Source organism: Globicephala melas, chromosome 13 (assembly GCF_963455315.2).
Source record: "Globicephala melas chromosome 13, mGloMel1.2, whole genome shotgun sequence".
NCBI classification, from domain to species: Eukaryota; Metazoa; Chordata; class Mammalia; order Artiodactyla; family Delphinidae; genus Globicephala; species Globicephala melas.
The window spans coordinates 37,775,893-38,920,049 of NC_083326.1; the positions used below are offsets into that span (position 1 = coordinate 37,775,893).

At 41.1% G+C, this 1,144,157-nt stretch overlaps 6 protein-coding genes, 2 long non-coding RNA genes, 1 other non-coding gene and 1 pseudogene across 19 annotated transcripts; 5 read left to right on the top strand and 5 right to left on the bottom strand.

The window, feature by feature from the left end:
* Positions 1-5,392: 5,392 nt before the first annotated feature.
* KIAA1328 (KIAA1328 ortholog) lies at positions 5,393-391,428 on the bottom strand. 4 transcript variants are annotated; one of them, XM_060310184.2, is made up of 11 exons: positions 391,144-391,428; positions 385,041-385,076; positions 384,172-384,314; positions 376,456-376,550; positions 336,318-336,433; positions 257,505-257,632; positions 162,756-163,429; positions 156,421-156,525; positions 82,558-82,742; positions 63,082-63,190; positions 5,393-8,772 (listed from the first exon to the last, which is right to left on the bottom strand). In XM_060310184.2, the coding sequence occupies exons 1-11, from the start codon at positions 391,199-391,201 to the stop codon at positions 8,562-8,564; spliced, it is 1,860 nt and encodes a 619-aa protein (XP_060166167.1). In that variant the 5' UTR covers positions 391,202-391,428; the 3' UTR covers positions 5,393-8,561. The 4 variants fall into 4 exon arrangements, with proteins under 4 accessions (XP_060166167.1, XP_030732440.2, XP_060166164.1 ...); XM_030876580.3 differs by lacking the exon at positions 156,421-156,525 and having other exon boundaries at positions 82,558-82,739; positions 391,144-391,278; XM_060310181.1 differs by lacking the exons at positions 156,421-156,525; positions 385,041-385,076; positions 391,144-391,428 and adding an exon at positions 390,897-391,011 and having other exon boundaries at positions 82,558-82,739.
* LOC115863614 (large ribosomal subunit protein uL4 pseudogene) lies at positions 191,819-199,644 on the top strand (annotated as a pseudogene).
* Positions 391,325-448,725, top strand: TPGS2 (tubulin polyglutamylase complex subunit 2). Of its 2 annotated transcripts, XM_030876586.3 has the most exons (7): positions 391,341-391,688; positions 408,012-408,091; positions 431,093-431,180; positions 433,286-433,414; positions 439,858-439,971; positions 441,760-441,920; positions 443,230-448,725. In XM_030876586.3, exons 1-7 carry the CDS (start codon positions 391,598-391,600, stop codon positions 443,458-443,460), a joined length of 894 nt encoding a protein of 297 aa, XP_030732446.2. In that variant the 5' UTR covers positions 391,341-391,597; the 3' UTR covers positions 443,461-448,725. The 2 variants fall into 2 exon arrangements, with proteins under 2 accessions (XP_060166168.1, XP_030732446.2); XM_060310185.1 differs by lacking the exon at positions 433,286-433,414 and having other exon boundaries at positions 391,325-391,688.
* A 3,492-nt stretch (positions 448,726-452,217) lies between these two features.
* Positions 452,218-953,525, bottom strand: FHOD3 (formin homology 2 domain containing 3). 5 transcript variants are annotated; one of them, XM_060283167.1, is made up of 27 exons: positions 953,224-953,511; positions 892,787-892,893; positions 879,031-879,095; positions 746,599-746,666; positions 739,722-739,827; positions 671,840-671,934; positions 655,573-655,684; positions 648,028-648,122; positions 640,979-641,122; positions 629,540-629,778; positions 603,199-603,552; positions 602,711-602,785; positions 598,771-598,884; positions 577,565-577,663; positions 573,468-573,518; positions 567,528-567,742; positions 540,731-541,027; positions 531,927-532,807; positions 514,266-514,424; positions 504,524-504,706; positions 502,742-502,861; positions 501,849-502,010; positions 496,267-496,457; positions 490,329-490,521; positions 478,565-478,739; positions 471,711-471,872; positions 452,218-460,033 (listed from the first exon to the last, which is right to left on the bottom strand). In XM_060283167.1, exons 1-27 carry the CDS (start codon positions 953,386-953,388, stop codon positions 459,951-459,953), a joined length of 4,710 nt encoding a protein of 1,569 aa, XP_060139150.1. In that variant the 5' UTR covers positions 953,389-953,511; the 3' UTR covers positions 452,218-459,950. The 5 variants fall into 5 exon arrangements, with proteins under 5 accessions (XP_060139150.1, XP_060139149.1, XP_060139148.1 ...); XM_060283166.1 differs by having other exon boundaries at positions 577,565-577,699; XM_060283165.2 differs by lacking the exon at positions 603,199-603,552 and having other exon boundaries at positions 577,565-577,699; positions 953,224-953,525.
* Positions 535,705-539,073, top strand: LOC138842304 (uncharacterized). Its single transcript, XR_011376682.1, has 3 exons — positions 535,705-535,724; positions 537,317-537,439; positions 539,039-539,073. It is a non-coding gene; the product is annotated as an uncharacterized lncRNA (long non-coding RNA).
* On the top strand, positions 602,778-608,874 carry LOC132593324 (uncharacterized). Of its 2 annotated transcripts, none has more exons than XR_009558618.1 (3): positions 602,778-603,312; positions 605,247-605,453; positions 605,640-608,874. It is a non-coding gene; the product is annotated as an uncharacterized lncRNA (long non-coding RNA). The 2 variants fall into 2 exon arrangements; XR_009558619.1 differs by having other exon boundaries at positions 605,275-605,453.
* Positions 953,526-976,287: 22,762 nt separating the features above from the next.
* Positions 976,288-1,033,500, bottom strand: MOCOS (molybdenum cofactor sulfurase). 2 transcript variants are annotated; one of them, XR_009566380.1, is made up of 16 exons: positions 1,033,351-1,033,500; positions 1,027,050-1,027,139; positions 1,025,607-1,025,673; positions 1,024,085-1,024,729; positions 1,021,042-1,021,118; positions 1,018,125-1,018,324; positions 1,012,101-1,012,217; positions 1,009,692-1,010,138; positions 1,005,123-1,005,285; positions 995,670-995,748; positions 992,965-993,089; positions 988,292-988,397; positions 984,740-984,878; positions 983,269-983,414; positions 979,731-979,835; positions 976,309-976,446 (listed from the first exon to the last, which is right to left on the bottom strand). XR_009566380.1 is itself a non-coding variant. In XM_030876564.2 (15 exons), the coding sequence occupies exons 1-15, from the start codon at positions 1,033,490-1,033,492 to the stop codon at positions 976,294-976,296; spliced, it is 2,655 nt and encodes an 884-aa protein (XP_030732424.2). In that variant the 5' UTR covers positions 1,033,493-1,033,500; the 3' UTR covers positions 976,288-976,293. The 2 variants fall into 2 exon arrangements, 1 of the variants encoding a protein (XP_030732424.2); XM_030876564.2 differs by lacking the exon at positions 983,269-983,414 and having other exon boundaries at positions 976,288-976,446.
* LOC115863638 (small nucleolar RNA SNORA20) lies at positions 1,019,327-1,019,456 on the bottom strand. The gene has a single exon (XR_004043611.1). It is a non-coding gene; the product is annotated as a small nucleolar RNA SNORA20 (small nucleolar RNA).
* Positions 1,033,501-1,048,083: 14,583 nt separating the features above from the next.
* Positions 1,048,084-1,092,493, bottom strand: ELP2 (elongator acetyltransferase complex subunit 2). The gene is made up of 22 exons (XM_030876548.2): positions 1,091,815-1,092,493; positions 1,088,696-1,088,774; positions 1,085,665-1,085,735; positions 1,081,827-1,081,983; positions 1,081,356-1,081,433; positions 1,079,875-1,079,939; positions 1,079,070-1,079,136; positions 1,078,269-1,078,409; positions 1,076,610-1,076,705; positions 1,075,454-1,075,554; positions 1,075,135-1,075,266; positions 1,071,564-1,071,713; positions 1,068,570-1,068,758; positions 1,066,167-1,066,236; positions 1,065,543-1,065,638; positions 1,065,330-1,065,387; positions 1,064,645-1,064,717; positions 1,055,555-1,055,747; positions 1,054,056-1,054,177; positions 1,052,391-1,052,524; positions 1,051,523-1,051,636; positions 1,048,084-1,048,646 (listed from the first exon to the last, which is right to left on the bottom strand). The coding sequence occupies exons 1-22, from the start codon at positions 1,091,950-1,091,952 to the stop codon at positions 1,048,490-1,048,492; spliced, it is 2,481 nt and encodes an 826-aa protein (XP_030732408.1). The 5' UTR covers positions 1,091,953-1,092,493; the 3' UTR covers positions 1,048,084-1,048,489.
* On the top strand, positions 1,092,473-1,117,109 carry SLC39A6 (solute carrier family 39 member 6). The gene is made up of 10 exons (XM_030876552.3): positions 1,092,473-1,092,817; positions 1,094,452-1,095,183; positions 1,096,672-1,096,855; positions 1,097,692-1,097,861; positions 1,098,592-1,098,810; positions 1,109,183-1,109,288; positions 1,111,717-1,112,094; positions 1,113,191-1,113,271; positions 1,114,890-1,115,080; positions 1,115,853-1,117,109. Exons 2-10 carry the CDS (start codon positions 1,094,461-1,094,463, stop codon positions 1,116,003-1,116,005), a joined length of 2,205 nt encoding a protein of 734 aa, XP_030732412.1. The 5' UTR covers positions 1,092,473-1,092,817; positions 1,094,452-1,094,460; the 3' UTR covers positions 1,116,006-1,117,109.
* The last annotated feature ends 27,048 nt before the right edge of the window (positions 1,117,110-1,144,157 follow it).

Genomic DNA, 1,144,157 nt, shown 5'->3' on the forward strand with positions numbered 1-1,144,157 from the left:
GTCTTTCATTATTGGTGCCAAAGATATCACCCTCAGATTTTAGGTGTGCATCGATGTAGCCTAGCCTCATTCCATAAAGGATTTGAGGTGGCTCACAAGAAAAACCCCATATAATGAAATTATTTTTTTTTTAAGTATGAAAGGAGGCCCCGTCTCATAAGGATTGAATAAGACACACAGGGCCAGCCCAGGGTCTGGTGCCCAGTAAGTGCTTTGTGAGTTTCTGATGTTTTCCTGGCACCCATTGGCCTCTACTCACATGCCTGATGTTCTGTATTTATTCCCCCTTTCTGGGGCAGGGTCTGGGTTTCCATCCGTCTTTCCTGGCTCATTCTGTCCCTCCCACGTCATCACCCTACAGTGACGTTATTTTTGTTCCCCATCTCTATTTCTTCCTATCCATGGCTTTGTTCTCCCCTTTGTTTGTTGGAAGTAGTCCCTGATTTTTGCATCTCCAAGGAGCCCCTTTGATGATACCCCCATGTACCCCACGTTGGGAAACGATCTGTTTCCTGAAACGCATATATAGATTTATCTGCCCGTTTTTATTAAGCACAGATTAACGTGTTGTGCATATAGATATGCCAACAAATCAGAGGTGACCCCCTGCCCCAATAACTGAGGTCATCACAACTTGATAGAGTGATTTCCAGTTGAACATAAAGAAGTAATGTTACAGTTGGCCTGTGCAGCTTTTCTCCACAGACATGCAAGGTTTCCATCAGTCTTTCTAAAATCATGAAAACTGCTCACGGATTACTGGTAACCCCTGTGGCGACCAGGCTGGGAATCAAGGGGAGGCCCCCACCAAGTTGGAAGAGTGCCCTGTAGCCAGCCCGAACTTTCACTTCCATCAACCATTCTGGTCTCGCCTTCCTTTCACAGGCTGATTTCTAAGATAAGCGGTCCTGGACTCACTCTCCCCTAACACCTTGCAAAATGGCTTCACTCAAGCTCAGTTCAGAGCCATAGTGATCAGGTGTTTACTCTTGACTTTCCAGCACTCCTTGGCTGGCCAGCAACCAATGCCCATAGACACTTCTTTTGTGATAGCTTTATGAGATCTAATTCACATACCATACAATGTACCAATTTGAAGGGTACAGTTCAGTGGTCTTTAGTATATTCACAGTTATGCAACCATCACCACAATCAATTTTTAGAACATTGTCATCACCCCAAAGAGAAACCCCATACTCTTTAGCAGTCACTCTCCATTACCCCTATGTACCCCTGCCCTAGGCAACCATTAATAGACTCTCTGTCCCTGTAGATGTGCCTATCTGGACATTTCATATAAATGAAATCATACCATGTGTGGTCTTTTGCGACTGGCTTCTTTCACTTAGCATGATTCATGTTGTAGGACATACTTCATTCCTTTTTATTGCCAAATATTCCACTGTGTCTATATGCTACATTTTGTTTATCCATTAATCAGCTAATAGACATTTGGGTTGTTTCCACCTTTTGGTTATTATGAGTAATGCTGCTATGAATATCCATGCAAAAGTTTTTGTGTGGACATATACTTTTATTTCTCTTGGGTATTCACCTGCGAGTGAAATTGCTGGTCATATGGTAACTTTTTTTTTTTTTTGCGGTACGCGGGCCTCTCACTGTTGTGGCCTCTCCCGTTGCGGAGCACAGGCTCCGGACGCGCAGGCTCAGCGGCCATGGCTCACGGGCCCAGCCGCTCCGCGGCACGTGGGATCTTCCCGGACCGGGGCATGAACCTGTGTCCCCTGGATCGGCAGGCGGACTCTCAACCACTGCGCCACCAGGGAAGCCCCCATGTGGTAACTTTATGTTTAACTTTTTGAGGAAATTACAGACTGTTTTCCAAGGCAGCTGTACCATTTCACATTCCCACCAGCAGGGTATGAGGGTTCATGGACATTTCTTACTCTCCTTTAAGATCTTCCCCTTTGACACTACTGGGGTTTAGCACCTTATCAACCCTCCTGTCTACTGCTTCCGTGAAGGGAGCTCCACTGGAGCAATTTCTGACTTCTTTCCGTATCTCCTGCTCATAGCTCCCTCCTCGATGCTCTATTATTTATCTTTTCAGCCAGTGGCAATCTGACTTTTGGTGCACATTCTCAACTGACGCAAGGCTGATCTAAGCGCTGCATTCGAGGTCTTTCTTTCCAACTCAGTCCCGGGCATGTGACGTGGATCCTAGGTTGTCTGATCTGCAGCCCCTACCTCTCCTTTGGGTGGGTCGTCACAAGGTCCACACTTGGGAGGAGGTATTAGCAAGCCTGATGGTAGCGGTGTATCAACTCTACACCCTTCTATCCAGTCCTGCGGACGAGGGGTGGCAATCTCTCAACACCTCACCTGACCTATGGCAACAGCTTTGTAACAATTGGTGTCTCTGCCTAAAGTGCCACCCGCTTAGGCTAGAGGAAGGCTTGTACAGTAGAAAGAGCACAGCTGTGGAACTGGACAGCTCCAGTCTCCAGGCCACTTACTAGCTCTGCCATTTAGCAGCTGAGGCCCAACGCCTAGCCTCTCCAAGATCAGTTTCCTTACCTCTAACAGGGGTATACTGCCACCTATGTTTTGGGATTGCTGTGTGGATTAAATGAAATAAGGTATCTATGGACCTTGCTCAACATTTAGTAGGCACACAGTAGATGTTTCCTTCCCAACCTTATCCCATCCCCTCTGATAGAGCCTGACACTACTGCAAGGTAGATATTTCTAAACAAGTAATTCCAAAATAGTTTACGGATTTTGTTGCTTGAAGGATGGAACTCCACTGCCTGACATTTAACATTCTTCACAATTTGGGCCCAGCATATTTCTCTCGGTGTAGGTCGATGCCTCCTCTTCTGGAACCTCACCTACTAGCTGTGATCTCTTCATCATTCTTTCAAAACACATCTTGAGCTTTCTTGCCAATGAACACTCAACTTCTGCACTTTCCCACCCCCCAAGTCCTTCCCCACTCTCCATCCATCTTAGATACTCTAAGATACTCCAAAGCCTAGGTCAAATCTCCCTCCTTTTACTCCTTCTCCCACAAATCCTAAGTAAACTCAGCCCAGCAATTTGCTCTCTGAAACCATAGTGTTTACAGCTTCCTACCTGTTGCTGGAAGACATACTGTAATGGCTTCTGTTTTATTATTGTTAAAAATTTGAAGTACAAAGCTTTGTCTTCTATCTAGTCTGTAAGTTAACTGAGACATAAATGATAATAATGATAGCTACCATTAGTGGAACACTTTGTATGTGCCAGGTACTATTCCTAGGCCCTTCACATACATTATTTCACTGAATTTCACCCTTACAACCATCCTATGATGTATGCATTATCATCCCAATTTTATAGATTAAGAAATTTAGGTTTACTGTGGTTCATATATTGCCTAAGATTATTCAGCTAGGAAGCAGTGTAACTGAGATTTGTATAAGGTCTACTGAGTTCCACAGTTTGTGCTGTTAACCTCTTCCTTAGTGGGATCAACAACATCTAACACAATGCTGGGCCCAGGGGAGCCACTCAACTGGCCAACAGCACTGATGAAGACAAGCCTTGGGTTCTGGCAAGTCATGGTCAACGCGGTAGCCCCACTGGCAACATATGATATAGGTCATTCCTACTGGTTTTACTAGCCACCTCCCCTACCAGTTGAAGGTGTGCCTCACCCTAATTTTGGCCACTGTCTTAAGAAGTCTTAACTAGGGCTGTAACAGCCTGTATTATTTAGAGAAGACAGTGATGTCCATCATGCCACCTGGAGAGATTTACCTTTTTCCCAGGGATGTTTCTTGAGACAGCCTTCCCATGGCCTCCACCTCCACAAACGGAAAGCAGCTCCAGACGGTGGCACTTGAGGGTTACTGACCTAAACCCCCCGAGGAATGGACACGCTGCATTTTTGCCCCCTTGGCCCAAGTGGTTTGTGAGAGCTCACTTCTAACAGATGGTGGTAGAATGTTCAGTCCTAGTTGAGATTCTTAAAAATGTTCATCTTGGAACACCAGATCAAGGTAGTGATGCCCTGCAGTGGGGAGGGTAACATCTTGGCAGCCAGACTGGCCACTGACAGGATGAGAGCTCACCTTTCTCTGAACTTTCTTCATCTGTAAAATGAAAGTGATGGATTCCATGGGCTCTAAGGTCCAATCCAGCCACAGAATTCTGTGACTCTGGAAGGTGATGGGATTATGGGGGGGGGGCAGTAAGGAGTGGAGGTAGAAAAGGCCCTGAGCATTTTCTAGGTGCTCACTCAATTCTGAGTGTGAATGTGGTGGAGGTGGATGGGAGGGAGAACAGCCATGGAGCTGAAGCCTGAGAGGGTAGAAAGTCCCAGTCCTAAATGGAACAATGGAGCCCAAGGGGCTCAGGAACAACCCACTTTGAATAGCAACTCTGAGGAACTCTGAGGAACGGTGTAGCTGGCTACTCATTTATGAACCTGGCTCTCTGGCTGCCAGGTTACTCTTCCTCTGAGGACCAGGGTGTCACCCTCACCCTACTCATCTCTAGCTTTGTTCCTAGACTCAAGGGTTATCTTATTACAATCGGGGCAACGATTACTTAGCTCATTTTCAGCTTGGGAGCCAGGTGAGTGATTTTGTCCTTGCCACCTCTGTCTCTGAGGGGAGCTGCAAAGCCTCCTGGCTCAGGGGAAGGTGTCAGGCTGACTGGGGGAGCAGGGGCAGGACAGGGTCTCTGGCTGTCTTGGTTGAATCCACAGAACTGGATGTCTCGGTGATCTCAGAACTGGGCATTTCAGGTACCCAAGCCCTCGCCTATGTTCTCCCAGCACTGAAAGCCAACTAGGCAGCACTATTTTTCCGGTGTCAAAGTGCCGAGACATTTCGTTGCTAAGCAGTTTTGGGGAAAAGCACAAAGAAGGGACTCAGAGGTGTGCAAAGATGGAACCTCCCATTCTAGTGACCACACAACCTAGAGGAGGCTTGGTGTTCGTGTGATGGGAGTGAACCGGACTCAGCCATGTAGGACGTGGCAAACTACTTCCTTTCTTTCAACTGACCATAGGTTCCTGTTGTTTTAATAAATACTGAGAGAAGTAACATTTTGATAACCTGAGGCTCTTCTCTTGCTTTCAAGCTATACTCCACTTATCCGATGGGGGATGTTCAAGGAACAATTCAATATCCAAACCACATGGGGAGGGCTTCCCTGGTGGCGCAGTGGTTGAGAGTCCGCCTGCCGATGCAGAGGACACGGGTTTGTGCCCTGGTCTGGGAAGATCCCACGTGCCACAGAGCGGCTGGGCCCGTGAGCTGTGGCCGCTGAGCCTGCGCGTCCAGAGGCTGTGCTCCGCAACGGGAGAGGCCACAACAGTGAGAGGCCTGTGTACCGCAAAAAAAAAAAAACAAAAAAAAAACAAAAAAAAAACACATGGGGAAAACAGCCACTGAAACATTGGCTATGACGTCAGACTTCGTCCAGCCCTGCTCCTTTAGGCCTGTTCCCTCCCCAGAGTTTCTGACCAGCAAATCTCTCATGTGAACAATGGTGCTGAAAACAGCGCCAAGTGGAAGGAACGGCTCTGGGGGAGGAGAGAGTCCCTCCATCCCCATGACATTTGGGGAGCTCTGGACAATTCCCCTCACGGAGGTCAGGTTTGTAAACACAAATGTGCCTCCTGGAAGGGCGGCTGTCAGAGAAAGCTTCTCCTTGACTGACTTTGGTCTTCTAAATCAAGCACTTTGGGCCCTGCGTAAGGAGCTTCCATGGGCGTTTGTCCTGCCCCGTTTTGTAAACACTGATTGGTCTTTCTCTCCCAGAACAGTGGGAAGCAGGGTAGGCAATGTGGTAACACTACCTGCAGCATCGCCAACACGTGTCCCGTCTTGCTTTGGGGAAATGGCTGGAGGCTGGGCAAGCGCATTACAGCCACTCACTGTTGGGAGCGCTTAACAGGGAGGAAAGGCAGATTCCTGTGTGCCAGGCCCTCTCCCTTGGTAGGTTAGTCTTCAATTAGGTCAAGCCTCTAGGCTCCACAAAAGCCTCGAGGCTCTAAAACAACCTTTAATACATATATATAGATCTCAAAGTGAGACACAGATTAAAATGTTAACATATATTGTTCAATTCATAATGAAGATGTTAGACTAGACACAAATTCACATCCTATTGCCCTGACGACCAGAAAATGCCTACAGGATAGAGAAAGGCAACTGGCGGGGGCAGGGAATGTGGCATATGAAAAATAGGTTGATTGATGCTCTGCTGAAAATCCATCTTTGCTCTTCCAAATTGCTCATTCAGGAGAGGCAAAGAAGCAATTAAACTCCATCTTGTGGCTTGTGACCCCCCAAAGCCTTTACTTTAGGTCCTGTTTGATTGTTCTAAGGCAAACAAGCTTCTTGAAGAAATCACAATCTTTTTCTTGGTCTTTCTGGCATCCTCTTACTCCAGAGAGCAGTAAGGGCACTGGTGTCCAGAATAGGAAAGTGTGATTATGGATGATCCGAGGGAGCTGGGGGTACTTAAGATGGTCATGACACGTGGGGCAAGGAAAAGGTAGCTCTGGAAACCTAACTTTAACTGAGAAAATGGTCAAGGGCTCTCCGTCTGTTTTCACCCAGTTTTTGGCCACACCAAAGAAAGCTCTATTTTCCAAAGGCTTCTGGAATGGGATGAAACTGATTCAGTTGCTTTCTTAGGGGTGAACTGTAAGAGGAAACTGTAATCTGCAATAATTTTCAACCTTTCAACTGAATGACTACAACTGGTTTGTCCTGACCTGATATCTACCTCAGATTAAGAATATAGCATGGACATATATACACTAACAAACGTAAGGTAGATAGCTAGTGGGAAGCAGCCACATAGCACAGGGATATCGGCTCGGTGCTTTGTGACCACCTGGAGGGGTGGGATAGGGAGGGTGGGAGGGAGGGAGACGCAAGAGGGAAGAGATATGGGAACATATGTATATGTATAACTGATTCATTTTGTTATAAAGCAGAAACTAACACACCATTGTAAAGCAATTATACCCCAATAAAGATTAAAAAAAAAAAAGAATATGGTATTGGTAGGCTATATTCTTCTCTCCTCCAAAGAACAAAAGGACCCAAGTGAAGGAAGGTTGGGCAGAGGTGACAGGGCCTCAGTCTGAAGAGACAATGAGATGTGGATTTACCCAGACAAGGAAGTTGCTCCAGAAAGCTCTTGTAGGCTGAAGTAATCTAGCTTTGATAAAGACTTCAGGGAAGCCGTGCAGTCTCACTAAGTGCCGGCTGCCCTGCATGGTCTGACGTTAGCTACCAATAATGACTGACAGGCCAGGGGCTGGCGAAAGGGAGAGAGAAAAAAGCAACACGCTCCACACCAAATAAAGTCATCAAGTGATGCATATCTTCCCCTGGCTTCCAATGACTGGCAAGTGTTAAACTCACTGGCTTTACCAGGCTCATCATACTGCCCATAAGCTTGAGACGCCTCTAGAGTCCACTGTAAGCTGAGGGACCCATCTCAAGAGCCCTGCCGAACGGGAGAGCAGAGAGAGTACGTTTCGAGTGCACTTCTTCCACAGGCTTTCTCTGTGAGGCCTAGTGGGAGAAAGGGGGAGACTCTGCGTGGGGTGGTGGAACATTATCTGGCAAGTGGAGGTGGTTCTTTGGGGCCACGAGACAGTGGTCTTGAGCAGAGCACACAAGGCCTGGTCAATCAGGGCCTTGACTCCACATGGGGAGAGAAGGGAGGCCAGGGGAAGTCTGTCAGCCTGTAGCAGCTGATGGGAAGTTCACCAGGGTGAGTAAAACAGAAACTTGGGGCAAGAAAAAATACTGAGAGAGTGCTCTTATTTACCCTGGGAAATGGCCGACCATAGGACAAGCATTTCAGGCCAGTGCCTCCCCTAGGGCAGTACTCGCTTGTGCAATCTCATGCTGATTTCTAAGGGTTGGGAGGGCCTCCCTCTAGCTCATTAAGCCCTTTTGGTTATAGGGTGGGCAGCGGCCAGGCTGATGACTGCTGAGACTGACTCACAATTGGCCCTCAGTGTTGCTTGTGATGGGAGAGGCACCACCAACTCTAACCTCTGAATTAACTGACTGACTTAGAAAGAGGTAGGTGGTAAGAGAACAGGGTGGAGAGGTAAAAGGGTCTATCTTTCTGAAATTGCTTATGTTACAAAGGGGCTACGTTTAAACTAGAGGGATCTCTCAATGGAAAGGTTTTCCTTGTGTACAAAAGAGAGCCAACCTTTTCCAGCAAAATATTGAGAAGGAAACACTCTTGAATGAGGCTGAGTATGCAAAGGCCTCTGCCATGCAGAAAGTGTCCCATGTTAATGTTCTAATCTCTGCTTGGCATAGAAAAGCTACTGTCCTCCACCCCCATCCATCCTTAATGTGTTGTCTACTGATTGGTCTGATCAGAAACACCCTGGGTTGTTAGAATGATTTCTATATTCGACACGTAACAGGATGCTAGTGAGATAGGTCCCTCCCTGTGAAAGGAGAGACACAATTACGTTGCAGTCAAATAATTAAAAATCCTGGATCAGTATATAAAAACACCCACTCATTTCTGACGGAAATTTTGCAGCATGTGCTTCAGTGTCAAATGAAAAAGATATCTTCCAGAATTTGATCCTCCTCCAGGTCTTCAGGGGTCCTGTGTGCCCCGGTCTTGTTCCAGGTTGATTTCAGAGGACTGAGTAGGCAAGTACTGTGATGCCATGACCCAGCTTCTCTGGAGCGATGGGGCCGCGGTTTGGAAGCAGTCTTGGGACTCAGAGATTGAACCAAATCCAGTAGAGATGTCTCATACCTGTTAACACATACAACCCAGACAGAAAATGATCAGATCAGTAAAACATTAAAATCCAAAAAGCCCACAGAGATGGGCTTCCCAGGGCAAGAATCAGACCACAGATCACATCATACGCAGGAGGGCCTTCTAGGGGAACTTTAGGGAAGTTCAGAGGGGCTCTGCTGTCTGTCTGTCTCTAAGCTCTTCTTTTCTGCTGACTACTAACATTCTTTTCTAACCTGTGAAGACAGACCGTGGGGTGGACAAAGTAATCATGATAACAATAACAGTATTAGTAGCAACATTTATCGCAGGCTTACTAAAGCATCAGGCACTGTTCTCAATGCTTTACATGTATTTCACTTTCATTTAACCGTCTACATAATCCTATGAGGTAGGTCCTATAGTACTCTGATCCCCATTATATACACGAAGAAAGCAAGGTTCAGAGAAGTAACGCGCCTAGCAAGAAGAAGACACTACACGGCAGGGTCAGGATTTGAACCCAGGTCATTTGCTTCCAGCCCTTGTACACAGGACACTATGCTGCCTCTCAACTTCTTTGCAGCCAGACAGACTTGGCTGAAATCTCTGCTCTACCATGTGCAAGCTCTGTGACTTAGGGAAAGTTATTCAGTCTCTCAGTTTAGTTTGTCATGTGTAAGGGACCAACAGAAATCCTGTTAGGATTAAATTAATGAGTTGGTATAATTAACCTGTGATAAGTACTCAAATGAAATGAACCACCACCAACCACAACAAAGACCGGTTTTCACCCAAAGAAGGTGATGTTGTGTATATGGTGGGACTGGAAGGAGTCCTCTATTATGAGCTCCTTCAGGAAATCCAAACAATTGATTCCAACAAGTACTGCTCCCACTTAGACCAACTGAAAGCAGCACTCGACAAAAAGTGTCCAGAATTAGTCAACAGAAGATGCATAATCTTCCATCAGGATAACGCAAGACTGCATGTTTCTTTGAAGACCAGGCAAAAACTGCTACAGCTTGGCTGGGAAGTTCTGATTCATTCTTCGTAATGGAAAATATTTCAATTCCCTGGAAGACTGTAAGAGGCACCTGGAACAGTTCTATGCTCAAAAAGATAAAAAGTTTTGGGAAGATGGAATTATGAAGTTGCCTGAAAAATGGCAGAAGGTAATGGAACAGAAGGGTAAATACGTTGTTCAATAAAGTTCTTGGTGAAAATGAAAAATGTGTCTTTTATCTTTACTTAAAAACCAAAGGCAGAGGAGAGGGGGAAGACGGCGGAAGAGTAAGATGCAGAGATCACCTTCCTCCCCACAGATACATCAGAAATACATCTACACGTGGAACAACTCCTACAGAACACCTACTGAATGCTGGCAGAAGACCTCAGACCTCCCAAAAGGCAAGAAACTCCCCACATACCTGGGGAGGGCAAAAGGAAATAGAATAAACAGAGACAAAACAATAGGGATGGGTTCTGCACCAGTGGGAGGGAGCTGTGAAGGAGGAAAGGTTTCCACACGTTAGGAAGCCCCTTAGTGGGAAGAGACTGCGGGTGACAGAGGGAGGAACTTAGGGGCCGCGGAGGAGAGCACAGCAACAGGGGTGCGGAGGGCAAAGCGGGGAGATTCCCGCACAAAGGATCGGTGCCGACCGGCACTCACCAGCCCGAAAGGCTTGTCTGCTCACCCACCAGGGCGGGCGGGGCTGGAAGCTGAAGCTCGAGCTTTGGTCGGAGCGCAGGGAGAGGACTGGGGCTGGCAGCGTGAAGGGGTTAGTGCGCCACGGCTGGCCGGGAGGGAGTCTGGGGAGAAGTCTGGACCTGCCGAAGAGGCAAGAGACTTTTTCTTCCCTCTTTGTTTCCTGGTTAACAGCTGATCTTTCAGCAGAAACTCTGCAAGCCAGAAGGGACTGGCAGGACATATTTAAAGGGATGAAGGAGAAAAACCTACAACCAAGATAACTCTACCCAGCAAGGATCTCATTCAGATTTGATGGAGAAATTAAAACCTTTACAGACAAGCAAAAGCTGAGAGAGTTCAGCACCACCAAACCAGCTTTACAACAAATGCTAAAGGATCTTCTCTAGGCAAGAAACACAAGAGAAGGAAAAGACCTACAATAACAAACCCAAAACAATTAAGAAAATGGGAATAGGAACATACATATTGATAATTACCTTAAATGTAAATGGATTAAATGCTCTCACCAAAAGACACAGACTGGCTGAATGGATACAAAAACAAGACCCATATATATGTTGTCTACAAGAGACCCACTTCAGACCTAGAGACACATACAGACTGAAAGTGAGGGGATGGAAAAAGATATTCCATGCAAATGGAAACCAAAAGAAAGCTGGAGTAGGAATTCTCATATCAGACAAAATAGACTTTAAAATAAAGACTATTAAAAGAGACAAAGAAGGACACTACATAATGATCAAGGGATTGATCCAAGAAGAAGATATAACAATTGTAAATATTTATGCAACCAACATAGGAGCACCTCAATACATAAGGCAAATACTAACAGCCATAAAAGGGGAAAGCGACAGTAACACATTCATAGTAGGGGACTTTAACACCCCACTTTCACCCATGGACAGATCATCCAAAATGAAAATAAATAAGGAAACACAAGCTTTAAATGATACATTAAACAAGTTGGACTTAATTGATATTTATAGGACATTCCATCCAAAAACAACAGAATACACATTTTTCTCAAGTGCTTATGGAACATTCTCCAGGATAGATCATATCTTGGGTCACAAATCAAGCCTTGGTAAATTTAAGAAAATTGAAATTGTATCAAGTATCTTTTCCAACCACAACGCTATGAGACTAGATATCAATTACAGGAAAAGATTTGTAAAAAATACAAACACATGGAGGCTAAATACTACACTACTTAATAACGAAGTGATCACTGAAGAAATCGAAGAGGAAATCAAAAAATACCTAGAAACAAATGACAATGGAGACACGATGACCCAAAACCTATGGGATGCAGCAAAAGCAGTTCTAAGAGGGAAGTTTATAGCAATACAATCCTACCTTAAGAAACAGGAAACATCTTGAGTAAACAACCTAACCTTGCACCTAAAGCAATTAGAGGAAGAAGAACAAAAAAACCCCAAAGTTAGCAGAAGGAAGGAAATCATAAAAATCAGATCAGAAATAAATGAAAAAGAAATGAAGGAAATGATAGCAAAGATCAATAAAACTAAAAGCTGGTTCTTTGAGAAGATAAACAAAATTGATAAACCATTAGCCAGACTCATCAAGAAAAAAAGGGAGAGGACTCAAATCAATAGAATTAGAAATGAAAAAGGAGAAGTAACAACTGACCCTGCAGAAATACCAAAGATCATGAGAGATTACTACAAGCAACTCTATGCCAATAAAATGGACAACCTGGAAGAAATGGACAAATTCTTAGAAATGCACAACCTGCCAAGACTGAATCAGGAAGAAATAGAAAATATGAAGAGACCAATCACAAGCACTGCAATTGAAACTGTTTTTAGAAATCTTCCAACAAACAAAAGCCCAGGATCAGATGGCTTCACAGAAGAGCTAACACCCATCCTCAAACTCTTCCAAAATACGGCAGAGGGAGGAACACTCCCAAACTCATTCTACGAGGCCACCATCACCCTGATACCAAGACCAGACAAGGATGTCACAAAGAAAGAAAACTACAGGCCAATATCACTGATGAACATAGATGCAAAAATCCTCAACAAAATACTAGCTAACAGAATCCAACAGCACATTAAAAGGATCATGCACCATGATCAAGTGGGGTTTATTCCAGGAATGCAAGGATTCTTCAATATATGCAAATCAATCAATGTGATATACCATATTAACAAATTGAAGGAGAAAAACCATATGGTCATCTCAATAGATGCAGAGAAAGCTTTCGACAAAATTCAACACCCATTTATGATAAAAACCCTGCAGAAAGTAGGCATAGAGGGAACTTTACTCAACATAATAAAGGCCATATATGACAAACCCACAGCCAACATCGTCCTCAATGGTGAAAAACTGAAAGCATTTCCACTAAGATCAGGAACAAGACAAGGTTGCCCACTCTCACCACTCTTATTCAACATAGTTTTGGAAGTTTTAGCCACAGCAATCAGAGAAGAAAAGGAAATAATAGCAATCCAAATTGGAAAAGAAGAAGTAAAGCTGTCACTGTTTGCAGATGACATGATACTACACATAGAGAATCCTAAAGATGCTACCAGAAAACTACTAGAGCTAATCAATGAATTTGGTAAAGTAGCAGGATACAGAATTAATGCACAGAAATCTCTGGCATTCCTATACACTAAGGATGAAAAATCTGAAAGTGAAATCAAGAAAACACTCCCATTTACCATTGCAACAAAAAGAAAAAAATATCTAGGAATAAACCTACCTAAGGAGACAAAAGACCTGTATGCAGAAAATTATAAGACACTGATGAAATAAATTAAAGATGATACAAATAGATGGAGAGATATACCATGTTCTTGGATTGGAAGAATCAACATTGTGAAAACGACTCTACTACCCAAAGCAAGCTACAGATTCAATGCAATCCCTATCAAACTACCACTGGCATTTTTCACAGAAGTAGAACAAAACATTTCACAATTTGTATGGAAACACAAAAGACTCCAAATAGCCAAAGCAAGCTTGAGAATGAAAAATGGAGCTGGAGGAATCAGGCTCCCTGACTTCAGACTATACTACAAAGCTACAATAATCAAGACAGTATGGTACTGGCACAAAAACAGAAAGATAGATCAATGGAACAGGATAGAAAGCCCAGAGATAAACCCATGCACATATGGTCACCTTATCTTTGATAAAGGAGGCAGGAACGTACAGTGGAGAAAGGACAGCCTCTTCAATGAGTGGTGCTGGGAACACTGGAACACATACTTTTACAGGTACATGTAAAAGTATGAGATTAGATCGCTCCCTAACACCATACACAAAAATAAGCTCAAAATGGATTAAAGACCTAAATGTAAGTCCAGAAACTATCAAACTGTTAGAGGAAAACATAGGCAGGACACTCTATGACATAAATCACAGCAAGGTCCTTTTTGACCCACCTCCTAGAGAAATGGAAATAAAAACAAAAATAAACAAATGGGACCTAATGAAACTTCAATGCTTTTGCACAGCAAAGGAAACCATAAACAAGACCAGAAGACAACACTTAGAATGGGAGAAAATATTTGCAAATGAAGCAACGGACAAAGGATTAATCTCCAAAATTTAGAAGCAGCTCATGCAGCTCAATAACAAAAAAAAAACAAACAACCCAATCGAAAAATGGGCAGAAGACCGAAATAGACATTTCTCCAAAGAAGATATACAGACTGCCAACAAACACATGAAAGAATGCTCAACATCATTAATCATTAGAGAAATGCAAATCAAAACTACAATGAGATATCATCTCACACCAGTCAGAATGGCCATCATCAAAAAATCTAGAAACAATAAATGCTGGAGAGGGTGTGGAGAAAAGGGAACACTCTTGCACTGCTGGTGGGAATGTGAATTGGTACAGCCACTATGGAGAACAGTATGGAGGTTCCTTAAAAAACTAAAAATAGAATTACCATACGACCCAGCAATCCCACTACTGGGCATATACCCTGAGAAAACCAGAATTCAAAGAGTCATGTACCAAAATGTTCATTGCAGCCCTATTTACAATAGCCAGGAAATGGAAACAACCTAAGTGTCCATCAACAGATGAATGGATAAAGAAGATGTGGCACATATATACAACGGAATATTACTCAGCCATAAAAAGAAACAAAATTGAGCTATTTGTAATGAGGTGGATGGACCTAGAGTCTGTCATACAGAGTGAAGTAAGTCAGAAAGAGAAAGACAAATACCATATGCTAACACATATATATGGAATTTAAGAAAAAACAATGTCATGAAGAACCTAGGGGTAAGACAGGAATAAAGACACAGACCTACTAGAGAACGGACCTGAGGATATGGGGAGGGGGAAGGGTAAGCTGTGACAAAGTGAGAGAGTGGCATGGACATATATACACTACCAAACGTAAAATAGATACCTAGTGGGAAGCAGCCGCATAGCACAGGGAGATCAGCTGGGTGCTTTGTTACCACCTAGAGGGGTGGGATAGGGAGGGTGGGAGGGACGGAGACACAAGAGGGAAGAGATATGGGAACATATGTATATGTATAACTGATTCACTTTGTTATAAAGCAGAAACTAACACACCATTGTAAAGCAATTATACTCCAATAAAGATGTTAAAAAAAAAACAAACAAAATAAACAAAGGCAGTTTTTGGCCAACCCAATAAAATCTGATGGGACAAGGGAGCATGTGCATGAACAGAGGAGATATGCCAGGCATGTATATGTGGGTTCTGGCCCACAGCACAGTGTGTATGCCGAACAGTTGGCTGCTTGCTTGGTATGCACATTCCTGCCAGAAGCAGTCTGGGGTGGTGCAGGGCCCCAGATTAGTGATGGTGATGGTGGCAGAAGCAGCAGTGGTGGTGGCAGTCGTGGGAGGCTGGCTTGCCTATCTTCCCAGAGCTCATCCCCAAGGCAAAAATATTAGCTCTCTGGCCTGAGCACTGGGATAAGAACTGCTAGTGTTTAGGCAATAAACGTGAATAAATTATTACAAAATAAAAGCATACGCATGGACATTGTAATACAGCATATCAAAGAGATATCAGAAATCTTCAAAGAGTTTAGAATCTCTGGTTTTAAAAACTGCTGCAACATTGCAAAGCAAATATCCACAGGCTGAGAAACAGAAATTAAATATAAAGGTTGTTGCATTTGATGGAAAAGAACATTGTTTTTATATACAGCTTCAAATGAACCAATTAATGAGGAATACAGTTTTAAAATGATTTTTTTCTTTGTAATTTAAGATACAGTAATAGAAAGCATAATAGGCATTTTGAATTACCTACAAACCATTAGGTGACTTTCGGTTTCTCATATGACCTCTACAAGTTACAGAAAATGCCAGAGAAAACATTAAAATGTCATTGTACAAATTTAAATTTATACACATACATGAAACTATGTGTATGAATAGTTAAATCTTTTAAAAAAATTGTTCCATAAGAACCATCAGTTCTAGATATACCAAAATATACTATTTATATTTGTATAATATACAAAATATACTATTATATTTTGAAATAATTTATCAGAAATCTCTCCGAATGTCACAGCTTATAAAATATCCTTAACAGTTCCAGTGTCAGTTGCCTCAGCAGAAAGATCTTTCTCAAAATTAAAAATTACCAAAATTTATGTGTGATCTTTCATTTGCCAAGAGCAACTAATCTGCTTTTAAGTATATCACTTAAAATAAAGTTGCTAAAAGTATAAACTTTGATGATCTAATAAATGAATTTGAAAAAACAGGAACCAGAAAAATCTTATGATCAACCAAGTTATCACATTAATAAAGTATTACTATTTATTATATTATATAAAATTATAACATCAAAAATATTTTTTTTGCTGTCTGCAGGTTTATATTACTCATGTATCACCTGTTATTTTATAAATTTCTTCTTAAAGGAAAATGCTTTGTAGTTTAGTCCCTTTAACTGCATTTTTCATCCTACCTTTTGAACAAGGGATTTTCATTTTGCACTGGTCTTGTAAGTTATGTAGCTGACCCTGCCCTTAAGTCCCAGGCAAGACCCTGAAATGAAACAATTTCAAGGTCCAGTGCATAAGCTGCACTGGATGAAAAGCTAAACATGATGCAGGAGCTTTCCCTTCCCACTCTCTTTTTTCACCTTTGGTGATTTCAGTAGACCTCTCCCGATTACCCTCCTCTTCTCTTACCTTTTAAATGATGGAATGTCCCAGGGCTTAATCTTTAGTTCTCACGTCTTAGGTAATTCCATTCATTCTCATGACTTTTAATAACAGCAATATGTCAATGACTCCTAAATGTCCAGCTCTACCATCAGCCTCGCTCTCGAGCTCCAGACTCATACACCCAACTGTTGCCTGATACCTCCACTTGGATGTGCGATAGGTATCTCAAACTATCTAAAACAGAACTATTATTGTTTTTTCTCTAAATCCCACTCCTCTCCATCAACGCAGCTGCTCAGGGTTGCCAAAAACCAAAAACCTGCTGGTATGCTTGATTCCTACCTCTGGGCCTGTGCGTGTGTTGAATCCTCTGCTTAGGATGCTCTTCTCTCAGATCTTATTTGCTTTTATCTTTCAACAGTTACAAGAGTAGGGTCATTATTTTGTTTATGTTATTATCTCCAGTGCCAAGAATGGTATCTGACCCAAGGTAGGAGCTAAATATTTGTTGAAAAAATGAATGGTTCTATGGTTCAAGTTTTAGCACCTTCCTCCATAGGCAGCTTTTTAGATCTTTGGACAGCTAGTCTTTTAAAAAATTACAATATATTTCAAACAGTATGGAAGTATTACTCATCCAATTATTCTTCTTGTTCTTTTATAAAAAAGGGTAATATACATATGGATGGTATAAACTACTTTTTCACTTAATATATTGGGAATATTTTTTCCATATCAATTTTTTGTAACATTATTTTTAATGATTTCAGATTACTTTGTCTCCTGGAAGCACTCTTAATTTAGTTAACCAATCCACTATTGAAAAGCACTTAGGTTAGGTCCAAGGTCTTTTGAGACTAAATCAGCTATGTCTCTCATTCCTTTTTTCAATCAGTCAATGCCCAAAGGGTATTCTCTACCCCAATTCATCATAAATTAGCAAAGTACTGCTATCCCTATTACGTTCTATAGTTTTACTCTCTTTTTTTCCCAACACTTCCCATCTCCTATTTTAACTGAAACTTGATTCTTTCCTGAGGTCAATGTTTCCCTTACACCCTTCTCAGTGAGAACTGTTAACACTCAATATACCTTATATATTTCAGGGCCAAGAGGTAGTATTTGGATCATCACTGCTTCCATTTTTGCTTTTTGATCATTATTTTCCCTGTCTCTCATTAAACTCCCAGTGCTCTGAGGATTCTGTCATCTGCTCTACCACCTTCAACCTCTCTTCATCTGTAGCATCTATTTACCCATTCACTCTCAATCACTGATGATAACACTTGATTCAGTCTTCTCCTTCAACTGTTACCATCATCCCTGCTAATGTCAACATTACATGAATGACACTCAACCAACACTCTGACTTAGTTCTTTGACCTCTCAGGTCAAATACTTTCTCAGTAAGGCTTTCTTTTTATATCCAGGAACTTGTGACCAATTAAACAGCATCTCTTCTGGATTCAGTAATTCAAACATCCTACTACTTCCTGATGCCCACATCTTACCCTCAAGCTTGGTTTTTCAACTATTCCCACTATCTCTGCCCATTGGTCTCAACGAACCATTAATTCAAACAATCATTGCTCTAAGAACTGGGAGTGAAGTGGTGAACAAGATAGCTCAAATCTCTGTCCTGTGGGACCATTAATAGCTTACCTTCTTCCCAACCCTTTACTTCTTATTGAACTTGAATTTCATGGTCCAGCATTCCAAACACTCATTTAACAAAGCTCTTAAAAACATGTCCCCTGTATATTTGTCCCCTCCCCTAAATCTGGCAAAATCATAATACTGCATGAATCCAAATGTCTGCCTTTTCTGTGAATTGTAGTTGGGAAACTTAGTGTAAATAAAACAAAATCCAAGAAACAAGAAAGAAACATAGAGCAGATCCAATATAGATTCCTAGTCACTAACCTTAAACGGGTGCTAAACATTTACTTTTTTTTTTTGCGGTACGCGGGGCTCTCACTGTTGTGCCCTCTCCTGTTGCGGAGCACAGGCTCCGGACGCGCAGGCTCAACTACCATGGCTCACGGGTCCAGCCGCTCTGCGGCATGTGGGATCTTCCCGTACCGGGGCATGAACCCGTGTCCCCTGCATCGGCAGGCAGACTCTCAACCACTGCGCACCAGGGAAGCCTGCTAAACGTTTTCTGACAGAGCTACTGTATTTCTCTAATCAGCTGTTCTGCTCTCTTCATTTTCCCTTCTCGCAATTTATGCTAAACAGATGGCCTTGCTTCCCACATCAGAGAAAGGAGGTCATTAACGAGAAACTGTCGTCACTTTGTCACAAGTCTTTCAGCACCTATCATTTCCTCCTTTTACACTGAAGGAAGTGATCCTTCTCTTAGACAAGGCTAATCACTCCATTTGTGCTTCTTAGGAATCTTTTAGTATTGACTATCCACTCTAGAACCTTCAATCTTTCCTGTTTACTAGATAACTAAGAGCACTTAAGACATTCTTTCATTTCCATAACCACACCATTTCTCAATTTTTTCCAACCTGGCTTTCATCTTCTGTACTAAAATTGAACTCACCAAATTTCACCAGTGACTTCCATGCTGCTAAATCCAATGGACATTTTGTAGTCCTTGTTTTACATAATGTCTCGCCAGCATTCAATGTGGCTCATTGCTTCTTATAAACTTTAAACTGTTTTATTGGGGTAAAATATGCATACATAAAAGTACACCTATTTAAAGCATTCAGCTCAGTGATTTTTAGTTTAACAGAGTTGAGCAACTACCATAATTTAATTTGAGAACATTTCATTCCCCGCCTTCCTCCCCCCCCGAGAAACTACCCATTAGCAGTCACTCCCTATTACATTCCTTTTTTTGACAAATAATATGCCACAGTATGAATATACCACATTTTATTTATCTTTCATCACATGATAGACACTGGATTGTTTCTATCTTTTGGCTATTGTGAACAGTGCTGCTATGAACAGTCATGTATGTTTTTAGTAAACATATGTTTTCATTTCTCTTGGGTCGATACCTAAGGGTGGGATTGCAAATTCTATGTTTAACCTTTTAAGGAACTGCCAGACTGTTCTCTAAAGTGGATGTGTCACTTCATGTCGGTATTTGGAGGTCTTTTTTCTGGGACTATTCAGCTTCTTCAGAGAAGAATCTTTCAGTATTCTGGGAGGGAGATGTGGTCTACTTCTGGGACAGGGAAGGAGGTCGACTTTTTCCATTTTTATACTTTGAATTCATCCCATTTTCAGTGCTTATCTAATCTTCCAAAGTACATGACATTCCTGTGTCTTCTCTTCTCTGTTGAATTTCTCCAGAGAATTCATCTCCAGTCTTTTGTCTGGGACTAATATTCCATATATGGCACTGTGGCAGGAGTACTGGGTTTTTTGATTCTTGCTTCAAATGTCCACCTCATTTCTAGTTCTACCTCATACCACCACTCTTTACTGTTCATGTTGCTTCCAATTCCCAAACTTTTACAAAGTTCTGTGACATCAATCTCTTTTCATTTGAATACCCTTCTCAGTGCTTTCTATGTGGTAGCTTCCTCTGTCCTGTCTAGTAAGTTACTAACCCTAAATTCATTTTCCATTTTCCAAAAATGTATATAGATGTCAGGTATATTGATGACTCTTCTCCCATTTATTCTTGTGGATTTACACCTTTAAAAACATTAATTTACTCTCATCTTACTGGTGTCTCAGGAAATAGAAGAGATAAATACAAGTTCTCAATCATCTTAGCTAGGAAATACATTTGCAGAAAGGTTCCATAAATTTCTAGGTTTATTATTAGAAATTTCTGAGTTTTTTCATCGCTATTATAAATGAGTTTCCCCCTCCCCACTTTATCTTTCAAATAGCTAATGTTGGTATCAAGATTTATAGTAATTGAGTTTTTTGGTTTTTGTTTTTTTGGCCACACCACACGGCATGTGGGATTTTAGCTCCCACGTCCTCTGCACTGGAAAAGTGGAGTCTTAACCACTGGACCACCAAGGAAGTCCCTACAGTGATTGAGTTTTGTACATTATTGAACTCTCAATTCTTTATTTTTTCAGTTGATTTTTATGGGTGAACAATTACAAACCTTATAATCATAAGGTTTATGTGTTCTCCCATATTTGTATTATTTTTTCTTATATTATTGTATTGGCTAGAACTTCCAGGGCAATACAAGTTTTATAGCCACCTTTGTATAATTCTGATCTAAACAGAAATTATTCTATTTTATCACTATTAAGTATTTCTCATCTAGATACTCTTTATTATATTAAGAAGTATTTTCTCTTTTGGCTTACTAAAAGCAGGAATGAAAAATTAATTTTACCAAGTAACTTTTAAGTATATACTGAGACGATAATACACTTTTTCTTTTTTGGCATATTGTTAAGAAATATTCTATTTTTGGCTTCCAAAATAGTAGGCATATTTTAATTATTAGAATACATTCTTCCTGGTTATATAGTATTATTCTTTATATTTACTCAGATTTTTATGATTATTTTAGGGTTTAAAACATCTATATTTATAGGAAATATTTGTTCATAATCCTTCTTATGGTTCTTTATATCCCTATATATTAGTCTTACCTCAGTGGGAGAAAAGGAATAGTACCAATTTAAGAAAGAATGAATTTATAAAGAAGGTAGAAGGATAACCAATTACCACACTGGACTAGGAGACCTAAAATAGGTCATCTCAGGAATCCTAAAACAGTTCCTCTCAGAAGTTTCCTACTTTTTAATTGCTAAAGCAAACCTAGACTGGCATTCAGGTTTCTGAAAAATAGAAGATATTGCATATTTTATAAGTGCTTCCCAATCATCTGTCAAACATCAGCCAAAAGGTTAGTTAAGAAAAAAGGGTGGTCTTGAACCTGCCTATGAGGCTGCAGATCTCATAGAAGAACTACTCACATAGTTGGAGAGAAAGTCAGATATGTGCAGACACAGAATTGAGGGTAATACTCAGAAAGTTACCTTTCTATTTCTTGTTCTCCATTCAACAGAGGCGCTGTCACAAAAGGACGCTGCTAATCCTAATTTAATATATTTCTTCTTGAAGTGCATATAAGCCACAGAGTGAATACTATGCAAAGTCAGTGCACCTTGGAGGGAGGCTAAAGAATTTACCAGAAAGTCGACGGGTATACGGGAGATCCTCTAATCAAGAACAATTTTAATATAACATATTAAAAGGCACAAATAACAGAGTAAAATCTTTTAGTCATGTTATTATATTTATATTTTGTATAATATTTACATTTTATCTAAGACTCCATTTCTTACAGGGAAGAAGAAGGAACTAAAGTAGCCACAATAATTTTGAAGAAAAGAACAAAGCTGGAGGGCTCATATAACATGATTTTAAGACTTACTGTAAAGCTACATTAATCAAGACAATGTGGTATTAGTGAAGAATGGATAGACAGATCAATAGAAAAACAGGCAGAGTCCAGAAATATACCAACACAAATATGATCAACTGAGGTTTTTACAGATGTACAAGGTAAATTCAGTGGAGAAAGGATAACCTTTTCAACAAATAGTGTTAGTGTCTAGTTTCAACAACTAGACATCATGTGCAAAAACAACCTTTAGCATAAACCTCATAACTTATACAAAAATTAACTGTACATTCACCAAGACAGAACACATTCTGGGTCATAAAACACATCTTAACAAACAGAAAAAAATAGAAATCATATAAATCATACAATGTCTGCTATTAGACCACAATGGAATTAAATTAGAAATCAATAACAGTTATCTTTATAACTGGAAAATCCAAAAATACATGGAGAATAAACAGCACACTTCTAAATAACAAATGGGTCAAAGAAGAAACCTTAAGATAAACTTAAATATATTTTGAATTAAATAGAAATGAAAACATAACTTATCACAGTTTATGGGATGCAGTGAAAGCAGTGCTTAGAGGGAAATTTATAGCATTGAATGCATATATTAGAAAAAAAGAAAACTAAAATCAATCGGAAATTTATAGCATTGAATGCATACATTAGAAAAAAAGAAAACTAAAATCAATCATCTAAGTGTCCACTTTAGGAAACCAGAAAAAGAAGAACAAATTAAATCCAAAAAGAGAGGATGTATGTATATGTACATCTGATTCACTTTGCTGTACAGCAGAAACTAACACAACATTGTAAAGCAACTATACTCCAATAAAAATTAACAAAAAAACCTAAAGCAAGCAGAAGAGAAGAAATAATAGGAAGTAGAGCAGAAATCAGTGGGACTGAAAACAGGAAATCAACAGAGAAAAATCAATGAAACCAAAAGCTAGTGTTTTGAAAAGATCAATAAAATCGATGTCTTCAGCCAGGCTAATTAAAAGCAAAACAAAGCAAAACAGATGGCACAAATAACTAACATTAGAAATGAAAGTATATCACTACAGATCCTATGGACATTAAAAGGATAATCGAAGAGTTCTATGAATAACTCTATGCTCATAAATGTAATAACCTAGATGAAAAGGAACAATTCCTTAAGACACAATTTGCCAAATCTCACACAAGAAGAAATAGACAATCTGAATAGGGCTTTATCTATTAAATAAATTGAATCAATAACTAATAACCTTCCAAAATAGAAAGCAGAGGCCCACATTGGTTCACTGGTGAACTCTAGCAAACATTTAAGGAAGAAATTATAAGAATTCTCTACAAACTTTTTCAGAGGACAAAAGAGAGGGAATTCTTCCTAACACATTCTATGAGGCCAGATTACTGTAATACCAAAACCAGACAAAGAGATTACAAGAAAAGAAAACTACAGACCAATATCTTTTATGAGCACAGATGGAAAAATTCTCAACCAAGTGGGATTTATCTCAGTAATGCAAGGCTGATTCAACATTTTAAAAATCCATTAATGTAATCCATCACATCAACAGGTTAAAAAAACCCACATTATCATATCAATAAATGTAGAAAAAGTATTTGACAAATCCAACACCCATTCATGGTAAAAACTCTCAGTAAACTAGGAATACAGGGAACTTCCTCAACTTGATATGAACATCTACAAAAAACCTACAGGTAACATCATACTTAATGTTGAGAAACTTGTAGCTTTCCCACTAAGTTCAGATACAAGGCAAGAATATCCTTTCACCACTCCTTTCCAACATCATACTGGAAATGCTAGCTAATGATTAAGATCAGAAAAGGAAATAAAAGGTATACAGATTGGAAAGGAAGAAATAAAACTGTCTTTGTTCACAGATGACATGATTTTCTATGTAGAGATCCAAAAGGATCAAACAAAACCCTCCTGGAACTAATAAGCAATTATAACCAATGTTGCAGTATACAAGGTTGACATACAAAAGTCAACTGCTTTGCTATATAGTAGAAATGAACAGATAGAATTTGAAATAAAATTAGCACCCCCCAATGAAATGCTTAGGTATAAATCTAACAAAATGTATAAGATTTATATGAGGAAAACTACAAAACTCTGATGAACAAAACCAAAGAAGAACTAAATAAATGAAGAGGTATTCCACATTCATGGACAGGAAGACAATATTGTTAAGAAATCAGTTCTCCACTAGTTGACCTACAGACTCAACATAATCAATCCCAATCAAAGTCCCAGAATGTTATTTTGTGGATACTGACAAGCTGATTCTAAAGTTAATGTGGAGAGGCAAAAGATCCAGAACAGACAACACAAAAATGAAGGAGGAGAAAAAAGTTGAGGAGTGACTTTACCTGACTTCAAAACTTACTATAAAGCTACAGTAATCAAGACAGTGTGGTACTGGCAAAAAAAAAATAGACAAATAGATCAACAAAACAGAATAGAGAGCCCACATAAGTATTGATATAATCAATTGATCTCTGAAAAAGGAGCAAAGGCAATGGAGCAAAGATAACCTTTTCAACAAATGCTCAAAGATGGCCTGGAACAACTAGATATCCATATGCAAAAAGATGAATCTGGACACAGACCCTACACCTTCCACAACAATTAACTCAAAATGTAAAATGCAAGACTATAAAACTCCTAGAAGATAAATAGGAGGAAACCTAGAAGACCTTGGGTATAATTATTACTTCATAAATACCACGTCAAAGGCACTATCCATGAAAGAAATAATTGATAAAATGGACTTCATTAAAATTAAAAACTTCTGCTCTGCAAAAGACAATCTCAAGACAATGAGAAGACAAACCACGGACAAGGAGAAAATATTTGCAAAACCCACATCTGATAAAATACTACTAACCAAAACATACAAAGAACACTTACAACTCAACAATCAGAAAACAAATGACCTGATTAAAAAATGGACCAAAGATCTTAACAGACACCTTTCTGAAGAAGATACACAGATGGCAAATAAGCATATGAAAAGATGCCCACATCTATGTCATCAGGGAAATGCAAATTAAAACAACAATGAGATACTACTACACACTTATTAGAATGGCCTAAATCTGTAACACTGACAACACTAAATACTGGGGAGGATGTGGAGCAGCAGAAACTCTCATTCATTGCTGGTGGAAATGCAAAATGGCACAGCCACTTTAGAACACAAGTTGGCAGTTTCTTACCAGACTAAACATATTCTTACCCTATGATCCAGTAATCATGCTCCTTGACATTTACCCCGAAAAGCTGAAAACTTATGTCCACACAAAAACCCGCACGTAGATGTTTATAGCAGCTTTACTCATAATAGCCAAAACTTGGAAGCAGCCAAGATGTCCTTTAGAAGGTGAATGGACAAATAATGATGTGAATGAATGTGGGACATAAAGACAATGGAATATTATTCAGCACTAAAAATAAATGAGCTATCAAGTCATGAAAAAACATGGAGGGGCTTTACATGCATATTACTAAGTAGCCAATCTGGAAAGGCTACATACCAAATGATTCCATCTATATGACATTCTGGAAGAGGCAAAACTACAGAGACAGTAAAAAGATCATTGGTTGCCAGGGGCTGGGGAAGTGGGATGAATAGGCAGAGCACAGAGGGGTTTTACGGCAGTGAGAACACTCTGTATGATACTATAATCATGGATACATGTCATTATAAATTTGCCATAACTCATAGAATGTACAACACCCAGAGTGTACCATAAGGTAAACTATGGACTTTAACTGATTATGATAGGTCAATGTAGGTTCATGCATCAGTTGTAACAAATGTACCTCTCAGGTAGGGCTTGTTGATAATGAGGGAAGTTATGCAGGTGTGGGGGCAGGAGATATATGAGAAATTCCTTTATCTTCCTCTTAGTTTTTCTGTGAACCCAAAACTGCTCTAAAAAAATAGTCTTTTTAAAAAGTTAATCTAAATGGATCACAGGTTTAAGTGTGAAACATAAATTGTAAAACTTTTAAAAGAAAATATAGGAAAAAACATCTGTGACCTGAAGTTAGCCAAAGAAATTTTAAATACGACATCAAGAGCACAATGTATAAAATAAAAAATTAGATTTTATCAAAATTAAAAACATTTTATCTGTGAAAGATACATTAAGAGAATCAAAAGACAAGTTCTATATTGGAAGAAAATACTTGGAAATCACATATCAAACAAAAGACTTCTATCCAGAATATATAAAGAAGTCTCAAAATGATACTGGATAGAAATTTGGACGGACACAAAGTGGTGTATACATATGTATAAATTAAATGTATAATAAAAATAGCACAAAAGCTGGGAGGGGGGAAAGTGAGAGTATACTGTTGTATGCGTCTTATACCATACATGAAATGCATGATGTTACTTAAAGGTAGACTGTTGCAATTATTTGGAACTATCGTGAATGGCATTGTTGCATTAATTTCAGTTTCCAATTGCTCTTTGTTAGTAAATAGAAGTACTATTGAATTTTGTGTGTTGGCCTTTTATCCTGCAACCCTTAATAAACTCATTTAGTTCTAGGAACCTCTCTGTAGAGTACATGGGATTTTCTATGTAGACATCATTTCATCTTTGAACAGGGACAGTTTTATTTATCTTTTCCCAATACTTCATCTGAAGTACTTTTAGCATTTCTTTTAGAGCAGGTCTGCTGTTGATGAATTCTGTTCCCTTCATCTGAGAGCTTCTTCATCTCACCTTTATTCGTCAAAGATATTTTCAATGGAGATAGAATTCTGAGTTGAGAGGTCTTTTCCCTCAGCGTTTTATAACTTCTACTGTCCTTGATTTCTGATGAGAAATATATAGTCATTCGAATTGTTGTTCCCCCGTATGATATATGTCCATTTTCTCTGGCAGTTTCCAGTATTCTTTCTATATAGTTTTCACAAGTCTAATTACGATGGGTCTAGGAGAGATTTCTTTGAATTGATCTTGCTTGGGTTTGCTGAGCTTTGTGAATCTTGTGTCTTTTACTGAATACATTTTCTTCTAATATTTTTGTACTTTATGTTTTTTCTCTTTCTAGTATTCTCACACAATTTGATGAGGCTCTGTTTCTATATCTTTTTCCATCTTTTTTTTTCCTGTCTGTTGTCCAGACTAGATAATCTCCAGTGATTTATCCACAAGCTTACTGATTCTCTCCTCTGTCATTTCTATTCTGCTATTAAGCTCATCCAGTGGATTATAAATTTTCAGTTACTTTACTCTTTATTTATTTTTTTTCCAGTACGCAGGCCTCTCACTGTTTTGGCCTCTCCCGTTGCAGAGCACAGACTCCGGACGCGCAGGCTCAGCGGCCATGGCTCATGGGTAAAGCCACTCCGTGGCATGTGGGATCTTCCTGGACCGGGGCATGAACCCGCATCCCCTACATCGGCAGGTGGACTCTCAACCACTGCGCCACCAGGGAAGCGCCCAGTTACTTTACTCTTTTAGTTCTAAAATATGCATTTGGCTCTTTATATTTTCTATTTCTATGCTGATATTTTCTGTCTTTCCATACGTTTGAAGTCTGTTGACCCTTACTTCATGAAGCATGGTTATAATAGTTGCTTTAAAGTTGTCTGATAAATGCTACATCTGTGTTATCCCAGGTTTGGCATCTATTGATTAAAAGACAATCAAACTCTTGGGAGAGGAGATTTTCAAGGTTCTTCATATGCTGAGTAATTTTAGTCGGTATCCTGGACATTTTGAATATTTATGTCACCTAGGTATTGTTTAAATCCTAAGGAGATTGCTGATTTTGTTTTGTTTTGTTCTATTGTAGCAGGCATTAAACTAGGATTGGTTCAGGACACAGTTCCAAATGGTTTTCTTAGTGTTGCTATAATGTCAGTTAAGTTTTCAAAGTATTTGCAGTGTTATTTGGATAAGTCCTATCTGCATCCTACCCAGCAGACAGTGTGGGATCTGGGCAGTGGTCAGTCCTCTAGTTCAATGCCTGTGATTGGCTGTCCATGGGAGGGGTCAGACATGTTTTTCTGTAAAGGACCAATGTAAAGTAAATATTTTAGGCTTTGCTGCCAAGAAGCAAAATCCATGAGAAGGTTTTCTTACATAACAAGGGAGAAAACAAATTCCACAAAGTTTATATTGGCAAAATTAAAAATAGAATAATTGAGTATACTTTTAAAATTTTTCATTCAGGTCCACTAATGAGAAGACTAGAATTCTTCTTTTTTGGAGGGGGAGGGGAAATAATTTCACTTAATTAGGGTTCAAAGTTAATGTTCCCTATCATCCAAATTGAAAATGTTCATCTGTTAATGCTGATCTGTAATGAGATTTTTAACATTTTAATATACATATAAATATATATGAAATATATGTAGTATATTTTATTAAATATGTTATATAATAAATATATAAAACATCAAATAATATTAATATTATATTTAATTATATAAGTATAATATAATTATAACATAATTATACTATAGTTATATATATTTATAATATATAATACATATAAAATGCATAATATATAAAATATAATACATATAATATATATTATAAAATACAATTATTATAATTATATATAATCATAACATAATTTATAATTATAATAAAATTTATTATTAAATTATATATAGTTATAATTTATAATTGTATATAAAGTATAAAATATAAAACATAAAATATATAAAATATAATACATAACATATAATAATATTATATATAATACTATATAACATATTATATATTATGTACTATATATATATTATAACATTCAAATTTACATATAATATATTATATATTATATACTGCAATACATATATTATTAATGATGCATATAATGTATTATATACATTATATTTACTATATTATAATATATAATATATATTATGTTATAAATACATTATATATAATATATTACAGTATATATTAATATAATGTGTATATATATAGCATTAATATTATTATCAATATATGTTATATAGTATTATATATAAATAATATATTTATATGAAATAACATAATTATTATATATTTAAAGTAATATATTTATATATAATATATAAAAATATATTTATAATATTAATGTTATATATGATATATATTATTATATTATATTAATATATATTAAAATGTATAATATATATTAGTATATTAATATTATACATTGTGTTATATTATATAATATATAAACTTGAAAATATATAATATATTATTAATAATATATAATATAATACACCATATATTAATAATTATTATATTATTAATTATACAATAATTAATAATTATCAGCAATATATTAATATATTATACAATTTAAATACTAATATTTAATATAATATATAAAATTATATTTATATGTTATATTTAATATATAATATATATTTAAAATATATGAAATATATTTTAAATGTATTTCATATGTGAAAATGCAGACTGGTATTGTCAAATAGTGATATTAATCCACAAGCATATGATTTTAATTTAATATATATAGAATTCTATTAGATTCTTCTCTTAATATTTGCCTTTTAGCATGTCATTACATTGAAGACTAATCACTCCAATTGATGGTTAGGCAGAATGGCACAGTTAAACGAATTTTGCAATGTAGAAATATCCTTTCCCTGCATTTGCATCCAAGTCACAAAAACGTTCCTAGAAGTGTAGGTTGAGCTCAGAAATCATATCCATGACAGATTTTTATGAGAATGAACGTCTCACTTCTTTTAGGTTTTGACAGCATGAGAAGCCATAATTCAAAAAGAGTCATGTACCACAATGTTCATGGCAGCTCTATTTACAATAGCCAGGACATGGAAGCAACCTAAGTGTCCATCAACATATGAATGGATAAAGAAGATGTGGCACATATATACAATGGTATATTACTCAGCCATAAAAAAAAACGAAATTGAGTTATTTGTAGTGAGGTGGATAGACCTACAGTCTGTCATACAGAGTGAAGTAAGTCAGAAAGAGAAAAACAAATACCATATGCTAACACATATATATGGAATCTAAAACAAAAACAAAAAAAAGGTTCTGAAGAACCTAGGTGCAGGACAGGAATAAAGATGCAGACGTAGAGAATCGACTTGAGGACACTGGGAGGGGGGAGGGTAAGCTGGGACTAAGTGAGAGAGTGGCATGGACATATATACACTACCAAATGTAAAATAGATAGCTAGTGGGAAGCAGCCACATGGCACAGAGAGATCAGCTCGGTGCTTTGTGACCACCTAGGGATGGGATAGGGAGGGTGGGAGAGAGATGCAAGAGGGAGGGGATATGGGAATATATGTATACATATAGCTGATTCACTTTGTTATACAGCAGAAACCAACACAACATTGTAAAGCAATTATACTTTAATAAAGATGTTAAAAAAAACTGTGTAAAAACAACAACAAAACAACTTGATATTACTTGTGATTCACAAAAGGTTAGTTCACTGAAATGACTATCACAGTACAAATTTGTATATAAGCATCTGTTTTGCCTTTTAAGTTTAGGTTGAATTCATTAAGAAACATTGTCAAACCTGCAGCAAAAGCTAATTTTCAAAGTGAATCTCAGTAATAGAAGTCAAAGGGGATTTTTCTCGTTCAGAAAAATTTCAATTTCAGTCCTCAAAAAAATCACAAAACTGGGCTTCCCTGGTGGCGCAGTGTTTGAGAGTCCGCCTGCTGATTCAGGGGACACGGGTTCGTGCCCTGGTCTGGGAAGATCCCACATGCCGCGGAGCGGCTGGGCCCGTGAGCCACGGCCGCTGAGCCTGCGCGTCCGGAGCCTGTGCTCCGCAACGGGAGAGGACACAACAGTGAGAGGCCCGCGTACCGCAAAAAAACAAAAACAAAAACAAAAAAAACTCATGGAACTGATGATGGTTAAGACCATGAGGACAAATGAAGTTTGCCATTGACACTACTGATTTAATAACCTGTAATAAATTAAAATATGTTCCTCAAAGTAGCTGCTGATGAATAAGGTGATGAATAACAATAAGCTTTAAATACCTTACATTTTTCACAAGCTTTATAAATTGGGTTAATTAAACCTTTTTCTGCTCCATACATAATTTTGCCACCATCAGTTGTAATACTAGAGGATTCCACTTAAGGTTGTACTGAAAGTATATTTTCTCAACTTCCTTGAAAATATTCTTGCCTGTAATTTTTCCACATAGACTATTCACAGAAGGTAATTCTTCAGTCACTGGTACAAACTTGGCACTTGTCACTGACTCCAACAGAACCCAATCTGTAATATGAGTCAACTCATTAAGAGTCAAGGAAAACCACCTGAAATCATTTGCCTTGTTTTTAAATTGACTATTGATGCTCCTCCTAATGTTAGCTTTTTAAGCAATTTTAGACACTACAGATATCTAGAGCTCTCTCTTTTTGTAGCTCTCTCCTGTTCACTCCTCTGCCCTGCAAACACTAGCCATCTTGGTATCCTCAGACTCCCAGCTCTGCCTCCTCAAGTCAGTGAACTTGCTGGGCTCCACAGAGGTTCCTGATTTGTGGCCTAGAAATGTGACTGTAGAGCTACCTCATTTATTTCTCCTCTTTCATGGATAACTGTCCTTGACGTACAATATTTGAAAACAGTTGTTTCATGTATTTTGTCTGTTTGTTTTCTTGTTCAGGTGGGGGAATAAATCCAATCCCTGTTGCTCTATCTTGGCTGGAAAAGGAAGCACCTTGATAGGACCTAGACTTGAATTTTAAGAGCAAGCTTTAAGAATATGCTCTAAGTCACATCACAGACAAAAGTAAACTCAAAATGGATTAAAGCCTTAATGTTAACACCTGAAACGATAAAACTCCTAGAAGAAAACATAAGCAGTACACTTTTTGACATCATGCTTAGAAATTTTTTTTTTTAGGCAAGGGAAATAAAAACAGTTAAACATTTTTTTGATATTTTGATTGATTAATATAAATCAATGAATTAAAATTGCTTGTATATTAATTTAAAAAATAAAATCAATCGCAAGATTAAAAAAAGCAAATATAAACAAATGGCACTACATCGAAATAAGAAGCTTTTGTGCAACGAAGGAAACCACCAACAAAAGGAAAAGGCAGTCTCCTTAGTGGGAGAAGATATTGCAAACAATATATCCAATAAGGATTTAATATCCAAAATACACAAAGAGCTCATGTAACTCACCTAATTTATGACAAAGGAGGCAAGAACATACAGTGGAGAAAAGACAGCCTCTTCAATAAGTGGTGCTGGGAAAACCGGACAGCTACATGTAGAAGACTGGAATTAGAATACTCCCTAACACCATACACAAAAATAAACTCAAAATGGATTACAGACCTAAATGTAAGACCAGACACTATAAAACTCTTACAGTAAAACATAGGAAAAACACTCTTTGACATAAACCACAGCAAGATCTTTTTTGACCCACCTCCTAGAGTAATGAAAATAAAAACAAAAATAAACAAATGGGACCTAATTAAACTTAAAAGCTTTTGCACAGCAAAGGAAACCATAAACCAGACAAAAAGACGACCCTCAGAATGGGAGAAAATATTTGCAAATGAAGCAACGGACAAAGGATTAATCTCCAAAATATACAAGCAGCTCATGCAGCTCAATATTAAAAACAACGAACAACACAATCCAAAAATGGGCAGAAGATCTAAAGAGACATTTCTCCAAAGAAGATACACAGATTGCCAACAAACACATGAAAGGATGCTCAACATCACTAATCATTAGAAAAATGCAAATCAAAACTACAATGAGGTATCACCTCATGCCGGTCAGAATGACCATCATCAAAAAATCTACAAACAATAAATGCTGGAGAGGGTGTGGAGAAAAGGGAACACTCTTGCACTGTTGGTGGGAATGTAAATTGGTACAGCCACTATGGAGAACAGTATGGAGGTTCCTTAAAAAACTAAAAATAGAACTACCATACGACCCAGCAATCCTACTACTGGGCATATACCCAGTAAAGCCATAATTCAAAAGGACACATGTACCCCAATGTTCACTGCAGCACTATTTACAATAGCCAGGGCATGGAAACAACCTACATGTCCAACAACAGATGAATGGATAAAGACAATGTGGTACATATATACAATGGACTATTACTCAGCCATAAAAAGGAACAAAATTGGGTCATTTGTAGAGATGTGGATGGACCTAGAGTCTGTCATACACAGTGAAGTAAGCCAGAAAGAGAAAAATGAATATCATATATTAACGCATATATGTGGAATCTAGAAAAATGGTACAGATGAACTGGTTTGCAGGGCAGGAATAGAGACACAGGCATAGAGAATGGACATGTGGACACAGGGGGGAAGGAGAGGGTGGGATGAATTGGGAGATTAGGATTGACATATATACACTACCATGTGTAAAACAGACAGCTAGCGGGAACATGCTATACAGCACAGGAAGCTCAGCTTGGTGCTGTGATGACCTAGATGGGTGGGAGGGAGGTCCAAGAGGGAGGGGATATAGGTATACATATAGCTGATTCACTTCATTGTACAGCAGAAACTAACACAACATTGTAAAGCAATTATACTCCAATAAAAAAAAATAAAGGAAAAGGCAGCCTCCTTAATGGGAGAAGATATCTGCAAACAATATATGCAATAAGGATTTAATATCCAAAATATACAAAGAACTCATATAACTCAACATTAAAAAAAACAAACAACCCAATTAAAAATGGGCAGAGGATATGAATAGACATTTTTCCAAAGAAGACAAGCAGATGGCCAACAGACACGTGAAACTATGCTCAACATCACTAATCATCAGAGAAATGCAAATCAAAACCTCACTGAGATACCACCTCACACCTGTCAGAACGACTATTACCAAAAAGACAACAAATAATAACTGTTGGCAAGGATGTGTAGAATGCTGTTGATGGGACTGTAAATTGGTGCGGCCACTATGGAAAACAGTATGAAGGCCCCTCAAATCATATGATCCAACAATTCCACTCCTGGGTTTTTACCCAAAGAAAACAAAAATACTAATTTGAAAAGACATATGCACCTTAGTGTTCACTGCAGCATTATTTACAATAGCCAAGATGTGGCAGTGACCTAAGTGTCCACTAATAGATAAATGCATAAAGAAGATGTGGTATACATATACAATGGGATGTTACTTAGCCATTAAAAAAAATAATAAATTTGCCTCTAGTGACAATATGGATGATTCTAGAGGGTATCATGCTAAGTGAAATAAGTCAGACAGAGAAAGACAAATACTGTATGATCTCACTTATATTTGGAAACCAAAACCAAAACAAAGAAAACAAAATGAAAACAGACTCAGAGATACAGAGCACAAATGGGTGGGTGCCTGATGGGAGGAAGGTGGGAGGATGGATGAGATAGGTAAAGGGGATTAAGACGTACAAACCTTCAGTTATAAAATAAGCCACAGGGATGTAACATACAGCATAAGGGATATGGTCAATAATATTGCAATAACTTTGTATGGGGACAAATGGTTATTAGACTCACCGTGGTGATCATTTCATAATGCCAAATCACTATGTCCTACACCTGAAACTAACATGATATTATACATCAACTATATTTCAATTAAAAAAAATAATATGCTTTAAGAGGGTATCCTGCTTCCTTATGGTATTTAGGTTTTGCCACTGGAGGTATTTAACCGTGCCTGCGAATGTTAATTATTTTGCTTAAAATAATTACTATTTTACTATTTACTATGATTTTACTATTTCCAAAAGTAACACTTTTGGAAATATACTTAGCATTTGCATTCTAGAGGGCCAGAACATAATGCATTTATTTCCCAAAATACCCAGATTAAAGTTACAAGAAAAAAGCTGCATGAATTCATGTAATGGCAATCCACACTTCCAGTTTCTCAGGGACCAAAAGGATAAGTAAGACATTCACAGGGTGAAACAGATCTCAGAGGCAAACAATCACATTTTCAAAAATGTATATCAATGTGATCCAAATCAACATCAAGAATTAACTAACAAGAAGAATCAGGCTAAGGTCTCAGGAAGGAATAGAGAAAACACAGACAGAACTGTATATTGGAACAAATTCTTGATTTCTTCTTCCATCAAAGAGATTAGACAGCTTTCAGGAATCCCTTTGAAAGGTAAGATTTCTAAGAAAAAGTAATTTTAGTTTGAGGGCTCCAATAAAGCCATTGGCATTACAGGAATTTTCACAGTTATTTTTTTTAAAAGTTGTCACTAAACATAAAAGCAAAATTAAAACTTTTGCTCCCCTACTTCCTTCCCCCAATTTCTCCACCTTCTAGTCAATGACTTTGCTGTGTACTTCATTGAAAAAATATAACCACAGGGAACTAAGGAAACTAAATTACTCTTCTGATCACCCAATTACCAACTTCCTTGCATCTGCATCTGTCTTGTTTCTTCCCTCCCTTACAATGGAAGAAGTGGACCATCTCCTAACAAAAGCTGACCCTTCCTTAACTGCTCTGAATCCCATCCCCTGTCACCTTCTTGGGGATCATCATCATTTGATCATCTCTTCTCTCTTCTTCAGTATCAGTTTTTCTCTCTCTACTAAATCATTGCCATCAGCATCACCTGGTACCTTCCAAAATTAAAAAACATCCTTAAAGTCCTTCCTGTGTTAGAAAAATCGTGGCTTATAAATGAAGAGGGAATAACAATAGAAAAACTGTCATTTTGCAGCCCCTAATCTAGTTAGCAGTCATCAATGGCTGCTAAATTCCTAAGTGAAAGGTCAATAGTGACCTTTATAATAGATGGATCAGGATGACATCATCTAAGCACACTGATACATATTAACATCATGAAAATAGGACAACCAGTAATTATTTTCTTCCTAATATACTACAACAGGAAGTACACAGCATCACCTATGAAGTATTCTTACTATAGAACAATTAGACTTTAACCAAACCTCTCCATCTACTTTGTCAATTTGCATGAAATGCAAAGTACAGAGGAAGAGGCTAAATGATATAAGGATGTCATTATCTAAGTCCCAGAATATGTGAAATTCCACAAAACAAATGACTCAGCTACTTCAACAAATAAATGTCATTACAAAAGAAGGGAAACCTGTTATAGATTAAAAGGGATTTAAGAGATCCATCAGCCAAAAGCAGTATGTAGACTTTAATTGAATAGTGATTAAAAAAATCAATGATAGATATGTATGTTTGAAACAAATGGGGAAAAACTGAATATGGAGAGAGTACTAGATGATATTAAAGAACTTTTATTTTGTTGGGGGCGTGTTAGTGGTATTGTGGTTATGTTTTAAAAAATAATTATCTGTTAGAAATACATATTGAAGTATTTATTGGTAAAATGATATGATGCCTCGGATTAAGAGGGAATAGTGAACACTGAAGGTTGCTGAAACTCAGTAAAGCATATGGGTCCATTATATTCGCTCTATTTTTGTGTGCATTTGAAAACTTCCATAGTACAAAATTAAAAAGAAATCCTCCCTTAACTCATATTCCCTTCTGCTTCTTTCTATAACAAGCTTTTTGAAACAGTAGCGCGCACTGTCACTTCTTCCTCACCTCTCATTTGGTCAGCAATCACTTCAACTTGGCTTTCTCCTGACCACTTTCTTGAAACCATTCTTCCCAGGGTCACTGAAAAACCTCCATTTTGTCAAATCCAGTGGACATTTCAGTTATAATATTTTGACCTCTTAGACTCATTCTACAGAATTGATCATATCCTCCTCCTTGAAATACTTTTCTCTCTGTTCTTGGTTTCCATGACATTACAAACTCCTGAATTTCTTCTGGCCTTTTGGGCCGCTTCTCAAAATAATTTGCTAGCTCTTTTTCTTCCATCCAACTTAAAAATACTGACATTCCTCAGGGCTTAGGTCAGAGGTCTCTTTTCTGCTTTTCTCCTTTTACTCTTCCTTTTGAGCCAACCTCAGTATTATATAACATCTCCGTGCCAATTCTTGAATTTATTATCTTTAGTCCAAGATCCAAAATCCAATCATTTACATGATTTCTCCACTGGACATCTCAAAGCATCTCGAACTTAACTTTCCCTAAACCAAAGTCTTCATCTTTGCCTCATACCTACCTTCTCCTCATGGCTAAATTTGCTTCCTCCTCTCCCAGTTTTCTCATTTCAACAAAAGCTCTTTCATCCACTCCATTACTAAAGCCAAAACCTAAGAATCATCCTCGACACCTCCCTCTCTTTACTGCCCTCTCCCCTGTAAGGTCCTGTTGGTTCTGCTTCCTAAATATATTATGGCTTGATTGTTCTTATTCCATTTCAACCTTTGGGTCCCAGTTCCTATCATCTCCCATCTGTATTACTGCAACAGCCTCAATGGTTTCCCATTTTACTCCTGTTCTCTTCCACAGAGAAACCAGAGTGAACTTTTACAAAGTCAAAATGGATCCTGTCAATCCCATTCAGGGACAGCCCCTTGCACTTAAGTATAAAATAGCTAACAAGTGATGCAGTGTGATGGGTAAGTTATGTGTCAACTTGGCTAGGATGTGGTACTCAGTTGTTTGGTCAAACAGCAGTGCAGAACATATTTTTAGATGTAATTAACATTTACCAGTTGACTTTAAAGCAAATTATCTTCTATAATGTGTGTGTGTTCTTAAGGGCGGCCTTAAGAGCAAGGACTGAGGTTTCCTAATGGAGAAGGAATTCTGTTTTCAGACTGCAGCATAGATATTCTGCAGGAGAAGGAATTGTCTTAAGACTGCAACATAGATATTCTGCCTGAATTTCCAGCCTGCTGACCTGCCTTACGGATTTCAGTGTTAAGACTGCAAACACCAACTCTTACTGAATTTCCTCACAACTCATGAATTCCTTACAATAACACCCTCTATATCTCTCCTAATTGGTTCCATTTCTTGGGAACAAGACCCCGAATGTCCTGTCTCCTGCCTGCTTCTCCTTTCTCATTTCACATATGACTTTCTGCTTCACTCATTACAATCCAGCTACAATGGCCTTCTTTCTGTTTCTGGAATGGACAAGTTATTTCCTGCTTTAAGACCTGCATATTTGCTCTTTCATCTGTTAGGAATGTTTTCCCTCTCTCATTCTCTTTCCTTTCTCTCCCTTTTTTTACTTTTTAATACAGAAGAGTGCATATAGTATTTTATGTATAGTTAAGAATAATAACAAGATAAACACTTGTATATCAACTATCTACCTATTTTTCTCCTGTAAAACTGTAATTCATCCTACTAGATATCAACTGAAATATCACTGCTTCAGAAAAGCCTTCCTTAACTCCACTATCTAAATTAGATTGCCCTAGTTATTTTTTTCTCATAATAATCTGTTTTTTTTCTTCCTAGTATTTATCACAATTTGTAATTATTTATTTGTATGGGTTTATTTGTTTAATGTCTGTCTCCCTCATTACACTGAAAATGAGGGCAAGAAACATTGTATTCTTGGGCTTCCCTGGTGGCACAGTGGTTGAGAGTCCGCCTGCCGATGCAGGGGACACGGGTTCGTGCCCCGGTCTGGGAAGATCCCACATGCCGCGGAGCGGCTGGGCCCGTGAGCCATGGCCGCTGAGCCTGCATGTCCGGAGCCTGTGCTCTGCAACGGGAGAGGCCACAATAGTGAGAGGCCCGCGTACCACACAAAAAAAAAAAAGAAACATTGTATTCTTAATGTAAAGTATACAATAAATCAAATGAAACTACCTTGTCACAATTGTTTTCTTAATTATAATTGCTCAAGTAATATGAGTATGTTTTCATTATAAAAATTCAAATATATAGAATTATACAGAGAAAAATAAAATTCCCTTCAACATGTTATCTCCTACCAAAATACAAATCCCATTCTGTTTCCCAGAAATCAGTGTAAATAGTTTAGTATATATCCTTCCAAATCTTTTTTATACAATTACATGCTTATATGTGCATACACAAATAAACATACATTGACACAAATGTATTGATATTTAAAAACTTAAATTGAGCCATGCTTATGTGTTATGATCTATGATCTGCTTTTTCACTTAACAGAATGTTTTGGAGATCATTCCACAATAATGCATATAGATCTACCTAATTCTTGTAAACTACAGCAGTATTATATTTTATGGAGATGCCATCGCTCTAATTTTATTAAAGAATCCCCATAGCTTTTATTATCTTACTCTAGCTATATTTTGTATTTATTCTGTTATCTGAAGAAAAAAAATCAGTATTTGGTCATTAGTGTTGATTTAAGGACAGTTTGCTTGAAAATATTTCCTTTAAAGTATGCTTTTCTTAAACTTCCTTTCTACTACCTTCATACAAGATAATGTCAACATAACTTGCTTTAATGAGCAGAAATAAGATGAAAAGACACAATGAAGGGTTCAGGAAATCTCAGCTAAGATAGCTCAAATTAGGTTTGTTTTACCATGCCATAATCTAGCCAGGTTCATAAAGATCTAGCTAGCATCTATCTTCCTTTCTGAGATAGTGAATTCAGACAGGCATCAGTGATCCGCATGAGATAGGTACTTTTTTCTCACATTCATGCCAACCAGTCCCCACAGTCTGTAAGCAAGGTGTGGGGAGCCCAGGCATCATTCTGGTACAGGCACTGGAGAAATTAAGAGTTCCTACAGGTTCTCTTCTGCCTTCTTAATGCTGTTAGTTCTGTAGTATCAGTTAAACTGAAATTATGTTGGCTGAAAAGTTCAACTCCTATTTCGTGATCTCAACCTCTAGATCTACAAAGTCAATATTATCTGTTGTGTTAGGGCTTTTAAAAGTGAATCCAGTTGATGAAACTGTTATTCTGATAAGTCATTACCACTTAAATAAAGTTGTAGCTAGAGACTTTCAGCAAAGTAGAAAAATTCAATGGGCTAAATTCATGAGTATATATACTTCTAATAGATGACAATTCTACTTTATCTATTTTAAATGGCATGGCTTTTCAGAAACCAGTGGGAAACAGGCAATAACAAAGTGAATAAATATGGAAGAATTTGGAAATCTTCATGCCCAAGACTTTTCTATTCAAGGAGAATAATATCTTAGTCCTCCTTATAGGGCTGAGCATAATCCTACTATAGCATTTCTGGTAATATCTCCAAATTTATATTCTTTATTAAAACACTTCATTCAAGGTAGTGGTAAGAGCTCAGGCTCCAAAGTAAAGATGCTGTATTTGAATCCTGGTTCTACCAATTTCTAACTAAGTGATTTGGAGCAAGTTGCTTAGTTTTTCCAAGCTTCAGTTGCCTCACCTTTAAATTGGGGATAAAGACAATGTTTATCTTTGGAATTATGATAATGTATGTAAAGTGTTTAGCTCTATGCCTGGCATATAATAAGTGCTCAATTAATGAAAGCTATTACTATTTTTTTTGAAGTATTGTTAGGAAGCAGGATATAGGCAGAGAAAGGGAGACTAGCTAGAAAGATTAGAAAAGAACTCTGGATAAATATGCCATTAAAGCTATCATAACAAACTATTACATGAATGAATGCAGAGTGAAACGACTGAAGACAAATTAAAGGTAGAATCAGCTGAAAGGGCCGTGAAAAGTAATTTGTATGGGAGAGTTTTCTGCATGGGAAAAAATGCCATAGAACCCAAGTTAAAAGATGAAAGAGAAGCTGGGAAAAATGTTTGTAACATGTTACAAAAAGAACTACTTTTTTTCACATATAAAGAAAATGACTAACATATTAGTGGAAAAATAGATAAAAAATAGAACAATAGTTTGTAGAAAATACAAATGACTCAAATATAAAACTTCACTCATAACAAGAAAAATGTAAATTATAACTAAAAGATACCATTTTCATCTCTCAGATTGGCAAAGAACTAAACTTTTTGATTATACTCTTTAAAGTATAATAAAACAGGCACTTTCAAATATTGCAAGTGGGAACATAAGTTGTACAACCTCTATTAAAGCAATTTAGCAGTATCTATCAAAATTTATAATGAATTTATCTTTGACCCACAATTACATTTCTAGGAATTTATCTTACAGATATCCTCACACATTTATAAATGGCATGTATAGGAATATTCATTGCAGCATTATAGTCTGCAATCATGAAAGACTGAAAATAACTCAAATATTCATTCACTAGTGGGCTGGCTAAATGCACTGTGGTACATTCATACAATGGGACATTGTATGGATTTTAAAAAATGGGGTAGTTTTACAGTGCACAGATTCATATACATAGTCAATATTGTATATGTATAACTATCCCTGAAAAGACACGCAGGAAACTGAGAGAGGTTACATCCAAGGAGGGCGCTTTGGCTGGCTGGGAAACTGGGGTGTGAGAAAGCCTATTTTCACTAAATATCCCTATGAATTTTTATTTCTTGAATACGACAATAATTATAAAAGCAATTTAGTTCAGTTCTCTGTCTCTGAAGGTGAATATTTAACCCAACTGGATTTGAAATTCCTTAATGGGTTCCTCCTGAAATCTGTATAGCCTTTATCTCGGAGAACAATATGAAGATATAATTTAGAGAAAAGCAGAGACAATGCCTTTTATGGAGATTCCTGAAGTAGGAATAGATAAAATAAAATGGTGATGTGGGCCCAGAATCCTTATCTGTAATTGTGAAATCTTTTTTTTTTTTTTTAAATTTATTTGGTTGCACCAGGTCTTAGTTGTGGCATGTGGGATCTTCACTGTGGCATGCGGGATCTTTAGTTGCAGCATTCAGGATCTTTAGTTGCAGCATGCTTGATCTTTAGTTGTGGCATGCAGGCTCTTAGTTACAGCATGTGGGATCTAGGATCTAGTTCCCTGAGCAGGCATTGAACACAGGCCCCCTGCATTGGGAGCACAGTGTCTTAACCATAGGGAAGTTCCGTGAAATCTTAAGAGTAATGAAAAGTGAAAGTTTTTTTCATAACCTTTTTGGTAGCAATATCTGACCTAACCCAAATCTATTTGGTTGTAAAATCTGACCTGAACTGATATGAGGCTATTTATACTTACTGTTTATTACATTTAATGTGAATAATCGTACATCATATTGTATCCCATATGGTATGTAAACCATGTTAGCTTAAAACTTTGTTAATTCTGAAATACGTTTGGCTCTAAGAATTTTGGATGAAGGACTGTGGACCTGTACGATTTTCTCTCCTGGCTGTCAGTCCTGAGTTAAATCTTCACACAAAAATATTATCATTACCAGAAAGAGCCTTCTGACAGTTAGTTATCCAATCCTCTTCTTCAACAATACCCAACACTCAAGGTTTATGAGATGCCTACTTTTGGCTTTTTGTTCTTACTCTTTGGGAGTTTTGGTTAAAGACTATCACTATGCAAGCAACGTACCTGATCTCAGAGATTCTGATATGGAAAGAAAATTTGGGCAAATCTGATAATTTATGCAACTATAAAAATGAAATTCTTTAAGAAGAATTTATTTTCTTTCTGTCATTGTAGCAAGAGCTACACACAGGTTAAAAAGAAAATTACCACCCCGCTCTCCATGCCTGTACTTTTCAGTATTGGGAAACTTAAGATATCTTAATTATTTTCTAGTGTCTTAATCATTTTGTGAAATCATGAAGTTGGATAATTGTCATTTAATATAAAATGTTCTCTTTTCTGTGGAATTGTAGCTTCTTACTAATTATGAATTAAAGCCTTATATAATATGGCTGGAAGCCAGAATGACAAGTGAAATTTAGAGACCTCAACCTTGGTTATCTTGAGAGAAAAGCACTGTTAGATAGTTTGGAGTCAAAGAATGTTATCTTCTAGGCTCCAGTTGCAAAAGCAGTAAGCTGACTTCCGGAAAACACGATGCAGAAACCAAAACCGAGAGGAGAAATACCTGCTTGTGAACTCTACCAGGCCGAAGTGATGCAGGTTACCCTGTTTATTAGCCTGCAGTTTAGAAAATTCAGGGCACGTATGGATATGCATTTATTCCATTGTATGCTACACATTATTGAAAACACATTCTACAATATAACATAATTCATCCACGCATTGTTTGAAATTTAAGATTACAAAACTAAATGGTAGTGTTTTGTTTTGTTTTGTTTTTTTTTGCCTCTCCCGTTGCGGAGCACAGGCTCCGGACGCGCAGGCTCAGCGGCCATGGCTCACGCCCCCAGCCGCTCCGCGGCACGCAGGATCCCCCCAGACCAGGGCACGAACCCGTGTCCCCCGCATCGGCAGGCAGACTCTCAACCACTGCGCCACCAGGGAAGCCCCGGTAGTGTTTTGTTTTATGACTGCCTGTACTTTCAAAAAGAAAGACGATATGGCTAGATTGACTTTATAACTTTTATATGCACCTATTAGGGAGAACAACACAACAGAAAAGAAACAACCCCCAGCCCCTACACACACACAGTTTCCCTATGTGTGTGCCACAGGCTGTTACCTTTAGTTTAGGTAAAACCAGGTGTTCAGGGCTGTGTTAGTGGGGAGAGCATGAGCTGGAGATTAAGGTGTTCTGCGTGTTCTCTGTGCCACAGCTGAAGCTGGGAGACTTGAACTGATTGGAAGCAAGTTGGAATGGAAGTTCTTTGGAAGGAAGGGACCTCAGATTCTTCCAGTTTAATATAGCAGATTATACCCTTTCATCCTCTGGTCACAAAGAAGGTGATACAGGTTGGCAGAGGGCAAAGTCATGAAACAACAGAAACTGGAGGACATACAGTTAAAGAGCTCATGCACTTTGTTGATAAGTATAGGTAGCTCCCAGAAGAGTCACTACTTAAATGGTTTTTCAGGATTGTGGACTCAGACTATTTCCCTAATTCTGGACACAGCTGCATAAAGAGGCATGTATTGGTTAACATATGACCCCCAACTAGTCACAGTCTGTGACGGCTTGGATGAAAATTAGAGATGGGGGAACATCTAGCGTTTTGGGGTGACTAAGGGCAACAACAGAACACAGTATGTATCCTGGAAAAGGCAATTGCCCAACTCCCCTACTAAATGGAACACCACTGGTACAGCAGCTGATATGCTGTGAATGCAAGTCGTGTTGGACTGGCGTTACTGTAACCAGGATGTTCTCCTAATGAAGATGCCTGTGACCCAGACCACCATAAGAGATGTGATTAGAGTACACCTAATGTTCTTCCCATATTGCTTTGTTGCTGGGGGGTGGTGGTGGGGAGGCAGGTATGGATAAGAAATAATGCAAGAAACTATGTCTGATTTACTGTTCTAACTTCTTTCAATGGGCTTTACTGATGCTAGGAAAATTAGAATGATTCAGTAGAAAGAGAGGAAAGGAAGGGGAGTCAACAGAGGAAAAAACAAAATAGGATGAAAATATTTCAGTTGCTGTAAACACATGGAATGGAAAAAGCAGAAACTGATGGGGAAGAAACCAGAGTGTTGACAGAGCATTACCAAGACTGGGGAAGCCACTGGCTCCGGCAGTAACAAGACCCAGACAGATCAACTATCTATCCCAGTTTGGAAGAATTTAGAAAATTGGATGACAAGGAAAAGCACAGTAAATTTGATATTGAAATACAAGAGGTGTCAGTAAGAAAGGCTGAAACTGATGAAGACTGATGGGAAGGCCAGGATCTCCTGGCTCATTAGAGCTGGCATGGAGCCAGTATAGTAACTGAACCTGACGTCCATTGTTTGGGTCAAAGTTAATGATAAAATGTAAGGAAGGAAGGAAGAGAATAAATAAATGGCGTATGCTACGGTGAAATCCAACCTTACTTTGGTGTCTTAAGAGAGGCTAAGAGCAAGACAATAATATTCTTTCTTAGCTCAAACTCCAGATGCCTGGAAGGTAAAGCAACATGGCTTACCAAAGCTTCCTCTGCTTCTGAAAACTTGCAAAACAGCATGGCGACTGGCAAATAGGAATGGTATCCTCCAGCAAACACCTTTGTCTCGCATTACTCCTAACCAGGAAGATTACATTTAATCACTCTTTTTTCCTCTACAAAGAAATTCATTCTCACAGTGTGATTTAACTTTAATACGTATTTTTCTCATCTAAAAGGTAGACATGGGAGTCATGTTTAGAATATACCATACGTTTATAGCAGTGATTTATACTTCTGATTAAATTTGTGTATAGATCCAATAAAGAAGAAAAAAGGAGGGAAGTTTATTGGAAACACAATCACATTGTAGCACCCCTAAGGTAACTTATGAGAGAAACATGTACATTCTCATTCCAACAATCAACCTTGCTAACAGGTCTATCTATGCACTTTTATTTAGCACTGCTAATTCTCGCCTACCTCTTTCTTATTTATTCATGGAATGGTTAACACAAAGAAGAGTTTTTGCTTTTTAAACTTCCAGATATTTCGCAATTTAGAAAGAGTTAGTCTAAAAAAAGGAGAAGTATATAAGAAGTGAAAGAAAAAAAAAAGGATTAGAAGGAAATATACCAAATACTAAACTATTAACAGTGGGTAGAAGGATTATAGGTGGTTTAAAATATCACTTTTAAAGATATATATTCCACCACAATTGTCCCAAGTAAGCACAGGTGCTTAAGCAATTATTGCCAATTCACTGGTGTCAGTTTCTTTAAAAACAAATTAGCAGAGAGCAACAGCCAGCACTACCCACCACCAGTCCCTCCCATCAGGAAACTTGCAGAGGCCTCTTAGATAGCCTCAAACACCAGAGGGCAGACAGCAGAAGCAAGAAGAACTACAATCCTGCAGCCTGTGGAAAAAAAACCACATTCACGAAAGAGAGACAAGATGAAAAGGCAGAGGGCTATGTACCAGATGAAGGAACAAGATAAAACCCCAGAAAAACAATTCAGAATAATGATAGTGAAGATGATCCAGGACCTAGGAAAAAGAATGGAGGCAAAGATCGAAAAGATGCAAGAAATGTTTAACAAAGACCCAGCAGAATTAAAGAACAAACAAGTAGAGATGAACAATAAAATAACTGAAATGAAAACTACACTAGAAGGAATCAAAAGCAGAATAACTGAGGCAGAGGAATGGATAAGTGACCTGGAAGACAGAGTGGTGGAATTCACTGCTGTGGAAGAGAATAAAGAAAAAAGAATGAAAAGAAATGAAGACAGACTAAGAGACCTCTGGGACAACATTAAATGCAACAACATTCGCATCATAGGGGTCCCAGAAGGAGAAGAGAGAGAGAAAGGACCCAAGAAAATATCTGAAGATATTCTAGTCAAAAACCTCCCTAACATGGGAAAGGAAATAACCACCCAAGTCTAGGAAGTGCAGAGAGTCCCATACAGGATAAACCCAAGGAGAAACATGCCGAGACACACAGTAATCAAATAGGCAAAAGTTAAAGACAAAGAAAAATTACTGAAAGCAGCAAGGGAAAAAAGACAAAAAACATACAAGTGGGGCTTCCCTGGTGGCGCAGTGGTTGAGAGTCCGCCTGCCGATGCAGGGGACATGGGTTCGTGCCCCGGCCCGGGAAGATCCCACATACCGCGGAGCAGCTGGTCCCATGAACCATGGCTGCTGAGCCTACAGCATGTTCGGAGCCTGTGCGCCACAACGGGAAAGCCCACAACAGTGAGAGGCCCGCGTACTGCAAAAAAAGGAAAAAAAAGAAAAAAAAAATACATACAAGGGAACTCCCATAAGGTTAACAGCTGATTTCTAAGCAGAAACTCTACAAGCCAGAAGGCAGTGGCATGATATACTTAAAGTAATGAAAGGGAAGAACCTACAGCCAAGATTACTCCACCTGGAAAGGATCTCATTCAGATTTGATGGAGGAATCAAAAGCTTTACAGACAAGCAAAAGCTAAGAGAATTCAGCACCACCAAACCAGCTCTACAACAAATGCTAAAGGAACATCACTAAGTGGGAAACACAAGAGAAGAAAAGAACCTACAAATACAAACCCAAAACAATTAAGAAAATGGTCACAGGAACATACATATCAATAATTACCATAAACGTGAATGGATTAAATGCTCCAACCAAAAGACACAGGCTGCCTGAATGGATACAAAAACAAGACTCACATATATGCTGTCTACAAGAGACCCATTTCAGACCTAGGGACACATACAGACTGAAAGTGCGGGGATGGAAAAAGATATTCCATGCAAATGGAAATCAAAACAAAGCTGGAGTAGCAATACTCATATCAGAAAAAAATAGATGTTAAAATAAAGAATGTTACAAGAGACAAGGAAGGACACTACATAATGATCAAGGGATCAATCCAAGGAGAAGATATAACAATTATAAATATAAATACACCCAACATAGGAGCACCTCAGTACATAAGGCAACTGCTAACAGCTAGAAAAGAGGAAATCGACAGAAACACAATAATAATGGGGGACTTTAACACCTCACTCAATGGACAGATCATCCAGACAGAAAATTAATAAGGAAGCACAAGCTTTAAATGACACAATAGATCAAAGAGATTTAATTGATATTTATAGGACATTCCATCCAAAAACCGCAGATTACACTTTCTTCTCAAGTGTGCACAAAACGTTCTCCAGGATAGATTACATCTTGGGTCACAGATCAAGCCTCAGTAAATATAAGAAAATTAAAATCATATCAAGCATCTTTTCTGACTATAACGCTATGAGATTAGAAGTTAATTACAGGGAAAAAAACATAAATAAAACAAACACATGGAAGCTAAACAATACACTACTAAATAACCAAGAGATCACTGAAGAAATCAAAGAAGAAAACAAAAAATACCTAGAGACAAATGACAATGAAAACATGAAATCCAAAACCTATGGGATGCAGCAAAAGCAGTTCTAAGAGGGAAGTTTATAGCAATACAAACCTACCTCAAGAAACAAGAAAATCTCAAATAAACAACCTAACCTTACACCTAAAGGAACTAGAGAAAGAAGAACTAACAAAACCCAAAGTTAGCAGAAGGAAAGAAATCATAAAGATCAGAGCAGAAATAAATGAAACAGAAACAAAGAAAAAAATAGCAAAGATCAATAAAACTAAAAGCTGGTTCTTTGAGAAGATAAACAAAATTGATAACCATTAGCCAGACTCATCAAGAAAAAGAAGGAGAGGATTCAAATCAATAAAATTAGAAATGAAAAAGGAGAAGCTACAACAGACACTGCAGAAATACAAAGCATCCTAAGAGACTACTACAAGCAACTCTATGCCAATAAAATGGACAACCTGGAAGATATGGACAAATTCTTACAAAGGTATAACCTTCCAAGGCTGAACCAGGAAGAAATAGAAAATATGAACAGACCAATCACAAGTAATGAAATTGAAACTGTGATTAAAAATCTTCCAAACAAACAAAAGTCCAGGACCAGATGGCTTCACAGGTGAATTCTATCAAACATTTAGAGAAGAGCTAACACCTATCCTTCTGAAACTCTTCCAAAAAATTGCAGAGGAAGGAACACTTCCAAACTCATTCTATGCGGCCACCATCACCCTGATACCAAAACCAGACAAAGATACTACAAAAAAAGAAAATTACAAACCAATATCACTGATGAATATAGATGCAAAAATCCTCAACAAAATACTAGCAAACGGAATCCAACAACACATTAAAAGGATCATACACCATGATCAAGTGGGATTTATCCCAAGGATACAAGGATTCCTCAATATATGCAAATCAATCAATGTGATACACCATTGAAGAATAAAAACCATATGATCATCTCAATAGATGCAGAAAAAGCTTTTGACAAAATTCAACACCCATTTATGATAAAAACTTTCCAAAAAGTGGGCAGAGAGGGAACCTACCTCAGCATAATTAGGCCATATATGACAAACCCACAGCAAGCATCATTCTCAATGGTGAAAAACTGAAAGCATTTCCTCTAAGATCAGGAACAAGATAAGGATGTCCACTCTCTCCACTATTATTCAACATAGCTTTGGAAGTCCTAGCCACAACAATCAGAGAAGAAAGAGAAATAAAATGAATACAAATTGGAAACAAAGAAGTAAAACTGTCACTGTTGGCAGATGACATGATACTATAGAGAACCCTAAAGATGCTACCAGAAAACTACTAAAGCTAATCAATGAATTTGGTAAAGCTGCAGGATACAAAATTAATGCACAGAAAATCTTGCATTCCGATACACTAATGATGTAAAATTTGAAAGAGAAATTAAGGAAGCACTCCCATTTACCACTGCAACAAAAAGAATAAAATACCTAGGAATAAAACTACCTAGGGAGACAAAAGACCTGTATGCAGAAAACTATAAGACACTGATGAAAGAAATTGAAGATGATACCAACAGATGGAGAGATATACCATGTTCTTGGATTGGAAGAATCAATATTGTGAAAATGACTATACTACCCAAAGCAAGCTACAGATTCAATCCAATCCCTATCAAACTACCACTGGCATTTTTTACGGAACTAGAACAAAAAATCTTAAAATTTGTATGGAGACACAAAAGATCCCAAATAGCCAAAGCAGTCTTGAGGGAGAAAAATGGAGCAGAAGGAATCAGACTCCCTGACTTCAGACTATACTACAAAGCTACAGTAATCAAGACAATGTGGTACTGGCACAAAAACAGAAACATAGATCAATGGAACAAGATAGAAAGCCCAGAGATAAACCCACGCACCTATGGTCAACTAATCTATGACAAAGGAGGCAAGGGTATACAATGGAGAAAAGACAGTCTCTTCAATAAGTTGTGCTGGGAAAACTGGATAGCTACATGTAAAAGGATGAAATTAGAACACTCCCTAACACCATACACAAAAATAAACTCAAAATGGATTAGAGACCTAAATGTAAGACCAGACACTATAAAACTCTTAGAGGAAGAACACTCCTTGACATAAATCACAGCAAGATCTTTTTTGATCCACCTCGTAGAGTAATGGAAATAAAAGCAAAAATTAACAAATGGGACCTAATGAAACTTCAAAATTTTTGCACAGCAAAGGAAACCATAATCAAGACGAAAAGACAACCCTCAGAATGGGAGAAAATATTTGCAAACAAATCAACGCACAAAGGATTAATTTCTTAAATATATAAACAGCACATGCTGCTCAATATTAAAATAACAAACAACCCAATCCAAAACTGGGCAGAAGACCGAAATAGACATTTCTCCAAAGAAGACATACAGATGGCCAAGAAGCACATGAAAAGCTGCTCAACATCACTAATTATTAGAGAAATGCGAATCAAAACTACAATGAGGTATCACCTCACACCAGTTAGAATGGACATCCTCAGAAAATCTACAAACAACAAGTGCTGGAGAGGGTGTGGGGAAAAGGAAATGCTCTTGCACTGTTGGTGGCAATGTAAATTGATACAGCCACTATGAAGAACAGTATGGAGGTTCCTTAAAAAAACTAAAAATAGAATTACCATATGATCGAGCAATCCCACTACTGGGCATATACCCAGAGAAAACCATTATTCAAAAAGACACATGTACCCCAATGTTCATTGCAGCACTATTTACAATAGCCAGGTCTTGGAAGCAACCTAAATGCCCATCGACAGATGAATGGATAAAGAAGATGTGGTACATATATACAATGGAATATTACTCAGCCATAAAAAGGAACGAAATTGGGTCATTTGTTGAGACGTGGATGGATCTAGAGACTGTCATACAGAGTGAAGTAAGTCAGAAAGGGAAAAACAAATATTGTATATTAACGCATATATGCGGAACCTAGAAAAATGGTACAGATGAACCAGTTTGCAGGGCAGAAATTGAGACAGAGATGTAGAGAACAAACGTATGGACACCAAGGGAGGAAAGCAGCAGGGTGGTGGTGGTGGTGGTGGGATGAATTGGGTGATTGGGATTGACATGTATACACTGATGTGGATAAAACTGATGACTAATAAGAACCTGCTGTATAAAAAAATAAAATAAAATTCAAAAATTCAAAAAAAAACATTCTGGAGTAAATTTTATCATCTGTGAATTATATCTCAATAAAGCTGCTATTAAAAATCGAAACAAGGGCTTCCCTGGTAGCGCAGTGGTTAAGAATCTGCCTGCCAATGCAGGGGACGCGAGTTTGAGCCCTGGTCTGGGAAGATCCCTCATGCTGCAGAGCAACTAAGCCTGTGCACCACAACTACTAAGCCTGCATGCCTAGATCCCGTGCTCTGCAACAAGAGAAGCCACTGCAATGAGAAGCCTGTTGCACTGCTCCCGCTCGCCACAACTAGAGAAAGCCTGCAGGCAGCAACAAAGACCCAATGCAGCCCAAAGTAAATAAATTAAATAAATAAATTTTTTAAAAAATTAAAAAAAAAACCTGAAACAAAACAAAAAAAAACAAATTAGCAAACATATCCTTGAATGGCTCTCCCCTCGCCCCTACCCAACAGCTCTCTAAAAGGTTACATAAATAAATAAATAAATAAATAAATAAATAAAAAGGATTAGAGTTGGCATGATGAGGGAGTGAGAGTTGGGTGCCTGTGTCATAGCCAATTGATCTCATTCAGTAGTTAAACCTGACTGGACTATAGGCTGCAGGTGGTGGCAAGAAGGTAAATTTGAAAGAGTTCATTGTAGGCCACACAGTATTTCATAATTTTTGTAAAGGCTAAATGAATACATCTCTTAGAAGTTAATGTTAAATAATCTATGATAGTAAGCTACAATTCTAATTCTGTGATATCTTTGATCTTCAACCTCTGATATGGAAAACTTCAGGAGGTAAGCTTTTTATTTCATCTAAAAAATTCGTTTTAATCAAATATCCAATTTAAATAATAAGTTCCGATTTGTTTCCACCTGGTTTGCTATTAACTTATTCTAGACATTTCCTTATACTGACAGCTTCCTCTACTACAATGTTTCCTTTTCTCTTTCAAATAAATAGTTGTGTGAAGGAGAAATTTTGATTTCTTTGCCAGCAATGACTAGCTAAAAAAAGATCTTGGGGACTTCCCTGGTGGCGCAGTGGTTGAGAGTCCATCTGCCGATGCAGGGGATACGGCTTCGTGCCCCGGTCTGGGAAGATCCCACATGCCGCGGAGCGGCTGGGCCTGTAAGCCACGGCCATTGAGCCTGTGTGTCCGGAGCCTGTGCTCCGCAACAGGAGAGGCCACAACAGTGAGAGGCCCGCGTACCGCAAAAAAAAAAATGTATAAAGGATGAATTCTCTATGTATGCTAAGAAACACAACTGCCCGCAAGGCTTTTACAAGACATGCAATTGTATACAAGGTTGGTCTGCTTTCTAAATAACTTGCCATCCTGGTATTAGGCTGGAGCCTTCTCAGGTCTAATGACTGGCTCTGGTTTTCAAGTAGCCCATGTCCTGTGACAGGGAAATCCTGAAGCAGCGTCCCTATTCTAATACAAGTCACAATCCACCTCAGAATTTTCCAGCTTTCCCAAAGGAAGAAACAGCCTCTCATGTATAATAGTAATTACTCTCTCCTTGCTGGCCAAGAGGCTTACATTTCAGACAAGTTGATCATTTTATAACATTTAAGGACAAGTACAAAGCAACGAGATGATGCGCTTTCAATCTCAGTAATAGTCTTACTTTAGTATGCACCCACGACAGAAAGAAAATCAATGAAATGCTTGGTAAGTAAACAGGTAATGCAAGGGCCAATTACTCTTGAGCTTCAAGACCAACTTGGACTCTTTCTTTCATGGGTAATGTTAGGATTTGTACAGCAAGTGGCTCATTCATATTCCCTATAAAGATATAGAAGACATATCCCAGAAGTCTTAAGGCTAATGAAAATAATTAGCCTTAATTACACATAAACACATAAATTAATTACACATAAATTATTAGCCTTAATTACACATAAATAAACACATAAATAAAATATTTAACACATAAATAAACACATAAATAATTAGCCTTAATTACACATAAATAAACACATAAATAAAATATTTATGTGTTTCCCTTTATTATTTACAAATAACTTTCATATGTACCTGTCTCTTAAGTTTTGTGGTTAAACTCACAAAAGTTTACAGGTAATACAAAATGTTAAAATGAATTTCTCCACAAGAAATAAAGAGAAGGTAGATTGAAAGAAAATAAAGGACTGTCATATCTTTTTTGGGGGGGAGCTTATTAATATCAAAAGCAAATAATTTATGGGGAAAATATGAAAAGTGTTAAATATGTTAAAAGTGGTATATATACACATATCAATACATATATTTGAATATATAAACAGTGTACAAAAGTGTCCAACTGAGCTGAAAATGCATTAGTCAATGACCATTAACTACTACCTTATTCTGTTCTCTTCACTGTAAGTATTCTCATTGATAATGTCTTTGATTTACTCAGTGGCATACTTGGCACTATCATGCACAATCCTGGCCATTCTTTTCCTAAGGCAAAGCATGTAGCCTACACTAATATACAGTAACCTTTTTCAATATGACTAATGACCTCAATTTGGACTTCAAGGGGGACTAACTTCTTTCTGTTTTTCTCCTAGTGTCCTTCCTAAAGTAAAATCTAATGTTTTCCAGACACAGTTTCGTTTAAACCTAAAAATGAAAAAACCTTCAGTAAACACATGTTCACAGAGCATAATCTCAGGAAATGTAAATTATACCTGGCCCCCTGTCAACTGGGAAGGCCAAAGATATCCAAGGAATGGCTCTTCCCTGTGCTATGAATGACATGGTGCCAAGTTTGCTTATCTACTTAGCATTTCTAAACTACCGGCCAGCGGAAACCCCAAAGATTTCGAAGAGAAGTTTAAACCATGTTATTCTGAAATCAATTACTTAATTTTTAAAAATTAATTAATTATTATTATTATTTTGGCTGTGTTGGGCCTTTGTTGCTGCGCGTGGGCTTCCTCTAGTTGCAGCGAGCAGGGGCTACTCTTCGTTGTGGTGTGTGGGCTTCTTATTGCAGTGGCTTCTCTTGTTGCGGAGCACGGGCTCTAACCCGTGTCCCCTGCATTGACAGGTGACTCTTAACCACTGTGCCACTAGGGAAGTCCATATTTAATTATTTTTGAAAATACTCATCTCTTTATTATTTTCTCCTCAAAATGTGTAAATTACTCTGAAATCGAGAGATAGATGTACATGTTTTCATTTTGATTTCATCTCTAAACAAAGGGTATGGTTCAGACATAGGATGGACAGCTGGAAAACTGAGGTTCCATGTGGTCAAGGGACTTTGCCAAGGCTTTGCTATTGCTAAGCTGTGAGGCAGGATGAATACAGGTCTTTGGACTTTAATTCTCAAGGCCTTTCCTGTAAGCCATGTTGCCTGTCTACATGCAAGGATTTTTAATTTGAGAAAACCAAAACAAAGAACTGGCCACAGGCCTAAGTAGCAGAAGCTCTATGATACGGCTGAACACAAGATAATGGAGTGGTATATATTCTATACTAAGTGAAAACAATTGTGAGATGTTATCTAAGCAATCAAATCCCAATGCAGGGACTTCCCTGGTGGCGCAGTGGTTGAGAATCCGCCTGGTTCAATTAATCGGGTTCAATGAATCCAGGTGAGGGCTAGAAACAGGTACTTTGTCAAAGGTTCCTAAGTGATTTCAATGTGCAGATAGATTTCAGAACCACTGCTCTGAAGGGAATTAAGCCCTTTCAGAATTTTTACAAAGAGCTAATTATGAGAAGAAATCCATTATCAATAACTTTGAATGCAGGGTTATTCAGTTTGCTTCTAAGCCACATTTCTGCACAACACTGTCACTCAGTGCATTTGGCAAGGGGGAGCCTGTGTCATTCACATGTACTGTGCTCCAGGTGCCCCCCAAAATCTTGTTGCCCAGAGCATAGAGAAAGAAGCTAACACTGAGGGCACACTGTGGCCCAGAACCAAGTTAAGGCTTTGGATACCTAGTCACGTTTAATCCTCTGACCAATTTGCAAGGCAGTTATTAATACTCTTATTTTCACATGAGGAATCAGGTTCAGGCATGTCTGCAAGCATGTTTCCATGGTGAATATTAAAAAATACAACCCTATCGCCCACCTCTGAGATGAGTCTAACCCTATTCCTAACCTTTTGTCAGGGAACGCACATAGAGTTTAGAATTAAAATAGCAAGGTCCAAATCTGAGCTCTGTTTCTTATTGCTTGTACGGTCCTAGGAAGTTCTACAATGACAACTACTATTAGCCAGGTACCAAGACTCTGCTAAGTACTTTATATAAACTATGTTGCTTAACCATCATGACCAGACTATGAGGGAGATATTGTTACCCCCATTTTATAGATTAAACTAAGTGATTTGTTCAAAACCACATAGGCTAGCACTCAAACCTAGGCCTATAAACCTAGGTGTTATAATTATTACCCCTGGGCTCTTAAATGTTCTATTGCCTCTCTGAGCTTTGTTTTCTCATGATTGTGAGGATCACATTAGGTAACATACATAAAAGAATTTTTTTTTTTTGCGGTACGTGGGCCTCTCACTGTTGTGGCCTCTCCCGTTGCGGAGCACAGGCTCCGGACGCGCAGGCTCAGCGGCCATGGCTCACGGGCCCAGCCACTCCGCAGCATGTGGGATCTTCCCGGACCGGGGCACGAACTCGTGTCCCCTGCATTGGCAGGTGGACTCCCAACCACTGCACCACCAGGGAAGCCCCCATAAAAGAATTTTTATAAAAGCATTTAAGTGCCTAGGACAGCAAGTGGCACTCAACAAATGTTTCTTAACATTGAAGTGAAGGGAATTTGATAATCTTGGACCAAAGGCACAAGTCTAAAACAGCAGTTGACGAGGCCAAAAACTGAAATGATAGCAGGAACTGGCAATACTGAACAGATGTCACTAACTGCAGCATTTTCCAGAATTCAGTGCCCTGGAGAAGACCCACCAGGAAGCATAATCCTCACCTCCTGCTGGCTCAACAAAGAAATAACATAATTATGTCTTATGTTCCAAGGGTAACCTTAGATTTTTTGCAACTACTTGGAACTACAGAGCATAAAATTTTGAAATGGGTTTACCTCCTATAAATGTGTGCCCTTTGTTTCTTTTTAAATATTGTTTTTAAAACTACGTAATACATTGTTGTTATAGAATATCTGGAAGATATAGAAAAGTGTGAGCAATAAAATAGCTCTTATAATCCCTTCCCCTAGAATTTAGAGAGATTTCCTGAAGCCAAGGACTAGAACTCTAAGTGGCTAGTAAGCATAAACTGTTGTAATGTACACTTTCCCTACTGTAAGTTCATCCTATGTCAAGAGTGTCTTGACAAGATTCCTCAAACTGAATTCATTTCTTGGAATTATACTGTGTCTTTCTTATTTCTACTTAGCCTATTTGTTTCTGTTTTCTTAATTTACACACTCTATAAGCAGTGTTTGCAAGAGGAATGGATGATTATATTAACGGCTTTTAACAGTGGGAATTATTACAGTAACACCCCCAAATCATGGCTTAATTAAAAGGAACATCTTTTCATCAAACACCTAAAAATTTCCATGCATTCAGCTGTTCTTGGTAGTAATGTACCTGCCAGCAGGGAATTTCAATTTATCAACCTAGCTTCAATAAAAATCCTTTTGAATGGCTGGACTTTTCATCCTCCTGATAAGGAAGACAGGTGTATTTATAACTTCATATTTTCTTTTACATATTCAACCAATTATTTTCTGAAGTTTTTGGATTATCCCTTTTTATTGTCATCATTTATGTGCAATATATCATTCAATTTTGTTTTTATTTTGTTATTTGCAATATACACAAAATGGAAAAGTTATAGTAGATAGCATTTTGATTGTGTGTAGTGTGTAAACTATTATTCGGAGGGCATATAAAGCTAAAATGATAGTTCTTGGCCTAGAAGCCCACACTTTTGGAAATCATTTTGAAAAAAATCTAAGAAGAAAATCTATCTAATACTTTGAAAATGAATTTTAATAGTCATTAAAAAGAGCTTTAAAATGATACGTAATTTGTATGAACATATATTGTGAAAGGACATAGCCGAACTTGCCCAACACAAGATCTGATACATGATAGGCATTCAGTGAATAGTAGCCAGTATTGCCACATATGGTCACCACTCATGTGCTCTATTGTATAGCAGCAATGAGTTCTGCTATTCAAACCTACCACATAAACCCAAGTAGTGCCTGTAAGGCTCTAGTTTGAGGTTTGGGATTTTAATTTAGTTCCTCTTTCTCTACCTTGGAAGGATAACACATTATGTGCTAGGCACATGAGGGGATCTGGTTAAGTTCTAAAAATATTTGTGTGAATGTACAGGTGAGAAAAAAGTCTGATTATTAAAAAAAAGGATTTTGTTACAGTTAGGATTCTGGGCACAAGTGCAAGAAAGCGTTGCAATTTGGCTGTTGTGTGTAATAGAAACACAGCACTTCCCCTTCTGTGTAAGACTAAGTTTCTTCCTATCAAGTTATAAAAACAAATTCTAGGGCTTCCCTGGTGGCGCAGTGGTTGAGAGTCCACCTGCCGATGCAGGGGACGCGGGTTCGTGCCCCGGTCCGGGAAGATCCCACATGCCGCGGAGCGGCTGGGCCCGTGAGCCATGGCTGCTGAGCCTGCGCGTCCGGAGCCTGTACTTCGCAACGGGAGAGGCCACAGCAGTGAGAGGCCCGCCTACCGCAAAAAACAAAAACAAATTCTAACTCTTAAAGTAAGTTTGTCGGATTCCTACTCTAAATCAGAATTTTATAGGCTTAGTGCCTACACCTAAGAATAAAATTCAAGTTTCACACAGTGTGAGAAAATGAAAAAACAATGAAATTTGGGATCAGAAGAAAGAAAGAAGTAAAAGACATCCAAATAGTTAAGAAGTAAAATTATCTCTTTGAATGACATGGTTTTATATGTAGGAAACCCTAAAGACTCCACACACAAAAAAAACCTGTTAGAACTAATAAATGAATTTGGTGAAGCTGCAGGATACAAAATCAAGATACAAAAATTAGTTGTGTCTCTTTACACCAACAATGATCTATCAGAAAAGGAAATCAAGAAAAAAATCTCATTTATGATAGCATAAGAAAGAATAAAATACTTGGGAATAAATTTAATCAAGGAGGTGAAAGATTTGTACACTGAAAACTATAAAACATTGAAGAAAAGAATTGAAAAAGACACAAGTAAATGGAAAGATATCCTGTGTTCATGGATTAAAATAATTAAAATTGTTAAAATAGCCATACTACCCAAAGTGATATACAGATTCAATGTAATCTCTAACAAAATTCCAATGAAATTTTTTGTAGAAATAGGAAAAACAACCTTAAAATTCATATGGAACCACAAAAGACTCCGAATAGCCAAAGCAATCTTGAGAAAGAAGAGCAAAGTTGGAGGAATCCCGCTTCTTGATTTCAAATTATATTACAAACAGTATGGTACTGGCATAAAAAAAGACACATAGACTCACTGGAGAGAGTCAAGTGCCCAGAAATAAACCCAAGCATAAATGGTCAATTGATTTTCAACAAGGGTGTCAAGATATGCAACGGGGAAAGGATAACCTCTTCAATAAATAGGACAGCATGTGGGAAAACTGAATATCCAAATGCAAAAGAATGAAACTGGACCCTCATCTTACACTATACACAAAAATCAACTCAAGGTGGATTAAAGACTGAAATGTAAGATCAGTGACTATAAAACTCCCAGAAGAAGACACAGGGAGAAAGCTCCTGACATTAGCCTTCAAAATGATTTTTTGCGTGTGACACCAAAAGCTCAAGCAACAAAAGCAAAAATAAACCAGTGGGACTACATCAAATAAAAAAGCTTCCGCACCGCAAAGGAAACATTCAACAAAGTGAAAAGGCAACCTACAGATGGGGATTAAAATATCTGCAAGCTATGCATCTGATAAGGGGTTAATATCCAAAATATATAAGGAACTCTTACAACTCAACAGCAAAAAGCAAAGAGTCTGATGAAAAAATGGGCAAAGGACCTGAATAGACATTTTCCCAAAGAAGACAGAGAAAAACACTGTCTTCAAGACAGAAGTTTAAGTTTTAGATTGCAGGGTACTTGGATCCTTCCAGCCTGGGTTGGCAGAGTGTGGTCTCAGGTTCCCAATATTCTGAGCCTGGGTCCCTCAATCTCAAACTCAGTGGGCAAGGAGTCTCCACAAGCCACCTTCAAGTCAGCCCTGTGTGAACAGTTGCCTGTGAGCATGACTGTGCACTGGGAATTGCTCTATAGAAAGCTCGGCAAGGTGGAAACTTACAGCAAAAATTTCAGAACACATAAAGCGTATGGTCTGACAGCAAAGGAACAAGGTCTTAAAAAAAAAAGAACAAATTAAGCTATTATTTTTTAAAAGTTCCCCAAATAAGCTATTAAGTCCTTCAAAGCACATACACAAATATTTTCCAACCTCCCTCAACAAAAAAAACAAGCTCTACAAAATCATCCCTCTTGACATAGCTCAAAAAACAAACCAAACAAGTAAAACAAAAAACATCAACTTGGTGTTGTGATAAAAACGAATCTTTCTGAAAAAACCTAGAGTAGTGAGGTGAACAGTGCTTCCTAGAAATAGGCTAACTACAGTTCCAGTTCCAAAAATTCACTAATTGGGCATGATTTGGTGAGATCAGTCTTTCTCTCTTCACATCTCACAGGGAAAAATAAAAAAAGAGGTCAAGAGTACCAGTCTTAACTCTTACGAGTCAGGAAAGAACAGAGAGAAGGAGCCTTAGTAACCTTTTACTTCAGGGGCTGAGCGTGTAAGCCTGCTGCTGCAGGCCTGGTATTTACCTCTGTCTATCAGTTTGGAAGGAATCATTATTGCGCTGTCATATGACTGAGAGATAGAAACTCCACCGGTATTTTAAAAAGTGACAAGATATCTGTTTCACTGAACAATTCCAGAAGATAGTCTTCATTTTAATATAAAATGTTCCAGATTTACATACCTGAATAGAAAAAAGACACCAAAATAGAAAAAATATACTGCATGCAACAGACTTTTCTCCTTGGTCAAATTTGAAATAAAAGATTTGAAGATCCAAAGCTACCTTAATGCAAATATCTGCCTGTTGCAAGTATACTGTTTGATGAAATTGGCATACATCAAGTACAATTAGAAAGCTTATTTATAATGAAGAAATACACAATTCTGCATCTTAATGGGGATGACAGTTACAGCTGATGGTTGTTAATTAACGTTAACTTCTTTTGCTCTGGGTCTCAGAGATTTCTTATAAGGTCTGTATGCTGGCAATGGACACAGCTAATTCTGCAAGGTACAAAAGGGGTAATTATCAGCAACATTTGTGCTCCTAACAAATTCATTGGTAACTTGCCCAGCTCTGGCTCCACATTGGAGACCTGAGGATCAAGTAGAATTGGTAAACTCTGACTCAGTGTCATGGCAGGAAAGGTATTTGTTCAACTTTCTGAGCAAAGGCTCACCTACCCACCAGGTGTTCGGAATGACAGAGAAAAGCCCCTCCAGTTCTCTCTCCTGGTGGAATGGTCTGTGGGTGTTGCCTGTTCCAGGCAAGCAGAAATGCAAGGCATTGTTTAGTTCAGTGGTGCCACCCTCCTGTACCGAGATGCCCACTGTGCTGACTTTCTTGGACAGCTCAGGGGTGTGTGATCAGTATTGGAGGCCGGAAGTAAGATGGAAAGGGAGAAGCACTGCAGGTCTCAGCACAGAAAACTATTATAAAGCCCTCTTTGCTTGTGCTGTAAATTACATATTTATTTTGTTAGCATGAGATAGATGAATATTTCCACATACAAAGGTGCCCTGCTAAAATCAGGATAAGTGATATTAATGTCCTCTGGTCAGTATTATTGAACCTCGAAAGCAATAAACTTTATGCGTCAATAAATATTACATTTGCAACATAATTAACATTCCTTTACTGTCTCTAGCACTTATTACACATTGTAACCACAAGTCTACAATACATTATTCACATTTGGGGTGTCACCAAGTGATGGATTGCTGTAGGAGAGGCTGTACTTTAAATAAATCAACAAATAAAAATGCAAATGTTAACATTTTCAGCCACAACTTCTCCCATCTTGAATGCAGAATGAAAATTTCACATTACATTGACACGCAGCAGAGAGAACAATTAACAACGTACACTGTGAATGAGAAAGATGACTTTGCCAAGCTAGGTTTTATCACCTGCACATGGACCCACATGGGACGCTTATAGATGCCAGCACTTTTCAGAGAACAAAGGAAACCTGTCGCCCACTGGCATCTGTCCCATCCCCATCCTTTTCTGCAGGTCTTGAAAATTCTTGGAATTTAGGGTGGACAGGGAAAGGACTTTTATTCTTGTTCTCCTCAGTACTTTCAAAGGTTTCTTGGAATGAAGAACAACAGGCTTTCCTCTTGCGTTAAGAGTTTATATGTAAAAGCAGTCTATAAAAAATGCCTTTTCTACACTTTGAAATAAAAATAAATCAAATAATCTTGATTCTGAAGTCTGGAAAGCAACCACTGTGCCTTCCTGGTAACTGATTTTCATAGTACTGAATCTTATTCTTTCAACTCTGCACTTTGTATAATAGACCTATAATAGGCCATCAAGCACTTCTAAGGATAAAATCTGGTGTGCTGCACATTGTTTTGTTTAGCCAAATGCTCATTATTTAAGAAGCTTCTGAGAATCTGTATTTAGCTGAACTGCAGCATTAAGAACTAATAGATAAAGAATCCTTTTTTTAAGGTTTGTAGATATGAGTCTTCACAGCAATTTTAACCTGGGCTTGTAAAACTCTACAAAGTTGATATGGCCATTTCAGAAAATGTGTACTGAGGATGTACTATAAAACCCTTACTGGGGAAACATTTTATTCTTCTTTTTCATGCTTTTCTCTAAACTGAAGTGCAATCATCAAAAACACATTAGAGTAGTGTTAAAGATCTCATTGAAGATCTTAGTGTCAAAGATAGGAAAATTCATTAAGTTTGAAAATCCAGATTGTCTTTCCTCTTTACCTATAACTCCTCCAAAGAAATCCCTCAAGATGAGCTAGGATGGATCCTCTCTGAGCACAAGCGTTCATCCACAATGTTAAGTGGTCCAAGGTGGAAGCCCCATCAACCTTTCAGAGCCACAACTCACTGTAGGTCTTTGGCAAAATGCCATGCATGGTAGCATTAAAAATAAAAGAAAGGAGTAATGGACAAAGAATGTGGTAAACTAGTTAAATTTTCTTTTGACTGTGGGTGGCTTCCAAAATAGGGACGTTGTCATTGTCAACTATTATAATATTTAAGATCATGGGCTTTGGAGTCTGAAATGCTGGCTCTACCTCTTACTAGCTATGAGACCTTAGGCAAGTCACTCAATCTCTCTGAACCTTAGTTTCCCGATTTTTAAAATGAGTATGATAGTAGTACCACCTCATAGGCTGTGATGAAGATTAAATCAGATAATGCGTACAAAGGGCTGGCCACATAGTAGATGCTTAATAGATGATAGCCATTATTATTATCCTCTGTGTTAAGAGTCATTTCCCAAAAGTTCTTAATTAAGTCTTAAAATCTGTATTTATCTGATAAGATGCTAGGAATTTAAGTGCTCAATCATATCCCCAAGGAAACATAAACCAAGCCCCTTTGGTGTTGATGTTTATATATTCAGCCTTAAATGTATAATATGGGAGTTGGCTTATTAGATATGAGAGATTTTAATAACATAGTTCTTTTCCTGACTCCAGAAAAGGCTGATCAAAGTATTAACTCCTCAAATGTCTCTGGTATAAGTAAATGTTGACAGTCACTTAACTGTAGTACAAAACCCACTACAGTTTTTAATATCAATGAATTCAGTTAGTTAAGCTTACAGTCCAAGTGTATAACCATTCCATGATAAGTTGGGAAGGACCTGCTGCTAAACAGATTTTTTGATGAAAGGCAGGATTAGCTTTGTGCTTCTGTGGAAATCCTTGTCAATTGCCATTATCAATTAAGGAAAAGCATGCATAAAGGAAAGGGCTCCATGAGTTCAACCTGGTCATATCTAGATGCTTCCAAATAAGGGCCTCTCTTTTGAGTAGGAGGCATTAACAATTGTCAAGATTTTTCAATACTTATTAAATAACTCAAAAAAAGTTCTCATCTGCAGAATATTAAAACAAAGAATCCCTGAAACTTACCGGGGAGTGTCATGTTGCAATGATGCTGTGGTTGTGATTACAAGCTCCTTTTGGCTTCCTGTTGTCATAGGAGATGTGGACGCATCTGTCCTAACTTCTGCCATTGTCCCTGCATGAACAATAAAGGAAATAATTTGGGCACTTAATAAAAGGAAAAGTCTATTCTGAGTAATATATTCGTATAGGAATCCCCAAGCTTTAGAAGCAAGCCATTTTCCCCCATGAAATGAAACAATGGCAGATGGAAAACTCGGTGAGTTGTTTTGGTTTTGTAAACATCAGTGATCCATAATATCTTGTTTTTAAAAAAGTGCCTTTGTGCAATAACAGACTAACTAGAGATTTTGTTTTTAAACCTGATGGCCTATCAAAGTCCTGCTGATTTGGGTTTATTGTAAAAATGCCCAAGGAGGTAGACTGGTTTATTTTGTTCCTTTTAACTATCAATATCATAAGAAAAGTTCTTTCCTCTCTTTGACAAAATTGATAATTCCAGCACTTTGTACTTCTACACCCTCCAAATTAAATTGATCCTAACCCCAGAACTTTCAAGGTAGACATAAATCTTGAATATTTCTTTTAAAGAACTCAACATATAAGATGCTAAACAAGTAAGATGCAAAAACAAGTAAGATGTTAAAACAAGTTAAGATGCTCAACTAACCATTCTAGGGCTGATTTGGCCTTTGTTCCTTTCTAGCAAGAAATGTTTAGTTGATAATTACTTTCTTCTTCTGGAGTGCTCAAGACTAAGATGGCATGGACAGAAAGACCTTTTGTTTGTTTTATAATTATTATTATTTCTAATAATAAGAAATTTATCCTCCTTTTTAAAAAAAATTAACAAAATTGCCAACTTTTTATTTATTAAAAATACAATAAGCCTTTTTCACATATCAAATTCTCATGTTATAGCTGGAAGAGACCTTGGACATCATCTCATCCTGCTTCTTATTTGATAGATGCTTTTTGTAGGATGAGCTTCAGTAATGTTTTATTTTTTAAAAAAATTTTATTGGAGTATAGTTGATTTACAATGTTGTGTTAGTTTCTGCTGTACAGCAAAGTGAATCGGTTATACATATACATATATCGACTCTTTTTTAGATTCTTTTCCCATATAGGTCATTACAGAGTATTGAGAAGAGTTCCCTGTGTTATACAGTAGGTCCTTGTTAGTTATCTATTTTATATATAGTAGTGTATATGTCAATCCCAATCTCTCAATTTATCTCTCTTCCCTGCCTCCCCACTTTCCCCCTTGTAACCATAAGTTTGTTTTCTACATCTGTGACTCTGTTTCTGTTTTGTAAGTTCATTTGTACCATTTTTTTAGATTCCACATATAAGTGATATCATATGATATTTGTCTTTATCTTTCCGACTTGCTTCACTCAGTATGACAATCTCTGGGTCCATCCATGTTGCTGCAAATGGCATTGTTTTGTTCTTTTTCATGGCTGAGTAATATTCCATTGTATATATGTACCACTTCTTCTTTATCCATTCCTCTGTCAATGGACATTTAGGTTGCTTCCATGTCCTGGCTCTTGTAAACAGTGCTGCAATGAACACTGGGGTGCATGTATCCTTTTGAATTATGGTTTTCTCAAGGTATAAGCCCAGTAGTGGGATTGCTGGGTCGTATGGTAGTTCTATTTTTAGGTTTTTAAGGAACCTCCATAGTGTTCTCCACAGTGGCTGTATCAAGTTACATTCCCACCAATAGCGCAAGAGGGTTCCCTTTTCTCCACATCCTCTCCAGCATTGGTTATTTGCAGACTTTTTGATGATGGCCATTCTGATTGGTGTGAGGTGAGGTATCATTGTAGTTTTGATTTGCATTTCTCTAATAATTAGCAGTGGTGAGCAGATTTTCATGCGCTTTTTGGCCATCTATATGTCTTCTTTGGAGAAATGTCTATTTAGGTCTTCTGCCCATTTTATGATTGGCTTATTTGTATTTTGATAACGAGGTGCATGAGCAGCTTGTGTATTCTGGAGATTAATCCCTGGTCAGTTGCTTCATTTGCAAATGTTTTCTAACATGTTTTGGGTTGTCCTTTCTTTCTGTTGATGGTTTCTTTTGCTGTGCAAAAGTTTTAAGTTTAATCAGGTCCCATTCATTTATTTTTGTTTTTATTTTCATTACTCTAGGAGGTGGATCAAAAAAGATATTGCTGCGATTTATGTCAGAGAGTGTTCTGCCTATGTTTTCCTCTAAGAGTTTTATAGTATCTGGCCTTACATTTAGGTCTTTAATCCATTTTGAGTTTATTTTTGTGTATGGTGTTAGGGAGTGTTCTAATTTCATTCTTTTACATGTAGCTGTCCAGTTTTCCCAGCACCACTTACTGAAGAGACTATCTTTTCTCCATTGTATGTTCTTGCCTCCTTTGTCATAGACTAGGTGACTGAAGGTGCATGGGTTTACCTCTGGACTTTCTACCCTGTTCCATTGATCTGTATTTCTGCTTTTGTGCCAGTACCATACTGTTTTGATTACTGTAGCTTTGTAGTATAGTCTGAATTCAGGGAGCCTGATTCCTCCACCTCTGTTTTTCTTTCTCAAGATTGCTTTAACTATTCAGGGTCTTTTGTGTTTCCACACAAATGTAAAATTTTTTATTCTAATTCTGTGAAAAATGCCATTGGTAATTTGATAGGGATTACATTGAATCTGGAGATTGCTTTGGGTAGTCTAGTCATTTTCACAATATTGATTCTTCCAATCCAAGAACATGGTATATCTCTCCATCTGTTAGTGTCACCTTTAAGTTTTTTTCCATCAGTATCTTATAATTTTCTGAGTACAGGTCTTTTGCCTCTTTAGGTAGGTTTATTCCTAGGTATTTTATTCTTTTGGATGCAATGGTAAATGGGATTGTTTTCTTAATTTCTCTTTCTGATCTTTCATTGTTAGTGTATAGGAATGCAAGAGATTTCTGTGTATTAATTTTGTATCCTGCAATTTTACCAAATTCATTGATGAGTTCTAGTAGTTTTCTGGTGCCATCTTTAGGATTTTCTATGTAAAGTATCATGTCCTCTGCAAACAGTGACAGTTTCACTTCTTCTTTTCCAGTTTGTAGCCCTTTTATTTCTTTTTCTTCTCTGATTGCTGTGGCTAGGACATCCAGAACTATATATCTTCTTCATGGATTGATCCCTTGATCATTATGTAGTGTCCTTCACTGTCATTTCTAATTTAAAATTCTATTTTGTCAGATATGAGTATTGCTACTCCAGCTTTCTTTTCATTTCCATTTGCATGGAATATCTTTGTCTAACCCTTCACTTTCAGTCTATATGTGCCTCTAGGTCTGAAGTGGATCTCTTGTAGACAGCATATATATGGGTCTTGTTTTTGTATCCACTCAGCCAGTTTATGTCTTTTGGTTGGAGCATTTAATCCATTTACATTTAAGGTAATTATTGATATGTATGTTCCTATTGCCATTTTCTTAATTGCTTTGGGTTTGTTTTTGTAGGTCTTTTTTCTTCCCTTCCTCTTTTGTTCTCTTGTGGCTTGATGACCATCTTTAGTATTGTGTTTGGGTTGCTTTTTCTTTTGTGTGTGTGTTATCTACTGTAGTTTTCTGGTTTGCATTCCCCATGAGCTTTTGAAATAGCAGTCTATATATATATACAAGGTTGTTTTAAGTTGCTGGTCTCTTCATTTCAAATGCAATTCCCATTTCCTGCATTTGTACTCTCCTCTGCTCATGGCTGCTGATTCAGATATCATATTTGTGTGTGGATGATTTCCTCCTTTTACTGTATTTTTGCCTCTACCAGTGAGCTTTCCCATTTGTGATTTTCTTATTTCTAGATGTGGCCTCTTTATTTTCCTCCCTGCCTAGAGAAGTTCCTTTAGCATTTGTTGTAAAGCTGGTTTGGTGGTGCTGAATTCTCTTAGCTTTTGCTTCCCTGTAAAGCTTTTGATTTCTCTGTTGAATCTGAATGAGAGCCTTGCTGGGTAGAGTATTCTTGGTTGCAGGTTTTTCCCTTTCATCACTTTAAATATACTGTGCCACTCCCTTCTGGCCTGCAGAGTTCCTGCTGAAAAGTTAGCTGATAACCTTATGGGGATTCCCTTGTATGTTATTTGTTGCTTTTTCCTTGTTGCTTTTAATATTTTTCCTTTGTATTTAATTTTTGACAGTTTGATTAATATAATACAATATAATATTATAATTAATATATAATCTCAGGCCCTTTCTCTTTCTCTTCTTCTTCTGGGACCCCTATAATGTGAATATTGGTGAGTTTAATGTTGTCCCAGAGGTCTTCATTTCTTTTCATTTGCTTTTCTTTATTCTGTTCTGCAGAAGTGATTTCCACCACTCTGTCTTCCAGCTCACTTATTCGTTCTTCTGCCTCAGTTATTCTGCTATTGATTCCTTCTAGTATATTTTTCATTTCAGTTGTTCATCTCTGTTTGTTTGTTCTTTAGATCTTCTATCTCTTTGTTAAACATTTCTTGTATCTTCTCAGTCTGTCTCCATCCTTTTTCCGAGATTTTGGATCATCTTCACTATCATTACTCTGAATTCTTTTTCAGGTAGATTGCCTATCTCCTCTTCATTTAGTTGTTGTTGTAGGTTCTTTATCTTGCTTCTTCGTCTGCAATATATTTCTTTGTCATCTCATTTTGTCTAACTTACTGTGTTTGTAGTCTCCTTTCTGCAGGCTGCAGGACTGTAGTTCCTCTTGCTTCTAGTGTCTGCCCCCTGGTGGGTGAGGTTGGTCCAGGGTCTTGTGCAGGCTTCCTGGTGGGAGGGAATGGTGCTTGCCCTTTTGTGGGTGGAGTTGTGTCTTGTCCCTCTGGTGGGCAAGGCCATGTCGGGAGGTGTGTTTTGGGATGGCTGCAAGCTTAGTACGATTTAGTACGACTTGGACAGGCAGCCTGTCTGCTGATGGGTGGGCTGTATTCCTGTCTTGCTGGTTGTTTGGCCTGAGGCATTCCAGCACTGGAACCTGCAGGCTGTTGGGTGGGGCTGGGCCTTGGTGCTGAAATGGGGACCTCTGGGAGAGCTCATGCCAATTAATATTCCCTGGGGCCTCTGCTACTAGCGTCCTCACCCCCACGGTGAGCTATATCCAACCCCTGCCTCCCCACAAGACCCTCCAAGACCCCTAGGTAGGTTTAGCCAGGCTCCTGTGGAGGTACTGCTTTGTGCTGGGTCCCAGTGCATTTGAGACCTTGTGTGTGCCCTCCAAGAGTAGAGTCTCCATTTCTCCCAGCCCCGTGGAGCTCCTACACTCAAGCCCCACTGGCCTTCAAGGCTAAATGCTCTGGGGGTTCTTCCTCCCGATCCCAGACCCTTAGACTCTCTTGAAGGGCTATTTTTATATGGGAACGTCCCTGTGTAGCCTGCATGGGTTTGATATATATATATATATATATATATATATATATATATATATATATATATATATATATATATACATTTATTTATTTATTTATTTTCGGTGCAAGGGCTATGTTTAGTATGGATGTCTGCTCCCTCTTTCCTCAGTGTATGCTGGACGTTATCCCCTTGATAGGGGTTTGACTGGTGTTGTGGTGACTAGAGCCTGCCCTGGGTATTGTGTGGGGCCTCCCCTTTGCTCTGTGGTTGTCGGGGTGGGGTCTGCTCCCTAGTTGGAGTAGAGACCCCAGATCTGTTTCTTAGCTGTGTTTCTGATCTGTGATGCGAGGTAGGTGGGATTGGAGCAGTCCCACTGGAAGAGAAGCCACTGAGTATTCCTCCTCTGGAGCTGTTCACCTGTGAGCATGCTATATTGTGTCACCTTCCACCTGTTGTGTGAGCTCACAAGTTACTCTGTTACTGGCACTATTCTCAGCCCCATCTTAACTGTGGGTATGCTGTCAGTTGGCCCTGGAGTCTCTCAGGCGTTGTTTTTACCAGGCCACCAACATAGATACACTGAAGTCACGTCCCAAGATTGCGGTAATCCTGGATCTGGACCCACTGTGGCGCTATGGGCGCTATGGGGGCAGCTCTAACTCTGACCTGGACCAACCCCTGCATGTACGTGCCCACAAAGTTCACACCTGCTAAAGCCAGACCCACCTCAGTTGCAGGAGCACTTGTTATCTGTTCAGATGTTCTGCAGGCACTGAGTTTACCAAGCCAGTTGCAGGGTTTTAATCTGTGGTTTGTGCAGGTAAAAGGAGAGATTTCAGCTCTTCTTCCTTAGTCACACAGCCCCTGGGGCTCAGCTTTGGTTTCAGCCCCACCTCTGCATGTGGGCCATCCATAGGCATCTGCGCCCTGCCCAGTCGAGAGTGGGTGGAGGCGGTGACGGGGGTGCACTGGCATGCTTTGGTGGGAGGGGGCAGAGGTGGCGACTGATGGGGACGTGCGAACCCGCTCCAGCAGGAACCCCTCCTACTGCCTCTGGGGGCGGGGGCCGGAGGGCGGGGAGAGAGACTGTCATGGTGACCCTGCCCTTCACATGTCACTTAACAATGGCGCTTCACTTCCATGGTGGTCTGGGCTTCCTCCAGGAGCATTCCCAGTTGTGGAGTTCCTCACTCCCAACCCTTCAGGCTGTCTCCACACAGCCCACAGCAATTCTCTCCCCAGTTCTGCTCTCCAAACCCCACATTCCAGCATCTAGCCCCTGTCCACACCAGCAGACACACAACTCAGGCTGGGGCATGCAGGGCTGTGTCATGGACCATCTGTGTAGGTCTCACTCTGTCCTGCCTGCCACAGACTGGCTGCTGTGCTCTCCTTCAGGCCCCTGACGCTCCCCTTCTGTCTCAGCTGATCTCCCCACTGGCAATGGGGGTTCCCTGGGTGCAGGGACCTCTCCTCTCCTTCAGCTCCTCCCAAAGCCCCCACAGGGTGCAGGTCCCGTCCTGCCTCCTCTTTTCTTTTTTTCCTTTTCTCTTTTCCGTCCCCCCGGTTATGCGGGGATCTTTTCTTATCCTTTTAGGTGTCCGAGGTCTTCTGCTAGTGTTCAGCAGGTGCTCTGTAAGAACTGTTCCATTTGTAGATGTATTCTTGATGCCCCTGTGGGAAGAGGTGAACTCCATGTCCTCCTACTCTGCCATCTTCTCCTTCTCCCCACTGCTTCTTAATATTATTTTCCACATAACACAAAACATTCCTGTCTTTTTCTTGGAAGACTATAAAAATCTCATTCACAATTTTCTTCTGGTTCCTAGGAAACTGTTGCCCAGGCTACTGAAAGAAGTTATTTGGGAAGAGTCACTATTTCTTTGAGAAAAGGGTGAATATTCAAATGACCTGAAATCAGCTTTGGCTCTGGAATACCAGACCAAGAATACCACGTGCTAACTCTGGGAGTGGCACAGTTTAAGTGTGACCAGAGAAAATCAGGTCTGGAGAAGGCAAGAGTCTTATATCTGCAGAGATTAGCATCAAAACAATCACCAAGATCCTTGGTATTCAAAAGTCACACTCAATATTGACTGTTCTCTATCATGTAGAGATATAAAAGACCAGTCATCCAAATGTACAATTCAGACTTATATACAAACCTGTGGGACCTTCAACCTAAACCAGTACTTCCTCATACTGGACACAAACTCCATTAGTTCATACAATGCATTCAGTCAGTAAATGTTTACCAAGTACCTAATGATTCACAGGGGCTGGTGCTAGGATTAATCTCAGGCTTAGTTTATGGAGAGGGGAAGGAAGATGTGAGAGTAAGAAATGAGATACTGTGAACAATCTGGTAAAGAATCATAAATAACTCAAGGCAGTACAAGGTAATAATAACCGCTAACAGATATAGTATGCTTAGTATGTGCCGGGTACTATTCTAAGCCTTTTCCATATACAATGTATTCTCTTAAAAAAAGTAGCTTTATTGAACTATAATTTGAATACCATAAAATTTACGCCTCTTAAGTGTACAGTTTGATAAATAGTAGTAAATTTATACAGCTATGAAAGCATGGCCACAACCCAGTCTTTAATATTTTTGTCATGAATTTACTTATTCACTTTTGTAATTCAGTTTTAGAATATTTCATCACTTCAAAAAGTTCCCTCATGCCCATTTGTAGTCAATCTCTTCTCCCTGTTTGGCCTGCTCCCATTACCCTCCAGCTCTATCTTTATAGTTTTGCCATTTCCAGAAATAGATACTATTTCTTAATATATAATTTACAGATAAGGAAAATAAGCTGTAGGGGACTTAAATGACCTGCCCAAGATCACAAAGCTAGTAAGTGACCAGCAGTCATATCCAGCCAATCTGATCCCAGGGTTTTTACCATTATGCTATACTGCTGTAAAAAATAATAGGAAAAGTCTGAGGAATTAAGAAGTGGGAGAGATCACATCTGGCTGTAGGATTAGGGAAGATCTGATGCAGGAGGTGAACTTTTGAAAGAAAGGAATAAGGAGCATGGAATTAGCAAAAGCATTAAATTAGAAAACCTTAAGGCTAAATAATGTATTCAGGAAATATTTATTGAGCATCACTATGTCCTTTTAGCTTGCTAATCACTTTAAATCACTTTACCTGCATTATCTCATTAATCTTTATAGCAGTCCATAAATTATATTATTGTCCTCAATTTACAGATAAGGAAGTGGAAACTGTGAAAAGGTCAAGCAGCGTGCCCAATATCACATAGGGGCTGGTCGGAACAAGGCTGGGCTTTGAATGCAGTCAAGGTCTATTTGCCTCTGAACTGCAAACTCTTAAACATTGTGTTAGTTGAGCTCTAAAATAAAACAAAGCAGCAACAACAATTAAAAAACCCAAACTGGGACTTCCCTGGCGGTCCAGTGGTTAAGACTCTGTGCTCCCAATGCAGGGGGCATGGGTTCGATCCCTGGTCAGGGAACTAAGATCCTGCGTGCCACATGGTGTGGCCTAAAAAATAAATAAATAAAAATTAAATTAAAAAACAAATAAATGAATAAATTAAAAAAACCCAAACTGATCTTTGGGGAGATTATTCTTGTGGCAGAACTTAGAATAGAGTGGAACAGAGAGAATGGAGGCAGGCAAAGCAGTTCACTACGACTACAACTGCTGGGTGGAATCTTGGGTGACAGAAGGGGAAATTAAAATAGGTAATAGGAGGAGAAACAACTGGAAGGGATTTGTGGCTGAGGAGAGAGGGGAGAAGAAATGCCTGGTAGCGAGAAGAAGAGAAATATCTTTTTAGTCACTATCATGGAAAACCTGAACATCAGTCTTTTTTTTTTTTTTTTTCTGTTTTGATACTTCTGTCAAAAACTTGGTTGAGACAATTGATATTTGATGGGGAAAATTTTAAAAAGAAATTTTAACAGAGCGTGCAGGGACTTCTATGTACTTCAGGAGTACGTAGAATTATGAGGAATCCCTCATAATTGCAGGCACAATAATGTATGTATACATGCTAATTCATTTTTCTGGGTAAAGAGACCATAGTTTTCATTATATTCTGAAAGGAACCCCAAAAAGTTAAGAATGATTGCTCTAAGGCATAGGGCAAGTTTATTCCTTTTTCTTAATTCTATAAGCTCTATTCCTTATTAAGTTTCCAGAAAGCTATATATCAGCTTTTAATTATATTTGTTCCTTCTATAAAATTTGATTTAATATTAAGTATACCAACAATTACGTAGTTAATGCATATTCATAGAATGACATATCTCTCTATATTTATACACACACACACACACACACACACAACCACACACACACAAACACAATGTACACATTTTAAAAATAAAAGTGCTGGTAAGACTATCATCCACTAAGCAGATAAATCTCATGTATAAATGCATATGTTTATATATATGTAAATATATGTGAATATATTTATGTAAATAAACACACATATATTTTTGCATACACAGATGGAATTGAACATAATGGATCATGTCCCATTTATATAGAGCTGGTGGTATGTCTGCTCATCCATCAATCGACATCTCATGATAAGAGAACTTCTTAGAGTTAACATTGAAGAAAACTCTGTTTCTTGACCCTTTGTTTCATTTTGCATTTTTTAAATAGCTGAGCTATATTATAGCATTCAGTTTAGTTTAAAGAATAAATGATAAAGAAAATACCAGGGTGAGCCCTTTCTAGATCAAGAAATAAAATACTGGCAGCATACAACCTGGAAGCATCACCAATACCCATTCCTGATTACAATCTCTTCTCACATCCAAGAGCCAGCCACTATTCTCCTAAGTACTCCCTTTCTATTCTCTATAGTTTTACCACTTATGTGTGCATCCCAAAATGTGATTTAGTTTTGACACTTTTGAACTTTATACAAATAGAAATATACTGTATATATTCTTTTTGAGACTTTTTTTGCTCAGTATTATGTCTGTGAAATTGACCTGTGTTGATGATCTACGTAGCTGCAGTTTGTGTTCTTTGCTATACAGTATTCCACTGTATGCATTTATGACTTTTTATCCACCCTGTGATTGATGGACATTTGGAATATTTCTGGTTTGGGGCTAATGTGAATAATGCTGCTGTGACAGAGGCCGCTAGTTATCCACCAAAACACACTCTTCCCTTCTTCCGGGCTACACAGCTAGATTATATTCCTCAGTCTTCCCTGTAATTATGTATGGTCAGGTGGAAAACTAGTGGGCACTGCGTGGGCCATTTCAGGCCTGTCCTATAAAAACCTTGAAGCCTTTCACGTGCACTCTTCCATACCCTTCCTACTCTTTGTTGACCTGCTATGGCAGGGCCAACAGTTTCTTACACAAACTCTTTTAGAAAACAAAGGAGGAAAAAAAGACTTCCTGACTCATTACAAAAGAAAACTGGTGAAATACACATTTACCATTTTAATCATTTTAATGTGTACAATTCACTGGCAATAGGTGCATTATAATGAATGTTGTAAAACCATTGCCACGCTCTAGTTCCATAACTTTTTCATCACTCTAAATGGAAACCCTGTACCAATTAAGCAGTCATTCTCCTTTTTCCCCTCCTCCTGAGCCCCTGTGAACCACTAATTTTTTTTGTCTATTCTGGATATTTCATGTAAGTAAAATCATACAACATGATTCCATCAACATGGCCTTTTGTATCTGGCTACTTTCACTTCGCAAAATGTTTTCAAGGTTCATCCACATTGTAGCATATATCAGAAGTTTATTCCTTCTTGTGGTTAAATTATATTCCACTGTATGTATATATTGCATTTTGTTTATACATTCATCTGTTCATGGACATTTCTGTTGTTCCCACCTTTTGGATATTATGAATAGAGTTGTTATGATCATTTCTGTACAAGATTTGCTTGAAAGCATTTTGTCAATTACTTTGGGTATAAACTTATGAGTGGAATTGATGAGTTATATGGTAATACTGTTTAATGTATTGAGGAATCACCAAAGTGTTTTCCACAATAGCTCCATAATTTTAAAGTTCTAGCAGCAATGTATGAGGGTTCTGCTTTCTCTGCATCCTCTCTAACTTATTTTAAATTTTAAAAATTATAACAATCGTAGTGGGTGTTAAAGTGGGTATCTTATTTGATTGGATTTCCCTAACAATTAGGGATGTTGAACATCATTTCATGCTTGTTGGCCATTTGTACATCTTCTTCAGAGAAATGTCTTTTAATGTACTTTGCCCAGTTTTTAAATGGGTTGTCTTTTTGTTTTTGAGTTGTAATAGTTCTTTATATATTCTGGATACCAGACCCATGTAAGATACATGATTTTCAAATTTTTAACCCACTCCGTGGACTATCTTTTCATTCTCTTGATAGTGTTCTTTGGCACAAAAATTTTTAATTTTCATGAAATCAAATTAATCTATTTTTTCTTTTGGTTGCTTGTGTTTTTGGTGTCAAATCTAAGAAACCACTGCCTAATCCAAGGTCCCGAAGATCTGTACCTATGTGTTCTCTGAAGAGCTTTATAGTTTTAGCTCTTATACTTAGGTCTTTGATTCACTTTGAGTTAATTTTTATATATGGTATGAGGTATACAAATGAAGGATCCAGCTTCATTTTTTTCACATGTGGATAGCCAGTTGTCCCAGCATCACTTGTTGAAAAGACTATTCCTTCCCTATTGAATTGTCACAGCACTCCTGTCAAAAATCAATTGTATCAACTATCTATCTATCTATCTATCTACCTACCTACCTACCTATCTATCCATCTCTAGCTATCTCCTTATATCAGTACCACACTGTTTTGATTACTGTACCTTTGTAGTGAGTTTTGAAGTGACGAAGTTTGAATCCTCCAACTTTGTTCTTCTTTTTGTTTTTGCGATACATGGGCCTCTCACTGTTGTGGCCTCTCCCGTTGCAGAGCACAGACTCCGGATGCGCAGGCTCAGCGGCCATGGCTCACAGGCCCAGCTGCTCCGCGGCATGTGGGATCTTCCTGGACCGGGCACGAACCCGTGTCCCCTGCATCGGCAGGTGGACTCCCAACCACTGCGCCACCAGGGAAGCCCTGTTCTTCTTTTTCAAGACTGTGTTAGCTATTGGGAACCCTTGCAATTCTTTATGAGTTTTAGGATCAGCTTTTCCATTTCTGCAAAAAAGTGTTGTTGGGATTTTGATAGGAATTGCACTGAATCTGTAGGCCAACTTGCGGAGTACTGCCATCTTAAGAATAGTAAGTCTTCAAATCCATGACCGTGGGATGTCTTTCCATTTACGTCTTCTTTAATTTGTTGCAGCAATGTTTTGTACTGTTCAGTGTACAAGTCTTGCACTCAGTTAAATTTACTGCTAGGTATTTTATTGTTTTGATGCTGTTATAAATGGAATTGTTTCCCTGTTCTTTTTCATTAGTTCATTACTAGTGTATAGAAATACAATGGATTTTTGTGTTAAATTCTTTGCTGAAACTTTGCTAAATTCATTTATTAGCTCTAAGAGTTTTTGTGCAATTAGCTGTAGTAGTTTTTGGTTTTCTTCTGCATTCTCTAGGATTTTCTATATATAAAATCATGTCATCTGCTAATGCAGTTTAACTTCTTCCTTTCCAACTTGAATATGTTTTATTTCTTTTTCTTGCCTAATTTTTCTGTCTAGAACTTCCAGTAAAATGTTGAATAGAATTGGCAAACGTGGGAATACTTAGCTTGTTCCTGATCTTAGAGGAAAAACTTGCAGTCTTTCACAATTGAAAATGACTTTAGCTATGGGTTTTTCATAGATGCCCTTCATCTAGTTGAAGAAGTCCCCGCTACTCCTATTTTATTATTGTTTCTATCATGGAGTGTTGAATTTTGTCAAATGTTTTTTCTGTGTTAAGATGATCATATTTTTTCTTTTTATTAATATGGTATATTGTATCGATTGATTTTCATATGTTGAAGTAGCTTTGAATTCCTGGGCTAAATCCTATTTGGTCATGATATATAATCCTTTTAATATGTTGCTGCATTCAGTTTGTTATCATTTTGTTGAGGATATTTTCATCTATATTCACAAGGGATTTTGGTCTGTAGTTTTCTTGTGATGTCTTTGGCTCTGGTATCAGACTAATGCTGGCCTCATTTTAATGATTGAGTAAGTGTTCCTTCCTCTTCTATTTTTTGGGAACAGTTTGAAAACAATTTGTGTTAATTCTTCTTTAATATTTGGTAGAATTCACCAGTGAAGCCATCTGGTCCTGGGCTTGCCTTGTTGGGAGTTTTTTGATTACTGATTTAATCTCTTTACTTGTTATAGGTCTATTCAGATGTTCTACTTTTCTTGAGTCAGTTTTGGTAGTTTGTGTATTTTTAGGAATATTTCCATTTCATCTAGGTTTGTTGCCTTTTGGTTGTCTACTGTTTGTCTCAACTGTTATTTTTTACCCCAGGCGGCAGTGCTCATTTGGCTTTCAGTGTTTTCAAAGAATGTCCTACGTGTAACTGCTTCTCTGTCCTGAAAAAGTCCAGAGGTAGGAAAAACAAAGGCAGTCTCCTTGTATCAGTCTTTTGGGAAATCCACAGACAGGTTGAAACAGACAAACACAACTCCTTGAGAACAAGGTCTGCTTCCTCTGGGACCAGGTACTCACACCTGGAACTTGGCTGCCATCTACAAGACTGCTGCCATGCTGTGGAAGGGGGCAGGGCAAGGATAAATTAAAACTTTATTAAGTTCTCCTATCATGTTTCAGTGGCCTTTTTTTCCGGTTAAGAATTTGCTTGGTTTCCATAAATCCTTCACCATCTTTCAGAGCTCTGATAATGTTGGTTCTGACAGTATGTGCCAGGTTTTTCAGTGTTTCTGGCAAGGGACAAGCCCCTGGAAGTCCCTACTCTGCCATTTTTGCTGACACGCTCCTGACTCATTTATGACACTAGTATAACTCTGATACCAAACCTGACAAGGTCATTACAAAAAAGGATATTACACACCAATATCTCCCAATCAGTGTAATTCATCAAATTAACAGAATAAGGAAGAAAACACATGATCATCTCAATAGGTGCAGAAAGAAAAGATCTGATGAAATTTAACACTCATTACGACAAAGGCTCTCAGCAAATGAGGATGGAACTTTCTTAACCTGATAAAAGGCATTTACAAAAAGCCTACAGCTAAAATCATACTTAATGGTGAAAGACTGTCTGCCTTCCCTATGACAGTGGGAACAAGGCATGAAGTCCACTTTTACCATTTTATTCTACATTGTAACAGAAGTCCTAGAGAGTACAGTGAAATAAGAAGAAATAAAAGGCATAAAAAGATTGGAAAGAGAGTAACTGTTATGGACTGAATTGTGGTGTCACCCTCCACCCCCCCAGCAATTCATATGCAGAAGTCCTAACCCCCAGTACAGCTCAGAATGGGACTGTATTTGGAGACAGGGCCTTTAAAGAGGTAATTAAGGTCAAATTAAGTCATATGGGTGGCCCCTAATCCAACATGACTCTTTGTCCTTATAAGAAAAGGGAGACACACCAAGAATGCACATTCACAGCAAAAAGGGCAAATGAGGACACACTGAGAAGGCAGCCATCTGCAAACCAAGGAGAGAGGCCTCACGGGGAATGACTGGAAAGGAACATGAGGAAGTTTTCATGAATAATGGAAATGTACTATTTCTTAATTATGTAGGTATATCCAATTGTCAAGGCTTATTAAACTGTACTATTAAGTCCTGTGCAATTTTATTGTATATAAATTAAACCTCAATTAGAATAAAAGAAAATGAAAAAAACCCCACAGTTTTCTTGCCTCTCAAGCAGTGCTGTTTTTAAGACCCCACTCTACTCACTTTGACATTACCAATCAATCAGCATTAGGACTTTGAAGGGACCAGCACATACACTTCTTAAGCCACTAGATCATTGCAGGGACTGAGGTCAAAAGGTCTAATTGATTAGATCCTTGTTGTGGGAAAATGGGGCAAGGACACACAAAAAAAAATTAATATTTATACAGTCAACCCTTGAACAACGTGAGGGTTAATGCGAGTGTAACTTAGAGTAGGCCCTCCGTATAGGCGGTTCCTCCACATCCGTGGATTCAATCAATCATGGACTGTTTAGAACTGCAGTATTTACTACTGAAAAAGCTCCGCATATCAGTGGACTCGGTAGTTCAACCCTGAGTTGTTCAAGGGTCAACTGTAATATATTAATTCATTAAACAAATACATTACAAAACAAAAACATTAATACCACATGTTAAGCAACATTCAAGGAAATGGGGAAACAAAAGTGAACATAAGGAGTTCTTATATTCTCATGGGAGAAGACACAAAACATACATAATAAGCAGGTAAATTATATAGTATTTTGAGATACTTGTATTGCAGAGGATAGGAAATGTAGAGCCTCTGGTTCAAGTTACTATTCGATATATAGCAACTTCAACTCTGAATTTTAGTCTCTTGCGTTTGAAGTTTTTTTTTGAGTGGGCTGGGCAGGACGATTTAATCTACATGTTTAGGTTTATTCATAGCTCTGTACTATGCTTGTCTGCTGTGTTTTAATGATAAAGGTATCAATTTTTAACAAATCTTTTAGCTCAGACTACTGGGAACCAGAAGTAATATATTGTGGTATCCTTTCTAATGATTAAACATATAATGATAATGCTAATGCTAATAATAAAAGAAACATAAATAAATGTTCCTTAGAGGCAAGATGGAAATGGTTTCTGTACTTTAGATACTCCTACTTGCTTATTTCTTTAATCAGGACTGCAATATTAATCCAACATGGGCTACAAATAACGCTCACATCATTGCAAGCACAGGCTCACGTAGAGGAACAACTAGGAGCTTCAGAGATTATTTCTCACTTCAGATCATTCCTTCATTTCCAGTAAAAGAAAAATGTGTTTGGGAGTCTCTCAGGGAGTCTCAACCAGTGACAGCTGCTGTATGTTATATAACCTATAAAACCCCGAAAGACAAAATGAAGGGCATGGTCAATACCATCCGGTAAATCCAACTTACTCTAGGTTCAGCCTCTCTCATACCCTCTCAAAGTGTTAAGGGGAGTCAGAGATCGATGTCAGAGAAATAAACAGGAGGTAGCTCTAAATGTAGTATTGGGCTTTTAGTATTGGGTTAGTATTTTCCTAATTAATTCTGGAACATGCGTGCTCAGTGGCCTCACAACCTCTGCCAGCCCATCAGCATAACAGGAAAAAATATTCTCCCAGCTTTGAGGGCTCTTATAAAAGAGAGTCAGTGATTGTTCAGGAAGGGGAGGTTCTAGGCAAGCTAGGAGAGAATAAAAATACTGCTGTGTAGGGAGGAAAAAAGAAGAATGAAGATTGGGTATTTTTAGATTTATGCCTTTGGCTTAAAAGTTCTTGACGCAAGTTTGGATTTTCCTAAGTAATGTCTCCTTGTTCCACAGAGCTCAATAAAAGCAACTAAGACAGAACATTCCAAGCATCTATGACTGGAAAACAATTTATATTTTAAGCATAATTCTGACAATACTGTACTGTACTGATATTTTTGCAATCACAAGGTTATTTCTTGAGACAAGAATCAGGTCTGTTTTTTTTTTTTTTACATGTTTAGTATTAATAAAGTCGACAGAATGGTGAGGAGGATAGGAGAGGTAAAGGAGAAAGAGACTGATAATAAAGATTAATGGTCCTTCAGTAAATGTCCTATGTAGTACTTAATGATTAAAGGACAACAAAAGTAACAAAGGATATAAAACAGAATAATAACATATTTTAAAACTTAGACATACTAAAGAGAGGAAAGCAATTAAGGAGATGCTAAACCAAGCAGTGTAACTTAGGTAATTGGTGTCAGGTCATTGACTCATGCTAAACAGGGGGTCCAATCCTGCTACAGCACACCTTGGAAAGTTGGTCTCCCACAAAAAATGCCAATGCAATAACTTTGCCCTGTACTGTGATCTGTGTATACCACCAGCTCTGCAATGGGCAGAATGGCTCAAAGGGGCAGTTTTAGCTCCTCAATGATCAGGTATACCATAATTTTGCTAATGGCTCCATATTAGAATAAAAGAAGAGAAAAATACAAGATAGCATTTCTTATTAGTAGAAGAAAAAGTTAATAGTTGCTGTGAATACCTTGAAACAAAACCCTTTTAAAAAGATGAAAAATTTTCCATTTTTCTCACTATAATGCTACAACCCTCCCCACCCCCCAAAAAAAGAGAAGGAAAAAAAAAAAACTAATGAAAAAAAATAAAACCATGAGTGAAAACTGTTCTTGAAAACTGCAGAATTATAACAGCTTTCTGTTGGTTAAATTGATTGGTATAGTAACATTATAAAATGACTATTAGGACTCATTGTGCACAACAGAAAGTGCTGAAATGTCAGCAGACTACACAGCAAAAAGTAATGGGTTCTGAACCCCTGTTAGTCAAAAATGATATTGTTTCAAATTAGAAATTGACTTTTTTTTTTTGGACAAAAGCCCTTTCTAGACTTCTGGCTTCTGTAGCTGGGCCTGGGAGAGATTAACCTCCACCATGGCCAGGGCTGGCCTGATGATACCTTTCTCAAAGTGCCTTTTCAATTGCAGTTTTCTAATGTTGCTGCGGTCTCAACCAATAACACAAGTTATTTGTCCCTTTGCTATCACACTGTATTTTTCTCATTTTGCTATTTTATTTTACTGCTGACACACAATACAAATTTATTGTCAAGTTAATAGAAGACTATGTTGAGCCTTGCAGTATAACTACCACACCAATTCTGACTGGTTCTCCACTCTCCAAAGTGCAATGACTAAGAATAGAGGGAGCCAAAAGTAAGAGTTTCCCATCTCTGAAGGACTATTAATAGAGAAAGTAGAGAAGATGCCATCTCAGATACCAAGTCTCCTCAATTTCAGTTTTGTTTCTGTTAGCAAAGTCTAAAAAGACAGAAGTTGTTCTAAGTTGTCCTAAAACAACAGAGGTCTGCAGAACTTTTGCCCTATGTCAAACAAAAATGTACCTTTGCTTTTGTTTCAAATTGTGGATAGTCTCCCTTCTGAAGCTTGGACTAATTATCATCTCTCAGTTATCTGGGAGAGGACTAAGCGATTTCTAGATTAATCATAATTAAAACCAAAAAACATGACAAAGTTGGCAGCTCATGAGGAAAGGTAGAGAGTAGTATACCTGTAAGATCTCATAAAGCACTGCTCAATTCTCAAATAAATAAATGTGAACGTGGTTAGAGAGATTATGAAAAGTTGGTTGATTACCACTAGCAGTGGGCAGTGCTAGCTAGCCCAGTAAAATAAGAGGTAAACAAGGAGGAAATCAGGGTAAATGGTTGTGAGCAGGAACAAAAGATGTCTGGGAAAGAGGCGTGAGCAGAAGGGGGCTCTGAGACCTTTTGTGCCCTTTGTTTTCTGTACATCATTTCTGACTGATGAAGCTCAGACTTGTTCCATTCTGTCCCAGAGTCCCTCCTTTAACGATTCCAGGAGAGATTTAAGCCAAAAGTCACTCCAGAAACAACTGAGAAATGCAATTAAATTTGACTGCCTCACTCAACCTTTCACATAGTTATTTATAATTGATTTCTTTTAAAATATCTACGATATATAAAATAGGAAGGATTATTGGCACTTCAAAGACTGCTAGGCAATATAGGCTTAAGACGTATGAGATTCTGTTTTAGACGCAATGACCTCTCCTCCACCCTCCTTTTATTTCCAGTTAATCGAGGATTAACTGTAGTTATTAGAGTTTACTTTCCCAGCAAAGATTTATGTTCAGTTTCTTGTCCTCTTTATTTGCTTTAAGCATTATTTTATGTCTATGACCACATTTACTGCTTAATAATTCTTGCAGTTTGCTGTTTGCAAAAAGAGGGACACATTAGACAGTTTCTCATATGAGTGTTCTAAGAGAAATGTTGATGCAATTCACTGATCTAGGTGACGTGCTACCTTTGGCCTTGCAGGCCCATGTCAGTCTGTAACACATTTAACTCTTGTTCAGGGTTATAGGAAATCATCTGGAGCTCATGGCTAGCAGCCATCAGCAACCAACTGCCCCCAAGAGCTTCCTGTTTTGCTACTACAGATGCTGAGCTTACCTCTTTGGGGCTGATATGCATCTTTCTTTTGACCTGTCCACAGGGCATCACCTTCCATATGTGACTGAAACCCAACTGTCTTCTTCTCCCTTCTATTCTCTCCATTATTAGTGAAGTCTTGGTACTTTTTGCTGGATGATGATGTTCCAAGCGTCCAGACATCACATTTTGACTTCAATAAACTGAAAAGAATAAACATTTATGAGCTGTAGGCAGCACAGCAGGGGGTATAGATCACACAAAGGCATATACATTCAGTATGAATTGAAATGCAATTCATGGCAATAGAAACTTTCTTTTTCTTATCTTTTATTGATGTATAATTTAAATAATTTACTGAAGGTCTATTTTGTGTTCTGCCAAAACAATTTTGGAGAAGAAATGGTTTTTATCCTCAAAAAGTTTATATTTGGGGTTGGGGAAATGAGACTCAGACCCTAAAACTGCTAATAAAGCCATAGAGTATGACTAAGAACCAGAGTATCTGTAAAAATAAAAAGTATGCTAAAAGAAGACTTGCATAACTAAAATGTTTCCGAGTACTAAAAATGAATGAGGGATGAAAATATCACCAATTTGCTTCAAAATGTATTTGTGTTTCTCATTTTCAATTGTTATAGTATTTATTATGTACTCAGGGTATGTGAGGAATAGTACTATAGTGCTTGTGGGAGAATTGGTCTCTGTCCTCACATAATTTCATTATAAAGTCAACAAGGCAAATATGGAGTAAAAGAAATTTTAATGAAAATAAACACATGTGCATATGTTTTTCTCTCCAATGAACTATGTTCCCACCATTAGCACAATTCCTCTTATAACATTTTATTTTTTAGAGAGAAATGTTATGATGATGTGTGTCCCTTACTATTCTACCAGCCCCTTCCTTCTAATTTAAGTTCACCATAGACTCATGATACTTCAGTTTTGTCTTCCCCATGACCATAAACAAGGTGAAAATTAAAATGAAGAAAAATAATTTATTCAAAAAGTAACATTCTAAAAACTAGGATATTTAAACTCCCCAGCAGCAGAGGCAATCTCTAGACAAGAATAGGTTGATGGAATATTACTGGATCCATTATGAATGCTAGGTGGCCCTTGACCAGGATTGAAATCACATAAACCCATCAAAGTCACTGGGCTCCTTTTGTGTGGATCAGAATTTTTAGTAATGTTTGCTCACATCATAATTTATTAATAAAAACCAATACATTAAATGGTTTTATGTTCAGAGTGGTGAAAAGAAACAAACTATTAGCAGTATGGCTTTACAGGGGAATAAAGCAGTGTATTAAATTTATACACTTAAAATTTTTTTTACCAGAACCCAAGGATCACTTTCCCTTGTGGACCTACCAGTGGAGGCATATCTTAGCTAATGTAACTTCTACTCATGGGACAGGAAAATACAGAGAATAAAACTGTATTACTGCTAATGAAAGATAAGTTTACCTCAACCCAGAAGTCCCAAACCCTGGCAAATCCAACAACGACATCTCTACTTGTTCTTACAGAAAAGTTAATGTGACCAAGACTACTGGGTTTCCCAAAATCATACATTCTCAGGTCAGCCAAGCTCCCAATACTAGCCAATGTTGATCACTCCCAATACTGAATAGTTCCTTCCATTTTACACAGAAGCTTGTCTGTACCTTTATTCCAAATCCCATCCTGGGAACCTGGGTTCTAATTTCCCTGAAATAAAGATGACTATATAAAAAAATTTCTTCTTTCATTTGCATTTATTTCCAACTTTACCCATCTACTATTCTTCTATTAACATCTCAGAAGGAAATCACACCTTTTACTCATACTCTTGATACCATTTTGGCCCCTTCCCTCTGTGACTATGGCCTGCCAATCATCTCCTTTTCTTATAACTTAAAAACTCCTCCTCTCAAATGAATTCTCTCCTAGGATTACAAATAAGACCAGACTTTCCATTAAAAATCAAAACCTAAATCTAAATCCCAAAACTATCCCTTAAGTGGAAAAGTATAATAATACTCAGTGTCAGTGAGAGTGTTGGGACAGGAGGATTTTAGTATAGTACTAGGGAAACTGCAAATTGGGATAACTCTTCTGTGAGTGATTTGTCACTACAAAATAAAAGTGCACCTAACCTCCTACAATTTCACTTTTAAGAAGTTACCCTATAGAATTACATAAACAACAGTGGAATTAGAAAATTTTCTCACACTACATACAAAAATAAACGCAAAATGGATTGAAGACCTAAATGTAAGACTGGAAGCCATAAAACTCCTAGAAGAAAACATAGGCAGAACACTCTTTTGACATAAATCATAGCAATATTTGTTTTGGATCTGTTTCTAAAGGCAAAGGAAATAAAAGCAAGAATAAATGAATGGGACCTAATTAAACTTAAAAGCTTTTGCACAACAAAGGAAACCACTGAAAAAATGAAAAGACAACCCACTGAATGGGAGGAAATATTTGCAAATGACATGACTGATAAGGGGTTAACAATCAAAATATATAAACAGCTCATACAACTTAACATCAAAAAACCCAAACAACCCAATTTAAAAAATGGGCAGAAGATCTGAATAGACATTTTTCCAAAGAAGATATACAGATGGTCAACAGGCACATGAAAAGACATCGCTAATCATCAGAGGAATGCAAGTCAAAACTACGATGAGATATCACCTCATACCTGTCAGAATGGCTATCACCAAAAAGACAACAAACAACAAATGTCGGCAAGGATGTGAAGAAAAGGGAACCCTTGTATACTGCTGGTGGGAATGTAAATTGGTGCAGCCTCTATGAAAAACAATATAGAGACTCCTCAAAAAGCTAAAAATAGAACCAACATATGATCTAGCAATTTCACTCTTGGGTATACATCTGAAGAAAACGAAAACACTAATTTGAAAAGATGCATGCACCCCATTGGTCATAGCAGCATTATTTACAGTAGCCAAGCTATAGAAGCAACCTAAGTGTCCATCAACAGATGAATGGATAAAGAAGATGTGGTATATATATACAACGGAACACTACTCAGTCATAAAAAAAGAATGAAATTTTGCTATTTACAACAACATGGATGTACCTGGAGGGTATTATGCTCAGTGAAATAAGTCAGACAGGGAAAGACAAATGCTATATGCTATCACTTATATGTGGAACCTAAAAATTAAAACAAATGAATGACTATAACAAAATAGAAACAGATTCACAGATAGAGAGAACAACTAGTGGTTACCAGTGAGGAGAGGGAAGAGGAGAGGGGCAGGATAGGGGTACGGGATTAAGAGGTACAAATTACTATGTATAAAATAAGTAAGCTACAAGTATATATTGTACAACACAGGGAATATAGTCTGTTTTATAATAACTATAAATGGAACATAATCTATAAAACTTCTGAATCACTGTCTCATACACCTGAAACTAATACAGTATTGTAAATAAACTATACCTTAATTTAAAAAAATAAATAGGGACTTCCCTGGTGGTGCAGTGGTTAAGAATCCACCTGCCAATGCAGGGGACATGGGTTTGAACCCTGGTCAGGGAAGATCCCACATGCCATGGAGCAACTAAGCCCATGCTCCACAACTACTGAGCCTGCACTCTAGAGCCCATGAGCCACAACTACTGAGCCCACGTGCCACAACTACTGAAGCCCGGGTGCCTAGAGCCTGTGCTCCGCAACAAGAGAAGCAACCGCAATGAAAAGCCCATGCACTGCAACGAAGAGGATCCCCCACTTGCCACAACTAGAGAAAGCTGGTGCGGAGCAACGAAGACCCAATGCAGCCAAAATAAATAAATAAATACATTAAAAATAAATAAATAAAATCCTACTATCATCATTTATAAAATAAATAAATAAAATAAATGAAAACAGAGAAAAAAAGAATGAGGTAGTTCTCTATACTACTGTGAATAAACTTCATGACATACTATTAAGTAAAAAAAGGGCAATTTGCAATAATAGAATATATAATATGATCTCATTTTTGTAAAAACAAAAATATACAAAAAATATTTTTTAAGTTCTGGATGGATAAATAACAAATCAGAAAAGTAGAACAGAGTTACTGAGGGAACAATTTTTATAATTTAATTTATATACTTCTGAATGTTTAAATTTCTTCCAATAGGATGCACTTTCATAATTACAAAACAAAAAATTTCACCATCTCCTTTATGTTACCATCTTCTCTCCTTCCCTTCTTTGCCAAACTTCTAGAAAACAATAATTTTAACAGATATGCCTACTAAAACTATTTTTTAAAGAACAAATCTAGTGGCGTATTCTCTTTCAACCATCTTGCTTGTTATAAGACTACTTCACAGCAACTGACTCCTTCCTTAAAACTTATTTCCCTTGGAGTTCATGACATATATCTTGATTGATTTTCTAGTTTTAGGAGGCTGCTGCTCATATTCTTTTATTGGGAGCTCTTGTACTTCCCTTCCCCTAAATGCAGATATTCCTGATGATTCTGCCCTTGTCCTTCTTCTCTTCCTCCCTTAGCACTTTCTTAGTGATCCCTGTCACACCACTGTATCTTCAATTATGATTTCTAAATAGATTCATCTAGCCCACAATGTTCTCCAAAACTGCTGACCTCTTCAACTATCTGTTGAAAAGCTGTGAAGAGATGCCTTGTCCTACCTCCCAAAACCAACTCACGCTAAAGCAATGAATAATCTTTATCTTGAAACCTGTTCCTTTATCTGTTTCCATTCTCATTTAATGTATCACCATCCTCCCTGCTACTCAGATGAAAAACTTCAGCTGTCTCAAATTCTGCTTTCCTTATTCTTGTTCAATAAATTGCCAAATCAATCATTCATTTATATATTCCTTAGATATTTATTGAGGACATACTCATATGTATGAAGGGGCTGGGGTGGGCAATAGGGAAAAGAAATATTTACTGAGGACTTGTTATATGCTAGGTGCTAGGTATACAAACCAGCAAGACCTGGTTCCCGCTCTCCAAGTGATTTTAATGGCGGAGACAGACATGGAAACAGATTTTTTTTAATATGATATGATACAAGTTATGACTCAGGAATATGTGTGGTGTTTAAGGGAGCACAAAGGCAGGGCATCTAACTGTATTTGAATAACTGAAGGGAAATTCCTGAAGCTTTCAAACTAAGTCTTGGTGGATAAGCAGGGGATAAGGAAGGATAGTAGGATGGAAGGCAGAAGAGAACAGTATTAGCAACTATACTAATTAGTAAAACTTCAGCATATATTTTGGGCAAGTTAAATCATTTGGTATACTGTTAACTGTTATAGCATTGAGTTTGGGGTATTGGGTGGGGATAAGTGTGAGGTGAAGCAAGACAGATGGGCTGGGTCAGAACATAAAAGGTTTGGTTTTCCATGTCAAGGGGCTTGAACTTTATTTTGTCGGCAAAGCAAAGTCATTGAAGGGCTCTAAGGAGAAAAATGACATGATACAACTTGAATTTATGAAGAATTGCCCTGGCACAATTTAGAGAATGGATTGGATGAGTGGGAAGGCTGCTGAAATAGCTGTGATGAGAGATGATGAGGGTCTAAATAGAGAAGCAGTGGTAGGAATGGGAAGGAGACAACTTTTAAAATACACTTAGGATTTAAAATTGGCAGAATTTGATACGTGTTTGAATGTGAAAAGTGAGGGACAGGAGTGAGTGAGAATGAGTGGCAGAATTTGGGTGGATAAGCAATATAGAGAAGGTGGTGGTGGGGGGATTAAATGTAGCTTGAGGTGCCTATGAAGCATCCGGAAAGACATTTCAAGAGAGCAATTGGATCAATAACCCTGCAGTTTTTTGCTTGTTGGTTGACTGACTTGAGAAAGCATGTGCTTTACTTTCAATTTCATTGGTGAAGGAGGAGGTAAATTCATTCCTGTAGGTGAAAGAAATGGGTATTGAGAAAAGTGATGATTTAGAGAAGGTATTTAGGGAATTCAAGGTAAAAATGACCAAGAACAAAAACAAGACTGTCCTGCAACGTTTAGGGCTATAACAGAATTAGAAATCATAAATTTGTATCTGGGCTCAGGTGCACAGATGTAAAAGCAGAGAAAGCAGCCTGAGAGCTTGATCCAGGGTTAGGATTTTTTGTATAGGGTGTGGCAGACTAGAGGTCAAGGGAAACTTGTATGCTAATAAGGGAATAGTTTAGGTCAACCATTTGGTCCAGAATGTACATGGGGAAGAAAGTGAGACAAAGAGGGGCCTGAAAGACTGGAAAAAAAAAAGGGGAGAAATGAAGGATTTAGATGTCTCTTTAAGATAAAACAAAACAAGAAAAACAAACAAAACACTTGGTATAGTCTATATGAGAAATGAGAACATGAACGGACCCAAGTGAAAGAGGTGAACTATAAAGGGGGTACCAGTCAGCGATTTCTGAGATGGAACCACAGCAGGGGAAAGCAAGCTCCGGATGGGGCCAGGGACAATACGGCTAAAGAAAACGAGTGAACCACGGAAGACAAATCTCTTTAGCTATGGCAACGGAGAGATCAACCACGTGAATACTGGAATCTCACAGAATGGGGTTAGGAGACGTGGGGGAGGAAGTGACTGAGTGGATGTCAAATTCCTAGTGAGATCACAATGGAAAACAAAGAAAAGGAAGGATGGACTGTAAGGCCAGATATCCTGAGATTCACATAAACAAGGAGGTTCACTAGAGAGTAAACTAGTTAAAAGTTTGAGATGTTGGAATGAGGAGAACAGGAAATGCTGGCACTACTGTCTCTGTTGTTTGCCAAATGTGACAGAAAGAATGGCCTGGATAGTAGCATTCTCAGAAAAGATGCCAAATTTAGGCAGTGATTCACAGCCTGCTATACATTAAAATTACGTGGGAAAATTTTTAAAAGAGCGATGGGCTGTCCTACCCATTCTTAGAAATGGAATGAATCCATCTGGAGTGAGCTGCATTATGTGCCTCCCTCTCTCACCCTCTCTTGTCCTTTTTTTTTAAAGCTCCACAGGTAATCCCAATGTCCAGTCAGTGCTGAAAATCACTAACTTATGGCCAAGCATGAAAATATTTTTTGTGTGTGAAAAGGTTGAGGATGAAAAGAGTTTATTTTCTATGAAATAGGTGTTTGGAAAGGCACCTTTAGGAAATCCTGGGGGCAGCAGGAAGGAAAGGGGTGTTAGGGAAGGAAAGGTAGACTTTTAAGAGAATAAAAGTACAAGAGAGAAAAATCAATACAAATTACTCAAATTTTGGCATGAGTCACTTAACAAAAAATGAAGGGGAACATGTCCTCGATTTAGAAGACTATAAAATCTAGGATGGGGAAACATGTATTAAATCTTTCCTTCCTTTTTCCAGTGGCCAAATTTGGGTGCTAGTCATGCCATGTCTAAACAATTGCTATATCATCCAGTTTCTGGCTCAGTCATGGAATCAGCCATTTCTTCAAGGAGATCTAGTATCTTTTAGTTAAAAAAAAAAAAAAAAAAAAAGAGCTAACGGAATTGGATTATCACTGTTCCTAAGTTCTCATAGAGCAAGAGACTATATGCATGTATGTATGTATATACACATATGTTTATTTATATATCTAGAAATATATTGAAAATCATGAGTTTACACTAATGTCTTCAATTCCAAACCAACAGAGTTCATTTTAGTTTTCTACCTTTCCGTATATGTAACTCCATTCTGTAACAGTGAAAAAACTTGGCTACCATTTTCCTTAATACAATTACTTACTCATTTTGTATGAAAACTGTATTCCATCACCACTGCCATGATCCCTTCCCCTCCCTCCGTTGTCAGTCACCACCACATCGCTCCGGGTGTTTCTGCCAACACACCTCTGTATAGGCACTCTCCCCACTAAGCTCTGAGTGGGCTACCTCTGCTGTGAGAGAGCCCTCCTATCTCAGGCTCTCAAGACCCCATGCATGGCTGACCTCCACATGGATACCATCCTCATTTTGTTCAAGCTCCAACACCCTACACCAATACAATCACCAGGATGAAAGCACTCCCCACCCTGCACAAGCTCTGACATTCAGTGCCAAGCTGCCCTCCTCTGTGGATCAAGCTCCAACCCCATGATCAAATAAATTTGGGGTATGATGTTAGGCTGGGTTCAAGGTTAATTTTTTTCATATCTATATGCAGTATATCCAGCATTATTTATTTAAAAGACTTTCCTTTTTCCACAGAATGCTTCATACCTTTGTCAAAACGCAGTCAAACATATGACTGTGTGGGTCTATTTCTGGACTCTATTCTGTTCCATTGATAAATAGCTAATATATAGCTATCATATGAAAATAAATTTGATTTTTATACATTGAACTTGAACTCTGTGGTTGTGTTAAATTGACTTAATAATTCTAGCAGTTTTGGGGTAGATTCCTTAGGATTTTTCTATGTAGACAATCATATTATTTAACAATAAAGACAGTTTTACTTATGTATTTCTAATATTTTTCATGCCCAATCACATCAGCTAGGACTTCTAGTACAATGCTGAATAGAATTGGTAAGAGTGGACATCCTTACCTTATTCCTAAGTGTTCATCACTAAAGAGATGTATCTTTATCTATATGCTCTATCTGATTTCTAGCTTGATAAGAAGTCATTTTTAAAAAATGAGCATTGGAAGAGTTTTTTGCATCTGTTTGAAAAGGTGTTTTTCTTCCTTACTATGTTAATATGGCAAAGCACATTGATTGATCTTCAAATGTTAAGCCAACTCTGCATTCCTGGGATAAACTCTATTTAGTCAAGCTGGATTATATATATATTTATATATTCCAGGACTTAATTTGCTAATATTTTGTTAAGGAACTTTTTTTGTTTTGCATTTATGTTCATGAGGAAGATTAGTCTGTCATTTCTTTTCTTCTCATGCTTTTACCTGGTTTAGGTATCATAAAAGGAGTTGGGAAAAGTTCTTTCTTCCTCTAGTCCAATGGTTCTCAAGTGGGGTAGAAGAAGAGGATTTTGCCACACAGGGGACATTTAGCAATGTCTGGAGGGTTTTTGATTGTCACAGTTGTGGGGGTTGCTAATGGGTAAAAGAGAGGGATGTTGCTAAACATCCTGCAATGTACGGGACAGACCACCATCACCCCACAACCTCACCCCAAGCTATTATCTGGTCCAAAATGTCAAGAGTACCAAGGCTGAAAAACCCTGCTCTAGTCTTTGAAAGAATTTGTGTAAGACTGATATTTCTTCTTTAGGTGTTTGGTAGAATTCATGAGTGAAGTCTTATGGGATTGTGATTGTAGTTTTATTCATGGGACATTTCTTAATTAAAAATTAAATTTGTTTAACAGAGGGCTATTCAGATTCTCTACTTTTTTGGTATCAATTTTGGTATATCATCAATTTCAAGGAATTTATATCATTTAAGTTATCAAATGTGCTTACAAAAATTATTCATAATATTCTTTAATCACTTTAAAAATATTGTTAGAATCTATGGTGATATCTTCTTTTTCATTCCTGATACTGATAATTTGTTTTCCTCTCAATAATAGGTTGATCATCTTGAAAAGGCTTATTGATTTTATTTACATTTTCAAAAAGTCAACTTTTAGCTTTACAGATTTTCTCTATTGCCTGTTTTCCTTTTCACTGCAAGACTTAACAAACATTGGCTGCTACAATGATGAAAGCAGAATATAAATACAGAAATAATACAAATTGGGCAATGCTGAGAGAAACTGGAGTTCTGGCCCAGAATGGAAGATACTGTTAATGTCCCCTGAGACACTAGAAAGTCCATATCCTGGATAAAGGCTTACTGTAAAGCTCTAACAAAGCCTAAAATCAAGCTATAGGAAAATGCACAGGGACAAAAAAGTTTGGAGATTGATTCTTACCAATTTAGAGGGGCTTGGGAAGCACTTCAGGCTTTCCAGAGAACTGTCCTTACAAAGTATATAACCAAACCTATCCAAGTTCAAGGTGAATAGGAGGTGATTGAATTGCCGAGAAGAGCAAAAATCAACATTCTTTAGAGAATGATAATAAAATCCGCATCTCTAAATGTATCATCCATAATACCCAGAGTACAATATAAATTGTCAGACACAAAAAGAAAAAATATGTGATCCATAGTTAAGAAAAATATCAATTAAAATCAGCCAAAAGATGCCCCAAATGTTGTACCTAGCAGATAAAAGACTTTATTTAAACCAGCTATTATAAATATATTGATGGACATAAAGGAGAACATGGTTTAAATGAATGAAAAGACAGGCAGTCTCAGCAGAAAGAGACAGAAACTCTCTGGCTGGAAATTAAAGTGACTGAAATAAAAATTGGAAAATGGAGATGAGAGGTTAAAGAATAAGTGAAATTAATGGAAGAATCAACAAAAATGAACCAATTTGAAGAACATAGGGAAAAAAAGATTGAAGAAAAATGATGAGTCCCAGAGATTTTAGAGACAATATTAAACTGCCTAACAAACATAACTGAAGTTGCAGAAGGAGAAGAGACTGAGAATGGGGTAGAAAAAATATTTGAAAAAATATATGTTAAAGAAACAATGTCAGAATATTTCCAAATTTGATGAAAAAGTTTGACCCACAGATCACAGTCAAACTGTTGAAAACCAAAGATAAAGACAACCTTGCAAACAACCAGATGAAATGTCAATTACATAAAAAATAATGATTTTAACAGTTAACTTCTCATAAGAACAATGAAAGCTAGAAGATAGAACAATATCCTTAAAGTGCTAAAAGGAAAAAACAAAACAAAACAAACCCAAAGTGTCATCCTAGAATTCTGCATCGCATGAAAATATCCTTCAAATAAAGGAGGGAGAAACAACATTTTCAGATAAACAAAAACAGGGAAAATTTGTTGTTAGCAGACCTGCACTTTTGGGTTGAAAGAAAATGATATTAGATGGAAATATGGATCTAAGAAATGAAGAGCATCAGAAATACTACATATGTGAATAAATATAAAACTCTCTATGTTCTTATTCTTCTCTTAATGTCATTAAAAGATATATGAATGTTTAAAGCATGGGATTTATAATGCACTTAGCTGTAATGTATATGACAATAATATCAAAAAGAACGGAGAATATACCTATACAGTATAAAAGTTCTTACAGTCTACATAAAATCACACAATGTTAGTATTATATAATAAGACTTTAATACGTTAGGAAAGCATATTATAATCCCTACAGAAATCACTAAAGGAAATGCAAAAAGGTATAGCTAATAAAATATTAGAGGAATTTTTAAAAAATTGAAAAAAAATTATTATTCTCCCTTTCCCCTCCCGATAAAAGTAGAAAAGGAGAAACAGGAACAAAGAATAGATATGATTAGCAGGAAGGAAAAAAAGAAAAGAAAAATGTTAGACCTAAATCCAATAGTTTCAATAATAAATTAAATCAGACTATACTACAAAGCTACAGTAATCAAGACAGTATGGTACTGGCACAAAAACAGAAATATAGATCAATGGAACAGGATAGAAAGCCCAGAGATAAACCAACGCACATATGGACACCTTATCTTTGATAAAGGATGCAAGAATATACAGTGGAGAAAATACAGCATCTTCAATAAGTGGTGCTGGGAAAACTGGACAGGTACATGTAAAAGTATGAAATTAGAACACTCCCTAATACCATACACAAAAATAAACTCAAAAAATAAACTCAGAATGGATTAAAGACCTAAATGTAAGGTCAGACACTATCAAACTCTTAGAGGAAAACATAGGCAGAACACTCTATGACATAAAATCACAGCAAGATCCTTTTTGACCCACCTCCTAGAGAAATGGAAATAAAAACAAAAATAAACAAATGGGACCTAATGAAACTTCAAAGCTGTTGCACAGCAAAGGAAACCATAAACAAGACCAAAAGACAACCCTCAGAATGGGAGAAAATATTTGCAAATGAAGCAACTGACAAAAGATTAATCTCCAAAATTTACAAGCAGCTCATGCAGCTCAATAACAAAAAAACAAACAACCCAATCCAAAAATGGGCAGAAGATCTAAATAGACATTTCTCCAAAGAAGATATACAGATTGCCAACAAACACATGAAAGAATGCTCAACATCATTAATCATTAGAGAAATGCAAATCAAAACTACAATGAGATATCATCTCACACCAGTCAGAATGGCCATAATCAAAAAATCTAGAAATCAATAAATGCTGGAGAGGATGTGGAGAAAAGGGAACACTCTTGCACTGATGGTGGAAATGCAAATTGATACAGCCACTATGGAGAACAGTATGGAGGTTCCTTAAAAAACTAAAAATAGAATTACCATACAACCCAGCAATCCTAATCCCACTACTGGGCATATACCCTGAGAAAACCATAATTCAAAAAGAGTCATGTACCAAAATGTTCATTGCAGCTCTATTTACAATAGCCAGGACATGGAAGCAACCTAAGTGTCCATCAACAGACGAATGGATAAAGAAGATGTGGCACATATATACAATGGAATATTACTCAGCCATAAAAAGAAACGAAATTGAGTTATTTGTAGTGAGGTGGATGGACCTAGAGTCTGTCATACAGAGTGAAGTAAGTCAGAAAAAGAAAAACAAATACCGTATGCTAACACATATATATGGAATCTAAGAAGAAAAAAGAAAAAGGTCATGAAGAACCTAGGGGTAAGATGGGAATAAAGACACAGACCTACTAGAGAATGGACTTGAGGATATGGGGAGGGGGAAGGGTAAGCTGTGACAAAGTGACAGAGTGGCATGAACATATATACACTACCAAACGTAAAATAGATAGCTAGTGGGAAGCAGCTGCATGGCACAGGGAGATCAGCTCGGTGGTTTTTGACCACCTAGAGGGGTGGGATAGGGAGGTTGGGAGGGAGGGAGATGCAAGAGGGAAGAGATATGGGAACATATGTATATGTATAACTGGTTCACTTTGTTATAAAGCAGAAACTAACACACCATTGTAAAGCAATTATACTCCAATAAAGATGTTAAAATTAATTAATTAAAGTGAATTAAACACTCAAATCAAATGGAAGGGAGATTGTCAGGCTAGAGAAAAATGCAAATCCCAAGCCATATGTTGTTTACAAGAGTCACACTTTATTTTTATTCTTTTTAACATGTCTATTGGAGCATAATTGCTTTACAGTGTTGCGTTAGTTTCTGTTGTATAACAAGGTGAATCAGCTACATGTATACACATATCCCCACATCCCCTCCCTCTTGCGTTTCCCTCCCACCTTCCCTATCCCACCCCTCTAGGTGGTCACAAAGCACCAAACTGATCTCCCTGTGCTATGCAGTTGCTTCCCACAAGCTACCTATTTTACATTTGGTAGTGTATATATGTCAATGCTAAGGAGTCATACTTTAAATGTAAAAGAATAAATAGGTTGACATAGAGGATGGAAGGTGATAAGCCAAGCAAACAGTACACATGGAAGGCTAGAGTGATTATATAATGTCAAATAAAGTAGATGTTAAGAAAACGAGTAGAACCAGAGATAAAAAGATATATTTCATCATGATTAAAATATTTTATCATGATTAAAGGGGCAAATCATGAAACATCCCTAACAGCCCCAAATATATTTGTATCCAAAATAGTTTCCAAATACACACAGCAAAACTCATAAGGGTAAAGAAGGAAGTAAAGAAATGCACAATCATATTTGGAGATTTTAACATCTCATTATCAACTGATAGGAAAAAAATGAAAAAAATTTAGTAGGCTACATAAGATCTGAACAACACTACTTGTCAATTTGATTTAATTGACATGTACAGAACATTATACTCAATAGCAGAATATGAATATTTAAAAGTGCACATGGAATATTGACCAAGATAAATCATGTTGAGTCATAAAATAAATTTTAATATATTTCAAAAGAATAAACACTTGTAGAGTATGTAACCACAATGGAGTTAAATTGAAAATAAAAAACAAGATATCTAGAAAAATCTAAAGTATTTGGAAGTTTTATAACATACTTCTAAGTAACTCATGGGTCAAAAAAAATCACAAGAGAAACTAATAGCATTTTGAAATGAATGATCACGAAAATACAACCTATTAAGATTTGAGGGATACAGAAGGCAAGTGCTTAAATGCTTTTACTAGAAAAGAAGAAAAGTTTAAAGTCAATGACATAATGGAACTTCCCTGGTGGTCCAGTGGTTAAGATTCCATGCTCCCAATGCAGGCGGCACAGGTTCAATCCCTAGTCGAGGAACTAAGATCCCACATGCTGCACAGCATGGCCAAAAAAAAGAAAGTCAATGACATAATATTCCATTTTATTAAGCTAGAAAAATAAGAACACACTAGATATAAAGCAAGTAGAAAGAAGGAAACAATAAAGAGTAGAAATCCATGAAATAGATAACAATAAAAATACAAAAGAAACATAAAAGTCAGCCCTTTGAAAATATTAATAAAATTGATAAACTCCTAATCCAAGACAAACTAAGAAAAAGGGAAAATTTATGAATATCAAGAATCAGAGAGGGGATATCATTATAGATGCTACAGATAGTAAAAGAATATTAAGGCTATCTCATAAACAACTTTATGCCACCCTATACAATAACTAAGATGAAATGAAATGCACACATTGCTTGGAAAATATAACTGGTTAAAACTGACTCAAGAAGAAACAGGAAATATATGAATAGCCTCATATCTATTAAAGAAATTAAATTCATAATCAAAACATCCCCACAAAGAAAACTGATCAGATAGCTTCACTGGTATATTTTATCATATTTAAGGAAGCGATACTACTAATTTTAGACAAGCTTTCAGTAAATAGAAGAGGAGTGACCTCTTCTCAACTCATTTTATGTTACCATGTGATACCAAAACCTGATTAAGCTATTACAATAAAGTAAAATTACAAACTAGTATCGCTCATGAACACAGACACAAAAATCCTCAACAAAATATTAGCATATCAAATCCAGCAATATATAAAAGGTACTACATCATGGCCAAATGAGTATTTTTCCAAAAGGTAATGTTGGGTTAACATTAAAAAAAGTAAATCCACGTAAACTGTCACATTAAAAGAATAAAGGTGCAAAACCATATGATTATATCAATAAATGTAGGAAAAGCATTTGACAAAATAAAAACTCAGCAAACTAGGGAACTTATTTCACCATGAAAATTCTGTCATACATTACTAGTCCTACAGTTAATGTGTACTACCCTTCTGGAATGTATTTGGCAATATGTAGGTATCAAGAACTATAAAAACGTTCACATAAAAAAAAGGGGGTGGAACTTACTTTAAGCTGATAAAAGGCATCTATCAAAAATCTATATTTAACATTATATTAATTGGTGAATTACTGGATGCCTTTTCCTTGAGAACAAAGCAAGGGTGTCTTCTTTAATCATTTCTCTTTAATATTGTATTGAATGTCCTAGTCAATGCAACAAGTTAAAAATAAGAAACACAAGGCACGAAGCTTGGAAAGGTTTAAAGTTGTTATTATGGCTGTTCATGTGATTATGAACTTGAAAATCCTAAGGAATCTACCAAAAAACCCCCCAAAAACAAAAAAACCAAAACAAACAAACCCCCTGCTAGAATACATGCATTTAGCAAGACTGTAGTATATGATGTAAATATTTAAAAAATCAATATTCTTTCTATATACTACTAATAAATTCAATGAAAAAAATGCAAGATTGTTACACTAAAAACTACATAATATAACTGAGTTAAATTTTTAAAGATCTAAATAAATTTAGAGATATACCACATTCATGGATTGTAAAACAATATTTTTAGGATGTAAACTCTCCCCAACTCGATCTAACCACAATTCCACTTCCTTAATAGAAATCAAAAACTGAATCTAAAATGTAAAGAAAAGAAGTTGGAATAGTTAAAAGATTTTTAATAAGAAAAATATTTGGAAGACAATCTAATTTCAAGATTTTTCTATAATGTTAAAGTAATCCAGATTGTGTGACATTGACAGAAGAATGGACATGAAGATGAAGGGAATAGAAATCCATAAATGTGTGTCCATGTGTGTACATATCCAACTGACGTTTGAAAAGGCATCAGGCAATGAACGAAGAAAAAATAGTTTTTTTCAACAAACGGTGCTAGAATAATGGCATATCTGTACAGATAATGAATGAACCTTGAGCCCTATCTCACACCACACAGAGAAATGTATTTGAAATGGATCATAGACTTAAATATAAAGCTATATAACTTCTATAAGAAAATACAGGAAAATATCATTTTAACCTTGATCAATAAAAAGTTTTGCTCTTCAAAAACACCATTAAGGAAATAAAAGAGCAAGTCATGCCCTGGGAGAAAATATTCACAAAACATATACCTGATGAAGGTTTTATATCCAAATATGCAAAGAATTCTATGTGCAATAATTGAGTTGTTTACCCAATTAAAACTGATTAAATAGAGACTGGTTCAAGATGGCGGAGTAGAAGGACGTGCTCTCACTCCCTCTTGAGAGAGCACAGGAATCACAACTAACTGCTGAACAATCATTGACAGGAAGATACAGGAACTCACCAAAAAAGATACCCTACATCCAAAGACAAAGGAGAAGCCACAGGAAGACGGGAGGAAGGGCACAATCACAATAAAATCAAATCTCATAACTGCTGGGTGGGTGACTCACAAATGGGAGAACACTTATACCACAGAAGTCCACCCACTTGAGTGAAGGTTCTGAGCCCCACGACAGGCTTCCCAACCTGGGGGTTGGGCAACGAGAGGAGGAATTCCTAGACAATCAGACTTTGAAGGCTAGTGAGATTTGATTGCAGGACTTTGACAGGGCTGGAGAAAACAGAGACTCCATTCTTGGAGGGCACACACATGGTAGTGTGTGCATTGGAACCCAGGGAAAGAAGCAGTGACCCTATAGGAGACTGAACCACACCAACCTGCTAGTGTTGGAGGGCCTCCAAAAGAGGCAGGGGTGGCTGCATCTCACTGTGAGGACAGGGACACTGGCAGCAGAAGTTCTGGGAAGTATTCCTTGCTGTGAGCCCTCCCAGAGTCTGCCATTAGCACAAACAAAGGGCCTGGGTAGGCTCCAGTTTGGGTTGACTCAGGCCAAATAACCAACAGGGAGGGAACCCAGACCAACCCATCATCAGACAAGCAGATTAAAGTTTTACTGAGCTGTGTCCACCAGAGTAACACCCAGCTCTACCTACCACCAGTCCCTTCCAACAGGAAACTTGCACAAGCCTCTTAGATATCCTCATCCACCAGAGGGCAGACAGCAGAAGCAAGAACTACAATCCTGCAGCCTGTGGAACAAAAACCACATTCACAGAAAGATAGACAAGATGAAAAGGCAGAGGGCTATGTACCAGATGAAGGAACAAGATAAAACCCCAGAAAAACAACTGAACGAAGTGGAGATAGGCAACCCTCAAGAAAAAGAATTCAGAATAATGATACTGAAGATGATCCAGGACATCGTAAGAAGAATGGAGGCAAAGATTGAGAAGATGAAAGAAATGTTTAACAAAGACCTAGAAAAATTAAAGAATGAACAAACAGAGATGAACAATACAATAATTTAAATGAAAACTACAATAGAAGGAATCAATAGTAGAACAACTGAGGCAGAAGAACAGATAAGTGACCTGGAAGACAGAATGGTGGAATTCACTGCTGAGGAACAGAATAAAGAAAAAAGAATGAAAAGAAATGAAGACAGCCTAAGAGACCGTTGGGACAACATTAAACGCACCAACATTTGCATTATAGGGGTCCCAGAAGGAGAAGAGAGAGAGAAAGTACGCGAAAAAATATTTGAAGAGATTACAGTCGAAAACTTCCCTAACATGGGAAAGGAAATAGCCATCCAAGTCCAGGAAGCCCAGAGAGTCCCATACAGGATAAACCCAAGGAGAAACATGCCGAGACATATAGTAATCAAATTGGCAAAAATTAAAGACAAAGAAAAAGTATTGAAAGCAGCAAGGGAAAAACGACAAATAACATACAAGGGAACTCCCATAAGATCAACAGCTTACTTCTCAGCAGAAACTCTAAAAGCCAGAAGGGAGTGGCATGATATATTTAAAGTGATGAAAGGGAAGAACCTACAACCAAGATTACTCTACCCAGCAAGGATGTAATTCAGATTCGATGGAGAAATCAAAAGCTTTACAGACAAGAAAAAGCAAAGAGAATTCAGCAACACCAAACTAGCTCTACAACAAATGCTAAAGGAACTTGTCTAAGTGGGAAACACAAGATAGGTACAGGACCTACAAAAGCAAAACCAAAAACAATTAAGAAAATGGTAATAGAAACATACATATCGATAATTACCTTGAATGTGAATGGATTAAATGCTCCAATGAAAAGACACAGGCTGCCTGAATGGATACAAAAACAAGACCCATATATATGCTGTCTACAAGAGACCCACTTCAGGGCTTCCCTGGTGGTGCAGTGGTTGAGAGTCTGCCTGCCGATGCAGGGGACATGGGTTCGTGCCCTGGTCCAGGAGGATCCCACATGCCACGGAGCGGCTGGGCCTGTGAGCCATGGCTGCTGAGCCTGAGTGTCCAGAGCCTGTGCTCTGCAACGGGAGAGGCCACAACAGTGAGAGGCCTGTGTTCCACAAAAAAAAAAAAAAAAAGAAAGAAAAGAGACCCACTTCAGACCTAGGGACACATAAAGACTGAAAGTGAGGGGATGGAAAAAGATATTCCATGCAAAAGGAAATCAAAACAAAGCTGGAGTAGCAATACTCATAGCAGAAAAAATAGACGGTAAAATAAAGAATGTTACATGAGACAAGGAAAGACACTACATAATCATCAAGAGATCAATCCAAGAAAAAGATATAACAATTCTAAATATATATGCACCAAACACAGGAGCACCTCAATACATAAAGCAACTGCTAAGAGCTAGAAAAGAGGAAATCGACAGTAACACAATAATAATGGGGAACTTTAACACCTCACCCAATGGATAGATCATCCAGATAGAAAATTAATAAGGAAACACAAGCTTTAAATGACACAATAGACCAGACAGATTTAATTGATATTTATAGGACATTCCATCCAAAAACAGCAGATTACACTTTCTTCTCACGTGCGCACAAAACATTCTCCAGGATAGGTCACATCTTGGGTCACAGATCAAGCCTCAGTAAATTTAAGAAAATTAAAATCATATCAAACATCTTTTCTGACCATAACACTATGAGATTAGAAACCAATTATGGGGAAAAAACCGTAAAAAACACAAACACATGGAATCTAAACAATACATTACTAGATAAGCAAGAGATCACTGAAGAAATCAAAGAGGAAATCAAAAAATACCTAGAGAAAAATGACAATGAAAACAAAACAATCCAAAACCTATGGGATGCAGCAAAAGCAGTTCTAAGAGGAAAATTTATAGCAATACAAGCCTACCTTAAGAAACAAGAAAATCTCAAATAAACAACCTAACCTTACACCTAAAAGAACTAGAGAAAGAAGAACAAACAAAACCCAAAGTTAGTAGAAGGAAATAAATCATAAAGATCAGAGCAGAAATAAATGAAACAGAAACAAAGACAACAATAGCAAAGATCAATAAAACTAAAAGCTGGTTCTTTGAGAAGATAAACAAAATTGATAAACCATTAGCCAGACTCATCAAGGAAAAGAGGGAGAGGACTCAAATCAATAAAATTAGAAATGAAAAAGGAGAAGCTACAACAGACACTGCAGAAATACAAAGCATCCTAAGAGACTACTACAAGCAACTCTATGCCAATAAGATGGACAACCTGGAAGATATGGACAAATTCTTACAAAGGTATAACCTTCCAAGGCTGAACCAGGAAGAAATAGAAAATATGAACAGACCAATCACAAGTAATGAAATTGAAACTGTGATGAAAAATCTTCCAACAAACAAAAGTCCAGGACCAGATGGTTTCACAGGTGAATTCTACCAAACATTTAGAGAAGAGCTACCACCCATCCTTCTCAAACTCTTCCAAAAAATTGCAGAGGAACGAACACTCCCAAACTCATTCTATGAGGCCACCATCACCCTGATACCAAAAGCAGACAAAGATACTGCAAAAAAAGAAAATTACAGACCAATATCACTGACGAATATAGATGCAAAAATTCTCAACAAAATATTAGCAAACAAAATCCAAGAACACATTAAACGGATCATACACCATGATCAAGTGGGATTTATGCCAGAGATGGAAGGATTCTTCAATATATGCAAATCAATCAATGTGATACACCATATTAACAAATTGAAGAAGAAAAACCATATGATCATCTCAATAGATGCAGAAAAAGTTTTTGACACAATTCAACACCCATTTATGATAAAAATCCTCCAGAAAGTGGGCATAGAGCGAACCTACCTCAACATAATAAAGGCCATATATGACAAACCCACAGCAAACATCATTCTCAATGGTGAAAAACTAAAAGCATTTCCTTAAGGTCAGGAACAAGACAAGGTAGCCAGTCTCACCACTAGTATTCAACATAGTTTTGAAAGCCCTAGCCACAGCAAACAGAGAAGAAAAAGAAATAAAAGGAATACAAATTGGAAAAGAAGAAGTAAAACTCTCACTGTTTGCAGATGACATGATACTACACATAGAGAATCCTAAAGATGCCACTAGATTAAGTACAGGTAATCAATAAATTTGGTAAAGTTGGAGGATACGAAATTAATGCACAGAAATCTCTTGCATTCCTATACACTAACAATGAAATATCTGAATGAGAAATTAAGGAAACAATGCCATTTACCATTGCAACACAAAGGATAAAATACCTAGGAAAAAACTACCTAGGGAGACAAAAGGCCTGTACTCAGAAAACTATAAGACACTGATGAAAGAAACTGAAGATGATACAAACAGATGGAGAGGTATACCATGTTCTTGGATTGGAAGAATCAATATTGTGAAAAGGACTATACTACCCAAAGCAATCTACAGATTCAATGCAATCCCTCTCAAATTACCAATGGCATTTTTTACAGAACTAGAACAAATATCTTAAAATTTGTATGGAGGCACAAAAGACCCCGAATAGCCAAAGCAGTCTTGAGGGAAAAAAACAGAGCTGGAGGAATCAGACTCCCAGACTTCAGACTATACCACAAAGCTACAGTAATGAAGACAATATGGTAGTGGAACAAAAACAGAAACACAGATCAATGGAACAGGATAGAATGCCCACTGAGAAACCCACGCACCTATGGTCAACTAATCTACAAGAAAGGAGGCAAGGATATACAATGGAGAAAAGACAGTCTCTTCAATAAGTGGTGCTGGGAAAACTGGACAGCTACGTGTAAGAGAATGAAATTAGAACACTCCCCAACACCATACACAAAAATAAACTCAAAATGTATTAGAGACCTAAATCTAAGACCAGACACTATAAAAGTCTTAGAGGAAAACATAGGAAGAACACTCTTTGACATAAATCATAGCAAGATCTTTTTTTGATCCATCTCCTAGAGTAATGGAAATAAAAACAAAAATAAACACATGGGACCTAATGAAACTTAAAAGCTTTTGCAAAGCAAAGGACACTACAAACCAGACGAAAAGACAACCCTCAGGATGGGAGAAAATATTTGCAAACGAATGAACAGACAAAGGATTAATCTCCAAAACATATAAACAGCTCATGCAGCTCAATATTAAAAAAACAAACAACCCAATCCAAAAATGGGCAGAAAACCTAAGTAAACATTTCGCTATAGAAGACTCACCAATGGCCAAGAAGCACATGAAAAGCTGCTCAATATCACTATTAGAGAAATGCAAATCAAAACTACAATGAGGTATCACCTCACACCAGTTAGAATGGGCATCATCAGAAAATCTACAAACAAGTGCTGGAGAGGGTGTGGAGAAAGGGAATCCTCTTGCACTGTTGGTGGGAATGTAAATTGATACAGTCACTATGGAGAACAGTACGGAGGTTCCTTAAAAAACTAAAAGTAGGGCTTCCCTGGTGGTGCAGTGGTTGAGAGTCCGCCTGCCGATGCAGGGGACACAGGTTCGTGCCCCGGTCCGGGAAGATCCCACATGCCGTGGAGCGGCTGGGCCCGTGAGCCATGGCCGCTGAGCCTGCGCGTCCGGAGCCTGTGCTCCACAACGGGAGAGGCCACAGCAGTGAGAGGCCCGCGTACCACAAAAAAAAAAAAAAAAACTAAAAGTAGAGCTACCATATGACCCAGCAATCCCACTACTGGGCATATACCCAGAGAAAACCATAATTCAAAAAGACACATGCACCCCAATGTTCATTGCCACACTATTTAGAATAGCCAGGTCATGGCAGCAACCTAAATGCCCATTGACAGATGAATGGATAAAGAAGATGTGGTGTGTATATATGTGTATATATATATATATATACACACACACACACACACACACACACACACAGTGGAATACTACTGAGCCATAAAAAGGAATGAAACTGGGTCATTTGTAGAGACGTGGATGAATCTAGAGACTATCATACAGAGTGAAGTAAGTCAGAAAAAGAAAAACAAATATTGTATATTAACGCATATATGTGGAACCTAGAAAAATGGTACAGATGAACTGGTTTGCAGGGCAGAAATTGAGACACAGATGTAGAGAACAAATGTATGGACACCAAGGTGGGGAAGTGGCTGGCAGGGGGTGGTGGTGGTGATATGAATTGGGAGATTGGGATTGACATGTATACACTAATATGTATAAAATGGATAACTAATAAGAACCTGCTGTATAAAAAAATAAATAAAATTAAATTTAAAAATACTGATTAAAAAAGTATCTTAATGGATACTTTGCAAAAGAAGATCTATGAGTGGCCAAAAACAACATTAAAATATGCTGTTCATCATTAGTAATCAGAGAACTGTGTGTTAAAGCCACAATAAGGTACCATTTCACATCCACTAAAATGGTTAAAATGAAAAAGTCTGACTATACCAAGCCTTGGCAATGACACGATGCAAATAGAATTCTAATACTTTGGTGGTAAGACTGTAAAGTTATACAACTCTGTATAATAGTTTGGCGATTTCATATATAGTTAAGAATAAAGTTAGAATATGATACAGTGATTCTACTCCTGTCTGGTTACTTAAGAGAAAGAAACCATGTCTACAAAAGATTGGTATACAAATGTTTATAGCAGGTCAGTTTTTCTGTCTTCTGCCCAAATCTGGAAACAATGTAAATGTCCATCAACAAGTGAATTGATAAACTTGTTGTGGTGTACTTATACAGTGCACTGCTACTGAGGAATAAAAGAGTAAGGGACTAATGAAACATGCAGCAACATGCATAAATTTCCAAAACATATGGTGAGTAAAAGATGCCAGTTACATGCATACTGTATGATTTCATTTATATGAAGATTTAGAATAGGCAAAGGTATCTTAAGTGATAGAAATCAGATCATTAGTTGCCTGGGCCAGGGGTTTGTGAGGGGATTTACTGGTATCCATCTGGGACGATGAATGGATAAAGATGAATGGATAAAGTATCCATTTCCATCTGGGACGATGGATACTTTTTATATTAATTGGAGTGTTAGTTACACAGGTAAAAACACATCAAACTTCTTGTACATTTTATTAAATGTGTATTTCAATAAAGTGGATCAAAAAAATAAAGTTAAAAGAGCAAAAAAAATTTACCGAAGAAACTTTTTGACATGCTGAGAGAAAATCAAAATTAATAGCTATATTTTATTTCCAAACTTACACAGAATCAGGTACTAAGCTGAAGAACCATTCACTGTCCACATACTTTGTACCATTCATTCTCTATGTGAGGCACCATAAAGTCAAAACCTAATTGTCAGATGATCAGTGTTTCTCATCACTTCATACAGTCCAGACAAAATGTGTGTAAAATTCATTGAGGGGCTCTAATCTAAAACATCATTTACTGATATGATGAAATTATTAGAAATAATTTTCTGCTATTCTTATCTAGTATCTGTTGGAGCTGTTAAAGTGATAGTAAAATGGTGAAAATCAAGATAGCAGAAGAGGTTAAACTCATGGCATTTAGGACTGCCACACTGTATAAGTCACTCTTAAGGTACTAAGATTTTATTGAATTATATCTCCATATTTTAACATTATAAAATACTAGATGGGAAACTTTGGTAGCCCTGATTTAGGATGGGGAAATAACAAAACATTTTCAGTTCTTCAAGTTCAATAAAATTCTAATAATCCAAAACTCCTTGAACTTTTCTATTTTGCCCAAATCTAATATCGCGATAGTCTGTCTGAACTTGAATAGTAAATTGTAGATGTCATTCAGGACCAACTGAATAACACTTGTATTTGCATTCCTTAAAAAGTAGAAAAACATTAACCTTTTGTTTTATTGAATTAAAATGCCACGGAAATGCTGATGTATTCTTGAGAGACTGGAATACTTTTACAAAGAAGAATAGCTGTCATTTATTAAACACAAAGAACAATTACTTGATAGGATGCCTTCTGACAAAAAGCAGATTGGTATTCTCATCATAGAAAAGGCATTATAAAAAAAAAAATCTAGCCCAGACCTCTGAGATTTGAATAATTTAAAGCTGCATTTGGTGCAATTTGAATTTTTCTTTAGGGAGGCAAAGTTAAATACCTTTAATTTGTTCTAATTATTTCAAATTTGCAAGTTAATTATGGCTGATCATTAAATAACAAAAAGGACTATCGTCTCCATAGAGTTTTACCTCCTACCCTCTGAATTACTTAAGCTAGATTTTAGTATGCATGAATTAACTTTCTAAATAATCACACGGTTTGACTAAGTGGCTCAGTAAAATGAGCTCTGATCCTCAGAATAGGCATTAATGGACATTAGAAATGCTATTGGGACTCATGTTACTTACATTATAAGTATTTTTAATGGGGCTTTATTTACTAATCTTTATGTACTATTCAAGATAGAACACCAGATAGATACATTATTCTGCTTTACTGGAGGAAAAGTTCAATCTTTGAGACAATAAAAACAAATGTCCATTTAATACCAACTAAATTCATTTTAAAATTATGCAGGCATGTGACGATGGATTTTAACTTGTTTTAGCTGTTCATCTCAATGAATCAATCCAGCAAAAATGGTCTGCTTGGTCTGTAAATGGACTATTATGGATCTACTGATGCGCTAAGTAGCAAAAGGAGGTCCAATAAGCTAGTATTTAATTCCACCTGCTACTTCCAAAGAAAGAATTCATGATTTATTGTGTTGTGAGTTTCTAGTTATCATTTCTCTGCATACTTGGCTACCAACGAATGTGAAGCCAGATGGCACATAACCCTAATGCTTAGAACTCTTAAAAGTAATTTTTCTAAATGTCCCAACTAAATCTTTACACTCCCCAGAAATGGACCTGTCAATGAACAAAATATTCTGAGATCAAAGAGTTTAAAGAATAAATCTTCAAAAATGAGATATTCCATATACTGTCAGATCTTTATATTTTCCCACTCCAAATTATTAATACAAATTTTATTTCCATATATCCAATAAATATTATCTGAGAGCCCACTGTGTGTCAGTTCTGTGTTTGGGTATGGGAGTACACAAGGGAATAAGTGACTATACCTTTGAATATTTGCAAGTAAACAAGAAGAGATAGCTAGCTCGACAATGAACATACAATGGCAGGTGTGATGATGGCAGTATAAGCAAAGTGCTACATGGAGCTGAAAAATGTAACAGGAAGCTTGCAAGAAGGGAATGAGGGGTCATGAAGGGGATGAGGTAAGAAAAGTCAGTTAAAAGAAAAGATAACTTTATCAGCGTATAATATAGAAAAGGCACTGGCCTGGTCCCTGGTTCCAAAAGTTGTAGCCATCCTAGTAAAGAATTTACTTATGAAAGGATGCCAAATCTCTCAGGTATGCTGGGTAGAATAATGGTGTCCAGAAGACGATAGGTGAGCAGAAAACACCTAACTTAGATGTGTATGGCACAGGAAAGAGAGAGTCTGAACCTAGTTAGCCCCGTGTAATAGTTTAGTATATTAGTTTGGGTCAGACAGAACTGGGTACTCTAGAGCTATTTATAAGTTCTTATAGATGTGATTTCTTAAGCAAGTTACTTAAAGTTACTGAGCCTCATTTCCTCATTTATAAAATGAGATAAATAACAGTGTGTAGGATTGTTGTGAGGATTAAATGAATTAACATATGTAAGATACACAAAAGAGTGCCCAGCACATAAACACCACCTAAATGTTAGCTTCTATTCTTATCATTATTTCTATTACTATTAAATGAAGCAACACTTAAAAGACTTAGAGCAACATCTAGTACTTTGTAGTTGCTTAATAAGTTATTAGAGACTAGCTAAATAAATGGATGGTATAATCACTCAGAATTATGGAGAAGGAGTAGGTCACTGGGGCAGTGGGAGAGATAACTAGATTAGATTTGAAAACCTTGAATTTGAGGGACCCTAAGTCATTTGGGCTAGATAATATTAATATTATCATGCAGTTATAAGGACAGGTTTGGACCTCAGGAGGGAAAAGCTGAGACCGGAGATAAAGATTCTAGAGTTATCAGCATGGAGATACGATCTAAAGTCATGGGAATGAATTAAATTTCCCACAGAGATATCTATTGAGAAGAGGGAAGAGAATGGAATTGTCACTACTTAAACAGTAGGTAGAGGCAAAGGAAACCATAAAATACTCTGGGGAGAGGGGAAGCAAATGCCAACAGGGAGAGAGACTCTCCAACAGGGAAATAAGCAGAGAAAGAAAGAATAGTATCTAGAAAACAAGTGAATGAAGGTATATCAGAAAGATTAGCTGTGTTGCTAGCTATTGAGAAGTCAAGTAAGATGAGGATCGAAAAGTAGTAAAAAGATTTAGGAATTAGGAGGATACTTGTGGCCATGGGAGCAGGGTTTTAGTTGCATGATACAGTAGAAGAGGAATAAATGGACGATGAGGAAGTGGAAGCAGAGACAATGTAGATTATGCTATCAAGAAGTTTGGAAAAAAGAAAGAGCAGTGCGGGGTTTTTGTTGTTTTTTAAAGAAGGATCTTTGAGCATATAGAAGAAGAACCCAAAGACGTATGAGAAGTATTGATGCAGTGAAATCGTTGAGAAAATGGGAAGGGGATGAGAACGAGGTACTGATGCAGGAGGTATGCGGATTTGAGATACACTGTGGGACCACTAAGCAGTAATGCTGTTGGGCACTTTAAACTATGAACTCTGGAGAGACGTCAGTGTTTCACACAAAGATAGGACCCTCACCATATAACTAGAAAGGAGGGCAGACCTCATTTTTAGTGAAGGCACACTTTGTACTTAAAGATGTCACTAGATTGTAATTTGCTCCCTCACCAAAGGGAATGTAGCTGGATTTTCATTAATTATAATATCTTTATTTTAATTCTTCTCAGAAGCAGCAGCAACTGAGGGAGAATCAGGAAAAAGAGAATGGTGATGAAGCTGTGCTAAATAAAACACTACTGTATCCATCACCAAACCACTAATTTAGAGTTCTGTTGCTCTGATCCTAGAAATGCCTTCAGAATTTCTCTATGGCCTTCAATAAGGAAAATAGCTCTTTAAGCTAATTAATGCACATTTTAATGTAGAATGTACACTTTTTAACTTTTTAAAAGTATGTTTTTACATACTTCTACAGTCTTCTTTTGAAGATTGACAGTTGGGAAGATGAAAATGTCAGTTCAATATCAACTAAGAAACACAGGTATAAACAAAGATTGCCTACTACACAATCAATTTCCTAAGGGCAGATTCTGTGCCCTCCTCTTCTTTGTAACCCCAGCAATGCCTTCTATGGGGGTGCACACAGAGAAGAGGCCCCACATACATCTACTGAAGAAATGGTTATAATTTGGAAGGCATTTGTGGAATGAAAACAACAGAACTCTGAGTTAGTTAACTATTACCTCTTCCTTGCATTGTGGACCATTCATAGTCATTCCTAGATCTATAATCCATATTTTAATTTCATCAAAACGTGCACTTACAAAACTTCAAAAATCTGGTATAAGATGAGATTTGCAAAAATGTAAAGCAATGATACTCTTTTCACTAAATTTTTTTGTTTTGGAAAATATAGTTTTCATAAAAGTATATTATTTATATCAATATGCAATGGGTTTACTATTATTTTTAAATGAATAAATATTTAATTTTTCTGTTTTTATTTCTAATACAGTAATAGATATAATCCACATTAAATAATGTACATAAAAGCTCCTGGGGGAACTCCATAAAGTTTAAGAGTGTAAAGGGGTCCTGATATCAGAATATTTGAGAACTGCTACTCTATGTAGCATGATAAATGATGAGTCCATGGAAATAATTACCAACATGCTCTTTCAGAAGTTGAATTTGGCATCAATATGGAAGATTCTAGAGAATCAATGGCAGGAATAAATTTTCCTGCAAAAAGTTTTAATTTAAATAGTATATAGTAAAATTGACTTTGGGGATAAGGTATATTTTCTGTGAATCTTAACACATACATAGATTCTTTAAAGCATCACCACAATGAAGATACAAAATCGTTCCATCACCCTAAAAAACTTCCTCTACTAGTCCTATGTAGTCACATACTCTTCCCATCCCTAACCCAACTCTGGCAACCACTGATATGTTCTCTATCACTATGGCTTTGTCTTTTCCAGAATACCACATAAATAAAATCAAACAGGATTTGGTTTTGTTTTGTTTTTAAGATTGGCTTCTTTCATTCAGCACATCTTTGAGATTCATCTAAGTTTTTGTATATATCAATATTTCATTCCTTTTTATTTCTGAGTAGTATTCCATTGTATGAACTTACCACAGTTTGTTTATCCATTCACCCACTGAATAAACCATTGTGTGGTCTCCAGGTTTGGACTATAGTAAATAAAGTTACTATGAACATTCAACTAACTAAAGGTAGCTCCTAAATTTCAGTCAGAGGATACAGTAGGAAGTCTTCTGGCTCTTACCACTGATAATAGTATGTATAAAAAGGAGCCCTGTTCCTGCATTCTCAACAAAAGTTTTGTGACAAATTTCAAAAATACCATCCAAATTTTCCGAGATCAGACTACATCATTTACATGAAAGGGAATTCCTATTCTCCATTTATTGAAGGAAAGTAAACTTGCCTTCCAATAAACACCTTGAGAATTTATCACGAGTTCCAATTCCAATTTGCCCTTCCCTTTTGTCCATTTAAGAAACTCACATTAACCTTGCCTGATCAACAATCATCATGAAAATAACCCATTTTCTGGCATTTACAGAATCATGTGTTTTGGGGTCTGACTGCTGAGTAACACCAATTAGCAAGAGGTCAACAGGCTTTCTCATCTCCTTGGACCAAACAGAATGAAGAATCTCCCTCTAGAGCTTTGATTATTATATAAGGGGAAAACCAAACTGGCAATGTGAGACTCAGAATCAAACTTTCTATAAAAATCCTGGGCACATCAGCATGCTACAAGATCTTTTATGTTTTCATACACTCAATATGACCATAAGTATATACACACCATTCTCTACCACAGGGGTCTCAGAACTGGCTCACAGCCACTGACAGCAGGAAGCTTTGGGTAAATGAATAGCAATTTTGAAATCCCTCTCCACCCCCCCTTTTTTTTTTTTGCCAGTGGGTCCTATTCATAGAACCATCACCCACTGAAGTAAATGAGAATGTAAAAATAGAAAGCTGGCAAATAGAAAAGATAGCATTTTAGAGGGGTTTAAAGAAAACACTGAAAAGGACCCATAATTAGAGCAGCCAGCTTTGAGCTATAAAATTGTGGTTTTATTATAGTTTGTATGGGCCATGGCCTGGCACCATTTGACCCAGAACCCTCCAACAGTATGAAAAGCCCCAGAGTATAAGGATAAAATGAAAGCCTTTAATTACCTCAGTATGACTCATTTAAAGGAAATCAATCATGCTACCTTAATGTTAATAGTTATATATAATTTACACAAAGACAGTCCTTTTTGCATGTTTTTCTCATATAACGTTTCTTGCTATTGGTGTTACTATATAGTTACCAGATGAACCATAGTTTTAAAATTCTGCTAAAATTTAAAATTGATCTCGGTTGAGTTGTGCTGTTTTGCAAAGGCTTCTGTGCAGTATGTTTCATCAAAAACCTTACTGCTAGGTGTCATGCTGAATCTCTTGTTGGCGATAAGTGAGAGGTCAGAACAGGGAGTTGCTAAGTATGAACATAGCATAACCACTTGGCCATGAAAAACAAATCATGACAGCTTATTATGTCTATCAGCTCATTCATTTAGAGATGCAACTTCCTTTTACATTGCTCAAAGGCTGTGCAAGCACAAAATCAACGGATGAGAAGCCATGGTTCAAAAAAGGTTGACTTCAGATAGCACTACTCAGCCACCTTTGGCACATACCTGTTCTGGAAAGAAAAGGCAATTCTGATACAGCTTTGAATCTCTAGTGGTCATAAAAGTATGTAAATACTATTTGCTAAAGATAATGACAATAATAGCATTATAATAAAATGTTTACTGTTCATCAGTTACATTATAGTAGGACATGTAAGAATTATAAAGTAATTCACGTAACAAGCACAACCTGAGCATAGAAAGGATTTTTCTCTAGTTGGTTCCCAAACTAGACAGCAGAATCTCCTGGGAGCTTTCTGAAAATACAGATTCCTGGGCCCCATCGATGGTTACCGTGATTTAATAGGTTGGGGTTGAATATCCTTAGTTTCCTCCGTTATTTCTCCTGTAACATGGATTTTAGTTCCCATACCTCCATGAAAGGACTAAATAACACCTATCTATAAGATTACCTCTAAACACTGTTTTATCTGCATCCCACAAGTTTTAATATGTTGTGCTTTTACCTTCATTTAGTTTTATATTTTCAATTTTAACTGTGGAGTCAGCTTGCTTTACAAAACAATCTATATTTTCACCAGATATCATATTATAATTTTCCCTGCAGCCCTACAAGCATGGGTGTTATCATTCTTTAATTTTTATCAGTATACAAAATGAGAAGTGACAGTTGACTGCTTTTTCCTTGATGAATAAGAAGCCAATCATGTAAGAATCTAGGAACAGACCATTCCAGGCAGAGGAACCTGCCAGTACAAAGGGACTGGGGTGAAAATAAGCTTAGCATATTTGAGAAACTGAAAGGCCACTGTGGCTGGAATATCCTGAGCAGAGTGACAGCTGTATACAACGAGCTCAGAGAGGTACACAAGGACCACTTCATGTAGGGCCTTGCAGCGTTTGGATTTGTATTTCAAGTATAATTGGAAGCCATTAGAGGGTTTTCAGCAGAGGACTGACATGATTCTGACATATGCTCTAAGAAGGATGGGTTGTAGGAGTTTCAAGCAGAAATAGGAACATCAGTCAGCAGGCAACTGCAATAATCTGGGTGGAAGTGGAAATGGTGGTAGTGTGGATTAGAGTAGAAAATGGAAATGGAGGGAATTTGACAGAACGTGGATAATTTTAGAAGTAGGGTCAATAGGACTTACTAATGAACCAGATATGGAGGGTGAAGGAAGAAGGGAAATAAAGTCAAGGTGGTTTATGTAGTTTTTGACTTGAGCAACAGGACACAAATCTACTTGAAATGGGTAAGAAGAAAGGTATAAATGTGGGTTTTCCAAACAACTCTTTTGGTCACCTTAGTGGTATTCTGTAGGAGAGAGTGGTAACCATGTATTCAATCTAATTTCTTAGATCATAAATAATTTTATAATTAAGAATCATGTTCAGAATCAATGTCTAGTTCATTGGCATATGATATGCAGAATCCATCGTTTTAAAAATTTTTTTTACTGAACTTTAACCGTCTAGCCTCCTGGTACCTCCAAAGTTTTCCATAAATCTTCAAGGTTACCAATTAACATTTAGCAGCCTTATTTACAGGAACTTTTACTACCCTGAGATGTATATAAACTAAGCTGGAAGAGTTGAATTTATACATCTATATCCAAGTATGTATGTAAACTCCTCACCTATCTTTTGCTTCAGTTTTCATGTACGAACCATTGTTCTGCTCTTTCTAGACCAAAGATCATTCATCTTGTGAAGAAAAATAGTAATGGGGTAGTGTAATAATAATACATAATAATATTAATAATTATTATTATAAAAAATATAGTAATAGCAACTGGAACACTCTTTGCTATGTGTTAACACATCATAGCTCCTAAATAATAAGGCTGTTCTTGATTTGCCCTTAATCCTTTAAACAAAATCAAATAAGCTACTCCAGTCATTCATGACATGTTTTAAAATCTTAAACGTATTTTGGACTTTAGTATATTTTACAGTATTCTTACTGTTCTTTGAAATCCTCTTAAACCTTACCCTTAGACATATCTTCCTATTTTTGCAGTCATGATCTAAAGAATCCTCTCTTAATTCCTCAATTAATTACATTTGAATGGTTAGAATTATACTTTTGATAGTTTCCCAGCTCTTTCAACTCTTATACTTTTGAATTTCAGATCAGAAGAGCATGCTTCTCTTTTCTCTGCCTTTCTTAAGTTTTGGTTACATATCTAATTATTATGAATTTTTCATTTGTCAGAAGTAGGATGACTATGTCAACTCTACTGGTTGTCTTCATCTCCTTTTAGGATATGAAATGCTAACATGAGGCAGTCAAGACATCTTAGAGTGAAATAAAATTTCCAGGGTCCTTTCTCTTTGATTTTAACCAAATGCTCTCCAGTATAACGACAACAAGTGAGAGTGCCTTTTCTCTTAAATCTGACCTATAGTCATACTTTCACACTTAATGAATAAATAGATTTGAAAAGTCTCAACGGGTTTATTTTTAATAACAGTATAGACAGAGGTTCTAATGATAGCCTACTTTCTTATGAACTATGTCAATTCTATATACCTCCAAATGAATATAAGAGAATCATCAACTAACCTGATGAACTCCATTCTCATAGAAGACAACAGTAGATTTTCTTGATCTGCTAGAACTTAAACATTTTCTTTACTGCTTTTGTGATTTAAAATTGTTGGACATATACCTAGTGGTAACTGAATTTATTCTTTCTCAAATTTCTTTATTTAGTTTACACACTGATAAAATGAGATTTGGATTATGCTTCTACAGGTTCTTTAAGCTCTAAAACTGTAAAATTCCATCTTTATACTCTGGTTTTTATTATTTACTTATAACTTTTCAAGAAGCACAATTTCTCTCTCAAAAAACTAAAAATAGAACTACTGTATGACCCAGCAATTCCACTCCTGAGTATATATCTGAAAGAAACAAAAACACTAACTCAAAAAGATAGATGCATCCAATGTTCATAGCAGCATTATTTACAATTGCCAAGATATGGAAGCAACCTAAGTGTACATCAACAGATGAATGGATAAAGAAGATGTGGTGTGTGTGTGTGTGTGTACATATATATATACTCACACATATACACACACATATATATATATACAATGGAACACTACTCAGCCAATAAAAAAGAATGAAATTTTACCATCTGCAACAACATGGATGGACTTGGAGGGTATTATGCTAAGTGAAATAAGTCAGACAAAGAGAAATACTATATGATATTACTTATATGTAGAATCTAAAAAATACAACAAAATAGTGAATATAACAAAAAAGAAACAGACTCACAGATATATAGAACAAATTAGTGGTTACCAGTAACATATAATACTGTACATCAAGTATACTTCAATAAAAATAATAAATTAAAAAAAAAACCCATAGGAAAGCCAAGGTAAGAAATGCTATCTGACTCACTTAAAAAAAAAAAAAGGAGTATAAACATATTGATTGCCTCCAATTCTAAAATATACATTTTAACCTTAAAAAAATGTAAAATTTCTACTGTATAAGTATGGTAGAACAGAGATTGTTTTTCCTCTTTATATTGACACATTTTTCTACTTGCCACCTACCTGATAGTGCTTTTCACGTTAAGAAAGGAGGAAATTTCTAAAATCTACATCCTTGCTTGGAATCTTATATTTCCAGATTCCTTTTATATTAGTTTCTTCATTTTTTTTGTTCTAGAAGCTCATCAAACTTTCTAATGAGGTAGAGTTTAAAATGGTATCCTTTTCTACTTTTGCCTCAAAGACACTTGCTTTCACATAAAACACTTATGATTGAAAGACAAATAGAGCAAAATTTCTACAGTTTATCAGAATAGTAAACAACCTCATGCCTAAAACTTTCACTTTCAAGCAGAACTAGAGCCTTTTCTGGTTCTCTTTATGAGTTCCTGGGCTGGCTCTCTGGATGAACTGCAAGACCTTTTGATTTCTTGAATAAAACCATTCCTTTCTTACACCATCCAGAATTTTTGCCCTTTACTTTACTAACAAAGAACAAAGATTATATAATCCCTTTACCAAGCCACAAGGAATTAGAAATAATTACTCATCTTTCTCATTCTCCATGAGCAGTAAGCTCAAGTTGTGCTTTTTTTTACCCTTCCAGCTCAGCCAAACTAATTTCTGTGTATCATTTTACAAGCAAATAAGCAAATAAAAACCAAAACACTTGACATTAATATTCTATGGAGGGCATTTTAGTAAGTGTCACTGAGATTCAGTGCATTGAAGTTCTGTTTGCAATCCCACCTTTTCTTATTGCTAAAGCAGTGCAGCTACCATTAGATCACACTAAGAAGTCATGGACTAATTAATACACTGTAAAACCAAGATGAATTTTTTTTTTAAAACCTATGCTTTCTGGAGGGTTTTTATCACAAATGGGTGTTGAACTTTGTTGAAAGCTTTCTCTGCATCTATTGAGATGATCATACGGTTTTCCTCCTTCAATTTGTTAATATGGTGTATCACATTGATTTATTTGCGTATATTGAAGAATCCTTGCATTCCTGGGATAAACTCCACTTGATCATAGTGTATGATCCTTTTAATGTGCTGTTGGATTCTGTTTGCTAGTATTTTGTTGAGCATTTTTGCATCTATGTTCATCAGTGATATTGGCCTGTAGTTTTCTTTCTTTGTGACATCTTCATCTGGTTTTGGTATCAGGGTGATGGTGGCCTCATAGAATGAGTTTGGGAGTGTTCCTCCCTCTGCTATATTTTGGAAGAGTTTGAGAAGGATAGGTGTTAAGCTCTTCTCTAAATGTTTGATAGAATTTGCTTGTGAAGCCATCTGGTCCTGGGCTTTTGTTTGTTGGAAGATTTTTAATCACAGTCTCAATTTCAGTGCTTGTGATTGGTCTGTTTATATTTTCTATTTCTTCCTGGTTCAGTCTTGGAAGGTTGTGCTTTTCTAAGATTTGTCCATTGCTTCCAGGTTGTCCATTTTATTGGCATAGAGTTACTTGTAGTAATCTCTCATGATCCTTTGTATTTCTGCAGGGTCAGTTGTTAACTTCTCCTTTTTCATTTCTAACTCTATTGAGTCTTCTCCCTTTCTTTGTTGATAAGTCTAATGGTTTATCAATTTTGTTTATCTTCTCAAAGAACCAGCTTTTAGTTTTATTGATCTTTGCTATTGTTTCCTTCATTTCTTTTTCATTGATTTCTGATCTGATCTTTATGATTTTTTCCTTCTGCTAACTTTGGGGGTTTTTTTGTTCTTCTTTCTCTAATTGCTTTAGGTGTAAGGTTAGGTTGTTTATTTGAGATGTTTCTTGTTTCTTGAGTTAGGATTGCATTGCTATAAACTTCCCTCTTAGAACTGCTTTTGTTGCATCCCATAGGTTTTGGGTTATCGTGTTTTCATTGTCATTTGTTTCTAGGTATTTTTTGATTTCCTCTTTGATTTCTTCAGTGATCTCTTGGTTATTAAGTAGTGTATTGTTTAGCCTCCATGTGTTTGTATTTTTTACAGATTTTTTCCCTGTACTTGATACCTACCTAGTCTCATAGCATTGTGGTCAGAAAAGATACTTGATACGCTTTCAATTTTCTTAAATTTCCAAGGTTTGATTTGTGACCCAAGATATGATCTACCCTGGAGAATGTTCCATGAGCACTTGAGAAGGAAGTGTATTCTGTTTTATAGGATGGAATGTCTTATAAATATCAATTAAGTCCATCTTGTTTAATGTATCATTAAAAAAAATTTTTTTTAATGTATCATTTAAAGCTTGTGTTTCCTTATTTATTTTCATTTTGGATGATCTGCCCATTGGTGAAAGTGGAAAAAATAATAAATAAATAAATATTGTTACTCATTGGGGGGGAAAAACTGATAAATTTGACATTAAAATAAAAAAAAAACCCACTTTCTCTGATTCATTTGCATATTATTATGTCTTTATACTTTCCTGTTTTTAAAAATAAAGTTTTTAGTTTGGAATAATTTTAGAGTTCCAGGGGAGTTTCAAAGACACACAGATCAATGGAATACAATAGAGAGCCCAGTAATGAACCCACACTTATATAGGCAATTAATCTATGACAAAGGAGGCAAGAACATAGAATGGTGAAAAGACAGCCTATTCAATAAATAATGTTGAGAAAACTGGACAGCTACATGCCGAAGAATCAAACTGGACTACTCTTTCATACCATGCACAAAAATAAATTAGAAATCGATTAAAGACTTAAATGTAAGACCTGAAATAATAAAATTTCTAGAAGAAAACATAAACAGTATGCTCTTTGACATCAGTCTTAGCAATATTTTTTTTCGGATATGTTTCCTCAGGCAAGGGAAACAAAAACAAAAATAAACAAACGGGATTTTATCAAACAAAAGCTTTTGGACAGTAAGGAAACTATCAGTAAAATGAAAAGGCCACCTACTGAATGGGAGAAGATATTTGCAAATGATGTATCTGATGAGTTAATATCCAAAATATACAAAGAACTCATACAACTCAACATAAAAAAAACAACCCAATTAAAAAATGGGCAGAAGACATGAATAGACATTACTCCAAAGAAGACATACAGATGGACAACAGACAAATGAAAAGATGTTCAAAATTACTAATTATCAGGGAAATGCAAATCAAAACCACCGTGAAATATCACCTCAACATGGCTCTTAATAAAAGATGCCAAATAACAAGTGTTGGCAAGGACGTGCAGAAAAGGGAACACTCATGTAGTATTGGTGGGAATACAACTGGTGCAGCCACTATGAAAAACAGTATGGAGATTCCTCAATAAATTGAAAATAGAACTACTATATGATCAAGCAATTACACTCCTGGGTATATATCTGTAGGAAACGAAAACACTATTTGAAGAGATACATGCACCCCTATGTTCATTGCAGGATTATTTACAATAGCCAAGACATGGAAAACCCAAGTGTCCATCAATAGATGACTGAATAAATAAGCTATATATATGATGGAATGTTACATAGCAATTAAAAAGAATGAAATCTTGTCATTTACAACAACATGGATGGACCTAGAGAGTATTGCGCTTAGTGAAATAAGTCAGACACTGAAAGACAAATACTGTATGATTTCACTTATATGTGGAATCTAAAAAACAAAACAAATGAACAAACATAGCAAAAGAGAAATGGAGTTATAGATACAGAGAACAAACAGGTGGTTGTCAAAGGATGGAGGTTGGGGGAAGAAATGGGTGAGGGAGATTAATAGGTACAAACTTCCAGTTCCAAAATAAATGAGTCACATGTATGAAATATACAATGTGGGGAATCTAGTTAATAACTATGTATGGTGACATTGTAACTACACTTGTTGTGGTGCTCATTTTGAAATGTATAGCACTACCAAATCATTATGGTGTGTAAGAGGAACTAACAGTGTTGTATGTCTATCATACTTCAAAGTAAACAAAGAAACAAACTCTTAGATCAGATTTGTGGTTCCCAGAGGAGGGAGGTGTGTGTTGGGGGGAACTTGATGAAGGCAGTCAAAAGGTACAAACTTCCAGGTAAGACAAACAAGTACTAGGGATGTAATGTACAATATGATAAATATAATTAACACTGCTTCATACATAACACCATATGTTATACATGAAAGTTGTTAGAGTAAATCCTCAGAGTTCTCATCATAAGAAAAAATTTTTTCTATTTCTTTGAGAGGATGGATGTTCACCAAATTTTTGTGATAACTTCATGATGTATGTACGTCAAATCATTATGATGTACACCTTAAACTTATACAGTGCTGTATGTCAATTATATCTCAATAAAACTGGAAGAAAACAGCAGCAACAACAACAAAGCTATATTAATCAAGATAGTATGTTAATAGTATTAAGAAATTGATCTAATTTAACAGAATACAGTTCGGGGGAACATAAACAAACAAACAAATAAAAGGTTTTTAAAAGTTAACATCTTTTGGTAGTATATATAAGTCCATGCCACTCTCTCACTTCAGCATAGGGAGATCAGCTCCGTTCTTTGTGACCACCTAGACAGGTGGGATAGGGAGGGTGGGAGGGAGATGCAAGAGGGAGGGGATATGGGGATATATGTATATGTATAGCTGATTCACTTTGTTATAAAGCAGAAACTAACACACCATTGTAAAGCAATTATACTCTGATAAAGATGTTAAAAAAATGTTAACATCTTACAATAGTATGGTACATTTGTCGAAACTACGAAAACAACATTGGTGCATAACTATTAACTGCACCCTAGACCATTTGGATTTCACCAGGTTTTACACTTACTGTTGTTGTTCCAGGATATTCCACACTGCATTTAGTCATCATGTCTTCTTAGTTTCCTTTGGCCTGTGACAGTTGCTCAGTCTTTCATGACTTTACTTGACCAGTTTTGGGGGGAAATGGTCAGGTATTTTGTACAATGTTCCTCAAATTGGACTTGTCTTTGTTTCCACCACCATAAGTACAATGCTATTAGTGTTTGGGAAGAAAACTACAGAGGTGAAGTTCATTCCTTATCACAACATATGAGGGGTTACATGATATCTACATGACTATTCATTGGTGATGTTAGTCTTGATAATTTGATTAAGGTAGTATTCACCATATTTCTCCACTGTAAAGTATGGCTTTCCTCCTTTCCAAATCCTTCTTATTCCTTGGGTGTGAGTCACTAAGTTACACTCAAGCAGAGTGAAGTTCAAGCTCTACATCCCAGAGAGGGAAGTATTTACTTAAATTATTTGGAATTCTTCTGAAGAAAGATCTGTCCCTTTTCTTTCATTTACTTATTCATTGATCATCCATTTATATCAGTATGGTCTCATCTACGGTTATTTTATACTTTGGGTTGTAATCTAGTATCACACTATTTGATTTGTTGATCAAATTGTTCCACTTTGGGCCATTGGAGGCTCTTTTAGGTTAGCTCCTCTGTCCCCTTGACATTCCATCATCCTTTTGATTTTTGAGTACTTTCTTTCTTTCTGGCTTCAGGTTCATCTTTTCTTTGTCCCATCCTTCGAATTAGGCATTTTTCTTAGGAGTCTTGGTTTATTTTACTGGAGAATGGTATTTAGAAACCAAGACCTATGTGCTGGGTGTGCTCATTGCTACTCTGTATCACTGCTTCCAGCCAGGACCTCTCAGCACAGGAAATATATATTATGTATACTAACCTATATGTGTATGTGTGTATATATATATATATATATATGTACACATCCATCTCTGTGTGAACACACACACACACACACACACACACACAAAATGAATTATGTCCCCCTAAAATTCATATGTTGAAGCCCTAACCTCCAATGTGATGGTATTGGTATTTGGAGATGGGGGCCTCTGGGGAAGTAATTAGGTTTAGGTTATGAGAGTGATGCTCTATGATGGGAGTAGTGCCATCATAAGAGGAGACACCAGAGATCTTGCTCACTCTCCACCATGTGAGGACACAGTGAAAAGGCAGCCATCTGCAAGCCAAGAAGAGAGCCCTCACCAGAACATGAACATGCTGGTACTCTGATTTCACACTTCCAGCTTCCAGAACTGTGAGAAAATAAATTATTTTTGTTTAAGCCACCCAGTCTTTGGTATTTGGTTATGGCAGCCTGAACAGACCAAGACAATACATAAACATGTATATATACTAATGTCTCCAACTCTAATCTAGTACTACAGTATTCATTCTAGCCTTATGCTTTTGTTTATGTTTAATTTTTCCCTCTGTCTTTTTTCAAATTATAGATTGTAGGCATCTAGTATTAGTAGCTGTCAGGGGGCTGGAGATATATCTTACTGGAATAGACATTTACTCTAGATATGGATTTGTCTTCTGTGCCCACATTGCTTATACCAAAATTACCATCCATGGATCTACAGAATGGTTTATTTATCATCATGGTATTTTACACAGCATTGCCTCTGATAAAAGAACTTACTAAAGGGAGGAAAAATATTCATTGTATATCAGTCAAGGTCCAGTGAGGAGAGAGACATTATAGAATTATTTGAACAGGAAATGTTTAACATTAGGAATGATTAATTATAACATGGAATTGAAGTAATGAGTGATTGGCTAGCAAGAGGTACATGGAACTCTGGAGAATATAGAAAGAGTAGATAGAAAGAGCAGTTACCACCCCTAGGTGCTGAGCTAGACTCATGAAGATGAAGCCTTCACTCACAGAGGTTAGATTCATATTTTATTGGAGGGAGCACGGCCAACAGAACTTTCTGGAAATCTGACCTATGATCTTGCTAGAAATCCATCTTCTCGGACAAGGGTTGGCAAACTTTTCTGTAAAGGCCAAATGGTAAATACTGTAGGCTTTGTGGGACATACAGTCTCTGTCACAATTACTCAGTTCCGCAGTTGGAATGCAAAACTTCCCGGTACTGACTAGAGGAATGGCTGTAGCTAGGTTTCAGTGAAACTTTACAAAAACACCTGGTGGCTCGATTTGGCATGCAGGCCGTAGTCTTTCAATGCCTCCTCTAGAGTGTCTGGGAGTTCTGTTCAAAGGATGATGTCTCACCAGAGGAACTCTGCTACAAAACAGCCTAGAGGGGAGAGGGGAGTATTGGGGAAAGCTGCTGGCTGCTGAGTGCTGCTTGGAGCCTGATGCTCGAGAAGCCCACATTGCTAAGGGAGCTGGGTGCTGAGGAAGCTGTGCATGATGCAGGAATCACTTATTTGTCCAGTGCTCCCCCCCGCAAAAAAGGGCCTTTAGAATTCTATTATAAGTTTTATATTTACAGTATTTTCATTCCTATAATACATTTGTCTCTCATAGCTCATGTTTATTAATAAATTATTAAATATTCCTTCAAAAAAAAAAACTTACTTCACAGCAAGTTAAATAGTACAATATGCCCATGCTTATGGAATTCACTTGTCTTAGCATATCCCCCATTATCCTGAAGCAGCTATCCTGAAGAACAATGAAGTGGCCTTTAATGACTTGCAACAATGCCAGCTTGGAGGCAATACCTTGTGGGGCTGAAGAAAGGTCCTCCAGGATGCTCTAAATATGCTTTAAATCAGTATCCAGTATGTGGCGCTGTTTCTCCCATAGCCGTGATTCACAAGTCCAAGAAAGAAGATGGAAATGGAAGTTGCCCACTCACCACTGACCAGAGTGATCCGTTAGCAAGTTTTTTGCTTTCCTTCCCCATGAACTTAGGGTCTATTGGTCTAGAGGTCTTAGTTCCAAAGGGAGGAATGTTTCTACTAGGAGACACCACAGTGATTCCACTGAACTGGAAGATGACACTGCCACCCAACCACTTTGGGCTCCTCATGCCTCTGAATTATCAGACAAATAAAAGGGTTACTGTACAGGCTAGGGTAACTGATCATAACTACTGAGAGGGAAATGAGCTGCTATTACACAATGGAGATAAGGAGAAATATGTTTGGAATACAGGAGCTCCCTTAGGGTGCCCTGTGATTACAAGTCAATGGGAGGCTATAGAAATCCAATTCAGGCACGACCGTTAATAGTCCACCCCTTCAGGAGTGAAGTTTTGGGTCACCCCACCAGACAAAGAACCACGACTAGCTGAAGTGTTCGCTGACAGCAAAGGGAATATGGAATGGGTAGTGGAACAAAGTAGTTATAAATACCAGCTACAGCCATGTGGTCAGTTGCAGAAATAAGGACTGTAATAGTTGAGTATTTCTTCCTTATTTTGTTATAAATATGTTTGTATACGTATATTAACCAAATATTTTTGTTTTCTCTCCTATCTTATCCCTTTATCACCTAAGATGCGTTAATAATAATTAACTTTACATCACAACATTGAAATGAAAGGATATCAAGGAGAAGAGTGACCATCACCCAAGGACTTCACATCCTCTTCTGGGGAAAGGATGTTCTGAGTTGTATTTGGGATAGTTGTATCACATTATGTGGGAGTACTCCTTTTTTATTATCTCTATTTAGAGATTAAATACAGTTTAAGGTGATGCGTATGGGTGCCAAGTTGACAAGGGGTAGACTGTGATGGTCTTATTTATATGTCAACTTGGCTAGGCTACAGTTCATAAATCAAACACTAAACTAGGTGGTGTTGTGAAGGTATTTTACAGATGTGATCAAAATCCATAAAATCTTAGGTAATCTTGATGGGTGTGATTCAATTTCTTGAGAAGCCTTCAAAGCAGAGTTGAGGCTTCCCTGAAAAAGAAAAAAATCCCCACTGTGGACAGTAGCTTCAGCCCTTACCTGAGATTTCCAGCTTGCCCTTACTGATAGCCTGCCTTATGGACTTCAGACTTGCCTTAGCCAGTTCCTTGCAATACATCTCATAATACATACCTCCTACTGGTTCTGTTTCCCTGGTTGTCCTTGACCTATACAATCCTTCACCATACCACATGATATAATAAAGAAAGATTCTCTTTCCATCAAATAGCTAAGGGTTCAGATTCAAGGTTAAAGGATTAAAGCTTGCACACCCTATTTACCAAAAGAGAAAATGCCAAATAGCAAAAGCAACACAGAAATCAATCCTTTTCACCACTGGAGAAAGAGAAAAACAAATGAGTTGAGTTCAATATAAAATTTTTTTTCTGTAGATTATCAAAAATTAGCACCGTTTCATATGTAATAGCCAGTTCTTCTGAGACAGGCATCCACCTACAGCAAACCACCACAGGATAATCAAGATCATAACCATATCTGCAGACATTTTATGATCAAAAGGTATGCTCAGAAAGTCATTATTTCTTTTCATCTTACCTTCAAATAACCCCCTAGTTACCCGATCTACCCAGAGTTCCTGAATACACACTTCTACAAATAAAAGAATGCCTTGATTTTTAAACTTTTGCATTTATATGTGTTTGTCCTCTGCATATTCAATTGTCCTGAATCCAAAAATCAGTTTTTAAACTATATCCAGGCAGTTAGAAAAGCCACCCGAAGCTACTGTTAATTAAAAATAAAAAAACTTTTACGGCACCTAAAAACTTTACATCCTTTCAGAGAGAACTGTTGGGACTGCTGAAAACAAGAATAAATAAATTGACCTAATAATCACTAGCCTTAATCTTGCTGCCTCCACTCTTTTATAGGCATATAAAAGTCTTATATGCCATGGTGGGGGCTTCCCTGGTGGCACAGTGGTTAAGAATCCACCTGCCAATGCAGGGGACACGGGTTTGATCCGTGGTCCAGGAGGATCCCACATGCTGCGGAGCAACTAAACCAACACGCCACAGTTACTGAAGCCCGTGCGACTAGAGCCTGTGCTCCGCAAAGAGAAGCCACCGCAATGAGAAGCCCATGCACCGCAACGAAGAGTGGCCCCCGCTTGCAGCAACTAGGGAAAGCCCTCTTGCAGCAACGAAGACCCAGCACAGCCAAAAATAAATAAATTAAAAAAAAAAAAAGGTAGCATGATGGTGTACTAAGGACACAAAGAAAATAAATCAGAATCAGTCTTTTAGTTATTTATTCTCTACCTGTGTTTCATTGTTTTCTTAGAACCTTTTTTCCAATTGATTGTGTAAAATTCAATGTATAAAATTTAAAAAAGGAACATTAATGTATCTTTAAAAAAAAAGTCATATGCCAATGTGACGCTTTTGGTAAAATGCTTTTGGCTTCCATTCATTTTGTCTTAGCTCTTACTCCCTCTTCCCTCTGCAAAATATCTTATGTAAAAATACTTCAACTGTACAGATGAAACACAGATTCCTTTCATAGAAAAATATTATGTATTTGTAGAGAGATTCACAGATTCCTTTCACAGAAAATATGTTCACAGATTCCTTTCATAGAAAAATATTATGTATTTGTAGAGAGAAAGAAGGACTCAAGAATGGACATATTTTATCAACTAGGTAATAATATCCAGAAACAGTCCTTTGTATTCTACCAAAGATTTGATATGATAATTAAATCTGCATTTGTAGGCTTCATACTAATCTCTATTTATTGGGGCTTGCAAAAAATGCTAAAAAATAAATGATATTTTTAAACCAACTGACACCTCTAGCACAACTGTTTTTCTCTCTCTCCTGGGAAACAATGTTCACTATCCAAGATGCCACCTCTGTTCCATATTGTGACAAGAACCCATATGTTTCAGATTGGAACAGGACAGGCAGTTACTGTCTAAAAAGAAATCAAATAGCTCTTATTCTAAATAAATCTGGGAATGAGGTTATCAAAGCAAGCTGCACTGAAACTTTCAATTCCCCAATCCCGCTAATATTGTTGGCTGTGAGAAAATTATTTTCACAAAGATTTGTGTAAGTATGTTAAAGCAAAAGGTGGAAAACCACCATGTTATTCATTTGTGTGCAGCTGATAAAGTGTAAATATTTATACAATTTGTTATCCAGCTCCTTGTATTTAACCAGTGGTAGGGGTAATATTCTTCAGATTTTTCTAATTTCTATAGATGATGCTCTCTATCCTCTACCCACATGTACATATAAACCAGACCCTGGGAAAATGCTATGCAGCCAAATAATCTAACACCCTGAAAAATCGATGACTTGCCAGTTCAGAAAATACTTATCCCACAAATTCATTATGTTCTAAGATGACAAATGTGATTTAAATTATCCAGAGCCAAGAACATGTAGATATCACACATGAAGAAGCTAATTCTAAGGATATGCTATACAAGGGGCAAAGGTTTGTCTTTTCCTATTTGAGTGCTATCAATCTGCAAAGTAACAAAGCATGTGCAGACAATAGCTTGGGAGAACTCTAAGTAGCCTTATGTTTCAATCTATAGCTATTATTTGAAAACCTGTGTTTGTGCTAAAGGTAGAGAAGGGAGGACACTAGTATGGAATGTAAGAAGGAAGCTTTGCTCTTGAAGGCTATGTAAGGTCATGGTAAGGCACGGATAGAACAGGCACCAGACTGAGGGATGTGCTTCCATCCCCATAGTGCTTAAAATTAAGAAAAAGGAAAACTTGGTTTAATAAATTATATATTTATCACCAGTTTATCTTTTAAAAATGTTTGGTTATATAGTTTTTTAAAACAAAATTGTCATTCACCAGGAAATAGGTCTCATAAATAGAATTTGAATAGTATTTGCTCCTGCTTGTCATATCATTGTATCTGTTATAAATAAAGAATGGGATGCCATCTTGGAGAACTAAGTTTTAAAAAGCAATTCCCAAGTACAGGAAGGGGTAAGAAAAATCTTGAGGAGAAAGACAGAAAGGCTGATGCAGTCTGAAAGCAAGCAAAGCTTTGTACTATCTCTTTTGTTCTTAGCTATCTTTATTTTGAATATTGAAACATACTAAAAATGGAAGACAATTTTTTAAAGTTTTACTGAGATAAATTTAAACATATACTATAAAATTCACCCATTTAAAGCAATTCTTAGTAAGTTTAGTAGGTGCACTTAGTAAGTGCAACCATCACCACAATCTAACTTTATAACAGTTCCAACACCCCAAAAAGAAACCTCATGCGTTTTGCAGTTCCTCCCCATTCCCACCACCCGCATTAGGCAATCACTAATTTACATTCTTTATTTATAGATTTGACTTTTCTGGACGTTTCATATAAATGGAAAGACACAATTTGTGGTCTTTGTGATGACCTTCTTTCAGTTAGCATGTTGTCAAGGTTCATCCTTGCTGTAGAATGTATTAATATTGTGTTCCTTTTTATTGCCAAATATTACATTGTATGGATATATGACATTTGTTTACCTATTCACCAGCTACTGGACATTTGGCTTGTTTTTACTTTTCGGCTATTCTGAATAATGATGCCATAAGCAGTCACACAGAAGTCTTTGTGTGGATGTATGTTACCTGGGAGTGGAATTGTTGGGTCATATGGTAATTTTAAGTGATGATTTTTATATTTATCAAAAAGGTGAAGGATTTAAAAAGATTAAAATGTGGGTCTAGAAGAAAGTACTGAAGAGGAAAGAGATTTTTATATTATAGCTCCAAAAAAAATTGAGAGAAGATATGAAGATCACAGTCTAATCCCTGAAAATTTCTCTATTATCAAAGCTATGTAATATTCAACTAATAGGACAATTTTTTCTCATTTTACTTTAGTTATGCTTTATGCTGCAATGTCTCTGAGCCCTATTTTATAGTTTTACTGATGATGTCTAATGTGTCTAAGGTAGACAGCAGTGATCCCCACCCACGTTAGTCAGACATGTTGTTAAAGAATTTTAAGAGAGATAAATGTTCTCTTTTTGCATGAGTGATTCTTTAGGCCAAAAGGTTATCTATGAGTTACAAAGAGCAAAGAAATGAAGAGAAGTTAGAAGGCAGGGGAAGATAATCAGAAGGGAGGTTGCTATGCCAAAAATAATTGTAAAATGATATTGCCAAATTGACCACCAAAGTGGCTCTAGCAATTTGCATTCCTACCAGCAGTGTATCAAAGGGCCTGTTTCCCCACAGCCTTGTTAACACTTGATATTATTAAACTTTTCAGTTTTGCCAATTTATTGATTTAAAATCAGTTTAAATTGATCTTAAAATTTTACTTTTGCTGTTTTTAATTTTCATTTTTCCAAGATGAGTTGTGAGAAGATTTTATATATGTACTGGCTATTTGAGGTTTACTTTTTGGAGAGTTGCCTATTTGGGGTAGTTTATCTTATCAGATAAATCAGAAATTCGAGGGAATTTCTACATTATAGATGTAATACTTCTTATTCATTATCTTTTGATGACTTCTTCCTATACCTTCTTTTGAGGCTATTCCAAGCATCCTCCTACCAGATGCTATCCTTACTGTCACCATTTTTAGTAGATGATCTCCCTTCTTACTTTACTGAGAAGATTGGGATCTTTAAAAAAACCCATTCCACAAATATTTTATAAGCACCTACTATATGCTGAAGATACAATCGGCATAACATGTATAAGATATATCAACTGTAACACATATTGTGATCTATGCACTCATGAAGCTTAAAGTTGGGTGTTGGTGTGCAGGACTTCAGAGTACTGAAACAGGGAGCAATGGGAGACATGCTTTTTACATAGGGTGATCAGGAAAACATCCTCTCAGGAGATGATATTTAAGCTCTCATCTAAATAGGTTAATAGAAGGAAGAACAGGGTTAAGAGTGCTAAAGGCAGCTATACATATGATGCAGCACGCACTAGAAACTGAAAGAAGACCAACGCCAATGGTTGGAACATAGGATGCAAGGAAGAAAGTGCAAAGTCAAGATAGTAGAGCATAAAGGGCCCTAAAGGCCATGGTAGGAAGTTTGAATTTTAAGTAAAATGGGTGTAGGGATGACTACGTGTTTAAGACACAGAGTGGTATGAGATGAGATAAGTAGAAGCCAGATCATGTAGAACACTCTAAGCCAGCCAAGGAGTTCAGATTTTATTCTTTGTGCACTGAGGGCTTTGAAGAGTTTAAAGCAAGAAAGTAGATTGATATTTTTGAATGATTTTTCCAGCTGCTGTGGAAAATGGATTGTAGGGGTGGTAAGAACAGAAATAAATAAAGTGGACTACTTAGGAAACCTCTGCAGAAGTCCAGGCTTGGACTGTGGTGGGAGGAGTGCATATATTTTGGAGGTAGAATAGAAACAAAAGAACGTGCTTATAGATTGTTCGGAGGGGAGAAGGAAGGAAGGAGAGAAATCAAGAACATTTTTTGACTTGAGCAACCAATATTAATTCTTGAGATGGCGAAGTCTGGGATGGGGTGAATGTGGAGTGGGTGGTGGAAAAAGGCCACAAGATTTGTTTTAGCTTTGTGATCTGTGAGATGTCTATCTGTGAGACAGTCTAGTGGAAGTTGTGTGGACAAGATCTGTGGGTTTAAGGCCTTGAGGAAAGGTCAGGACTGTAGAGATAAATTTGGGAATTATTAGCATATGGATGATATTTAAAGTCAAGGGCCTACATAGGGAGAATGTGTAGAAAGAAGAAAGAAGGTATGGGTCCAGGTACAAGCAGAGAAAGAGAAGCCAGCACAAATAATTGAGAAATTGACAAGTGATTTGAATTGATCCCCCTGCCTTTTCTAGGACTACACTCCATTAATTATGGAATTTCTGTAATCTCTTCCTTAACTAGCCACTTCCCCAAGATTATAAAAACGTTTAGGTCATTCCTATTCTTAAAATTATACTCCCTCAACCAAATTTCTTTCCAAAGTACCATTTCTGCCTTTTCTCCTTTGTTTCCATGACACTGCCCCAGGCTGCTTCTTTCTCAACTTTTCACATTGTCACTCTTCTTCTTTCAGATTCCCACATATTGGCATTTTCTAAGGTTCTGTTTACATTTCTCTATAAACTTTTTCCCAGAAATTAGTATCTTTTCTCACAGGTGCAACATCAATGCAGATGACTCCCAAATTTAAATCTTTAAATTCAATTTCTTTTAGGAAATTTAGATCCAAATTTCTACTTATATCCTCCCCCACTCCTGCCCTTCCTCCTCCCCCTCCTCCCTCAGGCAAAGATAGCTTTGCTGGAAACCTGTTTAATAATCATGAACTGTTAGAGATGGAAGAAACTCTTAGTAAAATCCAGTTTAACTCTCATTTACAAAGCAAGAAGATTGAGGCACACAGCAATATTTTTAAAGCCACACGGCTAATTATTAGAAAGACTAAAACCTGGAATTCTTGATTCTTATTCCAATGGTCTTTAAATCAACTTAATCTTCTTCATCACAAAATCAGTTCTTTTTTCTTAGTTTTTTATTATTCCAGTCACACAGGTCCATAATCTTTGGCCTGAGAGTAAAACCCTTTCATAATCTAATCTAATTTACTAATGTAATCTTTGGTTTCATTTTCCCTAACTCTTCTGGTCATACTAGAGCATACTTACTGCTGTGCCTCATTGTGTGATTTCCTTCCTTTACTCAGACTGTTTCCATGTCTTCTCCCATCAGAAACACACACACACACACACCTCTCTATATATCCCATAGCCTATCAAAATTCTACCCTATATTTTAGGACTTATCTTAAATATTACCTCTTAGAAAAACCTTTTTCTTAATTTCTTTGTATTTCTTTCATAGCTCTTCTATTCTTTATAGATGATAAATATTTGTATATTTGCCTTACTCTACTGTTAGGGGCTTCTTACATTTCCTACAGTACTTAGCAAGCCAGATTTTTAAAAATAATAGGTGTTTAATAAACTTTTTGTTGAATTGCTCATTATTACATGAAAATACAAAAATGGTCATATTTTTAGAAATCTGCAGATTTACAAAACTAATGTTAGTTTATAAGGGTCATCTTTGCATAGCTGACGAACAAACATCAAGCAAACTAAAAAACAAACCAGAGAACCTATGAGCAATCAGAATTGCTCATGACTTTTTGAGTCTTTACCATCTTTCATGTGACAGTTACCTTCCAATGGTTTGGCTCAGCTGTGCTCTACTATTTGCTCATATTTGTCATTCAGGCCTCACATATTATTGATTCTCATTCTATAGCATTAATGCAGGAAAGCAGCAATGTGAGCTCCCTTGACTGTGATTCTTCCCACAGATAATAGAAAATAAGTTGCAATTAGATTTTGCTAATTGTATATAATTAACTCAAAATGAGCTGTTAATTATAAAAAATATGTTTTTCACTTCCTCATTATCTCATTTATTTTAGTTCCAAATTCTTAATGCCTCACTTGAGTGATTTAATATTTTAAATACACAGAGCATTTTTAATACTGAGATAATTTAAATTTCCAAATAAAGAAAATTCAGCTTAAAATTAAATTTTATCTAGGGAGTTCTACTGGCAAAATCAAAGAGCCTGCAAGGTAGAAAAAAGGTCATTTCCCATAACAATTCTTGATTACATTTTTTAAAGTCAGCAGACATTTTCATTTAAATAATTCTACAAAGCCTGCTCAAGGCTGTACACTATTCTCCCTGGACTCATCCCTACCTCTTTCTTAGGTTTGGCTATCATTTCCATAGCCAAATGAATCAAGAAGACAAATGAACTCATTGTCTCTACTTCTTTTAATCTCACATTAGATTAAATAATTTAAGGGCTGCTGAGTGACAATTCTTGGCTTCCCAATGACCGTCAGACTTCGGAAACAGTTGCCAGAGTTTCTTCAAACCCTTATACTACATATTAAAATTTTAAAAGATCTATGATCTTATCGAAGACATATTAGGGAAGACATTTTTTGGAAGCAGTGCATCGTCTTACCTTATTTTTGTCATAATTATTTGAATGTAGGACATGCATGCCCAGATGCACTAAAGTTTAAAGCATGTCCATCTCTTAGATTGGAGCACTAGTTTCTAAAGCATTTAATACATCTACCTGACTAACAGTGATGAAAACTTTCATAAATTGCAAGTGTGAGTATGAATTGCTATAACCTTTTGGAAAAGAAAGTTAGCATGGATTATTATAATTGTAAATTATATAAAATAGCCTAACATAAAAATAGCCTTTGACCTAGCAATTTCATTTTTGGAAATTTATCCTAAAATAATAAAAGTACCAGAACACAAGAATGTAAGTACAGTCATGCTTATTACAGCATTCTGTGCAGTGGTAAAGAACTCGAAACAATATCAATGTCTGACAATAGAAGTGCTGAATAACTTACAGTGTATATTATTTCATGTTTCTATAGAAACCAGGAATGATTATCCATTTATAGGAAATAAGTTAGTATTTGTATTAACTTTGTATTGCCAGTATAACAAACTACCACAAATTTAGTGACTTAAACAACACAAATTTATCATCCTATAGTTCTGTAGGTCAGAAGTCTGACACAGATCTCACTGGGTGAACACTGAGGTGTCGGCGGGTCCTATGTTCCTTTCTGGAGGCTGTAGGGGAGGATCTGTTTTCCTTGCTCATTCAGGCTGTTGGCAGAATTCCGTTCCTTGCAGTCTGAGGACTGAGATTCCCACTTCCTTGCAGGCCAGCAGATGAGAACTGTTCCAAACTTCTAGAAGCTACTTATATCCCTTGGCTGGTCATACATCCTTCCTCCATCTTCAGAGCCAGCAAAGGCAGGTTGAGGCATTCTCTGCTTCATATCTCTCCTCCTCCTTTGTCTTACCTCTCTGACACAGCAAGGGAAGGTTCTTCATTTTTCAGAACTCATGTGATTAGACTGAGCCAATACAGATAACCCAGGATAATCTCCCTCTCTCAAGGTATGTTCCCTTGATCATAACTGCAAAGTCCCTTTAGCCACGTAAGGTAACATACTCAGAAGTTCCAGGGATTAGAACACTGATGTCTCGGAGGGACAATTATTCTGCTTACTACAGTTCTACATCTAAGAACCTGACAAATGACCATTAAAGCACCATTAAGTGGAATAAAAAAAGATTAACAAGCAATGTGTTCAGTTTGATCTCAAATGTATATAGATGTTTATATACATGTAAGCATAAAGAAAGTATAGAAAGATAAACATCAGGGTGCTAACACTAATTCCACCAAAACAGGATAGGGAACAGGATAGTGAATGAAAGATGACTGATCTTTTCTTAATGTGTCTTTGGATGTTTTATTTTTACAAGTGTTTTTCTTTTGAAATTTAGAAAAAGTTTAATTAAAAATAAGGTGAATTATAAGACAAGATGTATAATATAAACATACATCACACGTTCATAAAAAAATAAGACCTAGAAGTTACGACCTAAGATTACCTCTAGATGATATTATGGGTATGCTTTCTTTTGGCTTACCAGCATTTTACATATTTTTCCTACCATAAGCAAGTAAATATATGAAGATATAGGTAAACATGAGTAGCACTAAGAATAAGTAAGAAATTAAGTTAAAAACATATATAATTAAAAAAAAACATATATAATAAAAAGTTCTTACACATCAACTAAAGACCCATACATAGAAAATGTGGATACAGTCAGGAAATAAAAATTCTACAAAGAAACACAAAAATTCTACAAAAAATTCTACAAAGAAACACAAAAATTTCTATGTATTAATAAATACATAGAAAAACATTCAGCTTAACTGAATATTGAATAATTGCAAATTACAATAAGATTCCATTTTGGTACCTATTAAACTCCCAAATATTGCTTAATTATACAAATCAACATTGGAGAGCCAATTTACATGGTTGATTGAAAACAAACCACTATTCTTTTATGACACCTCTCAAATAATTGTAAAAGGATAAAAAAAGACATAAAACAATGTGGTTTCCGGAAAATAAAGAGGAAAGGACAACAAACGAGATGTTGCAAAATTTAAAAAGCCTGGAAATAAGACATATAAGTTCAAACTCAATTAACCAACCTGAAAAATCAAAACTGAAATATTGGCTGGCTGAAATGGAGGAGGGTGTTAAGCTGAAACATGCCAGAGAACTCCTGACAGGCTAAGAGATTGAAGGGACCAAGTAGGGCTGCACATGCGAATGAAAGCATGGCTGGCTGGAAGTATGTATAGCAGTAAAAATCCAAGAAACCCTCCTCTATCTCCAGAGCCAGTCAACTATCTCTTTCCATCTTGTGAGATTGGAGGCTTATTTCCCTAGAGTGGTTGAATCAGACTGACTCTGGTCTTAGGGGTCTACAATACAGTTGAGGGCAGAAATACCACAGAGTTAAAAGGGGTATTAAGTAAAACCCTACATATGAGTGATGGGTCTCATTCCTCTTCCTCCACTGAGCTCCCCACATTAGCAGCCAAGCTTATATAATGCTCCCATTCTTTCTTCCCAACCAGACAGAAGGTTTATGCCTACGAAAATTGATCATCTAACAGAAAAGACCCACCAATACTAACAGGCAGGGGAGTCCCAGGGTCCCTACATAGTCACCCCACGGTGAAGTCTATCAGTTGACAAGCCCTGCTCATATATAATGAGAACTTTCAATAGCTTTTCACCATTTTGTTTGCAAATATAAATAGATCATCAGACATCTGTGGAAAAAGGAAACTTGAACTTGGTGAAAATAGACAACAACTGTAAATAAACAGAAACTTTAAAAACTGTTATTAATACCCTCAGAGATAATAAAAAATATTGCAATAAGCATGGTCTCTCATATTTTTTAATTTACAGAGTAAAATGTTCTTAGAAATTATAGCAGTAAAAAATTTAACAAAAGGGTTAAAAAAATAAAGTTCAGGAAGTCTTCTAGAAAGTAGGAAAAAAAGACAGATATGAAAGATAAGAGAAAAAATAAGAAAACAAGAGATTCCAAGAGATTCAACATCTGGCTAATAGCGTAATGAATGAAAAAAGGCCCAACTTATGCACATCAGCAATAATTTTTACAACAATGCAGAGAAAGATAAGATCCTTATAGTGTCCATGGAAAATGGGTCACATAAAAAAGATAACGAACTCCCTCCTGTGAGAGCACCGGAATCACAACTAACTGCTGTTCAATCATCAACAGGAAAACACTGGAACTCACCAAAAAAGATATCCCACATCCAAAGACAAAGGAGAAGCCACAATGAGATGGTAGGAGGGGCACAATGACAATAAAAACAAATCCCATAACCACTGGGTGGGTGACTCACAAACTGGAGAACAATTATACCACAGAAGCCCATCCACTGGAGTGAAGGTTCTGAGCCCCACGTCAGGCTTCCCAACCTGGGGCTCCGGCAACGGAAGGGGGAATTCCTAGAGAATCAGACTTTGAAGGCTAGAGGGATTTGATTGCAGGACTTCAAAAGGACTGGGGAAACAGAGACTCCACTCTTGGAGGGCACACACAAAGAAGTGTGCCCATCAGGACCCGGGGAAAGGAGCAGTCATGCCATAGGAGACTGAACCAGACCTACCTGCTAGTGTTGGAGGGTCTCCTACAGAGGCTGGGGGTGGCTCTGGCTCACCGTGAGGACAAGGACACTGGCAGCAGAAGTTCTGGGAATTACTCCTTGGCATGAGCCCTCCTTGAGTCCACCATTAGCCCCACCAAAGAGCCCGAAGCCTGCAGTGTTGGGTCACCTTAGCCCAAACAACCAACAGGGAGGGAACTCAGCCCCACCCATCACCAGACAAGTGGATTAAAGTTTTACTGAGCTCTGCCCACCAGAGAAACAGTAAGCTCTACCCACCACCAGTCCCTCGCATCAGCAAGATTGCACAAGCCTCTTAGATAGCCTCATCCACCAGAGGGCAGACAGCAGAAGCAAGAACTACAATCCTGCAACCTGTGGAACGAAAATCACATTCACAGAAAGATAGACAAGATGAAAAGACAGAGGGCTATGTACCAGATGAAAGAACAAGATAAAACCCCAGAAAAACAACTAAATGAAGTGGAGATAGGCAACCATCTAGAAAAAGAATTCAGAATAATGATAGTGAAGATGATCCAGGACCTCGGAAAAGGAATGGAGGAAAAGATCGAGAAGATATAAGAAATGTTTAACAAAGATCTAGAAGAATTAAAGAACAAACATCTAGAAGAATAAAAGAGCAAACAAACACAGATGAACAATACAATAACTGAAATGAAAAATACACTAGAAGGAATTAATAGCAGAATAACTGAGGCAGAAGAACGGATAAGTGACCTGGAAGACAGAATGGTGGAATTCACTGCTACAGAAGAGAGTACAGAAAAAAGAATGGAAAGAAATGAAGACAACTTAAGAGGCCTCTGGGACAACATTAAATGCACCAACATTCGCATTATAGAGGTCCAAAAGGAGAAGAGAGAGAGAAAGGACCTGAGAAAATATTTGAAGAGGTTATAGTCGAAAACTTCTCTAACATGGGAAAGGAAATAGCCACCCAAGTCCAGAAAACACAGAGAGTCCCGTACAGGATAAACCCAAGGAGAAACACAGCAAGACACACAGTAATCAAACTGAAAAAAAATAAAGACAAAGAAAAATTATTAAAAGCAACAAGGGAAAAACGACAAATAACATAAAAGGGAACTCCCATAAGGTTAATAGCTGATTTTTCAGCAGAAACTCTACAAGCTAGAAGGGAGTGGCACAATATATTTAAAATGATGAAAGGGAATAACCTACAACCAAGATTACTCTACCCAGCAAGGACTCATTCAGATTCAATGGAGAAATCAAGAGCTATACAGACAAGCAAAAGCTAAAAGAATTCAGCACCACCAAACCAGCTTTATGACAAATGCTAAAGGAACTTCTCTAAGTGGGAAACACAAGAGAAGAAAAGGGCCTACAAAAACAAATGAAAAACAATTAAGATAATGGTAATAGGAACATATATATCAATAATTACCTTAAATGTGAATGGATTAAATGCTCCAACCTAAAGACACAGGCTGCCTGAATGGATACAAAAACAAGACCCACATATATGCTGTCTACAAGAGACCCACTTCAGACCTAGGGACACATACAGACTGAAAGTGAGGAGATGGAAAAAGATATTCCATGCAAATGGAAACCAAAAGAAAGCTGCAGTAGCAATACTCATATCAGATAAAATAGACTTTAAAATAATGTTACAAGAGACAAGGAAGGACACTATATAATGATCAAGGCATCAATCCAAGGAGAAGATATAACAATTATAAATACATATGCACCCAACATAGGAGCACCACAATACATAAGGCAAATGCTAACAGCTATAAAAGAGGAAATCGACAGTAGCACAATAACAGTGGGGGACTTTAACACTTCACTTACACCAATGGACAGATCATCCAGACAGAAAATTAATAATAAGGAAATACAAGCTTTAAATGACACAGTAGACCAGAGAGATTTAATTGATATTTATAGGACATTCCATCTGAAAACAGCAGATTACACTTTCTTCTCAAGTGCACACGGAACATTCTCCAGGATAGGTCACATCTTGGGTCACAAATCAAGCCTTGGTAAATATAAGAAAACTGAAATCATATCAAGCATCCTTTTTGACCACAATACTATGAGATTAGAATAAATTACATGGAAAAAAACATGAAAAACACTAACATATGGAGGCAAAACAATAACCAAGATCACTGAAGTAATCAAAGAGGAAATCAAAAAATACCTAGAGACAAATGACAATGAAAACATGACGATCCAAAACCTATGGGATGCAGTAAAAGTAGTTCTAAGAGGGAAGTTTATAGCAATACAATCCTACCTCAAGAAACAAGAAAAATCTCAAATAAACAATCTAACCTTACACCTAAAGGAACTAGAGAAAGAAGAACAAACAAAACCCAAAGTTAGTAGAAAGAAAGAAATCATAAAGATCAGAGCAGAAATAAATGAAATAGAAACAAAGAAAATAATAGCAAAGATCAATAAAACTAAAAGCTGGTTCTTTGAGAAGATAAACAAAATTGATAAACCATTAGCCAGACTCATCAAGAAAAAGAGGGAGAGGACTCAAATCAAAAAAATTAGAAATGAAAAAGAAGTTGCAATGGACACCACAGAAATACAAAGCATCCTAAGAGACTACAAGCATCTCTATGCCAATAAAGTCGACAACCTGGAAGAAATGGACAAATTCTCAAGTAACGAAATTGAGACTGTGATTAAAAACCTCCCAACAAACAAAAGTCCAGGACCATATGGCTTCACAGGCGAATTCTACCAAACATTTAGAGAAGAGCTAACATCCATCCTTCTCAAACTCTTCCAAAAAATTGCAGAGGGATGAACACTCCCAAACTCATTCTACGAGGCCACCATCACCCTGATACCAAAACCAGACAAAGATACTACAAAAAAAGAAAACTACAGACCAATATCACTGATGAATACAGATGCAAAAAACCTCAGCAACATACTAGCAAACAGAATCCAACAACACATTAAAAGGATCATACACCATGATCAAGTGGGATTTATGCCAGGGATGCAAAGATTCTTCAATATATGCAAATCAATCAATATGATACACCATATTAACAAACTGAAGAAGAATAACCATATGATCATCTCAATAGATGCAGAAAAGGCTTTGGACACAATTCAACACTGATTTTTGATAAAAATTCTCCAGAAAGTGGGCACAGACGGAAACTATCTCAACATAATAAAGGCCATATATGACAAACGCACAGCAAACATCATTCTCAATGGTGAAAACTGAAAGAATTTCCTCTAAGATCAGGAACAAGACAAAGATGTCCACTCTTGCCACTATTACTCAACATAGTTTTGGAAGTCCTGGCCATAGCTATCAGAGAAGAAAACAAATAAAAAGAATAGAAATTGGAAAACAAGAAGTAAAATTGTCACTGTTTGCAGATGACATGATACCATACATAGATAATCCTAAAGAGGCCACCAGAAAACTACTAGAGCTAATCAATGAGTTTGGTAAAGTTGCAAGATACAAAATCTCTCGCATTCCTGTACACTAACAATGAAAGATCAGAAAGAGAAATTAAGGAAACAATCCCATTCGCCACTGCAACAAAAAGAATAAAATACCTAGGAATTAACCTAACTAAGAAGGTAAAAGACCTGTACTCAGAAAACTATAAGACACTGATGAAAGAAATCAAAGATAACACAAACAGATGGAGAGATATACCACGTTCTTGGACTGGAAGAATCAATATGGTGAAAATGACTATATTACCCAAAGCAATCTACAGATTCAATGCAATCCCTCTCAAATTACCAATGCCATTTTTTACAGAACTAGAACAAAAAATCTTAAAATTTGTATGGAGACATAAAAGACCCTGAATAGCCAAAGCAATTTTGAGGTAAAAAAAAACAGAGCTGGAGGAATCAGACTCCCTAACTTCAGTAATCAAGACAATATGGTACTGGCACAAAAACAGGAATATAGATCAATGGAACAGGAGAGAAAGCCCAGAGATAAAACCACACACCTACAGTCAGCTAATCTATGACAAAGGAGGCAAGGATATACAATGGAGAAAAGACAGTCTCTTCAATAAGTGGTGCTGGGAAAACTGGACAGTTACATGTAAAAGAATGAAATTAGAACACTTCCTAACACCATACACAAAAATAAACTGAAAATGGATTAAAGACCTAAGTGTAAGACTGGACACTATAAAACTCTTAGAGGGAAACATAGGAAGAACACTCTGACATAAATCACAGCAAGATCTTTCGTGACCCACCTCCTAGGGTAATGGAAATAAAAACAAAAATAAATGAATGGCACCTAATGAAACTTAAAAGCTTTTTCACAGCAAAGGAAACTATAAACAAGATGAAAAGACAACACTCAGAATGGGAGGAAATATCTGAAAATCAATCAATGGACAAGGGATTAATCTCCAAAATATATAAACAGCTCATGCAGTTCAACATTAAAAAACCAAAAAACTCAGTCAAAAAATGGGCAGGGGCTTCCCTGGTGGCGCAGTGGTTGAGAGTCCGCCTGCCAATGCAGGGGACACGGGTTCGTGCCCTGGTCCGGGAAGATCCCACATGCCGCAGAGCGGCTGGGCCCATGAGCCACGGCCACTGAGCCTGAGCGTCTGGAGCCTGTGCTCCGCAATGGGAGAGACCAAAACAGTGAGAGGCCCGCGTACCGCAAAAAAAAAAAAAAAAAAGGGCAGAAGACCTAATAGACATTTCTCCAAAGAAGACATACAGATGGCTAAGAGGCACATGAAAAGATGCTCAACATCACTAATTATTAGAGAAATGCAAATCAGAACTACAATTAGGTATCACCTCACACCAGTTAGAATAGGCATCATCAGAAAATCTACAAACAACAAATGCTGGAGAGGGTGTGGAGAAAAGGGAACCCTCTTGCACTGTTGGTAGGAATGTAAATTGATACAGCGACTATGGAGAACAGTATGGAGGTTTCTTAAAATCCTAAAAATAGGATTACCATATGACTCACTACTGGGCATATACCCAGAGAAAATAAGAATTCAAGAAGACACATGCACCCCAGTGTACTTTGCAGCTCTACTTACAATAGCCAGGTCATGGCAGCAACCTAAATGCCCATCGACAGATGAATGGATAAAGAAGATGTGGTACATTTATACAATGAAATATTACTCATCCACAAAAAGGAACGAAATTGGGTTATTTGTAGAGATGTGGTTGGACCTAGAGACTGTCATACAGGGTGAAGTAAGACAGAAAGATAAAAACAAATATCAGATATTAATGCATATATGTGGAATCTAGAAAAATGGTACAGGTTTGCAAGGCAGAAATAGAGACACAGAGGTAGAGAATAAATGTTTGGACACCAAGGGGGGAAAGCCGGGGTGGTGGGGTAGTGGTGGTAGGATGAATTGGGAGATTGGGATCGACATATATATATTAAGAGGGATAAAATAGATAACTAATAAGAACCATCTGTATTAAAAAAATAAAATTAAGAAAAAAAGATAAAGAATCAAACTGCACCAAACTTCTTAATGCCAACACTAGAAATTAGAAGATAATGGAACACAACCTTCATTCTCTTCTGAGGAAACTTAATTACCAACCAAGAATTCTATATGCAGCTAAACTATACATTAAATGTGAAGATACATGTAAGGCACTTTCCAGGGGCATGAAGTCTCAAAAAATTTGTTGCCTCTGTACTCCTTGTCAGTAAGCTATTGAAGGACATGATTCAGGAAGATACGTATAAACCTAAAAGAGGACATGTGATCCATCAAAAGAGGAGGATAGCGAGAAAATTAAAGAAAATTTCCAGGATGATGGATAAGGAAAATTTCAGGATGAAATCTCTAAATAGCAAGCTTAGAGAAAAATCAGACTAGAGCAGAATCATGGAGGGCTCCAAGAGGATATATTTTAAAAAATGAAGAGATATGACAGAATAACTGATATATCTGAATATATTCAGATAATTATACTTTTCTTGGGTGAGTTTGTAAATGGAAAGACACAAGAATTCTGGCCAGAAACTTTGGTGTTTTGTTTACTGCTATATTCCCCCAAAGTCTAGAAAGTGGCTAGCACATGGTGGGAAACTTTATAAATATTTGAGTGAATTAATAAATTAATGAGTGCATGGAAAATTAAACAAGGTTTTTCTAAACTCTGGAAAAACAACTTATTATATAAAAATTAAATTTAATAATTATATAGTAGATGGCTCAGCTGTGTAGAAATTATCTATAGTTTTATTGTAAACAAATTGTGATAGCTATATTGAGCTATATTGAGAAGACAGAAGAAAGGAAATAGCGTGTGTGTGAGTATGTATGTTAGAGAGAGAGAGGAAGGGGAAGAGAGAAGGAGCGAGAAGAAAGAAGGGAGAGAAAAATGAGAAAAGAGGGAGACAGAATGTAGATCGTTATCTGTGAGAGCTAAGTCATCTTTCATAGCAGAAAGTCAGTACTTAATGCTACTTAAATCTGATGTTAACAAACATGGATACAAATAGTAGAATAAACAGATTAAAACACATCTAAAACAGTAAAAACTTATCTCTAAAGAGTGGAAATTTGGAGTAGGTAGGAGTTGTAGAGGAGGCCACTATTTTTGCATAAACCTTGTTGAACAACTGACTTTTTAAACTATGTACATGCTTGATTTTAATAGTAATAAAATTAAATTAAACTATAGCAAGTCACAAAAAGACAAATACTGGGAACCTACCTCAACATAATAAAGGCCATATATGACAAACACACAGCTAACATCATACTTAACAGTGAAAAGCTGAAGGCATTTCCTCTAAGATCAGGAAAAAGACAAGGATGTCCACTCTTATCACTTTTATTCAACATAGTTTTGGAAGTCCTAGCCACAGCAATCATAGAAGAAAAATAAATAAAATGAACCCAAACTGGCAAAGAAGAAACAAAATGATCACTGTTTGCAGATGACATCATACTATACATAGAAAATCCTGGGGTTTCCCTGGTGGCACAGTGGTTAAGAATCCTCCTGCCAATGCAGGGGACACAGGTTCAAGTCCTGGTCCAGGAAGATCCCACATGTTGTGGAGCAACTAAGCCCATGCGCCACAGCTACTGAGCCTGTGCTCTAGAGCCTGCGAGCCACAACTACTGAGGCTGTGTGCCACAACTACTGAAGCCCGTGCACCTAGAGCCTGTGCTTCAGAACAAGAGAAGCTACCACGATGAGAAGCCCTTGCACTGCAACAAAGAGTAGCCCTGCTTATTGCAACTAGAGAAAGCCTGCGTGCAGCAGCGAAGACCCAATGCAGCCAAAAATAAAATAAATAAATTTATATGTAAAAAAAAGAAAATACTAAAGTCGTTACCAGAAAACTGCTAGAGCTCATCAATGAATTTGGTAAAGTTGCAGGATACAAAATTAATAAACAGAAATCTGTAGTATTTCTATACATTAACAGTGAAAGATCAGAAAGGGAAATTAATGAAACAATTCCATTTACCATTGCATCAAAAAGGATAAAATACCTAAAAATAAACCTACCTAAGGAAACAAAAGACCTGTATTCTTAAAACTATAAGACACTGATGAAAGAAATCAGAGATGACACAAACAGATGGAAAGATATACCATGTTCTTGGGTTGGAAAACTTAATATCATCACAATGACTATACTACCCAAGGTAATCTAAGATTCAATGCAATCCCTATCAAATTACTAATGGCATTTTTCACAGAACTAGAACAAAAAAATTTTACAGTTTGTAGGAAATACAAAAGACTCTGAATAGGCAAAGCAACCTTGAGAAAGAAAAATGGAGATGCAGGAATCAGGCTCCCTGGATTCAGACTAAGCTACAGTAATCAAAACAGTATGGTACTGGCACAAAAACAGAAAAATAGATCAGGATAGAACAGGATAGAAAGCCCAGACATAAACCCATGCACCTATGGTCAGTTAATCTATGACAAAGGATGCAAGAATATACAATGGAGAAAAGACAGTCTCCTCAATAAATGGTGCTGGAGAAACTGGACAGCTACATGTAAGAGAATGAAATTAGAACATTCTCTAACATCATACACAAAAATAAACTCAAAATGGATCAAAGACCTAAATGTAAGGCTGGATACTATAAAACTCTTAGAGGAAAACAGGCAGAATATTCTCTTACATAAATCACAGCAATATCTTTCTGGATATGTCTCCTAGAGTAATGGAAACAAAACAAAAGTAAACAAACAGGACCTAATTAAACTTAAAAGCTTTTGCACAGCAAAGAAAACCATAAACAAAATGAAAAGACAACCTAAAGAATGGGAGAAAATATTTGCAAACAAAGGACCAACAAGGGATTAATCTCCAAAATATACAAACAGCTCATAAAGCTCAATATCAAAAATACAAACAACCCAATCAAAAAATGGGCAGAAGACCTAAATAGACATTTCTCTAAAGAAGACATATAGATGGCCAAAATGCACATCAAAAGATGTTGAACATCACTAATTATTAGAGAAATGCAAATCAAAACTACAATCAGGTATCACCTCACACCGGTTAGAATGGGCATAATCAGAAAATCTATAAACAACAGATGCTGCAGAGGGTGTGGAGACAAGGGAACTCTCTTGCACTGTTGGTGGGAATGTAAACTGATACAGCCACTATGGAGAACAGTATGGAGGTTCCTTAAAAAACTAAAAATAGTATTACCATATGACCCAGCAATCCCAGTACTGGGCATATACCCTGAGAAAATCATAATTCAAAAAGACACATGCACCACAATGTTCACTGCAGCACTATTTACAATAACCAGGTCAAGGAAACAACCTAAATGCCCACCGACAGATGAGTGGATAAAGAAGATGTGGTACATATATACAATGGAATATTACTCAGTCATAAAAAAGAACAAAATAATGCCATTTGCAGGAACATGGATGGACCTAGAGACTGTCAGACTGAGTGAAGTAAGTCAGACAGAGAAAGATAAATATCATAGGATATCCGCTTATATGTTGAATCTAAAAAAAAGGGTAAAAATGAACTTATCTACAAAAGAGAAATAGAGTGACAGATGTAGAAAACAAACTTATGGTTAGCAGTGGTTAGGGGTAGGGATAAATTGGGGAACTGGGACTGACATATACAGATTACTATATATAAAATAGATAACTAATAAGGACCTGCTGTATAGCACAGGGAACTCTACTCAATAGTCTGTAATGGCCTATATGGGAAAAGAACTTAAAACAGACTGGATATATATATATATATATATATATATATATATATATATATATGTGTATAACTGATTCACATTGCTGTACACCTGAAACTAACAAAACACTGTAAATCAACTATACTCCAATAAAAATTAAAAAAAAATATTAACAGAAAAAAAAAAGAAAGAAAAGATACATGTACTCCAATATTCATTGCAGCACTATTTCCAATAGCCAAGACATGGAAGCAACCTAAATGCCCATCGACAGATGAATGGATAAAGAAAATGTGGGGTGTGTGTGTGTGTGTGTGTGTGTGTGTGTGTGTGTGTGTACACACAGACACATACATATACATATATAATGGAATATTACTTAGCCATAAAAAAGAATAAAATTATTTTTATTTACAGCAATGTGAATGGACCTGGAAATTATCATTCTGAGTGAAGTAAGTCAGACAGAGAAATACAAATGTCCTATGATATCACTTATATGTGGAATCTAAAAAATGATACAAATGAACTTATTTACAAAACAGAAATAGGCTCACAGACATAGAAAACAAACTTATGATTACCAAAGAGGAAAGGTGATAGGGATGGATAAATTAGGAATTTGAGAGTAACATATACACAGTACTATATATAAAACAGATAAACAACAAGGACCTACTGTATAGCACAGGGACTATACTCAATATCTTGTAATAATCTACATGCGAAAAGAATTTGTAAAAGAATATATATATATATATATATATATATATCTGAATCACTTTGCTGTGCACCTGAAACAAACATAACATTGTAAATCAACTATACTTCAATAAAAATAAATTATTTTTATTTATTAAAAAGACAAATACCGTATGATTCCAGTTATATGAGGTATCTAGAATAATCAAAGTGTAGAAACAAAATAAAATGGTGGTTGCTAGGGGATGGAGGTAAGAGGAAATGAAGAGTAGTTATTAATGGGCACAGAGTTTCAGTTTTGTAGGATAAAAGAGTTCTGGAGATTGGTTTCACAACACTGTAAATATGTTTACTATTATTGAATAGTATACTAAAAAATGGTTGAGATGGTAAATTTTATGTTATGTGTATTTTACCGCAATTTAAAAAATTAATTATGGCAAAATTGTGCTAAAATAAGAATTCTTGGGTTCTGATAATGGCTGAGTAGCTCCTATAGGATCAAATCTACACATAACAACTATAAACTCTGGGAGGAAAAAAATAACTTGAATGCACTGAAAAGTGGCCAAAAGGAAGCAGAAACTGTAAGAGGATTAGCACTTAAAAGAAAACAGTGGCACTGGAAGAGTTCCTGACTTTTTTTAATGGCTTTTAGCTGAAAGTAGGCTTAAAGAACCAGAGGATAGAGTCTAGGTTGACCAAAGTAGCTAAAAAGTGAAAAATCTTGGAGTGGAGAGAGAGAAACAGGAAAGCCTCAAATTCTATGCAACAACCCTGCCAGTTTGGGCTGACCCCTGAACTACACATGAACTACACATGAACAGGGCAGACTTAAGCAACCTAATTAAAGTTAAAATAACTCAATAGTGATTATCGCTGCCACTTACTCCAGGGAGATAGAGCTTGGAATCTGAGTTCAGTTAAATTAACTGCCCACTAGCACACAGAAAATTAACATTGTTCAGAGAAATACAGGCATACCTTGAAGACACTGTAGTTTTGGTTCCAGACCACCACAATGAAGTGAATATTGCAACAAAAGGAGTCACACAAATTGTTTGGTTTCCCAGTGCATATAAAAGTTATGTTTACACTATATTGTAGTCTATTAAATGTGCATAAGCATTATGTCTAAAAAAAAACCCCACCTTAATTAAAAAATACTTTATTGCTAAAAGATGCTAACCATCATCTGAGCTTTCAGCAAGTCATAATCTTTTTGCAAAGTAAAATCAAAGATCACTGATCACTATAACAAATATAATAATAATGATAGTAACAACAATAATAATATTAGAAATATTGTAAGGATTAGGAAAATGTAGCACAGAGATACAAAGTGAGCAAATGCTTTTGGAAAAATGGTGCCGATAGACTTGCTCGACACAAGGTTGCCACAAGCCTTCAATTTGTAAAAACCACAATTATTTGTGAAGCATGATAAAGTGAAGCATAATAAAATGAGATATACCTATATAACTGAATTCTAGAGTTACTCACAATGACCAGGAAACAATCCAAAATTACTAAACATACCAAGAAACAGAAGAACGTGACCAACACTCAATAGAAAAGTCAATTAGTGGAAACAAACCCCAAGATGAACCAGGTGTTAGAATTAGCAGACAAGGATTTTAAAGGAAAAAACACACCTGTAACGAATAAAATAGAAAATTTTAACAGAGAAATAGAAATTATAACAAAGATCCAAATGGAAATTCTAAAACCAAAAAAACCAACATCTGAAATTAAAAAAAATCATTGTATGGGCTTAATGGCAGATTAGAAATAACAGAAGAGAGTTGATGAATCTGAGGATAGATCAATAGAAATTATTCAATACGAAGAATAAAGAAAAATAGATTTTAAAAAATTAGCAAAGAGCCAGGGACCTCTGGGACAATAAACTAAAGCTCTAATATACATGTAAACAGAGTTCCAAAAGGAGAGGATAAAGAGAATAGGGAAAAAATATATTTGAAAAAACACTGGCCAAAAATTCTTTATATTTCATGAAAACAGCATTCTCAAACATTGATTTTGGGGTGTAAACTGATTTAACTTTTTATGAAAAGCAATTTGGCAATGTGAATCAAGAATCTTAAAAGGGGGGAGAGGGGGAAGATGGCGGAAGAGTAAGACGCGGAGATTACCTTCCTCCCCACAGATACATCAGAAACACAACTACACGTGGAACAACTCCTACAGAACACGTACTGAATGCTGGCAGAAGACCTCAGACCTCCCAAAAGGCAAGAAAGTCCCCACGTACCTGGGTAGGGCAAAAGAAAAAAGAATAAACAGAGACAAAAGGATAGGGACGGGACCTGCACCAGTGGGAGGGAGCTGTGAAGGAGGAAAGGTTTCCACACACTAGGAAGCCCTTTCGCGGGCGGAGACTGCGGGTGGCGGAGGGGGAAGCTTCGAAGGCACAGAGGAGAGCACAGCAACAGGGGTGAGGAGGGCAAAGCAGAGAGATTCCCGCACAGAGGATCGGTGCCGACCGGCACTCACCAGCCCGAGAAGCTTGTCGGCTCACCCGCTGGGGAGGGCGGGGCTGGGAGCTGAGGCTCAGGCTTCCATCCGCACGCAGGCAGAGGACTGGCGGCGTGAACACAGCCTGAAGAGGTTAGTGCACCACCGCTAGCTGGGAGGGAGTCCGGGGAAAAGTCTGGACCTGCTGAAGAGGCAAGAGACCTTTTCTTCTCCCTTTGTTTCCTGGTGCGCGAGGCGAGGGGATTAAGAGTGCTGCTTAAAGGAGCTCCAGAGACGGGCGCAAGGCGCGGCTAACAGCGCGGACCCCAGAGACAGGCATGAGATGCTAAGGCTGCTGCTGCCGCCACCAAGAAGCCTGTGTGTGAGCACAGGTCACTATCCACAACTCCCTTCCAGGGAGCCTGTGCAGCCCGCCACTGCCAGGGTCCCGGGATCCAGGGACAAATTCCCCGAGAGAACGCATGGCGCGCCTCAGGCTGGTGCAACGTCACGCAGGCCTCTGCCCCCGCAGGCTCACCCCGCATCCGTACCCCTCCCTCCCCGCGGCCTGAGTGAGCCAGAGTCCCCCAAGCAGCTGCACCTTTAACCCCGTCCTATCTGAGCGAAGAACAGACGGCCTCCGGCGACCTACATGCAGAGGCGGGGCCAAATCCAAAGCTGAGCCCTGGGAGCTATGCCAACAAAAAAGAGAAAGGGAAATCTCACCCAGCAGCCTCAGGAGCAGCGGATTAAATCTCCACAATCAACTTGATGTACCCTGCATCTGTGGAATACCTGAATAGACAATGAATCATGCCAAATTGAGGAGGTGGACTCTGAGAGCAAGATTTATTATTTTTTCCCCTTTTTGTGAGTGTATGCTTCTGTGTGAGATTTTGTCTGTATAGCTTTGCTTTCACCATTTGTCCTAGGGTTCTATCCGTCTGTTTTGGTTTGTTTGTTTTTACTTTTAAAAAATTTTTTTCTTAATAATTATTTTTTATTTTAATAACTTTATTTTATCTGACTTTATTTTATTTTCTTTTATCCTCTTTCTTTCTTTCTCCTTTTCTCCCTTTTATTCTGAGCAGTGTGGATGAAAGGCTCTTGGTGCTGCAGCTAGGAGTCAGTGCTCTGCCTCTGAGGTGGGAGAGCCAACTTCAGGACACTGGTCCACAAGACACCTCCCAGCTCCACATAATATCAAACGGCAAAAATCTCCCAGAGATTTCCATCTCAACACCAACACCCAGCTTCACTCAATGACCAGCAAACTACAGTGCTGGACACCACATGCCAAACAACTAGCAAGACAGGAACACAACCCCACCCATTAGCAGAGAGGCTGCCTAAAATCATAATAACTTCACAGACACCCCAAAACGCACTACCAGACATGGACCTGCCCACCAGAAAGACAAGATCCAGCCTCATCCACCAAAACATAGGCACTAGTCCCCTCACCAGGAAACCTACTGAACCCACTGAACCAACCTTAGCCACTGGGGAAGACACCAAAAACAATGGGAACTATGAACCTGAAGCCGGCAAAAAGGAGACCCCAAACACAGTAAGATAAGCAAAATGAGAAGACAGAAAAACACACAGCAGATGAAGGAACAAGATAAAAACCCACCAGACCTAACAAATGAAGAGGAAATAGGCAGTCTACCTGAAAAAGAATTCAGAATAATGATAGTAAAGATGATCCAAAATCTTGGAAATAGAATAGAGAAAATGCAAGAAACATTTAACATGGACCTAGAAGAACTAAAGGTGAAACAAGCAACGACGAACAACACAATAAATGAAATTAGAAGGGATCAATAGCAGAATAACTGAGGCAGAAGAACGGATAAGTGACCTGGAAGATAAAATAGGGGAAATAACTACTGCAGAGCAGAATAAAGAAAAAAGAATGAAAAGAACTGAGGACAGTCTCAGAGACCTCTGGGACAACATTAAACACACCAACATTCAAATTATAGGGGTTCCACATGAAGAAGAGAAAAAGAAAGGGACTGAGAAAATATTTGGAGAGATTATAGAAAGAGATTATAGAAAACTTCCCTAATATGGAAAAGAAAATAGTTAATCAAGTCCACGAAGCACAGAGAGTCCCATACAGGATAAATCCAAGGAGAAACACGCCAAGACACATATTAAGCAAACGGTACAAAGAAAACATATTAAAAGCAGCAAGGGAAAAACAACAAATAACACACAAGGGAATCCCTATAAGGTTAACAGCTGATCTTTCAGCAGAAACTCTGCAAGTCAGAAGGGACTAGCGGGACATATTTAAAGTGATGAAGGAGAAAAACCTACAACCAAGATTACTCTACCCAGCAAGGATCTCATTCAGATTTGATGGAGAAATTAAAACCTTTACAGACAAGCAAAAGCTGAGAGAGTTCAGCACCACCAAAACAGCTTTACAACAAATGCTAAAGGATCTTCTCTAGGCAAGAAACACAAGAGAAGGAAAAGACCTACAATAACAAACCCAAAACAATTAAGAAAATGGGAATAGGAACATACATATCGATAATTACCTTAAATGTAAATGGATTAAATGCTCTCACCAAAAGACACAGACTGGCTGAATGGATACAAAAACAAGACCCATATATATGCTGTCTACAAGAGACCCACTTCAGACCTAGAGACACATACAGACTGAAAGTGAGGGGATGGAAAAAGATATTCCATGCAAATGGAAACCAAAAGAAAGCTGGAGTAGCAATTCTCATATCAGACAAAATAGACTTTAAAATAAAGACTATTAAAAGAGACAAAGAAGGACACTACATAATGATCAAGGCATCGATCCAAGAAGAAGATATAACAATTGTAAATATTTATGCAACCAACATAGGAGCACCTCAATACATAAGGCAAATACTAACAGCCATAAAAGGGGAAATCGACAGTAACACATTCATAGTAGGGGACTTTAACACCCCATTTTCACCAATGGACAAATCATCCAAAATGAAAATAAATAAGGAAACACAAGCTTTAAATGATACATTAAACAAGATGGACTTAATTGATATTTATAGGACACTCCATCCAAAAACAACAGAATACACATTTTTCTCAAGTACTCATGGAACACTCTCAAGGATACATCGTATCTTGGGTCACAAATCAAGCCTTGGGAAATTTAAGAAAACTGAAACTGTATCAAGTATCTTCTCAGACCACAATGCTATGAGACTAGATATCAATTACAGGAAAAGATCTGTAAAAAATACAAACACATGGAGGCTAAACAATACACTACTTAACAATGAGACGAGCACTGAAGAAATCAAAGAGGAAATCAAAAGATACCTAGAAACAAATGACAATGGAGACACAATGACCCAAAACCTATGGGATGCAGCAAAAGCAGTTCTAAGAGGGAAGTTTACAGCAATACAATCCTACCTTAAGAAACAGGAAACACCTAGAATAAACAACCTAACCTTGCACCTAAAGCAATTAAGAGAAAGAAGAACAAAAAAACTACAAAGTTAGCAGAAGGAAAGAAATCATAAAGATCAGATCAGAAATAAATGAAAAAGCAATGAAGGAAATGATAGCAAAGATCAATAAAACTAAAAGCTGGTTCTTTGAGAAGATAAACAAAACTGATAAACCATTAGCCAGACTCATCAAGAAAAAAAGGGAGAAGAGTCAAATCAATAGAATTAGAAATGAAAAAGGAGAAGTAACAACTGACCCTGCAGAAATACCAAAAATCATGAGAGATTACTACAAGCAACTCTATGCCAATAAAATGGACAACCTGGAAGAAATGGACAAATTCTTAGAAATGCACAATCTGCCAAGACTGAATCAGGAAGAAATAGAAAATATGAACAGACCAATCACAAGCACTGAAATTGAAACTGTGATTAAAAATCTTCCAACAAACAAAAGCCCAGGACCAGATGGCTTCAAGGCGAATTCTATGAAACACTTATAGAAGAGCTAAGACCTGTCCTTCTCAGACTCTTCCAAAACATAGCAGAGGGAGGAACACTCCCAAACTCATTCTACGAGGCCACCATCACCCGGACACCAAAACCAGACAAGGATGTCACAAAGAAAGAAAACTACAGGGCAAAATCACTGATGAACATAGATGCAAAAATACTCAACAAAATACTAGCAAACAGAATCCAACAGCACATTAAGAGGATCATACACCATGATCAAGTGGGGTTTATTCCAGGAATACAAAGATTCTTCAAAATACGCAAATCAATCAATGTGATACACCATATTAACAAATTGAAGGAGACAAACCATATGGTCATCTCAATAGATGCAGAGAAAGCTTTTGACAAAGTTCAACACCCATGTATGATAAAAACCCTCCAGAAAGTAGGCATAGAGGGAACTTTACTCAACATAATAAAGGCCATATATGACAAACCCACAGCCAACATCCTCCTCAATGGTGAAAAACTGAAAGCATTTCCACTAAGAACAGGAACAAGACAAGGTTGCCCACTCTCACCACTCTTATTCAACATAGTTTTGGAAGTTTTAGCCACAGCAATCAGAGAAGAAAAGGAAATAAAAGAATCCAAATCGGAAAAGAAGAAGTAAAGCTGTCACTGTTTGCAGATGACATGATCCTATACATAGAGAATCCTAAAGATGCTACCAGAAAACTACTAGAGCTAATCAATGAATTTGGTTAAGTGGCAGGATACAAAATCAATGCACAGAAATCTCTGGCATTCCTATATACTAATGATGAAAAATCTGAAAGTGAAATCAAGAAAACACTCCCATTTACCACTGCAACAAAAAGAATAAAATATCTAGGAATAAACCTACGTAAGGAGACAAAAGACTTGTATGCAAAAAATTATAAGACACTGATGAAAGAAATTAAAGATGATACAAATAGATGAAGAGATATACCATGTTCTTGGATGGAAGAATCCACAGTGTGAAAATGACTCTACTACCCAAAGCAATCTACAGATTCAATCCAATCCCTATCAAACTACCACTGGCATTTTTCACAGAACTAGAACAAAACATTTCATAATTTGTATGGAAACACAGAAGACCCCAAATAGCCAAAGCAAGCTTGAGAACGAAAAACAGAGCTGGAGGAATCAGGCTCCCTGACTTCTGACTATACTACAAAGCTACAGTAATCAAGACAGTATGGTATTGGCACAAAAACAGAAATATAGATCAATGGAACAGGATAGAAAGCCCAGAGATAAAGCCACGCACATATGGTCACCTTATCTTTGATAAAGGCGGCAGGAATGTACAGTGGAGAAAGGACAGCCTCTTCAATAAGTGGTGCTGGGAAAACTGGACAGGTACATGTAAAAGTATGAGATTAGAACACTCCCTAACACCTCACACAAAAATAAGCTCAAAATGGATTAAAGCCCTAAATGTAAGGCCAGAAACTATCAAACTCTTAGAGGAAAACATAGGCAGAACACTCTATGACATAAATCACAGCAAGATCCTTTTTGACCCATCTCCTAGAGAAATGGAAATAAAAACAAAAATAAACAAATGGAACCAGTGAAACTTCAAAGCTTTTGCACAGCAAAGGAAACCATAAACAAGACAAAAAGACAACCCTCAGAATGGGAGAAAGTATTTGCAAATGAAGCAACTGACAAGGGATTAATCTCCAAAATTTCCAAGCAGCTCATGCAGCTCAATAACAAAAAAACAAACAACCCAATCCAAAAATGGGCAGAAGACCTAAACAGACATTTCTCCAAAGAAGATACACAGATTGCCAACAAACACATGAAAGAATACTCAACATCATTAATCATTAAAGAAATGCAAATGAAAAGTACAATGAGATATCATTTCACACCGGTCAGAATGGTCATCATCAAAAAATCCATAGACAATAAATGCTGGAGAGGGTGTGGAGAAAAGGGAACACTCGTGTGCTGCTGTGGAAATGTGAATTGGTACAGCCACTATGGAGAACTGTATGGAGGTTCCTTAAAAAACTACAAATAGAACTACCATATGACCCAGCAATCCCACCACTGGGCATATACCCTGAGAAAACCATAATTCAAAAAGAGTCATGTACGAAAATGTTCATTGCAGCTCTATTTACAATAGCCAGGAGATGGAAGCATCCTATGTGTCCATTATTGGATGAATGGATAAAGATGATGTGGCACATATATACAATGGAATATTACTCAGCCATAAAAAGAAACAAAAATGAGTTTATTGTGGTGAGGTCAATGGACTTAGTGTCTGTCATACAGAATGAAGTAAGTCAGAAAGATAAAGACAAATACCGTATGCTAACACATATATGTGGAATCTAAGAAAAAAAAATGTCATGAAGAACCTAAGGGAAAGACAGGAATAAAGACACAGATGTACTATAGAATGGACTTGAGGATATGGGGAGGGGGAAGGGTAAGCTGTGACAAAGTGAGACAGTGGCATGGACATATATACGCTACCAAACTTAAAACAGATAGCTAGTGGGAAGCAGCCGCATGGCACAGGGAGATCAGCTCGGTGGTTTTTGACCACCTAGAGGGGTGGGATAGGGAGGGTGGGAGGGAGGGAGATGCAAGAGGGAAGAGATATGGGAACATATGTATATGTATAACTGATTCACTTTTTTATAAAGCAGAAACTAACACACCATTGTAAAGCAATTATACTCCAATAAAGATGTAAAAAAAAAAAAAAGAATCTTAAAAGGATTTATACGTACTTTAAGCTAGTAGTTCTGCATACATTAAAAATGTATGTACAGAAATGTTCCTCAAAGCATAATTTATTGTATAATAGTAAAACCTTATATTATCCAATAACAGGCTTATTGATAAATATTGAGTAATATTCGTCACATGATAGATATTGGTTAAATGAATTAATATCATGTTTTCATAAAAAAGGACATCAGAAACTGGGATACACAAAAAAAAGCAAAAAATAAAATTCTGTATAAGCATAATCCCTATTACGATACAGAAATTATTATTATGAAAGAGAGAGGGCAAAAGGCCTCATAGGATTGTCTCTGAATGGTAGGATTATGAATGATTTTTATTTTCTTCTTTACACTTTTCTATATTTTTCAAAAATTTATAATGTGAATATATTTATTCATATGATCAGAAAACTGGATTCACCAATATGAAGCTATAAATATATACCAACCATATCCTTAATATCTGTGTGCTACATATTTTGCCTTCACCGACCACCCAAGTTTAACTTGGTCCAGAGCCACTCTCATTCATATCCAGCCTCAGCTCTCGGGGTGTAGTAATGTCTTTATTAGCAACCAGTTCTCTTGACTTAAATACAGCTTGAGTTCTTAACCTGTAAAAATAGATTTAGACATAGAAATAGAACAAACAATACTAAAATTTGTATGGAACCATAAAAGACCCTGAATAGCTAAATCTTGAGAAAGAAGACCAAAGTTGGAAGCATTACATTCTCTGATTTCCAACTATATTACAAAGCTATAGTCAAAACAGTACTGGCATACAATTCAACACTAAAACACCAAATAAACAGGTTAAAAAAATGGGCAGAGGATCTGAATAGACATTTGTTCAAAGAAGACATACAGATGGCCAACAGGGACATGAAAAGATGCTTAACATCACTTATCATCAGGGAAATGAAAATCAAAACCATAATGAGATATCACCTCACACCTGTCAGAATGGCCATTATCAAGAAGACAGCAAATAACAAGTGTTGACAAGGATGTGAAGAAAAGGGAATCCTCGTGCACTGTTGGTAGGAATGTAAATTGGTGTAGCCGCTATGGAAAACAGTACGGAGATTCCTCAATAAATTAAAAATAGAACTATTATATGATGTAGCAATTCCACTCCTGGGTATTTATCTGAAGAAAACAAAAACGCTAATGATTCAACAGAAAAGATACATGCGTCCCTGTGTTCACTGCAGCATTATTTACAATAGCCAAGATACGGAAGCAACCTTAGTGTCCGTCAACAGATGAATGGATAAAGAAGATGTGGTATATGTATATAATGGAGTATTACACAGCCATACAAAAGGATAAAATCTTGCCATGTGCAACAACATGGATGGACTTGGAGGGTATTATGCTAAGTGAAATAAGTCAGACAGAGAAAGATAAATACTGTATGATTTCACTTATATGTGGACTCTAAAAAACAAATGAACAAACATAATGAAATAGAAACAGAGTCATAAATATAGAGAACAAATAGGTGGTTGCCAGAGGGGAGAGGGGTCAGGGTAGGTGAGAAATAGGTGAGGGAGATTAAGAGGTACAGTACAAATTTCCAGTTGCAAAATAAATGAGACATGGCTATGAAATGTACAGTATGGGGAATATAGTCAATAATTATGTAATATCTTTCTGTGGTGACACATGACAACTAGACTTATTGTGGTGATCATTTTGAAATGTATAGATATATCAAGTCACTATCTTATATACCAGGAACTAACATAGTATTGTAGGTCAATTATACTTCAAAAACAAACAAAGAAACAAACTCATAGGAAAAAAAGGTGAGGTTTGTGCTACCAGAGATGATAGGTAGGGAGAAGGGGAATTAGATAAAAGTAGATAAACGGTACAAACTTCCAATTATAAGCTAAACAAGTACTAGGGATGTAATATACAACATAATAAATATAATTAACACTGCTGTATGTTATATATGAAAGTTGTTAAGAGAGTAAACCCTAATGGTTCTTATCACAAGGAAAAAACATTTTTTTCTATTTAATTTTGTATCTATATAAGATGATAGATATTCACTAAACTTATCTTGGTAGTCATTTCATGATGTATGTAAGTGAAATTATCATGCTCTACACCCTAAACTTATACAGTGCTGTATGCCAATTATAGTTTAATAAAACTAGAAGAGGGGCTTCCCTGCTGGCGCAGTGGTTAAGAATCCACCTGCCAATGCAAGGGACATGGGTTCAATCCCTGGGCCGGGAAGATCCCACATGCCACGGAGCAAGTAAGCCCGTGTACCAGAACTACTGAGCCTGCGCTCTAGAGCCCACGAGCCACATCTACTGAGCCCATGTGCCACAACTACTGAAGCCCGCACGCCTAGAGCCTGTGCTCCGCAACAAGAGAAGCCACCGCAATGAGAAGCCTGCGTACCACAACAAAGAGTAGCCCCAGCTCACCGCAACTAGAGAAAGCCCGTGCACAGCAACAAAGACCCAATGCAGCCAAAGATAAATAAATAAATAAATAAATATATTAAAAAAAAAAAACTGGAAGTAAAAAGAGTAAATCAGAAATAAATAGAAGTGAGAAAAATACTAAATCAAAATACAAAATCAAATGAGTAGACACACCCACACATACAAACTGACATATAAACAGTCACAAAGACCAATAAAACAGAATAGAAAACCCGGAAATAAACCCTTGCATATGTGGTCAACTAATCTTTGATCAGGGCACCAAGAATACACAATTGGGAAAGGATAGTCTCTTCAATAAATGGTTTTGGGAACAATGGACAGCCCCGTGCAAAAGAATGAAATTAGACCAGGATCTTACGTGTTACACGTCACATAAGAATTAACTCAAAATGGGTTAAAGACTAGAATGTAAGACCTAAAACCATGAAACTCCTAGAAGAAAACATAGGTGGTAAGCTCACTGACATAGTCTTGGTGATGATCTTTTGGAGCTGACACAAAATATAAAGGCAACAAAACCCAAAAATAAATAAGTGGGACTACATCAAACTATAAAGCCTCTGCACAGCAAAGGAAACCACCAACAAAATGAAAAGGAGACCTACCAAATGGGAGAAAATATTTGCAAATCATATATCTGATAAAGGGGTAATATCCAAAATATATAAAGAACTTATATAATTCAATAGCAAAAACCCAAACAATCCAATTAAAAAATGAGCAGAGGATGTGAATAGACATTTTCTCAAAGAAGGCATACAGATGGCTAACAGATACATGAAAAGATGCTCAATATCACTAATCATCAGGGAAATGCAAATCAATACTACAATGAGATGTCACCTCATACCTGTTAGAATGGCTATTATCAAAAAGACAAGAAACAACAATTGTTGGTCAGGATATGGAGAAATGGGAATCCCTATATATTCTTGGTGAGAATGTAAAGTGGTACAGTCATTATGGAAAACAGTACGGAAAATCCTCAAAATTTAAAAATAGAACTACCATATGATCTAGCAATTGGGTATTTATCTTAAGGAAATGAAATTTGTATCTTAAAGAGATGTCTGCATTTCCACGTTCATTGCTGCATTAATCACAATAGCCAAGATATGGAAACAACCTAAGTGTCTATTGACAGAAGAATGGATAAAGAAAATGTGAGATACACACACACACACACACACACACACAAACATACACACAGTGGAATATTATTCAGCCAGAAAAAAAAGAAGGAAATCCTGCCATTTGCAACAGTATGCATGAACCTAGAGGACATTACATTCAGTGAACATATCAACATACCAAAATATGTGAGACTAACAGTGCTGAGAGGGATATTTATGGCCCTAAATGCTTCCAGTAAAAAAGAAGAAAAGTATCAAATCAATAATCTAAGCTCCCACCTTAAGACAGAAAAAAAGAACAAGATAAATCCAAAGCAAGCAGAAATAAGGAAATACTAAGAAATGAATCAATTAAATAAATGAGACCCGTATTATCTTGACACCAAAACCAAAGCCAGTATAAAAAAAGAAAACTACAGACCAATATCCCTCATACATATTGATGTAAATATCCTTAATAAAATATTAGTAAATAGAAATTTGTAGTATATAAAAAGTATTATACACTATGACCAAGGAGATTTATTCCAGGGATACAATGCTAGGTCAATATTAAAAAGAACTGTCAATGCAACCCACCATATTGGCAATCTAAAAGAGAAAAATCAAACAATCACATCAATTAACACATAAAAGGTATCTGACAAAATTCAACAGTCATTATGGAAACTTTATATCATCTACAATAAAAAAAATCAAACTTCATCAAAATTGAAAACTTTTGCTTTGTGAAAGATCCTTTTTGAGACTGAAAAGACAGGCTACAGACCAGGAGAAAATACTTGCAATCCACCTATCTGACAAAGGACTTATATCCTTTGAATATATAAGGAACTCTCAAAACTCAACAGGAAAACAATTCAAACAATCCGGTTGGAATATGGCAAGAGATATTAAAGGGACAATTTACCCAAAAGGATGGAAGGAGGGCAAACTAGCAAATGAAAAGATATTCAATATCACTAGCCATTAGGAAAATGCAAACTAAGACGACAATGAAATATCACTACACACAGATTAGAACATGTCAAATAAAAACCTGTGACACTATCAAATGCCGGAAAGGAGGTGGAGAAATGATCTTTCATACTGGTAGAAAAGTATTTTAAACTTAATGTGGTATAAGTTAAGTATGATCTTATCATAAGATTTAGCAATCTTACTCCTAGTTTTCATTTGTAGAAACAAAAACCTTAGGCCACACTAAAACTTGTATTAGAATATATAGCAGCTCTATTTGTAGCAGAAAAAAACTGAAAACAACCAATTGTCCTTTAACAGATAAATGGTTAAACATACCATGGTATATCCATATCGTGGAATAGTACTCAGAAATCAAAAGGTACAATATATGCGACAACCTAGATGGATGTCAAGAACATTATGCTGAATGAGAAAAGCCAATATCAAAATTTCACATACTGTATAATTCCATTTATATAACATTTTCAAAATAACAAAATTATAGACATAGACAACAGATTAGGAGTCTCCAGGGGTTAGGGATGGGGGCGCAGAGAGTGACTCTAACAGAAGAGTACAAAGGAAATCTTGGTGGTGCTGAAATAGTCCTGTAGTTTGATTGTGGTGGTGGCTACACAAATCCACATGTGATAAAATGGCATAGAAATACACATACACACTGTACCAATGTTAATTTACTAGTTTTGATAATATATTACAGTTGTATAAAATGTAGTCATTGGGAGAAGCTGGTTTTTGCAACTTCTATCAATCTAATTGTTTCAAAATAAAAAGTTTTTAAAAATCTCTATACATATGCATAAATGTTTACAATTTATATACACAAAACTTGTTCAAAATCTGTGTTTCATAGCTCTTTCATCTAAGCTGGGGTGATCAAGAGAACAATAAAGACTTTATTATCATTATGCAGCACTATTTGAACATACAATCCTGTTCAAATGAACATGATGCCTAGTCTAAAATTACCCTTTCTCCCCTGCTAGACTGTGACCTCTTTAAAGACCGCACTTGAAATTTTTTTTACCTATCCCAAGTACCTAGAACCATTCCTCACATAACATAGGCATTCGATAAATGTTTGTTGAATGAAGTTCTCAGGAGAGACTACACATGAACTGGAGTATTAGAGACTGGGGTCATAAAATTGAAGCAACATTTCAGCCTTTGGTTACAATCTTGTTACAAGAGACTTCATTTTCACTTCCTTTAAAAGCCTCCAGGTTTCAACAATGAAGAATAAAACTGATCATGAAGAGAAAGAGGAAGACCACTTTTGCTTCCTAGAAGAGTCAGTATTACACTGAAGGAAAAATGTCAAGATGGAACTTTCAAAGAAATTAAAATTTAAAAAATATTAGGCAAGATCTGAAAATGAAAGAAAATTAACTCCAAGAAGTAAAAGAAAATAACACTAGTATTAAGTGTGTCTGTATAGGATCTATGTGTCTAAGAATGCATACAAAGGGGAAATGGTATGTTTGACCAAGGAGGAAATGGCAGGGAAAGACACGCGCGCACACACACACACACAAATTCCCTATGAAAACTTGAAACTTACTTTTTAAAAAAGACATAAATGTCATATTTTCTTGTGTTTAAAATACAATTGTGTCTGATTTATTACTATTTTTAAACTAAGATAACAAACTTTATGACTCTGCATGTAAAACTATGCTGAACACTACATGATATAAAACAGGACTTTAGCTTTTGAAACATTGTTCTCAGGGAAAAATTGTTAGAGGAAGAACAGTTTAAATGTGGGTATGTGTATAAGAAACTGGTTATTGAACAGGCTATGCTTCATGACCAGAAAAGACTGAATTTAGAAGGTTCCCATCATTCGTTGCATGGAATGATGACAGCTAGCCACACTTCGGTCTGATTTCACATCCTGAAACCTCATGCTTTTACTTAATGGTAATATTCTCTACAATGACATCAAACAGCAAAGGATTTTGTGTAACGGTAATATTTAAAAATACTGTCTTTCGAATCCAGCAAAAATTATACTGGACTACTGAGAAGTAGATATTCTAAGCTAACATTTTGGAAGACAAGGTAATCTTTCAAGTCTTCCCCAAAAGACAGTGCAATTTACTTGCAAGTCATAGCTGCTGTGCATCTTGAGCAAACCAAAGTCCCGAGGAACTTCTGTTCCTACACATCTGTTATAGTAACACAGCTGTCATTTTATACTGTGTTCTCCAAGCTATAGATACTGCTGAAAGAACAGGTAGGACTCACCAGTTATAGTCCAGTCGAGACTGATGAAGCTGCTGCTGCTTTAGGAGTAGCTTTGTCTCCTGCTGGGCCAGTAGATGCTGAAGGCGTTCCTTTTCAATTTCCAGCTCCATTTTCTGAAGCATGAGTTGCTGCCTTCTATCTTCTGAGAGCTGCTTTTTGACATCAGTTTCACTAGGCTGCAGTGCCCCTTGGCCACGCATCAGAGATGCCCAGGAAAGCCCACAATACCTGCATGATTCCAGATGTGTCCTGGAATATTCAGGGACCATGTTTGTCGGATGGCTCTCACGAACATGATCCGCATTTTCAGAAAGTCTATGACCACAACACTGACTAGGTGGAGTAGCCTTACGGTGTTGGCATTCCTTCATGTTCAGGTCCTCTGGTGGAACTTTCTCTGTAGGTACTGCATCTACTAGTTTTTTCCCTGGGGATCCATAATTACATGTTCTGGTCTCTGATGGCACCTTGTCCACATCCTCTTTGGGATAATGAAGGGCTGCTTGTTTCAAAGAATTATTCCTAAATTCCGCAAGGGATTCTGAAGCTGAGTCCTGATTTGCAGACTTAGGCCTTTGCTTGGTTTGAGTGTGGGTTTGTGGTTTGGCTACACTCAAGTAGGAACCATCCAGTTCCACAGATGAAGACCAGAGAGTGCTTTTCCTATCGGATACCTAAAAGGAATCGCAAGATCACTTGTCAAATAAGAGCACAACAGGAGTTCTTTTGACTTTTCAGAAATCAGTGATATATGTTTACCAAGACAAAGCTGTGTTTTTGTCTTCTTAATTAATAAATGATAGTAGTCACATAGCTAAACAGACATGTGCCATAAAGCTAATCTCATTTTCAAACAATCTACATTTCAGTAAATCCACAAGGATGAGAAAAAGAAAGTGTTGCCGCTCGCTGCTTAAGCAAGATTTCAGGAATTGCAAATAATGAGGGGTATATAGCATCAACTTTGAGAAGAAGAAAAACATTGAATGTTAATGTCTTAAAATGTTTAATTTTGAATACTAAGCCAAGAAATCCATTCAGCCACCTTAAGTATCTTTCGATTGGCCATTACATAGCATGAGGTTTGATGTAGAACATTTCACCTTATACTGAACAGGATGTTAGTTACTGCTAGAAATTTGATGAGTTCTTATAAATATCTTTACAGCACACAGACAAGACCAAGCACTTTCCACAAAATATGATTCTAATCAAAAGCAGTTATTTAAATACAAAACATATTTAATTTCAGCTGTAAACGTAAGTGATTTTTCAATTAAGCTGTTCAAGTGATTATAGTCTGATAGAACTCAGCCAGAAAGGAAGAGTTGCAAACTACCTTTGACAGGCCAGTAGAGTGAGCTTTCCCAGCATTTTAGCCTCAACCCTGTTTCATCAAGGAGAGCAAAACTTAGTTTGTATTAATGACTCTCAAACTTTAGGATGTATCAGAATCACCTGGAGGGCTTGTTCAATGTGAATTGCTTGGCTTATTCCCCAGAGTTTCCAATTCAGTAACTCTAGAGTGGAGTCAGAGAATCTGCATTTTTAACAAGTTCCAATCTGGAACCACACTTTGAGAACCACTGGTCTGTACCATGGGCCATTGGACTGCTCCTTTGTCCCTCTTTTAAGGACCACTTTGATTACATCGGGCCTACCCATGTAATCCTGGCTTATTTCCTCATCTCAAGATCCTTAACTTAATCACGTCTGTAAAGCCTCTTGTCATACAAAGTCGCTTGTGCCATATAAAATGACATTTACAGGTTCCAGGAATTAGGACATGGACATGTTTGGGAGGCTATTATTCAGTTTGCCCCAACTTCTTTTAAAGTAAGAACTAATTCATAAACAGTTGAGATGGTTATGTATTCCAGAGACATGTACTCTAGAATGAATGAATAATTGAGATCCCTAGCAGAGGGGGAAAAAAAATCCCACCAATTTACTTTGCAATAGTTGAAAATGATGAACTGATTGGTAAAAAGTGTCACCTAACATATATATAGCAATACAATTTTTCCTCTCCTATGATAAAAGGGGGCTATTACAATGACTCTTTTAAGATTTTGAGTTTCTAAAGCAATGTTAAAGGAGTTCTGTTTAAATTAGAATGAGCCACATCTGGGGAGATGACTTGGGCCTCTTCAAAGAAGCCATGTAATTTTATATGCTGAGCAGATGACACTGAGCAGATGACAAGCTACATAAAAGGAACTAGTCCTAGGGCAAAATTTATGATAAACTACCTCATTAAAAAAATTAACCTTATTTTACACCTAAAGGAAAACTCTAGTCCACATTCATCTCCCCTATTCTGAACTTCTGTAGCACTTACTGTCAACAGAAATATTTAACATTTATCACCTGCTATTTTGTATGATAAACCATCTTTTTATAGATTATACTTTTAAAATGAGAAATAAATTTTTTAAAAGTCCAGAAACTTAAATCAACTATTTTATATCATCATATAGTTTCTAATCCATGTATCATTAATGTAACAGTAGATAGCATGTATATATTATTTTATATTCTCATTTTTGTTCCTTAACATTATTTACATATGTGCATTTTTAGGTATTTATATAGCTTACACTTACTTTAATGGTGTTGAGTGTTACATTATTCACAAATGTCAGGTATTTGGAATATTTCTAAAATATTTTGTAGTTAGCTTTTATGTTTTTGAGAGGCACTACAACTTAATGATTTCCATGCATGCTTTGCTCAAAGAGAATACTGCTTTGCCAATTATCTGCTGGGTGACTGTGCAACTTGGTAGACCGAGTTCTAAGATGGTCCTCAAGATTCCCATCCTTTTGGTGTCCCCACCCTGTATTATCTCCTCCCCTTAAGTGAGGGTAGAACTTGTGAATATGATCAGATCAATCTTGTGGTTATGTTACCTTATATGGCAAAAAGGACTTTGCAGATGTAACTGAGGCTCCAGCTGACTTTGAATTAATAAAAAGGGAGATTATCTCATGCGGGCCAGACCTAGTCAGGTAAGCCCTTTAACAGAGGGTCTGGTGCCCTCCCCAAGATCAGAGATTCTCCTGCTGGCCTTGAAGAAATAAGCTACTGTGTAGTAGGAGAGCTTTTTTTTTTTTTTTAAGATTTTATTGAAGTAGAGTTGATTTACATGTTGTGTTAATTTCTGCTGTACAGCAAAGCGACTCAGTTACACATATATATTGGGTTGACCAAAAAGTTCATTCAGTTAGTGAATACATTGTTCAATAAAATTCTTGGTGAAAATGAGTCTTTTATTTTTACTTAAAACCGAACGAACTTTTTGGCCAATCCAATATATTCTTTTTCATATTCATCATGGTTTGTCACAGGATATTGAATATAGTTGCCTGTGCTATACAGTAGGACCTTGTTGTTTATCCATCCTATACATAATAGTTTGCATCTGCTAACCCCAGACCCAGATATAGAGAACAGTCTTGTGGTTGCCAAGGGGCGTGGGGGTGGGGGGAAGGAATGGGAGTTTGGGATTAGCAGAGGCAAACTATTATACATAGGGTGGGATGGCTTATGGAGGGGCTCATGTGGCAATGACCTCTGGAGCAGAAGGCAGTTTCCAGACAACAGTGAGCAAGAAAATGAGGCACCTACCATACATATGCAAGGAAATAAATCCTGCCAACAACCCACTGAATGTAGCCCAGCTGGCATCTTGATTGCAGCCTTCTAAGACCCTGAGCATAGGACCCAACTAAACTGTGCCAGACTCTTGAACCACAGACACTGTGAGATAGTAAATGTGTGTTGTTTTAAGCTGCTAAGTTTGTAGTAATTTGTTACACAGCAATAAAAAACTAATATAACATATTATCCAACTTGCCTGAGCCTCAGGTTCCTCAACAGAAAACCAGAGATTAAAAATAGCAGCTACATCAAAACTGAACGCGGTGGTGAGACAGATGAGCAGTTATCAAGGGTGCTAATTTATAAGGGTACTAATTTACAAAAAGGAAACACAAACCTTATATTTATCCAACTTCTTTCAAGGAGAACATTGTGGTGTATGTGTGCGGGGGGAGTGGGGTGGGGTGAGATCACCAAGGGGCACATTCAGTTACAACAGATTATCTCTGAACTGTCTTCAAGGAAAATGAGTTCAGTTATCTATCTTCATTTTGCTACAGTGAGGTTTGTAGTTGGGCCAGAGTTGAATTGCTTGAGATAATAGAGAGGTTCTTCATCTTTCTCCTTCATATAAAGGATGTCAGTCTTAACACTAACATCTTGCACTGCCTCTTAAGGTCGTTGTGATGATTAGATGAGATAATTCATATAAAGTGCTTTGGATGGGGCTTAATTTGCCTTTGCGACACACGGAAGTCACAGTGGGCCTAAATGAAACTGATGTATTTTTCTTTCTGGGGCTGCTCCATGCTTTCTATATGATACTTACAAATATAACTTCTCTTAACTAAGGCTTAAACTAACAACAAATCCCAAACTGCTGTCTCTGGTATATGGGTTTGACATGAATTTTTCAGATATATAACACTAACTTAGAAAACATTAGATATTTTTTTAAATGGAGACATAACTTATACATAATAAAATGCACATATCTTAAGTATACAGCTTGATGAATTTTTATACTTGCATTTACCCAAGTAATCATCACCCACATCAAGTTATAGAACAATTCCATTACCCCAGAAAGTTCCTTTGTGTTCTTTCTAGTCAATATCACATCCTCACACTCCCAGGAGTAACCATTGTTCTGATTCTTATGATCATAGATTAGTTTTGCCTATGTTGAACTTCATATAAATGGAATCATACAGTATGCTACCCTTTTGTACCTGATTTCTTAAGCTCAACATAATTTTTGAGTATCTTCTGTGTTGTTGTGCATATCAATAGTTCATTCTTTTTTACTGCTGCATAGTACTTCATTGTATGAATAAAGCAAAATTTGTTTATCCTTTTATTGGATTAGGTTGTTTCCAATTTAGGGCTATTATATATGAAGCTGCTATGAATATTCTCATACAAGCCTTTTTTTTAGACATACACATTTGTTTCTCTTGGGCACAGGGTAGGCATATTTGACTTTATTAGAAACGCCAGTAAGCTTTCCAAAGTGGTTATTCTGTTTCACACCCCCATCCGCAAATTAAGAGAGTCCCAGTTGCTTCACATTCACAGCAACACTCCCTAGTGTGTTTCATTTTTAGACAATCTGGTGCCTGTATAGTTAAATAACACTGTGGTTTTATTTTCCATTTCCCTGATATGTAATGATATTAATGAACATATGCTTGATGGTCATTTGGATATCTTCTTTTATGAAGTTCTTGTTGAAACTAATATATTTAAATAATTCAAAATAATTTTTAAAGGAGTGAAGATGAGAAATGAAAAATGAAGGTCAGGGAAGACAATGTCATGCAAATTGTTTCTGATGAGATAACTTGGCTCTAAATGGTCACCTTCATTGACCACTGAATGCAGAACATGCTCCCAGAACACCCTGTCACTTTGGCTGCTCTCAACTCAGAGTTTACCATATACTGTGCTAAATGTTTTACATATTCAACCTATTATTCTTAACAACAATTCTGTAAGGTAGTTATTATAATTAGCATTTTACAGATGAGAAAATGAAGTTCAAGGAATCAACACAACTTTCCCAAGGTCACATCAATATAGTATGTGAGACATGGGGCTATGCCTCACTCCAAATCCATAATCTTCCATTGCTTCCTGCTGTAGATCTTTTTAAAAAAATTCTTTAATATGAAATACATGAAACATAGAAAAGTACACAAAACTGTTATGAGCAAGGCAATGCCCAATGTAACTACCATCCAAGATACAGAAGACGACCCTTGTCTTCTGTACTCAGAAGACCCTGATGGCCCTGAGCAATCACCACTCTCTACCTCTCTTGCCAAAGGGAATGACTACCTTGACTTTAATGGGAATCACTTCTTTGCTTTAACACTTCTCTGCTTAAATATCCATACTAGAGTTCAGTTTTACCTGCTTATTTTTAAAGTATAAATGAAATCATATGATATACATTCTTTTGTGTTTAACTTCTTTCACCCAAAGTTATATTTGTGAAGTTCATACATAGTGCTGCATGTGGCTGTATTTTCATAGCTTTATAGCAGGGGTCAGCAAATTTATTCTGTAAAGGGTCTGACAATAAACATTTTAAACTTTGCAGTCCATACAGACTTTGTCATAACTACTCAGTTATGCTTTTGTAGTGTGAAAGCAAGAGATAATACATAAATGAATAACTATTCTAGGAAAACCTTATTTGTAGACACACTGAAATTTAAATTTCATATAATTTTCCTATTTCATGAAATATTCTTTTTTTCCCAACCATCTAAAAAGCTAAAACCATTCTTAGCTCATGAGTTGTACAAAACGATACAGTTAGCTAGATTTAGCATCCCACAGTTTGCCAAGTGAACTTGATAATTACGTTGCGTGCTCTTCCATTTAAAGGAGTCTATGAATATCCTAAGATATGGTCAAAACTCAATAAGCAAACTGAACAATATGACTTGGGATGTGCTATCTATTTACATGTTTTCTGTGTGATGAAAATGAGTTGGACTGAGTGCTTAATTAGAAATAAACATAAAGCATGTAGAAGAATATACCTGGGCAAGTCACACACATTGTATAAATTAAAAAAAAAAAGTTTAGACAGAAAATGATCTATGGAAAACAACAGATAAAAATGTTAAGTTCAAAATGGTAGCATATTAGGATTTGTCTTATATAAAAGGTACCATAACCTTGGCTACATCTTTAGACTCTAGATGTGGCAGAAATGAAGCCATAAAATCTTTGACAGGGTATGCTGTGGGATTTACTGTACAAAAGAAAGATGAGGAGAAAATGCAGGCAATACTTGGCTTATGACAGAGTAGAAGCATAATATCTCTTAATTTGGGTAGACACAGGCCAATGACTAGATAAAAAAACACCAATGAGAAAAGTATAAGGTTTAAAAAAAAGTGTGAGAGACTTATCTTGGACACAAAGAAGAATTTTCTGATACTGAAAGTTAGTAAATTTCTGAGTTGGAAGGTTTTCAGAATCTTTAAGATACTCTTAAAATATGACAGATATTTTTAAAAGACTTCATAGAAAATAAAGGATGTCTATTTTATAAACATTTATGATATGATCTTGTATGCATGCATGGAAGCACACACAGGTGTGTAGGCACATATATGAACATACACATTCCTATGGTAATCTAGGGCTTTCTGGTGTTCTCACATAATAAAAAATAACTGCAGTATTGCTTCGTGAAACACCATCAACAAGTACACAGTGATGTTTTATAAATTTCTGCAAATCATTTTTGCAGGCCTGGCCAATCTCTGCTATGAGCCGTAAGGAGAGAGCCAAACTAAACTGCAGTAATTATTTCCTGCAACAGGTTGTTATTTATATAATTAGGAAGAGATTACTTACAATGCATTTATGAGTTGTTAACTACAGGATTAGTCAATAGCACCAACAGATTTTATTGGTATTCATTTCTCTAATGGTAAATAATAATTTACGATCCTGGCAAGCACCCTATTAAACAATCCTCATATTCCCACGGACAGCCTTATAAGAATAAAAATCTCAATTTTGTAACTTCAGAATTTCCCCCTATCCTCTTTATTTTATGATGAAGTCAGAAATTCAAGAGCTAGATAAATATTTCTAAACCTAAACTACTGTGTGTGGGGCAGGTCATTGTATTACCCAGAACGTTTGGAGTTAATATAAAATAAGGCACAGAATGACAAGTTGCATTTTTAGTCATGCTTACATGAACCAGTTGTCAAGCTGACAGAAGCTACGTAATGCAACAGCTGCACTGTATGGTTTGCCAAAGTCTCATCCCAAATTAATGTTCATTCTCCCCAGTGCAATTAACTCTCCTATACTGGCAGATTTTGCTAGATCATCAAGGTAGATTACCTTCTAGTGTTATGAACTAAATACTTACAGGTGTTATATCATCAGTTATAACTTACAAACTTTGGCATTTAGCAAGACATCCAGGCAAATGAATCATCTAATTTATGAATTATTTATAAGAAATTCACAGCATGCTCCTGGCAACATCCATGGCCTTTTCCAGGTCATATGACACCAATTAGAGCTGAATTTTAAATTATTCAATAACCTGAACTCTCTTGTCATTTAACATATAGATATCAACGCAGCAAACAAGTTAAATCTAATGGGCCCTCGAGGTTTAAGCTTCTCCACTGCACAATCGCTAAAGCTGTAGGCCATCAACGGAAGTAACAGAATGCAGCAGTCAAACACATTTGCAAGGCTCTAATAACTTTTTCTATTTCCCAGGGACTGTGGCACAATCTAGGATTATTGAATCTAAAAGGCACTGAAGCCAATAATTATGAGATTTAAAAAGTATAGGCACACAAGATTGTACAAAAGACAGAATATTAGCAACAGATACCAAATGCGGTACCAACTCTTAAAATACATACACTATGGGCCTGCCAAAATTTTTAACAGTAATTACCAGACTCAGAAAAGGCTAAACCTCATATTCTTTAATCATTACTACATTTCCTGAAAGCTGGAATGTGTTGATTTGCTATAAAAATGAATACAGAGCACAGAATAATTGACAGTATACTTAAGGTCAAAATACCTTGATTAGAATTCCAGTACAGCTACTTGGGAATTCTATTATTTTGGGCAAGTCATTTTACATCTCTTAGAGGCGATTTAGATTGTTAGTAAAATGGTTGGGTTTGATAAGCTCTATAGTTTATGTTATCCTTAAGTGCTGAAAACCCTCGGATTGGGTTGTTGTACCCCAAGGAAATGAGAGAAAAGAAAAGGATAGATGAGAAATTATACCAATCAGTAAATGTTCACCTATCAACTAACAGACATACTAAAAAATTACTGAATGCCCCTTGGTTCTATTTCCCCTAGCAAATTCTGTGTTTTAACATTACTGCCTTATATGACTCACATGCTCAAGAACTTAAATCAGCACCTTAATTTATCTATTTGGTCACTAAATCTGAGAGAGACACAAATGAAGATTGAGTAAGACAAAAATACAATTGCGAGGAGAGTCCTAAATATTTGATGGGATTTAAATATTTTGATGGGATGGGACAATCATTCACCATAGAAATACATAACAGTAGTACTGATTCAAATCACTTCCACGTATATGATCATAATTGCTAAAAGAAAAAAAAAAGGAGCTTTATACACGGTTTTCTAAATCTACAAGAGGAAACAGATACCCAAGGCTAGCTTTAATTATTTAATGAAGATCAGAAAGAAGCTAAAATAATTTTTATAGAGAAAACGAGACAAAGCCAAATTAGAAGTGGTGAGGACAATCTTCACAGGTACAAAATAAAAACAAGACATATTGAATAATAAAGCCAAGGGCACTTGGATTCAGTTAGGGATGCAGCACAAGAAAACGATCCAAAAGAGCTAACACCAGTTTTCCCCTGCCACTCCCTTGGCGTTACGTTTGGACAGAGTATCCTGGGGCTCACTGTCCTCTCATATATCCCTCTAGTAACAGCCAGGCTCAAGGATGGAAACAAAAACTGCATGTAGGCAAGATGTTTCAATGCAGTTTTTCTTCTTAAAGGAAGCAAACAAGATTAGTTTGTGTCAAATGAAGGAAAGCTTTAACAAAGTATTCTTAATACACCTTCTAGAAAACATAAAGTTAACACTATTTGAATGTGACCAACTGTCCCTGAAGGGGAAATCAGAATGCATTTATGTTGTTGGTTGAGGGGAAAAAGTATTTGTGTTATATTTTTGAGACTAGAAAATAAAAATAAACTCTCTTGAAAAAGAGCATTTACAAAATACCAAGAAATATAACCTATAGTCTACTTGCAGGAAATAGGAGGAAGGTAAAACCAGGCTCTTTATTATATCAAGATGTCCCAAAGTGAATCACAGCCCTTTTACTAAAGATTAGTGTCTTCCATATTCATTTCTCCCCCATATAAATGGCTGCAGACCGGAAATGTTGAAGAAACCTAATGAGAAGCATTTCTGAATGAACAAAAAACTACCAAACCAAAGAGGTGGTCACCCTTAAAGGGCAAGCTCTCCCTGGGAGCTCAAGCGAATTTTTTAGAATTCTTAGTCCTTTAATTATATAGTACCAAATCCCGACTTTTAAAAATTTAGAACATTTTTTACTAGCTATTTTAGTTTACTGTAAAAAACCAAGAGAAAAGATTTCATTTAGAAACTGATAAAAGATAAAATGAGTGATGCAATTTCCTAGTACTCAAATGCCCTAACTCCTTTTTCTATGCTTTGAAAGTCTACTCTTGTTTTAAGGCTGGCTTAGTACCACTGCCTCCCACTGTAGTTCCCTCACTTCCCAAGCACAGATAAGCTGTGCCTTCCCCAGGAGGCACCCAAGGACAACTCTGTTCAGCCCTTTATTGTCATATTTATTTCATCCTGCTCTATCGCAGTTAGCTGTTTTCACATCTTTAACTTTCTTTGTGATGTGTAAGAATGTACATTTCTCCTTGTGGAAATTGTGAAACCTTTGAGGGCAGTGACCTCAAAAGATACCATCACTTTCATTCATTGCTGTATCTCAATAAGAGATAATAGGTGCGCAATAATTTTTTTTTGCATACAGTTTGGCCCCTCTCCAGTACACGTTGTACGGAACTTGAGGAGAGGGGCAATTTCATATTTCAATGACACTGGTCTTTATAAATAAAAGATACTTAAAGTAATAAATATTTGTGGAATGAACCAGTAAGTAGGAAGCAGGAGCAGCAACAGCTAAATGACCTAATCTGTATCCTAAGGAATTTGATAACTTAGTTTTACTTATTATAAAATATATTGTACTTTTTGCAGGAGCCACTTACTTCTTCTATAAGTACTTTTTTCCAATAAGTCTTTAAAAGTTAATAAAAATTCTATAAATGCAGGAAAAATTCCAACTATATCTCTATATTACACAGGGTCAATAAACATAGGAATCTCAATGCCTTATTTGGTTTGGATCTATGAAACAGTAAATTACAAGAGCACTTTTTGCTTTTCAGATGAGAATCTAAACTTAAAGCACATCATTATATTACTTTCTAAAATGTTCGATGAAATGGTTTTAAAACAAGAAACTATGTTGAAAGACCACAAAATGTGTGCTATATCAACCTAGATTAGGGATAGGCAAACAGACTGGTTGTAAGACACACCTGAGAATAAAAGGCAACTAACTGCCTCAGGATTCCTACTTTGAGTTATTAAAAAAATATGTCATGACATAATTGACTTTCATATCATAAACAAGGCTGACATATTTTGAGAGAGACAACATTAAGTTCAGAAGGAAGATTTATGAAAATTTTGGACAAGCCGGGCTTTCAAAAATGTAAAGTTAATTGTGTTTTCCCCCAATCCTTTTTCAGTTAAGGGTGTCCTCCAATTTGTAAAAGATACTCCCAAACAAATACAGTCCTAGAACTATTTAAAAAAATACTTAAAATAATACATTATTAAGCAATATACATAATAAACAATAATACATAAATAAGCAAAACTTTTGCAGCTAAAAGTCAAATCTTGCATATTTGTTTAACAATAGAAGGGAAGAGTATATATAAACAAAATACTATGGATAAACACATTTGGTATTATTATCCTCCTCCTGCTCTATAATTTTACCCAAAGGTATAGGCTGTCACCTTGGGGTGAGTGAGGAGGACGGGCATCTGGAAGTGCCCGTGAGATACTGTCCTAGCTGCCAGGAATACAAAGTTTGATGAGAATCCCAACATTCATGGCTCTCAAATTTTGGCTAAGGAGGAAAACATTTTATGTGATAAGAGTGTTATTGCAAAGAGTTGAGGACCATTAGTGATGCGACCTTTGCCTTTAGTGGGGGGAGGGGAAGTTGGGGCATTTTCATAATAGAGGGGACATTTAGACTAAATCATGGAAGACAGATTGGAGTTTATTAATGATAAAGGTATATGTGAAGGTGTATAGTGTATGTAGGGTAGGACATTTCAGGCAGTGGGGAGAATATGAGTAGAAAACCAGAGATTATGAAAATAAATATGTATGGTGAACTCTAAGTAGTCCAGGGCATGGTGGACAGGGTGAGGCAGAATGAATGAAGCCAAAATGTCAGAGAGGTGGCAGAGTACAAATGGTGTAACCGCCATGTTAAAGAAGTTTCACTTTAAATTGTTTATGCCCACCTAATACAGAAGATGGCCAATAAGCCATCTGTGGTGGGCAGCTGGAAGCAAACGAAATAACAAAAGGCAAGATAATCTACTCAGTACTTAAAGGAATCGCGACATGAAATATAAATGGGAGATAGTAAAAGACAAAAAAGGAAAGGAAGACCTATCATAGACCAAAACATTAACTAAACAAATTAGTGTAATTAAAATTAAAGTGTTTAGATCTACATATTATATTGAGTGATCTTTATAGAGAGTAAGGGGACTCGGTAGAGAGTAGGTGCCTAGCCAAGGCACAAAAAGGAACTATAGCAGGAGGAAGTTACCAACAACCTTTCTACAATTTGTTGATTAAGTACCCTATAGAACTCCATCAGGATCCAGTACCTCCAAATTCTCAAAAGGGTTGGACAGAATACACTGTAGATTAGTTTGTTTTAATCCTCCCTTCATGAATAACTATGAGAACAAAATATATTATATATTTAAAAATCTGTTTGAAGGCATTGAAGTGTTACCAAGGTAGTGAGGACATGAGGGATCAAGATCCCAGATCAAAGGTAAACAAGAAGGAAAGAAAAAAAAAAAAAAGACAATTGCTCAGCAAGATAACCCCTCCCCCCAAAAAAAAGGTAAACAAGAAAAGTTAGCTTTACATTAGTTGCCACTCTTCTGTTCAAGACAGAAGGAAGTGCTGGCTGAGAAGCTGAGAAGAGCTTTAAGCAGTGTCACAGGGGTGGAAACAAAATTTAGACTTCAGAGCCTTCCAAGAAAGAGGTCCTGTCAAAACCCCTAGACTCTCAATTGAGATCCCTAAAAAGCTAGTAATAAGAATGTAATAGAAAAGCCCATACTACAATTGGACTTCAAATCCACTCAGTCTAAGACTGGGTTAAGGTTATTTGAACCATGCTAACTGCCTGCAAGAAGCAGCAGCAAATTCTCTCTGGAGAAAGATAACATCAAACAGAAACTCATATTATATCTAATTTTTCCACAGACAATGTCTAACATTCAATAAAAAATAATGAAGCATACAAAAAGATAAAAATAACAGACTTACAAGAGAAAAAAAAGTCAATAGGAATACAGCCACAAGAGGTTTACATATTGACATTATCAAACATGGACTTTAAAATAATTGTGATTTATGTGATTAAGAAATTAAACGATATGATGAAGATATTGCAGACAACTGGAAACTAGAAAAAATCAAATGAAAATTTTAGGACTGAAAATACAATGAAAAACTTATCAGCAGATTAGATATATCTGAGGAGACAATTAGTAAACTGGAATAAAAGTCCAAAGATAATATCTAGACTAACATGAAGAGATGGACATAAAAGGATGGAGAGATGTAAAAGAATGTGTGAAACATGATGAAAAGAGCCTAAAATAAATGTAATTATAATACTAGAAGAAAGGAAAAAGACAGAATGAGGAGGAAGTAATATTTGAAGAGATAATGCAGAGAAGTTTTCAAAACTGTTATCAAGCCACAAATTTAAGAAGTAGCGTGGGGCTTCCCTGGTGGCGCAGTGGTTGAGAGTCCGCCTGCCGATGCAGGGGACACGGGTTCGTGACCCGGTCCGGGAAGATCCCACGTGCCGCAGAGCGGCTAGGCCTGTGAGCCATGGCCGCTGAGCCTGTGCGTCCAGAGCCTGTGCTCTGCAATGGGAGAGGCCCGTGTACCGCAAAAAAAAAAAAAAAAAGAAGTAGCGTGAATCCAAAGGAGGATAAATACAGAGAAAGCCAAAATCCACCACAGAGCACAGCATAGTAAAATTGGTAAAAATCAAGGACAAATAAAAAATTCTCAAAAGCCAACAGAAAAGTAGGCACTTCACAAACTTCAAGGAGACAATAATAAAACTTACAAATGACTTTTAAAGTTAAAATAATTCTATTACCTAACAAAAATATTCACTAAAAATGAAAGCGACAGATTTTTGCTTCCAGTCCTGAGTAGGTCAGAAATTAACCTCCAAACTGAAACAAGAAAAACTGATCTCAAGAAAAGAAGAAAAACCTATCTCAAGAGTAGGAAACAGGTAGCAGAGATTGTGTTGTCTGAGAGAAAAGAATAAAATTCAGTGAATTCAACAATAGCCTATGTTTTCTGCCTGAAGGGAACTTCTAAATTGCAGCAGAGAGGAGGGACACAAATGGAGCCGAGCAATCTCACTGAGTTGAGGAATCAGAGATTAGAGTTGGGGGAAGCAGAAATGGCTAGTATATGAGGGACTAAGAATCCAAGGGAAGGGAGCGTAAGGGTCTGCTTGAGTCTCTGGCTGAATACCAATCTGTGCATGTGCAGGATGAAAACTCATGAGGAACTCCAGGGAAAGAACAATTACGGGGAAGCTGCAAAAAGAACAATTCACAAAACTCAAGAGATGGGGAATTCATACCAGTCAGAGTGGAGAGGTCTCAATGAATACAGCAGCATTCAAGACAGATCACAAAAGGGCCACACCTTAGGTGTGTGGCAAAATTAACCCTGGAGTAAAGGCTAAACTAGAATTACTCTAAAACTGCTTAAATAAAGGCCTTGAATTGATCAAACTAATCTTAAAGCAAACTTACTGCTGTCCAGAACAAACCTCAACACTTTGTAGAGGAACAAAACCAAATTCAGCACTGAACAACAGAAAATTCATAATGTATGACATTCAATTACTAGACAAATGAAGAAACAAAAATGTGACCCATAACCAGAAGAAAATCAATCAATAGAGGTTGAAAAATAACAGAAATGATGGAATTATTTTAAAAAGACCTAAAATGAGCTACTACAAATATTTTCAAAGATATCATGGAAAACATGATAAGGAGAGAAATGGAAGAAATATTTTTTTAAACATGGAATTTCTGGGGAAGAGAAATATAACGTGTTAAATGAAAATTTCACTTTATGAGATGAACAGTACCTTAGATACCTGCAGAAGAAATGATCAGTGATCGTGAAGATACAGAATGACAAGTTATCCAAAATGAAGCAGAGAGAAAAAAAAGATAAGTCAGTGAAAGAGAAAGGGGAGGGGAAGGGAGAAAGAAATAGAATATTGGTAACATTTATAAAATATGAAACAATCTAATGTTTTTATGTATGAATATTTGTGTTTATATATATATACATGCATATATGTATACATACATGTGTACATACTCACACATACTAAAGTGCCAGAAGAAAACAATGGGGGTACAACAGAAAATATACTTGAAGGGATAAAAGCCTAAAATTTTTCAAATTTGTTAAAGAAGGTCAATAAAGCCTGTGTGGGAAAAATATAAGGAAAACCACATCAATTCACATCCTAATAAAATAACTGAAAACTAGTGATAAGAAAAAAAATCTCAGTAGTAAGCACAGAAAAAGGAAACATTACATATAGAACATAAAGAACTATGGCAGACTTCTTACTAGAAATTATGCATGCCAAAAGACAAAGGCATGATATCTTTAAAGAGCTTACAGAACTATCAACCTAGAATTCTATATTCAATGAAAATATCCTTCAGAAATAAAGAAGAAATGATTTTTTTCCCTCAGAAAAACAAAAGCTATGATAATTCATTGACAGCAAATCTGCACTGCATTAAATGTCAAAGAAGTTTTTCACGCACAGGCAAATGACACCAGATAGAAACCTGGACCTGGTAAAAGAAAAATAAAATGTTACAAACAGTAAGTTAGTTACAAATGATCACCAAGCAGATAATATAAAAGGCTTTTCTTTCTCATTAATTGATCTCTTTAAAAGATTGTTTAATGCAGTAATAATAACAATGTATCGATATTTTAAATATATGTAGAAGCAAAATGTTTCACAACAATAGCACCAAGGACAAAAGCATATTGATATAAGGTTCATATATTCTATATAACATGGAATGATAGTATTTGAAAGTAGAATGTAGTAAGTTAAAGGTTAACATTATAAAACTTAGAACCACTAAAAAACAAAACATAGAAGCATAGCTAATACGTCAATAGGAAATCCCAAAACATAATCAATTAACCTAAAAGAAGAGAACAAAAAGAAAAAGCACAGATGGGACAGAGAGAAATTAAAAAGCAACATGGTAGATTGAAATACAAACATATCAATGATTACAACTAATGTAAATGAACTTAATGCCCCAAATCAAAAGGACAAGATTCTCAGACTGCATAAAAAAGCAAGACTGAATTATATGCTATCTACAAGAAACTCACACAAAATATAAAGGTGAGGACAGATTAAAAGTAAATTGAATAGAAAAGAATGTACCATTCAAACATTAGTCAAAAAAAGTTGGAATGGTTGTTAATTTCAGACAAAGTAGACATCAAAACAATAAAACTGCCAGGGAAAATGCAGACATTTCATAATGATAAAGGGTTCAGTTCATCAAAGCATCAAAGTAATCCAACTGAGTATGCACCTAACAACAGAGTTTAAAAATATATGAAGGAAAAATGACAGAATGGAAATGAAAAATAGAATAAAAAACAATAAAAGTTAGAGATTTCAACACTCTTCTGTCAGTAAGCAATAGAGGAAGAAGAAAAATCAACAGGGTTATAGAACACAAATGAGACTATCAACCAATTCAATCTAATTAACATTCATTTTAAGTGCACATGAAAAAGCTACCAATATAAACTATATGCTGAGCCATAAAACAAGTGTCAGCAAATCAAAAAGAACTGACATTGAGACAAAGAAATTAAACAAGAAATAACAGAAAGCTATCTGGAAAATCACCAATTATTTTAATATTCAGTAGCACACTTCTAAATATACTATGGGTCAAAGAACTCATAAGGGAAATTAGAAAATATTTTGAACTGAATGAAAATGAACACATAACACATCAAAATTTAGGGGGTGCAGTTAAAACAGTGTATAGAGGGAAATTTATAGCTCTAAACACCTATTTTAGAAAATAAGGAAGATCTCAAATCAATACAGTGTTTCCATATTAAGAAACCAGAAAAAGAAGAATACACTAAACCCCCACAGCAATCAGGACAGAACTAATAAAGATTAGGGCAGAAATGAATGAAGTATAACATGGACAAACAGTGAAACAATGAAAACAAATCCTTTGAAAAGGTAAAACTTTAGACAGATCAAGACAGAAGACAAACTACAGTATCAGGAATCAAAGACAGACACCACTACACATCCTAGTCATTAAAAAGATAAAGAAATATGAATAACTTTATGCCAATAAATTTGACAACCTAGATAAACAAATTGCTTTAAGGACACAAATTACCAAGACAGATCAAGACATAATAGAACACTTATTAGCTCTAAATCATTTAAACAAATTGAATTTGTAATTAAAAACTTCTCATAAAGATAGCTTCAGGCTCAGATGGCTTCACTGATGAATTCTCTTAAAATTTAAGTAAAAAGTAATACCAGTCTACACAAATTCTTTCATGAGGTAGAAGAAAGAGGAACATTTTATGTGGCTGATTAAAAAAAAAAAAACCCAAAGGCTTTACAAGAAAAGTATAAACCAAAATCCTTTATGAACATGAATGAAAACATTCTTAATAAAATGTTACCAAACTAAATATAGCAATATGTAAAAAGAGTAATATAAAATGACCAAATGGGATTTATCACAGAAAAGGTAGATTAGCCTAACAATTGAAAATCAATCCACTATATTGATAGAAAAAAAGATAATTATATGATCACATTGATATAAGCAAAAACAGCATTTGAGAAAACTCAACAACCATCTAGCAAGTTATAAAAAGAAATTTCCTCAATTAGATAAAGGGTACTTACGCAAAAACCATAGCTACAATTAGACTTAATGATGAAAGAAATAATGCATGCCATATGAGATTGGGAAAAACCCCAAAATGCCCACTCTCAGCACATCTCTTTGCATCTCCTCTGTATCGTATTGGAGATCTTAGCCAGTGCAATAAGGAAAATGAATGAATAAGTGAATGAATGAATGAATGAATGGCATAGAGTTCAGAAATTAGAAAATAAAACTGCCATTATGTATAGACAGCATGATCATATATGTAGAAAATCATAAGGAATTCAGAATATCAAAATTACTTATTAATTTTAGCAAGCTTGCAGGGTATAAGGACAATATATACAAATAAGGTATATTTCTATATTAGCAAATAGAAATTGAAACAAAAATAATATTTATAGTAACATCCCAGATATGAAATCACTTAGAGATAAATTTAACAAAATATATACACTATTATACAGTGAAAATTAAAAAGTACTACTGAGAAAAATTGAAAAAGACCTGAATATATGGAGAGAGAGATTGTGTCCATGGATCAAAAGACTCAATATGGTTAAGATGTCAGTTTTCCCCAAATTGATTTATAGATTCAGTGAATTCCCAGTATATTCTTTTGTAGAAGTTGACAAGCTTAATCTGAAATCTATATAGAAATTCAATGCAACTAGAATAGCAAAAACAATTTTGAAGACAAAGAATAAAGTTGAAGAATTTACACTGCCTAATTTCAGAATTTCTTATAAAGCTATGTAATAAAGACATTGAGGCACTGGTATTAGGATTAGAGAGATAACTGGAAAAGGGTAATGAGTCCAGAAATGGACTCACATATAGGTGATCAATCGTCTCTTGACAAAGGTACTGTATTAGCTTTCTAATGTTGTGCAACAAATTACCACAAAGTTAGAAGCTTAAAACAACATACATGTATTATCCCACAGCTTTTGTTAACTGGGGTCTCTGCTCAGAATCCTAAAAGGCTGCAATTAAAGTGTTGGCCATGGACAAATATGAAGCTTGAAGTCGTCTTTCAAACTCACGTAGTTGTTGGCAGAATTCATATCCCTGCAGTTGTGGAATCCATGGAGGCTTGCTTCTTTAAGTCCAGCAGGACAGCTCTTTACAGAGAGGGCCCTACTCTCTCTTTTAAGGGCTTCTGCTTGATTAAATCAGGTTACCTAGGTTCTCCTTTTTGATTAACTCGAAAGCAACATATTTGGGACCTTAATTCCATCTGCAAAATTCCTCTACCTTTGTCACCTTCTGTTGGCTAGATGCAAGTTACAAGTTCCACTCCCATTCAAAAGGAAGGAATTGTACAAGGACATGACACATTAGTGGTCACCTTAGTGTGTGTCTGTCACAGGTAGGAAGGTAACTCAATGGGGGAAAAGATAGCGTATTCAACAAATGATCCTGGACAACTGCACAGCCATAAGGAAAAAATAAAACTTCAATCCTTACATCACTCCATACACAAAATTAACTCAAAAGGAGAATATAAAAAAAGAATGTCCATATGTGTATAATTGAGTCACTTTGCTGTACAGCAGAGATTGGTACAATATTGTAAATCAACTATACTTCAATAAAAAATAAATTTAAAAAATAACTCAAAAGGAATTATAGACCTAAATATAAAAACAAAAACTAAAATTCTGAAGAAAACATGAGATAATCTATGCAACTATATAGTAGGCAAAATATGGTTTCCAGATTTAGCAAATAAAAATACAGGACTCCCAGTTAAATTTGAAATTTAGATAAACAACAAATAACTTTTAGCATACATATGTTACATTACATAGGACATACCAATATTTTTAAAAATCCACACATGGGTTATTGGTGGGCTCGGGTAGTTAAATCGGACACAGACTCTTCCAGGTGATTTTGAAATCATGACTGAGTCATGAGCTGCAGACTAGTTTTGTACTAAAACCGTGGTATAATGTGTGATATTTCAAGAATAGTTTGTCATTTTTACCCCAAAATTGTATTAAAATCTGAGAAAATTTTTTAATTACATGATTTTTACCTATAATAACTGAGTTGCTGTAGTAATACTGTTTTAATCCTTTTTTTTTTTTTTTGGAGTATGCGGGCCTCTCACTGTTGTGGCTTCTCCTGTTGTGGAGCACAGGCTCCGGACGCACAGGCTCAGCGGCCATGGCTCACTGGCCCAGCCGCTCCGCGGCATGTGGGATCTTCCCAGACCGGGACACGAACCAGTGTCCCCTGCATCGGCAGGCGGACTTTCAACCACTGCGCCACCAGGGAAGCCCTAATCCTTTTTTTAAATAAATTTATTTCATTTATTTATTTTTGAGTGTGTTGGGTTTTCATTGCTGCGTGGGGCTTTCTCTAGTTGTGGAGAGCGGGGGCTACTCTTCCTTGCAGTGTGTGTGCTTCTCATTGCAGTGGCTTCTCTTGTCGCGGAGCACAGGCCCTAGAGCACGTGAGCTTCAGGATTTGTGGCACGCGGGCTCAGTAGTTGTGGCTCGCAGGCTCTAGAGTGCAGGCTCAATAGTTGTGGCACACAGGCTTAGTTGCTCTGCGGCATGTGGGATCTTCCTGGACCAGGGATCGAACCTGTGTTCCCTGCACTGGCAGGTGGATTCTTAACCACTGCGCCACCAGGGAAGTCACAATACTGTTTTAATTCTTAATCAATCCTGTTTCTAAATTGTGATTTTATATTATTAGCTAAATTAGGGAAGTAATATTTTACTTATTTATTTACAATTTTATTTTATATGTAGTGAAACAAGCTTCACTGGACTTTTTGGTCAAGAAAAGACATCCCTTTTTTTATTAAAAAAAATTGAAGTATAGTTGATTTACAATATTGTGTTAGTTTCAGGTATATAGCAAAGTATGGTCACATATGTATTCTTTTTCAGATTCTTTTCCATTATAAGTTATTACAAGATGATGAATGTAGTTCCCTGTGCGATACAAAAAATCCTTGTTGTTTATTTTATATACAGTGGAATGTATCTGTTAAACCTATACTCCTAATTTATCCCTCCCCCCGCCAAGACATCCCTTTTCTGAATACAGAAGTAGTTTATTACTATAAACCAAATAATGATGATGGAAGTGATTCTAAAGAAATAAAGGCCAAGGGGTCATACTAGCTTTACTTCATACTAGTTTTACTTAGAAGTGTGATCCCTCATATACTGAGTTCAGTTTTGTGGCCATAAATGACAGTAAAGTGCTAAAACCACAGTGTGTTACCCACCGATATATTCTGGCTAAAGAAGCAATGAAATTATCAAAAGTTAAGAAGCATTTACATACATACATAAAGAAATAAGGGATTTTGAAATAAAGAGTACTGATCCAACTGAAGCAGTGTACAATATTCACATATAATCATTACTATTTTGTAGGCTTATAAAGTAGCAATTTGGTTTGCTAAGAACACAAAGACCATGTACAATTGTTGAAACATTAGTGCAAGACTGTATCAAAGGTGTATGCGCGATGTTGGGTAAATTTGTAGAAAAGAGAGTAGCTCAAGTACTCTTTTCTCATGACACTATAGCTTGATGTGGCTATGCAGGAACTAGCTAGTAATTCAAAAACAACTCCATATAATAAAACTAGCAAAGTGTTTGTCATTGGAAGCTGAAGAATGCAAATATTCCACTAACATGCCAGTTTTTCTAGTACACATGCATTTTAAACATCATAATGATATGAAGAAAGAACAGCATTTTTTGGCCTCATTGCCAACAAACATAACCAATTTTGAACAGTATAAAACTATGAAGGCTTACATTATCCATAAATGTCGTTTGACAGCACAGCAGCAATAGGAAAATATTCTGGACCATGAATCAAATTATAAATAAACATATTAATTCCTTCATCTAGAATGTTTTAGTATTTAAAAAATCAGGTGAATTAAATAGTGTGCTTAGCAACATGTTAAAAATGTGGATTTTATAAAGGCAAATGCATAAAATTTGAGTTTATTCTATTTATTTCTAATACAGAAGCCAACCGCTAACAAATTACATGCTGAGGCATGATGGCTATAGAAGGGAAAAGTTTTGTTGGGAATTTGGAACAAATCTTAAGTGTTTCTGCAATGTAAGAAACTAATTTGGTCACAATTTTTATAAGATAGGAACCGGAGAGCCAACGTGCCTTATCTGACTGATACTGTTATTTTTTTACTGATTTTTAATACTTCTTTGCAAGGTTAAAATCCAACATTGTCTTCAATGGCAGATCAGATTGAAAAGCAAAAATGAATGGCAGTACTTTGGAAGAGCAGCGTCACTATGTATTTTTATGTCATATTCCATAATTTCAATAAAATTTATTTGTGATGATTTTTTTTTTTTTTTGGGCCCCACTGTGTGCCATGTGGGATCTTAGTTCCCTGATCAGGGATCGAACCTAGGCCCCAGCAGTGAAAGCGCAGAGTCCTAACCCCTGGACCACCAGGGAATTCCCTATTTATGATGATCTTGATACTGAACATCTGTGAAAAATTATCATTGAACTCCTCTCAAATTAGATGTTTCAAATTTTATTTTCCATCATAATAAGATCCATGCATAGAAAATCCATTTCTTTCATTGAAAGAATTTTAAATTTAACTATAATTTTAAAGAATTGTTGAAACTGGTTAGTGATAAAGGGCTAGAGACAAATTTTGAAAACATACCACCACGTCCTTCATTTTGAACAAAAAGTTAAAAGTTTAGAATGAATAATCAAAGCTTATTGAAACTGCTTTAAAATCTTTTCCATTCCTAGCAATATACTATTGTGATATTTCTCTATGTGAGTGTTAATAAAACAAAACAGAAAGAGTTTAAATATATGTTATCACCTGTGAGTATCATATCACCTCTCCAAACAAGACTGCACAGGTTATAAATGAAGGAGCAAGCTTGTGTATCACATTAAAAACTTTCAATGTTAACATACATAGTACTACTGATATAGCTGGCGCTCATTCAAAGTGTGTACAGGCACTTATTCTGGGGGAATTGTGATTTCACACATACATTTTTTTTTTTTTTAGTTATGATTGCAAACAAGAAAAAGTTATGTAATAGTCATTCTCTGTATTAATCACCTGTATGCATACTTTCAATGAAGCTTTTTATCATTTTTTCCTATGTTGTGCTTGTTCAGATTATGTTTACTAAAATATAATCTGCCTATTGAAACTTTTAATAAAAATGTTGTCACATTTCATTTTATAGTATTTAATTTTTAATAAATTTTTAAAAAGTTTTAGTCCATGGAGATGGACAAAAATAATCAAACCTGGTTCTTCACCACAGATAATTTAGGAAGCCCTGACCCAAATCATCTAGAACACAGTGAGTCTATTAGAACACTACTTTGAAAAGATGGATTTGTTCCAACATGATTTATATATTAGGGAATAATCTGAAAATAATGCAAACTTCATGTTTGCTCCTGAACAGTTCTTTTTGTGAAACACACTACGTGAACACAGAAAACTGCACCCAGCTGAACTGGTCCATGTAGGAATTTACACAATGCACACACCCACACACCTGAAACAACCATCAGTTATCTCAGTTCCTCAGGAATGTAACACTACAAGGTTGTGCTTTGCTATCCTTTTACATTGTGAACTTTTCAATATAAGAAAACAATCTCCTAAATGTCTAAGCATCCTGGTTCAGAAACATCAAGCAGTACATGCAAAAGCCAAGTTTCAAGTATTGAGGAGAAGCTTGATATAATAAAGTATTTGGAAAGAAACATGGGAATGTGTCATTCCCTGAGCAACGAGCATAAAGGAATCCACATTGAGGACCATCAGAGACAATCTGCAAAGAAGTCTATGGCTGATATAACTTCAAGTGCTACAAAGTCATTAAGAACACGGCCTAAAGAAAAAAAACAATGGAAAGACTGGTGAACATTTAGATTGAAGGCCAAACAGCAAAATAACCAAGAACAACCTTTTTCACAAAGAGAAAGCAGTATCAATATACAATGACCTTCAATGTGAATCACCCAAACGTGTAGAAGTGGCTCCTTTTCATGCTAGTTATGGCTGGCTTAATGCTTTCAACTACCACTTTATCTGTCTCACAAAGCTCATAAATCCAGGGACTATTGCTATTTATTTTAAAGAAACTGAAAAGGGATACTTTGCAACTGAATAATGATATGTCTGAGAATTCCTCCTTTCCTCAAAAAAGTAAATGCTAAACAGAGTTTTAAATAAAGTTAGAAAGCAAAATGCGTGAAATGTTATAGTGCATGAATTATGAAGTTAAAGGTCAAAACTCCTACCCATTTTGTTTGAGATGTCTTCAAATACGGTACTTGCTTCCTATTTTGAGGGATTCACCTTATACAATCAAGCATATGGAACCAACAAAGGTGCCATTTTGCCTGCCATTGGTAGCTTAATTTTAAAGTTTTTTACATTACTACTAGCTTAGAAAATAGCAACATGAAAAGGCATGGCAGACAGTGAAAGCATTCCCCAACTCACAAACATCCATTGGCAAAGGGTGGAAGCCATATTGACTCAAGGTATTTGAGCACAACCTATCAACAATCATTAACTATTTGCTAATTAAGTTATGTTGACTCAGCACTGTCCCCTATGAAGCTACATTTAAAAAGAAAACAGGAAAAGGTTGAGCAGAGACATCAGTGGACACACATTGAAGGGAAATATATTCTACAGAATTAACACAGGCAAGTCACAAAACAAACAAAGAAAAGGACAGCAACAAAAATAACCTTCAATAAGAAGCCAGAGTTGCTACAATATATTACATAAAACGTCCAGTTTTCAATGAAAAAATTACAAGAATTTCAAAGGAATAGGAAAGGGTTACCCATGTTAAGAAAAAAAAAGTCAACTGTCTCTGAAGGGGCCCAAATATTGGACTTACAAAGGTTTCAAAAGAGCTATTATAAATATGTTGAAAGACCTAAAGAAAAACACATTTAAAGAATTAAAGGAAAGCATGATATTGACAACAAATGGAGAATCTCAGCAAAGAGATAGAGGGAAAAAATATATATGAAAGAACCAAATGGAAATACTGGAATTGAAAAGTATAATGAGTAAAATGAAAAATTTAGTAGAGGGGCTCCTCAGCAGATGTGAAATAGCAGAAGAAAGAACAGTAAACTTAAAAGTAGGTTAACAGAGATTATTTAATCTGAAGAGCAGAAAAAGAAAAAAAGGGATGAAGAATAATTAGTGTCAGAAACCTGTGGGTAACCAAGAATACCTACATACATGACATGGAAGTCCCAGAAAGAGAGAAAAGAGAAATGGGGGAGAAAAATATTTGAAAAAAATAAATGACAGTCAAAATATTTTTATTTTGATGAAAAATATTAATCCACAGATCCAGGAAGCTCAACAAATTCCAAGAAGGATAAACATAAAAGATCCACATTTAGACAAGTTATGGTCAAGCTGTTTAAAGCTAAGCAAAAAGAAAATCTTCAAAGGAGTAAGGGAAATGATTTATTACATATAGGGAACAAGAACACATTACACACACATACACACACACGCGCACGTGCGCACGCAAAGAAATCAAGGAAGACACAAATAAATGGAAAGATACTGCTAAAAAAAATATTAACAACTAACAGCTTATCAAAAACAGTTGAACAAAAAGGCAGTGGGATGGTACAAAGTTCTAAAAGAAGTAAACTGTCAACCAAGAATTTTATATCCATCTAAACTATCCTTCAAAATGAAGGCAGAATAAAGATATTTCTATGTTTAAAAACAAAGCAAAGCAAAACAAAAAGACTTAGAGAATAGTTGCTGGTAGACCTGCTCTATACGAAATGTTAAATGAAATCCTTTAGGCTAAACAGAAATTTACACCAGTTACTTCATTGTACAGACATAAAGGACACCAGAAAAGATAATCTTGTAGGTAAACGTAAAAGAATTTGTATATGTGTGAATTCTTAATTGCTTTATAAGACAATTACATAAAAATCACAGTTATAAAACAGTATTATTGGGCTTTTAACATGAAAAGATTATGTGTATGACAACAATAGCATAGTAGAGTAGGGAGGAAATGTTATATTGGAGCCAAGCTTATATTTTACTGGAATACTGTTAGAATTCATCTTAAGGAGATTATGGTAAATTAAAATGCATATTGTAATCACAAGAGCAATGATTTAAAAAATAGCCAAGGAATTAAAATGTTACACTACAAAACATTTATTTAACACAAAAGAAGGCAGTGAAGAAGCAGCAGAGGAAAAAAACCACATAGATATAAAGAAAAAAAGGAGCAAAATGCAGGATATAAATCCAACCATATCACAATTACATTAAATGCAAATGGATTAAACTTTCCAAGAAAAAGGCAGGGATTGTCAAACTAGATAAAACAACAAGATCCAAATGTATGCTATCTATAATAGCCACACTTTAGATTCACACATAAATAGCCTGAAAGTAAAAGGATGGAAAAAGATATACCATGCACATAGTAACATAAGAGAACTAAAGTAGCTATGCTAATATGTTTAAGTAAAATATATTACTAGTGATGAAGGACATTTCCTATTGATAAAATGATCAATTTATAAGAAAAAAAGTGATTATAAACTATTATAAACTATTATATGAACCTAACAGCTGAATTCTCAAGGCGCATGAATCAAAACTTGAAAAAAACTGAGGGAGAAATAAACAATTTAATAATAAGAAATGGGAGACTTCAATACTCCACTTTCAACACAAGGTGGAATAACTAAACAGAAAATCAGCAAAAACATAAAAGAACGATAAGTCAACCAACCTGACCTGACATCTATAGAACATTCTGTCTAACAACAATAGAAATCATATGAAACATTCTTTGGGGAAAATTTTTTTTTGCTACAGCATAAAACAAATCTTAACAAATTTCAAAGGGTTGAAATTATGTGAAATATATTTCCTGTACATAATGAATTTAAATCAGAAACCAACAACAGAAAATAATTTGGGAATTCAAATGTTTAAAAATTAATGCATGTCTAAATAAATCATGGATCTAAGAAGAAGTCAAAAGGTGTTACTACTATGATTATGTTATGTTATATGGCAAAAGAAAGATCATCTGGATGGGTCTAATCTAATCATAGAAGTGCTTTAAAAGGAAAGTTTTCTTCAGCTGGTAGAAGAAGGGGAAGTCAAAGAGATTTGAAAAAACAAGAAGAAATCAACATGCTGTTGTTGGCTTGAAGATGAACAGGGCCAGGTGATTAGAAATGTGGGCAGCCTGTCAAAGTTGAGAGTGGCACCCAGATGACAGTAAGCAAGGAAAAGGGGACCTTAGTCCTACATTGCAAGGACCTGAATTATACCAAAACCTGAATGAGTTAGGAAGTGGATTCTTCTTCAGATTGTCCACAGGAGAGCCCAGGCCAGGGGACCCCTTCATTTCAGCCTGTGGGACACTCAGCAGAGAACCCCATCAAGATCAACCAGGCTTGTGACCTATAGAACTGTGAAATAATCAATGAATGTTGTTTTAAAGTGCTAAATTTATTATAATTTGTGACACATAAATAGAAAACTAATAGAACTCATAACTAATAAGGAAACTGAACAAGTAATAAAAAAAATCTTTCCACAAAGGAAAGTTCAGGCCCAGATGGCTTCACTGATTAATTCTCTCAAATATATAAAGAAATAATAACCCCCATTCACAAACTTTCAGGAAGTAGAGGAGGAAACACTTCTCAACACATTCTATGAAGCTAGTATTACGATAATATCAAGCCAAAGATATCTTAAGAAAAACAAGGATCAGTCTCTCTAAGAATGTAGACCTAAATATCATCAACAAAATATTAGTAAACCAAATCTCACATAAGATAAAAGAACTTATACACAATGATCAAGTGAGATTTATTTCAGGAATGTAAGGTTGGCTTAACATCAAAAAAATCAATTCAAGTAATACAGTGTATTCATAGAATGAAAAACAAAAACCAAGACCACACAATTATCTAAACAGAAGCAGAAAAAACGTTTGACAAAATTCAACAACCATTCACAATAAAGACTCTCAGCAAAATAGGAAGAGAACTTTCTTAACTTGATAAACAGTATCTATAAAAAAACCTATAGCTATAGGTTTTATTTAAGAGTACTTAATGGAAAAAGATCAAAAACAAAATATGCATGTCCACTGTCATCTCTTCAAGTCAACACTATACTAAAAGTTTTAGTCAGTGCAATAAGGCAAAAAAAAAAAAAAAAGACATTATGGAAAGAAAGGAAAACTTATTTGTAGACGTCATGATCCTTTATGTGGAAAATACTGAGGAATCTACAATCAAAACAGAAAAACTACTAGAATAGTTAGTTCAGCAAGGTCACAAAATACAAGATCCATATACAAACATCAATTTTACCCTTAAACAACACAGGGTTTGAACTGTGTGGTTCCAGTTACACAAGGATTTTTTTTCCATGAGAAAAATAACTCAATTTAAAAATGGGTAAATAAATGGGCAAAAGATATAGTAGGCCTTTAACCAATGAAGACATACAAATGGATAATAACCATATGAAAAGATGCTCATCATTATTAAACATTAGGAAAGCTAAAGTGAACAGCCTGGGACTTCCCTGGTGGCGCAGTGATTAAGAATCCGCCTGCCAATGCAGGGGGACATGGGTTCGCGCCCTGGTCTGGGAAGATCCCACATGCCTCAGAGCCACTAAGCCCGTGCACCACAACTACTAAGCCTGTGCTCTTGAGCCCGTGAGCTACAACTACTGAAGGCTGCGCGCCTAGAGTCCATGCTCTGCAACAAGAGAAGCCACTGCATTGAAAAGCCCACGCACCACAACAAAGAGTAGCCCCTGCTCGCTGTAACTAGGGAAAGCCCGCACACAGCAATGAAGACCCAACACAGACGAAATTAATTGATTGATTAATTTTAAGAAAATAAAGTGAATACCCTGTTAAAACCAAGGAGAGAAAGTACTTCACATCTACTATAATGGTGATAACCAAAAATATAGAAAATGAGGAGTTGGAGAAACTGGAATTCACATATACTGTTGGTGAGAATGTAAAATGATATGGCCATTTGGGAACAGTTTAGCAATTTCTTCAAAAATTAAGCATAAAATTACCATACTACCCAGCAATTTCTCTCCTAGGTACCTATCCAAGAGAAATGAAAACATATGTCCACATAAACACTTGTAACACAAATGTGCACGATGACACTATTCATAATAGCCAAAAACTGTAAACATTCCAAATCTCTATTAACTGGTGAACTGTGAAACCAAATGTGGTGTATCTATAAAATGGAACAATAAAAAGAAGTATTCAGCAATAAAAAGAAGCAAACTACTGATACATGCTCCAACATGGATGAACCTCAAAAAATGATGCTAAGGGAAAGAAACCAAATGTAAATGGCTCTCTATTGTATGACCCTATTTATATGAAATGTCCAGAAAAGGCAAATGCATAGAGGCAGAAAGCAGACTAGTGGTTGCCTAGGGCTGAGGGTAGTAATAGGAATGACTGCAACAGGGCATGAGGGATCCTTCAGCAGGCATGGTCCTTAATGGACCAATGCTGGTTGAATGTCATAAAACTGGATTGTGTGATGGTTGTATATTCTATAAATTTATCAGCATCATTCACCTTTAAAATGGGTGAATTTTATAATAAAAAGACAACATTCATTCATTCACTAACATTTACTGAATGCATACCTTGTACTAAATACTGATCTAGGTACTACGGAACCATCAAACATAATGAGCCTGCTGTAATGAAAATCCACATTTTCGTGGAAAGAGACAAATTAGTAAACAAACTAATTACAAGGTCATTTGTCATTTTTGAAGTAGTATAAAGACAATAAAAATCAGGCTTTTTGATGAAGAATAACTGGGGTGAATGACAGAGGCTCAATGAACCCTTTCCACTTCTTTTACTTGCCTCAAGATTTCTTTACAAGGTCCCTTCTGCTATGATAGACAACATGTCATTAATACAGGAGATCCACACTTCATCTTGTTTCAGGTGGGCCTTTAGAGCCTATTGGCTGGAAAGTAACTTGATTTGGGAGAGATTTATTACACAATGCCCTGAATACTTAATGACAATATAGAATTAGAGAACAATACAATTTGTAGAAAACAGGTGGAAAGAGGTAGTTAACTATAATGACAACAAAAAATACAAGTGGGGCAGATGTTGCTTACTTCACTGCTGAGAGGGAGTGATGATGAATACTCAAATCAAAAATTAATCACTGCACAATTTATAATATATAGCTTCTTTAGGGCCTGAAAATCATTATGATATACTGTATACTGATAACTTTTGGACATATTTTGGCTGAGATCATGATTAGGATGATTATTTAAGCTTGAAACAGTCTAAAGAGCACAAAAACTTAAATTAGTTCTTTAGACTAAGTCTAGAAAGTAGGAGAAGCCCTGCTCACAGAAAACTGTCCTAAAATGCTGCTGTGGAGGAGGGAAGGGGTATGGGTAGCAACAACACAAACCTGAATTCTCACAGCACTTTTCATGTAGGATGGAAGGGAGTGAACCCAGGCATTTAAACCAGGCCATTACTCTTGGCAATGATTCCAAATATTGGGTTGGCAAAAAAGTTCGTTCGGGTTTCCTATAACATCTTACAGGAAAACCTGAAAGAACTTTTTGGCCAACCCAATACAAAAAGCAGGTACCTGTGAGCACAGACTGGCCTACTCGCAACAGTCTTCATGTTTCTACACGTCTCAACAAGAACTAAACAAGTCAAACTGTATGGAATATCTGTGCATGCCATCATCTGTTCAACACAGCCGATCCGTCTAAATGACCTGTATGTAAAGGGCTTCCACCAATAAGTCTCACCTAGGAAGACTGGCACAACTTGGGTAGGCACAGACAGCATCCTCAGTCTATCAGGTTTATTAGCGGAGTCCTAAACACCTAGTAATTTAAATGACACTACAGTCAACGTGATTTTGATTAATCTCTTAGCGAGAAGGACAGGACAATCGGCTTCTTCCCAAGAAGTATTCAAACCTGGAAGTCTTGCTCATTAGTATAATATTAGTCACAGTTATAGTTCCTCTCCCAGTTAATATTTTTCAGGCTGGTGCAATGGGTGTCCAGCATAAAGTGGCTGCTAATCCATAAGGTATTTAATATATTTCTTGGAAATACAAATAAACAACTGTACATGTTTGTTAACTTGGCTATGAAAGACTGCTAAATCAGCCTACTTTAGTCCGCAAGAAAGGCATTTTCCTTAGTTGTCACAATGTTGCCTTTCAACGCTCTCTGGAAATCACTCTGACCAAGTGTGGTTTCTTTCACAGGGCAGCCAAAGTTGCTAGGCAGCACCAAACACACCTGCAATCAAGTGCTTACAAAACAGAGTGAGAACTTTTTTGGCACTATTAAGAAAACAGAAACAGTCATTAATGTAAGACCTTCCTAATATTCGTAAACCCAAACCTGACACAGAACCTCTCTTCTCCTCGGAAGGCATACTTTGAGGGAAAGGCAGAGGGGAGAAAGCTGAGGCATCGTGGAGAAGTAGAGAGGAACAGAGGGGAGCAGAGAAGAGTAGAGGAGAGAGGAAAGGAAGAGCAACATTGAAAAAATAACACTTTAGTACAGTTCATACAGGTTTTTAAAAACTATTTTAAACTCAAAGGACTCATTTTTGTGTTAAAAATTGCATATTTGATTACCTCACTCCAAACCAAAATTAGTTTAAATCCTTCTATCTACACAGAAAAATCACAGAAAAAGGACATAAAGAATGGATAGAAGTGATGACAAAGAGACTTGTCAGTTTCCATCTTATAGACTTTTCCTGTTTTCTAGTACTTGTGTGATTAAGCACACTGCACACTGATCATTTCTTCAGACAGAAAATATTTCTAACCTATCTGTACCAAGAAGATAATTCAGGAAGATGTATTTATAAAACGCTGCATGTTATAGGACTCACCAGCAGTTTGATTAACAGAAGACATTTATTTCTATTACACTAGCACAAATATTCTCCAACTTTAGTGTTCATAAGAATCACCTGGAGGGCTTGTTAAAAATGCAGATTTCTGGGTCCCACTGCCAGAGTTTCTAATTCAGTAGGTATGAGTTGGGTCCTGAGGATCTGCATTTTTAGAAAATTTCCCAAGTGATGCTGATGCTGCTGGTCTAGGAGACACATTTTGAGAACCACTGTGCTACCAAATGCCTCCTGACTTGATGAATGTGTTCCATCTGGCTGTGGGAAGTCAGTGTTCAGATATTTTTCATTCCCTTACCTCATACAATGGGCCAAACACAATTTCCTTTCCTGCTCTGGTCTCCTCCTCTATGACTGGTTTATACCTAAACATTTATTATTTATCCTCTTTTTGTGAATATTGGAACAAATAATTCTTTCCCATTAAAGTGGGTACCTTCTGTCCACAAAGTATCTTTTTCTCAAAAGTCTCTGTGCGTTCTATATGTAACTAATAGAAGAAAAGTATATTTGGAGTTCTTTTCACTCCTTTTGCTCTCCCCTTTATTCTTATTTTATATCCATTACTTTTCAGCATCCTTTAGTTCTGCACAGTAGCAGATGAACCTCATTCAGCTCTTTTGTTCAACAATGTTGATTAAATTTTCTCCTTCCTACGTTATCTGAATTTGCTTTTATTTTAAGACCAAATCTACTTATGACAAGAGCACACATAAACCTTTGGGATGCAGAGGATAATTAACCTATCCGTAACTACATTTCATTTCTCTATCCTTTCAGGGTATTAACAGATTTTCACAAAGTACTGCATCATACAGAAGGCACATGGGATATACCTGATAGAGCACCTTTTAGTGGGTGAAGTCGCAGTTTATTTCATTTTATTTTTTTAAAGAGAATTCTTTATTTATTTATTTAATTTATTTTATTTTTGGCTGTGTTGAGTCTTTGCTGCTGTGTGCGGGCTTTCTCTAGTTGTGGAGAGCAGGGGCTACTCTTGGTTGCAGTGTGCGGGCTTCTCATTGCGTTGGCTTCTCTTGTTGCAGAGCATGGGCTCTAGGCGCATGGGCTTCAGTAGCTGTGGTGTATGGGCTCAGTAGCTGTGGCTCACGGGCTCTAGAGCGCAGGCTCAGGAGTTGTGGCGCATGGGCTTAGTTGCTCTGCGGCATGTGGGATCTTCCCAGACCAGGACACGGATTTGAGTGTCCTGCATTGGCAGGCGGATTCTTAACCACTGCACCACCAGGGAAGTCCCCAAAGTTTATTTTTATTAAGAGTTAAATCTGATTCCTATAAGGAGATGTTAATAAAGCTCAAAGACATGCCCAAAGTAACTGAATCTAGAGCCAAAACCATGAAGTTTGGTTTCCAGCGTGAAGGCCAGATATTTATATTTCTGTAGTTCTTATTTAAATCTCTATTTCTCTTTTATTACTTTGGACTCTCAAAATAAGTATTCTTTACAAGATTCCTATTACACATCAATTTGGGCTTTAATTACAAGTTACAATAAATCTGACAACAATGTATCTTCTCTTCCCTTAAATTTTCTCAGTTAAGTATTTTTCTGGTCCATAAGGTTATATTTTTACCTTCTTTAAAACAGCAAAAAGCATTCAATACTATATCTCCTATAAGGTTTTGTTACTCTGCATTTGTTATGCTCACAATACACTTTCTCCCTCCTATAAAGCCTCTTTGTTTTCTTAAGAATACCATTAAATTTGTATGCTAAAATTTAAAAACTACATTTAAAAGATAGTTTCAATGAAAATTTCCATTTTGGGGTATTATAGAGGGGGATACACTTACCTGTCCACTACAAACTAGAAAAAATATATAAAACAACTGTTTTCAGACATTGGACAGCAGCTAGTAAAGGTATATGATCCCTGGAAGAAGGCAAGCAAATGAGCTAAGCCATACAATGGTCCTTCATTTCTGTTTGGACAAACATCCCAGACTACGCTAGAGGGAGGGTAGTGCTAAGCAGAACACAAAAGTCTTGGTGAATTACGGAGACAGAGATCGGAGTTCAGGGAGGCTGAGGTGGCTACAAGTTACAGAACAGAGTCCCAGAGAAGAGAGAGCTATTCAGAAAAATAGCTGAGTAATCGGCACATAGGCCGTTTGAGTTTTTGCTGAATGCCAAGACTGCACATGTGTAGAGCTAAACTGCGATAGCCTGGGAAAAGAACAACCAGGGAGTTGGAAGTAAAACAGTTCCCAGAAGTCACACGGAACAGGGAGGTGTACAAGTTTTGACCAGTCAGAATGAGAAAGTCATAGCTGATCCCAGGATATTCAGTCCTATTGAGAACCCAGAAAGAGCTAACTAAATGGTTGTTAGAGAAAAATCTAGCCTACAGACTAGTCCTAATAAAGCCTAAACATAAGCTTCTGAGAAGTCAAGATCTACCAATAACTTAAATGCCCGCTAGGACACTCTACAAAGGAAGACAACAAAATCTAGATACTCATTAATGTAACATACACACTAACGAACAGCCAATAAAAAATTACAAGACATACAATGAAATTTGACTAGTCAATCAAGAGGAAAAAACCCAGAAATGACAAATTAGCATATGAGGATTTTAAAAAATCTATTATAAATAAGCCCAACATAATTAAAGATTTAAAGAAAAACATGAACATAATAATAAGATATAAAAAATAACCAAATGATAGTCAATAGATGAAAAGTGACAAATCTAAAATGTTAACTCCATGCAGTAAAAGTTTCAGGAGATTAGATGTTGCTTAAGGAACTTGAAGACACAGAAATAGACACTATCCAAACTGAAACACACAGAGAAAAAAATTAAGATTGGGGAACAAAGCCTTAGTAACTTGTGGAATGATACAAGTGATACATGTAATTGCAGTGACAGCAGAGGTGAAGATAGAAAAAATATATGAAGAAATGATGATTTAAAATATTAAATTTAATAAAATCTATAAACCCACAGACCCAAGAAGCTCAATGAAACTCAAGCAGAAAAACACAAAGAACACCAAGGGGCACCGTTATCAACTTGCTAAAAACTAGTGATAGAAAGTTCTTGAGCAGGAAGATTAAAAAACACATGACATACAAAGAAACAGAATAAGAATGAATCTTATTTTAAAATCTCATTAGAAAAAAACATACCAACCAGAAGAAATTATAGAATATTTTAGAAGTGGTGAATAGAAAACAAAAACACACTGTTAAGCCAGAACTGTATAAAAATTTCCTTTAAAATTGAAAGTGAAATAGATATTTTCACACAAACAAAAGACAGAAGAATTTATTACCAGATAATCTGTATGGCCATAAACAAACAAACAAACATATATCTTCAGGTATAAATAAAATAATACTAAATGGAAACTTGGAAACAAACGAATAAAGACTTCCAGAAAATGGAAATATAAGCAATATCTTTTCATATTTAAAATTTACCTAAAACAAAGATAATGAGCCCAAGCTTTTCCCATGGGAGCCGCCAGGTCGAGAGGAGCGTAGTCTTCTCCTCTCACTGCCGTGGCATGTGCTCATCCACTGATATCAGTGTTCTCTTAAAAGGAGGAGTCATCTGGCATAAATGTCACTTTACCTGCTGTGTTCAAGGCTCCTGCTCAACCAGATATTGTGAACTCTGTTCACACCAACTTGCACAAACACAGCAGATAACCCTATGCTGTCAGTGAATTAGCAGGTCATCAAACCAGTGCTGAGTCTTTGGGTGCTGGCTAGGCTCTGGCTCAAGTTTCCAGGGTTCGAGGCAGTTGGACTGACTGTTCTGGCCAGGGTGCCTTTGGAAATAAGTATCATGGGGGCCACATGTCTGTGCCAACCAGAACCTGGCAACATTGGCACCGCAGAGTGAACACAACACAGAAGTGATATGCCATCTGCTCTGCTCTGGATGCCTCGGCCTTATCAGCACTGGTTATGTCTAAAAGTCATTGTATTGAGGAAATTCCTGAACTTCCTTTGGTGGCTGAAGATAAAGCTGAAGGCTACAAGAAGAACAAGGAGGCTGTTTTGCTTCTTAAGAAATCTAACAGGCCTTCTTAAGGCATGGAATGATTTCAAAAAGGTCTATGGCTCACAGCAAATGAGAGCTGGCAAAGGCAAAATGAGAAACTGTGTCATATCCAGGGTAGGGAACCCTGCATCATCTATAATGAGGACAACGGTATCACTGAGGCCTTCAGAAACATCCCTGGAATTACTCTGCTTAGTGTAAGCAAACTGAACATCTTGCAACTTACTCCTGATGAGCACATGGGACATTTCTGCCTTTGGACTGAAAGTACTTTCCACAAGTAAGATGATCTGTATGGCATTTGGCGTGAAGCTGCCTCCTTCAAGAGCAACTACAACCTTCCCATGTGCAAGATACTCAAAACAGACCTTTGCAGAATCTTGAAAAGCCCAGAGATCCAAAGAGCCCTCAGAACACCACACAGATTCATCTGTGAGTCCAGAAGAAGAATCCACTGAAAAACCTGAGAATCACGCTGAAGCTAAACCCATATGCAAAGACCATGCACTGGATGGACATAATTCTTCTCTAGGAGAAGAATCACAAACTCCGGATGGATAAGGCAGCAGAAGCGTTAGCAGCCATATCGGATGAGGAAGGGGTTCTGGGCAAGAAGCCTGTGGTGGAGAAGAAAGGAAAGAAGGCTGCTGGTGTTAAGAAGAAGGCTTTTGTGGGGAAAAAGGCTGCAGTGACCAAAAAACCGCCAGCTGAAAAGAAGCCCACAGAAAAGAAACCCACCACAGAAGAAAAGAAGCCTGCTGCATAAACTTTAATTTGTGCATTCCATAAAGGTCAGATCATTTCGGACAGTTAATTCTGAATAAAGACCTGATCAAAGAGGCAAAAAAGAAAAGACAACAAAAACAAAAAAATGAGCCCCAAGTAGAGATAATGCTAAAACTGTTGACATATATACATTACTATGTATGAAATAGGTAACTAATGAGAACCTACTGTATAGCACAGGAAACTCAGTGCTCTGTGGTGACCTAAATGGGAAAGAAGGGGGGACATATGTATATATACAGCTGATTCACTTTGGTGTACAGAAGAAACTAATACAACATTATAAAGCAACTATACTCCAATAAAAATTAATAAGAAAAAGGCAGGAAAAACTAAAGAAAAACTGAAAAATTGGTGAAAAACAGAAAATAAATTACAAGATGGTAGATTTAAACCCAACCATATTGGATAATTAATCAAGTGTAAAAGATACTAACACTCCAATAAAAAGCCAGGGATATCAGACAGGATTATAAACCAAAGCCAACTACATGCCAAATCCAACTATGAGAACCCTACTTTAATTATAAAGACAAAGATAGGGAAAACTAGAAGGATGGAGAAGAATATACTCTACAAATTCTAATTATAAGAAAGCTGGAGTGGCTATATTAATATCATACAAGGTATTTCAGAACAAGTAATATTATCAGGGACAAAGAAGCATGTTACAAAATGAAAGAACTTAATGCACCAAGAAGACATTACAATCCTAAATGCAAAGGCATCTGATAACTGAAATTCAAAATATGTGAAGGAAAGATAGAAATAAAAAGAAAAATAAATCCATAATCATATTTGGAGCTTTCAAAGCTCTCAGTTAATGACAGAAAAAACAGACCCCAAATCAGTAAGTATATAGAAGACCTGAACAAATACTATAAAAACATTGACCCTATTGCTATATATTGACTACTCCATCCAATAATTGTAGATTAGGTTACTTTTACATGTGGATGAACTATTCAGCAAGATAGGTCATATCACAGGATATAAAACAAGTCTCAATAATTTCAACATATTGAAATTGTGGAGACTCCATTTTCTGACACAGAGGAATTAAATTAGCAATAAATGTCAGAAAGTTATCTGAGAAATCTGCAAAAATTTGAAATTAAGAAAAATTTATAAATGATTATAAACCGTTCAAAGAGGAAAACACAAAGGGAATTAGAAAATATTTTGGGGCTTCCCTGGTGGTGCAGTGGTTGAGAGCCCGCCTGCCAATGCAGGGGACACGGGTTCGTGCCCCGGTCCGGGAAGATCCCACATGCCATGGAGCGGCTAGGCCTGTGAGCCATGGCCACTGAGCCTGCACTCCGCAACGGGAGAGCCCACAACAGTGAGAGGCCCACGTACCGAAAAAAAAAAAAAAAAGAAAATATTTTGAAAAAAAAAAGCACAACATAAGAAAGTGTGGGATGCAGGTAAAGGAGTTCTCAGAGGGAAATTTATAACATTAAATGTTTATAACTTTAAATGTTTAAATGTGTAAATCTGTAATTTTAAATGAAAAGAATAAAGTCCCAAACCAATGATCTAAATGTCAATCTTGGAAGTTAGAAAAAGAAATGCAAATTAAAACTGAAATAAATAGAAGGAAAAATTAACATAAGGCCAGAAATAAATGATATAGAAAACAAACAATAGAGAAAATCTAATACAAGCTGTTTTGTTAAAAAATCAATAAGATTGATCAAGAAAAAAGATACAAATCATCAAAATGAAAAAGGGGCACACAGATGCAATGCCACAGACATCATCAAGTTGAAAAAGGAATATTATGAACAACTTCATGCTACTTATATGACAACTTATGAAATGTACAAATCCTTTAAAAGACAGAAATTACCAAAACTGACTGAAGATAAAAGAGAACATCTTAATACCTCCATGTCAATTAAAGAAATTATAATATCACATAGATAGAAAATAGAAAAAGGAAGAAACAATTTCCAATTCATTTAGTGAAGCCAGAATTACCTTAATACCAAACCAGATAACTACTAGGGAAAAAAAAAAAACCTACAAATAACTTCACAAAACATAGATGATGTTAAAATGTTGGGGAAACAAGAAAAATAAGACAATGCAGAGATAACGAAATGGTCAGTTGCTCCTTGCCAACTGCTGCCACAGTCTCCACACACAATCACTGTCAGCTGTAAACAAATTAAGCCCAGTGGTTCACAGGTGTTCACAGTCATAACACAAAAATGAACCTTCCTTCAGAAATGTAGCATTTAAAAGTTCTGAGGTGGAACTAAGAAAGATAAAAACCAGAATCAAGTGTACTGCTTGCTACCTTATGCTTCACTCCAACGCAGATTTTAAGTAGTCTCCTACTGGTATGAAAAAATATGATAACCATCTGCATTTAAATGTTAGCAGTGGTATTCAAAGAATGTATTAGAACTCGCTTGTTTACTGTTAAAGTCTTACAGCAACATGATCAAATTATTTGCCTGATGGACTATGGAAACTTTATCCTAAGCCAGTAGAATATGTATGATGGCTTAGATTTTCATAATTATTTTTTCATCTTAACATAACTCTCATCTCCCAAAACCACTTCTTAACAATTTAATGAGAATAAAACCACAGTAAGATAATCTCTATTTCTTACATTCAGATTAAAAATATAAAACCACAGAAGTAAAGGAGTAAACTTGGAATTCCAACCAGTCTCCAGATTCCTTAAACTGCTGTGTGATGACAATACTGTGTACCAAGCAAAAGCATAAAGTATGTTTTAAGAGATTTTCCACTGGAAAATATACACAATTTAACATTCAAAGGTCTTTAATTTCCCACGGCATTATCAAATAGCAGCCTTTTCTCAAGGCACTTTGCTATCTAAACAGAAGACAGCAACAGAAACAACCCGTCAGTCCCTGTGCAGTGAAGTTCTCCTAAGACTACAGTACCACCCTGAGACTTTAGCCACCTTTGAATTTAAAGCCGTCATTCTAAAATTTTAATAGGGAGTATAGTGGGTGATAGAGGATTTAAATCGGGGCTCACTCCTAGTAAATTCTCATTATTATATGAATTTTGAAAAATTAAAATTATATCCTCTATCTATACTCCATTAATAAATTTAACCAGAAATTCTATACGATCAGAAGAGAAATTGGCAATTCTTATACTCCTGAGTGTCAACAGCAGCTCTGACCTCAATTTCACTGAAGCACACACCTGGGTGGGTCTCTGCCAGGTCAAGTGCCAACTAAATTCTTCAATTAAAAAAAAAAAGCGTTTAAGGAACATTTACGCACTAACTGCTGCAAGGTAACTTTCAGGAAACTATCTTAACACCAAAACAAACACAAAGAAATCCTACCAAATAATTTTTAGAAACTGAAATGCCATCTCTAGAGTCAGAAGTTGGTAGTTGGTAGTTGTGTTAAGGACATTTTTCCTCCTTAAAAAGAAGTTTCTTATACAGTAGGTTTCATTACAGGAATGTATTGATTGAAACTAGTTTCACTACCACTAATGTTCTGCTTAATTTTAAAGATAACATAATACTGAACAGAATAATGTGTTCTATTAATAACATTTTATTGAAACAGTAGACTGATTTATTGCATGTTTGTCCAAATAAACACCCAGATCATTTGCCATAAATCTTCTTAAGTCTAAACAGAAGGCTGACATGCAACTTGATAAAAATAAAAAGTTATCATAAAACATAATGAAAAATCCACTCTGAAAATTAAACAGTGCACTGCCCAGCTTCATGCTTTGTTTAGGGTCTGAAGCTTGCAATGAAGATGAAAGAATTGCTCTAGTTTACTTAAAATGGCTATTGTGAGTCTTCATTTGGGAAAAACTATAAAAATAATTAAAATCTGTTAGAGGAAGTCTGGCCATTTAGTTTCTGAGGCAATTCACTCTAAGCGCACTGCTCGTACACTTTAAGATAAAATAGCTTATTTTTTATTTAAAGATACTTTTTAACTTGAACTTTATTTTGTGGGGGTGAGAGAGGGCCGAACTTAACAGGCTTGTGTCCACGAACTAAAATACTTCTCCCTGGAGCTTTAAGTTTGCAGTGAGTCTACTCAGACCCATTCTGGTGGTGTACGTACACACAGGAGTGTGCATGTACACCAGCTATGTCGTAGGTGATATGTGAGAGGATGCCATCAGGGCATTCCTCTGAGAACAGTGATCCACATGCCACTTGGAAGGCAACATTTGCATTTCACAGCCAAGAGATAAGGCTGTGTTCTACTACATATTCTATATAAACTTAGTCCTTTATCTGTAGCTGATCTGCCTCATGTAGAAAGTTGTTAAAGATCTCTTCTATATTATTTACCATTTCGAAAAATTCTTGTTTTCTAAATTTATGTATGGCATTCTCGATATTAGGAAGTCTAACTTGTCCTGTAATCTTTCAAATTAATTTTGAAAAAGAGAAGTTATTTAACTATCTTAAAGAAATAGCAATGTTTGCTACACAAATTTAAAAGTAGGATTATAGAAACTGCAATATATTGACTTCAGTACAGTTAGATGTAAGAGCTCTATATTTAAAGCACCAGAATTTATTAACCAAGACTCAACAGTGCAATTATATACTCCAGCTTACAGAATACCCGCCACCTGGGTAAATCCTTCATCTACTGTATAACATATCATAATTCATTAAGCAGTCCCTTATTGATGGAAGCTTAGATATTGTGCTGACCACTGACGCATGGCTTACTCCACACTCCATTTAATTATAAAATGTGGGAAACTACAGACTCCCTTCTATTAGCCAGAGCTCTGGATGTCAATTAGGTTCTGCTTATTTCACATGATTTTGGGGGTCTTCTTTGTTTGTCTCTGCTGGCAAGGACAATGGTGAAAACATGAGAATTCTCTCCAGCATTAACAAAATAGGGAACATTTTTCAGTTTTTTGGGGAAAGAAGCAGCAGTGTGGCAGCAGCAGAAGCACCAATGGCTTGTTGACCTGGCTTCCTAACCTTTTGGTCTCACTGGTGGGAATCTATTCTGTGGTTTCCTGGATGTCCAGAGACCAGTGCAGCAGCAGTAGATGCTTTGTTCTGGATTCCAGCATAGCTCCAGTGATGGTCTCAGAGCATTATGCCCTGAGTATATAAGTTCTATATTGTTCTGAAGTCACCACCCGAAGTCCAACATAAAATCGCTTCTTAGGCCCTTCCAAAGCTTTTATTCCTAGTATATAAAATTCCTTCTTGTTTAAAATATCTTGAATGGTTTCTGTTTCCCACACTGAACTCTGACTGACAAGTCTTCTGCTCTTACTAACAATGAATTCTTTTTTTTTTCTGAATTAAGATACAATTTATGTACAATAAGATTCATCCTTAAGTCTATGGTTTTTCAAGTTTTAAGAAATGAGTACAGTCGGGTAAGCACCATAATAATCAAGAGAGTTCCATCATACCAAAAAAACTCCTCATGCTTTGTAATCAGCCTTAAAAATTCTTGATTTGCTTCTGTCTCTGTAGTTTTCCTCTTCAGGAATGTCATATAAATGGACTCACTCTTTGAGTCTCGCTTCTTTCACTTAGCATAATGCATTGGAGATTCAGGTATGTAGTGTGTATGTTAACAGTCCGTTCCTTTTTTTGCTGAGTAGGGCCATGTGGATTGTTTCCAGTTTTTAAGGAATATGAATAAAGCCACTGTAAATACTCACATATAGGTTTTCATGTGAATATAGGTCTTCATTTCACCTGGGTAAAAATCTAGGAGGTAATCCTGGTAAAAAGTGGACCTGGACTAGGGTGGAAGCAGTGAAGGCGGTAAGCAATGGTATTAGTTGTGATATGTTTAGAATGGGCTGGATGTGGTGATGGATTGGCTCTGGGGGTGAGAGAGAAAGAAAAATGTCAATTATGACTTCAAAGATTTTTCCTGAGAAACAGAAAGAATAGGAATGCCAATTACCGAGCTAGGCAGATGAGAGAGTTACAGGTTTGGAAGGGAAATCAAGAGTTCAATTTTAGTCACACTAATTTTGAGATGTTAGTGGACAGACCCAGTATATGTTTACTGTTAGCTTCATTAGATTGAAACCCTTTAGGGTACAATCTGTATCTTTTACTGATATACAATTTCCCACAATAGTAAGGGAATGGATTAGAAGGTTTGGGGGTGTTTTTCACCCCTAGAATTCTGCAGTGAGAATCAGGCTGTCACAGGTATAAATTTACAAGTGCACTAAGTTTCTTGTATTCCACAAATGGCTACTTAAAGGGTCCCTATAATTTAGGTAAGTATGGCATTGCTCTGCGACAGCTTCAAACCAGCATTTTTAAAGCAAAGAAATACCATTTTCTGGAGAACATGAGGCAATTTCATGGTTAGGGAATTTTTTATGTTGAATTTTCCATTTTTTGTTTCCATCAATGATTGCTATACCTCTATCCTATTTTTGGTCAGAACAAACAGCTTTAGTTCCTTAGATCTTAGTGTGGCATGATTTCAAATGACAGCATCATTTTAACTGAATTCCAAGGCTAGACATGGTGTTTTAGCTTTGATGTTGCCCCCATAATCAGAAAGGGATCCCCCAAAGCTCAACCAACATTACCTCTTATCCTTCCATAGTATATACAATGCTTAACCTCCATCACTTTCCCTTTAATGGATCTGCAACCCCAGGCAATGGAGACTCAGGTAGTTAAGTCCCTATGTGATCCAAGCTAACTACAGATCTAGTGGAAGCTGAGGAGACCAAATTATGGCACTAGAATGAAATATGTTATAGTAACAACAGAAAAGTTCTTCATTAAAAAAACCCACAGAATGGTACAACTCCCTTCAAGATAATCTTTAGAAAAAGATACTTTCTTCAAATGCCTCTTTGCCCAGATAAACATAAGCTCTTCCTTATTCTTTTCAATACCTAAGACCTCTTCATTACTATTTATATTTTAGCTGCCCTAATCTTTATGACTAACAACTTCTAAATAAATACTCTACCAGTTAGTAAATGAGTAAGGAAAGAGAAATCCATTAGCTTAAATAAATTAGGTGTTTTCTTTTTCTTGTAATGAAGCCTCTGGAAGAACACAGTCTGCAGCTGTTACAGCAGTGTCACAATGTCATCAGGACTTCAGTTCCTTCTATATTTTTGTTCAGACATGGACTTGCCACCTTCTACTCACAAAATGGCTATTTAATCTGCAACATCAGGTCAGCATTCCATAGAGCAAAGCTTCTCAATCTGGCCTCTTGACATTTGGACAAGATGATTCTTTGTGGTGGGAGACTGTCCTGTACGCTGTAGGATGTTTAGCAATACCCACGGCCTCTACCTGCTAGATGCTGCTAGCAACTGTCAGTTGTAAAAACCAAAGATGTCTCCAGACACTGCCAAATTTCTCCTGGGGGTCAAAATCATCCCTGGTTGAGAACCGCTGCCATAGGGGAAAAAGAGACTGGACAAAGGATGAAAAGAGGCATAAAATCGAGTGCAGCAGACAGTGGAGCCTGCTACACTCCCACCCCACCCCCACCCCCGGGCCCTCCTAAGGGAGTTTCTTAGAAACCCCATGGCACAAATTCTACTTACATCTCACTGGCCAGACCTGTATCCCAGTGCCACCCCATCTGCAAAAGAGGCTGGGTAATGCGGGTTTTATCCTGCGACACTGTTACTCTCAGTAAGACTGGCATTCATTTAAGAAGGAATAAGGGAAGAATAGATAATAGGTAGGCAACTAGCATTCTCTGTGACAGAAAATGTTTCAGTACTTTATTTGCAAGACAATTTTGTGCAAACTGACATTCTTGAGCATATCCTTGCAAAGGCTCCCAAGATTTTAAAAAGAAAGTTTACCTTGATTTGTGTCTTATATAAAAGACTTAACTCTTTTTTGGCAGAGGCTGACTTCTCCCTTAAGAATTGGTTATTCTTTCCAGCTTTTTGTACGTAATCTTTTTCTTCCTTCTGGACATAAGTTAGGTTTTAAGGCTCTGTTCATTTTTTTCCCCAATCTTTCTTTTTTCTTTCTGTTTTAAAAGTTGAAAAATATCTATTGATCTATCATTAAGTTTACTGACTTTTTTTTTTCTGTCACTCCACTATGTTGATGAGCCCACCCAGTGAATTTTTTATTTCGGATACTGTATTTTTTTGGTTCCAAAATTTCCATTTGGTTGTTTTTAATAGTTTCTATTTCTCTACTGAGAAATTAATTTAAAGTGTTTACATTTATGCCACGCAGAATTGCTATAAAAGCTTCTTCAAAGTCTTTCCCTGATAAATTTCAAAATCTGGGTGACCCTGGGGTCGGCATCTCTCTTTTCCTTTGAGAATTGTTTATAATTTCCTGGTTTTTTTGTAGGCAGCATAATTTTGAATCATACCCTGGACATTTTAATGTTATGCTGTATTGGCTGTCAGTCCTTTGATCTTTTATAATCTGCTAGAGGATTTGTTTGTCTGTTTTAACAGGCAATCAGGTCAGTTAGGTTCAGACCACAAGTTCTTCCTCACCTCCTCTGAGGAGTGGTTCTAACTGAAGGCCAGTTCTCAAAGACTGTGGTATGCTGTTGTGGGTTTGTCTGACACATGCACAAACTAGTACTTGTGCTGGTTATACACAAAATGAGGGGACACCCTCCCCAGCTCTCTTTTTTTTCTAAGATGTCCTCCTTAGTCTTCATCACAGATGCCCCTTTCTGGGTTATCTGGCAGGAAAGACAGGGTTTCTCTTGTAGCACTTCTACTATAGCTGCAGCCTTGCAACTGGGTCTGTCTTAGGAGCAAAGCTGGGAAAGGTAGAAAAAACATAAAGATCCCTCCCCCATACTATTAAATGCAGGACCCATTTACTTGATTTCTCTGGATAGAAAAATGAGGTTTCTATCAGAGTTTTAATTGCCAGAGCCACTGTTGCCCAGCTCCATAACTGGGGGCAAAACCACGGGAAAAAAGAAACAAAACAAAATAAAACACTAGGAAACGCACCCCAAATTAGTTGCCCCTCCAGGTTTTAATTTCCCAGCACCAACTGTCTGCTTTTGATTATTTATGTAGTTGCTTTTATATTTTGTCCAGAGCTTTTAGTTCTAATCAGCAGGAAAGGTAGGCTATAGGGGGCTTACCTCAACGAGGCAGGAGTATAAACTTTCTAAAATGTCTTTTATGTGTCATAGAAGTATAAGCTTCTATGAAAGTCATAGGAACTAGCTGCACAAATCATAAAACCTTAGTAAGTTAATAACAAAAAATAAAGAGCAATTAAATACATTCATTCTTAAATCAAAAGTGTTAAAATAAACAATAATCAGGATGAAAAAGGAATTTTTCATAGCCAAGTGTCTGAACTAATAAAGTCAGACTGTCAGTGGGTCAATCTGGTTATGGAGAAAGAGACCAAAATACTTTTATTATTCTTCCTTTTAAAGCAACTTTTTGGGAGAGGGAGTGAGGGGAGAAGGGGACAAGCCTAATAAGAAGCAAGGCATTTAATACGGCAAAGTCAAAGCATCATCCAGGAACCCTAGAGTGGCTTCCTCCTATATGAATGTCTTACAGTGTCACAGACATAACAGGAAAGCAAAGCCAGTGTGTATGTCCAGGTTAGACACAGGCAGTACTCGAACAGATCGAAATGTCTAACTCTAGACATGGGAGTTTTCTCCTAAAACATTGCCAAGATAATGCATGCTATCTTCAGCCTCTTGGTATAGTTAAGGATGGATGAAATATATATTATAGTCTCTCTTGGAATTAGAAACAACATTAAAGAGTACAGCAAAATAAACAGGGTACTTCAGAGAAAATTCTTGAGCTTTTCTCAATCTGCAAATGTTAATGCCAGAACTCTAATACAAAAACACCTCCCCTTTCTCCTGCTCCCCCACTATTTAATTACTTTTTCTTGGTAAGGGTTGGTATACTAACTAGAAACCTTAAGCTGTGGCAAGACGTTTATTGCTTCATGTTATCTTCTCATAGCTTTAAAGAAAAAAGAACCCAAATATTTATTTACTTTCTGTTTTTAAAGTTTAGAGCCCTTTTAACAGACTCAGCAATCAATGAGAACAAATATAAACATTCTCATCTACTCCAATAACAACCAAACAACTGTCTTAGAATCCTGGTCCACATCACTATAGCCGTAACTAATTGACCTTCAGCAAGTTACTTACTCTCCCTGACCTCCATAGAAGAGGATAATGATGGTGCTTACCTCATAAGGTTAAGGGACGAGAATTAAATATGTCAATATATATAAAGCGTATAAAACAGCATCTAGTAGAGACTATGTGCTATATAACTATCAGCTATCATTGTTGCTGTTATTAAAATAGTATGAGTCTAACAAGGTGGAAAAGTGGGAAAAGAATGGATTTTAGAGTCATTTGATAATGTGCCCAACACTCACTGTGTAACCTTGGGCAAATTACTTAACCTTAGAAAAGTTATTTCATCCTTTGTAAAAAGGAGTAAATAATAACTACTTATGGCAGTTTGAGGATTAATAAAAGACACTGTTTATAAAATAAATTGCACACAGAAGCAATCAATAAATAATAGTAATTATTATTATCACCATCACCCAGCTTCTCCCCAAACAATAAGGAATTCTTCTGCCCTCTGTAGAAATCACACATTTTACTTTGAGTTCTTCAAAAGAAACCAGAAAGATGCAACTTTTCTTGCATTGAAAACCACTAGAACTTTCCTTCATTCCAAAAAAGGAGAAGTAGGAGAAAGGTGTATTTAACTAAAGTTTTTGCCAAATCCAATCCTCTGACAAAAGAATGATTCTCTTGTTAGAGGTCTAGGTCAGAACATATCAACAAAGCAGTTTCATCATTATGCATGTCTCATTTTAAGAGCAGTCACTTCATGTTGTTGCTTTACTAATGCATCAGTGATTATTCTGGTATGGAATGGTTTTTTAGTTGACACTTGTAAAAATAAAACTGGACCTTAGATTAAACTTGGTGGATTGAATAGTAGAGGAATGGCAGGAAAGGAATATAAAAAGGTATAGACATACTGAGAAAAAAACTGGAAAAGATACCAACAAAATTTTGGATGTTAGAAAGCAGGTGGATGAATCAGTAACTGATTTAGCATGAACAAAGCAGAAACCTCACTCAGAAGCAGGCTGACTGGTAGTAGCTCAGGAATAGGAAACACTGGGTATTACCAAAAATGAGAGAAGTGAGGCTGAAAAGAGAAGGACTGATAGAAAATCTCTTCAAGGAGACACTAAGTTTTAGGAGGAGAGTTTTTAAGAGTTCACTCAACAGAAACTCACTGAGAGCTTTCCTATACAACATCTTAAAGCACATCAGAGACAGGCATAGAAAAATAACAGTATGAACTTACTCCACTCATGAATGTCTGTCAAATGAATGAATGTATCTATGTATTGTCATGAGTTGAATTCTATAACTCAAATTAAGTAGGTTTATTTCTTATTAAACTACTATACGGTATAAACTTTCTTGATATGGAAAGTTTATAAATGGACTCATAAGCTATATAACTAACACCCCTAAGTCTATTATTGTCCCACTAACTGATTTGACGTTGATATTGCTGTTTTCCACAACTGTCTTAATTATCCCATCATGGAGTTATAGCTTCAGCTTTCCTTTTTTAATCTATTTTCTATATTATTTGGAAAGTAATCAATAAACACAGAACTAGAAATATCAACATTTAAAGGAGGAAATAAAATGAAAAATAAAAACATCTCCGTTCCCTACTACCAATCTCACTCCTCAGAGGTAAACTTTCTTCTCTATTTCTGACTTTAGTTATTCAGTGTTACCTCCAAAACTTTAAATTATATGTTTAGACCTCTATTTCTTCTGTAATTACAGTTACAGATTTGTTAAGGAAAATCCAGTATTTTCCTCCCTATGAAAGATATACAATTTAGCTCATTTACACTACATCCTTTAAAGTTTTTCTTAGCCGTGTTTTTATCTTTAGTTCTTCTGTATATTACCTTTCTAACGTTGAATAATAATTATAATCTCTACTTGATCCACTACTTTAGATTGTATCTCTGTAAAATGAGAAAGTCAGTATCCATACTTTCTTCCACCTCCATGCATCCCCTTCCCTATCTAATTCTAAGGACCAATGAATAAATGGAAAGAACAAATATGAATGAGGAGTCAGGGAAACTGTTAATTTTTTTAAGTTCTAGAAATCACTATTAACTGTTTACACAAGGAGCTACCTCAAGTGAGGGCAAAGCAAAGCCTGCCATTCCCACTGTCAGTATCTACTATTAATGTTATGAGTTACTTTTTTCTCTCAACAAGCACCTCTGATTTCTCAGTATCTACCATTTAAAATTTTTTTTATTCTTTGAGCATACATTTCCACTTTAGGGAATAGAACTTGCAAACACATTCAAAATTATGTGTACAAGGATATTCACTGCAGTATATTTTGTAATAGAAAATTACAAATAACCCAGACATGTATCAATAAGGGATTGAATAAATAAATTGATATATCCGCACACTAAAATGCTGAATGAACATTAAAAAGGATGCCGTTAATATATACATGTAATCCCCTGGAAAGTACAGGATACATATTATTAAGTAAGAAAATAAAGTTGTAAAAATTATATGTATAGTATTAACCTACTATCCTAAAAATTAAAGTATTAGATCTGCATAGAAAAAAAACTGGAGTAATATACAAAGTTAACTAGTTACTGCTGAGGAAGGAGAATACAGAGGACTTGGAATTAATACACCGTACATTTTTGAATTGCATGAATATTCTAAGGCCAGAATATATTAGCTTAACAATAACAAAGAAACAATAAACAACCTTAAAATATAATATACTAACAATAAACTATCTTTAAACATTTTCTGTTTTTCCCGGCTCATGTTCACAATGACTAAATACTAATCTCCCCAGCTATTTCTGGAGTTCTTGGGACAGAACCTCTCTCCTAAATGATTTAAAGAAACCAAAGGGGGCTTCCCTGGTGGCGCCGTGGTTGAGAGTCCGCCTGCCGATGCAGGGGACGCAAGTTCGTGCCCCGGTCCGGGAAGATCCCACGTGCCGCGGAGCGGCTGGGCCCGTGAGCCATGGCTGCTGAGCCTGCGTGTCCGGAGCCTGTGCTCCACAATGGGAGAGGCCACAACAGTGAGAGGCCCGCGTACCACAAAAAAACAAAAACCAAAAACCAAAGGGCCATGCTGGCATGAAAAGAAAAGCAGAAAAATATTAAAAAAAATTTTGGGTGGGGCTTCTGTTAGTTCTTGTAGATTTACCCATGTTCTCTCCTTGAGAACCTATCCAAGAGCAAATGCTAGTCTAGATGGACCACAGATCTAAGCTTAGGCAGTAATTCTCAGGAACTCAAATAACAGTTGAACATAGTAATCCATTTTATAAAGCACAATTTTTCCTTGTGCTTTAAACCAAATGAATACTGGTGGCTACAAAAATTTTATTCCTAGAAGATTAAAAAAAAATCCTTTATTCATCAATCTCAATTTTATTCTCAAAGTGCTCAATTCTGATGAATTCAGTACCTCAGGACCAACAGAAATGAAAACCAGGTGTGATAATCCCTAAATTGACATAATAATTCTGACTGAATGTCATAAGTACAAAAGATGAATAACTAAACATAAGGTCATTCCCAAACACATGATATTTTTGGTTTCCACGAGAACCTACTCCACAATCACAATAAAATCAATTATAACAATAAATGATGATACCAACTGGAAAGCTAACTGTTATATATTACTTACTGCATGCAAGGTACAGTTCTACTTGCATTTATTAACTTTTCAATCCTGAAAGATAATCTATGAGCTCTATTCATTACATTTTCCCCATCTTTCAGATGAAGGAATTGAGGCTTACTGATGTTAAATAACTTGCCAAGGTGGTAGAGTTTAATATATAGAAACCCAAGCATTCTGGATCCAAAGTTCATACTCTTAAGTGGCATTCAGAAAGAATCCTTGAGGAATGAGCAGAAAAATATCTTGTCCACCAAATAGCAAGCCCTAGAGCAAGACTATAATTATAAGTAAACATCCCCAAATATGGCTTAAGGAAGTAGAATGCTGTAGCTTATCCAATGGTCACTCAAAATCTTTCACACCCACACAATATTTAAAAGCCATGAACTATATTCTAGGGTATAGCCAAATGCCTAACATTTCTAACTCATGGTGATGGTTGTCTATTTATTCGTCAGGAGGGAAGTAATTTATTGCAGAGTAAACAATGAAGTGTGCACAATACCTAACTATATCATGTTAACAGTCATGGTAAAAAAGAATTGAAACATGGAAATTTCAGGTTTTATAGCTACTTCTTCAATCTATATTCACTTATATAAAGATGTCACAGTCCAGGCCTAGTCCTCTGTTCTCTGGGGGCCCCCGCCAGGCCTCGTGGGCCCTAGGGGTGCAGGAGGAAGGTGGGGGGCAAAGAGGAATGGTGGGCAGGGAGGGGCTCTCCAGGATCAGAGGATCAGGAGAGGTGTGGAGGGCCTCCAGAAAGTGGGCAGAGACGGAACATACCTCAACATAATAAAGCCCATATAAGACAAACCTACAACTAACACCATATTCAACAGTGAAAAGCTGAAAGCATTTCCTCTAAGACCAGGAACAAGACAAGGATGCCCACTCTCGCCCCTCTTATTCAACATAATTTTGGAAGTCCTAGCCATGGCAATCAGAGAAGAAAAAGAAAGAAAAGGAATACAAATTGGAAAAGAAGAAAACTGTCACTGTTTGCAGATGACATGATACTATATAAAGAAAATCCTAAAGATGCCACAGAAAACTACTAGAACTACTAATCAATGAATTGGTAAGGTTGCAGGATACAAAATTAATGCACTGAAATCTCTTGCATTCCTATACACTGACAATGAAAAATCAGAATGAGATATTAAGGAAACAATCCCACTTACCATTGCAACAAAAAGAATAAAATACCTAGGAATAAACCTACCAAAGGAGGCAAAAGGCTTGTACTCAGAAAACTATAAAACACTGATGAAAGAAATCAAAGATGACATAAACAAATGGAGAAATATACCATGTTCTCGGATTGGAAGAATCAATATTGTGAAAATGACTATACTACCCAGGGCAATCTACAGATTCAATGCAATCTCCATCAAATTACCAATGGCATTCCTCACAGACTTAGAACAAAAAATTTTACAATTTGTATGGAAACACAAAAGACCCTGAATTGCCAAAGCAATAATGAAAGAGAAAAACGGAGTTGGAGGAATCAGGCTCCCCGACTTCAAACTATACTACAAAGCTACATTAATCAAGACAGTATGGTATGGCACAAAAACAAACATAGATGATTGGTACAGGATAGAAAGCCCAGAGATAAACCCACGCACATATGTTGACCTAATTTATGAAAAGGAGGCAAGAACATACAATAGAGAAAAGACAGCCTCTTCAATAAGTGGTGCTGGGAAAACTGGACAGCTACATGTAAAAGAATGAAAATTAGAACACCGCCTAACACCATACGCAAAACTAAACTCAAAATGGATTAAAGACCTAAATGTAAGACTGGACACTGTAAAACTCTTAGAGGAAAACACAGGAAAAACACTCTTTGACATAAACCAGAGCAAGATCTTTTTTGACCCACCTCCTAGGGTAATGAAAATAAAAACAAATGGGACCTAATTAAACTTAAAAGCTTTTGCACAGCAAAGGAAACCATAAACAATATGAAAAGACAACCCTCAGAATGGGAGAAAATATTTGCAAATGAAGCAACGGACAAGGATTAATCTCCAAAATATACAAACAGCTCATGGAGCTAAATATCAAAAAAACAAACAACCCAGTTAAAACATGGGCAGAAGACCTAAATAGACATTCCACCAAAGAAGACATACAGATACCCAAGAGGCACATGAAAAACTGCTCAACATCACTAATTATTAGAGAAATGCAAATCAAACTACAATGAGATATCATCTCACACTGGTCAGATGGCCATCATCAAAAAATCTAGAAACAATAAATGCTGGAGAGGGTATGGAGAAAAGGGAACACTCTTGCACCATTGGTGGGAATGTAAATTGATACAGCCACTATGGAGAACAGTATGGAGGTTCCTTAAAAAACTAAAAATAGAACTACCATATGAACCAGCAATCCCACTACTGGGCATATACCCTGAGAAAACCATAATTCAAAAAGAGACATGCACCACAACGTTCATTGCAGCTCTATTTACGATAGCCAGGATATGGAAGCAACCTAAGTGTCCATCAACAGATGAATGGATAAAGAAGATGTGGCACATATATACAATGGAATATTACTCAGCCATAAAAAGAAACGAACTTGAGCTATTTGTAACGAGGTGGATAGACCTAGAGTCTGTCATACAAAGTGAAGTCAGAAAGAGAAAGACAAATACCATATGCTAACACATATATATGGAATTTAAGAAAAAAAATGTCATGAAGAACCTAGGGGTAAGACAGGAATAAAGACACAGACCTACTAGAGAACGGACCTGAGGATATGGGGAGGGGGAAGGGTAAGCTGTGACAAAGCAAGAGAAAGGCATGGACATATATACACTACCAAACGTAAGGTAGATAGCTAGTGGGAAGCAGCCGCAAAGCACAGGGAGATCAGCTCGGTGCTTTGTGGCCGCTTGGAGGGGTGGAATAGAGAGGGTGGGAGGGAGGGAGACGCAAGAAGGAAGAGATATGGGAACATATGTATATGTATAACTGATTCACTTTTTTGTAAAGCAGAAACTAACACACCATTATAAAGCAATTATACTCCAATAAAGATGTTAAAATAAATAAATAAATAATAATTTAAAAAAACTGCAATGAGGTGTCACCTCACACTGGTCAGAATGACCATCATCAAAACATCTACAAACAATAAATGCTGGAGAGGGTGTGGGGATAAGGGAACCCTCTTGCACTGTTGGTGGGAATGTAAATTGATATAGCCACTATGGAGAACAGTATGGAGGTTCCTTAAAAAACTAAAAATAGAACTATCATATGACCCAGAAATCCCACTACTGGGCATATACCTTGAGAAAACCATAATTCAAGAGGACACATGTACCCCAATTCATTGCAGCACTATTTACAATAGCCAGGACATGGAAACAACCTAAATGTCCAACGACAGATGAATGGACAAAGAAGATGTGGTAAATATATACAATGGTATATTACTCAGTCAAAAAAAAGGAACGAAATGGGGTAGTTTGTAGAGATGTGGATGGACCTAGAGTCTGTCATACAGACTGGCATACAGTGACGTAAGCCAGAAAGAGAAAAACAAATATCGTGTATTAACTTATTTGTGGAATCTAGAAAAATGGTAAAGATGAACCTATTTGCAGGGCAGGAATAGAGACTCAGACATACAGAATGGACATGTGGACACAGTGGGGACGGGGAGGGTGGGACGAGCTGGGAGATTAGGTTTGACATAAATACACTACCATGTGTAAAATAGATAGCTAATGGGAACCTGCTGTATAGCACAGGGAGCTCAGCTCAGTGCTCTGTGACGATCTAGATGGGTGTGATGGTGGGGGGATGGGAGGGAGGTCCAAGAGGGAGGGGTTATAGATATACATATAGCTGATTCACTTCATTGTACAGCAGAAACTAACACAACATTGTAAAGCAATTATACTCCAATAAAAAATAAAAAAATTAAAACAATTTAATTTAAAGTTAAAGACACAGTTAAAGACATTTAAAAAAATTATCTGGAGAAAAGATTCATATAAAATTTATTTTCAGAAACTGATATTCAGTCTTTTGCTATCGGAGTTGATTGCTCTTATATGTAAACTTCATTTTAGTTTTTGCACATTTGAAAATACAAAGACTGACATTTAAAGCCTGTGTAATGTGTCATTAAAAAGAAATTCAAATGGGAACATTTCTACTTTGTCAGGAATATATAGTTTGTTAGGATAGTGGCTATACTAACTGCTTACAAGTTTGAGTACTAAATATATCATGAACTGTTAAGTATATTACAAGGGAAAAGATAAAGCTGAAACAGGGCTGGAGAATTTGTTCTGATCCCAATGAGGCCAGGCAACTAGAATGTTGAAGGAAGACCATGCAGTTTTCCAAAAAGCTGCTTTATTGAGGTATAATTGACATGTAATAACCTCCACATATCTAAACTGTACAAACTAATAAGTTTTGGTATATGTACATACCCAGGAACCATCATCATAATCAAGATAATGAACATATCCATCACCTCCAGAAGTCTCCTTGTGTCCCTTTTTTTAAATTTAATTTTTATTTTATATTGGAGTACCATTTATTTACAATTGTGTTAGCTTCAGGTGTATAGCAAAGTGATTCATCTATACCATATATATATATCCATTCTTTTTCAGATTCTTTTCCCATATAGGTTATTACAGAATATTGAGTAGAGTTCCCTGTGCTGTACAGTAGGTTCCTGTTTCCTGTGTCCCTTTGTAATCCTTTCCACTTACTCCCCTACCCCTGCATCTGCCCAACCAGACAAGCACTAATCTACTTCCTGCCATTAGAGATTATTTTGATTTTCCTAGTGTTTTATATTAATGGAATTATAGTATGTAATCTTTTAAGTCTGGATTCTCTAACTTAGCTTAATTATTTTGACATCTATCCTTGTTGCATGTATCAGTAGTTTCCTCTCATTGCCAAGTAGTATTCCATTATATAAGTATACCATAATTTATCAATGCACCTGCTAATGACATCTAGGATGTTTCAAGTTTGGGGCTATAAAAAATAAAGCTGTGGGGCTTCCCTGGTGGCGCAGTGGTTGAGAGCCCGCCTGCCGATGCAGGGGACACGGGTTCGTGCCCCGGTCTGGGAAGATCCCACATGCCGCGGAGCGGCTGGGCCCGTGAGCCATGGCCGCTGAGCCTGTGCGTCCGGAGTCTGTGCTCCACAACGGGAGAGGCCACAACAGTGAGAGGCCCGCGTACTGCAAAAAAATAAAATAAAATAAAATAAAGCTGTGAAAATTAGTGAGTGGATATATGCTTTTACTTCTTCTGGATTAATAACTAGTAAAATGGATGGAGCACATAGTAAGTGTATATTTGGCACTTTCTTAAATAAACTTTTGTAAAGTTGTACAATTTTACATTCCTATCAGCAGTGCATGAGAGTTACAGTTCCTCCACATCTTTGTTTGACAGGGCTTTTAACATTTTGACCAATAGCCAAATGTTGAATAGAACATTTTGACCAATAGCAAGCTTTTAACATTTTGACCAATAGCAAGCTTTTAACATTTTGACCAATAGCCAAATGTTGAATAGGTGTGTAGTGGTATGTTATTATGATTTTTATGTTCATTTCCCTAATTACTAATGATATTGAGCATCTTTTTAAGGTGCTTATTTGCCATCTGTACATCTTCTTTCATGAGGTATCTGTCCAAATATTTTTCCCATTGTTTTAATTCAGTAATTTGTTTCCTTGTTACTGTGTTTTATGAGTTCTTTATGTATTCTGGATGAATTTTTATCAAACATACTTTTTAAAATATTTATTTATTTAGGCTGCTCCAGGTCTTATTTGTGGCATGCGGGATCTTAGTTGCGGCATGCAGGATCTTAGTTGCGGCATGCGGACTTTTTTTTTTTTATAAAAATTGATATACTTTATTTTTTAGAGAAGTTTAAGTTCACAGAAAATTGAGCAGAGTACAGAGTTACCATATACCTCCTTTCTCCCAACCTCAGTTTCTACTGTTACTAACATCTTACATTACTATGGTGCATTTGTTACCGTAGCTGAACTAATGTTAATACATTGTTAATAATTAAACTGCATAGTTTACGTTATGGTTCACTCTGTTATACTGAAAGTTCTATGGTTTTGACAAATATATAATGACAGTTATCCACCATCACAGCATCATAAAGAATAGTTCACCGTGGTAAAAATCACCTCTGCTACCTATTAATTCCTTCCCTGAACTCCTAACAAAGATTGATCTCTTTACTAGTAATCTTTTTACTATCTGTAAGTTTTATCTTTTCCAGAATGTCATATAGGTGGGATTATATACTATGTAGCATTTACTGACTGACTTCTTTCACTAAGCAATATGCTTTTTATGTTCCTCCATGCTTTTTGTGTCTTGAGAGCTTGTTTCTTTTTATTGCCCATTAACATGCTCTGGATGCACCACAATTTACTTATCCATTCACCCTTTGAAGAACATCTTAGTTAATTTTAAGTTTTGCAAATTCTGAGTAAAACATTTATGAACATTTATGTGAGGGTTTTTGTGTGGACGTTTTCAGCTCATTTGAGTAAATACTTTGGAGCATGATTGCTGGATCATATGGTTAAGAGTATATTTCATTTTTTTTAAAACTACCAAGCTGTCTTTCAAGGTGGCTGTGCCGTTTTGCATTCCCACCACCAATGAATAAGAGTTCCTATAGCTTCACCCTCACCAGTATTTGGTGCTGTCAAATGTTTGTAGATGTTCTTTAGCAAATTGAGAAAGTTACCCTCTATTACTAGTTTGCTAATGTTTTTATAATACAGCGATGTTGCATTTTGTCAAATGCTTTTTCTACATCAATTGATATAATCATGATTTTTATTCTGCATCCTGTTGACAGGATGCATTACATTAACTGATGTTTGAACATTGAACCAACCTTGCCTACTTGAAATAAATGCCACTTGGCCATGATGTACAAGTTTTTATTCATTGTTGTATTTGATTCACTAATATTTTGTTGAATATTTTTGCATATGTTTATGAAATATTGGTCTGTATTTTTCTTTTCTTATAAAGTTATTGCTTGGTTTTAGTATTAGAGTAGTGCCGGTCTCATAGAATGAGTTGGAAATTGTCATTCATCACTGCTGGGAGAGTAACACATCTATGATTCTATGGAGTGAAGGCAATGGGAGTCCCATATTTGGTAAATCTTCTGGATTCTGTCCTAGGTGCTTACTCTCTTGGCTGATTTGAATCTGTATCCTTTCCTTGTAATAAAACATGTAATAAAATTATAACCATGCTTTTTAACAGCTTTCAGTTATTTTTGTAGTCTTTCCAGTGAACTGTCAAACCTGAGAATGATTTGGGGAATCCACTGAACTTGCAATTGGTGTCAGAAGTGAGGGCAATCTTGGAGACTGTTCTAACTTTGCAGTGGGCCTAAACTCTATACACCTTTTTTTTTCATGTAAAAGCTTTTTTTTAAAAAATAAACATACATACATTTAAGGTGTAAAGCATGATTATTTTATATGTGTAGTTTAATGACTGACACAGTTAAGCTAATTTTCATATCTTCTCACACAGCTACCATTTGTGTGTGTGTGTGTGTGTGTGTGTGTGTGTGAGATGAGACAACCTGAAATCTACTCTCATAGCAAATTTCTGGTATTCAACACAGCATTATTAACCACAGTCATCGTGCTGTACATTAGCTCTCTAGACATTCATCTTACATAACTGCAACTTTGTGCCCTTTGTCCAGCATCTCCCTGTTTCCCTACCTCCCTGCCCATGATAACCACTGCTCTACTCTCTGCTTCTACGTATTTGACTTTTAAAAATTGCACATGTAAGTAGGATCATCTTTTTGTTTATGCCTACCTTATTTCACTTATAATGTTCTTTTTATTTCTCTTTTGGCTTAAACAAACATTTATTTCTCAAAGTTCTTGTCAATATCTGTAAGTCTGCTTCTACTTGTTTTATTCACTACTTCACTGTATATTTTAGATTCCACATGTAAGTGATATGATACAGTATTTATCTTACTCTGTTTGACTTATTTCACTGAGCATAATGCCCTCCAAGTCAATACATGTTGCTGCAAATGGTAAAGTTTCATTCTTTTTTATGGCTGAGTAATATTCTATTGTGCATATATATATATACCAGAACTTCTTTATCCATTCAACTGTTGATGGACACTTGGGTTGCTTCCATGTCTTGGCAATTGTAAATAATGCTGCTATGAACAGTTGGGTGCATGTATCTTTTTGAATTAGTGTTTTTGTTTATTTGGGTACATACCAAGGAATGGAGTCGCCGGGTCATATAGCAGTTCTAATTTTAGATTTTCGAGAGACCTTCATATATTCCACAGTGGCTGCACCAATTTACATTCCCACCAACAGTGTAGGAGGGTTCCCTTTTCTCCACATCCTCACCAACATTCGTTATTTGTGTTCTTTTTGATTATAGGTATTCTGACAGGTGTGAGATGATATAGAGACTACTACAAACAAGTATATGCCAACAAAATGAACAATGTAGAAGAAATGGACAAACTCCCAGAGAGGCACAATCTCCCAGAGTGAACCAAGAAGGAACAGAATATATGAACAGACCAATCATCAGTAATGAAATTAAATCAGTAATTTAAAAACTCCCAACAACCAGAGGTCCAGGAACAGACGGCCCCTCAGGCAAAATCCACCAAGCACTCTGAGAAGAGCCAACACCCACCCCTGTCAAACTACTCCAAAAATTTCAGAGGAAGGAACACTTCCGAACTCATCCCACGAGGCCAGCATTGCCCCAGTTATCCAAACCTTGTATTTGTCAAAAAGTTCTTTTTATGAATCTTCTTGAAGATCTTTATTTTACAAGAGCATCAGAGTAAAACAATAATTGTTCTCATCACCCGCTTGGGCATTAGCACAAGGTTGGAATCAGCTGCATTCTTTATTTATCCCTCTGATTTTTCTGGAACCTTTCCTTTAAGGAGAAATCACTGGGTTCTGCGGAAACTGTGCGTGGTGACCATCAGGTAAATCTGAGACCAGACCAAGTTCAACCAAAGTTGTCATACTTACTTCCCTTGTAGGATTCCACATGGTATTAAGAGGCACTGTGGGAAGAGCATATTAGTAACTGCCATGTCTTGGTCCTGTGGATTACCTCTGCCCGGGGAGAAATTCCAATGGCAGGCATGGGTGACACATGCTCTTCCTTAGCAGATAGCAGCCTGGGAACTCGTCTGACACTTTGACCTCCACATGGAAAAATCTTTTCTTTTTGTGAATAAAGGTGGCCTTGGAGGTCCAGATTTCAGGGAACTGGCCCACAGTCCCCAGGAGGGTCGCGGCTTCGGCCGGTGGGGCCTCTCCAGAGCCGGCAGTGTCGTGAGGCCGCCCTGCCCTGGGGCTGCAGGGCAGCCGGCATGCGGACTTCTTAGTTGTGGCATGCGGACTCTTAGTTGTGGCATGCGGACTTTTTAGTTGCGGCACGCATGCGGGATCTAGTTCGCTGACCAGGGATCGAACCCCGGCACCCTGCATTGGGAGCAGAGTCTTATCCACTGGACCACCAGGGAAGTCCCTATCAAATATTTGTATTCCAGATGTTTTCTCTCAACCTGTGGCTTGTCTTTTCATTCTTTTAACAGGGTCTTTTGAAAAACAGAAGTTTTACATTTTGATGAAGTCCAATCTCAATTGGTTCTTTTATGGATTGAGCTGCTGGTGTTGCAGCTAATAAATTTATAACTGATTGCAAAGATTTTCTCCTGTTTTTTTGGGGGGGGGAGTTTTGGGGGTTTTTTTTGCGGTACGCAGGCCTCTCACTGTTGTGGCCTCTCCCGTTGCGGAGCACAGGCTCTGGACACGCAGGCTCAGCGGCCATGGCTCACGGGCCTAGCCGCTCCACAGCACATGGGATCTTCCCGGACCGGGGCACGAACCCGTGTCCCCTGCATTGGCAGGTGGACTCTCAACCACTGCGCCACCAGGGAAGCCCGGGGTTGGGGGAGTTTTATAGTTTTAGGTTTTCATTGTTAAAAAGAAGACAACCAGCTCAAAATGAAGTCACTTGTCCAAAACCCAGGTCACCAAACTGAGACTTAACACCTAACTTTTACAGTTTTCAACCTTTCCCAGGAGAGGACTCTTAATCCAGTCAATCCAAAATTACCTATGAGGGGACTTCCCTGGTGGCACGGTGGTTAAGAATCCACCAATGCAGGGGACACGGGTTCGAGTCCTAGTCTGGGAAGATCCCACATGCTGCAGAGCAACTAAGCCTGTGAGCCACAACTACTGAGCCTGAGAGTCACAACTACTGAAGCCCGTGCACCTAGAGACCGTGCTCCGCAACAAGAGAAGCCACCACAACGAGAAGCCTGAGCGCTGCAATGAAGAGTGGCCCCCACTCACCGCAACTAGAGAAAGCCTGCATGCAGCAGTGAAGACTGAATGCAGCCAAAATGAATAAATAAATAAATAAAATAAATTTATAAAAAAAAATTATCTGTGAGGTAATGCACCTGATAGATCCCTGCCCTCCCCCAAAGGATGGTGACCTCACCTGAAACAACGCACTCTTTACTAGTAACTTTCTTGTCCTGCTCCCTTCTGCCTATAAGAGTCTTCCATGTTGTATAGCTCCTCAGAGCTCCTTTCTATTTACTAGAAGGGATGCTGCCCTATTCATGAATTGTTGAATAAAGCCAATAAGATTCTTAAAATTTACTTGGTTGAATTTTGTTTTTTAACAACATTTAGGTCTATGATCCATAAGACATGATTTAATGGGAATACTCTACCTAATGCCCCAAGAATTATAAATTTTATCCCTCTGGTTGATAGGAACAGTTACTATTCCCAGTTGTTATTTTACTAATATGAATTCTAAAATGAAATGGTCACTTTCTCTGAAAGGTTCCTATCACTTGTTCCTCACCAATTAGGTTTTCCTTGTTAGGTGGAATTAACTCAAAATAAGAGTACTTCTCACTACCTCCTTCCCTTCATCTAGACCAGTCAAACATCATTACATATTCCAAACTGACAACAGTGAGTGTTCTAGCATGTACCCAATATTATACATTTAGAGCCCCTATTGCTATCTTATTTCTGTGCCAACCTTTACTTCTTTTTTAGGGCAGCATCATCTACTTCCTATTCTGTGGACTCCCACAATTATATCACTTCCATATTTCTTTTCTATTGTCTTTACCCAAATGCTCTTAACTATGATTCCACCTGAAGAACAGAAAGGTTTCTTTATTCTTAAATTCTTAAATCACTTGGAAGTATGAGTTGACATTGATTTAGACTTGATTTAAAGGCCCAATTTATATTTCTCAGTCTGCTCATATACTGGCTACAGTTTATATCTATGATAGACACAAGGGCTTCTCTAAGATGCTGCAGTTCAATTCTAAGGTTTCTAAGTCTCAAGAAGCACATCGATAGGCATTCATGCAATACTAGCCTGGAGCTTTAGGGGAGAAAGAAATCTGTGGTTAAAGGCTCAGATGCAACTTTGAGACCATACTCTTGAAGAAATGAGCAAAGCAAATCCAAAAAGAAAAAAAAAAAACAGTGGCAAGGATCAAGAGGAAAGAAGATTAGGTGCTCTAGCCTACAAGAAATTGAAATGGCTCCATTCGGCAAAAGTAGGTGTGTAGTACACCACATTTCCATTAATCTCTGAGTGATCTAATGACCAACAAAAAGCCAGTAAAGAGACTAGACATAAGAAAAGTTAAAAACAGATTAAAAATTCCAAGTCTGAATGGCGACCGACGCATACCCAGATGCAGAAGAGAGTTAACGTAGCAGGCTTGAGACTGTTCTCCTTAGAAGAGCCTACTTACAAGGCTGGCCCTTGGATGGCATTTGGGAAATTGGATTTGGGGAGTATGCCCACCATGTCCTAAGTGATAAGAGTATTTTATTGTGCCTAAATTGTTTATACAAGCAATATGGTTTATACTGAATAAAACTGGTACATGCTAGACAGAGGGTGCCAACATGACCAGCTTCCAATGAAGACCTTGGGCACTGAGTCTCTAATGAGCTTCCCTGGTAGAGAGCACTTCACATATTTCATAATTAGATGCTGGAAGAATTAAGAGTGTAATATAAGTTAGCAGGTCCCCTGAGAAAGAGAACCAGGAATGGCTTTCTTGACATAAGAGAAGCCATTTTGGCCTAATTCATTTTGTTATCTAAGCCCAGCCATAATGCCTGCCCTTGAACAGGTCTCAGTAATTAATGATCATAAGGGAACAAAGGAATGCAGGAACAGAGAAAGGGCAGCCAAACAATAGTGCAGTGATGAAGCAGAGTCCCAGTTCCTCCTCAAGGGATATACATAATATATCTTTGAGTTCTGCAGGAACAAAGTCCCCACCCAGGTGGAGGATGGAATGATGAAGTGGACCTTCCTGACTTCAATCTACTAAAGCTTGGACTCTGTCGACCTCTGCTCCAATTCTCCTGTGCTCAAGCTCTTCATGAATATGCATGTACCCTCAGCTTAAAGCTTGCCCAATTTTGCTGTTCAGTGAGACACTGCTTTGGTCAAGATCTCTGGTGTTCTCCTTCCTTGCTGCAAGCAATAATAAACCCTTCCTTCTCTTGATCTTTGGCTTGATTGTGTCTACTGGCTCAACACCCACCAAGAGGTGAACCCAGTTTTCGGGTAACAAGTGAATCTGGTGTGACTCCACTTCGACAAAATTCTTATAAGGCTGTACATGATTTTCTCCAGACTTCACCCCATGTACCTTTTCCCTTTGTTGATTCTGCTTTGTATCCTTTCACTGTAATAAATCTTAGCCGTGAATATGACTATATGTAGAGTCTAGTAGGTCCTCCTACCAAATCACCAAATCACCTAGTGGGGGTGGTCATGGGAACCCTGATACACTCAGTTTCTGAGTTTAATAGATTAATATGGTCCCTTGCTTTAAAAATAAAAAAGAGTGATATGAAGGTGGCACATAGTTCCAGCTGGGTGTGAGTGCTGTGAGAACTCAGGCAAATGCTGAGAGCAGAGGTGCCAAGCAAGAATCATTTATGTAGCAGAGTGAGGGTAGATGGAAAAACAGCAGTCACTCAGCCTGCCAAGCAGGTGGCTTTCATCAAACACTTATTTCATGCCCAAGGCAGAGCAAAATGTTTAAGCCTACACATCTTTTGAGAACTTTGAACACTGTGCAAAGATTTAAGCCACACAGAGCAATAGATTACAAATCAACAAAGCATTAAACTTAAAAAATTAATACTTTGACTCAGTCTGGAAGGAGAAATGAAGCTACCAACATGTTTAGCTAACCACCTAGAACAGTATTACCTCCCAGTGCCAATGTAAGGCCTTACTGATACACAGTGAAAGACAGGAACAATGGACTGAGAGGTTCAGTGCTTAAACAGTGCTGTATTTGGGAAGACACATAGGTTACCATTTATGTTCATACCGCCTTCTAGCCTATTCTCTCAACATGTTGCCTCTATAAGTAGTATATTTATATCTGACTGATTAAAAAGCATGCCTATCACTGTTTAGAAAGCTACTAAAGTAACCAGGAAGATACCATACTCTAGAGAGTATTTATCAGAGCTTTCTGTTAATCAGTACATTGGTTGAAATGAAATAAATTTACTTAGCAATACAGAAATCATTCATATAGTATGGGAGATTACGATCATATAACAACACCAGTGAAACACTGAACTCCAAATCCTAAACTAATCTGACTGCTCCAGTCTCAGAGATTTCCTCCTGCTCAATATTCTTCAGATTTAGCATCACAAAAGTTAGAGCAGGGAAACAACCTTACGTAACATCAGGTCTGTTCACATTTGATAAAACAAACTTAATATAACCCTCCTGTGGCATTTAGAATAGAATATCTTGCATTGTTTTCTTGTCCATCAGACTATCCATCTTTCCTTCTCTTCTTTCCTCCTTTTCCTCCCTATGTATCATCTGTTAAGTCTCTTTAATCAGAGTAAGTCATTAAAAGGGAAGTCTTGCATCTACTTTGGGTTTTTGGTGGCAAATGCTGTAAACTGTAAAATGAAGACTTGCAATAATTATACTTAATTTTGACATTGAAATTTTCATTGGGTTTGATTCACTATTGTTCAACAGTAAATTTTTCTACTCGTATAAAGGTATAACATATGCAATAACATATCAGAGAATCTTTCTGAAAAGGATGGATCTTACTTAAGCTAACAAGCCCAGCAGTATTGATCTCTTTAAATAATCAGCTTATTGATTATGGGAACTTATAAACTTCTCGTATCCAGGCATTAATCACCACTCCCGAACTGCACTATTTAAAATGGCAGTCACTAGCCATGTGTGCCTACTGAAACTACACTAATTAAAATGAAAAGTCCAGTCTCATTACCCATATTTCAAGTGCTCGATAGCCACACTGATGATGTGTTACCATGTTGGACAGTGCACAGTAAGAACAGTTCCATCAGCACAGAACTGATGGGACAGTTTTATGGGACAGAACTGCTCTAGGAGTTGTTCTACTTCTTCTATTAATAGGGAACTTGGATTTACAACAGATTTCTCAGTCTCTCTGTCTGCTTTACTTATATTCCATGATGTGCCTAATCCAGAGGCTTTCTATCATGAAAAACAGTAAGCATATACGTATCCTTACATAAAAAAATCAGTTATAGAAATAAACAGAGTATTTAAAGTAGCCATGTCATAGAACTTTAAAACTATTATTTCTCTAAAAGATACAGGATTGGCCAGTGATTCTGCGATGGACAAATGCTTTAATTGGTCTTAAACATTTTTTTTAATTGGAAAAGTTATTTAGAAACTATCATTTGGTTGAAGGTGGTCAAAAAGGACAAACTTTCAGTTACGAGATAAGTTCTGAAGATATAATGTACAACATAATATGGTTAACGAGACCATACTGTATATTCAAAAGTTGCTAAGAGAGTAGGTGCTAAATTTTCTCATCGCAAGAAAAAAAAATGTAACTACGTGAGGTGATGCATGCTAACTAAGCTTACTGTGGTAATCACTTTGTAATATATACATATATCAAATCATTATGATGTACATCTTAAATTTATATTATTTTTATGTCTTTATATCTCAATAAAACTGGAAAAAAAGAAAGAGAAAAAAGGGAAACAATATCAAACAACAAAAAAGTGTAAAAATAAGGTATATTAACACTCATATGCCCTTTTCCCAGATTTACATACTGTTTACATTATACCCCATTTTATCATTTGCACAGATGTTTGCACACATACATATGTAATATTTTTCTGAAGTATTTGAGAGTAACTTACATATATCATGACCATTTATCCCTAAATACTTCACTGAGCATTGCTTATGAACAGGAATTTTCTTACATATATAACTACAGTACAGTTATCAATTTCATAAACTTTATCTCACCTATCATCCACATTATGATTTTATCAGTTGACCTAATAATATTTTTTATATTATATTCCTCCCAACGTGGTTAGACACTGCATTTAGTTTTCGTATCTCTTAATTCTCTTTTAATCTGAAATATTGCCATAGCCTTTGTCTTTTATGACATTTCCATTTTTGAAGTATACAATTCTTTTCCTCCTTTATTTAGAAGAAAGTTTGTCAATTTGTGTTTGATGTTTCCTTGAGATTTAGATTCAGGTTGTGTACTCTCACTGAGAACACTGAATAGGTGATGTGTTCTCAGAGTTTAACACCTGCAGACATGATCTCTCCATGCTGTATAATTACTGTTTTCTTTTTCTTCCTTACAATTAATAAACAGTCTTAGAGGAAACACTTAAAGACCGTGAAAATATCCTGCTTCTCCTCCTCATTTCTCCCTAGATTTAGCAGCCACTGACGACTCTTGCTTGATTCAACCTTTTCTATGATGGTTTCAAAATAATGATTTTCCTACTTTAGCACTCCTTCCACATTTACTAGCTGACCTTGCAAAATTTTACTGTAAATAACAACCCTACTTCCTCCCCAGCCACCCACACATATATGTATATATGTATCTGCCTGTCTGTTTGTCTATCTATCTATGTCTCTATCACTGATATACACTCATGAATGTCTATTTTCCCCCCAAAGTATATAATTAATTCATTACTGTTCTTAATTATTTAGTTTATTTAAGTAAGTTCTTATTAAGTAAGATAGTTCCTGTATTTGGTGATATTATTTAAAAATGAAGCAATGACTGGGTTATTAACACAATGCCAAACTGGCTGGAAATGTCAGGCCTGATGCCTGACCAGAAGAAAGTCGGGGAGGAGGAGAGGAAGGTAAGAGAAATGGAGAAGGCTGGATGGTGTGGAAGTGTTCCCACATGGACATCAGACTCATGAAAGAAGGGTAACTAGAATTAAAGCAGCCACAGGCTTTCCAACTATACCTGTTAGTCGCAAATGGAAATGTCCTATTTTACATTTTGAAAATTGGCTTCCCTTTAAGGGAAAACATATGGTTAATGATTTAAGCTTCTGTGCAAGGAAATTCCTGAGAAATTGTGATGCACAAAAAAATGGGGCTAAAATAAATGTAAAAGAATGACAACAGTGGCAGCACTAGTTGAACATGAATAGAATCAGGACTACAATTAAATATAAAAATATGGTTATAGCTACTCTTGTAATTCAGCATCTCCACAATTAGTTTTTTCCTCACTAGGACTAAAAAGTATGCAGTGCTGTCTTGCATCCTCCCCTCCACTATCCAATTCAATCAGTGCTCAGAGATCCTAAAGAAATGTGATTTTTTCCAGTGGTTAATTTGGAGCTGTAGCAAAGGGCAGACTTGTCATTAAATAACTACCCTTGAATAAAAGAAATCTCAGGAAGTAAAAGAATGAGAAGACAACTGTTTCTGCATGTGAAAATTTAGAAATAAGTTTTCCAGCTAGGTATGTTCAAGATGACAATCGTAACAATTGATTTTCAGTTTTAGAGTATGGTGTGCTTTAAAGACAGAAAAAGTAGAACTGGAGTGACAATCCCACTGGTGGGAAGACAGGAAAACAGGGCTGCAGCCAGCAAGGAAAGCTTACTAGGCAATCTTCTGAGAGTTTGTGAGGTACATATGTCACTCAATAGAGACAACTTTCATACAACAACTTGACTCATAGGAGAGTTCATTGATGGTAAAAAGAGAAAAAGAGGGAGAAAATGGTTGAGCAAGGGGCAGGAAAAGTGAAGGAGAACTGAAGGATAAAAAATAATAGAAAGTTAGAATGAAAAGGGCTAAGGTCTTTCTTCTTTCCTTCTACTTTCTCATTTTCTATCTGAGAAAATGGAAGATGAGAGAAATTAAATGACTGAACCAAGTTCACACAACTGAATAGTAAGAAGAGCAAAAATTAGAGCTCCAAACTCATTTTCAACCAAGCAGCTGAGGCAGAACAGAAAGAGCACTGACCTTCAGTAATCTGACCTTCAGATTACAAAGTCTGCGTTTGAATCTTTACTACCACTGGCTCATTCTATGGGCCTAGGCAAAGTCATGGCATTTCACGAACACTTTGAAGGAACTCATTGGCAGTCTAAGAAAAGTGAGTTAACAGAGATTTCTGTGAGTGGAGACTAGGGTAGCATTAGCAGCTAGCTGTTAAGTCAATGTTAAGAGGTCCCCAACACTGAACTCTGAAATGTAAGTAGTGAGACCTATAGAAACCAGAGAGAACCTATTACCTCAGTGTACACAAGAGATAAAATTCCAAATAGTACTGAGGATATTTTAAACAGGGTGAATTTGGAAAAAATACATTTGCATTTTCTTCTCTGTTCTCTCTGCCTTTGAAACCCAACAACAAAGTTCTAGAAGTAGTAAAGGGCTAGACTCTTAGTTTCTCTTCCTAATATTGAGTTTTGAGAGTTCTTCATATATTTTGGATACAATTTATTTTTGAAATTTTGAATTTTATTTTTTTTACAGCAGGTTCTTATTAGTTATCTATTTTACACATATTAGTGCATAATGGGATACAATTTTATCAGATGTGTGATTTAAAAATATTTTCCTAGAGTCTGTGATTTGAATTTTCATCCTCACCACAGTACCTTTAGAAGACTAGTTCTTAATTTTGATGAAGTGCAATTTATCAATTTTTCTTTTATAAATCATGCTTGTGGTATTGATTCTAAGACATTTTCCCTTAACCCAAAGTAAAAAGGTTTATTTTTTTTCTTTTGGTTGGTTTTTTTTTTTAATGTTTTCTTCTAGAAGTTTCATAGCTTTAGGTTTCACATTTAAGTTTTGCTATAATATATTATATATAAGTCTATATATTATATATATATTATATATATATATATAAAATATATAATTAGACCTTAGACCTATATAATTAGACCTATATATAATATATATAAAGTCTAACTCTGGATGCTGTATTCTGATGCATTGATCTGTTTATCTTTACCATATTGTCTTAATTACTGCAATTTAAAAATAAGTCTTATTTGACTCTTTGGATTTTAAAATGAATTTCCAATTCAGCTGTCTATTTCTACAAAAAAAGCATGCTGGAATTTCAGCTGGTATCAGTTGAATCGTTAGGTCAATTTTGGGAGAATTGACATATTAACAATATTGGTTTTCTGATCCACAAACACAGTATATCTTTCCAATATGGGGGTGTTAATCTTTTGCAGAGCAGCTATCAGAGTACGAGTCACATTTATCCCTAAGTATTTCATATATTCTGATGCTATTATAAAATGGTATTTTAAAAATTTAACCATTTAAAATGTTTTTAAGTTTTAACATCCTACTTTGTTGTTAACATGTAGATATACAATTGATTTTTTAAACTTTTTGGGGTAAATACACATATGATTTTCCATCTTAACCATTTTTAAGGGTACAGTTCAGTGGTATTAAATACATTCATAATGTTGCATAACCAACACCACCATCCATCTTCATAGCTGTTTTCACCTTGTAAAGCAGAAACTCTGTATGAATTAAACAACAGCCTCCCATTCCCACCCTACAGCCCCTGGCAACAACAATTCTACTTTTTGTCTCTATGATTTTGACTACTCTCAGTACCTCATATACGTGTTATACAATTGGTTTCTATAAATTGATCTTGTACTTTGCAACCATCCTAAACTCATAACTTCTATTGGCTTTTTTTGTAATTACCTGCAAAGTCTGTTTGTACACTTATGGTTTATGGTTTACATTTTGATCATGTCACCTTCAAATAAAGATAGTTGTAGTTCTTTTACAATCTGTATGTCTTTTTCATGACTTACTGCACTGGCTAGACTCTCCAATACAATGGTGAATAGAAGAAGTGAAAGAAAATAACCCTGCCTTATTCCTAATCTGTCACCATTAAAAGTATTATGCTAACCACATGTTTTTCTGAGATGTACTTAATCAGGATAAAGACATTCTCTTCTATTCTTACTTTTTGAAGCTTTTATCATGAATGGAAGTGGGTTTTCTCAAATATCTTTTTTGCATCTACTGAGATGAGCATATGTTTTTTCATTTTTAGACTGCTAATATGGTAAATTACACTGACTGATTTTCAAATGTCAAATCAACTTCACATTCCTGAGGTAAACACTTAGTCATAATGTATTATTAGTTATATTTTTTGAATGAAATTGCTAAAACTGTGTTGTATTTTTGCATCTATTATAACTGAGAAATATTGGTTTGTAGTGTTCTTTCCTTGTAATCCTCTTGTCTGTTTTTTAATCATAGTGTTGGCCTCATATAAGGAGTTGAGAAGAATTACCTCTTGAATTTTCTGGAAACTGTGTGTAGAATTAATACTATTTCTTTTTTTTTTTTTTTGCGGTACGCGGGCCTCTCACTGTTGTGGCCTCTCCCGTTGCGGAGCACAGGCTCCGGATGCACAGGCTCAGCGGCCGTGGCTCATGGGCCCAGCTGCTCCGCGGCATGTGGGATCCTCCCAGACCGGGGCACGAACCTGTGTCCCCTGCAACGGCAGGCGGACTCTCAACCACTGCGCCACCAGGGAAGCCCAATACTATTTCTTAAATAAATAATAATGTTTGGTAGAATTCACCAGTGAAGCGATCTGAGCCTAATGTTTTCTTTGTGGGAAGGCTTTTAGCTACAAGTTCAATGACTATTACAGGGCTATCCAGTTATCTATTTCTTCTTAAGTAAGCTTTGGTAGTTTGTGTCTTTCAAGGAATTTATAAGTTGTTAAATTTATCAACAAAAAGTTGCTCATTATACATCCTTATTTTCCTTTTAATATCTGTAGAAACTGTAGTAATGTGACATATCTCATTCTTCCTGCTGGTAATTAGCATCCTCTCTTTTCTCTTTTAAATATTTATTTATTTATTTTTGGTTGCGTTGGGTCTTAGTTGCAGCACGTGGGATCTTTCGTTGCGGCACACGGGCTCTTCACTGCGGCATGCAGGCTTCTCTCTAGTTGTGGCACGTGGGCTCCAGGGCGCGCAGGCTCAGTAGTTGCAGCACACGGGCTCTGGAGCATGTGGGCTCTGTAGTTGTGGCACGTGGGCTCTAGAGCACATGGGCTCTGTAGTTGTGGCATGTGGGCTCCTAGTTGTGGCGCATGGGCTCAGTAGTTGTGGTGCATGGGCTTAGTTGCCCCACAGCATGTGGGATCTTGGTTCCCCGACTTGGGATTGAACCCACATCCCCTGCATTGGAAGGCATATTCTCAACCACTGGATCACCAGGGAAGTCCCACTTCTCTCTTTTTTTCTTGAGCAGTTTGCCTAGAGGTTTATCAACTTCACTGATCTTCTCAAAGAACCAGGTTTTGATTTCACTTTTTTTTAGTTTTCTATTTCATTGATTTCTGCTCTAATCTTTATCATTTCTTATCTTCTGCTTACTTTGAACTTAATTTTCTTATTGTAGTTTCTTAAGGCAGAAGCTGAGGTCATTTACTTGAGACCTTTCTTTTCTGATCTAGATGGTTAGGCCTATATGCTTCTAAGTACGGCTTTATCTGTATTCCACAAATTTTGATGTGTTTTCATTTGCATTCAGTTCAATATACTATCTAATTCCCTTTGATTTTTTCTATGACCCATGGGTTATCCACACTTTTGTCATTTGCTTCCAAATATTTGGTGATTTCACAGATAACTTTCTGTTATAGATTTCTAAATTAATCCTACTGTGGCCAGAGAAGTACTTTGTATAACTTGAATTATTTTAAACATATTGTGACTTGTTTTATGGTACACAATATAAATTATCTTATTAAATGCTCTGTGTACACTTGAAAGAATTGTATTAGATTATTGTTGGGCAGAGTTTTAAATGTCACCTTAAATTGGCTGATGTAATTCTACTTTTTTACATCCTTACTAAATTTTCTGATGAATTGTTCTGTCAACTGTTGAAAGAAGGATATTAAAATATCTGACTAAAATTGTCAATGTGTCTATTTCTCCTTGTAGTTCTATCATCTTTTGCTTTACATATTTTGAAGCTCTGTTATTAAGTGCATAAACATTTAGCATTATTATATTCTCTTGATGAACTGAACACTTTATCATTATGAAGTGGTCTTCTTTTTCTGCAAATATTCTTTGCTATGAAATATACATTGTCTAATATTAACACAGCTACTCCAGTTTTCTTTTTATTAATGTTAGCATGGTATATCTTTTTTTTCCCCATCCTTTTAATATTGTTTTTTGTTTCCTAGGTGTCCTTTCTGTTCTTTGTTCCCTTTTCTCTCTTCTTCGGCCTTCTTTAGGATTATTTCTCATGATTCTAATTGATCTACTTTGTTGACTTATTAGCTATAATGTTTGTCTTATTATTTTGGGGATAGATTTAGAGTTGCTAGCATATATCTTTAACTTATCAGTCTACCTTCAGGAGATATTATGCCACTTCAGACATCATGTAAGAAACCTTACAACAGTATAACTTATTTATCCTCACCCAGTCTTTGTACTACTGTTATACATTTCGCTTCTACATACCTTATATATTCCACATTATATTATTTTTCTTAAATGTGTAAACTGTCTTTTACACTTAAACAGACATAAATAATATGAAGAATATTATTTTATATTTATGTTTAGTGCCTTTCTTCTTACTGGCTTTTCTTTCTTCACACAGCCATCTTGTATCTCTGCTCTGCTTTTTATATTGTTCTCAAAAGGCTCATTCATGTATGCCCTGCCCAATTATTTATCATAAAGCACTTGTCATTATCTGAAATTTCAAAAATTTAATTTCTTTTATTTTTTGAGATTATAAGGTTCATGAGGGCAGGATCTGTACCCACATAACTCAGAACAATGAGCACATAGTAGGTGCTCTATAAACATTTGCCAAATAATTCCATCTTTACCTATTTGTTCCACTTATCTTTCTTCCATATTAGAAAATTAATCTTTACACACTGACATGAACATTAAAATCTCAAATCAGATAATGAGCATTATAACTGTAATGACAGAATTAATCAAATAATGTACCAAGGCTCAAAATCACATTCATTTGAAGAAAAGCAACAAACAGGCTAGCAAAGGTTCAAAAACAGTTAATAATTAAGGGAAGAAATAATTTAATGTTCATTGAATAATGAAGACAATAAAAATCAGGTGGCAAAAGTATCTGAAATTTAATTTAGCTAACAGGCACTTGAAGGAAGATAAGTTATAAGAAGGTTTGACTCCATAAACAGAAGCACAGTCAAATATTACATTTTTGTGTTTACCTGCACGGTGCCTGTCAAATTGCTTTGTCAGTAATGCCTGATATATGAATTTCAATATTCCCACACAAAATGGGGGGAAGAGTATTTAGGACTTCTTCCAGTTTAGAGAGGCTCTTGGATCAACAGCTTAGCTTTGAAAGAGTCCAGATGGATACCAGGCGATGTTAATATAATATCGAAGAGTGGGCGAGATCTCACGCTCTGATTTCTTATCTCAGCATGCTGATGTTAACTCTGCAAAATCAAGTACTACTAATGTGGCTGCTTATATACCACAACAGAACTGGTTTCACATCAAGCCTTTCTGTTGCATGAGTAAACATTCATTCATACTTTGGCTGAGACAATCTATCTATTTATTTTTAACTGTGGTCAAAACCACAAACATAAAAGTTACCATCTTAACCATTTCTGGTCTGCAGTACAGTAGTGTTAACCATATACATTGCTGCATAACAGAACTCTAAATTTTTCATCCTGCAAAAGTAAAACTGTCTATTCATTGAAAAGTAACTCCCCTTTTCCCCCTTCCCCAGCCTCTATCATCCACCATTCTACTTTCTGTTTCTAAGAATTTCACTATTTTAGAAACCTCATATAAGTAGAATCATTGAGGCAATCTGTTGAGTACTAGATTCCCTTTCCTATCCCATGATGCTCTATGACAGATGGCGCAGTCTTAGAGCCAAAGCTCATTTGAAATAAATGAACAACATAACTAGCTTTCTGTGATCTAGGGTTGAGAATCAATATCAAATAAATAGTCAAATATAAGGACAAACATTCTTGACTCCAAAAAGAACGATCATGAATCTAAATTTGTCCTACACATTTTAACCACTGTATCCCAGTCATACCTAATGTAGAGAACATACAAAGTTTAATATTATTAGTATCATATTATCAGTTTAAACACCTTTCAGATTTCATTTTGAATCTATAAACTACTAGTATAAAACATATTTCTTCAAGTCAATAACCAGGTATCAATGTCTAGACTGCATTTTTCAATAGATTTTATGGTTTGAAAAAATATTTGTGGAATATGCAAGTATATATAAAACTGTGCACCAAGTACCAATAATCAATTTGATTTGGAACAATTAACATTAAGACAATAGTAAATACATGTCTAAAATGTTGATTTGGTTTTCAGCTATTATGATACTTGTAGTATGTCACCAAATAATTATTTATTATTATTAAATTTAGCCTGATTCGAAGATCTGGAGTAGGTATGCATGACTTTCACTGGAGTTTACAGAGGCTTATCCCTTCTCTCACACTGGTAGCAACTGGTCTATAATAATTTGTATAAGTGTCCAAATAAATAACAAAAAGGAGATGATAAATAACTGGTAAAACATACAGCAAAGTAAAATATTTAAAACCTAGTAAGAATAATTCATTCTGCAGACTGGTCAGCTACCACGACAACATCTTCAACATAAAATTCCCATACAGTTGACCTCTGAACATGGATTTGAACTGCGCAAGTCCACTTCTGTGTGGATTTTTTCAATAAATATATTGGAAAAATTTTTTGAGATTTGTGACAATTTGAAAAAACTCACAGAGGAACCACGTAGCCTAGAAATATAAAAAAAAAAATTAAGGAAAAGGCATGTCATGAATGCATAAAATATATGTAGACGCTAGTCTATTTTATCATTTACTACCATGAAATATACATAAATCTATCACAAAATGTGAAAATTTATCAAAATTTACACAAACATACTGTACATGGCACCACTCACAGTTGAGGGAAATGTAAACAACCATAAAGGTTTAGTTTTAAATCATAACTGCATAAATGAACTGTACATGCTGTAGTACTGTAATAACTTCTCAACCACCTCCTGATGCTATTGCGATGAGCTTGTGTTGCAAGTATGAGTATCCGCTTAAAACATCATGTGACACTTATCATCTCTGCATGAATAGGTTGCCTCTCCAGTAAACTGTGTAACTCAGTAAAAAAGTGATCTCTTGTGGTCCTCGTGTATTTTTCATCGTGTTTAGTGCAATACCATAAACCTTGAATAAAACCATGGGACCCATACAAAGTGCCACTAACAATGCTGGAAGTGGTCCCCAGAGGCAGAGAAAAGTCATGACACTACCAGAAAAAGTTGAATTGCTTAATATGTACTGTAGATTGAGGTCTGCAGCTGTGGCTGCCCACCATTTCAAGTTAAAGGAATCCAGCATAAGGACCATTTAAAAAAAAGAAAAGGAAATTCGTGAAGCTGTTGCTACAGCTACTCCAGCAGACACAAAAACCTAACACTTCTGCGAAATATCTTTTTATCTCATACTGAAAATGCAGCGTTTATGTGGGTGCAGGATTGTTATAAGAAAGGCATACCAATAGACTCTAACATGATTTTTTAAAAAAGTGAAGTCATTATATGACAACTTAAAGCAAAAGGAAGATAAAAGGTCTAAAGCTGGAGAATTTAATGACAGCAAAGGATTTTTTTTGTTTTGTTTTTTCGGTACGCGCGCCTCTCAGTGTTGTGGCCTCTCCCGTTGAGGAGCACTGGCTCCGGACGCACAGGCTCAGCAGCCATGGCTCACGGGCCCAGCTGCTCCGCGGCATGTGGGATCTTCCCGGACCAGGGCACGAACCTGTGTCCCCTGCATCGGCAGGCAGACTCTCAACCACTGCACCACCAGGGAAGCCCCAAAGGATGGTTTTATGACAGAGCCAATCAAGGAAATCATGAAAGAGATTGTGGATATGGGGGAGAAAAAGGTGGGGGGGTGAAGGGTTTTAAGACAAAGATCTTGGAAAAATTCAAGAGATAACAGACACCACACCAGAGGAATTAACAGAAGACAACTGGATGACGATGAGTGCTTCTGAACCAGTGCCAGATGATGAGAAAGAAGACATAGAAGAAACAGTGCCAGAAAACAAATTGCATTAGACAGTCTGGCAGAAGGGTTCAAATTATTCAAGACTGCTTTTAAGTTATTTTATGACATGGACCACTCTGTGATACAGGCAATGAAACTAATGCAAACAGCAGAAGAAGGATTAGTACCGTATAGAAACATTTTTAGAGAAATGAAAAAGCAAAAAAGTCAGACAGAAATTAGGATGTATTTCCATAAAGTTACACTGAGTGTGACTGCCTCCCCTTCTACCTCCTCCATCTCTTTCACTTCTGCCACCTGAGACAGCAAGACCAACCCCTCCTCTCCCTCCTCCTCCTCAGCCTACTCAACATGAAGACAAGGATGAAGACATTTATGATGATCCACTTCCACTTAATGAATAGTAAATAATCATCTGAGTTAATAAACAAACTAATCTGTTGGATATGTGTGTGCGTTCATGTGAAAATCAAATAAATGTACAGTAAGAACTGTGTGAGACCTTTTTGTGTCACCATCATAATCACCTAAGTTTTCATGATATAGAACATCATGTGCAAGACTTGTATTGAAGTGGATAGCCTTTCCTTACATAGGCATAAGGTGAGTGATATTTAATATAAAATTAATAATGTGTTAGTTTTCTTACTGCCTTATAACTTTGCTTTCAAAGAATTACATTACCATACAGTATGCCTCTCTCATACTTCGAGGAACTATGTATCAGTCTATCATCACAGGTAAGTGTTTTTTAAAAAAAAGTAACAATGTTTCCAATACTATATTATGAATATGACTATAATACTGTATGCCATAAAAATTGTATTTGACAATGATTCATTCATTAGTGTATAGGCTAGGCTACCTTGAAGCAATCGTTATCGATTATACTAGGCTACCATGAACAATTGTATTGTTGCTTCTTCATTACCAATGGATAAGTCGTTATACCTGTAAATAAAGATGAATTTCTTTTTCACATTATTTTTTCATTTTGATTCCAGTGCTAGTGTTATATGTATAACATCTACAGGGTTTTGTATCATATAAGACAATGTTTATATAGGTACTGAGAGACAGCCAATTCATCTTGTAAACAGAGACAGCCAATTCATCTTGTAAACAGATGGAAATGTAAACTTATGGTATTGATAAATACAGTACAGAACTGTAAATGTATTTTCTCTTATGATTTTTTTAAATAATATTTTCTTTTTTATAGCTTACTTTGTTATAAGAATAGGGTATATAATAAATATACAAAATATGTGCTATTCAACTGTTTATGTTATCAGTAAGGGTCAACAGTGGGCTATTATTAGCAGTTAAGTTCAGGGGGAGTCAAAAGTTATATGCAGATTTTCAACTGTGTGTGGGTTTAGCACTGTTTCTAACCAAACAAACTTGGGACCAGGATATAGAGAGTAGGCTATGGCCAGAGCTAGAGTGGGTCTGCCCTGGTTTAAACTCTGTTCCAGCCTAACAAGGAAAAATTGGCTGGTTTGGGGTCTCTGCCTTTGCCTTTAAGTCCTGATGTAACTTTCTTCCCCCAAGGTTGCTAATTAAAGAATAATAATAATAAAAAAATCCAATCCCCACATTGTTCAAGGGTCAACCGTATTCAGATATCAGAGAAATCAAGTATTTAGAAAACAGGAAATAAAGATGTAAAATTCCATAAAACAAAGTAGAATCTAACTAGAGAAATATGTCCTAAGAACTAATTTCCAAATACTCAAATACCACTAAGGCATACAATTTACTTAACTTTGCCTCCTGTGGCAGGCAGGCAGCTTCTCAGATGGCCCCAATGATCACAGCCTGTCTCCTGGTACTGGTGCCCTTGTGTGTGAACATCTGCCCCGGCATGTAGGCAGGACCTGTGACTTGCTTCAAATACAGCAAAGGTGATGAAATGTCATTCCCACAATTAGGTTATACAAAACAGCAACTTCTATCTTGCTAGTAGACTCTAGTGCCTTCTTGACTCACCTGTTTTGATGAAATAAACAGCCACATTGGAGAGGTCTATATGACAAGGAACTGAGGTTGGCCTCCAGCAAAGAGCCAGGTAGGAACTGAGGCCTGCAGTGCAAAAGCCCACAAGGAACTGATTCTTTCCAACTACATGTGAGAGTGGAAGTGGATCCTCCCCCAGGCTGTTAACACCTTTATTGTAGCCTGTGGAAGACCCCAAAGCACAGGAACTAGCCAAGACTTGACTGGATTTCTGACCCACAGAAACTGTGTTAGGTGTGTTTTAAGCTGCTACTTTTGTAGTAATTTGTAACAGAGAATAGAAAACTAATACACCATCTTTAAAGTAGAGATATCTCAGAGTCTTATGACATTAATTAAACGACTTATTGAAGATGGCGGAGTAGAAGGACATGCTCTCACTCCCTCTTTCGAGAACACCAGAATCAAAACTAACTGCTGAACAATCAACGACAGGAAGACACTGGAACTCACCAAAAAAGATACCCCACATATAAAGACAAACGAGAAGCTGCAATGAGATGGTAGGAGGGGCGCCATCACAATAAAATCAAATCCCATAACTGCTGGGTGGGTGACGCACAAACTGGAGAACACTTATACCACAGAAGTCCACCCACGGAGTGAAGGTTCTGAGCCACACGTCAGGCTTCCCACCTGGGGGCCTGGCAACGGGAGGAGGAATTCCTAGAGAATCAGACTTTGAAGTCTAGCAGGATTTGATTGCAGGACTTTGGCAGGACTCAAGGAAACAGAGACTCCACTCTTGGAGGATACACACAAAGTAGTGTGCGTGTCGGGACACAGGGAAAGGAGCAGTGACCCCATAGGAGACTGAACCAGACCTACCTGCTAGTGTTGGAGGGTCTCCTGCAGAAGTGGGGGGCAGCTGTGGCTTACCCAGGGACAAGGACACTGGCAGCAGAAGTTCTGGGAAGTACTCCTTGGTGTGAGCCCTCCCAGAGTCCGCCAGAGGGCAGACAACAGAAGCAAGAAGAACTACAATCCTGCAGCCTGTGGAACAAAAACCACATTCACAGAAAGATAGACAAGATGAAAAGGCAGAGAGCTATGTACCACATGAAGGAACAAGATAAAACCCCAGAAAAACAACTAAATGAAATGGAGATAGGCAATCTTCCAAAAAAAGAATTCAGAATAATGATAGGGAAGATGATCCAGGACCTCGGAAAAGCAATGGAGGCAAAGATTGAGAAGATGCAAGAAATGTTTAACAAAGATCTAGAAGAATTAAAGAACAAACAAACAGAGAGGAACAATACAATAACTGAAATGAAAAATACACTAGAAGGAATCAATAGCAGAATAACTGAGACAGAAGAACGGATAAGTGACCTGGAAGAAAGACGGGTGGAATTCACTGCCGTGGAACAGAATAAAGAGAAAAGAATGAAAGGAAATGAAGACAGACTAAGAGACCTCTGGGACAACATTAAATGCAACAACATTCGCATTATAGGGGTCCCAGAAGGAGAAGACAGAGAGAAAGGACCCGAGAAAATATTTGAAGAGATGATAGTCGAAAACTTCCCTAACATGGGAAAAGAAATAGCCACTGAAGCCCAGGAAGCGCAGAGAGTCCTATACAGGATAAACGCAAGGAGAAACATGCTGAGACACATAGTAATCAAACTGGCAAAAATTAAAAACAAAGAAAAATTATTGAAAGCAGCAAGGGAAAAATGACAAATAACATACAAGGGAACTCCCATAAGGTTAACAGCTTATTTATCCTGAGAAAGTCTACAAGCCAGAAGGGAGTGGCATGAAATATTTAAAGTGATGAAAGGGAAGAACTTACAACCAAATTACTCTACCCAGCAAGGATCTCATTCAGATTCGATGGAGAAATCAAAAGCTTTACAGACAAGCAGAAGCTAAGAGAATTCAGCACCACTAAACCAGCTCTACAATAAATGCTAAAGGAACTTTTCTAAGTGGGAAACACAAGAGAAGAAAAGGACCTACAAAAACAAACCCCCCAAAATTAAGAAAATGGTCATAGGAACATACATATCCATAATCACCTTAAACGTGAATAGATTAAATGCTCCAACCAAAAGACACAGGCTTTCTGAATGGACACAAAAACAAGACCCATAAATATGCTGTCTACAAGAGACCCACTTCAGACCTAGGGACACATGCAGACTGAAAGTGAGGGGATGGAAAAAGATATTCCATGAAAATGAAAATCAAAAGAAAGCTGGAGTAGCAATACTCATATCAGATAAAATAGACTTTAAAATAAAGAATGTTACAAGAGACAAGGAAGGATACTATGTAATGATCAAGGGATCAATCCAAGAAGATATAACAATTATAAATACATATGCACCCAATATAGGAGCACCTCAATACATAAGGCAACTGCTAACAGCTAAAGATGAAATGGAGAGTAACACAATAATAGTGGGGGACTTTAACACCTCACTTACACCAATGGACAGATCATCCAAACAGAAAATTAATAAGGAAACACAAGCTTAAAATGACACAACAGACCAGATAGATTTAATTGATATTTATAGGACATACCATCTAAACCCAGCAGATTACACTTTCTTCTCAAGTGCGAATGGAACATTCTCCAGGACAGATCACATCTTGGGTCACAAATGAAGCTTCAGTAAATTTAAGAAAATTGAAATCATATCAAGCATCTTTTCTGACCACAATGCTATGAGATTAGAAATCAATTACAGGGAAAATAACGTAAAAAACACAAACACACGGAGGCTAAACAATACGTTACTAAATAAGCAAGAGATCACTGAAGAAATCAAAGAGGAAATCAAAATATACCTAGAGACACCTGACAATGAAAACACGATGATTCAAAACCTATGGGATGCAGCAAAAGCAGTTCTAAGAGGCAAGTTTATAGTTATATAAGCCTACCTCAAGAAAGAAGAAAAATCTCAAATAAACGATCTAACATTACACCTAAAGGAACAAGAGAAAGAACAAACAAAACCCAAAGTGAGCTGAAGGAATGAAATCATAAAGATCAGAGCAGAAATAAATCAAATAGAAATAAAGGAAACAATAGCAAAGATCAATAATACTAAAAGCTGGTTCCTTGAGAAGATAAACAAAATTGATAACCATTAGCCAGACTCATCAAGAAAAAGTGGGAGAGGACTCCAATAAAATTAGAAATGAAAAAGGAGAACCTACAACAGATACTACAGAAATACAAAGCGTCATAAGAGAGTACTACCAGCAACTCTGTGCCAATAAAATGGACAACCTGGAAGAAATGGACAAATTCTTAGAAAGGTATAACCTTCCAAGACTGAACAAGGAAGAAATAGAATATATGAACAGACCAATCGCAAGTAATGACTGAAACTGTGATTAAAAATCTTCCAACAAACAAGTCCAGGACCAGATGGCTTCACAGGTGAACTCTATCAAACATTTAGAGAAGAGCTAACACCCATCCTTCTCAAACTCTTCCAAAAAATTGTGGAGGAAGGAACACTCCCAAACTTATTCTATGAGGCCACCATCACCCTGATACCAAAACAAGACAAAGATAGTACAAAAAAAGAAAACTACAGACCAATATCACTGATGAATATAGATGCAAAAATCCTCAACAAACTACTTGCAAACAGAATCCAACAACACATTAGAAGGATCATACACCATGACCAAGTGGGATTTATCCCAGAGATGCAAGGATTCTTCAATAAACGCAAATCAATCAATGTGATACACCATATTAACAAATTGAAGAATAAAAACCATATGATCATCTCAATAGATGCAGAAAAAGCTTTTGACAAAATTCAACACCAATTTATGATAAAAACCCTCTAGTGAGTGGGCACAGAGGGAACTTACCTCAACATAATAAAGGCCATATATGACAAACCCACAGCAAACATCATTCTCAATGGTGAAAAACTGAAAGCATTTCCTCTAAGATCAGGAACAAGAAAAGGATGTCCACTCTCACCACTATTATTCAACATAGTTTTGGAAGTCCTAGTCATGGCAATCAGAGAAGAAAAAGAAATAAAAGGAAAACAATTTGGAAAAGAAGAAGTAAAACTGTCACTGTTTGCAGATGACATGATACTATACATAGAGAATCCTAAAGGTGCCACCAGAAAACTACTAGAGCTAATCAGCTTTGGTAAAGTTGCAGGATACAAAATTAATGCACAGAAATCTCTTGCAATCCTATACACTAATGATGAAAAATCTGAAAGATAAATTAAGGAAACACTCTCATGTACTACTGCAACAGAAAGAATAAAATACCTAGGAATAAACCAACCTAGGGAAACACAAGACCTGTATGCAGAAAACTGTAAGACACTGATAAAAGAAATTAAAGATGATAACAACAGGTGGAGAGATATACCATGTTCTTGGATTGGAAGAATCAATACTGTGACAATGACTATACTACCCAAAGCAATCTACAGATTCAATGCAATCCCTCTCAAATTACCAATGGCATTTTTTACAGAACTAGACCAAAATATCTTAAAATTTGTATGGAGACTCAGAAGACCCCAAATAGCCAAAGCAGTCTAGAGGGAAAAAAACGGAGCTGGAGGAATCATACTCCCTGACCTCAGAGTATACTACAAAGCTACAGTAATCAAGACAATATGGTACTGGCACAGAAACAGAAATATAGATCAATGGAACAGGACAGAAAGCCCAGAGATAAACCCATGCACATACGGTCAACTAATCTATGACAAAGGAGGCAAGGATATACAATGGAGAAAAAAAGTCTCTTCAATAAGTGATTCTGGGAAAACAGGACAGCTACATGTAAAAGAATGTAATTAGAACATTCCCTAACACCATACACAAAAATAAACTGAAAATGGATTAGAGACCTAAATGTAAGACCGGACACTATAAAACTGTTAGAGGAAGACATAGGAAAAACACTCTTGGACATAAATCACAGCAAGATATTTTTTGATCCATCTCTTACAGCAATGGAAATAAAAAGAAAAATAAACAGATGGGACCTAATGAAACTTAAAAGGTTTTGCACAGCAAAGGAAACCCTAAGGATGAAAAGACAACCCTCAGAATGGAAGAAAATATTTGCAAATGAATCATCAGACAAAGGATTAATCTCCAAAATATATAATCAGCTCATGCAGCTCAATATTAATAAAACAAACAACTCAATCAAAAAATGGGCAGAATGCAGTGGTTGAGAGTCTGCCTGCCGATGCAGGGGACACGGGTTCGTGCCCCGGTCCGGGAAGATCCTGCATGCCGCGGAGCGGCTGGGCCTGTGAGCCATGGCTGCTGAGCCTGCGCGTCCGGAGCCTGTGCTCCGCAACGGGAGAGGCCACAACAGTGAGAGGCCCGCGTACAGCAAAAAGAAAAAAAAATGGGCAGAAGACCTAAGTAGACATTTCTACATACAGATGGCCAAGAAGCACATGAAAAGCCGCTCAACATCACTAATTATTAGGGAAATGCAAATCAAAACTACAATGAGGTATCACCTCACCCCAGTTAGAATGGGCATCGTCAGAAAGTCTACAAACAACAAATGCTGGAGAAGGTGTGGAGAAAAGGGAACCCTCTTGCACTGTTGGTGGGAATGTAAATTGATACAGCCACTATGGAGAAAAGTATGGAGGTTCCTTAGAACACTAAAAATAGAATTACCATATGACCCAGCAATCCCACTACTGGGCATATACCCAGAGAAAACCGTAATTCAAAAAGACACATGCACCCCAATGTTCACTGCAGCACTATTTACAATAGCCAGGTCATGGAAGCAAACTAAATGCCCATCGACAGATGAATGGATAAAGAAGATGTGGTACATATATACAACGGAATGTTACTCAGCCATAAAAAGGAATGAAATTGGGTCATTTGTAGAGACATGGATGTATCTAGAGACTGTCGTACAGAGTGAAGTAAGTCAGAAAGAGAAAAACAAATATGGTATATTAACGCATATATGTGGAACCTAGAAAATGGTATAGATGAACCGGTTTGAAGAGCAGAAATTGAGCCACAGATGTAGAGAACAAACGTATGGACAGCAAGAGGGGAAAGCGGCGGGGGGTGGGGGTGGGGATGTGCTGAATTGGGAGATTGGGATCGACATGTATACACTGATGTGTATAAAATGGATGACTAATAAGAAAATAAATAAACATTGAAAAAATGACATTAAATAAGTAAAACTAAATTGCCTAAAATACAGATATTAGATGGTTAGTTCTACTCATTTTCTGGTTAATTAACTTGTGGCATTCCAACCAACAGCTGGAAGAATATAGTTTGTTTAGAATATAAAACAAATTTTGGTAGCAAACAACTTTATAGTAACTTAAACCCTGTACTTTATTTTCATTGTATTTTTAAAATTAATAGACTTTTTGTTTTTTTTTTTTCCGGTACGTGGGCCTCTCACTGTTGTGGCCTCTCCCGTTGCGGAGCACAGGCTCCGGACGCACAGGCTCATGGGCCCAGCTGCTCCACGGCATGTGGGATCTTCCCGAACTGGGGCACGAACCCGTGTCCCCTGCATCAGCAGGCGGACTCTCAAACCACTGCGCCAACAGGGAAGCCCCAAAATTAATAGACTTTTTAAGAGCAGTTTTAGATTTAAAAATTGAGCAGACAGTTCCCATATAATCCCTCTCTCCCCCTCATGGTTTCCCTGATTTTTAACATCTTCCATTAGCGTAGTGCATTTGTTACAATTGATTAACCAGTATTGATGCGTTATTATTAATCCATAAAATCCATAGTTTAATTAGGGTTCACTCTTTGTGTCTTGTGTTATACAGTTAGTTCTATGTATTTTGACAAATGTTCTAGCTATTCATCCCTCATTCCCTCTCCCTGACTGCAGGCAACTGCGGATCATTTCACTGTCTGCATAGTTTTGACTTTACCCTACACTTTGGGTTGTGATCTCCTCCAGTAATATAGCTTACTCTTTCCAGACCAGATAATATACGATGAGTCAGAGCCAGTAAATGTGACTCAGTATTCATGCTTCTCATGTTCCCTATTAGAGTTATTATCATGTTCTTTATTAGAGTTATCCTCATTTACATTTCAGCTAATTCTTCTGCATTTTGATAAAGCATTACCTTCTTTGGTCAGTCTCTCTCTCTCTCTCTCTCGGAGAGAGAGCCTTAACTATTTTCTTACAATAAATTGTTTAAATTGTCACATTTTAAGTTTACTTTCTGGGTAAAGGACATTACAGTAGCAGACAAGCCAAAATTCTATGCACTGGGCTTAAGAATATATTTGATTGGGGCTTCCCTGGTGGGGCAGTGGTTGAGAGTCCACCTGCCGATGCAGGGGACGCAGGTTCATGCCCCGGTCCGGGAAGATCCCACATGCCGTGGAGCGGCTGGGCCCGTGAGCCGTGGCCGCTGAGCCTGCGCATCCGGAGCCTGTGCTCCACAATGGGAGAGGCCACAACAGTGAGAGGCCCGCATACCGCAAAATAATAATAATAAATAAATAAATTAAAAAAAAAAGAATATATTTGACTGGTGGTGGAGGGAGACACAGAACTGCCTTTCTAACTGTTTGTTTAGCCCAATCCTCACAGTTCACAGTGACATAGAAATTCAATAAGCATAATCATCTTAGGATTCAGAATTCATATGGCACAGTATGCTACACGCAGACAACAGAGCCTTGTCTGCACCCGAGACCTTCATTATCATTATGATTCATGCCACTGGATCACATTTTAAATAAATCTATGTCAAAATGAATCCTACAAACACTTTTAATATTAATTCCTATTAAACTGAGAATCTTTGCAATATAACTGATATAATACCAGATTTATTAGGTTCACCCATCTGTGAAGAGTAGCATTTCCTTGGTTATTAAAAGTATATATTTTATTGACTAGGATTGTTTATTGACTTAAGGGTACAGCTGTTAAAGTGATCTGGCAATCGATCCTACAAGCACACTGAATTTATCAGCAAGATACCCAGACATTCAGAAATGGTCTTAATATTACGGCTCCAAAAAGCAAAGCTTCAGGCAGTATTCTAGGATCTCTTGAAATTTGTAGTTACTTGAATACCAGATCATTCACTGGTCTTTTTTTTCTTATTAAGGACTTCATGTACCATAAAAGTAATACTCTATTCTTTTTTTTTTTGTAGTTAAATAAGTTGAATTTATTATTTGCTGCAGCGAGGGGAAACACACACCTTGGGGGAACATGGATGTGTTAGGAAGATCCTACTATATAGGATTTGAGCTTTGATTGAGTAATTTGAGGGAAGCAGGTGGGAGTTTGCTCTAGATTGGATGCTGTCAGAAAACAGGGATGATTCTATGAGTGGATATCTCAGTAAGTTTTATCTTTAGGGCGGGGAGACTCACAAGAGGATAAGCTATAATTGGTAAAGAAGTAGCAGTCACTCATTTTGGCCAAGAGAGGGGATGTATGGTAACTTGTGGGCTGCACAGTGACCTTGGTTTTGTCTGTATTTAGATATAATTATGAAGTGGCCTTGTTTTGTCTTATTTTATCATGGTCTCAGAGTAACCTTGCATGGGGTTAGTGTTCTGTGAGATTGTTTCTGTTCAGTAGGGGAATAACATGGCCCACAGTGAGTGCTAGGCCAGTTTTCAAGTGTCACGTACCGCCCCCTCCTCTTTTTTTCCTTTCTCACAAGTTCCAGGTGATGCTGATACTACTGGTCAGAGACCACCAGCCTTTGAGAACCACTCTCTGAGAGGGTAAAGAGACCTGAGACCTATGTTTGGAACAGGTACATAATAAAGTAATACTGTATTCTTCTTAATTAAAGGCAGTACTTCTGGTTACTATTAATTACATAAGACTAAATGAAATACTGCGATCAATGTTCAAGTTCAGGTGGTCACTGTAATACGCATAAAAAACACTGTACCTAAAGAAGAACAAAAACTGGTACTGAGAAAAATCAATATATGAAGTTAGGCTTCAAAAAGGGTGTCTTCAATGTTGGAATAATGTTGAAGTTAATTTTTGTGCATGGTGCCAAGGGTCTAAATTTATCTTTTCTGCATGTGTCCAACTGTCCTATCAATGCTTGTTGAAAAGATTATTTTTTTCCGCATTGAATTGTGTTAGCACCTTTGTTGAAGATCAGTTGACCATAATTGCTAGAGTTTATTTCTGAATTCACAATTCTGTTCCACTGGTCTAAATGTCCATCATTACGGCAGTACTATATTCTTGGAAACTGTAAGTATTAGTTTTCTATTTCTGTATAACAAATTACCACAAACATAGCAATTTACAATAACACAAATTTATTACTCCACAGTTCTGTAGGTCAGAAGTTCAGGCAGGCTTGGCTAGGTTCTCTGCTTAGTTTCTCACAAGACTGAAATCAAGCTATCAGCTAGGCCAGGTTCTAATTGGAAATATCTGAGGAAGAACCTACTTCCAAGCTCAGGCTGGTGACAGAATATAGTTCCTTGTGGCGGCAAGACTTAAATCACTCTTTTCTTGCTACTGGTCAGAGACAGCTCTCAGCTCCTAACCCCTTCCATCTTCAAAGCCTGCAATGGTATGTTGAATACCATTCTTATGCTTTAAATCTCTCTTTCTCTTTTGCTCCCAGCTGGGGAAAACTCTCTGCTTTTATCATGTAATTAGGTTAGGCCCATCTAAATATTATCTCCTTTTTATTATATAACATAACACATTATGGGAGTAAAACCATTTCGGCAGGGGTCCAAAGTCATGCAAGTAAGGTTAAAATTCTATCTACTATGCTGTACCTTTAGAGTAAACATTAAGATTAGAAAGAGTGATCTTATACTGTACTGTTCTTCCTCAAATTTTTTAGCTATTAGTATTACTCTGCATTTCCATATAAACTTTAGGATCATCTTATCAATTTCTATAAAAATGAAATTATCAAAATTTGCTGGAAATCTGATGGAGATTACAACAAACCTATAGACTAATTTGGGGAAAATTGCCATTTTAATAACATTGAGTCTTGCAACCCATGAACATGGAATAATATCTTAGATCTTTATTTCTCTCAGCAATGTTTTGTTATTTTCAGTGTTTTTATTGCACTGCTTTTATTAAATATATCCATTTTTGAATTGTTCATTGGAATTAAATAGAAATAACATTGACTTGCATACTGATCTTGTATCCTGCAACTTGCTGAACTTATTTATTAGTTCTATCATGTTTTTGTGTGTGTGTGTGTGTTTGTGGATTTCTTAAGATTTTCTACATATAGGACCATGCTGTCAATGAATAAAGACAGTCTTATTCCAGTAATATAGAGAAAATTTTCTCCAACAGTTCTGCCTTCTGTCCTCCTCCCTTTGTGCAAGTACACATACACACACACACACATACAACGTCTTTATATCTTATAAGCTCAACAATACAGTTTTATAATTATTGTTTTATTCAGGTGTCTTTTAAGTTTTCTATTTAAGAAAAGAGAGATATGTAATTACTTTTACCAGTACTCTATTTCTTTATGTGAATTTGAGTTGCTGGCTTATGTCATTTTCTTTCATCTGAGCAGACTTCTATTAGTATTTATTGTAAAACAGATAAGCTAGCAATGAATTCTCTCAGTCTTTATTTATTTAGGAATGTCTTTATGTCACTTTCATTTTTGAAGGATAGTTTTATTTGATTGCCAGTTTTTTTTTTCCTTCAGCTCTTTGAATATGCCATCCCACTGCCTCGTTCCTCCACTGTTTCTGATGAGAAGTCAGCTGTTAATCATATCTTTGTTCTATGTACAAATCTTTTATTCCACAAGGAGTTTAGTAGTACATTTGAGTCAGACATATAACAGATATCCAAAGGGCATAACATTTTTGATTTGGCTTCTTTGTCAGTTAGAAGTGTGGTGACACCTCTGGACTGCCAAGCAAATCTGGGCTTCTTATAACAGACTCAAAGATAGCTTAGTATAGATAGAATTAAAATAAATATTACACAGTAAATACACATTAAAATGCATAAGTAGGTTAGACAGAATTAAAATGGTAAGGAGCTCTATTAGCACATGCCTATATGAGGGAGTTAAAAAATGTTTAACCAAAAGAATACATGAAAATAATCACAGAATAGGAAATAGTCCCAAGACACTGTGGCCCTAAGCACTACAAAAACTCTTTTAACAAACTATAGAGACAATAGTAATGGAAACCACCCAGAAACAATTAAACATGCACTCAGCAATGATTTACCTATTATAATTCAGATTCTGTCCAGTCCATGACCTAGACCTAAATAAAGACAGAACAAGTAATCATAGGAAAAATGGAAATGTTTCTATAAAAGGCCTTTTACTAGATCAGAACAGCATGGATTCATTAATATCCATTGCCCATGGCTGAAAAGTAATGATGATTTTATGCATTTTATAGAAAAGGGGGAAATCTCAAGATGAATCCAAATCTACCTTTTTATATCTACTTGGCAAAAACATGGAAGAGTTAAGAAAAACATTAAGGCAATCTTGCATAGTGACATTTTCAAACTGCAGCGGGAAAAGCTACTCAAAGTGCTGCCTAGGCTTTCTCTTAATATAAAGAATACTATGGAAATACCATACCTCTCCTGAAATGATACAGCCTATCAAATAAGATTAAAATAGAAGTTATAAGCATCAGAGTTTATGGTGACATTATTTAAGTTCAGATTCACACACACACAAAATAGTAACACTCAACTGTGACAAGAAGAGCTATATTCTAAAATGTACTCTGGTTAAAACTATGGTTACTAGATACTCCCATGTCCAAGAACAAGGTTATACTGTGGGTAAGTATTGTTTCTTAAGATAAGGAAATGGAGTAACAGACACACATCAGTGAGGTATCTCAGTCTAAATAGAACAAGTGAAAAATCTTTCTAGATTCCACAATGAAGAACCTGTAATGCTGAACAAATTACAAGATGAATGGAGAATGCATTCATCTTTGAGGCAAAGCAAGAAAGAGGATGGGGGGAAAAGCAAGGAAAAAATTTGCTCTGTAAATGGAGCAACTTCTTTTCAACCAAATGGCAGAAGTAAAAAGAAAACCATAAGCTAGCACATTCTTCTGAAGAACTGCAAATTTAATAAAATTATAAACAAAACCTATAATGAGCAAGTTGAGCCACATGGCAACCAACACAAAGAAGAAACAAAAGAAGTCTCTTAAAGTCAAATGAATGCCTCGTGAAAAATGAACTGCTGCATCTCTATCACAAAATCTAAAGGTGAGTTTAAAAAAACCTTACTTCTTTTTGCCTATTTATTTATTTATTTATTAAACATCTTTATTGGCGTATAATTGCTTTACAATGGTGTGTTAGTTTCTGCTTTATAACAAAGTGAATCAGTTACACACATACATATGTTCCCATATCTCTTCCCTCTTGTGTCTCCCTCCCTCCCACCCTCCCTATCCCACCCCTCCAGGCGGTCACAAAGCACTGAGCTGATTTCCCTGTGCTATGCGGCTGCTTCCCACTAGCTAGCTATTTTACGTTTGGTAGTGTATATATGTCCATGCCTCTCTCTCACTTTGTCACAGCTTACCCTCCCCCCTCCCCATATCCTCAAGTCCATTCTCTAGTAGGTCTGTCTTTATTCCTGTCTTGCCCCTAGGTTCTTCATGACTTTTTTTTTTCCTTAGATTCCTTTTATATGTGTTAGCATACGGTATTTCCTTTTCTCTTTCTGACTTACTTCACTATGTATGACAGACTCTAGGTCCATCCACCTCACTACAAATAACTCAATTTCGTTTCTTTTCATGGCTGAGTAATATTCCATTGTATATACGTGCCACATCTTCTTTATCCATTCATCTGCTGATGGACACTTAAGTTGCTTCCATGTCCTGGCTATTGTAGATAGAGCTGCAATCAACATTTTGGTACATGACTCTTTTTGAATTCTGGTTTTCTCAGGGTATATGCCCAGTAGTGGGATTGCTGGGTGGTATGGTAGTTCTATTTTTAGTTTTTTAAGGAACCTCCAGACTGTTCTCCATAGTGGCTGTATCAATTTACATTCCCACCAGCAGTGCAAGAGGGCTCCCTTTTCTCCACACCCTCTCCAGCATTTATTGTTTCTAGATTTCTTGATGATGGCCATTCTGACTGGTGTGAGATGATATCTCATTGTAGTTTTGATTTGCATTTCTCTAATGATTAATGATGTTGAGTATTCTTTCATGTGTTTGTTGGCAATCTGTGTATCTTCTTTGGAGAAATGTCTATTTAGGTCTTCTGCCCATTTTTGGTTTGGGTTGTTTGTTTTTTGGATATTGAACTACATGAGCTGCTTGTGAATTTTGGAGATTAATCCTTTGTCAGTTGCTTCATTTGCAAATATTTTCTCCCATTCTGAGGGTTGTCTTTTGGTCTTGTTTATGGTTTCCTTTGCTGTGCAAAAGCTTTGAAGTTTCATTAGGTCCCGTTGTTTATTTTTGTTTTTATTTCCATTTCTCTAGGAGGTGGGTCAAAAAGGATCTTGCTGTGATTTATGTCATAGAGTGTTCTGCCTATGAAAAAACCTTATTTTGAGAACAAATAAAATTTTATGTTTACCTGACATTTTGGCTACTCACAGGAAAATCAAATAATTTCCCACCATCTCTAGTGTATTTGTGCTCTGGCATTCAAAAAACTGGATTTCAGATTAAGATCCAAAAGAGGGTTGGTCATAGAAACAAGGGCTTGTAAAGCAAATTTTCAATATTTTTTAGCTATCTCAAAGTTTTCTTGTCTTTCTCTCTTCAAGAAAATATGGAGTCAGACTGTTTAGGTTCATATCTTGATTTCCTAACTTGCTACCTGGATGACAAGGCAAGTCTCTTTTTCTGCCTGGGATTCCTCCTCTGTAAAATGGGGATAATAACTTCATTGGGCTACTGAGGGACTAAACGATTTAATGTGTGTTAAGAGCTTAGAACAGTACCTGGAGCACACAGTATTTACCATAATAAATTTTGTTAAATAAAAATTAAAACTTTATTAGGCCAACCTATATTAGGTTCTGAGTATAAAGAAACCACCAGGATGCTGTTTTTAAGAAAGCTTGGTGAGAGAGGTGGATGAATAAACAATGATTACAAAAGAACAAGAACAGTGCTATGATACAGATGAGTAGTCTATTTGTGAGCACATAAAGAGGACCTCTAACTTTACCACATCCTCATTCAGAGTGTTCACAATGATGCCCTTCCTGACAGGAAGTAGATTTGTCCACCAAATCCACCCAATTCCCATGAGGGTGAGTGAGAAGGTGCTTACCCTTGCTTAGCTAAGAGAAGCCTGTCACAAAGAACAAATCAGATAACAAAGGAAACGGGTGACAATCTCCACTTGGTATTCAACAAGAAACTTATTTTTCCTCTCTAGGTTCAAATAGCAGAGTCTACAAGTGCTCTCAATTTCATTTTCATTGTATGTACGACATAATCTAAAGTCTGACCACTGGGCACTTTCTGAAAACATGGTTTTAAAACTTTCTCACGATTAAGTCAAAATGAAAATTCAAAAGTATCTCCTTTTTTTTTTTTTTTTGCAGTAGGCGGGCCTCTCACCGATGTGGCCTCTCCCGTTGCGCAGCACAGGCGCCGGACGCGCAGGCTCAGCAGCCATGGCTCACAGGCCCAGCTACTCCGCGGCATGTGGCATCTTCCTGGACCGGGGCACGAACCCGTGTGCCCTGCATCGGCAGGGGGACTCTCAACCACTGTGCCACCAGGGAAGCCTCCCAAAGTATCTCCTTTTGAGAGTATACTTTCTCCATACCTGTGACCAACAGTTTCTTCCTAGTATTTGTAATTGTTTTAGTTTTGCTCCTCAAGGTTGAGGTTAAGAGAGGCAGTGTTAACTATGATTGGTCTCTAGGGAAACCTCTAAGAATCACTCTTTTAAACATAAAACACTACCCTTTAGAAAGTTTTATTTTCCCCTCATTTCAGCAGTAGATAGAAAAAGGGCTAGGCCTCCTTATCTAGATGTCTTTAAACTCCCTAATGACTATTTCTTGACTCTCAGTCTATATCCTTAACTACTGGCAATTGAAAAGTCACTCAGCCTCTCCTTCACTACCCTTGGCCAACGTTTTTGTGCCCTTTAACATCTGTCATAGAGACAGAGGGAGTGGAAATGTAAAGACTAAAGTCAGAAATCTGACCTTCATGTTATAGTTTTCTCTAACCCGACCATGAGAGCATTAGGAAAGTGCCACCTTAAACACTGCCTCTGCCCTTTTCAAAGTGGCAAAACAAATCCAGATAAAAGGATTAGCTTCCACCTTCCTCTGCCTCATTTTATAGCATAGGTTTTCAGAAAACAGAACAAAAGAAAGTATTTCCAGTTAGAATACAAATTAACCATTCATACTGTGGTTCTTTCTTATAAATATTGTGACTTCAAAAAAAAAAAGGGAGGTTACGTTAAAAGTCTAAGCTATGCCACATTCCAGCAAAATTATTATTGTTTCTTTTCTTTTTACTTTTCCATATGTCCAAACTTGAGGTTTAAAAATGGATTTTCTTAGCCGAAACTCTGAATCCATCTGAGACGGGGTCTCTAGGTTGAACAGAACAGCGTTCTTTAGAAGGTTTACAGAAAACCATTCAAGACCTGCTACTATTCAAAGGGAGAGGATAACCCTTTAGTTAGTACATTATCCATGTTTTAATAATAATATGAATGACTCTGACACTCTATATAGTGTTTTCTACAACGTTTTAATACAAAAGTTATCCTCATCCATTTAAATTCATTTGGATATGAAAAAGACAACCAATGTCACTTGCTAGAGGGCAAGAAGTAAGTCTTCAGAATTTGTTTCACATCACAACTGGCAGGGTTCTGAACTTTCATTTAATTATATAATATATACTATTTGATGATATGTATATAAATGTTAATATGCAAACACTCTCATATATACTTATGTGATTAATACATATATACAAACACAAAATCATGCTAAATGTTCCAGTTTTCTCCAGTTAAAGCTTTTACAATTTGCCAAGACACTTTCATTACTCTAAAACTCTAAACATGAGTTAGAAGAGGCTTATGAGTAAAAAAAAAAAAGAGCCCACCTGATCTTCATTAAGTAACAAGAGCAGTGGGTTTTCTTTACCACTCCTGCTGTGCTTTCATACAACCAGGAGCTTCCCTCCTGACCCAGAGCCTGCTTCAAGTAATCATTCCTGACCTCTGGGCCCCAGGAACAGAAGAGGAAAGGGAAACAGGGAAGTAAATGAAGCCAACTCAATCACATGCTGTAACTGTAGGTCTAAAGACAATGTTGTATACAGTGAGACAAAGTAAAAGGCAGATAACTCTTCTGACATCTTGCTGATCCATTAAAGACAAGAAAAGGTAAGAAAAAAGATGCTTACCTGTTGTTCCTGAATTTTAGCAGCACCAAGTTCTGAGAGAGACACAGTGAGCTTCTCCTGCTGTTCTGATAGATATTTCTGATACAGGCTTAGAAGTTCTTGGCATTCTTTATACTGTAGCTGAAGAGGTGAGATTGCAAATTAAGGGAAAAAGCTAATAAATGGATTTAAACTGCATATATCGGTATTGTTTTTCAGATTTCAACAAACAAAATAGAGACAGAAGTGTAACCATACTTGGTGAGAGTGCAGGTAAGCTATAGTCTTCAGATGAACACAGCATATGTACCCCCCTCAAAATCATGAAACAATAATTCACAGGGAGTAACAATGTTTATCCTATTAAAATTTTTCTTTCTCAAGTCTTTAAATTTGATAAAAACAAACATGCACAAGAATGAAGGTGGACCCCCATCTCACACCATATATAAAACTACCTGAAAATGGATCACTGACCTAAATTTAATAGCTGAAACTATAAACTTTATAAAAGCAAATCTTTGTGACTTTGGATTAGGCAATGGTCACCTAAAAGCACAGTAATGAAGAACAAATAAATAAATTGGATTTCAAATTTTAAAACTTTGTGCTTCAAAGGACACTATTAAGAAATTGAAAAGACAACCTCCAGAATGAGAGAAAATATTTGCAAATCATACAAATGATAAGGTCTGGTATCCATATATATGTAAAGATGTTATATGACTCAACAATAAAAACTATTACCTAATTAAAAATGGGCAAAGGACTTGAACAGACATTTCCCAAAATAAAATATACAAATGGCCAAGCAGCACAAGAAAAGATGCTTTACATTGTTAGACATTAGCTACTAGGAAATGCAAATCAAAATCACAGTGAGATACCACTTTGCATTTACTAGGATGGCTATAATCAAAAAGACTGACAATAACAAGCACTGGCAAGAATATGGTGAAATTAGAACCCTCCCACATAGCTGATGGGAATGTAAAATGCTGCTGCTTTGGAAAATAATTTAGCAGTGCCTCAAAAAGTTAGACACAGAGTTACCATATGACCCACAATTCTACTCCAATGCCCCAAGATAATTGAAAATATAGGTTCACATTAAAAACTTATACATAAATCAAAGCAAGATCCTTTCTGACCCACCTCCTAGAGTAATGGAAATAAAAACAAAAATAAACAAATGGGACCTAATGAAACTTCAAAGCTTTTGCACAGCAAAGGAAACCATAAACAAGACCAAAAGACAACCCTCAGAATGGGAGAAAATATTTGCAAATGAAGCAACTGACAAAGGATTAATCTCCAAAATTTACAAGCAGCTCATGCAGCTCAATAACAAGAAAACAAACAACCCAATCCAAAAATGGGCAGAAGACCTAAATAGACATTTCTCCAAAGAAGATATACAGACTGCCAACAAACACATGAAAGAATGCTCAACATCATTAATCATTAGAGAAATGCAAATCAAAACTACAATGAGATATCACCTCACACCAGTCAGAATGGCCATCATCAAAAAATCTAGAAACAATAAATGCTGGAGAGGGTGTGGAGAAAAGGGAACCCTCTTGCACTGCTGGTGGGAATGTGAATTGGTTCAGCCACTATGGAGAACAGTATGGAGGTTCCTTAAAAAACTACAAATAGAACTACCATATGACCCAGCAATCCCACTACTGGGCATATACCCTGAGAAAACCAAAATTCAAGAAGAGTCATGTACCAAAATGTTCATTGCAGCTCTATTTACAATAGCCCGGAGATGGAAACAACCTAAGTGCCCGTCATCGGATGAATGGATAAAGAAGATGTGGCACATATATACAATGGAATATTACTCAGCCATAAAAAGAAACGAAATTGAGCTATTCGTAATGAGGTGGATAGACCTAGAGTCTGTCATACAGAGTGAAGTAAGTCAGAAAGAAAAAGACAAATACCGTATGCTAACACATATATATGGAATTTAAGAAAAAAATGTCATGAAGAACCTAGGGGTAAAGCAGGAATAAAGACGCAGACCTCTTAGAGAACGGACTTGAGGTTATGGGGAGGGGGAAGGGTGAGCTGTGACAGGGCGAGAGAGAGTCATGGGCATATACACACTAACAAACGCAGTAAGGTAGATAGCTAGTGGGAAGCAGCCGCATGGCACAGGGATATTGGCTCGGTGCTTTGTGACAGCCTGGAGGGGTGGGATGGGGAGGGTGGGAGGGAGGGAGACGCAACAGGGAAGACATATGGGAACATGTGTTTATGTATGACTGATTCACTTTGTTATAAAGCAGAAACTAACACACCATTGTAAAGCAATTATACCCCAATAAAGATGTTAAAAAAAAAAAAAAAAACTTATACATGCATATTCAGAGCAACATTATCCATAACCGTGAAAAAGTGAAAACAATCCAAATGTCTATCAAGTGACAAATGGATAAACAAAATGTGGTATACCTATAAAATGGAATATTATTCAGCCATAAAGAGAAACAAAGTATCCCTATATTCTACTATATGAGTAAAACTTGAATATATTATATGCTAAAGAAGCCAGACACAAAAGGCTACAAATTCTATGTATGTTGTTGTTTAAAATACCTCTTCCAATGAGCCAGGGAAAAGAATACTTAGTTCTAAGTATACCAGATCACAAGTAAGAGTTACATTCATCCACGTTCACTTTCTGTCCTCTTCTCCAATTTTCTGAAGTACCCATTATGTGAGAAAAGCTAAATGGGGAAAAAAAGAGAAATGTCCAGAATAGGCAAGTCCATATAGACAGAAAGTATATTAGTGGTTGCCAAAAGATGGAGAAGGGACATAGGGAGCACTCGCTGATGGGTATGCGTTTTATGGGGGAGGCAATGAACATGATCTGGAAGTAGAAGGCTGTCTTTGCACACCTTTAGGAATATACTCAAAACCACTGAATTCTATACTTCCAAAGGGTGATTTTTATTGTATGTGAATTATATCTCAATAAAGCTGTTACTAAAAAATTCAGGGTAGAAGTGATGATACTGTTCTGGTCAAAGTAATTACTGCCTAATTTACATAGGAGGTTCTAACTATATTAAACATAACAGGATTATGATTAGATTTTTGTCCTATTTGTTTGGTTTTGCATAATGTCAATTTAGTCAATATTTCATTAATAAAAGCATCATCAGGAAATTTTCTGCCCATATACCTCCCTACATGTTTTACAGTCTAGTATGAAGAACACAGTAACCTAACTTGGGGTACCCTCTCCCACAGCTCCTCAAACTTGCAAAGTGCTCAGGAAGAAGATACTAAACTGCACAGATCAGGTGTCTGGAAGACAGGGAGTTCTATCCAAGGGAGAGTTCTCTGTTCCTTATTTCTCACTGTGGTAATTTCTTCCCAAGGCTCATTCTTCTCTCAGATCATTTCTGAATCTTCCTAACACCTAATTATATATGCTGTTGTATAAAAATTACTGTCCAATAAGATTATTCTGTATAAATACTTTTATAACAGGTCATCATGATTAAGGGTGGGAATAGTATTTCTTAAATGTCAAAAATGGTGACTGGCTTCAGTGTTCTTCTTAACATTTTCATAACCATATCATTGCTTCTGGGCAGATTCCTATTCTAATAACTTTTGCCAATCCTGACTGAATAAATAACCAATTGCTTCATTATTCTCATTGTTAACCTTTAACAAAAACCAGAGATGGCTTGCAGAAGAGGAGCTGGTTCATAATGAAAGGATAGGTTACTAAGCTAAACAATATATTAAGTAGAAGAGCATGTTTAATACTCAGCATCTTAAAAACAACCACAACAATACAATGAACAGTGGTCTAGATAAGCTAATATGTTTTCAAAGCCAATCTATATCAGACCAGGTTGGTTTTACATCTCCATGCTTTTCCTCAGCAAGTTCAAAAAGACAGGAATGATTTGTGGCGGTCCCAAGAGCCTCTGCCAGCTATGATGTATATAAAAAGAATTTTTTATTCTAGCTGTTACCATAGGCAATAATGTCTGTAATAGGTGAACATATTAGCCTGGACACAGAATATGAATTTGTCTCGAAAAAGCCAGCACAATTATACAGTCTAAGAGTTAAATGTCAGCATTTGAAGACAAATTATAGGCAAATTCATTTAAACACATGCTATGTGGCAGAATATAAAAACAAGCAGTCCTATCTTTATCAATTTTTTATATCTGTATTGATTCACCAGATTTTGAAATGCCCTCCCCTTTCCTGTAAAATCCAAAATATATGTACATGCAAAACAGTAATTTTCCTTCCTCCTTAGCACAATGAGACTTCAACCCTCCATCTGGAGAGAGAGATTTATGTTAGGAAAATATAAGTAAAATGCCTTCTTAACTGATTTGGGGGAGGGAGTACAGTGAGAAAGAAGACATATTTAACTCAAGTCTGGCCAACTGACAGAAAAGAATGCAACAGATGAAGGAAATTGAACCTAAGGGAAGGTGTGCACCAACCATGATGTGAACCTAGCATACTGCTGGTCTGCCCAACGACCATCAAGAACTGAGAGAAACTGCAGTCATCACAGCCTCATCAAAGAAAGCAAGCTTCGTAAGATAACAGAAATAAATATAAATTAATATTGAGCAACATCACATCAAAACCTAAACATATCAAATTAATTAGCTGAAATGGATGTTGGAAATGGTCATTTTGCAAAGCTTAAAGCCTTAACTCCAAAATGCATTATATAGAAAAATAAAACTAAAGATTGAAGCAGAATGAATAGGGAGATGAAAGAATAAAAACTGTGTGAGAAAAATCAGGGGTGGAAGTAGAAGGACCAGAAGACAGAATATACTAGTAGTATGCTGTCCAAGTGATTGTCTTAAACTGGAAGAATTCCTCTGGTGGAGCAGAGACCACTCCCATCACCCCATCTCACCCTTGCCTCAGGTATTTAGGATACTTGAATCTGGTAGTTTACTACGTAAATCCTGATCTAATACAGAATGAAATGAAGAAAGGTCTCCATGAGAGGAGAAAAGGAAGAATAATCAATTTTTTAAAAACAACTCCATTTTGGGAACCGACTCCTCAGAAAAATGGCTGATTCCCATTCTGGGGTAGGGAAAGTACAAAATGAGCTTGAAATTCTTATTATTTTAATGTAAGAAAGTGTTTAAAGACGAATAGATGAGGGCTTATCAAAAGGAACAGCAGCAACCCTGAAGGGGACTCAGCCAAATTTGGGACAATCTGAGCATCAAAAGGAATGACTCTAATTAACAGCAATTTAAATAAATAAAAATCTACCAGTTCAGAGTGATACTTCAAAAGAAGGGAAGACTGAAAGTGGAAAAAATTGAAGTTCTTCTTTATAGAAAAATGCTAATTATTTAGAAGGAATGGTCAAATTTTAAAAATCACCACTTTGCAATCCCCAATGTAATAACTAATTCAGGCGAGGATCATTAATTGATATTAAAACCAGTACGCAACAAGTTAATAAATAACATATTCATAAGGTGTCAAGATTAGTTATTTATAGCAAAGAAGAAAATGTACCTTTAAATGGTAAAATCTGGTAGTCATCACCTAAACAAAGTAAATTAATGTAGGATTACTAATAGTGAAAAAAACAGACATTATGTACCTCTTAATGTCTGAAGCAGGCAACATCACCTAAGAAATATTCTTGCCAAGAATGTTTTACCTGAATCAAACCAAATCTGTAAATCTAACTCCCACTGCACAGGAATTAAAAGAAACAAAGGAACAAATTATATTATACCACAAGGAAACAATCAGACAAATCCATAATGTGGGAGATTTTGCAAAGCACTTGACCTGAACTCTTCAAAAAGTAAAGTCATGGGGGAAAAAAGTGGGTAGGCCTATTTTAGATTAAGAGAGCAAAGACACAACCAAATGTAAGCCATGAATCAGACTGAATCCTGGCTCAGGAAGAGAAACAGCTATAAAAGACATTCTTGGGACAACTAGGGGAATTGGAATAGGGACTCAATACCAGTTGATATTATAGAATTACTGCTTATTGTCTTATGTATCATAATGTGGTTTATAAAGATTCTTATGAATGTGAAGTACTTAGGGGTGACATATGACACCTGCCACTTTAAAGTAGTAAAAAAAATAAGCAAAATAAATTTTATATATGTAAGTAAATAAATTTATTTACTTATATAAATTTATAATATAAATTAAACATAAATATGTATATAGATTTGTGTATATATATATATATATACACATATATGAGGAGGCAAAGCAAATAGAGCAAAATGTCAACAACTGTGGAATCTAGGTAGCAGGTATATGGTGGTTCATTGCACTATTCTGTCAACTTTTCTATATATTTGGAAACTGTCAAAATAAAAAATTGTAAAAATACTTTTTTTTGTTTTTGTTTTTTGTGTTTTCTTCTTCCTACTATTAGTCAGTCACTTCTTGTCTTCCTACTCCCACCATAAGTTATCATGAAAGAAGCAGAAACCTAAACATCAGGTCAGACTCATAAGAGTTCTACAACTCCATTTATCCGTGGTCATTAAGTCAGGTGACTAACTCTTAGTATGGTCTAATGATACACTAACTGGAACCTGTCATTTGAGCGAAGAATAGGCACATCCATGGCAGCAAAAGGCCATATAAAAAAGGCCCATTAAGGTTTCTTCCAGTTATTTAACAAAGGTACTAAGGTAGAATGAGTAAAAGCGCAGACTTAGGTGTCATCCAACACTCTTGGCTCAAATCTTAATTCTGGTACTTAGTAATGATATAACTTTGACAAGAAACTTCTCTGACACCCTCACCTGGGAATAATAATACCTACCTCACTTCACAGGGCAACTATGAATATGAATGAGCTAATAAAAGAAAATAATTTAGCATAGGGCAGAGCACAAGCATACATTCAATAGACTTTTTACATCAAGGGAACAAGAGATAACAAGTGCTGGTGAGGATGTGGAGAAAAGGGAACCCTTGAAAACCACTGATGGGAATGTAAATTGGGGAAGCCTCTATGAAAAACAGTACAGAGGTTCCCCCCAAAATTAAAAATATGATCCAGCAATTCCACTTCTGGGTATATACCTGAAGGAAATGAAATCACTATCTTGAAGAGATATCTACACCCTCATGTTCATTGCAGCATTATTTGCAACCGCCAGGACATGTAAACAACCTAAGTGCCTGTCAACAGATGAATGGATTAAAATGTTATACACAAACACACACACACATATACATATATACGATGCAATATTATTCAGTATTAAAAAAGAAGGAAGTCTTCCCATTTGTAACAACATGGATAAAAACTTGAGGGCATTATGCTAAGGGAAATAAATCAGACAGGGAAAGAAAAATACTGCATAATCTCACTTATATGTAGAATCTAAAGAAACTGAACTCTAAGAAACGGAGAGGAGATTGGTGGTTGCCAATGGCTCAGGAGGGTGGGGGAAATGGGTGAGCGTGGTCAAAGTATACAAACGTACAGTTTTAGGATGAATAAACTCTACGGAATGTAATGTACAACATGGTGACTACAATTAACAACACTGTATTGTATACTTGAAAGTTGCTAAGAAAGTACATCTTAAATGTTCTCAACACACACACACGTAATAGGTGTGTTAACTAATCTTATTGTGGTAATCATTTCACAATATATACATATTACATCTTAAACTTACATAATGTTACATGCCGAATACATCTAAATAAAGCTGAGATAAAAAAGACATCAAAGGGTTTAGAGAAAGATTTAAATAAATAAGGATAACATGTTCTGGGAGAGACATTTAAACAAAGGGTACAATGAACTTTTTTAAATGGGGGTAAGTAGTCACTTTGGCAACACTGAGAGGAAGTCAGAAAATGTTTCAGAGAAGATGTGACCCTAGAAATGAATTCTGGAAGAGGAGTTTACAGATGCACTGGGTAGGAAGGGAAGGGAGTACCCTTGGCTGAAAGGTCATCAGGAGCAAAGGCATGGAGAAATGAAACAGATTTGCACATTAAGGGAACTGCAAATAGGACAGTATGGATGGTCAACTGGTGGTGAGTAGGGAGAATGAGTGAAGAGGCTGCAGAGACAAACAGGGGCCAGATCTTGAATGTTACACTACGTTGTTTGGATTTTATTTCTATATAACCCATTGATGCCTTACAACCTATTTGTATGCTGTAAAGATACCTTTGGTCAGAATGTGAAGGGTGGAGTGGAGAGCTTGAAGAGAGAATGAAAGCAACCAATTAGAAAATGGCTATAACAGTCTAAAGCTAGAGATGAGAGGGGTCTGAATTGAAGTAATAACGGTAGGAATTAGGAGGTGACTGAGTTGAAGAGGGAAATTTAAGACAATGTCAACTTATAAATTGGGTAGCAAGATGTATGACCAGTTGTATGATGCACAGTTCCATTTACCAAGACAGGGAATGCAGAACAAAGAAAAGGTATGGGGGAAGGGGTGCAGCTTTAGACACACTGAGCTGGAGATGCTTGGGGAGCATTTAGTTGAGATGGCCAGTTGGGACATTTGAATCCCTAGGCCTGGAATTCAAAGAACAGGTCTCATTAGAAACAGAGATTTGGGAGTTAATCACTTTGTAAGTGGTGGCTGAAGACACAAAAGTGTTTAACATTGTCTAGGAAAGTATTCAGTTTTGTTTTTTTGTTCATTCTTTCATTCATTCAACAAATAAGCACCGTTAGGCCAGGAATATTTGTCTGTTTTGTTTACTGCTGAATTCCTTAGCTTACATAATAGGAGCTCAATAAACACTGAATAATATTTACTGAGTACATTAACACCAGAGACTGTGCCAGGTGCTAGACATACAATGATGAACAAGACCAACACTGTCTCCTGCAGGGAGCTTACCTCCAGCAAGAAAGGCAGGTAATCAAGCACATACTTAAGATAACAAATGATGAAAGCAATAGCAAGAACATTGATGTAGTTCTATGCAAGCACTTCCTAAGGGGACCCAAATGATGGAGGAGCCAGGGAAAGCCTCTTGGAGAAAAAAATGTTCAAACTGAGAGAAGAGAAGAGGGCCAATGTAACAACATGTAAAGGGCAGGCAGAGAGGAGGAATCAATAGAAAGATGTAGTCAACTGTGCCCAGTGGTGCAGAGGCCACACTAGTTAAAAGATGACATTGAGGAGGCTACAGTGACCCTTGCCAGAACACAAGTTTGTTCACCATTTCCCCCACTGTTTAGCTAGATCCTGTTTTCCCATCAGAGAGAAGCTCCTGAACAAAAGAGCTATTTTATTCAGGGTCCCTCAAGGTAAAGACAGCTGACCATGTGCCTCCCACTCTCACGCAGTCCATTAGTCATGAGGCTCTCAGGGGATCTAGAACTCAAAGAGCTTCACTAGGGCAGGTCCTCCTTTTACTCTGAACACCTACATACTACTTAATATATAAAGAGAGCACATACTCAGTATTCTGCTTCAAATGTTTTGCCTACCCCCAGTCCTACGCAATTCCTACTTATCCTTTCAAATTTAGCTGTATGTCAGCTCTTCCTCCTAACTTTGACCTCCATGCAGAATTAAGCACTTCATTATAGTAAATAGCATAGATAAAATTATTTGATTATGTTACTATCACCTGAAGTGGCCTGTGAGTTCCTGAAATCATAGTATATTAACCTTGATCTCTCTGTATCACAGCAGGCACTTTAAAAATGAGAAATGAATAAAGGAATAAAACTAAAGGAGCGCCTACTGAATTTCATGTGAGGTTTGGATTTGGAATCAAAGCAAACCAAAGATAGGCTATGTGGTCTTTAGCCAAGAAGACACCTAAAAATACCAATTCATTAAAAATTTTAAATTGTTCTAACCTCACAGATTTTCCTCTCTTGAAGCAAATAAAGTTTCTGATCATGTTATATTTCTTACTGCACAATCGTTTCCTTTTTTCCCTTTTCAAAAAAAGAACATATTTTCTGAGATAAACAGTGAGGTCCAAATGATATATCTAGCTTGGCACTCAATGACAATATGTGCAATTGAAAACAGATTATTGGTAAAAGAAAAACTGATACCAAGATGAACTGACTAGCAGAGCTAGACAAGAATTTCATATGAATGTTTATACTCTTTTATTAAGTTGTGATCTGTACTGGGGTACAAACCACTGATACAAGTCTGAAATTATCCGTTTAATTAAAAGAGGAATTTATGGGAACTTTCCGGACAACAGTAACCTGTTAGGAAGGGAAACAAATCTCCAAATCAAACAGGGGAAAACTCAATGCTCTGGACACTTACAAAGGGAAGAAGAGGTAAATGCCTCACCCATTTTCTTCTGGACTCTACTCATTCTGTTTGAATAATAGCAACAAAACAAGAAGCCATGGAAAGATACCTAATTAGAATATATAACTAGCTTTATAAGAGTTTTCTAAGCCTTACGGTCTTTACCTTGTTTCTTGCAGAGTCACAGAACAACATGGGGCAGAAACAGACTTGGAACTAAGATGCTTTACATCATGTATTTCGCTCAGATCATTGAAGCCTGAGGTTTTCCAGGAAACCAGCTATACAATGGAGACACAATATTTATTTCTCCAACTTTAAAGGCAAGGACCCTTATTTAAAAGTTCATATGCAGATATCTTAAAAAGCAGGCTATCAATGTACCAGGTCGATTAGAATTTTGAATTCTTTATACTAGTTTCCTTTCCACATAACACTCTAAGGATATACATTTTTTCAAGCATTCATGGTAGATGTTAAAGACAAGGTTACAAAAACATTTCTAATGAAAGTCATGCATTTTATCTTGCTTCTAACCTGCCTAAAAATGTATCTTTTGTGTAAGGATCCCTGTTTCAGCTAGACCTGAAGTATTTTCTCCATTTGGAAGGCTGCTTTAAATCAATACAACCTTTTTTTTTAAACATCTTTATTGGAATATAATTGCTTTACAATGGTGTGTTAGTTTCTGATGCATAACAAAGTGAATCAGATATGCATATACATATATCCCCATATCTCCTTCCTCTTGCGTCTCCCTCCCACCCTCCCTATAGCACTCCTCTAGGTGGAGACAAAGTACCGAGCTGATCTCCCTGTGCTATGGGGCTGCTTCCCACTAGCTATCTATTTTACATTTGGTAGTGTATGTATGTCTATGCCACTCTCTCACTTAGTCCCAACTTACACTTCCCGTTCCCTGTGTCCTCAAGTCCATGATCTACGTCTGCATCTTTATTTTTTGTCCTGCCCCTAGGTTCTTCAGAACCATTTTGTCTTTTTTTTTAGATTCCATATATATGTGTTAGCATACGGTACTTGTTTTTCTCTTTCTGACTTACTTCACTCTGTATGACAGACTCTAGGTCCATCCACCTCACTACAAATAACTCAATTTCGTTTCTTTTTATGGCTGAGTAATATTCCATTGTATATATGTGCCACATCTTCTTTATCCATTCATCTGTTGATAGACACTTAGGTTGCTTCCATGTCCTGGCTATTGTAAATAGAGCTGTAATGAACATCATGATACATGACTCTTTTTGAATTATGTTTTTTCTCAGGGTGTATGCCCAGCAGTGAGATTACTGGGTCATATGGTAGTTCTATTTTTAGTTTTTTAAGGGACCTCCATACTGTTCTCCATAGTGGCTGTATCAACTTACGTTCCAACCAACAGTGCAAGAGGGTTCCCTTTTCTCCACACCCTCTCCAGCATTTATTGTTTCTAGATTTTTTTGATGACGGCCATTCTGACCAGTGTCAGGTGATACCTCATTGTAGTTTTGATTTGTGTTTCTCTAATGATCAGTGATGTTGAACATCCTTTCATTTGTTTGTTGGCCATCTGTATGTCTTCTTTGGAGAAATGTCTATTTACGTCTTCTGCCCATTTTTGGATTGGGTTGTTTGTTTTTTGGATATTGAGCTGCACGAGCTGCTTGTACATTTTGGAGATTAATCCTTTGTCAGTTGCTTCATTTGCAAATATTTTCTCCCATTCTGAGGGTTGTCTTTTCGTCTTCTTTATGGTTTTGTTTGCTGTGCAAAAGCTTTTAAGTTTCATTAGGTCCCATTTGTTTATTTTTGTTTTTATTTCCATTTCTCTAGGACGTGGGTCAAAAAGGATCTTGCTGTGATTTATGTCATAGAGTGTTCTGCCTATGTTTCCGTCTAAGAGTTTTATAGTGTCTGGCCTTCCATTTAGCTCTTTAATCCATTTTGAGTTTATTTTATTGTATGGTGTTAGGAGGTTTTTTAATTTCATTCTTTTACATGTAGCTGTGCAGTTTTCCCAGCACCACTTATTGAAGAGGCTGTCTTTTCTCCATTGTATATTCTTCCCTCCTTTATCAAAGATAAGGTAACCATATGTGTGTGGGTTTATCTCTGGGCTTTCGTCCTGTTCCATTGATCTGCATTTCTGTTTTTGTGCCAGTACCGTACTGTCTGGATTACTGTAGCTTTGTAGCATAGTCTGAAGTCAGGGAGCCTGATTCCTCCATCTCTGTTTTTCTATCTCAAGATTGCTTTGGCTATTCAGGGTCTTTTGTGTTTCCATACAAATTGTGAAATTTTTTGTTCAAGTTCTGTGACAAATGCCATTGGTAGTTTGATAGAGATTGCATTGAATCTGTAGATTGCTTTGGGTAGTAGAGTCATTTTCACAATGTTGATTCTTCCAATCCAAGAACATGGTATATCTCTCCATCTGCTGGTATCATCTTTAATTTCTTTCATCACTGTCTTATAGTTTTCTGCATACAGGCCTTTTGTCTCCTTTGGTAGGTTTATTCCTAGGTATTTTATTCTTTTTGTTGCAATGGTAAATGGGAATGTTTCCTTAATTTCTCCTTCAGATTTTTCATCATTAGTGTATAGGAATGCAAGAGATTTCTGTGCATTAATTTTGTATCCTGCAAATTTACCAAATTCATTGATTAGCTTTAGTAGTTTTCTGGTAGAGTTTTTAGGATTCTCTATGTATAGTATCATGTCATCTACAAACACTGAGAGCTTTACTTCTTCTTTTTCGATTTGGATTCCTTTTATTTCTTGTTCTTCTATGATTTCTGTGGCTAAAACTTCCAAGATTATGTTGAATAATAGTGGTGAGAGGGGGAAACTGTGTCTTTTTCCTGATCTTAGTGGAAATGGTTTCAGTTTTTCACCATTGAGAATGATGTTGGCTGTGGGCTTGTCATATATGGCCTTTATTATGTTGAGGTAAGTTCCCTCTATGTCTACTTTCTGGAGGGTTTTTATCATAAATGGGTGTTGAATTTTGTCAAAAGCTTTTTCTGCATTTATTGAGATGATCATATAGTCTTTATTCTTCAATTTGTTAATATGGTGTATCACACTGACTGATTTGCATATATTGAAGAATCCTTGCTTTCCTGGGATACACACCACTTGATCATGGTGTATTTTCCTTTTAAAGTGCTGTTCGATTCTATTTTGCTAGTATTTTGTTGAGGATTTTTGCATCTATGTTCATCAGTGATATTGGCCTGTAGTTTTCTTTTTTCGTGATGTCTTTGTCTGGTTTTGGTATCAGGGTGATAGTGGCCTTGTAGAATGAGTTTGGGAGTGTTCATCCCTCTGCTATATTTTGGAAGAGTTTGAGAAGGATAGGTGTTAGCTCTTCTCTAAATATTTGATAGAATTTGCCTGTGAAGCCATCTGGTCCTGGGCTTTTGTTTGTTGGAAGATTTTTAATCAGAGTTTCAAGTTCAGTGCTTGTGATTGGTCTGTTTATATTTCTATTTCTTCCTGGTTCAGTCTCGGAAGGTTGTGCTTTTCTAAGAATTTGTCCATTTCTTCCAGGTTGTCCATTTTATTGGCATGTGGTTGCTTGTAATAATCTTTCATGATCCTTTGTATTTCTGCAGTGTCAGTTGTTACTTCTTTTTCATTTCTAATTCTATTGATTTGAGTCTTCTCCCTTTTTTTCTTGAATGAGTCTGGCTAATGGTTAATACAACCTTTTTTGAGTTACAGGAGCTAGCCTAGAATTGTAGAAGAAAAGGCTGTTATCACACCCCTCCCCTCGTCAGAAGCTACTTTATAAGGCAAACTGCAGTAACAACGATTAACAGTTGAAAATTTCAAATTTCAATAGGGGTAAATTCCTGACAACACAGACAACTGAAAATGGTCTGCACACTAAGCTCTCTAGACTGTGAAAGGCCAATAAGTGAAGTTATGTGTATAATGCTTTGTGAAGCAGGGCTAAACATACCAAGCCAGGGCCTACTATCTCCAGCCATGAGGAACAGGGTAAAAGCACCTTAGAAAGAAGTCATCTCATTCTGCTCCCTACCTTCAAGAAGAGTCTTGTTCTTGTCATTAAATTAAAACCCTTCATCAACTATCAATATCAATTTATACAACACCTCTCTCTCTTCATACACCTCTATTTGTGTACTTGAAGTATTTATGCTGCTGTGTAAGATCATCCATTTCTGAGTGGAAATGTAAAATGAGTGTAAGAGGTCCCTTAATCTTCTCTTTTCCAAACTAAATAATCCAGGGGCATTACGCTTCCCTCATATAGTTCATCTTCCAGCCCTTATCAGTTTTGTGCTTGTCATCTCTTCCTTCTTCAGTTCCTCATAAGAGTTCTTTTATAAGAGTCAGACCACCATCGCCTACTAAACAATTAAATGTTTATCACCAGGAATAGGTACCTGCATTAGAATATCTGAATACGGCTCAGTATAACCTCTACTTGGGGGTGGGGTACTTCTAAGTGCTTTAAATAAATTATATTTAACCCTCATCAAAAGAAAAAAACATAAAGTACTATTATTACTCTCACTTTACAAATAAATTTGCAGCACAAATAAATTTGCAGCACAGAATGGCTAAACACTTATGCAAGGTTAGTTACTCTGCCAGTGAGCTGGGATTTGGAGTATAGTATACACAGGTATCACCTGTGAATCTCGTTAGAAAGCAGACACTGATTCAGTAGATCTGAGGTAGGGCCTAAGGTTCTATATTTCTAACAAGCTTCTGAGGGATGCTGATTGCTGGTCCAGGGACCACACTTTCAGTGTGCGTATCACCTCCCAGAACCCTCCCTACTCCATATCAGGGGGAGGAGGCCCATCCTCCTTCCTTACGTTGAAGTGTAATACATTATTGGACTCCGTTGCTTCCTCCCTTTAATCTATCCTTACAAATGATGATGCTTTTTCTCTTTTTTGGTCAACTGTTTTGTTTTGGAAAGAAGCATACAGAAATACATTTCTATTGTGGCTGACTACTGAAGTCATAACAATTAGCAAGTATTAACTGTAAGGCTTGACAATCTATATTGGGGAAGAGTCCACAGGAAAAAACAAACAACCACATTTTGTCTCTTCTACTTTCAAATAGATATCCAACCCCTACCTTGCCCAATCACACTTTTAAGCCTAACTTTATAGTATAACTTCTGAATTCAGTTTAACATTGCAGACCATTAGCCTTGGGGAATAGCACTCTCACCAAAGTTGCATGCACTTTTTAGTGCAGTATGAAAATATGACCAATATAATAATTCTAAGTAAAAAATCAAACAATTTCCATAAAATAGTATTCATAACTAGAGTAAAAAAGGAGAGTTCTTATAGAATGGAATCACATCTAACATTTTAAGGTTAAATTGGAAGAAGCAGCAGGAATATCTCATTTCTTCCCTCTTTGAAAATGACTAGGGCTACTGCTCACAAATGTAAATTACTGCACAGAGAAAAATTAAGTAACATCTATGTGCAGGTTTATTATCTAAACCCAGCAAATGCTGTAAAAACCGAAGGTAATAAAGCATTTTATGAACAACTTCACTTCACTGGTTCCTAACCTAATTGAGCTTACGTGAACTGTTTAACAGAATGATATTTAAAAACCTGTTAAAGAACCAGATTATTTACTTGACCCTCCACTCAAGAAAAGTTATAGAGAAACAGCCCAAAATATTCAAGGAGAAAAGTTTTACAGTGTCATTAAAATCAAGAAGTTAGGTTTTTGACTTACTATTTTTTAACAATATTGACTATGAAATAAATTAATCCAAGAGGCCACATTTAAAAGAACAATCCCTGAGACCTGTGTTTTTATCCACATATGCTTAACAGAGAATTGAAATCTACCATAAAATTCAAAAGTAATGAACTGAATAGCCAATGATTTATATTCTATTTTTTGACTAGTTTAAGAAATTCTACTAGGAGGCAGAAACTTTATATATTTAGTTTCTGTCTAGTAGTGATATTTTTTTTTGAAAAATCAATTTTAGCTAAATCAATTCACCCATGTCTGCACTGGGAGGGAAAATATCATCTTATGGACTAAGGTAAAGTGTCTAAATACAATAGGATATGTTCAGAAAATTGAGTCAATTTAAGTAGCCAGAAAAAAAATTTTAAAGAAAAAAGTAAAATAAGTATAATGGGATTTCTGGTTCCAGAGAAGATGGCGTAAACGTAATTTTCCCTATCTCTTTCACAAATGGTAGTTAAAAGTCCTGGTCATGATATACAATATAAACATAAGAAGACTCTAAAAGATGGAGAGGCGGTAGAATGGCTAGGAGTCTCAGAATCTGGTGAACAACACAGAGGAGAGCTGCCTAGTTTTGTTTTTAACCTCATATATCCAGGACTGAGTGCTGGAGAAAACAACAACCCAGAAATGGCAATGGACACAGACAAAAAGAAAAATCCAAGAGAGGCCTGCTTTCACCAGCCAAAAGAAAAAATGGGGGGGGGAACCTAGCAAAATGTAAACCTTTTAGACAAGAACTGCCTTAATCGAGCCAAACACCACAGAAAAGATTGCGACACTACCCCACCTCCATCAGCAAAGGCTCAGTGAGGAACTTAGACTTCTAGGTGTCCCTCTATTCCCCCACCCCTCTCTGCTGGGGTGGTATCAGCGAAGACTGAATGGGGAAGACTGAGGGTAATGACTCCCTCCCCTACCACTTTCACCCTCATGATTATCAGCAGAGGTCTCTTAGTTTGGACTTCCACTCCCATCTACCTTTAATGAGGTATCCTTCCCTACTGGGGTGGTGTCAGAGGAAGCTGAGTGGAAAGCCAAGAATTTCATGACATATCAGCAGTAACAGTGGAGGCCATTTGGGAAGCCCCTGTCCAAGCCAGGTGGTGTCAGCAGAGGTCTAGTACAGCACTGAACTTCTATTCCCCACCCAGCAGTAATTAAGTGCCCACCTCACCCTGGGTGTCAAAAGAGGCTGAGTAGGGACCCTGGACTTCCACTTTCACCTAAATGTAATGAGGTGGAGCCTCCTCTTTCCCCACTAGTGTGATGTCAGAAAAAGTCTGCTAAAAGAGATGATTTAAATAAGGCCATAACATAACACTCAAAATGTCTAGAATACAATTAAAAATCACTTGTCATACCAAGAACCAGGATAAACTTGAATTAGAAAAGACAATCAACAGATGCCAATACTGAAATGACACAGTTGTTGGAATTATCTGACAAGAATTTTAAAGGCGCCATCATGAAATGCTTCAATAAGCAATTACAAACACACTTAAAACAAATGAAAAAAGTCTCAGCAAAGAAATAGAAAATATAAAGAACAATCAAATGGAAATGTTAGAAATGAAAAAAATAATAACCAAAATAAAAAGCTTACTGGATGGGCTCAACAACAGAATGGAGGGTACATAGGAAAGAATTAGTGAAGTTGAAGATAGAACAATACACCTTTTCCAATTTGAATATCAGGGAGAAAACAAACAGACAAAGAAAATAAACAGAGCCTCAGGAACCTGAGGGACTATAATAAAAGATCCAGCATTCCAGTCACTGGAGTCCCAGAAAGAGAGCAGAAAGAGGGTGCAGCTGGAAAAATATACAAAGAACCAACACCTGAAAATTCCCCAAATTTGGCAAGAACCATAAACCTACAGTCCAGAAGTCAAGCGAGGGACTTCCCTGGTGGCGCAGTGGTTAAGAACCCATCTCCCAATGCAGGGGACATGGGTTTGATCCCTGGTCCAGGAAGATCCCACACACCATGGAGCAACTAAGCTTGTGCACCACAACTACTGAGCCCGTGCTCTAAAGCCTGAGAGCCACAACTTCTAAACCCACATGCCACAGCTACTGAAGCCTGCGTGCTCTAGGGCCCCTGTGCCACAACTACTGCACGTGCATGCTGCAACTACGAAAGCCTGCACCCCTAGAGCCCATGCTCTGCAACAAGAGAAGCCACCACAATGAGAAGCCTGTGCACTGCAATGAAGAGTAGCCCTTGCTCGCCACAACTAGAGAAAGCCCGTGTGCAGCAATGAACACCCAATGTGGACCAAAAAAAGAAGTCAAGCAAACCCCAAACAGAATAAACCCCAAAAAATCCACGCCAAGAAATATTATAATCAAACTTCTGGAAACTAAAGACAAAGAAAACCTTGAAAGCTAAAGAGAAGCAACACGTCATTTAAAGAAGGAAAAAATTGAATTATAGGACTTCCCTGCTGGTACAGTGGTTAAGAATCTGCCTGCCAATGCAGGGGACATGGGTTCGAGCCCTGGTCCAGGAGGATCCTACATGCCGTGAAGCAACTAAGCCCGTGCTCCACAACTACTGAGCCTGTGCTCTAGAGCCCGTGAGCCACAACTACTGAAGCCTGTGCACCTAGAGCCCGTGCTCCACAACAAGAGAAGCCACCGCAATGAGAAGCCTGTGCACCGCAACGAAGAGTAGCCCCCGCTCGCTGCAACTAGAGAAAGCCCGCATGAAGCAAAGAAGACCCAACCCAGCCAAAAATAAATGAATTAATTAATTAACTTAAAAATTTTTTTTTAAATGAATGACAGTGGATTTTCATCATAAAACATGAAGGGCAGAGGAAGTAACACACTCTTCAAGTGCTGAAAGAAAAGAACTATTGACCCCAGAATTCTATATCCAACAAAAATATCCTTCAGAAATGCAGGAGAAATCAATAAATTCTTAGATGAAAGACAGCTAAGAGAATTTATATCTATTCTAAAAGAGTAGATAAAGATTCTCTAAATAGGAAGGAAATGATGAAGGAATTTTGGAACATCAAGAAGGAAGAATGGAAAGAATACAAATATGGATAAACAGACTTTCCTTTCCCTCTTAAATTTTCTGAATTATGTTTGACAGCTGAAACATAACATTGTCTAATGTGAATTTAAAAAGACTTATAATGGAATGGTAATGCTTTAAGCAACTGTGTCTGGAAGCAAAAAACTTACTCATTTTTAAGTACATCGTATTTCACTGAAAAGGCAGATGGCCAACATGACCTTATTAAATATCCCCAACTTCCATCTCAACACATCATTCCCTCAGGTCTTGGCATTCAATAAATGTTGAAAGAACGAGTGAATGAATGAATGCTTTCTAAGACAAACTTCTCCATCTGTATTTCTGACTTCACCTTCTTCTATATCATTCAGACACTGTCCTATAAATTATACTATCTTTCTCATGGTCTCAACAGATTTTGGCTCCTTCCCATAAGTCTTCAACTAAGTGCATCTTAAGAAACTCCCTCCTCAAATAAACCTCCTTGAACAGCCAACATCTCTCTCTCCTCCCCATTACCAAAACTCTAAAAAATTAATCCATATTCATTATCTCTATTTCTCATGTCCAATTTAATTTTGGCCCAAAACAATGTTTCCCTGTCTTCTCAGTTTATTTATACTGTATTCTTGACAAATAGCCTCTGATCTATTAATTTATAAATATAACACCCTGATTTTATCTTCCTTGCTGGCCACTTTTTCCCCTCTTCAAAGGATCTCCTCTTCTGGTTTCTGAGCTACTGGCCCATTCTACTTTTTCCTTACTGATTTCTCCTTTTTAAATCTCTTTCACTGACTTTCCCTTGCTTATCCTTAAATGCAGATATTCCCTAAGATAATGTCCTAGAACTTATTCAGTACCTTTTCCCGTGACCCTATATAATACCATAGCTTCAAATTCAATATATATGCTGGTGATCCCCAAATTTCTGTTTTTTAGCTATTCAAGAGAAGTGACTATGCTTCTATAGCAGTCCCATGTTACAAACATGATTATTATCCAGTAGAGTACATGCACATACTTGGCACTATGTTTTATAAAATATAGGTAAGATATTTGCTAAACTTCTAATTTCTGAAATCATTTTCAGTATTTTCAAATCATAATGTTGAGTTTACATATTTAAATAACCAAAGTTAGTGCTCCAAAAAAGTTTTCACATCCTACTATCATTTAGAGCATTATCATTATATTGTTGAAGGATGTCACTTTATTATAAAGTGCTAATACATACCAGTTTCATTTGAAGGAAACATGAAGTTTACTTTACTAGAGAATAATATGGCACAATCAGTTCCTGACTTGATTACCCTTTGAAATGAATCCAAAATGACATATGCTATAATACAAGTGAATTAAGTTAGGGTACCATATACAACAAAAAAGAAATCACACTGAATAAAATTAAGGACTATGTTATCCATCAATATAAAATTTTTTTCTTTTTCTCCAACTGGTGTCAATAAGATTACAGTAATATTCAGGTTTCTAACCCTCAAAATTAATTGTTTTCTAATTTCATCTATACCACTTGTGCAACAATTGTTTTAAAATGACTTAAAAGCAATGAAAAATGCTAAATAACTCCCCACTCTGATAAAATCACTGATATGACTTATTTATACTAATGGAATAAAGATCACAAGCACTACATTACTTCACTGAATTTAACATTTTCAATGATCAAGCAGTTTGTGTGTATCTTCTCCCCAGTTCCGGTAATGGCCCTGAATATACAGACCACGTAAAAATGATAGGCTGTGTTTTAAGATACAGAGATCACCATATGGGTATCAACAGGTATTAATGCTATGCAAGCCAAGAAAATATGTAAGGAAGACTTAATAACAAACGAAATTGTGTACTTAAATAAATACTACAAACAAAATTTGCCTTTACTCAAGGCAAATCCATTGTTTTATAATAGAGATGTATTCCAAGTTGGATACCTGTGGAATTTCACATGAGTGTTAGGTACTGATTTTCTGACACTCCCTTTGAATATACAAGTCCCAAACAACCAAGGTAGGCACTCTGAACATCTTTTCCCTGGCATGTTCCTTCAATTAAAAAAAGGGTTGTATGTATAGATGCCAATGGGCCATGATGCTTATAACCAGCAAGCACTCTAAGTAGCACTGTACCAAATCCTGTTAGCGCTCAGGGAAGTAAATTTGCTTTGGCATCATTTCTAGGGATGCCTCCTGGAATAAAATTTGGGAATGTTCTGTCTCTAGGAAATGGTGGAGGATTTTTAAATTTACATATTTTTCAATCCAATTGCCAGCAAAATCTCCCTTTTAGTAAGCAGTAAGAATTATGATAATGTAGCTGAAAACAACACTCCCCAGAATACAGACATAACCTCTCAGCTGTGTGCTTCACTTTCTATCATACACAAGAGATCCGTTAAAAATGAAATGCTAGCTCCACTGGGTGGCACATGACTAAGACATAAGAAGCGTTACTCCTACTACTAAAAATTATTCTGCCTTTTGTTTCCTCATGAAAAAAATATTTAGATTACCAAATTAAAACAAATAAAAGTAACACTGCATAATTTAGCTGTCGTTTTCTACCAAATTGCTTATAACTGTAACCATAAAATGATAATAATCTACCATATGTGCAGCTGCAAAACTAAGAAAAGCACTGGTCAGTGCTGCTGAGAAGTGTGAACCTACTACTCTCCCTGGTGCCTGTGCAACTGAATTGCAATAAAATCAAAGTTTCATTTCTCCAAGTAGGAAATTTTATACACTGTCAGTTCTGCCATAAGGCTTGTTTTGAAAATACAAATTTGTTTCAGTGCATTTGATGTATCTGAAAATAATCTGAGCAGAATGTGACTCTCAACTCATAAGAAATGCTAGGTGCAGGCAGAAAATGGCAGCCAGCTGACTCAAGCCCAGTAGGAATACACAAAAACACACCCACACACCTCACACCTCAAACATCTACCAGCTAAGGTAGTTCACCCTGTGTTATGGCCACACACACACACACCTACTGTTAAAACTTTCTATACAATCTCAGGAACTCTTCTTCTACCACTTTACAATAACTCACAAACTGCAACCCTTTTCAGTATCCATTTCCATCAGCATACTTCAGGTATTTTCAAGGTAAAGCACCATGTTTATTGCAGTATTTATGCGTTTCTTAATTAATATTTGTAAAACTGTGCTATCATTTTTATTAGTTTCCTTTAAAAAAGTGTTGCAATGATGAAGTTTTGAGTGTTGTGCCCCTAAACACATTTTTGCCGTAAGTGGGGTTTTGGGGGCATGATTTTGCAGTGTGATTTTTAGGAACATGTATGTCTCCTTTTAGCAGAACTAATTGTATAATAAATAGTAAAATGTATGCCTCTACTATATTTGTGTATAGGACAAGAGTAAATATAAATAATTATTTAAATTTTGTAACTTAAAAAATGTGTTTTATGTGTTTATTTTCATGAGAGTATTACTGACTTTTTCTATCTCCTTTTAGAAAATCTCTTTTCTCAGTTATAGACCTTTATAAGAATTCAGGAAGGAAAAAGTTTTACATATATACATAATACAAAATTTATTATGTGTGTGTGTGTACACACACACACGCACACTGCCACTTTTCCCATTCAAGCTATTAATCATACCAAATAATTTGTGCTCCTGCTATGACTTGACAACCAAATTCTTTCCAGAAGTCTGAGGTGAGAAAAGGTCCAAATGACTCAGAAAACAGACAGGATGATTCCTTGTTTTGTGTTCGTATGTCACTTAAAACCGGAATTAACCAAAAAGTTGCATAAGAAAGTAAGCAATCCATTAAGGAGAGAGACTGGGGTTCAAGGCAACACAAACAGCTCAAAGAGCTGTTCTCACCAATGATAAATGCAGTTTCTTATAATAGGTTTTCCATTTTTCTGAAAAAATACCCGCATTGTATTCAGATAAAAGGGAAGTCACCATAACCTTTAGGAATTCATAAGCCTTCACGTAGTTAAATACTCTTGCTTACATCCAATGCTTCTCAATCACAGCAAGGTTTGTCAACTGCATACCTTCCTTATCAGAGTATATACTTCAACATTAGCAGTTTGTCTACATCGGGTTTAACCTTTTCACATTATCAACCTACTGTAAATAAAGAAAAACTTACTGTCAGGCAGGAAAGTCTAAGTGTGGGGCATGGAGCATCGGTATCACCTGGGAGCTTTTAAGCAATGCAAAATGCTGGGCCTCTCTCCAGATATGGCTTAGTCTGCATTTTATCAAGCTGCATAGGTGACTGATGTACACATTAAAGTCTGAGAAGCACAGGTCTAAACTACTGTATGACAAACTCCCAGGCTCCATTTCTGCCTGTTTTGCACTTCTACGAAGTTAAGAAAAACAGATTTCCTGACACCAAAGTATAAGTCTTTTACAGTGAATTAACTGGAACGCTAATTTACAAAAAATATGCTGCCATTTTGTTAGTCTTTCTAACCTTGTTAGAACACAATCTGTTTGGATCACAATGGATAAGAATGGAGAGTATGGCCACAAAAGATATGTGAGATAAAACTGATTAAATATGACTAAATATTAATTCCTAAAAAGGCAGAATTTTATATATAAGTATATATAAAACATTTTTTTTCATTTATACATGCAAAACAGTAGACATGTGTGCAATAAAAACCCTAGCAACTCATGCTTATGTCATATGCCTAGGACATATTTCATTAATTAGACAAACATTTAAAAAACTACAGAGAGTTAATGTTTCTTCCCCAATTGTATATAAAAGCACTAAATTGAGTGACCTGGTTACAATGAATTAAAACCTACAGAAGAAATGGTTTAATAATGGTACCTTTATACAATTCAATGTGATAGGACAATTTATCACAGATTTTTACTGAAAACCAGTATACAGCTCATTAATACATGCATATTGCCATATAATTTTAAGTGCTAAGCACCCAGAAATTCTCTGGTAAAATGTCCCCTGTTATCTCAGTCTACCTCCTTTGACCTCTAAATAGGCACACACACGGTATACATTTGACACAGACTAGCCTGGCTGCTTCATTAGGACAAAGGGCTGCAAAGTGCTGAGGGATACAGCCTCCACTTTCCCTATTTGTGTGTGTGTGTGTGTGTGTGTGTGTGTGTGTGTGTACGCTTTTATTTTTTAATTGAAATGTATTTGACATATCACACTGTAAATTTAAGGTGTACAAAAAACATGTTAATTTGATAATTTATATATACTGCACCAATATGATTGCATTACAGCGAGAATTAGCACCTCTATCATGTCACATAATTATCATTTCTTTTTTGTGGTGAGAATATTTAAGACCTATTCTCTTGGCAAGGTAATAATTATAATGCAATATTGTTATCTATATTCACCATACTGTGCATTAGAGTTCCAGGACTTGTTTATCTCCTAATCGCAAGTTTTCCTCTCTCCTTGATCTGTTTCTTACAAGTCCATGACAAAACCAAACCAAACTAAAACCAAAATCCCAACTACGCAAATATATGGTTCCAGATAACATAATGAATCAGATGGTCATATGCTATCTGGGATGGCAAAGATGGCATTATCTGGGCAGCTATTCACGAGCAGGGGAGATGCCCTTTTCCTTAAAATATAAACTGAAAGGCTTATACCAAAGGAGCTCCAAATTTGCTATTTTTAGTAAGTGACTTCAGGTCTGGGTAAGTGGGGAAAGGGAAAAGGGAATAGGAGAATAGAATAAAGGAAAATGCAGCAAGGAAGAAAATATGTATGCTCAGGCAAACAGACTAACCAGTAAAGGTCAAAAACAAACAAAAGTGCAAAAAATAAAACAAAAAAATTTCTTCCTAATTCACTGGGCGAATTATAATGTCTTGCTTTCCTCGGAAAGATAAGGGTACAAATTCTTGAACTGATATGTTGGAATTCCAGATATAAGTAGTATTAAAAATCAGATTCAGCAAGAGAAGAAAGACAAAATAAACTATGCTAGCTAATAAAAGCACAACAATAGAGATTAAGACAAAAAAGGGAGACCTGTTTGGATCTAGAGATTTCATTTAGGATGGATGCTTTCCACCCAAACATTGGCAAACTTTTTTTAAAGGTCCAGATAGTATTTCATGTTTTGCAGGCCATACTGTATCCCACAAATGAACAACTCTGTGATTGCAGTGCAAACATAGGTAATACAGAACCAAGTAAGCATGGCTGTATTCCAAAAAAGCTTAATTTACAAAAGTAGGCAGTAGCTTGGATTTGACCTGTAGGCTGTAGTTTGCAAGTACTGCTATAGCCTAGCTTAGAACTAGAAAAACTATGGCTGCAACTTTCCTGGGGTTTTATGAGAAACAGAAATGATGAGTGAGAGTCACTTGGCCTCCAGCAGGAAGTGGTCTCTAAGATCTCTGTCACTGATTTTGAGAGTGATTAGCCCTTTGAAAACTAACTTGGGCTAGTATTTATATAGTTATTACAGACCTTGTTCTATCATATTGCAGTGACATATACTTTTCCTTTCCCTAAGCTTCCTTCTTGTTATTTTCATAATAATAAAAAAAACAATTTTCCACTGGAAGTGCTAGCCAGAGCAATTAGGCAAGAAAAAGAAATACAGTTGGCTGTCCATATCCACAGGTTCTGTATCTGAGAATAGAGGGTCAACTGTACAACTAACTGTACAACACCCATCTTGAGGCAGACTCAAGATGCCTATTAAAAATATGCTCCTGGGCTTCCCTGGTGGTGCAGTGGTTGAGAGTCCCCCTGCCGATGCAGGGGACACGGGTTCGTGGCCGGTCCGGGAAGATCCCGCATGCCGTGGAGCAGCTAGGCCCGTGAGCCATGGCTGCTGAGCCTGTGCGTCCAGAGCCTGTGCTCCACAACAGGAGAGGCCACAACAGTGAGAGGCCCGCATACTGGGGAAAAAAAAAAAAAAAAAAAAAAAAGCTCCTATCCTTTCATTTCAGCACTGCTACTACTATTTTAAAACGTACTACTATTAGCCTCAAAGTTAGAAAAGGCAGTTCTATATGTGATGTATTTCTTCTTAGAGCTCTTTAAGTCATATATAAAAGATATATCATGATTATAAGGGAGGTCCACTCTGCTTAGAATGTAGAAAGTCTCAAGAGGTTACTCCCACACTAATGATGAGAAAGAGCCAGAGAATCTGTAGACCTTTTTTGCACCCATCAGAGTTCATGTCACAAGAACTGAACTCCAAAAGTGACAAGCCTCTCCAAGGAGAGACAGGACACAGAACTCAGAGGAAGAAGTGGTCATCATAAAAGGCAGATAAGAAAAAACAGCTGAAAAATTATAAAATTTTAATAAAGGCTGAGTGTGGGCTAATATGACAGCTTACACATTCCTGGGAGCATCAGACATAGAAGACATAGGAGAGTATGCATTCCCTCACCAGATTTTTCTCACAGGCCCCTACCAGGGGCTTATAGGACATATAATGAAGCAAGAGACCTAAGAGAATTCCCATCAGTGATGCCTATGTACAAAACTCTGCCTACTTCTTGGATCATTCTCTTATAGAAAGCAAAAGCTAGAAGTTTCTATGAGGTCAGGAAACACTGCTGCCCTACCTATACCCAGAGAGACCAGGAACACTAGGAAAACCCTGCCAGTACTCCAGAACCCACAATAAGCACAAGGTAGCAGAAGCCCTCCACTAGAGAAATTTCAAGTCTGGTGCACTGAGGATAACTACAGTAATAATAAGACACGAATTCAACTGAACAATTGACTAGAATGACTCAAAGCACATACTAACTGCCTGCCTGATAGAGGAGAGAGGTGCCTTTTCTGAGCATAAATACTATTGACCTCAATCTCTGCTGTTCTTTAGCACACAATATCAGGTATTAAATAATAAATAAAGAATTCCTTGGATGGCTTTATCAGCAGACTTGATACAGCACAGGAAACAGTCAACTTGAAAGGCAGCAGAAATTAGCCAAAATGAAACACAAAGAAGATAAAAAGAACAGAGCATCCCAGATCTGTGGTACCATCGCAAACATGTAATACCAGAATCCCAGAAAGAGAAAAGAGAGAGAAGGGGATGGAAGGAATGTCTGAAGAGATAATGAATGGTCAAGAACTTTACAAAATTAATGAAACACAACAAACCACAGACAAAAGAAGCTCAAGGAACTCCAAGCAGGATAAACACACACACATACATACATACACACATACATACATACACACACACACATCCCTCCCTAGACATATCATGGTCAAATTGCCGAAAACCAAAGCCAAACACAAAATTTTGAAGACAGCAGGAAAAAAGCATTTTAAAGTATTTTAAAAAGCATATCACAATAGCAACCATATTCCACATTTGTGACTTGATAGTTAAAAATAATAAAACAGGAATATCTAACACTTACTGAGTACTTATTACATGTCAGAAACTAAGTGTCACAAAACCCCTATGAGGTACATTTAATATCTTATTTTACAGATGAAGAAACTGAGATACCAAGAGGTTAAATAAATTGCTGAGGGGCTTCCCTGGTGGCGCAGTGGTTGAGAGTCCGCCTGCCGATGCAGGGGACACAGGTTCGTGCCCCTGCCCGGGAAGATCCCACATTGAGCCCGTGAGCCATGGCAGCTGAGCCTGCGCGTCTGGAGCCTGTGCTCCGTAACGGGAGAGGCCACAACAGTGAGAGGCCTGCGTACCGCAAAAAAAAGGAAAAAAATTGCTGAGGATCACAGTTAGAATCTGTGGAATCAGGGTTCAAGTCCCAGCAGTCTAGCACCAGGGTCCATGCTCTTAATCAGTATATCATTCTGTTTTGGTCAAGATCTTTATCTCCACCCCATTAGGGTACCATTAACAACAATAATTAATACACCATGACTACCACCACCATCCACATTTTGCCCTGTCGGTGCTCCTAAAAGAGAAAGTAACACTGATGTATGGAAGAACAGAAAGTTCTTCTATCACTACTGCGGTTGGCAGTGAATGTTAGTATAGTTTACACAGCTCCTTCTAAATTAGGTAAATACTTCTGGGCAACAAGAAATCTGGACTTTAAATGTACCGCATGAATATATTTTGGTGCTGAATTGCACCTACTTGTCCTTACAATGGCACTCCCATTTGAAACCACTTTTCTCCTTTAGAGGACAGTGAACATAATATCAAGGAAAAAGTTATTACTATTTCTAAATTGTCTCTGCTCACAGCAGGCAGTCTTCAGGCAGCAATTTTGTCATAGCATTATGATTAATTTGTTTTCAATAGGCTTTATTTTAGAATAATTTTAGATTTATAGAAAAGTTGAAAAGACACTCTCCTCCAATTTTCCCTATTGTTAATATCTTATATCACTGTAGTGTATTTGTCACACCTAAGAATCCAACACTGTTACATTACTATTAACTAAACTCCAGAGTTTATTCAGATTTCACTAATTTTTCCATTAATGTCCTTTTTCTATTCCACAGTCCTATTCAGGGTACACTGAGTTTATCATGTCTCCTCAGTTTCCTGTAGTCTGTGACAGTTTCTCAGTCTTTCCTTGTTTTCCATGACCTTGATAATTTTGAGAAATACTGGCCAATCTCCAATCTGAGTCTGTCTAATGTTTTTCTCATGGCTGGAGTGGGGTTATGGACTTTGGGAAAGAATGCCACAGAGGCGAAATGCCATTCTCATCCCATCACAGCAGGGGTATCTGAGAGCCACAAGATTTTGGTGATGTTAACCTTCATTACCTGGTTAAAGTAGTGTTTGCTGGGCTTCTCCATTGTGAAGTTATTATTTTTCCTTTCATTCTCTATTCTTTGAATGCAAGTAAGTGAGACTATCTCAGGAGCAGAGGATGGAAATTAAGCTCCACCTTTTGAAAGGGGGAGTATCTACATTTATTACTTGAAATTCTTCTATAAGAAAGAGTTGTCTCTCCTCCCCCATTTGACTAATTTATATTTAAGCTATTGTTTAACATGGGTAAAATGATCATATAAAGTACATGTTTTTAGCTGAGATTTCACTCTCTTAAAGCCAACGAACAAGCCCCTAGCCCACTTTTCAGCCCAACTGAAAAGAAACAAATTTAAAGTGTCACAGTTGAGTAAACAATTTTGCCCAGCATCTGTATAACCTTAGGAAAGAAGCAAAGTTCATTCAGGGTATGCTTTGAATGGAGGAATATGGAACAGGACTTGGTATTCTCATCACTGAGCAACCAAAGTCTGTCTCCATTCCTCCCTCCTTCCCTCTCTCTCCCTTCTCCCCCTTCGGAGTAGAGGTGTTCCTCTTTCCTAATAATAACACAAAGATGCCTCGTGCTGGCATCTGCTAGATGCTGCTAGAATTTATATCTCTAGAGGCCAAACAAGGCATGATAACCAGATATATTAAAATAAGAATTTCAATTATTCTTGGTTAGACTATAAATAATTTCTCAGATAATCTATCCTTCATCCCATCAGTTAGACCCCAGGAAACAGAACTCCTTGAGCAAGGAGCTCACCTCACGGTAAAATGAATGTGAAACTGCTTAGAAAACCGCATACCCAGAAGACCTACACTCAAAAGCTACAAGAGCTGAGGGTTTCAGACAACAACAACTAAAACAGTAATAAGAAAAAAATAAGGGTTCAGAGAACTTTTAAAAGAAGAAGAAATCAAAGGGGAGAAGAGAGAGAAGAAGAAAAACTAGATGAAATCAATATAACCCTCGAAACTAAATCATTGGTAAGAAATACATAAGAGTCAATTTTTTTTTTTCAAGCAGGCTAAATTGTAACTAATGTAACTAGCATGAACATATCTAAGGAAGAGTGACCTGTTTGCACAGTACAAAAAAGGCTTCAAACTTGTTTAGTGTATTCTAGATCTGCCCAGGAAGAAGGCATTCAGCCAAATGGTCCGCTAATCACAAATATTCTATTTCTCTTCCTCACTCAGTCCAGCCTTACTCTTTTGTCTCATAACTTCACTGTTCATACGATTCTAATTGGTCCTCCAGAATCTCTAATATTCTACCAAGATATGTTTTGGTGTCTTCTGGCTTTACCTAAAATCCTCCCTCCCATTTTCTTAACCTTCAATTAAACATAGATTTCACCTAAAAGTAATCACAATTCTGTAAACTTAAAAAATAAACTTTAGAGTTTACAAAATACTTTTTCTCTTATTCCCTCACTTGATCTTTATAATAATAAAAACACCATGGTATATTATCATCTTACAAATAAAGCAAGGGTAACTTACATGGTTGAAGTTACCCATATCAGTTCTGTTACTCCCAATGACCCTTTACAAATTCACCTGAAGTGAAGACCTGAATTCACTTGGTAGTTCAGCGTACTGTAATTCCTAAAGGTCCCTAGTGACTTCTTGTTCAACGAATCCAATATATACTTTATGGTTCTCCTTATATGACTTACCTGTACAAGTAACTCTCTTGAAATGCTATTTTCCTTCAGCTCCTTCTGACCCAACTTTTTATTAACACTATTCCCTTGTCTCTATTCCTTCTCATTCTCATTCTAAGGCCCTATCCCTTTACACCTAATAAATGTTAGGGTCTGTCTTTGGCTTTTATCTCTCTTCATGTTGTATGTTCTTCCTGGGCAATCTCACCCAAACTCTAAGCTTCAAAAGACAATTATATTCTGACTCCCAGAAGTACATATCTAGTCCCAAATTTTATTCTCAACTCCAGACTCTTATCTGAATTAGACTGGGCCTATCTTCTAAGTTAATGTGGCCAAAATTAAAGTCATAACCTTTATCTCTTTTTAAAACCTGCTTTTCCCCATATATGTCCTATCCCATCTCCCTACATGCCTAACCCAGAAATCAGAGTCACCCAGATTCTGTTAGCTCCACAATCATCACACCTACTCTACCTCTAAATAGCTGTCAAGTCTGTCTCCCCCTTTCTATCCTCATCATCTCTGATTTAGCTCAGATTTTAGCATCTCTCCCACCTGGACTACTGCTCTACTACACAGTAAACTTCTGAACACTAATTTCACCCGTTCAATCGATCTTTTGTCTTGCTGCCTAAAAGATTCTTTTACAACACCAATCAGATCAATTCACCAGGCCCTACCTTCAATTATCAAAAGTAAACACCAAACCTCTCCCCTACTCCAAGCTGATAAGGGTAAGCCCAAATACCCTGGCCATTCAAGACCCTCAGTGATTTGGACTAAGCTTACCTTTCCAGCATCATTTCCCTCCACCTTGCCTTTGCAACTTCAACCTCACCATTGCAACCTGTACTTTCAGTAAATCAAACTCCTGAAATTTCCTAAACACATTATGACAGTGCTGTCCAACAGAACTTTCTGTGATGATGTAAATGTTCTATATCCATTCTATACAGTACCAGTCACATGTGGGCATTTGGGAACTTAAAATACGTTGTGGTGACTAAGGTACCGAGTTTTTTATTTTATTCAATTACAATTAATTTAAATTTAAATTGTCACATGTAGCTAGTGGCTTCCATATTAAAGAGGGCAGCTCTATGCTCTCTATAACTCTATATCTTGGGATGTCCAGAATGTTCCTTTCTTTACCCCTTACTTGCAGGCATGGTCATTTTCTATTCACCTTTCAAGCCTCAACTCAATGACTATTTTATTCAAAGTCTTCTTTGCCCCATCAACTCCCACAATCCCTTATGCCAAAAAAAAGTACCATTTATCATATTGTGTATATTGTGGTCATTCTTTCAAGAATTATTTACTCAGGATCTGTTATGTGTTAAATGCTGTGCAAGACACTGATGTCACAAAGAATAAGTGAACATTTTGTAATAAGAAATTCATTGTTCACTAGGACAAACAACTGCAAGCTGATTAAGAGGTGCTTTACTGGAATTATCTGCCAATACTGTTCTCTGAATAATGCCATGCTTATTTACATCTTGATGCTTTTTCACATGCTTTTCCTTTTGTGTGACATTCCCTCCTTTGCCTTCTCTATTTGATAAATTCCTTTGTGCTTTAAGATTCAGATCAAGAGTCAATTCCTCTGGGAAGTCTTCCTTAATCCCTAGCCTCTCCTCTGCTCTCTGAAATCTCACCCTGCAAATATCTCTATCATAGACTTAGCACACTGCATTACAAATATCTTGTTTGTTTCCCCCATACAACATGTCAGACAGTGCCTAGTACATAGCTGGCACTCAAAAACTGTTTGTAAAATATATGTCTACATACTAAATAAGATATTATCAATTAATATTATTCTTACTTTCACTTCTGCCAATAATATATATATACACAACTCTGACTTTTCACCTGAGCCTTATAGGCAAATTTCCATTTACTACTTTGGTAAATGGACATATTCCGAAAGACCTACACACTAGTCAAACTGAACACATCCAAAATTTATTTAACTTATCCCAAACTACCTGAGCCTTCTCCTGGGTCCCTGTCTCTTCAGGGGACCAATACCTACAGGGAAAAAAAAGGATTTTAAGCATTTTGAAACCAAGTACAATATATGTTAAACATGGTTCACCTTTACTCAAAACACTACAATCACCTAACACTATTTTAATCTTGCACCACCTCTCCTCTTAAATCAAACTAAACAACTTAAGGATCACAAAATGGCCATTTTATAATTTTGGTTATATATGCTCAGAAGAGTTTTAAATCAAAATGACATTAATATCTTCCAGAGAGTTTCACAGAGCAAAACCAAAATTACTCAAAAGAATATATATTACTTTTATTCTTTATCCCATTATCCACAATTCCTATTTAAATATGAAATTAAATAAAATAAATGATAATAAAACAGCAGGGGAAAAAAAACCACAGGAAAAGAAGTGTTCCACCAAGAAAAATAAAAATGTATTTGTTGCGCTTAAGTATTAAAGTTCCATACATATGTGAAAGTAAAGAATCATAAATCAATTTAAAATGATGATTTGGAGTTCTAATTCCAACTACCAGCCTTGCTTCTAATCTTAACTGGAAAAGTATAAAATCTTCACATTTAAGTATGAGTGTAAATTTTTCATAAATACCCTAGAACAGGTTGAAGAAATTCTATTTCTAGTTGGCACAGACACTTATAAGAAAGGGATGTTGAATTCTGTCATATTTTTTTCTCCATCTATTGAGATAATCATATAGGTTTTTCTTTTGGTTTTGGTTAATATGGTGAATTACACTGATTGATTTTTGAATGTTAAACCAGTCTTTCATTCTAGAAAAATTTGGTTATGATATATTATGGATTTTCTATATTGTTGGATTTGATTTGCATATATTCTATTGAGAATTATTGCACCTATAATAATAACAGGGAATGCTGGGGACTTCTCTGGTGGTGCAGTGGTTAAGAATCCACCTGCCAATGCAGGGGACACAGGCTCAAGTCCTGGTCTGGGAGGATCCCACATGCTACGGAGAAACCAAGCCTGTGCATCACAACTACTGAGCCTGCGCTCTAGAGCCCGCGAGCCACAACTACTGAGCCCGTGTACCACAACTACTGAAGCCAGTGCACCTAAAGCCTGTGCTCTGCAACAAGAGAAGCCACCACCACAATGAGAAGCCCACGCACCACAATGGAGACCCAATGCAGCCATAAACAAACAAACAAACAAGGGATATTCGTTTGCAATATTACTATTTCTTGTAGTATCTTTGTCAGGTTCTCCTATCAGGAAACTGTAGGTAATGAGTTGGGAATTTTCAGAACTATATTCAGAAAAAGTTTGTGTAGGACTATCTGCAAGGCTTGATTTGCTCAAATCTTGCACATTTCCAGAAGTGCCTGATTTTGTGACTGGCTCTTGGCTGACTCTTGGGAACTGAACTCTTAGAATGCTCTAAAAAAATTGTTTTGCACGTTTGGAGTCTTGAATGGCACTGTACAAGTATGTCAATTTGTCTAGATAGTTTATGCAAACAATGTGGTTTATAGTGAATACCTGGCTTTCAGTAACTACAGTGGTCACACAGGCACTGCGTGACTGATCTCCAGTAAAAACCCTAGATTATTAGGATCAAGCAAGATTCCCTGGTAGACAGCACTTATACATATCACTTTTGCTTTGTATCCTTTTGCTTTTTTAAAAAAAAAAGTCCCTATGAGTATGATGACTTCTGGGTCCTAGGGATCCTTGCAGCAAATCACTAACCTTAGAGGTGATCTTCGGGACACCCAATAATACAGTGTGATACTGGGGACCACTGAAAGACACTGGTAGTATTTTCTCCTTAAACACTTGGCATCATTTACCAGTGAAGCCATCAGAGCTTGATATTTTCTTTATAGGAAATTATTTTCCTCCCTTAATTAACAAACTTTATCTTTTAGAGCAATTTTAAGTTTATAGAAAAACTGAGCAGAAAGTACAGAGAGCTCTTATACAGTGCCCCCCACCCCCAGTTTCCCCTAGTATTAACACATTGCATTAGTGTGGTACATTTGTTACATTTGATGAACAAATCTTGATTATTTCTAACTAAGCTTAATAGTTTACATCAGGGTTCACTCTTTATGTTGTACAGCTCTATGGGATTTAACAAATGAATAATGTCATGTATCCACCATTACCGTATGATACAGAATAGCTTCACGGCCTTAAAAAATCCCCTGTGCTCCACCTATTCATCCTTCCCTCCTTCCCGACCCTGGGTCCCTGGCAACTACTGATCTTTTTACTGTCTCTATACTTTTGTCCTTGCCAGAACTCATATATTTACAATCATTCAGTATGTAGCCTTTTCAGATTGACTTCTATCACTGAACAACATGTATTTAAAGTTCCTCCATGTCTTTTTGAGGCCTGAAAGCTCATTTCTTTTAACAATGAATAATATTCCACTGTATAAATACACCACAATTTGTTTATCCATTCACCTATTGAAGAACATCTTGGTTGCTTTTTTTTTTTTTTTTTTTTTTTTGCGGTATGCGGGCCTCTCACTGCTGTGGCCTCTCCCGTTGCGGAGCACAGGCTCCGGACCAGCGGCCATGGCTCATGGGCCCAGCCACTCCACGGCATGTGGGATCTTCCCGGACCGGGGCACGAACCCGTGTCCCCTGCATCGGCAGGCGGACTCTCAACCACTGTGCCACCAGGGAAGCCCTTGGTTGCTTTTTAAGCATTAGCAATTATGAATAAAGCTGCTATAAACATCTCTGCGCAGGTTTTTGTATGGATGTAAGAGTTCAATTCATTTGAATAGCAAGGAGCATGATTGTTGAACCACATTTTAAGACTATGTTTAGCTTTGTAAGAAACTGCCAAACTGTCTCCCAAAGTGGCTGTACCATTTTGCACTGCCATCACCAATGAGTGAGAGTTCCTGTTGCTCCACATCCTCATCAGCGTTTGGTGTTGGCAGTGTTTTAGATTTTATCCATTCTAATAGGTGTGTAGTAGTATCTCATTGTTGCATAAACTTGCAATTACTAATGACATATAAAATTGAGCATCTTTCCATATGCTTATTTGCCAAGAGTATGTCTTCTTTGGCGAGGTGTCTGTTCGTATCTGTTGCCGATATTTAAAACTGAGTTATTAGTTTTCTTACTGTTAAGTTTTAAGAGTTCTTGATATAGTCTGGGTATAAGTCTTTTATCAGATAATGTGTTTGCAAAGATTTTCTCCCAGTCTATGGCCTGTCTTTTCATTCTCTTAACAGTGTTTTTCACAGAGAAGTTTTAAATTTTAATAAAGTCCCACTTGTTAATTTTCCTTTCGTGAACTGTGCTTTTGGTGTTATATCTTAAAACTTATCACCCAACCCAAGGTTACATAGATTTTCTCCCATCTTCTAGAAGTTTTGTTGTTTTGCATTTTATATTTAGGTCTATGATCCATTTTCAGTTAATTTTTATGAAAGATATAAACTCTGTGTCTAGATTCATTTCTTTGCATATGGTTGTCCAGTAGTTTCAGCACCATTTGTTGAAAAGACTGTCTTTTCTCCATTGAACTGTTTGTGCTCCTTTGTCAAAGATCAGCTCACTATATTTGTGTGGGTCTATTTCTAGGCTTTCTATTTAGTTTCATTGATCTATTTGTCTATTGCCAATACCACACTCTTTTCATTACCATAATTTTATAGTAAGTCTTGAAGTTGGGTAGCATCAGTCTTCTGACTTCATTCTTCTTCAAAAATGTGTTTGCTATTCTGGGTCTTTTACCTTTTTGTATAAACCTTAGAATCAGTTTGTAAATATCTACAAAATAACCTGCTGGGGTTTTGATTGAGATTGCATTGAATCTATAGATCAAGCTGGGAAGAACTGACATCTTCCCAATGTTGTCTTCAATATCTGAACACAGAATCTCTCAAGTTATTTAGTTCTCCTTTGCTTTTGCTCATCAGAGTTTTGAAGTTTTCCTCATTTAGATCTTGTATATACTTTGTTAGACTTATACCTAGGAATGTATTTCTTTCTCTTTCTCTCTGGCTGTGAATGTAAATGATGTTATATCTTTAATTTCAAATTCAATTGCTCATTGCTGGTATATACGAAAGCAATTGACTTTTGCATATTAACCTTGTATCCTGCAACCTTGCTACAATTGCTTATTAGGTTCCAGGAGTTTGGGACTAGATTCTTTAGAATTTTCTACAGAGACAATCATGTCACCTGTGAACAAAGGCAGCTTTTTATTTCTTCCTTCCCAATATGTATACCCTTTCTTTTCTTGTCTTATTGAACTAGTAAGACTTTCAGTAGGACATTCTGTAAGAGTTTTAAACTACAAGTTCATTTTTAAAAATAGATATAGAGCTTGGTAGAAGTCACCTGTGAAGCCATCTGTTCCTGGACTTTTGTTTGTTGGGAATTTTTTAATCATGGATTCAATTTCAGTACTTATAATTGGTTTGTTCATATTTTCTATTTCTTCCCGGTTCAGTCTTGGGAGATTGTACCTTTCTAAGAATTTGTCCATTTCTTTTAGGTTGTCCATTTTATAGCATTCAGTTGCTTTTTATTTATGGCATATAGTTGCTTGTAGTAGTCTCTTGTGTTCCTTTGTATTTCTGTGGTGTCAGTTGCAACTTCTCCTTTTTCATTTCTAATTTTATTGATTTGGACCCTCTCCCTTTTTTTCTTGATGAGTCTGGCAAAAGGTTTATCAATTTTGTTTATCTTTTCAAAGAACCAGCTTTTAGTTTCATTGATCTTTTCTACTGTTTTCTCTATTTCATTTCTCTCTGCTCTGATCTTTATGACTTCTTTCCTTCTACTAGCTTTGGGTTTTGTTTGTTCTTCTTTCTCTAGCTGCTTTAAGTATAAGGTTAGGTTGTGTATTTGAGATGTTTCTTGTAAGCTGTCAAATTTATATGCATAAAGTTGTTCACAGTAATCCCTTATTCTTTTAATAACTGTAGAACGTAGAAATGAGACCTATCTCATTCCTGATCTGGCAATTTGTCTCCTCTTTTTCTGCCTGATCACCAGTATGACTAATGTTTTATCAAATTTATTATCTTCTCAAAGAAACATGTTGGCTTCACTAATTTTTCTCTATTGTTTTTCTGTTTTCTGTTTCATTGATTTCCTTCCTGGTCTTTATTATATTATTTCCCCTGCAAAGTCCTGATTTTATTTTTTTTTATTTTTCTACTTTCTTAAGGTGAAAGCTGAAGGTACTGACTGGAGACTTTTCTTCTTTTCTAACATAGGTGTTCAGTGCTAAAAATTTCCCTCTAAGTACTGCTTTAACTGCATCCAAGTAATTTTAATATGCTATGTTTTGATTTTTGTTAAGTTAAAAATACTTTCCATTTGAATTTCTTCTCTGGCTCATGGGTATTTAGAAATGAAAAGCAAGAAAAAGGGGAAAAAAACCTCAGTCATAAATGTCTTCATTACTTTTTGACATAGAGGAAGTACCATCTCTTCTAAAAAACAAGGTTAAGAATTATATTCCAAGGGTTGATATAGTTTCTTTCACTATAACAAGTTCTATATCTAAATGTTATACATACACTTTAAACCAAGAGATATCAAAGGCATTTGTGCTAAGTACCACTTAAATAGTAAAAGATTTGTAATAGGGGACAAATGAATGAAGCAGGTAATACTGCAGACTGAAAGAAAGAGATCAAAGAAGAGTGCAAAAATATCAGATGAGTTTATTCGATGGGCTGCAGGGGAGGGGGATGACAAAAGGATATTCTTTTTTTGGGGGGGGGCTACGCAGTCCTCTCACTGTTGCGGCCTCTCCCGTTGCGGAGCACAGGCTCCGGACACGCAGGCTCAGAGGCCATGGCTCACGGGCCCAGCCGCTCTGCGGCATGTGGGATCTTCCCGGACCAGGGCAAGAACCCGTGTCCCCTACATTGGCAAGTGGATTCTCAACCACTGCACCACCAGGGAAGCCCCAAAAGGATATTCTTTCAAACTAATTTACATATATGAGAATAAAAATGGGAGTAAGATAAATGTCCAGCAATCGATCTATAAATATATTAACATATATATTGCAATACTATGCAAATAATAAGAGTAGAATTACGATAGCAAACCAAAAGGCAACAAGATTCCTCTCAGGGAAGTGTGTAAAATGTTCCCCAAATAATCTCTATTATGAGAAACACATTTCCAACCTAAGTGACTTAAAGGATGAAACCTGAGTATAGTCATATGCTCATTAACCGAACACTTGTGTTCTCTATAAAATATGAAACAGTCTACCTTTTTTAGACTTCTATTGAGCTAAAAAGTTTTTCCCTTTTACAAAGGCATGCATAAAAGGAAGAAATATTACCTCAACAAGTCCAAATGTAAACATTTTTAGATGTAAACAACTCAGAAGGGCATTCACAGGCCAGCCTACTAAATTTGAACTAATGAAAAAGCAGCCTATTAAGTTTTAACAGAGAACCACATTTAACCCCTGTGGCAAAATACCAAGAAACTTCTCAATACCTGAATCAGAAGGATAACATGTAACATGATGGATTCTTCATGACTGATTTTCCAGGATGATGCATACCCCAAATATAAAATCTTAAATTACTGAAAAATAGCTCACCAACTCCACCCTTCACTTAAAGAGGCAACCAAATTGCCAACTGAAAGCTGGGGTTAGGAGAGGTAGGCAAACATGTTTGGACTAAATCAAAGTATGGTACCATACAGAGGATGAAAGGAAGAGAAAGCAGACCCTGCCTACTCAAGGATTCTATGATCAGGAGGTAAGTGTAGACAATTAACATTCAAAACACAGCAAACAAAGACAATGGCATCAATGCCTGAAAAAAACCTAAGAATGGTGTTAAATGCTATCCCTATCCTGCTGAGATCTATGTAATCTTCTAAAATATAAAATAAAATGAAATGCTATGACTTGACTCAATAATACAGGTTGTCTCTATTAAAAAGTATTCAAAAATTTCCAAACCACATCTGAAATAAACTAAGTGTAAGTACTTTGATAAAAACGTGAATAAGGGAAAATGAGCACTAGGAGTGGGTTCCTAGAATAAAAATGCAACCATAACGAGGCAGCTTGTCAAAATCCAATAATTTATATGAATCTTGGAAGATTCTGATAGTGAAAAGAATGGACCAGACAAGTCATACTAAACTTGTAAGCTGGATATCTGTTAAATTTAAGACCTTAGATGACCTGAGGTAAAAATATATCTAGTATTTCATTCAACCTGAACTACGAAAAAACTCTCTGGTTATCATGACCATAAAAACTGTCTTTTCAGGGACTTCCCTGGTGGCGCAGTGGTTAAGAATCCATCTGCCAGTGTAGAGGACACAGGTTCGAGCCCTGGTCCGGGAAGATCTCACATGCCGCAGAGCAACTAAGCCTGTGCACCACAACTACTGAGCCTGCACTCTAGAGCCTGCGAGCCATAACTACTGAGCCTGTGTGCCACAACTACTGAAGCCCACGCACCTAGAGCCCATGCTCTGCAACAAGAGAAGCCACTTCAATGAGAAGCCTGTGCACCACAACGAAGAGTAGCCCCCAACTGCTGCAACTAGAGAAAAGCCTGTACACAGCAACGAAGACCCAACGCAGCCAAAAATAACAAACAAACAAACAAACAAAACCTGTGTTTTTAGGAGCTTCTGCTTCTACCCATGAAGGAAGGGTTGGGACAAAAATTGCCCTCCTGTCATGAGTAATTAGAAAAGAGGACAAAATATATGAAATAACTGTGTTCAGATGATGGACAATGGACAGAGCAGGATTACAGTGCCAGGGAAAAGATTTTAAGTTAGGTAAGCCCTACACTTACCTAAGCCTTCTGCTTAAAGGAAGTTGCCAGGCCACAGCACAGTGAGAGGAAATCCCTATTGAACACGGCAGGCTTGCTGAGTTAAGTAAGAGACTGACATACAGGGAGGCCATGGATGCTAGTATTCACATGGTTAGTACCAGGGAAGAAGAAGCTGCACAGAGAGAGTGTTCTGGAGAGCTGCAGAGGGATGCAACCTTTGGCTGAGTACTAATCTGCATACTGATGAAGTGAAACACCATGAAGTCAGTGAAAGAACCACTGGGAAAGCAGAAGGCTGGACAATCCCAGAGATCACACAGGGGTGAAAACAGGCAGCATTCCCATCAGCCAGAGTAGAGAAACTATGTAATACAAAAGGTATTTGATAGGCTCCTCAGAGAGGTCACACCTTAATAATGGTGACTTAACCCTAGAATAAAGGTTGACATAAATATACTCTATTAAAACTTAAAAGCAAGATTTGAAAGATGTAAACTATTTCCAATAACTTATTTTAGTGTCTGAACAAAGACCAAAACTTTTTACGATCTACAAAAACTGAAACAAATTAAGGTTCACAAGGTAGAGCGTAAATGTTATTCTACTTTTGCAAGGTTCCTTTAACAAGAAATAGTACAATATTAACTCTATGTAGATTTTGATAATTTAATGTTCATACTGTAATCCCTAGAACAACTTAAACAATAATGTAAAGTGGTAAAGCTAAAATTCCAATAGAGAAATCAATACAATATACTGAATATTCAACTAACTCAAAATAAGGCAAGAAAGCTGCCTCAGAGACAAAACACAAATATAACAAAGGGTAAGCCAACAGCACAATGGAAGACCTAAATTCAACCATACCAGTAACTAAATAAATATAATAGACTAAGCACTCATGATTAAATACAGAGATTGTCAGACTGGATAAAAAAATACCCAACTATATGCTATATATAAGAGAGGCACTGGAAATAAAAGTAACAGATATTATAGATTGTAAGTACGAAGAATGAATAAGATATATTATGGAAACAGTAAGCTTAAGAGAGTTGTGACCATATCAATGTCAAATAAAATAGATTTCAAGAGAAGAAGTATTACCACAGATATAGAAGAAAATTTCATAATAATAAAAGGATAAATCCATCATGCACATATCACTGCTTCAAATGATACCATCAAGCACCTTGATCCAACTGACAATTAAACTGAAAACACTGTAACAACAACTGTAAAATATATATTCTTAACAAATGCACATAGAATGTTCTTCAAAATATACTACATACTGGGCTGTAATACAGGCATACCTCAGAGATACTGGGGGTTTGGTTCCAGACCACTGCAATAAAACAAACATTGTAATAAAGCAAGTCCAACAAACTTTTTAGTTTCCCAGTGCATTTGAAAGTTATATTAACATTATACTGTAGCTTATTAAGTGTGCAATAGCATTATGTCTAAAATAACAAAGTATATACCTTAATTAAAAAATACTTTATTGCTAAAAAATGCTAACCATCATCTGAGCCTTCAAGAAGTCATAACAGTAACATCAAAGATCACAGGTCACCATAACAAATATAACAATAATAAAAAAAGTTTGAAATATTGTGAGAACTATCAAATGTGACACAGAGACATTAAGTGAGCAAATGATGTTGGAAAAATGGCACTGATAGACTTGCTCGACGTAAGTTTGCCACAAAACTTCAATTTGTAAAAAATGCAATATTTTTGAAGCGCAAAAAAGCAAAGTACAATAAAATGAGGTATGCCTGTACAAGTCTCATTACATTTAAAAGGGTAAAATTATACAGAGTATGTTCTATAAGCATAAAGGAATTAAATCAGAAATCAATACAATACACTTCTAAATAACTCACATGTCAAAAAAATATTTTTTTTAATTCAAGAGTATTTCAAACTGAATGATAATGCAAGTACAGTATTTCATAATTTGTGGAATGCAGCTAAATCAGAGCTTAGATGGGTATCTATGTATTTAAATGCTTATGTTAAAAATGAATGAAGGCTTAAAAACAACGATCTCAGTTTCTATCTTCAGATGCTAGAAAACGATTAGCAAATTAAGTCCAAAGTCAGTGGAAGGAAAGAATATAAGAACAGAAATCAAGAAAATAGAAAACAGACATGAAAGGAAATTAAGAATGCCAAACACTGGCTTTCTGAATATTAATAAAATTGGTAAGACCTTTGCAAAACTAACAGAAAAAAAGGAAAAACACTAATTACCAATATAAGGAATAAGAGAAGAGGTGTCACTATAGGTGTTACATAAATCAAAAGGAAAATAAGGAGAATCCCACTTCCTGTAACAGTGAAGTAGTTTGATTTGAACCAACCCTCCTAGAGATAACAAATTAAAGCTCTAAAATTAGAACACTCCCTAACACCATACACAAAAATAAACTCAAAATGGATTAAAGACCTAAATGTAAGACGGGACACTATAAAACTCTTAGAGAAAAACATAGGAAGAACATTCTTTGACATAAATCACAGCAAGATCTTTTTTAACCCACCTCCTAGACTAATAGAAATAAAAACAAAAATAAACAAATGGGACCTAATGAAACTTAAAAGCTTTTGCACAGCAAAGGAAACTATAAACAAGATGAAAAGACAACCTTCAGAATGGGAGAAAATATTTACAAACGAATCAATGGACAAAGGATTAATCTCCAAAATATATAAACAGCTCATGCAGCTCAATATTAAAAAAAAAAAAAACCCAATCTAAAATGGGCAGAAGACCTAAATAGACATTTCTCCAAAGAAGACATTAGTGATGGCCAAGAGGCCATCACTAATTATTAGAGAAATGCAAATCAAAACTACCATGAGGTGTCACCTCACACCAGTTAGAATGGGCATCATCAGAAAATCTATAAACAACTGCTGGAGAGGGTGTGGAGAAAAGGGAACCCTCTTGCACTGTTGGTGGCAATGTAAACTGATACAGCCACTATGGAGAATAGTACAGAGGTTCCTTAAAAAACTAAAAATAGAATTACCATATGACCCAGTAATCCCACTACTGGGCATATACCCAGAGAAAACCATAACTCAAAAAAACACATGCACCCCAATGTTCATTGCAGCACTATTTACAATAGCCAGGTCATGGAAGCAACCTAAATGCCCATAGACAGACGAATGGATAAAGATGTGGTGTATATATATACAATGGAATATTACTCAGCCATAAAAAGGAACGAAATTGGGTCATCTGTAGAGGCGTGGATGGACCTAGAGACTGTCAGAGTGAAGTAAGTCAGAAAGAGAAAAACAAATATCGTATATTAACGCATATATGTGGAATCTAGAAAAATGGTACAGATGAACTGGTTTGCAAGGCACAAATAGAGACACAGATGTACAGAACAAATGTATAGACACCAAGGGGGGAAGTGGGGGGTTGTGTTTGTGGTGGGATGAATTGGGAGATTGACATATATACACTAATATGTATAAAATACATAAGTAATAAGAACTTGCTGTATTAAAAAAATAAAATTCAAAAAGAAATAAAGCTCTAGACATCAAGATTCTAGATATTAAAAAACAAAAAAAACAAAAACACTATCTCAAGGCACTAGAGGTTAACCAGAAGCAGAAAAAATGGAAGGGGAAATGACAATCGGAAGAAGGGTGCACTGCGTGAACTTCCTGTTCTTAGGAAAAATAGCTTAGGAAAAAGCTTCTTAGGAAGCTTTTTACCAGAGTGCAAGTCCCAGTAGATGTTCAGCAGAATTGATAGATTTTAGAGAAATCATCTTATCTGTTATTAAATTAGAGAACAGAATTAAGGATGATTATGGCAGCTTGAAACTGAGGAGGAATATTCCAGGAAGGAGAAAGGAAGTGCTCAAATCCTATGTATTAAACTCTGTTTAAATCTCTGGGCTGACACCTGAACTACACATACAGTCTCCAAGCAGCCCAGCTAGGACTAAACGAACTGAGCAAGGATTTCAGCTACTGCCCAATGTTGGAGAGTTTAGAGTCCTAATTCAGGCAAAACAAAACAAAACAAAATTCAAAACTCTTTAGAGTAATATGATAGAATACTAACTGTCTACAACGTATCATTCATAATATGGAGGAGATAATCCAAAATTATAAGAAAATGTGACCCATAAAGGCAATCAATGCAGATCTTACCCTAAAATGACCAAGATATTAGAGTTATCTGACATGGACTTAAAGTAGCTATTATAACTATGTTCATAATTAATAAACAGATGAGGAAATCTGCACAGAGGAAGAGAAAATACAAAAATTACAAAACAGATGTTTTAGAACTGAAAACTTCAATATTTGAAATGAAAATTTCACTAAATGGGCTTTAAAAAACAAATTGGAGATGTCAGAAGAATGAGTCAGTGAGCTTCAAGACATATCAATATCTATCATCTAATCTAAAAAGCAGAAAATAAAAAGATCTTAAAAATAAACAGAGATTCATTGGACTTTGACACAGTAATAGAGGGACACATACATGTAAACTGAAGTCCCAGGATTAAAAAAAAGTGAAAGAAAAAGTTAGAAAAATTTTTTGAAAACATAATGGTTGAAAATTTCCCCAATAATTGAAAAATATAAATGTGTATGTTCAAGAACCTCAGTGAACCCCATATAGGAAGGAAAATCACACCTAGACATAGCACAGTAAAACTATTTGAAAAAAAGAGAACGGAAAAGAAAACATTACATACACGTGAAAAATGATATCAATCATAACTTACTTCTTATGAGAAACAATGTAAGTCAGAAGAAAATAGAATAACGTCTTTAAAGAACTGAAAAAAATGAATAACGTATTATGAACTACTTATGCCAAGAAATGCAGTAACATAAAGAAAAAGGAAACTCCTTCAAAACACAACTGACAAAAACTAAAATAAGATGAATTAGAAAATATAAATAGTTTTTAACATATCAAAGAAATTTAAAATTTTTTATTAATTTTAACAAAGACAACTTCAGGCTAGAAAGCTTCACTGGTGAATTCTATCAATGATGTAAAGAATAAACACAACCAATCTTACACAAACTTTTTGGGGAAATAGATGAAGGAACTTTCCCTACCCACTGTACTGACTTCCATAACAATAAAACCAAAACCTGAAAAAGATATTATAAGAAAAGAAAACTATAGAACAATATACTTCATATGTTAGAATAAAAATTCTAGATAACTTTAATCTGGTGATATATGCACAAGACTCTCCATCATGATCAAGTAAGGATTATTCCAGGAATACATTTCAAATTAATATTTGAAAAATCAATCAATGAAATCCACCATATTAACTGAATAAAAGACAAAGACTATATGATAGAATCAAATAAATGCAAAATAAGCCTTCAAGGTAGTTTAATCCATTCACAATAAAAATATTCAGAAAACTAGAAGTTATTCAACCTGATAAGAAATCTATGAAAAGCTTACAGCTAACATCATAGTATATATTATGAAAGACGGAATGTTCTCACTAGTATCAGGAAGAAAGCAAGAATGTCTGCTCTATTCAACACTGTACTGAATGTCCTGCCAGGAAAATAAACTATGAGGAAAATTAAAGGCATGCAGACTGGTAAGGAAGAAATGCTTCCATCTGTAAACCATTTAGGTAGAACACGCCAAGAAATCAACAAGTAAACCTGTTAATTTCATTTAATCAGTTGAGGAAGGTCTCAGTATACAAAATCAATGGACAGACATTACTTACGTTGTTCTTTGCTAGCAGCAAACTGGAAAACAAAATTAAAAAAAAAAAATCTTTCACATATAACAGTATCAAAAAACCAAGTACTTAGGAATACATTTGACAAAAGGTATGCAATACCTTCACACCGAGAACTTTAAAACATTGCTGAGAAAAATTAAAGAATAACTACATAAATGGAGAGATGTAACAATTTTAGAGATTGGAAGACACAATATTAAGATGTCAATTTTCTGCAGATTAATTTATGGATTCAAGTCTCCTAATCATAATCCCTGCAAAGTTTTTTCTTTTTTTAAATAGAAAACAACACGTTGATTCTGCAATTTATATAGAAATGCAAAGACCTAAATAGCCAAAACAACCTTGGCAAAGAACTAAATGGAGGATTTGCATTACCTGGTTTAGACATTTACTATAAAGCTACAGTACTCAGCACAGTATTGTACTGGCATAAAAATAAAAAATACATCATATGGAGTCCAGAAATAAACATTTATCATCAACAAAGATGACATAGCAACAATGTGATAGATATTTGCATGTTGATTTTGTATCCTGTAACATTTTAAACTCATTTAATAACTGTAGTTTTTTTAAAGACTCTGTGAGATTTTTATGAAAGTAATCAAAGTATTAGAGCTTAACGCTAATACCTAATCCTCTCTTCCACCACTATGTCCAGGATTTTTTGCTGTCTCATCAAAAGGCCTTCCTTTATGGATCACATGCTTATGTGCTTTGGCACACAAAGAAAGAGACCGACTCAACTGAGCAGTCTTTGTTTCTTACATTTCTTTACTACATCTGTATTATACTCTAAAGATATTATGGTAGGAAAATGAAATGCTCAAGTGATTTCACAAGATCACCCTAAGAATTTATCATGAGACAACCTTCCTGTGTTTTTTCAGCTAAAATTTATACTACCTGGATGGTATAAGATGACATTCCAGATTATACAGAACACCCAAAAGGGACCTGGAAAAAACCCCAAATCTACTTTGGAAAAACCTAACATTATCACAAACAAATCTCAAAGAATTCCCCAAAATAAAATTGCAAAGCAAATAAGTAATTCACAGCCCCAAATTCAGTAACTACACAGTAATAAACACCATGAGTGAGAATCAGCAAAACAACAGACAGCAGATATACACCTACAAAGGCTTCACAAGGCTTCACATTTTGAAATTATTTCTCAAGGAATGTAAAATAAAACATATTTAATAAGCCTAATAAAAAAAATGAAAATATAAACAGAATAGAGAAAACGATTAAGAATACCCAGAAAGATTTGAGGACCTAATAACACTTTTTAGCTACGAAAATATAATGACTGAAATTTAGAATTTCAATGAATGCATTTAACACAGTAGCTTCGACAGAAATAAAAAGAGAAATAGGTTTTAAGAGAGATCTGAAAAAGTTAGCTAGAATGCTGCATAGAAGAACAAAGAAATAATATGAAGAGAGATGAACGTATAAGAAGGATGGAATGAAGTGATCTAAAATATATCTACTCAGTTTCCTGAAGGCAAAGAATGAAATAAATGAGCAACAGTAATATATAAATAATTAACTAAAAATTTTTCGCTAGCAATGGAAAAAACTCTACAGATTTAAGATAACAAATGAATCCTAAGTAGAATAAACAGAAGGAAATTCATACCTAGAGTCATCACAAAGACGCCACAGAACAAAACAGATAAAGAAAGGAGAACTGAGAATTATGCAAACAGACAGCTCTATAAGAACAAAAATAGAAGCCATAAGACAGTGGAGTGTTATCTTCAATGAGCTGACAAAATGTAACTGTCAACCTAGCATTTTAAAAATGAAGGTAAAATAAGAACATTTTTAGACAAAAGTGTAAATGAACACCAGGAAATCCTCACAAAAAGAAATGCTAAACAACATACTTGAAACAGAAAGTAAGTGATGCCAGGTAGAAGGTCTCAGATGGAAGAAATAATTTGTGGGAATGTTTTTTAAGCTATAACTCAAAAAGCTTTTAAAAAACCCTATAACTTATGTAACAATGACAACATATAACTCGAGAGCAGTTAAGAGAATTAATGTGTTCTATTGAAGAAGGAAAATGATTAACTTTAAACTTTGATAAGTCAAATATATATGTGAAAATCTGTGGAGGAACCAGTAATAAATAGATACTTAAAAACAAAGTGCAGAACTTTCTTTTTTCATGAAAAATATTTATAAGTGCACACAATTTAGTATAAATATTTATAATTAATAAAGAATTTCAAAATAAGGGCAAAAACATCTCCTAATAGTGTGAATTAGGGAACATTAATTTCTTTGGTTAGTAGGGGAGAGACTTAGCTTGACAGAGAATAAACAGTGTTGTAGCACAGAAAACAGACAACATGAATAAATAAAAGGAAAGAAAATGGGTGAACTAACGAGAAGACCTGTTTTAGGATAAAATGGCTATGTAACATGGGAGTCAACTAATGCAAAGACAAATTGCCAGACGGAGCATAAATAAAAATAAGCCAATGAAGTATTTGAAACTGTGTAAAACTGACTTTTATGCTCTTAAATGTACTAAATGACTATTTGTATATAATGGAAAGATTACGATCTGTAGCTGTCAATATAGAAGAGACTGCCACTTAAACATTAATCTTTGTAGTAACATTGGAAATTAGAGGAAACTCTACTTAAACATTATTTTTTTGAGGCATGCAAAATAAAAAATATATATACAGATATAATTATAACCAATTAGACCACCTTAATTCAATACAATACATAAAATACGTTACCTTTTAAATTTTTCATCTCAAAGCCAACTGCTTCTTTAGTATAAAAGTGTCTCTGGCAGGGGGACCTTCAAGATGGCAGAGTAGTAAGATGTGGAGATCACCTTCCTCCCCACAAATACATCAGAAATACATCTACATATGGAACAGCTCCTAGAGAACACCAACTGAACACTGGCAGAAGACCTCAGATTTCCCAAAAGGCAAGAAACTCCCCCACGTACCTGGGTAGGGCAAAAGAAAAAAGAAAAAACAGAGATAAAAAAATAGGGACAGGGCTTCCCTGGTGGCGCAGTGGTTGAGAGTCCGCCTGACGATGCAGGGGACACGGGTTCGTGCCCTGGTCTGGGAAGATCCCACATGCTGCGGAGCGGCTGGGCCCATGAGCCATGGCCACTGAGCCTGCGCATCCAGAGCCTGTGCTCCGCAACGGGAGAGGCCACAACAGTGAGAGGCCTGCGTACTGCAAAAAACAAAAAAACCCAAAGAATAGGGATGGGACCTGCACCTCGGGGAGGGAGCCGTGAATGAGCAAGAGTTTCCACACACGAGGAAGCCCCTTCACTGGCAGAGACGGTGGGTGGGTGGGGGGGAAGCTTTGGAGCCACAGAGGAGAGTGCAGCAACAGGGGTGCAGAGGGCAAAGCAGAGAGATGACTGCACAAAGGATCGGTGCCGACCAACACTCATCATCCTGAGACACTTGTCTGTTCACCCGCCAGGATGGGTGGGGGCTGGGAGCCTGAAGGGGGCTAGTGCACCACAGCTAGGTGGGAGGGGGTCCGGGAAAAACTCTGGAACTGCTTAAAAGGCAAGAGACCACTGTTTCGGGGTGCATGAGAGGGAATTCCTTCCCAGTCTGCCCACAGAAGGCAGAGCACCACCTACGAGCTCCAGAAATGGGCACGAGATGTGGCTGTCAGCTCGGACACTGGAGACAGGCATGCAGCTCTAATGCTGCCACTGCAGCCACCAAGAATCCTGTGTGCAAGCACATGTCACTATCCCCACACCCCTGGGAGCCTGCGCAGCCCACCACTGCCAGGGTCCCATGATCTAGGGACAACCTCCCCAGGAGAACACACGGTGCGTCTCAGGCTGTTGAAACATCATGCCAGCCTATGGCGTCACAGGCTCGACCACATTCCAATTATAACTACAGTAGCCCTCCCTCCCCCCATCCCCCCACATGAGTGAGCCAGAGCCCCCTAATCAGTCGCTGCTTTAACCCTGTCTCTCTGGGCAGGAACAGATGCCCTCAGGTGACCTACACGCAGAGGCGGGGCCAAACGCAAATCTGAACCACAAGAGCTGTGCGAACAAAGAAGAGAAAGGGAAATTTCTCCCAGCAGCCTCGGGAGCAGCAGATTAAATCCCCACAATCAACTTGAGGTACCTGCAACTGTGGAATACATAAATAGACAACAAATCATCCCAGAATTGAGGAGGTAGACTTTGGGAGCAACGGTAGACTCATGGATAGCTGTCTGTGACTGACTTGTTTCTGATTTTTATATTAGTATAGCATTTAGGGCTTTTTATCACTGGTGGATTTGCTTATTCGTTTAGTTGCTCTCTTCTATTTTTTTTTAATTATTATTACTTTTAAATTCTTGTATTTTAGTAATTTTTAAACATTTTTTTATTTTAATAATAAAAACTATTTATTTTTTTTTCTTTCTTTTTTTTTCCCCTTTCATCTGAGCTGTGTGGCTGACAGGGTCTTGGTGCTCCAGCCTGCTGTCAGGCCTGAGCCTCTGAGGTGGAAGAGCAGAGTTCAGGACATTGGACCACCAGAGACCTCCCGGCCCCATGTAATATCAGTTGGCGAGAGCTCTCCCAGAGATCTCCATCTCAATGCTAAGACCTAGCACAACCCAACAGCCAGCAATCCTCAGTGCTGGACACCCCATGCCAAACAACTTGCAAGACAGGAACACGACCCCACGAATTAGCAGAGAGGCTACCTAAAATCATAATAAGGTTACAGACACCCCAAAACACACCACCAGACGTGGCCCTGCACACCAGAAAGAAAGATCCAGTCCCACCCACCAGAATACAGGCACCAGTCCCCTCCACCAGGAAGCCTACACCACCAGTGAACCAACCTTACCCACTGGGGGCAGACACCAAAAACAACGGGAAGTATGAACATGCAGCCTGCAAAAATGAGACCCCAAACACAGTAAGTTAAGCAAAATGGGAAGACAGAGAAATATGCAGCAGATGAAGAAGAAAGGTAAAAACCCACCATACCAAACAAATGAAGAGGAAATAGGCAGTCCACCTGAAAAATAATTCAGAGTGGGCCTCCCTGGTGGTGAGGTGGTTAAGAATCTGCCTGCCAACACAGGGGACACAGGTTAGAGCCCTGGCCCGGGAAGATCCCACATGCTATGGAAAAACAAAGCCAGTGAACCACAAACACTGAGCCTGAGCTCTACAGCCCGCAAGCCACAACTATTGAGCCCACGTGCCACAACTACTGAAGCCTGCGTGCCTAGAGCCCATGCTCTGCAATAAGAGAAGTCACAAAAATGAGAAGCCCGCACACCGCAACAAAGAGTAGACCCCACTCACCACAACTAGAGAAAGCCCGCACACAGCAACAAAGACCCAACAAAGCCAAAAATAAATAGATAGATAAACAAATTTATTATAAAAAAATAAAGAATTCAGAGTAATGATAGAAAAGATGATCCAAAAATCGGAAACAGAATGGAGAAAATATAACACACGTTTAACAAGGACCTAGAAGAACTAAAGAGCAAACAAACAATGATGAACACAATAAATCAAATTAAAAATTATCAGAAAGGAATCAATAGCAGAATAACTCAGGCAGAAGAATGGATAAGTGACCTGGAAGATACAATAGTGGAAATAACTACCACAGAGCAGAATTAAGAAAAAAGAATGAAAATAATTGAGGACAGTCTCAGAGACTTCGGCGACAACATTAAATGCACCAACATTCAAATTATAGGGGTCCCAGAAGAAGAACAGGAAAAGAAAGAATCTGAGAAAATATTTGAAGAAATTACAGTTGAAAACTTCCCTAACATGGGAAAGGAAACAGCCAATCAACTCCAGAAAGCACAGAGTCCCATACAGGATAAATCCAAGGAGAAACACGCTAAGACACATATTAATCAAACTATCAAAAATTAAACACAAAGAAAAACTATTAAAAGCAGCAAAGGAAAACCAACAAATAACATACAGGGAGTCCCCATAAGGTTAACAGCTGATCTTTCAGCAGAAACTCTGCAAGCCAGAAGGGAATGGCAGGGCATATTTAAAGTGACGAAAGGGAAAAACCTACAAACAAGATTACTCTACCCAGCAAGGATCTCATTCAGATTCGATTGAGAAATTTAAACCTTTACAGACAAGCAAAAGTTAACAGAATTCAACACCACTAAACCAGCTTAAAACAAATGTTAAAGGAACTTCTCTAGGCACAAACAACAAGAGAAGGAAGTCACCCACAATAACAAACCCAAAACAACTTAAGAAAATGGTAATAGGAACATACATATTGATTATTACCTTAAATGTAAATGGATTAAATGCTCCAACCAAAACACATAGACTGGCTGAATGGATACAAAAACAAGACCTGCTTCAGACCTAAGGACACATACACACTGAAAGTGAAGGGATGGAAAAAGATATTCCATGCAAATGGAAATCAAAAGAAAGCTGGAGTAGCAATTCTTGTATCAGACAAAATAGACTTTAAAATAAACATTATTACAAGAGACAAAGAAGGACACTACATAACGATCAAGGAATCAATCCAAGAAGAAGATATAACAACTGTAAATATTTATGCACCCAACACAGGAGGACCTCAATATATAAGGCAAATGCTAACAGCCATAAAAGAGGAAATCGACAGTTAAAACAATCATAGTAAGTGATTTCAACATCCCACTTTCACCAATGGACAGCTCATCCAAAATGAAAATAAATAAGGAAACAGAAGCTTTAAATGACATAATAAACAAGATGGACTTAATTGATATTTATAGGACATTCCATCCAAAAACAACAGAATACACTTTCTTCTCAGGTGCGCATGGAATATTCTCCAGGAGAGATCATATCTTGGGTCACAAATCAAGCTTTGGTAAATTTAAGAAAACTGAAATCGTACCAAGTATCTTTTCTGACCACAACACTATGAGACTAGATATCAATTACAAGAAAAATACAGTAAAAATACAAACACACAGGGGCTAAGCATACACTACTAAATAACCAAGAGACCACTGAAGAAATCAAAGAGGAAATCAAAAAATACCTAGAAACAAATGACAATGAAAACACGACGACCCAAAACCTATGGGATGCAGCAAAATCAGTTCTAAGAGGAAAGTCTATAGCAATACAATCCTACCTCAAGAAACAAGAAAAATCTCAAATAAAGAACCTAACCTTAAACCTAAAGCAATTAGAGAAAGAAGAACAAAAATCCCCCAAAGTTAGCAGAAGGAAAGAAATAATAAAGATCAGATCAGAAATAAATGAAAAAGAAATAAAAGAAACGACAGCAAAGATCAATAAAACTAAAAGTTGGTTCTTTCAGAAGATAAACAAAATTGATAAACGTTTAGCCAACATCATCAAGAAGAAAAGGGAGAAGACTCAAATAGAAATGAAAAAGGAGAAGTAACAACTGACACTGCAGAAATACAAAGGATCATGAGAGATTATTACAAGCAAGTATAGGCCAATAAAATGGACAACCTGGAAGAAACGGACAAATTCCTAGAAAAGCACAACCTTTTGAGACTGAACCAGGAAGAAATAGAAAATATAAATAGACCAATAACAAGCACTGAAATTGAAACTGTGATTAAAAATATTCCAACAAACAAAAGCCCAGGACCAGATTGTCTCACAGGTGAATTCTACTGAACATTTAGAGAAGACATAACACCTATCCTCCTCAACTCTTCCAAAATATAGCAGAGGGAGGAACACTCCCAAACTCATTCTGCGAGGCCATCACCCTGATACCAAAACCAGACAAAGATGTTACAAAAAAGAAAACTACAGACCAATATTGCTGATAAACATAGATGTAAAAATCCTCAACAAAATACTAGCAAACAAAATCCAACAGCACATTAAAAGGATCATACACCATGATCAAGTGGGCTTTATCCCAGGAATGCAACGATTCTTCAATATAAGCAAATCAATCAATGTGATAAACTGTATTAACAAATTGAAGGATAATAACCATATGATAATTTCAATAGATGCAGGAAAATCTTTTGACAAAATTCAACACCCATTTATGATAAAAACTGTCGAGAAAGTAGGCATAGAGGGAACCTATTTCAACATGATAAAGGCCATATATGACAAACCAACAGCCAACATTGTTCTCAATGGTGAAAAACTGAAACCATTTTCTCTAAAATCAGGAACAAGACAAGGATGCCCACTCTCACCATTATTATTCACCATAATTTTGAAAGTTTTAGCCACAGCAATCAGAGAAAAAAAAAGAAATAAAAGGAATCCAAATTGGAAAAGAAGAAGTAAAGCTGTCATTATTTGCAGATGACATGATACTATACATAGAGAATCCTAAAGATGCTACCAGAAAACTACTAGACCTAATCAATGAATTTGGTAAAGTAGCAGGATACAAAATTTATGCACAGAAAACGGTTGCATTTCTATACACTAATGATGAAATATCTGAAAGAGAAATTAAGGAAACACTCCCATTTACCATTGCAACAAAAAGAATAAAATACCTAGGAATAAACCTACCTAAGGAGACAAAAGACCTGTATGCAGAAAACGGTACGACACTGATGAAAGAAATTAAAGATGATACAAACAGATGGAGAGATATACCATATTCTTGGATTGAAAGAATCTACATTATGAAAATGACTATACTACACAAAGCAATCTGCAGATTCAATGCAATCCCTATCAAACTACCAATGGCATTTTTCATAGAACTAGAACAAAAAATTTCACAATTTGCATGGAAACACAAAGAACCCCAAATAGCCAAAGCAATCTTGAGAAAGAAAAACAGAGCTGGAGGAATCAGGCTCCCTGACTTCAGACTATACTACAAAGCTACAGTAATCAAGACAGCATGGTAGTGGCGCAGAAACGGAAATATAGATCAATGGAACAGGATACAAAGCCCAGAGATAAACCCACACACATATGGTCACCTTATCTTTGATAAAGGAGGCAAGAATATACAATGGAGAAAAGATGGTCTCTTCAATAAGTAGTGCTGGGAAAATTGGACAGCTACATGTAAAAGAATGAAATTAGAACACTCCCTAACATCATACACAAAAATAAACTAAAAATGGATTAAAGACCTAAATGTAAGGCCAGACACCATCAAACTCTTAGAGGAAAAGATAGGCAGAACACTCTACGACATAAATCACAGCAAGATCCTTTTTGACCCACCTCCTAGAGAAATGGAAATAAAAACAAAAATCAACAAATGGGACGTAATAAAATTTAAAAGCTTTTGCACAGCAAAGGAAACCATAACAAGACTAAAAGACAACCCTCAGAATGGGAGAAAATATTTGCAAATGAAGCAACTGACAAAAGATTAATCTCCAAAGTATACAAGCAGCTCATGCAGCTCAGTATCAAAAAGCAAACAGCCTAATCCAAAAATGGGCAGAAGATCTAAATAGACATTTCTTCGAAGAAGATATACAGATGGCCAACAAACACATGAAAGGATGTTCAACATCACTAATCATTAGAGAAATGCAAATCAAAACTACAATGAGGTATCACCTCACAATGGTCAGAATGGCCATCAACAAAACATCTACAAACAATAAATGCTGGAGAGGGTGTGGAGAAAAGGGAACCCTCTTGCACTGTTGGTGGGAATGTAAATTGATACAGCCACTATGGAGAACAGTATGGAGGTCCCATAAAATAATAAAAGTAGAACTACCATATGATCCAGCAATCCACTACTGGGCATATACCCTGAGAAACCATAATTCAAAAAGAGTCATGTACCACAATGTTCACTGCAGCACTATTTACAATAGCCCGGACATGGAAGCAACCTAAGTGTCCATCGACAGATGAATGGATAAAGAAGATGTAGCACATATATACAATGAAATATTGCTCAGCCATAAAAGGAAACAAAATTGAGTTATTTGTAGTGAGGTGGATGGACCTAGAGTCTGTCATACAGAGTGAAGTAAGTCAGAAAGAGAAAAACAAATACCATATGCTTACACATATTATGGAATCTAAAAAAAAAAAGAAAATGGTTCTGATGAACCTAGGGGCAGGACAGGAATAAAGATGCAGACGTAGAGATTGGACTTGAGGATACGGGGACGGGGAAGGGAAGCTGGGACAAAGTTAGAGAGTAGGACTGACATACACACACACTATCAAATGTCAAATAGACAGCTAGTGGGAAGTAGCTGCATTGCACAGGGAGATCGGCTCAGTGCTTTGTGACCACCTAGAGGGGTGGGATAGGGAGGGCGGCAGGGAGATCCAAGAGGTAGGGGATGTGGGGATATATGTATACATATAGCTGATTCACTTTGTTATACAGCAGAAACTAACACACCATTGTAAAGCAATTATACCCCAATAAAGATGTTAAAAAAAAAATAGGCCACAGATATTATCAGACACCTCACCAAAGAACATAGGTGACAAATTAGCATATCAAGACATGATTAAAATCTAATGTCAGGCTTCCCTGGTGGCGCAGTGGTTGAGAGTCCGCCTGCCGATGCAGGGGACACGGGTTCGTGCCCCGGTCTGGGAAGATCCCACATGCCGCGCAGCGGCTGGGCCCATGAGCCATGGCCACGGAGCCTGTGCTCGGCAACGGGAGAGGCCACAGCAGTGAGAGGCCCGCGTACCGCAAAAAAAAAAAAAATCTAATGTCATTAAGGAAAGGCAATGAGCTACCACTGCATACCTATTAGAATGGCTAAAGTCCAAAAACACTGAAAATAACGGTAGTTGGTGAGAATGCAGAGCAAGAGTAACTCTAATTCACTGCTGGTCGTAATGTAAAATGTTGCAGCCATTTTGGGAGAGAATTTGGCAGTATCTTACAAATCTAAACATATTTTTACCATTCAATCCAGCAATCATTTTCCTAGATATTTACCTAATTGTTTTGAAAACTTATGTCCACACAAAACTTGTCTGTAAATGTTTATAATAGCTTTATTCATAATCACTAAAAAACAGAAGCAACCTAGATATCCTTTAATAAATGAGTAGATTAACTAACTGTGGTACATCCATACGATGTAGTACTATTAAGTGATAAAAAGTAATGAAGTATTAGGCCCTGCATAAACATCAATAAGTACTTACCAGCAATGATGAGATGTTATTCAATAATTTGCAGATATGGGAGTCAGTGAATGAGCTGTGCTTAGAGGCAAAAAGGAAGGTGGTCAGTAAGACAAAGGGCAACGACGGCTCATTGGTAGAAATGACTGTGTAATGATAGCAGAGCAACATTTTTAACGAACTTAAGGGAAAAAACTTTAAAAATGAAGGAAAAACAAAGACTTTTTCATATATTCAAAAACAAAGAATTCATACCAACACTAATTGTTAATGGAAGTCTGTCAGGCAGAAGGAAGTCGTAACAGAAATATGGACTACATGAAGAGCACTGGCAGTAGTTACAAGGGTAAATATATGTTGTCTTATTATTTAAACCTCCTTAAAGATAACCGATTTCTAACACAAAAAATAAGGTATGGGTATAAAATTAAAATGTATCTTGACAACTGTACAAAGATCAGGGAGTGAGAAATGGTATTACACTATTGTAAGGTAGTTAAAATGGTATAATCCATCATTGGAAGGTTGACTGTTAATAGTTAGGTGAATATATACACCTTAGAGCAACCAATACCAAAAAGAACAAAGTGATAACTAATAAGCCAACAAAGGAGATAAAAATTTTTAATATTCAATTAATCCAAAGGCAGAAAAAAAAGGAAAAGAGGAACAAAGATCAAATAAGACAAATTGCAAAATGATAAACTCAAAACCAACATATCAAGAATCATAAAATGTAAAATGGTCTAAATACCCTAATTAAAAGGTATAGATGTCAGATTGGATTAAAAAGCAAGACTCACCTATGTCCTGGCTACAAGAAATGTGCTTTAAATATAAAGACACAATTAGGTTAAAACATAACGGATACAAAAAATATACCATGATAACACTAATCAAAAGAAGCTGGAGTAGCTCAAGAAATATTAGTCAATGTAGATTTCAGAGCAAAGAATATTACCAGGAATAAAGAGAGTCATTTCATAATGATAATGAGGTCAATTCATCAGGAAGAAATAATCTCTAACTTCTGTGCAACTAAAAGCAGATCTTCCAAATACATGAAGCAAAAACTGAAAGAACTTCAAGGAGAAATAGATAAATCTACAATTATACTCAGAGATTTCAATTCCTCTTTCACAGTAATTGATAAAACAAGTAGATGAAAAATCAATAGGCATAGAGAAGCTTTACAGCACACATCTGACACTTGTAGAATAACCCACCTAACAGCAGCAGAATACAAGTTAATACAATACACTCCTCTCATATACACATCCCTTCATTATCCAAAGATATTAATTGGAAAGTGAGAACTGAGAAAAGAGAGCAAAAGCTTTTATTTATCCACTGCTCATATCTCTTACACTAAACATTCCTTATTGAAAGAAATTAGTACAAATACTACTATACAGGGGTCTTGTTAAAATGCAGATTCTGAAAAAATAAAATCTGGCATGAGGTCTAAGACTCTGCATTTTTTTTTTAAGATTTTTTTTTTTGATGTGGGCCATTTTTAAAGTCTTCACAGAATTTGTTACAATATTGCTTCTGTTTTGGTTTTTTGGCTCCGAGGCATGTGGGATCTTAGCTCCCCAACCAGGGATCAAACCTGCACCCCCTGCACTGGAAGGCAAAATCTTAACCACTGGACCACCAGGGAAGTCCCAGATTCTGCATTTCTAACAAGCTTCCAGGTATTGCTGGGGATGCTGACATTACAAGTCCATGGAGTATGCTTGGAGTTGCAAAGGACCAGAAGATGAGAGGAAAGTGAATAAAGCAAGCCAGGATCACTTTAGCATTGCCTGCTTCTAGGAAGTTTTCTGAGTGATTCTAATGTGGTTAGTCATATGAATTATTTCATTTAACCTTCAAAACAACTCCTCGAAATAAATACTATTATGATCCTCACTTTTCAGAGAAGGAACCTGAAGTTTAAAGAGTTATTTACACACATCACAGAGCCATCTAACCACCTGGCTTAGTAAAGCACAGGTGTTCTGTGCAATATATGAGCTCTATGGAAATTTTTTTTTCCCAACATTTCCCTTAAAATCACATCAATTTCAGATTTCTCTTTCTTTTGGGTCCTCCCCCACCCTCCTCACTTGAAAGACCTAAGCATAACCACAAAACTGAGCAGAGAACTTTCACAAATACCATTATACAATTGAACTGGCAAGTATTACTATAAATATATACCATTAAACATATTTTGGCTGGCTTTTCTGTTGTGCTTAAAACAGATGTTTAATATTTTACCTTAAATAATATAATTAATTCATACAAAATTAAAGGTAAGAGAGCTAAAAAATTCTTTCATTGTAATGTCAAGTTATATAAACCTATATACAAGTAGCTACTCAAGTGATGATTAAATGATGAACTAGGAAAACATGAATACACCACACTGATGATTTCAATAAAGCAATATTCTGCATTATTCCAAAATATCCCATAACGTACATGTATTGTTTTTGAAATCAGGAAAAACAGGTTAAAAGTTTTTAATTAAGTAAGGCATTAATTTTCAAGTATTCCAAAGCTCCCCCATGTCCTCAAATACTAGCACTAATCATATAGCTGAGGAACGATTAACAGATATATATTTGTAAATATCTCAGGCTAGACAATTTTAAGAGTAATTACTGTCATACCCAGAAATGACAAAATAAATAAAATATACGAACTGAAAAATCAAATACCCTAAATTAAAGTTTCCTTAAACAGGTGTAACACAGTGGATGCCGAAGAGTCCCTGCAGTTTTGCACAACATGTGGCACTCAGGCATCTCACAGTGCTTGATGTTTATTTCAAAGCACTTGCACCTCTCTATAAGGGTGGTGGTAATTGTGTTCCCCCAGCCATAAAAGAGAAAATAAGTATAACCAAACAGGTAATGTCCTCCTACTGGCTGGCACATTATGGAAAATACCTGACTTGGTCTCAAATTTTTAACTTTATAAGAAACCTACAAAGAGACTGTCGTAAAACAAAATTTAGAATTCTTTTATCCTCTCAAGTCAGGGCTTGGAAACCAGTCACATAGCACTTAAAACACACCTCCTTTGCCACCTTGAAGGTAGTAACGTTCTACAGCAACAGAGACATTCAGGGGCAAGTTGTCAAAATTAACGATCATGACACTTTAAAACTGAATAGGCGGATGAAATTTTCATTTCATCATTAAATCTCTTTCCAGAAAAGAGAGAAATGTGCACAGGGAGGAAAAAGATAAATGGTATTTTCTGGTGACAGGGAATGTATTTCTTTAGTTTTGTGAAAAACTGCACCCCACCAAAAAGAGTTTCGTTGCTAAAGAATACAATCACAAATAGTTTTATAAATAACTGAAAATATCGCCTTGCTTATAATAAGGCTAGATTTTAAGAACTTTCTAAAATTTTTCACATACAATGTCTACCTGGCAACTATGAAGGCTACATTTTCCCTAGGCAGAAGGGCATGACCAATGATTTCAATACCATAGTTCAGAGGATCCCATTGTTGTGAGAAGTACTAATCTCAGAGAAAATTCATTAAAAAGTTGGGGTAAAACTGAATAGCTATGAAACTCCACCTCCATAGTAGTTTCTTCACAGCCCTTATCATCCTTCTTCCCTGGAAATTTCCCCAAATTTCAGTTGCCTCCTGACCTGTTTAAGCCAAATAACATTTCTATGCAAATAATCCTTTTATGCTACATCAGTTTTATGCTCTATCAGTTCTAAAATATTTTTAGCAAGTAATTTGGGGCAAGAGCTCTTGAAGATTTTTCTTTAGCCTATCTTGCCAGAATGCCAACCTTGCATTTTGAACTTTGCAGAGTCAGCTCTGGCACTGCAGGTCCACTAAGAGTCAACAATAAAATGCCACCTTGAGCTGTAAGAACACAAGAAAAGAAAGGGCTGGAAAAAAAAAAAAAGTGGTAATCCCCAAAAAGACCTGAATTAACTCCCAAAACAATTCTTTAATTGGTTGCTCCTGTTTAAACTTTTCCAACCAGCTGTTCAATTGACAGCATTCACAAAAGCATCCACAACGTTGGAGAAATAAAAGCTGATAGTACACATAGATGTCCAAAAGCCACTGAGTTTTTTCAGAAAATCTGTCCTTTCATATTAGTTCTGCTACCTCACTGACATGCTCGTGGCATCCCATCCTGCACCCCTCCCCCACCAAGTGACTTTTTTACATTGAGCATTTTCTAAGTGCATAAAAAAAGTTTAGATGCCCAAGAGTATTAACATAACAGCTTCCACCATGAGCTATTACAATCTAGGTTCTGAAACTAAAGGAACAAAAATACAGGGAATACTTTCAAAACTAACGCTGTGGCCTGATATATGCAAAGGCACTGAAAAGCGCGCATCTCAAGATCAACATTTCAGAAGCAGAATTCTAAATATTCATAAGCAACAAGATCTTTACTAAGACTCATATCGCCTCATTCAAGACAACAAAACTAACCTTAGTCAGGTAAATAGCTATTCATAATGAAGTATTTTGAAGAGAAAACCAGATTATAAAAGTTTTATTTCATAAACCTATTTATATGGAGACAGACTCTATATCTAAAAGTGCAGATTTAAAAAATTTCCTTTGCCATTGGGGGGATGGAAAAGCATCCCTGATTTGTATATTAAAGCACAAGCATCTGTCCTACTGATGATATTCTAGGGAAGCACATTAGCATAAAATTTAACGATGTCAAATAAGTGGATGTGAAATAGGGACTGCGTAAAGACACTATTTCCAAGGCTGACAGAAACATCACTGTTTAGAAATGCAAATGAAACCATTATGTTCAATAATTATATGAAAATATGAACAGTTCAGCATGTTTTCCAGCCCTGATGGCAGTTAATGGGATGTACGCTTATGTAAATAACTACTATTAAAGCTAATGCTGAAAAAAACTAATAAATTCATACTAAAGCAACTGATTTAGTATGCTTTTAAAACCCAGCAGTGCTCACTTATTAGAAAAGAGTGCATTATTATGTTTAGAACTCATTACTGCTACAAGTCACTGCAGCTCCATCAATTACCATGCATTAATGAAAATGGGACACATACAAAAAAAAAATTATCGCCTCTCAGCAGTTTTCTTTAATGACAAAATCTAGGGGTATTACCATCATGGGGCCTTGTAGGGAACTTATCCATACTATAATCTTTATTACTAAAACAGTACTCCCAATACTATTGCCCTCGGGTATTTTGATCATAAGAAGGGCTAACCTTCATGTAAAAATATCAATATTTTACAAGATTGACCATTTAACATAAATAAGAAAGTTTTAATATTTGAACTGCACTTAAAAAAATTTATTAACATATATGTGGCACATGGTTCTTTATTTTTTATGGAGGCTAAGAAGTGAAAATACACATTGGTAATCATACCAGTATAGAGGATAGACAGTTTCATTCGAAGATGCTGCCTGATAAAATAGATAAATCCCACTCAGTTCTACATTTATGTCTCAGTGAATTCCATAGAACTAATTCTACAGAATTAGTTGGATTGGATATTTAAGAACAAACCTAAAGTTTCCTTCTTGGCCGTAAGATGGACTTTCTTGAAATATATTAAATATTTAGTGCAAGAAATTAAGAAGCTGGAAAATCCCTGTTGTTTAAAATTCAAATTTGGCTAACACCTAATAGCAAGGAAATGCTGACAGAGCAGGAATGCAAATATAGAAATGCCTTTGCCCTCACTCTACTTGTGTCAACTTTCACAATTTATTCTGTTTCTTTAACATGTGTAATTAAGCTGATCCTTCAGCCTTTTCTAGCATCCAGGAAAAGAGAAAACACTTCAGCACCTACCAAATGTGAAAAATATTTGCTAAATCTCAGACACAGTCTTGTCATATATAATGAGTATATGTTTATTTGAAATTATAACCGGCACATCAGCCCAAGCATTTGCAGTTTTAGTTCTCATAAGTTTATTCACCTCCCAAGAAGCTTTTACTACAATTTATATATATATCACCATGTGGCGATAAAGTGCTATGATCATTCAGTTCCAGCAGTAAAGTACAAGTTCTCTCTTCAGAGTCTGATCAAGCAACTCATGTATGTTTAAAATTCGTTCATGTAACAAATATTTTTTGAATACATACAGAGTACCAGGTACTATGCTAGACTCTCAATGTACAGTAGTGCACAAGACAGAAATGATGTCCCATAAGGGAAATAGAGAATAAATATGTAATCAAATGTCAAGTACTATGAATAATCAATGTTCATTGACAACTTAAGAATGAAAAAAAAAAACTTTTAGAAAACTAGATATAAAATAGAAATTCCTCAGTATGATAAATGGCACCCATCAAAATACCATACAGCTAAATCAATCTTAAGGATGAAATATGTATTTCCCACTAACATGTGGAACAAGACAAGGATGTTCTCACTCATCATTTCTGTTCAGTACCTAACTGGAGGCACTGCAATAAGGCAAGAAAAAGAAATAAAAGGCAGACAGAGTAGACAAAAAGAACTAATTGCTTTCATTTGCAGATGACATAATTGGTTGAATATAAAACCCGAAGAAACCTGTAAAACAACTATTACAATTAACAAGTGAGAATTTAGCAAGGTCAGAAGATATAAAATCAATATACAGAAATTGACTATATTTCCAAATCCAACACTGAAAATTAAAACTAAATTGAGAACAAACTTTTCAAAATTAACAGACTCCTTCCTGCTGATTAGAATGTGCACACGATGGCTGAAGCTTAGAATGCCAAGATACAAAAGTTGTGGCTCCCCAAAAATCTAGAGTCATCATATCTACCTCAAATTGCCAAAACTCAGATGTCTTTTACATGAAAACTAAATAAACATATATCCTGTTTCGATTACTGTTAACTTTGGCATTTCTTGTTATATACAAGGAAGCTTAATCTTGACACAGATTCACAAAATATCCTTAAGTAGGTTCCATCTAATCCTAGTCTTTTCAGCTTTGTTTCTATATTACTTTCCTTGTGATCTCTTCTACACCTTGTCAGAACAGCATGAGATTCCTTAGCAATTCCTACCTGATTTCTCTTAACAAAAAACTTCCTTAAAACTGCTTTAAAAATTTTAAAGCACGTTCACTCATATAATCAAAAAACATTTTGCTTCAAAAACTATATTGTCTCTTCAAAAACTAGAAACCTAGACACACTTTGGGCAACAGAAATCTGAATGAGAACTCTAAAGGCAAACAACAACAACAGCAACAAAAACTTCAAATAGAAGACAGCATCTGAAATAAAAGATAACTTTTGAAAGATTTATAATACAGCGTGATTTCAGAAACATGGCAGGATGAAAAACTACTTTTGTCTCCCCACTTTAATCTACAACCAGTAATACAACCACAACTCATCAAAGGTGCCTCTGCCCGACACAACAGGATGCCGGAGAATTCCACACATCTGTACGTCTAAAGGTGGGTAGGCTGAAACACACAGAGAAGGCAGAACCAAGGGAACAGCAGAGATGGTGCTTGCAATCCTGGCCCTCTGACCATGGCAGCAGAGCCCACAGCTACAGAGAACCTAGTAGCAGCAGGGAAGGCGGTGCACACAACTCCGGCCACCAAACGGCACCAGTGACCATGACTGCAGGTAACCTGGGCAGCAGCAGCAGTGGGGCCTGGGACCCTACCTCTCCAATGCTGAGGTGCCCATGACCCCAGCCTCTGCCCCACCATCCACAGTGGTGGAAGCCACAAACCTTACAAACACAAACACGGTGGAGGTGCCTGTGCAATCCCAGTTTCCCCACCAATGCACCACTCAGCCCACGGTGTAGCCTGTGTCTCAGGGGATCCCAGACAGAAGGAAAGAGCCCACCATCCTGATGGATGACAGTGGCTCTGGAAGAAGCAAGGCAGCAACAACCCAGGTGGCACAAGGAGCAATAATGGAGGCAAGAAGCCACACCTCTTACAGAGATGGTAGAGGTTGGAAAGTGCCACTCTCAAATATAGAGGCAGTGCAGGTAAGAGAAGCCAAAAACTTGTGTGATAGTGCCATCTACCAGAAAACAAAAGAAAGGAAACTAACTCTTAACCTGTCATTTAACTTCAAATGAGCAGGCAGAGGAACAATTCAAGCAACAAGAAGAACCACAGTAACACCATACCACAAAAAGAAAATGACAATTCTGCAGAAACTAAACTTCAAGTCATGGAATATTGCAATCTAACTGATAGAGAATTCAAAATAGTTGTCATGAAAAAACTCAACAAGATACTAGAAAACTCAGAAAGGCAGTTTAATGAGCTCAGGAATACAATTAATTAATTGTTAATTGTTAAATACAATTAACAAGTGGAATACTTTACCAAAGAGACTGAAACTCTAAAAAAGAATTAAACAAGAATCAATCAAATTCTTAAGCTGAACAACACAATAAACAACATTAAGAATGCACTAGAAAGCACTGGAAATAGAGCAGACTATATGAAAGAGAGCTAGTGAGCTGGAAGATGAAATATAGAAATGATACAAGTGGAAAAGGAAAGAGAAATAAGATGTAAAAAAAATATATAAGGAAATCCTATGAGAGCTGTTCATCTCTTTTAGAAAGGGCAACATTAGGATAATGGGTATCCCAGAAGGAGAAGAAAGGGAGAAGGGAGCAGAGTTTATTTAAAGAAATTATAGCTGAGAACCTCCCAGACTTGGGAAAGAAACTGGATATACAAGTCCATGAAGCTAAGAGAACATTTAATTACCTCAATGCAAAAAGACCTTCTACCAGAAATATAAAAAAATTGTCAGAAGTCAATAACAAAGAATTTTCAAGGCAGCCAGGGAAAAAAGGATGATAACCTACAAAGAAACCTCTATTAGGCTATCAGCAGATTTCTTAGCAGAAACCCTACAGGCCAGGAGGGAGTAAAATGACACTCTCAAAATACTGAAAGATAAAACCTGTCACCCAAGAACACTCTATTCAGCAAAATTATCATTCAGATATGAAGGAGAAATAAAGACTCTCCCAGACAAACAAAAGCTGAGGGAGGTCATCAACACTCGACCTGTCTTACAAGAGATGTTGACAGGAGTATTTCTACCAGAAACAAAATGGAAAAAATATACAAAACTTTGAGCAGGTGATAAATAGACAAAACTGGAAAACTGCATCTATCAGAATAGATTTTAAACACTTTATTATAGTATAAAAGTTAAAGGGGAAAAAAAGAAAGTAAAAGAATAACTATAGCTATCTCCATTTGGTAACAAACCCACAACATAAAAAGGGATAATTTAAGACAACAGAAACGTAAAAGGTGAAGAGGAAAAGAATGGAACATAAATCCATTGCATTTCTATATGCCAATAATGAGCTAGCAGAGAGAGAAATTAAGAAAACAATCCCACTTATAATTGCAACAAATACAATAAAATACCTAGGAATAAATTTAACCAAGAGGTGAAAGACCTGTACACTGAAAACTACATGACATTATTGAAAGAAACTGAAGAAGACACATATAAATGGAAAGATATTCCATGCTCCTAGCTTGGAGAATTAACATTGTCAAATGTCCTCATTACCTAAAGCAATCTACAGATTCAATGTAATCCCTATCAAATAACAAGCGTTGGAGAGGATGTGGAGAAAAGGGAACCTTCATAAACTGTCAGTGGTAATGTAAATTGGTGTAAATACTATGGAAGACAGTATGGAGATTCCTCAAAAAAAAATTAAGACTAGAACTACCATATGATTCACTAGTCCACTTCTGGGTATTTATCCAAAGAATATGAAAACACTAATCCAAAAAGATATCTGCACCCCCATGTTCATTTCAGCATTATTTACAATAGCCAAGATATGGAAACAACCTAAGTACCCATGAACAGATGAATAAAGAAGATATGATATATATATATATATATATATATATAGTAATACTACTCAGCCATAAAAAAGATGAAATCTTGCCATCTGCAATAACATCGATGGACCCTGAGGGTATTATGCTAAGTGAAATAAGTCAGACAGAGAAAGGAAAATACCATGGGATGTTGCTTATATGTGGAACATAAAAAACTAATAAACAAAGAATAAAATAAATGAACAAACCAAACCAAACAAAAACAGACATGTAGATACAGAGAACAGAGTAGTGGTTACATGGGGGTAGGGGGAAGGGCAAAATGGGTAAAGGGGATCAACTGTATGGTGATGAATGGAAAATAAATTTTTGGTGATGAGCACATTGTAGGGTATACAGAAGTAGAAATATAATATTGTACAGATGAAATATAATGTTATAAATCAACATTAATAAAAAACAAAATAAAATATATGATAACTTGAAAAAGAATTATAATAGCATTTGCTTTGGTACAAAAAGAGGCTTATTTAAATTCACAGCATGCTTGAAATGATAACATTTTAAATGTGTGAGGGAATATAATAAAGAATAAAAATAAAATGATTTATCAAATATATCTTCACATCCATTTGTATGTTGTAAACTTTTCCAGGGAGAGAAAATATTTTTGTAGACTTCAAATTTTTATAGAACTTTTACAATTTTGATCACCTTTTGTGGTAAACAGTTCAGATATTATTAACATGTTAAATAAGATAAAATTCAGACTTGCAGAGGTTAGTTTATCCAAGGTCATATAGCTAGTTTAAAGGTAAAATGAAGTCAAGATTTCAAGTTTATGATTTTCGTGTTCTTTCCAAAATACTACAGTGTTTTTATTATGTCACATATTGAGATAAGCCATATTTGAGACACCCAATTGCTAATTAACTAAAAGTTTACAAAAGAATTGTTCATATAGATTTTTTACTTAATAAAGATAAAAAAGCTGCCTTAGCAGCATAAAGCACTTCTCTGCCATCTCAAATTACTGTATAATACTATATGAAGAATATGCTTATAAAGGCTGTGATATCTCTAAATGATTACACTATCACACTAAAACCTCCTCTCACTCCCTTTGCCTCTAGACTGTTAAACTAGTCCTTGTGCTTTTAGCCTGGCACACGGATGCCTTGGGGTTATTATGTGAGACAGAGGTAGCTATCTGGCGACTTTTCCCTGCACTCAGCTAATAACTATTCTCTTCTATCACCATATCCTAGGCTCTCTTCTCAACTGTCAAACTTTCTCTAGTACAAATTTCTCATTAGGGTAATTTCTATTATTTCTAACCTTCTTTTGTATTGCTTTCATCTTTCTTTTTCTCTCCTTTGCCTGTTGCCATTTTTCCTGTGTTTATCAGCCTTTGTGTAGATAAAGGTCTTTTAAAGGTATGGCCAAAAAATAAGACACACACATTATAACTACTATTAGGAAAACTGACCAACTGGAACACCAACTGGAAGATAAACACGTATCATCTTTAGATATTTAAGTTTTCTAGGTCATATTTATTTAGAAATTCAAGGAATGTGTAAGACTTTTGTTAGGAAGGGTTCTTTCTCCATTTTTCACCAACCTGAGCATTCAGGAAAAGAGTTGAACAGCCTGCGATTTCTGTATTAACAAAAGATAATGAAATTGGGAGAAGGTGACAATCCTTACCATCTTATCTATAGGGAGATCCATTTCAGATATTCAGTTAATTTTTGTCATTACATGACTATACCATAATCAGATTTACTACATCTGAAAATTTAGAGTTGGAAATGTAAAATCTTGGGCATAAGCATAAAAATAAAAAAGGAAATGCTATTGTATAAGTCTATAACCGAGGTGAGAATATTACCATCTGAATCATTTAACTATTCAAAAGTGAAGGCCATACTGAGGTTAAGAACACTTAAGACAAATTTGCTACTGGTCAATAATAAAGTCATTCATCATATTCTTCAAATCTAAAGCAATTACAAGCTGTGGTATGGCAAATGGATTTAGCTGAAGAGATTACGTCAGAACAGCCCTTTAAAGAAGATCAGTTAATGTAAAAGGCTAAATGAAATAATGAACTCTCCTCAACAATAATTATTATGGAATTGATTTATCAAAAGCCTATTTCTTCATGCAAGAACTGTTGAAACTTCCCAAAGTAATTTTAAATTATGCTAAACAGATTAACTACCGTTTATCCAGTGCAGAACTATTACTAAAACCAATTTAGTTAAACAGAAATGTAGAAAATAAATATTTTTGAATTTGTCTGCTTAGCTTATTTACATGTGGGCATCAAAGTGAATACTTTAGCTACGAGGGTAGGGCTATTTTAGAAGCCCCAATCCACATCTATTTGAATTCCAGTATCACTTACTATAAAGCAACACAGAAATTGCTCTCTGGGGGTGCTCAGGCTCCACATCTAGAGCCTTCAGCAAGTCAAAGAAATCAAAACACTGTCAAAACCAAACCTGCAAAGTAAAGCTATTTGTTTTATTATAAAATGGTACACCACAGATATTAAAAGGATCTCAAACAATAAGGCAGAAAAATCCTTAAAAGCAAATCTCATTAAAAAATACAAAATAATATCTTAAAAATTAGTGTTCAAAGTTCAATAATACCCAACCAGGAGACTAAAAATAAAGGAAAACTATCAGAGAATGATATCTGAAACCACACTAATTATTTAGAAATTTAGAAACATTACCCTTCTACAGATACACTGAAAGGCTTTCTCAACATATACACAGAATAGAAATACCAAAGAACTAAGTACACATTAAATACTGTCTAAATCTGCTCAGGCTGACAAAATACCATAGACTGGGTGGCTTAAAACAGAAATTTATTTTCTCATGGTTCTAGAGGCTGGAAAGTCCAATCAGGGTCTCAAAGGATTTGGTTTCTGGTAAGAGCTCTCTTCCTGGCTTTCAGATGGCTACTGTGTCCTCACATGTGGGGGATGCAGAGAAGGGAGGGAGAGAGAGAGATCTCTCTTTCTTTTCTTATAAGGCCACAGTCCTATTGGATTAGGAACTCATCCACATGACCTCATTTAACCTTAATCACCTCCTAAAAACCCTTCTCCAGATAGTTACATCGGGGGAGGGAGGGAGGTGTTAGGGGTTCAACACACGAATTTTGGAGGGACACAATTCAGTCCATAGCAAACACTAAAATAACAAACACATACATATGTAAACAAATGAACCTTGCTAAGCCCAGAATAGAGGGCAAAGTGGTTGAAAAGCACAATCTTATATCTTAATACTCCAAAACATCTAAGTTTAACAGTTAGATATATTTATCACGATTTCTTTAAGACTTGTTTCATTTTCACAGAAGAAAAACTAAAAATCAGAAAAGGTACTATGAGATGGAAAGCAGATCTTAATCATTTCCTAGCACATTTGTTTCAACATGTAAATATACTCAACATTCTTTTCCAGCCTAAAACAAAACAAAAAACATTTCTTCAAATATAGATACCCTTTGGCTAGATAATATCTCCTTTTCTTCACAGCCTTCACTTTCTCTACTACTCAAGTCTAAAGCAACTAAATTGGCTTATTCTTCTAAAATGAAATTGACATGGTCTTGCGTTCAATGACTGTGTAAAGTCACAAAGGTATAAATTAACTGATCCAAGACTGACGTAAATTTTCTTATTCAAAACCCAGTACTACTGAAAGAGCACTACAGTTGCCCAAGGAAGCACAAGATGCACAAGTTAGGGCAGTTGGTATAGGTATGAATGCTTGAAGAGTTCTAAGAGTTAAATACTGTTAAAAAAATTTCAGAAAAATGTCCTGAAGTCTCAAAGAAAACTAGCGAAAGGAACAATGACAAATAGAAATAAACTGTAATAAGTAGGAAAAACTAATGAATTTTTCCTACCTAGTATGTAGGTACCACACAAGGGAGTCATAAAAATGAAGGTCACATGTGCTACGTGATATCAGTAACGGAGGGCTTGAACGTCAAAATTAAGAACACGCGTTTGATATTTTAGGTCATAAGAAGCCAAAGCAAGTTATTAAAAAGACAAGTGATGTGATAAAAATAGTCCTCAAGAAAGATTAATCTGGCAACAGTGATGAAATGAAGTCAATCAAAGGGCGGCTGTAGATAATGGAGATGGGCAAAAGGATACTACACAGGAATGCAGTGAAGTGTCAGTGAAAACAGCAAAAGACAATGGGTTCACAACTTCTTTATCCATATATACAATGGTATATTACTCAGCCATAAGAAAAGAACAAAATAATGCCATTTGCAGCAATATGGATGAACCTACAGATTCTCATGCTGAGTGAAGTAAGTCAGACAGAGAGAGACAAATATCATATGATATCACATGTGAAATCTAAAAAAAAGGCTACAAATGAACTTATCTACAGAACAGAAACAGAGTGATAGATGTGAAAAATAAACTTATGGTTACTGGGGAGTAAGCAGGGGGAGGGTAAAATTGGAAGATTGGGATTGACACATATAAAATACACTACTATATATAAAATACATAACTAATAAGGACCTACTGTATAGCACAGGGAACTCTACTCAATATTCTGTAATGGCCTATATGGGAAAAGAAGCTAAAAAAGAGTGGATATATGAATATGTCCAACAGATTCACTTTGCTGTATACCTGAAACTAACACAACATTGTAAATCAATTATACCCCAATAAAAATTAAAACAAAAAAGACAATGGGTTCAGAATAACATTTCAGAGGGAAAAATGATAAAGACTTGGTGACTGAATAGAAAAGCCAAAATACAAGTGAATCTCAGGAACATTCTAAATACCTGGATTTCTGGATAATTAGGTTACACTCTATTAAGTAATGCTCCCCCCTCCCATTTTTTTTAACCAACTTTGGATAAAAAGCACTGTAAAATCTAATTTTTTGATAAAATTGTGCTTTAACTATAAAGCAGGTTAGAAAAGTAAGGCTTATTGATATTTGTATCATTCACTGCTGCAGAAATAATTTGGTGTAAAGACAGCTGGTGTCAAAAGATTTCACTCTTAACTCTGCAATGGGCTGTTTCAGTTACCTCTCCAGTCCTATATCTTTATCTGTAAAATAAGGATATGAGTATCTGCCTCATCTAACTTAATCAGGTTATTGTGAAGATTAAAAAGTATAAGTGAAAGTACTCTGTAAATAGAAAACCAACACACAAATGTAAGATGTCTTACTAACAGAAGTACTAGAAGTACCAAGAAAAGAGAATGGGATAAAAACAATTTAGCATTATGTTGATGCCTCAGAATCATCACTACAAGTGTTAAGTACATCATTTAATATATGATGGCCTTGAGATATACCTAGGTGGGGAGAAGCTCTAGACTGCTGTGCATTTTCAGTTTTTATGTCATTTTTAATAGTGTTAATAGCTGACTCTCCTGTCAGCTTCAATATTCTCACTGTAGCTCCTTTCCCTACTTCTAATTTTCTACTTCTAATCTACAATGGACTTACAAACTAGATACCAGGTAATGAGTTTATTATTATACATGTGACAGCCTCAGGAATTTTCATATAAGCAAAGTCCATATATAGGGGACCAGAGCAGGTGAGGAGTACTTCTTTTTATTCTTATTCTTGGATGAGTTCCAGAAAATTAAAGTGTAAATATAACTCACTACCACAGAGTAACTCAAACCCTAAAGGCTTATTGAAATGAAGTTGTATATAGATAAAATTTTAATATACTTTTTTACTTTCTGCAAGCATCTATCATTAATTTCTCCCTTCAGTTAGCATTAATATCTAAGTATTTTTAAGAGAACAACATAATCTTTAAGAACAGCTTAAAGGGACTTCCCTGGTGGCGCAGTGGTTGGGAGTCCGCCTGCCAATGCAGGGGACGCGGGTTCAAGCCCTGGTCCGGGAAGGTCCCACATGCCACAGAGCAACTAAGCCCGTGCACCACAACTACTGAAGCCTGCGTTCTAGAGCCTGTGCTCCGCAACAAGAGAAGCCACCACAACGAGAAGCCCGTGCACCGCAACAAAGAGTAGCCCCCGCTCACCGCAACTAGAGAAAGCCTGCACGCAGCAACGAAGACCCAACGCAACCAAAAATAAATTAATTAATTAAAAAAAAAGAACAGCTTAGGCAACAATAATACTAGTAATAACTAGTTCTTTCCTTAAGCATGCTTATTTCTTTGTAATACAAATGTAAAGGGTTATTTAATCTGTTATTATGATTTATAATGACATTACAGGACAATATACAATAATAATGGTCCAAAACCTGCTTAAGTTATACAGCATCACAGAGCAAATAAAATGGCCCCCAAGAGCACAACTTCTACAGTACTAGAGATAGTTATTAGATTAGTAAAACAATATTGTCTAGCACTTGTTGAATAGAATAAACTGACTATCCAAGTGCACAGAATATATCCTACCACCATAAAATTCAATTTGTAAACATAAAAAAACAAAAACCCAATATTTATTCAAAACCAAAAGGCTGATAAGGTGTTGGGCAACATACTTTGCTATATTCATATACCACATTGCCAGACACCACAATACCCTCTCCTCTGCCTATAGGCTTCTTCACTAAGTTTAGATTTTTAATTCTCCCCAAACTATTTCCAGGACTGGAGAATCTCCTGCCTTTTCTTATGAAGGATCAGAAAGATTAATTAGAAAGGGAAGACGTACCCTTTCTTTTGAAATTCATTTCCTTTCTCATGAAACTTATTTCTATTTACTATTTTTCCCACCCTGCCTACCCACCCAAGACCACTGCATCCAGATCTATGATAGAGCTTCCTACAGTATGGTTCCTATTCTTGGTAAAAGTCTATCAGATCGTGGTAGTTCGGCTCATGTAGCAGAGATGTATATAGTTAAATGGAAAGCTTTGAATACCTCTGAAGTATTATTGCTATTTGCACAAATGATTTCTTTTCACATAATTAGATAAAATTCTTGTGAATTTTCTCTAGTCTAATTTCAGTACAGACATACTGAGACCTTTGGCTCATTCTAAAACATTCCTCAAAAAGGTTAAGGTTGGTTCCTTTAAAATTCTTTCTTCAATGGGCTTGAGAATCTAAGCTCTAAGTACCTCTAAACCTCTTCAATTTACTAAGTCTCAATCAGAGAGACAATGGAAACAGACCAGAAGGAGAAAAAAACAAACATTTCTGTCAGTCTGGTTTCTGGGAGAGGAAAGTAAGACCTGGTTGGTTCTCAATGAGCACCTAACTGGTATATATGATGCAGAAAGGTTTCCTCTTTCATAGAAATAGAAGATAAAGCAGAGAACAGATCAATTTCACTCTCCTACTGGGCCTCTAAGCAGCCTAAGCACCTGCTTAACCTAATGAAAACCATCAAAACCCCACTGAAGAAAGGCACAGAAGTGAGAAACAGAGAAGCTAGTCAACTCATCCCTCATCCATATTAACAGTAGTAATAACGAGAATTGCTATCTTCTTTTCAGTGTCCCAAAGTATGAAACACTGCTAGATCCTTTACACACACAACACAAAGAGTCTGCCAAATTTCAACAAGCCTGCAAAAAAGGCATTATTAGCTATCCATATATTATAGATGAAAAAAGAGACTTAGAAAAGTTCAGTAGCATTCCCAAGGTCAGACAGCTAGGCAGTGCTGAAACAATTTTGACTCTAAAGCCCATTGTGCTTTCTTCTCTGTCACTTCCCTTGCTCTGTCAGTTAAAACAGTGAAATCAGAAAATATCAGACTTTACTTTCCTTCTGTAAGCTTTTGATACCATCCTGACCTGAGACCTATGTTCTGGAAATACAATCAGCTCAAACATTAATCAACTTTTGTAATGGCTACATCCTCTATGTCTTATACTATTACATGCTAACATCTTTTAGAATTACTCCTATTGGACATATTTCTCTCTACATTTCAGATTTATCTCTCCATTCATACTCATTTAGCTAGGCAAAAATCAACTAGGTTCATCAGACTGCTTGACTTTGTAAATGGCATATTCATTTACATAGTTAATTTCTCAAGAAATAAGCTTTCTTTGTTCAAAGACTGAAAACTACCAAGGATTTTTATGTTTTAGTAATAAATTCTCTATTTCATGTAAGAACAAATCCTTCAAAAGCCTGATGCAAATGCAAATATGTAAAATATCTTTACTCTTTTCTACTAAGGGACTGGACTGGTCTGGGTTCGTATAGTTGATCAATAAATCCTGTTATTAGAACTTTTAAAACAAAAAACCCATAAATTAGGATAGCACACCTTTAAAATGCCAAAAATAAGAATCCATATAGTTCCTCACACAGAAACAGGCTTTAAAATAATTTGAAATTATCTGATTTCATGCATGAGTCTGAATCATTCATATACGAGAGGTTAATGCATCTATAGTTAAAACTGTATTGTTTTAAATCATATCCTTGTTTTATGTTTCTAAGTTTTACAGAGTTTTATGTACTGTAAAATCATCTGTATTATCCTTTGACAAGTTTATACTGGTAAAGGGGATTTGTACTTGAGCAATCTACTTGGAATAAAAACCATGGATGTCACTGTTTTTTAATCATACCTTTCATTCTCTTTTCTTTGACAAATTCTACAAATACCACTTATCTTTAGGTGATTCAAAAAATCTTAATTAAACCAATTATACTAACTAAACCATTTTAATTTTTGAACATGGTCTAATATTTACTCCAATCTTCACTCACAATAATAATAATAAACGCTCAAATCAAATCCTTTTATACCAAATGCAAAATTGGTCTAACTACAACACATGTCTAAGTCTTTGACTTCTTTATATGCCTTTTCCTTTACTTTAATCTTATAAGGTAGATGGGGGCGAGCAAACTTTTCTGCTGAGGGCCAGATATAAATACTTCGGGCTATGTAGGCCACAGGGTCTTTGTTGCAACTGCACCACTTGCAGCTGTAGCGCAAAAACAGCCACAGAAGATACATAAATGAATGTGTGTGGCTGCACTTAGCTGACACCCTGATAGATCTGGCCCATGGCAGTAGTTTGCTGACCTATGTGCTAAGAAAACAGGAAAAACTGTGTCACTACAATCACCTGGGGGTATCTTAATATTCATCCTGATAGAAGAAACTATTCTGCCCATAACCATGCTGAGTTTAGACTGCTTCGACACTAAATACAATTAATCTTGATCCAGAAGAGTGCTAAATGTAATAGTCCACCAAAGTTAAATTCTGCTTTACCAGACAGACACACATTTTTGTGTGTGTTTTGTGTGTTAGGTCGCACCCTAACTGTGGCCAGGATTTCTAAATTGTCTGCTACCTCCTCCTTCTCTCACTTTATTTCTCCAACTCACCCCAATTCCACTTAACATAATATTTATTTATTTATTTATCTTGTTCCGGGGAGATCAAGGTATCACCACCTCCTCTGTATTTAAAAAGTGATTTCAGGGACTTCCTGGCGGTCCAGTGGTTAAGACTCCGTGCTCCCAATGCAGGGGGTATGGGTTCGATTCCTGTTTGGGGAACTAAGATCCCACATACTGCATGGAGCAGCCAGAAAAATAAAAATTAAAAAATTTTTTTTTAAAAAAGTGACTTCAATTTCCCCTACTTCTGCTACCAGAGTTGGAGGCTGACTTCATTTCCAATCCCCTTCCCTGCTGCCTCCCACTGTCTAAATTGGATAAGCTAAACACTCACTTCCTCAGCCTCCCTTGCAGGTTAGCATGCCCATGTGATAAAGTTCAGGACAATACATATCTCATGAAAGACTGCTGTGGGGCATCGTCGAGGGAAATGCCCTGAGAAAGATTTTATGTATTTTGAAAAAGGACAGGGAGTCACAACTACCAGAACGTCTTCCTTCCCCTTTCTTTCTGCCTTAATGCAAATGTAATGCCTGGAATTGGAGTAACCATCTTGAAACCTGGAATCCTGCAACCATTAGAAGAAGCTAAGAGAACTGTACGGACCCAGCACTGAAAACTTTAAGCCACTGAATCAATGCCAGAGGCCACTTATCTCCAGAATTGTTATGTACAAAGAAATAGACCCTGTAAAGTGAACTTCTGTTACAAATAAAAGCATTCCTAGTCCACCTTTTCTTGAAAGTGCTAGGGTCCTGAGTCACTATTCCTTTTGCAAAGTGAAAGACTAACACTGGCTGAGCACAGACGTGAATTCTGACTAAACAGTGCTATTTTAACCAAGAGAGAAAAGTAGCAAGAAGAAAATCACAGAGGTGGGGGCATAGGCTGAGAGTTGACAACCCAGCGCAATAAAGTCAAAGAAAGCAAAGAAAAGAGAAGGCCCAAGATGATTATTCAAATGCTAAAGAAATATAGAAAAAAAAATTGAAAAAGTACTCCTTTCAAACTGTGGGGCCCATAAAACTAACAAATGTTCTACTCCACAAATCAAATCGGAGAATTCTGATTCTATTAATTTGCAATCATGCACTCCCACTGTTTGAAAAATACAAGTTCAGAACTCAATTTTTATTGTTATTTTTTGTGCTTTTTTTTCCAGTGAATTAATTTATCTTTATGCTTCTATTTCCCTGGTTTTCACAAAGGTATAGTTACTGTCAATACATGATCATTTTTGACACTCAAAGAATCTTCAAAAAAATTATTAAAATCAAGTAAATGGGGGACTTCCCTGGTGGTCCAGTGGTTACGATTTTACCTTCCAATGCAGGGGGTGCGGGTTGAATCCCTGGTCGGGGAGCTAAGATCCCACATGCCTTGGGGCCAAAAAACCAAAACATAAAACAGAAGCAATATTGTAACAAATTCAATAAAGACTTAAAAAATGGTCAACATCAAAAAAAAAATCTAAAAAAAAAAAAAATCAAGTAAATGATGCTACTGACAATAAGGACAATCGTTCCTTTAAGCATTCACATACTCCTTTAGCTGGCAGATCCTAACTTTAGGGACAGTCACTTCTCTTTTATACCAATGTCACTGCAAAAAACACCCAAAGATAAGTATCTACCCAGTCAAAGCAAACTTCAGAAATATGCTTATTTCAACTCACATATCCCTTAAAGTACAATTCTTAAGTTAAAACACCATTTTTAATTTTACTTTCTTACAAATAATGAAATTATACATATTTACACTCACACACACATAACCCTCTCTCTAATTCTAAACCCAATAGTTTTCTCTTCCATGAGAATAGTTTGGTAGTATTATGTTGCAGTATAAACATTTATCAATTACAACATCTATAAGTTACAACGGATTTTTTTTATTTTTATGATTTCAGAATAGAATTCCTTAGAACTGTCAAAGCTTTACATAGAAAGAATACCAAAGACAAAGAGGGTTCAGGCTCAATTACAGTAGTGGAACGGAATTTAATAAAGTTCCAATACTACATTTTAATGCCCAAATTTCTTATTGTCTCTTTGAATTGACAAATGTGTGCTCCACAGTATAACAGCAGCAGTGGAACAGCTGGACGACTGTATCAAGCACAAAGGAAGCAACAACACGTGCTGTTAAGTGTCGTTCTGATTGCCTAAAAATGGCAGCCCATGCAGATTTACTCTCTGTTATAAATTAAAACAATTATTTCTCTGGAGTTTACATTTTCTTCATGAAAGAGTCAAACTTTCTGCACGTTAAGAAAGAGGACTTTCAAAAAGGATATCTTCCCTTTCTTTTATGATCAGTTCATTCTGTTCTTCCAACTGCCTGATCTTCTTCTCAAATGATTCCTGCTCAGCTTTGAGTCTTTCTTCTGTTACTTCCTTTTCCTCACTTACTCTGAAAGAAATACAAGTGAAAAGAAAATGCCCATGAGAATAAAATAAAATATGTGCCTACAGCTGTGGTTTACCAAAACTAGATTTATTCCAGAGGTATGCTGGTTTCTTCAGGGATACTTTATGTTTTTTGAATTTTTTAAAATTAACCTTTCACAAGGCAATATTCCACACCTTTGTAATAAAATATGCATGTGGTTTTTACATCAAGAACTTTTGCAATAATCAGAACTGTCTTAAATATGGAAAGTCCTATACTTTATGGGTTCCCAATTATGATCCAAGACTGAAAAATATCGAATTTTTAAAACAAAGGTTTCACCTTTTCATTATCAAATAAGGCACAATTTATTTTGATTTAGATCTTTTTCATACTTCTATTTAAACCCTGTCAATAAAATAAACAACATATATACTACGTAAATATTGCATTAAACATACATAGGTGATTTTACTTTTTCCTGGTACTAATACCCTGCAATCTTCAGTAGCATATAAATAACTGGACTGGAATTTTTAAATGGCATTAAGATACAAAAAGGTTTGCACATTTATTCTTAGTTCAAAAAGGGGTTATAAAGTAAAAAACACTGACCAAAAATATGTATCTTTAATGCTTAACTCTGAAAGGTATTCCAACTCAATCCTATCAAAAATGGGTGGTTTCTGATAAGAGCACAGAGGGGGGAAAAAAAACTAAACATTAGAACTTACCTTAAAATGACAACCCTAATTTTCATGTTACTCTGTGAACAGAGATGTTAGCTCTGAATTTCTGTCACTGGTGATTAATTCTCCAAAGAGAGTACAACACATTTTATTCTATAAGATCACACAGGGATATGTGTTAGTGAAATCCACAGGGAAACCAAATCTTTTCTTTGAGCATCTAAATTTATTTCCTCCCACACCTGTACTCCACCAGAGCAATTTCTGAATAACATGAACTCCACAGCCTTTCCTTTGTTGCTAGCTTTCTGGTGGAGATATTAAGATCAATGAAATAACAGAATGAAAATTAGAATTTTGAATGTTCAAGAGTTGACTGCATCTTGTCTTTGAATTAATTTGTGTGAAAGTGCAGGGCATATAGTAATGTTCAAAAAATAGCTTTATTTTTTCTTGCTTATCATGACATTCCAATCATTTTCCCGACTCCTATTATTTACATTTAGCATACTACTAGGCTCATGTATGGGACTCAGGACCTTCTTTCTACGAGCATAATCTCTAATACAGATACAATTACAAGGAATCCACACAACTAAACAAGGAACAAATATACACATATGTAGAGGATTTATAATCTCGTCTCAGGTTAGCCTGCTCCCTTGTTGCCATCTCTTTACAATGCCTTGCTATTCTTGTCATTATCCTCAACCACATTTATACTAACATCTTTCACAGTAATTCCCCACTGCCTCTTAAGTTTTTTCTAAAATTGTCAAACATTTGAACCATTAATTCATTCTATCATCCAAATCACTCCTCTTCAATCTATCAACTGGCTTCTGAAACACCTTTGCTAGGAAACTGTTCCAGATCAAGTACACCCCCAAACTGTAAATCAGAAAACCACGTACATATGGTGACTGTGGCAAAGCATGCTTATTTCTCTGGGCATCATTACTCCCACTCATAAACAAAAAAGGCTAGACAATTTTAAAAATTCCTTCCAGCTTAAGTTCTATAATTTCCTTTACTATACTATAAACATACTGGAACTATATATATGTCCTTTACAAATATGGAGAGCATTTGTAAAGAACTAAGAAAGATGTTAACAAACATCTGGTCAGGGTACAAGGCATACAATACTGTAATCTATGCAAAAGCTACAGCCATAGGATGAAAGAGGCAGTGGAAGAGGATGACAAGAGAAATATTAAAAAGTGTAATGATGCAAAATTTCGCATGAGGTTAACGTAAAACAAAAGAAGTGATGAATCTGTAGGATTATGCATAAAAGAAAGATGAAATAGGTAATGCTATATATTGTAAGGAGAGAATAAACACTGTCAAGGTGAGAAAATATGTGGCAAGTTCTCTCCCTGTTTAGATTGGTCAAATCTTAAAGATGAGACTGAAGAGGAAAATCCATAAGCAGATAAGAGAAGATTTATTTTCATTTACTTATTAAAAAATATTAACTGAATGCCTACTATAGGAAAAAATAATCACAGTAAGTTTATCCAGTTATGGGATATCCGAAAGGAACCTCACAATGGCCCCTGTCATTTCAATTCCATTCATAAAAGCCAAATAAATATGAGGAATGACCCAAAGATTTGTTTGTTCAAGAAAGCAAGGCTTCCAAGGTCATAAAAACAGTAACAACAAAGCACACTGCCACATTTACCTAACATTAAAGTAAATGAAGAAAGTATGTCTAGAGACTGCCAGGTCAGAACATATACCCCAGCATTTACTTACTCCCTTTGTCAAACCTGAAGAAAATCCATGAAAACTCTAGGGATCACTGACGGCGAAAAATGCTTGTACATATATTCAATAATGCCAGTGGCTATGATGAGCTTCTCCCAAAACTTAAAGTGCTCTATCCAGAAGAACCACTCTTTCCTAAATTTAGTTTCTAGAGATATTTAAAAATTTTGTTGCTACACTATTTAAACAGGGCTTTTTTTTTTAAAAAAAGAAAATCTTTTCTGTTACGCTGCTATGATTAGACTACCCGTTAGCAATTATTATGCTCTGGAAGGCTATAAACTTAACAAGCTGTGTTAAGCACAAAAGGCAACACTTCTATAGGCCTATCTAAAGATATGCATGGCTTCTCTGTGGTCTATTAGCATAGTTAATAGGAGCAAGTGTATTAATACAGCCTTTAAATGCAAAGGACTTGCCAATAAAACAAACTCGAGATTTTATATCCACTCTGAAATATGTCTTCCTGTTTAATTTATGTTCAATAATATTTCCCATGAGGTGTATGTATGAGAAATTATCTGGTATCATGATCTACATTTTTATCAAAGCATTCTCAGACCACAAAGTAACATAAAAATACCTAATCCTCTATCTCATTTAGAGTACAGCAATAAGCTAGTTAACAAAATGAGAATGTAAACACAAAAAAGGGAAATATTTGACTAATAGGATAGAAAAGTTGAAAACTCTGGTAAAGAGGATATTCCCAGTGTTGATTTGTTAATTATTTACAAGGAGGACAATAGTCTGTTCATAAAGAAATAATCATTCAGCATTTATTTAACATCTCAGAGTATTTCTCAATTATGTCCACAAACTGTACTCTTATCTCACAAGGAATGATAATTCATACACTTAGAGTTGGGTGGTTCGGCTGAAAACCATGGCAAAAAACCTGAGTTTCCTTGAAGGCTTATGTTTTAGCTTAAACATCCCTGCACATTCTGTATTTTTCTCCATAAAACAATCTTTTCTGTTTTAATATAAAAAGTTTCCCCATACCCATCTATTCTAAACTTTTTAGTAAAACTAATGTTCTAGGAAGAGATTTATTTTATGGCTTTACATATCCCCAATGTCCTTCTAGGTACTCCAGAAATGTCTTTCTAATGTGAAAGACAAGGTCAAGGCAACGAAGCTTCTATCCCAAAGAGAATTAGTTAGAGCTCACCAATGGTCAACCAGATAAATTTCTTCCCCTGGTTGATATCTCACATTTGGAAGCAGAGAATGCTGGTAGCATTCTATAAATTCTCAATATTAACTTAGTGGATAAGATTTAGAGAGATTAGATGTCCTAGATTTCACAGAACATCTAGCAGACAGAAAGGGATATACTGTTTTTAAGCAAATGTAAATGCATGGTGAAAAAGAAGAGCTTTCATCATTAAAAAAATATATTTATACAAATATATATATATATGGCAGTGAAATCATCTTAATGCCCTCTTTACAAATTTTAACATTTGACTGTAATTTAAAATGTACTGTCTAAAGGAACAAAGGTGCTTTAAGAAACGAGAAACACAGCAATCTATGTCAAAAGAGCTCTAAGAACTACAAAACAACAGCAAATGAATGTAGATGCAAAAATCCTCAACAAAATACCAGCAAGCACAATCCAGGAACATTTAAAAAAAAAAAAAAAGGATTATACATCATGCCTAACTGGAATTTAACCCAGGAATGAAAAGTTGGTTTAATAATCAAACATCAATTAATGTAATATACCATATCAATAAAATAAAGGACAAAAACCACATGATCATCTAAATAGATGCAGAAAAGGGTTTGAAAAAAATCCAACAATGATTCATGATTAAAAAAAAAAAAAAACCTCAGTAAATAGGAGGAAAAGGAAACTTCCTCAACCTGAAAAAGGCCATCTACGAAAAACCCACATCTAATACCATATTTAATGGTGAAAGACTAAGTGCTTTCCCCCTGTGATCACAAACAAGTCAAGGATGTCTGCTCTCGCCACTGCAAGTCAACTTTGTATTAGAGATTATAGTCAGGGCAATTAGGTAGGGAAAAGAAATAAAAGGTATCTAGATTCTAAAGAAAGAAGTCAAACCATCTCTATTTTGCGTGACACAATTTTGTACACAGAAAATCTAAAAAATCCACTTAAAAACTATTACAACTAATAAAGGAGTTCAGCAAGGTTACAGGATAAAAGATTAATATACAAAAGTCAACTATATGTTTATACAATGATAGTGAACAACCCCCAAAAGAAATTAAGGAACCAATTCCATGTATGTCTGCATCAAGAAAAATAAAATACAAAGGAATAAATTCAACAGAAGAAGCAAGACCTGTACACTGAAAACTATGAAAACATTGTCAAAAGAAATTAAACACCTGTATTAATGGAAAGACATTCCATGTTCATGACTGGAAGACTTAACATTGTTAAGATGGCAGTACTCCCCACATTGATCTTCAGATTCAACTCAATCTCTATTAAAATCTCAGCAGGTTTATTTGCAGAAATTAACAAATTGATCCAATCCTAAAACTCATATGGAAATGAAAGGGACTCAGATAACCTAAAATATTCCTGAAAAAGGAGAAAAAGATGGGGATCTCACCCTTGCCAATTTTAAAACCTACTACAAAACTACAATAATCAAGAGTGTAGTACTGGCATAAAAACAGACATATAGATGAATTAAACATAAATAAACACTCATTTTTATAATAAACTGATTTTTCAACCAGGGTAATAAGAAAATAAAAGGGAAAAAACAGTCTTTTCAACATGCAGTGCAGGGAGAACTTGCTATCCACATGCAAAAGAATAAAGTTGGGCCCCTATAACTCACAGCATTTACAAAAATTAACTCTAAATGAATTAAAGACCAAGATGTGAGAGCTAAAACTATAAACTCTTGGAAGAAAATATTGGCATAAATCTTCACAACCTTGAATTAGGCAATGGTTTCTTAGATATGACACCGAAAACACAAGCAACAACAACAAAAATAGATTGGACTTCATCAAAACTTAAAAACATTTGTGCTTCAAATGACACCATCAAGAAAGTGAAAAAACAATGCACAGAATGGGATCAATTTTTGCAAATAATATATCTAATAAAGGACTTGTAAATGGAATATATAAAGAACACTGAGAACTCGACAATAAGAAGACAACCCGGACTTCCCTGGTGGCACAGTGGTTAAGAATCCGCCTGCCAATGCAGGGGACACGGGTTCGAACCCTGGTCCAGGAAGACCTCACATGCCACGGAGCAACTAAGCCCTGTTGCCACAACTACTGAGCCTGCACTCTAGAGCCCACGTGCCACAACTACTGAGCCTGGGTGTCACAACTACTGAAGCCCGCATGCCTAGAACCTGTGCTCCACAACAAGAGAAGCCACTGCAATAAGAAGCCTGTGCACCACAACGAAGAGTAGCCCCCACTCGCCACAACTAGAGAAAGCCTGAACACAGCAACGAAGACTCAACGCAGCCAATAAATAAATAAATATTAAATTAAAAAAGACAACCCAATTTAAAAGGATCTGAATAGATATTTCTTCAAAGAAGATACACAAATAGACAAAAAGTACATGGAAATATGTTCAACATCATTAGCCATTATGCAAAAGGACAGATAAGAATCTTCACAGATTTCTGGTGGAAACATAAAACGGTGCAGCCTCTCTGGAAAACAGTCTGGCAGTTCCTCAAAAAGTTAAACAGAGTTACTATTTGACCCAGCATTCCTAGACATGTACCCAAGAGAAATGAAAATGTATGTCCACACAAAAACTTACACATAGGGCTTCCCTGGTGGCGCAGTGGTTGAGAGTCCACCTGCCGATGCAGAGGACACGGGTCCATGCCCCGGTCCGGGAAGATCCCACATGCCGCGGAGCGGCTGGGCCCGTGAGCCATGGCCATTGAGCCTGCGCATCCAGAGCCTGTGCTCCGCAACGGGAGAGGCCACAACAGTGAGAGGCCCGCGTATCGCAAAAAAAAAAAAAAAAAAAAACCTTACACATATATGTTCACAGCAGCATTATCCATAATAATAAAAAGTATAAATAACCCAAATGCCATCAATAAATGAACAGATAAGTTAAATGTGGTACTGCCTATAAAATTTAATATTATTTGGCAATAAACAGAAGTGAGATACTAATACATGCTACCACAGAAATAAACCTTGAAGTTATCATGCTAAGTTAAAGAAACTAGTTTAAAAAGACTACATATTATATAATTCTATGTATATGAAATATCCAAAATAGGCAAATTCATTGAGACAAAACTAAAGAGTGGTTGTCTAGGGCCAGGAAGGTTGGTGAGAAGTGAGGAGTGACTGCTAATGGGTACAGGATTTCATTCTGATGTAATGAGAATGTTCTAAAATTGATTGTGGTGATGACTGCACAACTCTGTGAATACACTTTAAAAAAACTGAAAAATAAATCAAAGGAATCCAAATTGGGAAGAAAGAAGTAAAACTGTCACTGTTTGCAGATGATATGATACTATACATAGAAAATCCTAAAGATGCCACCAAAAAACTACTAGAACTCATCAATGAGCTCGGTAAAGTTGCAAGATACAAAATTAATATTCAGAAATATGTCACATTTCTATACACAAACAATGAACTATCAGAAAGAGAAAATAAGGAAAAAATCCCATTTACAATTGCATCAAAAAGAATAAAAAACCTAGGAATGAACCAACCTAAAGAGGTAAAAGACCTGTACTCAGAAAACCATGAGACACTGATGAAAGAAACTGAGGACAACACAAACAGATGGAAAGATATGCTGTGTTCGTGTATTGGAAGAATTAATATTGCTAAAATGACCGTATTACCCAAGGCAATTTACAGATTCAATGCAATCCCTATCAAAATACAAAGGATATTTTCACAGAACTAGAACAAATAATTTTTAAAAATTGTATGGAAACACAAAAGACCCCGAATAGCCAAAACAATCTTGAAAAAGAAGAACAGAACTGGAGAAATCACACTGCCTTACTCCAGACTATACTACATAGCTGCACTAATCAAAACAGTATGGTGCTGGCATAAAAAAAGACATTTAGATCAAAGGAACAGAATAAAGAGTCCAGAAATAAACCCATACACTTATGGTCAGTTAATCTACAACAAAGGAAGCAAGAATATACAATGGAGAAAAAACAGTCTCTTCAGTAAATGGTGCTCGGAAAACTGGACAATTACATGTAAAAGAATGAAATTAGAACATTCTCTAACACCATACACAAAAATAAACTCAAAGTGGATTAAAGACCTAAATGTAACACCAGAAACCATAAAACTCCTAGAAGAAAATACAGGCAGAACACTCTTTGACATAAATCGTAACAATATTTATGGATCTATCCCCTAAAGCAGAAGAAACAAAAGCAAAAATAAACAAACGGGACCTAATTAAACTTAAAAGCTTTTGCACAGCAAAGGAAACCATCTACAAAACGAAAAGACAACCTACCGAATGGGAGAAAATATTTGCAAATGATATGATGATAAGGGGTTAATATTCAAAATGTATAAACAGCTTATACTCAACATCAAAAAAGCAAACAACCTGATTAAAAAATGGGCAGAAGATCTGAATAGACATTTTTCCAAAGAAGACATACAGATGGCTTACAGGCACATGAAAAGATGCTCAACATTGTTAATCATCAGGGAAATGAAAGTTAAAACCACAATAAGATATTACCTCACACCTGTCAGCATGGCTACCATCAAAAAGAACACAAGTAACATGTACATCTGAAACTTATACAATATTGTACATTAACTATATCTAAAATAAGAAGTCTGAGATGAAAGGTGGAATGCATGATTTCCCCTAAAATTAATATAATAGTTAAGACATCAAAAATGGAAATGACAAAAATGAATCTGAATACAGGAAGAAAGATCAGGTACAGAGAAAACTGATAAAAAAAAATGTTGCTTTAAAAGAATAAAACACATTTTCCAAGGAACAAAGCATAAGAGGCAGCATGATATGTAATACTTAAAGCTGTGAGATGTCTGACAATTTAAATTCATGTTTAAATTTGAACCCCCCAAAAGTTAACATTCTAATATTCACTGGTTATTTCTTTCAGTTCAAGTATATACTCATTTTATGAAGCAGCCATAATAATTTTCTTTTTTTTTTTTTTTCGGTACGCGGGCCTCTCACTGTTGTGGTCTCTCCCGTTGCGGAGCACAGGCTCTGGACGCACAGGCCCAGCAGCCATAGCTCACGGGCCCAGCCGCTCCGCAGCATGTGGGATCTTCCTGGACCAGGGCACGAACCCGTGTCCCCTGCATCGGCAAGCGGACTCTCAACCACTGTGCCACCAGGGAAGCCCCATAATAATCTTAATACCAAAATCTAACAAGGACTTATGGAAAACAAAAATTATAGTCCAATCTATCTAATAAATATAGCGGAAAAAATCCTAAAAAACAATTAGCAAAGCAAATTCAGTGTTACAAAAAGAAAATATATCCAAGTTCAGTTTAGCCCAGGAAGGCAAGATTTATTTAAGAGTTGAAAATTAACTGATGTAATTCACCATATTAATAGAATAGAGAAATCTTACATAATCATCTCTAAATGCAGAAAAGGCATTTGTCAAACTTCACCTTATTCATAATAAAAACTCTTCTACAATCTAGGAACTGAAGGAACTTCTTCAATCTAATAAAGAACATCCATGAAAAACCTCCAGTATCGTATCTATGAGGATGAAAAAAGAGCACTTTGTCCCTTTCCTTGTACTTTAGGAATAAGGCAAGAGTGTCAACTATTACTACCTCTATTCAATAATGATTGGAGGTCCTAGCCAGTGCAATAATGCAAGAAAATAAAATAAAATGCATACAGATTGGAAAGAAGTAAAATTTTATGTGCCAATGATATGACTGTTATGTAAACAATATTAAGGAATCAGAGAAAATATATCAGAACAAGTAAATTTAGGAAAATCACAATGTTATTGCGGTAGCCAGCCTCTAAAATGGGTCCTGGTGATCCCTGTCTCTTGCTATTCATGTCCTTCTTTAATTCCCTCCCCTTGAGTATGGACTGACCTAGTGATTATCAAAGTTAACTGAATGTAACTTCTGAAGCTAGATTACCAAAATATAGTGACTTCTGTCTTGATTGCTCTTGCTTACTCTGATGGGAGCCAGTTGCCAAGTTGTAATCTACCATATGGAAAGGCCCTAGAAACAAGAAACTAAGGGAGGCCTCTAGCCAATAGTCAGCAGGGAACTGAGAAACTCAGTCTCAGGAAGACATAACTGGAAATTGTAGGAAGGAGAAGTAATACATGTGATGGTAGAAAGTTTACCAACATCCTTAGAAATGTGGAAAGGAGGAAATGTGCCTAATGAACTGGGTAACTAATCTAAGGAGATTTCCAAGTAAAGTGTTGAAAGTACTGCCTGGTTTCTTCCTGGTGTTTACAGTAAATTGGGAGAAGAGAGAGATAAGTTGAAGGAAAGACTATTAAACCAAAATGAGGCAGGGTTTTCATAGTTTCAAAAATTCTCAGCCTCTCCAGATAGCAAAACTGCTAAAATTAAGAAATGTCTTCTGAGTAGATTTCAAAACCAGGACACTGCCAGGAAAATAAAGCTCTGGAGATAAAGACTAGGTAATAACTTCTTTTGAAGACCTCAGAAACATCAAAGTTGATGCCTCAATAGAGTCAAATGAAAAGCACTTTGAAGACATTAAGGTTGGGTCTCACAAATTCTCTCAAACAATGGGGCCTCTGGGAAGCTTACTAGTATTTTAAATGGCTAAAATTTTGTGATAATGTTAGGCAGCCATAGATAACTAATACAGATTTTAACATTAATCAGTCACTTTAAACTCCTCATCAGATCATTCCACCTGCATCTGCTGCTTTATCTCTTTCCAACATGTTGTTTTCTCTTGCCTTTTCATATACTCATAGTTTTATTAATATCTGGATATCTTGGGTAGGACAGTAGTAACTGAGGCAAATAATTTCTATGCTTGGTAATGAGCAGACTTTTCCTTTGGCCAGGTGTTTAGGGTAGAGGTTGTATTTATCTAATCACATGTTAGGCAGGTTTAAGGTTTACTGTTGCTATGGTTACTCTCAGTACACCACAGGCTTCAAATTCCTCTAGGCATAATCACCCCCTCAAGTGGACCAGATGTTTTCCTCAATGTCTGCTCCACCCTTAGCTTTCAGTTTTCCCCTCTAGAGGGTCTGTCTCTCGTGAGGTTCTCATTAGTATTCAACTGCTACTTTTTCTTTTTTTTTTTTTTTTGCGGTACGCAGGCCTCTCACTGTTGTGGCCTCTCCCGTTGCGGAGCACAGGCTCCGGACGCGCAGGCTCAACGGCCATGGCTCACGGGCCCAGCCACTCCACGGCATGTGCGATCTTCCCGGACCAGGGCACGAACCCGTGTCCCCTGCATCGGCAGGCGGACTCTCAACCACTGCGCCACCAGGGAAGTCCTCAACTGCTACTTTTATTAGACACTTATTAGTCTAGGGATGGGGGTCTGGATTGGAGTGGTATTCTCTATTATTCTAATTAGGCTTGTGCTAATCAGACTGTATGCCTGAGTCTTACAAGTGCTCCTGTCTCTCCTCCATAGTTCTGTGATCAGCATGTAACCCTGCCCTCCCACCAAGTTATTTTCTGCTTACCCCCAACTTCAGTGTTGTTTTTTTTTATCTTTTTTCTTTAATTTTTTTTTTTATACAGCAGGTTCTTTTTAGTTATCTATTTTATACATATTAGTGTATATATGTCAATCCCAATCTCCCAGTTTATCCCACCTCCACCACCCGCTTCAGTGGTTTTTACCAGTGCCATATAGGCTACATTTTACAGAATCCCTCTTCCTAAACTTACGGTTTTTGTTACATAGCAAAGATACAGAAGGATCCATGAAATATTTTGCGCACTTTCCATAACAACTGTTGTTCCTCCTCCCAGGCCTGTACCAGGAGGGATGCTTAATCAGGACTCTCATCAAGTGGGGCCTATGGAGAAAAAGTTTGCAAGAGAGTTCAAGCTGCCCCTATACTTGCTGCCCTAGGGGGCTCCCTATTCTTACCTGCCCACATCTGGCCTCTACCAATTTGTTGCCTATTGTAGCTGAAATGTTCTTACCCATTTCCAGAGGTGTCTGCCCCATGTAAGCTAGTGCTCACACCTCATCTTTCCCTGTAGGCACAGGTCTCTCCTGAGACTTTGAGTTAACTGGTTGAACTGAGCGTTCTGTTTCAAGAAATGTCCAGAGCTTGCAGTTTGTTCCACATTTTTTTTTTTTTTTTTTTTTGCGGTATGCGGGCCTCTCACTGCTGTGGCCTCTCCCGTTGCGGAGCACAGGCTCCGGAACGCGCAGGCTCAGCAGCCATGGCTCACGGGCCCAGCCGCTCCGCGGCATGTGGGATCTTCCCGGACCAGGGCACAAACCCACGTCCCCTGCATCGGCAGGCAGACTCTCAACCACTGCGCCACCAGGGAAGCCCTCCACCTTATTTTTAAGTGTAAGGTTGGGAGCAACATTCTTTACAGTCATGTAGACTTAGCTACATAATTATTTATACATATTTATATATTAGTTTTTGCTCCTGTTAAATTAAACAAGGAGGCCATTAGACTGAGGTGCTTCTCGTACCTTAGCAGCCTACTTAAGCAAACCAAAACCTATGCCTATAATGTGCCAAGATTAAGAAGTCAAAACCCAGGACTTACCTGGTGGCGCAGTGGCTAAGACTCTGTGCTCCCAATGCAGGGGGCGTGAGTTCGATCCCTAATCAGGGAACTAGATCCCACATGCTGCAACTAAAATATCCTGCATGCCACAAGTAAAAGATCCTGCATGCTGCAACTAAGACCCAACACAGTCAAATAAATAAATATTTTTTTAAAAAAAGGAATAAAAACCCAAGAACAACCTGTCACAAACAGCCACCTAGGTTTTCCCAAATAAGGCAATTGCTTAAGCTACAGCCAATCAAATACTTTCCTTGCTTTGCTTCTGAGCTTGCTTTATAATAAAGTCTCTCCCCTCACTCTTGTGCGTAGAGGGCTCCCAACGACTTCTGGTTCAAGGCTGCCCTATTTGATTTTTGCTCAAATAAAGTCTTAAAAATGTGATATGCCTCAATTTATTTTTGAAAACTCTTATTTTCCTCCCAATTTTCAAAGCTGGAACAAGTTTAGCAACAAAATAACTATAACATTAGATTATAACCCATAGAACTATGATATTTATTAATGTTAAAAGATAACCTGAGGCATTATTACATTACCCACAGGAGCTAGGAAAGAGATTTTTACAGAGAAGGGGTGGAAGCCAAGCAAGGAGAGTATTTTCCTGGCTACAGTGTAAGCAACTGCCTTATTTAGGAAAGCCCAGGTGGCTGTTTGTTATGGGTTGTCCTTAGGTTTTGATTTCTTAACCTTGAGGCATTAAAGGTATAGGTTTCGGTTTGCTTATTTAGGCTGCTAAAGCATTAAAGCCTCCTCAGGCTAATGACCTCCTTATTTAATTAATTTAATATTACTTTAAAAGGAGAAAAATAGCTTTCACAGTGAAAAAACCTGGCAAAAGCTACCTTAATCATGCGATCAAGGTTAATATCATCAGTAAAAAGACATATTAATTTCAGGTAGCCCCTGCTATGACATACTGGAAAGGCACATCGCTTCTGTGGTATTCTTGCCAAAAATGCATAATCTGAATCTAATCAAGAGAAAACACTAGACAAATCCATATTGAGAGACATTGCACAAAATATGTGATTAGTGCCAAGGTTATGAAAGACCAAAGAATTATCACAGATTAGAGAAAACTAAGGAGATGTGACAACTAAATATGATGCAAGATACTGAACTGGATATTGGATTAGAAAAATGTTATCAGTGACATGACATTGGTGAAATGTGAATAAAATCTATAGTTTAACTGACACTACTACATTACTGTTAATTTCTTAGTTTAGATAACTGTACTATGATAATGCAAAATGTTAACAGTATGGAAAACTGAGTAAGAATATATGGAAATTCTATCTTCATAACTTTTCTGTAAGTCTAAAATTATTTCAAAATAAAAAGGTTAAAAAGAAACAAACTCAACCTAAACATAAACAGAGTATGTATGGGAAGTAGGGAGAGTGTCAAAGAGGGATTTTTCTTTATTGCAGTTTTTTTTAATAAGATGACAATTTTAATATTTGTGTAATTACATTAAAATTAGGAGGAAAGGTATACCATAAAGTGAATAAAGATGCAATTTCTGGCTCTGTAAGAGCGAATATAAAGTATCACTCAATATTATCCAATTCCCTTTGTTGTGTCCTAATCAATTAATTTAAAAACTACTAGAGAGACCTTCAAGATGGCAGAGGGGTAAGACATGGAGATCACCTTCCTCCCCACAAATACATCAGAAATACATCTACTTGTAGAACAACTCCTACAGAACACCTACTGAATGATGGCAGAAGACCTCAGACTTCCCAAAAGGCAAGAAACTCCCCACGTTCCTGGGTAGGGCAAAAGAAAACAGAAAAAAACAGAGACAAAAGAATAGGGACAGGACCTGCACCTCTGGAAGGGAGCTGTGAAGGAGGAAACGTTTCCACGCACTAGGAAGACCCTTCACTGGCGGACACAGGGGGTGGCGGTGCGGGGGGAGCTTCGGAGCCATGGAGGAGAGTGCAGCAACAGGGGTGCAGAGGGCAAAGCAGAGAGATTCCCGCACAGAGGATCAGTGCCAACCAGCACTCACCAGCTTGAGAGGCTTGTCTACTCACCTGCCTGGGTAGGTGGGGGCTGGGAGCTGAGGCTTGGGCTTCGGAGGTCAGACCCCAGGGAGAGGACTGGGGTTGGCTGCGTGAACACAGCCTGAAGGGGGCTAGTGCACCACAGCTAGCCAGGAGGGAGTCTGGGAAAAAGTCTGGAGCTGCCGAAGAGGCAAAAGACCATTGTATCGGGGTGTGCGAGGAGAGGGGATTCAGAGCACTGCCTAAACGAGCTCCACAGACGGGGCGCTAGCCGCGGCTATCAGCGCAGATAGTAGAGACAGGCATGAAATGCTAAGGCTGCCAGCAAGAAGCCTGTGTGCAAGCATGGGTCACTAACCACACCTCCCCTCCTGGGAGCCTGTACAGCCCACCACTGCCAGGGTCCCATGATCCAGGGACAACTTGCCTGGGAGAACGCACAGTGAACCACAGGCTGTTGCAATGTCACTCCGGCCTCTGCCACCTCAGGCTCGCCCCGAATTCTATGCCCCTCCCTCTCCCGAGCCTGAGTGAGCCAGAGCCTCCTAAACAGCTGCTTATTTAACCCCGCCCTGTCTGGGCGGGAACAGATGCCCTCAGGTGACCTACATGCAGAGGCGGGGCCAAATCCAAACCTGAGCCCCTGGAGCTGTGCGAACAAAGAAGAGAAAGGGAAATCTCTCCCAGCAGCCTCAAGAGCAGCAGATTAAATCTCCACAATGAACTTGATGGATCCTGCATCTGTGGAATAACTAAACAGACAACAAATCATCCCAAAATTGAGGTGGGGGACTATCAGAGCAACAGTAGACTTGGGGTTTGCTGTATGCGAATGACTGGTTTCTGGTTTTATGTTTATCTTAGTTTAGTATTTAGAGCTTATTATTATTGGTAGACTTCTTTATTGATTTGGCTGCACTCTTCCTTTTTTTGTTTTTTTTTTTTACATATATATTTTTTTCCTTTTTCTCTTTTTGTGTGTATGTGTATGCTTTGTGTGATTTTGTGTGTATAGCTTTGCTTTTACCATTTGTCCTGGGTTCTGTCCATTTTTTTTTTTTTAAATATAGTTTTTAGTGCTTGTTATAATTGGTGGATTTGTTTCTTGGTGTGCTTTCTCTCTTTTTTTCCTTCTATCCTTTTTCTTTTTTTCTTATTACTTTTTAATTATTTTATTTTATTTTTAATAATTTTCTTAATTTTTTTTATTTTAATAACTTTATTTCATTTATTTTTTTCTTTCTTTCTTTCTTTTCTTCTGAGCCATGAGGCTGACAGGGTCTTGGTGCTCTGGCTAGCTGTCAGGACTATGCCTCTGAAGTGGGAGAGCCAAGATCAGGACACTGGTCCACCAGAGACCTCCCAGCTCCACATAATATCAAATGGTGAAAGCTCTCCCAGAGATCTCCATCTCAACGCTAAAACCCAGCTCCACTCAAAAACCAGTGAGCTACAGCGCAGGACACCCTATGCCAAACAACTAGCAAGACAGGAACACAACTCCATCTATTAGCAGAGAGGCTGCCTAAATTCATAATACGGTCACAGACACCCCAAAAAATACCAGTGGACACGGACCTGACCACCAGAAAGACAAGATCCAGCCTCATCCACCAAACACAGACAATAGTGCCCTACACCAGGAAGCCTACACAACCCACTGAACCTTAGCCACTGGGGGCAGACACCAAAAACAATGGGAACTATGAACCAGCAGCCTGTGAAAAGGAGACCTGAAACACAGTAAGTTAAGCAAAATGAGAAAACAGAGAAAACCATAGTAGATGAAGGAGCAAGGTAAAAACCCACCAGACTAAACAAATGAAGAGGAAATAGGCAGTCTACCTGAAAAAGAATTCAGAATAATGATAGTAAAGATGATCCAAAATCTTGTAAAAAGAATGGAGAAAATACAAGACATATTTAACAAGGACCTAGAAGAACTAAACAGAAAAGAAACAATGATGAACAAAACAATAAATGAAATTAAAAACTCTCTAGAAAAAATCAGTGCAGAATAACTAGGAGAAGAACAGATACGTGACATGGAAAATAAAATAGTGGAAATAACTACCACAGAGCAGAATAAAGAAAAAAGAATGAAAAGAAATGAGGACAGTATTAGAAACCTCTGGGACAACATTAAACACACCAACATTCGAATGATAGGGGTCCAAGAAGAAGAGTAAAAGAAAGGGACTGAGAAAATATTTGAAGAGATGATAGTTGAAAACTACCCTAATATGGGAAAGGAAATAGTAAATCAACTCCAGGAAGCGGAGAGAGGCCCATACAGGAAAAATCCAAGGAGAAACACGCCAACACATATTAATCAAACTATCAAAAATTAAATAATTGATATTATTAAATAATTATAAATAATAATTAAATAATTGGTAATTGATATTTATAGGACATTCCATCCCAAAACAACAAAATACACTTTCTTCTCAGGTGCTCATGAAACATCTTCCAGGAAAGATCATATCTTGGGTCACAAATCAAGCCTTGGTAAATTTAAGAAAATTGAAATCATATCAAGTGTCTTTTCTGACCACAATGCTATGACACTAGATATCAATTACAGGAAAACATCTCTAAAAAATACAAACACACAAAGGCTAAACAATACACTCCTTAACAACCAAGAGATCACTGAAGAAATCAAAGAGGAAATCAAAAAATACCTAGAAACAAATGACAATGAAAACACGACGATCAAAAACCTTTGGGATGCAGCAAAAGCAGTTCTAAGAGGGAGGTTATAGCGATACAATCCTACCTCTAACAAGAAGAAACATCTCAAATAAACAACCTAAACTTATACCTAAAGCAATTAGAGAAAGAAGAACAAAAAACCCCCAAAGTTAGCAAAAATAAAGAAATCATAAAGATCAGATAAGGAATAAATGAAAAAGAAATGAAGGAAACCATAGCAAATATCAATAAAACTAAAAGCTGCTACTTTGAGCAGATAAACAAAATTGATAAACCATTAGCCAGATTCTCCAAGAAAAAAAGGGAGAAGACTCAAATCAATAGAATTAAAAATGAAAAAGGAGAACTAACAACTGACACTGCAGAAATACAAAGGATCATGAGAGATTACTACAAGCAACTATATGCCAATAAAATGGACAACCTGGAAGAAATGGACAAATTCTTAGAAAAGCAAACCTTCCGAGATGGAAACAGAAAGAAATAGAAAGTATTAACAGACCAATCACAAGCACTGAACTTGAAACTCTGATTAAAAATCTTCCAACAAACAAAAGCCCAGGACCAGATGGCTTCACAGGCAAATTCTATCAAATATTTAGAGAAGAGATAACACCTATCCTTCTCAAACTCTTCCTAAAAATTCAGAGGAAGGAACACTCTCAAACTAATTCTATGAGGCCACCATCACCCTGATACCAAAACCAGACAAAGATGTCACAAAAAAAGAAAACTACAGGCTAATATCACTGATAAACATGGATGCAAAAATCCTCAATAAAATACTAGCAAACAGAATCCAACAGGACATTAAAAGGATCATATACCATGATCAAGTGGTGTTTACCCCAGGAATGCAAGGATTCTTCAAATATGCAAATCAATCAATGTGATACACCATATTAACAAACTGAAGAATAAAAATCATATGCTCATTTCAATAGATGAAGAAAAAGCTTTTGACAAAATTCAACACGCATTTATGACAAAAACCCTCCAGAAAGTAGGCACAGAAGGAACTTACCTCAATGTAATAAAGGCCATATGACAAACCCACAGCCAACATCATTCTCAATGGTGAAAAACTGAAACCGTTTCCACTAAGATCAGGAACAAGACAAGGTTACTCACTCACACCACTATTATTCAACATAGTGTTGGAAGTTTTAGCCACATCAATCAAAGAAGAAAAAGAAATAAAAGGAATCCAAATCGTAAAAGAAGAAGTAAAGCTGTCACTGTTTGCAGAAGACATGACACTATACATAGAGAAGCCTAAAGTCTCTACCAGTAAACTCCCAGAACTAATCAGTGAATTTGGTAAAGTAGCAGGACACAAAATTAATGCACAGAAATCTCTTGCATTCCTATACACTAATGATGAAAAATCTGAAAGTGAAATTAACAAAACACACCCATTTACAATTGCAACAAAAAGAATAAAATATCTATGAATAAACCTACCTAAGGAGACAAAAGATCTGTATGCAGAAAATTATAAGACACTGATGAAAGAAATTAAAGATGATACAAATATATGGAAAGATATACCATGTTCTTGGATTGGAAGAACCAACATTGTGAAAATGACTATACTACCCAAAGCAATCTACAGATTCAATGCAATCCCTATCAAACTACCAATAGCATTTTTCACAGAACTAGAACAAAAATTTCACAATTTATACAGAAACACAAAAGACCCTGAATAGACAAAGCAATCTTGAGAAAGAATGCTTGAGGAATCAGGATGTCAGACTTCAGACTATTGTACAAAGCTACAGTAATCAAGACACTATTGTACTGGCACAAAAACAGAAATATAGATCAACGGAAATGGATAGAAAGCCCAGAGATAAACCCATGCTCATATGGTCACCTTATGTTTGATAAAGGAGACAGGAATATACAATGGAGAAAAGACAGCCTCTTCAATAAATGGTGCTGGGAAAACTGGACAGCTACATGTAAAAGAATGAACTTACCACACTCCCTAACATCGTACACAAAAATAAACTCAAAAGGGATTAAAGACCTAAATGTAAGGCCAGACACTAAAACACTTAGAGGAAAAAAAAAGGGAGAACACTCTTTGACATAAATCACAGGAAGATCCTTTTTGACCCACCTCCTAGAGAAATGGAAATAAAAACAAAAATCAACAAATGGGACCTAATGAAACTTCAAAGCTTTTGCACAGCAAAAGAAACCATAAACACCACGAAAAGACAACCCTCAGAATGGGAGAAAATATTTGCAAACGAAGCAACTGACAAAGGATTAATCTCCAAAATATATAAGCAGCTCATGCAGCTCAAAATCAAAAAGACAAACCACCCAATCAATAAATGGACAGAAGACCTAAATAGACATTTCTCCAAAGAAGATATACAGATGGCCAACAAACACATTAAAGGATGCTCAACGTCACTAATCATTAGAGAAATGAAAATCAAAACTACAATGAGGTATCACCTCACACCCGTCAGAATGTCCATCATCAAAAAATCTACAAACAGGGCTTCCCTGGTGGCACAGTGGTTGGGAGTCCGCCTGCCGATGCAGGGGACACGGGTTCGTGCGCTGGTCCAGGAGGATCCCACATGCCACGGAGCGGCTAGGCCCGTGAGCCATGGCTGCTGAGCCTGCGCGTCCAGAGTCTGTGCTCCGCAACAGGAGAGGCCACAGCGGTGAGAGGCCCACGTACTGCAAAAAATAAATTAATTAAAAATAAATTAAAAAAATTTTTTTTTTAAATCTACAAACAGTAAATGTTGGAGAGGGTGTGGAGAAAAGCAAACCCTCTGGCACTGTTAGTGTGAATGTAAATTGATACAGCCACTATGGACAACAGGATGGAGGTTACTTAAAAAACTGAAAACAGAACTACCATACGACCCACCAATCCCACTACTGGGCATACACCTTGAGGAAACAATAATTGAGAAACAGTCATGTCCCACAATGTTCACTGCAGCTCTATGTACAATAGCCAGGACATGGAAGCAACCTAAGTGTCCATCGACAGATGAATGGATACAGAAAATGTGGCACATATATACAATGGAATATAACTCAGCCATAAAAAGAAATGAAATTGAGTTATTTGTAGTTAGGTGGAAGGACCTCAAGTCTGTCATTCAGAGTGAAGTAAGTCAGAAAGAGAAAAACAAATACCGTATGCTAACATATATATGGAATTATATTTAAAAAAAAGGTTCTCAAGAACCTAGGGGCAGGACAGGAATAAACACGCAGATGTAGAAGCAAGAAGAACTACAATCCTGCAGCCTGTGGAACAAAAACCACATTCATAGAAAGACAGACAAGATGAAAAGGCAGAGGGCTATGTACCAGATAAAGGAACAAGATATAACCCCAGAAAAACAACTAAATGAAGTGGAGATAGGCAAGCTTCCAGAAAAAGAATAGGAGATAGGTAAGCTTCCAGAATAATGATAGTGAAGATGATCCAGGACCTCGGAAAAATAATGGAGTCAAAGATCGAGAAAATGCAAGAATTATTTAACAAAGACCTATAAGAATTAAAGAACAAACAAACAGAGATGAACAATACAGTAAGTGAAATGAAAACTACACTAGAAGGAATCAATAGCAGAATAACTGAGGCAGAAGAACGGATAAGTGACCTGGAAGACAGAATGGTGGAATTCACTGCTGCGGAACAGAATAAAGAAAAAGGAATGAACAGAAATGAAGAAAGCCTAAAGGACTTCTGGGACAACATTAAACGCAACAACATTCACATTATAGGGGTCCCAGAAGAAGAAGAGAGAGAGAAAGGAACAGAGAAAATATTTATAGTCGGAAACTTCCCTAACATGGTAAAGGAAATAGCCACCCAAGTCCAGGAAGTTCAGTGAGTCCCATACAGGATAAACCCAAGGAGAAACACGCCAAGACACATAGTAATCAAATTGGCAAAAATTAAAGACAAAGAAAAATTACTGAAAGCAGCACGGGAAATACGACAAATAACATACAAGGGAATACCCATAAGGTTAACAGCTGATTTCTCACCAGAAACTCTACAAGCCAGAAGGGAGTGGCATGATATACTTAAAGTGATGAAAGGGAAGAACCTATAACCAAGATTACTCTACCTGGCAAGGATCTCATTCAGATTCGATGAAGAAATCAAAAGCTTTACAAACAAGAAAAGCGAAGAGAATTTGGCACCACCAAACCAGCTCTACAATAAATGCTAAAGGAACTTGTTTAAGTGGGTAACACAAGAGTAGAAAAGGACCCACAAAAGCAAAGAGCAAACAATTAAGAAAATGGTCATAGGAACATACATATCGATAATTACCTTAAAAGTGAATGGATTAAATGCTCCAACCAAAAGACACAGGCTGCCTGAATGGATACAGAAACAGTAACCTATGCTGTGTACAAGAGACCTACTTCAGACCTAGGGACACATACAGGCTGAAAGTCAGGGGATGGGAAAAGATATTCAATGCAAATGGAAATCAAAAGAAACTTGGAGTAGCAATACACATATCAGATAAAATAGACTTTAAAATAAAGAATGTTACAAGAGACAAGGAAGGACACTACATAATGATCAAGGGATCAATCCAAGAAGAATATATAACAATTATAAATACATATGCACCCAACATAGGAGCACCTCAATACATAAGGCAACTGCTAACAGCTAGACAAGATGAAATCGAGAGTAACACAATATTAGTGGGGTAGACTTTAACACCTCACTTACACCAATGGACAGATCATCCAAACAGAAAATTAATAAGGAAACACAAGCTTTAGAGGACACAAAAGACCAGATAGATTTAATTGATATTTATAGGACATCCATCCAAAACCAGCAGATTACACTTTCTACTCAAGTGTGAATGGAACATTCTCCTGGATAGATCACATCTTGGGTCACAAATCAAGCCTCAGTAAATTTAAGAAAACTGAAATCCTATCAAGCATCTTTTCTGACCACAACGCTATGAGATTAGAAATCAATTACAGGGAAAAAAACGTAAAAAACACAAACACATGGAGGCTAAACAATACGTTACTAAATAAGCAAGAGATCACTGAAGAAATCAAAGAGGAAATCAAAATATACCTAGAGACACATGACAATGAAAACACGATGATCCAAAACCTATGGGATGCAGCAAAAGCAGTTCTAAGAGGCAAGTTTATAGTTATATAAGCCTACCTCAAGACAGAAGAAAAATCTCAAATAAACAATCTAACGCTACACCTAAAGGAACTAGAGAAAGAAGAACAAACAAATCCCAAAGTGAGCTGAAGGAAAGAAATTATAAAGATCAGAGCAGAAATAAATCAAACAGAAATAAAGGAAACAATAACAAAGATCAGTAAAACTAAAAGCTGGTTCCCTGAGAAGATAAACAAAATTGATAACCATTAGCCAGACTCATCAAGAAAAAGTGGGAGAGGACTCCAATAAAATTAGAAATGAAAAAGGAGAAGCTACAACAGACACTACAGAAATACAAAGCATCCTAAGAGACTACTACAAGCAACTCTATGCCAATAAAATGGACAACCTGGAAGAAATGGACAAATCCTTAGAAAGGTATAACCTTCCAAGACTGAACAAGGATGAAATAGAAAATATGAACAGAACAATCACAAGTAATGATTGAAACTATGATTAAAAATCTTCCAACAAACAAGTCCACGGACAGATGGCTTTACAGGTGAATTCTATCAAACATGTAGAGGAGAGCTAACACCCATCATTCTCAAACTCTTCCAAAAAATTGTGGAGGAAAGAACACTCCCAAACTCATTCTATGAGGCCACCATCACCCTGATACCAAAACCAGACAAAGATAGTACAAAAAAACAAAACTACAGACCAATATAACTGATGAATATAGATGCAAAAATCTTCAACAAAATACTAGCAAACAGAATCCGACAAGTTAAAAGGATCATACACCATGATCAAGTGGGATTTATCCCAGAGATGCAAGGATTCTTCAATATACGCAAATCAATCAATGTGATACACCATATTAACAAATTGAAGCACAAAAACCATATGATCATCTCAATAGATGCAGAAAAAGCTTTTGACAAATATCAACACCCATTTATCATAAAAAACCCTCTCGTAAGTGGGCATAGAGGGAACCTACTTCAACATAATAAAGGTCATATATGACAAACCCACAGCAAACATCATTCTCAATGGTGAAAAACTGAAAGCATTTCTTCTAAGATCAGGAACAAGACAAGGATGTCCACTCTCACCACTCTTATTCAACATAGTTTTGGAAGTTCTAACCACTGTAATGAGAAGAAAAAGAAATAAAAGGAATCCAAATTGGTAAAGAAGAAGTAAAACTGTCACTGTTTCCCGATGACATGATACTATACATAGAGAATCCTAAAGATGCCACCAGAAAACTATTAGAGCTAATCAATGAATTTGGTAAAGTTGCAGGACACAAACTTAATGCACAGAAATCTCTTGCATTCCTATACACTAATGATGAAATATCTGAGAGAGAAATTAAGGAAACACTCCCACTGACCATTGCAACAAAAAGAATGAAATACCTAGGAATAAACCTACCTGAGAGACAAAAGACCTGTATGCAGAAAACTATAAGACACTGATGAAAGAAATCAAAGATGATGCCAACAGATGGAGAGATATACCATGTTCTTGGATTGGAAGCAGCAATATTGTGAAAATGACTATACTACCCAAAGCAATCTATAGATTCAATGCAAGCCCTATCCAATTACCAATGCCATATTTTACGGAACTAGAACAAAAATCTTAAAATTCGTATGGAGACACAAAAGACCCCAAATAGCCAAAGCAGTCTTGAGGGAAAAAAACGGAGCTGGAGGAATCAGACTCCCTGACTTCAGACTATACTACAAAGCTACAGTAATCAAGACAATATGGTATTGGCACAAAAACAGAAACACAGATCAATGGAACAAGATAGAAAGCCCAGAGATAAACCCATGCACCTACGGTCAACTAATCTATGACAAAGGAGGCAAGGATATACAATGGAGAAAAGACAGTCTATTCTATAAGTGGTGCTGGGAAAACTGGACAGCTACATGTGAAAGAACGAAATTAGAACACTCCCTAACACCATACACAAAAATAAACTCAAAATGGATTAGACACCTAAATGTAAGATCGGACACTATAAAACTCTCAGAGGAAAACATAGGAAGAACACTCTATGACATAAATCACAGCAAGATCTTTTTTGATCCAGCTCCTAGAGTAATGGAAATAAAAACAAAAATAAACAAATGGGACCTAATGAAACTTCAAAGCTTTTGCACAGCAAAGGAAAGCATAAACAAGACGAAAAACAGCCCTCAGAATGGGAGAAAATATTTGCAAATAAATCAACGGACAAAGGATTAATCTCTAAAATGTACTGGCAGCTCATGCAGCTCAATATTAAAAAAACAAACAACCCAGCCCCAAAATGGGTAGAAGACCTAAATAGACATTTGTCCAAAGAAGACAAAAAGATGGCCAAGAAGCACATGAAAAGCTGTTCAACATCACTAATTATTAGAGAAATGCAAATCAAAACAACAATGAGGTATCACCTCACACCAGTTAGAATGGGCGTCATCAGATAATCTACAAACAACAAATGCTGGAGAGGGTGTGGAGAAAAGGGAACCGTCTTGCACTGTTGATGGCAATGTAAATTGATTCAGCCACTCTGGAGAACAGTATGGAGGTTCCTTAAAAAATCAAAAATAGAATTACCATATGATCCAGTAATCCCACTACTGGGCATGTTCCCAGAGAAAACCATAATTCAAAAAGACACATGCACCCCAATGTTCATTGCAGCACTATTTACAATAGCCAGACCATGGAAGTAACCTAAATGCCCATCAACAGACAAATGGATAAAGAAGATGTGGTACATATAAACAATGGAATATTACTCAGCCATACAAAGGAACAAAATTGGTTCATTTGTAGAGACGTGGATGGATCTAGAGACTGTCATACAGAGTGAAGTAAGTCAGAAGGAGAAAAAGAAATATCATGTATTATTGCATATATGTGCAACCTAGAAAAAATGGTACAGATGAACCAGTTTGCAGGGCAGAAACTGAGACACAGATGTAGAGAACAAACTTATGGACACCAAGGGGGGGAAAGTGCCAGGGTAGTGGTGGTGGTAGTGTGATGAATTGGGCGATTGGGACTGACATGTATACACTGATATAAAACTGATGTATACACTGGTATACACTGGTATACACTGGTATACACTGGTATAAAACTGATGACTAATAAGGACCTGCTGTGTAAAAAAAATAATAATATTAAATTTTTAAAAAAAGACGCTGATGTAGGGAATAGACTTGAGGACACGGGGAGGGGAAAGGGTAAGTTGGGACGAAGTGAGAGAGTGGCATGGACATATATACACTAGCAAATGTAAAACAGATAGCTAGTGAGAAGCAGCCACATAGCACAGGAAGATCAGCTCGGTGCTTTGTGACCACCTTGAGAGGTGCAATAGGGAGGGTGGGAGGGAGATGCAAGAGGGAGGAGATATGAGGATACATGTATATGTATAGCTGATTCACTTTGTTATACAGCAGAAACTAACACACCATTGTAAAGCAATTATACTCCAATAAAGATGTTAAAAAAATAACAACTACTAGAAAATATGCAGCATAATATATGACAAGAATTGATTACCTCTTCCACAAATGCTTTGAAAAAGTAGATCATCATGTAGCAAATACTCAATAATTGTTTTTCAATAAAAACTGGGTAATTAATATGGTTAGAATAAACACTTTCAGTTATAAAGTACTAACCTGATAATACTCAAATCACAAATGCCATAATTCAAGCTATAGTTCCAATTTTGAGACACCAATCTAATAAAATAGTTGTATAAGAATTTCTGGTAATCTATGCTCTTCACTCTTCCCTTAGTTCAATGTTTTCCTTTCGCCTGTTGATTTCAGATGTAAGAAATCTGAATCCATTAAAACAGGCATATAAAAAAAAGAGAATAATCAGCATATATAAAGACTCTTGGTAAAAAAATAAAAATTGCCTGAGAAAAGAATGAAAAGCTACTGCATATACTTACATATCACATGTACCTACAATTGTGGCCTTTCAACTTTTCATAACCAAACTGTGGCCCAAGCATAATTCTGAGTAGGTCAAGCAGGCATAATTCTGCATAGATCCAGCAGGGTCAGAGGAGCCTGTCCACATTCAAATGGCACTGTGCATGCTTCCAGAGGCCATGCAGAAGGGAGGAAAAAAATGCTATAGAAAAATTAACCTCTTTTAGGAAGAAGTATCCGGCCAGAACCAAGAGAAAGATTGTACGCTAGTCACTCAAAAACTGTTCTTTCAATTCTAGAGCTCAGAATCGACAATCTGAGAATGCATTTTGGCATATTAACTGTTCTACAGCATGAAGATACACTAGAGTTCAGAGAATGCCTTTCTAACTAAAGCAATTTAAAAATTCCTTATCTTTTCTTGAAATTTACTATATAATCCATTATAAATTCTATTTATACCCCGCCCCAAGTCCATAAAGGCTTCAAATGGGAAGGAAAAAAACTGAGTCACTGAAAAATTAAAGTCTAACTTTCTTATTGTACTGCAACGTACATTTAATTATGACCCAAAATTATGATTGTTTTCAAAAAATAAAAGACAGGAATAAATATAAAATAATGATGACCTACTTATTTTACAATGGGAATCTAATGGTGCTACGCTTTCTATTTTTCTTCTGAGAAATGTTAAGTAGAAATAGCAAACTGTCCTCTAGGAAAAATCAGAGTATCTGAGCCTAAAAAAGAACCCTGTCCTCAAATGAGTTAGCACACAGGTATTCACTAGGGAACCATGCACTATGTGACAGTGTGGGCTCAGAACATGAAATAGTGGAGCTTTTCTAAGGCTTCTTAGAATACGGCTCATATACATCAAAAACTGCAATTGTAGCCAAGATTATTTTAAAACTTTTTTTTCCCTTTAAAGAATGAGCTATAGTACGGTTTGTGCAGTAGTCTATGGTACCCCTGCCCATCTTAAAAAGTCTCAGTAAAAAAATGCAAATGCGTAAATAAAGAACTGTCACCATCTTTCAGCACAAGCTACAATATTTTGCAGAGCCATTCATTTTTCAAGTCCTCATAAATGAACTACTTTTCCCATCCATGCAAACAATTCATTAATTTTACTGTAAAAGACTTTCTGAGGTCACTTAATTCAGCAATCTTGAACAAAAAGAATTTTCTCTAACCTAATACCTCTTAAAAAGATTAATCAATATTCCACTTATCCTTCTGCAAATGTAAATCAATGCTGGACACCTCAGGGAAACCCTTTTATTTACTTGAAACTCATATATCAAGTCATGTCTTATACTCTCTTTTATAAACTAAATAATATATAATATTCCTAATTTATCTTTGTGGTATGTGTTATCCATTAGCCTGTAAATTTTGATTTGTATTTGTATTCTATTATTTTATTAGTGTAGTTAACACAAGTGAAAAAGTTCTCTGAGCATATACAGATTATTAAGGAGGCATCTACGGATTAAAAACTCACACCAAGTGTTTTTATCTATTTGTTTTCTTGCCAAATAGCATAATATTGTTTGCTCATGTTCAGGTTAAATTTAACTAGGAACCATGCATTTTTTTCTTTCACTCACTGGGCCTAACCAGTAAGCCTCTCTCTAAAATGAATTTTTTTTTTTTTTTTTTACGGTAAGCGGGCCTCTCACTGCTGGGGCCTCTCCCGTTGCAGAGCACAGGCTCCGGACACGCAGGCTCAGCGGCCATGGCTCACGGGCCTAGCCGCTCCGCAGCATGTGGGATCTTCCCGGACCGGGACACGAACCCGTGTCCCCTGCATCGGCGGGCGGATTCTCAACCACTGCGCCACCAGGGAAGCCCCTAAAATGAATTTCTAATTTATTTTTATCCTAGGCACTTAATAACCTGTACTTGTCACTACTGTCTTCTATCCTGCTTGAATGAAACCATTTTCCAAGCTCTTATACCAATTCTGAATTTTATTTATATTTTCTATTAACATTTACTTTCATTTAGAAACAGCAATAAATCTTATAGGCATCTTTTTTATTCTTTCATACATAACACCGATAAAGATACTGACTAAAAAGGACCTCACAGCTAGATTCTCAATGGATCCCCCCAAGATATACGTAAGCCAGTCTTAGAATTTGGATATATTTGGTTTTCCCTCTTATACTGATAAAGTCAAGGCCATGTTTTTATTAAAAAGGGTATGCTTTGGTAAGAATGCTTTTCATCTCAAAGGCAACATTTAAAAAAAGATACAGTTATCACTTTGCCTTTATATTGCATGTCACTCTGTAATTGCAAACACGCTGTTTGTTTTGTATGTTGTACTGAGAGTTACTGAATACTACAGAATTCTGAAAATAAGCTTGTTAATGGTCAACACTGGGTGCTAAGCACTCAGTGACTTCTCTCCTAAAACAATGTTAGTAGATCTGCACAGTAGCTGAAATTCTTAAGCATACTATACTTGAATATGACATAGGAATACGTAAGATTTCCTAAATCTTCCAACACTTTCCCCATTTGGTTTGACCTTTATCACAACCGAAACAACCTCCATTCTTTATGCCTAATTTTTACTGAAAAAACATGAATTGAAAACAACTTTCAAAACTTTAGCCTCCTAATAACCCTCTATTAATACATTTTCATTATTCTCTATTTATTCAAAAGTATATTAGTTTTAAAAAAGCAATAGGGCTTCCCTGGTGGCGCAGTGGTTGAGAGTCTGCCTGCTGATGCAGGGGACATGGGTTCGTGACCCGGTCCGGGAAGATCCCACATGCTGCGAAGCAGCTGGGCCCGTGAGCCATGGCTGCTGAGCCTGCACGTCCAGAGCCTGTGCTCCACAACTGGAGAGGCCACAACAGTGAGGGGCCCGCGTACCGCAAAAAAAAAAAAAAAAAAAAAAAAAAAGCAATGTACCAGGCAAGGTAGGCAGAACACAAAAGAATCAGAGTTTTTGTCTTATTTTATATGACACGAGTTGGAAAGCAAAGTATATAAATATAAAACAATGTGTTTCTTCAAGAATAAGAAAATACATCTAAATGTCCTTTACGCAAAGAGAAAACTTTTTTCTCTTCTAAACTGAACATTGAGTTTTCATTTCCTATTTCTCTTCTTCATTTTCGACTTTCCTTTTTCTTCCTGAACAATTAAGTCCTAAAACCATGACACAGGGCAGAGTCAGAATCAGAGTGACATCAAGAGGTGCACAGAAGGTCTGCCCAGTGGGATGTCACTGGCCAAGCTAGTTGAGGGCATCAACAAGTGAGGGTAATCGAGCACGGGCAGGAGAGCCTCAACGAGATGAGAAGAGCATCCATGTGGAGGGGTAGCCCAGCATGGGTGTCAGAGCCTAAGTATTTGAGGTAGTTATCCTTGCAAGAGGATGGGAGTGATCCAGCATCGAGATTCAGAGTCCCAGTATGGTGAAGAGGGGTCTATGCAGGGGTTGGGAGTGGGTGCTGGTGTAGAGTAGTCTACAAAAAGTAAAGAGAGCATCCACACAGTGTTAACCTGAAGCAGGTTATCACAGCCCAAGGAGGATGAAAAGGACACACACTCAGAGGGCAGCCCAGTGAGTAGTATCAGAGCCCAGGCAGAGTGAGAAGGGTCAATCTCAAGACGGGGCAAGCTGGTGAAATGTCAGAGCCAAGATGAAGAAGGAGGGCATCCACACAAGGGAGAGGACCAGCATGTGGAGGTCAGAGCCAGAGAAAGGTAAGGAGGACATAACTGCAAAGGGGTGGCTTGGTGTAGGGTGTCAAAGCCTAATCAGAGGAAAGAGGAGAGGACATCCAAGGAGTGGAGACATCTCAACATGAAGAGTCAGAACCAGAGTGCAGTGAAGAGGACATTCAGGCAGAGTATGGCCTGGGTTGATGTGCTGGAATGTAAGCAGAGAGAAAGGGCATCCTTGAGGGAAACTCGTGGACGGTAATGGGGAGTTCAGCCTCCAGCAGGATGAGGTGGCTTCTGTGCAGGAGAGGGAGTAGAGGCAGAGATGGAGGATTAGTTACATACAGGATGATCAAACAAAAAAAGGAAATATATTAAAGATAATATAAACCAGGTTTTTCAATGTAAACTGGGAGAATTACAATTATAAACATTTTCTTCAAGCACTCATGAACACTCATCAAGATCAACCATATCTTGGGCCATGAGACAAACCTCAAAAAAATTTTGCAATTGTTCTCTTAGCATAAGAGAACCAAACTAGAAATCGATAACAGAAAGACAAGGGGAAAACCTCCAAATGCTTGGAAATTATACAGTGCAGTTCTAAATAATCCATGGGTCAAAGAGGAAGTCTCAAAGGAAATATTTTTTAAAAATACATAGAAGTGAATGAAATGAAAATACAAAAAATCAAAACATGTGAGATGCACTGAAAGTAGTAATGAGAGGGACTAAATAGTTATATCAAAAAAAGAATAGTCTCAAGTTCCTATTTTAATAAACTAGAAAAATAACAAAATAAATATAAAATAAGAAGAAGGAATAAAATAACAAACATAAGAGCAAAAATCAATGAAATTGAAAACAGGAAAAATAGAGAAAAAAATCAATGAAAGAAAAAGCTGGTTCTTTGAAAAAAAATCTCTAAAACTGACAACCTAGCAAGACTGACAAAAATAAGAGTGAAGATACAAATAATATCACAAATGAAGCACTATAGACCCTGAAGTCATTAAAAAGATAATAAGAGAATACTATGAACAACTTTATGTTGACATAAATTAGAAGAAATGGAACAATTCTCAAAAGTCACAAACTCCCAAAACTCAACCAAGACAAAATAGACAACTTAAATAATCTTATAATCATTAAACAAATTGAAACTGTAATTAAAAAGCTCTTCAGAAAGAAATATCTAGGCCCAGATGGTTTCACTGGAGAGTTCTATTAAATATTTAAAGAAGAACTAACACCAATTTTATACAATTTCTTCCGGAAAATAGAAAAGGAGAGAATACTTCCTAACTCACTTTATAAGGATGGTACTAAAAGCAGACTAAGGCAATAAAAAAAGAGAAAACTACCATCTAATACCTCTCACAAACTTTGATGTAAAAATTCCAAACAGGGAATCCCTGGCAGTCCAGTGGTTAGGACTCACCGCTTTCTCTGCTGGGGCCGAGATTTGATCCCTGGTTGGGGAACTAAGATCCCGCAAGATGCGTGGCGTGGCCAAAAAAATAAATAAATAAAAAAGTAAAATAAAAAAATTAAAATTCTAAACAAAATACTATAAAAGCAAGTCCCGCAATGTAGAAAAACAATTATAACAAGTGAGATTTATTACAGGTATGTAAGGCATGTCCAACATTTAAAAATCAATTTTAAGATAACCCACCAAATAAATAGCTAAAGAAAACTCATATGATATAGAGGCAGAAAAATGTATTTTACAAAACCTTGCATGGAATCATAACAAAAACTCAGCATAGAGAGAAAGTTCCTCAACTTTAAAAAGAGTATCTACAAAAAATCTACAGCTAACATCATACTTGATGATAGATTGAATGCTTTCCACATAAAATCAAGAACATAGTAAACATATCCTCTCTCAACACTCCTATTCACATAGCACTGGGAGTCTTAGCCAGGACCATAAGAAATAAAAAGCATACACATTCAAAAGAGAGTAATAAAACCGTCCCTATCTACAAATGACATAATTGTCATTGCCCCAAAGAATCAACAGTAAAACCTCTAGAACTAGTGAGTTCAGCAATGCTCCAGGAATCAAGATAAACACGGAAATTTCAATCACATTTCAAACAGCAAACAAACATGAAACAACAAACGTGAAAACCAAAATTTAAAACACAATACATTTATAATTGCTCCAAAGAAAATTAAATACTTAAACATAACTGTGAGAAAACACATACAGGATTTATATCCTGAAAATTATAAAATGCTGATGAAAGAAATCAAATAGCTAAATAAATGGAGAGTCTTGCCATATTCATAGATTGGAAGACTCAACAGAGTAAACATGTCAATTTTTCCCAAAACTGATCTATAGTTTTAATGTAATAGCTATTAAAATACCAGCAAAGTTTTTTTAATAGACATGGACAATCTTCTAAAGTTATCATGGAAAGGCACAGGACTAGAAGAGCTACAATAATTTTGAAAAAGAATAAAATGGGAGGAATCATTCTATCCAATATTAAGGCTTACTATATAGCTACAGCAATTAAGACAGTTGGCAGAAGGATAGAGACATAGATCAATGGATTAGAAAAGAGAACTGAGAAAGAGACATATGCAAATATGTCCAACTGATGAGAAAGAGACATATGCAAATATGCCCAACTGATTTCTGACAAAAGTATAAAAAAGATTTCAACAAATGGCGCTGGAGCAATTGGACACAGTAGGCAAAAAAAAAGGAAGCTCAACCTAAACCTCACACCTTATACAAAAATTATTGCAAAATGGATCATGCACTTAATACAAAACATAAAACTATAAAACTTTCAGGAAAAAACAGGAGAAAATCTTCAGGTACTAAGGCTAGGCAAAGAGTTCTTAGACTTGACAATAAAATCATGGTCTGTAAAAGGAAAAAACTGATAAACTAGACCTAGTTAAAATTAAAAACATTTGCTCTATGAAAGACCCTACGAAAGGGATGAAAAGACAACCTACAGACTATGAAGAAGTATTTGCAAACTACATATCCAACAAAGGCTCTCTATATAGGACATATGAAGAACTCTCAAAGTTCATCAATAAAAAAACCCAAATATTACACAGGAAATAGGCAAAAAGGATGAAGAGACATTTCTCTGAAGAAGATGGCAAATAAGCACATGAAGCAATGTCCAACATCAATATCCATTAGAAAAATGCAAATTAAAACCACAATTAGGTCTTCCCTGATGGCGCAGTGGTTGGGGGTCCGCCTGCCGATGCAGGGGACGTGGGTTCGTGCCCCAGTCCGGGAGGATCCCACATGCCGTGGAGCGGCTGGGCCTGTGGGCCATGGCCGCTGGGCCTGCGCGCCCGGAGCCTGTGCTCCGCAACGGGAAAGGCCACAGCGGTGAGAGGCCCGCGTACCTCAAAAAAAAAAAAAAACGCAATTAGATAACACTAAATACCTATCCAAATGACTACAATACAAAATAATTATAACAAACGTTGGCAAGAATGCAGAGGATGTAGATCTCTCTTGCATTGTTGGTGGCAATGTAAAATGGTAAACCCTCCTTGAAAATAGTTCAGCAGTTTCTGACAAAACTATATATGTATTTATGACACAATATTCCAAGGAAATGAAAATGTTACGCTCACACAAAAATCTATACATTGAATATTCACAGCCGTTTCATTTCTAACAGTCTGAAGCTGAAAACAATCCTTTAACAGGTGAATGGTTAAAGAAAATGTAGTACACCCATAGCATGGAATACTATTCAGCAATAAAAGGAACAAACTATTGATACATTCAACAACTTGGATGGATCTAAAAAGTACTATGTTGAGTGGGAAAGAAAGCTAATCTCAAAAGGTTACATACTGTATGATTCCATTTATATACCATTCTTGAAATGACAAAATTATAGAGATGGAGAGTGGATCAGTGGTTGCTAGGGATTAGGGAAGGAGAAAGCAGTACGAAGGAAAATAGCTATGTTTATAAAAGGACAGCATGAGTGACTCTTGTAACAAAACTGTTTTGTATCTTGACTGTGGTGATGGTACACAAATCTACATATGTGATAAAACTGCACAGAACTAAATATACACACAAGTAAGTACATGTGAAATCTATACAAGGTTGATGAATTCTATCAATATCAATTTTCTGGTTGTGATATTGCACTACAGTTAATCAAAATGCTACCATTGGTGAAAACTGGGTAAAGGGGACATGGACTATCTCTCTGTATTATTTCTTACCACTGCAGATGAATCTATAATTACCTCAAAACAAAGTGTTCTTTTTTTAAAATGTACCACTGTGCTACTCCATTTTTATTTCTGTGAGTCCTGGATTAGAATAAAATAAAATGTCCATGAGTCTGGTAATGATAAAAACAAATGGGACAAATGGATTTCCACATGCAAAAGAACTAAGTTGAACCACTACCTCTTACCATACACAAAAATTAAACCAAAATGAACCAAAGACCTGAATAAAGAGCTAAAACCATAAAACTCATAGAAGAAAACATAGGGTTAGATCTTCATGATCTTTGATATGGCAGTAGTTTCTTAGATATGTCACCAAAAGCACAATCAACAGGAGAAAAATTAGAAAATTTAGACTTCATCAATAGTAAAATCTTTTATGCTTCAAAGGACACAATCAAGAAAGTGAAAAAACAACTTACATAATGAGAGGTTATTTGTAAATCATGTATCTTTTAGTGGTCTAAAATCTAGAATATGAAAAAAAATCTAGAATATGTAAAACTATTACAACAACAACAACAAGACAAACAACCCAATTAAAAAATGGGCAAAGGACTTGAATAGACACTTCTCCAAAGAAGACTTACAAATGTTGACATCATTAGCCACTAGGAAAATGACAATCAAAACCACAAGCAGATACCACTTCATACTTACAAGGACGGCTATTATCAAAAAAATGAAATACAACAGGTGTTGGTGAGGATATGGAAACACTGGAATCCTTGTACACTGTTAGGGGGAATATAAAGTGGTTCAGCTGCTGTGGAAACGATTGGTAGCTCCCCAAAAAGTTCAACATAGAACAACCTAAGACCTAGTAATTCCACTCCTGGGTATATAGCCAAAATAACTGAAACAGGTGTTCAAACAAAAACTTGCACATGAATATTCATAGCGCACTACTGGCAACAGTCAAAAGGGAGAAACCCAAATGTCTATAAACGAATGAATGGAGAAACAAAATGTGATGTATCCACACAATGGGGTATTTTTCAGCCGACCTTGAAAACATTATGCTAAGTGAAAGAAATCAGACACAAGAGGCCACATATTGTATGATTCCAGTTAAATGAAATATCGAGAGTTAGCAAATCAATACAGACAGAAAACTGATTAGCTATTGTCAGGGGTTAGGTGGAAAGGGAGAATGGGCAGCAACTGCTTAATGGGTACAGTTTCCTTTGGAGTGAAAATGTTCTGGAACTTAAAAGTGATGGTTATGCAAAACTGTTAGTGTACTGAATGTCACAACAGGTCAATGGTACGTTATATGTATTTTACCACATTATGGTAAAAAACACAATGATTTGACATATATATAAGGTTCTAGAATAGTAAAACTTGCAGACAGAGAAAGTAGAATGGTGACTGCCAGGGGCTGGCAAAGGGAGGAATGGGGAGCTTTAATGGGCACACAGAGTTTTAGTTTTTCAAGATGAAAAGGGTTCTGGAGACTGGTTGAACAACGACGTGAATACATTTAATACTACTGAACTGTAGATTTAAAAATTGGTTAAGATGGTAAAATTTATGTTATGTGTATTTTACCATAATTAAAACAAAGTTAAAAAATATATAATGACATTTCATGAAAACTACAAGCATTTCTCATGTTACAAAAATCTCTAATAAAATATTAGCAAATCAAACTCAGTAATAGATGAAAAACAAAACCAAAAACCACCATGACCAAATGAGGCTTAGGCCAGGAAGGCAAGGTAAATTAAGCATTCAAAAATCAATCAACATATTTTACCAGAGTATAACAGAGAAAAAAAACCATATTATCAGCACAGTAAATGAAGAAAAATCATTTGACAAAATTCTACTCCTATTTATGACTAAAAAAAAAAAAAAACCTCACCAAACTAGGGACAAAAATAAATATCCTCAACCTGATAAAGAACATCTACAAAAAACCTATAGCTTACATTGTGCTTAATAGTTAAAGATTTAAGATAACAAAAAGAAGGCAAAGATGTCCACCCTCGTCACTTTCATTCAACACTGTCCTGCAGGTTCTAGCCAATGCCAAAGGGCAAGAAAAAGAAAAAAAGAATCTATAGATTGTAAAGAAAAAATAAAACTGTTTTTATCTGTAGATGACATAATCTTGTATGTGGAAAATCCAAAGTACTCTGGCAAAAAAAAACTACTAGAACAAGTGAATTTTAAGAAGTTGATGGATACCAAGTCAATGTTAAAAAATCAATTCTGTTTTTTTTCAAATTAGAAATAAAATTTAAAATTCAGTGTACAGTATAATATAAAATTAAAATTACACCATTTATAATAGTATCAAAAAACATAAAATACTGAAGGATAAATACAACAAAATATGAGCATATTTTACACACTGTACCCCTGAAAACTACAAATCCTGCAGAAAAAAATGCAAGAAAATCTAAAAAAATAATGGAGAGATATGACATATTCATAGATTGGAAGACTCAGTGCATGTTAATTTTCCTAACTTTGATCTGTAAATTCAATATACCCCAAACAAAATTCCAGGAGGCAATGTTCTTTTAGGAATTAATAAGCTGACTCTAAAATTTAGTGGAATGCAAAGGACCTCAAAGAGCCAAAACAATTTTCAAAAAGAACAAAAAATCAATAGGATTTACCTGATTTCAAGACTTACTATAAAATGACAGTAATCAAGTTACTATGGTATTGGCATCAGGGCAACATATAGGTCAGTGGAATGAAATAAAGTGCCCAGAAATAGGCCATGCATATATGGTCAACTGATTTTTGACAAGGAGGCGGAGGTTAATTCTGCAGAAAAGATATAGTCTTTTCTAACATAGGAAAAAATCTTTGCTACTGTGGGATGGGCAAGATTTCTTAGATGGAACACTAAAAACATCAACCATAAAAGAAAAAACTGATGAAGTGAACTTCATCAAAAGAAAAAAAAATTGCTTTTCAAAAGAAAATATTAAGAGCATTAAAAGCAAGCTGCAGGTTGGGAGGAAAAAACAAATATTTGAAAACTTACATCCAGAATATATAAAGAACTCTAATACTTCAATGTCAAGAAGGAAGCGGGTGAGTGAAAAAAAAAAAAAAAAACAACAGGCAAAAGATTTGAACAGACACTTAACAAAAGACTGGCCAATCATCACATTAATCATTGGGGAAACACAAATTCATTCCACAAGGAGATATCACTATACTCATGAGAATGGTCAAAATGCAAAGAAATGATAATACCAAGAGTTATTGAATACGCAGAATGATGGAACTCTCGTAAGTTCCTAGCGGGAGTGTGAAATAGCACAACTACATTGGGAAACAGTTTGGCAGTTTTTTATAAAGCTAAATATACACTTAACATATAACTGAGTAATTCTACTCCTAAGTATTTACAGAAGAAAAATAAAACATCATAGCCACACAAAGACTTGTACATGAATGTTAAAGTAACACCATTCATAAAAGGCAAATACTGGAACAACCCAAATGTCCATTAATAGATGAATAGATAAACAAATTAAGGTACAGGCATACAATGGAATACTACTCAATGATAAAAAATGCATTACTCCTATACAAAACAAGTTTTTAAAAGTCTCAAAAACACTATGCTCCGAAATAAATCAGATACTAAAGGACAAATATTATATGATTCTACTTATATAAGGTATCTAGAATAGCCAAATTCATGAAGCACATAGAACAGTGGTGACCAGGGAATAGGCAGTGGGGAGAGTGAGGAGTTATTTAATGGGGACAGAGTTTCAGCGATGAAAAAGTTCTGGGAATGGATGGCAGAAACGGTCACACAGCAACACGAATGTACTTAATATCACTGAACTGTACACTTAAAAACAGTTAAGATGGTAAATTTTATGTTATGTATATTTTACCACACACCAAAAATCATTTTGCTGAGGGAAAAAAGCCAGACAGAAAAAAGTACATACTGTTGGGCCATTTATACTGGTGTGTCAGATATAAAACTAAGCAGTAATAATAGAAATCACATTAATGGCTGCCTGGGATGGAGGATAGAGGAGGGGACTGACTGTAAAAGTTCTCAATGTAACTTTCTGGAGTAATCTTACATTTGTCAAAACTCAGTGAAATATATAATTAAAACGGGTACATTATTATCGTATATAAATTGCACTTCCATATATTATATTTTAAAATAAATGAATAAGTTTGAGGAGGGAATGAAATGCAACAGAGTAGAAAACAGTATTATAGATATTACAGACTCTTTTCTAGGAACGAGGTTATGTTGTAGTACAAAGAAGGTAGTAGCTAGAGGGAAATATCTGGTCAAAGGAGTATACACTTTATTTCTCAAGCTGAAAGAAATGACTGTATTTAATGCCAACAGGAAACCAGTTATTTGAAATCAGGTTGAAAATTCAGAGGTAAAAGAACATGAAGGCTAGAAATGTTTTGTTGCCAGTGTTTGAGGTACATGGAATTCTCTCTACTTTCCCACTAGCACAAAACTGTCTTGAAAAAAAAACAGTTTGGCAAGTATGAGTAGAAAAACATAGACTGAAATATCCAGCAGAGGAAACTTAGCAAATTCAAGGAATCAAGAATACATTATTCCCATATATCTGTATGTTAATAGTTAATATAGTAATAACAGGGCTTTTCAGCAGTCAAATTTGTACTAATATTAACCTTGTACTAACACAATGACCTTCTACCGAGAATTGAGCACTTTGCTAGAAAGCAGCAGTTTACTGAAACCAAAACAATATACTCTAAGATGTCAAGTACTCTCTAAGCTAAGCCTGGTAGCTGAAAATGTATCAGTCAGGACAATAATGGCAATTCAGGACCAGTATATATGAAGTCAAACTAACTGTAATTGCTTTAAGGACATCCACATCCATCTTCGTGGTAAAAAGCCTTGTGAGATGATCATAAATTAAATATTTAACAATTAAATATTTTCCCAATACAAAAAATACTACTTGAGATCATGAAAACTCTACTTCAGGGAACAGAACAGTCAAAGAATTCTAGTGAAAGAGGTTACTGCTTATCTCAGGTGGCATATCACATTCAGACTAAGGCATGTACTTTGAAATCTCAGACCTTGTAACCTAAGCCCCCAAAACATCACTGCTTTTTGTCATCTTTTATACCTGTGATTCTATGATTTAATAAGGTAATTTTTAACTTCGGTCTTTCTAGAAAAGCCTCTACAAACATTCTTTTAAGGTCTCAAAATGAAACACTTCATGTAGTTATCTTTAATTAAAAATAGAGAAAGAAGAAAAAGACCTACTATTTCCAAACATGCAATTCAATGATAAAAATAAATATAATTTTATCAGTTTTTAGGTATGGCCTTCCCCTAAACTTAACTTTTATAATTTATATTAACACATTCCTCTATAAGCATCTTCATTTATTATTTAAGACCCCAAAACTTGATATGTATATTAACAAAAAATTATACAAAGTAAATATTCTTCATATACATCATTAATAAACTGGAATAGTTTATTCCAGCTAAGAACAGCTAAGAACTCTCATTCTCAAAATTTAAAATCCCTTACTTGAAAGTATCAGAAGTTAGCAAAATGACAACTAGTATTCTTGTGAAAGATCACAATAAAATGAATGTTCTTTTCTGTTTCAGATACTAAAGCAAAACCAAAGTGCTATGCCTCTGATTACAATATCAACCTACATCAATAGCAGAGCTAAGTTTCAAAATGTTCCCTCTTGATAAATGACTGCTGCAGATATTTCCATGAAACAATTTGGGAAATTAAACCAGAAAACATAACTGAAGAGTGTTTCTTTTCCATTTTACGTTTTCTTCTACTTTTCTTTTTGGCACCACAGGATACCTTTTATTCTAAAAGTCACTGCTCCCATAAGATCAATGACACAATGACACAATGACATGAGAACATATTTGTAATTTTCTATTTTCAAAAAAAACCGCTCTCTCATATAGTAATGCATTTCATATAAGGTTTTGTCTCACCTGGCCAGTTCTTTAATTAAGTTTGCAATGCGTCTTTTATCTTCAAGACATAAATCCTTCAATGATGCACTCTTTATTCCTCCCCTGCAGAAATTCTTAAAAAAAAAAAAAAATCCTTCTGATCAACTTTCACAAAAAACAATTTTTAAGACTTTTTGAGAAATTTCTTAAAATAAGCACAGGAGATGAAATTTCTTGGATCTCTTTTATCTGGTAAAATAGAACGCTATTTACCCATTTCATTTAAACCTACTGTGAACTCAACACAGGCTAAGGAACTATCTGTCCACCAGGGGACATCTGAAATTTACACAGAAAAGCACACAGAAAGAACTCTTAGGCGGAAATGTGCCTGCTTAAGTGTTAGGGAGTATTAAGGAAACAACTTTCCCTTGATGAATGTCACAGAAACAAACACCTAATGGAAGATACTGAGAATCTTTCCTACACCATAGCCCCACAGCTGCTTAAAGATGTACTAAGGCTGGCAGCAGAAGCACCAGTTCTAAGCTCTCAATATATCCAAAGGTTCATTCCAAAGGGTATTAGACCAAAGAGTAATAGTAATAATAGATAACATTATACCTAGTATTATTAGGAATATTCTAAGTATTTTATACTTATCCATTTAATTTTCACAATGTTATTAGGTAGGTATTATTCCTATTCTACGAGGAGGTTACATATCTTGCCTAGGAATATAGCAGTTAGGTAGCAAAATCAAGACTCAAGCATTGATTCCAGAGTCTATGTTCTTACCCACTGTACTATCCTATCTCTTGTGCTATAAAAAGTTCTCCTAGTTATTGAACATCAAAGGGGGGCTTTAAAGCCATGAAACCTAGGGATTCACAAGGGAACTGGAGGTAACATGTAAAAGGAACATGTTAAAAAAAAAAAAGAATCCTTGGCATTTGCCTAACCACGAAGTAGGTTAGTCCAATTACTTCAGGTGGCCAAGAATAATCCAAGACCCCTAAAATGAATCCTGGAATTACTGCTATCCAAATATGGAAAAGACAGGGGAGAAAAAGGAAATGAGAAAGAGGATATGGTAAAAAAAAAAAAAAAAAATTAAATGGGTTTGGCTTTAGATATTAGATATGGTCAATTTAAGATGCCAGGAGGATATTCATGTGGAAATGTTTAGTCAGGAAGTTAGAAATGTGGGTCTGGCTCTCAAGTCAGAGTTTTAAAGATTTAAAACTCAGCCATATGTTATTATTGATAATGTTTAGATTTTTATTATTTTCTTTACACTTTCCTATGTTGTAAAATTTTCCTTAAAGAAAAAAATATTAGTTTTTAAAAATCATCTCCTAACCGAAGAAAATAAATTAAAATTGGTTTTTGAAAAGACAAGAGGAGAATCAGAAGCATACGACACTGTGGGAGAAAAAAGTTTCAAGAAGAATGTGGGGTTAATGGTGCTAATGATCAAAAAAGTTAAACAGAATATAAAAAGAAGTCACTGGATTTGGCAATGTGAAAAATTGCTGAAAACCCTTTAAAAGAAATTTCAGTAAACAAAAAAGAGAAACCCTTGCACACAGGCAAGAACTTCAGCAGCATTGTGTTTAGGCAAAAACCTGAAGACACAAATGTTTGTCAACCAGAGTTAAACTGTGGTATATTTATACAATGGAATTCTGTAGCTACTGGTTGTTACGCTGTTGACATTCATCTTCAAACCCATCCCCCATGCTCTGTTTTGTGATGCTGAGGCTGAGACTCTGGAAACTTCATTTCTTCTTTGCCACAACGTTCTGTTAAACTCTGCCAACAGGAAGAACCAGAGGCTCTTAGAGGAAGAAAGGACACATTCCTTCCTCTTTGCTTCCTGTTTCTATCAGTGCCACCCCTGTCAGAGATCTTTACCCTGGCAAGAACAGCTGATTCCAGTTGGTAATTCTTCTAGCCCTCATAGAACCAGCCTTTATCATATCTGCTTGGGGATAGCAATACCAGTCAGGCTGGTTTCCCATCATCAGAGGTCAAAGTTCCAGCTCTAAGTGGCTCCCCCTCCAAGCTTCTAGGTTTTAATAATTCCAACTTGTTCTGTTTTCCCAGCCCTAAAGATGGTGGTTGTTTCTGGCAGTTACTACCTACACGATAACCTAGTGTGCCCCTTTTGCTTTTCAGTTCTCCAGCACCAATTTAACAAGTCTTTATATTAAATACTCTCAGTTAAAATAACTGACTAAACCCTGACTGAAATATCAGTGAAAGGAAATGAAATGTAACCATATGCAACATAAATAAATCTCAGGAACATAATGTTGAACAAAAAAGCAAATCACACAATACGAGATCATTTATATAAAGTTTGAAATATATATAAAACTAAACATTGTTTAAAAAATAAATACATGTTTAGACCATATAGGACAGGGGTTGGTAAACTATGACTGCAAGCCAAATCTGGCCCAAAGCTTGTTTTTGTAAAAAAGGTTTATTAAAACACAGCCATGCGGGACTTCCCTGGTGGCGCAGTGGTTAAGAATCTGCCTGCCAATGTAGGGGACGTGGGTTCACGCCCTGGTCCGGGAAGATCCCACATTCCGTGGAGCAACTAAGCCCATGCACCACAACTACTGAGCCTGCGCTCTAGAGCCCGTGAGCCACAACGACTGAGCCCACGTGCCACAACTACTGAAGCCTGCATACCTAGAGCCCGTGCTCCACAACAAGAGAAGCCACCGCAATGAGAAGCTTGCGCACCACAACAAAGAGTAGCCCCCACTTGCCGCAACTAGAGAAAGCCCGCGTGCAGCAACAAAGACCCAACAGAGCCAAAAATAAATACATTAATTAATTAAAAACAAAACAAAACACAGCCATGCACATTCTTTTATACATTGACATACATAAGGCTTTTTCCACACTATAGTGGCAGACTTAGATAATTAAGACAGAAACCATGTGTCTCACAGAGGCTAAATATTTTCCATCTGGCCCCTTACAGAAAAAGTTTGTCAACCCCTGATATAGAAAAACAAAAGAATGACAAACACAAAATTCAGGATAGAGATTACCAAAAAAGATGCTATGCTATAATAAGGGAAGGATACATCTCTACAGACAGACACTACCTCAGACTGCAAGGAAGTCTGAGACTCTTCCTAGTCAATCTTTCTTTCTTTCTCCTCTCACAGTTGCCAGACTTGTAGTGAAATTTTAAGTCTCTCCTTGAATTACAATAGCATCATGGTAATTCAATGGGGAAAAGAATGGTCCTCTTAATAAATGATACTGGACCAACAGACTATCAGTATGGAAAAGTGAACTTGCTATAAAGTTTGTTGCATTTTTAAATCTCTTTAGAAGACAGTTGAAATAAAAGGAATCCAAACTGAAAAGGGGTATGTAAAACTATCTCTATTCACAGATGGCATGATCTTATATATAGAAAATTGTAAGGAATTTACCAAAAAACTATTAGATTAGAACTAATAAATGAATTTAGAAAGGTAGCAGGATAAAAAATCAACTGTTTCTGGACACTAGCAGTGAAAAATCCAAAAATGAAATTAAGAAGACAATTCCGTTAATAGTAGTACCAAAAAGTATAAAACACAATACTTGAAAATAAATTTAACAAAAGGAGTATAAGGCATGTACACTGAAAACTATAAAACATCACTGAAAGAAATTAAAGAAGACCTAAATAAATAGAAAGACATTTTACACACCATATTCAAGGACTGGAAGACTTAATAGTATTAAGTTGAGAGTACTCTCCAAATCGATCTAAAGACTCAACACAACATAGGGGTGGGGGAGTAGGAAATACAAACTGTGGGGTGTAAGACAGGCTCAAGGATGTATTGTACAACACGAGGAATACAGCCAGTATTTTGTAATAACTGTAAATGGAAAGTAACCTTTAAAAATTGAATTAAAAAATTTTAAAAATTAAGAAAAAAAGATTCCCAATCTCCTAATTTATGAGATTAACATATACACAGTACTATATATATATATATATATAACAGATAACCATCAAGGACCTACTGTATAGCACAGGGAACTAGACTCAATATTTTGTAATAACCTATAAGGGAAAAGAATCTGAAAAAGAAAAAATATATATACACATATATAATATATAGGTATATATACAATATATACATAAAAAACTGAATCACTGTACTATACACCTGAAACTAACATAACATTGTAAATCAACTATACTTGAATTAAAAACTTTTTAAAATTTTTTTTAAAAGATTCAACACAGGGCTTCCCTGGTGGCGCAGTGGTTGAGAATCTGCCTGCTAATACAGGGGACACGGGTTCGAGCCCTGGTCTGGGAAGATCCCACATGCCGCGGAGCAACTAGGCCTGTGAGCCACAACTACTGATCCTGCGCGTCTGGAGCCTGTGCTCCGCAACAAGAGAGGCCACGACAGTGAGAGGCCTGCGCACCATGATGAACAGTGACCCTCGCTTGCCACAACTAGAGAAAGCCCTCGCACAGAAACGAAGACCCAACAAAGACAAAAATAAAAATAAATAAATTAAAAGAAGGTTCAACATTAAAAAAAAAAAAAGATTCAACACAATTGCTACTGAAATCCAAGTTGACTTTTGTGCGGAAATTGACAAGTTGATTCTATAATTCTTATGGAAATGCAAAAGACCCAGAATAGCCAGAACAACCTTGAAAAGGAAGAACAAACTTGGAGTATTTACACTTCCTGATTCCAGGACTTACTGCAAAGTTACAGTATACTAAAGCAGTGTGGTACTGCGATTAAAATAGAAATATAGATCAATGGAATAGAACTGAGATTACAGAAACAAACACATTTATGATTAACAGATTTTCAACAAGGGTGGCAAGACAATCAAAGGAGAAAGAATGGTCTTTGCAACAAATGACGCTGGGACAACCGGAAATCCACATGCAAAAGAATGAAGTTGGGTCACTACCCATAGCATGTACAGAAATTACATCAAAATGGATCAAAGCCTAAATGTAATATCTAAAATTACAGAACTCCTAGATATTGGTATAAATCTTTGAGACCTTGGTTTAGTCAATGATTTCTTAGATATGACAGCAAATAAATAATTAAATAAATAAAAGGAAAACACTGATAAGCTGGACTTCATCAAAATTTAAAACTTTCAAGCTCCAAAGGACACCAATAAGAAAGTGAAAAGAGGATTTCACTTGTGGCACAGTGGTTAAGAATCTGCCTGCCAATGCAGGGGACACGGATTCGAGCCCTGGTCTGGGAAGATCCCACATGCCGCAGAGCAACAAAGTCCATGTGCCACAACTACCGAGCCTGCGCTCTAGAGCCAGCAAGCCACGACTACTGAAGCCCCCTTGCCTAGAGCCTGTGCTTCGTCCACAACAAGAGTAGCCCGCACAACACAACGAAGAGTAAGCCCCCATTTACCACAACTAGAGAAAGCCCACGCACAGCAGTGAAGACCCAATGCAGCCAAAAATAAAAATAAATAAATAAATAAATTTTATTTAAAAAAATAAAGTGAAAAGACAATTCACAAAATTGGAGAAAATATCTGCAAATCATATATATGACAAGGAACTTGGAGATGGAATCTATAAAGAACTCTTACAACTCATCAATAAGAAGACAACCCAATTGAAAAAGATCTGGATAGACATTTCTCTAAAGAACACATACAAATGGCCAAGAAGCACATAAAGAGATGATCATTATTGGCCGTTAGGAAAATACAAATCAAAACCACAATGAGATACCACTTCACACTCACGACGACAATTATAAATAAAAAAGATGGATATAAAGTGTTGGTGAGAATCTGGAGAATCTGGAATCCTCATACATTGCTGGTGGAATGTAAAATGGTATCGCTACTTTGGTAGTTCATCAAAAGGTTAAACAGAGAATTACTATATGGCCCAGAAATTCTACTTCTAGGTGTATACACAAGAAAATTGAAAACATACATCCACACAAAAACTTGTACATGAATGCTGACAGCAATATTATGGATAATAGCCAAAAACTGTAACAACCCAAATGTCCTTCAACTGGTGGTTAAACAAAATATGTATTGAGCCATAAAAAGAAATGAAGTAAAGATACATGATACAAAATAGATGAAACTTGAAATCACTATACTTAATGAAAAAAGCCAGTCACAAAAGGCCACATGTTACACTATTCCAGTTATATGAAATGTCCAGAACAGACAAATACAGAGACTAAAAGCAGATTAGTGGTTGCCAAGAGCTGATATGAATGGGGAATAGTTTCTGTTCACTATAAAATACACAAACTATTATATGAAAAAATACTTTCAATTTTTGATAAGAACTTGCAAATTCAACTATTCACATCCTAGTGTGAAGTGTACACACTGGGGATATAAGTAACATAGGCAGGCTTTTTGAGCTAATCACAGTTAAATCCTGTAGATAACTAAACGTAAAACAGTTGACCCTTAAACAACATGGGTTTGAACTGCACAAGTCTACTTACAAGCAGATTTTTTTTCAATAAATATATTGCAAAACTTTTTGGAGATTTACAACAATTTGAATAAGCTTGCAGACGAACCACAGAGCCTAAGAAATATTTTTTAAAAATTAAGAAAAAAGGTGTGTCATGAATGCGTAAAGTGTATGTAAATATACATATAACATTCAAAATATGTGTTAATTGACTATTTATGTTATCAGTAAGGCTTTCATTCAACAGTAGGCTATTAGTAAAGTTTTGGGGAGCCAAAAGGTATACGCAAATATTCAACTGCCCGGAGTTCAACACCCCTAACACCTGTGTTGTTCGAGGGTCAACTGTAATTAGTAACAAACTAGACATTGAAAATTTCAATATCTGAACATAAACCAGGGACTGAAAAACATTTTTTATGTAGAATTCGATAGCAAATGATTTTGGCTTTGTGAGCATTCATCTTTACAGCGCCTCTGCCATTGTAATACGAAAGTGGCAATAACATAACACTAAAAGACTGAGAGTGGCTGTGTTCCAGTAACACTTTACTCACAAAACAGGAAGAAGCAGATTTGGCCTACAGGTCATAGATTGCCAAACCCTGAGTTAAACTCTGGTTGGGGAGACAAAATATAACAAAAAGTAAAGTGAAATAAACCAATCAGATAGAGCATATACCAAAGGAATGTACAGACACTATTAAAGAGGCAAAGAAAGACAAAGGAGAAATCAATAACTGAGCTATAAAAATAAAGTCTTTATGATATTATTTGCCAAACGAAGGAAATAATAACAATAATAATACAGGTTAATTTTGTTTTAATAAAGCATTTTCTTATATACAAAGGTTTATCCACCATCAACTAACAAATTCACATGAACAAAAGTCACAAAGGACACCTAATAAAAGAAAAAAATTGTCAATTTGATTTACTAACTCCACACAGATCAGGATTTAAGTCTTTGGAGACATACTAAGACAATAAATGTTTCTTAACTAAGGCTTAAAGCAAGCCTGGACATTTTGGAACAAAATGAGTAACACATTTTATATCCATACTAAGCAAAGCATCCTAGAATCCTCTGTATCTTTAAAAATGCTTGTAGATCATCTAATGTTCTTTCAAGGGCTCCTCTACCCTTATCTATCAGTTATTGGTCAGCATAAAAAAATGACTTACTGGTCAGCATTTATAAAGACTGGAGAATAAGGGGAAAAAAAAAAAACAAAAAAAGAAAAAAAGAAATTACTGACCTGTTCATCTACTGAATCCCCTGCACCTTTTAAAGACTCCATGGAGACTGAAGTAGCAGTCACCCTGGAAGTCTTAAGTTTAACATCAGCTTTTGGATTCACCATCTTGTGTCTTGATCTGATATTTCCTCCTGTAGAAATTCCTAAGGATTTCCATCAAACAAGATTTCAAAATTATATCTTTTCATTCTCTTAAACCCTCCCCCCATCAACCTCTTCCTTGATATCCTCTACTTATGGCACTTGATGGGGAAATCTCTTACTTTATAAACTTCGTTTTAAGGCTCTGTTACTAAATAATGAATCATGAAAAGATGATGTTTTGCATGCAAAGATTCAACTGAAGTATTTTTAAATGGGGATGTGAACATCCGTAAGTCACATTAAAACCAATAAACTACAACATACCATACATACCTTAACTTATTGAAAATTAAAAATCTGATTCTTCACACAATTACGATGCCTCCAGTGGTTCAGTTTTACTACTCATCTCTTAACAACCAGTAAGTAAGCTTTAAAGTCTATTACATAAACACTATATAAAGAAGTTTTCACATTTTTTTGAAATATAAAATTTAAACTATTATTTGTAATATGACAAGAAAAGAATCTCTTGCTCTTTAACACATGAATGAAGTATTCTGTAAATTCATCAAAAGCTGACTTGCCCAGCCAGCCCCTAAAATAAGGCAGTATTTCAAACCTTAGTGGGGTCATACCAAACATTAAAAAAAAAAAAAAAAAAATTAGGTTCTGATGAACTGTTCGGCATCTACTTATACCTGCAAAGTTATCCTAATGTTTTTATTTTCTCCTAACTCTTAAGAAGCAAAGGAAGTTTACCAAATTAATGCATAAAATCATACCTGGAACATACACTACTGACTGTTCTTCATCAGAAACTATGCAGGAAGACATAAAGGAAAATACTAGAAAAGATTATCCAACATCCAAACATTGCTGTTCTGTATTTGTTATAATTTGTAATTTGTTTTGACCTGGGAGTTTATAACTAGCTTTTAAAAACAAAACTAGAAAGCACCATAATTAAAATAAATGTAGCAAAATTAATAATCTTTTAAAGTTAATCTTTATATATTCACAACTATCTGCTTTGTAAAAATTTTGGAAGGCCTTGTTCCATAAAAGTTTTACCCATGCTTATTCCCAAGTGAGATACACTACAAATTAGTTTCCTTTCATTTTCTTTCCTTTTGTAAACAAGGAGTTAAATACTCCATTTTGCTCATCATCAGTGAATGACAAGTTATTTTAGGCATGAATTCGTAATTTCAAAGGGAGCTTTAGCTTTTAATTTTAAAGTAAGCTTTAGCATTGACATATATACAGTACCAAATGTAAAATGGATAGCTAGCGGGAAGCTGCTGCATAGCACAGGGAGATCAGCTCTGATGCTTTGTGAGGACCTGGAGGGGTGGGATAGGGAGGATGGGAAGAGGCTCAAGAGGGAGGGGATATGGGGATATATGTATACTTATAGCTGATTCACTTTGTTGTACAACAGAAACTAACACAACATTGTAAAGCAATTATACTCCAAAAAAGATATATTAAAAAAAAAAGAATCTGTAATTTCAAAGTGAGCTTCAGCTTTGAAGAACAAACACTGTTTGGGGGCAAGTCAATCATGCCAACACAAAAAACATTTTTTATTCTTCTGCAGTATATTCATGAAATGTCTCAAGAAGCCCTACTATTTAACAAGTTGAAGAAATTTAAGACAAAAAGGACTATTCTGAATTTCAAAAGGAGAAATTCAGAAAGGCTAGAACACTGCTATAGAAAGGGAACCAATATAATAAGAAAGTTTACTTTCCAGAAATAAAATTTTATTCAGAACTATATCTAAATCCAGGTATGTCCACCATTTGATAACCTTCTATTACACTTCCAGGAAGTAAGTGTCTAAACAATTTTTTTCAAATGATCTAGAAAATACTAAAGTTTTGTTACTTTATAAAACACTTTCTTTTCCAAAATTTGTAGACAAACCAATTATTAACTATTTCCTCCTGGGAAAAGGCTGGAATAAAACAGTGGATTAATAACATGTTAAAAAATCAATATATTTCAGTTCAGAATCAATTCTAGTAATGGAATCTTTTCAAGGAATGCTGATTGAAATGCCTAGAATCCCTATGGAACACAAAGATGGTGCTTACTGTCTGAACTGCCAGGTGGTTTCTAACAGCTCTCTGCAGCACTATCACAGCTTCAAGCTTTTGGCTGATAGGGCCTCTAAAAACTTTAAATTCCCTTAGACATCAGGGATGGAGCTTAGAAAATCTTAGGAGGCACATAAGACAAGTAAACAAGCAAAAACTTAGACCCCACAAGTCCAAGGAAATTGACTGCAACTAACACTGGAGCAGAGAGAGAATTTCTAAATTCACTGACATACAATCCAAAAAAAAATCCTTACAAAATGAAATTGTGCACGCTCTTTAACAGCAGATTCATTTTTTACATCCCTTGGGACTGCACACACTGCAGGTGCTCAATAAATGTTTAATCATTTGCTGTTGGAAATATACACATGGGAGAAAGTACCCAGCGGAAAAAAGTCAAGATGACCCAGGACATGTTCCATACGGCAGTGTCTTCAACTAGAGTATAAAGTAGTGATGAATTTGCAGAACATTCTCCATCTCCAAGGATGACGTATGGAAAGACTGACATAACAGAGTCCTGGAAAACATACTACACTTCTCTGGATCATTCACAAAGGAGCCTGCTCAACAGCTGGAAGAGACCAGCCACTGAGGACCCCACTCAGCTGCACCTTGATTTGGAAGCTCATCAAGTATTTTATACTTTCTCCTCTCTTCTCAAACCAGATGCCACTTCCCCCATCCTTACTCTAAGCTAATAACTTTGCTTCCTACTTCTTTAAGAAAAACCAACTGTAGAAGCCTTCCACAAGCTTCTGTTTGCAGATCACATGATACTACATATAGAAAACCCTAAAGACTCCACCAAAAAACTGTTAGAACGAATAAATAAATTCAGTTTGTTTATAAACAAAAGTTGTAGGATACAAAATCAATATATAAAAATCTGTTGCATTTCTATACAAGAATAACCAACTATCAGAAAGACAAATTAGGAAAATAATCCAATTTACAAATGCATCAAAAAAGAATAAAATATCTAGGAATAAACTTAACCAAGGAGGTGAAAGACCTATCCACTGAAAACTATAAGACATTGATAAAAGAAAATGAAGAAAACACAAATAGATATTCCATGCTCATGAACTGAAAGAATATTGTTAAAATGTCCATAAAGCAATCTACAGATTCAATGCAATCTCTATCAAAATTCCAATGCCATTTTTCACAGAAATAGAACAAACAATCCTAAAATTTGTATGGAACCACAAAAGACCCCAATTAGACAAAGCAATTTTGAGAAAGAAGAATAAAGCTGGAGGTATCACACTTCCTGGTTTCAAAATATTACAAAGCTATAGTTATCAAAACAGTACAGCACTAGCATAAAAACAGACACAAAAGACCCCCATGATAGCTACACTTTTCCTGCTTTATTTTTCTCCATGGCACCTGTAATCACTGGACATATAATATTATTTTACTTATTCATGAACTCATCTCATTTCACTAAAATGTAAGCAGCAAGCGGGTGAAGATTTGCATCGTTTTGTTCAATGTTGTATCACCTAAGGTCAAAGCATGCCTGGCTCATGGTAAACCATCTATGAACGAATGAAATTGATATTTATTTAATCCTATGAGGCACTGTCCAACAACTCAGTGTTATCCTTCTCTTTTTGTCCTATTCAAAATATGCACACAAAACCCACTAGCTACATCCATGCCAAATTTCTTTTCAAGTATAAAAACGCTAAATAAACAGACCTTAACAAAAGTTTTTATAAATAAGACAGAAATATTTGAAATTGCCTCCATCCAACCTATCCTTTCTAATCATTTGTAATCTATCTTCAGCTCTTTATCTTAAGAACCCAAATATTTACCTTCTTCAAATACAAAGATTCCCAACAAATATATATATTTTATGGCAAAGTCAAAGAGACACAATATATACGAAATGTATATTGGACCTCTTATTGGGTCCTATGTGCCACCTTAGTTCTACTTGGTTCATTTGGAAGTGCCTCAATAAGACAAGTACAGCAAATTATAAAGAGTCTTTAATGCCCAAGTTTCCGGAATTAAAGTAGTAATGAGAAACCCAAGGCAGAAGTGGTAGAGAGAAATAAGTATACCTACCCTAACCAGGATCTCAAGAAAATAAACTTAGTACTTCCCACTCTACCCTAACCTTATGAGTTTGAATCACTTACCAACAACGTGCGTATTATTATTACTAACCACAACTATTTTCCTGACTAGTGTATTATTTTAACATCAACGTAAAGTCTCTATTTTTAATTAAAAACTCAATGGCAGAGATTATAGCTACTGCAATGTTTTGACCAGGTCCTTTACAGTTCTAACTAACATCAAGTTCATAATATTGTTAATGATAATACACTTGAGTGCACTTCAGCAAATTTAGATACTGAAGAAACACTAACTTCTTTTGATATTACCAGGAGCTATAATGAAGGAGGAAAGCAGTTTATGGCCGAAGGGGCATATTCTACTTGCAGATTTAAGCCATAAATGACAACATGGCATACTCATTGTTTACACATTGGGTATAAAGACATACCTTGTGCAAAACAGCACTGCTGAATCATATTGTGCAGGAGATACATAACTCATAAGAACAACAGTATGAAAAAGGTGATATTCAGTCACAGATGATCTGTCCTCAGATGACGGAAACATCCAGGACTAGGAAATCGCTCAATCATATTTCTCTAATTGCTTAGGTGAAACACTGAAAATCTTTCAATAGTGTGAAAATAATACCAGATTATAGGTGCATAATTTTTGGTCTTTTTCTATTGAAAGTTCTAATTATAAATGCTTTGGGGTGGTCTGGGAAGTCATCATTGTGACAAGAAAAGAGATCAAGATCAAAAGACACGTGACTAAATCAAATGATTGATAATTATTGTTATGCTTTTTAGCAAAGATTCAGTAACAAATTTATATTTGACATTGCTTTTATGTCCTATAGAGATTAAAATGAAAATATCTGAGTCTGGATATTAATTGGTCATTATGTGGAATAGGAAGGGTGATAGTGGTAACCTTGCAATTCCTTTCAAGCATCTGAATTTCTACAGAATGTAATCATCACCATTTTCCCCATATAATTTCAACTCCCCACTTTGAATGGGAAGATTAGTATTTTACATAAATGTTTAGAGTAAGGGAGAGTGTAAGAGAAAAGGAAGGCTATGTGACTTCTATATGAAATAGGGAGTAATATGACTGCACGAATAACTGAGAGTACAGGGTTGCTAAGACCAGGAGCATAGATTTAGTTTACATACCTATTAACTTAATCAGACCCACTGCAACAGACTGTCTCCCCTCCCCATGCCCCACACACATTCTATATCACAACAATATTCTTACATATTCTGTATCAGCACAATAGCATTGGTTATACAGAAAGTTAAGGAATAATAACCAAAGCCACATGGATGGTTATGAAAATGATTACACTAAAGAAGCACATTATAAGCTAATAATCTTCAAATATCTCTATCACAAAATTCTAACAATGCAGAGGTAATGTTTCATGAGAAAGTATGACTCATCCCAATTTCCTAACTTCCTAATTCAGCCCACTTGTTCCCAGTGTACATATTCTACTGATAGGTAAAGAAAAAAATATTTTATTTGCACAGTGCATCAGTGTGCTTTTATCCACCGTGTACACAATTTCACTTGATTCCCACCGACCTATCACACACAAGTGTAATTATGTTTAGAAAGTGCATAACAATAAACACGGAGCAACAAGAAATGCAAAAATATCCCACTCTCCACGGCATGACACTTTAATCCTAGTAATTCAACAAGGGTAACTGATAATACAACTTTCTAAGTTTTACTGAGAGCTAAGCAGAATGTGCAAAGAAAGATTCTGCCAAAGTTAAGAGCAATGCTTCCAACAATGCCATCACCAATCCTAGTAAACAGACAAAAAGACTTGCCTCTGCGGGCACCCAATACACTGAATGCCTTCCTTTCAGGTAACACTCCTCTAACATGAAACAAATTATCAGAACCAAAGATCAGCCTAGAACAGTCTACCTAACACAGGGAAAGAACCAGTTTTGTCAGACATCTCATCATAGATACTAATCTGGGAATACTACCGCAAGGATAAAAGCGCCACAGCTTCTCTACCATAAAACAACCCAAGAACTTCAGTCCTGCTAGTGGGACCCGCAATCTACATGCAAATCAACACCACTTCCAGGCCCTAAAATCTGCATCGCGTCCTATTCCATAATCATCATCACCAGATCATGTCCGCGTGAAACCAAGTCCACACTTCTCCAAAGATCTCAGTATGAAAGTAAATCACCACTGACAGGCCTTCTAAGTCCGACAAGGTCCTGACTTACTCTTAACAACGCAGACTGAGGACACTCCTAAACCAAGACAAAAAGCTCTTGGACCACCCAACACCATGCACTCCTCCACAAGCTCACTCCGAAGAGACTAGGCCGGCCGGAGGTCATCCCGGGCAGAGGGACCCTTCCAGCCCCAGGAGAGGCCAAGACTCTAGGCCATCTTTCCAGAGCTCACCGCCAAGGAGGGCTGGGAAACATCTGTGCCGAGTCCCCACGCCTGAACTCCAGCCTGGAGACAGTGCAGGCTCTCTGACACCTAATACCCAAGCAAGAGCATAGCCCAGCACCCGGACGGCGGCCGGACGGGACGGCCCCGCCACCAGGGTCCGCGGCAAGCTTCTTCCCTGCACTCCGCGTCCCTCGCGACCGTTCGCCGCACCGGGTAAAGCGCCGGCGCCCCCTGCCAGGCGGGCAAAGGATACAGTCGCGGCTCCAGAACGCCGCCGCGCCGAGTCGGGAGGGGCCCTCCACGTCCGCCATCTTGAAACAACCGCCACTCGGGGCGTCCCGCCGAGGCCGTCCAACCCCGGCCTCCAGGCCCGGTCCCGATTGGCCGCACTGCGCAGAGGCCCGCCCCCGCTTACGCAGCCGGCCCCGGCGGGGCGGGAGGGTCCGGGCGGTGGAGTCGCCGTGTCCCGGCGGCGTGGTGTGGAGCCCCCGCCGCGGCGGCGGGAACGAGCGCCTCGTAGAACTGCTACTCCCAGAGCAGCCCGGGCCCCCCATCTCCCCCCAACCGCGCTCTCAGGCTCCGAGCACTACAACTCCCGGCATGCCGTGAACTTGACGGCCGCGCCTCCCGGGGGGAGTCCGGCCCTCCCGGCCGCCCGGCTTCCCCGCCCTGTCCCAGCCGCTCCTCAGACTGCGCGCGGAGCTGGGATGCAAGCCATGGAGGAGACACCGACCCCGTTGCTGGGCAGCAACAAGCCGCACCTGGAGAAGCTGACCTTGGGGGTCACCCGCATCCTAGGTGAGTGGGACGGGGGGGCCGTGGGGGCCACTGCGGGACGAGGGGTGTGCCGTGGAAGCACGGAGGGAAGGCAAGAGCCGGACCCTGTAGGCCAGTGGGCATCGCGGCTGTAACTTCCGTTGTTAAGGGGGAAATTGGGGAATGGGGTGCTTGACTAGGCCGGGGAAGGGTTTGCGGGGAGTGTGGATACAGAGATGTGAAGCTCGAAGGTCGCCCCACCCGAAGTCCCACAACAGGGCCCAAGAAGGTCGGGCATAGATGTTCAAAGGGGAGGCAGCAGGCACCTGACAGTTGGGGGGTTGGCTGTCCCGAGAGGCCTTCTTGGCCTCTGGTAGCAGAGAGAGCTGGGGGAATGTTGCAGCCAACCTCCCAGGGTACCAATTCCCATGCGCCTCCCCGTACATGGTACCTGAAGTGGTCCAGAGGAATCAAGGCTGGCACCATTGAATGAATGGGTGGTTTTCCTTTACTAACCTTTAATAAGCACTAACCTTTACTTAGTACCCACCGCTATGTTACATGCTGGGGCAACAATAAAATAAAATGAAATGAAACACAAACACAGTTCAGTAATCTGTTATCTCTCAGAAGTAGCACACAGGAGGAGGTGATTGACCTTACCTGGAGAGTTAAGAAATACGTCCCACGGGAGATGATGCTAAATTTTGAAAGACAAATGGGAGTTAGCCAGATAACTAAGGAGGAAGGCAATCTAAGCAGGTCGGAACAGTATGCTTCAGTGCCTTCCCATCGCATTCATAATAGAATCCAAATTCTGTACCATGGCCCACAAGTCTGCTATAATTTGCCCTCATCTGTCTTTCTGACGTTATTTTCACTCTGGCTTTGCCGCAGTAGCCTCCTGTACCATTAGCACACTAAGCTTATTCCCACTTAAAGGCTTTTGCGATTTACTAGACCTTGCATCTGGAATTCTCTTCCTGTCAATGTCTGTCTCCGACTTCATTCAGATCTCTGATTGAATATCATGAGCTCAGAGAAACCTTTCCTGAATATAGTCTTAATAACACCCTTCCCTATTACTCTGTTCCCTTAACCCACTTTTTTTTTTTATCCTCACGGCTTTGTCACTACTTGAAATTATATATTTTACTTGAAATTATATATTTATTTGGTTGTTTTTTTTGTCTGTCTTTTTTTCTGTAGTAGAGGTCCATGAGAATAGGAACTTTGTATTGCTCTTCCCTGTATTCTCCAGTGCCTAAGACAGTAAATGAGGCATGAAACATCCTGATGTGTTTGGGAGAAGTGATAGATTTTAGAAATGAAATTATAGAGTAGGGCAAGGAGAGGTCTAATCATCAAGATCACCCATATCCTATCTCCTCATTCTTATCCAAACTTCTGCCCTGTTGCTTCTTGTACTCCTGGGCTTAGGCAGGTCTTGCTATTCCACAGGCATGCTTCATTAGTATCTTTATAAGTCTAGGAAGTTTTCTCTAAATAAGAAGTTATTTTCTTTTGATAAATGTTTAATCCACTTAAGTCAAACCAACTAAATTTCCCTTAAGCTGTCAGCTCGATTTAAAGACCTAAATAATTAAGTGACTGTAAACATTTTAAATTTCATTTATGCATTTAATATATTCTATCTATTAAGCATTTCACATGTCTGGCAAACTGGTAATAGCTACAAGTCAAAAACTACGTGAGGAATTAACTGACTCTGTTAAACTTTTAGGAAATCTAGCCTCCTGTAAACAGTCTATTTATAAACTTAATCAAAACCTAATAATTTCAAGTTAAAAAGCACAAGTCGAAAATCATTTGCAGACATACCTCAGAAATGTTGGGGGTTTGGTTCCAGACCACTGCAATAAAGTGGATATCCTAATAAAGTGAGCCACACAAATTTTTGATTTCCCAGTCCATATAAAAGTTATGATTACACTATACTGTAGTCTATTAAGTGTGCAATAGCATTGTGTCTAAAATAAATGTATATACCTTAAAAAAACTTTATTGCTAAAAAATGCTAAATATCATCTGACAATGCAGGGTTGCCACAAACCTTCAATTTGTAAAAAACACAATACCTAAGAAAAACAATTTTACTGCACAAAAAAGTGCAGTAAAATGAGTATGCCTGTATATTATTTTTTCACATTTGTTTTTTGTTTGAAAAGATAATATATTAAGGGGATTTTTTTTAAAACAAGGCAGCTGAAGTCAGTGGTGGGTGTATGGTAAACAACCTCCCTAAAAGATATGAAATGACTCCACAATTGCATTTTTATCCAAAACCAAACTCTCAGCATTGCTTAAAGACAGAGAATACCATCTGTTCAGAATGGCCGAATAAAAAGAGAAAAAGCAACAAATCACAGGGCCAGACCCTAATTGTTCCTGCCACACTCCCTCACTACTAGCAGGCTCTGTGACAAGCAGACAGACCCATGAAGAGGCTAGTTGGAACAATCAACAGAAACTAGAAACTAGCGTCACTAACCTAGAAATCTTTTTAAACAGCACAATAATGCAAAATGAAGGAGAGAAAAGTAAAACCCATAGAGAACTAATGCTAAAATCAGGAAATAAAATGTCCAACAGACAGCTGAGGAAAACTCTTAACCAAAAACCAACTGTGAAGCAGAAGAAAATGGTAAGTCTAAACTCCAGACAAAATTAAAATACATGAACAAGTATAGAAAATTCAATGAAAGAAAGTGTGAACCAAGGATATAATATCTAGCCAAACTGTCTTTAAAATAAAAGAACTTAGGGAATTCTATACCCATGAACCCTTCCTGAGGAATCTACTGGAGGATAGATTTCATCAAATCAGATATAGCTTGGGAAACCTTCAGCAAAAAAACTGATGCTGAGCATCATTTTCATACAGACACATACACGTGAACATACATAAATACATACACATAAGACTAAAGCAAAGGTGGGAGGAGAGTGGAAGAATGTTGTACCAGTTGTTATCTATTATGACAAATTAAAAGGGCATTTGAAAGGGTATAAGTACAAGGTAACTGGTGGGCAGATTTCTTAGATGACCTCCAATGCCACCTACCTGTGTATAATACTTTACTCTTGAAAATGGGCAGGACCTGTGAAGATGATGAATGTCATTCTATGGCTTAGGTTACATTATATGACAAAGGCAGAGATTTTTTGGTGTATGTAATTGAAGTACCTAATCAGTTGACTTTGACTTAAAAGGGACATTATCCTAGGTAGGCCTGACCTAATCAGGTGAGCATTCTAAAAGAGGGTATAGAAGTCAGACAGATTTCCTCCTGGCTTTGAAAAAGTAAGCTGCCATGTTGTGAGAGATCCTAGGAGAGGACCAATAGCAAGGAACTGCTAGTGGCTTCTAGGAGCTGAGAGCAGCCTCCTAGCTCATTGTCATCAAGAGAACAGGATCCTCAGTCCTACCACTGCTAAGTGTGGTAATTTGTTATGCAGCATAGAAAACTAGTACATATTTTATTACCTGGAAGTGGGTGCTTCTGTAACATATACCTAAATGGAAGTGTCTTTGGAACTGGGAAGTGGCTGGAGGCTGGAGGAACTTTCAGGAACTTGATAGAGAAAGTCAAAATCACCATGAAAAGACTGTAATAGAAATCTGGACTATAACAATATGGAGAATACTGCTGGTGAGGACTCAGAAGGAAATAGCATAATGGCAGAAATAAATCCTACCTTATTAGTAGTTACATTTAATGTAAATAAACTAGACACTCCCATGAGAAGGCAGAAATTGACATAAGATTTTAGAAAAACAAAAACATGATTCAAATATACCCAGTCTACAAGAGACACATTTTGTATTTAAAGACACAAATAGTTAAAAGTGAAAAGTTGGGGGAAAAATATACCATGCAACTAGAACCCAAAGTAGAGCTTGAGTGGCTATACTAATATCAGGCAAAATAATCTTTAAAACAAAGTTCATTATTAGAAACAAAGGAGGAGGGCTTCCCTGGTGGCGCAGTGGTTGAGAGTCCGCCTGCTGATGCAGGGGACACGGGTTCGTGCCCCGGTCCGGGAAGATCCCACATGCCGCCGAGTGGCTGGGCCCGTGAGCCGTGGCCGCTGAGCCTGCGCTGTCCGGAGCCTGTGCTCCTCAATGGGAGAGGCCACAACAGTGAGAGGCCCGCGTACAGCAAAAAAAAAAAAAGAAACAAAGGAGGACAGTTCATAATGATAATAGGTGTCAATGCTCAGAAAGGCAAAACAATTATAATCTATGTGTACCTACAAAGGCCCAAAATACATGAAGCAAAAACTGACAGACTTGAAAGGAGAAGTAGACAATTCAACAATAATAGTTTGATACTTAAATGCCCTACTTATAACAATGGATAAAACACCTAAGCAGGAAGTCAACAAGGAAATAGTAAACTTAAGCAACACTGTAAATCGACTATACTTAACAGACATCCATAGAACACTTTACCCTAAAAGAGTAGAATAAAAATTCTTCTCAAGTATACATGGAGTAACCTCAAGAATAAACCATATGTTTGACAAGCTGAAATAAATTTTAAAGGATTGATGTCATACAAAGTGTTCTCTGATGATAGAACACATCCAAACTGTGGGATAGAGTGAAAACATAAAAACAAATCAGACTTCCTCAATCTGATAAAGGGCATCTATGAAAAATCCATGGCTAACATTATACTCAATGGTGAAAAACTGTATGATTTACCATTAAAATCAGGAAAAAGGCAAATATTCATGAGATCCCCAGCACCACACCAGGTTTGACAGTTCACTAGGAGGATTACAGGACAGACAGTCATGTGATTTATTACAGCAGAAACAAAGGGAAAGGTGCATGTGGGGAAATCAAGGAAACCAGATGTAAGTTTTCTCTCAGTGAAATCACATGGGACACAATTGTTCCAGCAACGTGTGACAACACATCTGAAATGTTGTCTACTAGGGAAGCTTATTTGAGCCCAGAAGTCCAGACCTGTTATTGGAAATCCATCATTCAGACATCCTCTACCTAGTATGTACCAAATTTGAGACTCCCAGCGGAAAGCTTGTGTTCAGCATAAACCATATTGTAACAACAGGTAGGTACAATGAGCCATTCTTTTTTTTTTTAAATAAAGTGAGCCATTCTTACCAGGCAATGGTGGGAACCCTCCTGAAATCCAAATTCCCAGATGCCAGCCAAGAACCAACCTTACAAGCAGGACTTTCTAAATATTGCAGTCTCAGGCATGCTGTGTTCACTCTTTTTTGCACATAAGAACTCTCCTCTTACAACTTCTATTCAGCATTTTACTGGAGATTCTAGTCAGAACAATTAGACAAGAAAATGAAATAAAGACATACAATTTGGAAAGAAAGAAGTAAAGAGCTATTTGAAGATAACATGCTCTTGTATATTAAAAAAGTCCTAAGAAATCCACCAAAAAAAGGGGAAAAAACCCTACACATTAGCAATGAACAATCCAAAAATAAAATTACAGAAACAATTCAATTTACAATTGGGTCAAAACAGTAAAATACTTAGTAAAAAGTTAAATTAACAGAAGTAAGGAGTGAACGAGCACATTAACAGAAGTGCATGACTTGTACACTGGAAACTATAACACAATATATAAAGAAGGAGCACCTAAATAAATTGGAAGACATCTCATGTTTATGGTTTGGAAGTCTTAATACTGTTAGAATCCCATACTCCCCAAATTGATCTAAATCTACAATCCCTATGAAAATGTCAGCTGCCTCTTTTGCAGAAATTGACAAATAACCCAGTCCTAAAATTAATATGGAAATGAAGGACACCCAGAATAGCCAAAACAATCTTGGAAAAGAGGAACAAAAATTAGAGGACTTAAACTTCACTATTTGAAAATTTACTGCACTTGGGATAATGAAAATGTTCTGCAGATGAATAGTGGTAATAGTTGCACAACAATGTGAGTGTACTTAACTGTACACTTCAAAATAGTTAATATGGCAAATTTTATGTATATTTTACTATGATAAAAAAATTTACTCCAAAGCTACAATAGTCTTCACTGTGGCACTGGCATAAAGATAGAAATATAGATCAATGGAATAGGATTGAGACTCCAAAACTAAACTAACACATTTATGGTCCACTGATTTTCAACAAGGATGGCTGTACAACTCAGTGGGGGGAAAACAATCTTTTCAACAAATTGTTTTGTGACAACTAGATAGCCACATGCAAAAGAATGAAGTTGGACTCCTACCTCAATTCAAATACAAAAATTAACTCAAAATGGATCTTAGATATAAATGTAAGTGCTAAAACATAGACCTTGGATTCATTTTTAATGACTTTGGATTAGGCAATAGATTCTTAGATCTGATGCCAAAAGTACAAGAAACAAACAAACAAAATAGATAAATTGGACTTCATCAAAATTAAAGATGTTTGTGCTTTTAAGGATACCATCAAGAAAGTGAAAAGACATCCACAGAAAAGGAGAGACTTTTTGCAGATCACATATACAATGAGGGACTTATGGGTGGAATCTATGAAGCTCAACCAAAAAAGTCAAATAACCCAATTTAAAAGGATCTGAATAGATAAACATTTGTCCAAAGAAGACATACAAAGGCCAATAAGCATGTGTAAAGATGGTCATCATTGATCATTAGGGAAATTCAAATCAAAACCAGGGTGAAATACCACTTCACACCCACTAGGATGCCCATAATCAGAAAGACTGACCTAAGTGTTGGTAAGGAAGTGGAGAAACTGGAACACACACATACACCACAGGTGGGAATGTAAAATGGCACTCTCACTTTGGAAAACAGTTTGTCACTTCCTCAAAAAGTTAAACATAGTTACCATATGACCTAGCATTTCCACTTCTGGTTATATACCCAAGAGAAATGAAAACATTTACATGCAAAAATATGTACACAAATGTTCTTAGAAGCATTATTTGTAATAAAGTAGAAACAGTCCAAATGTCCATCAACTGATGAATGGGTCTAAAAAATGTGGTATATCTATACAATAGAAAATGTTGACAATAGTAAGGAGTAAAGTACTGATACATGCTACAATATGGATGAACCTTGAAAACTAAATGAAAGAAGAGTTATGAAGCCCATGTGTTGTGTGATTTCATTTATATGATCTATAGTAGGCAAATCTATAGAGACTTAAAGTGAATTAGTGATTGCCAGAGGATGCTGGAAATGGGAAAGGGTACAAGGTTACTTTTTCAGGAAAGGACACATAACTCTGTGAATATACTAAAAACCACTGAATTATATACTTTAAAAGGGTGAAATTTATGGTATGTGAGTTATATCTCAATAAGGCTTTTTTTTTAAATAAAAAGGAATCCTAAAAACAGCCCTCCAAGATTTCCTGCACCAAGACTGTGAAACTGATGAGATATAACACCTGTGATTTGTTGTGTTAAATGGCAAAAGGGAGATTATCCAGGTGAGCCTAATCTAATCACATGAGCCCTTTACAACATGCTGTTAACAGAAGGGGGAGTCAAAGAGATTTGAAACATGAAAGATTTGTTATGCTGTTGCTGCCTTGAAGGTGGATGGGAACACATGGGAAAGACTACAGCTGAGAGTGGCCCCAGGTGACAGCAAGCAAGGAATGGAGACTTCATTGCTACAACCACAAGGAGTTGAATTCTGCCAGTAACAGGAATGGAAGATGACCTGGAGCACCAGATGAAAACAGAACAGCTGACACCTGAGCAGTCAGTGCACGTGGCTTATGGATTTCAGCCTCAGCAGAGAATCCAGTCATGCTGTGCCAGACTTCTGAGCTACGGAACTGTGACCTAGGTGTTGTTTAAAGCTGCTAATTTGTGGCAATTTATCATGCATCAGTAGAAAATGATACATTCCCTCAAATATTTTAAAGAGAGGAACGAATGATACCCATCTCGAAAAGAAATATGTGTAATGTAATACGTATAATTATAAAATATTAAGATAAAGCTGAGACCAGACATATCCCTCATAGCAACAAATATGAATGGGCTTAAGTCACCTAGTAATAGAAAAAGATTTTAAATCTAGCTTACAAAACTCAACTTTTTGCCGTTTCCCAAAACTAAAACAACTAAAGCAAACTAATTCAGAAATATTAAAAATGAAGAGATGGATACATGTTTTGGGATCCCACAACTGTCCACAAGTTCAGTGATTCACTAGAAGGACTTACAGGATGCAGACAGGACTCCCAGCTATAGTTTATTATATCAGTCAGCTGGTGCCTGGGAATCTGACCTTTGACATATCAGGTGGCATCTAGAGGAAGCATGTATAGGCTTCTGCAGTTTTCCCTGCTGCCAGTGGTCGCATAGAATACACTCCTTCCTTAAGCAGTGAAGTGCTGCAATATGTTTGCAGTGTTTCTGCCCAGAGAAGCTTGCCGAAGACTCAAATTCCAGAGATTTTACTGGGGCCTGGTCAGGTAGGCAAAACAACCAGCCACAGCTATTGTTACCAACCCTTTGAGTTAGGCCCCAACAAGGGTCCTTCTGCCCAGTATCCTTAGAGCCAATAGAACGAGACCGAGTTTGGTTCAGAAGCACAGGAAAGTTTTATTCTTTGGTCAAAGAATGGAAAGGTGCCAGCTCACACTCTAGAGTCCAGCTCTCCCTCACAGGCTGTGGGTGGGGCTGCTTTGTAGGGTTCTAGTCAGTGGGGAGGGAAGCGGGTAGAGTTCTCACATGGCAGCACAGCTGTGCTGTTTGCGCTCCAGATCGCAGTGCCAGGCGTAGCCTCTCTGCCCACGGCCCACTGAGGCCATTTTGAGTTGAGGTGTTACACACAGAGCTGCACACAGTCCATTGAGGTGTCTGCACAGCCATTTTGCACCAGGAGCTCTGGTCTGAGGTGCTGGGTGCGAGGCCTCTGCACACAGTACACTATGAACAAGTGAAACAAGATGAAGCACAAAGGAAAAAGAAAAAGGTTAGACTTTATTACCCAGATTCTATTTTTTATTTCCTGGGAATTGTTAATTCTGGCTTTGCGGGTGACAAACCCCTCCTCCGGTTTTTGTCCTGCTCCATTCTTGAGGGGCGCTGAGGGGTGCAGGTCTGTCTTCTGTAACTACTTCCTGCTGATTTCAGGCATTGTCATCACCCCAGGTGGAGGAGTGGAAGTCCCCAGCTGCCTTTAGATCTGTGTGGTTGTACCTAGGCCTTGGCCCTGAGCAACCACCATTTGTCTAACCTTTTGGGAACAAAGGACTTCAGACAATTTAAGATACATGGCCTAAGAGAACAGTGGTTACATGTCAAATGACAAGAGAATAATGGTGATATGTCAAATTTTTCCTAAAAATGAAAATATCTCGGTCTTTGGCCTGTGGGCAAGTCTGCCCTGATGTCAAGGCTCAGTGCCAGGGCTGCGTCTCCCTGGTCATGCTTTTGTTGTTTTGCAGGAGAAAAGCTTAGGGTCTTAGAGAGGATCACACGAGTAGTCAGGGGCGCCATTGCCCCATGTTGTGTCTCTGCAGGTTGGGGCTCGGGGGTCTCTTCCCTTGAGTGCAAAGTCCCCGTGGAGTGATCCCTGCAACTTCAGGGCAGAGCGGGTGGTTAGGCTCACCAAGTGGGTTCTGTCCCACTTAGCCGTGAGCTGATCTTGCAGCTGCTGGGTTTTGAGATTTTTAGGTTCACCCAGGCCCCTGGCCAGAAGGGGTGGAGGGCCAGGTCAGTGGGTGTGGGCAGCACCTGGTCACCATCTTCTGTGACAGCTGTCATTATTTCTCCTACCTGGAGGGCATGCTTGAGTTGTTCCATTTCAAGGGGGCTAAGGTGTCCCTTCTCTTGGACTTGGGGAATGGGTCTACCATACATGAGTTCAAATGGACTTAACTTTGATTACCCCTTGGGGTAACCACATGCAGAGCAGGGCTATCGAAAGCAACTTAATCCAGTGTTCTTGAGTTTCCTAACATAGCTTGGCTCAGGCTGATTGGACCTTGAGTTTCAGGGTATGATTGGATCTCTGTCCTTGATGATTGGGGTCTCCAGACTGAGTGCAAGGTCCGTTTTATGCCCAGGGCACTCATTACCTCCTTCGTCACTTGAGACACAAATGCTGTACCATTATTGCTTTGCAGGGATCTTGGGAGCCCAAACCTGGTGATTATATCTTTTAGTAATGCCTTAGCCACTTCAGCTGCCATTTCAGTTCTAGCAGAGAATGCTTCTATCCACTCAGAAATTGTGTCTACTAGCACCAAGAGATACCTGAAATTGCCCAGTACTCTTGGCATGACGGTGAAATTAATCTGCCAGTCTTCTCCAGGATATGTCCCTCTGGTCTGAATGGGCCTGATCTGGGGGCCTCTGGAGGGTCTGGTTTGGGGGGTTGTTCATTGTGCAGATGGGGCATGTCTCATCTATCCGACTGATTATACTTTTCATGCCAGGAGTTACCATGAGCTTAACTAACCAATTATATAGGGCTTCCTTCCTGTAGTGAGTCTTTTGATGAGCCTCTCTGATGGCTTGACAAGCTATAGTTTGGGAAAAGAAGCATTGACCATGTTCATTAGCTAGCCACCCATGGCCTCCTAGGTCTCTGTTGAAGCCCAATTTTCAGTCTTTGTCTAATTTTGTAGATTTTGTACAGTCTTTGTGTAGATTGGGGAATAATTGGATGGATCTGGCCTTTGAGGTATGAGGGGTAGTTGACAAGTTACAGTTTCTAGGACCACCCTTTTGGCAGTTGCATCCGCTTTGTTTCCCTTTATTACCTCTGTATTCCCTTTTCGTGAGACCTACAGTGAATCACTGCCACCTTTTTTGGAAGCTGTACTCCTCCTACGAGCTTCAATATGCTTAAGCCACGTTTCACCTGTTTATTCCCTGCAGTAAGCGTACCTTGTTCCTTCCAGATAGCCCTGGCTGTGGGTAGGATGGCATACACATACCTGGGAATCTGTGTAAACATTTAAGGTTTTCCCTGTCCCGTGCTCTAGGGCTCAGGTGAGGGCTATCAACTCCACCTTTTGGGCGGAAGTCCCGGTGGGGGGATGGGGGTGGGTAGCTTCTCACTTCTATGACTTGGGTGTGGGAGGTTACTGCATGTCCCACCAGCCTTTTCTCCTCTCCCATAAAACTACTCCTGTCTGTGAGCCATTCCTCTTTGGCATTTGGGAGAGGCTCACTTCCTAGGTCGGGGCAACTGGAATAGACTGTGTCTGTGGTTTCTATACGATCATGCTACAGGGGCCCTGTTTCTGTGGGTAGCAGGGTGGCAGGATTTAGTGTGTGACAGGTTTTTGTGGTAGCCAATGGGTTGTCTAAAGGCATAGCCTGAACTTGAATCAACCTTCCAGGGGATAACTATTCTGTTCCCTTAGAACTTCCTAAAACCTGAACCTGGTGTGGAGTCAAGCTGAAATGTCAGGTGCAGCTGCTTTGCACTAGGAACTCTGTTCTGAGGTGCCAGTACAAGGCCTCTGCACGCAGTACCCTATTAAGGAAGTGAAACTAGACCAAGGCGAAAGGAAATAAAAAAGATTAGACTTTACCTTATTTTCCAGATTCTATGTTTATTTCCTGGGAATTGTCAATGAGCTTTGCCCATGACACTATGGAAATTTTAGACTCCCAAAAGGATAGCAAATGTTTATTGGTTTAACCAAAGATGGGCAAAACAGCCTTATCAATGTAGAACACGTGCAAAGGCCAGATTACGAGGCCCCAGCTACAGGTGAACCCTACAAACTGGTCCTTCTAAAGATATTAACCTCAGGTTGGCTATGTGCAGTCCACCCTACTCCACCCCCAGCCCTCCAGATGCCTCACCTTCAAGCCCTGGCTTCATGTATTCTTCTTACCCAATTCTTTGATTTGTGTAATAAACTGTTAACTTGTTCTCTTTGAATAATCTTATGTAGTCTTAAGTTTTATTTTCTGACTCTAAAGGCCTTCAGTGTCATATCTTGGATTCCAAAACCTCTCACACTTTTTGTCTGGTTCCGTGGCCACAATTTTTAAATCATATAAATGACCACTTCCTCTGACCTGCACACATTCACTTGTCCTGAAAGTGAATCTACAGATGCAAACTGTCTGTGTCTATCAGGGTTCTTAGTGGCAGACCATAGAATACATAGCTAGTTTAAGGCTAGAAGTACACTCTAGCTAGTTAAGGCAGAAGGGGCCTGATTAAGGGGCATTAGCCCATAAAATCATTGGAAGATTAAGCGGAACAGATTCTAAGCTGAGAACCAAACTGAAAAGGGGATGCTAAGTGGGGCGTACCTGCAGCTAGTGTGGGTAGGAAGCTGCAGAATTGAGAAATTGCTGCTGCTTCTGCCACACGACAACTCTCAACCCCATGAGATCAAAACACCTTTGCAACTACGACTGTGAAAAGAGCCAGTCTCCCCATTTGCCCCTCTACCTCACCTGCTCATTCCCTCCTTCCAGGTTTTATGGGAGTGGTTTTCCCTGCAGAAAGCTTGGCCTCCAGTGGGTGCCTAGCTGCAGTGGAATCTGGGAAATGTAGTCTTTAGCCAGCCAGTCTCTAAAATACAGGAAAGCACACTGGAAGGAGCAGGAGTAGGTGTTAATTAAGCCAATCCGCAGGAATGGCCATGTCATCCTTCAAGGCCCATATCAACTGTGCATAGTTTGTGACAGCAGGTCCTCATGGAATACCTCAGGGATTATTGACTCAGTGACTGTTTTCTACTAGGCAGTCTGTTCCAGTTATTTATTCCTGGGTAACAAACCACCCCAAAACAGTGGTTTGAAACAGCAGTTTACTTTCTCTCCCAGTCCTGTGGGTTGACTAGGCCCAGGTGGGACTATTCTCATTTCGAGTCTCTCATGTGTATGCAATGAGATAGCAGATGGGGCTGGAATTATCTGATGGCTCAACTAGGCTGGAAGTCCAAGATGGCTTCTGCACTCACATGTCCGGCCCCTCCGTGCTCCTCAGCATGGCCTCTCTGTCCAGAAGAGTAGCTTGGATTTAGTATGTGATGGCCCAGAGCAAAAAGAGGAAACGGGAACCTAACAGTCCTCTTGAAGTCCAAAACTTGCATGGTGTCTCTTCGCCATATTTTATTGGTCAGGGCAGTCACAGGCTAACCCCTGTTAACGTCTCTTCACAGAGGCAGAGAAATAGACTTCACCTTTCATTGGAGAACTGGTGTGGGCAGGGAGTGAAGGAAGGAAGTGATAGCACCCAACTTTGGAGTAGGCTACCACAGAGAGTTTTCATCTGTGGCATGTCATAGTTACCTAGAGCAGACTGTGCTGTGTCTGAAGCCCTGACCTTCATATCTTCATTCAGTATTTCATTTCATACTCTGCCATACAGATTATTCCAGCCAGGCAGCTCACAAATGCTTGTCATTGGTCACAAAGGCAGGAGAGTAGGGATGGCTATATCTAGTCAGATACTACTTCTCATGTGGCATATTAATAAACCAAACACAACTTGTTATTGCTATTGCTTTCTAAACATCCTCATGATGTTTTTGGTTATCTGTAGTATTATGATTTATAATAAACATATATTTAGACTTCATCCCTGTTTCAGGCAGAGTTCCTAAAACCCCTCGAATTTCCTAAGTGGTAGGAGAGAATGTGTCTTTTGTTATGTTAATTAGGTGACTTTTGGAAAGTTCTTGGGTAACCTAAAGATGGGGCTGGTTCCCAAGGGAACCAACCAGGATTAGAGGGTTGGAACTTTCACTCCCCCACCTGATTTCCAGGGAGGGGAGAGAGGCTGGAGGTTGAGTCATTTGCCAACGGACCAGTTATTTAATCAAGTATGCCTATGTAATGAAGCCTCGGTAAAAAACCAAAAGGAGAGGGTGCAGAGAGCTTCCAGACTGGTTAGCCAGACACTTCCTCATGCCACTGTGCCAGGCCCCAAACTCAACGAGGACAGAAGCCCCTTTGTTCAGGACCTTGCCCTATGTATCTTATCTCCCTGTTGATCTGTAATATCCTTTATAATAAACCAGCAACCTGGTGAGTAAAGGGGTTTCCTGACTTCTCTAGCAAAATTATCAAACCCAAGGAGGGGATCATAGGAACCCCTGATTTATAGCCAGTCTGTCAGAAGCACAGGTAACACCCTGGACCTGCAATTAGCATCTGAAGTAAGGGCAGGTTTGTGGGACTGAGCTCTTAACCTGTGGGATCTGATGCCTTCTGGTAGATAGCGTCAGGATTGTGTTGAATTGTAGGACACCCAGCCGGTGGTGAGGGGAAAACTTCCCTTCATGTTGGAATTAGCTACTAAGGCAACATGGTAGCAAAAGCATTAGGCTTGGTATCTGAGGCTGTGGTCAGAGATTTAGTTCTGTGGGATTATTTAGTATTGCTGGGCCTGTTTCCTTATCTTTAAAATAAAGTCACGATGCCTGCTTCACACGATTGTTGAAAGAGTAAATGAGATAACTTGTACCAGTTCCCAGAAGTAGAGCATTATACAAATGGAATTTATTGTGCGTCCCTCTCTTCCTCATCCCCAGCACCTCCTCCTTATCAGTGCTGAAGTATTGGGTAGCGGGGTCTCTGCAGCAGGTACTTCCTAAGCAACTTGTTATATGAAAGTTCTTAAAGTCAGTATGTTGACCAGTTGTCCTATCCCGGAGGTGTTCAGAGGTTGAAAGTGAAATGTTCTCATCTGAAGTGTATCACAGCAGTTCTGTCTGAGCCTGTAGCCCCTCCACGTAGGTCTGTTATAAACTGAAGAAGGGTGTGTTGTGTCTGTCTCAGCTTATTGATAGTGACGCTGTTGGCTAGGAATACCTGAGGCACTCACCTAGGTCTGTACTACTTGGATGAGCTCTACAGACATTTCCCTGACTGGAGCTGATGTTGTGGCTGGACCAGCCATTGTGGTTTTTATTATGATTGAAGATACACCTCAGCAACAACTGTCAGGGAACTTTGAAAAAAATTTTTTTATTACGCACAGGTCCTGGAGGATACATGGTATGCCCGGGGCCACACAGCCAGGTAGCTGGGAGTGAGCAAGCAGAGCTGGGTCTTTGTCTTTATTAGGGTCCAAGGACTTGGTGTCTAGGGTTTTGTGGGTTCACTCTTTATTGGTGAATTTAAAACATAAGAGCAAGAATTAGGGCATGAGAAGGGAAAAGGTGGGTGACCACTCAAGTGGTCCGTTACCCAGGGCTTTCTGAAAGGGGAACTCCATAGGTGGGGGTGGCCTGGTTCCTTACCTAGTTACTTAGTTAGTAGCTGTGTCATACAGCTACTGTGGCAATTTGTTTATTCAAGATGGATGTATTTGAAATGGATGCCTCGGCAAAACTTAATGTCAGGCACTTACATTAGCTGTGTGTCCTCTTGCAACCCTAGACACCAGATTACCCTGTGAGTACAGTCAGATGGCATCCCTATGTAACCAGCTGGTTTGTTGGCAAGGAATTCTATATTCTGTCCCACTGCAGGTGGAGCGGTAGGATGCTAAGACTGATTAAAGCTAGTCTCTGCATTTGCATAGGATTACTGCTTTAAAGGGCTGTGCCAAGGGGCATGTAGTGACTTCTGCACATGCTCTTCATTTCTCAACTAGACCCATACTTGGAGTCAGAGGCTTGGCTTTGTGGCTTTACCTCTCAGGCTCAGTGTCCTTGCTGTAAAATTGAATAATGACATTTATTAGTCACTATCTTGGCTTTCGTGGAACAGTGCCAAATAGGACCACCCTTGAAGGGCCAAGACAGTGTCTTCCATCCTAACCAATCATGGGGATAGCAAGGACTCACCCCAGGTCAAATGGCTTGAAGCTCACAGTGGTTTTCTACCACAGTACCATGCTTCCGAACATATTAGGAAGAACACTGAACAGAAGGCAGAAAAAAAATTGTATATATGGTACTTTTTGCTTTTCCAAAGCACCTTCGTTTCTGTTTCCTCTGCTTCGCTTATCAAGGAAAGTATTATTGTAATTCTTGTCTTACTAAATGCAAAGGGAAGTGAGCACTCATGTAAGGTTACACAACTAGTGAATGCATAAAGCAAGACTAGGATAGGTGGAGTCCAGAATTCTTAGCTGGTATATTGGACCTTTGCTGCATCCCAAGATTTGAGCCTTCTGAAAACTTAAGGGAAACTTTATGATGCATAGAAAGGATACTGGCATAATTATTACCAGGAAGACTACATGGTCTTAGGTTATGGGACCAAGTGCCTTTGAGGGACCAATTGCTTTTATCACAGGGGTAATAAATGCTCCTCAGAGGGATCTGGTATTCCTAGAGCAGTCTTCAAGAGCTAGTCAACCTCTAGTGTAGAAATACGTGAGAATGGACCAACTGAAACTCTACAGACTCTCTCTTTCCTCTTTCAGAATCATCCCCAGGTGTGACAGAAGTGACCATCATAGAAAAGGCGCCTGCTGAACGTCATATGATTTCTTCATGGGAACAAGTAAGTGTTGCCCTATTGAATCCTCACCTCCCAGCAAAGGGAGGTCAACTCAAATGCCCCTGAGAAGGAAAGATTGGACAGGAAACCTATTCTAATCTCAGGCCACAGCCACCTTCAAGGTAGAGTTCACCTTTCTCTCTGTTCCTGTTCAGGCCGTTTAACACTCCCTTCCATTCCATGCCATCTCCCCAACACAGAGCAGCTCCTCTGAGCCTGTCGTATGGAGGCAATGGAACGTTTGAAGTTGTATATACAACAAAGCTGAAATCCAGCAAGGAAAGGAAGAATTAAGTATTAATAAGTGTGTGGGGCAGAACGTGGTTAAATGTTGCAGAGAAGTATCAATACTAACCAGATTAAAAGTGAATGCTTTCCAACCCTCCTCTGAACTTCCATTCATTCATTTATTCAATAAACGTTTTAGGCCCCTAAAATGGGCCAGGTATTGTGCTTGATGTTGAGTCCTGGAGAGTCAGTGATAATCAAAAAAGAGCACAGTGTCTTACCTCTTGATCTTACTGTCTAAGGCATAGTATAAGTCATTCCAAATATAATTACAAAGCAGATCAAGTTCTGTGAAAGAGAGGTAAAGGGAGCATTGTCAGGAGGCCTGACCTAGTCTGGAGGTTGAGAAACGTTTTTCCCAAAGAAGTTTTGAGAAGTTGTTAACCAGATAGGTGAGATCTGGGAATAAGGGGCTTTTAGCCTGTGTGAAGGCTTCAAGATAGGAAGGATTACATTTTTCGAGAGCATAAGGAAGGTCCATGTGGCTAGAGCACAGGAGAGCAAGGGAGAGAGGTTGACAAGGACCAGGACATGCAGGGCTTCGTAGATCATCAGGATTTCGTTCTTTATCTTGGGAGAAAAGGGGAGCCCCTGAAATGTTTTAAGTAGAGAAGTCAGATTTCTGCCCATGAATGGAAAGTGGTCCATGGACTCCTTGAAATATGTGTTAATTTATGAAGTATGTACATTTTTCTGTGGAAAGATCTTTAGATTCTGAAAGGGGCTTGTAACCCCATAAACCTTAAGAACATGTTTTTGTATGATTTTTTTTTTTTACATTCAAACTAGAGGCAATATACTATGTGCCGTTTTGTCATTTAAGCAATGGAGAGCAGAAGTTTTGGTCTGAAATTCACCCGCCCCACTTCTTCACCCGAGGGTTAACTGAAGAGCACATTTCCACAGGAGCAAGCTAGGCAGGGCCCCTCTGACTCGTGCCTGCTCCCAGAAGTACCTGTACCAGAGGAGCAGGAGGGCCCCAAGGAGCTGGTAAGTCCCTTCTCTAGGGGACTGACCCTTGAGAACTGTGTCCTTGGAGACGGCCCAGCCAGAGCACAGCCATCATGTGGTAAACCTGCTGTCTACAGATGCATCTATATAGCCAGATAATATTTTTTCCTTCCAAGAAGAGGCCCACTGCCTCTGCCCTGGGAAACCCACTGAGATAAGATAATGGTAAGGCTAGAGGCACTGATGTGAGGAAAACAGCCTAGAGTAGGAGTCTTGTGCCAGCTCAGGCCCTTGGCTAAATATCATAACTTCTCTGTGTCCCCTGTTCATCATCCATAAAATAAATGGTTTGACATTAGTGTTATTTTTTTTTAATTTTATTGAAGTATAGTTGATTTACAATGTTGTGTTCATTTCTGCTGTTCAGCAAAGTGACTCAGTTATACATATATATTCTTTTTCATATTCTTTTCCATTATGGTTTATAACAGGATATTGAGAATGGTTCCCTGTGCTGTACAGTAGGACCTTGTTGTTTATCCATCCTAGATACACTAGTTTGCATCTGCTAATCCCAAACTCCCAGTTCTTCTCTCCTCGCTTGCCTCCCCCGTTGGCAATCTGTTCTCTATGTCTGTGAGGCTGTTTCTGTTTCATAGATATGTTCATTTGTGTCGTATTTTAGATTCCACATATAAGTGATACCATATGGTATTTGTCTTTCTTTTTCTGACTGATATGATAATCTCTAGGTCCATCCACATTGCTGCAAATGGCATTATTTCATTATTTGTGGCCAAGTAATATTCCATTGTGTGTATGTATGTGTGTGTGTGTCTCTCTCTATATATATATATACATATAGACACACATACACACCACATCTTCTTTATCCATTCATCTGTCAATGGACATTTAGGTTGTTTCCATGTCTTGGCTATTGTAGATAGTGCTGCTATAAACATAGGGGTGCATGTAGTTTTTGAATTATATTTTTGTCTGCGTATATGCCCAGGAGTGGGATTGCTATGGCAACTCAATTTTTAATTTTTTGAGGAATCTCCATACTGTTTTCCATAATGGCTGCACCAATTTACATTCCCACCAGCAGTGTAAGAGGGTTCTCTTTTCTCCACCCCCATCTCCAACATTTATTATTTGTAGACTTTTTTTTTTAATTTTTGGCTGCATTGGGTCTTTGTCGCTGCGCGCTGGCTTTCTCTAGTTGCGGCAAGTGAGGGCTACACTTCATTGTGGTGCGCAGGCTTCTCATTGCGGTGGTTTGTCTTGTTGTGCAGCACGGGCTCTAGGCGCGTGGGCTTCAGTAGTTGTGGCACGCAGGCTCAGTAGTTGTGGCTCACGGGCTCTAGAGCACAGGCTCAGTAGTTGTGGTGCACGGGCTTAGTTGCTCCGCGGCATGTGGGATCTTCCCAGAACAGGGCTTGAACCCCTGTCCCCTGCCTTGGCAGGCGGATTCTTAAGCACTGTGCCACCAGGGAAGCCCTGGAGACTTTTTGATAATGGCCATTCTGACCAGTGTGAGGTGGTACCTCATTGTAGTTTTGATTTGCATTTCTCTAATAATTAGTGATGTTGAGCAGCTTTTCATGTGCCTCTTGGCCATCTGTAGGTCTTCTTTGGAGAAATGTCAATTTAGGTGTTCTGGCCGTTTTTCGATTGGGTTGTTTGTTTTTTTGTTATTGAGTTGTATGAGCTGTTTGTATATTTTGGAAATAAAGGCCTGTCAGTCACATCATTTACAAATATTTTCTCCCAGTCCGTAGGTTGCCTTTTCATTCTGTTTATGGTTTCCTTTGCTGTGCAAAAGCTTGTAAGTTTGATTAGGTTCCATTTATTTATTTTTGCTTTTATTTCTATTGTTTTGGGAGACTGACCTGAGAAAACATTGGTGGATTTATGTCAGAGAATGTTTTGCCTATATTCTCTTCTAGGAGTTTTGTGGTGTCATGTCTTATAAAGTCTTTAAGCCATTTTGAGTTTATTTTTATGTATGGTGTGAGGGTATGTTCTAAAATCATTGATTTACATGTGGCTGGCTGTCCCACTTTTCCAACACCACTTGCTGAAGAGACTGTCTTTACCCCATTATATATTCTTGCCTCTTTTGTTGAAGATTGTCTGTAGGTGTGTGGGTTTATCTCTGGGCTCTCTATTCTGTTCCATTGATCCATATGTCTGTTTCTGTGCCAGTCCTATGCTGTTTTGATTGCTATAGCTTTGTAGTATTGTCTGAAGTCTGGGAGGGTTATGCCTCCTGCTTTGTTCTTTTTCCTTAGGATTGCTTTGGCAATTCTGGGTCTTTTATGGTTCCATATAAATTTTAGGATGATTTGTTCCAGTTCTGTGAAAAATGTCATGGGTAATTTGATGGGGATCACATTGAATCTGTAGATTGCTTTGGGTGGTATGGCCATTTTAACAATATTAATTCTTCTAATCCAAGAGCATGGGATATCTTTCCATTTCTTTGAATCATCTTCAGTTTCCTTTACTAGTGTTTTGTAGTTCTCAGCATATAAGTTTTTCACCTCCTTGGTGAGGTTTATTCCTATTTTTTTTTTTTTTTGGATGTGATTTTAAAACGGACTGTTTACATTCCCTTTCTGATATTTCATTGTTAGTGTAAAGAAATGCAACTGATTCCTGTATGTTAATCTTGTATCCTGCTACCTTGCTGAATTTGTTTATCTGTTCCAGTAGTTTTTATGTGGAGTCTTTAGGGTTTTCTATATATAGTATCGTGTCATCTGCATATAATGACACTTTTACCTCTTCCCTACCAATTTGAATACCTTTTATTTCTTTTTCTTGTCTGATTGCTGTGGCTAGGACTTCCAATACTATGTTGAAGAGAAGTGGTGAGAGTGAGCATCCTTGTCTTGTTCCAGAATTTAGCAGGAAAGCTTTCGACTTTTCACCATTGAGTATTATATCGGCTGTGGGTTTGTCGTAAATAGCTTTTACAGTAAGTCCCCTACATATGAACAAGTTCCATTCCAAGAGCGAGTTTGTAAGTCCAATTTGTTCATAAGTTCAACAAAGTTAGCCTAGGTACCCAACTAACACAATCAGCTATATGGTACTGTACTATAATAGGTTTATAATACTTTTCACACAAGTAATACATACATAGAAAACAAACAAACACAAAAAATAAAGAAAACATTTTTAATCTTACAGTACCTTGAAAAGTAACGTAGTACAGTACAACAGCTGGCATACGGGGCTGGCATCAAGTGAACAGGCAAGAAGAGTTACTGACTGGAGGAGGAAGAGGAGGTGGGAGATGTTAGAGCTGAAGGATCATCAGCAATAGGAGACAAGGGCAAGCTGCAATTTCACTCATACCTGATGTTGATGGCACAGGTTCTGGCTTTTTGCTGGATTCAATTCTATCCACCTTCTTGAAAAAATGATCCAGTGATGTCTGGATAGTACCTCTTTTTTTCTCGTCATAGATGGCCCAGTAGCACTGGATTGCATTCTGAATGGCTCCTGCAGCCTTTGTGTACCATCCTATGTTCAGGTCCCGTGCCTCAAAAACTAACGGTGCCTCCTCAAATAGAATAATTTATGTGATTGGACATGCAAATGCATGTTTGCATCTTTGAAAGTTCGCAACTTGAAGGTTCGTATGTCGGGGACTTACTGTATTATGTTGAAATATGTTCTCTCTGTACCCACTTTTGTAAGAGCTTTTATCCTAAATCGATGTTGAATTTTATCAAATGCTTTTTCTTCATCTATTGAGATGATCATGTGGTTTTTGTCTTTTGTTATGTGGTGTATCATGTCATTCAACACACGCAAATCACATTGATTGGTTTGTGTTTGCTGGAACCATCCTTGCGACCCTGGGATGAATCCAACTTGGTTGTGGTATATGATCTTTTTTATGTGTCGTTGGATTGGGTTTGCTAATATTTTGTTGATAATTTTTGCATCTATATTCATCAAAGATATTGGCCCGTAATTTTCTCTTTTTGTAGTGTCTTTGTCTGGTTTTGACATCAGGGTCGTGGTGACTTCCTAGAATGTCTTCAGGAGTGTTCCTGACTCTTCAGTCTTTTGGAAGAGTTTGAGAAGGATCAGTATAAGTTCTTCCTTGTATGTTTGGTAGAATTTGCCTGTGAAGCCATCTAGCCCTGGACTTTTGTAGGGAGGTGTTTTTTTTTTAATTACAGATTCTGTTTCACTTCTAATCATCAGTCTGTTCAAGTTATCTGTTTCTTCTTGATTCAGTTTTGGTGGGCTGGGTGTTTCTAGACAGTTGTCCGTTTCTTCTAAGTTGTCGAATTTGTTGATGTATAATTGTTCATATAATTGATATATTAATTGTTCACTTATAGTTTTTTGTATTTCTGAGGTGTCAGTTGTGATTTTTGCTCTTTCATTTCTTATTTTGTTTATTTGAGTCTTCTCTCTTTTCTTCTTGGTGAGCCTGGCCAGAGATTTGTCAATTTTGTTTGCCCTTTCGGAGAACCAGCTCTTGGATTTTATTGAGTTTTTTTTCTATTGTTTTTTAATCTCTATTTATTTCCTCTCTGAACTTTATTAGCTCCTTCCTTCTGCTGACTTTAGGTTTTGTTTTGTTCCTCTTTTTCTAATTCTTTTAGATGTTGGGTTAGGTTGTTTATTTGAGACTTTTCTTCTTTCTTAAAGGCCTGTGTTGCTATGAAATTCACTCTAAGAACTGCTTTTGCTGCATCCCATAGATTTTGTATAGTTGTGTTTTCATTGTCATTTGCCTCAAGGTATTTTTTAATTTCTTCTTTAAATTAATCATTGACCCATTGGTTTTTAAAAAGCATGTTGTTTAGTCTCCATGTAATTGGGTTTTTTTTTGTCATTTCTTTTTCTGTATTGATTTCTAGTTTCATGCTGTTGTGGTCAGAAAAGATGCTTGAAATAGTTTTTATACTCTTAAATTTGTTGAGGCTTGTTTTGTGTCCTAGTGTGTGGTCAATCCTAGAGAATGTTCCTTGTGCACTTGAAAAGAATGTGTATTCTGCTTTTTTTGGATGTAATGTCCTGAAAAAATCAATTAAGTCTAACTATGCTATTGTATCATTTAAGATGTCTGTTGCCTTGTTGATTTTCTGTCTCAAAGATCTTTCCATTGATGTGAGTGTATTCCTATCAATTTCTCGCTTTATGTCTGTTAGTAATTTTTTATGTATTTGGGTGCTCCTATATTGGGTGTATATATGTTGATGAGTATAATATCCTCTCCTTGTGTTGATCCTTTTATAATTATATACTGTCCTTCTTTATCTTTCCTTATAGCCTTTGTTCTAAAGTCTATTTTGTCTGATGACAAAATGATGAGTAGTGCAACCCCGCTTTCTTGTCATTTCTGTTTGCATGAAATATCTTTTTCCACCCCCTCACTTCAATTTTTGTGTGTCCTTTTCCCTAAAGTGGGTCTCTTGTAGGCAGAATAATGTAGGCTCTTGTTTTTTTAATCCAATATACCACTCTGTGTCTTTTGACTGGAGCATTTAGTCCATTGACATTTAAGGTAATTATTGATAGATACGTATTTATTGCCATTTTAAATTTTATTTTCCCGTTGCTTTTATATTTCTTCTTTGTCCCTGTCTTTTTGTTTTGCCTTTTTTGTGTGGTTTCATGAATTTCTTTTGTATTATACTCATGTTCTCTTTTTTTTGGTTTTTTTTAATCCATTGCATGTTTTTGCTTTGTGATTACCCTGTTTTCAAGTATGTTAACCTCTTCCTATATCTACTTGCCTTATTTTTTTAAATCTATTTTAATTAATTATTTATTCATTTATTTTGGCTGTATTGGGTCTTCATTGCTGCACATGGGCTTTCTCTAGTTGTGGCGGGGGGGTACTCTTCATTGATGTGTGCAGGCTTCTCACTGCGGTGGTTTCTTTTGTTGTGGAGCACGGGCTCCAGGCGCGCGGGCTCAGTAGTTGTGGCTCACAGGCTCAGTAGTTGTAGCAAGCGAGCTTAGTTGCTCTATGGTATGTGGGATCTTCCCAGACCAGGGATCAAAACCATGTCCCCTGCATTGGCAGGCAAATTCTTAACTACTGCACCACCAGGGAAGTCCCTCTACCTGCCTTAGACTGGTAGTCATATAGGCTCAAACACATTCTAGGAAAAAAAAAAATCTACATTTTATTACTCTTCTCCCCCACATTTTATGATTTTGATCCTCTTTTACATCTTCATTTTCATTCTTTTGCTGTTCATTGTGGTAATCATCACTTTCACAGAAGTTTTTTGATTTTTTGTTTTAATCAGTGTACTGGGTTATTTAAGTGATTTACTCTTTCCTGTAGATCCTTACTTCTTTTTATTTAGAGAAGACCTTTCAATATTTCGTTCAGGGTAGGTTTAGCATTGCCGTATTCTTTTACTTTTGCTTGTCTTTATCTCTCCTTCTATTCTAAATGATAATTTGGCTGGGTATAGCATCCTAGGTTGCAGTTTTTTCCTATTCAGGACTTTGAATATATCTTGCTACTCCCTTCTGGCCTGCAATCTTTCTGTAGAGAAATCAGCTGATAGCCTTATGGGGGTTCCCTTGCAATTAACTTTTTGTTTTCCTCTTGCTGCCTTTAGAATCCTCTCTTTTTTTTTTTTTTTTTTTTTTTGCGGTACGCGGGCCTCTCACTGTTGTGGCCTCTCCCGTTGCAGAGCACAGGCTCCGGACATGCAGGCTCAGCAGCCATGGCTCATGGGCCCAGCCACTCCGTGGCATGTGGGATCTTCCCGGACCGGGGCACAAACCCATGTCCCCTGCATCGGCAGGCAGGCTCTCAACCACTGCGCCACCAGGGAAGCCCCTCTATCTTTAACTTTTGTCATCTTTATTATAATATGTCTGGGTGTAGGTCTGTTTGCATTTACCTTGTGTGGGACAGTCTGTGCTTCCTTTACCTGGATATCTGTTTCCTTCTTTAGGCTTGGGAAGTTTTCAGCCATAATTCTTCAAATACATTTTCAATCCCCTTTTCTCTTTCTTCTCCTCTGGGATCCCTATTATTTGTAGATTGGCATGCTTTATATTATCCCATAGGTGTCTTATACTGCTTTCATTTTTTTTCATTTAGTTTTCTGTCTGCTGTTCTAATTGGGTGATTTCCATTATTCTATCTTCCAAATCACTTATTCATTCTTCCACACTATTCATTCTGCTATTCATTACCTTTATCTCAGCTTTCATCTCGGCGAGTGAATTTTCTAATTTTTCTTGGCCCCTCCTTATAGTTTCTACAGTAGTTCCTTTTTATAGTAATCTGCATTTCTATCCATAGTCCTTCTTAATTCCTTCAGTATTTTTATTATCTCCTTTTTGAACTCAGTGTCTGTTAGACTGAAGAGGTCTGTTTCATTGTTTGTTCTTTCAGGGGAATTCTCTTGATCTTTTAATTGGAAGTGGTTCTTCTGCTTCATTTTACTTATATTTCTCTTGCTCTATGAGTTTAGGAGACACAATTATCTACTGTGGTCTTGGAGGGCTACTTTTATGTGGGAGTATCCCTGTATAGCCTGTGTGGGCATAATATTTTTTGGTGCAAGGGCTCTTCTTAGTGTGGATGTCTGCCGCCTCTTTCCTCAGTATGTGCTGGCCATTATCCCCTTGATAGGAGGAGTGACTGGTGTTACGGTGACCAGAGCCTGCACTGGATATTGAGTGGGGCCTCCTCTTTGCTCTGTGGTTGTCACTGCCCTGTCAGGGGCCGGGTCTGTTCCCTAGTCGTTGGAGTAGAAGCCCCCAGATCCATTTATGAGCTGCAGTGTGAGATAGATGGGATTGGAGCCCTCCCACTGGGAGAGGAGCCACTAAGTATTCCTCTGCCAGAGCTGTTCGCCAGTGAGTGTGCTTTGTTGTATCACCTGTCACCTGTTGTGCGGGCTCACAAAGTACACTGCTGTTGGCACTGCCTTTGGCCTGTCTCAACCTTGGGAATGCCATCTCAACCCTGGGAATCCCGTCTCAACCTTGGTGTCCCTCAGACATTGTTTTCACAAGGCCACCAGTGCAGATCCACCAAAGTCAGGTCCCAGGACCTCATTAGTCACACATTTGGACCCACTGTGGCAGATATGGAGGCAGCTCAGACCCTGGCCCAGCCCAGCACCCCCACGCGCATGCCCACAAAGCCCACAGCTGCTAAGTCAGAGCCATCCCAGCTGTAGGCACACCTGCTGTCTACTCAGATGTCCTGCAGGCACTAAATTTACAAAGCCAGTGGTGGAGGTGTAAATCTGTGGCTCGCACAACCTCAGGGTGAGATTTCAACCCTACTTCCTAAGGTGCGTGGCCCCTGGGGCTCAGCTATTGTTTCAGCCCCACCTCTGTGAGTGGGCAGCCCGCTGGCATATGCTCCCAGTGCCCCCGAGGCAGCAGCTGGGGCATGCTCTCACAGAGCCCGCGGAGGCGGGGCCGGCACATGGAGAAGGTGACTTTAATGGCAGCCCCGCCCCTTCCTTCATGCACCACTTAACAGCGACGCTTCACTTCTGTGGCAGGCCCAGGCTTTTTCCGCGAACACCCCTGTTCCAGCTATGCCACACTCCACCTCCTTCAGGCTGTCTCCGCGCAGCCAACAACAGTCCTTTCCCCAGGTCTGTTCTCTAAACCCTGAGTTCCAGCACCCAGCCCCGCCCATACCAGCAGACGTGTCCCATGCTGGGGCATACAGGGCAGTGGCGCGGACTGTCTGTGCGAGTCTCTCTCTGTTCTGCCTGCTACAAGCTGGTTGTTGCATTCTCCTATGAGCCTCTGAAGCTCCCCTTCTGTCCCAGCTGATCTCCCCACTGGTGAAGTGGCTTCCCAGCGTGCAGGAACCTTTCCTCTTTATCCGCTCTCCCCGCCGCCCCCCGGCACAGGTCCCATCCTGCTTCCTTTTGTCTTGTCTTTTTTTTCTTTCTTTCGTTCTGCCCGGTTACATGGGGATCTTTCATGTCCTTTAAGGGGTTTGAGGTCTTCTGTTAGTGTTCAGTAGGTGTTCTGTGAGAATTGTTCCATTTGTAGATGCATTTTTGATGTATTTGTGGGAGGAGGTGAGTTCCACATCCTACTCTGCCATCTTGATTGGAGCCCTTGACATTAGTGTTATTGAAGGATTCATCCACTTCTAATATTTCGTGATTCTTTGCTGCAAATGCAGAAGAAAAGGTTGAAACTAAAACCTAAATGACTGTATACCTGCTGCAGTCTCCTAAGGTTAGAGAAAAAAAATGCACAACCTCTTTTTATTTTAATAAAAGGCAGTTTCAAACTGCCTGGTTTTGTGCCCTTACATGATTCATGTTCACTGTGCCTGCTACCTGCCTTTTGTAATGATGGTAGTTAGTAAGACGTAATGTCTACACAAAGCTTTTCATCACTATGAAAGCATCTGCCTCTTAATCCACACAGCATCCTGGGGTCAGGAGCGTTCTGTTATTAAACATTTCAGTGACATTTCATAGTTGCAGAGTGCTGTACAATTCTTGATTGGTTAGACTTTTCAGTCCCCAGATAAAAATTCAATTTACTGGTGGTGAAACTATGGCCCAAGAGACCAAACAATTTGGCAGAATATCCCCTCTCTTTTTAGCCTCACTTTTTCTACAGTCTGCAGAGAAGAGAGTGGGTTCTGAACGTTCTTGCAAACGTGTCCCTCACATGCCCCTGCTATGAATTTATTCTAAGCACCCCTGGTGGGAGAGAGCAGCCTACAGCATCCTTTCACTATGGAACCCCTCACATTGTGCTCTCGCTCTGCCCCAGTAGCTCTTCAGTGACGGGTAAGGCCCCTCTCTCCAGTGCCTCACTTCCTCCCTCTGCACCGACAACTGCCCTAGAGGGTCTTCCCCATCTCTTTAAAATTAAAAACAAAAACAAAACTTTCAACCTTACGTCTCCCTCTGGCTGCTTGGCCATTTGTTGCTTTGCACAGCCAAGCCTGTAGGAAAATGGTCTAAATCAGGGGTCAGCAAATGATTTCTTTAAAGGACCACATAGTAAATATTTTTGGCTCTGTGGGCTGTACAGTCTGTATCTCAACTACTCATCGGCCATTGTAGCACTAAAAGCAACGATGGATAGTACTAAAATGCATGGGTGTGACAGGGCTCCGATTAAACATTATTTACAAAACCAGGTGGCAGGGCAGAGACCCCTGGTGTAAATTACTGCCCCCTTCCTTCACTTCCCAGTCACTTCACCCTTTTGCATCCTCTGTTTCTCCGCCACCATTCCGTGGACATCGCTGTGTCAAAAATCACCAGGGGCCTCTTCATTGTTAAAGCCATCTTCTCTCTTGACATCTTTCCTGCATTTCTTGCTGTTAACCACCCTCCTATACCTAGCTCTCTCCTCCCTTGGATTCTGTAGCTCCACCCTCCCTGATTCTTGCCCTGCCTTCTGACTGTTCCTTCCTAGTTATCTCTGCCTCTACAGATCCACAACACTCCTCTGTTACACATTTGTCTCTGGATCAAGTAGGAATATGTTTGGCTCAAAGAGGTATAATATTAAACTAAGGATAGCTTAAACAAATGGTAGTTAACTGTTCTTACATAGCAAGATCTGAGGTAAGCAGTTGTAAATTGTTCATTGGCCCTGACAGTGTTCAGCCATTATCTCTGTAATTCTTTTGGTCTTTTCCTTTATGGTGGCCAAACGACCACTAAGGCCCCACCTGTCACCTCCAAGCTCAAGGCAGGGAAAAGGTAAGGGATGTTGCCAGCTATACCTGTCACGTTTTAATCGGGAAGTGATAGTTTCCTAGAAACCCTGTCATTGGACTTGGGTTTACATTTTAATGTCCAGCACTAGTTACAGAGGAGGTTCTGAAGACAAGCATTCAACCAGGCACATTACCATCTCAAACAAAATGAGTGTTCTGTCAAGGAGGAAGTAGAGGAAGATGGATTTGAATACGCAACCCATGTGTCTGCCACAGTCTTCTCTGCACCTTGCCTCATTCCTTTCTGTTTCTAGTGCCCAACACAGTATTTATTCCACAACAGACACGAATAAATGTTGAATGAATGAGTGAATTAGGTAAAACACAAAGGGGGGAAAGAGTGTGGAACTTACCCAAGGTCACCCAGCTTCTTTTCCATAAACAGTTCTTAGTTGAGTCCCGAGAGTGAGGCCGCCACAGCCACCATCTCCGGAGCAAGGCAGCCACAGGTGCAAAGGCTTCCCCCACTAATGTCGCCGTCTGTAAGATCCTAAGGACTAGTTACGCCTGGGGGCATTGCTGTTCGGAAGGTTGTCTTGGCTGATACCTGCCTTATACAGAGTTTCACCAAGACATGTGGTGCCCCAGACAGGCCAGTATTTATATTCTTTTTTATCATGCATTTTTAGAGGGAGACTGATGGTTGTGTGGAGAAAGGATTTAGGGAAGAGTATGCTGCCTCTGCTCTGCGTCTTAGGCAACTCAGCTCCGTCCCCAAACTGTTATACCTGCCCCACCAAGACCAAAGGTTCGTTAACCAGGCCTTCCCCCTCTCCTTAGGAAAGAGTTTGAGAATATACTTGAGACTTCTCCTGAGGATCTCACCCCATCCCTCCACAGCCCATTCGGGTTTTCCTCCATTGCATGGGACATCCTCCCTGAGAAGAGTTTCAGTAGATGCAGGTGTCCTCACTCTCTCACGTTTCCAGTTAGATTTTAGTGCTCCTCATTGATGGGCATTCTGGGCAACCCTTCCTCTGCTGTTGTTGCAAATGGACTCATGGAGAGCCTGTCCACTGTGGATAAGCACCTACAGAAACATTAATTTCCATGCTCTGGCCCCTGGCCTCTTTGCCAACCTGATCCTGCATCTCCCCACCAGCCCACTTCCCTGGTGAAGTGGCCTCTGAAAGTGAGGGAACAGTGGGCCACAGGATTCTCAGAAGTACAGCAGGTGAGCAGGAGGCTGTGGACGGCCCTTACCCCTTCCCTCAAGGCTCAGGCAGTGCCCAGGAAGGCTCTCTGGGAATCCAGCTGACGACTCCTAAAACGTCAGAGTGGCTCTACGGTCCAGCTGATGAAGCAGTAACACAGCTTGTGGTGGACTCTTCCTAGCATAGCTTAAAGAAACTATTGTAGATAGCCTCCTCAGGAGGAGGGGAAAAAAATCAGAAGTTGGGAGTTATGTGACAGAATCATCACTGGGGTGCAGGGAGATTGCAATACCATGTTGATGCCACTGTTATTTCAAACACTGGTCAGCAGTGTTCCTCTCCCTTCTTGACTTTCTCCCAGATCCTCTCTCTAATCCTTACACCCCGACTTCCATTTGCTTTCTTCCAGTCTTCTTCCTTCCCCTTCTTTTTCATCCCCTCAAAATAGAGACTGAGCCTGAATCTGGCAAGAGAAGCCCTCTGAAGTGGGCAGATTACTCTCCACAGAAGAGCAGTCTTTTCCCACACTGTGCAGGAGAGAAATTAAAACAGCAGCAACTCTGAGTTACTGGCCAGGGTGTAGGAGCACCTAAAAGTGGTGCCCTGAAAGCCACACTCAGAAGGAAGCCCCACCATGCAGGCTGCCCACCATGCAGGCTACAGCAAGGAGGCCGCACAGCTGGGCCCACGGTGATTTATGTGAAAATGACAATGCAGGTTTAATGTTTTTTTATTAACTTGGTTTACTTGACATTTTGCATGTTTATGTTATTATTTGAATTGTATTAAATATTTTATTTCACTGTTTTTTTCTATTTTTATGAATTTCAAATATTTTTTAAATACCAGTATAAAGTATTACCAAAATTTCTTTCTTGAGTGAAATCAATACTGTAATAAATGTTATAGTCACTATTATTGAAACTCTCCAGCCTAACTTAAAGGTGAACAATGGCTACCAGCCCATCTCGGCTTGGATCTCATGGAATCTGGGTTAAGAAAGACTTACAGACAGTAGTTTCCTTGTCTCTACCACTAGATGGCACTAGTGACCAAAAATCTCACATTGGATGCTGGCCTTTGGGGATGACAGAGGGAGCAAGAACTTTGTCAGAACACTGACAGCTATAGGCTTCCTGTGCTAGGGTCCCAGGGATGGGAGAAAGGCATTCCGTGTACACACTTTTTCTCTCGGAAAGCACAGAGAATGTGTCATACTTGGAGGCATTAGGAGAAAGCCCTAAACTGCAAATAACTTAATGAGCAGGAAAATAAATGGTTAGCCCAAGGAGTCAGAGAGTTCTTTATGTTACTCATCTCTGAAATTGAGAACTAGATGGTGAAGAGAGAAAAAACAAAAGAAGATCAGAATGCATATTTTAGTTCTTAGATCAAGAAAATGCAAAACCTGTTTCATTAAAATGACAACTATTTTATATTTAACAATATAAAAACTGCTTACAATTACCTGCAAGCTTGAAGCTTGCTTCTCACATATAGTTCTTGAAGATGCTATTCCCTAAAACCATAATAATTACCCTGATTACCTAATCTCTCTTCCTCCCAGGCTTCCACCTCCTCCCACCTCCAGTGTTTTGTAGACTCAATCTTAGAGATTATTCTTGAACCTGGATTCACAGAGTTTGACACTCAGGGTAACTCAGCTAGTGGCAGAAATGGGAAATAAATTCAGATCGTACTGCTACACTCAACTTCCTCACACATTGGGTACCTGGAATTGACTGACAGTATGACCTAAAGCAAACTTGATGTAAGCAGTGTTCAGTAGCACATCTCAAAAAGGTCCAATAATCAAAAAGTTTTGAAATTGCCCCTCCACCTGTATAAACATAAGACATGATAAGAAGTCAGAAAAGTAATTGGAGAGCTCATCCTTCTGTACTCAGTGGTTTGATTGGCTAGAGAAGACTGGCCAGACATGTGCACAGATGTGAGTTACTTAGAATTTAATGCGTGCTCCTAGTACCTCCTAAAAGGAATCAAAGCTGTTCCTTTGTTCTTTCCACACCAGTTTGGATGATTTGTTGTTCATATGAAATATTTTTTTATATCCTATTGTGCTTCTTTACTTTCTAAGAACTTTCAGAACTGTTAGGTTTATTGCATTAAATGCTCTAGAAGTATTTACTTTTTACCTTTAAGATGTTCTCATTGAGCCAATAATTTGTTTCAGGAAATAATTTATGAGCATGGGTCTGAAATTTACAGAAGTGATTGCTTTGCTCCAGCATCATCAAAATTTTGTGTAGGATCTCCTCTCACACCACGTTCCTCTAGGTCTCCTCCTCTTCTTCCCTTGATCCCCTTTCTCCAGCTAACTCTCCAGAGAGGCATTACCACAGCAGAACACACACCTACTCTGCCTTATCAGGTGAGGCAAAAAAGAGGTCAAACTGGTGGCTCTGCTCTGTCTCTCTAATAGCATTTTTTTGTTGTTTAATTTTTATTGCAATATAATTGACATATAACATTTTATTAGTTTTATGTTACAAAATAATGATTTGATATATATGTGTGTGTACATATATATACACACACACATGTGTTGTGAAATGACAGGTGTAATTAACACCCATCTCAAGAGTTAACAGATTTTTTTTCTTGTGATGAATAACTTTAAAGATTTACTCTCTTAGCAACATTGAAATATACAGTACAGTATTGTAAACTGTCATCACCTTGTTGTACATCACATCCCCAAGACTAGTTTATCTTATAACTGCAAGTGTGTACCTTTTGACCACCTTCACTCATTTCGCTCACCCGCACCCCCCCACCTCTGGCAACCACCAATCTAGTCTCTGTAGTTATGAGTTCAGTTTTCTTTTAGATGCCACATATTAGTGAGGTTATATAGTATTTGTCTTTCTCTGACTTACTTCACTTAGCATAATGCCCTTAAGGTTCATACATGTTGCCACAAATGTCAGGATTTCCTTTTTTATGCATGAATAATATTCTGGTGTGTGTGTGTGTGTGTGTGTGTGTCTGTGTGTGTCTACACACAGACACACACACCCCATATTTTATCCATTCATCCATCGATGGACACTTAGCTTGTTTCCACATCTAGGGTACTGTAAATAATGCTGCAGTGAACATAGTGGTGCAGATATCTTTTCAAGATAGTGATTTTATTTCCTTCATATAAATACCTAGGAGTGGAATTGCTGGATCATATAGTAGTTATATTTTTAATTTTTCAGGAACCTCCATACTGTTTTCCATAGTGGCTGCACGAATTTACATTCCACTAGCGAATGCACCCTTTTCTCCACATCCTCACCAACGCTTGTTAATTTGTTGTCTCTTTTGATAATAGCCGTTCTAACAGGTGTGCAGTGATATCTCACTGTGGTTTTGATTTGTATTTCCCTGATGATTAATGATGTTGAGCATCTTTTCATTTACCAATTTCATCTACCAATTTCATACAATTGGCCATTTGTATGACTTCTTTGGAAAAATCTGTCCATTTTTTAATCAGCTTGTTTCATTTTTTTCCTATTGTTGTATGAGTTCTTTATATATTTTGGATATTAACCTCTTATCAGCGAATTTTCACAATCAGTGAAAATTGTGAATATTTTCTCCTGTTATCTAGGTTCTCTTTTCATTTTGTTGATGGTTTACTTTGCTATGCAGAAGGTTTTTAGTTTGATATAGTCCCACTTGTTTACTTTTGCTTTTGTTGCCTTTGTTTTTGGTGTCAAATCCAAAACATTATTGTCAAGACCAATGTCAAGGAGCTTGTACCTATGTTTTCTTCTAGAAATTTTATGATTTCAAGTCTAACATTCAAGTCTTAACTCGATTTTGAGTTGATTTTTGTATATGGTGTAAGATAGTGGTCCAGTTTCATTCTTTGGCATGTGGTTGTCCAGTTTTCCCAACACCATTTATTGAAGAGACTGTTTTTTCCCCATTGTGTATTTTTGACTCCTTTGTCATAAATTAATTGACCATGTATGTGTGGGTTTATTTCTGGGTCTCTGTTCTGTTCTGTTGATCTGTGTGTCTGTTTTTATGCCAATATACTGTTTTGATTACTCTCCCTTCCTACTCCAGTTTGAAATCAAGGAGAGTGATTCCCCCAGCTTTGTTCTTCTTTCTCAAGATTGTTTTGGCTATTTGAGGTCTTTTGTGGTTCCCTACAAATTTTATGATTGTTCTATTTCTGAGAAAAATGCCATTGGAAGTTTGATAGGGATTGTATTGAATCTGTAGTTTGCTTTGGGGAGTATGGACATAACAATATTAATTCTTCCAAAACATGAACATGGAATATCTTTCCATTTATTTGTATTTTCTTCATTTTTTCCCCATCAATATCTTATAGTTTTCACCTCCTTGGTGAAACTTATTCCTAGGTATTTTATTCTTTTTGATGCAATTGTAAATGGGATCATTTTCTTAATTTCTCTTTCTGATAGTTGGTTATTCTTAGAAAAGCAATAGTTTTTTTTTTTTTTTTTTTTTTTTTTTTTTTGCGTTACGCGGGCCTCTCACTGTTGTGGCCTCTCCCGTTGCGGAGCACAGGCTCCGGACGCGCGGGCTCAGCGGCCATGGCTCACGGGCCCAGCCACTCCGCGTCATGTGGGATCCTCCCGGACCGGGGCACGAACCCGTGTCCCCTTCATCGGCAGGTGGACTCTCAACCACTGCGCCACCAGGGAAGCCCCAGCAATAGGTTTTTTTATATTGATTTTGTATCCTGCAACTTTACTGAATTCGTTTATTAGTTCTAAAAGTTTTTTGGTGGAGTCTTTAGGATTTTCTCTATGTAATACCATGTCATCTGCAAATAGTGATCATTTTACTTCTTTTCTAATTTCGATGCCTTTTATTTCTCTTTATTGCCTAATTGCTCTGCTTAGGACTTCCAATACTGTGTTGAATAAAATTAGCAAGAGTGGGCATCCTTATCTTCCTCATCTTTGAGGAACCACTTTCAGCTTTTAACCCTTCAATATGATGTTACCCATGGGCTAATTATATGGCCTTTATCATGTTGAGTTATGTTCCCTCTATACCTACTTGTTGAGAGGTTTTTTTAATCATGAATGGATTTTGAATTTTGTGAAATGCTTTTTCTGCATGTATTGAGATGATCATATGGTTTTTATCCTTCATTTTGTTATGATTTATTGCAGATGTTGAACCATCCATTCATCCCTGGAATAACTTCCACATGGTATATGATCCTTTTAATGTGTTGTTGAATTCAGTTTGGTAATATTTTGTTGAGAATTTTTGTATCTATGTTCATCAAGGATATTAGCCTGTAATTTTCTTATCTTGGAGTGTCCTTGTCTGATTATACCAGGGTAATGCTGGCCTCATAAAAGGAGTTTGGGAGAGTTCCTTTTTTCTGTGTTTTGGACTAGGTTGAAAAGGTGTTTAGTGTTATTTCTTCTTTAGTATTTGGTAGAATTCACCAGGGAAGCTATCTGTTTCTATAATTTTGTTTTTTGGGAGGTTTTGATAACTGATTCAATCTCCTTACTAGTAATTGGTCTGTTCAGATTTTCTATTTCTTCATGATTCAGCCATGACAGGTTGTATATTCCTTGGAATTCATGTATTTCTTCTAGGTTGTCCAATTTTTTGGTGTATCATATTCATCATAATCTCACAATCCTTTGTCTTTCTGTGGTATCAGTTGTAATGTCTCCTCTTTGATGTCTAATTTTTTTCAGTTCTTTTTTTCTTGGTGAGTCTTGCTAAAGGTTTCTCTGTTTATATATTTTTTTAAATATCAGCTCTTAGTTTCATTGATCTTTTCTATTATCTTTTTAGCCTCTATTTCATTTATCTCTGCTCTGATCTTTGTTATTGCCCTCCTTGTACTAATTTTGGTCCTAGTTTGTTCTTTTTTCTCTGTTCCTTGAAGTGTAAAGTTAGGTTGTTTATTTGAGAACTTGCCTATTTCCTGATACAGGCACTTATTGCTATGAATTCCCCTCCAGGACTGCTTTTGCAGCATTCTGTAAGTTTTGGTATATTGTATTTCTATTTTTTATTTGTCTCAAGATATTTTTTCATTTCTCTTTTGAGTTCTTTGACCCATTGGTTGTTCAGTAGCATGTTGTTTACTCTCCACATATTTGTGAATTTTCTTGTTTCCTTACTATAACTGATTCTAGTTTCATACCATTTTGCACAGAAAAGATGCTTGATATGATTTCAGTTTTCATAATTTTGTTAATAGTTATTTTGTGGCCTAACATATGATCTATTCTGGAGAATATTCCATGTATACCTGAGCAGAGTGTGTATTCTGCTGATTTTCGGTGGAGTGTTCTGTAAATGTCTGTTAAGTCCATCTGGTCTAACATGTCACTTAAGTCCATTGCTCCATTGTATTGCTGTCTTTTTCTCCCTTTACGTCTACTAATATTTGTTTTATATATTTAGGTGCATCTGTGTTGGATACATAAATATTTATAAATATTATATCATCTTGTTGGATTAACCCCTTTATCATTATATAATGCCCTTCTTTGTCTCTTGTTAGAGTCTTGTCTTAAAGTCTATTTTGTCTTGTATAACTTTCCCAGCTTTCTTTGGTTCCATTTACATGGAATATCTTTCCATCCCTTCACTTTTAGTCTATGTGTTATTACATCTGAAGTGAATCTCTTGTAGACAACATAGTTTGGCCTTAGATAAGTCCTTTCTTATCCATTCAGTCACTCTTTGTTTTTTGATTGGAAAATTTAGTTCATTTACATTTAAAGTTATTGTTGATAGGTATGGACTTACTGCCATTTTATTCATTGATTTCTAGCTATTTTGTAATTCTTCTATTTCTTTCTTCTTCTCTTGCTTCCTTTGTGATTTGATGATTTTTGGTAATGCTGTGCTTAGACTCCTTTTTCTTTATCTTTTCTGTGTCTGTTATGGGTTTTTGCTCTGTGATCACCATGAGGATTATATTTAAATGTAACAGTCTATTTTAAGCTGATAACAGCTTGTTTGAATGCATTTTAAAGCTTTACATTTTTACTCTTCCCACCACACATTTTAAAAGGTGTCACAATTTACATTTTTTTATCTTGTGTATCCATTAACAAATTATGGTAGTTATAGTTTTTTTTACTACTAAAATATAGTGTATTTTACTATAGTTACTTTACTCTGTCTTTTAATCTTCATGCTATATCTATAAGTGATTGACCCACCACCATGACAATATTAGATTATTCTGAATTTAACTATACATTTACTTTTGCCAGTGAGATTTATATTTTCATATTTTTTCCTGTTACCAATTAGCACCCTTTTGTTTCACCTTAAGGAACTCCCTTTAACATTTGTTGTAAGGCTGGTCTAGTGGTGATGAGCTCCTTCAACTTTTGCTTATCTGGAAAATTTTATTTCTCCTTAAATTCTGAAGGACAGCTTTTCCAGGTAGAGTATTCCTGGTTGGCAGGTTGTTTTTTTTTTCTTGCAGCACATTGAATATATTGTGCCACCCTCTTCTGGCCTGCCAAGTTTCTACCTAAAAATTTGCTGATAGTCTTATGGGGGTTCCCTTGTACATAACAAGTTGTTTTTCTCTTGCTCCTTTTAAGATTTTCTCCTTTAACTTTTGACAATTTAATTATAATGTCTCTTTGGATTCTTCTTTTTTGGAACTCTGGGATTCCTGGATTTATTTCCAGGTAGTCTGTTTCTTTTCCCAGGTTAGGGAAGTTTTCATCCATTATTTCTTCAAATAAGTTTTCTGCCCCTTTCTCTCTCTCTTCTTCTGACACCCCTATAAATGTGAATATTGATCTGCTTGATGTTGTCCCATAAGTCCTTTAAACTCTATTCACTCTTTCTTATTCTTTTTTCTTTTAGCTGGTCTGATTGAATGAATTCCAATACACTGCTTCTAGTTCCCTGATTCTTTCACGTCATCTAGTCTGCTGTTGAACCCCTTTATTGAATTTTTCAGCTCAGTTATTGTATCCTTCACCTCTGTGGTTTCTGTTTAGTACTTTCTTATATTTTCTTTTTGTTGAAATTCTCACTTTGTTCATGTATTGTTTCCCTGACCTCTGTGAGCATCTTTATGACATTATTTGAGCTCTTTATCAGGTAAAAATTATTTATCTTAATTTCATTAAGGTCTTTTCCTGGGGTTTTATCTAATTCTTTCACTTGGAATATATTCCTCTCTTTCTTCATTTTTTTGACTCTCTATGTTGGTTTCTATGCATTAGATACAATAGCCAGTCTTGAAGGAGTGGCCTCATGTAAGAGATGAACCTTATTATTCAACCCTTCCGTGGCTCTTGGTTGTCTCTCAAACCTTTGTCAATGTCCAGCCTACTTTGTTCTTAGTGGCTCCCAGTAGTTGTGGGTATACCAAGACCTGTCAGTGTCCCAAAGAGAAGGATCTCAGCACCTAGATGCAGGCTGATTGGAAGCTGGACACTCAGGCAGCAACTTTTAAAGTATGCCCGTATACCTCTTTCAGGGGAAGACTGAGAGATGGGCATTCTGTCTGCTCCCTCTGCACTGAGCCCTAGGGGGATAGCAAGTTACGAACTATTTCTTTGTTTGCTACCATGCAGTTGAGCCCATGAACACAAGCCGTGCTGCTCGCCAGAGCCAGATATCAAGGGATGTGTCCTCTGAGCAGCAGCCACAAAAGCTGGAGCACCAGCTGTTTGCACAACCTCCATTCATAGAAACACTGGTGACCCAGGGCAGGGCAAAGGGAGAGCGCAGAGATGGCACCCACTGGCCTCCCCAGTCTCTGGAGAGGATTGCAGTTGGCCCCTAGATGTTGTTAAATTATAAGCCTGACCCTCAGGCTGCAGTTAAGATCTATAAATAGGCCTCTTTCACTTACATACTGGGCATTTCAGTCTGCTGCCTCTGCCCTGTGCCCTGGTGGCATAGCTTAAGATCTGCTACTCTGTTTATTAGAGTCCTGTGGGACCCAGGAACATAAGCCTTGTTGGCCAGCAGAGCCAGGCAATCAAGAGGTATGTCCCCTGGGCAGTAACTGCAAAAGCTGGGGTGCCAGACGTGTGTATAAGCTCCTTTCCAGGAGATACCTGCTAGTGAGGCAGAAGGAGAGCATGAAGATGGTATGGTGCCCACTAGCCTCCCTGGTCTTTGGAGAGGATTACAGTTGGCATCTAGATGTGTACTAAATTAAAAGCCTGCCCCCTCAGGCCAAAGCTTTTAAGATAAGCAAATAGGCTTCTTTAATGAAAAGACTGGGCATTTTAGTCTGCTGCCTCTGTACTGGGCCCTGGGGGTATGTCCATGGTAAGTCCATGAGAGCCCATTAAGAACTATCTCTTAGTTCACTACAGCCTTATGGGTCTCTTGGACCCAAACCCCACTGGCTTTCAGAGCTAGATGTTATGGAGGCCCATCTCTCAGGTGGAAGTCTTAAAAGTTGGGGTGCTAGATGTAGGGTCCAAGCCCTTTGCTCCTCAGGGAGAATCCAGGAGTTGTGAGTTCCCTCCTCATTGCGTGTCGCCCTGCCGGGAGTGGGTTTTATAGCAAGGTTGTGATCAGCCTCTCATACCCATTTCAGTGTGTTTTCTTGTTCACTCGATGCGTAGGAGTCGCTCAGCTAGTTTCTGGATTTCTTTCAGAGGGATTGTTGTTCAATTTGTAGCTGTAGATTCAGTGTGTCAGTGAAACGAGGTGAGTGGAGGAGGCTGCTTTGTTGCCGTCTCAAACCAGAACTCTCCAATAGAGTTTTATAGGTAATTATTCAGAGTTTGTCTATTTTGGGGATCTGAAACACAGTAAATAGCATCCCCAGATGCTTTGAGGCATAGCCCTACGCCCTCCTTCCCAGCCCTGACCTAACAGTCTGCTTCTTTGTGGTTCTAGAAAAATAACTGTGTGCTGCCTGAGGATCTGAAAAACTTTTACCTGATGACCAATGGCTTCCACATGACATGGAATGTGAAGCTGGATGGTGAGTCAGCCTCCTTGCTGTAGAGGAACATTTCCCTGGCTGAGAGGTTAGATGAGACAACTCTGAGGGCCTTTACAACTTATGAGTCTGAATCTGGACAGTTTTTGTGGGTTCTTCTAAAGTGCAGTGTCCAGAAGCTGTGATTATCTCCCAAAGCTAACACATGCCATCATTGCATCACCCACTGCCTCCCCAGCCCCCGTGCCAGGGTCTACCCAGTACTTAACTGGAAGCTCAATTTAGAGGCTTCTTGTTGGCATGAGGTGGAGGGAAAGATTAGTCACTACACAAAAATCCTGAGCCACCTCGAACTTAAATCCTCTGAGGATTCCACCTTGGAGCAGTCTCCTCAGGATGAGCTGCAGTGACAGCCTCTGGTGGTCATAAGAGGGGCTCCTTCCTTCATTCCCAGCATGGTGGAGGCCTCAGGGCTCCGAGGTCTGGACCGCTGACCCTCAGACCAGAGCCTTTCCTTCTCTGCCTCACATCTCCTCAGCCTGAATCATCAACCGCTTTAGTTCACAGGCCATCATCCTTGGTATTAAATACATCCAGGATAAACATTTCTATCGTGAATGTGGGAAATCGCACCTTGGTACATGTCAGAGATTCAGGTACTATGCAGGCATGAAAGTCAGTGCTGCACATTCAGGTGAAGACTCTAGTAACATTCCACAGACTAGGAAATCCAGATCTAGCCCCTGGAGTCCAGCTCATTCCTGACACAGACTGCCCTGTCCTCAAGAGGACTTTATTATCTCCAAACTGCAGCCACATCCCCAGATCTACTTTGGTCCTTAGGAATCAGCCTATACCTCTCCTTACTGCCACTAGGAGTGCAGTCACTTCTGTGACACAGCAAATCTGCAGAACTGACTCCTCCCCTTCATTGCTGCTACCTCCTAGGTTCCCTTGTTTTGGTGACTCCCCAAACCTTCCTGTTTTTCTCGCAGCTGACCAGGGGCATATTTTATAGCTTACTACTAAGCATTTAACGTGAACTTTTAGCTTAGAATCATTTCCTCCGATGGTCTAGAAACCATTGTTGTCACCAATATCAGAAACCCTCATGGCCATGGCCTTTGGAGTCTGGAGCAACAGAGAGAGTGGACAGAGGCTAGAGTGACTGTCACATTTTCCCTTGCCCACATCACGGAGACAGGCTAGCCCCTTCAGAAGCCTGCATCAGAAAAGAAACATTTCATGAAGGTTTTATGAATGAGTCCCTATTCATTATTAATACTTTTTTTAATGTAATCCTCCCAACCCATCTTCTTATCCTTATCCCCATTGCTGTACCCATTCTTTACTGGATGGCTAAAATCATTATCAGAAAAGCCAGCAAAGGAAGCTTCCAATGTTTACCTCCTTAGTGGTCTTTTCTTGGACATTCCATGGTCTGTACACCAGCTGTTTTATTGCCTTAAGTTATTCCAGTTTTTTAGCAGTCATATGTCCAAGTCTTTGTGTGCCATCCCATGTCCAGCACCCTGTATTATAAGAATTCTGTATGATAGATAAGGAAAATACATAGTCTGCCTATTTCTTGTTTATACCTGAATTACAGAAGACTGAACCAAGCAAGAAGCCTTTCAAGACAGTTTGCTCCGTTGAGTAAGAAAAAATGATAAGTAGAGGGGGAGATAGTTTCCATAGTGAAAGCTTATGACAAGAAGGGTAGAAGCAGTCAGTTATATAATCAAAGCTGTTACTCCTTTGGAAAGTATAACCCTTCATTCAAGGGATGGCGGGAGCAAAAACATTTTTTAAGTCCTTTGCTCTTCAAACTAGGGCCCCTACCCTAGAATTGCCAGTTCTTTTTGAGAATCCCCTTTTAAAATTTCCTTTGGTGCTCCACCCTAACACATGCAGTGGGGACTCTTCACTCATGGCCCCAGCTGTTTGCTTTTTTTTTTTTTTTGCATAAAAGGCTGGTGCTTTGGAGCATGTAGTGCATTGATTCTCTCCTTTCCACTTTCCATTCAATTCCTCAACCCTGGGATCAAATAATAGCTGGGCTTAAGTTACTCAAGCAGAAGCCCTTCTGATGACCATGGTAACTAGCTTATTACTCCATGTAATTCTTTTTGTTAACATTCCCATAGAACATACCATTCCATTGGGCAGCATGGCAATTAACAGCATCTCAAAACTGACTCAACTCAACCAGTCTTCCCTGTACTCACTTCCTAACGCACCAACTCTTGCAGACCTGGAGGACGATACACAAGAAGGTAACTAGAGGGACTTCTGCTTTGAGTTAGAAATCAGCCTGCTTGTTTCCATTTTATAATGTTGAAAATAATAGGAAGAAATTGTGGCATTGTTACATGTTCCCCTAAACCCAACCCTTCCCATTTATGGCTTCTCTGAACCATGGAAGTAAGGTTAAAAAAAAAACAAAACAAAAAACAAAAAAAAAACAGCCTGTATCAAAAAAGGAAATTTTCATGAAGAAAATGCCAGGGTTGGGATCTTTGTTTCCAGCACCCACTTCAGTCCCTGGCACATAGTAGGCAGTTAATGAATACCTGGTAAGTGAATGAATGTTACAGATTAAACTTCACTCCACATTTCAGTATTGAGAGGTTTCAGGGACCGTGACAGTCTAAATGCAGCTCCCTTCCTCCCTTCAGGCTCTTTGCCACTTCTGATTGAAATGGCTTATAATTCAAATGGCTGCTAAAGCTATGATCAACTATGTATAAGTGAGGACTTCAGTCAGAACTGTGTTTGGCTGTGTATAACAGACCCCCCATTACAATGTTTAAATAGTTTATTTTTCTCATAATAAGAAATCTGGAACTAGGCTGGTGTAGCTGCTTGAGAAACTCAATGATAAAGTCTCCCTCTGGATTCCTGGCGCACCAGCCTTTGTGTTTGTTTGGTTTTCATCCTCATGTTTGAAGAATGTGGTCTCTACCTCCAAGCTTCAAGTCTATGTTCCAGGCAGGAAAAAGAAGAGTAAAGGGCAAAATAACTGTCTCTTGGCAGACTAGTTTCCTTTTTGTCAGAAAAATAATAGTTTTTCCAGAAGCCCCTCCCAATAACCATTCGCCAGAATAGAGTCAAAAAGGTTACCCATAGTGCAAGTGAATTTGAGGAGATAAGTATTTTTAGCTGTGTAGTATTGCCTCATCAAACAGAACTGGAGTTTTAAAAAGGGAGAATGAATATTCAGTAGGCAACTAGTGTCTCCAATACTAATGCCTTGGAGTGCATTGAAATTCTGACAGAGAGAACTGATGCAAGGCTTTCTCCTTCAACTGGACAAGCAGCTGCACAATAGGAGGAGGAGTCCAAGAGCTGAGCCTGGAAAGTGTTGGGCCCTGGGAAGAGTTTATCACTTAGAAATGTGTGGAATCCTCAAGGATGGGGAAAAGGTCACATTTGCTTCATATGTGTATACTGGGGCTCTCTAACCCCTAAAAGGCAAAGGAGTTGTTAAATAAGTAGAATGGGTGTACCCTGCTTTTGAAGCTGGTAGATAAAGGTAGACTAGATGATAGGATTTCAAGGGACCTCAGCAAAGGACAGGTAGGGGTAGAGACCACACTGTCCTACATACTGATGGGGATAAAAACCACGTGGGCTTCTGGCACCTTCTGAGTTCATGCTTTTTAGGATAGTCCAACAATTAGACCTAAGTTTCATTAACTTAAGTAGAAAAATGCTGACTTTTCTCAGGGGACTCAGCAGTTAGAAAGAGGACAATCAATCAGGAAGCAATATCAGAATACACAACCAGAGAAATAACACTGCTAGAGGACACAGATGAAAACCTAAATAAAAACAAGAACACTTAAGGGCATTTAAGACAGCACAAAGACTTCCTATAGAAAAAAAGTAAAAATTCTTGATTAAACAACTGACTAGATGAATTGAAGACAAGGATAAATATTGAGACCTGAGTTAGTAGCCTGAAAAAGCAAGTGCAAGAAATATCTAAAAGGACAGATAAATAAATTTTAAAAGGAGAAATGAGTGAAAAGGTGGAGGGTGAGAGAAATAGAAAATACATCCAGGTGACCTTCCATTGGAATTATAGGTGCTCAAAAAGAGAAAAAAAGCTGGAAAGGGAATAATAAATAAACAGTAATAAACAAAAACTTTTATTCAATCTGCAGATTGAAAGGGCTCTCCTAGACTCAGATTGAATTCAGGAGAAAACAGACACCTAGGCATTACATGATGCAGAAAAAAATCACAAGCTTCTAGGCAAAAATAACAAATTACTTGTGAAGAGAGAATAATCAGACTGACATCAGACTTCTCACCTGCAACAGTGGAAACTAGAAGGCAGTAAAAAAAACATAAACAGGTTACTGAGAGAAAAAGTGAAAATCAAGAGTCCTATATATACAGATGAAACATACCTCTCAGGTTATTAGAAGAATATTAAAGGATGTGTAAAACTTTAAGAACATAAATACTCCAACCAAAAGACAGATGAAACGGAATGGAGATCTCAAGATGCAGATATATAAAGAGGAAAAGAAACAAGAGATTAGTGAACCTCCTATGAAAGAGAAAGACTTAATTAAATCTTAATATCCAGGAATGTATACAACTTTTACATAAGAACTCTTGGAAAAAAAGGGGACATAGTGCACAGAATATGTCTAAACATATACCCTCAGCTAAACCTAACAGAAAGGAGAGAGGCAAGATATAAGAGCTTTATGCGTTAAATTGTGTCCCTTCCCCCTGGAAATATTCATATATTGAAGTCCTAACCTCACTCCCTCAGACTGTGACCTTATTTGGAAATAGGGACATTATAGAAGTAAGTAGGTAAGGTGAGGTCATACTGGAGTTGGGTGGAGCCCTAATCCAATATGACTGACAACCTTTTAAAAGGGGAAATTTGGAGATACAGATAGAAAAGAAAGCCATGTGAAGATGAAGACAGAGATGGGGTGGTACTTCTACATACCAAGGAAAGCTAAAAGTTGCAAGCAAACCACCAGGAGCTAGGGGAGAGGCATAGAACAGATTCTTCTCCACAGCCCTCAAAAGGAACCAACCTTGACCTTGGATCTGTGGCCTCCAGAAGCGTGAGATAACAAATTTCTGCTATTCAAGCCATTCAGTTTGTGGTACTTTGCTACAGTAGCCCTAGCAACTGATACAAGGAATGTTCCAGAGAGTCCTTTTAAAAGAAAATGTAGGACAAAGAGGAAAGGAAGTAGAAAGTGGAAGCCCTCATCCTACTCTAGGAAAGAAATAGTATGCCTTGTTGGGGGAAACAGAGTGTCTTGGTGTATTGGTTTTCTATTCATGTGTAACAGATTACCAAAAATTTAATGGCTTGAAACACTACAAATTTATTTGTGACACTGTAGATTTGACCTTATGATTCTGGCCATATGGCATACTACCTTTTACCAGATCAGGACTTGTGCAGATAATACTCTAAACTCTGGGGAAACTTTTAAAATAATTACCTAAAAGGACTGGAGAGTAACCAAAAATAAGCAGAAACTGGAGTGGCATCTACAAATGGCACAAGGGAACCACACTGAATGATTTTCCTATTTTTATAACTTTTCACCTGAGGGCAGACCCCAGTCAGCATCAGTCAAGGCTGCTAAAACTTGGTGGGAGCCTACAGTCTGGACTTTTTATTTCATCCAAGATGGAATAGTAGAGGCCAGATTTATCTTCCCACCTGGAACAACAAAAAAACCAAAAACAGACAAAATATATAAAACAATGGATGTTGTCAAGATACTGACCATGAGACAGGGAAGAATGATGAGCTCTGAATGATGGGAAGCAAATGAGGTGAACACTAGCTTATTATCTGAAAGTTTCCAGTCAACAGCATAGAGAAGGGAACCCAAGGAGAACCTGTTGTACCTGTTGAGAAGACATAACTAAGAGCCCAGCTGGATGAAGACAGGTAGAGTTCACAGGACTGAGTAACAGAGAGGAATGAGCTGCATAGAGAGAGAACTGCAGAGATCTGCAGAGTGTCCTCAAGTATTCAGGAAAGAACTGATGAGCACACACATGTGAAGATACTACCCAAGGCCAGGGACAAAACCACCCAAGAAGATTAGAGGGAACAATGCCTGGTACTCACACTGAACCAGGAATAGTGTCCATTTCTACTGTCCAGGTTGAAACACCTCATGGCTTACATAGAATTAGGTAGAGTACTCAGAAGGGTCCTGCCTCAGTAATGGGGAAAAAATTAGCCCTAGGTTAAATGCTGCCTTGGGTTCTGCCTGTCAAATACTAAGCACAAGACCTGAAAGTATCTGTTTTCAAGTAATTTAACTGTGTCACAGAACAAAGTTCAACAATATTTATAGAAATATAAAAATAGCAAGCACTCAACAATGCAAAACTAACAATTTCTGGCATCCAATCAAAGATTACCAGGTATGCAAAAAAGCAGGAAAAAATGACCATAATGAGGAGAAAAATTAATTGAAACCAATCCAGAATTGAGATACAGTTTAGAATTAGCAGATACAGACTTTAAAACAGTCATTACTGTATTCTATATGTCCAAAAACTTAGTACAGACATGGAAGATAGGAAAAAACAAATCCAAACTTAACTTTTAGAGATGAAACTAGTTTCTGAGGTGAAAAATACACTGGATGGGACTAACAATAGTTTAGATATTGCCAAAGAAAAGACTGGAGAACTTAAAGATATAACAATAGACAATCCAAAATAACACAGAAAGAAAATAAAAAATTATTTTAATCAAAATAGCATCAGTGAACTGAGGGACAACAAATGGTATAATGTATGTATAATTGGAGTCCCTGAAAAGTGGGGGATGGACCAGGAAATACTATTTGAAGAAATAGTGGCTCAAAACTGTACCAGTTACTTGGAAACTTAAACCATATCTAAGAAGCTTAACAAGCCAGGAACAAGAAATATGAAGAAACAATACTAGGAAACATAATCAAATTGCTCAAAATCAGGGATAAAGAGAAAATCTTAAAAGCAGTCAGTGGAAAAAGACAATTCCATACAAAGGAGCAAAGATAAGGATAATAGCATATTTCTCATTGGAAACAATTCAATCAAGATAAAATACTCAGGGAAGGGGGAGGGATAAATGGGGAGATTGGGATTGACATATACATACTACTATATATCAAATAGATAACTAATAAGGACCTACTGTATAGCACAGGAAACTCTACTCAATACTCTGTAATAACCTATATAGGAAAAGAATCTAAAAAAGAGTGGATATATGTATAACTGATTCACTTTGCTGTACACCTGAAACTAACACAACATTGTAAATCAACTATCCTCCAATAAAAAGAAAGAAAGAAACAGTCAGAGGAAAATCATGCTGTTAGACCGGAATAAAAAATAAATACATTAAAAATTTAAAAATAAAATATTCTTTAAGCAAATTCATTTGATTAAAAAAAAGTTAAAATACTCAAAGGAAAAAATTGTCAACCTAGAATTCTATACCCCATGAAAATATCTTTCAAAAACAAAGGCCTTTTCAAAAAGCAGTCTGGCAATGTCCATTCTATAATACTTCAGGGTGTCTAGCCATATAACAAAAACACCAGAACAAAGGGACAGGTACAGAGATGATTACTGTAGCATTTGTAGCAGAATAATATTGGCCCCCTATCAATAGGTGGCTCACAGGATAAATTAGGGTGCATCCACTCCCACAGACTGTCAGGCAGCCATTAAAAAGAATGCATTAGAGTTACAACCCTTAGAGGGCTTTCCACATTGTATTACTGTATAGAAAGTAAGATTCAGGTAACATGTGTGGTATCCCATTTTTATATAGTAAATGATCTCACAAAATTTAAATGTATACCTATATGTCTGCCTAGGACCATATGAGATGAAGAATATGAAGGTATAACCGCCAGGGGAGGGTAAAACCATGTTAAAGAAAGAAACAAAAAAAACACAAAAAGTCTTCTTATTTAGAAATGTAAATATTTATGCATTTATGTAAAATTATATGTATGGGTATATGTGTAAATCAAAAATATTATTTTTATATACTCTGTTTTATCCAATCTCTCCTAGGTTTGTTAAACACTTTCTACTCTAGTCACTAATGCTAATCATTATTGCATAATTACCATAATGAAAGAAGCAGGAGAGAAGGTTTCTGATGGTTGCATTTCTAAGAATTTATCTTTTTTTCTGTTACATCATGGTATTTCGTTTCTAGGTAGGTATTTCTAACAGAGCCAGACTTAGCATTAATTATAATGTTATAATAGAAATAAACATAACATGCCACGAATATACATTTTAGACAGAGGAAAAAGGATTCTAATCAAAAGATCATGAAGTGCTATAAACGAGGGGAAACCATGTATCTGGGGAAAAAGAAAAAAGTTGTTCAGATTACTCTGACTTACGTAGTCCCACTCCCAAGAAGTTCAGTTTGCTGTCCTCATGCCCCCTTCCCCAGATTCCATGACACTCTGTTGGTGGTAGGGGAGCCCAGACAGAGGCTTAGACCATGAATAAGACCCAGGACATTTAGAGTATAGAATACATTTGGTCCACATTTGAAAATAATAGTTAAGAATATGTTTGAGATAAGGCTTTTTTTCCCTCTGTTTTTTTTCATCCAAGCAAAGCTGGATGAATAAGTATGTTTGAGATGAGTGTGTTTGAACATTACCATTAACTTCTGGGTTTGCAGCTAGTGAGAACCAGCCAGAGAAGCCTCACTTTGATTCTCGCAGTGTAATATTTGAGCTGGATCCTTGCAACGGAAATGGGAAGGTTTGCCTTGTCTACAAAAGAGGGAAACCAGGTAAGAATCATGGCAGGCATGGTCCTGTAGCTTGGGAATGGCCTTGGCTGACCTTGCTCTCCAGCCATCACACAAAAGGCATGCTCTTCCCTGACCTCCTGAGGTGCTGCTGGGTCTCTTGTAGATGCCAAGACCCAGAAAACCCCTTTGGTCCTCTCTGAGCATCCCCCTCCAGGCCAATTACTAGAGTCTTTTTAAGCTATTGTCATTTGTGTCACTTGTGAGTTACTGCAAAATAATAACATTAGGATAATAAGTGAATAAATGCTAAAAGAAATAGTCATTCTGTTTATAACTCCTCCAGCAGGCTCATGCATTAGAAAAGCATCCAGGAAAAACATTGTCTTTCTTTTACACGTATTTATGTAGGCCAATTAACAGCAATAAAAATCTGAATTACTAGACCTCAAACTAAGATCCCAGATGGGAAATCAAGAGAAGAAGGCTCTGGCTTCTTGAGCAGTGGGCACCGCCTGGCCCCCTAACAGCAGTTCAGTCCCTAGGAACTACAGAGTTGGACAATGTCCAGCCCTCTTCAAGTAGCTTTCTGCCTGCAAAGGGTGAGAAGACACACCAGGGTTTACCTCTGGGGGAAAGGAGAGATCATCTCCAGCTGGAGGAGTCTTTGTGAAGTAGCCTTTGAGGCGCATCTTTTTTTTTAAAAAAAATATTTATTTATTTATCTATTTGGTTGCACCGGGTCTTAGTTGCAGCATGTGGGGCCACAACTAAAGAGCTCGTGTGCCACAACTAAGGAGCCAGTGAGCCGCAACTAATGAGCTGCATCTTGAAGTAGAGGTCTGAATGAGATATGGGGGGTGTGGGGTGTGGGGCAAAAGGGGGCATCCAAGCAAAGGGATATGGGTAAAAAAAAAAAAAAGTTAAAATACTCAATGCCATGAGAGAATGCACCTGATTTGGGGGGAATGACAATTCCAGTTCATTGGCCACGTGGTTCATCTTGTGGATGAGGAGGAGATGACACCAGAAGCCCTGTGATTCCCTCTCATGTGGAGTTTTGAAAGCCAGGTGAAGGGGTTTGGATGTTATGTGGAAGTAGGTGGGGAGTCAAGGTTATTTAGCAGAAGTATGGCAGGATTCAAATGAAAATGTGACCACAAGCAGAAATGGAAGTGGAAGGTACTGGAGGATGGAGGCCACTTAGGGAGATGTTACAGCCATTAGACAGGAGATGAAATAGGAGAGGCCTAGGAGATGAACTAGGAGTACTAAGAATGGACGGTCAGAAGCAAGCGTGAGGCAGGAGCTGGTACAATAGTGCCTGCTTCAGCTCAACCAGCACATCACACAGCCGCACAGGCAGGAGTCCCAGGAGAGGAAGCTGGTCTGGGCTCCTCCATGGTGGTTTCTCACAGCACTTCTAATTCCTGACAGACCTGAGAAAGCCAGAACTGTTCAGACAGAGTGCCTCTCCATCAGGAAGGCTGAGACCACAGTATGTACCTATTGGGGGAGGGAGAGTGTTGAGTCCGCACAAGAAAGGAGTGCTGCTTAGATAGCCTGAATGCACAGATGGCCAAAGCCCAGCAGATAGATCAGTCGACTGACTGATCAAGAATTTGTAGAAGAATATAAAGAAGCCAGTAACAGTGGCCACTGGAGAACAGAACTGGGAGGTTGAAGGGAAAAAAGGGAACTTTTACTTATAGTTTACATTCCTTCTACTATTGAAATTTGTTTTAACCATGAGTAGATGTTGACTTTGTAGATACAAGGAAAAAAGTGTTAAGCCATCCCTTCCTTTATGTCCTTTGTCTGCTATTTCAGCATTAGCACAAGACACTGAGATCTGGTTCCTGGACAGAGCATTATACTGGCATTTTCTCACAGATACCTTTACTGCCTATTATCGCCTGCTTATCACCCACCTGGGCCTGCCCCAGTGGCAGTATGCTTTCACCAGCTATGGCATTAGCCCACAGGCCAAGGTAAGGGGGGACCACCTGTCATCTCAAACTGTAGAATGTATCAGAATCTTCTGAGGAAATGCTTAAATTGCAGATTCCCAGCTTCCTCATCTGATGCAGGAGATCTGGGGTTGAGCCCAGGAGCGTGTATTTTCAAAAAGCAAGGCAGGTGCTTCCAATTTAGGTGGACAACCTCACTTTATACTAATCTAGTTAAATGGGTCCCAAACTTGGCTGATCCTCAGAATCACCTGGGGAGTTTTTAACTTCTAATGCAAAGGGGTTGGTGGTGGGGGGAGATTAGGTTTGACCATTCATTTTGGATAGGCAGTACATGCATACAGGAACAGTGAAAAATCAGTCTGTTACTCACTGGTTCTCCAGCTTCCCCATCCACTTCCCCACAGGGAGCCACTGTTAGTTTCTCTTGTGCCCTCACTGAGATACTTTATTGGATAGAAAGCATGCATGCATGCATACAGTTTTTGGTTCCTTTTCTCTAAATCACAAGTGCGATATACTATTCACATTGTTCTGCACCTTCTTTTCACTTAACTCCATGTTGGAGCTCATTCCCTATCAATATATAGAGAGAGCTGTCTTTTTCAATGATATAGAGTATTTCAAAGTATGGCTGTGCCTCATTTATAGATCCAGACACCATTTTAAACATACAGATGTCAGGTAATGCTGATATACTGCCTGGTTTGAGAACACCAGGTGTGTCTAGAAGAACTTTTGACTGGGTGGCAAAAAATGAGGGACTCGATGAATGTACTCATCAAGTGGACCTCACTTTCCTCAAATGAAAAGTGACATACATCCAGGCAACATAGTGGGTGGTTGTGATCAATGAAAATAAATGTAGATGCCCTTTGCCCTCAGCTGCCCAGAAAGCCTGTAGGGAAGAGAGCAAGCAACTTCCCTCAGTAGAGGCCTGCTCTGGCCTCTGTCTGCTCCTTCCCTGTGGGAAGGATGCTACCAAGTCCACCTGATGGGCAGTGGCTGGTTTGGAGGCAGAACAATTAGGACACTGTACCCTGATGATTTGGGACCTAGCATACCAGGCTCAGTGCATACTAGGTTAGAAGGAAGCGCATTTACTTAGATTCTTAGTCCTCATGTTTAAAGGTTATGAGACCCCATAAAGCAATGTGTGTCTTCCCTTTTACCTAAAGGAAGTGCTAATAGATTTTAGAGGCAGTTTTTCCTAAAGTCTTTTACTCTGCCTCATCTCCCCAGCTCTCTACCCCTGTATCTCCCCTGAAGAGCGTAAACACATACTCCTGTCCTTTGAATTGTGACCCTCTCGCCTAATTCTGCCTTACAGCAATGGTTCAACATGTATAAACCCATCACCTACAACACAAACCTACTCACGGAAGAGACCGACTCCTTTGTGAACAAGCTGGATCCCAGCAAAGTGTTCAAGAGCAAGAACAAGACCTTAATCCCCAAAAAGAAAGGGTCTGTTCAGCCTGCAGGTGGCCAGAAAGGGCCTGCAGCTCCTCCTTCCACCACTAAATCCTCCTCTGGCTCTGGAAACCCTGTCCGAAAATGAGCGCCCCACCTCCAGCTCCCTGCCAGCCCCACAGCGATGATTTCCATGCACAGATGCCCCAGGCGTGGCCCAAGCCTCAGATTCTGTGTGTGGAACCATAGTCCCCTCCCCATCTGAGTGACAAAATCCTAGGCCTTTTTTACTGCCATTGGCTTGAGCCAGGACTTGGAAAAGCATACTCAGGTCTCCCCAAGAATCCTTCCCTCATACCCCTTACAGCAGGTTGTACCACCTACTGATTCTGGAAGCTGTGGAGAATGTAAGGTGCTGTGTAAGTGACCAAGAAGATCTGTTAAGAGCTTTCTTCTCTTTCTACTCCAACCCCCTACCCCCTCAGCAGTAATTAGAGAAGTCCCCCATAGAAACCACTGGTTTTGACCTATGAAGCATTACAACTATGCTGCTCAATTGGTAGCCACTTTTTAAAGCAGCTAAATTTAAGCCATGTTAAAAATTCAGTTCCTCAGTTATATTAGCCACAATGGGAGTATTCATGTGGCTAGTGGATTCTGTATTAGCACAGAGATGATCAAACATTTCTATCATCGCAGAAAGTTCTATTGGGCAGCACTGCATTAGAATACTTTTGCATTATCCTTCCTCAGATCAGTTAATTTTGTTAGAGAATATTGATACCTTAATTTGATGGGTTATAATGTTCCATGAAAAACCTTGAATATACATTTTTATGTTCTTTATATCCTTCACCACAAAGATCTTGCGTTGCTCATTTTCAGTTTCCTATAGTTTCTCATCTTCATCGGTTTCCTAGAAAGCTTCTTGTTTCCAGTTTTGTGATGTGATATTTGCACATTTGCCAAAATTATCTTTCTCACTTGTTTTTAAAAGAAGAGGTGATTCTGCTGTACCATTAAAACCAAAACAAAATAAAATCTCCCAAGCATTGCTTTGCCAGGACTCTTCATGCAGAGTTTTGATGAGATCAGTCACTGCTGACAAGAGCCTCCACCTGCTCTACCTACTCACAATTGCTTAACAATTCATTGGGTAGCAGAAAAGAATAGAGAGGAACCAAGTTGTCAAGGATAATAGCTGAGGTTTAGTCTTCCAGAAGCATTTTTCTGCCAAAACTCATCAAAGAGAGAACCAGCAGTGCCAGATAAGAGATTCCAGCATTTGGCTGCTTCCCCAAGTCAGGGTTAGAAGGGAATTGAGAAGTTGTGTCATCTTCCACTGTGGCAGGTGTCCTTCCTCTAGAGATCATGGAGCCCCTGAATTATTTCTTAAGTCCTGGTCCAGCTCTGGATTTCATAAATGAAGCAGCAGAGGAGCCACGAAACAGTGGTGGCCTTCAAATCAGTGACAATCAGGTGGACTCCCCAAAGGGCTGTAGACAGAAGGGGGTTCCAACAAGGAAAGATTTGAGACCTGCCTCAGGAGGAGCAGAGCACCCAAGAGCGGAAATGGCTACCCAATATATAGGACCCAGTGCAGAATGAAAATGTGGGGCCTTTTCTCCAAAACTCAGATAAACAGTACCATTAAAAGTACTGGACTTCCTTGGTGGCGCATGAGAGTTCACCTGCTGATGCAGGGGACACGGGTTCGTGCCCCGGTCTGGGAAGATCCCACATGCCGCAGAGTGGCTGGGCCCATGAGCCATGGCCGCTGAGCCTGCACATCCGGAGCCTGTGCTCCGCAATGGGAGAGGCCACAACGAGAGGCCCGCGTATGGCAAAAAAAAAAAAAAAAAGTACTAATACGGAGTAGCAATTCTAATATTAGACAAAATAGACTTTAAAATAAAGACTATTACAAGAGACAAAGCCACTACATAATGATCAAGGGATAAATCCAAGAAGAAGATATAACAATTGTGAATATTTGTGCACCCAATATAGGAGTACCTCAGTACATAAGGAAACTGCTAACAGCCATAAAAGGGGAAATCGATATTAACACAATAACAGTACAGGACTTTAACACCCCACTTTCACCAATGGACAGATAATCCAAAATGAAAATATAAATAAGGAAACACAAGCTTTAAATGGCACATTAAACAAGATGGACTTAATTGATATTTATAGGACATTGCATCCAAAATCAACTGAATACACTTTCTTCTCAAGTTCTTGTGGAACATTCTCCAGGATAGATATCTTGGGTCACAAACAAAACCTTGGTAAATTTAAGAAAATTGAAATCACATCAAGTATCTTTCCTGACCACAACGCTATGAGACTAGATATCAATTACAGGAAAAAATCTGTAAAAAATAAAAATACATGGAGGCTAAAAAATACACCACTAAATAACCAAGAGATCACTGAAGAAATCAAAGAGAAAATCAAAAAATACCGAGAAACAAATGACAATGAAAACACAACGACCGAAAACCTATGGAATGCAGCAAAAGCAGTTCTAAGAGGGAATTTTATAGTAATACAATCCTACCTCAAGAAACAAGAAAAATCTCAACCTAACCTTACACTTAAAGCAGTTAGAGAAAGAAGAACAAGAAACCCCCAAAGTTAGCAGAAGGAAAGAAATCATAAAGATCAGATCAGAAATAAATGAAAAAGAAATGAAGGAAATGATAGCAAAGATCAATAAAACTAAAAGCTGGTTCTTTGAGAAGATAAACAAAATTGATAAACCATTAGCCAGACTCATCAAGAAAAAAAGGGAGAAGACTCAAATCAATAGAAGGAGAAGTAACAACTGACACTGCAGAAATACAAAGGATCTTAAGAGATTACTACAAGCAACTATATGCCAATAAAATGGACAACCGGGAAGAAATGGACAAAGTCTTAGAAAAGCACAACCTTTGAAGACTGAACCAGGAAGAAATAGAAAATATAAAGAGACCGGTCACAAGCACTGAAACTGGAACTGTGATTAAAAATCTTCCAGCAAACAAAAGCCAAGTACCAGATGCCTTCACAGGCGAATTCTATCAAACATTTAGAGAGGAGCTAACACCTATCCTTTTCAAACTCTTCCAAAATATAGCAGAGGGAGGAACACTCCCAAACTCATTCTATGAGGCTACCATCACCCTGGTACCAAAACCAGACAAAGATGTCACAATGAAAGAAAACTACAGGCCAATATTACTGATGAACATAGATGCAAAAATCCTCAACAAAATAAAGCAAACAGAATCCAACAGCACATTAAAAGGATCATACACCCTGATCAAATGCAGTTTATCACAGAAATGCAAGGATTCTTCAGTATACACAAATTAATCAATGTGATAAACCGTATTAACAAATTGAAGGAGAAAAACCATCATCTCAATAGATGCAGAAAAAGCTTTTGACAAAATTCAACACCCATTTATGATAAAAAAAAAACCCTCCAGAAAGTAGGCTTAGAGGGAACTTACCTCAACATAATAAAGGTCATATATGACAAACCCAAAGCCAACATTGTTCTCAATGGTGAAAAACAAACCATTTCCTCTAAGATCAGGAACAAGACAAAGGTGCCCACACTCGCAACTATTATTCAACATAGTCTTGGAAGTTTTAGCCACAGCAATCAGAGAAGAAAAATAAATAAAAGGACTCCAACTCGGAAAAGAAGAAGTAAAGCTGTCACTGTTTGCAGATGACATGATACTATACATAGAGAATCCTACAGATACTACCAGAAAACTACTAGAGCTAATCAATGAATTTGGTAAAGTTGCAGGATACAAAATTAATGCACAGAAATCCCTTGCATTCCTATACACTAATGATGAAAAATCTGAAAGAGAAATTAAGGAAACATTCCCATTTACCATTGCAACAAAAAGAAAATACCTAGAAATAAACCTACCTAAGGAGACAAAAGACCTGTATGCAGAAAACTATTAGGACACTGATGAAAGAAAGATGATACAAACAGATGGAGAGATATACCATGTTCTTGGATTGGAAGAATCAACATTGTGAAAATGACTCTACTACCCAAAGCAATCTACAGATTCGATGCAATCCCTATCAAACTACCAATGGCATTTTTCACATTTTCAGAACTAGAACAAAAAGTTGCACAATTTGTATGGAAAAACAAAAGAGCCCGAATAGCCAAAGCAATCTTGAGAAAGAAAAACGGAGCTGGAGGAATCAGGCTCCCAGACGTCACACTATATTACAAAGCTACAGTAATCAAGACAGTATGGTACTGGCCCCCAAACAGAAATACAGATCAATGGAACAGGATAGAAGCCCAGAGATAAACCCATGCACATATGGTCACCTTATCTTTGATAAAGGAGGCAAGAATATACAATGGAGGAAAAACAGCCTCTTCAATAAGTGATACTGGGAAAACTGGACAGCTACATGTAAAAGAATGAAGTTAGAACACTCCCTAACACCATACACAAAAATAAACTCAAAATGGATTAAAGACCTAAATGTAAGGCAAGACACTATAAAAGTCTTAGAGGAAAACATAGCAGAACACTCTATGACATAAATCAACAGTAAGATCCTTTTTGACCCACCTCCTAGACAAATGGAAATAAAAACAAAAATAAACAAATGGGACCTAATGAAACTTAAAAGCTTTTGCACAGCAAAGGAAACCATAAACAAGACGAAAAGACAGCACTCAGAATGGGAGAAAATATTTGCGAATGAAGGAACTGACAAAAGGATTAATCTCCAAAATATACAAGCAGCTCATGCAGCTCAATATCCAAAAAGCAAACGACCCAATCCAAAAATGGGCAGAAGACTTAAATTGACATTTCTCCAAAGAAGATATACTGATTACATTAAAGGATGCTCAACATCACTAATCATTAGAAATGCAAATCAAAACTACAATGAGGTATCACCTCTCACCAGTCAGAATGGCCATCATCAAAAAAATCTAGAAACAGTAAATGCTGGAGAGGGTGTGGAGAAAAGGGAACCCTCTTGCACTGTTGGTGGGAATGTAAATGGATACAGCCACTATGGAGAACAGTATGGAGGTTCCTTAAAAACAAAATAGAACTACCATACGACCCACCAGTCCCACTACTGGGCATATACCCTGAGAAAACCATAATTCAAAAAGAGTCATGTACCACAGTGTTCATTGCAGCTCTGTTTACAATAGCCAGGACATGGAAGCAACCTAAGTGTCCATTAACAAATGAATGGATAAAGAAGATGTGGCACATATATACAATGGAATATTACTCAGCCATAAAAAGAAACGAAATTGAGTTATTTGTAGTGAAGTGGATGGACCTAGAGACTGTCGTACAGAGTGAAGTAAGTCAGAAAGAGAAAAACAAATACCGTATGCTAACATATATATGGGATCTAAGAAAAAAAAAAAAAAAAAAAAGGTTCTGAAGAACCTAGGACCAGGACAGGAATAAAGATGTAGACGTAGAGCATGGACTTGAGGACACAGGGAGGGGGAAGGGTAAGCTGGGACGAAGTGAGAGAGTGGCATGGACATATATACACTACCAAATGTAAAATAGATAGCTAGTGGGAAGCAGCTGCGTAGCACAGGGAGATCAGCTCGGTGTTTTGTGACCATCTAGAGGGTTAGGATAGGGAGGGTGGGAGGGAGATGCAAGAGGGAGGAGATATGGGGATATATGTATATGTATAGCTGATTCACTTTGTTATACAGCAGAAACTAACACACCATTGTAAAGCAATTATAGTCCAATAAAGATGTTAAAAAAAAAGTACTAATTTGTTTTACCTTTCTTCTGTGGTCTCTCTCACAACTTGTTACAGTGTTTTATCTGTTTGCTACTTGATGCTGTTCTAGGAAAAATTAGAACTTTAAATTATTAGTGTTAATTTTATCATTGCTCTTTCTATTGTGCTATTCCAGTTTTTAGTGCAGCTATAGAGCATTTAACTCATGTACAGCATCACCAAAAATTACACAATTATTACTTTATACCTTTTATATGCATATATGTTTCATTCTTATCAGAACAGTGGAAACAACACGCAAAAGTAGCTCAACTGATATTTCACTTCCTGATATGTACACATTCTATCAACACTCTGAACTTACTGATGACTAAGGAAGGACTGAAAGAGAAATTTTGAGCTGCCCTATGTTTTCCTTCTGTGTCATCATTTCAGCGTAAGTGGCTGGCTAATACAGGAAAGTAACATGAGTAAAAAAGGGAATGTTTGGGTGCCATGGTCATTCATGCTTCTTAGAATGCCATTACCTTCTTTTTGCATTCAAATCAAGTCTGGTTCAAATAGAAAGTATGACCTTTTGGGGCCCTTGTGTCCCCATTTTCTCAGTTGTAGACATAACATGCTTGCCTTGTACTTAACTCTGAACCTCCCTGGACTCTCATGTATGGTGGGCCCACTAGAATTCTGTGCTCACGAGAATCACGATGGCTGTAAATGAAAGAGGTGGTAAGGAACAGTGGACACACATATCGCACATATCTCCTCTGCTCACGTGTATGCTTGTCTCATCACGCTTGACTTACAAAACACAAGTTCAAAGATAAAACTAAGAATTTCAAGGCAGTAACAGGAGAGCATTAAAGCAAGTGTGAGGCCTTCTGAGTGTGGAGCTCTGTGTGACTTCACAGGTCACATGCCCATGAAGCTGGCCCTGGTGAAGGGGGAAGGGAGCATTCCTGGCAAAAGGCTTCAGACAATGCATAGGTTGAGTGGGTTACATGGGGAAAAGCTCACAAGGATACTAATGTTTTGAAACTAAAGCAATTAAAATGGCAATAGGCACTACTATAAATCAACTGCCCAGGAAAAAGACTCTATGCTGGAATTACAGAAAGAGAATAAATGGCAGGATGCTTCACGATGCCTCGATGTAGGTAAGACTGCGTGAAGTGCCACATCGTCATGCTGCTTGCGTCCTACAGCAGGGAAGTACCCAAGCCAAGGATAGGCATGACAAGGGGCAGCTTGCGTAGGATAATCCACAGAATATGGGTTATTCCTGTGCTCCCCAAAGGTGGGCATGCATCAGTGTCACTGGAATTGTGTGTAGAAAATAAGAGGCATAGATCCCACTCCAGACCTACTAAATCAAAATTGCAAGGAAAGATTCCAAGCATCAGGGCTTTTAATCAACCACAATGACGACAGTAATGTTCACTGACTCTGAAACTTTCTACTTAATGGGCCTGGGTGGTTTTGCTTTCATTGCAGGAGAAGAACTCAAAATGTTTTTAATCTAGTGAAGCATATACAATGACTGGAACAGAAGAACCAAGGGACCTTTTAGTTTCTGTATGAAATACATCCATTTTTAAAACTTTATATTATGGAGAATTTTAAACATTTACAAAGATAGAATAGTATAATGAATCCTCATGTATCCATCACCCAGTTTCAACAATTATCAGCTTATGACCAATCATATTTATCTATACCCCTGTTCTTTATCCCTTTAATTTTAATTTTTAAATAATCCCATTTTAACTTACCTGTTGATTTAAGTTATACTTCTGTGCATTATATTTTAGCAGTTGCTCTAGAGATTACAATATGTATTCTTAACTTTTTTTCTGTTCAATACAGTAGCCATTTATATATACATAGGGTCCCTGGTAGCCATATTTGTGTAGTATAACTCTGCCTCCTTGACTACAGTTGACTGACACTGGGAGAGTACCAATCCAAATTGGAATCTTGTGATTAATTTCCTTTGGCTTAAGCCAACGCAGACTGGATTCTGTTTTTCCCACCAAGCATTCTCTGGTTAACACATCAGCCTTCATTATGGAGTTACTGTGAAGATTAAATACACAGGTAAGAACTCAAAGTTTAGTCCCTTCTTCCTTTGTAACGCGACTGTAACCTTTCTTTCTAGCCGTTAACTTTCTACATGAGCCATCTGGCTCTGCCTACTGCTCCTCTCACTTTGCTTCCTAAACACCAGTGGGGTTCTCCTTCTGTGACTTTATACCTATAATTTCCTACCTGCCAGTGCTAGCCAGTTGTGCCACGACTTCCTTCCAAGGTCCAGCTCCAGTCCACCTCCACCTCAAAGCTTCTGAGAAGCTGAGCTCACAAGGAGAGCCCACTCGAGGGGGGGAGCACTTCATGCCTGTACCACTCAGTTAACTTTTAATCATCTTGCCTTGTTTCCTCTGTGTCCTCAGTGGTAGTTGAGATGGGGGCCTTAATTTACCAGTGCAAGCTATGCTGCTTATTGTGAAACCACATGAAATATTAGATTAAACTTAATTCATAATTTTGTGCTAAATCAGGAGCTGCCACATACTTAAATCCAGGATAGACCAATAGAACGGACTACCAAATAATGAGAAAAAAAGTTGTGAAAATGCCGTTAGTTTAAGTGTTCCTTTAAATCCTCAAAATGCAACCAGTGCTTTATTTTAGAGGCAAGGCAGCTCAGAGACCACCTCTCTCAGGAGACCCTGTTATGTGATAAGTTGCTGCTATGCCAGTGTTTTGGCATCCAAACAGTCTCTCCCAGACTGCCTCTTGCCACTCACTGGCTGTGACTCAGAAATCTTTTATCAGACAATGTCCCTCTGTTTGTGATTTCAGAAGTGGGATGTTTGTGGGCACACATCCTTATGTTTCCTATAGCACCCAACACCCAGGCCTTGCCCAATACCCACCTTGGTAGAGGCAGCACTTCAAGTAAACGCAGCCATCTAACTGGATGTTTGCCAATATCCAACCAATTCGTCTCACGTGGATAAACTCATATTGAGAGAAGGCCTCCCAGATGATAAGGGTGAAATGCAGTAGTGAGGACCATGGTGAAAGCAATACAAGAACGAAGTGATGCTTTGTAAAGCTTTATTACAGGGTGGATTTAGCTGTTGGAGATGTGTTCTTGGCCATGGCGTATATCACTGGGTCACGCATACAGCCTTGATGTGGACTCTGCTGAGGGGAGTGCGCATCCTCTAGGTGGGGTGTGTAGGGAGAGAAGAGTGCGTATCTCATGGCAGTGAACATCAATCACAGAATTCTCCACTGAGGACAAGAACTCTCAAGGCTCAGGGCACAATGTAGGCAGGCAATGGACATAGCTTCTTAGACACTGTACTTAAGTTCTTGATAGAACAGCAGTCCAAAGCAATTCTATACACAATTTCACATAAAAACTTCCTTTTTGTAAAATGAATAAACAGCAACAAAGTACATAAAAAGATGTGATCTCTCAGACCTGTGATATCCAGTACTGTACAGTAGTGACTAACCACAGGTAGCCATTAAACGTAAATAAAATTCTGCTTGTCTCTCTAGTCACATTTCAAGTGTTGCATAATCATGTATGTCTAGTGGCTTCCGTATTGGAATAGGGCACATATAGAACATTTCCATCATCACAGTTCTATTGGGCAGCCCTGTCTTAGACCACACATGCCTTGTTTTTACATAACAAATCTCAGAATAACTGCTGCAAAGCCCTTTCATAACATGCTATATTCAACAAAGAACAGGGACATTTACTCGATTTAATATACTTTTATAAGATACAGCATCCTTTCATCCTTTATTTTTACAACCCCTGGCTCACATGGAAGGCCAGGGATGAGTCAGCATGCCACTGCATACCTTGGAAAAGGGCCCATTTCTCTGGCTGCAGAGTGGCCAGTGTGGGTTCTGGCCTTTGCCCCACATTGTAGCCAACGGCCCGGGAGCAGCTCAGCCTCTAGGGCTCTGCACGGTCTCCAGGATGGAAAGCTGAGGTAAATGAAGGTGCAAATTTTCTACATCTTAAAGCAGTTCATCTCCTCTGCCCTCCCAGGAAGCAGGTGGGCCTGACTGAGAACACACTCCCAAGTTCAGAAGTAATCGCTCAAGAAGTCACATTTCTCAAATCACTTTCTCTTCCTCTACAGATCAGTTACCTTTTTCTTTTTTCACAGCATGAAGAGTGGCAAAGAATACCTCGGAGAGCAACCAGAGCAGGGACACAAACAGCCCTCAGAATAGTTCAAGACCAACACAGACACCTCGTCCCTCAAGCAAAAGCTGCACAGTGAGGGACAATCTATTAAGGGCAAGATTAAACCTCTGGGAAAACAGCTTACCTTTACCAAGGCTCCAGTTCCCAACTTTATACCTTTAAACTGTTTTTTCTTTAAATGATGTCATCCCTTGGGAGAGATGGAGACACAGATTACACTTGAGGATCTCTGTTTAAATCTCTGGTGGTTCCTGAGGCACACCTGCTCCCATAGGTGGCTCTAGACCATGGCCACACAGGTTCTAGACAGAGTGTTGGGATTCTAGAATATAGGCTTGTTGAACAACTTAATAAGAAAAACTGTTTTCCTTTAAACATGTGATTCTAAAACAGACTGCTGTGACCTTAATTACCATCCTCACAAATCATGTTTTTGGCCATTTAAAAAAATGGGAAATCACCTTGAATATTATAATATCAATAATAGGAAAAATTCAATCAAGCACAAGACAAATTTAAAAATTAGTCTTACAACATTCTTCTATAAACACAAGCTTATAAAGCTTAATTTAACCCAAAGGTGAACTTCCATTTACAGATGTTGATTTAGGAAGTTGTTTAAACTTCTGTAACCTTTACAAATTTCAGGACAAGTTCTTCTTCCATAGATAGACAAGTTGTTTTTTTATACCACCTACTGACGGGCTTCTAGATCAGAGCCCATTTTCCACTGAGACTGCATATCTGAGGATGGTTTACACTGGGAATGGACTCCTTTATTCCCTTGTCACTTCCAATCTTAGGCCTAATGTTCTGAGCCAAGAAGCGCTCTGATGTTGGTTGAATTCCTCTAATTCTGTAGCCAGGTCTACCACCAGCTGCTGTGTGCTGAGCTCCAGTCAAAATGACCTAAATCAGCATACCATCAAGGACACCATTTTTTTCTGAGGCTGGATAGAACAGCTACAAAAGCTTGCCCAGGCATCCATCTCTTTCTGTATAGCAACATTTTAGATTCTTATTTGAAACTTGGGGTTTACAAAAATATAATTTTTCCATTGGGTACTCAATTCAAATGTTTTTTGGAAGGGGTGACTGCTTCTGTCTCCTAGCCCACTGCTGTGCCCAGAAGTGTCTGGCTGTCACCCTGTGGAACCCCCCTCCCAGAAAGCAGCACAGGGTTAAAAAGCATTTCTAGGCAGGGTCTCTCTGAAGGAAAATGAGACTTCTGGTCTGTTTTCTGAAAGAGCAATAGCCAAGGCCTCTGCTTAGCTAGGCCAACTGAATAGTCCAAGTACTGCAGTGACCTATCGCAGTCCAAGAAAGCCTGCCGCTCACAGAGGAACAGAAGGTGTCCTACTTACCTCGTGGTGGATTTAATGCCATACCTTTAATGTGCTGCACCAATCCTCTGTGGAATATCTTTATTTTCTTCCAGTTTTATTTAGATATAATTGACATATAGCCCTGTGTATGTTTAAAGTATACAGCCTAATGATTTGACTTACATACATCATGAAATGATTACACAGTAAGTTTAGTGAACATCCATCCTCTCATATAGATGCAAAATTAAAGAAACAGAAAAAAAGTATTTTTTTCTTGTGATAAGAATTCGTAGGATTTACTCTCTTAACAACTTCATATATAATATATAGCAGTGTTAATTATATTTATCATGTACGTTACATCCCTAGGACTTATTTACCTTATCTGGAAGTTTGTACCTTTTGACTGCCTTCATCCAATTCCTCCTCCCCCCACCTGCTGCCTCTGGTAACCACAAATCTGATCTCTTTTTCTAAGAGTTTGTTTTGAAGTATAATTGGCCTATAACACCATGTTAGTTTTTTCCTAGTGTACAACACAGTGATTCAATATTTCTATACATTTCAAAATGATCACAAGTCTAGTTACCATCTGTCACCATACAAAAATATTATGTAATTATTGACTATATTCCCCACACTGTATATTTCATACCTGTGACTCATTTATTTTATAACTGGAAGTTTGTACCTCTTAATTTCCCTCACCTATCTCTCTCCTTCCCCCAACTCCTTCCCCTCTGGCAAACACCTGTTTGTTCTCTGTATCTATGAGTCTGTTTCTGTTTTGTTTGTTCATTTGTTTTCATGTATAGATTTCACATTAAAGTAAAATCATATGGTATTTGTCATTCTGTCTAACTTATTTCACTTAGCATAATACCCTCTAGGTCCATCCATGTTGTCACAATTGGCAAGATTTCATTCTTTTTTTATGGCTGAGTAACATTCTATTGTGTGTGTGTGTGAATATATATATATATATATATATATATATATATATATATATATATATATACCACATCTTCTTTATTCATTCATCTATTGATGGGAACTTAGGTTGCTTCTATATTTTTAGCTATCGTAAGTAATGCTGCAATAAACATAGGGGTGCATATATCTTTTCTAATTAGCGTTTTTGTTTTCTTCAGATAAATACCCAGAAGTGGAGTTGCTAGATCATATGGTAGTTCTACTTCTAATTTTTTGAGGACCCTATATACTGTTTTCCATAGTGGCTACATCAATTTACATTCCCAGCAACAAGGTTTCCCTTTTCTCCACATTCTCCCCAATACTTATTTGTTGTCTTTTTTAGGGTATATCTTTTTTTTTTTTTTTTTTTTGCGGTATGCGGGCCTCTCACTGTTGTGGCCTCTCCCGTTGCGGAGCACAGGCTCCGGACGCGCAGGCTCAGCGGCCATGGCTCACAGGCCCAGCCTCTCTGCGGCATGTGGGATCTTCCCAGACCGGGGCACTAACCCGTGTCCCCTGCATCGGCAGGAGGACTCTCAACCACTGCGCCACCAGGGAAGCCCCTGTTGTCTTTTTTTTAATAGTTATCCTGACAGGTATGAGATGATATCTCATTGTAGTTTTGATTTGCACTTGTCTGATGATTAGTGATGTTGAGCATCTTTTCAGGTGCCTATTGACCATTTGTATGTCTTCTTTGGAAAAATGTCTATTCAGGTCCTCTGCCCATTTTTTTAAACTGTTATTTATTTATTTTTGGCCATGCCATGCAGCTTGTGGGATCTTAGCTCCCCAACCAGGGATCGAACCTGCACCCCCTGCATTGGAAGCATGGAGTCCTAGCCACTGGACAACCATGGAGGTCCCCTCTGCCCATTTTTTAATCAGGTTTTTTTTCTTTTTTTTATGTTGAGCTGCAGGAGCTCTTTGGATATTTTGGATATTAACCACTTATCAGGTATATTGTTTGCAAATGTCTTCCCACACTCAGTAGGTGGTCTTTTCATTTTGTTCATAGTTTCTCTCCCTGTGCAAAAGCTTTTTAGTTTGATGTAGTCCCATTTGTTTATTCTGTTTCCCTTGCCTGAGCACAAAAAAAAAAAAAAAAAAGTCAAAGACCATACTGCCTGTTTTCTTCTAGAAGTTTTATGGTTTCAGGTCTTACATTTAAATCTTTAATCCATTTTGAATTTATTTTTGTGCATGGTGTGAGAGTAGTCCAGGTTGATTATTTTGCATGTAGCTGTCCAATTTTCCCAACACTATTAATTTAAAATGCTATATTTTCCCCATTGTATATTCATGCCTCCTTTGTTGTAGATTAATTATGACAATATAAGTGTGGCATTTCTGGGCTCTCTTTTCTGTTCCATTGATCTATGTGTCTGTTTTTGTGCCAGTACCATACTGTTTTGATGACTGTAGCTTTGCAGTATAGTTTGAAATCAGGGCGTGTGATACTTCCAACTTTGTTCTTCTTTCTCATGATTGTTTTAGCTATTCAGTGTCTTTTGTGTTTCCATACAAATTTTAGAATTATTTTTTTTACTGCTGTGAAAAATGCCATTGGTATTTTGATAGGGATTGCAATGAATCTGTAGATTGCCGTGAGTAGTATAGTCGTTTTAACAGTATTCTTCCAATCCATAAGCATGGTATATCTTTGTGCACCCTCCCCTCCATCCCCAAATCCCTCAGTGTTATTTTTTAAATAGAAAGTAAAAACCTTAAGACTCCAAAGAAACCAAAACCCAGGCATCTTTAAAGTATTTGCCTTTCTTTACCAGCAGTTTTGTAATTTCAACCCAGATTAAGAAATAGACACAAGAATATATATGGTGGTGACCAGCACAATTAGCAACAGCATCTCACAAGTGTGAAGTATCATTCACTTTAATGCTTCTCAAAAGTCTTTTAGAGAAATTTAACCTCTTGAATTAAAAACACTAATAGAGGCAGCCAGAATGAGTGGCGACAAGGAGAGAGGAAGTGAGCAATAGAAAAAAATCCTTCAGATTCACTAAAAACTACTAAACCGATTCCCAATAAAAAGAGACACGCTTTACCTAGCTGTAACCAAGAAATTAGTTGACCTAGCTTACTTCCTCTGAGAATTTTTTAATCCCTAAAATAAAATTAACATTAGATTTATTCAGTCACTTCCTTCCAAATGTGACCTTTTATTCTAAAGCAGTAACTCTCAGCAGAACACCAGGGGCCCCCGGAAGGGCATCAAAGTATTTGTTCACTAAATGGTGAAAAAAAAAATGCGTCTTCCTTCTGTTTGCCCATCACAATCCCCAGTGATACAGATATTCCATGTTCATATTCAGTGCCGAGGCTCTCATAAACCACTAAATCACATGCAGAATATTATACGTTATTTAGAACCATAAGGAAATAAACATTGATACTCTATGCACCCTTTTCAATAAAGTGATTAAATAAACTCAATTGTCTGGAATATACAGGCCTAACTCTTGTAGGTTCCAGACTGGGGGGCTCACATGCATCATATATTATTTGACAAATGCCCGCTTGGAAGAGCTCCCTGTCTCCCTGATAGTGGAGATGCAGAAGATGGGATGGGGGGAACAGTCACAGAAGCCTGTGGGGTGGATATATTATCTTTAGCTCTTTAGACTACAGGACTGCATCCTGTCTCTAAATCACATTTGCCCAGATTCAGGAATGCACAGTCACAGAGGTTTTGAAAGTGAGGCACAGGGGACTTCCCTGGTGGCATGGTGGTTAAGAATCTGCCTGCCAATGCAGGGCACACAGGTTCGAGCCCTGGCCTGGGAAGATCCCACATGCCACGGAGCAACTAAGCCCGTGTGCCACAACTACTGAGCCTGCGCTCTAGAGCCCACGAGCCACAACTACTGAGCCTGAGTGCCACAACTACTGAAGTCTGCATGCCTAGAGCCCGTGCTCCACAAAAAGAGAAGCCACCACAATGAGAAACCCGCGCACCACAACGAATAGCAGCCCCCACTCGCTGCAACTAGAGAAAGCCCACGTGCAGCAACGAAGACCCAACACAGCCAAAAAATTAATTAATTAATTAATTTTTTAAAAGGCACAGATAGAATTGGTGACCTGATGATCTTTTGGCACCGCCCCCATTGAATACCTGCTGCAATTGTTGACCCTTCCCTATTTTCAGAGGCAGAGTTTCTTCACAGGGAGCCATGTGACCCTGGGCTGAGGGTCTCTGTGGAGGGCTTGGCCACCACCTGGGCATCAGGCCCCTCAGCGTGGCTCTTCAGTTGCTGAGAGCTCCTCACAGCGCCTTGCCCTCTGGACACCTGAGCTGCTGATGACCTGCACTTGAGTGCCCAGGACAACACTTCTGAAGTTCTCTGCAGGCAAAGCTTTAAATTTTCATTTTGTTTTGGTGACTTGGTAAATTTTTTTGAGAAAATGAATTTTTACATAACAAGCAAGTGAATGAGTTGCAGAACAGTTCAGATTTTTAAAATGCTACTCTAATTTTTGTTTCTACATCACGAAGGAGCAAAAACAAAGCACACGGGTAACACAATACCCGTGAGGTTATTGCTAACTTGTACTGCCACAAAGATTGATGCCTAATTAATCTGGAGTTACAAAGAGCACATGTCAGTGCTTCTCACTCAATTAACAACAAAAAAAAGGAAACCCAAAGGGCCTGGAGGCCATTCCGAGCCACGGTCCTTCTGATGAACCCAAGAAAAGGTTTTGCTGATTCAGAAGGGGGCTAGCCTATGGAGCCGTTTAAAGTCCTGCACCAGGAGAATGAAAATTTCCAGTTATGGCATTAAACTCTATTTATTTAGTATTTGAAACATGGTGTACATTTCTGAATTTGTATAAACATTTAGTACATCTAAAATCCACAACTGGTAGACAACCTGTGTTTTCTTTTGTGTACAATTTCGGAGTTTACATCTGGATATTCTGGTGTTATGGAGAGACCCAGTCTGTGAACCTAATCAAACTGCCTCATGACCATAGTTACTGTGACAGAAGTGATTTGCTCCTTAAAAGGGATGTTCCTTGCACAGAAAAGGTGTCACGCTTTGGAACTACTAAGCCAGGTGTCAAGGAAACAAGAGAAACACAGCTGACATGATGAAGAAAGTCTGTGAAGGGGACTCCAAGATCCATGTTCAGTGCACAGCGGGCTACACAAGTCACTCGGTGACACCTAGGCATGGGCACCCCTTTCAGAACCTTTGGGTGTCAGAGTCTCCTCACCTCCCACCGGAGGGGTTCCTTCCAGCAGGAGCTTGCACTCTGCATGGGCACACACCTTAGGGCACCAGGGGGTCACAGCTGCAGCTCTGAGGTGCCCACCAGGCCCAGGGCTCTGGCTTCTTCCGGAGTCAGACCGCTCTTCAGGGTCCTCCGCACTGCAGCGGCGCCGGCAGACCAGAGGCGAAGGGACAAGAAGAAAAGGCGGTGTTAGCAACCGGGCACGTGGCAGTCAGGCCACAGGCCTCCTTCCCCCGAAGGACTCCCAGAGGAGTCACAGCGCTCACGGACACTTGGCCCCGTCCTACTCCTGCTGAAGTGCCCTGGCTGGCTGGCCGCCAGGGCAGGAAAAATCTAGGGGCTGCCAGGGACCGACCTGAAGATGACACAGGCACTGACCTGGAAAGTCAGGCAGATAGGGTACCTCGTAAGAGGAGGGGGGCGGAGGAGAGGCCCACCCTCATGAGGTGTCTGAGAAATGGTGCAAACTACAAAATGCAGGTGGCATGTTGAGAGCTCAGCCTTTCCCAGCATAAGGAGCAGATCAGAGCTGGAAAAGGAATTACTGAGCATAGGAAAATGCAAATTCCAGTGATGCAAATTAGGTAAAATAATCCCGCAAATCTGCAGGGACATACCTCTGTAGAGGCCCCGCAGCAAGGCATTAACGGAACCCGGCACAAGGGGTAGCTGTCAGGATGAGCTCTCCACGAGCATCAGGGTCTTAGTCTCAACTCATCAAAGGGCCTCTACAGAGAATAACCAGTGACTCCTTGTAGACTGGATGCCAAGGAGCAAACTGCCAAACTTCTGAGTGGATTTGGGGGATGTTCTCTGTGAAACACACAAGGCTCAAGGAGGACCAGTGACCTCCCCGCCCTGAGGTTTACAACTGGCAGCTGGAGGCACACTCATATTTAACTGACTTAGAATTGGCTTATGTTTAGCCTGACATTATGGGTTTTTCATTGTTTAGTGTTGATCAATTTCGATGTCAAAATAAAGGCTGAATAAGGCTGCATGATGAGGCAGCTGCCCCTTCCAAGACTGGTTCTTTCATTTGAAAGGTTCCTAATTACATTTTCCTTAGTTGATAAATTGTATTTGGCCTACTCTGTATGGAAGTCATACAGAGTTTTGGGTATTCTATTTTCAGAAGAGATGTGTTACAGATCTACCATCTACCATAAATCCTCAGTCAGCCGGAGTCCCTAAGATCCTCAGGGAAGGCCCTTGATCAGAATGTGGAGAAAGTAAAGCTCACCCTTAGTGTTTTCCCACCTTCCTTGCCAGGCCTAATTCCCCATGCCCCCTCTATGACAAGAGGGCCTGTGTCCTCTGAGGCCTCCCCAGAGGTGAGGGTCCCACCTCGTGTGTCTGCAGCAACGCCCAAATCGACGCCTCCCCTGGGCAAAAGCCCACTTAGCCCACGGACAAAGAATCGGAAAGAGCTAGGCCTCTGGTAGAACAAACAGCGGCTAATATCTACTAATAAATACTTTCTTCTCTCCCAGGAGTCAGCACTCTGATTGGGAGCCAACACCCAATCCATCAGTCTGTCAGTCAACAAATACTTCATGGAGAACCTATTGTGCGCTCAGCACTTTAACTCAAAGAATGGACACACTTAGGGAAGATTCACAGACATTAAGCATGGGTTTATAGATGCACAAAGCTCTGTGGTGAGGGGTACCGTCAGATCATGCCACCGCACGCTGCTGTATTTTCAAGCCCAGCTCAGGGCCCTAGAGCCACCCGTCCGCAGCTGTTCCTACACTGGCTAACCCTCCCGCAACCCCGGACCCCTTGGGCTCCAGACTGAGTATTTAACTCATCCAGACAAAATGTTTGGCTCCAGAGCCTTGGCTGGAGGCAGACTGCATTTAACTGAGTAATGGAATTCGTTCTATGGGGCAGCAATAAAAATACTAGTTTGTAATACCCTTTATGTTCTTTAAACACTCCTTCAAGTGTTTGTTAAAGAAAGATAATAACTTTAATGGCAGAAAACAAGATGAAATATTTCTCATCCTTGACAAGGACTGCTGAGACCTCTTATCCAAGATCCAAAATTCTGCCTGAATAAGTCCATGCTGCACTAGGAGGGCATCTCACGTTTCCTTAGCAGCAGGAGGTGGCATGGGCTAGGAACCACACCTTTGTGCCTTGAGGTATACACACGTGGCCAAATGACCACAGAAGACTCCACGAACTGATGGCATTGAAAGATGCCTCTTACAGTTCTGTTCACATGTCTGCTTTAGCCCTAGAACTATAGGGTTCAGTTCATGTAAATACTTGAGTGAGGACCCTGGCACCTTACGGAACAGGCAATAATCTGCTAATAGATATGGGCATCGGGCCAGCCTATCTGGGACCAGCTCAGAGAACAGAACAAAGGTTAATGGTGCTGCACCAGCCTTGCTGCCCTCTGCCTCACGGTCTACTCGCAGCTTTGATGCACGAGACCCCTGAGGACCCTCCTGCCCCCTCCAGCCTGGGCTTTCCTCTGCTGTGGGGAAAAGCCAGTATAAGTGAAGGTCCCTTTGCTTGCCAGATGTGTCCCTGAAAGGCAGGTATTCATAGAAAAATCGGCCCCATTTATGGAGTCCTACTTTCTGCGGGCCTTCACGACAATTCAGATAAATTCTCCCAGAAATACATTAACCCTGAAAAGGACCTTAAGAATTTGAACCCTTCCCTTGTTAAAGACTCTTGAAAGAAGGTGTGAAATGAAGGTAATCAGTTGAAATCAGTTTTGTACCCTGATTCCAGTCCTGCATGCAAAGGGCCTGTTACGGTGTCTGTCCATCTACCTGCTCGTCAGTTAACTCATTCATTCAATAAACGTTACATGAGCCTCCACCTTGAGCCAAGTGTCCCACCAAGGAGGCCGGGAGCTGACAGGAACACGGAGTGAGGGGAAGGGCGCAGGGCAGCAGACCCTGTCCGCACAGGAGTTGGCTCTCACGCAGAAAGTTTCCAGAAAGCAAAAAAGGGCTGAGGACATATGAGAATGAGAGGACCAACACACAGGAGCTGGCAGGATATGGAACTTGCACAACAGGAACAAGCCTTCCATCAAATAGGGAATTCTCAACTAGCACTTCTCAAATGCTGGCAGGCGGGGGGCAGGGGGGAGGGGTGTAGGGGGGAGGGCTGGCTGACATCTGATAAGATAACGTCCGGGCCCCTCTCCACTGCTCCCCCTTCCTGCTTCCCACTTGAATGCCCTGGCTGCAGCAGAGCTGCTCGCCAGCCTGTCACATGTGACAGCCTCCCCGCCCCGCAGCTGCTTAACAGAGAACAGGCCCTGGAAATGTTTATCCCTGTCTGCCTCGCGCTCCTTCCATAGATGGCATGGGGCACTCTGCCGGCACCAGCAGCCACTCGATGCCCCAGGCACTTGGGACGGCTCTCACGATGTCAGCAGCGGGGTCTGACACAGAGGTGCCTCTGCTGTCAACACGCAGCACAGGGGGGTCTGGGGCTCACGGAAGAATCATAAGTTCGCTTTCTCTTACTTTCCCCCCTCCCTTGAATTGAAAAAAAATGTTTTGATCCTACAAAGTGCTCCCAGGCAACTCTTTGCTGATGTGCATCTGAGAATAATGGCAGTGGTGGCTGCCATTTCCTGAGCACTACCATGGATTCCCTCACCCCATATCTGTGGAAACCCTACAAGATGGCGACTGTGCTCATCTCCCCAGGGAACGAGCAGCAGCGGCATAGAGAGATCGAGTCTCTGGCCCCTACGTACACAGTAAGGGGAAGAGAAGGATTGGGGCCAGGACGTTTGAATCAGAGCCCACCCTGGAAACAACTGTGCCCTGACGCGCCTGGCAGCAGATGTTCTGACAGTCTTTCATGTTGATGGCAAATGGACCGAGTTTTACTTCCATGTGACGGAAACCCACATGTGTGCTCTTTCACCTTTGGATCACTGACAGGGTTTTTTTTTTTTTTTCATTTTTTGCACATAATGTCAAGCAATTTGGAAATAAGTTGTGTGTGTGTGTTTTGTTTTGTTTTTTTTGTAATCCCGAAGATCCTAAAAATTGTTCTATCGAGTATACTAAGAGCACTGTGTCTAGGATGACAGGGGCTCATAGCAGAACTTGAAGATATCTTACATGTTTGCTTCTTGGGATTGGGAGGTAACTGGCCCCACTGGTATTCAAATGCTGCTTGTCGATTTGTACAGCCCTTGTTCCTGGAGGGACCTGTTTGCGACTGGAGAAAAACGGCAGGCCTAGTCCTGCCTCTTTGGACTTAACTACTGGGAATCGTTTTAAGGTGTATCATTCTTAGTGATTCGATGTTAGATATTCTGTGGGATTTTCATGGGTTTGGGTTTTTTTGGTCAACGTCAATTATTTAACCATTTGGGTTATTTTTCTTACTTCCACCCTCCGTCATAAAATCCCATCCATTAAAAGAAGAGGTTTCCCAAACTGACAGCATTCTACAAAATAACTAACTGACTGGTACTTTTCAAAAGTGTCAAGGTCATGAAATGTTTGTTCTCCACAGATCAGAGGAGACTAAGGAGACAGAACGACAATGCAACGTGGGACCCTGGGTGGGATCGTGGAACAGAAAGAGGGCATTAGGGGAAAATGCTGAAACCTGAGTCAAGCCTGCAGCTGAGTTAATTTTCTGATGCATTGTCCGACCGTGTGCAGGGTGTTAACATGACGGGAAGCTGGGCGAAGGATGTAAGGCAACGCTCTGTGCTATTTTGGTGATGTTTTTGTTAAGTCTAAAATTCTTTCAAAATCAAAAGCTAAGAAAATAAAACGTGGAATAACAATGACAAGAAGCCAAGGTTCCCAGACCTGGTTGATTTAAACTCAACTTCTTAGACTCAGCCTGGGCACAAAGACCCAAGGTCTCTGGGAGAGGCCCTGACAGTGCATTCTAACCTCCCCAGGAGATTCAGATCCCTGACTTAGAACACTGCCATCTGAGTGAGATGCGGGGAAAGGGGGCCACTCATGAAGGCAACGGCCTTTGTGGTGATAGGGCTGAAGTCTCCGAATTCTGCCTAACCCGGAACTAAGTTCACTCATGCTGAGATGGCTCTCGGCAATATTATGGTATCAGGCGCTTTCTACAGCCACTGGTCTGGCCACGGTCTTGGCTGCGCAGTGCCCCTACCCCACTTCCCTCCTCCATCTGTGGCTACGTTCACACCCCGTGCTCCTCAATAATCTCTTTGGTTCCTAGGTAAGCACTGAACAGAAAGCAATCAGTTGGAATGCAAAAGCAGACTGCTTCTTATGAGTCACGTTGTTGGGGAGGACAGGGAGAGGATGGAATCTGGCCTGGGTGGAAAGAAATGAAACAGTTCTCTCCATTGCTTTCTGAGCTCAGAGTTCTCAGCATTATTGCAAGTCCTGGGCAGGACAGAACTGCCTTCCCCCTTTCCAGATGAAGTCTAGCTCTTTAGTGCTTACTGGGATGTCACAACAATACTAGACACATACATTGCTAACAATCCAGGCTTCCGTGCACAGGGGCAAGCCATTGCACCAGTGTCCTGGGGGTAAAAAGAGAGGGGAAGATGGGTCTGGTCTACAAATTACAGCAGGCCAAGTGAGGTGGACAATGGTGGACGAGGAGCCAGGAGGGTGATGGGAGCAAAGTGATAAGGGGGCAGGTGTGGTTTCTGTGCACAGGCTCATGGGTGACTTCCCTGGCAGCTCCTAAACGCTTGCAGGCAGCTTCACATTCCTACCATGTTTGGGACCCTTGGACAGAAGTGTGAAGGGAAGGAGGGTGCTGAGAACCCGTCATAGGTGCCCCGCTTAACCCTCACAACCATCCCGGGAGGCTGGCACGACCGTCTTCACTGTATCAAAGAAGACGGAGGCTCAGTGAGGCCAAGCCATTTATACGGGAACAGTCTCCTCGGCTGTATGACTGTGCAAATTCCCAAGCATGGAACTGGATTCCATCTGAACTTGGTAGCAAAGGCAATGAACTACTGTAACCCCCTGCCAGTAAGGTGCTTGGCACTTTCCAAAGCACCCTTCCTAGAACCCTCTACTTTGCTCTCACGCAGGAAAGGCAAATTCTCAGGTTCCTCTTGTTTACTGATTCTCCCTCCTCTTGAACTTCCACTCTGGGGAAAAAGGGTGCCTGGCATACAGACAGACACAGTGGAGGACACACAGCCAGCCTCCTTTTTCAAAGCGCTAGTTCCCAATTTGGAAGGGAGATTTGTCCGAAAATACAACAACCAGAGAGTCATTCAGGGCAGTGAGACCCTTCCAAGCTCTTCCGGCACCACCTGTCTAACCCCAAAGCTTCTACCTAAGCTTCTTTCCACATCAGAGTCCTGGCTACCAGCCTGACCCTGCTCTAGAGCAGGGGGCTGCTTCCACCCCCTTGGGCTTGGGTACAAGGCCCGTACACCCTTGTTTAGGACCTGTCTCCAGGTGACTTGGAGTCCGTTCTGATAGCACCTGCTCTGATCTGGGCCTCATTTCTCTCACCTGTCCACAGACTCCGTCAAACCCCTTCACAGTCCCTTTCCTGTGCCCATCCAGCCCGGCCTCCAAGACCTTCCCAATGCAGAGCCAGGCTGCAAATGCCTTCCTTACTTCCCCATCTTCCTTTTCTAGTGACAAGGGCTTGACACCCACCATAGGTTTAAAGTCAGCCCCAGTGAATCTTAGAGCCGCTGTCAGCTCCATCCCCTCTGGTCACTGTAGTCCCGAAGCCTTACGTTGGCCCTCTAAAATGCAGTGACTCTCCACCTGGGTTTAGGGAGAAGATTTTGATTCTCTCTTGGACTTATTCTATTTATCCTCCTGTCATGTGTCCTGTGCACAAGGGTGGCTGCCCTTAGCTGTCTTTAGAGGAGGAATCAGTCCAGCTTTAATGAGCCCGAAGAATAATGAGGTGCTGAGTAAATAGTAATGATGTTGAGAAGACAAAAATTTGATTGAGAAACTTTGGTCCTTTCCACTAACATCTTATTTTACTGTATTCTAAGAGCATCCGTTTTAAAGTCTCTGGCCCATTCCATTGTCCCTATAAAAGAATATAAAATTTTTAAGTAGGGAAGAACTATGTAAATAACACGCAGGGAAATTTTTCTTAATGGGATTAGTGGGAAAATTCCTGAACATTTTCAAATACCACTTTGGAAAATTAGAGACAACTAAACTAAGCTGAGTGCTGATCAGTTCCAGGGATCAATCTAATATTTTGTGAGGCATATCTCCCATTTTCCCTAAAACAGATTCAATATTTTTTTTTTCAGATTCATTCGTTCTCCTTCTCCACGGAATCCTACTTAACAGATAGCATGGCAACACCCCTCAATATTCTGTAAAATAAGATTTTAGTTATATCGAATCAACGTGAATATGTCACATGACTTTCAAGAGGACTGTCGAAGCCTCATAAGAGACGGGGTGAGATGAGAGCCTGAAGTCAAGTCAGAGTTCAGTGTTCCTTTCCTAGCAGCCCCTAGAACCAGGCTTCTGGCCCTTCCCGTTGAGAAACTGTTCTTATGTCCCTAAGACACTGTTAGATTATTTGTAGGTCACATCGAAGTGATTGCATTTTTAAAGAAATATAGCCCTGAGCCCAAAACTGCATGGTCACGTCACAGGTGGGGCCCAGACTCCCCTTGAAGAGAAACTCAACAGGAGAGGGGGCATTCAGCCTCTCTAGCAGGAAAGAGAAAAAGGCCAACTATGAGTCCCTAATCCCTGCTCTGCTCTGTGATAGTCCAGGGTAATGGCTCCATGCAGACAGCCAGCTGGGCAGAGACCCTCTTCCGAAGTTGGGTCCCACAGAAAAGAACACAAGGGGTCCTTTTCTTCCCCAGGCCCCAGGCCCGTCCTGCAGAATCACAGTGGGAAGGAGATCTCAGATGCCCGTCAGCTTCAGGGTTTTCTAGGGAAGACCAACATCCGGGAGGCCTAAGAGAACAAGTAGCCCCGGGACAAAGGACTTGCCCCAGTATGATGAAAAAAGAAACCCAAATAAGAAGAAAACAAAGAGCTTGGAGAACGCTCTCCTTGGCCATCTCCACCAGCCGACTCGAGAGCCGTGGCCAGAATCTGGGGAAGCATATGAGGCATGTTGTGTTGACATTTCACAGGCTAGAAATCAACTGGACAATTCGCAACATTTTACTTAATGAGACCCCGATGGCACCAGCTGGGAAAACAACAGAAGGGGCAGAGCCTGGGAACCTGCGAGTCCATTACGGTGCCCTCGGTGCGTCCCAACTGGCTGCATATTTCAGGCTTTAAGCAGCACATTTGGTGGATGTAGGCCTAGCCACCAGCATCAAACACGAAAGCAGATGTTTTAAGCCTCTCAGAGGATTCTTGAGGGGCTTGCAGGTCATACATTTCTAGGTTATGAGCTGGATTCTGTTTGGTTTCTTACAATAGCTGGACTATTATTGTCTTTAGCCAAATGAGGTATAGCCCAAATATGCTGGTTATTCGTTTATCCACTTGCCACATGGCCACCATTACACAATCAAATCAAACGCAGCATCGTTTCAGGGTGAGGCCCCAGCCCAACACTTCACATCGATTTTGCAAACTGTTTTTTTCTCATTCCTTTAACTTCTTATGAAAAGCTAGAGTTTACATCCCTTTATATTAGAAATCAAAGTAACTTCCCCCATCTTACATTTCTGTGGATGGTGCCATTACTAATTAATTAAACCTGCTACAGATAAACATTTACATACATGCAGTGCTGTATTTGTTGTAGTAACTGCATCACAGGACAAAATGTGTTGGGCTAAATAAAAAGAATATAGGGCTGTTTTGCATAAGATTGGAATGGAAACGATACCACAGGAAATTATTTTATGTCAACCACAAAAACAGGCAAAATTTCTCTCTGGCCAGATTGAAGAGGAAAACTCATTATGACTGTGTTATTGTTCCCAGTGACATTCTGTGTCTCTCTAATAATCTGTTTCTCTCCAGACCAGAGGGCAGGGCCAACACTCTTTGCCAACACAGACATGTAACCTATAGGAGGAGTACATACCCTGGGCCAGGCCCCTCTCAGGCAATCTCCTTTACTGAGGTCCCTGACCCAACCCTGCCCACCTTCTGGAGGGCACTCCCTGACCTGGCATCCTTTCTCAACTCCTCTCCCGTGGTCTGATTCCCCACATGCTTTTCCCAGCTCCTCCCAGTGGAGACTCTTGCACTAAGGTTGCCCACTGCAGGAAGGCCAGGCGTTAACTGGTGCAAAACTTCTGCCATTTGGTTACTGGTTTATTGAAGTAAATAAGAGGAGGGCAATAAAGGACAAATGCTGAAGATAATCTACTTAAGGCACCTGAAAAAGCCTCTCATAAGTTTCATTCAAAAAACTATTTAAGAAAGAGATTTCTGTTCACGAAAAAGAGCAAGAGAAAAACAGGCAAATGGTATGGACAAGCCATACACAAAAGAAGAGATGCAAATCACGAGAGGCTCGACCTTCCTAGTACACTAGCAGGGAAAAGTAAGCTAAAACCATAAGGAATACTATTTCACACGCTTCAGACAGGCAAAAAGCCAAGTGCTTTGCTGGCCTGGCCTGGAGCATGCAGTGTGGAGAGAGTGTGGGTCAGCCTCACCCCTTTGGAGATGAGTTTGCTCCCCAAGATGTGCACACCTGGGGATCCTGCAGTTCCAGTCCTGGCCTCATACCCCGTTGACCCCCTCCATGTTATCGTGCATGGGGTCCCCTGGGGATCTTGTTAAATGCAGATTCTGAATCAGTTGCCCTGGAGAGGTCCCCCTGAATATGCATTTCTAACCAGCCTCCAAGAGGTGCCCATACTGTCTGAGGAACAACTTTAAATAGCAAGTCCCTAGCCAAGTTCTTACATGGGAGCACCAAGAGAATGGCAAAGAATTCACAGCAGCACCAGGAAATAGTGAAATGTCGGAAAAAATAAATGTAAAGGTCTTAGATATTGATGTTGGAGCCCACAAACATATTTCTGAAGATGTAAAAAGCCAGTGCCCCTGAATGACAGTTTTCCATTCAAGAAACAGAGGGAATGTGGCAGGGGGCGCACAGAGTGGAACAAGAGTCCTTCTCCTAAGGCCACTAATCACCCAAGGGGCCTGGGCAGGGCCCAACCGCAGAGGTTCTCAGGTGGTCAGCTTGGGTACAGCCCAGACATCTGGAATTTTTAAAGCTCTGCAGAAAGTTCTAATGTGCAGCCATGGTTGAGAGCCACAGTTCAAGAAGTTACTCAGGGGCTTCCCTGGTGGCACAGTGGTTGAGAATCTGCCTGCTAATGCAGGGGACACGGGTTCGAGCCTCGGTCTGGGAAGATCCCACATGCCGCGGAGCAACTAGGCCTGTGAGCCACAACTACTGAGCCTGCGCGTCTGGAGCCTGTGCTCCGCAACAAGAGAGGCCGCGATAGTGAGAGGCCTGCGCACTGCGATGAAGAGTGGCCCCCGCTTGCCACAACTAGAGAAAGCCCTCGCACAGAAACGAAGACGCAACACAGCAAAAATTAAAGTCTTTAAAAAAAAAAAAAAGTTACTCAAAGTGTGTACCAGCAGGATGGACCTCATCTAGGAGTGTGGTGAAAACAGACTCTCAGCCACCCATCTCACTGAATGAGAATCACATCCCCCAGCCCCAGCCCCCAAGTTCTGTGGTTTGAGAAACTCTGCTTCTCCCTGGTGGAAGTGTCAAGTGATACTTTCTTTTCTGGGGAAAAATTCCTGTCAGAATCTAAAGCCAATGATATAAAAGGAGCAGGGTCCGAGAGTCTGCAGCAATTTGGTTTAGTGTTCTTTACCCTGGAAACAAGCATGGCAATGGGTCAAACAGAACCAAGGCGTCCAAAATATGCAGCCCAAAACTCAGTCACCTCTTGTACGAATCTCAAAGGTGGCAGCGCCTGGGGGGCTCTGAGTATGAGTTCTTACTGAACTCCTGCCTCCTGACAGCCACTCTCCCTCCTTTCATTTTTGGGAGCCAGGAAATGAGGAGGCAGCCAGATTTCCTCTTTACAAAACATCATAAATCCCTGTCCTAGGGATTGAGCTTCAGTGACCAGCACCAGGCCAAAGCTTGGGGGCTGAGGTCTCTTCTGAAATGCACTAGGGCCACGGCCATGAAGGCAGATGTCAAAGGTTCAGAGAACCCTGCTTCTCTACAGTGAGCCATCCCTGTGAGAGTCAGCATGGTGCCCACAGAGGCAACTCCACACCCGTCATTCGGCGGATAGGGGCAGGTAACAGGCTGAGACTACAAGGGCGAATAAGTCGCTTTGAATCCTCTGTTTGGTAGGAACAAAACACAACTGGTGAACCTAGGCTAACATGAACTATTTTAAGCATCCTAAGGACCAAAAATCGCTTGCTACCCCTGGTTTCACCTTCAGCATGTTCATGAGCAGCAGTGAACCCCTGGGGGAACAGTCTCCAGCCCAGAAAGTAGCCCCTGATGCTGGGTGAGGGGCAATAATATGGCCTCAGCAAAGCATCCAGGGCAGTACTTGGCAACGGGTCCCACTGTGCCCACCCCTGCACATCAGAGTCATCTAAGGGCCTTTCACACCTTCCTGGGGACAAAGTGTGAATTGGGGGAGGCCTGACCAGAAATAGCAAATACACTGGACAGGTGGCTGCAGCATCCCTCCTCCCTAGTGGCCAATGCCGACTGTCCAGCACGAACTCTTTTGCCGATGGGCACAGGTGGGCCCTCGGGGCACCACTGACAACTCACCGGAGCCCACCCCTGAGTCCCTGCCCTTCCTGGGTCATACAGAACTGGAGGGCTGGTCCCTGCAGGCAGAGTCCCACACCCCAACTCCAAGGCACTTACGAGACTTCCGGTTGGCCCGGGAGCGCTTCCTCTCCCGCGGCACCACTCGCTGACTGGGCACTTGGGTGGCTGACTTGACGATGCGGTCCATGATCTCATCAGCTGCATCATCCGTGACATTAGGCGAGTCATCCATTCCCATGGTCCACGAACTAGTGGATCCTGAAGAATTAAACAACCAGAGAGCACGAGGTACTCAGAGAGAAGGAAAACACAGCACTGCTCCTGAAGCAGCCAAGCTCATCAGCCACAGAGCACAGCAGAGGCCAGAGCCAGGGTTGAGCCTCCTGATGGATCTAAGGGTGTTCCCCCGTCCCCACTGCAGGGGCACCACAGTGACCTGTGACCATCACCCTCCAGATTCTGACCTCCCATGAGTCCATACCTGGGGCCCTTACGTCATACTACCCTGTCACACAGCTGTGTTGTCATCTCTCACTGTCGTGGATGTGCCTCCACCTGCCAGGTCCTGTGGTCGTGGAAGGGCAGACTTCCCACGCCGTGTGCCGCTATGTACATCACAGATACCCAGTAGAGTGCTTCCAGAAATGTCCAGAGACATTTGTTAAGTCAGCTCCCCATCTGTGGTTGTATGTGCCTAGTGAATGTCAATTAGCCCTAATTTCTCATTCAGTTAAATAAAAATCAATGGATTTTGTAACATATAGCTTATCTTTGGATTAACTAGCCTTTAAAAATAATAACAGGATTGCCCTCTTCTACCAGGAAAAGGGAGTTAACACAACATTTTCTTTGGTACATTCATCTGCTCCCTGACCAGAAAAAAATATGTTTATAAATAGCTGTATGTTAAGATAGTCCAAGTCTGGCATAAAAGCATCTGCCCTTAGACCAGCAAGAAGAAAATACCACAAAAACATGGGTTCCCGAGTCATATGAAACACTTAGAAATGAATGCTATTTTAATTCATCAAACACTGTGCCTTCGTGACTGATCAACTTCCTTGTGAAATCTCTTCTCTAAGATGGGAAATAGGCTTCTGTAAGAAGAAAGATGTACAGTGTGCTCAAAATTGTGAATTTCCTCGACCTATACTTCTCTTTGTAATAGACATACAACTTTAAAATCCTGCAGGTGAGTGTTCTCAGACTTTTATGTTTATGGAACACAGGTACCTGAACTTGTCCAAGGTCCAGCTAAAGCTGAAGAACAGTCAGCTTTTCTCAAACCACAGGTGAAAAAATGTTAGTAAATATATATCTTAAATTTTGAATTCTATATTTCTATACTAATTTTTCAAAACTTTCGGTGTTTGGATATTGATAGAAATAGTTGGGAATAGTTGATTACAGTTCAGTAGACGGCACATTTTATAGACATGTGTTTGTGGTTGAAAGTTCACTGCAAATATGTAATATGCTATAATTTAGTCCTAATTTCTGCTAGTAAAGTTCACATGACTGAATTAAATAAACACGTTGCAAAAGGAGTACCAGGATTCCAGTGTTGGACCACCTGCACTATTTGAGACCTGTGGCCACAGGACAACCATGCTTTCTGATGACAACGTTTTTGTTGTGGTCATTTATAAGAATCGTTTTGCGTTACGAGCGGGAGCAGGCCTACAACACTGGGATATACAAAGTCAGGACATTTTACTTTTTCTGCTTGTGCCCAAGGGAGTTTGATCTACTTGCTTCCATCAGAAGACTAGCTTTTTCAGCATCATAAAACCCTTTAAAAATATGTTCTTCTCAGAAACGAATATTTGAAATTGCTGAATTTTTCTGCATTCTCAGGCTGGTCCAGGTGTTCAAGTTGGAGGCAAGAGGCCTCACAGTGGCACAGCTCTCAGGCTGGGGCTCTGCAGAGCCTCCTCATAGCAGAGCCATCCATACAGCAATTGCTTTTTGCCCAGCAATTTCCTGTTTTCCCTTTTACCTACTGATTTATAATTCTGTGCCTCATTTTGAAATGCCAAGCTACCCTTCCCAAAACACACAAAGCTCAATCAAGTGTCTTTGCTCATAATATAATATAATTTGCTCCTGATGAGCCAGAAATGAAGGCATCATCTGATCTTTCCATGAGAATTACCTATACTTTCATCTTATAAATTCCTGGGAATCTGCTTTCACTGTGATGGGTCAGGAGATGCTTACAAGGAACATCTTGCCATTTGTCCAGGACTGTCAGACTCAGTTTTGTGATGCCATCATTTTCTCATGACCTCATTCTTGGTTCTGCTTTCTTATCCCCTTTCCCCTTGGTTACTGTTGTCACTACCTGATTACCATTTATGCCCATTCTTCTTGGTCGTGTATATGCTTCTCTTTCTGGAACCTCTGCACTCACATACAGCCACAGGAGAACACTGCCCATAACTTACAGACTCCAAGGGGCCATTTGCCTCCCCATGGTCTCCCAAGTGTTAGCCAGGCATTTATATATACTGAGATGTCTGTAAAATTATTATATATAATATATATGAATATATATAGATAGAGATATGGTGGAGGGGATAAAGCATTATAGACCTTGATAGGACTATATCACTTTATTTGAATTTTACTTTTGAAAATATGTAAACTGTAGTTTGAAAGAAACCACTGTAACTAATTTTTCCCTTAAAAATCTAACTTAAAGAAATAGTCTAAAAGGAAAATAATTATATCCAAATAGATATTATATTAATGTAATAAACTCTTACCTTTGCTTTTGAAAGAATTTCCCTGGGTATAGACTTCTAGTTTAGAAAGTTCTCTTTTTGGCAATTTAAAGATGCCATTCCACTTTCTTCTGACTTCCATAGCTTCTGTCAACAGTGAGTCATCATTCTTACTGTTGCTCCTTAGAAAGTACATTCTTTTCTCTCTGGCTGTTTTAAAGATTTTATTTATATCTTTGGTTTTCGGCAGTTTGCCCATGGTATGCCTAGATGTGGTTTTCTTTGCGTTTACTCTCCTTGGATTTGTTACGTGTTTTAAATATGTGGGTTGATATCTATCATGAGCCTTTGGGAAATTCTCAGCCATTGTTTCTTTAATTTTTCTTCTTACCCATCTTTTCTTTCTGGTACTCCAGTTACAGACACATTAGACCATTTGACTGTGTCCCACATATCTCTTACATTTTGTTCCATTTTTTCTATTTTTTCTCACCATGCTTCAGTTTGTACATTTTCTATTAACCCGTGTTGTTTGAATTCACTAATCTCTTTTGCTGGGACCAGTCTGCTGTTAAACCCATGATATCAGTTAATCATGTCAGATCTTTCTTTTTTTCAGTTCTAGAATTTCCATTTGATTCTTTTTTATAAATTTCAACCTTTTTATCAATTTGTCTCTATTTTCCTTTATTTTTGTTAACACTGATAAATGGTTAAATTTGACTGCAAATTTCAACCTCTGGATCACCTGTGGATCTGCTGCTCTACTTTTCTTCTTGTCAGCCATGTTTTCATGTTCTCTTGGCTCATAATTTTGACTACGCACTGGACTTTGTGTAGAAAAGAATGCAGAGACTGAAGTCGGTGTCATTTTTCTCCAGTCTTTACCCTTTCCTGTTAAGCAGACACAGTGAAGGACTGAGCAGGGTTGGGGCCAGACAGCAGTTTTCATTGAGTTTCAGTCCACCCCTGTCTTTAAATATTCTGTCTTTAACTATCTGTATGCATTTGTCGAAGGCGCTTACTCTAGCTTGTCTTTGTTTCCTCAGAACTTCAAGACGGTAGGAGATTTCCTGCAGCCTTTCTGGCCCAGCCTGCCCCTCCCCATGCTGCCCCAGCACTTAGCAAATGTCTCATGGAGAAAACTGTCTGCATTTGAAGATCCTCTAGCTCCAACCTCTTACGCCAGCTCACATGACCACTAGAAGTCCTGCTGGCTTCTCTTTACTATTGAAGTCACTCTGCGCATGGCAAGTCCAATTCTCAGCCTGTGCCCAGACTTGGCAAATGCTCTTAGAGAGGTGCTCTCAGCTCACCTAGAATTCTAGTTTGTCTAGTCCTCTTCCCTTTCACAGTTCCCTGGTGGATTTTGAGAGAAAGCTTTTGTTATTTTATTAAAGTTTCTGGTTATGGCAGCAGGAGTGGTGGCTTGTTCCTCCCTACGACATGCCACCTGGAAGCAGAAGTCTCTGCATGTGCAGAGAAACTGAATAGCTTTCCTTTCTAATCCCTTTCATCAATTAGTGAAAAGGAACCCATATTGTACAAACCTAGCAATATCTTTTTCTCTTTGTCCTTTCCAGTCAGGAAGGATTTTCTATTTTCTCTTTTAAAATTAGCACAGCATGTTACGTTCCATTACAGATACTGGACTCCATCTCCCAAGGTGGCTTTCATTGCACTACACTTGCATCCACCAAGGTACAGTGGCTCAAGACTCCTGATGGCTGGGGTCACTGTGGCGCAGGTACTGATGCTGCCCTTGATCTCCTGGTGTCCACGGTTAGCCTAGCAGACAAAGCCTGCAAGAGCTGCTGAGGCACAGACAGACTCATGCATGGGATGTCCTAGGCCTTTTGGGAGACCAGTGATTCCCATCCCCATACCCCCCAACACTGCAAAGCTGCTTTATTTTATTTTTATCCTTGTTTTACACTTTGTCTAGACTGACAGTCACTACTGCTCAGCATTTAATGCTGTAATTTTCTTCAACTTCTGACCTTCCCCACTTTCTTCTCTCCTCTTATATTCTGCCTTATTTACACACTCTTTCTCTCCTGTCCCTTCTTGGTTTTTCTGAGAAATGGAGGCGTTTTATAGACAGCACTGGCCAAGAAGAGGGCACCTTTCTTTCCACATAGAAAACCAGACAATCAGAATGTCCCACACGAAGTGCTCAGGACTGTGGTTTGTCACAGCTGCATCTGTCTGATGTTGGTCACCAAAAGTCTGCCTTTGTGTTGCCAAAGCGTAATTTATTTTCTTTCCCTAATTCCACATCCAAAACTACCTACAAGTCAGAGGGTTTGGAAAGACCAAATCCCAGAGAACCTAACCTGTGATTCTTTGATGTAATAATAATACCTGCATGTATTTGGGGTATAGTCTGGGAATCAAGACTGTAGTAGGAGGGATGACTTTTCTACGTATCATCTGTGTCTCAGGCAGGATAACACTGGGGAAGGGTGGGTGGAGGCGGCCCTTTTTCCGGCATAGTCTAAGCTGTATATCACAGAGTAAAAGCCCTGTTAAAGGTCCAACGTTGAGAAGAGGAGAAGGAACTAGATTCAGTGACACTGCACTCATGTGAAATAAGAAAAACATTTGGTCATTTATAAAATAGCCTGAAGTGCAGCTCCACTTGGGAATCCCGTGTAAACCTTACGGATCTAGAACTCAGCCTGGAAGCCCCTTCAACCCTCCTCCTCTAGAGCAGCTTGTGGCCCTTGGTTCACAAGAAGCTACAAGAAACCATATGCACCACGTGACTCCCTTCCTGCCAAAGAACACCTGGAACTGCCTTTGTTTTTTCTTTTATGTTAAAGTTGTTATTCCTATCATCATTTTTTAATACTTAACATAGTTGACAACAGCAAAATTAAAATTAAAAAAAAAAAAGGGCAGTCAGCAAAGCTAGATAGAAGTCACTGTTGGGTCTTCTCAGGAGTTTCTCCAGATCACAGCCCTCTAGATCTTGGCTGCCTTTCTAACATCTCGTGAGCCTGGATGTTCGCTGGAGCCTAGCAAGGGCCTGATGGGCGCTGCACACTCATTCGTTACTGAGGTTCTGTGACGTGTAAGGTAACCCATGATCCAGTTCACCCGGACTGCACAGTTTTATTTATTTTCCCACTGTAATTACTACTTGAACCCCTTTTACACACTAAAACATTCCAATGTGGGCAATAAATGCATGGTTTCTTCTAGCTTGTGTGCTAAGCAAACACCAAGAGGACAAAGCTGGTCCTCCAGGAGTTCATCCTCTTTAGTTATAAAGTTTTTAAGTTCCTGAGACCTAAACTGGAGTACGTGGCAAGGCAGAGAACACGGAGGAGGTGGATTCTGGAGGTGAAGAGGGGACAGGCAGAGGAGAGGGGACGGGATGAGCAACGGCAGGGGCTCAGGCAGACACAGGGTGTGCAGAGTAGGGCACTGCCCACAATGTGGGGCTGAGTGAAAGCCAAGTGTGGGAGCCAGGAGGGGACCAGACCCCAGGGAACCTCAAACAACAGCATGAATCGAGTGGGCTGGATCCTGCAGGCAGCGAGGAAACTTAGGAAGGTTCACGTGGCATCAGACTAGACCAGGGAAATACGGGTAAACATTCTCAGATGCAAAGTGCATCTCAATTCTTAATTAAAACAAAAAGTCCCTTCCAGGTTATGAAACAAACCTGGAAGCTCTTATCTGTCTTTACCATCTTGAAGTTTTAGTTTCCTCTCTGCCTCCAAGGATTTCAGAAGCAAAAAGGGATAGCGTTTTAATCCAAGGGTCATCAAACTTCTTCTGTACCCCGCCTGAGAGTAAAAACAGTCTCTATGGTCCCTGTAGTCTCCGTCGCAACCCCTCAACTCTGCCACCGCAGTGCAAAAGCACCTAGACAACACACACACAAGGAAGGGTGGCTGTGTTCCAAGAAGACCTTATTTACAAGAATAAATGGCTGGCTCAATTTGGCCTGGGGGCTTGACCCATGAGGATTCGTTCACAATACTAATTCCTCTTGTTCGAATTAAGTTGTGCTTTTGGGAAGGGTTGCTTGTTTTTGAGATGAAGCTACTGAAGGTGGGTCACAAAGGTGTGAGTGAAGGAAAGTATGATGACGTCAGCACGGAGAACCCTGGGGAGTGGACGGCCCTGGGCAGCCACTTCCTGGGCACAGTAATCTGTACCCTGTGGCGGGGACAGACACCATGGGGTGGCCACCCTGGAAGAGGGCGTTACCTCGGCTTGCTCGGCTGCGTGTGCGGACGCCCAGCACGGGGGTGGCATCCTCCAAGGCAGGGGACGAGGTTTTCAGCACAGCCTTCATGTTCTCATGCTCGGCAGCATCCTCGGCATAGCTCAGGCCTTGGGGCTGGCTCGGGGGCGCCGGGGAACCGCTGGAGAACTTGCCAGACTGCAAGAGCAAGAGGGGTTAGGGCGTGAGGTGACTAAAAGCCAACTAAAGCTTAGAAAACCTTTAGTTGAGGAAAGCCTTCTCTTCTCTGTCTTTTGTTTACGTGCATTCTGCAAACAAGTTAGTGATGGGCAGTCAATGAGGGGTCAATGAACTAATGACAAAGCATCTGCATATCCAGGAAGTTCTCTTATCAGAAAGAGAAGCCTTGGCCCCAGAAGGACCACACCCATCCCTCCAGGTAGTGGGTCTCCCAGCTCACTGCAGATCCCCTCAGCGGGAGCCAGCAAGGGGCAAAAGACTTCAACTCTGGGAAAAATTCAGAAACCAAATCTGTTTCTAACACCACAGCCTTGATAGGAGCATTGAAATATGCTTGTTTGTCAAATATAGTGAGATTTATTTTTGAAAACGTAGTGCCAGAAAGCAGTTAGAAGTTTCTCATATATCGCTTAAGATGGTACAAGTTGAAAAGTGGGATTCAGTTTCAGAATCATACAGTATTAGGAGTTGGGAAGGATTTTTCCAGAACTAGTCCCACCTCACTTTACAGAGAAGGAAACTGAGGCCATCCAAGATTAAGTGACTTGCCAAAGGCCCCAAAAGGCTTTGATTCAGGGCCCAGATCAGAACATGGCACAGAAATTCATGCTGAAACTGAGTTTGGCAACACTCGCTACTTCTCCTTGTGTCAAAAATTTAGTTGTTTTCACAAGCATTACACTCACATGATGATATTCTCTAATTCTAGCTGAACAAAGACAGCATATATGTTTTACAAGAGGTATGCTAGAATATCAGGCCATACGCACACAATGCCAAACATCTGGATGAAAAATAAAAAGTCAGTTAGAATAACGTTTGCAAAGAGCAGCTCCATAGACTTCTGGCTCCCTCTTTGTATCCAGTGTATGAGCCCTGGTGCTAGAGCCTGGGACACATCCGTGACTTGTACCATCTGCACAGCTCCTTCCTCATCCTTCAGGGCTGAGCAGCCCTGCCTTGGTCTCTGGTTCTGGCATCTGCACCAGGGTCAGGGGGAGGAGCTGCTGCCCATCCCACCCCTCTGTCCATTTGTCCATCAGTAGGAAGAGATCTGCTGACCCTGCCACTTTTGACAGGGCCTGGAACTCAGGGACAGCTTGGAAAATGCAGTTACCCTTCAGTCAGTCCCTGGCACACACATCATGATAAGAACCCGTGTAAGGGGGTTAGTGATCACATGGAAACCCAGCAGAAAACAGTCATGCAAGGTTTAAAGCACTGAACGGGGCTGACACTTCATGCTGCTTATGTCAGGTTAGATTATACGGCACGCTTGAGAAGGTCACACGTGGCATTCTTTGTGTTTATAAACATCCTACCTCAACTTCATCCTCTTCATCAGTCTACTCGAGAGGAAAGGACAGGACAGGACAGGATGGGAAAGACAGAGGGGATTCTTAGAAGGCACAGAAGTCAGCAAAGATGAGATCATCTGACTGTCACATCAAATTCCAAATAAAGAATTCAGCCACCACAACCAGGGTGCACCCTGTTGATTTGGGAGCTGCTGAGCCCTGCCTGCGAAGCCCTCCTGTCTGGACATTCTCTCCGAGAGCCCCAAGACCGGTCCTGACCAAAGTCAGGAGGGACTTGGAGCTCCAGGCCCGTCTCCTGAGGCTGCCTAGGAGGATGATAACCGGCTTACCTGGTCCCCTGACCATTACAGACCTCACTCTGTGCCCTGCCGCTCAGCTGGCCATGCTCCGTGAAACCACCACCTGCCAGCAATCAGGACCTCAGTTTACCAGCTTCCCTCTGCCTGTTTCCATCCATCAGCTATCGCCCCCACCTCTCATCCCAAGTGCTGGACCTCTCCCTTCCCAGGCTGCTGGGTCTGGGTCCCCATGAATCCTTCTACAGACAGGCCAGACAGGACAAGTGGGACAACTGCCGGGCAGAACAGGTCCTATTACACTTTCCGCAGAAACATGAAATTCAGTTCTTTTTAAAATCTTACCTGTCCTTCACGGAGGCTGTCTGAACTGACACGCCATTCTTTTAATTATCACCAGACAAACTGCTTTACGTAACTAAATACAATATCCCTTTTCCAAAAATAAATTGAGGGTGAAAGTCATGTCAATTTCTTAATTTTAAATCAAACACACCCTCAACTGAACTTGTGCTTCCACTGAGGTTACAAGCCAGGCCAGCAAATCCGGCACAGGCTTTTGAGAACTGACTAAACTTTTGGGAGCTGAAATGACAAAATGCTTCCAGTTCTGCACTGCCTCTAGGCAAATGGCCTTGTGACAAGAGATGACTTTTTTTTTTAACCTTAGAGCTTTTTTTTTTTTGAATTTTTGAATTTTATTTATTTTTTTATACAGAAGGTTCATATTAGTTATCCGTTTTATACATATTAGTGTATACATGTCAATCCCAATCTCCCAATTCATCCCACCACCACCACCACCCCCGCCACTTTCCCCCTTTGGTGTCCATACGTTTATTCTCTACATCTGTGTCTCTATTTCTGCCCCTCAAACCAGTTCATCTGTACCATTTTTCTAGGTTCCATATATATGCATTAATATACGATATTTGTTTTTCTCTTTCTGACTTACTTCATTCTGTATGACAGTCTCTAGATCCATCCACGTCTCTACAAATGACCCAATTTTGTTCCTTTTTATGGCTGAGTAATATTCCATTGTGTATATGTACCACATCTTTTTTTTTTCTTATTTTTTATATTATTTTTCTTTAATGGAGTATAATTGCTTTACAATGGTGTGTTAGTTTCTGCTTTATAACAAAGTGAATCAGCTATACATATATCCCCATATCTCTTCCCTCCTGCATCTCCCTCCCTCCACCCTTGCTATCCCACCCCTCTAGGTGGTCACAAAGCACTGAGCTGATCTCCCTGTGCTATGTGGCTGCTACCCACTAGCTATCGGTTTTATATTTGGTAGTGTATACATGTCCATGCCACTCTCTCACTTTGTCCCAGCTTAACCTTTTTTTTTTTTTTTTTTTTAGATTCTGTATATATGTGTTAGCATACGGTATTTGTTTTTCTCTTTCTGACTTACTTCACACTGTATGACAGACTCTAGGTCCATCCAGCTCACTACAAACACCTCAATATCATTTCTTTTTATAGCTGAGTAATATTCCATTGTATATATGTGCCACATCTTCTTTATCCATTCATCTGTCGATGGACACTTAGGTTGCTTCCATGCCCTAGCTATTGTAAATAGAGCTGCAATGAACACTGTGGTACATGACCCTTCTTGAATTATGGTTTTCTCAGGGTACCTGCCCAGTAGTAGGATTGGTGGGTCTTATGGTAGTTCTATTTTTAGTTTTTTAAGGAACCTCCATACTGTTCTCCATAGTGGTTGTATCAATTTACATTCCCACCAACAGGGCAAGAGGGTTCCCACTTCTCCACACCCTCTACAGCATTTGTTGTTTGTACATTTTCTGAGATGCCCATTCTAACTCGTGTGAGGTGATACCTCATTGTAGTTTTCATTTGCATTTCTCTAATAGTGATGTTGAGCAGGTTTTCAGGTGCTTCTTGGCCATCTGTATCTCTTCTTTGGAGAAATGTCTATTTAGGTCTTCTGCCCACTTTATGATTGGGTTGGTTTTTTAATATTGAGCTGCATGAGCTCTTTATATATTTTGGAGATTAATTCTTTGTCCATTGATATGTTTGCAAATATTTTCTCCCATTCTGAGGGTTTTCTTTTTGTCTTTATTTATTTATTTATTTTTTTGCGGTACACGGGCCTCTCCCTGTTTGGCCTCTCCTGTTGCGGAGCACAGGCTCCAGACACACAGGCTCAGTGGCCATGGCTCATGGGCCCAGCTGCTCCACAGCATGTGGGATCTTCCCGGACCGGGGCACGAACCTGTGTCCCCTGCATTGGCAGGCGGACTCTCAAGCACTGCGCCACCGGGGAAGACCTTTTGTCTTGTTTGTACTTTCCTTTGCTGTGTAAAAGCTTTTACGTTTCATTAGGTCCCATTTGTTTATTTTTGTTTTTATTTCCATGACTCTAGGAGGTGGATCAAAAAAGATCTTGCTGTGATTTATGTCAAAGAGTGTTCTGCCTATGTTTTCCTCTAAGAGTTTTATAGTGTCCAGTCTTACATTTAGGTCTCTAATCCATTTTGAGTTTATTTTTGTGTATGGTGTTAGGGAGTGTTCTAATTTCATTCTTTTACATGTAGCTGTCCAGTTTTCCCAGCACCCCTTGTTGAAGAGACTGTCTTTTCTCCATTGTATATCCCTGCCTTCTTTGTCATAGATTAGTTGAGCATAGGTGTGTGGGTTTATCTCTGGGCTTTCTATCCTGTTCCATTGAACTATATTTCTGTTTTTGTGCCAGTACCATATTGTCTTGATTACTGTAGCTTTGTAGTATAGTCTGAAGTCAGGGAGTCTGATTCCTCCAGCTCCATTTTTTCCCTCAAGACTGCTTTGGATCTTCAGGGTCTTTTGTGTCTCCATACAAATTTTAATATTTTTTGTTCTAGTTCTGTAAAAAATGCCATTGGTAATTTGACAGGGAACGCACTGAATATCTAGATTGCTTTGGGTAGTATAGTCATTTTCACAATATTGATTCTTCTAATCCAAGAACATGGTATATCTCTCCATCTGTTTGTATCATCTTTAATTTCTTTCATCAGTGTCTTATAGTTTTCTGCATACAGGTCTTTTGTCTCCCTAGGTAGGTTTATTCCAAGGTATTTTATTCTCTTTGTTGCAGTGGTAAATAGGACTGTTTCCTTAATTTCTCTTTCAGATTTTTCATCATTAGTGTATAGGAATGCAAGAGATTTCTGAGCATTAATTTTGTATCCTGCAACACTACCAAATTCATTGATTAGCTCTAGTAGCTTTCTGGTGGCATCTTTAGGATTCTCTATGTGTAGTATCATGTCATCTGCAAACAGTGACAGTTCTACTTCTTTTCCAATTTGTATTCCTTTTATTTATTTTTCTTCTCTAATTGCTGTGGCTAGGACTTCCAAAACTGTGTTAAATAATAGTGCTGAGAGTGGACACCGTTGTCTTATTCCTGAACTTAGAGGAAATGCTTTCAGTTTTTCAGCATTGAGAATGATCTTTGCTGCGGGTTTGTCATGTATGGCCTTTATTATGTTGAAGTAGGTTCCCTCTATGCCTACTTTCTGGAGAGTTTTTATGATAAATGGGTGTTGATATTTGTCAAAAGCTTTTTCTGCATCTATTGAGATGAGCATATGGTTTTTATTCTTCAATTTGTTAATATGGTGCATCACATTGATTGATTTGTGTATATTGAAGAATTCTTGCACCCCTGGGATAAATCCTACTTGATCATGGTGTATGAGCCTTTTAATGTGTTGTTGGATTCTGTTTGCTGGTATTTTGTTGAGGATATCTGCACCTATATTCATCAGTGATATTGGTCTATAATTTCGGATTTTTGTAGTACCTTTGTCTGGTTTTGGTATCAGGGTGATGGTGGCCTCATAGAATGAGTTTTGGAGTGTTCCTTCGTCTGCAATATTTTGGAAGAGTTTGAGAAGGATGGGTGTTAGCTCTTCTCTAAATGTTTGATAGAATTCACCTGTGAAGTCATCTTGTTCTGGATGTTTGTTTGTTGGAAGATTTTTCATCACAGTTTCAATTTCATTACTTGTGATTGGTCTGTTCATATATTCTATTTCTTCCTTGTTCAGTCTTGGAAGGTTATAACTTTCTAAGAATTTGTCCATTTCTTCCAGGTTGTCCATTTTATTGGCATAGAGTTGCTGTAGTAGTCTCTTAGGATGCTTTGTATTTCTGCGGTGTTTGTTGTACCTTCTGCTTTTGCATTTCTAATTTTATTGATTTGAGTCCTCTCCCTCTTTTCTTGATGAGTCTGGCTAACAGTTTATCAATTTTGTTAATCTTCTCAAAGCACCAGCTTTTAGTTTTATTGATCTTTGTTACTGTTTTCTTTGTTTCTATTTCATTTATTTCCACTCTGATCTTTATGATTTCTTTCCTTCTACTAACTTTGGGTGTTGTTTGTTCTTCTTTCTCTAGTTCCATTAGGTGTAAGGTTAGATTGTTTATTTGAGATTTTTCTTTTTTCTTGAGGTAGGCTTATATTGCTGTAAACTTCCCTCTTAGAACTGTTTTTGCTGCATCCCATAGGTTTTGGATCACCGTGTTTTCATTGTCATTTGTCTCTAGGTATTTTTTGATTTCCTCTTTGATTTCTTCAGCGATCTCTTGGTTATTTAGTAATGTATTGTTTAGCCTCCATGTGCTTGTGTTTTTTATGTCTTTTTCCCGGTAGTTGATTTCTGATCTCATAGCGTTGTGGTCAGAAAAGATGCTTGATATGATTTCAATTTTCTTAAATTTACCAAGGCTTGATCTGTGACCCAAGATGTTATCTATCCTGGAGAATGTTCCATGTGCACTTGAAAAGAAAGTGTAATCTGCTGTTTTTGGATGGAATATCCTATAAATATCAATTAAATCTATCTGGTCTATTGTATCATTTAAAGCTTGTGTTTACTTATGAATTTTCTGTTTGGATGCTATGTCCATTGCTGTAAGTGAGGTCTTAAAGTCCCCCACTATTATTGTGTTGCTGTCAATTTCCTCTTTTATAGGTGTTAGAAGTTGCCTTATGTATTGAGGTGCTCCTATGTTGGGTGCATATATATTTATAACTGTTATATCTTCTTTTTGGATTGATCCCTTGATCATTATGTAGTGTCCTTCCTTGTCCCTGGTAACATTCTTTATTTTAAAGTCTATTTTTTCTGCTATGAGTATTGCTACTCCAGCTTTCCTTTGATTTCCGTTTGCATGGAATATCTTTTTCCATCCCCTCACTTTCATTCTGTATGTGTCCCTAGGTCTGAAGTGGGTCTCTTGTAGACAGCATATATATGGGCCTTGCTTTTGTATCCATTCAGCGAGCCTGTGTCTTTTGATTGGAGCATTTAATCCATTCATATTTAAGGTAATATCGAAATGTATGTTCCTATAACCATTTTCTTAATTGTTATGGTTTGTTTTTGTAAGTCCTTTTCTTCTCTTGTGTTTCCCACTTAGAGGAGTTCCTTTAGCATTTGTTGTAGAGCTGGTTTGGTGGTGCTGAATTCTCTTAGCTTTTGCTTGTGTGTAGAGCTTTTGATTTCTCTGTCAAATCTCAATGAGATCCTTGCTGGGTAGAGCAATCTCAGTTGTACGTTATTCCCTTTCATCACTTTAAGTATATCATGCCACTCCCTTCTGGCTTGTAGAGTTTCTGCTGAGAAATCAGCAGTTAACCTTATGGGAGTTCTCTTGTATGTTATTTGTCACTTTTCCCTTGTTGCTTTCAGTAAGTTTTCTTCGTCTTTAATTTTTGTCAATTTGATTACTATGTGTTTCAGCGTGTTTCTCCTTGGGTTTATCCTGCCTGGGACTCTCTGTGCTTCCTGGACTTGGGTGGCTATTTCCTTTCCCATGTTAGGGAAGCTTTCAACTATAATCTCCTCAAATATTTTCTTGGGTCCTTTCTCTCTTTCTTCTCCTTCTGGGACCCCTATAATGTGAATGTTGTTGCATTTAATGTTTTCCCAGTGGTCTCTTAGGCTTTCTTCATTTCTTTTGGTTCTTTTTTCTTTATTCTGTTCTGCAGCAGTGAATTCCACCATTCTGTCTTCCAGGTCACTTATCCGTTCTTCTGCCTCAGTTATTCTGCTATTGATTCCTTCTAGTGTAGTTTTCATTTCAGTTATTGTATTGTTCGTCTCTGTTTGCTTGTTCTTTAATTCTTCTAGGTCTCTGTTAAACATTTCTTACACATTCTCAACCTTTGCTTCCATTCTTTTTCCGAGATCCTGGATCATCTTCACTATCATTATTCTGAATTTTTTTTTTTGGAAGGTTGCCTATCTTCACTTCATTTAGTTGCTTTTCTGGAGTTTTATCTTGTTCCTTGATCTGATACATAGCCCTCTGTCTTTTCATCTTGTTTATCTTTCTGTGAATGTGGTTTTTGTTCCACAGGCTGCAGGATTGTAGTTCTTCTTGCTTCTGCTGTCTGCCCTCTGGTGGATGAGGCTATCTAAGAGGCTTGTGCAAGTTTCCTGATGGGAGGGAATGGTGGTGGGTAGAGCTGGGTGTTGCTCTGGTGGGCAGAGCTCAGTAAAACTTTAATCCACTTGACTGCTCATGGGTGGGGCTGGGTTCCCTCGTGTTGGTTGTTTGGCCTGAGGCCACCCAACACTGGAGCCTAGCAGGTCTCTGTGGTGGGGCTAATGTTGGACTCCAGGAGGGCTCATGCCAAGGAGTACTTCCCAGAATTTCTGCTGCCAGTGTCCTTGTCCTCACGGTGAGCCACAGCCATCCCCCACCTCTGCAGGAGACCCTCCAACACTAGCAGGTAGGTCTGGATCAGTCTCCTATGGGGTCACTGCTCTTTCCCCTTGGTCCCAATGTGCACACTACTTTGTGTGTGCCTTCCAAGAGTGGAGTCTCTGTTTCCCCCAGTCCTGTCCAAGTCCTGCCATCAAATCCCTCTAGCTTTCAAAGTCTGATTCTCTAGGAATTCCTCCTCCTGTTGACAGACCCCCAGATTGGGAAGCCTGACCAGGGGCCCAGAACCTTCACTCCAGTGGACTTCTGTGGTATAGTTTCTCCCGTTTGTGGGTCACCCACCAAGCAGTTATGGGCTTTGATTTTATTGTGATTGCGCTCCTCCTACCATCTCATTGTGGCTTCTCCTTTGTCTTTGGATGTGGGGTATATTTTCTTGTGCGTTCCAGTGTCTTCCTGTCAATGATTATTCAGCAGTTAGTTGTGATTCTGGTGCTCTCACAAGAGGGAGTGAGTACACGTCCTTCTACTCCGCCATCTTCAACCTTAGAGCTTCTTTATTTCACCAGCTGGCTGGCATTTTGTTGGCAATTAGCACACATGCAAGGTGCTGCACATACAAATCTCTAGCCCTCTTGATATCCCCCAGTCACTGGCATTTCATTTTCATAGAAAAGGAAGCTGGGGTTGGGAGAGATTAAGTCTCACCCAGGATGACCACGGTCCTTGGCTGGGCTGTGGGAATCCTTGGATGGATAGCCTGCATTCTCACCACTCATCTGGGGTGTGATGACGGCAGAAAAGGCCACACTTACCTTGTGCTGCCTTGTCTGTGTCACCATTTTGCCTGGAACTAGTTTGGGCCACAAGGAACAAGGAATGACTTAGTTTCTCACTGAACCTTACATGGCAGGACTCCTGGATTGTAAGAAAGGAAGCCTTCTGCATATTCAGAAACAGAGAAAGAAGAGGAAAGACAGGCACACAAAAGCAGATGTGGGGCTACGAATGCAGGGTCTTCAGATTTTACCCAGACTTCTCTGTGTCTTATAAAATAATGTTTTTTTCTAAAGTCATCTCTGTTTAATTGCAACCACTTCCACCATCATTATTCAGCATCTATATTAAAAATGACTTACTACAGTTTTCTCTAAAAATCACTTCCAGCTCTAATGCTCAGGGGCTCCGTGATTCTCTATTAAGTGGTTTTGTTTTCAGTGGTCTAAGTTGTGCATATATGTTGTTTTCTACCCAGATCCTGACATCTTTGGGGTACAAGCTTGTCTGTTATTGCACTCACATCTTCCTAGATGCCCTGTGCCGCTTTCTGGGCACACGATAGGCGCCTAATTGAGAGTTGGAAAAACTTGAAGCTAAGTACTTTGCTTCGGGTGACAGTGTCCTAATTTTCCAGCAGATGGCAATCTCTCTACATGAATGGTGCCACTTGGACCACTAAAAACAGGGACTACCTTGAGGATGAACCCTAAAAAAGTCTGCACTGTCCAGACTTTAATGAGAATTTAAGTATTTTTGAATCCAGTTCTAGAAACATTTACCCCTGTTTATAAATAGTAATACTGAATATTTTCAGAGAAGGACAGAACTTAAAAATTAGTGGGATCTGTAAAAAATCTCAAGAATTTGGCAAGAAATTCTGGTGTGTTTTCATAACTATAAGCATATGCATATTGGTCTTGTATTTTTCACCCTCCAGTATGTTTCATTTCCACAAACATAAGCACTTCCCTTTTAAAACTTTTAAAAATAATACTTTGGAATGAAATGTGGGCTATAGTTTGCCCAAATGGATTCAGTTTGCTTCCTTAGTTGCTGTCCTCCAGGAAGCTGAAGATCCGATTGAACCCAGATTTCAGGAGAGGAGAGAGAAGACTCAGCTGATGGCACTGGCCTTCAGAACAGTCTGTAGAAAGGGTCCATTCTGCAGAAAAGTGATCTGAGCGCTCCCTAAGGGTCCAGAAAATTCCAAGGAAACAAGGGATCAAGGGTGGGGTGAATGGTGAGGGGATTAGTCCCTGGTTCTCCTTAGAAATGCCTTAAAATGGTAACAAAATTGTAATGCATCCAAGAAAGTTACACCCTCAGGAACGTGGATAGTAACCATATGTCTTCTGTTTCTCCTACAGTGTGAACACCCGTCTGGCACATAAGGCAGCCTCAGTGAGTTCTTAAGTGATTTTATTCCTCCCGGAAGAAATCTGCCTGACTTGGGTTCGGCAGAGGTTTGCAACCCCAGGATGATGCCACTCCCTATGGCTTACTCCTTTGCCTATCCAGTCCCTGGATCACTGAGAGGCAATATGACGCTCAGATATATATAAAGGTGGGCTAAACTTCATAAAGGCTCGTTAGAGAGGCATCTGCACTGTGTGTCTTTGTCTGTCTCTGGCATCCTTATGCATTGCTTTGCCTTCCACTTACAAAGCATCTCCCATCTGATGTTTTCCCACTGCACCCGTGGTGTGGGTGGGCTCAGGGCTGAAGTAGAAGAGATGGGGGAAGAGCCCAGGAGCAGGGGAGGCATGCAAGTGTGCAGGGCCCCCCAAGGGGCTATTGGGAACTCCTGCTGAATGAATTCACTGTCCTCTGGGCTCTCCTTCCACCCTGATACCCTCAAACTCAAGGGACTGCCAAGAGCCCATCAGATTATGTCTTTGAGCAACCACATCAATTATTTCTCCATTCGGATGCCTAGAATGGGTGGTCCATGTGTCAGCTGATTGGTTACATAGTATCATTGTGATTATTAAAATCCTGAATCAATTCCCAAATAAGTACATTTGTCTTCCTATTATAAGTGCCGTTATTTTATTTTTTATTTTTTGCTGTACACGGGCCTCTTGTATTTTTTCTTCTCCACTTCCATTCTATCCACATTGCAAAGGTTGAAAATGGAATCAAGCATTTAAAGTCATCAGCATCATACAACACACCAAGTTAATTAATTGTGTGGTGGGTTAAAGTTCCTCCACCAGCCACGCATCCTTAATTTATATCTTAGTTCTATGTTTTTGTTTCCTTTTTTTGGCCGTGCTGTGCGGCATGCAGGATCTTAGTTCCCTGACCAGGGATTGAACCCACGCCCCCTGCACTGGAAGCGTGGCGTCTTAACCACTGGACCGCTAGGGAAGCCCCTGTAGAGAGGTTTATGGTTGATCAGACTTTCAGAAGAAATGAAATAAAGAAACTGGTTTCATGAAACTTACATCAGTGATCATCTTCCCTCGGGTCTTATTTCTCTCTCTGTGGTTGGCCCGTTTCTGTTTCTGCTGCAAAACTCTTTCCCTGGTGGTGCGATACTCCAGTGCAAACTCACTGATGATCCTACAGAACTTGTTTATGTTCACTTCCCGAATCGCATAAGGTGGGTGACCCATAAAGAGCAGAAAGGAGTGGAACCTGCAGTGAAGAAACAACGGTGGCAAGGGCTTCAGGTTTAAGGAACAAAAATCAGTTGCCTGCAAACTTTCAGTAAAAAACCAATCAGCCAAAGACATGCTCTTCATTCTTGGGGCTCTGAGGTTGAAGAATGAAAATGCAACCAGAAATCAAGTTCAACTCACTTTCTCACTGACAAAGGTGGTGGGATTTCAGGAGATTAATTACCTTTTCTTCGTGCTTACCTGTGTTTTAATGTCTTTTAAAACTGGGGTGTAAAGCTTTTTTTTAATATAAATTTATTTATTTATTTATTTTTGGCTACAATGGGTCTTCATTACTGCACACAGGCTTTCTCTAGTTGTAGTGAGTGCGGGCTACTCTTCATTGCAGTGTGCGGGCTTCTCCTTGCAGTGGCTTCTCTTGTTGCGAAGCACAGGCTCTAGGTGCACGGGCTTCAGTATTTGTGGCTCGCGGGCTCTAGAGCACAGGCTCAGTAGTTGCGGCGCACGGGCTTAGTTGCTCTGTGACATGTGGTATCTTTCCGGACCAGGGCTCGAACCCGTGTCCCCTGCATTGGCAGGCATTTTCTTAACCACTGTGCCACCAGGAAAGTCCCAAAACTGGTGTGTAACACTTTTATAAGAAAAATGATAAAGTACTATTTTAAGAAAAATATTGCATAGTTTCTAGATCATATGAAAACTGAATAAGGGATAAAGAAATGTAGCTTAGCAATTTTTTGGGAACCCACTTTAATGAATACGTGGAATTGACATGAACATATTTTGAATAACATGTTAATTCGTGACTTGTAAAAAGATGCTTAAAGTAAATATTTTGAAATATTTTCTTGCAATATTATATGCAATCTTAATTTAATTAGGACACAACAAACAAGCAGCCCTAAATCAATTTATTTCAGCTATTTAGTATATAAATTAAAAATTACTGGATTCTATCTACTTAAAACTTTTGGAAAAGAAATTAAATGAACAAAGAAGTTCCCAATTTTTAGGTATTAAGGAAATGAGAAAGAAGATAGTAGGAGACAGAGGATAATTTTTATGTTGAATAAACAGTATTATATAACTGATACCATTAATTGTATAAAAAAACTTTTCTGATCACTCTTATTTGTACAGCTTGAATAGGGGTTTGGTTTATTTTTCAAATGAAGGACAGTGGCTTATTCTTTTTGTGAAAAATACTAAAGGAAAGCATATGACATGCATTTAAAGGGGGATAAAAAATGCTGTTTAAAACCAAAAATGCTAGCTAAAACTATAAAACTCAGAAGAAAACATAAAGTATAACTTTTCATGAGTTTGGATTAGAAAATGATTCTTAGATATGATACCAAAAGCATAAGCACCCAAAGAAAAAAAATAAACTGGACTTCATCAAAATCAAAAACTTTTGTGCTTCAAAGGATACTCTCAAGATTGAAAAGACAACCCAAAGAATGGGAGAAAATATTTGCAAATCACGTCTGATAAGGGGTTTGTATCCAGAATATATACATAAATCTTACTACTCAACACTAAAAAGACAAATAAAAATGGACAAAAGATTTGAACAGACCTTTCCAAAAAGATTATTGGCAAACAGCTAATAAGTAAATGAAAAGATGCTCAACACCATTAGTCATTAGGGGAATGCAAATCAAAACCACATTCAGACACCACTTCACAATCACTACAATGGCTGTAGTAAAAAAGACAGACAATAACAAGTGTTGGTGAGGATGTAGAGAAATTGAAACCCTCACACAGTACTGGTGGGAACACAAAATGGTTCAGCTGCGGTTGAAAAGACACAGTTCTAAAGAGTTAAACACAGAGTTAACCTATGACCTAGCAATTTCATTCCTATACATTTACTCAAAAGAAATGAAACTATGGGTCCACACAAAACCTACACAAATTCCATGGCAGCATCATTCACAATAGCCAAAAAGTGGAAACGACCCAAATGTCCATCAACAGATGAATAAACAATATTTGGTGTATCCACACAAAACTGGCCCCGCTACCTCTCTGACCTCATTGCCTAGGACGCCAGACACACAGGACTCCTGGTGATTCCTTGAACAAGCCCACCTCAGGGCCTCAGGCCCCCAGTGTGGTGTGTAGGGGACCCTCGGGGGACACAGCTGAGCTGAGAGCCTGCAGGGACTCTAAGGAGGGGCGGGGTGGCCACTCCACTGGGAGGACCACAGGCCCTAACAAGGCACCCAGTGCTAGCTCTTCCCTACGCCCAGAACATTCTTGCCACAGACAGCTGCCTGGTTGGCTCTCTTACCCCACAAGTCTCTGCCCAAATATCACCTCTTCAGAGAAGCCTCCCCTAACTGCCCTGCATAAAACAGCATGTCCTTATCACTCCCTATCCCATTTACACTCTTAATTTTTCTTCCTGGCTCTTATTACTGCCTGACATTATATACTGGAGATATGGCATGATATTATATATATCAGGATAGGATAGTGTAATATACACATGCATTGCCACTTATCACTACTCAAGATCTGTGTGTAAGAGGAATCAAGGGAGGATCAATCAGCCCACAGCTGGGTCCTCTTTTATACATAAGTACTACTCAAGATTCCTTAACCTCTGCTTTCCAGAACATTGTTTTTATCTAGAGGGGATCCAATCTTAACATATAAGTTGGAGATATGATTCAAGTACAGTAAGTCCCCTACACACAAACCTTCAAGTTGCTTTCAAAGATGCGAACATGCGTGCCAGCCCCTGTATGCAGGCTGTTGTACTGTACTATTGTACTTTTCAAGGTACTGTACTGTAGGATTAAGAGTGTTTTCTTTGTTTTTGTGTTTGTTTTTTATGTATGTATTATTTGTGTGAAAAGTATTATAAGCCTATTACGGTACAGTACTATATAGCCGATTGTGTTAGTTGGGTACCTAGGCTAACTTTGTTGGACTTAACGAACAAACTGGACTTAGGAATGCACACTCGGAACGGAACTCATTTGTGTGTAGGGGACTTACTGTATATATTTTGTAAACAGGGGAGAGTAATAAGCAGCAAGTAAAATTCACACCTGAAAAAAGATTCAGATGTACCTTTGAAAGGAAAGAAACTGTGGCATTCCTTCAGAAGAATAAAGTGGGTATGCCTTTAAGGGAGTAAAACATTTCAGGGATTTTTGTTAGTTGAGTTTGTAACTTTAATAACACATGACAAGAAGGTCTTACGGTTATGGAGGGGCTGGTTCCCCTCATCAGTGTCGTGAGGCACAAGCCAAACATCTGTGATATGTTCCACCTTCCGCCCTTTTCCTCATGTGTGCCACTGAGTAGGGTGTCTGGCCCGGAGGGGTGGATTTGGGGGCACCGGGGGGAAGCCAGTGTGGGTGTTCGCTTGTTTTCCACCTGTCTCTCCCCGGGGAATGCCAGGTCCTTGCTGTAGTTCTCCGTGCCTCTCAGGAAGGCATTTCTCCCCACTCTCACCTGGTCCCCTCTGCAGTGCCTGCCACGGTGTAACTGCAGCCCAGTGACTCCATGGGAATTGGCAAGTCAGTTTGTACATCCAGAGTGGGACTGGCTCTCACTGCAGCAACGCAAAAGGGCAGGTTACTCTGCAGGTTTGGACATCCAGAACAAGATGTTCTTAGCCAGGCAACAGTTTGAAAGTCAGGTTTTGCCTAAAGAGAATTGTCTCTAAGTTCTTTTTTCTGCTCCTTTATTAAGAGGGGTCACTAGAGTCACTAAGCGGGGGTGGGGGGGCGTCAGACAGGAAAGGGAGCTGGAAGCACCTGCCCCCGTTAGCTCCATGACAGAGGGGAGCAAAGAAGGTGGGCGGCCAGATGGGTGTCCAATAATGAGCATCAGGGATCCAGGTCACACAAGAGCAACCAGCATCTGGGCAACCAGCTTACCAGGGAGAAAATCAGAGCAAACACCATATGCATAACATACATATTCGCACATGCCATATATATACACATACACACACACACACACACACACACACACACACACACACACACACACACACACACACACACACACACACACACACACACACACTAGCTTAAGGAACAGATATATGACCAAGCTGAGTCTTAAACTGTCTGGGATAAGATGGTTACTGTGACCAGGCATAATAACTTTACAAGACTTTCATAAAACTGCTCCAGTTTCCTGCCATTCCAAATGGAAACTATTTGTTTATTTGAGTAGTTTTAAGTTGGAAATTGCTTGTATCATACAAAGCCTGGAGGGCCAAAGCAGCTTACACTCTCTGTCTCCCCTTTTTAGCCATGTTAAAAGCAGGGTGTACTTTGCTTGTAGTAAGAAATTTGACAAAATCTCTGATAAGATCCTCCTACCCCGAAGGCAGCTGTGAGGTCCAGATGAAGTACAGGGAGGGGGATTTACAGTTGAACAACTAAATTCCAAAAGTACTGAGTAATGGTTAGTTGTCAACCTGGAGGGAAGATTCTGTTCCTTATTCCTATCCAGTCTAACATTTAAAGACTACCCTCACCACCCCCCGCCCAGAAAAGTCTGGATCAAGACCCAGGAGGTGTGATCACCCAAATAGCACGTGCCACAAGCTGAGAGAGGGCTCACAGGCAGACAAGAGAATGAGGTGTTTTCAAAGTTCTGTATGGGTTCAAGAAAGGTGAAGGAAGGAAGGAAAGACAGAGTACGGGGCAGGGGGGAAGAGACAAAAATAATAAAAAATGTGAAATGTACAGGGATAAATGAAAATACCATACATTTGTTTAAAAATAATAATAAAGTACTCAAGCACAAGAGTGGGAGTGGGCTTGAAGAGCAGTTCTCTGGGGAAAGCCTGTGGTTTAGATGACCCCAAGGGAGGGCTCCCTTAACAGAATTGCAAGGAGGCCTGTTTCAGAGGGTCTGTTATCAGAGCACCTGCTCCAGGGAAACCGCAGCCTGTAGGCCTGAGCATTTGCTCACCAAGGTGCAAGGCCCAGCACACAGCACGCAGACCCAGACACCAGGGGGAGGGACCGGCAACCATGTTCTGTGACAAGACAAAGGGGAAGAAAGTGGGGGATGCCTAGCAGGAAATGGCTTGACCTGGGGAGCTGGAAGACCTAGCCCTGGTGCTGCCACCACTTACAAGGGAGACGGCCCCGGATAGCCATGGAGCTGTCCCAGACCCCAGCCAGCCTCCCTGTAGTCAGGCAAGGCCTGACACATCACTGCTGTGTCTCCCAGGGTCCTCATGGATCCTGGGACTTGAAGGAAGGCTGATCCAGAGGATGGGACCCATGGTGGGACCCAGGCTGTCTCTAGGAGGGCTGCAGCACAGAGCAGCCGTCTGAGAATCGGTGAGAGAAAGGTCTCAGGAGGCAGGCTGTGCTTGATATGAGGAAGGAACCTTCCTAACAAGCCAAGCTGCCTTCCAAGGATGTGTACTTTCTGCAGGTAGAACTGTTCAGGCAGATGCAAAGATGCAGGGGCCAACTTGCCAGAGATCTTACAGATGCAATTCCTGATCGAGTAGGATTTGTGGATGACAGCATCTGTGAGATTCCTTCCCATCTCAAGATTCAACGGCATCATATTATTGGTGTGTGTGTGTGTGTGTTTGAGAAAAATTAAGTGCTCATGAAACAAAAAAGTCCATAAAAGGTGCACTTGCTATGTACCAAGAACTTACAGGACGATGTTAGTAAATTTAACCTTCAGATCTTGGTTTGCAGAATATCTTCAACATGCCGTTTTACTGATGTTTGCATAAGCTCCTCAATCCACTCACCTGTTAATTATTCTTCTATGGACAATCTTTAAAATTATAATTCTCTCTGCACAGTCTTTTAGGAACTCTGACATTCGTTGTTTTAAAACTGGTTTCATTTCATGTTTTGCAATTGCCTTGAGGTGATCCCATGAAGCTTTGCATCGTCTCTCCATCTGACATAAATTATCCTGAAGTTGATCAAAGTCAACCTGAAAATCAGAGAGAGAACATTACCAAATGCAATGAAATAACCGGACATCAACCTGACCCAGGAAACGGAACTGCCTCTGGGAAGAAACAAACATCAAAACCCAATTTACATCTTGAAATACAAACATATTTATGGCCTAAAAATTATCCACATGTCTTGACATCAAATTATTTAGTAATAAAACTTCTCCAAATGAACTCAACGCAGTGTCATCTTTTTTTTTTTTTTTGCCGTATTTGGAAAGAAATCTTAAGAAAGTCTTTGGGAACTGTAAATTAAAACATGATATCAAGGAATCTAGTACAAGATGAACTGAGCAGATATCTCATAAAATTTTTCAGAGCTCTCTTTTTCTTTAGATATTTCACTTGAGGTTGGAGGAATGCACCATAGTCCTACATGGATGGCCTTGATATGCTGGAGCCAGTTAAGGGGCAGCCAGAGCTTCCCTTCACCATGATCATTTTTACATTGTGGGACAAATTACTTTATTTATCCATTCATTCTCTCATTCAAACAACACTCAGGGAAAAACTAGTGCATGCCGGTCCCCCTCCCAGGTATGAAGAAGACAAAGATCAATGCGGAAAGAGACCAACCTGCTGTTCCCAAGGAGGCTCATAGTACAGACAGGTGGTCACCGAGCTCTGAGTATGTACAGAACCCACCAGGCCTCTGTGTCTGGGTGAGTATCGGGGTGTGTGGTCCATCCCATCTGCCAGCAGATGCAAACCATGTGTACAAAGAACAGATGTGACAGAACATTCACTTTGCTCTTCAGGGAAGTGGGACCAATTTGGATTGACTAAAGTGGACTGAGATGAAGCTTTCTAAAAGAATGCTTTGATAGAATTTCTAGACTAAAAATTATGGGAATCAGAGAGTTAGCCGTGAAATAATACACTTGAGGGTATTAGGGAGATGTGAGATAGGGGAAAGAAACTGAAAAGGCTAGGAGGGGAGGAAGAAATAGATAAATTGGTGAGCTGAAGGGAGGGGACTGAGGGGGATGGAGAGTGAGAGATGGTGGGAAAGGGTGAGAGCCTGGCAAACAAAGGTCAGGAGGAGAAAGAGAAGGTGGGGAGAGGTAAGCCGCCATCGCTTAGATGCCGTGACTGTGGTCACCAGAGCAAGGCTTGGAGGCGAGTGCCCAAGGGGACTGGCTGGAGTGACCTCAGACCTCCAGCTCCGCCCTGAGAAAGACAATGGAGGAGGCCAAGTCAACAAAAGTTGAATCCGTGAGAAGATCTGTCACCAAACAGGATGAAGGTACGCTGAGCATAGGAGATGCCCAAGGGGCCAGGCAAGACTTCACACGTCCTGGATTTCTTGGGTGCTATGGTGCCAAAAACAGAAGGCAAGTTGAGGCAGAGGCTGGGGATTCAGGTGAGCGGCGAGCACTGTGGAACTTTGAGAAAAATAATTTGCCTGAAAACAAAGGAATTCTGGATCCAGATTAGAAAAGCTCCATTTTCCTATGATACGATGGAGCTGAGAAAAAATCTGGCATCTACCTGAAAGAAAACGGAATGCAGCTTTCGAAAAGAAGGACTGAATATTTCAAAGAATAAGTCTAGAAAGGGTTCCAGATGGTCTGGGATTGACACATAATATCTAAGAGGTCTAGGAGATTTGATGCCAATTGTAACAGGTCTAATCATAGCTTCGCCACCTGTCCTCATTTGCATCTAGCAGCAACCTTGATCCGCAATGTCTGTAATAACTTTAATAAGCGTAGTAACTTCAGTTCAGCTCAGAATGTACTGAGCAGCTTGGTACAGTCTAACCAGGTGACGCCTGTCCAGCACTGCAGTGGACACAGAGCGGTCGGGCAGAAACCACGTTAGAGATGGTTTTCAGGGAAGAGAATCCACTGTGAGCCTTTAAAGGTAGTGGCAGAAAAAAGTGACCTCACTGCCAATGGAAACCAGGTGGAGAGCCTTTGACCGAAAGGTGTTTGAGGGTGGAGCTTAATGCAGCACCTTTTGAGGAGACCTAGAAGGCTGCCTCAGCTGGCTGTCTCCTGGGGCTGACGAAACCACCATGATCTGAGTCTTCACAGTTACTTCATGGCCTCAGATCCTGTAACTGGCCCCACTTCATGGGGGAGAAACTGTTGCACAGAAAGGTTAAGGAACTTGTGAGAGGCCACACAGCTGGTTAGTGGTAGAGCTGGGATTTGAACCCACATCTCTCTGGCTCCAGAGTCTAAGTTCTCAACCGTCATGCCTTAAGCCTAGGTTTGTCCCTAAAAAATGCCACCCCAGGGAGAGAGCTGGCCTGGCCTTCTGTTGTGAGAAGGAAGTCCTCACCAGGAAGCCCTCTCCTGAGGACTGCTCCACATGGGCCACCTTCCGTGTGTAGGAGGACATGGAACCGTGCTGTGAGGTAGTCAAGTCTTATCAAGTTAGTCTGGGGTGGAGCGGGCCAACTCAGGGACGAGAGCCAGGGCTGCAGAAGGGATGGGGCAGGGAAAACACACAGTATGAGTAGTCTGGTGCTTTAACAGCAAATTCTTTGACACTCAGCCCTTCAGAACGTAAAGCCTAAAATCCTTCCCCTTGAATGTGAGCCAGCTTTAGTGACCTGGTTCTAACAAATAGAATGTAAAAGCTAGGTCATAAATGGGGAAGAGCTTCTGCCCGGAGCTCCTGTGTGCTCTGTCTCAGACCACATATTTGGGGAAAGGCCATCTGCAAAGTCATGAGGACATTCAAGGAGCCCTGGGAGAGCCCGACCTGGGAAGGAACTGAGTCCTCTCTCTAAGAACTAACAGATGAGTGAGCCACCATGGGAAAAACTTCCCAGCCCCAGTCGAGCCTTTGATGACTGCAGCCTCAGCTGACATGTTGACTGAAACCCCAGGAGAGAACCTGAGACAGAACCACTCATGAAATAATGTTTCCTATTGCCAAAATTCATATGTTGAAGTCCCAACTCCCAGTACCTCAGAATGTGTCCTAATCGGGAAACAGGGTCATTATAGATGTAATTAAGTTAGGATGAGGTTGCAATGGAGTAGGGTGGATCCCGATCCAATATGACTGGTATCCTTATAAGAAGGGGAAATCTGGACATAGACACACAAGGAGAACACCATGTGAAGATGAAGGCAGAGATGGGGGTTATTTCCAGCAAACCACCAGAAGCCAGGAGAGAGACATGGCACAGAGTTCTCTCTCAAGAGAAACTGACCTGGCCAACACCTTGATCTCAGACTCCTGGCCTCCAGAACTGGGGAACAAATTATTTCTGTTTTTCTAAGCTCCTAGTTTGTGATACTTTGTTACAATCCTAGGAAACTAATACATTATCCTGAGCCACTAGCTTTTGGAGTGATTTGTCACACAGCTGTAGATAACTAATACATGCGGGTAAAAATGTAAGGAAGAAGAGCCTGCACGGTCACCTGCCTCCACTCCTGGAGCCGTGGGGTCAAGTCAGTGATCACACTTCACTGTCGCTCTCTGAAAGCTAACATAACTTGTCAGCACTCTGCACACACCTGTGAGTCCCCCCCGGCTGCCCCTCTAGGAGCAGCCAGAGCTATGCCCACCTCCACTCATTTCCACCAGCCCCTGGTGGGACAGTTTTCTTCCAGATGCCAAAGTAACCTGCTCTTCGTGGGTTGCAGTGAGGACACCCAAAGTGACACACCAGGGGACGGAATGAATGCAGCTGGGGCTGGGGGTCCTTGAAGCTGATTTTGTACCTGTCTACACATAAGAGCCCCTCAAAGCCCCCAGGAACTTTGGGAGTAAAGGCTAAGAAGTGGTGGTAGATGCCCTCTTGGCGTCCTGTTGTAAGTCACATGGACCTGGGTCAACAGTCATCCTTCGTAATTGCCGAGGTTAATGGGGAGAAGCTACCTGCAGGTCTGGCTTGTGTAGCCAGTCTTTAGGCAAGGAAAGGCCTGATACTGAGGGGGCCCAGGGCAGTCACTGGGGGCCAGCCTGGTGTCAGGGCCCCTAGGCCAGGGCGACTTTCATCAAAAGCAGGCTCCACCCAGCAGAAGGCCCTGGAAAGAACAAAGGACTACTGATTTGTAAAAAGGGAACTGATTCGTTCTGGAAACAGGACCAAATGAAGGGGATCCAGAAGCCCTGTCTCAAGAATTATAGGCAGACTCTATCTCAAGAATTATTACTAATAAACTGTCTTCTGAGAAGGTGCTCATGGGGCACCTAGAAGACCCCCGTTGGGACACTCAGAAGGGCTTTTGGAACACTGAAGTAATATTTCTAGAGACTTCAGAACAGTGCCTGGCACAGAGTACATACAGAGAGAGCGCCTGTGAAACAGAAAAGTCTGTCCACTCTCAGAGCTGCAGGATCGCTGGCCTCGCCTGTTTCTGCCTCAAGGCAGGGCCACCGTCAGGCTGGCTCAGGGCGCCCAGCTCAGTGGACCTGGCAGCTGCTGGCCTGAGACAGGTGAAGGAGGGTCCCAGGCCCCAGGTCCCCACAAACCAGCTCTGTGGGAGAAGGCAGAGAGAGGGAAAGCTCCCTGAAGGGGAACCTAGCAAAGCCCTTTCCCCCTCTGCCCACCACAGTCTCTCCTATGTTCATCGCTAGATTCCAATGTGTCTCAGAGCTAAACACTGTTCTGCTTTCAGCTCCCCAGACAGGTTGTATTTCTGGGAGTTTCTTCCACACTGACCTGGCCCTACTGAAGCCCATCCCTGTGAGTTCCCTGTTGCTTCCAAGACCCTTACATCTCCCAGTTCTGTTGTGTTTGGGATCCCTCTGGGGTAGTTTGGCCCCAGGGATGCTCCTGCAGCGGGGGCAGCTGGCTATCCAGCTCTTACAACTAAACCATAAGCTCATGAAGATTTTAACTCTGCACTAAGTTTAAGGGTTTGCAGCTGAGGGGCCAATGCTCTACGCTGTTTATAGCCCTATAAAACTGTTCCCTCGGTGTAAGATCATAGGCAGGGCCAATCTGTAGGGGTCAGCGGGCCAGGCGTGCCCTTAGTTTCCTGGCTCCGCACCTCACTGCAGGGTCCTATGGAAGTTTGAGGAGGAGGCCAGCTGCATCTTGTGCACATTTTTGCCCACCTAAAACCAGCTGGGTGATTTCACTGCTCTGGAGAAGCCAGCCTGGTGAGTAACGCAGCTGAACAGGGGACGCCAGGGTTAGGACTGACTGGGATGGCAGGCTTGCTTCACATACCTCAGCAGGAAAGAATCTGACAGAGAACCAGAGATGGGAAAATGATCTCAAAAGTCCATTAGACATGGCACGAGACGAGCTTTATTCACAAACTCTAGAGCAGGGGGTGCAAGCATTACTTGGGCGTTTTAGTTAACAGAGCCTGTGCTCCGCAGAGATGACTGATGCAGAGCCAGCCTCTGGGGACAGGCTCGCCCGCTCTTCCGAGCCCCGGACATACCTTGGCTGACCTGGTGACGGCCCCAATCTCTGAGTACAGATCAGAGCTGTCCGGGAAGTTTTCCACCACCATGGTGCACACGTGGTGGAGAAGGGACTGCTTGTGCACGGTGTCTTTGACTTCTGGAACCTTCTCGAGGTAGCTTAACTCAAACGCTTTGGCCTGTTTGGGGAACATTCAATAAAAGACAGGAAGAACAAGTTTCACGCAGGTTCTCAGAAAGGTCCAAATGGTTTCAGAATCAATGCTGTCTTGAAGGAGCCCAATATTCAGTTCCTCTGTGAGCGAAGCATCTCAGGCCACACGCTCCATCATCCTTAGCTGATTCCACACGGACCAGCCACCCTGAGAGCAAAATGAGCCTCCAGCCCTTTCCCACCACGCCCATCAGCCACGGACTATCCCAGGGCTCTGCTCCTAAATCAGGGTGCCGGGATAGGGCGAAGGGGGCGGGGTCTCTGCCATGTAGGTATCTACAACTTCCCTAATTCCTTCCCTGCTGCTTTTCTACTTCCTGGCCGAAGAGAGACCATTAAAACAAACAAAAAGAAGTTTGTTTATAATGTGTATGAGTACAAATATTTAAGTGATAAGCTCAGGGGAAAAAAGGGAAAAAGAAAAAAACAGGGTAGAAGAAAATAGCTCCAAAGTCAATTTTGGGAGGAGCCAAGCTTCACAAGGAATAAAGTGCTTATTTTTCTAAGTTTTCTTATTTATAGCAAGATACAGGCTTGAAAAAATAGGCCCTGATATTTTAAGGACAAAACTTCTAGATTTTCACCAAAAAACACAAAAACTGTTTGTTCAATTGTGCTTTGGAGGACCAGAGGTACGACCTCCACTGGCAAGTGAAGGGCAGGGATTTTGTGAAGAAAGCGATGGGAAAGACTTACATTAGTTCCATTTAGAAAGTTCCCAATGGCTAAGAGAGTAGACAGGATAAAGCCCAAGGTTTTATTGTTCTCCAACTGGTCTATTCCTTCCTTCAGGTCCAAAAGTGGTTCTGCCACTTCCTTTCAATTAAAAAAAAGTTAGAAGAAGGTGATAGAGAGCGTAAATTTTGGTTTTACTTTGTTCTTTTTAATTTTTGTACAAGGTCATTACCAGTGGAGTTCTCCCAGTATAAGGCAATCCCATGTGATGGGCACATGCTCCCAGGTATGGAAAAGAGCAGAAGGGCAGCAGGAGAAAGTCTAGCCCCAAAGTCTCCTCAGTGCAGACCAACTGGGTACCTGTGGCTCACAGGAGCTTGGTTGGGTGACATCTGCTCTGTCATCCCCTGTTCCTGCCCATCTCCCAAGTTCAAGCAGGACCCTCAGGTTATACTCTCCTCCCATTCTCTCTTCTGACCATGGTTGATGTCTATGAAACTCTTCACCTGCAGGTTCCTTCAGCATCGGAACCAGTCTTCCTCTTTGCCTTTCTCCTCCCAGGCAGATGACACTGGAAACTGTGGCCTCATTGTCCCTGGACCCAGGTCTCCTAACCTCCCCTCTAGGCACTCTGTGGCTGGCCACCTCTTGGCCTGGGTTACTTTCTAGAAGGCCATCATCCTCATTGCGCCAACTTTCTTCAAAACTCCCACTCTCTCAGGTGTCTAGCCTGCCCTGTGGCCTCATGGCCTCAGTCTCCCCTTCCCTCTGTCTGGTCGTTCTGTAACCACCCCCCACCTCAGCGTCCTCACTGAGGCTCTCCCCACGCATGGACCCCAAAGCCAGAAGCTTCAGCTGCATTCTCTTCAGCCTCGCTTCTGCTAGGCAGGCCCTCCCAGCCCCTGGCCAAGGCTGACTCGATGACCTGTTTTCTCCCTGAAGTTACCTCACTTTTCTCCAGAAAATCATCTGAACATGCTGACTAGTTCTGCAACCACGTCACCCTAGCAGTTCTAGGCTTCTTCAGCCCTGCCTGATTCTCGAATAGAGTCAAATATAGTTTCCTCCTGAAGCAGCCTTAGCCCACTGCTACCTGCCTGGCCCTCAGAAAGGACCGTGCTCCCTCCTTTGCGGAAAGAGGAAGACCACACATCCTCTCCACTTCCTCTGGGCACTTACTCTCAGTCAAGCTCACCTCCAGCTCACCATCCCTCCCTCCCTTGTCCTCTCCATGGTTCCTTCTTCTCAGCCTGCAAAAAATACTCACCTCTCGCCCATCCGGAGAGGACACCTGCTTCTTCTACTTTCTACTCGGGATGATGTTCCCATGCCTTCACTTTCCTTCTACTCTCCTCTCAACCTCTTGCAATCTGTTCATCTCGGATTTTCTACTGTGATACTCTCTCAAAGGGACCCAGTGACCTGCTGGTTGCCACAGTCAATGGCAGTGAGGTGACCATCATCAGCTAGAAGGATTGCAAGTCACTTCCCATATTGTGTCTTTCTGTACTGTCTAAATTTTCTACAATGAGCATATAGAGTCAGAAAAACATTTGACAGTTTTTTTTTTTTTTTTTTTTTAAGCAGTCAAGTATCTGAGGCTGGTGCCAGACAGACACTTTAGAATAAGCCCTCACTGGTAGGCTGCACATCACTCAGTGTAGACACGACCCCATCACGATCAAACCCTCACCCTTCAAACCCTGTCTCAGGAATGATACTTCACTATGTTCACCGGTAAAAAAATGAACATTCTCAACTCTGGGGGCATAGGACTGGCTGCCTCTCTTCCTAAGTGCTTACCTTTTCTGTAGTTTCATAATCCATTTTGAACGCCCAGAGGTGGAGCCGAGCTGAGAGCTCGCTGATGGAGCACAGTGTAAGGAGGAACTGCTCTGCACTGCCCAGGGGCACGTCAGGGTTGGCCAGCTGCGCTTCCTGGATTTTCTGCTTCTCTTCTTCAGTGGGAATCATGGTTAGAATTTTCTGGAAAGATGGAATGATACAGTATATTCTTAGTGATGGACCCCTCGATGTTTCCAAATTCATATGGTAACTTCCCAACCAGGTAGTAGAGATGTTCTGCTGTCAGTGCTCTTATCATATAGAGCTGCTATCTACCAAATAAACTTTAGAGTGGAAAAGCCCTACGTAGCATCTAAATTTACATTCATTTGTTTTAACATTCTTTCTCTTTCTTTAAATCTCCTGTTCCATAAGCAACTTGCCCTAAATTTCCTGGTCTTGTACATGAAGGACATTCTAGGCAAGAAAGGGATGGGGGTGTGAGAGAAAGGTGAAAGAATAAGATAGAAGATTAGAGAACAGCTCCCCGTTCCCTAAGAAATAGAGTAAAATGTGTGAAGCATATAATCTTCTCACAGATTAATTTAAGAGCTTACAAAAATAAATCATTTACCAAGAGCTCAGACTAACTTTTGTACATGGGCCATATTATAACTTTAATTGTTTTAAATATTTCAAGTATATTTCAAATTTTATATAGAAATGAAAACATCTTAACATCAGGCTCAGCTCAAGTCTGACTGAGGAAAAAATGATGATGGTACATATAAAGAGCAATACTTACCTACTAATGGAAAGAGTATCACTTTCTGCTTTTATTTGTTTCTGGTAAAAGTCAATTGTGGAAGGCAGAGGGAGCAAACAGGCATCAGAAGGACTCTTATAAGTTCAAATTCCTTAGTGATTACATTTTAAAAGAAGGTAAAAATTCCCATCACGTGACATTTAACATACAACATTACGAAAGAGGAGGTGTCATTATTTTTCTCTCATTTATCAAATGAGAGTATCAAAGCAAAGAAATACACATTGTGCCATACTTTTCGGTAACTTATGTTAATTCATTAATTCTAAGTGGCTTTGGTTACTGCTCTACAATAGCAACCATCTGGATAAAGTGTGGGAAGGAGTTCCGGTTCTGGGGGAGATAGATAGAGTAAGCAATACTCTGTCTGTCCCACTAAATGCAACTATACACCCTGGACAGCAGGCATGGAGCAGGTACTTGAAGACTTTTAAAAAAAGAAATAGTGGTAGGTGGATTGAGGAAGAAGACCAGAACTGAAAGTTCAACTGAACTGGTAATGAGTTGACCATTTTTCCTCTGGTATTCCCTAGCCTGGGCTCAGGTAGCCCCAAAATCTGGAAGAGGGTATCGGGTGCAGACAGAGAGAACGCCAGGGGAGCCCTCTAGTTCTGACTCGAGGTGTGGGAAAGGGCCTCCTAGCGGTGGCAGCAAGGTTGGCAGGTCCTAAAACTCAGATGAAGTGAACATTCCTCTCCAGTCAGTGGAGCTGTGTTCCCAAGAGATGGGGCAAACCCCTTATGCTTTTCTTTTCTATCTTCTCTCTGCTTGGCCCCAGACATGGGCACAGTCATAGCAAGTGCATGGTAAAGTGAGGTAACTAAAGACCCAGCTTTCACTGGAGGACTAAAAAGGAAGGCCCCAGAAAACCAGAAAGCAGTGGGGAGGTCATGAAACATGAAGAGCCTGCAAAGCAAGGGCACCAAGCTGTTTAAGAACTTCTGAGACTCTCCTTGAGCTGTTCATGTGTGAATCTGACCTTCAAAAGCACATTAAAGACTTTGAGACCTGAACTGCTCTTTGAAAACTGAGCTGACGCTGGAACAACAGTCCACAGAAGGTGGGTCAGAATCTGTGGCTTGAACTCCAACAAGTGATGGAACAATTCTTAATTCTTTTTATGAAACCAGAATGACCATGATACAAAAACCAGACAAAGTTAATCTAGTCGAGAAAAGAAAACTACATACCAATACCCTGATGAATCAGATGCAAAAATCCTTAACAAAATATTTTAAAGTATATAAATAAATGCCAATATATTAAGATATATAAATCTATTGCTATATTTCGTATAGCAATATATTTTAAAATAGCCACAAGGTTGGTTCAATATGAAAAAAATTAATCAATGCTATTAATCTACCTGATTAACAGTGTGAACAAGAAAATTCACACAGTCATTTCAATTGACTCAAAAAAGTTTTGATAAAATTCAATTTCCATTCATGACAAAAAAATCTCAGCAACCCAGTAATAGAAGGCATTTCCCCCACCTGATAAGATACATTTATAAAAAAAAAAAAACCTACAGCTCATTTCATACTTAATGGTGACAGAGAGAATGCTTTCCCTCTAAGAATGGGAACAAGACAGGGCGTCCACTCTCACCATTCCTATTTAACATTGTGTGGAAATCCTAGCCAGGTATATAAAATTTTAAAAATACATACAGATTGGAAAGGAAAAGATAAAACTCTTCCTATCACAGATGGTATAATTGTCTACATAGGAAATTCTGAGGAATCTACAAAAAACTTATGAAACAATGAGTTAAACAATGTTGCATAATATAAGGTCAATATACAAAAAAATCCATTTTATTTCTATATATTACTAAGGAGCAATTACAAACTGAAATTTAAAAAAAAATGCTGTTTACAATGAAATACTTAGGTATGAATCTAACAAAGCATGTGTAGGATCTGCATTTGGAAAGTAGAAAATGCTGATGAAAGCAATCTAACCGTCTAAAGACGATCTAAATGAAGAGAGAAGGAACAGTGTTCACAGACTGAAGGACTCAACATAGTCAAGATGTTAGTCTTCCCAAAATGGATGTATAAATTTAACTCAATTCCAATCAAAATACCGTGATTTTTTTTGTGGATATAGACAAGCTGATTCTAAAAATTGTATGGCAAGGCAGAGGACCAAAACAGTCAAACCAAAATAATTTTGAAAAAGAATACCCTTGGAGGAGTCATACCACTTGACTTTAAGATCTACAATAAAGCTGCGGTATTAAGACAGTGTGGCATGGGCTGAATGATAGATACAGAGACCAGTGGGACACAACGGGGCACCCGGAAATAGACTACACAGATATGGCCCAGTGATTCTGACAAAGGTATGAAGGCAGTTCAGTGGACAAATGGTAGTGTTTTCAACAAATGGTGTTGGATGGACCAACTGGAATCCATATGCAAAAAGTGAACCTCAACTTAAACCTTCCACCTTCTACATAAGTTAACACAAAGGGGATCATAGATCTAAAAGTAAGAAGCAACACTACAAAACTTTTAGAAGGAAACACAGGAGAAAATTTTTGTGACACAGGTTATGCAGTGAACCCCTAGACATGATACAAAAAAAGAACAGGTTGATAAATTAACCTTTATCCAAATTAAACACTTTTTCTCTGTGAAAGACACTGTTAAGAGAATGAAGAGACAAGTTACAGTTCCTCAAAAGATTAAACATAGAGTTATCACATGACCCAGCAATTCCATTTGTATTTACCCTAGAAAAATTAAAACAGTATTCACACAAAAACTTGTACATGAGTATTTGTAGTAGCTTTATTCATAACTGCTATGAAGTGGACCAAGCTAAATATTCTTCAACGGGTGGAAATTTATATTTACAAACAGCCAGTGGTACATCCCTACAATGCGAAGATACTCAGCAATAAAAAGGGACCAACTGTAGATACAAACTGCGACTTGGATGAATCTCAGAGGCATCGATCATGCTGAGTGAAAGAAGCCAATCTCAAAAGGTTACTCGCTGTACGATTCCTTGTGTATGACATTCTCGGAAAGACAAAACCATAGGGATGAGAATCAATCAGTCATTAACAGGGGCTAGGGGTGGGTTAAGGGTGTGACTAGAAAGGGCCAGCACAAGAGCTTTTTGGGGAGAGGGGACGGCTTTGAATTTTGACTACAGTGGTCATTGCATGAATTTATATATGTTTTAAAACTCAATAGACCTGGACCCCCTCCAAAAGTCAACTTTACTCTATATTAATTAAAAAAAAAAGTCAAAATAAAAGACTGGACACTTGACACCAGAATCAGCAAACATGCAGATATCTACATGATTGTGCCTTAGGATGTATCTGGGTGGGGTAGCAGTTGTCCTAAGCTTCTGAAAGTGTTATCAGGGAGGGCTGTCTCAGGAGTTTATCAGAAGCCAGTGATGACAAACTGTATTGAAGACCTGTTTTGGGCTGTGGTCAGAGTGAGGTCACAGGTGGTGAGCCCTAGATACCTCTTCTTCCAACATCCTCTTCATCACGACCCCAAACACAGATTATGTGGGTGGAATGGAGCACTGGGGAGACGTTCAGTGACGATCCTCCTTGTTCTCCCACAGGCTGATGCTACTGATTCCACCTGTCCACACAGATGGCATTTAAAAAGGACCAAAACAATCCAAGCAGATGTCACTTCTTCCAAAACACCCAGCATTTGAACTCAACTGGTTTTCAAAAGAAAAACTTAAGTAAGAATTTGTATTTTAATTTTCTTAATGCTCAAATTGTTTTAAGCATGTACAAGAATTCCGAAATATAAAGTTGTCAACGCTTTTCCCCCTTCTTCAGAAGGCATTTTCCTGGGATGATTTTTGTTTGCTTTTTTCCTTTGGGAAAGTAATCAAACACTCTTTTGTTTTTCCTTTCTCTAATTTAAACCATTTGTTCACTACTGAAGATTTATGAGGTTACCATCTGCCAGTTTATTTTACTTATTTTTTACACATCACTGACAATAAAAATAGCCGTAAGATGGGGACAGGAGGTCAACGCTACCTCCTATGAGGTGATGGTCCCTTTTTTCCATGAGCAGATGACAAGGGAATGAGCATACCTTTAACTTGCTCTTTACCATGTCAGTAGATTTACTGATGTTTCTGTGATGACCATTTGGCTTCACAAGAAGAAAAACATCAAACAGGCCCATGACATAATAATCTCAGTGTTTTTTTGCTTTCTTCCAGACAGTGTTTCTCCAGCACTGCTTTAACTATGCTTGCTTTTGTATCTGAAAATCATATTTCAGATGAAAATTCATAAGTCTTACTTATTTTTTTACAGACCCAAATGCTTTGGGGTTTGGCCATCTCATTCACTTGCAGATGAGACCATACTAAGTAATTATCATGTCTTGTGAGTTCTTTTTTTTTTTTACCATCTTTCTTGTAGTATAATTGTTTTACAATGGTGTGTTAGTTTCTGCTTTATAACAAATTGAATCAGCTATACATATACGTGTATCCCCATATCTCCTGAGTTCTGGACAGAACCCTGGCTATGACTCTGGATGAGAATCTAACAGCAGAAAGTTGGAGCCTTTATGCAGGGCTTGGACGCAACTTGCAGTCTCATGAGACAATGGCATTCTCTTCATGCACTTCATCTCAGGGAGGGGCTTTTTTTTTTTTTAGTTAACTTCTCAAGTTTATTTCTTGATAGTATCTTCTTTCGTTCTTATGATTACTCAAGTGAGGCATGTAAGGCAGAAATTATGCACCAAATTTACAGATGAAGATGCAGTGCCTGAAGCTAGGCTGGATAACCAAGGTAGCGCTGGAGAACCACCCAGGGGCTCCTCTTACTTTCTAGCACCACCTCCATGCTCATGGCGATTCCACAAACTACCAGTGTGGGACATTCTCATTCCTGGCACTGTGGACCCACTGATGGGCTCCTGCACTCAGGCTCATCTGCGCGTGTCCAGCGCTCACTCAGGGACCCGTGGACGGGGTTCCCAACACAAACTGCTTGAGAAGATACTGTAGCTTTGTACAGGTGGCCAAAGGGAAATTCTGTTTCTAGGATGCTGACTGGCCTGGCAGCCAAGCAGGGCCAAGTTAAATGTCGTTTGGGGCCATTCAATTGTGTTACCCTCTGAGTAAACACAGACTCTAAAAATGAGAAAAGCAAGGAGAAAAATGAAAACCCTTCCTACTTCCATCTGTGATACCTCAGCAATGTTTTACTTGGGAAAATACCATTAATAATACTTACAGGTGCCCCCAAACCATATTCTAAAGTTTAATACTCTTATGAAAAACGACTTCCTTAATGAAGTTACTTGCTCCCATGGGTTTTCATGATGAACCAGATACAAAACATGGGGGTGACAAACAGGATGTCAGTGAATACATCCTAATCACGTCCAGGTACACAGAGGTTTCGTTTCGAATGACCCCATTAAGCCGTGGTGCCACGCTACAGGGCCTGCATCCAAGAAGCAGACGGCTTGGCAAACGGCCATTTGGGCATAAGCTGGAAATCATATTAGTGGAGATCTGTAAGGACGCAACTTACATCTCTTCTCAGTCCTGACTTAACTCTTGAACAACAAGCCTAGACAATAAGCTTTGGGGGAGTAGCTCTGCACTTGGATGAAGACCATCTCTACCCCTTGGGCCAGAGACAGCAGGTAACAGCTGGGAGGGCCTGGGTTCTGTCTTCCCCACAAGGACTGGTTTCTTCTGGATTCTCAGCTACAGCTGACAAGAGTTGAAAATATACACAGTCTCTGGATTTGCCCAGGCAGCTTCAGATGAGGGGTTCTCAATCAGGGTGATTCTGTACCCAGGGTATACTGATGAAGTCTAAGAGACATTTTTGGTTGTCACCCCTGGATGGGTGCCACCGGCATCTTGTGGGCAGAGGCCAGGGATCCTGAACACCCTACGTTGCACAGGGCAGCTCCCACAACAAAGAACTGTCCAGCCCAGAATGGCAATAGTGCCAGCTGATAAACCTTGCTTTCAAAAACGGTGTGGTAAAAATGTGTAACTCCATGTCTTGTGACTATATATGAGTTTAGCGAGCACTCATGACACAACAAGCTCTCAGGAAGGGTTAGGCAGTGATTTCCATGGCTGTGTCCTCTCACTGTACCTCATTTCATATGCCAGCTACTCCCAGAGGAAAACCCTAGGCAGCGCTGTGATGCGGACTGCGTTGCCTCATGCATCTTCTCACTCCCCTTCCTGATTCCCTCTTATTCTTTTCGGTGGGTGAGCCCAGGCCCAGACAGCCCACCCAGGCTGGCCGCCGCCAGAGCTGGCCTGTGGATTGCACTTCCGGCTCAGGCTCTAGAAATCACATTTCAGCTCGACCTCTTGCTGGCTTGTGAGCTTGGACACAGACAAACGTTGGAACTCACCCTCTTCATCTTTAAGATGAAGAACATAATAGTATGTACCGCGTAAGGGTCTGATGAGCGTCTGTGTGAAGCACCTACCTGGTGTCTGGCCCAAAGGAGGAAACCTAGGAAAGTCAAGTTTAGTGCTGTGCTGCTCCCATATCCGTCATCATTATTGTACCTAACATCATTCCTTCCTGGATTGAAAAACCAGTCAGAAAAGGAAAAAATAATTTGATTCATTCTAAAATCTAACTAACTTATTGTATCTGAAACTCTCCCCACCCAGGGAGACTGACATTTCAGGAAAGAAAAAAGGCAAAACCAAAGGCATCCACCTCTCCTGATGGACTTTCAAGTTCTCATGGCAATAAGGGGAAATATTTTTAAAAGGGGAAGTTGTCATTTTTTCCTTCAATCAAGCTGGCCCTGGCTGCATTTGGAGCCTATGTACGAATCTGAAGCTTTTACAGTCTTTAAAAGATCCTGTGAAGTAAATAGGATGGCCAGAATGTGCGCTAGGGCCTCCTACTCTGTCTGTCCTATGTGAGAGACACTCTGCACTTGGTTCGTCCCGCTTGGCAGCTCCCACCTGCCCAATGCCCTTCTCTCTTGCTGCTCTGTGCGTCCCAGGGTGGAGGTGCCTCACACTGAGGCTGGGCCTGCTCCCTTCTTTCTCGCTGTCTGGCAGCTGCCTCAGTGTCCCTCTCTGTATTTGCCTACTGTCACCTGCTCTCTCCTTTTTACACCCTCCCCGGTGTGCCACGTGCCCTCACTCCCTGGCTCTGCTGACCTGCTGTGCTGCATGGCCTGACTCCAGGGCTCGGGCTCCACCTCCTCTCCAGCCAGAGAGAAGTACCATTTCCCTCATCGTACCTGCTCCTGGCACAGGCTGTGTGTGTGTTTCTCAGGGCAGAGTTGCTTAGGCCTCGTACTGGTTTCCTAGGTTTGCCATAACAAAGCGCCACAAATTCAGGGGTTCCAAACAAAGGAAATTTATTCTGTCACCGTTTGAGAGACTAAAAGTCTAATATCAAGGTGTCGGCAGGGCCATGCTCTTTCTGAAGACTCAAGGGAAGAATCTTTCTTTGCCTTGTCCTCGCTTCTGGTAGTTGCCGGCAGTCCTTCATGCTCCTTGGCTTGTAAACGCTTCCCTCCAATTTCTGCCCCCATCATCACACGGTGCTCTGTTCTGTGTGTCTCCCTGTGTATCCTCTGTGTTCCCATGGCATTCCCCTCTCTGTGTCTATGTCCAAACTTCTCTCTTCTTAGAAGGATATCAGCCAGTGGAGTAGGACCCACCCTAATCCAGGATGACTTTATCTTAACTTGATCATGTCTGCAAAGACCCTATTTCCAAATAAGGTCACATTCTGGGGTTCTGGGTAGGCATGGATTTTGACGTTTGTACTCAATCCAGTACAAACCTCTGGAACACGGCTTTTCCTGTGGAGGTCTGTGCTTTCCAAAGCACAAAGTCACGGCTGTCCTCCTGGGTTCAGGCGTCACTTTGCCCCATGGGCCCCATTGCCCCCTACCACACTCAGGGCTGGAGACGCGTAGGGCACAGCCCCCCAGGCCCTCCTCACTTTCAACTCTCCCGCCAAAGCCCGCTCTCCCTCCCTGCAGCCAGCCTTCATTGGCTTCCTTCACTCTCGAGGCTTTCAAATAAGACTGGGTATGAAGGAATCTCAGATATGGAGAGCCTTTAAAGGAACCCAGGGCTCTTTGCCAGTAGAAGGATGGGGTGGGTGTCACCCAACGTCACGAAGCAGTGTCTTCAGATCCACACTCTGACCCAGTGAGCCCCCAGGCCATCCACCCATCTGTAGGAATCTGTGGGCTGAGCCACTGGTTTCACTCACTCTTTCTCTGTTATAAGAACAGGAGATTTAACTTCCTACAGACAGGCACCAGCCCACAGCGAAGGGTGAGCAGGGCCTGGTGGAAGGGCACTGGGCCCTGGCAGAGCAGGGGAGCTGTGGCGCCAGCTGGGCCGCCTGCCAGCCATGTAGTCACAGCCAAGGCACCCAATCTCTCTCCACTTGTGCCACTCAGATGAACAAATGCTGCAGACTCAGTTGGCTTGGGTTTTCCAGCTGATCACATGAAACCCATCTCTACACACCCCAAAGGGTGCCAAGAGAGAAACAAATCCGCTAACACGGAGTGAGCACGTATGGAAAACCCTACTTTTGAGACTGTTCATTAAACGTATTTGGTTTGAAATGATGTGAAAGAAGGCATCCCAGCCCCACCCCCGTGGCGGTTGTCAAATTCTTCCACATCGAGGCAGGTGGAATGTGGTCAGAAGGAAGTTAGTAAATGAACCAGAGAGTGAGGATCTCTGAATTTCCTAGGCAAAGTGGGGCTTCTTTTCCCCCAGAAGTTAAAAAACAAGATGTGAGAATTATTAACATTATTCAGAATCTGGCTGAGACAGAAAAATGGCAAGCCACCCTGTGGAGAAAGTCACACTGGACACAGTAATGTTTACATATGCAACGTATTACAGAACACAAATAACGCTCCACAGAGCTCCCCTTACCTCAATCCCTTCTTTGTTTAAGGCATATTCATCAAAATTCAAAATGGCTATCTTAATCGTTCTTGGAGGGGGCAGTACCGTCAGACCGATATTAATAGCATTGCTCCTCTTGGAATCCAGGACGATGATCTCCTGCTTTTTTCCATCTGCAGCAGTTTTCTTGTGATAAAATAAGAAGAATCCAAGATTAATGCATCATCTTTGGTCCTCTATTAAAAGCAAACTCACAACTTACTTAGACATGAAAACAAATGCCCTCAGTTTAGCTCAGGGAAGGACTGGCTACCTCTCAGCACAGCAGAGATCAGGGATTAGTTCCAAGAGGCCGCCAAGAGCAGGGCAGCAATGGAACTTCGCGAGTCAGACACGTTACAAAATAAAATTGATTTGCCTTCAATTGGGAAAAATGTGATATTTTGCAAGGAAAAAAAAACTGTTTTTTTTTCCATAGAAGCAGTGGAAACAAAACTCAAACCTCTCAGAGTTCCCTTCCTGCAGGCTGCAAGGTGTCGGAATGTGCCTTGCTTGGCCCTGGAGCGTGTGGTGTGTGCCCAGAGATGGAGAAAGCTGGTCTGCGCACCGAGGAGACGGGAGCCAGCGGGGAATCCGGCATCGCTGGCCGGTCAGCCCTTCTGCATCTCAGGAGCTCCTCTCATCATTCCGACATCCTCCGCCCCGACACCTGAGCACTTCCGCCTCTCCTGCTACACACAGCCATCTGGGCAGCTGCCCAGTGGGTGGGAGAAGAGGAGTGAGGGATAAACTGGCAAAGAGGCCGAAGAGGGGGACCAAGTCCCCACAGAGCCCTGATGTATGTGGCCTCCCTGCTGGCCTGGCATCCTCGGGGCAGTCCCTGCGGCCAGCCCCGGGCTGGCACACGGCCAGAAGCCAGGAAGGTGTGAGGTGCTGAGCCAATGCTCACCTCTGCCCAGAGCTGTGACAAGGCCCCCAGCCTTCCCCTTCAGCTCTCGGGAAGTCAAGGGCGGGTGGCAACTGGGACAGGTGGAGGGGGGTCGGCCAGCAAGCTCCCTGTGCTGCACAGCTTCCCTTGAGGCCACAGGGCTGGGAGGATGATGATTTTGATTCATGAAACAAGCCTGGGGTGACGACGATGGGTAAGACCCGTCCAGCACAGTGATGGGGTGTGCTCACCGTGTGAGGGACCCAGCTGTGGGGTAACTAACTCACCTGGTGGTGGAGGGGGTTAGGGTCTGGAGAAGCTGCCACCTGAGCTGGACCCTCAAGACTGTCTAGGACTAGCCTGGGGCTGGGAGAGAATATAAGGAGAGAAGTGCCTTTGTCTAGTTCCAGGGAACTGCCAGGGATGAAGCTGGAGGTTTGGAGGCCATATGGGGGAGCTCCATGAATCAGCTGCTCAGAAGCCCCCTGCAGGCAGGTCCCAGCTGAGCAGCTGACAGCTGAGGCCTCAGCCCCTCCTCTGAGGAAGGGAACCAGGCTGGGCCTGGGAGCAGCTGAGCCGCCCAGGGAAGCTGGTCGCTGTAGCACAGGAGGTTGGGAGCTGGCAAGGAAAGACGGCTGCGGCCCCTTAAGTCCTACTGAGCCCTTCCAAACTCAATTGCTAACATTCTATTTTAGGTCCTTAAATATGCATTTGGGAATAAATTACAATTTCTTCATGAAGAAAATAACCGAAAGCATCCCAGCTGTTTGGCCGCCTGGAAGCCGGGAGGAACAATTCCTGTGGGTGTGCTCGTCGGCTTGGAACTGTGAGCTCCCAGGGACATGCGGCATAAATGCACCCTCACTCTGTAGGGCAAGCTTGTCTTCTATATATTTAAGCAAATAAGCTTATCAGGAGCCCCTGAAATTTAGCTGAAATCTACTTTAAAATATTATTTTGTGTACAGAAGGCTAAGAAGGAATGAGAAAAGGTTTGACAAAACGCTGATTACAGGCAATGAAGACAGATGTGATGACTTGCGATGTCCACGTTAGGGTGCGGGGTGTCCACCCCTCCAGGTGCTACAGGGAGCCTGTCCAACATCCATTCCCTCTTCTCTGCTCACCAACAGGGACTTGATTTTTTTCAGGCTGGTAATATGTCAGTGAAATCAGCCACCTCCCTGGACCCTTGGCAGGTAAGGCTGGCAGTTTGGGTTTTTGTTTTCCTGATTAAAAAGAGATAGACCCAGTGAGCCATGCCTTTTGCCTTTCCTTCTTCTTCCTGCCTAGAATGTGGATGTGAGGCTCAGAGAGACAGCAGTGAGACATCTCACGAGCATAAGGAATGAAGCCACATGGACGGCAGCATGGAAGATGGAAGAAGCCTGGGACCTGGCATTGGAGAGGCAACTACCCACAGCCAGGCTCCAGCGCAGGAAGCATTTATGGGAAGGCAGGGGTTCCCTGGGAATCATTAGCCCTTAGCCCCCCATCTATAGAGTCCCCGTCATTCTAGGAGCCTGCAGAGATGACTGAGCAGGCCCAGCCCAACTGCAGCCTTTGTGCAAATGAGAAGAAGATGCCCACCTCCAGGGAGACACAGCCCCATGGCAAACAGCTTGAGAGGGAAGCACCGCTCAGATTTCAGCCCTCCCCCCTCAGCCAGCGTCCACGTGCAGCAAGCAACCCACACAGACTCAGGGGTGGCTCTGAGCCTGAGATGTCCTTGCCCCCATTCTCAGTAGAACTCAGTTCACACCAACGGACACACCCACACCCACACCCCCATAAGTCGGGAAGAAGCAAGCTGCTGGGCATCCTGGGATAACGGGGAAGCTACACGTTTTCAGAGCACTTCCATGGGGAAGCTATCTTAACAAACGACGCTACACGTTTTCAGAGCACTTCCAACCACTTCGCAAAGGAAGGAATGAGAATTAAAGTCATATCTGAAATTGAATTGTTAAATCTCTGGATTTTAGCCAAGAGGTATTTTAAATGCTCTTCTTCATAATTAAAACAGACTCCACTGGATGCTACTGACCCCTCAAGTGCCTTGGCGGCTGTCCTGCCCGACACGAGGGGGGGGGTCATGCGGGCTCGTCCAACTCTCTCCTCCCCTCCCACAATGAACTGGAGCAGCGCCTGAAAGAACAAGCCAAAGTTCTCTGTGCCCGGAGGCATGAGTCCTGTCTAGGGATTAGCCATCATCAGTTCTGATCCATTTCAATCATCTTTCAGGGTCAAAGCCCAGACCAGCAAGAGTGACCTTCACTACGTCCTTCACCTGGTCCTGTGTCTGAGTCACTGTCGCCCATCCTCTTCCACAAATCCTCTCGTGCCCCGTCCTTCATTCCTGCCACCTGCACCCTGAGCCTGACCCCTGGTGCCAGCCTCCCAGGGCAGCCCACCACGGGCCTCCTGCTTCCAGCCTCTTCTCACCCCCAGCCCAGTCATCCTACTCTTGTTAAGAGTCTTTCTCAGGCACTCATCTCCTTATTGCACTTCTTTGATCAGACAGTCTGTGACTGTCCATTGTTTGAAATGAGAAAAATAGGAAATTGGTCAATGATAGAAAGAGGAGATAAAGCAGATAAGACCCAGTGTTCCCTGTAAAGGAGGTTAGGAAATGTTAAATGACCCTCTAAAGGCATCTGGAAAGGAAGGGCTAAGATGTGATGGGACAAAGGTGGAACAGGGTTGGGAGGATGATAGGAGGTGATACTTCTGGGCAGGAGATGAGAAAGTTGTTTTGCATTTTACTTGAGCCCAGACACATCCCCAAAAACAACACACAAACAAGGAAACAAAATGCCCAAACCTCCTGAAATATCAATACAGGGCCTACTTGAAGGAACTGACAACATTTTCTTGAGAGAAGAAGAAAAAGATGTGCATAAATGAGAAACATCATGTTCCTGGATAGGAAGCCTCAGTGTTGTAAGGATGTTCATTATCTCTCATCATGGAATTTATATATAAATAATATATATATTTAAAATGATTCTAATCAAATTCCAACAAGATTTTTTTGGAATTAAAAAATATTCTAGAGTTACTATGAAAGAATATATGTGTAAAAAATCCATAAGTAGAAATATATATAATATCTACCCAATTAGCTCTAAAAAGGTATTATAAAACTGATATAATTCATGTGTAGCACTGGCACTAAACAGCTACAATGATAGAACAGAATAGAATGAAAGTACAGAGAAAGCTCTCATACAGCGATCCACGGCATTCCAACAAGAGCGCAACATCAGTGAGTCTCAATCCATCATGAAAGCCCAATTCTAATATGGAACCAAAGAAAGTAACTTTAAGTCAAAAGACTCAACATGGTAGGTTAACATCATGACAGACTGGATTGACTGACATCTTCCTTCTTTAAAAAAAAAAAAGCCAGCAGAAAGCAAGAACACAGGCTGTGTGGGAATGTCATCGTGGTTGGAGTATGCCACACCCCATGAGACCGCTCTGCTGATTGGCTGTTATCAGCGATGGTCCATGACAGCAAACCCTGAGCAGGAAAAGAGGCTGAGAAGCAATCTCAGTCCTTCAACTGCCTCTTGCTGGTTGGCAGGGTATCTTCCCACATTTATTTATTTTTTGCCTTTCTTTGATATAGATCTCATTTCCTGAGTACCTGTTAGGCTCCTACACCTTGAATGGGGACATTTTTCATGGAGACCAACAAAAATGTGGGGGGCCACGATGCCACCGGCAGCAATGGTCGGTCCTGGGACAACAGGAAATAAGCATTTCTGCCTCAATTCTTTGATAAAAGGTCTATCAGCCAAACCTCTGCCCTCAGTTCTCAAGAATTCACAGGGCAGAAAGGATGCTGAGGGAGGCTCCTGTGGGTGGGGCTTCAGGCACAGGATGCTGGACTAGGGAGCTGCTGGAAGTGAAAATGGGAACAACTGTCTCTGGGGCAAGAGAGTTGCCCCAGCAACAGAGTGGAAGTGAGCAGAGTTGGGGGAACCAGGGTGGGGATGTCTTTGAACGTGAAATTTCCCCACGTACATCCAGAAGTTCTCAAGGTAAAAGAGGAACTTACTTCTTGAAGGGGCAGGAGGCACTCTAGGAAGAGGCCAGGCTCTGATTTGCTTCCAGAAAGCCTAGTGAAGCTGAACTTCTGAGCTGAACGAGGCAGCAACACCCAGAACCTCCTTCAAAACAACAACTATCAGGGAGCCTCCAACCTGCCAACAGTTGCCCTTCCAGAAATACAGTCTCTGGAGAAATGCTTCTGGTTTGCATGGAATGGAGGGCTTCTGTTTGTTTTTGACTTGGTCAAGAAGATTGCAGGGAGTGGGGAGAGGGTGTAACAGCCAAAAGGGTGAGAGACTGAGGTTACCCTCTATAGCAAGAGATGTTGTCAGGGCCAGCAGAGACCTCTTAGAGAGAAGGGCCAGGAAGGAAGTCACCAAGGCAGTTCAGCTCCTTTCTCCCAAGCTGTCCAAGAGGGCTGAGGGTCCAGTTCCAGGAGGCAGAAGTGAGCTCCTCCAGGAGGAAGCTTCAAACAGGCGGTGCCCATGACCACAAGACTTACAGAATTTCTAAGAAGCAAAGAAGAGGTACTCAATTTAAGCAGTGAGTGCTAACTGCCAAGGCTTAGGGGTAAGGGCTGTGACTTTCCTCTGCAGCCCTAGATTCACCTGGTGGTCAGCTCCCTGGGTGGGGGCCGTCTCTCTAGAACCAACCAGCTCCAAGAGGTTGGGCCCTGCAAACTCAGCCACTCCAAGGGGCAGAAAGTCACATACGACAGGAATATTTTTTAGAACGGTTAAACCACCTATTCAGGTCTTCTCAGGGGGACTCCGGGGCAATGCCAATCCTGATACAGAGATGGATGACCACAGGCCTCGCAGGGAGGAGACATGCAAGTCAGGTTTTTGGATAGAACAAAGTATTGCCTCCAAGAACAAGTCTTTTAGAATCTGCAAGTAAAGAGACAAACTTGATTCTGAATGGTTATGGGGTGGGTGACCTCCATGTAATAGTGACCACAACCTGACAGCATTCAATATCCTGAGGACGAGACCATTACTCCCCCTCGTAATCATTCAGTTTTGGAAAAGAGAAGGGTGAATATTCAGGCAGCAGTTAGGAAAAAGTGGAAAGGAAAACTTTAACGCTAAATAGTAGTCATTAAGCTTAGAGGCTAATTTAAAATCTCACATCAGAATCTCAGGAAAGTCACGTTGAGACAAAGGCTAAGAAAATCAATAGCATAAAAAAAGACTGACCTGTTAACACAGCACAAAAGCACATTCTCCCCTGTTGCACTGGGTCTACCGAACAACCCTGGGAGGTCAGGCACACAGGATCACGCCTGGTTTCTTTCTTTTTTTCCCCCCATAATCAAAACCAGGCTCAGAGAGGTTGACCGACTTGCTCAAGGTCACACAGTTAGAGGTAGAGTCCAGACCAAATGAAATTTAAAGTTTCAGTAGCAAAGCATACAGATCATTAAGGAGAAAGAGAGAATCTTTTTTTAAAAAAATGACAAGATTTAAAAATCCCCAAGGGAAGAGCACGAGGAAGTGTTCAGAGCATGAGCTTGAAAGTAGCCGAAACAAAACGTCATCCAGGGATGACACGAACAGATTCAGGAGCCCTGAAGGGTAACTGCAAATATGCAGAGCATCAAGTCACCAGGGGGTTCAGCTGGGGTCTGACCCATTCACAGCCTGGAGACCTTGCCAAGTCACTGAATCTCTCTGTGTCTCCTGTCCTCTCTGGGACCCAATCTCACAGGGTTTGTTGTGAGGATGAAAGGAGACAATGGATATAAATCAGTGAGAACAAGGCTTGGCCCCTGGTAAGCACAACAGAAGTGTCTGCTGGGACTATTAGAAGAGTATTGCTGGTATTGATACATGTAAAGTATTCAGGACAATACCTGGAAAATAGTGCTTTCTAAGAATTAGCTCTTAGCTTTTTTCACTACCAATGACTCCTTTTTTTTTTTATCATTTTAACCTAATAACATTGTATTTTAAAAATATATGGTTTACCAAAGTGTATTTTTCATAACTAATGCATCTACCACGCTTACTGATCAAAGGCACCTACATAAACAGGAGCGTCAGATCAGACCGGTGTCCCCACCCTGAATAGTGATAGTTGCAGGAGACAGTGCAGGGACTTGATACTCAGTTTAGCCTGCAGAGCTGCTTCCCGGGGACATGGACAACTTGCCCGGGGCTTCCTGAATGAATGAAAAGAGCTTACGGATGCTCATTAGAGTCTGTGCAGACTCCCAGGCACATGGACAGTGCCTGGTGTGGGAAGTAGATCTAGTAAATGAGCCGTGGCACACCCTGATAAAGACGGCCAAGGTCCAGAGAAGGGCCACCGTGAAGGCATAAAATTCCACGTGGGAGGAGAGGACAACGTGAGCAGAGTAGGGAGGGGAGCACGGGCAAAGACTGTGGAGGCTCACAGTCTGGGCAGGTGGATAGGGCTTGCCTTCCAAAGTTTTCTGAAATGTTGACACGGAGAGTCACCCCTTTGAATTTTTAAAGAGTAATTTTACTAGACACAAAGGATGCAGTTTTTAAAAAGCAGTTATTCAGCACACAGAACTTGTCATCACAGAGGGTGCTGTGACTGAAAACAGAAACTGGGCTAAGGACATGATTTATTAAGAGAACTCAGAGTCTTGGAGAATACCGCTAAGTTTGAGAGCATTTCCATGAAAGGCGACTGACCTCTCAAAACACTTGTCAGCATCACTGTCACAGACCCTGGGGCTGGCTCAGCAAGGCATGAGCTCTAGAAATGGTAAATCATTCCTCCTCGTTCCCCGCTAACTGCCAAGAGTGATGCTACAGGATATTTTCGAAACTGTCCATTGAGAAAGTGACAGTGACAGTGATGCCACAATACAGATGTCATAACGATGTGACTGCTATGGAATTTCCCTAAGTCCTGTAACGAGGGAGAAGGCCATATACATGGGAAAGCATTAAGGCAAAAGACAACAACAACATCGAAAAGCCAAAGATACCCCACATCCAAAAGCCAAAGAAACCTAAATAAAAGCTGAAAAACCTTTAGTTAGGAATAGGGTTTCTGAGGACCTGGCCCGAACAGGCTTGCTTATTGGTAAGTTTAGGAAAAAAATGTTAACTTCCCATATTTGTTCTTAGAGTCTTTTACAGCAGAGGCCAACGGAAAAAAAAATACATTTCCAATGTTAATGTAGTTTATCTAGTACCCTAACCAGCAGACTTTTGAGAGGGGAAGCGAGTACTCTTAATAATTATGCTGGGACCTCCACACACACCAGGATCATCTTGGATACACTAGGGTGCGTGATCACCCCAGATAAGCTCCAAAGTTGGGTTTGGAATTTCCAGGGAGAATTCAGGTTTTCTGAGGGTGCTGTTCAATAAAATAACATACTTCCTTATGATCTGAACTTGAATATAAGGTAGCAAGATTTTCCTCTCTTCTCAGGAGAATAAAATGGAGGTGGACGTGAGGGGCCAGTGAAGGAGTCAATGTGGAAAGTGATGGTGGGAACAATGCCCCCCTCAATGGTGCCTCATTTTTCACCTTAAATCAATGGTTCACAACTTTGGCTAGGACCCTGGGGAGATTTTCAAAATAACCCAGGTCAGGGCTTACCTCAGACCAATAAATCATCATCTCTGAATTTTCTTAAAGAGTCACTGCTAATAGTTTCTGATATATTTCGAAACTTCAAGGTAAATAAAGTTGAACAAATTTCTCCAAATCCATTCCGGAGCCCCCTCCCCTTAATAAAGCAATGAACCCAGGTGAGTAAGACAGCAATGAGTCCCCAAAGGGGAAAACAGGACCCTTCTTCCTTCTGTGTGCCTCTTCCACTCCATACCTTTTGTGGTCTCTCTGGATCTGAGAGTATAAAAGCTGCCCTTTGGGGGCAAGAGGGAATTGGCTGTCCTGGATTAGGCACAGGGGTAGAAGGTCACTTCCTGAGGCTCCTCAGACTGATGTCAAGTCCATGGAGGGTACCTCCCCACCCCCAGGGGCTTTCTGCCCTGACATCCTACCCTGGGGTCATTTTAACCACCTCTTAAGCCATTCTCCACATCTTAGACTGGCAGAAGAGACTCAACATGATGAAATTTAGTGCAGGATTTCTGTCTCTTTCCTCAAAATATAATTAAAATCATCTTACTAAAAAGCTATATAGAGAGATTGGTTCAGGATGGTGGAGTAGAAGGACATGCTCTCACTCCCTCTTATGAGAATACCAGAATCACAACTAACTGCTGAACAATCATCGACAGGAAGACACTGGAACACACAAAAAAAGACATCCAAAGACAAAGGAGAAGCCACAATGAGATGGCAGGAGGAGCACAATCACAATAAAATCAAATCCCATAACTGCTGGGTGGGTGACTCACAAACTGGAGAACACTTATACCACAGAAGCCCACCCACTGGAGTGAAGGTTCTGAGCCCCACATCAGGCTTCCCAACCTGGGGGTCCGGCAACAGGAGGAGGAATTCGCAGAGAATCAGACTTTGAAGGCTACAGAGATTTGATTACAGGACTTCAACAGGACTGGGGGAAACAGAGACTCCACTCTTGGAAGGCACACACAAAGTAGTGTGCACATTGGGACCCCCAGGGGAAGGAGCAGTGACCTCATAGGAGACTGAACCAGACCTACTTGCTAGTGTTGCAGGGTCTCCTGAAGAGCGAGGGTGGCTGTGGCTCACTGTGAGGACAAGAACACTGGCAGCAGAAGTTCTGGGAAGTACTCCTTGGTGTGAGCCCTCCCACAGGCCGCCATTAGCCCCACCAAAGAGCCCAGGTAGGCTCCAGTGTTGGGTCACCTCAGACCAAACAACCAACAGGGAGGGAAGGCAGCCCCACCCATGATCAGACAAGTGGATTAAAGTTTTACTGAGCTCTGCCCATCAGAGCAACACCCAGCTCTACCCACCACCAGTCCCTCCCATCAGGAAACTTGCACAGGCCTCTTAGATAGCCTCATCCACCAGAGGGCAGACAGCAGAAGCAAGAAGAACTACAATCTTGCAGCCTGTGGAACAAAAACCACATTCACAGAAAGATAGACAAGATGAAAAGGCAGAGGGCTATGTACCAGATGAAGGAACAAGATAAAACCTCAGAAAAATAACTAAATGAAGTGGAGATAGGCAACGTTCCAGAAAACAATTCAGAATAATGATAGTGAAGATGATCCAGGTTCTCGGAAAAAAAATGGAGGCCAAGATCGAGATGATGCAAGAAACGTTTAACAAAGACCTAGAAGAATTAAAGAAAAACACCTAGAAGAATTAAAGAACAAACAAACAGAGATGAACAATACAATAACTGAAATGAAAAATACACTAGAAGGAATCAATAGCAGAATAACTGAGGCAGAAGAACGGACAAGTGTCAGAAGACAGAAGACAGAATGGTGGAATTCACTGCCATGGAACAGAATAAAGTAAAAAGAATGAAAAGATATGAAGAGAGTCTCAGAGACCTCTGGGACAACATTAAATGCAAAAACATTCGCATTATAGGGGTTCCAGAAAGAGAAGAGAGAGAGAAAGGAGCTGAGAAAATATTTGAGGAGATTATAGTCGAAAACTTCCCTAACATGGGAAAGAAAATAGCCACCCAAGCCCAGGAAGCACAGAGAGTCCCATAGAGGATAAACCCAAGGAGAAACACACCGAGACACATAGTAATCAAATGGACAAAAATTAAAGACAAAGAAAAATTACTGAAAGCAGCAAGGGAAAAACGACAAAAAACATACAAGAGAACTCCCATAAGGTTAACAGCTGATTTCTCAGCAGAAACTCTACAGCCAGAAGGGAGTGGCATGACGTATTTAAAGTGATGAAAGGGAAGGACCTACTACCAAGATTACTCTACCTGGCAAGGATCTCATTCACATTCGATGGAGAAATCAAAAGCTTTACAGACAAGCAAAAGCTAAGGGAATTCAGCACGACCAAACCAGCTCTACAACAAATGCTAAAAGAACTTCTCTAAGTGGGAAACACAAGAGAAGAAAAGGACTTACAAAAACAAACCATAACAATTGAGAAAACGATAACAGGAACATACATATTGGTAATCACCTTAAACGTGAATAGATTAAATGCTCTAACCAAAAGACACAGGCTCGCTGAATGGATACAAAAACAAGACCCGTATATGTGCTGTCTACAAGAGACCCACTTCAGACCTAGGGACACATACAGAATGAAAGTGAGGGGATGGAAAAAGATATTCCATGCAAATGGAAATCAAAAGAAAGCTGGAGTAGCAATACTCATAGCAGATAAAAGAGACTTTAAAATAAAGAATGTTACCAGGGACAAGGAAGGACACTACATACTGATCAAGGGATCAATCCAAGAAGAATATATAACGATTATAAATATATATGCACCCAACATAGGAGGACCTCAATACATAAGGCAACTTCTAACACCTATAAAAGAGGAAATTGACAGCAACACAATAATAGTGGGGGACTTTAAGGCCTCACTTACACCAATGGACAGATCATCCAGACAGAAAATTCATAAGGAAACACAAGTGTTAAGTGACAAAATAGACCAGAGATATTTAATTGATATTTATAGGATATTCCATCCAAAAACAGCAGATTACACTTTCTTTTCAAGTGCACACGGAACATTCTCCAGGATAGATCACATCTTGGGTCACAAATCAAGCCTCAGTAAATTTAAGAAAATTAAAATCATATCAAGCATCTTTTCTGTCCACAACGCTGTAAGATTAGAAATGAATTACAGGGAAAAAAAACATAAAAAACACAAACACATGGAGGCTAAACCATATGTTACTAAATAACAGAGATCTCTGAAGAAATCAAAGAGAAAATAAAAAAATAACTACAGACAAATGACAATGAAAACACGATGACCCAATACCTATGGGATGCAACAAAAGCAGTTCTAAGAGGGAAGTTTATAGCTATACAAGCCTACCTCGAGAAAGAAGAAAAATCTCAAATAAACAATCTAACCTTACGCCTAATGGAACTAGAGAAAGAAGAACAAACAAAATCTAAAGTTAGTAGAAGGAAAGAAATCATAAAGATCAGAGAAGAAACAAATGAAATAGAAACAAAGAAAACAACCACAAAGATCAATAAAACTAAAAGCTGGTGCTTTGAGAAGATAAAATTGATAAACCATTAGCCAGACTCATCAAGAAAAAGAGGGAGAGGATTTAAATCAATAAAATTAGAAATGAAAAAGCAGAAGGTACAACAAACACCGCAGAAATACAAAGCATCCTAAGAGACTACTACAAGCAACTCTATGCCAATAAAATGGACAACCTGGAAGAAATGGACAAATCCTTAGAAAGGTATAACCTTCCAAGTCTAAACCAGGAAGAAATAGAAAATATGAACAGACCAATCACAAGTAATGAAATTGAAACTGTGATTAAAAATCTTCCAACAAACAAAAGCCCAGGACCAGAGGCCTTCACAGATGAATTCTAAGAAACATTTAGAGAAGAGATAACACCCATCCTTCTCAAACTCTTCCAAAATATTGCAAAGGAAGGAACACTCCCAAACTCATTCTATGAGGCCACCATCACCCTGATACCAAAACCAGACAAAGATACTACAAAAAAAGAAAATTACAGACCAATATCACTCATGAATATAGATGCAAAAATCCTCAACAAAATACTAGCAAACAGAATCCAACAACACATTAAATGGATCATACACCATGATCAAGTGGGATTTATCCCAGGGATGCAAGGATTCTCCAGTATACGCAAATCAATCAATGTGATACACCATATTAATAAATTGAAGAATAAAAACCATATGATCATCTCAATAGATTCAGAAAAAGCTTTTGACAAAATTCAAAACCCATTTATGATAAAACTCTCCAGAAAGTGGGCACAGAGGGAAACTACCTCAACATAATAAAGGGCATATACAACAAACCCACAGCCAAGATCATTCTCAATGCTGAAAAACTGAAAGCATTTCCTCTAAGATCAGGAACAAAACAAGGATGTCGACTCTCGCCACTATTATTCAACATAGTTTTGGAAGTCCTAGCCATGGTAATCAGAGAAGAAAAAGAAATAAAAGGAATACAAATTGGAAGAGAAGAAGTAGAACTGTCACTGTTTGCAGATGACATGATACTATACATAGAGAATCTTTAAGATGCCACCAAAAAACTACTAGAGCTAATCAATGAATTTGGGCAAGGTGCAGGATACAAAATTACTGCACAGAAATCTCTTGCATTCCTATACACTAATGATGAAAAATCTGAAAGATAAATTAAGGAAACACTCCCATTTACCACTGCAAGAAAAAGAATAAAATACCTAGGAATAAACCTACCTCGGGAGACAAAAGACCTGTATGCAGAACACCATAAGACACTGATGAATGAAATTAAAGATGATACAAACAGATGAAGAGATATACCTTGTTCTTGGATTGGAAGAATCAATATTGTGAAAATGATTATACTACCCAAAGCAATCTACAGAGTCAATGCAATCCCTATCAAATTACCAATGGCATGTTTTTACAGAACTAGAACAAAAAATCTTAAAATTTGTATGGAGACACAAAAGACCCCAAGTAGCCAAAGCAGTCCTGAGGGAAAAAACAGAGCTGGAGGAATCAGACTCCCTGACTTCAGACTATACTACAAAGCTACAGTAATCAAGACAGTATGGTACTGGCACAAAAACAGAAACATAGATCAATGGAACAGGATAGAAAGCCCAGAGATAAACCCACCCACCTATGCTCAACTAATCTATGACAAAGGAGGCAAGGATATACAACGGAGAAAAGGCAGTCTCTTCAATAAGTGGTGCTGGGAAAACTGGACAGCTACATGTAAAAGAATGAAATTAGAACACTTCCTAACACCATACACAAAAATAAACTCAAAATGGATTAGAGACCTAAATGTAAGACTGGACACTATAAAACTCTTAGAGGAAAACATAGGCAGAACACTCTTTGACATAAATCACAGCAAGATCTTTTTTGATCCACCTCCTAGAGTAATGGAAATAGAAACAAATATAAACAAATGGGACCTAATGAAACTTCAAAGCTTTTGCAAAGCAAAGGAAACTACAAACAAGACAAAAAGACCACCTTCAGAATGGGAGAAAATATTTGCAAACAAATCAATGGACAAAGGATTAATCTCCAAAATATATAAACAGCTCATGCAGCTCAATATTAAAAAAACCAACCCAATCAAAAAGTAGGCAGAAGACCTAAATAGACATTTCTCCAAGGAAGACATACAGATGGCCAAGAAGCACATGAAAAGCTGCTCAACATCACTAACTATTAGAGAAATGCAAATCAAAACTACAATGAGGTATCACCTTACACCAGTTAGAAAATCTACAAACAACAAATGCTGGAGAGCATGTGGAGAAAAGAGAACCCTCTTGCACTGTTGGTGGGAATGTAAATTGATACAGCCACTAAGGAGAACAGTATGGATGTTCCTTAAAAAACTAAAAATAGAATTATCATATGACCCAGCAATCCCACTACTGGGCATATACCCAGAGAAAACCATAATTCAAAAAGACACATGCACCCTAATATTCATTGCAGCACTATTTACAATAGTCAGGTCATGGAAGCAACCTAAATGCCCATTGACAGATGAATAGATAAAGAAGATGTGGTACATATATACAATGGAATATTACTCAGCCATAAAAAGGAACAAAATCGGGTCATTTGTAGAGACGTGGATGGATCTAGAGACTGTTATACAGAGTGAAGTAAGTCAGGAAGACAAAAACAAGTATCTTATATTAATGCATATATGTGGAACCTAGAAAAATAGTACAAATGAACTGGTTTGCAGGGCAGAAATTGAGACACAGATGTAGAGGACAAATGTACGGACACCAAGGGGGTAAAGGGGGTGGTGGGGGTGGTTGTGGGATGAATTGGGAGTTGGGATTGACATATATACACTAATGTGTATAAAAGGGATAACTAATAAGAATCTGCTATATAAAAAAAATAAATAAAATTCAAACAAAAAGCTATATATATATTATACCTATATACATATATCTCCTGCTGTGAGATAAAAGTAGATCCAGTTCCAGAAACTACTTGGAAAGGAAATCAAAAAGCACACCTTTCCGTCCTTATCATTTCCATTACGTGGTCACCCAGCCTTGCATCTGGCACATGGCTCTTTAGAGGTAACTCGGTTGGTCATAACCATGCCCTGTATCTCTAGTCTGGTGTAAGTTTTCTGATGGAAACTACAACTGATTCCCTTTGCTCTGTGCTGCCTTGTGAAGTCTATTTTACTTTTGATGCACTCTATCGCGTTTAATGAAAAACTTCTCATGAGCCAGAATTCGGAAGTGGCTGTTTACAGCTGAGTTTTATGAAAATCACAGTCAAGGATTAGAAACAGAAGTAAAATTGGTTGTACCTGTATGGGTAACATACACATAACAGGTTCAATGCTCCAGTTTGTATTCTCACCTTTTGTAACATTTATCAATTACCCCCTACTCACATTTCCTAGCCTCCCAAGATGGTCTCCTGGGTCTCACTGTAGAACATTCTGGAATCAGTTTGGTAAATTTTTCAATATATTACTCTTCCTCTTATGCTCTCACTTTATAAAAGCTAGGCGAACATTTGTCCTTAAGCTGGGAAATAAAGGATTTTAAGAGGTTGCCACCTACTTCAAGCACGACTGGAACTTTGGGCTACTGAGAGGGCAGCAACCAGGCTCTTATCACCGACCACAGTGGGATCAAGAGGAGGCGGGGGAGGTGAACCCATTTTCTGTATTCTCAAGGAAGCTTTTAACTTTGCCATTTCCTTTGTAAAAATGAAGTCAGAAGTGCCTTCACTGCCAAACTGTTACTCTTTTATTCTTCCCACCCTGAGTCAAGAGCCAGCCTCCCCGTCAGCAACCTCCGAGGCTGAGGAGCAACCAGGGAAAGCCCAGAGGGTGCAGGCAGCCACGCGGGACGATGGAGACGGGCCAACCAGATCAGCGTGTTGAAGCGTGAAGGGAGTGAGGGCACATCCTAGGTAACTCCCGGCCACCACGTCTGCTGTTTCAACCCCGCCAGGCCAGTTTTCTCCCAGATGCCAGGTCTGACAGTAAGAATTGAAGGGGGCATGAGGGTGGCTCATCACCACACGTGACCAGTCCTGGAAAGTCAGGACACAGAGACACCAAGAGCAGGTGCCCAACATCACTTCTCTTAGTGTCATTTTCTAGAGAGGACAAGAGGGGGTCTACTTCCAGTTGGAGGAGAGGACTGGTGGCACGATTTTCTGTATTGGATCCTAGCAGTTTGATTTGTAAACAGGAGAAAACTTTAATCTTGACTCGGGGGTGGGGTGGGGTAGGGCTGGAAATGGTTTAGATTCACATCCTTGCTGGGACTGGGCAGAAATCATTGCAAGGGTAAAAGCCAACTCAGGAAGAGCAGCAGGTAGATCCAGACCCCCAGGCACAGGTTTTAACAGGAAGTTGACTGCTTACAGCTCCCGCCCTAGCCTTTCAGCATCACACAGTGGTGACAGGCGCTAACTCCATCACTCGGTCCTCGTCTGAAGGATACTCCTGTCCTGAGGATGCTGCACATACTTTTTGATTCAAACTCAGTGCCCGATTGGCAGGTCAGGGAGCCCAACTCAGGCATCTTTATACTCACCCAATACGATGCTAAGTGAAGCAACCCATGGAGCTGGAATTAATTCACGATAATAAGTTCTTACATGTTTAAACTATACTTTACAAAGCATTTTCTCTTACCCTTAGTTCCTGAGAAGATAGTCTTAAACCTGTTTTAAAATTGTAATATACCCAGAATCACAAGTTTTTTTTTTTTTTTAAAAACAGTTCTTTAAGATATGTAAAGGAGACCCTATTAATGCAGTGAATTATAAGAAATAAAATCTGTGACAGCATCATGCAGCCTCTTCCTCAGTGTTCATTAGCCATGACGTTACCTTTGATGTCCAGTAACTTCATGCACAAGCTTTCCATTTATAAAAGTGGATAGAATATCTGTTAAAAATATCACAGCAGCAATGCCTACAGCGTTCTCAAACATCTATGAAAAATAAGCAATCTAGATGCATGTGTAATGTTTACAGGATGCTAACTATATGGTTATTTGGAAATATCTAGATAGTTGCAGCATGCTGACTCAGCCAGGGGATTATCTGAAGAAATGCCACGCGGATTGCCTTTGTGAAAGCACTGTGTGGTTACAGCTGAGGTTCAAACTACTACTATCAACCATAAACAACAAAGGTTACGTGTGAATAAACACATCCCCGGGACGAAGTCGGTATGTTTGATTAATTAGCAAGCCTACTTTCCTCTAGAGAATGTCAACATCTGCTGTCGGGCCATACTAACATTCCCTGGGTAACCCTTTTGTTTCTTCCTCAAGGTTACTGGGTTCTGTGAAAGCTATTTCGCCTGTTGGTGTCAGTAAGCTGCTGTCCATGTTAGCAATGAAGTGTCCCTTACGCATTTAGCTCACACCTAGCATGTGGCACTGAGAGTACTGTATTAAAGGTTAGATTTGTATACCAACTCCCTTTTTTAGCAAATAGCAAGAGCAACATGAAGGGCATTTTATATAGAACAAATCTCTCCATTCCACCCAACAGCTGAAAGTAACTGCAAACCAAGAGGCATGCTGGATGCTAGCGGTACCTTGGAGACAGCCAGTTCCTTCGATTTAGACTCAAACAGGTGCTCCAGCTTGGAAGTGTCCACCTTAATAGGTTCCAGTTTCGACCACAGGAATTCTCTGCAGCGGCCGTTCTTCTTACACGGCCACTCAAAAGGCCGCACTTCATTCCAGAACAGACGGATGGTCTTCTTTTTCTTGGTGAATGCTGGCTGACCCCTGGGTACCTGGGGCCACCCTAAGCCCTGAGGAGGAGCACTGAATACTGGAGGAGGAGCCAATAAATTACCGGGGACTGGAGGGGGAGGCACGCCGTCCAGCAGGGGTGGAGGGGGAGGGGGCGGCAAACCGAGAAAGGTGGGCGGGGGTGGGGGAGGCAGCCCCGGGGCCTCCCTGTGACCCAGGTCCACGTCCAGGACGTCAATGTCGTCCTCCTCTCCCAGGTCAGTGAAATCCATGTCTTGGATTCTGAGCTCCCGCGGATTGGCCATGAGCTGGTCCCAGATGTAGTCAGATTCCGTCTTGGGCTGTGCCGACACCTTCTCCGTGACCTTGTCATTGGGCTCGGCATCAGGGGAGACGGACCCTCTCCCTAGGTCCCCGCTGTTGAATTTCTCAGCAAAGGCTTTCACGCTGCCCCGATTGTCCAGACAGCCAACGTCCACCCTCCTGACGCTCTCATCCTGGGCCAGAGAGTTGGCCTGCAAGGTGGATATCCGGCTGGCCAGGCTGGCTACGGCCTCCGCCCCCTGCGCGGTCCTCGTGGTCTCGCCCTCCCCCTTCTCATCATCCGTGGGCTTTCTGTTATGGGCATACAGCATGTCCAGCATGAACCGTTTGCTGGTAAGGATGTCGCCACACTGCTCATTTACACCGGCATCCTGAACACCCGCAGACCACAAACCTGAAAAGTTCACAGGAAAACAAAAAATGAGAACGTGGCATGGGCCTCAGTATTATGAGAAAAGCAGCTAGGCAACATGTGGACATTGCACACAGAGGGATTCAGGAAGGCACAGAAATAAAGCAATTGGAGAGGAAGGTGGTCATGCCTGACAAGATGCTCTTGATCAGAAAGAGATGCTACATCAAAGAGCCAATGACCCACTCTAGGACCCAAGACTCTTGTAGGTATGACACCGCTTGTGGCTCTGGCCTAGGCTCATGGGAAAAATTTTCCGCACCTTTGCTGCCCACCCATGACAGCTGGTCAGGACCCACCCAGGATAACTAAGGGGCTTCTGCCCTAACTACACACAGGGAGGCAAGGAAATGCTCCCTCACCCGTGGCAGATGTTGGAAAGGCTGTACAGTTATCCCCCTTTCTCCCCCTACTCCACCTCTGCACCAGGGCAGCCAAAGTGTCTGGAGAAATGCACAGACCATGCCATTGGTCACACTTTAAGTTCATGGCCACCAGTCTTCAGGTGATGCTGCCTGGCGGTCCCATCCATGACCTCTCCTAGATGACTTTTCACACACCGCCACTCTCCTCTAGCATCCCCCACCCATCTCATCCTCTGCAAGCATGGCCTTGTTTCCTGTTTCAAAAACTTAATAGACAAAGTCAGAGATCTTCCAGGGCCTCCATTCTGCCTCCACCCACCCACCTGCACCTGAACCCTGACCATGGCCTCTGTCCTGTGACACTGACAAACCGTCCTCTTAGCGGGGGTCAACCGCTCCACTTGTGCATTCGGAAGCCACTCCAGCAATTCTCCATCCTGCATCTCCCATGCTCCCCCTACTAGGCCTTCCTACTGGCATATAAACATGGTATAATTTTACCCATGAAACAAAAACAGAAAACCTCACTTGATTCCACTTATGCCTCCACCTATAATCCAAATTTTCTCCTTTCTTTTAAAGGAAAGCTGCTTATAAGAGTTGTTTTGCTATCTCCAATTTCTTTCTTTATTCTCTCTTGAAGCCAGTCTAGTGAAGTTTTTGCTCCCTTTCAAAGAGGCTCCTTTCCGGGTGACCGATGACCTTGCTGTTGCACTAGACGCAGCTGTCGCTCCCTCATCCTTGACTTATGTCCTTCACTTGGCCTCCCAGACATTGCACTCACTTGCTTTGCCTCCTTCTTTTTGGCTGCTCCTTCTCAGTCTCCTGTGTTGGTTCCTCCTTGTCTTTAAGTGTCCCTGGACCTCTTCTCTCCATCTACTCTCACTTTCTTAGTCACCATCTCATTCAGTCTCAGGGCTTGAAATACCACCTTCTGCCCTCACTCCCATCCACTCACTGAAACTGCTTCTCCTGCAGTCATTTCCTACCTCAGACATGGCTACTTCACCCATCTTGCTGCCAATTCCAAAAGCCTCAGAGTCATCCTTGACTTTTATCCTGTTCTTTCACCCCACACAGCAGGGCATCCTGTTAGCTAAATCTTCATGTTACATCCGGAATCCAGCCACTTTTCTCGTCACCACTCCTGCCATGACCCCGGTCCGATCCAGCATGGTTTCTTGCCGACGGTATTGCAGGGGAGCCCCTAGCTGGTCTCGGCTTCCACTCTTGTCCCTCTGCAGTCAGTTCTCAACACCACAGCCACGTGATGTGTTACAATGTCCGATCGTATCTCTCTGCTTAAAGTCTTCTAATAGTGCCACATTTCACTGAGACAAAAAGTCAATGACCTGTCAATGTTCCCAAGTCATGTGTGATGCCACCTTAATTTTCTTTCCTCTCCTACCACCACCTCTACCACTGCCACCACCCCAGATATACACACGTGAACCTCTTCAGCTACAGCAGCTTCCTGACATTCCTAGAACTCACCAGGCGTGAGGTGATCCAGCCTCAGGATCTTTGCCCCTCCTGGGACAAACCCAGGTAATCACACAACTTGCTTCTCAACTTCCTTTAGGTCTTTGCTCAAATAGTATCTTCCCAGTGAAATCTTCCCCGATCACCTTATTTAAAATTGTGCAAACCTCCCTCTCCCCCCCAGTTTCATCCTTTCCTGCTCTATTTTCTGCCCAAGCACTTCTTACTGTCTAATCTTCCACACGTTTCCCTTTTTGATTTTACTGTTGCCTCTGCCCCATCACTGGAATGGTTATCATTACTTGTTAAGCTGTGCTCCTCCTTGAAATGTAAACGCTACAACAGCAGGGGTCTGGGTTTGTTTTGTTCCCTGTTGTATCCCCAGCACCTAGGATGAATGAATGAATGAATGGTCACCAATGTTATCCCTCTGAATTTGCTTCCTAAGGGCCAGCAGGGCTGTGCAGTGGGCATTTCAGGATGTGAGTTCCATCAGATATCTAGGGCCTGTGTGGATACTTGTTTGGGGAGGGGGCAGAAGACCTAGGCCGTGGACATGAGCATCAGGAGTCTTCTTTCTACCAAAGAAGAGCCAGATCAAACGGGCTGGGTGGGGGGACACTGGTCTCTCCCACATAGCTGGGCCTTCATCTTGAGGAGGTATTTACTGGGGAAGCACAGAGGCCCCCTGGTGCTCCATTTTTTCCTGTGTAGCTTTGTCCTCTATGTTCTCCTCGACAGTGGCCTAAGCTCACCAAGCGACCAACACCAGAACAAGGAGCTCTTAAGCCCTCTTGTAGGTTGGTTTCACAAACAAAATACACTTAGGCGATAACCACCATCAAAGAGAGAAGAGGTGGCATTTGAGGACACGACGGAAAAACTTCTACAGCTGGTCAGACAGTGCTGTAAATAGGGAGACTGCTTTGATGCCAGGAGGCTGTGGCAGATAAAGTGGCTGAGTCTCTCTGAACAGACTGCCTCACTCTCTCCATTTATTGGGAAATGTTGGCAGTTACTTATTTTGGCAACAGGGGAAAGAGCATAATCAGGTAACATTCTGAATGCTGGTTTTCTCGTTTACATTCTTCATTCATTTAGGTCTTTTTAAAATCATTATGTACGGTGCTTCTTTGTCCCTAGTAATTTCCTCTGCTCTGAAGTCTACTTTATCTGATATTAATATAACCACTCCAGCTTTTCTTTGATTAATGTTGGCATGATATCTTTTCCCAACTTTTAACTTTCCATCTGCCCATGTCATTACGTTTGAAATGAGTGTTGTATATGATAGCATGTAGCTGGGTTGTGTTTTTATACACTCAGCAAATCTCTGTCTTTTAATTGATATGTTAGGGCTTAAGTCTGCTGTTTTATTTGTTGTGTTTGATCTCTTTGTTTCAGTGTCTGTTTCTCCTTTCTCGTCTTGGGTGGATTACTTGAACATTTTTTAGAATTTCAACATGATTCATTTAGAGTGTTTCTGAGTACATGGCTTCATGTAATTTTCTTAGTGGTTGCTCTAGGTATTACAATATATACACTAACTTATTTAGTCTATTGGTATTTACTACTTTGAAGTGTAGAAACCTTACTTCCATTTCGATCCCATTACCCTCCCACTTTTAAAAATACAATTGTCTTAAGTACTTCCTCTACATGTACTGAACACCATATATCAAATGTAATTTTTGCTTCCACTATCAAATATGATTTAAGAAGCTCACGAGTAAAAAGAGAGCATTTTTTAATTTACCCCTATTTTTATCCATTCTGTTGTTCTTTTCTTTCTGGAGTCCCAAGCCTTCTTCTGTCATCATTTCCTTTCTGTTTGGAGAACTTCCTTTAGCCATTCTTCAAGGGTAGGTCTGCTAGTGTCAAATTCTCCTAGTTTTTCTTTAACTGAGAATGTCTTTACTTTCCCTGCATAGTTAAAGGCTACTTTTACTGTATATGTAATTCATGGTTGATAGTTCTAGTCTTTTAGCACTTGATAGATGCTGTGCCCCTTCCTGCTGGCCTCCATGTTTCAGATGAGAAACCTGCTATCCTTTGAATTGCTGTTCCTCTATAGGTACCACGTTATTTCTTTCTTTCCAAAAACTATTTTTTTGGTTTTTAGTTTTCAGAGGTTTGCCATTTGTCTTGGTGCAGATTTCTTTGGATTTATCCTTGTTAGGATTTGCTCAGCTTCTTAAATCTGTAGATTTATACCTTTTGCCAAACTTGGGAAATTTTCAGCCATTATTTCCTCAAATATCTTTCCACACTGCACTCTCTCTCCTCTTATTCTCAGACTCGGATGAAATGAATGTTAGTTTTATTGACATAATCCCATGGGTCCCTGAGGCTCTGTTCATTTTTTCTAGTCTATTTTTTTCTCTGTTATTCAGATTTGGTAATTTCTACTGATCTGTTTTCAAGAACACTGATTATTTTCTTTGTTGTCTCCAATCAACAATAAAGCATGTCAAAAATTTTATTTCAGTTACTGTATTTTCCAGTTCTATAATTTCCCTTGGGTTCTTTTTTAATAACTCCTATTTCTTTGCTAAGATTTTTTTTCATGTATTTCCTGAGTCCTGAGTGTTTGTAACTGTCCACTGAAGCATTAGTATGATGACTGCTTTAAAATTTTTGACAGATAATTCCAGCATCTGATTCATCTCAGTGTTGGCACCTCTGGATGGTCTTTTCCCATTCAAGATGTGACTGCCCTACTTCTTGATATGATGAGTGATTTTCGATTGTATCCTGGATATTTTCGGTATCATCTGACAGACTCTGGATAATATTTAATCTTCTCTTTTAGCAGGTAGTCACCCTTTTGGGGTGTAGCATACAGGGCTTGGTGCAGGTAGATGTTCAGCTCCCTGCTGGGTCCCACTGTCACCACCCAGGAAGAGGGCTGACTCACACTCCCTCACTGCAGATGGGTAGGTTGGAGGTTCAGTGCCCCCTTGACCCCACCAGCATCTTCCCAGTGGAGGTGAAGCACTAACTCACGTTGGCTCATTGCCTCCAAGTGAGGTGAAGGCTCAGCTTCCCACCAGTCCCCACTGACTCTGGCTTGGGGAGAACAGAGTGCAGACTAGTACCACCTCCAGCCACATCATTCTACCTTGTTTATACCAGATGGCGATGGAAGCTCAGCTCTCTGCTGTGCTCCCATCAGCATCAGGGACAAGGATGGTGGTGGTGGGGACAGAGAATGCTATTAGTCCCCTCTCCACTCCTCATTAAGTCTAGCTCCTTCTGGGTGAGGGTGAAGGCTCAGATCCCCACAGGACCCCATAGACACTACGCTGTTGGGGGAATTGGGACCCACTTGCTTCTCCCCTTCAGGGGACAGACTGAGCTCCCCATTAGGCCAACACCACCCCAGCAGGGGAACTGGAGCACTACCTGCTTCTACCGGGCAGGGGATAGAAGACTGGCTCCCTTCTGAGTCCCGCTGACACCACAGAGTTGAGGAGGGGAAGGAACGGCAGAATTGTCACTCCTATCTCTATGGGGGTGCTGTATAGAAAGCCACTTCCTCTTCAGTCTCACTGAAACCACTGGGTTAGGGGGAGAGGTGGGACAGTGGCAAATTTTCCATTAGACCTTATTTAGGATAGAGCACTTATTAACAGCAGAAAAGATTTTCTGTTCTGTTAGGCAACGCCTTTTCCGATCCTTTGGCTAAGGGAATCGGCTTTCCTTGAAGCTGCACTGCCATGTCGTTCAAGTCTAAAGCCTCCTAGGCAGTCTGCTTCATTCTTTCCAACTTTCAGAGTCCTCCTATGATTGGCTGTTCTGTTACATCCAGGGTGTTGGTATTTTAGTTGTATAACGGAGGACCTGGGAGCAATGGGGGCGTCTCCATCTTAGCCAGATTCATTCATTTATTCATCAGTGGTTTTATGAGCCTCTACTATGTTCTGGGCACCCAGCCAGGAAGTAAGAACTCACAATGAATAAGATAGACAACCCCATCCTCACAAAGCTTACATTCAAATAGAGACAAAGGACAGTTATACAAGTAACTACAACAAAGTGTGATGAATGCTACAGTAAAGCCTCTTACTCTAATGCCAGGGAGTGGAACACATGAAAACAAAGAAAAATAAAAACACACATCTGCAATAAGTTGGGTCTCTTTCAAGCCCTACAAATTCATTCTCAAGTAATAAGTACAACTGTGAGAAATAAGACTGGGAATCACTTTGATTGCCTTTGTGATTTAATTGAGAAAATTCTGAAAAGCAAAAGCTATGGTGAGAGAGCTTCTCTGTCTCCACAGCGGCTGATGTGCCCATGAGCAGCGGGAATATTTAGGAACCAATAAGCTACAACAAATAAACATGGTCACATCTCTTAACAGCACCAGACTGAAGCAGAAAAGTCACTGCAAAGCTCCAATTCCTGGACATCACCAGCTTTTGGGAGAAAGTCAATGGTTCTTCACTGGGAGCAGAGTCTCCATTTTTGGAAAGTTGTCCTTATTTGGAAGGATATTGGGCAATCTGATCCACGAAAGCTCTGTTCCCTGGCTTATTTTTACTAATCCAACTTGTTTATGTGTTTTAGGCCTGCTAAACCTAGTTATGATGAATAATACTTCAAGCTACTCATAATAGAATAAAACATGATTTAAGGCCAAATGATCAAGCAGACTTACCCGACACCCTGTACTGTGACCATAATTACATTAAATGTGAATAACGACAAGTAGAATTTGAGAGTGTAACTGTAATCTGACTTTGAAAGAAATTTAGTATCAATATACGTAATCCTTTTAGCACATACATCTTCAACCAGACAAGATTTTCAATGCGATAATTCCTAAGACATAAAGTATTTTAAGTCCTCCTTTTTCACCATATAATGGTGACCAGTGATATATAGAATAAAATCGAATAATATAACTGTGAAAACTCAAATATTAACTATTTAGACTAAGCCATTGATTGACAGGTCTCCTAGGAGACATTATGGCTTCATTCATTCATTCAATCTTTGTTCACTCATCCAGGCTTCAGGGACAATGTATTCTTAATCTGTGAACTAACATATCATGCCTGGGTTGTGCCACTCATTGGCAGGCCCTTGCAGCTGCCCTTTGGGCCTAAGATGTAAGTTCCTTGAGTCTGTGTCACTGTGTAGCCTTAATGAAGCCTGGCCCATAAGACATGCCTTCACTGGTGAGGAGAGTCGGTTGAAAGAGGTGGCTTCCTGCCACCCTGAGAGTGTACGGATCGTGGGTAGGAAAACCAACTCCATGGTGTCACATATGAATCATAATTCAAATGATTATTTGAATCGTTTACAATTTCTAGAACCCTCTGTGGCACCCTCCCCAAGTCCCTAGTGAGGACTAACGTTCCATTTGATCCCTAAACATAAAGTCACCATTAAACAGGAGAAACTGAATGAATATTGGGGATAACACCAAAAAGGTATGATTCCATACGAAAAAGCACGTACTTAGTATCGAAGAAAAGAGTGGTCCTGAGCATATTGTGGAAAATTACCTAAAGGACATACATTCCAGCTGAGCACATCAAATTGATCTCTGCATGCTGTGAACTGGCAGGTTTTCAAAGTACTCATATGATTCATTTCACCAAATCTGCTCTGGTCTGCAATGTTCAGTCATAGTGGCTTAACACACTTCCTTGCAAACACTCTTTCAAGGGAGTAGACAACAACATGACATGTCTCTAAATTTAAATCAGAAAAAAGCCACACTTACTACTCACAATTAAACAGTTAGAAGGAAATGAGGAATTTCTCTTCTGGGGTTTGTTCCTCAGGAAAAGTCCCTTGTTGCCCTCATTATCAGGCCCTTTTCCCAGCTGTAGAAGTGATGGTGCAGCCTTGTGGCAGAGGGTCAGGGCCCTTCTGCAGGGCAGGAAGCTGCTGGCTGGCTGAGTGGGGCCACACCCCCCTCCAGACACTGGGGGACAGTCTGGGGAGTGAGCTGGGCCAGCCGGTCAGCTCAGAGGCCAGCAAACCAGGTCCCCTGCCCCGGCATTCCCTGGGATGTGTTCACGGGGAAAGGGGGCCTCCTTACCGGTCCCCCTGTCCCGAGAGAGCTTGTCCTCCTTGTCCTCCCTCTCCAACGTGCTGCTGGAGGACGAGACGCTGGAGGCCGAGCAGTTGTCCCGCTCGTTCACTGCCTCATTCTGTTGCTCCTTCTCGCTCAGGGAGGTTCGCTCTTCAGCCTCTGGCTCCAGGGCCCGCTCCACCTCGCTCTCTGCTCCCACGTGGGCAGGGGCTAGTTCCCGGCTGGCCTCATCGGCCACCCGTCCCGCCTCTGCCTCTGCCTCTGCTTCTGCCTCTGGTTCGGGCTCAGGATCCCCGGTGCTCGCTGAGGGAGATAACAGTGGAGATTATGAGCAGGACAGGAATTTCTAGGAAGCGTCGAGTGAGGGTGAGATTGAACATGAGGCTGATTTCTTCATGCTGTCTGAGGCAGGCAGAATTCTAAACTGGCCCCTGAGATTCCCGTCCCCTGGTTATTCAGTCAAACACAGACTGAGGCACTGCAGGGAAGGGGCCGTGCAGCTGGTGTTCACGTCTCAAGTCTCTTGGCCTTAAGATACGGAGCTTATCCAGGTAGGCCTGATCTAACCTGGTGAGCCTTTTAAAAACAGAGTGTTTTCTGGTTACCATCAGAAAAGAATGTCAGAGATTAGAAGCACAAGAAATATTTGATGAAGTACTTCCCTGGTGGCGTAGTGGTTAAGAATCTGCCTGCCGATGCAGGGGACACGGGTTCGATCCCTGGTCTGGGAAGATGCCACATGCCGCAGAGCAACTAAGCCCGTGCACCACAACTACTGACCCTGTGCTCTAGAGCCCACGAGCCACAACTGCTGAGCCCGTGTGCCACAACTACTAAAGCCCGTGTACCTAGAGTCCACGCTCCGCAACAAGAGAAGCCACCACAATGAGAAGCACGCTCATTGCAACAAAGAGTAGCCCCCAACCTGCCGCAACTAGAGAAAGCCTGTGCACAGCAACGAAGACCCAATGCGGCCAAAGATAACTAAAATAAATAAATTTATTTTTTAAAAAAGTATTTGACACATCAGTGCTGGTTTTAAAGATGGGGGGGGGCCGTGTGATGAGGAATGTGGTGGCCTCTAGAAGCTGAGAATGACTCCTGGCCGACAGCCAGCGAGGAGCAGGGACCTCGGTCCTGCAAGCACAAGAAACTGAATTCTGCCAACGACCCGAATGAACCTGGAGGTGGACTCTTGCCAGGGCCTCCCGATAAGAGCCCAGCCAGCCACAACCTTGACTGTGGCCTTGTGATACCCCCGGCTGAGAACCCAGTTAGCCATGCTGGGCTTCTGACCTATGGAAACTGTGAGATAATATAAATGGGTGCTGTTTTGAACAGCTATGTTTGTGGTAACTTGTTACACAGCAATAGCAAACTAATACATGATCCTTTTGCCTCTTCAGGGAAAGAGGAGAAAAGTCCATGGTGAATCAAGCTGATAAGCAAAGAGCAGCCTGATGTTCTATCAGTGGCTAAACCAGTGAGGTCCATCACCCTTTGCTTGAATTACGTTTGCTCATAACGTGAAGTTATTCCATACACTTGAAAGTGACTTAGAAGAAGCACTCACGGGCACAGAACTCTGTAAACCTGTCGGGGCTGGAGATTTGCTGCTCAGTCTCCGTGGGTGTCCCCTAGGAAGCAGGGAAATGGCACAGTCTGCCGTAGGCATGTTTTTGCTGAGCAACCCTCTCAGATGTGAGCTGTGAATGGGTAGCAAAATGATTGGGAATTAAAAAAAAAAAAATGTCATCTGTGAAGGCCAGAGGAGGATGAGTCACTCCTGAGGGTCTGACCCTCATGGCTTAGCAGAGCCACATTGCTGGAATCCTGGCAGTGCCACCAAGAGCATGTGCTCCAGCCCTACGTACATACTGCTCGAAGCAATAGAGATTCAGGCAGGATTGGTGCATGTAAGGGGCCTGCCCTGACCCTATAAGAACAGGCGGATCAGAGGGCTCTCTCTCTCTGTGGAGATATCCTGCCAGCTCAGGTGAGCAGGGATGGCTGCCAATGGGGTGCCCAGAGCAGGTCTCCCAGCAGGCCAGGCCTCACTGGGCAGGGGGCCCACCTGCCCTCAGCGTCCCTGCAAGAAGTCATTCTGCCAGGACTCACTGGGTCCAGAACCCCCGCCCCTCACCTGCTCTCAGGCTGCCTTCCTCAGAGAATGAGTATGGAATTGTGGGGCAAGAGAGGGAGGCAGTGCAGAGAATGAAATGCCAGCCTCTCCTTATATCCTGGGTAACTTCCAACCTCCACACAGAAGAAATCCTCCTCCGTGGGAACTGCACCAGTGCCCTTCAGGTAGGAACTGGGTGTAGAGGACAGAGGGACTTCTGCCCGCCCGGGCTTGATGACACATTATACGTCTTCTGCTGGGGACTCCAGCCTAGTACATGCACCTGCTTCCTGGGGAGAATGGGGGAAATGAGGACGGGGTGGCAAAGGCCCTCTGCTGTCTGCTGGGTGTCCTTGCTGGGTGTCCCCAAGAGGGATGGTTTTGGAACTGGTGATAAGAGAGCAAAGTTTCCAGGCTGAGATGCACTGGCTGGCAGTAGCAGGAGGAAATTGAAGGGCACACGACTGTGAACCCGTGTGCTCAAGATGGGTGTGTCAGGCATTCATCCTTCCTTCCTTCTTTCCTTCCTTCATTTATTTATTTAGGCTGCGTTGGGTCTTCGTTGCCGCGCATGGGCTTCCTCTAGTTGCGGTGAGCAGGGGCTACTCTTCGTTGTGGTGCGCGGGCTTCTCAATGCGGTGGCTTCTCTTGTTGTGGAGCTCAGGCTCTAGGCGTGTGGCCTTCAGTAGTTGTGGCACACGGGCTCAGTAGTCGTGGCACACGGGCTTAGTTGCTCTGCGGCACGTGGGATCTTCCCGGACCAGGGCTCAAACCCGTGTCCCCTGCATTGGCAGGCAGATTCTTAACCACTGCGCCACCAGGGGAGTCCCAGGCATTCTTCCTTAAAAGCAAAAACCAGGCTGGGTACAGGGAAAGAGTGAAAAAACCTTTGAGAAAAATTCCCTTTGGTGCTGAAGGACTTTTTATGGTATTTCTTTTTCATTTGATAATAGAGCATTTAGCAAAGAGAAACAGAGCCCCATCGTTTTGCTAGCACGGCAAAAGCATAGTTTTAGCAACAGCAGTGTCATCGTTTGGTTGACAGAAAGCATATGTTCTTGCACACATTTACTTCAGAATAGCCACATCAAAACGAGAATGTGTTTCCAACAGCCTAGCATGTGGCGTGCATTGAAGTTTTAATTGGTGAGCATATGGCAAAACTGGCAAGGGTGCCTCTGTGGGGCTTTACCACTGACGGGGAGATGGGTGCAGTTGGTTGCCATCAGCCTGAGTCTACTCATCATCCCCAGGAGACTGGCAGACAAAGCAGGAAGGATCCACGATTCGATGGCTGTTTTGACTCCAGCCTACATGCATGTTTCCTTCCACTTCAGCAGTGACTCTGGCCCCTGATCAGCCAGCAGTTGCAGGAACAAGTGAGGCAATGGACATGCAAGCTCTAGAAAGCCACACATTCTTGGGAATAAATAGTGTAATTTCATCTCCCTACGTTCCAGCCTTACTTCCTGGAGTCAGACATTTAAATGTGCTCTAGAGCCGCTGGGGTAGTTTCTCTCTTTCATCACTGCTGCAGAGGAAATCATCTCCAGAACTACCTCTTGACCAGAATGCAGGCTCAGTGTCCGCAAGGCCTCACTGCACATCTGCGGGGTGTGAAGCTGTTCTAATGTTCTCCAAAGATGGAGAATGGAGCTGAGAGAGAGCAAACACGTGTGGCCGCTCATTCCTGACACCCTCTGCACTCAATACACCAGGCGACACACGTGTCAAGGGCACAACACACACCCCTGCTTTCAGAGAGCTCACCACTTGGCTAGTGACACAGGACATAAAATCCTATCAATGGGGGTCACGGTGGTATGCGGCCAGGTACCCAAGTGAGGGTCCTGGGTACCAAGCGGCAGGGAGTCCCTGGAAAGGACCCACGGCTGAGCCCTCCTCGAGCTGTATTAATCAAACACAGGACTGACAAGGCACAAGTTCTCTGGGGACCAAGACTCTGCCTTCCTCTCACGTCCAAGGGCCCCCAGTGTGGTCTTGGGGCCAGCATCTTCTCACAAAGTTCTCATGGACACAGGAAACACTGTGAGACTACACACTGAATTCCCGAACGTTTCTGCCCGCCTTCCTATTCTCTTTCATCAGGACCTCGGTCACCAGCAGTCCCGTCCACATACTCACAACCATTCCTTCAGAGTCATTGCCCTAAGCCACACCAGCTGCCCTCTCAGCAGACCTGGTTTGAAAAAGTATCATCTACCCTTGCCGAGTCCCCTGGAAATAGGAGGGACCGTGAAAGTCGGCAGGAAAAGTCCTCAAGGGAGCTAAGATATTTGTCAATACCAAGGGATGAAAATTGCTCACAACTTCTCACTGATACCCAACAACAGTACCAGTGGTGAGAGGCACATGGACACACAAGACAGACCCAGCTCTTGTTGCTATGGAGGTTACAGGGATGCTAAGAGATCCTACATGTCACCCGTGGCCTCAGCACGGCAAAGGTGGGCAAACCCTAACACCAACGGACACAGGGAAATCCCAGCCCCTCAGCTCCCACCAGACACAATAAAAAACATTTATAAACATGATGGATATTCTAAGAGCAAATTCATGTTGCCCTGAGAAGGTCTGGCAAGGGTTTTTGCAAAGCCTAGGACGGGTCATGAGTCTCTGTGCCAAAAGGACATTTAAGCAGAGTCTCCAAGGATGAAAAGGAGTTTAAGAGGGAAAACTGGACACAAATGTTCTGGGCAGAAGGAAAGAGCACATGCAGCCGGGAGCACAGGGTGGGCAGGAGGAATGAAAGCTGTCCGGCGGCAGTGGCTGGGGCAACGGGCCTCATAAGGTGAGTTAAGGACCTGGGGCTTTACACGGAGGGCAGTGATGGCTGCTTCACGGAGAGACAGGCCACATTTCACTTTGTCTGAGAGGACCCCTGACGACACCCAAATCACAGGCAAACCACACTTCTGGCTGGGACAGCTGAGGTGGGCCTGTAGCTTCAGAGGAGGCTCTTAGTCAGTGTTGGGTGAGCATTCGGGAAGCAAACCCCACAAAGAGACTGAGGAGGAAGAGGTGAATGCCAGTCAGGGGGGCTCAAGAGAAGAAGAAGATGAATAAATGGCATCAGTGGAAGAACACGTGGGCAAGTGACAGAGATTCTGGACAGTGGGAAGAAGTTTTCCATCCCAGGATCCCCTGGAGGAAGCAGTGTGTTTGCATTCGAGGAGAGCAGGGGTGCTGCAGGCCTGTGGCCCCCTTTGGGGCGCTGTTCCTGAGCCCTGCGCACCAACTGTCTACTAAACCCTCAGACCCCTCTGTGGGGAGGGGTCTCTTACCGCCCTCAGAAAGCTGAGGCTGGGAGGGAACAGCGAAGGCCCAGGCCCAGGTGCCCAACAGCCCTTCTCCCCATGGTGGGTGCGAGCTTGGAAGTGAAATGAGGACGTGGCAAGATATGCCTGGCAACATAGAAGGCGTCCGAAACTGGGATCTGTCTTGCTGGGCCACAGCCTGAGAGAGCAGACTGATGGGATCTTGGCATTGAGAGAACATACTTAGCAAAGGCCAGAAAAATGTATTTGGCCAGAACCTGCACTGACCTGATTCAGAGAACTTTAAACTGAATTTTAAGGTTGGAGGTGGGGGAGTATAGGGAGGAGAAAAAAAACCCAACGAAACAAAATTAAACTGTATAAAAGGATATGGTAAGGGATAACTCATGGAATGTGGAAGATATAACAGGAAGGAAGAGGTCCACGGTATATTCAGAAGGAAGTAACAAGGAACCTGGCTGCTGCCAGCCTGTGGGGAAGGACCCATAACCTGAACACGGCCACTATAGGGAATTCTTTAACCAAAGGAAATAGACATTACAGGAGAGAGAGGCTGGGGAGCCAGGGTAGGAGCCCATCAACGTGAGAACCACAGTGAAAGAGGAAAAACCTAAGTGTGTTTGTTGAGAGTAAAAAAGGGTGCCCCGTCTGATGACTGGGACGTCCCTCATGCAGATCACAACACTGGGGTGAGAAGAGGAAAGAGCAGGCCTTGAGGACTTCAGCTCATCCCCTGTTCCAAGTCAGCCGGGGCAGACATTGACTCAGACTAGCTAGTTCAGCACCAACTTCTCATCTGATTCGCAAAATCTTACTCGACATCAGGCCCCGTTTGGCCTTAAGTGAAGTAAAAATAAATGCTACCGTCTATAGAGTGCCTTCAACACACTGGTGCCGTCCTAGGAACTACAGACACGTCACCCTATTTAATTCTCATGCCAACAATATGAAGATTAATGTTCCCATGTGAGAAATGAGGAATGATGTTCGGAGAGGTTAAGTAACTTGTCCAGGGCTACACAGCATACTGAACACTCTCGGCCTGCTCTTCTAGACCCATTCTTTGTGCTGCTTTGTGCCCTGGGAGGCTGGTCTCTGCAGAGTTTGCGTTCCCTCTCACTTTCAGACAGGTCGGCCCCGGGAGGTACCTGCAAAGCTAGGAGGAAGGAGAGGCTGGCGTATTTATGGGGGGCCACTTTGGCAGAAGGTGCCAGGCCAGCTTTTCTGTCCCCAGGGCTCCCTCCCAAGGCTACAGCTCTTACCAAGTCCTAGCTGTTCACTAAGTTTTTCCAGGCCTGGAGGCAGAAACAGTGTTGGCAGTTTCCCACTGCTGCTAGTCTCTGGGTGCTTCCCTGCCCTCTGAAGGTCCCGCGACCCTCTCCGCACCTCTGCAAACCGTCCCTTCACTGCCTGCCTGCGGGCACCCTCTGAGCATGCGTCATCTACTTCCAACAGAACCTTGCTGATGAGCAGAGCTGGGATTTGAACTTGGATTGGCCTGATAGAAAAGCCTGGGCTGTTAATCATAATGTTACACTGTGCGGTGGGTGACTTAAGCCGCAAAGGACAAGTATATAATCATTCCTGAAAGAACAAAACAACACAAAACAAAAAGTGGGCACAAATGTTCCAGCTCTGCTTTCATCAATGTCCCTGACAGCTGAGTCCAGAGTGTCCAACTAGAATCTCCTGTCATGCAATTTTTCTTTGAAGAGATAAATTGCTGGTAGAAAGATCTGAACTTAATAAGTCTTTGGGTGGCTTCAATTGATTTCAGTCTGTGATGGTGTCTCGATGACTTTGCCAGGACTTGGCTTTCTGGCAGGTCTTATGAAACTGAGGGCTGGGCCAGCCAGTTCTATAATAGTTGCTCCAAACTGTGTAGATTCCAGGGACCTCCCCCGTTCAGAGCTAATAACTAACACCATCGACTTTAAACTTGTGGTTTAATCATATAAATGTGAAAAAGGTCCCATGAGATGAAGCTCACAACTTTGAAAATTCTTTAGATTTTGCTTTTGGTGTTGGGCCAATTCTTGCAAAGCTGTTCACTCAGATTCACTCTAGAGCAGGATTTCTCAGACTCAGTACTTTGGATATTTGGGGTCAGATAAGTCTTTGTTGTGGGTGGCACTGTATCCTATTATCCTGTGCATTATGGGATATTTAGCAGCACTCCTCGCTTCCACCCACTGGAGGCCAATACCACTTCCTCCCCAGTTGTGACAACGAAAAATGTCTTCAGATGCTACCAAATGTCCCCTGGGAGCAAAAAATCACTCCTGGTTGAGAATCATTGCTCTACAGAAATAGTTTCATTAGGATGGGCACAAATTCAGCCTACTTCAGCTTTCCCAAAAGACACTACCTGCAAAATACTGATTCATGGGTCTAATGAATTTGTATGCCTTTAAAATTAAGCCCAGCTTTGTCCTCAAAATTAGAGCTAGATCTTCCAAACAGGTTCGGGCCTAAGCCACCTCTTAAGATGAAAACCATATATGGTCAAGATTACCTTCAAAAGTCCTTTTGGAAGATGCCACCTTGTAGGATCCCACACCCACCCTCAGAGTTCTGACAATCCAGGTTTTCACTGAGTTTCAGTGTAACGGTGTAAGAAGTCCTGGGCTTATAGTCACGGGCCATGCTATCTCCAAATACAGGTTCTTAAACTCTTAAATCACACTGGGTGCAGCAAGTTGTTCAAATGACAAGAGGCACATGAGAGTCAGGAATGGCTCAAGAACAAAACAGATCCATGGCCCTCATGTTGTGTTCACCTGGGGACACACACCTGAGTTGTATGTTAAGCAGAATTACAAGCACTATTTAAATTGTAATTTTCACTCCCCCCTTTTGCCCCTCAGATTATGCTCCTGATTAAATTCACTTGGTTAAACATGTATATGATATAACTCTACTGTAATATCATATAGGACAAAAAAAGAAGAAGCCAGTTTCAGGTCCAATTACTGTAATATTGATTAATATATAGATTCTATTTCACACTAGAAACAGAAAATGAAAAGCAATTTAAGATGACCATATCATTTACTGCTCTGCTGTTACCTTGAACTCAAACCATATCACCCCAAACATCAACCCACGGTTATAAAGACTTCCTTTGAGCTTATTTAAATTCTTCTTCTAAAGTCAGATAGATAGGCCTTGTCTTGGTTCAGTGTCAAACAAGGATAGACTCCAGTATGCGTTCATCCTTCCATTCCCAGTAGGGCTGGAGAAGCTCCTGGGTTAATGACATGCCCATTTCCTTACAAGAGCAAATAGAAAGACAAGCCCTTCCTCAAGGATGAAGACACTGTCTAATTCCAAACCGTCAATGCATTTCAACAGCACCCCTAGCTCCTGTCAGGTCCCAGACAGAAACAGCAGTGACATCAAAACCCAAACTGCTATTGTGGAAGAGATACACTAGCATTAAAATGGATGGTCCTGAATAATAACAGCTAGCAAAAAAGTGATCAAACTTGAGGGTTTTTGCTAATTCAGGCTTACCAGGATGTAGCTACTCTTAATGAGATGTTCTAATGTGATTAGTAGCAACACTCATTCATCCTATAAATACTTACTGAGACTTCCCAGGCGTCAGGCCTTGTGCTAGGCACAAGGAAGTCAGATGTGAAAAAATATCTTCCCTAAACTATTTTTCAGGCTAAAGTGGCCTCTTAGGTAATATCCAAGAGACATTATAAGATCAAAACAATTAATATCGAAAGAAAATGTTAGCTCTTCCTGCCAGCAGAGTCTGGCCAAGCCTAAGCAGAGCCAGCTGGCCTGCAATTGGGGTATGACTAGAAATCCCACTTTTAAATTCTCATCCCTAAAAGTTGACCCTTCCTCACTTACATCTAGTCACTAATAGATGTGGCTTTCCACTTAGCCAGTAATTCAGTTTATTTGCACTTGTTAGCAAATTTATTCACAAAGAAATGGAGAAAAGTTCACTTAAAATAAGGAGTATTTTTAAAGGTAGTTGAAGGAATATCTTAATTGTCAATTTGTCAAGAGTCATCCTCTGAATTTTCTCCCTCTTTTAGAGTTAGATCCTGAGAAAGAAATGGTCTACGTACATTATGTTGACTTTCTGCCCGAGTTCTCTGTCTACATTAGGCCACCAATACTTCTTCAGTCTTTACAGAGGGGCCTATATAGTCAAAGATGTGCCCTCTGTCATGGTCCATGCAATAAATTTCTGCGTACAGGGGAAACAGCTATCTCTGTAGATTAATGTACTTGCTTACTTTTTTTCATTTATTAGCTCATAAAACATTTCCTGAAGGCTTATTCTGCTTCAAGCACTGGAAGATAACAAAGGTGAGTACAGGCACTAGCCCTCCTCTGAGAAGCACACAAAGGAGAGAGGACCACTTGTTGTGTATACAGTGAAATAAGTCCTATATCCCAGACATGCACAAGATGTAAGGAAAACACAAGAGAGGGCTCAAAGAGGCTTTAGAGAAGATGCTTCAACTAGATGGATAAAAGTCCAGTGGGCACCCCATGGGTGAAGGCACTCAAGTACAGAAGCATGCCTGAGAGAATAGAGCACTTTTCCATGACTGAGGGTGGTTTGGTCCTGATGGACAGTAACATGTACAGGTGGTTACGGTGGTAAGAGACTGGCTGTAGGACTGGATAACCAAGAGTCTTGAGTGCCACTCAAGATCTTACCTTCACATTGTAGATGATGGAGAGCCACTAGAGGATTTTAAAAACAAGATACAGACATGATTCTTTTTTTTGGCTGGGCTGTAAGAAGAACCTGGAAGAGGTGAGATATAGTAGAAGCTACTTAAATGGTCCAGATGACATATGGTTAAGATTGGGACTAAGGCATTGACAATGGGGAGGCATGGGAGGGGGCTGATTTGAGAGAAAGGAGCACATAAACATTTGATGATTGACTTGATGTAGGGGTGAGCATTGAGGGGGGAGGCAAAGTTACATGTCTGCTTCCAATTTAAATAACTAGGCCAGGAGAGATGGTCTTAACCAGATGAGGACTAGGAGGTATGAGAAGGTTAGGGGTTTTATGGGTGAGAGATGAGTGACATCTCCCATCGAAAAGCCCCCGAATGGCACTTGGTAAGTCTGAAGTGTCTGAGGAGCATTCAGATGGCGATGCCTAAGGAGACTGGATACATGTGTCCTGAGCTCAAGAAGGCCACGGCTGGAGATGCAGACCTGGCGGTTTTCAGCACTTGGTAGGTAGTTAAAAATTCACAGATGGGGATGTGGAGGTGCAGCCAGAGGGTGTGGCATGAAGATAGGGGGTTGCTGGGGAAGGAATATTGGAAAAATCTGACACTTAGGGGGCAGCCAGAAGAAGAGTCAGTAAGAAGACTGAAACAAGATGCTGAGAAAGGTTGAGACAAAATGATGAGAAAACAATGATGACAGAAGTAGAAGACATGAAATCCCGATAACGTGTTGAGTCTAGAGATTATCTAGAAGATACACAAGGATACAGAGCTGCTGGATCTAGAAAGTCAACAAAAAGCTACTGGAACTTCCCAAAGTACCTGGTGGAGGCAGCTTCTTCAGAAGACATTACAGCTTTGGAAAGCTCTAAAGATTCACTGAACCCAGGAATCCTCTTGAAAAAGCACACTTTTAAGGACTGGAAAACCAATGTTTGATTATCTTGCCACACTGCCGGCGTTGTATCATTCTGTACAAATGTTTTATGGGAGTGGGTGGGGGAAAGACAGGGGTGTGGGGGAGACAGAGGTGCTGGGCGGAAAAGAGGAGTGGTGGAGATGGTGGAGTACAGTTTGAGCACAGATAAAGATGCTAGAAGAAACCTGAGAGTTATTCTTCTTTGCTATTTCCGAGCTCTCAGTCACTGACTCTGGAAATGTGAAGTACTACACTGACTTAAGAATGTTCACTGTCCCTACCTGTGCAGGGCCTTCTGACTATACCTGGAAGCATTTACCCAAGGCTTTTACCTGGGATGAAAGGCACTGATGTCCTTGCAGATTCGCCGGTAGCACCTCCAGATGCAGACAGTGCCTGCTCCGGACTGGGCTTTACAGCTCCTGATGCTCTTTCTTTTTCTCAAATAAGAACAAACAAGGTAATGGCTGTTTAAAACTTGAATTTTTTGTTTACATTAAACAGATCTTAGGATGAAAATTTGATTGTAAAAGTTGGTTGAAAACCATTATAACCCAAAACTTGGAAATAGTTCTCCATGGGTCTATCATGTTTCTGAGGTCTTACAAGCTGATGCATTGAAAGCCTTTGTTCTGGACTATCTAAGGATGTGTGCATAGCAAATAGCCTTGAAAGACAGAGAAAGAGTCTCCCTCTGGAGCTAGCTACTGCCTGGTTTATTGTGCACTGTGATCAAGATCATGTTTCCCTCTGGGACAAAGGGAAGACACACTTACTGCCCAATATAAGATTTGACGCCCTTAAACTCAGGGTTCCATTCAGTGTGTGTGCAGGTATCACTTGGGCTTATTCACATCACCCTGTGGAAACTGGGGCTTGGAGAAATGGCAAAATGCTGGTATTTTGGCTACTACTATTGCTATGAGTAATAAAGTCCTTTGTTTCTGACCCAGGAGTTTCGTGTCTTCTGACAACATCCATGAGACAAAAGCAGGCTAATTTACTAGCTTATAAGTAGGGTAAAGTCTCGGATCTTTCACAGATTTTGATGCCTATTTGCCATCTATGAAATTATCATGCTGATCATATAATATCCTTCTTTAAAAACTTTCCCAATAAGAAGAACTACAGTCCTGCAGCCTGTGGAACAAAAACCACATTCACAGAAAGATAGACAAGATGAAAAGGCACAGGGCTATGTACCAGATGAAGGAACAAGATAAAACCCCAGGAAAACAACTAAATGAAGTGGAGATAGGCACCCTTCCAGAAAAACAATTCAGAATAATGATAGTGAAGATGATCCAGGACCTCGTAAAAACAATGGAGGCAAAGATCAAGAAGATGCAAGAAATGTTTAACAAAGACCTAGAAGAATTAAAGAACAAACAAACAGAGATGAACAATACAATAACTGAAATGAAAACTATACTAGAAGGAATCAATAGCAGAATAACTGAGGCAGAAGAAAGGATAAGTGACCTGGAAGACAGAATGGTGGAATTCACTGCTGCAGAACAGAATAAAGAAAAAAGAATGAAAAGAAATAAAGACAGCCTAAGAGGCCTCTGGGACAACATTAAATGCAACAACATTCGCATTATAGGGGTCCCAGAAGGAGAAGAGAGAGAGAAAGGACCAGAGAAAATATTTACAGAGATTATAGTTGAAAACTTCCCTAACAGGAGAAAGGAAATAGCCACCCAAGTCCAGGAAGCGAAACGAGTCCCACACAGGATAAACCCAAGGAGAAACACACCGAGACACATAGTAATCAAATTGGCAAAAATTAAAGACAAAGAAAACTTACTGAAAGCAGCAAGGGAAAAATGACAAATAATATACAAGAGAACTCCCATAAGGTTAACAGCTGATTTCTCAGCAGAAACTCTACAAGCCAGAAGGGAGTGGCATGATATACTTAAAGTGATGAAAGGGAAGAACCTAAAACCAAGATTACTCTATCCGGCAAGGATCTCATTCACATTCCACGGAGAAATCAAAAGCTTTACAGACAAGCAAAAGTGAAGAGAATTCAGCACCACCAAACCAGCTCCACAACAAATGCTAAAGGAACTTCTCTAAGTGGGAAACACAAGAGAAGGAAAGGACATACACAGAAAGTGGGTTCAAGAATGCAGGATAGAAGGGAGATTCGGAAGATAGCGGAAGAGTAAGACGCGATCACCTTCCTCCCCACAGATACATCAGAAATACATCTACACGTGGAACAACCCTAAAGAACACCTACTGAACGCTGGCAGAAGACCTCAGACCTCCCAAAAGGCAAGAAACTCCCCATGTACCTGGGTAGGGCAAAAGAAAAAACAGAGACAAAAGAATAGGGACGGGACAGCAGTGGGAGGGAGCCGTGAAGGAGGAAAGGTTTCCACACACTAGGAAGCCCCTTCGCGGGAGGAGACTGCGGGTGGCGGAGGGGGGAAGCTTCGGAGCCGTGGAGGAGAACACAGCAACAGGGGTGCAGAGGGCAAAGCGGAGAGATTCCCGCACAGAGGATCAGTGCCGACCGGCACTCACCAGCCCAAGAGGCTTGTCTGCTCACCCGCCGGGGTGGGCGGGGCTGGGAGCTGAGGCTCGGGCTTCAGTGGGAGCGCGGGGAGAGGACTGGGGTTGGCAGCATGAACACAGCCTGCAGGGGGTTAGTGCACCACGGCTAGCCGGGCGGGAGTCCGGGGAAAAGTCTGGACCTGCTGAAGAGGCAACAGACTTTTTCTTCCCTCTTTGTTTCCTGGTGCGCGAGGACAAGGGATTAAGGGCGCTGCTTAAAGGAGCTCCAGAGATGGGCGCAAGCCGCAGCTAAAAGCGCGGACCCCAGAGAAAGGCATAAGATGCTAAGGCTGCTGCTGCCGCCACCAAGAAGCCTGTGTGCGACCACAGGTCACTATCCACACCTCCCTTCCAGGGAGCCTGTGCAGCCCGCCACTGCCAGGGTCCCGGGATCCAGGGACAACTTCCCTGGGAGAATGCGCGGCGCGCCTCAGGCTGGTGCAACGTCCTGCTGGCCTCTGCCGCCGCAGGCTCGCCCCTCATCATGCCCCTCCCTCCCCCCGGCCTGAGTGAGCCAGAGCCCCCAAAGCAGCTGCTCCTTTAACCCCGTCCTGTCTGAGCGAAGAACAGACACCCTCTGGCAACCTACACGCAGAGGCGGGGCCAAATCCAAAGCTGAGCCCTGGGAGCTGTGAGAACAAAGAAGAGAAAGGGAAATCTCTCCCAGCAGCCTCAGAAGCAGCAGATTAAATCTCTACAATCAACTTGATGTATCCTGCATCTGTGGAATACATGAATAGACAACAAAAAATCTGAAATTGAGGAGGTGGACTTTGAGAGCAAGATTTTTATTTTTTTTTCCCTTTTCCTCTTTTTGTGAGTGTGTATGTGTATGCTTCTGTGTGAGATTTTGTCTGTATACTTTTGCTTTCACCATTTGTCCTAGGGTTCTATCCATCCATTTTTTGTTTGTTTTTACTTTTTAAAAATTTTTTTCTTAATAATTAATTTTTATTTTAATAACTTTATTTTATCTTACTTTATTTTATTTTCTTTTATCCTCCTTCTTTCTTTCTACATTTTCTCCCTTTTATTTATTTATTTATTTCTCCCTTTTATTCTGAGCCATGTGGATGGAAGGCTGTTGGTGCTGCAGCCAGGAGTCAGTGCTGTGCCTCTGAGGTGGGAGAGGACAACTTCAGGACACTGGTCCACAAGAGACCTCCCAGCTCCACGTAATATCAAATGGTGAAAATCTCCCAGAGATCTCCATCTCAACACCAACACCCAGCTTCACTCAACGACCAGCAAACTACAGTGCTGGACACCCTATGCCAAACAACTAGCAAGACAGGAACACAGCCCCATCCATTAGCAGAGAGGCTGCCTAAAATCATAATAAGGCCACAGACACCCCAAAACACACCACCAGACGTGGACCTGCCCACCAGAAAGACAAGATCCAGCCTCATCCACCAGAACACAGGCACTAGTCCCCTCCACCAGGAAGCCTACACAACCCACAAGCCACTGGGGACAGACACCAAAAACCATGGGAACTACAAACCTGCAGTGTGCAAAAAGGAGACCTCAAACACAGTAAGATAAGCAAAATGAGAAGACAGAAAAACACACAGCAGATGAAGGAGCAAGATAAAAACCCACCAGACCTAAAAAATGAAGAGGAAATAGGCAGTCTACCTGAAAAAGAATTCAGAATAATGATAGTAAAGATGATCCAAAATCTTGGAAACAGAATAGACAAAATGCAAGAAACATTTAACAAGGGCCTAGAAGAAAAGGGAAAAAAAAGGATCCAAACTGGAAAAGAAGAAGTAAAGCTGTCACTGTTTGCAGATGACATGATACTGTACATAGAGAATCCTAAAGATGCTACCAGAAAACTACTAGAGTTAACCAATGAATTTGGTAAAGTAGCAGGATACAAAACTAATACACAGAAATCTCTGGCATTCCTACCACTAATGATGAAAAATCTGAAAGTGAAATCAAGGAAATACTCACATTTACTAATGCAACAAAAAGAATAAAATATCTAGGAATAAATCTACCTAAGGAGACAAAAGACCTGTCTGCAGAAAATTATAAGACACTGATGAAAGAAATTAAAGATGATACAAATAGATGGAGAGATATGCTATGTTCTTGGATTAGAAGAATCAACATTGTGAAAATGACTCTACTACACAAAGCAATCTACAGATTCAATGCAATCCCTATCAAACTACCACTGGCATTTTTCACAGAACTAGAACAAAAAAATTTCTCAATTTGTATGGAAACATAAAAGACCCCAAATAGCCAAAGCAATCTTGAGAATGAAAAACGGAGCTGGAGGAATCAGACTCCCTGACTTCAGACTATACTACAAAGCTACAGTAATCAAGACACTATGGTACTGGCACAAAAACAGAAAGATAGATCAATGGAACAGGATAGAAAGCCCAAAGATAAACCCACACACATATGGTCACCTTATCGTTGATAAATGAGGCAGGAATGTACAATGGAGAAAGGACAGCCTCTTCAATAAGTGGTGTTGGCGCAGTGGTTGAGAGTCCACCTGCCAATACAGGAGACATGGGTTCATGCCTCAGTTTGGGAAGATCCCACATGCCACAGAGCGGCTGGACCCGTGAGCCATGGCCACTGAGCCTGCACATCCAGAGCCTGTGCTCCCCAACGGGAGAGGCCACAACAGTGAGAGGCCCGCGTACTGCAAAAAAAAAAAAAAAGTGGTGCTGGGAAAACTGGACAGGTACATGTAAAAGTATGAGATTAGAACACTCCCTAACACTATACACAAAAGTAAGCTCAGAATGGATTAAAGACCTAAATGTAAGGCTGTAAACTATCAGACTCTTAGAGGAAAACATAGGCAGAACACTCTATTACATAAATCACAGCAAGATCCTTTTTGACCCACCTCCTAGAGAAATGGAAATAAAAACAAAAATAAACAAATGGGACCTAATGAAACTTCAAAGCTTTTGCACAGCCAAGGAAACCATAAACAAGACCAAAAGACAATCCTCAGAGTGGGAGAAAATATTTGCAAATGAAGCAACTGACCAAGGATTAATCTCCAAACTTTACAAGCAGCTCATGCAGCTCAATAACAAAAAAACAAACAACCTAATCCAAAAATGGGCAGACGACCTAAATGGACATTTCTCCAAAGAAGATATACAGATTGCCAACAAACACATGAAAGAATGCTCAACATCATTAATCATTAGAGAAATGCAAATCAAAACTACAATGAGATATCATCTCATACCAGTCAGAATGGCCATCATCAAAAAATCTAGAAACAATAAATGCTGGAGAGGGTGTGGAGAAAAGGGAACACTCTTGCACTGCTTTTGGAAATGTGAATTGGTACAGCCACTATGGAGAACAGTATGGAGGTTCCATAAAAAACTAAAAATAGAACTACCATATGACCCAGCAATCCCACTACTGGGCATATACTGTGAGAAATCCATAATTCAAAAAGAGCCATGTACCAAAATGTTCACTGCAGCTCTATTTACAATAGCCAGGAGATGGAAACAACCTAAGTGTCCATCATTGGATGAATGGATAAAGAAGATGTGGCACATATATACAATGGAATATTACTCAGCCATAAAAAGAAACGAAATTGAGTTATTTGTAGTGAGGTGGATGGACCTAGAGTCTGTCATACAGAGTGAAGTAAGTCAGAAAGAGAAAAACAAATACCGTATGCTAACACACATATATGCAATTTAAGAAAGAAAATATCATGAAGAACCTAGGGGTAAGACAGGAATAAAGACACAGACCTACTAGAGAATGGACTTAAGAATATGGGGAGGGGGAAGGGTAAGCTGTGACAAAGTGAGAGAGTGGCATGGACATATATACACTACCAAATGTAAAATAGATAGCCAGTGGGAAGCAGCCGCATAGCACAGGGAGATCAGCTCGGTGCTTTGTGACCATGTAGAGGGGTGGGACAGGGAGGGTGGGAGGGAGGGAGATGCAAGAGAGAAGAGATATGGGAACATACGTATATGTATAACTGATTCACTTTGTTATAAAGCAGAAACTAACACACCATTGTAAAGCAATTATACTCCAATAAAGATGTTTAAAAAAAAGATAAGGACCTACAAAAACAAATGCAAAATAATTAAGAAAATGGTCACAGGAACATACATATAAATAATTACCTTAAACGTGAATAGATTAAATGCTCTAACCAAAAGACACAGGCTCACTGAATGGATACATAAACAAGACCCATATATATGCTGTCTACAAGAGACCCAATTCACACCTAGGGACACATACAGACTGAAAGTGAGGGGATGGAAAAAGATATTCCATGCAAATGGAAATCAAAAGAAAGCTGGAGTAGCAATACTCATAGCAGATAAAATAGACTTTAAAATAAAGAATGTTACAAGAGACAAAGAAGGACACTACATAATGATCAAGGGATCAATCCAAGAAGAAGATATAACAATTATGAATATATATGCACCCAAAATAGTAGCACCTCAATACATAAGGCAACCGCTAACAGCTATAAAAGAGGAAATTGACGGTAACACAATAATAGTGGGAGATTTTAACACCTCACTTACCCCAATGGACAGATCATCCAAAATAAAACTAAATAAGGAAACAGAAGCTTTAAATGACACAGTAGACCAGATAGATTTAATTGATATTTATAGGATATTCCATCCAAAAACTGCAGATTATACTTTCTTCTCACGTGCACATGGAACATTCTCCAGGATAGGTCACATCTTGGGTCACAAATCAAGCCTCAGTAAATTTAAGAAAATTAATATCCTATCAAGCATCTTTTATGCCCACAATGCTATGAGATTAGAAATGAATTAAAGGGAAAAAAATGTAAAAAACACAAACACATGGAGGTTAAACACTACATCACTAAATAACCAAGAGATCACTGAAGAAATCAAAGAGGAAATCAAAAAACACCTAGAGACAATGAAAACATGACAATCCAAAACCTATGTGATGCAGCAAAAGCAGTTCTAAGAGGGTAGTTTATAGCTATATAAGCCTACCTCAAGAAACAAGAAAAATCCCAAATAAACAATCTAACCTTATACCTAAAGGAACTAGAGAAAGAACAAACAAAACCCAAAGCAGCAGAAGGAAAGAAATCACAAAGATCAGAGCAGAAATAAATGAAATAGAAACAAAGAAAACAATAGCAAAGATCAATAAAACTAAAAGCTGGTTCTTTGAGAAGATAAACAAAATTGATAAACTATTAGCAAGACATCAAGAAAAAGAGGGAGGGCTTCCCTGGTGGCGCAGTGGTTGAGAGTCTGCCTGCCGATGCAGGGGACACGGGTTCATGCCCTGGTCCGGGAAGATCCCACATGCCACGGAGCGGCTAGTCCCGTGAGCCATGGCTGCTGAGCCTGTGCGTCCGGAGTCTGTGCTCCACAACCGGAGAGGCCACAAGAGTGAGAGGCCCGCATACCGCAAAAAAAAAAAAAAAAAAGCAGAGGACTCAAATCAATAAAATTAGAAATGAAAAAAGAGGAGTTATAACAGACACCACAGAAATACAAAGTATTCTAAGAGACTACTACCAGCAACCCTATGCCAATAAAATGGACAACCTGGAAGAAATGGACAAATTCTTAGAAAGGTATAACCTTCCAAGACTGAACCAGAAAGAAATAGAAAATATGAACAGACCAATCACAAGTAATGAAATTGAAACTGTTATTAAAAATCTTCCAACAAACAAAAGTCCAGGACCAGATGGCTTCACAGGTGAATTCTATCAAACATTTAGAGAAGAGCTAATTCCCATCCTTCTCAAACTCTTCCAAAAATTTGCAGAGGAAGGAACACTCCCAAACTCATTCTGTGAGGTCACCATCACCCTGATACCAAAACCAGACAAAGATACTACAAAAAAAGAAAATTACAGACCAATATCACTCATGAATATAGATGCAAAAATCCTCAACAAAATACTAGCAAACAGAATCCAACAACACATTAAAAGGATCATACACCATGATCAAGTGGGATTTATCCCAGGGATGCAAGGATTCTTCAATATATGCAAATCAATCAATGTGATACACCATACTAACAAATTAAAGAAGAAAAACCATATGATCACCTTAATAGATGCAGAAAAATTTTGACGAATTTCAACACCCATTTATGATAATAACTCTCCATATAGTGGGCATAGAGGGAACCCTACCTCAACATAATAAAGGCCATATATGACAAACCCACGGCAAACATCATTCTCAATGCTGAAAAACTGAAAGCATTTCCTCTAAGATCAGGAACAAGACAAGGATGTCCACTCTCACCACTATTATTCAACATAGTTTTGGAAGTCCTAGCCACAGCAATCAGAGAAGAAAAAGAAATAAAAGGAATCCAAATTGGAAAAGAAGAAATAAAACTGTCACTGTTTGCAGATGACATGATACTATACATAGAGAATCCTCTATGTATAGAGATACTATACATAGAAAGATGCCACTAGAAAACTACTAGAGCTAATCAATGAATCTGGTAAAGCTGCAGGATACAAAATTAATGCATAGAAATCTCTTGCATTCCTATACACTAATGATGAAAAATCTGAAAGAGAAATTAAGGAAACACTCCCATTTATCATTGCAACAAAATGAATAAAATATCTAGGAATAAACCTTCCAAGGAGACAAAAGACCTGTATGCAGAAAACTATAAGACATGGATGAAAGAAATTAAAGATGATACCAACAGATGGAGACATATACCATGTTCTTGGATTGGAAGAATCAATATTGTGAAAATGACTCTACTACCCAAAGCAATCTACAGATTCAATGCAATCCCTATCAAATTTCCAATGGCATTTTTTTACAGAACTAGAACCAGAAATCTTAAAATTTGTATGGAGACACAAAAGACCCTGAAGAGCCAAAGCAGTCTTGAGAGAAAAAAACGGAGCTAGAGGAATCAGACTCCCTAACTTCAGACTATATGACAAAGCTACAATAGTCAAGACAGTATGGTACTGGCATAAAAACAGAAACATACATCCATGGAACAAGATAGAAAGTCCAGAGGTAAACCCACGCACCTTTGGTCGACTAATCTATGACAAAGGAGTCGAGGATATACAATGGAGAAAAGACAGTCTCTTCAATAAGTGGTGCTGGGAAAACTGGACAGCTACATGTAAAAGAATGAAATTAGAACACTCCCTAACACCATACACAAAAATAAACTCAAAATGGATTAGAGACCTAAATGTAAGACCAGACACTATACAACTCTTAGAGGAAAAACACAGGCAGAACACTCTTTGACATAGATCACAGCAAGATCTTTTTTGATCCACTTCCTAGAACAATGGAAATAAAAAAACAAAAAAAAACAACAAATGGGACCTAATGAAACTTTAAAGCTTTTGCACAGCAAAGGAAACCATAAACAAGATGAAAAGACAATTCTCAGAATAGGAGAAAATATTTGCAAATGAATCAATGGACAAAGGATTAATCTTCAAAATACATAAACAGCTCATGAAGCTCAATATTAAAAAGACAAAAAACCCAATCCAAAAATGGGCAGAAGACCTAAATAGACATTTCTCCAAAGAAGACATACAGATGGCCAAGAAGCACATGAAAAGCTGCTCAACGTCACTAAGTATTAAAGAAACGCAAATCAAAACTACAGTGAGGTGTCACCTCACACCAGTTAGAATGGGCTTCATCAGAAAATCTACAAACAACAAATGCTGGAGAGGGTGTGGAGAAAAGGGAACCCTCTTGCACTATTGGTGGGAATGTAAACTGATACTGCCACTATGGAGAACAGTATGGAGGTTCCTTAAAAAACTAAAAATAGAATTACCATATGACCCAGCAATCCCACTACTGGGCATATATCCAGAGAAAACCACAATTCAAAAAGACACATGCAACCCAGTGTTCGTTGCAGGACTATTTACAATACCCAGGTCATGGAAGCAACCCTAATGCCCAACGACAGATGAATGGATAAAGAAGATGTGGTACATATATAAAATGGAATATTACTCAGCCTTAAAAAGGAACGAAATTGGGTCATTTGTTGAGACGTGGATGGATATAGAGACTGTCATACAGAGTGAAGTAAGTCAGAAAGAGAAAAACAAATATCGTATATTAACGCACATATGTGGAACCTAGAAAAATGGTACAGATGAACTAGTCTGCAGGGCAGAAATTGAGACACAGATGTAGAGAACAAATGTATGGACACCAAGGGGGGGAAAGCGGCGGGGGTTGGGGGATGGTGGTGTGATGAATTGGGCGATTGGGATTGACATGTATACACTGATGTGTATAAAATTGATGACTAATAAGACCCTGCTGTATAAAAAAAATATAAAATAAAATTAAAAAAAAAAACTTGCCCAATGCCATTCTGTTCCTTATCTTTACTTAGGTATACTTCAGGTAAGATTTATACTTTGCTTTAAAAAAATTCAAGACTATTTAATGTTTTAAAATTTGGTACAAGAAAACACATTGTAGGCAACTGTCGTTCTCTGTAGCAGGAAAAAAGGGAAAGTTTTTGCCTTTTTCCATTTCTTAGAGACAGAGAAATGGCAAGCAGAAAAACCCAATGATTCGTGAAGGCTCTCAAAAAAGTTCCACAGCAGGTTTTGCAGGCAGGGCCTTGGCCTTGGGTTGAGTTCCTAAGAGATTCTGTCTCACTGACCAAATGGCATTAAGTAGCAGCAGTCAGGTGAGTTATGGGAAGCTGGGGCGGCCCTGAGTCATAGAACCACAAGGAATCTAGTTTCCTGCCAATTCATGAAATACTAGACTGGAGGTGTCCAAAAGCTTTATGCAAGGGGACCAGCACGCGTTAGGCTGATGATTGACAATATTCCATCGCTGCCGTGTCCTTTGGAAATAGGATGCTAGACGTTTCTGATTTCTGCCATGTGGACTGGGTAACCTAGGAGAGTGTCTCTATACCTGAAGGAAACTGAAAACATGTTACACAATGAAGGTGACAAGGATGCTCAGTCAATGACTGGTAACAATGACAACAGCCGTGATGATAAATGAAAATGATGAAAAATGATTATTCATTTAAATAAACTGATAACTATATGTCTGTATTTTATTTCCAGGTGTGAAGATCAGGAAGCTAGAGGAACTATCATATTTTCCAGTACTTTAAACGTTTGGATCTGTGAGAGAAAATATTAGTATACCATGTCCGTAATATCTGTAAGTGCCTCCTGCTGAGTGCTGGTGAAGAGGCCATGGCCATATAAGCCATATTTTATATCTTCAGGGCCAAACAATGAGATATTTGGAAATATCTAGGAATTGATTACAGGTAGAAAAAAAAATCACTGTCGAACATATTTATCCTTGACATAAAATTAATAGAGTATGGTAAAAATTTTAAATGCATCTCTAACATTATTTCTGTGTGCAAAATAGAGAGTACTGAGCTAAAAGTAAGAAAAATAATCTAGCCATGATGTATGCTTTCATGGCTGTATCAGTGAGTGAAAGCACCTCATAAACTCTTGGCAGCAGCTTTCTTTTACTGGGAAATGGTCATTTCTCTCCATTTGGCCTCAAGAGGGACTCAGGTATGCAAGCCAGGGAACCTGGAAAGAACACAGTTCTAGCTTCCACAGAAGGCAGTTCAACCTTGGAACACCCTGCAGGGACCATCTTCAACCTGGTTTTGAGATGACTGGTCTTCTCCACTTTGTTTCCACAATATAGGTTACCTAGATCTGACACCCACTGGCACGATAGGTTACCTTGCTGTATTGACATCACTGTGGGTCCAGAGATTATCATTATCTTTAATCCTCAGAATAACCTCCTCAAGAGTCACATCGAAGAACTCTAGCCCAATAAGAACACTGTGCCTTTTTCTCTAACTAGTGAGAATAACTTGTTTCCAGAGTCATCTATAAGTTTCTTAAAATAATAGGAAGTAAACTTATTATAGAAATTCTGATGGATACCACCAGGCTCAGTGAAAATAAGGAAAGGGTAATTAAAGCAATGGATGAAGAGTGAGGCCCTTCCATGTTTACCTAAAATGGGGGCTAACTGTCTCGGTTAATTAGAGCACAGTGAAAATGAGAAGACATGTATATGTTTGTTCACCACTTGGGCCTGATAGTTTCACACAAAGGAAAAATATTCAGACCCTCACCACCAAGCTTAGGCACCAGTGGGACAAACGCCTGCTGTGAACCACAAGAGGGCCAGGTGAAAAATAATTCAAGCACACGCTGACTTGATGGTGGGAGCAGTGGCATAATTTACACAAATGTTACAGCTGGGAAGGTTCTGGGCTGAAAGATCTCGCTAGATGGCACATAACGCTACAGGTATTTGACCATTAGCCCTCCCCTCTTTGTAAATATATTTTGTAAGAGAAAAGGTAAAGAAAGCTTTAATGTTTCCATATCTTCTGCTATCAAAAGTTCTCCAGAATCCAAGTAAGCACTCACCAAGTGCCCTTTAACCCTGAGGTATATCGAATTCAGGAACAAATACCTGCTTTCCCTTTTTTTTTTTTTTAACAGATGTAATTCTGAAATGTAGATCACAATTTTTACAGACACTGGGGAGAGGGTCAGCAAGGGGATGGCGTGGCATTCAGGGGAGCACCACCACGAATGTCACGGCACCGTGATTGCCCTGATAAACGGCTTGGTTGGAAGTCAAAGCAGTGGTTTTACTCTCAGCATGGCATCAACAAGATCTGAAGCACATCTTCCATCTATTTGAGCCTCAGTAAAACACGGATAATAGCATTTCCCCTACTTACTGAGATGCACCACAAGGTATTAAATAGCAGCATTTGGAAGGAAGGCACTGAGCACTACAAAAATGTGAGATGAATTATTAGCATACGAGTCCACAAGGATAAAGAGTGAAAAAGTGAGTCAACCCCCGGCACGTTTGGACCACGTGCCAGGTGTTTGGTGCAGGACAAACATCTGGATGTGTGATTATATTTTGTATTCTTCCTTCAGCTGTTAGAATATTCTAAATATTAGGGATCAGCAAAAAATTACTTTGAGCTTTGAAAACGGGACCTGGTGAAAAGTTTAGACTATTAATTGGGAGCTGGCAGAATGCTTTCAAGAATGATAACAAACCAGGCTGAGAAAAACCTTTCTGTCATATATACAGAAAGGCTTCTGTCGTAAGGGCAAAGGCTCCAAATCAGGAGGAAGCTTCAGCAGTTCTCTTTGCCAGCATCCTCTTATAGCATTTCTTTTTCTACCCTTAGAATTTCCAGTTGTATAATTCAGTTATGTATTAGGACAAGGTGTTAGAACACTTTGCGGGTTCCAACTGATTTGGATGATAACGAGTTAACATACAATGGGCAGCACTTCTAGATTCTACAAGAGCCACTGCTTCCCCCCTCCCCCCAAGGAAAAAGCAAACGTCAATGCTACTTTATTAATTTTTAATTATGTCTAAATTGAAGCCCAGTATTCCTTTTCGTGATGCAGATACCACTTATGGTGTGATTTCAGTCAAAACATTTTCTTAGTCTCTATTAATCCCTTCTCTGTAAAGGAAAATGACATTTGCTATTTATCTCTCTGAAATCATACTGAAATAACTTTATTTTCCCCAAATGCATATTATGTATACACAAAATAAGTATTTTCTACGTTCTTACTGAAGTTTAAAATATTGTCTTTTTAATGGGATAGGATGGCCTCAAGTTTGACTATAACTGTACAAAATGCTCGAGGAACTGTCTTTTTGCCACAAACATCAAGCAGATTAAAAATCTTGAGGACAAACAATATTTACAGATACTGACAATTCCTTCTCAGCTTGGGGCCATTCTGTACTTCACAGTTTGGACAAAACCATTCTGTAAAGTGCTGCAGATACAACTCTTAGAGTTAAAAGTCCCAAGATTAAGTCCTGAGCCACAGCTTTGCAGGGGAATATTTTTTATATTGCCTCTGGAAATACCACAATTTAGATAGAACAGTGATATCAGACAAAGTTGAAAAGCACACTGCTGTTACAGAGCAGTCTGTTTTCCTGATTCTCAGAGCCTTAATATTTTAAGACTGACATTACTCATTATGACTGAGCCATCTGCCCGCGACAATTTTCCATGGCTCAGGGACCAGGAGTGACTGGATGTGATGGGAAGCTGGGGTGCAACCAGCCTGCTCAAGCAGATTGAGCCCTGAGGCTCAGCGAGCCAGCAAAGAATTGGACAGACAAGATTATTCCATTACATCCAGTTCTGCTGAGGTCATGGAGTCCTGCCTTGTTTAAATTAGACTTTACGCCATATTTAGTCAACCCTCATAGAGTTAAAAGTTTAGTGTCTCTGTTGTCTTCAGTTGGCTAAGTCTACATCAGGCTGCAAGCCATAACACTCAATTAAACCAAACAGTTCTGGCTGCAGAGCTAGTCAACACGCAGTGTTAGGTGCCTGTAGCCGAGAACCATCCTCCCTGATAATGTGAAAGAAAACGGACCCACAATTCACAGAGCCATCAGGAAAACTGCTGATGCTCTAAGGCTGCAGTGTACAGTATCATCGTTTTTCTCCAGATAAGCTAAGACAAGAGGGACTTTCTCCAGGGAGAGCCTGTCTGACTGCACACAGGCATCTACACCCGCCCCACACCATGTGCCAATCATCTTTACTATAGTCTATTTTTTCTTCTTCGATATTTAACTTCTATTTTCACGAGGTCCACGTTTCTTTGCTCACTTTGATTAATTTTATCCTCCATCAGCTTAACTTAAACCAGACCAATAATTCTTACGGGAGAAACATTTAAGAGGGGTCACTTTATCGGACAGATCCAATAGATAAGTAACATGCAAATTACAGAGTAATAAATTAATCCTAACTTATTACCCTGTGAATTAGGACTGAATGTCAAAGTAAGTCTTATTTTTGGCATTCTCCCTTTTCAGTGATCACACACTGCAATCTTCACAATTAATAATTTTGCTTTAGTAAGTGGCTCTGCAGACCCCTGGTTATTAGGGACAGCTCAGGTCACAGTCACCCCCGAAGCCTCCCATCAGTTGCCTCTCAGTATGAGTTTGCATGTAGGAATGGTTACTGCTGCCCAGAAGAAGCCTGTCTGATGTTAATTAACTCATCAGTTCCCCTCTACTCTCCCTGCACTCACCTTGGGGATGCTGAGCTGTTCCTGGGGAGGAAGATGATACCGTGAGAGCCTCTTGCGAGTCTAGAGATGAAGGGCAACGGCTCAGGCGGGTGGGTGAGGCAGGGGCTGCCGGTGAGGTCAGGTCCAAGGAGAGGTCAGCTCTGCCCCGGCTCACACTTCGGCTTCTCAGTTCCTTCTCATGCGCCTCAGCTGCCAACTGCTCCAAGTATTTGTATCTGAAAGTTAAATTCCAAAGGGTTTCCGTAAAAAGAAAGAGGAGCCCGTGGCTGATGCTTGTTTATGGATGAAACACCTGCAGAGTGAGCTGGTTTCCTGATGCACAGAGTACAGCGCAGGGCTGGCTGGAGGGCCCGTCTGCCAAAAACACCCAGCAAAGCCAAGATGCTAATGATTAAAAATCCTGCATCATTCATAACCAAACAAACAGGGGGAAGTGGCAACATCACAGTCTCCAGATACTAGATCCCTGCTGCAGAATCCTATTTTGCTCTTTTAGGAAACATTTGTACCAGCAAGCAAAACAGCATTAATGACCATCAAAAAGCCCCAGCAGTGACAGCTGAAAACCACACTCCCTCAGAGCTCGCAGCTGTGAAATGCGAGGGTGCCTTGGTGCGGCAGAGAGGAACAATGCCCCAAAATACCAAAAGGTTGTTGGACGAAGCCCTCTCTGGATTTCTGAACCTGCTTCAATGCTAACAGCAATGTGGCTGGAATTCACTTTGTTCTCTCGGTGTTGACCATGGAAAGTTTTTTATATTCTAAAATATTTCTGAGTAGGACTCAGACATCCAATAGCTTGGACCTGACGTCACATATAGTTTATTCATCAAAGTCAGTTTAAAAGAACAAAGATACATCTGTTTTGCATTTCAGGCAGGCAGAACCCAGTAACTGTTTATTAAGACCAGCTACCAATCATCTTCCTCATAGTGTGCTTTATAGATCAGACCAAAATAACTTTGAAATATGTGCCTCTTCCAGATGTCTGCTAATTTTACCCACCATTATTTGTTCAGGAATAAATTTATGAACTCAGCTGTAGCAGGTTTCTGACTATCGTACCCTCCATGAAACTTTGAGACAGCTTATTCCAGACCCTCCCTCACGTCGATCCAGGTTCACTGCTTCAGTTTCTTCCAATGGGCAGGCCCCCACCCCCAGACACTGCACACCGCACTTTTACTTCAGCCTGATAAGAAAGGCAGAGCGCACAAGTAAAACCTTTCAGAAGGATGCATTTAAAAAGCACGTGTTTCTTCGTCCATCCTTCGGGGGGCGTGGCCCCCCACATCTGTAGTCATCACCCCTTCTCTCTGCCAGTCCCAAGGCAGTCAGTCTGCCCTTCAGGACAGGCTCGCACACGCGTCTCCCTCCGGGAGGCCTGCCTTGACCACCACAGCTGGAAGTGATCCTGGCCTTGCCTCTGAACTCATGTCGGATATGTAGTCCGTTCAACTCAGATGGCATTTTACATTTACTGCCCGGCATATGTAGTCGTCTTTTCACGTGTGCAGGTCTGTTTTCAACAAACAGATAATAGGATTTTTGAGACCAGGAAGGTTACCATCCTTTGCCCTTTCCTTCGGCACTGTGCATTCGTTGGCCGACGGGAAGCAGGCGACGTGTGCATTGAGGGACCTGCCAAGCAGTAGCCTACCTGTACATCTCCCTGCAGCCCAGGGCACCAGGGGGCAGAGCCAGCTGACTGCACTTTCCTGGGGAGTGAGTGTACTTTCATGGTGAATCTCTGATAAAAGACGTGGGACGGATCTGCATTTACAAACGTCTGCGTCACCCTTACCGGGTGAAGCTAGACCCAGAAAGAAAGCTTTAGAAACTCTGGACTTTCCTTGCCAACAATGTCACCTCTCGAACAGCGCGAGAGGGGCCAAAAGGAAGATATTTCTGAACTTGAATCAGACCAGCAAGGAAAAACCACCTGGCTGTGGAAGTGACAGGAAACGTGGAAGAAAGTGTCCTTGAGGGCAAGAGTCAGAGCCCATATTTTAAAAAGTCTGGGGGCAAACGGAAGGCCAGGAATGCTACGAGCCCAGGAGGAGTTCCTGAGCACAGGTGTCCCCACATGGAGTCCACGCCGTCTGCGACAGGATGGGGGACAGGAAGGAACAAAGTGCAAACCAAGGGGCCTGCACATGTCCAGGAGATCGGAATCCTGGAGGAGGGAAACAGTGCCCTAACAAAATCAGAAGGGTCCAGGGAGAGAGGTAAGAAAGCCTCACACAAAAGACTTCAGGCCAGGAGGACAACCGATCACTAACCTCCATTCAGCTGGCCTGGCCCTGGACCTGGCCTCTCCATTCCCCTCCCTGTGGGCAGCCAAGCTAGCAGGTATGTACTGGCAGCCAAAGGGTTCACCCCATTTTCCGGGGGACCCCAGGGGTGGCTCATCCAGGTTCTGGGTAGACATGACTCGAAGACTACTCCTGTGCACCCCTCGGCTCACAGATGTCATCCCTGAGGATCCTTTAGACAGGGGGAGAGTCAGGGGTTGAAGCTGAATCATTCCGAGGATGTTTACATGGTAAACAAAAATGGCAGGGGAAGGGGCACGGGGCCTTACTAAATGGGTAGAAATTTTCAGTTCTACAGATAAAGAGTTCTGGAGGCTGGTTGCACAAATACGTGAATGTATTTAACACTACTGAATTATACACTTAAAAATGGTTAAAATAACAAATTTTATGTTATGTGTATTTTTCCACAATTAAAAACTTTAAAAAATGGAAGGGGTGGGGAGGCCCAGGTGTCAAGAACCACTAAATCTTTCAGTGTTCCCCCGAGATGGGCCAGAGTGGGGAGGGTAAACGGGCGTGCACGGGGAAAGCCAGGCTACCCGGCATGGAGAGCTATCTCCCACAGAACCTGGGGAGGAAGCTGGACCTATATCCCGACCTTCCCTTAGACAGTGACTCTAAGTGGTACTTGATCTAGGAGCCCGCCAGCCCATCTGATGACTGTCACATCTCTGGCTGCCTAGCAACACCACCCCCAACCCACAGACTCTGATGTAGCCTCCCAGGTACAAAGCACTGGGTTTTCTATCCACAGACCACAGCCCCCCAAAAAGGACTTTTTCACCTTTGCTACCCTTGTTGAAACAGTCTCGTTGTCCTGCCTCTGTCCATGTCTTTGTCTTTTCGTTATTTATTAAATATTCTGTTGCGTGCCTGTCATGTGCTAAAAACTGCAGTAGGCACTAGAGATTTAATAATACATAAGAAAAACCCCACCTTCTTGGCACTCATAGTTCAGGCGGAGGTACAGAAACAAACTTTGGTATGAGCTCAATACCCAACAGGGTTGCAGGTGGCAGGGCTGGTACTGCCATCAAGGGCACATACGATCATCTCTTTTCGCAGGGTCCAACAGAAACCCTGCTTGACTTTCACCTATACCGACTTACTAATGACTCTTCCTGCCACCCAACTACTCGGAAATTCTACCTTACATTAAATCAAAACCTGGCTCCCTCTAAGTTCTACTCTGTCCACAGACCGTGCTCAGAACCCTCTCTTACTGCTTCATGATCACTTTCAGGCATAATTTCCCAAATCCTTGCCCAGTCCCAACTTCCCCCCTTGCACTCTGTCCTCAGAACCTGTTTCCCATAAGGTACCTCCTCTCCATGTCCCGCTGTCTCCCTCAGACTACTCTCCACCCTGACCCCCACCCCACTCCAATAGTTCCCAGCCTGCATCTCATTCCTTACCACACCTAAAAAAGGATTATTCATGAATGTCAAGTCAATCAATATCAGAGAGATCCTCTCTTATAATACTTAAAAAAAATTAGAAATAAACCTAACAGAAACTTACTCTGGGTCTGCACCATTATCAATAAAACACTGCCTGAAATTATGGAATGAGATGACATGAATTGAAATTTTAAAATTACAAAATTCATTACCCCTCAAAATAGCAAAATGACATTTATCTTGTTACACTCGATGATATGAACCTCAAAAACCCTCTGCTGTGCCTCTTGCTGTCTTTTTGATTCTTTGCATTAGGGGAAAGAGTCATGGGACCAAACAAACATGAAGAGTTAGAGTCCTCTTCCATGTCTCTTTCCACCTCTGATCTCCATTAGTTTCCCCATCCATTTCCAAATTCCATTATACTTGGAAATCTTATCTTTTCCTAGCTCAACAGGAATTCCCAACTGCTTTCCAACAAGGGATGAAAGTATATCTCCCTCACTTCCATCTTTACCAGGTAATTCAAGCATCCAACTAACCAGGAAAAGTGGCTGGTCCAAATCAAAGGAAAATGCTTGGCTGCTTCCCCAAACCTCTGGGGAAACAGGGGTGGGCTGTAAGGAAGGAATCCCCCGTGGAGCCATGGAGAGCCCACTCCTGCACCAGCTAAGAACGCCCAGGCAGATAGGTGGTGTGGGGCTGAGGTCGGAGAGCAGAACAACAAGGGAGAGAAGAGGAGTGGAAAACTCCTCTGCATGAATTTTCCAGGTATAAGTGATGCTCCACTTTGGGGGAAAGAGCAGTAAATAATACTCGGAAAGAGGTAGTAGCCCTAAGGGATCTGGGAAAAATTTGAGGTCAGTCTGAATCAATTCAGACCTTGACACAGCACCTGGTCATCTCTCCAGGAGCTTTGAGGACTTGCCTGTGCAGACATAACATGACAGTCAAGTTGTCCAAAAGTTCAAAAAAGTGCAGAATCTGGTGGGGAATCTAAAAAATAAAATTTGATTTCTTAAACCTGGGTGTATACGTCATGTCCCCCAATGTCAAAAACAGGTACTAATTAGACACAAAAAAGTCTCTTTGTTTCTTTGCCAGCAACTTTCACTCTAAACTTGCTGGCCACAACTGATTACCAGGATGGCAATAATCTAACAGAATGCCGGAATTGAAGCAATGCCATGGTTTTGTTTATGAGGCTGACGTAAGCATCTAATTTTTAAATTGAACACAGGCAGTATCCACTCTTCCCTGCCTCAGACTGTCCTGATCTATTTAGCTGATGGTGTCTAAAAAAAATTAGCACAATTCCACTTTTTATTGGCATAATTCAGAGACTATTAGGTTCCTGACTGGCTCTGGCATGAACTCAGCCTTTCAGCTCTCCATGCAGTAACCCCATCTGGTGGTGGAGGGAATAACTGCAGGCTGTACAGTGCTGGGGGTAAACTTGCCTTTTGCTGGTCTACTTCCAAAAACAATTTCCTGTGCTTATCTAAGTTTACCAGACACTGAATACATTAACTTGGCATGGTTTAATGGGATTCAAAGTATGTTGCTATTGAAATGAACATTGAAATGGTTTACAGCTTAAATATTTTAAAGCTGTTGGTTCTTTTGCTCATTTATTCGATACATCCTTCTTAAGTGCCTGCTATGTGCAAGCCCTGTGGCGGGCACTGGGACACCAAGGAAAATCAGGTATGGTTCCTGCCATCCAGGAACTGAGTGCGGTTCAGTAGGAAGACAGGCAAATGATCAGGCATCTCCATGGAGAGTCTCAGGAGGGTGTGGCACCCCAGCCAGTGCATGGCATAGTGTGTGTGCTCAAATATTTGTTGAAGAAATGCTGAACAAGTGACTTGGAAACACACAGGAGGGACACCTAACCCAGGCTCAGCAGTGGTGGTGCAAAGCATTTAAAATATATACCATATGCCAATATGCCAAACGAATATGCTTATTTGGTGAACAGTTTTGGAGGAACAGACACATATCTCACACCATGAGGGCACTAAATAATAAATCTGCACTTTCTTGGAAAATTGAGATAACCAGGACACTCTATTCTGCAAAATGCCAGGTACCCAAGGTCTTAGGTGTCTTAGGTGAAGCTATTATATTTTAATTAACACAGTCTCCTCTGCATGCCTGGTTGAGTGCAAAGTCACGTGCCATTTGGTTACAAGGGGAAAGAAACGAATACAAATACAAACCTTTCTTCTCTTGCTTGTCTTTGCTCTTCTCTTTTGTCTAAATATTCTCGGCTAATGGAAATATGCAGAAGAAATGAAATGGGAAAGGAAAAGAACAGAATTAGATGCTCATAAAATTGCCAAGAAATCATTAACAGAGTATATAATGAAAGCCCACTATCGTATCAGAAATGGAAAGTGGTTGTCATTGAATTTTTAAAAAATAAATATAAAGGCTATACTTTAAAAGTACTAAATATAATGAGTTTTCTATAAGATCACAGGGATGAAAACATGGGATTACTGGATTCACTCAGAGACTTTGCTAATTACTCTTCAGAAAGAAGACTAAGTATACGAGGGGAGGGGAGATAAAAACATTTTTAAAAGTTAAAACAATTCATAAATAAAATATGGCAATGACAAGCAAGCAATAGCTTTCAGAAGTGATTAACACATAATCAAGCTCTGGTAACTCCCCAACATTCATCTCAAGAATTAAATCTGAGTGGGCCCAAGTGTCTTGGCCATTTTGGGTTGCACTCTACAGTTTGCATGTTCCTTCCAGGGCCCAGGATTCTTTCTCCACATCCCTCACATTCTCGGTTTCTAATCAGGGATCACTGGAAGCTCTTGCTTTGTGCATTCTCTCTTGTCTTTATCCACAAGATGTACAAATTTGTCTAATTTTAATTTTTGTTTTTCTGTTCCTACTGGAGAGGTTCCAACTTGAATCTAAGTTTAAGACTGTGTGGTCAGTCACTTCTCAGTTAACCATTTGTTTTCCTGGAGAATTCTGACATCACAGTTTTCTACCTCACAAGGTAGCTTAAGTACTCCACCCCTCTGTGCACTGATAACTGGATATAAAGGGGTACTAAGTCAGAGCAACTAAAGCAGGTTAGGAGAGGGAGAAAAAGCAACAAAGACACAAATTTGTTATCATTTATAAACATCCATTCTCATCACTTACCACACTAGAAATAATATTTCCCATAACCCAGGAAACTTAAGATCATATTCGACAAAAATAACAACAGATAAGAATGCTTTGCAAAGAAAAAAGCACACGGATCATGACTAACTTAAATCAATGAAGTGGCTGATAAAGGATCAGCCATTTGGGTAATCCTAGGGACTACTCTATAAAGCTTTTCCTATTTCCTTCTTTGAATTTCTTTTCATTCACATCCTCAGATTTTCAGAATGGAACTGAAGTCATCATAATTAATAGTTCTCTGCAGTCTTTACTGATGATCAGCATTCCTTTCTGGACAAGGATTATTTTGCCAGGGTCTCTCTATGCTCTTAAATGACGAGTGAGATCCTTTTATGACCAAGAGGAAATAGTGAATAGCTATGAACGTGATCTCTGAAGACAGGTTGCCCGGGTCTAATTCTCACTCTGCCAACATGTGTGCTGAATATATATTACAAGGCACTCTTGTCCTATTCTTCTGGGACTTCAAAGATATAAATACTAGATGTATTGTTTCACAGGTCCATGAGGCACTGTTCATTTTTTTCAATATTTTGTTTTGTCTTTCAGATTGGAGAATTTCTGTTGTTTTAACATCAAATTCACTGACTCTTTCTTCTCTCATTTCTATTCTGCTGTTGAAACCATTCAATGAATTTTTTATTTTGGTTATTGTATTTTTCAGTTCTACAAGTATTTCCATTTGGTTCTTCTTTATATCTTCTATTTCTCTGCAGAGACTTTTCATTTGTTTCCAGAGTATTTGTCTTTATATCTTAGAACATGTTTATAATAACTGCTTTAAAGTCTTTGTCTGATAATGACAACATCTATGTCCATTTGTGGTTAGCATATTTTGATTCTCTTTTCCTTTAAGAGTTTTCCTGTTTTTCTGTGACAAGTTGTTTTGGATTGCATTCTGTACATTTTAGGTATTTTGTAATGAGACTCTGGACATTATTTAAATTCTATGAAGAATCTTGATTGTTTTCTTTTAGCAGGCAATCAACTAAGTCAAGCTCAGCCGGCAAGTTCTGACTGCCTTCTGATATCGGTTCCAATGTTAGCTCAGTGTTCAAATATTTTTAGTGCTATTCACATCAGGCCCTTATATGCACCACCCAGTGGCCAGTCTGGGACCTGAGTGTGTTCCACTCAGTACTTAGTTCTTAAAGCCTGTGGTATGCTGTTTAGGTCCTGAGCCACATGTGCACAAAACTAGAGAGGATCTCAGGATTGGTCTCTTGATGTCTCTCCTCTTTGTGGCTTTCCCAACATTTTCTGGATTCCCTGGGTCTCCCTTCCTGGTCCTCTAGCCAGAAAGCTTGGGCTTTATTTTCCCTGCTCTGCTGCAGACTTTCAGTAATTCTATCTGCATATAGGGCAATGAAGCAGGATGACACAGAGGAAAAAAAGTGCTCTTGCAGTCACGCTCTTCTGATCACAGGAAGGGTTCCCTCCCTCAGAGTTTTAGGCGCCTGCCTGGACACTGCTGCCATCACTGTGCTTCTGTAACAATATAGCTTGGAGGCTGGGGTAGGAGAGAAGAAAAAAATAAGAAAAAACAGGAGACTTCTCAACTCTCTGACCCTCAGGAATTCCTTTTGCAGCTCCCCAGTCCAGAAAAAGAGGGCTTCTTTTACAGCTCTTTCAGTTCACACTTGGTATGTGATTCTGAGTTTTGGAGTGCTGTTGAGTACATGCCATGTGATATTGGAGGGAAAAAATGGTAAACTCTCACTGGTTTGGTGGAGCTTTGAATGCTAGTCTCCATCCCCAATTCACCTGCTCCCTTTCACAGTTCAGAGTTCTCAGAGCTCCATGCTTTAAATCTGTCCATGATTTATGGTTGCACTGAATGATGTGGTAGAAGAGACAGGAGGGAGTGTGCTGATTCCATCTTTCCCAGAACTGGTACCCTGTTTTAAGAGGTTTTCAATCAAAATCTTTAGATGTGTCAGCTAATCTCTGAATTTTCCATGTGTTTCAGTCAGATTCTCTGCTGCTATTTGGTGGTGAAATATGTGAATCTCTCAGAAGGCACTGAATCAGGAAGCATTTAACCCGTTCCAGTGGTTTTACAAATCGGTCTTTCCAAAAGTGACAACTTCCAGAGCTACCTCATGAGAAATGGTGCATACAGGTCTGGTCTTTCCATATATCATTTGGTAGAAATCTGACAGCTCAAGGTATATACCACACAATTATGGTATGAGAAGGATGTTGGTTTACTTCACGCAGCCCATTAGCCCCATCTTACAAAAGTCGGGATTAATGTTTCACCCACAGACTTGGGATACTTCTTTTCATATAGTAGTGAGTTACGGTCAAGGCAAGCTCACAACTCTGCTCATGTTTTGGTCATTTCTACAATTATACGTACTCTTCCTGGCTGCTGGAAAAAAAAACATTATTGAACTTGTAAATCCTCATTGACAATGCTTTACATTCTTTGTAGATTTCACTGGGAGTAATCGATCGGAATACTTTTCCCAAAAAAGTGAACTGAGGAAAAAGGAAGTGGAGATGGGAGAGAAATAAAAAAAAGAAAGAGTGTGGAAGCTATGGGAGAGGTGAATGGGAAGATGAAGGAGGGGGAAGGAAGGAGATGGGGAAGGCAAGAGGGAAGTAGGGGAAAGATAAAGGGGACAAAAGAATAGTAGAAGGTATGAAATGTGTAAGGAAAGTGTCTGGCGTTTTATAAAGCACTGCCCAGCTTGAACCCAGGCAAAGGGAGTGTTAGAAGGTTGACCGGGAAGATGGGGGCAACGGGGACAGCTGATCTGGCTGAAGGAGAAAAGGAGTGACGCTGGACTCAGCGGGGCAGACAGGCCAAGACATGGAAGCTGGAGTGGGCCACACCAAAGAACACATCCTTGGAGCTGGACAGAGACCAAAGCGATCAGGGGGACAATGGGCTGGGAGTAATCAGCACAAAGCCTCTTTCTCCCCCATAGAAGGAAAAATTATTGCTTAAAAAATATGAAATATTGCTACAGGGAGTAAGAAACAAACCAGAAAGTGGGAAAAGCATCTTCTTTTAGGCGTCCAATAAAATAAGTATTAACCATATGCAATGGTGAAGGCATGTGATTTAATTTTCAGCTCATTCTTTAAAAAATCTTAAAATCTGTCTTACCTGAATTTGTTTCTTTCCTCCCGTTCTATTCTCTGCAACCTTTCTTCTCTCTCCTGTCGCCGCCTCTCTCTCTCTGCCGCCAAGGACTCTTGGTGCTGCCTAAAGGATGACGTGAGAAGACCATTCAGTGATGACCTAAAGATACAATGAGTTAATGTTTGATTGGCTTGTCCAGTGATTAAAAGTACTAATGCAGGAATCAGTGAGTCCTTGGTTAGAACTGAGGGTCTGCTAGTACCTAGGTAATACATGGGGAAAATCACTGAGTGTCTCAGGTCTTCTGTTTCAAGATCTTCATCTGTAAATGGAGGTAAATAACCTGCTTCATGTGCTCAGAGGACAGAAATGTGATAATGCATATAAAATACTAAGCAACATGCTTGGCATACAAGCAGTCATCAATAATCAGTGCTATTATTATCAATAAGTATTCTAGGAATATACTTAAAATATATATACATTATTCTCTACACACACACACACATTTTAAAACTGGTCTATGATAAGACTTTGATGAGCTGGAATCAACATTCAATCTAAAACTTTTCTATTTTACATGTACTAAAAATATTTTGCTATACACCAGTTTCTCAATATACCTCCAAAAATAGTTATGTCATCTTAAAACAAGATGTTGGGATGACAGATAAGGAGAAAAAGACAGCAATGGTCTGAAATCTGAATGCAATTAAGGAAGTTTCATTCCATGTCAAGAAGCATCCATGAACATGCAGCTTATTCAGGGGACGGCACTTGACTCTGGTAATACCACACAAACAATCTGGACCGTTCACTGAAGATGCTGTGTCGGGGAAGGTCAGCTGTGTGACGGCCTCAGTGAAGAATCACAGGAAATGTTAAGTCAGGAGAATGGGTAGAAGGCAAAATTAGATAACTACATGGAAAATAAAGAAGAGGGTTAGCTGGTAAGAAGAGTCTGTTGGACCCCTGGGGAATAATAAACATAATCTGTTACAGACAATTGGCCCTTCATTTATTGAGGGGGAAAAAAAACTTCTAAACTAAGACACAAATATTTCTAATATATAGCTTGGGTAATAGCCTACTTGAATTTGATGAAAATATACCTGTCTGGTGGGGAACACAAGGTCCTCCCAGGAGAAAGATGTGACTCTTGCATCACATACATTCTGCCGTAAGTCACACAGCTGCTCTCCCTAGAAAAGGTGAGTCACCTCTGGATATCAATCAGAAGCGGGAGGAGAAGTAGAGGGAAGAAACCACTATCCCCAGTAGCTACAGGGAGGGAGTAACCAAATCCTATGTAAGCAGCTTTTGGCAGGAAAGAGCTCTCTGCAGGAGAGAGCTCCTTTTGTCTTGTCACTTTAGCAAAGCTATATTGTAACTAACCTTAAACCAGGAGCCCCCATGCCCTACTCATCTCCGGCCCAAGCATACGTTTTAAACCTTTTGATCACACAATACCTTGCTTAACCTGTTGGTTCTTTCCTTAGATCAAAGAAGTAAAAATGAAGAATAAGTAAGTAACAGATGACTAAATCTTTTCCCCAGCTTCCCTGTCAGTAATCCTATGAACAAACTGTTAAAACAAGATAGCATCTAAAGAAAGATTACAAGGAGTTGACAAGCCTGCATGCAATGGGAGATGGCAATGAAGCTGACCCCCTATCTCAATGATTGAGATTACTCCCCCTTTTTCCCTTTAAAAATGTTCATGGCTGAGCAAAAGCTTCAGAGTTGGTTTTGAGACATGAGTCCACCTTCTCCCCAGGATGCCGGTTTTCTGATTAAAGCAACCTTTCTGTTTCTACCAGCACTTGAATCTTTTCTTTTTAATTTTAATTTAATTTTACTTTTTAAAATTAAGTTTTATTGGAGTATAGCTGCTTTACAATGCTGTGTTAGTTTCGCTGTACAGCAAAGTGAATCAGCTATACGTATACATATATCTCCTCTTTTTTGGATTTCCTTCTCAGTTAGGTCACCACAGAGCAATGAGTAGAGTTCCCTGTGCTACACAGCAGGTTCTCATTAATTACCTATTTTATACATAGTAATGTACATATATCAATCCCAATCTCCCAATTCATCCCCCTTCCCCCTTCCCCCTCCCCCCACCCGGGGGGGACATCTGTTCTCTACATTTGTGTCTCTGTTTCTGCTTTGCAAGTAAGTTCATCTGTATCATTTTTCTAGATTCTACATATAAGCGGTATTGTACGATATTTATTTTTCTCTTTCTGACTTACTTCACTCTATATGTCAGGCTCTAGGTCCATCCACATTTCTGCAAATTGCACAATTTCGTTCCTTTTTATGGCTGAGTACTATTGCATTGTATATATGTACCACATCTTCTTTATCCACTCTTCTATTGATGGACATTTAGGTTGTTTCCATGTCCTGGCTATTGTAAATAGTGCTGCAATGAACACTGGGGTACATGTATCTTTTTGAATTATGGTTTTCTCCAGGTATATGCCCAGGAGTGGGATTGTTGGGTCACATGGTAGTTCTATTTTTAGGTTTTTAAGGAACCTCCATACTGTTCTCCATAGTGGCTGTATCAATTTACATTCCCACCAACAGTGGAAGAGGGTTCCCTTTTCTCCACACCCTCTCCAGCATTTATTGTTTCTAGATTTTTTGATGATGGCCATTCTGACTGGTGTGAGGTGATACCTCATTGTAGTTGTGATCTGCATTTCTCTAATGATTAGTGATGTTGAGCATCTTTTCATGTGTTTGTTGGCCATCTGTATCTCTTCTTTGGAGAAATGTCTATTTAGGTCTTCCACCCATTTTTTTGATTGGGTTGTTTGTTTTTTGATATTGAGCTGCATGAGCTGTTTGTATATTTTGGAAATTAATCCCTTGTCAGTTGCTTCATTTGCAAATATTTTCTCCCATTCTGAGGGTTGTCTTTTCATCTTGTTTATGGTTTCCTTTGCTAAAGCACTTGAATCTTGAGTATTGACTTCTGAGCAGAGAGCAGCCAGACCTAAGTTCAGTAACACCTATATTCTGGGCTCACTAGGCAGCTACTATAGCACCTTGGACCTGTAGGCATAGATAGAATTTTATTTATCTTTCATATAAACAAAGTCCAGACTAGCTTGTGTAATTTCTATCTTATTTAAGATACTGTTACCTATTTATTTTTCTGTTATATACAGCCAAATCTAATCCACGATCAGAGTGGAGGGGTTTCTTATGCCACTCACACAGTGATTGAGAGAAATTGTTATGAATGTAACAGACTTGTTTAACTTGATTAATAGGTTTAACCTAGCAGATGACCATATATAACCTGGTGCCCCAAATTAAAGAAAATGCAATCTTCTCAAATACACAGGAACTATTCAAAAACTGATGGTCAATCCTGTGACAAAGTTCAAGCGTGAATGAATACCAAGAATTGGTTTTCATGTGGGCTACCTTCCTAATCACAATGCAGTTGAGTTAAAAATAAATAATAAGAAGATACATCTGAAAAATCCATATAATTGGAAAAATTTAAAACCTTTCTAGTTAACTCAGGTCAAAGAAGAAAATTAGAAAACATTCAAAGAGTATCATAATGAAAAGACTATATATCAAAACTTTTAGGATGCTTCTAAAGCGTAATGAGTGAGCAACTCAACAATTTGAAAAGCAAGAATGTAATAAATTCATTACTCTTAGGAATAGAAGAGAGCTTTCTAAACCTGACAATGGGTATTCAGTAAAAAAAAAAAAATTTTTAACTATGGTAAGCGTCATTCTTAATGCTGAAACATTAAGAGCAGTTTAACATCAGAAGTGATACAAGGATACCCCCAGAATTGCCTGTATTTGAAGTTATTCTTAGCCAGTACACTAAGTAAAACAAATAAAAGCATAAGGAAGGGAAAGAAATACGTCATTATTTGCAGATAATATCAGCTTTTTAGAGAATCAAAAAAAACCCCTACAAGTTATTAGAATTAATAAGAGTCTAGCAAGGTTCTCAATATAAAACGTACAAATAGCAATTGTATTTTCATATATCAGCAACAATTTACCAAGTTAACCACAAGGTAACTATGAATTACTTAATTATATGAAAGACATTTATAAAACTTTATTAAAAGACCCAAATGAATGATAATTATATCACATTCACATATAGAAAGATTCAATACAGTCGAGATGCCAATGCCAATTCTTTTTCAACTTATACAATTCTAATACAATTCCAAATCAATTTTATTCAACATTCCAAAAGGATTTTCCATGGAACGTTACAAGGTGGCTCCAAAATTTTTATGGAGGAACTGAGATCCAGGAATGACCAAGACAATTTTGAATAAGAACAAAGTGGATCACTGGCCCCACTGTATATCAAGCCCATTCTAAAACCACAATGATTAAATGTGAATGTGGTCTTGGTGCAAGAACAGAAACATGGAATGACACAGGCTCATACACATACGGAATCTTGATTCATGATAGATGTGTCATTACTTATCAGCAGGAAGGAAATGAACTATTTAACAAATGGTGCTGAGACAACTATTAGCTACATAAGACAAAATACAGTTAGCCCTTCCTCATACCAGACACAAAAATAAATTCTAGGAAGTTTAAGTGAAAACGTAATAAGCAAAACTTTACAACTTCTAGATATTAGGATAAGAATTTTTTTAGACAAGAAACCCAAAAGGGAAATCAAAAAGGGAAAATTTAATACATATGCATATGTTAAAATTTAAAATTTGTATACATTGAAAGACTAAGGATAAAGAAAAGCCACAGCCTGGGAGAAGCTAACTATAACACATACAAACCACAAAGTATTAGTAAACTCAATACAAAGAGAACCCCTCTAAATCAGTATGAAAAAGACAAACTACCCAGGGGAAAAATGGGCAATGGAAAAATGAGCAAAAGATAATGGGCACTTCACTGAAGAAGAAAATTAAATCGCCAATAAATATATGAATGCTACTCATCTTCACCAGAAATCAGGGAAAGGAAATGTAAGCTAAACCCATAGTGAGATATTGTTTCACACCTCTCAGGTTGAAGGTCGACAAAAATTAGTGCCTGATGACACTAAGCACAGAACGAGACAACAAGAACTCCTATATATTGCTTCTGGGAGTCTAAGTTGATAAAATCATTTTGGAGAAACTTAATACATTTGAAGATGTGCATATCCTGCAACCCAGCAATTCCACTTCCAGGTTTATACTAGAGTAACCTTTGCATGTATGAGGATGACAGACATGTACAAGAATACAAAATATTACACCGTTTGGTACTGTTAATAGCTAATAATTAGAAACAGCATAAATATCTACAAATGGAATACTCTATACTTGAGCAAATGAATGAAACACAGTGATACGGACTAACTTGGATGATTCTCAAAAGCACAATATATTGATAGTGACAAGTAGTTTGAAGAACATGAACAGCATGCTATCATTTTTATGAAGTTTAAATACATGCAGAGCAAAACCACACACTATTTAGGGATACATGATATTTAGAAAAATATAAAAACATATATGGAAATGGTAAACACCAAATTCAGGGTAGTGGTCATCTCCAGAGAAGAAGAAAAGAGATGAAGTCTTCAATTTTATATATAATGTTCTTTATTGCTCTATAATTTCTGTATTATCTACAATTTTCTGTAAGCCTGGAATACATTTTTAAAATTCATTCCACTTCTCTTTAATAATCAAAAGTCCTTGGGTAGACAAATAGCTCACAGTTAATATAAAGTATCTTTGAAGCCCCAAGCTAGCTGAACATTAAAAGTTATGTCCAATTACAAAATTTAAAAACAAAACAAAAAATAAGGTACCCTACATAGGACAATTATTTTAGGCGAATCTGATTCTAGCTCGGCTCCCAGCCTGCCCTGTGTGGTGGTCTTCGTAAGGATCAGCAGCTTCATCTCTTGAGTTCTCTTTTCAGAGTGAGGAGAGAGAAGCTCTTGGGTGAGGAGCCAAATAAGGACCTTGCCATTTCCCCTTATGCTTCTGACTTTAAATTTGTTCTTCTAACTATATCAGCTTGTTTCAAGAAAACTTCATGCATGGTAACTTAATAATGGGTCATTAGTGGCTATGCTAATGAGGTCACAGTGAAGCTTCTCTATATCATTCATTAACATCATTTCCTTGTTTCAAATGAGAATATTGCAGCTTGTTTAAAATCAGAATAGTATTAGAACTTGAGAAGGTAAAAAGTGTTCAATCTTATCTAGTGGATGCTGTCATTCCTTCCTGGGTGCCTCTAAGGAAAGGGAATGCAGATGATCCCCTGTCCACTGAGACGCTGCAAAGGCAGACCTCGTGTTGGCTCTGAGGCCAGTGTATATCAGTGAACACACAGGCAGGCAGTGTTGACAACACGTGGAGGCTCTTTCCTTTCAGAACTGAGATGTGAGCTGCTAATGCAAAGCAATGAAGACTGGTTCCTCTTTTCCTAAAATGCAGCAAATGCCTTCTACAATTCAAGATCCATTCTTTTGGGTGCCCTAACACAGATTCCTATAGCAGGAAAGGGCAATTAAAGGGCCTCGCGAACATATAATCTACTTTGGTCATACTGGGAACAAAGAGTTATACATATAATATTAATAACTTAAATTCCCCTTGATCTCCCTCTACCTAGATAAGCCAAACATGTAAGAGTATAAACCCTGGCCTTATAAATCCTATTTCTGGAAATAAGCTTACCTATAATACCAATGCTGGAATGCATTCAAACCATACAAAGGGAATATCCCAAATCATTGCTAGAAAAAATTAAAAGAAAATACCCAAACACCAAAATTCAAGGTAGTATGGTGAATTTTTCTCTTTATAAAGGCATCTTTAGCAGATTTTTATCTTTCATATTCAATCTTTCAGGAAAATGCCTGTAGTGATTGGAAGTTGCTGCATTGTTTAATCTTGGCCAGGCTGGGGACAAGCTAGGGTGTAAAGGAATAAGCACAAGGCTTTGGATTGAGAAAACCTGAGTATGGCCAGTCATTTTTACCTCTCTGAGCCTCACTTTACCTGCTTGTAAAATGGCGATAACAATACTCCCAACTCATGAAGTACTACTGGTTTACATGAGAGTGTGCCCATGAGTTTGCTTAGGACAGCATCTGGGCCACAGTAGACACTGAACACACATCACTTTATGTTGGGAGTCTAAACTCTACAGATGCAGGGGAGTTCCAGCCTGAGGTTCCCAGCCTCAGGGGCCAGAGTGGGATGTGGGTTTGATCTGAACCTTCCCATCATGGCTACAAGCTGGGTCCATCATCAGGACTGCGTGCCACCCGGAATGCACCTGGAAAGTTGAAGTCATCTAAGTTACACCCAAGGCAGCTGCAACCAAATGAAGCCACATAAGAATGCGGGTGGCCAGAGGCCAGAGAGATTTTGCAAGGGAGTGGATGATATACTCTGAGTGAGATGAACTGCAGTATTTAATCTTGGCCGTAAAAGTCTCCAGGAACTGCCCCAGAAATCCCATCTGGTTCAAGCCTCCCTTGCTGGGACGTCTGGAACAGGAACTCGATTGCACTGAAATATGGTTGATTATAATAGTTAACATTTATGGAGACAATACACTGTGCCAATTATTTTACACAAAATGGCTCTTTTAATCCCTATCACTTCTTGTACTAAGTTCTATTATTATCTCCTTTATAGATGAGGAAATTGAGGCACAGCAAAGTTAAATTTAGGATGTAGCAGAGCTGAGCTTTTAAACAGGCCTATCAGGCCAGAGCCCCCATATTGACCTATATTCCTTCTGTCCCCACACCACGGGTACTTAGTAAAGTACCATCCCTGTAGTACTTGCCACAGTACATGTCTCAGCTTAAATATTTACTTTTTTTCATTTCTTTCCTAAAAATGACCACTACCCTAAATTTGGCCTTCATCGTTTCCATATATGTTATTATATTTCCTCTTGCAGTCTAAGTTTCTGGGTCAGATCCTATTTTCTCATTCATCTCTGCATCCTGGCACTTAGAAGAGCTGCATGACTAGTCACCCAATGAATCAATTAGATACTGAATAATGAGGATGTATTAAGTCAGAGTAATCTGTATATGTTAGTCTGCATGTGTCTACATCCCCAGCCCATTCTCTAAGGGAAGATACATGATGAAGACCTGCTGAGATAATGATTTTTGCATAGGACCCTGTGCCCCTGGCAACAGCTAAGTGAATACAGAGTGGGTTCCTGCCCCAAAGGTAGCTCATCCAGAGGCAAGCTGTCTAGCGGTGTGTGAGGCTTCTGGTGTAGAAGGACGAGCTAATCATAGTCGTGCATCCAGGACTTTAAACTGGAAAGCGGGGAGAGATTATGTAGCTGGGAGAAGCAGAAGCCAAAGGGTCAGGGGGCATCAGTTAAAGTTGTAAGAAGTAAACTATTGGACTTTATAAACATAGCTCTGGTCCTGCCTAAAGCTAAAAACATGAGGCCTGCAAGGATCAAACTTTTATTTTATTTTATTTTATTTTGGCCACATTGTATGGCATGTGGGATCCTAGTTCCCCAACCAGGGATCGAACCCTCACCCCCTGCATTGGAAGCATGGATTCTTAACCACTGGACCACCAGGGAAGTCCAAGGATCAAACTTTCTGAATGAATCACATCGTAGAACAAAGCTCAAGAATATTTATAGGAATCCAAAAAAAAAGATAATTTACAAGGTGTGGCATCCATTAAGAAATGACCAGGCAGGCAAACAAGGAAGAAAATACAACCCATAAAGAAGAAATAAAATCTATCAATTGAAAACAATCCAGAAACGACACAGATGATAGAATTCGGTGACCAGAACATTAAAAGTTATTATGACTATAGTCCATAGATTCAAGAAGTTAAAGAAACTATGAACATGTTAAGACATGAAAGGTATAAAAAAGAGTCCAGTTCAGATGATCTGAATAGACATTTTTCCAAAGAAGGCATAAAGATGGCCAAGAGGCACATGAAAAGATGTTCAATGTCACTAATTATCAGTGGGATATCAGCTCACACCTGTCAGAATGGCTATTATCAAAAGGACAAGAAATAACAAGTGTTGGCAAGGATGTGGAGAAAAGGGAACCCTTGTTCACTGTTGGTAGGAATATAAATTGGTGCAGCCATTATGGAAAACAGTATGGAGGTTCCTCAAAAAATTAAAAACAGAACTACCATATGACCCAAAAATTCCACTGCTGGGTATGTGTCCAAAAGGAAACAAAAACACTAATTTGAAAAGATATATGAATCCCTATATTCATTGCATCATTATTTACAATAGTCAAGATGTGGAAACCTAAATGTCCACTGGTGGATGAATGGATAAAGAAGATGTGGGAAAAAAAAAAAAAAAAAAAAAGAAGATGTGGTATATATACACAATGGAATATTATTCGGGCATAAAAAAGAATAAAATCTTGACATTGGTGATAACACAGAAGGACCTTGTGAAATAAGTCAGACAGAGGAAGACAAATATCACATAATTTCATTCATATGTGGAATCTTAAAAAGCATTTTGAACTAAGTGAAAATAAGAACACAACATGTTAAAAATATGTGGGATGCAGCTAAAGCAATACATAGAGGAAAATTTACAACACTAAATGCCTATATTAGAAAAGGCAATAAGTCTCACATCAATGGCATCATCTTCCAACTTAGAAAAATAAGAGCAAATTTAACCCAAAGTAAGTAGAAAAAAAGGATATATAGAGAGTAGAAATCAATGAAACATAAAACAAAAATATTAGACAATTAAGTGAAACCAAAAACTGATTCTTTAAAATCAATAAAATTGATAAACCTCTAGCCAGACTGATCAGGAAAATAGAGAGAAGACAAAAATTGTGAACTTTAGCATTGAAAGAGATATTAAAAGAATAATAAGGGAATATTTTGAACAATTTTATGCAAATAAATTTGACAACTTAGATGAAATGGAAAAATTCCTTGAAAGACAAAAACTCCTAACAGTCACTCAAGAAGAAATACATGACCTGATGTGGATTGATATCAGATAAACATCTATTAAAGATATTGAATTTGTAGTTTAAAACTTTCCTATGAAGAAAACTCTACTCCCAGAGAGCTTCCCTGGTGAATTCTAAGAAATATTTAAGGAATAAATAACACTAATGCTATGCAAACTCTTCTAGAAAGTTGAAGAGGAAGGAAAGATATTTCATCTCATTTTATGAGGCCTACATTATTCTGGTATGCAACCATTTTGGAAGGTAGCTTAACAATTACTTACAAAGCTAAACATGCACCTACCATATGACTGAGCCATTTCATTTCTAGGTAGTTATCCAAAAGAAATGAAATCAAATTTCCATACAAAGACTTGTACACAACTATTCATAGCCAAAACTGGAAGCAACCCAAATGTCCATCAACAGGTAAACAGATAAATTGTAGTATATTCATACAACTGAGTACTACTCAGTAATAGAAAGGCATTTACTATTGAAACATGCAACAAAATAGAGGAGTCGCAAAACAATTACACTAATTGAAAGAAGTCAACCCCTCTCTAAGAGTACTTACTGCACGATTACATTTACATGAAATTCTTTTTTTTTTTTTTTTTTTTTTTTTTGCGGTACGCGGGCCTCTCAGTGCTGTGGCCTCTCCCGTTGTGGAGCACAGGCTCCGGACGCGCAGACTCAGCGGCCATGGCTCACGGGCCCAGCCGCTCCGTGGCATGTGAGATCTTCCCGGATCGGGGCACGAACCCGCGTCCCCCGCATCGGCAGGCGGACTCCCAACCACTGCGCCACCAGGGAAGCCCACATGAAATTCTTATAAATGCAAACCAATCGATAATGACAGAAGGCAGACCCATGGTTGCTTGGGGATAGGGAGGGGCACCCATAATCACAAAAGGGCATGAAAAAATGCTTAAGAGTAATGAACTTGTGCATTATCTCAATTGTGGTAATAGTTTCACTGGCAAAACATATGTCAAAACTTATGTGCAGGGCTTCCCTGGTGGTGCAGTGGTTGAGAGTCCGCCTGCCAATGCAGGCGACGCGGGTTCGTGCCCCGGTCCGGGAAGATCCCACATGCCACGGAGCGGCTGGGCCCGTGAGCCATGGCCGCTGAGCCTGCGCGTCCGGAGCCTGTGCTCCGCAACGGGAGAGGCCACAGCTGTGAGAGGCCCGAGTACCGCAAAACAAACAAACAAACAAACAAACAAAAAAACTTACGTGCAGTTTTTTGTATGTCAAGTATACTGCAAAAGCTGTTTAAAAATAAATGCTCTTTTGGTAAGTTTGAGTTAAGTAAAATCTTATTTGTGAAAGAAGCAAATCTTCAACATTCCTTATTTTAAAAAATTATAATCTCTGGTTAAATATTAACAAAACCCAAACTAAGTTCACAAATTGATATTTGAAAGTATCACTTAATTCACAAGTAGGTAATTTAATATGAAGACTCAGAGGTCAATAATAATAATAAAATGGTAATTCAATGATGCAGAATGGCTGTCTTTACAACCTGGCTATGAAACTGGGGTGACCCAATCTAATGATCACAGGACAAGAGGTAACTCTGGGTTGTGCCCGGTTATAAAAGGCACTTTGCTTGCCTTGAAACAAGAAAATGGCAGAACCTTTTTCACACCTTCAGGGTCACATCCCAGCTTTCAGGATGAAATGAGCAAGCCCCAGAGGCAGCCTCAAGAAACAGGTAACTTTCCTTCATCGTCACTGCTACAGTCCTGGAGACAGCTGTCATCAAAGATGGGGATGTGGATTTAAAGGTTCCTTCTGCTCTCCTTCTCCAGCCTGTCACACACCATTTTGGTGCAGGTCTGAGCTTCCCGGCCACAGGAGGAAACAGCAGGGCTCCCAGAGCTGCAGTAGAGACTGGTCCCATGGGCTATCTCATGGACTGTGCTGGCTCATGCATGAAGCATGAAGCCATCCTCCATGCCTGGCTGGCATCATGCTTCAGCCTGTCCACCTGCCCCTTCTGCAGGCCCTGAGCCCAAGCATACAGCAGTTCTTGCCAGTTCCCTCTTACTTCCCACACTACTGTCCAAGACCAAGTGAGTCCTCCAGCCAGAAGGAGGTCAGGCCTCTCCTGTCACAGGTCCACCTCGATTAGGCTTTATAATTAACCCATTCTCCTGACAGCTTCCAAAAGCACTGATTGCCACCAGCCCCTCCTATGTCCTGCAGTTTCTGGGCCTTGCTGGCTCGAACTGAAGCCCATCTTTCCAGTCGTCCCCCTTCCTCTCCACTCCAGGTCAACTTACCCCTCCCCTGCATGCCCGCCTCTCCTCTGAACACCAAATGTCTTCCAAACACAATCTCCCAACTCTTCCAGATCTTCAGGATCATGACTTGAAGAAAGATGTGGAATCACTCTATTTTCTTATCTCCCTCTTTACCTCCCTTCCCCACCCTCGCCCTCCCACCAGGCAAACCTAGGGACAAAGTGCAATTTGCCTTATATTGGTGACTCAGTTTCCCAGACCTCTTACTGGAGGTGTCAATCATGAGGATGGAGGACCGGTGCTAGGCTCCCCACACTGACGGCCTCTCTTTCTCCAGTTCTTCTATGACGGTTCATTTTCTCCACAATACTGTTTGCTGATGCTTTGCTTACCTTCTGTTTCTGCCACTAGAGTGTAAGCTCAATGAAGTCAGGGACAGGGTCTGATTCAAGCAATGCTGGATTCCCAGGCCAGCACTCATGGCACACTGTGAGCACCTGATAAACACTCACTGAATGAAATGGATGAGTACGTAATGTGTGCGTGCATGTGTGCATGCGCACACGCACGTTCACAGCACCTAACAGTCAGGTTTCCAGTTGTCACTGGCTACCATGATTTTGCACTAGCATTGTACAAAGACTAGAGAGTGAAAAAGGGTAGGAAGGGGTGTGTGTTTCTATATCTATCTAGATATCTATCTATATTTCTATCTATATATGTGTGTTTACACACACACTTTCCAAAATCAACCCAGAAACCCAGTCTCTTCCACTATAATAGTAAAGCTTACTCACTCGTGGCCTGGCTTTGTGGGAAGGAGCAAGGAAATGGGACCAGGGACCCAGAAACATTTTCTGAAGGAGAAATCTTCCCCATCCTTCCTACCCATTTTCTCTCTGTGATCTTACAATGCCAGTGCAAAACCACTGTAGCCAACGACAACTGGAAACCTGGCCGTCGGGGGCTGTCCCACTGGGAGAGGTGCCCAAGCAGGGATGATGGCGCAGGGCTAGGGCTCAGTTTATAGCGCAGAACAACTGTAAGTGTCTCCAGGTCTGTCGTGTAGCTGTTCTATCTGCACTATTTTGATGAATGATATTTGCACTTCCTTGTTACAGAGCTCACCTACCTCTCTTACACACACACAATGTTCTCACTTCCAAACAAAATTACAGTATATACCTCTTAAGGTTGCTATAGATACCCTTTAAGTAAACAAGGGTGAGAGAATTGTCTAATTTAAAAAAATCTATTCCTGGGAATTTCCTGGCAGTCCAGTGGTTAGGGCCTGGAGCTTTCACTGCCAAGGGCCCAGGTTTGATCCCTGATCGGGAAACTAAGATCTTGCAAGCTGCACAGTGCGGCCAAAAAAGTAAAATTAAAAATTATAAAATCTATTCTAACCCCACTTTCCAAAGGAAGGAAACAGGATTAGAAGAGATTAAAACTGCTTATACATTTGTTCGCCTGGTTATTTGACAAAGAGGTAGGGGGCAGGGCAGTGAGGAATAGGGAATCTCATGCTGGAGAGATGTAGAGAGGAGACGCCCAATAGCGAAGCAGCCAAAAGGCTGACAAAAAGGAACATAGGACGAGCAGAAAGTGCTTCCCTGCAAAAGCAAACACTTTTATCTTTACAATTTACATGTATGTGGATTCTCCAGTCCTGCTTGTCTTAAGGATTCCTGAATCTTTAAAAAAAAATGGCCAGTCCAGAAATGTGAACCATCTTTATCCCATGGCTTTGTGGAACCCAGGTTCACTACCCTCAGACCACTGTATGTTTGTGACCCTTATTTTAGAAACAGAAGGATAAACACATAATGATTCAAAGGGCTGAGAGCTTAAATTGAGGTATATGAGCCCATAAGAATGTCACAATTCATTCTGCCTGAGGAAGTCAGAGGAGTTTTACAGACAGATGTCACCTACTTGGATCCTGGAGGATGAGAAGGAATTGACTGAATGAAGAGAGGAGGAGGCTGGTCAGAGGACAGAGCAAATATGAAGGAAGGGGCCTCAGGAGAGCCTGGTAGCACTTGTGTGCGGTTGCAGTACAGTGAGGATGGGGACGCTGATGGCTGATGAAGCTGCAAGGTGCCTGCAGGACCCAAACGCGAGAGATCCTAGCGATGAGGTTAATCAGGTTAGGTTCACAGATAGGCAGTGGGAGGCAAGGTTTCTAAGCAGGAAATGTCAGATCCATATTTCAGAAAGGATGGGAGACATACATCACTGCACTACATAGTCCAGGCATGACACAGATCTCGGACTAAATCTACGGTAGTAGGAACGGTGAGAAGAAGTCGGATCTAAAACCCACGTGGGCTACCGCAGAGCCCAGGTCCCCTAATGCCCACAGTCACTGTATGAAGCTGCCATCAGGGAGCCAGACCCTACTGTAAACTCACTCCGTCAGTGGACCAGTGCGTCTCCTCTTGTGCACTCTGGATGTAACACAATGGATTAATCAGGACCACATTGGGCCTTCCAGGAACTCATTGCTTGTAACAAGACTGCTATCAGGAACTAGCAGCAGGCGAGTAGGAAATTTACTTGGTGCACAGTACCTACACAGCCTCTTGGTTTGAACCGTAGGGAATCTGTCCCTGTTGGTATCTTTTTCCTTCTGTTGGCCATTGTGGGCTCTATGCCATTAACCGTGATCACAAAGAAAGGCAATGCCTTTTATCCCACTTTACATGCTAATCAGGATTGTCTCTGATATTTTTTAAAATCTACTTTGAGCAATTTAAATTAAAAATAAATTAGTTATCCATTTTATACATATTAGTGTATATATGTCAATCCCAATCTAATAAGAACCTGCTGTATAAAAAAATAAATTAAATAAAATTCAAAAATTCAAAAAAATAAATTAAAAATAAAAATTTAACTAGAGCCCATTGGACAATGGAGCTCTCAACTCTACTGACACAATGTTTGAAAAAGTACTGTGTAGACCAAGAGATGGAACACAGCCAGCAAGTGCTTGGGATCCAGAAAAATACATGGATCATATATTTGGAAAAAGCAGTGATTTGAAAACCAGACAAGTAGAACCTCAAGGCATACGTAGATACTAGCAAAGGCCAGAAATAATAAAAGCCAAAGCAGACTAGAACAGAAAGACACAAGCATCCAGACACCCATACAGAGCAGTCCACGTGGAGGAGAAAATCAGGATGAGGGAGACACAGGTAGCAGCAAATTATACTCGGGGCAATGGTCACTGGGCCTGCAAGCAGCTAAGAACTACAAGAGTGAAAGTAACCGAAGATAGGCAGGAAATGCATGGAAACGGAGACTTTCATTCAGAGGGAGGAGTTATGATATCAGTGGTAGGGACAGGTGTCCTAGGGGGTCACAGGAAGTGAGGGGGCCTTGAGCTCAGTACAGCAGGCTCCCACTCTCCTCGTCCTAGCTGCTTGGTCCCAGCTTCCCCAGATGTTCCCATTCTCTTTATCGCAGCACAGTCAACCACCATACAAAACCCCACAACAGCATATGACAAAAATAACGGACTATTTCAAGGTAGCACATGATACAGTCATATTCCAAAAACTGGGAGGAAGGGGGGCTCCTGACGGCCTCAAACAGTTGATCCATCCGAGAAGGTGGGCACCAGAGGAGATGGGAAATGCTCCTATGGGAACAGCTTGCACAGACACATAAACGAGCCCATATTCCTGTTGGTATATGACAAATCGATAGGGAAGTGATGGATTGTTCACTAAATGGTACTCAAACAAGTGAAAAAATGTAACTTGGATCTCTGCCTCATACCATATGCCAAAATAACTTCCAGATAGAGAAAATATTTCCATGTGAGAACTGTAGCTATAGAAATAATAGAAGAAACCATGGGAGAAAAGGCTGTCCTCATAAGGAACACTAAACCCAGAAGATAGAAAAGATTAATAAACTGGACTCCAAAATCTAAACCGTTATGGTAAAAACACCATAAACGTTGTAAAAAGACCAACGACTGAGGAAAATAATTGGTTCACCTATTGCAGTTTATAAAGAACGTGTATACCTCAATAAGGAAAAGAACAGTGATCGTGAACCAAAAATTCACAGAAAAGGAAAGGTACCCGGACATATGAAATCATGCTCAATCACATTCATAGTAAGAAATGCAAATTTAAATGTTAATGACACACAACTCTTCACTACTGGGGGAAAATGGTTGACTAGTTGAACAACACCTCTTTGGCAGAGGTGTGGGGAAAAAAGCTCTCTCACACACCTGTGGTTGAGAACCAAAACTGGTACAATCTTCACGAAGAGCAACTTGGCAAAAATCAATCAAAATTTTAGAAATACAAAAACTTGACTTACTCAATCTATTTCTGGGCTTTTATCCTAGAGATAATCACACATGTGCAAAATGACACATGGACAAAAAGACACATGGATAAAGATTACACTGCAGTATCGTTTGTAATAGCAAAAGATTAGGGCCCATCATTACAGGACTAGGTATATGAAGAAGTGCCCAGAGAACAAAGTATTAAAAAGAATGCAAAAGCTACAAGTATTGCTGTGGAAAAAGAACCTAGATATATTTTTAAGTGAAAAAGCCAGATGCAGAGTAGTTTGTGTAGTGTATTACTATTTGTGTAAAGCTATATTAAACACATATATGCTGATATTAACGTAAAATATCTCTGGAAGTACACATAAGAAATTGCTAGGAGTGGTTGCTTCTGGGTAGGAGGAAGCTTCACTTGCACTGTGCACCCCTTCACACCTTTCAAATGTTATACTGTGTATACAATACATGCTAAGCCCATATAAACAGTAATACAACAGAATTTAAAGTTGCATCCTTTATTCATCCCTTATTATCCATTTATTCCCAAAGGAAGTGTCACTACTAATATCTGGGCTTATAGTCTTCCAGGAAGTCAGAAAAACTCTGCTGGGACGACTATACAAGGCAGACAATTCCCAAACTTCTAAGGACTCCTGACATTAGTCTGTAAAACAGGCAGGTGATTGCCATTTACAGTAGACAACAGCGCTATTATAAGGGGGAAAGAGAGCAGAGTCAATGCTTACGGCACATACTGCCAGGTCTACAGGGAAGTCCTCCCTGGCCTCCTAAAATCTCCAAGGTGTACCCACTGAGCTCTCAGCATCTTCACCTGCTCATTCCCCCCACTCCAGGGGGCCTCATTCCCAGAGCACTTACTTCCTAGCCCCAGCACAAAGACTGATCCGCCTCAAAGCACCTTCAACCCCCCCCCCCCCCCGCACTAGACTTACCATTCCCCCAAACTCCCTCCGTAACTGCTGTCACATCACCAGACAAGCCTCCAGCTGCCACTTCTGAAAAGGCCACCAGATGGGGATGGCGCCGCAGGGATGCAGAGAGGATGAGCTCTGACCAGAGCCGCAGTGACTGTGCTGTGATTATTGTTTGCTCGTTTGTTTCATTTGAATGTTTGAACGTGAATGGTTCAAATAGTCTTGGAATTTTGTTTTCTTTTAAAAAGAAAATATTTAGAACATTTCCACTCAAAAATCACATTTTCAAAATTGAAGCATTTTAAAAGTCTGCTTTCATTAGACAGTTGCATCTTGTATCCCTGAGGGCTTTTGCAAATAGTTCCGGTTTTCTTATTTTGTTTTGTTTGGGCACAACTCAAGTTGCAATTTCATGAAAATCAATGCTACACTCTGTTTCGAAAAGAGCCGTATAAATGAAGCTGTACTAGGAGATGTGGAGATGGATTCGTTTTAATACCCCTGCCTTGATTTAATTTATATATTGTTTCTTCAGTTCTTCCTTTCTAGGTTGATTTATCATTCCGAGTTTTATTAACATCCAACACACTCATATGCTTGGGAAAAAGATGGAAAACTCCAAACTCACAGTGATGCCCAGCTGTAGTCCCAAATCGTCTGACTTGCCTGAAGGAGTGTTTTAGTTGGCCTGATTTTCCTAGGACTTCAGAGAAGTAAGACTTGCTTCCAAATCAAGGGAAAGGATTTCTAGAACTGCCTGGTACTGCATGGAGCCCTGTCATGCTGTTTATTAGTCAGGAGTGTTCTGACAGAACATGTGGGTTCTCGTTGCAAATTTGCAATTGTTCATAATAGCTCAATGTTTTTCCTAAGAGTTTTCTTTTCAGTTTCAATAATTATGGGTATTATAAAACACCTCAATGATAAATCTTACAAACTCTACTGAAGTATATACCTCGGTAAAAACAATCATGTATCTTAATAAGGCAGAAAATATTTGTAAATGTAAAAATGGATTATGGATGACATCCAAAGAATCCTGTTATTAAATAGGAAAAAGAAAAAAATAAACTGTATGAAAATATACATTATCATAAATACAACTGACATAATATGCTTGGGTGGTAGTATACAAATATGATTTGGAGTTGGGGCCCCTTTGATTTTTCTTTTCTTTAATAGTCACAAAACATAAGCTAGCAAGGTGAGAGTAAGAAGTGATGATGCAGCCCGGCCTGGTGGCTTCCTGGCCTTAATGAAATGGCACATCTGATGTTTCAAATGATCCATCCCATGGTTTTTCAAAGTCGCAGATGGTGGTAGTTGAAAAAATCATGCAAATGGAAAGGAAGTAGGGAACTCTTTGAAGCTTTCCTTGCTAGTGGATACAGTGGATGTAATGAATTTCCTATGGTGGAAGTGCACAGTAAGAGAGAACAGGACGGGCCCCTGCTGTCCCCAGTGACTGGGTCTCAGCATGCAGGCTCCTTCTAAGGAATCTGAACCCAGTGCCTTCTTCAAGCCGAGGACCACTGAGTTCTCACCTCCCCAGCTCCTGGCGCATCTCCCTGGGTGTCAGACAGACCCCTCAGGCCTTGCGTGCCCCAAGATGAACATCTCCATCCTCGATTTGCTTCTCTTCCAGTATCTTCTACCTCAGTTCCTTGTTTTTAACACCCACAGGCTCCCGCAAGCCTGAACCCTCACTTTGCTTCCCCTGCTCCCACCCTCCCAGCAGCAGCCAACCCGCTGATCCTCTCAAGCCCCAAGGCCTCTGCCCTTCTTGGTCATGGTCACCTCTCTCAGACTCAGAGGCGGCTTCTGGCGGTCCCTGTCTCTGCAGCCTCGCCCCACTGGCTCCTTCTGCACTGTTGACAAATTAGAGAGCATCACCAGCTGCTTCAAAACTCTAAAGCCCCAGGGCCTTAGGATGAAGACCAGCCTCCCCCCAGGGCACTCTATCCTCTCTGCAAACCAGCCCCTTCCTTCCTCATTTAATCCCCCAGCAACCCCAGGGGACACTCAGCCAGCCCCAGCAGGGAAAGAGACACAGACAGGAGTCCTTCAGGGACCTGCACTCCTGGAACAGCCCAGACTGGACCTGGGTTTCCAGTAGGCTGAGGCTGGGACTTCCGTTAGGACCTGGGAACAATGTCCCCCAAAGGCCAGGGCTTGGGAAACCTGCAGACCTTCTATCCTTGTAACTTCTCAACTTCAGGGACCTCCAAACTGTTTTCCAACCAATGAGTGGATAATTCACCTGGATACTTCAACTCTGCCACAGCCCAGCCCCAGGTACCATGGGGGACACAGCAATGAATGGAGCCTGGTTCCCTGCTCCCGAGGAGCTGGCAGCCAAGCATGTGCGAGGTATGTGATGTGATATCGGTCCGACTCTCATATTCCTCACTTCAGCCCCAAATCTCACATCTAATAGGACAAGGGTTCTCTTTACTGGTGACCTCTCTGGGAGCACAGGCAACCTCAGCTGATCCCCAGAAGAGGTGCCCTAGGGTAAAGGGCAGAGAGTGTCTTCAGGGTAATCAACTTGTTACCTTATTACCAAGACCAAACTGAGCCTAAATATGGCCAGCCCAGCACCACACTGGACTGTGGAGCCTGGGATTTTGACACCATGGGGTTTATGCACCATCTTAGAAGTTACAGGTGATGTGTGGCCAAGTAAACCCCATTGGACAGCCCTTCCTCCTGGGGCTCTGTATCCCAACCAAACCCCCAACCACCAGCAGCGCTCAGCAAAACACACTTCAGAATGCACAGGAGACGACTTGAATTTGGAATACAGATAGAATTTGTTTTAAATTCGGGATTTGAGGCAAATGACTTCTGTGAATTGCCCATGTCTCAATATCTGATCAATCACGAGCTGCTGGAAGTTATATCTCATCATCATACATTGTCACTTCCCGCTGGACCCACACGGTGGGGTTCACACAAGGCTTTCATGTGTACTTTTTCATCTGCTCATCAAAACCAGCCTCTAAGGTAAGGGTTGGCATAAGGGGCATCTACCCTCAGGGATTAAATAACTTCCCACTGAGTGAGCTGGAACCCTAGCCTGTGTTCTCTAACTCAGCACTCTTGCCATATAAGGGTACCTGTTTTTAATTGTTCTAAGATTACAGGTCTTACCTTTCCCTTGTAAACACATCCTGTGCAATCATTCACTTCTAGGAGTAATAATCAGTTCATTTCTGGTGGTCTAATTAGTACTCTTGCCAAGTTACATTCCTTCCATGGACCCATACAATTTGTTTCTCTTCTGGTAGGTCCTGGTTTAATAACACAACACCTTAACAGGCCCATTACCTCCTGATTTACATAAAATGAATCATTCAGAGATGAAAACTGATGTGTATAAGACAAATTGCATGGTTTACACAAACTCTAGACCAGTTTTTAAGAGGTGAATAGAAACATTCACATTTAAATATTTTAGAACAAACTGGTATACCTATCTATAGTATGTAGGGAGATGAGACAGTATTACCAATAAAATATCACCTCTAATAAAATAGTTACTTAGTACACAGTGCGAAAGAGACAGAAAAGATTCTTACCTTTGGGCTATATTCTGTAAAGGGAAATATTTCAGATTATTCTTTTCATTTACACTTTTCCTTTGGGCCCTCTTAATCAAACTGATTCCCTTCACTTGAGGACAGGGAAGTCATCACCATGCTTCTTCTAAAACCCACCTTTCCAGCCCGGGCTCCTGTTGAGGTGAAAGAGGTGACGTGAGGGTGATGGGCACATTGGATCCAGACGAAGGCCTCGAGGAGTGATGAGAGTTGTTGCCAAAGTTGCTGTATCTGGAGAGTGCAGAGATTTAAGTTGTGGGGCAGGAAGGGACAGAAAAATGAGTACCAGTCAATAAATGAATAACACGTGGCAAACTATGCTAATTTTTGCAAGAAAAACAGGTCTGGAAATGCTAGCACTGTTAGTGATTACCCTAACTTGAAGAAACTAGTAACTTCTTTGTTTTATTTCTCATTAGAAAAATTTCCCAAAGTCGAAAACTGTTAGGCAGCAGGGTTTATGACAAAGGGTTTAAATAAAACCCTCATATTTCCTTTCTTTTTAAGTGTACATTAAAACTAGTTGCTAACATAAATCAAGAATCCAAATTACTTTCAATTGAATCTGAAGATTTTCTTGCCTCTCGTGGTGGCACAATTAGCATTAATTGCATCAAAGGCCTGCAGAAAATACCAGATGATTAGCTAAAGAAACATCGGATTAAAAATTCTCCTTTAGGTGTTTCTGAATCAGTTTCATCCATTAAATGCTATAATCTCATCACATGCCCAAGGATCAAGGAGAAACTGTCCCCAGACCTTCTAGGCTGGCCTGCTGCTTAGAGGTGCACGTATTCAATGTTTTCATCCAATATTTCCCTAGAACCAAAACTATAGCCACTAGGTTTAAATGAGCTTTTATCATTTCCCAGTCATCTCTAACAAGTTTCAGGATTTGTAAAATTCTAGAGTTTTCTTTGTTTTTCAGAATAGCTGTTCTTTAGCTATCTATTTGTATTTAGCTATCATGATCAGAGCTTTGCCTTACAACCTCCTCAGCTACAGGGTAGGGCCGACTCCTTCTTCTAAACTGGTGAGGACACAGTACTGGAGTGTGTGGGACCCCAAGGGTCACTATGATATAAGTGCACAAAGACCTTCCCCCATGCAGTGAATCCAATATAAACTCCCACCAACTAACCTAGAATTGCTAATTCTAGGAAGCAATTTGACCTCAAAATGTGGATACCCCTTGACCAAGTAGGTCTACTTTTGAGGCGTTCACATAACTTTATGTTATTTATATACTAAAATATCACACAGGAAGATACTCACTGGAGCCTCATTGAGATCATGGCAAAAAACCAGAAACTACCCAACCAGGTAACAATGTGAGAATGGCTAAGAAAGTATGATGTAACATTCGTCAATGGAAGATTACACAACCATTAAAATGATTGCCAATTTATAAGTGATAACATGGCAAATATACACACACACATACTGCATGTAACATCAAGATATAATATTACACATTGAGTTTGATCACAATTGTAAAAAATATTCTTAGAGGTTAAAAACCACGTGTAGAAAAATGTAAAAAAACAGGCCATCTTTTTTTTTTTGGCGGTACGTGGGCCTCTCACTGTTGTGGCCTCTCCCGTTGCAGAGCACAGGCTCCGGATGTGCAGGCTCAGCGGCCATGGCTCACAGGCCCAGCCGCTCCATGGCATGTGGGATCTTCCCAGACCGGGGCACGAACCCGTGTCCCCTGCATCGGCAGGCAGACTCTCAACCACTGCACCACCAGCGATGCCCAGGCCATCTGTTTTTAAAACTGGAATACGGAGGTGAAATTTCAGTTTTCCTTAACAAATTACATTATTATAATGGGAAATAAAATACTTACATTATCCCAAATCTATCCTGTGTTGCTAAGTCTGGTGTGTTGGCTGTTGCTCTTCTAATTTGCTTATTTGGTATCATGTGTCAGCCTCTGCTAAGTACCAGGCACTCTGGCAGGCACATGGGGACTCACAGTACTACCCCACCATCCTCCCCTGTTAACATACCACCTTCATGGGACTTGGTTTCCGGACACTCATCTTCTCATCTCTTAAAGTCCCAACACTCTACCTGTCCAACAGGTTGTTTACTGCTTCTCCAAGTGAGTATTGGTTTGATTTTTTCAAGAGGGCCCCCAATTATACAAATATTGAATCACTACGCTGTACACCTGAAGCCAATATAACGTTATGTCGATTATACCTAAATAAAAAAATTAAAAGAGAGGGCCCCCAAAACCACAGGCCACAGAGAAGACAGAAAAGCAAAGGATGAGAATATACAAAAGAAAGGAAGCAGCAGAGAGGGGAGCACAAGCTCAGCAGGGAAGAGAGCGAGAGAAGCAGGAGGCAGTGGGCCCCACTTGGGAGGGAAGGACGCTGCCCAGGACCTCCAAGTCCTCAGAGACAGGCCCTGGGCTCCAGCGTCAGCCCTGCATCACCCAGCTGCCTGGACACTAAGCTTGTTATTCTATGCAAACATCTAAAACCATCCCCTTCCCAACCAAAAGTGGGCATCCCAGAGAATGTTTTAACAGCATTACTTCACTAAAATTATGTTTCGATGATGTTATGGAAATAAAACAAGCATAGTGTCGTTCTCCCTCTTTTGGTTTTTCTACTGGTTGAGCAATTAATTCAACGACCTCATGGTCTAATTTTGCTTCTGAATTTCAGCCAAACTAACTGGATCATACAATTCACTACAAGGCGTTTTTTGGTTTTGTTTGTTTGTTTGTTTAACATCTTTACTGGAGTATAATTGCTTTACAATGGTGTGTTTGTATTTTTAAAAAATTCTTTTTAATGACTAACTGGTTGGTCTCTATTATAACCCATTCAATTTCAGTTGACCACTGAGCAGTCAAATCTGTGGCCATACAGACCTCTGAAAACCACAGTCAGTGAACATCAGAAAATTAATTGGTATGAACGATATTTATACAATATTCAAATTCCTGTCAAATAATTTAAAAAATTGTAAACTTTTCTCAGTGAAATCCAAGCCAATCTTCATTCACAAACATGCAGATGCTTTTCTCAATTTATGTGTATATTCGTTTTGTCCATTTCCATGTTTCTATTGCTCTCATCCCCCAGGACTGTCAGTGGTACTGAAGCCTGGGGACCAAGTGGGAGGGACCTGGGTCCCAGGAAAGCCCCGTCAGAAGCTGTGAGACCATCACCATCCTGGGCTAACACCACCCAGCTGGGGAAGATGAGGTTGCCAAGATATTTTTTCTTCCGGTCAAACGTGCAGCTCCTAACTTGTACACGGATACTGTTCTTGGGGAACATGAGAGCTATGTTGGATGCATTTCATGAAAACTGTGTGAAAGATCACAATAACTGAGAATTTTAGACCTAAAAGAGACTGGTAGAGGACTTGTAGTTTGGAGGTGTTCAAACTGGAGGCCACGTACTCCTGATGGTATACAAAGCCATTCTGGTAGACACCACTCCCCACTTACCCAACCTCTCTGTGCCTCAGTTTCCTCACTGTATATAAGGGCTAGAAATAGAACCTACCTCCTCAGGGTTAAGTGATACTTTAAAATACAGGGCTTGGCTCTCAATAAATGCTCAATAAATGTTAGCAAATGTTAGCAAATGCTCAATAAATGTTAGCAATTACTCTTAATATGGGAGTGGCCATCAGTCAATACTGACTTTTATTATTGACTTTGGACAACTGATTGTTTAAAATATGCAAACCCTCTGTTCCCCATTCCCCGCTCTGCAGAGAGGTCCTGATCCAGGCATCAGTGAAGGGCAGACACACAGGCAAGCTGACAAGCACCTGCTGAAAATTCCCTGTGCCCTTCTGATCTGAACACCTCCCTCCCTTTGCCTCATCTCCGGTTTGCATAAGAATCATTGAGGTGTCCATACTTAAATAATGTAATTATACTAATGCCTGTGAAGTGATTCAAACTGCAATTGTTTGCCATCTCGTGGGAAGCTATGAGCAATGTCTGAAAGAAACTTACATACATTAGAATAAAAACAGAAAGCTATAGAAAAGGGAGAGGAGATAAAGAAAAGACACCCACCTATTGGAAGAGAAAGACCGGAAGTTGTAAGGCTCGGAGGCAGAATACGTGCTCGGATGGAGAGAATCGGAGGAACTGTTAAACGAAGGAAAACCCCACTCAAAACGCTGCCTGGAGAGCTGACAAAGCACCTGGCTGCCTTCCGCAGATCAAAAGAGAGCCCGTGCTAGAGAGATGGGCTTGAAATGTGTAGATTTTGACAGACTGTGCAAATTTTTATAAACCTTAAATTCAAAAATCCATCTTTAGTAATTACATTATAACACAAGAGCTCCTCAATTCAAGCAGCGGGAATTTTCTCTTCTGCCTTTTGCCTACATACTGGTAATTAGTGAGCGCCCAGGGAGCTCACACCACAACTGCCCTCTGCTCTGACTGGAATCTCCGCAAACGCAGCGAACGAAAGACAAGCCCGAGGATGCAGCTAAGGCGCTGCGTCACCGTCCCCGGGTTAGCCTCGCACAGGCCATCACGTGGGCCGGATCTACCTGCTTTCCTGCTGGGATTCGGCTTCCTTCTCCTTGGTGGACAAGGGCGAGTCCTCAAAGTCATAGGAGAAAAGGTGGAAGGGGCTGTGAAGCACATAGGGCAGCTTTTCTACGGTTGGTGACGCCTGCGGGGGGCCGGGTGCGGCGCGGAAGGGCTGAGAAGCCGGGGAGGGCGTGGAGGGCGCCCGCAGGGCAGGCCCTGAGGACCCTCTGCGCAAGGGGGTCCCCGCCGCACTGCCGGCCGGGAGCTGCTTTCCTGGGGAGGAGGCACTGGAGGCCGCGGGGAGGGCTGGACTCTCGCGAGCAGCATCCTTTCCGGCGGGGACCTGCTCTGAGGCAGGGCTGGCCTCAACCCTGGGTCAGCACGGAGGAGAGGAGGAGGGGGAAGGAAGGGGAGGAAAAGAGATTTGGGAGAGAGGGAGCAAAAGTTAGGAAAGAGAAAAAGACACGTCAAAGCTCACTACTGTTAGGGACGCTCACTTAAGAGTCCAGCTGTGTTTCTCGACCTGCAGCATAAAAGCCAGAAGCCCTGGTTTTCCCAATAATCCTGGCGCCCTGGGCTTGCCTATCTGGGGGGTAAGACCCATCTGGCCTCTGAGCATACAAGGGCCTTGATGAGGGGATTTAGTGGAACCTCAAAGGCTCTTCTGCACCTGCCCCTCAATCCCCAAGTTTCTCCCCACTGGTTGTGTCGGCACCGGAATTTCCACAATTTGAACTTCATTTCTTTGTCTTGATCAAACGGGGGATCTGCCCTCCTCCTGAAACACCCAAACTTGAGGATGAGGTATCCCACAAGCCCCATACTTACAGTCACTGCTTTCAGATCCTTTCTGGAAAGCAAGTGTGGAGAAGGAGAAAAGATGCCAGCAAGAAAGGCAAAGAGCTGGAAATGAGGGGCGGGCAGAGTGAAGACACATTTTGCCCGGTTCACACTTTCCCCAGGGCCTCCTCTACCACTAAGCCCTAGATGTCTAGACTCCTGCAGGCATGCCTCATTCTGCCACAGATACAGTTATGAAGACTTTCCATCTTCAGGGGACTGGATTTAGACCACTTAGACATTTTGAAGCCTACCTTTGTAACAGCAGAATCTACATTAAACTCTGCAGTTTTCAAAACCATAGTCCTTTCCCCAGAGAACTTGACTCCCAGCCATGCCCACTTGGGAAAGGGATGTGAGCTGTTTTGTTTCCTACCTCAAATCCAGAGCTCCGTCTGTATATAAGGGCAGGGACATACAGGTTTCCCTGGCTCAAGGGGAGGATGGGATGAGACCACACTGCAGTGCCCAGGGCAGGCCTGGCAAAGGTGGTACACACACAGAGGGGGCACATGTGGTGGGCACACATGGAGTGCAAACACACGGAAGCAGCCAGCAGGAAGGGGAAGCAGTGGAAGACACCAAGCCCACAGAAGTAAGCAGAATCTTTCCCACCACTTTTAAGTCTAGTAGGTTGACATCAGGGAAGAAATAACATGCAGATCAATGTTAATGAACACAGGGTTTGTTTAAGGTCAAACCCTGGTGTTTAATATGCACACCTTTGCTTCCTAAAACCGAAAAGTCTAACTGTATCATCTCTGATGAAGACACCCTCCAGAATCAGTCATATAGTCACAGACACTGCAGAGGACAGGATAAACCACCATCTACCGCTAATAACAATCCCATGTAAAGACAGCACGAGTCAGTAGGGACGCCTTTGGAGGCTGCTCTTTCCAGCCAGGTTCCTCCATCTGCTCTGTAGGTACTGCTGAACTGTTTGAGTCCCTGGGGGTGAAAAGTTTGTGGGTGGAACATACCATGCACATTTAAGCACGTGTGGAGCCACACCGATGTATTTATTGAGGGTCCACAAAATTTTCTGTGACTCATTTTTGACCTTAAGGTGGGACTGTCAATTGAACCTCCTCCCTTCCCAGAGCATCCCTAACTAAAGGCACTACCCCCAGGCATGGCACTCGGCATGGGTGGGGGCCCTTGGTTAATGCCGACCTTTCTCCCCATCTCATTCTGGAATATGTACCTCACTCTCTGTCACTAGGTCATTCCTTTCCTCTCTCTACATCCAGCTGGCTTCTTCCCAGACATTTCCAAAGGGCGGAAGCAATCAGTTCAGAGAGGATTCCATGACCCCGGGAGGGGTGGGCATCTCAGCACGTCAAATGAGCCTGTCTGAGAACTTTTACGTGCACCGGTGGCCCCAAGAATGAGGCCACAGCAGCAAAGAATCACATTAACTTTGAACTTGGTAAGAGAAAGATTTTACCCTAATTCATCCAAGGTCCTTTTGACTTTGCTTATTTGTGGAAAAACTAACAGCAACAGTATCAGTTGGCAGCGTAATCAATCAAGTGAAGGAACCCTTCAGTTCTAGAATTATTTTTGAATATCAGAAAATGAACTTACCCATGATCAATTTTTATTTTTCATACAGACATCATTTGGGGAAAATACCACAAAATTTACACGTATCTGCAAGGTGCCTGTGTCTGTTCACACTGCCCGAAGACAGAAAGGATGCACCTTGGAGAGGTGAGTGGAGGACAGAAAACTCCCCCAAAGGGCTGTAGAGCTATGGTAGTTATTCTAGGCATGCAAATAAATGCTGGGAATTTTTTCTATGCTACATGGGGTGAAAAGTGTTCCTGTCCATTTGGATAAAAATCAAAATGCATTATCCCTCCAGCAGTCATCCACACATTATAGATAACATTGTACTGGTAAAATTAGTAGCAAGAAGGGGACACGTGGAATTATTCTTCCTACAGTGCAGACAGGGTTAAAGTTTTCTGAGCAGAGAGGAACATCCCGTTAGTTACTGTCAATCTGACTGAGCCGAAGCACTCAATGAGGGAGGGGACAGTGGGGAGAAAAGCTCCTGGGTGTGTCTCCCATAAAGCAAGGTTAGGCAAAGCAGCGTCTGCGTAAAAAATACGGCTCTCTAGGGAAAACGTGCTGTTATTTCTATAAAACTAGTCACTCTGTGGCTCCGTGTAAACGTTTGCCGGTGGGAGCTAGTGAGGAAGGGAGGAGGCTACTGCAGGGCGGCTGCAAACTATCCGTTAGGAAGGAGACTCCAGGCTTGTGGTGGGAGCCGGGGAGTGTGCAGCCCTCGGTACCTGTCCGTGCCCGGACAGGGGGCATCATCATCTTTCTCTTCCTCTGAATTGGGCTCCGTGACTGGCTGCTCCTCTTCCTCCTCCTCCTCGACCCTGAGGCAAGGCCAGGAAAAGAGAAATGCACATAGAGACAAGATGGGAAAGCAAGATGAGCGTTACAGACAAACAGGAAGATGAAGCAGAAAAACTCCAGCTGGCTGAAATGAAAAGAGCACACTTAGAGGAGGCAGTTGTGAGATGGGGAAACCTGAGTGTGGGCTGGAGATGCAATAACCCAGCACAAGCCAAATTTCTTTGTCAAGTTGGCTGGATGCTACTGCCTGCAACCCCCGACCCCACTCCTCCCATCCCCCTACCACACATGATTCACAACAGCTTCTGGCCTTGGGCAGGCTCCCAGGTGGTTCTCCTTCTGCATACAGAGTCATGCAGTGGCTGTTCTCAGGGCTGCCCAGCGCCTGCAGCGAGAAGTCCTCATGTCTTCACTGCATTCCTTCCTGCACCACCCTCTTCGGTGGACGGATGGTTTTTGCATGTCACTCCCTCATTCTCAGTCAATGTGTTTGGGGGGGGGGGGCTGATCCCCCCGCCCACTTCAAGGGTTAACACATGGTCCAGGTGGAGTCAATCTGGGCCACCCCTGGGATTTCTCCTGGTGCCTTCAGGGATGAGAAGGTACAAGCACACCCTAAGTCTAGTGGAGGAAGGCTGCCTGTGAGTGACCCCGGCCCAAGAACAGCAGAGTTGGAGAGAGAGGGACAGACATGGAGAGAGAGGAAAGCAGTCTCCATGACAGTTTTAACACTTGCATCCAATACTTCTGAAGCTTCACCCTGGCCTTTCACTAACAGAAGATAATAACTTTTCATTTTTGCTTAAGGTAGTTTAACTTGGGTTTTGCCCTTGCAGCTAAACAAATACAGACTTTGATAACTGAATCATTACCCTCCTTTGGCCTCTAAATCCTATCAACACGTGACTTATGAGATGCAAGTGTTCCATGTGGAACACTTACCCAAGCTTCTCAATCCCTTGCCAAAGGGATTAAAACTCCTGAACTCCAATGACCTTCATCTTTGTTCACTTCAGGCCCTCACAGGCTGGACCTCACCATCACACCTAAGTAGCCCACCTTGGAAACCTTACATCCAAACTTCTACCCCCCGACCACAAGCCCCCATTCCCCCAAATCTCTCATTCCTCTCCTCCCACCGTAACTCTTCTGCAATCTCAGTGTCCTCCTCTACTTCCTAAATGTCCACCAGCTCCTTCTTGCCTTCAATCCTTATGAATCGACCGTTTCCCACTGTAGGCATCATTCTGCCAAAATCTGTAACTCTTTTGCCCCACTCTCCTTCAATTGATTTTTCTTTTTACTGAAATATAAAATACATACAGAAGAGGACACGAATCCCTGAGGTTTCACAGAACAGTTACATCTACATAATCAGCATTCCTTTAATGCTCCCTTTGAACTGCTTCCCTCCCCTACTGGAAACAGCACAGGTCAGCTTTGCCTGATTTCCTTCTCCATCTAAAAGGAACCATACTGTATCCAGCTCCTTTTGTTCAATATTACACTTGTGAGATTCATCTATATTGTTATAAGTACTTGAAGATCATTCTTTCTCATTGCTGTATAGTATTCTCTTACATGAATATACTATAATTTAGTTATCCATTCTACTGTTGATGATAATCAGGTACCTTTCAGTTTGGGGTCATTTTGAATAGGGCTGTTATAGATATTGGAGTACATGTGTTTTAGTGTTTTGGGTCATGAGATATGCTTAAATTCATCTTTATTAGAAACTGTCAAACAATTTTTTTAAATGAATGAATGAATTTACATTCCCATAGACAGTATATGAGCATTCTGGTTCTTCCACATCCTTGCCAAGATTTTATATTTTTGTCTATTTCATTTGCTATCTAATCTGTGTGTGATGATGTCTCATTGTGGTTTTACTTTGCTCTCCCCGATGACTAATGAAGATGGGCACATTATCATACTTTTAATGTCTATTTAGATATCCTCTTTTTGAAGTGTGTAAGTACTTTGCCTTTAAAAAAAAAAGAAAAGGCTCGGACTTCCCTGGTGGCGCAGTGGTTAAGAATCCGCCTGCCAATGCAGGGGACACAGATTCAGTCCCTGGTCCAGGAAGATCCCACGTGCCGTGGACCAACTAAACCCATGCACCACAACTACTGAGCCTGTGCTCTAGAGCCCGCGAGCCACAACTACTGAAGCCCGAGTGCCTAGAGCCTGTGCTCTGCAACAAGAGAAGCTACCACAATGAGAAGCCTGAGCATCACAACAAGGAGTAGCGCCCACTCGCCACAACTAGAGAAAGCCCACGCGCAGCAACGAAGACTCAATGCAGCCATAAATAAATAAACTAAAAAAAAAAAAGGCTTTTTATTTGTAGAAATTCTTTACATAATTTGGACACAAGTAATTTGTCATATTCTAGTGTTGCAAATATGTTTTCCCTGTGGGTTGCCTTTGCATTCACTTCATGGTATCTTTTAATAAACATACGTTCTTAAGCTTAATGGGGCCCTATTTATCTTTTTTTCTTTGATGGTTAGTGTCTTTTTTGTCCTGTTTTTTTTTTTTTTGATTACACCAAGGTCTTAAAGGCATTCTCTTATGTGACCCTCTAAAAGCTTTATTATATAAACTTTCACATTTAAATTTGCAGTCCATCCATAATTTATTTTGTGTATCATATGAGATAGGGGTAAGATACATTTTTTCCCCACGTGGACATACAATCAGCCCAGAACCATTTGGTAAAAAGGCCATATTTGCCCCATGTTACTATCATCTTTATCACAAATCAAGTATATATCTGTGGGTTTCTGGACTTTTTCTCATCATTAGTCAATTTTTCTATCCTTGCGTGAATACTCTGCATGAATCTTTGCATGAATACTATCTTAATTATTACAGTTTTATGATAGACCTTGACATTGCAAAGTCAGTCCTTTGCCCTTTATACTTTCATAGAATTTTTGAATCAGCTTGTCAATTTTCACCAAAATCTAGATGGACTACTAGTTGGGATTTTATTGAATTTATACACAAATTAGAACTGACAATTTTACATATTGAGTCTTCCAACCCATGGCTGTGGTATATCCTTTATTTAGATTTAATCTTATTCCAATATTCTTTCATTTCTTTTAAAGCTTTAAATTTTCAGTAGAGGTCTTATATATTTTCTGTTAAATTTATTTCTAAATATAAATTTTAATGCTATTGTACATGTTATCAATTTCCAATTTAATTTTCTATTTATTTGATGATATATAGAAATAAAATTGATTTGTGGGGTAAATTTACCTTGTATCCAACAACTTTTCCAAATTTATTAATTGTAATACTTTTTATATAGACTCCTTTAGATTTCCTATATAGACAGTCATATCGTCTGTAAGTAACGATGGTTGTATTTATTTTGCTCCAATTCTTATGCCTCTCTTTTTCTTGCCTTATTACACTGGCTGGGAACTGCAATATTACATTGAACTGAAGTGATGACAGTAAGCATCTCTTCATTGTCCCAAATATCAAGAGGAAATATGAGCTTTGCCACAGATTTTTTATTCTTTAGCAGATCAAAGAAGTTTCCTTGTTCGCTAAGAGTTTTTACCATATATGAGTACTGAATTCTATCAAATGCTTTCTTTCCATTTATCAAGATAATCATATGATTTTCCCCTTTATTTTTGTAAATGCAATGAATTACAAAACTGCTTTTAAAAGGTTAAACGAACCTCGCATACCAGCAATAAACCCCACCTTGTTATACCATGTTACCCTTTTTATAAACACCTGGGTTCTATTTGTTAATATTAAGAGTTTTTTAAATTGAAGTATAGTTGGTTATAATATTATTAACAATTTTTTTACATATACTGGAAAGAGATTGATCTATAATTCCTATTTCTTAAAATGTGCTGATCAGTTTATGGAATAAAGGTTATGCAAGCCTCATAAAGAGGTAGGGCAGAGAGGGTGACAGCTGTGGAGCTAAAGAAAAAGAGATGGATCCGAAAAAAATTAAAACAGATTTAGCTGAATTTGGTGACTGGTTAGATGCGGCAGGAAAGGAAGAAAGAAGTATTGGTACAACCCCATGGTTATATACCCCATACCTGGATTGAGGGGTGCTTCTGTCAGAAACAAGGAAGCCAGTGGAACAGTGAAGACAGCATTCCTCCTGTAATGCCACAAGCCACAAACGAGCACACCTCATCTGTCCTTCCGAGCCTGGTACAGCTCACCCTCACACAGCACAGTCCTTTTTGTTGGCAGTCCTTTTCTGCTCTGACAGCAGTCAAGTTAAAAACTGTACCCTCAACCTTCAGCCTGAGGCTACCTTCCCTCATCTTGATCAGGAATTTGCAAATGTTATTACTTCTGGTCTGCCCAGAGCCCACAGATCTCTACCCTGCCAACCAATGGGTCTCTCCTCTTTAACTCAAAACAGGGAGCCCCATCCTCCAAAATGACTTGACTTCATTTGTTCTCCCAGGTGGTAAAGTCATTTAGAAGCAAAGTCTGCTGGAGTTGGAGAGGCTCGGAGCCAACTGCCTGGGTTGTACTCCAGCTCCATAATTTACCAGCTGTGTGACCTTGGGCCCCACTTTCCTCATCCCAATTTAGGGTATCAACAGTACCTACCTTCTAGGAGGACTGGGTTAATATGTAAAGCACTTTGAAAAGGAGCAGTATACAGTGAGCAAATCAATTTGTTTTAGCTATTAGCTCCCATCATCATCATCACCATCATCGTCACTGGCTTTGGAGCCTTCTTAGGAAATCTCTACCATCCCCCACTAATGGATACTCAAGAACTCAATAATCAAGAACTCAACAATCAATCATCAACTCAATCAATTACTCAATAATCAAGAACTCTGCTTGATTCACTAAGGAAGAGGACATAGTACTGGGCAAAGCATTCCCAATCACTGGCAGATAGTAACACTTTCCCCTTTATAACTTCCACCTGTGTAAGCTGTGTATTTCTGATCCTCCTCTCTTGCATGTAGCTGTCTTACAGATGTGTGAAGACAGTGATTCTGATAACATCCCAACCTGTTTCCTCTTTGGGCTCAACATCTCTGACCCTGCAATAAATCTTCTGATGACTTGTGTATATCATAGCTTTGCTATCATGAGTGGCAGAGCAGGACCAAGGGCAGGCAGCACAATGACTCACTCAGGGAATCCACTTCCAGGAAGTCCCATGGTCAAAGCACTGGCCTTGCCCTACAACTCAAATGCATGAAGAAGGAAATACCCTCTCGTAGGGCACGGGACTTTCTATGCTTGATTTTATTTGGTTTCATCCTAGTAGAATTAGTCAAATGGAATGATATTTTATGCTGCCAATATTTAAGACTGAAGAATTAGTTCAGACAATTTTGCTTTTTCCCTAGCTGAACTGTCTCTTAAAGTATAACTTAATTTTGTTTATACTTGTTCTAAGGCATTCTGGGTCTTTGGTCTCTGGCTTTCAAATACCTCTAGGGGTATTCTGCTTGTTTGTAATTGATAGGGAGTTACTCTAGGGCACAGGCCTGTTCTGAACCCATCAGCTAGTCTCCTTTTAACCACAAACAGTCCCAGACTGGAGGCCACCCTCTTCACGTTGGAAAAGCAACAGGCCCACCGCCTGACCAATTCTGCAGGGCACAGTTTCCTTCAAAGTCAAATTAACTTTCTCAAATTCGGGTCTCAGGCTGACGTCACGTATCTTAGGCTTCAAAAAACAAGAAGGAAAATGGATGTTGCTGAGATGTTCTAAAAGTACAATAGAAACATTTAAAACAGTATTAAAGTATATTCTAGGACCAAAGCAATCAGGATGAGGAAGAGTTAAGCAACATATTTGGAGCAGACATTTCAAGACATCTAATAGACATAAACTCAAATCAGGAATATGAAAAAAATATATTTTAAAAATCAGTAGAAACACAACTATAAAAGTGAGCAAAATATACAACCACGGCCAATACATTTATATGAAATGATATTTTAAAACCGAAGTTTAAATATAAATCAGTCAGAGTTTAATAGAACTCAATTGGAACTACAATGAGATACCATTTTTTATCTGCTTGGCAAAATTAAGATGTCTGAAGATAATACTAAGCACTGAAGAGCATTTAGACCAACTGGCTCTCATATACTGCTGATAGGAGTGTGCATTAGCATGATGACGCTGGCAAAATAACTGGCACTATCTCACAAAGTTAAGCATTCATATCATGAATATGACTGACATCACCTAGAAGTGGCATTGCTGTAGCCTGGGGCAGTGGTTCTGAACCAGGTGCTTCTGCCCCCTAAGGGACATCTGTCAATGTCGGGAGACATCTAGTCTTAGATGCTGCATCCTACAATGCACGAGGCAGCCCTCCACAACAACATTTGCACCGAATACTTTTGGTCCAAAATGTCAACTGTGCCGAGGTTGAGAAACCCTCTCTAGGGATGCCGAAGTATGTGCACCGGGATATGAGTCTGAGAATATTCTCAGCAGCACTGTCTGTAATTACCAAAAGATGGAAACAACCCAAATGCTCACCAATGGGAGAAAGGATAACTAGACTGTGGTATATTCCAATCAGAGAAAATGGAAGACCTTCAGCATCACATGACAATACGGATGAACACTGGAAGCATGATGTGGAGTGAAGACAAGTGCAAAGAGAAACTACAATATTCTAATATTTTTTATAAAGTTCAAAGAGGCAAAATTGTATAATATACTATTGTTATATATATATATATATATATATGATAATACTAAAAACAAATAACAACAAACCCATAAGACAACACTAAACGATATTTAAGAGTGCTGGTTACCCAGGTTCAGAGATGTGAAAGTTGGAAGCTCATAGTAAGTTAAAGGTAATGCTCTGTGTTTCTAGCTAGACCGTAGTCTCATGGATGTTCTTTATATTAGTATTTATATAACATTAATAATATTAATAATACTAATCATGTTTATAATATTTATATTTATATAAAATAAATAAACTAGGAGAGGGCCACACATGGACCAATGATGTCAGTGTATCATGAACTAAGGATTATGATTAATTCAATTCTGGAAAATTAGAATTTTTTAAATAGATTTTATTTTTTAGAGCAGTTTTAGTTTCACAGCAAAATTGAGCACAAGGTACAGAGATTTCCCATAATAAGTAACAATACAAACATTTTTAAAAGTGAAGAAGTGTAACCATGGGGCAAGGGCTCTCCATTTACCCAACAATTATTTATTGAGCATTTATTATGTGCAAGATGCAGGGGTACAGTGGTTAGTAGAGGTTCTCACCCTTAATGTTTACAGGTCTGTAGGGGAGAAAGACATTAATCTAATTGTACCAGGAAGTACTCAAGTGAGAAAAATGTCCACAGTGCTCTTGGGGCAAAACTCAGAAGGCCAAGCAGGAACTGACCAGAGGACAAGATGGGACTTTACACATGACACTCTCCTGCTCCAACACGTACACGCTAACCTTAGGATTAAGTCCAACTTGCTCAGCTAACACCCCCATCATGTCGCTAACTTCATCTCCCTCTCTCCCTTCAGCAACTCCCCCACCCTAGTCTTAATCAGTCTATTGAGCTGTCCACCCAACACCAAGGGCATTTCAGCTTGGGGTCCTCAAAGCAGCCATTCTCCCTGCCTGGAGTTACTCCTTCTGCTCTGTTTCTCTAGTGGACGCAGCCTCCAGGGACGTCCAGTAAGTACTCGTTGCCTGTTGCAGACCTGTGGCCCAGTGGACCTCGCATGGTGCTCAGCATGGAGATACTCGCTATGGATGGTCAACAGACAGAGTGGCAAGAACTGGAAAAATGACCTTGGAGATCTCCCCACGTTGCAGATAAGAAAGACGAGGTCCAGAGAAGGCAAGATCACACAACCTGCCAGTAAGAACTGGCGACGTCATGAACCTGAAGCAGAATCTAAACTGGTTTCATTGCTCCACCGTCGCTGCACATTTCCTTCTAAGCAACAGCACCCTGGATGGCGCTTCTCAGTCCTCCCTACACAGGGCATAGACAAGAACATCTGCACAGCCCACCAGAGTAACAGACAGGAGACCCGCCCAGTGCCCCAGTCACCCCAGACCTGCCTGGTTGCCCTGGGGGGGGGGAAATCAGTGTCTTGACACAGGTGTGACCCATTTGTGGCAACTAGTTAGTATGTTCTGTATTAAGGTTTAGATAAGATGCAGGCATTTTAAATGCCCCATTTAGTTCTGTAAAATGCATACGGCATACTATAATTAGATGAAAAAAAATGTCATAGAAATAGTGTGTTACTGTGAATGTAATTATGCCACTAAATTGTACAATTGAAAATGGTTAAAACGGTAAACTTTGTTACGTATATTTTACCACAATAAAAAATTTTAAAAATTTACAATTTAAACAAACAAACAGATAAACAGAAGAAACAGTGTGTTAAATTTCTGTCAGACAAAATGCCCCCTTGGGCTCCATCTGTATCCCTCAGATGGAGCAAACACTGCATCCCTCTGTGAGAGAGTACACTTCAACTGGAGTTTGAACTTAGCCTCCTGGTGACTCATACTTTCTGCTCACTTCAAGGCTGTTTCTAGGTTACCAAGGCCCCAAGAAGAGATCTGAAAATTTCCAATTAGTTATCTTAATCAGTTAAGACGTATATCTGACCAACTGAAGCAGTGATTTCATTCAAACATAGTTTTGTTATCCACCAAAAAAAAAAAAGAAGCTTCCCTCAAAAGATTTTTGCCAGCTACTAAGAGAATGAAAAGACGTTTAAGAGAGCCCAGCTGTTGCTCTGATGTTTCCATGGTGAGAACCCAAAGTTAGACAGGAAAGTATTTATTGTCCCTGTAACACTCAGAGTTTAGAAGGAGAATATTTACAGGCCATGGATACTAAATATACCCAGGAACTGGACAACTGGCCAGAACCTTAATGCACGAGCCATTATTTTGCTATTTTGTTTTAGAATAAAATACTAATGGATCCAGCACATTATTTCTGCGGAAAACATGGAGCAGTTTAATATAATGGAATTCCAGTCTGCATAGCCTAAAACCAATAGGAAGAAAAACACAATTAGTAGCCTGGCTGCAGGTTTATTTAGGAGTAAAACAAATCAATCCAGGGATAACTGCAGACTATGAGGTGTCTCACTACTTTCTTTTGTGGGTACTTTGATTTTATGTTTAAAAAAGACTTTATGTCAAGCCAGAGATACTACCGAATTGCCTTAAGTGTCTCTTAGAGGCCTGAGAGAGCAGAAGAGAAACTAAGATGAAGGTAGACTGGAATGCTCTGCGACCTTTTGGAAACAGCAGGGACGCCAAGCACAGACCCAGGCTGAGTTTTCAAGATGGCGGCCTCCAGAGGTGAAAGCAGCACTGCCTGCATCTGGCTTGGCTCCATCCTGAGACCCGGAGGCTCTCTTATGTCACCCATAAAATACAGTGGAACAGCAGAACAGGAGCCTTCATCTCTGGTAGTCTACGATAGCTGACGAAATGAAATTGTGTGGACATCAGACAAGTTCTCTCATCTCCAGAAGTTGTACAACTATTAGTCAAATAGTGTGCTGTCTAGCCAAGCTCACTTTTAAACGTTTCGAATAACAGAATTCCTTACACACATTCTGTTTCATGTTTTCACAAACAGGAAGGCAATGATACTAAAGAATGAAAGACTCCAAGTTAGAAAGAGACATGACGTGTGTGTCTTTAAGAGGCAGATATCAAATGTAACCACCAAGAGGAAGCCAACCCCATTTCAGAGTTTTGTGTGTAGGTCCATCTTTCAAACTCATGACTCAGTTTGATTCTAGAACTCGAATTGCCTTTTCACATGCTTTGGACTTGGACACACCACCATCAGTCATCCTTCAGGACTCAGCCCAAATGCCTGAGGAGGCTTTTTGGACCCACCCCCCGCCCCATCCCACTATCCTCTTTTCTAAAAAAATCTTTTAAGTTAATATTTAATTATAAGAATTCATACTCCCTTTGAAAAAGTATAATATTACTGATAAAAATTAAGTCCCCTTTGACCAGAGGTAACCACGGTTATAAATTCGGTGGGTAAATTTCCAGATTAAAAAGAACGTTTTAACATATATAATTCTACAGTCCTTTTAATACAGCAATTGATGTGGCAAGTATGTTGGTACTTCTGGTGTGACGCATTCCTTATTAATTGCTGGTTGCATCCCATCACGTGGCTATGCCATGTTTTCCTTATCTAGCCACTCCCCAAGTTGCTGTTACAAGTGACGCTGTAATGACAACACCTGCACATGTCCTTGTGAGCTGCACGTTATTGTCAAGTGCATATCCTTCCATCCCTGCTACCTGCACACAGCCCTGTTTGCAGCCTTCAAAAGCCCTCTTCCAAAGCTACACACATTTACTTGCTACAATATTTATGTACACACTGTCTTATGAGGCTGGAAGAGTCATAAGGGCCATGCTTACCACTTTATCCTCAGAACCGAAAATCTGGCATGTACAGGAAAATACAAGCTGGTGAATAACGAAGGAATGAACGAATATCATTTTGTTCTCCTTTGGCTCATAAGCTACTATTCCTGGCTCAACAAAATCAGGGCAGTAATCATAACATCGAAGTTCAGAAAATGTCAGGACTGACTAAGAAGTCTATCCCTGAATACTTACTGTGAAATAATATACTCAGTGCTGGGGTTTCTCTTATAGAGAATTGGTGGCTTATTCGTTTACTTGTGGGCGTGAACTATTATGGATGTGGACCCAAGTCCCAGCCACGTTTTAACAACCGCAAAGTCACTTCTTCTTTTTCTTTTCTTAAAATAAATTTATTTTATTTTATTTATTTTTGGCTGTGTTGCTCTTCATTGTTGCACGTGGGCTTTCTCTAGTTGTGGCGAGCTGGGGGCTGCTCTTCGTTGCGGTGCGCGGGCTTCTTATTGGGTGGCTTCTCTTGTTGCGAAGCACGGGTTCTAGGTCTGTGGGCTTCAGTAGTTGTGGTGCGTGGGCTCAGTAGTTGTGGTGCACGGGCTTAGCTGCTCTGCGGCATGTGGGATCTTCCCAGGGCTCAAACCCGTGTCCCCTGCATTGGCAGGTGGATTCTTAACCGCTGCACCACCAAGGAAGTCCCAAAGCACTTCTTCTCTGCTTCATGATTTTTTCCCCTTTTCACAATCAAAATCATTTACTCTTCTAACTCAATTTTGCAAAGCTTGTTATAAGTGAAAAAAATATAGATAAAGAAAGAAAAATATCTTCCTAAGTCCAGTAAGTATTTGTTTCACTTCGGAAGGCCTGCCACTGGCACGAAGCCCTGATACCCTCCACCCGCTCGCCCTGTTCTGTCCCAAGACCTCTAGGAGACCAAGGCCTGCACTCAGCAGGTCCCAACTGGCCACTTCTTCATGGGGGCTCATCTCCAGTCAATGTTTAAACTCATGTTTATAAAACCAGAACTGCATGACTGGGAAAAAGAAAAAAAAACAAACCTCAGGAATTAAAATAATTTCTCTGGAGGCAAACGTGATTACTGTAATGGAGTATTCCTGAAGTGTGATATAATTGACTCTGATTCCTCACTGAGTTACTGTGTCTTTGGGAAGCACGCTTTATCAGGATGTTCAAATGGCACTTAGGCTGCAGATACCCGTCCCAAATGTGCCCAGCCTTCCCTGCTCTGCAGGCCACTCTCCCAGGGCAGGGGGTAGGCTTCCCTCTACCTGGCTTGGCTCTGCCTCCTGTTTCTCTCCAGGGAAATCAGACTCTCACTGGGCTGGGGGGGTGGGGGTGAGGCTGCAGTCACTCATTTATTCTAGTTATTTAACCAACTCTCTGACGGGTGCTCTCACGCAAAGCACTGTACAGGGTTCACCCCTTACCTCCTCGCAGGAACTGCTGAGGTGGTACTATCACTACCCCATTCACAGCTGAGGAGCTGAGGCACAGAGAGGTTAAGGAGCTTGCCCAGAGCCACAGAGCTAGAAGCCGGGATCTGAACCCAGGTAGTCCAACCTTAGCATCTAAGCTCCTGACCATGATGCTCTGCTACCTCCACTATGATCATTTCTTTGTGGCTGGAAATAAATGCCTCTTCTCTTTAAGGACTGGAAGAAGCTGTGAATCTTTCGTTCTTTCAGATTCTTTTCATGTATTCAAGTGTATAGGGAGTCTACCAGTTCTCATCCCTTGCCCATCTCACCGAGGTCCCATTCCACCATGAGGAGAATCAATGATGCCTTGATATAGACGAACTTGGACCACAACTATAGCCCATGTAAACCCTCATCAGTCTCTGAGACATCAACATTACCTCCCTTAGAAATCAATGTTTTTTCTACAAGGATATGATGCTTCTGTGATCACTGTCAGCTCGCTGAACACATGTGTGAGACAAGAATGACATTAGGCCAGGTCTCTCTTTCTTTGGGTCTCTCCTCGTCAATTTCCAAAGCCTATTCCAAAGGGGTCCCTTGCAAAATGCTTCACCAGCATCACAGTGGTCCACTATAAACACCTTTTCTGCCATGTCAGATTTGACCTCCTCAGCCTACATTTTCAGGGTTTTATTTCCCTGCTAATTCAACCTTCATCACTGAACAGTTACTACCAGGCTCCCTCCACAGACTCTTGTAAAAGAGACAATCTCATTCTTCCTTCCATGATTGGATTTAATCGATTCAGTTTAGTAATCATTAGCAGTTTAGCCCCTGCTCCATCTCCAAAGAGATCCTGGAATTACCAGGGATATAAAGAGAGAGATGCTTGCTCTCCAGAAGGACCACCCACACCCATACCTGCATGAACTGCCAACAAAATCAGCTCTACCAGGAAGGGCTGTGAACAGTCAGGACATGGATGGGAAGACATGTATTACAGAAAATGGAGAGTTTTCGAGGTCAAGGGCAAGCAGGCTTGACACTGAAAGAAAATACCCAAAGCAAGTCAAAGATGTAACTAGAAACAAAAACCTTTCCTTCTCTTTGAAGCGGGTTCACCACTCCCACAGTAAAGGGCTGTCTCTTCCTGCAACATCACACCAAGTAAGGCTACTCTAGCTTGAGAAGCATTCACACTTGAAGACAACCAATATCAAGGTTCATTGACTTGGGAAGTGAGTGAACTTCTCAGTTTCAGAATTTCATGACAATTCTACACTTTATCCATTCCCTTCTCTACTCACTTGGTTTGTTTTCCCTGGGTTATGGCATCTAAGCCCAAGCTTAGAGTTCCAGAGGTGCCTATCCAACTGCCTATGGGACGTTCTACCTGTGACCCAGATATCTCAAACTGAAAATGCCCACAGCTTACTCAGTGGCCTGAGAGCCATCCCACGACCATAAGTTAGTGGTTGCCTAGGGATCACCCCGGACTCCTTCCTCTTTCTCACCATACAGTCCAGTCACCATCCCACAAATGATGTCCATCCTGTATCTCATCACCTTCTCCTGTTGCCATTCTCCCTGCCACTGCCTGTCGGGCCTTTCCACCTCTCTCCAGACTGTGGCCCAGGCCCCACCAGGCTCCCTGTTTGCTGTCTGCTCTCCTCCCATGCACTCTCTGTGCTGTTCCCACAGGGGTCTTGCTGAAATACAACCCCGATCTCACTTCTTCACTTAAAATTCATCAGTAGCCCTGTTCAGTTTTAAAGTTTTGCCGTTTTCTTCAGAATCTAGAAAAACCCCCCAAATTCAATTCAGCAAAGTCCAAACCCCCAAAGAAATCTGCAATCTGATCACAGTGAATCTTCTGAGAAACCAGAAGTCCTACGCCAGAAATCAGGAGCTTTTGCAAAGTGACCTCTTCCTCATACCTTTTGCTCCGTCCTTTCTTGGAGCAGGTGCTCTCAGTTCCAAGTTCACAGCCCTCTGCCCAGCCTCCCACCCCCCAGCCATCTCCCCTCCTATCCTCACTTTGCTGTTCAATACTCAGGACACCACGAAGGGCTTCGGGACATTAACTGGTAAATCTGAATCACTGGCTGTATTCTAATCATACCTACCTGAGGAGGTCACATCCCTTGCTGGTGAATCCCACTGGTAATGAACCATCACCGTCAGATCAATCTTCCCAAGTAGCTACTTGCCGCTCATGGTACCAGTGGTCGTTAATCTAGTTGTGGGAAATCCTCTAGCATGGTTATGCCAGTGCACAGAATCTTCTCGCCAGTTCACGTTCATATTTATTTAACGATTACCTTCTTTAATAGCACAAAATCCGGGAAAGCTCCAGGGCATGGAGTGACTACAACACACTGAGCTAACCCCACACTTGCGCTGCCTCTCGTGACTCCCCTGCCCCTCTATTAAAGCGGCATCAGCGCCCTGAGTTTACAGCGGAGGAGACCGAGGCCAAGCCTGGGGAGGAAGTGGGAACTGCACCTGGAAAGGCCACGCCTGTGCCCTCAACAACCTGTGGCTACTCCTGTTCTGCACTTGGCCTAACCTTCCCCAGGAGCCAGGACTGAGGTCACCTGAGTCGTAAATTCTGTAGGTTAACACCAATGATACAAACCTGACTCCGTATTGGATCTAGTCCTTTAGCTCTAACCTCTGTGCCCTGTTGCCTGTGCTTAGTCTTGCTGGTTCTGTGCCTTTATAAAAGAATGTTGTCTATAGCCTGAAATATACATGGTAGCCCATTCTCAAAGCCCTGCTCCCAGACTTATATAAAGGTATAACACTTCTCACACACATAGACATAAAAAGTTGCAGAACAGAGAATGACGTTTGTCTTGTTGGAGGTTTCCAGCAACATCGTGACCAGACCTATGTGGACAGCTGCAAGAACAAAAGATTATCACATCCCCTCTGTCTGGCCGGCTCCAAGAAGTTTGCAGCAACCAGTCATACTCTGTCCCCTTTTAGTATAAAAGAAATCTGAATTCTAATTCAGGTAACATGGCTCTTTGTGACACCAGTCCACCATCGTCTGGGTCTGCTGGCTTTCCAACGAAAGTCATTGTTCCCTGTCCCAACACTTGGTCTCTCAATCTATTGGACTGTTGTGGTGAGCTTGGACTCCATAACACTACTATTTATATAATAGGTTTTTTGCTTGCAAATCGATTGTTCACTGCCAACTACTTCCAAGAAAGACAGAACTAGGGCTACTCTGCTATTTCTGCTGCAGATCCTGCAGTTAAAGGAGGAGTGGAATCCGTAAGCCCTGGCAATGAAGCCCTGTGGACAAGGCATGACACAGACCAGAGGGCAAGGCACGGCCCTGGAACTAAGCATCCAAATATGCCTCCTTCCTGACAAAATGCAGGAAAATGGTCTCCCCAACGCTGCACAGTTTCAGAGTTAGGCTCTCGCATCTGCCCGCTGGTTCCTGGGGCTGGTAGAAAGGTGCCAATACCCTTTCCTACTCCCGCAGGAAAATACAAAGCCACACCCTCTCCAACTGCCTCCCTCCAGCTCCCACCCTGGAGGCTCAGCCCCAAGGCTTGTCTCTCTTCTGCCCACCACCCACTGGGCCACTAACCGGTGCACATCAGGTATGATCCCCCAAAACGTGAGGACAGCTTAGCCTCCGATAATTGATAGTTAACTGTGGCTTCCTCTCAACCATGAACTTTTCTTCTCTATACCTTCTTTCCTGCTCCCATCACCAAGATTACGGCTGGTTAGTTATGATTAACTGGGAAGGCTGTTCCGGTGTTGCAGTTATTGCTCTGAACATTTTCAGAACTCGTTAGGAACTGTCTTCAGTGCCAATTTATGAGAAAAACAAGCAAACCAGTATGATTATTTCAGGATCAAAATCTAACAGTGATTATAAACAACACAGCTCTTGGGATGACCAAGTTCCAATAAACATTTGCTCTGAATGATTTTTTGCTTTCTCAACAAATTCTCAACTAATTCATCCTCAAAAGAGAAAAACTTGTTACTACAGAACACATTCTATAGATTCAGAGACTAGTTCCAGGGATGTTTAGCTCTGAGTGCAGGCTCTGGACTAGGACTGTCTGGTGTGGGTTCAAACCCAGCTGTGCCACTTACCACCTGTGAGATCTTGTGCAAGTTCTTTAACCTCCCTGTGCCTCAGTTTCCTCATCTGTAAAATAGGGAGAATACTACCACCTGCTTCATGGAATTTACAACATATGTCAAATTGCTTAGCACCATAGTTGGCACAAAGTAAGTGCTCCACAAATGTGGTTCCTGCTATCACCACTGCCGCTACTACTCACCTCCTAGAGAGTGAAGGAAAAATAGAGAGCATTCTCCCAGGACAACACAGAGAGGCCGCAGTTAGAAAGAGGACACACTTCCCTGAGTGAGCATGGCGCCTAAAAGCCACACAGGAAAAGACTAACAGATTGCACACTATAACAATATGTTTTATGCATATATCAAGAGATGCCATAAAGTAATTTAAAGATAGTTAAAATATAGGGAGAAAATGTTTGTGACATAGTTGTCCAAAAGTTAATATCTATAATGTATTAAAAATACTACATTCTCTCTACTTTTGTATCTGAAAATTTCCACATTAAAAACAGAGTGGCTGTACACCAATTAAAATGCTTAAACCTTTCAGGAGACAAATGAGCCAAGGATATAAACAGACTATACTCAGAAAAGGAAATGTCCACAGCCAATGAAGCAGCTGCAGATGAATAACCTCTGTAGTAATAGAAAAATGCAAATTAAAATGCTGAAGCACCACATTTCACTTTTCAGCATTATAAAACTTCTGAAAAATTCTTAACATCCAGTGCTGGTGATGGTGTGGGAAAATGGCCAATCATATGCTTACGGTAGAACAGCCAGTTGATATGGCCTTTTAGAGAGCAATATGGTTGACACCAATATGTAATACAATATTATAAAATGTAAGTGTCCCATGATCTAGGGGATTTCACTTCTAAGAATCTCTCCTGAAAGAATGTTAATGTATGTGCACAAACGTGTGTGTGTGTGCGCGTATGTGTGTGCGTTCATTACAGAAAGTTTGGTATTAGGAAAAAAACTGGAATCAAGCCATAGCAAAATGAATGAAGGCACTACGGTATTATGGTATATCCTTACAATGGAACACTAAGTAATAATTTTTAATGTATTGTAGTAATTTTTTAAATGTACTGACAAAAAACTAGAACTAATAATATAGAAGAATGGCAACACGCATTTGATAATTGCTTACTAATTGCCAAGTACTCAGTATATCTGTTTTATTTCTACAGAATCACAGGGGGAAAAAAGGGTAGTTTAATAAAATGGTGAAGGACAGAGACTCCGGATCCAGACCACCTGAACTCTAAAACCAACTCCACATAGATTAGCTGCGGGACTCTGGACAAGTTACTTCAATGTTCTGTGCCTCAGTTTTTCCTCCTGTCACGTAGAGATAATAACAGTACGTATACCTCATAGGGTAACAGTGAAAAGCGTGGTACACTAAAGTTCTTAGCATAATGCCTGGCAGATACTTAAGCGCTCAGTACATTATTTGAAAACGTAAAAGAGCTGCTCTTTATTCTGTTCTCACTCTGTGCCAGGGGCCATGTCTAAATGGGTACAGGGCTAGTAGTGGCAGAGTCAGGCACCTCCATTCTACGTCCTGTACAGCAGTGATTCCAAATTCCACGCTGGTGAGAATGTGTGCAGACAGTTTCTGCTTTTGTGTCCACAGTCTGTCCCCACACCACACCCTGCCAGGCTCCTCGCTGCAGCATGGGTGGGCTAGCTACCACCCATCAGTACCCGTGGCCTGTAGCCCACATGGGCATGGTCCCTCCTGGTCTCCCCTTCTCCAGGACCAAGGGGGCCAGGCCACAACCTCTCTGTGCTGCTTGAGGGTCAGGCATGTCTGTAGGTCAAGCTACTGCATCCAGTCCTTCCCAACTGCGAGCTCCAGGCCTGGCCACAACCCTTGACTCCTGGTCAGTCTGTCTACTTCCTGATTACTTTCAATGTATTAGAATGAGTAGTTTTGTACAACAAATATTAAGCCTTTTTTCCTTATTTTTACCCCTAATCTAACCTCCATGGACGAAATCGTAATTCTTGAATTTAACTTTTTCACTTCTGGACCCTCAGCTGATGACACCATCAGTCGAGAGGAGGGCATCCACCTCTCCTCCTCAAGCTGAGTTCTCAACTCCACCCAAACACCTGTGAACACTGCGTGGACAGAGGTGGCTCTAGTGAGTTTGTCCCCTGTGTTCCTCTTCCTCCAACCAGGTTCCAGAGCCTGGCTGCAGAAGACCACACCTTCTGTCATATCATCATTTTTCTGTCTTGCCATTTTGTTGTATGCTGGTGTCACATTCCACTACGTCAGTATTTCTGGAATGTGACAGGTGTGAAGCTGATTAGAATTGGTTACGCTGGGCACTTCAGCTACTGAGAAAATCATGAGACTTAGTCAAACTTTCGGTTCTCAAAGAGGGCTTAGCATATTCCCTGAGAATGTGAAGTAGAAAACCTTGCTAAATGGAGTTAAAACACAACCAGAACACAACAAAAAAGGGACTCTACTGTACTATCTATACAGTAGCCCCCAAATTGAAGAATTATATTCTCTGGGGAAAAAAGTCAGTTTTGACCCACGCACATGAGCATTTACGATAGGTCCACAAAGTTCAAGAAAGCTACCCTGCTTCCAGCAGTCGAAAGACTCCCTGCCTCAGCATCGTCCCAAGGAGGTGAAAACCACAACCAATTACGTGCCTTCCCCTAAGGCAGGGTTGACATTTTAGAACAGATAATTCCTCATTGTGGGAGGCTGTCCTTGCACTGTAGAATGTTTAGCAGCGTCCCTAGACTCACCCACCGATGCCAACAGCACTCCCCACCCCAGCTATGATAACCCAAAAAGTGCCAAGGCATTGCTCAGTGTCCCCTAGGGACAAAATCACTTCCGGTTGAAGACCACTGCCTTTCGGGGCCACTGAGACCGGTCCCAGCCTGCCTCTATATCCCTGAGCAGCACATCCTTTTCTGGGCTCATTGCCACATGCCCTCCCCCGCCCTGGCTCTGTATGTCCCCCTAGTCTGACTCTTCTCCACCCTCTCCAACCCCCTCAGCCTCCTACTGGGAACGCATGAGCAGCCATCAGCAAACAGCCTCCACACCTTCATGGAATATTCCTTGCTCTAACCCTGGACTTAAGGATGCTGTTCCCTAACAGACTTCTCATATGGCGTGACGGGTTCTTCTCTCTTACCCACATACTCTCCTCTTTGCCAACTCGAAACCACTTCCCCTTCAACTTCCCTCAAGAAACGCAGCCCCTTAGAATATGGGTTGGCAAGTCTGTGGGCCAAATGTGGCCCACCACCTGCTTTGGTACAGTCTGTCAGCTAAGAATGATTTTCACATTTTTTTAATGGTTGGGGGAAAAAAATCTAAAGAATATTTCATGACATGTAAAACTCAAATCTCAGTGTCCATAAATAAAGTCTCAGTGGAAGGCAGCCACACTCATTCTCTAGCCTGTTTTCTATGGCTGCAAAAGCAGCCACAGTTGCAACAAAGACTGTCTGGGCTGCAAAGCTTAACATATTTATTACCTGGCCCTTGACAGAGAATATTTCCAACCCTTGACTTTGAGGAATGTGGGAGTCGTCTGTACCATCTTCTTCCCAGCTGTTGTCACCATCCACTACCCGCCAGGTCACTCTTCCGTGTGTGTTAAAATATACATATGACTGAAAGCTGGATGGCACAACTGCTGACATGAACGACTAAATGAAGTTCAGAATTACCTCTACGGGTTAGAATGTTGTGTGGAACTCAACAGGATGAAATTAAACTTTATATATTATATTAAGTCCCATGCCAAGTTCATTGTCAGAAAGATGGATATACAGAGCAGGAAGAAGACCCAGTGTGTGTTGACAGAGGTAAGAACCAGGATGAATAGGGAAACATTATAGGGAAATTCTATCCATATAGTGAAAGGCTAAGCACCAACAGAGCTACCACATCATAGAGCAAATTTAGACCAGGTGACTTTACTAACAAGCCAAGAAGTCCAAGGATAGGATGGGGTGCCTCAGGGAGGAGAATGTCCGAGGCTGAGTACACGGAAAGGGCTTCTGGTCTGGGCTTGACAACCCTGAAGACTTTTTAGTCCTAACAGTATATACTCTTACAATTTAAAGCAGAGACACTGGCTCTATTGATGATTAGATGCTAAAAATAACTTTCTTGGTAAAACAATGAAAGCACCAACATTTTTCTTCCAATCAGATCTGTAAATTTAATTGCAAAGGTGAAACTCACTATGGCACACATAGTCACAAGAGGTATTTTTAGGTGGCGGATGACCGATAAACTCACACCTTATTTGGTAAATGCTCACTGTGGACTTCTATTTCTTCAGAAGAGCAATGTGAGTTTTGAGGCTTACTCGTCCTTATTAAAGCACACAGCCTAGCCGGCCTAAGTCTGTAAGAAGACTGGGGGATTTTCTCCTGTTCGACTCTCCTTGATTTTTATATTAACCTGAATAAAAATACACATACATGGTATGCAAACAAATTCCCTGTCTACAAAGTCAGAAGTACAAATCTCACTCAATGACTATGTTTAGGAACGGGAGGGTGGCAAGTGGTTCTATACGATTCGGACATTGAGCGGCAAAGGCCAAAGACTCAGGTTTAACCCAGGGCTTAGCTCCCGAGTCCTGAGATTCGTTACAAGGCACCAAGCCCCTGACTGTTTTCTCATCTGTAATGTGAGGGTAATGATGCTTGTCCTGCCTGGATCCTACAGAGGACCATCATGAGAATCCAATTCAAGTGACAGAGAAGAACCACCTGAGTGGAGAGCGCCAGATACAGTTTAGGACAACATGAATCTCTAACCTGTAACATAGCTCTACCTTCTTTTCAGAAGTACTGGCATTAGTTGGGACACAGAGTAATACAATTCAGCCTAAAATTCTTCATATGTGACGTAGGCAGGCACGTTGCTACAAGTTAGCGGTAAGCAGGGCCGGAACGTTCGCATAGATGAAGAGTAATCTAGGTCAGGCACGCGTCTGTGTCTTTCAAGGTCTACGGGGAATAGAGCACAATTTTGAGGCACAGATGCTGAGCAGGTGACTAAGCTATGCATGCAGGGATTGCTTCCCAATTTGCTTAGCGTCACACTTTCCCTCTATCCTACTCCCGCTTCTGCCAAAATTACAGTGTCATCTTGGGGCCACAGGGCAAAATCCCTCCGACAGGCTTCATGGATGAAGCCACTTCATAGTCATCAATCTGAAAACCTTTACCTTTCTTGGTAAGCTGGAAAGTGTAGTTTTCTTAAACAAATGCTATGAAATTTACATTAAAGTAATAATTTCATTAAAATGAAAAATCAGTCCTATTTGAAAACACCGAGGCAGGAACATTCAGAGGAGCATCTGTGGCCTCCTGTTCCAGATCCCACCAAGCCCAGAGGCTCCAAACTGTGCCCAGGAAGGTCCACTCCACTGCTGTTACCTGTGCCAACGTATCACAAGGTGTGGTCACCTGAACTCACAACACAGGGACCTTTGAAAAGTGTAAAAACAAGAAACAGAACAGAAACAAACATGACACAAGTCAGACAGAGCAAAAGAACACCAAATGCTGCTAACAAGGCCTCCTAACTCCTACCTTCAGCCTCTTTGGTGGTTTTAAACCGATTTTTCAGCCCACTGTGTACACTTTCCTTAACTCTCTCCACGTTAATTTCTCAAGCTATTAGCCAGAGGCAGCACTACAGAGAGCTTCCAGGGCCCTCTGAGCACTGCCTGAGTTTCTTGAAGATCTTAGATGACAAAGTACAATGTTCATAGTAGAGGTTCTCTTTCCTCAGTCCGTTCAGAAGTTTTGGTCTTCTTTTCACTAAAATAGAGATTGCTATACACAGACTCTTAGAGACAGAAAAACCTGTAGATGGAGGGCTAGGTGATGGAGAAGGGTGTCAACATGGACCATGCCTTGCACATCACTCGCAGACCGATGTCCTCCTTCTCCTTCTGTAATAGGGGGCACCCAAAGGCCTGGACCGGTTCATGTTCCAGTGATCCCATGAGTACCAGACTGCTCAAGTCACTTCTTGGTAGTAGTGGGGATGGGTGGGTGTCCCCTTAGGGATAGAGCGGAAGGGACATATGTGGATAGTGACAGACCTCACTATCTTAAGGTCACACCACTTATTCTGAGTTATATTCTTCTACACCAAGCAGCCTCCTGACCTACACCTGGCTCCCAGGTGGATCTCCATAATGGGGGGAAAATGCTTCAGTCAAGTGATGTGAGCAGGGTTTCCGCCAGCAGCAGGAAGAGGTGCACTGGCAACCAGTGTATCTGTCAGCCTCAGTGGAGTTGGCTGGCATGGACTGGTCCACAGAGTCCCACCATCCTAGTGAACTGAGAGCATCCATTTGGGAAGATATAACTGGACCCAGGCCCCAGAGCAGCATGGCCATCCTTCTGCTGCACCTCTGTTCTGTGGAACCACTTCTGAGCTCCTATAGATTTTGTCAAATTTTATATTTTGGACATACATAATTTCTCATGGGATTGTCAATCTATTTCCTTTTATGTCCTTGTCTTCATTCTTACCTTCTCCCTGCCCAGATGGGAGGTTCACAGGAATGGAGATCAGACCTTTTCTATTTATATGTCTTCACGGTTTCAAAGAGTCCTGGCCTATAACAGACACTTAATAAAAAAGTATGCTGCATGACTGACTGAATGAATGATGGCATCAGTATTTACTGAAGTTATACGAAAGCACGTATTTGCTCTATGTAACTCAACCTCAACCATGTATTATCATGAGTACCTCAGACTCTATCGATCTCGCATTCGTGTGGTGGCATACCATTTATTTCTAGGCCAAAGTTTTGTGTTTTGGATTCTTTTCTAGTTGATAAAGCACAGCATTTCTACACAGATATTAACTGAGATGCTAAATAATACGAAAACACAAGTGGGTGAAGATGAGTTCACGGCGTTAGTAAGACCAAGTCTACGCATGTCACCAGGGCCACCTCGCCCCTGGGAAGTTCCGGGGGAATTAGGGGTGATGGTTTAATGGTAGAGAAGAGGCAGGGAGCAGGAGAGGCGGGGATGGTCAAGGGCACCGGTGGGGTTGTGGCCTCCCTCCCTCTTTCCGGCATCCTTGCGCCCCTCTCTGCGGCTGGGTTAATACTTACTTTTCACGGAGATCTCGCACTTGACTGGTCTTGAAGTCGGGAACCGACGGGGAGCAGGGGCTGGACGGAGGCGACAGAGGACTCTTGATGTTCTGCACCGAGTGCCTGCGGCTCCGCCTGCGGTCCAGGCCCTGGTGCTCGCTGCCCGTGCCGGAACACACACTGGCCCTCCTCCGGTCCCGGCACCCGCTGGGGGGTGGTTCAGCCGTCTCGTCGCCATCCTCGAGCCTGAGTGCCACCTGGAAAAGCAGAGAGCGCCCAGCGCGAGCTCAGACCTGACAGCCTTTCACAGTCCCACCCCAATGAGCACTCTACGCCGTCTCTTCCCATCCTGTGGCTGCGGCTTCTGCACAAGGTCATCACAACCACACGCATCCTAAAGCGCCACCTGCAAACCAAAAGATGCTCGCCACTGTGTGATTTTCCCAAACGGATACAAAAAGGTCAACTGATGTCACGAGAAGACCTGAGAAATATTTTGTAATTAGATGGGCTCTTCACTCTGCGGCCCAGCACTGCCCTTTCCGAGGACCTCTCTCGTGCGCGCCCCCCGTCCCGCCCCGCCCCCACCGCCCCGCCCCCACCGCCTTTGCTCTTCCCTGGTCCAGGAGGCGGAGTCTCTCCTGACGCCCAGCGGCAGCCGGAAGCCCCGGAGCTCCTGACAGTTTCGGAGCTCGCCTTCCCAGCTAGGCTGTTCAGAAGAGCACAGCAAGGAGAAAGGCGGGAGCCGCAAACTAGGTGAGCCGAACGGCCTCACCTGCAGGTCTTTTGAGAGGCCTGACTTTAGATCCCCGCGCACCGCGGCTCTCAGGGAACCCTCTGCAGCCTGGTCTCAGGAGCCTGCTTGTACTTGCGGTCGCAAAAATATAGACCAGAAATACACTGGACCTCTGGAATTCCGTTTTTTAAAAAAGTTTCCTCTTAAAAGCACTTACACTAGGAGCCCTGCTCCTAGCTGGGTGGTACCGTGTCCAAAGGTCCAGCTCGGCCCTCTCCTAATCTGCTCTATCCTGGACCCTACTCCATGGCTGTCTCAGCTCGCATTAACAGCCACCATCTCTATGCATACGCTCCTCTCTATTGGAGCTCACTCTTCTCAACCATGGGTTACACCTATCTGTATCTCCAGCTTCTTTAATTATTTTTATACCTACCTTCTCAAAAACTACACGGTCAGACGAGCACAAGTTATCGTTGACTAGACCTCTGTGTGGCTGCCTGTGCCACTAGTGGACCAAGGGTGACCTGCAGCAAAGTGCTTGCCTGAGAGCCTCTCTCTCGGCAAATGAGGCTAAGAGGATTGCATTTTCAGGTTTTTGTTAAGAAAACTTATCTAACATATATAAAGCAGCTAGGGTAGGGCTTTCCCTGTGGCTAGTACTCAATTAATATGACCATTCTTCCCCAACATAGGCCCTCGGATGAAGGGGCCTAGGATGCCCACAAATTCCTCCATCACACAGAACTGGCAGGTCAGGCCACCTCGCACACCAGGTGGACCAGGCCAAAGCAAGTCCAGCAGTCTCTCTGATTTGGCACCCAAGGACCCACATGGTCCCCCGACCCCAAAGGTGCATATTTTCCAGCCTTGTGTGTGCTCTTGGTCACAGTTCACAACGTGGTCCTGACAGCTGAGAGAATGGAGAAGTAATATAAAGACCCAGATGGCTAACCATGCTGTTTGGCTTTGACATCAATCACCTGTCTACATAAAACCTGGCTACTGCAAAATCAGTGGTCTCCTCTGTCCAAAGCATTGATGCCAGCTGTGTTCACATAGCAAGGTGAGCCTGGCTTAGTCAGGGCCAGACTGGCCACTCTCATCCTGTTCACGAGGATGGACACCTGAGATGCACGGCCTGTTTCTCAGGAGTGCAGCCTCCCTTGATCTGCTCCATCTCCAGTTTCCTCCAGTTCTAGCTTTTGGGTGAGACTGATTTAGTGAAAACTCTTCTATCTACATGCCAGAAACTCCCAGATAGATGAAGACAATTTAATAATATTTTGACTATTCTGTTCCCTTAGAATTTACAAGTCAGACATAATTTGGGGAGGTTTGAGGTAAGAATTGATAAGAGTTCAGAAAAAGCTCTATTGTTACAAAATCTCACTGGAAAGTCTGTTTCCTGGGGGAGGGGGGTGCAGCGCAGGGTGGTCTGTGGTATAACTGCAAGAACTAAGAAAGAAGTTATGTATTTGGTTAACCACTTTTATCATCTCAACTTTAGCACTTTAAACGGCATTCTCTGGGGAAAGTTTGAGAATGATTATACACCTAACCAAGGAGAGTATTTTAAAATATTACTAGCCAATTATTTTTTCTTCATTTTTAGATGTACAAATTCTAGACCATTTGAACTTATTCTGACCTGAAGTATTGATTCTGCTTCTAATTAAGCACACATTTGGAATGATAAGATTAGGGGATAAAGTAGAGTTCAGATATTTCTAATTCCTTGCCTAACCTCAGAGATGCAAGGATCAAATAGCATTCCACTCACAGTGCCTTTCAGAGAAGTACACGGAGTGTGCAGAAAGTGAAATCTACTTTAACTGCCTTTTGTCAAGGAAGATGGAGACAATCAGAAAGTTTACATGAAAAGTCTTGAAAGATTATCAAAATGACACCATAAAAGGGAAGTCAATGAGGGCTGTCTAAAGTTCAGATCCTCAACAAAACATCCATCCCCTTAAACAAAGAAAAGGGTGCATGGGGGCGGAGGGTAAATGGGGCTCAGAATCCCAGGAGATCCAATGGCAACTCGAGCTTGGCAGTCAGGAATGCTGTAACACGAAATTTGGGGCTGGTCTTCACTCCTGGTTTTGTTTTTACAAGAAGAATTTTAGAATCACCAGTGTCCACTGATGATAGGAAGAGAGACGCACTTTCTTCAGATACTAGGGAGCACTATGGATTAGAGTCAAGTCCACTAAGGACTGGAAAACACCTGGAGAGAACAGCACTTATCAAGAGACTTATTCAGAATCTGTGGTGTCAGATCTAATTAACTACAAGTTCAGTGTCCTCCATGGGACCCAAGGTGAGATCAACTATGTCCTGAACAATCTCTAATCTCACCCAAATGATGGAGTGTTTTGTTTGCTGGACCCCTCGTCAGATACCTTCTGACACTTTTAGTCAAATGTAGAACATGGGCTTCCCTGGTGGCGCAGTGGTTGAGAGTCCGCCTGCCGATGCAGGGGACACGGGTTCGTGCCCCGGCCCGGGAGGATCCCACATGCCGCGGAGCGGCTAGGCCCGTGAGCCATGGCCGCTGAGCCTGCACGTCTGGAGTCTGTGCTCTGCAACGGGAGAGGCCACAGCAGTGAGAGGCCCACGTACCGCAAAAAAAAAAAAAAAAAAAAAAAAGTAGAACACTGTCTGTAAAACCAGGATGAGGAGCAAGCAGGTTCCTCCTCCAGCACTGATTGCTTGCACATCCCACCCCATCTTATCAAGAAAGCAGTGAGGAGCGGACTAAGGTGGCATCTGTGACAACTTCGACCAGTCTTTGAGGCCACTGAATGACCTAAACATTCTTTTTAAATTTTTGTGGAAATTTTCAAGCATATACAAAGACTTTTGTGCTCATCACCTATGACAGTTCAACAACTATCGACCCTGGCCAATCTTGCCTCATTTACTCCCTGCCACCAACCCCACAGCCAGATTTTTTTTTTTTTTTTTTTTTGCGGTACGCGGCCCTCTCACTGTTGTGGCCTGTCTCCCGTTGCGGAGCACAGGCTCCCGACGCGCAGGCTCAGCGGCCATGGCTCACGGGCCCAGCCGCTCCGTGGCATGTGGGATCTTCCCGGACCGGGGCACGAACCCGCGTCCCCTGCATCGGCAGGCGGACTCTCAACCACTGCACCACCAGGGAAGCCCAGCCAGATTTTTTGGAGATAAATCCCAGATCATATAATTTCACCCATTAATATTTCAGTATATATCCCTAGAAGATAAGGATTTCTAAAACCCATAACCACATACCACTGTCCTGCTTAAAATAATTTCTTAGTATCATCAAACATTGAACAATCTGACCATTCTTAATGGAGGTCAAAATCTATTAACATTTCTTTGAGTTTACGTTGTTATACTACTACTAACCTCCATGACAGGCAGCCATCTTTACACAGCAGATGTTATCATTTTCCAAATTGCTATCCCACATTTTCTTTTTAATTCATACCTATACATCTTGATTCAGCTTTTAGGTGAAGTGGATGCCAGTGCTAGTACCATTTCAAAAAGAAACTATGCTGATGACAGGTTGTGGCAGATGATTATAGCACTAGGTTCCCAGGGAATCATGCCTCTCTGTTTCCTTATCCTTGTGTAGCCCTCTCCTACAATGAGTCAACAATTTTCCATGTGACTTGCTTTGGCCAATGGAACATCAGAAGACATAGATGCCTCAAAAGTGCTTGCACTTTGAGACTTGTCCTTCTGAAATGCTGCTACATGTGAAGAAGTTCGGGCTAGTCCGCTGAAGACATATGGCCCAGCCAACAGCAGCACCAAATGCCAAACCAGGTGAATGAGACCATCTTAGACCATTCAGCCCCAGTCAAGCCATCAGATAACTGTAGCTCCCTGAGAATCTTTCAGGTGAACCAGGCCCAAATCTCTGACCCACAGAATCATGAGCAATAATTGTTGTTTTAAGACCACTCTTTTTGGCATATTTGTTATACAGCAAGAGATAACTGATACACATTTTAAAAATCACCTATGATAAAGGAAGAATTTTAAGAGAATGGATCTATAAGTTATTTATTCCTGACAGTAACAGTCACCCCCTCACCCCCAAAGTCTTCATCCCTAAGATGCCTTTGCCATTACTAGGACCACATTTTCAGAATCAAAAGCTAGAACACAATCTGACAAAAGACTTTTTATTTTGATTCGTGAATTTATGTATTTGAAAAATCATTCAAAGCTATAAAAATTCAAATGAATTTAATTAAACATGGATTAAATCACCTTTCTAAAATGGAATTAAATTACATGGAATTGAGCATTCCCCAGAAAGTCCAGGACATATGGTCACCAGACATCCTCCACTATTAAGAAGAATTCTAGAAACCCAACCAAGGTCTCTACAATGGCTTGAAAACATTCATAGTCTATTGTGAGGAAAATATTGGCACTGCTTATAGGCCTCCTTGCTGCCCTTGCATATAATGAACTTAGTTGTCCTGTGGCACTAAATATTTTTAAAACTGCATTAATTTTCAGAAAGGAATAAAAATCCTGACTCTACCTGGTACTCCAAGCATTCAGTAATCACCTTGAGTGATTACTCAAAGCATCTCCCCTTTAAGGTAGCTGATTTCTGATTAAATCATGCCCTTCCTTCAACCCAGCATCTGTTAATAAAATGTGTGATATTTAAAAGAGACCTTCATTCAAGTGCCCACTGAACTTCTACTCTGGGCAGGTGCGCTGCTGGGCGAAGGGGTTAGAGAGGAATGAGACAGATGACAAAGGCAAACAGATAGACAAGTGCGACCTGAGGACTGTTCAGTCTGAGGTGTGGACACAGACAAGTGCTCCTTCCTGGGTTATAAACAAAGTGCAGGCGACAAGTAGCAGGAACTCCTTTTACCTTGTCAGGGAGGCCTTGCGGACGAGGGGATATCTGAGATGACTCCTACAGGAGGAGGAGGAGTTTGCCAACCTGAGAATGGGAAGGAAGAGCACTCCAGGCAAAGCAAGGAGAATGGATAAAGGGAAGCTCCCTGATGACCTGCCTTTCACGTTCAAGAAACAGAAGAAGTTGAGTGTGGCTGAAACTTCAGAGACATCTTAGGAATGACCCGAGACAGGCCACAGAAGCACGAAGGCCACAGACGGTGTTAGCTCTCGTACCAACTCAAAGAGTTTGGGCTTCATCCCACGGGCTGTGAAAAAGGTTTTAAGGTTTTTCATTCATTCTTCACTCCTGTTTATTTTCTTCAATAGAGGAATGGCGTAGTCAGATCTGACTTCTAGGAGGATCCCTTGTTTTCAGTTGCAGGGAGTTAGGAAGAGGGAATAAGCAGAGAAGCCTCCAGGGGATGCCACTTTGCAGGTGCCAACCTCTCCAGGCCCTGCCCGTCATCACACCTCCTTTCAACCCTTCACACCTGCCAAACCTGAGCTCCTCCACTACTCTCCCCTCTGTCACTGTCCTTCTTTAGGCCACCACCTCAGATGGGCCTTCCTCCCCCTGCCTCAGTGTCTCACCTCTACCTCATCCTGTCTCTTTTCTTCATAGACACGCCAGCAATCTTGGATCCTCAGCTTACTCACGTACTTTGATCACTGTCTGCACCCCATGAAAATGTGTATCCCCTCAGGACACTGGCCTTGTCTGTCTAGTTTGCTGCTGTGTCCTGGGGCCTAGAATAATGCCTGGCACATAGTACGTGCTCAGTAAAGTTCTACTGGATGAATGGATTCATAGAGGAACAAAAGAATGAGAAGATATTGCAATAATCCAGGCAAGAAATGATGAGGGCCTGAGCTAGGGGAATGGAGAAGAAATCACAGTCTTCAGCAATCAGACTGTCGAGCATGGGGACAGAGGAGAGAGGAGGGAGTCCAGGACAGCTCCGGGTTTGTAACTTGGGAGACTGTGCTCTTTGTGGACATGGAGAAATAAACAGATTGTGTGGGATTTTTGTTTTTGTCATGGGAGAAAAATAAAAGGTTTCGTTAGGGCTGGATACATGTCACATGCAGCCTCCAGGTGGCTGTGACTGACATAATCTGAGCTCCTCTGGCATGTTCCATGTCCCTTCTTGTGCCATCACATTTAGCTGCTGGGGGAACCAGCCACCTGCTTGTCTTAGACCACAGAATGAAAGTTGCTTGGGGCAGGGACAGATCTTCTAGCTCTGTATTTTCAGCCCTAGCAGAGTATGTGACATACCCTCAATGAATGAATGAACGTAATACAAAAAGACAAGCAGGCAGAGGGTCAGGCAGCCAGGAGTCTTGGCAGGAAGCTCAGGGTCAAGGTATCAGCCACCAGCCTCCAAAGCTGCTGAATTCACTGGGTGAATCATAGTGCAGGCTGCATGTACTGAGAGAGGAGGAGGTTTGATAAGGAAACCCCAACACTGAAAGGGAAGAGACAGAGAAGAAAGATCCATGGGAGGACATCGAGGAGGAACAATCAGAGAGGTACCCTGGAGACATCCATAGACATAGTCGCCGGGAGTGCATTCTACAGGAGCATCATACAAAAGTGGTTTCATGACCACCAGCGTCATCTTTTTATGATGCTAGCATAACAGTGATGCCCAAGCTACTAGGGACGGCATACAGAAAAGGAAGAAAGCAAGAGGGGGGAGGCTGAGAGGGAGGCCAATCTTACTTATGACTATTCGCGTAAAAATCCTAAATAAATTAGTATCAAACAGAATTCCAACAGCACACTTTACAAAAGAACACATCATGACCAAGTGGGCTACAGTCCAGGAATGCGAGGATGGTTAAAGGATAAAAGGAAATAAAGTAAATAAACAACTTAAAAATCTAAAAACAGAACAACAAAGTAAACTGAAAGAAAATTAAAGAAGGAAATTATAGAGATAAAAACGTTTTGGGTCACAAAACAGAAGAGCACTGAAAATCATACATAAGTCAAAATTAACAACAACGACAAAACAGACAAACCACTAGTTAACCCAGAGGAAAAAAAGGGAGAAATTGCAAACACAAAAATTAACAAAGGAAAATAACTTCTGAACAAGAGGAAATTAAAAACATTCCTAAGAGACTATTTATGTATCTCTTTAGTAATCAGTTTAAAAATCCAGATAAAGTGGATAATTTCCTAGGAAAATATGATTCAGAAAAACTGATCTACATAAAGATAGGAAGTCTAAATAGACCAATACCCATAGAAAAAACATAGTTACCAACGATCTCTTGCCTCCAACACACACACACACAAACACACACACTCCTCCTCTGCCCCATCATCATCATCATCATCACAGGTCCACCCAATTTCCCAAGGGAATTCTATCAAATAATCAAAGACCAGAGACAAGGGCAGAGAGAAAGAAGAAAAACTTCTAAATATTTTTACAAAGCGAGTATAGAATTGATATGTAAACATAAAGAGTATTGGGCACGCGCGCGCACACACACGCAGAAAAGAATGGTCATGGTAGCATTGTCATGGCAACAAAACTGTAACCAGCCGACATCCATCAAGAGAAGAGCAGATAAATAAATTGGGATATATTCATCAGCAGTGAAAGTGAACAAACCAGAACTTCACATAACAACATGGGTAGGTCTCAAAAACAATAAGCAAAAAGAGAAACTGTAGGAGGACACCAAAGGTATGGTTCCATTTATAAAAAGACAAAATTAATATGTTGTTTAGGGATACAGACTGGGAGGAAGGAGTTAAAACAGCTGGGCTGTGATCCCTCCACTCCTTTCGTAGTAGTGATGCTTCTGCGGAAAGAAAGAAGACAATGACCCCATCTAATCTTTTGTAAATATGCTAATAACTAGACTATCTAACAAACAGCCTGATGATATTTGCTAAAATGAGAGTGCTTGTTTCTGGAATGCCCTTAATTAGCAGGGTAGGATTGGCTAAGGATCACCTACACTAAATAAACACAGAATTTATGGATTTATACGCCATGACTCTCTGGACTATGTAGTAGAGAGCCTTCATAGTTATGAAGCAAATTACTCACTGGGCGAGGTGACGCGTGAACCACACTTGGAGACCTCATCTATTGTTCTGGGTCAGACAGCACATGTCTGATATACGAATAAAAGACCTGGGAGTCACAGGTCTCTGCACCTCTGCATTCTGGAAATTATTAGCCTAGATAGATTAGTATAGCTCTGTTATAGGTAGCAAGATCTCAGATCTGTCAACTCTTATTTGATAATCTGATCCTTTGTGTTAGCTCACAGAATAAGTTATTTTCAGACAAAATTATTTAAAAAAAAAAAAAAGAGAACAGTGCTGGAAATCAGTTGGATGACACCAGGAAGGACCATCAAGGACACTTCCGAGTTACTGGTAATATTCTGCTTCTTAAATACAGGAGTGCATGAGGGCTCTCCAAAGAAACAGAGCAAATAGGATATACATGGAGATTTAGTGTAAGGAGTTGGCTGACATGATTATGGCAGCTGAGAAGTACCAAGATCTGTGGTCCAAATGCCTGGGAACCAAGGGAGCCAATGGTGTTAGTTCTAGCCAGAGGTCAAAGGTAAGAGGCAAACTATGTCCAGCTCATTACCATCAGCAGAGAGTGAATTCTCTCTTGCTCAGCCTTTTGTTCTATTCAGGCCTTCAGTAGATTGAATGAGGCCCACCCACATGGAGGAGGGCAATCTTCACTACTCAGTCTACCAATGTGAATGTTAATTTCATCCAGAAATACCTATACAGACACAGAATAATGTTTGATCAAATATCTGGGCACCCCGTGGCCCAGTCAAGCTGACATATAAAGTTAACTGTCACAATGGGTGTTTGTTTTGTTGTTCTTTGAGTGAAACATATAATCTACATTTGTGAATGATATGTTCTTAATGTTAAAATATTAAGCAAATGGGGCTTCCCTGGTGGCGCAGTGGTTGGGGGTCCACCTGCCGATGCAGGGTACACGGGTTTGTGCCCTGGTCCGGGAGGATCCCACACGCCGCGGAGCGGCTGTGCCCGTGGGCCATGGCCGCTGGGCCTGAGCGTCTGGAGCCTGTGCTCCGCAACGGGAGAGGCCACAGTGGTGAGATGCCCGCGTACCGCCAAAAAAAAAAAAAAAAAATTAAGCAAATGCCATTTGACCAAAGGAAGACTGTGAACACAGGACATCTTTTAAAACGTTTGGCATGAATGGAAAGAGGAAGATGGGGAGGTAGCTTGAGAGTCAGGTAGACTGGAGAGAAAGTATGCCCTGAAACCAGAAGTAGTCTTCTGGGGGAGGTATCCAGGCTACTTTTCAAAATGCTCTCCCAGTTGGTTCACTAGTAGGAAATTCACCTGCATTATGCTATCTTCTGATATACACTGACCACACAGAATCCAAAGCTATGATAATATAAGACCCTGGTTGAGCAGAGTCTCAGAGACTGGAGCTCTGATCAGGGGGAAGGGGGTAAAGAAAGGGAGGTATATGTACTGGGAAACGTCCTTCTACCTTGATGTGAGCCAACTGTCTTTAGTCCCTTCCTTCTCCATCTTTAGTATTCTTACTTAATTCCTACTTTATCCTGTCTCTTAGGAGCCATGAGAACATACTCCTCCACCACCCACTGATAATAAAACATGAAAGTGTGAGCAGATTACTGGGTAAGTGAGGCTTCATTAGAGGAGAAGATGCCCAGAGCAGGGGCAAAAGAGCTGGCCAGCTGTGGGAAGCTTTATGCTCTGACAGCAGATCTCTCTGGCTCAGTTTCCACTGATTTTTTCCTAAGATCATACAAAGATAATTCTGTTCTGTTCCTCAGCTTGTCATTTATTATGACAGTAACTTTAAGGAAGTAATGAGTTACATGTCAGTTTCTCCACTTCTACCCAGTGAAGATCACAATGGAGCCATTCAGCTGGGAAATATCCCTCCTAGGACTCTAGCTGTGCACACAAATTTATGAATAAAGCTGTTCATTATAACAGCATTTATCATTTTCAAAAACTTGGAAGCAATCTAAATCTGAGAAAACGGGGACTGGTTATATGTATTAAGGTTCTTGCAGACAGACAGGCTATTATGTTCCTAATAAAATGAAATTCTTGAAGACGAGTCAATGACAAAAGTAAATGGTTCCAAAATATTTACTAATAAAGATTCAGGACACAACACTGTATACACACTATTATCTCCGGAGTTCATAGTCTATGCATTTACAAAAGACTAGAAAAACAGACCAAAATGTTAACCATGGTTAGTAATAAAATCATGGGCGGTTTCTTTCTCTTACACTTTTTGGTATTTTCCAAATAGTCTTCAATGCGTACATACTTTTAGCAAATTAAAAAAACCCACCATGACAAGGTGAGAGAGAAAGCAGAAGAAAGTGAAAAGTTTAGTATCTTTAATAGCACTTTTTCCCCGCATTTTCATTTTGCACTGGACCCTACAAATTATATAGAGCCCTGCCGAAAGTTCCACCCCTATCCGAGGATAAGAAACACGATCTATGTGCCTCCTTCCCCACCACCCCTCATTCGGAATGAATGTTCTTTAAAATAAAATAGCAATTAATCAATCTGGGCCCACCCTTGGAGTTTCTGACTCAGCAGGTCTGGGGCGGAGCCTGAGAGCCTGCGTTTTGGCAGTTCCAAGGTGTTGCAGATGCTGCCACATCACACTCAGAGCCACTGGTCTAGAGTATGTCTCCCTCAGCCTTTGACGTTTGTCCAGGCTGTATGAGGCCCTACAAAAGGCATACACATATCCTGTTACCTCATAGATGTTCAACTGCTCCACTAAGTCCAGGTCAGTCCCTTTCTTGGTCAAGTGCCGCTGGGACACAGCTGCAATGCCCAGCTCCTCCAGGCAGTCCACCACATCGTAGAAGGTGTCTTGGTCTGGCAATCCTGACAAGGTCTGGATGCAGAAAGAACAGGACACAGACATGTCTTAGGGGACGGTCACAAGGCTCTCAGGGCATTTTTTGCATGGTAGCCAGTGGCCACGAGTATAACAATGTGGGGCAAAGCAAACAGATGCTAAGTTCATTTGAGAAAAAGCTTCTCCAGTGTGGTAAGCAGAATGAACCCCAGGATCCCGCCCCCTGGGATACAGGTGCTATACAATTCCCTCCCCTTGAGGGTAGGGAGGACACTCCCATGATCATGATCAGGTGACATTATATGGCAAAGGTGAAAGCATTCTACAGATGTCATTAAGGTCCCAAATCAGTTGATTCTGAGTTAATCAAAGGGGAGAGTAGCCGGGTGGTCCTGACCTAATCACGTGAGCCATTTAAAAGTGGGTTTAGGCCTTTTCTGAGCACAGAGACTAGAAGAGAGATTGTCCTGTTGTCCCAGAAGCAGCAGCAAACCGCCATGAGTCCCACAGCTGCAAGGAAGTGAGCTCTGCTCACAACCACAGAAGCTCGGAAGGGGGCCCCAAGCTTCAGACGAGACACCAGCCCTGGGTGACACCCTGACTGCCACCCTCTGAGACTCTTGTGAGCAGAGGACCCAGAGAGGTGGTACCTGGACCCTGCCCCACAGAAACTGTGAGGAGATAAGCCTGGGATGTTTCAAGCTGCTCAATTTGTGGTAATGTGTTCCACGGCAATTGAAAACTAACATACCCAGTGATCAGAAAAACTCCCGTTAAGATTGATCTACCAACAGCTGGAGTGATGACAACTGAATGACTCCCTTTTCTTTCAGTTCGGCAGGCCTTCCCCTTGGTCTAAGACATTTAGGAAAACATGAGAAATTTCAAAGCGGCAACCAAGAGACAAAAAGATAACCCAAGAAAGGAAAAGCTGACTTCTCTGTGAGTTCTGCTTCTCTTAAAAGAAGGATGATAGCTCAGATCAGGCCTCTGCTTAGAACCGGAAGGACCCTTGAGGTGATTTACTCAAAGTCCCTTATCTTATAAACGAGGGAGATGAAATCAGGGGAGGGAAGGATTCGCCTGAGGTAACAGGAAGTTACTAAATAATAACTAATAAAACCCTGCGCTCAGACCTGCTATTCCGGTCTCCTTTCCTCACACACCTGTGCCATCTACACAAACTACTCTGGCCTGAAATTTCAAGGTCTCGACTCCCTATTTATTTCATTATTATTGCATTTCAAAAATACTCTAAACATGGTGACTTGCCTTGCAAGAAAAAAGACCAGTACTTTCTTAAGGATCATCTCACAGCACCAACTTCTTTTAACACTTCTATTTTGGGGCTATTAATATTGGAAAGAATGTCTCTACTCATAACCCAAATAACGGCTGTTTCCCTTCTATGCTGAACAAACAGGATACAACTCACTGCTGTTGAGACCAGTCACTGAAGAAAAAGAACTGGGATGCGACAGCTTAATCCATCAGGGGCCCCAGCAAGGAAACAGAACAGGAGGCTGTGAACCAGTCAGCAGCTGTAATAAATAAACAGGTGCTCACACCTAAGTGGCCAAGTGTGGAAGCACACATAGGGGTCTGCAGATGCCGGGCAAGGCAGTCACTGCTGCGTTAGCAGATAGCAGTCCACTGAGTTAACTTAAAAAGTACACACCTGTCCAAAGAACCCTCTTATGAGAACAAGTCCACCTTTTGGTTTTAGTGAAAACTCCAGAACTTGTTAAAAGATGAGGAGAGGGAAATGGTGATACAAACGCCAGGGCAGGGCTAATGATTGGAGGTGCCCTGACTGACCGCTGACCTGCCAATCACAGGTGAGTAGACATTCAGGGCTAGATTCAAAACTTTCTACACCGCAGTGTGGGGTTGGGGGTGGGGGGTAGGATGGGCACAGAGAGGGGCCTCTGGCAGTCTCCTCACCTCCCCGTTCCCCTCCTTTCTCCTTCCCTTTTTTCCCTGCTGAGAGTCAACTGAGGTTCCTTCTCTCAGAAGTTTCTAGGAGGTTAAATTCCTGGACCTAGTCCCCATTGCCTTAGCAAGCCCAACCATGATGGGTTGGTGGGGAGATTTCTATTAAATAATTAGGTCTGTAGAACCAAACAGATCAGAGAGCCCTCGCTTAATAAGAGGCCCAGATCTGAGGGTATTGACTGAGAGGACATCTGTTATTTCCACGGTGAAAATGTGGGCTTGAGCCACACCCACGTCCCACCACCTCTCATGGGTGGCTGCAGGGGAGCTGGCCTTCCACCACGATCAAAGACAGCTTCTCTAGTCCATGGCCATACCACCCTGAATGCACTTGATCTTGTCAAAGACAGCTTCGTTCTCCGCCTGCACGGGGAGGGGACTGTGCAGCCCAGAAACACACTCACCTCTTTTCAGCTGATTCTCTGACATGTTCAGCAAATGCTGCCTGCCACACTCCCACCCCTCCTGGGCCCTGAACTCCCATTTCTACCCTGACAATCACTGCTAAGGTGCCTATTTCTGGCAAAGGAGGCAGCTACTCCAGAAACGTCTATGAGCAACTGTCTCTTGACGCCTTCACTCTCAGACGACACTCAGGACCCCCTTCCTGGTTTCTCTTAGACCTTGTCTTGCCAGGGTTTGTGACAAGTAAATCTTTACAGCCTCTCTCAGAGGGAGAAATCTCTGTCCTAAAGGACATTTTATTTTCCAGTCCCTGGGTTTTCACTGATCCCATCAAATCTTTCTCGTGGGGTAAAACCAGTATGGTGAAAGCCTGTACACAAGTGTTCATAGCAGCAGCATCTGTGAAAGCCAAAAGCTGTGAGCACCCAAATCTCCTTCAGTGGATGAAGAGATAAAAATTGGAGGCATATTTATATTATACAATGGCACACTAGACAGCAGCAGAAAGAAGCAAACTATTAATACGCGTAGTAACATAGATGAATCTCTAAGGCGCTGTGCTGAGTGAGAGAAGCCAGCCTCGAAGGGTCACATTCTGTATGATTCCCATTTTTTAAATAATAGAACTATAGTGATAGAGAATAAATCAGTGGTTGCCAGGGGCATGAACAGGTGATCAGGACGTCTTTATAAAAGGATAACGTGAGCGAGATTTGAGGGGAGATGGAGCCGTTCTATATGCTAATTGTGAAGGTTATCCATAACTATATATGTGTTAAAACTTACACAGCTAAATACCAAGAGAAAAAAGTCAATTTTACTATATGGTAATTAAAAAAAACAATATAATCGAATCTAAAAACAAATGCTCAGTGTGAATCCCATCAGGTAACTCACCCGCTGGCTCCGCTAGAGCAGCTTCCCTCCCCAGGGCTCCCTGGGGTCACCTTCCCTGAACGCTCCAAGCCAGCCCCATGGTAATGGCTCTTGTAACTCATCCCCCGCCCCCCACCTGCTTCATCTGATTCTACAAGGTGGTCAATATCTGAGCCCCCAAAGCGGGGATTCCCACCTAGGAGATTGCAGCTGGATCAGGACAGGGCACCATGCAATTTCAGCTTGCACGGTGAGAAACGGTTCGTTTCTGACGCTCCCTCAGATCTTCTGAAGACATGGTTTGGGGGTGTGGGGAGAGTTCAGGGGGGCGTTAGTCTGGATCCTGGAACCCCTCATTAATCTCCCTGTTTAACAAGGGGAGCAGACTTCAGTTTCAGAACCATGAGCAGGCTAGAATTTCATACCCTTGTTTTGTCATAAAAATGTTAATGTTTTGAATTCCATGTTATTAGGCCAGCTTCCATCTTGCTGAAAGAAAAGTTAGAAAAGCAGTATAATTTCCCACATTTCAGAGTCTGAATTTTTTCCAGACCCATATTAGCATTTCAATGTGTTATGATGTTTGGGATCTCAGAAGATGTTACTCACTGGAACGATAAACGTGACTAAAGTTCAACAACAGAAAACAAACCCAGTGTGGGTGCCAGCGGCCTGCTGACCTTTTTGAGGAAAGGATGACACTTAGAATCATGTCCTCAGGACCTTCCTGGACTTCCCCTGGCCCAGAACAAAAGATGAGACGGAACTGTCAGAAGAGAAAGTGAGGAATTCCTGGACGTTAGATGCCTTATGGTGCCAAGGAGAGTGTGACACGTGCTGGGTCCTTGCCAGTGATTGGCAGCAGGATGCCCACGCCATGCGGCTGCTGCTGGGATCGTTACACAGCCAAGCATGGCCTCTACCACTAACGTGGAGAGCATTACAATGAAAACACTGTGCAAGAGTGAAAATGCCATTTTTGCTGAATTTAATGTTTTCCGAAACAGTGGCAGTGACTGAAAACGACAGGAAATAGGTGACCTTCATCTTCAAAAACCAACAGAAAATTGCTTTCAAATTGCATGGTAAAATCAACTCACAAAGAGCTTTGAAAATAAAAACCGAATTCTTAGGATTATCTTCCAGAAAAATGATGCCCATTCCCCACCAGGACTGTAGGAAATTTCCTGTGACCTCATCAACAAGCGGCATTTCATTAAAAAGCAATCACTGCCCATGTGACCCGGAGAAAATGGCTTGTTGTTTTACTGTATATTTCTTTTAATCTTAGTAGGGTTAATGTCATTCATTTTTCAACTGAGTTCTTAATATATTTAGGATAGTATCATTTTCTGCCCAGTTTTTTGCAAACAATTTCCCAGTTTGTCACTTGCCTTTAGTTTTTGTTTTGGATTTCATTTTAAAATAAGATGTTTTATAGTTTATAGTTTTATACAGTGAAATATTTAAGTCCTTTGCTTTGGAATCTTTTTGGCTGGTTTTACTATTTTATTATTCGGCAACTAGAGACCAGTTAATCTTCACCTCTAGTTTTTCCTCAGTTTTCTACAGTTTGATATGTTACACTGAACTCTTTAATCTACCTGAAATTTATTTTGGTATACAGTCAAAGTATGTTTTTGTTTATTTCCATTTATCAAAACCTCTCCCAGTCATGAATAAAGCTGACCATCCCTATGGATTTCAATCACAGGGTGAGTCATCCTGTGCACTGAGGTCTGTCTCACAGCCCCTCTGCTCCAGCCATCTGCTGAGGAAAGAGTCAAGACCACATTGTTTTAATCCTTAGAGTTTGCACAACATTTTAATATCTAGTAGAATTACTCTTCATAATTATGTTGCTTTCTACTAATTTGTCCCCAGTCATCAGGGGAAATGTTTCTCCAGTTACATTTCAGGAAGAGATTCTGGGTCCTTTCTGAAGAACTAATGATCACTGCAGTTGGTCCTCAGGCTTGCACCCGGCAGCCTGGGGCACAAAAAGGGAGGATCTTGGGGTGGCTGATGTAGCGTCTGGAGTCCAGGGAAGAGAAACAACCCCACCCTCCCTCAATTATTAATGAGGAAGGGGCCCAAGCACCGGGATGAAGAAGCTCCAGTCCTGAGAGTGGGCTGTCCCAGGTCAGCATGGGACCCACGGTCAGAGCACCTCTCAGGACGGACACAAGCTGGTGACCAGGGAGGACGTAATGGGAGGAAAGGGAGCACAAGGGTGAGGTCACCATCACAGGAGGAGGACGGGACCCGCCCTCAGGAATCCATACCTCGCCCCCAGCAGTCAGAAGTCAGTAAGCCGTGGAACAGGGTGCTTGCTTTTCTGTCTGATTGTGAATGATTTCCTTAGAGTAAAACTTGCTAATCTATATTCTTAAGGGAAAATGTTTTCAAGGGGACATCTTGATAGGGCGAGCAGGCATAAAATTCTCGCTACCCTCTTTCCGGTTTCATTGGAAAGAACCAAAGCACAGAAAGCATGCAGACTCTCAGGCCTTCACAGGTATGAGCACCAGCACACATGCCACACGTGGGTGTAAAGGGTTTTCTCTTGCAAAGAGGCATGCTGAAGGGTGTTCCCGCCACGGGGGTGCACATGATGCGGTTCTTCTTCAGAGGGCAAATTTTAGACTTTCACATGTACTAGTTCCCTAGGGCTGCCATAACAAAGTACCACAAACTGAGAGGCTTAAAACAACAGAAATTAGGTATGGAACTTGGTAAACTGTAAGCTGAAGACCAATCACATTTGCTACACAGGCTGCCTGAACACTGTGACCATCTCTCCAGATGGACCCCTCCGTGCTTCTGGAGGCAAGGATGGCCAGGCCAAGCTGTGGGACCTCAACGAAGGCAAGCACCTTCACACGCTAGATGGTGGGAACCTCATCAACGCCCTGTGCTTCCGTCCCAAATGCTACTGGCTCTGTGCTGCCGCTGGCTCAGCATCAAGATCTGGGACTCGGAGGGCAAAATTATCGTAGATGAATTGGAGCAAGAAGTTATCAGGACCAGCAGCAAGGCAGAACCACCCCCCAGTGGACCTCTCTGGCCTGGTCTGCTGATGGTCAGACTGTTAGCTGGCTACAAGGACCACCTGGTGTGAGTGTGGCAGGTGACCCTCGGCACCCACTAGAAACATGGCAGAGCTTTAAAAATAAAAAACTGGTTTTTTGAAGAAGAAAAACACCCAGAAATTTATTCTCTCCCAGGTGGAGAGACTAGAAGTCTGACGTCAAGGTGTCGGCAGGGCCGCGCTCTCTCCGATGGCTCTAGGGTAGGATCCGTCCTTGCTTCATCCGGGATTGGCTGCTGACAACGCTTAGCATCCTTTGGCGGTCCTCAGCTTATAGATGTATCACTCCAATCTCTGCCCCTGCTTTCACTGGCTGTCTTCCTCATGTATGTGTGTCTAACTTGTCTTCCCTCTATGTGTATCTCTTTTCCTCTTCTTATAAGGACACCAGTCCTATTGGATTAGAGCCCACCCTAATGACCTCATCTTAACCTGATTACATCTGCAAAGATCCTATTTCCTAATAAGATCACATTCACAGGTACCAGGGGTTAGGACTTCAGGAACACATCTACAGGAACACATCTTTTGGCGTGGGGGGACACAGTTCAACCGGTAACAAACATCAACCGACCTTGTTCACTAAAGTCATTGCATAAACCAGCAACTCCGTGTCGACCCCATCCTTTTCCTCCAGGATTTCCATGATATTTGACCAAGGTTTGACTCCTAGAATAAAGCAAAAATCATTAGAAACAGCAAGTCAACACTCCTTGTCCAATTCACATCACAGTTTATCCAGAGACTTATCACCCAATGATGGCAGTGCCTTTCAGTCACCAAATTTCAAAGCATGACACAATTCTTAGGATGGACTTGAATATGTTTCCAATTAGGTGACGATATACCATGTCATCCTTGTCTACTTGAAAACGTATACTCTTCAGTGTCAGGATGCCTATCAGTTTGTTTGAAAAGTTCCCTTTATATTAAATAGGTGATTTTTTAAAAATCCATTCATATGCAGCTTTTTTTAGACCATGCATTTTACTCTCCAAGTGTGGAAATTCTTTGTAAGCACTCTCTGTATGTCCATCTCCTGCAAGGAAAGGGGACACAGGAGAGCTTTACAGTCACTCTAGCAATGGACTTCAAACAATAACTGTGAAACGTCCATCTAGCAAACATTTCAAGAACAGAAGTATATTATCTGTATTCAATCAAGGCACAAATAACTATTTAAGCATCAACCAGGTACCAAGGAACTGGGTCTCTGGGAGTCTGTCATCAAGAGGTTATAATCAAATGGAACAGTTAGGCACAAGTACAGGAACACACCTCAGCACAGGGTAAAAGCACTTAGAAGGCAAAGCACTTAGCCAAGCCTGTCACTCAGCAAGGGAGGTCTGTCTCTTGCAGTGCGATGGTCGAGGAAGGTTTGGTGCAAGAGGTGACTCCTCAGTGGAGCTCCTGGGGGAGGCTCCTGGAGGCTGTCCCGTGGCTCCAGGGAGGGCAGGGAAACCCTCCACGTTCAGGATCGCCAAGCCAAGGCCAAGGCCACAAAGGGTACACGACGTCCTGATGTGATTTCCTACGCTGGAGATAAACATCTGCAGTGAAGTGTTGCCTTGCCCTTGGCGTGGCGGTGTGGAACGTGCAGCTCTTTCCTGCTTTCTCTATAAAGATCTCAAAGGGACATGGCTTATTTTTGCTGAAAAAGTAAAGTCTGAAGTAACCTAAAACCAGTGGGTTCCAAATGCTGATTCATGGATGGGTTATGTCAGAGCTGATTTCCTGGCCTTGAGAACAAAAGCTCCCCAAGGGCAGTGATGTGTCTGTCTTATCTCTGTGCCCTTGGCAGAGTGCCCGGCACATAGTAGGTGCTCAATAAAATGTCTGACTAGTGACTGGAGACCCCTGAGAGGGCATAGGTGGGTTAAACTGGGGCAGTTGTAAAAGAGCCAGAGGGTTAAATGCACACCGTAAGAAAAGAAGAGAAGACAGGAGAATTTTAAAAGGAATAGGCACCTACTATACAATGTGAAAGACACAGATGTAGTTTGATGTACAGGTCTGTTGGTGCTCCCAGCCAGGGAACAAAAAGCCTTTTCCTTTGGACTAGCTGCCCAGTTGGTCCAAACTATGAACCTATGGACTAAGCTTCTATGACCCTTTGTTACTGTGAACACAAAAGCATGATCCTTTGCCTGCTAACTGTTGAAAATTCTTGAAATTCTTGAAATTCTTGAAAATTATCTTCTTGCTGATCTTTATCATCAAACTATTTTGAAGTCCACACCTGTTCTCCAAAGCCCAGCAAAGTAACTGCTTCCGCCCTCAAGACAATCAGTGTGGTCAGTAGGTCATGGGTCTCACTGTCCAGGAATCGGTCAAGCATTCCAAGTGCCTTTGCTCATGTTTATAACAAGGACAACTTCCGTCATTCACACTCACACCCGACCTCAGTACAAAACACGAAAACACGAGTTCTACTGGGTTCCCCACATACGCGTAAAGAAAAGCCTATGCAAGAGGGAAAACATCAGTGCGAAGGATTCCTAGTGGGGCTCGGGGGTCCAGAACTGCTTCCTGGTTCCTTACTTTGGGGTCACTCATGTCAAACAGGGCCTGGGGAAGGAAAAGACAAGAAGCAACCACAGGCATCCCAGAGAGAGGGATGTACCTGGACTATCTCCTCTCTTCCTCTCTCTCTCGTGCAGACACACATATCTGTGGACTAGTTTATCCATTATAATGAAAACACTCAAACACTGGTTTAATTAAAAACCGTGTTCTTCAGCGGTAATATCTGACTCCCTTCTTACCATTTAAGGATTTCAAGACTGGAAATTTGCATGTATTCATACACTGTTGGGATAAATGTTCACTGTCCTTTGACTGTGTGGGGACCAGAAAATAGAAACTTTTTAGAAGAATGAAGGGGAAGGGGAAGAAACCTTCTAGTTCAACACAAATAGCCTGGCAGGGCTCCAGCTGGCCTGTATCAAGCACCAGCAGTCGTAACTGTCCCAAGAGCCGCCATCTGTCAGAACTAAATGGTCCAGTTCACCCCCACCACCATCACCTTTGTTGCTCCATTTGGGGTTTACGTGTGTGTATGTGTAGGTAGGGGACGGTCCTGTATTAGAATCATAAACCACACGATCTTCCCCCTTCACATAACAGAGAACGAAACCGAGCCCCAAAGTAGTGGAATGAACAGAGGCTAGAGAGACGCGTCTAACCTGGAGGGATCGGATCCACCCTAGAGGCTCACTATGAGGTGTCATGGAGGTAGAGCACTTTGTCGATTCTCCTGAGCACTGATGGAGAACGTCAGGAGACAGTAATTTCCTTCATCATTATCATCCGTCTCCCTCCAACTCCACCTCCCCTTCCTCCACCCCAAACACTGCAGTGAGTGTAGGTTCCATGACAGCCTGGCTTTTCTCTGATGTTTGCAAGCACATGGTTGGCACTTATAAATTCGTCAAACAAATGAGTTTTATACGAAGAACGCTTAGAACAGCGTCTGTTGCATGGCAGGCACTCGAACAGCAGTAGCCGCCACTGCAGTGGTGGTGGGTGGAGGACACCCACACGGACCCATAGGCCTTCCACACAGGCTCCCAGGCCAGAGTCCTCCTCCCACCAAACCGCAGCACTCCTCCCTCAACCCAGAATAAACTGCTCAGCACTTCTCCCTCTTACTCTCCCCCCGAGTCTCTGTATTAAACCCAAAAGAAAAGAGTAAGCTATTTTGCACGATGCCTTGTACACAAGTTGGTCTAACGCTCAAATACAAGGTCCCAGTGGCATGTTCCAAGCCTTTCAGCGTGATCAATGAACACTTAACAGGTATGCCTCTGCTCTAAGCAGCAATGGAAACAGAGCTTGAGTTCTGCCCACTCTAACCTCCACCATGCTCTGTGCATTCTTCACAGAGCAACATATCCTTGAGCAGAAGTCAGAGACGGGATCGCTTGAAAAGACAGCTGGATTCTTTTTCCCCTGTTAATCATGTGTTAGACACATGTTTAAAAATTATGTCATATCTCATCACCTCACATTCAAATGAAAAATGGAACTTCTTCAAAAGCAGTGCTGAACCAAATTAGCAGGACTCAAGATTTATGACTGAAATTTCAAAATAAGTTACCCAGTCTGTGGGTAACAAAATAAGTGCCGCCCCCTGTGTCTGAGAGGCAAACTCATACAGGCAGAGGGAGGGGCACCCCGCCCAGGGGAGCAGAGGGTTCTCGACCAGTTTCCTGTTGACCACCACAGCAAAGGTCCCCAGGAAAGGAAGTCTCTGATGATAGCAAAGTGACAAGGCAAGGCCCTCCCGTGGGCTTCCATGAGTGTTTACTGCCCTTCTCTCTTCCTGCCTGGCCCCATCCACTAGGAAGGGAAACTGACTTGAAGATGCAGGCAAAACAGTTGCCCCTGGGACTTCCCTGGCGGTCCGGTGGTAAAGAATCCGCCTTCCAATGCAGGGGACGCGGGTTAGATCCCTGGGCAGGGAGCTAAGATCCCACATGCTGCAGGGCAACTAAGCCCGCGCGCCACAACTACTGAGCTTGCGCGCCTCAACTAGAGAGACCGCGTGCCGCAAACTACAGAGCCCACATGCTCTAGAACCCGTGCACTACAGCTACAGAGCCCACACGCTCTGGAGCCTGTGCGCCATAACTAGAGAGAGAAAAAAACCCTGCATGCCACCATTACAGAGAAGCCCGCGTGCCGCAACGAAAGTTCCCTCATGCCTCAACGAAGATCCCGCATGCCACAACCAAGACCCCATGCAGCCAAAAATAAATAAATAAATAATAAATCTTTAAAAAAAGAGTCTGCCCCTGCAGTATGTGCAGACAGGTGTGACACTGAGCCATGCCCTGGAGACTAACTCCAGTCCACCATTTCATTCTAGCCCCTGAACCAAAGGGGCAGTTGCCGGGATCAAATGGGGCCCGTTTAATTTTCATTAATTCATGCATATTTATTAGTCTCTATGAAACACCTAGATCCCTCAGCTTTTATTGCTGTTCCCTAACTGGCCCACTCTTGGCCTAACAGCAAATTGTCCATCCACGCTCACAAATGAACACTTCTGGTTAACCCACGTGTGGGATGTGCGATGTTTATAAAGCAACCAGAGGAATCTGTTCTCAGACAACTTCATCTGCCGTAGGCGGTAGTAATTTTTGAGGTCTTTTAGCTCGTTTGTTGATTTTCTTTGCTGATTCTTTAAACTTAACAGTTTTCATCATCCAAAAGAATTCCTTTCTACTAAAAAAGTCTATAACATGCCCATTCTCCACCCTATCTCCCCCAAAATGAGTCTAAAGCCACCTTGAGGAGTCAAATTTATGGCTTATTTATAAACTTGTGTGGAAATGGACGTACTCGGCTGGCCCTCAGTCACCTCTGGCACGTCTGTGTACTTGCTGGTCCAGCTGAGAGGGGACTGGAGAGCGAGAGCAGCTTCTAAGCTTGCCAGGTGGAAACACACCTGCTAGTCATGCTGCTTCCTGCAGAAGAGCATGACATATTTAAGATTTTTTTTTCTTTTTTTTTTTTTTTTGGCGGTACGCGGGCCTCTCACTGCCGCGGCCCCTCTCGCCACGGAGCACAGGCTCCAGACGCACAGGCCCAGCGGCCATGGCTCACGGGCCCAGCCGCTCCGCGGCATGTGGGATCTTCCCGGACCGGGACACGAACCCGCGTCCACTGCATCGGCAGGCAGACCCCCAACCACTGTGCCACCAGGGAAGCCCGAGCATGACATATTTAGATGTCCAATTCCAGCACAGGGTTCAGGAACAATTTTACTAGCAGTAAAAGAGGATGATGTTATATGTATATGTTAGAAAATCATGGCCGAGACCACACATGCCATAGAGAAACATGGGAATGAACCACACGTGATAAGCTATGGATGAGTTTTTCCATCAGTGTTGTTCCTTTCTGTTCTCAGCCACTAGTGCTCAGTAGCAGACAGGTGACAGCACTTGCCAGAAGCTTAAGAAATTTTACAGGCAAAAATCGTGACGTTGAAGAAACAACCCCTTGGCTGTTTTGATTTTATATTTTTACAAATTGGGGAAAGATGGCCATTGTTTTGTCTTGGGGGAGAGAGTAGAGCTGACAGCCTCTGACTGGGCCTGCAGGTAGAGTCTCGGGGGTAGGGTGCCCTCGGGATCACTCCTCTACGTCCACAACATGCCCTCCATGAAATGTGCAGTCCGAGGAAGGAAGGTCACAAGAAGGTTGTCCCCTCTAACATGGCGCCCACGACAAGGGCCCATGGGTTACCTGAAATTTAGGACAGGCAAATGAAGAGTCCGCTAATTGTCCTAAAGCAACCCCCAGAGTTGGAGGATGGAGTATGAATCTTCCAAGGACCGATGAAAGGACTGGCCTCACTCTCTCCACAAATACCCACCTTTGGCCTTAGGCCTCATTGACTGGCCCTGGGAAAGCCCGGCCTGGCTTCTGAGCCATTGAGAGCCTCCATTAGGATTCTCAGGGGGTCCCACTGATCTGCTCCTGAGGCCATGAAGGTCTTCATGCTCGTGCTTCAGATGGCAACGGGCTGTGGCAGAAAGAAACCTGCCCCTGTCTGGGATCCACTTTCCAGACTCACAGCTCCCGACCACACACTAGGGACTGCCTCTGTGATACACCTACACACAGGCCTGGAGTCCCTTCCAGCCTGCAATCCACCGAGCTGGGGACTGAGGTCTGCCTGCGTGTTTGTGGGGAAAGTGCGGGAGCCCAGCTCACGGTCCTGGATGGCTTTCATTAACTTATATTCAAACTTTCAAAGCAACTAGTAAGCTGCTTTCTTTCATCTTTGGATTCAGCCCTGGATGTGGGTCTCTGAGCAATGCTAAGTCAGAGACACAAGTGGTTTGAATCAAAGAGGACTATTTAGGCCTCTCGTTCCTTTTTGACAGTTGTCCCTCGGCTGACTTGTTCATAAACATGTGTGTGCACATGCAGAGACACACACACACACACACAAAACCATACACCAACATGTTAACAACAATTCTCTCTGGTGAGATTAGAGGTGATTTTTTACGGTCTCCTTTACATTGTTTTTTCCAAATTTTCTACAGAGTGTTACTGTTATAAAAAGAAAAAAAATAATGTTATCAAGTTTTTGTTCTTGTTAGAGTCTTTGTGGGAATGATAATATTAATAAAAATGTCCTACTGAGGAACAAAACCAAAATATTTTTAAAAGAACAAAACAAAACAAAACAAAACACCCCATTTTAGCTTCAGGCTTCACAGTATTATAGGAGCCACGGCCTGCTTTACAGTAAACCGAATCCAAAGCTCATTCATCATGAAGTGTGTACAGCAGGCCTGCCTGCTGTGGGCCAGCCAGGTGCTGGGACACCAAGAAGAGACAGACACCCTGCCCTTGAGCAGGGCACACACTCATGGGAGACGGGCAGTGACAAGAGCACAGCAGAGAATAGGGACGCTTGAGGGCTTTGAGAGCATACGCCCATCTGATCCAAGATAGGGAGGGTGTGCTGCAAGCCGGGTAGGAGGCGGAGGTGACGAGTGGACAGGGGCTAGATGGCGAAGCGTCAGGTCCTAATCCTGTGGGCACCAGGAAGCCACTGGCGGGTTTTAGATGGAAAACGATGTGGCCAAATTTGTGCTTCAGAAGACTCCTCCAATAGCAGAGGGGAGGGTGGGCATGCCAGGGAAGGGAGAACATTCAAGGAAGCAAGGGATGCCAGGTGAGATGGTGAGGGTGTGGGATGTAGGGAAGCGAGAACATTCAAGGAACATCTGGGGGTCAGAGCCAACCAAGCAGGTGTGAGGGGAAGAGAGGAAGGAGTCAGAGTGATCCCAACAGGATGGGAAAAGAGGATAAGGAACTGGTTCTGTGTGTTCAGTCGCGGAGGCTGAAGACAGCATAAAGATAAGCTGGGTTAGCTTTATGGGTTAGCCCAGCAGTGCTTTTCTTTCACTGTTCCCTCCCTAACCTAATCTTTGTACACTTAACTATCCTAAAATATACGTTTCCTGCGGTGGGAAGTCCACACAAAGGGAATTCTGTTCATTCTTAATTCTGTTTTGAACACGTAAAAAGTGGAAGCCTTCTTTCATTAGGCGCTTCTACTTCGATGACATAGTGGGCAGGGACCACTCACCCCTTTTTGTGTCGACAGCAGAGACGGCCTGAATCAGAAGAGGTGCATTGGACTCCGAGTACTCCACAAACACCAGCAGCAGCTTCAGGGCCGTCTTCACCACCAGGCGGAACTGCAGAGAAAAGATACAACCATCGTGTAGCTGCAGACACGGCGGGGATGCCTGAAAGCTTCGTCCTAACAGCAGCTGGCACCCAGCCCCTCTTCTCAGCAATTACACAGATTCCTTCACTGGACGCCTCAGAAGGCAGGCGTTAGTACAGTCTCCATTGCACAGGTTAGGAAACTTGAGGGCACAGAGGCCCCTGCCCAAGATTGCACAGCTAGAAATAGAACCAGAATTTGAACACAAGGCCTTTGGCCCCAGAGCTCACACCAATGGTCTCTCAACAGACGAGGTAACAGCTGCTGGGTTGGTTACTTCATTTTATCCAGACTAGATCATTCTGAAGTAGAACAATCGATTCTCATTTTTCTGGCGAGGAAGCAGGCACAGCAGGTTAAATGACTTGTCCAGGGTCACAATAGGTCACCTGAACCAAGTCCTGCCCTTAAAACTGCAGAGAGGTCTGCCTGGGGCCTCACCCCACAGTCCTGGGCCCAGAACACTGCACGCACGAGGAGCCCCACGGAGCCCAGGGGCCCTCCCTCACGCGGGCCGAGGGTCACTCACCCAACCTCCCAGCTGATGCTACCGCAGATCCCTAACTCAGCTCAGCAGCTGGGGGACTGTGGCAGCCTGGGGGTTCCAGCTCAGCTCCCTGCCCGCTCCCGCAGGTGCTGCAGCTGCTACCTCCACCCACAGTCTCCTTTCCTGCACCCCACTTCCTTCCAAGAACCTCCTTCTCAAGGAACTCACACACCATGTTCCTCCTGGAAATGGGTTCAAATCTTGCTTCTGAGAAACAGCAAACCTGCCTTGGGGCTGCTCCTCCCACCCACAGCAGGTGGCTGGGCAGTGCCCCGCCCCCCACCGGCAGAAAGCACTTTCTAGGGGACAGGGGCTGATCTGCATCGTGTCTGAAGGGCCTGGAACTACACCTGGCACAGAATGGGCTCAGCCATGTTTGCTCGCTGAATGAATGGATCAGGTAAGGACCAGCCAATCAGCCCACGTCCCCTCGCCCCACCCCCGTGGCCATGGAGAATCGGCTCCAGGCTCTCCACTCACTCTGCAGCGCAGAAAGGCCCAGTGCCCCCGTAGGCATCAGCTCACATCGAATTATTAGGGGCACGTGTACGCACTAGGGGAGAACTGGAGCCCTGCACACGCCGCGGGAAACAGCGTGAAACCACCACCCACCCCCAGTCATTTCTCCAAATACATGCACCTCCCTCTACCCCTTGCCCCTTCTCCTCTGTCCTACTTCCCTAGTAAACCAGCTGGCTTTTCCTTGATTCCACATCTCTCTCCAGCCAGTGCCCTGGTTCCCAGCTCCAAGTTATAGGAAAACATTTCAAAAGAGTTGTCACCCTCCCTAGCCCCCCTTCCTCACTTCCCATGGACTCCTCAATCCAATGTGACAGGGCTTCTACCTCCACCGCGCAGATCACATTACTCTTGTCAAGGCTGCTGATGACCTCCGCGTTGGTCAGTGCTTACTCTTCTGTGCTCACTTTGGCTCAACCCTCAGCAGCACGTGACACGATCAACGGCTCCCTCCAGAAACAATTTCCTCTCGCCATGGCCGACCACAGTCTCCTACCTGGGTGGCTCCTTCTCCAGGAGGAGCTCAACCTCCAGGTGTGGGAAGGCCTCAGGGCTCACTACTCCCCCGGTCCCTTGCCGTGCGCTCTCTCTAGGTGAGCTGATCCAGGCTCTTAGTTTTAAGTCCCATCTATGACTCAGTGCTCTCCAGGCCTGGCCCCCGACATCGCCACTCAAATGCTTACAGGCCCTCAAATTCAATATGGCCCAAAGAGGACTCCTGATTGGCACGCATGCTCATTCCATCCCACAGACCACTGCCAGCATGTTCCTTCCACAGCCCCCACCTCAGGACAAGGCCCCGCCATCCACTGAGTGCAAGTGGGAGTCACCCTGCCCTTCCCCCACCCAATCCTACGATGACGCCATCGTCCAGGGCTGTCAGCGGCTGTCCTTGCCCTGACTCCCTCCACATCTCCATCTCCCTGTCCACCATGACAGCCTCCTAAGTACTTCTGGGCTTGTCACCATGAAGTCCATTCTCCACGTTGCAGCCAGAGTGACCTGGGCACTCTCAACCCTCTATTCGCTCTGCGTCACATTCAGGGTGGAATCCACCCCTGTGGGCTTTACGTCTCTGCCAAGCTCTCTGACCTCATCTCCTGTCACTCTCCCTCTGCCCAGGGAGCTTCCATTAGCCACCTTTCTTTAGTCATGCGACCGTGCGCTTTTCACACACTGAAGCTTGTGCATGACTCAGTCTTCTCATTGGCTATTCCTTAACCAGTCACCACAGGACTGGCCTTTCCTTATCCTCCAGGTCTGAGAAATTTCCCCTCATGGGAAGTGGCTTCCTGACTACTTCATCTAAAGGAGCCCCCTGGTCACTCACATCACCCTGTTCTATTTTCTTCACATCCTTTATCATGAACTGAAATCGCTACACACAAGTTTGTTCACCTGATGTTCCTCTGTTGCCCCCAACTAGAGCAGAAGCTACCTGGTGGCGGAGATATTACTTTATTTGACACACAGGAAACAGCGTCTGCCCCGAGGAACTACTGGGTCAGTATTACACACGAAGGGCAGGCCGGCGCGCCCTTTTCACCGAGGTTTGCTCTGCACACCCAACCACTAATGTATGTGTACCCAGCCTTGTATCCCCGACTCCACGCCCCGACAACTTCACGGAGGACAACCAGCGTATTGGGCTTCTGTCCTCACGGCGACATCCTTATCGCAGTGGCACCTGAGTTCCTGTGAGGGCTTTGAGCTCTTTAGAAGTTTTCAACTTCATAACCTGAGTCCCACATTCTCTGCTCTCCCTGACTGAGAACAGACTAAATTCCAGAGTATTTTTCTCAGCAGTACAAGGTTGGGGGTAGGAGGGGAAGGCATGGCATGATGAACTGTGCTATCTTTGTACGTTGAGAGCTGAAAAAAATTTCTTCAAGTAAATAAAACAACCCAGCAAGCCCAGGCTTGGCGCCCTCCTCAGTGGGTACACTATTATTATGTGGTTTAAGCCTCCTCAGTGCCTTCGTGGGAAAGAACCTGGCTGCTGCCCAGCCCACTCCCCCATCAGCTGGTCTCAGCAGGACCCCCTTCTGGGCATCTCTGTGGTCACGGGGCCTTGGCCGGCATGGTCCCAGGGACCCACTCTCCCATATGAGGCTCTCTAAGTAAGAAGCCACTGACTGTTTTCTCAGGGAGCCTTCTTTCTCTATTAGTCTCAACATGCCTATTCATGTCATCTTCTCCTTTGCAATAAAGGCTCTGTTTAGAGATCTTTTGGCACTGTTATTTTATTTTTTTAAATCCCTAAACTCTTCTGATTCATGATTTTAGGTTTCTACAAATTTGGCTTCTACTGAGTCTAAGTGGACATTTATTTATGTTTGGAAGACTTACTATGTGAAATTAATCACAAACATATTAGACAGTTAAACTACTTTAAAAAAGAGCATCAGCACGTTAATTTCATGGAAATGAATGGTACTAATTGCAAGCGTGTCCCAACTAACCATCAAAATACATCCAGCAGGACTCCTCCTGACAAATACCTCACTAACATTACTGCACAGACTTGAAAGTAATAAAAGTACCTGACTTCAAAAGATTTCTACATCAAACCCTTATTTTTCCAGAAATCACTTAATTTGATGCCCTCCAGAACCTGGAAAGCTATCAAAACCCTCCAAAACCTTGGAATAGCCACAGTGGAGGCCACACAGCCATTCCTCCAAGTCCAAACACGCTGCTCATCTCAAAGCTCTTAAAAATCCACACCGGGTGCCACAGCACTTATCCTAAGACACATGCTAACAGGAGCGGCCACTGAGCTTCCCGACCTGCTGAGAAGAGGCAAACCAGAGGCCAGTGATGGGGAAGGAGAGGCAGGCCCACTGTGGCGGCAGGAGCAAGGACCGCAAATGAGGGGGCGGGAACAAGCGGCTCGGATGCCAGCACACACTCCACCGCGTGGCTCAGACACTGAAGATTTCTCAAAGGGCAGTGACACTCCAAGGACGTTTCATCTCTGCCTGGTGCTCCTTCATGTTCTAATGAGGGGTTTCATTGCAATGACTCACAGGCTCAAACACCGGCCTATCCATCTAGCACTGAGGGAAAATCAGTAAGAATAGATTCTCATTCCGGTGGAGCATCAATCGCTTGGGAAGACAAAGCAACTGGTCACAAAACAGTTAAACACGGCAACATGGAGTCAGCCTCAGAAGCAGTGGCTCTAAGACCAACCAGATGCTGGGGTGGTAGATTCCCCACATCCAGAGGTTCTGAGTGGCCCTTGCTAAGGCTACTGCAGAAGGAATTCAGAACCCGGATGGGGGTGAACTGGCTGAGCCCATTTAAAGTTCCTCTGAATCCCAAGAGGCTCTGCTTCTTCTTTCAATGTCTTGAGTGCCTTCCAGATGCCCAGCACCAGCGAGGTTCCCTGAGAGAGTCAGGAAGCTGTAGCCCTGCCTTTAAGGAGATGGTCATCCTGCTGTGGAGAGAGGACTCAGAACACCTCCATACCACACAACTGAGAGCATTACCGTGTTAAGGGCCCTCCAAGCCAGGCTGCTGAGAACAGAGAGCGCTTCCCAGAGCAGAGCCCTTGCAGTGGGGAGAAGAGACAGCTGGACAGGCTCGGGGCTGATCCAGCCGCCCTTCGGGGCCTCCATGGTGCAGAAGAGCCGTGTGACAACCTGTGGGTTCCTGCTAACACAAATAAGCCCTCTTTTTTAGGGTTGGAGGAAACACACTGGGGGTCGAGACTCAGCCTTTGGGCTACACATTACCTACTTTTTATATACAGTCGACCCTTGAATAACCCTTTGAATTGCGCAGGTCCACTTATATGCAGATTTTTTTCAAAAGTAAGTACTACAGTATTACATGATCCATGGCTGGTTGAATCCACAGGTGCAGAACAATGGATACAGAGGAACCACAAATACGGAGAGCTGACTAATTCATACGTGGATTTTTGACTCCTAGGAGGGTCTGTGTCCCTAACCTCTGTGTAATTTAAAGGTCAACTATAATTACATTCTAGGAAAAACTAGTACTGTAGTCTATTTTAGTGCTGTCCATTATAATAAATTATGCTTTATATTGCTTTAAAACATGCAACTAAATCACAGTATATGACAGGAATCTGAGACAACCCCTTTGCACAAGGACAGGCACATGCAGGCAGCACTGAACTGTGCTTCTCACAAGTATGAGCCTTACTCTTGGCTGCAGCTGTCATTCTCGCTCTCTGCTCCTACACAGCGTAAAATAGGGGCCATGAGGCTTCAGAGGAACAAGGATGCCTGATGACCCAGGGATGCAGCACTTGTCAGGTCAAGCCTCAGTCAGGGACCGAGCTTCCATGAACAACTGCACGAACAACTCGGGACTCCCGCGTCACCTCCGTGTCGGGAGGCAGGGACTGAGAGTAGGAGGATGGTGTCCACACGGTGCTTGGCTGGATTTTGTTTTTGTTTTTTTTTAATTTTCCGAGTCAACCCACAGGGAGGGCGTGGAGTCAGCCTGTACAGAACCCGGGTGTCTAGGTTTTGGATAAAATGTAACCACCAGATGTATGGAAAAGAAATAAAAGGCAGCTTCTCAATAATTCTGCACTTAAAAGCAAGCCAGAACTCCCTTCATGTTTTATTGTACTTAGAGAAAACCAACAACTACACTTAGCAGGTCAAATATGCTGTTTATTAGGTAGAAATAAATATTCCCCGAAATCTCCAAATTCCTACTCCTCTTCTAAAATTCAGCAACCATAAAAAGAAAACAATTTCCAAACCTCAGGATTTAAATTACAAAGGGGGTTAGAAAGACATGCTTCATTCTATTTTCATTTTCCACTAAAAAAGGATAAATATGTTATAGAAGGGGATGCTGGTTATTAAAACTGAATTAGAAATTGTAAGGTTAACTGGATCCACAAAGCTTTGCCACTTTGTTTACAAGCTTACCAGAACTAAGAATATACTAAATATTTTAACAACAACAAAAAATTCAAGTGACTTAAGATACTTATCTTTAAGAACTTCTCTTAAACATATACTTAAGCTCAGAATTCCTAAGCGAAAAGCTCAGAATGTGCCCGGAACCTTTTGTAACTGGTTATCAAACAGATACCTTGGACTCCAAATCTTTCCCCTTCTGTGATGTTGTCTGCAAAATGAGGTGGATCTTATCAGAAATAAAGTATGGGCCCAAATATATTCCCTGAGTCCAGAATTCTGAGCTGTGGCTTTCAGGTTTCTTGAGGGAGGGGTGAACACACTAAGGTTGGCACCTCTGCCAGGACAGGAAGTCACCTGCCTCAAACCCTGATGGCCGACCTGTTTATGACCCAGTGAAATGTGCAGAAAGGGAACCAACTTGGTGATTAACGGAGTAGCCAAGTGTGAGGCTGGTAACCCCTTAAGTTTTTACTAGTCAGTGGTAGGAAATCTTACAGAATGTAAAATACAGAAGACTGTTCAAAAATAATTCAAATAAATGTCAAAATAGTAAATAATGCTACAAATGAACATGTTCTATTGAGATAAAATTCTGGGGTTTAGCTGGAGGTTTCTTAAAGAATAATGACTAAAAGTGGACAAGACCAGAAAACATCCACTGTGCTAACTTTCCCTTAGGAGACTCAGTGTAACTATGAAGAGTTAGTTGGTAACAGGTAACATAAATCCACTGTTGTTAACTAAGCACTACCGGAAACCCTGCACTGAAATACTGCCTGAAGGAACACCTTGATAGTATCTGATGAAGGGGGGAATCAACCAGGGTGGGGACTTTTCCCATGAGTGATATCTCCACCTTCAGATGCAAAATCTCCTGGTCTAGGAGGCTATGTGACTTGTCACGCAGCTAATTTCTGGAGGAAGTCAAAGAAAAACCAGGCCTATCTGATTCTTTCTACCTACTGTAGGGAACCCCATCTTTCCCTCTGGTGCAAAAACATAAGCCTTGGGGAAATGTGACATATATCCTTCTCCAAGGAATAATCAAAGTTAAAGAACTTTCTTATATAAATAGCTAGCTCTGGAAACATGACAGTGGACAACAAGCAAACCTCAGGAATGGTGAATGTGCTACTGGCAAGAATTCGGCCGTCAGCTCACATCTCCTTGGATGGGTGGAGAAGGTGGGCAGGTGAGTGCTGGCAGGTGGAGAGAGGCTGCGGGGATGCGGGTGAGCGGTGCTGGCAAAGGCAGACCTGAGCTTGTAGGGCTATTCCCAGGGCGGCTCCAGGAAGCCTATGCTTCTCCCAGTCCTCCTGTCCACCCAACTCTCTAAGAACATCTCTTCCTAAGGAACGGCACATCGGCTACCGTGGGGTTTTTACATCACCCCAGATGTCTTCCATATTAGAACCACCCATTCTTACTCTCTCCAGCAGCTAGCACACAGCTGCTAGTCCTTGGCCACATGTCCTAAAAGGGCAGAAGAGTCAAAATCCCACCCCTGCTCCTGTGTCTCCCATTTACGTTCACAGGGGAACTTGTCTGTGTAAAATAGTAAGCTGCCGTTCTGGTTTATCGATAAGCCTCTGGAGAGCTGTGGTTCCTTCCACATATCGGCTCCCTGAAGTAGATCATCTCAGAGTGGATTGAAGAAGCTGCTGTTCCAGCTTTGTGGCTGGAGACTCATCCTGGACCACGGGGTCCCCTCAACCTGCTGGCTCGTTTAAGGTCTGGCTTGAACCTCTGGCCTCTCCCTCTTCCCAAACAATGACTAGTAAAACTTCCTTTTTTTTCCCTTCCACTGAGATTATCTGCATATGGGGGCATCCAAGAGATCAAATCAGTGAGAATTAGTTTTCTGGGTGTATGGAGCCAAATAACCAGCAAAAGAGCAATAGTTATAAAGGGGAGGCTGGCTCTTTGCACCCATAATATCTCTGATACACATATTACTTGAACCTGCCATTACAACTTGTGGAATTTAAAAAATCTTACCTAATGAAATATTGATAAACATGGAAAAAAACTGAAATACAACCTCATTCACTAAACGTGTTTTCATGAAGACACAAAGAAGCTCTATAGTGCATAATTAGAAACAATTTGATTTTACAAAATGAGAAAAATCAAATAAATTATAGTACACTTGTATGATTAAATATTACATAGACATGTTTTGAAATGCCATAAAAATACAGGAAAATGCTTATAATATATTTAGAGTTAACTACGTAAGAACATTTCAAAGAAAAAGAGTAGAAAGAAATGTACAAAGTTAACAATCTTTATATCTATATAGTAGCATTTCAGGTGATTTTTACTTTTTTTTTGTATTTCTAAAGTCTTATACAAAGAGAATATATTACTCTTATTATCATAAAAAAATCAGTAAAAGTTTTTAAAGGTTATTTTTTAATATCAAGATTTCATATTACACCAATAAACTTTAGCTATTTTTTCTTCAATCTGTTATCATTAACTGCATCATGAAATTAGTTTTAATCCAATTTTCTATTAATAAAATACATATTAATTCAAGTAATTTGGAAAGATTAAACATAAAAATCTGATAGAATTCATTGCCTGAGTAGCTCTCATGGTATTTTATTTATCGTGTTTTTAAATATACAAAATTGAACCTCTGGCTCCTACTCAGAAAGCTACAAAGAGTGTTGCTCCAAACCTAACAAGAAAAAAGGCCAAATAATCATTAAAATCAACTTTTCTTGAATCCACTAGAGAGATGGGATTTCAGGGCAACCAAATAGCATGAAAGCTAAAAAGGAACAGTTTTCCTTCCACCAAGAAAAGGTGGGACACAGCAATGGCCCATATAAGTAGAGCAGAGTAGGAAGACGGAGCCACCATGCCGAGAAGCAAGTCAAACTCAGATCATAGTTGCAGCAAATGGCCAAGGATAGACTATCATGAGAGTATGGTACCCCTGGGAGCTACAGACACAGAGGGATTCAGCATCCACTCACAGCCGCTGTGCAATGACCTCCACGGCACCACGAGGAAGATCGGGCAGGGATGGAGACCTAAGAAAGTCTCCCCGTGGTGCAGGCTGGGGGATGCACAAGCAGATAACGAGAACGACAGCAACCACCCCATAGGAGGAGGGGAGCAGCTACCACACCACCCGGACAGGCAGGAAACTACACCCGAGCCTTCTCCTCTATGAGACAAAAGCCGTAAGCCGCAGGGAAGGACAGCAAATCTTGTTGCCCCTGACGCACAGGGGGCGTAGGAGAAGGGAGAAGAATAAGACTCTGTGCTTCTGCGGCAGGAGCAGGAAACCATCCTCAGCACAGAAGTTTAGAGGTCCCCTACTACCGAGGGAGGTACAGGATCACTGAGGTAGTCCCCGCCCCGCACCCCGCCACCAAGACCCAGGCACACTGACCCTTCTGAAGACCAACGTCGAAAACAAAGATGATGGAGAAAGCCCGGTCCAGGAAGTGTCACTGGTGCTTGTCGCTAGCAGAGGGACAGGAGCATGGAGAGAGACCCCCTCTGAGGCTCAGACGCATAAAAAGGTCTCAAGCTGACAGTGAAAAAAGGAACTTTGAGAAAAACCCTTTGGCAAACCAGTCCTCACCTCAAGCACAAGATAATGCCTTAAGGAACTTGAAAACTGGTGGTGCAGGAACATACCAGAGCAACAGCAAAACCCAAACCCTGTTCCCCTCGAGAGCAGACTGACAACCTCTCAAATAGCCTAGCGTTAGAGACTTGCCCATTTATAGGCATAAATACTACCTACCGCAGTCTATACTGTCCTATACATGATACCAAGCTTTCAACCAAAAATTACAAGATGTACAAAAAAGCAGGAAAGCTCCAACTCCCCACCCCTGCTATCAAGAAATGAAGCCATCAACCGAACCAGACTTAGACTTGACTCAATACTGGAACTATAAAATTCACAGTGATTAAGATGTTAAAAGCTAGTGGAAAAGGTACACAACTTGCATAAGCAGATGATATATTTCAGCAGAGAGAAACTAGAAGAAAGACTCAAATGGAAATGCTGGAAATAAGCATTAAAGGAGATGAAGAATGTGTTCAGAAGTTCATCAGGAAGACTCAACACAGAGGAGCACAGAATCAGTTTCCTTCACGATAAGTCAGTAGAAACTGCCCAAATGAAACATAGAAGACAAAAGAGTGAATAGAAGTTTTACCCATGCAAGACATATTTTGGACGAATGTGTCATGAGCACTTAGAAAAGAGAGGGAAACAGCCGGGACCAGCAGTTTCCAGGTGAACAGGTCCTGGCAAGCTGAGTGCATCTCTTTTTTTTTTAAACAGGAGGTGGTAGACAAGTGAAAAAGAGTTTTTAACTCACAACACTGAGCACTTAGGTGCAGGTACAATGCTCAGTGTTTTACATATTCTTCATTATTATTATCCTCATTTTATAGATTATTATCTCCATTTTATAGAAAAAAATAATAATCTACCCAAAGGATCACACAGGTTGTCTGACCCTAAAGCTCTTACCCTTACCACCAGTTTACCTTGTAAACTCAATGAAGAAACGAGGCTGGATGATCATAGAGTTAGATGCCTTCCCACTAATTGCACTAAAATGGCCCCAGTGCCCTAACTGATCAGTGCTGACCTGCAGGCTGCACTGCCTTACACATTCCTTGCCTCTGTCGACATTTTGGTCAATGACACAGAAACTCTGCTTATTCAATTTACGTTAAATAAAACTAAGATTAAGAGTTAATGTGATGAATGGGCAAAGTTCAAAAGTATATTGAGGCTGAAACTCTGGCCTGAAATCAATGGGAAAAAAATGCAAAGTTCTGCACTTAGGTGTAAAACGATCACAGAGATGCAGAATGGAAGAAACTGGCAAACGTGGATGAGTGGGGAAAAAAAAAACAAACCTGGGAGGTATAGTGAACTACCAGTTTGATTTGGGCCAGCACCCAGGGCTGCTGCTGAAATCAGAGGTAAGATTTGTGGAAGAGTGACATCGTATCCCAGGAGCCTACCATATTACTATTCTTTGTACTGGGTAGACAGAAAAATTAGTAACCCATATGATGAGGATTTGCAAACTACATCCCCAAGGACTATCTGTGGAAACCACTGAGTTTAGTTTGGACAGGGTGGCATGATAACTGCCTTTAAAAACTCAAAGAGCATCATGGGGAAGTGAGTGTGTGTTGTTCAAGAAGGCAGTGCACAGCGTTTGGTTAATTACAGAGACGCCGAGGTGGGTCCCAATAAGGAAGGCTTTCCCTCAATTCCAGTGTCTATTAATGGCTCTTGGGGGGAAATGGCACTCTCTCTGCCGGAGTATCAGCAATGTGGCTGGTGAATGTCAGGAACACCTTGAACAAGACTTTGCCATCTCTTCAAGGCTAGGATCCTATTTTATATTATGTAACTCAAAAAGCACTTCAGTGAATCTTCAGATAATTCTGCTGAGTGAAAAAAAAGCCAGCTCCAAAAGGTTACATGCTGTGCACACTACCATTTATATAACACTCTTGAAATCACAAAAGTGTAGAAATGAAGAACAGATGAATGGTTGCCAGGGATGTAAGTGGGGGTGGGAATAGGAGGGAAGTGATATTAGGGCTCCTGCTGGTAATGGATATATTCTGTCTTTTGACTGTACCAAATCTCAATCTCCTGATTTGAGATATTGTAGTACAGTATTACACGATGTTACCTTTGGAGAAAACTGGGTGAAGATTACACAGGACCTCTATGTATTATTTCTAACAATTATATGTGAATCTACAATTATCAATTATCTCAAAATAGAAAGTTTAACCAAAAAAAAAAAATTAAAAAGCGCTTCAGATCTCACCCACATGTAGGTCATCTCAGTGGATCACACTGGCAGTGACATGCCAGTGACCATGACCAAAGGGCTCACGGAAGGTCCTCTCCTCCACAACGAGGCAGCACTTCCCGGAGCACCTGGCACCCTGGACACACCTGCTTAGCTCTCCTGGGAGACACTGCCTTCATCTCACAACCAGTATGCCAAAGCTTTCCTGCTAATGAACCCCAATATCCAACTTTTCTACTCCTGCCAGAGGCAATGATGTATTTCTAGCTGCCCAGATTCAAAACTATGACCCTAGCTTTGATTCTTGATTTTGTTTTTCTACATGCAGGAACCCCATCCTAGGAAGCTGTTCCTCAAAATGTCTCCAAATTTTCATCGTTCCGTTTCTGCTGTAATTCTTAGCCAGGCCTCATCACCTCAGAGATTTGATACTGTGCTAGCCCCCCAGCTTCCCATCCCTGTCAATTTCTCCCCAACCCACCCACCTCCATCCTACACACTGCACCGTTACTTCTCATCATTCTACCATCCTAACGAAACTTTGAGCAGTGTTCCCAGTGTGTGTGTGTGGGGGGGGTTGTGGGGGGGTAGGGAGAAGAGGGAGCATGGCTCTCTAAGGTGTGTAAGAGAGAGAGAGAGAGGAGTGTGTGTGTGTGTGTGTGTGTGTGTGTGTGTGTGTGTGAAAGGGGGCTGTGGCCAGAGCTCCCCTAGACTCAGGTTTAGCAACTAGGCTACATGGGAGTCGGGACACAGGGCCATCCCCACACAGTACAAAGAAAGTCTGGAGATCTGTGACCAGCAACCTCGGGCACAGCTGGAAGAATGAGCTTCAGTGGGGCAGACAGAAAAATGCAGAAATAGCAACACAGAATGGGCGGATTTCATGATGACATCAGGAGGTCATGAAACCCACAAGGAGGTGGACAACCCCTGCGGCCTCCCCCATGGCCAGAAGGGGATCCATACGGATACAGAGAGGCAGACTCTGCGTGAGGATGATGAAAGGCTATGCTGTACAAGCTGAATCACCTTACCCCAATTCACGAGACTTCCAGATACACTAAAAGAAAAAATCCATACTGTGTGGAAAGCCATGGGTTGAGCATCTGCTTCTTACCTCTGACTGGGAAGTTTAAAGATGGATTTTTGTAAATAGAATGAAACATGTTATTGAAAACACTTTTTCTTTCTTTTAAAAAGTAATTATTTAGCTGCAAATGTAACATTTTCTCCTCTGTCTGTAAGACTCAAATATCTGCAAATATTGCATAATGGCCCTCTGGCAGACTCACATCTTGTTGCCTTTCATGGAAGGAAAATGAAGAATTATGAAAATAGAATGACAAGGTTTCTCTAACCCAGGATTCCATTATCAACTCTGTGCCTGTTTAAGGTGAAAACAACAGGACCTCATGGTTTCTGTTCTTTAGGTTCCGAGAAATCTTCATCAAAAGAAAACCCTAGGACCCCTGGCTTTCCTGATTTCTTAATTTAATTTGAACCAGGAAAACCACTGTGGCTGTACTGACCAATCGGAAGGTTGAAGGAGGGGCCTGAGGCTTCCTTCTCAAAACCTAAGGGTTTCATGCTGGTGCATCCAATCGTCTTTGCAGATTCCTCACTGTCCAGTCATGGGGGCGAGGGGGAGTGTTGAGACTACCATACTGGTTTTGTAAAGACAAGTGATCTCATTAGAACTGCACTGAAGATAAACGCGGTGGCTGCTACCACTGCTGACTTTCAGCCACTAGCCTGGAACCGAGCACCCCTTGCAGGGTCAGGCATGGACACGGGCTGCGAGCATCACCCACGGTCCCCTTTCTAACAACGCCATAAGCTCCAAGGCTTAGGCTGACCTTTGACTCTATTTTCTTTTTCTCAGGGTGACTGGCCTGGTATTGAACACAAGAGCTGGAGACTATTGTGGACCTTCCTCCTGGAAAATGAACGATGGAGAAAGAAACCAGCACTGATCTGATGCTGACGCCCCAGGTGGCTGGGGAGGAGGCTGGGGAGACAGAGGCCCTGAGGAGAGATGCCCAAGGCCCCAAACGCTGTGTGTGCTACACAGGGAAAGAAGTGGGGGAAGCATAATTCCTACAAACTCATTCTTAAGGACTTTTAATTTTGTGATTTCTCCATGGTATTTAGAAGTCAGTAAGGATGTCCCTGTGCATTCCTTTTCCTTGCAGAATGATTCCAAAGAAAAACTGACAGGATGCTGTTGCAACACTGAAGGCTCTGAGCCTTCCTCCCATCTACTGAGCGGACAGAGGCACTTCTGTTAGGCCCACTTCCTTTTTCTCATCTCCTCTTTTTCTTCCTAGCCCATGGTCTCTCCTCTCACCCTTTCCCCTCTCTCTCTTCTCTTCTTCCTGCCTTTGCCATCCTCTCTCCCCTCCCACTCCCACCACCGGGACCTTGCCCTCCCTCTACTCCCTTCCTGGTGATGAGCTAAAAGGTTGTCACTTTTCCTATCACAAGCACAGCTGCTAGGTTTTATTCCCTTTTGGAAATAGGGCTGCTTGTTGGCATTTTATGATGACCATAATAAAGTCAGTTTTTATTGCAAACTCTCCCATCTCCCTAGCTTTTGGGGTCCTCGAGGCCATGCAGAGAGCACAGGGGAGGGAGCAGCTTCCAAATGAACATGAAGGTTAGGGAAGGCTCCCAGCAGAAGGACAGAAAAATCAGAAAACGCTGAAACAGGATATGAGATACACATCATCCCTCAGCCTGGCTAAATCAGTCTATTCGGACCAGAATTCCACTCAGCTTGCAAGGTCACCTACAGCAGTTTGTAAATAGAGCCATATCCATTTTCCATAGAAAACAGAGCCAAATTTTTAAAAAGAAGAACAGATTTTCCGTCTCCTAAGAGAAACCATGGCTGTTTCTATTATAAAACGGGACTGGGGGGATTCTATCATCAATAATACTGGGAAAAGGAAAATTGAGAGGAAGATGTAAGGGCAACCAAGGACCTGGGACCCAGTGGGCATTGCACACCGAAGCCATCCAGAGGGGAAAGGCCCTCCCACCCACACAAGGGCACCATCACCAAGTCTGGAAGGAAGATACAGCCTCAACTAGATCTATTCTTGTCATAAAGTCAAATCAAGGCTGAGTGCTCCTGACATACAGCAGGGTCCTCAGGAAGCAGGTACTTTGAGAAGCGAGGTCAAGGGATGTGACTCATTGCTTAAGAGCATGGCACTGGTGCCTGCCAGCCTTGGCAGGCTCGCCCAACTGGGGGTGGCAGTGAACATAGGGATGGGAAGCCTGGGATGACCACAGGTTCTGCAGGGACCCCTGGGAAGCTATGTTGATTCTGTGACCGAAGTCAGGCTGAAATTCCCCACCCAGGCCCTCGATGCCCTCCCTGCCTGATCCCGTTGCCTCCTCTAGTCACCGTGGTCTCTGCTATGGTGCCTCACCCCACAAGCTGACCATACTTCAGCCTGGGTTCAGTAGCATCTGCTCAGGACAGGATCCCTTCTTACTTCCTCCAAATCCACGCCGCCCCGCCCCAGCCAGGTACCTCCCAGTCCCACCTGAATCCAGAGAAGACCACACCAGAGCCTCACTCAGCTTCCAGCACCCCTTGGGTAGCAGGGTGGATCTTCCTCCTTAAGGCAGCACCCCCAGAGTGTGGGCACTCACAGCCGAGGCACGGCCAGCCAGACGTAGGCCAAGATCCGTGGGGGAAATTAGATAGATTCTCATAACCAAGCACTATTTCCTCAACTACAAAATGGGGATGGCATTATTTACCTTACAGTGGTCTTATGTGGATTAAAGGTGACAATGCTTGAGAAGTACCTACTATGGTGCCTGGTGCCTAGGTAAATTGTTAATAAATGTTGGTCACTTTTATAATTGATGGCAGAGTTGAAAGGCAATCTCAAATTCATTCATCTATATATAGGAATATGCATATACATATGTATAACATATAAGTATGTACTTAAGTAACTGAAAGTATTAAACATGAAATACAGCGGGTAATATTAATACTCTATCCATGGCATAATGTTTTAATTAAACATTAAAAACCAGAGGTGCCAAAAGCATTTGATTAATGCTTAAAAGGAAAAAATAAAAATACATTAAAAATTCGTAAGCTCTTTGCAATTTGAGTGAGTTTTTTTTTTTTTTAAATCTATAAAACAGTAGTCCTTATTTGTACTGTGACAGGGCAGGAACAAAGCTGAATAGGACTTCTTTCTGCAAAACCATCTCAGAGAGGGTAACAGGGTAAAAAGACAGGTGTATAATATGCAAACTGAATAAAATGTTCAATCATAACCTCCTCTTACCTTTGACCCAATGAGCGTGTACAGCCACTGAATGGTTTCATTGTGGTTTATTACTCCATTCATCCCATCCACATACAACATAATCTGGCCCAAAGCTACAGAAGAGAAGAGAAAAAGAAGCAAGGAGACGTTATGGTTTATATGTAAATATAACCTCCAGTGATCATAATGTCAAGTGAGATTTTCACACTTTAAGTACACTGTATGTTAAGAACCAAATCTGCAGAGAATCCCTGAGCTCTGAAATTAGCGCAATCTCATTGCAGAAAGTGTTGATCACTCCAGAAGAAATAAGGGTTATCCTGGTGTCTGGAAGATGCAATTAAGGCCCCAAATCCAGTGATTGTTGTTTCTCTGTGCCTTGATGTATAAATGCATGTTTCTACGTTTCTATATCTGTATGTAGTCTCAGACGAGGCAGAGATATCCATGAGATGGTGTCTGGGTCATGGCCTACCGCTGGGGCCAAGAGGGTGCATGAAGTTTCTAAAAACAACTTGTCTGGTGCCCCAGCCTATGGTCAGGCAGGTCCCTGACACTATGGAACCATTTTGAGCCAATACAATTTGAACCCTTAAGATAAGGAACAAATATGTATTTAAATATTATTTGTAATCCTTTTAAAGACTTTCAGGTTTTAAAATGTCAGAAATCATGAAAACAGAGGGTGGGGGTGGGAAGGGGGAACGGGGAGGTTAGTGTTTAATGGGGACAGAGTTTCAGCTTAGGAAGGTGAAAAATTCTGGAGATGGTGAGAGTTGAAAAACAATGTGAATGTACTTAGTGCCACTGAGAACATTTAAATATGGTTAAAATAGTATGCTTTACATTATGTGACTTTTACTGCAATAAAAAAATTTAAAAAAGAAATCATAAAAAAATTGTTGATACCAAGTCCTAAATTCTTAGTTAAGAAAAATATAGTCACCACAGATTGTTATTATTCACCAAAAAAACCCAAAACAAAACAAAACCAAAAAAAACAAGCCACATTATTACTTTAAAATATATATATATTAACTCTATTTTTTCAGTTCCCTTGGTATCAAAATAATTTGGATTCTAGAATACGAACAAACAGAAGTTACATACTCTTAAGTAAATAGGCTTCCTTAAATCAGGTCTGACCTTACTGCAGCCATAATTAATTGGCATGGCATTGGCATTTTTAGGTAACACTTTTTTTTCTGGTAGTATTAGGATGTCTTATTTTAGAAAACTGACAACAAGAGGTGTAAAATGAAAATAATTCATAATCTCATAGTTTAAAGAATTATTCTTAACATGTTGATATGTTTTCTTACATTCCTTCTTTTATGCTTTACACACACACATACACACAACTTTATACGTAGGTCGTGGGAACAGTCCAGATAAAATGGTGATGATTGAAAAGAGCAAAGCACAAAATAGTGAGTGTACACTAATTCCAAGCATACAAATACATGTGTTATGTTAGAAAACTCACTATTATACTATCCAACAAAAGATCAAATGACAAAACCACAGCACCATTCTGAGAAAAAGTATGCTCCTAAATATGTAAAAACTCAAAATTTTTTTTGGATTTATTTTATTTATTTATTTTTTAACATCTTTATTGGAGTATAACTGCTTTACAATGGTGTGTTAGTTTCTGCTGTGTAACAAAGTGAATCAGCTATACATAAACATATATCCCCATATCTCCTCTCTCTTGCGTCTCCCTCCCACCCTCCCTATCCCACCCCTCTAGGTGGACACAAAGCACAGAGCTGATCTCCCTGTGCTACGTGGCTGCTTCCCACTAGCTATCCATTTTACATTTGGTTGCGTATATATGTCCATGCCACTCTCTCACTTTGTCCCAGCTTACCCTTCCCCCTCCCCGTGTCCTCAAGTCCATTCTCTATGTCTGCATCTTTATTCCTGTCCTGCCCTTAGGTTCTTCAGAACCATTTTTTTTTTTTAGATTCCATATATTTGTGTTAGCATACGGTGCTTGTTTTTCTCTTTCTGACTTACTTCACTCTGTATGACAGTCTCTAGGTCCATCCACCTCACTACAAATAGCTCAATTTCGTTTCTTTTTATGGCTGAGTAATATTCCATTGTATATATGTGCCACATCTTCTTTATCCATTCGTCTGTCGATGGATATTTAGGTTGGTTCCATGTCCTGGCTATTGTAAATAGTGCTGCAATGAACATTAGGGTACATGTATCTTTTTGAATTATGGTTTTCTCAGGGTATATGCCCAGCAGTAGGATTACTGACTCATAAGGTAGTTCTATTTTTAGTTTTTAAGGAACCTCCATACTGTTCTCCATAGTGGCTGTATCAATTTACATTCCCACCAACAGTGGAAGACGGTTCCCTTTTCTCCACACCCTCCCTAGCATTTATTGTTTGTAGATTTTTTGATGATGGCCATTCTGACTGGTGTGAGGTGATACCTCATCATAGATTTGATTTGCATTTCTCTAATGATTAGTGATGTTGAGCATCCTTACATGTGTTTGTTGGCCATCTGCATTATCTTCTTTGGAGAACTGTCTGTTTAGATCTTCTTCCCATTTTTGGATTTGGTTGCTTTTTTGATATTGAGCTGTATGAGCTGACTGTATATTTTGGAGATTAATCCTTTGTCCGTTGATTCATTTGCAAATATTTTCTCCCATTCTGAGGGTTGTCTTTTTGTCTTGTTTATGGTTTCCTTTGCGGTGCAAAGCTTTTAAGTTTCATTAGGTCCCATTTGTTTATTTTTGGTTTCATTTCCATTTCTCTAGGAGGTGGGTCAAAAAGGAGCTTGCTGTGATATATGTCATAGAGTGTTCTGCCTATGTTTTCCTCTAAGAGTTTTATATTATCTGGCCTTACATTTAGGTCTTTAATCCATTCTGAATTTATTTTTGTGTATGGTATTAGAGAGTGTTCTCATTTCATTCTTTTACATGTAGCTGTCCAGTTTTCCCAGCACCACTTATTGAAGAGGCTGTCTTTTCTCCACTGTATATTCTTGTCTCCTTTATCAAAGATAAGGTGACCATATGTGCGTGGGTTTATCTCTGGGCTTTCTATCCTGTTCCATTGATCTATATTTCTATTTTTGTGCCAGTACCATACTGTCTTGATTACTGTAGCTCTGTAGTATAGTCTGAAGTCAGGGAGCCTGATACCTCCAGCTCTGTTTTTCTTTCTTAAGATTGCTTTCGCTATTCAGGGTCTTTTGTGTTTCCATACTATTTGTGAAATTTTTTGCTCTAGTTCTGTGAAAAATGCCATTGGTAGTTTGATAGGGATTGCATGGAATCTGTAGATTGCTTTGGGTAGTATAGTCATTTTCACAATGTTGATTCTTCCCACCCAAGAACATGGTATATGTCTCCATCTGTTGGTATCATCTTTAATTTCTTTCATCAGTGTCTTATAGTTTTCTGCATACAGGTCTTTTGTCTCCTTAGGTAGGTTTATTCCTAGGTATTTTATTCTTTTTGTTGCAATGGTAAATGGGAGTGTTTCCTTAATTTCTCTTTCAGATTTTTCATCATTAGTGTATAGAAATGCAAGAGATTTCTGTGCATTAATTTTATTTCCTGCTACTTTAGCAGATAATTTGATTAGCTCTAGTAGTTTTTTGGTAGCATCTTTGAGATTCTCTATGTATAATATCAAGTCATCTGCAAACAGTGACAGTTTTACTTCCTCTTTTCTGGTTTGGATTCCTTTTATTTCTTTTTCTTCTCTGATTACTGTGGCTACAACTTCCAAAACTATGTTGAATAATAGTGGTGAGAGTGGGCAGCCTTGTCTTGTTCCTGACCTTAGTGGAAATGGTTTCAGTTTTTCACCACTGAGAATGATGTTGGCTGTGGGTTTATCATATATTTTATTATGTTGGGGTAAGTTCCCTCTATGCCTACTTTCTGGAGAGTTTTTATCATAAATGGGTGTTGAATTTTGTCAAAAGTTTTTTCTGCATCTGTTGAGATGATCATATGGTTTTTCTCCTTCAATTTGTTAATATGGTTTATCACATTGATTGATTTGCGTATATTGAAGAATCGTTGCATTCCTGGAATAAACCCCACTTGATCATGGTGTATGATCCTTTTAATGTGCTGTTGGATTCTATTTGCTAGTAGTTTGTTGAGGATTTTTGCTTCTATGTTCATCAGTGATATTGGTCTATAGTTTTCTTTTTTTTGTGACATCTTTATCTGGTTTTGGTATCAGGGTGATGGTGGCCTCGTAGAATGAGTTTGGGAGTGTTCCTCCCTCTGCTATATTTTAGAAGTAAAAACTCAAAATTTTAAACACTTAATTGAACATATCCTTGACACAATAAACTGTACATTTTTGAAAATAACAGTTTCATATTCTATTTAGTGGTGAAACACTGGAGATACTCCTATTAAAATCAGAAAAAATTTTAAAATGATGCCCATTAATCTCATGATTATTTAGTACCATGCTACAGACTTTCAAGCAAATTTAACAAGACATGAAAAACAATTAAAGGTAGGATGTTTAGAAATGAATACATAATACTGTCATTATTGCAAGAAATATTATAGACCCAATAAAAAACTCATCTACAGAATTTATAATGAAGAGATCACAATTATAACCACTTTCTCATCTTAATGAGAAATAAGTATGTAACATACAAAGGAAATTAAAGTTTGATATAAAAATATAATACTAGATAAATGATATGACAGCATATATGATAAAGGCTTAAATGATTTATTGTATAAACAATTCATACAAGTTGATAAGAAAATACTAAATGCCAATAGAAAAAAACTAAAAGCATTTCATAAGAGAGATGACAAGCTGGTTTACAATAACAAAGTTGTTCATTCTTACTATAATAAAAATGCAAATTAAAACAATAATGAGGTAGAATTTTCACTTAAATCATGAAAGATATTTTTTAAAGAAATGATTAGGTTATCAATTGCTGGAGAGGTTAAACCAGTAACTTCATACATTCCTGGTGGTGGGGCAAGTTGGTACAAGTCCTATAATAAGGCTATTTAATGCTATAGTTGTTTTAAAAATAGTTACCATTTAGTGTCTACCATGTCCCAAGGTCCGAGGGTGGGACTTTTTACGTGTTATTAATACAACAGCCCTGCTGTGAGGCAGGTATTATAACTCCCGTCTGACAGAGGGAAAAACTGAAGCTCTGAAAAGTAAAGGAATGTGCCCCCAAATCCCATCACTACCAAGTGGCGGAGTCCACCTCCAGCCAGGGCAGGCGGGCTCCTCCATGTCTGTACTCAGAGCCTGGAAGTCCTCCCTAGGCTCTTCCCAAGCCAATGTGATTTCAGGAATCTATCCTAAGGAAATAACCCTAAGTTAAAGGGGGAAAAAAAAGAATGAAGCAAAGATACTCACTGGAGTGTCATCTATAACATCAAACTATCAACTGAAATCTAAATATGTATCAGACCTAGAACTCAGCATACACAGCAATTTATCAAAGCTATGTCCTAACCTGTGAACCGTTTCTGATAAAATAATTAAAAAGTGGAAACTTATAACGATTATGTAATTCAGTAAAACACTAAAATCTCAAGCACAGAAGGAAAGGGAAACCCATGATATATTAAGCACTATGATTGGTTATATGTTCTTTGGATGTATTTTTTTCTACTTTTCCCTGATTTTCATTATGAGCATCTATTAATTTTATAATTGGGAAGTAAAGAAATATACAAAAAGGAACCAAATAAGACTGTATAATGTAAAGTGTTAGGTGCTTCTCTTGGTTTTTAGAATTTTTTTACTAGCCCATCCCTCTTGGCATACCCCTCCCTCCTTCAGAAAGATACAGCACCCACTTCATGAAAGAGTTCTGAGAATTCAGCACATTCTGCCCACTTTTCCCTTTCCCTTTTTCTTTCCTCCTCTCCCTTCCAAAACAAACTTGCAAATCTCCAGGGAAGAGGACTTTGTACCACAGTCCTTTTCCCATTCAAGTTCCACTGCTGAGGAAGCAAATCCAAGGCAGATTTAGCATCTTCTAAATCAGCAAAATGGCACAGGGAAGTCAATGTAGACTGTTCAGCCTCTGGAAGGTACATTCCTTGGGGAGACCTTCCCCCCAAGGCTGAAAAGCCAGGAATGAAAGTCTCCTCCCTAACTGCTCAGGGCCTCTGGTACTGCAGAAAGCCCAGCAAGCCAGGGCACCACTACAAAAAGGGAGTCAAAGTAAGAATTTCTATAAGTTTTCGCTCTATGATGTTTCCCTTCAAGGTTCTATTAACTGCCCACTTTGGAGGAAGAAAGTCACCAGAAAGTCCACGTCTAATGGAATTCAACTTTCTGATCATACTGATTTGTCATAACATTGTGACAATCAAGAGCTTTCAGGCTAGATCTTTTGCACCCTAGCCCTAAAGCTAAAGCACTCCATCCTGCAAAACCCACTGCAGACACAAGATGGCACTAAATAGATTTAAGTGGGTTAATGTCTCACTAAGCTTCCACAGCAAAATACCACCAATGTAAATGAGGGCCTGTGAATAAAATTCGCCCAGGAAAAAAATAAAAAAAGAGAGAGAGTGGCATGGACATATATACACTACCAAACGTAAAACAGATAGCTAGTGGGAAGCAGCCGCATAGCACAGGGAGATCAGTCCGGTGCTTTGTGACCACCTAGAGTGGTGGGATAGGGAGGGTGGGAGGGAGGGAGACGCAAGAGGGAAGAGCTATGGGAACATATGTATATGTATAACTGATTCACTTTGTTATAAAGCAGAAACTAACACACCATTGTAAAGCAATTATACTCCAATAAAGATGTTAAAAAAAAAAAAAAGTAGATGGCCTGGGTCACAGGAATCACAAAAATTAGTGATTTCCATTTCTAAGAAGGATGAGGAGGATGAGAATGTCAGAACACAGTGGTGGGTAACAATAGCACAGGTCTAAAAAGAGACCAAGGCCTTGGTTTTTATGCTGCTCATGGAATTTACTCGAGGCATTTTTATTAATTTTCTGTGCTTCAGTTGCCTCATCTCAAAAATAAGATAGTAAGACTGTACTACCTGCTTTTCAGGGGTGTTGTAGGGACTGAGTTAGAGCAATGCCTGACTCAGAGTAGGTGCTCAATGAACATTAGTCATATCAAGTACGTCACTGAAGTCACATCAGTTATCTACTGGACAGAAGCACGCAATGAAAGACTCTCCAAGACACACAGTGGGGGAGAGCCCTCTGCCCAACTCAGTCACAATGATTTTTTCTAAAAATTTTTTGTTTTACTTTTTATATTTAGATATATGCTCCATCTTGAGATATTTTTTGTATAAATTGTGAGGTTTAGATTGGTATTCTTTTTTTTTCACATAGATGTCCAATGGATCTAATACCATTGTTTGAAGAGACTATCCTATCTTTATTTGCTTTTGCAAATTTGCCAAAAATCAATTGGCTATGTTTGCATGGGTCTATTTCCAGATTCTCTATTCTGTTCCACTGATCTATCCGTCTATCCTTTGGCCAACACCACAGTATCTTGATTACTGTAGCTTCATAAGAAGTCTTAAAATCAGGTAGTATGACTCCTACAATTTCATTCTTCCTTTTAAAAATTGTTTTGGCTATTCTTGTCCTTTGGCCTTTTCACATAAATTTTAGAAGCAGTTTTTCTAAATCTGCAAAAAATCTTTCAGGAAGTATTATGGGAAATGCATTAAATCTACAGATAAATTTTGGGAGAATGACATCTTTACTACATTCAGTCTTATAACCCATGATCCTATTATGTCATCATTTAGATCTTCTCTATTTTCATGAGTGTTTTGTAGTTTTTAACTAAAGATTCTGTATATGGCTTTCTGCTAAATTTATAAGTATTTCATATTTTTTGGAGCTACTGGAAGTATTTTTAAAACTTCTCCATTCCCAACTATTTATTATTAGTATATAGAAATAAAAATATTTTTTTTGTTTTGACTTTGTATTCTGTAACTTTATTAAACTTATTAATTCTAGGGGTTTGGGGGGTTATGTTTTTGTAGATTCTCTGAGGTTTTCTACATAACCAGTGATGTTGTCTGTGACCTAGAACAATTTTATTTCTTCCTTCCCAACTTATATCCCCCACCCCCACCCCACCCTTTATTCCTCTTTGCCTTATTGCACTGGTTAAGTATTTCAATAGGGGTGGTAGGAATGGACAACTTTGCCTTTTTTCAGTATTAGGGGGAAAGCATGTAAGTCTTTCAGCATTGATTATGATGTTAGCTATAGGTTTTTGCACATTGCCCTTTATCAAGGTGAAGACGATCCCCCCCCAATGTCTAGTTTGTTAAGAAGTTTTTTTAAATCATAAATGGATGCTGAATTTTGTCAAATGTTTTTTCTATATCAATTGATATTATCAAGTGGTTTTTCTTCAGACTGATAATGTGGTGAGTTATACAAAGTGAATTTCAAATACTGAACCAGTCTTGCATTCCCTCTTGGCCATGGTGAATTATTCTTTTTATAGATTGCTGAATTTGATTTGTTGATATTTTGCTGAGGATTTTAGCATCTTTGTCCATGAGACATATTGGTCTATAGTATCCTGTCTCCGTCTTGTTTCATATCATGGTAATGCTGGTCCTATAAAATGAGTAGGGAAGCATTCCCTCCTCTGATGTTTTCTGGAAAAGATTACATAAAATTGGTTTTATTTTGTCTTTAAATGTTTGTCAGAATTACCAGGAAACCATCTGAGCCTGGAGATTCCTTTTTCAGAAGATTGTTAACTACAAATCAAATTTCTTTAATAGTCATAGTTAATAACATTTATAGTAATAAGGCTAGTCAGGTTATCTATTTCATCTTGGGTGAATTTTGGTAATCTGTGGTTTTTAAGGAACTGGTCCATTTCATCTAATTATCAATTTTATATACCTAGAGTTGTTCATAGTATTCTTTTATTACTCATTTAACGTCTGTGGAGTCTGTCATGATAGCCCATCATTACAGATGTTGGCAATTAGTGTCTTCTCTTTTTCTTTGTCATTGTTGCTTATTATCTTCCTTTTCAAAGAATGAGATTTTGTTTCATTGATATCGACTCCGTTATTTCTCTGTTTTCAATTTCATTAGTTTTTACCCTTATCTTTATCATTTCTTTCCTTCTACTTGATTGAGTTTGTTTTTCCTTTTTTATTCTAGTTTCTTAAGGCAGGTGTTTATATTATGGATTATTTTCTTAGAAACATGTAATACTATAAATTTCTCTCCATGCATTGCTTCACCTGCATCCCACAGATTTTTATTTGTTTTTCATTTTAATTTAGTTCAAAATATTTTCTAACTTCCATTTGAGAATTCCTCTTCAACATATGGATTATTTAAAAGCATGTTGTTTAATTTCCAAGCATTTGGAGATATTCCTGTTACCCTTCTGTAATTGATTTATAGTTTAACTCCATTATGGCCAGAAAATATAACATATGATTTCAATTCTCTTAAATTTGTTATTTTTATGACCCAGGGTATTACCTATCTTGGTGAATGTTTTATATGTACTTGAAAAGAATATGTATTCTGCTATAGTTAGGTAGAGTACTCTAAAAATGTCAGTTAGAACTAGTTGTTGATGGTGCTGTTTAGTTCCACTATAGCTTTGCTGATTTTCAGTCTACCAGTTCTATTGATTACTAAAAAAGGAATGCTGAAGTCTTCAACTACAACAGAAGATTTTCCATTTCTTATTTCAATTCTCTCAGTTTTTGCTTCATGTATTTTGAAGCTCTATAGGTTTTCCATTTCTGGATGAATCAACTCTTTTATCATTATAATGTCCTTCTTTATCCCTTGCTATTTTCTTTACTTTGGCCTCTGCTTTCTCTAATGTTAATATGGCCTTCTTTTGATTAGTGTTTGTATGATATATATTTCTGTATCCTTTTGCTTTTAAACTAACTATAGCATTATAATTAAGGTGGGTTTCTTATAGGCAGCATTTAGTTGGGTCTTGTTTTTTGTATCCATTCTGATAATCTCTGTCTTTTAATCACTGTGATCAGGCCAGTTACATTTAATATAATTATTGGTACATTTGAATTTAGGTCCATCATTTCCTTTCTGCTACTGAGCCCATCTAGTAAGATTTTTATTTTGACTGATGTATTTTTCATTTCTAAATTTTTCATTTGGCTCTTCTTTATATCTTCTGTTTCTTTTCTGAGACTTTCTATCTTTCCATTCACTTCAATAGTGTTCATCCTTACTTCTTTTTTTTATAATAGCTGCTTTAAAGCATTTGACAAATTCAGTCAATGTCACCCTGGCCCTGGGGTCTACTGATTTCTCTTTTCCTATGCAAGTTGAAATCTTCCTAGTTTATTGTATGTCAACTAATTTTGGCTTATATCCTGGACATTTTGAAAATTATAACTCTGGATTTTGTTTAAATATTAGAGAAAATGTTGACATTTTTGTTTAAGCAGGGAATTTAACCTGTTCCCTTTAAGCCACAAGTTCTGACCTGCCTTTTATGGGCTGTGGTTCCAATACCAGTTCAATTTTCAAAGTCCTTTGTTGTGCCATTTGGATTGGCCCTGCATGTCTACCACCCAGTGGCTAGTCTGGAACCTGGGCAGCGGTCTACCTTGTTGTTCAGTTCTCAAAGTCTTTGGTATACTGATTAGCATCAGATTCATGCGTGTAGTTTGTGGTGAGCTCAGGGGCTCATAAAAAACTTTGAAGGTCACTTTCCTGAGCTCCTCTTTTTCCATTATCTCCCTGATACTTGCTTTTAGGTTCCCTGGGGCTCCCTTTCTCGGTCTTTCAACCAGAGAGCTGGGCCATTATTTATCCTGCTCTGCCACTGACTTTTTGTGACTGTGTTCACATCTGGGGCCAGGCAGTGGGAAAACAGAGAGGGAAAAATACAAACGGAATTCACCCCAACCCCCTTGTGACTACAACTCCTCTCAATCAAAGCAAAAGTTTATGCCTCCTTCCCTCAGAGTTTTAGGTGCCTGCAGGTTCCTGCTGTTCTCACATTATTATCACAGCTGTTCTTACCATGGGATTACCTGGGGGCAGGGGTTCAAGATAACAGAGAAAAGACTAAGAAACACCGGGGTACTTTTGCACTCTTGAGTGTTTGGAGTCCCTTTTCCTCCTACTCAAGCCAGAAATAGAAGGCCTCTTCTGGAACTCTCTCTGAATACATTGATGGCCACTTTTGGGTTTGGGGCTGATTTGAGTCCAGACCAGGAAATACTAGAAGAAAAATGTTAAAAGCACCATCACAATGCTATCGTCCAATTCTAGTCTTCTTCTCCAATCTGTCCACTACCGTTTACTCTTCAAAGTCCTCAAATAGTTGCTTCACATATTTTTTTCCCAGGTTTATAGTCACATTCAATAGGAGAGATAGTTCCAGTGTGCTTACGCCCTCTCAGGCAGAACTCCTCCCTCTCTGCTTTTAGAATAAGAACTCTAGCAGCAACATGGAAGGTGGCCTGGAGTGAAGTCCTGTGTCTGGGTCTGCTCAGAACTTTGCCTCAACAGTCTAACCACATGGTTTTCAATCCTTTTTCTCTTTTTCATTTCTCCTCTTCTCCCTTCCTCCCTCCTTTTTATTTTCCTTCTTATTTTCCTTTCTTTTTTGAAGCTGGAAATCTTTTAGTCCAAGGATCTTCTAAAAGGAACAATAACATACGCCACAGATAACTCCCAGATGCTTTGCTGGAAGCAGGACTGGTGGGTTTTAAGTGCTTCCCCCTTAACACTTGACACTCCTCACCCTGCCTACTGCAGTGAGTCCCAATGGGGCCTGTTAAAAGCATCCAATCACCCAGGCTACACACTGGAGCTCACTGCACACTTGCATTTTCAAACACCACAAGTGGGTTAGGAAATCAATTTAGTGAGTCTAGACCGGCAATTTATTTTTTCAGGAAACAAAACAGAATAGAAAATAGAGTGCATTTCATTTTAGGTAAGGGCTGTTTCTATTTTTGTTCTATTTTATATAAATACGAAAACTTTTCCTATAGCTCTCAGCCACAGAAGTTTGGAATCTATCATTCCAAACTCCTTTCCTTCCCTTATCCTTTGCCTCCAGTGAGTCATCTAATTCCCTCCATTTTCCTCTGAAACAGGCCTCGAATTCACCTTTTCTTCCCTCCATCACTGCCTCAGGTCCAGCTTCCATTGTCTCTCTCGGATTATAGCAACTGCTGACCCAGCCTGATTCCCACTCTTTTTCTAATCCATGAAAGATGTCACCACTGAATTTTCTAAAACATTAACCATATCAGCTGAAGCTGGAAGACCTCCTAGCTCCCTCCCATCCCCAGCCTCCCACCCACCTTTCAGCTTCCTGTCCACCCCATCTGGGCTCCTGTGTCTCTGAACCTTCTGCTTCCATTAAGGGCTTCCTAAGACTGTCAATCTTGATTTAGTTACATGTGCCTTGCTTTTAAAGAGAAGTTCTTACATATAAAATATATATTCATTCTACAAACCAGAGCTAGATGTAATTTTTTTAAAAAAGAAGTTCTTACTCATCGGAGACGACCACCCCAAGAAAACAATCCCATGTAGGTTATCTGCCTGCTTGTTCATGTCCTTTCCTTTGGCCAAAGATGCCAAAAATGCCATGGAAGAAATTGAAAGGTAATTCCTTCCTGGCAGAGTCATCTGACTTTTTAAACAAAGAGCTCTTAAACACTGCTGCCCTGAGTAGTCTTTTAATAAACACCTCATCCATTCTTTCCTTTCACTGGATATTGCAGTGAAATTACAGGTCACATGTACTCTGTAAATGGGCTCGGAGATTCCAGAGCTGCATTACCTTCTTAAGGGAATTACACAGTTTAGACTGAAGTGTTTTTAATGCAATGTTGTTGGGTTTTTTAAAAAGCACTGAAATAACTATAGGCATATCATACATTTGACTATAAACTAGCCCTTTTTTTATGTCCTGGACAAGGCTTTCACTTGCAAACTAAGCATCCGCTTGCATATCTGACCATAGAGTTCCACCATGAAACAAAAGATTTCTCCCACTGAAGTCTGAGTATTTCAATTTACCTTTGTACATCACCTCCCCACTATATTTTATATATATATATATATATATATATATATATATATATATATACATATACATACACGCATCTTACGGTAACTTTTAATTTTGATACAATTTCAAAATTACAAAAAAGTAGCAGAAATAGTGCAAGGAACTCTTGTTTACCCATATACATTTTACCCAGATCCATTAATTGTTTATATCGTGTACCATTTACTTTATCATTCTCTCTTCCTGAACTTTTAAAAATATTTTTTAAATAAAAATTGTGTATATTTAAGGTATACGTCATGATGATGTGATACACACATACACAGTGAAATGATTACTTAGTCAAGCTAATTAACATATCAGCTCCTCACAGAGTCACAGTTTGTGTGCGTGATGTCTACTCTCTTAGCAAATTTCGCTAATTCAATCCAGTATTGTTAACTATAGTCATCGTGCCTGGACATTAGATCTCTAGACTTATTCAACTGCATTTTCCCACTCTTGACTTGGCTTTCTTTTGACAAAAGCAATAGGAAGAAAAGCCTATTCTACAGCCATTCCATTAGATCAGAGATTTTTACCATCTGAAAATGTGACTGCAAATAATGCCTACTTATTTCAACCAAAAGTACAGAAAAACTAGACTGGATGTATGAAAAATTAAAGAAAAATTACCTTACCCACAAGGGCAGTTTTTTGTTACAAACCGTTACCAGTGGTCACTAGGGTTGGTTTGGGTTTGGGGGGGGTCTTTTGGTTTTGCTTTTTTGTTTTGTTTTGGAGGACGGTGACCTGCGACTTGCCCATTGGGAGTGAAGATGGATTTTGCTGTGTTGCTGGATACATTCACTACCCCCTGGAGGCCATGGAAGCACAAGATCATCGACACTACTTTCTTTTTTTTTTTTTTAAACATCTTTATTGGAGTATAATTGCTGTACAATGGTGTGTTAGTTTCTGCTTTATAACAAAGTGAATCAGTTATACATATACATATGTTCCCATATCTCTTCCCTCTTGCATCTCCCTCCCTCCCACCCTCCCTATCCCACCCCTCTAGGTGGTCACAAACCACCTAGCTGATCTCCCTGTGCTATGCGGCTGCTTCCCACTAGCTATCTATTTTACAAAATTGAGTTATTTGTAGTGAGGTGGATGGACCTAGAGTCTGTCATACAGAGTGAAGTAAGTGAGAAAGAGAAAAAAAAAATACCGTATGCTAACACATATATATGGAATCTAAGAAGAAAAAAAAAAGGTCATAAAGTACCTAGGGGTAAGACGGGAATAAAGACAGTACTTTCTTAAAGCAGAACACAGCAGGGGCTCTGACAATCTGGGGTGCGAGTTCTTGAATCAAAGTTATCTCCCGAGAGGGAAAAAACCATGACTATCACTAAAACCTTATCTCCTGGGATGAGCTAATTCATCTTAAAAACGGATTTCAACTTATTTTAATCAGACCATTAAAAGTTACTCTTCTTAACTCTGAAATGGATTTGCCAATTCCCAATTTCCACTATGCACTAAAGCCCGCAGTAAATATTGAAAAGTGATTGATAAGGTTGACATTTTTGGAACTAAGTGGAGACCTTGGAGTCTGCCTTATTAATATTCTCTTCCACTTAACCGCCCTAAATAACAAGCCCAGGCCCAGTTTTACCCAAGGGCAACTGTCAAAGAAATAGTCTTTCAACACTGACTACTGCATGAAAATTAAGGAGAAAAAGCTGCCAATTCTAGACTGGAGACAGGAATTTAATCAGCACAAAGAGCTCCAACAAGGTGTCAAAGTTTGGAGTCCCCTGCTGACATTCAGCAGTTTTTGCAATGCAAATTTTCAAAACCATTCTTGGAATAATTACTAACCTCTCTCTACCCCTGAAAAAGGTCTCTAAGATAAATTTTAAAATAAATCAGGCTTAAGGGCCTCTCTTCACATTTGCAAGCCTAAACAGTAGCTCTCAGAGGAGGGAGGATCCTCCACCCAGGGCCCTTAAAACAGGATCTTTTGTGTGGTTCTTTCTGATGGACCTTCCCACCAGGACATTAGGTAGCCAAGCTCTCTGCATCCTCATCTCCCATCTAATGCCACACATAGGACGGATAAGTTTCTACACCATTCCTTCACCTTCCCACCGGCATCAAAGTTTATATTTCAGATTTCCACACTAAAGGTTTAAAACTAAGCCTCCATGAGCCACCAGTACAGGAGTAGCCTTATTACTGCTGGGCCTTTGTAGCCTCAATTACACCTATGCTCAATCTCTCTCATTCCACTTTCTCCCATTTTTTAGATAAGGAGGAACAAAAGGAATGAAGAAAGGTTTAATAGATTAGCAGGTTTTGAGCTTCTAAAAAATTTGGCAGACTCCTAATTTCTCCATGAAAAGAAAAACAGTCATTTTAATCATCTGTTCTGTAATGATCTCCAGGACTTACATCCAATGAAATACCAGTGGAAGCACACAGCCTTCCCAAGGCACCTCAGAGCCAGAGATGAAATGAACCAGAAACGGACTCCACAGGCTCAGCAGTGACTGGACCGTCCTGCTCACCTCATGGACTCAATCTAATCCTGCTTTTCCCATAAGGACCTGGGGTGGCATCATGAGTCAGTAACAAGGGCTCCCTTCACAGTGACCCTAGGGGAAGCAGCTCCTCCCCTAACCTAGGGAGGGGACACACAGAAGGCATACACATGGGGCATCGCCTCCTGAATGGCTTTCCTGGATAAGCCTTTGTGACAGAGGCAAGAGGTATGAAGCTTGGAGAGAGCAATTAAGTCCAAGCGGGGTGGGATAGAGCTCATAAAATACCCAAATTCAGAGAAGGGTGGGGTTGGTATGAGCCTGAGTAAGTAGAGGAGGTTTCACGGGCAAGGACAACAGAGCCATACCTTAAAAGCTGGCGCATACTTAGCTTCGAGAAGACAGATGAGCTCCCAGGGCACGAGAAAAGGTACATCAATGGTTCTGCTGATTTCTGCTTTCAGGACAGCACAGCATCAAGGAAAACTCACAGGACTTGGACCCAGGGAGAAGCTGGCTTTCATGTTGCCTCCACCATTTCCTAATTCTAAAAAAGTGCAAGATATGTAGCTTCCTGGGCCTCAGTTTACACATCTGTAAAATGGAAGATGCATCCAACTTGGATTCCATGTTGTCAGCATGAAATGAGATTACATATTAGCACACACGGCTGATGGTCAGCCAGTTCTTGTTGATGATGTTATGCTAATTAATCTCTCTAGACCTCAACTCCATCATCTGAGAGATATAGGGTTTATCCTGAAAACCTCCAAAGCCCCCCAGCTCCAAAGTTCTGTATTTCCATAACATTATTCTAAAGCGCTTCATGAGGATGTAATATGAAGTGTCTGGCACTAGGCGGCGCTCTTCTAATAGATGTTTATACCTGCAGTCCTGGAATCCCAGATGGGACTTCATAAAAAAATTCACTTTGGGGCACTAATTAAAGCAATCAGAGTATTTTTCAGTATATTAATTCTGTATTTCTCTCTATTTAGGATTTCAACATATTTAGAATTTTAACTTCCTAAAATAACCTACCTTACTCAACTTCCTAGCTTCCTCAAATTCTAGCAACTGCTAGTGAATCCGCATCTAGACAGGATTTGCTGCTGGCCCCCCTGCAGGGTGCTGGCTCTTTCCAGGGTGTCCCGCTGCCCCCTGAAAAGGGCCTGAGTCCTGCGATTACCTTGGCTGCCAGCATCCAAGGTACTGACCCTACTCGGGGTTCTCAGGGGAAAAAAATCATTGCCTGGGAAGCCTTAAACCACAACTCCCACCCCTCTTCAGCCCCACCTCCAGCACCTGATTTAATTGGTTGTGGGCGTGATCCTGGCCTCCCTGGTTGTCAGAGTTCCACAGGTGATTCTCCTGCACAGCCAGAGACGGGAACCACTGGTCATTGCTAAACCAAACCACAACCTAAGGGTTGCGCCTGGTTAGGTAGGGCTCTCTCCTAGCTTACTATCAGCACCTGCTTCTAATCAAACTCAAAGGCAAACAGAGGGAAAACCAATTTCCCACATCCTGACGACCAGTTTCCGTGCTCTATCACTGGGGCAGTGATGTGGCTAGGGACCAGGTAGGTGGCGCTGGTCCCCACCAGCCCAGCCTGCTTCCCTCAAAACTCCAAATTGCTGGAAATGGCTTCCGGGCCTCCCCATGTTTGCCAAGCTTTACACGGGTGCCTGTTTGACACAGGTTCAAATTTTCACTTTTAAACATTATTTTAAAATCAGAGCATCATGGAATACAAGAAAATAATGTTTTTAAATATGACGGGGCTTCCCTGGTGGCACAGTGGTTGAGAGTCCACCTGCCAATGCAGGGGACGCGGGTTCGTGCCCCGGTCCAGGAGGATCCCACATGCCACGGAGTGGCTGGGCCCGTGAACCATGGCCGCTGAGCCTGCGCGTCCGGAGCCTGTGCTCCGCAACGGGAGAGGCCACAGCAGTGAGAGGCCCGCGTGCCGCAAAAAAAAATAATTATATATATATATATATATATATATATATATATATATATATGACAATCCCTTCGTTTCTTCTCAGAGGACTGTTACTTGATTGTGAACCTCCACAGTGGGATTTCAAAGACTTTTTTAAACTGTGGCTCCTGTGTAGTAGTCACTTGCCTACAACTTACTTAAACCTGAATTCTTTAGAAGTATTACAAGCTTGCCAAATGTATTTTATGATAATATTTTATCTGTATTTTGTAATCTAGAACAAAACCAAAATATGCATAGTAGTCAAAGAATGAGAAACCTTCCTATTGTGACTCATTCACACCTATTGGCTATAAGTTGGTGATGTTCAAAGAAAAGGAGAGAAAAAAATAATAAGCTTCCTTTAATAAGAGAAAAATAAATAATAAATCTCTCCGTTGGTTGTGCATGTCTATCTGCATCCAAAAAACTGAAATATGTGTGAATACATTTAACATATAGACACATTTAAAAATCATATCAGATATATGCTCCAACATGAGTGAACCTTGAAAAAAAATCATACTGAGTGTAATTAGTCAGACACAGAAGGACACATATTGGATGACTGCATTTCCATGAAATATCTAGAATAGGCAAATTCATAGAGACAAGAAAAGGGGGTAAGGGAGGACAGAGTGGGGAGTTACTGTTTAACGGGTACAGAGATTTTCTTTGAGATGACGAAAAAGTTTTGGAAGTAGTGGTAATATCAGTACAACCTTGTGAAGGTAATTAATGTCACTGAATTGTACAATTAAAGAGTTAAAATGGCAAATTATACGTTGTATATATTTTACTACAATAAAATAAGTAAAAATAAAATCATATCAACACACTACTTGACTAAAAACCAATGGCCTAATGTCCACAGCAAGAAATCCCAAAAGCAACTAAGACGATGTCTCCGGGGCCAAGTGTGTTCTCTAACAGTACTGGGCAGTTCCCTGAGCACAAACAGGTCTAAGACCAGTGCAGCCTCTGCAGAGCTGACGAGGCCACAAGGCCATGTGTCCGTGAACTTCACCATCACCCATCCCATCTCTGTAGCCAACACATTAGACTCACATTTATGTAATAGCTATTTCCTGGCAGCTGTAATCACATGTTCATCAGAGCTGACTGTTTTGCCATATGCTAATAGTCATTAGGGGCTGTCACTGGCAAGTACTTTGTTTTCATTTCTGTAAGTATATGAGCATTTCACATGTCACCAGCTACTGAAACTGAATAAACACTTTAGACCATGCATTCTCAAAAGGGGCAAGAACCAAGAAAATTGGTTCTTGGGGGCAAAAATACCTTAGATATATATTCCAATGGTTTATGGTCCTCTACAGGGACATGGTACATAACAGATATAGAGTATGTCTGTGGCATTTAAATTTCATTGGGGTGGAATGACGGTAGTTAAGGAAAAGATGTATAAAAAGGCTCGGGGAGGGCAGCAATCATTTTTAAAAATTGACAAACACGGCTTTATATTCAATGATTAAAGATGTTCCTTAAACCAAAAAGAAGCAAACCAACCGCTCTTTACAATTGAAAAAAAAGAAAAGAAAAAAAAGAACTGTGCAAAGTGTTAATTGCAGGCCTCCCTCTAGTCTTAGCAGCACATTGGGCAGTGATCTGTGAGGGGTACCGCCCTCCATTTGGCCCAGACTCTCTTGGCTTTTCCCAGGACTGCCACATGCATTCATTCATGCCAGCAGCCAACCACGAGCATCTGCTAAGCAGCAGGCACCCTGCTAGGCCCGTTTGGGTGGACCCACCTCGTCCAGATGGACAGAGCCCCGCAGCTGTCAGGAATGGAGAATGCTTGGACCCCTCGCCCCACATGAGCCTTGGAAAAAGAGAAGCGGGGGTAGTCCAGGGAAGTGGTCGCAAGCCCGGGCCCTGAAGCCAAGAAACCTGGGTCTGAGACCAGGTGGCACTGCCTCTTACCAAATGAGCAACTTTGTGCAAGCGGTTTGACCTCTGGTGCTTCAAATTCCTCCTCCGAAAGAAAGAGGTCGTGATGTTTCTTAGGGGGACGCAGTGAGGACCAAGTGAGAGATGACAGTACACATTTGGCTCTTACAAGCTCGAGTGACTACTGCTAATGCCTTCCCAAGTGAAATAACAGGACGATTAGAAAGTATACAGCTACCTGCCATGATTCCCATGAGCAGATTCTGTGTACAACACCCTCACCACTCCCGCTGGGGCCCTGCAGCTACCTCTTGGGGCGAGCTCTGGCTTCAAGGTCAGCTCACAAGAGAACAGGCTCTAGCAGGCGACATGCAAAGTCCAGCCCGAAGTGGCAGGGGCAGACTGAAGCAGCAGCAGGCTGGGTTTCTAAGTCAGTGAAGAACTTCGGCAATGTTTATCCCCCTTCACACCAGTTCATCTAGCCAAGATGAGACACACTCACTCCAGGTGCCCAAGGACACATTGAAACGTGTCACTTCCCACAAGCTCAGACTCACAAGCAGGTGAAGAAGTCTGCTGCATGTGAGGTATGAGTTCAGGAGCCCCAGAAGGAACAGGCCTTTGCAAAGTATGCCTCGCCCCAGCTTGCTGAAACTTTCTTTTTCAGTAGATACATGCTTCCTTTCCACAAAGAACAGTAAGGTTCAAGCATCCATCCTCTAGAAGTTAATAGAATTCATGCTATGGGACAGAAGTTATTAGCACCAGAGCCCTCACTCCCTCAAGCCCCTTCCCAGACCTTGGGAGGGGCCCTAGCAATGTGTTCTGATGGCCCTATATTTTCATGTAACTTGCAAAAGGAAGGTACACAATCACTTAAGACCATGGTCCCTATCCGTGTCGGTTCCCTCTATCACACTTTCTCACATGGCAGATGGCAGAATTCTCATGAGCATTTGGAGGTTCTAGCTCAGGGGAGTGAAGCAGGGGGTTGGCCGGATGCATTTACATGGTTTACCATTTCTTCGGTGTACATTTAGCTTTTTGTTAGTTGTCCTGATGAAGGAATAATTCCCCCCAATACTCCTGCCACCCAATGTGGTAACAGCGGATTGTGTGACCTGAGAGGCAGACCAAGAGCTCAGACTGCAATATGAATGTGATCTAAGTGTGAGGTACCTCAAGTATGTGATTGGAGGAAAACCAGCACTTCAGATGGAAAGAGCTGGAAGCTTGTCTGTGGTATATACTTCCAATTCCTACAGCTCCTATATGAAAGAAAACTAATAGAAGTTTCCCCCCCATTTGCAAAAATCCTAGACATTTCCAAGAGATTGCCATAAATGACCTGTGAAGATGAAAGAAACAGTCTAAAGCAAGGGTTGGCAAACTATGGTCCAACAAATTACAGCCCATTGGCCAAATCTGGTCCACTGCCTGTTTTTATAAAGTTTTGTTGAGATACAGCCATACTCATTCATTTACATATTGTGCAGGGCTGCTTTTGCACATAAAGACAGAGTTGATTAATTGCTACAGAGACCATGTGGCTCCCAAGCCCTAAAACATTTATTAGCTGATCCTTTACAGAAAAAGTTTCCTGATCCCCACTCTAAACTATCAATAATATAAAACAAAGTTCAATCAGTCATACCAGGACAAAGACTGAGTTACCTTCCTGCTTTTTCTATAGTAAATGCAACAAAATCACTGCAGTATTAAGAGAACAGAAAGCATTCAGTCAAAAAATGCAGGAAAAACTGTATCCTAGAGGCATGTTAGTGTAATGAGTAATAAAAATATTAAGATTTTTGTGGGGGGGGGGGGTTGAGATGTCTATGGTATCTGTCGGCCTTTAATAATCTGTAATTTGTTGTGATTCATCTTCTCATTCTAAAATATTCACTTTTATACCCCAAGTCATATAAGCTTCAGGCCAGACAAACGCTGCATATGCTCCTACTACTGTATAAAGAAGTGACACCTGACCATTTCTGTGGCCCTCAGTCACCCCCATACAGAGCTGTCCTTGACGTTTTGGGGTGTGGGGTGGAGGTCAGGGACTGCTAGGAAGGAAGAGGCCTATAGAGGAAGCAAGTTGGACACAGGAGCTCAGAATAAGACAGTGATGAAGACCAAAACACACACGTCTTCGGGGAGCACCAATCTTACACAGGGAGGAAAAATCACTGTGCGGATCGGTTTAAAACATGAGTGTGTTCCGTCCAAGCAAAGTGCTAAAGAGGTACAGAGGAGGTGGGGGTATTGGTAGGGACTGCAGCTGGATGGTATGTAATTAGTAAATAATAATCGCACGCAAGTTGCAATCTATTAGCAATGAGGAAAGAATAGTCAGCTAGTCTTACTTTAAAAGCTTCCTTGAGGGGTGGGGGGGTGGGGATCGATGCCACAGCAGATGCTGCTGCTTATGTTTCCCTCCTTGCTCTCTCTGCTGAGTCAAGAGAGTCAGAGGAGAGGGACAGGCTCTGGGAGGAGAAACAATGCCACTGGGTCATCAGCTGGTAGGTGGTCTTGTATTACTGAGGTGATCAGAGGCGGAGGGCTTTGAAATCTGGCTGTTCTACATCATCCTGCCCTGAAAAGCTGAACCAGCCCCAGAAGAATCCACCTCCCTGACACCATCAAGGAACATTAGGAAGTGATGGCTGGCTGTGGTCCAAAGAGAAGGTCAGCAGAGAGAAGACAGTACTTTACAACAGGTGAAGATGAGGGAGAGGGCTGGAGACAGGTGATGCTTCCTGTCCCGTGAAAACATTGGTGGCACAGGACAGGTTGCCAGAGGAGCCAGGATTGAAGGCTGAGCTGAGCACAGGGGTCTGGATGAGAACGTGGGCACAGACTGGAGGCACTGAAGCTCACAGGGAGGCCACTGAGGTGACTTCCGCCAAAGGTGGGCTAACAGGACAATCCCAGGAGTCTCTCACAGAGTGGTTTATGCATAAGGAATCATTTATCAATGGTGCCAAAATCAATACTGAAATTCTTAAGGGACTCCCCTGATTCTAGATAACTAAGGCATAGCAATATGGATTAACCAGGAAGGTTCCAGATTGTCATTTAAATTTCAGTACATCTGATTAATAATGCAATTTATGGTGCTTTTCTTTTAGAATCAAATTAACATGTTTTTAATATATACCGGGAGATATAAAGCAACCCTTCTTCTGGAGAAAGGTAAAACGAGAAAGGTTATGAAACCTAGCTCCATCAAACGTAATTATCAACCTCACAAGCCTATGACTTCTGTCACACCAACATGCTCTAGCCTAGAGATATTCTCATATATGTGCACAAGGACATGCATGCAAGAATTTTTATAACGTCGGTGTTTGTTGCATTGAATAACTGAAGCAACTTAAATGTCCATCATCAGGAGATGGCTCATGAAACTGTGAGTATCCACACACAAATATGCCACGCTATGATGCAAATAAATACACAAGGATGAGTCTTAATCTTGTTAAAGCACAGAACACATGTAATACATTTATAAAAAGTTTGCAAACATACACACAGGACTGTAAAAGGATTAGAGATTAATAGGGGCAGTAGTTGGGACAGTGGTCACCTCTGGAGGGAGAAGAAAGACGTAACTGCCAGGTGCTATGCAAGGCAGCTTCAACAACACTGTTAATTTTGATTTCTTAAGGTTAATAGTGTGTCCACAGGTATCTTATTTTTCTTTATACCTCTTTTTATACTTTAAATATTTTGTAATAAATTTAGAAGAATAATTCTCAAATTAATTCCAAATTGACGGATTCTAATACAATGATGAATTGATTCTTTAAGGTAGAAGAAAAATACTCAATTCAATCTCCCTAAAGTGCTGTCATTTGGTGTATTCTCTTTGAGGCTTTAACCATATGAATGTTTTATGAGGTTGTAATGATGATATTAATGTGCTATATTAATTACCATATCATTAATAAAGTTAATATTAAATATTAAGCATTTTTAACATTGAAAATCTTTGAAACTATCATTTAAAATAACCCCTAATATTTCAGTGCATAGATATGCTGTAATTTTAACCACTCTCCTATTCTTAGATTTCTTCTAACTTCCCATTACAAATAATGCTGTACAGACTATTTTTGTGTGCATAATATCTTCTTCCTTTTTAGAGCTACTTAAGTTATGTGCCCAGAGATAGGATTTTAGGTCAAAATCTCTGATCATTTTTTTGTGAATCATTATACATTATCAACACATTTTAATATTAATAGCTGCAAAACTTCTGCTTTTGGCCAAGTTTAAGGAAAATGCATCACATTTCCCCTTCTGCTTAAGACATACAAAACCCTGCCTTACTGCTAAATCCCAGGCCATGACACAGGGAAAAGGATCGTAGGCAGAGCTAGGGAGTCATCAGATGCCCTGAGTTGGGAGACCTGGGAGAGCAAGGTAGGTAGAGTTCACAGGGCCGAACACGAGTGTGTGGCCCAGAGAAAAGTACCTGGAAATCTACAGAGGGTCCCTTTGAGTATTCAGCAGAGGACTCAATGCATGCAAGCACCTGAGGCCAGGGAAAGAACCACCCAGATGGTTAGGGGGAAAAATACCCAGTGCTCATACTGGGCTACTCCCACCGGCCAGACTAGAATTTCATAATTCATGGGACGTATTGCTCAGAAGGATCTTGTCTTAGTCATGGTGAATAATTAGCTCTACACTAAATGCTTTTCTGATACTACCTAACCAATCTTAAAAGCAAAACCCAAAGTATCAAACTGTTTCCAAATAACTTAACTGTGTCCCAGAACAAACATTACAAATTTTATAGGAATACAAAAATATCAGCATGCAATCAGGTAAAATTCAGCCTGGAATTCAATTTTAAAAATTACTAGGCATGCAAAGAAGCAGGAAAATATGTTCTGAGTTTGGAGAAAATAATTCAAAACTGAAACAGAACTAACAGAGATAGTAGAATTATCAGACAAGGACATTAAAATGAGTATTATAACAGTATTCCATGTAATCAAAAAGTTAAGTATGGACATGAAACTATTAAAGAGTAAATTGAACTTCTAGATGAGAACCACAATTTCCGAGATGAAAATTACATCAGATGTGATTAATGGCAGATTAAACAAGGAAGAAGGAAAGATTGGTGAAACTGACATGGCAATAGAAACTATCCAAAATTAAACACAGAGAAAAAAGACCAAAATGCTTCCTACAAAAATCAAACTTTTCCTATAAAGATAAAAATAAGCTAAAAGTGAAAGGATGGGAAAAAGAAGATAAACCATGTTAATGCTAATCCAAAGAAAGCTGGAGTGACTATATATCAGACAAGATAGGTCTATGATAGATAAATGAATATTGCCAGGGATGAAGAATGTCATTTCAAAACAATAAAGGGGTCAATTTATCAAGTGGAAATAACAATCCTAAATGTTTATGCACATAACACAAAGCTTCAAAGTATCTGAAGCAAAAATTGACAGAAGTGAAAGAAGAAACAGAAAAATCCATCATTATAGTTGGAAATTCCAACACTACTCTCACAGTGTTCTATAGAATAAGTACACAGAAAATCAGTAAGAACAGAGATGACTGAAACAAAACTATCCATCAACTTGACTTAATTGACATTTATAGAATATTCTACCCAAACAACAGTAGAATACACGTTCTACTCAGTCCCAAGGACAACTGGATTCTAGCCTATACAAATAGTCTCAATAAATTTAAAGGGATTCACATCATACAAAGCATGTTCTTTGACCACACCAGAATTAACCAATAACGGAAAGATCTCTGGAAAATTCCCAAATATTTATATAATAAATAACATACTTTAAAGTAACTCAAGGGCTAAAGAAGAAGTCAAAAGGGAAATCAGAAAGTATTCTAAAATGCATGAACTGAAAACTCAACATATCAAAATGTATGGAATGTAGTACTTGGAGGGAAATTTATAGCACTAAAAGTCTGTATTAAAAAGAAGAAAGGTCTTGAATCACGGACCTCAGCTTCCACCTTTAGCAACTAGAAAAAGAAGAGCTAGTTAAGCCCACAGTGGGCAGGAGACAGGTATAATAAAGATCAGAGGAGAAATCAATGAAATGAAAAAGGAAAACAATAAAGGAACCAATCTGATTTTTTGAAAAGGTCAATAAAATTGATATATCAGGCTAATCAGAAAGTGAGAGAAAGAGAGGACACAAATTACAATACCAGAAAGGAAACAGATGACAACACTACTGACTCTGCAGATATTAAAATGATGATAATAATCTATTATGGACAACTTTATGCCAAAAAAAATTGACAGCTTAAATGAAAATGGACAAATTCCCTTAAAAACATAAACTAACAAAACCTCACTCAAGAACAAATAGATAACTTGAATGGTCCAATGTCTATTAAAGAAATAGAACTTGTTAAATTTTTTCCAGAAAGGGATCTCCAGGCCCAGATGGATATATTGGTGAATTCTATCAAACATTTAAGGAAGAAAAATGCCAATTCTACACAAACTCTTTCAGAAAACTGAAGAGGAGCAAATTTTCTCAATTTACCCAATGAAACCAGCATTATCATGGTAACAAAACCAAACAAAGACATCAGAGGAAAAAAAATGATAGACCAATATCTATCATGAACATAGCTCTCATGAATAATAATTTTAAAATTTTAGCAAATCAAATCCAACGATTTATTTGTAAAAATACATCATAACCAAGTAGAGTTTATCCCAGTTTAACAATTTAAAAAATGGATCAATGTAACCCACCATATCAACAACAAAAGAGACGATCACCACAGATGGAGAAAAATCATTTAACAAAATCTAATGTGCTTTTCTGCTATAAACTCTCAGCAAACAAGGAACAGAAGGGAACTTCCTCAACCTGATAAAGGATATCTATAAAAAACTTACAGATAACATCATACTTAATAGTGAAAGACTTTTCTCTTGAGGCGGGGAGCAAGATAAGAATGTCCAGTCTTATATCTTCCATTCAACATTATTCGAGGGAATTCCCTGGCGGTCCAGTGTACAGGACTCTGCACTTTCACTGCCAAGGGCATGGGTTCAATCCCTGGCCGGGGAACTAAGATCCCACAAGGCACATGGCATGGCCGAAAACAAAAAAACAAACAAAAAACATTATTCAACCTTATAGTCAGTGCAATAAGAAAAAAATTAATAAGTAATTTAGATTGGAAAGGAAAAAGTTAAACTGTTATTATTCACAAACAACATGATCATCTAGGTGGAAACTGCTATGGGATTCACAGAAAAGCTAGTAGAACAAATAAATGACTTTAACTAGGTTGCAGAATACTAGATCAATACACAAAATTCAGTTGTATGTCTATGCAGTACCAAGGAAAAATTAGAAATTGAAATTTTAAAAATACATCAAAAATATGCAATGCCTAGGCATAAACATCATAAAAATATGTAATGCCTACATACTGAAAACTACAAAACATTGCTGAAAGATATTAATATCCTAAATAAAGAGATACACCATGCTCATGGATTAGAAGACTAAATATTTTGAAGATGTCAATTCCCCCAAAATTGATCTAAAGATTCATGCATTTCTAATCAAAATCTAAGCAGGATTTTTTTTTTCTGGAAATTGACAGACCAAATCTAGAATTCATATGGAAATGTAAAGGGTCTAATACAGTTTCTTTGAAAGAGAAGAACAAAATTGGAACACTTACACTACCTGACTTCAAGACTTATTATAAGACTACAGTAATCAAGAGAGTGTGGTATTGGCGTCTAGATAAATACTGTATTGTATATTTGAAAGTTCTAAAAGAGTATATCTTAAAAGTTATCATAAGAAAAAAATCTTGTAACTATGTATGGTCATAGGTATTAACTAGACTTATTGTGGTGATCATTTTGCAACATATACAAATATCAAATAATTATGCTGTACACCTGAAACTAATATAATGTTATATGGCAATTATACCTCAATTTAAAAACCTAAAAAATAGACAAATAATCAAGGGAAGAGAATAGAAAGTCCAGAAATAGACCCACATATATATGGACAACTGGTTTTTAACAAAGGTTCAGAGTTAATTCCATAGAGAAAACATAGTTGCTATTTTTTTTCCCAACAAATTGTGCTAGAACAGGTGTTTATACATAGGAGGAAAAAAAAGAACCTTTTTCCACACCATGTGCGAAGATTAACTCAAAATAGACCTTAGGTATAAATTTAAAATCTGAAACTATAAACCTAGAAGGAAACATGGGAGTAAATTTTTGTGACCTTGAGTTAGGTAAAGATTTCTTAGATATGACACTAAATGTACATTCCATGAAAGAAAAACACCTGATAAATCAGACTTCTTTGAAATTAAAAATGTCTCCTCTTTCAAAGACACCATTAAGAAAATGAAAAGACAAGTCACATACTAGGGGAAATGTGCAAATAACATATCCAATTAAGGACTTGTTTGTGTGTGTGTGTGTGTGTGTGTGTGTGTGTGGTACGCGGGCCTCTCACTGCTGTGGCCTCTCCCGTTGCGGAGCACAGGCTCCGGACGCGCAGGCTCAGCGGCCATGGCTCACGGGCCCAGCCGCTCCGCGACATGTGGGATCTTCCTGGACCGGGGCACGAACCCGTGTCCCCTGCATCAGCAGGCGGACTCTCAACCACTGCTCCACCAGGGAAGCCCCAACATGGGTGAATTTCAAAATAATTATGCTGCATCAAAGAAGCCAGACAATAAAAGAATGCATACTATATGATTCAATTTATATAAAAATCTGAGAAAATACAAACTAATCTATGGTGACAGAAAGTAGAACAGTGGTTGACTGGGGAAGGGATGGGTGGAGTTGTGGATGAGAAGAACTATAAAGGGGCACAAGGAAACTTTTTGGGGTGGTGGATACCTTCATTATCTTGATTGTGGTGGTGGTTTCATCTGTGTATACATATGTCAAAACTGTACACTTTAAGCGTGTACAGATTATTGTATATCAATTTGACCTCAAGAGTGGTTTTGAAATATCAGTGGTTGAACCTAATGAAATAGAAAAAGGAATATTCTATAAAACTGAAAGAACACAACAGCATAACAAATACACTCATCTCAGTGAATGAACAAACTTCAGTTTTAACTCATCAAACCCAATTTCACTCTTCTGCTTTAATCCTTTTTTGTGTGTGCTTTAAAGCCTAAGTTCAAAACTACCTACTTCATGAAGGAACTGGCTACCAGGTGCCCTCACGCCGGGCTCACGCTGGGGGCTGACAAGTCACCACAGGAAGAAAGGTCACAGAATGTATAAAGCTATCAGCAGGTGACCAGTTCCCACAAACGTTACTTCCTTTTCTGCATTTCTCTATGGTTTCACCATCCCGTGCTCTTTCTCCCACCTTTTTGGTCTTATTGTATCTGTGGAGATAACTGTTCAAGGTCTTTGTCCTGGTTTTTAAAATTAGATGGTTTAGGGCTTCCCTGGTGGCACAGTGGTTGAGAGTCCGCCTGCCGATGCAGGGGACACGGGTTCGTGCCCCGGTCCGGGAAGATCCCACATGTCGCGGAGCGGCTGGGCCCGTGAGCCATGGCCGCCGAGCTAAAATATATATATATATATATATATATTTTTTTTTTAATTAGATGGTTTAGCATGTTACAAATCTACCTCACAGTAAGGGAAAAAAAAAAAAGAAACAACCAAAACGATATTCTTTTCTACCTTTGGTTGTTCTGTAAGGCTTGACTGCTGTGCTTTGAAACAATAATGTTGGAGAGAGAGAAGGGAAGGAGCAGGCTCTCCCACCTTTGTCAGCGGACCAGACCTTGGACTTCACCTGCAGGATGGACGGCCCTGTGCTGCCAGGGGCTTGGCCCTTCCCCGCCCATACTCTCCTGTGTCCTCCAGCCCCTCAAGGACACCACGCCCCTCAGTGTCACTGTGTGCCTCCAGGATCCAGGGGTCGGGGTAAAGCTCTCCCCAGGAGACTGGCTCAGGGCAGGGAGGGTCATCTCTGGAGTCCACACTTCAGTCAAGAGTCTGCCCGTCTTGAGCGGCACTGACCTTATGGTCCTGACACATTTCTGGCTTTGAGCTTCTGTACTGAGTTCCCCATAAATGAAATAAGAAGGAAAGGCTTGAGGAAGCCAGCATTTAAGACTCAAAGGGAAGCATTAAGTAAGTACCCAGTGTCATTGCTAACCTCTTCATGCCATGCCAACTGGTGTCCCTGACAGCACCTGATAATTATTACACCAAAATGCACTGTGTGAAGTGGGGACGCCAGTGCACAAGCAAATACACCCATCCCTGTCGATGTACTTGAGATCCTGAAGTCCACGTTAAAAAACAACACACTTCGGGCTTCCCTGGTGGTGCAGTGGTTGAGAGTCCGCCTGCCAACGCAGGGGACGTGGGTTCGTGCCCCGGTCCGGGAAGATCCCACATGCCGCGGAGCGACTGGGCCCTTGAGCCATGGCCGCTGAGCCTGCGCGTCCGGAGCCTGTGCTCCGCAATGGGAGAGGCCACAACAGTGAGGCCCACGTACCGCAAAAAAAAACAAAAAACAAACACACTTCATATTTCAAGAGAAGAAACTGGTCTCGTAATGACCATTCCAGTCTGCCCCCTCCCTTCCTGTTGCTGGAGACAGAACACAGGGAACTTCCCAGCGTTGCTCATGAATGCCACTGTCCCTGAAGAAAACGACAGACCAACATCTGAAAAATCACCAGGCTCCTAGGACCGCCATTCCCTGTTGATGCCCCAAGGCTGAAAGTCGCCAACCACCACACACCAAGTTGCTTTAAGGCTGCCCAGGCGTCAAGTTTTCAATGAAATATCAAAACTCAGAAGCATAAGCAACAGGAACTGGTACAAAGAAACAGAACACTGTTGAGTAATACACAATGTGGAATAAAAACAGCCCAAATTCCACTAAGACCCTTAGCAGTAAGTATATCCTGGGGGCAGGGGGGTGTGCAGTAAGCAAACCTGATTTATAGCAACACTGAAAGCAGCGTATTACCAGAAACACCTAGAGATGAAGCGTGGTGGAATGACGGCCTAAGGAAATGCAGCCTGAGAGAGATTTCTTCTTCCTGTACACCTACAAAAAAGGGCTTCTAGCACATTTAGTCCCAGCACTTCTTATTTCTTCAGGAAGAAAAACCTGATGTCTCACACACACACACACACACACACACACACACAGAGACACACAGATATCACACTGGTTGTGTTCCAAACGGCAAGCCTACAGTACACACAAAGGGTCCTTCCAGGAAACAGGAGCCCAAGGAAGACCTCAGCACCTCCTCGCAAGCAGTCACCTCTGTACCCTGCTTTGCTAACAGTTGTAGGGGCATAAAACTGGTTTTAAACAGCATTTTTTTATACCAATGTAGCAGATTTTTTTTTAAAAAAAAGACAGAGACATGTAAAATTTTTACCTATTTCCACATGTTAAAGAAGCAACAATTCAGTAATTCCTTTCAACCACTACTTGAAAGAGTAACGAACAGTAGCACCACCCATATTCTCTACCTTCTACGTAAATTCTGCTAAATCATGCACAATTACTTTCTCTTCTTTCAACAGTGTCTTCATGAAGATAAAACACAGTCCACGCCAAGGAAAAGGCACCTTTGCCACACACGTCAAAAACAAACATACACACGTACACACACATACACATGCACAGAGATGCAGACACTGTTTCCCAGACTTAAAAACATGTCATGATAAACATCTCTGAGCTAATATGCTATCAGTAGCATGACTGGTTGCTGAGGATTCAGGAAACATTGCCCTACATAAAACAGAATCTGCCCACCTCACATCCGCCACCCTCCATGGCCAAGTCTCGCTTTCTCTCTCTTCACTCCTATCATTATTACATATACCCTTTACATGCTCCTGTCTACTGCCTTGGCCAGAATGGAAAGTTCCATGAGGCAGGGCTGTATCTGTCTTGTTCACCACTGTATGCCCTGGTCCTGGCTCACTGGTCACAAAATGAGTTTTTGTTGACCAAAGCAGGGCAGAGAGGGGTGAAGAGAGGCGGAGCATGGATAAACATTAAATTCTGAAACCTCAAGTAAGAGTTGACACTTCTAACGCCAATATCGTGCTAGCATCTACAACACTGAGATAACCTACAAGCATTGCTTCCTTGAATCCTCATGACAACACAGGCAGATATTATCATCATCCTAATTTTATTTTATTTTTTGGTCATGCCGCACGGCTTGCAGGATCTTAGTTCCCTGACCAGGGATCACGGAGTCCTAACCACTGGACCTCCAGGGAATTCCCTAACATCCTAATTTTCGAGATGAGAAAACTAGATTGAGAAAGTTTAAGTTATTTGCCCAACGCTTTAAGAAATCCCAACTTTTGAAGATAGGCTGTATTTGGTTTAATTTTTAAAGTTAAAATCAGCTGCATATTTTCTCTCTTTAGAGCTTTATAGATAGCTGGAAAAGTACCCATCACTCTGTTCAAAGAAAATGCCTGGGGAAGACATCGCGGGAGGAAGTTCAGTAGGAAAGGGGGGGAGCGGCACTTGGCTTTCAAGCCCTGACTTGTCCACCGACACTCACCTGGCTTTAGGTTTCCTCTGATGCGTATTTGCTGCACCACAACCCTGGTTGGTTTTTCTTGGCTCTTTTCAGTCTCTGGCCAACTTCTCAGCTCGCCAAAGCCTTTGCAAGTCCAGAGGCGCTGGGGTAGCCGGATGCCGTGACCATGACCGGCACTGCAGCATCGGCAGCCAGCCTCCGAGTGACTCAGGTGCGGAGGCACCTGACGGCGAGAGCTGACTCAAGACAGAACCTGATTCATCAGGCTTAGAGGATGCCTGGGCTTTGGCCCCAGCTCATAAAGCACTTACCCACAGACTGGATGCAATTAGATGGGGAACAAACAAAGAGAAGTAAAAAGGGAAGTCAGCACGTGATGAGCACGTGGTGTATGATCTTCCTCATGAACAAGCCCTGAGTGGGCCCAGTGAAGCACTGCAATGGGGAGCATGTCAGGGCGCTGGTCAGGGAGACCGTGCCAGCTTCCAGCACGGATTCCACAGCCCACCTCTCTCACCTTATGCAAGAGTCTGGTCAGGTGCCTCTTCAAGTGTAACACCCGGCCTGCTCTGATAGTCAAAGACTGCACTACAGAAATTGATAGGGATCTACCTCTCGAGGGAGCAGCCAGAGAACTTCTCATTCACGTGACATATTTAATGAACATCTACTATGCGCCAGAAGACTAAAAAAAGACATTAAAACTATTTTGTGTTTGGCATGAAGATTTAGCTAAGCTATATTCAAACCCCTCCTCCTGTCCTGGACAATTCAATTCCTCTGGGATTGTAGCCATAGAGCGACCGGCCCCCATCACAGAGATAAATGAAAGAGATTAGAAGCATGATCTTTTTCCATAAACGCGTTTATTTTAAGAAGTAGAACTGTTTAAGTGCTGGCAATATTACCAAATACTAATTCAAAGTGGACAGAGAGCAAGCGCTGGGGAGAATAAGCATGTTGTGACATTTTGGTGCCTCTCCCCACAGCACTCAGGTGGACCTCACCTTAATGCCAACACGCCAGGCCTGTTCCTTTACTTCCACCAGAGTCCCTGGTGGGCAGCAGGGCTCCTAGGTCTTCAGAACCTTAGCCCAGTTGGCTTCAAAAGCTTTTCAGCATCTGCAAACTTCAAAAATGTTCTCCTTGGCTCACCCTGGGCAGAATGATTAGACTTTCTTCTTGGTTCAATGGGCTGCTATTCCCCTGAGTGCCCTGAACTTTCCTCTCTGGATACAAGCAGGAAGGGTGCCTATGTAATGGTGCCTGGTCCAACCAGGCTCTCAAGGAAAATGCCATGCAGTTAAATTTGTGATTACAGATTTCTCTGCTGGTGGATGTCTCCAAAGGCGGAGTGTTTAGTCAGTGTTCTCTGAGAAACAGAACCAGTGGAAGATAAATATATATAAAGTATATATATAAAGACACATACGCACACACATATATATTGTATATATATATACACACACACACACACAAATATGTATGTATATATGTATACGTACATACAGAGATTCATTTTAAGCAATTGGCTCACTGAAGCTGGCAAATCCAGAATCTACAGGGTGGGCTGGCAGCCTGGAGATCCAAGAAGAGCCGATGTAACAGTTCAGATCCAAAGCCCGTCTACTGCAGCTCCTCCTGCTTGAGGGAGGCAAGTCTTTTGTTCTATCCAGACCTTCAACTGCTCGGATGAGGCCCAGCCACAAAATCATCATGGCAAGCAGTCTGCTTTACTCAACGTCCACTCACATGAATGTGAATCTCATCCAAAATCCCTCACAGAAACATCCAGAATGGTATTGGACCACATATCTGGGCAGTGTAGCCCTGCCAGGTTAATACATTAAAATCACCAGCACGGGGAGCAAATCCCCCTCCTCACTTTTTTTGTGCTTCCAGATGTACTAAATGTTGTTAAAATACAGTAACATGTCTCTTGGCAATACAGGTGCCCCCGGTAACTTCGAGGCTTCAGAAACCATTTTTGACAACTTACAAATTCACCCCTTTTACAAAGGAAGTCACACAAATATCAAGTTTAAAAATTTGTTTTCTAAATAGGTCAAATTTTGGGGAGAAAAAATATCAAACTTTTGAAACTGGAAAAAAGTGTTTTCAGACAGAGTGGATTTTTTTCCAATATAATTCCTTTTCATCAAGTTGATTCTGGGAAAAAGATGAAAATTCAAGGTGCACCATGTATATTTGTCAGGCGGAAGGATAAAGTCCAAAGCCAAGAATACAGAATACACAGTGTAACTAGAGTGGCCTCTCCTTTAACATCTTTGTTTTTAGTTTTAGAAAATATTAGTTGAAATGGTTGCTCATTATTTTTCTTAGAATTTACCAAAAACTGATGCTAATTTTTTAATCCTTACATATAAAAGTAAATTGAAGAGACTTGAGTCTATAAAAAAGATAAAGGCACCTCCAACCCTATCCCCCCTCGAGATCCATGAGATGAAAAGTGCATTAACTGTGGAAATCATAATGTGTTGTACTTTCTGTTTGGGCTCCGGTTCTGATCTAATTTTCACAAGGCATCTGTCATCAGAAAAATACAAGGATGGTACTAACTCTACAAAGAGCTGTGAGGAAACCCATTAAAATCATCCTCATTAAAAGAGCTCTATCCTTGATATGTCAGCCTTTTAATTCCACTGTTATAAACTGGGATCCAAGTTCCCATCTGTTAAACAGCTTTGATGGGGAGCTAGTGAGGACTGGACTGGCAAGGGGTAGTTCCCAGGAGCCTTAGATGCTGGCATGTAACTTCTACCTCCCGCTCAAGCTAGTATATGAGCAAAGGGTACTTTATAAGCATTGAGTATTATTATCTGAAGATCTCTAAGTACATAAAAGAGAGGGCATTAATTTCTCAGAATTCTCAAGGGGGATGACCTAGAGATTTAGCTCAGCTCAATTTGAGGTTCAATTCCAATTCTGTCCCACAAAGACACACATTAGATTAAATGCCAACTTTAAAGAGATTTTAGGAAACTATGGATCCGGACTCTCAACCATGTAACAACTTTCCTGTAATCCTGATGTCCCAGAGCTAGTTCTACATTTGACATTTTACCTGCTTAACTTCCCACTCTATTTTTTTTTTTTAGTTTTATTTTTTTTTTACTTTAATTTAATTAATTCATTTTTGGCTGCGTTGGGCCTTCATTGCTGCGTGTGGGCTTTCTCTAATTGCGGCGAGAGGGGGCTACTCTTCGTTGTGGTGCGTGGGCTTCTCGTTGCGGTGGCTTCTCTTGTTGCACAGCATGGGCTCTAGGCGCGTGGGCTTCAGTAGTTGTGGTGCGTGGGCTCAGTAGTTGTGGCTTGTAGGCTCAGTAGTTGTGGCTCACGGGCTCTAGGGCGCAGGCTCAGTAGTTGTGGCGCATGGGCTTAGTTGCTCCGTGGCATGTGGGATCTTTCTGGACCAGGGCTCGAACCTGTGTCCCCTGCATTGGCAGGCAGATTCTTAACCAGTGTGCCACCAGGGAAGCCCCACTCTATTTGGAATGAGTATACACACATATACCTCTATGTCTTGCTTCAGATTTCTGGCTGCTAAAACTGAAAACAAAAAAATAAACTTATAGCAACGTTTCTTTTCAGAATCTTCGTTTGAAAAGTGACATTAATAGGAAAAGAAACAAAACAGAACCAAATACTTCCTGTTGGTGAGGGCAAGCCAGCCTAGAGAAGAGGGTTAGGGGAAAGAGAGGCCAAGTGAATGGGAATGGGGTTAAGTGTCCTCTGCCCCACCAACCAGGGCCTGGAAGCAGGGATGCCACACCGAGTGACCACAGCGCTGGTATTAGGATGGGCTACTTCCAGTTCTTCCCCTAGAAACTGCTTCCTAGGCAACCAGCCATTCCTGTTCCCCCTTTTGTGAGAACTCTCCCTCCTCTTTCTACACTATTCCATCCCACCCTCTCCCCCACGCCTGTGTAAATCATTGGATTATCACTCAGTAAACAGAACTTGGCCAGACAAGAATGGCCTGGATACAGCAGCAACTGTCAATTATGTTACTTCAAACGCATTAACTTCGTGTAATCAGCAAATCCCCAACGTCTCTAAGTTGCATTTGGCACCCTTCTGCCCAAGCCCACCTTCCAACTGTCTATTAAAGTTTTAGCTCGGGTGACCCCAAATTCCGGTCGTGAGGGTACCTGACATGGCTATGAATGATTTCTGTTTGTAGGGTTCTTTGTTCTATCAATTACCTGCACTTTTAGCCACCACAGTTCTGAGAGTCATTCCAAGAAGAGGAAAGTTTGATGGAAACTATACTGCATGCAGATGAGTATAAATGAAGTGAGTAATTAGATAGCGCTGCCTTGGCATTCAACCTCACCACCATAACTAGAACCTGGCCCAATCGGACATCCTTGATTATGCAGAATGTCCTCCTTTCTTAAAGGCCCTACAGACCTGCCTAACGTTTCACGGCAACTCCACTCCACGCCTGCAGTTCTGTGTGTGTCATCGAGGAATCTGCTCTGATCTGTGGAGAGCATGCTCGTTGGAGCAACATAATGAAAGGGATTATTACTTAAATGCAGGTTACATGAAGCCAGAGGCAGCAGAGAACCTTCTGCAGGGCCTCTCTTAATGCTTGAGTCCAAGGCTTCACAGGGATGTGTGGACCTGCAGCCCCATCACCACAATCAAACTAGGCCTCTCCCCGAGATGCTCATGTTCTGATTCCTCTGAATGCTCTCCGTTCTGGGGGCGCTTTGACGAGCACACCACCCTCAAATCTTACTCAAACCCAGAGCCATTCCTACTCTGGAACTAGTACTCTAATGGGACCAAAAATAATCCCAGAAAATTATGCTTTGGTTTTAATTTTCTCAAAATAGTGAAGATTGATAAATGGTCCATTTGAAGGTTTTGTCACCCCTCATTCCATTCACCCAGCAATGGGGTTTCTTTAACCACAACTTGACCAGCGGCTTTCGTGTGCTGTCGAAAGGTGCCATGCGGTCCCCATTTCTGCCACTGCAGTCACCACCTTGACGGCATCCCCGGTGGATGTCCACTGAGTCTCAGCTCAGCACTCCAAGCTGGTTTGAGCAGCTGGAGAGCTGCAGCCCGTTCACCTCCCTGGACAGTGACTGGATTTCCTTACACACTGAGGCCCAATCTCACCCCGGATACCTTCCATCCACTGGCCCTGGTTTGAGCCTCAGGGCCTAGACACAGCATAATTTGAACTACTCAAATAATTAAAGTCACAGCCTGCCCTCCCTGGCAAATCTTACCCAGGTTCCCTCAACTACCTCATGTCCTGAACTCCAGCCAGGCCAGCCCAGTCTAAAGTGCAGAATGCACGCAAGCTGTGTCGAGTCGGCATAGACAACGTGAAGACGTGATGTCCCTTCATCAGATACAACAAATCCATTAACACAGCCCATGCTAACTGTGGATAATTTTTGCTGGGGACAACGGAAGTGGTTTTATAGTAGCTGAGTGACAGATGATGCCCTGATCTTTTCTCAACTTTTTATTTGAAATAAAAATACACAGGCAAATATACAGGTACTGCAGAGAGGTCCCAGGCACTCTTCACCCCCAATGGTAACAGCCTACACAGCTATAGTACAATATCGAAACCAAGAACTTCACCCCGGTATTAGGTGTGTGGATGGCTCCATATCGTTTTATCACACGTGCAGATTTGTGTAACCACCACCATAGTCAAGATCAAGGGCTACTCTGTCACTACAAAGATCTCCCCCGTGCTACCCCTTTATAGCCACACTCACACCATCCCCCCACCCCGCCAACCCACTACCACCATCTCTAAGTCTGGCAACCCATGTTTCTCATTTCTATAGTAGCGCTGTTTCAAGAATATTACATAAACGGAATCAGACAGTATGTGATCTTTGGGGACTGGCTTTTTCCAATCAGCATAATGCCCTGCAGATCCATCCAGGTTGTGTGGGCCAGTGGTCATTATGTTTTTATTGCTGAGTGGTATTCCACGGTAGGACATATCAGTTTGTTTAACCTTTCACCCACTGAGAGGGACAACTGCTCCATTTAACCGAAGGTGTCAAATTTGTGTGTGTAAAGCTGTTTGTGGTATTCCCTTATTATCCACTCGATGTCTGCAGAGTCTGTCAGGATATCTATCCCCTCTTTCATTCGTGATATTAGTAACTTGTCTCTTCTCTCCTTCTTTCATCATTCCTGCTAGAGATTTATCAATTTTATGGATCTTTTCAAATAACCAACTTTTTGTTTTATTGATTTTCTCTACTGTCATTCTATTCTCAAGTTCACTGATTTCTGTTCTTGATTATTTTCTTCCTTCTGTTTATTTTGGGATTGTTTTGTTCTTTCTCAACTTTCTGGAAGTAGAAACTGAGATGATTCATTTGAGGCTGTTCTTATTTTCTAATGCAAACATTTCGTTCTATAAATTTCCCTTTCAACGGTGCTTTAACTGTATCATACAAGTTTTGATATGTTGTTTTTCATTTTCATTCGATTCAGTATTTTTTTTTAATTTCCCTTCAATTCATGGATTATCTAGAAGGGTACCATTAGTTTCCAGGGGCCTGGAGATTTTCCTGTTATCTGTCGTTGATTTCTAGTTTAATTCCATTGTGATTTGAGAACACATGCTGTATGATATCAGTCCTTTTAAATGTATTAGTATATGGTCCGTCTCGGTATATATTCCATGGGCCTTTGGTTCATCTTGGTATATATTCCATGGGCCTTTGAAATGATTATATATTTTGTTCTTACTGGTTGGACTGTTCTGTAAATGTTTGATGGTGCCATTAAAGTGTTCTATATCCTTGTTGATTTTGTCTAACTCTGTTCTAACAATTGTTGAGAGAGGGGTATTGAAGTCTCAAGCTATAACCATGGGTTTGTCTATTTCTCCCTTCAGTTTTATCAGATTTTGCCTCATATATATATATATATATATATATATATATATATTTTTTTGGCTGCATTGGGTCTTCGTTGCTGCACGCAGGCTTTCTCTAGTTGCAGCAAGTGGGGGCTACTCTTCGCTGCGGTGCGCGGGCTTCTCATCAAGGTGGCCTCCCTCGCTGTGGAGCACGGGCTCCAGGCCCTCAACTGCTGAGGCCCTCAACTGCGGACCTCAGCAGTTGTGGCTCACGGGCTCTAGAGTGCAGTCTCAGTAGTTGTGGTGCACAGGCTTAGTTGCTCCGCGGCACGTGGGATCCTCCCGGACCAGGGCTTGAACCCATGTCCCTTGCATTGGCAAGCGGATTCTTAACCACTGCGCCACCAGGGAAGCCCTGCCTCACGTCCTTTACAGCTCCATTGTTTTGTGCATACACATTTAAGCTGCTATGCCTTCTGGGTAGACTGATCTTTTCATCATTATGTAATGCCCTTCTCCATCTCTGGTAATTTTCTTTGCCTTGTTTCAACTGAGCAGTAGTAAAAGTCCTGACTGTCTACCTGGCCTGTTCTGGCACCATCTCAGCAAGGAGGAGGAAGGGCACCTCATTGCCCCCAGGTAGAGGTGGTTGTCCAGACTCCCCATGCAGTCTCCACTGACTCCCTGGGCGAGGAGAGGGGGTAGGGAGACTCCTTCTGTCAGAAAGGGATGATCGTCCCAGCTCCCCATCTGAGAACAGCACAGACAAAGGTCAGGAGGAAACCAGATGGGGTAGTGGAGGAACCAAGAGAAGCAGCCTGACGAGATGGTGACAAATGGGGAGGCCAAGAAAGCTGGAGGGCTTGAGGTCTTCCGCCCACAGCGACTGCGGATGATGGGGCATCTCCAAGGACCTCCCAGGCCACAGCCCGCACCCTGACGTGCAAATGTGATGTTGTGGGAGGGGGTGATGTGTCTGCAGTGTAGACCGGCCAGTGTGACTGCCCTACACGTGAGCTGCAGCCTGGAGGCTTGAGGTGATGCAGCAGGCAGTGCAGGCAGAGGCCTTGGCTTCAAAACAAGACAGGGAGAGGAGGGGACGGGCCTCCACTTAGGGGAAACCAAGGCCAAGTCAAATTTTCCTCAAGTTAGAATGTTCTAATCAAGCTCTACTCTGATCCAGTAACTTTACCTTTCTCTACTTTTGTTTTTCTTTCCTTTTTTTCTTGTTATTTCTAGAAAAGCTTCCACTTGAAAAATAACAGTATTTTAGCTGAACTAAGGGGGGAAAGGGAATATCTCCTGAGCATTTGTATTGGGGCCAGAATTGCCAGCCGAGTTAGTGGGTCCCGACTGGCTGTGATGGCGTCTCCTTGCGGCAAAAGCAGACAGGAGCGTGGGAACACGGCCTCCCCCCACCTCCTCCCTGCTCTGATCCTCACCAGGATGCTACTCAGGCCCCCTCTGCTCCGGCAGGGAGTCTGTGCTCAGGGCAGCCTCTCAAGCAGGTGGCCTGGATGGGGAAAACACACATGGAGCCACCTGGGCACACAGTAGGACGAGCTCAGTGAGTGACCCCTGTGCACAGCAGACTATAAAAGGCCTAAGTGGGCGCAGAGGGACAATGACTGTCTCCAATCCATGTTTGTTAATGAGAGGAAGTCACCAAGACTTATTTGTAAAACTACACAAACACACAAAGCAATGGTTTAAAATCAAAGTTCACATTCAGAGGCCATTACATTTAGATAAAATTGTATTTTGTAAGACCAGACAGACAGTTATCTTGGCCCCATTCGTGGGGAGGGAGGACAAATTTTCTAAGCAAATCATTTGTGTAAACCAGGGGTCGGCAAACCACAGCCCACGGGCCAAACCTCGTTCACCACTTGTTTTTGTACAGCTAAGAACTGTTTTTTACACATAAATACTGGTGGTCAATTTGACAATAGGCAACACTAATTTTGAGTCTCAGTTAAGTGAAATGTTATTTCTCCCCACCAAAATTCCATTTGTATCATTAGTAAACCTGAGTTATAAAAATACGGTACTCGATTATTATTACTTTTTTTTTTTTTTTTTTTTTTTTGCGGTACGCGGGCCTCTCACTGTTGTGGCCTCTCCCGCTGCGGAGCACAGGCTCCGGACGCGCAGGCTCAGCAGCCATGGCTCACGGGCCCAGCCACCCCGCGGTATGTGGGATCTTCCCGGACGGGGGCACAAACCCGTGTCCCCTGCATCGGCAGGCAGACTCTCAACCACTGCGCCACCAGGGAAGCCCCTATTATTACATTTTGAACTTAATAAAAAGTCTGTGCAAATTTGCTTTCTCTCTTATCACAGAAGTAACTACTCACTATCCTCGGCTTGCCTCGTGGTCCAAAATGCCTAAAATATTTACTTTCTGGCCCTTTACAGAAAACGTTTGTTAACCTCTGGCATAAATTAATAATATAAATAAAATGGCCAAAAACTTTCTCTCTGAAATGGTGTTAAAGCTGCCAAAGAAAACATGTGTTTACATAATTACCTATTCATTGAAGCCCAATGAAGCACCACCCAATTTACCTCTGTAACTCGAAGACTTAAAAGCGACGGGCACGTTTACCTTAATCTGTCCTCTAACTCAGACTTTTTCTCTGCAAGGGCCTTCTGTTTGCAGGGAAAGGAAAGGAACATGGGACCTGATTAAAGGGATTCCTGATAAATGTGTGCCTCAGTGACCCAGCTTTTTACTTTTCATGAACTTCAAGGGTTCAGAGCTCAGGTTAACCCTTTACTTCTCCTGTAAGCAACTAGGAAGGGACCGTGGTGGGCAGAGGGGCGAACGCGGGGAGGGACAGGCAGCAGGGAGAGGGAGAGTGGGCTGCCTGCCCCAGGCAAGCAGGGTGAGCACCCCTAAGCAGGGACGCATTCCGGACCTTCCAATCTAGGATGAAGCCATCGGTCTAGGGCATGTAATTTTTGCTCCTGGATTGTGCAAATTGCACTTTTAATTTAAGCAACTGACCAACATATTGAGTCTTGCATACTAGCTCACAGCCCAAAGTCACAGGCAACACTGTTTTGGTATGCTAAATTTGTTTGTTTGTTTGTAACACTGATACTTTATAATCTGAAAAAGTGGGCTTCCTACAGTAGCAGTGGGGTGGAGTTTGAAGGAACAAATGGGACAAGAAACACAAGAAGAAAAACATGATAAAGACATTAAAGTGGCCCAGCAGGGTCTCTGTACCTTGTTCTGCTCCCCACGGTGAGGGTCAACTTTCACAGATGGTCCTGAGTATTTTGAGTGGCCCTCCAAGGACAGTAAATTTATATTGTCATGTAAAAGCTAGACCTGGGCTTTACAAGTGAGCACCAGGGAAACAAGCCCTCTCTTGTGCTAGGGGCTGTCTTGGGAGCCACTGGTTCAGGACAGTTTTGCAAAACAGGGGAAAGGTCAAACGAAGAGGCTAGACTCAGCTTCTCCATATCTTTTGGAAGTACTAATCAACAGTAATAACCCAGGGCAGCTAGACAGGCAGGTGCTGGACCTATGAGCCACACTAATCAAATTCCACCTCGGACGGTCACCCTGGTGGGGAACGGCCCCTCCCAGGACCAGCTGCAGGAGCATCCTTCCTCCATATCGCCCGTGCTGTGCACCCACCCTCCCCAGACACAGCTGGCCGTGAGTGGCCGCCCTCCTTCCTCACCACTGGAGAAACAGTGCAGCGCTAAGGAGGGCCAGGCAGGAAGACCACACCCTGACTCAGCTGTGGATCTATCTTCTCCTAGCCCCGGAGAAGAGGAGGCTGCAGGACTGTGACCCTTGTCTCTGGACATCTGAAGGGCTGTCACTGGGATGGGGATTAGAGTTGCTGTGTGTCCAGGGCCAAGAGCAGGATGTTACAATGGTGCAGACTTCAGAAAGGAAGGACTTTTATTAGTCAGAAGTGTCCAAAACGGGGATAGTCCCCACTCCAGGGGTGGGAAGTCTCCTTTCACTGGAGGTAGGAGGCCCACTAGCCGTGAATGAGAAATCAGTCCAGATGCCCCCGTAATCCTGGCATTCTCAGATTCTTCACACTAATGGGGAAAGTATTTCTCAACATACAGGTATTTTAGATCTCAGATCACACTATTCAGTTTTCCCCTTCCCCACTCCTGTCCTACACACACACACACACACACACACACACACACACACACACACACACACACACACACACACACACACACACACACACACCCTCAGGGAGACTCGGCTGTCAGGTTTTCACAATTTGTCTGCAACCTTGGAGGGTAGGCCAGGCTGTACCATGGTTTCCTCAATAGCTAAGACATTAAGCCATCTCCCAGGAGGCCTTCACAAGGTGGCCAGCCACCATGAGGTGGTCAGAACTACCCACCCATCACTGAGCCCCTCTCCTTCACCTTGTGAAGCTCACCTGGAGACCACCAATAAGGCCCTCAGACCTTTACAGGAGCCACTGGGCGTGCACAAGCAGCTTGCACCCCTGAACTCCTCCTGTGCCACCCACACAGAGCACAGCTAACAGCCCACTCAGAAGACAGCATTCTGCACGGGGCCGACCCAGCAGCCTGCCCCGAAGACAGCAGACGCTCAGTCAATCTCCAGGAGGCAGGCTGGCCTGTAGGATCCAGCCCGAGCCCCATCCTCCACCCCGGCCCTTCTTCCTGAAGTGCCAGGAGTAGAGCGAGCGTCTCTACAGCCCTTACTATGTGCTGGGAGGAGTCAGCTTTTCCCCAGTCTTTCCCTATTCCTCTGGCACTGGGAGCACGAGGGCATAAGACTAAACACCCATGGCTCCTGGGCAGCTCCAGACAGCTACAGTGACATGGTGTCGGGGGACCACTCCCAGGAGAGCAGCTTTGGGGAATGTGCACAGTATCGCCACGCTCGAGCCAGGGTGCAGGCTCTTAAAATGAAGAAGTGGGTGGGAGACGTCCATAATGGGGCGAGGACCACGACTGCTCCAGAACCCCGTCTTGGACCCACAAGGCACAGACCTAGATCCTGAAGGACATACTGGGCAGCAGGCACAACACTGTGCAGAGGACACGTGGGTCAGCTTCACGCAGAGTGGGCAGGGGGCGTCCTTACAAAGACTCCAGCACCAAGGGGAGCCCAGGTGGACAGGGCACCAAGCAGGCATCGTAATGGAGGCCCAGTACGGACGGCCTTGAACGACAGGATGAAACACTGCATTTCATCTCATCTAACAACAGCTTCTGACCTTTAAATGTTTTAACAACCAAACCTTTCCCCAAAGAACTCTATGCGTAACCCTGAAACATAAAATGGACCAAGTGAAGGCTTGGAGGTGCTTTCTCTGCTTCCGGGTGGGGTGGGGCCCCCTGGGGTCTCAAAGGGAGCCCAGGGTTTGTGGAATAACACATGGAAACTCCTGGCTCCTCGTACAGATGGAAGTGGGGGAGGCTCTGAAGAGGTTCTTGGGAAAGTTTTGGGTTCCAGTCTTCCACTAAGAGCGGAGCAGGTGAGACTCTCAGAAGTGTTTCTGACGGGGAGGGAGAACCACAAGTCTCCCACCCGCTACTGAGCTGAGATCAAGCCCAGCGCAACAGCTCCTTCCACCAGCCACGAATCCCCAGAGTTACCTCGGCTGGTCAATCCCGCACTAGAGCTTGTAGAAGCCACTTCAGTGTCTCCCCTTCCTGCCTTCTCTCTTGCAGGGAGGCTGGGACCAGAGAGGGCGGGTGGGGGAAGAGGGGAACGAGGGTCCTGGAGTTTCCCAAACGTGCAGACCAAGACTAAAGACTTTCCGAAGCGTGGCAATCACTGCTCTGTGCGCACGGGATGCCTGCTGAACAGGAGCCATTCCGAAGCTTAGCATACTTCAAGCATTAAATTTACAGAGCTCTCTGATGTCCCAAATTATAGTTATGGAGAATACACGTTTAGGGGCACGATCTGGGGCACGGGAGGAACTCAGCGTTTTCCTTCAATGATGCATAAAAGAAGCATGGTAGGGGGATTTCTCCAGAGGCAGAGAACAGAAGCAGGCAGGCAGCGAGGTCAAGGGTTGGTGTGAGAGCAGAGGGGAAGGGGCAGAGACAGACCTACATCAGCAAGAACGTGCGAGACATGGGGAAAGGAGAAAGGGAATGCAGGGGAGCCAGGCAGGGCAGGGGACCCCAGGGCACACACGGGAAAACCCGGGAGGAGCCAGGAGCCGTGGGCAGGAACTCTGAGTTGGGGCATCTGACTGAACGGATGGTAGGCCGTAGACAGCTGAGGGTGGGAGAGGAGCTGGATGAAGAGCCAGCCCCGAGATTTTCATTTTGGAGACATTTTCCTGACCTACATCAGCTTATAACCTGTTCCTCTAAGTTTTGTTGCATCAGCAGGACATTCAAGGCACAATTTTGTTTTGTTTTGTTATTTGGGGTTTTTTTTTCAGTTATATAATATATATTTTCAGATTATTTTCTACTGTAGAGTATTATAAGACACTGAATATAATTCCCTGTGCTATACAGTAAATCCTTGTTACTTATCTATTTTACATGTAGTAGTTTGTATCTGTTAATCCCATACTCCAAATTTATCCCTACCCGCCTCCCTCTCCCCTTTGGTAACTATAAGCTTGTCTTCTATGTCTGTGAGTCTGTTTCTGTTTTGTATATAGATTCATTTGTATTATTTTTTAGATTCCACACGTAAGTGATATCATATTTGTCTTTCTCTTACTTCATTCAGTGTAATATTCTCTAGGTCCTTCCATGTTACTGCAAATGGAATTATTTCATTCTTTTTTATGGCTGAGTAATATTCCATTGTGTGTGTACATATCACATCTTCTTAAGCCAATCATCTGTTGATGGGCACTTGGGCTGTTTCCATGTCTTGGCTATTGTAAATAGTGCTGCTATGGACATTGGAATGCATGTATCTTTTTGAAACAGTTTTTGTTCTTTCTGGATACATACCCAGGAGTGAAATTCTTGGATCATATGATAGTTCTATTTTTAGGTTTTTTAGGGAAACTCCATACTGTTTTCCATAATGGCTGAACCAATTTACATTCCCACCAATAGTGTACAAGGGTTCCCTTTTCTCCACACCCTCATTAGCATTTATCACTTGTAGACTTTTTGAATTATAGCCGTTCTGATCAGTGTGAGGTGATACCTCACTGTGGTTTTGATTTGCATTTCTCTAATATTTAGTGATGTTAAGGATCTTTTCATGTGCCTACTGGCCATGTGGATGTCTTCTTTGGAGAAATGTCTGTTTATGTCTTCTGCCCATTTTTTGATTGGGTTGTTTTCTTGTTATTGAGTTGTATGAGTTGTTGGTATATTTTAGATATTAACCCCTTGTCAGTCACCTCATTTGCAAATATTTTCTCCCATTAAGTAGGCTGTCTTTTCATTTTGTTGTTGATTTCCTTTGCTGTACAAAAGCTTTCAAGATTAATTAGGTCACATTTATTTATTTTTGCTTTTATTTCCATTGGTCTAGAAGATGAATCCAAAAAAATATTGCTGCAATTATGTCAAAAAGTGTTCTGCCTATGTTTTCCTCTAGGAGTTTTAGAGTATATTGTCTTACACTTAGGTCTTTAATCCATTTTGAGTTTTTGTATATGAAGTTAGAGAATGTTCTAATTTTATTCTTTTACATGTAGTCTGTCCAGTTTTCCCAGCAACACTTTTTTTGTCTGTTTGTTTTTGTTTTTGTTTTTCTGCGGTACGCGGGCCTCTCACTGTTGTGGCCTCTCCTGTTGCGGAGCACAGGCTCCGACGCACAGGCTCAGTGGCCATGGCTCACAGGCCCAGCCGCTCCGCGGCATGTGGGATCTTCCTGGACCAGGGCACGAACCCGCATCCCCTGCATCGGCAGGCGGACTCTCAACCACTGCGCCACCAGGGAAGCCCCTGAAGAGGCTCCTTTTAAACCAAGAAGTTCATGTAACCGGAGGTGCTACAAATATGTCCTGGAGACATCCTGTCCCTCCCAATGACACAAGAAGTGCTTTTCAGAGACCAAAAAGGGGTTAGGGGCTAGCTGGTGAGAATACAGGAAGGGGGAACGGTCTGAACAGCCAGAGTGGCTGTGAGCACTGAAACAAGTCACAGCTGAAAGGAAAAACAAAGGGACAGACTGTGACAGCAAGGTCACCAAAGAGAAAAGCATCACCAAGGGGAAGGAGTGAGGGGTGACTGTGTGCGCCGGGCCACACACTTATCTGAGGCCAGGCCATAGACATGGAAGGTGCAAGGGAGGCACAGAGGGAGACAGAGGCTCTTGGTGCCCATCCTCATCGGGCCTGTCATTAGTGTTTTGGAAAGCACCCTGGTCTGTGACATCCACAGCTCCGAGGCCATGGCCAAGACACCTCCACCCTCCAGACCTCATTTTCTCTATGGTGCAATGAGAAGGGCCAACTAGGCAGCTTCTAAGGCACCTTCTGGTTCTAATATCCCTCGTCTAGGCAGGCTGGCCACTGGATGGAACACTGAACTAGGCAGCACGGTGACAGGGGAAAGGTCCTGGGGGCCAGTGGAAAGTGGCCAAGGAAAAGTCTCTTCTAGACCAAAGACTCCAGTACGAGGCTCACCAGCCACTGCAGTCACGTGGTCACTCACCACCGGGGTCTTGGGGAGAATAAGACTCAATACAGAAGCCAAGAAGGGGCTTCCCTGGTGGCGCAGTGGTTGAGAGTCCGCCTGCCGATGCAGGGGACACAGGTTCGTGCCCCGGTCTGGGAGAATCCCACATGCCGCGGGGCGGCTGGGCCCATGAGCCATGGCCGCTGAGCCTGAGCGTCTGGAGCCTGTGCTCCGCAACGGGAGAGGCCACAACAGTGAGAGGCCCGCGTACAGGAAAAAAAAAAAAATATATATATATATAGTAAAAGCCAAGAAGCAAGGACGTGGATGCAAGACGCCTGGGTTCAGTCACAGCAGTTCACACAGCATGTTACAGAATAACGTGAACACCCCTCGACCTCGCAATCCCACTCCTCTACTTACACCCTACAGGAACTCACACCCATGCACAAGGAAACAGAACGAGAACGTGCGTGCTAGCCTTGATTACAATTCCAGAAAACGGGACACCACTTAAATGTGGACCAATCGGACAGCTGATAAATAGTGGCAATACATTCACCCTGTGGAAAACCACCCAGCAGTGAAACAGACTAGGGGCACATTCGCAGCTTGTGTCTCACATAGTTATGCTCACTCACCTTCCAAGCACTCACAGCACGAGACTCTGTGCCGAGGCTGGTCTAGGCATGGGGGACACTTGATTGAACAAAATGGATGAAGTCCCTGCCCTAGTGGGTGGACAGAGAAAAGAAAGCACCACCCAGTAATACAGGTTGTGCAACAGACTACGTGGTGTCCTGCAGAGAAGCATGAGGGAAGGAAGAGCAGGTGCTACTTTATACAGTGGCCAGGTAAGGCCACATTGCGTACTGGTGATGTTTCTTATCTTAAGCTGGGTGGTGGATGCACACAGGTTCCTTTCTGTTACTCCTTATGCCTTTATCTGTTGGATATATTTCAAAATAATCTTAATTACAATTAAGACTGATAAGGGAAGTAATTAACAGATGAGTATATATTCTTCTACCTTAAACTTAAAGATATTCCATCCTCCTGACCCCGGCCATCTGTCCTCTTCCCCCACCTCCCCCACCCTCTCCCTTCCTGCCTTTGGTGGTGCGAGCACAGACATGGCAGGCCACCGTTCCTGCCTTCCACCCCCAGAGAACCAAACCTCCCACACCCAGGGAGGCTAGTGTCTCTCAAGAAGGAGAGGCTCTCAAGGTCGAAAGCGATGCTCCCAGAATCCAGCCAAACCTCATAGCGCCTGCCAGTACCCAGCCCAGCAAGGAACCTCGTCAGAGACCTGACTTCCAATGTCGGACAACAGACTTTCACTCCAAATTACACAGCTTTTAAGGCTTTAGACTGCCTCAGTCTTCTTACATCTTTTAAATACATGGGATATGAAAGTACTCCCCCCAAACTCTATGTCTCATTAGTCCTTAATATTGAAAAGAAAGATCAGAAAGAAAGATACATTTATTCAGTGAAGGCCCTCTCCCCCTGAAAATATAAAGTGGCTGAAGTAAACCGCTCCCAAATCTTAACCATGAACAAACTGGAAAAAGACATGGCCACTGCCTCACTGTCTCATAGCGGTCAGCTGAACAGAAAAAGAACAGACAAAATCACACGTCAAATTTTATCAGTCTGATAAGGAATTTGAATTTAAACCCATCTGTCCTTGAATGCTACTGCATTTCCAGAACAACCACAGGAACTTCCAATCACCAAGATATTCAGAAGCAACATCAGAGCTGGCCTGAATGTCACCGGCAGCCACACCCACTTATAAAACTCCAAGTAAGAAATCTGCCTCCAGACCCCCTCTTTATAGCAAATGATGGTGATGTTTGCTTGGGGTCAGAATCCCCTCTGGAAAGTCTGAGGAGCTAATTGTGATGGACGGCGTTCTGTCCAGCTGACACCAGCCCATTAAGTAGGGCAGTGAGGGTGCACGAAGCGAGGTGAATGGTGATTCAGCACAGCACACTGGCAATGCAAGCCGGGGTGGAAATAGGTGAGGTCATGTGCACCAGTCCAGGTCTCTAAAGGGACAGAAGCTATGCAATGAAGTCCATTTTTGTGTGTGTGTGTGTTACGCGGGCCTCTCACTGTTGTGGCCTCTCCCGTTGCGGAGCACAGGCTCCGGACGCGCAGGCTCAGCGGCCATGGCTCACGGGCCCAGCCGCTCCGCGGCATGTGGGATCTTCCCGGACCGGGGCACGAACCTGTGTCCCCTGCATCGGCAGGCGGACTCTCAACCACTGCGCCACCAGGGAAGCCCTGAAGTCCATTTTTTCAGCACCCAAAACCTTCAAGCCATAGTCCGACAAATCAGCCGTGTTCGCTTTCAAGAAGTCCAGCTAACAAAGAAAGCCAGCGGCATTCAGCTGAGCTTCGCATGTAGTCCAGGCTCCACATACACTGAGCAAATGCAATCACTCACTACACCCTTCTGCAATTGCCCTTTGCTTCTCTCAGCTGTGCCCTTTGCACAGGAAAAAGGGAAGTTCGCGACAAAAAGGCCGACTTCATTCTTGAGAAACACAGGGCTCTAGATCGGGAATGCAGAGCACTCTCTTCCCAGCAAAGCCTTCCAAATGCCCAAGACGGGGCTCATTTTCTCAGGTTCCCATCGTCTAACACGGCAGCCTGAATGCGACAAGCCAGGAACGCCGAGGTTCCACCCAACTGCCCACATGTGCGTGGACATGGCTTTGGCAATAATCACGTTCATCTCTTTTGGGTCTTTCCCTCTGCTTTTCTAGCTTTTGATTCTAAGACTTCTCTGCCTTATCCATGTTGCACGGATTTGTTCTCTCCCTGAGACCCTCTGGACAACAGTCACTCATTGAGTCCTTTATTGAAAAGCGTTGCAAGCACCACGCTCTTTTTGAGCTGCCTGCTCAGAGTGGAACATGGAGGATCCAGGTGCAAATAAGAGTGTTTGGTCCATAAGAAGGACCCCTCCTAGTCGGGGAGAAGGACAAGGGGACAAATGGTTATGAATATTCTGTGAGGTGGGAAGACCACATCCCAAGAGGGCTTTAGGGAGGGTCCCCCAAGAAGGCATCACGGGAAGCGTGTCAGTGGAAAGGTGTCACAAAGGGTAAACAGAAACCCTGCAGTAAGACGAGGAGGAGGAGAAGAAGGGTCAGCGTGCACGAAAAGGTCAAGTACCCAGTAGATGCAGACACTTGCACGCAGCTCAACCTCACGTACCTCCCAACACAGAGCCAGAGTGGAGGCCATCTTACCCCCTCACCCCTTGTCAAGATCAATATTCATCTTCTCACTTCCACAGCCATAAGCCAAGCAAGTGAATGGGTTCCATGGCTGGAACATAGACTGTGGCCCAAAGGTGCTCATAATGGTGGCTTTCAAGAGACAGCACTGCACTCAGATGACAGAAGACCCAGAAGCTGACAGAGCCAGCAGGCTTGGGAAGCTCTTGTACGCCCACGATCCTTGCCGTCAGCAGCATAGGGAGAGAAAGCCCCAAACCACTGCCCTCTACTGTGTCCTGTGACCAAGAAGCCTTCAAAGGGAAAGGGCAAAGAAGCACTAGCCATTGTTCAAGAAGTCCATCAAGTTACAAGACAGGCAGCACTGCTATCATCTCTCAAGGTTTGGCAGGTGAGAGGAACGCTCACAGGGTACTTGCTGTACATTCTAAAGAAATCCCTTTTTATGAGAAATTAGACTTATTTCTCAGTGCATGACTAGTCAGAAAATCTAATTTAGACCAGATGATTCAGATGACAATATGCCTCTGCCTTTTGACTTAAAGAGTCCAACAGCAACCACCCTGCTCAACGCTGACTGGGCACAGCTCCCCGGGGGAACAGCTGGAACGGTCTTAGAGGGGATCACGCTCCCAGGAGCCCTCTGCGGGTACCAGAGAGCATCAGCCATTGTTCCCACCCTCGGTGCCAAGGCGTCCAGATGAAGCCTCCACGGAATATCTGCTTATCCAAGCAGGTGGGGAACGAATCGTGCTTCTTAGTAGGTCTGGAAGGTTCCTACTATCACAACTGTAATTTACAAAAAGGTCAGCCATTCTTGGTTCCAAGCACCATTCACATTAGAACTTCAACTGATATCAGAGGGATTTTGTAATCCACATGGAATTTAGAAACAAACCCTAACATTACATATTTCCTTTATTTTCAAGCCTGATAATGCCTAGAAACCTTAGTGCTGTGTTTTGCCTACACGAGAATGAATAATTGATTCAAGTACCACATTTCATGTTTTATGAAATTCCCATGAAACGTGATACATTAAGCTGATTCTTTGTTTTAAAAAAAGCTGAATTTTGAAAAGCAAACATCTTGAATGACTGAGCAAAGAATAACTGAAAAACAGTTTTCTGTGTCTTTGAAATGGATTCTATAGAACTGAAGTACTTAAAATTTATCAACCACCTTTGGAAACATAATGCTGATGCAAGCAAAGTTGAGAGAAAAAACAGGATTTTAGGATTTTCATCCAAAACCCAACTTAATACAGTGTTTTTGTGTATATCCATCCTTACTTGATGGCTCCTATCCTCAGAGCACTGCCAAGTTCCTTGCGGTGAGGGGCCTCAGCTGGAGCCCTCCCCACCCCCCCACTGCTGCTCTCTGCACAGGGCACGTGCCAGATGCGTGAACGTGTGAAGGAGCGAACGGTGTGGATGTGGAAGAAGATGAGCAAAAACCACTTCTGAAGACTTGTCCCGGAGCCCCTGTGCCTGGTCAACCATCTCTAATTCATGGGCAAGATGACCCATGTGATTGCTTACCAACTTCCCTTTTCTTCCTAAAACTCAGCCCAGGGACTTCCCTGGTGGCCCAGTGGCTAAGACTTCACACTCCCAATGCAGGGGGCCCGGGTTCGATCCTTGGTCAGGGAACTAAGATCCCGCATGCCGCAACGAAGATCCTGCGTGCCACAACGAAGACCAGGTGCATCAGGTACCACAACGTTCACTGCAGCACTATTTCAATAGCCAGGACATGGAAGCAACCTAAGTGTCCATCGACAGATGAATGGATAAAGAAGATGTGGCACATATATACAATGGAATATTAGCCATAAACAGAAACGAAATTGAGTTATTTGTAGTGAGGTGGATGGACCTAGAGTCTGGCATACAGAGTGAAGTAAGTCAGAAAGAAAAACAAACACCGTATGCTAACATACATATACATGGAAGCTAAAAAAAAAAAAAAAATGGTTCTGAAGAACCTAGGAGCAGGACAGGAATAAAGATGCAGACATAGAGAATGGACTTGAGGACACGGGGAGGGGGAAGGGTAAACTGGGACAAGTGAGAGAGTAGCACTGACATATATACACTACCAAATGTAAAACCGATAGCTAGTGGGAAGCAGCTGCATAGCACAGGGAGATCAGCTCGGTGCTTTATGTCCACCTAGAGGGTTGGGACAGGGAGGGTAGGAGGGAGGGAGACGCAAGAGGGAGGGGATATGGGTATATATGTGTACATATAGCTGATTCACTTTGTTATACAGCAGAAACTAACACACCATTGTAAAGCAATTATACTCCAATAAAGATGTTAAAGAAAAAACACTCATGTTTTTTTAACATGTAAAGATGTTAAAAATAATAATAATAAAAGACATGATGCAGCCAAATAAATAACTATTAAAAAAAGAAAAATAATACTCAGCCCAATCTTTTTCAGACCTCCATGTCCTCTCCTGATGCTGGCATACTGGAAACACTGAACTTTCTCCTGGATCACCCTCTCCTTTACTTGCCCATTGGTGGGCAGCACAGAGCCCTTTAACTGCACGGGCCTGGACTCCACCAGTAGTTGAGAGGTCCCAGGAGCAGCCAGCACCCTAGTGAGGGGTCTCAGGAAAGCGTGAGAGACGATGACTCCAGCAGCCGCAGGGCACCGTGGGGGGCTCAGCTGGAATGGGCGGCGGTCATGTGGTTGCCCGTAAGGCCCAAGAAGAAAATACAAAGTCCTTGTCCTCATGAAGCCTTCCCCTAATGGCTCCCCAAGACGTCGGCCTCTTGTGAGGTCACATGGTATTTTGTACCAATTTTAGCCCATCCAGATGGCTTTGTATGGCGATCGTCTGTATGTAACTGTATTCGCTTCCTTTTGCTATATAACAGCTTACCACACGCTTAGCAGCCTAAAACGACACGTATTTATTATCTCACAATTTCCATGGGGCGGGAGTCCGGACACAGCTTAACTGGGTCCTCTGCTCAGGGTGTCTCAAGGCTGCAGTCAAGGTGTCATCTGGGGCTGTGGTCCCATCTGAGGCTTGGGCTTGCCTTCCAAGCTTATGTGGTTGCTGGCGGCATTAGTCTCCTTGCAGCTGTAGAACTCATGGCAACTTGCTTGTTCAAGGTCAACAGAATGAGCTTCCTTTTAACGGGTTCAAATTCAACTGATTTGGGACCTTAATTACACCTGTAAAACCCTTTCGCCTTTACCACATAATGCAACCTAATCACGGTTTTGTGATGTTCACACATCCATCATAATCACAGGTCTTGTCCACACTCAAGGGGAGAGGATTATACAGGGCACAGACCGGGGGAAGGAATCTTTTGGGCCATCTTAGAACTCTGCCTTGACCACTGTATGCCCGTCATTTTCCCAACTAAATTTAAGCTCACTCTCCTTAGCACCTTATTCTTGGACTTAACAGCACAACCTGTAATTATTTAGTTTGTATCGTTCTCTGCTTCTCTATACTCAGGCCCCAAAGTGACTGACTCAGGTAAGGTAATCAGGTCACACTCACTGACAAATGAATGAACCAGCCCAACTCCATTTACTGAGGCCTCCAGCCAGAGACAAATTAGAGCCACAAACTAACCAAAAGCAACGAAATATAAAATTAGGAGGGGGTCAATCTTCTTGCAACCGTCCAGTTAAGACCTGGTGCAAAGGACAGGAAGAGCATCTGGAACGAAGGGTGTGGGGCAGCTAGGCGCACACAGGGAGAGAAACTATTTGGACGAGGGTGGTGGTATGGAGTGATGCCAGGGAAGTCAAGAAGGCAGCCAAGGAGGTGGCCCTGTCGTGGGCCTGTCCTCATAGCTCCCAACCCACTTCTCCAGCCCGGCCATGTTTAAGTAGTGAGTCCAACCCATGATGTTTCTGTGAGTCCTCTGAGCTCCCAGGCCTCAGGCTCTGGAGAAACAGCAAGGCCACCACTGTCCCCTGTGCTCCTGACCTCACCATGTACAGATGAATTCCTGGGTAGAAACCAACACTCCCCCTGCTAATCCTTCAAACTCTTGCAGATAAATTGGAATGCTGGCCCCGAAATGACTAAGGGCAGTTTATCTATCTATTCAATGACTTGGCTGGAATCTATGCCATGTAACCAGACGGTCTTCTTTGAAATTTTCTGGAAAAGGACAACATAGGCTTGGTGGTGGCCTAGGGAATCCTATAACAACTGCTACAGAACATGCAGAAGAGGGAGAGTCAAATGGCTCTGCTTCCATCCCTTCTGCTTTTTATGTTTTACTTAGAATCACAGAAATCTCAGAGCTGGAAGGGATCGATGAGGTCACCCAGTAGCACCCTACCCAACCCCAGCAGCCCTAACAGGTCATCAACCTAGGCTCTGGTGGAACATTTCCGATGCAAAGCAGTGTGTTCTGTGGTGGGAAAACTAATCGTCCCACACACCTGTCTGAAATCAAGTCAACAAACATTCCGAAAATGCCTAGTGTCCCCCAGAATAAGCAAATGCCATATTTGGTATCCTGCTCTCACTCCCCACGTCTCAAGCCGTTGACAGACATCACTAATCAGTCGTGGCACTCTTTCTGCTGATGCTGGATGTGGCTTCAGAATCCTCAGCAGAATGCCCCAGAAAGTCACCACTGATCAGTTTACACTGGCAAGAGAAATCAACTCATCTTCCAACTCTCTTCTTGGAGCTCGTCTTCAGTCAAAAACCACTTTCCTGTAACTCCTACTCATTGCTCCTAATCTGCCTTTAAAAGCAACAATTTTGTCCCTTCCTCCAAAAACAACCCTTACTTATCTAACTACATCTAAACGTATTCCCTACTTAAACCCTTGCAGGATCAAGGCCAGCTCCAAGGACAGGGTCACCTGGGAGAGAAAGGAGTCGAGCTCTAATTCTGGGACGGTCAGGTGCCCTCATAGTGTGTCAGGAAACCCTAGAGCCAAGAAGGCACCAGGGGCAGAGATGAGTGTGTGCGGCGTGGGCCACGGAGCACTGTTCTGCCTGCGGGAACTGACTCCAGAAATGAGTCAGGCCAGCTTAGCACAGGAGTGGCTTTGGCAGAGCCTGGCTTTCAGGAGCTGGGGAAAGAAGAGGCAGGGGAAAGGAAGCAAGGGATAACGCGGTTGATGTAACAAGGGTACCAAAAACCAACTCAGAGGAAAACCCTCCAAATCACACTTCATCATTTAGCATATGACTGCTGTCCCCCCATTTCACATCTTCTGCACACTTACCCACAATCACTCAGAATACAAGACAGAGCTCTGTGTCATGTCTCTGGAGACTCTCCTTTCTCTCTCTCTCTCTTTCTTTCTCTCTCTCTCTCTTTTCTTTCTTTCTTTCTCTCTCTTTTCTTTCTTTCTTTCTTTCTTTCTTCCTTCCTTCCTTCCTTCCTTCCTTTCTTTCTTCATCAAATAGAGCTCTGTGTCATGTCTCTGGGGACTCTGCTTTCTCTCTCTCTCTCTCTCTCTCTTTTCTCTCTCTCTCTCTCTCTCTCTCTTCCTTTCTTTCTTCATCAAATAGACAGAGCTCTGTGTCATGTCTCTGGGGACTCCCTTTTCTCTCTCTTTCTTTCTCTCTTTCTCTCTCTCTCTCTCTCTCTCTCTCTCTTCTCTCTCTCTCTCTCTCTCTCTCTCCTTCTTTCTTTCTTCATCAAATAGACAGAGCTCTGTGTCATGTCTCTGGGGACTCCCCCCTCTCTCTCTCTCTCTCTCTCTCTCTCTTTCTCCCTTCCCTTCCTTCCTTCCTTCCTCCCTCCCTCCCTCCCTCCCTCCCTCCCTCCTTTCTTTCTTTCTTTCTTTCTTTCTTTCTCTCTCTCTCTCTCTCTCTCTCTCTTTCTCTCTTTCTCTCTTTCTCTCTTTCTTTCTTTTTTCTCTTTTCATCAAATATCTGTCGAAGATCTACATGACACCAAAGAGCAGGCTGGAGCTGGGGCCACAAAGTCTGTGAGTTCCTGACACCAAGGAACTCATAACATATCTATTTTGGTGGCAGGTACATAATTCCTTGAGAACCAAAACCAGTTATAAAGTATAACCCATTTTTGTGTGTATTTTATCTCAGGAAATCATGACAAATTTAAAATCAAGATATACACTGAATCTGAAAAAGAATATATATACACACATATATATAACTGAATCACTTTGCTGTACCCCTGAAACCAATACATTGTAAATTAACTATACTTAAATAAAGAAAATGGTAAAAATATCAAGATATTCACTATACTGATGACTGAACTAGTAAGCTTATCAAAAAGAAAAATTCAATAATTTGGCATTTTTTTCTAAGTACCAAAAACAAATCAACGTGTGCTGTAGTGCTTCCAAAACAAGAAGATCTGGTGAGCTAAAGCTTCAGATTAGCAAGTCCAGGCTCTGTCGAGTTCTTAGCACAAACCAGCAGCTTCCTCAAGCATTGTGAGTTCTCTTCCCTGCAGACATTCTATCATTCATCTACTCTCTCCTTCAGCTGCTTTTCACTGAGCTCCTAAAATGTGCCTGGCGTCAAGGATGGGAACTGACACGAAAGCAGCCAAGTATGGTGCAGGGAATAGCCTAGGGTCTCTGGCCTATAGTTTATACTCAACAAATATTTATTGTCAGTGAGGTGAGTGTCACGATCAGGGTATACACAATTGTAAAGCAATTATAGTCCAATAAAGATGTTAAAAAAAAAAAAGATCAGGGTATGCAGAGAGCGCCAAGATACCAGAGGGGCAATGGAATGTCTCCTGCAGAATTCTGTATCTGAGCCTCATCCTGAGGACAAGCAGGAAGCAAGGGATAAAGCGTGAACCAGGTGAGGAGGGGTGAGGCTGAGGCCAGGCAGAGAGCTGAACAGGTACACAAGGGTAGGACCAAGGTGGGCGCTACCCACGTGGGAGGGCCAGGACTTCATCTGAGGATGAGAGAAGCCACTAGCCGTGTACGCCAAGGACCAAGGAGAGAAGCTGGGCACTGTAGAAGGTCAACCGGGCAACAGGGGGCAAAATGGACCATGGAACGCAGGGTTGAAAGCAGAGAGACTAGTTAGGGGGCTAGGAGAGCAGATAAGGAAGGAAAAGAAATGATGGTCTGACCTCAGACTCTAAAACTGGGAATGAAAAGAGATGCAAGGACTTGAAAGCGGGTGAAGGGTAGAAGAGCCCAAATTTGATAGTTGATGATTACAGAGAGTGAGTGAGAGAGAGGGGTCTGGGAGGCCCCCAGTAGTACCCGAATATGATGGATGACTGTGCTCTTCATCCATATGCTGGATAGAGCCATGGGGTGCTGGCCGGGGGGTGAAGCTGTCGGGTTGGGGTTTGGACATGGTGCACTGGGGACACCCAGGACGCACCAGCTCCACAGATCTGAAGTGCTGCAGAGTGACCTGGGCTTGGGGACCTTGTGCACATCACTGGCTGGGGAAGTCACAATGCCCAGAGAAAGAGCAGGAAACAACAATTGTGATTCAAGGTACACCTCGTCAGCAGTTCCTCTGGAAAAGTCCACTGAACAAGGAGAGAAGAATGGAGTGCAGAGGCACATCTTCGGTGTAAATAAAGTGGAAAAATTCCTGATGAACACAGAGCAACGAGATTCAGTCGCGGAAAATTCCACACGTAGGAATGGCCAAATAACACTGCTTTTCTTTTTTCCTTCTCATCTCATAATAAAGAAGAAGATGGGGGCTGCTAATGGAGAGGAAAATTCTGGAGAAATCTCTTTGGCTGAGACTATGACAGGGTGAAGTGCTCGAATGCACGACTGAACAAAATAGCAAGGGCTTTTAGGGGGTTTTTGGCGAGTGGGTTGGGTTTTTTTTTTTTACCTTGGTCTGCAAACTTGCCTGAATTTCCGGAGGGCTATGACTCTACATAGAACGCGAAGTGAATTTTAAAGAAGCATCTTAGCAATCCAGGAACAAGTCAAACTTAAATTATGATAATAATATTAAGTTAAACCATTCAGCTTTTCCATTTCTACGGTAAAAAAAAAAAATGGTCATGGACTTCCCTGATGGTCCAGTGGTTGAGAATCCGCCTGCCAATGACACGGGTTCGAGCCCTGGTCCAGAAAGATCCCACAAGCCGCAGAGCAATGAAGCCCGTGTGCCGCAACTACAGAAGCCCGCGCGCCTAGAGCCCGTGCTCCGCAACAAGGGAAGCCACCGCCATGAGAAGCCCGCGCACCGCAACGAAGAGTAGCCCCGACTGGCCACAACTAGAGAAAGCCCGCACATAGCAACGAAGACCCAACGTAACCAAAAATAAATTAAAAACAAATGTTTTTTTAAATGGTCACATATCAGCAATTTCACATGATTTGGCGTAATGATGCTCCAGGTTGGGGATAATGTTGACCAGGTAGACCTAGCCGTGTATCGCTTCACAAAGACTATCCTGTGAAGTGCTTCTGTTACTACTTAACAGAATTGAGCAGAATTAATCACTGATTTTTACTTCAGAAAAATTAAAACTTGAAAGAAAAGCCTCATTCGTTCTAAGGTAAACTTACCAAAATAAGTGTCATCTAATTATAGGGGAAAAATACCTTGCAAGGGAGTGAAGAGGAAAGCCAAAATCATGTTTAAAGCTGGAAGTACTCATCTAGAGTTAGATGTTAAAGGCAGATACACTGCTTGCTGTCCAATGTGGTGAGGGGCTCAGGGACATGCATGTTGCCTGCCTCACCTGTGCTCTAACCCAGCACCTGCCTCTCTCACCTGAGAACCCAGAGGAAAAACAAAGGGCACTTTGTCCCATCGAAGTTCAGGACCCGGCTCTGACCTTCCCTCGCTCCCTCACCCACCTGACCCCACTTTCCTGCACGCAGTGCTGAAGACTGAGGGCCTGGCAGGACCCAGAGCATAAGCAATGATGATTCTGATGAGTTTGCACTTCCAGAAAAGTAGCAGCACAAGCAGAAGCCTCCAAACCCCTTCTTACCAACCTACCCAAATGACCAATGAGAAGCACAAGTGAAGAAGAGATTCCACGAGCCCTGAGACTGGGGTGACAACCACACACCACGGCCTTTGAGGGGTCCGTCTAGACACACCAGAGACTGCAGCTGGCCGTGGGGAATGGTGTGTCCAGCACCAGCTCCCTCTCCTGGGAGAAAGTCCTGGAGAAAAGCTGGGCAAGTCCACAGTATCCGATGGTCATGTGGGCCACGGGAAAGACATAAAGTACCCCAGCACGAGTCCATTTTTGGCCCCTGTGCCTGAACAGGCTGGGAGAGGAAAGACATAAGCGCAGCTCTAGACTCTCCTCTGACCCATTTCTTTAAGAGGGGTGCAGGCCTGACACAGGGTGAGGACGGCAAGGGTGGCAAGCGGGGCCACAGATGGGACACTCAGAGCACTCGGGGTGACCCTTCTGTCACCACACACCAACAGCAGCGGCAGCAGTGACTCAGCCTCCCTCCCCAAGCAGGGCGGTCTTTGGCTTTCCTGCCTTGGCCAAACCCCTCACAGCAGGTGTGTGGCTAGTTCAACCTGGAGGCCATGTCCCCAACAGCGCGCCAGGTCTGTGAGCAGAAAGGTCAGGCCGAGGTGAGATACACCAGGGCACAGAGAACATTAGACACCAAACGCAGAGGTCTCAAAAACTACAGAGGAGAAGAAAAACAAATACACAAACAAACTGTGGAGACCACGTCCCACGGCTATGAGTGGCCCAGCTTCTCCAGCCATTCCCAGCCCACACGCCACAGCTGGTGAATGCCCGGAACTGACAGACCAAGTCTCCAGCAGGCGTGCTACGCATCCAAGTCCTCAAAGGAAGAATTTCGACATGCAAACAGAGGAAGAGGAAGCTAACTCTCCCTCAGGGAAAAGGACCTCACCCATGAGCCTGACTGACTTAACCAAGCGGTTGCCACGACTGAGGAACCCAGGCCCCAAGACACAGAGTGTTCCCTGACTGAAACAAAACAGGAGGGCAAGAGAGACCTTTCTTAGATGACATTCCCAAACCAAGTTTACAAAAGAAACAGGAAAAGGACCCAAGAGAATCCTTTCATCCTTTCATGCGGTAAATACCAGACCTAATTCAAAAATGAATAAATAAGAAAAGCAAAATACAAACACACCTGGGGGGATATGCATAAAATTCTGTAACAAACAAGAAGGAAATGGACATTGCACACAAGAGTTAGATGGAGAACTTGCAAAGGATTTGTCCCAGGCCATGAAAGAGCATGCCCGCAACAGTTTTGAATTTTTAAATAAGGCCGTCAATTCTTCCCAAATTAATGGACAAAATTAACACAATGACAACTAAAATTTACAAGCTACTTTATAAAAATGACTATAAAATTGGTCTGTAGGAATAAGTGCACCCTAATGACCAGGAATGACAAAGATTACCAAAAAATTATCACCCCCGGCCTGGGGCAGATAAGCAGAAATGGAGGTCACTGGTGGAAACATAAACGCACACATCCCTAGAGGGCAATTATTCAAGCAAAAGCAACACAAAAATGTACAAATCTTTGAACCCAACAACTCTAAGCAACAGATATTTACTTCTCACAGTTCTGGAGGCTGAATGTCCAAGCTCAAACTGTCCACAGAGTTGGTTTCTCCCGAGGCCTCTCTCCTTGACTTGTAGATGGCCGTCTTCTCCCCCTGGACAGATCTGTGTCTCAATCTCTTCTTCTTATAAGGATACCAGTCATATTGGATCAGGGCCCAATGATCTCATTTTAACTTAATTAGCTCTTTAAAGGCTCTGTCTTCAAATACAGTCATGTTCTGAGGTATTGGGGGGTCCGATGTCGACATATGAATTTGAGGGGTGCATAATTCAGCCCATTACAGGTGCTGCATTAATATCATTGATTATTATTGATAACAACTGTCATACCTACAATTCAGTCTTTTACTTAGACCTTTCTATGAGCTCTTTAAGCTTCACAACACTCCTATAAAGAAAGTATTATCTCCCTTTTGTAGGTGAGGGAGCAGCGGTTTAAAGAAGTTACAGAATTGTGCCAAGGTCTAGGAGCCATCACAAAGCCAGCTGCCAAGGTCCACTGCTCCCTTCCAGGAGACGAGGTTGACAACATATGTAGAGGACACTTCATTTCTGTAAAAGGCATGTGCAAAGCAAGTACGTACATGGGTGGGTAGAATATGGTCTTCGTTTTGTGGGATTATGGGTGATTTTCATGTTTTTCCTTTTTTTTTTTTCATGTTTTTCCTTTTTATGCTGTTTGTTTTTCAGACACTTGTGTACTCACAAATTATACAATAAAAAGTTATAAAAGCTATTTCTGTTTTAAGAAAAATATCTACATCACTCAGTTTTTACAAAGTTTTCTTGTCAGCCATGTCCATCTTTGGCCACCTTTACGTCACTGGTCTTGATGCTCTGACACTCTCATCTCTGCAGGTTCAATTTGGCCCAATGGGTTGCTAATTTGTGCCAGCCAACATGACTCCTCACTGACAACGGCCCCTGTCACATTGACTGACCAAGAGGAGAAACATCAAGTGAAGGAAGATTCTGCCCTTGACACTGGTCTCAACTTCCCCCTCCCCGGGGGGCTGGGGACAAACACTACTAGGACACTTGGGCTGCCGTGCCATCCACACAACTGGCCATGTGGCCGCCATGATTGATTCCTGAAGTCTTGACCCGGCAAGAGGTAAGAAAGAGGAAGTTCCCTCCGAGACAGTCCGGTGCACCTCAGGACTAGGGTAAGGGGGTGGAGGAGAGTCAGGCCAGGCTGGAGGGTAGAAAACAGTATCCAAGGGATGCGTGATTCAGGAAGTAAGCAGCTCTCCCCCTTCTGTGCTCATCTCCTCACCTTGGTGCCAGTTTGGGCCCCTCCCTCCCCTCCCCATCTACAGTCTGAACCCACCCTCTGCTCTCCTCTTTCGCTCTGAAATGTCAAAAGATAAACTTTTAAGTTTTCCTGGGATGGAGGATGTTAGTTTAATCATCATTTGATTACCATCTGATCACTTTGTGTCACTGCCTGGTTCCTGGTGCTGTAGATGCCAACAAAAGCTATCTGACCACAAGCCCCGATCCTCATTAACAGACCCCCTAATACACAAGGCATTTCCCCCCTATAAGTTTAAGTGATATTTGGCAAGGCACTGAAATTCTCTGGTTCCGGTTTTTCCAAGGAGACCTGAAGTCTGGATTTTTTTATGTCAAATCTCCCAATTTTTAAATGTTGACAACCATTAAAACGTTTTTTAAAACCACAGAAGCAAACAAAATATCTGCAGTTTTCTTCTAAAATGCAAGGGTTGAGCTAAAGGAGCTCTAAGATCTTATCCAGCTCTGATGATGACTAAGGTGCTTTAGGATTAATGGGTACTTTGCTTTAGGTGAAATGATCAAATCCATGTAAAACTAGCCCTTAAGAGGCAGCTTCCCTGGAGGTACAGCCAGAAAAGGCAACTGGTCTCACTGATCCTGCTTATCTCTTTCTCTTTTCTTCCCCAAAGCAGATCACCTATATGCAATTTCTAAACACGTAAGACGTTTTCAATACAGCATATAGTGGTTCAGAGGCAGCACCTCCCAGGGAGCTTCTCCGGGGCAGAGCTGCATCCTGGTTTTATCGGCTCATTCCCAGGGACTGACAGGGCCCATCGTGAAGGCTCAGCATGTGTGCAGGAAGTTTAAGTTCCCAGGAATATAGCTCTCAAGGTCCTACTTCAATAAGAATAATTGTGAGATATAAAATTCCACTATCGATATATATTAAATACTGGTGATCACACACACACAAACCTTTTAGAGCATTAGCTATAGCCATCCAAAAATAATGTCGGATAAATATTATTTCTACATGTGGTGCATTTAAGACCTCTTCCCAGCAGCCGGCTCACATTTTTGGAGAGCGCTAGGCTACACCATAACTCAAAACCTATCTTTACCTCTCAGCAGATACATCCTCAACACAGAGCAACAGATTCCTGGGCCTTAAAAAAAACAGCTGACAGAGGGCTGAGTGCAAAAATAAAGATAATTTAAACGAGTCCTAAAAGCAGATGTGGAAAGGACTGGGTCCTCCAAATGCTCTTGTTTCCTTTGCATCCGGGGGCCTCACACATGGTCACATAGAAACTGAGGAAACTTCATGAAGGGCATGCTCCTCCACAGCACTGTGACAATTGGCCCACCTTACGGCTTGTAAGAGAGTTTTTCAACGCGGTCTGGACCCAGTTTTGAGGCTCTGCTTAGAAGTCAGTCAGTCCCCTTCTCCAGCAGCCCAAGCCCACTCTCCCAACCCGCAGGCATGTGGGCTTCTCACACGCCAGAGCCCCGGGGCCCACTGACATAATGCAAACTGGCCAATCCTAAACCTGCTCACCCCGCCTTGTGTGGAAACCACAACAGAGGTGCCTGCCCTCGCCCTCCACTCCGCTTCCCCCGAGTGGCCCAGAGCGGGCATGACGTTTTCTCCCCGGGGAACGGTGAGTTACAAAACTAAAAACCTCCTCCCAGTTTCTCTCCCTTGATCTGCAACAGGCCTCACCATCCTTCACCCAAGGTGATTCGGTTAAAATGAGGCGGGACAAAGAGGCAATTCAAAGGTTGTCCTTGATTGTAAATGTCTGGTGGCTGCCGGCAGCTGATCACAACCTAAAAAAGGCTACATGCCTTCAAGGTCAGGAAGGGGTAACTCAACATGTGGGCTGGGGAAAAAACCGATAGTTTCCTTGTATCAAAACACAAAGGTCACAGCCTAAGAAATCTGTCCTTTACATCCCTCAGAAGTACACTTTCCTGGCACGGGCTTCAGTCAGATACGTCCAGATGTGCTGACGTGTGTGCACACAATGCCCTGGTTACCCCGAGTCTTCTGAGACTCAGCGGAAGTGGGGTGGGCGTGCAAAGGCCCCTCGGCTGCATGGAAAGCAGGACATCTTGTAATAACCTGAAAGGGAGGGAGTACCCGCTCGTTTCCCAGGTAACAGATGGTAGCCGTCTGGCCTCCATTAAATAGACATCACTGGAAAATCAAAATCAGAAGGCAAGGCCTTGGTGGTGGCAATGGAAGCTCAGAGGCAAGGAAGGGTCTTACCTCGGTGGCATTTCCTTCAGGGACAGAGAAGCAGCAGGTGGCTGGCAGGGTTCTCCCTTGGCTGTGCTTGGGAGTTCTGATTCTCAAGCATTCGTTAACTGCTTTCGGTGCCTTTCCAGGGCAGATCAGAACACCGCAGATTAATAAACCACTGCACACACTGGGGCGGAGAGCCTAGCTGAAGCATCTGTGTCAACACCATCTTTCATTACCGCCAAGTACCACTGACACAACTCACCATGTGGGACCTTGCAGAACCATTGGGCTTACCCTGCCCCTATACGATGATGCACTCAGTGGCAGGGAGGCCCTCTCTCCCTCCAGCCAGACCACCACGGGGCTGCTTACTGGAAGGCTTTCTCCGCTGGGCTGAGTTTTTCCTTCCCAAGTCCCTCTATGTGGCACGCACGAGTAACCTGCAGGCACAAAGGCAGGCCTTTCTCTCTTGCCACGTCCCCTTGGAGTCCAGGAAGCCAAACACCCACTGTGCCAGCCTCCCTAGCAGCTACAGGCGGCCATGCAACCCAGTTCTAATCCATGGGAGGTCTGCAGGGGGCTCCTGATGAGAATTTTGCTTTCCTGATAAGGCGGGGCTGACCACCGCTGGCAGAGCCACCCTCCTCGCCACAGACTTGAATGCAGATGAACCAAGATGCTCACACTGATGATGGCTCTATAAAAACGCACATATAGGGCTTCCCTGGTGGCGCAGTGGTTGGGAGTCCGCCTGCCGCTGCAGGGGACGCGGGTTCGTGCCCCGATATGGGAGGATCCCACGTGCCACGGAGCGGCTGGGCCCGTGGGCCATGGCCGCTGGGTCTGCGCGTCCAGAGCCTGTGCTCTGTGGCAGGAAAGGCCACGGTGGTGAGAGGCCCGCATACTGCAAAAAAAAAAAAAAACGCACATATACACTCCTAGGTAAGGGTCAGAAGAATAAAGATAAACATGTAGATGGTTATTAGTTCCATACAGGTGTGTGTAGGTCTGTGCATTCCTACCAGCACCCACTGGGGAAGACTTTTTTTTTTTAAGTTAAAATGATGCATACTTTAAACCCCGCAAAAAATACGCTGTGAATTTGGACCCATTATTCAGAATTAGGCCATTTTAGGTGTATTTCTTTCCATGTGGTTCAACTTATAAGCATCCATGGAAAATAAAATAGAGGAATTGCTCCCACCCTTATTCCTGTGCCGTCCCCTCTTCCAGGTGTTGGGCCAGTGTGGATGCAAATGGAAGGATGAGAATCAAGGCTTATATGCATTTCTTCAGACACAGAAGGACAGCTGTATTCGGAGGCAACACAGCAGGACAAAGTTTATGGTTAATTTGGTACACGTGCCATAAAAGTTTCCATATAAATGTTTTAATCATACTGAGACTAGAAATCATAAAATTCATCCACAAAGCATCTCTGCTGACAGCTTATAATGAGGACCTACCACACACCCAGGGAAAGATGGAAGGTAGACAAAAGGAGGTGCCTCCCCAGCCTCACAAACACCGTGGAGCTGAGAAACTGAGGCTGAGGAACCCTCTCTCACACACACACTTGGCATTTATCAAAATGAACAGAAACAATTAACACTGACTTAAAAATACGTCCCCCCCAAAATTTTTTAATGAGCCGTCAGTTTTCCCTTTTGCTTTTGCCCTTGTTGCAGTGGCTCTCCAGGAGCAGAGAACATGGGGAAGGATTCAGAGAGTTCGAGGTGCTGGGTCACAACTCAGAACGTAAGGAACCTTCTCAGGGTAAAACACAACAGGACACTGCAGGAGACTGTCTCGTTTTGCCTGCCTCATTCAACTCTAACCAAGGACATTTGATATTAAATCACACGTTTCGTGTATTTTTCCTTCATCCAAGGGAAAGAAAAGGAGGTATTTCTTTTTCCTTATATGAACACGGAGTTGTAGAGTTACAGGCATAGATGCAGAAGGGGGAACAGAACCTTGATCAGTCATGATGTGCCCCAGTGCCTGGCCACGGTCCTTGCTCGACTTCACCCTAGAGGAAGTGATTTTTTAGGAAAACACTCAACCTCTTTGAGACTCAGATTTTTCAACTGCAAAATGAAGATAATATTGAACTATATTAAATTTTTCATTTGGTAAGTCAAAACTGTTGATAACAGCTATGTCATATGGTCCAACCTAATAATTCCTGCCCTGCCTATTCACAGATTTCACGGAATCAAATAAAATTATTTATAGGAAGGTGCACAAAAATACTCAAACTCTGAAAAGAGCATTAACTTTATGAACTGGAACAGTAATCAGTGCTTCAAACACCACACACGCACCACTTTGTAAAAAATGAAATTACGGAGGTAGCTTTCAGCATCCTTCTTTAAAATGCAAATTCTGGGCCCACCCCAGACCTACCAAGTCAGAAACAGGAGGACCTGGTGAGGAATGTGCGCTTCCTACAGGAACTCCCAGTGATAAGCCAAGTCGGTGACCATATTTTTCCCAGGAAGTAACTGGCCTCTTCGGTTTTGAGGGGCTTTCTGTTCAAATGCAGGCCTTACCCAAGCCCACTTGGTGTGCACCTTTCCTCACCAAATAAAGGAGATTATAAAGAACCTAGTGTGCAGAATATTCTTTTCTTAATAACTGGGAAGAGGGCTTCCCTGGTGGCGCAGTGGTTGAGAGTCCGCCTGCCGATGCAGGGGACACGGGTTCGTGTCCCGGTCCGGGAAGATCCCACATGCCGCGGAGCGGCTGGGCCCGTAAGCCATGGCCGCTGAGCCTGCACGTCCGGAGCCTGTGCTCCGCAACAGGAGAGGCCACAGCAGTGAGAGGCCCGCGTACCACAAAAAAAATAAAAATAAAAAAATTTTAAAAAGTAACTGGGAAGAGACTACAAGTAAAGTCAGTAAAATGAACTCAGTCACTGATTAGTTACGAGGAATCGATAAAACCTGAAGGGGTCTTCTTTTGCTACAGGATGTCTTCATCTCCTTACTCCGTAACCAAATCTTTCAAAAAGTTCTCAGTATCGAAGTTCCTGGAGGTGATCCCAGACCCTCCTTGCAGCAGGGGCTGGGCCGCCCCATGCCCGGCGTCACTTACCCCTCAGAATGTAGTTCTGATAGTTCTGATCTGCCTCAGCTCCCACCTTGATCAAACACGTCAGACCTTCAGCCACTACAAATTCATGCACCAAGTCCTTGTCATCCTGGCAGGAAACAGGGAAAGAGAGAGAGAGAGAAAAAAAAAGACTTCAAATACTGTCCCGGTCCATCCTCCATCCAGGCTGTTCTGTGAAAACTATGTACAAGCCTTTGACGCCAGACCGCGCGACCTCTGAAGATTGTTCTGCTCTATTCAAATGAGGCATCTTAACTGTTGCCAGAGGAATTTTACAGCCAGTCTTCACATCGTTGTTTGCCAAAGACCAATTATTGCCTTCTGGGCAATCTAATAAAGATAAGGCAAATGAATCCCCCGACTGTCAGGAATACTTAGAGTGATCTGTTTTTCATTCTTTAGAAATCACCAGGCTCCATATCCCCACAGGTCCCAAGGGACCAGCCACATGAAGCCTGCTGGGTTTCAACACAGGAAACACTGGGCTGCAGCACAGACCATCGTGTAAAGGATTCAAAGCAACTCGTGTGTTTCAAAAGACGGTCCCTAAAGACGGTTACGAGCGTCTTGCAAATGGTATCTGAGAAAGTAGGGGAGCAGTTTCTCCACCTCCCAAGTCGTGCAGCTTGCAGGACAAGCAAGGAGGCAGAGCACAGAACCGGCCGTGTGTCTGGACCAGCAGCTACACTGTCGCTCAGAAGAGCCACGGCGGTCAGCCTGATGACCGGATCACAGAAGGCAAGACCTGGAAGGAACCGCAGGAGTCATCTAATCTGGTGGTTCTCCAAGAGAGGTCTCCAGAGCCACAAGCACCTATGCATCACCTGGAAACTTGTTAGAAGTGCAAAATACCCAGCCCCACCCTGACTTACTGGATAGGAAACTCCACTGTGGAGCCCGGCAAGCCGTGCTTAAAAAGCCCTGCAGGGGATTCAGAGGTGCTCAGATCCTTCTCACCTCTGACTCCCTCACATCAGGACCATCTGCAGAACTTAAAAAAGGGACAGGAAGCAGGTCCCTGCCCAGATGGGTTTAATCCGAATTTCTGGGGTGGGGCCCAGGCTCTGCTATTAAATTCCCAAGGAAATCCTAAAGGACAGCCAGTTCAAGAACCACTGATCTAATCCTACATTCCCTTTACAGATGAAGATGCAAGAGGGGCAAAACTTTGGCCAAGATGACCTAACTATGGTCCAGCCAGCCCCCAAATCCAGTCCTTTGCCTGGAGTAACAAGTTCCATGGAGCTCTATAAGAGGGATTTTTCCACTACTGTTTCAGGAGATTTCCTCAGTTGGACACTGTCTTGTCTCAAACACAGCTAGGATACATTCATCTTCAATTATAACAACAGAGCAAAAATAAAAAACCTCAGTGATGTAAACAGTAGAAAGCTTAATGGAAGGTTATTATTATAGGAATGGTCAGCAACCATGGTTTACCTCCAAGAAAGAAAAAATAATTTAGACAAACTGGTATAATTCTCCCATCTCCACATTGAAATCAGCCCCTCATTTTAATTTTATGGCATTTTCCAATTAAATGGAAGGAGGACGTGAGGTAACGGGGAGGTGGGGAGAGGGAAGCAGGGGGCAGGCCAGGCAAATGCTCCCTTTGAACCAAGAACACACTCAACATTCAGAGGGCACTGGGGGGAGGGGGGAGCACTGCTGTGCCCCGAAGGTAATGAAAGACAGCTGTGTTAACTCAGACTTTAAGATAATCATGGCGTTGGAAGCAAGAGAAAATGGGACAGTATCATGAGTTTTTGGAAAATTACTTTACACTCATATGTATAAAGGAAATAAAAATAATTCTCCCTCCATCCATATTCTTTTCCACCAGCATATGTGAAAAGTGAACATTTAGATGAGCTCATGTCTAGTCAGAAAGTTTTTCCAAGCATGTAACAAATGTTTATTACTTTAAAACTAGATTCACACATGACTTCATGGTGAAAAAGTGAGAACAAGCTCTCAAGAAACCACTCAAGCTAATCACTAATATTAATATAGCAGAGAGCTGACTGTCTGGAAAAGGCACTTGGAAAAAAACACTGGACAGTGTTTATAAAAATAATTCAGAACCCTAACTAACATTTATGCACATATGTAGATAAGGTATTTAGAAAATAAAAGTGTACGAATGATTAATGTAGAAAATATCTTCCAAATTGGCAACGCAGAAGATTTTGAACACACATCTTGAAGTACACAGGCATTAATAAATGATTTTTAAAACACTGGTTTCTAACTAGAGTGAAGTCAACATGTTAACACTAACTGGTATGAGATTATCCTTGAATTTCAGAATTCTCTATAATAGCCATATTTTAACCTGTGATCATTTTTTTAAAATGCCTATTAGTCAAGGAATATTCAACTCAATCCTAATGACCAATGGTTCTGTTTTTACATCCTTACACTCTAGTTCCAAAAAGAACCTCCACATCCAGAAAACATAAGACATGATGGAGGTGCAGCCCAGTGGGTGTGGGAGAAGGTGATCTAAGCCCCAGACAGCCTGCAGCCTGTGGAATCCACCCAATACCCAAAGCAACCCTGCCCTGTGTGTTAGAGCTGTTTTGTGCACAGGTCTGTGGTCTTCCAAACAGATTAAACTTTTGGTAGCAAATGGCTTCTTCCTTGCCTGCATAATGCCAACAAAGGCTGCTCAAGAGTATTTGTTTGCTGAATAAGTGGTGGAAACAGCATCCCTGAGAATTCAGAGAGACAACACTACAGAACAAGTATGGTGAGGGGATGTGAAACAAGACCGACATGTGTTTATCTTTTAACTTTGTCACCATGGAAAACTTGAAACATATACAAAAGAAGACAGAATAATTTAGTGAACCCCAGGTGCCAATCAACTCATATCAATCCTGCTCCATCTATCACCCTACCCTGTCTGCTGCCATATTAATTTGAAGCAAATCCCAGACATCATATCATTTAACCCATAAATATTCCAATACGTACCTCCAAAGGACAGAAAGTCTTTTCAAAATTATGTACTCATAATAAAAAATTAATACTTTCTTAATATTATCAAATGTCCAGTCGGTGACCAATTCCAACTGTCTCGAAAATAGTGTTTTAAATTTTGTAGTAGGATCCAAATAGGAGTCACATGTGGCAATTAGCTGATATAACTTTTAAATGTCTTTTAATTCATCTCTTTTTTTCCCTTGAAATTTGTGTGTTGGAGAAACTAGATCATTTGTCCTACAGAGTAATCTATATTCTGGATTTTGCTGATTACATGCCTGCTGTGTGGTTTAACATGTGCCTCTGTCCTAGATCATTTGTAAATTGGTTACTGCATAGAAAGGCAGGATCAGATCCAGAGTTGATTTTGCTGGCTTGACCCCATCCTCAATGGCAGCGCAAGTTTCCATGAGAAGGCATGTAATATCTGATTGTATCTCACTTCCATCACGTCAGCAGATCCTGATGCTTGATACCTAGATCCATTACTTCATTCAGGGTTGCAAAATTCTGACATTCTCATTGATACTCTCATTATATCACTCCTTCTTACTTGCTAGCTAGAATATTTTTGAAAGCGAAACTTCCTCTCAACTGAACTTTTGATTATCCTAAACTTCATTCAGGAAAAAGTTAAGCTAAATGTCTGATTCTAAAATTTTACCCATTTTTCAAAATAACGTGCTGGTTCACCACCATCTTCCTTCCACTGGTGACCAATTCATTGTCATTCTTTAGTATTATTATGAACTCATCAATGCAGATTAACCTGATGTGTTTTAATCCACTGTAATTATCATCCTTATTGATGCTTAATTGTCCATCTTCAGCCAGCCAGTGGGAGACCCTTCAAGTGCTCCCGAGTCCCTTTGGCAATAATCCTAGTAGTATTTGATAGCTACCTTGCTATCTGCATAATAATATGTTCCAGGTTTATTTTACTATTTATTTTATTCTGGTTTCCTACGCCAGACTTGGAGTCAGCTATGTCTCCAAGGAGCTCTGGTCCCTTTCTGTATTTTAAAACGGCAATCTCGGTGCTGGTGGTGCTTTTTGCTCATGGGTTCGCCATTGCTTCTAGTCCTCTTCAATAAACTTAGTGCTAGAAATATGCTTTGTTGCAAGTTTGTTAAGATAATAGACACCCTGGGTTCATTCCGATCCTTCCAATTAAATTCAGGAATCCAGAGTTTTTTAACCTAACCCTTCTATCTTTCTAGCCACTTTCTTCCACACACCAAGAATCCAAATCCTTAAGAACTCTAAGAATGACAAAATTAGAACACACACACACACACACACACACACAATTATCAGAAGAGCAATACCAACACTACCACCAGCAATATGATTGTTGTAAACAGTTGATTTTCGTGTGTGTGTGGTTCTCTTTCTTCTTAGAGTATATCCTACCCAGGGTACACAAACTGCAGTGTTTTAAAGCCACTCGGAACGACTCTTCTCTGTGTGGTTCTGCCACCAGCTCAATGAGGTGAACACAGGTTTCAAAAGAAGTCAAAGCTGAACAACGGGGCTTTCCTGGTGGTGCAGTGGTTGAGAATCCGCCTGCCGATGCAGGGGACACGGGTTCGTGCCCCGGTCCGGGAAGATCCCACATGCCACAGAGCGTGTGGGCCCGTGAGCCATGGCCGCTGAGCCTGCGCGTCCGGAGCCTGTGCTCTGCAACGGGAGAGGCCACAACAGTGAGAGGCCCGCGTACAGAAAAAAAAAAAAAAAAGTTGAACAACGGAAGCAGCAGGCAGGCTGAGGGGCTGCACGAGCTGGCGTGAGGAGTGGCAGGAGTGTGGTCCTCCGTTGGCACGGTGAGAGCCCAGCCCAAGTGCAGTCAGGGATCTGAGTTCGAGAGGAGGAGGTTAATGGAGGGTGAAGAAGTTCTGTTTTGTTCAGCTAAGAAGCAGGGAGACACAGATGGATACGTGGGAAGTGAAGCTTTGGGGCAAGTAATTAGCGAAGAATTTACTTAATTAGAGCCAGGAAAGACTGAAGACAGACACCTGTGAGAGGAGTATTCAGTTCGCCCAATTCATTCATCTATTGCTTCAGTGGCACTGGCCACAGCGTGAGGCCCCAAAGACCCAGTGATGGAATCCAGGGAGCTCACGGATGACCAGACTGAGGCACGCACCCTGTGGTATCTTAAATTCCATTCCAGAGAGGAGCACAGAGAACTTTATAGAGGAGAACCCTTGACTTCAGTGAGGGCTCATCTGGAGGATCTCCCTGGCAGGAGGAGACACCAGATGGGAGACAGAGACATGGGGAGTGGATGTGGGGCAACAACGCATCCTGAGATAGAAGCAATAGGTCCAGGGGCAAAGGTGCAGAGGAGACTTGCCCCCAGAACACAATCACAGGGGAGACAGCTGCAGCCAAGGACAGGGAGGTGGGCCACAGAGGCCAGGTCCAGAAGGGCCTCAACGTTACACTGAGAGCTTCAGACGTAACTCAGACGGCTACACGGAACCAGCATGAGAAGGACTTGGTCAGCCCCTCTGGTGGGAAGCTAGAGGACGGACCAAGCAGCAGGTGGTGCCCATGACATCTGTTACAATTTTTCCAGAAGAAACGGCCTGAATCAAGGCCAACCCCAAACCCCAAGGCACTTCTGAGACATGCGGCATGAGGCAGCAGTGGTGACTCAGGGTCACGCCTGTAGCTATGGGAAGATGAGAAATGAGGACTCATCTCCAGAAACACTGTCACTGAGAAGGGCTCTGCTCTGGGAAAAAGATGAGGGCATGCATGGTTGAACAAGTTTAAAAATGGGACAAGAACGTGCAGGTGGGATGGACTGTTGGCCTGCCTTTCTGCCAATCCCCCTCAGACAGGAAGGCACCCATGAAGGGGACGGCCACTCGGCTACAACTACCACAGACGGAAAATCCTTTAAGTATGTGAAGGAGACGGGAACTGAAGAGATGTGGACCGCACCCTAGCGTCTAAAATCATGCCAGAAAGAACGATGAACCTACGGAGACACAAGCTCCATCTTCTCCACGAAGCCTCACCCTGCTTCTGCTGACCCTGCCCTGCTTGGCACAGCGGCCTCACCCTCCTCCCCTGACTCTCTGTCCCTCTTCCCTGCGGGTGACAGCTTGGAGTTCGCCTACACTCCTGTCCTAGCCCTCATCGCTAAGCTTGTGGCTTGCCCAGGGGAGAAGCAGAGGGAAGGTTTAGGAGAGAAGGTTAAGCCAGAACCCGACAAAGATGCTTGCACACGTGCACAAGGGGGCTTGTCCCTAACGGCACGGTTTGTAACAGCAGAACCCTGGAAACGAACCCAACTGTCTGCCAATAGAAGATGAATAAGGCAAATTTGTGCTTCCTCCATACAATGGTTACTCACTCAGTTAACTCGGTCACGCCCACACCTATCCCGCTCTCACTAAGTAAGCCGCAGCGTGATACACACAGCATGATAACACGCATATACAGTTCATAGAAAAGAATATCACATATTGTTGGTGAATATGCACCATTAGTATGGAAACGTGCATTTGCATGATAAACACTATATGTGACATTCAGTAGAGAGGGGCCCCGGGGTGGAGTAGGAAGACAGTGGTTGATATTGAGCAGAACACAAGACTTCAGTTACATCCGTAGTAGGACTTTTTTTTTTAATCTGAAGTAAATATGGAAAAACATTGTGATTTGATAACTTTTTTTACTTATTATGCTTGAAATATTTGGTATGGTAAAAATACTCAACTGACATTTTGACAGAATTTACATTGTACTCTAAAGAGACTTTTCTTTTTGTAATCAGTAAAAGGTATAAACTTGTCTGCATCTAATTCCACAAGCAATGCAAAAACAGAACCTGAGAGTACTTTTTTCTTTTTTTTACCTGAAATATCTGCTTCAGGGAGAAAAGGGCCCTTCTTAAATCTCGTCCACCGGAGTTGTACAGTTTTTCTGAAATAAAGAATACAACATATACAATTAATTGAACTGACTCGACAGATGGCAAAAACACAGAGAGGATATGAACAACTAATGAATTTCCACTGGAAAGGTGAGTAAAACAAATTCATTTCATGCAGGATATCGACCTTACCCCCAGGGGTGCAAAGGACAGTCCAGCTGTTGCAGGACGCAGGAAGAGGAGATTGCAAGTTGTGGGAAAGATGCCCTGATCTGCACCCTCAGTCCTCAACTCCCTCTCTCCAGAGCTCTATTTCCAGCTGTTTACAGACTACTATACTTGGTAGCCAACTATATCTGGAAAGTTAACACAGCCAAAACAGAACCTCCTTCCTTGCCTCACAGCCCCCGCACCACCATGCTTTCTGCAGTTGGGCTCAGAAAGCTTCAAGTTGCCTCTTTTTCCCTGTGATCCAATGATCCAAGAGCAGCAGAGTGGCTCTAAGGACTGACTAGCTCCCTTGGTGACGGCCCACTTCCAGCAGGAACCCAGCCTTAGCTCTGCCTGCACCCAGGCTCTCACTCATGTGAGAAGGGTTCAAGGATGGGTCCTGGCCCAGAGCAAGGCAGATGGAGAAGCCCCTGTCAGTACCCTGGGGCTCGACACCGAGACCAACTTCTACAGGACCCACCTTCCAGAGGTCATAGTGAGGCAGGAGAGGCAAATGAGTAAGGCACAACTCCCCACTGGTCAGTGGGGTGGCACTACGATGCCCTGAAGGAGTGTCCCATTCTTCTGGTGTATGCATACTCCCAGGAGCATGGATTCCACTCAGCTTCCCAGAACCCAAGCTTGGCCCAGACCCAGGTGGCTCAGGTGCCTGGGGTTGGGTTCCTAACACTTCATGCCAGACCGCCCCAAGGTAGATCATCCAGCACATATTTACTGAGCGCCTGCCAGGCACTGAGGGTACAGCAGTAAAGAGTGAACTTACAGCATAGACTAAGCAATCAGAGCCTGCAGTTCAAACCTGGTGTCACCACCCACAGCTATGTGATCTTGAGCAAAGTATTTCATCTCTCTCAGCCTTGGACTCCTTATCCGTAAAATGGGAACAGACAATAATAGATTTAGAGGAAAATGGTTTTGCATTCAATCAAGCACTGATATGATGGAGTAGAATGCAAAATATTGAGAATAATAGAGTTCAAAGCAATGTCACATGCATGGCCAGCAACCCTGGGCTTCAATGACAGCCTATGGGGGTGGACTGGGGGGGGGTAATGGACAGAGCCACATTCTCCTCTTGTGTGAGTGGCATGGACTTGAGTGGGAGGGCGTGGAACACTCAGATCTAAATGACTTAGCAGAAGTCTGGTTGTGAGAAGGACATGCCTGCTTTGCACCATGGCTCGAGAAGAGAACAGGCTCCCATCTGAGAGGCACTTAAAATGAAAGAGTGGCGAGGCTCAGCATGTGAATGGCAGTAGTTTCCTCGAAGGCCTCCCCGCGGACATCCTGCCCGCTTCCCTCTTCCCATCTACCCTCCAGACCAAGGCCAGAAAGACTGGGTGGAGATGACCACCTGACGACATCACTGTCCCCATTTAAACCCTTCAGTGGCTGCCCGCTGCACTGAGCAGGAAATCCAAAATCCTTTAAGGGGCCTGTCAAGCCCTTGGTCACGCAGCGCTGGCGCCCCTCCCTCTCTGTGCTGCAGACACCCTGGTCTCTCGCTCCTGAGGCGGCGAGGCTCCTCCAGACTCAACCCTATACACACAGCTTAAGGGGCAGAGGCAGGATTCTGTGGGGTTGGAGTCTGGGGGGTGGGGTCTGACCCCAAGGCCTCCCAGTTGTCTGCCCACCATGGAATCTCCCACCTGTAAATACAACATGCAGTCCACAGTCACTTGTTAATTATGAAGAGTTTCGATTAAGAGAGAACCCCTCACCTTCCTGAACAGAAGGAGCCGGGAAGACTCCAAAGGAATCCACCATCCCCAAACTGAACGTCTAATTCATCATAGACCCTAAACATTGAGGCCCAATGACTCACGAGCTGACCGGTAAAGTATATGCGTGGCCTCAAAGGACATGAGTAATAAATAGAGTGGACTGCATCACCCTGCAGTAGAACCCAGGTCCCTGGGGAGATCACTTCTTCCTCCAGTTTCTACAGCGAATGTCTCAGAATTCTCAAATGCCGGAGGAACAGACTTTGTTTTTAGCCAGTACCACTTCTAATAAGAATAAAGCTCTCAGATGCCAAGCATGGGGCTACGTATACCCTGAAGGACAAGGGCAGATTTAGCTTATCCAGGAAAAGCATCAGTAGAGAGTCAATTCCAGGTACTTCTTTATAAGGTAATAAAGCTTGCATTACTTTCTCGCTTATATACCACCAGACGACAGGCAGAAATATGTCTTACAGAGATTCACAATATCCCAGTTAGAGTCTCCTTTAGTTATCAGCGATCTGTCACGGCTTCCAATTCATGCGAATGAGAATTATGGTTTGTTGTGCTCTGACTGCTAAGGTTTTACTACTTGGTGCTATAATCAAAATAATCATTTTTAAACAAGGATTAAGCATTCTTTTATTGAAGTATAGTTGATCTACAATGTTATGCTAGTTTCTGGTGTACAGCAAAATGATTCAGTTATACACATATATATATTTTTTTCATATCCTTCTCCATTATGGTTTATTACAGGACATTGAATATAGTTCCCTGTACTATACGATAGGACCTTGTTGTTTATACATTATATATATATATATATATATACACACACATATAGCAGTTTGCAACTGCTAGTCTCAAACTCCCAGTCCAACCCTCCCCCGCCACCCCTCTCCCTTGGCAACCACAAGTCTGTTCTCTGCATCTGTGAATCTGTTTTGTAGGTAAGTTCATCTGTGTCATATTTTAGATTCCACATATAAGTGATATCATATGGTATTTGTCTTTCTCTTTCTGACTTACTTTGCTTAGTATGATAATCTCTAGGTCCATCCATGTTGCTGCAAAGGCATTTTTTCACTCTTTTTTAGGACTTAGTAATATCTCATTGTATATATGTACCACAGCTTCTTTATCCATTCATCTGTGGATGGACACTTAGGTTGCTTCCACGTATTGGTTATTGCAAACAGTGCTGCTATGAACACAGGGGTGCGTGTATCTTTTTGAATTATAGTTTTGTCCAGATACATGCCCAGGAGTGGGATTGCTGGATCATATGGCAACTCTATTTTTAGTTTTTTGAGGAACCTCCATACGGTTCTCCATAGTGACTGCACCAATTTACATTCCCACCAACAGTGTAGGAGGGTTCAAACAGGGATTAGGTATTAATAGAAAAAAATTCAGCTGAGAATGACAACTTTTTGTTGAGGATTTTTACATCGATATTCATGAGGAACGTTAATCTATAGTTTTTGTTTCTTGTAATGTTGTTGACATTGAGGCAATGCTGACCTCATGAGTTGAGAGTACTCCCTCCTCCTCTACTTTAAGAAAAAGTTTGTGTAAACTTGGTATTACTTATTCCTTAAATGTTTGGCAGATTTCTCCAGTGAAGCTACCTGAGTCCTCTTTAATAAAAGTTTTTAAACTATGGATTCAATTAACATAGGGCTATTCTAATTAAATATTTCTTCTTGAATGAGCTTTGATAATTTGTATCTTTCAAGAAATTTCTCGAACTTCCCTGGTGGCACAGTGGTTAAGAATCTGCCTGCCAATGCAGGGGATACGGGTTTGATCCCTGGTCCAGGAAGATCCCACATGCCATGGAGCAACTAAGCCCATGCACCACAACTACTGAGCCTGAGCTCTAGAGTCCGCGAGCCACAACTACTGAGCCCGTGTGCCACAACTACTGAAGCCCACACTCCTAGAGCCTGTGCTCCGCAATAAGAGAAGCCACCGCAATGAGAAGCCCGCGCACCACAATGAAGAGTAGCCTCTGCTCGCTGCAACTAGAAAAAGCCCACGCGCAGCAATGAAGACACAACGAAGCCAAAAACAAATAAATAAATAAATAAATTTATTTTTTAAAAAAAGAAATTTATCCATTTCATCTAAATTGTTAAATGTATGGACATAAAGTTGTTCATAATAGTCCCTTATCCTTTTATTGACTATAGCAACCTCCTCTCTTTTAACCTTGATATTGGTAATCTGTCTTTTCTCCATTATGCTTGGTCAGTCAGGTTAAAGATGTATAAATTTTATTGATCTTTTCAAAGAATCAGCCTTTGATTTCATTCCTTTTTTCATTGCTTTTCTGATTTCTATTTCATTGATTGCATTTGGCTTAATTTGCTCTTTTTTTCTAGTTTCTGACAGTAAAAACTTAACAATTAATGTGAGACCTTTCTTCTTATCAAATATAAGTATTTGATGCTAAAAATTTCTGTCTAAGCACTACTTCAGCTGCATTCTACAAATTTACATATATTGTTTTTATTTTCATCCAATTCAAAATTGAATGAATCTTGAACATTTCTTTCATTTCAAAAGGGAATAACTTAATCCTGTGGGGTTTTTGTTGTTGTTAACCTCTGGTTTATTTAGAAGTATACTGCTTAGCTTCCAAATATTTGAGGATTTTCCAAATATCTTTCTGTTACCAATTTCTAGTTTAATTTCTTTATGGTGAGAACATAGACTTTGTATGATATCAATTATGTTAAACTTATTAAGGTTTACTTTATGGCCCAGAATATGGTTTATCTTGATGACTGCCTCATGTACACATGAAAAGAATGTGTATTCTGCTGTTATTGGCTGAACCATCCCGTAAAAATTCAGTAGGGTCCAGTTGAATGATAGAGCTGTTCAGGTCTTCTTCTCTTACCAAGTTTCTGTTTATCTGTTCTATATTTTACTATGAGAGCAGTATTGAAATCTCTATTATACTGAATTTGTCTATTCCTTCCTTCAGCTTTATGAGTTTTTGCTTTAGGTCCTTTGAAAGTCAGTTGTTAGGTACACTCACAATTAGGATGGCTATGGCTTTTAGGTTAAGTGACCTTTTATCATTTGTAATGTCTCTCTTCATCCCTGGCAATATTCCTTTTTAAAGTCTACTTTTCTAATACTTATACAGTTAGCCAGTGTTTGGTTAGTGTTTGCATGGTGTATCTTTTTACAGCCTTCTATTTCTAACCTGTCTATATAGAGTTTCATGTAGGTACAGTTGCAACTTATTTTCATCCGATCTATCTTTTAATTGGTATGCATTCTCTGTATTTTTAACCTCTAGGACATCACAAATGACTCCTCTGTGGCACTAGAACAGAAGACCTCAGGGAGGCCTCACCCTTTGATGAGAAACATCCTTGTACAAATGCCAAAGATATCTTTGAGTGGTGCCAAAAGTCTCTCCCCCTCCGTTTTTTGCCAAGTGTCTTAATTAAAACAAACAATTTCTATTCAAGGAGTAAGTACTTTTCATCCCAATTGTCTTTAATTTTTTTAAATTAATTTTACATTTTATTTAAATAATCGTATATTTCAAACAAAGCGGAATTAAAAAATAGTATGGTTTCCAAATAATTCTTTCTTTAAAGTGAGAAAATTATCACTACCACTTCAGAGAGCAAGTTATGAATTTTAATGTAGTTTTGTTTTTTTTAATATCAAAGCTCAAAAGATCACCTAACCTATATAAGAATATTACATATTTTGGCTGAAATGTCCTTTAAAATACTTCATTTTTTAATTCCATAAGCTATAAAGCACTAGGTGAGGTCTAAATCAGAAATCCTTCCATCTGGCATCTGTTAAAATAGTAGCTTTTTTTTTTAACCTTTCATAAAAGTGATTGACAGCAAAATTTCATTTTTATGGCATAGATACCCTCTCCCAAAGTACTGCAAACCTTTCCATTTTCTATACGATAAACATTTTAATAAATGTCATGAGTTGGTCCCCATATTATATGAGAACAATACTGGAATTGTCACCATTTTGGTTGAAATTTAAATGACCAAATACTCACTCAAAGAAATATTACTCTAGAGTACTGATTTTTTTTTGGAAAAGGCAACTGATACTACCTCTCTAAAAAGAACCAACATCGTAGTATAAAATGAAATCACAATGCTTAATTAAAATTCAAGTGCTTCCCTGGTGGCGCAGTGGTTGAGAGTTCACCTGCCGATGCAGGGGACACGGGTTCGTGTCCCGGTCCAGGAAGATCCCACATGCCGCGGAGCGGCTGGGCCCCGCAACGGGAGAGGCCACAACAGTGAGAGGCCCACGTACCACAAAAAAAAAACAACCTCAAAATTACCATCTATCTTAAAAACATAGGGTACCCAAAAGCCTCCATGCCCTACCTGACTTGTTCTGTTGATACTTGACATATGTCTTAGGAGACACCACTGTTTACCTAGAGGTTAGGAAGGATTGGGGATCAAGGATGTTTGTAAATGACATATAATTTGTCATTTTATGAGAGGTACCATTCCTGCTGGTAGAAGAGCAGCCAGCAGGTGTTTTACCACGTCAGATACCACACCCAAACCAAAGACTGCTGACAGCCCTTCAATAAGAGGAGCCTACACAGGCCAAAGGAGAGGTACTACTTCCCACAGCCCAGGTCCTGGCTTCCTTGCTGCTGGGCTAGCCATGCTGCGGGTGGTGTGGTCTGGAGCTTTAACTGCTGGGGGACCCTCTGAGTTCAAGGAATTGGGTGTTCCGTTTACATCTCATCCAGGCCTCACCATACAGAAAGTCAGACTCACCATGGCTGTGCTGGCTTCCTCTTCATCTTAGACTAGAGTGTGAAGGGCTCACCTAGGAACAGAGGATGGCCTGCCAGCTTCCCAAGGGTGTGCTTGATGTCTCTCCTGGATGCATGTCCAACAGAACATCAATCACACCTTTAGAAGTAGTCTGTCTATTCGGGTGTGATTCTCAGTCCTGGGTTACATAGCGAATCCAAGGCTTCCTCAGTGAGTAGGATTGATAACCTTGGTGCGCCCTTGGTCTGCCACCAGTGTCTGCAGGCTCTCCTCTCTCTACGTGGGGCTCGCGTGTGTGTCTCTGAGTCTGTGTATATAGGTGCAGATGCACCCTTGGCTTCAGCCCGTGGATGGTGGAGCAGAGCTTGGAGTTCCTCTGATCCTCCTACTATACCCAATACACTGTGTGAACTGTCTTCATGGGTCCCAAGTCCCAAGGGAGGGAATTCTATGTGTGCACATTGCCTGAAAATCAGGCAATTCAAAAGAAAAAAAGACCTCAACTGCTGAACACAGGGAGGGACGTGGAGCCCAGCCTAAGTCAGCAAGAGGGCAGCTCCAGAGGCTCCACCTGTATGTGAACTTCACACTTCTCCCAGGAGCTCAGAGGTGCTCCCTTCTCCTTGAACACCTCAGTCGTGAATGCATGCTGACGAGGTGCAGCCCCTCCCGGGGGTGGGGGGGGGCATGTAAGGAAAAAGATGGTTCTTGCCACCAAGACCTGGCTTGAGAGTCCCAGGTCGGAGCATCAGGGAAAAAGGTGCCTGGGGGACTAAGTAGTGAAATGTGGGATACTTCCTGGCAAACATCAAAAGAGCACAGCCAAACTCAAAGCAGAAGCTTCATATGTAAAATGTAAGGCTAGGATCAGATTGGATTCTCAAAGGTTTGCCATTCTCCCGAAGCTTTGACACTGCCAGGTCGGAAGTGTGCAAAGAAGTCCCCTCCCACCAGCACAGCCCGGGGTGGCCTGTAGCTCAGGAGAGCTCAGGCTGCAGAAGGTCCCATGGAAGAGGCAGCGCTGGTCCCAGCAGCTGGGGAGAAGCTGTAGGTGGGGGCAATTAAACATTCATTATTTTTAGGTCAAGCAGACAGAGCGTGCTTGGCCAGTAAATGAATGTGCACATTCATTCTCCCCACCTTTCCAGGCTGAATCTGCCTGGCGTGCAGGCATTCGCCTTTGAGTAAAGGGCAGTTGGGAGCCTACAGGTGGTGGGAAAGGAGGTGTAATCAGAACATTGTTTAATTCTCTATAAGTCCTCCCATCTTTTCTCTCCACAGTTCTTGCCATTTAAAATGAAATATGTTTCCTTTAAGAGATGTAATTAGTGTATTACATGCTAAACTAGCTTATAATAACAAGGGGTTGAGGGCAAATTAAATAAAGGCCATCAGAGACCATTCCTGTTCTGTCTTTGGGAAGGAAACCTGCATGGCTCGAAAACCTCAGTGCTGAAAAGCACAACCACAGAGGTCCCACGCTTCCTGCTCAACCAAGAGCACAATGAAGAAAACCTCAGTGTGAGGGGAAAGAAAGACCAGAACATGAGAAGGCACCAGTGAAAAAAACAGAACCAACTTACATGGGTGGAAGAATGTGGAGGGGAAGAACCAAAGGCATCTGTGGGTGTGTCTGGGGAAGTGGGCTAGTGAAAGATGCATCTAGAATATCATGCTTTCAGGTCCATAAAAGTCACTGACTTTAATAATTACAGCACACCCTTTTCTCACCAAGAGGCAAACTCAGTAACCAAGCACTCCATGGGGAACTGGGACCAAGACACGGGGATCCCTCTTCTGCGCGAGGAGAAAATAACTTTCCTCCTACCCTTGGGCTACTACAAAAGACATCACACGTAGAGATTTATTCATCAGCTAAATGCCATGCCTACAGTTAAAAATCTGTTCGCCCCAGCTACAGAGGATGCAACCAGCATGGTTTTTCAGACGCAGCGATGAGAAATGAGCGCCTGCTTTGCCTGGATGTAGCTGTGACATTTGCTCTTCAGACTCCCCACTTAGAACTGGTAAAATGTGACAAAAGACAACCTGAAGGTGGGTGGCCAAGCTTGGCTTATGCTTCTCTCCCCAGCCAGGAGCCCACAGCCCAAGTTACTGTCAACACTGAGTGAGTCAGAAGAATTCAACTCTGGAAATTCTTCCCATGAATTCTAATGTGCCACACGATACACTGATGACTGGGAAGTATAACGCATTTCAACCTGAAACTGTTACTCAGTATAACAAGTTGACATTTTAAAGAAAAAAAAAAGTGGCACAGTAGAAACTATTTTTCAGTGAAAAAAACTGCTGGGTCAGATTTTGGAAGCCATTTTTTCCAGTGATTGGAGTCACACTCTTTGAAAATCATACACAAGTCACAAAAAGATGTTCAGACACACAAAATGTTAATAGTTTCAGAGAGTATGGGTACCCAGAAGCTCCCTATGGGCCTTCAGGAGATTCTATGGACCAAGAGGTAAGAATCCTTGATCTAATCCAACATCGTCATTTCACAGGAGGAGGAACCAAGGCCAGAGAAGCGACATCATCGCTGGCCCCAGCCCTGGGACTACAGGCTCTCAGAAGTGGAGGAGAGTAATGGAAAATGCCTAGCAGAAATGGAAATGGCCTTATGTTCTGTTTGTACAGTAAAAATAAACAATTGGGCCACTGACATTTGCTCACATCCTAACCATGACACTCCTGTCACCACGTAAATTCAGAAGAAAACACTCACATAAAAGCAACGGCTTCTGTTCTGGGGGACCGACCGTGACAAGTGCCACTGGTGATGATGGTGAATCAGGATGCATGATGCCCCAGTTACCCGAGGGGCAGCCTCCTCACCCTGAGGGTGGAGAGGCTAAATGTGAATGATGAGAAGGTCCCAAGACCCGATGAGGCAACACTGCTTAAGACGACCTCCTTTAATTCCAAATTCCCTTAGAGTGCAATCGCCCTCTACATATGTGTAACATCATCCTTCTAACAATCCTTTCCTGATTATCTACTAAAGCAGGGAGCATGCCAAGCCCTCAGGTGACAGACGGAAATGAAGACACCCTCAGGCATAAAGAGTTGATGGCCAGCTGGGGAGGACAGACATGTCCCCAGATGATGCCACTGTCACGTGAGAAGGACATGATGACACTGAGGGGCCGCAGAGGAAGGAGCGGAAATCCCTGTGAAGCTGGGGCTGGAGACGGAGCTTCAGACGTGGTGACATGGAACAGACTTCGGGGGCTTGAGTGAAAATCCACCAGTGTGAGAAGTGCTGTGCGGAAGGCGAATGTGAGGAAGAGAAGAGTAGTTGTGCAGCCCGCACGGCTGCGAAGTGCGTTCAGAGTGGACCACACTTCAGTGGGGCCAGGACACGGGCAGGTCGCGCAGGGAGAGCATCAGGCTGACGATACCCGGAGGGTTCACGCGGGCGGGGCCCGAGCTGCTGTGCCCTGGAGTTTCAGCTCCATGTCTCTCAGGCAGGAAGGAACCCAAGGAGACAGGGTTGTACAAACTTCACTGCCAGTCCGGTGAGTGAAGGCAGATAAACTGAAGGGAGTTAGGAGCAGGAAACCAGTTAAGAGGCCTCTGGAATCATGCCAGCAAGATGCGATAGGTCGATAGGTCAGGATAGAGAACAGCGGGGATGGAGAGGAGGGGTCGACTTGAGAGAGCTTTAGGGATACAGCTGACTGCGGGATCAAGCAGGTGGAAGACTCCCAGATTTCAGGCTTGGCCCACTGGGCTGGCGGCGGTGGGGTTTGGGGGGACACTCCCTGAGAGATGGGACACTGGAGGAGCTTGGGCATTCACTGTCAGCAAGCAGTGCCCCTGCCTTGAAATGGACCCCGAGACAGCCGAATGCCATCCTTGAGTCTTTCAGAGACGATCTGGGGTCAGGAGGAGCCTCACTCTCCGGCCTTCATGCTCCGACAGGGAACAGGGCTTCCCTGCTTCCTCCATCTCTCCCCTCCCTGTGTGCCAGGTCACCTCCTCCTGGAGACTTCTCTGTGAATCCTGGCATTCACCCATATTGTCACACTTGTCACGCGGGCTGGAATGAGTTCTGATGATGGTGGTGGTTTTTAACCCTACAAATCGGCCATTGTCCTTAATTTTTCACAATCAGTGTTTGTTTAAATATTCCCAACATGTAATGATTCTTTTGCAATTCTACCCCCTCACTAAACTGTGAGCACCTTGATGTCAGGGCCCATGAATAACTTACCTCTATACCCCCAGGATCTAATATCTCAATAAATGATTGATTAATGAAATGACCAAGTTGACTCTGGGGGTTGGAAAAAGAACCTAGGAGGAACACTCACCATCCACGTTCCTAATACCCCCAACATCTGGCCTGGTTATGGCTTTATAGGTTCGCCCAACCTAAGAACATGCTAGAGTCTTGCTTTCTGTGAATGAGCCCAGCCCCCAAAGACACAACCCCACTCTGCCATGACCCTGTGGCCACAGGGCCTAAGAAGACATGAAAAGCATATTCACAATCATAATTGCCAAAACTTGGAAGCAACCTTAGGGTCCTTCAGTTGGTGACCGGCTAACAAAATGTGGTACATCAGGCAATGGAATACTCTTCACTGATAAAAAGAAATGAGCTATCAAGCCACAAAAAGACGTGGCAGATCCTTAAATGCATGTTACTAAGTGAATGAAGCCAATCTGAAAAGGCTGCGTACTGTATGATTCCTGCAATATGACAGTCTGGAAAGGCAAAACCATGGCAACAGTAAAAAGATCAGTGGTTGCCAGGGACTCAGAGGGAAAGAGAAAAGAATGAATAGGTAGAGCATGGGGGAGGTTTAGGGCAGTGAAACTATTCTACGTGACACAATAATGGTGGCTACATGTCATTACATATTTTTGTCCATACCTATAGAATGTACAACACAAAGGATGAACCTTAATGTAAACTACAAACTTTAGTTAATAAAAATGCATCAATTGCTGTTGTGTTGCTGAAACTAACATACAACATTGTTAATCAACTATACTCCAACACAAAATTTAAAAAATTTTTAAATGCAGCAATATTATTCATCCGTTATAACAATGTACCACATTCATGTAAGATATTGATAATGGGGGAAATTGGGGGAGGCTGGAGGGGCATATGGGAACTCTCTGTACTTCTTGCTCAATTTTTTCTGTAAAACTATAACTGTTCCACCCAAAAATAGTGTCTATTAAAAGAAATCGTAACCGAAGGCGAGCCTACAGGAAGTGAAAGGCCACAAGCTTGGAGGTTATGAAGGGCACTGCTTTCCCCAACCACTCTGTGCACGTGTGGCCACAGGCCTGAAACTCGACATATTCTGCCACAAAGCATTACTGGTCTTTCCACTCACACTTACGTGGATCTCCCCGCTCCAGAACTAACTCGCAGCCATGCCAGTTTCCCTCCGGGCCCTGGCAGCAGCTGGCAAGGGGCCGGGGCTCAGAATACATGGCTAATGGACAGATGTACGTGTTGTACTGCTTAAGGCCAGGGATCTGTTGACCTTGGGTCCCTAAAAGAGGGTCCACAGAGGAGATTCAGGCACATCTGTGCATACATTTTTAGCCCAGGTTTGTAGCCTTCCCTGACTTCTGAAGGGCAGGGCACAGAGAACTTTTAGGACCCTAGACATCCCAGGATGCTTCTTTGTAGCTCTCAACAGGCTTTCCCCTTCTTTCAAACAATCACTGGCCACTTATTGTGCTCCAAGGGCCGTGCCAGGCAGGGGAATAAGAGAGACGCACAAGGCACGCCCCGGCTTCATGAAGCTTGCAGTCAGCGGAGATGACGTGTCAACAGCAGACAGCGGGGACACAGGCGCTGTGCTAGAGAGGAACACGAGAGGCCACCCTGCAAGTGGCGAGCAGCGTCCAAGGAGCCGTGGACCAAAAAGCTGCACCAGACTTGAAATTATGCAATTACGTGCATGGTTGCTGGCCTGTCATCACCACCCTGCCGAGCCCCACCCAGCTCCCTGTTCTTTCTGCCTGTGACCTTGGGAACCACCCTTCTCATATTCACTGAGGAAGGCAGCCCAGGCAGAGCCATGGACCTCTGGTTCTGAATCCCATCGTAGTGAAACTGCGTGGGACCCTATGGGACTCCTGGGCATGGAAGCCTTTCTGTCCCCCATTTCTTGTTTGTAGGGAATAGACTCCAGCCTCCAGGATGTTCCCTGAGTTCCAAAGGGCAGATTCGAAGAGTTGCTAATCAGAGAAGGGAGGGGATGCAGAGACAAGGGAGGCACAGTCAAGAAACAATAGTGCAGCCTTGGGGCAGGGTCCTGGTTCCGCCTCAAGGGATACACATAACAATATCTTTGAGCTCTTCACAGAACTAGAACCCCCCAACAAATGGAAGTGTTAGCATTCTTCATTCCAGAGAAGACCACCTGAGGCCAGATTAAAGGAACCAGAGAAGCTCTTTAGGAGGAGACCGCCTCAGGCCAGATTAAAGGAGTGCAGGCACACACCCTAACCTTATCAGCAACCCCAGCCTTGAACCATTGCTATAAAACTCCTCACCAAATCCTTCTGGGTCGCGGACACAGTTTTTCAGGGGCACAAGCCCGCTGTGTCCCCCTTTGCCTGGCAAAGCAATAAAGCTATTCTTTTCTACTTCATCCAAAACTCTGTCTCCAAGATTTGATTCGGCACCGGTGCACAGAGGCTGAGTTTTTGGCAAGAGTAGGCAATGATTTTTCCCTCTGAACTTAGGGCACCAGCTAGCTTTGGGCCCCAGCGAAGGGCGCAAGGGTACTTCCGTCTGCTCCCATCTCTGCTTTAACAAAAGTGTCTCTTCTCAGAGGCAAAAAGGCCGGGGTCAGCTAGTGCAGGTCACTTAATGAATTGGAATTCTGTTTAAAGCACGCCTTCATTTTTCCCCAGGATCAAAGAATGGTAGCTAGAGAAGGGTCCTCAGAGACCATCCAGCTCTTCGATCACTTGCCCAGCCGCAGGGCCCTGTGCAGGGGCCCAGGGGGCCTGCACATTGACACCACCCGCTGAAAAGGCTGCTCACCCAGGGTAATCCGATCATTAGCATCTGAAAGCAGCAGAAACACCCTGGTGTGAAAAACAGGTGATGGAGACCTTTCACTTCAGAGCTCCTCCCCTCCCTCCATCTACACGCCTGTCTCTCTCTCCCGCCATGGCTTGGCCCCTGCCCTCCTGCCTTTCCCCTCTCCTTCTCTCCTTCGACATTTCCTTCTTCCTTTGCTCTCTTCTCAAATTAGGAACCTGGAGAACCTCAAAACAGTTACTTTATTTATAGGCTTTTATCATTCCCTTTATTTTAGAATTAAGCTGAAACGTTTAGATGGATGTGTTTTGTTTGTGTTTTTTCCCAAAATGACAATATATTTCTCTTCCTAGCTCCAACAACCACAGAGAAACTGCACTGCCAAGTGGTTTTGCTTGAATGTGGGGTGTTTTGCCCCCGAAATGGCCACAGCACAGCGGCAGTCACTGACTTCAGCTCGGCACTTCTCACCCCCCACTGGCAGGGCACAAAGGGAAGAGAGGTTTCCCGATCAAACAAGCCCATTTTCTCTCTGTGCTTCTGGAAGCATCCAGAGTCCTTGGCGGTGTCCACAGGAGACCATTCCTCTCTATCGGGTATGAGGCCCAACTTGGCTTTACTCTCAGGGGGAAAAAATTTAGGAGAAGAGAACCATCCCAGCACAGTGGCCCAAAACCACATACCACAACCCCAAGCAGCCCCAGAGGACACACATCCAGTCTACTCAGCCTCTTACCCAGGCACCGACTGCAGCCAGGACTGTCCCAGTCTTGGTCTCAGTGAAGCACCCTGTTATTCCCAGGCTCAGCTCACAGAACCTACCAGCAGTGTCCCCCATCCTCCTCTCGTGCCCACCGTCGGGGGCACAGTGCCCACTTCCCCTGCCCTCTCCTGCACTCCCGGCTGGCGAGGCCCTCTCCAGGCTGCACCGTGCACTGCGCTGGTTTGCACATGGCTCCCACACCACTCTACTGCCATCCAGACTACTAAATCGATGTTTGCATTTCGGAAGACATTCCTCTCTGTGCCTTGGTTTTCTTATCAGTAAAACAGGATTTAAAAACACACATTCCAACATGCTAAAGCAATGTGATAAAGAACACAATAACGTTGGCAAAGCACCTGGCACAATTCAGCGCTCAGTAAAGATTACTTTTCCTTCTCTCGCCAGCCCCAAAGGCTTCAATGATATTTCTAAAACATACCCAAGACCCTCCACAGAGTGACTTAGTCAGTCCTTTCACTCTGGGCTGCCAAGGCACCTCCTGTCATCTGTCAGGTCCTTCTTACTGTGCTGAGAAGGTCGCCTGAGCTCAGACGACCCAGGCTGGGCCCCAGGGGTGCCTCTCCAAGGCACCGTCACTCCTGCAAAGAGATGGTCTCTTCCTTCCTGGGGTCGATGGCTTTTGACAGGAAAAATGTTCACCATCCCTGCCCTAAACACTCTGAAAAAAAGAAGTGAATGTCTAATCCTTGGAGAGAAGATAAGGATCATTAGCTGGGGTCAAAAGGGAACAGTCTGGCATCAATCATGTCACCAAACAGAGATGGCAAAACTCAGTAGTTCACCTGACCCACCCCATGGGGCCAGGCTCTTCCTTTAAAGATTCTTCAAGATGGAAACAGCCATTAATCTACGGCGAGCATCACAGAACGCAAACCGAACTGCAGCAGAGGAAAGGGTTTTTAAAACAACTGTTTTGAATAGAGTTTATTCACTGACCAAGGGGGAGGGGGGACCACAGTCAAAGAATGTCGTGTTGCATTTTTACAATTAAGTGCAGCAAACCTTAAGTATTGGTCATGTCATGGAGCAAACGCACGTCTGAACTGAATGTTTCTACACAGCAAAAGGACAAGCTGCCTCCCAATCCTCCCTGACCTCCTGACACTCCGTCTGGGTTTATTTCTAGGCCGTGCCAAGGTCCTGTGCCCAGGACGGCTGAGCCGAGGGTGCCTGACATCTGCAGCAAGTAGTCGTAGTGAAAACCCGAAACGAGACAAGCGTGACTGCTCGTCCCCTTGGTGGTAACGCCTAGGCGCGTCCAACGTACTGGAGAACCTAGTTAGGAAACAACGTGGATGCAGCTGCCGGCAGACTCCATCACAGAGAAGAGGGCCAGAACAACTAGGGTTGGGCGGCTCAGCGGAATCGGTATTTCTAGACCTGATACTTAATCAGTAGGCATTTTCTGATTAAATCAGCTAGCGGCCTAGGTGTAACTTCTCCCACGGAATAAAGGACCTGTACAGTGACCCATAGAGAGAGGGGGGCTGGTGACTCTGAGCCACTCACAGGGAGTCACTTCGGCGGGTGGGGGGAGGGCACTGCGTCCTAGCCTCAAAGATGAACACTACACAGTGCTCCCGTGAGGAACCTGGAGTCTAACGGGAGAGAGAGACCCGCGGGTAGATACGTTCAGTCCAGGTAAACTCTGGGAGAATCAGTCAGTTATTCAGGCGGGTAAAGGCAGGCACAGCTTTCCAGGCTGAGGGGCCAGGTGTGAGAGACCCCAGGAAGTGACAGAGCCTGGTGTTACTGGGGAAGCTTTGCAGTCCTGTGATGCCAAGGGGAGGAGCCATGAATGGGCAGCACCGTTCCGTCTCTCCGAGTTAGACACAGGCTGAGTCCTGAACCAATCACCATCACGTTCGCGGCAGGCTGGCTGAGCAAGGGTTTTCTGGTATTCACTCAACCAACACTATGTCACTATGTATGTACCAGGCTCATGCTGTCCCAGGCTCACTCAGTGTGCACGGTGACCTGCCACGGTGGTGCCGTGAGTCAGCCCGTGAAAGTGCTCCAGCTGCGCTCTCCCCCCCGACCCACAGCTCCTCAGCCTGTAAGGCCCGCTTCCTGGATCAGGCTGACACTGACCCTGACCTCCTTGCCCCTCCAGGGCCTCGGCCTCCGGGGGAACAGCTCCAAGCAGGGGCCCACCTGATTCACCTGGTACCATTCAAAGGGAGGGCACTGGGGAGCCCTGGATCTTCAAGGAGCAGCGGAGAGGAGACTACGGTCGGGCGCTCACCCTCAGTGACTCCACCACCCATTCACACTGGGCTCTGAGCCAAGGCAGCCTTTAAAGGAAAGAGTCACAACCACAGGCCACTGAAGGGAAAGGCAAGCACGAGGGCGTGCCCTCCCAACACCACAATGCAGTCGTCAAGTCCCCGTGACTCAGGGCAGGCCTAACACGGGTTGGATTATTTCAGGCAGGGAAAGTGAGTCAACTTCTGACTGTACATGACAATAGTCAGGGCGTGGGAGTGGGAAAGGGAAGGGGGGCTTAAAGTACCTTTGCAAGAGGTGGCAGTCTCTGTGGCTCCTGGCAATCTACCACCCACCCGGCCCTAATGTCCAGGATCCACACACACTCGCCCCTAGACGCAGATGGCGGCCCCCTTCCCTTCCCAAGGGCAGCCAGTATTTCCAGGAGTAAAAAATGGGATAACGGGGTACGGGGCTCAGCCACACCCTCTGTCTGAACCGTTATCCGGGTGGCAATGCCAGGTGCAAGGCTGGGAGGGTGGGTGGCGACAGAACCAGGAATAGGAAGCAGGCAGGGCTGGCTTTCTTCGGTGCCCTCTCTGCGGTCTCCCTTGGGCTCTGCCCCGACTCCACACAGACCAGAGCCACAGGCATGGAAAATGTCCTCAGTAATCTTTGTGGTCGGACAGCAGGGCCCCAGACTTCACCACACCCCCTGATGGGCTGGAGCTCTTTCCTCAGGAAAGAGACATGAATACCCGTCATTATACCACACTTAGAGGCTCCCTGAAACACTGACTGCAGATAAAGGTGCCATTAGAACAAAACCAATCGCCCACACTGTTGCTTTGCCTTGCAAGGAAGCAGGGGTTTGTTTCATTTTTCTCCTAGTCTGAACATTATGAGGCCTGTTTTTTCATATTCCCATTGGGACCTAAGACGATTTTAGCCTCATTCCACCCGTTTATACCTGTATTTAGAGGATATAGAAGCCAAGTCAGCCTTAAGTCGGGGAAGCACTTTTAGCATCTCCATGAGTCAAGTCAGAATTTAAAAAGCAACCCTTCCCTGTCCAGGTCCATACATGGCATGTGAGGGACACAGAGTGGGCCATGCCCCGTGCCTACCTTCCGTTGCAGAGCGAATCATCAGAAACTCGGGCTGCACATTTTCTGAGGCATATGTTGAAGGAATGAGACAAGTGAAGAGAAAAAAGTTTCAAGGAATCGGCAACAAAAGGGAAGCGATGAGAGGCGCAGTTGCCTGTAGGAGAGCAGCCTTCCTGATGGAGAACTAGCCACAGGTGGGGTTGTCACGTGACGTGAGGTGATTTATTTTAAAACAGACCAGCTGATGCTTGGTACCCTTAATCTTCTCACGCTTGAATGTGCATAGAAATCACCTGGGGAGCTTGCAAAGTGCAGACATGGATTCAGTCCATCTGGGGTAGGCCTGAAATTCTGCGTTTCGACCAAACTCCCAGGGCCCAGGACCACACTGGGAGAAGCACCGACCTTGGGGGGCAGGTTAACACCTGAATTGCTAGGAGAGTCCCCACCCCTACCACCAGGGATGACCAGTTACAATCTGAAGGGGTCCACACCGAGGGTGGCTACCACAGGGGGCTCTAATCCTGCTAGACCTGCTCCTCAAAGCACAGTAACCAGCATCACAGATGATACAATACTTCAGTGGTGAAGTGTACGGTATTCAAGATATGTCACTGACTAAGAAAGGCACCCCACCCTTTACCCGTGGATAACCTCTGAGCCAGCCCTTCATCGGAAGATGGGAGCAACATAGAACGCACCTGCTCCTGTGAAAATACTTGGGGAGGTATTTTACGTGCATGAATTATGACCTTTTCCACCTGGGAATGAAACAAGAAGGGCCAGTGGAGAGTGGACTCCTATGACACATACGTGATTCTCACGTTCAACAAATAAACCACAGCAAAACACACAAAAAATGACAGGGTAGGAAGAGGGGAGGGCAGGTGTGATGTGACTGCCACCTCTCCTCAACCCCTCAGCTCAGAGACACTGACTGGCTGTGTCAAGTGGGGCGGCGAGCTGAGCTGGGTCACGGCCGGCAGTGTCCACCCAAAACCGCCCCTGCCCCTCCAGCAACCGCACTGCCCTGTTGGCTTATCCTGGGTTCGGGACACACTAAAAACCCTGGGTCATTTTCAGTGACTGGCCTTCCAACCAGAGGACACACCACCCGGCAAAATCCCAAATTCTGCCAGTCCCCCTCCCAAAGCAGGACATTCCGGTGGCTCTGGAGGGGGAGCCTGAGGGGCCGCATGTGAAGGAGGCCCCACCTCTCCTCCTGGTGTTCTGAGTTCATGAGCGCATCTGGTTGTCCCAGAGAAGAGCTCACCGTGGCCCGTGGCTATCATTTTGACCTCAGAGGAGCCATGCATTCTATGCCTGGTAGGTATTCGACAATGTTCTGTGTTTCTAAAGTGCTCATCTTGGACTCGTCAATTCAGTTCAAGTCAACAAACATTTACTGGACTCTTTGAGGTGTGAAGAAAGACAGAAAGGAACTAGGGTGGCTCTTAGGGAGTTGATAACCTAGTGTGGAAACAATTACACAAAGTAGAATACAGCACAAACTGAAAATCTTAGGTGACAGCCTCAGAGGTCACAGCAGAGGGACCATGGGGTCTGCATCAGATGCTCGGGCTAGAACCCTGAAGCCAGGCTTCCTGTTTCTCTCTCCTATGCCCCTGCTCTCATTTGGCAAGGAATTCCACATCCAACCTTTCTTACCACTGACCTGCTACACCTCTGGCCTGAAGCAGTTCATCCCTCACCTGGTCGTGCGGTGGCCTCCTACCTGCTCACCCCGCTTCCCCCTCACATGCCTCCCATCTCATGAAATCATCCCCTTCTGGGTGAGATCTCCACCGGCTCCCTATTTTTAAATCTCCGACATGCACTCAGATACACACATTTCAGAACCACATGCCTGTTTTTCTTCTCACAGCCTCGATCACTGTCACACTCTATATTCATGTATTTACCTTGTCTACCGTCTGTCTCTCCCCACCCCCCTGCAATGGAAGGTCCACAGGGGCAGGGATTTTTGTCTGCTTTACGCATTACGGTAGCCCAGGACCTTAAACAGTAACTGGCACATGACAGGTACAGAGTACATTTCTGTGAAGTGAATGAAAGTCGGTTCCCTCCCTCCCTCCTTTTCCTCTTATCCTATGAATAGAGTGTTTGAACTCCTTTTCCACCCCATTCTTTTTCATAATTTCCAAGAGCTAGGAATAACTTTCAGGATCTTTAAGACAGATTAAGTGTCACACACACCCACCCACCTTCTGCCTAATTCCTTAAGACTCCAACCCAGGTCTGGGCATAAAATAGTCACAGGCTTGCTTCACATCCTTGTTTGGAATTAAGGAAACATGAATTAATTTGTTCTCACTTTCAGCTAAATTAATGGCAGAAGTCGCAGATCCAGAAACACTGCCTCTGATTTGGTAGCATAAGGACTTTTTCCTTAGTGGATAGGAGGGGAAGGAACGCCGTTTAAAAACGTCAGCCATCAGATAAAAATACCTTTGTCTTTGGTGATTTATATAATAATTGTGTTCAACCTATTTTCAAAACTCCCATGTCTAATTGACTTTGGAAGCAATAATAACCTGATAAAAGTCAAATTTTTATCATTTACATTTTATGTCTATTTTGAGGTGAGATGCTAATTCAAAATACCAAGACAAAAATATGTTTGGTATCTGTCCATGGTACCAGTAGAATGCAAATGCCCCTGTTTTCGGAAACATGTAAAAAGCTCTCTGTTGCAACCAACTTGGGTGGGAGGGGGCGAAAGAAAAAAGAGAGGGAAGAGAGGAGGGTGGTAAACTCTGCCTCCCAAAAAAAGCGGAGTTTTCCGCTTTTTTCCCAGCCTCCTTTACAACAACTTAAGGAAATTTCACAATCTCAATAGAAGGCCACATGTTAATACTCCCTTTCTTTTCATTGTCTCCTCCCAAACCCTGTAGTCCTAGAGAGAGTGTTGGCTCACTTGAAGCGCTTGGTCCAAAGGAAGGCCTTTCAAGAGCAGATTAGAGCTGACTGCAGAAATTCCTGAGGCAATTTACTAAGAAAAGAGATGCAGAGCACAAACACGGAAAGCAACAATGATTTTCCCCCACTGCCCTCTTCCTTCAATCCTGTTGCTTTTCTCCTTCAGTGAAAGAAAAAAGCTGAAGGAAATTAAGGTTTATTTCCAACACCAGCTGAATAACACTTTAAAAGCTTTGAAAAAAAAAAGGAATTATGCTCTTCGAAAGCAAAAGGACTACCAATGCCTTCAGCCCAGTACTCCACAAGAAAACTATAGCTAGAAATGACTTGAGTTTCCAGAGAAGTCTGAACGCTCTCCTAGGGCCACAAGGGAGGAAGGGTTCAATACAGGAGAGGAAGACTGCTGGGACCTCAACTTAGAGAAAGAAGCAGACTAGGTAAATGGGGGCAATTCACGGCACTCACTGCGATGATCCTTAAATGAGATCATTACTAATGTCTACTTAACGCATATGAAATGCAAGTCATTCACTCATATTGAAGTTGGTCTGTTCTACTGAACCTGGCTGCTACCAAGATAAAAATTAAGGACCAAATGCTGCTTGCCTGCTACGATTTATTTGTACACAACATCTGGTCACAAAATGATTAATGTCACTCTCCCACTTTTCTAGAGTCTGAAAACTCTAGAGGGTGAAACTGAAAAACTCCAGAATAAATAAGCAGGAAAGGCCTCTGAATTACTGAAATATTTGTCAACAGTGATAATGTCTTTGGAGCCATAGGCAACAGCCTCATGCTGTGTGTTCCTTGAGCAGAAGGACCGGGTTTAAGTTTGCATCCACTGTCCTGAGTGGACATTTCAGCTCCCCGCCAGTTTTCCACTATGGAAACCCTTTTATGGACATTGGATAATGAACATCTATCTCCATGCGTGTGTGCAAATATTTCTCTACAGAATTAAATCAAATTTTGTCCGTGGCTCTCATGTGCTGGGTGACCTGATGTTTGAACACAGCAAGTGAGAAGCAGTACATAAAGTGAGGTATGGTTTGGGAAGCTAGGGGTATCTGGAGCAGCACGGGGGAAGAAAAGGCACCTGGCCACTGGACCTTGGCACTGCCCAAGGCTCAGAGGAAAACCATCTTCCATGGGGCCATCAAGGTGCCACCACATGGAAGCCGGCCAATTTGCAGAATGTCCACTTGCCTAAACCCAACTTGCAGAATATACTTGTTTCTCTTCATTATTTGTGAAATTTTAGCAATTTGGTTAGATGTGATGGTTCTAACAGCTAATTCTGCCTACTTCTGGATGACTGGTTTTAGGAATGGTTAATTTGTTTCTGACCCAACCCCCTGCAGATACAGCTGGGAAGAGCTGTGGGGAGAGTCGGGGGAAGGAAGTGGAGGCATGGACACTGCCTAACTGGGCAGCAGTGGACGGAGGGGGAGGCAGGAGTGGAAAGTGGGGGGGTAGTGCATTTTATATTTATGCATCCAATCCTTTGATTACAGGCATTCCCTCCTGATTTAAACTTTCTACAAATAAAGAAATAGCTAATATATCCATTCAACACAGTAAAAAAAAGTTCTTAGGAATATATGTCTAAAAAAAATGAATATTCATTTTCATCAAATACATTCCAAAAATTATATATTTCGAAAATGAACTTTTATGATGTGACCAACTGAATATTCCTTAAAATGCTGTTATCGGGACAAATGAAAGCAGACTTAAATGTGAGAAATTTTCAGAAACTACAAACTTCATGACAGTACCAACACAAGTGGGTACAAACTTAACAAATATTGAGGAAACAAGTATATCTGGAAAACTATTCTCTAGACAAAAAGGACCCAAAAGAACCTGAAGTTCATTATAATGACAAAGAAAGGGTCAAACTGTGAGTAGGTTTAGTATTCCTTATTTAACCAACAAAGGCATAAACAAGGAAATGTATAGTACCTGTTAGACTTACACCAAAATCAGATAAACTTCTTTAAAATTTTGCTATTTAAGGGATAATCTTTAGTTTTCTTGAAGATTATATTATATAGACAGCTCACTCCCATCTTTGTAAAACAGAGATCACCCACTGTATCTGTAACACGTGCAAACAACGGAACACAATGAAGATACACAGGAATGGCCACCAAGGAGGGGGTGGGTGGTGCACAGGACATGAAAAGATACAGAAGATGCTGCCATCATTATTTGAGCTTCACTGACTATCTGAAGTTGATAAAAGTCCACTAAACCTGATCTTTATACATGAAATATAAGCTATAATTAGAATTCTCCCTTTGATATGCCTACTGGAGAAGAAAAAAAAGTACAGAATAGGGCTTCCCTGGTGGCGCAGTGGTTGAGAGTCCGCCTGCCGATGCAAGGGACACGGGTTCGTGCCCCGGTCTGGGAAGATCCCACATGCCGTGGAGCGGCTGGGCCCGTGAGCCATGGCCGCTGAGTCTGCGCGTCCGGAGCCTGTGCTCCGCAACGGGAGAGGCCACAGCAGTGAGAGGCCCGCGTACACCAAAAAAAAAAAAAAATATATATATATATATATATATATATATATATATATACAGAATAAAAGCTCAAGTCCTAGTCCAGAAGATCAAAGGAGCAAAGTACCAATAGTTTGAAGGAGTGGAGGGGTTGGGGGAGGAGCGAGCGTTAAGGGTGGGAGGTTATCAGGAGTATCACAGCTGGGACTAATGGATGATATTAAGAAGAAGAGAAGATAAATGTTACAGAAAGCCACCGAGCAGCTTTAGGTGGAGAAGAGAGACACAATCCAATGCGTCTCAGAGAGATCGTTCTGACTACATTCACTGCGAAAAACCATTTGGACGGATCCAAGGGACTTGATAAATATTTGTTGAGTGGACAAAGGAAGGAAGGAAGGAAATCTGTTAAGAAGACACTCCATCCATTGAAAAATGAGGTAACAGTGGCCTGGATTAAGGTAGTTTGCCAACATTACAGGTGACAGGTGGACCAAGAAAAGTCACATTAAAAACCTTTATATCTTTCATTAACACACCAGCCTTACAGGCGACCAATTACTACTCACCTTCCAGAACCTTCTGCTCAACAACCCTTGCCCACTCACTGCCACCGGAACAGATTCTGCATCCTCCTACATCATCCCGGGGTCTCCCTCCTCCCTTTCCAGAGCCTCTGCCCTTCTTTCGTTTGTCAAAATCCTGCCCATGTGTCAAGATCCATGTAGTGAGTTTGCTGGACCAGAGCATCCCTGCAGTCTGTTCAGCTCCGGCATCCCCTGGGTCTTTGTCTTCCTGGACCGTTACAGTCCAGGGACTCTCCTGTCTCTGCCCTCACTTCCTGCCATGTGAGCCCATCGTCTCTAAGTGTGCTGCCGACTCTCCACACGTGTGTGCCTTTCCACTGGACTGTGAACATGTCGGGGCCCCCAGGGACTAGGACAGACGTTTGCACCTCCCACAATACCTAGCTCAGTACCTAGTACATTCCTGGTATGCAACACACACACAGGACTGGGAACAAACACACATCTTGACTACTTTCATGTCACAAGATCGAAATCACTTGATCTCTTAGATCCCAGTTACCTCCTCAGTAAATAAAGTTAAATGCTCTCTTTGGCCATTTGTGGCCCTAAGATTCAGTGAAAAGTGATTAATATTCAAAGCCAATCTAATCTCCTTTACAATCCATTTCACCAAGTTATTCCCACTTTGAAAACTATCATTAACTCCATTTCCTGCCTCAAAGCAAATGTCTCCTGACGAAGATTCTCGCCTTACTGAACTCTAAGCCAGGCTCCTCTGAGCCCTCTTCCTGGCCAGGCCTTAACCTTGGCCTATACAGACTTGAACAAACACTAACATAGTTTCTAACAGCTCAAGGCCACATCCCTAGGATGACTCATACCCCACTTAAAGTGCCGACCTGAGAAAACTCAAGGCTGCCAAAGAATTTACTGTTTGTTCCAGCCAACACCTGAAGATAGGGCCCCCCCACCTCCGTCTCCAGCCTCTGTGGGAGGGCAGGAACCTAAGCTGAATAAGCGCTGGTTTGTTTTTGTTTTTCGGTTTTGTTTTGTTTTGTTTTCTTGGCCACCCCGCACAGCTTGCAGGATCTAAGTTCCCCGACCAGGGATTGAACCCCGGGCCCTCGGCAGTGAAAGTGTCAAGTCCTAACCACTGGACCACCAGGGAATTCCCCAATAAGTACCAGTTTGAAAACCCAGATGGATTTCACATGGACCAACCTCCCTTCTCACTTTTTGTAATGTTTCACCTCCCTCACTCGACAGAGCCTGGCTCAGCCCCTCCCTAGCCCCTTACTCTCCTTAAACAGCCCAGTCACCTCCCTACAAATCAAAGTTGGGTTCAGGGCTTCCCTGGAGGCGCAGTGGTTGAGAGTCCGCCTGCCGATGCAGGGGACACGGGTTTGTGCCCCGGTCGGGGAGGATCCCACATGCCGCGGAGCGGCTGGGCCCGTGAGCCATGGCCGCTGAGCCTGCGCGTCCGGAGCCTGTGCTCCGCAATGGGAGAGGCCACAACAGTGAGAGGCCCGCATACCGCAAAAAAAAAAAAAAAGTTGGGTTCAGTTCACGCTGGCCTCTTCTCCCTACTACAACAGTGTATTACTGATTAAATCTGCCCTTGCCACTTTAACCAGTGTCTGGCTTTGTGTATCTTTGACATTCCGTCCAGCCTTAGGAACCCATCCCTTGTGGGGCCACTCCCCCCTCGCCACCCACCCTCCTTCTCCACCTCAACAGAAAGGACAGATCTGACCTCCCTCATGCACACCCCACGCTCCACCCTCCTTCCTCCCCTTCTTCTCGAGCCCATTTTTCTCCTGTCACCAGACTCTACAGACCTGCTGTGAAATCCATCCTCATCCACAGCTCCGCTACTGCTCTTTCTCCCCTTTGAAGTCTCACCTCACATCACTTTGTATCACCCAATTCACCACTGAATTCCGACCCTGCATGGCGGTTGTGCTGTGTGCCATTCTTGCTTTCCCAACTAACGACGAGTATTTTTCTGACAAAACCCTCATCCCGTGCTTCGTCCATATTCTGGCAGCTCCAGGAACATTCCTTGGTAAAGAACGTGTTCAACAAGCCCTTTGGTTTAACTGAACCTCCATCCCCCCACGTTGAACTGTCTGCATCCAGTTTGGATCTTTACACTTAGGAACAGTTGGTTTTGGAAGGAAAAATGGTCAAGAGATTGTTTTTCTTTGATGTATAATTCAATTTGCTTCCAGATTCCTAATTTTTTCCACAACTTGCTTTGAAGTGGCTAAAAGATGTGAAATGACTGCCTTTGATCGTGGGGATTCAGTGACTCAAACTGGCTTAAGATCTGACTTAAACATAAAAGTGCCAAGTATTCTGCAGCCCTTTCCTAGCTACAGGGGGCAAAAGACAGAGACCCTGCCCGAAGCAACATCTCGAAGAGTGATGCTTTCATCTGAAGATGGCTTACAGAAGAGGGCACAGAAGGAATAAAACACTATTGTACCATCCTTAAGAATCTGCTGCTTCTGGGCATCTCTGCCATTACTCTAGGCAGGTGGACCAGAATCTGAGGCCACATCCCCTTCCCACACACCCCTAGATCTCAGAGCTGTGGGAAAGGAGTCCACTCTGGGGAGCCTACCCTGGCCTCCCAGCTCACTCCTTCACACCCCATCAATGGCTTGTTCTTCACCGTATCCCATCTGGCTGTCAGCGGTTCATGAAACATCCAGGCTTCACTACCTCCTCAGTTCAGAGGCTCAGTCAGGAGAAAAACCATACAACCTTGATCTGGACACCCAGGGAATTTAGATATCACCACTTTATAACTAGACCACTTATTCTGGTCCAAAAGTCCTTATGAGTCCTTTTTTCACCTAAAGGCCATCGACCCATAAAAACAAACACAATAGTAAAGGAAAAATTGATGTCTTTCCTGTAATGAGGAATTTTTCAGAGGGAAAAAGAAAAAGCATATAGCACATCTGTATTTTTAATCAAGAATAAGAGCCTTCCAATTATTCAAATAAATATGGCAAGTAATAAAACATGATTATTTCAATATTATGACAACCAGGGCCAAGCAAAGGGGGGATTCAATGTAAACAGAAGAGAATTGGGGACAGAGAAAGTGTGAGGGGCACCAGGAGAGAAAGCAAAAGCCCCCACCAATCTCACCTCCCACGGGGTCAAGGTCCCCCAATCCAGCCCTTACAAAGGCGACCCCTTCCTAGGATCCCTCCTTGGATGACTCCAGCTTCACGGGCTCTGCTCGCCCCGGAACCAAGCCCAGTTTACCATGAGGGGAGCTACAGAATGACCTCCCCCCTCATTCACACGGCCATGCTCTCCTCTCTCTCAGTCTTGCTGTGCTGCCTGCCATTTGCCCTGTGTGGAGTAACAGGCTCCGCCCACAGTCCCGAACCCTGTGACCAACAGCGACATCTGTGGACAAGAGACGGAGATTCCTTCCGGCCCATCTGATGGCATCACCTTTCCCACCCTTGGCAGAGGTAAGCATGGCTTTCAGGCCCTCATCAGCCTGTGCAGACACTCCTTACAGCAGGACCCAGGGGAAACGGCACTGTCGAAGTCAGCAAACCCACGTAAGTCTGGGAGGTCAGGCACCATGGCCGGGGTACCTCAGCATCCTCCGGCACTCAGCACTGTGACAAGTAACACGGTTCAATAAAAGACTGATGGGTTGATGGATGGACCACATGAGTGAATGAAAGAACAAACTTTGTAAACTACAAATCACTGTATTAGTGAAATGCTTTTGAAAATAAATTTCTCTAGACCAGTCTTTGGATCATGCTTTTCCTAACATACCTAGTGAACTGGAAGTTCTGACAATCACATTTTTTAACTCACAGGTTTTAGATAATGTTATCTAGGCCACAATTATTTTTTAACATGTTTATTTTCTCTGATTATAAAAGTAATACATTCCCACTGGGGGAAAATGCTGTTATTATACATAAAAAATTTAAAAACACTATAATTACGTATCTGTATATGAAGTAAAAGCCTCCTATAATCCCACCCCTATAGATTTTGGTATATAGTCTTCCAGACTTGTTAAGTTAATAGGTTAACATCATATATACATTTAAACTAAGCAGTGTTTTTACTAGTTACTGCACCTAATTGTGTTAGGGAAAGTTTCTCAGAAATCATGTTGTCAGTCTTTATTTCAACGGCAGGTTCTTCCCATTAGAATTCTCAATTCCCTTTGTGTTCCTTCACCCCTCTATGAGATTTCTACTTCTTGAGTTGACTATTTAAAACATCCTCACGGCAGTCAATGACGAGTAGCAGCCACAGCCTTCCTCACCCCATGGCTGGGCCTCTGCATGGACCACAGGTGGCTGAGAATGCCAGCCGGCCGAGCTGCCAGGGCCCCGCGGGCACCAACCTTGCACATGACTTAGCCCAGGGGCAGCACCAAGCTGCTAAAGGCTCCAAGGACAGGTGAGCACCCGAGTCCATCAAAAATGGGGTCACAGCCACACATGGGCCAAGAGAGAAGATGAACCACCTGGGGGCCAAGGGTGGCATGAGGGAAACACTGCCATGAAAGGCACAATCTCCGACCTACACTGCAAGTAAAAACCCTTTATAGATTAAATAAGTGAATAACAAAATAGTCCCAAGGCTTTCTGTTCTCCAGGTACAAGGCATAAACCTTGGTTTTTTGGCTTGTTTTATTGAGATATACTTTACTTTATATATCATAAAATTCATGTTTTTAAACTGTACAATTAAATGATTTTTAGTGTATTTTTCAAAGTTGGGCACTCATCCCACTCTCTAATTACATTTTCATCACACCAAAAAGAATCCCCATACCCATTAGTAACCCCTCCCCACTCGCCCTTCCCCCCCAGCCGTAAGCAACCACTAATCTACTTTTTATCTTATGCATTTACCTATCCTGGAAAATTCATATCAACAGAATCATACAATATGTGGCCTTTTAATGTTTGGCTTCTTTCACTTAACCTAATGTTTTCAATGTTATAGTGTGTACCAGTATATCCGTACTTCTTATGGCTGAATAATATTCCTGTGTATGGATGGATATACCACATTTGTTTATCCATTCATCAGTTGATGGAGGTGTGAGTTGTTTCCACCTTTGGCTCTTGTGAATAGTGCTGTTATGAACATCTGTGTATAACTTTTTGTGTGGGCATACGTTTTTAATTCTCCTGGTTGTAACCTAGGGGTAGAACTGCTGGGTCACCCCATGGTAACTCCATGCTTACATAACCCTGTTTTTTGTTTGTTTGTTTTTTTTGCGGTACGCGGGCCTCTCACTGTTGTGGCCTCTCCCATTGCGGAACACAGGCTCCGGACGCGCAGGCTCAGCGACCATGGCTCACGGGCCCAGCCGCTCCACAGCATGTGGGATCTTCCCAGACCGGGGCACGAACCCGTGTCCCCTGCATCAGCAGGTGGACTCTCAACCACTGCGCCACCAGGGAAGCCCGCATAACCCTGGTTTTTGATGAATGAGTTTTCTGCAGCAAATCTCTGTAGTCCCCTCCTTACCAACACACACAGTTTTCATGATCGGTGGCCACAGCACCTAAGACCCTGACATTTCACAGAATGCAGAGGATGTGAAATGCCCAGAAGACCTTGACCCCTGAAACATTCCAGAACTAACCCTATCCTCCTTAGAGCCGCAGGATATGCAACCTCCTCAAAAGACCCTGAAGACAGAGCTGAGCCCCAAACCAGCCAAGAACGGCCTGCAGCTCCAAGAAGCTTAGGCCTCAGCTTGAAGGGAAACTGGCCACACTTTCAGAAGTCCAGGGCCCCAACCTGCCAGAGGCCTCAGGGGTCTACTCTGGGCTAGGAGAGGGCTCAGGCCGAGTCAGAGTCAGAGGTCACTGAGCCAACCTGGGTAGACTTCAGCCGGCTCAGGGTCCTTTCCTGGCGTTCCCAGGGCTCCCCTCCATCCCTAACCCCATTCTCTGACCCACTCTCCTCAGGCACCTGCCTTCTTGGGTTTTAGCCCTTCTGAGTCCTCCTCGCCTTCCAGGGAGTGTCCGGCTGTCAGCTGCCAGCTGCAGGGAAACAGCTCCGGCACTCAGTTTGCAGGCTGCCTCCTACTCTAAAAGCTCAGCATCCTAATTACAAGGGCACGGCCCAAACGATGGATGGGACAGGACAAGAATCCTCTTTAAGAGAATTTGCCGAAACCCGTGGAAGTAATATCGACGTCTCAATCCTAATTCCCTTCCTCTCAGTCCACACCCCCATCACTCTCGTGCCTCGTGGGTGCACCCCTCCTGTAGGAACTGAACTAACTTATGAGACAAAACAAAGGAAAGCCATGTTCCTGCAGACATGGTGGAGTCAGTGAAACAGACAAACAGGTCTATCTTCTGGAGGACAGTCATTCTTGTTTTACAAGATCAACCCAAAATCAAGATGCCTCTTTAGGGATCTCTAAGTCCCTTCCAAGGTCTTTTAACTGTGTTATGTTGCATAAATATTAGGAAAAAAATGTGGTTTCCTAAACTCCATCTTTAACTGCTAGGGTCAATGGAAGAAGAAAGTCAGAAGTAAAGGAACCAAATATTAAATAGAGATCCTGGATGTCCCTGCCACGTGACCATAACATACGGGTAGGACGTGGGATCTACAACATTGGGATCAGATTTGTTTCCCCAAAATGGGCTCCAAGTTATGATGGTCAATTTTATGTGTCCGTTCGGGCCGAGGGATGCCCAGATAACTGGTAAAACATTATTTCTGGGTGTGTCTGTGAGGGTGTTTCTGGAAGAGATTAGCATTTGAATTGGCAGAAGGAGTAAAGATCACCCTCACCAACTCAGGTGGTATCAGCCAATCCACAGGGCTCAGGATAGAACAAAATGGAAATGGAACAAATCTGCTCTTTCTATGCTTAAGCTGGAACATCCACCTTCTCCCGCCCTCAGATATCAGCACTCCTGATTCTTGGACCTTCAGACTCAGAATGAACCACATCCCCAGCTTTCATGGCTCTTCAGTTTGCGGATGGCAGACAGTGGCACTTCTTGGCCTCCATTATTGTATGAGCCAATTCCTATAATAAATCTCAGTTTCTATACAGGTATCCCATTGGTTTTGTTTCTCTAGAGAACCCTGACTAATACACAAGTGTTATTAATATCTGAGGATGCTTCTCAAAATATGTGTTCTGGAATAAAGAGCTCTCTTTCCCAAGGTATTCTCAGCCATTGATACATTCCAGGGGAATGGAAATTTTGCAGAGGGAGGTTAGACACCACTGGCCTAGGAGGGATTAGCAACACACTCTGAAAATGATGAAGAGTGATGCTAAAATATCTTCTTATTAGTTTTATCTATTCCACTGACTCAATGCAGAGAGGGTATTGGTTTCGCCATGTCTCACTTTGAGTCAGTGAGGAAGTTATTAAGTATTTTATAGAACATCAATGCATTCAGAAAATGTCTGGACGTAATATGGAAGAGAAAAAAATCCCCCTAGACTAGAAATTAGGAAATCACGGCTCTAGCCCTTGCTGTATGACTCAGAAGTGCTTCTCAAACTTTAATGAGCTTACGTACTATTCAGGAATCATGTGGAAATGCAGGTTCTGCTTTAGCAGTTCTGGGTGGGATCTGAGATTCTGCATTTCTAACAAGCTCCCAGAAGAAGCTGGTGCTGCTGGTCCAAGGACCACACTTTGAGTAGCCAAGGTTACAGGACCTCATTGCATTTCACTGGGCTGGTGTCCTGCCTTCAAATGAAGGAAGCTCAGCTAGATTTGAAAACAAATCTCTAAGGACTCTGCTTGCTGTAAAATCCTACTTTTCTTTGGAGCGGATTCAATGTATTAGTGACAGTCACATGCAGATAGCAGGGTTGCTAAGAGACAAGTTCAAATTCTAGTTCCTTCTGCCTACACAATGGTCACAGCAGTGTTGTTTAGAATAGCCAAAAAGTGGATATAATGCAAAATGCCCACCAACTGCTCAATGGATCAATGAAATGTGGTAGGTACATGCAAGGGAATATTATTCAGCCATAAAAAACAATGAGGTACTGAGACACAGATCAAACTCAAAAACATCATACTAAGTGAACGCGGCCAGTCACGAAAGACCGAATACTATGGGATTCTCTTGCATGAATTGCCCAGAAGAGGCAAATGCATAGAGACAGAAAGCGGATTAGTGGTTACCTAGGGCCAACCAGGGGAAGATAGAATGAGGACCGCCTGCTAACCAGAATGAGGTTTCCTTCTGGGATGACGGAAATGTTCTGGAATTAGATACTGGTAATCGTTGTACAACTTTGTGGATATACCCAAACTCGTTGAATGGTACACTTTAAAAGGGTGCATTCTATGGTGTATCAATTATATCTCAATAAAGCTATTTTTAAACGTTCTGGTTCGTTCACTTCCTAAATATGTGACCTTGGACAAGTTAAATAGTTTTTTCTCATCCATGAAACAGGGATGATGTAAGAGTAACTCCCCCCTACCTCAGCGGGTTAGTCAGAAACACTACCAGACACTAATTTGGGCTTCAAAGTTCATACGTTGCACCTCTAATGGGAATCACATAGGCCACATAATTTATATGTTTAAGACTGTAACAAAATACGCACTATAGAGAAATGGGATTTGCACTTAACACTCTCTTCATTTTCATTCGAGACTTCCTTTTTTCCCGCCCCAAGCCACATCATTACCTGAGTTTGACGATTTTATCCTCTCAAATAACACTTGCTGAGGTCCTGAGAACCCTGGTACTAAAATGATTGGAAACAGCATTGTTTCTCCACCTGGTTCGGATTCTTTCACAGCTATTGTGTTACTGCCCACAAAAGCTATGAAAACCATTATTCGTATCATCTAGTTTATGTAAAACTCCCTGGGACAGAAAAAAAATTGCACGTTGGAAGCTAAGCCCTTAAAACAAATAACCTTTCCAGGTGCTGCAAAGAAAATATCCCTTACACTCTGGATGGACAGACAAGCAATTGTGAGAGTAGCAGAAAACCAGCGACCTTTAAACTGGGGCATTTTCCCAAGAGGAGGTTTTCTTTTACTGTCTTTGCCCTGGTGATTCTAATTTCCTACAGCAAAACCTCAAGAAGAACTTTTCAAAGTCAGCAATCGGGAAGAAAGGAGCCTTTACTTGGAGAAGTGTTGAACAGACCATCGTTCAGATCCTAACTGCACGGACTACTCTTTGTTTGAACGAGGCCAGTGCTCAGGAGGAGACCGGGAGCTACCAGTGCAGGGCAGCTGAGGACAACCGCTCGCCACGCACACAGGGTGACCAAGGGAAGTAGAAGGGGTGGTTTCTATCCATAACAACCTTGTAGCCTTTGGGGAGAAGGTGCAACCACAGGAAACCCCGAGAGGGTGCATCGTGAAGCCGGACACAAGCCAGCTGGGGTCAGGTGGGAGCAAGCACTGGGGCTCGGGTGTGAGACTGCGGGTTCCCAGGAGGCAGCCAGGCTTTCACAGCTCCTGACAGCACCCACACGGCACGGACTGGTGTTCCTCTACCTCCTGGGGCAGGACAGAGGAACAGGGGTAGCGTCCTCACCTTTTCAAGTCCATCCACTCAAAAAAGCACACATCCTCTGCCCTTCCTTCTATGGCAGAAATGCATTAACACTGTTGACTCTGGGACGTTGCAGTATCTGAGCCACAAGGGAACGCCAGAGGCAGGAATGAAAGCCCTCGGTCCTCGCTCAGAGAGCGGAAGTAGGTTGCCATGCCAGACACCATGGCCTCTCTATGGGAAGGTGTCACCAGTCCAGGGGAGAAGCTGCCAGCTACTCACCATTCACTAAACGCTTACCACCTGACAGCTCTTCACCTGGGACTTCACTTCCAACCCCATGACCTTGGCCTTTCCATCCCTATTGCCAGTGAGGACATCAGTGTCCAGAAGCTTCAACACTCTGCCTGACATCCCAGAGCAGAGCAGGAATCTGGCTAACTTTGTTGCATTTCATCCAGGTTTGGGGTGCTGCGCGGCGCAGATCGGGGGAGAGGCGCTTCTCTCACTGCGCCCACCAGGAGACATGCGAAGTCAGGGAACGTATCCAGGGTCTATACAGATCATCGAGCACTACCCCAGTTACAAGTCTCATCAGTTTTAAATATCTCAATGATATGTAATTATAGAACCACACAGGTTTTAGAAAGCACAGGACGGGAGAAGTACATACCCTGCCACCCCCTCCCCTACTTACCTGCCAAATCTGTGCCTCAGAAACCTCTCCGTAAAGCTCTCCTGTCCTACAAGACAATGGTCACAACTTGAATGACGAGATCCTTTGCCATCTCTGAGCTAATCCAGTTCCTCCGTGTTACGCCTGAGGAAGCTGAGGCTGCAAAGACTATGGAACTTCGTTCATATCACTAACATTTATTGAGCATCTACTGTGTGTTGGGCGCCTGTGAAGCACTGAGGAAAGAGTGGTGGGCCCAAAAGGGTGCAGTTCCTGCTCAGTGGCAGAACAGAAACCCCATCCAGGGGTCTTCCGACTCTAAAAGCATATGCCAACCGCTGCCCGTATTCATATCTGTTCTTTGTTCATCGTGTTCTGCATTTGAACTTTTCGGGGTCTAGAGGGACAAAGCAACACAGAGGAGGCCGCACCTTCTCCTACCGTCTGGAACTCCTGCCAGCTCTCCACTCCAGAATTTCCTCATGAACCAATTTCCTAAAGTTTTAGGTCAGTCTCTTGACAAAGTAGAGGGACGCATTTTCCAAAGACTCCTTCCCACACATACGCGTTCCATAATTACACTGATCAGGACACCAGCGGAACTGTGCGTGAAAATGGCTTGATCTGTGGAAATAACAATGCTTATTCCAGCTTAGCCACAGAGCCCTGGACCTTCCCCACAGAGCCACTGCCACCCCCTGAACCTCCAACACCTTCCCTCAGGGCCTGCTAGAGCCCACAGTCTGGAACACTCGAATGCCCTTAGAAGCTGGTGGGAGCACCAACTGGTTTCACACTATGATCCAACCCCATGCAACAAGGCCTTACGACCCCTCGTGAAGCCTGACATTCCTGCCAAGTTATTTTGGGGCCGCATCAGCTGCCTGTCGGGTGGATGATCACTGAGAAGGCAGGGTTTGATTTCTTGGAGCTTTTGAAGCAGTTTGAGCTTTTTGTCTTAAACACGCCACTTGGCGCTCCCGCTGCTGAAGGACAAGGGGGTGGACACCTTGAGGGGAGCCTGGCCAGCCTGCAGGGCATGGTGCCAGGGAGGATCAAATGCTCCAGAGCCACTGCCCACCCCCAGTCGTAGCACCCGAGGAGGGATGGGGGAGAGCTGTCCACACCTCGGGCAGCCAGTCTGGCCATCAAGACACAGGGATCTCTGACTGTGACGCCCCTTAATCTGCACCCACATCCACAGGACCTAACCCTGGGGGAAACGTCTCAAGTGTCACAAAGACAAGTAAGCAGTTACCCAGCCCTGCGAGGGTCAGTACTCACTGTGTGCAGCCCTGTACTGGGGTGGGGGACAGGGGCATATGTAAAGCAGAAAATTTCACCCCAATTCTCAGGAAGTGTCCTAGTGGTCACCATTCTAAGAGGAAAGACCCCCAAGTACAACAACGTCAAAGTCCAGAGGTGGGAACAGCTGCAGCCCCACGTGGCTCAGCTCCCTGCCTGGCATCGCCCGAAAGCAGCAGCATCGTTTGTTTGTTTACTGTCTGTCTTCTCTCCTTCCCCAAGTGCCCGGAAGGCACAGGCCTTCTCTGTTGTATTTCCCATTACATCCCCAGTGATAATGCCCAGACCTGCGGCCTAGAAGGGGCCCGGGGCTCATCTGTGGGATGAGTAACGCCCGCACCCTGGCCAGCCCCACCTCGGGGTGCCCTGCGCTCCCCGTGTGGAGCAGAGGTCACAACCACAGGAGGGCCTGGCCTGGTGGTGGCAGGAGCCAGAGGGCTAGGGTGGGACTAAGCTCCGCCACCAGCTTTGAAGTGGTCCCTTCCTACTCTGAGCCACAGATTTCTCCCACAAAAAGTACCGTGGATGGAGGTTGGCGGGGAGACTGTAAAACTGCTACAATCCAGCTGGCTCCCAAATGCACCACTACGCATGGCCAGCTCGCCCTTCCTCTGCACTGACTCGCACCCTCAAGGCACACCCGGCGGGCCTCTGGGCAGCTCCGTCGCCCACGGCTGTCAGGGCGCCCTGTTGACACCATGCTCCCACAGCCACCTCCAGAGCCCCAGCTGTGCATTCCTGTGTCGCAGCCCCTATCTTATCACCCTGTTCTTTCCCCACCACCTCCGCCTTCCCTGTCCCCAGCTGATGTCCCTGACCATCTGGGCCCTTATCTCCACTATTCTTAGCACCACATTCACCCCTAGAGCCCCGTCCTCCTTGCTCCTGGGCCTCCCTGCTGCTTTACCCAGACGAGGGTGGAGACGCCACGGCACGTGCAGCTCCAGTACTGCAGGGTCTTTAAGGTGGAAGGCACGTCAGAGACAATCCGGCCAGACCGGGGCCCTGCAGGGGATGAGCGCAGCTACTCCCGAGTCAGCATTCGCAGGCCGGTGTTTGCTGCTTCTCCTTCTGTTGCTCCTCCCACACCCGGAAACTTCACCCAGGAGCATCTGTCTTCATGCCAGTGTAGAGGGGGAGTGGGGGGGGCGGGTATGCGGGAGCCCAGGGGCCACCCTGACTGTCCAGCTGAGGACAGGGTCAGGGCCTCCTCTCTGCCTTCAAACTGTGCAAATCTGTCGAGGTTTCTTGCCATTTGGATTTGTTTTAACTAGTGCCTCCATTTCCATCAGGTCTGCAGTGCGGCCACCTGTGCTACCGACGATGCCTGGTGTCATCTGCCCACCTGCCCGAAGCAGGAAAGCACCCATGTCTGGTGGGGGTTGAAAGTTAACAGGGCGGGGAGGCTGTTCATTCGGCAACACGAAGGCCAGCACAGCGCACTTCTAGGATGCAAGCCAGCGTAACAAGTGCTTTACACGTGCTCTGGGTCCTGTGAGGAGGGTTTTCTCAGTTTTATAAACGAACAAACTGAGAATAGGAAAGTCAGGAGTCCCCTCCCAGCTATAAGCTGACATTCCAGAGCTGAGAAGGAATCTGGCTAACTTTGTGGCCTTTCATCCCCGGGGAGCAAGGTGCTTCTTTTGCTGCACTGGCCAGGCAACATGCCAAGTCAGCGAACGGAAAAAGCCTCTGCCCTTGGCCCCTCGCTCCCTCCCAGATGCACCGTAGGGTCTGGGCTAGACCACCTCACGCCGCTGAACGGGAAGGAAGAGGGACCCCAGGCTGGAGAGCCCCAGGGGGCAGCCACAGGGTGGACTACTGCCTCCTCGCCTGCACGGGGGGTGTGCTCTCAGGGATACAGGGTACACGGGAAAGGGCATTTCTAGCTGTAAATGTTTCTTGTTTTCTGTGGGGGTTTTTTTAACATCGTTATTGGAGTATAATTGCTTTACAATGGTGTGTTAGTTTCTGCTGTATAACAAAGTGAATCAGCTATACATATACATATATCCCCATATCTCCTCCCTCTTGCATCTCCCTATCCCACCCTCCCTATCCCACCCCTCTAGGTGGTCACAAAGCACCGAGATGATCTCCCTGTGCTATGCGGCTGCTTCTCACTAGCTATCTGTTTTACGTTTGGTAGTGTATATACGTCCATGCCACTCTCTCACTTCGTCACAGCTTGCCCTTCCCCCTCCCTCCCCGTATCCTCAAGTCTATTCTCTAGTAGGTCTACGTCTTTATTCCTGTCCTGCCCCTGGGTTCTTCAGAACCTTTTTTTTTTTTTTTTTAGATTTCATATACATGTGTTATCTAGCTTTAAATGTTGACGACATTCTTCACACAAAGACCTTCCAACCCCTCCAGGAGAAGAACCATTCTGCAGAGTGTTGGCAGGATTGCTCAGTCACCAGAGGAGCAAGACAAAAAGCATGGAGGATGCGTCTGTCCCCTAAGACAAAAGGCGAAGTTGGGAGGCGCCCAGGAGAGGATGAGAAACGGCACTCTTCTCTTCTTCCTAGTCCCTCCCCTGGAATGCAATGTCTTCTCCACCTTCTTTAAGGAGCTGGACTTGCTGGTCAGCAGGAGGGGATGGGGTCTGGGAACACCAGGTGGCCAATCCCAGACAAGGGCTCATCCAAGCTTAGGGGCAAATCCACTCATTTGCAGTGATCCGTGTCCCTGCGGGGTGGCCTGAGGGTCTCCCTCTCCCTGGGAGAACAGGTGCTGAAGTAATTCAGCCAGGGGCAGGGCAGCTCTCTGTGGGAGAGGTGAAGAGTCTTCGTTTTCTCAGCAATGCCATCATTATGCAAGATTTGTACGTAATGTGAGATGGGGAGAAGGCAGGCACAATGGACATACAAGAGCGTGAGAGAGCCAGACTGTCTACAAGCAACTGACAAGTATTATGTACTTTGAGGGCCTGCTCTAATTTTATGCTTTAGAATTGAGGTCAGAGCCAATCTCAGTCTGAGCAGGTAAAATGTACCAGTGCATGGAAAAGAGAAGGAGGAAAATCTAAGTTTAATGTGTTATAGAAGGATTTAGATTAGAAAAGGAAAAAAAAAACCTCTTTCTCCCACTATCCTCATGGCAGGTACTAGTTAAATGAACTCACCAAGCCCAGACACAACCTCAGAATCATTCTTAACACAGCATTTTTGAAGTCCAGTATCAATCAATAGGTGTTGCCCTTACAATAAAACCTACTTAGAGATCCTTGGTTTAAATCAATGTGTGGATGGTCAAACTCTAACAGAAATTTGATGAACCTAGAAATATTAGGAGGACATCAGCCGAACCTTCTCCCACTGTATCCCTGGATGACACTGTCAGTGTTGGGATAATGAGTGAGAAGGACCTCCACAAAAGCTGGAGGGTGGTGCCACACTTCCTGTGCTAACTCTTGGTTCCCATCCCAATGCTCTGCAGAAGCAAGCCCAGGCCACAGTCTCACCCACAGTCAGCCTAGGCCTCTGGTTATCCTAGGTCACTTCTGGACCCACAGTTTCAGGAAGGTGGCCACCAATATCACTGCATGAGATCCTCTAAAGTTCTGAAATCCACGTGTATCTATTTTTGCCTACAAGTGTCACACCATTTTTTATTATGTATTTCTGCTTTACTTTTATTTTAAAAGTTTTAAACATTCCATGATAGTTTACCCCTGTGTGTGTGTGTGTGTGTGTGTGTGTGTGTGTGTGTGTGTATGAGAGAGAGGAAGGCAGATGCACATGCAGATGCTGAAGGGCAGCTATCCTGTGTATGTTCAGGACCTATGGTACCAAAGAAAGAAAGAGGGAGGGGAAGAGAGAGACAAAGAAGAGGGCTGAGGGTCTTTGTTCTGGCTTCCACTGAAGCCAAACCACTACCACCTACTCCTTGGGGCCTCCCTCCCCCTCTATGCCTCATCCCGGGCCTCCTCCCCCGACAACCGGGGACCCATCCACATCTCCCTCCCTGACTCTACATCTCTGGAATTCTCTTTCTCCACTTGCACACAGATCCTTTCCACTTCTGCAAGTTATCTCACTGGCAGTCTCCAAAGGAAAAGAAACGCAATGTCTCTTAGCTGTGAGTTGAGGAATTTTTATCTTCCTGACCCAAGTTTCCCCGACTGGGCCTGACTCACTCTGCAGGAGCCAGTCCACCCCCAGCCTGAGCCTCCTGGGTGCGGGGGCCCAGGCTGCACTGCAGTATCACACACAGCATGTGCTGAGCCCGCACAAGGACCCAGATGTCGGCCTGGCTGCACATCTCAAACAGCAGCTAGCAGGCTGCTGCCATTCAGAGCCTTTCCTGGAAGAATTTTAAGGGCAGCAAAATGTCCTCAGGAACCATTCGAATGTTATTAATGAAAGGAATGTTTATGGCTCTGTAACTGACTTGTCCTTTACTAATCCTCTCCCCAGATATCTTTTATCAGAGAGGCACACAGTTCATTTCTGCGACACGTCAATATCGACACACTCATCTGAAACCTTAAGTACAGTGGCATGTTTCCCAAGAGAATTATCAAGCTGGCCACAGATATGGTCCCAGTCGAATGCCAGCTACTGAAAACAGAAGGCTCTTCTGATTAAACACAATTAGAGACAGTTGCCTTCTCCTATTTAATCTCATTGCAAACACTACCTGCTCTACCACTGTGAGAACATTTCCATCAATGTTATGGATTTCCTTTATCTTAAGAACCTATTTTTCTGAGTCAATTTTATGTCTCTGAGTATTTTTACAGTAAATGGAGACCCAAACAAAGAAAAAACTTCTTTTAAAGACCATAATTGTATTGTCAATCTATCCATCTATGAAGCACTTTTAAGAAATTACTGGATTTTAATTTCCCCAACTTCCAGTGTCTCCTAAGCCTAAACACAGCAAGAAAGCACTGAGAACATTTATATTTTCTGCAGATAAACTGACACTTAGATTAAATACTTGTCACAGACTGTAAGGCTATCAGAAAGGAATTCCTAGGTATTCAGTTCTGACCGTACAGGGATCATGGAAACCGAAGACAGTTGCCTACCTAATTTGGATTTTCCTGAAATGGTTTAACTCTGGAGATAAAAATTAGTTAATCTCTGGAGATAAATATTCCCATTAACAAAGCTGTCAATCTTAAAAAAAAAAAAAAACATGCAAATCAGAGTTACAATGGGTTGCTGTATAATGGACACATATTTGTCGCTGTCTTTAAACTACTAGGAACATTCTAGGGTCAACAACAGATAATCTGAAGTAATCTGATATAAATTACTTTTGGCCGTGTAATACAGCAAAGACCAGAGAACTAAAGGCAGGCAGCTGGAAGGAAATCTTCCTGCTTGCACCCAAACTGCTCCACCAAAGCCACAAGAAAGTTCATCTCCTTTTTCTATAGCATCTGACCAGTGAGCACTGGGCACATGGGCCAGGGTATAGGAATAGTTAAGGCAGCCTAGCACTTTCCACTGGAAGAAAAAATAATGATAAAGTAATTTTAATAAAAACAGGTTTGTCTAAACTCATCTAAAAATTACTACAACTGCTTTCACTTTTGCACATCACTCTACAGTGGTGCGTAAGTTCTTAGACCTAAAAGGGATCTTCAAGATCTTTTAGGGCATCTTGATTTGATTGAAAAAACATTGAAAAGCTCAAGCTTGGAAGGGACTGGCTCAGGTTCCCCGTAATTTGTGACAGATCCATGACTGAGGCAGAGGTCTTCCAACTCCCAGGGCAGCACTCTTTCCACTACATCCCCCTTTCCTTGCTGGAATCCTGCTGTTTCTTACACAACAGACAGGCAGAACCCCAAGTCTGCAAGGCAAACTACCTAGGTTCCAAGAACTTATTGGTAAGTTAGTTACTTGAAATTAAAAAGAAATTTCCCTATGAAAGCAGTGTTGCCTGTGTTGGATGAGTTCCCAGGCTAGTCCACAAAAGCGAATTTAGAAGCTATGAGAAGCAGAAGCAAGTAATCCTCGAGCCTTCTGAGATACCTTAAGTGCTCAAATACCTCTAATTGAGGTTCCGGTGCCAAGCAAGCATTGACTCACAAGCCAGTCACTGTCAAACCGTGAAGGCAAAGTAGGTAAATACAAAGGCTTTGAAATGAGGCCAGCCTGAGTTCAAGTCCAGGTTCACCCAACCTTAGCAGAGAGATATAGCCTTTATTTCCTCAGTAAGAATCTAATGGAAAAAGAGGAGAATGGGATGCGGAAATCCTTTTACTCTTCGTGCATGTGCCTGCCACACTGGTGGGTTAGAAATCCAAATAGCCCTTCTCCCTCCAGGAACAAGCAAAGAGAAAGGATGGTGAAAAGATTATGGGCCCCAGAGGAAGGAGAGAAGCCTTCCTCGGAAGCAACGAATGTTGTCAGTGGAAAAGGACATGGGCAGCCGGCCCCAGAGCTTGGGACAGAAGCAGAGGACCATGTGAGGACTTGGAGAAAGACACCTCCCAAGCCTGCCCTCCTTTACTCTACAGGGAGGCCCCTGCCACCAGCCCTTCTGTCCCTCCCGCTCAATCCCCAGCCTGTGCACCTCCCAAAGGTCTCAGCCCCATCTTCACTTCCAATGACTCTCCTCTGCTGTGACCGAGGGGGCCCCAACTGCACCTCAGCCTCCGGGGAGACTTGACTCTCCCTGGTTAGCAGGAGAGGGGGTGAGCAAGGGCGAGTAGGGAATTTAACAATCGTCCTCCCCACGACAGGCACTGGACAGGCACCTCTTTATTCACTTCCCACAACAACCCTGACACAGGTCTTCACGTCCTGATCCGACCAGTTAGACACTGATGGTCAGAGAGGTTTAGTGACTTGCCCAAGATTACACGGCAAGCAAAGGGGAATGAGGCTTAAATCTACAACTGTGTGGCCATATGGGACATGTGCCACTGCCCCCAGCTGGCCCTCTGAACGCTCGTTCCCATGCACCGCTGCACACAACTTAGGGGCTACTGCTCTGACCATCCACCTTGTGTGTTGCACGGGCCACTGGGCCTATTCAGGAAACGGCTCACGGCAAGGCCTCCCGGGAAAACGACCTCCAGGCTAGCATATAACACAAAGCTTATATTAATGTCTCCCATGTGCATAATGATGTGTGGTTTACAAAACCCCTGCTCCAAAGTAGTACTGGATTATAATCCAACATATAAAATAAATCTCTGCAAGTCTATACTGATATAAATAAAAGACCAAATAAATCAAGGGGAAGAGCAGACAAATAAATGGAGCGTACCTCCCCACCCCCTGAGTTGGGGCTACATGTAGTGACTTTCTTCTGAAGAGGCCAGTTTGAAAAGGGGAGAAAGAGTAACCTCACAGTGGAGAAACCTGACAAACACTACCTCAGCCAGGTGATCAGAGATACACGTAGCTATAATAACGCAGTCCAAAAACAGGTCAAGTTCCATAGAGACTGATTTTTTTTTTTTAAGGTTAGAAAGTACTAAAATATTTTTGAAGATTACGGGGAAAAAAAGGAGGCGAGAAGGACCCATGAAAACCAGTTTGACCAAGCCATCCATATGGTTCAGTGGAGCCATTTGGGGATTTCATGGGGAGGAAGTTTGATTTTCCACCAAACCAGGACAAAGGAATGTGTTTTGTTACAAGGCTTGAGGACTGTCCCACCTCCCCTCACGGCAGCAAAAGATCAACAGGCCAATGGAGGCAGGAAGGAGGCCCTCAGCAGAGGCAAGCACTAGTTTAACTCAGAGACACCCCAGCCTTGATTCTGCTGTTCCGTCTTCTCTGCAGCAACACCTGGTGTGCGGATATCATCATAAAGGTGACGAGGGGTAGGTAGGTGGGTGACTGGAAGCTGCATGCCACCAAAAAATACATTTTTAAAGCTGTTCAGTCCTCTTTTATTTCGGTCCTCACGGAATTATAAAGGAGCAATGGGGTGCAACAGCCACCCAAGAGGCAACCACAAGGGCCCCCAAGACCACCCTCCGCACCTCCGTGGCTAAACCTAATTACTACATCTGCATGTCCATCTTTCTTTCTCATTCCACCAACCAAAGAGTCATTCCTGTGAGTCTGTATTTCCTTTGAACCTCCAAATACCCCCAGAGAGAATTCTGTGATTTGCTCACGCACGCCACATGCGCAATTGCTCTAATCCCCTCCTGCAGACGGAGCGCCCTTTGACACAGTGTGTGGGAAGAGGTGGATCACAGGAGGTGGAGGCGGCCATCCACTCCTCTAGTTTCTCCCTTCCTCTTTTTTAGGATTTTCAAGTGTTCTCCTCCTTCTTGGGGACTCCAGAACTTAGCCTTTAGTAAGCTCAGGACTTTCTATGTTAGCTGAATATTAAGTTAAGATGTTAATGAAATAACTCATGATAGACTGTGAGGCTGTAATTTGTCTCCTCAGACCTTTGCTTACTACATGGCCTATGATTAAGCAGAAACAAAATTATTTTATTATTTCCAGGCTGTGATGTCCTCAGCTAAGTTAACTGTACTAGGCTCTGGAGATCTTTCTGAAAGAAATCGAGAAAAAGCAGGAACTAGCACTATTCACAGTAGCCAAGACATGGAAACACCCTAAATGTCCATCAACAGATGAATGGATAAAGAAGATGTGGTATATACATACAATGGAATATTACTCAGCCATAAAAAAGAATGAAATAATGCCATCTGCAGCAACATGGATGCAACTAGAGATAATCATACTAAGTGAAATAAGTCAGAAAGAGAAAGACAAATACCATATGATATCACTCATATGTGGAATCTAAAATATAACATAGAGAACAGACTTGTGGTTGCCAAGGGAGTGGCATAGGGGAGGGATGGACTGGGAATTTGCGGTTAGTAGATGCAAGCTATTACATATAGAATGGATGGACAAAAAGAGTCCTACTGTATAGCACAGGGAACTATATTCAATATCCTGGGATAAACCATAATGGAAAAGACTATAAAAAAGGATGCATATATATGTGTAACTGAGTCATTTTGCTGTACAGCAGAAATTAACACAACATTGTAAATCACCTATACTTCAATTAAAAAAAATTTACTCAGAAATCTCCCCCTGGGACTTCACTGGTGGCACAGTGGTTAAGAATCCGCCTGCCAATGCAGGAGACACGGGTTCAATCCCTGGTCAGGGAAGATCCCACATGCCGCGGAGCAACTAAGCCTGTGTACTGCAACTAGTGAAGCCCGTGCACTCTAGGGCCTGCATGCCACAACTACTGAGCCCGTGTGCCACAACTACTGAAGCCCGCGCACCTACAGCCCACGCTCCACAATAAGAGAAGCCACTGCAATGAGAAGCCCGCACACCGCCATGAAGAGTAGGCCCCAATCGCCACAACTAGGGAAAGCCCACGTGCAGCAACGAAGACCCAACGCTGCCAAGAATAAATAAAATTTAAAATAAAAAAAGAAGTCTCCCCTGCCCTGCCAAAATAAAAAGGCAGGAATTGATTCAGAGAAAAAACAGTTCAAAGCAAACACACCACTTTCCACCTGCTGCAGTAGCTGTTGTGGTTTTCTTTATTCTCATCCTATCATACAAGACTGTCAACCTCTATGGAATCAGTTTCAGCTCTACCAACTTTACCAATAAAGGCAAATTACAAAAGCTGTCTTTTTCTTTTTGAATACTCTGCCTTTTTACTGCTGGATTCAGACACCATTAGTATTTGAATTTAAGCCAAAATTCTTGCAAAAACCAGATGTTCTATACAGAAGCTTATGCTTACTACAGAGCTTTCTACCACATGTGAAGATGCTCTTCCCGGTGGACAATCCACAATGCTGAGGGCTACAACTTTCACCAGGAGGTCCACATGATGACCCATCCCAGGAGGACCCAGACCAAGATGAGTAACTGCCACAGCTGTGCCCAGCATGACACTGCATTCATTAAAAAAAAAAAAATGAAGTCCAACATGAAATGAATCCTCAGTGGATTTTTAAGTCCATAGTGAAATCTCTTGAACAGGCATCAACACACAGCCAAACACCCTCAAGGTTTTCTCCACCCAAGTCACATGCATCCTGGCAGCTGTTCCCTTAAAACCTCTCTCCTCCCAAAACATTCTGACCCCTTGTCTCACGTCCCACTTCCCCACAGGCTGGATATAACCTGTAGCTCCACGCCCCGTCTAACCTCTCTCCTAGAGGTTTTCTCGTTCTTCTCTTTTCTGTGCCATAAAAGCAAAAGTGCAGGTGCTAAAAAGGGAAACACGAGAGCCTTTAAAAGAAGATCCCCTCACCGGAGAAGACTTCCACACCATCGTCTTCCTTCTCACACTCATATTCCTCGGCACTAAATAGCTGTGACAAGTCACCCCATGACACAGGGAGGGTGGTGGTCACAGTTTCGTGGCCCTGCTTCCCATGGACGGGCAAGAGCCGGGCTGTATACAAAGCCCAGGCTTCAAGCAGGCCTCTCTCAGGAAGCGTCGTGCAGCCCAGAGAGCTCGACGCAGGAAGGCGGTAGAAGTGGGTCGCTCTCTGACCCCATCACGGACATTGTCACCCTTGGGGGGCCCATATGCTGGAAACCCCTCCCTATCCCTTCCAGCCACCCCTAAGGCACACTGAGAGCCTCGATAAGCAGTTTGAAAACTCTAGGCTGGATGATGGCTACAGCTTTCCTGTTCCATCCTTACCTGTGACCTAAGCACGCACATTTGTTTTTACAAGAAATGACCATCTCTTTTCAAAATACCTTCTAATGCATTACAATCAACTACCCTTTCTCCCCTCTCTCAAGAAAGAAAACCATCCGGATATCCAACCTACGACCTCCTGAGCTGGTGCAGCTGATGAAGTCTGCACCTGAACCCCAGTCCTCAGGGCAGCCTGCCACATGTATCGGAAAACTAAATACTTCCAGTCACTGTCAGAAGTTGACGCATCACAGACCATCAAAGGTTACGCAGAGATGGAAAATCATGCATAGCTAAAGGATCTGTTTGAGGCCCATAGTTAATGCTAACTGCACCAGGAGCCCAGGAGCCAGACTCACCTGTCACTGTTCACTGCTCCGGACAAAAGAAGTTCAACAGGACAGAGCCCCATTAACTCCACGGGGGGCCTGGAAAACAGTGGAAAAGTACAGGCCCTGGGGGGTGGCACATCCAAATGCCACTGCATAGCCGGGATGCACGAGGACTTGGCAGTATTTACATGCAGAGCTTCTGCACTGGGGCGCAGCACCCAGGAGCCACTCATGCCTGGCAGGTGGCTCCAGCTGTTAACACACCCCATGCAGAGAGACTGGGAGGGGAGGGGAGGGCAGGACCAAACCACAGACGGAAAGGGATGAGCCTGCTCCTCTCCTTAAGGCCGCAGCCCCATCTGTTTCTACATTTGCCCCAAATGGGAGCAGAAGCCAGGATCAAAGTGTGCGCAGTATTCCCTGAAATGTTCACTCCGATACCTGCCGACGCATCTCAGAGCCTGAGGAAGGCGGAACTCATAGCATGGTTTACGTTTTTATTCTTTTTAATTCCTTGGCTCTTTCTGTATTAAATACATTTTCCTGTGATCCCTAGACAATTGTTATAAAAGACTGAAGTTTAACAAATATTGCCAGCACCTGTCCAAATGAAAAACAAATCTCTCTTAATAAACTTTTACTTATAAGTTTTCCCCTAAAAGAATTATGACAGATACATTATCACTATAGAGATATAATAAAGCAAAACAAAAGACCTACAGTGAAACCCTGAGGATTCTTCCCCCTTCTCATTCTCCCCACTCCACCCCAAGATACCTCCCTAACAATTTCTGTTCTCAAATCCCAGTGATCCTTGACAGCAGGCTCTTCCTAGGGTCAAGGCTGATAAGGCTGGATGTAAACTAGCACCTTGGGTGGGCTCCATGCCTGAAGCAAGGACAGAAGACTGTGGCAGAAACTCTGCAGGGTGGAAGGTTCTGGAACAGTCACTTCAAGGCTTATACTGGGGAATCAATAAGAAACTGAAGTGACCTCCAGCTAAACCCAGCAGCTTGAACACATGCAGTCTGGTTTCAGAAATATTCCTGACACACCTGTGATGCTGTCATTTCCTCTCCAGTTTTCTTTGTTCTTGTGGATTTAGGCCTTTGTTCCACAAAACGTGGATCTCACATTAGAGGGTTTGAAGATCAAACAGAGATAAACGGGCATGTGCTCTGACTCTGCAGACTAGAGGAAGCCGAAGCCTAAGTGGGGCAGTAAGAAGTGGGTCAGTTCACAAATGTTCTTACTACAAAAATTTTAAAAATTAATCTGTAAACATTAAGATGCAGGAATAGCCACCTCTGGTTTTCTTTTGACTTTTCAAATTCTTTGGGCTCCTCTTCTTGACTCACACTGACAACCAACAACAAACGGTAAATGATTCCAAGCCTGACAGGCCTGCTGTGCAGGTGGACTCTTCCTTAATTCTTCAAGGAGAACTACTGTTAGACGCTGCGGCTCTGAAAGGGGACACAAGCACTGAGAAGGCTCATGAGATGCCTTTACGGTTAAAGTCTTAATGTTCTCAGCATTTGTGGCACAAGAAATGCCAGCAGGCCTCTCCTGATTCTCATAAGTCCTGACGACACCGAAGCTGCAATGACAGTTCACAAGGTGGCTCGTCACTCAACGGGGCAAGTGGGATCCACGCTCCCAGCCTGGCTCAAAGGAACTCGCAGGCAAGGGAGGCTGCTGACTGGGGAGGGGCTGAGGACACACTTTCAGGGGCAAACCTGGGAGAACAAATCAAGGGCAGGAAAGTAAGGATCTGGGAGAGCAGGTGGTTTGAGACTGAAAGGGAGCAGACACCAAGGCCAGAGGCGGGCCGCGCAACTGTGGTGGCCTGAGAATGCAAATTTCAGTCTGTCCCAGGCTCATTCATTCTGTACACGTGACATCTCTGACAAACAGGTCCCACATGAGGATGGGACAGAACAGTTAGCGGTAACTGTGCACACTCTGGCTCTCCTCCCGCCCCCTGGACACCCACTCCCACAGAAAATCTGCACTTTGCCTTGAGGAGGACTCGGCACCTGCCGGGTGGCTTTCAGATTATTGGTGTGCAGCCTCCAGGACACGGGGGGGAAAGGAGGGAGGCAGAAGTCTAAGGAATGACCACACTGGCTAAAGTGATATACTTTCTGCAGTACCAACAGGTGGAAGGGAAAGATGGAGATACCATGGTTGCCAGTGGGGAGGAAGGACAAGATTTTTGGCTTTTCCATCCAAGCAGTTTTGAGTTCTGATGAATATGGAGAGGAGAGAAAAGGGGACTTATAATCACTTTGAAGAAAGTCATGAACCAATTTTAGGGCTGCTGAAATGACTTTCAGCTGCCAGATCCTCTCTTTACCATGGTCCCACTCCAAGACAAGACCTGCTGAGTGCTGGCTTCCTGAGGGGACACACAGCACTGGTTCACCAGCTCTGTGATCTGTGGCCTTGGCTGCATATTTGAACATTATGCATAAACTAGTTTCCTGTTTCCTGTACCCATCACATTTCAGTTCATGATAACCACTACAGGACCAAGAGATATGCATTAGATTAATTTGGGAAGTCATAACAAGGTTATCCGTACTTTGTTTTTCAAGTGATTTGGGTATTTTTCCCCCTCTGGGAATCATGAAAGAAATGAAAGTGGTTTGCTAAGAAAATTCATAATGTAAATGTGGGTATGTTTAGCTTGTAAAAAGGAACTAAATGGAAAGACTATTGCAGTAGGAGCAAGTAAATGAATGAAAGTGATAAGTTATTCTTCTGTTAAGACCCCAGAGACTGGAGCCAGGTGCAGCTTTTCTGGGGTCACTGCCCACTAAGTAGTTATTTCATGTGCCCAAGGTTAATTAAATTTTTTAAAAAAATAAATGTGTATTTTCTAAATATTCTCTACAACAGTGAATTTTCTTTAAAAAAAAAAAAAAAAGAATTATTGGGCTTCCCTGGTGGCGCAGTGGTTGAGAGTCCGCCTGCCGAGGCAGGGGACACAGGTTCATGCCCCAGTCTGGGAGGATCCCACATGCCGCAAAGCGGCTGGGCCCGTGAACCATGGCCACTGAGCCTGCACGTCCGGAGCCTGTGCTCCGCAACGGGAGAGGCCACAACAGTGAGAGGCCCGCGTACCGCAAAAAAAAAAAAAAAAGAATTATGAATGATATTAGTCCAAACCCTCCCCTATTTTAACCACTTCACCTCAAAAACACCATACATGATCTTAGCTGAGACCCGTGAAGTCCTCAGTCTTCTCAATCCCTCCAGGAAGCCCCACTGGTTGCCTTCCCTCTCACATTAATTCACTCCTAGATTTATCACTGGCTGCTCACCAAATGTAGATTTTTTTTCCTATCAAACTATAATAAAAACTGACTCCAAAAATTCCCCCAAACCAGAATATGGTCATTTTCATCATGATTATCACCATACAAAATCTTTAGTGTTTATTTACCTACCCTGGGCACCTATTCAATAATGAATCAATAATTAAATTGGACTTAGAAAGCAATTTTTCCCTAATTTGTTCTTTAAGCTACATGTATCAAGAAAAAGTTACTGAACAAACTATTATGTATATTAGAACACAAGGAAAGAAATGTCATTTTAAAATTCCAAGAATTCTAGCCAAGCATAAAATGTTAAAAGTTTTTTTAGGTTTCACATTTTGTTGCTATTTTCGAATGCATTTAATTATCTCCTATAGTAAAATTCTGTGGAACAAGCTGGGGAGGAAGGGAGTAAAAAAGTGAGAAAAACAGTTAACACAGTAACGGAAGTTCTGGGGTTGAACAGACTTGGGTTCCAATCCTACTTTCTGGCTCTGAGACAGTAGGCAGGTGCCTTAAGCTCTCAGAGTCTCCTCCCAATAACATCAGCCATAACCTGTAACATCAGGATAACAAGGGCATATGCAGTATAAGTGTAAAGTGAACATGTAAACAAAATAAAGAATTAAATAGTACTAAAAAGTATTCAAGCTATATACTTAATATTTTGTGCCTTCCCTGTATGCTTTATCTTAATAAACACAATAAATATTTAAAATATATATACGTACCATTTCCTTTCAATTATCTAGCAGTCAAGCCCAGTGACAGAACTGCCTTTAAACACAGGAAATGTGGGCAGTTTCCAAGTGATTTGAGGGTCAGCATGTCCCTGCAATGCAACCTGAAATTCTACCATTAGGGATTAATTGCTTTGATTAAAACACTGTACTCTTCAAGAATATTTTAAATGCAAATACCCCCATGAGGCCTCAGAGGAAGGGAGTTCTTCCCATCACTCCCAGAAAAGAGAGCACTGAGAAATGCTTGTCCTGAAAGGGCAAGCTGGCGTGGGAAAGTCAGGAGAGAAGAGGGAACCCTGGGTTGAGTACAGGAGAACAGACAAAGACTGCATGTTTGGTCACAGAGAGTGCAAGCAGGTAAGTGGGGATAAGACCCCAGAGGGGTCAGGAGCACAGCAAGGAAAGGCACCCAAATTTCCCAACTGCAAGACCAGCTATGGGTGGCCCCCAGGGACAGCCAGAGGTCACTCTGTCATGTACCCCATCCTGAGTCATCCCACACTCTGCCTGGAGTATGACTGGGCCTAGCATGAGCGGGGGGAGGGACAGTGATTTAGGCCCTATCCCCGGCCTGGGCCTGGGTGGGCAGAAGGCTGTCTAAGAAAACACTCCCTTGGGTAGGGAGAGGCAGGGAAGCCAGGTCAGCCTGGCCCCAATGAGCCACGTGGGAAAAGGTAAGGTTCACCACCTTCAGGCCTCCACACGAGCCAGCCCAGGCAGACGCATGTTCACAAGGAAAGAGATGCTGGCGGGGCTCGCCAGGGCTCTGCAGAAGATGGCTTGATTACGATAAAAATGGGCCTTCGTTATTAGAGTGTATGTGTGGCTCTGAAACAAATTAAAAATTCAGTCCAAAGTTCTAATCAAATTATTGTTACATACCTGTTGTTTTGCACTATATGAGATGGCTCCTACCCCATCTTTTATGCACCAACACAGGAAATCAGGAGGGGACCCTGTCTACTTTCTTCAACATTTGAGCAATTTCAGAGAAATTCTTTTTGTCACATATATTTCACACTTGCTCTTTTAATTCAAAATAATAATAATAATTATTATTATTATTTTATTATCATTATTTCTTATTATTTTAAGAAGCCTGGAGTGAAATGAAAACATTCTTCACGGCACCACCTAACACAGCCACTATCCTCCTTTTGCTGTATTTCCTTTCAGTTTTTACACATTTCTCTCTTCTTTATTATTTTTGAAAAAGAAATACATTCACATCGTATAAAAGTCAAAAGGCACAAAACCTCTCCCCTCTCCTATCCCCCCGGCTGCCTGATTCCCCTCCTCAAAGGCAGCCAGAGGAGCAAGTTTCTTGTTCAGATATGCATTTAATGTGTTTCTAAATCAAGTCTGAAACTTGCTTTTATCTACCTTAACAACCCTGTTCCAGGTTGCTATGCAAAAAATGATGTTAATAACTGCGTGATTTTCCATGGTCGATAATGTTCTTACACTTAACCTGTTGTAACTAAACATAAAGGTTGCTCTCAGGTTTTCATTATACATAATGCTGCAGTAGCCATCAGGGGACACTGGCTGGCTTTTGCCATATTGTGGACTTTTTCCTGAGGCTGGAGCTGTCCATCCCCCTCTCCATCTCCACCAATCATTTTGATAGTCGCACTGAAGGTAAAGAGAAGCACGTGGTCCACACCACATGAAGCTCTGGAGTCCATAGTCCACACCAGCCCTGCCACCCTACTGGCTCATGTGGAAAAAACTAAACCTATCAAATTGGGTGGCGTCACGCTGACAACGCCCGGACACTGCATCACACACGACGGCCAAATCAAACACCGTGTCCCCAGACCGCCAAGCACAAAGGCATGTGTATGACAGCATCTTGAGAGATCCTCTGGACTGCTCCAACATGTGCTCATACCCCGGGATCCGCAGTGACACGGGTTAATCCACGGAGTTAACATGCCCCATCCTGAGCGTCATTCTTACCCAAAGGTTTGGGAGATGAAGTATTATTACATTTATATTAATCCTGATCCTTGGAAAGGGGAAGGCACAGTCTAAATGAGTTTCTAAAATAAAGCTCAGATAACAAGAAAAGATCTCAACAGCATTTTCCCAGAGGCAGGCAGTTTAGGCGCTGCTCCCAGGCCACCCTGAACTTCTGGTCTGAGGAGTGCTGCCCTAAGTGTAAACCACTTACTCTGACCTCCAGGTCCTTAAGACACTGAGGGCTTTGATAGAAATTCACCTCAAATCCAAAAGCGAAGGAGCTGCCATGGGTGCTGTGTGCAAGGCCTTTTAAGTGATCAGGCAGGAACAGGGCAAGGACCCAGGGGCTTTCTGCCACGCTCTCCATCTCCCCAGCAAGGGAAGGACCAGGCAGGCTTTCTTCACGCCTCCACCCCGGTAAGCCGTTCTCTTGCCCATTTGGATAAGCTTTTATTGAGGAAGCTTAAGGCCAGGTATGCAGTAGATTAACAGAGGAATAAAACAGTTCACCTTTCAATAATTACTCTTGTGGAGGGAGACAGATACATTAACAACTATCAAGCACCAGTTTACACCAAGGGCGGGGGAGCAACAGGAATGTGAATCGAGTTTGTGTATGAACTGGCCACGGCACACAGGCAGCTTTCCTTTAGGACCGACCTTGGACAGGATGTGAATTCATAACCTCCCCAACCGGGGCGCCTCCCTCAATTCTCTCTACTTACTTGCAGATCTCTACTGACTTACAAAGCCTTTCCGTTCAAAAGGGTTCAATCTGGGACGTGTGGATTAAAGTGAGGCGAAACTTGCCAATGAGGAATTATCCCCTGACCTCCCGGGGGGAGCGGTCTCCAATGCTGATGAGACAGCGTGCTGGAAAAAGGAAGATGCCCACAGAGGTTGATGCTGCTGAGTAGGAGAAATCAATACAAAGGTTTAAAACTGTTAAAAGACAGCCTGACTCTGTTGCTGGCTTCTAGTGTTGCTGGTGATTCCAGGCTGTTGCTAATAATGACCCATCATTCTGAAAATCCCCAGGGCCCTTCTGCACTGCAGGAAGACTAGGTCCCCAGAATTCTGGATCCCCAAGTGCCAGTCTTGGGTGACAACATCACATTTTTTTTTAAATTAATTTATTTCTTATTTATTTATTTTTGGCTGCATTGGGTCTTCGTTGCTGCGCGTGGGCTTTCTCTAGTTGCGGCGAGCAGGGGCTACTCTTCGTTGCAGTGCATGGGTCTCTCACCGCGGTGGCCTCTCTCTCTGCGGAGCACAAGCTCTAGGCACACGGGTCTCAGCAGTTGTGGCATGCGGGCTCAGCAGTTGTGGCTCACAGGCTCTAGAGCGCAGGCTCAGTAGTTGTGGTGCACGGGCTTTGTTGCTCTGCAGCATGTGGGATCTTCCCGGACCAGGGATCGAACCCGTGTCCCCCACATTGGCAGGCGGACCCCCAGCCACTGCACCACCAGGGAAGTCCAACATCACATTTTGAAGTCTGGTTTTCAAACACTTTGCTTACCCCACATGGATCAGTCCTGGATTTACAGCAGAATTAACTGTTGACGATTCTTCAGCAATTCTAAACCCTTTAAAATATCTGTTGTCCTAGCAATGTGTTCCAGTCCTTGAAGCCTCACCCAGTACAGGAGCCAGGGCATCAGTTCATCAGCAGAAGCCTGGAGGAAGGCTTCACTGCTTTGAATGCAACAAAAAGCACCGGAGAACCCTGGAAGAGGGTCGAGAACTCTTCATTAATTGACTTAGAAGAAATGTGTGACTTCATTTTCAACCTGACTTGTATTAAGATCCAGGAGACTACAATCATGATTGCTGTGGCTAACCGGATCAAACCTCAGTGGTACTGTCTGGAAACGCCCATTATTCCTGGAACCCACCAGCAGGGCATCCTCAACCAGAAAGAGGAAACCCGAGATGAGGCAGAGGCCCAAACCTTCATAATCACACCCTTAGCCAGGCTGTCAAATACTGAAGTAAAACAAAGCTTATTTTTATAGAGATTTTAAACACAGTCCCACCGTCAGTCAGTGAAATGATTTAGAATCCCTCTTCTTACTGCAAATAAATTGGACAGGATTGGGAAGTGGAGAGGGGAAGTAACGTTCACTGTGTGACACTCCATTGATGATTTATTTACTCTTCAGACCAACCATATCAACCCTACCAGACGCCATGAAATGCACTTTCCATTCATTAGTATTTATTATTCTAATTTTCCAGGGAAGTTAAATAAAATGCCTACTTAGGAGTCATACCACTAAAACTCCAGGCAGGATTCAGATCCAACAGTCTTTAACCCACCTCCCACCCCCACCCCATGCTCTTTCCCTAAAATAAAGGTTATTTCATTCACCACCATAAACAGCAGCCCATATGTCCCCCAGGTAGCCTGGAAAAGCATGGGTTATCTAAATCCCAAGCTGGCCTCTACTCTCTTTCCACTGTACTGTCTTGTTGCCCTAGAAGACAGGATGAGGGAACAGGGCAATGGGTCAAGCTCCCTACCCTCCAAGGGAAACACTTGTGCCCATCTCTACAATGGGTAAATGCCATCTCAGCTGCCACCTTTGACAAATACAGTTTGTTAAGCCTGTTCTATTCAAATTATCCTACCACAATCTTTCGAGGGGAATTTGGCAACATCCCAACTGTAGAGGTACTTTATCTTTTTGTTTTTTTAATTGTTTATTTATTATTTATGGCTGCATTGGGTCTTCACTGCTGCTAACGGGCTTTCTCTTGTTGCAGCAAGCGGGGGCTACTCTTTTGTTGCGGTACATGGGCTTCTCATTGCAGTGGCTTCTCTGGTTGTGGAGCAGGAGCTCTAGGTGCGCGGGCTTCAGCAGTTGTGGCGCACAGGCTTAGTTGCTCCGTGCCATGTGGGATCTTCCCAGACCAGGGATCGAACCCTTGTCCCCTACACTGGCAGGCGGATTCTTAACCACTGCATCACCAGGTAAGTCCCAAGGCACTTGACCTTTTGACTTATCTTTTATTTCTAGGGATTTACCCTGACAATACACCTCCCACAACGTGAAAATACACATGCATGAGGCAGCATTGTTCATAATTGCAACACACTGAAAACAAGCCAAATGCCTACACATCAGAGCATTGTTGAATAAACTATGGTACATCCACACAATGGAATACAACCCAGCTGCAAAAAAGAATTGAGGAAGATCTCTAGGAACTGATATGAAGTGACTTGCAGGACATTCTGTTAAGCAAAAACCGCAAAGTGCAAAAGAGTATCTATAGCGTACTACCTTTCACGTAAGAAAGAGGAGATAAAATATTCATGTACTTTCTCATTTGTGCAACGAGAAATACAGTACGGAAACAAGAAACTAAGGAGATCGGTTATCTACAGGGGGTGGGTGGGAACAAGGTGGAAAGAAGAGGGAAATGGGAAATTGAGAGGAGGTTAAGGAGGAAGTAACACTTCTCTGAGCAAGACTTTTTGAATGGTTTTGATTTTTAAAATCTTGCTTACGTCTCTGACATATTCAAAAATAAAAAACTAAAATCAACCAGGATATGACCGGAACCCAAAATGGAGTATAAAAAGAAACAAATGAATCTAACTGTACTACAAATAAATAATATAACAACACTGAAGGGGGTGGGGAAAGAAAGGGAGTAACTTTGGAAAATAGTTACTTTCTTGACTAGATACTAGAGTATAAATCTTTAGCTTTACAGTAAGTTTTTTCCACAGCCACATGGGTTAACAATTTGGAAACTACTGTACTTTATCCTGTATTCATTCTAAGGTTGAGTAAATAAGTAAACATATTGTGACTAAAAGGAGCCAGGTGTCTCTCTGGTGCAGAAAAGAGTTACAAATAATAAAAGGGGGGAAGACTAAAATAAGCCCCGTGCAGGTCGTTTAGAATCAGTCATATCAGTAGAAATTCAAAGATTTTTGATAGACAGATACACAGATACATAGTCAGATAGAGGGAAGTGTGTGTGTATATATACTTTTTCTACCTCTGTGCTCTGAGAAGGTATAAAGCTCATGACACCCCAGTGTGAATGAGTACGTCTAGCCTCTAAGATCTTGGTTTCTAAGCACCATTCTCCGCTAAAGGAAACAGAGCTCCTTAGAGAAATGACTGCTTCCAGGACTGGGCAGGGAAAGTACAAAACGAGCATAAACATCTTTTGATACCATAAATGAAAAAGTCCAAAAAAATATGATGTGGGACTATCTAAAGAACACAGCAATCAACTCGAAAGGTCTCCTAATGGTCAAATCTGGAACAATTTGAGCAACAAAATAAATGATGATAGTAATGGAATAAAACAAATATCCCTGAGTCCATACTGATATTAACAAGTAAATGAATAAATAAATACAGAAGGGAAGCTGTTTCTTACAGTAGAATTCCAATGCACAAATGCATATGGGATGACAGAAATAGAAAATTACCATTTGGCAAACATCATAGTAATGATCATCACAGGCAAGAATTATCAAGGGATTTCAAAGTATGATGAGAAGCAGGATATTTATGTAATCTCAAAGCACTTCCTGACAAGATGTTTACTAATTGCAAAGGGGGAAACAGTAACTTTTTAGTGGAGAAAGCTTACAGACAGCACCCTACCCAAGTGACCAAAGTTACCATCAGTAGCAATGAAACCTATCAGTATCACGCACCTCCTCACATGATTAACTGAGACAGACACAACCTTTCTGTGGTATTTTTTCAAAAATGCATAACTTAAACTCAGTCATGAGGAATCATCAAACAAACCCATTTTGAGGGACAGTCTACAAAATAACTGGCCAGTGCTCTTCATTCGTGTCAACGTTGTGAAAGAAAGAGACTGAGGAATGGCCACAAACCAGAAGATACCAAGGAGACGTGACAACTAAAATGAAATGTGTGATCCTGAATTGGATGCCAAATTAGATGCTGGAATTGTAAAAAGGGCAACAATGGGACAAATGACACAATTTGAACAGGGCATCTTAGAAGAGTTAATAGTATCATAGCAATATTAATTTCCTGGTTTTTATGTCTGTACTATGGTTTGTCAGACGATAGTATCTGGGGAAGCTGGGTGAAGCACAGACACAAAGTCTGTGTAGCTATGTATTATTTTTGTAATTTGGGGAGTGGGGAGGAGGTCTGCAATTATTTCAGATAAAAAGTTAAAATATAAAAGTAAATGTAAAACACAAAAATTTCCATCAAATTCTCGTTTCTTGGGAAGTTGCCTTTTTCCTATGCAACCACATAAGGTGAGACAAGGAAACAGACTGAATGAAATATAAGCAGATTCGTGTACGAAGCCCACGTGCCAATGTAAGAAAGTCACGTGACCAAAAAAAGAAATCCAGTAGAGGAAATCCATGTATAAAGAGCTGAGGAATAGAATTCACTACTTTTGAGCTATATGTGGAAATATATTTGTGTGTATGATAAACATCATGTCACGAATACACCTTCAAAGAAAAGAAAAGAAAAAATAAACTGTTGGCCTCCACAGACTACTTTCTGCTTGAAAAATGCCCCATACTCAGAGGACTGTTTGAACCACAATCATGCAAACATATTACATGAAACAGCACAAAGAGGAAGGGAGCTGGGGGTGGGGGTAGGGAATGGGATCAGGGAGGGGACGTTTCAAGAACACACGAGACGTCCAGTGTCTGGAAGTTTCTGAGTATTCCAGTTGCTGGCAACAACATTTCTAAATTGTGAAAAATAATGACATTAACACACCATGACTCACAGAGGAAACACTCTGTAATCAGTAATTTATTATTCTATTCCTCAGCTTTACTCACTGACTTTCACGAACTGAAGTGAAAAATCCTCACTTAGCGGAACCTGACTTGGCCTTTCTGATGGGAGGGGAGGGGACACTTTATTTCCCAACATGCAATGTGTCGCTGTTAGTTAATCAAGGTCCCTTCTAGAGCTACCACACAAATTCAGTGAGTCCACAACTCTATGAGTAGGTACATTTTGTTCCACAGGCAGGCACTGCATCTAAAATGTGTTGGAGAGAGGCCGCTTGACTTTGCTGTCTATAACTAAGGCACATAAAGTCAACTGCACAGCCCAGCTGTTAGAGCGATCCTTCCCCTGTAATGTATGGTTCTCCAATGTAACATCTCTACAATGACCTTAGAAATCAAAATAAAAGAGCCACCACCAACCTCAAAGCCTAGAAGGCTACTGCCAGCCAGGGTTCCACCCACTACATCAGCTGTCAGACATCCAGCCTGCAGCATAGCTGTCAGACACGTGTTGAAGCCTTCTGGATCCCAATTCAGGCCTCCCTGTCTCCAGGTGGACTTTCTTTAGACCCCAGCCTCAGTCTGGTCCTCTTCCTCTATGTCTCCAAAGAACCCTGTGCTTCCACACTTGCTAGCACTTCAAACAATGAAGTATAATTGGCCATTTTCCTTCTCTCTCTCCCAGCGGGATTTGACCCTGAAGGCAGGGTCCACGCACACCCTTCGGTACATCCCCAGCATCTGACACAATGCTTGGCCCATACAGGCACCTGACGCATGCTGGCAGGCAGGTGGCACCTGTGTAAGGCACGCCTGTTGTGCATGCAGTCCAGCCACGCAGCACGTGGTTATTCATGTAACTTACTTCACGGACCCCTGCATGCCAGCAGTGTTCTAGCTGGTGAGAACACTGGGATGACAGAGATGGAGGAGGGGCCAGCCTCTGGAATTGAGAATCTAGTGGAGGAGACTGACTTTAAACACACAGCCATGCAAATAATTATGTAATTACAATTGGGAGAAACACAGTAAAAAAGCAAAAGTATAGCAGGGCTATAAGATCATGTAACTAGATAACCTGACCACATGAGGTATGAATTTTAAAAGGTTACCCAAGGCAACAATGGAGGTTGGGGAGGTTGGGGGCAGGGGAGAGGGGAATAAACTCAGCAGACAGTCGCAACTCCACTATTTAGAATTCGAGGAAAAAACCTGGAGATGAGCCAACTGCCAGCCTCAAGGGAATGGCTACACATGGCCTTACCCAGGCAACCGGAGGGAATGTAACTACTGAGCCATTTAAAAATGACAAGTATGTGAACTATGTTGATATGCGGGAAGATATTAATAGAGTTTATTATGGATTGGATTTTCTTCAACCATAAAGGTGCTTAGGTTCATTAACAAAAATTTTGGAACTCAGCCTCAGCCAATCCTGTCAAGATAATCTCTACACTCTGGGGGCTGGCAGCACTGGTGGCCCTCAAGGTCTTGGGGCAGAATAGAAGCGCCAGGAGGGCTGGGGAGGTCCTCCAGTGGAGCCGTCATTTTCCAGATGCAGACTCAGAGTCAGCTGGTCAGAGCACCCACCTGGGAGAGTGCTTCACTCCCCTTCCATCCCACGTGCGGTGCTTTCAAGGGGCTCCTCAAATAAGGAAGGGAGGCTGGAGATCAGGCGAGTAACCACATCCTGCATCAGGAAGAAAAGGCTTTCTCCCAGGCGGATGTGGAAAGGCTTCCTGAAATACCCTGGAGCCTGCTCTTACTACAGAAAATGACAGCTGGCCAGTCCTCACAGCAAGTGGCTAGCTGAACCTGAATGGCCCCTACATGTTTTTAAAGGTAAGGGGTTCAATCCTTAGCTATTGAAAGCATAGAGTCTGGACAAGCAACATCAGCATCACCCGGGAGCTTGTGTTTTTGTTTTGTTTTTAAAATTTATTTATTTATTTATTCATGGCTGTGTTGGGTCTTCGTTGATGCTCACGGGCCTTCTCTACTTGTGGCGAGCAGGGGCTTCTCACTGCAGTGGCTTCTCTTGTTGTGGAGCACGGGCTCTAGGCGTGCAGGCTTCAGTAGTTGTGGCATGCGGGCTCAGTAGTTGTGGCGTGCGGGCTTAGTTGCTCTGCGGCATGTGGGACCTTCCCGGACCAGGGATCGAACCCGTGTCCCCTGCATTGGCAGGCAGATTCTTAACACTGAGCCACCAGGGAAGTCCCACCCGGGAGCTTGTTAGAAACACAGAACCTTGGTCCCACCCAGACCTACTGAAACATCATCTGCACTTTTTCTCTATTTTTTATTTATTTATTATTTTATTGGCTTACAGTTGCTTTACAATATTGTGTTAGTTTATACTGTATGGCAAAGTGAATCAGCTATACGCATACATATATCCCCTCTTTTTTGGATTTCCTTCTCATTTAGGTCACCACAGAGCACTGAGTAGAGTTCCCTGTGCTATACAGTAGGTTCTCAGTAGTTATCTACTTTATACATAGTATCAATAGTGTATATATGTCAATTCCAATCTCCCAATTCATCCCACCGCCCCCCTTGGTATCCATATGCTTGTTCTCTACATCTGTGTCTCTATTTGTGCTTTATAAATAAGATCGTCTATACCAATTTTTTCAGATTCCACATATATGCGTTAATATACGATATTTGTTTTCTCTTTCTGACTTACTTCACTCTGTATGACAGTCTCTAGATCCATCCATGTCTCTACAAATGACCCAATTTTGTTCCTTTTTATGGCTCAGTAATATTCCATTGTATATATGTACCACATCTTCTTTATCCATTCGTCTGTCAATGGGCATTTAGGTTGCTTCCATGTCCTGGCTATAGCAAATAGTGCTGCAATAAACACTGGGGTGCATTCTGGGTATATGCCTGGTGGTGGGATTGCTGGGCCATATGGTAGTTCTATTTTTAGTTTTTTGGGGGTTTTTTTTGCGGTACGTGGGCCTCTCACTGCTATGGCCGCTCCCGTTGCGGAGCACAGGCTCCGGACGCGCAGGCTCAACAGCCATGGCTCACAGGGCCAGCCACTCTGAGGCATGTGGGATCCTCCCGGACCGGGGCACGAACCCGTGTCCCCTGCATTGGCAGGCGGACTCTCAACCACTGTGCCACCAGGGAAGCCCTATTTTCAGTTTTTTGAGGAACCTCCATACTGTTCTCCACAGTGGCTGTATCAATTTACATTCCCACCAACAGTGCAAGAGGGTTCCCTTTTCTCCACACCCTCTCCAGCATTTATTGTTTGTAGATTTTTTGATGATGGCCATTTTTACTGGTGTGAGGTGATACCTCATTGTAGTTTTGATTTGCATTTCTGTAATAATTAGTGATGTTGAGCAGCTTTTCATGTGTTTCTTGGCCATCTGTATGTCTTCTTTGGAGAAATGTCTATTTAGGTCTTCTGCCCGTTTTTGGATTGGGTTGTTTGTTTTTTTGATATTGAGCTGCATGATCTGTTTGTATATTTTGGAGATGAATCCTTTGTCTGTTGCTTCATTTGCAAATATTTTCTCTCATTCTGAGGGTTGTCTTTTCATCTTGTTTATGGTTTCCTTTGCTGTGCAAAAGCTTTTAAGTTTCATCAGGTCCCATTTGTTTATTTCTGTTTTTATTCTCATTACTTTAGGAAGTGGGTCAAAAAAGATCTTGCTGCAATTTATGTCAAAGAGTGTTCTGCCCATGTTTTCCTCTAAGAGTTTTATAAGTGTCTGGCCTTACATTTAGGGCTTTAATCCATTTTGAGTTTATTTTTGAGTATGGTGTTAGGGAGTGTTCTAATTTCATTCTTTCACATGTAGCTGTAAAAGAATGAAATTAGGACAGTTTTCAATAAGTGGTGCAGTTTTCGCAGCACCACTTACTGAAGAGGGTGTCTTTGCTCCATTGTATAATCTGGCCTCCTTTGTCATAGATTAGGTGACCATGGGTGCATGGGTTTATCTCTGGGCTCTCTATCCTGTTCCATTGATCTGTATTTCTGTTTTTGTGCCAGTAGCATACTGTCTTGATTACTGTAGTTTTGTAGTAGAGTCTGAAGTCAGGGTGACTGATTCCTCCAGCTCCATTTTTGTCTCTCAAATTGCTTTTGCTATTCAAGGTCTTTTGTGTTTCCATACACATTGTAAAATTTTTTGTTCTAGTTCTGTGAAAACTTCCATGGGTAATTTGATAGGGATTGCACTGAATCTGTAGATTGCTTTGGGTAGTAGAGTCATTTTCACAATGTTGATTCTTCCAATCCAAGAACATGGTATATCTCTCCTTCTGTTTGTGTCATCTTTGATTTCTTTCAACAGTATCTGATAGTTTTCTGCCTATGGGTCTTCTGCCTCCTTAGGTAGATTTATTCCTAGGTATTTTATTCTTTTTGTTGCAATAGTAAATGGAATTGTTTCCTTAATGTCTCTTTCTGATCTTTCGTTGTTAGTGTATAGGAATGCAAGAGATTTCTGTGTATTAATTTTATATCCTGCGACTTTACTAAAGATCCCCAGAATAGTCACATGCACGTTAAGGTCTGAGAAGCACTGATTCAGTCCTAGAGTGCAGGAGGATTCATTTACTCATTCCTCAAACATTCACTGACTTCTCTGCTAAATCCTGGGCAGATCCAAAGATCTGACTAGGCACCCACAAGGTCCAGCAGGAGAGAGAGCCAGGTGAGTGGGTGATGCAGCTGCCCTTCTGCAGCCCCAGGGAGAGGAAATCCATGGCTGAACCACTTAAGATCTTTTGAGAAAGAAGCCAGAGAGTCCAAGGTTGGAGATGGATCAATAAAAATCTTTAGAAAACTTATACATTAAATACAATGAAAGAGCACCCTTGATAAAAAACCATCAAGGGCCTTTTACACAACTTCCATCAGTAAGGTGCTGTACTGTTGCTTTACACTTTGCATCCTCTGCTGGCTAGAAACTTTCGCATTCTCTCTTGCCCACAGTTTCTGTGAGATGCTAGTAGATTAACTTTGTTGTGTTACAGATACTGATCCTGAACAGCCTGCATCAGCACTGACTGTGTTCAGCATGACTTGGAGTTCAAGGTGAACAGAGTCGTCCAAGGTGAGCCCAGACACGCTCAGGCCAGGCTGCAAAGGCTCCGGGCCTCACCCCGAGCCCACAGAGAGGTCAGATCAGGATCAGAACTGGGTTTCTAAGAGAAAACTCAGATCCCCGAGTCGGGGAGAAGCTGGAGGAGAGAGCCTGGAGGCAAGAATGCGGAGTGGATGAGAGTGAGGGCCTGAGCCAAGGCAGGGACAGGACGGAGTTCAGAGAGTGAGGCTGGAAGGTTTCAGGCAGTGGATGCCAGGCAAGGTCTCTAAGCCCAGGTGAGTGGGCAGCGGGAGGGAACTGGCCGGGCCTCAGGGATGGGGGTGAATGGTGAATACGCTGAGTCTGAGGGGCTGCGTGACATCCCATGAACTGACAGAGGTGCAGGTCGGAGGGGAGGAGCTGGGGTTTGTGCAGAAAGGCTACTGAAGCCACAGCTGGAGGAGAGTGGACAGAGTGAGACCAGAGGAAAGGGCCAAAGGGAGGTGTCATACCAGGAGCTAGAAAAGGACTCGGAGATGCTGCCAGAAAGAGGGAGAAAGCAGGGCAGCCTGTTGTCAGCGGAGCCAGTGAGAGAGGACAATTTAAAAATCACAGATGGCAGATAGCCTCCAGTGCTTGGGAGAAGGAGAGGACCAAAGATAAAAGGTCCTTGCAAATGCAAGGACCAAATCACTGGTGACCGGGAAACACATCCCCTGGCTGATGGCAACAGTGTGGAAATGCAGACAGAGGGCTGGGAGGCTGGCGTGTCCTCAGAGCTGAGGCGACAGCAGTTGCTGACAACACCTGCCATGCTGGTCTGCTTGATAAACCTAAGATAAATAATATTTCCCGATAACGCCTTCTACTGTCAAATTTTCTTTGTGGAGCTACTTAAGGTCTTCACCAAGGGTCCCCACAGCCCTGTGGTGGAAACTGCTTGTAACAGGCCCTCCAAGCCGCCTCTGCAGAGGTGGGAGGCGGAGGGCAGCCCAGGGGAGATGCCACCGAAAATAAATGCTCCCAAGGAGAAACCAAACATTAACTTCAGTGCTTCTCAAACTACCCAGGTTGAAGGAGTAGTTTGTCAGGTTGCAATTTCCAATCCATTGTTGACCAATGCCTTGGTAAATTACAACAAAAATGAACGACTAGTAAAGGACATAAAACAGGACATACAAATACAAGCCAAATACTTTATCATTACACTCAATACACAAAATTCTCTCTTAATATAATCTAAAAAACGTAACTCAGAAAAAGAGAAGAGTTACACAATATAGCATATAAAAGAAAGCATACAGGCAATTAATATAGAAAGTTACAATCACTCTCACAACTTTGTTGTCGTGCAAACAAAAAGTTGCAAGTTAAATTGATCTGCCACACTGAAACCTAATACACACACTGAATAAAAGCTATGTGTTATCTGTATTCAAAGTCTTTAAATGGGAAAAACTACTCTAGTGTTTGCTTGTTAACTCATCTATTCTAGGACAGATCTACCAAGCTACTCTCAGGGAATAATGTATAGCTAAGTTGTTTCTCTATTTTGTTTTAATAACACTCATCATAGAAACCAGTCTTGCAGAGGTATGTTGATGGAAATGGGGGAAGAGATTTTAGCATACTTTTGACAAGCTCAGAACATTAATTTTTAACTTTTGTCCAAAATGAAAGCAAATGATGCTGTATTTTCAAAATGCATCTTCAGTCCTTCAGTAGTTGCCAATTCCCCAACCTATCCTGTGCAGTTACTGTTAAAATTAAATTATCTTTCGATGAAATAAGTAGAAATGAGATCCATAAATTTCCCAAGCTTGGCTTCTTCTTGATAGAAAATAAAATTCAAAATGCTCTATAAAATCACAAAGTATTCAGTAATAATGTTTTCTAGGCGTTCAATGTGAAGATCATTACCCCCTTCACTGATAGCTGTAGCTAAATCATGGAACGTAACATAGTAATCTGCAAACTCCGTTCTTCCAAACTTCTAACTTTTGTTTTTGTCCTTTGATTTTATCTGCCATTTAAAAATATGTTGCATTCCTTTGTTGCATGGAAGTTTTAATACCTAAGAGGTCAAACAACTAAGCAAGTCTGGCTAACTCATATCTTTAAAGAATTGAGAACAAGCTGGTTTCCTGTCTTCAAGAAATACGACAGCTTATTTTACAGTTCATTTTCCATAGACAACCACGATACCTCAGGATGCAATAACAGTTTGTAATAATTAGCATCCGTATTATCCCATATAAGGGAGGATAATCTTTAATGCCTTTGCCTTTATATAATTTACAATTTTTACATCATCACTAAGCACACTGTTGAGTTCAGATGACATCTTTCTGAACCACAACTTCTTTAATGGAGGAAGGAGTGGAGTGGTTTACACTGATGCAAGCTCTTTAATATTCTAATATTAATATTCTTAATATTCTAGAATATTCTTCCGTGCTGTCAGAACACACTCCCTTAAGCCAAACTCAAATTTCAAACTAAACTTGTTGACAGTGTAATTTTTCATAGTTTTATATAGTAGTTCAGAGTTAGTTGTGTTTATCAGCAATGAAGCTAAAAAGAATTCTTCCTATATCAACATCATATTCAAATTACACATTTACTAGAAGTGCCAATTAGTAAATCTGTGCATTCTTGAAACTATAATGAAAAATTCTCTACTACTTGTTCTGTGCCTTGGCTTTCTATATCAATAGCCAGTTTCTGAATACATCATTAGAAAGTGGTACATGAGCCATCTTCTTGGCCATAGATTTACTGAACATTTCCACATCAGCATTTTTGATGCAGTCCTTCACCACTGTCTGGATAAATGTATATTGTCTTTTTATTCCTAGTAAATCAAATTGTTATTTAATAAGAAGGCGACAGAATACTCATGTTGATATATGAAACAGTGAACACTTGCATCTGTCAGCTCTTTTTTGTTGTTGTTGTTGTTGTTTTGTCTTTTGCGGTACGCAGGCCTCTCACTGTTGTGGCCTCTCACTGTTGTGGCCTCTCCCGTTGCGGAGCACAGGCTTGGACGCGCAGGCTCAGCGGCCATGGTTCACGGGCCCAGCCACTCCGCGGCATGTGGGATCTTCCCGGATCGGGGCACGAACCCGTGTCCCCTGCATCGGCAGGCGGACTCTCAACCACTGCACCACCAGGGAAGCCCCTGTCAGCTCTTTTAATTGAATACTTTCTTTCAAAGAATTCGTTTTTCACTGTATTTCTTTAGTTTATCTGTAAATGCTTTTTAAGAATTGATGGTCTTATCTCTTCATCAGCCAGTACTTCCTCAGAAAATAGCACACTGTGTTTAGCAGTTTATTTGGCTACTTATGGTTGCAAAACTGAACTGAATGTATGAAGGTTCATACAGTTAACTTAAACTAATATCAAATCTTTTGCTTTGAAGTGACTTCCATTGTCACCTTTTAGTTTACTACTACCATGCATTGAGAAAAGGAGTCTTTTCTTGACAAAAAGAAAAAATATCCAGTGACATTTGCTTTGCCAGTATTAAATTAAGGTTAAGAATAATTAATATACATTTACTGACAAATAACATTTAGCTAATAATATTAAGCTATAAAGAAACTGAACACGTGAAGAACTCATAACTCAAAAAAGGCAAACAATCCAATAAAAAAGAATGGGCAAAGGCTTTGGACAGATACTTCACAAAGAAGATATTTGGATGGCCAATAAGCACATAAAATGATGTTCAACACAATTTGTCATCAGAGAAAAACAAATCAAATCCCAAATGAGATACAATGACAAGCCTATTAGAACGGCTAATACTTAAAAGACTGGAATACCAAGTGTTGGCAAGGATATGGAGTCACTGGAACTCTCATGCACTGCTGGTATTAATGTAAAATAGCATAATCATTTTGGAAAAAACTCTGTCAGTTTTCCATTAAGTTAAACGTACACTTACCATATTACTCATCAATTCTACTTCTAGATATTTACACAAGAAAAATGAAAAATATATAAAGCTTGTACATGTATGTTTCCAGCAGCTCTATTCATAATGACCAATATTGGAAACAACCCAAGTGTCAATCAATATTTGACATTGATAAATAGATAAACTGTGGTACGTCCATACAATGGATTAGTCATCAGCAATAAAATCTAATATACTATCAATAACACACAACAACATGAATGGATCTTAAAATCATTATGGTGAATAAAAGAAGCCAGACAAAAAAAGTACATAGTGAATAAGTAAGTCCATTTCTGTGAAGCTCTAGAAAAGACAAACTCAATCCATAGTGACAAAAAGCACATCAGTGATTACCAGTGGCTTTAATGTAAAGGGTGAAAAGGGGACAAAGCATAGAATGACTGAGAAGGGGCATAAGAAAGCTTTTTAGGAACATAGCCATGTTCTATACCTTGATGGTACTAGTGGTCATTACATGGATGTATACATTTGTCAAAACTTATCAAATTGTCACTTAAATGGGTGCATTTTTCTGAAATGTAAGGTATAACTCAATAAAGTTGATTAAAAACAAAATCACACCTTACAACATAGTTCTAAAACACGTAACTGACACACCACCTATGCCATACGTAACTTACCGCGTGAGTCCAACAACACCCAACGTGTTCTATACTCCGGTCAACACGGTTTGTCTACTGATCACTTGTGTGGATACTCTAACAATGTTAAATTATTATAAATGTTTCTAAATGCTTACTCTTAGGTCCTGTATTTAACTCACCGTGAACTGATAACAAACAAACAGTTCACAAACGAGCCGTAAGCTACAGATGACACTTTGAGTGGCCTTGTGCTAAATCACATGCCTAGAATATTCTAGATTCAGTAAAATTCCAACCTACTTTAAGGCTGAGCAAATTTCCTAACCTCTTCATTTATGCTAAAAGTAGTACTGAAGCTCATTCCCATACAGGGAGTTTGGTGAAATTCATAATAAAGTACTAATGACTGAACTTGAGGAGGAAAGGAATGTAAGGAAAAACTGTTACTAATCCTGTGCAATTCTTTGAGCCTTAAGTGAATAAATGTTTAGAGGTGTGTAATGGACAGAATTCTGAGATGGCGCCAAGATTCCCTTTCCTGGTACACAAAGTCTGTATAATCCCCTTCCCTTGAATGTGGGTGAGACCAGTGAATATGATAGGCTATCACTGCCATGATTAGATACACTATATGACAAAGATGGCAGAATTTTGCAGATATTATTAAAGTCCCATATCAGTTTGAGTTCATCAAAGGGGAGACTTCCTAGGGAGGCCTGACCTAATCAGGCGAGCCTTTTAATAAAGGGTCTAGAGGTAAGAGGTAAGTAGCTGCAGAGGAGCTTTTCTGTTGACCTTGAATTAGCAACTGCCATGCTGAAGAGAGGACCACGTGAAAGGGAAGGGCAGGCAGCCTGTAGAAGCTGAGGACCTCAGTCCTACAGCCTCAAGGACTTAAATCCTGACAACAACCAGTGAGCTTAGAAGAAGAACCTAAGACTCAGATAAGAACTCAGCCCCGCTGACACTTTCATTTCAGCCTAGTGAGACCCTGAGCAGAGGACCCATGTAAGCAAAGCTGGGATCTATGTAAACTGTGGAAAAATAAGTTGTTGATTTAAGTGTTAAAAATAAGTCGTTAAAAATAAGTGTTGTGTTAAGGCCTAAGTCTGTGATGATTTACTGTGCAATGATAGAAAACTAATAAAGGCAGAATCCAAAAATAGAGTTTATTTGTACATACAGCCAACTTTTGACAAGGTTCCACCCCAATGACATGCAAGTATATGGAGATATTGTTCTGAAAGGAAAGCAGATGTGACCTGGAAAAATTTTTCTCAATAGATAGAAGAGCCCCTTTGGAGGGAGGCTACATGGAAACAGGGTGAGAGGAGTCTCTGGAACAGACCAGATGTGGTTTCAAATTCAGCCTCTACTCCTTATTGACCCTATGACCTGTGGGAAATAATGTAATTTTTCTACACCTCATTTTTAGCATCTGAAAGACAGAAAAGTTAAACACCTACTAAATCAGTTAAGTTTCTGTGACTGCAAGCAAGAAAGTAACTGGCTTAAAAAAGAAAGAAAGAAAGAAAAATGCATTAATAGTATAAGAGCAGCTCTCAGAATCCAAAGAAAAGCTAATGGATGGGCCTTGGGAAGGGCTGGAAGCAGAACAGCCCTGGGGATGTGGGTAACAAATTATAAACAGTCTTTTCAGGGGCCGCTGCTGTTGCACTGAATCAGCTCCAACCTTGCGTCGCTCCCCTCAAGATCAGGATTCCAAGGAGGGAGATGCCCAGCGGGGACCCAGAGCCAGGGAAGTCTGGTGTAACTTGATTCACAGGCAAGCCTCCACCAGGACCACCCCACAACAGCACGCCCTGGGGGGAGGGTGGTCCCCCAAAGGAGAAGCAAGTGCTGCTACCAGAGAAGGTGGGAAAAGAACTTGACAGGTGGAAACAGCAGACAGCCCCCACACCTCCTCATGGAATGGAATGCATGAAAACAAGACTTTACACATGGCAAGTGCTCAAAATAGCAGCAATGACTAGTCTCACCCAATTTGTCAATGTCTCATAAAATATATTTGGAAACACAATCCAACTACACATTAAAGCTATAAGCTGCTAGACAATACTTGCATTAGCTTCTATAATTTGCAGGTTATCTTTTGGGCCCTGGTTTCTGTGTTCTTCCAAAATTCCCAATATATATTCTAAATGAAATATGCAGCGCTGTACAATTTCAGTAGATTTATTTCATCCATCTTCCAATACACAAGTTTTTCTTCAATTTTATTAATCCAGTGATTAACTTGTCCACTGAGTATTTAAATTAATTTCTTTGGTTTTGATTTCAGTCTGCCTTTTCTTTTTTCATAACATCTTTTTATTCTTATGCTTTAAATACATTCTTTCATGTTTCCAATAGTTTGAAACATACTTATTTAATATTCTCCATCCAGCAGTCTCTTATATAACTTTATAGCAGTCTAACTCCACTGCTGGCCATGTGTACTAAGCTTCGGGTGTGGTAGATGGTTCCCTCAGGGGGTCTTTAATTTCGGATTGTGAGCCCATCTTCAGAAACACTTGATATGTGGGAATTCTGTGCAGCCTGAGTATAGTGTGTCCCTCAAGAAAAGCATCACCACCTTGGGACCCCTCTTATGCTAATTAATCAGAGTGAGGATTCTTACACAAGTAATAGCATTCAAACCCCAAACCCAAATAAGAGTACACCTGAGATTATAAATCCCACCACACCCAGCCCCAAGCCAGAGGGGGTAAACTTCCTGCTAATCTCCCTAGTCTGGTGGGCGTATTTTCTGTGGTCTATTCTTTCACCAAGAATATGGTCCTGAGCAGCCTGGCTTTAAACAGAAATCCCCACCCTCCTCGGACCTAAGGTCTCATCATCTACCTCCGCAGCCCCCTAAGTGCCCTGTGGTCACCAAGACTGGCCCACTTTCCCAAGGATGCTCTAGCATCAGCTCACACAGTTCTCACTCATGAAAAGGTTTTTGGACACTGGATTTCCTATGATTTCTTGGCATCTCTGCCATGCATTTAAAACATCGATGTTTTACAGCCAGCAGTACCAAGTGCTCTATAAGAGCAGGGTTTTCAAGATATTTCATCTACCATACTTCCAGGAACAGAAGTCCCAGGGTATACAGTCACTAAGTATGAGATATCCTAAACCAAGTATTTTTTTCCCTTACACTAGCTATGCAAGAAAAATAAATTCCCTTTAGTCTAGCCTCTCACCCATAAAAGATGTGACCTACTAGCTGCTGGAACAAGTCAAATGAACACACTTTTAAAAGATGCTGAAAATGCAGATAATTAGAAGAAGAAACACCACCAATCTCGCTACTATTAGACATCTATAGTTTGTTTACAGTATTTATTATTAGAATTCATTCTTATAAATAAAGCTCTATGTCTATGTTTTGTATTTCATAAGACTTCCTAAGGACTGATTCCTAGAAATTAAATTACTGGGACAAAGAGAATAAATCTGTAAAGGTCTTTCCTAATAATAACAAAAGTAATAGCTAAATACATGTTGCTTAATTGCTTTCCTAAAGGACTGTACTTCCAAAGCAAGAGCAGTTTAAGAACATCCACTTCACAGTGTCCTATTAAGTTTGGGTTATATGAGTGATTTCATTCAAGAGTCAATGTGTAAGCGTAAGACATTAAGGCGTTTGAACAATTAACGGGAACAAAAAACAGAAAGATAAGGCTTTAATCTAAACTGCAAAGGCAGAGAATCATAGTACCAAAAAGAAAAGCCATTCCCTCCAAAAAATACAGTCTGAACATATGATAAAGAACACTGAGCAAAGGTCAAGACACAGCCGTTATTAAGTAGGAGTTAAGCATTTGCTTTTCAAAAGCAACAAGAAGGTGCCATTTACTGCCCTCTGCGGTTGACCACGACCCACGAGTGAAAGTACCGTCTTGGTCGGTCCCACCTGTCTGCCTCCCTCCCTTCCACGTGTGACCCCGACTTGCCCAGAAAAGGACCAGTAGGGCAGGGCACACAGCACACACTCAAAGGTCTCCCGAGATGACAACTTCCCAGGCTGTAATCAGAGGACTAATTCCAGGGACCCACCGTTCCTTCCCTCATCTACAGAAGATGAAGCTGGAGGAGGCAGCCCTACCCCCTTTTCTAGGAAAAGACGTTTAACGTAAATCTTAAACTGGTGATTTTGTTTTCAACCTCCCCATCCACTGAAGTTAAGGAAACAGAAAGATACAGCACACCGATTTCAAAACAGCAACCACCAAAATTGACAGTCCAATTTAAAATTTAAAAAATAGAGAAAGAAAAGAAAGTCTTTAAACTAGCAACCAGCTGGCGCTCTGTAGACTCTTTGTAGAGTGGATTTTAAATTACAAATTAGAGTAAAACAACAGGAGCGAAAATAAAGAGTAATCAGGGTCACTTTCTGAAGAAAATCTCCAGGACAACCATGGTCCTGACGGGCTTCGGCCGCCCATGCCAGCTGTAATTGCTCTGAAAATCACAGCTCCCCGAGAGGCAGAGCTTTCTTGGTAAAACAAAGCTATGATTACTGGAAAGCAGAAATGCTCAAAAAGAATCACCAAAGGAAAAAAATATTTTTTTCAATCTTCAGATTTACCATATGGAGTCAACCTCTAGTGACTAAAGGCAAAATGCATTTTGGGGACACGTTCCCCATGCCACACGTTTCCTAGGCACTCCCTGCAGTCACCACATGTTTTTCCAATAACACGTTTATTTTATTATCACAGTTACATTCAACAAAACTCACTCTCTGCAAAACGGTCCTCGTTTCTCTTGCTTCTCTGGAAACTTCCTTGAGCCTTCCCACTTAAAGGACAGTCCTATCACAGTTTCCTTTTATAGTATTACACAATCCAAATTATAATGATAAACTCATCTCTAAACCATATGTTAGTGACTCTGAAATTAAAACAAAATGTAGATTGCCCAGTACTGCAGAATCTAAGATTTGGAAGGGACCTCAGAGGGCACCAAATTCTACTCTCCACCCACTAAAGACGCACCCTAACTCAGCCTTTAGGCTTGTTCAAACCTGAGCCCGGTCTGTCCACCAGTAACCTCTACCCACAGAGGTAGTGCTTCCCCAGGGAGCCCCCCAGAACAGGCCCGCTCCTTCTCTAAGACAGTCATGAAAATTAGGAAGAGGCTCTTCACAACCCTGCCAGGTTTCTATACCAGGCCTCCCTAAGCCCTCTGGCTGCCCCCAAATTCTCCTGCGTGCTGTTCAGGACACCCTTCACAGAGTCATGGGCCCTCCTAAGATACTGCTCACAGCGCACTGCAGCCAAAGCCTTTATATCCCTTTGAAAGAATGTAAAGCTTTACAGGCTCTCATCCATATAGCTTTATTTTCTGTAAATGTAGTCGAGTAAAACATACAGGTCATCTTTTATAAAAATGTTGTTTTTCCAGTATCTTTCTATACTCGTGTAATAAAATTTTACCCAAGAGGTAGGACATTTATTTCAATTATGTTTCCTCATTTTAGTTGGTTTCAACCTATTAACATCTCAACTTTGTCATATAACATTAGGTATTCCTATCAGCCTTCTATCACTTTCAATTGTTTTGAGGAAGTCCTCCCAGATATAGGACGCTGATCTTTTTTTTTTTAGGTGAAGACATGACAGCATTATGACATCCAGTGAGTCTGCCTGTCCCTTTCTGATGACTCAAAGCAAAAATAAAAACAAAAAACATCAACCAGATTGTTTTTAAATAAATGGTGAGTTCATCTTACTAACATCTAGCCCACAAGGATATTATGAGAATCCCTATCGAGTGTATTCCTAAAGTAAGATCCACCAGCCCAATGTCACCTCCATTCACTCTTAGCTAACCCACGACATTGGTTCCTTGTAATTTTGCAGTCATTTAGAAATTCTAACAATATGCTTATCAACTTGCCCCACATTTTCACTTCTGATTTAATAAAAAAATAAAGCTACTGATTATCAACCATGTACTGCGTGGAATAGACTTCACTAGAGATTACTGTCAAGCTTATGATTAAAATAAACTTGCTTATTTTCCATTTTTAAAAACTGGCTTATTTGCCCAACCCTACTCTTCTGGCAAATGGAGATCACGCACAATGAAATAACGTGTAATTTAGATCAACGCCAATGAGCTGTCAAAGTGCCGTATCTTTGTTCTCTTTCAAATCAAGATCCTTCCATAGTAAAAAGGGACGAAAGCTTCTCCTGTGTCCTAAAGTCTTTCACCTTCACACCCAGAATCTCAAGGTCTCTGGACCCTGAGGTTTAGGGCCTACACAAGGCAACAGCACCCATTGGCATCAGCGAGCTCTTTGGTAGCTCTGAGGTCTGGTCAGCCTCTGCTCCATCGTGAGTACAAGCCCCAGAGGAAGGTACACAGGTCTGCCAGCAGGTCAGCTCTTCAGATGGCTGCTTCTCTACTTTTCTTGCTGCTAAGCAACAAGGTTCCTCTCCAGTGCTGGCAATGGCATGCTACCTTCTGGATGCTCCAGGGAACGGGGAGGCCTCTCCCCTAAGAAGCCCCTCATTTCTTCCTGCAGCTCCGCCCTCAGTTCTATTGTGCATGCCCCGCTTCTTGCCCTGCATGGCGTTTGTCTCCTGTCAGAGCCTCAGACTCCTTTTCACGTTGACTCCTGATTATTTCTCCCATCCTAAGAATTCCTTAATCTGTGTTAACAGGCAAAAAGCAGAGAGACATTCTTGAAAGCCATTCTCCTTCCCCATAGCAAAGGAAGGAGCTTCATCTGTAACAGATGTAACTGATGCTGCTTTCAAAGCACAAAGGCATAAATATGGAGGCCCCTCTGCAGTATTTCGGTTGCTTGTAAGAAGTGCATCCTGTGTGGCTCCTGCTGGGACCTGCCGTACAAAACTGGGTATTTTCTTCACCCATTTTGGCTGGGGCTCTGAATCTCATTAGGTATACATCTATCTAGTTCTTCAGCTCCTATTTCCTCCTGAAGTTTGCTAATTTTTTCAGATGGGTAGCAATTAGTACTGCGCAAGGTGTCACTCCCACCCACCTCCTCTAAACAGACACAACAGGTGCACACAACACCCTGAAAAACCTACGCCTCACAGCACTGCTTCTCACAGCAGAATAAGTTACCTACATGACACTCCAGCCACTGCTTGCCATGCTACTTCATCAGAGTTCCTGGTGGCAGGGGCTTCTGGGAAAAACAATCTCTAATTTCTAATTGGACCTCAAAACCCTTCATGAGGTGACACTTCCTAGGCCAAACCTTCATGCAGCAGCATGGCATGTCTCTCTCTTTATTCCAAGCAACGTTGGCACTTGGCCCCTTAATTCATTTAACATTCTCATCTCAACTGACTCCTGCTGAAACATATTTTAAATTTCACTAGACAAGCTCGGGATGCCTACTCAGACCACACCATCTTTTGATGATGTAGTCTCACTACCTTGCTTGAAAATGTTGACACCTGGTGACCCCATCTATCTGGCCACAGCTGACAGGACCAGGGAAGAACACCTGACCTAAGGGAACCAGTCATGTTCCTCCTCCTAAAAATTGATTCTGAAAGTCAGAAAGTGTGAAAATTTCTTATTGAAAGCCAGAAAGTGTAGTATGGTTCCTTGAGTGGCCATTCTGATGCCATGTTCAAAGAGCAAACAGGTCCAGTCGACAGAGAAAACTAGGGTGGGGCACTGGCCCCAGGAGAAGGAGGGACGAGAGACCATCTGACAAGACAGGCAGACAGACCTGTTGGCCGAGGATGTCCCATTGCCATACCCTCTCCCATGATGCCCTGCTCCTTCTGCCCTTCTGTTCCATGAGACACCCCTGCACCCTCACAGCAAACCCCCTCTACGGAAGCAGCCCTGAGTGGGGCTCTGTTCCCCACAAGTGTGAGCCAAGAACGGAAGAAGGGCATTTTCAACTTGCCAAGACAAAGAAAGAGAGTGATGGATTCAACAAAAGTTTCCTTCATGCTTACTACACAGACATGCTTACCACTTTACACGTGCTGAGGGGTGGGGGGAAAGGATACATGTGACCCCTGCCCCCTAAATATTTATCATCTGGTTGGGCAATCAACAGTAAGCCAAGACAGAATTAATGAAAAATAAAGTCATGACGTTTACCTTAGAAATGAATTTCAGAATAACTGACAACCACAGCAATGGACGCTCCCTGAAGAGGTTTGTCGAGAGGGTCCAGAGCATGTGAGCGGGCAGTTGCTCACAGGTTGAGAGTTCATCTGGGACCAAGAAGGATGACTAGGTTTTGGAGAGGCAGGAAAGCAAATGTGCAAAATTGAACACTTCCTAATTGTGATCCACTGGAAGATACATATCTGTAACATCTCCTGTTCAACACCTATTTTGCATCCTAATATCCGAAAACGATTACTTTTCAGAAACAATGAAAAAAGCAGTAATTACATTCATTGTGGATAAACAATTCATCCAGTGACTGTGGCTGCAAAACTTTCTAATTTAGAATAACTTATTAACCATGTATCGTATTTTTATGGGATAATTCAAACATTTTACACATTCATTCATCCATCCATCCACCTACCTATTGCACAGACACTTGACTGAGTGTACCAGACTCTGGGCCAGGCACCAGGAGCGTGAATGTGGAGAAAGGATAGCCTCAATCCATGACAATCCTTGAACTATGTGGACAGTCTGCCAGTGGTTGCGAACCAGCGTACTGAATGCATGAGAGTAAGATCGGCAAAGATCTGGGTAACAGAAAACGAGACAACTAAATTTTGCCTGAGGGATTTTGAGAAGTCTTCCCCAAGGTAATAAGACTGAACTAGATTCTGCAAGAAAGAAAGGGGTGGTGCCTTTGGGAAGAGAGAAGAGCATTAACTGCATTATTATATGAAAACACAAGGGGTATTCAGCATTGGAGAGAGAAGCGCTTGTGTGAGTTGCCTGTGGAGGTGGCAGGAGACTGACCACAACAGCAGACATGCCAAGAATCATACTCCGCAGACAACAGGAACCAGGAAGGATTCTTTTTTGGTGGAACAGAGACAGGCTCAGATCTGGTTTTGAGGAGAATCCCTCTGCTGGCAATGTGATCGTCCTTGTCTCACAGTTATATTTTAAATCATGTAAATTGTGGCAACTTGGTAATTGGTTTTTTTTCTAAGTAGAAGATCTCCATGATTCTAAGTACACATGTATTTTTATTAAGCTTTGTAGGAACTTAAATATTTCGGTCTCAAATCTCCTCCCACATTTTTTCTAGAAGCACACCTCAGCGTGTGCCTTATTTATAATGGGAAAAGCAAAGACTGTGAAGACAGATCTGATTTCAGATCCTAACTGTGCTACTTCCTCGCTGTGTATCCTCATTCTAAAAATAATTGCCACATTGGTTGGTGGCTGAGGACTAAACAAAGCCACTTACTGACTGTGTGACTTTGTGCACATTCTTTGAGTTTTATGGAAAAGGAAGGTAATATGAGAACCAACCTCAGGGGTACTGTAAAGGTTAAATGAGACAGAAGGAGTAAAAGCACTTACCACAAAGCCCAGATCCAAAATCATTAGTTACCAGTACAATGTATAAAAAGCTTTTGGTCCAGCCCTTAGAATGAAGTTAAGAATTGAATAAATTCTGAAGGAAGGTAGTTCCTTCCTTCACGCAGTGTCTGTGCTTTCTGCTTCTTTGGGTGTGTGGTCTCCTTTCGATGTAGAAGGCACCTACCAAAGCGCCTCGTCGATGGCTGAGAAGCCCACTACATGAAGCAGTCTAGCACCTGCTCCACCGCAGTTCCTCATGCTCTCCTCACCTGGGTACCAACCGCACTGTTCTTTCTTACTTACATCTCCATCACCCCCTCCTGAAGGGCAGGACACAAGTTTTCTTAACTGGAATCACCAGAACCTAGTGTAATGCTCTCAATGCATGGAAGCATGGGCTTTGGCTCCAAAACCTGAGGTCCGCCACTCACCAGCTGCACAACTGTCACAAAGTTACCCTCTCTGGGCCTTAGTTTCTTCATGTGAAAGTTGAGAGTAATAGCTCCTACCCTATAGGGTTGTTGTCAGAATGAAATGAAATAATACACATACACTGCTTCCCATGATTGCATCACAAAGTTCCATGTATATGGATAAGTGTGTACACACATATACGTCTATATCTATAGTTCTAGCTAAGAGTTTTACATGCATACTCAATCCATGACTTCATTTACTGAGCACTAACCATATACATATTTTAAACATACATGACAGGTGCTGAAGCAATGATGCACTGACTCTGAAATTTCAGTTAAAAAAAAAAACCTTGGGTCCTTCCTAACAACTGATCGAAAATATCTTTCTGGATTAAAAAAAAAAGTTCCTTTAACATTTATTAAATTATTTTGGAGTCAAACACCATCATTAGGATCTCTTCTTTTTCACTATTTTTATTAAATGAACATAACCCTTTTGTAGGTCTGACCACTTTGGCTATTATCCTGATTGTTCTTACTTTAATTGACTTTGAATACATTATTAGAATGTTTCTTCTCGAATCTAAATTTTAAAAAGCTCTGTGACCTTTACCCCAAATTTCCATCCCTGCCTCCCTTGATAAGCTCTGTCAGCCAAAGAGCCAGATGTGTTCGCCAAACTCAAATGCAATACTCTTTCCCTTAACTTTAATAACCTCTTTTTTAACAGAACCATTCATTTGCTATTTGCAGTAAAAAAAAATCTGGTGATTCATTCATTCAACAAATATTTGTTGAGCCCCTGCTCTGTGCCAGACACTGAGAAGATGCTGGGGATGCAAGAGTGAGCAAATGATCAGAAGGCCCTGCCCCCCATGAACTGATATGGGGGGGAGGTGCAGGGAGACACAAGACAATAGACAACAAACACAATAAGGTCACGGTACTCATGCTGTCAGTTCTGCTGTAACACCACATAGGCGTTCCTGAAAATCACCATGCTATGCAAAGATCACTTACCCAAAACCAAAGGGCATAAGGGGGGAAAAAGACAGGAACCTAATAAACGCTATAGCACAATTTTATACATGCTGAATGGCTAAGAAATACATAAGCGCTACAATCACTGTGGCATTTTACTGAGGGAAAAAATCTGAAGGGTACTGGTGGAAGTGGTTACCAGAGGGGCTGCAGCTCGGGAGTCGTTGTGGGGTGTCAAGGAAGATGATCAGAAATCAGAGGAAAGCTGTAACCACATGTAGGCAGAGTGTGCCTCAGACAACAAGACATGAACTGAGACAGCTGGGAGGTGTCTGAGGCGTGTGCATGTGTGCATTTTGTGTATTCCCACGTGGCTTGGCTCAGCTCAGTGCAGTTTTCTGAGCTTATCTAGTGCTTTTGCAAAGAAAATTTCACATAAGCAAATTTGAAACTCATGTTATACTCAAATTGTTCCCTAATATGTCAATCATGTTAGAACGAATGTATGTTTTAAAAACAAATGTTATACAGAACTGAGTGTATAACATAAAGAGATAATTGCTGTGAAAAACTACAGCAGGATAAGGGAAACTCAGAGTGGGGATTTTGTTTAAATTTTTGCTGTATTATTCAATACCACTATATTCATTCTATACCAGCTGTTCATAAAAAACGCATGTGCACTGCATTTATCCGTGAGCCTGTGATCATTCTGGGACGACTTCTACCTTCAGAAGCACATGCTTTTGTCACACGGCCTCAGACACTGTGCCCACCGCCTAAAGCCCTTCTATGGGGTCTCGAAGAACTTTCTACTATTATTCACTATTATAAAGCAATATGATTCAATGCATTGAAAAGACAGCAGAGTATTTCCAAATCAGCCCCTCTGTGTGATTAGTGACCCCGAATACATTCTTTGCATCCATCATCATTCTAATTCTCACTGTGTGTTCAGGGACTCTCATCAGATTCACCCTGGCAAAATGCAGTTAGGCTGCCTTTTCTTTACACTTTCCCAGTGGTCAAAAATGTGGTGAGATGATTTCAGCTGTTCCACATACTTTGAGAACTTCACCCAAATTGAACTCAGCCCATTTCCAACCTCCTTTCCCATGCCTGCTCATTCCTTCTTTCTAACCCAATCTAATCTCTAACAAATTCCAAAACTGGAATCACAGCTTTAAATCATAAATATTGCAAATTTTCTATCATCAATGTGAATTGCTCTTACTACTAGAAAAAAATTTTCATTACTTACATTTTAAAATTCATAGCAGAATGGGGATTTGGACACCATGCTTCAGGAGGTGGGGAAGCGGGCAGAGGGAGGGGCCTGGGGGGCAGATGCACTGTAAACCCCCAGGAGGCTGGGAATGGCAGGGAAGCTGGGGCAGTGGGAGACCCAGGAAGGCTCCCTGGGCTGATTTACCAACCCACCAACCCCAGCTTGGTGGTTTCGTGTCTCATGTTAAAATGATGTCAATGTTCATTCTTCTCTGTTCAGTGTTAAAAATACTAAAAGATGTAAGCTGATTGCTCATCTCCCTGATACATCCTTCCTACATGTCTGATAAAGACAGCTTCCATCAGCGTTTAATTTAATCAGATCTAATTCACCAAGGGCTTACTCAGGAACTCTTATGTTTTCTAATTTGAATTGGATCCTCTTTGTTTCTCAAAAGGCTTTTTCAGCCAGGGCTGCTGCTGGGGGATTAAAGCAAGGCACCCCTCTGGGCAGCCTGGAGGGCGACCTGGATCCCAGGCCGATCACACGCCATTGGGCAGGAACTACAAGCACTGCTGTCGGGGGGCGGGGGGCTGTCTTACACGAAACCAGGACTCAGCGGGTCCCCTGCACTCTTGGGAAGCACTGCTGTCACATTTCTGATGGTGCTTTCAAACCCGCACATAGAATATGCTTTTTGCATCATTATTTGATGCATGAAGACATATTCCAACACATTTGAATTGACCAACCTCAAAACCTCAAATCGTTGGTGGGAAATGAGAACAAGTCCTGTGGAAGGCAACTGGGCAAAATATATCAAAATTATAAGCGCACAAACCATCTGACCCAGCAATCCCACCTCCCGGAATTTATCCTACAGATAAGCTTGTACATGGGCAAAATGGCACACATACAGTTATTTACTGCAGCATTGCTTCTTATGGCCAAGAATAGGCAACAAACCAAGGAGATGGATTCAATAAAGCTTCCTACATACATGTAATGGAATATTATGCATCTGTCAAAAAAGAAATAGGCAGCTCTTTATTTACTAGCATGATAAGGCCCTCAAAAAATACTAAGTGAAAAAAAAGTGCATATGACATGTTACCTTTATTATTTTAAAAAGGGGGATAAATTATGTATTCTTCATTCATGCATTAAAAACACAGGGAATTAATAACACTGACTACATGAGGTGGCAAATTGGTGAGCTTTGGGAGTGGGAGTAGAGAACGTGGCTGGGGTACGAGGGCAGGATATTTTATTATACATCGTTCTATACTTTTCAAAGGTGCAGCCATGTGGCTGTGCCACCTTTTCCCCAAAAGTTAAATTTAGAGTTTAATTAAAGAACTCTTAAAAATTAAAATAAAAATCACACACCTTGTTGAAATGCCACCCCACTCCAAAACTGACAGCTGTACACTGATCTAAGAGTGAGGCTTGGGGTGTCCTGGGATCCATGAGAGCCCTGCTCTTCTCTTCCTGGCTCTACCCTGGCCCACAGTCTCCCCACCGATTCCTATACTGACCCCTTCAGAGTTCTCCTTCTTCAGGTAGGACACTCCTTCCTCCTGTTACCCGCTCCCTCTGTGCTTATCCGCACAGGTGCTGCCCCCCAGAAACCAGCATGGCCCGGCTGTCCCCTAGAACTGGCACGTGGCCCCAAACCACCATCAACATTCACAGCAGCCCTGGCCAGATATCAATGTTGCATGTCACGACTGTCTTCTTGTTGACTACTGATTCTGGAAAATTATTCCAGAAAATCCGCTAGCGACTCCCACTGGACTCAGACCCACACTCGTGTGCTCAACGGTACACATCACCTTTATTGCTCTGAAACATTTTCTCAAGGGAGAAAACATTGAAGCCAGTCACCACTCCACTTCTGTTCTCCATTCTAACATTTAACCCATACAAAAAATTCATTATATACAATCTCAGTCTTGTTTTAGACTTTAAGATCCTTACAGCGTTAGCTCCACAAACTCTTGGTTTGACTGAAGTTAAGTTTTCAGGGCCAATTAACTTTATCAAAACGAGAAAGGTCTCACGAAAGGAGCTATCCAACTTCCTCACCATGTACTGTTGAATAAGTATTGATATTGGAAAATTTGAAGGCATCTCTCTTTTGTTACCTAAGCATAAAAGTTAGATTTAGTTTAATTGTGTGCATTTCCTCACACACGAATGTCACTTGGCAAATCAACCTAATCTATATTTTCATTAAAAAAAATTGTTCTAGTTTTGGAACATGCTCAGGAATACTTTATTAGCTTATTATCAGAATACATTTTGATAATAAGCTATTAAACCTTAGTGAAAACTAAGACAGTTGAAAGGCCTGCATGCCGGTTCCAGGAGAACCTGGGATGGTGACACTCCTGATGGCCACTCCTGGGCTCGGGCTGAGCCGTGGCTGAGTCATGGCCATATTTAACCTCTCCATCTGTCTTTTGGGTAAGAAAGGGATGGGGGTGAAAGAGACACGTGATAAACATCAAAACTCGAGCACTACTGGAGTCATCAGCTGAAGTGAAAGGCTGGTAAGACATGTCCCCACTTACTATTTATACCACGCCAACTACATACTGTCCTGAACTGCCACCAGACCTCAGACCCCGACGGTCATAAAGCTGCTGGAATGGGAAAAGAATTTATCAAGCATCTCAGCTAATCACCGATAAGCTAAAGGACACTAGCCAAATACTAGGGCTCCTGCCTGACCCGTTCCCAGAAGCTGGCTCTTACTTTAGGTCAACACTGCGTTTAAAAAACCCTCAGTGTGAGGGGGAGAAATATTTAACACCAAATTCTGTGGTTATCTAAAGTCTTGTTGATAAAACCAGCTGTCCCGCACTCACGAGGGTCAGCCACAGGTAAAACTGTCTCTGAGCTTCTCTGTTTAACAGACCCGTTCCCAGGCCCACCTCAGATCCCTCAGGGCCACCCTCCCGGGGCGGCACACACAGGCACCAGCCACCACCACGTGTGGGCAGAGAGGCACTTACAAGAGTGCAGTCACGCTGGAGGGGGCAACACTGCCCAGGTGGCCAGCGGGAGATGCGATCCCAGGTGGACGCACGACATTCCCTGAGTGTTTGCAGCTGGTCCATGATTCACAGGCCATAAGGCTCAGTGTGCATGACACCTGACTGTACTTGACAGCCACAGACACCCCCAAATTGCGGCCCGTCTGCTTTCAAGTATGCACCGTCAATTAATTCAGCTCTGACGTGAGCCTGGCACCGCCGTGGCAGACCACGGGGGTGCGGACGGATCAGTATAAACCCACGACAACTGTAAGGAATGTCCAGGGCCACATCCTCCCTTCCCAGCCTCTGCAGGACCGGCCTCAGGAAGAGCTGAGCCCCGGAAGAGACAGAAGAGTGAACCAAGTGTAACTTAACACGAGAGTCTGTTGGGAGCCGTCTGACGCCTCCGAAAGTCATGTAGGCCAACGTCTTCTTCAAGAAAAGGGGCAAACCCTTTCTGAGTCCTATTTTTAGACCTTCCCAGTAGCCTGTGCTCCAGAGCGAACACTCCCCGAGCAGGCGAATTCTGTGAGTCGAGCATCTGCTCTTCTTGATGTGGAAAGGAAGGCAAGACAGAATGCGCCTTCCTCCCCTCGGCTGTGTTCCTCCCTGGCCACCCAGGACAACGCTGGCCCAAGGAAGCCCTCCCGACTCTGACGTCCATCAAACGCACCAACTGGCTATTTACAGCCGCCCCGTTCACCCGTTACTCAGGCACTTAAAAGAGCATGACTCCTAATCCCGGGGGCAGCACAGATGCTGCTTTGCCTTTAGCCTGTGCTCTTACAGGAAACCTAAACATTAAAAATAACAAGCTGCTACAGGGTAACTATGGAGTATCAGCATTCTTTCCTTCCATGGTTTATGTCAACTCAGGAAAACATGTGTGAAGCATCTGCCTTCTTATTTAAACAGAAAGCAAGAGCTCAGATTGCCGGACTGTGGTATTTTATGCACAAACCCAACAGCTAAATTGGGAGCCGCATCCATGGGAGGGGCACACTTGACTCGGGCCACCACAGCTGCCCTGGCCACCAACTGCCCAGGAGGCCTCCACTTGAACTGAAGGGGAGACAGTCAACAACAGAGCACAGCCAAATACACAAAGGAAAGAGTAAGACTTCCTGGTGACTGCACAGCCAGACAGCCAGAGTCCAAAGTCCTGTTGACTACGGAGAAGACAGCAAAGGATAATTATTTTAAAATTCCTTTGACTGCATCCAGTGCTGTTTCACAACATTTTCCTTGAATTTGATACTGGTAAGAATTTAATATGTGTATGGCCAGACCTATTTTAAAATGAATAAACCGTAATTTTAACATTAGAAGTTCTTCCTCCAGCTCTATACTTTTTCTACCATTCTCCTCCCTCTGACACGGAGGATTACTTCCCAGACCGCTGTTTCAGGCCTCTTTATCAAAATGAAATTCCCATTTAGCAAGAGTGTGTGGATTCTGACTAAAGGGTCTGACTTGTGTCACACCGTAAGAGCCAGGCAGCAGAAGTAAACACGTCACATGCCTTTCCTGCACACCTTTTTCGTCATAAACGTAAACTTTCCTATCAATTCAGGTCCGCGGTAATATTCCCAAGCCCCAAAGTGTCTAGTTCTTGAGGACAAAGCGTCCGAACTCACATGGAATATCTTTTTTTTTTTTTTGCAGTACGCGGGCCTCTCACTGTTGTGGCCTCTCCCGTTGCAGAGCACAGGCTCCGGACGCGCAGGCTCAGCGGCCATGGCTCACGGGCCCAGCCACTCCGCGGCATGTGGGATCTTCCCGGACCGGGGCACGAACCCGTGTCCCCTGCATCGGCAGGCAGACTCTCAACCACTGCGCCATCAGGGAAGCCCCCTGGAATATCTTGAAATTGCTTTTACAAAAGCAACATGGATGCTTTCTAAAAAACTGCAGCAGAGGATAAAGCACTTTATTCAATCCTTCTACCCCAAAAGTCTTTACTGGGACTTAGACAAACATTCTGAATCCTAATCTCTGTGCAATTCCTCTTCAGAATACATGAAAATGTGGAGCCGTTGTGAACATCTAAACTCTTGAGAGAGTCACCACCACGCTGAGCCTAATCAGAAATGGGTACATTTGTCTAGATGGATTGAAGGTGCAGCATTTTCAAATACCAAATGACCACCCGCCTCCAAAGTGTCACTGAGGTGAAAACTAAGGAGTCTCATTTTTGGTGGGAAAACCAAAGAAAATGATCGCATCTTACAATTCATATGATTATATGTGTCAATATGCCCAATGCTTTTCCTTTTTCGTTAAAAGTAACATTTTTCAGCCTAAATTTCATCAATTTGGTGGTGATTGTTATTTTTTTTAAAAAAAGCTCTGCAAACAAAAAAATTTTCCGGGACAGTTAATAGTAGTTGATTGGATTCATGTCCAGGAAATGGAAAGTTGGTAAAAGAAGTTAAGGCCAACATTATAATCTTCTCTAAGGCAGTTCATTTGCTGAGTGACTTTATATTTTTCCAAATATCTGGGGAGGGAATGTCACTGGAAGTTTCATATTTGTCTTCTTCGACAATATATCTGTCCTCTCTCGACAATCCCTTGCTGGCTCAGAAATATACACAACAGCAATAAAAGACAAAGCATGTGGTTATGGAAAGAGGTTTCTAAGGTACATAATCTCAAGAAACAAAGGCATGTGTATATATATTCTGGCTCCTCCAGTACCTCTCACCCAAGGGGGGAGGAACTGAAATAGAATTAAAGAAGTAGACCTCTCCGTTTTGAACTGCTTCTTGACAGAGATGACAAACCCGGGCAGCACAGGAGACAGGAGGTGGAGTGGCCACTGCAGGCAGAGGGAAGGGCAGGGGGAGTGGAGAGAGGACCCTGGCCGGCAAGAGGATGAGCCTGTACTGTACACCAGTCTGAAGGTAAGGCTGAGGGGTTCACCTAGAAAGGCTTTAAGCAGCAGAATGTCCTGGTCAGGGCTGCATTTCAGGGAGATCACCCTGCAAAGTGTGTGAAGGGCTGGCAGAGAATCCCACCGGAGGAGAGGGACCCCAGGGAGAGTACCACAACCATCCTCCATGCCATACCTCCGTACCACCAAATTATGGTGGTATGGAGTGGAGAGAGAGGGCTCATGGGAACAACTTCACAAATCAAAATTATATATTCTTTTTTTTTTTTTTTTTTGGCCACGCTACACAGCATGCAGAATCTTAGTTCCCTGACCAGGAATTGAACTCGTGCCCCCTGCAATGGAAGCACAGAGTCTTAACCACTGGACTACCAGGGAAGTCCCCAAAATTATATATTCTTAATAAGTAGAAATTAAAGATTAAACAAAATAAGCGCCATTGACCAAACAGTTGTGCAAGGATTAATGAGTAAATTACGGCTCACTCAGTCACCTGTGTCAGGTGAACAAAGATGTAGATGAAAATGCCCAGGACAGGGGTCAAGGACTCGTCACGCTTCCTAAGTGACATCCAACCCACCTTTTCATGTTTCAGAGTAATGACAGATGGTATCAACCTATATATATGACACTCAGACATTTATGTGTTTGAGATCTGTTTGAAAAGCAAATTTATTTAATTTATTTCCAAGTAAAACAGTAGAGAAGCAAAGAGATCACTTGATGATCGTTTGTTTGGATCAAACTTCAGAGACCAGATCCCTTTCTCTTTCTCTTGTGGGGATGCTGTGACACGGAAAGGAGAAAGACCAGCCTTATTATGCAGTCTTGGAAAAACTTGTTAGTGAGACAAGAGCATCCGTCTGAAATTAAGAATATACAACTGAATGTGCCCCAGAGCTTAGTATTTCTTTTAGGACTGAAAAAGCATGCTGATCATTTTAAACCTGTTGGAAATGACTTACAATGTTACTGGAGCTTATGCTAAATATAGATATACTGCAGCCTGGTAAACTTGTAAAACATCAACCAATTAAATATTTATTGCCTGGATAAAACAGTTGGAATGAAATGAAGCCTAAAAGGAACCACTTGTCCTCAGGGACAGACTGAATCGTAAGTTTTAATGATGTATGAATAAATCCTAGCACACCAAGAAGATTGTTAAAGGTCAACATTTCTTCTTAATCTTTTCTTTCCCTTTCGCTTGCTGAATCAGTTCTCATCCTACACTGCACTTCTTGCCGCTGTGCCTGTGTATCAGAGGCGCCTCACTGCTCCCTTCTGATTTGACTTCGCTGATTTGTTGAGAACTAAGAAATGAGGTCATAAAGCTGACAGAAATACAACTGACCCTGGAACCTCACAGGTTTGAACCGGGAAGGTCCACTTATATGTAGATTTTTGTCTACAGTAAACCCTACAGTACTACACGATTCACCGTTGGTTGAATCCACTGATGCAGAACCACCTTGGAAACGGAGGAACTGGGGGCCGACTATAAATGACACTCAGATTTCCGACTAAGCAGAGGACTGGTGCCCCTAATCCCCACGTTGTTCGAGGGTCAACTGTAGAGGCAAAATAAGAATAAACAAGTGCCACGTGAGAGCCTTTCCTCTGTGAACGTGAATTAGCACTAACACACGGAATTTCAACAGCTGACTTTTATTCTCCGATTGCCCTGGTCGTCAGGGCCTGGCCCCACCTCCGCCTGTGCTCACATGAGACACGCGGCACTCAGCAGAGGCCCCGCATCTCCCAGAGACACCGTAAAGATCTCCCAGCCAGGAGGCCCAGAAATGGAGACCGTCAACGTCCCTCCCCCGCAGTCCCTGCTCCCCGGGCCCGCAACTCCCCTCTCCTGATGGCCAGGTCCCTTGGCTACTCAGGCTTCTGTGTCTTGCCCAGGGCAGCAGCCTGGGAGTAGGCTCCCTGCCCCACCCCGACCAGAGCATGGGGCAGGCCTGCATTGCCCGGAAGTCAGGCAACCCCCCAACACGGTCCTCCAAGCCCGGTGCTGCCACCGCCAGCCAAGTGCTCTCCTGAAAGCTTCAACTTGACCTCTGGGAGCTTCCTTCTTCCCATGCTAAACCCACCTCTCTGGTGGAGTGTGCGAGTCAAAGAGAATGCTCGAGAACACCCCACCCAAGCCCAGCCCATAGAATGTGCTCAATAAACATTAGGGGTAGGCAGGGCGGCTACTGTCACCCTCGTTGTCATCATCACAGGCAGCCAGCTGGGGCCCCTGGATCATCCCCCCACAGCCCAGCATGTGGCTGGCACCAGTGACTGACTGGGGATGAGCTGACGTGAGTGGACAAGTGTTTGGTGGCTTCGGGTGAGGAGGGACTCCCCTCGCGCTTTCCCGGTGTGGCTCGTCAGTACTGCTTCCACCTTTGGCTCTGAAACTCACTCAGCTAAATATAATAATATTTAGAAATGCATGGTCCCGCCCTTACAAAATGCCCTTTGCACACTCCAGAAGACAGAGGAGAGTAATAGAACGAGATGGGCGTCTTGAGATCAGAGGATTTGGTTTTCAGTCTCCATTAGTGACACAACTTTTATGTCAGTTTCTCAATGAAAAGCACTTTCTTTGTCTTCAAACAGGAATGGCTCTCTCACTTAGGCCACCGTGTGCAGCCGCTGAGATTGTGGACCTCCGTGCAGCGACTCCTGTGCACGACCTACGAAAACTCCTCAACAACTCAGTCACCCTCCTCCCATCTCCTGTTTGTCTCTCCCAGCAGCTACGTGCAAAGTGAAGCAGGCCTCCTGGTTTTGCTCCACTAAAAATCTATAAAACCTGAAGCACGCTTGAAACTTTGAACTCTTCTATAAACTTTGCTTCTCAGACCAGTTTAAAATAATTTTTTAAAATTAAATCTTAAAATGATATAAGCAAATTCATAGAGACAGAAAAGAAGATTCCAGGTGAAGGGGAGAATGGGAAGGCATTGCTTAATGGTTACAGAGTCTCTGTTTGGAAAGATGAAAAAGTTTTGGAAGTAGCAGTGGTGGCTGCCCAAAATTTTGAAGGTAACTACTGCTTCTGAATTGTACACTTCAAATGGTTAAAATGGTAAATTTTATGTTATATGTATTTTACCTCAGTAAAAAATTTTAATTATATGTAGGATGTGGTGAGCTCTGGAGAAGGGAGCATCTATCTTGGCCATGGATAAAATATATAAATCCAGCTGCCTAACGTTATGGGTGTGGCTCTGCTTGACAGATGAAGGGCTGGTGTTGGACTTGCTCCAAAAGCAACTCACCATCCCCAAGGAAAGCAGCCCTGGTCATCCCAGAGCCAAGCGTAAGGGCTCGAGGCTCTGGTCAGCAGGCCTGGCCTCAGAACACAGCCCACAGAACACCTGGGGCCACGTTCTGAGGTTCCCAGTTAGAATGTATCACACTTTCTACTGGTTTTGTCAAGGGAGACATGAAAGAAGCTTCTAGAGGGACCACCATCTCACAGGGTCTCCGAGCATGTGCTCCAGCGGTGGATCTGAACATGTGTGGTACTGGGAAATCAGCACCCTTCCCTCTGGGTGGGTAGGATATCGCAGGCCACTCATCCCCAAGACACCTTTTCCTAAGGGCTCCTTCTCCAAACACAACCTGACAACAACGTTTGACTTATGTTAGAAAACATGAGAAGAGTCAGCCTTTTTGACAAGTTTCTGATAAATACTGCTGAAAACTAGGGCGTCTAAGTTATGTGACTGTGTTTCTAGGAGAAGTGCCGGTCTCTGGCTCCGGCCCTGCCTGTTGCTGGCTCGTCCATCATGCATCTCACTGAACAAGGTTCACCACGTGCCCAGGGTAGGCAGTGGCCCGGCCAGGCTCCAGTAACACCTCACCAGTGACATATGTCTGTGACATGCATTCCATGACGATGTGCCACCAGAACGATGAGAAAATGCTCATATCACACTTTCTTTTTTATATATTAGCTTTCTATGATCTTTTCACAGACTTCTGAACTTCACCAATATAGTTTAACCCTAATGTTATACAACAGTGATTTTTCTCTAATCAAAACAAAAAAATCCAAAATGATTGTGGCAAAAGGTATTCTGACTTTCATAAAACAATTTTAAGTGCAAATTCTTCTCTCTACCTTAAGTCTTGCTTCAGGGGGAATAAGTTCACCTGGGTAACTCTTCTCCAGAATCACACTGACTTTCACACGGGGAAAATGTCATGATAACCTAAGACATATTGATAGCTTTCCCAGCTGCTTAAGAGTAAGTCTGATTTTACTCCTTGTCACCTGTCAATCACCCTGAGTTTAAATTATGTGCATTTAAGCAACACTTTTGTTTTTGTGTTAAGAATGATATCACCCTTTCCCCTTAGAGTTAGCCGTATTTCTATAAATTCGAGTTTAATTTTAAATACTAGAACTAAAGTAGTTTTTCATTTCTTGGTAAGTAGCTTTATCTCACATTGCTCTTCAATGTATATGTGAACATACACACGAAAGCCCTTGCCCTTGTACAGCCCTTGGTTCCTTTCTCCTTTTAAAAGCTAACAACTGCAGCATTCTACTGGACCACTCAGGCCAGGTTATGAAGATAAAGCCCTTGCCCTTGTACAAATTCCCTTATCACAGTTGTTCTAAAAGTACTAAAGAAAGGCCACTGGGCTGGAATAGCTTTTCTGCCCCTCCCCCACCATCCCCCTTAGGCAGTGGCTCTAAGCACTATTAACAATACCCCCTTGCCACACATGTAAGGTAGGGGTGGCGGGACTGTCCTGATTATAATTAGGCAGGCACAGAAGACACTTTATACAAAGGACTCAAATCCTACTCCACAGCTCCAGTGATCCATTGGTCACCCTGCAGATGGCTCACCAGGGAAGTCTCTATTTTAGGAGTGTGTGGATGGGGGTGAGAGAGGAGAGGACAAGGGAGCAGCCACTGCCTGCAGCAGGGGCTACTCAAAGGGAGAAAGTCAGCAGGCAGGCCAGATTTCCAGGCCCAAAACGGTGGCCATGTTTTTAGGATCAGAGGGAGGAGAGTGTCAAACAGCATTGGAATAAGAGCGCTCTCACTTTGAGAAGAGGAACCAAAATCTTGGTTCCTTTCTCCTTTTAAAAACTAACAACTGCAGCATTCTACTGGGCCACTCAGGCCAGATTATGAAGACAAATCCACAGGGATAACTACTCGGTTTTATGCTCCAAACATTTTAACTGTAGGCACTCTATATCATACTATAAAAAGCAAAAACAAAAAAAGCAAATAAATATAGGAACCAAACAGGGAATAAGATGAAAAACCACTGAAAAATAAGAACAAGAAGGCAAGATCTTGGTGTGTTTTAAGAACTAGAATTCAGTGATTAAATATCGTTTAGGTTAGTTTCAAATATACAGAGATATGAAATCAATTGATTCCTCACTCAGGATCACATAACAATAAGTAAATGTTGCACTTTGATGAATTACATTATTTTAATAACTTCCTTTATAACAGATCCCAAATTATCAAAAGCACTTAAGATATAGAAGTGAAATTCAAAATATATTTATTAATTCATCAAAACATATGAGGACATGGTGCTGTAACTGCACATCAACAAACAAAAAATTAAGCTGAACCCCTACCTCACACCATATACAAAGACTAACTCAAAAATGGATCAAAGACCTAAATACGAGAGGTAGAATGATAAAACTGGTAGAGGAAAACCTAGGTGTAAACCTTCATGAGTTTGGGTTAGGCAATGATACCTTACATATGACAGCAAAATCACAAGGAAAAAAAAAAAACAGGTAAATTGGACTTCATCAAAATTTGAAATGTGGTACTTAGATGGTCATCATGAAAGTGAAAAGGCAACACAGAGAGGGAAGTATGTGCAAATCATAACCGATAAGGAACTTATATCCAGGATATATAAAGAACTCTTAAAACACAAGAATAAAAAAGCCAAATAACCCAATTTTTAAAATGCCTATGGATTTGAAAACCTTTTCTTCAAAAACAATAATGTCTAATAGGCACATGAAGAGATGCTCAACATCATTAACCACAAGGGAAATACAAATCAAAATCACAGTGAGGTATCACTGACACCAGTAAAATGGCTATAATCAGAGACAGACAATAACAAATGTTAACAAGAATGTGGAAAAACTGAAACCCTCATACATTGCTGGTGGGAATGTAAAATGGTGCAGCTGCTTCGGAAAACAGTCTGGCAGTTTCTTAAAATGTTAAACACGGACTTACCATATGATCTAGCAATTCCAGTCTAGATATATACCCATGAGAAATGAAAACACATGTCCACACAAAAACCTGTACATGAATGTTCATAGAAGCATTATTCACAAGAGCCTAAAAGTGGAAACAGCTCAAATGTACATCAGCTGATGAATGGACAAACAAAATGTAGTATATCTATACAACGGAAAATTAGTCAACCACAAAAAGGAATGGAGTGCTGAATAAACCTTGAAAGCATTATGCTAAGTGAAAGAAGCCAGATACAAAGGCCACATACTGTACGATTCTATTTATAATGAAGTCGCCAGAATAGGCAAATCTACCGAGACAGAAAGTAGATGATTGGTTGCCAGGGCTGGGGAGGTTGAGGGGAAATGGAGGGGGACTATTAATGGGTGTGAAGTCTCTTTCGGTGATGAAATGTCATAAAATTGTGGTAATGGTTGCACAATCTGTCACTGTACTAAAAACTACTGAGACACTGAGTGAATTGTATAGTATGAGGGTTATAGCTCATAAGCCCCTTTTTTAAAAAAGAATATAAGAGGTCATACTTCTGGTAGGTTCACAGCACCATGGCCAGTGTGTAGGGGGTGCAGCCCCTGGGTAACGTCCCTTCCCTCTCTGATGGTGACTTTTCTCTTGAGCACTGTTGCTCTGACTGTTTTCTCCAACAGCAAAGAGTTGAACTGACAGAGGCCTTCTGGGAAGACAGGGCATTTCATTTTGAAGTCTTGGTAAGAATGGGATGATCCACCTTCCAAGCAGTGAGTGGTGCCTCTTCCTCAAGCTGCCACCACAGCTGCTGGAGTAGCCCCAGCTGGCCATACCAGCAGAGCTCTGGGACAAATACCAAAGTTTTGGCTTTTTCCAGCAGCCAAAAGTCTATGTTTAACAGTCAATGCTGGAGACTGAATACAAACTATGTCATCTTTAATCAATCACTCAATCAACATTTATTGAGCACCTACTGCATACCGAGCCCTGAAATGGACACAGTGCTTAGCATTGAGAGCACAAAGGTGAAAGACAAGTTCAAGGAGCACTGAGCCCAGTATAAGAGAAAGCAAGTCCAGAATAACACATGAGGGTAGCTGGTACACACATGTGGGGCACCCAGACCAGACCGATGAAATGAAGAAGGTCTGCTGGATGAGCAAGCACTGAGTTGAACAGTAAAAGACAACTGCAGCTAACCACCGAGGAAGGAGGGGAGCAGACATGATGCCAATGGCACAGATGGAGAGTCTGTAATCTGTGTTGTCAGCACTCCTCCTGCCTGTCTGGCATATCAAGGCTGCATCCTTCAGACTTCATTCCTCCATGCCTTAGAAAGCAGGGGCTAAAGGAGATGAGCTTACCCCTCAGCCACACTCGAGGAGAGGTTACTCCGTCACTGAAGCTCTGACCTGGCTGCGCAGCAAGAGGCTGTAAGCAGGGTCCCAGGAGCCCCTCCCAGCAACAACAATGACGGGTCAACTTACCTGCATTGTGACCACTTGTCTCAGTCATGTCTTGTACCCTTTTTACTTAGACAGCCGATTAGTGAGTCCCTTTAACAGCAGCCTGCCCTTTCCAAAGACATGATCCACCACACACTGTGGGCTTGGCTCCCGGGCTCTGGGCGGCCTCTGCCTTCCTCATGATGGACAACCCCCAGCCCTGGCCAGATCACTATATCTCTACCCTTGGCTCCTTCCTGACAACTCCTTGGCTGTGTTGGTGCCCATCCCTGGCTATCCAGCCCTCACTCCAGGTAAACACTGGCACTATATCCTGGGTGAGCCAACTCGTGTTGATCTTGAGCTCCATTCCCTGGTGATGCCGCCACCTCTGTCTGCCAAGAAGTCTCTGGAAGGTAACTTCCCACTCGGTGCCAACAGAGCTCCCTTGCCTGGGGCCCTTTATGCCTTTCACTCCTCTTTCTCAGCAACTCTCAGCTGCCCTGTAACACCTATCAGCCCTGCCCATACCACTCCCACCTAGAAGCATTAGGCTCTTACCTTCTCAAACAACCCTCTTTGGGCATGCAGGTCCACCCACTGGTGCACGTTCTGCCCCGCACATCCTGCCAACGGAGACTGAGTTTCACCAGGCTGACGTGGACATTATTCTTAGTGATCAAGACCATCTTTAAGATTCCTCATTTACATGCCCCAATTTTTGTACACCATTCAGCTTTTTCTTTTCCTCTACAGCTGACCATAATAATAAACAAGTAAATCCCCTGTTATTGATTTTTTTTTAATTTTTACTTATTTATTTATTTTGGCTGGGCTGGGTCTTCACTGTGGCGTGCGGGCTTCTCTAGTTGCGGCGTGCAGGCTCTAGAGCGCAGGCTCAGTAGTTGCGGCGCGCGGGCTTAGCTGCAGTACGTGGGTTCTTAGTTCCCCGACCAGGGATGGAACCCAGGTCCCCTGCATGGGGAGTACGGAGTCTTAACCACTGGACCGCCAGGGAAGTCTCCCTGTTATTGATTTTAAAGGTTAGTATATGGACAGGGCAGAGAATCACCCTGGAGAAGGGGTCATCAAGTGCAGCCCCAAGGGCTCTACAAAAGGCAGTCCTCAGGGCCACAGGGGCCCCTCTCCACAGGAATACCACCAGCCAAGGCCTCAAGCTGCACACCCTCCTCCAGTCCCAACATCATCTGCCTTACGTCTTTGTTCCCTAATAAGATATCTAGAGACAGCACCGTGCTGCTTAAAAAAATACTGACCTACGTGAAGTCAGACAGAGAAAGACAAATATCATATGATATCACGTAAATGTGGAATCTACAAAAATGACGCAAATGAACTTATTTACAAAACAAAAATAGACTCATAGACATAGAAATCAAAGGGGAAGGGAGTAAATTTATACCAAGGGCATAAATGAGGAGTTTGGGATTAACAGATACACACTCTGTACTATATATAAAATAGATAAACAAGGGCTGACTTACATAGCACAGGGAACTATACTCAATATCTTATAATAACCTATAATGGAAAAGAATCTGAAAAAGAATATACTGGGTTGGCCAAAAGGTTCGTTCGGGTTTTTCCACAACTTATGGGAAAACCCAAACGAACTTTTTGGCCAGCCCTATACATAAAGATAACTGAATCACTTTGCTGTACACCTGACACAAACACAACATTGTAAATCAACTATACTTCAATAAAAAATGTATATTTGACAATCACTGATCATATACCAGCCTCCACTCAGCATGCAACAACCCTACAAGATAAGTACTATTATCAACGGCTCACAGATGAGGACGCTGAAGGACAGAAGGGAAGTAGGATGTTCAAGCTCCCAGCCAAAAAGTGGCAGAGCGAGGTTTCAAATCCAGCCCATTTGACTGCAGAGTCCACGCTCTGAATCCTATTCTTCATTGGATGTGAATTAACGTAGGGAGTCTGCAAAGCTCAAAGCAGAATTTAGTGAAGCAGCCTAACTCATGGAAAGAACATGCCTTTGGAGTCCAACAGACCTCGATTCAAATTCCTGCTCTCCCACTTAAACCCGTGTCTTTGGCAGTCCATGAATCTCTTTAAGCCTCACTTTTTTTATCTGTAAAATGAGGATGATAACACCTATTTTGCAAGCTTGATAGACTTGAATTAAACTGAAATAATGAGCGTGAGGCTCCTAACACAGTGCAGATGTGTGACTAAAGCATCGTTATCGCTCATGAGCTCAGACAACAGGGAGAACAGTAGTGGGGAAATGCAAAATTAGGGAGGATCAATGAACTGGTAGAGATGTGGAGCAAAAGGAGAATCTGTAAAGCAGTAATTCTTAATTTGGCTACACACTGGAATCACCCAGAAAGCCTTACAAAAGCAGGCCTGCCCTACATCTGCTTTTTCGAAAGCCTCCACGGGTGACTCTGGACCACGCTCCTGCACAACCGGGAAAGGGGAACAAGGACAGTCCTGGGAGGAGGAAGATGAGGCATGGGTAGAGAGGGGGAGGAAAACCAGAGGACAGCAGACCAATATCCTTATTGCTGTGTGATGCAGTCAGACCAGGCATTTACACCCATATCAATGCCCCTTGAGGCCCCACTATGTGCAAAGCCCTGGACTCATACGTGACCTCATCCCTCAGCAGGACAGAAGCACGTGTGTTTAGTAAATGTTTACAGGTGAGTGAGTGGTGGGTAGATGCGTGGATGATGTGACAAACCCGGATGAGAACCTGCAGGTGGTCTGAGCACACCCAGTGAGGGCTCCAGGGGGACCACCATTAACATACAGCCTCCTGCCAACAGCCCTTCCTTTTTATGAACCCACGAAAGTGATTTATAGACTATTCGGACTTTTGAGCTCCCAGCCAGAGTACGCATCATGAACTCCAAAATTCCTTAATATCACTCCAAACATAAGACCACCCAGTCCCAGTGGGCAGTCGATCTCGGGTCAAAGGTAATCAGATCAAACTCATTCATTCCACGGTGAGAATGACTGATAGACTAGACAGGGCAGCCTTTCAAAAAGAAGAGTTCGCTAATCTGAATGTACCTCCTCTCAATGTCACACATAAGAGGTATCTGTATCCTTCTCTTACCTCCCACCCACTCTGAATCCTATGCCCGAGGGTCCCGACACAGACACGCTGCTCTCATCCTCACACGTGTCCAAGACTGTGTTTTCAGGCACATGTAGAAACCCTCTGAAAGGAAAACTCTTACAAAGGTGTAACGTGTAGCTCTCAAAAAAATGGGAATAATAAACGAGGCAGGAGGACTGGTGGGTTTGTGAGCTGTCCCACTAAGAGAGCCTAAAACCACATCTCTGCAGAAGGCCACCTGTCAGCAAGTCCATCTACAGTGGTGACGCCCACTAGACGCCAGGTACAGAGGACGTGCGACCCTGCACCAGCCCATAAGCGTTCCGTGGAAGGCAGCATTCCTTTCCCACTGCCTCTAAGTGTGTTTGCAGGTGCAAAAAAAATCCAGACAAGAGGCCACAATATGAACTTAGAGCAGGTCAAAGTCCATCAAAGTCCCCACTTCTGAAATGAATTTGCCATCTGGCCATTATCAAGAACCTACTGTGCTTAGTTAGCAATGCTGGGCACAGACCCCTGCACAGCTGATCCAACTTCTGGAACCCACAGGCAAATCTGACACACCATGTTTTAAATAGCCTCGCTTCATTTAACCAACAAAGAGGTAAAATAATTATTATGCAATTCCCAGTATCCATGAACCTTACAGCCACAAACAGGAGTTATTCCTCCATGTGGACAAGAAGCACATCTGTTCCGTATTTTGACATGTTCACAGTCGTATAAAAATGTCCTCACAGGGCTTCCCTGGTGGTGCAGTGGTTGAGAGTCCACCTGCCGATGCAGGGGACACGGGTTCGTGCCCCGGTCCGGGAAGATCCCACGTGACGCGGAGCGGCTGGGCCCGTGAGCCATGGCCGCTGAGCCTGTGTGTCCGGAGCCTGTGCTCCGCAACGGGAGAGGCCAGAGGCCACAACAGTGAGAGGCCCGCGTACCGCAAAAAAAAAAAAAAAAAAAAAAAAGTCCTCACAGCTGGCTCCTTGGGAACCTTACGAAGATGTAATCTGTGCTCATCCTGAGTTCTATAAATATTGGTCATGGGCTTTATTCCTCTTTGGTTTTTGACTGTCCTATTTTCACCTTCATTTTATATATTCAAAAAATAATTAAGATGTCACACATCCAAATAATGTAGGCAAAACAATTAAAACTTTAAAATTTAAATTGCATCCTGGGAGCCCTGCATTTCATGCTTATCAGTTTTGCTCCTAGCATCACATCCCACCACCACCACCACCACCAAAGCAAGCAGAGAGGGCAAGAGAGAGGAACGTCTCCAGAGCTGTAAAAATATGTTTTGGTCTTTGAACTAAATTCCTCTGCAAATTAAAACATTTTTCCTTAAAATATAATCAGACAAAATGGTGGAATTTGAGCCTCCAGATCATTTCCATTTAACAACCCAGTGCTGTGGGTACTGTTCGGCCCATTTCACAGATGCACAAATGAAGGGCTGGAGAAACAGCTACTAAATGGGAGCATCAGGAACTAAACCCTAAACTTGCAACCCCCTGTCCATTTCTTGATCTGAGCTGATATGTTATAAATAATAAACAGCAATGACTTCACAAAAGCAAGAAAATGAAAAAGTATCAATGCGTTATCATTCAATAGTGCATTGATTTCACATCACAGTATTAATATATAAGTGATTTTATAATTCTAGTGATTGGTAACTGGAAGGACCAAAGAAATTCTACACAAAAGCTAGAAGCACTCACAGCCACGCTAGAAGAACAGCAAGGATGGCGCCCTCAGGTCTGGGAATGGAAGGGACAGCACTGTGAACACGTTAAGGACTCAGCTCGTCCTGTGGTCATGCCATCGGCACTCTGCTAGCTACTGTGATGGGTGCATGAGAATCCCAGGAGCTGACGACTTAGGCCTTGGTATCACTTAGAAACTTGGCAGAGATGCTGGATCTCAGGCCCCACCCCAGGCCCACCAAATCTATGTCCCGGGGTGATGCACAAGCACACTGAAGGCTGAGAAACTGCCCCTCAGGCATTTGGGACCTGGGGGTGTAGGGCCACATTACACACAACCCTCGTCCTTTTGACGTGTCAGCTGCCTTGCCAAGTCCTTCATGCTTCTATCTCATTTAATCCCTCCATCCACACTATAAGGTGGGCACTATGATCCCTGATTTACAGATGAGGAAGTGGAGACCTGGAGAGGTTAAGTGAGGCCACAGAGCAGCAAGAGGTCAGGGCCATGAACCAATGTCAGCCCCAGAGCCTGCTGCTTCCATTCCAGGAGGTACGTCACCAACACTCCCAGCAGACAACCCCTTAGCACCTGCCTGACTTGGGGCTGACTCTCCAGAGGGCTCAGCAGGATACAGGACAGCTCAGGAGGTGAGGGAGGCCTGGGCTGGGGTCCAGTACTGCCCAAACTTTCAAGAGGCAGCCTGGAGGTTGGGGGCCTTAAGTTTCTTAACCCAGGGAAGCTCAGTTTCTGCCTCGGTATGGAGGGGATAATGAAACCTCCCTCTAATGAGGCAGAAATGTGATCCCACAAGTCAAGCACTTAGTGCAGGTGGAACACAGGGCAAGGGTTCGGCTGCAGTTACCCTGAGGGCACTGAGAATCACCTGGGGAAGCTTTTAAGGGACACCGAAGCCCAGACTGAGCCCCAAGAAGTCAGACTGCACTGGCCTGCAGTGGGGTCCAGGCACCAGTTCTTTCTAGAAATTGCTCGAGTATCCCAATCCAGTGACTATTCCTACCTTAAATTGACAGACACTGGGAAAACTCTGGAACAATTTACAAAGTGAATTATTTTAATGAAGGCTGTAATTATTTTGCTAATATCTTATTATGATTTATTATTTTTGTGTTTTTTACTAAACGCTCCAGTGTTTTTTATAACTAAGTGTGAAAATTCTGGGGTGTATCTTTTATTATAAAGATGAATAGTAAGGCCCCTGAATGATAATTCCCACGCTGAGAGCATGAATTTGTAAAAATGCCCTGGCACACACAAGGGCTTCTAATGGTCCAATCTCAGTAGGCAGCACAAAAGGAAGATGTGTCATTCATCTTGTAGATGACCTGAGATGTCTTTTTTTAAGGTGGGAAGAGAATCAGGGGGTTTCGTGAATGAATCAGGATTCTTCTTCCTACACCGACACACTCGTGGGTACGTGTCACCTTCAGTGATGTCCCACTCTATTCTGCCAGTCTTGTTCCAAAGGGTGGGTTGCAGAGAGGCTGCGGAGGACAGGACACAACCCTGGCCAGCCCCCGGAGGAAATAGGAGGAGGGCAGTCCCAGAGATGGCTCCCAGCACCCTCCACCTGCCCAGGGCTTTCCACTGGGCCAAGGCCTGCTCCAGCTCTGGCCTTGGAGGGCATCACCCAGCAGTTCATGAGGAACTCAGGAGCCTGCACCCTGCACCACCACAGCCCCTTCCCAACAAAACTGTCCTCACAGATTTTCACTTCATTGTCATGACTTAGCAAAGTCTAACCAAGGAGAACTTTCCTACCGCCTTGCCAGCTGGAGTTTCTGACTTGCGTCACTGTTGGCCACAGCTTCAGGCCAGGCCAACATGCCTCTCAGCAGATGTGAAAGAAAAGATGTTGCCATGTGTAAACGGTGGGTTTTCTGCAGCTGATGAAAACTCACTGTGGTTCCAGTTTAGATACTCCGAAAAGTGGAATATATTTGGTAAGGCCTTAAAATCCGTAGTTATGAAATTCCACTCTGCACACAGCCATTTCCCCTTCAGACATAAAGGAAGGAGTTTCATAATGTCACCTCAAAGGAGAAGCAGTGAATGTCAGGGAAAGAGGATGGAACAAAGTTACGGAAAGGTGGACTCTAGTCTAGGCCTTGCTGGTTGCTAGCTGTGTGACCCTGGACAAGTCACCCTTCCTCTCTGGGGTACTTTCATATATATATATATGGAGATACTGACCAAGATACTATCTGGATATTGATCAAGAGGAGCACTCAGGTTCTTTGCAGTCATCAAAGTTTATGGATCTTTACTCAGAAAGGCCTCTTGGCCGCCATGATGAAAGGAAGAGCAAGAGATGACTGGCCTTCTTCACCCCTGGAGCTCTGTCAGGTTTTCTGCTTTGAAAAACTAAAAGGCAAAGCCCTGCCAACTCGGTTCTTTTCTCCTACCCTGTGCCTGCCCCAGAGGCCCCTGCTCCCTGTCATCTTCTCCTCTTCTCAGAGCTAAAATGAACAATCACAACTTCAAAAGCACCATGTAAAAGATTCCCGCCTAAAGAAACCAATAGATTTTTTGTAATGAATGTTAAAAGAATATATCCAAGAGAACTGAAAACATATGTACGTTCACCTAAACACCTGTACATGAATGTTCATAGCAGCATTAGTCCTAATAACCACAAAGGTGGAAACAACTCAAATGTCCATCAACTGAGGGATAGGCAAGCAAAATGTGCTAGAGCCATACAACGGAATAGTGTTCAACCACAAAAAGAAATCAAGTACTGATCCATGCTATAGCGTGGATGAAGCTTGAAAACAGTGTGCTAAGTGGAAGGAACCAGACACAAAAGGCCACATATCATATGATTCCATTTATATGAAATTTCCAGAAGAGGCAAATCCTAGAGACAACAAGTAGGTTAGTGGTTGCCAAGGACCCAGAGAGGGGAATGGAGAGTAACTGCTGTTGGGTATTTAGGGAGTTGATAAAAGCGTTCTGGAATTAGATAGTGGGGATGGTTGCACAATTCTGTGAATATACTGAAAAAACAGGGAGAATACTAAATGCTTTTTACAGGAGGGGGTAGTTTTATGGTATGTGTATTATATCTCAATAAACTTGTCAAACATTGAGCATATGTACCTAGCTATGTGGGATGCTCGTGTAAAAATCTTCACGAGTCTGCTGGTAGCATCACTGAGGGAAACCTGCCCTGTCCCACAGCCTCCAGTCCCTATGAGACAGGCTGATCACACTGGGCTCCCCAAGCCAACGCCATCAAATACCTGAGTCATGTAGCTAATGAACCTCCCCCCTCACACCCATCTGCACCCCAGCTCCCAGCCTGCAGACCTGTGAGGGGAGAGAAGCTGGCCACATCTCCGTGAGCATCCTCTCCTGGGTGACTAACATATTTCTACACGTAAATCAATGAACTGGCCAAATGGGCGTTCAGGTTTGTTTAGCCAACTATGGCCAACCCGTGGTGCACCCCAGGTGAGGCTTCCTGCACAGATGCCTCATCCATAAAAGCTGAGGCCAGGTAAAGCTCCGCGCTCACAGGTTTCCAATACTTTTACTTCCTTAATTGCATCTGATCCTCACAAAAGCCCAGAGAGCATGGGATGTTGTTGTGTCCATTTTATAGACTATGAAACCGGCAATCAGAGAGATGCAATGACCCAACCAAAGTCACACACTAGTAGGAAGCAGTGCCCAGGGCAAGAACACCCAGCTCCTGGCCCCACGCTCTCCTGAAGACACCTGCCTGCCCCCCCTTCCCACGTTCTTGGCGGTTGAGAAAAACCGTGCAACACGTCGTCTGAAACGTCCTGTCTCCATAACTAGTACTCAGTGGCTCACCTCTGGAAGGAAGAGTCACCCAGCTGTCCCCCCAGAGCAAGAGGCCAGCCAAACTGCCACCTTCACATCTGAGACACAGAGACGGAAGCTTGTGGCCCTGACAGTTCCCTCTGGCTTTCCTCCCTAAAACGTCTTCACAATCCCTGTTCTTTTCTGACCATCTGATTCTGGGCTCTGTCCTCTCCTCCTCTGTCCATGAAGAAAAAAGAAGGACTCCATCTCAAAAGAGATGGCTGTAGGCACCCACTTCCTGGGCACATCTGGTGAATCCTCTGCCGCCCAGCCACCCTCACTGTCCCAGGGCCGGTGCTGTTCTCATCTCTGTGGACGAACTGGGTGAGAAGAGCACCTCCCCATGCCTGTCGCTTCCCCAGGCTGCAGGCCCGCTGCCTCAGTCTCACAGAGGCCTCCCTCTCAAATCAACCAGAGCGACACTTCTCCGACTTGAATGCGCTCACCATTCACCCAGAGATCTGGGTGGGGCCTGAGATGCTGCATTCTAACCACGTGACACTGATGCTGCCGGCCTGGAGACCACAGTTTGAGTAGCAAGGTCCTGGGGTCTCCACTAAAGAATTGGGGCTGGGGGAGACAGAAAGCAACCAACCAGATTTAAAAGAAAACTGTCCCTCCCATTTAGAAGGGAAGTGGGCAGGAACAGAGTTTCTATCTCTTCTTTGTATGATTCCACTTCCATGAGGAACCTAAGAGTCATCAAATTCATAGAGACAGAAAGGATATATAACTGATTCACTTTGTTATAAAGCAGAAACTAACACACCATTGTAAAGCAATTATACTCCAATAAAGATGTTAAAAAAATAAATAAAATAAAAATTAGTCTTCTATACAAAAAAAAAAAAGAAAGGATAATGACGGTTGCCAGGGACTGGGGTGAGGGGAGGGAGAATGGGGAGTTATTGTTTCATTTGTACGCAGTTTCAGATTTACAAGATGAGAATCGTTCTAAGGATGGATGGTGGTGATAGGTGCACAACAATGTGAATGTATTTAATACCACTGAACTGTATACACTTAAAAATGGTCAAGATGGTAAATTTTATGTGGGTGTATTTTACCACAATTTTTTTAAAAAGCAGTGATTAAAGGGAGAAACAGTCAATAACTTGCTTGCAAACATGTGCGACTTGAAACCAGCTTGCAAACAAGCATGGCTTGAAGTGGAGGGAGGTATTTCAAAATACTGAAATTCTGAACAAGTGAAGGGAAAGATCAGGAAAGACAGGGCACAAGGGAAAATGACAAAACAGCAGAAACAATGGAGAAACTGAGAGCCAAGATGATGTATTCTTTTATTAGAGGTAAGTTGTCTACTTAAGAAAAAAAACGCCAAATTTTCTCTTGAAGATTCTGGGTGTTTCTGACCAAAGGGCTTCGTGTTGCCACTGAAGGACCTGAATAAAGGCCCCCTGCTCAAATGTTAACAGGACCTTAGTTACAGCGCAGCTTTAGCTGGGAGAAAATCAGATATGAGTAATGACAGTATTCAGAGCTTAGCATCTCTCCCAATTGAGCAGAACTTTTATTTTTAACCTTTTGGAAAGCAGCAAATAATTTTGAAACGAGCAATGACAAGATCTGCTTCGAAAATAAAATAAGAAACCAAAAAATGTCTCCTATGAGTCTGAAGATTTTACTAAAAGGCAATTAACTTTAGCCTCAGTGATTTCACTTTACTTTCTTTTTGCAAAAGGCATATGGCCCCCCAGCACAACTACAAGGCGGTAACAGTTTCATTACAGGAGGTGAACACACAACTCCATGAAGTGCAGAGGAGGCTTCTTTCAGCCCACGTGGCATCACCTGGACCACATGGAAATCTGACTCCAAAACAAAGACCCGTTTAACACATAAAGAATATCCTAGGATTTCTCCATTTAACGATAATGAAAGTAAGGATTCAAAAATACAATGGTGGAAATTCATATCAAAACCACCACGAGATATCACCTCGCACCCACTGGAGTTACTGCTATCAAACCAAAATAAAAAATAACAATTGTTGGTGAGGATCTAGAGAAATTGGAACCTCATGCACTGTTGGTGAGAATGTAGAATGGTGCAGCCACAATGGAAAATAATATGGTGCTTCCTCAAGAAATTAAAAATAGAAGTACCATATGATCCAGCGACAACACTTCTGAATCTATAACCAAAACAACCGAAAGCAGGATCTCAAAGACATATGTGTTCACCAACGTTCACAGTAGCATTATTCACAACAGCCAACACACACATGATAGCAATGAGAAGGTGAGCCTGTTTATTAACCAAGTCACCAGAGACCATGTTGGCTCGTCACACTTCGTACAACAGTGAGCCCGATACAACTTTTCCCAACTCAACATCAGACTTGGATTCTGTTAAATTCTTTAACTCTAGTACGTCAGCAAACTTCAAAAACTCCCATGAGGACATCCCAGCTTCAGTATGAAAATGGAAAAGTCATCCCTCACTTGTCCCCATGGTACTTATGTTTTAAAGGCTATATGGATGTTTACCAGTCTAAATAGACAAAGTTAGGAAGCCAAGGAGCCCTTTAAATCCACAGTCATCACAGCTTGGATATTCTCAGGGGTCAACATTATTACCACATTTAAAAGACAGTGAACTCTAAAAGGCACCTGGAACAGTTCTTTACTCAAAAAGATAAAAAAGTTTTGGGAAGATGGAATTATGAAAATTTGTTTTAAAAATGGAATTAAAAAAAAAAAAAAAAGACAGTGACTCAGGAAGTACGGCCAGAAAGGCAGAAAGAGGAGCCGTCTCTCCCCTCCCACCACGGCTGCCAAGAGATGAAAGATCTGCACTGACTGACAGTCCATCAGCGCCCTGAGATTTGTGCAAAAAGTTCAATTCATACCACTGAATTGTTTTAATTTGCAAAACAGCATAAATTTAATCCAAAAAATATGTGAGGATTAAAATCGCATTCAAAAATGTCCTTTTAACTTCTGACATGTTTATTCACTTTCTGTAAGTTTGTGTTCAAGCAAATAGAAGGAAAACTCTATTTGTTTCTGAGTTGCCTACCCCACCATTCACGCTCCCATTCTTTCTCAGGAAAAGAGCCCCAGTTTTACTTAGGGTGGCCCTGCAACCAGCTAAAAGAATTCATTTCCATGACTCTTTAGCAGCTATTGTAGCTACAGAACTAAATTCAGGGCAATCCAATGTAAGCAGAAACTTCCAGAAAGTCTCCTCAGACTCCCTCCTCTCTGCTGCCTAGAATACAGAAGTGATGACTGGCGCTCAAGCAGGCATTCTGGACAGGAGGGGATGTGCTAAGAATGACACAGCAACAAGAGACAGGGAACCACATCCCTGATGACCTTGGAACTACCGTACTAGCCCTGGAATGCAACCCCCAGTCTTCTTTTACACAATAGGAAAGGATCTACTATCTTTAAACCATTCACTATTGTTTTGGGGGGTTGGTTATACAACGTAAAACTGAATTTTAAGTAACAATTTTAAGGAAAATTTTTTAAAAAATCACCAGTGGAGAGAGGATTCCATGAAGATGGAGGTAGTAGCAGAGGCATACTTTTTGAATCTTCCAAAATCCCACATAAAAATAGAGAAACTAATGAGCTATGGATATATAGGTTCTCTCTGTATGACTCCTTATAACTGCATGCGAATCTGTAGTTAACTCAAAATATTTTTAATTTCTAAATACTATCTTAAAATAAAAATCAACCAGATAACAAAACAAAAACCTCATAAACAGCATTTACAATAAAATGACAAATGTCAAGTACAACTAGGTGAGAAAAAATTGCACAAACACTAAAACATAGGTGGATGAGGACAAACCACCACCTGCGTGGTATTGTCATCTGCTCGGCAGAAAATGGAGAGACGTGAGGTCAGAAGAACCCAAAATAGCTAACAGGTATTCACTGGAAAGTATGGCAGGCTGATTTGAGAATAGCAGCTGAAACTGAGAGGGGTATTGACCAATCCAACCCAAGGCAAGTCATGAGCCCACTGCTGGACTCAGAGACTGGAGCAGTGTAGTCCCTATGGACATTTAAAATTGGTCCCCAGGGCATCCTTCCAGGATAGGAGTGACTGCTGGGAGTGGAATCAAAATTGAGCAAGATAGGAACAATAATACAAAGGAAGGTGATGGTCCAATTAAAAATGAGAGATAGAAACAGAGCCCAGAAATCTCAGAATGTAACCAGCCATTTCTCTGAACACTATATTAAAATAGACGAGGAAGCTCTGTGAAGTTAGAAAACACATCTGAAACAAACCTCCTTCTAAAAGTTCAGGAAAACTAATTTCACATAAAAATGAGCAACATAAATGTATAAAGGTCAAATTGCATGCAGAGTTATTATAGGGAAAAAGTGAATAAGGAGCTGAATAACATCTTTATAGACAATGAAAGTGTGCCAGAAAGACATATCTAAAGAACAAATCAAATTTGTAACCTACTTTTTAAAAAATGTGATAAAAGATGTAGAGAAATGATATAAGATAAGAAAGAACAATATAAATCAGAATTAGGAAAACTTAGAAATGAAATTATAGAACTCAGATACTTGAAAGAAAAGAAAATCACTAATCTTCAGATACGGCTATTAAACTAGAAGAAACACAAGAGCAAATAAATACAACAGCTAATCCTTTAAGATATGTGGAGTTAAAGTTAAATGGAGATTTTTTTAATTCAAAAAGAAAAGAAGAAAATGATTCAAAAGAAAGTAAATGACTAAAGGTAGGCAAAGAAGCTCTAACACACAGAGAATAGGAGTCCCTGAAGAAGACAAGCAAAACAAGGGAACAGAACTAATATTGAAAACTATAATACAAGAAAACTTTCCTAAAATTAAAAAAGTATATGTATTTGAAAATACATATTGAAAGAACACACAATGTACCTGAGAATACTGGCCCAGAATGACCTACCCCAAGACACAGTCTAATTGTTGAACTTTACAGAAGAAAGAAAAAAAATCCTTTGGGAGTCTAAGCAAAAAAAGTGACATGTAAGGGAAAGAAAAGTGGATCATCACCAGACTTTTCAAAAGTAACACCTTATATAGAAGGAAATGGAGTAACAAGGAAAGAAAATGTGAGCCGAGGACATTATATACAGCAAAAAATTTAAGTATAAATGTACCAATAAACTGTTAACAACGTGCAAAACCCCAAAGCTTTTTCTAAAGAATCTACTAGAATGAGGGTCCTCAAATTTTTTTCTCCAACTCCTTACACTCTTCAAATTACGGAGGCGCCCAAGGAGCTTCATTTATGTGGGTGATAGCCACATAATTTACCTTTTAGAAATTAAAACAGAAAATTTTTAATGTTTTATTAATTAGTCAAAAATAACAAACCCACTAAATGCTAACATAAATAACATTTTAGGAAAAATAACTGTCTTCCTAAATAAAAATAATTTAGAGAAGAGTAGCATTGTTTTCATCTTTGTAAATCTCTTTACTATCTCTCCTAATACAAAACAGCCTGACTCACCTGTCTCTTAATGCATTCAATCTGTTATGATATCACAAATCACATAGTTTCTAGATAACTCCACTCTGCACCCGTGAGAGACAGAGAGTGGTGGAAAAAGGGGGAAATAACATTTTGGAATTATCATGAAAACAGTTTTGACCTCAAGGACTCCCTAACTGGAGAATGAGCTGCAGACATACAAAATGACACAAAATGAATATAAGGATTGATGGTGAACTTTAAACATGAAGGTACCTGTAGAGTAAACGAGGGCTAAAATGAAGAGAGGAGCTAAACATTCTGACACTTTAGATACTGATATAAAAAATGAAGAGAACAAATGCAAAAAGAAAATCTTAAGTCTTCTCAGTAATTATACTGCTGAGTCTTGTTATTCTGATACTTCTGCAAGTGTGACATAAAGTAAATGGGTAAAAATGGGCTATTCTATCCATTCCTGTGTTTGAGTGTAGCATCAGAGGCAACCCTACACTCATAACCCAACTCTTCCATCTCATGTGCCTCCAGTACCTTCTATCTAAGCAAGGTAACTTGTCCTTATTCTAGTCTGAACATGCCCAGAACTGAATACACAGACCATTTCTCCAAATCAGCTGCTCTTCCCAGTTCCTATGTTTCTTTTAGGGTTAGTTGTCCTCCCACCGTGCGGGGCTGGAAACTGCTGGATTTCGCCTGATTGGCTTTCTCTCCAGGTCAGCAAAAATACTCATAAAGAACATTGTCTGAACTGCCTCCAGACAGCCATTCAAAGTTTATGGGTCCTCTCACTCAACAATTCACTATCAGTGCATGGATTGGGGAGGGGCCAGTTAAATAAATCACTGTATCACCAGTCGAGCACTACATGTGCATCTGTAGGTGTGCTCATACTTGCTCACTCACACTTAGACCATCCCTGGAAAGATATACAAGAAATTGATGACACTGACAAGCTAAGCCAGGGTGACCAGGCAGGGTTGGGAGGGGACTGTTCACTCTTTGTGCCTTTTAATTTTCAAATTGTTTTATTACCTATTCAAAAGGATAAAATTACAGTTTCATTGCTAAATCAAGCCAATTTATTAAATGCGAATGACCCTGTACAGATAAAGACTTAGTTGATAATTCTAGGGAAACTCAGTTTATAAATACAAACCAATTAAAAGACAGAACCAGCTTTTAGTAGCTGGAAAAAAACAAAGTACGTGGATTCCTCTTCATCAAAACCCCAAGCCAGCCATCTGCCCAGACAGGCAGTAATTCTCGCCTGATAAAAATCCCCTGCCATATCCCATGCTGGAGATGGATGGATAATTGGTCACATCTATTCACTCTTCCTCTTGCTTCTCTGAGCCCTGCTTGGGTCTCTTCAAACCAAAGTGTGAGCTTGGTTCTCTGCAGAATTCAGCCTACACGAATGTCACCGAAACACATCCGTGCACCAGTATATCCCCTACAGCTCTTAGGGACCCTGGAAGAAACCAGAACCCAGACCTGCCATGCTCCATGGGCACCAGCTGAGCCTCAGAAAGGGTTTGGTAAAAACAGAAATGATATCATTCAGGCATCAATGAGGCAGGATTTTAAAAGGGGCCTCCATTTTTCCAAGGAGGCTCAATATAAGAAATACCCATTTTAATAAAATTTGGGTGGGTTTTTAAAACCTATAGCTACAAACATATTCTGTGCCTTTGTATGATGATCTAAATAAATCAGAGCCAAAATATTGGTTTCTTCCTCCAGACTATCTCAAAGGGATACCCCAAACAAAGAAAAACATCTGGGTTCTAAGGCAGTGGTCTCCCTTTACAACTAAACCACCAGGAGGTTTAATGACCAGCTGCAGTACCTAACTCATCCCAGATGCCTGGGACCATCTATTTCTTTGTTCCTTATAATCTTTCATGATCCATATTTATTTGATATACTGTTTTGTGTCGTTTTAATACTATATACCACTTCCAATCATTTTGGGAATCAGGAAAATGTCCAACAATATTCACTTAATCACGGGGTCAGGGCCAACCACGGCTTCCGCCAATCACACTTCACACACAATTATAACCCAGAGCCCCTCTCCACCACCAAGCCCCCCTCCAGTGCTTTGGTAGTGGGGGAAGCTGGTCAGCGACACCAGCCTCCTCTCCTCCACCCTGACCTCTTGGCTCTTCCCCAATTCATCCTATGTACCATTTCCAGAATATTCTTCCCCAAATCCTATTCCCATCATATTACTCCCCAGCTCAAAATCTGATTTCAGTGATTCTCTTATTTTCTGCTTAGTAAGGTAAAAATCTCATTGTCTCTTTGTAAAGACTGTCTATGCAAAGACTTTATTAATAATCTTTATCTGGGCAGCACAATATTTAAATTGCTATTATCGTGTTTGAAACTAACAATGAACCCATGAAGCAGGTGGCATCCTCCCTAGTCGACAGCTCAGAAAACCCAGGTATTGGGCTTCCCTGGTGGTGCAGTGGTTAAGAGTCCGCCTGCCGGTGCAGGAGACGCGGATTCGAGCCCTGGTCCGGGAGGATCCCACATGCCGCGGAGCAACTCAGTCCGTGGGCCACGGCTGCTGAGCCTGCGCTCTAGAGCCCGCGAGCCACTACTACTGGAGCCTGAGTGCCTGGAGCCCGTGCTCCGCAACAAGGGAAGCCACCGCAATGAGAAGCCCACGTACCTCAACGAGGAGCGGCCCTCGCTCACCGCAAGTAGAGAAAGCCCCTGCGCAGCAATGAAGACCCAACGCAGCCAAAAATAAATAAATTAATTAAAAAAAAAAAAAGAAAACCCAGGTATTTCATACCCACCCCACCCCCACCCACGTTGTTTCCTGCCCTGGTCTTCTGTCCAGGTAGGTAGGGTTCTCTCTCCTCCTGCTCTCGCCCAACTGCGCGTCTCTTCTCCAGGAGCTCCCTCAGCCCCTCCATGTTACCTGCTTAAACCCTTCCAGGCGTTGACCAAGCCACTCACCTCCCAAGACCAATTTCTTGACTAATTGGACCATAGGACCAATCTCCTATGACCAATTTCTCTGTAGACCCCAGGCCTGTGAATCCAGATAGATTAGCTCTCTGCCCTCACGTGGGATCCCATCAGAACCCAGTTAGGAGCGAGGAGTAGGCCCAGTTAGTACAATTTAAGAGGAAGCCTTCTGGCCCCATCAAAACACCCATTTTCTGAAACTTCTTAGAAAGCAAGGGTCATCTTCACTCACCTTTGCATTCTCTGGGTCTAACACAGTACCAGGCACACAACGTGGGCTCCTGACTTACTAGCTTCCTGAAGGAACGAGTCACCAGTTGTCCTGGTGCGGATCAGTCTATCAGACTCCTCTCAACACCAGTTGCGGTGGGCATGACCTAGGCTCCTGAGCACGGCGGTGGCTCTCCTGGGGGCACCTCCTGAGCCGTGGTTCTCAACTGGAGCCAGTTCTGCTCCCCAAGGGACATTTGGCAATGTCTGCAGTCATTTTTCGCTGTCACAGCTAGGGGGGTTGCTACTGGCATCTAGTGGGTAAAGGCCAGAGATACCAGTAAACATCCTATAACGCACAGGATGACCCATAACAAATAAGTATCTGGCTCAAAATGTCAACGCTACCGAGGCGGAAAAATCCTGCTATAGAGGGAACAAAACATTGACAGAGAAAGTGCCCAGAAGACCTAGGCCCTCCAGAAGAATTAATGGAAACATCACATTAGTCGCCAGATGCAGATCCATCGTAAATGCTTTCAACATGACATTTTGCATGATTTAAAATTAAGCAGCACAGGCTTCTGCCCCGCAGCCATCCCAGAAGCATGTGGTGGGCACGGCAGACACTCCGGAATGACCACATCACAAAGTACAAGAGCTGGCTGCCGCATCTCTGCCTACTAATTTTAATCTCTCTTTCTCAAAGGTCATGAATATTTTCGGACCTCTTAGCACATGCATATTGTGGGCAGACTTGATCTCTGCTGCTTCCAGTTGACAAAGCACTTCATTTGCCAGCACCCCGAGCTGAGTTTACAGGCTTAACTCTGTCCCTGTCACTCTCCAAGGGACTTTTTTTAGTCCATTATCCTAATTGGCAAATGATACGTAAGTGCCAGAAAGCTATGTGTCCGTAATTATATTTATAATGAAAGCTTAATCTCCAAAAGAAACAGTAATTCATTAAAACCTCCCTTCCCATCTGCCGTTACAGGAGCCAAAAGAGAAAGAATCGGCTTCAAAGTGAGGTACAAATTAGCTGCCGTAGCATGAAACGCAGACAAAGCCAGACAAAGAGAAGCAAGAGATGCATCCTGCCTGGTCACTGCATCTTATCAGCACTTCAGGGAAACTCCAGAGGGATTCGGGAAGAAAAGGCAGATGACTCCATGGCCTGATATTGCAGCTGGACTCTCACCATGATCCCAAACTCCACTCCCTTATTATTCATACGGCTAGATGAAGACCACCGTGTGCCTTGCGGCCGTGCATTGTGCTGGGGAAGCTGATCACAGCTGCCCCGTCATGCTTACAAAGCGCCAACTGTGTGCCAGATGGGGTTCTAAACCCCTGCTGTGGAACAACTCACCTAACCGCCAACAACCCTAGGATGGTCTCATTTTAACAGGTGAGAAAAGGGGCAGGGAGAAGTCGCTTGTCCAAGGTCACACAGCCTTTCAGTGGTGGAGCCAGGGTGTGAACCAGGTGAACTAGGGCAAGTCCAGCATCCCCGCAGCAGAACAACCAGCACTCACCACAGGCCAGGGGCCATGACAGTATTGACGTGCCCTATCTCACCTGTCAGGGACACGGAGGGCCAAGCGTCATCTTCCCTGTGGCGGGACACGTGAGCAGAGCCTGAAAGTCTGAGTAGGAATCAACAAAGGCAGACGCAGACCTGGAGTGGTGGGCCACAAGGCCTACCTGGGAAGCCCCGCGGCCAGTCCTCCTGCGGAGCCCAGACCCCCAACCCACCTGTCAGGTAGGTGCACACAGTGACGACCACCCCCCTACAAGACAGTCACCTGAGGCCTGGGGAGTTGAAATGACCTGCCCAAGGTCACACTGCTGAGTGGTGGAACCAGGCCTCAACCTGGGCACGTGTGCTACAAAGCTCTTGCTCTCAGAACTTCCGAAGACCCAGGACAGGCCACCCTGGGGCACTCCCCTGTGGCTGAGGCCCTGAACTTGCCTGAACTCCAATTCCCTGAGTTCGCCACTGTCCACAGCACCTCCTTTAGAACCTTCTGTTGTAAATAAGCTTCCTGGGAAAGGCTGCCCTGACCTGGTTGAGGGAACCACGTGGACTACAGGATAATGCCCAGGTACCCACGAGCACTCCGTCAGGTGCAGGGATTCTAGCCCTTGTGTAGGATGAGGCCCAATCTTTGGCCAAATAGCTTCTCTTCACTTGTCCATGATTCTTCCCCCTTAGTGGGTACACTCTGCCCTCATGCACCCAGTGCCTCTATGGTCCTCAAAACCTACTCCACAGAAAGGCCCTGAACCTCGGCACACTGCAGGCCTACACCTGGCGACAGTGAGGCATCCCCTCCCGGAAGTGCTGGTGGCATCATCGTGTGAAACCAGGCCTTAGGCTCACGGAAAGATGCTCCAACATCAGAAACGGAGCCCTGACTGATCACTACAAGTTCCAGGCTCTCTGCCCTCAAATTCCTAAGTTCCCAATGCACAGGCAACAATTAGTTACAGGTGAACATTCACGGACCTTCGTTCATGCCCAAGAGGAAAGAAAGCTAAGGCAGTGCCATTCCCTGTCCACAGAAGTGGACTCTTGATCTGTCCACGTTGGTTTCATTCATGAATGACACATGATTGGTCCATGTGGTCCAGTGGTTATTTCCCCCCAAATTTGGCAATCTCTCCATAAATTCTATTACACAATTACGCCAGGTACCAGGGTTTATTAGTTTACTAACTTCCTTCTTCCCCCTCAGAATGCTCTGAGTGGAGAGTCATGCCAGACATCACAGAACCACTGTCACCAGTGAACGTGTGTCCTCTGCTACATCAGTCACTCATGTGACTGTCCCACAAAGGGACTTTTCTCAAGCAAATATGCTGCAAATCTCAAAACCATGTCTTGTTCATACCTTGATACACCAAGCTGCAGAGGCCCGAGTGTGATGGGCTAAACTGCTTTTTTACATTATTCAGGCAAGTGTTAACTGAAAATATCAAGGGTATGTAGGATGTGCTCCCAGAAAATCACAACAGGCAGGACTCGGCACAGCGGCCACGGTGCACACAGAGCAGGACCCCAGCCCTGGAACAGGCGCCATCTCCTCCTGTACAGCAGCGAGCGCCAGGAGGGCATCTGGCTGCATGCCCCCGACAGAGTCACATTTTATTTTAGACTCACTCCCTCCCTTTAACCTCAAATGCTTTAGCCTTAAAAAGAACAAAACTCAGGGCATCTCCAGTTTTAATTTAGCCTGGCACAGACATCCTGCTCCGAGCCGCGATCCCTGCAGAGGAAAGAAAGGCAGGAGCAGCTGCCTGTCATCCCCGCTCTGGACACATCACCCCTTTCTTCCATGTACACAGCTCATCTATCCAAGCTGCTTGACAATGCAGCTCCATGCCTTCAGGAGAAGGGCTAGAGCTAAAAGTACTCACATCCCCAACTCCTGAGCCCTGTCTGCAGAGACCTTCTCTGTGGGGCTAATGGGGTCCAGGGATAACACTGTGGACTTTCCCCCCTGAATTCAGAAGCATGTGGGAAAAGAGGCACACCAGGCAGACTAACGGAGCCAGAAGACCACTGACACAGCTCAGGAGAGAGCTGGTCTTGCACCTGGGGCCAGAGGGCTTCCTAGCAGCTCAGGGAATGACCACCGGCCCACCACAGGGGCAGGCTGCTCGCTCGTGGCAGAGCAAAGACCTTGAGGGTCCTCAAAACAGGACACACGAAGAAGAGGGAGAGCCTGGGCCTTACCCGCTCACTGCTTTCTCCCATACCCACCCATCTCTCCTGGGGCAAGAGTGAAGGGGTCCAGGGGAGGCCACAGTGTCCTCTTGGGGAGCTGAGTAGAATTCCCTGCTCTCTCTAGAAGTAGGAAGAGTGGGACATAAGGCTTCCCTGAGATGTACTCACATCAGAGGAAAATGAAAATACATGCCACAGCATCCTAGGGGCTATGTGTATAGGGAGCACCTTTTTAGCATTCAATCCTCTAGGAAAGGACAATACGGAACTAGGTTAAGTTCACTTGGAAATACGGAGGTGATTTCTTCAATTCTTGGGTGTGGGATTGTTGCCCTCCTAAGGAATAAGGAAGGAAAAAAAAAATGCACCTTGCAGGATCAGGTAGGAATTGAGGGCTGCCTGCCCCAATCTGACATCCTGGGCCTTTCATGGAGCTGAGCTACAGACTCAAAAACATACTGTGTCCATTTTCTGTTTCTATCTGGGAGACAACGGACCAAGGGAGGCATGTGGGGACTCCAGAAGTTTTATTTGGTTTTCTCTGCTTAGGTTGGGCCTCACGTCTAGTTGAAGAATCACTGAAAAGTCGGAAAGACATGTCATGTTACAGAATCAGGAGCAGAGAAATGAAGAGTATAATTAAAACTTTATGAGCAAATATCCTTGGAGAAAAACACAACAAAAAGACAAAATATTTAAGAGAAAGCCCAATGTAACCAAACTATTAAAAAGACCCCCCAAAATACTTTTTAAATGTATACAGAGAATTTTCCCATATTTAAATGAACCATGTCCCCAAGTTCAGGTGGGAAAATTGAGGCTCAGCGTAGTTCTATGATTGGCTTCTAGAAACCCCAAAATCCTTCCTCCTCCGAGTTCCCTTTACTCCTCTGCCCCCAGAGAGAAGAAGATCCTCCATCCCTGCCCTTAAGCGTCACAGAGCATCACTGGGAAACAGGACATGGACAGATCACACACCTGGAGAAGCAAGAGGTGAACGGTGAATATACTGTGCTGAAAGCACTGGGGAGAGAAGGTAGGTGGGCTGGAGCCCTTCGAATGGGGGATGGGAGACGGACATGGGATGAAGTTCAGGTATCCAGTGGACACAGCACACATCTCAACAATAGATCCAGCACTCAGGGAAGAGCTGGAAACTTCAAGCACACAGCTTCCAGTTAGAATCAAGAGTAGAGGGAACTGCTCCCAGACTTCAGACAATACTATTAAGGTACAGTAATCAAAACAGCACATGGTATCGGCACAAAAACAGACATATGGATCAATGCAACAGATTAGAGAGCCCAGAAATAAACCCACATATCTACGGCCAATTAATCTATGACAAAGAAGGCAAGAATATACAATGGAGAAAAGACAGTCTCTTCAAGCAAGTGATGTTGGGAAAGCTGGACAGCTGCATGTAAATCAATGAAGTTAGAACACTCCCTCACACCATATACAAAAATAAACTCAAAATGGCTTACAGACTTAAATATAAGACATGACACCATTAAACTCCTAGAAGAGAACATAGCCAAAACATTCTCTAACCTAAATCGTACCAATGTTTCCTTAGGTCAGTCTTCCAAGGCAATAGAAATAAAAGCAAAAATAAACAAATGGGATCTAACCAAACTTATAAGCTTTTGCACAGCTTATAAAGGAAACCATAAACAAAATGAAAAGACAACCTACAGACTGGGAGACAATATTTGCAAACAATGCAACAAATAAGGCCTTAATTTCCATAATATACAAACAGCTCATACAGCTCAATAACAAAAAGACAAACAACCCTGTCAAAAACTGGGCAGAAAACCTAAATAGACAATGCTCCAAAGAAGACATACAGATGGCCAATAGGCACATGAAAAGATGCTCAAAATCGCTAAGTGTTAGAGAAATGCAAATCAAAACTACCATGAGGTATCACCTCACACCAATCAGAACGGCCATCACCAAAAAGTCTACAAATGATAAATGCTGGAGAGGTTGTAGAGAAAAGGGAACCCTGCTAACGCTGTTGGTGGGAACGTAAATTGGTGCAGCCACTATGGAGAACAGTATGGAGGTTCCTTAAAAAACTAAAAATAGAACTACCATATGAACCAGCAATCCCACTCCTGGGCATATATCCAGAAAAGATGAAAACTCTAACTCAAAAAGATACATGTACCCCAATGTTCACAGCAGCACTATTTACAACAGCCAAGACATGGAAGCAACCTAAATGTCCTAAATATATATATATATATACACACACACACACACACACACACACACACACACACAATGGAATATTAGTCATAAAAAAGAAAACAATAATGCCATTTGTAGCAACATGGATGAGCCTAGAGATTATCACACTAAGTAAAGTAAGTCAAACAGAGAACGATAAATATCATATATCACTTATATGTGGAATCTAAAACTGATACAAATGAACTTATTTACAAAACAGAAACAGACTCACAGACATAGAAAACAAACTTATGGTTACCAAAGGGGAAAGGTGGGAGGGATAAATTAGGAGTTTGAGATGAGCAGATATAAACTATTCTATAATATAAAATAGATAAACAACAAGGTCCTACTGTATAGCACAGGCAACTATATTCAATATCTTGTAATAAACTATAATGGAAAAGAATCTGAAAAAGAATATATATATATACAAAAACACACACGTGTATATATATGTGTGTGTGTATATGTCTGTGTATATATATATATATATATATATATATATATAGCTGAATCACTTTGCTGTACACCAGAAACTCACACATGTAAATCAACTATACTTCAATTAAAAAAAATTTTTTTTTAAGTAGAGGGAATTGGTTCATATTTGTACTGCATTTACTATGTACCTATTTATTTCCTTTATAGCACTTCACACAGTGGTGGCCCCCAGGAAGCATTTCATAAATGTTGATGAGTTATTTTCTAAGTCAGATGGAAAGCTGAATATTTCTCACATTACAGTAATATAAATGACAGTGATATTTTAAATCCCACCCCTAAGTTACTGTTTAATCTTGACAGTAGCAGCAACAAAGCTCCTGTTCATGGAAATCCTGCAGGGCAGCTGGATGCCGGGTTCTTGAGCTAAGACGGCCTCCAGGCTCAACAGTCCTTTCAGCAGCTCCGAAGGGAAACGCAAGGGTCTCCATTTATGAAGAAGTCAGTGGCATGTCCCGGGCCTGGCCCCCTGACGATGCTGGTACTGGAATCAGAATCCTGTCTCCCAGGGTTCCACCCTTACCTGCCAGCTCCCCTCAACCAGAACACCCCTGAAGAGGGACCAACACCCTCAGCTACAGTCTGGGCCCCCAGACCTCAGCAGGACCTCTCCAGGACACCTGCTTTTTTATTTATTTTTTATTTCTTATTTTGTCTTCTAAGCCATTTGTTTAAGAAAAATGAAGACATGCCAAAGGAGGATTATATAAAATAAAAACTGATATGTTTTAAATATTTAATCTTGGAGTCTAGGCAGGTGACATTTCAAGTCCTTCCCACAAGGCCCAACTGCCCTGCCCATGAGTGAGAACCCCACATTCCCTAAGCCCCCCAAGCAGGATGCCACAGCCTGGAGCCCCCTAAGAGTCCTGACAAAGGCCAGGCCTCAAGTCAGACTCTGGAAAGGACTGAACCCCAAACCTTGGAGGAGAGTCGAGGGGAGGCAGGGCTGCAACTAGAACCCCAAGGCCAAGTTGCCCCTGACTCCCCCATCCAGATACCTGCAGTGGGCACATACCAGTACTCTGCCCTCAAGAAGCCTGGCCTGAGTTGTTTCAGGCATTCTGGGAGGCCATCTCAACAGACACACCTCTCTTCAAGACTTCACTATCTTCTATCCAAAAAAAAAAATCTACAGCACAGGGCTTCCCTGGTGGCGCAGTGGTTGAGAGTCCCCCTGCCGATGCAGGGGACACGGGTTCGTGCCCTGGTCCGGGAAGATCCCACATGCCGCGGAGCGGCTAGGCCCATGAGCCATGGCCGCTGAGCCGCGCATCCGGAGCCTGTGCTCCGCAACGGGAGAGGCCACAACAGTGAGAGGCCCGTGTACCGCAAAAAAAAAAAACTCTACAGCACAAATTACATCAGTGATTCACCCAGCCTTGGCAATCCCTTGCCAGGCAGCTTTGTGAGCTCCTCTGTAGAGTCTCTAATGAGCTGGTAATTGTTTTTCTGGCTTTCTGATGAAGTGCAAAGCACTCCGTGGCACTCTGCACCGCTTCCTGGTGGCCTCAGAGTCCTCGGAGCCAACGCCTGGTGAAGGGGACGGGGGACAAGGGGACAAAGGCCACCCATATCACCCTCACCAACCCAATCACCCACTCCCCACACCCAGGCGCCCTGAGCCACCAGCTCACTGCAGGGAAATTAGGGGCAGGAGAGGCCAGCACATGACATCATGGGACAGCTGTTTAAAGAAACCTAGGCCAAACAAGTCATTTTTTAAAATCCCCAGGATACTGAGTCAGTTGACAATATTACTGTTATATGTGTACTGAAAGTTTACCATCACTAGTATAGTTGTTAACAAACATACTGATTGTATTTTTAGATACAATTGGAACAGCTCATCTCTGAGCATTTTGTAAATGTCAACTCATATAGAATTTTTTTTACTACTTTTATGGTGCTTAGAGCGTAATTTTTCAACACTAAAATTATGATACAATGTAACTAGCACTAGGCATTATGTTATGGTGTTTTTATTTCTTTTCATACATTTGACTGTCTGATTTCTGAGAAGCTCTATCCTCTATTTCAGCAGTCCCTTCTGGAGAACACGATCTGGGAACACAAAGAATGGGGGAGAAAAGCTGCCTTCACTAACACAAAACCCACTTCATTTCAATGAAGATGAGAGTTTTTCAGTAAACATGCTATTTGATGTCTGCCAAAACTGAAGCATTCAAAAATGTATCAAAACCAGGATAATTAAAGAGAAGAGAACCACAAAAATGACCCCAATGTCACTAGCTACATAAGACTCAGAGTGGCCCTTCATTTCTCGGGTTGGCCAACTCCATTGTGTAATATCAAAGAGAATGTTAATGGAAATTTACTGACCTATAGTTTCAAATCTGCCAATCAGAAAAGGGCAGCGGGTAAAACATACTTTGAATACATTAGTTCAGTATTAGTTGCGTTTCATATTTAAGAGTTCTACAATTCACTGTTGCATTTTAACATTTAATACAACCCTGAGATCCAGTTCTGGATAAGGAACATAGGGTCATTCAAGAATTGGAGAGAAGACATGCATTTCATACAAGTCAGTTCTGTCTGAGAATAAATCAGACACCCTAAAGATAATTTCCTTTAAGAACCACTGGATAATTACATTTCAATGTTGCTCTAACAAGCTGTAAAGCAACAAAACACAAACTTTGTGAAAATGATGATGATATTCACCACCATTTACTCCAGGTAGCACGTGTCGGGCACCATGCTTGGGCCTGTACACACACTATCTCCATAAATATTTACATCACTGCCGGGGGCAGGCACCAGGACCCCCTTGTCCTCTCTGTCACAAATAAGCAGATAGACCTCAAAGGGTTGAGTAACTTACTCATAGACACACAGAGGCAGGGCTGGCATTCAACCCCAATTTGTCTGATTCTAAAGCACATACCCGTTCTCTGAGCCCACAAATCAATACACGATATAAGCTTTGTTTTTAAAAACTGGATCCAGCACCAGTGAAATATTTAATCCTCATAATGATGCTTTATGTATCATTCCCTCTTGATAAATGAGGACATGGAGGCTCAGAGAGGTGAGGTTACTTGCTGAAGGTCACACAGCTCCTCAGAGGCAGGTCTGACTCTAGAGCCTGTGTTCTCTCGAAGGGCTCAGCAGAGGCCTGGAGCACGGTGAGCACCCGATCGAGGCCAGCTAGCGTGAGGGCAGGCCCTGGAGTCAGGAAGACCCGGTGAGTATCTCAGCTCTGTCATATACTCCCCTCAGCACATTGGCCAAGCAATCAGACCACGAGTGCCTCAGTCTCCTCCTCTGTTAAATGGGAACAGTAATCCCCCTCAGAGGTTGTTGTGAGGATTAAAGGAGATAATATCTACAGAGCACTTCACTCAGTGTCTGGTGGGAAGGGAATGCAGTGGAAATTGCCCTTTCTGCTTTTATAAAAGAAAAACTTGGTAAAAAGTAACAAAACTGTACTCTTCCATTCAACAGTGGACAGATGTGGATTTGAATCCAGCTCTGCTGTCCAGCCCTCTGTCACTGGGCAAGCTACCAAACGTCTTTGAATCTCACTTTCTTCTTCTGTAAAGTAAGGATAACGAATGTGTCAGGACGATAAATGACATAACCTATGTCAAGCACCCTGCACAAAGCAGGTGCTCAATAGTGGCAGCTGACAGGGCCTGGGGGTGACTCAGATGCAGCACAATACCCCCCAAAACGCCCCAGGCGAAGCCAGCGTTTGTCCTCCTTCCCTGGACAACGGCGCCGTGGCAGGGAGAGCAGCGTGATTCATAATGACATTGAATCTGCTTTCAGACAAAATCTTCAGACCTAAATCCCTGTGCTCTTTCCATCCATCCATCCATCCATCCCTAGGTGACATCTAGGGCACACACCTCACTCACCCAGGAAGGAGACTGCCAAAGAACAGGGGACAGTCGGGCTAGAAGGGCTCTCAAAAGTCGTCATATGCCGCCTGCACGGGTCACCCGCCAGGCCTTGGCTACACCCACTCTGAACAATCGGAACCAGCATGCCCACTGAGGCACACTCGACCACTGGTCACGGGAACATCCACGATCACCCTTCATGACGTTTCACCGTCTCCTTCATTTGTTCTTCAATGGTCTGTCATCAGCTTGTTACATTTGGGGCCAGGAGCATCCCACCTCATTCCTTAAAAGAAGTGATGCAGGCTCTGTTCCCCAGAGGAGTCTTATATCAGGTCGTTAGCCCAAATCACCACCATCTTACCTCCAACCACAGGACCCAGACTTAAAGGTCACAGCTCCACGGGGGGTCCAGACCACCCAGGGTAGAGGGAGCGAGTGGCCCCTCAGGTCCCACTCACATCGCTCTGCCTAGCACCCAGGCCACGAGCAACCACGGACTCTGTCTCTCCAGCTTCACACAAGACCTCACAGAACTGACAGTCCTCCTGGAAACACTCTTTAAATGACATTCTACCCACTTTCACAGCTTTGTTACTTTCTATTTACTTTCACATTCTATTTACTGCCTTTTATTCTTCTTTCTGAGAAAATACCAAAGAAATTCATTTCTGAAGCAAACGAATTAAACTTAAATACACGTCAGTTTCTCAGTCTTCTCAGTGGCTCTTTTGGGTTCCTGGACCCAATTCCAACGTGTGTGTGTGTGTGTGTGTGTGTGTGTGTGTGTGTGTGTGTGTGTGTTCCCCACACCAGCAAGCAATCCTCAGCCCACCAGCTGGGTGTCCTACAATTCACCTCAACGCTGACACTATCTACCTGGGCTCAGTAGTCGTCCTACAAGTGGTCCCACAAGACTGCCCCCACCCCACTTCAGAGGCCAATCCCAGGTCCAGGTTGTCACCCATGCTTCTGATCAACCAGCAATAGATCAGAGGTTTCAATGAACCACTCCTTGGGTTTGATTAATTTGCTAGAGCAGCTCACAGAACTTAGAGAAACATTTTACTCACCAGGTCACCAGTTCATTAGAGAAGGATGTAACTCAGGAACAGCCACATGGAAAAGATGCACAGGGCAAAGGAAAGAGGAAGGGCAAGGATCTTCCATGCCCTCTTCTCGCCTGCCACTCTCCCTGAATCTCCATGGGTTCACCAACCCAGAAGTTCTCTGAACCCATCCTTTTGGGGTTTTTAATGGAGGCTTCATTATATGGTCATGACTGATTAGATCATTGCCCACTGGTGATTCATTCAACCTCCAGCCCCTCTTATCTCCCCAAAGGTCAGGAGGTAAATCGGAAAGTTCCAACCCTCTAATCACATGGTTGGCTCCACTGGCAACCAGCCCCCATCCCTAGATGGGGGTCCAAAAGTCACCTTGTTAATATAACAAAAAACATCTTTGTTGCTCTCATCACTTAGGAAATCCCAAGGGCTTCAGGAGCTCCGTGCCAGAAACAGGATGAAGACCAAATACACATTTCTTAATACAAACCACAGTATCACAAGAGGCTTTATTTACTCAACAAATAATTTGAGGTCAGCTTCTGTAGGCTGGACACAAAACAGTTCACCTTCAATACTCAAGAGGTAGCTTCTACCCGACACAGAATCCCTACCTCATAGATCTTCCCAGATAAGAACCAGATCTCCAAACCAGGAACAGGAAGACTCATGGCTTCCAGCCCAGAGCCCTTCTGTTCCTTTTGGGCAGCTCCTAAAGCCAGAGGCAACGATTTCCAGGGACTTCCCAACACGAAGCCCAAAACGAGAGGCCGTGTGTCCAGTGGGTCAGGATGTAGCCTGGAAGGGACCCAGAAGCTCCAACTCCATCTCCAGGAGTCGGCAGCCCAGCTCAGAAGAAGGGATTTTTAACTGCATTACTAAACGTGGTCAGCTCTTGAAGGGTGAGATCCATTTCTCTTGGCTGTTTGCTTTTCCCTAAGACAATCTGCGAAGCACACGGGAACTCAACTGCAAGACCGTCCTTTGAAGCCTGGGGAAACTTCACTTAGGGAAAATGTTACCTTAGATGTTTCGGCAGCCTTTCTCAGACTTTTCAAACCAGAAAGTTGCATTGGTATCTGCAATCACATATCTAGAAAAGGGCTAAAGACTATATAAAATGGCCTAAAAAGAGAAGCAGCAGGCCAGGGCAAAGACCACCAGTCAGGGAATCGAGAGCGTCAAGCCTTACTCCCTGCACCTCCAAAGCACGTGGCCTTGAGAAAATGCCCACCTGTCTCAGCCCCTCCCGAGGCTCAGGAGGGCTAGTGAGGGTCCGTGAAACGTGGGTGAGAAAGGAAAAGCTGCAACGGTGTCATTCAGTGAACGTGGTTCCCATGACCTTTTTTAAATGGCTGAGATAAACAATTTACAGTTTAGGGTTAGGGTTAGTTCTTCTCAAACTAATCATCTCTGTAGCATTTTACAACTTTTGAAATACTGGTAGCTGCATTATCTAATTTTAAGACTGTTATTAAGTGGACCATTGAATCTAAAGTGGAGGCTTTCTAAAAGACTAGGAAATGACTAAAGTGTTAAATGCACACCTAGCACTATACTTCGTCCCACAAAGATTCCCCTACATCCTTGTAAAGTACACCCCCTTCCTGCCCACACCATCACAGTGCAGTTACTAGGATACAGATACATCATATCACCTCTGGGTATAATTAACAACAGAATTTGTTCTTTTCAGTGATGCTAACAAGATTTCAGTTATACTAACCTTACTTTTCTCCTTTGCCATTTTGTCGCTATTACTCTATTATGTGAACTGGAGACCAACAGCACTTTAACAAATTCTCCAACACCTTTTTTTCTCCTTTGAATTAAATCTTCAACTGGCTGCATGTTTTGCTGAACTACTAATGCTTTCCATGTGTTTTTTTCCAAGTTAAAATACTTCCCATTAGGTATTTCTAACACAACAGAAATTGGTAAAATGCCCAAAGAATCCGCCTCCCCAAAAATCTGTTTTCTCCAAGTCTCTCGGAAAGACCTGAAAAGTACATGAGTGTACACCCAATCCCTGGAGAATCTCCATGTAGCAGGACACTTGCAAGCCATCCATCTTACTTTTCAGCTCCCAAGCCCTCTGGATATCAATGTCTCTAGTAATGAGACAAAGCATTTGTTTCCTGACATACACTTTTATTGATCCATAGTAAGAACGAGTCTGTCTCTTCACGGGGATCGGCACAAGCGAAGGGAGCCAGGAACAAGAGTTTGCATTGCACCCCACATGCGGGGCAGACCTGTGAGTGGAAAGCATTATAGGAAAGACACTCTTTTTAAAATAATTAATTAATTAATTAATTTTGGGCTATGTTGGGTCTTCATTGCTGCACGCGGGCTTCCTCTAGTTGCGGCGAGTGGGGCTATTCTTCCTTGTGGTGTGTGAGCTTCTCATCGCGGTGGCTTCTCTTGTTGCAGAGCATGGGCTCTAGGCACGTGGGTTTCAGAAGCTGTGGCACGTGGGCTCAGTAGTTGTGGCTCGCGGGCTCTAGAGCGCAGGTTCAGTAGTTGCGGCTCACCGGCTTAGTTGCTCCGCAGCATTTGGGATCTTCCCAGACCAGGGATCGAAACGTGTCCCCTGCATTGGTAGGCAGATTCTTAACCACTGTACCACCAGGGAAGTCCCAGGACACTCCTGAAGAAATCGAAAGCACGGTGGCTTCTTTACCAGGGGTTGTTTTCTAGAACTAAGGTTCTGCTGGACAGCAACTTTGGAGTCTAACTGGCAGCACATGGTTTAAACTTGTCTTATAACATCTGCTACAGGTGTCTCCACCAATACGACTACATTCTCCAGTGTCAATTTTTTTGTTGGCTAGAATTTCACTAGCACAATGCAGAGCAAAGACAATGATAATGGTTCCAAGGCAACATTCAAATTCTATCATTCAACATCTAGAGATCCTTAGAGAGGAGAGGTAACAAAGTCCTATAGGGGCAATGAATAAATCATTTAAATAAGGTAAAAATCTTGGGTCGGGGTGGAGAGCACAAACACAAAATAAACCTGCCAAAAGGGACCCTGATACACCTGCTTTTCTTGCCTGTGCAACTCACATTTGCTCGTGTCCATATTCCCTTTCTTGATGCCTCTTAATTTCCATAGCTGACCTGAGTTTCCAGCTGTACCTGGAAGGTTCTCGTGCTCTCTCATACGTTTGTGTCTCCTTTTCTTTATTCACCCCCATATTTATGTTTACCTGCATGTCTGCAGATGGTAGAGCAATTCTTCAAATTCATTCTCTAGCTGTTTTTAAATTTCTGGCAACAAATCCTTCCTGATCTATCTATCTACTCTATAGCATTTGTGACAGATATGTTGTTTGACAAGCTAGTGGTATGTTTCACATCCTTCCCATATCCTTTCTTCTGTTTTTGTCGGGGAGGGGGCACATCTGTCAATCACCGTTTGACTGCAAGGCACCTTAGAGGAGCCACCCGACACACAGAGTGGGGAGAGGCTGACAAGCCGACCTCCCCCAGCCCAGACCCAACGGCCTTCTAGACACATGGACATCCTGTGGGGTCTGTCATCTGGGAGCTGAGACAGATTAATAGGAAGCAGATGATAAGAAGTGTTTAATCTGATTAATCCAGAGAGCTTGTTTTTACCTAGAGTGCAGAACTCTGGGCAAAAATGGGTCACAGACTTGCTGGGGTATAAAAGGGAGGAGGTTTTAAAAAACAATACAGGCACCAGTCTCCTTCTGCAAAGGGAGACTCAGGATTTCAAACCCAGGCCCGTCTTGTGCCAAGACCACCGCCAGCCACTCAGGGCTCCGCAGAAAGACAGGAGGAATGGGAGTGGGCTCCAGGGTTTATGGAGAATCACTGGATCCCTACAGCAAAGGACAGAAAACAGGAAATGTGACCCACTGCACCTAAACCCACTAGCGAAGAGTTTGGTCAGGACACTGTGAGTTTGGCCACTGTGACATCCACAAACAGGGCAGGAGGGAACCCCACCCCTAACCCAAGGCTGCAGAGGCAGGACAAGAACAGAACCGGCCTCCTGTGGGATGCGGGACACAGTCGGCAAGAAGCCCAGGTCCAAGACCTAGAGTCAGAGGAAGACGGGCAGGGGGCCCAAGAGGGGAAGGAATGACTCTAGAGGTGTCTCCTGCTCAGAGAACAGACTGTTCTACTCTGTTCCTGCAGATACCCAGTGGGCAGTGGGGGCCCTGCCACCTCGGGCAACAGGGTGCCAGCAGCACCTGTGCGGGCCTCCACCCCAGCACCCAGACGGGCTGGTCACCCAAGCTAATGCGTGTCACTGCACAGGCCATGGTGCCTCTGCATCCACGGTGCCAGGGGCTCCTCTTCTTCATTAGCTAATACAGAAGCACCACCCGGGTGCTACTAGGCCCAAGAGCGTCCAAAAGGCATTCTGATGTTAGCAGAAGGCCTAGTTTTCATGGGAGCCCCAAAGAGTCCACATCAAGAAGCAGTAAGGACCACATGGGAATCCAGGTGACACTCAGCAACCCGCCTGAGGGGTGAGGGTAACATGGGAAAAGGTAGCTGGAGGGGAGCCTCCCTGCAGGGCCTGGAGGGCCCAGCTCACACTGAGCAGAGAGGGAAAGACAGTGAGTCAGAAAGCTCGGCAAGGTGGAGAGGACGGAGGAGCCCTGCTCGTATTCACAGGCATAAGAAGAAAGGCAGAACCTGAGAAAGGGACTGGGGAACAAGGTGGGTTGATGGCAGGGCTCAGGGATCACGGCTCCATTCCCCACCCTCTGCATGCAGAAGCCCAGGGCCATTTACACCATACCTAGAGGGGGTTCAGACACTGGACAGAACCTGTACCTCACCAGGAGCCCCTGAGCTGCTGTCTGCACCACACACACTCACACACTACCTCCATCACCGCCAGTGAAAGCCGGCACTGAGACAGGGTCCTTCCCCATTAGACGCCACATAGCCTCAGGATCCTTCTCAACACTGTGCCCAGGGAGCCACCTTCTCTACATTGGCTGGCACATGAGCTGAATCCCCACAGTCACTCTTGTACTAGAAGGTTCTTGAAGAAATGCTCCACTGTTTGTCATTCGGCTCCTTGCAGTGACAGAGTAGTGCAAAGCACACAGCTGCATGACTTTGCCTGCGAGAGGAAAATGCTTTGCAAATGATATATTGATGCCTCGCTCTGTTGATGTTTCTGTTGCTGGAAAATGACTACATTTCTGATCAGTGGATGAAGCAGTCTTCTCCTACGTGGTTTTCTTGGCTTAAAAAATATCTTTATCCCTGTGATTTGACCTTTAATGAGAGATGAGACTCATCTTGTGGAGAGCTTAATCCCTTCGGCCACCTTGCCAGCTTCTGCCGAGCTCACCTCTATCTTACGGGCAGACCTCATCATCTCAGAGGTTTGGGGGAAATGCCTCTAAAAAGTCTAAAGACGCTTTGCACTGGGCTGTTCTTCCTGACTACGAGCACCAATGACACTTGGGAATCTTCAGCCAATTTTTTGTCCTTTTGTTTAACTCAATGCTGGATGCTTAAAAGTGCCAGGGCTTCCCTGGTGGCGCAGTGGTTGAGAGTACGCCTGCCGATTTAGGGGACGCGGGTTCGTGCCCCAGTCCAGGAAGATCCCACATGCCGCGGAGCGGCTGGGCCCGTGAGCCATGGCCGCTGGGCCTGCGCGTCCGGAGACTGTGCTCCGCAACGGGGGAGGCCACAGCAGTGAGAGGCCCGTGTACTGCAGAAAAATTAAAAAAAAAAGTGCCAGCATTATGAGTCCCAGAGGATCAATCAACAGGGTTCATTTTCTTGATGAGAAGACAGGGTTTGCTTCAGACAACTGAAGCACAGAGGTTTTAAGCCGAACAAAATGCCTTTGAAGTCAGCTGGTAGAAAACACTCAGATATTAACTTTAGGATTCTAATGACTTCAAACCTTATTTTTTTTTTAAATTCTCAATTCCATTCCTTACTCCACAATTCTTCCACTCCTTTTCTCTTCATTATGAGACTTAGTCATCAGAGCCAGTTGGCCCTCTGAACATTTTTCTGGTGTCTGGCAACAGGATCACTTGCTAGGACCAAAAAATTTATTTTCTCTAGCTAACCTCATTAAATGCAGACTTCACATACCGGTCATAGATTTTTTTATTTATATCTGTTAAGTTCATGCCCACAATATGACCATCGTTTCTTTGAGGGGCTGAAGCTAGATTAAGAAGGCAAGGTATGCACTGTTTGCTACCTTATGTTACATCAAGTGGTCATACTAGAGACTTCCCTGGTGACGCAGTGGTGAAGAATCCGCCTGCCAATGCAGGGGACACGGGTTCGATCCCTGGTCCGGGAAGATTCCACATGCTGCGGAGCAACTAAGCCCATGTGCCACAACTACTGAGCCTGCGCTCTAGAGGCCGCGAACCACAACTACTGAGCCCGTATGCCACAACTACTGAAGCCTGTGCGCCCTAGAGCCCAGGTGCCGCAACCACTGAGCCCGAGTGCTGCAACTACTGAAGTCCGCGTACCTAGAGCCCGTGCTCCACAACAAGAGAAGCCACCGCAATGAGAAGCCTGCGCACCGCAACAAAGAGTAGCCCCCACTCGCTGCAACTAGAGAAAGCCCGCGTGCAGCAACAAAGACCCAACACAGCCAAAAAAATTTTTAAAAAAGAAAAAAAATCAGGTTTAAAAAAAAAAAGTAGTCATACTAAAAATGTGCGAAGTAATACAGTGGAGAGGAGCACAGAGGTACAAAAAGCTTGAGGCCTCTCTCGGTACCAAAATCTCATTCCAGCTTCCTACTATCAGCAAAGACCTGTCTCGGCTGCTTGCGGGGACCATCAAAGCAGTGCCCCGTGGCCTTCATTTCTCATGAGGTTTGCCTGGTTGCTCACCACGAAGGCTCCACTCCACTCTCATCCCAATGGGTACAGAGGTCCAAAGGTAACACTGGAGAATTCCAAAGGCATGTCTCCTCCAATTCATCCACACGCTGTCCTGGATTCTAAACATTCTATACTTAATTAAAACAGGGACAAAGGAGAAGAGAATATAGGGTGAAGAAAACATTATTTTGGAGAAATTTACTTGACAGCATTTTAAGCCCATGAGCCTAAGGTGATCCTGGATCCTTCCGGTCCAATCGTGCAGTGGGAAGGTAGGTCTTTGGGGGAGCTGCGTATAGTGCTAGGCCTAAGACAGCAGTCACTGTCTCATGCCTATAATCACTCAATCATTTCTTAGATGGTGAAGAGGGGAAATATCTTGAAAGGAAACAAGGACCCAACTAACTGATGTGAAAAAGGTTTTCTCCCCTTGTCATGCTTTCCTTTGCCATTTCAACTGAAGATTGTTCCCGGTTTGGTTTTTTTTTTTTTTTAATCCCAAAGAAATCTCATCTAATATTGCCATTTGGAACGGGAAAGAATATGTCACAATGGGGGCTGGTACATCACACATACGATGCATACATTCCTTTGTCTACACATAAACCAAAGGGTAATATTTAATGCTATTATAATAAATCTATTCCAGATCTTGCCAATAACAGGAAGTGGAAGGGGAAAGAGGGTTTTTTAATACAAAGGAATAACTTTGCCTTCTTGGGCATTGATGTTAATTCACACAGTCAAATCCTCTCATCCAACACACTCAGGCCTGAACTAATTAATGGTGAAAACTGATTAAAGCAGAAATCTTTTAAAAATGACACATACACACCTTAAGACTTTAACTTGCAGCCATGGTGACTGACCGTCCTGTTTCTCTGGGATGAGACACAGTTGGTTGCCAGGCACACAGCACAGGAGATGCACCCTCACATCATTTGGGGCATGACCTTTCTTTGAATAAAGGTCTAATGGGACTCCCCGTGGACCTTCCTTCATGAACCACTCACATAATATAGTCTATGATTCCCAATCTCAGTGTCTTAGAACTTACAAAGACTAGAATCCTTCTGGATTTTTACAACATTCCCCCACCTTCCGTAGTTATCACAACCCACTCATGTTGACAGAAATGCTTTTGTAGTAACTATTTTTGAATCTTTTCCAATATACTCACAGCAGTGACTTTGTATACCTGTACTTAATCAGTTTATAAAACGTTCACATCCCATTTCATTAAATTACATAATTCCAATAGTAAGTGCACCTGGCATAAGCAGGTTTGAGAACAAACACGCTGATCCCGTCAGCACCCAGTTTAACCCTTCAAATAGGAAGACCTGGGCGTCCTGAGAGACAGTGGGCTGGACTGGCTGCTGGGGCTCAGGTGCCATGGAGATGAGATGTGTGTTTACATGCATGACATGGGACTACAGAACAATACACCAGTTAATGCGGTGAGTCAATAATGTGGAAGCTGGTTAGAAAAACCCTGTACTTCAAACATTTTAAGTGTATACTGCCAAAGAATGAATTTTGTTAAAAGGTAGTGAGCTCATTAGGATTTTGATCTAGCCAGTTTGAGCGTAAATCTGCTTTCCACAGCCTTACTGTTCCTGGGAAACACCAATTCATACTCATGTCCCAAATCTCAGCTGGTTATCAGCTATATTTCAACCAATATTCAGTATTGGTTGTATTCAGCACATGGTATGTGCCTGGATTCGTCCCAGATCCAGGATGAGGGTCAGAAGTGAATTCATCCAAAGTCATACATCACAGGCTTTTTCTTCAGGCAGACATGATTTATACACATAAAATCATTTGAAAAATATAAAGCAAGTAACAAAGAAAGCATATTTTGGTGCATATTTTAAGGTCACTCAGTGCTACAGGCAGTTGAGGAGCAGGGTCAGTAATGAAGGTCCTACAGATCTCGTTTTGTCTCCAACGAGATCACGAACCCTCCTGACACCCTGACCCTCCAGCCCCTGAGGTTTACGTGTCAGCTACACAATTACTCGCCAACCACAGAGTAAGACAAACACTGTCCCTCGGGACACCTGCAGCCTCACCCACTTCACACCAAATGAAGTAAAATTACACAGCTTCCCCTCCACATCCAGCTGTTCCCTCATCCCATCCCTGGGTCTCCAACAGGAAAGCAGGGAGAAAGAAGAGGAGCCAGAAACGATTCCCTCCACTCCACCCATGCATGCCACACTCCAGGTGTAGACTGGGCCTCGACAGGATGATTGATGCTCTGCTAATTACAGGCCTGAATTAAGACCACAACATGTATTAAATAAACACAAAATGACTCAGATATGGAAAACTTCTATGCATAAAATGAAATTTAGTTCCTTTCTTTTTCCTTTTTATATTACATACTTGCCTCAACTTGGCCCAATGCCAGGAGGACACCTTCCCATGGAGACTGTCTACTTAGCATAAATTACCACTTTTGTTACCATTCAGCCCACGTGTATAATGGAGAAAGCAATGGGTCCCGGAAAATCAATGGCTGCAGGAATGGGCGTCAGTGGGGTTTCCCGAGTGACCGCAGGCAAGCCATCTGAACCACAAATACGTCCGCTCAACACCGTATTGCTCTGCATCCACGTGTGCCCTGTCCTGCACTGACCTGAGGCTTCCCTTCGATCTCCTGAGACCACAGCCTGGAGCTTCAGGCCCCACTTCCCCACAGGGAGCTGCAGAGAGCCACCAGAAGGCACGTAAAGGTCACTTCAGATTGGGATTGACATGTATACACTGATGTGTATAAAATGGGTGACTCATAAGAACCTGCTGTATAAAAAAATAAATTTAAAAAAAAAAAAGGTCACTTCAACTGGCTGGAGGTTCACACTGGCACAGCCCCAGGAAGAAGCCCATCTCTCCCAGCATTGCCAAAAAAGAACCTCATCACCGATGTGTCTGTCTTACCTCGAGCTCTGTTCACAAACCAAACAGCAAAGGCAGCCAGAATGAGACAGGGTTTCCAAACCTTGCCAGAAACAGCTTCCCTCAAATCTCTAACAATATATGACAGGGGCTAACCCCAGCATAGATAGCAAAATGGTGACTATTGCATTTCATTCCCGTAAGTGGCATTAATCATCACGTTTAATCACTGAGGGCAGATGACAAGCATCCCCTCCGGCAGATGTCACTCACCGATGCAGGCGTGGACCCTCACGGACAGCTGTGTCCTTAGGATGATGCTGTGCTTCTTGCCCCGCCTAACGGAGACAGGAGACAAAACATACATGGGCATCAGAGGAGTCAACAAGGTGACCCTACCTGCTGTCAATCAACTTGACGGTTCGCTTCGGACACCCACACCTGGTAGAGGCTCTCGATAAGCAGGAACCTACACAGAACAACAATGTATCCTGAAATGCTGTGACGTCACAGGGCTTTACGGGAAATAAAACAATGAAGTCTGACTCTGTTGGACTGGCACACACATTTCACTGCCAAACCCGGTCCACTCCACAGAGTTCCGTGTACTCATGCCTGACCATGTTGGGAAATTTTTAAAATCTGTGCCCATGAAGTGAAATCCCTGGAATGTAACAGCACAAATCTGCTTGATCATTCCCATGGCTATTTTTACATGTTTTTGCATATCGGGAAAGGACACACATAGTGGGGTAATCAGAAAGAGCTGTTTTGCTGTGTATCAATTCAAGACATGGCTTTTCCCTGAAGACAGGAGTCAGCAAAGGGGGCGTGTAGGCTATTTGTCAGCAGAATGTCAAGGTACACCACACCTTGTCTCATCTTTGCTTCCTTTCACTTCATTTCTTATAAAGGAAGGAAAAGGATGGCCCCCTCCCCAGTTCTCCTCCCATGAGGGCTCAGCCCGCTTTCACAGAGAAGGACCGAAGCCCAGAGCAGATGAGAGAAGATAAATGGGGAGAACATGAGTCCTGGCTACCTAGGGTAGCAAAGGCTTTGAGGTTGGAAGAAAGGGGGAAGCCAGTGGACAAAGGTAAAATGGAGCCAGGAACCAGCACAGGAGCGGGTAACCAGCTCAGTGGCTGAGTTCCCTCCCCATCAGGGCTTCATGTATACCAGTCTCGCGGTATTTTCCCACTTCCTGGTTTTGTGGTTGTGCTGGAGCAGAAGAGGACAGAAATCTCACCAGGGCACACTTAATATTGTGATATGAAGTCACAGGAATTATATTATAGTACTGAAACAATCATATTTTTTATTCTTGAGACCAAATAAGGGGAAAGTATGGTTTAAAAAATTTTTTTTTGATTCTTTTAAAGGAGAAAAGAAAACCACTTGCATGGTCCTACAAAAACATGCAGCAGCCTGCAACCCGGCAGCTCCTCGTGGGCAGAGAATCTGCATTCACAGTGCCTTCAAATGCAGCCAAGACCCTCCTTTTTAGTTAAGCTATGTGCAAGGTACTAGCCTCGAGTTTACACAAATACACAACACTCGACCCATCTTCAGAAGACAAGTTTGAGATTCCTATAAACACAGACTTCTTCAAAACTTTCTTCCTCACACAGAAAAAATCTTTTTCTCTCTTGACAGTCCTTTACAGGTGAGCTTTCCCATTTGGTATTTTTCTTGCTTCTAGTTGTGGCCTCCTCTTTTCTGTCTAGAGAAGTTCCTTTAGCATTTGTTGTAAAGCTGGTTTGGTGGCCCTGAATTCTTTTAGCTTTTGCTTGTCTGTAATGCTTTTGACTTCTCCATCAAATCTGAATGAGAACCCTGCTGGGTAGAGTATTCTTAGTTGTAGGTGTTTCCCTCTCATCACTTTAAATACATTGTGCCACTCCCTTCTGGCCTGCAGAGTTTCTGCTGAAAAGTAAGCTGATAACCTTATGGGGATTCCCTTGTGTGTTATTTGTTGCTTTTCCCTTGTTGCTTTCAACATTTTCTCCTTACCTTTAATTTTTGTCAATTTGATTATTATGTGTCTCAGCATGTTCCTCCTTGGGTTAATCCTGTATGGGAATCTCTGTGCCTCCAGGAGTTGGGTTACTGTTTCCTTTCTCATGTTAGGGAAGTTTTCAGCTATTATCTCTTCAAATATTTTCTCAGGCCCTTTGTCTCTCTCTTCTACTTCTGGGACCCCTATAATGTGAATGTTGGTGCAGTTGATGTTGTCCCAGAGGTCTCTTAAACTGTCCTCATTTCTTTTCATTCTTTATTCTGTTCTGTGGCAGTGACTTCCACCACTCTGTCTTCCAGCTCAATGATTCGTTCTTCTGCCTCATTTATTCTTTTTTTTGGGGGGGGTCTCATTTATTCTGCTATTGATTCCTTCTAGTGTACTTTTCATTTCAGTTATTGTATTCTTCAACTCTATTTGGTTGTTCTTTATATTTTCTGACTCTTTGTTAAAATCTTCTTGTAACTTCTCGCTCTGTGCATCCGTTCTCTTCCCGAGTTCTTGGATCATCTTTACGATCATTACTCTGAACTCTTTCTCAGGTACATTGCCTATCTCCACTTCACTTAGTTGTTCTTCTGGGGTTTTATCTTGTTCCTTCATCTGGAACATATTCCTTTGCCATCTCATTTTGATTAAATTTCTCTAGACAGTCCTGATGTTGACATTCCTTCAATTCTTGTGATCATACTAGGAAGAAAGTTCCCATTAGTGCACTGAACTGAGCTGCTGAACAGCCTTTTGTGTGAATTCCCAGGAAAGGTATTCTGGGGTGGGGGCAGCAGCCACCAGGCTTGCAGCCTCACCCAGTGTTGAGCCAGGGGCTCAGCTGGGAGCAGAAATCAGTGAACCCCTGATGACAGCCAGACCCTATTAGAAACAGCAAACCCAAAGTTCTTTAATCTGGAAGATTTTTTTTAACTCATGTTATCAGCAGTTATGAATCAAAAATAAATACCAAATGGACAGTAGACAAAATACATGCTTTAGATGCCCAGAGGGGAAGAAGCACGGGATGGCAGGAGAAAATATTTCAGAATTCCTCAAAAGTTCTAGAGAAGTTCACAAGGGCCCATTGTTAGCCCCCACTTTTATCTTCAAACAACCGCAAAGTTGCATTTTGAGGAAGTGCTTCAGTTTTCCCACAGAATTCTCCAGTCCCACAGGACTGGAGACTGGCCAGTCCCACAAGGACTGGTCACAAGGGATCCAGGCACCTGCATAAGAACTAGGACAGTGTTTCTGAGGAAGCCATCAGCACACCACTCTGGAGGTATCATCTTTTCTGCATTTTTCAATGTTTGTACATTGAGAAACCAGGCAATCAGACTGGTTAAGTTAAAACCTAATAGAATTTAGGAGCGCATAGAACAAAAAAGGCCTATTTTTAAGTAGTTTTATCACTTATAATTCCTCTGCTTCAATATATTCACCTCCTTCCCTGCCTGCCCCTGTACACAAAATCCTACAATGAAAGAAACCTGAGTGGAATTGGGGACCAAAGGCTGTGGAAGTCCCTCAACAGGGAATGAGGGTCCAAAGCCCAGGAGTCCCTGGCAAAGGAGGGGGCCTTCCAAAGCAGAGACCAGGGAGTGGTGAGTGCAGCCAGGTCCACAGAAGTTGTCCTTCATCTCCCCCTGCAGCCCCTACTTTCTCTCATCTTTGACGCAGGTACCACTGTTGTGCCCACTTTGCAGATGCGGGAAGCAAAGCTTGTAGTAATGACGTAACCTGCATAAAGTCACATAGCTGATGGAAACAGACCAGGGCTGAGAGCAGAGTGTCTGACTCCACCGTCACCCGCACCATCCTGCCTTTTGCTGTGTAAGTGCCTCGCTATATCACCTTCTCCAGCACTTTCTAAGCATAAAAAGTGTCCCAGGTTTTTTAAAGAACTGATTTGACCTCAATACTAAAATCTAACAAAAAAGGACACAAAAAATTAAGATGAAAATATCTAAGAAAATATTAGCAAATTCTTATTCTAAGAATTCAAGAATTACAAGATGTCCATGTTTTATTTATCTATATCAAATATCAATGTATAGACGACACCCGTCGTAAGGTCCTTTAAATTTGATAGCTTCCCTCCCTCCACCACAATATTTTGTAATTGGGTAATGCTGATTGTTATGTATTTCTTCTATATATGCCATCTTGCTGCTAATATGGATTCTAAAAATCGTTTGGCTTATTCTCTTGGCTTCTTTCAGGGAAATAATCATTTCATACATCTTAATCACTTTATCCCCACTTTTCTAGTAAATATGCCCTTGTCTTCTGTTTCCTGGCTAAAACTTTCAGAGGAAAATTAAATAATCATGGATATACTTTCCCCTGCCCCCAGTGGGATACTATGTCAGTCTGGGTTCAGAAAATAATAATCATAATAGTTGTTAACATTTATGGAATGTTTATCATGTGCCAGATGAGGTTCTAAGTACTTTCTACAGATTTAGTCTTCAGAAAACTCCTATGAAGTAGGTAATATTATTGCCATTTTTAAAGTAAGGAAATTGAGGCCCAGAAGAGTTATGCGACGTAGCTGAAGTCACACGGAAAGTGACAGAGCTCGGACCCAACCCAGGCAGTCTGACCCCAGAGCCCATACGCCTAGCACCTCCCTGAAGCTGCCTCCCACATGGGTGTTCCTTCATCCATTCCCTCATTCCACACATGTTCACTGGTGACTAGTGCGTGCTGGACTCTATGTTCAATCCACAAAGGATCGTCTGCCTCAAGACAGCAATGCAGAAATCCTGCCTGCTAGCCTGCCGGGCAGATTTTGGACTGAAGACTGCAACATCAATTCTCACCTGAATTTCCAGCCTGCTGGCCCACTCTACAGATTTCAGACTTGCCAGCCCCCAAAACGGTGTGAGCCAGTTACTGGAAGTAAGTCTCTCTAGACAGCCTAGCTGGATTAGATAGATTAAACTAGATTAGACTAGATGGATAAGACATATCTTATTGGTTGTATTTCTCTGAAGAACCCTAATACAAACATTGATTATTTGCCTTCATGGAGCGTCCACGTTCTAAAACTGAAACCAGTGGGAGGCTGTCAGTGTGTGTTCACCATAAGCACTTTAATGGTCCTTTTCTCCCCGATATTGGCTTGCTGTATCAGCAGCCTCTCCTTCCAAGTCAGCCTGTTTGCAGCAGAGTGAAATGGGGGTGCATCAGTTACTAGAATCTGGTGACCCAGAGGCAAAGGCAGTTTAGTTTGACCTAAAGCTCCCCACGGAGATCCAGATCCCATTCCTATCAGCACAGCCACTGCCAGAAAAGTAGCAGAGGCCTCAGAGACTAGCCACAGCCAACCGGCTGCCCATACCCAAGGTCAATGCTACCCAAGTGATGAGAGGACTAAAATAGATGCTTAGTTCAAGGAGACTCCAGCTGAGGCACACATGCCAGGGACTTGATGGCACTATCGCTGAAGGAACTTCCTGCAACTTCCCGGTTTCTCAGAACACCTGAGCTTCTCCTACAATAATGTCTATGGCCTTGGGAAAAAGATCTGGTGTAACCAAATACCACAGAACCAAGTCTGTTGGTTCTGAACCCGTGTGTTTCAGTCCTGTCCCTGTCTCTCAAGAAAATATTTTTATAAAAATAACATACAAAGTCTTCGTAATGTAAGAACAAGTGCTTACATTATTTTATTGAGTGGCATGGAGCCAAAGGCTTGAAGACTTTTTCGTGCAATCAACAGCAGAATCGATGCCCCCAAATATTCCTCCACTCAAATTAGAACTAAACTATGATTTCAGTCAACAGTAGAAAACATACGTTGGACAATGCAGCACAAGCAGAGACTAGGGCCCCCCAGCAGCTGCCCCAGGATAAGCTTCCTCTTAGTAAGCTCTGAAACTGTGAGACTCAGCCCATGCTCTGCCTGAGGAATGAAGAGGATTTGGACCAGTCATCAGCTAGTAAAAGGAGAGTACTAGTGAAGATTAATTTGCTCAGAAGCTCGAAGTCCAAGAGAGCTGGTTGCCACTACATTCGCCTCCAGATGCATTCTGGTCTCCCTTAGGAGATGGTAGTAGTGAAAAGCTAAACTCTGAAGTCATCTATGTGATCCTGGACAAGTTACTTAGCCTCTGTGAGCCTCAGCTTCCTTGTCTGCAACATAGGATAATATTGTGCTTGTGGTGTCATATCTAAGAAACGAAGACTTACTCCTGTTTTCTTCTAAGAGTGTTACAGTTTTAGCTTTTCCCCCTCAGGTCTCTCCTAGTGGGAATGAAGTCTCTGTTCAACCCATTCACAACTCGCAGCTCCTATGCAATCCCGCTGTCTCTCCTCCTCAGCCCCACATTCTCCCCTTGACCTATCTCCACCTGCCTCCATCCCACTACTCTTCTGCTTCCTCTCTCCCCAAGGACACCACAAATCTCCTCCTTACTACACCCCTGGCCTTGCCTGGGTACTGTCACAACGTGATTTCTCCATGGCATAGTGTTCTTAACTGCCCCTTCTTTGAAATTTTCTCCTTGCTGAGGCAGACATTGCCAGTTACCCACCGATATGCTTTTCCCCCTTCTGTCTTATAAAGAGAAGCTGATTTTGTTTGGGGTGACAGTGTACCCACCTAAAACTATATTTTCCAGTCTCCCCGGCTACTAAGAGTGGCCACATGACACAGTTCTCTTCAGTGAACTGCAGATGGAAATTGCTGGTGGAGGTTCTGGAAAAACTCTCTAAAGGGGGCAGACCCAGCTGGCACCAACATCTGTTCTTCACTCTTCCCATCTAAGGCAGGGACCTCATACCCTTAGTAATAAAGGTAGAGGGTTGGCTGGACACAAGCCCAAAATTCATGGTATAATCATGGACCTAAGTTCTGGGCAATGGCATGTGACTGAAAGCTATGTGCACACAGAATGGACATTCACCCCCTATGTCCACTTCCTTCTTCCTGGCAGCTGGGATGCAGATGAGAAGGGAAAAGGTAAAGCCATCACTCTGGACACAGAGATGGAATGCTCATTTTCAGGACGGTATGGCTGCTCCACCAGTCCAAGGAAAGTTGTCTATATTTCGCCTCTTACACAACAAAGAAATTTTTACCTTTATATTTAAACTCCACAATTTGGAATCTATCGGTTACATCAGAGAAAACTATACCCTAACCAACACATGACTTCCTGCCCTGATGAGATGCTGGAGGGAGAGCAGCCATACTGTAACTATGATGAAGCATGAGAGATGAAAGCTACGTCATCAGGCTGGCGGAGTAGAAAGGTAAAAGGAGGCTGGGTTCCTACGAGCATCTTGTAATCAACATATTGTCTTCAAAACGGCCTAATTATCTACCTCTTTTTTTAAACAGACTTCATTTTTTCAGAGAAGTTTTAGGTTTTCAACTCCCTTCCTCCAAGGGGTCACCTCCAGTCTTTCTGGTCCTTGATGTTTCTCACCTGAGTGCCAGGCCAATCTTTCTCACCTGGTCACCTTGCACCTTGAGCGTGGCTTGACATAACCTCAGAATAACATGTATAAACCTCTTCTCCCCCCCCCCAAACTGCCCCCGTAACCTCACTACTTCTCTAAGTAGTCCACCATCCACACACTATCCACCTAATGGCATGTGTCCATTTTATCCTCCTGTTTGTCTCTGCTCAACTAGTATCACATCTCCAGATTCCCCCAATGGTCCAGGCCCCAGTCCACCCGCCTTCCTCAGCCACCAGGTTCAGACCCATTAGGTCACTCCCTTCCCCCATCACAGTGGGCCACACCGACTGCAGCCTCCCTGTTCAAGGTTCTGTCCCCTCACCCCGCCCTCCCTGTTACTGGAGGAGTTCTGTGAGGGCTCCTACTTTGCAGGCCAGTCCTCTTCTGACTCCTACCCATACCATAGAGCCAAGCACCCACGTGGGCTCCACCACTCCTACTTGACTCCATCTTTGTCCTGTCATACAATCTGGCATTTGAAGGAACTTAGAGCCATGCCAATTCCACTGTCCACTCAGCACGGAAGCTCATCTGTCTTGTCCGGGCATTCCTAAGCGGCTTTCCCCCAGGGTATTTGAAGGCACTGGCCTAGCACTGACCCGGAGCAGGTGTGCAGGGGCCTCTGGGCTGCTCCGCTAAGCTCAGCACTGAACCACCCCCCTGCCCCACAGGGCACCTTTTGTCTGAAAAGGGCCAGTTCTCTCATCCACCAGGACCGGAGCAGGGCTTGGTGGTCGGCAGTGTTAGCCTCGCACTGAGAAGACGGGAGACCCTTAATCCTTCGATGATTTGCCAAAAGAGCCTCAGACAACAACACACCTGCGCTCTAAGCTGCAGATCATCACTCACGAGGAAAAGTGGGGGGAGACCCTTCCCTGCGTCCCATCCACACCCTAACCAGAATCTCTCTTTTGCCCAGGTTTTTTGTTTGTTGTTCAGTTTGGTTCTCTGAGTTCAGCTGGTTTTTAGATTTAGGTTTAAAATGTATTTTAGGGGCTTCCCTGGTGGCGCAGTGGTTGAGAGTCCGCCTGCCGATGCAGGGGACACGGGTTCGTGCCCCGGTCTGGGAAGATCCCACATGTCGCAGAGCGGCTGGGCCCGTGAGCCATGGCTGCTGAGCCTGCGTGTCCGGAGCCTGTGCTCCACAACGGGAGAGGCCACAACAGTGAGAGGCCCGCGTACCACAAAAATAAAATAAAATAAAATAAAGGTGTGATTCCTAAATGCCCCAAAATGTAAAAAAAATGTATTTTAGGTGATTTCCCATCCTACCAGGTCCAGATGCAGAGGAAACCGGACAGAGATGTGACTGGATGAGGTTAACTATTGTATCAGACAGTAAGAAGGGAAAACGACTTCTTACTCCTTCAAACTTGACATCTGGAATGTAGAGAACTCTTCTGAGAATCTGATGAAAGGCGCTGAAACCCCTCTCCACCCCAAAACCCTGCATATCCACAAACTGCAGAAATCTCAGGGGTTCTTGCCCCCCGACACACACACATGGATCCTCGGCGCTCATGAGCTGCAGGCTGAGAAGTTAGGTGTCTAAGAATCAAACCAGAGCTCTCCCCAAACCCTTTCGTCCCTCCAAGCACATCCACTGCAAGGCTGGCGGGGTCGGCGCCCACCTGCCCCTGCGAATGGGCTTCCTCACAGCCCTTCCCACGTCCAGGCTTCACATCCTTCGTCTCTGAGCCACAAGCCTCCCACTGTGGCTCCACCCACCCCACTCCACAGGTTTTCATCTGACTTTCCCCACCTCTACCTAACACAGTGGGGACAGGAATGGGTGTGGCGGGATGAGGAAGATCAGAGATAAGCACTATCTCAGCGCTGACCCTCTAGTGCAGGCCCGAGGGGAGTCAAGCCGAGGAAAAGGTGAGCGCCCTGAGGTACTCCAGGTCAGGAGCACCTGGGGATGCGTACACCCCGTCCAACAACCACACTGGTCCTCACAGCATCCCTGAAGGCCCGTGCTTCTCAGGCCCACTCTGAGCTCTACCACACCTCAACCTACTGTCCTTGCTACCTTTGCAAAGCCCCACTCTGTCACCTTCAGAGCTAACCTCTAACCCCACTTCTCTGTGACAGTTCCCTGTGCTCCGGCTTCCTTTCAGAGGCAGTGAGGGTGGGACTAAGCAGAAAGGTCGGGGGTGGGGGGTTGGGGAGGTAGAATCTGGCCCAGCTCTGCCCTGTGGGTAAGTCTCCAACCTTGGTTTTCTCAACTAAAGCAATGAGATCTCCCAGTGATGGACCTGCACAGACCCCATCCCAGGTCTAAAATCTGGTGATTCCCATTTCAGTGTATCATCTCAAATTCTGACCGTAATTATAGTAAGGGGCTACTAGTTTGGGGTTTGTATTACATGCTGGGAACCAGCTTAATGTTTTAGATGCATTTTACCTATTTACATTTAGATAAAATCATCACATTTGACCTTGCAACAACCCAAGGAGGCAGTATTATGATGATATTACCCCACTTACAAGGAAACTGAGGTATGGAGAGGTGAGGTAACATCCCCATGGCCACGCAGCCATAAGACTAACTGCAAAGCCCATGTCCCTAACCACCGTGCAGCGCTGCTCTCTGCTACGCTCTGCTTGGGCAACAGAGACCCTGGTGGGATCCCTGCTCATACAAGGAGGGAAGTGGGCTTGGTTAATATTGTCCTCATTTTATAAATAAATTTTATAAACTCCCATCAGAGGTAAAGTGGCTTGCCCAATGTCCCACAACGGCAGGGTCGGGAATAATAACCCAGGGGCTTTGGTTTCCGCTGTACCCTGCTGTGCCTGCTAACTTCGCTGGCTTTGGAAGGCAATAAACAGACCTGGCCCTACTCTGCTAGCATAATAATTGCTTTGTCCTTCTACTTTTGAAGGTCTTTCTCCTCTTCTCCAACTAGCTATAGTCTGAGTGATCCTTCTAAACAAGGGGTAAGTTAAATTTTAGTCCAGCATAAAAGAGCAGCATATTGGACAAGAACAAAGAAACCAACTCCTCCACAAGGAAAACGGACTCAGAACACACTGTACCAACACCACCACCATCTCCATACAGCCTGCCACCCGTCTTCATGAGATGGCCACAACATGAGCAGGTATTTTCCTATAATTTACACCAAAACATCAAGAGAAAGAATGGTTTCATTTGCCCTTTTCATTCCTCGACAGGGCAATTCTTAACTAGGAAGAAATTATAATTTAACTCCCATTCGAGGGAGACATGAGTTCTCAAGCACACAGACTTCGCCAAGTGCCACACTTCTAGGAGAGGACCTAGGAGGGACACTCAGTGCAAGTGACACTGCAGATGTGCCCAGACACCTGCCACCTGTGCAGGAAATCTCCATCGGCAGGCTGCTTCCAGCCAGCTCCCAGTAACTTGCCATGTGCCACCAGTGCTCAGTGCTGGTAAATGACCTGGGGATCGCTAGGGTGACCCGGCAATGCCGGACAGCACCATCCTGGCGTGTCTTCTGCAACCCAGGCCAGGGACGGGGGATCTCCCCACCAGAGATCAGTAGAGGTAGATTCTTCACATTCTTCCAGACACAGAAGAATATCACCCTGAGTACGTTCCAGAGGACAAAGGGTGGGTCCCACAAATGAAGACTATTTCAAAGTCTGGGGTGAGTTTGGGACACAGCAGTCAAATGTGCGGCTACCCGACATCGTCTGGGTCACCTTCCCCTGTTTGCAGTTTCCCACATCGTGAGTCCTGCCTTCTCATCTTGCCATAATTCGTTTCCCCAGCATCCCGTGCTGTTGGAAATGTGGTGCAGAAATGTGATCAAGGCTGCATCTGTCAGATGAACCCATGGCTGGCCAGGTGGTAGTTCAGAAGGGAACAAAGTGAGAAGGAATGCCCCAGGATCCACTCCAGGGAGCTTGCAGTGGGCTCCCTGGCTCTTCAGGAACGGCCGCAAAGGGACTTCCAGCATCTGGAAACTGGAGTTGACAGTGCGAGCTGTAGCGTCAGGGCCAGGTGACGGAGCAACCCTGCGGTGGGTGCTACTGCAGCTAGAGCCAGTGTGTCAGCCTGGAACTGAGGATGTCCTTGCAGGAACCAACCGTATGTCCCCACCGGTACGTATGTACATCTTCAGGAGAACCTGAAATGCCATTTCCCAGAAGCTCCTGGGACGGAGGAGGATCACAGACTTGGGAACCAGTCACACCTGTGTTCAAACGTGGCTCCGCCATCTACCGGCTCTGCCTCCCTGGACGTGTGATTTAACTCCTGGCCCTCGGTAGTTTCAAATGAAAAATGGAGACGATAAAATCCAATTCCATGTTTGTGATATTAACAGAATGAACTATTAAACAAACATACTGTGAAATAAGGTGCCTAACACAGTGGGTGGCATAGCAGGTGCTCCACAAAGCTTTATTTTCTTCCACTCTTAACTCTTGATATTGTTATCTAATATATTAACACTTTTTTCCTAAGCTGCCATCTCCAAACCAGTCAAGTTTTGATAAGAAAGAAAAAATATCAAACAGGTCATGGTCTTCAAGCACAACACCACTAGAGACATTATTCAAATTGGCAGTGATCTACTCATAACACTCCTGGGATCTGTTTGATCAATGAGACATGAAGTCATCCCATTAGACTGTCATCCAGCCTGAATGCTGACATGTTAAATAAAAGGATGTCATTATCAAGTACTTTGTAAAAACTACAGCAATGGATTTCCTCAAATCTATCAGTCTTATAATGTCAATTTTTTAAATGATGATGAGTAGAATCTGATGTGACTTAATAATGATACGCTTCACGTGTGTACAGCCTCTGGCAGTTTCCAGGGTCTTCTGTGGCCCTTGGAACCACTCAGGAGACAGGAGGAGCATCCTCAGAGAACCTGCCTGGTTCCTACCAAGGACCCTGGTCTTGGTGCTCAAGTTCATGCCATTCAGGAATACATTCTGGGACCCTGCCATTCACCTGGCCACCAGTGCTCACTAAGTGCCTATAACATGCTGAGAAAACACTAGGCTGGATATTCAGACAGGCCCAGTTCTGACCTAGCAGAGTTTTAGTAGCAGAAAAGAGGGACAATTAAGGGAGGAAAGACCATAAGTTGTGATGGGTGTTAAAGCAGGGGAAACTCAGGAAGTCATCGGTACACACTGGTGTTAGGTAGGAAACAAACACTAAGAAGCTTCCCATTTTTCCTCCTTTTTTTGAGCCATTCATGAAAAATCAGCAGTCTCAGATAATATTCATCTGACTGTAATATATTTTTAAGTCAGGCAAGGTAGCTTCAAAACAAATTTTGGGGAGGTCCTTGGACACCGATGAAGATGGCTGGGCATTATTTGGAAAGGAACGGGGAGCCTCTGAAGGTGTCTAAGGAGGAAGGCGATAAAATCAGAGATAAACTTGGCTCTAGATGAATGAGGAATAGAAAGGGAGGTGGGGGGCCCCCATCCAAACAGTATTTCAATAATCTAGTAAATATATAACAGTATCTTACAAATATTAATGTCTTGGTTTGGGCAAATTTGCCATGGTTATGTAATATGTTAACACTATGGGAAGCTGGGTAAAGTGTATTTGGGAAATATCAGTGCTTTATTTTCAACTCTTCTGGAAGTTAAAAATCATCTCAACGTGAAAAGTTTAAAAAATCTAGAAAAGGATAAAACAATTACTAGAAAAAATAATCTAATAAATAGGGGAATGGCTAAGTGTATGACAATATTCCTACCGTGGTTTTGCTTTCTGTACACATCTCTGATTTTTTATGTGGACTGCCTTATTCAGACTCACAGCAATCAGAAATATTAAGCAATCCTATATGTAAGCTAAAAGTAACTTGATGTTAATTAACATAATTAAGAATTATTTTCTCCACAGTGGTGAATTCAAAAGATGATACAGTAGAAAATGATCTGCAGAGGCATCTGCCAAGAAAACTTAATATCCAGTAATTTATCGTTAAAAACAATATATAAAACAGCTGTCAGGGCTTCCCTGGTGGCGCAGTGGTTGAGAGTCCGCCTGCCGATGCAGGGGACGCAGGTTCGTGCCCCGGTCTGGGAAGATCCCGCGTGCCGCGGAGCGGCTGGGCCCGTGAGCCATGGCCGCTGAGCCTGCACGTCCGGAGCCTGTGCTCCGCAACGGGAGAGGCCACAACAGTGAGAGGCCCGCATACCGCAAAAAAAAACAAAAAACAAAAAAAACAAAACAAACAAAAAAAAACAGCTGTCAATCCACTAAAATTTGGAAAGTACTAATTTAAGTATATTTGGTTTAAAAAAAAAAAAAAGACTATTAAATACCATGTGCTTAATTAAACTACACCAGAAATGTTCCTACTCCTGAGTAGCTTTATCAAGAAGAGCTACTCCAATTCAAAAGGGTCTGCAGTTACTACTGGTGAATCACTTGCATCTCCCTTCTTTCTGTGTGACTGTGAGTGAAGACAAGGTCAAAGCTATGGTGGTTTCTCCAAGATATTTTAAGGCCTCAATGAACCCCCATTTCGTGGAAAGTTGGGACCAGCTGGGAGGGACAGTTGTCGCTCTTACCCAGTGTCATCCTGGAAGCCTTCTAACTCGTCCCGTTGCTCGGCCAGGGTGGCCTCCAAGTCCAGGTAGGTGCCGTTGTGGGAGAGCTGCAGCGTGCAGTCATCTAGCTGCAAGAGAAAGAGTCTGTTATGCCCAGCCTGCTCCTGGGATGGGGATCTGTACAGGGAAATCACATCAGGTTGCCCTCATGTGTTTTTTAAAATCCAGCATTATTCTGAAATTTGGATCCTAACTGGAAGAAGTAGCATGTTCGTACAAATAGATTGGAAGCAAACCGCAAAACAGGTAGACAGAAATGGCACCTGCTAAGGGAGTGATATTGACAGGGCGCCCAATACGTGGGCAGGGGAGAGAAGTACCAGGCACTGGGCTAACGCCACTTTCCACGCTGAGGGGCCCAGGGGAAGCCATGGATTTGGGGAGTGGAGACCAAGATGCCGATGGGACCACTGATTGAGAGACACAGAGTTTAAAAGGCAAATCTGGTGGAGAAAACATGCTGTTTCCTTTGACTCAGCGAGAAGCCTACTTATTCAGAGTCTTTGGTCATAGCTGGGCCATTATAATTAATAGTCGCTCAATAAACATTTTTACAATTGAACAAAAAGAAACATTATCCGGGCTTCCCTGGTGGCGCAGTGGTTGAGAATCTGCCTGCTAATGCAGGGGACACGGGTTCGAGCCCTGGTCCGGGAAGATCCCACATGCCGCAGAGCAGCTAGGCCCATGAGCCACAACTACTGAGCCTGTGCGTCTGGAGCCTGTGCTCCGCAACAAGAAAGGCCACAACAGTGAGAGGCCCGCGCACCGCGATGAAGAGTGGCCCCCGCTTGCCACAACTAGAGAAAGCCCTCGCGCAGAAACGAAGACCCAACACAGCCAAAAATAAATAAATTTATTAAAAAAAAAAAGAAAGAAACATTATCCATCTGAATGATGATATATCCAAATTACAACACACCAAAGAGGACCTTAGGTCTCTTTGTTACTAGCCTCATTTTTCGAAAACTTATTTAACAAATCTTATATATTGTTAATTACATCCCACTCATAATTCTAAGCACTTTACATATGTTACATCATTTGATTCTCACACAAACTCTTCACTTCTTTTGGTATCCCCATTTTACAATGAGGAAACTGAGGCACAGAGAGAGACTAAGTTACCTGCCCAATGTCACATCTGATAAATGGTGGAGCTGGGATTTGGATATAGGTGATTTCAGTCCAGGTCATGCTCTTGACCACTATGCTCTGCATCTTCTCTATGGCCAGAGACCTTCTAAGGACTTGAAAATATGCTTTCAAAACACAACTTATGTCATCTGAGTGTTCTGGTGTGGCCCAGGTAACGCTACGTATTTACCAACCCCATTCCCTTTTCCCCCTGGGGACAGAGACCACATATCCCAGGCCTGTAGTTGGGCTACTACCATGTAACTGAGTGCTGACCACTGGAATATCAGTGAAAGGAAAGAAAGGTCCCAACCAGCCTGGCCATAACACCCCTGCAGAACCATCCACCTTTCTTCTCGTGCCTGGGGCTAGATGCAGAGGAGCCAGAGAAGACTCCCAAGTCTGGAAACCGACAGACCCTGGAGAGAAACAGCTCAGGTTCCTGAATCACTGCATGGAAGAGAGCATTCTGCTGCCTAGCCTCCACTGACCCATCCTGGACAGTGACAAGAGCAAGACGTGAGCCTTTGTGGCATTACATGACATTTAGAAAAACCAATACACTTAAAACTACAGGAAAGTAATTTTATCAAAGATTAACATTATGAGGAAATCCAAGTGTATAACTTCATGCTTCGTTTCTCAGGCTGTAAGGACGGCTCTGATTATTCATCCACTTGGGTGAGTTAAGGCTCTTATTCCAAAATGCCAGGAGATTGAGGAAAAGTGGAGGCAAATACGTGGCCGCTTCAAAACATCTAGGTAAAGGCCTGATAATCCTCCTGGTGTAAGTGAGATTTCAAACAAGGAATTAGGTTCCTTTGATAGAAAAGCTTTGCTTATTATCCTCAACAAGAGAAACGCAGACTGTCAACTTGTCCAGAATCAGCATCTATAACAAGCTGCTAATTCTTGCAGAAACCCCGCAGTTCCGTGTTTCTGGTTATCCTCAACAGAATGAAAGGAATTTGTTCTTTATTATTTGTAAGAAATAGTTAAATCACTTGAAGGGGTTAATCCTATTTGATTCACTTGTTTTATTTCTCTAATAACAAACTATTAAAGGCGTGCTGGTGAGGGTCAGCATTCCTAACTGGCATTTTACAGATGGATCATCCCATCTGAGAAAGCAGAGACCAAACTGGCCAAACTCACTGTGCTATGGTACGAGAGGTGTGCCCAGGGTTTGGGGGCAACACACGGGGGAGCTGGCTTCCCTGCCTGCGGAAGCAGCAGACAGGAAGGATTTCCTGCAGAAGGCGTCTCCTGGGCTAAGGGTCTCCTGTGGGCTGAAATCAGACTTTTATCATTGCTAGGTGGAAAATTCCACTGGAAACGGAACCCGTTACCATGTACACTGGACCATGTGTAAGTGGAGCTGTAATCACTGCAGCTCATCCTTGCTTTTAACTCCTATTGACATTTTCAACTAATAAAGCTTACGTGGTCCGTTCTGTTGATAGTATCAACACTTCTGCTCATTTTTAATCCCACATATAATCAACAGACTAGCAGATGGGGATAATGAAAGCCCTTTAAGCCATAACAATTTCTTTTGTCTCCATCCCTGGAAATGTGTGAGTCCAAAGAAAGCCCAAAGAAAGAAGCTTTTGGATAAAAAGTTTCTGCTTCCCCACTAGGGGGTCGAAGGCATTCTGAGGCTGTGGTCCACACTCAGGCCAGACAGAGAGAACCGAGTCCAAGAGGAAGTACTGCTGTGGTGTAGAGAGGCAGGATGTGCATGTGTATGTGGTATATATATTCCACCATGGCCCGTTTCAAGCTACCACCGTGAAGTCACTGAGCGTGGAGCTAAAAAAAGTTACACAGCAGCTCACCAGCATATAGTATTTTTATCATACAGATCCAGGAGATGTAAGTAACCTCCCAAGCATAGGTAGCAGAAAAATGTAATGAAACAATTAGGCAGTGACATGTTTTGAGTATTTTTTTTTTATTGAAGTACAGCTGATTTACAATGTTGTGTTAGCTTCAGGTGTAGAGCAAAGTGATTGAGTTATACATATATATGTACATATATTTGAATATTTTTTACCTTTGTTTCTTTTTTTATAACTGTTTATTTTTATAAATATCTGTTTTTTGGGTTTTTTATTTTTAATTGTTTATTTTTATAAATATCTGGGGTTTTTTTAACATCTTTATTGGAGTATAATTGCTTTACAATGGTGTGTTAGTTTCTGCTGCATAACAAAGTGAATCAGCTATACATATACATATACCTCCTTTACCTTTGTTTCTAATGTAACTTTTATTCGTTATACATTTATGCAGGATAATTTAACTTTTAATAATGGCTATATTGAACAAAATTCCTGAGATTTATTGATCAGCCCTTTCGAGCCACCCAGGCCAGCCCCAGCACACGCTGCTTCTGGCCCTCCTGGGTCATGAACTTGAGGCGCCTCAAGGGGAGACTAGCAGGGAGCAGACGGAAGCCTGAGCGACCCTGTCCCAGGCTTTCAGCCCTCACCACCCCCCAGCCCTACACTCTTCTCCTCAGTTGGGGCAGAGGTGGATCACTGGGGCCAGCAGATACAGCCCCATCCTTACTGGAAGCCGTGTTTATTTTCCACATCATCTCCACCCATAGCTTCTGATTTGATCCCCAGCCGCTGGGGCGAATATCTGGTTTGCCTCACCGCTCACCCTGGCGCGCCAAGCATCTGCCTCCACATGCCACCGGCGGCCCCAAATCACAGCAGAAAGCCCTACCGTGTCCCCAGCCTGCTGACCACAGAATCCCAAAACCTTAGCAGAACTGCCTGTTCTCATCATCCCTCTCCTCACAGCCAGGGCATCATTAACTATGCCACTTCCATAGTTCAATTTTAACAAAATTATATGTCAGGCCCGGGCTGGGCACCAAGGAACACATAGACGCTTCCTTCCCTCAAAGATCATTTTGTCAAGAAAGTATGACACACCAATAGAACACAAGAGCATAAAAAGTCATTTAAGCCAACCGTCAAAATGTGTGGAAGTTCATCCTCAGTTATATTCCTTCTGCTATAATTAGCAGCCACAGCCTCCGGAGACCCAAGCAGCCTCCATCAAACGGCCCCATCCCCCTGCCAGGAGAAAGGCTCCCTTGACTTCCTAAGCCAGGTGTCACAACCCTACCTCCCTAATTAACAGCTGGGCAATTTGTACAAGTCCTTCAACTAAAAGAGGGACGATGACTCTGTGCCTTTTAACCCTTCAGGTGGTGTGGGGGGATCCTCAAGTATGCCTATAGGAAGGGGGCAAGGTCAGACACTGACCCCCTTAGCGAGCCGGGGCACGTGGGCACGAAGGGGTCCCAGCAACACAGGCAGCCCGTAAAGACACCAAACAAACAAACACACACTGCCCGCTCCGTTCCACAACATGAGCCCGGAGATCATTACACCCCAGACACACACGATTAATATTTAAACCATCACATGAGCCAAAGAGTAGGAATACAGGGCTATTTGGCTGGACTGACACACAAAGAGTGAAATCCCCTCAGCACTTTGGGGTTCGGCTTTAGGTATCATTGTTAGAAACAAATTGACAGGTACACGCCAAGTGCAGTCTTCAATCTTGTCAGGGACAACTAAGTAACAGTTATGAAAGAACGCAACAACAATGGGAACAGGCAGCGAGTGGCGGTTCATTCCAATCTGTTTATTAGAAAGGTTTGGACAGAACTGTCCAGACTCTGCCTACAGAGTGAAGGACTCAGACACCTCCCTGCAAGACCAGTTCCTGACGGGAACCTCAATTCCTACTGACACGGAGGCAACCTGATCCCCTCCCTGGGCCTTTCATGTCAAATGTCTTGCCGAATGACTTAAGGGCCCTGGAATTTCCTGACTCCAGTGATTTTCGTGTCAACCCTCATACCCTGGGAGCACGTCCCCTGCACTCCTTTCTTGGCCCTGGGTTCGGTGGCCAGGACACCGCCAGGCACTTCAGGACATAAGACAAAGCCAGAAGTCCTGCGGAAGATAACATGGCAGGACGATCACAGGAGAGCGGTTAGGGTAGGTGAGGGGCAGTGAGAGTGGTGTGGCTGGAGGACCAGGTTGCAGGCTCTGAACCTGTAGCCAGGAATCGGGGCGGGGGCGGGGGGGGACAGGGTGCTGGGGAGGAGGTCAGTCACAGAGCCTCATGAGGGACCCTTCCAAATACTTTGATATTTTGTGCCACTCCTCCGGGTCAAAACAAACCATTAAACGGGCCCTCGATCTCTGGGGACATGGAAAGAGCCCTCCGCTCCTGGCAGACAGCCTGGACAAGGTCACTCGTTTTCCTGACAGTTCCTACAAAGACAGTGCTTTCAAAAGGAAATGGCAGACTCACCATCCTGGGGAGGAACAATATCTGAAACAAGGCTGATGTCACGCCTCAACTTATACATTCTTTTCTTTCCTTAATCCGGTGAAGTGGCGTGTTTCTGGATGGTTTAATGATTATCTGGGTTTGGCAGCAGGTCTAGAATAATCCTTAGTCTAGGCAATAAAGTTCTGTGGAACTCTGAAATAGATTTGCACGGAACTGTCCCATAAATATACATGAGGTCTATCCGTTAAGCTCATTTTGGTAAGAGTTCAGAAGTGGGAAAATATATGCTGATTTTTAAAAGAAAAAACCTAAAATAAATGCCATTTGCTTATGTCATTTCATGGGTTCCTCCCATCCCTCCATCCACATCCCTTGCATGTAATTTTTGCAGCTCCCTCCATCAAGAGGTGGATTCTTTCTCTGCTCCTGGAATCTGGGCCGGCCTGTGTCTAGCTCTGGCCAACATGGTAGCAAATGTGACACAGCAGAGACTTGAGAGGCACTTCCTCACTAGGGCCGGGCTCTCCTGTTGCTCTTGGAACTCTGTCACCACACGAAGAAGCCTGGGTTAGCCAGCCTCCAGGGTACCTGGTCGCTCCCGCTGCCCCTGCCAACAGCCTGCCAACTGCCACCCGCTGAGCGAGGCCACTCTGGGTCAGCAAGCCTCCAGATGAGCCACCAGCTGATGACAGACACAGGAGGGAGCCAGCAGTTATGAGCCAAACTGGCCCAAAGCAGAACTGCCCAGCAGACCCACAGATTTGTGGGCCACTTTTCATGGCTGTTGCTTGAAGTCAATCTCCACTTCCCCTGAGCCTGCCTCCTCCACCCACAGCAGACAGGCGGCCCCCCAGGGGTTGCAATTTCACACTGGAAGTGCTCCGTACCTGGATCAGCGGTGGGTGAGAGGCTCACCCACCAAGGGGCCGCTGAACACACTATGACACTGCCAGCTCGGGGCAGGAATGCCAGCACCATGCCCAGCCCTCAGACGCCACAGAGCATACATGCCTGGCTCGGCCCGGCCAGAGCCCAAGCCCCACCAGGGACAGAGGCCAGCAGCAGTTGCTGGGTAGAAAGGCCTGGAGCCCCAGGGAGCTGGGGAGCAGCCAGCGGCAAAGCCCTCCCGTGGACGCAAGGAGGCAGCAGCAGATGAAACCCCGCGTGAGTTGTGGCTCTAAGCCCTCGGAGCATGTTCCATTGTCCCATCACACAAAATGCACATTCAAAAGTTAAAAAGTATGAAGACTTTCAAAATAGCACCTGCAAGTGCAGGGCCCGCACTGGCCCCGCTCCTGGCTCGGAAGCGAAGCCCTGCTGTGGGCCCCATCTTGCTCCAGGGCCGGGTTCACTGTGGGCACCCTGAGTGGCCCCAATCCAGGCTCATCCCACTCGCAGAGCAGCACACAGGCCATGAGCGCGTCAGACGGTCAGTTCTAAGAGAGCTACACCATATCCTCCTCCAATCGTGCTCTGGTCGCCAGGCAGTCATGTAGCTTATGGCTTCCCTCAACTTGGTGGTTCCTTCTAAAAGCAGCAGGACTACAGACTGGACTTAGCTGACAAGCAAAATGAGTCAGGAAAGAGAGCTTTCCAACAAGCAGGGCCGCATGTCCCTTTCACAATTCTTAATAAAACCTTCATAAAACCCTGGCTCAGCCATTCAAGCTTTTGTGGGCTTCGGTTGCCCCATATCCCATAAGTGCCACTGCCAAGGGCCAAGGTGGAGGGCACACACGCCGGGGATGCCCGCTGCCATTTCCTAAGACGGGCAGTGAGGACATGGTGCTCATTTCATCATCCTTCAAACTATACACACCATCCACATTCATCCCCTTCACATGTATTAACACACTTCACCATAAAAAGTGAACAGTTTCTTACAAAGGTGTGATTTTACATATTTTAAAAATAAAAGTAACACTTGGTCAGTTTTCTTAGGAAAAAGACCAAATGAAACTGACTCACATGATATCAGAAGAAATCGGTCCTGTTGGCTAATCTCAACGAATCATATTTAAACTTGTAAATCTCTCGGGGCCCATTGAGCCTCTTCGGAACAACGAATATATCATGGTACTTAATAAATGTTTTAGGGTCAAGGTCAAGGATATTTTTGAAGATCTAGCATATATGGGTTATGAAAAAATATGAATGTATTTACTTTGAAAGCGGTTGGATTTTACTTCCTCAGGAACCTTTCACAAGTTATGTTGTTTATGGCCAGCAACCTCAGTGAGGGAAGCAATGTCCTGAAATTGACTTAGGCAGTTTCCAAATCAAGCCCCACACTGCTATTTAAGTCAACAAAATTGCACAGCTCACCAACCAAAGGCAAAGACCTCTGCCAAATTCTGCAAGAAAGACAAAAGGCAAGTTTCCTCCCATTAAGAGCTTAAGCTGAGTGGGTGTGATAATCTGGGAAATATTTGGATTATTTTAAAGGGCCTTTCTATCATTAAATAAATAACCAAAAATGCATTAACTTTCTCTCTTGAAAAGGCTGGACTATATTTACTTGCGTTTACACGTACCTTTCTCCATTTCCTGTTTCTTTTCAGTCAAGTTGAAAAACAGTGTCAGCACCAAGTTTCAGTGTTATCCTTAATCTATTATCATTCACTCATTCAGATGAATAATGCTTTCCTGTCCACCTTCTCTGTGCCAGGCACTGTGCTATGTCCTAGCATGACAGACCAGGCTTCAGGGCTGTGGATAGGACCAACCACCAAACAGGGAAATAAGGGCAAGGAGTTAGTCACCTTTGCTATTTCTGTTCTTATTTTCACTGGGGAAGGAGTGCAGGGATCAGGGAGCTGAAGTATGATGGATATAAAAGCCCTGACACAGAAGGAGTATGAGGAGTTGAGATACAAAAAGAAGGCAGGCCAAGGGCTCTGGAGAGGGAGTCTTCCTGGCCACAGCAGATTTTAGACTTGATTCTAAGGCAACGAGAAGTCGTGAAATTGGTTGTAAACAGATGCATGCAGGATCAGCTTTGCAGTATGAGGACAGAAGGGGGAAGACAAATGAAGAGGCCACTGCAAGAATGGGGGGGGTGCGATCTGAAGGTGTCTTGGACAATAGTGGAAGCAGTGGAAATGGAGAGAAAAGAAGAGAGAGGGGTAATACAGGGAAAGAGGGGAAGGGAAGAAGGAAAAGCCAGAATGACTTGGTGATTGATAAGATGTGGAGGCATCCTTGCTTGAGAGTGTCTTGCTTCAGCAAATTAATAAATGGTGCTACCATGTACCAACATGGGAAACATAGAAAAAGTTGTTGGCGGCAGGGAGATAGGATAAAATTGGAATTTTTGTTTTTAAGATGTTATGTCTATAACAAGTGGAGGTGATGAATAGAGAAATAGAGTTGTGGGTTTGGGCATGAATAAAAACATGGTGGTTGAAGTCCCACAAGTGCACTGGTGAACCTAAAGACAGCAGCTAACTTTTTGTGGCTTGAGGATCTGCAGTGGTGCCCCCTTTTTCATTCCTAAGAGTGGAAATTCGTGCTTTCCCTTTTTTTTTCTCTAATAGAGGTCCTTTATTCACTGATCAGTCTTTCCAAAGAGCCAACTTTTTTTTTTAACATCTTTATAGGAGTATAATTGCTTTACAATGGTGTCTTAGTTTCTGCTTTATAACAAAGTGAATCAGTTATACATATACATATGTTCCCATAACTCCTCCCTCTTGCATCTCCCTCCCTCCTACCCTCCCTAACCCACCCATCCAGGTGGTCACAAAGCACCGAGCTGATCTCCCTGTGCTATGCGGCTGCTTCCCACTAGCTATCTAGTTTACGTTTGGTAATGTATATATGTCCATGCCACTCTCTCGCTTTGTCACAGCTTACCCTTCCCCCTCCCCATATCCTCAAGTCCATTCTCTAGTAGGTCTGTGTCTTTATTCCCATCTTACCCCTAGGTTCTTCATAACATATTTTTTTCTTAAATTCCATATATATGTGTTAGCATACGGTATTTGTCTTTCTCTTTCTGACTTACTTCACTCTGTATGACAGACTTTAGGTCCATCCATCTCACTACAAATAACTCAATTTCGTTTCTTTTTATGGCTGAGTAATATTCCATTGTATATATGTGCCACATCTTCTTTATCCATTCATCCGATGATGGACACTTAGGTTGTTTCCATCTCCTGGCTATTGTAAATAGAGCTGCAATGAACATTTTGGTACATGACTCTTTTTGAATTATGGTTTTCTCAGGGTATATGCCCAATAGTGGGATTGCTGGGTCATATGGTAGTTCTATTTGTAGTTTTTTAAGGAACCTCCATAGTGGTTGTACCAATTCACATTCCCACCAGCAGTGCAAGAGTGTTCCCTTTTCTCCACACCCTCTCCAGCATTTATTGTTTCTAGATTTTTTGATGATGGCCATTCTGACTGGTGTGAGATGATATCTCATTGTAGTTTTGATTTGCATTTCTCTAATGATTAATGATGTTGAGCATTCTTTCATGTGTTTGTTGGCAATCTGTATATCTTCTTTGGAGAAATGTCTGTTTAGGTCTTCTGCCCATTTTTGGATTGGGTTGTTTGTTTTTTTGTTATTGAGCTGCATGAGCTGCTTGTAAATTTTGGAGATTAATCCTTTGTCGGTTGCTTCATTTGCAAATATTTTCTCCCATTCTGAGGATTGTCTTTTGGTCTTGTTTATGGTTTCCTTTGCTGTGCAAGAGCTTTGAAGTTTCATTAGGTCCCATTTGTTTATTTTTGTTTTTATTTCCATTTCTCTAGGAGGTGGGTCAAAAAGGATCTTGCTGTGATTTATGTCATAGAGTGTTCTGCCTATGTTTTCCTCTAAGAGTTTGATAGTTTCTGGCCTTACATTTGGTCTTTAATCCATTTTGAGCTTATTTTTGTGTATGGTGTTAGGGAGTGCTCTAATCTCATACTTTTACATGTACCTGTCCAGTTTTCCCAGCACCACTTATCAAAGAGGCTGTCCTTTCTCCACTGTACATTCCTGCCTCCTTTATCAAAGATAAGGTGACCATATGTGCGTGGGTTTATCTCTGGGCTTTCTATCCTGTTCCATTGATCTATCTTTCTGTTTTTGTGCCACTACCATACTGTCTTGATTACTGTAGCTTTGTAGTATAGTCTGAAGTCAGGGAGCCTGATTCCTCCAGCTCCGTTTTTCATTCTCAAGATTGCTTTTGGTTATTCGGGGTCTTTTGTGTTTCCATACAAATTGTGAAATTTTTTGTTCTACTTCTGTGAAAAATGCCAATGGTAGTTTGATAGGGATTGCACTGAATCTGTAGATTGCTTTGGGTAGTAGAGTCATTTTCACAATGTTGATTCTTCCAATCCAAGAACATGGTATATCTCTCCATCTATTTGTATCATCTTTAATTTCTTTCATCAGTGTCTTATAATTTTCTGCATACAGGTCTTTTGTCTCCCTAGGTAGGTTTATTAAGTTTGCTTTCTATCTCATTAGTTTCTGTTATCTTTGCTATTTCCTTCCTTCCACATTCTTTGTGTTTAGTATGCTGGTTTCTTCTACTGTATAAAATCATAAGGTTTTCAGTCTTTCTTCCTTTCAGTCATGTGCATTTAAGACTACAATTTTCCTCTAAGTAAGGTTTACCTACAGACCACAAGATCTGATGTGTCATATTTTCATTATCTTCAGTCCAAAATATTTTCTAAATTCCACTGGGATTTCTTCTTTGACCCATGGGTTATTTAGAAGTGTATTACATAATTTCCAAATATTTAGGAATTTTCTAGCATCTTTTTTAATGTTGATTTCTAGCTTAATTTCACTATGGCCAGAAAATATACTCTGTAAGATTTCAATCCTTTAAAATTTCTTTTTGTAATTTTCTTGAAGTATAGTTGATTTACAGTGTTGTGTTTACTTTCTGCTGTATAGCAAAGTGACTCAGCTATACATATATATATATATATATATATATATATATATTCTTCTCATAGTCTTTTCCATTTTGGTTTATCACAGGATACTGAATACAGTTCCCTGCGCTATACAGTAGGAACCTGAAATTTCTTGAAACTTATTTTATGGCCCAGTAAATGCCAAGGAAGTGTACTCAACAGCTGCAGTGTTTGTTAAGTGAGATTCTCAAATCTCCTCTATCCGTATTGCTCTTAATCTGCTTATTCTATAGAGAAGTATATTACTCTCCCACTACAACTGTACATTTTTCTATTTTTCCTTTTAATTCTGTCAATATTTGATTGACTGATTGATTTATACTTCTTACTGAAAATATAATTTCCTAGTCTTTTAGCACCACAGGATTTCTTCTTATCTCTAGTAATGTTTCTTGCCTTAAAGATTATGTCATCTGTTACTAGTATGACCACACCCCTGGGTTAGAGCTGCATGGCTTATCTTCTTCCAGTTTTTTACTTATAATATCTGGTACCCATATATTTAAGATGTATCTCTTGTAATTAGAATATAGTTTTTTTTATCCAATCTTGACAATCTTAGTTTTTTAATAAAAGTATTTAATGAAGTCTGTTAACTCTAAAGTGATTGCTATTGTTTGGGTTCAAATCTACATGTTCAATATTTGACCTACATTTGACCTACATTCTAATTTCCTTTTTTCTCCTTTCTTGGCATCTTTTGGTTTAATCTGCTATTCTTTATTATTCCATATTTCCTTTCTATTTCTTTATGTTATTCTATTTATTCCTAGTACATATTCTTTTATTAATTCTTTCAGTAATTCACCCTTGAGATAATCACATGGCTTCCTGACTCAACAGAACCTACTACAAATGAATGTTATCACTTCCCAGAAAAGGTAAGGGCAATAGACCACTTTAATATGGCCTATACCTTTTGACATATTGAGAAGTGTATTCTGGACCCTATGACATAGTATTGTTTTGGCAGTCAATATTCATTTAAATTTACACACATATTTACTTTGGTCTCTGTACTTCATTCCTTCCTGTGTTTCTGCGCTTCTGTGATAATTTCCTTCTGCCTGAAGAACTGTCTTTAGTATTTCTTTAGCGAGAGTGCATTGGCAACAAATTTTCTCAGTTCCTATTTTCTAGAAACATGTTTGTTTCACGTCCTTTTTTTTCGTAACAGCTTTTTTGAGATATAATTCACACACCATATAATTCACCCATTTAGAGTGTACAATTCCCTAGCTTATATATTCAGAGTTGCCCATCCATCACCACAATAAATTTTAGAACGTTTCCACCACCCCAAAAAGAAACCATGTACCCATTGGTAGTAACTCCTCATTCCCACAAACACACCCCCTCTATACCTAGAAAGCACTAATCTATTTTCTGTCTCTATAGATTTGCCTATTCAAAACATTTTATATAAATGGAATCACACAATAGTCTTTTGTGACTAGCTTATTTCAATTAGTATAAAGTTGTCAAGGTTCTTCCATACTATAGCATTTATCAGTACTTCATTCCCTTTACTGCTAAATAATATTCCATTACATGGATATACCACATTTGATTTATCCATTTATCAGCTGAGGGACATTGGGTTGTTTCCACTTTTGGGCTATTATGAAGAATACTACTATGAACATTTGTGTACAAGTTTTTACATAGACATATATTTTCATTTCTCTTGGGTATGTACCTAGGAGAAGAACTGCTGGGTCACATGACCTGTATATTTAATATTTTAAGAAACTGCCAGACTGTTTTCCAAAGAGGCTACACCATTTTACATTCCCACCAGCAATGCATGAGGGTTCCAATTTATCCAAAACTTCACCAGTGCTTGTTTCTTTGTTTTTTATTATAGCCATCTTAATAAATTTGAGTTGGTATTTCATGGTTTCAATTTGCATTTACCTGATGGCTAATGACTGTGAGCATCTCTTCATATATTTATCGGTCATTTCTGTATCTTCTGTGGAGAAACTGCTACATAAATTCTGTGTCCGATTTGTCATTTTGTTGTTGAGTTGTAAGAATCCCTTACATATTGTAGATACAAGTCCTTTATTGGTTATATGACTTGCAAAAATATTCTCCCAAGCTATGATCTGTCTTTTCACTTTCTCAGTGGTGTCCTTTGAAGCACAAAAGCTTTTAATTTTGATGAAGTACAATTTATCTATTTTTCCCTTTGTTGTTTGTGCTTTCGGTATCATATCCCCTTTACTTTAAAGGATATTTTTGAAGGATACAGAATTCTAAATTAGCAGTTATTTGCTTGGAGTACAGGCATACCTTGGAGACATTGCAGGTTAGGTTCCAGACCACTACAATAAAGTGAATATTGCAATAAAGTAAGTCACATGAATTTTTTGGTTTCTCAGTGCATGTAAAACTTATGTTTATACTATACTGTAGTCTAAGTGTGCAATAGTATTACGTCTGAAAAAAAATGTACACACCTTATTTAAAAAATACTTTATTGCTAAAAAAATACTCACCATCATGGAACAATGCAAGGTTGTCACAAACCTTCAATTTGTTAAAAAAAAAAAAAAACACAGTATCGGGACTTCCCCAGTGGTCCAGTGGTAAAGAATCCCCCTTCCAATGCAGGGGACGCAGGTTCGATCCCTGGTTGGGGAACTAAGATCCCACATGCCACAGGGCAACTAAGCCCACGCGCCACAACTACTGAGCTCGTGCACCTCAACGAGAAAGCCCACGTGCTGCAAACTACAGAGCCCACGTGCCCTGGAGCCTGCGTGCCACAACTAGAGAGAGAAAACCCACACACCACAACTGGAGAGAAGCCTGCATGCCACAACTAGAGAGAAACCCAAGCAGACCGTGCCGTAAGGAAAAGATCCCTCATGCCTCAACAAAGCTCCCGTGTGCCACAACTAAGACCCAACACAGCCAAGAAAAATGAGGAAAATAAATAAATATTTTTAAAAAAACCAACAACACAGTATCTGTGAAGCACAATAAGATGAAGTGCAAAAAAATGAGGTATGCCTATACTCACGAACTGTAACTCCACTGTCTTCTAGCCTACATCATTTCAGTTGGAACATCAGCTGCCAGTATTACTGCTGTTCTTTTGAAGATAATCTATTTTTCTCAGGCTTCATTTAATATTTTGTCTTTAATTTCCATCAGTTTTACTATGAAATGCTTATGTGTGGTTTACCTGTATTTATCCTGCCTGGGGTTTATAGCACTTCTTGAACTTGTGGCTGATGTCATTTGTTAATTTTAGAAAATCTTGGCCATTATCTCTTCAAATATTGCTTCTGCCCATTCTCCTTTTTCTCCCATTCTAGGGCTCCAATACATATGTTTTAGACCAGGACCCATATGCCTATCATGCTCTTTTCTGCATTCTCCATTTTTTTGCTCTCCATATATCTTAATATCTTCTACTGACCTACATTCCACATCATTAATTTTCTCTTCCTCTGTGTCTAATCTTCAGAGTGAACCCACCTACTCCATTCTTAATTTTTTGTATTTTTCATTTCTACATTTCCATTTGCTTCTTTAATTATATATATATATATATATATATTTATTTATATATATATATCTCCATCCCTGTTTTGTTTTGTTTAAATTCTCCATCTTGCCTCTTTCGTTGAATGTATTTCTCATAACAGTTTTAGAGATTATATCTGGTAACTCTAGTATCTGGATCACCTATAGATATTTCTATGGTTTCCCCCAATCCTTGGTCATGTCTCTGGATATACCAGGCACATTTTATTGAATACAATCATTGTTTACAAGAAAAATTTTCAAGGCTCTGGGTAATAGCTTCCTTGCAGAGAGGATTTTCCTTTAGCTTCTGACAAACTGTAGATCACCTTAATCCAATTAATGACTGAGCTCACTCAAAACTAGGTTTCAGTCTTTGTATGCCTGGCCTGTTTTCAGTTAACACTGACTTCTAGGGTGTAATCTTTAGGGGGTCCTAACTGAATGCATGGAGTGTTTATTGGGATCCATCTATCTTGGTGAGCTCTGATCTCTGTTTTATTTCTCCCCAGCACTATGAAACTGAGAGTAGCTTCGCTTAACTTCTCAGCCTCCTCACAGTCACTTTCTGCTTACCTTCGTAGTCTCTGCACCTGCCATTGATGAACTGGTATACGCACCAAGGTGAAAAGAACTAAGAATGTCAGACTCATTGAGTATGACCTCCGTAAGTCTCCCTCCACTCTGGGATCTTGGCTTCCCCAGTCCTGGCTGCCTGGGAACTCTCTAGTGCCTTCAAAGACATGCTTCTTGTCCTCTGTCTACCTTATCTGGGTGTTCTGGGTAGAAGTATTGGTCTGCTACAAGTTAGTTCATTACAGCCAGAAGTGTAACCAAGCAGGACCCTATGGGGCCTTCCTGGGACTGACCCGTTCCACATATCCTCTGCTGTGTCTCCTCTCTGAAGTACCCAGATAATAGTATCTCATGCATATTTCCTGAGTTTTTCAGATGCTAAAAACCACCACCAAATGGAAGAAATTAACTACTTGATGATCATGAACACATACTCCCAGACCTTCTGGCACCTAAGGATTGATAATGTTCACTCCCCTGTTATCTCAGCATCACAGAGAATTGTGCACAAGTTGATCACATATCCTGGGACGACCTCCCTCACCTTGCCTTTAAAACTGCTTTGCTGAAACCCTTCAGGAACTTCAAGGTTTAGGGGGCATGAGCCAGCCGTTCTCCTTGCTTGGCCCTGCAATAAACATTTCTCTGCTCCAAACCCCGACATTTCAGTTTGTTTGGCCTCACCGTGCGTCAGGCACACAAGCTTCCTATCGGTAAAAGAAGCAGAAGCCCAAACATCTACTCAATAGTTTAAAACATTTACTATTCACTCGACATGAATTAACATTAATTATTTAATCCTCACACAAGGTATAAAGAAGGTACTACTATTATTCTCATCTTCTAATCAATGTAAAACTGTGGGGGCTTCCCTGGTGGCGCAGTGGTTGAGAGTCCGCCTGCCGATGCAGGGGACACGGGTTCGTGCCCCAGTCCAGGAAGATCCCACATGCCGCGGAGCGGCTGGGCCCGTGAGCCATGGGCGCTGAGCCTGCGCGTCCGGAGCCTGTGCTCCGCAACAGGGGAGGCCACAACAGTGAGAGGCCCGCGTACCGCAAAAAAAAAAAAAAAAAACTGTGGAGCACAAACTCACAGAAAACTGTAATTGACCAAACAACTTGCCCAAGATGACCACAATTAGTAGCAACTCAACCCAGACAGCCTGGCTCCTGAAACTGTGCTGTTAGCTACAAAAGTATATCTAATAAGGGGGAAAAGGCACAGAAGTAAGCCCTCTGCAATTCAAACATTTAGAGATTGCATCAGAGAAAAGGAGACTGAAGAGGATCAGCCAGAGGGACCAGAGGAAAACCAGGAGAAGGCTGTCTTATAAGCCGAGGGAGGAGAGTATTTTAAGGAGAACACGGTAAACTGAGACTGTTACAATTATCATTTGAAAATAACCAGGCCTAGTGTTATCAGCTGCTCATCCCTTCACACAAAAAAAATTAAAACCTTTGCAGAGACACTGGCATATCCAGTCCTCACATCCCACCCTTCTGCAAATGGTCACAGATCACACGCCGTGTCCCCAGTGTATCGTGCTCATCTGCCTGCCAAGGTGAGGTTGGGCAAAAGCACTCCTAGAGAACTAAACCACAGAAGCAAATTCATTCACTGAAAATGGAACGCTTCACAATTAGAGAAACCATGCAAATGTGACAGCGCTCACTGATGCTCTGTAAAGACTTCAAAACTTCTACCTAAAATTTACAAGGGAATTTATATTATTGCCTCATACTTCAAAAATCCCCATTATTCACAGTCACTGAAAGAGAAAGACTGCAATGGGAAATGTAAAGAAAGTTGTCAACATGTGAAGACTGTGTATATTACGACAAGAACGAAGAGTCAGTGAAATGGGGAGAAAGAGAAGATCTAGGGGAAGGAGCGCCTTACTTCACTCACATGAGCCACTAATAAAATAGATCCACTAAGAACAGGACTTATGCATAGGGCCACCTATGCCCACTATATAATTTGCAAGACCCAATGCAAACTGCAGGGCCCCATGTTCAATTCCTTTCTCAGCAGTCTCTCTTTCGACCTATAGAGGTGGTATTTTAATCTGCGATTTATTACTGCCCTTCCTTGAGCTCAGGGATACTCAGTGTAGACCCTCAGTGGTGCCCACAACCCACCTGCACAACTCAGCACGTGGGCACGTGCCCACCTGCACCAGGCCCCTGCTGGGGCACAGTCCAGCGGAAGTCACCGGGCGGGGTGGGCAGATGGTGCAGCCCACATCAGAGACCAGGTGCTGCGGAGGCAGAGGCAGGCAAAACCGCACGTGAGCAGAGGCCTCAAGCCCCCCAGCGCATGCTCCCTCGTCCCATCAGACTTTGCTTAAAAGACACAAAATCAATAGTAAAATTAAGAATTTCAAAACTGTGACCGTAGAGCATGAAACCCCAAGTGCAGGGCTGTGTGCAGACAACAATGTCACACACCCGTGAAACCAGTCCTGGGGTCACCACTTACCACTGCCCCCGGGGTTCTAGGTTGTGAGCTAGAACCGGCTAGTTGACCACCTGCTCCTCTGATCTACTCCCATCCCTGTGTGGTGGGGCCTTAGAACATAACTTGGAATCACAAGCCCTACTGCCCAGTGCCTCTGCCATCCCTAGAACAACGGTCCTTAAACTTCTGTGTGCATACTAACCTCCTGGGGGACAGTGTGTAAGGGAGCTTCCGAGGTCACGCCCCAATATTCTAATTCTGAGGGTCCGGGTGGGCAGGGTTCAGGACACTCCTCATTTCCCACCATCCCCAGGTGATCTGATGCTGGGGCCTGGGGCTCCACTCCGAGAACAGGTGCCAAAGCCACCTAACTTGAGCTCCCCTGGGGGAGGGCAGAAGTCTCAGATTAGGTTGAGCACCAAGAACAGAAACTGCAAGGGGGTTGGGGGGTGGGGGGTGGTACCAATCTCTCTGGAACTTTTCCCTCTTCACCCAGTCCCCAGTCCTGCTCTGCCATATTTGTGTGCAGTGTTTTTCACGCTGAAAAAGTATGTCTCGGGATCCAAGTGTGTGGGTATTAACCCAATGCCCCAGGGAAGGTCCACTGACTAATATCCTAGGAAAACACACAAACGGACCAAGAATCCAGCCCCATCCGGCATGTGTGACATGAACACCCAGGAAGAGAAGCCACACCTCAGGGAAGTCCAGCTGGCCGTGACTGTGGACTTCTAGGAAGAGATTTCAAGAACTCTAGAGGTGAGCTGCCCACTAGCCAGGAAAACCAGAACGCCCAAGTCACTCCAGGGCGTCCCCAGAAATCGACCTTGGGGGGAAAAGAATATCAGCCTCAGAGACAAAAGGCTGGGTCTCCAGGCCTGCGGCTGCTACCAAAGCAGCGGTGGAACGTGGGGCCAGCCAGTTACGGCATCTGTCAAGGGAGACCGGGGACATCAGAGTGCAAACCGCAACTTGCTGCTGCGCTCATTTCGGCCCACGTGGCAGTTTAAAGTATACATGTTTAGTTGCCAACGGTTAAAAGAGATTTACATAAAATTCAGGTTTCCAGCATCTCTTAAAGAATGGGAGGATCTGGAAACCCGGGGCCATCCCTTCCAGGCCCAGGGAAGCCAGGCTGAAGCAGCACCCTCCCTTTATTTGGGGCAGTGCCATCCCAGTCCCCCGGGCCACCTGCCCACCTGGCTCATGTCCATTACTCATCTGGACAACCCTGGCTCAGGTGACTCAAAAGTCCTTTACCCTCAAACACTCTAGGATTAAATGTCCAGTTTCTTCATTTAGTTTCAACCATACATAACACCCATGTTCTTCTCAATAACCAGAGGATTTCAAAAATCAGCAGCGTGAAATCAGCAGGGTGTTTTACTCTACTTCATTCCCTTAGTCATTCATTAACTAGATGACCAGACAACTCTAGTTTAGTGATCAGCTGGAACCCCTCAACCAAACACTCCACTCTTCAGTAGCTCACTGAGGTCTGTGCCGTCTTTAAGATCCTCAGCAACCCAGGTACCCAAGTCAGCATCCACTGCCCCACTGTTTGCTCCTTCCTGTCACCAGAGCAAACAGAAAACCCCATCAAGATGCCTAAAGCCCCGGTAAGGGGGGCCTTGCGCAGCGGCGATGCCTCGCCACACCTGGCATGACGAAGAGTAGGGCTGGTGAGAGCTGTAATTAAAGACTGGTGCCTGTACGCTTTGCCACAATTTTTTAAATCCAATTTTAAAATCCGCAAGCATCCATGTTTTTCTACATTACAACTTGTCCATTTTTAATTGAAAAAAAAAAAAAAACCCACTGTCCTGAGCAGTAGACCACACATGTCCTGGACAGATCCCTCCTGGGGCTCCCAGGCACTGACAGACAACCACAGGCAGGGGACGGCAAAAATGGAAAACTTCCATTTGTGAGGCCATATGCTCCAGTAAATTGTCCCTGAAAAACCTCCATATTGTCATCTTTAATTAGCGTTCGATAAATGTTTGAAGAGAAAAAAGTCATCAGCTCCTCTGAAGTTATTCACGTTATACAGCAGCAGAAGCAGAGCTAGCACTATAACCATGTCTGAAATATTTCGGGATCCCGTTCATTATGCAGGACACACATTTCTGGAACCAAAAATCAAAGTTATCAGCACACGACTCAAGTATGTTCTGAGCTCATTTGAAAGTCTCAGACCTTCAATATATAAAAATAACTTTGAATCTAAGATGGTTGATGATCAAGTTTTGGAATCAATGAAAATTTTAAACATAGCACATTTTCTGGTGAGTGAAAATCCCATGTGAAATTTTGAATTTATAGACTACTGCCTGTGAGATTCAAATCAGTCTTCAGTCATCTTTGGGGATCCAGAGAAACTTTACAGCTAAAAAGCATACTCCAATGTTGGCTTTTTAAAAAGTCAAAATCAGAATTTTCTTCAGGTCCCAGAAGCGGTTGCAGCGGCTTCATCCAGAAGCCGTGGCACGTCTGTGACAGGCCCTGGCTCAGGTCCCTTTCTGGTTGGGCACTCAAGGTAAAAGGATGCAGGTGTTTCTGGAAAACAGTTCATCCCTGCCACTTGCACAGAGGTGCACACGTGAACCCGACTGCCTCCTTGTTTTTGTAATTCACCTAAACGTGGAGCTGCTCGTGGCCGCCACACGGTTTGGTTAGGCAGAGAGTAACCGTTCCCAGGTGCTTAAGAGGAACACTCTGGCCAGGCTGACACTGTAGCACCAGATGTGTCTGGTATATGAACACGTCCTCCGTCCTGTAAGCTTGCCACCAACCCGCATGCTATTCTTGCAGCAAGAGGCCCAGACCATCGTCACGTGCACAGGCACACCTGCTTCTCACACACCTTCATGCACCCTCACGGAGGGTAGTGGCCAACGGGTGGGAGCCATTCATGCTTCAGGCGCCCTGTGCTGACCCTTCAGAGCCGCCGCTCCCTAGCAACAGAGGACTGCAAGGGGCACCCATATTTCTGCTCACCTGGAGGCTGGGAACAGTGACGTGTGCAGCGACATCCCCGTGGAGCAAGCTGGGCACCCCACACACACCCCGAGACAGGAAAGGGCTGAAGCAAAAGTGACAAAGGGCTCAGAGCTGAGAAATGCTGGAATCCTTGACACGAGGACTCCAAGTTCAGAGCTTTTTCTGCTGGGTGACTCCCATGAGCCCAGAAGGGGTCCTGGAGACTCACAGCTGTTCCCAAGGCCAAGGAGGGTAGGGACAGGCCTCAGGCACAGCTACTGAAAGACAGGGGCACACAGCCAGGCATGCTGGGCTGAATGGGCTGAAGGTGACTCTGGAATGCTTCAGAAAGCCTCTCCCCAGCTGTCGGGCCCCTTACAGGATTGATTAAATTAGCCCGGAAGCTCTGAGCCAGAGTGGCAGGCAGGACGATTCCTTCTCTCTCCCCGTTCACACTGGAGAATTCTAGTTAAACATACAGTCACCTTATCAGTTTTAGTTGTCAGGGCAAGTCAGAAAGTGGGTTTCCTGGTACAGAGCATCCCGACCATGACTGAGAGCGGCCTGCAGAGCTTTCACCAAGCTTCTCTGTCCCTCAGGAAAGCCAGCCATGGAGGTTTCAGACAGACATTCCGGTCACTGCGCCGGGACTTAACAGCCATAAACGCTCAACCAAAAACTGCCTTGATCTACCTGTTTAATAGGCTGAGGACTCCTCTAGAAAGGAGACAATACCTTTATAGTGGTAGAGAATTCTTAAATTCCCTCTTTTATGTTTTTTAAGAGTTATTGAACACCTGGTTTATGCAAGACATGGTGTTAGCTGTTGTTGAAAGCGTGATTCCTGTCTCTGAAACAGGTCATCTGAATATAGTTCCTCCTAGAACAAAGGTGGGACGTTAATACTGACCCCTGAAAGTCTACTCATGTAAGTGTCAATTTCTGGGCTTTTCATATTTCCCTTTGTTTTCCTTGATGAATAAGTATTATTAAAATGTAATCAGTAAAAAAAAAAAAAAAAAATTATTTCTTTTAGTACACTCCGGGTGGTCTGATCCGTGCTTCCTAGCCTTTAAAGTGGATAGGAATCACCTGCAGATCTTGCGAAATGCAGACTCTGACTCAGTCAGTGGGGCAGAGCCAGGATTCTGCATTTCTAAGGAGAGCCCAGTGACGCTGGTGTTGCCAGGAGGGGACGGTGGGCAGTGAACGGGGGTGGGAGGAGGGAGGGCGAGCACACACCTGTTGCGAGACGGGGAGTCAGGCGAGGCCTCCTGAATAAAGTGACACCTGACTCTGGCCAGGAATATGGACGTGATTTCAAAAGGCCCTTGTGAAGAATGGAGGGATGGGTAGGGACAAAGTCTCAGAAGCCAACAAGAAAGAAAAGAAGAGAAAGTATTTGCTTGACTTGTGGTGCCCTAAGGCATCCAGGCTGACTGCTGGGTAGGGCAGCAGTTCCCAAACATGGGCATGTAACAGTCATCTGGGTGCTTCTTACAACACAGAACGCAGGCCGCACTCCCAAAGTTCCAGGATCAACGGCGGGACAGGATCTGCACTTCTAACAAATCCCCAGGTGATACTGAAGCTGCTGCCCAGGGACCACACTCAGAACTGCTAGGACGAGGTTTGTCAAACAAAGACAAAAGATGCTCCACCCCTTTGGGACTGACATGTATACACTGATGTGTATAAAATTGATGACTAATAAGAACCTGCTGTATAAAAAAATTAATTAAATTAAATTTAAAAATTTTTTTTAAAAAAGATGCTCCACCCCAACCCCCCAGACATTCCAGGGAGGACAAGCCAATTGCCCAAAAGAGGCGGACTGTTCACAACTGGGAATGACCATGACAGCTCACGTTAGAACCTGCCAAGGCAAAAATGGCTATAAACCCCAAAGGGCAATATCGTACATTCCTCTGGATTGGCTTTAATCCATCCCGTCCAATTAAGTGGGGACTACATGGAATCCCTTGTCTGTAAATGAACTCCTGGAGAAGAATTCAGGTTGACAAATGACCACCCCTACACATCAGCGGGTCAAGTGTTCCAAGACCACGTCAGTCAGTGGCAGCGGTCTTGGCCCTACAGCCATCCTCTCCAAGACTGATTTCCTCAGTCTCTCCTTCAGCAAGTAAAAATAGGACCCTGAAAAAGTCTAGAAAAGTCAGATCTCACAGGTGGAGACAGTGAGCTTCTGGAGCTGAGTCTGAGATAAACCCGGGGGCACCGGCAACTCCACTGACATTCGGGAACCAAGGGCTGCTCCGTGCAAGGTGAGTCAGGCAGAGGCTGCCACCGGCCAGGGACAGAGTGGGGGACAGATACACAAAGGGGACGACAAACCTCTGCCTTCAAGATGCTCCCAGGCAACAGCTGAATGAGACGCACAAGCAAGTAAATGGAGGAGAGCGTGAGCCCAGGGGGCAGAGATTGATTCAAACCAAAGGGTCCTCTCCTTGGCAGCACCTTCAAGCCACACGGCAGAGCTGGCGCTGCTGTTAAAGCATCACAATGCCAGAGGCCCACCTCAGGTCAACGAAGTCAGAATCTCCAGGAGCTGGGGCCCAGGCAGAGGGATACTGAAGGCCTAGGCCCTTCCAAACCTAAATCTGGCCCCTTGCCCCACAGGCCAAGAGCTGGATCCAGCCCTCGTGGTGACAGGCACAGAACATGCCATCGTGCCTGACCTGCACCAATAAAGAAACATTCCTTCCAGGAACTGCCTGAGCTGTGATGGGAATGGTGGTCCAGGACTGCAGAGACACACGTCCTTCAAGTGTTTTGCCCCTCCAGTTGGCTTGAAGACAGAGGGGGAGAGGAAGACGCCCTCTGTGAGCTGTCAGAGATGCCACTGCCCCAACCACAAGGTCAAGTTAAAGTCCTAAACCACACACTCCAGCAGGTAGGAGCGCTGGCCTAAAGCAGTTCGGTTCCTGACACACACACACACATATCCTTTCACCCCGAGCTCTGCCGCAGGCCTGTGAGACAGAGTCATAATCGTCCCCTACCGCTGCCCCAGCTGCCAGAGGAGAAGCTGCAGTCTTATAACCAGAGCCAGCCCCTGTGTGAGCCAGTCTTGAGGAGGAAGTGGGGGAGCCCAGAAGAAGGGGTACCCTACATCCTCACAGATGTCTTGGGGCCACGGGTGCTGCAGGAAAGGGGACCCAAGGAAGCCAGTTATCAATGTGTTTCCCTCTCAGCTCCAGATTCACCCTTCAATACATGCTGTGGAATAATGGAAGGACTTCCTTCAAGCATTTCTCCGTTACAGCAGCACAGTGTTAAGCTTTCTCAGCAGAAGGTGCTGGAGGGATGCTGCAGGAGGAAGGAGCTGCAGGGAGAGAGAGTTGATGGTAAGGGGATGAGGACAGCCAGTGAGGCTCTGCCCAGCCCCCTAGCCAAAACGTGCTGTCTCCCAGCATCCTCACAGCCCCTGCACAGCCCTCCCAGTACAGACCTCGGGCCCTCCAGGCTTCCTGCCCACACTAGCATCCTCATTCCCTCTGCTCACTCGTTGCCTCCCCCCAGTCTCATCTCCTGTGGTCCTCCTGACAATATGGCCTTCCAGACAGACACCTGTGCTCCAGCCTCCTGCACTGAGTGCCCCCTCCACTGCACACCCGCACCAGTACCACAGCAGCTTGCCCACCCTGCCTGAACCCTGGAGGCTTGCTTCCTGTTTGCCCAGTGACTGAAGACCAGTGAAACCAGAGAACTTGTCTGCCATCCAGCATGCTCAACTACACCTTCTCCAACAAGGTGTGAACCCCTTCCCAATCTGTCCTCCCTTGGATGCTCTCCCTCAGCCCTGGGGTACCACAGAGAGTTTTCATTTATCTTATAGTTACTCTTTCATCATAGTTTAGTAAATCCTTGTATTCAACTTCCCCTGTTTAAATCACGGTGTGGTTTCTACCTCCTAACTGGATCCAGACCACTACAACAGGAGAACTGTCCCTGACACACACCCCACAGAAGCTACACAGTAATAGAGGGCATCACCCAGGCCAGCAAACCTTGCATCATTCATCTGCTGACATCGGTGTACTCAGAGGGACAAGGGACCCCCTAGAGACAGCCTAACTTCTAGTGTAGTTTGTGACAATCAGTCCTGTTTCTTTGTCGATTGAGTACCTACGGAAGCCAATAAGAGTGGCTCAGACCCTCTTCTTGAAAATTCTTAAATTGTCCACCAATTCAAAAGTTTTTTGTATGCTTACTGACAAAGGGTATTTCGCAGCCTATTTCTATCAAACACCAGCAGGGAAAGTCATTTGTACCTTATTGTTTATAATTTTTTACCCTTTTACAAAAGAAAACAGGAAATAATTGGATATACACCTCTTTGGAGGAAATCAGAAGCAGCAGAGTCTTACAAAGAAATTAGTACTCAAACTTTGTGATCTGGATGTAACAGGTATTAAACGGGCAGGGAAACAGCTCAGGAGGGAGCAGAGAATATCCCCTCTTGAGGGCAGGGGTAACGTCAGGCCAGCTCCAGAGTCTTCCCAGCAGACAATCATTTTTCAGTGACTAGCCTGCCTCCCCATATGAAGGCAGCTCACACAAGCACTGGAGGCAACATCCAGCTTTTCACAGGCTGGATCCCTACTGGACAAACTGCCCACCAACATGGTGGACCACAAGCCCCAATCGACCACTGGTCACCACCTTCAGCCTGCCCTCACCAGCAAGGACCTTATCCAAGTCAGGCAAAGCCCATCCTCAGAGGTTCTCTTCAGGTTCCAAGAGGAGGAAGTTGATTGTAGGAAGCAAGAGTAATAAGGAAGTCTGTTCTGTAATTGTCAGCATCATGGTTTAGCTGGTTTTCCTCCAGCAACGCATAATAATAAATCCTTACATTTATAGAGCATTTTACAGCGCTCCAAATACTTTCACAAACGTCATTTCCTTTTGGTGAAGGAAATCTCCTGCTACTTGAGATACTTTTTTTCTCTCAAATGCTTTGTTTCACCTGGTCAGAAGCTTCTGTGTAATTCACTCCATGATGTAAAACACAGACCACAACATTAAGGGTCACCTCCACAGCATGAGGAGAAAACCTATGACTTTGTAAAAGCTAATACATTTGGTTACTTTGCACTTCAGCTGCTTAATTTCAAGCCAGATCTAACTTGGTGGGTGCCCACTGAATGATTCCCCCCCACAGGCAGATGGAGAGCGCCAGCACTCCTGCACTCAGGGCAGCTCTGTCAAGTTCAGAAACACCCTCAGGACCAGAAGCAAAGGCAGCCCCACGAACTCCTGGTAGACATGACTAATCAATCACCACATTCATTGTCCTGAGACCTGACCTCAAAATTGCACCCCAGGCAGGCATTATCAGTTGACGTCACTTGGCAGAAGCAAGAGAAAGCTATTTGCCCTTCCTCAGCCTCAGGCGGCTGGGGGCAGGCCCAGCAGCGCCCTGGGCTCCCTGTTTAAATTATTCCCTGGGATTCCCTCTCCTATTGGGACGTGGCTCGTGGGTCCCTGCAGGCATCCCAAGACATCTGTAGCCTTCCTGGGAACCTGCTCACCTTTGGACAAGACCACAGTGCCAGCTGGCCTCACCCCTTCTTCAGGCCCATTCCCATCCTTCACAGCTAAAACTCAACTCATCCACTCTTTCTACGTCTCCCTAATATGGAAACATCTCCAACACCTTCTTCATCATCGCGAGGGAATATTTTTTAGAGATGTCAGTCTTCACACACAACGATTTACATCTCTCTAGAATCTTTTTATGTCTTCAGCACAACGGCTATATATTTATGAAATAATGATGGGCGAGGGAGTGTTGTACTTCCTGGTGGGAAGAAACACGGAGACTGAGGACAGCTGAGGACAGCAGCAGACTTCACTTTGCTTTGCCCACAGGCAGACTGTGGGCCAACAGTGTGGGAGGACAGGAGAGAGGCTAGCACCCACACACTCTCTTGCAAGCTGCACACATACACACCAAAGGTTTCAGAGCGGAGGGACATGGCTGGTGTTGAGCTCCAGGAATCCTTGTAGTTCCGTAGATCAGCAGTTCCCCAACCATTTTGGCACCAGGGGCCGGTTTCATGGAAGACAATTTTTCCATGGACCAGGGTGGGCAGAGCGGGGAAGGTGCGGTGGTGGTTTCAGGATGATTCAAGCACGCTACATTTATTGTGCACTTTATTTCTATTATTATTACATTGTAATATATAATGAAAGAATTATACAACTCACCATAATGCTGACAGGAGGTGGAGCTCAGGTGGTAATGCGAGCGACGGGGAGCAGCTGTAAATAGAGATGGAGCTTTGCTCGCTCACCCACCGCTCACCTCCTGCTGTGCGGCCTGGTTCCTAACAGGCCAGGGACTGGTAGCGATCCGTGGCCCAAGGGTTGGGGACCCCTGCCGTAGGTAACAGACTAGGAAGGAAGCTATCAAGGTGCTTTTAGGTAAGAGTCTTGAGGTGTGAAATTGGCAAGGGCCAGGGATGGAGCAGGAGGGGGCGATGGCCTCCAGCTTAGCCCACCATTTCTTTGCACTCACACCCTAGGCAATTCCAGCTCACTCCTGGCTTTGATGACCACCCATCCCTTGCTAACTCCCTTCTGTAGAGCCCCGACTTAAACTCCAAACTTACAAATCCATTGCCTACTTGACATCTGCACTTGGGTATGAACTGACAGCCCCAACTTAACACATCCAAACTGATCTCCTCACCTTCCCCATAAACCTGCTCCCACAGTCCTTCCATCTCAGCAAAGGGCAGCTCTGACTTTCCACCTGCTCTGGCCAAAACCTCAAGTCAGCCTCGACCCCTCTGTACCTCCCACATCCTACTCAATCTGCTGGGAAAGCATTAGCTCTGACCTCAGAATATATTTAGAATTATGGGCTTCTCCCACCATCCTCCTCCTAAATGGCTCCCAGCACCCACCTCTTCTCACCCTATAGACTCTCTCCACCCAGCAGTTCCAAGGGATCCTCTGTTCCACAAGTTGGATCATGACACTCTGCTGCTCAAATGCCCCCCTGCAAGGGCCACTCATTATAAAGCCCTGCTGTGACCTACAAGGCCCTACGTGAACTGCCCCTTATCTGTCTGCCTCTCTCCCACCACTCTTTCCCTCATTCACTGCACACCAGCTACTCTGGATCCCCGGTTGTTTCTCAGGCATGCCAAGCGCACTGCTGCTTCAGGGCCTTTGCACTTGCTGTTTTCTCTGTCGGGAACACTCCCCCCAAGACAGCCACGTAGTTTACGCCTCCCTTCCGGTAGGCCTCTGTTCCAGTGTCACCTTTTCAGAGTCCTTCCTTCACTGTTCCATACAAAACAGTAGCCCTGTCACTCTCTAGCCCCTTGCCCTCTTCTTCTACCCTTCACCACCTGACATACACTTGTCTGTCTCCCCACCAGATTGTCAGTTCCATGAGGTCAGGAACTTTGTAGAATGTGGGGCTTTGACAACTGAGCAGATAGAGTAGAAGCTTCCAAGAAGACAGACAGAGAAGCTGGAGCACCCAAGGATGTGAGGGTTTGAAGAGAACAGAAGGGAGCATGGAATAAAGCAGGGGTCAGCAAACAACAGCCTGCAGGCCAAATCCAGCCCATCACCTGTGTCCGAAAATAAAGCTTTATCCAAACATAGACATACCCATTTGTTTAAATATTGCCCATGGTGTGAGCTGCAGCAGAAGAATTAAGTAGTTGCAACACAGACTGTATGGCTTCAAAAGCATAAAATACTATCCGGTTCTTTACAGAAAACACTTGTCCACCTCTTGCACAAAGCAGTGTTTTTCAAATTATAAACTCATAGACAACCCTTCTAAGAAAACTTCTACAAACCTTCCAGGAGGCCCAGACCCCAACTGAGAAATAGTTTTAGAGAGACTATGGTGGTGGTGGTGGTGGTGGTGGTGGTGGTGGTGAAGGAAGAAGACAGACTTGGATTCAGTCCCCAGCACTGCCACTCAGCAGCTGTGTGAGCTTACATAAATCACTTAACTTCTCTGAAGCTCTTCTTTCTTATCAATAAAATAAGAACTACTACCAACCATCTTGCAGAACTATTGTGAGGAGTGGAGATTCTGAAGATAAAGCATCTAGCCGTGGCTAGCACACGGTACACGACTAATCATTTTTTGAGAATTTACCATATTCCAAGCACAGTCTAGATGCTACACATGTACCAACATCTAATCCTCACAAAACTCTAACTGGGCTGTGCCAACACCCAGTGGATTTTACTTATCTTTCACAAATACAATTTTTTAAAAACTTTTTGTAAATAAAGGTGATGAAGTCCATGGTTTCAGCATTGTTGTGGGAAAAGTCTGACTGGGGAACCAGGGAAAGACCTGAGCTGCCCTGGGGAGCAGTGTGGATCCCAGGGACACTCGGAACCTCTGTCCGTCTCCTCAGCTGCTTCCCAAATTAGCAGGAAAATCTCCCAATTCAAAGAAACCTCGTGACACACTTTGCAGAGATACCACACAAAGCAACAGATTTTGTGCCTATTTTTGGCTGGTCCAGATAACGGGTCGTTGCAGACTCTTGAATCACTGGATTAAAATGCCAGACTCAGCACAGAGAAACGGTGGGGTGTGGTGAAGGCAACTCCGCTAGGCACCTGCTCCTGCTAAGTCTGTGTCCTAAACCACTGACGTTCTTTTGACCTTTTTACAAACCAAATGAGCTCAGTATTATTTTCTCAAGAAGTAGAGCAATTTAAACTACAATTATTAGTGTGAAATCTGTGGAGAAAATTCTACACCATTGAAACACACTGTCTGTTAAATCAGAGAAAAGAAGTTTCAACTCCCACTTGATATATGAGAAGCAGCACTAATTAAGACTGAGAGCAAATTCTTTTATGATCACTTTTTTTAGGAGTAAATAAGACGTTTTAATTTATTTGGTTAGACTGAAAACAAGCAAAATTTAAAGGGAAACCCTGATTTGGAGGTCAACCTGATTATGGTACTGGCATGCATATTTGAATCTTTCTGTTCCCAGAAACTCAAGTGTTTCTCATTTCTTTGCTTGACTTTTCTCGATACCAAGATAGGAACAGCCTGGAAACCTTAGTGCTTACAAAAGGCATTTATTTATTTATTTATTTATTTATTTATTTATTTTTGCAGTACGCGGGCCTCTCACTGCTGTGGCCTCTCCCGTTGAGGAGCACAGGCTCCGGACACACAGGCTCAGCGGCCATGGCTCACGGGCCCAGCCGCTCCGCGGCATGTGGGATCTTCCCAGACCGGGGCACGAACCCGTGTCCCCTGCATCGGCAGGTGGACTCTCAACCACTGCGCCACCAGGGAAGCCCCAAAAGGCATTTTTTTATTTCAACGTGACCACCATGCTCACAAAAGATGGACATGGCTGGGCTGCCACATGGTCCCAGCCAACACTACTCCGCAGATATATATCCACAGGGAAGAGGCAACTGCCCCAGCTTGCAGGAATCAGAGCCGATAAACCAGATTAAGTTTTATTTCCCTGTCTTAGTCAACTCGGGCTGCTATAACAAAACACTGTAGACTACATGACTTTAACAACAGAAATTCACTTCTCACAGAGGCTAGGAAGTCCAAGATTAATGATCTAGGAGATTCAGTTCTTGGTGAGGATCCTCGTCCTGAATTGGGGGAGGGGGACAAAAACATTCAGCCCATAACATTCCCTGAATAAAATGTTTAACGTCTTTTCATTCAGCTTCTGAAAATGGAATTCTTGCCTTCTCAAAGCGGTCCTCTCTACTGCCCACTGGGTCGAAGTTCCACCACATTCTGAAGTCTTAGCATTTGTGTCTCATCTACAAAATACTAATTTACATCTGTCCTTTTTCAAAATAAATGTCCTTCTGTCTTTTTCATCTGTGGGTGTGGGCTCCCTAGCAAGAATCCTGACTCTCTGCAGCAGAGTAAGAGAAGAGGAGGGGGCGGGAGTGGGGAGAGAGGAGAAGGAGAGAGGAACCAGCATCTCTGGTTTCCTGCCTCCTGCACACTGCACTCCACACACTGCCAGCATCATCTATTATGGATAAAGCGGAGACGATGGAGCCCTAGTGTCTCCAAGGAAGACAAAGGGCCACAGAAATGGATACTTCACTACTTCCTGGTCCTCGGGCTCCACAGGGACCACAGTGCTGAAGCACTCACTATGCTCAGGAATGAGCATAAGTCTGGAACTTTATCATCATCTCCCTCTTTTCCAGATAGCCAGTCCTCAAATGGCAAAAGCCAAGAGATTCTATACCAGCCTCTTCCATCGTCTGTGTCTTTTTAAGCAAGTTTTTAAAAATTATTATTTAAGTTTCACATTTAGAAAAGGATACAAATCAATGAATTTTCACAGTGAACACACCCATGTAACCAACCCTCGGATAAAAAAAATAGAACATTACTGGTACCCCAGGAGCCCAACCAGCCACTGAAACCTCCTTATCACCAAAGGTAACTGCTTTCTTAACTTATAAAATCATGAACTAGTTTCCCTGTACTTGAACTGGATATAAATTACAGTAGGTAATCTCCTGTGTCTTCTTTTACTTCTCTCACTCAACGATATATCTGTGAGATTCAACCATGTTGTTACATGGATATAACAGTACATCTTCTGTGCTGTTTAGTATTCTATTGCAGGAGTATAATTATCCATTCCACTGTTGATAAACTTTGCATTATTTCAGTTCTGTTTTGCTACCACAGAGATTGCTACTGTGGACATTCAGATATATAGCTAGCGAGCTAGCTAGCTAGATATAGATATATACACACATACATATATATACATATGCATGTGTATATATCTGTATATCTTTGGGAACATGTATGTATACATATCTGTTGGGCCTCTATTTAGGAGTGAAATTGCTGGGTCCTGGAGCATGCAGGTATACGGCTTTGTAACTATAAAAGAGTACTGAAGAGTGGGTATGTGAGTGTTCCTTTGATTCCACATCTTTGCCAACTATTAGTATTATCATGCTTTTAAAGTTTAACCATTTTGGTAGGTGTGCAGTAGCAACTTGGTTTTAATTTGCATTTCGCTGATGAACAAAGTCTATGGGCCATTTGGATATCACCTTGAGGTGCCTGTTTAAGACTTCTGCCCATTCTTCTGTTAGATTGTGTCTTTTCTTATTTATTTAGTGGAAGTAGAAGCTCTTTATAAATTTTGAATGGGAGTCCTTTGTTGAATACATCCATATACACAGATAGAGAGCACAAAATTATCTCCTCCCATTTTGTGACTTTCCCTTTCATGTGTATGGATGTCTTTTGATGAACAAGATCTTAACTTTAATGTACTCCAAATTATCACATTTATTCCTTTATGGCTGGTGCCTTTTTATCTTGTCTAAAAATCTTTGCCTACCCAAAGTTGTGAATATATTTTTCTTTGTTATTTTCTAAAGGCTTTACTGTTATACCTTTCACCATTAGATCTGTGATCCAACTGGAATTGAATTTTGAATACAGTGCAAGGTAAGGGTCAACATTCATTTGCTTCCATGTGGATATCCAACTGACCTAGCACTGTTTACTCAAAGAACAAACTCTTCCCACTACACTGCAGCATTATCTCTGTCATCACCAATGAGTGTGTGGCTATGTTTGTGGACTCTATGCTGTTCCAACACTCTAGTTATCTATCCCTGAACCAATACCACAATGTTTTACTTACTGTAACTTTAAAAGAAGTCTTGATCTCTGGTAGTGTAATTGCTCCAACTTGGCTCTTTTCAAGACTATCTTGGCCATTTGGGGCCTTTTGCATTTCCATACACATTTTAGAACACATTGGTCAATTTCTACCAAAAGAAATCTCCTGGGATTTTTACCTGGGATTATATACATCAACTTGGGACAAATGACATCTTTACAATATTGAAGGTTCCAATTTATGAACATTTTATCTCTCTCCATTTAATTCAGTTTTTTTAAATATCCACCATATCTAAGTAGAGGTCTTGAATACCTTTGGTCAAATGTATTCCTAGGTACCTGATGATTTGACTCCTGTCATTTTTATTTTCTAACTTTTGTCACTGTGATACAGAATAAAGTTTGATTCTTGCATACTGACTTTGTATCCAGTGACTTTGCTAAATTCATTTGTTAATTCTAATTGTTTAACTATAGATCATTTTGAATAATCTCTGTATTTAATCATGATGCCTACAAATGACAATTTCATTTTCTTTCAAATCCTTAGACTTTTTATTTCTTTTCCTTGCCTTGTTGTACCTGTAAGGACTTCCTGCGACATGTAGAAGTGATTATAGCTGTCCTCCTTGTCTCAATTTCAGGACTTTCAAAATTTTACAATGAAATATGATATTTGCTCTATTTTTTAAAAGAATATCTGCAGTTCACTGAGATCCAAGTTTTCTAAGATTGTTTTTTTATCACAAATGGGTACACACTTTAGCAAATGCTTTTTCTGTATTGTGAACAACGATTTTTCTCTTTCAGTCTGTTAGTATATTGGATAACACTGAATTTTTAATATTAAACCAAATTTTAATTCGTGGAATGAATCCAACTTGGTGCTCTGTCCTATCCTTTGAATAAATTGTTGAACTTATTTTGCCAATATTTTGTTTAGATTTATATCTTCACTTATGAAAGAGACTGACCTAGGCAGTTTTCCTTTCTTGTAATGTCCTTGTCAGGTTTGGGGTTCAAGGTTATGCTAGGCTCATAAAATGAGCTGCAGAATGTTCAACTCTTCTTCCATTCTCTAGAGGACTTGGTATAAGATTGGTGCTATTTCTTCCCTAAATATTTGGCAGATTCACTAGTAAAGACATGTGAGCCTGAGATTTCTTTATAGGAAGGGTTTTATTTACGAATTCAATTTCTTTAAGACCCGAATATGCTAAATTTTGGTAAATGTGCCATGTGAACTTGTAAAGAATGTGTATTCCACAACTGTTGGGTGTAGTGGTCTGTATATGTCAGTTAGGATATGGTTATTAGTATTCAAATCTTCTGTAGCCGTACAGACTTTCTGTCCACTTCTGCTATTAGTTACTAAAAAAGTATGCTAAAAACCCACTTTCATTATAAATTTGTTTATCTCTCCTTACAATTGTCAAAATTTGTTTTATATATTCTGTTAGATGCAAACAAATTTAGGGTTTCTGGTGTCTCCCTGACGAATTGTCCCTCTTTGTATCTAGCAGTGTTTTCTGTCTTAAGGTCTACTTTGTCTCATTTGCAATATCACCTTATTTTCTTGGTATATCTTTTTTTTTTAAGTTATTATTTTTTTATTTTTGGCTGCGTTGGGCCTTTGTCGCTGTGCACAGGCTTTCTCTAGTTGCGGTGAGCGAGGGCTACTCTTCATTGTGGTGCACGGGCTTCTCATTGCGGTGGCTTCTCTTGTTGCGGAGTACAGGCTCTAGGGCACGGGCTCAGTAGTTGTGACTCACGGGCTCTACAGCACAGGCTCAGCAGTTGTGGTGCATGGACTCAGTAGCTCTGTGACATTTGGGATCTTCCCAGACCAGGGCTCGAACCCATGTCCCCTACATTGGCAGGCAGATTCTTAACCACTGTGTCACCAGGGAAGTCCTTGGTATATCTTTTTTGCTTTCATTTACTATCAGTCTTCCTGTGTTCCTATATTTAGGAAATATTTGTAAGCAGCATTTAATTGGATTTTGCAGGGGTTTTTTAAATTAAATTTCACAGTTTCAGAGTTTTAATTGGAATATTTAGCCCATTTTCATTTAATGTAGTTACTGATAGATTTGGATTTAAATCTACATTCTATTTGTTTTCTATTTGTCCTACATGTTCAATGTTCCTTTTTCTCTCAATTACCTCAATTTTCACCTTCTTCTGGATTAATCATGTATTTTAAAATATTCTCTTCTCTATTAGGTTGTTAATTATATATTCTTTTACTACTATTTTAAGGGTTATCACGTAAACAACATCGTTGACTTACAATTGACTAGCACTTTTCCATTCTCCAGAAAATAAAAGGGCTTCAATCCTATTTACCCCTCTTATTCTTTTGTACTGTTCCTTGTTGTATATTTCAATCTTACATGTACTTTAATCCCATGAGACATTTGTAGAATCAGTAGTTCATTTAGATTTACTCATATATTTACCTTATCCATTGATCTTCATTCCCTTCTACGTTTCCATGCTTCTATCTGTGAGCTTATGCCTCTTTCTGAGGAACTCCTGTTAGTATTTTTGGGGTGTGTCTGCTGACAATAAATTCAGTCTTTACTTGTCTGGAAATGATTTTATTTCATCTTTACCTCTGAGGAAAATCTAGATATAAAATTCTACTTTGGCATTATTTTTCTTCAACAGTTTAAAGATATATTTCATTGTCTTCTGGATTTCATCATTTCAGTTGAGGAGTCAGTCGTTAGTCCTCCTGTTCTTTCCTTGAAGGTAATATGTCTTTTTTCTCAGGCTGCTTTTAAATTTCCTTTTTGTCTTTGGTTTTCAGAAGTATTACTGACATATCTCTGTTTTTCTTTATCCTGCTTGGTGTTTATAGTACTTCTTTAGTCTGTGGCTTGGTGTATTTCAGTGGTTTTGGAAAATTCTCTGAATCTCTTCGAATATTGCTTCTTCCATTATTTTTCTGGGATTCCAATGGCAGGTGTATTAGACCTTTCCATTATGTATCGTATATCTTTGGTGACTACTTCCTTTAGTTTTCATCTTTTTTTCTCTCCCTGTTTTAGGCAGGATAGTTCTACTCACCTATCTTCTAGATCACTAAATCTCTCTTCAGCTGTATCTAAGTCACTGTTAAATCCACCTACTTACACTTAATATCACTGATTCTATTTCAGTTCTAGAATTTCTATTTGATTTTTTATATATATAAATAGAGTCCAGTTCTCTTAAAACTCTCCATCTTGTCATTTCCGTTCTTGAACCTATTAATCACTGATATTAAAGTCTATCAGATAATTACAGTATCTGTATCACCTGTGGGCCTGTTCTGAGTGTCTTTTTCATCTCTTGATCCTGCCGCTTCATATGCCTGGCATTTCTTTAACTGAATGATGGATGTTTTATATATATATTTAAAACTATAAAGGATGTAGATGTTGTTACATGATTTTCTGATTTTCTTTAGTTTGTGGCAGGCAACTAGATCAGGAAGAGATTATCTTAATCCAATCAGGGGTTGAGCTGATTCAAGGCTTCGTTTGATTCTTTATAAACTTGGTCTATTCTGGTCAGCTAATTTGAGATTGGGTTTCAGTCTTTATAAAGTTGACCTGTTTTTAGTAAGCCAGTTCTTCTAGAATACAGTCTTTCAGGGCTCTTAAATGAAGCAAGAGGGTATTTATAAGCATGAGGTATTTCCAGGATCTCTCCATCTTTGTAAGCCCTTACCTGTCATTTTTATCTCCTCAGCATCATAAGACTATTTGTAGTTCTACTCAGCCTTTCAACTTCTCAGCCTGTGCTGCTTAAGAATCAACTTTTTTTTTTGGATAGGGGACCTTAGAGACCAGCCAGTAACATATGAGGGATTAAATTTGAAATGGAACTGATCTTTACAGATTTCATCTTCAGTCACTTTCTAAAATACACACCAGAAGCCTAGAACCAGGATGGAAAGATCATCCAAAAAAATTAAAAAATTAATACTATAAATCTGAAGGAAAGAAAATAAATGGCTGAGAAAGTGTTGGAGGAGGCAGTGGCAATCACTTTGGGGGATACAAAGATGATTGAGAGCAGGATTCTATCCAATGAGCATCCTTCCTCTCCCGAGGCAGAAGAAATTCAAAAACATTATCATAATCTAAAGGGTAAGGAAAACCTGAAAAAGGTGGAGACTGGGAAGGCAAGCAGGAGGATGGTTACTTCTGGCCAGACTCAGCAGAGCAGACTCCATGGAGGCCACAGCATCTGTTAGAGCCAGACCCTGAAAGATAGGAAGGTTTTGGGGTAGCTGATCACTGGTATGGGGGGTAGAGTGTGGCTCAGTCAGAGAACAACTCAGGAGGGAGGTGCAGCTGCCTGAAACCAAGTTATTTCCTGCATCCCCAAACCTACCTTCATTAATGTATACAGTTTGGAAAATACACTAGGACACAAAGTCCCAAAATGATCTTCCCTCTATTTACTGCCAGGGACCTCTGCTTATGGAGTAATATAGTTATTGAAAGAGGCAGCCTGCATAGGGGCAAGAAACAGCTTGTGATCAGTGTGTCAGGGAATAGTAGGACAAAGACAGGCTGAATTCAGGTTGTGGTGAGCCATGAATATCAAATTAAGAACATCAAATTACTTTGGCTTTCGGCCACAGGATCCAAAGCAAAACTGTTCTAACCAAACCATCTTTCTTCTCTCAACTCAGCTCAACACAGTTCTCTCTGGGCACCATTCACCCAGGCCACAAAAGATGGGGAGTTGGCAGGAGCAGGCAAAGCAGATGGTAAGGAAAATTTAGAACATAAAGTCCTGCAATGGGGTGCACCAGCAAATTCTTCCACATAACACTATGGTAAAGAAGACACTTTAAAAAACTGCACTGGATGGGATTGTCTGTGAGGCAAGATTGCAGATAATGAGAGAGATCAACTACCATGTTTTATTACTCATAAAATGCAGCCCTTGCTGGCTTGGGGGTCACAGCCCAGGCATATCAGAATGCCTCTACCCACCCCTTCTAGCACCCCCAGAGTTTCACTGTGACCAGGCAAAGTGAAACTTTTGATCCCCGTAACAGAAGACCTGCATCCAGGTTCCCAGCACTGAGGCACCTGGATGGTCCCCTTCTGCCCTCCACCCCAGCCCCAGGTCCTCTCAGAGGAGTATTCTGAGGTTGCTAAAACTACTTCCCCCCAAATACGTTCACCCCTCAATCATCACAATAGCACACAAGATCCTAATTGCCAGTTTAACTGTTTTTCTAGATTATAAGTAATTGGCAGATATGAACTATCTAATACCTCCCTGGATATTTAGTCCATACCTGACACTCACAATACATTGGCTTCATTTTTCAATTTGCTTGAAAGCCTTGGAACTTGACCCCAGATCTGCTGATCATGAGGACTCACTATGGATGGACCAAATCCTGGTTACAAAGGCCAAAACGTGGGCCTGGCATTCCAGGCCCTTCATAAACTGGCCTCTACCCATCTCACACTCCCCGCTCTCCAAGCCTCTAACCCACTCTCCCCTTCCCCATGCACCTAAAGCCACCTCTGCTCTCCAGACTTGGCTAAATCCTACCTCCTTCTTGAGGTCACCCCGGACTACATCAGTCTGACTCCCACAGGGGAAGGGACCCAGTCAGGGAATCCCAACCCTGTGATGATACAAGAAAGATAAGCAGCCCAGAACACCTCCCTTTCCCTGAGTGGGCCAAGCGCTGTGCTAAATGCTTTCCAGGTGCAATTCCATTTAAGGCTTGCAACCATCCTCTAAGGAAGGTATTATTGTTCCCATTTTGTAGATGCACAAATTGAAGCTCAGAGAGATGGGAAGCATGTCTGTGGGATACAAGGCCTGTGCTCTAAACCATTATGCTGGACTAAACAGAAGGCCAAAGGCGCACTCACAAGGGGCACCTACGTGGCCTCGAGGGCAGTGGGGGGGGGGGCGGTGGCAGGTGGCAGCACCCAGCAGCCACATCTGACACTTAACAGGCAGCAATAAGTGTTCGTGGAATGAATGAGGGAGTTTGTGCCAGAGCCGTCTGTTTAAGAAGATGAGGATGACCCAGCCAGGAGAAGGGGAAGGGGGCGGGATACCGAGGGAACGCAAAGCAAGGTCAGGCAAGCATGAAGCAGCGAGGAAGGTGAGGAACTAAGGCAGTCGGGCTACCGAAGCATAAAACATGAGATGGAAAAGGGAAAGGGACAAGACTGGACAGAGGGGACCCTGCCAGGTCACTGGAGGCAGCACCCAGGCCTCCAGGTGTTGGTGATGAGCCGTAACAAAAGGGGGTGGCCGGCTGGACCCCGCAGTTCCAACTCTACGTGCCCAACACCAAACCTCCCAACTGCCTCGTGAAACTTGCCCTTCCTTTCAGCTCCGCAGGCTCCAGGGCCGCCCCAGCTTCCTCTGGTGCCTCTGCTCCCGTCTTGCCCCTGCATCCATCCCCCACCCAGCTGCAAGGGGGCCAACCTGGGGTTCAGCAGTGAAGAAAACAGACACAGTATCTGCCCTCCTGGAGATTCCCCAAGGATGTCCCCCTTCCCGTCACCCTCTCAAGAGGAAGCAGTGTGTCCCCTTGACCATTCTCCTGGCCCAGTACACCCTGGGACTGTACTGGAAGGTGGGCAGTTTCCGGTCACCCGCTGCTCTTTCACTTTCAAGGGTGGAGCCACCCAGCTCCACCATCCCTTTTCATACCTGACCTCGAGGCCCTGGCACCCTCCGCCCCAATTTCTGCCACACTCTTGGAAGGCCCTGCCCCTCCCCCCGACCTCAACAGTCTAGCACCCGGTTCCTCAGCAAGAAAGAAGTGGAGGAGACACACACATACTGGGTCCTGGTTACCAACCACACAAACTCACTCACTTCCTGGGCTCCCAGCTGTCCCCCGAAGAGGTGCTGGCTACTCCCCACCTTCTCAGTCCTTGCGCCTGGCCCAGGGACTGACCGTAACTGTTTGATTTAAACTGAGGGGAAAGCAATGGTTCTATATACTCCAGAAGTGCAATACTTATTGATGAAGATCAGCAGTAGTTCCATTCCCAGAAAGCCCTGAGCCAGGAGAGAAAAGACAAATGACTTCAGCCTCATCATCCAGCAGCTGTGGAGGCTGAGCTGAGAAGACCTGGTCCCTCCGTCCTCTCGGGCCTCGCCAGCCACCCCACACACCCCCAGGGAGGGGAGCGCCCATTCCTGTTCACCTGAAAGCCTTCCCACAGTCCACACGTGGGAGCACCGGGCTCAGCGAAACCCACAGTAGCAGGGGTGGGTTCTAGCCTCATCCTGCAGAGATGACGGAGTCTCACCACTGCCCGCTGGACACCTGGAGAGCCACACACCCAGTGTCACCAAAAGGAACAATGACACTTGCTGGAAACGCTTCTGTGTTTTTAGGAAGAATACCTGTGGGTGAGAGAGCCTGCAGGATCTCCCTGCGAAGCGATGCCGGAAACACGTAAGGAAACCTAGAGAAGAGCTGGCAGGGAAGAACGCTGGGGTGAGGCCCACGTTTCTTATTTTACAGACCTGCACCGATCACCTTCTAACACCTGGTTAACTTGCTATTTTGCTTTTTTTATTATCTCTCCCTGCATCTCTCCCACTAGGATAGAAACTCCAAGAAGATTAGGATTCATGCCTGTCTTGTCCACTGTTGTTTCTCCAGTGTTTAAAACGGAGCCTGGCACATTTTTTGTTCAAGAAAAATGTGGTGACTGAAGAGATACATGAGTAACATGGTGATGACCGGGGTTCACGAGCACTGTGCTGTGAGGACATCACGAGGCTCCTCAACACGCCGCCAGTTAGCATCGATCCCAGAAGGAGAAGCAGTAGCCTCGCCTAAAACCGTGCGTGAAGCCCACGCCCTAAAAAGGCTGGTGCTGCAGCAGGCGGGGTGCAGGCGGGCAGTGCAGTTTGCCGTCGGGGTTCAGCCCTCAATCCACTGATTGGAAAGTGATTGGAAATTATTAAAACACTAATGACACCTAAGGCCCTTCCATCAACAATGACTGATCCACGTGACCCAAATACACTGTGGAATATGCACAGACAGCTCCATAAGGTCAAAGAGCGGAGCCTCTCCTGCATCAGACGGATTTTTAGCCCCAGTGACCCTGGCAGTAGAATTAGAGCAATCCCATTGTTGCCCGAGGACAACTTAAATGCGGCAGAGCCCAACCTTCTCCTACCCGCTCGAGAAGACAGAAGCAGAGCAGGGTCCGAGTGTGCGGTGGGCAAAACCTCTCCTCGACCCTCACAGATTCCCCCTGCTTTGGCAAACTCTAGTCACCAGAAAAACACTGCCCAGAATAATGAAATTTAAACTGTTTAGACTTCGCAGAATTGGGTACATTGATTTAATGGAGCTGGCATGTTCCGCTTCAGGGACCGGGCAGGCCTAGGGGCTTTGGTGAAATGAAAGCAACGGCTCTCCAAGAAAGCTTTAGGGGAGAAAAGAAGCTTACAGACCCCAGAGCCCGAGACACAAAGAACCTCCCCTCCCTTCCCGCTCCTCGGCCCAGAGGATTAGCTCTCATCTCACTCCTGTCTCACCAGCATCTGGCATGTACAGCCACGGCAGGCAGGGAGCTACCACTTCCTGGCCTGGCAGGTCACAGCCGCTGGGGGCAGCTCACCAAGGAGAAGACAGGGGACACACACGCCAAATCAGGACACCAAAATCATGCTTCCAAAAATCACAGTGATGACAGAAGTGACAGGGACTTTGCCTGGCTGAGCACTGCTGGTGTTCGCAGGGAGAGCGCAGAGCAGGGGGGCCTCCCCACCGGCAGGCGCAGGGCAGGAACTAATGAGGTGCACGTGTGAGCACCCGCAGGTTTTGGGTTTTCATCTCAGTGCCCCACCTCTGCACTGGTGCCATGAGGCCGGGCCTCTAACCGAAAGGCTGTTCACAAACTCTACTCTTGCGAGCAAAGTTCAGAATCTCGGGATGTGCCAGAGGCCCCCGGGTCCACCTTAAGCCCTACATCCCCTCCAAAGAAGCCCCCCACTTTCATCTGTAAGGGAACCCGGTGAAAGTTTCTGCACGCTGGGTGAATGAGGGAACCAAGAGGCTCGGGGTTAGGAAGATGCGTTAGAGGGGAAAGACTTGGGTCATGAGAGGTGGAATCTGGAACACAAAGCTCTTGGGTATCCAAGGAAGTGGGCAGAGACCAGGAAAAGCCCGGGAAGGAGGGGGAGAGAGAGGGGGGCTGACTTCTCAGGGACGCAGCTAAGAGGCACTGTCCCAAACATCCTGGCACAACCAAAGGGCAAATGAAACTCACCTAAATAAAGGCCAATCACAATTGCCTGCATAAGCACAGTCCCCAACTTACACCAGGGTGGCCTTCACAAGTCCACTATGGCTTGGCTGTCTGGAGCTCTGAACGCATTTTCCATAGGAATGAAGTGATACCTATGGTTAGGATATCAGGCCAGCTTGTCACCATCATGGCCTATGAGTTCTTGGCAACATGGCCCATGCTTTATTCTTCCTTGATTTCCACGTGCACCACAGAGAACCTGACAAAGGACAACTCACATCCGTGCAGGGTGAGTGAAGGACTCCTGCACAGGTCAGGCACGATTGCATATTGAACTTCCTTTTCTCAAAGGATGAACACGGTGACATCTTCAATTTCTAAAGGTACTTGGAGAATTGCACAGAACTCCCCTCTTTAGGTCCTTGACCTAATTTACGTACTCTAATACCCTCAGGAACGTAGGTATTCCCAGGTAACCCTGCAGAATGGAAAGGGAGCTGAAAGGGGGGTTCTGTGTATTTCAGGCAGGCCCCCAGGCAGGGAGTTTCATCCAGCCAAGCACAAATGGGATGAGTAGGAAGCCCAGATGAAGGATGAGGTCCTCCACTGAGAGCCACCTTGAGGCCTTGGCAACCTTCTGGACATGGAGCTTTCCCTTAGTAAAGAGGTCAAAGATATTCAGGAACTGGACTTTTTATATTATAGCCTCAGAACTTAAATATGTCACTCCTCCCATTGTTCCTGCTGCCTCCCTCACTTCAGATCTGGTCTCTGACTTGGCAGAAGAAGAGAACCACATCCTTAGCCCTCTGTGCCCCTCGATTTCTGCTTACTTCATCTCTATGCTCCACCATCCAAGTGCAGTTTTCATATGCTAACATTCTCCAAGGCTGCTCTTCGTTTATTTACGGTATTTTGCCAACTGGTAGAACTTCTGGTGATTTGTGCTGCAGGGGTCATCGTCCCTTTGTAAAGCTGCCGGATGAGAGTGTGGAGCAAGTGCTGGGTGACATCAGGGCGATGAGGCTGAGGGGGGACACTGGGATTCCTCCACAACACAGCCTCGAAGGCTCGAGAATAAAGAACAGTCAAATAACTACAAACAATGACTTTTCAATGAAGGGTCCTTTCTGCGGGCAGTGTTTTCAAAAGTAATTATACTCTGAAGTCCAAAGACTCAAATAACAAATTCTTCTGACAAAGGGTAATTTGCCCGATAAGTAAAAACCTCCTGACAGTCCTGCTAAGGAGAGGGGCAGGTAATCCTCTGCCAAAAAGCCTTCCCACTTCTAGGAATTTATTCTAGCAAAATGAAAACTTATGTTCCATAAAATCTCTACACAAATGTGTAGAGCAGGAAAGAGGGTGTGGCGTGGCAGCAAAGAGATCAGCCTCCAGACCAAACGTCTACAGCCGCTTTGTATGTAAGCACTGAAAACTGGAAACAACACAAATGCCCTTCAACAAGTGAATGGGTAAACAGAATGGTACAACCATTCAATGGAATACCACTCCTCATTAAAAAGGAATGAACCAGGGATGCACCCTTAGGTGGATCTCAGGGGCATTACGCAGAGTGAAAGAAGCAAGTCTCTAAAGGTTACATACTAAGTGGTTCTATTTATATGGATGGCATTCTGGGAAAAAGCAAAGCTATAGGGAGAGAGAACAGATTCGTGGTTGCCAGGGATGGGGGTGAGGGGATGACTAACTACAAAGGGGAAGCCCTAGAGAATTCTTCTGGTTGCTGGAATTGTTCTGTATCCTGGGGTAGTTACAAGAATCTAGGCATGTAGTGGTACATAATCTACAAAAATATCGAATCACAATATTGTACTCCTGAAGCTATTATAATAAGTCAATTATACTTCAATTTTTTAAAAGCCTAAACATATGTTAAAACTCAAAGGATTGAACACCAAAAAACAAAAGTGAATTTTACTGTATATAGATTTATTTTTTATTAACTTTTTTTTTTGGCTGTACTGCGTGGCATGTGGGACCTTAGTTCCCTGACCAGGGATCAAACCCATACCCTGCTGCACGGAGTCTTAACCACTGGACCACCAGGCAAGTCCCTAGATTTCTTTTTTAAAAGTTCACAAATTCTTTGACACTCTTCCCAGGAAACAATGGTGTCTAATTCCCCTGCCCTTGCATGTGGGCCAGGCTTGGCGACTCCCTTCTAAGGAGTACGATACAAGGAGAGCGATGGTTTAAAAAAGCGATACGACATCCCCCGGCCCTGGCCCTCACTCTTTGGAGCCCTGAGCAGCCACATAAGAGGTCTAGCTACCCGGAAGCCACCATGCTAGAGAGTCCTGATGTGAGACCACAGAGACATAGAGAGAGATGCCCCAGGAGCTCCCAGTTATTTGCAACTTCCCAGCCCGGACACCAGGCTTGTGACTGAAGAGCTCCTGAGTCCATCATCTGGCTGCAAACTCAAGAGAGACTCTGAGCCAGAACTGCTCAGAGCTGCTCCCAAATTCCTGGCCCAAGGAACTGTGAGTGATAATAAAAATGTTTTAAGCAACTATGCTTGAGAGTGACTTGTTCACAGCAATGGATAACTAATATAGGCACATTTTTTGAGCAACTGCCATGCGACAGACACTTTCTCATATATTATCTTGTCTATTTTTCATTCATTTCATCATTTACCAAGCACTTTCTATATGCTAAGGGCTATCTATGGAATGGGGAGAGAAGTGCTGGAATCAGACTGTGAGGGCTGAGAGATGGGGTCAAAGCCAGGGGGTGATTCTTGGTTTGGGCAGCTGGCTGGATGGTGAAGTTCCACACTGAGGCAGGATGGGTCTGTGGGAAGATAACACGATGCCTTCCATCTAGACACAGTGCACCTTCAACATCTGCGGGACCCCCGAGAGGAGCTGTCCAGGGGGCAGCTGGGTAGTTGGCCTCAGGACCAGAGAGAGCGCTGGGCCCCTGATGCCAACCAGGGGGTCGTCAGAAAGCCCTGGAAGCCGCCCAGGAAAGGAGCTCCACTACAAAGAGAAGGCCTGGTCCTGGAACAGAGCCAACGTGCAAAGAGCAGGAGGGAGCAGAAAGTTAGAGGAACAGAGGGAAGGTGGATCTCTCACCATCAAACTTAGAACAGCGAGCATTCCTCGGAGGAGATGACCAGAAACGGCAAGTGTTGCTAAGAGATTAAATAAGACAAAGACTGGAAGGTGTCCACGCCGTGAATGACAAGTGCCTCAGTGAGAGCAGTATCGCTGCGCTGGGAGGGAGGGTGCTGGATAGAGCAGGAGGGAAAGTGAGGCAGACGGTAGGGCTCAGACAAGGTCTAAGGCTCAGGTTGCACAGAGGGGTGAACGTGGAAGAAAGATAGATGCAGGGAGGAGGGGATTTCTGGATAAAGGAGGCATTAGCCTATCTGAAGGCTAAACGAGGGATCCCAGAGGGAAGCAGTGGTTGAGGGTCCGGCGGAAAGGGGCCTGGCCGGTCCAGGAGAGGGGACACAGCTCCCGTTAGGAAGGAGAGCGGGCACATGGGGGCAGATGGACAGGCGGGTGGGGACAGGAGCTGCGTCTGAAGGTTCTGCTTTGTCTCTGCAGTGGCAGGCAAGGCAGGGAGAGGGAGGCCAGGGAAACAGGAGCACGGCCTGCCGGTGCCCACCGGGCAGCGGGACTGGAGGCCACGAAAGCCAAGTGATGCCAACATGCAAGAGTAGGATCCTTTTTTTTTTTTTTTTTTTTTTTGCGGTACGCGGGCCTCTCACTGCTGTGGCCTCTCCCGCTACGGAGCGCAGGCTCAGCAGCCATGGCTCACGGGCCCAGTCGCTCCGCGGCATGTGGGATCCTCCCGGACCGGGGCACAAACCTGTGTCCCCTGCATCGGCAGGCGGACTCTCAACCACTGCGCCACCAGGGAAGCCCAAGAGTAGGATCCTTTTTTTGGTTTTGTCCATGACAGCCCCATAAGGGAGATGCTGTGTTCAAAGATTTGAGGAGAGGGCGTGCGGAGCACGCGGGCTGGGCCGGAGCTGGGGCCCACCCCATTTCACCCACCCTTGGTTTCACTCATTTTGGTTCCTGTGTTGGCCCTAACAGAGTCTGACACTGAGCAGACACCCCATGAAAGAGAGGAAGGAGGAAGAAAGGGTCACATCTTAAACCCTCATGGGCTAACACCTCAGCCACCAGGAATCAGCAGCAAGTGGGGCCCTGGGCTTCAGGACAGCCTGCGCCCTGGGCCCAGGCCAGGCCCCTCCCGGGCGGCTTGTTTCTGATGCTTTTCCTCCTCCCACGCATTGGTCATAGATGGCTTTGCAGTTACTGCCTGTCCATCCCTCTCCTCTCTTCTTTGCCCTGGTTTTCCTTCCCTCAATTTTTCTCTGTAATCATTTTCTTCCCAAATTTGTTATTTATCTCCTTTTCCCTTCCTTCTCCTTTGTTTCCACTACATGGAATGGAAGTAACTTCTGAAACAGTTTTGTGCTCACTGTTTGTACCAGCCCAGCCCCGTGGCCCACAGCTGTAGGTCACCACCTTCCGGCCAGCCACTCTCACTCGCCCAGAGCCGTCGTACCTGATCCCAACGCCCGTCCCATCTGCTTCTCACCTGCATGGAACACCCTTCCCCTTCCCTTTCAACCACTCACACCCCACCCACTCTCTCCAGGAGGCTTTCTGGACTGTGCAGTCCACGTGGATTTCTTCCACTTCTGACATTTCTATAGCCCAGGCTGCTTACATCACACTTAGACGTGAGTCATATGCTGCCTTCAGAGGTTACTTCACTTTTTGTTATGTTTCTGACTTATTTCCCCAACCAATCATGACAATAAAAGGGTTAATTATCATGTCCTGGGATCAGTGGCATTGATAGAAATAAAGCTTCCCATTTAGCCAAGCCTGCTCCCTTGTAAAAAATAATCACCAGGTGGTTACGTGTGATGTCTATGAACTCAGCTGAAATCTCCCCTGATTGTGCTCGTCTATCAGTACAAACTTCCCTGGGTGCCAGCATATGTTCCTCACACTTACCTCTGACAGACTGAGGCAGGGAGTCCTTGTGGGAGACTGTTGGGCCTGAGGTCAGAAGATGTGTACCTGAGTTCTAGCCCCGCCACCTTTGTGCGTCAGTCCTGAAAGCAACATAATTTTCGTTTTCTGAACTTGGAGACAGGGCCTAAATGCCCCATCTCCCTCTCCTGCAGGGTTGTGTGAGGATCAGCCAGGCGAACCTATGTCCCAGTGCCTTGTGAACTGCACAGACACGCCGGGGCTCTGTTCCTGGCGTATTCGGTGATGAATCACCGTCCACAAAAATGCACCCAGTTCTGGGAACAAAAAACCGCTCATATCCTTGACTATTGTTCTGGACAGGATGCCCAACAGCTCTCTTTTCCCTGCCCCCAGACAGACACATGGAACTGTTGAACTTGAATGCAGGACCCCAGGAAGACTGGACAGCCTCTTCCACCTCCGGGCACTGGTCATTCAGACACTAGCCACTCGGGACCTACCAAGTCCTACAGAAGCCAGAGGGCTGGTGATGTACGGAAGCTGTGATCAGGAGCCAGCCCGAGCACTCCTGTGACCTGCAGCTAGGATCTGATACAGCAAAGGGGTAACAGATCCCCCTTAGGTGAGTGCCATCACCTGAAATAAAATCTCCCCAGAGCCTCCAAGGTTGGCAAAGGGCTGAATCTCCCCAGTGGAGAGAAGGGCGGTTGGACTCCACGGGTAGCACTCCAGTCTCCCAGATCCACCCCCTGCTCAGAATTTCCCACTGCTCACAGCTGCTGTGGCCACCTGTGCCCCCCGCACAAGCTCACAACTCTCTTCACCACATAACTGCCACGCTCAGCCTGGGCAGGAACGGTAAAGGAGGCCTGCAGAAGGCTCAGGTACAGCCAGGAAAGTGGGAGGAGGCAGCGCTTCCCCATCTTGCACTGCAGCCCTCAAGCCTGGCCCCATGGAGCAGACCTCATGGCCCCCACCCAGGAGGGCCCCAGGCTCATGCCCGCCCCTCCAAACGCAACAGGAAATGACCCTGACGGATGGCGGGCCTTCTTCTGCCAACCTGAGGATTCCTGTCCGAGGACCTAGCCTGGGCCTAGTGAGGAAGAGGCCAGAATACAAGGATTTGAGACTCTGAAAAGCTGGTTATGCCCCACTCGCCCGCCGTTTGTGAGGGAAATTATAACATGCAAATCATGTTTATGGATTAGGAATCTGACAAAGGTTTGAGGATATCTTCTATTCTTTTTTTTTTTAACATCTTTATTGCAGTATAATTGCTTTACCATGCTGTGTTAGTTTCTGCTTTATAACAAAGTGGATCAGCTATACATATACATATATCCCCATATCTCCTCCCTCTTGCGTCTCCCTCCCTCCCACCCTCCCTATCCCACAAAGCACCGAGCTGATCTCCCTGTGCTATGCGACTGCTTCCCACTAGCTATCGATTTTACCTTTGGTAGTGTTGCGATCATCATGTATGTAAATATATACTGCACTTTTTTCACTTAACCTTCTTTCAGATAGTCAAAAACTACTTATTAGGGCTTACTGTGTATCAGGCACTGTTCTAGGAACTCTGAACTGAACGGTGAGTTGAAATGCACTTCCTGCTACTGAGGGTTTACAGCTGGTGGGAAGATGGTGACATGGGATGAAATAAGAACCAGAGTGTCACAAGTGGGAGGGGGCTAGGAGCACAGTCTGCACAGACCAAGGGGGAGGGCTGGCAAAGCCCAGCAGAGGTGAGCCTCAGACATGGTCTCACTCCAGGCTGGAGGATGGAGGGGCAGTCCAGGGAGAGGTAAGACATTAAACTACCATCCAGGGCAGCCTCTTAGTGAAACTGCAAGCATTTTAGCACAGCCGGGGCTCGGGAGGGGCGGGGTGGGGGGAAGGACAGTCGGGGCAATGTGGGAGTGGCAGACGAGAGGCCAGGTCCCAGAGAGCCCTGGGTGTCCTTACGATGAGTTGTGATTTTATCCTGTCAATAATGGGGAAGCACCAGAGTAAAGGAGGAGGAGGTAGGGAAAGTAGGTTGGGGGATGGATCACTTTTATCTGGAGTCGGGAGTCCAAATGAGAGCCCGGATGACTCGGCAATGGAAGGGTGGGGACTGGATGGGTGCACAGAAACCAAGGCTGACAAGACGTTCTCATGGTGTTTCCAACGAATGAGATGCAGAAGGGGCGTGGTGAGCAGGTCTGGGGGAAAGAAGTTACTGGTCCCATCTTTAACATTTCTTACCTACATGTCCGCATGTACAATTTCATGACTCATGCAGGGTGTTATGAATTGAATGTGTCTCCCCAAAATTCATATGTTGAGGCCCTACCCCTCCATATGATGGTATTAGGAGGTGAGGCCTTTGAGCGGTCACTAGGTTTAAATGATGTCATGAGGGTAGGACCTCCATGACAGGATTAGTGCTCTTATAAGAAATATAAGAGACACCAGAGCTTCCTCTCTGCCATGTGAGGTCACAGCAAGGAGGTGGCCATCTGCAAGCCAGAAAGAAGGGCTTCACCAAGAAGCAAATCTGCCAGCACCTCACCCTTGGACATCCCAGCCTCCAGAACTGTGAGAAATAAACGTCTGTCGTTGAAGCCCCCCCAGTCTATGGTATTTTGTTACGGCAGCCTGAGCTGACTAAGGTATGAGTTATTTTAATAGCTACCCAATATTCTAACCATAATAAAATATAATGACTTAATATCTCCCTTGTTGTTGGACATTTTTTAGCTTTTCATTATAAAACAATCCTCAAATATCTTTATACATATAGTACTTTCATCATTTTTATATATCTCGTCAAATAATTCTGGTAAGTAGGGTCACTGGGTCAAAAACAATCATTTTTATGACTTGTGTATATTGCCAAGTCTCTAGAAAGAGGCAGGGTCATCGACTACACTACCCACAGGATATGAGTGCCTCTGTTTTCTCAAAGCATTAACAACTAACGAGATGTATCTTTGTCTTACTAATATCATATTGTTATACTGAACATTGAATACGTGCATTCATGAAATGTAATCGATCTAACTTTAAAGTACAGTCATGATTTTGTCCCTCAAAATAGGGAGAGGCAATGGCATACATACACATAATTTATTCAAGGTTTTAACATCTTGTCTGAGTACCACCGGGTTATCTTCCCAGAATTCAAATGTCACTCTCTGCTATGACACCAGCTGCACCTGCAAGAAGGAGGTAGGACTGGAGCTGGGCTTCCCATCCTGGCCCAGGTCTTCAACAGTCCTATATGGACTTAGGGACCATCCTCCCAACCATCGCCAATGCTTAAAATGGGGGAAACTGCTCCCATCTAAGATGAATTCTTTACCCTTCTACTCAGCAACGAAACATCTAATAATTCATCTTAAGGAAGCAATCAAAGCATAAAGATTATTTTTTCTGCAAGTATATATATAAAACAGCATTATCTGCATTTTTTTTTACTGGCAACTGACTAAACATCCAATGGTTCATTCATTCATATATTCATTTAATGAAGATTTATTAAGGACCAACCACAGATAGGAAGGGTGGGAGGGAGGGAGACGCAAGAGGGAAGAGATATGGCGATATATGTATATGTATAGCTGATTCACTTAGTTATAAAGCAGAAACTAAGACACCATTGTAAAGCAATTATACTCCAATAAAGATGTTAAAAAAAAAAAAAAAGGACCAAGCACAGGAGAAATAAACATTGAAGAAGACAGAGCCCTTTCCCTCACAGAGTACGGGAGCAATGCTTACATCTGGGCCATAGTACATGCACAGGCTGGATCACCATGTTGTCATTAAAGATGATACACTCCAAGAATATTTAATGACTTGGGAAAGTATTCAGATATTTATATTTTTATCAAACATTTAAAACATTATAAATGTTTGAAAACATTATATATTTTAATTCTGGTAAGACGCAAAAGTGTTAAGAGTGGTTCCCTCTGGGTAATAAGGCAATGATTTCTATTTCTTCAGTGTGCTTTTCTGTAGTCTCAAAATTTATACACATGCTCATTCTGTGATGGGAACAGATGCTTTGTCTGTTTTATAAGGGTAGACTCCTTGCTTCCTGGCCTTTCTCTCATTGAACCTAGTTTTGTTAGCCGTGATCTCTCCCCAGCAATGTCTCCCTGATTCCACACGAACAGTTTAAGTTCACAGTAAAATGGAACTGCAAGTGTGAAGATGCCTTAGGGTACCAGACCATATACATATCAAGATACATACACTGATTTGAGTAATAAAAGCAATCCAGATGACTCAGCTTTAACACGAAAAGAAAGCAGCTTTTTACTTCTGCCACCACAGGGAAAGGTATACAAACTTCCTGCAACTCCCTCCAGGCACTATCTGCAGGTCCCAGGTCCCAGGTCACTCTACTTACCAAACCCTGAGGTCATGGTTCTTCTGCCTTATCCATCCTATTTCCATCCTCTTGGGCTCAGTCAGCCAGTTGATGGTCCAGACCCACTTCCATCCCCATCTGTGGGGATATGAGGATTCACCTTTCCAGGTGAAAATCAGGGACAAATAAAGAATAAAGTCTAGCAAATAAAGTTCAAAAATGGATAAACGCCATACTTGAAAGGAGGGGACCAACTGCTCTCTATCATACACGAAGAAGCAGCTAGAATGTGTTTGACCAGAGGCTTTACAGAAGGGACTTCTGCATGGAGACAGCTGGGGTAAGGAGACCGCTCTTTTTTCCCTCCAACTCTAAAGTGTGTGATAATTCACTCGTTCAACACCTCTTTACTGTATACGCATGATGTACCAAGCACTGTTCCAGGCTCTAGGGCTACACCAGTAAACCAAGCAACCAACCCTCATGGAGCAGCAGGCCAGCCACTCAAGGGCTTCGGAGTAACCCTGAATGGCAGGGGGCCTGAGTGAGGTTTTAGAGCAGAGGAGTGACATGCTCTCTCTTTCCTCTTTAGCCAATCACACAGGCCTGATTCCTGAGCTTTTCCCTCACATTAAAACCCACTGAATGGGGGTTTTCCTGGTGGCGCAGCGGTTGAGAGTCCGCCTGCCGATGCAGGTTCGTGCTCCGGTCCTTGAAGATCCCACATGCCGTGGAGCGGCTGGGCCCGTGAGCCATGGCCACTGAGCCTGGGCGTCCAGAGCCTGCGCTCCGCAAAGGGAGAGGCCACAGCGGTGCGTGGCCCGTGTACCGCAAAAAAAAAAAAAAACCACTGAATGGACCCTATCTCTAACCTTTTACTTTTTTCCTATTAATGGCCATGTTCCAAGGCAAGGAGGGAACCTTCACCCTGCCCCATCAAGACTTGCTGTAAACTACAGTGAGACAGTGAGAGGGGTGTTAGACCAAGAACACACTGCTAGATAGGGGAGCAGGGAGGCCAGAAACACCCCCTCGAGGCTGTGGATGCAACGGAAGTCGGGGAGGCAGTGGAGACTGTGCTCCGAGTGACTCAATACCCGGTCTTCAGTCGGCTGCTTCCCCGGGGGTCCAGCACCTGCACCCCCCAGCTGCCTGCAGCCTCCATGATGAAATCAGAGGACCAGACGGAAGTGCCCTCACAATGGTCATAAGGGTTAAAAGCTAGGTTCCCAGGCTGTAGCACAATTAATAGTAAATTTTGTTTTCATTTAATAAAACTACAGATATGGGGGCGGGGGGGAAGCACTGCTTAAACCAGCTGTCTCCACCCCAGTACCACCGCTCACTCATGCTTTTCATGAATTGTGAGGGTTGTTACCATCAACTCTGGATTAATCAATTATAACCAGGGGAGGGTTGGAGAAGGTGACCTCAAATCACAGATAAAACAAAACTCCCCCTAAAGTGGTATAAAGTGTCATTGGTATAAACTTCTTTAGTCAAAATTGTGGCCAGTTTTAGGCAACCGGGTGAATGGCTGCAATGCTGTGTGTGACCCTAGTTGAGCCAGAAGGACCTCCTTCTCATGTCCTCTCTGAGGACCCACTGCTCTGTCTCCAGCCTGCTCTAAACACGTCAGCATCTGACCACTCAGGAGTGTTTGCTCATCAGCATTTTCTATGAACCCCAAGCCACTCTTGGGATCTGATAAACCAGTCAGAAGATGCATCAGTTAGTTACCTTCCATTCTGAGAACTTCACAATAATCTTTGGCTTGTCCTGTGCACTCTGGTTAAGACCCTGGGATTTCATTCCCTGCTGTAATACCAGCGTATGAAGAGTCCAAGTAGCCTAATCAATAACAAAAAAGTCTTCTTCTGGGTTTTCCTCTTTCCAAGAATGCTAAAAATATTTGATGAGGTGACCCACAAACTAATTTTTCTGTGTCATTCTTGCCAAACCTAGGAGTATTAGTCTGTATTGAATTGCAAGTTCTTTAACATTTTCCCTTTTCTCAACATCTTCAACAATTTTGAGATTTCTTTTTTTCTAACATTAAGTTCTAAACATTTTCCCTTGGAGTCCAACTTTTTAATTTCTAGGCTCCAAATCTAAGTGGGGAAGAGAAGGTATGTTTCCAAGTTGTATATAGATACAGTGCAGATTCTGTTTGTCACTACGTGGGTCTAAAAATAGACAAACTTCTGGGTGTATAGATAATTTTGCTGATGTGTGGTAACTTTATTTTTTGAATGAGCTAACATCAAAAGTTGCCCATGATGCTGAGTGCCAAGGTATACAATCAACTTACATTTTCATATGCATTACAACATCACTGCATTCACTGCATTCTGAGATCCTCTCTCGAGGCATACTGAAGATGGAGGCCAAGCTGACTCACTAGGAATGGGGCACAACCCCGGGGTGGCCAAGCAAGTATGTCACAGCCTCCAAGAGCCACTGGGAAACTGAGCACTTTTATATTGATATCGTTAATTATAGCCTTAGCAACTTCTCAGTTTAGTGATAAAAATTTAGATGCATGTGCTCCATGTATAATATCTCTACCCTAACACTTTTTACTAAACTAACAGTTTATGTAACTGATGATTGCTGAGTTCATCATTGGAATTGACTGAGCCGAGAAAGATACTCTGAACATGAAAAGACTGATGTCCTACGTTTGTTTTTCAAAAATCCTAAGAAGAACACGACTGTCAGGGTGGGAAGGAAGGTATCAGTGGAGGCACTACAAAAAATTTACTGATTGGCCATCTCAGCCACAGCAAACACACTAAGGACACACGGTGACACTTAATGAAAGGACGCTGATCCCAAAGGGAACATCAGAACTCATAACCTAATTTTTTAGCTCTTTTATTTAAAAAAAAAAAGTTCAACATATGCAAAAGTACAGAAAATAGTAATAATGACTCCCCCACAGACCTATAATCCAGCTTTAACTCAAATTCTATCTTGTTGCCTCTATACACTCACCCACCTATTTACTTGCCCCTCATCCAAGATAATTTTGAAGCAAATTCTAGACATTATATAACTTCATCTGTAAATATTTCAGTATTTATCTCTGAAAGATACAGACTTTTCCTTAAACATAACACAGTAGTATTATCACACTTTAATAATTTTAATGTTAAATATCTTTATTAATTTTGTTTTAATTTTTTATTTTTTTATTAATTTAACTTCAACAATGTTTAATATCAAAAAGTCACTATTCAGGTTTCCCCAATGGTCTCAAATATTTATTTACAATTTTTTTTTTTGGCCGCACAGCTTATGGGGATCCCCGACCAGGGATTGAACCCACCCCCTTGGCGATGAAAGCGCGGAGTCCTAACCACTCGACCACCAGGGAATTCCCTACAATGTGTTTGTTTGAATCAATGTCCAGTTAGAGCCACACATTGCAATTGGTTGATATATCTCTTAAATCTCTTTTAATCTAAGGTTTCCTTCCATCTCCATCTTTTTTTCCTTTACAATGTATTTGTTGGTAAAACTATAATTTCCCACAATCTGTATTTTGCTGATTACATCCCTGTGGTGAGGCTTAACATTCACTATAACTTAATTTCCCCCATTCTTTCTTACTTAGTTCAGAACAAGGCACAGAAACACATCCCAATAAAATAGCTAAAACAACAAAACAAAACAAAAAGCAGTCTGATTGTCTCTGGAAAAGACCAGATGCTGACAAACCCAAGACTGAAAATGCCCCACAGACACGGAACCAGCTACATGGATTAGAAAGCCAGGTTTAAATCGGGGACATTCCTGAGCTGGTCACAGTAAACAGGGCCATCACCTGCAGGTGACACAGTGTGGAGGGTGCAGGAGTGGTGACTGTTTTCTGTCTGAGGACAGAAAGGTTTCCAAGGTTCAAAAGTTTCATCTTCAGAGAGAAATAAACCATGGAGGGGAAAGGAGGCTGGGGGAGGGGTGCTCCTGAGTTGGCCTTAGCATGTTAATCAGTTTTAAATCTGCCACCACTAAAAACTAACATTTCAGAGTCCAGAGGAGGGCAAAGGCAGTCCTGTTGTTTTCCAGAGGGAAGCAGGTTGGACTCTGAGGACAAGAGGCACAGACTCCCAGAGCTTCTACACTGGAAGGACAACCAAAGCACAACCATTTAAGTCACAAACTGTGACAGGCAGCAGCGTGAAAAGGCAATGCAGTCAGCCCCCTCCCCCCACCCCTCCCCCTGCACAGAAAGCATGTGCTCTGCTGGTTTTCTAATAACGGGACACAGTTGGCTACAAACCCTGGAGGAAAAAAAGACTTGACCTTAAATCCCAGCTCCTCCACTTAAAAGCAGTGTGACCTTAGATAACCTGCCTAACCTCCCTGTGCCTCAGTTTCCCCATCTGTTAACTGGAGATACCATTGTCTGTCTGCTAGAACTCTCGTGAGGGTCAGGGAAGTTATTCGCCGAGGCCCACAGTACAGTACCCAGCACAAGCTCATTATATGTTAGCCCTTTGCCCCCAAAGATTTCTACCAGGCCACCCCAACCCAAACCCTTGCAGGGAGCCAGGACAGCACCTGCTGGATGTCTAGCTGCGTTACCGATGCGGTCTGTGGCCATGCATGAAGCAAAGCCAACTGACCCATAAAGGGTTCAATCCCATGATCCTGATCTCAATAGCACGGCTCCAACCAACTGAGCTAATTACGGTACAGTCGGATTCGACTCAGCTTGCACGGAGACACTCTTAGCTGTTCATACAACATTCTTAAACAGTTTTGTCCTAAGATGCTATGTGACACAACACACTTGCCAACTTTACTAATGACCTCATCTTTAAAAAATCTTAATGTAATGTAGCAAACAGATGTGTCCCTTAAGAGGATTAAGGTGGAAATTCATTAGAGCAATAATACCAGTGGATTTGTGTTCTAAAACTAACACCCATCAATCAACTTAGTGCACACTCCACCTTAGCACTGCTCAGCTTCCAGGAGAACCCTGGAGAACTGGACAGCCCAGGTCTTTACCCTCGAGGAAGTTATCTGTGAACAGGGGAGACAGAGAGAACCCTCCTAGCCCTGTACTGAGTCTGATCTAAATGACCTCTAATCCATGCTGCTCAGACTGCAGTGTGTACAGGAATCACCAAGGCATCTCGGGGAAATGCACATTCTGCTTCAGCAGGTCTGGAGAGGCCTGAGAGTGCATTTCTAAGAGCCCAGGTGATGCCCAGCCCACACTGAGAGGACCAAGGTTCTAATCCTCACAGCAACTGGCTATCTGACAGGTGGGATAGCTGAGGCAGCAAGGGAACCACAAAGACAAAGGTAGTGAGAAAGGAATGAACAGGGCACAGTCAAGGCTAATCCAATGAGAGCATGGAACTCTGAAACGTGGGCAGGCTGCCTGGAAGGAAAAAACTCAAGACACAAAAGTGGTAGAGTCATTAAGGACTCAGACCTGGTGCCAAATGCCAGCTCTGGAATGTCCCACTCGCATGGCCCACCGACTTTTTTATGCTTTGGGCTCTTCTGCTGTGAGATGCAACAGTACCAGCGCCCGACCCACGGGGTGGCCGCGGGCTTAGCAAGATGATGCGTGTCTGGGACGGTGCTTGTCTCGGGCACGTGGCCAGGACCTGGGAACTGTTATTACTCTACTCTCTGGTCTGCAGCAGCCACGGAAACATTCCCTGAATTAAATTACTAGGTCATAATTGCTGTTTTGACACGCAAGCTAGTTACCAGTTTTTTGGTACCACCACAATTCCAGTTGTGCCTATCAAAAAGAAGCAAGAATCCTTACAGCCTTCACTTTTGGTGTCAAACAATCCAAAGACATCTAAGCTTTGAAAGGTCTAGGATTCTATTAATTCTACTGCACAGTTTTTTCTAAATTATAAGTCCTGTAATTACAATTATTTTTCTTCTTAAGACACTGAACCAGAAATAAACACCTGTTTATGCAGCATTTGAAAACAAAAGGCCTCACATAGTCCAGATAAAACATATAACCACCAAAATAAACATCTCCCTCAGTGAGAATACGGTACCTGTTCTGACCTTTCTGTTATCAGACTAATCATTTATTTAATTATTCTCTTAGAACTACTATAAAAGGCTAGGGTGGTTTTTTATTTTTCCGTCTAGCAGCTTGGGGAAAAAAATGATAAAGCATTATAAGCACATGTTGTTTTCGTCCAAGACAATGGTTTAAATGAACAACTAACTTCAAATGGAGTCAGCAAACATGAGATAAATGTATACATATTTCATTAGGTTAGGAAAAGATGCATAGACTCAAGTTTGGGCTGGAAAGGACCTAAGAGGTTAACCAGTTCAAAGGTTCCCAGCACAGGAGAATCTCTAGGGGAGCTTTACAGATTAAGACCCTCTGCAGGGGCCTTTTAGGGGGCTTGTTACACAGGTGTGTTCACTTAGTGACGATTCATCCAGCCGCTCACTTAGGCCCTGCACGCTTTGCTGTGTGTGCCGTCTCCTTCAAGCAGAAGTCTACACCCCCAGGCAGGACGGCTGAGGATGCTGAAGTGTCTGCATGTTTCACAATCACGCTTCTCCCCTCTCACCACCCAGAACGCCCCATGCCCCAGGAACTCCTCCTCTTGCCAGGCTGGGCTCCAGGGGACATGGAAACCTTACCCATGGCAGGGGCTTGCCCATTCCCTCACTGTTAGCTAATTCACAGCAGGGTTCGTAACTATTTGTTCCCACCTCTGACTGTGAACCCTACCAGGCTGGAATTCTGTCTCAAGGCTCTTACTCATGCTTGTAACACCTGCCCCAGGCCAAAAAGTACCTGGCCTAGGAAGCTGATTCAGGAAACTCCCCAAGTTAATGGAATGGAAGCCCGAGGAGATGCGGCTTCTGCCCACAGCCAAACAGCTGGTCCAGGGAGCAGAACAGCAGTGGAGTCTCAAGCCGTACAGACAAGGTTTGAATCTCAGCTCCGCACTCGTAACAGAGAAACTAGGTTATTTAATTGCTCTCTGCCTCAGTTTCCTCATCTGTAAAATAAGTATAGTAAAAGTCTGCACTTCACAGACGTCTGTAATATTAAATGAGATCCTGCACTGACATCCCTAATAGAGTACAAACCTACATACCAAGTGCTCAAAACTCATTGGCTCTTTCTATCGCAGATGCATCATCCAATCCAGCAGATTCCCTGCTGGAAATTAACTAGCATTTTACAATATAAATGTGCACCTAGGCACATAAACGCCCTGCATTCTCCTTTACAGAACGCTGCTAACAGAACTAGCCAATCGGTCGGCTCTAGATGTGAAAAACAATGCCAAACATCTGACTATACTGCAAGGGTCTGCAGGCAAAAGACTCAGACTGAGCATGGCTGGGCCCCCCGCAGGACAAGGAGTCAAGGGTCTCTGTGGGACGTATTTGGGTTCCATTTATTCTACAAGGGCCATCTCAGAAAGTCCTGTGAGCCAGGGCAACTGCTGTGCTGTGGCTTCTAGGGGGTCGGGGGCAGTGGAGGGGGTGGTGTAATGCTGGAGCATCAGGATCTCCTACGAGACCAGGAACACTGGATCAAGGCTATGGGGCTATTCCATGGAAACATAAAAATGTACTTCAGGTTCCAGCTTGAAAGGTCAGCCGGTGTACATAGGGCTTGAAATCCAAGGCAAGTACTTCAAGGTCACAGGACCACAATTATGAGTCTTCTGTGGTTTCAACAAAAGATCACTGTAATCAGAGATCATAATGAATGAAATAACCATGATGCTGAGGAAGCCCTTCGAAAACTCTTAACTGAACCCACTCGTTGAGAAGAACCAAATAACTGACAAAAGTGATTCTGATAAGCTGAGTCCACAATAAAAACAGCATTCTCCCAATCCAACCTTTTATGGCCAGAGAGGTTCCCAGGAGCAGTGACTGTATCCATCCTGCACCAGCACAGAGAAAAGGAGATAGAACTGCCCCATTCCTCATTCCTGAAGACAGGTTACTCATTAAGAAGTGGCGTTTGGGGGTGGGGGGTGGGAGAAGCAGTGATATAATAGACACCACTGCCAATGTTCACCAGTACCCACACCAACCTCCCTATTTCCAAGGCAGGTGAACAGCATACAGAAGTCTAAAAAAAATTTTAAATCGATTTTGTTCTTTTTGGTATCAAGGGTTATCTCTTCCAAATATTTATCAGTGTTGATCCTCAAGGAATAAATCATCTACAAGCTCTGATATGAACCCTAAGCCAACAAAAAAATGTACGGGGGAAGTAATTCTTCAAGGTGCAGTCACTAAGTGGGAGGAAGGGCTCTCCTGGGTAACTAAATGCTTGGCTTTCAACGCCCAGCTCTTCGCAGCACACACTTTGCAAGATGCCTGCCCTGAAAAGGGTTAAAAAAAAAACTATCGGGTGGACTGAGAAGCCATTCTTCCCAGGGGACACTCATTTGGGGCTCTGTGCGCGCGCCGCCCCTCCGCGCCCCCGCCCCTCCTCCCACAGCCACTGCTCCTCCAAGGTCCCCCAGGCCACCTGCTTCTTCTAAGGAAAAGGGGCTGCTCCGAGCACTATCGTAGCGCGCGGGCGGCGCCCTCCGCGGTGCCCCGCAGAGGAGGAAGGAGAGGTGTCCCCGGGAAGCGTGCTTTGTCGCGAGGGTCGCGCGGCCGCCCGCAGCGGCCCCAGAGGCCTGAGAGGTTTCGTCCCGCGCGTCGCTCGGGTCTCCTCTGCGAAGGACCAGAGCCCCTCGGGGCCCGGGTTCTTTCCGCGCGCCGCTCGGCGCCCGCCCGGGTGCGGGGACCGACTGCCGGCGTCCGAGCCCCACCCCGCCCACCCGGCCGAGCGAACGGCGCGGCGTGGGGAACCTTCTCCATCCCGCCTCCGACCGGCGCCGCACCTGTTCTGCCCAGTCCGCCGCCCCCCCGCCCCCGCTCCGGGCCGGAACGCGGGGCTGTCCTCCTCGCTGGCCTAGGAGAACCCGAGCCAGCCGGCGGGCGCCCGGACCCCTCTGCCTGACGGAGAGGGGGGAGGTCTGCCCTTGGGCGCTTGTCTCTCGGCTGCGCCCAGCCCAGCTTGCCCGTGGCGACCCTACCCCGGCGCGCCCCGCAGCAGGGACTGCGTCCCGGGGGCCCAGCCCTCCAGCGCCGGGCCGTACCTTGTGTGGCGCCCGCAGCAGCCGGTGGACCCCGGCCAGCTGGGTACCGAGCGCGAGGTCCTCGCGGAACGTGAACAGCGGCGGCCGGCTGGGCTCGGGGAAGTTGGTGCTGTTGAAAGGGTCCGTATCGTCCAAGAACTGCACCCGGCAAGCCAGCGTGGCCATGATGCATCCCTGCCCCGGGGGGGCGCGGGCCCCGGGATATGCGGGGCCGCGGACCGGGACGCCGGGGTCACCGCGAGCTGTGGAGGCCGCGGCCGCAGCTCGCTGGCTCGCGGGCTCACAGGCTCCGGCCGCGGGGGGCGGGGCGGGGGCGGGGCCGGCGGGCCCCCTCCTTCCTCTCGCTCTCCGGCTCCTCCCCTCCGGCGTCCCCCTTGTGCCCGCCCGGCTGCCGCCGAGACCCACGCGACCCGCCGCGTGGAACAGGAAAGGGAGGATGGCTCGTGCAGTATCCGCTGCCCTGCGCCAAGTCCGCTGGCGGCGGCGGCGGGGCGGAGAACCCCCCGACCCCCGGCGGGCAGACCCCAGCAGCGCGGACACCGCCTGGGCCACCGGCTGCACGTGCGCCCCGAGACCGAGGGAGCCCCGGCCGAGCTGCACCCCTCGGGGCTCGGGGAACCGGGGTATGGGGGCGGGGCGGGGGCATAGCCGTCCCCTGGCTGCTTATCCATCTGGGAGAGGGCTTAACTCTTTCCAGATGAAGGCGGCGGCGGCCGGGCTCCCGTTGCCTGTACTCGGAAAACCCCAGCTGGGCTCCAGGAGGCGAGGAAGCCGGCCCCCGGCAAGCAAGCGGGGTGGTGGCAGGCACCTGGAGCCCTGGCGAGGGTTCCGGGGGAGGTTTCCCTTGGGGAGAAGGAAACTACAAAGGAGGAGGGTGAACCGGCGAACCCTGGTAGCTGTTCTTAAGAGACAAGCCCGGGGGCGCCAGGCGGGAGGCCTGGGGAGCTGCGAGGCTCCGCTTCGACACCCCAGCGCCAGGCCTGACGCCCTGGTTGACCCTCGGCATGACTGCGGCCTCTTAGCCAGTTAGGTCTTCGAAAGCCCTAAACGGAGCTAGTGGGGCCGCGGGGGGCGCTTCCGGCGAGGTCACCGAATTGCACGGAGCCGGCAGAGAGCTAGGGACCCGCTGGCAACCGAGGGACTTGCAGGGAAGGTTTGCAGCCTGCCCGCCTTGGCCTGCCTGAGCCTCGAGACTCCTGGCTGCTCAAGGGTGACCCCCTTCGTTTCCAATAAGAACTCCCGGTTTTCTCCATTACCAGGCTGTGGCCAAGGTCGCGGTTCTCCCTGTATCTTAAGTAGGTCTTATGGAGTATACCCAATCGCTCTCACATCCGCGTCTTCACAAGGCGGCTCAAGAACATGTCTCTCTCCTTTTCTTCTGGCTTCAAGGCAAGAAACACTCATCCCATACTTAGCCTCTTCACCCGCACCTTTAACCTTCTCTCTCTATGGAACCTCCCAGTCACTCGTGAGGCTTAAGCCTGTTCTTAAAATAACAATGATCCATGACACCTGCTCATTCCAGCAGAACTTCTAGTTCTCCTTGCATTTGCTAATCAACTCTCTGCATGAGTCCTTTAGACGGGCCAGTACACCAACTTCACCATCAGCTCTTGGCCAGAACACTAAACCTGAAAATCCCATTCCTTTGACCCCCACTTCCTACCCTCCCATTTTCACCACCACATTCGCCCCTCCTCAGTGAGGGAGCCCTCCAGTCTTTCTGGCCGCCCTATTTCTCATCTCTGTCCCAACATGAATGCCACCCCATCAGCTCAGAGGCCTCCTTACTGTACCACTTTCCCGGCCTCACCTGTCAGTCCCTAGGTTGCTCCCTCCCCATCCGCCAAGTGCCTGCTGGCAATAGTCACTCTCAATGACCTATACACCCCAGGTTCCTCAGCACTGCTCAGTGTGGCCTCCCACTCCTCTCAGGCTGCCACACACTTCTGCCACTTTCCTCTACCTACAGATTATTCAGTAAAGAAAATCATGTCTCCAGTGTGAAGTCCTCCCCTTCCAGCACTCCCTCCTCTCCATCTTCCATCTCCAGCCTACACCTCCTCCATCTCAGAAGATGACCAAAGCCCTGATTTTCCTCTTGCTCAAGGCTCTACCTCCATCTGGACACTGAGTCCCTCTCTTCCCAGTTGCTCTGTCACTGATCTAGCCTCCTTCTTCCTTCCTTCCTGGGCTCCTTCCCCTGAGAATCAGGACTGGCTTCCTGGCATGAAACTTGGACAGTCACATAGATCCCCGCACTTAGAAGAGCCCCACACTGGTTTCACACTCTGCTGTTGCTGTCTTAAAATTCTTAATGATTTAGGGCTTCCCTGGTGGCGCAGTAGTTGAGAGTCCGCCTGCCGATGCAGGGGACACAGGTTCATGACCCGGTCCGGGAAGATCCCACATGCCGCAGAGCGGCTGGGCCCGTGAGCCATGGCCACTGAGCCTGTGCATCTGGAGCCTGTGCTCCGCAGCGGGAGAGGCCACAACAGTGAGAGGCCCGTGTACCGCAAAAAAAAAAAAAAAATTCTTAATGATTTAACAAGAGGACCCGAATTTTCATTGTGCACTGGGATCCACAAGTCATGTAGCTGGTCCTGATGAGAATAAATACTCAAGTGTTTTCCATCTTAAAAGCTACATCTTTATGAAGCTTGCCTCTCAGTAGCTTATCTCTTCTTCACTTCCTGACCAGCTTCTGAACGAAAGAGCTATATTCATTTCTCAGCATCCTCACCACCTCTTTGCTGGTGAGGATGACCATCTCACCACCTGGCGGGCAGCCCTCCCTGCTGTTCTGAGATCATCAATGCCATCCTAATTGCCTTGTCTGGGGAACACCTCAGCTCTGCTACCCACCTTCTCGGCAGCATCTGTCACTCTGGACCACTCCTTTCCCAAACTCTCTTCCTCTCAGCTTCATTAGTTCTACCCACTCTGGGTTACCTTCTCCCTCTTTGGCAGCTTCTCAGTCCCTCTGGGCTCTGTTCTCCTCTTAAGAATAGAGCATCACAGCTACTGTTACTGTTAATACATCTCTCTGCTCCCACTAAACTGAAAGCTCCTCTAGGGCAGGGACCATGTGGTATTCAACCCTAAACCACCACCACCCCCCACCCAGTGCCTGGCAGAGTGCCTAGCACAGAAAAGGACACAATAAATGTCTGATGAATGAGTGAACATCAGAGTCAGCTTGCGTCCTGGATCTTGCTGTTGGTCACTATGACCTGTCACTGAATCAGCTTTTGAAATATTTCTCAACTCTCCCCCTGTCTAGCCCTCACTTCCTATGCTAGACTTCTAATGAGCCTCTCTTCCCCAGTCTTGCAACCTACATTTGATCTTCTACTGGTTTCCCCAGAACCAGTGATCATTCTTAAATGTGCATTAGATGTGTCATATCTTAGGGTAAAATCCTTACATGCCAAACCCCTTCACATCACCCACAAGACCATCTAAGATCTGCCCCACTCTTAGGCTCCAGGCTCACCTCTGGTCAGTCCCCACTTCACATCCTGGCCACGTTGAACTTGTTACCCTTTCCTAGACATGCTGAGATTTTTCATGGTGAGCTTCTCAACCTGAAATGCTTTTATTGATGCCTATCTAGTTGGCCAGCTGAATCCATTTATCCTCCAATGCACATTTCTAAGATCAGCTCTTCTAGAGAGCCATCTCCAGCTTCACCCCAGACAAGAACGGTCTCTCTTTCCTCTGTGGTCTCAGATTACTTTCTACATGTCTCTATGGTAGCTCTTTTCATGTTGCACTGAAAATACTTGCTTACCCATATACCTACTCTACCAAACCATAAGACTTTTAGGATTGGAATTTGTCTTAATTTTAGTTTTAAAACTTCAAATAGCGACTGGCACCTAAAACGAAACCTTTTAAAAATTTAATCATATAGGTCATCCTCAATTCTTTTGAGGATTTCTGCCCTGACAACTCCCTTGAAACTGCTCCTAGCAATAAATTTTTCCTCTGATTAACAGCCAATTTTTTTCTCAACGTATTTTTTGAAATCATTCTGTTTTAGTAATGTAATGCTTTCTCTTAGTTTAAAAGGTTAAGAGTAATAAAAAGTTATAACAAAAACTATCAGCCCCTGTTTCACAATTGCCACCCACATCCCACCCCACTTCCCAGAGGCACTCACTTCTAAATAATAAGGACACTGCTCTACTTTGATCAAGGAATTTTAGAGAATACACTGACTTTCTTACCTGCTAAAATTACAGACCACTTCCCCATGATTATGTTACTCTTGTTCACTTTTATGTCAAGTAGTGCACATGATTACATGGCCTTTCTAGTACAACTTTTTGGTTTTTTCTGAAGTTAATATTTGCCTCAATTTTTTTTTCAGTTGCTTATTTTTTTCTTGAGCAGCTGGTTAGATTTCATATCCTGCAACAGCTCTGAAAACTCCTCTTTTAATAATGTCAGATAATTTCTCAATGCTATATTTTCCCCCTCAGACATCCCTCCCAGAAGCATTCCTCTGGCAGTCCTCCATCCTCCTGCTCTGATTTGGAATGCGGCTCTCTCAGCCCTATCCTACTTGAAATTTCCTTGTCATCTCTCTTGTGTGGGAACCCCTGGTTCCCAGGTCACATGTCATATTGTTTTTTGGTTTACTCTCTCAATTTTTGTCAATACATAGCCCAGTAGCTTCCTGAGAAAACATACGTTTTTGAGAAATTTTATGTCTGAAAGTATTTTTATTCTCTATCCTCACTCTTGCCTTGGTGTGGTTGTTTTCTTAGCAAAGATGGCCACATCCCTTCCCATCCCTTTTCCCCCCACCATTTTGCAATATGACTTTGCCACTTTTCCCATCGAAAGGCAGGGTCTATTTCCCCATGGCTTGAATGGGGATGGCTGTGTGACTTACCTTGATAGAATATGTTGGAGGTGGAATCGTGTGGCTTTTGAAACTAGACCTCAAGAATCCTTACAGCATCTGCTCTCACCCTCTCAGCATATGGACTTGAAACTACCATGTGAAGAAGCCAGGTCCTAGGAAAAGTGGTAAGAAAATTACTACTGAAGACTGGGAATATGGTTACCTGTGTTATGCAGCAAGAAAACAATTGCCCACAGTAATTTGGAAGATAGAAAATGTATCTGATGAACTTGTAGACTTGACTAAGGAGATCTCTCCTCCTCCATCCAGTAAGTTAGACCTGGCTTTTTCCCATTGGCAGTCTTAGGGTAGCATGCTAAGAGTTCAACAGCAAAACCTGCAGGGTCTCTTGAACCTTGAGCTCAGAGTTTATGCTGTGTCACATTTGCCACTGCTTTTTTAACCAAAGTAAGTCAAGGCCAGCCTAGATTCAAAGAGCAGGGAAAGAGAATCCACTCCCTGATGGGAGGAGAAGCAAAGTCACATTGCAGAAAGGCATCACTACCCACATATAAGTGACTCTTGCAGTCGTCTTTGCAACACATAATTCTAGGTTGAAAATGATTTTCACTCAATTTTGAGACATTGCTTCATTACTGCCATTGAGACGATGTGTGGTCTGGTGATTACCTACTTTGTATATGTAACATTTTCTTTTCCCTCTCTCTGGAATATTTTGAACCTTTTCATTATTCCCAATATATTGAAATTGCATCATAAATTACCCTGGAGGGAGTTCATTTTCATTCATCATATTGAGACTCCATTGCTATTTCTAGCCTAGGAATCCTGTTCTTTGATTTGTGGGAATGTACTTGAATCATGTCTTTGATAATTTCCTCTCCACAGTTTTCTCTGCTTGCTCTTTCTGGAACTCCTATTATTTGGATATTGGACACTAAACAGACCTTCTAATTTTCTTAACTTTTCCACCCTGTTCATCTCTTTGATTATTTTGTTCCAATTTTTGTGAGATTTTTCTCAACTATATGTTCCTTCTCTTTTACTGAATTTTTTTTTTTTTTACTTTTTTTTTTTTTTTTTGACTGCACAACATGGCATGTGGGATCTTAGTTCCCCGACCAGGGATGGAACCCGCACCCACTGCACTGAAAGCGCAGAGTCTTAACCACTGGACCACCAGGGAAGTCCTCTGAATTTTTAGTTTCAGCATTCACGTTTTTAATTTTCAAGAACTTTTTTATTGTTCTCTGATTTTCCGTGTTATTCTTGTTTTCAGGATTTCCCTGATATTATTGATTACATTTTCTCTAAAGTTTTCATTTCGTTGTACTGTTTCTATGTTCTTTGAGGGTTTTTTTCCCTTCTCTTTCCTTCAGCCTTTTTCTTTTATAGTAGAATTTATCCTCAAATTCCTGTGATCCTTGGCTGTTAGTTCATATTAAAAACTGATTGGGGGCTTCCCTGGTGGAGCAGTGGTTGAGAGTCTGCCTGCCGATGCAGGGGACACGGGTTCGTGCCCCGATCCAGGAAGATCCCACATGCTGCGGAGCGGCTGGGCCCGTGAGCCATGGCTGCTGAGCCTGCGCATCCAGAGCCTGTGCTCTGCAACAGGAGAGTCCACAACAGTGAGAGGCCCGCGTACAGAAAAAAAAAAAAAAAAAAAACTGATTGGAAGCCTTGAGGTATAACAGAGGCACTTTGCCTGGTGAGCTTCACTGCAGACAAGCTGGTGGACAGATGGCTTTTTCCATGAGTATCTTCAGGTCCTCTCTCTGGGGTAATTTACTTTATCCAGGAAAGTTCTTACCAGTACTTCTCTTAGCCCAGAGCAAGAGGGGCCCCTGCCTTAGGCTCCATGCATTAGAGAGCCTCACTCTGCCCACCCCTCTCTAAAGGGCAAGGAGTCCATAGGTCCAAGTGTTCATGCCCACCTGGCACCCAAGCTGCTCTCTCTTCAGATTGGTCTCCAGGTACCTGGAACCACAGAACCCTCTGCCCAAATGACCTTGAACATATTTCCAATGCTTATGTGTGTCTCTTCCCTGGGTGATCCCCTTAAGGGTGGCCCCTGCTGCTTCCTGGCCTAAGAAGAGGCTATGGAGTGGTTGTTTGCAATGGGGTATGGGCAGAGTTCGGACGTGCAGGATCTGGTGGCCACACTTCTGGAGTTCATGTCTCAGGGGTGGGAGGAGAAAGGATACCGCTATGGTGGCAACCAGGGGCTTGGCCAGCTCTCCTCATGCCATCCTTTTCCTGTGTGGAGTGCCAAGGAGTCAGAATTCTAAATTCAGATGTGTCCTTCCAAGTCGTTATGAAGGTATATTTGTCAACGTAGGAAGAGCACATTTTACTTAACATTTTGTTTGATTTATGAATTTTAAATATATTTAGATGTATGCATTATGGGCCTCCATTTGAACTTTTGCCTTGGGCCACACATATGTTGGGAGGGGGCCTCGTTAGCCTCACTGGAACTGGGCCGGGGGGAAGGGGTGGGATCACTCCATCCACTCTGCTGTTTCACTTACCCTCCCCCATCTCCCACTGCCAGGCACACTCCTACCTTCTCCAAATCCTGAAGCCACTCTGGCTCATTTCTTCAGACTATGCCTGCTGCCTCCTTGGAGCTAACAAGTTGCCTACCACAAAAAAAATGGGCTAAACCAAGGAAGAAATGGAGTGTATTTTTCTTACAATACATCCAGGACCCCCAGTCCAGGGAACCTGAAATGCCAGGTCCAGCATGCTACTGAAACACTACAGTTATAAGTCAGTACATTTCTACTGGAAAACATTATAACAATACCTAACAATACTCTCATAGCTATTATCCTGGAATCCCACTCATGTTCCTAGGAAATCACTTGAAAGAAGCAAAAATAAACGAATAAGTAAATATATAAATAGCCATGTTCAAAAGGTTAGCTGCATCCTTACTTATAAAATTTAAAACTAGAAACGTGTATGTCTGTCCATAGGGGTATGTTTTTAATTACTTACAATACATAAATACAGCCATGCATTCATTTAACATACCCATCAAGAGCTCAGGTCTCAGTCCCGACTGGAGCAAGCAGTGTCCAGCATAAGTCACTATTTCAGAGTGATGACAAAAAAAATTACTTTCTACCCACAGGTGGGAGAGAAAAGACCAGGACAGGTCTTCATGTGGCTGTTTACCTTAGAAAGTGAATAAAATGTGATTTATTCTGTAAACTTCAAAAGAACAAAGTAGGGCTTCCCTGGTGGCGCAGTGGTTGAGAGTCCGCCTGCCGATGCGGGGGACACGGTTTCGCGCCCCGGTCCGGGAGGATCCCACATGCCGCGGAGCGGCTGGGCCCGTGAGCCATGGCCGCTGAACCTGCGCGTCCGGAGCCTGTGCTCCGCAACGGGAGAGACCACAACAGTGAGAGGCCCACGTACCACAAAAAAATGCACCAGGAAAGAAGAGCAGCCAGAAAACCAAGCAAAGGTGAAGTCATTGCAAAAGTAACGAAGCTCAGCTCAGGGCCGCTCACCTGAAACAGACGTCTTCCAAAGCCCCGTCTTTTCTCATGCAAGTAAAGGTTAGCTTCTGTGCCCAATTTTTATTTGTATCCTTTTCCTTCAAGAGGACTTTAAAACTGTACGAACTTCGGGACCACAAGACCTGTATCTGTTGCTGACAGAAGGTACCATATATTAAAAAGAGGGGGAGGGAGGGAGGGAGAGAGAGAGACAGGGATAGAACTGCCAATTCAAAGCAGCATCCTTTAAAATCCTAAGAAAAATAGGGAACCTCAAAAAAATGGTTGATGCAATATAGGTTCAAAGTTCATCTGACGAAGAAATAATTCATGAACCAACTCTTTTTAAGAACCAACTTTTTAAAGGACTCTGCCATCAGCATAGACATTTTTCTCAGAGCTGGTCCATTAAGAAAGGCAGGCAAGGAGTCAGAAGTGCCGTAATGTTTGCCTGCCTTCTGCTGGATTTGCTGACCCAATCTGAACAATTTTTCAGCTTCTTGAAGGAACAAAATCTGCACTTACCTAATGTTGCCACCAGGTGGCAGACGTGGCTTACTCAGGCATAATTATTTTGCGGCACTGTGCTAAACACAAATTGTCCCATTTAATTCTCAAACAATTTTATGAGGAAAGTACTGTGGTTTTTCTCACTTTTCAAATGAGGTTTAGAGATGTTCAATAACTTGCTCACATGGAATGATGCTTGCCGTGATTTTAATTTGGGGATCTGCAAAGTGAGATACATAGAAGTTAATTCTGTCAGCCCCCCGCCCCACCAAAAAAAGAATTGGAAAAAAACAGGCTGAAGGTGTCTGTCAGCTGGAGCCTAGGTTTCTTTCTGCTTCCAGTTACACCCTGAACTCTCCTTGCAGTGAGATGAGCCTCAGCCTTTCTCGGAGAAATCAGGCGCTCCAAACACTGCCCATCCAGTGAAGCCTTCATCCACTGTCAGGGCCCCCGGCAGGCCGCTTGCATCAATCAGAACACTCCTCAAAAGCCCGCCGGCATTCAGTTCTAGCAGTGTATCTCTGGATCCACTGGATCCCTTCAGTCTGTGCTCTCCTCGGCTGCTTACTGGCTAGATAAAGGAACCTGAGAAAGATGGGGAACATTTGGCCCCAATGGCTTCTTCTTCTTTTTTTTTTTTTTTTTTTTTTTGTGGTACGCAGGCCTCTCACTAGTGTGGCCTCTTCCGTTGCGGAGCACAGGCTCCGGATGCACAGGCTCAGCGGCCACGGCTCACGGGCCCAGCCGCTCCACGGCATGTGGGATCTCCCCAGACTGGGGCACGAACCCGTGTCCCCTGCATCGGCAGGCGGACTCTTAACCACTGCGCCACCAGGGAAGCCCTTCATAGTGTTTTTACTTGTATCAAAAGCAAAGCAGGGCTTCCCTGGTGGCGCAGTGGTTGAGAGTCCTCCTGCCGATGCAGGGGACGCGGGTTCATCGTGGAGCGGCTGGGCCCGTGAGCCATGGCCGCTGAGCCTACGCGTCCGGAGCCTATGCTCCGCAACGGGAGAGGCCATGACGGTGAGAGGCCCGCGTACCGCAAAAAAAAAAAAAAAAAAAAAAAAAGAGCAAAGCAATTTGTTTAATAAAAAATATGGCTTTCCTAACTTTACACCACAGGGAGCTGGAAAAAGAGGAATGAACTAAATGCAAAGTTAGCAGAAGGAAGGAAATAACAGATCAGAGCAGAAGTAAGAAAAATAGAAAACAGAAAAACAGGAGAAATCAACAAAAACTGTGTTGGGTTTTTTGAAAAGATAAAATTTACAAACCTTAGCTAAACGAACAAAAAAGAGAAACTCATAAATAAAATCAGAAATGAAAGAAGAGATATTACAACTCTGATGACACAGAAGTAAAAAGGATCATAGGAGACTACTATGAACAAGGACTTGCCTGGCAGTCCAGTGGTTAAGACTCTGCGTTTCCACTGCAGGAGGCATGGGTTCAGTCCCTGGCTGGGGAACTAAGATCCTGCAAGCCTCACAGCACAGCCAAAAAAAACAAAACAAACAAACAAAAACAATTATACTCCAACGAACTGAATAATCTTTAAAATAAATAAATAAATTCCTAGTAACCTACAACCTATCAAGAATAAATCATGAAGAAATAGAAAGTCTGGGCTTCCCTGGTGACGCAGTGGTTGAGAGTCCGCCTGCCGATGCAGGGGACCCGGGTTCATGCCCCGGTCCGGGAAGATCTCACATGCCGCAGAGCGGCTGGGCCCGTGAGCCATGGCCGCTGAGCCTGCGCGTCGAGAGCCTGTACTCTGCAACGGAAGAGGCCACAGCAGTGAGAGGCCTGCGTACCGCAAAAAAAAAAAAAAAAAAAAAAAAAAAAGAAATAGAAAGTCTGAACAGACCTACAACAGGTATGGAGATTAAATCAATAATCAAAAAATCTCCCAACAAAGAAAAGTCCAGGATCAGATGGCTTCACTGGTGAAACATTTAAAGAAGAATTAAAGCCAATCCTTCTCAAACTATTCTCCAAAAATGAAGATGAGGGAATGCTTCCAAACTCATTTTATGATGCCAGTATTACTCTTACCAAGCTAAACAAAGACACCACCAGAAAAGAAAACTACAGGCCTATATCCCTGATGAATATAGGTGCAAAAATCCTCAACAAAATACCAGCAAAACAAATCTAAGAGCACATTAAAAGAATCATACACCATGACCAAGTGGGAGGAATCCCTTGGATGCAAGAATGGTTCAACTTATGAAAATCAATTAATGTGATACATTAACAGAATAAAGGATAAAAATCACATTATCATCTAAATAGATGCAGATAAAATATTTGACAAAACTCAACACCCTTTCATGATAAAAACTCTCAGCAAACTAGGAGTAGAAGGAAAGTAACTCAACAAAATAAAGGCTACATATGAAAAGCCCACACCTAAAATCATGCTCAAAGGGGAAAAACTGAAAGCTTTTCCTCTAAGTTCAGGAATAAGGCAAGGATGCCTATTCTTGCGACTTCTATTCAACATAGTACTGGAAGTACAGTGTGATGAAAGAAATTAAAGAAAACATCAAAAAATGGAAAGACATTCCATGTTCATGGATTGGAAGACTTATTATTGTTAAGGTGTCCAACTACCCAAAGCAATCTACAGAGTCAATGAAAACCCTATCAAATCTCAATGACATTTTTTATAGAAATAGAGAAAAAACAATTCTATAATTCATATGGAAGCATGAAACACTACAAATAGCTAAAGCAACCCTGAGAAAGAAAAACAAATCTGGAGGCATGACACTTTCTGTTTCAAAATGTATTACAAAGCTATAGTAATCAAAACAATATGGCACTGCAATAAAGACAGACATATGGGCTGATGCAACAGAACAGAGAGCACAGAAATAAACCCACACATATGCAGTCAACTGGTATTCAGCAAGGGTGCCAATAATACACAATGGGGAAAGGATAGTCTCAACAAATGGTGTTGGGAAAATTGGATATCCAAATACAAAAGAATAAAATTGGACCCTGATTTTACACCATACAGAAAAATCAACTCAAAATGGATTAAAGGCTTAAACATAACACCTGAAACTGTAAAACTCCTAAAAGAAAGCATAGGGGAAAAGCCTCATGACACTGGTCCAGCAATGATTTCATGGATATGAAATCAAAGCTGCAGGCAACAAAAATAAAAGTAAATAAGTGAAACTACATCAAACTAAAAAACTTCTGAACAGCAAAGAAGCAATCAACAGAGTGAAAGGCAATCTACTGAATAGGAGAAAATAGTTGCAAACCATATATTTGATCATGGGTTAATCTCCAAAATATATAAGGAGTTCCTACAACTCAATAGCAAAACACACACACACATGCATGCATGCACACACACACACACACACACACATGCACAAATAACCCAATTTTTAAAAATGGGCTTAGTGATTGAATAGACATTTCTCCAAAGAAGACATACAAATGACAAACAGGTATATGAATAAATGCTCAATGTCGCTAATCATCAGGAAAAAGTGAATCAAAACCACAGTGAGATATCATCTCACACTCACTATTATGAAAAAAGGCAAAAGTCAGCAAGCGTTGGTGAGGATGTGGAGAAAACTGAACGCTTGCATGCTTGCTGGTAGGAATGCAAAATGGTGCAGCTGCTATAGAAAACAGTATGAAAACTCCTCAAAAACTTAAGAATAGAATTACTATATGATCCAGCAATCCCACTTCTAGGTATTTATCCAAAAGAATTGAAATCAGGACCCCGAAGAGATAGTAGCACTCCCATGTTCATTGCAGCACTATACGCAATAGTCAAAAGGTGGAAACAACCTAAATGTCCACGGACAGATGAATGGATAAAAAAAAGTGATACATACATGCAATGAAATACTATTCAGCCTTAATTTAAAAAAGAAGGAATCCTGAGAAAGAAAAACGTGTGACAACATGGATGAACCTTGAGGATCTTCATGCTAAATGAAATATAAGCCAGTCTCAGGAAGACAAATACTGTATGATTCCACTTATATGAGGATACCCCACTTATATGAGGTATCTAAAATAGTCAAATTCATAGAATCAGAGAGTATAATGGTGATTGCCAGGGGCTGGGGGAAGGAGGAAATAGGAGTTACTCATTAAAGACCATAAAGTTTCAGTTAAACAGGATGAATACACTCTAGAAACCTGCTGTACAACATTGTACCTATAGCCAACAATGACGTATGTACACTTAAAAATTTAGGAAGGTAGATCCCATGTTAACTGTTCTTACCACAATAAAATAAAATCTTTCTTAAAAATTCTATTCGTAAGTTTCATATACGACCACCTGCTACTAACATAGCAAATCTATTAGCCTAAGTGCAAGTCCCTGCTTTCATGAGCCTGCCTTTGGCCTAGTTTCAGGGACGCATATGACACCTTAGCAGGCTGGGCACCATCTCTTGATCAATGTTGTGCTCTTTGGGCAAGAGAAAGAGAACTTAAGAGGAATAAAACATTCCCAATAGAGCCAAAGCCCCACGTGCCCTCCCTGTTTCTAGTTCTCCACCCCCAAAATGTATAACTTATCATTCCATCCATTTCTTTCTTTTACTACATACTACTTACGTATGTATCCCTAAAGCAATGCATGGTTGTGTTTTGCTTGATTTTTTGGGCAATCCTACTGCACATGTTCTGAAACTTGCTTCTTTCTCTCAACATTGTGTTCTTATCCCTTCATTTTCACTATCACTTTTTTTCCATTCTCCTGTTAACAGACACTTAGGTCCTTTCCAACTCTGGTTATTAGAAATACTGTTATAAACACTCTATTCTGTTTTCACATACATAAGAATATGGAATGTGTATGGAGGGCCACGTTCTAAATGAGTTTTTTGCCTGTGTGACCTGCAGTGCAGGCTCATCTATCTCAGCCTAGAAGTCAAACCATAACATCAGAGGCGAATATCCTGGAATATTTGACTGTATTTTTGACCCCTCTAGAATTTTCTCACCAAGGAACATCTGGACATTTTAAGTAAATCCCAAACGACAAATGCATGCATTGGAGTTTAACATGTTTTTGAAGCACTCCATATCATACCTGATGATTTATTGGTCTGTCTTTCCCCTCTTGGTGTTGTCTCTATGGTGAGATCTTTGAATACACATTCTGCTTCTTTCATTTCTGTAGCCCTAGAACCTGTTCAGCACATTTTGAATGAAAAGCAAACGAATGGACATCTTTCAGTAAGAGGACGGAATCACTGGCTCCCTTTTCTGTCCCATAAGGCTGAGGAGAGGATGAGGATGCATCTCAGTGGGAAGAATTCAGCACCACCTCCCTGCTCAAAGGAGTCACTCTAAAGCGTGTAGAAGAGAACCTCTCCCCCGGCTACAAGAACCATGAAGGGAACACGTGATGTTGCCTATACTCAGGACATATAAAAAACACAGTTTGACTTTCTGTGACTTTCTGGAATTTGGTGTTAGAATTAAGTTCAAGGGACATGACATTGCCCTTGATTTTCATATTCTTCTAGAAGCACATAGGGCTGAAGTTCAGGAGGTGGGAACCAAGGAAGGGACAGAGAATCATAGATGCCCAAGAAATCTGAATATGAAACCACTCCACAAAGTCTACAAAATACACTTTTAGCTAAAATCGCATATGGGAAATCTTGAAATTAGGCCAAAAAGACAATTTACATTTGAAATCAATCAATCAATTTTAAAAACAGGACCAGCTTTAATAAAGCCAGTGAGTCAACAGATTTTATTGAGCACCTATTATCTGCCAGCACTAGAAATACACTGGTGAGCCAGACAGGCACAGGCCCTGTCCTCATGGAGCTCACAGTCTGATGGAGACAGATAGATGTGAAATCAACTATTATAAGTAATTAATAAAACACTTGTTCATTAAAATGTCTGAAATCATTCCCAAAATTATTGACTGAAAAAAAGTGACATGGGTACGGGTAAGAACAAAATGAATCACGCTTTGTATCTGAAAATATGTTCATGACCTAGGTGACCAAATTCTTGAAGAACATGCTTTCTTACTTGGCTCCAGTCATATTTGATGGAATGCAAATTCTTGGAAAATGCTTTGGCATGCTGCCTGGGAAGAGTTTCCTCATGTATGGAACTGGCCTGAATGAGGGCCATCAGCTGAGTACGTTTTTCTCCCATTGGTTAGCTGATGAGGACAGGCCCAGATACATAATACAGTATTGCTGGGTCTTCAAAGAGGCTGAATTTATAATAAATAGCTTGAAATAATAAATCATCTAACCTCATTTTCCTCCTCTTTCACTCACCTCAGAAACTACTGAGTCAGAGGCCACTTTTTACACTTAATCCTGCCACCAAATAAAAGTGCAAGCACAAAATTCCATCTCAACAACCTCAACAGAGGTATTCCTTGTCTTTAAAATCCCACATTATGCTGAGAAAAACACAAAGTCCTATAAATAAGGTAAGGAAACAGATTGGCTCCTACTTCCAAGGACTCTGACTAGGTCAGGCAGGGAAGCCTGAGCCTGCTGTGTTAAACAATTGAGCAGTAGGTAAGACCGGCTTTAGGAAGCTGCTGTGGGCAGTGGTGGGCAGGGGTTTAGGGAAAAGAAGTGACTGGACAAATGAACAATCCAGGTGGAAGGTACGAAATGTCTGGCCAATAACCTGGGGTTCACACGTGGACTCCATGCTTCAGAAGGACTTGGCAGGGTGGATGCAGAGGGTACATACTGTGGGTTGCTACAGACGACAGGGCAAGACCCATGGCTGGAAATCACATGAGGCAGATATAAGCTCAGTACAGGAAGGAACCTTTGAGCAACTCAATGGAATGGATAACTTCTTTAGAGAGTGAGCTTTCCATCACTGGACATATTCAACTGGAAGCTGCCAGAGGACTCATCGGAGAGGGTATAGATGGGATCCCTCAACCTCCAAAGTTCCTCTCTTTTTTTTTTATAATAACTATAGAGTATAACCTTTGATTTTTTAAATTTTATTTCTTTATACAGCAGGTTCTTATTAGTTATCTATTTTATACATATTAGTGTATATATGTCAATCCTAATCTCCCAATTCATCCCACCACCACCACCCCCACTTTCCCCCCTTGGTGTCCATACGTTTGTTCTCTGCATCTGTGTCTCTATTTCTGCCCTGCAAACCGGTTCATCTGTACCATTCTTTGAGATTCCACATATATACATTAATACACTATATTTGTTTTTCTCTTTCTGACTTACTTCACTCTGTATGACAGTCTGTAGGTGCATCCACATCTCTACAAATGACCCAATTTTGTTCCTTTTTATGGCTGAGTAATATTCCATTGTATATATGTACCATACCTTCTTGATCCATTTGTCTGTTGATGGGCATTTAGGTTGCTTCCATGACCTGGTTATTGTAAATAGGGCTACAATAAACATTGTGGTGCATGTGTTTTTTGAATTATGGTTTTCTCTGGGTATATGCCCAGTAGTGGGGTTGCTGGGTCATATGGTAATTCTATTTTTAGTTTTTTAAGGAAACTCCATACTGTTCTCCATAGTAGCTGTATCAATTTACATTCCCACCAACAGTGCAGGAGGGTTCCCTTTTCTCCACACCCTCTCCAGCATTTGTTGTTTGTAGATTTTCTGATGATGCCCATTCTAACCAGTGTGAGGTGATACCTGATTGTAGTGCTTTTTGTTGTTGTTTTTTTTTTTTTTTTTGGCTGCATCTGACCTTCATTGTTGGGTCTTCACTGCTGCACTCAGTCTTTCTCTAGTTGCTGCGAGTGAGGGTTACTCTTCATTGCAGTGCACGGGTGTCTCATTGCAGTGGCTTCTCTTGTTTCAGAGCTTGGGCTCTAGGTGTGTGGGCTTCAGTACTTTTGGCACATGGGCTCATATGTTTGTGTTTCTTACGTTTCTTTCCCTGTAGTTGATATGTAGTCTCATAGCATTGTGATTGGAAAAGATGCTTGATATGATTTCAATTTTCTTCAATTTACTGAGGCTTGATTTGTGACCCAATATGTGATCTATCCTGGAGAATGTTCCGTGCACACTTGAGAAGAAAGTATAATCTGCTGTTTTCGGATGGAATGTCCTATAAATATCAATTAAATCTATCTGGTCTACTGTGTCCTTTAAAGCTTGTTTTTCCTTATTAATTTTCTGTCTGGATGATCTGTCCATTGGTGTAAGTGAGGTGTTAAATCCCCCCACTATTATTGTGTTACTGTCGATTTCCTCTTTTCTAGCTGTTAGCAGTTGCCTTATATATTGAAGTGCTCCTATGTTGGGTACATATATATTTATAATTGTTATATCTTCTTCTTGGATTGATCCCTTGATCATTATGTAGTGCCCTTCCTTGTCTCTTGTAACATTCTTTATTTTAAAGTCTATTTTATCTGATATGAGTATTGCTACTCCAGCTTTCTTTTGATTTCCATTTGCATGGAATATCTTTTTCCATCCCCTCACTTTCAGTCTGTATGTGTCCCTAGGTCTGAAGTGGGTCTCTTGTAGACAGCATATATATGGGTCTTGTTTTTGTATCCATTCAGCAAGCCTGTGTCTTTTGGTTGAGGCATTTAATCCATTCACGTTTAAGATAATTATCGATATGTATGTTCCTATTTCAATTTTAATTGTTTTGGGTTTGTTTTTGTAGGTCCTTTTCTTCTCTTGTGTTTCCCACTTAGAGAAGTTCCTTTAGCATTTGTTGTAGAGCTGCTTTGGTGGTACTGAATTCTTTTAGCTTTTGCTTGTCTGTAAAGCTTTTGATTTCTCCATCAAATCTGAATGAGATCCTTGCCGGGTAGAGTAATCTTCGTTGTAAGTTCTTCCCTTTCATCACTTTAAGTATATCATGCCACTCCCTTCTGGCTTGTAGAGTTTCTGCTGAGAAATCAGCTGTTAACCTTATGGGAGTTCTCTTGTATGTTATTTGTCACTTTTCCCTTGCTGCTTTCAATAATTTTTCTTTGTCTTTCATTTTTGCCAATTTGATTACTATGTGTCTCGGTGTGTTTCTCCTTGGGTTTATCCTGAATGGGACTCTTTGCACTTCCTGGACTTGAGTGGCTATTTCCTTTCCCATGTTAGGGAAGTTTTTGACTATAATCTCTTCAAATATTTTTTTGGGTCCTTTCTCTCTCTCCTCTCCTTCTGGGACCCCTATAATGCGAATGTTATTGCATTTAATGTTGTCCCAGAGGTCTCTTAGGCTGTCTTCATTTCTTTTCATTCTTTTTTCTTTATTCTGTTCTGCAGCAGTGAATTCCACCATTCTGTCTTCCAGGTCTCCTTATCCATTCTTCTGCCTCAGGTATTCTGCTATTGATTCCTTCTAGTGTAATTTTCATTTCAGTTATTGTATTGTTCATCTCTGTTTGTTTGTTCTTTAATTCTTCTAGATCTTTGTTAAACATTTTTTGCATCTTCTCGATCTTTGCTTCCATTCTTTTTCCAAGGTCCTGTACCATCTTTACCATCATTATTCTGAATTCTTCTTCTGGAAGGTTGCCTATCTCCACTTCATTTAGTTGTTTTTCTGGGGTTTTATCTTGTTCCTTCATCTGGTACATAGTCCTCTGCCTTTTCATTTTGTCTATCTGTGAATGTGGTTTTCATTCCACAGGATGCAGGATTGTAGTTCTTCTTGCTTCTTCTGTCTGCCCTCTGGTGGATGGGGCTATCTAAGAGGCTTGTGCAAGTTTCCTGATGGGAGGGACTGGTGGTGGGTAGAGCTGAGTGTTGCTTAGGTGGGCAGAGCTCAGTAAAACTTTAATCTGCTTGTCTGCTGATGGGTGGCTCTGAGTTCCCTCTCTGTTGGTTGTTTGGCCTGAGGTGACCCAGCACTGGAGCTTACCCAGGCTCTTTGGTGGGGCTAGTGGCAGACTCTGGGAGGGCTCATGCCAAGGAGTACTTCCCAGAACTTCTGCTGCCAGTGTCCTCACGGTGAGCCACAGCCACCCCCCGCCTCTGCAGGAGACCCTCCAACACTAGCAGGTAGGTCTGGTTCAGTATCCTATGGGGTCACTTCTCCTTCCCCCGGGGCCTGATGTGCACACTACGTTGCGTGTGCCCTCCAAGAGTGGTGTCTGTTTCCCCCAGTCCTGTTGAAGTCCAATCGAATCCCGCTAGCCTTCAAAGTCTGATTCTCTGGGAATTCCTCTTCCTGTTGCCAGACTGCCAGTTTGGGAAGCCTGATGTGGGGCTCAGAACTTTCACTCCAGTGGGTGGACTTCTGTGGTATAATTGTTCTCCAATTTGTGAGTCACCCACCCAGCAGTTATGGGATTTGATTTTATTGTGATTGCGCCCCTCCTACCATCTCACTGTGGCTTCTCCTTTGTCTTTGGATGTGGGGTATCTTTTTTGGTGAGTTTCAGTGTCCTCCTGTCGATGACTGTTCAGCAGTTAGTTGTGATTCCAGTGCTCTCGCAAGAGGGAGTGAGTGTACGTCCTTCTACTCCGCCATCCTGAAAAAACCTCCGAGTCCAGAGCTCCTCTCTTGACTAGGATTTGGAGGCTCTGGGTGGATGGACCAACACTGTCTGATGGGCTTGTGGAAGGGACCACAATTGCTCATATAACACCGAGTCACTGAGTGTGACATCAAGCTTGCTAGCAATCCTCAGTGCAGCAACTCAAAGGGGGAGAGGAATGATGGGCAGGAGTAGGAAGTAGGAGGAAGGGAGTTGCTGGCCTGTGCCTTGATCAACACATCCTGGTCAAATGCCTCCTAAGGAATGTGGACACAAGTCACACTAGGCCCTGAGCATAAACCCAGCTCCTCTGTGTACATGAGGGAAGGGAGGCACGTTCTCATTCCCTCAAGATCACTGGGCACAGACTACCTTCCTCAGTGCAAGAAGACAGCCTAAAGTGTCTTTCTAAAGGCAAAGTAGGAGCATGGTAAAATGGCAAACTAGAGGAGGTTAAATATTCCCAGTGAGAGTCACTAAAAATCTCATCTAATTAGAAATGATCATACTTCTAAAACATGTGGGAGCCTTGCTGGGTGTGGATGCAGCACTTGTGCTAAATTTGCCTCTTGGAAAGCACAGAAGCCTCAGAACTGCCCTCCTGAGTGGGGCTGTGCACACAAGGAGAGTGTGGAGTTAGAGGAAGAAGGAAGCTAGTGAAGGCACTCTCTACCTTCAAGAGGAAAAGAACTCTCTGTGTTCAAAAGACCAAGTTCTACCGAACACGTTGTTGATCTTAATGAGGGCAGAGACAGTTGAACACACAAAATCCAAAGTTAGTAGAAGGAAAGAAATCATAAAGAGCAGAGCAGAAATAAATGAAATAGAGACTAAAAAACAATAGAAAATATCAATGAAACTAAACTGGATCTTTGAAAAGATGAACAAAATTGATAAACCTTTAGCCAGACTCATCAAGGGAAAAAACTGAGAGGGCCCAAAGAAATAAAATTGGAAAAGAAAAAGGAGAAGTTACAACCAACACCAATGAGATACAAATCATCAGAGATTACTACAACTCTACACCAATAAAACGAACAACCTAGAAGAAATGGACGAATTCCTACGGGTCTTTGTTGCTGCACACGGGCTTTCTCTAGTTGCAGTAAGTGGGGGCTACTCTTCGTTGTAGTGTGAGGGCTTCTCATCGCGGTGGCTTCTCTTGTTGCGGAGCACGGGCTCTAGGCATGCAGACTTCAGTAGTTGTGGTTCATGGGCTCTAGAGCACAGGCTCAGTAGTTGTGGCGCACGGGCGTAGTTGCTCCGTGGCATGTGGGATCTTCCTGGACCAGGGCTTGAACCCATGTCCCCTGCATTGGCGGGCGGATTCTTAACCACTGTGCCACTAGGCAAGTCCCTATATGGGCAATTTATATATGTATGTATGTATGTATATGTATATATATGTGTGTGTGTGTGTGTGTGTGTGTGTGTGTATACATATATATATATTTTGGCCACACTACGTGGCATGCAGGATACAGGATATTAGCTCCTTGACCAGGGATCAAACCCATGCCCCCTGCAGTGGAAGCATGGAGTCTTAACCATTGGACCACAGGGAAGTCCCTGGGCAATTAATCTATGACAGAGGAGGCAAGATATACAATGGGGAGAAGACAACCTCTTCAATAAATGATGCTGGGAAAACTGGATAGTTACATGCAAAAGAATCAAAATGGACTACTCTTACACATCATGTACAAAGATAAATTCAAAATGGATTAAAGACTTAAATGTAAGACTGAAACCATAAAACTTCTAGAAGAAAACATAGACAGTAGTCTCTTTGACATCACTCTTAGCAATATTTTTTGGATATGTCTCCTCAGGGCAAGGGAAGCAAAAGCAAAAATAAACAAATGGGACTATGTCAAACTAAAAAGCTTTTGCACAACGAAGAAGATTATCAACAACAAATAGGACACCTACTGAATGGGAGAGGATATTTGCAAATGATGTATCCAATAAGGGGTTAATATCCAAAGTATACAAAGAATTCATACAATGCAACATAAACACACAAACAAACAAAAGCCCTTGATTAAAAAATGGGCAGAGCACCTGAGTAGACACTTTTCCAAAGAAGACATAGATGGCCAACAGGCACATGAAAAGATGCTCCGTCCCTATCAGTGGAATTGGTGCCCTTATAAAGGAGACCCCAGAGAGCTCCCTCACCCCTTCTACTAGGTGAGGACACAGGAAGAAGGAGCTGGCTGTGAACAGGAAGAGGGGCCTGACCAGACACTGAATCTGCAAGCACCTTGACCTTGGACTGCCAGTCTCCAGAACTGTGAAAAATAAATATTTGTTGTTTATAAGCCAAAAAAAAAGAAAAAAGAGAAAGAAAAGAAAGAAAGAAAAGATGCTCAACATCACTAATCATCAGGGAAATGCAAATCAAAACCACAAAGAGATATCACCTCATACCTGTCAGAATGGCTATCATCAAAAAGGCAAACAAATTACAAGTGCTGATGAAGATGTGGAGAAAAGGCAACCCTTGTGCACTATTGATGGGAATGTAAATTGGTGCAACCACAATGGAAAACAATATAGAGGTTCCTCAAAAAATTATAAATAGAACTACTATATGATCCAGCAATTCTACTCCTGAGCTGTTATCTAAAGAAAATGAAAACACTAATTCAAAAAGATATTTGCATCCCAATGTTCATTGCAGCATATTTACAATAGCCAAGATATGGAAGCAACCGAAGTTGAATGGATAAAGAGATATGGTACTTATACACAATGGAATATTACTCAGACATAAAAAAGAATGAAATCTTGCCATTTTTGACAACATGGATGGACTTAGGATATTATGGTAATTGTGAAGTAAATCGGACAGAGAAAGACAAATACTGTATGATTTTACTTATATGTGGAATCTGAAAAACAAAACAAATGAGCAAACATAACTAAACAGAAACGGAGTCATAGATACAGAGAACAAACAGGTAGTTGCCAGAAGCGGGGGGCGGGGGTGGGAGGAGGAGAGAAACAGGTGAGGGAAATTAAGAGGTACAAACTTTCAGTTGCAAAATAAATGAGTCATGGTTATGAAATGTACAGTGTGGGGAATATAGTCAATAATTATGTAATATCTTTGTATGATGACATATCACATCTAGACTTATCCTGATGATCATTTTGAAAGGTATAGAAATATTGAATCACTCTGTTGTGTACCAGGGACTCACATAACGTTGTAGGTCAATTATACTTCAGAACAAACAAACAAACTCATAGAAAAAGAGATCAGATTTGTGGTTACCAGAGGGGGGAGGTGGGTGGGGGATTGGATGAAGGAAGTCAAAAGGTACAAACTTCCAGTTATTGGATAAATAAGTAGCAGGGATGTAATGTACAACACGATAAATACAATGAACACTGCTGTATGTTATGTATGAAATTTAGGAGGGTAAATCCTATGAGTTCCCTTCACAAGGAAAAGTTACATATTGTTTTCTATTTCTTTAATTTTGTATCTATGTGAGACGATTCACTAAACTTACTAGGGTAATCATTTCATGATGTATATAAGTCAAATCATCATGCTGTACGCCTTAAACTTACACAGTGCTGTATGTCAATTATATCTCAGCAAAACTGGAAGAAAGAAAAGAATGGAGATAGTTGTAAAAGAGAAATTTTAATATATGCTGAAAAAAACTTTAGGAGATAACTTCCTGCTGTTTCTCAGAAGCAGGTAAATCATAGTGTTCTATGTTTTCTTTCAACACAGGGAGCACCTGAGATCCTACAGACAGGTAACATGGAGAAGATAAATTCAAAGAGGTATGCATCAGGTATAGCCCAAAGTTCACCTGTGAACAAAACAGTAACAACAGAAGTTAGATTATTTTAGCAGTTAAAATACTTTTGTAAATAATAATGTTCCACTAAAATTAAGTCAGATCTTTAAAAACATGTACTGGGACTTGATATGTCCTGTCTGTCATTTAGTAGAAGGTAGTGAGAAACAAGGAGAATCCTAATATCCTAGACCACACAGATTCTCGGTTTAAAGTATTCTTTCCCGATAGTTAGCCTGTACCTCTTTATTGCTGGACCTATTATTTTCTCCTTCTTGTGTACCCTGAGTTTCCCACAGGAGGGCTTCTTCCTCCTCTGGGCCTCTGACCACGGTCAGGCCGATTTCTGCTCTGTTCCCTGATGTAAAAACCATTTTGTGAAAATACGGGCAAAACTCAGCATTTTCTATAAGAATGCGTGACGTAAATTAAATTCTCCAAATTCTCCAGAATAAGGATGGGAGGTCGAAAATGAAGAGTTGTGTAAGTCTACTCAAGGTTTGCCATCATCGGAGAGAGAAAAACAAATATCATATATTAACACATATATGTGGAATCTAGAAAAATGGTATAGACCAGGGGTCCACCACCCCTGGGCCGCGGACCAGTAGCAGTCCGCAGTCTGTTAGGAACAGGGCCACACAGCAGGAGGTGAGCAGCGGGTGAGCGAGCAAAGTTTCATCTGCCGCTCCCCATCGCTCCCCATCGCTCCCGCTCACATTACTGCCTGAACCATCCCGGCGTCTCCCATCCCCATCCATGGAAAAACTGCCTTCCACGAAACCGGTCCCTGGTGCCAAAAAGGTTGGGGACTGCTGGTATAAATTATCCTTTTTGCAAAGCAGAGAGAGAGACATAGACGTAGAAAACAAATGTATAGATACCAAGCGGGGAAGGGGGTGGGGTGGGAGGAATTGGGAGATTGGGATTGATACATATATACTATTGATACTATGTATAAAATAGAGAGCTAATGAGGACATACGATATAGCACAGGGAACTCTACTTAATGCACCGTGGTGACCTAAATGCGAAGGAAATCCAAAAAAGAGGGGATATATGGATATGTATAGCTGATTCATTTTGCTGTACAGTAGAAACTAACACAATATTGTAAAGCAATTATACTCCAATAAAAATTAATTTTAAAATAAAACCCTACAAACAGTGAGAGCTGGAGAGGGCATGGAGAAAGGGAACCCTCCTATGCTGTTGGTGAGAGTGGAAATTGATAATAGCCACTGTGGAGAACAGTATAGAGGTTCCTTAAAAAACTAAAAATAGAGCTACCAGTATGATCCAGCAGTCCCACTCCTGGGCGTATATCCAGAGAAAGTCATGATTTGAAAGGACATATGCACCCCAAGGTTCATTGCAGCTCTATCTGCAATAGCCAAGACATGGAAGCAACCAAAATGTCCATCAACACATGAATGGATAAAGGAGATGTGGTCCATATAGACAATGGAGTATTACTCAGCCATGAAAAGGAATGAGATAACGCCATCTGCAGCAACACTGACGGACCTAGAGATGATCATACTAACTGAACTAAGTCAGACAGGGAAAGACAAATATCATAGGATCACTTATAGATGGAAACTAAAAATGTATACAAATGAACTACTTGACAAAACAGAAACAGACTCACAGACTTAGAAAAGAAACTTATGGTTGGGGGGGGGAAGCGGGGGGGGCGGAGGGATAAATTAGGAGGTTGGGATTAACATATACACACTAATATATATATAAAACAGATCATCAACAAGGACCTGCTCTACAGCACAGGGAACTCTATTCAGCACTCTGTAATAACCTAAATGGGGAAAGAATCAGAAAAAGAATAGATATATGGATATGTATAACTGAATCAAGTTGCTGTCCACCTCAAACAAACACAACACTGTAAGTCAACTCTACACCAATATAAAATAAAAGTTAAATTAAAACAAAAACAAAAAACGTTTGCCATCAATGCAAGTGAGCCAGTAACAACACTTTGGAGTATGTGATGTGCTCCCAGATCTGTGATAACATCAGTTGGCCACCACTACGTTCCAGGCCCCAAGCTAGGGACTTGGGATAAATTAATTCCTTAATATTTGTGTACATATAGGTGAAGAGTACACAGGAACTCTCTGTACTATCTTTGCAATTTTTCTGTAAATCTAAAATTATTCCAAATTTAAAAAATAAAAAGATTTATGCACAAGAATTATTGTGATGCTGAGAAATACCACTTCCATGTACCATAGTATTGTGCGCACACATCCTCTCTCCTGGCAATCTGCATGGGGCAGGCTCCAGGTCCCCACGTCCCCAGCTGGCACGGCCTGCCATAGCTGAGCAAACAGACTTGTTGGTATAATACTCAAGCGCAACAGCTCTGCAGACCATACCTATCCATATCCGTAAGGAGAGTTTTGTCAATCAAATACTGTGAAACAAAGCTCTGGTTTTGGAGAAACACAGGAAACGATGCAGAACATTTTACCGTGAGTTAACTTGCCAGTTTATTACTGGGAAGAGATGAAATGCTTGCATTATTTCTGTTAATTTTCAAGAATTGTTCTGTGCAGCCTGATTGCTTATTTGGCTTCCTGGAATTCTTTGCAAACCAAAAGTCCTCACAGAAAGTGCAAGCCCGGAAATAAATGGATGTTCCTAATGAATCAATCTCTTAGAAGTTCAGCTTTTATAATCTGGGATCCACAACAACACTTAGTCATTTTAGCCCTCAAGAAGATGACTTACAAACTTAGTATAGTGGAATTTATTTTCTATGCAGCTACCCTATTCACCATAAGGCATTTTTATTCTTCATGAGATTTCTGTGGCGAAGAAAATAATGATTGAGACAATAGAATTACTTTACTTATTTACTATTTCTCTCTTTTTTTTCCCCTTGGGTGCACCGTACTGCATGTGGTATCTTAGTTCACAGACCAGGGGTGGAACACGTGCCCCCTGCAGTGCAAGCACAGAGTCTTAAGCACTGGACTACCAGGAAAGTCCCCCCCACTTTTTTTTTAAAACTATTTCTTATCTATACTCCATATCTCTTCAACAAGATTTGAAAGCATCAAAGACACATGTCATAAAAATAGTGAGGAAATGAATGGAAAGGAAAAATAAGACAGTGTCGCGGATAAGGTCTGCATCTTGATGGTAGCCCATCAGCCTTACAACGTTTTCCGACTTCTGAAAATTACTCAGCACTATTAAGGATTAGTTCTGGTGTAGACAATGCATCAGGAACTTAAAATGGGGTGTCATTTTTAGCAGTCATGCTTACCTTTCTCTCTCGCCTCTCAGAAAGCTTTTGGAAAACATTTCGGTTTCTCTGCCCAGTTTGCTGATCGATGCAAATCATCTGGCATCTGTGACAAGGTCCCAAAACCTGGGAGGTGAGAAGGGAAAAGACAGCGTTGCCATGAAAGTGACCAGGCTGTCACACTCTGCAGGGAGGAATCTGGGTCCAGGAAGAATCGTTGTAAACAGCCAATTTCAGACTCACAGAGAAATACTCAAACTGCGCGGAGCCAGGAAGTGCCGCCTCTTCCCAATGCCCGCTAGGGAATCACCCACATTCGTTTATCAGCTTAAAGGCTACTGCATCAGGGCTTTGAAGAAAACGAAGAGTGGTTGTGACTCACAGGTGGTTATCAGGGAATGCTGGGCTTCCTCCAGGGAAGAAAAGAACTGATTGGAGGGCATACTGGGAGAAGATGGACAGCCACACACCCTGCGCTGCTGCTCTCGCGGCCACAGATCGCTCGAGACTGCGAGACTGCAGCAAGTAGCTCACACAGTCACACGCGCCCCTGTGAAACACAGTCACACGCGCCCCTGTGAAACACACTCGCTGAGAGCTGAGAGCTGCTGGCTTTCTTTCTCTTTTTTAATTACTCCACAATACATAACGGACATTGTTCAGTGCCCGTTCGCAGACAGCTATCTCATCCCCGGATTTTGCAGTTTTCACCATGGCCTGGCATTCCCATGGGTTGATGCGCTTAGCTCTTCTCCTTTGAAGCCATGTGCATAATTTCTAATGCTTTGCTGTAATCAATAATTTTGCAATAAAGGTCTTAATTCACATAACTCTCTTTCCTGTTGGAATTTTTCTTTAGGCTAAATCTCCCAAAAGGAGATTATAAAGTCAACAAGTATAAACCTTTTATGACTTGATGATATCCAGTGAAAAATTGCTTTCCAAAAGAGATGTGTTAGATCTTTCCACATTGCAACTACTTCAGCACTGAGTATTATCACCAACAAACATCTCTTAAGCATTTACTTAAAAAAAATTTTTAATTGAAGTATAGTTGATTTACAATGTCTCAGGTACACAGCACAGTGATCTGAAAAAAATATAAATTACATAAATATATATATAATATATATTTATATAAATATAATATTCATTTATGTTATATAATATTTATATATAGTATAATAAGAATATAAATATATAATATAAATATATTCTTTTTCCAGATTCTTTTCCATTATAGGTTATTGCAAGATATTGAGTATAGTTCCCGGTGCTATACAGTAAGTCCTTGTTGTTTATTTTATATATATTAGCATGTATCTGTTAATCCCAGATTCCTAATTTAGCATTTACTTTTTGAAAGGCACATTATTAACTATAGCTTATACTTTTTAATGCCTGCACAGGACAACACTGTATGGATGTATTGTACTTTATTTAATCAACTTCATTTTTATGGAGACACAGATGTAGAAAACAAACATATGGATACCAAGGGGGAAGGGGGGTGGGTGGGAGGAACTGGGAGTTTGGGATTGACATATATACATTATTGATACTATGTATAAAATAGATAACTAATGAGAACATATATACAGCACAGGGAACTCTACTTAATGCACTGTGGTGACCTAAATGGGAAGGAAATCCAAAAAAGAGGGGATATATGTGTATGTATAGCTGATTCATTTTGCTGTACAGTAGAAACTAACATAATATTGTAAATCAACTACACTTCAATAAAAATTAATTTTTAAAAACTTCCCTTTTGGGCTTCCCTGGTGGCGCAGTGGTTGGGAGTCCGCCTGCCGATGCAGGGGACACGGGTTCGTGCCCCAGTCAGGGAAGATCCCACATGCCGCGGAGCGGCTGGGCCCGTGAGCCATGGCCGCTGAGCCTGCGTGTCCGGAGCCTGTGCTCCGCAACGGGAGAGGCCACAACAGTAAGAGGCCCGCGTACCGCAAAAAAAAAAAAAAAACCTTCCCTTTTATGGATATTTAGGATGTTCTCCAATTTTTCATATTTATAAAGTATTGCAATGAGTAATTTTGTAAAATATCTTTGCATATTTGTAACAGTATTTTTTATGGAATAGATTTCTATAAGTGAAATTATTGGGTCAAAGGGCATGCATATTTTAACTTTCATTAATTGATGTTTATTAAGTATCATGACCTAAAGAAAGCAAAGCATCTCAGAAAGGTGTTTTTAGAGTCCTTCTTGTATTCATGTACCCAGGTACCTTACAACTTACTTGTTACAAGGTAAGTTTCTGACAGTGATCCTGGTCTAGTTGTAGTGCTTTCTCTTTTCCTTCTTTTCTTCCTTTATTTCTCCCTCTCTCTATCTATCTATCATATACTTAGTGCCTACTCTGTACCAGGCAGGATGTGTAAAAGCAGGTGCTTTTTTTTTTTTTGCGGTACGCGGGCCTCTCACTGCTGTGGCCTCTCCCGTTGCGGAGCACAGGCTCCGGACGCGCAGGCTCAGCGGCCATGGCTCACGGGCCCAGCCACTCCGCAGCATGTGGGATCTTCCCGGACCGGGGCACGAACCCGCGTCCCCTGCGTCGGCAGGGCGACTCTCAACCACTGCGCCACCAGGGAAGCCCTTTTTTTTTCTTTTTTAACATCTTTATTGGAGTATAATTGCTTTACAGTGGTGTGTTAGTTTCTGCTTTATAACAAAGTGAATCAGTTATACATATACATATGTTCCCATATCTCTTCCCTCTTGCATCTCCCTCCCTATCCCACCCCTCTAGGTGGTCACAAAGCACCAAGCTGATCTCCCTGTGCTATGCGGCTGCTTCCCACTACCTATCTATTTTACGTTTGGTAGTGTATATATGTCCATGCCACTCTCTCACTTTGTCACAGCTTACCCTTCCCCCTCCCCGTGTCCTCAAGTCCATGCTCTAGTAGGTCTGTGTCTTTATTCCCGTCTTACCTCTAGGTTCTTCATGACCTTTCTTTTTTTTTCTTAGATTCCATATATATGTGTTAGCATATGGTATTTGTTTTTCTCTTTCTGACTTACTTTACTCTGTATGACAGACTCTACGTCCATCCACCTCACTACAAATAAATCAATTTCGTTTATTTTTATGGTTGAGTAATATTCCATTGTATATATGTGCCACATCTTCTTTATCCATTCATCTGTTGATGGACACTTAGGTTGCTTTCATGTCCTGGCTATTATAAATAGAGCTGCAATGAACATTTTGGTACATGACTCTTTTTGAACAACCCAATCCAAAAATGGGCAGAAGACCTAAATAGACATTTCTCCAAAGAAGATATACAGATTGCCAACAAACACATGAAAGAATGCTCAACATCATTAATCATTAGAGAAATGCAAATCAAAACTACAATGAGATATCATCTCACACTGGTCAGAATGGCCATCATCAAAAAATCTAGAAACAGTAAGTGCTGGAGAGGGTGTGGAGAAAAGGGAACCCTCTTGCACTGTTGGTGGGAATGCAAATTGGTACAGCCACTATGGAGAACAGTATGGAGGTTCCTTAAAAAACTAAAAATAGAATTACCATATGACCCAGCAATCCATTACTGGGCATGTACCCTGAGAGCAGGTGCTTTTATAGCAAGGCAGGGACACAGCAACAGAAAATGAAGAAGAGTCAGCCAGGATGGAGGATTGAGTGGAATGACAGAAGGCTGGTGCCAGAGAGGTCTGTGGAAGAGAAAAGAGATAATTCTTTCAAGGGGGAGCAGCTTCCAGGATAAGAGGAAGCTTGGAGAGTTAAATGGGTAACAAAGATCTTTTGGACATCTTTTTCTTCTATTGGTGCCACGCAGTTTATCCCTACCCCAAACCCCAGACCTCTGAAATCCTTCATTAAGGGTTAAATTATTGTTTACCGCTTTCCTGGAAGTTAGAGTGATGTTCCATTTGAGTGCAGTAGCCCTATTACAATCAGTTTATACAACTGGCTAATTACTGTTATTAAGATAATTTCATTCCCCACTGAAGAACTGGGGACATCCTGTGCAGATGACCCATCCTTCTGTCCCCAGCTATTCCATAGCTTTTCTGCCCATTCATTCCATCAGCAGTTTGGAGCACTTACTCTGGGTAAGGACTGTCCTAGACCCCAGAGGAACAGCAGGGACTAAACAGACTTGGTCCCCACCCTCGTATGCTCTGAAGAAATAAGGAGACACTGTGCAGAGTGTGACCTTGTGGTGGGTCAGGAACAACCTTTCCAAGGAGGTAACATCTGAGCTGAGACCCTATAGGAGCTGGAGGAAAAGTGCTCCATGTGGAATGGACAGCAGGGCTAAGGTGCTAAGGCAGGAAGCTTGGCTTGTTTAGGGAATGGAGAGAAGGTCTACAGGGCAGGCAGAAGGGGAGGGGTGATGAGCTCAGGGAGATGGGAGAGGCCGGAGGATCAGGTCTCGGGGGCCTTATCTGCCCTAAGGAGGAATGTAGATGTTAGCTGAAGACTTCAGGTTTGGGGAGCCCAAAGCCTGGGGAGGGAGGGCATCCTGGAGGCTTCGCCTCTAACTGCAAGCTGCCCCCCAGCTGCCAACGAGGCCAGAAGCGAGAGAGCATGGGGAGAAGGTACAGTCACCATGGGCACTGAAGGACCATGAGGCATCTGGGTCCTCCTCCACAAGCTCCAGACAGCGAGAAAATCCAGCAGGTTTCAGGAGGAGGACGTTCTCATAGACACAAGCATTCCAAGAAACAGAGTTGAAGCCTAGACACGGCAACAAAGTCTGTACCTTCATCACCTGTACGTTCTCTCTTCCCCACGTGAAACTGCTGCCCTCCCCGGAGGAAGGAGGGATGGATCATTCCAAGGGGCACCCCAGGATGCAGGTGTCACATACCCTTCTGCTGAGATTTTGTGGGTAAGAGTCAACGCCTGGTGGGGGTGGGGCACGTGATGGGGCATGGGATTCCCTGCTACCTGCTACCATCCCGGCCTAGGACTGAGGTCAATCCCCATTGGCAACCCTTGAGGAAGGATAATAGAACTCCTGGGAACTTACCTGGAAATGCAAGGAACCAACTGAAATTTCATCCCATTTCTCTTCTTCAAAAGCCCTTGTTCCACTGGTAATAATATTGGCACGGAAACGCGAGATGAGATTGTTCACTGGGAATAATTCTTCCTTTCCATTCTCATCACTGTTTAAGACATACCCAAAAGAGAAAAGGTGGGGAAGGGTGGACAACTGCACTATTGTAATAATTCAACATTTCTACCACTCGATGCCTGAGTTCATCAATTGTACTCTGGCCTGAGGCTTCGATGATCAGAACAAGCTTTTATCATGAGTGCAAGGCCAAGAGACTCACATCTGTTGGACAGACCTCCGTGATCTCCCTGGAATGTGGTCCCATCTCCATGGAGAAGCCCACAAGAGGCAGTGCAATGGGTGAGTAGATCTTTGCTGAAGAGATGAAGAACTTTGGAAACCAAGTGAACTGGGATCGAGTGAATAAACTTATGAGAAAATACCAATTCTACAGAGTCAGGACAAGGCATTTAAAGACTGTCAACAGGCTTAATTATCAAGGACCTAAAAAGTATCAAGAGCTCACACTCTTTTTGGATATTAGAACATCATAAAGCAACATAGAGTATACATGGGAGGTTTTAATATTTATTTCCTATAGAGAACCGATTGGTGGTTGCCAGGGGTGGGGAGAAGGGTGGGCAAAATGGGTGAAAGGGGTCAAAAGGTACAAACTTCCAGTTATAAAATAAACAAGTCATGGGGATGTAATGTATAGCATGGCAACTATAGTTAATAATACTGTATTGTCTAAAAAACGACTGTATTGCATATTTAAAAGGTATTAAGAGAATAAATCTTAAGTACTCATAAAAAGAAAAAAATTTTGCAGGACTTCCCTGGTGGTGCAGTGGTTAAGAATCCACCTGCCAGCGCAGGGGACGCGGGTTCAATCCCTGGTCCAGGAAGATCCCACATGCCCTGAAGCAACTAAGCCCATGCGCCACAACTACTGAGTCTGCACTCTAGAGCCCGCAAGTCACAACTACTGAGCCCACGTGCCACAACTACTGAAGCACACATGACTAGAGCCCGTGCTCCACAACAAAGACAAGCCACTGCAATGAGAAGCCTGAGCACTATAACAGAGTAGCCCCCGCTCTCTACAACTAGAGAAAGCCTGCGCATAGCAATGAAGACCCAACACAGGCAAAAATAAATAAATAAATAAATTTATTAAAAAAAGAAATAAACAATCTTTAAAAAAAAATTTCCAGCTATGTGTGATGACAGATGTTTACTAGACTTAACTGTGATCATTTCTCAGTATATACAAATATAGAATCATGTTGTACACCTGAAACTAATATAATGTTGCATGTCAATTGTATCTCGATTAAAAATTTTATTTCCTAGCTTCCATCCCGTTTGCAGTTTTAACTAAGCATATGCTATTTTTGTAATTCTTGTTTAAAATTTTTGTTTATTAGCACCAGTTACCATTAAACAGCTCCCTGCACCTCCATGCACGCCCTCCCCTAAGGTAAAAAAGCACTGAAAAAGCATCTGCAAACTTCAACAGAGGAACACACTGTATGATCCCATTAAATTGAGTTTAAGAAAAGGTGAAACTGTCTAGGGTGAAAGAAGGCATAATAGTGGCAACCTTCAGTGGGGTTGACCAAGAAGGGACATGAGGAAGGGGTCTATGGTTCTAGAAATGTTCTCTACTTGATCTGGATGGTGGTTACGTGGGTATATACATCTGTAAACATTCACTAAACTATGTACTTATGATTTTTGCACTTTGTTGTACTTTAATAAAAGTTTTTGAAGTTTGGAGGGAGGGAAATCCTTGAGCATGACTGGAATTTGCCCTGGAGACAGAACTGAAAGACACTGGGGGAGAGTAAGGGGTCCCATGTCTGTATCTCAAAGCCCCTGGCATGTGAAAAGCCAGGCACCAGGATACCCAAGTCCAGCTTTGCCAGTAACTATGTGCAACACCCACAATCGATGAGGACTGCAGGGCCCTTGTGGGAAATGAGAGGGTTAGCACTTTCCAGTCCTAAAATCCTTTGATTCTGGATTTACCCTCCAGGTTATAAACAAACAAACAAACAAAACTCCCTTTGTGCTTTTTAATAGGGAAAGTTTTATGAAAAGCTACCATGGCCCGCATGGAGACAATATCATCCAGCAAATTTGAAAACAGAACCAGGGACGCTGTGTACTAACCACAGGCTGTTTCTCCTACCTTTGACCACCTGGCCTTCCTACCTCCTGCTTGTCAGCTCTGCACTAAACCAGGACCGCAGGAACCAGGGCTGCAGCAAGCCTGTCCCCACCTCCTCTCTTTCCACACCAAGAATCCCAGAAAACTGCAGACCTGCTCCTTCCAGGGCCCAGGGTACCTGAGGAAGGGGGTCACTCAGTACCGGGAAAACTCAGTGAACGCCCAGGGACCAGGCATCACACTTCAGCTCCTAAAGAGGGCAGCCTGGACCTCGGCAAGGGAACACTGTTGTGTGTTTTTGCCAATGACTATAAGCAGGAATTACTACAAACAGTCCATTTTGTAGTTTTTATTAAGCTATATGTGTACATGTTTGTGCATGTGCACACATGTGCCCAGGACCACAGGGCACGTGAGCGTCACAGGAGCCCCAGCTCATGGTGTTGACAGGTGTGGACCATGAATGATCTGCCGGTCCCAACTCTTACGTAAGAGCTGGGTGATTTTTCTTTTTTGCCCCAATTGTCTGATTATCTTGGGACTTCAATTTCCTCTGAAGGACAATGAGGGGGCTTGAACCAACCAAGACCCTTTCTAGAGCTGACTTTTCCAGGACCCTTGGGAGATCCCTGGGTGGGAGTGAGCAGGCAAGGGTGCTAGTTCTGTCTGATGATACAAACAAATAGTATCTACAATTACAACTTTAAAAGCTTTCATAACCACTCTTCTTTTCACTCAAAATGAGTGTGGAAGTAATGCAAGGCTCCTAGGGGCCAGGGGACAGTGGGAGAGTGGGCAACAAAAGTGAGTCCAGGGGGCTTCCCTGGTGGTGCAGTGGTTGAGAGTCCGCCTGCCGATGCAGGGGACACGGGTTCGTGCCCTGGTCTGGGAGGATCCCGCGTGTCGTGGAGCGGCTGGGCCTGTGAGCCATGGCCGCTGAGCCTGCGCGTCCGGAGCCTGTGCTCCGCAACGGGAGAGGCCACGACAGTGAGAGGCCCGCGTACAGAAAAAAAAAAAAAAAAAGTGGGTCCAATTGCTGGCGATTACATTCAACTAAATGTTTAAGAATTGAAATGATTAAACATGAGGGTTGGGATTCTCCGCCAAGCATCCTGAGGGCATCAAGAAGGACATTGGAAGATAAAAGAGAACCCTCTAAAAGATTAAGGGAAACTGGCCTAAAAAGTTTTGTGACTTCTCTGGGCCTCAGTTTCTCAATGAAGGGTCTGGACTCATGATTCGCAGACCTTTTCTCCCTAGGGAGGTGACCAGCTCACTCCCAGGGGCAAGTAGTTACACCTGTCTGCTATTCCCAAGGTAAATAGCAAATAGTACAGGGATCTTACCTGGTGCTTAATTGCTGCTGAAGTTCCAAAACACTGGATCTGTTTATCAGCAGATACTGTGCCTCATTCACCAGAGAGAGGGTGGCTGTTGTACAAGCAGATTGATCTAAAAGTGATGGAGTATTTAAAAGAAGAGTTGCTGGAGAGGGAAACAACCTAAGTGTCCACTGATGGATAAATGGTTAAGGAAATGTGGTATACATACACAGTGGAATATTATTCAGCCATAAAAAAAAATGAAATCTCGCCATTTAACGACAACATGGATGGACCTTGAGGGTATTATGCTAAGTGAAAAGTCAGACAGAGAAAGTCCTATACTGTATAATCTCACTTAGATACGGAATCTAAAACAAAACAAAACAAGCTCATAGATCCAGAGAACAGATTGGTGGTTGCCAGAGGTGGGGGGGGGGGGCGGCGGGGTTTGGCAAAATGGGTGAAGGTTAAAAGGTACGAACTTCCACTTATAAAATAAATAAGTCCTGGGGATGTAATGTCTAGTGTGGTGACTTCAGTTAATAATACTGTATTGCATATTTGAAAGTTCTCATCATAAGAAAAAAATTTGTAACTGTGTGATGATGGATATTAACTGGATTTATCGTGATGATCATTTTGCAATATATACAAGTGTCAAATTATTATGTTGTATGCCTGAAACTAATATTATGTTGTATGTCAATTATACCTAAATTTAAAAATTAAGATAAAATAAATTAGAAAAGAAGAGTTGCTTTCTTGGAATGCAAATGAATCATGCTTCCATTGACTTGCATTCTTTAAATTTAATTTTTATCTTATAATAGAGTGTAGTTGATTTACAATGTTGTGTTAGTTTCAGGTGTAAGCAAAGTGATTCAGCTATACGTATACATATATTCATTCTTTTTCAGATTCTTTTCCCATATAGGTTATTACAGAATATTGAGTAGAATTCCTGGCCTGATTAGTACTTGAATGGAAGACTTGCATTTTTAAATATTAGGGACTGTTTCTAAAGGGAAGAAAATGGTGCCCTGGAAATAAAAAATGTTCTAGCATGGCTCAAACTTCTCAAAAACAGAAAGAACATAAGCTTCTAGAATATGCTGTTGATAATCTGGAAAAAAATAATAAAATGCTGAAGTTAAATTCTTCCAGCAAAGGAAACTTGGAGGCAACACTTAGAGGAGGAGAGATGGGGCTGCAGGGCGGAGGTGGGGAGGTGGCGGGGGTGGGGGGGGCCCTTCCCCAAGCAAGAAGAAGGGCCTTGATGAGGGTCACAGGCCCAGTGAGATCTTCTGAATCTGGTCAGTGAATCTAGTCAGGGAGAAGCTGGGTTCTGCCCTCGGGCAAGTGTGTAATATTGACTTTAGAAATAAATAATACAAGTTTTAAAACTACTGAAAAGAAAAAAAAAAAAGAGTGGAAGAAAATATCAAGGGCCTCCAGAACTACTGCAGCCCATCACCCAGCTTCCAGCTCCCACTTTTTGGGCCATAGCTGTCTTTATACAAGATGTTGATGATAAAGGCTGGCCGGGCCAAAACCTAGTGAGCTGTCTCTGAACTAGGCCTGTGGACCCCAGAGTACCCAAGAATGGACACTTCCAAGAGAATCGCTTACAGATTCTCTATTTCCATGTCTTCTTTGCTAAAATGGCTCTGCCGGAGCAGTGAGGTGCAATCCCAGGCCCCTCCACAAAAGGCCCTTCTCACCCTTCACAGGGCAAATGGCGCATTGGCCCTGGGGGCTAAAAATCTCCAGGGTGGAAAACAAAAGACCAGTTCAAAACCCTGGGGTCTGTGCTGAGAAAATAAAAGTCTCTCAAGCTTGGGTGACTGATCCTCCTGTAGGTCAGATGGGTTCCATTTCTTTGCTAACCACAAAACTGCCGGAACTAATTAAGTTGTCAAGTGACAGATGATTAAAGTCATCTTGATGTTAGATCCCTGTGCCTCAGAAGAAAGGTTTGAGTGACAGCGCGTTAACCAAACACCTTCATCCCCAGCCGTTTACTGACTTAAATAAGATTCTTCAGAAGAGAACCAGTGCTGAACACCAGCTATTCTGATGATAGGTGACAGTCATTCATGGACATGGGAATTAATCACAGGTGGCCAGCCATCTCATTAAGAGATTCATTTTCCACTATTTTTTTCTCTTTATGTTTAATAACTATTTTTTGAAATTTATAATATACTTTTGTTGCTTTGATCAACTGTGTACTATTAAAAACTATGATAAGAACTCAACCTAGGAAAAATTTCCTAACACTGAGACTCTACAATCACAGGAAACTTTAAGAAATTTTATACATTTCAATTTATATATAATTTTAGTTTCAGATAAATATGATAGGGTGATCAAGGAAAGAGTTTCAAGCATAAAATATATAACACTAAGATAAAATTCCTTCAAGGAAGTGGAATGGAAATACAAGTTGAAGAAAGAAAATGAAAGAAAGAAAATTTCTGTACCTTAAAAAACAGTTTGTTTATACACATATTTTTAAGTTAATACTCATAAGACTCAAATCACTATGGTATTGAGACTCCACTGGTTTATATTTAAAAGGGCAATGTACAAGTTTTAATTTTAAATGACTACAGGCGTACATTGTTTTATTGCATTTCACTTTATCATGCCTCGCAAGTACTTCACAGGTATTAAGTTTTTTACAAATTGAATGTTTGTGGCAACACTGCATCGAGCAAATCCATTGCACCATTGTTCCAACTGCATTTGCTCACTTCATATCTCTGTGTTGCATTTTGGTAGTTCTCACAATATTTCAAACTTTTTCATTATTATATTTGTTATAGTGATCTGTGATCAGCGATCTCTGATGTTACTATGACTTGCTGAAGGCTCAGATAATGGTTAGAGTTTTTTAGCAAGAAAGTATTTCTAATTAAGTTATGCACACTGATTTTTAGACATAATGCTATTACATACTTACTAGATTACAATAGAGTGTAAACATACCTTTTATACGCACTGGGAAACCAAAAAATTTTTGTGACTTGCTTTATTGTAGTGGTCTGGAACCGAACTCTCAGTATCTCTAAAGTAAGCCTGTATATTTGCAATATGCTGGAAATCACATCCTTTGCAACTTTTTTTTTTTTTAAATTTAGATGACAACGTAAAGAGGTAGTGTAGCTTTAAAAAATTTCTTCTAAGGTGTACCAACACAAAAATGTTCAAAGGCTTAGACCTAGACCATCAGAGACCTCTCCACCGTAAATGGCATCTTTGAAGTATAATATTCACAAGCTGACACTCCTGATCCTGTATCGAGCAGCCAACGGATTCATTCTGCTCCCACCTTTGCCTACCCAGGTCCCATCTCCCACTAGGACAGTCACTGCCGCCTCCTGCCTGGACTCTTTGCTTCCTTCATTTCCCTCTCCCTTGCAGCCTCCACACCTCACCAGGGGTGTCTTTCTAATGCAAGCTGCATCATGAAACTCCCCAGGGTAGAATTCTTCAGTTCTTCAACCTGAAGACAGTGCTTACTTACTCCTCAGCAGCACATTCATCTCTTCTCTCTAGCTCTGCCCCATCACTCCCCTACCCATGTCTGACCCTCCTAAACCCTTCTCTGAACCCATGAAATGCCAAGCTCTGCCATGCTGCTCCTCAGTAATCTTCTTGCCTTTCTCTGCCTGGAACACTTCTACTCTCCTGTTAAGATGCAGCTCCAAACTCACCTCTTCCCTGAAGCCCTCCATGACTCACTCCAGGTGTAGATTTACAAGCCAGTCTCCCAGGGAGCTAGTGACTAAGCCAGGTCATTCCTGCACAAACCAGTAATGTGGCAACTCTCCAGTCCATTCATTTATTCATCTGGTATTTACTGAGCAACTACTATGTGCCAGGTCTGTTCTAAGCCCTGAACAAAGCAGAGAAAAATCCCTCCCTCACAGAGCTTATGATCTAACAGAGGGAAGACAGAACATAAACAGGATAACTGAGTTGGCCTATAGGATGCATGGCCTATAGGATGTGAAAAGTGCCACAGAGAAAAATAAAACAGGGAATGAGCTGGAGGTTCAGGTAGGGGCCATGGTTCTAAGGAGGGCAGCCAGGCAAGGCTCCCCCGAGAAGGTGACATTTGAGCAGACACCTGAAAACTCTCTCTTTCTATATGGTACTGTTAGCTCAAAGTACTTTCTTCTCTGCTGTCTCATTTTACGCTCACAACAGCTTATGGCGGGAAAAACTGTCAAAACCCTTAAATCTAAGTAGATGACATGCCGTCACAATGTTCTGCCGTCGAGTTCTACAGAAGTTCAACACCAATGGGTTCAAGGATTTGCCAAGGTCTCAACAACTACTTGGTGTCAGGACCAAGACTAGAAGTCCAGATTTTCTTAGTATACAGCAAGCTACCAATGTTTTTCTTTAACAAAACTTAATTGTGCTTCTAAACATGCAGGACTGAGGCAGAGAGCTTGAGCAGAGGCTGCAAGCCCCCCTCGGCCTCCTCGGGCTCATCCTGGAGACCACACATGGGTCCTGCTGACCTGGGGGACACCACAGCACCTTTCTGCCAGCGGCTGACCACCCCTACTTTCTGTTCATGAGCACGTTGCCCTGTCAATCCATTTTTTGGGCTGATTTTCGTGTCTGCAAGGGTTAAACCCAAGTGCCTGTCCCCTAAGAAGCAATCCGAAATGTGATACCTTTGCCTCGTTTCTTCCTTGCATTTCTTTGAAAGTCTGAACTTTGTCTGATCAAATGATATGGACGGCCAAAAAACGTTGACAACCAGCTTGAAATTTTTTCTCCACAGTCATAAGTATTTACCCTGGCAGAAAAAAAAAAAAAAAAAAAAGGAAAGATGTTATGTAGTATTCCTTTAAATAACTGAAATAGCAAAAAGTTATGTAATATAATATTATATAATTAATATAATATAATATATAATATGAAAACATGAAGCCCCCAACAAGACAGAAATCTACAGTGACAAGTGTGCTTAGGAAGTCGCAATGAGATTCCCAAGGCACGGGAAGGCCTGGGATCTGGAGCTTATGCAAAGCTTTCAGATCAAATTAAAAGCTTTAGAAATTTCTCTTGAAAGACTTTGTTTATATTACTTACAGCCCCTGAGAACCACAAAGCTTGGAATTTAAGAGCTTCCAGAGCATTATTTTGCTTTAAGAAGCTCCGGAACCCAGACCCGTGTCCTGGTTTTTTTACTATAGGCCTGACTGGAATATCTTCTCTCACGGCCATGCTGTAGGGACTGACGTGTTTGGTTTCTGAAAAGAACACTATGGCCATAAGTCACCGATATAAGTACATTTTTTGATCTGGTTTTTTAAAACTCTTCAAACTTCTAGAATTTTTAAATAGAATTTTAAATTTTTTAAAAATTATAATCTATACATCTCCAGAACTAATCATGCAAAATTGCTAATAACGTACATTGGGATTACAAGATAGATATTATTGAAAACTTATCCTAATTTTTACTGGGAAAAATAGCTGCCTTTAGGATCTAGAAAGGAAAGGGAAGAATGAAACCTTGCTTTGTAGACATTCTCTCTGGTGCTTTGAGAGATGCACCTAGGTCCATTTTTCATCATATTGAGCACTTGTGGTTCTGAGTATGAGAAGCCTGACCTCTAGCTATCGAAAAGCTTTATTAACCAGAAAATGCCATTCCTCTCAGATGCAGCTAAATGAAATCTACAACCAGGGAAGAGCCTGATAAATAATTGCAGATACCCCTGGATAGCTATATTTCTCTCTATAAGAAGATTTGCTATAGTGACATGCAGAAATGTTTACCCCAAATTCATTGCCCTAATTGAAAATGTGCTATGATGAGTGTTTAAATCTGCACAAGAACTAACAAGAGGATGCAGAGTGTGCTCACCCCTTGGGCTCCAGGATGGGCCAGGGCCCATGATGCTCAATTGTATAGAGCACAATCTTCACGCTATCACCTTCCCACCTTTCCTGAGCATGTAGCCCTTCATCATCCCAGCGTGACCTGGGGCACTAACAACTTGAGTCCAATTTGGATGTAGCTTGAGTATTTGACATATCATCTCATGACTTACTTGTTTGCAGTGCAGAAGGAAATGTACTCTGACTCAGTGCTATGCATATCACCAACTACTGAGCACAAACATACCCACCAACTACTTTATTGTGTTAACTAATAGGCAATTCATTTTAAAAGACTTTTACTATATATAAATCCCTACTGAACTGTTAAGGGTTAACCATTTTAGTATTTGGGGGGTAAACTAGTTGGGGTATTAGATGCGCTGGGAACCCATCAGATAGGGGCCCACAATCAGAAAATTTGTATTCCACGTGTTTTCAGGTTGAAATTAGATTTAGGTTAAAAGGGATGCAGAAATTTGATGTATTCAATAAATTGATTTGTAAATATTTACGATCAAGAAATAAAATGAAATCCTATAACACTCAACCTCATTTTCTATGTTTCCTAGAATTCAGCAGATGATTTACCATCAATAACTCAGATTAGGTAATAATCCACAACTATATGGAATATAATTGTTGAACTATCACTTGAAAGTTCTACAACCTGAGGGACATCTTGACACTCCCCTCAGCTTCCACATCCAATTCATCGGCGAGTTCAGGTTATTCTACCTCCAGAATATATTATATCTGATGCCCACCTGATTTTCTCTCTGACCCTGATCCAAGCCTCCATCTCATCTCACCTGTGTTACTAACACAGATGCTCAGCTGGCCTTCCCACTTGCACCTTACCGTCTTCCAACTTTTCTACCCACCAGCCAATTTTTTCAAGCTGTGAATTGGGTCCCTTGACTCACCACTCCCCTGCGGCCACCCCTCTGAGCTCCACCATGCCTCCTCCAAACTGTCCCCTGCCTCACCTCACCTCCCTCCACACCACACTGTTCCAGGGTCTACAGGAAGCAACACAGACAGTCCTGCTCTCTCGGGGTTGGCATTCTAGCAGGAGGGACTGAAGGTATATGTTGGGGAAAAGATTAATGAGAAGGAGAAGAATTCAGCAGAGCAAGTGGAGAGGGAGGGGCTGGCTCCTAGGGGAGGTCAGATGGGCCCTCTGAGAAGGAGGTTTTTCAGCAGAGACCCGATGAGGTGAGGAAGTGAACCCTGCGGGGGTATAAACAGGGAAAGAGCATTCCAGGCAGAGGGAGCAGCAAGTGCAAAGACCTAAGGAGGAAGCATGCTTACTAGGTGTGAAGAAGAGCTAGGAGCCAGTGTGGTTGGAGTGGAGTGTGCGAGGGGGAAGCGGCAGCAGACTGGACAGAGGATGCAGCCGAGGACCGATGGCACAGGGCATTGCTCTCTTCCCCACTCTGAGCCACCCTGCAGCTAGACCTGCGAATGTCACCTGCTGCAGCCTCACCTGTCCGCACAGACCTTGCTTTGGCAAATCTGAGCCGGTTTGCTGTTCTCCTCAAGTGACACCGCTATAGGCTCCATCCCTATTGAATAAAGGTTAGAGACAAATTTATCATCATGGAAAAAAAAACAAGTATGTCCAAAAAAAAGTCCATTGTCCTAAAATATACAAGAATTTTAATGACCCTGGAAATTGGTTGAATCAAGTAAGTGGCTGAGTCTTGGAAATCTCTTTACAACACAGAGATTCTCTTCCTCATTATCGGTACCACCAACAGCGTGTGCATCGAGCAGCTTTGTCATGGAAGGCTCTGGAACACTACAAATTCCTGGCAGTCACATCCACAGTCCCTGGAACACTACACAGTCCCTGGAACACTACAAATTCCTCTGAATGCTTTCTCTACCTCTGCATGACTCCACATCCTGACATCATTGCTCACTAGGCTACCTTAGATCCTGTAGAAATAGGCAGGCAGACATGAAGTCTCACTCTGTCAGGATGTCAGCATAGTGTCAATTCTCAGTAGCCCCTAGGAATCAGCATCAAATTGGATTCCTGCATCAATCATCATTATCACCAAGAAAAAAAAACCCAAAAAACTGTTATTATGTCAGTGGGGTTGGGAAGCCATTCTTTTCTAAAAAATTGTTACATACATCGTACATACAAAGGAGTGTTTAACATATATACATAGTGGTCTGAAGAATAATAAACACTCATATACCCAGTACTCAGCTAAAGTGGTATTCATTCTTTCAATAGATTTAGAATAAAATATGTGGAAGAAACTAGAGGAAACTGATCCATGGCTACTGATGGGTGAAAGACCTTTGCTAAAGGCTGGAACGGCTGAGGGCCTCTGCCACTCTGCACTCCTTCTCATCCTTCGTGAGTCATTAAAAATATAGGGAACTGCATGAAGCCAAGACACCTGAGCGGAATTTGTGGCGGCTCCTACTCTGTGGACTCCTCCTGTGTGGCCCACCCGTGCCCTGCACCCTCTCAGCACTGCCGCCAGTCACACTGCTCACCGGCATGACCCAACCTGCCCCCAGCAAGCACACAGCAAGCACACCTGTATCCCTGCTCATGCTGGTCCTGCTTCATCACACACAGCACAGCAACGGGTACATCCATTCCTAGTCACGAGCGTCAGATCATGACTGTTACCCAGACCCATGCCAAGCACGACAAGCCTTCCACCACAACAAAGACAGAGAAGTAACAATATACGTAAGAGGTATTTCATCAGCTCTGTCCCCTGCTTGTCCATGTCTTACACAAGCATGACCAGTTCCACACTCCTGTCCCTGTGTGGGGAAGGCCAGAAGAGGCCTCATCCAGAAAGCTCCAGAAGTTTGGAGAGTGCTGTGCTGAGTGATTAGAGATGCTGCTGTGTCAAAAGGCTGTTCATGGGGCTTCCCTGGTGGCGCAGTGGTTGGGGGTCTGCCTGCCGATGCAGGGGACGCGGGTTCGTGCCCCGGTCTGGGAAGATCCCACATGCCGCGGAGCGGCTGGGCCCGTGAGCCGTGGCCGCTGGGCCTGTGCATCTGGAGACTGTGCTCCATGGCGGGAGAGGCCAAAGCAGTGAGAGGCCCACGTACCGCAAAAAAAAAAAAAAAAAAAAAAAAAGGCTGTTCATGGAAGGATGGGATTGCACCAGGTGTGCACCCACAGGGGAGAACAGTAAAGTGAGTCCTGGAACATTGGTTATGAGGAAGTAACCACAGCAGGGGGACAGCACGTGTACAAATGCACAGTGGAAATGCACCCCTGGGCTGCCAGCAGGAGGCCTGCACTCAGCCTCTTTCTACCCTTACCCAAGACTCTGCACAAAACATATATAATCATAAATATGGCCCTCAGCTGGCTTATAAAGGTCATCGCAGGCCTCTTGCTAAACAGGCAACCTAATCTGGGGTCCCCATATGGATTGAGCTCAAGGGCTGCCCCCAACAAAGTTCATGGGGATTGAGTTCATTCCGGATATACTAAGCCCTGTGCTTGTACAGCTCGGAGATACAGAGAAATAAAAGATTCCAACCTCTGGACTCAAGATACCTGAAATCTTTTGGAGTGACAAGTCATTTACATAAAACAATTATAATGCCTTGTTTTAATGTTTATTATTTAGGGCCAAAAGTTTGTCCTACCATACGTGTCCTGAAAAGGATGCCCTTCCTCCACCCACAGTGCTGGAAGTCCCTACAAGTGAGCAGAACACCTGATATACCACACCACCTCACAAAGTGCTGCTGATTTGGAGTGGAAGATATTCGGGTATTTGTTTTCACCCTCTCTTATTCCGTATATTCTGGGATAAATCCTATTTAGTCATGACATACATTTTTACGCTTCAGAGAATAGAAAGAAGAGTAACCCATTCAACTCTTTTTGTATGTTAATATCCTGGGTATACAAACGTAAACAAGAAAAGTATAATAGAAGAGGGTAACATCTCAATTCAAAGAAATGGAAAGATATCCCATGCTCTTGAATTGGAAGAATTAATATTGTTAAAATGGCCATAATACCCAAAGTAATCTAAATATGTAATACGATCCCTATCAAATTACCCATGACATTTTTCACAAAACTAAAACAAATAATCCTAAAATTTATATGGAACCACAAAAGACCCAGAATTGCCAAAGAAATCCTGAGGAAAAAGAACAAAGCTGGAGGGACTTCCCTTGTGATGCAGTGGTTAGGAATCCTGTTGCCAATGCAGGGGACATGGGTTTGATCCTTGGTCCGGGAAGATGTCACATGCCACAGAGCAACTGAGCCCATGTGCCACAGCTGCTGAGCCTGCACTCTGGAGCCTGCGAGTCACAATTACTGAGCCCACATGTCACAATTACTGAAGCCCGCACACCTAGAGCCTGTGATCCACAACAAGAGAAGCCACAGCAATGAGAGGTCCACACACTGCAACAAAGAGTAGCCTCTGCTTGCTACGACTAGAGAAAAACCCGTGCACAGCAACAAAGACCCAACACAGCCATAAATTAATTAATTAATTAATTTTTAAATAAAAGAACAAAGCTGGAGACATAACCCTCCCAGACTTCAGACAAAACTACAAAGCTACAGTAATCAAAACAGCACGGCATTGACATAAAAACAGACATATGGATCAATGGAACAGAATAAACAGCCCAGAAATAAACCTACACACCTACGGTCAATTAAACTTCAACAAAGGAGGCAAGAATATACGATGGAGAAAAACAGTCTCTTCAGCAAGTGGTGTTGGGAAAGCTGGACAGCCACATATAAATCAATGATGTTAGAACACACCCTCACACCATACACAAAAATAAACTCAAAATGGCTTAAAGACTTAAGCATAAGACATGACACCATAAAACTCCTAGAAGAGAACATAGGCAAAACATTCTCTGACATAAATCATACCAATGTTTTCATAAGTCAGTCTCCCAAGACAATAGAAATAAAAGCAAAAATAAACAAATGGGACCTCATCAAACTTACAAGCTTTTGCACAGCAAAGGAAACCATAAACAAAATGAAACAACTACCTACAGACTGGGAGAAAATATTTGCAAATGATGTGACCAACAGGGCTTAACTTCCAAAATATACAAACACCTCATATAGCTCAATAACAAAAAAGCAAACAACTCAGTCAAAAAATGGGCAGAAGACCTAAATAGACATTTCTCTAGAGAAGACACACAGATCAACAATAGGTGCATGAAAAGATGCGCAACAGCAATTAATTATTAGAGAATTGCAACTCAAAACTACAAAGAGGTACCACCTCACACCAGTCAGAATGGCTATCACTAAAAATATATATAAATAACAAATGCTGGAGAGGGTGTGGAGGAAAGGGAAACCTCCTCCACTGTTGATGGGAATATAAACTGGTGCAGCCACTATGGAGGCTCCTTAAAAAACTAAAAATAGAATTACCATATGATCCAGCAATCCCACTCCTAGGAATATATCCAGAAAAAACAATAATTCAAAAAGATACATGCACTCCAACATTCACTGCAGCACTATTTACAATAGCCAAGACATGGAAGCAATCTAAATGTTCATCAAGAGATGAGTGGATAAAGAAGATGTGGTATATATATGCAATGGAATATTACTCAGCCCTAAAAAAGAATGATATAATGCTATTTGCAGCAACATGGATGGACCTAGAGATTATCATACTAAGTGAAGTAAGTCAGACAGAGAAAGACAAATATCATACAATATCACTTATGTGTGGAATCTAAATAATGATACAAATGAACTTATTTACAAAAGAGAAACAGACTCACAGACATAGAAAACAAAGTTATGGTTAAAGAGGGGGATAAATTAGGAGTTTGAGATTAGCAGATACAAACAATTATATATAAAATACATAAACAACAAGGTCCTACTGCATAGCATAGGAAACTATATTCAGTATTTTGTAATAAACTATAATGGAAAAGAATCTGAAAATGTATATACATATATATACTATACATATATACTATATATATATTTATAACTGAATCATTTTGCTTATACCAGAAACTAACAACATTGTAAATCAACTATACTTCAATAAAAAAATTTTTTTTAAAGAAGATAACTTCTCAATCTCACTAATAAGAATAGGTACAAAAATACCAATAAAATATTAGCAAACTAAATCCATCAATGTATCAAAAAATCATTGCCAAATAGTTTTTTTCTTTTCTCCAAGGATGCAAGGATAGTTCAGTACTAGACAATCGACTAATGTTAAGATATCACACTAATAGACTATAGGGAAAAAATATAACCAACAGATGCAGAAAGAGCATTTAGTAAGAACTATTAATCATGATAAAACTTTTGGCTAAATTTAAAAAAATACTTTAGCCTGGTAAAACAAATCTATTAAAAATGTACAGTAAATACAACTCTTATTTCTGAAATTTTAGAAGAATTTTATTCAAGTCAGTAATAAAAAAGGATATTTCCCATCACTGCTCCATGCAACAAGAAAAGAAGAAAAAAGAGGGAGTGAATAAAAATTGAAAAGGAAGATATGAAACCGTCATTATTAGAAGATGATATGCCTATTTATATAGAACATGCGAGAAAGTCTTCAGACCAACTAATAAAACTAACAGGAATTCAGAAAAAGTACTGGGTAAAACACTGATATACAAAAGTCAACAGTGTTTCTATACTACAACAGTGTTTCTATACTACAAAAATAACCAGTTAAAATATTTAATAGAAAAAAAAGATAGTGTTCAAAATACTCAAATAAACAATTATATAACAAAAAGTGTGCAAAAATTTTCTGGAAAATAGTATTAAAATTATTTTAATAAATTATTATTAAAATTTTGGAGTAAAGAAATCTTCATGGAGAGAGGTACTATTTATATATAGAGGACTCAATATTATATGATATAAATTCTCCTGAAATTAATTTATAATATTACAATCAAAATATGATTACAAAATATGTAATTTTGCAATCAAAATCCCAATGAAAATAATAGAGAATGTCAGAATGGATAAAAAGCATGAGCCAACTGTATGCTGGATACAAGAAACTCACTTTAAATATGATATAGGCAGATTAAATGTAAAATGGAGCCATAAAGAAAATGAAAAGGAAGTCTACACAATGGGAGAAAATATTTGCAAATCTGATCTAAAAAGTGACTTATATTCAAATATATAAAGAATTCTTACAACTCAATAATTTAAAAATAAGTAAGCAAAGAATTTAAATAGATATTTTTCTGAAGAAGATACACACATGGACAATAAACACATAAAAAGATGGTCAATATCATTAGTCATTAGGGAAAAGCAAATCAAAACCATGTGAGGTACTGCTACACACCCATTAGGATGGCTATTAAAAATACAACAATAGGGCTTCCCTGGTGACGCAGTGCTTGAGAGTCCGCCTGCCGATGCAGAGGACGTGGGTTCCTGCCCGGTCCGGGAAGATCCCATGTGCCGTGGAGCAGCTGGGCCTGTGGGCCATGGCCGCTGAGCCTGTGCGTCCGGAGCCTGTGCTCCGCAACCGGAGAGGCCACAACAGTGAGAGGCCCGCGTACCGGAAAAAAAAAAAAAAAAAAAAAAAAAACAGAAAATAACAAGTGTTGAGGAAGATGTGGAGAAATTGGAAACTTCATATGTTGCTGGTGGGAATGTAAAATGGTGATGGAGTCACTTTGGAAATGCTAAACACAGAGTTACCATATGACCCAGCAATTCCATTCCTAGGTACATATCCAACAGAATTGAAAACATGTCCACACAAAAATTTATACATAAATGTTCACAGCAGCGTTATTCATAATAACCACAAATGGAAACAATCCAAATATCCACCAACTGATGAATGGATAAAAAAATATGGTATATCTATACAATGGAATATTATTCAACAATATGGATGACCCTTAAAAACATTATACTAAGTGAAAGAAGCCAGTCATATATTGTTGCCATTTATATGAAACGTCCAGAATAGGCAACTCCATAGAAACAGATAGTAGATTAGTGGTTGCCAGAAGCCAGGGATAAGGTTGGGAATGGGGAGTGACTGCTAATGTGTATGGGGTTTCTCTTTGAGGGTGAGGCAAATGTTCTAAAATTGATGGTGGTGATGGTTGTACAACCTTGTGAATATACCAAACATATCATTGAATGGTACACTTTAAATGAATACATTTTATGGGATGTTACATAAATATCGATAAAGCTAGAAGAAATAAATATAAAGGTGGAAAATGATACACCATACAAACACTAACCACAAGAGAGCTGAACGGCTATATTCATATCAGACAAAGAATTTCACACTTCACATTTTGAAACGAAGAAAATGACCATGCATAAAGAGGAGCATTACTTAGGGAACAATTCACCAAGGAGACATAATAATACTAAGTGAAGCAAAAACTAAGAGAACTAAGGGGAAAATAGACAAACCCACAATTACAGTTGGGGACTTCAACACTCTTCTTTCAGTAAGCAGCAGAACTGGTAGCGAGTACATAAAAATTCAGCAAGTACAGAGAAAAACAGCAATACCATCAACCAACTGGTATAGAACTGACATCTATAGAACACTCCACCCAACAACAGGATACACATTCTTTTCAAGTGTATATGGAACACTCACGGCAATAAATAATATCCTTGGTCATAAACCAAACCTTAACAAATTTTAATTTAAAATCTATAAAGTATGTTCTCTCTTTTGGAGAGTTTAGTGGAATTAAACTGAAAATCAATAGCAGAATGAAAACAGAAACATCTCCAAATATATAGAAATTAACACACTTCTGTAATCCATGGGTCAAAATGAATATAAAGAGAACAAGTAAGGACATAAAAAGATGCTTAACATCATTAGCCAGTAGGGAAATGAAAATTAAAATCATGACGAGATTGGAGTTCCCTGGTGGCCTAGTAGTTAGGATTCCAGGCTTTGACTGTTGTGGCCTGGGTTCAATCCCTGGTCAAGGAACTAAGACCCCGCAAGACACATGGTATGGCCAAAAAAAATCATGATGAGATGCCATTACACACCTATTAAAATAAATAAAACAAAAAATACCGACAATACCAAAAGCTGACAGAATGTGGAACAACTGGAACTCTCATACATTGCTGGCGGGAATGAAAAACGATTCGGTCATTCTAGAAAATGGTTTGGCAGTTGCTTTCAAAGGTAAACATATCCAAAAAAAAAAAAAAAGGTAAACATATCCTTACCATATGACTCAGCAATCAACGCCTAGTATTTATGCTAGAGAAATGAAAACTTGTGATCAACCAAAAACCTGCACATGAATGTTTAGAGCAGCTCTATTCATAACTGCTCAAAACTGGAAACAAGCCAAATGTCCTTTAACAGATGAATGGATGAACACACCCTAGTATATCCATACAATGGAATACTACGCAACAATAAAAAAAGAATAAACTACCGATTCATGCAGTAACTTAGATGGGACTTAAAGGCATCATGCCGAGTGAAAGAAGCCAATGTCAGAAGGTCACATATTGTATAATCTATTGATATAACATTCACAAAAAAATAAAACTATAGTGATAGAGAACAGATCTCTGATTGCCAGGTGTTAAGGGTGGGGAGAAGAGAGACTATAAAGGGTTAGCATGAGGGAGTTTTCTGGGGTGATGGAATTGTTGTACCTTGATGATGTGCGTGACTACACAAATCCGTGCATGTGTTAAAATTCATAGAGGGAACAAAAGGCCAAGAATAGCCAAGACAATCTGGAAGCATGAGGTAGGAGGACATGCCCTACCAGATATCAAAATTCATTCTATAGTTATTAACACTGGCTTATTGGTTCAAGAAAAAATAAACCACTGGAACAGAATAGAACACCTACAGCCAAGAAACATAATCATTGAATATATGGAAATGGGATATATCACAAAAGTACAGCTATAAGTTAGGAGGGAAATTGGAATATTCTATAAATGGTAGGTGGGGTGTGGAAGGAGAAGGAATGAGACCAAGGAGAAGTACATAGGGAATTTCAGCTATATCTGTAATGTTTTTAAGTATTAAAAGAAGGAGGAGGAGGAAGAGGTAGCAGAGAAGGGAGGAAGGAGGAGGGTAGTAGGAGGTAAGAGAAGTGGGAAGGAGTAGGGAGAGGAGGAGGAGAAATTGAAGCAAATGTGGCCAAATGTGAAGGTTTGTTAAAACTGGATGCTGTAAGTACGTATTATAGTATTCTCTATACTTGTGCTGTCCAACACTGTAGCCACTAGCCACATTTGGTAATTTAAATTAATTAGAATCACATAAAATTAAAATGTAGTTCCAGTGTCCTGCTAGTCACATTTCATGCACTCAGTAGCCACATCTGATTGGTGGCTACCAAACTGGACAATGTAGATGTTGAACATTTCCATCATCATATAAGGGTCCACTGGACAGAGGCGGCCTATGAATTTATATGTGTTAGTTCATAATAAAAATCCACAAGGGGGAATTCCCTGGCAGTCCAGTGGTTAGGACTCCACGCTTTCACCGCTGAGGACCCAGGTTCGATCCTGGTCTGGGAACTAAGACCCTGCAAGCCGTGCCGCCAAAAAAAAAAAAAAAAAAATCCACAAGGAAGAATCAAAGCTTGCAGAACATATGATGAGTGAAGGAATTAAAAGGAATGTAAGTAAAAGGACAACATATAATTTCAATATCTATATCTCTTTACTTTCTGATTGGACCGTCAGATCTTCACCTCTTCCCAAAAATCTGCCCCCAAAGAAATTCCAAAAATGCAAAAGGAACAAACTTTCCGTTGTCTCTTCTAGACATCATTTCACTTCCTTTTGGATTATTTTAATATTTGGTAAAGGAAGAGCCATGACTTTACTTTCCTATGAGAAAAAAAGCTACTCTTGACAGCTGCTTTGTAAAACTGAACCCAGTTTTCAGACCTTGGGCTTTGATGACCATGATCCTTCGCTGCAGGTCAATGAAGGGCTGGATCAGGCAGAGCCGGGGTTCCTGCTTCTGACTCAGGCAAACACCGTTGTGATTCACAACCATCCAGTTCCGGTCGTACAGCAACCCTTGATTTCCTAGCGGCCACCTGGTCACCTAAACAAAAAGGTCAATGTATTTTAAGCCAGGGCTCCTCAAAAATCATCTTCGCATTTATGGCACAGCGGCTGTACTAAAGCAGAGGACTTCAGAAATTCAGCACAGACTCCTGAAGGAAAAAAGGGATGAAGAGAAGGAAGTAAAACAAAGGAGACAATGCAAAGGAGACTTTGGGGTTGAGATACCTTCCATTCACCCTCCAGATCCAGTTTGCACCCTTCTCCACTTCAACCTGCTTTTTAAGTAGGTAATGCGTGTGCACAGCACAACATTCTGGGAGCACAAGAGTGTACTTGAAAAGTAGGTCTCCGCCCCAGCCTGTGTCCCACTCCTCTCCCCACAGGCCTCCACTGCACCTGCTTTCTGTGTGTCCTTCCACAGTGGTGGATGCCTGAACAGGCATATATCCTTGTACTACAGACCTATTGCACAAATTGTGGCTACACTGGAATGGTCCCTGAGTTGATCCACTTTAAGTGTGTAAGTTTTCCTCAATTCTTCATATTTCTACAAAATTAAAATACAAATTATGCCCAGTGCCCAGATCTTGCATTTAATACCATTCTCCAATAGAAAGAACCAGGATTCTTTGGAGAAATGGTTTATTCCAGGGCTGGGTCAGGGAATATACAAGATGAGCCAGGAGCACCCTGTAGTGCTAGAAAAGTAAGGAAGTGCTCAAAACACAAACTGATGGAGGTATGTCAAAGGGATGCAGGAGTCAACTGAAAGCATGCCCAATGGCCAAAACTGGAAAATACTGAATAGTAATAATAATAATAATGTAGTACTGAATTATAATCCAAAGTATAAAATAAATACCCATGAGTCCAAATAAATAAATAGAAAAAGTCAAATCCCTCATACAGAAGAATCCCAAATAATTGATGTAGGTGTTCCCTCCTCAAGAAGGTGGAGCGTAACTCCCTATAACTCCCTACCCCTTAAGTGTGGGCTACACTTAGTGACTTGCTTCCAAAGAGAACAGTATAGGAACAGAGTGGAGGGGAAATTTTACAGTGAAGAAACCTGGCAAATACCGGGTGCTCCAGGTTCATGTCAATAGTGGTAAGTCATGCTGACAGTACCCTAATATGATATGATGAGAATAGCCCTTTACTTCTGTGGTCCTACTTCCGAAACAAACCATAACCCCAGTCTAATCCTCAGAAAGACATCAGACAAACCCAAACTGATGGATATTCTTTTCTTTTTTTTAATTCGGTACGCTGGCCTCTGACTGCTGTGGCCTCTCCTGTTGTGGAGCACAGGCTCCGGATGCTCAGGCCCAGCAGCCACGGCTCACGGGCCCAGCCGCTCCACGGCATGCGGGATCTCCCCGGACCGGGGCACGAACCCGCGTCCCCCGCATCGGCAGGCGGACTCTCAACCACTGCACCACCAGGGAAGCCCTACTGATGGATATTCTAAAAAATACCTGACGGATACTCCTCAAAACTATCAAGGTTATAAAAACAAGGAAAGTCTGAGAGACTGGTACAGCCCAGAGGAGCCTAGGGAGACACAAGGACTAAATGTCATAAGGTGTCCTGGATGGGATCTGGAACAGAAAAAGAACATTAGGGGAAACCTAATGAAATCTCAATAACATGGGACCAGGTCTTTACAGGAGTTTTGTCCGCAAGTTACACAAGTTGCTTACAGCGCGGCAGGTGCAGTAGTTCCACCCGTGAGGGCTCTTCTGGAGCCAGCTGTCTGTTAAAGAAGGGTGTAGGTGAAGCAATGCTTTTGAAATAGTATTACGATTAAGAGACCAACATTCGCACACTAATTGTGAATCAATTTCATCCTGTCATTTTCCTCTGAGCACTCAAATCAACTTCTCCAAGGAATCTGAAAACTTCAATTGGGGGTAATGAAGAAAGGAAAGCAATTTTTAATCTAGGGGCACTTTGGGGAGGGTTCTGCTGGGAAGGACCTGAGGGAAGACTGAGGCATCAGGGGAAGTGAAGGAGAGGAGCTGCGGGCCCCAGGGGGAGGGCGCAGCACTCAAGAAGAAACAGTGTCAAGGCAAACTGAAATCAAGCAAGGTAAGCCCTGTATCCAAGACGCAGAAACGTGGTGCAGTGGGGTGGGAGTGGGGAGGGTACTTGGAGGACTGACAAACCTGGGCTTAAATCTCACGTCAGCTAGTTATTAGCTTTGGACAACTAACCTTCCTGAGCCTTGCCTTTGTCATGTGTAAAATGGACGTTATTATCATTTCTCATAGGACTGAGTGAAAACTAAAACAAAATATAAAATGTAAAGCAACTGAAATATATCAGATGATCCACAGATGTTAATCCCTTTACCTCTGCCCTTCACTTGTCTTGTGCGTCAGACCTCTCCCCATAGACTACAGCTGCTTCTGCTAGTACAGCACTCAAGTTCAGCAGTCTATATAATTGTAGCTAGGCCCAGAAACCACCATTAAATCGTTATTTCTATAGGAGAACATGTTTTGAATTACAAATAACTTTTTAGAAGACAGTCTGTTATTGGGAGGCATTTCTCCATGGATTTCTCATTTCTGCATGTCTGTTCCAAGAAGCAGAAGTACTAACTGTCCTTTTGATCCAGACTACTTTTTCAAGGATGTTTGTATAGTGAACAGCTCTACAACCCTCTGGAACAGAGGGCAGGTTTGCCCACAGTCCGATATTATAAAGGTAATGGCTTCTCCCTGATCGAAGACTACACAGGTTGGCTGGCATCCTATTATGAAAGAGTCAGGTTTCCTGAGTTAGAGGTTTCTGAACATGAGCACGGCATCCACCTGGGCCCCTCTGGACCCTGCCTTGGGACCTGGGGCACAAAGAGAAGCAACACACCATGAAGCTCATGCTGCATGCTGGGTTGTGAGTAAGTCCTTTATCTCTGACCCAGGAATCTCATGTCTTCTGTCAGCATCCATGAAACTGTGGCAGGCTGTTTCTCAGACCCTTCACAGTTCTTCACACCCATCTGTTGGAACATGTCTATCGTTTACTGGCTTCCTCGCTCCTTCTTCTTCTTTGTCTGGGCCAAGTTTTCAGCCAGTGTGTCTGTGTTGGCATGTGAGGGGTGAGCTTTCAGCTGGTGCGGCTGGGCTTTGGGTTATGGAAGGAGTTGGGCAAATAAGTATTCATTGAGGATAGTGGGAGCCAGCGTTCTCACAGGATTTACAAGTGCAGAAAGGGGGACGGCCTAATAAACGTTATGGTGTTGGGTTGGAATTGGAGGTATTAGTACGAAATCATGGCCTATGGATAGATGATGGAGATGGATGGATAGATGATAGATACATAGATACATAGATATGTGTGTGTGTTTGTCATAAAGTGTCTGCTTCCCTTCTGAGATACTTCACACCCTGAGAGAAGGAACCGTTTCCATTTTGCTCATCACTGCACAGCAAGTGCAGGCCCAGGGCCCAGCAGGTAGCAGGTGTTCAGTGTATAGTTTCTGAAAGAGCAGATGGATAGAAGACCTTTAGCAAAAAAGGAAACCTACTGAGTTTCAGTGTCCTTGTCTGTAAAATGGAACACTAATTCCTGCTACGCTATCTGTGCAATGCGGCTCTTCTATGGGACATGACTCATCTGTGAAAATAGAGTCCTGTTACTCCTCACCTGCCTCCATTCGAGTAGAGGTGAACTTACTTATTTATGGTCTCAGATTGGAGGACAGGCTCCTGTGTGACCAGCCCGAAATGCAGGTGACAAACAGCCTTGACCATGGTATGTCCGACCAGAAGCCAGGGAGCCTGTCATCCCAGAGGCTCAGGAGGCTGGGAACTTTCTATGAGGCTGTCTTTCTATGATCTATGTGTGTCCCTGGGACTTGGTCTCTAGCTCCCGGCTCCGGTGACTACCAGGCCAGCATGTTTACAGACATTATGTAGTTCACCTTCACGGGGAGAGCTGAGCTGAACAGACGCATGAGAGCAGGGACCCAGGGAGTCAGCAGACCTGCATTCAAATCCTTGCTCTATCATTTATTAGGGGGTCATGACCTGGGCAAAGTGCTTAACCTCAGTAGCCCCCAGGCTCCATATCTATAAAATGGGGGTGATATTACCCAGCACCTCATAATATTGTTTTGAGGATTAAATGAAACAAAGCACGTACGACGCTTCAGCAGGGAGCCAGCACACACACATTCAGTGAAAGTTACATCCTTAACTATCGACAGTAACTAGGTGGTCACACCCAGAAACAGGATCCTCTTGGGTCCCCCTAAGCAGAGCCACGGTCAAAAGTCAGCCCGAACCAAGAAAGGCAGAATGAGAGTGCCTACTACGATTTTGATTTTCTGCATGCTTTCCTCCACTTCCTGAACTTTTTCCTTTGCTTTATCAAACAACATTATAAAGTAAACAAAAAAGAAGCAATCTCTTTAGCTGCCACTAAAACCCTTACCTCAAATGCGGCACAGGATTTGATTGGGTAGAGGAAAAGGTTGGTGACGATGTGTGACCCAAGGCTCCCATCCAGGATGCCTGCAGCTTTCTCTGAAGGGGTCTGCTGGGTTCTGGTGGTCTCTAGCAGAGGTGGGCGCAAACTCACAGCATCCGCAGTGGTGGGTGCGTTGTCCCAAACCCTGGAGTCTGGGGAAGCATCTTCCTGAGGTGAGGGACTACGTCTGGCCCTGGTGGCAGGCAGGCTCTCTGCTGACAGGGCTCCAGCCTCCCCAGGCGTGGCCAGAGGGAGAGGCTGGCCATGAGACGGGCGCAGTCGGGTTGCTATGATGAACCTGAGAAAGGCCTGGGCATCCTCAAGCGTAGACATGTATCCAAACGAAATCCTCACAGATCCCGTCGGCTGCCCATCTATGAGGTCCACATCGTCACCGCAGACATGACCAGCCTAGAATAAAGAAATAAGTCGGCCAGAGTGACTCATTCCTCATGGATAAAGTGGAAACCATTTTGTAAAACAAGTTTTGTTAATTTTATAATATAAACTTAACCCAGGAAAAAAGAACTGCAACAGGAGCTGTGTGCCTGAGGCATAGTTCCAGAAGCACAGAGACTCACTCTCTGGACGTCACTCTTTGCTCAACTGTGAATTGGGATCTATACCAATCTTAGGGGGCCACTAAAAAGCCTAAAAGATACAACATTGTAAATCAACTATACTTCAATAAAAATAAACAAATAAATTTGTTTTTTTAAGTTTAAAAGAAATCATTCATGGAAAGCATTTACCAGAAACACGCACACAGTGCTCACCCACAGAGGTATCAAAAGACAGACCAAAGTTTCAGAAGCATAGATGGGTCAGCTCCTTGGTCTACCTAGGGCTTAAGTGACAGGACCACCTGCTGGCCATGCCTTTTAGCCTCTCTCAGAACCAAAGGGAGGTCTGCATCCCTGACAGCTGCCCTTTGACAAGAGGGCGAGACAGAGGTGCTGCCCCTATGAATAACCGGCCCAAGGCCAGGATGAAAGCCAAAGGCAGCATGAGTGCCCGGTCGGGAGGTGGTGAAAGAAAGGCAAGACGTCCCCAAGCCTCTCCAAGCCTGGCAGCCTGGTGTTGGTCGCTGCTCCAGTTGCCTACCTCCCCCAGAGCTGAACCCAAGTGAGTCACCCAAGGAGATGAGGCCACGGCATCCCACAGGATCAATATTACATCAGGAACTGCATTCGTTTCTGTTCTAAGACTCCTTCTCTCTCTTTCTATTTATTTTATTTTATTATTATTATTTTTTAACCACACCATGTGGTGTGAGGGATCTTAGTTCCCCGACCAGGCATCAAACCCACACCCCGTGCAGTGGAAGCACCGAGTCTTAACCACTGGACCGCCAGGGAATTCCCCCTTCTCTCTCTCTCTTTTTTTTTTTTTTTTTTAAGATTTATCTTTTTTGGGGTTTTTTTGGCTGCATCAGGTCTTAGTTGTGGCACGCAGGATCTTCACTGAGGCATGCAGGATCTTTCATTGTGGCGCGTCGGCTTCTCTCTAGTTGTGGCATGCGGGTTTTCTCTCTCTAGTTGTTGCGCGTTGGCTCCTGAGCACGTGGGCTCTGTAGTTTGCAGCACATGGGCTCTAGTTGAGGCGCACAAGCTCAGTAGTTGTGGCGTGCGGGCTTAGTTGCCCCGCAGCATGTGGGATCTTAGTTTCCTGACCAGGGATCGAACCTGCGTCCCCTGCATCGTAAGGTGGATTCTTTACCACTGGACCACCAGGGGAGTTCCCCCCTCCTTTTTAAATAAAACATTGTTCACAGTTGGTTGGGATTTAACATATTCAATATTTAGTGGCAACCAAAAGAAACTTAAGTTAGAAACTATTCTGATATAAAGAAGGGCTCTTTGCCACTCAAACCATTCTTATGAAATGGTTCAAAACAGGCTGTACCTTGAAGTGACAAACCTCAGCCCAGAGGAGCGGCAGGAAGAGAGGGGACCTGAGAAATGCAGAATGCCCCTCACCCAACCCAGACATGAGCTACCTCCTGCTTGGAGATTTCACTCTGGCAGGACTGAACTAGCTAAGGGCCCTCTGCATGTACGAGCACATTTTCACATTTGCTTGACCCCTGTTAAAAGCCCTCTTCTGGGAAAAAAAAAAACAACAACAAAAAACCCTCTTCTGCCTCTAAATGTTTGCCCTCAAACTAAAAAATGACTGCCAGAGACATAGTATCTTGAAGTGTTTTCTATTTTTGTTGACCCTTTTTCTTTACACATTCACAGGGTGGGCTCAGAGAAATGAGCTCGCAGATCCAGCCCTGACCCCAGACACACGACCTGCCTCTAATGAAGTTAGAGGCACCGCCATTGGGGTTTGCTGGCCAGCGTTTGGACCACACGATCCGGTACCAACCTGAAGATGCTTCTTGACCATCTCATCACTTATCCCTAGGTGTCTCTGGCAGGCCCCAGTGTTACAGAAGCAGCCGGTTCGCACGTGGATGTTGTGAAGACTGGCCATTTTATCCACCTGTGGGTTTAATATATGACATGGAACTAGTGTTAGGAGAGTCCAGTTTTACTCTGATTGCCCGGGAAGGAGTTTCAGATCCACACTTGGACCTCTCTTTCTTAACAGTAAAATGAAAATATGAGCTTGGAATTTTGCTCTAAGGGGCCATGATCTATCGTGGGTTTACTAAATACATTTTATAAAATGTTACTGATAATTAAATCTTATCCAGTTGGGTTATAAACATAGGCCTGAGAAAAGTGAAAGATATCAAATTCACACCAAACTCCAAGTTAAGAGCTCACATGTAAAACAAACAATCTGATTTCTTAAATGAGCAGACATTTTTCCAAAGAAGACACACAAATGCCCAACAGGTACGTGAAAAGGTACTCAACATCACTAATTGTTAGGAAAATGTAAATCAAAACCGCAATGACATCAGCTCTCAAATATCTAATAGCGAGCATCTAATATCACACCTGTTAGAACAGCTATTATCAGAAAGACAACACATAACAGGAGGTGGAGAGATGTGGAGAAAACGGAATCCTCGTGCACTGCTGGTGGGAATGTAAACTGGTGAGGAACTATGGAAAACAGTATGGAGGTTCCTTAAAAAATGTAAAATAGAACAAATTGCTGGAACTTTGATCCAGCAATTCTACCTCTGGGTATTTATCCGAAGGAAATGAAATCACTGTCTTGAAAAGATATCTGCACCCCCATGTTCACTACAGTATTTGCACTAGCCAAGAAATGGAAACAACTTAAGTATCCATCAAAGGATGAATGGATAAAAAATATGTGATTTATAAATAGTATTATTCAGCTATAAAAAAGGAAATCCTGCCATCTGTGACAACGTGGATGGACCTTGAGGGCATTATGCTAAGTCATAATGAAATATGCTAAGTCATAATGAAAACTGCTAAGAAATGAGTCAGACAAAGACAAATACTGTATGATCTCACCTACATGTGGAATCAAATCAAAATTCATAGATACTGAGAGCAGATTGGTGACTGCCAGAGGCAAAGGATGGGGGTCGTGAAGGTGGTCAAAAGATACAAACTTCTAGTTCTAAGAAAAATAAGTCCTGGGGATGTACTGTACCGCATGGTGACTATAGTTAACAACACTGCATGGTGCATGTAAAAGTTGCTGCGAGAGTAAGTCCTGAAAGCTGTCATCACAAGAAAAAAAATTTGTAACTATGTGTGGTGATGGGTGTTAACTAAACCTGTAGTAATCATTTTGCAATATACATATATATCAAATCACTGCACTGCACACCTAAAACTAATACAATGTTATACATCAGTTCTATCTCAATTGTTAAAAAATATTTTTAGTAAATTAATCTTTGAAAAAAGAGCCCACATGTTTCAAGGGAGATTCACAAAAATAAACTCTGAGGGCGGCTGGGACGTGGGGCAGCTCCTTGGCATCCTCTGCTTCCGGGTAGATTCCCGGAGCAGGACTTAGCAGAGCTACCAGTCAGAGCAGCTCTGCCTCAGCTCCCAGCCCAGGCTACAAACATTACTGTGTTGACACTGTGTGTTATCGATTTGCTTTCATAAGGTTTCAGACTTTGGGTTGAATCACAGAACTAACTGCTACTCAATCCAGAAGTTCCAAGGCTCTTTCCTGTCCCCTGGAAGCTAGACGGGTGATTCGTAGTCACAAGGCTCAAAGGTGAGCTGGCACGAGGGATGTTTATCCCAGCTCTTCTGTTTGTGGGTCCAGGGTTCCATTCTCCCAAGGGCCTGGGGGCCCAGTGAGGGTCCTCAGCCCTGGTGACTCAGGTTAAACTTGGGGGAGTGCCCTAAATGCATTCAAGGAAACAAACACATCTTGCCCAGTCAGAGAAGCCTTTGAAACTATTCTCCCTGGGAAGTACAGGTGGCGGACACAGACACAGGTCACCAGGTGGTCAGCGTGGCCTCCCCGCTAGGCAAGCGCAGCGGTGTTACCTCCCACACACCCTTATGGGAACTACACTGTCTTCCCTTTAGCCGTCTCCCCTGGATGGTCAGAGTGAAAAGAAGCCACCTCTGCTGGTGAAATCCAGGAGTTCCCTGCTCTCTGAGGTGAGACCTGGTGGCACCACTGGGTCTGGCCTACTCCACCTCCAGGATCAGGTGGTCTCCATTCAAGGGGCAGCCCCTAGGAAAGCCCCTCGCTCCCCGACCCCAACTCCAGCTAAGCTGAATGAGAAGTCTCCCCCACCCACACCGTATCCACTATTCCAGCTACCACAGCCACAAAACAAGCCACCCAAACCTGGCGGCCTAAAACAATAACCATTTTATTGTGCTCACAGCTACAGGGGGGTCAGGAATTCAGAAAAACCCCAGAGGAGCTGGCTTGTCTGAGCTGGGAAGACTAGAAGGCTGGGAGCGACATGACGTCTGGGGCTGGAATCACCTGGAGACTCAGCTTCTCATGTATGCGTCTGGCCTCCAAGCCAGAAGGGGTCAAAGCAGACAGTCACCATCATGCCTGCTTTTGGCTTCCTCACAGCATGGCCGCTCAGTGTAAAACTCCTTACACAGTAACTCGAGGCTCCAAAAGTGAATGCCCCGGGGAGCAGTGCTGATGCTGCGGGGCCTTTTCTGACCCAGCCTCCAAAGCCAAGCAGTGTCACCTTCTGTAGCATTCTGTTGGTTATGAGTGATAGACCTGCCAATAGACCTGCCTTGGCAGTCATAGACCTGCCAAGATTCTAAGGGGAAGAGACAGGGACCCCACCTAGAAGAGCCTAGAAGAGCATGTGGGTGGAAGAGGCTGTTTCGGCCACACTTACCCTTCATACTAATTTCTCATCACAACTTCATCTCCTCTCACCCTGAGACCTTTGGAATCCCACACAGGCTCGGCCAGTGCCCAGCCAGGTGAAGGAGTTGGCTGCTGGGGCAGGATGAGCGCTGCATCCAGGGAGGGTGAGAAACCGGCCTGACCACAGTGCAATAGAGCACTTGCTTCATACCAGCTCAGTGCTAAGGGGCTGTGTATTGTAACTCATTTAATTCTCGTGACAACCTATCAGCAGGGAAGATTGTTACCCCCATTTCACGGAGACTTGGGGAGCTTACATTAACTCACCCAAGCTCCCAGAGCCAGCAAGAGGCAGTCCAAATCTTAACCCACCCTCTTAACCACTGGGTAGACTGACTTCCAATTCGGAGATTTGGATGTCAAAAACAAGAACCCAAAATCTTCTCACAGAAGGCTCAATTCTTTCACGCATCCCTTGAAAAAGAGAAGCCAGACCCAGCCATGACACCATCTGATCTTTCCGAAGGCCCCCCCAATCCCTGTGGGATTCCCACATGTGAAGGAGCCCAGGAAAACCCAAGATTCTCCCGGGCCGGCACAGCTGGCCATGCCTCAGCCTCGGCCTCCACTCATAGGATGAGCTTCCTCTACAAAGGCACAGAGGGAGAAACCCATCCTGTGCGATGCCTTGGAGAATGAAGGTCCTGGTGAAGTCAGCCAGGCACCCAGATAGGCTCCCTGAGGGGGAGGGGGAGTCTTCCTCTTGAGGCTTCTCTGGCAAATGGTGGGGGGGGGGGGTTCTTTCACCGCTGCTTGGTCCAAGCAGAACCCTGTAGGCCCACCACCCCCCGCCAAGGACAAAGGCTGCCTCTTATTTGTAGAAAAGCTGAAGTCTCCCAGGCCTCCCAGAGTCACAAAAGAAAAGGCTTGAGCAGTTAATGATTAGGGCAAGAGAGTCACAGACTCTGTGTCTGATGAAAGAATGGGATTAATGCCATTGCTTGTAATAATCTATATCTTTGTGGGCATAGGAATAACTGTAGCTTGCTCTGCCCATATATGTGAGCGGGCAACTAAAACTGTCAACAAAGAGATGCTACAGACCCATGTCGACGTCTTTCACTCTAAGATCTCGACACCTTCTCTCAGCATGAAGCAGTTACAGAAGATGGACCTTCACTCCTATTCCCATAGAAATGTAATGATGTCTGATAGTGGGGATTTGTAAGCAGCTCTTTTGCCCCTTTTCTGTTTGTTCATTTCTGTTTTCCTCAGACAGACCTTAATTGTAAAAATGAGATCACTAGGTAACATTTAACCTAACTCCGGACTTCTGCTCTACTGAATGTACACAGTGCCTTGCTTAACCGGTTGATTCCTTTCCTGGATTAAAAGGAGTAAGAATGAAGAATTAAGTAGTTAAAGAATGACTGACTCTCTAATTAAGTAGTTAAAGAATAACAGCTTCCCTGTTAGCAAATTTGCAGGCGGATAACCGGGGCAAGAGAACATCCAATTGCAGGTGGACCATGAGGACAAGACAGTACCAAACGAAGATCAGAAGTCAGTGGGTCTGCACACAATGGAAAGATGATGACAATCTGATCTCCTACCTTAATGATTAACTGAGACTCTTTCCCCTTTTTCCCTTTAAAAATTGTCATGGCTGAGAAGAATCTTCGGAGTTGGTCTCCAGACATGAGTCCACTTTCTCCCCAGATTGCCAGTTTTTCTGAATAAAGCACCTTTCCTTTCTACTGACACTTGCCCCTTGATTATTAGCTTTTGAGTGGTGAGCAACCCAACCTGAGTTTGGTAACATGCCTGCCACAGCACACTTCATGGTCGCTTGTCTGCCCTCCTCCACACCCCGAAAACATACACTTATTTTAGGTTTGAGAACGAAACTTATTGTACCAATAACCTAGAATAACATATTTGAGAAGGCAAAGCTTTGGCCCCGATGCATTTTCCACCATCCCTCAGAAGCATTTACAATCGCCTGCTTCTGAGTGGTGCTGGGCTGTGTAAGTGAGGGGCAGTGTGGGCTGGGGTCTTCACAGTCAGCTCACCCAAGGGACAGCTTATGGTTGTAGAGTGTTGGCCCCTGGACACCAGTGAGAACCAACATTTCCCCCAGAGAATATTTCTCAAGTTGGTTCCTCAGAGAGTTTATGGCTATTCAGAAGTGGGGACAAGATTCCTTGAGAAATGGATTTTGTTTGAGAAATTCTGGGTTTGACAAAGGTGTGTGGAGATAGTGGCTTTCAAGGGAAGACGAGCACTATCTTCCAAACTTATGTGATGATCAAATCTGCTCCTCACGGCAGTTCTAGAAACCCGGGCTCTGAGAAGGGCCTTGAGCTCCCCATGCCCCGTGTGTGACAGCCCATCTGCTGACCACCTAGGGCCATGTCTGAGTGCTCAGTGTGACTCTAGATTTCTTAATGTACTGGGCAGTGGCCAGCTTACTCAGCTGTGGTAAGGATCCAAGCAGTTCCCAAACCTGAATTGTTTTCATGGGAAAATACATACAAAGGGTATATCTACAGAAACTACTTGATAACCAATCTACCAAACCCTTTGAACTCATAATACGGATGAACTATGGCAGACATAAGGGCTTTTATGCTACTAAGGACATCATTCCTACTTCATTAAATAAAAAAAGAGTTATGAGTTCCAAGCAACATGCAAACAAATGGTGGTAAGGGGCCCAGAATTTTGTGTAACACTATGATATGGTCTGATGTATCAGTGGGGCCACCGAGCTGTTTGTACATGAAACGACATCAGACAGGCTGTTCTGTCTACACTACCTTAGGGTGTCTTCCCTTGCTGGCAAGCTTCAGCTGTCCCCTCCCACTGCCATCAGAGACTCGACCTCTCTCTTTCCATTTGAAATTGATCACCTGTAGCTAAATAAGGAGGGCTGAAGAACTAAATAGCTGTGCTTGTTAGAACAAGAGTAAAGAGCCTCTAAGGAAGGACCAGTGGCCTCTCCAACAGTGCACAGGATTCATCATGGCTATTGCAAGGGCCCAGAGGCCTTGACTGCAAATTTCAGGGCTCAGAAAGACTTCAGAATTCCAGACAAGAGTGATTCTGTTGTGAACAGGTCAGCAAGATGAAAAGAAAACCCACCTGGGAGTAACCAATGATGTTCCCATTGTCATCGAGCATGTTGAAGCTGATGACCGGACCCTGAACCTCTGGGCTGCTGAACTCAGAGTCGCTATAAATCTGCACGACAGGGGCTCCGTTGGGGTACCGAAGGGCAGACAGGGCGGCGTAGGTGTACCGAGCCAGGGTAAAGGTGTGCTGCCTGATGTTCTCCATTCCACCTCAAAACAGTTATGAAAACAAAAGGGGATCATGAACTCTATGTAAAATTCACTAGCTCATTTTTAAGAAAATGAGATCATTATAACTGGCAAACTTGGACCTCATATTAATGATTTTAAATACTTGTAAATAGTTCATGGTACTGCCCACATGATAAATGATTAAGTCATTGGTACCGAACGACAGTTTACCACTGCTGCTTCTGTGGAATTTTTCCATAGGAATTGTTGTTGTCATCTTCCTTTTTTTTTTCCCAGCTTTTTGCACTTTAATGTGTAATACTCGAGGTACAAGAAAACTGCATCTAACGTTGTCCTAAATCAAAGAAATCAGATCAGTCATCAAGGGCTCCAGAGTGAACAGCATCTTCATAACCTCCATGCTTATTGTCTTTGCTTTCTGGGTATAACTTGATAAGATCATTAATTTGAAGAATGGTGATTGCAGCTTCAGTTGCAACTTTCAAACTCTTAACTTTAACTATGGTTGGTTCAAACCCCCCTGCTTGTTTGTTGTCTTGGGGTTTACCATTGACCAAGTCAAGACCAATCCATTTTAGATTTTTGCGTTCTGGGTTAACTTGAGCCTCATCATGAAAAGCTCTTACTTTTGCGATCAGATCTGTGGAGTCTTGGGCAGCATTAACTGCAAGAGTATTAGGAATAACAAGAAGAGATCTTGCAAACTCGGCAATTGCAAGCTGTTCCCGGGAGCCCGTGCTGGTACATAGTTTTTGAGGTGCATGGAAAGGGCTGTTTCTACAGCGCCCTCACCCCGAGCCACAGATTTCGATTCCAAAACTCTTCACTACACAAAGAGCTCCACCTCGTCACACGTGAAATCATTTGCCCCATGTAAGATGACTGACGCAGAGGTATGAGCCTCAGTGCTATTTTAAAAACAGTGAAATTCTTAAATCAATGCTTTAATAAGTCCATGCAGAAATTCACTCTAAGTGCCTTGATGAAATCCTGCTTACACAGGACATTTAGACATGGAAGCAATGTCTAGACCATGGAGAAGAGATGAAATGGTTACTTCACCTCAATTTACAATGGCCCAAAATTATTTTACCCCATGCGTATAACTGCTTATATCACTGAAAGACTATAGCAGCCAATAAATGGGAAGTCATCTTCCTTTAAAAAAAAAAAAATGTTACTTAAGCATTCAGATAATTTAGACCCTTTGGTAACAGATTGCAAAAATGTACAATTTTGTCTTTAAATGTATCTCTTTTATGCTGTTACTGTTTGTTTACGGTAATGTTTAAATCTTTTTTTTTTTTTATTTTTTTTAAGTTTCTTGACCACACCGCACAGCATGCGGGATCCTAGTTCCCCACCAGGGATCGAACCTGCGTCCGTCCCCTGCAGTGGCAGCTCGGTGTCCCAACCACTGGAGTGCCTTTCTTCAGTTTGGGATGATGAAAGTCCTGGAGAAGGATAGTGGTGATGGTTGCTCAATGAGGTGAATATACTTAATGCCACTGAATTGAATATTTTAAAAGGGCTAAACTGGTACATTTTATGTTATATAGATTTCACCACAATTTTTTCTAAAAAAGAGCCTAACTAAGTAGGAAAAATCAGGGTTTGCCTTACTGTGAGGCTGATATTGTCAGTCTGCCTTCAGAGGTGCCCCTGGCTGTGTCAGACCCTCTCACTTGTGGTTTGGATACCTTGCTAGTATCTGTCCTTGAGAAAGTGCTCGTTTCTCAATGTCTATCTTGATTATCTCCTCTTTGTCTGGATGATGCCCACTCACCTCCCTGCATTACCGTCACGACAGCCCTCCTATGAATTCTGTCTGCCCGCAGTTTTAGGCCTAGGCTGAGGACCTAAGGGTCCTCTTATTATGATGAGAGAGAGAGAGAGAGAGAGAGAGAGAGGGCTGCCTAACTGCTAAGCCGCGTCCCTGGTTCACCATGACCCCATACCCATGTGGACGGTACAAGCAGTGTCACCCCGTTCTAGAAGCTTAGCCTCTGACAGGAGCGTCCAGAGCACAGCAGGAGTGAGGAGTCATGGCTCACCAGACAGAGGTTCTTCCAGCCTTGTGCCTTGTGCCAAGCCCCATAAGATGGGAAGTGGCATCCATCTGTGTGTTAGCCTGTGGGGAATGTCCCCCACCTGCTCACACACCCCAAGCACTTGTCAGGAAAGAAAACATGTATCATTGCAAAGGCCAGCAGAAGAGACAGTGTTTGGGGGTTCAGGGTTAGACGTTAGCATTGCCTGGGTTTAAACCCTAGCGCTCCCAGGTTCCAGCTCCCTGGTCCTGGGGAAGGCATTCAACGTCTCTGAGCATAAGCTCCTTCGTGGTCAAAGTGGGCTCATCATAAAGTTCCCCTGTGGGAAGACCCAGCAAGGTAAGAGCTAAATAAGGCCTCAGGATCTGTAAGCATTCCCAGTGCAGGGACCAAGGAGGGCTCCTCTGCTTCTGTGAGGTTATTAATCTCTGGATTTGGAGTGTCTATCACTTGTTAAAATGTTCTTTTAACCGACCAAAAAAAAAGGTCCAGTTTCTTGCTCTTGCCTCAGAAGTCATTTCTGGAAGTTCTTTAGAATCAGCTTCATCTGCATCAGTGCAGAGCTGCCATGTGCCGCTCACCTGCACAGACTCTCTCCTTATCTGAATCCCACCCAGGCCAGGGCTCCCTCGAGGACACGGGCAACAGGAAGCAAATTCCACACAGATAAAGAGGTCCACTGACCTGTGAGGCGCTCTAAGACATCGAATCCATGTTTTAGCGCTATCACGTCAAGGAAGGAGATGGTACCATCTTCAAATCTGTAATGGTGGTGAGGGCGACGAGGTCAAGCTGCGGCTAACTCCTCCGTGTGCATTTTGTATATGTGACAACGGGGCTTTGACTCTAGCCTTAGCCGTAATCCATGGAGACCTTGCCTCTGCTGCCTTATACAACGCTGCTCTCCCCTCTCCTTCTCAAGACAGAGGGCCATGCACACCAAGACATGCCGGCTGCCTCTGGGCCTGACCTGGTCTGCAGCTTACTTGGGATGGGCTGGCAGTGGTGATAAAGGGCCCTGAAAGACAGTCACCACCTTGGAAGACTTCAGACTTGACAAAACCTCAAGTGCTGTGGGCTCTGGAAATGCTGCCCTTGACCCCAAGAGAGCACCACTGACAGGGCATCAATCCAGTCAGATCAATTGTGCAGCCACGAGGTTCTTGACAAGAGCCTATGATTATGAAGTCTATAGGACCACAGCTATTATAAGGCTCTCAATAAACTTCCTGATTATCGTTATAATTATATTTGCATTTTATAATTATTCATTTAGACAAAATCCTCATCAAATCTTTACTGTCCATGTACTGCATGCCGGGCACTGTTCTAGGTGCTAAGGATACGGCAGTTAACGTGACAGGTAGGATCCCTGCCTTCACAGGGCACAGAAACAAGGAGTAACAAACAGCAAACATGCAGGGAAGCCAAATAAGCATCAAGCCGGGGGGTGACGAGTGCAATGAAGTTGCCTAAGCAGGAGGGCTGGCGGCTGCTTTAGATGAGATGGTCAGGGGAAGTCCTCTCCGAGGGAGATCATTCAAGCAGAGACTGAGTGGAATTAAGGGAGCGAAGGAAACTGCTCATTTTTGAAAACAGTTTTGGAGGGAAACAGAGTTCCAGGGAGAGGGTGCAGCAAAGGCCCTGAGCAGGTAGAGCCAGAACAGCAAGGAGGTCAGTGAGGCCAGGAGCAAGACAGCAAGGCGGAGGGCTTCACCCTGGATGAGACGAGTGGCCGGAGGGCTCTGAGCAGAGAGGAGTGGCGATGGGGCCTAGGTTTTGATAAAACGCCTCTGGCTGCTTCATTAGTGAGGGGGAAGCCTGGGGCACAGCGAGGAGTTCCCAGCAAGCATCCCACAAAGGGTGGTGACAAACAGCAGTCTTTATGCAAGTTGAAGTTTTCAATGGAAATACCGTGCTTTGTATTTTAACACTCTAGGGATAAGAGTTGCTCAAAATATCATTACCGGAATGTTAATATCCTTATAAAACTAATGGTAATTAATAGATATACAGAAGTAATAATGAATTGGTTGATAGTTAATTGACCATTAATAAGTTAGTAACTAATGACTCCTTAATAAATTAAACATGATTAGGCAATAATGGCTTCTGTTATTAATTGATCAATAATAAATAATTATTGATTGATCAATAATTAACAGACTCTTAGGAGAAAAGGGAGGTGTTTTTGTTTCCATCAGGGGTTGTTTCTCACTGGGTTATAAAACAGAAAAGGTTAAGAACAGAGTTCAGATGCATGTTCAAGAAACATTTGAGTTCGGTATTAAATCTCAAGCTCTAGTGCTAGGTTCACACGAAAAACATGAAGCTTCTAATGGTAAATAAGTACATTCAGCTTTCTGCGAATCCTGGTGCAGCACCTGCTATAAGGCGATTCACCCAAATTGAAGGCAAGAGGTCCGGTCCAGCCCAGCCCACTCATGCCGTGCCTGTAATGAGCTGCCCCACTCCTCTAGGTCTTCAGGTGCCCCTACTGACTAAATAAAGTTCGGGTTGTCATTTTGTTCTGCCTTTAATTTACATGATGTTGTGCCTGTCATTCTTTTCTCACTTGCTTATATTATATGCTACGTTATCACACTTGGATTCAAAAGGTTTTACATTAGCTTTCCTGTTTTAGAATCACGCAACTATGGAGAAGTCCTAAATGAAAGAGACATCAGAGAGCCTCATAGCCTATTGATGTCAACTCAACCTTTGTGCTTCACCTATATTAGCTCTAAAAACTGTATCCTTTTAGAGATGCACTTTATAGGAAAAACATGAGGTGCAGAGATCAAGTCACAGGCTCCTATTCCCACAAACAGTGTGCAGTGGAGCCAGGATTCACTCCCCAACGATCCAGCTCCAGAACCTACACTCTAGACTATGACTCTACTGCCGGGACCATGCGCCTACCTGCAGGACCCTTGAGTCTGCACCTGGGTCTGCGGGGCATCTGAGCCACCTTCCCATACAGGCCCCGGGGCCTTCTCAGGCACCAGCAGAGTGATCAGCTCCTGGCCCCCACCTCACGGTATCTCCCACTGTTGGACCCAGCAGAACCCTGGGTCAGCTGCCCTTTTCATCCTCTCATACCTTCAACCTTACGGTCCCCAGCCACTGGCATCTGGGGGATTCCTGGGCACAAGCCACACCACCTGCCCCTGCACCCTGAGAATGACACATAGACCAACAAACCCAGGCAAGGAGCTGCCAGCCCTCAAACTTCCTTGGTAACCCCCGGGAGGCTCACAGAGGCTGCTGTTAGCTGTGCCCCTGAGTCTGGTGGCCTCTGATTTAACTGGTTCCTCTTGCTGACTAGACACCAAGCTGAGCTGATACTAGCTGCTGAAATACAGCTATGCTGTCCACATGTATGCACACCTGTTCCAAATGGTACCATCCTTTCAATCACTGCTTCAGTTGCTGCCCCCTCATGTCAGTGCTGTGGCAAAAGGCCTGGGGCCCATCCTCCTCACTCCCTGGAAGGCCTTCATCTCTTCTGCTCGCAGCCCTTCCCTGCAGGCTCTCATCCTCCCACAGCTGTGGAGAAGCCCACACACAGGGCAGAGTTCACAGCCCACTGTGGCAGCTCCAGCTGACCTCTGACTCCCGGATCCGGGCCCTGCCACCCAGCACCTCCCTTGCACCATCCTACATGTGGCATAGGCCAGACCCGAGCCTTGCTGAGCTCCAGCGGCCACTCCCATCGCCAGGTTACCTTTCAGCCACCGACTCTCTGGGGATATAGAAGTCTTCTTCTGCAAGGTATGCAGTGGCCGTGCCTCCTCCAAAGTAGGTTTTCCTCAGCAGAGGAGCTGAGCGGCTATTCACCAGCAGGGCGCCCAGGCCAGTGGGGAAGCCAAAGATCTTATAGAAGGAGAGGGGGACAAAGTCTGCCCCGTGAACCGACAGGTCCAGAGGCGAGGTGCCCACGTAGGCAGCCGCATCCAGCAGCACGAACCACTTCCCAGGCCCGCCCACGGGGCACATCCGTCCGGACTTGACCTCTTCTATCCAGGACAGGGGGTACCTGGTGCCGGAAAAGTTACTCTGAGCTGGGTAGCAGAAGAGATGCAGAGGCTGGCCGTCGGCATCGCTGGCAGCGGTAGCATCCTGTTCTTCTGCCAGCCACATGTCCTCTGGCCTGACTGGGATGGAAGTGATGTTCATGGCCGCGACGACCTCCCTCATGCCCACCACAGACGTGTGGCTGTCAGTGAGGTAACAGAAGTGACTCCCACTGCTTTCTGGGCCTGGGGGCAACCACGGGAAAGCCTCTGCCACCAGTTTAAGAGCAGCTGTGCTCCCGGCCGTGAAAATCACAGTGTAGTCCTCTGGGGAGGTGTGGAAGTGTGCCAGGATCCTGGAAGAGGCACAGCATCACGGAACTCCTTGGTTTCCCTCCAGTGTTAAATGTTTGGAGCTAGTTGTATTTCAACTAAATACGACATCTGTCTACCTTAAGAGCTAGGAAAAAGCCAGATAGGGTTTGCCACATTGTGAAGTTAGGGCAGGGGCAGAGGAAGTTGTGGGAAGAGATGGCAAATGGGTGCAAACCGGCAAAATCACCCAGCCTCCCAAATCCCCACCCCCAAATGGAGAAGACAAAAATCCACAACTACCTTAAACTCAGTTGAAAACACCCCTTCTCGGTCTACTGTCTGGCTCTATCATAACAAGTTTTCAATCATCAACTTGTTTAACACTGCTTTTAATACGGGCAACCCTATAGCAAAAGAGTATCATTTTCAAACTGGAAATAATTCGAAATTGTATAGATTCAAATATCTTTAGGTACCACCTAAATTATTTGCCAAAAACTAATTAATTTGTTATGTGCAAATATTAGTAAAGGGGGGAAAACTGAAAAAACAAGATGTCTAAATCTGAAATACGAAAAGAAAAAAAAACAGAGAAAGCGGTTTTTTTTCTCCCTGAAAAGAAGACTTAGGAACCTGGGTCACTCTGGCCCCCAGGAACTCTGGCACCAGCCCAGAGCCACACACAACAGCTTGGGCACCTCAGAGGTGCCTACCTGTGCTTCTGGTCGGCCCCGCTCTGCACCTGCTCAGCCTCACCTTCCTGTCCTCTGACCCTGATGGTTATCAGCGTGCATGTGTGGCCATTTAGCTGAACGTGATCTTCCTGAAACCAGCTCAGAAGATTTGTGGGATGTGGGCAGGTGGCAGGAAGTCCATCCACCCACAGGTGCCACACAAGTTGGCACCTCTGCTGCTCACCTGTAGCGCACCTGCTCCACCGTGTCACGGGTGAGCCTGCTGCTGCTGTTCTGGCTGTGAGGATTACCTGCCAGGTTACAAAGACAAAGCGTTGGGTCACTCCTTATAGTCTCTCCTTTTTTTTTTTTTTTTCTGCAGTGCGCAGGCCTCTCACGGTTGTGGCCTCTCCCGTTGCGGAGCACAGGCCCCGGACACGCAGGCTCAGCGGCCATGGCTCACGGGCGCAACCGCTCCGCGGCATGTGGGATCCTCCCAGACCGGGGCAAGAACCCGTGTCCCCTGCACCGGCAGGCGGACTCTCAACCACTGCACCACCAAGGAAGCCCTATAGTCTCTCCTTTTGTGTTCCTCCAAAATCGTCTCCCTCAGTTTCTCAAAATTTAAGCAAAAAAAATATCATAGGACCCAGCCTTCCCCAAGTTTCAAACAGTAAATTTAATCAGGGAAGTGAGAAAATGCAGTAAGAAAGGAAAAGTCAAGCAAGACAAAATAATAATGGTTTAGCCATTAAACAAAGTCAAGAACCTTTAGTTCCTCCTCAAGGGCTATAGATAAGATTCCGGGCCCTATCCTTTGAGCTATTTTATAGATACTAAAACCCATACCAGGTGGAAGAAGTTAACTGTATGCTGCCCCTCCACAGTTCTCCATTCACATCTGCACCGCTCTCCTCCCCTCCCTGGTTCTGGGCTGGAGGGTCTTGGCTCACGCTGTTCCTCCTGCCTAATCTGCCCTCTCCTCTTTTCCGAGTGAATTCCTGCTCTTCCTCTAGCATCCACCCCACTCCTGTAGAAGCTTTCTGTGACACTCACGCTGCCAACTCACCGTCACTCTGCAGATACAGACCCCCGTAGTGCCGGGGCCTTTTGGTCACAGCCCTTTGCTCAATTGATAATTTACTTTATTTACATTTTACACTACTTTACTTTTCTTTTCTTTTTTTTTTTAACATTTATTTGGCGATCACTTGATTGAGGTCTTGTCTTTACTAGACCACAGTCCATGAAGGCAGGGACTGTATTACTTTGTTCCCATTACAGCACCATGCCCCCAACACCAGAGTGGCTTAATAAACATTTACAGGGTGAATGAATGAATGAATGAATGTTCCTCCTGCTGTCCCACCCTCTGCACTGTGCTGGTCCCACAGGGTCATCCCACCACCAAACACAGCACCCCGTGCCCTTCCTGCCACTGACCCCTTCTTCTGGAAGTAACCTGTGTGTCCCTGAGGCAGTCCCTCCCACCCAGCAGCACATGTGCTACAGGGACTGACCCTGGGTGCTTGCTTGCCTGACACCCTCTCTCACGGGGCTTACTCAGCTTTGTGTGTTCAGCACTGTCCCTGCCTGTTAATGTGACATTTTATTAAGCATAGATAAATTAGCTGAATGTAGTTGGCTAACGTTCAGTGCAAATCAGTTATGCTGTGTTTTTCTTTACCATAAACATTTTCCATGAGATCTTTAGTGAAGCTTGTAAGCTGGCTCTGGGGGAACAGCGTGGCTCCTGCATGGTCAAGATAGACAGTTCCTGAAAGAAAACGCAAAATAAAGCTGGGATTATTCTTCAGAGGTATTCCACTCATCTCACCTAGATCTAGTTTGTGTGAACCTGACCAGCGCCCATATGATGTGTTTAGACATAACACCAGGCCCCTGATTTCTCCCAGCCTTTTGACATGCATGCTCTTTTTTAATATTCTTTCTCTTATTCTTTTCCATTAAGGTTTATCACAATATACTGAATACAGTTCCCTGTGCTATGCAGTAGGATCTTGTTGTTTATCCATCCTGTATATACTCGTTTGCATCTGCTAACCCCCGAACTCCCAGTCCTTCCCTCCCCCATCCCTCTCCCCTTTGATGTGCGCTTCTGAATTCAAGTGGAGGCATGAGCAATGGAAGAACTGCACTTTCGACATCTAATGACCCTTAGAGCCCTGAGAGCCTTCCTGATGAACCAGCTGTCTTCTGAACCTGGGAGAGCAGCCCACACAGAGGAGAAGCCCAGCGGACGTTCATGCTTCAGGATGGCAAAGCTATTTCATGTTATGACACACACCCTCTTCTGGAATTTCCGCGCAGCTTCCCAGGCTGTCAAGCCCTGATTCTACATTTCCATAGTGAGTTCCAAAGTCCTCAACCCTACAACAGCTGTGACAGCTTCGGAGATGACTGGGAATGGCTGTGGTCTTTCCAGTCTCTCTCATAAACAGAGAAAGGTAAATTTAGATGACAGTGAGATACCAAGCGTTACCACTCAGATTGCCCCAGATCAAAAGGATAACTCACTGTATGGGGGAGGGTGTGGGGAAACAGGTCCGCTGCTACACGGCTGGTAGGAGGGTAAATGGGTGCAACTTCTTTATGGACAGAAATTTAGCAGTATCGCTCATGCTTTAAAAATGCAAACTCCCTTGACCTAGCAATTTGTCTTCCAGGAATCTGTCTTATAAATTGTGAAATGGTCTGTCAGTGAGGACATTCAGTGCAGCACTGTCTGTAAGAGCAAAGCGTTGGAAATGACTTAAAATATCTATCAACATGTATTTAAAATAAAGAATTTGAATACAGCCATCTAGTACTGACATGGAACAAACTCCAAGATATGTTTTCAAGAACATACAATATTAATAGATTCTTTCATGCACCTAACAAATATTTTTTGTTTTGTGCAGGATGGATTTTTCATTTATTTTATAACAGCTTTATTGAGATTAATTCACATACTGTAAAATTTGCCCTTATAAAGTTTATGATTTAGTGGTTTTAGTATATTTGTAAAGTCGTGCAACCATGGCCACTATCTAATTTTAGAACACTTCATTCATCCCCAAAAGAGACCCCATACCCATTACCACTCACTCCCCAGATCCACCCAGCCCTAGCCCCTGGCAATCACCAATCTATTTTCTGCCTCTGTAGATCTGTCTACACTGGACATTGCATATAAATGAATCATACAACATGTGGTCTTTTCTTCTAGCTTCTTTCACTTAGTATAATAATTTCAAGTGCATCCATGTTGTAGCATGTATCAGACTTCATTCCTTTCTTGGGACTGAATAGTATTCCATTGCATGGAGATGCCACATATTTTGTTCATCTATTCATCTGTTGATGAATATTTGGGTTGTTTCCAATTTTGCCTATTATAAATAATGCTGTTATGAATATTTGTATACAAGTTTTTGTGTGGACATATGTTTTCTCCCATTTGGTTGGTTGTTCTTTCACTTTCTTTATGATAGCCATTGAAAAAAATTTTTTTTAATTTTGATGAAGTCCAATTTGTCTATTTTTGTTGCTTGTAATTTTGGTGTCACAAGAAACCATTGCCTAATCCAAGGTCCTGATGATTTATACTTATGCTTTCTTCTAAGAGTTTTATTCTTTTAGCTCTTATATTTAGGCTTTGGCCCTTTTGAGTTAATTTTTTAATACAGTGTTGAAGAGGGGTCCAACTTCAGTCTTTGGTGTGTGGATACACCATTTAAGAGACTATTCTTTCTCCTGTTTAATAGTCTTGGCATCCTGTTGAAAATAAATTGACCATAGATGTATGGGTTTATTTCTGGTCTTACAACTCTACTCCACTGGTCTATGTATCTATCCTTAGGCCAATGCCACATTGTTCATTGTTTTGATTACTATAACTTTATGTAAATCTTACTTACCTTTACTTTTATGGCAGTGTAAGTCCTTCCACTTTGTTCTCTTTTTTTCAGTAATTTTTATTTTATTTTATATTTTGGCTGCATTGGGTCTTCATTGCTGCACATGGGCTTTCTCTAGTTAACAGCGAGCAGGGGCTACTTTTCATTGCAGAGCACGGGCTCTAGGCGTACAGGCTTCAATAGTTGCAGCATGCTGGCTCAGTAGTTGTGGCTCGCAGGCTCTAGAGCACAGGCTCAGTAGTTGTGGCACACAGGCTTAGTTGCTCCGTGGCATGTGGGATCTTCCTGGACCAGAGCTCGAACCCATGTCCCCTGCGTTAACAGGCAGATTCCCAACCACTGCGCCACCAGGGAAGTCCCTCAACTTTGTTCTTTTTCAAGATTGCTTTGGGTATTCTGGATCCTTTGCATTTCCATATGAATTTTAGGATCAACTTGTCAAAAAACTGTCCGGGATTTTGATAGGAATTGCATTGAATCTGTAGGTAATTTGGGGAGTATTGCCATCTTAACAACATTAAGTCTTCCAATCCATGAATACAGGATGTCTTTCCATTTATTTAGGTCTTTTTTTTTTTTTGCGGTACACAGGCCTCTCACTGTTGTGGCCTCTCCCGTTGCGGAGCACAGGCTCCGGACGCGCAGGCTCAGCGGCCGTGGCTCACGGGCCCAGCCGCTCCACGGCATGTGGGATCTTCCCGGACCGGGGCACGAACCCGTATCCCCTGCATCGGCAGGCGGACTCTCAACCACTGCGCCACCAGGGAAGCCCTATTTAGGTCTTCTTTTATTTCAATGATATTTTGTAGTTTTCAGTGTATGTCTTGTACTTCTTTTGATAAATTTATTGCTGTGTATGTAATTCTTTTTGATGCTTTGGGAATTGTTTCCTTTATTTCACTTTCATAGTGTTCATTGATACTGTATAGAAATTGAATTGACGTTTGTATCCTGACCGTCTATCCTACAACTTTCCTGAACTTGTTTTTTTAGTACTAATAGCTTTGTGTGTGGATTTTTTAGGCTCTTCTGTATACAAGATTATACTCTCAGCAAGTAGAGATGCTTTACTTCTTCCTCTCCAATCTGGATGTATTTTATTTCATTTTGTTGCCTAATTGTCCTGGACAGAACTTCTAGCACAATACTGAATAGAAGTGGTGAGAAGAGACGTCCTTGCCTTGTTCCTGATCCTAATGGTAAAATTTTCATTCTTTCACCTGTAAGTATGATGTTAGCTGTGGTTTTTTTGTAGATGGCCTTTATCAGGTTGATTAAATTTCCCTTTATTCCTAGCTTATTGAGTGTTTTTATATTCAAGAAATACTTACTGAGCATGTACTGTGTTCCAGGCACTGTTCTAAGTGCTGGGGACATAACAGCAGTCAAAATAGAAGCTGGTATGATAATGACAGAGAAAGACCATAAACAAATAAATATTAACTACGTCAGGTGGTAAGACATGTTATGGCTCAACTATGTAAAAAAAAAACTACCCATGTACACACACATATAAATATAGATGAGCACTGGAAAGGCAAACAAGACACAAAGGGCAGCAGTTGACTCTGGGGTGGCCATAGTGGTGGCAACTGGAGTTGGGGGTGCTCCCTGGGCATTCTTCATCCTCTTTTGACACCTTTTGAATTTGGTACCATGTTAAATGTATTACCTAGCCAAAAAAATTAGTTTTAAAATAATGTTCTCATTTACTAAAGATTCAGAAATAGAAAGGTACCACACCATAAGAAAGGCATTTGTCCACCCAGCATCAGGGAGACGCTCATGGGGAGCATTAGTGTCACTATTAGAAGAAGTAGGCAAACGACCCCCAAACCAATCAGCATTAGGTCTTCAAGAAAGGGAATTCCAGGGTCTCTTCTGACTCATGCACCTTCAGTTCTTGGTTCCATGCAGGGTGAGTGACCATCAGTCAGCACCCAGAGGCTTTAAGAACCACTTGAACCACAACTGTGTAATCAATATGCTCCCTTCACCAAAACAAGGACATTCCCATCCAATGGGTTATGCAAAATATTTCAGCACGTACAGGTGAAGCATTTAATTATCCAGAGCAACCATTTAACCAGACAAATTCTCAAACCTGCAAGAAAACTTTGGGGGTGGGTAGGGGTCAGGGATAGAAAGAGGAGGTGAATCTCGTTATTGTGGTTTGGTTTGCTTGTTTTTCCCTGCTCTCCTTCTGGTTGGTTTGTTTCTGTGTGAAAAAAGAGGGGGCTATGTTCCTAGACTCCCAGCAGCGGTAAGGGTGAGTTTATAATCCACAACGTCTACTTCAAGCATAATGTAGAGGAAATGCTGGGAAACTGTACTAGATAGATAGGTAGGTAGGTAGGTAGATAATCACAGAACACTGTCACAATTACAGTAGATGTTAAAGGGCACTGAAGGCCAGCCTGGGATCCTGGCTATCACATCTAAACTTTACATTTGAGGAAAAGGGTGCTGTTCTCTGAGAGACAAGAAGGAAACAAGGAGGGATCTACTTTCTACTTTCCCAGGGTAGTGTTGAGGGGAGAGGTCAGCCAATGATGGGTGTGAGGGATGAGAGCTGGAGGGGATTAGGGGATTAAGGAGGAGTGATGCTGAAATAATTACCTACTGCACTATAACAGCTTCTGGGATTTGCTTAAAAAGAATGGGGAGACTTTCTCAAGTCCTCTGCACCTGTGGGTATTCATTCTATAGGTGTCTCTATTTCTGTGGGTAGGAAGTTTCTATAACCAAAAAAGTTCAGAGAGAAAAGGAAAGAGAGAGACAGACAGACAGACAGACAGACAGAGGGGGCACTGTCTCCAGCAGGTGAATGGGCAACTAGGAAGATCAGAGAGGGAGTGAAGAGAGGCTGCCAGAGGGCCCCTGTCTCCTCCCTTGAGCTTCCCTACTTAAGTACAGATGGGGCCACTTGAGGAGGAGCGCGCAGCCCTTAAAGCTCCCAAAGGGGGAGGGGGTGAATCACGTTCCGGAACATGAGAAAATGACCCAAAGAGCTGAAGTCAGCTACCTGATAACTGAAACGTAAATCATGGTTGCTGCTCTGCCACAAGCAGGCAAGCGGCACCAACTGTTCACCACGACAGAATAAATACACCTCAAATCCCAGTGCCCGGCGCCACGACCTGCCCACTTACCCGGCACCCCTCCCAGTTCAAACAGCACGCCCTTCTAAGGCTTGGTGAAGCCCCTCACAGAAGGTTGCTGGAAAAGGATGAGTCCCGACCCGGTGCGGAACGCCCTCCCGCCCTGCAGCAGTGGGTTGGGAGGACCACTGGCCAGATCAAGTTTGTCTTCCAAGTTAACCTGCCTGTTTGCCTTGTGGAACTCGAAGGCACGATGAGATCCCGGTCCTCACATCCAATGTACTGGCTCGTCCTGTACTTAAAGTTCAAATTGCACGGTTTGCTAATTCTTCAGGTACCCCAGCGAGCTGGACTTCCGAGGCATTGTTCTGCCTACACTAGTGAGAAAAATGAGACTTCGAAAATACAAACTGCTGGGAGCCATCCCAGCGGAGTCTGGAGCGCAGCCTCGGGAAGCTCCTGCACGGCGGCCGCAGCCCCTCGGTCTCCAACCCGCGCGCCCGCAGAGTCGCGGTCCCAACCCCGCGAGCTGGCCGCCCGTGCACCGCTCCCGTCCCCGGGCAATCACACGAACAGTCACGGCCGCCTGGCATTCCTGCATTTTGCAACCCCGGTTCCAGTTGGAACTTTAGAGCCGGGTGTCTCGTGGCAAGCGAAGGCAAAAAGAATCCTCAGCCCTTTTCGCAGAGGGCGGAGACAGGTGGCAAAGGACCACTTTGGTCCTACATCCCTGGAAAGTCTAAGGAGCAAGAAGTCTTGGGGTTGCAGATGGGACCTCAGGGAGCCGCGTCCACAAAGAGAGCTCGTGGACACATCCCTCCAGGTCTTTCGATTCAAAATGGGTCCCTAATGAGGTAACGCCGCTCCCGTCGGGAGCAGAAGTTCCTTCCACGTCGGTTCTAGAAACCGCGTGTCCCCCACGGCCTCCCGGCAGGCCCGGTGCAGCTGCCCCCGCCGGTCTCACCTGCCAGGCGGCCGAACTCGCGCGCCCGGAGCTCGTGCAGGCTGCGCCGGCCGTACCCGTAGACGAGAGGCTGCGGGCTCGAGTCCAGGAACTGCGCAAAGGCCAGCAGCTCGGTCCCCGACTGCTCGGCCCCGCCAGCCATGACACAGGCCTGAGCGCCGCGCAGTCCAAGCGGGCTGCGCCGGGGAAACGCCGAGGCCCGCCCGCCGCGACTCCGCCCCGCCGCGCCCCGGCCGCGCCTCCCGGCCAGCCAGTGGCACCGCGTCCCCGCCGAGGGGCGGTGCCTCTCCCGGCAGGCCGGGCTTGCCCCGGGCTCGCTGGCTCATGGAGTTTCACTGCTTTCTGCCCTTTTCCCACCTGGGGGCAGGGGGAGAGAGTGCCAGTGGTTGTCTCTTTTAACTGCTTTCCAACGGAGTCCACGGAGACACCCTTGGAACACAAAGTTCTCGTTTACGGTACCACGGAGAGGCTGATGCAAGATGCAATGAATTGCTTTTTGCTGCTGGGCATCCTGGAACCTGGCGATCCTTCCCGCCGACTCTCCCTGGCCCGAGCCCAGCGCAGCGCCCGGGAGCCTCACTCTCCGTGGAGGAACCCCAGTGTGCGGGGCGGGGCGTTTGCAAGGAGACTTCCCCAATTGCTCTTCCCCAGTGGGGAGTGTGCTCGGCGTTTCTGAGAATGTGGCTGAGCAAAAGGTGGAAGAGGAAAAAGATTGGGGACCGATGAGTTTGGTTAATAAGGTCGCGGCAGGTGGGCACCGTCGGGACCCGGTAGCTCCAGTGTGACCCAAGCAAAAGCACCTCCTCCGCTCCGCCAGGGGCCTGCATCCCAGGACACCATTGCCTCGAGTGTGGAGAGGCGGGCCAAACCCACGGGCGGGAATTGCCCGGCCCAGTGTGAGTGTGGAAGCGGGTGGGCAGGTGGGGGCCGGCTTCCGGGGATGGAATGAAAGGTACTGGAGGCCCAGGAAAGGTGCCCGAGGTGAGGGGAGGGCTGTGCAGAACCCGCATCGGAGGGCGGCAAAGTCTGGAGGCTTAAGTGAGGACTCAGATTCGGGTCCTTGGGGACCGAAGGTGGGGCCCCAGGAATGGACCACTGGCTCTGTTGTAGGAAAAATGGGGCGTGAGAGGGTGGTCTTGGTCATATCCCAAGTCATATTCCTGGGGCAGACGGTGCAGATAAGAATTCAAGAGCTAGCCATAGTAAAGTGAAAGGTTTATTTAGACAGACACACACTCCGTACACAGTGTGGTTCGTCTCAGAAGGCGAGGGAGGTGCCAGGGAAATATGGGGTGTTTAGTTTTTATGGGCTGGGTAATGTCATAGGCTATGAGCGGGAGGAATATTCTAGCTATCTTAGAGAAGGGGCAGAGATTTTCAGGAATTGGGGCAGCACCCACTTTTGGTCTTTTATGGAACTGTCATGGCACGGGTGTGTCGTTTAGCAGATGCTAATGTATTACAATGAGAGTATAATGAGGCGCAAGGCCTACTGGAAGTTGAATCTTCCGCCATCTTGAGCCTAGTAGGTTCTAACCAGTTTTTGTCACTTCCTGTTCTTCTTAATGGCTGTGTCATTCCTTTAATGCTTGTGCTCTGCCCCCTTCCTTTCTGTCTCAGCTCTCAAAGCATGCTGCAGTGGGACAAGGTGGGAAGGGCACACAGGCCACAAGTACACTGCCTGTGCTACAGCCAGGCCCTCAGTCACCCTGTGTGGGCGCTGCAGGCACCTTGGGATGCGTGACAATGCGTGGAGTAGACTCCCCGGTCCAGCCTCTGCTTGTATAAAAAGCAAGGGTTCTGCTGCCCGGTGGCCCACCAGCCCCTCCTGGCTCAGCCCCCAATACCAGGTCTGAGAAAGACCCTGGGGGTCGGGGAGGCGGGTTGTGTCCCAGGCCAGAGCCGTTGGGTACCGGGCTGCAGTGCTACAGCCGGTGCCTAGGCTTCCCCTTGCCTAGGTGGCCCCTGCCTGAAGACCGCCCTAGCTAGTCTCACTCACTGCAGAATCCCCAGGATCAGGACTTCCCTGGAGGTCCAGTGGCTAAGACTCCACGCTCCCAACGCAGGGGCCTGGGTTTGATCCCTGGTCAGGGAACTAGATCCTGCATGCCGCAACTAAGAGTTCACATGCCGCAACTGAAGATCCCCGATTCTGCATGCTGCAACGAAGAAAGATCCCACATGCCTTAACTAAGACCCGGCGCAGCCAAATACATAAATAAATATTTTTTAAAAAGAATCCCCAGGACCTTACTCTGGAAGGAATGAACGTTATCGATGGATGGATGCCCGAGTTTGCCCCTTAGCATTCACCATCCAACCACCTCCCTGCGGCATACGGTTTGGCCATACTTGGAGCAGGAACCTTGGGCATCTTGGCCTCACTCCCTTGCACTCTAACCTCTAAATTTGACTTCTGGCAACAGTACCGACAGGAGCAGGCACTGCACTGGGCACATGTATACTCTTATCTGTGCTAATTATTCAACAGTTAAATAAACAGATCTATGAGGTGGCTCTTACAGGTGGGGTAGCTGTGGCAAAGAGAGGTAGAATAACTTGCTCGAGGGCACACAGCTAGAAGAAGGTGGACAAGCTAGCGCCTGGGAAGTCAGTCTCCAGAGCCCAACCAGTTCAATGTGTTCAACAATCTCTCCGGTGTAAGCCACGGTGGTCCTCAGGGCCTCCGCCTCCCCACCTCTAAGTTGGGGAGAGTGCTGGGGGTTGATGCTCCCCTCACCCCTCCTTTTAATGCGCTACTTCTCCCCAAGGATCTCCTTGAGGCCAGCCCTTTCAGGAATTAACCTGCCAGAATCATCTGGAAGCCTATTAAAATGCAAATTCTGATTAAGTTGGGGGGCGTGGTGGTTAAGGTTCTGTGTTTCTGACTCGCCTGGGCGATGTGGACACTAGAGTCCTTGGACTGCACCCTGAGCAGTGAGGGCCTAGGTTACTTCCCTGGGAATGTAAGGAGTACCTCTCCTCAAGATGTTATGTGGCCAAGTAACAAATCACAAATCCACAAGGGTGTTACTTTAGGACAAACTTGCTAGGGAACAATCTGAATGGGCCAAGTCAGAACTCCTTTAAAAAAAAATTTTTTTTAATTGTGTTAAAATATACATAACATAAAATTTACCCCTCTTAGCCATTTTTAAGTGCACAGTTCAGTAATATCAGGTATGGGAAGGAATGAACCACCCTGTTGTGCAAACAATCTCCAGAACTCTTTTCATCTTGCAAAACTTAAACTCTATACCCATTAAATAAGAACTCCCCTTTCCCCCTCCCCCAGCCTCTGGCAATCACCATTCTATTTTCTGTATCTACAAATTTGGCTACTCTAGATACCTCATATAAGTGGAATCATACAGTATTTGTCTTTCTGTGACTAGCTTATTTCACTCAGCATAATGTCCATGTGGCAGCATGTGTTCAGAATTTCCTTCCTTTTTAAGGCTGAATAATGTTTCACTGTATGTATATACCATATTTTTTGACCCATTCATCTGTTGATGAACACTTGGAATACTTCCACCTCTTGGCTCTTGCAAATATGCTATGAACATGGGTGCATGAGTATCTCTCTGAGAATTTACTTCCAATTCTTTTGGATATATATAGTCAGAAGTGGGATTGCTGGATCATACGGCAGTTCTATTTTTAAGTTTTGAGGAATTGCCATAGTGTTGCCCATAGCAGCTACACCATTTTACATTCTCACCAATGGTGCACAAGGGCTCCAATTCCTCCATATTCTCACCAATAGTTATTTTCTGGTTTTGTTTGGTTTGGTTAGGTTTTTGTTATTGTAACAGTAGCCATCCTACTGGGTGTGAGGCAGCCTCTCATAGTGTTGTTGATTTGCATTTCCCTAATGTTTAGTGGTGTTGAGTATCTTTTCACGTGCTTATTGGCCATTTATATATCACCTTTGGAGAACTGTCTGTTCAAGTCCTTTGCTCCCCCCTGCTCTGCCCCCAACTTGGTTGTTTTTTTTTTTTGTGGTACGCGGGCCTCTCACTGTTGCGGCCTCTCCCGTTGAGGAGCACAGGCTCCGGACACGCAGGCTCAGCGGCCATGGCTCACGGGCCCAGCCGCTCCGCAGCATCTGGGATCTTCCCGGACAGGGGCACGAACCCGTGTACCCTGCATCGGCAGGCAGACTCTCAACCACTGCGCCACCAGGGAAGCCCTTGGTTGTTTTTTTATTGTTGAGTTGTAGGAGTTCTTTATATAGACTGGATATTAACCCTTCATCAGATCTATCATTTGCAATATTTTCTCCTATTCTGTAGGTTGCCTTTTCACTCTGTTGACTGTGTCCTTTGATGTACAGTGCCGAACGCTTAAGGTCATTAAAAACCACTGAATTACCACTTAGTCAAGAAGTATCTTTAAGCCCCTGGCTCTGCCCAGGGGGCTGTGTGCTCAGGAGGGTGTGAAGATATTGTGCCTACATCCTCGTAGGGAAATGACAGACAATGGGGGCTGAGCGCCCTGTTGCTTCGCTCCAGGATGCAAGTGTAGAATGGCAGGAGAGAAGAGAGAAAGGAGCTCCTTCCAACCAGGGAGTCCAGGGAAGGCACCCCAAAGGAGGAAGCCTGTGATCTGGGCCACAATAAAGAAGGGAGGGTAGGGTGGGTGGGGACATCGGGAGCCTCAGTCTCTAATGGGCACCTTAAAGTGCATTTCACCAAGATTCCCTGGGCCTCTACTGCCACAAAGAGACTGTCAGAAATCGGATTGCTCGCTCTTACCCGGCCTGAAGCAGAACCTCCAGTCCCCATCAGTGAACGTCTTACACGTGTTCATCGTTCAATGAACTCCTGTGCTATAGGCCTACCACTGCTTCATCTGCTGGCCCTGGGACCTTGGAATAGCCTGAGCTGTTCCATGCTGAGGTCCCAGGCAGCCAGCCTCTGCACCCAAAGTTCACAGCTTTGTAGTGAAACAGCTCTTCAGCTCCTCCAGACACCCCTCTCTCAACCAAGAACTGTGAAAAATATGTCTATAGCCAGATTGGGTAGACAGCCCCAATTTTGTCTTAAAATCTTTCCCCCTTGGTGAGGCTCTGCCCCGGTCCATCCCACTCAGCCTGGTTCTGTACTCAGGATGATGTGTTCCCTGGCAATGGACTCCATTCTTGAGAATCTCCACAATACAGGAGACATTCATTCATGCAGTATTTATTCATTCAATCACTTGGCAACAGTTCAGTGAGTGCCTCTCAGAGTTAGAGTCTGTGGGGATTGAGGAAGGAGGTGGGGCAGGTTTGGGGGCAGGTTTTGAAAGGCAGGTTTAAGTCGGTCTAAGGGAATAGAATTTCATTCCTAAGATTTTTTAGCAAGAAAGTGTCCCCAAGAGGTGATTTCGACCAAACTGTCTAATGACTGTGCCCAGGCTGGATGGGGTGGTGGAGTTGGGGGCAGGGAAACCAGCTACAACCTCTTGGAACTGTCCAGGCTTAATTACTGCAGATGAAAATGTCCTTTGGCAGGGACACTCATTCAATGTTCGTTGGGAAGCTGCTTCCTGCTAGGAACATGGACAACAGTCCATAAGGCAGCCTCTGGGCTGAGAGGCCCCCAGGACAGTGAAGAAGATGGCTCTACAGCCAGGTCGCCTTTCTGTGCTGCAGAGCCCAAGAAGGGGCCTTCCTTCAAAAGGTTGAGCCTCCTCCACCTAGGACTCCAGAGGGTCCTGGGTTGGGAGGTAGCATTCCATGTACAATGGCCTGGAGGTGCAAAAGGCTCAGAAAATTCCCAAAGCAGGAACTTCAGTGAGGCTGGAGCACAGCCTGTGGTAGGGGATGAGGGGTAGGGATGGGGACTGAGGCAAGAGAGTGGGGCAGACCCTACGGTGCAGAGGAGCATGGCTGGGGTCCAGGAGAGATGGGAAGAGTTGTGTCTGAGGCCAGTGACATTTAAGGATCACCTGCCTCCATGTCACTGACTAATGAGAAGGTACAGTCAGAGAGATGGGAGGAGAGCTAGAGGAGAGCGCATTGGTGGTAACTAAGGCTGAAAAGCCAGTTAGGAAAAGGACTGATCAGATTATTCAACTTGCTTGGTTCGGTGATATGCAGTGACCTAAGTGACCATTTCTGTTATGCTGGTGGGGATGGAAGCTCCATTATAACGGTCCAGTCTTAAATGGTAAGGAAGGGTAGAGGTTTTCCACTGACTAAAACCCCCGAGGCCTCTTGATCATGGAGGTAGTTGGGAGTTGCCAATTATGATGGATCATATTTTCTGCCAAGTAGTTGAGATGGGGTCGGTGTTTCAGAGGAGGTTGAATTTAGTTTGGAAAATGAAATTGGTGCTTCCTGCCAGAAGTGAAATGCATACCTCCCTAACAATGAGAACCTGCTGACCTAGATATCCTGACACCGGAGAAATCAGAAGGCCTGCAGAGCAGGAAGAGAGACAGCAGTGGAGCAGGTTTCTCTCCAGAGCCTGGAGGTTGGAAGCTCTGGCAGAAACAACTTGAGAGCCCTGGAAAAAGAGATCAGAAAACCCCAGGAAGCTCCCTCGCCTGGAGTGATAGGAGACCCTTTTTGTGAACAGAAGCTAGAAGGGCAGCTCAAAATCACCATGTTTGGGAACAAGGCTCCATTATATCCAGACTCATGTTCAAAACAACACCCGGCCCTCCGCCCCGAGTACTAGGCAGAACACAGGAGTGAGAGGGTGGGTGGACCCACAGCTGAGGCCCTTTTCCTGGGGGCCCAGCTTCTCCCTGATCATTCAAGGGTGGGTGGACTGGGCCAAACCACACCCTTCTTGTTCCCTTCTGGGTTGACATCTCCTTCCTGCTCTTTGTTCCCTACCTCTTTATGCCACCAAGACAGGGAAAGGATCTGATGCCAATTTCCCTATTTACTGACCGGTGGATTACACTGAAGAATGCTTCCTCCACCAGCCAGCCATCTGTGCGATCAAACTTATTCTTGAATTCAGCAACTATTTGGCAGTACACAGGGCCAGCTACATTGTGCTAGGTGCTATGGAAAACAAGAAAACAAATCTGATGCCCTGGACAGAGGGGGAAGATTGCGGAAGAGTAAGACGCGGAGATCACCTTCCTCCCCACAGATACACCAGAAATACATCTACATGTGGAACAACTCCTACAGAACACCCACTGAACGCTGACAGAAGACCTCAGACCTCCCAAAAGGCAAGAAACTCCCCACGTACCTGGGTAGGGCAAAAGAAAAAATAAGAAAAAACAGAGACAAAAGAATAGGGACGGGACCTGCACCAGTGGGAGGGAGCTGTGAAGGACGAAAGGTTTCCACACACTAGGAAGCCCCTTCGCGGACAGAGACTGCGGGTGGCAAAGGGGGAAAGCTTCGGAGCCGCGGAGGAGAGCACAGCAACAGGGGTGCAGAGGGCAAAACGGAGAGATTCCCGCACAGAGGATCAGGGCCGACCGGCACTCACCAGCCCGAGAGGCTTCTCTGCTCACCCGCCGGGGTGGGCGGGAGCGAGCTGAGTCTCGCTCGGGCTTCAGTCCGATCGCAGGGAGAGGACTGGGATTGGCGGCGTGAACACAGCCTGCAGGGGGTTAGTGCACCACGCCTAGCCGGGAGGGAGTCCGGGGGAAAAGTCTGGATCTGCCGAAGAGGCAACAGACTTTTTCTTCCCTCTTTGTTTCCTGGTGCGCGAGGAGAGGGGATTAAGAGAGCTGCTTAAAGGAGCTCCAGAGACGGTCGCGAGCCGCGGCTAAAAGCGCAGACGCCAGAGACGGGCACGAGACGCTAAGGCTGCTGCTGCTGTCACCAAGAAGCCTGTGTGCGAGCACAGGTCACTATCCACACCCCCCTTCCGGGGAGCCTGTGCAGCCCGCCACTGCCAGGGTCCCGGGATCCAGGGACAAGTTCCCCGGGAGAACGCACGGCACACCTCAGGCTGGTGCAACGTCACACTGGCCTCTGCCGCCGCAGGCTCGCCCCGCATCCGTACCCCTCCCTCCCCCCGGCCTGAGCGAGCCAGAGTCCCCGAATTTGCTGCTCCTTTAACCCCGTCCTGTCTGAGCGAAGAACAGATGCCCTCCGGCGACCTACATGCAGAGGCGGGGCCAAATCCAAACTGAGCCCTGGGAGCTGTGTGAACAAAGAAGAGAAAGGGAAATCTCTCCCAGCAGCATCAGAAGCAGCGGATTAAAGCTCCACAATCAACTTGATGTACCCTGCATCAGCGCAATACCTGAATAGACAACGAATCATCCCAAATTGAGGAGGTGGACTTTGAGAGCAGGATTTATTATTTTTTCCCCTTTTCCTCTCTTTGTGAGTGTGTATGTATATGCTTCTGTGTGAGACTTTGTCTGTATAGCTTTGCTTTCACCATTGTCCTAGGGTTCTGTCCATCCATTTTTTGTTTTTACTTAAAAAAATTTTTTTTAATAATTATTTTTTATTTTAATAGCTTTATTTTATCTTTTATTTTATTTTATCCTCTTTCTTTCTTTCTTTCCTTCTTTCTACTTTTTCTTCCTCTTATTCTGAGCCGTGTGGATTAAAGGCTCTTGGCACTACAGCCAGGAGTCAGTGCTGTGCCTCTGACATGGGAGAGCCAACTTCAGGACACTGGTCCACAAGAGACCTCCCAGCTCCACGTAATATCAAACGGCAAAAATCTCCCAGAGATCTCCACCTCAACACCAACACCCAGCTTCACTCAACAACCAGCAAGCTACAGTGCTGGACACCCTATGCCAAACAACTTGCAAGACAGGAACACAACCCCACCCATTAGCAGACAGGCTGGCTAAAATCATAAAAAGGCCACAGACACCCCAAAACACACCATCAGACGTGGACCTGCCCACCAGAAAGACAAGTTCCAGCCTCATCCACCAGAACACAGGCACTAGTCCCCTCCACCAGGAAGCCTACACAACCCACAAGCCACTGGGGACAGACACCAAAAACAACGGGAACTACGAACCTGCACCCTGCAAAAAGGTGACCCCAAACACAGTAAGATAAGCAAAATGAGAAGACAGAAAAACACACAGCAGATGAAGGAGCACGAAAAAAACCCACCAGACCTAACAAATGAAGAGGAAATAGGCAGTCTACCTGAAAAAGAATTCAGAATAATGATAGTAAAGATGATCCAAAATCTTGGAAATAGAAAAGACAAAATGCAAGAAACATTTAACAAGGACCCAGAAGAACTAAAGAGGAAACAAGCAATGATGAACAACACAATAAATGAAATTAAAAATACTCTAGAAGGGATCAATAGCAGAATAACTGAGGCAGAAGAACGGATAAGTGACATGGAAGATAAAATAGTGGAAATAACTACTGCAGAGCAGAATAAAGAAAAAAGAATGAAAAGAACTGAGGACAGTCTCAGAGACCTCTGGGACAACATTAAATGCACCAACATTCGAATTATAGGGGTTCCAGAAGAAAAAGAGAAAAAGAAAGGGACTGAGAAAATATTTGAAGAGATTATAGTTGAAAACTTCCCTAACATGGGAAAGGAAATAGTTAATCAAGTCCAGGAAGCACAGAGAGTCCCTTACAGGATAAATCCAAGGAGAAACACGCCAAGACACATATTAATCAAACTGTCAAATATTAAATACAAAGAAAACATATTAAAAGCAGCAAGGGAAAAACAACAAATAACACACAAAGGAATCCCCATAAGGTTAACAGCTGATCTTTCAGCAGAAACTCTGCAAGCCAGAAGGGACTGGCAGGACATATTTAAAGTACTGAAGGAGAAAAACCTGCAACCAAGATTACTCTACCCAGCAAGGATCTCATTCAGATTTAATGGAGAAGTTAAAACTTTTACAGACAAGCAAAAGCTGCGAGAGTTTAGCACCATGAAACCAGCTTTACAACAAATGCTAAAGGAACTTCTCTAGGCAAGAAACACAAGAGAAGGAAAAGACCTACAATAACAAACCCAAAACAATTAAGAAAATGGGAATAGGAACATACATATCGATAATTACCTTAAATGTAAATGGATTAAATGCTCCTAACAAAAGACACAGACTGGCTGAATGGATACAAAAACAAGACCCATATATATGCTGTCTACAAGAGACCCACTTCAGACCTAGGGACATATACAGACTGAAAGTGAGGGGATGGAAAAAGATATTCCATGCCAATGGAAACCAAAAGAAAGCTGGAGTAGCAATTCTCATATCAGACAAAATAGACTTTAAAATAAAGACTATTACAAGAGACAAAAAAGGACACTACAGGGCTTCCCTAGTGGCACAGTGGTTGAGAGTCTGCCTGCCGATGCAGGGGACACGGGTTCGTGCCCCGGTCTGGGAAGATCCCACATGAGGGAGAACGGCTGGGCCCATGAGCCATGGCCGCTGAGCCTGCACGTCCGGAGCCTGTGCTCCGCAATGGGAGAGGCCACAGTGGTGAGAGTCCCGCATACCGCAAAAAAAAAAAAAAAAAAAAAAAAAGGCCACTACATAATGATTAAGGGATCGATCCAAGAAGAAGATATAACAATTGTAAATATTTATGCACCCAACATAGGAGCACCTCAATACATAAGGCAAATACTAACAGCCATAAAAGGGGAAATTGACAGTTAACACATTCATAGTAGGGGACTTTAACACCCCACTTTCACCAATGGACAGATCATCCAAAATAAAAATAAATAAGGAAACACAAGCTTTAAATGATACATTAAACAAGATGGACTTAATTGATATTTATAGGACGTTCCATCCAAAAACAACAGAATACACATTTTTCTCAAGTGCTCATAGAACATTCTCCAGGATAGATCATATCTTGGGTCACAAATCAAGCCTTGGTGAATTTAAGAAAATTGAAATTGTATCAAGTATCTTTTCCAACCACAATGCTATGAGACTAGATATCAATTACAGGAAAAGATTTGTAAAAAATACAAACACATGGAGGCTAAACAATACACTACTTAATAACGAAGTGATCACTGAAGAAATCAAAGAGGAAATCAAACAATACCTAAAAACAAATGACAATGGAGACACAATGACCCAAAACCTATGGGATGCAGCAAAAGCAGTTCTAAGAGGGAAGTTTATAGCAATACAATCCTACTTTAAGAAACAGGAAACATGTCAAATAAACAACCTAACCTTGCACCTCAAGCAATTAGAGAAAGAAGAACAAAAACACTCCAAAGTTAGCAGAAGGAAAGAAATCATAAAGATCAGATCAGAAATAAATGAAAAAGAAATGAAGGAAATGATAGCAAAGATCAATAAAACTAAAAGCTGGTTCTTTGAGAAGATAAACAAAATTGATAAACCATTAGCCAGACTCATCAAGAAAAAAAGCGAGAAGACTCAAATCAATAGAATTAGAAATGAAAAAGGAGAAGTAAAAAAAATACAATGTATTTTTTTGCAGAAATACAAAAAATCATGAGAGATTACTACAAGCAACTCTATGCCAATAAAATGGACAACCTGGAAGAAATGGACAAATTCTTAGAAATGCACAACCTGCCAAGACTGAATCAGAAAGAAACAGAAAATATGAACAGACCAATCACAAGCACTGAAATTGAAACTGCGATTAAAAATCTTCCAACAAACAAAAGCCCAGGACCAGATGACTTCATAGGCGAATTCTATCAAACATTTAGCGAAGAGTTAACACCTATCCTTCTCAAACTCTTCCAAAATATAGCAAAGGGAGGAACACTCCCAAACTCATTCTACGAGGCTACCATCACCCTGATACCAAAACCAGACAAAGATGTGACAAAGAAAGAAAACTACAGGCCAGTATCACTGATGAATATAGATGCAAAAATCCTCAACAAAATACTAGCAAACAGAATCCAACAGCACATTAAAAGGATCATACGCCATGATCAAGTGGGGTTTATTCCAGGAAAGCAAGGATTCTTCAATATATGCAAATCAATCAACGTGATACACCATATTAACAAACTGAAGGAGAAAAACCATATGATCATCTCAATAGATGCAGGAAAAGCTTTTGACAAAATTCAACACCCATTTATGATAAAAACCCTGCAGAAAGTAGGCATAGAGGGAAATTTCCTCAACATAATAAAGGCCATATACGACAAACCCACAGCCAAAATCATCCTCAATGGTGAAAAACTGAAACCATTTCCACTAAGATCAGGAACAAGACAAGGTTGCCCACTCTCACCACTCTTATTCAACATACTTTTGGAAGTTTTAGCCACAGCAATCAGAGAAGAAAAGGAAATAAAAGGAATCTAAATCAGAAAAGAAGAAGTAAAGCTGTCACTGTTTGCAGATGACATGATACTATACACAGAGAATCCTAAAGATGCTACCAGAAAACTAGAGCTAATCAATGAATTTGGTAAAGTAGCAGGATACAAAATTAACGCACAGAAATCTCTGGCATTCCTATACACTAAGGATGAAAAATCTGAAAGTGAAATCAAGAAAACACTCCCATTTACCATTGCAACAAAAAGAATACCTAGGAATAAACCTACCTAAGGAGACAAAAGACCTGTGTGCAGAAAATTATATGACACTGATGAAAAAAATTAAAGATACAAATAGATGGAGAGATATACCATGTTCTTGGATTGGAAGAATCAACATTGTGAAAATGACTCTACTACCCAAAGCAATCTACAGATTCAATGCAATCCTTATCAAACTACCACTGGCATTTTTCACAGAACTAGAACAAAAAATTGCACAATTTGTACGGAAACACAAAAGACCCTGAATAGCCAAAGCAATCTTGAGAACAAAAAATGGAGCTGGAGGAATCAGGCTCCCTGACTTCAGACTATACTACAAAGCTACAGTAATCAAGACAGTATGGTATTTGAGACTCCCTCAAATTCCCACAGTCTGCCTTTGGAACCAATAACCATGGCTGCCCCCCTTGAGGCTACTGGGAAGACAGTTATTTGGCTCCTTGTTGCCCAAGGTAAACACGTGCTGGGAACACAACCCAATCACATCTCCTCCATCTAGGACAGTCATGTAGGTCAGAAGATAGCAACTGCTTAGGTTGGCACTTGGCATCAGTCTGAGCTTTGATGCTGTGACTCAGGCAGAAAAATGAAATTATCAGGGAAAACAAGGAAGGGCAGGTCAGGGATTCTGAAATACTCCTCAGCAACTCCACAGCAAAGCTGCAAGACTGCCTTTTGCTTTAGATGTTATGAACTACTACAGTATGGTTCAAAGTGTTCTCCTTTAGCAGATGAAGACCATCATGGTAAAAGTACAGTGTATGTGTATGAAGTTCAATATACTGTCCAAATGTACAGCAAGTCCTGGGAACACTTACTGAACTGAATTAATTACACACGTGATTACTGAGGAAGATGCTTCAGGACAACTTGGGAAAACTGTCTATCTACAACTGGCAAAACAACAACCAACCATGAACTTGGTCTAAGACTAGGCCTGCTTTCAGGAGACCTTAGGGGGTTGAGTTCGTGCTGGAAAAGGCTCTAAAGGACTGTTAGTCCACTGAATCTGCTCTAGAATCCCATGTGCGCAGGATCTGAACAAATTGCTGTGTGCCAATGGGAAGATTCAGATCCTTCAGCAGATAAGCGAAGAAATCATACGTCAGAGCATCCTGGTTTCTGAGGTTAAGAAGCTCAGGTGCTCACTGCCTTGGTGCATACACGCTCACATGCACACACACAGCCCTAGGGGTGTAAGACAAGTTTATACAGATTCAGTGGTCTAGAACTGCACTGTCCAAATATGGATATAGCCACTAGCCACAGGTGGCTAGTGAGCATTTGAAATGTGGCTAGTATGAATTGAGATGAGCTGTAAGTGTAAAATGCAATTTGTAGTGTACAAAGATTTCATACAGAAGAAAGGGTAAAATATCTCCATAATTTTTTATACTGACTATATTAAAATGATACTATTTGAGATATACTGGATTTGAACAAATGTGTCATTAAAATAAGTTACACCTCTTTCTTTTTACTTTATGTGGCTACCAGAAAAGTTTAAAGTACATAGGTAGCTCACATTATATTTCTGTTGGACTAGAAATACTGGATAGTTCTGGTCTAAAAACCTTCATTTAGACTAAGTATCACTTAACTTCTTTGGAAGTAAAATGTCATGTTAGATAATAGCATAAACTCCCACCAAGAAAATCCTCGCCTCCCTCCTTCCAGCTCTTTACTACGTACAGTGTGCAAAGTGGCAGTCTGCCAGGTGGCTCATGTTCCCACAGGGTCAGGAAAGGCCTGGCTCTCCCACCAGTCTTCGCAGGCTCTCCCACACCCTCTCTTAACCTCTCTCCACCCAACTCCCAAGTGCTCAGCTCTCGTGGGCAGCCTCCCAAAGCTCAGCAGGCACACCCAACACTGTCTTTCTGGTGTGTTCTTCTGCCCTCTGTTCCCATCGCGCCCTCTCCCTGGGGCACATCCTTCACGCTCATGACTTCATCCTTCCTCTTGTGACTCATCCTTGCAACTTCACAGAAATTCAGGTGATTCAGACGCTACTTTCCAGCCCCTATATCTCTCAGTTACTTTAAGCACTTCAAGTCAAACTCTGAAGGAAGCATCTATGTACTTTTAAAGAATAAGAGAAGGGACCAACTACAGTTCAAACTCACAACCTGCCAAATTCCTAGAATGGTTGGTGTGTACTGGGAGGCAGGGGTCAACACCACACTTTGTGTGGTCTGCGTATTTACAAAAAACTGTTAAAATAAAAATTGAGTAATCTGGGTTTTATCTCTCTTTATTTTTGAGGCTATCCCTCATAGGAGGGTAGTAAATAATGAAACGTCCCAAACATTTGAAAAGAGAAGGCCCGAAATGACACAAAATTAGGCAAATTTGCTCATGAAGAAAGAAAGAATAAAGGCTCTCAATCTGGGACACACAGATGCAGGTCTGAATCCCTGAAAGTATGGGCAAGGTTCTGAGACTGTGTGTATATAAACATTTTGAGCAAAGAGTCTGTAGCTTTCATCATATTTCAAAGGGTCTGAGACTCACATGAAGACTACTGCCTTAGGTCTTAAGCATGAAATGCAATGAAATTATGAGGTAAAGAAAGGTTATCTATTTACATGATAAATATTTTTAAGACACCAACGAGTATATGCTTGCAGTCATTAAGTCCATTACAGAGCACATCTGTTAACTCTGTGTATCTTCACAGTGTGATCTTCACCACAACTTGCAAAGTGTAACCATTCAGTGCCTTCTGCTTCATTCTGTTCAGCTTTTCCATTACAGTTCTTCCAGCATAATTTTTTGATAGCAAGTGTATGACTTTGGCTAAAACAAAGATAGAGAAATCATGAAATGAATGTATGCTATGACTATGAAATATTTTTCTGGGTGCTCACCTGCATATTAATTCAGTTAGTATGCTCTTCCTATTAGTGTTGTTAACATAAATAGAAGTCAAAACCTGACCATGTAATTGTACAGGTTTTAAAATACCATCACTAATATTTTAGCAATTTTATGTTAGCCTTGAAAACATTTTACTTACTGACCAAGGACACCACCAAAAAGAGCAAGAAATAGACAATGCATTTATGTCAAATTTTGCTTTAACCATCAATTTTAACTATTAAAATCAGTCTTTCAGGTAACATTACTAAATGTGTTTCTTTTCTAAAGAATTCCAACTTTACAACATATTCTATATTTGATCTTCTGACATCCCTGTAACTTGAATGGATGCTTATTCTCATTATTTACTGCTGGGTAAGAAAAGATAGTGAAAGATTTAATAAACTACCCAGTGAAAGAACCTTGGTCTCCAATGTGACCTGTAACTGCATGACCCTGGGCAAGATGTTCATATTAACACACTACCCCCAGCCCCCATCCTCATGGCTGACCTAGGATGCTACCAAACATAGATTATTAATAAATCTCTATGAAATATAATATCCTCTATAAATTTAACCGGCAAACTAGTCCTCCAAACCAAAACGGAATAAGGTGAATATGGTGCAAGTTTTAAAGCAGTAAACACTGAAAATAATACCTGAGCTCACAAATTATACTTGCAGACTCTGAGAGTCCCTGTCACCAACGCACTCTCAGGATCAAAAGAATGAAGCATAGCCTCGAAGTGATGAAACACATTTAAAAAAATCAGCACACCAGAACCTAAGTCACCAAATGACTGTGAGCCCTTGCAAGTGGCCACTCTAGAAGGGTCCACACATTCCAACAATGCTGCTGTGCCTCAGTGTTTCCTGAAATTCTCCTAAAGGAAATGCTTCCACACAGACTACGACCTGAGCATTCTCAATGAGAGCTCATCTTCCTTTGAGGATGAATTTGATTACTGAAAGAAGTCAAAAGTCATCTGGATATGAGCTTATAAATAAGATGAAGGTTAAGCTAAAAAAAAAAAAAAAGTGAATGGTCAAAATGAGGAAAACTTTATATAAAAGGTATCATAATTGGCTTTCTTGCATCACTAGTTAGCTAGTTTTGAACACAGTTCCTAAAGAGAAGTTCCAAAAATATTTTAAGTAACAGCAACATCACTGGGATCTCATTTGTTCTGGATTAATATTAAAGTTCTCTCATTTCATTAAAAGAATGATTTGAAGTAGTGACATCACTGAAACAAGAATATATTTAGACTAGTATATATATATAGTACTTTGCTTCCCAGAGAAGTTACTTTGAGGGACAGTACTTATTTGGCTATATATGCTTTGAGATGGTATATTTCGTTTCTTTTCTTTTTTGGTAATGTTCTTTAAATCCAGCGTGTTAACAGATCACATTTAGAAGACAGGGAGTTCGGGGAGCCAACCTAGAAGGCAGTGTTTGCTTATATTACCTTCGTTTATATATCATTATCAGCAAAACCTTTCATTTGAAAAGTACTCGTAATCTGATAAGTGTAATATTAGCAATCCAAATAATATAAGGTAAGCCAGGAATTAGTTCTTGCAAATCCAAAGTCACCATAATGACTAAAAAACTTTTAAATGAAAAACTCAAATTCTGTACATGTCCCCTGCCCATACTTTCTGAGGGGCTTCTTGCCACTGTTCCACATTCGGGCCACAGAAGTGGTCTGGGTACTAGGCAGAGGCAGAGCAAGCATCATGGGTAGGGCAAAGTGAAAGGAAGGAAAAGAAGAGGAGGGGAGGCCAGGAAGAGAGGAAGTTTCAAGTGCCTGAAACATGGAATTTCATTGGATACCTCTCTCTTCAGTAAGCCAATAGCATGAACTGTTTCAACAGCTAAACCCAGCATCAGAGAGGTGGGAGAGAACCCATGAGGACAGCAGTAATAAAGCAGATCTCATTTTAAATACATTTAAATAAATACAATTATCATGAGCATTAACATGCTTTGCTGGTAAGGAGACAAACTCCCCTGGAAGGTATATCTTGTACAATATGTCTCTCGGCATCAAGCCAATGACCTTCCTCATGATGCTGTTGTTTGGAATTGTATTTGAAGTTATATTTTGGATAGTTTAAATACATGAAGGTTGACGAATCCTAAAACAAATCTAACACAGAATGACATGAATGACTTTTTGAAAGTTTAGTCATTTTTAACTAACGAAATGGGTAAAGAAGTAGATTAAAAAGTGTTCCTTGCTGTCTAAGCAGGCGGATGAGGAGGAGGTTGTAAACAGCAGGTGCTCTGAGCAGCTCAGGTGGCAAAGGCCCACGCCCAGGGCACGAGGCTCAGGAGCACTTACTCTGCCTGAAGGCTGGTCACAGGGCTTTGAGGGGCACTTGACGGTTTACTCCATCTCAGGATATGAGCTAAAGTGTTCAAACACAAGATTCGCCTACCAAACACAATCTATAATATTTCCAAAACACCACCAACATTTTGAATTAAATTTTACTAAGATTCTACTTAGTCAAATTCTGAAACTCATCATTATGAAAATCACTTTCATCTCCAATGCATTGTCTGTAAACACAGTATCATGCAAACAAGCAATTTGGTCAAATAAACTTTTAAAAAACAAGTGCAATATAGTAATAAACGTCAATCTCAAGAGACTGTCACAAAACACAGAGGTACAAATTAGCAGTAAGCACCATGAAGAGATTTGTGTTTCTCTCCATGCAAATGTGACATAAGATTTGCTGCTAAAGACTCCATGATATCTATCTAATCTGATGGAAGCAAAAACAGGAAGGAAATACCTTTGACTTGTTTCTACACAGTGCCTCCAGTCATTTATTTCTGGAACTTGATCAGTCTTTTTCCAAGAATATAAACAAATCTTTCCACACTCTAATCCTACTGCAACAACGTATCTGTTTTTAAGGGAAGGGAAAGACAGTGATTAATTTAGCATGAACTTCTGTTATCTCCATCATCACCAATCTAAAGTAGTTCTTCAGTGCTCCCAACTGTCTCTGGCTTACAAAGGACTCTGTTTAAAATTCGGGCCCAGGATCCAGTGCGCTGCTCTACCGTGCGCTCACAGAGCCTCCTCTCCATCGAGGATGCTCACAGTTTTACCTCTGCCCTCTGCTGGCAAGGCCCATAAGCCAGTGTTTCCCTGGCTGGCAGCAGAGACCCCTGTTCTACCGAAGATACTTGTTACAGAGAAAGCACCACAGTCCTAAATTTGGTGAAATAAGAACCTTTGAGCCACACTCCCAATCTCTATTTCACCACGCTGAATATCATCAAGCTCTATCAATTTAGCATCTTTTGAGGGGAGTTCCCCCTGGTGGTCCAGTGTTTGGGGTTCTGAGCTTCCACTGTTGGGGGGGCCTGGGTTTGATCCCTGATCTGGGAACTAGGATCCCACAAGCCACGCAGCGCAGCCAAACCAACCAACAAATAAATAAATAAATAGGGGTTGATCAGAAAGATAAGATAAAATAAAATGGTGTTAAAAACAAAAAAGAAATCCTATGAGAAACATAAGCATTATAAAAAAAAATGGTTAACTTGGAAGCTAAGAGAACCCAAAGATGAAAGTATAAGAGGGCTACACATTGAGAAACTAAGTGGTCTTCCTAAAGAAAACATAAGATGAAGCCCCACACAGAGACTGACCTTTGGGAAAGGTTAAGTACTGGGCAGACACTGACGGCAGTCACAGCTCCGCCCACGTCCAGAACGGAGGAGCAGGGGCCGATGCTGTGCTCAGTGGAGTCATCGCTGGAGTCGCACTCACCCCAGACAACCACCTAACACAGACAGATCAAACGCTGTAAAACTTTCTCTTTGCAAGGTTTCTAGCAATGCATTAGAGCGTTTCAATGGCATAGAGGACACTGACATTTTAAAAAATGCATCATTTTCATTTGTGTTCCAGGACTTCTGACCATTTCAAGCATCACAGAGAAGCCACCATGTAGCAGATACATGTCTCTGAGACCTCAACTACCCAACTGTGCTGGTCCAAAGATGACTGCCCCCGCCCAGAGACCAGGTGTGTTTAGCCTGCTCTTTACACTCAGGAAACCAGTTCTGATCCAGTGAGATTCTGTCCACCACGTCCTCAAGGTGCTCGTGCACCACTCCAAGAAATTACCACAAAATGCATGAAACCAACCAAGTCCCTGGCTCTTCTACACCACCCACTGCTCATGGAATCAGCTCAGCTCACTCGGGAGGCCCTAACCTTGATGATACACCGCATAAGAAATGAGGCTTTCCTGGAAGCTCATGCCTCAGAAGGGTGTGCATGGTCACAAAGAAATGGAGAGGGAAGTGAGAACGCAGGACCAAAGCAAGATTCTGAGCAGAGGGCTCCGCCCAAGCAAGCAGGAGTGCATTTCTGAGACTGCATGGCGGATGATGCTTTGTCCGTTTCAGCCTTGACCTAACCGTGACAGCCACAGCTGGACCATCTGCTACCGGGCCTGACTGTGGAAGGCAGAAGCAGTCCTGCTGCCTGAGCAGCTAGCAGAGAGTAGGAAGACAAATGCCGGGGAAGAAATGAATAGGCAAATGACAGAAGTAAAGGTCTGAGAGAAAGCACTTCAGAGGCTAACATTTCAGTGTTTCATTGAGTGACAGCATGCTGTGTTAGTCCTCTGCTTCTGTAACTTGTACCATGACTGTGACTGGAGAGGGCAGGAGAGGAGAGGAAACGCTCAAGTGCCTCAGCGCCTCTGGTCTGCAGGAAGTGCAGAAAAAGGAAAGGATGCTTTAAAGAGCATGAAAACAGAGGAAAGACCAGAGGCCAGGGGAACATTTCCCAGAGAACAAGGGCGAGGGTCATGGTCAAGAACCTACTGCTAGCTAACTTGTTCTGATTTTTTTCACAGCTCATGACACACCCAGGCACACACCCCGCCTCCTTCGCTGAATGAAAAGGTAATAATCATTCATTATAGAAAGAATTTTAAATTCCCAAAAGTACGAAAAAGAAAAGCAGAAACTGTCTTTCCCTGTGTCCCTCCACCCACTCCTGCTCTCCTGCTTTCTTAGTCCTGACCCATTTCCTTTACTACTTTTCTCCTACTGGAGCCATCTGATAGTCATGTGTCTGAAGGGACTTCTTCTCGTATTTGATATTTCAGAGACATGTATTATAGAATTTAACAAGTAAGAAAAGCCTTTTTATGTATGCATATGAAAAACACAGAAGGAAATAAATAAACTGATTTTTAAAAGATGTATCAGAAAATTAGGATTATGTGCTTTTTATCCAAACACACCTGTAATATTATTATTTTACATTTGAAAAAATATTAAGTTAAAAAAAATTACCTTTTTGTCCCGACTTCCAGTGAAGAAATACTTGCCATCAGGACTCCAATCACAAGACCAAATAATTCTACTGTGCACAGCAGTGATTTTGTTAGTGAAGGCAAAGAGACTGAAAACTGGGTCTGAAAGAAACACATATGCACCAGTCACAAAGTGGAGAGAGCAGCTTTTTACCTGTTAGAAAGCTATGTTTAAATGCCATATACAACATGTAATTTAACAATCAATTTATATACACAGACTTTTGCAACCAAGGCCAGGCAGCTGATCCCTCACCAGAAGGCTATGTGCATACAGTTATTTTTCTAGTAGGAAATGCTTTTATACTGACTAGTCACTCTCTAGTGACTGATGACAAACATTTTCTGGACACTTAACTAAAAGTTCAATTTATGCTTATGGAAGAAGCCTGATGAAATTTAAACTTACTCAGGAAGTAGCCAGATCTGTGTATTAAGCTATGGGAAAAAAAGACTAATGAACCCTTAAATAATGTAAAGGAAAAAAACGAACTTAAAAAAAATCTCTTCCCTTGCAATATTTTAAGTGTAGGGTAACTAACTTCTAGTCCTCATAGGGACTAAACGTAAAAGACGTAACTGTGTATGGAGGGTAGACTAATGTATCTATTAATCCACAATCCATAAAGATATAGCAAATTAAAGGATTTGTTATTAGTATAATATCACTTTAACTTTTTTTTAAAAAGTTGCATGTTAGGAAATCACTAGTTGCAAAGAAATCAGTCTGTTACAACATATACTGCTCAGTATGTGTCATAGTCCCTGGTATTCTCTAAAACACAAAAAACCCAAAGGACTAAAAATATCATAAGATCAAATTGCAGTAGGTTTTATCAATGGAAAAATTAAAAACAGGATTAAACAACACAAAGTACTTTAAACGCTCTCTAGATTTTACCTACTCAATGAAAGTGGAAGAGTAAGAATAGGCTACTGCTGCAATCACACGAAGCTTTTTTGCCTTTTCCTTTTTTTTTTCCAATTATGCCAGATCCAAAGTAGAATGCAGGTAGGTGTGTTAACATTTTGCCCAGGGGTCATGTTATTCACAAATGGATGCCTAAAACACCCCCTCCCAATTATCACTGTGACAGAGGTGGGTAGGTGAATGGTAAAGACAATGGTCCTTCTGAGTTTCATAATTTAACTGTATATTCATTACTCCTGTCCCATAAAATCCTCAGTATATATCATCCATTTGGTTTTATGGTGGCATTCCGTAACCATCTGCAAAATCCAAATTTTCTACATGTAGATTTTTATGTTTCTTTAACTGAGATGTCTGAATACATATCATCCTTACAAGGAAGGTCAAGTCTTCCTCAGTTATCACAAAACTTTGAAAGACTCACAACAACCAGACTCTGCCCTTCACCCTATTATCGTTTCTATTTCTCTTTACACAATAGCTGCTCAAAGTAGGTAAATGGACATAACTGTTTCACTAATAATCTTCCCAACCAGCAGCTGTTTTACCTAACTCAGGTGAGATTGTGTCCTGCCTTTTCCACAGTGACCAGGTCCGATCTCTGGAAACAGCTAGTAAGAACTTGTCATCAGGAGAGAAGGCCATCTGTGTGACAGTCAAACTGTGGAAAATTAAATTCTGCACCTGTTTCCAAGATGCAGTGTTCCAAAGAATGATAGCTGCATGCTCTTTCTTAGCTGCCTATAGGACAGAGATGAAACAATAAAGCAATTAAAGTGAAATAAACTGAAAACATTTTTCAAAATAATATATTGTTTCTATGGTATTTTTTATGTATCTGTGTAAAAAATAAAACAACTTCTGAGAAAATACTATAAATACTATAACCAGGTGTAACCTCTGAGAAGAGACAGACTGGAATTAGAAATGATGAATAATTAGAGACTGGCACTGAAATCAGAATTTTAAAAATTGAGTTATATTTAACATATTATATTAGTTTCAGGTGTATGACATAGTGGTTCAATATTTTTATACATTATGAAATGATCACCACAGTAAGTCTAGTTACTATCCATCATCATACAAAGTTGTTACCATATTATTGACTATATCCCCTATGGGTACCTTACATCCCTGTGACTTATTTATTTTATAACTGAAAGTTTATACCTCTTAAACCCCTACTTCAGTCATTCCTCCACCCCGCTGAAAACACCCTGTCTATTCCCTGTACCTATGAATCTGTTTCTGTTTTGTTTGTTCATTTGTTTTGGTTTTTAGATTCCATATATAAATGAAATCATTTGGTGTGTGTCTTTCTCTAACTTATTTACTCATTTCACTTAGCATAATACCCTCCACGTCCATCCATGTTGCCACAAATGGCAAGATTTCATTCCTCTTTTTTAAGGCTGAGTAATATTCCATCACACACACACACACACACACACACACACACACACACACACCCCACCCCTTCCTTATCCATTCCTCTATCAATGGGCACTTAGGTTGCTTCCATATCTTGGCTATTGTAAACAATGCTACAATGAACATAGAGGTACATATATCTTTATAAATTAATGTTTTCATTTCCTTTGGATCAACAGCCAAAAGAAGAAGTGCTGGGTCATATGGTATAGTTCTATTTTTAATTTTTTGAGGAACCTCCATACTACTTTAATATTTTACAAAAAGAATACATCTGTGTATTAACTGTGTAATTAGTAGTTTAGAAACTTTCACTTCTGGTCAATATGGAGTAACAGGGACCAGATTTACTCTCTTGTGTGAAAAAAACTAAAAGATCAGACAAAATACACGAAGTAATGGCACTCCAAAATATTAGATATCTGGCAACAAAGAACACTGATACCTAAAAGACAAAATGAATCACAGAGTAGGAAAAAAAGAAAAAAACAATCACTGAACTCTATGACAACGTCAAGCAGCCAAATATAACTATGGTCTGCAAGAGGATAAGAAAAAAATGCTTAAAAAGATAATGGCCAAAAAATTTCCAAATTCAATGAAAACAATAAACCTACAGATCTAAGACGTTCAATAAAACCCAAGCACAAGAAACATGAAGAAAACTACACCAACAGTAATCAAATTGTTTAAAACCACTGAAAAATATAAAATTGCAGTTGGAGGAAAAAAACCCATTACTAAGTAACAAAGAAAAATGACAGTGGGCTTCTCATCCAAAACAATGCAAGTCAGAGGAAAATGGAGCAACATTTTTGAAGTACCTAAGGGAAAACCAACAATTCTTTAGCCACCACTAATACTGTTAAAAAATGAAGGAGAAATAGATCCTTTTCAGACAGGCAAAAAGCTGAAAAAATTCCTGACCAGCAGAACTGCATTATGAGGAATGTTAAGAACATCCTGTAGGCAGCACGAAAATAATATCTGATGGAAAAAATATTTTTATTATTTAAATATCTTTAGGGATAATTAACTGTTAAAGTATAAATAATATTGTGGGATTTCTGTGAAGAAGTAAAATGTACAAAAACAATACCACAAAGTAGAAGGAAATGAAAGTATACTTATGTTATCATACACAAATAGTGCAGTATTACTTGATGGTAAACTGTGGTAAATTAAAGATACATAGTATAAAATGTGAAACAACCAATAAAATAACAAAGAGTTATATCTACTAAACAAAACAAAACAAAAGGAATAAAATGGAATCATAAAAAGGAATCACTTAATCCAAAATAAGTATAATGGATCAAAGAACAGATAGATCAAATAGAAAACAAATAGCAAGACAACAGGAGTTAATCTATCATATCAATTATTACGTCAAATGCAAATGATCTAATAAGCACCCCTATTAAAATGAAAGATTATCAAGATGAGAAAAACAGCAAGACCCAATTATATGCTGTCTCCAAGAAACCCACTTGAAATAAAAGGAAACAAACAGCTTAAAGTAAAATGATGGAAAAAGATACATAATTCAAGCACTACTCAAAGGAAACCTGGAGTGGCTACACTAACATCAGAGAAAGTAGACTTCAGAGCAGAAAATATTACCAGAAGTAAAGAGTTTCATTGCATAATAAGAAACTAGTCAGTTAATCAAGAGAAAATAACCATCATAAATGTTTAGGATCTAACAACAGAACTTCAAAAATACATAAAGTACAAACTGAAGGAACTATAAGGATTAAAAGACAAGTCCACAATTATAGTTAGAGATTTCAAAATGCCATTCACGATAGAACCAAAAGAATAAAGAAGACAATACTGTCAACCAATGTAATTCGTATTTTCAGAACACTCAACCCAAAATAAACAGAATCCAAATTCTTCTCAAAAGAACATGGAAATTTACCAAGATTAAATATCAAAGGATTGAAGTCATACTGTTTTCTGAACAAAATAAACTTAAATTAGAAATCAATAACAGAAAGATATCTGAAAAACACTCAGTATATGGAAACTAATACATTTCAAAATAACCTAAGTTAAAAAATAAAATCAAAGAGAAATTAGAAAGTGTTTTTAATTGAATGAAAATGAAAACACGACGTATCAAAATTTGCAGAATGCCTCGAAAGCAATACTTAGAGGAAAACTTATAGCACTTAACACCTATATTAGAAAGAAAGATCTAGAATCAATGACCTCAGTTTTAACCTTATTAGAGACAGAAAAAGAAATGAGGACTTCCCTGGTAGTGCAGTGGTTAAGAATCTGCCTGCCAATGCAGAGGACACAGTTCAAGCCCTGGTCCAGGAGGATCCCACATGCCGCGGAGCAACTAAACCTGTGTGCCACACTACTGAGCCTGTGCTCTACAGCCTGTGAGCCACAAATACTGAGCCCACGTGCCACAACTACTGAAGCCTGTGCACCTAGAGCCTGTGCTCCGCAACAAGAGAAGCCACCACAGTGAGAAGCCAGTGCACCACAATGGAGTGTAGCTCCCGTTCGTCGCAACTAGAGAAAGCCCGTATGCAGCAACGAAGACCCAATGCAGCCAAAAGTAAATCAAAATAAATAAAATAAATAAACCGAAAGCTTGTTCTCTGAAAATATTAATAAAATCATAAACTCATTAATTTCCTGGTCAATTCCCAGAATTCTCTCCCACAAAAAAAAAAAAAAAGAGGGTATGAGAGAAAAGAGACAAATTGCCAATAACAGGAATAAGAAAGGTAACATCACCAGGGATTCTTCAGGTAATAAAAGGATCAAAAGGGAATACTATGAACAACTTTATGCCAATAAATATGACAAATCAGATAAAAGGGGCAAATTTCCTGAAAGACACAAACCATCAAAGTACACCCACGCAAAATTAGATATCTTGAATGAAATAGCCCTGTATCTATTTAAAAAATTATAGGTAGTTAAAAACCTTCCCACAAAGATAACTCAAGGCCAGTTTGCTTCACTGGGAAATTCTACCAAATATTTAAAAAAGGAAATACCAATTCTTCACAAACTCTTCCAGAAAATTGCAAAGGAGGAAATATTTCTATGAGGCTAATATTACTGTGATACCAAAACCAGATGAAGCCATTACAAGGAAAGAAAACTACACAGCAATGTCTCTCACATACTATATATGAAAGTTTTAAACAAAATTTTAGCAAATTGAATCCAACAATATATAAAAATATAAGAAATCATCAACAAAATGAAAAGGCAACCTACTGAATGGGAGAAAATGTTTGCAAATCATCTGATAAGAGGTTAATATAAAAACTATATAAAGAACACATACATCTGAATAGCAAAATATACAATTAAAATAAATAAATAAATAAATAATAGGCAAAGAATCTAAATAGACATTTTTCCAAAGAAGACATATACATGGCCAACAGAAACATGAAAAGATGCTCAACATCACTAATCATAAGGGTAATGCAAATCAAAACCACAATGAGATATCACCTTACACCCATTAGAATGGCTATCAACAAAAAGACAAGGAATAAGTGCTGGAGAGGATATGGGGAAAAGGGAACCCTGTGCCTTGCTGGTGGAAATGTAAACTGGTGCAGCCACTATGAAAAACAGTATGGAGGTTCCTCAAAAAATTAAAACTGGAATTAACATATGATCCAGCAATTCCACTTCTGGGTATTTACCCAAAGAAAATAAAAACACTAACTTGAAAAGATATGTGTACCCCCATGTTCACTGCAGCATTATTTATGATAGCCAACATATGGAAACAACCTAAGAGTCCATCAAATGGATAAAGAAAATGGATCAATGGATAAAGAAAACGGACAGACACACACACCATGGTGGAAGAGTATTCAGCCATAAAAAACAATGAGGGCTTCCCTGGTGGCGCAGTGGTTGAGAGTCCGCCTGCCGATGCAGGGGACACAGGTTCGTGCCCCGGTCCGGGAAGGTCCCACGTGCCGCGGAGCGACTGAGCCCGTGAGCCATGGCCGCTAAGCCTGTGCGTCCGGAGCCTGTGCTCCGCAACGGGAAAGGCCACAACAGTGAGAGGCCCGCGTACCGCAAAAAAAAAACCAAAATAAAACAAACAAAAAAAACAATGAAATATTTCCATTTGTGACAACATGGATAGACCTTGTGGGCATTATGCTAAGTGAAATAAGTCAGACAAAGACAAATACTGTACGATCTCACTTATAAGCAGAATCTAAAAACAGCAACAATAAAAAAATCCACCAAGCTCATAGACATACAGAGAATGAATTGGGAGATGCCAGAAGCCAAGACTGGGGGATATATGAAATGGGTGAAGGGAGTCAAAACGTACAAACGTCCAGCTATAAATAACTAAGTCAGGGGGATGTAACATAGAGCACGGTGATTATAGTTAATATTGCACTGCGTATTTGAAAGTTGCTGAAATCTTAAAAGTCCTCAGCACAAGAAAAAAATATTTCTTGTAACTATGTATGATGATGGATGTTAGCTAGACTTATTGTGGTGCTCACTTCACAATGTATACAAATATTGAATCATTATGTTGTACACCTGAAACTAATATAATGTTATGTATGTCAGTTATACCTCAATAAAAAGAATAATTGAAAAAAATATATATATATATAATATAAGCATTCAGGGTTTGGTTCCAGGAATGCAAAGTTGGTTCATCATTTGAAAAATCAATGCATGTAATTCACCATATTAATAAACTAAAATGGGAAAAACATATGATCATGTTAAGAGATAAAGAAAAAACATTTGACAAAACCTAACATCCATTCCTGATAAAAACTCTCTGCAAACTAGGAACCGCAGGGAGATTTTGCAACCTGATAAAGAAGAGCCATGAAAAAAAATCCACAGCAAGCATAACACTTAATGGACAAAACTAAATATTCTGTTGCTGAGATGAGGAATAAGGTGAGGACTTCTGATGTTACAACGTCTAGTCAACATTAACACATCCATATGGGAAAGGAAGAAGAAAAATTTTCTTTATTCACAGGCAACATAAGCATCTATGTGGAAAATCCAATATCTACAATAAAGCTATAAGAAGTAGTAAGTTTAGAAAGTTGCAGGATAAAAGACTGATTACAAAAAGCAACTGCATTTCCTTACGTGAGCAATGAACAATCTGACATAAAATATATGAAATAAGGATAAATCTGACAAAATATGTGTAAGACCTGACACTGAAAAGTACAAAATATTCCTGATAATATTAAGATGTTAACACTGGGGAAAATTGGGTAGGAGGTATAATGGTATTCTAGGTACTATCTCTGCAACTTTCGTTAAATATAAAATTATTCCAAGATAAAAGGCTTACTAAAAAAAAACAAACAAAACCCTGAGAGAAATTAAAGATCTAAATAAATGAGAGGCATACTGCATTCATGAGTCAAGACTCAATATTGTTAAAATTCTTCCACAATTAATCTATAGATTCAATGCAATCCCCATCAAAATTCCAGCACATACTTTTGTAGAAACTGTCAAGCTGATTATAAAATTCATGTGGAAAAGTAAAGAACCTAGAATAGCCAAAATACATTTGAAAAATGAGAAGAGAGTTAGAAGACAATTACTTCCTGGTTTCAAGACACAGTATAAAAAGTTATAGTTGTTAAAGAGACTGTGGCACTGGCATCAAAACAGGAAAGAAAAAAAAAAAGATGAGTAGGACAAAATAAAGTCTAGAAATAGACCCAAACATATATGGACAGCTAATTTTGACAAAGATGCAAAAGGTACGAGGTGAAGGGATAGTCTTTTCAACAAATAATGATGGAACAACTGGATATCCACATGCAAAAAAAATCAACTGTAATATATACTTCATACAACAGGAAGAATTAATAAAAGATGTATCATAGGTCTAAACATAAAACTTAAAATCTATAAAACTCCTAGAACAAAATGCGGCAGAAGAACTTGAGTCAGGCAAAGATTTCTTTCTTTCCTTTTTCTTTTATGGCCACTCTGCACAGCATGCGGGATCTTAGTTCCCTGACCAGGGATCAAACCTGCGCCCCCTGCAGTGGGAGTGTGAAATCTTAACCACTGGACCACCAGGAAGTCCCAGGCAAAGATTTCTTAGATACTACATTAGAAGCACAAACCCAATACAGAAAAAAATTGATAAATTAGACTTCACCAAAACATACAACTTCTGCTCTTTGAAAAACATTGTTAAGAAAATGAAGGAAATGTCACTGGGGAAAACTACCTACATAGCATATATCTGATAAAGTAGTATCCAGTGTATATAAAGAGCTTTTCAAAATTCGGTAATAAGAAAATAATACAATAAAGAACTGGGCAAAAGATTTGACCAGATACTTCATCAAAGAAGACATACAGTTGGAAAATTAGCACATGAAAAGCTGTTCAACATCATTAATCATTACGGAAATGCAAATTACAGGCACAATGAGATATTACAAAACTATCAGAATGGCTAATGTTAAAAAGATTGACAATACCACGCACTGGTGAGGGCGTGGAGCAACTGCAACTCTCATATATTGCTAGTGGGATTGTAAAATGGTACAGCCACTTTGGAAAATAGTTTGTCAATTTCTTAAAAATTTACATATACATCTACCATATACCCAGCAATTCCACTCATATGTATTTACTCAAGAGAAATGAAAGCATATATCCATGCAAAGACTTGTATACAAATATTCATAACTGCTTTATTAATAAAAGCCAAAAACTGGAAATCACCCAAATGTCCATTAATAAGTGTATGGATCAACAAATTGTAGTATATCTGTAAAAGGGAAGACTATGCAGAAAAAAAATGAGCATCTGATACATGGAACAACATGGATGAATCTCAAATTATTATGCTAAATGAAAAAAGCCAGATGAAAAAGAGTGCATACTATGTGACTCCATTCATACAAAAATTTAGAAAATGTAAACTACTCTATCATGATAAAAAGCAGATTAGTGGTTTACTAGGGATGGGGCAGAGGAAATTTGGGGGGCTGATGGTATGTTCACTATCTTGATATGTAGTGATGATTTCACAGGTATAAACATATGTCAAAATTTATCAAATTGTTCACTTTCAACATGCAGTTGACAGCATGCTAATGACACCTAAATAAAGCAGCTAAAAATGTTAGTTCAAAAAAGAAATGCACATACTTGCTACAAGTGAGCCAACTTGAAAAGGAGAAAATAATTATGTGATTGACAGTGCCCTAAGACACAAATTAGCTGCTCAGTAGAAGCACAGTTATTCTTGCTACTTAGCCCTATTCTTTCCAAAGGGCCTTGTATTAACAGAAGGAAGTACCACCCTCTCAGTACCACCCTCACAAAGAGGACAACAAACAAGGGGGTGGGGCAGAAGGAGCACAACAATTATTTCCTAGGATGTCCCTCAATACAGGCCAGTAGCAAGAAACCACAGCAAGAGCAGGGACAAAAAACAAACATACCAAAAAACCCCCAAAACAAAACAACCCCATAGGGGCCCATCCAGGTGGGCAGCTCTCATCATCATGCTTAAAACAGATAAATAAATTAATTTTCTTGGTGTTTTAATAAATAAATTTTAGGAAACTTAGGGGAATGTGTAGGTCTCAGACCTATCACACAATCCTCCACAGTATATAAATACTGAATAGCAAGTTCAAGATCATTCTCCCAGGCAGATGGCTGAGATGCACTATTCCGCAGTGTCACGTGCTGGTGGCTCACTGAGCTGGCCACCATCCTGCCTCACCGTGGCAAGGGCCAAGGGACTCTACTCACTTAGGTCAGCACCCACAGTGTCCTCAAGAGATGGTCAGATGGCATACATGGTGCAGGGTTTCACCTTCTCATTCCCCTCTGTCTCCTGGACTCCCATTACTAAAAATTTATGCTACCACATTTTTAGCTCTCATTTTAAGATACCTGATTAAATAGTTTCTGAGTAGGGGCATAAATTGGCTCAAACCAAGTATTTAAGAACAAAAATGTGCAGCTGAAACAGATTTAAAAGGCAACTGCAAGCTTCTGATGGGACAGAATGGAAAAGAGACTGAGAAAGCAAGATTCAGAAAAATCAGGCACCTGTGGCCTTTCATGTCAAATTCTGCCTCCATCACTACTAAGCTTGCAGGAGCCTGATGACTCAAATAACCTGTGACCAAGTAGAATAAAAAAGTAAAATGCCCTACCTTACAAGCTGAGGCAAGCAGTGTCTTTGAATTGCTACAAGCAACACAAAATATTTCATAACCATGTCCGTATCTAAAATGTAAAAAGAGAAAATGGATGACCCCTGTAAGTAGGTAATTAGTAAATGTACCTATTCTTGTGCTGCAAAATTTTTAAATGAGAGAAGAAATCAATCTCTCCAGCTAGCACACAGTTCTTTTAAGAAACATTGTACTTTTGTCTGGTAAATATTTGGGGTAAAAGCAGAGACTGGAGAAAAATGCCAACTTCCTAGTAGTAATACAACTTATTCAAACAACTAGATTAAAATACAAGTTTTCACCGCCAGCCAGCCACTACCATAAATAACAAACCATAGAAAGGTCCTGATAGGGAAACACTGTAGGAAAAAAAAGACCAAGAGAATAACAAAACTTAAAATTTTTTTTAAAAAGGAAAAAAAATAGTGTTATGACTCTACTTTAAAAATCACGACCAATAAATCTAGTAAATATAATACATAGCAATATAAATATCTATGTGAAGTTTGATTTTCACCCCTTATGAAGGCCATCAAGAGATGTTTACAGCAGGAGGGAAAATGTAGGTAAGAGGAAAGCAAAGGAGAAAATCAAATTGGTTAGGAAGGGGGCATCACAAGTTACGATCGAATCAGACTAAAGAGCTAAGTACAATTTAACTTACAGTTTTTGAACTTCAGGCCACAAAGTATTTTGCAGAAGATGATCCTCAGTGGGAGGTTCTACAATAAATTTATAGCATTGCAATTAATTTTTCCACTTTCATGCAGATAAACAAGTGAATTCTGCAGCACTTATTTAGGTCAGTGGTGACAGACCCCACACTATGTGTACTGTACTAATGATTCTAGCGAACCATCTTTTTGCCTTTTCTTACCAGTAAGTATGGAGGGTTGAAAGGCCACCTGGTGATATTCGAAACCAGTACTAGTTAACAGCTCCTCTTCATCAGAAGGCTGAGAAGCTATATCTCCTAGTTTAAAACAAACATCAACATCATGAATGTAGTCACCAACTTTATGTCTCCTGGACATGTCCCAATATTAAGGCCACTAGTTAGAAAATAGTGGTACCTGAAGGCAGTGTAATTCAACGCTGTATCCGCGTGATGGCAAAGCCAAGGGTATTTCCACTAGTCTGGTATTTTCCAAATGAGCTCCTTAGAGCACTGGTCAATTCCATAGATTCCTTCCTTTTCCTTTGACCTAATGCTTCCCCAACTTTTTAAACTGTGGAACACATTTTTCAAGCTATCCACATTAGCATCTGTGGTTGTGAGTGCTCCATGAAATACTCTTTGTAAAAGCAGCACCTATTTCAGGGTCTGCATGTGTACACAGAGTAGTTACCATGAAATAGCTGATAGAAGAGAGATGCATGTACTGTGATTTTTAAAAATAATAAATCACCTGTAATGAACATTAGGTACATAATATACAAATGTGTAACTAGGTTTTAAGCACCACTATAGGTTCAGTAATTTTGGAGATGAAAGCCTTACCCTGAAAGACAGCTTTATTTGATAATCCCAAAGCAGGGACGGTAGCTCCTTCTGGAAGATCACCATCTTGCTGGAATAAAAAGTATGATACGTGTTTTAAATGCTAAAAGTTACTGTCACCTCAGTCACTATTAAAAAATGTTATGCTCACAAATGCTGAGAAGCAGTGTAAAGACCATTTTACCATTCTGTGTAGATATCTGCCCACACTTCCATTTCCTGCACTGAGAGATGCAATACTAAGCAATCACTCTCCAGCAGAGAGGCTCCAGCTAATCCCCAGCCCCGACCCAATCCATAAAGTCGGGCATCCTCTCATCCACAAGCTCATCGAACCCTGACAGCTCAATGGGTGTCAGGGTGTGACAAGGAAAGCACTGTGCTGGCTTCTAGCAAAGAATGGGCTGAGAATGGAAGGCCTGGAGCTTTATTTCCAAGAGTCTCACAGGCACATCCCTGGTGATGCTCATATAAACACACGTTTCCCAGGAAGGCACATAGCATTTTCATTAAACATATTTAAAATTTTGAATACTTTAAAACCTTGTAACAGAGTGCCCTTTGAAGTGGCAATAATCTGCTTATATCCTACAATATCAATTAAATTATTACATATGAAACAAATGCTAACCATCAAAATTGGCACATGTCCATAAGCTAAGAGCATTTCTTACAATTTAAATTTTAATACAGGGGCTGGAACTGAACACAAACATGAGCTATGGGAATTTAAACCATCACCAAGAATAGGTACCTGAAATGCAGGATGCCTTATTTTAGAAAACAAGAAAAATAAAACACCATGGAAAAGAGCAATAAGAGGCATTCCTATATATCCCAACATTTAGTATGGGAACAAACCCAAAAAGCAGCAAGAGGCTTTCCAGTCTACAGGATTCCTGTATCTTAGGACACAGAATTGAATATACACCTGGGACTAGCCTCTTATGGAATCCTAAAACCACATTTCAATCCCTAGAATTGTCAGATCCTCAAACCAACTTGCCCTCCACCACCATATGCTCAGCACGGTATAATAACCAGTCGAGGCCTCCCTTTTGATCTTGTTCCACTGTCCATTAGCATTAGAAACAGCATAACAGAATCTTTCATCTCCTTTACCTAATCAAGAGAGCCTGTGGCCTGAGGCGCCCATGATACACTCCAAGAAACATAGTTGGACATTTCTTTTAAAATGACTCTTACTTTCTTCTCCAGTCTTACCCAGACTGGTGCTAGTGTCCCTGCCTTCAAAGTCTCTGGGCTCAAAGGTATCCTGCTCCCACATAACTCTTCGCCCCAAAGTGCTTTTCATCACTTTCTTTGTTTAGGGACCTCCGCTGGTACCAGAGTCTGAACTATGCCTGCCTCCCAAGATCCTCCACCGTTTGACTTTGCCCCAGCCCCTCCATTTCCCTCTATATACTCTTCATTCAAGCAGCTCTGGCCACCCCACTGCTCTCTGTCCTTCCATCTGCCTATCAAAACTGTACTCATCCTTTTCAAGATCAGAAGCAAATTCATGACCCAACTCTAAGTACTGCAACGGACTGTATGACGTGCACTTCTGTGTAACACAACTACCTTCCTACTTACTTTCCCTTCCTTCATAACTGGTTACTTTATAATGTTTATAACCTATGTATTTTTGTAAGTGCTCAAATCTTTTGTAGAAAGGGGGTATAAACAAACATTAATAAAAACTTACCCTTTCAAAACTCAAATGAAGCCCCATTTTCTCATTACTCTACTACAGCGACCACTTCCTCCTATGAAAATTACTTTAGTCACAAAATTTAGCAATTAACTGGTTTCATCTAATAATTACAGGTACATTAGTTCCATTGTCCACTACCCCTAATCTACATCTAGATGGTAATCTCCTTGAAAATATGACCCATCTATTATGCTTTGTTTTATCGTAGTTACCAAGCACAGTGAAGACGCACAGTATTCGTGCCTTAATTTAACATTTTAATTCTTTACAGTCTCTTGGGCTTAACTGTTACAAAATTTCTTATATTAATATTTAAATTACTGCCTGCCACAGTGCACACAAAAGTTTGTCAAGCCAATAATAAAATGATTTGACTTTCTTTCTACCCATATACTCCATTTACAGCCTTAAGTGAAACTTTCTAAAATTTTCTTTTTTTTTTTTTTTTTTTTCCGGTACGCAGGCCTCTCCCGTTGCAGAGCACAGGCTCCGGACGCGCAGGCTCAGCAGCCATGGCTCACGGGCCCAGCTGCTCCGCGGCATGTGGGATCTTCCCGGACCAGGACATGATCCCGTGTCCCCTGCATCGGCAGGCGGACTCTCAACCACTGCACCACCAGGGAAGCCCTAAAATTTTATATGAAGGGTTAACTAGATCTAGTTAAAACATTTAGAGGAATACTCACATTACAAAGTACGTGATTCAGTGACTGGCCCGTAATGGCACAAAAATTTTCCACAAAAATTCGAGGTGCAGAAAATACTCGAAGAACTTTTTCATCCGCTCCAGATACAAACTGAAACCTACTGATCATTGCCAAACATTTCAGGTCATATCCATGTATCTGAGGCCTTGCAATTTCATGCCAGGTCACCTGGGTATCAAAATAAGATAAACAAAAATGATCACACGTTTCAAAAACTGAATTCTTTTCAACAAGCAAAATACCAGACACAAAATCATTCATTATGCCATGGAAATGTGACCATGGGGCAGATTCATCCAAGTTGTTCTGTTTATCAACAGATCAATACTTTTTATTGCTGAGTAGTATTCCCTTGTACAGCTATACCACAACTTGTTGATCTATTCACCTACTTACAGACATTTGGGTTGTTTTCCAGTTTTTGTCTTACTAGAAAAAGTCACAAATTTTCGTGTATTAAGTCTTTGCATGAATATATTTCTCTTGGGTAAATATTACCTATGGGTATAATAACTGGATGATGTGGATGTATATTTAAATTTTTAAGAAACTGCCAAATGATGTCCCAAAGTGGCTGTCCAGTTTAGAATCCCACCAGCAGTGTATGAGAGATCCAGCTGCCCACACCCTCCCTCATCAACACTAGTGCAGTCAGCCTTTCAACTGTAATCATTCTAATAGGGGTGCCATGGTATCTCATTGTAGCTTTAATGTGCATTTCCCTAATGACTAATGGTATTGAGAATCTTTTCCTGTTCTTATTTTCCATCCATACATCTTCTTTGGATAAACATCTTTTGCCCCTTTTTAAAAAATGGATTGTTTTCTTATTACTGAGTTCCAAAAAATTCTTTATATACTCTAGATAAAAATCTTTATCAGGTATGTGTTTTTTAAATACTTTCTCCCAGTTTGTGACTTCTCATTCTCCTGACAATGTCTTTCAAAGAGCAGAATTTCACATTTTGGTAAAGTCTGATTTATTGATTTTTTTTTAAAGGATCATGAATAAACAACAACTGAGTTATACTGATAACAAATTACCAAGAGCCACAGAAAACCACTCCAAAATTATTTGCCTTGTTTTTTACTTGACTATAGTGTTGTTCCCAATGTCCTCAACTCTACCAATTTTAATCTACCACATGCTGCTGAAGCAGAAATGTCAGTGGCCAATTTCATTAGCTTCATAGACTGACCCAGAGTCAGTTCCATGAATTTTTATCAGAAACTGAAGCTGACTATAGTTTCTCTGAGTATACAGTTCAATGGTTTATCAGTGGTAAAGTTTTATTGCGGTTTTTTAAAGCTCAGGGCCAAGCCTGAAAAATTCCTTGAACAAAAACTGGCCTCGACCACTATTATTTAACACTATATGATGTTAGAAATTAGCTTTTACTTCAGACTTGATAGTGTTTCTTTCTTTTTTTGGCTGCGCCACGCGGTCTGTAGAATCCTAGTTCCTTGACCAGGGACCGAACCCAAACCCGAGCCCTCGGCAGTGAAAATACAGAGTCTCAGCCATTGGACCATCAGGGAATTCCCTTGTCAGTGTTTCCTAATGAGTTAAATCTAAAATTACAAGGTATCATGAGAACTTTTATGTGGAACTGAAGTAAACACATTTTGACAGCTAACATTTTAATTGTTTGAATTATAAAGAATATGTGAATGCTTAAGTTTCCTTTAACTGAAATACAGTTGAAATAAAATGTAGTGTTATGTTAGTTTCAGGTGTGTAACATAGTGACTCGACATTTAAATACATTACAAAATCGTCAACCATGGTAAGTCTAGTAACCACCTGTCCCCATACAAAGTTATTACAGCATTATTCACCATATTCCTTATGCTGTATATCACACTCTTGTGACTTATTTATAACTGGAAGTTTGTGCCTCTTAATCCCTTCACCTATTTCACCTGGCTTCAAACCTCTGGCAAACACCCGTTTTTTTTCTTTGCATCTATAAGTCTGTTTTCACTTTGTTTGTTTTGTTTTTTAGACTCCACATATTAGATCATAAGGTATTTGTCTTTCTCTATCTGACTTATTTCACTCAGCACAATATCCTCCAGATCCATGTTGTGATAAATGGTAAGACTTCATTTTTTTTTCCATTTTTACAAATTTTTTATTTTTTAATTTTATTGAAGTAGTTGATCTACAATGTTGTATTAATTTCTGCTGTACAGCAAAGTGACTCAGTTGTGCATATATTTCAGACTTCATTTTTTTAATAGCTGAGTAATATTCCATTGCCTATATACCACATCTTCTTCATCTACTCATCAATGGACACTTAGCTGCTTCCATATCTTGGCTATTATAAATAATGCTTCAATAAACAAAGAGGTGAATACATTTTTTCTAATTAGTGTTTTTGTTTTCTTCAAGTAAATACCCAGAAGTGAGACTGCTAGATCATGGGGTGGTTCTATTTTTAATATTCTGAGAAACCTCAATAACATTTTCCACAGTGGCTGCACCAAACTTACATTCCCACCAACAGTGCAGGAGGACTCCTCTTCTCCACCTCCTGGCCAACAGTCATTATTTGTTATCTATTTGATGATGGCCATTCTGACAGGTGTGAGGTGGTAACTCATTGTGGTTTTGATTTGCATTTCCCTGATGATTAGTGATGCTGAGCATCTTTTCATGGGTCTGTTGGCCATCTGTATGTCTTCTTTGGAATGCTTCAGTTTTTAAGAAAATACGAAATCGTTTTCCAGACTGGCTATACCATTTTGCATTCCCATTAGCAATGTAAGAAAGATCCGGTCACTCGGCATCCTTACAACCACTTGCTATTGTCAGTATTTTATACCTTAGCCATTCTAGAGGGTGTGTAGTGGCATCTCATCATGGATTTAATCTGCATTTCCCTAATGGCTAATGTTGCTGTTCCACTTTTCATGTGCTCATGGATGTTTTGTAAAGTGGATCAGTCAAGTAGGAAGACATTTTACCTGTGATTGGTCTTTTCTCTTCCATGGAGCAAAAAGTCGAGTTGTCTGGTCGTTACCAACAGTAATGATAAATTCTCCTTCTGGATCCCATGTTAGGTCTTGGACACCATCAAAGTGTCCTGAAATAACAATCTCTGGAGTCCACTCTCTCTGCAATGAAAGTGCTCATGACACATCAAAATGATCAAAGACCACCACTCAAAATTAAACCTGATAATGCCTTCATTCCTCAGGTCTGATATGGGAAAGACCTTAGCCCCCAAGCAAGGTGAAGAGCTAAGTAAACAAGATGGGAACTTAAAGTAATAGGATCTGTTTTCCAGTCAAGTATCAATATATTAGAACTTAAACATTCAAGCATGCGTTGTGTCCTTCAAAGCAGTAACCTTGGGAAAGTCCCTTCCATTCATCATTTATGACTGCCTCCTAGAACACTGCCTAACCTCTTTGTGCCTCAATTAACCCTTCTGTAAAAGAGCTACCTAGATCATACGTTTGTTACAAGAATTAGATGAATCTATATTTGTACAAGGCTGGCCCATACTAGATACTATGTGAGTATTTACCTGTCAAACTAAATAGTAGAGCACTGTGTAATGTGAGTCTGTAGATTCTGTGTGCCTGACCAACTTTCTTTATTAAGTGAAAAGAGCTGTAGGTGTAGAGGACAGAGGTTAAATCAAACATAGTTAGTCCACCTCCTGAGGGAACCTGCATCAGCAACCACATAAACAAACAGTGAAATGAAATACAGAAAATGTCATATGCCTGGTCCACAGAGCATCTTTTTCAAAAACTCAAGTGGTGGTAAAACTTGAACTTTAGAGGAAAATTATATTTGTATAAATAGCTAAAAGGTCATTCAAAGCCAAGTCTGATTAATATGGTCAGCTAAGCTATATTATTTTCTGGTCAAAAACATAAATAGGCTGGAACAAAGAAATGCTGTTAATTTCTTCTGTGACATAAAAATTGATTCTAAAGTTAGCACTAATGGGAGGTTCCAAAAAGTTCTGAACAAAGTGCAGCACTTTTGACTATGGGTACAGTCCTAAAGGGCAGTGTTTGTTTTTAGAAATCACCCCTGATTACAATAAATTTCCACTCTGGTGTGGGATGCTGACAATGGAGGAGGCTGTGCATGTGTGGGGGGAAGGGGAAAATGGGAACTCTGCATTTTCTACTCAGTTTTTCTGTAAACCTAAAATTTCTCTAAAAAATGAAGTCTAGGGACTTCCCTGGCGGTCCAGTGGTTAAGACTTCACCTTCCAATGCAGGGAGTGCGGGTTTGATCTCCGGTCAGGGAGCTAAGATCCCACACGCCTCTCAGCCAAAAAACCAAACCATAAAACAGAAGCAATATTGTAACAAATTCAATGAAAGACTTTAAAATCGGTCCTCATCAAAAAGCAAAAAAAAATATTTAAAATAAACAAAAGTCTATAAAAAATCACCCTAAATACTTGGTAAATAGCTATTATAAATATGAAGTCAAGTTACAAGCAGAAGTACAGTGAAATTCTGTCCTCTGGTTTGAGTTTCTCCCTACTTAACTGATGCTTTTTTCTATGAAGGCCCTCTGAAGACCAGCTGAAATACAGCTCAAAGGAGCTCTGAACAAAATTAAGGGACTTCCCTGGTGGTGCAGTGGTTGAGAATCCGCCTGCCAATGCAGAGGACACAGGTTCGAACCCTGGTCCAGGAAGATCCCACATGCCACGGAGCAACTAAGCCCGTGCACCACAACTATTGAGCCTGCGCTCTAGAGCCCGCAAGCCACAACTACCAAAGCCCGCGCTCTAGGGCCCATGCTCTGCAACAAGAGAAGCCACCATAGTGAGAAGGCCTGCACACCACAATGAAGAGTAGCCCCCGCGAGCCACAACTAGAGAAAGCCCGCACGCAGCTATGAAGACCCAACACAGCCAAAAATAAAGTAAAAAAAAAGAACAAAATTACATTTATCCTAAAAAATATCTTATTTACAAGTGTCATAGCCAATGGTTCCCTGGTTCATTTAACAGTAAAAACAGTCTTAAAGATCAACTCCAAATCGAAGATACAAGGGAAAAGTAAATCACTCCCTATACTGAGAATTCAAATCCTCCTACCTGACACAACTATTACAAAGCCCACAAAATAAAGGTCATGCAAATCCATGAATTTGTACTTAAGTACCACACACTAACCAATTGCACCACTGGGGCTCCATGAATTTTTACTTTGTAAGGGGAGCCATTAGATGCACATTCAAAATCTGCTAACTCACATTTTGCTCTATGTTCTGACTTCTTTGATTTATTTATTTAAAATATATAGTACCCAGTATGTACCAGGCCCTACTTCTCATACTATACCAATATTAATTCATTTTAGTATAATAAAAATCCTCTGAGTAGGTGCTATTACTGTCCACATTTTACTGATGAGGAACCTGAGACAAAAGTTCAGTAATGACCTCAAAAACACAGCTAGTAAGTGCTAGGGCCAAGATCCGTGTGCTCCTACCCACTTTTCCTGCTATCTCATTTCCCCAAACCCAAAAAAGCAGATCAGAAGCAAATTAGAAAGAAGAGATTGGAATAATGCTGAGAGGCAGCTAAATGATTAGAGGAAGATTACCCCTCTCTGAGAAGAGACTAAAAACTATAAGATCTAGAACAGCCCAATATTCGGAGGACTATTTAGAATTACACATATCAAGAGCCCCTGAGAGAATTAATATATTCTGTCATAAAATAACAGGTGCTTCTAATGCCCTTGTGTCAGTCATTCATTCAATAATTATCAATGGAGTACCTAGCTATCCAACAGGAAAATAATCAAATTATGTTATTTTTAAGAAGACAAAGAGGGACTTCCCTGGTGGCGCAGTGGTTAAGAATCTACCTGCCAATGCAGGGGACATGGGTTCGAGCCCTGGTCCGGGAAGATCCCACATGCCACGGAGCAACTAAGCACGTGCACCACAACTACTGAGCCTGCACTCTAGAGCCCGTGAGCCACAACTACTGAGCCCGTGAGCCACAACTACTGAAGCCTGCGTGCCTAGAGCCCGTACTCCACAACAAGAGAAGCCACCGCAATGAGAAGCCCGTGCACCACAACGAAGAGTAGCCCCCACTCGCAGCAACTAGAGAAAGCCTGTGCACAGCAACGAAGATCCAACACAACCAAAAATAAATTAATTAATTAAAAAAGAAAAAAGAAAATTAATTTTAAAAAAGACAAAGAAATTATACATTTTAGGAAAAACTCCTACCACAAAATGTATATAGCTTTAATGGAGAGCTTAAAATTTATACAGCTTAAACTTCCCTTACGTAAGTTTACCTACCTGCAAATTTCAGTATCTCAACAATGCTGGACAACTGAATTTTATTCATAGAAAAGCATGAGTTTCTTAACTAATATAACTACAGAATAAATTTACATAAAGAAGTGATGTCACCTGAACTTAAATGCCTCTACTATGCTTCTGTAGAGTGTTATACGTAAAACACTGTTTTCCTAGGTTTCACGTAGGATTCACTTTATCTAATCAGAAATGATTTAAAAGCACTTTTCTTACTGGGTTAGTGGCATTCTGTTTCCAAAGGTGCAGTGCCCCGTGGAAAGCATGAGCAATGATCATGGAGCCATCTTCACTGAACTGGCAATCATAAAATCCCAGGGTATTGCCACCTACTTCTCCTACTCGAACCTATTCAACAATAGACGAAAAACAATTCAGAACCAATTTCTCACAACAGAAATCACTCATTCCAGAGATTATGTTCTCACTTATTTAACGTACACAGAGAGCAAATATTTGCAGCTCTAGGAATACAGACTTGGGATTTATTGTCTAATAAACCCAGTTTTCTGTTCCTTAAGTATTCACATTTTACCTGTTCCAGCCAAACGCCTGACTCTTCATCTGGAGCCCAAAGAATCATGGTTTTATCCATTGAGGCAGACAACAATCTCACTGGCTGTTGCAGAACACCATCTAAAGAAAAAAAAAAAAAACTAATGCCTTTAGGTGATCAACAAGCATCCTGTTTGTAGATTACCAGAAAAACACAACATGGGTACTATAAGAACATTCACTGTTGCACTGCAATAGCAAAACATTGGAAACAACACAAAAGTCTATCAGTAGAAGACCAGATAAATTGTGGTAATATTTAGACAATGAAATGTTATACTGCAATAAAAATAAGTAAATTAGAGTTACATGAATCCAAACCATGTTAAGCTAAAAAGGTCGTATGAGGACAAAGGCATATTGATATCAAGTTTTAATAGCTGTAAAACAATACTGTTTATGGTTACACAAATGTGCAGTAAAAGTATAAAAATATGCATGGGAATAATATACACTGAATTCAGCCTCAAGGGAAGGATGAAGGGGAAAAGGTTCAGGAAAAACTATACAGGGATTCCCCAGTTTCTATAATATTTAATTTATCTTTTTTTAACTGCAGCAAATATAGCATAATATAATAAAAGCTGGATGGTGTTACCTGAGCATTAATTATTGCTATTCTCTATTGTTGTCTTGGGGAAGGGGCTGGGGGAAGAACATGAGGCTGCTGCCGTGCGCACCTCTACACCCCAGCATCAGTCGTCACTCCGTAAACAGAAGTTAAGGGCAAAAGAAAGAGTGGGAAGTCTTTACTTTTTCATAAATGATGTATCTTGGTATTACCAACTTTATATTTCCAAGGGTAAAGGTTCCAGTGAAGCTGGCTTGAAAGTTAACTTCTCTTAAATCCCATAAGGACTAGGTAAAAACTTTAAAGAAAAAAAGTTAAAAGGCATATGGCAGTTATGGCATCATGGCAGGAAGCATACTTTTCCCTCTTAGAAATACAATTTTCAACAGAATTGAGTGTCTAGCAGAACAGGGCTGCAGTATTACACTTTGCCAACTTGAAACTGTCTTATAGTTGATATTTCTAATTACACTCAAAAAATATCCTCTACTTCATTTGTTCAGCTTAAAATTCTGTAAGTGAGATTGTACTGAAATGACAGCTTTGTGTATGTTTTTCTTCCTACCTTTGTAAAATGAAGGCTGCCAATGAACTGCATTTACCCAGTTTTCATGACCAGCCAGCACAGTCTCCAGAGTAACTGCAAATGCTATTTTAATACCTGCAACAACAACAAAAGGATTCTTTCCACAAAGCTCTTCTAAAAATAACATTTTCAAAACCAGCTCAGTTGTACAATTACATCCAAAGAAAAAAAATCAGAACAGAACATGATTTATTTGCAACAAAAAGCATTCATTCTAAATTTCATTAACTTTACCCACTGTTCATAACTACAGGAGAAAAAAGTTCTAAAGATATATAAATTTTTTTTACATTTTCACTACCTAGTCACCATAAAAATTAAGGAATATGTTCTATTTTAAATTTTCAGGGATACTCTTACACTGCAATTAAAAAACAAAAACAGGGAATTCCCTGGCGGTCCAGTCAGTGGGACTCCACACTTTCACTGCCAAGGGCCCGGGTTCAGTTCCTGGTCGGGGAGCTAAGATCCTGCAAACCACACAGTGCGGCCAAAAAAACAAAAAAGACTCAAAAAAAGCAAAAACAGACATGCCAGCCTCCTTGCTATCCTCACTCATTTTGTGTAATAGTCTAAAGTACCATTTAAAAAAAAAACCTAAGATAAATGCAGAAATAAAGGAAGTCAAATCAGTACTGTGACCTTTCAAACAAAATAATTAATGAAAATATCACAAAAATGTTCATATTTGGAAATAGCTACTCACAATATGCTGGTTATAGTATTTCTTGGTTCTCTCCAGAAATCTGTTACCAAATCTCAACTCCAATGGGCTTTACAACCAAGAAAAGTAATGACAAAGAAGAATATTCCTGGATGAAATGTTTACTGAGGACTTATTTTATAATCTAGATACACATCCAAAAATATCTCCTTCAAATACAACATCCCAACAGGATCTACCATGGAGGATTATTGTTCTGATGCCAGATAGTAAGAAAATCAGAATTATATATACTACTCAAATACAGGGATTTAGTTGTCTCTGATGAATATCCTCCAAAAAAGGTATGAATAATTCACATTAACCCTTTAGATCTTCCTATGCTAAAACTGCAAATTAAGTAATATTTTACAAACTAATTTATTGAGAAAATAACATTATTTTCAGCAATTTAAAAAAATCTCACTAACATGGTTCAGAAAGAAAATAAGTTTCATATATGAAAAATGACTTACCCTCATAAAAATAAAAAAGGAAAATTTCTTTATTTTCAGAAAGAAAATAAGTTTCATATATGAAAAATGACTTACCCTCATAAAAATAAAAAAGGAAAAATGCATATATCAGTTTCAGCTAGGGATCTGATACTTCTGAAAACCTAACCTTCGGGCTTCCCTGGTGGCGCAGTGGTTGAGAGTCCGCCTGCCAATGCAGGGGACACGGATTCGTGCCCTGGTCCGGGAAGATCTCACACGCCGCGGAGCGGCTGGGCCCGTTGAGCCATGGCCGCTGAGCCTGCGCGTCTAGAGCCTGTTCTCCGCAACGGGAAAGGCCACAACAGAGGCCTGCGTACCACAAAAAAAAAAAAAAAAAAAAAAAAAAACCTAACCTTCACATATGTGTGTAGTGAAACATAAGTAAATCAGCTAGGAAACCTGAGTATTATTAAATCAAATATTTTCATTATTACTCACTTTCATTTTCTATAGTAAAAGTATTTTCTTTCAGTCTTATATTATCATCTTCCTGAGTTTCTAAAAATGTCGATTTTATATACAGCCTCCATATGCGTATCAGGCAATCTTGTGAACAGCTTGCTAGGAAAAGATCTCTACCTAATTAAGAAAACAAATTTTATTACTTTTAAAACATTCTATTCTTAAATTTAAGTATGAGTTTTTCTTCTACAATATACACATTTCTAGATTTCCTGAAAAAATTAGACTTTGCTTCCTTATCCTTCATTCATTTGACCTATATTCATTTTCAATAACACTGACAAATATAGACAATGCTAATAAATGGTTATAATATGTGGTATTCCTATACAATCTATTAATTTCTAAAAAGAACTTCTCAAGAATGTCTGCATGTGTAACAACTAGTGTCCTCTTATAAACATCAACTTGTTTCATCCTCTACCAACCCAACTAATAGTTAATACAAGGGATAAGTATCCTCTTTTCTAATCGGGCCAATAGGAAAATGTTACATACGAAGAAAATTTTTAATTAAAACATACACAGGGGACTTCTCTGGTGGTGCAGTGGTTAAGACTCCACACTCCCAATGCAGGGGGCCCGGGTTCAATCCCTTCTCAGGGAACTAGATCCCACATGCATGCCGCAACTAAGGAGCCGACAAGCCACAACTAAGGAGCCCGCCTGCTGCAACTAAGACCCGGCACCACCGAATAAATAAATAAATAAGAGGTTGCTTTGAAATTACACATACTTGTCCCCATTATATGTACTTTAGCAAAATTTCATACTGACCAAAGGCTGCCCATTCCACGCCTCTTATCCAATCCTCATGTCCAGATAGAAAAAGCACTTTCTGAAACTGGTAAGATAACAAAAATCATAGGACTTGATGTAAGAATTTAATATTTTCATGTACATCAGTGACTTAATTTGGTCCCAGCCAGTCTGACTGCATTGCTTTTTTTTTTTACTGGGAACACTATCTGATCAGACATCAGATAGAGCTCTCATTTGGGAATGAAAAATCTCATAATCATCCAAATTTAACTGAGCAATCCTGAGCAGATAATATCTGTAGTTCTCAAATACACTAAACATTCACAAGGTAAAATGACATATGCTGTGGACACAATATAGAAAAAAGCTGGGTGGTTGAACATTCACAGTCATTTTTAACTTTCTTATAAAATGCAAAGAAACAAATACCTCTGTTATTAACTAAACAAGCCTAGAGTTAACCAACCCTCTTTCTGAAACTTCCCTCTAGTTTAACCACTCAAAGAATAGGTAAAGCTCAGAAGGACAAATAACCACTGCTAGGGAAGACAAAACACTACTACAGCATCTTCCTTCTCTTCTTCCCCACCTAACGACCTGTTTCCCCCAACGCCTCTGGACCTGGTAGCCAAAGCAGCAGCAGTATACCTGGTGTTCAAAGAGTGCAAAATTGTTTAATGGAAGACTGCCAGAAAAGATTCTCCTATTGGATTATTTAGATTGGAACATCCCCAAAATCCTATAATCTAGAATAATCTGTATTAAGATATGTAATTAAGCAGAACATAATTCTAGCCTCTTAAGAAACATCATTAATTACCTGATCTTTCTGTTGAACAAATAAGTGAATTTTGCAGTCATCATCGCCACATGCTAATATTGGTACTGGTGGGGGGAAAAGAGGCATTGCTGTAAGTATTCCATCGTATGTTATGACCATCACCTATGCTGGATTCTAAGCTCTAGGTAAAGAATCCTGACTCCTGCTTCCCACACCACTGAACAAATAAATTGAAAGTGCTCAATAAACATCTTTAGGAATAAAATGAATATTCTAAAATGTTCCATTAAATGGTTACTCGGCAAAGAATGACTATTAACTGAGAATCCTTTCCTTTATTCTGTGTTATTTACGATAGAAGGAGCACTAAAAAGAGAAGCTCGAGAGCAAGCTGGGAGCATTTAACTATGTCAGCCAGAAGACTAACAGGAAACGTTGTTAGCCCAAGTGAATAATAAAATTTCCGGGAAAGCTACTATGAGCCCAGCATCAGGGCTACTGTACAAAGATTTAAGGGTATGTTTGTTACTTTGAGGACCCTACATTTTGAGAATTTGATAGTAAAACAAAATCCATGAAGTAATTAAAAAACAAAATAAAGGAGCATATAATTAACTATGTGGATAAAAAGTTATGAAAGGTGTAACTGTAAAATTAGTTTTCTTTAAATCAACGTAAAAAAAAAAAAAGCCAAAAACTCCAGTCACTTGGCCTCAAGGTAGATGCAAAGAAATCAAATTCTACGTAATGAAACCAGAATGCGCGTAGTTCCTCCTCCTGGGGAGCCCTCGCACAAAGTGGAACGTCACGTGAGACCACAGAGTCGCAGCTCCTGCTGCAAAGGGCAAAAGAGCCTGGAGGCTTCCAGGCCTGGCCTCTCCCCACCAGGTCTGTCCTCCAGGTAACTGAGGAGGCACAAGACTGTCTGACTTGCATTGGCCATCATCTTTGTGGAGGATAATCAAAGATAGGTACAGATGGGTTTCACAGCAAAAGGGGAATTTTTTCTTTGGAGATTTTAAGTGGTCTTAGGCAAACTGTCATTACACAGGGTGCTGTCATTACGCAGGGTGCTGTCATTACGTAGGGTGCTGTCATTATGCAGGTGCAGGGGCTGTCAGCTTGACAGAAATACTCATATGATCCATGTTCAGTACTTTTCTCAACTTATCCCAGACCTTCACCTTCTACAGAGCTAGGTAATTTTCCCAAATTACATCTATATACATCGACAGTATATTTGATAAATAGCAGTACCAATCTTGAGTACATATTGAGTCACTTAAATTTTTAACTGCTACTAAAGTTTCTAATAGCCACCCCCCTTAACCCCCTTTGACCTTATGTTTTATACACAGGTCATTTGAATACTGAGAACAAAAGTATGTTATCCATGTCTCAACTTGTTTCCTGAAAACATTTAGACACAAAATTGAGATCCAGTATGTTTTTTAGGTTCTGGTTGTATGGGGATATAAAAATACATTCCTCTTTCAATATACACTTAGCAGGATACTCACCATCAGTATTAGGCAAAAAAGACAAGCAGAGAGCCAGAGTGAATCCATTTCCAAAGTCCAAGGTCTGAAGGCATGTCACTAGGAAATAATAAAACACATCACGAACAACTAACTCTGAGTGTATCCAACCTTAGAGGTTGGGTAGCATCATCAGATGTCAGCAGGGAGATGAGAGAAGTCAGTCCTGAGCCCCCAGGGATGATGGGAATTTAAATGGCCAATTTCTAACAAGGTTACAGAGAACAAAAAGACATATGAAAAGACTTTGAAGGAATTTACATTATCAAACAGTTTGGTAAAGAGGAATTACGGAAAAGTGCAAAAGAAACAAACATGTAGATTAGAATTCTAATATTTTTAAAACAGCTTGAAAGACTGAAAAATTATAAGAATGCTCTTCTAAGTTGTCCTTCATATGGTAATTAAATTACTTAATTTCATTTGTTTGGATCACAATGTCTCTAAACTTACCTTCAGAACCCTGTTTAGACCAGACTCGAATAGTAGAATCAGAAGCTGCAGACACTATCAGTGTATGTAATGCAACATCCGATGCCCTCCTCTGGTAAACAGCATGCACTGCATAAACAGGTCCTTCATGACCGTGGAGGTGGACTGCTTTTAAAAGCTGAATCACAAAGAATAACAAAAGCATTATGATAAAAAAGGAATTATCAGTTTCACCTGTATTTAACTAGAATCAGAGGATTAAAGGTACTGTTAAAATGCCTGATCCAGAAGTAAGTCCTCTCAACTGAGAAGAATGTAAACGTTTGAGAATCCTGCCTGATCATATTAACTATACACAAAATGTGCACACCCTTTGACACAGCAATCTCACATCTGAGAATCTACTCTGAGAGAGCAGTACTAGTTTAACAAGTAATAAAAGACAAATGCAGAAGGACATTCATCACACACCCTTTAGGAAAACTTCAATCAACCTGTAAGTATTAATAGGAAACTGATTAAATAATTGTAGACATATTCTAAGCCAACAAAAAGGATAATGCATGTTTATTACCATGGAAAGACATGCATGACTTTGACATTTTTGAAGAATATAGGCCAGCTTTGTGGACTGTCCCTCCTCTCGGATTAGTCTGATATTTCCTCATGAACACTCAGGGTGTACATTCTGACGTCACCACTACATAACTGCATCACATCAGGAGGCACACAATGTCAGTCTGTCTCACTTTTAGTAAAATTAACCCTGATATTTTAGTAGAGGTAGTATCTGCCATGCTTTTTCACTGTGAAATTAATTTTTTTTTTTGGTGGTAATATGTGAGATTATACTTTGGGACTGAGTAAATACTCTATTTTCCATCAAACTTTTACCAAGTTATGTTTAGCATCCACTCATAATACTTACCTGTATCAGAGTTACAAAATGGAAAAATGACAAAAAGAACTGGGAAATCCCATCTGTTCATCAAGTCTTCTAGCTTGCCATGCAAGATTATTCCCTGCAGCAGCATTTCTATTTTGGATCTACTTTTTTAGAGTTCCAAATATGTGAGATTCTACCACTTCCTTTGAGACGTACCTTTTGTAAACTGTTGTCTGCTGAAACAGAGGTGGCTCTTAAATGTCTCCTCAATTATTTTCCCAATTAGTTAAGCAGAACTCTGCCACTCAAGAAGGTAATTGATAGTTACATATAAGGGGGTCTGTACACTAACTTCCTGTAATTAACCTTTGGCTTCTCTGAAAAAAACACTTTTTAAAACTCAAGTACAATAAAGTCACTTTCATGTATAATTATACACACATAACCAGAGATCTGGAACAATGTTCATTAGAATGTTAACTGTTGAAATTTTGTATCTTTTTCCTTCTTCCTATTTTTCTGTATTTAAACTTTACATGAGTCTGTATCATTACCCCCTGAAACATTAAATCTATGGAAAAACTCACTTCACATCCTTTTTTTCTATTTTATTTTTTTAAAAATTGAAGTATAGTTGATTTACAATGTTGCATTGTGTTAGTTCATGGTGTAGTTATATATATATATACACACACACGTATTCTTTTTCATTATGGTTTATTACAGGATATTGAATATAGTTCCCTGCGCTATGCAGTAGGACGTTGTTGTTTATCTATTTTATATATTAGTAGTTTGTATCTGCTAATCCCAAACTCCTAATTTATCCCCACTCCCACCCCCTTTCCCCTTTAGTAACCATAAGTTTGTTTTCTATGTCACTTCACATCTTTTAAGCAGGGTTGTATTTCAACCATTAGAGAATCTTAAAAGCTCAAACAAAACAAATCTCTCAAGTTCACCAGCTTTTAAAAAAACGATGCCCACTGTTCGGAGACTCAAATCTCTCATTATACCAGCTTAGAATTATTTCCTTTTATCAGAAGTCAAGATGTAGTGAACACCTGTGTGCATGGAAATGCATACCAGAAGGAAGCTTTAAGCCTCTAAGGTTATAATATGTGACTTCTTCCCCCAAATCCTCTTATTCCCTTCATCCCTCTTTTATGCCTTTCATCCTCCTCCCTGTTTGGCCTCACATTCTACTTTCCCGTCCGTCTCTAAGTTCGCTGTCTGCCATCAGATACTCAGCCTGCAATCCTCTCTACTGACAGAAGCGTAGGGCAGCACTGAGGAAAGAGTCTTGCAAATCTCAACTCAAGGTCTCAAAAATGAGTGCTCAAATGGCTCTCTCTGGATTCCTCTGCCAAGGTAAATCCAAACAGGAGCTGCTTTGCTACACAACCATTAGAACTCTCATTCAAGTCTAAGTGACCCCACAATCCCCTCCTCCACACCTGCCCCCTGTCTCTGGCTGGCAATACAAGTAACATGTTAACAACTGAATTCCACATCTTCCCTCTAACTTGCCTATTTTGCTTTGTAAAAGTATCTTTCTTCCAGAGCCCTGAGCCAGAATCCCACTCTTTTTGATTTCTCACTCCTCTACCCAATAGCTCCCTACTCCTTCGACAACTATCTAGTCAATGCCAAAATCATTTTCCTTCAAAAATATATCCCATATCTCTTCCTTCATATTTTTTTCCTATCCTAATTTGGCACACTCCTGTCATTCATCTTCTTCGGTATTCATACTCCACTGGTTAGAAATCCTCAATGACTTCCAAATGCCTGCCAATAAAAAACAAACTCTTGAAGCAAGTATTCAAATTCTCACGAGATCTTCTCCTTCTCTACTTCTCTAATATTACAGCCCATAAGTGTTATCTAGAAACATTTCCAAAACTATGTTCCTCAAAGTTACAAGGGATACTAAAAGATCTGAAGAAAAAAAAAAAATCAGACTTGAAGTTAAGTTTAGGAAATATTAGTTAAACAAAGATAAGCAGGTTTTTCCATATCAGAACTTTTCAGAGTCTTCACTATGCTCACAGGCATTATGATTCTCTAAGAGAAGTATATGATATGCATTGTTTCCCAAACTTGACTGGCCACAATCAATAACTGAGAGATGAATAATTCTCTGAACAAGCTCTGGAAAGCCCTGCCCTTAAAACATCTTAGGCTTTGGTTAACACTGGATACTTCTGAGCAAATGGTCACCTTTCTTACCTGCACTTTGATTCATATATTTTCCCTACCTGGAACCCTCACCACTTTAATGTTTCCTAAGGAAATCATCTCACACTATCAGACCTAACCGAAAGGCCACCTCTTAAATCTCTAGTGAACTTCCACAGCAGCATGGTTGTGGTACAGCAAGTGAAATCACCCACCCAGAGCCACCTTTGTACTTCAGTTATTCAAGTGCATTTTGCTTTCAAAACTATGTACACGATTCATGAATAGGATTCTGCCTCATCTACTACACCTTCCGCATGGCAAATGTTCAAACATATGATGCACTAACTTTACATTTTTAATCTTTGCTTGTGACTAGAAACAACCTAAATGTCTATCAGTAGAGGTCCATACACACCCAGTATTGCATATTATAACATCACTCAGAATTATGTAAATCTATACCCACGTGATAACTGCTGTCCTACGCACAGAGCAGTATTAATTTTTGCTACCAATGAAAACAAGACAAACATACCCTGTAAGAGCAGTCTGAAAATTATTCCAAATGATGAGAAATTCACGGAAATGACTGACAGCATATGAATACAGAAGCAGATTACAGGGAAGGGTACAAGGCCTGTGAAGTATGGAATATACAGGATCTGGATTACTGACAAGCAAGACTGAGGAAACTTCATAAAGGAAGAACACAGTAGAAATGAGGGAAAAGACTGAAAATAAAAGTAGATAAAACAGTCATTTCTTATAACCATAAACATGTCTACCCACCTGATTATTCTCTGTTTCCCAGTGAATCACTTGATTATCAGATCCTCCAGAAACTAATTCAGTAGAAGGAGCTGAAAAAAAATCATACCTCAGTAAACATTTTAATTCTTTTCCAGCTATTTTGAAAAATTTCAAAGCTATAGAAAAGATAAAAGAAAACTCATATACCTTTACCTAGCTTCACCAACTGTTTAGATTTTGCCATATTTGCTCAATTATCTTGCTCTATGTACACACACACACCCTTTTTGTTTTTGACAAACGATTTAAAAATAAGTTGGAGGGACTTCCCTGGTGGCGCAGTGGTTAAGAATCTGCCTGCCAATGCGGGGGGATGTGGGTTCGAGTCCTGGTCCAGGAAGATCCCACATGCCGCGGAGCAACTAAGCCAGTGCGCCACATCTACTGAACTTGTGCTCTAGAGCCTGCGAGCCACAACTACTGAGCCCACATGCCACAGCTACTGAGCTTGCGTGCCACAACTACTGAAGCCTGCCTGCCACAGCTACTGAAGCCCACGCACCTGGAGCCCGTGCTCCACAACAAGAGAAGCCACCACAATGAGAAGCCCACGCACCGCAACAAAGAGTAGCCCCTGCTCGCCACAACTAGAGGAAGCCCGCGTGCAGCAACCAAGACCCAACGCAGCCAAAAACAAATAGATAAAATAAATAAATTTACAAACAAACAAACAAAAATAAGTTGGAGACATGATGACCTCTGATCCTTAAATATTTTACCATTTTTCCCAAGAACTGGAACATTCTCCTGCATTACCACAATACAATTATCACATTCAACAATTTTAACACTGATACAGTATTGTTATGTAATACATAATCCATCTTAAAATTTCCCCAAATTGTCCCAGTAATGTATTTTATAACTTTTTTTTAAGTTAGAATCTAAGGACCACACATTGTGCATTTGGTTGTCACATCTTTTTAGTCTCCTTTAATCTTGAATAGTTTCCCAGTTCCCTCCTTTTTTGTGACAATGAGAGTCCAGGCCAGTTGTTTTGCAGAATGTCCCTCAATCTGGATATGTCTGGTTGTTTCCTCATAAGATTCAGGCTAAACACTTTTGACAGAAATAACACATATGAGACATTACAGTCAGCTGCTGCTATCAAGTAGTACATGACGTATTTTTGAGATCACATTTCAAAATACCTCTTTTAAACATTTACAACTTTTTGTTGAAGACAGAAGAGAAAGGGAGTAAGAACCAAAAAAGGGGGAAATAATCTAACATAATTTTGGTTTGGATTTTGCATCCATTTGCTTCTTCTGGCTTATGTCTAGATAGTTAGGTTAAGAAGCTGGGGAACTGTCTAAAGAACATTACATTTATACTCAGAAGTCCCAGGTTCACGTCCTAAGCCTGCTGCCAGCCAGCTGTGATCTTGGACTTTAATTTCTTCATGTGTCACAGAAATTAAGCCATTTACCTAACTACGTGCTTTTGATAATTACTATAAGGTACATGAAGGTAATGTGTTAAAAATCAGACACTTTAAAAATATGAAATGGTATTATTAGAATTTTATATGTCACTGATACCTGGGTTAGAAAGGATACATGAGTTATCTGAGAGTGGAGCCAAATCTGAGGAAACCAATCATAACAGAGATTACAGTGATACACAAGCAGTTCATTTTACGTAACCTCACTTTTAAAGGGAAAATAAAACATACAAGCCCAAATTAATATTTTATAACAAATCCCTATACTGAGATTCAAGTAGTCTTTGATGTCATTTGGTGGCAGTTAATATAATTACAATTGTGTTTTAGTATCTGCACTAACAGCCACTCTTTCTAAGATTTAATGGTTTTTACTGACCTACTGCGACTAATCCTGCATCACCAACCGAGGTAAGTAGTTTATTAAACATTTTTTTTAATGTCACAGATAAAAATCATAACCAAGTCACACTAATTCAGGAAATTCTGCATTTGTGCCTAGCTCAGAATGCTCTCAATACATATTTAATAAACAGAATAATAAATAAAATGAATTGAGAATCCATAAAAATACTACTGTAGGTATATTTAAGACACCTGAGGAAATTCCATAGGATTTTAGAAGACCACCTAAAAGCATTCTTAATTAAAAATTCTGGAGCTATGGAATCTTAGAGATGGAAGAGACCTAGAGATAATCTAGTCCAGCAATTCTCAGACTTTTTGATATCAGGATTCCTTTATACTCTTAAAATTTTTTCAGGACCCCAAAGACCTTTTGTTTATATAGGCTATATGTACCAATATTAACCACATTAGAAATTAAAACTGAGAAATATGAAAAATACTTGTTTATTAGTTTACTTAAAAGTAACAATGAACCCCATTAACATAAATAACATTTTTATGGGGGGAACCTTGTATTTTCCAAAACAAAAAATTAATAAGAAGAAAGGCACTGTTTTATATTTCAGCAAATCTCTTTAACGTCTGACTTTATTAGAATACAGCTGGATTTTCATATCTGCTTCTGTATTTAATCTGTTGCAATATCCCACACCATGCAGCCACTGGAAAATGGCACTGCATACTTGTGACGGAATGAGAATGAAAACTAGGAATAACTTATTATTATTCCGAAAATAATTTTGACCTCACAGGTGTCAAGAATCACTCAGGGTCCCCTGATTCAGTCCAAACATTTACTTTTCATATGTTACTAAGATGAAACTGGGGTCAAGAGAGATGCAATGCCCTGCCTAAAAAAACAATAGTTTGTCTGTGGTAGAAAGAGACCTAACAAGCCAAATCTTTTGAATCCCAACCTGGGCCTCAACACAGGCCCTGATTACAGCTTTGGATCAAAAGCAATGGTGGGGTCTTGCCTCAGTAACGGGCTGCCTCTACCTTCATCCTAAGCACCGCTGTGTTATCCATGCTTCAACTGCTATAAAATAAAAGTACAGGTCAGATAGTTCACTGGACATACCATTTTTCTTCTATTTTCTAATTGCATAATATCAGATAAGCTAATGCTAAATTAAGAAAAGTCAGATTAATACTTACAACCATCCTGTTTACAAATCCACTGTATGCAGTTGACTCGAGCAGTGTGACCATTCAGGTTGGTAATAACAACACTTTTCTTTAGAGAAGAAAACACTTGTTAGTAAATTAGGATTTATCCTACAGAGGAATTAATGAATTAATAAAAATCAGATTTCAGTGTTTTTGATGCTAATAAAAAGTTCAGTATTATTTCAAACAGAATCACCTTCCTTTATGAACTATTAACCATGGCTTAAATCATCCATTCACTTTTTAATTCATTCCTGCCTTTCTCCCCACTCCACATTCACTCACCTCTGTCCTCTTCTTGTCTGGGAAGCCTGTCTTGAAATCCCAGACCAGATAAGGACCTTGTTCCCACATATCTTAGGGCCTACTTCTACCATGCTTGCACCAATTTGAGAATTTGGTTGACAAAAAAACCCTTCAAGAGAGGAATTCGTGATTAATGGATACAAATTCGTGGCTCACTTTGTATGCCTTGGCTGATCTGGTGTTGGGTTCTTTAGCCTTAATGACCCAAGGTCACCAGGCCACAACTACTAAGGTCCTCAAACATCAGATCCCTTCAGGGCCTACAGCCAGGTTCCCTGCAGACCCTCAGATTGCTGCTTTCACCAATGTCACTCCACACTTGGGCTTTTCTTCCCCCACTGCTGAAGACTCTATTCCTACTGAGCCCTCCACTTTATAGGCCCTTTCTCTACTGATTGCCTAGAGCACTGGCTTGATACCTACTTGTATGTCAACAGGAATTCTCATGGCTGAGAAAAAGGTTTACGGGGTAAATGTGCATAAACTAACATATTTCACATATGGGTTGAGGTTAGGAAACAATTTAAAGCATTTCATTGTCTTTCTCACTAGAATCAGAATTCCTTGATGGGCAGGAGTTATTACCCATTATCTTTGTGTCATCACCACTCAGTTCAAGGTTAGCCCATAAAGGGTCTTCAAAAGTTTGCTGAATGAACATCACCCCCAAAACTTTACTTTAGCATCTGATGTGTTCTTATTCTTATATTTCATTAAATACCCAGCTAACAAATATTTAACAAAACAAAATAAGTACTTTTTAGGCTCCATATACTTTTTTTTGATGTTAAAATCCCCTAACATGGCCAGCAAATTATCATTAAAAATAAAAATGTGATAGAGGGCACGGGGCACAAACCCATTAAACAGCTGCAGAAAGACAGGCTTCCAAAGCCTTGGTTAATAGCCATTGTAAAGTTTACCCTTGGTTTTAAATGCTTTATCTTGCCAGTTAACAGTGCATGGTAATAACAAAACAAAAACTGGGAGGAGATGAGCAAGGGCAAGATAAGAAAAATGAATACAATTATTTCATTTATAAGTTCAAATCTGCAACGGATATGAGGATGACGGAATTTTTTTTAATTGAAGTATACTTGATTTACAACATTTCAGCTACATTTCAGTACAACAAAGTGATTCAGTCATATATATATATGTATTCATTTTCAGATTCTCTTCCATTGTAGGTTATTACAAGATATTGAATATAGTTCCCTGTGCTATACAGTATGTCCTTGTTGTTTATCTATTTTATAAATAGTAGTGTGTATCTGTTAATCCCAAACTCCTAATTTATCCCTCCCCCCTTCCCCTTTGGTAACCATAAGTTTGTTTTCTATGTCTGTGAGTCTATTTCTGTTTTGTAAATAAGTTCATTTGTATCATTATTTAGATTCCACCCATAAGCAATACCATACGGTATTTGTCTTTGATTTACTTCACTTAGTATGATAATCTCTAGATCCATCCATGTTGCTGCAAATAGCATTACCTCATTCTTTTTTATGGCTGAGTAATATTCCATTGTGTGTGTGTGTGTGTGTGTGTGTGTGTATATATATATATATATATATATACCATATCTTTATCCATTCATCTGTTGATGGAAACTTACATTGCTTCCATGTCTTGGCTACTGTAAACAGCACTGCTATGAACAATGGGGTGCACATATCTTTTTGAATTAGAGTTTTTGTCTTTTCCAGATATATGCCCAGGAATGGGATTGATGGATCATACAGTAACTCTATTTTTAGGTTTTTAAGAAACCTCTACACTGTTCTCCATAGTGGCTACACCAATTTACATTTCTCCCAACACACTGTAGGAGGAGGGTTCCCTTTTCTCCACACCCTCTCCAGCATTTATTGTTTGTAGACTTTTTGATAATGGTCATTCAGACCCGTGTGAGGAGAAACCTCATTTTAGTTTTGATTTGCATTTCTCCAATAATTAGCGATGTTGAGCATCTTTTCATGTGCCTGGTGGCCATCTGTATGTCTAGGATGATGGAATTTTTAATCAAATTAATAAGGCAGTGAGATAAGAAAAACATAATATCTATCTCCTGCACTGCATTTTAATTTCCAGCACTTTACTTTTTATACTGAGGCTCCTTTTGAGAAGCAACACTAACTGCATTGTCCAAAATTAGCCAGGGGGGATGAAGTCATGATGAACTCTGGGAAGAATTGCAGAAACTAGTCACTTGAGAAGTTTGATAGGGAAAAGGCCAAGGGTGCAGTTCAGGGAATGGGTAAGTCCTGCCTTACACCTAGTGCTTAGGGTCCCCATCCCCTATGACCTTTACCCCAATGGCACTTTCTTTAAAATGTCCATTCTCAAAGCTAAAACACAAGTGATATGCCTTTGAAATTCAAGAAAACAAAAGCTTATTTGGTAACACCAAGGGAAACACAGAAATGAGATAGCATCTGTGTGATAGCTTCGACCCATACCTAAACTGCACATCTTTTAAAGCTCAAACTGATTCTTTAACAGTACTACAGTTCCCACAGGCGGCTTCGGAAAAGGTTGTCATCATTTGAGATTCTACCTGGGGCTAACAGGCCACTGGTAGGACATGGTGACCCCAGGCTGACGCAGCGCACAAGAGGGCGAGGAGCGAGTCCCGCTCTCCAGAGCCAGACTCCTCGCCCAGACACCCTCCCCGAAGCGGACAGGACAGCACACCCGGTCTCCACACTCTGGAGCGGCGTCTACAGTCCGCCCCAAGAACACCCAGCATATTTGGCCCCAGAAGCACACGGGGTCGGGCGTATGGCCACTTCTCTTACCTGAGGGTCATAGAGCACCACGGAACAGGACGTGCCGAAGGCCAGAAGTCCTCCGGGCCCGGAGGTCCAGCTCAGGGCTCCCCGCACCCGGTTCGGGCAGCAAAACACGTGAGAGGTCTCCAGCACAGGTGCCACCATGTTGCTGCCTGGTGAACGGCCGAAAGCTGGGCACGCACTTCCGCCCTCGGAGCGGAACTGCTCGGCCGCCGCGTCTCCCGCTGGCGTTATCCGCACCGCGTTTCCAAGGCGGCCGGGGGCGGGACGGGGGCGACCCCACCCACCTCCCCTGCCAGTGGTCCTCAGTGCCCGGTTGCCTCTACCAGCGCCTGTCTCCTGGATCTTGGCCCAGGGCACAAGCACGGCCTCCGTCCCAGGAGGGAAGACCCGACCGGAACAGCTCAGGACCCTCTAGAAAGACCCGGGGCTCGTGTGCCAGGGCGGCGGTAGGAGCGTTCCACTGCCCCTCACGGCCGGGCTCCCAGCAGCATACGGGGCTGGCTCGGTGGGGAGCCTTGGCGAGAGTGTCGCCGGCCTCACAGAGGCGAGGGCGCAGAGGGGCTCGAGGAAAGAGCCCCCGACTGATCTCGGCGCTCAGAGCTCACCCGGACCGCGTCTCCGCCCCCTCCCGCCCTTGCGAGCCCCGCGGAGCCGGCAAACCGGCTGACGCGCGGATCCGCTTGCCGGGGACGGGGTGGAGCCGCACTGCGCATGCCCCGCAGTCATGGCCGACGGGGGCGGTGGTTCCCGGCGGCGCGCTACGAGCGGCGGTAATTAGTAATTGTCCTCCTCCCGGGAGGCTACGGCGCGTTGGGCGCTGCTTCCCGGTGTCTGCGCGGCGGTACCCCGACCGAGGGGCAGCCGGGCCGATGAGACCGCCGCTTCTCCGTGCCGTGTAGAGGTTTTTAGGGAGAGAAGCACGGGCCGGTTCCGAGCCCTCCGGACCGCCGGCGGGAACTGAAGCGGCGCGCGGGACCGGGCCGTGGGACGGCGAGGCCGCGGAGAGGTGAGTCCCGCAGGTCCGGGAGAGGCGGGCGGAGAGGGGTACCCCGCGGGCCGGCAAGGCCACACTTCCATTTGGACTTCCCATCCCACAGATGGGCTTCGGGGTCCAACGCGGTAAGGAAACGGTTTGTCCTGTTGATCTCATTTTCGAAAAAGGTACTGTCGTGTTTAAAAATAGCCCTTAGAAACAGTTTTGTGCCCTCTTTCCCGTTTTCTCCACTCACCCGTTTCTCCAGGCCCTTTTTTTCTGCTTTCTTTTCTCCAACACCCGCGGACTTGCGGGGACCGGGACCGCCCTAATCATCCTTCGTGGAGCAAGGCACGGAGCTGCCCTTGAGCCGTTCGTCTGTGTTGTCCCCACGTATCTCGCTCCTCTCCTCTCTTCTGCGAATTATTTCTTAATGGTTCTCTTCTGCCTATTAAAACTTCAGGCCCCAAGGATTGTTCTTTCAGGAGTCTAGCCCCGTGGTAGTGCGTACTTCCATTTTCCACAGTACGATAAGCAGCAGTTGTGCAGTACTGCTGACAGTGTTTGGAGCACTTCCACATACATCCATTCATGTGGTTTTCTCAGTCACCCTATAAAATGGGTATTACCAGTGGGTCCAAGGAAGAACAGCTGAAAGTGGTAGAGCTAGGTTGCCTCTCTCGCCCTTGCTGTCTCACTCCAGAGTCCGACATCTAAGTCTTTCACTGGAGGCAGATGAATTTAGTCATGATCACTACCCATCATTGGTGCTGGACATCTGCTGGCTGGGTCCTGAGATATTAGCCTATACGCTTATCTGGATTATACCTTCCTCTCCTTAACTGAATTCAGTGCTTAACTGGATTCCTAACTCCTCTTTGGAGCATAGGCCTTTGGTTCCAAACACTATTGTATGAATGAGTAATAGTCTGACAAAATTTTCACTGGTTTATAGCAATATAAGAGCAACATAGTTTTTTATGAAGTTTAATTTACTTAAAAACTGCAGTCATTCAAAAGAATGTGATACCTTTATATGTACTGACATGGAAAGATGTCATTTGTTGAGGGGGAAGAAAAAAGATCCCATTTGTGTGGTTAGGGCACACATCTGCCTGAGTATGCATGAGGGAGTCACAAGAAAGTGGCAGAATTGGGTGCCCTTGAAGAGTGGGATTTCAGGAGAGAAGCCTCAAAGTGATTTGCATATAGTTTAAGAAAAAAATTTTAAATGCGACTTACTCTGAGATTGCCATTTCTGCTTTTTTTTGATGTTGAAAGATTGTTCTATGAAATGATGATGGTGGTGGTGGAGGTAGTTAGTCGGGTTTTCTTTTGTTTTAAATCGTTGTTCGAAGCAATAAGAAGTTGCCAGTGTGTCTGTGGTCACCTGGACCCCTCCGGTCTCTGAATTACTGTTGCATTTACAGTGCTAAGTACAGAGTCTTAGCACTCAGCTGCTTTCCAGTTGTTTCCCATGCTTTAGCAATGCAGGGGTAGAGCCTAGGACTCCAGTTCTTTTTTCTTTTGTTTTACTACACTGATCACACTAGACGTTGCTCTGTAAAACTTGGTTATTTGATTAGACATCGGTTTTCAGCATAGGATTTCTTAATTCAAATTGTTTTGGAAGTGAAGGCAAGGATTTTTTTTTCTGTCTTCTTTAGGAAGGTGCAATGGCGAGGAATTTATCAGTGATCTTGATCCTGACCTTCGTTCTGTCAGTCACACATCCCCTTCATGAAGTAGGACCAGCCACTGCTTCCCCTCAGACCACTGAGAAAATTATTCCGAATTGGGAATCTGGCATTAATGTTGACTTGGCAGTTACTACACGGCAGCATCATCTGCAGCAGCTTTTCCATCGCTATGGAGAAAATAATTCCTTGTCAATTGAAGGGTTCAGAAAATTGCTTCAGAATATAGGCATAGATAAGATTAAGAGAATCCATATACACCATGACCATGAGCATCACTCTGACCATGAGCATCACTCTCACCATAATCATGCTGCTTCCAGTAAAAATCGAAAAGCTCTTTGCCCAGACCATGACTCTGATAGTTCAAGTAAAGAGCCTAGAAACAGCCAGGGGAAAGGACCTCATCGATCAGAACATGCCAGTGGTAGAAGGAATGTTTTAATCAAGGATGGTGCTGGTGCTAGTGAAGTGACCTCAACTGTGTATAATGCTGTCTCTGAAGGAACTCACTTTCTAGAGACCGTAGAAACTGCAAAACATGGAAAACTTCTCCCCAAAGGTGTGAGCAGTTCCACTCTACCCAGTGTCACAGAAAAGAGCTGGGCGACCTGGCTGGCTAGTAGGAAAACAAATGAATCTGTGAGTGAGCCCAGAAATGGCTTTATGTATTCCAGAAGCACAAATGAAAATACTCAGGAGGTAAGATGAGTGCTGTTCATTATTTTAATCAATATGCCTGCTTGTCTGTCCTGTCATTGCCATTCTATCTCAGTTGTAAGGAGTTTAAAATAAAAATAAAATGGTGAGTTCATTGAAAGGGGAATTTCTACTCTCTCAGCAAGGCACTTAGCTCAAAGTGTCCCTACTATGTTGTAAACATCCCTGATACAAAACTTGGGGCGGGGGGTACTTCTTTGGTAAGAATAGTGCTGCCTGCTGAAACCACTTTCTAATATAGAGTTTAAAGTAAGTGTAGGAAAAAAGATACCAAATTATTTTTGGAGAAAATCTTTAAAGGAGAATCCCATTAATTAAAACACAGAAACCGGAAGGTCAAAAGAGCAGGAGTTAGAATCCCTGTTTTAGGAAAAGGTGTGGTTGGAAGGGCTGAAGAGTGCGAGAAGAGCAGCTTCGCCTCCTTGGCAGAGGGATCACAGTGACCTGTGGAGTGACTGGCAAAGCAGCGATATGCTGGACACGTGAGAAGTCTGGGCAGTGACCTTCTGAGTTCATGTGTTTTTTCCTAGACTAGACTTCCAGACTGTACACAATTTGCTTTGGCTGAGAGATGTCAACAACAAGGAGTTAGTTGGTATACATTAATAGGCAAAACTTAAGTACTTCATTCAAACCGTCACATGATTTACTAATTCTGGGATAATCCTACTAATGGTCATTCCCATAGCGACACTAGTGATAAAGTTTGTTCTGAGTAGTATTGGCCAAGATTTGTGGGGGTTTAAAGTAACTTTATAGAAGATGAGAAACAGGTGCTACCATCAGTTTTTTTGGTGAGTCGGGAGAGCTTACATTCCCCAGAGATTCTCTTCAAACTAAGCTTGTCATCTAATTAAACGTTCGTTTGAAACAACAGCCTGCTGGTACAGGTTTATTTTATTAACCAGCCTTGTCGTCCGCAAGAGTAATCGACATAACTTAATATTCTCTCGTTGTGGAGCATTACTTTGCCAAGTATGCAGACAGAACTGAGCTAAGTTTTGCAATTACAGTTGTTGCTAGAAGAGTGACATGTCTTGGGCTTGTTTAGACCAGGTAGGGTAGCGTTAGTACTAAAACAACATATTTCTCAATCTCTAGTGAACCTGTCTTGAAATTAAAGCTCATTTCCTTAATAGATTTATACAATGAGTTAACAGGCTTGTGAATGTCCATTTATCCTCAAGTTTTTTCCACTTGAGGCTTTCTCCCAAGGTGACTAGCGATGTGACTGCTTCTCCCAAGAAGAAATAAGTAGAAGAGATGGGAAATCACCACTGTGACGTCATATCTCCAGGTAGCTTGAGGCAAGTTCCAAAGTACTTAAAACTAAAGTTGATTTTGATTTACCTTAACTTAAATAAAAAAGTAGGTACCTTCAGTAGGAAAAGGGTGTTGTGTCATCAAACAGCCTTTATGGATTCTCTAATGGGAGTACCTTTTGGTGATTTCACTGTTCCTTTTCTTCAGTGTTTCAATGCATCAAAGCTGCTTACATCTCATGGCATGGGCATCCAGGTTCCACTGAATGCCACCGAGTTCAACTATCTCTGCCCAGCCATCATCAATCAGATTGATACTAGATCATGTCTGATTCATACAACGAGTGAAAAGAAAGCTGAAATCCCTCCAAAGACGTATTCTTTACAAATAGGTAAAATTGCCTTTTTTGTGTAAAAATCATTTCCAATAGATACATTTATGTTGTACTTTTCCTTATATTTACATCAACCTATTCATTTTTCAGCGTAATTCCAAATATATCATCTTAATTGTTCTCTGCCTTGAATGTGAAGAAAGCAAGTGTGTTAGCCTTACCCTTAAAACAAACAAAAACGAGAAAATAAAATTTAGATCATAACTTGTCTGAGGTCCTCCCACAGGATATGTCAGGGTCATTCAAAATTTGGGATCTTTATATGTTGTCATACTGTTTGGAGGATGGTCAGAGTTAATCTCTGCTGTTAAAGAGCCTAATTCTCGTACATTCTTATTAATAGATGAAATCAGGATACGCTCTGCTATAGTGTAAGTTGCATTGCTCAGAAACTATAATGAAGAATTAATTGCTTTGTTCACTGAAGAAATTATTGAATTCCCAGTTTCCTTTTCTTACTCCTTTCTTCTCTGCTTCTTTCCTTCCTTCCTTCCCTAACTTTTTCCTCTTCTCTCTCATAATTTAGCTGTTATGGGAGTCTGAAAGCTCAGTTCCCAAGTGAGCTAGAGTTCATCCTTGGTAACCGTGTTTTCCCCTCCCTTCACCCCTAGCTGAAGAATTTTCCACTAGGTTTATGCCCTTTACCTGGAGGGTTCAGTCACATTGTTCATTTGATCAAATTTCTTGGTTATTACTCTGTTACCACAGTCCTATTCCACTGAGTTTGTATTTCTTTAGCTCCCCTGCTTTTAATTTGTCTTAAGCCGCTCCACAGTCTCTCTTTTAAAGGTTATCAATTGTATTCTTTTTCCTTTCTCTGTTTTGTTTGACAGCCTGGGTCGGTGGCTTTATAGCCATTTCTGTCATCAGTTTCCTGTCTTTGCTGGGTGTTATCTTAGTGCCTCTCATGAATCGGGTGTTTTTCAAGTTTCTTCTGAGTTTCCTTGTGGCATTGGCTGTTGGGACACTGAGTGGTGATGCTTTTTTACACCTTCTTCCACATGTAAGTACAGTAATTTATCCCATTAGTGTATTTTACTATTCAACATTAAATATATGTGTGTGTTTGTCTATATATGTGTGTGTGTGTGTGTGTACTTTTGGTTTGTGCTTTGTATTGATATGTATAAAAGGCTGGAAATTTGGTTTCTAGGAGCACGTGGGTGGGGTGTACCCTGTGACCCCCCGTCTCACCTCTGTTAGTGTGTGCCACACCTGGTTCCCTCACACGCAGTGGCAGAATTTCCTGTTGCACTCAGCTGCAGGCCACTGGGGCAGTGCACCTGGATCTTGGGTACCTGCCAGGGCCCATTACCCAGACTGGGCTTCTTGTAAGCACACTGACGACTATGGTAGGGGCTTTTCAGCTGGGAGTATAAGCAGTAGACACTATATGCCTATTAAGTTTTGCAGTTCCCTCTTATTTGTGGCCATGGGAAAACATTGGAAATACCCACTATCTTATGTTATGAGGGTCATTGGGGAATGTGTCTGTCTTTACGTTGAACAGATCCACTCTATTAAGTGCCATCGTACATTACATACCTTAAGCTGTAGATCGCTGCTGCTTGTTGGTCATTTTATTTTTAATATCCTAAACTTCCCCTCATTTCGAAGTATCACATTAATTGCCCAATTCTGAATAATTTCAAATTTAATGTTAATTATCTTAGCCAATTTTTCTGACGTGTGAAACTACTCAATTTATAAAATCCATATTATTTTGCCTTTAGTCTCATGCAAGTCATCACCATAGTCACAGCCATGAAGAACCAGTAATGGAAATAAAGAGAGGACCGCTTTTCAGCCATCTCTCTTCTCAAAACATAGAAGAAAGTACCTATTTTGATTCCACGTGGAAAGGTCTGACAGCTCTGGGAGGCTTGTATTTCATGTTTCTTGTTGAACATGTCCTCACATTGATCAAGCAATTTAAAGATAAGAAGAAAAAGGTAAAAGTATTCTGAATACTTACTAGGCATTAGACATTTATTTAGAGCAGTACTTGAACTAAACTGGGCTTGTCCAGGGTGTATGATCTTCATTTGTGAGGGGGTTCAGTACCTTTTTGTTCCCAGAAGCATTCATGGAGAGCAGTTCTGTATCTTTATAACCCTGGAGATCTCTATCTTCAGTACTCCTTCAAAGTCACAAGACCGTAAGAAAGGCAAGGGTAAATATCTATACAAATCACCAAACAAGGCACACACAGGGCCTTGAAGATGAGAAGCATCGTGATTATGGCATTGATGGTGCCAGTGATTTCACGGGTATATACTTATCCCGAAACTCGAGTTGTATACATTAAATATGTACAGCTTTTTATATGTCAATTATACCTCAATAAAGTGGCTTAAGAAAAAAGTATCATGGATTAACTTTTAAATTACTCATGGAGTAGCTGAATATTATGTTTTGTTTGAAAGACTATGTGACTTTCACATACTTGCCCTTTGCAAATTGCCACCAGAAGATAGTGTGAAGCAGAACAGTAGGCTATTTCTGGTAAAAATGTCTTTGGAGTTGCCTATGATTATCTGCCTCTTCCTATCTGATATGACTGGGCAAATGAGTCAAAAGACTGTCCTCATGGGGACTCTTAAAAATGACATGTATACATCTTGGATGTTTGTGTACTCATATACTGGTCATTTGATGTTGACCAAACTTTTCTTTGAGTTGGAGTTCTGTATGATCATTTTTTTTCTCTATAGCCATGCTGCTTCATCTAAATTTCCAATTTTGGTTTCTCTAAAATTGAGCAAGAGGTTACATACTTGTAAAGTTATTTTAAGTGTAGAATCTAGATTTTTGGAAATATAAAAAATTTTATACAGTGATTGCCTTATGTAATTTTTTTTGAACTTTATTTATTTTTCTTGTGCAGCACGTTCTCATTAGTTATCTGTTTTATACGTATTAGTGTATATATGTCAATCCCAATCTCCCAATTCATCCCACCCCCCCGCACCCCCTCTTTCCCCCCTTGCTGTCCATATGTTTATTCTCTACATCTGTGTCTCTATTTCTGCCTTGTTAACCGGTTCGTCTGTACCATTTTTCTAGATTCCACATATATGCATTAATATATGAAATTTGTTTTTCTCTTTCTGACTTTCTTCACTCTGTATGACAGTCTCTAGGTCCATCCACACCTATACAAGTGACCCAGTTTCGTTCCTTTTTATGGCTGAGTAATATTCCATTGTATATATGTACCACATCTTCTTTATCCATTCGTCTGTCAATGGGCATTTAGGTTGCTTCCATGACCTGGCTATTGTGAAGTGCTGCAGTGAACATTGGGGTGCATGTGTCTTTTTGAATTATGGTTTTCTCTGGATATATGCCCAGGAGTAGGATTGCTGGGTCATATGGTAATTCTATCTTTAGTGCCTTATATAATTTAATAGGCTTTTTTTTTTTTAACAACTTGCCTTTGAATCTTTCAGAAGCCTTCAACTTAAGTTTTCATGGAAGTAACTATTCTCACCATCATTTCATAGTTTGAGTAATATGTAATTAAATTGTGCAATTGCAGTAACAGGTATAGCTGGCATGAAGAGGCTTGAAAACCAACATAGTTGATTCTTGCTGAGCATAGAGCTCACGTTGGGAATCAAGTGCATGTGTGAAGAGAAGAGTGGCCTCCTCCATCCCGTGAATATTTGCCCATATGGATTCTACATTCACTAAAATCTCAAATTGCAAATTTTGAACCTTTACTGAACCTCAATTTACAGGAAAGAAGTGAAATAACAAAAGCTTAATCGTTCTTAATCCAGGAAGTCATCTTCTATGTTCCTGTTGTCCCTGTTGCTTCACGTGGATGGGTTTGAGACTATATCCATACTTCTTTGCATTCTCTGGGATTATTCTCACCTTAAAACAAAAAAAAAAAGATCATTTTTTAGGGTGTTTTTGGGGGAGGGGTTGTTTGTGTTTATTTGTGTTACTGTGTTTCTATTTCAAATGCCATAATTTAGCATTCTAATTTCAATTTACTTTTCAAGTTTTACCTAAAGATTGCTTTATATTCATCTGGCACTCTAACATGGGACTCTAAGAGGTAGGCTCTCTGTTGTCTAATGCAGAACAGTATTTTTTAGACTCTTAATAATCATTTGTGAATTGTGAAATAAATCTTGTGTCACGACCAATGTTTTTAAATGCAACCGTGATATTACAGTATATTCCATATATTACTGTGTTTATTACATACATTACTGTGAACTGTAGTCAAAGAAGTTTGATAATCTCTGTTCTAAAATAGTTTCTACTAGAATGTAAGATCTTAAGAGCCAGGACCTCTCTGTCTTCTTTACTGCTGTATCTTCAGTGCCTAGAATAGTGTCTGGCACATAATAGATGATTGGTAAATATTTGTTACATGTATAAAAAACATTAAATGGCAAGTAAGCATAATTTCTAGACAAAGACTTCACACAGGAGTTTTGCAAACATTACATGTTCTCTTCCTTTTTATTTTTTTAGAATTTTTATTTATTATTATTTTTTTATATTTTTATTTTATTTATTTTTTTATACAGCAGGTTCTTATTAGTCATCAATTTTATATACATCAGTGTATACATGTCAATCCCAATCGTCCAATTCAGCACACCACCATCCCCACGCCCCCGCGGCTTTTCCCCCTTGGTGTCCATACGTTTGTTCTCTACATCTGTGTCTCAAATTCTGTCCTGCAAACTGGTTCATCTGTACCATTTTTCTAGGTTCCACATACATGCGTTAATATACGATATTTGTTTTTCTCTTTCTGACTTACTTCACTCTGTATGACAGTCTCTAGATCCATCCACGTCTCTACAAATGACTCAATTTCATTCCTTTTTATGGCTGAGTAATATTCCATTGTATATATGTACCACAACTTCTTTATCCATTCATCTGTCGATGGGCATTGATGTTGCTTCCATGACCTGGCTATTGTAAATACTGCTGCAATGAACATTGGGGTGCATGTGTCTTTTTGAATTATGGTTTTCTCTGGGTATATGCCCAGTAGTGGGATTACTAGATCATATGGTAATTCTATTTTTAGTTTTTAAAGAACCTGCATACTGTTCTCCATAGTGGCTGTATCAATTTACATTCCCACCAACACTGCAAGAGGGTTCCCTTTTCTCCACACCCTCTCCAGCATTTGTTGCTTGTAGATTTTATGGTGATGCCCATTCTAACTGGTGTGAGGTGATACCTCATTGTAGTTTTGATTTGCATTTCTCTAATAATTAGTGATGTTGATCAGCTTTTCATGTGCTTCTTGGCCATGTGTGTGTCTTCTCTGGAGAAAGAAGACATACTGCATGAGCTGTCTGTATATTTTGGAGATTAATCCTTTGTCCATTGATTCATTTGCAAATATTTTCTCCCATTCTGAGGGTTGTCTTTTTGTCTTGTTTATGGTTTCCTTTGCTGTGCAAAAGCTTTGAAGTTTCATTAGGTCCCATTCGTTTATTTTTGTTTTTATTTCCATTACTCTAGGAGGTGGATAAAAAAAGATCTTGCTGTGATTAATGTCAAAGGCTGTTCCTCCTATGTTTTCCTTTAAGAGTTTTATAGTGTCCAGTCTTACATTTAGGTCTCAAATCCATTTTGGGTTTATTTTTGTGTATGGTGTTAGGGAGTGTTCTAATTTCATTCTTTTACATGTAGCTGTCCAGTTTTCCCAGCACCATTTATTGAAGAGACTGTCTTTTCTCCATTGTATATCCTTGCCTCCTTTGTCATAGATTAGTTGAGCATAGGTGCGTGGGTTTATCTCTGGGCTTTCTGTCTTGTTCCGTTGATCTATGTTTCTGTTTTTATGCCAGTACCATATTGTCGTGCTTACTGTAGTTCTGTAGTATAGTCTGAAGTCAGGGAGTCTGATTCCTCCAGCTCCGTTTTTTTCCCTCAAGACTACTTTGGCTATTTGGGGTCTTTTGTGTATCCATACAAATTTTAAGATTATTTGTTCTAGTTCCGTAAAAAATGCCACTGGTAATTTGATAGGGATTGCTTTGAATCCATAGATAGCTTTGGGTAGTATAGTCATTTTCACAATATTGATTCTTCCAATCTAAGAACATGGTACATCTCTCCATCTGTTGGTATCATCTTTAATTTCCTTCATCAGTGTCTGATAATTTTCTGCATGCAGGTCTTTTGTCTCCCTAGGTAGGTGTATTCCTAGGTATTTTATTCTTTTTGTTGCAATGGTAAATGGGAGTGTTTCCTTAATTTCACTTTCAGATTTTTCATCATTAGTATATAGGAATGCAAGAGATTTCTGCGCATTAATTTTGTATCCTGCAACTTTTCCAAATTCATTGATTAGCTCTAGTAGTTTCCTGGTGGCATCTTTAGGATTCTCTATGTATAGTATCATGTCATCTGCAAACAGTGACAGTTTTACTTCTTCTTTTCCAATTTGGATTCCTTTTATTTCTTTTTCTTTTCTGATTGCCATGGCTAGGACTTCCAAAACTATGTTGAATAATAGTGGTGAGAGTGGACATCCTTGTCTTGTTCCTGATCTTAGAGGAAATGCTTTCAGTTTTTCACCATTGAGAATGATGTTTGCTGTGTGTTTGTCATATATGGCCTTTATTATGTTGAGGTAGGTTCCCTCTATGCCTACTATCTGAAGAGTTTTTAACATAAATGGGTGTTGAATTTTGTCAAAAGCTTTTTCTGCATCTATTGAAATGATCATATGGTTTTTATTCTTCATTTTGTTAATATGGTATATCACATTGATTGATTTGAGTATACTGAAGAATCCTTGCATCCCTCGGATAAATCCCTCTTGATCATGGTGTATGATCCTTTTAATGTGTTGTTGGATTCTGTTTGCTTGTATTTTGTTGGGATATTTGCATCTATATTCATCAGTGATATTGGTCTTTAATTTTCTTTTTTTGTAGTATGTTTGTGTGGTTTTGGTGTCAGGGTGATGGTGGCCTCATAGAATGAGTTTAGGAGTGTTCCTTCCTCCACAATTTTTTGGAGGAGTTTGAGAAGAATGGGTGTTAACTCTTCTCTAAATGTTTGATAGAATTCACCTGTGAAGCCATCTGGTCCTGGGCTTTTGTTTGTAGGAAGATTTTTAATCGCAGTTTCAATTTCATTACTTGTGATTGGTCTGTTCATATTTTCTATTTCTTCCTGGTTCAGTCTTGGAAGGTTATACCTTTGTAGGAATTTGTCCATTTCTTCCAGGTTGTCCATTTTATTGGCATAGAGTTGCTTATAGTAGTCTCTTAGGATGCTTTGTATTTCTGTGGTGTCTGTTTTAACTTCTCCTTTTTCATTTCTAATTTTGTTGATTTGAGTCCTCTCCCTCTGTTTCTTCATGAGTCTGGCTAATGGTTTATCAATTTTGTTTATCTTCTCAAAGAACCAGCTTTTAGTTTTATTGATCTTTGCTATTGTTTTGTTTGTTTCTGTTTCATTTATTTCTGCTCTGATCTTTATGAATTCTTTCCTTCTGCTAACTTTGGGTTTTGTTTGTTCTTCTTTCTCTAGTTCCTTTAGGTGTAAGGTTAGATTGTTTATTTGAGATTTTTCTTGTTTCTTGAGGTAGGGTTGTATAGCTATAAACTTGCCTCTTAGAACCGCTTTTACTGCATCCCATAGGTTTTGGATCATCGTGTTTTCATTGTCATTTGTCTCTAGGTACTTTTTGATTTCCTCTTTGATTTTTTCAGTAATCTCTTGGTTATTTAGTAACGTATTGTTTAGCCTCCATGTGTTTGTGTTTTTTATGTTTTTTTCCCTGTAGTTCATTTCTAATCTCATAGTGTTGTGGTCAGAAAAGATGCTTGATATGATTTCAGTTTTCTTAAGTTTACTGAGGCTTGATTTGTGACCCAAGATGTGATCTATCCTGGAGAATGTTCCGTGCGCACTTGAGAAGAAAGTGTAATCTGCTGTTTTTGGATGGAATGTCCTATAAATATCAATTAAATCTATCTGGTCTCTTGTGTCATTTAAAGCTTCTGTTTCCTTATTTATTTTTATTTTGGATGCTCTGTCCATTGGTGTAAGTGAGGTGTTAAAGTCCCCCACTATTATTGTGTTACTGTCGATTTCCTCTTTTATAGCTGTTAGTATTTGCCTTATGTATTGAGGTGTGCCTATGTTGGGTGCATATGTATTTATAATTGTTATATCTTCTCCTTGGATTGATCCCTTGATCATTATGTAGTGTCCTTCCTTGTCTCTTGTAACATTATTTTAAAGTCTATTTTATCTGATATGAGTATTGCTACTCCAGCTTTCTTTTGATTTCCATTTGCATGGAATATCTTTTTCCATCCCCTCACTTTCAGTCTGTATGTGTCCCTAGGTCTGAAGTGGGTCTCTTGTAGACAGCATATATATATGGGTCTTGTTTTTGTATCCATTCAGCAAGCCTGTGTCTTTTGGTTGGAGCATTTAATCCATTCACATTTAAGGTAATTATCGATATGTATGTTCCTATGACCATTTCCTTAATTGTTTTGGGTTTTTTTTTGTGGGTCCTTTTCTTCTCTTGTGTTTCCCACTTAGAGAAGTTCCTTTAGCGTTTGTTGTAGAGCTGATTTGGTGGTGCTGAATTCTTTTAGCTTTTGCTTGTCTGTAAAGCTTTTGATTTCTCCATCGAATCTGAATGAGATCCTTGCTGGGTAGAATAATCTTGGTTGTAGGTTCTTCCCTTTCATCACTTTAAGTATATCATGCCACTCCCTTCTGGCTTGTAGACTTTCTGCTGAGAAATCAGCTGTTAACCTTATGGGAGTTCCCTTATATGTTATTTGTCGTTTTTCCCTTGCTGCTTTCAATAATTTTTCTTTGTCTTTCATTTTTGCCAATTTGATTACTATGTGTCTTGGTGTGTTTCTCCTTGGGTTTATCCTGTATGGGACTCGTTTCGCTTCCTGGACTTGGGTGGCTATTTCCTTTCTCCTGTTAGGGAAGTTTTCAACTATAATCTCTGTAAATATTTTCTCTGGTCCTTTCTCTCTCTCTTCTCCTTCTGGGACCCCTATAATGCGAATGTTGTTGCGTTTAATGTTGTCCCAGAGGTCTCTTAGGCTGTCTTCATTTCTTTTCATTCTTTTTTCTTTATTCTGTTCTGCAGCAGTGAATTCCACCATTCTGTCTTCCAGGTCTCCTTATCCATTCTTCTGCCTCAGTTATTCTGCTATTGATTCCTTCTAGTGTAGTTTTCATTTCAGTTATTGTATTGTTCATCTCTGTTTGTTTGTTCTTTAATTCTTCTAGGTCTTTGTTAAACATTTCTTGTGTCTTCTCGATCTTTTCCTCCATTCCTTTTCTGAGGTCCTGGATCATCTTCACTATCATTATTCTGAATTCTTTTTCTGGAAGGTTGCCTATCTCCACTTCATTTAGTTGGTTTTCTGTGGTTTTATCTTGTTCCTTCATCTGGTACATAGCCCTTTGCCTTTTCATCTTGTCTATCTTTGAATGTGGTTTTCGTTCCACAGGCTGCAGGATTGTAGTTCTTCTTGCTTCTTCTGTCTGCCCTCTGGTGGATGAGGCTATCTAAGAGGCTTGTGGAAGTTTCCTGATGGGAGGGACTGGTGGTGGGTAGAGCTGAGTGTTGCTTGGGTGGGCGGAGCTCAGTAAAACTTTAATCTGCTTGTCTGCTGATGGGTGGGGCTTGGTTCCCTCCCTGTTGGTTGTTTGGCCTGAGGCAACCCAACACTGGAGCCTACCTGGGCTCTTTGGTGGGACTAATGACAGACTCTGGGAGGGTTCACGCCAAGGAGTACTTCCCAGAACTTCTGCTGCCAGTATCCTTGTCGCCACGGTGAGCCACAGCCACTGCCCGCCTCTGCAGGAGATCCTCCAACACTAGCAGGTAGGTGTGGTTCAGTCTTCCCTGGGGTCACTGCTCCTTCCCCTGGGTCCGGATGCACACACTACTTTGTGTGTGCCCTCCAAGAGTGGAGTCTTTGTTTCCCCCAGTCCTTTCGAAGTCCTGCAATCAAATCCCACTAGCCTTCAAAGTCTGATTCTCTAGGAATTCCTCCCCCCTTTTCCAGACCCCCAGGTTGGGAAGCCTGACGGGCTCAGAACCTTCACTCCAGTTGGTGGACCTCTGTGGTATAAGTGTTCTCAGTCTGTGAGTCACCCACCCAGCAGTTATGGGATTTGATTTTACTGTGATTGGGCCCCTCCTACCATCTCACTGTGGCTTCTCCTTTGTCTTTGGTTGTGGGGTATCTTTTTTGGTGAGTTCCAGTGTCTTCCTGTCAGTGATTGTCCAGCAGCTAGTTGTTATTCTGGTGTTCTCACAAGAGGGAGTGAGAGCACGTCCTTCTACTCCTCTATCTTGGTTCCTCCCCTATTCCTTTTTAGAAAATATTTAGTTTCTCTTTTTTCAAGGGCATCCAGATCTTAGTGTTATTTGCATAACAGGTTTTAATCTCATTTGGTTCTCTCAAAATGAAAAAAACTATTCGTTATATGCCAAGTATTCAGAGCTCTTCAGACCCATAACAGAAAATGTTACCTACGATTTCCCTTAAGACATCCATCCTGCACCCCTGGAAAATTCTATATGTCATAGTTTTAGGTTACCTTCCATATATGTCGATCTGAAATCTCTACATTCAGATTAGGGTTAAATCACATACTTGGTGTAGTTAGATGGTTATAATAGTTCCATGTCAAACTTTCTTTCTACTGGATTCTCAGGTTTCTTGCTCATGCTGGAAACCAGAGAATCATCTCTGTCTCCCTCATCCTTATATCCTACCTAGTTTTATTAGATGTATCCAGAAATGTAATTTTTCATTTCTCTCCATCTTCCTTACTATCATCCTGGTCCACGCCAGACTTACATGGGTGATAGCAGTTGCCTCCTAACTGGCCTATCTACATTATTCTGTTGTCCTAATGCAGAGGAGAGCAGGCAGAGGGATTTGTTTAAATGTTTGTTATATGCTCTCATATATATATGCTCTCATAGCACTGTGTATTTTTCCTTGTAAAATATATCAAAAATTTCAATCAAAGAATCGTATAATCATTACCTGTGTAAAGCCTCCCTCCCTGTGGGTGATAAGCTTCCTTGGGAACAAGGACTATGTGTACCTTGTTTTACGACATATTGATATATTGCCGCCATTCAGCGCAGGGAACATTACAGGCTCTTAATACTTAGGGAATGAAAGAATTGCTTAAAAAGTCTATGTACCACAGATAATCATTGGCAAACAAATAAAGTATCAACTAAAGTAATATAAAATATCATGAATTCACTTATTTTCACAAATATTTAAGTACTTTCTCTGTGTTTGAGGCATTTTGCTAGAGGTAGGTATAAAGATTTGTCTGTGCTTGCCTTTAAAAACTCTTATAACCTAAGAAGGTACAGATATTTTATATACTGTTAGAGCTAGAATGAAATCTCAGGTATGGTGATGATTAAGTCATATTCAAATGATACTGCAGATAAGAAATCTATTATTTTTGTGACAGTTTTCATTATCTTGAATATTCTATGTAAGTAGTAATAAACAGGCACCTTTGTTCAAACAGTGACCTTTATTCTTGGGCTCTGAGATATGGACAATATCTCAAGTATGGTATTCAGTTGGTTAAAAAACCTAGTGATAAATTCAAGGCTAACTAATAGAGATTTGTTTAAAAAGACAAAAGCTTGTTAATGGTGTTTTACTACACGAAGAGTATTTTAGTTTTATAACAAGTACATATCGATATCACGGTACAGTTTTAATTTATAAAAAGTATGGAAAGTATGGGGTTTCAGTGCCCAAAAGAGGCACTGGAGGAAACTAAGCAATTGGTTAGCAGATCACTAAATTCCTGGAGAACATGCCTCTAGCTGGTTCTAAATCAATGGCCTGAGGCAGAGCTCAGCTTTAATGTGTATATGAGTCGCCTGGAGATCTAGTTAAACTCCCCGTTCTAATCCAGTAGGTCTGGGGTGTAGCCTGAGACTGTGCATTTATAACAAGCTCCCAGGGGATGCAGTGCTGTTTGCATAAGACCAAATTTAGACTGTGTGACCTAGGGGGACATTCAGAAAGATGAGTATGTAACTTTTCTTTCATACTACTGAAGCATTAATTCTTTACCTTTCTGAAGAGTTTATGCCTAAAACAAACTACCAGGTGCTATGCAAGTTAAGTACAGGCCCTGCCCTTAGATGGGGTTTATTCCATTAGAAGTCTGTTACTCTGCTGTCTTTTCCGATGAAATCTTTTGCTTAACCGTTTACCTAAAGATGTATGCATAAGCAAACTGCCTATTTTAAAGTATTGCTTTTCCTTGCTATTGTAGAATCAGAAAAAACCTGAAAATGATGATGATGTGGAGATTAAGAAGCAGTTGTCCCAGTATGAATCTCAACTGTCAACAAATGAGGAGAAAGTAGACGCAGATGATCGTAAGTCCTTATAAATCTGAGAGCTGGAGGGAATTCAGTGCTCTGTGATTTGCAGGCAACCTGGACTGTCTGGAAGAGGGGGAACCATATTCCAGCCCCACCCGCACCCCCTTTTTTTTTGGCTGCGCCACGTGGCTTATGGGATCTTAGTTCCCTGTCTAGGGATCAAACCTAAGGCCCTAGCAGTGAAAGCACGGAGCCCTAACCACTGGACCGCCAGGGAATTCCTCCACCCCTCTCCCCGCTCTTTTTTTTTAAACTGATACTTTCTCTTAATTGCCAGTGAGTTGGTTATTTCTATATATACTTACATCTCTTTTTTCTCTAATTTTTTATTTTGAGGTAAATTCAGACTTAGAGAAAAGTTCCAAGAATAGTACAAAGAATTCCTGTACCCCTTTCTTATATTCCCCATTTATTTTACCTACATTTATCATTCTTTGTCTCTTTCTCTCTGTAGACATACATACACATTTTTTTCCTAAACGATTTGAGAATAAGTTACAAACATGATGCTTCTTTACCTCAAAATGCTTAAGTTTATGTTTCCTAAGAAAAAGGACATTCATTCCCTTGTAATCACAGTTCAGTGATCAAAATCAGGAAATTAAAGCTGATACAATGCCATTTTCTAGTCTATAGACCTTTTTCCAATTGTCTTAATTGTGTTTTTCCAATTGTCTTAATAATTTCTTTATACTCCCCTAACCCCTAAAAGGAAAAGAAATGATCCAGAGTACAATTCAGGATCAAATGTTGCATCTAATTTCCCCTCATTTGGGGTTTGTCTAATGTTTTCACATTAGGTTGATCAGTTTGGGCAGGAATACCACAAAGTGGTATTGCATCCTTTTCAGTGACATGGTGTGCCACCCGACATATGCTCTCTGTCACACACAGGTGGTGTTAATTTTGATCACGTGGCTAACGTTGTGTCTACCATGTTTCTCCACTGTAAAGTTACTGTTTCCTGTAACTTGTTAGCTTGGCATTTCTTGTTGGACAGACTCAGTTAAAATTAAAATTTTAAACAAAACGCCTTACGACGACCTTCGAGGTCCTGCCCTGCCCTCCACTCTCCCCGATGGTTTGCCCTGTCCAGCCTCACTGGCCTCCTTTTCATCCTTTGAGCACACCAGGTCTGTCTCAGGGCCTGGCACTCACTGTTTCTTCAGTTCGGAGTACTCTTCTCCCGGGTCTTCATATAAATTCCCCCTATCATTCCAATCTCAACTCAGACATCTCGTCCTCAGAGGTCTTCCCTGATCACCTGAATACAAAGGTCTCCCAGTCATTCTCCTTCATGTTACCCTGTTCTGTTTTCTTCCCATGCCTTCCAATGCCTTAGATTACCTTATTTATACATGTATTTCTTTGTTAAGTGGCTATCTACCCACAAGACAATGAGCTTCTCGAAGGCAGAGACTTTGTGCTGACGCACTTTGTCCCAGTATCTGGGCAGGTGCCTGGCCCAGAGCAGATACTCAATATATAGTTGCTGGCTAAGGAGGAAGAACTTTATTGTTGCTACCAAGTTATTTGTAAGATTTCCTGTCCACCCTTTATTTTCCAGCATGTTGCTTTTCTCTAAAGAGCAAGTGAATACTCGCATTCGTCTTCCTGTATCTATTCTGTCTTCAACCTCTGTAATGGGCTCCAGTGAAATTTTTAATGATGAGAGGAAACAGCTATTCTAGAATTGGGCCACAGTATTGGGAATGCTCCCAAGAAAGTTGATACCAGTGTATAAAAAAGAAAAAACAAAAACTTATTGTTGCAATTTATTTTACACAGATAGATAACAAATGTTTCTTGGTGATGATGGTATTTCAGATTCTTGTTTTTCCTTTTTTTTTTTTGACCATGCCACGCGGCTTGCAGGGATCTTAGTTCGCCGACCAGGTATTGAACCCAGGCCCTTGGCAGTGAAAGCACCAAGTTCTAACCACTGGACTGCCAGGGAATTCCCCTCTTCTGTTTTTCCTTGAATTTTGAAAGAGAGGAACTCAGATGACAGAATTATGCATGTTTTTTATTTCCAATTTTCAGTATTTTTCTGGAATATTTTTCTTAAATATTTTAAATACCAAAAATGAAATATTTTTATAAAGTAAGTATGTGCTTCTTTTATAATATATGGAAAAAAATCATCTTTAAAAACATAAGGAGGCAGAAGAAATTAAGGGAGGATCTGGGGGTAGTTACTGAAGGTTAACATTTAAAATTCATTCTTAGTACGTGAGATCATTTAACTACTGATGTTTTTCATCAACAATACTCTAATGTCTAGTTCTGCCAGGTCTGTGTGAGAGAGTGCCATGCTTTAAGATCTTTTGTTGACTTTGTCAGTGGAGATGTTTGAAATGTGTCCATGCACATTAACAAAGCCATTTGACTTTGTCCCAATGTCCTTTATGTTTATACCTAGGACCTGAAGGCTATTTGCGAGCTGACTCACAAGAGCCCTCCCACTTTGATTCTCAACAGCCAGCAATCTTGGAAGAAGAGGAGGTCATGATAGCTCATGCTCATCCACAGGAAGTTTACAATGAATACGTACCCAGAGGGTGCAAGAATAAATGCCATTCGCATTTCCATGATACACTTGGCCAGTCAGATGACCTTGTTCACCACCATCATGACTACCATCATATTCTCCATCACCACCACCACCAAAACCACCACCCACACAGTCACAGTCAGCGCTACTCTCGGGAGGAGCTGAAGGATGCCGGCATTGCCACACTGGCATGGATGGTGATCATGGGGGACGGCCTGCACAATTTCAGCGATGGCCTAGCAATTGGTATATATCTACGTATCTGTCCCTTGTTGGTTGACTCTGAAAATGTCACATGAAAGTACCAGTCTTGTTTTAACAAGGAATAGGTTGGTTTGATAAGGCTATTGACTTCTAAGATTATCAAACTGTTATTTCATTTTTTGCTGCTTTGACAATGAAGTACTTGATAAATGTTAGTTTAAGTGCTGGAAACTGTGCTTGGCCCTTTATCTAAATTGTGACTACCAAAAGTTGTTTTAATTTGCAGGCTCAGGCTCTAAGGTGTCTGGAGCACATGTGAGGATTTTTTTTTTCCCCCAATACATTTGAGTTCCCTTATCTGCAATATAAACAGTATTTATTAAAGGGAAATACTTCCATCATCTTTTCTTTTATGCTAAAGGAATCTTCATATATCTGATAAGTTTAATTACTAATCTCTACCCAAAGAAGAATTATAGTTTTTTTGCTATTAAATTGTTGTGCTACAATTGAGCGGTAATAGAAATACTTAAAAATTGTAGTAACTTAGTGCTGGGAGGAACCATGGAAATAAGTACAGATTAGGTAGCCAAGGCCTGGCAAGGTGAACCACTTGCCAAGGAGGCAGTGCTGTTTTGTAGCCCAGCCTGGCTCCCTGGGAGCTTGGTGCTCTTCCTTCTCTGCACTGTGCACAGCATAAGCGACAACGGAGGATGTGCGAACACTCAGACATGGTAGTCTGATTATATAGTGAATTCCTCTGAGGCCAGGAAACGTATTTGTACTCTTGACTGCTGAGGGTTTTTTCCTAAACCTTTTAAATCAGTCTGTTTCATATTTTTAAGTAAGTGTTCTATGTGGTAGCAATTTACTTCTCAGGTTTGTATAAGATCATTTAATCACTCTAAGGCATAGTGGAACCTTCCCTTCTCAATTGTATCTGCTTGTGCTCCTTTGGGAAATTTAAATCTAATTGAATGTAATCTAACATTACTTATGGAGAAGGTACAGAGTACAGTTGAGAAAGTTCTGTTTATTCACAACCAGAATATATTTTATTTCTTTTGTATTTCATTGTGTATGCTGTTAAGATTTTAAAAATACACACCCACAAAATAATGCAGTGATTTTTACACAGGTGCTGCTTTTACTGAAGGTTTATCGAGTGGTTTAAGTACTTCTGTTGCTGTGTTTTGTCATGAGTTGCCTCATGAATTAGGTAAGAGAACCCTACAAATGGTATTTTCCAGGTGGGTAAAGTGTCTTAGTGTCCCTGGCTTTTGCTAATGATAGCTTCCGGCAAGCTTCCTCATTTATGCCTTCTCCTAAGTCTACTAACCTAGCCAGCTTTCTTTCTTACTGAGGACAAGTTTGTTTCCAGCCAGAATTCTAACCCTGCGATTACAATTACACAATTGCCTGTGTGGGGTTGCCAGAGAGATACCTGAGTCCCCTCTCTTTTCCTCTTCCCCTACCAGATATCTTCCTATACCAGCATACTGGTGACATCAGTGATCGTTTTCTTCATATGCACAATATGAATAAGACCACAGGAATCTAAAGAATCATCTTCTATTAACAGACAGAAGTTGACAAAGAGTATTTCAGTCACTAGAGCTAAAGAAATGAGAAGTTGATGAATAGTGTTTTGAATTCTTTTTCTCTGTCACTGGGACTTAAAACCTTCCCAGATTTGTCCTGGTTCCCAGTTCGTGTCCTTGTTTTTCTTCATATAGATGCATATTCGCACACACCTGTAACGCCATTTTCACTTTTGTTCCTTGGCATGTGATCTGCCATTTAGAAGGCCTCCCGTCTTCATGCTCCATGCTTGTAAGCCTCAACATCTGGTCTGTGTTGTGCATTCTATTTTTATTTATTTATTTATTTTTGGCCACACCATGTGGCTTGTGGGATCTTAGTTCCCCAACCAGGGTTCGAACCTGGGCCCCCTGCAGTGGAAACGCAGAGTCCTAACCACTGGACTGCCAGGGAATTCCCTATGTTCCACATTCTAGATCCTTCATGCACCATGAAGCCTCTCTCAGCTATTCTCATCTTAATTTCTTTTTTTCTCCTTTTATAACCAGAACATTAGACTCTTTAGCTCTTAATTATATATTTCCTTAATCATTTGCTGATCATTTCATTTGTGTTCTCTACTCCCTCTTCCTCCTTGTAGCCAGTTAAAAGCTCCTTAAAGACAGTGCAAGAGCACAATAGTTGATACTTATTGACATTTGTACTATTGACATTCATCGACAAAGTGGAAACCTTAAGAAATACTTTGGATAAAAGATATCTTAGTTTATAAAGCTGTTAGGATGTTTACACTGATTAACACTGTTAACCCTGAATAATTCTTTTTTTTTTTTTTTTAAGTTAAGTAATTGATTTTTCTGTCTGTCTTGGGTCTTTGTTGCTGTGCTCAGGCTTTCTCTAGTTGCAGCGAGCGGGGGCTACTCTTCGTTGTGGTGCGCGGTCTTCTCATTGTGGTGGCTTCTCTTGTTGTGGAGCACAGGCTCTAGGCACGCGGGCTTCAGTAGTTGCGGCACACAGGCTCAGTAGTTGTGGTATGTGGGCTCAGTAGTTGCGGCTTCCAGGCTCTGGAGCACAGGCTCAGTAGTTGTGGCACATGGGCTTAGCTGCTCTGCATCATGTGGGGTCTTCCCGGACCAGGGGTCAAACCCGTGTCCCTGCATTGGCAGGCGGATTCTCAACCACTGCACCACCAGGGGAGCCCTGGAGAATTTCTTAAATCTGGAAAGTTTTTTGCGTATGTGTCTTAAAAATGATTTTTTAATTACCTTATCTCCTTTTTTTGTTTTCTGTTAAAGGTGACTTTGCTGTTTTACTAAAGGCTGGCATGACTGTTAAGCAGGCTGTTCTTTATAATGCTCTGTCAGCCATGCTGGCATATCTTGGAATGGCAACAGGAATTTTCATTGGTCATTATGCTGAAAATGTTTCTATGTGGATATTTGCACTTACTGCGGGCTTGTTCATGTATGTTGCTCTGGTTGATATGGTAAGTTTTTAAGAAGTCAGTAGAGAAAATGTTCAATGAAACCATTTTTAAAAGGGTTTAGATTAAATATCGTTGCAGTGAGAAGTGATTCTATGCTCGACAAAGTAGCATATAACCTATAAGTCCTTGATGGTTTTATCTTTTTGGATTGTTGCTCACAAGCACATCTTTGTCCTGCCTAATGTGTATAAGGATACACAAAAGTATCTACCCCCTTCTGATGTGTCTTTTTGAGAGGAGAGTTTCAGTAATTAGGCATTGAACTGTCTATAGACATGTAGGAAACCTAGCACAAGCCACATACTGTTGGCGAACTGTGTATACTTCAGAATGCTTAAAGGTTTCTTACTAATGGACGAAGGAGTCATCTTTTTGTCACCAAAGTCCACCTAACAATCTCAGCCAATCTTATTGCTAAAATTATATTTTATATGATGTAAGGCTTCCATATCTCTGAATTTCAAGTGAGCCACATGTTATATACAGATACAGACAGTAAGCAGGGTAATCAGTGTAGCTCTCCATTTTACAGTGGAGCAAACTGGACCAATATAAATTTTGACTTGCTGAGCAGACCATGAATAATCATTGTTAATTAAGCTGTTAAAAAATGCTGTGTGACATTATTAGCTAGAGTCAGTGTATATATGTGGTCATGTTTTAGAGAATTGACTCATAATATATCCAGCTACATATAAAGCCGTCTTGCAGATTCTTCTAAAAACTAATCTGTGGTTCTGGAAACTTAAAGGTTGCTCTTTTTTTTTTTAAGGTGCCTGAGATGCTGCACAATGATGCTAGTGACCATGGATGTAGCCGCTGGGGATACTTCTTTTTACAGAATGCTGGGATACTTTTGGGATTTGGAATTATGTTGCTTATTTCCATATTTGAACATAAAATTGTGTTTCGTATAAATTTCTAATTAGGGTGTAAATGCTAGAGTAGCTTAAAGCTATAGTTTGCTGTCTATAGTTTGAGTAGGTCATAGGGAGATGAGTTAGTATGCTGTGATGTATAGCATTTACGGTTAGTGGATTTTGTGATTCTTGTATTGAATATTGCCATTTGTTATGCTTATAAGGTCAGCTATGGTGGTAACATAAAGGTACGTTTAATATTTAAGTTATTCTATTTGGGAAATGTAAGCTATATGTGCAATTTACCAATATTACCGGTTTATGGTATAAACAAGAGGTTTGGCATGACATGTTCTGTATATTTCAGAAAAAAAATGTCTTTAATGCTTTTTCTAGGACTAATTTAATATAGTAATTCCCATGCTGGATTTTAGGCCTCTGAAGAACTGCTGGTGTTTAGGAGTAAGAATACACGTGAAGCCTAAGATACCAATAAAGCTTAAACTGAATTTAAGCTAAGAAATAAGGGAAAAAAGAGAAGAAACTGTATAAATTGAGAAGGCATAGGTTTCATATTAAAAAATCACAAAACTGGTTTAAAAATAGAAGGGAAAAATTTAGATTTAAATGAAAAAAAGCAATATTGAGTATAGAGTACATTGATAAACACTTTTGTCAGAGTATTAATGTTCCCATAAAATCTCAGCACTTTTTACTAATTTAGTTGTACATTTAACTTTGTATAATAGAGACATCTAAATGTATTTAATAAACTCAAGCAAAATATATCACTTGACCAAGAAATTGGAATTTTAAAATATTTGTGTGGATGTACACCAGATGAGTATGAGCAAGTTTATGTATTGTCAAAAGACTTGGATATCCCAGGTTAACTTACGTGTCACCCAAGTTACATTACTGGATGTTCTGGTTATCTGGTTTACCACATGTCAGCATATTAGAATTTCGATATATATTAGGACATTAAAACCGTACTGGTTATAATTTGAGTTCTTGGATTCAGAAAGTACTTTGGTATCTTTCAGTGCTTCAATGTTGTTGTTATGAGCAATTGTCATTTTTATATATAGTACTTTAGATGTACTAGGGTTGTATGGCATTCTCTAGATGTTGCTTTTCTACAAAATAAATTCCCTGTGTCAGCTTGATATCAGATAACAGATTTTCTTTTCTTTTTTTTTACCATCTTAACCATTTTTAAGCATACAGCTCAATAATTTTATGTATATTCACATTGTTATGCAGTTGATTTCCAAAACTTTTTCACCTTGCAAAACTGAAACTATACCCACTAAACAACTCTTTGTTTCCTTCTCCCCACAACCCCTGGTGACCACCATTCTACTTTCTATTTCTATGAATTTGAGATATCTGATTTTCTTAAGTATAATCCAGATTATATATACTTATCAACACATTTATATTATTGTATTGGGTGGGCTTATTCAATTTTTAAATTGTTTATCACAAAGGGCACTTCAGAAAATATTGGTCCACAGTTTATTCCAAGCTGTCCCTAACTTAAAAAAACAAAAAACAAACCCCAGAGCTTAAGCTTGAAAAGACGCACTAATGCCCTACATTCTAAAGAGAATCAAGAACAACTGGACAAGACCATATAGCCCACCTACTGAAAGACAATTGGACCAGCATTTCTATTCCCCAAACCAAGTGAAAGAGGAATGAGTAATGAGAATTACTTGGATTGGGGGGTGCCTGAAAAGATGAGATGAGGCATCTCCTTCTCGGGCTGAATGATTACTCTGCTTCAGAAACCCACAGATCTACCCTAATGCCACTGCTGGATCAGTGCAAGATGAAGTTCTAGAATCATTGGAAATGTTCCTCCAGGAGTTTTGGAAACACAGACTTGTACCTACTTCTTTCACACAGATTCTCAAGGTGGGAGGTGTGCTGGACCAGCCCACAAAACAGGATGATAGCAGCCTTAGTTCCCACTCCAGTTTGAACTCACTAGTGAGTATGTAGAAGATTTAAGTAGTTGGTTCCCATGGCTCCCTGTGGGAGAGAATGGAGATTAGAGGAAAATGCAGGAACTGTAGAATATGAACCAAAGGCTGATCCTTTGCGGGGGAGAAACTTATCAGACTGATAGAAAATGAAAAGGCACAAATAAATAATATCTTGAATGAAAAAGGAGACATAAATAGAGATATAAGGTAGATTCAAGCAATAATTAAATTATTTGAAATTTTTACAGATTTTTCTGGAAAAATAAATGTCCACTCAAGGAAAAATTGAGAATCAGTAACTGTTAAAAGAAAATGCTCACCACATCACAGTCGTCCTCACCCTCCCTCAAAATAACACCCTTTTGCTGTGAGTTTTACCAAAACTTCAAGTAACACGTTTATCCCAGTAGATTCTGGGGTAAGAAAAAAAGAATGTTCATCATGTTAATTGAGGTTAGTGTAATCTTGATACAAAACCATGCTGGGAAGGCAATCTGCCTTGTACCCTAAGTCTCCCTACACATTCATGCCAGTGACGTCAAGAATATAAGGCCCTGAACGCTCTTTGCCTCGATTAATTATCAGTGAACAACCCTGAAAGATGAGGGCTGAGACAAAGAGCAGGCCTTGTATAAGAGAGGTGGATTCCCCAAGCTCAGTTTTCCTCAGTGCTACACAAACAGCGTGTGTGGCATCTGCCTGAAAACTTTCACTTTGCTTCTGTGAAACTTGGGGTCAAGAGGGACTGATACAAATGCTGCTCGTGCTGCTTGCTCTGCTGTGAGCAGTAAAGTCCTTTGTGTTCAGGAGTCCCGTGTCTTATGCCCCTATCCACAAAACAGACAGGCTAACTTCTAGCTTCTAAACTGGATAAAATGTCAAAACCTCACAGGGTTTTATAACGTATAGGGAAAGTATAGTATAGGGAGAGCAAAAATGAATATAGATATAAGAATCTTAAATGAAACAGCAAATCAAACTCAGCAGTGTATGTTATGATCCGGTAAGTGGTCCTAGGAATACAAAGATGGTTCATCAGAAAACCCATTACTGTAATATACCATGTTAACAGATTGAAGTGGAAAAATACAATCAAATTTATTTACTATAATTCTCATTCAGGATTAAAGAAAGACATTTCTTTAGAAACAAGAAAATTATTAGAATTTGAGAAGTCTAAAAACTTGTCTCCTTGAATATTCCCATCCTGTGAAGTCAAGGATTTAAGAAAGAGTAGCAGTGGAGTGGGGAGGGGAAATGTGAAGAGAGGGAAGAACTGATGGAGACCAAAAAGAAAGAAACTCCAACTCCAAAGATGGAGTGGAGCTTGAAACTCCTAACTTGCATGCTTACATATAAAGTATAATGAATGCTGAAGGAAGTAGCAGGCTGCCACAGTTCTATAGCTATGTCATTGATAGCTAGAATGGATGTTTTCCTTTTTAAAAATTGTGGTAAAATATACATGACATAAAATTTACTATTTAAACCATTTTTAAGTATAGTTCAGTGGCTTTACATACATACAATTCACATTGTACTCGGCACCATCCATGTCCAGAACTCTTTCATCATCCCATACTGAAACTGTACCCTTTAAACAATAATTCCCCATTCTTCCCTCCTCCCTCCATTCTTACCTTCCTTCCCTGGTAACCATGGTCCTACTTTTTGTCTCTACATACTATTTGACTATTCTAGGTACAACATATAAGTGGAATCATACAATATTGGTCCACGTGAGTCTGGTTTATTTCACTTAGTATAGTGTCTTCAAGGTTCATCCATGTTGAAGCATATGTCAGAAATTCTTTCCTTTTTAAGGCTGAATAATATTTCATTGTATGTATATACCACATTTTGTTGATGCATTCATCCGTCAATGAACATTTGAGTTGTTCCATCTTTTGGCTGTTGCAGATTCGCTACTATGAACATAAGTACAAATATCTGTTTCCCTGCTTTCAATTCATGGGAGGTATATACACAGAAGTGGAATTGCTAGATCATATGGTAATTCTACGTTTAATTTTTTGAAGAGCCGCCATACCATTTCCCACAGTGACTGCACAATTTCACATTCCCACTAGCACAAGGGTTCCAATTTTTCCACATCCTCACCAACATTTGTTTTCTGTTTTGTTTGTTGCTTTTTGATAATAGCCACCCTTATGGGGGGGTTAAGTCATGTCTTATTGTGGTTTTGATTTGCATTTCCATAATGACTAATGATGTTGAGAATATTTTCATATGCTTGTTGGCCATTTGTATATGTTCTTTGGAGAATTTATTCAAATTCTTTGCCCATTCTTAAACTGAGTTGTTTTTTGTTGTTGAGTTGTAGGAGTTCTTTACATATTTGGAATATTAATCCCTTATGAGATATGTAATTTACAAATATTTTCTCCCATTTTGTGAGTTGCTTTGTTACTCTGTTCATACTGTCCTTCAGTGCACAAAAAAATTTAATTAAGTCCAATTTGTCTGTTTCTTTAGTTACCTGTACCTTTGGTGTCATGTCTAAGAAATCATTGCCACATCCAATATCATGAAGATTTTTCCCTATGTTTTCTTCTAAGAGCCTTGTGGTTTTAGCTCTTTGATCCATTTTGAGTTAATTTTTCCATATGGTATTACATAAGGGTCCAACTTCATTCTTTCGCATGTGGATCCAGTTTTCCCAGCACCATTTGTTGTTATCCTTTCCTCCACTGAATAGTCTTGGCACCCTTGTTGGAAGTCATTTAACTGTATTTGCAAGGGTTTATTTCTGGGCTCTCTATTCTATTCCATTGGTCTATGTATCTGTTCTAAGGCCAGTGTCACACTATTGATTACTATAGCTTTCTGACCATATTTATTTGAGTATTCTACTGAAGTTTCTACTCTGTCTTGATTACTGTAGCTTTATGATAATCCTTGAAATCAGTAAATCTTGAAATTATGACTTCTTCAAGTTTGCTTACTTTTCTTCAAAAATGTTTAAGCTATACTATTTCCTTCCTTTCCTATGTAAATTTTACAGTCAGTATTTCAATCTCCAGAAGTATTGTGCTTGGATTTTTACTGGAATTAGGTTTAAAATATAGATAAATTTGGGAAGAATTGACAGCTTAGCAATATTTATTCTTTGGATCAATGAACAACAATATATCTGCCCATTTATTTAGTTCTTTACAATTTTCTTTCATTGGTGTATAGTGTTCAGCATGCAAATTCTGCACACATTTTGTTGGAATTATACTTAAGTATTTCGTGGTTTTGGTGCCATTATAAGTCATTCTTGTTTCAATTTCAATTTCTAATTTCTTTTTTAGTATGTAGAAATGCAATTGATTTCTGTGTGTTAACCTTATAGCCTACAACCTTGCTAAACTCATTTATTCTAGGAGATTTTTGTAGATAGTTTGGGATTTTCTATGTAGTATTGTCTTCTATGCCTTTTGTTTCTTTTCCTTTTATTATTACACTGGCTAAAACTTTCTGTATGATGTTGAATAGGAATGGTGAAAGTGGACATCTTTGCTTTGTTCTGATCTTAGTAGGAGAGGCAGTCAAGTTTTTCACCATTAGGTAGTGTTAGCTGTAAGTTTTTTGTAGATCTCTTTTATCAGCTTGAGGAAATTCTCTTCCACTCATAGTTTGCTGAGAATTTTTATCATGAATGAATGTTGAATTTTGTCAAATGCTTTCTTGGTATCAATTAATATGATCTGTATGGTTCTAATATGATAGACTACATAAATTAATTTTCAAATGATGAACTAACCTTGCCTTCCGAGGATAACTCTCATTGTACATGATATGTTATCCTTTTTGTATATTGCTGGGTCCAGTGTACAAATATTTTGTTGAGTATTTTTGTTTCTGTTATGTTCATGATGGATATTGGTCTGAAGCTTTTTGCACTGCCATTATCTGATGTTAGTGTCAGAATAATGCTGACTGCATAAAATGAATAGGGAAGTGTTTCCTCCTTTTTTATTTTCTGGAAATGATTGTGTATAGAATTGGTATTATTTCTTCCTTATATTTTTGTTAGAACTCACCACTGAAACAATCTGGACCTAGAGTTTTCTTTCAAGGTTTTTAGTCTATCTATTCAATTCCTTTAATAGATATAGGAATATTCAGGTCATCTATTTAATCTTGAATGAATTTTGGTAATTTATTTATGTCTTTCAAGAAATTGGTCCATTTTATCTAAGTTGCCATATTTATAGGTATAAAGTTGTTTATAGTATTCATTTATCCTCTTAACAACAATAGTAGGTCTGTAATGATATCATTCCTACTATTGGTAATGTGTGTCTTCTTTTTTCTTGATCAGTCAGACTACAGGTTTGTCAATCTTAGTGATTTTCTCAAAAAATAAACTTTTAGTTTCATTGATTTTCTCTATTGTTTATCTGTTTTCAATTGCATTAATTTCTATTCTTTATTATTTCCTTCATTCTCCTTGTTTCCGGTTTATTTTGTTTTTTGTTTCCTAACTTATTAAAGTGGAAGCTTAGATCATTGATTTGAAATCTTTCTTCTTTTCTAATATAAACATTTAATGCTATAAATTTCCCTCTAGATATTGCTTTAACTGCATCCTACAAATTTTGATACATTGCATTTTTCATTTTTCTTCAGTTAAAAATAAAAGGATAAAAGAATACCATACTGACATAAAGTTGGCATCTTAGATCAAATGGATCAATTCCTCAAAAACCACAAATTACCAAAACTCACCCAAGATAAATAAGCAACCTAAATAGTATTGTAACGATTAAAGAACTTGAATTTGTAGTTAAAACCTTCTGAAAAAGAGATTTACAGGCTGAGATGGTTTCATTGGTGAATTCTACCAAATATATAAAGAAGAAAAATACCAAAAGTAAATGATGTCTCTTAGAAAATAGGAGGGAACACTTCCCAACTTATTTTATGAAACCAACATTACTGATTTCAAACAGACATGTCAGGGAATTCCCTAGTGGTCCAGTGGTTAGGACGCAGTGCTTTCAGTGCTGTAGGCCCAGGTTCAATCCGTGGTTGGGGAACTACCATCCCACAACCTATGCGGTGCAGCCAAAGTAAAAAAAAATTTTAAAAATCAGGTCAGTACAAGAAAACTATAAGAAAAATCACATGATCATATCAATTGATGCAGAAAAAATATGTGACACGTATTAGCCATTTATGATTAAGAAAAAACAATTCAGCAGACTATGCCTTACATCATACTTACTGGTGAAAGACCAAATGCTTTCCCCTAAAATCAGATATAAAGCAAGGATTTCCACTCTTACTACTCATTTTCAACAGCTTACTGGAAATCCTAGCCAGTACAATAAGGGGAGAAAACTTAATTAAAATGCATAAAGATTGGAAAAGAAAATATAAAATTGTTCCTAATCACATATGACATGATTGTCTACATATACAATCCCAAGAAATCTACAAAAAAAAACCTCCTAGCACTAATAAGTTATTTTAGCAAGGTTACAGTGTGTGTCAACAACACAAGTCAATCGTGATTCTATTTTTTGGCAGTGGACAATTGGAAACTGAAATTTTCAAATAAAATTCTGTTTATAATAACTCCTGCCAAAATGCAACCTTTAGGTATAAATCTAACAAAACATGTACAGCATTTTTATGCTGAAAGCTACAAAATGCTGATAGAAATGAAGGAAGGAAGGAAGAGAGTAAGGGAGGGAGGGAGAGAGGGAGGAAGGAAAGCTAAATGAGAACCATACCATGTTCATGGATTGGAAAGCTCAATATAGTAAATATGTCCATTTAAATCAAAATCCCAGGAGGATCATTTTATTTTATTTTATTTTATTTTATTTATTTTAAACAGGTGCCCACCTCACTTTCTCTTCCTTGCCAGACTTTATTTTTATTTTTTTGCATCTTTATTGGAGTATAATTTCTTTACAATGGTGTGTTAGTTTCTGCTTCATAACAAAGTGAATCAGTTATACATATACATATGTTCCCATATCTCTTCCCTCTTGCGTCTCCCTCCCTCCCATCCTCCCTATCCCACCCCTCTAGGTGGTCACAAAGCGCCAAGCTATCTCCCTGTGCTATGCAGCTGCTTCCCACTAGCTATCTATTTTACAATTGGTAGTGTATATATGTCCTTACCACTCTCTCACTTTGTCACAGCTTACCCTTCTCCCTCCGCATATCCTCAAGTCCATTCTCTAGTAGGACTGTGTCTTTATTCCCATCTTACCCCTAGGTTCTTCATGATATTTTTTGGTTTTTTCCTTAGATTCCATATATATGTGTTAGCCTACAGTATTTGTCTTTCTCTTTCTGACTTACTTCACTCTGTATGACAGACTCTAGGTCCATCCACCTCACTACAAATAACTCAATTTCGTTTCTTTTTACGGCTGAGTAATATTCCATTGTATATATGTGCCACATCTTCTTTATCCATTCATTCAATGATGGACATTTAGGAGGTTGCTTCCATTTCCTGGCTATTGTAAATAGAGCTGCAATGAACATTTTGGTACGTGACTCTTTTTGAATTATAGTTTTCTCAGGGTATAAGCCCAGCAGTGGGATTGATGGGTCATATGGTAGTTCTATTTGTAGTTTTTTAAGGAACCTCCATACTGTTCTCCATAGTGGCGGTACCAATTCACATTCCCACCAGCAGTGAAAGAGTGTTCCCTTTTCTCCACACCCTCTCCAGCATTTATTGTTTCTAGATTTCTTGATGATGGCCATTCTGACTGGTGTGAGGTGATATCTCATTGTAGTTTTGTTTTGCATTTCTCTTATGATTAAAGATGTTAAGCATTCTTTCATGTGTTTGCTGGCACTCTGTATATCTTCTTTGGAGAAATGTCTATTTAGGTCTTCTGCCCATTTTTGGATTGGATTGATTGTTTTTTTGTTATTGAGCTGCATGAGCTGCTTGTAAATTTTGGAGATTAATCCTTTGTCAGTTGCTTCATTTGCAAATATTTTCTCCCATTCCGAGGATTGTCTTTTGGTCTTGTTTATGGTTTCCTTTGCTGTGCAAAAGCTTTGAAGTTTCATTACGTCCCATTTGTTTATTTTTGTTTTTGTTTCCCTTTCTGTAGGAGGTGGGTCAAAAAGGATCTTGCTGTGATTTATGTTATAGAGTGTTCTGCCTATGTTTTCCTCTAAGAGTTTGATAGTTTCTGGCCTTACATTTAGGTCTTTAATCCATTTTGAGCTTATTTTTGTGTATGGTGTCAGGGAGTGTTCTAATCTCATACTTTTACATGTACCTGTCCAGTTTTCCCAGCACCACTTATTGAAGAGGCTGTCCTTTCTCCACTGTACATTCCTGCTCCTTTATCAAAGATAAGGTGACCATATATGCGTGGGTTTATCTCTGGACTTTCTATCTTGTTCCATTGATCTATATTTCTGTTTTTGTGCCAGTACCATACTGTCTTGATTACTGTAGCTTTGTAGTACAGTCTGAAGTCAGGGAGCCTGATTCCTCCAGTTCTATTTTTTGTTCTCAAGATTGATTTGGCTATCCGGGGTCTTTTGTGTTTCCATACAAATTGTGCAATTTTTTGTTCTAGTTCTGTGAAAAATGCCAGTGGTACTTTGATAGGGATTGCATTGAATCTGTAGATTGCTTTGGGTAGTAGAGCTATTTTCACAATGTTGATTCTTCCAATCCAAGAACATGCTATATCTCTCCATCTATTTGTATCATCTTTAATTTTTTTCATCAGTGTCTTATAATTTTCTGCATACAGGTCTTTTGTCTCCTTAGGTAGGTTTGTTCCTAGATATTTTATTCTTTTTGTTGCAGTGGTAAATGGGAGTGTTTTCTTAATTTCACTTTCAGGTTTTTCATCATTAGTGTATAGGAATGCCAGAGATTTCTGTGCATTAATTTTGTATCCTGCTACTTTACCAAATTCATTGATTAGCTCTAATAGTTTTCTGGCAGCATCTTTAGGATTCTCTGTGTATAGTATCTTGTCATCTGCAAACAGCTTTACTTCTTCTTTTCCGATTTGGATTCCTTTTATTTCCTTTTGTTCTCTGATTGCTGTGGCTAAAACTTCCAAAACTATGTTGAATAAGAGTGACGAGAGTGGGCAACCTTGTCTTGTTCCCGATCTTAGTGGAAATGCTTTCAGTTTTTAACCATTGAGGATGATGTTGGCTGTGGGTTTGTCATATATGGCCTTTATTATGTTGAGGAAAGTTCCCTCTATGCCTACTTTCTTCAGGGTTTTTATCATAAATCGGTGTTGAATTTTGTCGAAAGCTTTCTCTGCATCTATTGAGATGATCATATGGTTTTTCTCCTTCAATTTGTTAATATGGTGCATCATGTTGATTGATTTGCGTATATTGAAGATTCCTTGCATTCCTAGAATAAACCCCACTTGATAATGGTGTATGATCCTTTTAATGTGCTGTTGGATTCTGTTTGCTAGTATTTTGTTGAGGATTTTTGCATGTATGTTCATCAGTAATATTGGCCTGTAGTTTTCTTTCTTTGTGACATCCTTGTCTGGTTTTGGTATCAGGGTGATGGTGGCCTCGTAGAATGAGTTTGGGAGTGTTCCTCCCTCTGCTATATTTTGGAAGAGTTTGAGAAGGATAGGTGTTAGCTCTTCTCTAAATGTTTGGTAGAATTCGCCTGTGAATCCATCTCATCCTGGGCTTTTGTTTGTTGGAAGATTTTTAATCACAATTTCAATTTCAGTGCTTGTGATTGGTCTGTTCATATTTTCTATTTCTTCCTGATTCAGTCTTGGCAGGTTGTGCATTTCTAAGAATTTCTTCCAGGTTGTCCATTTTATTGGCATAGAGCTGCTTGTAGTAATCTCTCATGATCTTTTGTATTTCTGCAGTGTCAGTTGTTACTTCTCCTTTTTCGTTTCTAATTATATTGATTTGAGTCTTCTCCCTTTTTTTCTTGATGAGTCTGGCTAATGGTTTATTAATTATGTTGATCTTCTCAAAGAACCAGCTTTTAGTTTTATTAATCTTTGCTGTCGTTTCCTTCATTTCTTTTTCATTTATTTCTGATCTGATCTTTATGATTTCTTTCCTTCTCCTAACGTTGGGGTGTTTTTGTTCTTCTTTCTCTAATTGCTTTAGGTGCAAGGTTAGGTTGTTTATTCAAGATGTTTCCTGTTTCTTAAGGTAGGATTGTATTGCTATAAACTTCCCTCTTAGAACTACTTTTGCTGCATCCCATAGGTTTTGGGTCGTTGTGTCTCCATTGTCATTTGTTTCTAAGTATTTTTTGATTTCCTCTTTGATTTCTTCAGTGATCACTTCGTTATTAAGTAGTGTATTATTTAGCCTCCACGTGTTTGTATTTTTTACAGATCTTTTCCTGTAATTGATATCTAGTCTCAAAGCACTGTGGTTGGAAAAGATACTTGATACGATTTCAATTTTCTTAAATTTACCAAGGCTTGATTTGTGACCCAAGATATGATCTATCCTGGAGAATGTTCCATGAGCACTTGAGAAAAATGTGTATTCTGTTGTTTTTGGATGGAACGTCCTATAAATATCAATTAAGTCCATCTTGTTTAATGTATCATTTAAAGTTTGTGTTTCCTTATTTTTTTTCATTTTGGATGATCTGTCCATTGGTGAAAGTGGGGTGTTAAAGTGGGGTGTTAATTAGGGTGTTACCCTAATTAAAACTTACATTTACACAAAAACTTGTATAAAAGTTCTATACGTAATTGCCAGAAACTGGAAACTACCCAAATATCCTCAACAGTTGGATACATCATACTCTGGTGTATTTGCTCAATACAATACTATTCAGTATTAAAAGGAATGGACAACTGATATATATAGCAACTTCCATCAATATCAAAGGCATTGTGCTTAGTGGAAAAAGAGATACAAAATGTTACATATTAGATGTTTCCATTTATACGACATTCTGGAGGAGATAATATGAGAGGGAGGGACTTCCCTGGTGGCGCAATGGTTAAGAATCGGCCTGCCAATGTAGGGGACATGGGTTCAAGCCCTGGTCTGGGAAGACCCCACATGCCATGGAGCAACTAAGCCCGTGCACCACAACTACTGAGCCTGTGCTCTAGAGCCCACATGCCACAAGTACTGAGCCTGTGTGCCACAACTACTGAAGCCCATGTGCCTAGAGCCCATGCTCCACAACAAGAGAAGCCACCTCAATGAGAAGCCCATGCACCGCAACAAGGAGTAGCCCCCACTCGCTGCAACTAGAGAAACCCCGCACGCAGCAACGAAGACCAAACACAGCCAAAAAAAAAAAAAAAGAGGGAGAACAGGCCAGTAGTTTCCCAGGGTTCGTGTTGTGGGGAGAGTGTGACCATAAAGTGTTAACACACGGAGTTTTTTTTGAGGAGATGGAACCAGTCTGTATCCTGATTCTGATGATGATTACACAAGTCTATACATGTAATAAAAGTTACAGAACTCTACTGAAAATTTAAAAAGTAATTTTCCTGTAAAACTTTTGTTGATTTAGTTATACAGTGAATAATATGAAGTTATTTATTTATACAAGATTGTGGATGTGTGCTTATAGATTTTGGAAGTATATATAGTAAAGTGGGAGAGTTTAGTATTCTTTTTTTTTTTTTTTTTTTTTTGGCCACGCAGGGAACTCCCATTTCGTATTCTTTATAAATTTTCTCTACTTTAATTTTATTTTCTTTACCATGCCTTATTTTTGGGGTAAAATATACATCTCATAAATGGTACTGTTCAACCATTTTTAAGTGGACAGTTCACTGACATTAAATACATTTATATTGTTGTGAAAGCATCATCACCACCCATCTCCAAAACCTTTTCAGCATCCTATTCTGGGGAAATCTGTATCCATTAAAGAATAATTCCCTATTCTCCCTACCCCCAGCCCTTGGAAACCATGGTCCTACTTTCTGTTTCCATGTATTTAACTATTCTAGGTACACCATATAAATGGAATCATACAATATCTGTCCTTTTGAGTCTGGCTTATTTTACTTGTTTTAATGTTTTAAGGTTCATCCATGTTGTAGCATGTGTCAGAATGTCCTTCCTTTTTAAGGCTGAATAATGTCCACTATATCTATGTACCATACTTTATTTATCCATTCATCCAGTGATGTAGGATTGCTTCCACGTTTTGGCTATTGTGAACAATGCTGCTATGAACATAGGTGCACAAACATTGATATCTGTTTGAGTCCCTGCTTCCATTCTTTGGGGTATATGCCCAGAAGTGGAATTGCTGAATCATAATTATATGTTTAATATTTTGAGGACCTGCCATACCATTTTCCACAGCAAACCATACAATTTTAAACTTCCAATGCCATGTTTCTTTGTGTGGTTTTTTTTTTATTTTTATTTTTTAGAGGAAAGGTAAATCTAAGGGTCCTTTTTTTAAAACTTTTATATTGGAGTATAGTTGATTTACAATATTGCGTTAGTTTCAGGTGTACAGCAAAGGGATTCCGTTACATAAACATATATCTATTCTTTTTTCAGATTCTTTTCCCGTTTAGGTTATTACAGAATATTGAGTAGAGTTCCCTGTGCTATACAATAGAACTGCCATGTTTTTATTTTAAGCCAAGAATAAGTATATTTGCATTGGGGCAAGAATTATATAATTAAATTATTTTTAAGTTTAAGTGTAAAATTCTATGATTCTTTTACAACTAATTTAATGGTAAGATTTGTGAACTGATTTACAAAATTAACCATCATTTGTAAAGTTGTTTCTGGGAGAAAATGCCTTCATAGATTCCTTGTGTTGGCTTAGAAAGTTTTTTTATACTTGGGGATGCCAAGTATAAATATCTAGACTGTATTTAAATCAGTGCAGTAAACCTGATTTAATGGAACCAGTCTGCCGCCTTGTGGAATTTTAATGCAACTTCCAATTTTACAAATTGAGAGGATGGCTGTAATTTAGAAGCGATGCCACTTGTGTTCAACCATTAGGTTTTTTCCAGCGTCAATTTAAAGAACCAGTTTTATTTAACATATCTATGCAAGATCTATATGAGGATAACTTAAAAGTGTTGCTAATGGACACAAGTATTTGAATAAATGTAAAGGTATTTTATGTTCTTGTCTAGGAGGAATACACAAAACACATGCATTGAGTGGTCATGGAAAAAGATTCAAATCGCTTTTCACTATATAAAAGATTGCATATTGCAAAACTTCTCACTCTTAAGAAAAAATGCAATTTAAAAATAAAATTGTTTACAACGTGTATGAACCTTGAAAACATTATGCTAAAGTGAAATAAGCCAGACACTAAAGGACAAATATTATATTTGTCCTTTTTTATTGTATGGAGTTACCATTACAAAATAAGCTCTTAGGCTTCCCTGGTGGCACAGTGGTTAAGAATCCGTCTGCCAATGCAGGGGACACGGGTTCGAGCCCTGGTCTGGGAAGATCCCACGTGCCGCGGAGCAACTAAGCCCGTGCGCCACAACTACTGAGCCTGAGCTCTATAGCCCAGGAGCCACAACTACTGAAGCCCGCGCACCTAGAGCCCGTGCTCCGCAACAAGAGAAGCTACCGCAATGAAAAGCCTGCGCACTGCAACGAAGAGTAGCCCCTGCTCGCCGCAACTAGAGAAAACCCGCACAGAGCAACGAAGACGGAACGCAGCCAAAAATAAATAAATAAATAAAAATTTAAAAAATAAATAAATAAGCTCTTTACTTCCACTTTATCTTAGCTGAAAGCATTTAGCAAATGCGAAGGAGTTATGAAGTAAGAATAATAGCATTTATTAAAGTCTGTTGTAGGCCTGAACATAATTCTCTCAATCCTCATAACAACCCTGCAATATAGACCTGATTAGTTACATATTGCAGATGAGGAAAATGAAGCTCAGTAAAATTCATTGGTGTGTCAAAAGTCTCAGCACCACTTCATGCCACAGAAAGGGCTTAAAGTCCTGTCAGTTTCCAAAGCTGAAACACTGGGGAGTTCCCATTGGGCACCCCACCTTAAAAGGGATTTCCCGATCTGTTGTCTGATGTCCTTTTTCTCCATATCCTTTGAAACACATGGTTCCACATTAGAGATGTGGCTCATATCCCGAGCTCTGCGGGGCTGGCTCTTTGTGGATTATTTTCCCCAGTTCACAAGAAAGTATATGGTGCTGAACAGGGAGGCGTGATGTAGCAGGGCGGCTGCCTGCCAAACAGGCTGAGCTTGCTGGGCTGCACCATAAAATGCCAGGCTTTGAACAAAGGGGAACCATCCTAGTATTCCAGGACTTGGCTAGAACATACTCTAATAGTTTTAGAGAAACATTGCCAAATGGGCATGTTCATAGATGTCAGGCCAACATAGTTATGGATTGGAAAACCATACAGTCAACAAATACTTACTGAGTTCCTACTATGACTGTTCTATGTAATATTTTTTTTTCTATGTAATATTTTGTTAAGTATCAGAACAGACAAAAATCCCTGCCCTAATAGAGCTTTCATTCTAGTAAGAATAGGCTGACAATAAGATAAATAGGTAAATTATGGCATGCATTGGAAAGTGATATTTTAAAAAAAGGATTACAGAATCAGATGTTTCTCCTGAAAAGAAAAGGCTAAAGGAAAATGTTGCTAAATCTTGCTAGTCAATATAACAAAATTGCTAGTCAATTCTCATCCTCATGTTGGTCAATTAGCAGCATTTGACATAGTTGATCATTCCCTTCTTCAAATGCATTCTGGGTTCCAGGATTCCACACTGCTGCTTTCCTCCTATCTTAGTGGCTAATATCCTTTGGCTGTTTTTAGGTTATTTCTTCTCATTTCCCCAACCTCTAAACATAGTAGTGCCCTGAGACCTTCTCTGTCAGTCTGCACTCCCTTGCTTGGTGATCTCATCCAGTCCCATGATTTAAATACTGTATATTGCCAAACTCCAAAATTATAACTACAGCCCAGACCCCTCCTCTGAATTGAAAGCTATTCAATTGCTTACCCAATGTCCCCACTTGTAATTACAAATTTAATATGAATTTCTGTTCTTTCCTCCTAAGAAACCTGCCCTCCCCACTGTCTTCCCACAGTTAATGGCAACTGTCAGCCTTCCAGTTTCAGCTTGGGCTGCAAACCCTAATGTCTTCCTTGACTTTCCTCTTTCACCCCTGTCTTCTTACCAGTAAATTTGGCCTGTTGTACTTGCCAAATATATCCAGAATGTGCCAGCTTCTCACCTTCGATATTTCCAGCCTAGTTCAAATTATCATCATCTCTTACTGCATTATCACAAGTACGGTTTTCCTCTGCTTTTCAAAAAGTTCGAGTTTTGCCACTTCACTTCTTGGAAAAACCTACATTAGTGCCTATTTTCTCTAACTGATAAAAGTCCAAAGAGGATTTTCGCTTTCATAAAAAAAAAAAAAAAAAACCAAAATAGTGTTCAAGTTTGTTTTGCAGCTAGCTGGTTATAGAGGTTGCACCCGAAGCTCGGAGAATGACACTGCCAAGCTCCTTCCCCTGGAAATACACTCAGCATCTCAGCATCAAGCCGCCAGAGCTTTGCACTGTGTCTGTGAGCATCTGCACTTTATCTCGATTTATTTTGTTCATCTGTTAGCAAGATGTGTCCAAGGCAATTGCTTTTTCGCCTTCCGCCATTTCGGCTTAGAAAAAGTTTCATAGGATCGCACTGCTTTCGGAGAGCAGGGCAAACCTGTACCTGGTCTCCCTCCTAACACCTTCGTCCCCGCTCCCTCAATCTTTTCTTAGAATGGCAGCTAGAGTGTTGGCTTTTTTAATTAAAATGTAAATAAGATCATGTCCTTTTTCTGTTCAACGCTTCTCAACAACTTTCCATCTCAGAGTAAAAGCCAAGCCCAAGTCCTCGCAGTGGTCCGTAAGGCTCTATATGATCATTCTTCCCTCCCTGGCCCTGTCTTACTCTCTGTCTCCTATTTCTCTCCTCTCTGATCACCCAACTCCAGCCACGTGAGTCCTCCTTGCTGTTTCTTGAGCCACAACAGACACACTCCTGTCTTAGGACCTTTGCATTTGCTCTTCCCTCTGCTTGGTTCACCCTGAAATAACCGCTTGACTCAGGCTTCCCCTCCTTCAGATTCTAAAGTGTCATCTCGGTGAGGTTTTCCCTGGCTAACCAATTTAAAACTTCCAAGTCACATCACCTCCCCCCCTCCTGCCCTTTACTTTTCCAGATGACACTTAACCTAACACCATATAACATTTACATAAATGATTCATTCTTCACCTCTCTGGAAGTTCTATGAGGGGCAGGGATTTTTGTCCACTTTATTCATTGCTGTATCCCTAGGGCCTGGCTCATATTAGGTGTTCAGTATGTCAACGTCCACCAGCCAGACCACCAGTCACACACACACTGGTGAACAGTTGGGTTGTTGGCTTGTTGCAATGAGGGAGAACGCACACCAGGGGGAACCATGGAGTGACTCAGCAGATGTTAGCACTGACTTAGAGCAGTAAGGCTTGTGTATATTAGGTGATTTGCGGGGAGGTTTCAAGGAAGTGGGACTTTGCTCTGGTTTGGATGCTGTCAGGAAACAGTAATAATTCCCTGGTTGGGTATCTTAATGAATTTTCTGGATAGAGGGAAGAGTGCAAGGCTGAAAACTGTCGGTAAAGCAGCAGCAGTTATATTAGCGGGGAGAGGGGGATGTTCAGTATTTTTGTGGTTTACACAGTGACCTCGTTTTTTATCTCTACTTAGATAAGATTTATGAAGTGGTCTTGTTTTTGCTTTGTTTTATCCTACTTTATCAAGGTCATAGAGTGGTCTTGATTGATGTAGGTGTTCTGTGAAATTGTTTATGTCCAGTAGAGAAAATACATGTCTATCTGTGAATGCCAGGCTAGAGGCTAATGCCACTTAGACCTGCCTAATAGGACCAGGCTAGTTCCCAAGGTCAGTGGTTGCTTTTCTCTTGTTCAAGTATATATTTTTTAATGATTTAATGAATGAATATAATGGTGGTCTTCGTATACCTGAAGGGCTGTCCCATGAAAAAGGCTCATTTTATAAGAATTCAGAGGGTAGAGTTGGGACAATGGGGAAAGTCACAGAGTGAGCAAGCTTCCACTCACTGTAAAAGCTTTAACAAAATGAGACCCTCAACAGGAAGATGAATTCCAATGATTTGACTTCTCAGTGGTGACTGGAGAGTTAATGGATTGGGATATTATAGACGTGACTAAGGCACTGAATGGAAGGCTGGACTAATAGCCTCAGATTTTTGTGCAGTTCTGTGAAGATCTCCCCAAACCTGCTTGGCCTTCCAGCATTCTTCTTATGGAGTTCCCAGTAAGAATCAGACACTGGCTCCGCTAAGATGAAGAAAAACTGTCTAGGGCCTTTTAGGATTTCACAGTCTAGAAGTGGAGACAGACATGGAAGCAAACAGCTGCAGTGTAGTTCTTAAGGGCAGTTCTGAAAAATAGTTCTCCCTGGAGGCAATTTCACCCCCCATGGGACATCTGGGAATGTCTGGAGACGTTTCTGATTGTCACCAAGGTGGGGGGTGGAGCGGTACTACTTACATCTAGTTGGTAGAGGCCATGGGTGTTGCCAAGCATCCTACAGAGCACAGGTCAGCCCCACATCAAAGGATCTGTCATTCATGTCAGAATGTCAACAGTGCCAGTGTTGAGAAACCCTGTTCCAGAGGGAGGGGGAAAAAGTGAAAGATACATAGAGGGAGGAATGGGTCATGCTAGCTCTAGGGAACATCAGGAAAGGTTTTACAGAGGAGGTCATAACTGAGCTGGGTTTTGAAGGTGGGATAGGAATTCCCTGGTTTAAAAAAAGTGCCTAATTATTTTAGAGAAACAATCTGAAATATTTATTGATAAATGATATGACGTCTGGGAATTCCCTGGCAGTCCAGTGGTTAGGACTCCACACTTTCACTGCTGAGGGCCTGGGTTCAATCCCTAGTTGGGGAACTAAGATCCTGCAAGCAGCTTGGCAAAAAAAAAAAAAGCGTAATTCACTGCAAATAATTTAGTGTGGGTGTAGGGGTGGTGTGAGAAAGAGTCGAAGTTTGGCCAGGAGTTGAAAATTGTTGAAACTGTGGATGGATACGTGGAGGTTCATAATATTCTTCATTTTTTTATGTTCTTGAAATTTTCCGTAACAAAAATTCCAATCAAGTTTTTTCTTTTTATATTATGGTAAAATATACATAGCATAAGATTTACCATTTGAACCATTTTTTTAAGTGTACAATTCAGTGGCATTAAATACATTCACAATGTTGAACAACCATCACCACTATCTATTTCCAGAACTTTCTCACCATCCCAAACAGAAATTCTGTACGCATTAAACAGTAACTCCCCATTCCCTACTCCCCACAACTCCGGTAACCTCTGTTCTACTTTGTGTCTCTATGGATTTGCCTATTCTAGGTACTTCATATAGTTGAAATCATATATTTGTCCTTTTGTGTCAGGCTTATTTCACTAAGCATGTTTTCAAAGTTTACCCATGTTGTAACATGTATCAGAATTTTATGGCTGAACAATATCACATTGTTTGCATATAGTACATTTTGTTTGTCCATTCATCTGTTGATTCAAACCAATTTTAAAAGGAAATTCTTTATTTGGGGGAGGTGGGGGCAGGTGGTTGCAGGAAGGATAGTGTTTGCATGTTTAAAAGGATAGAAAGCAGTGGAGGGACTTACCTGGTGGTCCAGTAGTAAAGAATCCACCTCCAAATGCAGGGGACGCAGGTTCGATCCCTGGTCAGGGAACTACGATCCCACATGCCGCAGGGCAACTAAGCCCGCGTGCCACAACTACTGAGCTCATGCGCTGCAAACTACAGACCCCACGTGCCCTGGAGTCCACTCACTACAACTAGAGAAAGAAAACCTACATGCCACAGCTAGAGAGAAGACTGAGTGCTGCAGTGAAAGATCCCACATGTCTCAACGACGATCCCTCATGCTGCACCTAAGACCCGACACAGCCAAAAATAAATAAATAAATAAGTAAAGAAAATAAATAAATATTTTTTTAAAAAGCAGTGGAAAATGGAATTGTATAGGATTGGGGAAATAGAGAAGTTTGTCACTGCTGGGGGCTCAAGAGCACAGAGAGGGGAACTGTGGCTGATGGGGCTGCTGAGAATGCTAGAACTGAGTTAATATGAGTCTTGTATGCCATACTAAGGCTATGATATTTTTCTTATAGGCAAGGGAGAATCAGTGGAAGTCCCTCCCCTGCCCCAATCAAAATATATTTATTATTTCTTCTCATTATACAACTAATACATGCTTGTAGTCAAAAATTCAAACCATACTGAAATATAAACATTTGAAAGAAGAAATCACTATTTTCTTATCCATACAGCTAACCACTATTAAAAGTTTGATGTATATTTCATATCAGAACTCACCAGCTGGGCTTCCCTGGTGGCGCAGTGGTTGAGAGTCCGCCTGCCGATGTAGGGGACACGGGTTCGTGCCCCAGTCCGGGAGGATTCCACATGCCGCGGAGCAGCTGGGCTCGTGTGCCATGGCCGCTGAGCCTGCGCGTCCGGAGCCTGTGCTCCGCAACAGGAGAGGCCACAACAGTGAGACCCCGCGTACCGCAAAAAAAAAAAAACAAAAAAAAAACCTCACCAGCTGAAGACCACAAGAACCACCTAAAATTAAAGTTAGATTTATTTAGCTTGCTGCAGCAAGGAAGAGCACACGCCAGAGAAACTGTGGGGATGGATCATTAAGAAGGAATTGGGGGGAATTCCCTGGCAGTTTTACTGCCATGGGACCCGGGTTCAATCCCTGGTTTGGGAACTAAGATCCTGCAAGCCTCGTGGCATGGCCAAAAAAAAATTTAAAAAGGAATTAGGAAGGGTTTATTACAAGATTTGATCTTGTGCTGATTTTAAGGAGGTTTTAGGGAAAGCAGGATCCTGTTCTGGATTGGGCACTGCAGGAAGCAGGGGCAGTTTGGTGACTGAGTAGATCTTTGGAAATTTTTAACTGAAATGCCAAAGGATTAAGATTGAGCTAGAGATACCACTGGTAAAGGAGTTGTAATTATTTATGTATTTACAATATAAGAAAAAGGTAGTAGCCATTTTCATGGTTTCAGGGTGGCCTTGACTCTGTGTTGTTCCACAACAGTCTCAGAATAGCCTTTTCTGATTATTGTTTATATCTTGTGAGGCCTAGCTGATGTTTTGTTAGGAACATTATAGCTTAGTGTGAAAATTAATGAAGGGAAAAGTCACCAAAATGGAGTCGGGAGGTCAAAAGGGGGAGCTCTCACACACTTACCACTAGACCTCAATACAGATCCCAAAAGGAAGAGACAAACCCCATCACTCCAGCAGAAGTGACACTACTACCACCACCAGGAGGAAAAAAAATAATTTCTTCTTGCCTGGCAACAGCCCAGCCAATGAAAAATCCACTATACTTCAAACTCCCAGTTTCCTCCAATGGACCTCTTGTTTCTAACAGCCCCTCCCAACTCCTCCTCCTCTATAAAAGAGTTTTCTCTCTTGTTTTACTGGGCTTGCCTGTGGTTTGCCATAGTCGCATGTCCTGAATTGTACTTCTTTGCTGTTCCCACATAAACTCATTTTGCCACTAAAAATAACTGGATGTTTTATAGTATCCGCCTGCCGATGCAGGGGACGCGGGTTCGTGCCCCGGTCTGGGAGGATCCCACATGCCGTGGAGCGGCTGGGCCCGTGAGCCATGGCCGCTGAGCCTGCGTGTCCGGAGCCTGTGCTCCGTCCGCAGTGGGAGAGGCCACAACAGTGAGAGGCCCGCGTACGGCAAAAAAAAAAAAAAAAAAAAAGATTCCAGAGAAGTCTGTAGGAATCTAAGTACATTTTTCTTTTAAGATAACATATATTCCACCTTGAGGGGTCAATATTATATCTAGAGCAACTCTGTTTTGATCACTGCCTATCCAAGCTTATGAAATTTTGAAAGAGGGGTTCTAGGACTGGTGGTATTCATTTACCTTTCCTGTTACTTCCCTTCCCTAACACATAGCATCCCCCCTCTTACTTTTTGGTGGAGACAGAAACATCCCTTCCTAGGTGTGAAATGATAGGGATTTTAGACTTTTGAATGTCTTGACTGTTGTGGTGTAAGCCATATAAAAAATTGTTAATGGGGCATTGCCTGGTGGTCCAGTGGTTAGGACTCCACCCTTCCACTGCAGGGGGCATGGGTTCAGTCCCTCGTTGGGGAATTTACATCCTGCAAGCCACAAGGCGCAGCCAAAAAAAAGTTGTTAGTAATTGAATCTAATTAACCAGGGAATCAACTGATTTTTTACAAGGGAAATATACTAGAGGGAACTGGGTAGCACTCAAAGGAAAATGGATACAAACCCAACAGTTAGTTTTATTATATGTTTTAGCTAAATCACAAGAAAATCACATTAGGTATTAGACTCATACCAAGGACTAACTGAAGATAAAAAGAGCAATATTAAGAATGGGGCCTTACAAGTATTGTGGTCAAGAGGTACCCAGAGTCTTAAACCAAAAGAGAAGAAGAAAAATAACTAGAAAAATAAAGAACAAGAGCATACGTATTAAAGCATGATAATCTGTGATTCTTGGTATTTGGGTCTAGTTCTGTGGGTCTTGAGTAGGAGTTGTTTACTTTATGCAGTTTTTAACTTGATCTGAAGGGCTTGGGTGGATGTTTCTCCTATCTGGAGTTTTCTACTTCTGCGGATTCCTAAGACTCCTGAGATGAAGGTCTTTTCCTGTAACAGTCTTCCAGTGTGGTGGTTCCAAAACATGTCTGTGAGTTGTTGACGCTCCTTCCATCAAGAGGTGGAGTCTATGTCCCTACACCCATGAACTGGGGTGGGCTTTGACTACCTTGTCTAATAAAATAAGATAGAAGCAACGTTGTATGACTTCCAGTTGCCCCTGGGGCACTCACTTTAGGAGGCTTCTGCAGTTCTCTAAGGGATCTGCTTATCCTGGGGCTGCCATGCAAAGAGATCATGTGAAGATGAGAGGGAGGAAGGAGGGGAGGAGAGAGACAGATGAGGAAAAGAAGAAGGAGGAGGAGGAGGAGGAGGAGAAAAAGAAGAAGGAGAAGAAGAATGGGAGGGGGAGGAGGGGGAGAGATGAGAGGGGAAGGAAAGAAAGGGGAGGGGAGGGGAGGACAAGGAAGGGAAGGGGAGAAGAGATGGGTCTGAAGGTCCTAGCTCTTTCAACTCCCAGTTGTTTGAGTGTTCCCAGCCCAGGGACCAAACATGAGTGAAGAAGCCTTTGAGATGACACTAGCCACAATCTGGCTATAACCGCATATGAGACTTTAAATGCTAACTGCCTAGATGAGCTCAGTTAATTCACCAGATTTTAAAAAGATTTTATTTATTTATTTTTGGCTGCATTGGGTCTTCACTGTTGTGCGCGGGCTTCCTCTAGTTGCAGCGAGCAGTGGCTACTCTTCATTGTGGTGCGCGGGCTTCTCATTGCAGTGGCTTCTCTTGTTGCAGAGCGCAGGCTCTAGGTGCGCAGGCTTCAGTTGTTGTGGTGTGCAGGCTCAGTAGTTATGGCACACGGGCTTCATTGCTCCGCGGCATGTGGGATCTTCCCGGACCAGGGCTCAAACCCATGTCCCATGCACTGGCAGGCGGATTCTTAACCACTGTTTCGCCAGGGAAGCCCAATTCCCCAGAGTTTTGAGCAAAATAAAATGGTTGTTATTGTTTGAAGTCGCTCTTTTAGATTGGTTTGTTATGCTCCAAGAGACAACCAGAACACAATGAATTGATGATGGCTTGTGTCCATCTATTGAGAGACTTGAATCCAGGGATCAGTACCTTGGAATTTTATTGTCATGTAACTTGATAACAGCACTTGCTAAGGTCCTTTCTATTGAAATTGTTCTCTGATCTTCTTCATAATCTAAAAGCTCCTGGTCTAAGATTATGTAGAAGCTGATTAGGTGACTGGTGAGGACAATGGCCATGCATACCTTTTGGTAGCAAGACTAAACAGCTTTCCCTAATTTATTATATTTAGTACCATTATCAGAGTAGAGGAGAGTAGTATACTCTATTGAGGATTAATTCATAATTATCCTGAGAGCATCGAAAAAACTCCATAGTCTTTAATTTAGTTCATAAAATGTATTACACACACTATCAGTGGACAAGAACATTTAAACCTGAAATCTGTAAGTAAAATCTTTTGTAGACTGTTATAGTACAGTCTTTGTATATGAACATTAGTATGCTTTTTTTAAACCTGAGAAATACATTATTGAAACATATGTAGGGACTTCCCTGGTGGCCCAGTAGGTAAGGCTCCATTCTCCCAATGCAGGGGGCCCAGGTTCAATCCCTGGTCAGGGAACTAGATCCTGTATGCATGCCGTAACCAAGCATTCTCATGCCACAACTAAGAAGCCCGCATGTCGCAACAAAGATCCTGTGAGCGGCAACAAAGACCCAGTGCAGCCAAAATAAATAAATATTTTAAAAAAGAAACATATGTATATTAATAACTTACTTATACATAGCACAGGGAATTATAGTTATCATCTTCTAATAACTTATAAAGGAGTATAATCTGCAAAACTGCTGAGTCACTATGCTGTACATCTGAAACTAATATAATACTGTAAATCACTTATACTTAAAATTAAAAAAATTTTAAAGTAAAAAAATAACTTACACAAAGTTTAACTTAGAAAGACTGAAATTTTTTAGCTTGTAAATTTTCTTTTATCCTAAGTTTGGTAAACATGAGAGCTCTCATAGCAGTTTTGGGTCCATTACAAAGTGGAGAATGTGAAATAAACTTAATTATTTCTATTAGGTTTCCTTTTTTTTTTTTGTACTGAAATAAGATGCATAGAATTAACATCTTAATTACATAGAATTAACCATTTGAAAACATACAATTTAATGGTATTTAGTACATCTGCAATGTGTTGCAGCCACCACTTCTGTCTTGTTCCAAAACATTTTTATCACCCCAAAAGAAAATCCACATTAAACACTCACTCCCATCCCCCACCTCCCATGCACCCTAGCAACCACTTTCTGTCTCTGGATTTACCTATTCTGGATATTTATATATAAATGGTATCATAAATATGTGATCTTTTGTGTCTGGCTTCTTTCACTTAGCATAATGTTTTTGAGGTTCATCTATCTTCTACCATGCATTACTATTTCATTCATTTTTATGGCTGAATAACATGCTACACTGTTTTTATTATTGTAGCTTTGTAGGAAGTTTTGAAATCAGAAACTGTGAGCTCTCCAACTTTGCTTTCCTTTTTCAAGATTGTTTTGGTCATTCAGTGTCCCTTGCAATTCCATATGAATTTTAGGATCAGCTTTTCTATTTCTGTGCAAAAGACCATTGGGATTTTAATGAATTGCACTGAACCTGAAAATTGCTTTGGGTAGTATTTCCATATTAACAATATGTCTTCCTATCTATAAATAAGATTTGTCTTTCTACTTATTTAGGTCTTTAATTTATTTCAACAGTATTTTATAGTTTTCAGTGTATACCTGAAAATCCTCTTGGTTAAATGCATTCCTAGGTATTTTATTATTTTTGATGTTACTATAAATGGGACTGTTTTCCTAAATTAATTGTCAAATTTTTCATTGCTGGTGTATAGAAATACAACTGATTTTTTTGTGTTCATCTGGTATCCTGTAATTTTGCTGAATTAATTTATTAGTTCTAATTATTTTTTATGGATTCCTTATATATACAATTTTCTATATATAAGATCATATCTTCTGCAATAGGATATACATTTACCTCCTCCTTTCCAATTCCAATACCTTGTATTTCTTTTTCCTTGCCTAATTTCTATGGCTAGAACTTCCAGTATAATGTTGAAAAGAAGGGGCAAAGATAGGTATCCTTGTCTTTCCTGATCCTAGGGGGAAAGCTTTCAGTCTTTCACCATTAAATATAGTGTTAGCTGTGGGTTTTTCCATACATGTTCTTTATTATGTTGAGAATAAAAATATTCCTACTTTGATGAGCATTTTTTTTTCTTATCATATAGGGATGCTGGATTTTGTCATATGCTTTTTTTTCCCCACTAATTGAAATGATCATGTGTTTCTTCTTCATTCTATTTATATGGTGTATCATATGGATTGATTTTTGTATTTGAACCACCCTTGCATTCTTGGGATAAATCCCACTTGGTCTTCATGTATAATCTTTCAATATGATGCTGGATTTGGTTTGCTAGGATTTTGTTAAGGATTTTGTATTCCTTGTATACCACATATTCATAAGTGATATTTGTCTACAGTGTCTTCTTGTGATAGTCTTCCTTTTTTAAGTTGAAGGGGCATATCTTCTTGTTACTCGGTGGCCATTCCAAGAAAGCCAAAGATAGTTTATGGAAAAAAATGCATTGTTCTAAATTTGAGGCCTGTATTTGGGAAGACAAATTGAGAAATATGGTCAGAGGACCCAAGATATGAAAATAAGTCATAATTATCTAAGGGCATAAACAGTTACAATCACTATTTTGAAAACACAGCAATAATTAACAATGTCAATGAATACAGATCTAACTGCATGTTGTGGAAAGCCATGGTACACTTGTTAGGGGAACCACTGACTAAAACCGCCCACCTTAGCCAGGCCTGATAGTAAACACTTGCATGAGTTATCTTACAGCAGGAGGTCCTACTAAGGAACGCAGAACTAACAAGCTACCACCAGCTGGAAGAATTTGGGAAAGGTCAAAAGGAGAGAGGAGACGTCAGTCCATATGTCCTAACAGCCTCCCAGAATCCTTCTTGCTGGAATCCATCTTGGCAGAGTGATGCACAAACCATTAGGAAGGACCCTGAGTCAGAATGATTGGCCAGAGACAACCTGGAAACTAACTCCATTACCATAAAGCCTGAGACTGTGAGCCACGTGGCAGAGCAGTTCTCCTGGGTTCCCTTACCCTGCTGCTCTCCACCCGGGCACCCGTTCCCAATAAAGTGGACATATGAATTATATATATTCTCTCCGCAGCTAGATTTTGCTCTCAGTGACATATATGTAGATATGTATAATTATAAATAACATAGACTAGTGGTGTAAGTACTAAATAAGTCATTCAAGTCAGTTAATGACATAGAAAGGAAATTCTCACATGTATTGGACTGGTTGGGAAAGAAAAGAAGGTAGAATTCAAGGTGGTCTTTAAAGTTAAGGTAGACTTGGGGCTTCCCTGGTGGCGCAGTGGTTAAGAATCTGCTTGCCAATGCAGGGGACACGGGTTCGAACCCTGGTCCAGGAGGATTCCACATGCCGCAGAGTGGCTGGGCCCGTGTGCCACAACTACGGAGCCTGCACACCACAACTGCTGAAGCCTGTGTGCCACAACTACTGAAGCCCGTGTGCCACAGCCGCTGGGGCCCACGCACCTGGAGCCCATGCTCCGAAACAGAGAGAGGCCACCACAGTGAGAAGCCCATGCACCACAACAGAGAGTAGCCTCCACTTGCTGCAACTAGAGAAAGCCCACACACAGCAACAGAGACCCAATGCAGCCAAAAATAAAATAAATTAATTTAAAAAATAAAGTTAATGTAGATGAGATAGAGAAGGAGGGAGTGGGAAGAGTTGGAATCTCAGGTGAAGACAATTTGGGAGAAGATATGAAGCCATTTTGGTGGCTTCAAGGCTCAGGGAATAGTGTTGAAGATACTGTTAGGTCTTGGGAGACAGGTTAAAGTTGGATTAAGTTAAGGCTTAGAACTAGACTAAGCAGATAGGATAAAGAAAAGGATGTAAAATGAGGGAAAGAGAAGAATGTAGAGATAGGAATTAATATTGGAGTGAGAGGAAGAGGAAGGAGAGTTACCTCACCTCTTGAGGTATCTCTGAACCTCAAGCTGTAGTGACATTAAAAATGGGAAAGAGAAGCTATACTTATAATCAAACAAACAAATAAATAGGCAAAGTTCTTGAACAGTGTTTCCCAAAAGATGGCTTAGGAATTCCTGTGGTTTCTTATATACCTTTCTTGAAATTTCTTGTATTAATATTTAGAATATGACAGCATCTGTCTTCTGTTTCTTTTGTGAATTATCATAGTTAAGACAAGTGCTATGTCCAAATGTGCTGAATTAATTATGAGATTTCTGAAATTAATTTTTAACTATGTCATATATGAATATGTTCTTGTAAAAAATGAAAACAATTCAGACACAGCTTAAGGGCACC

What these genes read in the sequence shown, in the direction of transcription:
- KIAA1328 (XM_060310184.2), bottom strand. Translation starts at nt 391,201, where the DNA reads ATGGCGGACGTGGAGGGCCCCTCCCGACTCGGCGCGGCGGCGTTCTGG. An exon ending in GATCATAAAAGAAAGGGAAG is followed by an intron (nt 257,633 to 336,317) that starts ATATCCTTTTTG and finishes TTGCAATCTCAC; the next exon opens with CTCTTCAGCTACAGTATAAA. An exon ending in TGCATATCAGCCCCAAAGAG is followed by an intron (nt 63,191 to 82,557) that starts GTAAGCTCAGCA and finishes TTGTTCATGCAG; the next exon opens with GGACAATGGCAGAAGTTAGG.
- TPGS2 (XM_030876586.3), top strand. Translation starts at nt 391,598, where the DNA reads ATGCAAGCCATGGAGGAGACACCGACCCCGTTGCTGGGCAGCAACAAG. An exon ending in TGATTTCTTCATGGGAACAA is followed by an intron (nt 408,092 to 431,092) that starts GTAAGTGTTGCC and finishes TTGTGGTTCTAG; the next exon opens with AAAAATAACTGTGTGCTGCC. An exon ending in GCATTAGCCCACAGGCCAAG is followed by an intron (nt 441,921 to 443,229) that starts GTAAGGGGGGAC and finishes TCTGCCTTACAG; the next exon opens with CAATGGTTCAACATGTATAA.
- FHOD3 (XM_060283166.1), bottom strand. Translation starts at nt 953,388, where the DNA reads ATGGCCACGCTGGCTTGCCGGGTGCAGTTCTTGGACGATACGGACCCT. An exon ending in GGCTTCCAGGATGACACTGG is followed by an intron (nt 879,096 to 892,786) that starts GTAAGAGCGACA and finishes TGTCTCCGTTAG; the next exon opens with GCGGGGCAAGAAGCACAGCA. An exon ending in AGGAACTGGCTGTCTCCAAG is followed by an intron (nt 514,425 to 531,926) that starts GTACCGCTAGCA and finishes TTTTATCACAAG; the next exon opens with AAAACTGCTGCAGATGGAAA.
- MOCOS (XM_030876564.2), bottom strand. Translation starts at nt 1,033,492, where the DNA reads ATGGCTGGCGGGGCCGAGCAGTCGGGGACCGAGCTGCTGGCCTTTGCG. An exon ending in TGTCTTAGAGCGCCTCACAG is followed by an intron (nt 1,018,325 to 1,021,041) that starts GTCAGTGGACCT and finishes AACTGTTTTGAG; the next exon opens with GTGGAATGGAGAACATCAGG. An exon ending in CAGCAGCAATTAAGCACCAG is followed by an intron (nt 984,879 to 988,291) that starts GTAAGATCCCTG and finishes TGTCTTAAACAG; the next exon opens with TGATGAGAATGGAAAGGAAG.
- ELP2 (XM_030876548.2), bottom strand. Translation starts at nt 1,091,952, where the DNA reads ATGGTGGCACCTGTGCTGGAGACCTCTCACGTGTTTTGCTGCCCGAAC. An exon ending in CACAATCTCACCTGAGTTAG is followed by an intron (nt 1,054,178 to 1,055,554) that starts GTAAAACAGCTG and finishes TGTTTCTTTCAG; the next exon opens with ACCCAGTTTTCAGTCTCTTT. An exon ending in CTGGAAGTCGGGACAAAAAG is followed by an intron (nt 1,052,525 to 1,054,055) that starts GTAATTTTTTTT and finishes TGTCTGTGTTAG; the next exon opens with GTGGTTGTCTGGGGTGAGTG.
- SLC39A6 (XM_030876552.3), top strand. Translation starts at nt 1,094,461, where the DNA reads ATGGCGAGGAATTTATCAGTGATCTTGATCCTGACCTTCGTTCTGTCA. An exon ending in TTAAAGATAAGAAGAAAAAG is followed by an intron (nt 1,098,811 to 1,109,182) that starts GTAAAAGTATTC and finishes TTGCTATTGTAG; the next exon opens with AATCAGAAAAAACCTGAAAA. An exon ending in TGAGTTGCCTCATGAATTAG is followed by an intron (nt 1,113,272 to 1,114,889) that starts GTAAGAGAACCC and finishes TTTCTGTTAAAG; the next exon opens with GTGACTTTGCTGTTTTACTA.